This window comes from Manis javanica, chromosome 2 (genome assembly GCF_040802235.1).
Source record: "Manis javanica isolate MJ-LG chromosome 2, MJ_LKY, whole genome shotgun sequence".
In the NCBI taxonomy this organism is placed as follows: Eukaryota; Metazoa; Chordata; class Mammalia; order Pholidota; family Manidae; genus Manis; species Manis javanica.
In genome coordinates, this window is record NC_133157.1 from 133,651,434 (window position 1) to 134,573,849 (window position 922,416).

At 43.1% G+C, this 922,416-nt stretch overlaps 6 protein-coding genes and 4 long non-coding RNA genes across 36 annotated transcripts; 6 read left to right on the plus strand and 4 right to left on the minus strand.

Annotated features, from left to right (window-relative positions):
• Nucleotides 1–788: 788 nt before the first annotated feature.
• Nucleotides 789–88,298, minus strand: WDR37 (WD repeat domain 37). Of its 4 annotated transcripts, XM_036993716.2 has the most exons (15): nucleotides 88,161–88,296; nucleotides 87,849–88,043; nucleotides 68,975–69,152; nucleotides 64,907–65,003; nucleotides 60,912–61,007; nucleotides 60,539–60,603; nucleotides 57,072–57,207; nucleotides 49,375–49,446; nucleotides 45,031–45,075; nucleotides 43,461–43,537; nucleotides 31,433–31,673; nucleotides 30,005–30,146; nucleotides 8,029–8,163; nucleotides 7,482–7,596; nucleotides 789–3,705 (listed from the first exon to the last, which is right to left on the minus strand). In XM_036993716.2, the coding sequence occupies exons 3-15, from the start codon at nucleotides 69,110–69,112 to the stop codon at nucleotides 3,574–3,576; spliced, it is 1,491 nt and encodes a 496-aa protein (XP_036849611.1). In that variant the 5' UTR covers nucleotides 69,113–69,152; nucleotides 87,849–88,043; nucleotides 88,161–88,296; the 3' UTR covers nucleotides 789–3,573. The 4 variants fall into 4 exon arrangements, with proteins under 4 accessions (XP_036849611.1, XP_036849612.1, XP_036849610.1 ...); XM_036993717.2 differs by lacking the exon at nucleotides 87,849–88,043 and having other exon boundaries at nucleotides 31,433–31,670; nucleotides 88,161–88,298; XM_036993715.2 differs by lacking the exon at nucleotides 87,849–88,043 and having other exon boundaries at nucleotides 88,161–88,298.
• Nucleotides 88,299–93,889: 5,591 nt separating this feature from the next.
• On the plus strand, nucleotides 93,890–97,158 carry IDI1 (isopentenyl-diphosphate delta isomerase 1). Of its 2 annotated transcripts, none has more exons than XM_017644542.3 (5): nucleotides 93,890–94,280; nucleotides 94,494–94,666; nucleotides 94,759–94,851; nucleotides 95,056–95,186; nucleotides 95,815–97,158. In XM_017644542.3, exons 1-5 carry the CDS (start codon nucleotides 94,165–94,167, stop codon nucleotides 96,130–96,132), a joined length of 831 nt encoding a protein of 276 aa, XP_017500031.3. In that variant the 5' UTR covers nucleotides 93,890–94,164; the 3' UTR covers nucleotides 96,133–97,158. The 2 variants fall into 2 exon arrangements, with proteins under 2 accessions (XP_017500031.3, XP_017500032.3); XM_017644543.3 differs by having other exon boundaries at nucleotides 93,891–94,373.
• A 1,381-nt stretch (nucleotides 97,159–98,539) lies between these two features.
• On the minus strand, nucleotides 98,540–131,291 carry GTPBP4 (GTP binding protein 4). 2 transcript variants are annotated; one of them, XM_036993701.2, is made up of 18 exons: nucleotides 131,158–131,291; nucleotides 130,208–130,378; nucleotides 127,525–127,628; nucleotides 127,309–127,445; nucleotides 126,147–126,247; nucleotides 125,674–125,766; nucleotides 125,110–125,175; nucleotides 124,833–125,024; nucleotides 124,689–124,754; nucleotides 122,778–122,867; nucleotides 122,049–122,159; nucleotides 104,555–104,632; nucleotides 104,293–104,344; nucleotides 103,701–103,801; nucleotides 103,115–103,312; nucleotides 102,025–102,090; nucleotides 99,999–100,142; nucleotides 98,540–99,206 (listed from the first exon to the last, which is right to left on the minus strand). In XM_036993701.2, the coding sequence occupies exons 1-18, from the start codon at nucleotides 131,203–131,205 to the stop codon at nucleotides 99,054–99,056; spliced, it is 1,971 nt and encodes a 656-aa protein (XP_036849596.2). In that variant the 5' UTR covers nucleotides 131,206–131,291; the 3' UTR covers nucleotides 98,540–99,053. The 2 variants fall into 2 exon arrangements, with proteins under 2 accessions (XP_036849596.2, XP_036849597.2); XM_036993702.2 differs by lacking the exon at nucleotides 125,110–125,175.
• Nucleotides 131,277–137,689, plus strand: LOC118967500 (uncharacterized). 3 transcript variants are annotated; one of them, XR_005054587.2, is made up of 3 exons: nucleotides 131,277–131,399; nucleotides 135,754–135,917; nucleotides 136,881–137,684. It is a non-coding gene; the product is annotated as an uncharacterized lncRNA (long non-coding RNA). The 3 variants fall into 3 exon arrangements; XR_012128149.1 differs by lacking the exon at nucleotides 131,277–131,399 and adding an exon at nucleotides 131,410–131,570 and having other exon boundaries at nucleotides 132,520–135,917; nucleotides 136,881–137,689; XR_005054588.2 differs by lacking the exon at nucleotides 131,277–131,399 and adding an exon at nucleotides 131,410–131,570 and having other exon boundaries at nucleotides 136,881–137,685.
• Nucleotides 137,690–160,746: 23,057 nt separating this feature from the next.
• On the minus strand, nucleotides 160,747–169,959 carry LOC108405712 (uncharacterized). 3 transcript variants are annotated; one of them, XR_012128150.1, is made up of 4 exons: nucleotides 169,916–169,959; nucleotides 168,924–169,140; nucleotides 163,318–163,591; nucleotides 160,747–162,587 (listed from the first exon to the last, which is right to left on the minus strand). It is a non-coding gene; the product is annotated as an uncharacterized lncRNA (long non-coding RNA). The 3 variants fall into 3 exon arrangements; XR_012128151.1 differs by lacking the exon at nucleotides 169,916–169,959 and having other exon boundaries at nucleotides 160,747–162,395; nucleotides 162,471–162,587; nucleotides 168,924–169,376; XR_001855263.3 differs by lacking the exon at nucleotides 169,916–169,959 and having other exon boundaries at nucleotides 168,924–169,376.
• Nucleotides 169,960–170,195: 236 nt separating this feature from the next.
• On the plus strand, nucleotides 170,196–284,971 carry LARP4B (La ribonucleoprotein 4B). 5 transcript variants are annotated; one of them, XM_073229482.1, is made up of 18 exons: nucleotides 170,196–170,460; nucleotides 201,991–202,124; nucleotides 202,735–202,794; nucleotides 229,864–230,014; nucleotides 230,265–230,405; nucleotides 242,420–242,498; nucleotides 244,068–244,204; nucleotides 250,170–250,291; nucleotides 261,002–261,112; nucleotides 262,090–262,143; nucleotides 262,229–262,438; nucleotides 265,412–265,518; nucleotides 265,950–266,198; nucleotides 276,467–276,512; nucleotides 277,700–277,864; nucleotides 280,037–280,161; nucleotides 280,247–280,355; nucleotides 281,372–284,971. In XM_073229482.1, exons 2-18 carry the CDS (start codon nucleotides 202,044–202,046, stop codon nucleotides 281,642–281,644), a joined length of 2,220 nt encoding a protein of 739 aa, XP_073085583.1. In that variant the 5' UTR covers nucleotides 170,196–170,460; nucleotides 201,991–202,043; the 3' UTR covers nucleotides 281,645–284,971. The 5 variants fall into 5 exon arrangements, with proteins under 5 accessions (XP_073085583.1, XP_036849595.1, XP_073085582.1 ...); XM_036993700.2 differs by having other exon boundaries at nucleotides 170,197–170,460; nucleotides 250,188–250,291; XM_073229480.1 differs by lacking the exons at nucleotides 170,196–170,460; nucleotides 201,991–202,124; nucleotides 202,735–202,794 and adding an exon at nucleotides 213,174–213,631.
• A 20,870-nt stretch (nucleotides 284,972–305,841) lies between these two features.
• LOC140845228 (uncharacterized) lies at nucleotides 305,842–334,321 on the plus strand. The gene is made up of 3 exons (XR_012124002.1): nucleotides 305,842–306,239; nucleotides 327,342–327,440; nucleotides 333,228–334,321. It is a non-coding gene; the product is annotated as an uncharacterized lncRNA (long non-coding RNA).
• Nucleotides 334,322–342,361: 8,040 nt separating this feature from the next.
• Nucleotides 342,362–674,247, plus strand: DIP2C (disco interacting protein 2 homolog C). 4 transcript variants are annotated; one of them, XM_036993703.2, is made up of 38 exons: nucleotides 342,363–342,643; nucleotides 518,376–518,447; nucleotides 519,993–520,160; nucleotides 527,598–527,708; nucleotides 537,016–537,141; nucleotides 541,689–541,898; nucleotides 551,061–551,195; nucleotides 553,530–553,649; nucleotides 554,713–554,910; nucleotides 565,480–565,571; nucleotides 578,454–578,564; nucleotides 580,905–581,028; nucleotides 581,271–581,380; nucleotides 581,511–581,613; nucleotides 583,302–583,366; nucleotides 586,246–586,339; nucleotides 586,447–586,566; nucleotides 587,639–587,753; nucleotides 592,936–593,075; nucleotides 593,662–593,798; nucleotides 595,112–595,320; nucleotides 596,228–596,342; nucleotides 597,029–597,230; nucleotides 601,311–601,420; nucleotides 602,545–602,625; nucleotides 608,183–608,306; nucleotides 608,824–608,945; nucleotides 609,560–609,671; nucleotides 609,756–609,865; nucleotides 611,085–611,215; nucleotides 628,612–628,780; nucleotides 630,746–630,916; nucleotides 647,068–647,129; nucleotides 658,247–658,304; nucleotides 665,473–665,547; nucleotides 667,276–667,450; nucleotides 668,725–668,848; nucleotides 671,249–674,247. In XM_036993703.2, the coding sequence occupies exons 1-38, from the start codon at nucleotides 342,559–342,561 to the stop codon at nucleotides 671,499–671,501; spliced, it is 4,839 nt and encodes a 1,612-aa protein (XP_036849598.1). In that variant the 5' UTR covers nucleotides 342,363–342,558; the 3' UTR covers nucleotides 671,502–674,247. The 4 variants fall into 4 exon arrangements, 3 of the variants coding, with proteins under 3 accessions (XP_073085584.1, XP_036849598.1, XP_036849599.1); XM_036993704.2 differs by lacking the exon at nucleotides 519,993–520,160 and having other exon boundaries at nucleotides 342,364–342,643; XR_012128152.1 differs by lacking the exons at nucleotides 647,068–647,129; nucleotides 658,247–658,304; nucleotides 665,473–665,547; ... (1 more) ...; nucleotides 668,725–668,848; nucleotides 671,249–674,247 and adding exons at nucleotides 640,412–640,539; nucleotides 643,653–644,038 and having other exon boundaries at nucleotides 342,362–342,643.
• A 10,912-nt stretch (nucleotides 674,248–685,159) lies between these two features.
• Nucleotides 685,160–780,579, minus strand: ZMYND11 (zinc finger MYND-type containing 11). 11 transcript variants are annotated; one of them, XM_073229485.1, is made up of 17 exons: nucleotides 773,355–773,486; nucleotides 751,192–751,340; nucleotides 746,678–746,837; nucleotides 739,886–739,930; nucleotides 737,705–737,799; nucleotides 737,091–737,252; nucleotides 724,175–724,252; nucleotides 723,623–723,715; nucleotides 721,424–721,511; nucleotides 720,855–720,910; nucleotides 719,545–719,622; nucleotides 718,564–718,682; nucleotides 713,808–714,015; nucleotides 713,350–713,418; nucleotides 704,834–705,106; nucleotides 704,378–704,563; nucleotides 685,160–687,539 (listed from the first exon to the last, which is right to left on the minus strand). In XM_073229485.1, exons 5-17 carry the CDS (start codon nucleotides 737,768–737,770, stop codon nucleotides 687,417–687,419), a joined length of 1,599 nt encoding a protein of 532 aa, XP_073085586.1. In that variant the 5' UTR covers nucleotides 737,771–737,799; nucleotides 739,886–739,930; nucleotides 746,678–746,837; nucleotides 751,192–751,340; nucleotides 773,355–773,486; the 3' UTR covers nucleotides 685,160–687,416. The 11 variants fall into 11 exon arrangements, with proteins under 11 accessions (XP_073085586.1, XP_036849600.1, XP_036849603.1 ...); XM_036993705.2 differs by lacking the exons at nucleotides 737,705–737,799; nucleotides 751,192–751,340 and adding an exon at nucleotides 780,427–780,579 and having other exon boundaries at nucleotides 773,355–773,489; XM_036993708.2 differs by lacking the exons at nucleotides 737,705–737,799; nucleotides 751,192–751,340 and adding an exon at nucleotides 780,135–780,276 and having other exon boundaries at nucleotides 720,855–720,907; nucleotides 773,355–773,489.
• A 71,372-nt stretch (nucleotides 780,580–851,951) lies between these two features.
• On the plus strand, nucleotides 851,952–908,121 carry LOC140847887 (uncharacterized). Its single transcript, XR_012128153.1, has 3 exons — nucleotides 851,952–852,059; nucleotides 855,457–855,558; nucleotides 907,115–908,121. It is a non-coding gene; the product is annotated as an uncharacterized lncRNA (long non-coding RNA).
• Nucleotides 908,122–922,416: the final 14,295 nt, after the last annotated feature.

Sequence of the window (922,416 nt, forward strand, 5' to 3'; positions counted from 1 at the left end):
GTCTGCTCATGACTCCCACCCCAGGCGCCTGCCCTCGCTCTGGGCACACTCCTCCCTGGCTCCTCCTGTCTGCACTCACTGACAACTTAGACAACCTTCCAGCCTTATCTCCTCAGATGCCACAGGACCATAAATGGGCATAATATCTCTGTCAAGCACACAGCTCTTAGAGCCCCAAAATCTGCTTCAATTTGCATTTTAACCAAAAGCTGCCTAAAGATGTTTTAATACAATTAATTTTAAATCACATCACCCTTATATCTAATTTCATTTTCAGCTTCTTCCCACCATAATATGGGCTATGTATATGTTACACTAAGAATATTCCCAATTATTGGAATAATTTAACTTCTAATTCATTAAGGAAATCCAGAAAATCTGCAGATAGTAAGGGTGACGTCTTAGCGGCATCTTGATTAAATCATAGTACATGTCTTGCTTTGGTTCTTCATACTAATGTGAACTTTTAAATGTAACTGAAGATGTGGTGATTAAATTTACATAATAATCACACATTTCTAAAGGGAAGAGGTTTAAGTAGTCAGTGGAGAAATTCTGCCCTTTGGGACTGAATGCATCTCCAGTGCTTATACAATGTAGGCAATGAGCCTTTCTAGTCTCACACAGCAACCACTAGCAGGCAGGGAACCCAAGGTTCCTGTAGCCGTTACAGGGCTTCCCTGAGCAGGAGCAGCCACACCAAGCATGCTTTCACCAAAACAAAACATTAAAAAGAAGAAAAATAATACAAAGAAACTCCTAGTAACGTAAAGCTTTTACAACAGTCATTATGGAACATGGATTTTTAATGAATTTCATATTGCAATGAAGACACAACACTTAAAAACACATCAGTACAATAAAAACACGTGCTTCGGCACAACACTTACAAATGCATACTCCCCCCCAAAGAAACTCGTTTTTCACAGATTTAAGCAACAAATGATTTACATAGGATTCTTCAGATTACAAAATATATACAGAATTGCTGACTCTACAGAAACCGATGTGCAGTGGTTGAGAAAAAGAGTGTTGCTTTGTTCAACAGTATCTCTTATGAAATTCTCTATCAATACATATTTTTCAGTAACCACATATTTTCCTTCCATTATTAAATGAAATTCTGGACACTTCAGCATATAGGACAAAACCTCTCCCATCTCCAAACACTATTTCAGATGAGTTTACATGTGGCTGATCACATGACTTAATTACAGCCACAAAAGGCACGTTCACACACGCATGCACATGCACACGCCCACACTCACTATCCCCAATCTCCTTCATGACTCCTAAAACCACCACCAGGACCCCAGCTGCACCAGATGGAATCCTGTCCAGGGATGGCATGGTGATGCACAGCGTGCCCTGCTCCTGAGAACTCACTCAAGCTCTGTGAGCTTTTCACCTGTGGAGATGCTGAGGAGGCCGGCCCTTCCAGTTAGATGTGAGCAGCTGCAGCCATGAAGGGCACAAATGTGCACAGAGCTAAATGGCCATCAGAAATGTATATATTTAAAAGTTTCAAATATTTTTAATCTGGCAGAGATCTGGTTTGCACGTTTGACTTAGCTATTTGTACACATTTTTCAATGTTGCAAAGAATGACTCTCACACACCCCAATATTAAAATTAAAACACAAATGGAACTGGGAGCATGGTTGTACAGTGTAGCTTGTCACTGAAGAGCTACTCCTGTGCCTACCTAGGGGTGTGGAGCAACAGAGGAGACACGGCAAGCTCATATCTCACCATGAGACCATTACTGATGGCAAGGTCTGGAACCTGAATACCCAGCCCACCAGGGGTAAGCCTGACTTCATTCTCAGCGTCAGGGGAAATGCCAGACTTTTAAAATACAACAAATTCTTAAGCTTTAAAACTAAAGCTGCTTCTGAAGCATGTGTTGCCCATCCCTCAGTCAACAACCTCAACTACCTGTCACAACTGCTTTCTCTCGGTGCTTCCTTTAGGCTTCCTAGGCTGTGTGGACCCTTTCAGAACCATACCGCATGACCCAGGGCTGGTGTTCCCAGGATAGCTACCATGGGACCTGAGTGGAAGGAGCCTCCAGAGAGCCAAGCCCACTTCTGGGATGCTCCAACCGAAGGCAGCCTGCATGCTCTGCTTCCACTACTCACCACATAGCGTTCCACCAGCAGCCAGCTCCAGCCTCTTGTCCCCACAAAACAGGAAACACAGGGATTGCGGGGCATCACCCATGATCATTTTCAACATAACCCTCTTGTGCCTCTCCAAGTGGACACATTCAAAGGATTATAAACATGAGGGGCAACACACTGAGATGCTTCTTTATCAAAACTATAACTCAACAAGAAACATAAACCCACAAACATCAGATAACAATAATTCCAAGAAGACAAGAGCAGCTGGCTCACTTGGGCAGAGGGAGGGCTGGCAGGGAGGAGTGTCCCAGCTGCCTAGACAAGCACATCTTGTTACCTGCCGACTACCCTGCTGGCTTCCACCTCACTGGCTAATAGATGAGCCTTTCATCTTCAGGATACATTTGCTATGATTGTCTTCCTTGCCTTCTGAGTTGAGTTCAGTATTCCAGCTATCAGTCAAAAGTGCTTTAGCTAGGTAACAGTGAGACTCCCAAGTTTTCCAAACACATTTGTTTTTGAGGTAGTACTCATTTATTTGCATTATTGGCTCTCCAATACCACCAAGGAAGTGAACCCATTTAGAAATATTCAAACTAAAAGTGTAGAAAATAAATAAGGTTTTGTTTTCAGGTAGCAGGGCCTTCTTAAGAAGGTCAACTCACATTCAGTTGGATAAGTCACTTGAAACTTCTAAACCTGTTTATAACCATAGCTATAAACTAAAGTGCTTTAAATTTTGCTTAATATGTGAAACCAGTGATTAGAATCATTACATTTTAGAATTTGCTACTATGAGTCCTTAGGAGATTGAAATGATTTTCTATAAAAAGAGCAGAAACTTTTTCTTTTCAAAAGAAACTCTCTGAATGTTGCCAACTCAACATTCTAATGCTGTTTTTTTTTTTTAACTTCTAAGATCCAGGTTAGTCACTGAACTGTAACAGAACACAGAGCTGAAGCGGAATCACGGGACAGCATATGCCAACACTTCAGACAGAGCACACATGACATATCAGGCTCACTCCTGCAGTTCATTAGCCAACGCAGATGCAGCTCTGCACTGTGCCCAGGACAAGGTCGAGATGTACAGTTATTCCAGAAATGCAGCAGGCTGCCAGGCTCACAGGGTCACATTCACCTCATATAAACATAATGCCCTCTTATCATCTGTCAAACAAATGCCAATACCCAACCAAACGTGGCGTGTTAGAGGGAGGGGCTCTATTTCTCCTGACCAGAGGATGCCAGCACACACACACAAGACAAAAATATATGAGCACACACTTTTCTGTACATTTCATGCAAGCCAGGTAAAATGTAGAAAGAAATACACAAACCACCCTTTTCGAGGTCTGACTCTCACAAAACCAGCGGATCAACATGAGAAAAGCCTGCACCAGTCACAGGTCCATGGCAAGCTACAAAACAAGGAGTGCTGGTGACTTTATTTGTCCTGTAACAACGCAGGAATGTTGATGTTCCAGCCAATGGCTTGCCTGTCAAACCCGCAGGTGAACAGATTGCACATGGGGTGGTCCTCACTCCACGCCGAGCAGCACACCATTCTTCTGTGGCCCTATTACCAATCACACAAACGAGAATTAGTGCATTATTCCTGAAGCATAAGAGCTGCAAAACCCCAGCCAATTTAACTACTATACCACTCAAAGGGACTGAATTGAAAGAAAAAAATCAACAGGCAAGATTAGTCAAAATGAGCCAAAAGTACAGAGCATGGCAAGGGCTTTGATGACGCACTGGTGGTAACACCGTAATGAGATGAGCGGCCAGGACACGTTATGAACTGAGACTCACATCAAAGGCACTTATGACTCTTCCTTTAATAAAGGGAGTGAGATGAGTCACTCAGAAAGAATAAATGACCAGTCTGAGACTTCTTAATGAATAAATTGAGGCTAGATGATATATGGGAATAAATTCCATGGAATTCATTCAAAGACCTCATATACCATTTTAACTGACTCAGGTAACAAAGGAACTAGAAAAATACATCTGGTGCCAAACAAAACAGGATAAAATAGCCTTTTAAGTAGATTCCTGCCACTTTCAGGAATTCCAGTTAAATATCAGAATATTGGGAAAAACTACTGGAAAATATTTGAAAGTTTATAGTGTGATATATCTGGTATACACACACACAGATACAAGCAAAGCCTCAGGACATATTCATATGTTTTAAAGTAATGTAATAGCTCTAATATGTTGTCATTACTGTAACGTACAGGTAAGTACAAGAAGCGGGATTAAGCCAGAAGATGACTGGTTAGCCAGAGACGGGTAAGATTCCTCAAGGGAGGAACAACCTAAGACAGGCACAGTCACAGGGGGGCCATCAGGTGAGAAATTGGGGATCAACAGAGGTGAGGCTCAGAACCTCATCCCCCCTGCTTTGAGAGAAATCTTCTGCATCCATGGATGTTTTGCTGCCCTTGTCTAGCTTGGATTAATACTTAGTCCACAGGCACACACCTGATCATCTACATTTGCCCTCTTACAGCACTAAACTATGTTTTCTACCTTTATCTTGCATCTACTTACCACTTCAGCATTTTATTAAAAATAAAAATGATAATAATAATAAAGGGAGAAATGTGGGATCCACATATAAATCAAGTATAAAAATCAAACGAATATTCATATTTGACCTGATTGTTTATAGTTCATAATGCGTGATCAAAACCGAAAGTTTCTGTGATGAATGAATGCCCTTGTACTGTTCACCACGTAAGAATTTATTCACTATGTAAGAATTCGTTCACCATGTAAGAACTTGTTCGTTATGCTTCAGAAGACTGGAGACTGACGAGAATTAGGCTTGAGATGGATTAATGATTGTACATTGAGCATTGACCCCCTATACTGAATTTTATTGTTGTTAACAACCATTTGATCAATAAATATGAGAGATGCCCTCTCAAAAAAAAAAAAGAAGCGGGATTAAGAAAAGCTAACAGAAATTTAATAAGTAAAATAAATATTCAAAGGAATGCACAGAAGTTCCCTTTGCAAAACATTCACATGTGAAGCATGCAGCATGCTATCTATACATCCGCAGAGAACTCATAAGGCCCAAATGTCATAGTATTACAAATGGAAGGTTATGTGACACAGGGTCAAAAGCTACCTATGTCACTCCTACATTAAAAACCTAAGAAAAAACCATGAACAACACATCCATTAACGGGCAGTATGATCAAGCCTCTGTATAAGAATTAGTTAAAGATGATCAACTCAAGGCAGTCACTGCAGAAACCCTGAAATCAGGTACGTGATAACTGGGTAAGAGGATATACCACAGAGCACCCACAGAAAGTGGATCAGAATGAGCTAACTCGTGACAGGGCTGGAGCCACCTCGAGTTCTGAGTCCACCTTTCACCTCAGTGAATACACACGTCCTGGAACACCCACCAGTGGATGGCTCTGGGCGCAGACTAACAGGAAGCAGTCACACTCCTATGCGAAGAGCCTTTGTGCCTTCTGAAAACCCTCCCAAACACCCTGCCCACAGAAACTTTTTCTCTTTAATTCCTTTCAACAGTTGACAGAGCTTGCCTTGCTTTAAAACATGCTTTTAGGAAAAGTCACTTTTATGTTCCCCGAAGTAAAGAGATTCACATTATTAGCCCCTTTCATTCTAGCTACTGAGTTTAAATAAGTGATGCTTCTCTATTTAAAATCTGTCAGTTGAAAGAAGCTGAGACAATACAAACCAGGGATTTCAGGCATGGTTCTATGATACTGAAAACCATATTTACTTATCTGAAAAAGTACTGCAAGTTCAGAATGAAGTAAAATGTTATTTATTAATCTTAAATAATCAATCTATTTCACATACGCCCTTAGAAGGGAATAAATCCAAACACAACAGAATTCTGCAATTCCAACAAGGTTGTTGGAATTTTATAGGTAATGAAAAATGAAACTGTCCCCACAGAATTAGTCCTACCATGAACTACCCAGAACTCCCTATTTTCTTGAAGGAAAATGTTCTCAAAGTAATGAAATCATACACTCTCATATATCTATTTTTCAAAATGCAAGCTTTCCATGTTGCACAGCAATTTTAGGTAAGGCACACAAGACATTCTGAAATGAGAAAGCCCCAGCACAATAAGGATGCAGTGCAGATGATGCATTAATGATACTGAGTTACCAAAACATGAAAAGATCACCCAGGACAGAGAGTTTATGGCTCTGTTAGGGATGGTGAAAACTTTTGTAGCTACTCTAATTTCATCACTCTTTTTCCTTCAGTGTGCACCACAGAATGCAAAGCCCAATAAAACTGGGAGCATGTGAGCTCTGACACAGAAGAACGGCTGAACAGCCCTAAGGACACAGAGCTTTCAGCAAGCTATTGCCACCTGAAAAAAGGGGACTGCCATGTTGGCAGCAAGTACCCACTTCACCACCTAGTCTGTGCTCTCTGGAGCCACACCTCCCACAGAGCCAGCCTGAAGCTCACAAGCTGCCAGGAACAGGACAGGGCATCAACCTGAAGGCAAGAGCGGGGAGCACGGAGGCACACAGATACACTGGATGCAGGGCCGGGATGGACTCCTTTAGAAAGAGGCAAGGCACTGCTGTCCATTCCTGCCCTACTTTCAGGTAACTGACAGACAGTCTGACCACCACAGTTGCAATGGCCAACTCCACTGCACTACATCCTCTGGGCTGAATGAGGAAGCCATTTCAAATGGAGCTTTGTCCAGTGACTGACCATGGGAAGGTGTTTTCTGGTTGTGGGTGGAGGTGGGGGGCCCTCCTTCAAGAGCTTCCACAACCCACAACCACCAGCCCCACCTGACTACTTGAGATACTTGTCCTTAAATGTATTTGCAGTTTGTATAAGTTAGCTGCAAATATCTGAGACTGTGTTCCTAATGTGGAAGCCACTCACACATGTGCATATGAGCTCCTGAATGCTGCCATGACAGCTGACTGATTTCATGTTTGTTTAAACTTAAAACCTAATACTCAGTTCAAGTACTGGGAAACAGTTTCTACTTAAAGTTTATAAATTCTTAAATACAGATCAAGTATATCCAGTGAAAATCTAGCATCCAATGGCGGGGGAAGAAAATAAGAATAAAAAATCTCTAATATTTTTATACTGACTATATATTGAAACTATATTATTTCAGACATATTTGGCTAAATATGATATATTGTTAATATTAACTTCTCTTTTTTTAAAGCAGCTATTAGAAATTCTTAAAAGACATGTGGGGCTCACAGTGCATTTCTCTTAGTTGGTGATGACCTAGGTTGTGAATTCCAAGTTTTTCCTAAGGCTCTTTGTGAACACACAAATCAACAGCATACATACCTGCCGACTGCTGCGAGGAAGCCTTGCCAGCCTTACACCTGACATATCAAACAATCTTACTTGTCGGTTGTCATGTGGAAGGGCAATGATTTTTTGGCCAACGCATACATTGATCCTACAAAAAGAGACAGAAGCATGTTATATATAAAACAGTGACAGCACGTGTTACAATGCAGAAGGATATTTCATAGTATTCACATTTCAAGGCACATTAGCAAGCTGCAGGTATTGTGTGTCTGTCTATGGCATTAGAATACACGTAACTTATGTGGACTAACTAAACAAAAGCCCTATAAACCTTTGGCCATAAATGGCTCACTCTTATTCTTACAAAGTTTACTACCCAACCCTGATTTTACATTTAAGTTAGAGTATTCACAAAATACTGAATCTGCATTAGAAGATCAATAAAAAATACTTCCCCAGCAGTCCACACTTTTCCCAACGCTCTATTAATGAAACACTAAATTTACATGAAGAAGACATTACACTACTATCGACCCTTTCAAATCATCTACAAGTTTATGTAACAAGTAGCTTTCCTCACCTATTGATCGCAGAGTCCGTACGAATAGTGGCAATGGGAGATCTCATGTTCTTTAAATCCCAGACCTTCACAGTGCGATCGTCACTACCTGAAACAACGTTATCTCCCACGGTGAACACAGCAGAGGTCACGGTGCTACAATTAAAGGGCACAAGGTCAGAACCTCATCAAAAAGTTCCAGGACACACACACATGTGTAATAAACACATGGTCTCACTGCCAGAGTCTCTAGCATGTGGAGGGGATGTTGGGGATGTGCAAGCTGACCACTGTCTTACATTCTGCTAAAACTTTTCTGTAAGTGTGAAAATAAGCACTCCTAATTTCTCCTCAGGAAATTAGAAAATTACAGTCCAGTCCACTCTATTCTCTTTTTTCCAGGCAATGGAACAAAAAGAAGCTACCAGAAGATATGGATTAGACAGAACCTGCCAAAATTTCTACGCATCTGTGCCTGATTGTAGAGAATTAAAAAAAAAAAATTCCAACTGCAACTTTCAATCAGTATAATCAGAACACTGGAGAAAAACTTATTCCTTTACTTAACAAAAAAACAATTAAAAAATGGGCAAAGGACTTGAACAGACCTTTCTCCAAGGAAGATTTACAAATGGCCAATAAGCCCATGAAAAGATGTCCAACATTACTAATTATTAGGGAAAGGCAAATCAAGATCCACAACAGGATACCACCTCACACCCATTAGGATGGCTACTAAAAAAAACAAGAACAAAAGCTAAAAACAGAAAATAACAAGAGTTGGTGAGGATGTGGAGATACTAGAACCCTTATGCTCTGTGGGTACACACCTGAGAAACAGCACAGTCACTATGGAAAACAGAATGGAGGCTCCTCAGAAAACTAAACACTGAGTTACCACATGACCCAGCAATCCTACTTCTGGGATATGCCCAGAAGAACTGAAAGCAGGGGCTTGTACAGATTTGTACATGCATATTCCAAGAAGCAATATGACAACAGTTAAAAGATAGAAGCAACCCAAGTGTTAATTGACAGATGAGTGGATAAACAAAATGTGGTATATATCCATATAATGGAATATTATCCAGCCTTAAAAACATTTACTTCTGACCATGCTACCACATAAACTTTTAAAATAAAGGACTGCACTTTTATGAGGTACCTATAATAGGTGGGAATGTGGAATTAGTTTTAACAGAATTTCAGTTTGAAAAGATGAGAAGGTTCTGAAAATGGTGGTGATGGTTGCACAATTACGTTAATGTACTTAACACCACTGAACTGTACACTGAAAAGTGGTTAAAATGGTAAATTTCATGTTTAAAAAAATGGGATTACAGAACCTATCTCCACTTCAGTTCTACCAGAATTGTAAATTGAGAAAATAATGGTCAGAAAGGGGTCAAGAACCTATGGAACAGAATCAAGAGCCCAGAAATAAATCCATGCATTTCTGGTTAACTGATCTTCAACAAGGGAGCCAAGAACACATGATGGGGAAAAGAACAGTCTCTTCAATACACAGTCTTGGGAAAACTGGTATCCACCTGAAGAAGAATGAAATTGGACTCTATCTCACACCATATACAAAAATTGACTCAAAATGGATTAAAGATTTCAAAGTAAGACCTGAAACTGAAACTACTAAAAGAAAACATAGGGGAAAAGCTTCATGACATTCATCTTTTCAATGTTTTAGATGTGACCACAAAAGCAGAAATAAGCAAGTGGGACCAAATCAAACTGTTGGTGGGGATATAAAATGATGGGCACAGTTAGTATGGAAAACAGTACAGAGGTTTCTCACAAAATTAAAAACAGAAATACCATATGATCCAGCAATTCCACTTCTGGTACTTATCCAAAGAAAACAAAAACACTAACTCATTAAGAAATCCACATTGTCCTACTCACTGCTGCTTTATGCAGAAGAGCCAAGATAGGGAAACAACCTAAGTGACCACCAATGGAGGAATGGACAAAGATGTGGTCCATACACAGCGGGACATTCCTCAGCCATAAAAAAGGAGAAAGTTCTGCCGTTTGGAGCAACCCCGATGGACCTGGAGGCATTACGCTAAATCGGTGTCCCAGTAAGACACAGAGAGGAACCCGGGAAGAAACAAGCCTGCTGAGGCCATGGTAACACAGGACCAAAGGGGGAGACCAGGGTAAAGCTGGGGCATCAACCCACTGGCCCATCTGAGTTCCCTGTTTAGAACAAAGACCACATAAGGGCTACACTAGAAATGAGGTCACCATCCTCCTCAGGGCGAAGGTCACCACACTCCTCAGTACAGAGGTCACCGTACTCCTCAGGGCAGAGGTCACCACACCCCTCAGTACAGAGGTCACCACACTCCTCAGGGCATAGGTCACAAGAAGCTTGAAGGCTTTAGCCACTGGCAGAGTTCTGCAGAGCAGAAACTATGATGCCAGGGACCTCTCTGTGGACTCTAGGCCTCAGGAGATTTTGGCCAAGTTAAACTTCAGTTAACATTCTGCGAAATTAATGAAAGAAAGTCCCCATAAAAGACTGTCTACTCCATGTTAATGAAATGCTGAAAGACATTAGGGTTTTAATAAATCACAATCCTGACAAGTATTGTAGGGCATCAGAGAGGAAAGCTGGCACAGAGGAAGTCGCTCTAAAGGTTCCCTCAGACTCAGGTCCCATGGGAAGCAAGCACGCCACAACCGCTCACTGGAAAAATTCAGGCTCTGCCAAACTCCAGCCAACTCATTTATCTTGTCGCCGAGAGCAGCGGAGCATGTGCTTCCAGCTGACGGCGCAGTACCTTCTCGCCGCACACCACTGCCTGGTCTGGAACATTCCGCTCCCTCCGTGGGTCTCAATCAATGGAAAGACTGTAATGCTAGCACTCCTCATTAGGACTAACAGCTGTCTTCTCAGTCACACAGAGACACAAAACTGTTTTGCATAACAATCTGCCAGAATTTCACCACTAAGAAAAAAAATACATGATGTGGAAAATGCTGCCCTGAAATGCTGAAGCAGTGAGCTCTTCTGGCTCCATGTCAGCAACTAACTACAGAGCTCCCATTTCTTATGTTTCAGATGTAGCTTCCTACAAGACAAAGTGATACTTCAACATTTGAAGAACAGACTGGAAGAGAAAGCACTCTGGGACATCTCTCCCCTTAGAACACTGGCTCATCTTTTCAGCTGCACAAGAGCCCATCTTTGAAAAGTGCCCTCTACTATCTAGGAAGGCATCAGTGCAGCTCCCCAGCCAGACGGCTGCACAGGCATGCTGCAGTGTTCACGTGAAAGCACAAACTCAATACCTCTGCACTCCAACAGATCAGACACGACAAAAGGACGGAAGTACTTTCCGACCCACCAAACCGGAACTCACTCACAAGCCTGCACAGGAGACACTGCACACTCAACATAAAGCCTGTCATGACTGTGTGCTTTGTGTGCAAAGTGATCAGATTGCCATAGTCCTTCCTCACCACCATTTTCCAAACTGTTTTTTAGAAACTAAATTAAGAGGTGAAGCAAGTCTTCAGGCAGTCTAAATAAACAGACACCCAAGGATCTGGTAAAGCATATTGTCCTTTGCCTTTCCTCTCACGTGAGCTTTTCAGAATTTAAAGAACTTACATCAGCCTGTATTTTAAGAGCTCAGATATCTGAATGAGAAACAGAAAACTCATCTCCAAATGAAACGTATTTCTGAATATGTCTAGGTGGCTAACTTCCAAAAAAGTAGAACCTATGATGAAAAACATTCAAAGGAAAAGTCAAACTTGTATCACATGTGATTCTTTTTCAGGATTTAAAATTCAACTTCTCTAGAAAAAAGAAATTCACACATCTGACATTCAGTGCTCACATAGTTACATCTCCCTCTTCAACAGTAATGGAGACTTCCAATCTAAGTTAGGATGGGACTGAACCACAGAACTGTTCATTTGACAAAGATCTCTGATCACCTACTTTGTATGAGAGATCACATGCTTTGTATGAGAGAACACATTACAGAGAAGACAGTAAAAATGTTCCTTATGACACTTCCACTCCACTGGGGAAGACAGCAAAGGTCCTCACTATTATGAGACACGGTGCGGTCTTAGGGAGCACAGTGTAACTAATGGCTGAAAGTGCTGCTGACTGTAATCGCCCCAAAGCTAGAAAAGCTTCTGCAACAACCAGGCTTATAGGCCAATGGCTCTGAGAGCATGTCAAAAGTGTTGCTTTTAGTTGACCTGCCTAAATTCTCCTCCTCAGCATTTTGTTGATTTAATAAGAACTTTTTCCACGTATTATTCAAAGATGATAGGCAGTTCCAAACTGATTTAAAATTACAGAGAAGTTAAAATTAGCAACACTTATACAGTGACTCATGCTTGCAATATCAAGGACCAAGACCTATTTCCTTTCTGTGAAATCTGGTCATTGCTTCATTCTTATTAAACAATGTAACCATCAAATGTAAATAAGATTTGAATATTTGTCATTATATCAAAAATGTTACAGAAATCTAAGAGAACTGTATTCCATTTAAATATGGTGAGGAATATCTCCCTCAGGTTTTAAAGCCTTTCCACTCCCTTATTTTCTGAATCCAAGACTTCGTCTGTTACATACTCATCAATTAACAACAGCCAAGGTCCCAATATCACTGGTATGTGATCCTGTGTATAAGAATTGAGAAGTAAGCAATTTCAAACGTTTCATTTATTTTTAAATCTTCTTAAAGGAAAAAGTTTTTACATCTGCTTTGAAAGTAGTATGATATAGACAAACCCTATTCACCAAAATAACTAGGAAAATTCAAGTCAGAAATAGACTAAAACTACAAGATTTCTACTCTTAAATATATTAGATTTGCCAAGAACCGTGAAGTCAAAGGAAGGTCACTATTGCTTTAATGGTTAAGAAAAGATGAACAACCACCATGCCCATCAAAAGATGAACAAGATGTCACATGGAGCCAGCAAGCCCATCCCTGGGTCTGTACTGACCTGTCACAGGGCTGGGAAGGTTATCTTATCTTCAAAGGACCTGACTCCACCTGAACTGCACTACAGGTGCCTGTGGCCCTTCCAGCCCAAGGACTGTGTGCAAATGTGCTTCATATCAGTGTGAGTGTGAGCATACCCATCAGAAGTGGCACAGGCCACATGGAACATGACACCTGTGCAGATACACATACATACATGTGAGCATGCCCACCCAAATTGATAGGGCTCCACAGGATGTGGTATATATGCAGATGGTGTGGGTGTGGGTGTGGGTGTGTGTGGGTGGGTGGGTATGTATAAAAAAGAGCCATAACTGACCTCCCACTGATATAGAAGTGGACGCTACTTCAGTAACAATCTCAGGATTTGATTTACCCACTCAAGGACTGAAGAGCACCAGAAAATATCCATGAAGTCCACACTTAAGCAGGTTGGCAACTTAAAGTCAAACTTTACTTTTAAAAGGTCAGAATCAGTTATTACAGCAACCCTCAGATACCCTGCATCACCTTATTCATTTAGGAGAGCAACCCAAGTCACAGCTTCCTGGTTTTCTCTAGCACACGGAATTTACACATTCATGTTATCTGGACTAAGTGCCAACAACCAGCCTGCATTCTCTGGACTAAGTACTAACACTAAGCTTTGTGTTTCTGCACAAAGTGCCAGCACCCAGTCTCTGTTCTTTTGCTTTGTTCTGTTTCGTGCATTGTCTTGTCCTCCCAAGAAGATTACAGGTCCATAAGTACACAGACCATTCTTACGACTATTTGCTGTCACAGAACCCTATATATACATATCCCTCAAATGTATGTTCTTGACTACTTTTGCAACATGGTCTCTAAGAATATAGGATAAAATTCCTGAAGTCCACACATTCATACACTTTCTTTACAGGAATGACCCTTAGGTTTTCATTCAGGGCTCATTTTCAATCAGTTAAAAAATATTAGGAGCAATAAATCAGAAGAGGATCTGGTAAATGAAAGATAAAGTGAGGCATCAGCACAAAAAAAGCACTTGCAGAGAAGCCAAAACCAAACCGAACAACACCCAGAGCAGAGACACAGAAGTCAAAATGCACAGCATGAGGCACCATGGGTGTGGGCAAAAAACAGCACATATAAGGTTGCTGAACTCATCTGAAGGCCCGCTCTGTATACATACACACTCAAAATAGCCGATTTTTTTTTAAGTTTTGGTCCTTGAAGGATTTTGAAGAAATCACTATGTGGAAAGGAACATCTCACTCCTGAGGATGGCAGGGAAATGAAGTGTTTCTCCGCTCCGTCAGCAGCATCAGAACCCTGTGGCTTAAACACCATGGCTGAGTGCAAGCAAGTACAGATGCCACACAGGGGTTTCAAGCCCCACGTGGGCCCAGCATGTGTGGGAACGAGGCTCACAGACCATGAGTTCCACCATTTTTCCAAAAACAAACTCTGCCTTCTGGAAGCTGCTCCCTCCTCACTCAGCTCATCACACACCATCACTCAGTGGTTTCTGCTACACATGGAATTTGGTCCAGACACATCTCATGTCTGAATGAATGAGTCTATAACAATGCAGGTAGAAAGTTTTTAGTCATGTTAATACCCTGACAATCCTTTTTTAGGTCATCTCAATAAAAAGTGAAGCAATCTCATGGGTCACAACAAAGCTGTCAAATACAGTGACTTAAGGGCATTAATTTCCTTGAAATCTTTATTTGTATTAGTTACTGAGCTGCCCTTCTTAAATGAGAAATTTTAAAAGGATAAATGGAAAAATATTAAATCCCCTCTTGGTTTTAAAAACTCTACCCTGAACAGGAAATAACTTTGAGATGTATTGGCAAGACAGTGGTTAACTAAATCACTGTACATCCACACCACAGACAAGGAGCAGGTAGGTGAGGGGGCCGGGCAGCTCTACAGGGACTGACACGGACTGTTAGATGCCTCTCAGTGGCATGCAAGTATACTACCAAATGATCTCATAGAAAAACCACAAGCAGGCCTCAGTATATGAGTGGCAAGTGCACACTTCAGCAGCATAAGCTGCACTTTATTTACTAAGGTTTCCTTGCTCGATTCTGTGATGCCAAGAGAAAACATCTATTAATTAATAAAAAGAAACTTCCAAAAACACACCTAACGCAACCAGTGCAGTCAGATCACATTTCTGCCAACCACTGCTCCCAATCCACCTCTCCATGGATCTACAGTGTACTTGGCCTAACAAAGCTGATAAATACATGAAATGGTGCAATATATTGGGAGGTTATTCTGTTGGCCCATAGTCCTTGGTGTCTCTCAAGCCTTGGTTTTATGATAACCAACCAACTACTGCCAGGAATTATATAAGCCTCCAAACATTCTCAAAACGATTTTCAATCCATCTAATTAGAAAGAAGACAGAACCAGACTTCCAAGCATATGTGTAAGGGAATGTGAAATTGAAAAGTAGTTTTAGATTCAAAGGCACAGCATGTAGTTCTGAAGCCACTGATGCTACAGGTCCTCTTCCAACTCAAGCAGTAATTTCCACACCAGAGGCCCTTCTGGAGCCATCCTCCAGTCCCTAGGAGAAACCACTCAGCAAAATGAATACCCATCTCTTCTCTTCCTCCTCTTCCCCACAGAAAAGGGTAAAAGTGGTCACCAATAATGGATTTACAAACCAAGTGCAGTCTACCAGCCTCTCAGCGCCCAAGGCAGTTTGCTGACAGACTGCTGCCCACCCTGACCCTGGGCCTGTGCACAAGCTGTCACTGATCAAGCACAGAATTCAATACAGGTAAGACCACAACCCAATTAAAAATGCCATGCTTTCAAAACACCTTTTCTCTTCAAAAGCACAAAGAAAACTGTTACTAGGATGACATAAAATTCAAGGTTATTTTGACCTTCGTAAGTATATGATCTAGAATTCAGTATTAGGTACTAAATATCTCCCCTGAGTATTTGGCAATAAAAGCATATGAAAATGTCATAACTTTAAAGCAATCATGATTTTTAAACCAATTTAAAAATTTTTGTTTTGTTAGATGTGGTGTTTGTTTCCTTTAAAAGCAAGCACCGAAGTTCACATTTGGGAGATAAAGTTATAATTATATGGACAAAATTACAGCAAAAAAGAAAAAATTTGGATTCACAGGTATTTTATCTGTTGAACTATTTCCGAGTTTATTTAATGCCAGAGTTCACAATGGTAAATACTGTCACCAGGTACAGAATGGAATCATCAGCCACCCCAGGAGAACACCATGATCAGTGACTGCATCAACTGCCAGTCCCTTTTATAGCAACTGAAATATAACACAGTGAAACTAAAAGAAGTATAGGGGGGCACCCCACCAAGCTCCAAAGGAAGGTGGTGGTGTGAGAGGAAGGAATCTAGGATCCTTCTGTTAGATAACAATCTAAATGGACATCTCTCATGGTCCCTTCTCATGTTCCTTTCAAAGGACAGTTAGTCCTTCACCGACAAATAAATTTTACTACAATAAGAGCCCCTTGCAGAAATGTTCCTGAATCCACCATCCATGAGGAAGCTGGAATGACCTGTGAGCTGAGTCCACCCCACAGGAGTGTGCAGCAATACCCAGCACAAAGGGAAGAGCCAGGGGTCACCCAACAACACTTCTTGAAATGGCTTGCTTACTGAACTATACTACCAGGTGAAAAACACATGAATATGTAAGGACTTAGCTTATTTCAGATGAAATGCACTGGAGTTCAGCTCCAGCTCTTAACAAGGACAGAAATATTTAAGAAATAAACTGCCAACAGCTGAAGTTCCTGTGACATTCCAAAATTTTCCTATTAAACATTTCTTATTTTAAGAAATAAGAACAGCATATACTATATTTAATTCCAAGAACAGCATATACTATAGTTTTGCAATGCTGCCATTAGGAAAACAATTTGTAAAAAAAAAATTAAAATTACTTTTCATACAAATTGACACAGCTTGGGCTACTCACTAACAGCCAGTCAAATAGTAAGAGCCACATAGTTAATACTAAGTATCCTAATAAGGGTAAAATTCCTAGTATAATGAAGAGATTTCATAATACAGAGTGAAAAATAGAACATACCAAGAAAAAAGGAATATTTGTGCCTTCACAAAATTTACAATGAAAGTCTTAAACAGAGCTTACAAAAAAGAGCTCTATTTTGATACAGCAAAAATAATAGCAGCATAGATTTCAAGGGGGCCCATCTGGCTATGATTTTTATCTTACACTGAAGCGTTACACCTCTAACTCCACTTTTTAAAGAAGGCACAAAATCCATGTAAAAGTACAAGGATAACAGTTAAGAGAAAATGAAAAAGGAAAAACAATCTCTCCCAGCTCCAAGAGAAAATGGATTATAAAACTGGGCCAACAGGGGGCGGAGCCAAGATGGCGGCGTGAGTAGAGCAGTGGAAATCTCCTCCCAAAAACACATAGAGCTATGAAAATATAACAAAGAAAAATCTTCCTAAAATAGAGACCACAGGACACAGGACAACATCCAGACCACATCCACACCTGCAAGAACCCAGCGCCTTGTGAAGGGGGTAAGATACAAGCCCCAGCCCGGCGGGACCCGAGCGCCCCTCCCCCCGGCTCCCGGCGGGTGGAGAGAAACCGGAGCAGTTTTTTTTTTTTTTTTTGGCGAGCGCTTTTTGGAAGCCTTAGAGGGACGGGCCCCCGTTGCTGGGGAGGCAGGGTGGCGGGACCGGTGAGGAGGTGCCTGGGAACGGCGCCGGAGGACAAAGAATATCCCGCGTTTCTCCCTGCGAGACCTGGGGGCGGGTGCCTGAGACCGGTGCCTGAGGACGGAGGAGGTCGCACGTTTTTCCCCTTTTTTTTTTTCTCTTTTTGGCAAGCGCTTTTTGGAAGCCTTGAAGGGACGGGGACCCCAGTGCTAGGGAGGCACGGTGGCGGGACTGGTGAGCGGGTGGCTGGGACCGGCGCCTGAGGACAAAGAATATCCCCCGTTTTTCCCTGCGGGACCGGTGGGCGGGTGCCTGAGACCGGCACTTGAGGACAGAGGAAATCGCGCGTTTTTCCCCTTTTTTTTTTCTCTTTTCTGCGAGTGCTTTTTGGAAGCCTAAAAGGGACAGAGACCCCGGTGCTAGGGAGGCAGGGCGGCGGGACTGGTGAGCGGGTGCCTGGGACTGGCACCTGAGGACAAAGAATATCCCGCATTTTTCCCTGTGGGACCGGTGGGTGGGTGCCTGAGACCAGCACCTGAGGACGGAAGAAATCGCGCATTTTTCCCCTTTTTTTTTTTCTCTCTTTTTGCCGAGTGCTTTTTGGAAGCCTTGAAGGGACAGGGACCCCGGTGCTAGGGAGGCAGGGCGGCGGGACTGGTGAGCGGGTGCGTGGGACCAGTGCCTGAGGACAAAGAATATTCAGCGTTCCTTCCCTGCAGGACCGGTGGTGGGTGCTTTTTGGAAGCCTTGAAAGGACAGGGACCCTGGTGCTAGGGAGACAGGGCAGCAGGACCAGTGAGCGGGTGCCTGGAACCGGCACCTGAGGACAAAAAAAAAAAAAAAAATCGCTTGTTTTTTCCTTTTTTTTTTCTCTTTCTTTCTGTTCCCTCTCTCATTGTTGCTGTTGTTGTTTTGGTTTGGAGAGTGCTTTTTGGAAATCTTAAAGGGGCAGGACAGGTCACTTAGACCAGAAGCAGGGAATCTGGGGATCTCTGGGCACTCTAACCCCCTGGGCAGCAGGGAGCACAGAGGCCCCTTACGGAGATAAATAGTCTCCTGGCTGCTCCCCCTCCAACGGGGCTCCACCATTTTGGAGGAACAGCCCCAGCCAGGCCAAGCCCACAGCAACAGCGGAGATAAACCCCAAAGCAACTGGGCAGGAAGCAGAAGCCCTGTCTGCGCACAGCTGCCCAGCACAAGCCACTAGAGGTCGCTATTCTCCCAGGAAAAGGCTACAAACCAACAAGAAGGGAAGCTCTTCCAGCGGTCACTTGTACCAGCTCTGCAAACTATCTCTATCACCATGAAAAGGCAAAACTACAGGCAGACAAAGATCACAGAGACAACACCTGAGAAGGAGACAGACCTAACTAGTCCTCCTGAAAAAGAATTCAAAATAAAAATCATGAACATGCTGACAGAGATGCAGAAAAAAATGCAAGAGCAATGGGATGAGATGCAGAGAAAAATGCAAGAGCAGTGGGATGAGATGCAGAGAAAAATGCAAGAGCAGTGGGATGAAGTCCGGAAGGAGATCACAGATGTCAGGAAAGAGATCACAGAAGTGAAACAATCCCTGGAAGGATTTATAAGCAGAATGGATAAGATGCAAGAGGCCATTGAAGGAATAGAAGCCAGAGAACAGGAACGTATAGAAGCTGACATAGAGAGAGATAAAAGGATCTCCAGGAATGAAACAACACTAAGAGAAATATGTGACCAATACAAAAGGAAAAACATTCGTATTATAGGGATACCAGAAGAGGAAGAAAGAGGAAAAGGGATAGAAAGTGTCTTTGAAGAAATAATTGCTGAAAACTTCCCCAAATTGGGGGAGGAAATAATCGAACAGACCATGGAATTATACAGAACCCCCAACAGAAAGGATCCAAGGAGGACAACACCAAGACACATAATAATTAAAATGGCAAGGATCAAGGACAAGGAAAGAGTTTTAAAGGCAGCTAGAGAGAAAAAGGTCACCTATAAAGGAAAACCAATCAGGCTAACATCAGACTTCTCAACAGAAACCCTACAGGCCAGAAGAGAATGGCATGATATACTTAATGCAATGAAACAGAAGGGCCTTGAACCAAGGATACTGTATCCAGCACGACTATCATTTAAATATGATGGTGGGATCAAACAATTCCCAGACAAGCAAAAGCTGAGGGAATTTGCTTCCCACAAACCACCTCTACAGGGCATCCTACAGGGACTGCTCTAGATGGGAACACCCCTAAAAAGAGCACAGAACAAAACACACAACATATGAAGAATGGAGGAGGAGGAATAAGAAGGGAGAGAAGAAAAGACTCTCCAGACAGTGTATATAACAGCTCAATAAGCGAGCTAAGTTAGGCAGTAAGATACTAAAGAAGCTAACCTTGAACCTTTGGTAACCACGAATCTAAAGCCTGCAATGGCAATAAGTACATATCTTTCAATAGTCACCCTAAATGTAAATGGACTTAATGCACCAATCAAAAGACATAGAGTAATAGAATGGATAAAAAAGCAAGACCCATCTATATGCTGCTTACAAGAAACTCACCTTAAACCCAAAGATAAGCATAGACTAAAAGTCAAGGGATGGAAAAACATATTTCAGGCAAACAACAGTGAGAAGAAAGCAGGGGTTGCAGTACTAATATCAGACAAAATAGACTTCAAAACAAAGAAAGTAACAAGAGATAAAGAAGGCCACTACATAATGATAAAGGGCTTAGTCCAACAAGAGGATATAACCATTCTAAATATATATGCACCCAATACAGGAGCACCAGCATATGTGAAGCAAATACTAACAGAACTAAAGAGGGAAATAGACTGCAATGCATTCATTGTAGGAGACTTCAACACACCACTCACCCCAAAGGATAGATCCACCGGGCAGAAAATAAGTAAAGACACACAGGCACTGAACAACACACTAGAACAGATGGACCTAATAGACATCTATAGAACTTTACATCCAAAAGCAACAGGATATACATTCTTCTCAAGTGCACATGGAACATTCTCCAGAATAGACCACATACTAGCTCACAAAAAGAGCCTCAGTAAATTCCACAATATTGAAATTCTACCAACCAATTTTTCAGACCACAAAGGTATGAAAGTAGAAATAAATTCTACAAAGAAAACCAAAAGGCTCACAAACACATGGAGGCTTAACAACATGCTACTAAATAATCAATGGATCAATGAACAAATCAAAATAGAGATCAAGGAATATATAGAAACAAATGACAACAACAACACTAAGCCCCAACTTCTGTGGGATGCAGCGAAAGCAGTCTTAAGAGGAAAGTATATAGCAATCCAGGCACACTTGAAGAAGGAAGAACAATCCCAAATGAATAGTCTAACATCACAATTATTAAAACTGGAAAAAGAAGAACAAATGAGGCCTAAAGTCAGCAGAAGGAGGGACATAATAAAGATCAGAGAAGAAATAAACAAAATTGAGAAGAATAAAACAATAGCAAAAATCAACGAAACCAAGAGCTGGTTCTTTGAGAAAATAAACAAAATAGATAAGCCTCTAGCCCAACTTATTAAGAGAAAAAGAGAGTCAACACAAATCAACATAATCAGAAATGAGAATGGAAAAATCACGACAGACTCCACAGAAATACAAAGAATTATTAAAGACTACTATGAAAACCTATATGCCAACAAGCTGGAAAACCTAGAAGAAATGGACAACTTCCTAGAAAAATACAACCTCCCAAGACTGACCAAGGAAGAAACACAAAAGTTAAACAAACCAATTACAAGCAAAGAAATTGAAACAGTAATCAAAAAACTACCCAAGAACAAAACCCCGGGGCTGGACGGATTTACCTCGGAATTTTATCAGACACACAGAGAAGACATAATACCCATTCTCCTTAAAGTGTTCCAAAAAATAGAAGAAGAGGGAATACTCCCAAACTCATTCTATGAAGCCAACATCACCCTAATACCAAAACCAGGAAAAGACCCCACCAAAAAAGAAAATTACAGACCAATATCCCTGATGAATGTAGATGCAAAAATACTCAATAAAATATTAGCAAACAGAATTCAACAGTATATCAAAAGGATCATACACCATGACCAAGTGGGGTTCATCCCAGGGATGCAAGGATGGTACAACATTCGAAAATCCATCAACATCATCCACCACATCAACAAAAAGAAAGACAAAAACCACATGATCATCTCCATAGATGCTGAAAAAGCATTTGACAAAATTCAACATCCATTCATGATAAAAACTCTCAGCAAAATGGGAATAGAGGGCAAGTACCTCAACATAATAAAGGCCATATATGATAAACCCACAGCCAGCATTATACTGAACAGCGAGAAGCTGAAAGCATTTCCACTGAGATCGGGAACCAGACAGGGATGCCCACTCTCCCCACTGTTATTTAACATAGTACTGGAGGTCCTAGCCACGGCAATCAGACAAAACAAAGAAATACAAGGAATCCAGATTGGTAAAGAAGAAGTTAAACTGTCACTATTTGCAGATGATATGATACTGTACATAAAAAACCCTAAAGACTCCACTCCAAAACTACTAGAACTGATATCGGAATACAGCAAAGTTGCAGGATACAAAATTAACACACAGAAATCTGTAGCTTTCCTATACACTAACAACGAATCAATAGAAAGAGAAATCAGGAAAACAATTCCATTCACCGTTGCATCAAAAAGAATAAAATACCTAGGAATAAACCTAACCAAAGAAGTGAAAGACTTATACTCTGAAAACTACAAGTCACTCTTAAGAGAAATTAAAGGGGACACTAATAAATGGAAACTCATCCCATGCTCATGGCTAGGAAGAATTAATATCGTCAAAATGGCCATCCTGCCGAAAGCAATATACAAATTTGATGCAATCCCTCTCAAATTACCAGCAACATTCTTCAATGAATTGGAACAAATAATTCAAAAATTCATATGGAAACACCAAAGACCCCGAATAGCCAAAGCAATCCTGAAAAAGAAGAATAAAGTAGGGGGGATCTCACTCCCCAACTTCAAGCTCTACTACAAAGCCATAGTAATCAAGACAATTTGGTACTGGCACAAGAACAGAGCCACAGACCAGTGGAACAGATTAGAGACCCCAGAAATTAACCCAAACATATATGGTCAATTAATATTTGATAAAGGAGCCATGGACATACAATGGCAAAATGACAGTCTCTTCAACAGATGGTGCTGGCAAAACTGGACAGCTACATGTAGGAGAATGAAACTGGACCATTGTCTAACCCCATATACAAAGGTAAACTCAAAATGGATCAAAGACCTGAATGTAAGTCACGAAACCATTAAACTCTTGGAAAAAAACATAGGCAAAAACCTCTTAGACATAAACATGAGTGATCTCTTCTTGAACATATCTCCCCGGGCAAGGAAAACAACAGCAAAAATGAGCAAGTGGGACTACATTAAGCTGAAAAGCTTCTGTACAGCGAAAGACACCATCAATAGAACAAAAAGGAACCCTACAGTATGGGAGAATATATTTGAAAATGACACATCTGATAAAGGCTTGACGTCCAGAATATATAAAGAGCTCACACGCCTCAACAAACAAAAAACAAATAACCCAATTAAAAAATGGGCAGAGGAACTGAACAGACAGTTCTCCAAAAAAGAAATACAGATGGCCAAGAGACACATGAAAAGATGCTCCACATCGCTAATTATCAGAGAAATGCAAATTAAAACTACAATGAGGTATCACCTCACACCAGTAAGGATAGCTGCCATCCAAAAGACAAACAACAACAAATGTTGGCGAGGCTGTGGAGAAAAGGGAACCCTCCTACACTGCTGGTGGGAATGTAAATTAGTTCAACCATTGTGGAAAGCAGTATGGAGGTGCATCAAAATGCTCAAAACAGACCTACCATTTGACCCAGGAATTCCACTCCTAGGAATTTACCCTAAGAACGCAGCAATCAAGTTTGAGAAAGACAGATGCACTCCTATGTTTATCGCAGCACTATTTACAATAGCCAAGAATTGGAAGCAACCTAAATGTCCATCTGTAGATGAATGGATAAAGAAGATGTGGTACATATACACAATGGAATACTACTCAGCCATAAGAAGTGGAAAAATCCAACCATTTGCAGCAACATGGATGGAGCTGGAGAGTATTATGCTCAGTGAAATAAGCCAGGCGGAGAAAGAGAAATACCAAATGATTTCACTCATCTGAGGAGTATAGGAACAAAGGAAAAACTGAAGGAACAAAACAGCAGCAGAATTACAGAACCCAAAAATGGACTAACAGGTACCAAAGGGAAAGGAACTGGGGAGGATGGGTGGGCAGGGAGGGATAAGGGGGGGGAAGAAGAAGGGGGGTATTAAGATTAGCATGCATGGGGGGGAGGGAGAAAGGGGAGGGTGGGCTGCACAACACAGAGAGGACAAGTAGTGACTCTACCACATTTTGCTAAGCTGATGGACAGTAACCGTAATGTGGTTGTTAGGGGGGACCTGATATAGGGGAGAGCATAGTAAACATAGTATTCTTCAGGTAAGTGTAGATTAAAAATTTTAAAAAAAAAAGAAAGAAAGAAAGAAAAGGGGGATTACTCCTTAACAGGATAAAACTATTGGTAAATCAAAGATCAACGCATGCTTTAAATATCCTTAATGTTGATCACTTAAAGGGTGTCAGATGATCAGCTATGGAGGTACTCTTTTCTGATAATATTCCTTTCTCTTAATTAAAAAAAAAAAAAAAAAAAAAAAAAGCAGTTACTGTGTGCTGACCTCCAATGAGTTCTGCACAGTGGTATAGAGGGCATGTCAAAGTGTGGGCAAAGGGTCTGTTTGTTTCTACGCAGAAGATCAAGGCCTAGCTTGGATACCCAGAAAATGAACTAAGATACGATATGAGGAGGAGCTTCCGGCATCAGCACTCTCTGGAGGACTCGTGCCGGGGGATGATCATCAAAAAGCCTCCACAGGGATCCGGACGATGCTGCGGTTGTGGCTGCATCCAGCCCACCGTCTCCTGGACTTGCCATGAGAAGGAGGAGGGAGATGTCTAGGCTGGCATGTGCATACAGTGAGACAACGAATTTGACCGAATCTGTACTGTTGGAACTCAACCAGGAGTTGGGAGGAGTGCAAGTTGTAGCACCCCAAAATCTCATGACTATAGACTATCTATGGTTAAAAGAACATATGGGATGTGAACAGATCCCAGAAATGGGCTGCTTTAATTTGTCTGATGGTTCAAGTACAGTTGGAAAATATCCATCATATCATAGATAAATTTTCACAAATGCCTAGGGTGCCTAAATGGTTTTCTTGGCTTCACTGGAGATGGCTGGTAATTATAGATTTGCTTTGTTTATGTCACCGTATTCCTATTATGTTAATATGTGTGTGCAAATTAGTTAGTAGTTTAAAACCTATACATATTTAAGGTACTATACAAGAAGATATGTCAAAGAAATAATCAATCCTCCCAAGTTTCCTTCATATGCTACATCTATAGCTTTTCTTCTTCCTTCCTAATTACAAACCTTAAATAGAATTCGTGCCTCATATCGAATTTACCGAGTATCATAATTCCTCCAGGTGGTAAAGATACCTCGAGACAAGTGCTGGGCATAGAAGCCACAGGGCATAAATCTGCAAAGAAGTAAAAAGCTAACCTTTGCAAACAATATGGCTTCTCTCTCACTTACCAACTTTACATTTCCCTGTATGGCCCCGGAAGATGACTGGTTAGCCAGAGACGGGTAAGATTCCTCAAGGGAGGAACAACCTAAGACAGGCACAGTCGCAGGGGGGCCATCAGGTGAGAATTTGGGGATCAACAGTGGTGAGGCTCAGAACCTCACCCCCCCTGCTTTGAGAGAAATCTTCTGCATCCGTGGATGTCTTGCTGCCCTTGTCTAGCCTGGATTAATACTTAGTCCATAGGCACACAACTGATCATCTGATCATCTACATTTGCCTTCTTACAGCACTAAACTATGTTTTCTACCTTTATCTTGCATCTACCTACCACTTCAGCATTTTATTAAAAATAAAAATAATAATAATAATAGGAGAAATGTGGGATCAACATATAAATCAAGTACAAAAATCAAATGAATATTCATATTTGACCTGATGGTTTATAGGTCATATTGCATGATCAAAACCGAAAGTTTCTGTGATGAATGCCCTTGTACTGTTCACCATGTAAGAATTTATTCACTCTGTAAGAATTCGTTCACCATGTAAGAACTTGTTCGTTATGCTTCAGAAGATTGGAGACTGACGAGAATTAGGCTTGAGATGGATTAATGATTGTACATTGAGCATTGACCCCCCTATACTGAATTTTATTGTTGTTAACAACCATTTGATCAATAAATATGAGAGATGCCCTCTCAAAAAAAAAAAAAAAAAAAAAAAAAAAAAAAAAACCGTGACCCTTAAAACATATGTTTGGAAATACTCATATTATGCTGTTGCAGTTCAAAGAATCAGTCTGTATTTTTATTTAGAATTTTGATGTTCAAATTTAGTCCATCTATTTTATGCACAATTAACCCATAATTCATTATGTAGACTAATGCAGATATTGAAAACAGCCTGTTGTAACATAAAAATACATTAAAATGTTTTTAAGATTATTATGAAAAAAAAAAAAAAAAAAAAAACTGGGCCAACAATATTGAAGCCTATACAACTACATTACGCCTTAAGAAAACTCCACATGCAGGAATTTAAATTAACTGGGCAGTTATAAACCCACATTACAAACGATATTAGATTCCAACATACTTTACTAAAGAATCCATGCTAAATTCCTGTAAATGAAAATACACCCTAAGATAAACTTTTCTAATGTGTGTTCACATGTTAGTATGAAATATGTGGTCACATATTTTAAAGAAATATTGCCTCTGTTTAAGCAATAATCCACTAAAAAAACACCACATTTGACTTTTCAGGACAACACTAACAAACAAGGAAGGGCAATGCTCTTAAGATCTGCATGTCTGAGTTTTATTTGTACAGTTCAGAAAAGAATCCTGTTAACAGGACTCAAGAAAATCACTCTGAGAAACTAAGAGTCACCTCCCAGACTAGGAGACAGCACTACAGGAATAGAAACGTACTCCAGAGAAAACATTTTGACTGATTTCCTGCATGTAGACACTATGGTAGATGCTGGAAATGCAGATGGGACATCTAACCCCTTGGGTCTCTATGGCAGCCACAGACCTAGGGGCAAACAGCCAGGAACATGGCAGCCAAGTTCCCAGATGTCCCGTCCCCTAGGGCATGGGTCCATCAGAGCAAACGGCAGGTCTGAGGGGCAGCAGGAGAACCCAGATCTGTTTTGAGAAGCCATACGCAGAATATCATAGATGACTGATTACACTGAACACATAGTTAAGATGAATCACTCCTCTGCTCTTAATTGGGAATGAGGCCCTCATGTTTGGTTTGAATAAAAGTATGCCTTTGTTTGGGTACATCCACTTTCATCCACTTGCAAAGGTTTTACTTGTCATATGGGCTCGACCTAGAGAACCTATGCCAGAGACAGAAAAGCAGTAGTTACCAGCTAAGAGTCCACAGCTGAAACTCTATAAAATGCCACTTCCTGCTCTTCCAAACTGCAGTTCTTTCTAGAGGTTTACTGCTGATCTAACACAGGAAGATTGTTCAGATAAGATGGAGCAGCCTGCAGCCCCACCTGCTGGCCATGCCACATGGGCCTCTCCAGGCAAATCCGGCACACGCGTGCCTGTAGGGGCAGAGCAGACTCCCTTCCAGATGCAGCAAACAAGTCCTTAGACAATCCCCACATATTCCCAAAGGCTTAAAGAAAGGCAAAACTTCCCCTTCTCTGCCACCACAGGGAGACTGTGCCAAAGAGAGAATTTTTTGAAACTTATTTTTGTACCTACACATCAACAAAATATGTGAGTTCATCCTAATGTGAGTAAGAAGCGAGAAAACATAAATAATCAAAGTGCAGTGCTCATACATACATGCTTTTCTTGTTAACACCTCACATGCCCTCAATTACAGTGAATGCAAGCATCAACTCAGGTCTCAGGAGATCTGGATGGGGAGACCCCCAGGGGTGGACACACCTGCATGTCTAAGTCCTTCTCGATCCCCTCAGAAAAAAATCCTAAGAAACTGTCACGGGTCTGTATCAGAAATGACTCCTCTTAACCAGTGATATTCCTCACAAGTACATCTCTCCAAAAACATTATTTCATATATCCATCAGCTGCAAAAATAATCAGAGTGCGACAGATGTGAACCACCTACTGTTAAGTGCTCTCAAAGCTAAAACATGTACTTCCATTAGCTCCTGTAATACAAACATATTCTTGGCTCATTTTATACAAAACAAAAATAAAATCTTTCAGACAATCAAACACAGCAATTGGAAATAGAATGTAACTAATAGGTTCTTTAAATAACACCTAGAGAGACTACTCTGGGATCAGACTTCAAGTCAAGACCTATCCAGGACCCGGGCAACCTTCAGGGAATTACCCAATCTCCCTCTGCCTCAGTTTATCTCCACAGAACAGGCCATCTGGACTCACTGTGAGGACTCTTTTTTTCAACATGACCGACAGACACAGGACTCACTTCTGCTTCCCTTTCCAACACGACCCCAGTCCTGCCTGGTTCTCTGCCTACTGTCCTCTATCCGTGTCATGAGAAGTTCACAATGGCACAACAGGGGCACATCAAGATCCCAGCACCCTTCTCTCTACACACAGAACTCCCTCTTTAGCCCAGCTCTCTGGTCTGAGCAGAAGTCTCTTGGTCCAGTGTGGGAGAACAGCCAGTTAGAGAGAAGGCCCCTGGCATTTTACAATGGGGAAGGTATAGGTGAGTCAGGACACAGGTAAGCATTAAACTTCTCAAAATAAAAAGCTTGGGAGAAAAGATGTGTACGCTCGGGAATGAGGAAATATAGTGGGACTCTGACTCGCCTTGAGTACCTGTGACCTTTAGTACCAGTGACAGATGGTTCTCTGGGCCCAGAGTGACCTTGCCCTAGAAGTAGATAAAAAGCAGCTGCTCATGGCCCACCCTCAGCCCTTCTGCTTTCCAGTGTGCATCACTCAGCACAGACTGGCTAGAAGTTGTCCACCCCACAGTCTTGAGCAGAACCAACAGGACTGAGACCCACAAGAGGGTGGAGACATGGGGAGAACACATGAGGCTCTCAGTCCCCACTACCACCCTGTATAAACAACTGAGAATCAGCTATAGCTACCCCAGCTGGTAGAAGAAAGGCCTCTCTGATGTCATGATTAAATAATTCCTGCACAGAAGCTCTAAGAATGCACTAAGATAGCCATGCATGATCTAACATCTCTGTACCCTAGATCTAAGACACCCCTATTTCAATCTCAAGCTTCTTAAAAAAAACTTTGTCCTACTTTCCCTCTGAACACTGTATTATTTTTGAACATTAAGTCTAAAACTTAGTATGTAATGCTCAACACAGAAACAGACTGAGATTAGAGAACCCGGCACTGCAGAGCAAAACATGAGCCAGTACTCATCACTAGAAGGTGCTCCCTGGGCACAGCAGCAGGCAGGGCTCCTCTGGAAAAGCAGAGGCTCACATGGCAGGTACAGTGCCATGTGATAGGCTGGCACAGTCCAGAGGGGGTGGGGAGGGCAGCTCAGGGACAGGAGACAGGATACATACATGGTGCACTGGACAGAGGTCCTGCTCATGGGCTGGATGGGACACAGTGGGCAAGTCACTGGAAGGACGGCCACATAATTCATTGTGAAGGGTCAGACCAGGAGAAGAGCAAGTTGCCTGAGCTGCCAAACAGATGGCCAGGCAGAGGTACTCAGTCCAGAACAAGGTCAGTTTGTGTGTCTTCTCCCAGAACAGACCCTGCAAATATCTAATATCAAAACTGGATGAAAATTATCTCAATGAGAGGAATTAGGAATGGCTGTGAGGACACCAGGCAGACACTCTCAACAAATGGCATCCATGCCACCAACCCTGTATTATTTCCTGGTGCTCCCCCACCTTGCCCCATTCTGTTCCCATCCAATTTCTTGTGAGAACAGCAATGCCTTCTCTTTATCTTCTAAATTCTTTGAAATCTCAAAAAGGGAGCTAAATGTCTGGTGAAAGAGTATCCATTTTGAAAGACAGTGGAGTTGGAAATTACTACTGAAAATTAAGATAACAATTAAGTTTTAATATCCACCCTCAAAACTTTTTCCTAAATAGTTAAAAAGAAATCTCTAAACAACTATGACTCACTCCGTATGGCCCTGGAAAACATTCACGGAGTGGATGGAAGGGTCCCTGAAATCCCAAAGACGGAAAGTCGTGTCACGGGAGGAGGTCACCACGAGCCGCTGGGTGGGGTGTGTGCAACAGTGCGTTAGCTCCTGGTCATGCCCTACAACCAAAGATGACAAAAATGCAAGATCATCCACCTGCAGACACAGTTACAAAGAGGCTTTCTAGAAAAACACAAGAATCAATAAACAGTCTTCATGGCCTCCAATGCTAGTACACTCTACAAAAGTAAACGTAAAGAGTCACTTAACAACAGCACAGTGGCATCACAGTGCCACTGCTCCTCCCTCAGGAGTTGGAAGTCCTTCACTCGCATTTAAAGGGAGCAGGGAAATGGGTATGAGTGTAATCCACTTCCTGATCCTAACAGAAGGTCTGGTAAGTCTCTTTAACTGGCCATGTGTTTGAAAATGCAATTCTTAATTCTTTACTTCCAGAATAACCTCTGATAATATAATATATGGAGCCCTCCGTAAAATGAGGGCTTCAACACTCAATGTGGTAATGCACTGACAAATATGTAAAACTATCAGTGGTGGAAAAAATTCTAAGATGACCTAGAGACCCACATGGGGCTATGCACACCCTTTGTGATACCTTCCCTTGGTTGGACAGAACCTGCAAATGTAATGAGATGTTGTCACTCGGGTACTCTTGGTACATTATAAGGCAAATGGATTTTGCAAATGTAAGCAAAGCCTCCAAATCAGGTGGCTTTGAGTTAATCAAAATAAAGATGTCCTAGGTGAGCCTGACCTAACCAGGTGGGCCCTTTAAAAGGGTCTAGATGGAGATGCTCTCCTGATGGCCTGGAAGAAAGCAGACAGCCATGTGGTGAAACACCTCTAGTGGCAGTCCCAAGGGACCTCAGGATGCTAAGAGCAGTCCCCCAGCAGACAACTAACAAGAAAATGGAGACCTCAATCATACACACCCAAGGAACTGACTCCTTCCAACAACAGTAAGAGGACCCCAAGCCTCAAAAGAGATCACAGCCCCAGGCAACACCTTCATTTCACCTGTGAGACCCTGAGCAGAGAGCCAGTGAACATGTGCCTAGAATTCCTGACCCAGGGAAACCACGAGGTTATAAATCCATGTTTTTTGAAGGTACTAGGTTCATGGACATTTTGTTACAAAGCAACAGAAAACAAATATACCACCCATATTTCAAATATCTAGATATTACATGCTATAATTAAATCCCCTAAAGGTCAGATAAAATTTAGCTACCAACAGTTCTTTTAGTTAGAAAGATCTCTGAAATCACTACCTGATTGCTAGGAGAACTAAAACCATTCGGGACAAGTAATTTACAAGGTAAGATGTAAACACATGCACATAAAGCCAAAGTAGACAAGTGGAAAATACAAAAATTTAGAGTACCTGTCAGAGAGTGAACAAGTTCTGACGTCTCCACATCATACAGATTCGCTGTTCTGTCCCAGGAGGCTGTCACTGCCTGCTTCCCCCCAACCAGCCAGTCAGCAGCTATGACTACGCCCTGGTGACTCTTAAGAGATGTTAGTGGCACCCGGATAGTAGGACAGTCACTGGACACGTCTCCATCTCCATCAGGCTCATCTTTATCAGAGCACTCTACTTCATCTTCACCACAGACCTGCTGCTGAAGGTGAGAGCAGAGAAAAAATTCACTGGGAATTTTGAGTCTTTTGTGTCATGACTACACAATCAGACTGTTATCATTTGTCTTTCTAGAACTTAATCATCATTAGGATCAATACCAGCACAGTATCTAGTATATAATTGGTGCTCAATAAATGTTTACTAACTTACTGATTATCTACTTGGCTAAAACCCAGGGTCAAATAGAAGAAAATTATGGCCACTATGACATCAAACAAGCTACAGTCCATTTCCACAAACCAATAAAATGGCATATAAAATCATTTTCAACATTAAAGTTTTACCACATATTAGAATAAATGAATAAAACTAAACAGATACAATTGAAAGTCAGTAGTTTACCACATTAAAAAAAAGACATTTCAAATCTCAGGAATCTAAGATATACTTAGAATTATATTGCTATAATGATAGACATGAGAGTTCACTTTATTTTCCTACAATATCAAGTCTTTTGTCAAAAGCAAAAGATAAAATAAAAACATAATAGTCAGCCTAGGCTTCAGGTCTTCAGTTTATCTATTCATTCAACAAATATTTATTAGGTGCTTACACAGTGCCAGACTGGATGCCGATCACACAGCAGACAAGGGGAGAGACGACCTGTCGGACATGTACATAGGGAACAATGCACAGGCCAGGTGACGAGGGTTCTAGAGTCAGAGAAACTGACAAAGTCCCCACCTCTCAGAACTTACACACTAGCAAGGAGGACTGACCATACACCTGGGCACATGCACTTGTGCACACACATACTAGCATGGGAATATGCTATGTTTACACAAATACTAGTGTGATTAATATTTGTCACATGTACACACATACTATAGGGATTTGTGTCCCATGTACACACACAGGTTCAGGCAAGAATAAGCACTAAGGAGAAAAATAGAGCAGGCTGATGGGATGGACAGTCATGAGGGCTGCTCTCTTATACAGAACCATCACACAAACAAAACACTCTCTGCTAAAGTAACATTTGAGTTGAGACATGAAGCACAGGAGTAAGGCTGCAAATATTCAAGGGAACAGCATTTCCGACAGGGCAACAACAGGTGCAAAAACCCTGAGAAGGGAGTAGACTAGTAGACTGAATGCTACACAAACAGCAAGATCGTGGGGCTGATGAAATCAAGAGATGTCTCCCGGGGATAGCTCATCTTAAACCCGGCAGACCATGAAAAGGACTTTGACTTTTACTCTGTGTGATGGAAAATCACCAGACAATTTTGAACAAGGAAGTAAGAAGTCTGTGTCATGCCTTAAAGGACCACTTTGCTCTGTGAATACACCACAGAGGAAAAACATGAAAGGGGTATCATGGGCTGAAATGTGTCCTTTCAAAATCCATATGCTGATTCCTCAACCCCCAGTACTATGGAATATGACTTACACGGAGATGGGGCCATTAAAGGGGTAATTAAGGTAAAATGAGGTCATTAGGGTGGGCTCTAATCCTGTAAGACTGGTGTTGTTCTAAGAGATCAGGACACTGACACACACAGAGGGATGACCATGTGAGGGCACATGGAGGAAGCAGCATGTACACACCCAGGAAAAGGCCTCAGGAGAAACCAGTAGTGCAGACACCCCAATCTCAAACTTCCAGCCACCCAGGCTGAATGGTGTTAAAGCCACCTCTCTGCAGCACTTTGTCACAGCAGGTGGAGCACACTGACAAAGGGGGAACTGGCAGGAGATGATCACAAAGTGAAGGTAAGAAAAGGCAGCCTAGACTCAGGTAGTAAAAGAACATCTGAGTTAGAATACCCTTAGAGTAAATCTTCAGGACATACTGTTTTCCAAATGGAGGATGATAAAAAATCATGGATAATTTAGAGGTGTTTGGTCTAAACAACAGGGTGAAGTATGGGTGATGGAGGCATTTCCTGAGATGGGGAACAAAACAGAAGGAGGAAGCAGCTTGGGGACCATCCAGAGTCCAGTTTAGACACATCAGTTTTGCACCATCTGTAAGACTCCCAAGTGGAGAGTGAGTGAGCAGTTAAAGAGGTCTACAGAGTCTGTAGATAGAGTCGGGGATGGAATACAGTTTGGGAGTGAGCAGCAAGGGATGGTCTGAGATCAGCTAGAGACTCATGTGAGAGGGAAATAGGTGGAAGGACAGGCAGGAGGTGGCCCACACAAGGTGGGAACTGCGTGCTGGAGAGAGGACCATAGTCCTAAATACGAGTAAGGAACCCAGGAATGCTGAAGTGTCTGTTGGATGGGCAACACAGAGGAGAATCTGCTGAGTGAGGCCACCAGCTAAAGCAGAACAGAGGTGACCCAAGAAGAGTATGTGGAGGGAGCAGATCCAGGGTCTGAGTAAGGAAACCAGAAACATGAGGTCCCAGACAGGCTGTGTGGTAGAATGCTTGTATAGTTTCAGGATGGATGCCACTGCACCAGACAGCAGGGAGGGAGATGGGAATCTGCAGAGAGGAGAGTGTGAGGAAGTCACCCGGGAGTGTCCCAGCCCAGAGCACTCAGTCAGATACAGGAGAGGACAAAGGAAGAACAGATGGAACCAGAGGTGGGATTTCTCCAGAGAGGACTCACAGTCTAGTGAGAAAGTTAACATAACACAATGATACAGTTATCTATTCCAAATTGCACTCAACTCTATAAAACGAAAGTACTGGATGCTCTGAGAGTCACACTGGAGGTGTGCAACAGAGTGGTGTCTGCAGGACGAGGAGGGCTCTGGGAGCATGAGGCAGACAGTCTAAAGGAAGAAAGGGCCAAGCAGGGGCCCCAATGGGAGGAGAAGGCAGCGAGTTCAAGGCAGTAAGAGTATCCTGTTTGGGCTGCGGTCGGAACAGTGACAAACAGGCTGGAGGGTCAGCAAAGGGCTCATTTAGGTGACAGGTGCAACTCTTGACAGGCCACTCCTGACATCATACAGAGAAGACACTCCTGAGACAGGAAGACTAGTCAGGAAACTAGTTAGTGACCTGGACTAGAGATGATACCACCGACGGGTTAACAGCACCCTCCCCTCCACATGACGATCTCTGCCCCCAGGAGGATAACCTGCTCAAGTGAAAGGACCTCTGATTGTACACCACATCTGGTAGAGGAGCAATCCATTTGCTATCAATTCCTGGGCTGTCGCAGCTCAGAACTTTCCTTCAGGTGACACTGGTTCCCAAGGCCCAGGCTTTTCAGTGCCCCTAGACACTCCTGAAGTCCCCCTTTACTTCTGCTGCCCCTGGGTGGCCAGGGGGTTTTGGATGGCTCTGTGGGCAGGTGCAGAAGAGGGCCACTGGGTGGGGCCATGGCTCCCATCCTCCCTCTGCCTACAAGATGCCCAGCAGAGACCTCTTGGTGGGTGTTACAGAAGGGGTGTCTCAGAGAGAGAGAGAAAGAGAATTATTCAGGAACTGGATTCAGCAAAATGTCATGGATTAGATGGAAATGGAGGAAGGGAGCCTGAAAGAAGGGACATATCAGACATAATCCCAAACATCCTGACAGCTTTGTTTGCTGTCACACACCAAACCTATAGCAGTGAACCTAATAGGCTATTCACTATGCATTTTAAAGGAAGGAAGAGACAAGCGGACAAGGAATGAGTAGTTTCCTCAGAGGTGGAAGCTGGCCAAGGCTGGGGGAGTCCATGTGTGTGGTCTTGAAACAGTCCAGTGAGGAGACCTCAGGTGCCAGAACAGAGGCCAGAGTGCAGAAGAGCAGCCTAAAGATCCCATTTCAAAAGCCCTAGTTATCAGGATCCATGTTGAACAAAATCAGAACATTCACAGAAGTCATTTTTCCAAACTACACAAGGAATTGAGATATTTTAAAATGTTAATCATATTAAAGAATAATTATCAGATATTCTAACCCTAATGTGGCAAAGGGAAGAGGTGAAAGTGTGGGAACTGTTTACGCCCTTCTGCAAACTTCTTGGGCATGATCTATTTAAAACTTCAGTCATTTTTGATGCCAGCAACATTTGAACAGAATGCCCAAGAATTGCCAAATTTAACACTGACTACATATGCCCTGAGCACCAGCACTCCACAGAATCAACAAATCACTGACTCAGGGGTTCCAATGTAGGAAAGGTCAAAGGAAATCACAAGGTAACCTGTTTTGATTTTCACATTTTAACCCCTCTAAAATTAATTGCTCAGTAGCATACAACTAGTGTGACACAGTGATTAACAGGTTATCTAAAAGGTTTTACAGTACAACGCACAAATATTTCTTTATAATATAGTGGATGTCAAGTAAAACTCCCTGTTACAAATTAAAAATAGAAAACCTCTGCCATAAGCTACACCGTTTCAAAATGAACAAGATCTTCACAGATTAGTATATTTTAAAATACAGAAGGAACCTCTAAGTAAACCTGAGCCAAAACTGGCTGGGAAAAACTTCAGAAAACAAAGGGCTTTTGCTTGAAGAGCACCATGTGCTCTGGGCAGTAACTGCAGAGGCACCCACACTCTGCACCAGGAAGGAGTGAGCTCTCCCCTCCCAGCAGAGCTGTAGAAACAGTCCACGCATGACGATGCAGGCCTATTTCTCATTAAGACGGGGCTTCCCCTGGCTACCCCAAATCCTCAGGCAGCAACTATTAAAGCATGGAAAGTCCCTTTGTCTAACAAAGCAAAATCGTCAACAAGAAAGTAAATTTACTATAATAAATAGACTGTTAAGTTCTTTTTAATGTATACTGTATATGAGTTTTCTCTCTCATACAACTGGTGTTTTAAATTTTATTTCTGGGGGGAAAAGCCCATACATCAACTCATTTTCTGAGCTTTCTGACCTTTAATCTTCACCTTATTTCCCTGCCTTCTGCTCCATCAGCATTCACCGCCTGCTTCTTGAAATGCACACCTTAAGTACAGCATGGAAGAAATGGTTTCATAATTCCACAAAGGAAAAAACTTTGTTAAAATAAAATGGATAAGCCCAAGGGAGGAGCCAAGATGGTGGCGTGAGTAGAGCAATGGAAATTTCCTCCCAAAACCATATATATTTTTGAAAATACAACAAACACAACTATCCCAAAAAGAGAGACCAGAAGATAAAGGACAATAGCCAGGCTACATCTTCACCTGCAAGAACCCAGCGCGTCACGAAGAGGGTAAGATACAAGCTGCGGCCCAGCAGGACCCGAGCGCCCCTCACCCCACCTCCCGGCGGGAGGAGAGGAGTCGGAGCAGGGAGGGAGGGAGTGGGAGCCCAGGACTGCTAAATACCTAGTCCTAGCCATCCGCACGGGGAGCACAGACATACAGTGCATGGGGTGCTGGATACTAGGGAAACGTAACAGTAAAACCTGCGAGGGGGTCCCCACAGCCAGCACCCCTGGGACAAAGAAAAGTGAGTGCTTTTTGAAAGTCTTAAAGGGACAGGGACTCCACAACTGGACAGAAGCATCTCAGGACACTCAGCTCAGCAGCTGGGAATCCCGGGGAACTCCGGGCACCCTAACCCGTGGGCAGCAGCCTGACGCCCCTCACGGCGATAAACAGCCTCCCGCCCATTCCCCCTCTGATGTTGCTCTGCTGAGCAACAGACTGAGAGCAGCCACGCCCAAAGCAACCAAGGAGCTTAGTCCACAGAAGGCTGTCAAGAATCAGAGACCACGTCTGCGTGCAGCTGCCCAGCACAAACAGCTAGGGGTCTCTGTTCTCCCAGGAGAGTAAGGCCACAAACTAGCAAGAAGGGACGTTCTCCCAGCTGACACATGCGCCAGCTCCCCACAACTACCTCCATCACTATAAAAAGTCGGAAGAATTTCATCCAGACCAAAATCACAGAGACAACCCCTGAGAAGGAGCTTGGAGAGATAGACATAACCAATCTCCCTGAAAAAGAATTCAAATTAAAGTTCATAACCATGCTGATGGAGCTGCAGAGAAAAATGCAAGAGCTAACACACAAAGTAGGGAGGGAGAATACAGAAATAAAACAATCTCTGGAAGGATTTAAAAGCACAATGGATGAGATACAGGAGGCCATTGATGGAACAGAAACCAGAGAACAAGAACACATAGAAGCTGACACAGAGAGAGATAAAAGGATCTCCAGGAATGAAACAATATTAAGACAACTGTGTGACCAATCCAAAAGGAACAATATCTGCATTATAGGGGTACCAGAAGAAGAAGAGAGAGAAAAAGGGATAGAAAGTATCTTTGAAGAAATAATTGCTGAAAACTTCCCCAAACTGGGAGAGGAAATAGTTGCTCATACCACAGAAGTACACAGAACTTCCAACAGAAGGGACCCAAGAAGGACAATACCAAGACATAAAATAATTAAAATGGCAAAGATCAAGGACAAGGACAGAGTTTTAAAGGCAGCTAGAGAGAGAAGAAAGGTCACCTACAAAGGAAAACCCATCAGACTCCTCAACAGAAACTTTACAGGCCAGAAGAGAATGGCATGATATATTTAATGCAATGAAACAGAAGGGCCTTGAACCAAGAATACTGTATCCAGCACAATTATCATTTCAATATGAAGGAGGGATTAAACAATTCCCAGACAAGCAAAAGTTGAAGGAATTTGCCTCCCACAAACCACCTCCACAGGGTATTTTAGAGGGACTGCTATAGATGGAAGCACTCCTAAGACTAAACAGATGTCACCAGAGAAAATAAAATCACAACAAAGAAAGCAGATCAACCAAATACTAACTAAAGGCAAAAAATAAAATCAATAGCCACAAAAGTAGTCAAAGGAAACACAAAAGAGCACAGAATAAAACACCTAATATATAAAGAATGGAGGAGGAGGAATAAGAAGGGAGAGAAATAAAGAATCATCAGACAGTGTTTATAATAGCTCAATAAGCGAGTTAAGTTAGACACTAAGACACTAAAGAAGCTACCCTTGAACCTTTGGTAACCACGAATCCAAAGCCTGCTATGGCAATAAGTACATATCTTTCAATAATCACCCTAAATGTAAATGGACTGAATGCACCAATCAAAAGACACAGAGTAACAGAATGGATAAAAAAGCAAGACCCATCTATATGCTGCTTACAAGAGACTCACCTCAAACCCAAAGACATGCACAGACTAAAAGTCAAGGGATGGAAAAAGATATTTCATGCAAACAACAAGGAGAAAAAAGCAGGTGTGGCAGTACAAGTATCAGACAAAATAGACTTCAGAACAAAGAAAGTCACAAGAGATAAAGAAGGACATTACATTAATGATAAAGGGGTCAGTCCAACAAGAGGATATAACCATTATAAATACATATGCACCCAACAAAGGAGCAACAGCATGTGAAACAAATACCGACAGAATTAAAGGAGGAAATAGAATACAATACATTCACTTTAGGAAACCCCAACACACCACTCAGTCCAAAGGATAGATCCACCAGACAGAAAATAAGTAAGGACACAGAAGCACTGAACAACACACTAGAACAATTGGACCTAATAGACATTTACAGAATACATCCAAAAGCAACAGGATACACATTATTCTCAAGTGCACATGGAACATTCTCCAGAATAGACCACATACTAGCTCACAAAAAGAGCCTCAGTAAATTCCACAATATTGAAATTCTACCAACCAATTTTTCAGACCACAAAGGTATGAAAGTAGAAATAAATTCTACAAAGAAAGTAAAAGGCTCCCAAACACATGAGGGCTTAACAACATGCTCCTAAATAATTAATGGGTCAATGACCAAATTAAAATAGAGATCAAGCAATATATGGAAACAAATGACAACAACAACACAAAGCCCCAACTTCTGTGGGATGCAGTGAAAGCAGTTTTAAGAGGAAAGTATATAGCAATCCAGGCATATTTAAAGAAGGAAGAACAATCCCAAATGAATAGTCTAATGTCACAATTATCGAAATTGGAAAAAGAAGAACAAATGAGGCCTAAAGTCAGCAGAAGGAGAGACATAATAAGGATCAGGTAAGAAATAAATAAAATTGAGAAGAATAAAACAATAGAAATAAATCAATGAAACCAAGAGCTGGTTCTTTGAGAAAATAAACAAAATAGATAAGCCTCTAGCCAGACTTATTAAGAGAAAAAGAGAGTCAACACACATCAACAGAATCAGAAACGAGGAAGGAAAAATCACGACGGACCCCACAGAAATACAAAGAATTATTAGAGAATACTATGAAAACCTATATGCTAACAAGCTGGAAAACCTAGAAGAAATGGACAATTTCCTAGAAAAATACAACCTTCCAAAACTGACCAAGGAAGAAACAGAAAATCTAAACAGACCAATTACCAGGAAAGAAATGGAATAGGTAATCAAAAAACTACCCAAGAGCAAAACTCCCAGGCCAGATGGATTTACCGCAAAGTTTTATCAGACATACAGAGAAGATATAATGCCCATTCTCCTTAAAGTTTACCAAAAAATAGAAGAGGAGGGAATACTCCCAAACTCACTGTATGAAGCCAACATCACCCTAATACCAAAACCAGGCAAAGACCACACCAGGAAGGAAAATTACAGACCAATATCCCTGATGAACATAGATGCAAAAATACTCAACAAAATATTAGCAAACCTCAAAAATACATCAAAAGGATCATACACCCTGACCAAGTGGAATTCATTCCAGGGATGCAAAGATGGCACAACATTCAAAAATCCATCAACATCATCCACCACAGCAACAAAAAGAAGGACAGAAACCACATGATCATCTCCATAAATGCTGAAAAAGCACTCGACAAAATTCAACACCCATTCATTATAAAAACTCTCAACAAAATGGGCAAAGAGAGCAAGTACCTCAACATAATAAAGGCCATATATGATAAACCCACAGCCAACATCATACTGAACCGCGAGAAGCTGAAAGCTTTTCCTCTAAGATCAGGTACAAGATCAGGATGTCCACTCTTCTTCCCAGTGTTATTCAACATAGTACTGGAGGTCCTAGCCATGGCAATCAGACAAAACAAAGAAATACAAGGAATCCAGACTGGTAAAGAAGACGTTAAACTGTCACTATTTGCAGATGACATGATATTGTACATAAAAATCCCTAAAGACTCCACTCCAGAACTACTAGAACTGATACCGGAATTCAGCAAAGTTGCAGGATACAAAATTAACACACAGAAATCTGTGGCTTTCTTATACACTAACAATGAACTAATAGAAAGAGAAATCAGGAAAACAATTCCATTCACAACTGCATCAAAAAGAATAAAATACCTAGGAATAAACCTAACCAAGGAAGTGAAAGATCTATACCTTGAAAACTATAAGACACTCTTAAGAGAAATTAAAGAGGACACTAACAAATGGAAACTCATCCCATGCTCTTGGCTAGGAAGAATCAATATTGTAAAAATGGCCATCCTGCCCATAACAATATACAGATTTGATGCAATCCCTATCAAATTACCAACAGCATTCTTCAACGAACTGGAACAAATAATTCAAAAATTCATATGGAACCACCGAAGACCCCAAATAGCCAAAGCAATCCTGAGAAGGAAGAATAAAGTGGGGGGGATTTCACTCCCCAACTTCAAGCTCTACTACAAAGCCACAGTAATCAAGACAATTTGGTACTGGCACAAGAACAGAGCCACAGACCAGTGGAACAGAATAGAGTGTCCAGACATTAACCAAAACACATATGGTGAATTAATATTCGATAAAGGAGCCATGAACATACAATGGGGAAATGACAGTCTCTTCAACAGATGGTGCTGGCAGAACTAGACAGCTACACATAAGAGAATGAAACTGGATCACTGTCTAACCCCATACACAAAAGTAAATTCCAAATGGATCAAAGACCTGAATGTAAGTCATGAAAACATAAAACTCTTAGAAAAAAACATAGGCAAAAATCTCATGGACATAAACATGAGTGACCTCTTCATGAACATATCTCCCTGGGCAAGGAAAACAAAAGCAAAAATGAACAAGTGGGACTATATCAGGCTGAAAAGCTTCTGTACAGCAAAGGACACCACTAATAGAGCAAAAAGGCATCCTACAGTATGGGAGAATATATTCATAAATGACAGATCCAATAAAGGGTTGACATCCAAAGTATATAAAGAGCTCATGCACCTCATCAAATGAAAAGCAGATAATCCAATTAAAAAATGGTCAGAGGAGCTGAACAGACAGTTCTCCAAAGAAGAAATTAAGATGGCCAACAGACACATGAAAAGATGCTCCACATCACTAGTCATCAGAGAAATGCAAACTAAAACCACAATGAGATATCACCTCACACCAGTTAGGATGGCTGTCATCCAAAAGACAAACAACAACAAATGTTGGTGAGGTTGTGGAGAAAGGAGAACCCTCCTACACTGCTGGTGGGAATGTAAGTTAGTTCAGCCATTGTGGAAAGCAGTATGGAGGTTCCTCAAAAAACTAAAAAATAGAAATACCATTTGTCCCAGGAATTTCACTCCTAGGAATTTATCCTAAGAATGCAGCAGCTCAGTTTGAAAAAGACATATGCACCCCTATGTTTATCGCAGCACTATTCACAATAGCCAAGAAATGGAAGCAACCTAAGTGTCCATCGGTAGATGAATGGATAAAGAAGATGTGGTACATATACACAATGGAATATTATTCAGCCACAAGAAGTAAACAAAACCTACCATTTGCAACAACATGGATGGAGCTAGAGGGTATTAGGCTCAGTGAAATAAGCCAAGTGGAGAAAGACAAGTACCAAATGATTTCACTCATCTGTGGAGTATAAGAACAAAGAAAAACTGAAGAAGCAAAACAGCAGAAGACTCACAGAATCCAATAATGGACTAACAGTTACCAAAGGGAAAGGGACTGGGGAGGAGGGATGGGAAGGGAGGGATAAGGGGGCAGGGGGAAAAGAAAGGGGACATTATGATTAACATGTATAATGTGGTGGGTGGCATTGGGAGGGCTGTACAACACAGAGATGACAAGTAGTGATTCTACAACATCTTACTATGCTGATGGACAGTGACTGTAATGGCGTATGTGGGAGGACTTGGTGATGGGGGGAGTCTAGTAAACATAATGTTCCTCATGTAATTATAGATTAATGATACCAAAATGAAAAATAAAAATAAAATGTTTAAAAAAGAGAAAAAGTGAAGGCATACTCAAAGGCAGAAATATCAAAACCAGAAGATTACCATCATCCTCTCAAAAAATTATAGCCAAAACATAAACTGATTGATATGCTTTGTCATATGATAAAGAGTCTAAAATCAAATACATAAAATATTAATAAAACCTAATCATAAAATTTAAAAGAATCACAAATGTTTCATATTTGTACAAATGAATTAAACACATGTGTACATGAAAGTTCATTTCAGTGGGCCCTGGTCTGCTCAGGCTGCCAAAACAAACCCCTCATGCCTGGGTGGCCATGCCCACGGTGGGACAGGTTTGCTTTCTGTAAAGACTCTCTTTCTTGCTGGCTTGCAGATGGCCACATTCTTATGTGTACTCACATGGCCTCTCCTAAGTAGGCACAAGGAGAGAAAGTATGCAAGGGCTCTCAGATGTCCCTTCTTATAAGGATATTAATCCTACAGCATCAGAGCCCCACCCTCAGGACCTCATTTAACCTTAATTTCTTCCTCAGAGGCCCTGCCACTATGGCCACGTGGGGCATAGGACTTCAACCTATGAATTTGTGGGGGATACAAATATTCAGTCCATAAGATATTATAAATTAACCCTAAAATCTGCCAAAGTCCAGAACCCCACCAACAATACATACCCCTAGCACGTGATCAAGCTAAGTGAATGTGTTACTTACACTAGTGTCAGCAACAGGCTGCGGTGTCGGCAGCTGAACTGCATATCTCCAAATGTGAGCGGTCTGATCTCCAGAAGCTGAAGAGAGAAATTGAGGGGAAATTACCCAACATGCACACCATGTGTAAAATGTGCTTTCTGCTATACTCTGGCTAAGCAAGATTTTTTTTTAACCTAGTGGTCATTAGTGAATACACTTTACTTAAAAAGCTAAATATGGGAGACTGCATAATGCTACTGACAATAAAATTAACTGTGCAAAACTAAGACAATGGTCAGTTATAAAAACAAAAACATCCCCCTTTCACTTTAGGGTAGAAAGCTGAAGGGTCAGAGAATATTTACAAAGAGTGGACTGTATTCCCTATCTCAGTAATTGGAAGCCCACTTAGCGTACAACCAATAACTTCTCGTAGTGTCATCTTGATCTCTCTTCACATCAGCATGGCATCCACACCCTTCTGTTGCCACTGTAGCCAGTACTCTCCCTGCCTGTCACCATCAGAGTCACGTCTTGATTTCCTTCCCTCCTTTCTTGCCTCTGTCTCCCTCCGTCTTCCCTCTTCCCAATTCCCAATTTAGTAAGGTTGAAATGAGTCACCTACTTTATTTACTCCCCAGATGTCTACTCAGGTATTAACTAGCTACTGTATGCAAGGGGCCTGTGAAAACAGGACTCTCAAATGACCTTCCCACCAGGTTGTGTTAAGAGCAGCCTTTGAAGTCTTCCTTTTGTCCTCTTCCCTGGGGTTGGCCAGATCCGGCCCCCAGGGCGAATACAGGCAGCACCATTCTGCACACAGCCCTGCCCACTCTGCACCAGGCTGGCCGCTGCTGCTACAGAACTACCCAGGGCTGTGTAGTCCTGGCCCTCAGAGACACAAGCACTTACTTCTGGTCTTCCACAGGAAAGCTTGCTCACCTCTGCATTATCCAAGCATTTATCCCCCAGCATTACTATCAGTGTCCCCAAAACACCTCAGAGGTCTCCAGGTATTAGGCCATCTTACAGGGAAATTCCTCAGTGCAACAATGCAGGTGTTCTTAAAATTACTAGATAAAATTACTAGGCGAAAATCTCTTGGACATAAACATGAGCAACTTCTTCATGAAGTTAAACCCAAGCTTCCACAGGTCAGGACAACAACCTCAAAAGGAATAAAATCACTGGCTCTGAAGATTGTCGTGCTTTGGAACTACCAATTTTCTCATTTATTTCAAATGACCAGATTAGGAATTTGGCAGGAATGAAGGGCTTTAGAGAACTGAGTTACAGCCTGTGGACAATTGCTGCAGTGTGGGCAGGCAACACAGGTGAGGGAGTGGCTCATTAAAAAGGCCCCAAGAAAATCAAGAGTAGGTTTTAATCTCATGATTAAGTCAAGCTCATCTATCTGTAATCCACTTTTGGTTAAAAGAGTGCCACTCAATATCCTCTTCTTTACTCCTCATCTAACTCATAAAATGTCTGGTAAGAACTGTCTGACTTTTGTAAAAGGCACTGATGAGAAAGGAATGGTTACAGATCCTTATCAATAACTCAGTTCAACAAAGAAAGAAAATCAACATACCAGTGAGAGCCAACTGCTCTGATGGGTGAAATTTTATAGAATTTACTGCAAAACAAAAATATTTAAAAAACAGGTTTAAAATAAAGATACATCGATATTTATTAAAGCTAGATAGAGCATGTATTGCAAAGTTAAACTTAAAAGAACTATGATAGCTCAATATTAGATCCCCCCATTCAATTAAACTATGCATAAATGTGTAAGTTAAAAAGAATAGACATACAGTAAAAAAAGACTGAATATAAACTATTAAAATGCCAGAGCACAGGACATATGGAAAGAAAATACTAATCATCTATTTCTTTTTAAGAAAGGCAAGTCATCTAGAGTTAAAAATGAATCAGGATGAAAAAAGAAAACCTAATTATGACAACAGGCAGAGGCAGATCATACCTGGGACATGTTTAGTCCAGCCAGCCAACGACAACCCTCCCTCCTTCCCAGCTTTCTGAAACCCAATCTGTTCTGTTTCAGGAAAGCCTGGGAACTCACACAGGGCAGGCCCCTGCCAGCCTCAGGAGAATCAGGATGGGGTTAAGACAGTTCTCCTCCAGTCTCTTTCTCAGACATGGGAATCTGCCCAAGAACCTCTGAAGAGGCTCTTTTCCTAGATAAAATAGCCAGAGCAAGAAGGGGAGTATAGGGAGCCTCTCTGGTCTTCCACAGGAAGACCACCTTCTTAGCTGTGCAGTGACAACACAGTAGTATAAGCACACAGATGCTGGAGCCTGGCTTCATGACAGCGCTATCCAGGGAGTGACTGGTCCTGAGCCCTTCCTGCCCACCAAGGAGCTCTCCCTCAAACAGGGGGTCAGAATGGGTACAAGACCATGATTCAGTCAGTGACTCCAAGGCACCCCAACACAGAGCTGACCCAAGTCACCTAGGAAGCCCACCTTCACTCTCACACCTTGACAAGAGAAAGGTGGCCCAAGTACAGAATGTACAGGAAGTTTTATCAAACTTCAACGAGTCTTTATGTCAGCAAGATTCCATTAGCTGGGCCATTAGAATTACACTGTTCTAAGGGACTGAAAAATGCTAGGAGCTAGTCTTTTACATTAACATAGCTGTGGGAAGGGCTGTGAAAACTGACCACCTTAAAAACTGACCAGTAAACAATGCTTTTTAACTATTACTGCACTAACAACAGACCATAGTATTAGTGCTCCCAACTCAATGAGTAACTCTGGTATAAGGAACCAGAGATCCATTTTCACTTTGGTATCTACGTACACTTGAGCAAATACTAGTGAAAGTGGGAGCAATCGTACACTTGCCTCCCAGGCCACTATGAAGTGTTAATGGAAGAATGTGCACTGAGGGCTTTGCCAGGGTGTGCATAGAATGGGCTCTGGGAGGCCTTGGCAGCTGCAGTGCCGGTCTGTCTTCAGCATTATTCACACAGAAAATACAGGGAAACCAATGCTTCTCTTACAAAAATGACCTAGAATTCAATCAGGCAGCACTAGGGCAGGCCAGATGCAATAAAGTATGGGAGGGTTTGGAGCTAAACCACCCCTCTTAGCAGAAAGTCAGGCAAGCGAGGCAAACAGAGAAGAGGTGGTGCAGCACCAAGCACCATGTTTAAAGATGCAGTGGCAGCACCAAAGACACAGTCACTCCACCTCAAGTCACAGTGGCTGTGGCACAACTAGGGAGAGGATGGCAGGCACAGCGGCTCCACACAGACTCCGAGGCATCCCACCGGTGAGCCGTGCCTGACCAACTCTAACAGGGATGATGCTGCAGGTGACAGCCAAGACCAGACACTGGGAGACTTCACCTGGGCTGCCAGAGGGGGGCCCAGAGCCATAGGCATCCCCACAGCTAGAGGCAGAGGGCCATCCAAATGTACAATTTTGTTCAGATGGTGGCAAAGAACAAGGCAAATCATCTCTAAGCGTTACCTGATGCAGTCCCGGCTGGTTTATCCACTCCCTTTAAAGTAACCTTAGTCGTGTCACCAGAACACCACTGCATGGAAAAAGCAGAAACAGGGACAAAATGCCAGCCTAGTGTCCTCGAGGACAGCACCCTCCAAGGAAGGAAGGGCTGGACACACCATGTTCCTGATGCCTGACATCCAGCACTCCGTCGCCCAGCCTTGGCAAACCAAGGGCAGCACCCACAGCCCATCTGAGACCAGACAGAAATCCTCTCCAGACATAAGGCATGACACAAGGCACCACACAGGGCGTTCACATGGGGTTTTCATATATAATACCAGATCATAAAATTAAAATCACTAGGCGAAAAAAGGATACATGAATAAAGGGAGTGAGAGAATCCCCACATCTGAGCCATCTGATAGAAGATGGGACCACAAGGTGAGTGGGCCAGAACACCAGATTGAAAGACTGAAGAAACTCACCATGGAAAATGGAAACAGAAATAAAGTTACACAACAGAAAAAAGGAGAAACAATACCAGGCACTTTAGGAGACAAGATCAAAAGCCTAGAAACCAAGAAGAAATGGGACAGACAAGCAATCCCACACTGAGTATAAAAGAATGGCAATACCACTCCACACACACTGGAATGGCTAAAATTAGGCGGCATCCTAATACCAGTTGCAGGAGAGAATCCAGAGCAGCAGGGAACTCCCCTACACTGCCGGTGACTGGACAGCAAAGTAGTGGAAGCAAGCACTTTAGAAATGGGATCTCTGCCACTAATGAACATACTACATCATCCTGTCTCAATATGTGCACCAAAGAGAATGATGGCACATGTGCACAAGTGAACACCAAAGGCACAATCAGGAACCACACATTTACATCTGTGATAACCCAAAACACAAAGTACCCAAATACACTGCAGACCCCTATGCGCTGCAGAGACACACAACTATCACCAACGACCTTCCCGAATGACCCAACCCTACAGTCTAGACCCCAGTCCTGGAGGTGGCCACACAGGTCTCATCACCTTATAAACATGCAAGCTGACTGGTGCCCTTCTCAGCGTTTATGTCATACTGCCACAAATAGCCACAGCATGAGAGCAGGAACAGCAGTCCTAGGCCCAATGAGGGTTCAGTGCAGCCTGGGACTGAACAGGAGTTCACGGCAAGTGGTCAGGAGCCTCCCACCCCCTCACCCTAGCACAGGCAGGCTAATGACAGAAGAATTAGCAAAGTCAGAAAAGATTCTGCACAATGTTGTGATAAAAAGGAACTTTCATAGAACAAGAAAGCACTCTAGGAAATTAAAACAATGACAGCATGAAATTCTTTTCCAGTGAAAGGCTGAAGGATAACATTCAGGAAATCTCCTAGAAATAAAGAATAATTATGGTAGAAAATGAAAGAGAAGATAATAAAATAAGAGGAACACTGCAGGAATTCAAACAGCTTGACAGGAATTCCAAAACACACGACTACGTCCCAGAACTCAATGACACAGATTTCTAGTCTGAAAGGTCCCACTCAATGTCCAACACATTTTTTAAAAAGGCCTACAGAAAAAAAATCCTAAAAGCTTCAAGAAAAAAAATCCTATTGCCTATGAAAGAACAAGATTCAAAACGATATCCAACTTTTAATATCAATCCTGGAAGCTATTTTTAAAAATAGGACAATAGAGCACTGCCTTCAAATTTTTGAAAGTATTTTTATACAGAAAGCCATTCTCAGACAAAGTATCAATCAACTGTATAGGTAAAACATATTTTCAAGCACTTAAGGTCTCAAAATTTTCTTCTAAAACACCTTTTGTAAAGAAGCTGTTTTCCCTAAAGCACAGGTTTTGGGAGAGAGAGGTGCTAACAGGAGAGAGGGGGAAAGAAACCCCAGGAGGAGACAGAAGGCAGGCCCGTGAGAACTGGAACCACACCCATTCATGGGAGTCAACTCAGGAAGGGGCAAGGGGCAGCAAAGGGACACAGGCCTGTGGAGTGTGGCTGGCACCTGTCAGGCAGAGCAAATGGATGGGTCAGGGAGGCACAAACAGAGCCACAGGAAAACACTGCTCATTCTCTTCTCTTCAGAGAAATCACCCCTGGGCATCACCTGCAACAAGGCGCTCAGGGGGACAGCACTCTGCCCCGGGCCAGAACAAACACAGAACATCACCACATGGGGAGAGTGAACCTCAGAAATGAATACATACTCTTTGACAAATGTATACATTTCAGTTCCAAAATGCTCTATGTGTGGCTTTCAAGGCAACATTAAATAAAACACAGGTTAACTCTCATTTACTGGTATGTTATTTAGGAGAGCCAAACTTTCCCTTTATGAAGCTCACATAGCTAGAGGCACAACAACTATCTGCCCAACTGTCCTGTCAGCCAACTCAGCACACCTCCTGTCAAGATACAGATGACATGGTAAAGCTCACCTGATCCCACATGGCCTGTGTACTTGACAAGGCACTTCCCTGCCTCGATGCTCCACAGCAAAGCCGTGTGATCTGCAAGATCAAAAAACAGGAGTAACTGAGCCATCACCACTGTTTTTAATAAAGAGTTAACATAAACACTCTAAAACTGAGAAGTTACATTAAAAATAATCTTACAACTATACACAACTCTGCAATTCAAATGATCCAACAAAATGTTTCCAGGAAGTGGGTGACTTGCCCAAGATCACAGAACTGGCAAAGGAACCATGGACTTGATTCCCTAGCTTGCTGTCAACACTGGCTGCACCCCACCTGAGACTTAAACACAGAGGTCATTTACATATCAGTTCATCATTTTGTTGAAATATTAACACTTCAAAACACCATGCAGCATTCAAATGTAAATAGAATTCAAATCCAGTTGTAAATTATTTGAGGTAACAACTGTTCCTTTGGACCTTTCCTCTTATGGGCATAATAATAAAAAGTTGACCTAATAGGAAAATCTGAAAAATGAATGCCAGTTATCCAAATGAGATTTTCAGAAATATCAAAATAGGACCATAATTGATATTTTTATTATTTATTTTTTTAATTTAAATTTAATATTTAATAATTTAATGTTCACGGTAAACAAAAAGTAAATGTCTTGAAAACACATAAATCACTGAACAAAATATTTAAACCATTATATTAAAATTAAATTTAAAATTAAATATTTAAAACATTAAAAGAAACAGAACATAATTTATTATTGTTATTCTTTCTTTTTCACTGTAATTTTCAAAACAATCTGCAGTGCTCATGTACGAACACAGTTTTGTTTTTTAGTATCATTAATCTACAATTACATGAGGAACATTATGTTTACTAAACTCCCCCCATCACCAAGTCACCCCCACATATCCCATCTGAGATGCTGTAGATTTACTACTTGTCTTCTGTGTTGTACAGCCCTCCCCATGACCCCCTCATTATACATGCTAATAACCATGCCCCCTTTCTTTCCCCCCATCCCTCCCTTCCCGCCCATCCCCCACAATCCCTTTCCTTTTCGTAACTGTTAGTCCATTCTTGGGTTCTGTGATTCTGCTGCTGTTTTTGCTGCTTCAGCTTTTTTCTTTGTTCTTATATTCCACAGATGAGTGAAATCATTTGGTACTTGTCTTTCTCTGCCTGGCTTATTTCACTGAGCATAATACACTCTAGCTCCATCCATGCTGTTGCAAATGGCAGGATTTGTTTACTTCTTATCACTGAATAATATTCCATTGTATATATGTGCCACATCTTCTTTATCCATTCATCTACTGATGGACACTTAGGTTGCTTCCATTTCTTGGCTATTATAAATAGTGCTGCAATAAACACAGGAGTGCATATGTCTTTTTCAAATTGGGCTGCTGCATTCTTAGAGTAAATTCCTAGAAGTGGAATTCCTGGGTCAAATGGTATTTCTATTTTTAGTTTTTTGAGGAACCTCCATATTGCTTTCCACAATGGTTGAACTAATTTACATTCCCACCAGCAGTGTAGGAGGGTTCCCCTTCCTCCGCATCCACGCCAACATTTGCTGTTGTTTGTCTTCTGGATGGCGGCCGTCCTTACTGGTGTGAGGTGATACCTCATTGTGGTTTTAGTTTGCATTTCTCTGATGACTGGCGATGTGTAGCATCTTTTCATGTGTCTGTTGGCCATCTGAATTTCTTTGGAGAACTGTCTGTTCAGCTCCTCTGGCCATTTTTTAATTGGATTATCTGCTTTTCATTTGATGAGGTGCATGAGCTCTTCATATACTTTGGATGTCAACCCTTTATCGGATCTGTCATTTATGAATATGTTCTCCCATACTGTAGGATGCCTTTTTGCTCTATTAGTGGTGTCCTTTGCTGTACAGAAGCTTTTCAGCTTGATATAGTCCCACTTGTTCATTTTTGCTTTTGTTTCCCTTGCCCAGGGAGATATGTTCATGAAGAAGTCACTCATGTTTATGTCCATGAGATTTTTGCCTATGTTTTTTCCTAAGAGTTTTATGGTTTCATGACTCACATTCAGGTCTTTGATCCATTTTGAATTTACTTCTGTGTATGGGGTTAGACAGTGATCCAGTTTCATTCTCTTACATGTAGCTGTCCAGTTTTGCCAACACTAGCTGTTGAAGAAGCTGTCATTTCCCCATTGTATGTGCATGGCTCCTTTATTGTATATTAATTGACCATCTAGGTTTGGGGTAATGTCTGGACTCTCTATTCTGTTCCACTGGTCTGTCGCTCTGTTCTTGTGCCAGTACAATTGTCTCAATTACTATGGTTTTGTAGTAGAGCTTGAAGTCGGTAAATGAGACCCCCCCCCCCACTGCTTCATTCTTCCTTCTCAGGATTGCTTTGGCTATTCGGCATCTTTTGTGATTACAAATGAATTTTAAAACTATTTGTTCCAGTTCGTTGGAGAATGCTGTTGGTATTTTGATAGGGATTACATCAAATCTGTAGATTGCTTTAGGCAGGATGGCCATTTTTACAATATTAATTCTTCCTAGCCAAGACATGGGATGAGTTTCCATTTGTTAGTGTCCTCTTTAATTTCTCTTAAGAGTGTCTTGTAGTTTCCAGGGTATGGGTCTTTCACTTCCTTGGGTAGGTTTATTCCTAGGTATTTTATTCTTTTTGATGCTATTGTGAATGGAATTGTTTTCCTGATTTCTCTTTCTGCTAGTTCATCGCTAGTATATAGGAAAGCCACAGATTTCTGTGTGTTAATTTTGTATCCTGCAACTTTGCTGAATTCCGGTATTAGCTCTAGTAGTTTTGGAGTGAATTCTTTAGGGTTTTTTATGTACAATATCATGTCATCAGCAAATAGTGACAGTTTAACTTCTTCTTTACCAATCTGGATTCCTTGTATTTCTTTGTTTTGCCTGGTTGCTGTGGCTAGGACCTCCAGGACTATGCTGAATAACAGCAGGAAGAGTGGGCATCCTGGTCTTGTTCCCAATCTTAGAGGAAATGCTTTCAGCTTCTTCCTGTTCAGTATGATGTTGGCTGTGTGGGTTTATCATACATGGCCTTTATTATGTTGAGGTTCTTGCCCTCTATACCCATTTTGTTGAGAGTTTTTAACATGAATGGATGTTGAATTTTGTAGAATGCTTTTTCAGCATCTATGGAGATGATCATGTGGTTTTTGTCTTTCTTTTTGTTGATGTGGTGGATGATGTTGATGGATTTTTTAATGTTGTACCATCCTTGCATCCCTGCGATGAATCCCACTTGGTCGTGGTGTATGATCCTCTTGATGTATTTTTGAATTTGGTTTGCTAATATTTTGTTGAGTATTTTTGCATCTATGTTCATCAGGGATATTGGTCTGTAACATTCTTTTTTCGTGGGGTCTTTGGCTGGTTTTGGTATTACAGTGATGTTGGCTTCATAGAATGAGTTTGGAAGTATTCCCTCCTCTTCTATTTTTTGGAAAACTTTAAGGAGAATGGGTATTATGTCCTCTCTATATTTCTGATAAAATACAGTGGTGAATACATCTGGCCGGGGCATTTTATTCTTGGGTAGTTTTTTGATTACCAATTCCATTTCGGTGCTGGGAATTGGTCTATTTAGATTTTCTATTTCTTCCTTGGTCAGTGTTGGAAGGTTGTATTTTTCTAGGAAGTTGTCCATTTCTTCTAGGTTTTCCAGCTTGTTAGAGTATAGATTATCATAGTATTCTCTAATAATTCTTTGTATTTCTGTGGGGTCTGTCGTGATTTTTCCTTTCTCATTTCTAATTCTGTTGATGTGTATAGATTCCTTTTTTCTCTTAATAAGTCTGGCTTGGGGCTTACCTATTTTGTTCATTTTCTCAAAGAACCAGCTCCCTGTTTCATTGATTTTTTTCTACTGTTTTATTCTTCCCAATTTATGTATTTCTTCTCTGACCTTTATTATGTCTCTCCTTCTGCTGACTTTGAGTCTCATTTGGTCTTCTTTTTCCAATGTCAATAATTGTGACTTTAGACTATTCATTTGGGATTGTTCTTCCTTCTTTAAATAGGCCTGGATTGCTATACTTTCCTCTTAGAACTGCCTTTGCTGTGTCGCACATAAGTTGGGGCATTGTGCTGTTGTTGTCATTTTTCTCCATATATTGCTTGATCTCTATTTTAATTTGGTCATTGATCCATTGATTATTTAGCAGCATGTTGTTATGCCTCCATGTGTTTGTGAGTCTTTTTGTTTTCTTTGCACAATTTATTTCTAGTTTTATACCTTTGTGGTTCCAGAAGTTGGTTGGTAGAATTTGAATCTTTTTGAATTTACTGAGGCTCTTTTTGTGCCCTAGTATGTCATCTATTCTGAAAAATGTTCCATGTGCACTTGAGAAGAATGTGTACCCTGCTGCTTTTGGGTAGAGAGTTCTGTAGATGTCAGTTAGGTCCACTTGTTCTAGTGTGTTGTTCAGTGCCTCTGTGTCCTTACTTATTTTCTGTCTGGTGGATCTGTCCTTTGGAGTGAGTGGTGTGTTGAAGTCTCCTAGAATGAATGCACTGCATTCTATTTCCTCCTTTAATTCTGTTAATATTTCTTTCACATATGTTGGTGCTCTTGTATTAGGTGCATATATATTTATAATGGTCATATCCTCTTGTTGGACTGAGCCCTTATCATTACGTAATGTCCTTCTTTATCTCTTGTGACTTTCTTGTTTTGAAGTCTATTTTGTCTGATACTAGTACTGTAACACCTGTTTTCTCCCTATTGTTTGCATGAAACATCTTTTTCCATCCCTTGACTTTTAGTCTGTGCATGTCTTTGGGTTTGAGGTGAGTCTCTTGTAAGCAGCACCTAGATGGGTCTTGCTTTTTTATACATTCTATTAATCTGTGTCTTTTGATTGGTGCATTCAGTTCATTTACATTTAGGGTGATTATTGAAAGATATGTACTTATTTCCATTGCAGTCTTTAGGTTCATGGTTACCAAAGGTTCAAGGGCAGCTTCTTTACTATCTTACTGTCTTACTTAACTCGCTTATTGAGCTATTATAAACACAGTCTGATGATTCTTTATTTCTCTCTCTTCTTATTCCTACTCCTCCATTCTTTACATATTAGGTGTTTTATTCTGTGCTCTTTTGTGTTTCCTTTGACTGCTTTTGTGGCTAGTTGATTTTATTTTTTGCCTTTAGTTAGTATTTGGTTGGTCTGCTTTCTTTGTTGTGATTTTATGTTCTCTGGTGACATCTATTTAGTCTTAGGAGTGCTTCCATCTAGAGCAGTCCCTCTAAAATACCCTGTAGAGGTGGTTTGTGGGAGGCAAATTCCTTCAACTTTTGCTTGTCTGGGAATTGTTTAATCCCTCCTTCATATTGAAATGATAATCGTGCTGGATACAGTATTGTTGGCTCAAGGCCCTTCTGTTTCATTGCATTAAATATATCATGCCATTTTCTTGTGGTCTGTAAGGTTTTTATTGAGAAGTCTGATGATAGCCTCCTGGGTATTGCTTTGTAGGTGACCTTTTTAATCTGGCTGCCTTTAATACTCTGTCCTTGTCCTTGATCTTTGCCATTTTAATTACTACATGTCTTGGTGTTGTCCTCCTTGGGTCCCTTGTGTTGGGAGATCTGTGGGCTTCCATGGTCTAAGAGACCATTTCCTCCCCCAATTTGGGGAAGTTTTCAGCAATTATTTCTTCAAAGACACATTCTATCCCTTTTTTCTCTCCTCTTCTTCTTCTGGTACCCCTATAATGCAAGTATTGTTGCATCTGGTTTGGTCACACAGTTCTCTTAATACCTTCCATTCCTGGAGATCCTTTTATCTCTCTCTGCATCAGCTTCTCTGTATTCCTGTTCTCTGATTTCTATTCCATTAACGGCCTCTTGCACCTCATCCAGTCTGCTCATAAGTCCTTCCAGAGATTGTTTTATTTCTGTATTCTGCCTCCCAAGTTTATCCCTTAGCTCTTAGGAAATCAGATGTATTTCTCTGCAGGTCCATCAGCATGGTTATGACCTTTATTTTGAATTCTTTTTCAGGAAGCTTGGTTATATCTGTCTCCCCAGGCTCTCTCTCGGGGGTTGTCTGAGTAATTCTGGACTGGACCAAATTCTTCTGCCTTTTCATAGCGATAGAGGTAGTCGTAGGCAGGTGGTGAGTGTGTCAGTTGGGAGAACAAAGTCCCTTCCTGCTTGCCGGTCGCCCTGCCCCTCTCCACACCTGTGTCAGTTTCCCGCACACCGGGAGCAGCCCTCCGGGTAACCCATAGCCCTGCAGGGTGTGTCAGGTACACCAGGTGTGCTCTCCTGTGAGAATGGCGGCCCTTCGCACCCTGTCCTGGCTTCCTCTGCCTGGCCCAGGCAACCGTGCACTGGTCACAGCTCCTGGGTCTGGCCCAGGTGGCTGCACGCTGGGAGGAGACTCTGATCAGCTGCTGTGGGCGTGGCCTCTCTCAGGCTGCTCTGGGACTGTGGCAGGGCCACACCAGTGGGGGAATGAACATCAGGCTGTTTATCACTTTGAAGGGCTTCAGAGCTGAGTTGCCTCCCAGAGCTGGGGCGCCCAAAGCTCCTCAGATTTCCCAGCCTGCTGGGCTGAGTGTGCCGGAATGATTCCATCCAGCTGTGAGGCCCCTTTCAAGACTTTCAAAAAGCACTCACTTTTCTTCTGTCTCAGGGGAGCCGACTGTGGGGACCCGCTCACAGATTTTACTTTTCCATTTCCCTAATATCCAGCACACCATGCAATGTGTCTGCACTCCTGGTGCCAATTACTAATGCTGGTTATTTAGCAGTCCTGTGCTTCCACTCCCTCCCGGCTCCAACTCCTTTCCTTCCACCAGTGGGCTGGTGTTGGGGGAGCACTCAGGTCCCGCTGGGTCGCGGCTTGTATCTTACCCCCTCATGAGATGCTGAGTTCTCACAGATATAGATGTAGCTTGGCTGTTGTACTGTATCCTCTTGTCTCTCTTTTTGGTGTAGTTGTACTTCTTGTATTTTCAAAAATATATATGGTTTTAGGAGGAGATTTCCGCTGCCGTACTCATGCCGCCATCGTGACTCCTTCCATCCAAATATAGTTTTAAACAATAGAAAGACCTTTCTTCGTCATTCTAACATTTAAGATTTTCTATTTCCATTTTAAAAGACAGACTGTAGTGGGCAATTTCTCATAAGCTCGGAAAGTCATTTTCAACAGGTGAGCACCATTTTTAATTTTATCAATTTTCACCTGAAGGGTTGTTAGGATATGCACCTTAGGTAGCTTTCAAAAGTTATCTTTTCTTTAATGAGAAAAAAAAAAGCGTCTCCAAAGGCTATCCCATGAGCCCCACTTCTGCCTAATCCTGGGACAGGAAGCCCCCTTCAGAGCCCACACTACCCTTCCCTTCGCCCTCCTCATGAGCAGGAAAAACATGAAATTTATTTTCATGGCAGATGCACACCTGACTACAATGAACAAGAAAGCCAATCAAGAACATACCTACCCTGTTTAAGATACTCTTAAACATGCCATGCAGTGATTTGTTGACCCAGAAGCCCCCACTGAGGCCCAGATGAGATGCCACATCCACGGTCGCAAGCACCCCACAAGGCCATCAGAATGAGCACTGCAAGGCAAGGTGCTGGGCTGGTACGCCTGCTTCCCACACCAGCAGGCCAGTCATGCCTGACAAATGGAGAGACTGGCCTTGGACTCACCAGCAGACGCAGTCCCCAGCACCACGGGCTGTGTCCTTGCCACACTGACATCCCAAATACCATCCCTGTGGCCAATGTACTCCTTCACAAGCTGGCATACAGCCCTCGATGTGGTGGTCTTAAAGCTGGAGACAATCTAGTAAAATCATGACGGGAAGGAGTTAAAAAAGGCAAAACAGTGAAAAATGAGTTTAAACACATAAATCACTGAACAGAATATTTAAAACATTAACAGAAACAGAACATAAGTACAAACAGTGAAACTCATCCAGTTGGGTTCACAAAGCAGGAATGAAACCTTTGTGAAGGCGTCAGAAAAGCCCCTCACCATCCCCACATTGATGTAAGTGTGCCCTGCAATGGAGGAAGGACATATTTATACACTAGAAGTCACTCTTCCACAAATCCAAATCGAAAGAAAAAATTTCCAAATTCTTTAAAAAAAAAAAAAAAAAATGGGGCTAGCATGACATAAAAAAAATCAAGAAGGTATGCCAAACCCTTAACACTAATTATCTGTATTATTTGGGGACTTGCTTTTTCTACGTTTTGGTAATTTACACCAGCCACATATAATCAGGAGAAAACAGCCCACAGTGAGGAGGAACAAAAAGCCAACACTGTATCAGATGACATCTGTCCCACCCTGTGTGAATGCAGAAGTGGCACCAGCGCTGTGCCAGAAAAGACACAGAGCAGAATGGCAGGGTCCCCTCCGGCAGCACAGTCTCCCGGGAAAGACCAGAGAAGCACACAAGAAGTGCACATTCTGGGAGGCGCCATCGTCTTGTATAATACGCACAACAAATACTTCTTTCTCTTACAAGGAAAAGTAGGAAGTACGGGAGGAAGACTTACTAATTTGACACAAAGAACTCTTCAGAGTTTGGTTTTTAAATTGTTCTCAGAAGAATTACTATTCAGCTTTTAAATAAGTTGAAATACTGGAGATTAATCAGACTATCAAAATCACAAAATCAAGTGGAGAAAAAAAATGGGTGGCATTACACAGCTGTTTTAAACACTGATTTACTTAGCAAAGCCCTGGAAATTTATGTTTTTATTTTTAGTATAAACATGTTAAAACACAATCTACTGTTACATCAATCCCAGCATGAGCATTCAAACTGATCATAACACAATGAAAGACTAAAGCAAGATGCTTTGGCACTGACACAAGCAGGCTCCACCGACCTGCTGAAAGCCCTACAAAAGGACTCTCTCCAACTCAGACCCAAGCTTTTCCTCTTCCTGAAAGCTCATATCCTACCCAAACCTAGCAAAACTGTCCCCAACAACATGGAGAAGTGCTTTTGCCAGCATAAGGCACAATGCAGATAGAAAGTAAGTTAACATTTAGGTTAAAAAACATGGAAAGCCTTCCCCATAAATGGTAGTAAATTTCATTTAACAAGTCTCTTGCCAAGTCTAACACAGACATTATCGTCATGAGAAATGAACTGCTGGAGTCACATTCTCCACCAGCCCCTCCCACAGCAAGAGAAGAGTCAGTGCCACCAGACTCAATGTCAACCATGTTGTTTCAGGTGGGACTGTAGAAGGGCGGTGTAAATACTGTAGCAAATCATCTCATGTGTTGCTTCCAAATGCCCATTACCTACTAACTCTCTTTGTTCTTAAAAATGCTAAGCTTAGTCACAACCATAAAGAGGCCCAACAATGAATGAATTGCTCAGAGGGCATGTTCATGACAGAAAAGCAGAAAAGCGAAGCCCCAAGTGGGTCTCACACCTGTCATCCTAATTTCCCCACCTTAACTGAGACACAACCCAAACGGCTTCAGTAAAATCAGAAAAGGCTTTTTCACAATGAAAGACACTTATCTTTACAAAAAATATGTGTGAACGTTCTCACAGGTTCCTCTAAAGTCTACTGGCTGGACTATGGCTCTCTGCTCACAGGCACCGGAGCTGCTCCACCAGCCCCCAAGAACGGAAGGCTTCTTCTGGGATGCTTCCTGCACTATGGTGCCCCATTGTCTCACCCAGCACACTGCCTGCCTGTCCTGCTGGATCAGGAGGGAGCAATGTTGCGTTCACGATTAGCCTTCTACCAAGAATGTAGCTGCAGCACAGACCAGGATGCATTCTGCTATTAGGTTATGTCTTTTTCAGTTTTCAGATAATGTCTTACATTCTCATTTTTACTCTCTAAGATGGGTACACACAGTATACAGAATGCTATGAGGATTAGTAATATGTTTCTTATAAATTCAGATGAATTTCTAGTACCAAAAAAATGACTGAGGGCTTTAAATACCTCCAACACACATTTTTGTAAGCAAAGTATTACTGTATTTATCTTCAACCTTTGCCCAAATCTCACCTTTCACTACTCATGATAAGAGACAACTTTACATAACCCTTTCATCCTGTATTTCAGAAATGCTCAGAAAGCTTTGGAATTCAAAGACCACGGACTGTATACATAACGTAAACTGTACCCACTGGAATAAACAATATAATTCAAGATAATATAACAAGAAGTTAAATGAGGAAGAACATAATCTTTTTTATGAAATGTTGAAGTTTAATGTTAATTTATTAAAAACTTCAAAACTAGTAGTGTAGTTAGATAATACCTAACCAAAAAATTAGCAATTAACCACATAACATTCAAGAGTTACCAAAAGAAACAAAAAAATGTTTCAAATAAGAACAAAGCAGTGAGACTGAATCTGCTCTACTAATTGTGGTTAACCTCACTGGACGTCATGCTAAGTAACTTTATGCTCAAGGGAACAGACTGGGAAGAGAAACCTAACAATAGTTATACCACTGCAGCCAACTCACCACAAATTTCAACTTTTTCCTCAGGTTTAGCAAAAGGAATGTATAATCATTAAGGTTACCAAATTTATCTATCTTTTGTATGTTCAAAATATTCCAAAGCAGAGATGCATGCAAAAAATTACCTCAAAAAATTAATTCATAGTAGTACTCCCTCACAGATAAATTAATTCCCAAATAACTATATCCTTGCCCCTTCAAGGTGGTCAGAATACCACAAAGGTCCCTAACTGGCTTGGACACAGATCATCATTTCTTGTTCATGCTTACAAAATTAGAAGAGGGTAAAACTAATTGTTAACTACAGTTAAGAACATAATTCTCATTGCTTTATACCATTAGCTTTCTCCAAATTTAGTGTCTCTGTATCAAGCCAAATAACAATACAAAATGTATTTTCCCTTGAAAATGACAATGTCCATACTAATGAAGAATGTATTAATCTCAATTAGGGATCGGGGCAGGTTAGTATGTAGGTATCTATATATTGTGGCCATTTCACACTATCTAGGATACTGCTTTTAAGAATTAAATTCTCCTGAACACTGGAAGTTTATCTATTGCTACCACCATTTCTAACTGAAAACCTTAGAACTTAAGCAGACATCTGCACTCCTTAAACCACAAGAGCAGCCCAAGAACCAGCACCTGGCATACCTTGCTGGTGGAGGCCTTGTACGTGGTCTTCAGTTTCTGAGAAAGCTGGCTGGTACTGTGACTGGCTGCAGAGACAGAGAATCGGTGATCAATACAATCACAACCAAAAGGCCACAGAATTCCAGAGCTGGGACAGGGTGCAGGCAGAAACTTCAATCTTCCATTTCACACAGACAGTGAAACTCCAGGGCTCCTAAGTCCACAATGACATGGAGATAACAGCAGAGCTGGAACAAGAACCCAAGCTTCCTGGCTTTGGGAATCATGCACTTCAAGTACTGCTGGTGCAGGAAGCAGATGAACCTGTGCCTTCCTTAAACTGAAAACCTCCCCCCACATGACCTGCGGAACCCTTTTGAACACTCTCCCGTACCTTTTGTCTTGAGCTGGCCCTTACTCAGTTCTGCCCCATCAATGGCTTGTCCTTCAGCAGCCAAACGTTCATTGAGGGTCTCAATTTCCCTACGCACTGGGAATAAAAACATTTTTTTCAAAAAGGTAAAATACGTACTTCTTATGATTAAATAAACTCACCACTTCCAAAACTTGAGCACATAAAAATGTTACATATTATCAGATATAAACCCACACACATATGGCCAATTAATATATGATAAAGGAGCCATGGATATACAATGGGGAAATGGCAGCCTCTTCAACAACTGGTGTTGGAAAAACTGAACAGCTACATGTCAGAGAATAAAACTGTATTACTGTCTAACTCCGTATACAAAAGTGAACTAGAAATGGATCAAAGACCTGAATGTAAGTGATGAAACCACAGAACTCTTTGAAGAAAACATAGGCAAAAATCTCTTGAATATAAACATTAGCAACTTTTTCGTGGACACATCTTCTCAGGAAAGGGAAACAAAAGCAAAAATGAACGAGTGGGACTACATCAAAATAAAAAGCTTCTGTATAGCAAAGGATGCCATCAGTAGAACAAGAAGGCATCCTACAGTATACAAGAATATATTTATAGATGACATATTTGATAAGGGGTTAAAATCCAAAATTAATATAAAGAGCTCACACACCTCAACACCCAAAAAGCAAATAACCCTATTAAAAAATGGGTAGAGGATCTGAATACACACTTCTCCAAAGAAAATTCAGATGGCCAACAGGCACAGGAAAAGATGCTCCACATTGTTAATTATCAGGGAAATGCAAATTAAAAACACAATGAGATATCACCTCACACCAGTTACGATGGCCAACATCCAAAAGACTAGGAACAACAAATGCTGGTGAGGATGCAGAGAAAGGAGAACCCTCCTACACTGCTGGTGGGAACGTAAATCAGTTCAACCATTCTGGAAAGCAATATGGAGGTTCCTCAAAAAACTAAAAATAGAAATACCATTTGGCCCAGAAATTCCACTCCTAGAAATTTACCCAAAGAAAACAAAATCACAGATTCAAAAAGACATATGCACCCCAATGTTTATTGCAGCACTATTTACAATAGCCAAGGTATGGAAGCAACCTAAGTGTCCATCAGTAGATGAATGGATACAGATGTGGTACAATATACACAATGGAATATTATTCAACCATAAGAAAAAAACAAATCCTACCATTTGCAGTAACATAGAAGGAGCCAGAAGATATGCTCATTGAAATAAGCCAGGCGGAGAAAGACAAGTACCAAATGATTTCCCTAATTTCTGAAGTATAACAATGAAGCAAAACTGAAGGAACAAAACAGCAGCAAATTCAAAAACTCCAAGAAGGGACTAAGGGTTACCAAAGGTAAAGGGGGTAGAGAGGACGGGTGAGGAGGGAGGAAGAAGGGGATTAAGGAGTATTATGATTAGCACACATAATGTAGGGGGGACACAGGGAAGGCAATATAGCACAGAGAAGACAAACAGTGACTCCATAGCATCTTGGTACACTAATGGACAGTGACTGAAATGGGTTATGTGGCGGGGGGACTTGATAATATGGGTGAATGTAGTAACCACAATGTTGCTCATGTGAAACCTTCGAAGAATGTATGTCAATTGACACCTTAATAGAAAAAAAATGTTATATATTAGTATTGTCTAAACAAGGACATGAATAATATCCTAATAAAGAAGATCAAGTTTAAAGAGTTCTCAAAAAATTCAAGACACTCTTCCAAAAAATAAAACCTCTAAGGCTCTTACTACACTGGGAAGATATTATGCTATCAAGGTTCTCAAGCAGGGCTTGTGGATTTCAAAATAGTTCATTTTCTTTTTACTTTATTCTGTATTTTTGAAAACACACTTATACTACCTGGAATTCAATGAAATATTTACAGTCTATTGAGAATAATGAAATTGGGGAGAAACATACAATTACAAAACTTAACTACTGCTGCATGGCACCAGAGTGCCAAGTGAGGACTGTATATAACAAAGATTAAAAATTTAAGGGAAGTCATGAACAATGAATAGGAAATAGAGAATAACCAGGAAAGAAGAAAAGAAAAAAGAGGAAGGATATCAGTTAGTTATAAAGAAAAGAATCAGCAAAGACACCATGGAGAAAGGAGGCCGACATGGTTGGCACTTTTCTCTCCCTTGGGTCATAAGCAGGGCTGAGAGACCAAAGCTGTCCAACAAGGAGAGAGACCCAGCCAGGGGAAGAAACTCATGCAAAGATATGAGCTGTGGCAGCTGGACCCTCGCCTAGCCAAACATACCCAGCTCCAAGGTTGTGCCCAGCACCACCACACTGCCTCCCAAGACTGCACAAGATCTGTACAGGCTGCAACGGGTTAAGAGGCAGGGTGAGCACAGAGTGGAGACCAGGTCGGAATGCTGAGGGCTCTGGAAACACCCAATCTGAGCAATTCTGTCTCTGACAAAAGCAGACAGCCATGAAAACCATTCGGCACTCAACAGCAGAAACTCAATACCTCTAGCATTAGTCACTTGCAGTCCTATCCATAAATCATAAGGCCTAAGATCAATAGTACTTGGATCATTACAATTCTGAGACCTTAAAAAAACTTAAAATCACATGTACTACATGGCACCTAGTTTTTATTTTGTAAAAAGTTTGAATAACTTCTTCCTCTGTCAATTTACAGGATGGACTTAAAAGGAGATTCCAATATTAAAGCATTAAATTTTCTAATAGCAAAGTTTAAGAGACACAGGATTGTACTCTTCACTACTGATCTAACCACACTACCTAGTTCGAGTGAAAATATTGTAATCATGCAAATGTTGTTTATTAGTATTCTATTTTTGAATATCACCTTATGAAGCAACTTTGGAATCAACTTATAAAGCACTGAAAGACCTGATTAAGGCTACATCTGCATGATATAAATTTTATAAACACAAATCCTATAAAAATAACAAATTGGAAAATAATGGAGCAATGGGAGGAGTTCATTTACTAAGGTTACTAAGTGAAGCGTGAGCGCACGTGGCCTAAAGCTGACAAGTTACAAGTAAAAGCAGATTAAGTTTACAAAAATAATTGCGAGAACTAAAAGCAAAGAATGCAGAAAATGCTTTCTATTCAGAATGGGAAAGGCCAACACAGAGATATGGCAGATAGCTTTCCTGTTAATACTGCCTGATTCCTTAAGCAAATTAAGGTACTGCTTCTAAAGCAAAATTTAAAAAGAAAAATGAAAGCCAAACTAATAAAAACTATTTTGATTTACCTTTAACTAATAAGTGAAACAGATAATACATACATTTTAGGTAGTTCTCAAAATTTGGTATAGCTTAAAGAAAAAAATGAATCAACATATTCTCAATTCAGAGTATACAATGTAGTAAAAGCTATAAGATGCATTTACTTTTCATAAAATCATAGTTTGGATCAGCAGGTGTGGTTGGCAGACTACTGATGTCCCAAAGATAACCTATGCCTCTATGACTTGGCACAGGGACTCCAGGTGTGGATGTGGAGATCACCCTGCATGACCACAACAGCCCATCCTTCCCAGATATTCTTAGGAGAGGGTCAGAAACACACCAGGACTACAGTTGCTACTGATGGCTTTGAAGATGGAGGAGGGAAGAAGGGTTTTGAGCCAAGAAACACAGTAAGCTCGAGACATCAAGAAGGCCAGCAAGAAGGTGAGGACCTCTGTCCTCACCCTGCAAGAACTGGTATCTGCCACAATCCAAACAGACAGGAGACAGATCTGACAACATCTTGATATTAGTCTGGTGAGAGCCATAAGGGACTTCTGACGGCAGAGCTATCAGGTAATAAATGTGTGTTATTCTAAACCACTATGTTTGTGGCTAAAGCAGAATAGAATATGGCTATAGTGGTGAATATCCACCTGCAAATCTGACTCTCAAAAGATTTCCATGGATAAGTGAAAAGCTATAAGAGTTTATAAAGACAGAAAATACTCACATTCTAAATTTTCAATATAAAGGTTTTCAAATTCTCTTTCTATTTGACCGAACAGTTCCAGAAGTGTACTGCGAACGGAGGAAGGCAGTTTAGAATCCTGCAGAAAAGGAAGATTTAAAATTAATGAGTGAATAAGAAACTCTGATATGAAGTAACAATACACTTTTTATAAAGTGATTTATCATTTATCTTAAACGGTTATATATTTAAATACTTTATTTCTTATATATAAAGTGCTTTAATAACTTAATATCATATTTACTAAAATCAGATTGCATAAATGGCTACCCAGGATAATACGGGATTCAAAAACAAGCATTTCTTCAAAACGACCTAAGTTTTCCTTTTATAAGGGAGGAAACAGGCCTACCTTACTGAAAAATTCTAATTTGTAGAGAAGACAGGCAATTACCATAGATGAAATTATATTATAAACAGCCTTTAAGTTCTATCATATGGTGTAAGTTAATTTTAATAAGCTATATATTAATAGAAGATGTGCCTTTATAATAGTGTTCTCATGTCCACTGTGTTTCAAGTAAAATAAACTGGGTATTTCCTATAACTCTACTTAATACCTAAAAAGATCATTGTAGAGAGGGAAAAATGAGAAATTTCACCCGCAAAAGCATACATGCTAAAGTAAAATATTAACATATGAGTTCCCAGGTGTACCATGCTCTTGAAGCCTACATGCCTCTGCACATGCTCTGCACACCTGCAGTCCCCTTTTCTAAAGCTCACAGAGTCAATGCAGAGAAGCAACATCTCAGCTAAATTTTTAGATATAGTCAACCTAGTGAGTGGTGTCCTAGGCACCAGCTCTGTTCACAGTACTTACTTCCAGACACAGTCTGCGCTCTAATCTCCTGAGGGCTGTGCCTATATAACATTTTGTGTATGCCCTGCTCCCAGCATTTAAAAAGTATTTTCAAACAAAATTCTCATTTTATAAAATAAGTCTTCAATATTTAACTGTCATCAGTGTAATTTTCTAAGTGACTTTTCAAATTTATATGCAGCATAAACTTTTTGATGTTTAATGAGTCACAAATTTTAAAAAAAGATATACAATGTTTATTAAATTCTCAGATTCTCTTAGGAAGACAGAAACTTTAGGTAAAATGATCTCTAATGATATAAGCACTTCAACAATATGTTCTGAAATAATCACAGAATGCTCAAGTATATTTCAAACTACTTAAAAATATGTGAAGCCACTGGTTTAAAAACAATCTGGTAGAATGGGTAACACAGCGTCCCTCAACATCCTTCTAAAATACCAATGAAAAAGAATGAAAACTTAAAATAACAATGAAAAGTGTGAGCCATCACAATCAACATGTAACACACTGTCCACCCGCCTGTAGCCTTTGCCACACTCTTCCCACTCCTCCTCCGGCAAGGCCTCCTTTCACAAGACGTGGTGAGAAGACGGTCGGACTCCTACAAGGCCAAATGTCCTCTTAAATGAATCAATTTCTACTCCCCTACATACATGATGTTTTAAGACCCTATCATTCAATGTCTAAGTGTTCTGTTTCCTTGAGCAGCAAATGCATCCTAATGTACTGCATGGTCAGGGTAACTTCACCTGATAAATTAAAGACAGTCAGGAGCTGAGAACCTCCCATTGAGGGTAGATGGGCCAGGCCAGATAACCACAGCTGCAGACCCTGAGCTTTTGATATCACTTCAGAAACTCACTGCAGAAAACCTACTATGATTCAGGAAAGCTTTCAAATGAATTTGCATTTTACCACAGCCATGCGTACATGGATGAAGGAAGCATCCTCCCAGGCTACAATCAGTGCTTCGTGCCTGCAGATTTGTCAGTCCTCTGCAACCACAGACGTCTCATCCTGCACTAAGCACTGCTTGCTAAAATACTCAGATTTATGAATCTAATACATAAAATTACCATAAGAGCTTGATCACACAGATGTTCACGGTCTTTGACACCGCTCCCCAACAACTGGAAGAGGATTTACTGTAACCTTGTCTAGGAAGTGATGACCTCCTGTTCAACTCAAATTCCTCAGAATTGGCCATCTGTTTGCATTCATCTCTGGTCCACCCATACCTACCATGCCAACTGCTTACAACAAACACCATCACAGCTTAACCAAGGAAAGCATCCTATACCAGTCACTCCAGGAAAATGTGCTCATCAAAGAAGCACCATAGAGAATGCTGGAGACACCAACAGGATGGCCCAGGAGCTTCAGCAGCTAGGCAGCTCAGCTTACAGAACTTCACAAAGGGCGACCCTGAATGCAAGGACCTGTTTGTTCTACATCGCAATAGAAAACAGGCACTCAGAAGGCCAAGAGAAAAACACACTTACCTCATAGGGAAGTTATCACTAAAAGATGCTAGCAAACCAGATTGTGTTAGAAATATAAGCAAATCTAATTTTAAAAATGTATCTTAAAATGTTACTCGCACTGTCCAAAGCAGTAGCCATAGCAACATTTGACTACTTAAATTTAAATGTAAGTTAATTATTGGTGATGGGGGGAGTCTAGTAAACATAATGTTACTCATGTAATTGTAGATTAATGATACCAAAAAAAAAATGTAAGTTAATTAAAATTTTTAAAATTCCTCAGTCACACTAGCCATATGTATCTTATGGCACTCATATCTGATGGTAAAGATCTAGAACTTTCCACCATCACCAAAGTTCCCCTGCACAGCTCTAGTTGAAATGTTCATTTTCCTAAGTGTTGTGGGCTGGCTTGTGTCCCCCAAACTGAAGCACTGAAGTCCTACCCCCAGAACCTCAGATTGTATTTGTAGATGGAGTCTTTAAAAAGGATGTATCATGAGGTCATGGGGTGGTCCCTGATACCATTTGACTGGGATTCTTCAAGAGGAGGAGATCAGGACACAGACACATACAGACATACACAGGGACAACCAAGTGAGGACTCAAGAGGAGATAGCATCACAGGAGGGAGGCTCAGGAGAAACCAGCCCTGCCCACACCTGGATCTCCCAATCTTCTACCTCCATGACTATGGGAGAATTAATTTTTGATGTTTAAAAGCTTCCCATCAGTAGTATTTTGTTTCAGCTATCAAAATTCACTAATGCACTAAGAATACCAAAGCCATTTTGAAGGCTCCTTAATGGTTTTGTTTCAAATATTAAGTTAAAATGTAATCATTTCTTTTAGAAAGCAGAATCAGGTACTTCTTTGCTTATTTATCCACTTAGGAGAAAATAATAGGATTCTGAGTTTTCACTACATGGCAGCAACCAGCTAAGTTCTGACTGCATGCTGCTGCCCTCCTAAAACTTACAGCCTAGAGACCAAAGAGATCAAGTCTCGAGCATAGTTCTAACAAGATCCAACATTCAAATGAGCCAATTTCTCAGATTTAAACCTTACTTTCCTACAACATATGGCCAATGAATTAGTTCTAATTGTGAAGGAATGGTTATAAATTTATATGAAAGATATACATATACTTATGTATAACTCTTATTTTACTGTAACATATACTTTATTTATGCTTTGTAATATTTTTTAAATCTAAGTTTCATCATCATAAAGGAATTAGAAAAAGTATAAGCAAAATTTGCCTTTATCAATAAAATATTAGTTCATTTAATCAAAGGAAATAGCAAATGATCAGAAAGACTTGTAATATACTAAACAGCAGATGACACTCTCACTACAGCAGATACAGGGTAAAGCCAAAAAAGTTAATGAAAGATCTGGTTCCAAAAACTCACCAAAGAACAGAAAAAGATCATTATAACTATACCAATTCTTTTCTTGGGACTATCAGAAACAGAAAACCGAAAGCTACACTGCCAAATCACCTGTACAGAAAATAAAAACACCCACTTTTTTATTATTAAGTACTGCAAAAACATTAATCTAGTCTGTGTAAGCTTGTATTTGACAGTAGTTGTAAATGGTTACAATGGGTGAGGGTGGGGGTTGTTTTGTGTTTTTGGTAACCCATACTTTTTCTCTGTATATATATATATTTGGAGAACTGTATATATTTGGCTCTTTCTGGAACATTACAAACAGCATCAGCACTAACTTACTTGTCCTTCTAACATCTCTCTTGGCAGGCCTGTCCTCTCCTGCTCTGAGCTGTTGGTTCTTCTTATAGAAAGGCTATGAGATTTGCGTTTCTGTTTTGCTTGGCGAGCAGTTGAACAACTCCCGCTTTCTGTGGGCATTACTTCTAGAAGGTGATGTCCTGGTCACTCCAACAATAACCTGAACAAAAGCAAGAGAAACAAGTACTTTACTTCTGATACGCCAAACTGAAATGAAGGTAAAATAGTGGACAATTATTACTTTTAATTCCAAACTTTCTATTTGTAAGGAAACAGTTAACATTTACTATGTAATTTAGAACGTTACAAATTAATATGCTTTAAGGTAGAGACCTCAGCCTTTGCTAAAGAGGTAATTTTTTTCTTCAAATCTCATTATTTTGAAAATAAAATAGCAAAGGGCTTAAAATAAAGAACAGCTCTGCCTTAAACAACTTTCCCTAGGCTCAGTCTACTCCTCAGAGGGCCCCGACTCAAACTGCATGTTCTAGACTATAGATTCTAGAGCAATGCTGTCAAGAGAAATACAATTCAAGCTACACATGTAACTGTAATTTTTCCGCTAGCCACATGAAATGAAGTAAAAACAGCTGAAATTACTTTTAATGATTTATTTAACCCAAATATGTCATAAATTATATCATTTTAGTCAACATAATAAACACTAATTTCACAGCTGTGTGCTTCCTCTGCAACCTTCAATGTGTATTTCATATTCACAGCATGTCTCAATGGGAACTAGTCACATTTCAAGTGCTCATAAGACCTCGAAATCATCCAAATATCTACATAACATAAACATTTCGTATATCCATTCTGAACATCACCTAATCATTTCCTGCTATTATCATTTCCTCCTCCCAATATAATCGTACCACTGCTAGCTACTCAAATAATTTTTTTCATTAAGATATCATTGATATACATTCTTATGAAGGTTTCACATGAGCAACATCGTGGTCACTACATTCACCCATATTATCAAGCCTCCAACCCCACCACACCACAGTCCCTGTCCATCAGAGTAGCAAGATGCCACGGAGTCACAGCTTGTCTCCTTTGTGCTACACTGTTTTCCCCGGGACCCTTCACAATGCCCTTCACCCACCCTCCCTCACCCCTTCCCTTTGGTAACCCCTAGTCCTCTCCTGGAGTAAGTCTTCTGCTGTTTTGTTCCTTCAGTTTTGCTTCGTTCTTATACTCCAAGAATGAGGGAAATCATTTAGTACTTGTCTTTCTCCGAATGGATTATTTCACTGAGTGTAATACCCTCTACCTCCATCTATGCTGTTGCAAATAGTAGGATTTGTTTTTTTTCTTATGGCTTAATAATATTCCATTATGTATATGTACCACATCTTCTTTATCCATTCATCTACGGATGGACACTTACGTTGCTTCCATATGTTGGCTGTTATAAATACTGCTGCGATAAACATAGGGGTGCATCTGTCTTTTTCAAACTGGAGTGCTGCATTCCTAGGGTAAATTCCTAGAAGTGGAATTCCTGGGTCAAATGGTATTTCTATTTTGAGCATTTGGAGGAAACTCCATATTGCTTTCCACAATGGTTGAACTAATTTACATTCCCACCAGCAGTGTAGGAGGGTTCCCCTTTCTCCACAACCTCGCCAACATTTGTTGTTGTTTGTCTTTTCGATGGTAGCCATCCTTACTGGTGTGAGGTGATATCTCATTGTAGTTTTAATTTGCATTTCTCTGATGACAAGCGATGTGGAGCATCTTTTCATGTGTCTGTTGGCCATCTGAATTTCTTCTTTGGAGAACTGTTTATTCAGCTCCTCTGACCATTTTTTAATTGGATTATTTGCTTTTTGTTTGTTGAGGTGTGTGAGCTCTTTATATATTCTGGACGTCAAGCCTTTATCGGATCTGTCATTTATGAATATATTATCCCATACTGTAGGGTTCCTTTTTGTTCTATTGATGGTCTTTTAGTGTACGGAAGCTTTTCAGCTTAATATAGTCCCATTTGTTCGTTTTTGCTGTTGTTTTCCTCGCCCGGGGAGATATGTTCAAGAAGAGGTCACTCATGTTTATGTCTAAGAGGTTTTTGCCTATGTTTTTTTCCAAGAGTTTAATGGTTTCATGACTTACATTTAGGTCTTTGATCCATTTTGAGTTTACCTTTGTATATGGGGTTAGACAATGGTCGAGTTTCATTCTCCTACATGTAGCTGTCCAGTTTTGCCAGCACCATCTGTTGAAGAGACTGTCATTTTGCCATTGTATGTCCATGGCTCCTTTATCAAATATTAATTGACCATATATGTTGGGGTTAATTTCTGGAGTCTCTAATCTGTTCCACTGGTCTGTGGCTCTGTTCTTGTGCCAGTACCAAATTGTCTTGATTACTATGGCTTTGTAGTAGAGCTTGAAGTTGAGGAGTGAGATCCCCCCTACTTTATTCTTCTTTTTCAGGATTGCTTTGGCTATTCGGGGTCTTTGGTGTTTCCATATGAATTTTTGAATTATTTGCTCCAGTTCATTGAAGAATGTTGCTGGTAATTTGAAAGGGATTGCATCAAATCTGTATATTGCTTTTGGCAGGATGGCCATTTTGACGATATTAATACTTCCTAGCCATGAGCATAGGATGAGTTTCCATTTGTTAGTGTCCCCTTTAATTTCTATTAAGAGTGACTTGTAGTTTTCAGGGTATAGGTCCTTCACTTCTTTGGTTAGGTTTATTCTTAGGTATTTTATTCTTTTTGATGCAATTGTGAATGGAATTGTTTTCCTGATTTCTCTATTGGTTCATTGTTAGTGTATAGGAAAGCCACAGATTTCTGTGTGTTAATTTTGTATCCTGCAACTTTCCTGAATTCCCGATGTTATTTCTAGTAGTTTTGGAGTGGAGTCTTTAGGGTTTTTTATGTACAATATCATATCATCTGCAAATAGTGACAGTTTAACTTCTTCTTTACCAATCTGGATTCCTTGTATTTCTTTGTTTTGTCTGATTGCCGTGGCTAGGACCTCCAGTACTATGTTAAATAACAGTGGGGAGAGTGGGCATCCCTGTCTAGTTCCTGATCTTAGAGAAAATGCTTTCATCTTCTCGCTGTTCAGTATAATGTTGGCTATGGGTTTATCATATATGGCCTTTATTATGTTGAGGAATGTGCCCTCTATTCCCATTTTGCTGAGAGTTTTTATCATGAATGGATGCTGAATTTTGTCAAATGCTTTTTCAGCATCTATGGAGATGATCGTGTGGTTTTTGTCTTTCTTTTCGTTGATGTGGTGGATGATGTTGATGGATTTTCGAATGTTGTACCATCCTTGCATCCCTGAGATGAATCCCACTTGGTCATGGTGTATGATTCTTTTGATATACTGTTGAATTCTGTTTGCTAATATTTTATTGAGTATTTTTGCATCTACATTCATCAGGGATATTGGTCTGTAATTTTCTTTTTTGGTGGGGTCTTTGCCTGGTTTTGATATTAGGGTGATGTTGGCTTCATAGAATGAGTTTGGGAGTATTCCCTCCTCTTCTATTTTTTGGAACACTTTAAGGAGAATGGGTATCATGTCTTCTCTGTGTATCTGATAAAATTCCGAGGGAAATCCATCCGGCCCCAGGGTTTTGTTGTTCGGAAGTTTTTTGATTATTGTTTCAATTTCTTTGCTTGTAATTGGTTTGTTTAACTTTTGTGTTTCTTCCATGGTCAGTCTTGGGAGGTTGTATTTTTCTAGGAAGTTGTCCATTTCTTCTAGGTTTTCCAGCTTGTTGGCATATAGGTTTTCATAGTAGTCTTTAATAATTCTTTGTATTTCTGTGGAGTCTGTCATGATTATTCCGTTCTCATTTCTGATTCTGTTGATTTGTGTTGATTCTCTTTTTCTCTTAATAAGTGTGGCTAGAGGCTTCTCTATTTTGTTTATTTTCTCGAAGAACCAGCTCTTGGTTTCATTGATTTTTGCTATTGTTTTAGTCTTCTCAATTTTATTTATTTCTTCTCTGATCTTTATTATGTCCCTCCTTCTGCTGACCTTAGGCCTCATTTGTTCTTCTTTCTCCAATTTCGATAATTGTGACATTAGACCATTCATTTGGGATTGTTCTTCCTTCTTTAAATATGCCTGGATTGCTATATACTTTCCTCTTAAGACTGCTTTCACTGTGTCCCACAGAAGTTAGGGCTTTGTGTCGTTGTTGTCATTTGTTTCCAAACAATGCTAGATCACCATTTTAATTTGGTCATTGATCCATGGATTATTTAGGAGCATGTTGCTAAGCCTCCATGTGTTTGTGAGCCTTTTTGCTTCCTTTGTACAATTTATTTCTAGTTTTATACCTTTTTGGTCTGAAAAATTGGTTGGTAGGTTTTCAATCTTTTTGAATTTACTGAGGCTCTTTTTGCAGCCTAGTATGTGGTCTATTCTGGAGAATGTTCCATGTGCACTTGAGAAGAATGTGTATCCTGTTGCTTTTGGATGTAGAGTTCTGTAGATGTCTATTAGGTCCATCTGTTCTAGTGTGTTGCTCAGTGCCTCTGTGTCCTTACTTATTTTCTGTCTGGTGGATCTGTCTTTTGGAGTGAGTGGTGTGTTGAAGTCTCCCAAAATGAATGCATTGAATTCTATTTCCTCCTTTAATTCTGTTAATATTTCTTTCACATATGTTGGTGCTCCTGTATTGGGTGCATTTGTATTTATAATGGTTATATCCTCTTGTTGGACTGAGCCCTTTATCATTATATCATGTCCTTCTTTATCTCTTATGACTTTTTGTTTTGAAGTCTATTTTATCTGATACTAGTATTGCCACACCTGCTTTTTTCTCCCTGTTGTTTGCATGAAATATCTTTTTCCTTCCCTTGACTTTTAATCTGTGCATGTCTTTGGGTTTGAGGTGAGTCTCTTATAAGCAGCATATAGATGGGTCTTGCTTTTTTATCCATTCTATTACTCTGTGTCTTTTGATTGGTGCATTCAGTCCATTTACATTTAAGGTGATTATTGAAAGATATGTACTTATTGCCATTGCAGGCTTTAAGTTTGTGGTTACCAAAGGTTCAAGGTTAGCTTCTTTACTATCTTACTGTCTAACTTAACTCGCTTATTGAGCTATTATAAACACTGTCTGATGATTCTTTCTCTCCCTTCCTACTCCTCCTCCTCCGTTCTTCATATGTTGGGTGTTTTGTTCTGTGCTCTTTTTAGGAGTGCCCCCATCTAGAGCAGTCCCTATAAGATGCCCTGTATAGGTGGTTTGTAGGAGGCAAATTCCCTCAACTTTTGCTTGTCTGGGAATTGTTTAATCCCTCCTTCATATTTAATTGATAATCGTGCTGGATACAGTATTCTTGGTTCAAGGCCCTTCTGTTTCATTGCATTAAATATATCATGCCATTCTCTTATGGCCTGTAAGGTTTCTGTTGAGAAGTCTGATGGTAGCCTGATGGGTTTTCCTTTGTAGGTGAACTTTTTTTTCTCTCTGGCTGCCTTTAATACTCTGTCCTTGTCTTTGATCTTTGCTATTTTAATTATTATGTGTCTTGGTGTTGCCCTCCCTGAGTCCCTTGTCATGGGAGTTCTGTGTACCTCTGTGGTCTGAGAGACCATTTCCTCCCCTAGATTGGGGAAGTTTTCAGCAATCTTTTCTTCAAAGACACTTTCTATCCCTTTTTCTCTCTCTTCTTCTTCTGGTACTCCTATGATGCGAATATTGTTCCGTTTCAATTGGTCACACAGTTCTCTTAATATTTTTTCATTCCTGGAGATCCTTTTATCTCTCTCTGCATCAGTTTCTCTGTGTTCCTGTTCTCTGATTTCTAGACCATTAATGGTCTCTTGCATCTCGTCCATTCTGCTTTGAAGTCCTTCCAGAGATTGTTTTATTTCTGTATTCTCCCTCCTTAGTTCTTGCATATTTCTCTGCAAGTCCATCAGCATGGTTATGACTTTTGTTTTGAATTCTTTTTCAGGAAGACTGGTTAACTCTATCTCCCCAGTTTCCTTCTCAGGGGATGATGAAGATGTCTGGGTTAGTCTTGTCTGGATCAAATTTTTTTGCCTTTTCATGTTGATAGATGCAGTGGTATGTTGTTGACTCGTCTGTCAACTGGGAGAGCCAAGACTCTTTCCACTTGCTCCTGGCCTTTCTTTACTGGGACAACGGCGACCCCTAGCAGCTTGTTTTGGGCAATTGCGTGTAGACTGGTTCTCTGCATCTTGCTCAGCTGCTATGGAGGAAGCTCCCTTGCTGTGGAGGAAGCTCCCTTGCTGTGGGTGTGGCCAGCCTCAGGCTGCTGCTCTGCTATGGTGGGGCTCTGGAGGGGGAATGGACTGGGTGCTGTTTGGCTGTTTACTGCCGTGGGGGGTCTCAGAGCTGTTGCCCAGGGGATTAGTGCACCTGGAGTTCCCTGGGATTCCCAGCTGCTCGGCTAAGTGTTCCGGGATGCTTCCGTCCAGCTGTGGGGTCCCTGTCCCTTTAAGACTTTCAAAAAGCACTCGCTTTTCTTTGTCCGAGGGGTGCCTCCCTGCTCCGACTCCTCTCCTCCCACCGGGAGCTGGGGTGAGGGGCGCTCAGGTCCCACTGGGCCAGGACTTTTATCTTACCCCCTTCACACGCTGGGTTCTCGTGGGTGTGAATGTAGTCTGGCTGTTGTCCTGTGTCTTCTGGTCTCTCTTTTAGGGATAGTTGTATTTGTTGTATTTTCAAAAATATATTTTTTTGGGAGGAGATTCCCACTGTCCTACTCACGCCGCCATCTTGGCTCCCTAGTCTCGGTAATTGTGACTTTAGACTATTCATTTGGGATTGTTCTTCCTTCTTTAAATAGGCCTAGATTGCTATATACTTTCCTCTTAGAACTGTTATTGCTGCATCCCACAGAAGTTCAGGCTTTGTGCTGTTATCATTTGTCTCCATATATTGCTTCATCTCTCTTTTAATTTGGTCATTGATCCATTGATTATTTAGCAGCATGTTGTTAAGCCTCCATGTGTTTGTGAGCCTTTTTGTTTTCTTTGTACAATTCATTTCTAGTTTTATATCTTTGTGATCTGTGAAGTTGGTTGGTACAATCTGAATCTTTTTTAATTTACTGAGGCTCTTTTTGTGGCCTTGTATGTAGTCTATTCTGGAAAATGTTCCATGTGCACTTGAGAAAAATGTATATCCTGCTTCTTTTGGGTGTAGAGTTCTGTAGATGTCTGTTAGGTCCAACTGTTCTAATGTGTTGTTTAGTTTCTCTGTGTACATACTTATTTTCTGTCTGGTTGATCTGTCCTTTGGAGTGAGTGGTGTGTTGAAGTCTCCTGAAAAGAATGCATTGCATTCAATTTCCTCTTTTAATTCTGTTAGTATTTGTTTCACGTATGTGTTGGGTGCATAGATATTTATAATGATTATATCCTTTTGTTGGGTTTTTTTTGTAATGTCCTTCTTTATCTCTTGTTACTTTCTGTTTTGAAGTCTATTTTGTCTGATTTAAGTACTGCAACACCTGCTTTTATCTCCCTATTGTTTGCATGAAATATCTTTTTCCATCCCTTCACTTTTAGTCTGTGTATGTCTTTGGGTTTGAAGTGAGTCTCTTGTAGACAACATGTTGATGGGTCTTGTTTTTTTATCAGTTCTGTCTCTGTGTCTTTTGATTGGTGCATTCAGTCCATTTACATTTAGGGTGACTGTTGACTGATATCTACTCATTGCCATTGCAGGCTTTAGATTTGTGGTTACCCAAGATTCAAGAGCATCTTCTTTCCTATCTAACAGTCTACCTTAACTCACTAGGTATGCTATGTCAAATACAATCTAAAGGTTCTGGGCTTTTTTCCCCATCCTTTTTCTTCCTCCTCCACTCTATATATTAGGTGTCATACTCTGTATTCTTTGTATATCCTTTGACTGACTTTATGGGTAGTTGATTTAATGTTTACTTAGTAATTAATTTGTCTACTTCCTTTAGTGTGTTTTTAATTTTCTCTGGTGTCCACTATGTACCCTTAGGAGCACTTCCATTGATAGCAGCCCCTCCAAAATACACTGTAGAAACAGTTTGTGCATGGTAAATTCCCTCAACCTTTGCTTATTTGGAAATTGTTTAATCCCTCTTTAAATTTAAATGATCATCTTGGCAAAGAGAGTGTTCTTTGCTCAAAGCTCTTCTGTTTCATTGCATTAAATATATCATGGCACTCCCTTCTGGCCTGTAAGGTTTCCACTGAGATGTCTGAAGATACCCTGGTGGATTTTCCTTTGCATGTGATCTTATTTTTCTCTCTGACTGCATTTAATAGTTTGTCCTTATCCTTGATCTTTGCCATTTTAATTATTATATGTCTTGGTGTTGTCTTCCTTGGGTCACTTATGTTGGGAGATCTGTGCACCTCCATGGCCTGAGAGACTATCTCCTTTACAGATTTGAGAAGTTTTCAGCTATTACCTCCTCAAAGACACTTTTCACCCCTTTTTCTCTCTTCTCCTTCTTCTGGTACCCCTACAATGCAAGTATTGTTCCATTTGGGTTGGTCACATAGTTCTCTGAATATTCTTTCAATCCTATAGATCCTTTTTTCTCTCTGTGCCTCGGCTTCTTTGTATTCCTGTTCTCTAATTTCTATTTCATTTACTGTCTGCTCTACCTCATCTAATCTGCTTTTAAATCCCTCCATTGTATGTTTCATTTCAGGTATAGCATTTTCCAAAGTTTCTTTTTCTTGAATTTCTCTCTGAGGTCTTGAATATTTTTCTGTAACTTTGTGAGTATATTTACGATTTTTATTTTGAAATCTTTATCAGGAAGATTAGTGATTTCAGTTTCACTTAGCTCTCTTTCTGGTGTTTGTGGGATTTTGGGTTGTACCAGGTTCTTTTGTCATTTCATATTTGTATTGATTACTCCGGAAGAGTAACTTTGTGTAGGCCGCGCCCTCTATTGCCCAAAAGCTCTACTCTCTGGAGCGATGGCAGGGGCTGCAGGCAAGCAGCGCCGGTGCCTGTCAGGAGGAAAGAGCTCCTTTCTGCTTCCCTGCTGCAGTGCATCCCTCCATTGCCAGGGCCAGTGGCTGGAGCAAGCAGGGAGGAACCTCCACGTTAAGCCCCTATAGCTGCCATAGGCAGAGCCATCCTTTGTCTGGCCTGGCGCAATGGCGGGGTCAGCAGGTTTGCAAACCAGTGCTGGCCAGGAGGAAGGAGCAGCAGGCTGCACATCACATGGGGGGCCCTCGGCATGTGTCGCCAAATGGGGATGGAGCACCTGAAGCTCCTGAAAGCTCCCAACCTGCTGGGCAGAGTGCACCAGGATGATTTTATCCACCTGTCCTTTCTCCTGAGCAGCAAGCTCTGTGTAATCCTTGCCCCTTTAACAGCCCTCTCACTGTTGGGAAGTCTTTCAAAGTGCCTGCCTTTCTTTTGTCCTGGAGCAGCTGGTTGCAGGTATCTTTTCTTCACAAGCAGCTGGAATCTCAATCTCTCTGAGTATTCCACCTGTCTTTGCTTTCCAACACCACTAACCTCCAGAGCACCATGTAACATTAGTTTGTGCTCCTGAAGCAGATCTCCAGGGCTGGGTGTTCAGCAGTCCTAGGCGTCTACTCCCTCCCCACTATGTTCTCTTCCTCCCACCAGTGAACTGGGGTTGGGGGAAGTCTTGGGTCTCACTGGACCGCAGCTTTGCTACTTTACCCTTTTCACAAGGTCTTCGCTTTTCCCAGATGTAGGTAGTCTGTCACAGTCTTCTTTCCAGTCTCTCTTTCAGGATTAGTTGTATCTGCTTTATTTTTGTATTATATGTGGTTTTGGGAGGAGGTTTCTGTCTCACTTCTCATGCTGCCATCTTCAAGCCTCTCTCTTTAGTTAATATAACTTTAAGTCATATTTGTACATGACATTTTCCTTCTTCAACTCCATTTACCTTTGGACCTTACCTCTTCATGTTGTTTATTGATCCCTCCTCCCAATATGTTAGTTCATGTAATTTTAAGTAATATATTTATGTATCTTCCTTCTCCTACAACCTTAGATCCCCTTCATCCTCACTTTACTTTGTATGAGAGGCTGCAAGTGTTCCCTTTTTATTGAGCTCTTTCCCACAGCCATCCATCTCCCAGTTATCCCCTGTCATTTTAGATTGTTACATAAATGCAAGCAGTGCCCTTTTGATATTCTGAGCTTAATACTCTTGAGATCCAACCACTCTGATTCCTGTATCAACAGCTACTTCCTTTTGATTGCTGGTATTCCACAAAACGGCTGTACTGTAATTTGTTTAACCATTCACCTACTGCAAAAAATCTCTGTTCTTTCTAGTTTCTTTACTAATACAAATAAAGCCATGAACAATATATCGGTTTTTGTGTGAATACGGCTCCACATCTTTTGGATAAATGCCCCAAGAGTGAGAATGCTGGGGCATAAGGAAAATACATGCTTAGTTCCTTACACATTTGTGTAGTTCCTTATATATTCTTCATGGGAGTTACCTGTTGGACACATGGGTTGCAAATAGTTTCTCCCAGTCTGTCACTTGTCTTTCATCCTAACAGTTTTTCACACAGGAAAACTTTTAAATTTTGATGAAAGTCACTTGATCAATTATTTTTCTTCTATGGAGCACACTTTTAGAATCATATCTAGGAACTTTTCATCAACCTTAATTCCCCAAAATTTTCAACTATAAACATTTTAGTCCTACAGACTACATTTAAGTTCATGAGATAGTTTGGATTAATATTAGCTATACTTACGTGGATTTCTTGGTTCTCTGTGTTCCACTACATATCTATCCCTCTCTGCCAATAACAGTCTTGATTACTGACTGTTCTGTCCTAAAATCAGTTAGTGATTCCTATCACTTAAATCTTTTCAAAAATGTCTTAAGATATTATAGTTCCTTTGCGCCATACCCACAAAAATACTGATGGAATTTTTATAGGAATTTTGTTTAAATCTGTTCATCAATTTGCAGAGAACTGGCATGTTCATTATGTTGATAAACACCATATATACCCCAGTTTGTTTAGACCATTTTTTATTTCTTTCCTTAGTTTTATAGTTTTTTGTATAAAAGTTTCACATGTCTTCTCAACACAAAATCTACATTTTTAATTTTTGAACAATTTTAAATGATACTGTTTTGTTTCCATTTCCACATGTTAATTGCTAATATAGAAAAATACAATTCTTTAAATACTGAGAATAGTATCCTAAATTATTGAACTCATTTATTAGTTTTAAGATTTTTTGTAGCTTCTTTGGCATTTCTTGTGTAGACTATTAAGTCATCTAAAAAAGAGGACAGTTTTATTTCTTCCTTTCTCATCTGTAAATGTCTTTACTTCCTTTTATCTTATTGATGTAACTAGAAATTCCAGTACTTGGATGAATTAGAATAGTGCCAGCAAACACACTTGCTAGGTCTTTTGTAAATACTACTTATCAAGTTGAGAAAGTTCCCCTCTATTGCTCATTTTCTGAGTTTCATGAATGAGTGCTGGTTTGTCATGTTCTGTATCACTTAATATGATCATTATCACTTTTCTTTTTTAGCCTATCAACAGGTTAATTACATTAATTATTTTAAAATAGTTAAGAACCTTTCAACCTTGGAAGAAACCTCACTTGGTCATGGCACATGATTCATTGTTCTCCCATTTTTCTTTTTTCTGCATTGTTGTGGGTTTATTTTAACCTTTTTTAGGATTTCATTTTGATTTATCTGTATTACAGTTTTGAGTTTACCTCTCTTACATAGTTTTTAAATGGTTGCTCTAGATACTACATATTATTTTCACAACTTACCCCAGTCTACTGATTATCAATACTGTACTAGTTCAAAATAAAGTATAGAAACCTTACCATCCTCTATGACTCTTTGCCCTACCCCATTTATAATGTCATAAATATTATAAACCTTTAAATATTTCCTCTGCATACACTGAACACTACATCAGAGTTATGCTTCAACCTCCAAACACAACTGAGAGAAGGTATATCTATCGAATTTACCAACATGTGTGCTCTTTTCATTGCTTGTTGTTCCTTCCTGATGTTCACATTCTTTTATGTAATTTCCTTTTGGTTTAGAGAACTTCCTCTACCTATTATTTTAGGGTAGGTCTGCTGGTGACAAGTCATGTGAAGGATATTTTCACTGAATATACAACTCTGAGTTGATAGTGCATTTCCTTCAGAACTTGAAAAATGTGCCACTTCCTTCTGGCCTCTGTGGCTTCTGATGAGAAATCCACTGCCATTAATATTGTCTTCCCACAATACAAAAAGTGACATTTCTCTCTCTCTGCTTTTCCATCCTTAGTTTTCAGAAGTTTGACAATGATACCATGATGTACCTTAGCATGGATTTCATTTGAGCATAACCTGTCTGGGTTTCACTGAGCTTGAATTTCCAGGTTTATGACTTGCCAAATTTGGGAAATATTCGGCCAATATTTCTTCAAATACATATTCAGCCCATCTTCCTAGGATTCTGATAATAATAATAGTGCTCTTGTTAAAGTTGCACAGGTCCCTGAGACTCCATGTATTGTTTTCAGTCTATTTTGTTGTTCAGACTGTATAATTTCTATTGTCCTATCTTTCTTCTGTCCTCTCCATTCTGCTCTGAGCTACCCACTCAGGTTTTTATTTCATTTATTGTATTTTTCAATTCTAAAATTTCCCTTTGTTTCTTCTTTATATTCTGTTATTTTTTTCCTAGATTTTCTTTCATTTGTTTCAAGTGTTAATGATTGCTCACTAAAGCATTTTTAAGATAGCTGTTTTAGAATCCTTGTCAAATAATTCCAAAGTTTGCATCATCTCTGTGTTGCTGTCAGTTGTCTTTTCTCATTCAAGTTTACATTTTTCCAGTTCTTCATGTAACATGTGATTTTTCAGTTGACGTTTCAGCATTTTGGGTATTCTGTTATCAGACAAAGGATCTGATTTAAGTCTTGTACTACAACAGACAAAGAAAGGTGCTATCTTGTTTCTACTAGGTGGATGCAAAAGGTAGAGATCTGGAAGTTAGGTTTCCCATCAGGATCCATTGACCACATAGAGGTACCCCTTACTGTACCCACATGGCCTCACACCTCATTACCAGGAAGTGGTGATGAAATTCCTGAATCTCTGAATCCTCCCCAGCAGGAAGAGAGACACTATTCTTTGTTATCACCCAGCAGGAATGAATATTCCAGGTCCTCAGTTGGCCCTCTCTGACACCATCCCAGCAACAGTGTTGTCTCAATACAGCTTCTCAAGGATGAGAGTCTAGCTGCCCCCTTTGACAGTAAGAGTGGGGATAGGCTGCAGTGCTTTTTAAGAGTGTTCTATCTGGTGCTATACCTGTCATGGCCTTGGGGCCTTTTGTCTAAGCCCTTTGCTGTTGCTAGGCTGCTGGCTTCTCCAGGCTTAAGTCTGGCACATGAGGCAAAAACAAAACCCAGGGAACTCAGCTCTGCATCATTTCTCAGGTCCCAATATATCTCACATCCCAACAGTCTACTTACTCTCTTCACCCCACCTTTCAGTCTTTGTTTCATATACACTGTCCAGTGTTCTTAGCTGTACTCAGTGAAGGAAAAGGAAAAGTGCATCTCTCTATCTTCTGTAAATACAAAGCCAGAGATCATCCTTTGTGCTTCAAATTACGTATGTGTAGGCCTTTTTTAGAAAAGACAAGAAAGTAAATCTTGCTGTACAACAGGTTAAAAATATCCAAATTAGTCAATCTGTTCTGTGTGTTGAGGTTTCAAATTCTGAGATCCATTAATTTCAGTCATTAAAGTTATTTTCTGTAACATTGGGTACATAAAGTTTAGATCAAAAAAACATTCTAAAAATTGAATGAGATATATTCTTTTTCTCTAAAATTCTTATTTGGTTTTTACTTAATCACCCATTTCCATGGCTTTATTGGCTATTCTACTTGTTAAAGCAAGTCACAGGCAAGCCCAGATTCACCCAGAGAGCAAAAAGACCCAGCCTCTTGATGGGTAGAGAATGAGAGAACCTGCTGCCACCATTAAACCACATATACATACGCGTATACCTCACACACAAATTTTGGCTATACACTGAATAACATTCTGCTTCCCTAAAAAATGTCAGTGACATCTTTATCACTTCAAACACTTAGTGGAATAAAATGGACACAAATAATTCAATTAAGTTAAATAAAATCACTCAGAATAAAACCCAAAGAGCATAACTGTAAAGAATGTGTTTTAGAATCATACAAAGCTAAGCTCAGGTACCCCACACAACTCTTCAAAGGGCTGCTCTTTCTCATCATGAAGTCTCAGGTTAAACATTACCTCCTCAAAACAGCGTCCCCTGACCAGAACTAATCCGAGCACTTCACGAGCCTTCCCTCATGGGTTAAGTAGATCTTATGTGTGGTTTACTCAATGTTCCCCCCGACGCCATCAACACCATGAGGACTGGGACAGTTATTTGGGCTCACTACTGTATTTGTAGGGCCTACCATGTTGCCTGACACAAGTATATCCTTAAACATTTGAGGAATGTTTAAGTGAATGAATGAAGGCTACATGTATAATTGACCAGCTCTGTAACCATGGTCAAGTTACCTAAGCACCTTCCTAAGGCTTACTTTTGTCACTTTTAAAGCATAGATAATAGCACTTATTTCATTAATTTCATTCCTCAAATATTGTTTCAAGTTTGTAGATGGGCTATGTACTAGGAATATAGTAGTAAACAGAACAAACTTGGTCCCTCCCTTCAGGTTGCTCAGCGTTGAGCAAGACAGACACTAAACACATAACATCATAACTTAGTACAGAAACTCTAATGGTTGTTAAGTACTATGAAAAAGACGTATATGAGTATTGTGAAAAGACAATGTTGGCCAGAGAGTCAGAAGGTCATTTTGAGAAAATGGCACTTTAACTGAGACTGATGAATTAGTTAAGAGTTAGCCATATGGAAAATGGAGAGGAAAGGAGCTATTCTAAGAACAGGAATGGCATGTGCGAATGGCGTGACCTGGGAGTGATACTGGTTTATCAGAGACATTAAAGATAGGTAAGGCCGCCTTGCAACACAGTAAACAATGGAGAGCATGGTGCAAGATAAGGGAGAGGAACAGGAAAAGGCTTAGATTCTGTTCTTTTACCTTTTAGGTTTTATCCTGAAAGGAAAAAGTCACTTACACGTGTTTAAGCAAACAAGTGACACTAGATTTGCATTAAAAATCCCTGTGTCTGCTGTGTGAAAAATACAAGGAAAGATCAGATGACTCAGGAATGGGGAAATCAGTCAGAAGTCACTGAAGTGCTCTAGGGGATAATGACAAAAGGTAAGATGAGAGAGCGGCTGAATGGATTTGGGGTGTAGGGGTGGGAGGGGCAGGTATGGAAGAAGGGAAGTACCAAGGATAGCCCTCATTTTGGAGGTAAGAGGTAGATGAAATGGAGGTCAGCTTGTACAGATGAGGCAGCAGATCTGGAGAAGAAATCAAAACTAAGTATTAGACATTATGTTTGCAATGCCTTGAACATCTAAAATACAGGGAGGCTAGAGGTATACAGGCCTAGCAATGAAGAGAACTGGGCTGTATTTATAAATCTAGGAGAGGTCTACATGTGAAGTAAAGACGGACATTCTCGCCCCATCATGCTCCAAATCTACTGCCTTACCATAATCCTCTTCTTTGTAAGAAAATTTATAATTTATTATAAATTTAAAATTTATTAAATTTATAATTTATTATAAATTTAAATTTATTAAAATTTAAAATTTATAAATTAAAAATTTATAATGAATGTTACTGGTAGAAACAGGCAACACAAAATAAAACTGACAGTCCCTTAAATAACATATAGAAAATTTATTTTTGACTGAAAAATGACAGAACAAATCTTTCTAATGAATTTAGGTTTGAAAATGTAAGCTACAGGAATCAGATGGCTGAAATAAAGGCAAAAAGAAAAACTCCCAATGGCAGAATCCATAATAGGTAGAATTTTATACAGACCAAAAAAGATAGTATTACTATCAAATTTGACAAGTTTGAATATAACAAATCAATACTGTTAATCAATTCTTATGATCACACAAAGAGTACTTCAGTAATTTTTTTAATGGAAACACTTAGAAACCATTTAACTGTGCCATATACAAAAACTGGCCAAGAAATCAAACTGACTTAATGAAATCCTATCCAGAAATTATACTTTTCATAAAAATATAAGAAAGTGGATAGTTCTTTTTCAATTAAACATACTGAATAACTTCATAAAGCATCTCAGTTGCTTTAACTCAATTAAATCACTAACTCAAGTGACTTGCCATAGCAACCCTGCAGTTTAAAAGATATGTTTTGTAAAAAACAAAAATATCAAAACCCTGTAAAGCTGTCTTAATCAGCCACAGACAGAGAGAGAGAGACTCTACCTTTAGACATTTACATCAGGCAGATAAAAAAAGAAAGGGCTTCTCTTTCCTCTCCTAAAGATTTCATCAGTAGAAACATTCTGGCAAGTACATACTGGAAAGTGAACACATACTACAGGTTCCACATCTAGGTTATATAAAGCCCCAAACTGCAGAAGCCACCTTTTCACTTTACAACTGCAGCTTCTGAATCAGTGGTTCTCTCTGAGGTATCACACCACTAGCTTTTCCAGCAACTGTGCCTTTGGGAAGAAAGAGGCACCTCACAGGTGACTTCAAAAATCCTCAACCTCTGCCTTTCTGTTGAGCCTTCACCCCTCCCATTCCCATGAACCACAAGGTGTTCGGTACTTTGCATGCGTTTATATGTCAATGCACAAAACAGCAGTTACACTGGTGATCTTTCCCCAGTAAGCAATTTCCAACCAAATATATACATTTCAAACAACTACAAATTATTTATCTGGAAGAGGTTTCCCAAAACCTGGCATCAAATGGAACTTTCTCATGCTGAGTTATTTTATCTTTTAATAACTTTCTAAACTGTAAAGTCACACCTCAAAGATGGGTTCTAAGCCATATACTTGTTATTAACACTAAAAGATTACCTGGGTAATTGAAGTCCTGCTTCATCTAATTTCTTCAGCAAGGGTTCACCATTCTGCAAAATTAGATCTGTAGGTGCCTCTACTTCCACTAATCTCCTTAAAATTTCTTTTTTTCTGTTAATTTTTCTCTGTCACAATTTTTCCTTAAAACTTTGTAAAATTTCACTCATCTCTTCTTTCCCATCCTCCACCTTTTCCCCATCAGTCTTCACAGGCACACCACTTGCTTCCTTTCACACCAGACTGTGTGGAGAACAGACCCTTGGCCCAGGAACTAGAGTATCTTTTGTGTTCACCTCAGGTCATGGGCTAGTGTTAGTATAAATTTTACTTAAATATTTGATAAATTATGTTGAAATCATGAAATGACAGGCCAGGAAGTTGTAGCTGTTTGTAAAAGAAATACTGAAATGATGTGGCATGGGATCGAAAGTAGACAGGGAGGGAAGCGCAGACACCAAGATCGGATGGAGACACAACAGAGGCACAGGACTCTGTAGGTGGAAGTACTACTACTACAGGAGGGTGCTGGGAGGCTTACCTGACCAGTAAGCATAGCAACTAATGCTCATGACATCCGTGGGAAATGCAGTTCCCAAATATTCAACAGGCTAAACTCTAGTAAACTGATCACAGAATTGTAAACGCAAAACTTCTTCAGTTGAAAAGTAAACTACTTCCATTGGCATTTTTCACCTAAACACAAATTACAACAGAAGCCCGAAATGCCAAAAGATAATTATTTTCCTTCAAACCATTCCTACTAACCCAATATTACAGAGCAGATCATGTCAAACAGGTTTATGAAAATAAAATGCCCGACTGGTTTTTTTTTTTAAAGCATTATTTTTAGAAGTATAAAACAGTGCTCTCCAAAAATCTGATCTGCCACGCCCCATTCAAATGAATGGATTTAATGTAAACAGTTCTCCTGCCCAACTCACGTACTCTTGTGCTGAGTGTCCGTGCAAATTACCCACGTCTGACATAACGGATCCTACAATTTCATATCCAGTGGAACTTCATTCTTCTTTTAACAAGAGAAACACATTTGCTTAAGCAGTTAACTTCATGAATGTAATCATACAGAGAATTAAATTTGCATGTAGGATTTAAAAGTATAAAACGTGACTTAATTCCACAAGAAGTTCAATAAAGTCTCTCGTAACATTCACTGTGTAAGCGTTGCTCCGTGCACCCTGGAGGCTCAAACACCAAAACCCATTGCTGAACAGTATCAGCAGGGAGGCCGCCTCAGAAACCTGCCACCATGCAGCCTGCCTAAGCGTTTTCTCAGGGATCTGGACTAAAGCACAGAACGCACTCAACTAGGAGCCATCAGGAACCAAAAAGTAACTCACAGGCTCAAGGAACGAGTCCATATCAGAGACGAAGTTCAATAAACGTAAAATTCTGTCCTTAAAAAAGCCAAGGCGAGAATTCAGAGTTCGTAGTATTTCCCTGCGGAAAGGGCTCAAGGTGGCAGCTCGCGGCGAGTACAAAGTGAACCGTGTACCACCGCCACCCGAGGCACCGGACCCAAGGGCCGACAGGGGTTCCGCCATCACCGGGCTGAGGGGGTTCCGCCGCCACCCCAGGTACCGGGCGAGGGGCTGAGTTTTCACTGCCGGCACCGGGCTGATGTGCTGAGAGGGTCCCGCCGCCAAACCCGGCACGGAGTTGACGGGGAGCGCTTCCCGGGCTCTCCAGTTCATGCGGCGCCATCGCAACAGCCCCCGGGAACCAAACCGCGCCGGGGCTCTGGGCCCGGGCCGCCACCGCCATCAGTGTGGCCTCAGGAACGCCAACGGAAAGCGGTTCCCGCGAAGGGGTGGGGTCCCCGCACCTGGAGTCACAACGACGTCGGGCCGGGGGCGCCAGGACCACCATCTGGAACGCGCCCGCGCGCGTACGTGAAGGTGAAGGTGCCGGACGCCGCGAAGGTCAAAGCCAAGCGACCCGCAAACACATCGAGGGCGTCCGCACCCCACCATCCGGGCACAGGTGCGACGAGCACGAGCACCATCCCTCCGTGATCCACCTGGCCGGGGAAGGCGCAGGCTCGGCAAGGGGGGAGGGCTGCCGGTCCCTCAGCTCGCCCCTGACCCATCCGCCGCCGCCGCCCACACCGGGCGAAAGATGGCGGCCCGGAGCTCACCTGTCCCGTTGCCGCCCAGGGCCAGCTGGGCCGTGCGCTGCCGCTGTCAGTTCCCAGCCACGCGGCGCCCGGCCGGACGCGGAGGCGCAGGACACCGACTCTCCGGCCTGAAGCGGCCCCGCAACCCCGTAGCCAGACACCCCGCGCTTCCGGCAACGCCGGAAGCCGCGGCCTCGCCCGCTCCGTAAACCCCGTCCCGGCCTCTCCCGTGCCGGAAGTCCCGCCCCTGTCCCTCCCGTGCTGAGTCAGTGACACCTGCCACCCAGTGGCTGGGCGCTTCTCGCGGGACTCCTACGGTCGCTCTGCTGTAGTGTCCGCTGGCCGTCGCCGGCGGGGGCCTAGGGGAATGTGCACCCGGGTGTTTCGGGCCTGAACAGCGGGACCTTCACGGGCGGCCGGCGGCACAGGGAGGCCCGGCTGCGGCAAGTCCAGGGCGCCAGAGCTCACCTGGCCCTCGGCGTGCGAAAACCGCGAGTCCGCTCCCTCCTCCAAAGTTATATAGTTCAGTGTTCACAGGAGAAAAGCACAAGAAACAAACTTAACGTACTTTCGGGCCCAAATAACCAAGAAGTACGTGAAATAAAACATGAAGTTGTCTCTTAATTAACTGTAATAAGAAAAGCTTATCCCTGAAAACGATTCTGTAAGATGGAGTAGTGATTTCCAACTTTCGGAGGTTGTGGCGAACGTTTGTTCGGAAGAAAAATATTCCTCTACCTTCCAAGGCCTTTCTGGCCGACCTAAGAATTAAACTGACAAGAGGCAGATTAAAAGGAGAAATTAAATTGAACTTTAAGCATACGGGGAATCTGCATAAACATGAGATTCCAAAGACAGCACAGCAAAATGAGGTATGTATGTCACCCTGAACTAAGGAGAGTGGGTAGGAATTCAGGACTTCAAAGGGAAGAAGAGCAATCCACAGGAATATGAGAAAGAACAGGCGTTTGGCAAACAGATGTTTGATGGGCCATCGAGAACAAGGGAACAGAGAGGACTTTGAGCAGAGAAGCCTGTCTACCACCTCTACTCGTATTACACTATAGGTTTCTCTGGCGACAGCTTCCTGCCTGAAGCCGATTCTCTATCAAATCCTTTCAGACAACTGGGGGGAAAGAGAAAGGCCAAAGTTTCTTCCTGAGTCTTTTGGGCCTCGGTTGTTTTTAGCTCCAAATAATCCACATACAAAAGTGGCACATCTTGAGGTGGCAAATTTTGCTCCCCTACACAAGTAACAATCTTATTTAGCACCTAGTATGTGAAAGGCTTTCTCCTGGGCATGGTAACAGATGGAAAGCTTTATGAACCACAGTATCATCTCCAGCTAACTCAGATGCTAATATGTGGCTTATTTTGCAGTTAGGCATCAACAATGTGGGTGAAAGTACATTGTTTATTGAGATAATTTTTCTTTCATATATTTAGGAACCCACAAAAGTCACTGTAAATAAATGAGTGCATAACGAGGTGTGACAAAACTAAGAAGGGAAGGAATCAACACTTGGAGGGCCTACTGTGTGCCAGGCACCACATGTTTGCTAATTTATTTAACCCTCAATCCAATAAAGTAGAAGTTATCCTAAATTTAATTCCAATTAAGCATAAGAATGTCAAAACTACTTGTCGAAACTCAAAAACCTAGTACACAGTGGAGCAAACATTAGATGAAAATCCAGGTCCACATCAGAGCCCACATTCTTTCCACTGGGCATTCCTTTGACAAGGCAGTTGTAACAAAATACCACAAACTAAGTGGCTTAAATAATAGAAATTTATTGTCTCACAGGCCTGGAGGCAACAAGTCCAAGGGTGTCATCAGGGTTGGTTCCTTCAGAGAGCTATGAGGGAGCATCTGTTCCTGGCCTCTTTTAGCTTCTGGTGATGTGCCAGCAGTCTGGCATAACTTGGCTTGTGGTAACTTAACTCCCATCTTCACATGGCATTCTCCATGCATGTGGGCCTGGGCCTGTGCCTTCACTTGGTTTTCTTATTATAAGGTTATTGGATCAGGAGCCCATCCCACTCTACTAGGACTACATGTGTAACAACCCTGTTTCCAAATAAGGTCACATTCTGAGACTCTGGAAAAGAGAACTTCAATGTAAATTTTGGGGGGACACAATTCAACCCATAACACACTATGTATCCTGAAATAACTTTCCATGTAGTTTAAAAAAAAAAGCCTAAATTGTAAAAGGTTGTCTTTGGAATTGCACTCCTAGTATCCAGTTTTGCAGAAGTTATCAGGAGTCCCCTTCCCACAAAATAAGTTCCTATCTTGTGACTTACCCATCCATGCAAAATGCATGTGATAATCTCCCCATCAGGTTTCCCTCCATCAGAGGGGAAATAAAGCTGAACTTAGTAAGATTCAATTATAAGCATGATTTATAGGTAGATAAGGTTTACTGCATCTTCAACCATTGGTTATTTTATCTGTGCCCCAAACACCTACGTATTTATACTATAGGGTCTGAGCTGGTTAACATGCTTCACAGTCATTTGCAAGTTCTATATATGCTTGTTATGTATGCTATATAAGCACTTTTCCTTGAACTGCACAGTTGCACTTCATTCAGATATCTCCTCAGTTATCACCACCTTAGAGATGTTTTCCTCACCACTCATTTGTAAATGGCTTGGTCCCTCACTATCCTGTAGGCACACTTCTTTTTTCTTCACAGTACTTGTCACTTCTTGACATGATTTGTTTTTGTTTACTATTTCCCCTACTAGAATGTAAGCTCCATAAAAGCAACTTTTCCTTGTTTTGTTCACTGCTATATTTCCATGATCTAGAAGAGTGCTTGGCACATGGTATGCAGCCAGAAAGTGTTTGCTAAAAGGTAAATAAATATCTGAACCTCTCCTGATGAACATACAAACTCCTGAATGGCAGGGGTCAAGTTTGCTAATTCCTTTTATCTACCAACTTTATCTGGCTCTACCAGGAGAACTAAGAAAAACACAACCAGCTAGAATGCGAATTACCTGAACAGTTACCCAGTCTCTTCCTCGGACTCCTACCTGTCCTCACCAGGAGAGGAGGAAAGTTATTTCATAGTTTTGTGGACCAAAGGGCCCAGTCTACACAATTAAACTTCACCAGCACAGACTTGGTGACCGAGGTCCCTGTACTTCATCCATGACACTCAAACAGGCACAGATTTCTCACCTCAGAACATTTTATCACAGTCTCTGTATATGGCTACATCCAGTGTGTACTTGCCATCTTTTCTCTAAAGTGGCCTTTGTGTAGTGCCCTTGTGCTAAACAAAAAGGGACAACTAATCTCACTGTGACGGTATATTTGATTTTCAATCTGTCTTCAGAAATATGTTTAGTTCAAGTCTAGAAACGGTTTTAAATATAGAGACAAATCTGGATTATTCTCATCATGCACCTCGATTCTTATACATGAGGTAATTGTTTTAGGGGGAAAATGTTGTGAAACTCTATGTCATGAGCAACCAAACATATACTATAAACGTGTTCCAGATGATGTTAGAAAACTATCTTGATTGATCAAAAGTATACATAAATGAGAAATAAAATTTGGTGAGTAGCTTTCTACTGGTCTTTAAGCCATATAGTTGATATTCTTTTATTTCTTTATAAATACCACATAACTTGTAACCCAACAAGCATTTACTGACATTATTAAAAATAACAGTGCCCAGCTATTGAGGTATTCTTATGCATATTTTAGGGAAGAAGAACTCCAATATATTTAATAACTAGCCCAAGGTCACAGAGTAAGAGGCTGAACTGAAACTACCTACCCTGTCTTCTCTTTTCACTTATATTAACCATATGGAAACCAAATACTCAGACGGCTCTGGAGTGAACTTTTCTAAAAAAACAGAACAACTTAAAACCAAACTACTATATGAATATCAAATAAATAGGCCTAAGCATAACAGATGGACTGACTGTTGGCTATTCTGAATTCTACATTTCTCTGTATCTGTCAAGACTCTATACAAAAATTTTGTGATAGCAACATCATTATCCCCAATGTGATGTCAATATTTGGCATAACTTGGAATCTTCAAAGTAGAGTTGGAGTTTGAACAAAGTTGGAGTTCAAATACTGTGGCATGTTAGTAAATCTAGAATGTTTGACTACATATTTATGTTATAAACGAAGAATTTTTTTTAATGTAGTATGTCATCTCTGAACTTCAATTTCTTCATATAAATGGGGATAATATTTACCATGTAGAATTATTGTAAGGATGAAATGAGGTAATATATGTAAAAAGCTCCTAGCACAGTATCTATTGCCAGCAAAGTTAAAACTGGAAGGATGGAGGGAGTCTAGTAACCATAATGTTGCTCATGTAATTATAGATTAATGATACCAAAATTTTTTTAAAAAGCAAAAAAAACCCCAAAAATCTGGAAGGAAAAGGAAACAGACCATCTGGCCTCTCTACTATTACATACGGAGGCAATGAGGCTAAGAATCCTGGTCTGACATTACTCAACAATATGTAGCAAAACCCAGATAGGTGTGTTCTAAATTCAGTGGGCTTTCCACTACACCAGCAGTTCTCAAAGACTGGTCCAGAGAACTCCCACCCCTAGAGCCCCCAAGACCCTTCCAGGGGCTCCATGAGGTCAAAATTCCATTACAATACTAAACTATTAGTTTCCTTTTTCACTTTTATTCTCATGAGCATAGGTGGAATTTTCCCAGAAATTACATGATGTGTGATGTCATTCTCTGAACGCTAATGAAATGTGTGCTTGTATATTATGCCTTCTGGAATTTTCTGAGGCAAGAGATCCAAGACTGTTTCTCAAAGTGTGGGACACGGATCCCTTGGGGTTTCTGAGAATCTTGTAAGTCTGACATCAAAATCATTTTCATAAGAATTCTCAATGTTATTTGCTTTTTTCACTGTGTTGACATTTGTGCTGATGGTGCAAAAGCAAGGTTGGGGGTAGGAAGGATGGGTGGATAGAACTGCTACCATGGCACTAATCAAGGCAGTGCCACCAGACTGTTGTACTGGTACCATGTTCCCCCCCACGCCCATGCACTTGCAATAAAAAATAAAACGTCAGTTTCCCTTACAATGCCCTTAACGAAGAAAATATTAATTTTAATAGTCCTTAAGTATTCATCATTTTAATAGTACATATATCAAAATGAAAAGTACATATAAAACACTTATACATACTAAAGTACCATGGTTGCCTTGAGTAAAAGCATTTGTAAGAATGTTTGAGGTGCACACTGAACCTTTTTTCATTGAACATTTTACTGAAAAGAATGCCGAACATTTATTGAAACTTGGATATTTGGAAGACATACTTTTAAAAAACAAACTTAGGCAAAACCACAATGAAGGCATCACATCACACCAGTCAGAATGGCCGCCATCCAAAAGACAAGAAACATGTGCTGAAGAGGATGCGGGGAAAAGGGAGCCCTCCTTACAGTGCAGGAGGGGATGTAAACTGAGGCAGCCTCTATGGGCAGCAGTATGGAGAGTTCTGAAGAAACGAAGAAATACCATACTTTGCCGCCCAGCCTGGGAGAGTTCCTGCGACGCTGCGCATGCGCGGGAGGTGCACGCGCTGACGAAATGTAATTGCTAGCTTTGACCTCACTCCCGTTATATCTGGACTTGCCGGAAGAGTGCCCCACGTCACACTTCCGGAGAGGATTCCCAGCGCTCCGCCTCAGACCTTAATGCTCCGGAAGACCAGCGTGCAGACGGGTCTCAAAGCCTCAGAGCGCGATTGTGCAGGAACGTTGGCGTCCTTGAGCGCTTCGGTCGCAGTCGATTGGCGGGAGCGACAGGAGGGCGGCAGCTCGCCCCGCCTTCGGTGCCGTCTGTCAGGCCACCACCGCTCCACTGTCCACCACCTCTTCTCACCGGAAAGGGAGGGCGCCGGGGGTCCCTGCGCGTCAGTCCTGAGGACGCCGGGCGTGGCACCACCGCGCGATCTTGACCTCAGGCGCGGTCCGGCGCGCGATTGGCAGGCAGGCATGTGGCGCGCTCTGGCACGAGCTCGGGCTATTGGGCGCGCGGCGCCGGTAGGCGGAGCCTGGAAGCGAGGTCTTAAGGCCGCGGAGCAGGAGTGCGCTGACAGCCAGCGCCTGAGGTACGGAGGGAGTCAGGATTTGTTTACGGCTGTTGTTGGAAGTGGGGCCGTCGGGGCGGGACCTGCGGAAGCGCGCGGACGGACGGCGCCGAGGTTAACGGGAGGATGGGATCGGGAGACGGGGCTGTTGGGGCCGGAGTGTGGCGGGGACCCGGAGGATGGGTGGGGGGCGCCCCGGGCCGCACGCTGAGCTCTCCGCCCGCTCGGCCTCAGACCCCCGGGATCCCCGAGACGCGCCAGGACAATGCCGGAGATCGACACCAGCCACTTGGACGAGCAGCAGGTGCAGCTGCTGGCGGAGATGTGCATCGTCATCGACGAGCACGACCACAATATTGGGACCGACAGCAAAAAGAACTGCCATCTGAACGAGAATATCGAGAGAGGTGCGGCCGGGCGCCCGAGCGTCTCGAGTGGGGCAGGGGCGCCGCTGGAGAGGCGGGGACCCTGCCCTGGTGACCGTGCTTCCCGTTTGCAGGGCTGCTGCACCGCGCCTTCAGCGTGTTTCTGTTCAACACCGAGGACAAGCTGCTACTGCAGCAGAGGTCGGACACCAAGATTACCTTCCCAGGTCAGGGCCCGCGGTGGCGTTGGGCGGGGGGGGGGCTGGTTTGCGGCCTGGCGGGGAGGGAAACCTGACTTCCCCGTTCCGCAGAAGAGCAGCCGACGCCGTTACCAGGCCGAGTGACACTATTGTAGCTACTTTGCACGTGTCAGGAGTCCCGCTGCTTTTTCGTTTGAAACGTTAACCTGCGGCCGTGTTACCTTGTTCCAGGTTGCTTTACCAACACCTGTTGCAGTCATCCTTTAAGTAATCCCAGAGAGCTTGAAGAAAAGGATGCTATTGGAGTAAAACGAGCGGCCCAGAGGCGGTTAAAGGATGAATTAGGAATTCCCATGGAGGAGGTAACTGGCTTGACTGCGCAACCTAGTAAGCCGAAATCTTCCCTGGAAGTCTAAACGTACAATTTTAAATTCAAGTGGAAGTGTTCGCGGTGCAACCTCGAGTTACTGGCCTCAAAAACCACCTTGAGTAAAGATGATTTAAATTTTGATTTTTCGGTAATATCAGAGTTTTACCTCAGTGCAGAAATAGATTGATCTGTTAACCAGTACGTAAATTATTTTTATAATTGATCACATCAAAGATGCTTATTTTCTTGTGGAAATCTGTAGGAATGTGAACTACAAATCTGTTGAGTGAACCATCTTTTCCTGAATTGCCCCCTATAAAACCTCTTCTCATCTAGCTGAAGTGGTATTTCTCTCTACCAAAAAGTAATATTAAGATCTTCTTGTTTTAGTGGGTTTTAAATTATTTTGATAAAATCAAGTTATATTTTTGGTCCTATGTAAATAGTCTCTCAAACGGGTAGAGAAACGGGTCATACTTAACCACTGTATTCAAGGTAACAGTCTCTCAAAACAGTAGTATTTCCATACATCAATAGTATAGTTGTTTTCAAGGTGTTACTGAAATGTGGTGGGTCAGTTTAGGTTACTTTTTTTATTGTTGATGTTATTTTCATTCTAGGTTCCTCCAGAAGACATTAATTACCTAACCCGAATTCACTACAAAGCTCAATCTGATAGCACCTGGGGAGAACATGAAATTGATTATATCTTGTTTGTGAGGAAGAATGTAACTCTGGATCCAAACCCCAATGAGATTAAAAGCTACTGCTACATGTCAAAAGAAGAATTGGAAGAGCTCCTGAAAAAGGCAGCCAGTGGTGAAGTTAAGATAACTCCATGGTTTCAAATTATCGCAGAAACTTTTCTCTTTACGTGGTGGGGTGACCTGAATCATTTGAATCAGTTTGTTGACCATGAAAAAATACATAGAATGTAGTAAATGTGGAGATGAATGATGAATACTAAAAAACTTCCAAGTGAACTTAAATTTTTTTTTTAATCTGGCTCTCCATTAGAATTCTCATTTGAAACAATACTTTACAACCAGTGTTTGTGTGGGAAATAGTCACTTCTTAACTGTGTATCACACACCCTATATATGTGCACTGCTATAGACATTTATGAGATTGTAAATAAGAGCAAATAATTTAACCTGTCTAAACATAGTCCTGACATGTTTTACAAGTCAATGAAGCTCTTCATTTTTGATATGTGATAAGCATTTTCAGAAAATAGAGCATTTTGCTGTTTGCCAGGTGCTCTCTATATATATCATCATGGTCCAGAAAAACCTGCAATGGAAACTGCTTAGCTACTTAAAAACAGTCCAAATTAACTTCACATAGTAACAGAAAACTAGTAGAGCAGGTTCAAGGGAAGTTAAATGGTATATATTCTAATTTCTGTCATTCTAAGTTGATTTTGTGGTTTGGTAATTAGACAGGTTAGGTTAAATCTTTTAAATGGTCTTAAGCAATTAGTAAAGTCTGTGTTTTCAGAATTACGGGCTCTTTGGAAAACAGGTCATACTTAACCACCGTGTTTCCTAATCTTGGCTCTGTTGACATTTGGGCTGGATAATTCTCTGTTTCGGGGTTTCTCCTGCGCAGTGGAGGCTGTTTGACACAATCCCTAGATTCCACCCACCAAATGCCAATCCCCCATGACAGCCACAACACACCAGGCCAAAGGTCTCCTGCAGGGCAGTCACCCCCAGTTTAGAACCACTGTTTACAACTCAGGCCATACTGTAGGGGGGAAAATTCACAGAAAAGCTAATATTCATGTTAAACATGGAATATGTATGTGTATGTTAATAAGCTGTACCTTGACTAATGCACTTTTTAAAACTCTTGCCACAGATTTCTCAAGATTTGCCACCTTACAGTAGCTATGTTACCCTTGAATGCTACACTATAATAACCAAGAAAAAGATTAAAAATTGTTTCTTACAAAGTTAAAAGGCTTTATGCTTATAAATTCAGTAGAGAAATCTGTTTCTTAAGAACAGTTAATTTCAGGCAGGACTGTAGAGCAAGTATTTTATTGTATTGCAAAACCAATTTTAATACTGTTTAGTTTGTTGAAATGTTAATAGTAGATTAACCTGCCAACGTAGCTTAAACATAAATGCCTTATAGCTTCAAAATACATTTATAATATTTCTAGTCCTTTATAGTTGTCTTCCACACATAGCAAGCTAATTCAGTAGCTACACTTGCTGCCTCTTGGACCTTATAGCCTTAGACTCAGCAAGTGGAGAAATGACCACTGTTGTACTAGAATGCTCCTCCAAAATGTGAACTCCTTAGGACTATTTTATCTTTTTAAAGCCAAATCAGAGTTTAAAATTTTTTTCAAGTGTTTAAAATTCAGTATCCAAATAAAATCCTGTTTGATGCTGGAAAAACCACTGATCACTCATTTAAGGGCCAGAGGTGGCCTTCTGTAAAATCGTTTATTCAGTCCCCACGTGTGTTACCCAGAGAACGAGCAAAAAGATACTGTGGGATGAAGGAGGGCACTCACTTGGCAGAGGGGACAGGTACAGATGGAAGGACAAGCTCTCCGACCTTGGGGCATGTTCACAGTCAGTGGAGCATGTCTGCTCCCTGGGAATGCAGCCACAATCACTGCAAGGGGCTGGGGGCAGAGGCTAAGCCATAGGGGCTGAAGCTGACCAAAAGTCACTGGTTTAGTGGCCACACCTTCCCCTGGAAGAGGCAAGCCTCCAGAGTTCCAAACTAGATGAGAGCAGATTCTGCTGGTGCAGCTGTTCAGATGGAGACAGATTCCTGCTGCCTCATGCTCCACCTTCTCAGACACCACTCGAGTTTGTTTCTCTCCATATAATCTTTTCCAGCTGTGTGTGTGTGAAATTTTACTTGCCCAAATGCAGTATTATTTAAACACACCTATGTATAAGAAAAACACTACTAGACTGTCCCACACAGGTGAGCTGAGGAAGTGCTCCATGGTCAGCAAGGACTTGCTGAGCAGAGTGCATCCCTCTGAAAGTCACGAAGTAGGGTAATGGGACTCTCATGGTTAAGTGGCATTTAATTTCCCACATTTTACCATGCTTGGGTGTCTTGAGTTGACATGTACCTCACGATTCCCATTGACAGTATCAAAAACACCCCCAGGAGGTGCTTCTGTGGTGCTAGTGTATTGTGGTGTTTTATTGGACATGTAATCTTGGACGGCTGAAGCAGGGAGTGCCCACATTTGATTACTGTAGTGCCTCAGAACACTTTATTCTATAAAATACAATAATTCTTTGCCTTGAAAACAAAAAACTTATTTTCCCTTTTCATTTAACCAAACTGACAGCAAGCAATTCGTAACCTAAAAAAAAAGTGAATATACTTTATTTTGGAAATTTATTTTGGATAAAATAATTGCAGACAGACTACAGTGGTTCATACATTGTAGACAAAGACTAGAAAATAATTTAGGCTGGAGCTTCAATACCCCATAACTCATGTGTACTTATGTCTGCAGGGCAGAGCTGGTAGCCTTCAGGCCATGGTAAGTGGATATGTTTTCTCTGCAAAAAAAGACTGTTCAGGTACACTGAACCACAGATCAGAAGAGAGTAAGATCTTCCCCATCAAAAACAGTCAAATCAATAAATCTCCACTTCTGCAAATCTAAAGCAATCAAAACTCCATTAATGCAGAAACCACTGTCTAACCAAAACATGTAGTATGTACAGTGGTAAGAATTTGCCACACTTGTATAGTTATATAGTTACAAACTTTAGCTATTTCATTATTTGCAGTTCATAGATCAAGCCTCACTTTTGTGAAACCATACCAGACCCAAACAAGAAACAGTTTAGGTTGCAATGGACACTTATCTCCTGTCCTTTTTTCCAGCTTTCCTCTTTCCAGAGAGCAGGTGCTTTGGCTTCATATCAAACACATGCCTGTCTGCCTCCCCCCTCTTCCCCAAGCGATTCATCTTCTTCTGTGCACTCTTCATCATCGTCTTGGCTTTCTTCACCATCTGTAAGGGGGAAGGAAACAATGCATCTGCTAATGAGAACCCGATCTCCATGTGTATTTTCCTTACCCATCTTGGAAGCCAGGTCTGTTCTACAAAAAGACCCAGATTAAGTCTCATTCACAGCAGTCTTCCCTGGACCACCACAGTTATCTGGACAGACTACCCAGTATCTGAGATGCCAGGATGAAAATTCATCTGGACAAGGTTCGTTTGGACCTGGAGGACTGGAGTGCATCTGTTCTAACTCCCTCTTAGACAAACGAAGAAACAGTGGCTTGTGAAACTGTACTACTCACATCTGAATGACAAGTGGCAGTGAAGCATTAAAACCCAGATCTATAAATGGAGACAGCATAGTACACTGCAAAACTCAGGCATGCATAACCTGGACTGCCTGCCAGTTTATATACAGACTCTCCTTTTTCAAAATGCTCAATTTTCATGTTTACTTAATAAAAAGTTTGAGCAAAAAAGTACTATGTACACCAAAGTCTTTCCCAAAAGACTAACCAAAACAGCTCCCTCTGAGCTGGTTCCCTGCCTGGGTTTGTTGTTGGAGAGGGCCCAGGCTTCCAGGTTCTGAGCATGACCTTTAACAGCCACAGGACACCATGCTCCTGTCCACCCCCAGAAGGGATGCCAGTAGGGATTGGTGCCCTAGGGCCAAGGTCCAGGGATACCCAACTGCAGCCCCCAGGGTACAGCACAGCAAACCCACCTGCAGGCCTCGCCCCCCCTTGTGTAACCAACACAGAGGCTACGCTTCTTTAACCACACATCATAGAGACCTACCTTGCCATCCCGGAGCCCTGAGATGTCACGTGGCACTCGAGAGCAGCTGTGGCTCCGGGCTGCTGAACTGGGTGGGACTGAGTCTTGCCGCTTCCTTTTCCTGGTCACACTCCGAGACCTTCTGGCCTGGACTGCATAATGCGCCTGAAAAACAGACAGCAAACCGTCTCTTCAGGATCCTGGCTTCGCTTCCAGGCCTGGTAACAAGCATGAAATTATATGGCAAGGGGAAAGGACACTTAGGGACTTTTAGCACCATCATCAAATGAGCTAGAGATCTTTAAACGTCACAAAGTTAATTTCAACTTATTGGTCAAATAGTGTTTCTCATGTTAACAGCTGCTTTTTGTTACAGCTGATTTTAACTCCGTTTAAAACACTCTACTGAGAGCTTCCCATTCTAGTGTTTTCCCTCACCCTAGATCACTAGACTAGCTTCACAACTTACATTCCAGATGCAGCGGCCCCTCCTTCACACCTCCATCTCGGAGCATCTGTCTACACAGGATGGAATATCGGAAGCCACCCTCAAGAGTAAGCAGTGACACAGGGTCACGTCTGGAACAGTGCTGCAGTCTGCCCTGGGACACGTTAGCTCTGTTCACAGTGGTGGGCACCTCTCACCCTCATCACTAGCCTGGACACAAGGATAACAACTGCCTCAGACAGCACACAGATGTAAGCCCAGCACTTAACAACCAGAAGTCAAGCTGTATCTGTACATTAAAATAATACTCCCTGTAAGGAAGTACTCTCAGACATCGCTGACTAAAATCAAATTAGTCCAATCCTTTTGGAAAAGAACTTTAATGCAATGTTAGTCTTTGATTTTGGATATTCCACTTCTGGGATTGTCTTAAAAAAATCATTCCAGAATATAGAAAAGTTCTTTATTTATATAAAGATTTATGTGCTCCAGCATAACTCATCAAGCAGAAAGAGTTGTAATTCTAACAGGTACAAGAAATGCCTTCTAATCTTTGGGCTCCCAGGAAAACTTCTAAGTCCAAGCCTAAATTCCTCTCACATTGAGAGAGAACACAACCTCCTATTTATCTGATAACTCAACTGAAGTTACTTAAAGCACTATAAGAAAGCACTTGTCACCAAAATCAGAGTTCAAGTAAAAAGATTATGTAGGACATAACTTTATCTGCTTTGTTCTTCAATACTCCATTCCAATTTGTATTTTTCCCTAACACAAATTCTTCTATTTTATTATATGAATTTCTTATATGTCACCTTACATTCTTAGAGGTGATAGCAAACAAATTTTTAAATTGCAAGCAATCCAAAAAGCCTAAAATAAACAAACTAAATTTTTTTACTCAATCAAAAATGTGAGAAAATTACCCTAAAATGAAAAATGTTTACGTCACAATGAAAAGTAGATGTGACATGTGTAATGGGATTACAAATATATGTTAAGGAAATAAAGATGAAAGCCCTCTGGTGAGGAAATGAATAAAGAGGCATCTACATGTAAACCTAGTCTGTTTTGTGTACTGGAACCACAAGTGACTTTTTTCCAGTTTTGAGTATTTTCCAAATTTTCCATTAACCTGGAATGGAAGATAATGTATATACACATATAATAATACACTGACAAAAAGCAAAAAAAACAAAGAAGATGCACTAGGCCACCTCACATAACTGCCATTAACTAGAACTGACTATTCCAGGGAACCCGCCCTCCCTCAGGAATGAGGTGTATTTGAGGATGATGGAGTAAGCAAGGTCTTCCCAAATTCTCCTCGAGTCAGGAGAAGAGCTGCACTCAACATGGTCCTGTAAGCCACAAGCCCAGAGTCACCTGAGAGGGAAAAGGACACCATGTGCTCAATGCATTCAATGCTTGACCAGCCACTTCCCTAAAGACCTTGTGCCAATGAAGCTCCTCACCAGAAATACAGCAAGTTCTTGTTTCCTTTTTAATCGACTACTATCCTATAGCTTCTTGAGGCCCTGGTTTTCTAAGACAATGCTGTGCCCAGCTCCATAAGCTCTGAGAGCCCTATACACTCACACTGTCCTTATCATCCATGTCAACTCCAAGAGTGCGCATCTCATTCTCCAACACTTTCCGCTGAACCTGAAAAGGAGGAGAAAACAGTGTTTGTTTTAAGCAAAACTAGCTTGATGAAATGTTAAAAATTCAAGGGAAAAATGTTCCTTTCACAGTGATCTATGATACACTTCCCTTAGAAATAACACGTTTTCCTTGGGTTCATGTTCATGTTTCATTAAATCCCATGAAAATGAACATTTCCTTGGCAATTGCCATGTTTAAGATGTGTGACTTTATGTTCTCAATTCTGCACAACTCTGCAGGGACTGCTCCATGTACATAGGTCACGAAGGCTGAGGTCAGAGGTGAGCCCAAGATACAGACTCCAGAGGCCAACCTCTCCTCCCAAAGTCACTAAGCACCTGGGGTGCCATGACATGTATGCCTGTCAGAAGCCAGTGCTTCGCCATCATATGGAAATTATTCACACAGACAGATGCCCACATCACATGGGAACAATTCACACAGACAGAGGCGTCTGGAATCTCATTATTGCCCTTCTCTCCCATTACACCATAGCTGCTCTGCACATTGCCTCTCCTTGGAGAGCTGACCTGCCCCATCCTCTGCCATGATTTGGAGACAACCACAGCCTCACTGTCACCCTCACAGGAACATGGAGCCGGAGAGAAGGACATTCACAATGATAGAGCTGAGGGCTGCAAGGAATCACAACACCATGTGACTCATCTGTGCCTAACACCACCACGAGTCCCAGGAGCCAGTATGCCACCTCTGGAGCTAGGTTAGGTCGTGCTGTGTCTGTAACCTGCAATAGATGAGTTCTGCCTGACGAGAAACTGAAGAACACACTGACTGATGGCTGTACTCTCTACAGTCAAATTATGACCCTATGTGTACAAATGCAAATGCTCAAGCTGAAAGTCACCTTTCAAAAAAGGCCACAACCATCAGAATGTAAACAAGAGACTCAGAGTCATATATCACCAACAAAACCAAGTATGTGCAAACTCACAGCCACATTGGAGTTGAAATGCTGTATTGAGCAATGGCTTTATAGGAACCCAACACACAAAGAGCAACTTGCCTTCTTAGCCGTCCGAGGCATTCTGGGTCCCTGTGTATTCTTCTCTTTGGATTGCAGAATCTTCAGCTTCTTCTTTTCTCTAATTTGTTTTGCCAGCTGTCGGATTTCCACCATTTCTTCATCCTCACTTTCAGACTCACTGTCATACTCCCCAGCAGCTGTTCTTAGCTCCTCTTCTTTTTCTAACTCTTCTAGTTTCTTCAAAAAGTCATAAATTGAACCATAGTGAAAACTCAAAAATAAGTGTAGCAACACTTACATGGGAACTACGTATCCCCTAGCCTTTGGAGATGCACTGAATGGAGGGTCTCCACACAGGGACCTGCTCTGCATGAGCACTGAGCTGACAACACCTCTTCACAGTTCTGTGCCATTTTTTTCATCTTTAAAAGCAACTACTCCAAATACCAGGGTTAAGGATGTGCAGACATCACCTCCCCTGGGATCTCACAGGCCCTCAGCAGGAGCAGGCTATGCGTGATCAGGGAGAAGGATGAGGGCAACCGGTACAAATGAGCCAAAAGCTGTGCTCGCAGCTGGTAGCCACACAAAGAACGGTAAAAATCATTTAACATACGAAACAAACCTGCATGATGTCAGGATCAATGTAATCAGCTATATTATGGCCCTGCCAGATCTCAGGTATCTTATCACATTTTTCAGATGAATTCATTATATCCCAGTATTCTAAAGTTAAAAAAAAATTACATTCATAAATACTTTGTACTGTGTCCAAATACCATGTCCCCACAATGAGTTATATAATTTAGGCATGTCAGTCTGAAAAGATTACAGAGCATTTGTGTTCCACACAACATAAACTGACAAAGATGCTTATGCGAGAATCACTCCAAACCCTTGCCAGGTCTTCCAGTGTCTTGAGACTAAGTGACTAGAGAAGGAAAGCAAACCTAAGGTGGAACGCAAAGGCACAGACAGGCGGTTGTTAACACTATCAACACAGTTTAGCATTTATATGCTACGGAAACTACAAGGGTAGTCCCATGACCTAAAGTCATAGAAAACACCACTGAAGGAAGAACTTGCAGAGCCCATTAGCATGCAACCTTACGTATTTAAAATTAAACTGACGACCTCACTGAAGGCCTTCAGCATGGCTCTAAAGCCCTTGTACACATGTGGGCATCCTGGAACCCCCAGGACACTACAGCCCTTACTCTGAAGATCCAAAATGTAGTCATCTCCCAGCTCCAGTTCAAGGTCTCGTTCCTGCAACAGCAAAGCAGAACTGTTAATCAGCTGCTTGACCTTCACTCCACAAGTGTTGAGGTCCCAGAAATGCTCCTCTCCCTATGCAGAGGCATGAATTTCAGCTCTTACTTCTGGCAGGGAAGCTAGCACAGCATCTGTTGGACATCTCACATCTGAACAGTACTCCCTGCCAAACCCCACCTACCAGGGCGAGTGACAGTAACCTACCCTCTTCCTCTCATGCTCCCCAGTTTCCATTCTCTTCCTGCGTGCCACAACTCCTTCTGGGATGAAAGGGGGCCTCTCCTGAGAAGACAATGTTGGAAATATTTAGGGGAAACACTTTGCTGAACGTGAAACAAACATGAAAACTGGAGACAAGTTCTCCATCTGCAAAGGAAACACAAAGCACTACCCAGATCAATCAAGCCACAGGTGACTTGGCGGAAGAGGGGAGGTGCAGGGAAGCCGGGAAGACCCAATAAGCTGATCCAAAACTTATTTAGAAAAAATAAACATTAAGATCATCAAGAAAAATTATGGACAAAGAAAGCAATACAGGAGAAATAAAGACTGATGAATGAGTGAATTTACAAATTCACTCAAGAATGTATGAGAATTCAATAGAAAGACAAACTATTCAATGACCAGTTCTGAGATGATAGCCAGTTGAAAACATAGATGGCAACTGACTCCATCTGATTCCTAAAAACAAAACAAATCCAACACTAAATGAGGCATTCCATTCAAAACAGGTAAAATATTAACCACCCTACAGAAGAAAAGGTACATCTTAAAGAATGTTTTTGGCTCTCTTATGCATGACACAAAACCCAGCAGCTGTAAAAGGAATATTAATATACACTAGTAGCTTAAAAATGTGTAATTTTTTTTTTGAGAGGGCATCTCTCATATTTATTGATAAATTGGTTGTTAACAATAAAATTCTGTATAGGGGAGTCAATGCTCAATGCACAATCATTAATCCATCTCAAGCCTAATTCTCGTCAGTCTCCAATCTTCTGAAGCATAACAAACAAGTTCTTATATGGTGAACGAATTCTTACACAGTGAATAAGTTCTTACATGGTGAACAGTACAAGGGTAGTCATCACAGAAACTTTCAGTTTTGATCACGCATTATGAACTATAAACAATCAGGACAAATATGAATATTCGTTTGATTTTTATACTTGATTTATATGTGGATCCCACATTTCTCCCTTTATTATTATTATTTTTATATTTAATAAAATGCTGAAGTGGTAGGTAGATGCAAGATAAAGGTAGAAAACATAGTTTAGTGTTGTAAAAGAGCAATTGTAGATGATCAGGTGTGTGTCTGTAGACTATGTGTTAATCCGAGCTACACAAGGGCAATAAAACATCCACGGATGCAGATTTCTCTCAAAACAGGGGGTGTGAGGTTCTAAGCTTCACCACTGTTGATTCCCAATTTATCACCTGATGGCCCCCCTGCAACTCTGCCTGTCTTAGGTTGTTCCTCCCTTGAGGAATCTTACCCGTCTCTGGCTAACCAGTCATCTTCTGGGGCCATACAGGGAGATGTAAAGTTGGTAAGTGAGACTGAAGCCATATTGTTTGAAAAGGTTAGCTTTTTACTACTTTCCAGATTTATGCCCTGTGGCTTCTATGTCCAGCATTTGTCTTGAGGTATCTTTACCACTTGGAGGAATAATGATACTTGGTAAATTCGTTATGAGGCACGAATTCTATTTAAGGGTTGTAATTAGGAGGAAGAAGAAAAGCTATAGAAGTAGCAGATGGAAGAAAACATGGGAGGATTGATTATTTCTTTGACATACCTTCTTGTGGAGTAACTTAAGCCTGTATAGGTTTTAAACTACTAACTAAATTGCACACACATATTAACATAATAGGAATACAGTTACATAAACAAAGCAGATCTAAAATTACCAGCCAACTCCAGTGAAGCCAAGAAAACCATTTAGGCACCCTAGGCATTTGTGAAAATTTGTCTATGATATGATGGATATTGTCCAACTGTACTTGAACAGTCTGAGAGAAATCAGACAAATTAAAGCACCCCATTTCTGGGAACTGTTCACATCCCATACGTTCTTTTAACAATAGATAGTCTGTAGTCGTAAGATTTTGGAGCACTACAACTTGCACTTCTCCTAATTCTTGGTTGAGTTGCAACAGTACAGATCCAGTCAAATTTGTTGTTTTACTGTATGCACAGGCCAGCTTAGATATCTCCTTCTTCATTCCAATGGCAAGTCCAGGAAACGGTGGGATGGATGCAGCTACAACTGCAGCATCGCCTGGATCTTTGTGGGGGTTTTTTGATGATCATCTTCTGGTATGAGTCTTCTAGAGAGTGCTGATGTTGGAAGTTCTTCATATCGTATCTTAGTTCATTTTCTGGGTAGCCAAATTAGGCTTTGATCTTCTGTATAAAAACAAAGTTTTTATACACTTTGATATGCCCTTTATACCACTGTGTAGAACTCATTGGAGGTCACCACACAGGAACTGCTTTTTTTTTTTTATTAAGAGAAAGGAATATTATCAGAAAAGTGTACCTCCATAGCCGATCATCTGACACCCTTTAAGTGATCAAAATTACGGATATTTAAAGCATGCGTTAATCTTTGATTTACCATTAGTTTTATCCTATCAAGGAGTAATCCCCCTTTTCTTTTTCTTTCTTTTTTTTTTAATCTTTAATCTACACTTACATGAAGAATACTATGTTTACTAGGCTCTCCCCTATACCAGGTCCCCCCTATAAATCACATTACAGTCGCTGTCCATCAGATAGCAAAATGTTGTAGAATCACTACTTGTCCTCTCTGTGTTGTACAGCCCCCCCTTTCTCCCTCCCCCATATGCATGCTAATCTTAATACCCCGTTTCATCTCCCCCCACTTAACCCTCCGTGCCCACCCATCCTCCCCAGTCCCTTTCCCTTTGGTACCTGTTAGTCCATTTTTGGGTTCTGTAATTCCACTGCTGTTTTGTTCCTTCAGTTTTACCTGTTCTTATACTCCTCAGATGAGTGAAATCATTTGGTATTTCTCTTCCTCCGCTTGGCTTATTTCACTGAGCATAATACCCTCCAGCTCCATCCATGTTGCTGCAAATGGTAGGATTTTCCCTCTTCTTATGGTATTCCATTGTGTATATGTACCACATCTTCTTTATCCATTCATCTACTGATGGACATTTAGGTTGCTTACAATTCTTGCTATTGTAAATAGTGCTGCAATAAACATAGGGGTGCATCTGTCTTTCTCAAACTTGATTGCTGTGTTCTTACGGTAAATTTCTAGGAGTGGAATTACTGGGTCAAATAGTAGGTCTGTTTTGAGCATTTTGATGAACCTCCATACTGCTTTCCACAATGGTTGAACTAATTTACATTTCCACCAGCAGTGTAGGAGGGTTCCCGTTTCTCCACAGCCTCGCCAACATTTGCTGTTGTTTGTCTTTTGGATGGCAGCCACCCTTACTGGTGTGAGGTGATACCTCATTGTAGTTTTAATTTGCATTTCTCTGATAATTAGCAATGTGGAGCATCTTTTCATGTGTCTGTTGGCCATCTGTATTTCTTTTTTAGAGAACTGTCTGTTCAGTTCCTCTGCCCATTTTTTAATTGCGTTATTTGTTTTTTGTTTGTTGAGGTGTGTGAGCTCTTTATATATTCTGGACGTCAAGCCTTTATCGGATGTGTCATTTTCAAATATATTCTCCCATACTGTAGGGTTCCTTTTTGTTCTATTGATGGTCTTTTAGTGTACGGAAGCTTATCAGCTTAATATAGTCCCATTTGTTCGTTTTTGCTGTTGTTTTCCTCGCCCGGGGAGATATGTTCAAGAAGAGGTCACTCATGTTTATGTCTAAGAGGTTTTTGCCTATGTTTTTTTCCAAGAGTTTAATGGTTTCATGACTTACATTTAGGTCTTTGATCCATTTTGAGTTTACCTTTGTATATGGGGTTAGACAATGGTCGAGTTTCATTCTCCTACATGTAGCTGTCCAGTTTTGCCAGCACCATCTGTTGAAGAGACTGTCATTTTGCCATTGTATGTCCATGGCTTCTTTATCAAATATTAATTGACCATATATGTTTGGGTTAATTTCTGGAGTCTCTAATCTGTTCCACTGGTCTGTGGCTCTGTTCTTGTGCCAGTACCAAATTGTCTTGATTACTATGGCTTTGTAGTAGAGCTTGAAGTTGAGGAGTGAGATCCCCCCTACTTTATTCTTCTTTTTCAGGATTGCTTTGGCTATTCGGGGTCTTTGGTGTTTCCATATGAATTTTTGAATTATTTGCTCCAGTTCATTGAAGAATGTTGCTGGTAATTTGAAAGGGATTGCATCAAATCTGTATATTGCTTTTGGCAGGATGGCCATTTTGACGATATTAATACTTCCTAGCCATGAGCATGGGATGAGTTTCCATTTGTTAGTGTCCCCTTTAATTTCTATTAAGAGTGACTTGTAGTTTTCAGGGTATAGGTCCTTCACTTCTTTGGTTAGGTTTATTCCTAGGTATTTTATTCTTTTTGATGCAATTGTGAATGGAATTGTTTTCCTGATTTCTCTTTCTATTGGTTCATTGTTAGTGTATAGGAAAGCCACAGATTTCTGTGTGTTAATTTTGTATCCTGCAACTTTCCTGAATTCCCGATGTTATTTCTAGTAGTTTTGGAGTGGAGTCTTTAGGGTTTTTTATGTACAATATCATATCATCTGCAAATAGTGACAGTTTAACTTCTTCTTTACCAATCTGGATTCCTTGTATTTCTTTGTTTTGTCTGATTGCCGTGGCTAGGACCTCCAGTACTATGTTGAATAACAGTGGGGAGAGTGGGCATCCCTGTCTAGTTCCTGATCTTAGAGAAAATGCTTTCATCTTCTCGCTGTTCAGTATAATGTTGGCTATGGGTTTATCATATATGGCCTTTATTATGTTGAGGAATGTGCCCTCTATTCCCATTTTGCTGAGAGTTTTTATCATGAATGGATGCTGAATTTTGTCAAATGCTTTTTCAGCATCTATGGAGATGATCGTGTGGTTTTTGTCTTTCTTTTCGTTGATGTGGTGGATGATGTTGATGGATTTTCGAATGTTGTACCATCCTTGCATCCCTGAGATGAATCCCACTTGGTCATGGTGTATGATTCTTTTGATATACTGTTGAATTCTGTTTGCTAATATTTTATTGAGTATTTTTGCATCTACATTCATCAGGGATATTGGTCTGTAATTTTCTTTTTTGGTGGGGTCTTTGCCTGGTTTTGATATTAGGGTGATGTTGGCTTCATAGAATGAGTTTGGGAGTATTCCCTCCTCTTCTATTTTTTGGAACACTTTAAGGAGAATGGGTATCATGTCTTCTCTGTGTATCTGATAAAATTCCGAGGGAAATCCATCGGCCCCAGGGTTTTGTTGTTCGGAAGTTTTTTGATTACTGTTTCAATTTCTTTGCTTGTAATTGGTTTATTTAACTTTTGTGTTTCTTCCATGGTCAGTCTTGGGAGGTTGTATTTTTCTAGGAAGTTGTCCATTTCTTCTAGGTTTTCCAGCTTGTTGGCATATAGGTTTTCATAGTAGTCTTTAATAATTCTTTGTATTTCTGTGGAGTCTGTCGTGATTATTCCGTTCTCATTTCTGATTCTGTTGATTTGTGTTGATTCTCTTTTTCTCTTAATAAGTGTGGCTAGAGGCTTATCTATTTTGTTTATTTTCTCAGAGAACCAGCTCTTGGCTTCATTGATTTTTGCTATTGTTTTATTCTTCTCAATTTTGTTTATTTCTTCTCTGATCTTTATTATGTCCCTCCTTCTGCTGACTTTAGGCCTCATTTGTTCTTCTTTTTCCACTTTTGATAATTGTGATGTTAGACTATTCATTTGGGATTGTTCTTCCTTCTTCAAGTGTGCCTGGATCGCTGTATACTTTCTTCTTAAGACTTCTTTCACTGCATCCCACAGAAGTTGGGGCTTGGTGTTGTTGTTGCCATTTGTTTCCATATATTGCTTGATCTCTATTTTAATTTGTTTGTTGATCCATTGATTATTTAGGAGCATGTTGTTAAGTCTCCATGTGTTTGTGAGCCTTTTTGTTTTCTTTGTAGAATTTATTTCTAGTTTTATACCTTTGTGTTCTGAAAAGTTGGTTGGTAGAATTTCAATATATTGGAATTCACTGAGGCTCTTTTTGTGAGCTAGTATGTGGTCTATTCTGGAGAATGTTCCATGTGCACTTGAGAAGAATGTATATCCTGTTGCTTTTGGATGTAGAGTTCTATAGAAGTCTATTAGGTCCATCTGTTCTAGTGTGTTCTTCAGTGCCTGTGTGTCGTTACTTATTTTCTGCCCGGTGGATCTATCCTTTGGGGTGAGTGGTGTGTTGAAGTCTTCTAAAATGAATGCATTGCAGTCTATTTCCCTCTTTAGTTCTGTATTTGTTTCACATATGCTGGTGCTCCTGTGTTGGGTGCATATATATTTAGAATGGTTATATCGTCTTGTTGGACTGAGCCCTTTATCATTATGTAGTGTCCTTCTTTATCTCTTGTTACTTTCTTTGTTTGGAAGTCTATTTTGTCTGATAGTAGTACTGCAACCCCTGCTTTCTTCTCACTGTTGTTTGCCTGAAATATGTTTTTTCCATCCCTTGACTTTTAGTCTGTGCATGTCTTTGGGTTTGAGGTGAGTTTCTTGTAAGCAGCATATAATGGGTCTTGCTTTTTTATCCATTCTATTACTCTCTGTCTTTTGATCGGTGCATTAAGTCCATTTACATTTCGGGTGACTATTGAGAGATATGTACTTACTACCATTGAAGGCTTTAGATTCGTGGTTACCAAAGGTTCAAGGTTAGCCTCTTTAGTATCTTACTGTCTAACTTAGCTCGCTTATTGAGCTGTTATATACACAGTCTGGAGATTCTTTTCTTCTCTCCCTTCTTATTCCTCCTCCTCCATTCTTCATATGTTGTGTGTTTTGTTCTGTGCTCTTTTTAGGAGTGCTCCCATCTAGAGCAGTCCCTGTAAGATGCCCTGTAGAGATGGTTTGTGGGAAGCAAATTCTCTCAGCTTTTGCTTGTCTGGGAATTGTTTAATCCTGCCAGCACATTTAAATGATAGTCGTGCTGGATACAGTATCCTTGGTTCAAGGCCCTTCTGTTTCATTGCATTAAATATATCATGCCATTCTCTTCTGGCCTGTAGGGTTTCTGTCGAGAAGTCTGATGTTAGCCTGATGGGTTTTCCTTTATAGGTAACCTTTTTCTCTCTAGCTGCCTTTAAAACTCTTTCCTTGTCCTTGATCCTTGCCATTTTAATTATTATGTGTCTTGGTGGTGTCCTCCTTGGATCCTTTCTGTTGGGGGCTCTGTGTATTTCCGTGGTCTGTTCGATTATTTCCTCCACCAGTTTGGGGAAGTTTTCAGCAATTATTTCTTCAAAGAGACTTTCTATCCCTTTTCCTCTTCTTCTTCTGGTATCCCTATAATACGAATATTATTCCTTTTGGATTGGTCACATAGTTCTCTTAGTATTGTTTCATTCCTGGAGATCCTTTTATCTCTCTCTATGTCAGCTTCTATACGTTCCTGTTCTCTGGTTTCTATTCCTTCAATGGCCTCTTGCATCTTATCCATTCTGCTTATAAATCCTTCCAGGGATTGTTTCACTTCTGTGATCTCCTTCCTGACATCTGTGATCTCCCTCTGGACTTCCTCCCATTGCTCTTGCATTTTTCTCTGCATCTCATCCCATTGCTCTTGCATTTTTCTCTGCATCTCCGTCAGCATGTTCATGATTTTTATTTTGAATTCTTTTTCAGAAGGACTGGTTAGATCTGTCTCCTTCTCAGATGTTGTCTCTGTGATCTTTGTCTGCCTGTAGTTTTGCCTTTTCATGGTGATAGAGATAGTTTGCAGAGCTGGTATGAGTGACAGCTGGAAGAGCTTTCCTTCTTGTTGGTTTGTGGCCTTCCTCTTATGGGAGAATAGCGACCTCTAGTGGCTTGTGCTTGGCAGCTGTGCACAGACAGGGCTTCTGCTACCTGCCTGGTTGCTGTGGAGTTTATCTCTGCTGTTGCTGTGGGTGTGGACTGGCTCGGGCTGCTCCTCCAAAATGGTGGAGTCCTGTTGGAGGGGGAGCGGCCGGGAGGCTATTTATCTCCGTAAGGGGCCTCTGTGCTCCCTGCTGCCCAGGGAGTTAGAGTGCCCAGAGATCCCCAGATTCCCTGCCTCTGGGCTAAGTGTCCTGTCCTGCCTCTTTAAGACTTCTAAAAAGCACTCTCCAAACCAGAACAACAACAGCAACAACAATAGGAAAAAAAAAAAAAGGAAAAACACGCAATTTTCTTTGTCCTCAGGCACCAGTCTCAGGCACCCGCTCACCGGTCTTGCTGTCCTGTTTCCCTAATATTGGGTTCCCTGTCCCTTTAAGGCTTCCAAAAAGCAGTTGGCAAAAAAAAAAATAAATAAATAAATAAAAAGCCGCTCCGTTTCTTTGTTCTCTGGCGTCAGCCTCAGGCACCTGCTCACCGGTCCTGCCGCCCTGTTTCCCTAGTATCCAGCACCCCACGCATGCACTGTGTCTGTGCTCTGGTCCAGAATCCTGGGGCTGGGTGTTCAGCAGTCCTGGGCTCTCTCTCCCTCCCTGCTGACTCCTCTCCTCCCACTGGGAGCTGCAGGGAGGGGCACTCGGGTCCCGCCGGGCCGGGGCTTGTATCTTACCCCCTTCACAAGGCGCTGGGTTCTCACAGGTGTGGATGTGGTCTGGATGTTGTCCTGTGTCCTCTGGTCTTTATTTTAGGAAGAGTTGTCTTTGTTATATTTTCATAGATAAATGTGGTTTTGGGAGGAGATTTGTGCTGTTCTACTCACGCCACCACCCTGGCTCCCAAAAATGTGTAATTTTTTTGATGTTAATAAAAACAAAAAGCAAATAACAAAAAGAAAAATATATTTACAGAACATACAAGAGTTCAACTTTAACATACAAGTTACAGATCAATAAGTAAAAGACAAACAGCATAGGAAAAAAGATGGCAGAGTAGGAAAGCAAAGAGAAGACCTCCTCCCACATACACACCAAGGAAGCAACTGCAGCAAATACAGCTAACCATGAAAATGACCTGAAGACTGCAGAACAGACCACCTGCACCTGGGGAAGAAATGCCCACAAAGAAGGATAAAATGGCAGAGCCATGATCAAGAAGGACTCCAGCCCTTCCCCCAATCCAACCCACAGGGAGTGGAAGACGAACAGAGCGGGGAAGGATAGGTGCTCAGAACACACCTGGACACGGAGATCTGCTCTGAGAACACGGGTCCACAATGCATTGGGTTCTGGTGGCTGGTGGGGCTGGACACCAGAGACAGTTGCACTTCGGGGAGCTGGGACTAGCCACTTGTGGAGGACAGGCATGCTCTGCCAGTCCCACCAAGACCCAAAGCAGAGGAGGCCATCTGAAAGATTTGTCAGCAACAGGAGGGATGCCAGAGGGTCAAGGATTGGACAGAGCTCTCTCGTCAGGACAAAGGGCAGTGGACAATACCTTCCTAGTCCTCCCTTGGACCAACAGGTCCGGCACTCTCAGGAGCTCCAGACACTCCATTCCCCTCAATGGCAGCTCTGTACCAAGGCAATTCCCTGTGCACCTCCAGCATGCCAGCCCACTTAGCCTGGCAACATCAGACCTTGTCACCTGGCACACGGAGGGAGGCTCTCCCAGCTTTCTCAGCCCTGTTCCAAGCACTCCTTCCTCCCCATGGATGGCCAAGCCTGGTGCTGCATGCCTCACCACTCCCAGAGGGCACCTGAACAACTCACTACCACAGCACAGCCTGCCACCACACCACACCCAACCACCCCACACACTCCTACACCCTGCACACCCCATTAATCCTACAGTCTTGCCACTGCTGCAGGATAGGCAGAGGGTGGCCCCCCGACAACAATCCCAGCAGAAGCCACTGCTCTGATTACAGAGGTCTGGCTGAGGCACACCGCCCACAGCAGCAGACTGAGAAAACCACTGGTAGCAGACAGACAGAAAGGCTGCCCCGCCCACTACCCACCAATAGCAATTGGGACTCCACAGCAAAGGAGAACCAGGCATGGAAAGGAAAGAGTCTTGACCTCTGGACACCAAAGGACACCTTCTTCAAAAAAAACATTACTCTCTAGACCTGGAAGCATACAGATACAAGGAAGAAACACAGAAACACAGAAAAAATGAGGCATAGGAATATGTTCCAAACAAAACTACAGGATAAGACACCAAAAGGAGGACTAAATGAAACAGAGATCACCAACTTTCTTGATAAAGATTTCAAAGTCATAAAAATGCTCATTGTCTGAAGAAATAAATTAAAAATCTCAGGGAAGACTTCAACAAAGAGATGCAAGAGCTGAAGACTACAGTAACTGAAATGAAACATACAATGGAGGGAATAAATAATAGACTGCTGCAAGTGCACGGGACAATCAATGAGATGGAAATCAGAGAACAGAAACACAATAAAGATGAGGAATGGAGAGAAAAAACGATCTCTAGGAATGAAAGAATAATAAGAGCTGTGAGACCAATCCAAACAAAACAATATTCACATAGTAAGAGTACAAAAAGGAGAAGAGAGACAAAAGGATAGAAAGTCTCTGTGGAAATAACTGTTGAAAACTTCCCCAATGTGTGAAAGGAAATAGATACTCAGGTCCTGCATGGAAGCACAGAGAGCCCATAACAAAAGAAACTCCAGGGGACACCACCAAAACATGTAATAATTAAAATGACAAAGATTAGGAATAAGGAGATAGTACTGAAAGCAGCCAGAGAGAGAAAAAAGATTACTTATAAGGGAAACCCAATCAGGCTATCAGCACTGACTTCTCAGCACAAACTTTACAGGTCAAAAGGGAGTGGCATGACATATTTAATGTATTAAAACAAAAGGACTTTCAACCAATAATCCTCTACCCAGCAAGATTATCATTCAAATCTGAAGCAGAGATTAAACAGTTCCCAGATAAATGAAGGCTCAAGGAATATTTAACCACTAAACCAGCATTACATAATATGTTAAGGAGACTGTTGTACATGGAAATATTCCTAAAGCTAAATAACTTTCACCAGTGAAAATAAACCCACAATAATGGTAGTAGGCCAATTAATTACCTAGCAAGTACAAAATTAAAACAAAAGTAGCAAAACCAACTATACACAAAATCAATCCAAGAATACACAAAAAGTGCAGATTATGCCATCTAACAAATAAAGCATGGAGGACGAAGAAGAAGAAAAAAGTACTTTTACATTGTGTTTGAAATAGAACAATCAGCAACTTAATATAGACTATTGTATAGTCAGGAAGCTATCCTTGAACCTTTGGTAACCACAAAACTAAAGCCTGTAATAGGTAACACGAAAAAACTAAAATAGAGAAGTCCAATCACAACAAGAAAAACCATCAAATAACAAGAGTATGAGAGAGGAACAAAGGAACAGAGAGGAGCTATAATAACAACCACAAAAAAATTAATAAAATGGTAATAAGTACATACCTATCAATGATTACCTTAACTGTAAATGGACCCAGTGCACCAATCACAGGACTTAGGGTGACAGAATGGATAAAGAAACATGGACCATCCATATACTGCTACGGGAGACTCATTTCAGACCCAAAGGCATACACAGACTAGAAGTGAAGGGATGGAAAAAGATATTTCATGTAAACAAAAGGGAACAAAAGGGAGAAAAAAGCAGGAGTAGCAGTACTTGTATCAGATAAAATAGATTTCAAAACAAAGACACTAACAAGAGACAAAGAAGAACGTTACATAATGGTACAGGGATCAGTGCAACAAGAGAATGTAACCATTATAAATATCTATGTACCCAACACAGGAGCACCTAAATACAGCAAACAAATACTAAAAGAATTAAAGTGGGGAATAGATTGCAACACATTCATTTTAGGAGATATTAATTAACCACTCACATCAATAGACAGATCAACCAGACAGAATATAAATAAATAAACAGAGGAATGGAACAATACATTAGATCAGATGGATGTAACAGAGATCTACAGAACATTCCACCCAAAAGCAGGCAGGATACACAGTTTCCTCAAGTGTACATAGAATGTTCTCCAGAACAGATCACACACTAGGCCAAAAAAGAGCCTCAATGAATTCATAAAGATTGAAATTGTATCAAGCAGTTTTTCAGACCACAAAGGTATGAAACCAGAAATAAATTACACAAGGAAAACAAGAAGCCTACAAACACATGGAGGCTAAACAACATGCTTCTAAATGATCAATGGATCAATGAACAGACTAAAACAGAATCGAACAAAACATGCAGACAAACGAAAACAAAAATTCAGCAGTCCAGTATATGTGGAATACTGCAAAGACTGTTCTAGCAATACAGGCTTACCTCAAAAAACAAGAACAATACCAAATAAAGAGTCTAAACTCACAACTAAAGAAACTAGAAAAAGAACAAATGAAACCCAAAATTAGAACATAAAAAAGAGAGAATACCCATCCTCTTAAAGTTTTCCAAAAAGCAGAAGAGGAGGGAATACTTCTACTCATTCTATGAGGCCGGCATCACCCTAATACCAAAACCAGGCAAAGACCCCATGAAAAAAGAAAATATCCCTGATGAACATAAAATTCAACAAAATGTTAGCAAACAATTGAAAAATACATCAAAAAGATAATCCATCATAATCAAGTAGGATTTATTCCAGGGATGCAACGATGGTACAGTATTAGAAAATCCATCAACATCATCTACCACATCAACAAAAAGGACAAAAACCACATGATCATCTCCATACATGCTGAAAAATCATTTGACAAAATTCAACATCCATTCATGATAAAAAGTATCAACAAAATGGGTACAGAGAGCAAGTACCTCAACATAATAAAGGCCATATATGAGAAACCCACAGCCAACATCATACTTAACAGCGAGAAGCTGAAAGCTTTTCCCTAAGATCAGGAACAAGACAAGGATCCGTACTTTCTCCACTTTTATTCAACATAGTTCTGGAGGTCCTCACCACGGCCATCAGACAACACAAAGAAATAAAAGGCATCCAGATTGGTAAAGAAGTTAAAACCGTCACTGTTTGCAGATGACATGATATTGTACATAAAAAACCCTAAAGACTCCACTCCAAAACTACTAGATCTAATATCTGAACTCAGTAAAGTTGCAGGATACAAAATTAATACACAGAAATCTGTTGCATTCCTATACACTAACAATGAACTAGCAGAAAGAAAAATCAGGAAAACAATTATATTCACAATTGCATAAAAAATTAAAATACCTAGGAATAAACCTAACCAAGGAAATGAAAACCTATATCCTGAAAACTACAAGACACTCTTGAGAGAAATTAAAGAGGATACTAATAAATGGAAACTCATCCCATGCTTTTGAGTAGCAAGAATTAATATTGTTAAAATGGACATCCTGCCTAAAGCAATCTACAGATTCAATGCAATCCCTATCAAAATACCGAAAGCATTCTTCAACGAACTGGAACAAATAGTTCTAAAATTCATATAGAACCACAAAAGACCCCGAATAGCCAAAGCAATCTTGAGAAGGAAGAAGAAAGCAGGGGGGATGTCACATCCCAACTTTAAGCTCTACTACAAAGCCACAGACAATTTGGTACTGGCACAAGAACAGACCCACACACCAGTGGAACAGAATAGAGAGTCCAGATATTAACCCAAGCATATATGGTCAATTAAAGTACGATAAAGGAGTCATGGATATACAATGGTGAAATGACAGCCTCTTCCACACCTGGTGTTGGCAAAACTGGACACTACATGTAAGAGAATGAAATTGATTACTGTCTAACCCCATACACAAAAGTAAACTCAAAATGGATCAAAGATCTGAATGTAAGTCATGAAACCATAAAACTCAAAGAAGAAAATATAGGCAAAACTCTCTTGAACATAAACATGAGCAACTTCTTCATGAACGTTATCTCCACGGTCAAGGGAAACAAAAGCAAAAATGAACATGTGGAACTATAACAAACTAAAAAGCTTCTGTACAACAAAGGACACAAACAATAGAACAAAAAGGCATCCTACAGTATGGGAGAATATATTCATAAATGACATTTCCGATAAGGGGTTGACATCCAAAATATACAAAAAGCTCACACACCTCAACAAACAAAAAGCAAATAATCCAATTAAAAAATGGGCAGAGGAGCTGAACAGACACTTCTCCAAAGAAGAAATTCAGATGGCCAACAGGCACATGAAAAGATGCTCCATATCGCTAATCATCAGAGAAATGCAAATTAAAACCACAATGAGATATCACCTCACACCAGTTAGGATGGCCACCAGTCAAAGGACAAACAACAACAAATATTGGGGAGGATGTGGAGAAAGGGGAACCCTCCTACACTGCTGGTGAGAATGTAAATTAGTTCAACCATTGTGGAAAGCAGTATGGAGGTTCCTCAAAAAACTCAAAATAGAAATACCATTTGACTCAGGGATTCCCTCCTAGGAATTCACCCTAAGAATGCAGGAGCCCAGTTTGAAAAAGACATATGCACCCCTATGTTTATCGTAGGACTATTTACATTAGCCAAGAAATGGAAATGATTTCACTCATCTGTGGAGTATAAGAACAAAGAAAAAACTGAAGGGACACAACAGCAGCAGGCTCACAGAACCCAAGAATGAACTAACAGTTACCAAAAGGAAAGGGACTGGGGAGGCTGGGTGGGAAGGAAGGGATAAGGGGAAAAAGGGGCATTATGATTAGTACACACAATGTAAGGGGTGGGGCAAGGGGAAGGCTCTATAGCACAGAGAAGACAAGTAGTGATTCTATAGCATCTTACTACGCTGATGGACAATGACTGTAATGGGTTATGTGGTGGGGACTTGATAATGGGGGGAATCTAGTAACCACAATGTTGTTCATGTAAGTGTATATTAATGATACCAGAAATAAATAAATAAAGAGACTTTCATTTTTAAAAGTCAATTATATTTTAAGGTGAAAAACAAAAAGGAAGAAACAAATCCTATCATTTGCAACAACATGGATGGAGCTGGAGGAGATTATGCTCAGTGAAATAAGCCAGGTGGAGAAAGACAAGTACCAAATGATTTCCCTCATTTGTGGAGTATAACAACGGAGCAAAACTGAAGGAACAAAACAGCAACAGACTCACAGACTCCAAGAGGGGACTAATGGTTACCCAAGGGGAGGGGTGAGGGAAGGCCGGTGGGGGAGGGTGGGAGAAGGGGATTATGGTCTATTATGATTGGCACACATGGTGTGTTGGGGGGGATCATGGGGAAGACACTGTAGCACAGAGAAGGCAAATAGTGACTCTGTGGTATATATGAGTCACTACACTGAAGGGCCACAACTGCAATGGGGTATAGTGGGGACACAATAACATGGGTTAATGTAGTAACCACATTGTTTTTCATGTGAAACCTTCATAAAGAGTGTATATCAGTAATACCTTAATTAAAAAAAGGGCAGAGTACCTTAACAGACATCTAAAGAAGAAACACAGATGGCCAATAGGCACATGAAAAGATGCTCCACATGACTAATCTTCAAGGAAAGGCAAATCAAAATGACAATGAGGTATCATATCACACCAGTTAGAATGGCCACTATCCAAAAGACAAGAAACAACAAGTGTTGACGAGGATGTGGAGAAACAGAACTGTCCTACACTGTTGGTGGGAATATAAATTGCTGCAGCCACCATGGAAATGTGGAGTATAAAGGTTCTTCAAAAAACTAAAAATACAAATACCATTTGACCCAGTAATTCCACTTCTAGGAATTTATCCAAAGAAAACAATCCCTGATTCAAAAAGATATATGTGCCCCTATGTTCATCGCCACACTATTTACCATAGCCAAAATATGGAAGCAAGCTAAATGTCCATCAATAGATGAATGGATAAAAAATATGTGGTATATATACACAATGGAGTATTATTCATCCATTAAAAAAAAAAAAGAAATCCTGCCATTTGCAACAACATGTATGATCTAGAGGGTATTATGTTAAGTGAAATAAGCCAAGAGGAGAAAGACAAATACCATATGATTTCACTTATTTTTGGAATATAAAAACAAAGCAAACAGAATAAACAAAATAGCAGTAGACTCATAGACAAGCAACTAGTGGTTACCAAAAATAAAAGGAAAGGTTGAGGTGGGTGGGTGAGGAAACCAGTAAAAATGTACAATAACCTGCAATAACTATATAAATTCATCTTGGAAAATGGGGATCAACAGAGGTGAGGCTTAGAACCTCACCCTCCCTGCTTTGAGAAATCTTCTGCATCCGTGGATGTTTTATTGCCCGTGTCTAGCTTGGATTAATATTTAGTCTATAGGCACACACCTGATCATCTACATTTGCCCTCTTACAGCACTAAACTATGTTTTCTACCTTTACCTTGCATCTACCTACCACTTCAGCATTTTATTTAAAAATAATAATTATAATAATAATAATAATAAGGGAGAAATGTGGGATTCACATATAAATCAAGTATAAAAATCAAATGAATCATAATTGACCTGATTGTTTATAGTTCATGATGCGTGATCAAAACCGAAAGTTTCTGTGATGACTGCCCTTGCACTGTTCACCATGTAAGAACTTATTCACTATGTAAGAATTTGTTCACCATGTAAGAACTTGTTTGTTATGCTTCAGAAGATTGGAGACTGTTGAGAATTAGGCTTGGGGTTGATTAATGATTGTGCATTGAGTCCCCTATACAGAATTTTATTGTTGTTAAGAACCATTTGATCAATAAATATGAGAGATGCCCTCTCAAAAAAAAAAAATTCATCTTGGAGATGGTAGTAAAGCATAGAGAATGTAGTCAATGATTCTGTAACATCTTTCTATGTTGACAGATAGTAACCACATAAGACGGGGTGAGGATTAAATACTATGGGTAACTCTGAACCACTGTGTTGTATATTTGAAATCAAGATAACGATTGTGTATCAATGATACTTCAATTTTTTAAAAATGGCTTACTTAAAGAACTAAAAAAGTCAACAAACACAATGAAAATGCTTGCCCACACTAACCATTAAAGAAATGTACCACAACGGAACCGTCCTCACCTGAGACAGATGCTAACCCCATCCTCAGCATCACAGGGAAACAAGCATTCCCGAATGGTCTGTACTCTATAGACGAGTAAGGCCCCCTTGGAAGGCAATGACATGATCCCATGTTACACCCTAAGTCACTCTACGAATACATTTGCAATTAAAATCAAAGACCTGTGTATACAGAAGTGCACTGGACATGTTTATAATGGCAACAAAATGAAAAAATTTTTAAAACACATCTGTGTTTATACGTTTACATGTCTGTGTTTAAAATTGTTTTAAAAATATGCTTACATGCCAAAAGTATTTCTGGGAAGTTAAGATAGTTCCCAGTAACGGCCTCTGGTGGAGGCACAGGCTGTACCCTAGCAGCTTAATATCTTTTACCTTTCCATTCCTTCTGATACACAGGGCACAATTTTCACTCTATGTAAGAAACCCCAGGGCTCTCTGGTGCACACGAGGTTGGGTCTGTGCCCCTAATGAGCGTGTGGGGAGCTGGGCTGATCATGGAGGCCCTTACCTTGTCATCCCTCTTGTTTGGGACAGCTAAGTGCAACCTGTTCAGCACCTCATTCACTTTGTTTCCTTTCATTTTGGTTTCAACCCGATGAGCCAAAAGCCTGTCACAGGCCTAGGAAGGAGAGGAAACAGACACCACTCACAAGGCACTCCTGTCAGGAAGGACCCGACCCTGCGTACCCCACCGGCAGTCCAGAGGCCCACACCTGCTCCACACTCCCCTCCGGAGCAACTCCTGTGGCAAGTCCCACTGCGCCCCACAATGGTGGATGGGCCACACACCCCCTCTCCAGGCCAGGCCCAGCCCAAACTGAGGCAGGACCCCAAGAAGTGCCCCCAGGCCTGGCTCCCAGAAGGCACCTCGCACCCTGCTCCCAACTGAGGGCTCTAAAAGGAGAGCTGCCCTTTGTTTGTAGCTTAAAAAAAAAAAGCAACAGAGTAATCATTCATTACACTGCCCCAGCTTGTCATAGTTCTGCCACACTTTTCCATGTGCTTCTGAACACACTCTAAGGGGGACTTCCCACAGCCCCTGGAGTTGGTGGCAGGGAGGGCACAGCAGGCCTGGAGAACGTCACCACTGAGGTGGGGCACCCCCTCAAATCCCAGGCTCACCGCCCACCTCTCAGTGCTCAGTGCTGGAAACACTAGAGGAGAGTTCCCACAACTGACTCTTCCTAAACCAGAGAGCTGGTCACATGGCCACCGCTACCTGCCCAGAGGTGCCCACCTCTGTTTTCACTTGGGTGACTCCCTCTTCCGTCAGGGTGCTGGTCTCCACCACAGGAAATCCTTCTGCCTGCAAATTTGCAAATATTTTCTGGCAATACAAAAGAGAAGTAAAGGTGCATTATTTATTTTTAGCTCCCCATGAACAAATCTTGCTGTTCTGCAAATGGGTGATAGTAATGTAATTGTAATTAGCACCTCTGTGGTTTTTTAACTCTTTGAAGGATGGCTCCCAACAAGTTATTCATTCTCCTTATATTCTTCTATGATTATGAAAATACAGATTATTGAGAGGATCAAACCAGAGGCTCTTGGAAATACTGTGAGACCACACCCTTCAAAAAGAAATTTGTCAGGATCAAGGCAGGGACTTTTTAAAGAATGTCTACAATTCCATTTTTATAAAATATTTGGCCTCTGCAGCCTAAGAGACTTACTTAGAAAACAACACAAAAATGTTTAGGACTCAAGCTGCATGTCAATCACTAAGACCTTCCAGGCAAGGATATCCATCTGCTTACCCTCCCCTAAGGCCATGCTAGTGCCTCACCACCCACGCAGGTAAACAAGCCCATGAGGGGTAAGCTTCTCAGGAACATGACCGACTTGCCTTACGACAGACAGGTCTGACTTACCCATCAAACCCCACCCCGGAAGGAGCAGTGGTCTTGGGGAACACCAGGTCTGAAAGCCAAGCCCACCAAAACTAGCATGTGTCCCAAGACACCGTGTCTACCCAAGCTTGTGACGCAGCGTTCAGCAATTGTGCTCTGAGGTCAGAATCACCAATGAACAGGGCAGGAGACCAGTTGTGCTAGCCTATAGTAATCCAATAGCAGCCACTATAGTCTCACTGTCCGACTTTACCCCCCTTTCCCGCCAATGTCACTGGTAAACAACCCCATGATACAGCTGCTACCACCACTGATTCTAAGGGAAGCAGTGGAAAGGCAGGCTGGGACCTGAGCTCAGCTTCCCCCTTCCCTGCCTGTTCTAGACTTTCCCTCGCCTCTGCCTTCCAATGCCTTCCAGCATGAAAAACAGATGACTCGACAGTTATTTGGGCCTTTCAAACACAAGTAAACTGTCTGAAGTAACTGTTCATCTAATTTGTAATTTAAAGAATACAGTGTAATGCCCTAAGGAAACCAGGTTGGCTGCTTAAAAAACCTAATTTCTACCAAGTTTTAAACATCCAAATAGCACAAGATGGATGCTGGGAAAAGGCTGTGGGCACCTCCCAGAATTTTTGATCACATAGCCAGGGGTGTGCCCGAGAATCTGAGAACGAGCATACTAGTGCAAAGCTTCTCAAAGCATTTATCCTGCAAGACGCTCAGTAAAGAGAGCTGTGGACTTGAATGAGTCTAGAGATCAGTTTGGAAAAGGGCTGACAATGCTGACTGCCCCTGTAAACTCAGCAGAGGCTGCATACAACTCTGCAGAGCCTGGTGCTGCTCCTTCCCTCCTCACTCAGTCAGTTCCCAAACCTACATTCCCATAGAGTCCATGCAGCAGGTCCAGGACACCCAGGTAGCCAGGCAGCCTTCCTACCCACAAACTCCCTGCAGTCCTTCCTGCAGAGGCTAAGCCCATCTTACAGCACTCTGCCCCCTTTAAGGCACCAATGAGAGAACAGTCCCTTTCCAAGTAACATGCCTTCCACAGGTGAAATGGACCACCTGGCAAACCCATGGATGTTTCCAGAGCTATAAAAGTAGGAATCAGGAAATTCCAAGTTGAGTTTGTCACTAATAGATCTTTATAATGTCATGTGGCTGAACCACTGACACTATTATCTCAACTGTAAAATAAGACACTGGACTTACATTGCTAAGATACCTGCCCAGCTTTGGTTGTCTGAGAGGATATCCAAGATCAGTAAGAATACTCAGAACATTAAGGGACTTACCTGGTCATCTTCAGAAAGCTCAGCTATTCTCCTCACGTCACATTTGTTTGCTACGACTATAAGAGGCTGGAGCAAGGAAGAAAAATAATGGAATTTACTACCTTTGCACTGCAGGTGAGGGCCTAGAGTGTAGTCAGCACTTACCTTGTTGATGAAGAGGGGTTGGATGTTCTGAAAGAGCTCCAGCTGCTCCCTCAAGCCATGCCCGCACTGCTCAGACACGTCCATCACGTAGAGGACCGCAGCACGCAGGTGGGCCAGGGCCGTGATGGCCTGCATTTCGATGGTGTTCCGATCCTCCAGAGGATGGTCCAAAATCCCTGGAGTGTCTACGACCTACAAATCACACACATTCCCCAGCTTTGCACCCAGCACACCCCAGAAGTCACGCATACACAGAAACCCACCTGACAGGACTAACCAATGAAATACTGGTCTCCCACATGATCGACAAAACCAGCAAGGCACTGGGGGAAGTGTACAATTCCTAGATATTAAGGAAAAAGGAGGTGTGTGTGAAGGGGCCCTGTGAGCTCATCAGAGGGCCAGCCCACGCCAAGATCAGTAAACACCCATGCATTAGGAATCACGTCATCATTTATAAAGTCAAATCTAACTGTCAAACATTGCCTCATGCTTTTCAATAGCAAATGCCATTTCTACCAACAGGTTCCAGAAGGGTGACACGGAGACCCTCACGTCACCACTGGCATCCCGGTCACACAATGTAGAAATCCATACTGGAGGTAGCTGCTTTCCCTGACCTCTATCAGAGAGACAAGAACTGCCTCAGGCAGCCCCAAAGCTCAGAGATTTCTTGTGGGGATGCTTCCGGGACCCCACAGAGCCTTTTCCCACCTGCTCAGTCTTCCTTATGATCTCAGCACCCCCGCACAGGGACACTCTTGTTCTTCAGAGCCCCTCCAAATCAAACTCCCCTAGGTAAGCTGCCAGACACCTGCAGTTTCACAAGCAGAGCACTCACCTGCCAACGCAGATACTTGTAATCCATGTGCCCCACGAACAGAGACTTGGTGGTGAACGCGTAGGGCTGCACATCCACATCTGCCCTTGTCACCTGAAACAGCAGCACAACATCTAGTCACATGAGCTCTATGCCCCACCCCTCTCAGACAACTTCCATGCAGCACCATGTGGACAGAACCCAACTGCTTTGGTAGGACAACAAAAGAGAAGACCTCACACAGAGGGCCAGCAAGAACGGCAGCTCCATCTCCTCACACCCCAGCCCCATAGCCTCATCAGGTACCCAGTGTTTCCTATAATGCACTTAAACATCTCAGATTGCTCAGAAACTGGGGGACACACACAAGAATACACCAAACTGGCTCCTGTAGCAAAAGCGCAGGCTCTGACAGTCCATCCTCCTTTGAACCAGTGTTCCAAGTCAAGAGCAGCAGCCCAAGGGCAGCACTTCCACCTCAGAGACAGACTGACCTTATTGATGAAGCTGGACTTGCCAACATTTGGGTACCCACACAACAGCAGGGTCCTCGTGTTTGGATCAATGGTTGGCAGACGGGACAAATGCTGACGCACTGCAAAACGTTTAGACATGCTTACTTTTGTAAGAAAAATTAAGAAACTCAAAGTATAAGATCTGCTTGATTTAGTTAAACCCAGGCCCTGGTTCCATCAACCTCATTCCAGTATTTATAACAGGCGAGAGAGAAAACAAAATGACGGAGAATGAACAAAAGAAGGGTTTGCTGCAGAGGCACCACAACATACAGAAAAGTGCCTCCCAAGAGTGGCCGCACCAAAAATACTGCTCCCAAGCCTGACCAAAGGGCTTGTCCTATTCACTGGGTCAAAGCGGGGGCCAAAACATATCTGACAAGTGCCCAGACCATGTCTAGTGAAGTACTTGGAAAAGTGTTCTTAAGAGAGCGAGCAAGCAAGTATGTGTACCGTCACTCCCTGGATAGACAGTGGGTTAACTCCATGCAATGCCTGGACTTCAGGCACTGAGTCCATGATGCACAGCCCAGTGACACCACTGGGCTACCACCACAAGCATGTCAAAGCAGCCGAGATGACAGTCTTGTCACAAATTATTTGCAAAATGCCAGGGGAGGGGCAACAAAACCAAACAAGTTAAAAACATCTGTAGTTTAAAAATGTATGCATGCAAACAGCAAATAATCGTTTCAATAAAAATCCTACTACATTCACTCAGAAATTGTCCTATTAAATAAAACTATCATTTAACAAAACAAGAAGAGCAGTTTTATACTAACACATGGTATAAAAAAAATTTTTTTTATAACAGTTAAAATGTCAATAGGTTAAACTATAAGTCATTTCATTTGTATTTATTTTTTGGTATTTTCCTACAATTTATAATCTATGTGCCTTACACATTAAATATGGAAAATACAAATTTTCTTTGCAGTGTTATTCATTTGTAATCATTATAAATGCTAGGCTTTTCAATAATAACTAGCCTACTTAGGACTTCTTACAGGCTAAGCTAGAAAAATAATTTGACCCTGTCATCTCTACAGTAAAAAACAAAAACAAACATAAATGAGTTCTCAACAAGGATCAAGAGCCTCAACAGAACACTGTAAAAACAACTTTTTTGCAAAAAAAGTACCTTGTTCCAAATACTCCAAACTCTGCCTCTGCCTTTTGATAACAGTACACATTCGCCCAAGGGCAGCACGCTTCAGCTGCTTGCAGCGATAGAGAGAATCACCGTATTTCATAAGCCGCACATAATCTTTAGCAACACTTAAATAAAAAGAAGTATGTAAGACATTTTTCACTTCTTAAAGTGATTTAAGAATACTCTACCAGGAAAATACCTTACTTGTCCACCAGGTTTTTGGCAATATTTATTTGTCCTAGGGCCAGCTTGTAATGATCCTTGTCATAAAGAATGTTCATCAAATCAGCATAAAACGGATGGATATCCTGGAACAAAAACAAAGCAGTCATTTGGTACAAAAGTTCCTCACCCCAACTTGAAGTATGCATTCCAAGGCAAACACAGCCGCCATCCCCACTCTCTTTAAAGCCCGGCACTTCTCCCAGCCCTCTCTCCTGGCCCAGGCCTGTTTAGTTCTGAGAAAGCCAAAGGAAGCCCAAGGGTCGCTTTGGCCTGCACCTGCCCTGTGCGGAGAATACTCCCTTCATCCCCACTCCCGTGGAGCCACCATCCATGGACCCAGTCAAGGCCACGTCTCCATTTGTGCACCAGGCCATCCCCATATTGAAGGCTGAGCTCCAGAAATTCTTTCCTCTTAACTGGCCATTCTCATCAGCCTGCAAACATGCTGTTACTTCCCAAAAAATTTTTTAAGTTTTAAGACTCCCCTGAAAAGTACAATTCTTGCGTTTCGTCACTCTCCTTCTTGGCAAGTACCTTGCCTTCCCTCTGGTGCTCGTCAACCCAGTCTCACCAAGATGGTCTCTACTGTCAGACCAGCCTTCCCCTCCTCCCTTCACCTCCAGGCCCCCAGGCACTGGGCTGCCTGCCTTGCATCCTCTCACTGTCCAGTCACCAGCCTCCAGGGCACCTGTCTGGCTCTTCCCTCTCACTGGCCACTTATCAAACTTCCAGCAGGCTCATGGCCCCATCCCACTGCACAGAATTCAACTACCGGCCCAGAGCGCTTTCCTTTCCATGCTCATGACTCAGGTGGCTCATGAGGTTTGGAGTGCACCCATGTTCTCATAGCCCACCTGCTCATTGCAAGGCCAGACCTCTCACAAGCCCAGCTCTTCCAGAGGACCCTCAGGCCCATCTCATGCTTAGCGTACACCTACTCCCCTTCCTAATCGAGCCACACCTGTGCCATAAGCACATCCATTAGCTCTTCCTCCTCTTGCGTCTCAGTTCCTTAGCACCAGCTAACTCACTGCATTAACCTCCAAGGGACCCCTGAACCCCACAGCCCAGGCATCCTTTACAGGTAGGTAAAAGCATGGCAGGTCCCAGCTCACCTCCCAAGGCATCAACACAGAACTCAAGCCCACCCAGCCTCTCTGGCCCTCCTCCACCTACTCCGCCCCCCACACACTTGCTCCACCTGCTGGATCCTCCTGTTCCTCCAAGATACAATTCGGACCTCAGGGCCTTTGCACTCAGTTTTTGTGCCTACACAGCTCTTCCCCCAGCAGCCATGCTCACCACCTCACTGCCTTCAGGTCACTGATAAACACCCTGCACGGGGACTCCCTGCTCTCCTTACTCATCCGAAATACTACTAATTTCCACGTGTGCTATCCTCCCCCACCCAACCCCCACCAGGAATACTGCTGTACTCCTAGTACCTAAACAGTATGAGACACAGCAATCACTCAACGAAGGTGACTTACTCTAACCCTCTACTCTTAAATTCATCCTCAGATAACCTTAAAAAAGACAAGCAAGAGCATGTTCATAAATTTGAAATTATAATGTACTAAAAATGATACCAAAGACAAAAAAAATAAAACTTCTTACAAAGAACCACAAAAACTGAGCACTAATTAGATCAAACTATTTTCTCTTTACTCAAACCACACATTTCTAACATCAAATCAGTTTAGGACAATCTCATACTTACATTTTCCCACCCCTATGTCCTTCCTATAGCACCTGTCCTTTCCCAATAAATTATTCACACACCTAACAGCATCTAAGTCCCAGAGAAGAAGAACAAGTGCCTGTCCACAGCAAAATTTTACTCTTTACCTTAAACACCTTTATTTCTTAAACCAGCTATTACTACTTTTCTAAATGTAAAAGAAATTCTTGTCACATAAACCAACCTTTTCTCTCTCACCTTAACCTACCTTCAGGGACACTTCCAGGCATCAGTGAATTTAATCTCACCCTATAATATTTCTGGCCCCATATTCTTCAACACCTCAAGTAACCTTGCAACTGGGTGACCCCACACAGGGATGTCATATGCAGTGTATACTTGGCTTCATGTCGCTAAACAAACAGGCAAACTGCTCTAAGCAGCAAAGTGAAGAGTCCAACTTCTTGCTTAATGTAGAAGTCACAGATCCCCATTTCTTCTCACCAGTGAGGCACGACTTGGTCAATGCTTAACTGACCATCACTGGCTAATGAAGCAACAGGACAAAGAGTGGTGACCTCAAGACAATGACCCAACCTGAGGCCACAGAAAAAGAGCCCTGGAAGAGGTAGGAGAGAAGGCCCAGACACACTGGGAAGCCACGGGCACCCTGAGCTTCTGGGTTCAGTCCTCGCCCTCAGAGAGCCTGGTTTGGCCCTGCAAGCCAGAGGTCACAAAGAAGGCCTGAGGAGACAGCTCTGGGCCCTCAAAGACGGAGTTTAGTTTGGGAAGGAGGAATTCTCAGGAATCAGAACACCTGAGTTCTGCTTCTAGCTTTGCCACTAACTCAGAGCAAACAATGACAAGTCAATTATTTTCTGTCCCTGATTAGGTGTCAGATGAGTACACCAAGCTGATTAAACACCAATTATCTGAAGGCTCATATTTAAATAACCACTTGCGTTCCTCAGAGTCACTCACATCCAATTTGGGGAAATCCGTTAGAATCTGAGAGAGTCTGTCATGGTAATTCTGCTGAGTAAATTTGACTTTCCTCATGTAAAAATGTCTAATGCGATGAATTTGATAATGTTTATGAATAACCGTTGGAGTCTTGCGTTGAGTCTTCGATAATGTCAGGTCAATAAAGTCCTGTGATTAAATAAAATAGGACAAGTTTACATCAAAAATGGCTACTTCTCATCTGCTTATCTGAAACCTTCTTAAAAGGCTAGTATCTAGTAACACTATAAACTTGAGGCTACAAACACATTTTCTAACTAAATCTTTAACCTTGTACCTACAACTGTGTTCATCTTAATTTCTGACCTTTAAGAAACACTTAGCAAATGACTGCTAAATAAATGTTATCCAAAACTTTCTTGATGTTATCTTAATTTCCAAATACCTAAGAACCTTTGAAACTTGGACGACTCAAGCATAAGTCAGAAAAAATACTACAGAAAGAGAAGAAAGCCCACAATTTGCCCATCTTTGACTTTGAAAGTACACAGAATAATGGCCCAAAGTAAAATCCACTGTTATGTCTTAAGATATGGCAGGTGACGGAGGAGGACACAAAAGACTTCTACGCGAACTCCCCAGCGCAGGCAAACAACAGCGGAGAGATGCCCACAGTGGTATTGGCAAGAGGAAGGGCATAAATGTCTCACCAAGACCTTCTTCATCTAAAGGATTCCTGGAATCCTTACGAGGCCAGTTCAAAAGTCACCTGCTCCATCGAGTTTTCCCTGACTCCCCACAGCTCTCGGGAGGGACCCCACTCCAGGGATCCCCTAACCCCAGGGAGCTAATACCGAAGCATAGTGCAGGACGCGGGGCCTGAGAGGCGGCCCCTCCCCAGCCGGGTCTGCAGGCCCGCGCCCTCCCGGCCCAGGAGAAAAGAGGGAGCGGACGCCTCGGAGCCCTACCTTGGCAGACGGGACCACAGTGATTTTCTTGAAGTTGTAGTGCGCCATGCTGACTGCCGGACACGCGGGACGGGACCGATGGGCGGGCAGGACTTCCGACAGGCGGGACTTCCGGCAGTCGGGACTTCCGCCTGCTCGCATTCGTCACTTCCTGGCGTCCCTGCACTCCCAAGCACGCTCTTGCTTCATACAGTGCCCCTGCCGGACGGAGGTCCTTAACTGAGTAGGACGCAGGGTCGGGGGTAAGTTGGAGTGCACTGGGGGCGGGGAGGACTGTGGGCACGGAAGGGGCCCTGGAGTCCATGCTGCTCCCGCCCAGGCCAGCCTGGCTCGGGGGTCCGCGATGTCGGGGTCCTGGTGATACCGGGGTTCTTGTTTGCGGAGTCGAAGAATGAACTTAGCAAACAGTCAAGGTAGGAGAGCCAGGGAGACTTTTATTGAGAGATACAGTGAGAGGACAGACAGAGCTCCTGGTGTGAGCCAGGAGGGGACAAGAGAGCCCTTATTGTTGCGTTGTCTAGGGGTTTTATAGGCAGTTGAGGATATTTGGGAACAGGAAAAAAAGCTTAGGTGTGTGGACTTGTTAAGTGGTCCCTGAATATTAAAAATTAATTTAAGGAATTTCCTGCCTTGATTTCTCTCTGGGATAACTGCGTTTGGTTTGGGAGCATATCAAAAGGCCGCCTGCCCAGCCCCCAAGGTGGGCTGAGGTATTGTCTGCTGAAGAGTAAGTTAAGAATCTTACTTGTTAAACTTCCTGGGTGTTAAAATGTAATCTTATCTTTAAGGTGGAATCCTTCCTGCCTTTTACTATGTTATTTACAGCTGGGTCTGCATGCTAAATTAGTTGCCCAGTTTGCAAAATCACCTCATCAGATCTGAAGGAGGAAAGACAGCAAATAGGCCTGGTCCTTTAGCATGCTAAGATGAACCGTACACATGATTACAAATGATTAGCATAATAAAAACATGTGCTACTCTTCTTTATCTGGGGAATATTAACTGATCTCAATGAAGAATGACTCTAGAGCTTAATGTTCAACACAGAGTTTTGGTAGGGGGTTTCCTTGCGTGTAGTTACATTGCTCTGACTGTAAATATCCTGCCTTGCTTTTTCCAGAGACCCTCACCGTATTCTGTCTAAGCCCATGGTCCCTGTCTCACTGGGGGTTCAGGGGACTGCGGGGTATCGGGGATCCGGGGGCTCTGGGAGCTCTGGGGCTTTGGATGTGTCAAGGGTCCAGGGACTCGGGGGGCATGGAGATCTCCGGGGGTGTCGGCGGTCCAGGGGACCAGAGGGACATGGAGGGCTCGGGGGCTTCGGGAGATATCGGTGACTCTGGAGGGTTTATCTTCACCTAGACATTTCCGTCCCCGATGTGCCCACCCGCCGGATTCCCAGCGTGTCAAAGCGCCTAGGGCCCCGCCCCCGCACCCTGAATCCCGCCTAAACCCTCGGAACAGCCAGATCCAAGAGCAGGACTGGCCTACCGCTGTCCGGTGTGGAACTGCATAAGGGATGAGGCGAGGGGCAGGCCAGGACATGTGCCAAGAGTGCCGGATCTGGACATGGGACAGAGGAGAAGCCCTGTCCGGGAAGAGGGCTGCAAGCAGCTCCCCACAATATGTTAGGAGCCCTCTGGAATCTGCCTCAGGAAACAATCTCTACTGTGGTTTCTGTTAACAAGAGGACACCACCTTGGGCAACGCCGAACCACATCCCCGTGGTAAACCTTCTGTAGGTGTGACCATGTGCCTAGCACTGTTCAAAACATTTGACCACATACTACCTTCCTGAAGTCCTACAACCCTGTGAGGTGGGTGGTGAAACCGAGGCCCCACAAGGCCAGTAACTAGCAGCTGGCCTATGGCTCCTAGTGTTGGGGGGAGAGGCGTTGTGTATTTCCTCGGTTCTTGTCCTGCCGCGACAAGGAATTGAAGGGCAGAGACACAGTAGTGAATCAGAGTAAAAGTCTTTTTTAATGTTACTTAGAAAGTGCAGGCGACCTCAGAGAGAGAGGAGCACCCTGAAAGGTTGGGGGTTCCCCCTTTTAAGGATTTTTCAGGAATGTGACAAAGGGCTAGGGGTGTGGACTTGTTAAATGGTCTCAAGTATCTTGGATGAGACATTAAGTTTCTTATAAGTCCTCTAGGTAAAATTAGCTTAACACAAGAAATTTACTGCTCTGGTCCCCTCCCAGGGTAGCAGCTTCCAGGTTTGGGAGCATATCAAGACTGTCTGCCCTGCCTCCAAGGTGGGCAGAGTTATTTGTTTGCTAAAGAGTATGTTAAGAATCTTCCTCTTAAACTTCCTGGGTTTTTTTTCAAAATGCAATTTTGGCTTTAAGGTGGGATCTCCCTTTCAATAGGGACTTTACATTGTTACATTGCTTTGACTGTAAATATCTTGCCTTGCTTTTTCCGGAGGCCCTCACCCTACTCTAAGCCCATGGTCCCTGTCTCAGTAATATTCCCAACAGCTTTCTGATGTGTGCTGAAGTAAGATCAGAGGCTTGCTTTTCCCCAGGGTCACGCAACTCAAGGTGGCAAACAAGACCAGACCCCGCTGAGGACCAGCATCTCTTGAGCCAACCCATAAACACAATCATTTATACAGATAGTATCTGGAGGGAACAGAATTTTTTTAAGTGATAATAACAATATAAAATATCAACATATGTAATTTTTTAGGTTTTATGTGAAAGTCCTCTTGTTCATTATAACAGAAGGGAGACATTCATCAAGAAACCAGATATAAGACAAAAGTGTATTAACATTCATGTGAGAATAAATGAAAAACTGACAGGTCTTTGGTATTTTACTATTCTCCCATGAATTTGAAATCATTTTAGCTTAAAACACTTGATAAGCACTCTCCATGGTGAGTTGTTAAGGGCCTGAACTCACATGCAGCTCTGCACCTCACAAACTGCATATTAGACCCTCAGCCCTGGTTTCTCTTTCACAAAATAGGGAAATAATGCCCACCTCCAAAGGCTTGTCTGCAATAGTTGATTAAGATCCATCTGCAAAAAAACATAAGGCAAGAGTAAGTAATGTAATGACTATCATTAATAAAATTTCCTATAAAAACTTCATTGGATCAGCACAAGATAATGATCTGAGTATTGCCATAACCCATATTAAATGTCAAATTTCTTATCAGGAATCTCAAGTCCTGGGAGTGACAATAGCATCAACCCTTGAGCATGGTCATGTAGAACCCAAGTTATTTGCTAGCTTTTCAAGAACAAGAACTAGCTCATGAAAAGAGATGTATGAAACACCCTCCCCTCATTATACATCTGTGGGTGTGAAATTGGAAAGGGGGTATAGGACAAGCAGACCACTTGCCAGGAGCCACCTGCTTTTCAGTTGCTCAGCCACCAGGCCTGTCTGTGAAGGTACCAGCAACCTGATGCAGCATGGTCCCACAGCCATATGCCCTTGATGGGCACCAGGTATCCCACACAACCTGCACATCTATGGGAATCAATACTCTTCCTTTTCCAGGTGCACTTTGCCAGGCTGAGTGCAGCTGCCTGGGGGCAGGTGTATTCCAGACCAAGACCAAGCTGCTAGTCTCAGGGAACTGGCTGTTGTGGGCCCTTCCAGGAGAGTCGGAAAAGGCACATCAGCAGAAGGCAGATCACCAGTTCCTGAGCTGATACTGACCGTATCGTGGGGTTGTCTGGTTACTGGGACTCCTCAGAGTGTGAGGCCCGTGACGGGAATGTTAGCCTTACACGGGCAAAGGACACTCTGAAGGGTGCCCTGCAGTGCCTTCTGGTGACTTCTGACAGTCACAGCAGGGCACAGTAAAAAGGCTGTTTTTCTGGGTCTCTACTTTCTGGAGCTGGTCTCCTCTGTCCTACTCTCTTGTTGCTATAATTATGGTTGGTGAAAAATATTTCTTGCAGCAGAATCTGTGCCAGAGAAATGTGACAAACTTCTTGCCTAAAGGAGCCTTTGGAGAGAACTACACATTTGGCCCCAGGGAGCAGTCTGGTGTTGGGAGGTGTTTCATCAGTGCCTGTGTCAGTCGGTTTCCCTGGGTCCCTGGAAGCTGTGTTCTGGCCCGCTCACCTACAGGTGTCACAGCTGCTGTGAGCTATTGTCTAGACATGGCTGGGTCTGTTCTGTCCTCTGTGAGGTGGAGATGGGGTTCCTTATTGCCCTGAGTGCTAAGGATGATCCCAATAGGTCAGAATTGCTTAGGCGAATTCCTGGCACTGACAGACCTGTAGCATTTGGAATCTGGCTTGTACTATACCCACTCATGTCACCACTCCAGCCCTACCCCAGGAAGAAAGCTGCTGCAGACCTCCAACCCAGTGATAGCCTAGACAGATGCACCCCTCGATTCTGACTGACAGACTTTCCCCCAAGGAGCCTGTAACCAGCACCCCGACTACTGGCCCAGCTCATTTCTCACTGAAAAGAGCCCACAGAGCAGGCACAGGATGCGGAGCCAGGCTGCCAGCTGTGCACAGCCCACAGCCACATTCTGCCCATCGGCCTGCTCCCTGCTTCTGGCCCCCAGCCTCCCAATCCATGACCTCCTAACCCATGTCCTTTCGACCTATCCCACCCCAGTCCACAGCTTCCTGACCTTGGCCTCTTGGCGTGAACCACAGTGCCTCAGCTCCTGACCCAGGGGAGAAGAGCCAGGCCCGCACAATGGCATCTGCATGCACGTTTCCTGGAGAAGTGATTGGTTGGTTATGAGGAGAATTCATGGGAGGAGAAAGAGTTGAAAGGTGGGCTCCTCCTCGTGTTACTATAACACTGAAAACTCAAGAGAAGGGGAGTTTTACTTTAATGTTGTTCCTGGTGCCCATCAGCTTGTGCTGCAGTGACAAAACACCACAGATGTAGCAGATGGAGTGGCTTATAAATGACAGAGATTTGTTTCTCACATTCTGGGGGGCAGAATGCCCAGACTCAGGTGCCAGGTGGCTGCACTCTGGTTAGAGCCCTTCATGTATGTCCTCACCTGTGGAGAGAGCACATGGGTGTCTCTCCTTCTGGGCACTAATCCCATAATGGGACCCCCATCATCACCTTACTAGTCCTTGTCACCCCCAAAAGCCCTGTTTCCTTATGCCATCACACTGGCGCTGGGCATCAACATAGGAATTTGGAGGGACAAAACCTTTAGTCCATAACACTTAGCAAGTGTTAATGTAACCATGAAATTTACATAGTCCCTGTGAGTCATGTCCAATCTTAAATGTGCTGTAGGACAGACGGCATCTGCTTGGAGGGATGAGTCCACTGGGGTTGCCCTCATTCCACAGAGTGGGAGCATAGCAGCCACACTCCACGTTAGCCACCTAAGCCCTCCCTCCAGAGCTGCATACAACATCAAGAAGGTGACTCCATTTTTAAGACCTATGGAATCTAGGCAAATCTTTTGATTTCTTTATTGCAAATTGAGTGCAATAATAATGTTTACAGAATGGGATGATTGTGAAGCTTAGATAGTAAGCATGACATAATTGTCACAGTGCCAGGATGGGGTAAGAATGCAGAAGATTCCCCATTAGCTGTGTACTTATTATATACTCAGTCACAGTAACATTCGCTAAATTCATGTTCTAGTCATTCAGTTTTTGTTGAGTCTTATATAATAATTGCCTTGCAGGGAACCTCAAGCACATGCCAGGTAACTTATTTCACAGCTGCTCAATGAGGTGGGCGTGGCCCTGTCTGTTTCACAGGAAACACTGGTTTTGGAGAGGTAAAGTGGTTCATTCAGTCACAGCTGCTGAATGGCCCAGGTGGAGATGGAATCCAAGGCTGCGGAACTCCAGAGCCACTCTTCCTATTACTCTGCCTGTCAAGAGTCACTTTGTTCTTCAGAGATTACTTTCTTTCAGTGTTCAGACGGAGATGGGATGCACTCAGGGTTGTATGCTGTAAATAATCCATGGCACAGGTGTTTCACTAAAGCAGTACCTGTGCATGTACATTTCTTCTGAGGGAGGGTAGAAAAACCGTTCCTGTCAATAAAACACTACAGGCAGGTGGGACTGTCCTGGCCTGTGCTGATTAACTAGTGCCTTGTTCATGTTGGCAGCTGTTGATAAGGGATGTTTCATGCATCAGTTACAACACCAGTATATGAATCATCCCATTACATGAACACACACACTGTTCTTTCCATTTTACAATTCCCTAAAGGACCCTTAGGTCTGATGAAAATTTCTAAAAGAAAATAAAAGGTGATAATAAAAGGTTTGCAGTCAGATTGTGTACTTATTTTTTATTAATTTCCAAGTGAATCTAAATATCTACTGGAAGAATTTCTTAAGATTAGCATTCTGTAAAACACCCAAAAAAGACTCAAGAAAGGCAATGACAAGTTTCATGTTGCAACCGACATCTGAATTCTTGGTGTTTATGAAAGCCGGTTAGACAACTGGTTGCACTGTCCACCCCTCAGGGTGGAGAAGATCTGAAGTTCCCACCCAAGCCCTACCACCAACTATTGTAGCAATAGCAAGCCAAGTGCTTTCTCCACTATTTATTGTGAATTAAAAGCATAATATTCACTTACCGGGATGTATCAATCTGTATAACCTTGGTTATGCTGTGGTGATGACAGTCCCCGCATCTCAGCATGGTGTTATTTTTCTCTAGGCCCACATCGGGTGCTCTGCTCTGGACATCCCCAAGGGAACCAGACACCGGAGCCAATGCAGCCAGTTGCAGCTGGGAAGGAGAAAGCTTGACAATTCAGGGCTTCCCCCTCTGTCATTGGCTGGAAATATCCCACGAGGCTGGAAGCCCAAGGCAAACAGTATGAACACCCACCACACTGGCCTCCAACACAGTTGCTCCAGAAGCATGTGTTCAGTCAGTAATTCAGATATGACACAACAAATACTATTTTGAACTAGAAAATTTAAACGTACAATCAAACACATTAAGGGTCAGGCAGCAACCCTTTCTGTTCATTCATCCCAGGCTCACAACCAAAATGGCTGATACAGATACAAATATTTTTCATAATGATTCCCTAAAAACATCACACATATAGCAATGTCTCTGGAAACCAATAAGCCAACACTCCTAACTATGCACTAAATGTGCAAAGACTCCAGAGAGCAACCCTGCCTGGGTCAGCCACCCTGCTTCCTTGCTCCTGGTAGAGCCTGTTCCTATTGATACCAGTCTTCATAGCTCACTTTCCACTGGGATTAATCCAAACAACTTTTATTTGATTGAGTTACTCTCGTCAAAAAAAAATTTCTACAGCACAGTACCATATATTCAGTAAACATAAGTTAAAACCCACTCAAAATGGCAAAGTACTTGGAAAGCTTTAAAGTGGGTGGAGAAAATTGAGTCTTACAGAAGTTCACAAACTTTCAATAATAAATCCAGAAAGTACAGAGCATAGAAAACCTCATGATGTGATAGTTTAGGCAGTTTACTGTTGCCTGGTGTGTATGACTTCACATAGATAGTGTTTTCCATTCTTCAGCCTAACACTATTTGCACCCTTTTTATTTCGCTGGCCCACTGCCATAGCTAGTATGAGCAGATGTGATCTTACTTTTAAATTAAGCTATATGTTGAAAAAGTAGCAGATCTAGGATAGCTTTGGATGGCATAGAGATGCCAAATCCAGGCTCACCCTACTGTTGAGAGACCCAGGCAGTCTCAGGCTTCCCTGCAGCACACACAGTGACAAACCTTCAAATGAAGGCATTCCACTTCTCCCACATGTGAGCTGGACACCCGGATCTGTCTCATACTGAAAACAATGAAAGGTACCTAAAATATATTTGAAGCGCACTTTTAAATGATCCGAAGATTACAGGAAGACGTGTCAGTGGACACAGGTACCCAGACCAACTCAGCACTGGCTTCATGCTCAGAGCCTCTGCTAGCCTGGGCTCTGGTAAACTTATGCTTACTGAATACATATACTGAGAGACGCAGGCTTTGGAGTTCAAAGGCTGGCAAAAGGGCAAGAAGCCCAGTATCCACCCAAAGAGAATAAACAAAGCAGCCCCTCCATAAATCTGGGCCCCAAAGGGTACACACTTGGCACTCAGAAAATGGGGAAGGGGGCCCTGGGAAGTCGTAACCAAACTGGGTGTCATGGTGATTTCAGAGGACTTGGCAAAGCCAACACAGTCCTCTCTGAAGGAATTCATTTGCACGCCAGGCCCCAAAGCGCCCCTACAAATAATTTTCCATGGAAAATGAACAGCACACAATAAAGTATCATTAAACCCAAAAGAAAAGGCTTTAGAACAAGAACCAGAAGAAATAACAAAGAACAAAAATTGAGCCACAAAGATGTCAGAATTGGGATTAAGGAGCATAGCACAAAATAGCATTATGTCATGTTTACAGAAGTAAATGCACGAACTTCAAATGTGTGCAGCAAAAAAGAGAGAATAAAGCTCAACTGAGAAGACTTGGAAAAATTATAATCAAAACTTCCTGATTTTAAAAAAGTAATCATTGAGAATGAAATCTCAACTGATTTAACGACAGAATAGACATAGATGAAGAAAGTTAGAGAAACATTAGATGAGAAGAAATTATCCAGAATTATCCAGAATGCATCCCCAAAGTGGTGGGAAATACAGAGATAGATTTGTCCCAGTACCTGTTTGCAACAGGAAATAGTGGCATGTTTGATGGGCCTAGACGGACAGAGATTTAGAACAGAGTGTGGACAGGAGTTTGGGCTGCAGGCAGGAAAAGAACCTACAAAGGACACTGACTGAGCCCTCGGCTGGACACTAGGAAGCTGCCTCATCCCAGGAGCTGAATGGAGGTGTCAGGAGGTGGAAAGGCCTCCACAGGGTCAGAAGAAGGTGGGGCACCGCAACCCCAGGAGGGGGGAGGTGGCAGGGGAGGGTGCCCAGGTGGCCTCTCCTCAGTTCTGCTGGGCCCCAACACCAGAATGCAGGAGCGAGGTGGGCCAGGGTGTGGGGCAGCTTCCTGGTTCAGGACACCTCAGAAGACAGAGAAGTCAGAGGCGGAGGAGAGCACAACACAGAGAAGAGGGGATGTGAAGGCGATGGAGGCTTGAGAAGCAGTGTGTGTCTAGTGAGAATTCCAGAGGGCCTGAGGAGGAGCAGGGAAGGAGACATCTGCAGACCTGACAGCTAACATTTCCAGGGCCGTCCTGACACCATCATTCCTCGATCAACCCAAGTTTGCAAGACCGAGTCCCAGCTACCAAATACTGACACTGAATATCAGTTGTAGGCCAAGGTCATGTATTGAAGATTATTTTTCAAGAATGTAATTTTGCAGATGAGAAAGTGAGTTCTGCAAAGATTCGGTGACAGCCCTAAATTCAGCCATCTGCAGACCATATCTCCCCAATTCCTGTATCATATGTCACCAGACTGCCTGGATTTCCTTACTTCCACCCCAAGAGTTGTGATCTGTGTGAATTCAAAGTATTCGTCATTCAATGGAATCCCCCCAGGTTATTCTATTATTATGTACAATTTCTTCCATTTCCTCAAATCCAAGCTTTTATATGAAAATCTAGGTAAAGCTGTGCCCCATGGCAGGGGGAAGAACCTTTCCTAAGATATACACTCAGAAAATTTAGTATATTATCATGTCAGCAAATATTACTAAATTCAAACTGTCTGACAGATGTGGCACTAGCATGTGGAAACATGGACATCAGTAAAGTGAGTGTCCCTGCCCCCAGCACCTGCTCCCAGAGCATGCATGCCAGCAGCAGCCACTGGTGATGCTAATGAGTTGATTAAGTCAAGAGATGTAATTTGAATAAGTACATAAACCTATTTGCAACTCTATTGTAAACCATTTTCAGTTCATGAATTTGCTATTTTTTTCCTGACTACTGGGAACCTATAAAATCATACAGATAATTTGCCTGTTTGCCACTTAAATGTCAGTATTCTACATAAATGATTTCATTGGGTACACAAACAGTGCCATGTGCTGGGTAGGTCAGTGTGGTTAAGACCATCAGCAAAGGAGGGCACTGGCAGGCTCAATCCTAAATCCCCCTTCCCCCCTTTGCTATTTTCCCATTTGTTGCCACATATGCACACCTTCCCCAAACTCACAGTGACAGGTGGGACAGCCAGCAGCTAACCTTCATCAACTCTGTGCCAGGGTGTGCTCTGAACATTTTACATACATTCATCTTTCCAACAACCTTAGAGGTATCTATTAATGTGAAATTTTAAAATTGAGGTAAACTCTATCTTTTTGTTCTTTTGTAAACAGAAAACAGATTATAAGTATGACCTGGTGACTGCGGAAACACCAACAGTGGCCTGGCCTCATTCCCACTTTCTGACAGGAGGCATAAGGTGAACACATAGGTAGAGAGACTTTGCTTTATGGGGATTATTTGTAGCCTTTAAGAGAAGTTTTATCACTTTCATTACAGACACAGGGGTCAAGTGGGGTTTCCCCATTCTGCACTACTTCGCAAGGGCAGCTTTAGAACCAGGTGGGTCTGGAGAAAGTTAACAGACCAACCCTACAGAGAAGGCTTCACATGTACATTGGCTGTCCATGGGAGGGTTGGTGGGTGGATGTGACCCCAGGGGTTCACAAGTCATCTTCATGGGAACTCAACTGGCTGCCCCCCTCATGGACCTTGTCACATTGTTTGATGACAGAGCTGGTGTTTGCTTTTCCAAACCAGTTTGGCCAGACCTCCTCACAGAGGCTGTCATGTGTGATTACCCCAGTGAAACTACCTTCACCCCATGTACTCCAGCTTGCCACCCCTCCTGTCTGCTCTGTTCACTACTGATGAGACACTGGGCATGCAGGTAGGCCTGTGTTTTGGAGCTGGGATGCTCTTATGGCCAGTGGCCCCTGGGAGCCTGGCTCGTCCCTACAACTGAGGACTATTTGCAGAAAACATTCACTTTTCCTGCAGTCATTCTGAGAACCTCTGGTTCCAAACTACAGTTTCCCAGCTAAAAGTTGCTAATTTACAAGTTCAGATATGTAACTTTAAAACTCAGGCACACATGTTAGACTGGGCTGCAGCCACATTGGCAGCCCACTGTGTCAAGGTCTGGTACATGGTCACAGATGAATTCCAGGGACATGCAGGGTCCCCATCTGGGACGGGAGTGGCCTTCATGGACTTAGGAAATCAGCCTGTGAGGGAACTGGTCAGTTCAGTGGGGCCTGACAGCCTTGAGACCACCATGTCACAGGCATCCCCAGTGGCCACTGTCACACTGACTTCAGTGTCTCAGGAGTGCCTGGGGCCCACTGTCACACTGACCGCTATGTCATGGGTATGCCCAGGACCCGCCATGACACAAACCACTGTGTCATAGTTGTGCCCAGGACCCAACATCACATTGATCTGCCCCTACAAACAGTCTTTTTGGCAACAACACCAGTCAAGTCATCAAGCAACCCTTTGTCACCAACCATTGGTAGACCATCACCTGGCTTTGTCCACAATCACAACCCCCTGTAATTTTTAGAATTAGAAGAATGGTATGCAATGAGGAGAATCTGAAACAAATCATTGAAATTACCTGTAGTTCCAGGGCAAAGGGGGTTTCAGCTCTGGGTAAGTTCACTCTGGACTTGGGGAGATTGAAAAATGACAACAGAATGTTGGGGGTAAAAAGGGGTTTATCTGCTTTATTTTCACAGCAGTAGGTCAAGCACTAGAATCCCATCTGCCTCCATCTCAACCTCTGCCCCAGGCTCTGTGTCCGCTCCAGGCTCTGTCTCCTTCCAGGCTCTGCCCTCACCTCCAGCCTCTGCTCTCCCCTTAGCACCTGGTGGAGCTCTTTTTATAGCAACACAGCAATAATGGCTTATCGCCAACAGGTATCCAAGCATGTGCCTGCTCAGTAGGCTAAGTATTATATCATCGCATGTTACACAGTGGGCAAGTAGATTAGGATCAGGTGAGGATCCTGGCCATGGTAACTTCCACTTTCCCTACACTACCTAACACCTAGCAATGGCGGAGTGGGGCAAAGGGTTCAGAGGGCCTGGGAAAACTTTCTTATACAGCAGGATGAACAGTGGGACATACTCATGGAAGGTCACTGCTGGCTTGACATAACAAGGTAATGTGTCACTTAGGGTCACTTTTAAATAAATCTAGTCCATGTGACTTTGGGAGTGCTCAACTCTTGTGCGCAAACAATACCTGCAAGTAACATTTTAGCTAATGAAAACCAGTGTGGCTTCTGCCAGAGCTGGAAAAATATGATAAAAGCCAAGCAAAGGCAGGTTAGTTTCCCATTTTTACATGAGAACTAAAGTCTCAAGCAGGCTCTGGGTGCTCACAGGGTGATCCAGGCACCCCTGGCCAGGGGCAGAGCTGGCCTCTGCTGCCCAACATCTATGTCTGCCCTGGCCAGAGTGTGTGGTCCAGCAACCCTGGCATGGCACTGGCAGCAGCTGTGAGCTTCCTGCCATGGGAACCTTCTTCCAACAGCTGGGCCTGGGCCTTTCCACTGCCACCTGGGGCAGCTGCCAACCTCCCTTGAGAGAGCTGCCTCAGAGGGTTCCCAGCTCAGAGGCGAAGCCCTGGCCTAATGGAACAGGACATGGCACAGCCCATGGCAGGTTGGTCAAGTCCCAAGGCATGAACACCCAGCCATGAGCCATCCTTGTGCCTGCACCTCCCAACAGGTGACCTGTCCTCGCACCTGCACCTCAATTCAGTTCAGAAGAGATCATTGGTTTGTAAGGCAGGTTTGAGCTTCAGGAGAGTGTGGAGGCAGCTTAGTGTATGTGGATGAGAGGAGTGGGCTGAGCAAAGATCCTAGGCATCAGAAGGGTTGGGTTGGGTGGGTTAGAACCCCCTCAAAGAAGCTAAGCAGGAGGAGGGTGCAGAGCCAAGACAGGGAAGTGTGGAGGCCAGGGGAAGGGCAGACCATGCTGTGACTGCTGGAGAAAGGGCAGTGGTGTCTGCTTCTTGTCTCAGCTAGCTAGAAATGTGCTGTGCCATGAGGTCCCCTGGGGATATGTGACCATCTGTGTGGCGCCATGACACAGAACCATCCCCAGCTAGTCTGGAGACACCCAGAGAAGAGTGGAGAGCACTCTAGGGGGTCAAGCCTGAAGGCAGGTCAGTACCACTCTGCTTCAGGGCAGAGCGTGACGAGTGTTCCATCAGTGCAGAGACAGTGACCACCCCTCCTGCTATTAAGGAAAAGCCCTCCTCAGTGTGACTGCATTCCATGTGTCACCAAACCTACAGCAAATACCAAACAGATGTGTGTATGCCCCTGCAGCCCCAGCAGCAGTGACCTGACCAATGCAGCTTTCTGTGCAGAGCTGCTGACTGGTCTACTTGCAGATTCCCCAATCTTCAGTGGGGTCTTCTTAGACCAGACATAATCCGTAATCATAACCATGCAGTTCCTTAAAGTGAGGCTTATTAGAGAGAGATCAGTAGATGATTGCTGGGACCACTCTAAAGAGACAAGAGCAGGGACAGCCTCTGAGGGAACTAATCCTAAGATGAGCACATCCAGCCACCAACGGTGCTATGGTGACAGGTCTAATACTGATTTACAACTTCTCATCCCTAAGTGGCTGCTGAGGTGCTGCACTCAGACTGCGTGCTCTGGAATCCAGTGTCATCAGCTGTGTGGCCTGGGGACAGTTTCCTCATCTCATTCCAGTAGTGAAATAAACCGCTGGAAGCACTTGCATGTTCTGGTCACTTAGAAAACGCTCTGTAAGACTGAAGTGTCTGCACACCATCATGGCCCAGCTCTGACTACTCTTTCCTCAGGTTATGACATTCAGGCAGCCCCTCTCCAGGCAGTAGAGGCCCTTAATGTTCTAGGGCTCTGCATGCTGGAGGGAGACCCTCCCTGTGTTCATTCATGCACCTGCTCAGAGTGCACTTTAAATGCAGGCTTGTTAACCAAAGACCTAAAGCAGCTCTTCTTCTTTCCAGTGGGCATGGCAAAATACCTGCCGTAATTCCGTACTACCAGAGAATGCTTTCTTCTTTTTAAACTTGTGTAGCTTCCAGATACTTCTCTCTAACCAAGCATTTAGTTGTTCTAAATGAGCAACTCCCAGATGGGATGCACAGAGAAAGCCAGGACACCCAGCAGTGCCATGCTAGTGTGCCTCGCCATAAGCACCATTCGGATAAGCTGACATGGGCCAGCTTCATCTACCAGGATGGGGGTGTGCTCAGTGAGTCAGCCTTGGGGAAGCAGGCACAGCCTCAGCTCCTCGTTTTCCCTGGGTCATGGCCTGCCCTCTGCTTGTCACTAGGATATCTGTGCTGTCATGGTTCTGCCAGGCTGCGGCCAAGGATACACAGTAATGCCTATTGTACAGGAAGCAGTGAATTTGGAAACTTCAGTAACTATTCTAATGATTTAATTGAAGGGTGAGGAAAAAGCAATGGCTTAAACACAGAAAATGACACAATTGTTAATAAGACAATATGGGATGAGTTAGATCAATTCAGTAGTTTGAATATAAAGGTGTATTTATGTATTTTCTTTCATTTGAGAAATCCACATTGCATACTACACTGTGCCAAGCATTTGAGTGGATATGATGGCAGAGTTGTAGCCTCCAATGAAATCCATGTCCTAATCCTGGACCTGTGGATGTGTCACCTTCCATGGCAAGGAGAATGAAATCGAAGATGAATGAAGGTTGCTGACCTGCGAACCAGAAGGTTGGGAGGTGGCCCTATGTCTACTGGGTGGCCATTGATCTCAAGGTCCCTCTAAGTGGGAGACAGAGACAGCAGGGCCAGTGTCAGATCCATACCATGAGAGGACTTAACTGGCCACTGCTGGCTTTCAAGATGAGCCAAGGGACATGGGTAGCCTGTAGAAGCTGGAAAAGCCAAGGAAATAGCTTCTCTTCTTACCCCTGAGGAGGAATGCAGCTCTATCAACATCCGGGTGGCAGCCCAGTGAGGCCCTTTCCTGATTCCCAACCTGAAGAACTGTATGTAAGGTGATAAACCAAGTGTGTGGTAATTTGTCACAGCAGTAGCCAAAAGTCAGCGCAACCACAGATTCCTCAGTTTAGCCCAGCTGTTAGCTAAGGACAAGAAAAAGAAGATAGGACTCTTGACCTGGATAGACAAACGTGTTCTCAACCAATTGCAATTAAGCAAGTGGCAGTCTGCCCATATTTGCATGCCTGTGTGACTTATACGTATTGTCTGAGCCGTAGGGAAGCAAGTGGACGGTGGTGCCAATGCACACTCTCCATCCTTTCACCATGAATGTGCTGGACCCAGAGTGGCTGGTGCCAAGCCCTTGGAGATGCGGGCCTCTCAGGCCTGTGCTGGGGCCTGGCATGTTCCTCGCCTTCCTCTGACTTACCCTGCATCAGGGGCTGCACCGCAGTCCTCCTCCTAGAAGAACAGTATTTGCCTTCTCGCTGACAATAAGAAAAAGGGGGCAGAGTTTTTGTTGCAAAGGCCACGTATTCTCTGAGTGGCAACTGTACCCACTTTTCCAGGCAGGTGAACACAAGTGGCCACAGACACTTCCTGGGGAGCCAGTGGCTAGGGTGGAATGGAACTGTCAGCAGGACTCTCCCCACTTGGTTGCTGCCATCCTCACAGTCCAATCCTACCCCTTCTTCATGTTCTTAATTGCTTGAACTCTTTGCTAGCTTAGGCAATGCCAGGGTGGGGTGTCGTTGAAGCATCTGAGTTGTCACCATGGAAATGTGCCCCACTAGGTTTTAATTTTAAGCAACTTCTTTCAAATCTAGTTTAAAATATGCACACGTAGGGAGGCTTTTCCAGGACTCAGCCAACAGGCATGCCTCTGCCAGCAGCTTCCAACCTGGTTACAACACTTCAGAGGACACATGTGTTTGCTCTGCACATCTGTCTTGACCCCCTGCCACCTAGGCCTCAGCTGACAAGGTGTCTGGATGTCATGGGTCTGATCCAGAACATGCCATCTGGGAAAGGCTGGCAGGTTTCCTGCACCGAGAAAGAGGACTGCTCCTCAGCATGTCAGACCCTATGAGGCACCTGCAGAGCCTCCTCACAGCAGGATCTGTTTCCTAGAGCACCTTCTGGACACCTGGTCCTAAGGTGACCTCAAATTTCTGATTCCACTTGGCGCTCCCTGCTGAGAAATCAGCCTCTGACCCACCAGCTCTCCAGAGGTGCCCAGAGCCAGGCTGAGGGTAAGCAGAGGGCAGGACAGCTGGTTTCCCTTTCTACAAGTCCTTCCGACCCACAACTCCAGCTGGCACAGTCGGCAAGCAGGGCCCAGCTCCAGGGACCCGTGCTTTGGGCTCTGGTGGTCTCTGGCAGCTGGAGTCCAAGTCGGCCAAGGCTGGGGGGCTCCTTGGCAGGGGCAAAGGACTTCTGGGCTCCTCCCGCTCTCCTTTTCACAGGGGAACTCCGGGGAAGGGGGTTCCTTTCGGCACTGAGATGGGCCAGTCTGGGGGATGAGTGATGTAGGTAAAATGTCTCTGTGCCTTCTCCATGTGGCAGCCTTGGTTTCTACACCCCACAGGGCTGCTCTCCCAGAGCTGTTATCACCAGCGGATAGTTGTTGAATTGTTGTTTTCTGAGGGGACAAGGGCTGAGGCCTCCTGGTCTGCCTTCCTGCTGCATCACCAGCATCCCTCCCCCCTCATCAGTGCACGAGGTGTGTTCCGAGATGGAAGACTAGGCAGGAACCTAATACGCTGCCAGATTTTTCTTCCTTGGCCCCAATCCCTCATGAGATCAGAAGCTTGTTGCTAGAACTTCTGTGACTCCTGAGATGACTCTCCTTTTTGTGGTTTTGATGCTCACTGAACAATACCAATAATTTATAAACGTCTAAAGTTCTGCCTATCTGATGGTATAACCACTCTTAGGATTCAGTAAGGGCTTTGCCACAGGTCACTGCCTTTTCAATAAAATTTTTTACTGCCTGGGAAACATGTGCTCTTAGCTGTTGCCTAGGATGTGTAGCATATGTTTTTTATGGATTTAAAAGAGCTTTTCCAGCCTGCATTACTGCAAAATCGGAAGAGCTTAATAATGCTCTTTCTGTTTTAAGTTATATCAGGAAATAAACAAAGTAAACACTATCTGTTAACTGGATAACTTGAAGCTGCACTGTTAATATTTTTTAAAATACAACCCATTTGAAAACCTGGCAAGAAGGGAAATGTGTGAGGGTGTTTGGAACTGAACTTCTTGTATCCGCCCGATGCAAACTGTCCTGGCCACACAGAACTCTCTCCCTCCCCATGCAGGCCCTAGTGACATGCCTGTGCCTCCTGTGCCCAGCAGCCCTACAGAGATTTACCACACCCGCCACTCTGCAGATGAGGCTCCAGCCCAGCTTCCTGGTTCCCACCAGGCTGAACCCATCTGTATAGCACAGCACAGCCCAGAGATGAGCCCCTGGCTAGCTTTCTGCTCCCCAACTGCTGACCCAGTGAACCCTGACAGAGTCAAATTATACATGCACCAACCCCTACAGCGAATTTTAATGGCAGCTTGGATCCTGATTTGCACCACAAACTACAAAGTGTGTACTTACAGGGCTCCTGTCTGCATATCAGAGGCACTAAGGAGCAGAGTCTCATGCAGAAAATCTTTAACCTGTAACTTTGTTCAGCCTAAAATGACCAGAAGTGAGCAGGTTCCTGCTGGACTGCATCCCTGTTGATGGTGAGCTGTGGGCTGCAGTTAGGACCACAGCCCCATGAGGCATCAGGATCTGCCTCCAGTGCAGCTGGAAGCGGGGCACTGAGTGTGAGCAGAGAAACTTCCCTGCTCCTGCATGGGAAGAGGTGGGATGCAGCGGCTGCCATGCAGACAAAACTGGAAGAAGAGCTTGATGTTTTCAAGATCCTGGAACTTCAGGGCTCACCTGCAACCTGAGCAGTCCACACTCTGCTCCTTTGGAGTCTGTCATTTTGCAAAGAGAATACATCCAAATCAAAATACACCCAAGCCTAACAACCCTTCACACTGTGTGTAAACATATATGACAATAGGAGAGGGAAAGCTGGTCCTTTTGGTGACTCTGGAAATATCCCTTTCCTACCATCATCTACTCCCATCCCATCCCCTCCCTCGCAGCCACCAATCACCCCTCTGTGTCCTGGGAGGGTTGCTACATTAGCCCCTGGACTCTGACATTTCCTCTAGTTTTTGAAATGTTTTTTTTTTATTACAAAAGCAGAACGTACTTATTGCCATTTATATGAAAAATACAGAAAAGCCCAAAGCAGGAAATGAAAACTTCCTATTTGCCACTGCCAAGAAAAAAAGCTCCTCAGCTGTTGACGTAAGCCCTCCACTGATGTGAGCTGGTACCGTGCATTGTACTGTGTGCATAATGCTGCCACGGTGGCTTTTCTACTGCCTCTGATGACCAGTGCCAGCTTAGCACGGTAAGTGCGTGGCAGTGTCTGGACACTAGCCTTAAAGTCTGCTGTGGGCCAGGAGGACAAGACCACCCCATGAGGATGGAGGAACACAGAGAGACCTGCACCCAGAGGGGTTCCTGGAGCAGCTGCACCATCAGTCCTGATGGCCTCTTCTGCTGCTCCACTGGGTTCTGCCTTCTCCCCCACTCAAACCTACCCCAGCTACTAGTTCACTCAGCTTGCCCGGTGGGCGCACAGGAGAGCCATCAGGGCCAGTGCATCTGCTAGCTTCCTCCTGTTTTCTTACCCGAGGATCTCATGTAGCACCCATGTTTGTTCTGTGCTGTTCAAGGCCTGGGGGACACCAGTGAGCTAGACAGTCAAGGTCCCCATCCCGACAGGTTTACATCCTGGAGCAGGGAGATAGTACATATGTGAACAAATAAGATCATTGTGCTGCAGAGTAACCAAAATGGGCTGCACACTGTTTCCCTCCTGCTGCTTCATTACTGCATGCTTAGTGGCTTAAACAACACGAATTCACCTACAGTTCTGGAGCCCAGAAGTCTAAACGGACCTCACTGGTCCAGAATCAAGGTGTCCTATCCAGACGCTCCACCAGAGAACCTGCCCTTTGCCTTCCAGCTAACATGTTGGCTTACGGCTCTTTCCTCCATCTTCAAAGCCAGCAACAGTGGGTGGAGTCTTTCTTTTGTCCCATCCCCCTGACACTGACCCTCTTGTGGCCCTCTACTGCTTTTAAGAACCTCTGTGATTACTTGGGCCCACCCAGGTAATCCAGAATAATCTCTCTACTTAAGGTCAGCTGATTAGAAATCTTAACCCACCTGCTATCAAAGTAACCCCTGTGACACAGTAACAGACTCATGTTACCAGGGTTAGGAGGTGCACACCTCTGGGGCAGTTATTCTGCCTGCCATAGGATGTGTGATAAAGGGCCCTGAGACACGGCGGGTCCTTTAGGCAGCATGCTGAAAGGAGCCCCCTCAGAGGAGCTACATCCTATTGATAAGGAGAGCGGGCTTTGCCAAGTTCTGGAGAAAAAGCACTCCGGGTGCAGAGAAGAGAGGATGGAGGCCTGGAGGCAGGACCAGGACCTGCTGTGCCAAGGGCAGAATGGAGCCTATGGGTCCAGGGGCTCAAGACAAGGTGGGGGATGGGCAGAGGGTGCAGGGTGCCCAGATGAGGTGAGGGACAGACAGAAGGCCTGGGGGCATCCAGGTGGATTTTGCAAAATGAGGTTGGATCCAGAATGAATCTGAAGAAAGGCCTTGAATTTGATAATGGATTAGCTGTGGGGAATGAAAAAAGAAGAATCAGGATGAATCTTAGAGTTTTGGCTTGAGAAACCAATTGGCTGATTACAGTATTTATTGGAAAGCAGACAGGTCTGAAATTGGTGTCAGCTGCCCTGCTGTGGCAACAGTGAGGTACCAGCAGCACATGTTAGCTTGGAGCCCTAGCGAGAGCTGCGAATGTTGCTGCGTAACTGGCAGATGGGTGTTCCCCCAGATCTGGGGTGGGAAGGGCATGGTAGGGCCAAGCGTGGATCTCCAGCTCATAGGCAGATGCGAATGTCTTCCCTCACTGATGAGTGACACTCATAGCTGTGGCAAATGTGTGTGTTGGGTGAGCTCAGTGGTGACCAGGTGGGCATAAATGGAGGTGTCTCCCCACATCCTGCCCAGCAGTTTTCAGGGGCCTGAGTTGTCTTTAGAAGCAGGATCAGTTCCCAGTGCCTCTCACAGAGTCTGGTTACAAAGAAAAGAGCAGAGGTTTGGGCACAGGGCAGGGCAGTTTAAGGCTCTCCAACAAGTTAGTATGTAGCCAAGATTAAGGGCCATGAGCAGCAGTTGCGGTGGGCTTGTGGTGCCTGTGAGGAGGTTAAGCTGGCCACCCAGCAGGGCTTCAACATGCTTCTAGCTTACACTCTTTCACGGAGAACCGGGATATCAGGACCTTAGGTCCAGGCACCCCACTGCCCTATGTGTTGATTGGGAAGGGAAGGGGCAGAGATAATCAATAGTCACTAGACACCTTTATGTGCCAAGCATTATGATGGGAGACATACCCACAAGGGAAGTAAAGCATGTGGCCCAAGAGACTGGTTCAAGTCCAGTGATCAAGGCTCTGCCCTGCCCAGCTTGGGAGAGGTCCCTCTGGCCATACAGGAATGTCTAAGGGATGTGCTTTCCTTTCCTTTCCTTTCCTTTCCTTTTTTAAACAGAACTGTAATCATCAAGAGTGAAGAAGTTTGAAGTAAAAGCTAGAAGTACAACTGGAAGAGTTAGGGTGAAGGAACAGAAGAGAGGATAAGATGGGTGGAAACATTGCAAATACCATTTTCAAGCCAAGCAGAAAGTTTTGTCACAGGATGTTAGCACTCCAAGTGCTGGGCTGGGCTTGACTGTTCTCTGGCTACCACTCCACTGTGTGTCAGATGAAGCTGTCAGTGTGTGCAAAACCCAACTAAAGTGGTATTAGTGAGTCCCCACGCACTCACACACACAGACGCATACACACACACGTCGAGCTGCCCACATGGTGTTCGTGGCTAGTTCCATGGCAGTTATTCCAAGCCCAGCTATCGTACAGAAGAGTTATTTGGGTAAACTTTTGGAACAGGAATTTGTTCTCTGATTTTATTTTGCTGAAGTAATTTTATTTCATTTCATTGAAAGCTTCATTTATTGAAAACGTCAAAAACTCCACAGTTCAAATATTGGTTCAAATGTCAAAGTGTGGAAAGGTAACTTTTCCTTCTTATTTTTGACAGACCTATAGGAATTATTTTTGTCACTTTTAAGTGAACTATTAGCAAGTTCTATGTAATTAACATATATTAAACACAGGGACGGGAGAGATAAAAAGGAGGAAGAAATTACTCTGATTTATTGCTCTTTAAATAAAGACTGCACCAACTACATTTTGGTTGTTTGTATTATATAATTTAGGGATAAGAGGAAGTACACGTGACCAAAATTATTTTGTAACAACAGCAGGAAAGTAATTTTTTCTCAGTTTGTAAGGATATCTGATCTCAATTGATCATCATTTGGTGATCTGAACACACTTGCAGATCAGGAAAATATTTTGGAAAATCTGTTTTAACTCCTGCTAGTAACAGTTATAAACTAGGCATCAGAGATCAAACAAACACAGCCAGAAACTGGAAGGACACGATCCTTTAAATAAGGGAAGCAACCAGTGAACCTCGTTCAGCCCCATTCATCAGACCTTCCCCTGCAGGCATTTCCCATCTCTCTCAGAACACCTGAGAATAGAGTTCAAGCAAAAAGTGGCAACTTTACTAAGAAGAAGACACAGAATTTTGAGGTTGAGGCTGCCAGAGTGGCTGGAAAGTGAGGAGAATATCCTATAAGTGAGGATGCACAGAATGGGCATTTCCTGGATTTGTACAAACCTGTTTCACAGTGTTGACTGGCTCCTAACTACACATGTGTGGGTGAGACTCCAAGGACACCCAGAAATCAGCAGCTGGAAAGCTGAAGAGCAGAGAAGGCTCTGGGCTGCCTGGTGCTGGAGCATAGTGTGGGGTTCAGTTTCTGTCTGTCAAAAGAGCTGGTGGATACTGTGGCTTTCCCAGAAGGGACACCCCTTGGGAAATTGGTCCCACTAAGGGCTAAGGGTGTTCTGTGATCTTTTATGTGATGGTCAGTCATGTACGGCCACAAAAGGAGACACATGAGAGGCTCAGGAAAGAAAGAACTCATTATGCTCATTGGTCCCAGGAATGGGATGCAAGGCTACTGTGCAGGGTCACATGGGAAAGACACAAGGTGGCAGGAGTGAGGAGAGGCCAAGGCCGGGACCTCTGGTGGTATTTCTGTGGGAAAGAAAGCAGGACAAAGCAGGGTGAACAGCTTAGCACTGGCTAGTTAGAGCAGCCTATAGTCTCTAAGCTGTAAGGGTGGTCCTGGCTCTGGGATGATGATGGCAGAGGAGTGCTGCATCCTCCTGGGATGCATGGGCAGACAGAGGAGGTCTGGCTCTGGACTGGTGAGTTCGCAGATCCGAGATGAGCCTTTTGGCATCTCTAAGAATTGGCTAGCCCTGGGGAGGGCAGTCTTTTCCCAGCTAGAAAGGTTTTAAGATGTCAAAAAATCAAACAAAAAATTAAAATGTAAACAATACAAAATGCTATACCCTAGAGCAAAGAAGAAAAACAAAGCAGACCTGTCCTGACAAAGATTAAAGCCAGCCTCCTACAGTATCAAGGTAATCTGCCATAATTTAACTGCCTGCCAGAAAAACAAGTAAATGTCAGCTCTTTGTAGGGGAAGATGACATGATCCAGAGTCTACAATGTGTCATCCACAAAGTCAGCTATACAGTGAAAAACCACTGGCTGGGCTAAGAAAGATGACCCATAATCCAAGAAGGAGTCAGTTAACAGAAGCAGATCAACAGATGGCCTGGATGTTGGAATTAGCAGATGAAGAATTTAAAACAACTATTATAAACATGAAAAACAATTTATGAAAACAAATATGAAAGATGGACAGAATGGGTGAGAAGATGGAAATTCTCACCAGAGAAACTGGAACTGTTGAAAAAGAATGGAATGAAAGTTATGGAAGTAAAACAATGCAATATCTGAAATGAAAAATTTGATAGACTTAACAGCATAATGGATACAGAAGAGAAAGGATCTGTTAATATGAAGATATTACAGTAGAAAATGTTCACATTAAGTACAGAGAAGAAAATATGAAAAAAATGAACATCCAAGATGTGCAGAATAATAAAAGGGTTAAAAATAACATGTTAATGGAGCTCCAGAAGGAGAGGAAAGACAGTAAAACACAGAGATGCCTCTTCTATATTCAAAGAAAGAATGGCCAAGATTTTCTATAACTGATGGAAGACACAAACTCACAGATCCAAGAAACTCAATATATCCCAGTCAGAATAAACACAAAGAAACCACTCCTACGCATATGGTAGTTTACTGAAAACCAGATTAAGAGTAAATCTTAAATAAAGCTAGAGAAAAACTGCTCTTTGCACTCAGTGGAATAACTATAAGAATGTAGGACTTCTCACCAGAAATAATGAAAGCCAGAAGACAGTGTAATGCTGATAAAAACAAAAAACAAAATGAAAAATAACCCTAGGAACCTAAATTCTATATGCTGAAAATATTCTTCAAAATGAAAGAAAAATAAAGACATTTCAGAAGCAAAAAAAAAAAAAAAAAAGGCTCAGTGAATTTGGCACCAATAAACCTGCACTACAAGAAATGCTAAAGGAAGTTCTTAAAGTTTAAGGGAGATTATCTAAGATGGAAATCTGGACCTGCAAGAAGCAACAAAGAGCACACATTCAACAGATAGGTAAATGTAAAAGATGATGTTTCATGACTTCTTTACAGTGTACTGACAGTTTAAAGCAATAATATAATGATGGTGCTGATGAGGAGCAGAAGGATTACTTTGGGCTTTATGACACATGTAGAAGACAACAATAGCACAACATACTAAGGGGCAATGACTATTATACTGTTGTGAGTTGCTTATATTGAATGTGAAGTTTTAAAACATTAAGCTAGACCATGACAAACTAATGATGCCTGGTAATCACTAGAATTGCCATGAAAAGATTTTTAAAAAGAGGTATAGCTAAAAAGCCAATAGAAGCAATAAAATGAAAGGCCAACAATTACATGGGGCAAATGAAGAGAATAGCAACCCAACTAACAAGAATTATATCAAATATAAATGTTCTGGATAATTAATAATTAATAATTATATTAAATATAAATGGTCTGAATAATTAAAGAGGCAGGATTATCAGACTGGAAAGAGAACCAGATCTAACTATCTGCTGTTTACATCAGCATGTTTCAAATATAAAAACACAGACCGAAAGTGAAAGAACAGAAAAGGTATACCCATACACACCACTAGAATGTAGTCCCTGAGGGTAGGATTCTGTTTTGTTCACTGCTGTGTCCCCAGAGCCAACAACCGTGCCTGGCATGCCCAGCATGTTAGTGTTGAATAAACATGTTGAATGAATGCATTTGGTTGGGAGCTTTAGCCATAAGCCACCTGCCCACCCATCCTTGGGGCTCTCTTACACAAGTCAGGAATGGAAATCCTATTCCACAACCCCAAAGAAGTCAGCCTTGCCACCCAGAGCCCAGGAGAGAAATAGGGCCACAGCGAGCTGCTCTGATGGCTGTACTATAAATGAAACAGGATGCTTGAATCACTCAGATTATTTTAATGAAGCAGAGACTTCTCAGACAGCTGGGACAGCAAGCCACGTGGTTCGATGAGACACCATTGTGCCCTGGCACGTTCCTCAGGCTCCCCACCACCAGCAGAGGACAAGCACCTGTTTTGGGGTATCTTATGGCAGAAAGAGGATTAGTCTGGCCACAAAAAGACATGGTCCCAGTTGCAGCTCGCCATCAGCTAGCAGTGCGTCAGCTCTCATGGGCTTCCTGTTTCTCCAACATGAAAAGGAAATGATCAAATAACATACCTGCTTTTTATGATGTTTAAGCAAAAGCTTAAAAGTGCCTTGATTAATCAGCTCCATTTACTTTTCTGACAAATATCTACTGTACAGCCTTGCTTGTGATACAGGTGGTCAACAGAAGTGCTTGGGGATTCCCAACACTGGAGCCTCATTTTCCCTCACCTGCCCGTCTAGGGCCACAGGTGAGCTCCTACTCCCTCAGTGTAAGTACTGATAAGTTAGGTAATTCTCTTGACAAATGTTTGTGGGGAGTGGCTGCCTCAGGGCCCCGCCAGCTGTGGCAGGGGTATAGGAGGTCTGCGCACAGGCTTGTTGCTACTTCTGGGAGGTCCACAGGCTGGACACAGAACTCCTTAAAGCGTTCTCCACTTTCTGAAGAGATGCTCCAGGGGTTCATAGCAATGACTTCTCAATCACAGTATTGCTGTAGATCAATTTCCAATTTAGGAGTGGGTGGGGGCAGAGAAGAGGGAACAAGAGCACAGAAGTGATAGCAGTCAGGGGAATTGGCACCGGCTCTGGCTTGCTTCAGTTAGTGACTCATGTCCACTGATGGAGACTCCTCACCATTTCATATTTCAGGGACAGTATTTCTGGTCATTTCTTCTGTCAAATCTGTGATTTCTGAACGACCCTCTGTGCTGTTGTCACTGTCACCAGGTTTGACAGGTGAGTTTCAGGTGACTCTTTGTCTACTAGTCTGTGCCAACACCTGGGTGTGTCATGACATCACAGAGGCTTAGGGATAGTGGACCACATAGGGTCCCATGCAACATGGAGTTCTCAAGCATCAATATTTAACTCAGGTGGGACCTCTGTTATTTTTAGATTTATGGCCAACTTTTTTTTTTATCAACTATAGTTTGTACAAAGAAGGGGAAAGAGAGTTTGAACTCTAATGGGAGGACTGAAATTACAGATTACAACAACACATACAATTCTAACCTTCATGTGAGTGACTCACAAAATGTTCACATTTGCCCTGGCATTCCCAGCCACCTTTCTGCCCTGGCTGCTACGCCTACCTATGCCATGCATTTGGCTCCTGCATCCCGAGACCCACATTTACTCTTTGGCAGAACATGTCTTGGCATGTGTGCTGGTTGCACAGGGAGAATAGGCATATGGGCAGAGAGTGGGGGAGGCAGCCTGCTGGGAGAAGTGGCCCTCCAGCCAGGCTTAAAGCAGGAGGCTCCCCCATTCCTGTTTTTACCGTGAATTCAAACCACAGGCACCCCCATAAATCATCCTGCCCCCTTGAGAAATCAAATGCATGGCAAGGAGCAAGTCATGTCTGTTTGTCTGTCTGCTCTGTGAGATGTGGAATGTCACAACACTGATGAATCCATCAGAGCTACCAGAGCTGGGGCATTGTTCACCATACCACACAGGGGCCTCTGCGTTCTCCAGGCAGAGAGACAACCATTCAGGGACCACTTCCTACCAGCTGGGTTGTAATGTAGACCAGAAGAGATGGGGCCTCCTCCCCCAGTGCGGTGACCCAGGAATTCCTGTTTCCTCCTTGGTGGTGTCTCTCTGTGCTCCTTGCTGCCCAGTCAGCAGTTCCTGAGTGGCAGTGTGTCTCTCACACTAGGCCCTCACACCAGAGTGCAGGTTACTGCTGATAACAATCCACTGACAAACCCAGCGTGAGAGCAGGTACACACGCTGGCACAGGAACCCGCCATCCGGGCAGGCCTGCTCTGTGGGACGTACATAATGCTGGAGGACCCACTTCTCACAGACTGGGACTCAGGCCGGGCTGTCTGCCAGGCCTCAACACCCCTCCTGCTGCCCCACACAGGATGTGGGTGTTCCCAGGGACAGAGCCCTGGGAGGAGCATGTGGTAGCCACCTGGCCTTTATCAGCTAACTGAACGTCCCAGAGTAGGAGGGAGGGATGCAGACTTACTCTGTTGCAAGGACAGCATGTGAAATGGGAGATGATGTTGCAGAAAATTCTGCAAGAACAATTAGCTTCGAAGTGTGTCTGGTGGACACTGGTGGGTGGCTCTGACCAACACCAAGCCTCTCCACCCCTCAGCCTCGTCTCATGCAATGCTTTCGTCTCCACTGACCTTCTGACCAAGACCCAGCTCCATCAGTTCCTGAACCTGTGTAGGCCCAACCTGCTCAGCAATCCATGGCCATGTAGAGCTGGCCAGCATGGTCCCGGACCCCACCAGCTGCATCCCCATCCCACTCCTCCACAGAAAGCAGGCCTGCCCCATGTTCCCGCGGTGTCCTGCAGTGCCCACCACACTCGTCACACCTGTCATGGTCATCTTCACATCTTTGTCCACTAGCCATTGTTGACAGCCCTCCCTCCTTGTCCCCACAGAAGCCGCATGACACAGGACCTCTACCTGGTGGCCAGGGGCTGCACACCTCTGTGAGAACCAGGTATTTTGGCTTTGCTTTGTGTACAGAATGACCCCTGAGCAGCCTGTGTTCTCCAGAACGCCAGTGCCTGACACCACAGAAATCCAGTTCTGGGGCCAGAGGTTTCCTGGGCCACCTAAGGCCACACAGCCAGGCCTCAATCCCCACAGGGCCGGCCTGCTCCTGGCTTGCCATGATGCACACCTGGGGCCCTGCTACTGGGTCCAAGCCAGCTCTGTCTCCTCAGCCCCACTTTCTAATAGGCAGGCACCTTCTAGCTGAGGCGAATTCCCATCTCCCCCATTCTGTCTGGTCCCTGGATGTTTTCCAGAACTTTTAATATGCTGCCTCTTCCTGTGTTTCGGGGAGGCCTGGGCAGAACCCCCAGTCTGCCGTTACTGGAAGTGTCCCATCTCTGTTCCGGGGCATTTCCTTGGATGTGTCCTGTAGAGCACACATGAAATTCTGTTATGTGGTTGCTCCTTTGAATTCTGTGATCTAGTTCTCTTAGAAACTGTATTTCAAATTCCTCACAACTCCTTCTGGTGCTGGGGTTCCTGCCAGCAGTCTGGTCTTGTTCATGGATACATTATCACACTGGGCGGCTCCAAACGGTCTACTAGCTTAATAGTTTTTAAAGTTCTCACTCATTTCTAAATTAGCACCATCACATCTGAGGCTGAAAATCATAGTGCTGTCTGTGGTGCTCATGTCCTCACATCTGCAAAGCGCAGATGCCCCAGTGCCATCCACTTTTACAAGTGAAGAGCAAGTTTCAGGGCATTTGCAGTGAACTCGGGCTGCATCGCATCTGCCAGCCCTATTTTTCCTCATTCCTGAAGGGTAGACCTTCAGTTTGCAAGGTCACTTTCCAGGGGTCCTGCAGGTCACCTATAGGCAAAGAGGAAACTACACATGGATGAAAACGATCTAAAGATAAATCAGAGTTCCATACATTCATGAGGTAAGTGTTTCTGGGTCATGAGACAGTGCTTGTTTCGATTCTGCTTGGTTTCTCTCTGGGCTAACTCCTTCGTCTCCTTGGGTGGAGTTCTAGGAAAGGCAGCCCTAGCTAGCAGGTGTAAATGCAGAGTGAAGAGCCTCTTGCTTTACATCACAACATGCACAGCTGTTGCAGGGGCACAGTCTTCTCTGGACACACCCTGGGTTGGGGGGCATGTGTGACCAGCACGTGGCAGAGGAAGGTGAGAAGACCATGCCAGTGGGCCCACTCCAGAGGTGCAGTCTGTCTCTGCCTGCAAGAACCCTATCAGCAAATACCACATACTTCACTGACAGCAAAATACAAATGCATCTGCTCAGCATGAGCACATAGCAGTGCGGCAGTTTACCAGCGTGCTATAATTAAGTGAAGGGGCACTGCGGGAAGGGAAATCTATAGTAGCTGTTAGGAAAACCCCAAGCAGCAATACTTTGAGCAGCTATGAGTCACTGTTCTCCAGGAATAAACACGGCCCAGGCAGAGGACTGGGCACTGTGGTTTTGCACAGACCTGTTATCAGTGGTTCAGCACAGTCTCATAAATGGGGGGACCTGATTATTCCTTGGGGCTTTCTGCCTCTGATGGTGGTGCTCCTGACACACTATTCAGGGGTCCTAAAGCTACAAATATGTCATAGTCCCAAAGCTTATCCACGTGTGATATTTAGAATGTCACCAGTGCTACTTCAATTCCCAGCTGACTCACCAATGAGGCCAAATCTTGTGTCTTTCCAAAGAATCCTTGTATGCATACATCACACCATGTATCTAACATAGCGATGATGAACTTGGTAATGACAGGGGCTTTTGGGGTGAATAAAGAAGAGCTACTATTTCCTGCATGGCTGCATAGGTCAGCAGCCCTCGTCTGAACAGTGCTGAGAGGCAGGTGATGCAACTGCAGGTTTGGAAAGAGTAGGCATCAGTGGGCAGTGTGACTCCTTGAGTTCACAGAGTGGGTGAGGGAGGGCAGTTAGATTCACATCAGGCCTTATACCCTGCAGCCAGGCCCTGCCCAGCTCAGGAGTGCCACTGCCTCTCGGGCACCACCCTGGGCCAGGCACTGGCCCAAACCCTCCTTTGGGCGCATCCTTCATGAGTCACACGATGGCTGCCGCATCAGGCCCCCTCCACACTGCTGTGCTTGTCCTCATCCCACCAGGCTATATCTTCTTCCCAATACCCATCTGTGTCCCTGACAGCTCCCATCTGGATGGGGTGGACTGAACACTCTGGCAAATGTGGTGTGTGTGAGCCTGTAACACCGGGCAGTGAGGGGAGTTAGGGTGGGGAGAAAACGCACTTGGAGGCATCTCCTGTGTTTGAAACTGCAGGTTCCACCTGCTTTTATTACCATGAGAACCTGTACTCTTCTCAGATATAAGCAACCAGCTTCCTCTCCAGTCTTCCCACCTTTGCTCCACACTACTCGCCCTATTCAGGGAGGATGGGAACATTCTTGCTCATGCAGGACACTGGGTGATGAAAAACATGTAGGAACTTGTTCCTGCATCTTAGAGATTGAAGTCTGATATTTTTAGATAAGGGACAGAGCAGGGGTCATCTCAGTGATGTCACAGCAACCTGGAGGCACAAGATGACTGCCTCCTTATCAGAGCCCATGTCAGCTCAATTTCTACACATGCTGGACCACAGAGCCATGGGCCTTGGGGAGGAGGAAGAGGAGATCAGGGTTGAGGCACAGGGTGCTGACCTGGAGGATACAGGTGCCCCACCGCCCAGTACACAGTATTTAGACTTGCTCCAGACAGAAACTCACTTCCTAGAAGAACAGCATGATAGGTCTGGGCAACAGAAACAAAAGTAAGCAGATTGTAGGGAAGCAGCAGCATGGCTCCAGGGAACACAGGAAAGAAAGGGCCAGGGTGGGGCAGGGAGACGGCAGAGGTGTCAGTGCTGCAGCCAGTAGGCCAGGGCTCACACAGGACCCATTTCAGCAGAGAGCTGACAGAAGCCAGCCTACAGGTGATCCATGTGCAATAGGTGGATGGTCACAGATGTAAAGTTCCTTCCCCCATCTACCCAAAGCTGGGCCTGAGCCAGGACCCAGACTCTATGCAGTACTTTTGTTTGTGCTGCCTTATTAATTGAAAAATTGTACACATAAGGTAAGTATAAACCATTCAAACCAGTGTACAATAAAAGAGTTGAATGTTGGTGGTGACTACTTGGATGTCACTGATACCTAGACCTTCAAGATCTCAGCATATCTGAGGAAGTTCCTATCAGGTAGGAAGGGAGCTCTCCCTAAAGTCCCACCACCCCACTTACCTTCCACTTTCCTCCTGCCAGGGCCAATCAAGCTCCCTGGAAGGACGAAATTACAGAAACAGGTAGGATTTCAAAGGAGGTGGGCATGTCCCACAGGAGGGGGCCCTGGGGCAAGCAGAGCCCTTTTGGCTGTGCCCAGGCCAGTGTCAAGGCGGTGCCATGCAGGAGGCTCCTGTGGAGTCTCTCTATGCTCCTCCCCCAAAGTTTGACATAGAAGCAGCAAGGCAGCATGGCTTCCACACTGGCTGCAAGGTCCACAGTATGGGCTCACGGTATGTCCAGAGGGGAGACCAGCCAGTGTCTTCCTGCCCTTCTCAAGTCCAGCAGCTTGGTTTGTCAAGTGTAAGCCACTTTTGTTTGATTTATTAATTCTAAAACATCATGTAATTAACTTCATGTTTGAGGGCTTTTTACATTTAAAGAAGCCACTCTTAGGCAGGAAAAGCTGAGGTTTCACAACCTCCCCTTCCAGGGTTGCAGGCTGTCTCCTCCTGGGTCTAGCAAGTTAAACACCTTCTGCCCGAGGCCTTTGCATCGCTCTGGGCACCACCACTGGTGGTGGCAGAGTTCCGATGTCCTCAGGGCTGGAACATGTGCCCACCGCTGGCCACCTGTGGCGAGAACCAATGCCCCGAGGCATTTGTACTTCTGGACAGAAGTGAGCCATGTTTCCTCTGTGCCTGAAAGAAGCAGAACTTGGGCTTGTTTGTTGGCAAGATACACTGGTTCTGATGAAGGATGCGGTCTCTTGCTACCTTTTCACTCTGAAGAAGGTCTGCTTCTGGACCGCAGCAGGTGAAAGCAGTTCAGAGTCAAAGCTATGGCCACTCTCATTTCCAGTTAGCTTTGACCCAAGTCTGCCTCCCTCCATGCTTCCAAAACAAGAAAAAGAATATTATTTGAGGCTTTTTTTGTGTGTAATACATCTTCTCTGTTTAGTGATGGCATAGTTTCTATTTCAATCTTTTGAATCAACAAATGGGGAAACAAGGCCCAAAGAGCAAAAATAACTTACTGAAAGTTAAGAGTTGGCAATGGGTCCCCAGGTTCTCATCCCTCTGACTTATCCCGCCTTCCAGCCTGCTACACACTGAGTCAGAGGACACACTTGAACAGAAATGTTTATTTTCCTAACTTTTCAAGGTTCTTTTAATAACTGGAGAAAATACCATATTAATTGCCCTAAAAGTTATCACAAGAGTAATTTGCTTGCCTTCCTACATTCTTTTGGACAAATGTGTATTTATTTATAAAAATATTCTTCCCCATTTGGTAACTTAAAAATCTTTATAAAAAAAATCTTTATATTTGCATTTAAAAACCAGCATACGTAATTAAGAGCTGATGTAAGACACACAGTCCATAAGAAAGGTAAGGGATGTGAATTTCCAGAAATTTTCAGACGGAATATGGAAATTAAAAAGTTTGATGCCATTTTTAGTAGTTGATTTTTGGTATACTATGATGTGGTGTTAACTAGGACAGCTAAATTTGGAAAAGTACCAGGAAGCAAATAATATCTACAGGGAGGCCTTTCCCCAGGGACCAACTCTTCCCTAACGGAGACTGGGTGGCTTAAACAATAGAAATTTATTTTCTCACAGTTCTGGAGGGTGGAAGTCTATGATCAAGGTTCTGATCAATTCAGTTTCTGGCGAGGTCCGTGTCCTGGCTCATAGACAGGGCTCTGCACGTGTCCTCACAGGCCTTCTTCAGTGAGTTCCCAAGGACAGAGTGCGGGAGCTGCCTGGTGTTTCTTCTGTAAGGACATCACTCCTCCTGGATCAGGGCCCTACCCTCCAGACCACTTTGAATCCTACTTACTTCCTCAGATGCCCCGTCTCCAAAACAGCCACATGGGGTTTAGGGCTTCAACCTGTGAATTTGGGTTGGTCACAAACATTCAGTCTATAATAGATAGTAATGTTAAAATGTCTTAAATTACATTAAAAAATATAAATTGTATAAAATATGAATCAGAACCATAGTTTATAATATATGCTTATATTTTTATAATATACAGAAAATTGGAAACATTTGAAATTCCATAAACACAAGAAGCAAAATATTTATTAAATTCCAAATTATGTTGAATATCATTAACAATTTAGTGATCACTAATCATGCATACAACTTGAACTGCTACATACATATCCTGAAGTTCAAAGCATCAGGGAATAAAACTTCAGACACTAACTTTTAACAAACTGTTTGTGGATGATTTTAATTAGAATTCAAAGAGCACCAAGCACAATAACTGGAACAGAAAGAGTTTAGACACAGGTCCTTGAATCAGAGCACACAGCCAACTGCAGCCAGAGGGCAAAGTGACAGTCCAAGGGGAGGGCAGGGTCAGCACCACACAGGAGGAGCCAAGAATAAAAATCTGGATTGTGAGTAAACAGGAAGGGAGACTTGTTTTCTGCCCAGTGCTGCCTGAATGGCAGCACTTGCCCCTTGAACTGTTATGGTCTAGGGGTTCCGAGGCAGGACCTGCCAGGAAGTTGAGCTTCAAATCCAAATTTGCTCATTCTAAGACCCAGCCCACATCCCTGCCCAAGGGTCTCAAGCTCCAGCCAGTGATGTACAGCAGGATTCCCAAGTTTTCCTTGTAGTGGAAACTGCCGTGCTGAGAGGTGAGTCTGGTAGCCCAAGTGCACTGAGACTACTTAGACTACTCTTCACAAATGGTAGCAGGTGACCTGTAAAGGCTTAGTCTTTAGTGACATAGTAGTAAGTGGGTAAATAATTAGTGCTTCCAAGTCAGAACTTTACCAAACATTCCAAAGAAACACAGCCATGTTGGCAGACAAGATGGACTTCAGAATTCAATGTCTTTTTGCTCATCTCTTCCTAATTCACATCTTTTATGCCAGTAAGACTTCGTGGATCATGCTGTTAATATGCTCCCTTCTTTTCTGAGCCTCCAAGCCAGTCACACAGATGGCCTTCACCTGTGGGCCTCCATACCCCACGTCAGATCAGGGTGCCTGCCTCCACTATGGGTGCCAAGCAAACAACTTCTACTAGTACCCAGCCCTGCTTCCTGTGAATGCTAAATGGCCTCTGGGTGCCAGGCACTTGCCGGGTGCTGGGGTTATTTAAACAGTGGCCTGAGGTCCTGGGGCTTAGAGAAATACTCTAAACCTAAATATGAGGAGGTAATTCTAAAGAAAAAGATATACAGATATGTGACATGGTGAAAAATTTGAAATGCAGATTTGTCTTTACATGTGTTACATATTTATTCACATAACAGATGCACGGAGATCAAACATTGTAATAGGATAACACCCCCAGAGTTGGGCATAAGGTCAGAAAATTGAAGGTAAAAAGATGGATATAAACTGTTGCTGAGTTTGCTTTCTACAGCAGTAACTGCATCAGTGATGACTGTCCAAGTGTCACTGATGGGAGTCCAGTGTCTCACAGACCCAATCTAGGAAACAATGTTTCCTAAATCTGACCAAAGTGACTAAAATACATCCAGAGGAAAACATGATTATAATAATGCTGATGTTGGGAAATGATAATTCACTCAACTCTGTGTATGGTGTCTAAGGTTATAATGTTGTCAAAACAAAGAGACAAAATGGGCTGTCACCATGGAATCCAGAAAAAAACGAGCGCAAATGATAAAAATTTCAAGTCTACTGGATTCACTTTAGGTGAGTGGTGCTAAATATAAGAGAAGCTAAATGCAGAAAGGCTCTGTGTAGGCCACCAGCAGAATTTAAGCTGTAGTTCTGGGCAGCATCCTCTTACATCTGATCAAAGACATTCTTCTTACATAGCCATAAAACAATTTATAAGACTAATCCAGAAAACTTAACCTTGATTACAAGATTAGAGTCCATACTGAATGGACTTTTCCTTTCAAAGGAAATGCAAATTCAACCACAGAAGCCTTGAAGGACCAGCCTAGGTCTTCTCTGATTTCCATAAGGGAGCTAGAACCCTGAGGTATCACAAAGCACCCTACATAAAATGTTTCTCAGAATTTCTCTTTCTAGTTATGGTCCCTCTTTCCAAAATTCCATACTCGTGCAGACCCAGCATCACCTTTGTAGGCCCTTGGCCATGGGGTGTCCCCAGGCCTCCTTCCCCTGGGCTGGTACCTGCCAGTATGACTGCCCCCAACCCTGGCTTGAAAAGTTAGAGGTTTCCCCAGGCCCTCTGCTCCTTTAGCCAGATGAAAACACAGGCCTTCTCTTTCACTGCTTTTTGAACGGTACTTGCCCATGATGATCTGTGATGAATTAAAACCCTCCATCCCATCACCATACTTAAAACATATACAAAACATATACAAAGATGGGAGAAGAGCTTCATAAACTCCCATGTACCTATCACCCATTCAACAATGCTCAACCCACCAGCTTGTCCCATTATTTCTTATACATTCTTACCAACCACTTTCCCTTTAGATTTTGAAGCAAATACTAGACATAAAATCATGTCATTCATCAATAAATTCAGTATATACCTCTAAAGGATAATTCTCCATCTGAAGAGCCTCAAATCTAAAGACAAGTCACAGCCACTTATATATCCCACACCTAGATTTACCAGTTAAGATTTTGTCATATTTGCGTGTGTTTTACTAAACTATCTGGGAGAAACTTGCAGATATCTTGACCCCTCACCTGTAAACACTTACCTGTTAAGATCAAAGACATTCTTCTTACATAGCCATTAAACAATGTATAAGACTAATCCAGAACACAACCTTGATTACAAGACTAGAGTCCATACTGAAACTGCAATCATGTTTGTTCTAGCTCACACTACTTGGATGGACGATCAAAGCAAGGACTGCACGCTGCTTTCAGCTGTTATGTTTCCCTAATTGGGAAGAGTTTCAACATTTCAGTCCTTTGTGTCCTTGACATTGTTGAAGATTATGGGTCAATGGTTTTACAGAGCGTCCTCAGTTATGTTTGTGATGGTTCCTCTGGTTAGTGGGTACACTTTTGGCAAGAACATCATCATTGAGATGTCACATGTCAGTAGACCACCTCACTGGGGTTGCCAACTTTCATTCCTTGAAGAAGATGGGGTCCAAGTGTATCTACTGTACAAATGCCCTTCCTGCTTAATAAGTGATAAGCAATTAATAGGCTGTGAAGTGGCATACATGACCTGCTCCTCAATGAAGCTTCACACAAGGATTTTAGCATCCACTGGTGATTCCTGAAGGGTAAGCTCTGTGCCAGCTGCACTGTGGGGCTGTTATAAATGATTCTTTCTCCACTTGCTGCTCCTTCTTCTCTGGATTCTTGTTTTACTTACCTGTTTATTTATATTTCTTAGTATGAACTCATGCATCCTTTCCCAGTGTATCCCAGCTTATTGCCGTCACTATTCATTTTGATACTCCCACCTAACCAAGCTGTTTCCTTACTATATTTCCGTTGGGCCAGCTTTTTGGAGCCAGCCATCCTCCAGGGCTTAGAAACTTATGAGCCAAGCCCCTCTTGCCTCATAAAATCTCCTCCACTGTCAAACCCAAAGTCCAACATAGCTCACAGGACCCTTGGGATTCTTGCCTTGCTTGTCCCTTGAGGCTCCTGAGCCTCCACCACCTCTCCAACTTGGCCTTTTGTTCTGTCATCTTCAATTCTTGTGCTCTCTGGCCTGGTCTCTCCCTCCATGCTGGAAAGCTATGGCAGCTCACAGCCTTGTTTCTTTGGTCCTGGCTTACTCACTCTCTCTGGTTCCTTCCCCCATGGCTCTGGCCCCTCCCTGGTGCTTGCCCCTGGGTCTGTGTCACTCCACATATCCTCACCCTTCTTAGTCCCTTCCTGCCTGCTCACTGCCCTTACTACACAGCCCCTGAGGGGGAGTAGGGACCTGCTGAGTGTTTGTTTAATTAATGGGTAAATGAATAGTTTTAAATCATTAGGAATAAAGTTTGAGCTGTGCAGTTAAGCCACAAATGAGTTTGCTAACACACAGGTAAGGTAATTTTCAAAGATGAAATACTCAATAGAGCAAAAGTGTTTTTCACAGAAGATGCTGGCAGAATGAAAGAAAACATTCTCAGATACTAGCTGAAATATAGGCCTTTACTATGAGAATGTCTTGCTCTTTTCAATTCAGCAGATGTTTATTAAGAAGATACTACTCCCACCCCCACAGCAAACATGCACATGCATATGGTGCCAGGCATCGCTCTGACCCTCTCTGCCCTTGTGGAACTGACCCTTAGTGGTGCTGACAATCACATACATGGAAAATCACCATGGCTTTAATAGAGCTATGAAGAGTATTGGGAGGATCCACAGGCAAACCAGCTACTGAAAAGGGACATTCAAGTGGTTGACAGTTGAGCTGTAACTTGAACAATAAGCCAGATTTCACCAGAAGTGGAGCAGAGGGGGATCCCTCCAGGCAGAGGGAAGAGCTCAGAGGAAGGACACTGAAGACTGAGGCGTTTGGAGATGGAATGAGCTCCAGTGCTCCACCAAGAGCAGCAAACCCCAGGGAACCTACGTCTAGTCTGGGCCATTCCTGAGCAGGACTCAGGACACCATGGGGACTGCTGGCTGATCTGCCTTTTGGGGACAGTGCCATCCTGGAGGATGAAGTTTGTGCCTTACTAATGCCTACACCCAGTGAACACCCTGGTGCCTTCATCTTCACAAATGCTTGGTGAGTGACTGGCTGGCAGGCTGGGGCATCAGAGGCTTGGGCTGAGGCAGATGGCCCTGCATGTGAAGGACTGCCTTATCTATGCCAACACGCAGGGGCAGTAGCTGAATCACAGGGCCATGGTGAGGGGACATGGACGCATCAGCCATCCACCATGCTATCCAAACACAGTGGAAGAGAAGAACCAGCAGGCAAAGCCTCCTATGAGGAAAAAGGAAAGAGCCTTTGGGTGGGGCTCGACATGGGAAGTGTGTGTGACCATGTTGAGAAACTTACACTAGAAATGGCTTTTAAAGATATATCTTTCAAAGTAGAGATGCCATAAACCACGGTAAAAATGGGTTTCTTTTGAAACAGGAAGAAAAATCATCAGGAACAAAAAGCCAGTTTGGGCTGTTAGGAAGGTTCATGCAATGTGAACAGAAATGAGAGGTGCCCAGACAATACAAGGAACCTTTCCCTCCCGCAACATTTAGTCTCTCTGGAAATTGGAAATTTGCATATCGCAATGTCTGCCAGAATGCAGAGACAGCAGGGAAGATGGTGTTACTTACCAACTTTGGAGGGTCCTGATCTTTGCAGGTGAACCAAGCGCAGGGCTGGGGAGTGTGGGTAATTATTTCAACGCGACCGCCAGGTTGTCTGGGAAGTGACCTGCAGACCCTTCTTCTGAAATAGTTCAGGCTTTCAGTACTGGAGACCTCAGTCCTCAGGACTTTTATCCTCCAAGTCCTTGCTATCCGTCCAGCCTTCACCCGTAGTTTCCTAGCTCTGGGTGGGGCACAACACCTGGGTGTGGGCCAAACCCTAATTCATGCAAGTGTTTACGCTGGCATCAGTCACTTGGAGCAGCGTCTAGGGGTGGACATACTGTACTTTGTTCTCCCTCCACATACCACCGTCAGGGTGGGTGAGCTATGCTTCAACACCCCTAAACGGCGAGCCGGCGGCTCTGCCAGGCCCCACCCCACGGGCACCGCCTCCCGCTCCCCGCAACCCCGGCCTCCACCGCACCGCCGTTCAACGCGGGCTGGGGTCGCTGCTCCTGACTGGGGGCGGGCAGGCGTCCCGGGAGGTTCTGGGGTTTGCTGACCCGGTGTGAAGGACGCAGGTGTCTGGGGGAGTGCTGGGGGTCGTAGAGAGGCAGGGGTCGCTAACCCGGGATGGGGGGGCTCAGGGGCCCCAGGGGGTGCTGGGGGTCGCTCTCTTGGGCTGAGTGGGGTAGGTGTCCTGAGAGGTGCTGGGGTTTGCTGACCCGGAGTTAAGGGGGCAGATGTTCGGGGGCTGCTGGTGTTGTGGGGGGGCGGAGGTCGCTGGCCCAGGGTAAGGGGGTGCAGGCGTTCCGGGGGGCTACTAGGAGTAGCTATCCAGGGGAGGGGCAAGGGTCGTGGTCCAGGGGTGGGGGGCAGGAGTCCCAGGAGGGTTCTGAAGGTTATCTGATGGGGTGACGGTTGCTATCTGGAGGGTGAGGGGGTTTGGCATCGCGGACCCGCGTGACCGGGATGCTGGGAGGTTGGAAACCCAGCCCGCAGAGCGGTCAGCATACCCAGCCCCACTGCGCCGCCTCCTTAAAGCGCTGCAAGGCTTGTGGAGACAGCGGGGTGGGGCCGGAATGCGTGCGCAGGGCGGGGCGAGGCTGCGTGAACACCCTCGCCAATCACAAGTGCCGGAGGGAGGGGCGCGCGCGAAGAGGCCGGGAAGCGGAGGCGAACCGGGCGCTGCGAGCGGCCAATTGGGACATCCTAACGCCATGACGTAAAGCTCTCCTGGACGGGTGTCTAGGCGGTGAGTGCGCAGTGCGCGGGCGCGCGGGGCGGGACTTCCGCCGGGCCCCGGAAGTGGAGCTGTGTGTTCTCATGCGAACGGGAAGGAGCGTTGGGGCGACAGAGTCGCGAGGTTGAGACATTTTCGGCCCGAAACGGGAAGGAAACGGCGCCGCCGCCGCCGCCGTAGCCTGCCCGCCCCGCCCCCGCCGCTCGTCCTGCCGGCCGCGCCCTCCCGCGCCCCTCCTTCACGGCCCGTCCGCGTGCGGCGCGGTCGCCGGCTCCGGGGCTGCGGCGGTCGGCGGCCGGGCGGCGGTGGTGCTGACAGGTGAGCGTGGAAGCCGCGGCAGCTTCAGCCTGCGCTGCCCGCCTCCAGCCCGGGCTGGCGCCGCCGCCGCCAGGCCGCCATCTTCCCGGAGGACGCGGCGGGGCCGACCGGGTGGGGGCCGGCGGGCCGGGGCCGCGGCCGGGCCGGGTGGGGCCGGGCCGGGCCAGTGCAGACGCAGGGCTGGGTCTGGGTACTGCCGGGCGGCAGGCGGGGCCGGGCAGGGCAGGGCCGGAGAGAGGCCAGGATGTCGGCAGGACCCAGACCGGCAGGCAGGCCGGGGTCGGGCGGGGCAGCGCCGAGGTCTCGGGCGGCGCTGGGACATGGGGCGGGCGGGGTCGGGGTCCGGGCAGGGCTCGGTCCGGTTGGGCAGGGCCGGGGTCCGAGCAGCGTCGCTCTCGCCCGCACTGCGACGGCCTCACCCTGCCCGCCGGCCGAGCCGGGAGGGGACGGGGTCATTCGGACCAGGAAGTGGGATCCTGTTACTCGGGGTGCATTTGGGAGGCTTCCGTACTCTTCTCGGTAGGCTTGAGCAGAGGCAGATGCTGTGGGAATTAGAAAAATCAAACCTAGGGATTCCCCGCGTTGAAAATAGGGCCACAGGGACAGGTCAGGATTCTCTTCCCACCTGCTTCTGCGTCTAACCAATCAGAACGTGAACCCAAGAGCTGTTCAGACTTCAGTGTTATTTTGTATTGCAACTCTTCGTGCATGTAATCTTGTTTTCCCCCTATTTTTGTGGAACACAGTCTTTTATTTTGGCTGAGATGAAAACTGGGAAAATTATCTGTAGAGTAGCTCTTCTGCGTTGGAGATCTCCCTGACTATCCGTAACGTCTCCTGATTTTAAGTGGAAGTTGGAGGGTTTGTGTAACTGAGGGAACGGAAGGAGTTCCCTGGATTGTAAGGAAATGGTAAGCGTGAGAGTCTCGAGAAAAGATAAATAACCAATTTGAAGACGAATATTGTAAGTAAGCATACAAGTTATTTTCCCTTTTGAAAAATATTTTTCTGTTACGGTATTGAACTGGCCTCTTATTTTAAGTTATATTACTTAAAAATGAACTTGAAATAGGTGCTGAGGTGTAGTTTGAACAGGACTCACCATCGGAAAGAGTCCTGTTCACTTCTCTGGTGGTCACATACTATGTGCAGCGTGGAAGTTCAGACTTCACCACCTGTCTGGCTCCCTCAGTTTACAGTCCGGGTAGTTTACAGAACTTGAAATGTGGCTGTTCAACTTTTCTATGTATTTAATATACGGAAGGGCATTTTTATAATCAGGCTATAAGGAATCCCTTGACCGAAGTTGGCTTGAGTTGCTAAAGTGAACTACTTTCTGAAAGGCATAAGACTAGCAAGTTTATTATCCAACCATAAATTTGATTTGTGTATTTCTCTTTGAAACTTTCCTTTGGTTATAAATTAATTTCATCCTGTATTTTGAAAAAATATCATGAGTTGGCTTATTTTCTTGAAAGAATGGATGGCTTCATACTGTTTAGCAATGACTTAACTCTCTTGATTCTTCATCTCTAAAAGGGGCATAGTAATATTGACCTTATAGGGCTATTGTAACACCTTGATGTTGGTTGGCTGTTTTCACTTCTTTTTTTATTACTGAGATGCTTATTCAGAATTTTTAAATTTTGCATTGGAGCCAGAGAGAAAATAGATGATAATATGAGTACAAAAGTTTCCTAGCATTTATTAGTTTATTTTGGAGAAGAGTAGCTGAAGTGAAAGCACATTCAGGGAGAAATTTAATTTTATTTCATGTGGGATTTTGCTTTTCAAAAATTGTGCTTTAGGGATTGTGCTTTAAAGAAATTTGAAATTTGGAAAATTTATTGAACTTAATATGATTTCCACAAATAAGCACACATTTTGAGAAATACATATTTAAACTGTGGAAACAAGTATTTGACTTAGTCACTAGTTTTTATGAGACAGTCCTCACATATCAAAAACATAAACAAAATACTTCAGTGTGAGTTGGGAACCTCAGGTTGCTAATAGTAGTAAACAGTGCCTTCATGTAGCCCCACAGCCAGTAGATCTGCAATGGTTTGGAGTTCCTGTGGTGTTAGACTTATGGCATATTAGGACCAACAAGTGGCCCATTCGCTGCCATCAAAGTGTCATGCCAGAGTTCATACCTATGATTAGAATCTAGGTCTTCTGAGTCTAGTAACGTGTTATCTTTAATAGGTCCCTTGAGATTATAAAGAGCTGTGAAGTTATGCATTATTTTAAATTCCATTTGTTATTGTCTTAATCTTAAAGGTAGAGGTCTTAAATATGCTTTTGTACCACATACTTATACAAAGTTCTCATATTTTAGGATTTTTCTCTTGAGATTGGCAAATGTAAGAAAATCTCAGTATATTCTGGTAATTCCTCTTAGACTCAGTCTTTTTCTAATGGAGGGAAGAAAACATACTGAAAGTCTGTTTATGGAAAATACATCATTGAAAAACAGACACTGATCCTGGGTTTTGTTGCTTATGATCTTTTGTAAAACGTTATTCCTGTAAAGAGTTCTCCGTTTCTGTAAGAGCTGATTTACATGTGCACAGGGAAGAGACACTGCCTTCTGAAAGGGCTAAACTCACCAGACTTGATCTTAGTTAACTTCAGTTCAGTTCAAACTTTTTGTTCCTGAGGTTGTACTTGTTAGTGGTATCTTTGGAGCTACACTACTTCTCCTGGTGTTGTCTTAACTAGAAAATGAATTTCTGTATTATAATTTGAAATTGTAAGTAGAAAGACATTAGGTTCTCTTATTAAAAGAAGGAAGATAATTCCAACGTGGAAATGTTTTTTTCCTAATGTTCTAGCACTTGAGGGAAAATTGTTAACAGGTTTATGTTTCCTTCCATTCTCATCTTCCCCCACACTGAACCCCCCCATACCTTTAATCTCTTCAGTATCTTTACAAACTGTCTTTTCATCATTTTTTTTGGTGAGACTATCGTGGCTCCTGTTGAGTCTTGAATGTTGCAGGTAAGTGACGCCACCACTTCTGTACCTCTGTCTCCACTTGAGACCTGGGCTGCAGAGTGCATTGTGTAACAATGAAGATGTTTCATATTGACACTGAATTCGTTGAAAGCATTCTGCTTAACTTTTAGGGGAGTTTGATAATCATTAAGTCAAGAGTTAGTCTTCATTGAAATGTTCTTCATTAAATCTTACATTCAAAAGTTTTGGCTTAAAAGCTGATAAATTAGAATTAGGGTGGTATTTATGTGTGGCAAAATAAGATCCTTTCTTTTATTTACACAGACCATTCTAGTCACTCCAGCCAGAGTTGCAGTAAAGTCATGCTCTGATTGTTAGGCCCTTTTAAAAAACTACTCGGTGACCACTGTCCCCTGCCTACATAAGAAACACTTTCCCATCTCTGCCTCCTTGCTGGCTCGGCTGCCTTTGGTTGGCCTGCACTGACAGCTGCCTTCCCTGGAAACCTTGTGCAGCCTTGTTCCCTGGGTTTCTTTGCCTGAAATTAATGCCTGCCTTTTTTTTTGAACTTAGCTCCTTAACCCATCCTTGTAAAGGAGCCCTCCAGGAATCCTTGCCTTAATTTCTTTTTTTTTAAATTTTATTTTGGTATCATTAATCTACAATTACATGAAGAACATTATGTTTACTAGGCTCCCCCTTCACCAAGTACCCCCCACATACCCCTTCACAGTCACTGTCCATCTGCGTAGCAAGATACTGTAAAATGACTACTTGTCTTCTGTGTGTTGCACAGCCCTACCGGTGCCCCACACACATTATACTTACATTTGCCATGCTGATTGTAATGCCCTCTTTCTTTTTCCCCACCCTTATCCCTCCCTTCCCACCCATCCTCCCACCCATCCTCCCCAGTTCCTTTCCCTTTGGTAACTGTTAGTCCATTCTTGGGTTCTGTGATTCTGCTGCTATTTTGTTCCTTCAGTTTTCCTTTGTTCTTATACTCCACATATGAGTGAATCCTTGCCTTAATTTCTAAGGTCATGCAGAACACATCTCTTTTCCCATCGCATCTAATTAATTAAGCAAACTGCTTGTGGGCAAGATCCTTTTATGTCTGTAACGTTTTTGCCCAACCCAGGGCCAGGCACACTGTACAGATCTTCCTGGATATACAATGGTATTCTGTCTGGATAAACCCATTATAGGCTGAGAATATCATAAGTCAAAACTGCACTTAGTATACATAACTTCCTGCACCTCACAACTTAGCTTAGCCACCGTAAACATGCTGAGAACATTCATATGAGCCTACATTTGGGCAAAGTCACCTAACACAAAGCCTGTTTGAAAATCAAGTGCTGACTGTCATGTAAAGCATTGAACACTGTGCTGAAGTGAAAAACAAAACGGTTGTCTGGGTGCAGAATGGTGGTCGGTGTATTGCTTGTTGAGTTACAATGATGAACAAAAGGGATAAGTTGACCTCCTTTTTGGAGCTTGCTGTCCACTGAGGAGGTAGACAATCAAATAATTAGATATCAGAGTATGCTATGCTGGGCCGTTGTCATGTAGGCCATGCAGGACCAGAGGCCACTCTAAGGAAGGGTGGGATGCAGGAGAGAGCCTTCCAGGCTGAGAAGGTGAGTGCAGAAGCTCTGAGCTGGGGAAGGGCAGCTTGATCTGGGACTAATTAGAATGAGGCTGATAAGGGGGAGGGCTTGGACAGGAAGTCTCTGGATCTTACAGGGTCTGGGTAGGAATTTTGCTCTGTATCCTAAGAACAATGGAAGCAGTTGGAGGGTTTAAAGAGGAGAATCACATGGTCAGAACTGCCTTTCTAAGTGATGGTGCTGCTGCAGGGAGAGTGGTATGGTGTGGGAGGAATGGGTGCACACCTGCAGCTACTACTTGGCTGCCAGGTGGAGGGCCCTCTTGTTTACACTTGTGTTTATCAATGTGGAAAAGACCAAGCCCTGGTTTAAATGAAGAATAGCTTGCTTAGTACCTCTTTTATGTGTAGTGGATATAATCAGGTATGTTTAAAAACTTAAAAAATATGCCAGCATTTGTCAGTTGTTTAAGGTGTAGTTGTTATTTCAGCTTTTATTAAGGCAGACTAATTAAGAGATACCTTTTTTAGAAACATCTCTGAAAAATGAGAACATTTTTTCACATTTCAAAAAATTTGTTTTATTGTCAAAACTCAAAACACACATAAATAGTAACCAACTTGATACAGATTTACCAGTTGCCCTATGATTCTCTTTCTGAATATGTTAAGTATTCCATTCTCAAGTATTTTTTTTTTTACATGTGCTGCTGGGTTTTTTTATTATTATTATCGTACAAATTTCACCAACCGTTTTTTTTTTTTGACGTGCATTCTCAAGTATTTTTTCCTGAAAATATCAAGTCCTTTAAAATCTGTTCTTTAAAGACTTCATATTTTCTGAACACTTTTCTTTGTTGGTTACATTATATCTTTGTATTTCATTGTAGAGATTTTACCACCTGTTTGATTTCCACTTTACCATATATTTGTACATCCCCACACAAACTATGTAATCCATTGCTGTCTGACATCTATAACTCTGCATTGGGGCCAATACCAGGAATCTCTAAAAGTAGTTGGAGGCCTTGTGGAAAGTTAACTTTAAAAATTTAGACATTTAGAAAGCAAAAACGTGTTCTCTTGTGGTTTTAGGAGGTAAAAACATGCAAACAATTGCTAGTAGGCTGGTTGTCATTTAGTGTGGAAGTTTAATATGAAACCTTTTTGGATAACATTTTCCCTGGCGTTATTTTAAGTTCCATGTTCCTTTTTGATTAATATCTGTATCTCCAATGATAATTGTTATCAGACTAGAATGCTGTTTCCAGTTTGCCTTCAACAGGTCACTTACAGACCATTGTACCAATGAGTAACTAACTGATGGATCAGCAGTATTTGCTTCTTCACACCTTAAATACCTAGGAAGGGAAGGGCAGTCAGTGCAGATCAAGGGTCACAATGAAGAAAGCATTTCCCACTGTCTCTCAGGTCTCTGTGCAGGGGGGTTAATCCCAAGTGTGGAAGGACCAGAAATAGGAAATAGAATCCTCACAGAGCTCATGGTCAACTCTCTGACCTGGTGAAACTCCAGTTAAGAAGAAGGCTTTCCCTGCAGCAGAGTGCGTTGAGAACCTAAGTGACTATGTGCTCGATATTTTCTGTCAAACCATGGACACTCCTGGCACACTGTTCCTTCCAAATTCAAAATATTGATAGTGTGTTTGATTGTTACTGTGGAGATTTTTAATCTGTTAACTCAGTATAGATTTTCATGAAATCATGAGATTACAGCTCAAGATTTAAACCCTTAGATATCTTCCCAAAGTCATTATATGACCACAAATTGCATTACTTTTATAATTTTAGGAGCTGGGCAAATAAAAGCTGGATCATTACCATTGCAATTTGGTGTGGGGGTGTGGTCAAGATAGTTTATTGATAATTTGTAAAGAATATATTTACCAAACACTTAATAATGATAGCACATTTAGTCAGTTTTCATCCAGTTGCAAGGTGTATTTTCTTTGTACAATGCCACAGTCATGTCTGGAGTAAGACTGAGGAAATCTTTCATTCTTTCTGACTCTTCATGTGTTTGGTGCAGAGACAGCACCTGTCCAGGGCTGTCATTTCCTGAGATTTTGAGTTTTGGTCTACATTATTTCATTAACAGATTTGATAACTAGTTTCTGAAATAACTGCCAGAAACACAGTGTAAGATTGCAGCTCTAGTCTTAGGATTTTAGAGCTCTGAACATTCAGAAACTGAAGCTGACAGGAACTGAAGCTAATTAGAAACACAGCCAGCTAGTTGGTGGCAGAGCAAAGACTGTAACTTTGATCTCCTTCCAAAGCTCAGTTTTCCCTTGCACTGTACTTACAGAACTCATGTAAGTTACTTTTCAAGGTATACCCTTAACAGTGGAATTTCACAAGAGAAACTGAAATTGGTGAAAGCATTAGCTTCGTGTATGCTATAGAAGTTAAGTCAGCATTTTGTAATTTTTTTAAAGCAGATTCTTAAAGCAGCTATTAAACTGGTTTTTAAAACATTAACATGTTTATTGCAGGAAAATTAAGGGTTCTATTTGTCATTCTAGATAATTTAATCTGTTAGCTTGAGTTCATTTAGGAAGGTGCTGACTGGTCTTCCAGCTTGTATCATATATTCAGACTGCAGTTTGCGTATCTTTGAGAAAGAGTCTAAGAGATTTTATATAGCTTTAGTGGTTTCCTTCCTAAAGCATTCAAACAGTTGTAAACTTTGATGTCCATGCTACTGGTGCAGGGCTCTGTGCTGAGGCCCTGCTCACACTGATCCCCTCTTTGTAGTGGCCTCAGACTTGAGGGAAGGCCTGCTGTGGGTGCTGTGCCACCTCTTGTGTTCTTTTTTGTGCCATCCCCACAACTGCTTTTGTTTGCTTCCTGCTGTGCACAGATTTCAGATTTTAACAGTTCTACAAATGTGAGAAATGGATGTAGACCCTTAACAATGTATTTGGCTTGTAATCCAGTGGACCCAGTGCTCTTGCCTTTTTTTTTCTTCCCATTTGTTCTTTAGAACACCTGTTTCACTATTTGGGTAACAGGCCTGAAGACTGTTTGCCTTACATCACACAGGGAAGGAAGAGCAGAGAATGGGGTCCATCTAGTTTTTTGTTAAGTCCCCTGCAAATAGTATCCAACTCTTGGAAGATGTAGGTATCCTGTATAATGCCTTAGGCCTTAATTCCAAGTACCTGCTACATTTGAAGGCTGCACCAGCCACAGCATAGCAAAGCATCAGAAATGCTGACTTTACTGAGGAAGTTTTAACAGTAGCTTTCATAGTGAGGATTCTTGCCAGAGACTGAGAGAAATTCACTTACCTTGCTGAGCAGTAATTCAGAATCATTGGAGCTTATTCTAATTCCAGTAGTTTGCTTGGAATTTCTATGGTGATTTACTAGGTTTGTTGTCTGTTGAACTCTAACCCTAATGGCCTAGGAATTGTGATCCAGTTATTTATAAAGTGGATATAGTATTAAGCCTTGTATACGTGTCCTTCGAAATAACAAACAGACATTATCTGAAGTAGTGTATATTTTTGAATTCATAACTGTGGAACCCAAGTTCTTTTTTAAAATCTATCATTTCTGTAAGGTCACTTTGTGTGAAACCCTGAACCCATGTTCAGTTGTCACACCTACCATTTGAGGGCAGTGCTTGGACTCGGTGGCTGTTATTTGTCAGCAGTATGGCATTTCGTGGTTGCCTATGGTAGTAATGACGGCATTTGCTTAAGTCAGGTAGAGTGGGAGTGCCCAGCATCACCATCTGGGGAGTGGGGAGGTGGGGTTCACACGAGTGGGCCTTGAGCCCCTGCTCGTGACTTCCTCCTCAGATGCCCAGCCTGTTATTCACAGGTGGACTTTTGGGGGGATCCTTGTTCGTCAAAGCCTGTGTTTAATGTTTCTAGTGTATGTCTTTTTCTAGGGAAAGGACTCCACTTTGAGCAGATTTTCAAGAGGACTTCTGACCCCTACTTTCAATATTAAGTCATAGTTTTAGTATGTGTTTGCCACTTAAGAGCTTATTCATTGATTTGTTATTTTGATAGTTAAATGTAATTTTTTACTGTCACTTTGTATGTTTAGATCCCAAATGCCACTTACATATGTGCATACGTGTGTTATATGCACATATATATAAAACCCAGAGAATATCTAAAACAAAAAGTGAACTCAGACTAATTTTACCCTAACCTAAAAATACTGCCTTTTCCCCACATTAACCCATCATTTGGAATATGTAACAGCAGAGGCTTTCACTTGGGAATTGTTATCATTTTCTGAGCTTTGTATTTTAAATACTAGGAATTTCTTCCATGTTTATTGCATGAAGGATGAAGTGACTGAGCACGCACTTCCTGAGATACTCCACTCTCTGGGGTCCAGAAAGCAGCCACATTCCTGCTGTCCTAGTTGTGGAGAGACAGGCTGTGTCACTGAGTATAAAGGGTTTGCAGCCCAGGCTTTGTGGGGAAGACAGGAGTGACGTCTCAGCTAACTTGCTTGTCATGGTGTCTTGAGTGCGGGCCGTGGCCAGAGTGAGCTGAGGGTGGCGGACAGTCTCCTGTTACAGGAAGGTCATTTGTGAAAGAATTGTTATGGTTGGGGACTTAAGCTGGGGTAGTGAATCAGCCCAGGGAAGGTGGTTCTTGGGTAATTGAGCAGCAGTGCAGGAGGGGAGATGCAAGCTTGTTTGAGAAGAGGGTAACTGTGCTTGTACATTTCTGGTTTGGGCAACTGGATGGATGATTTGCTGTCCTTCCTTGAGATTGATGGATAGATTGTCAGTTTTTGTTTGTTTTAAATGAGAAGTGGGGTGGGAATGGATTTTTTTTTAAACATTTGGTTTTGAGGAGTCTGCAGGTCAAGAAATGTCACCAGATATTTGCTTAGTTGCACTGAAATTTGGCATATGGTGTTACCTGAAACCATGACAAGCTGAGAGGGAGAGCTGAGCTGGGCTCTGGGCGTTGGGAGCTCCAGGTGAACCCACGGTCGGCCTTGGACAGCCACTTGCTGGGCTTGTGGCCCCTCTGGCTCTGTCTCCTTCCTGCCCACTGAGTCTGAGTTGGGGCTCCTAGATGCCAGTCTAGTCTGTTCCAAGGAGTTCTGGGGCACTTGTGATCTAACTCATGGGCACTGGTAAGAATAGTGCATGCACAGGTCCTCATGGAAACTAACTGGAAAACATTGGAGTGTCTCAATAAAAAACAAATCACTAAGGAGCTGCTCTTACGTTAGGTATATGGATAAGACAACTATAAAAAGTTTGAGCATAATCATTCTAGATTCATTGTGCCATTCATTTTTTTTTTTTTTTGGTACTTTAAAGAAATAGTGAAAGTCTTAGGTAATGCAGTATTGATGTGGTTTATGCAAAATGCAGAAAAGAATGTTTAATAGACTGATCTGCCTAAGGAAAGGTTCAGGGGAAGGAGACTGTACAAGTCAAAGTGGTTAAGGATTCATGTGTCTTTGTATGCAGTTGCTTACTCCTGTTTACTTTCCCAGTTACTTCCGATTGTGTAGGGTAAGAGTGCGTTTACTGTAGTTGGTGGGGAGGAGAGTGTCCATGCAGGTGAGAGTCAGCAAGGTCCAAAGCTCAGGATGAGGGCACAGCAACATGCAGGCAACTGGCTGTCCTGACAGGAACAAGTCCTTGGAAAAGCTGCAGGCTCCAGTGAGGGCCACCAGCTGGGATTCTGTCCTTCATCCCTGCTTCTCTCACCTCTCCACGTTCTCACCCTGTGTGTTGTCCAGTAACAGGGAAGAGGTTGAAGATACAGGAAAAGAGAAGGAAATGTACCCAGACCACAGATGGAGGACCAGTACTTCTTTAATTAATAGCAGTTTTTCTTCAAATCTTTCCTTGATGTAGACGCTACTAGCAAAAACCCATTCATTTTCATGAAGCATCAAGTTGTTTTATGTCCAGGCTGTATTTGAGTCCTTTGCCTGACTTGTAAGGTTTCATTGTCAAGAGCTATATAGGATTATAATTGTTATGGAATATTTCCCTTCTGTCACCAAACTGCTAAGATAGATACGTATTTCTTAGCACTTTGGTGGAAGAAAGAGAAATACTATCTGTTAGAAATACTGAATCCAAGGAAAAAGGGGGTGCACATTAGTGTCAGTCTTGAATTAAGGCCATTTATATATCACCATTTATAAAGTTGTTAAATGGCTTTTAATTTTTAAAGATGATTTGCATGTTCAGATAACAGGATTTTAGGGAATACCTGTAGGGCTGTCATATGGACTTAAGGAAGATAGGTTGCCATGTTTATCACTACCATCTCTTGCACCAAACAAGTATTTATTGCTCTAGGGTTCTGCAGATCCTTTTGAATTTCATGACTCACTGAATTTCATTGTACTTTATTTGGAAAAACATTGCACATTCAAGATATTCTTGCTTTGTTATGATATATTGTTTAGTTGATCATTATAGATCAGAAGTACCTTGTCCCACAGCAAAAATTTTCTTTTGTTTGGTAGTATTTCTAAGGAATTGGTCTATTATAGGAAGAAGTGAAAATACTCTTATCAGTGTACAGTTTTGTTTTTTTTTTAACCAAATCAATTTATAAATAATTCCAGGACTTAACACAATCTTACCCCCTCTAGTTGTGGTTCTTTGGTGCCTTCCTAGGAATAATAGGCACATCCCATGTGAGCTTCCTAGGGTTAGAGCTGCTCTAAGCTGCATTCCAGATTGGACATTCTGTCAATACTGTCAAATACTGGCTGCTGCGGGCCCACCACCACCCCAGGTGTATTAGGTGCTTTCAATTGAAAAACTGTCCTTATGTGATCGTATATTGGGAAGGGAATTGAATTTGGTGGGCAGTCCTTGGAGAAATGCAGACTCATTAGCAGCGTGAGATGAATAGAGACTTGCTCCATGAGCAGAGTTGGAACAGCTGTTAGGCATCCATGTTTCATGGGATTCCTACATATCTGGAAAAACTTGTGGTACTGATTCTGACTTTTCTTTGGTGGTTTATACTGATGCTACATTTGGCCACCAGCATTTTTTGTTTTCAGATCTGAATGAAAGGAAGTGAAGATTTTTATGGAGAGTGTCAATAATCTCAAGAAAACAATCACATATTCAAAGTGAAGTTAACAAAGCTATGTAGTAAAAAAAAGTGATGACCTCATATATGCAGTTCCCTGGAGTAAAAATAAGTCATAAAGGACACAAGTGAGGTAGTTCTGCTCCTGTCCAAAAGCTGGTATTGTGTGTGGAGTGTCAGCAGTGAGTTGTTGGGTTGCTTGGAACTCCAGGCACATTTTGCTTGCCATCAGCAAGATGAGTGAGTGGCTAAGAGGAGGATGGCTCAAGTGAGAGGTGGGCTATCAGTTCGTCTAGAAGTGCCTTTGCAGCAAGTGAACAGGCTGACCCAAAGGTCGTGTGGTGGCATGGAGGGCACTGGAATAAAACAGGAAGGGTCTGCCACAGGGTCAGGCACTGTGGATCTGGTGGGCCAGGGGTTGTCATCCTCAACATGGGAAATGGTTTTTAATTAAAAAAGGGTCCACAGACACTCAGAGGTCAGAATACATTCCCAGCAGGCTGGACATGGGACAGCTAGCTCTTCAACTGTAGACTGAATGTCTTCATTAACATTTCTTGTTATACTTCAGTCCTCCTTTTGTAGGGTAGATGGGGTGGACGCCCTGCAGTGTCCTGTGGAAGCTGCACGCCAGCATAGCTCCCAGTTTGGTCACAAAGACGTGTCATTTAGCTGGGCTTGCACTCCATAAAGATGCATCTAATGTAGCTGCCCATTTGCTTCCCCTGTGAAAAAGTGTGTGCTGCTTCAGGAGGTGTTCTTCTCATGGAAGAGGAATGACCCATGCATGGTAAGAGCAGAAATGACACCTTGAGGGCAGAGAGGCCACATTGCTAAGGATGTGATTCCCTCTGTTAACTTTGCACTCACTTCTACAAAGTAGACATTCCAGTCACATGCAAAGTAAGAGATAGGATTTTTTAATCTTCTTCATATTGTTTCACTTCTTTCAAATAATATTTAGGCTAGGTACCAGAGTTTGTTAGAGATATAATGGATAAAATACTGCCCTCCTAGTCAGAGGGTTAATGAGATGATGTAAAATCTGTTTTGTGTTTTAGTAAGAATCCTAGCCAAATTGATCTTTCCAAATAGTTTTTTCTCCAAGGCAAGATAGTATGTCCTAAACCAATTATGAGTCTTAAAGGTGGAATGGATCTTTTTCATTTTCTTGTGTGGAATTACTAGATAAGTTCTAAATTAAAAGCCATTAGTGAAAACATTTTAAAATATAATTTTTTGGGTATACCTCCCATGTAGATACTTTTCCATTCCTATTTAGCTAAGAAAAAAGTTTTTGCATCTTGTGTCTGATTTTATGCCCTCCTTAGGAGCAGAGCCAGATCAGTAGGTCGTTTTTTTCCACTGCTATCTTTTCAGCAAAGCACAGGTACATGTATAAAAGGGAATTTAAAAAATTTATCTTGAAGTTTATTGGCAGCATGTGCTTAGGAACTTTTCTCTACTGGGTGCCAGTTTAAATGTGCAATTAAACAACTGTTCTACCACAGTCAGGTTCCTTTCTGTCTTTGGCACATTACCGTGAGGAGACTCAGCAGGAAGAATGGACGATCACAGAAGTACTGAATCGAAAGAAGCAACTGAAGTTGTGGCTGTTCTGTTCTCTTGTAACTATTCCCATGACTCAGGCCGACACATCCAGTTGAGAGCGTACTCTGGAAGGAGCGGGGGAAGGTAGCTAGACTGGCCTGCCATGGGGGACTCAGGTCATTCTGCTGTAGGGCAGGTGTGTGCATTTCAGATTGGACAGCTTGGGGTGAACCGGCCAGCCAGCAGCACAGGGCTCAGAAGGAAGAGCTGTGGTTTTGTCTTAGAATTTCATCTCATCTCACCTCTCCAGTTAGATGTGGCCATTTTGATTCATAACAGAAAGCTACTATTGACAAATGTTCTTCCAGTCCCAAAGTGCTGTAATCATGCTTTGAGATTTGACTTAGATTCTTGACCACATTTGTTTTTTCATGTTTTATTTTGTTTGAAAGATCTGATAGGTAAACTTTCTACAAAGCGTGTTTAGAAATTGAAAGAAAAAATTTTGACTTTTCCTAATTGATTCTCAAAGGGGATCATACAGTACTTAATTAGGGTCATCTCTAAGTTCTTAACAGCCCATTTTCCATATTTAGGTAAAACTGTTTACTCATCTGGTTGAATATTCATTTACCATTTTTTTGGTAAAATGATCCTAATAGTTATGCTGGGGTTCTTAGAACAAGTCTGTGTTGTAGCATCTTGTCCTGCCCATCTCTGTGTGTGCTCTCTCCCTGAAGTTAACCGCTCCTAGTCACAGAGGAGCCTTCAGATACCTACAGATACACCTAGAGATAGCTACAGAAACAGTGTTTAGAAAACACTGCAGTTAAACCCTATGTATTTGAGTGTTTACTGACAAAAGGAAGCCCTTGGGGAAAATTGTTAACATATCTTGGTGGGTTATATATTTCTCTTGAGTCCTATACATGAGAAGATGGACTTCATAGATGCCATTGAGAAACTCAGGATAGCAGGGAAGAGCACACAAGTGGTCTTTGCTGTAAGGGGCAAAGAAGCCCATGGGTGCATGAAGGAATGAGGGGGAACTAGCAGGACACATTCAATAGGGCAGCGTGGTGAATATAGAGAGCCTGGAGTTTCTGTACTAGTGGGGACTTCCAACTTCAGAATAATTGTCTAGATTCAGAACAGAGGGTCTGTATCTGCCCCCCTATAGTGGAATCTCACGTGAAATGCATACATTTGAAGGTCAACTCATAAAGCAAAAATTATCTGGACACTTGAAAATTCCCCAGTAAGGTGAAATATATCATCTTTTAAGACAGTTTTTATTTCGGCACTGAATCAGATCGCTGTTTTTATTGTATAAAGGATGAATTATTTGACTTTTGTTTTAGTCACTATGTTGTTTTCTTAAAAAATGTTTATTTTAAAAACCAAAACCATAATCTGCACATTGGTGCAATAAAAATATTACCCACCTAGGGAAACGGCAGGTGCTTCTGAGGTCGTTAGGTCATGAGGTCGTGTTACCGTGGAACACATACCCATTGGCTGGGTCGTAGGGTGAGCTGCCTGCACTTCAGAGCTCATAAGCACTAGAGTGGAATAACAGGAATTGTAGGTGTGTGTATGACTCAGCTCCCTGTACTCACTAGCTCTGTGACCTGAGTTACCTCTGAACTCCAGTTCCCAGTCTGCTAAATGGGCATGAGCCCTAACTAATTAAGAGTAAGCTGGAAACAGTCAACGTGGAGAACGTAGAATAGTTACATAATGAAGATCCAAGTGCTGGTTCTTTCCAAATTGCTGAATCCTTGTTTCCACACCACCCTTTGTGACCATGATAAAGAATTTCATGTTGTTTACAAGGATGAAATCTTTATTTTGATTGTTTTAGAAATTACTGAATTCTCAAACTGATTCTGCGATTGTTACTTGGAAATTGACTGAGGTATACTAGACACATGTATGAAAATAAGGCTTTTAACCTCTAATAGTTTACTATTTGGGTTGTTTACACTTTTTGGCTCTTATGAATATTGTTGCTGTGAATGTTCATGTACAAGTTTTGACGGGGGAATGTTTTCAGTTCTCTGGAGCATATACCTATGTGTGGCATTGCCGGGGTTGTAGGGTAACTATGTTGAACATTCTGAAACAGTTTACCAAAGTGGTTGTTACATTTTACATTCCCCCCAGCAACTTATAAAGATTCCAATTCACAACTTTGCCAATGCTTGTTATTGGTCCTTTTGATTAGAGCTGTCCCAGTGAGTGTGAAGTGGTGTCTCATGTTTTAGTTTGCATTTCCCTAATGATCATTTTTCTGTGTGCTTGTTGGCCATTTGATTATCTTCTTTGGGGAAATGTCAATTCAGACTGCTCATTTTTTACTTATTTGTTGTTTATTATTGAATTTTAGGTATTCTTTATTCCGGATATATGTCCCTTATCAGATTAGATTTTCAAGTATATTCTCCCATTCTGTAGGTTACCTTTCATTTTCTTGATGGCATGCTTGAAGGCTCAGAAGTTTTTAATTTTGATGAAGGCCAGTTTCTTTTTTCTTTTGTTTTGTTTGCCTTTTTTTGGTGTCTTAAGAAGTCATTGCTTATCCGAGCTCCTGTGTTTCCTTCTGAGTTAATAGTTTTTGCTCTTACATTTAGGTGTTTGATCCATTTTGAGTTAATTTGTACAATAGAGAAATAAGGGTCCAGCTTCATTCTTTTGCATATGGCTATCCAGTTGTTAAAGACCATCTTTGGTCCATTGAATGGGCTTCTCTCCATTTTGAAAACTGACCATAAATGTAAAGGTTTATTTCTGGACTCTTAGTTCTCTTCCCATTGATTTGTATGTCTTTCCTTACGCAAAACACCACACTGTCTTGATTGCCATAGTTGTAAAATCAGGAAGTGTTAATATTTCAGTTTTGTTCTTTTCAAATTGTTGTGGCTGTTCTGGGTCCCATGTGGGTCTGTAGGAATTTTAGGGTGAGTCCATCGATTTTTGCAAAAAAAGTGGGAGTGATTTGGCCAGGGATTGCATTGTTGCATCATGAGCCCAGCACATCTCCCGTCTGCGAGCATGCTGTGTCTCCCATCCGTGTGTGAGCACTGGGTGGGCGTCTGTCCTGTCAGAAGAAGCACTTTTATCTGCTCTCTCAGTGGTTCTCAAACATTATGGTCTTGGATCTCTTCACGATTTTAAACATTATTGAGTATCCCTAAGAACTTTTGTTTATATATATGGCTTATCTCTATTAAAAAGTAAGACTCAGAAATTTAAAAATATGTTTTTCTTTAGTAATAACCACAAGCCAATTACATTTAATATAAATAACATTGCTTATGAAAAGATAGCACTTTTTTCCAAAACAAAATAATTTAATGAGAGTGCCATTGTTTTATAATTTTGTAAGTCTCTCAATGTCTGATGTAATAGAATCTCTTCTGCTTTTGCATTAGAGATGTGTTATTTTGGTTGAACTGTAAGAAGGAAACCTGGTCTTATACAAATCCATAGTTGGAAAAGTGAGGAATATTTTAGTAGTCATTTCGTATAACCTTAAATGTTCTTCTTTGATACTACACCAAAACACCACTGCACTTCTGTGAGGAGAGTGGAAAAGGTAAATAACATCTTGGCATTATTATGAAAATTATTTTGACCTCTTGGTCTGGAATGGGTCTCTGGGACTCTTAATGGAGCCCAGAGCCTATTTTGAGAACCCATGTCATAGGAACAAGACCAGGGGAGGTAGATTCACAAGAAAATGTTGGGCCTTCCATAAGACAGCTTCCTTAATGTTTGTCAGTCAAGCTGGAATGGGACCTGGACCCTTCTCTAGGAGAGGCACCGTGGGACCCCGAAGGGCTAGGCTGCCTGGTACACGAGGCCTCAGCAAGCTGGACAGGTTTTATTACTAGGCATATGTGATTATAAACAAATTATTTAAAAAGCTTGAGACCACAGAAACGAAACCAACTTAAACACTGTCCTCCAGTTTTAATCAAACACTATTAGTCATCTGATACATTTCCTGCTTTCCTTTGTTTTGTTTCTAAATTTAGTTATGTGGATTTTTAAACATAGTTGTAATTATACTGTCTATAGTTTTATATCCTTTTTTTACTTTATGTAAATTTTGTGAATATTTTAACTAATTGTAATGCATCAATTTCTGTTTTTCTACACTTAAATGTTTTTATTTCCTTTTTTTGCTGAAGTTGCTATGAACATTTTTCATAAAATGGTTCACACATTTTTGTAGTATTTCATTAGTACAGATTTTAGCAATAGGTGTGTGAGGTTTTAGATGTATGTTGATACCATGTCCTAGATTTTTCTTTTTCTTTTTTATTATGGAGAATTTTAACCATGGAAGTTGAGAGGGCAGGACTAGCCTCACTGTGTTCAGCAGGTGGCCACCACATGACTGCATTCTTGTGTTTTCCTTTTCGTTTGTATTCTCTGTATTTTCATTCTTCTCTTTCCTTAAACTTATAAAAAAATTATTAGCACATTTTAAAGAAAACCCCAGATGTATAATTTTACTTGTAGCCTTTTAATTTATGTCTCTTACAGATAAGACCTTTAAAAATTAACAGCTATGGGACCTTGATTGCACTGGGCAAAATTAAGTTATTCTGAAAATCCTTTATTACCTAAGCTACATTAAATTTTCCTGTCAAAAATGTCACTTTAAACTTAATTTGAATATGCATCCAGATAAAGTTATCATATTACATGAGATTATTTGGTTAAAACTTTTCTGTTTGTTCTTTTTAGCTGTTTTTTTTACATTTTTTTAATTTTGGTATCATTAATCTACAATTACATGAGGAACATTTTGTTTACTAGGCTTCCCCCTTCACCAAGTCCCCCACACAAACCCCATTACAGTCACTGTCCATCAGTGTAGTAAGATGCTGTAGAGTCACTACTTGTCTTCTCTGTGTTGCACAGCCCTCCCTGTGCCCCACCTCATTATACATGCTAATCGTAATATCCCCTTTCTTCCCATCCCCCCTTATCCCTCCCTTCCCACCCACACTCCCCAGTCCCTCTCCCTTTGGTAACTGTTAGTCCATTCTTGGTTCCTGTGATTCTGCTGCTGTTCTGTTCCTTCAGTTTTTTCTTTGTTCTTATACTCCACATATGAGTGAAATCATTTGATACTTGTCTTTCTCTGCCTGGCTTATTTCACTGAGGATAATACCCTCTAGCTCCATCCATGTTGTTGCAAATGGTAGGATTTGTTTTCTTCTTATGGCTGAGTAGTAATCCATTGTGTATATGTACCACATCTTCTTTATCCATTCATCTACTGATGGACACTTAGGTTGCTTCCATTTCTTGGCTATTGTAAATAGTGCTGTGATAAACATAGGGGTGCATCTGTCTTTTTCAAACTGGGCTGTTGCGTTCTTAGGGTAAATTCCCAGAAGTGGAATTCCTGGGTCAAATGGTATTTCTATTTTGAATTTTTTGAGGAACCTCCATACTGCTTTCCACAGTGGTTGAACTAATTTACATTCCCACCAGTAGTGTAGGAGGGTTCCCCTTTCTGCACAACCTCGCCAACATTTGTTGTTGTTTGTCTTTTGTATGGTGGCGATCCTTACTGGTGTGAGGTGATATCTCATTGTGGTTTTAATTTGCATTTCTCTGATGACTAGTGATATGGAGCTTCTTTTCATGTGTCTGTTGGCCATCTGAATTTCTTCTTTGGAGAACTGTCTATTCAGCTCCTCTGCCCATTTTTTAATTGGATTATTTGCTTTTTGTTTGTTGAGGTGTGTGAGCCCTTTATATATTTGGGATGTCAACCCTTTATTGGATCTGTCATTTATGAATATGTTCTCCTGTACTGTAGGATGCCTTTTTGTTCTGTTGATGGTGTCCTTTGCTGTACAGAAGCTTTTTAGCTTGATATAATCCCACTTGTTCATTTTTGCTCTTGTTTCCCTTGCCTGGGGAGATACGTTTATGAAGAAGTCTCTCATGTTTATGTCCAAGAGATTTTTTTTTTTTGAGAGGGCATCTCTCATATATATTGATCAAATGGTTGTTAACAAAAATAAAATTCTGTATAGGGGACTCAATGCACAGTCATTAATCAACCCCAAGCCTAATTCTCAACAGTCTCCAATCTTCTGAAGTATAACGAACAAGTTCTTACATGGTGAGCAAGTTCTTACATAGTGAATAAGTTCTTACCATCAATCTCTCCCTGAAGTTCCCATTGCTGTGACGTGCCCACAGCAGTCTCTTGATAGCTCCCTTGCTTTCATAGTGGGCTATCCCAGGTTCCTCTCAGATTGAGCAGCATTCTATGCAGTGATGGGCCAGCACTCTAGGAAAGTGTGGGTGAAAAATGGGGAGAGGCTGAGGAGCAGCCCTAGTGGTGGACAGAAAAGCGGGGATACAGCATGTGCCTGGGTTGGGTCCTGGCACACACAGAAAGAGGACAGAGTAGAAAACTGGGGAGGTCACAGAAAATCTAGGTTGTAGTTTAAAGTTACATTCCCCACTGAAAAGATTATCTGGATTTTACTTAGCTTATTTGATATTATGTTTGTATCTCCTTTTATGCTCAACATCTGAGTACCTAACAATGTAATCCTTATTTACTTTATCATATTATAATATGTATATGTGTGTATAATATTTAAAATAAAAATTTCAAAAGTAATACCAACATTTACCTCCAAAAGCAAGCCTACTGACTACATTTTAAGATTTCTTGGTGAATTTTTAAGATTTAAGAATTTTTAAGAATTTTTAAGAATTTAAGATTTAAGATTTTAAGATTTAAAATGCTTTTAAAATCACTTAGAATAATTATCTTGATAGTTATGCCACTGACTTTATATGTAGGTAAGTGGATTTGAGATTGTTTTATATTCTTTTTTATTTTTTATTTATTTTTATTTTTTGAGAGGGCATCTCTCATATTTATTGATCATATGGTTGTTAACAACAATAAAATTCTGTATAGGGGACTCAATGCACAGTCATTAATCAACCCCAAGCCTAATTGTCAACAGTCTCCAATCTTCTGAAGCATAACAAACAAGTTCTTACACGGTGAGCAAGTTCTTACATAGTGAATAAGTTCTTACATGGTGAACAGTGCAAGGGCAGTCATCACAGAAACTTTCGGTTTTGATCATGCATCATGAACTATAAACAATCCGGTCAATTATGATTATTCGTTTGATTTTTTTCTTTTTTTTTTTGCACACAGAAATGATTCTTTTATTAATGTCATAAGCAAAATTCTAAACAATGCATTTGTCAGGTGAATTTTGGACACCACAATAATCTGTTCCTTTTTTGACAAAGGAAGATTTTCCATGCTGAATAAAACATAAGTGTTAAAAATTAAACCTGGATAAAATAAAAAAGGCGAATTGCCCAAACCCTTATATTTAATCAAAAGCGCCCCATGGTGGTGAGCATAAAACTGTTTTGCCGGATTCTTTCTTAGTGTTTTAGGGTGTAAAAACGCAGTTAGTACAACTGCTGTTCCTACTGACTGCATTTGACGTCTCAGCAAAAATTCTCACCTCAGAATTCATATTTAAGATGGGAATTACAGAAAATATTTAGTACAGATAATATTTTGACATGTAGACACTGGGTATGTACATTGTCTTTTTTCGAAACCCTGCCATAACGTCATCTTGCCTATGCTTTCATGCGTGAATATTGTGATCTGTATCAAGTATAAAAATGTCTTTTTAATCTGAGTGAACTACACGTAGTGGCTAAGAGAACACTTTCCAGAAAGAGTGAGTGCTGGGTTCACATCACACACTTCTATTCCTTAATGCCAGTTACCTAAGGAAACAATTTAACCTCACTGGGCGTGTGACTCCCTCAATGGTTAGATAGGAACCGGAAATCTGACCTTCCTTGGGAAAAGGATTATGAAGTTTAAAGTAAACAATACATTCAAAATGTCCGGGCAAAGCACGGCGCTTTTCATGTTCAGTGTGACTGTCATCTGTGATTGTTTTACGAGCAGTGCTTGTATCCATGGCAACCATTGTGTGAGGTGGTCATGTGCCATCATACAGAGCCCGGCGTCACAGCCTAAAGCGCAGTCAGGACTGCTTCCTCTCGCAGCAGAAGTGCCCAGAGAGGTTCAGGCTGCATACTACTTTATGAATCTTTTTTTTTTTTTAGAGGGCATCTCTCATATTTATTGATCAAATGGTTGTTAACAACAATAAAATTAAGTATACGGGGGTCAATGCTCAATGTACAATCATTAATCCATTTCAAGTCTAATTCTCGTCAGTCTCCAATCTTCTAAAGCATAACGAACAAGTTCTTACATGGTGTACGAATTCTTACATAGTGAATAAATTCTTACATGGTGAACAGTACAAGGGCATTCATCACAGAAACTTTTGGTTTTGATCACGCATTATGACCTATAAACAATCAGGTCAAATATGAGTATTCGTTTGATTTTTATACTTGATTTATATGTGAATCCCACATTTCTCCCTTATTATTATTATCATCATTTTTTTTTCAATAAAGTGCTGAAGTGGTATGTAGATGCAAGATAAAGGTAGAAAACATAGTTTAGTGCTGTAAGAGGGCAAATATAGATGATCAGGTGTGTGCCTATACACTAAGTATTAATCCAGGCTAGACAAGGGCAACAAAACATCCACGGATGCAGAAGATTTCTCTCAAAATGGGGGGTGAGGTTCTAAGCCTCACCTGTGTTGGTCCCCAATTTCTCACCTGATGGCCCCCCTGCGACTGTGCTTGTCTTAGATTGTTCCTCCCTTGAGGAATCTTACCCGTCTCTGGCTAACTAGTCATCTTCTGGGGCCATACAGGGAAATGTAAAGTTGGTGAGTGAGAGAGAAGCAATATTGTTTGAAAAGGTTAGCTTTTTACTTCTTTGCAGATTTATGCCCTGTGGCTTCTATGCCCAGCATTTGTCTTGAGGTATCTTTACCACTTGGAAGAATTATGATACTCGGTAATTTTGATATAAGGCATGAATTCTACTTAGGGGTTGTAATTATGAAGGAAGAAGAGAAGCTATAGAAGTAGCAGGTGGAAGAAAACATGGGAAGATTGATTATGTCTTTGACATATCTTCTTGTAGTGTAACAGGTTTTAAATTACTAATTAAATTGCGTGCACACATTAACATAATAGGAATACAGCTACATAACCAAAGCAGACCCACAATTACCAGCCATATCCAGTGAAACCAAGAGAACCAGATAGGCACCCTAGGCATTTGTAAAAACTTAACAATGGAATGATGAATATTGTCTAACTGAATTTGAATATTTTGAGAAAAATCAGACAAATTAAAACAACACATTCCTGGGAACTGTTCACATCCCATATGTTCTTTTAACAGTAGATAGTCTATAGTTGCAAGATTTTGGAGGGCTGTAACTTGCACTTCTCCTAATTATTGGTTGAGTTCCTACAGTATAGATTCAGTCAAATTTGTTGTTTTACTATATACATAGGCCAGCTTAGATATCTCCTTCTTCATTCCAATGGCAAGTCCAGGAACCGGTGGGATGAATGCAGCTACAACTGCAACAGCACTGGGATCTTTGTTGAAGTTTTTTGATGATCATCTTCTGGAATGACTCTTCCAGAGAATGTTGATGTTGGAAGTTCTTCTTCATATCGTATCTTAATTCGTTTTCTGGGTAACCAAATTAGGCTTTGATCCTCTGTATAAACACAAACAAACCCTTTGCCCACACTTTGATATGCCCTTTATACCATTCTGAAGAACTTATTGGAGTTCACACAGTAAATGCTTTTTTTTTTTTTTTAAGAGAAAGGAATATTATCAGAAAAATGTACTTCCATAGCTCATCATCTGACACCCTTTAAATGAACAAAATTAAAGATATTTAAAGCATGCATTAACTGGCGATTTGCAGTTAGTTTTATCCTATCAGGGAGTAATCCCCCTTTTCTTCTTCTTTTTTTTGTTATCATTAATCTACAATTACATGAAGAACATTATGTTTACTAGGCTCTCCCCTATACCAGGTCCCCACCTCAAATCCCCTTACAGTCACTGTCCATCAGCACAGCAAAATGTTGTATAATCACTACTTGACTTCTCTGTGTTGTACAGCCCTCTCCTTTCTCCCCTTACATTATGCATGCTAATCATAATACCCCCTTTCTTCTTTCCCCCTTATCCCTCCCTACCCACCCATCCTCCCCAGTCCCTTTCCCTTTGGAACCTGTTACTCCATTTTTGGGTTCTGTGATTCTGCTGCTGTTTTGTTCCTTCAGTTTTTCCTTTGTTCTTATACTCCACAGATGAGTGAAATCATTTGGTATTTATTTCTCTTTCTCCATTTGGCTTATTTCACTGAGCATAATACCGTCTAGCTCCATCCATGTTGTTGCAAATGGTAGGATTTGTTTACTTCTTGTGGCTGAATAATATTCCATTGTGTATATGTACCACATCTTCTTTATCCATTCATCTACTTATGGACACTTAGGTTGCTTCCATTTCTTGGCTATTGTAAATAGTGCTGCGATAAACATAGGGGTGCATCTGTCTTTCTCAAACTTGAGTGCTGCATTTTTGGGTAAATTCCTAGGAGTGGAATTCTGGGGTAAAATGGTAAGTCTATTTTGAGCATTTTGAGGAACCTCCATACTGCTTTCCACCATGTTTGAACTAATTTACATTCCCACCAGCAGTGTAGGAGGGTTCCCCTTTCTCCACAACCTCGCCAACATTTGTTGTTGTTTGTCTTTTGGATAGTAGCCATCCTTACTGGTGTGAGATGATACCTCATTGTGGTTTTAATTTGCATTTCTCTGATAATTAGTGATGTGGACCATCTTTTCATGTGTCTCTTGGCCATCTGTATTTCTTTTTTGGAGAACTGTCTGTTCAGTTCCTCTGCCCATTTTTTAATTGGATTATTATTTTTTTGTTTGTTGAGGTGGTTGAGCTCTTTATATATTTTGGACGTCAAGCCATTATCGGATCTGTCATTTACAAATACATTCTCCCATACTGTAGGGTATCTTTTTGTTCTATTGATGGTGTCTTTTGCTGTACAGAAGCTTTTCAGCTTAAGATAGTCCCACTTGTTCATTTTTGCTGTTGTTTTCCTTGCCTGGGGAGATAATGTTCAAGAAAAGTCACTCATGTTTATGTCTAAGAGGTTTTTGCCTATGTTTCTTTCTAAAAGTTTTATGGTTTCATGACTTACATTCAGGTCTTTGATCCATTTTGAATTACTTTTGTGTATGGGGTTAGACAATGGTGCAGTTTCATTCTCCTACATCTAGCTGTCCAGTTTTGCCAGCACCATCTGTTGAAGAGACTATCATTTCACCATTGTATGTCCATGGCTTCTTTATCAAATATTAATTGACCATATATGTTTGGGTTAATGTCTGGAGTCTCTACTCTGTTCCACTGGTCTGTGGCTCTGTTCTTGTGCCAGTACCAAATTGTCTTGATTACTGTGGCTTTGTAGTAGAGCTTGAAGTTGGGGAGTGAGATCCCCCCTACTTTATTCTTCTTTCTCAGGATTGCTTTGGCTATTTAGGGTCTTTGGTGTTTCCATATGAATTTTTGAACTATTTGTTCCAGTTCTTTGAAGAAGTTGCTGGTAATTTGATAGGGATTGCATCAAATCTGTCTATTGCTTTTGGCAGGATGGCCATTTTGATTATATTAATTCTTCCTAGCCACGAGCATGGGATGAGTTCCCATTTGTTAGTGTCCCCTTTAATTTCTCTTAAGAGTGACTTGTAGTTTTCAGGATATAGGTCTTTCTCTTCTTTGGTTAGGTTTATTCCTAGGTATTTTATTCTTTTTGATGCAGTTGTGAATGGAGTTGTTTTCCTGATTTCTCTTTCTATTGGTTCATTGTTAGTGTATAGGAAAGCCACAGATTTCTGTGTGTTAATTTTGTATCCTGCAACTTTGCTGTATTCCCGATGTTATTTCTAGTAGTTTTGGAGTGGAGTCTTTAGGGTTTTTTATGTACAATATCATGTCATCTGCAAATAGTGACAGTTTAACTTCCTCTTTACCAGTCTGGATACCTTGTAGTTCTCTGTTTTGTCTGATTGCCGTAGATGGGCCCTCCAGTACTATGTTAAATAACAGCGGGGAGAGTGGGCATCCCTGTCTTGTTCCTGATCTCAGAGGAAAAGCTTTCAGCTTCTCGCTGTTCAGTATAATGTTGGCTGTGGGTTTATCATATATGGCCTTTATTATGTTGAGGTACTTGCCCTCTATACCCATTTTGCTGAGAGTTTTTAAAATGAAAGGATGTTGAATTTTGTCAAATGCTTTTTCAGCTTCTATGGAGATGATCATGTGGTTTTAGTCTTTCTTTTTGTTGATGTGGTGGATGATGTTGATGGATTTTCGAATGTTGTACCATCCTTGCATCCCTGGGATGAATCCCACTTGGTCATGGTGTATGATCCTTTTTATATGTTTTTGAATTCGGTTTGCTAATATTTTATTGAGTATTTTTGCATCTAACTTCATCAGGGATATTGGTCTGTAATTTTCTTTTTTGGTGGGGTCTTTGCCTGGTTTTGGTATTAGGGTGATGTCGGCTTCATAGAATGGGTTTGGGAGTATTCCCTCTTCTTCTATTTTTTGGGAAACTTTAAGGAGAATGGGTATTATGTCTTCTATGTGTGTCTGATAAAATTCCGAGGTAAATCCATCCGGCCCAGGGGTTTTGTTGTTGGATAGTTTTTTGATTACTGTTTCAATTTCTTTGCTCGTAATTGGTTTGTTTAACTTTTGTGTTTCTTCCTTGGTCAGTCTTGGAAGGTTGTATTTTTCTAGGAAGTTGTCCATTTCTTCTAGGTTTTCCAGCTTGTTGGCATATAGGTTTTCATAGTAGTCTTTAATAATTCTTTGTATTTCTGTGGAGTCTGTCGTGATTATTCCGTTCTCATTTCTGATTCTGTTGATTTGTGTTGATTCTCTTTTTCTCTTAATAAGTTGGGCTAGAGGCTTATCTATTTTGTTTATTTTCTCAGAGAACCAGCTCTTGGCTTCATTGATTTTTGCTATTGTTTTATTCTTCTCAATTTTGTTTATTTCTTCTCTGATCTTTATTATGTCCTTCCTACTGCTGACTTTAGACCTCATTTGTTCTTCTTTTTCCAGTTTTGATAATTGTGATGTTAGACTATTCATTTGGGGTTGTTCTTCCTTCTTCAAGTGTGCCTGGATCGCTGTATACTTTCTTCTTAAGACTGCTTTCACTGCGTCCCACAGAAGGTGGGGCTTGTGTTGTTGTTGTCATTTGTTTCCATATATTTCTTGATCTCTATTTTAATTTGTTTGTTGATCCATTGATTATTTAGGAGCATGTTGTTAAGTCTCCATGTGTTTATGAGCCATTTTGTTTTCTTTGTAGAATTAATTCTAGTTTTATACCTTTGTGGTCTGAAAAGTTGGTTGGTAGAATTTCAGTCTTTTGAAATTTACTGAGGCTCTTTTTGTGACCTAGTATGTGGTCTATTCTGGAGAATGTTCCATGTGCACTTCAGAAGAATGTGTATCCTGTTGCTTTTGGGTATAGAGTTCTATAGATGTCTATTAGTTCCATCTGTTCTACTGTGTTGTTCAGTGCCTCTATGTCCTTACTTATTTTCTGCCTGGTGGATCTATCCTTTGGGGTGAGTGGTGTGTTGAAGTCTCCTAAAATGAATGCATTGCAGTCTATTTCCCCCTTTAGTTCTGTTAGTATTTGTTTCACATATGCTGGTGCTCTTGTGTTGGGTGCATATATATTTAGAATGGTTATATCCTCTTGTTGGACAGAGCCCTTTATCATTATGTAGTGTCCTTCTTTATCTCTTGTTACTTTCTTTGTTTTGAAGTCTATTTTGTCTGATATTATTACTGCAACCCCTGCTTTCTTCTCGCTGTTGTTTGCCTGAAATATGTTTGTCCATCCCTTGACTTTTAGTGTGTCCATGTCTTTGGGTTTGAGGTGAGTTTCTTGTAAGCAGCATATAGAGATGGGTCTTGCTTTTTTATCCATTCTATTACTCTTTGTCTTTTGATTGGTGCATTCACTCCATTTACATTTAGGGTGGCTATTGGAAGATATGTTCTTATTGCCATTGCAGGCTTTAGGTTCGTGGTTACCAAAGGTTCAAGGTTAGCCTCTTTAGTATCTTAATGCCTAACTTAGCTCACTTATTGAGCTGTTATATACACTGTCTTCAGATTCTTTTCTTCTCTCTTTTCTTATTCCTCCTCCTCCATTCTTCATATGTTGGGTATTTTGTTCTGTGCTCTTTTTAGGAGTGCTCCCATCTAGAGCAGTCCCTGTAAGAATCCTTGTAGAGGTGGTTTGTGAGAGGCAAATGCCCTCAACTTTTGCTTGTCTGGGAATTGTTTAATCCCTCCATCATATTTAAATAATCGTGCTGGATACAGTATCCTTGGTTCAAGGCCCTTCTGTTTCATTGCATTAAATATATCATGCCATTCTTTTCTGGCTTGTAAGGTTTCTGTCGAGAAATCTGATGATAGCCTGATGGGTTTTCCTTTATAGGTGACCTTTTTCTCTCTAATTGCTTTTAAAACTCTTTCTTTGTCCTTGATCTTTGCCATTTTAATTATTATGTGTCTTGGTGTTTTCCTCCTTGGGTCCTTTCTGTTGGGAGTTCTGTGTATTTCCGTGGTCTGTTCAATTATTTCCTCCCCCAGTTTGGGGAAGTTTTCAACAATTATTTCTTCAAAGACACTTTCTATCCCTTTCTCTCTCTCTTCTTCTGCTGGTACCCCTACAATACAAATATTGTTCCTTTTGGATTGGTCACACAGTTCTCTTAAGATTGTTTCATTCCTGGAGATCCTTTTATCTGTCTCTATGTCAGCTTTTATGCATTTCTGTTCTCTGGTTTCTATTCGATCAATTGCCTCTTGCATCTTATCCATTCTGCTCATAAATCCTTCCAGAGTTTGTGTCACTTCTGCAATCTCTTTCCGGGCATTTGTAATTTCCCTCCAGACTTCATCCCTTAGCTCTTGCATATTTCTCTGCAAGTCCATCAGTATGGTTATGACCTTTATTTTGAATTCGTTTTCAGGAAGACTTTTTAGGTCTGTCTCCTTTTCTGGTGTTGACTCTATTATCTTTGTCTGCCTGAAATTTTGCCTTTTCATGGTGATAGAGATAGTTTGCAGAGCTGGCACGAGTGACGGCTGGAAGAACTTTCCTTCTTGTTGGTTTGTGACCTTCCTCTCCTGGGAGACCAGCGACGTCTAGTGGCTTGCCTTGGGCTGCTGCTCTGATATGGTGGAGCTGCGTTTGAGGGGGAGTGGCGAGGAGGCTATTTATCTCCGTGAGGGCCCTCCGTGCTCCCTGCTGCCCAGGGGGTTAGAGTGCCCAGAGATCCCCAGATTCCTTGCTACCGGACTAAGTGTCCCGGGACACTTTCATCTGGTTTTGGGGTCCCTGTCCCTTCAAGACTTCCACAAAGCAGCCCTTCGCGAGGCACTGAGTTCTCGCAGTTGTGAATGTGTTCTGGATGTTGTCCTGTGTCCTCTGGTCTCTATTCGAGGAAGAGTTGTCTTTGTTATATTTTCATAAGTATATGTGGTTTTGGGAGGAGATTTCCGCTGTTCTACTCACACCGCCATCTTGGCTCCACCTCTGTTATATATTCTTAAGGATTGCTTCGAGTATCTGGAAAGACCTTAACAAATTTTTAATTATGAAACACATTTCTGATATATGTGAAAAGAATTCTTTAGAAACAAATCTAAGAGACCCATAGTCCACCAGAAGAGTGGAATCTCAGGTGAGATTAAAAATGAGTTGCCAGCAGAGACCACTAGGTAGGAGGCAGGGTCCTTGGGTGTCATCTCTCTGGACTTTTTTGCATACAGATGGATGAAATCCAATCAGGAAAGTAACTTTTTGTGAGGCTCCAAACTCTATCAGTTTGCACATAACTAGGTCGTATGCCAGGAGATACTTTGCTTTGTCATTTTTCTCTTTACAATCCTGAGATCAGCTTTTTGGCCATACCAGGACACGGTAGTTTATATAGTTAGAGCTTACATATCTCAGAAGAGTTTTGGTCCCTTAACAAGTAGTGAGGAGTATCTTTGTTACTTACTAGAACTGCTATCAGTGCTTGTACATTGTGATTTGTCTTATTTTAGACTTGGACATTTGATTATAAAGTCTAATTTTAATGCCTGAATCTTTGTATTGCTTAAATGGAGTATCAGTAACCCCTTCTGTTGAAAATTTTCCAGTTGACGGTTTTTTTTTAACTAGGTATATGTCAGGTCAGTAATTAAGAGAGATGATGGTGTAATGTAAAGATTACTTGATGTGGATAGGATGTGTAGATCAAGTTAGGACCACTGTATATGTTGTACTGAGATATGCCATGGCTACCTTTTAAACCTTTTGTTACAGAAAATATCAAACATATAAAAGTAGACTGGATCATATCATGATAACCCCCCTTCCTGGGAGGAACAATTGTGAATCCCTACATCTCTGCCCCTGTAATTAATTTGAGGAAAATACAGGATTGTGTTGTTTCCCTGTAAAGATTTCAATATGCAGCTTTAAAAGGTAGGTCTCTTTTTTTATTACACTTAGCCACAACATCATAAGCTACCATTTAAGACTATCAAATCTCCTGTCAGTACTGCTTTCCTGACAGTCTTTTTGCTTTACTTTGTTTTACCCAGGTAAAGCCATACAAACCAAATTAAGCCATAGTTTGGTCAGTGTGTGTATGTTGTCCCCTTGTATGTTGAAGCCAGTCTGCCCACTTAGCAGGACCCCATGGATCCTTCTGCTTGTTTTGCTATACATTTGCATCAGATCTCACTCCAGGCTCATTGTTGTATGTTTTCCAAGACCACTTCCTGTCTGGAGGTGGTACTATTTTAATTGGGAGGTGTGTAATTTTAGACTGTTTTGAAAAAAATATAGGTAGTGTATATAATAAAGAACTCTGATAGTTGATTTTTTTCTCTTTTGGCTATCATGGTTTCAACCAAATATTATTCTCTTTGAGAATCTTAAAATTCTGGAAGTTAATAGTGGTGATAGCATCCCTACCACCTTATGTGACTTGTCAGTCTGGGTACCGGTCTGTATCTTTATTCTTGGCATTTGATGGTTTTGTGAGAATGGTGTTAGTTTCTGTTATGATTTAACATTGGTCGTTCATCCTACATTTTGAAAACATTGAGTTCCTTAAACAGATGTAATTCATCTCAAATGTCTTTTCTCTATTCATAGTTTACATCTTGCAAACACATCCCACAGCATCTGAGTGATTCTGCACTTCTGTGGTTGATGGCATACCTGGCAGTTGGATACAACAGCCTCTTATCCTCAGATTATTTCATTAGCAAGTGTTCTGAGACATTCTCATAAGCAGGTTTTTGAGATGAGGGAACGCCATCATAAAAACAAACCTGTATAGTTACCTTGTGAGACAATAGTCGTTAATTTTTCAGCAACTCCGTTCTGCACTCAGATAACCTGTGTTTTCAGAGGATCCTGAAAAGCTGTCTGGGTAAATCAGTTCTTTACCCTGTGGAACAATGTAGCTTATAGCCAAGAGGCAGAATGCCTGAATTCAGGCCTGGATGTCCAAGAATCCCGGTTCTGATACTGGTAGCATGAAATCACGAAAGCTTATCATCCCTTTTGAGCCAGTTACTTCTCAAGCCATTCTGGAAAATCAAATAAGATATTTATTACATGTGCCGTTCAGTGTCTAGCTGTTGAGTGAGTGAATGCTTCACAAAGGCTGTTTTGCAGTACTTGTATGTCACTGTATTCAGTTTTTTCAGTTTCTGTGGCTCAGGGCTATGAAGGGATTGCTTTTTAATTAGTTACTTCTGGACAGTAGTAACAGATGTCCAGGTAGCAGTAGCTGTACCCTGAAACAGAATGAAATTAATAGGGGCTGGTCAAAAAACACATACATATATATGTAGATACAAATATAGGATTCATCAAATCCCAAATTGGAGTTCAATTAACTTCATAATTTTCTGTTTTTAAAAAATGGGCATGAATGGGTTTATGTGTCCGAATCTTAGAATATCATCATGGTCACCAACCAGATTCGTTTGAAGAAGAAACTTATTTTTAAAAAGTATTATTTCTTGGGTGAGTAAAGTGTAAATTATGGGAAGATTTCTTTAAACTACTTAGACTGCAGAGGGATAAACAGTATCCTGGAAAACTTACAGATTTTAAGACTTCTTAATAATTTCATTGTAAGAGTCAGTTATACTCTGCACATCAAGTTACCATTTTAACTGTCTGTTGTTTTACAGCCTCCTCCAGTTAACAGGAAACTTCTCCAGTGGAGCCACAAAGTGAACAGCTCATGACTTCTGATCAGGACGCTAAGGTCGTGGCTGAACCACAGGGCCAGCGTGTCCAGGAGGGGAAAGACAGCACTCATCTGGTGAGTGGGCCTTGAGGCCAGCATTGGCCTGCATTTCTCTCTTCTCTTCTTCTGCTAACAGAGTCCACACTGGATGTAGTATGTAAATTGAAATAGTAACATGGGCAGATATGGTGTTATATTCTGAATAAATTTGTGGGTGGTTTAGTAGAGGAAACTAAGAAAAAAACAAGTAGCAGTTACAACTCTAGGTACATAAAGCTTTTGGATGATGAATCACCAGGAGAAATGCAGTGATTTATAAATACTTTAATAGCATCACAGCTGTTGTGGTATGTATTTCAAGAGAGAATTAAGGCTACGGTATGAATTTTTTTATTTTGACTGTCTTTGTTTATTATAAGATTTTATCATGTCAGACAGTAGTAAATTTTTAAGTGGCTTTGGGAAAAGTATATTTTCTTAATTTTCCCTATTGAAACTACAAGTAATTTTACTTGTGGTGTACAGTCAGAATTTCAAAGTATTTTAAATGTGAAGACCCCTCCATCTTTCTTTGTCATGTAAAAAAATGTGCTTTTGTGGTGAGTTTTGGTTTGCTAAATTACTGTGGTTTGAAAATGTTTCTTTACTGTTGGTGACAGTGTGTTTGATGTTTTCACTTTTGCAGATGAATGGTCCCATATCTCAAACCACTTCTCAGACAAGTTCTGTCCCAGCTTTGAATCAGGTAATTCGAGATTAATCACAGCCAAGGCTCACAGATATTTCCTTACAACAAATGTTTGTGGTAAAAAAACTAAAAAATGTCCAAGTTTGCCCAAAAAAGTGGGTGAACCCACCTGTGTGCAGCAAATGTCTGTACTGTACATCCTGTTCTGGCTTTTGAGTGTGTGTTGAGTGTATAGTTCTGCAGAAGACTGTGTGCCATGTGTGTTCATTTCATGTCGAACATGCATCAGATTATTTTTAGTGTTTCAGTGATGACCTATAGAATGTGTATGATTAGGTCTGCATTCTGAAACTTGTGCTCTTCAAAGCACACTAGTCTTAGTACACTTTTACTGAGAAGATGGATGTCATGTTTCAGCTATTACTAATGAAAGAGTAAGAACACGGAGACCATTGGGTTAACTCTGCTTTGTGCTTCGCGTATGTGTGTGTCAGGTGCATTTGGATCCACTCCAAATTTGGCTTGGCAGTCTTCTAAATTATCTTTTAAGTCTTACAAAAAGTTTAAAAAGTAAATCCCCATCTATTTTTAAGTAAAAGTAAAATTTTTAAGTAATCCTTCAAAATTTATAGTAAACCTGGTGACTTAGGCTAGGAATGAAGGGATTTCAAGTTTGTTTTGGAGGTGGACCAACCACATCAGCCTGAGGATTAGATGTATAATTCGCCCAAATTATCAGGAGTTCATGTATAAATTAAAGGAGGGGATTGGATTATTGATCTACTTTTAATAAGATAGAATTTTAAAAAATGATACCCCCTTTCAAATATTATACTTCATTATTGTTATTCTGTTAGATAGATAGAATTTTTTGCATACTATATTTTATATTGATTAAAAAATAGTTTTATGATATTGTAAGTAATTTAAAATCCAAATATAAGGAAGACCTCTAGTAGTCCTTAAGGTGGAAATTATGCACAAATAGTTTTTAAAAATTATTTTAAAACAGATCTCCCTCCCCATGGTTGATTTACAGCCCCAAATTATATTCAAATGTCTTTAAAACCTATTGCAGGGCATAAAACTAAATTGTGCATTTTATGGGGTTTTTTGCTTGATTTTTTAAAGTATTTTATGGGGAAGAATTGCAATAAGACCTATATGGAAAAGAATTGAAAGTCTTCAGCCAGAATTCAATATTTCATTTCTGTGGAGAAACAATTTCCAGCTGGTACTGCCTATACATGCTTTCTTTGTCATTTCTAAGAGCTAACATCCTGTAACAGAATATCATATGGCTAGTTTTAGGTCCAGCCTTGCTGCCCAGTACCCCTGGCATCCCTTGTCCAGGTCACATCTCTGACAACAGGCTTCTTAAAATGTGCATTATATGTTTACCAGTTTTACATGGTATTGCATACTTTAGATTTTCGTAGGATCATTAAATACTAGAGCTGGAAGGTGCCATAAGACACCATCTGGATTCACACCATGTGTGTCCTTTTTTAAATAGTTTTGAAGGACATATCATGTATGGCCTCATACTTACCCTTGTAGTGTTTTCTTTATGTTGATATGCCATCACTTCTTAAAGCCATTTGAAGGGTTTTGGTGGAGCACTTAAATTGTTTATTTTCCTATTATAAGTGGCATTGCTGTGAACATTTTTCTAACTAGCATTATTCACAGTGCATCTAAGTATGAGGATATTTTAGTTGGTTTAGTGGCTCTGAGTACTGATACTAAGTAGTTGTCAGTTGCTGTGATTAGTAAGTATGCTTAGCAGTCTGATTTAGGGACCAGTCTCTTTGAGGTTTAATCTTTCACCCAAAGTTGGATGCAGTCTCAGTAGGAGGAGAATCACCATAGTGATGCACAAGTAAATGTCTGAATAATTCAGGAGCAGGTTTGCATTTATCCAGTGATAAAATTATTTATTATACAGTTCTCTACCCATCCCACCACCTGCCACCAAAAAAAAAAATCTTAAGTAGTAACTATTTGCAAGTTTTGCCAAACAGTGAGCCCCAAAAAATGATTTTTACTAGAGGAAGCTGAGATCTGAAGAAGCTTAATTAATTTCCCCAAGTTTACTCAACTATCAACTAGAAAGAGGCAGAACCAGGATTTCAATCCAGGCAAACTGGCTTCAAAGTACAAACTTAAGATAAAGTACTTCCTCTTTGGCATCTGTCAATTCCATTTAAAAAGTGAAACAGTGGGTAGAAAATAGTACCAAAAACAACCCAGCTCTTGTGAGCCACGTGGCAGCAATTTGCATTGTCTCTGAGTAGAAGAAATTAATTTGGAATAAAGCTGGAAGATTTTAGATAGGGAATAGCATGACATATTTTAGGAAGATTATTTTGACCTCATTATGTTAAGAGAATGAATTGTAGCATGTCAGTAATAGAAACAAACCAAATAAAAACTATTAACTAATGAAGTTGAGAAACGATGGTGACTTAGGCTAGGAATGAAGGGATTTCACCTTTATTTTGGAGGTGAATCTGCTGCACCAACCTGAGGAGAGGATGTAAAGGTCGAGGTAAGAGCAAGATAACACAAGAGTAGTTGAGCAGTTTGATGGATGGTGGTTTCCTGCATTTTGAGATGGAAAAAGCTGGAGAAGTAAATGTTTGTGGAGGGAAAATCCACCTGGTAGAAATTCAAGAAAGCAGTGAAGTGGGCAGGTGGGCCAGTTGGACTTCAGTAGTAAGTCTAGAGCTGAGATGTAACAGGTAGATGTTTAACCGGACTTATGTAGAAAAGACTATTAAAGCTATTGTGTATGTGAATTAGGAGTATACAGTTGAAAAGTAATGGAGTTACCATACAGAATAAAACCTATTCATACTTTTTTATCCTTCTGACTTTCTGCCCAGTGTGAAGGTTTTTACATCTGTTAAGGGCATTTTTGGTTATAACTGTGTTCTTTAATGATTTATCTTCTGCTTAGTCAACTAAGTATTCCTATGTGTATATTAGATTAAAGTTCATTTAAGAAATTACGTTCTGTATATTTTTCTAAATGTTTCAAATGTGTAAGTTTTATCTTGGGAGTTTTAAGACTCAAAAGGGCTATGTAATCTTATTGGGACTTCTCTGCAAGGTATATTTAAATTGAAACTTTGTTAACATCAACATGACATAATTGATAGTTTAGTCATTCATCCTAAAAACTTAACCATTCCATGTATCTTATCTAATCTTAGGGTTACCATGGGAATTATGTGTAACACCCAGGTGTTAAAGCTATCTAAATCAAAGCCTCCTTAATCTCAGAAGCACACAAAAACTACTTATTGAAATTCTCCCCCGCCTTATGTTACTAGTGTCACAAATCCCATCTTTTATTATTTTGTGCCCAATAATATAGATTTATAATTATGCGTTTGCCTTTTAAATCCTGTAGAAAATAAAAATTGAGCTCTAAATCAGAATCAAATTATAATAGCTTTATAATTTTCTGTGTATTTACTTTTACCAGAGAGCTTTATTTCCTCATGCAGCCTTTGAGTTACTGTCTCAGGTCCCTTCTTCTCAGCTTGAGGGATGCCAGTTAGCATGTCTTGCAGGACAGTTCTAGTGGCAGCAAACTCCTTCAGTTTTTGTCTGCCTGGTAATTGCTTAGCTTCTCTTTGGTTGTTGAAGGATAGTTTTGCTGGATAGAGTCCTCAGTGACAGCTTTTCTTTTAGCACTTTACATATATCATCTTTCTATTTTGGCACCTGCAAGTTTTTCTATTGATAAGTCAGCCAATAATCTTATGAGGCTCTTGTACTTGATGAGCTGCTTTTTTGCAGCTTTTAAGCTCCCTGGTCTTGATGGTTTAATGGTAATGTGCCTTGGTGGGTCTCTGGGTTCATCCCATGGAAGTTCATTGAACTCTTGGATTTGTAAGTTCATGTATTTCAGAAAATTTGTGGAGTTTTTGGCCATTATTTCTTTAAATATTCTCTTTTCCTTCTGATACTCCTGCAGTGCACATGTGGGACCATTTAATGATGCACCATAAGTCTTTTAGGCTCTAGTAGCTTTATTTTTTTTTTTCTGTCTGTTCCTCAGACTTGACCATTTCACTTATCCTGCCTTCAGATTTGCCAATTCTTTCTTGTCTCCATCCCAGTCTACTAAGCGCCCCTAGTGAATTTTTCAATTCAGCTGTTGTACTTTTTAGTTCCAAAATACTTCTTTGGTTCTCTTTTTATAATTCCTCTTTGTTAATACTCTAATTTTGTTCATATGTTGTTTTCTTGATTAACTTTAGTTCCTTGTCTATGTTTTCCCTTAGCTTTATGAGCATATTTAAGACAATCGTTTTAGTCTTTTATGAAGTCAGTCCTGTATCTGAGCTTTATCAGAGACAATTTTGTTCCGTTTCTTTGTATGCCTAGTGATGTTTTGGGGATTGAAACTTGGATATTTGGTTATATTTATAATGTAGTAACATTCTCTTTTTTTTTTAAATATTTTTTACCCCATCCATTTACCTCTTAACAGTTTCACGCCCTCTTGAACTCTCCAAAGTTCTTTTCAACTTTCCCTTACGGTGTGTATTGACTATTGGTCTTATGCCGGTATTTAGCCTTAGATGGAGTTTACCACCCGCTTTGGGCTGCATTCCCAAACAACCCAACTCCGTGAAGACACAGGCCTGGTGCGCTGGGGGCGGCCACCAGCCTCACACCGTCCATGGGCAGTAACATTCTCTTCTTATCCATGGTTTGCTCTTTGCCGTCATCATTGTTGAATGCTGTAGTCTCGTTTTGAGACTTTCACAAATTATTTTTTGTGAAGCTGTTCCTTGTCACGTATGTTCACTGAAGTTTCTGTTCCTTTAGCTTGTGTCCATGTAATATTTTGAGAGAGATGTCCTTGAATGCTACTTGTTTTTTTTTTAAGGTATCATTGATAAATAATCGTATACTCAGGTTTCACATGAGCAACATTGTGATTACTACACGCCCCCTATTATGAAGTCCCCACCACATACCCCATTATAGTCACTGTCCATCAGCATTGTAAGATGCAAGAGAGTCACTACTTGTCTTTTCTGTACTATGCTTCCTTCTCTGTGTCCCCCCTATATTATGTGTGCTAATCATAATGCCCCTTAATCCCCTTATCCTGCCCTTCCCAGCCACCTTCCCGAGTCCCTTTCCCTTTGGTAACTGTTAGTCCATTCTTGGGTTCTGTGAGTCTGCTGCTATTTTGTTCCTTCAGTTTTTGCTTTGTTGTTATACTCCACAAATTAGTAAAATCATTGACACTTGTCTTTCTCCACCTGTCTTGTTTCACTGAGCATAATACCCTCTAGCTCCATCCATGTTGTTGCAAATGGTAGAATTTGTTTTCTTCTTATGGCTGAATAATATTCCATTGTGTGTATGTACCACATCTTCTTTATCCATTCATCTACTGATGGACATTTAGAGTGCTTCCATTTCTTGGCTATTGTAAATAGTGCTGTGATAAACATAGGGGTGCATATGTCTTTTTGAATCTGGGATTCTGTTTTCTTAGGATAAATTTCTAGGAGTGGAATTCCAAATGGTATTTCTATTTTTTTTTTTTTTTTGAGGAACCTCCTTACTGCTTTCCACAATGGTTGAACTAGTTTACATTCCCAGCAGCAGGGTAGAAGGGTTCCCCTTTCTCCACATCCTCACCAACATTTGTTGTTGTTTGTCTTTTGGATGGTGGCCATCCTAGCTTGTGTAAGGTGATATCTCATTGTGGTTTTAATTTGCATTTTTCTGCTGTTGAGTGATGTAGAGAATCTTTTCATGTGCCTGTTGGCCATCTGAATTTCTTCTTTGGAGAAGTGTCTGTTCAGATTCTCAGCCCATATTTTAATCAGGTTATTTGCTTTTTGGTTGTTGAAGCACATGAGCTCTTTAAATATTTTGGATGTCAAGCCCTTATTGGATATGTCATTTATGAATATATTCTCCCATACTGTAAGATGCCTCTGGTTCTACTGATAGTGTCCTTTGCTGTACAGAAGGTTTTTAGTTTGATATAGTCCCACTTGTTCATTTTTGCTTTTGTTTCCCTTGCCCAAGGAGATATGTTCATGAAAAAGTTGCTCATGTTTACATTTAAGATAGTTTTACCTGTGTTTTCTTCTAAGAGTTTTATGGTTTCATGACTTACATTCAGGTCTTTGATCCAGTTCGAGTTTACATTTGTATATGGAGTTAGACAGTAACCCAGTTTCATTCTCTTACATGTAGCTGACCAGTTTTGCCAACACCAGTTGTTGAAGAGGCTGTTGTTTCCCCATGGTATGTCCATGGCTCCTTTATCCTATATTAATTGGCCATATATGTGTGGGTTTATATCTGGGCTCTCTATTCTGTTCCATTGATCTATGGGTCTGTTTTTGTGCCAGTACCAAAGTGTCTTGATTACTGTGGCTTTTTAGTAAAGCTTGAAGTTGGGGAGTATAATCCCCCAGCTTTATTCTTCCTTCTCAGGATTGCTTTGGCTATTTGGGGTCTTTTGTGGTTCCATATGAATTTTAGAACTCTTTGTTCCAGTTCATTGAAGAATGCTGTCAGTATTTTGAAAGGGATTGCATTGAATCTGTAGATTGCTTTAGGCAGGATGGCTATTTTGCCGACATTAATTCTTCCTATCCAGGAGCATGGGATGAATTTCCATTTATTAGTATCCTCTTTAATTTCTCTCAAGAGTGTCTTGTAGTTTTCAGGGTATAGGTCTTTCACTTCCTTGGTTAGGTTTATTCCTAGGTATGTTATTCTTTCTGATGCAATTGTGAATGGAATTGTTTTCCTGATTTCTCTTTCTGCTAGTTCATCATTAATGTATAGGAATGCAACAGATTTCTGTGTATTAATTTTATATCTTTCAACTTTGCTGAATTCATATATTAGTTCTAGTAGTTTTGGAATGGATTCTTTAAGTTCTTTTATGTACAATATCATGTTGTCTGCAAATAGTGACAGTTTAACTTCTTCCTTAACAAACTGGATGCCATTCATTTCTTTGTGTTGGCTGATTGCAATGGCTAGGACTTCTAGAACTATGTTGAATAAAAGTGGGGAGCGTGGGAATCCTTGTCTTGTTCCTGATCTTAGAAGAAAGGCTTTCAGCTTTTCACTGTTAAGTATGATGTTGGCTGTGGGTTTGTCATATATGGTATTTATTATGTTGAGGCACTTGCCCTCTATACCCATTTTGTGGAGAGTGTTTATCATGAATGGGTGTTGAATTTTGTCAAATACTTTTTCAGCATCTATGGAGATGATCATGTTATTTTTTTCCTTTTTATTGATGTGTAGTGGATGATGTTGATGGATTTTCGAATGTTGTACTATCTTTCCTTGAGTGCCACTTTTTGAGACAGTGAGACCAGTCCCCATCCCCCTACCAATAAAAACAAAAACAAAACCCACCAGAGAGAGAATGTAACTCCCTCTCCCAATCTTTGTAGACTTGCTATGTTCTGGGATGGTCCCTCCCTCATGAGCTCATCTAGGGCTCAGCCCAAGGTGGTGGCTTAAGGTCGTCCCAGGACTTCTTTGAGCATGCCTCTTGCCTAGATGTGTCTTTCTGAATTCTCCATGTGCATGTCTGCTTTTCAGTGTCCTAATTCCCAGATAATTTCCCCCAACTTCTCTGGTTTATATGGCTCTTTCTTTCTCAGTGTATGATGTTCTGCCCAGGTGTGTCTGTGGGTTTGTAGCCACCTTGTGGCTTCCTTGAGCAGTTCCTGCCACTTGTCTCATTTGTGCTCAGTTATTTGATGATGAGCAAGCCAGTCCTCAGTAGCCTCCTTCTGAAACAGAGCAGACTCACACTTGGATTTGCAAGTAAGGTTGACTCTGCTCCCTTTGGTTGCAGGAAGGGATCTGGACCCAGGCTACTGCCAACCCAGACCAAGACCACACTGCGCCACAAAACCTTCCTATCAAAGAGAGGGTAGCTTTTTCTTGGTTGTGTGCTTACTTAGTTGCTAGCTATAATTGTTTTCAGAGTTCCTGCAGAGTTGGTTCAGAAGCTTCTGGTGTTTTCTTGGTATTTCTGTGGAGATGGGAGCTTGAAGCTTCTTAGTTTACCTTTTTGCTTTACCTCTCATAACCTTTTACATGAGAACTTTTTCCAGGTGTTGTCCGTGACATAATTGTTTTTCTAGTAATATAGATATATTCTTAGTGCTTGTAATTCTTATACAGAGATGAGACTTGATTGCACAGAACTGTGGAATGCAAAAGCTAGTGACATTCATTTAGTTTTGCAGATGATGTTCTGCTGAAACTATTGCTACTCCAGCAAGTGTTTGTGGTACCGGTTACCCAGAATGTCTTTGGAGTTTCCCACAGCCCAGGCTGCTGAATGCTAAGTGTCTGACCTACCCACTGATTTTGGTGGTTTGTTTCTGTGTCATACCTTGGTGTCTCCTGGTCCTCAATTTATGACATTTTAAACCCAACTCTTTTTCTTAGTAGGTTAAGTCTGTTTACAGATTGTTACATGCTGCCACTGCACTCCTACATCTATGTGCAAAAATGGGCTTGCCTTTGTGTTTGCTATTTCTCTTCATGAGCTTGCAGATTCTGAGGGGACCATAGCCCCAGTTTGAGATAGCCAGTGGTGCAAACACTAAGCTTGGCTTCTGGAATGCTTTCCTGGAGGTGTAAGAGCAGCCAGCATGTGCAGACAGGAGATAGTCATTTTGCAAAATTGGGAGGGAACAAGTTCACAAAGGATGGTGAGATTTGGGAATGAGTGGTTTGAGCAAAGGCAGGATATGCTGGTGTTTAGCTGGGATTTTTGGATGAAATGGAGGTGATGAGTATGGCAGCTTAACAGGAGAGGTGATTCTGGAGTTGGGCTGGAGTCAGATCATGAGGACTTAGAGTGATGTTGTGGTTCCCATCTGAGTGTTCTCCTTAATGTCCTCACAGCAGCCCTTTAAAGTAGGGACCCTTTAAAGCAAGGAACTGAGACAAAGAAGTTAAGTATTTTCCCAGGCTCACATACCCAGGACAACAAACAACCAAGACTTACACCTAGGCAGCTGGCTCATGAGCCTGAACTGTGACTGAGGCTCCACTGAATGTGGGCAGGTGTGGCGTGTGTCTTCAGAATGAAGGGTGCTTTCTGTGTGGGTATTGACTCTAGTGGAAGAGAGAGCAGTGTAAAATAGCGAGTCCTGCTCTGCCCCTGGAGTTTTGTTCTCAAAATCATGGAGTGCTGTTGAGAGAGCTACCTTAGCTTGTTGGGATGCAGTGTAGGGAAAGTACAGGCGTACTTAAAATTTTGTGGTACCTAGTGCCATAGAAAGCATTTGCCTATGTTACCTCCTCATCATGTACTGTAGATTCAGTACCTCCGTTTAAGTGGTCAGAAGTGTTCCTATTAGCTTCCTGAATTCCTAATTTTCTCATCATAAAGTATTAATGTTTTATGAAAAACTAGGACACCAGCAGTAACTGGTAGATTATAGTAGACAGAAGAATCTCTCAGAGAGGAGTTAACAAAATCGTTTTGTTTTTTAAACACATCAGAACTGTAATAACAAAAGAATTGCCTATACCAAGAACAGAGCTTATAGATGTTGAAATGAGAACAGAGCCATGTGTCCTGGCTATGGTACAGGGTGACTGACCTTGAGGCTGGACCCAGAGGAGCTTTGGGAGTTCTTGTGGTTCTTCCTGACATTGGACAGGTGGGCGTAGATTTTCTTTCTCTTTTTCTATTGCACTTTATCTTCATTAGAATTTTCAGATATCTGAAAGAATAACAGGTTGAACCTTGTGTGCTCGTATGAACTTAAGCAGTTACTACTCACATTTAGCTCCTCCCCACTGCACACACACGTTAGATGTATGCTACATATGAGTGCACTTATTTCCTTCTTATTTGCTAGGTATTTAAAGCAAATTCCAAACAAGGTGCTGTCCACCATCCACATTTACATGTGTGTTCCAATCTTGTGCCTAGCACAGTTACTCCCAAACATTCACAGAACTTAATTCTCAAAGGCAGAAAATTAGGTAAAACTAAGTACCCCTGAATTTTCAAGAACAGGTTTTTATTACTATTTCCCTTTGGGGGAATATACATGCTAACTTCTTTGGTTGCCACCATCCCATGAAACTTAATTCAAAGAATACTGAAACACTGTTGAAAGCACAGATGTCTGAAATTCCTTCTGGCTGGGATAATAATTTTAGTCATTTTTTTACGAGTTTATGAGACTAAGAAAAATAATCTGAACTTTTTTTGTTGCTGTTCAGGGTCTTTGAATTCTGCGTGCTCTGTAGGTGGTGGTGTGTGTAGTAGGATGGCTGCTAGGCAGGGTCTGTGGTAATTTAGAATTTGGATTTGAGTGGCAAGGGCATGTGACTGCTGTGCAAGGGGCTATTTTTGGTGTCTGGGTGTCGGCTTCTCATCAGAAACCGTAGAAAGTTAGTGTGAGATGCCTTGTGCAGGCCCAGGAAACAGTGCATTGTTATGTGAGCTTTTGAACTCCCGACCATGGGTTGTTGCTTCAGCAAAGAATTAAGTAGTGACGACAGTGAGAAAACTGGCCTGTTACAGAAATCTGCGGAGGAGGAGAAGGAGCTGGAGAAGGAGATAAGTACAGCTTTATCTTCATTATTTGATCCCTCTGGGGGCAGAGAGCTTCACAGGACTGGACTCAGAGCTAGCAGGGCAGCTGCTGGAGCTAATGTGTGCACTGGGGCTTTTGCAAGGCCTGGGCAGAAGCAGGGTTGTAGACTGGGGCTGCCAGTTAACTCTGTCTCCTCTTCCGTGTGTGTGCTCTTAGCCAGGTCTGAGAACCCGGATGACACCCGCACGTGCTCAGAACACCTTGCTCTTGAGTGGCACAGTGACGTCTGTGGTGCTCCATGCGTGAGTACTGGAAGTGGCCGGGCTTTCTCTGAAGGTGCTTGTTCTCAAGAGGATGAGTCTGTTTCGTGTGTCCAGGGTGTGCAGGAAGGGACCTGTGTAAATAACCGTCTCTGCCACTGCCCTGTCACTTACGAAAACTCCATGATACAGAATGAAGTTGCAGTAAACACTCAGATCATGAGTGATAATGAGAACCACTCTGTAGGTACATCTGGTAGGGAGATGAAGGATGAAAACTCTTATTTGTGTTGGTCACCAACGATGTAGGAGTTCACAGGTGAGCGCACCATGCAGTCTCTGTGTTATGGATCCTGATGGCCTGGGCATTGCAGACGATATGTGTGCTCCCAGGTGTGGAGCAGCTGCCCCCTCCAAGGGGATTTGCAAAGGGGCCTGGCTGCCAGATAACATCGCGGAAGGGCCCAGGGGGCTCGAGGCACAGCAGGAAGAGCTATCCCCACATGGCAGGCCATGTCCAAATGCAATGAAGGACTTGTTTGATGGGGAAACTAAACCTGGTTCTGAACTTCTGGCTGACAGTGACCCACCTTTCCAAATAAATACCAGTGACATGCAGACTGAGTCCTTAAGGGCAAATGTTCACACCAGGCTCCTGCGCAACTGCAGGGAAGGCAGTGCCAGTGAGTTCCATGGTGTGGGCACACCCCCTGAACTAAATACTAACATAGATGCCGGCTCACTAGAGTGTGCGTGTGCCATGCCCAAAGAGAGAGTGAGCCACAGACCAGGACTGGGAAGTCTGATGGGCGGGTCACTCATTAATTTAATGAATGACACTTCAAATGTTGAAGGAAATGGTGAAGCTGGGGTTGTAACAGCTAGTATAGGTCAGAGTTTACACTCTGAAAGGGAAAGAGAAAATAACTCTGTAAAACCACCAGAGGGCTTGTCCAACTTAGAAGTGAGTGAACCAAACAGTCTTCTTTCCATAAGCTCAAGTAGGTGCATGGCCCCACTGAGCTGTGGAAATGAGGGTCTTCCTGTTTGTGCTAATTTCCAAGGGGTAGCCCCTGAAAGACCTGGTGATGCTCCCGGACCTGACCACCCCCTGCGGTCAGCAGTGGTGGAGGAGCAGCACTGTGGTGACCATGGCCTGGAGACTAGAAGCATCCAGCTTGCAAACAAAGGAGAGCTGTCTTTGCTATTTGAAAATTGCTCCTCCTATCAAGGTGAGGGTGAGGTTAGCACTTTTGAACATGAGAATCTTGCTAAGAGGACTTTTGAATGGATATCTCATCAGGTCCATTTTGCAGATACTGGGGCCAGCGAGGCCCAGGCTCAGGCCCAGATCTGTGATGTAACTCTTGTGATTCAGGGAATAGCCTCAGGGTGTGAGTTCCAAAGAATAGACACTCCGGAGCTCAGATGTCCCCAGGAAGTGCCTCCAAATAGCAAGTCTCTTGATGGTTCCAGGTGTCTGAAGAGTAACTTTATTTCTTTTGCATTTGTTTTTACCTGCAATGAAGAAGAAGAAAGTAGAACAGGCTTATATTATAGAACAGAAGCTGAAATGTGTGTGAAGAGCTCAGAGAGTGACCCTCACAGATTAGAAAACACTGGATAAGAGTCACTGAGTGCTCATCACAGGGAGACAAGTGAGAACGACACAGGGAATGTCGTGTCAGGTGCTAGAACAGCTTGCAACTGGGAAATAGATACACTAAAGTGCATGGCAATGCCCAGTGTAACAAAAACTTCTGAGTTTGCAGCAAACCAAATAGATAAAAGTGGTGAAAACTGTAGAGTAAATAACTATAGACGTAAAAGTCTTAATCTTTTACCACCTTTAAACCTAAGTTTGAATTCAGGTTCACAGGAGTTAGGAGTAGAGGAGAATCACTCTGTCAACAGTGTTGAACATATGGGACAGACACAGGTTTTCTGCAAATCAGCTGAAGAAGCTTCTGGTGCCTTTGGTGGTGGTGCGTCTGGTATGAGTGAACCAAAACCAGCAGGGGAAGGACAGAAGGGCAATGCTGATCCCAGCATCACTGACTGTGTGGGGCCATGTGGGCCAAGCAGGCCAGGCGGACATGCATGCCATCTCTGCTGCAGGAACACTAGGCCTACAGTCACAGATCCTGCCTTAAATGGTGATGTGGGTTTTGTGGGAGATGTAAAGGTGATTTTGGGAAAGATGGAGGTATGTGAACCTCTTGAGGGGTATTCCTGCTTGGCTGGGGTTGGTCCTACCCAGGTGGACAGATACCCAGCTGCTCCTCAAGAAGTGCTGCAGGTAATTCCCACTACCCCAGGTGACAGCAGAGAAATGGTAGAACCAGGTAGTGAGGACCATGTTTTATTCACAGAAGAAAATCCCCCAAAAGGGGATTTGTAGAGCTACTCAGAGGAATTGTACTCCCAGTTTCTGAATGAACTTTCCTATTGCCAAATGGGCACGTGTGCAAGTCAGATACCTTCTCAAAGACTGGCCTGCGGTTGCAGTGGATATCTGGAGGGCTGCCTGTGGGCTGATTGGGTTGTGACAGATGTTTTAGTAGGTAAACAGGTATTGAGTGAGGACCTGTGCGGGAAGCCACAGGACACAAGAGAATGGCTTTGTTTTGGGTGGAAAAGCCCCCTTATCTGTTACCAGTGGCAGAAGATGGGGTTATTTGGGAATGGCAAAATAGAGATACAGAGTTGGTAAGTATGTTTGAACAATTTTTATTGTTGTGATGTGATACACTAGTGTTTTGTTTTGATTGCTTTTGATTTTAAAATTAATGAAGATTTCTTCCAAACAATGCATGGTCAGTTTGAATGTTTATGTAAGGCTGTGAGTTACTGTAGTCAACTTTACCCACACTCTCCCGCATGGAAAAGGTTAAGTTCTGCTTGCTGGGTTTAAGCCAGAGCTTGTGTGTCATCTGTTATTAGCACTAACCCCCACACTGCTGGGCCTTGAGACACAACACAGTGCAGACTGCCTCTGTGTGGATGTTGTGCATGTACTCATGGTGGCCGCCTGCCCAGCCCTGTTCTCTCTCCATCTCCTTGTTGGAGCAGAATAAGCATTTGCCCATTGAATATTTAAAACCATTACCAAAAGGTCCCATTTGCAGGATAAATGAATCTAACTCTGCTTTCAGCTACTTTCTTTTTTTTTTTTGAGAGGGCATCTCTCATATTTATTGATCAAATGGTTGTTAACAACAATAAAATTCAGTATAGGGGGGTCAATGCTCAATGTACAATCATTAATCCATCTCAAGCCTAATTCTCGTCAGTCTCCAATCTTCTGAAGCATAACGAACAAGTTCTTACATGGTGAATGAATTCTTACAGAGTGAATAAATTCTTACATGGTGAACAGTACAAGGGCATTCATCACAGAAACTTTCGGTTTTGATCATGCAATATGACCTATAAACCATCAGGTCAAATATGAATATTCATTTGATTTTTGTACTTGATTTATATGTTGATCCCACATTTCTCCTATCATTATTATTATTATTTTTATTTTTAATAAAATGCTGAAGTGGTAGGTAGATGCAAGATAAAGGTAGAAAACATAGTTTAGTGCTGTAAGAAGGCAAATATAGATGATCAGATGATCAGGTGTGTGCCTATGGACTAAGTATTAATCCAGGCTAGACAAGGGCAGCAAGACATCCACGGATGCAGAAGATTTCTCTCAAAGCAGGGGGGGTGAGGTTCTGAGCCTCACCTCTGTTGATCCCCAAATTCTCACCTGATGGCCCCCCTGCGACTGTGCCTGTCTTAGGTTGTTCCTCCCTTGAGGAATCTTACCCGTCTCTGGCTAACCAGTCATCTTCCGGGGCCATACAGGGAAATGTAAAGTTGGTAAGTGAGAGAGAAGCCATATTGTTTGCAAAGGTTAGCTTTTTACTTCTTTGCAGATTTATGCCCTGTGGCTTCTATGCCCAGCACTTGTCTCGAGGTATCTTTACCACCTGGAGGAATTATGATACTCGGTAAATTCGATATGAGGCACGAATTCTATTTAAGGTTTGTAATTAGGAAGGAAGAAGAAAAGCTATAGATGTAGCATATGAAGGAAACTTGGGAGGATTGATTATTTCTTTGACATGTCTTCTTGTATAGTACCTTAAGTATGTATAGGTTTTAAACTACTAACTAATTTGCACACACATATTAACATAATAGGAATACGGTGACATAAACAAAGCAAATCTATAATTACCATCCATCTCCAGTGAAGCCAAGAAAACCATTTAGGCACCCTAGGCATTTGTGAAAATTTATCTATGATATGATGGATATTGTCCAACTGTACTTGAACCATCAGACAAATTAAAGCAGCCCATTTCTGGGATCTGTTCACATCCCATATGTTCTTTTAACCATAGATAGTCTATAGTCATGAGATTTTGTGGTGCTACAACTTGCACCCCTCCCAACTCCTGGTTGAGTTCCAACAGTACAGATCCAGTCAAATTCGTTGTCTCACTGTATGCACATGCCAGCCTAGACATCTCCCTCCTCCTTCTTATGGCAAGTCCAGGAGACGGTGGGCTGGATGCAGCCACAACCGCAGCATCGTCCGGATCCCTGTGGAGGCTTTTTGATGATCATCCCCCGGCACGAGTCCTCCAGAGAGTGCTGATGCCGGAAGCTCCTCCTCATATCGTATCTTAGTTCATTTTCTGGGTATCCAAGCTAGGCCTTGATCTTCTGCGTAAAAACAAACAGACCCTTTGCCCACACTTTGACATGCCCTCTATACCACTGTGCAGAACTCATTGGAGGTCAGCACACAGTAACTGCTTTTTTTTTTTTTTTTTAATTAAGAGAAAGGAATATTATCAGAAAAGAGTACCTCCATAGCTGATCATCTGACACCCTTTAAGTGATCAACAATAAGGATATTTAAAGCATGCGTTGATCTTTGATTTACCAATAGTTTTATCCTGTTAAGGAGTAATCCCCCTTTTCTTTCTTTCTTTCTTTTTTTTTTTAAATTTTTAATCTACACTTACCTGAAGAATACTATGTTTACTATGCTCTCCCCTATATCAGGTCCCCCCTAACAACCACATTACGGTTACTGTCCATCAGCTTAGCAAAATGTGGTAGAGTCACTACTTGTCCTCTCTGTGTTGTGCAGCCCACCCTCCCCTTTCTCCCTCCCCCCCATGCATGCTAATCTTAATACCCCCCTTCTTCTTCCCCCCCCTTATCCCTCCCTGCCCACCCATCCTCCCCAGTTCCTTTCCCTTTGGTACCTGTTAGTCCATTTTTGGGTTCTGTAATTCTGCTGCTGTTTTGTTCCTTCAGTTTTTCCTTTGTTCCTATACTCCTCAGATGAGTGAAATCATTTGGTATTTCTCTTTCTCCGCTTGGCTTATTTCACTGAGCATAATACTCTCCAGCTCCATCCATGTTGCTGCAAATGGTTGGATTTTTCCACTTCTTATGGCTGAGTAGTATTCCATTGTGTATATGTACCACATCTTCTTTATCCATTCATCTACAGATGGACATTTAGGTTGCTTCCAATTCTTGGCTATTGTAAATAGTGCTGCGATAAACATAGGAGTGCATCTGTCTTTCTCAAACTTGATTGCTGCGTTCTTAGGGTAAATTCCTAGGAGTGGAATTCCTGGGTCAAATGGTAGGTCTGTTTTGAGCATTTTGATGCACCTCCATACTGCTTTCCACAATGGTTGAACTAATTTACATTCCCACCAGCAGTGTAGGAGGGTTCCCCTTTCTCCACAGCCTCGCCAACATTTGTTGTTGTTTGTCTTTTGGATGGCAGCTATCCTTACTGGTGTGAGGTGATACCTCATTGTAGTTTTAATTTGCATTTCTCTGATAATTAGCGATGTGGAGCATCTTTTCATGTGTCTCTTGGCCATCTGTATTTCTTTTTTGGAGAACTGTCTGTTCAGTTCCTCTGCCCATTTTTTAATTGGGTTATTTGTTTTTTGTTTGTTGAGGCGTGTGAGCTCTTTATATATTCTGGACGTCAAGCCTTTATCAGATCTGTCATTTTCAAATATATTCTCCCATACTGTAGGGTTCCTTTTTGTTCTATTGATGGTGTCTTTCGCTGTACAGAAGCTTTTCAGCTTAATGTAGTCCCACTTGCTCATTTTTGCTGTTGTTTTCCTTGCCCGGGGAGATATGTTCAAGAAGAGATCACTCATGTTTATGTCTAAGAGGTTTTTGCCTATGTTTTTTTCCAAGAGTTTAATGGTTTCGTGACTTACATTCAGGTCTTTGATCCATTTTGAGTTTACCTTTGTATATGGGGTTAGACAATGGTCCAGTTTCATTCTCCTACATGTAGCTGTCCAGTTTTGCCAGCACCATCTGTTGAAGAGACTGTCATTTTGCCATTGTATGTCCATGGCTCCTTTATCAAATATTAATTGACCATACATGTTTGGGTTAATTTCTGGGGTCTCTAATCTGTTCCACTGGTCTGTGGCTCTGTTCTTGTGCCAGTACCAAATTGTCTTGATTACTATGGCTTTGTAGTAGAGCTTGAAGTTGGGGAGTGAGATCCCCCCTACTTTATTCTTCTTTTTCAGGATTGCTTTGGCTATTCGGGGTCTTTGGTGTTTCCATATGAATTTTTGAATTATTTGTTCCAATTCATTGAAGAATGTTGCTGGTAATTTGAGAGGGATTGCATCAAATTTGTATATTGCTTTCGGCAGGATGGCCATTTTGACGATATTAATTCTTCCTAGCCATGAGCATGGGATGAGTTTCCATTTATTAGTGTCCCCTTTAATTTCTCTTAAGAGTGACTTGTAGTTTTCAGAGTATAAGTCTTTCACTTCCTTGGTTAGGTTTATTCCTAGGTATTTTATTCTTTTTGATGCAATGGTGAATGGAATTGTTTTTCTGATTTCTCTTTCTATTGATTCGTTGTTAGTGTATAGGAAAGCTACAGATTTCTGTGTGTTGATTTTGTATCCTGCAACTTTGCTGTATTCCGATATCAGTTCTAGTAGTTTTGGAGTGGAGTCTTTAGGGTTTTTTATGTACAGTATCATATCATCTGCAAATAGTGACAGTTTAACTTCTTCTTTACCAATCTGGATTCCTTGTATTTCTTTGTTTTGTCTGATTGCCGTGGCTAGGACCTCCAGTACTATGTTAAATAACAGTGGGGAGAGTGGGCATCCCTGTCTGGTTCCCGATCTCAGTGGAAATGCTTTCAGCTTCTCGCTGTTCAGTATAATGCTGGCTGTGGGTTTATCATATATGGCCTTTATTATGTTGAGGTACTTGCCCTCTATTCCAATTTTGCTGAGAGTTTTTATCATGAATGGATGTTGAATTTTGTCAAATGCTTTTTCAGCATCTATGGAGATGATCATGTGGTTTTTGTCTTTCTTTTTGTTGATGTGGTGGATGATGTTGATGGATTTTCGAATGTTGTACCATCCTTGCATCCCTGGGATGAACCCCACTTGGTCATGGTGTATGATCCTTTTGATATACTGTTGAATTCTGTTTGCTAATATTTTATTGAGTATTTTTGCATCTACATTCATCAGGGATATTGGTCTGTAATTTTCTTTTTTGGTGGGGTCTTTTCCTGGTTTTGGTATTAGGGTGATGTTGGCTTCATAGAATGAGTTTGGGAGTATTCCCTCTTCTTCTATTTTGTGGAACACTTTAAGGAGAATGGGTATTATGTCTTCTCTGTGTGTCTGATAAAATTCCGAGGTAAATCCGTCCAGCCCCGGGTTTTGTTCTTGGGTAGTTTTTTGATTACTGTTTCAATTTCTTTGCTTGTAATTGGTTTGTTTAACTTTTGTGTTTCTTCCTTGGTCAGTCTTGGGAGGTTGTATTTTTCTAGGAAGTTGTCCATTTCTTCTAGGTTTTCCAGCTTGTTGGCATATAGGTTTTCATAGTAGTCTTTAATAATTCTTTGTATTTCTGTGGAGTCTGTCGTGATTTTTCCATTCTCATTTCTGATTATGTTGATTTGTGTTGACTCTCTTTTTCTCTTAATAAGTTGGGCTAGAGGCTTATCTATTTTGTTTATTTTCTCAAAGAACCAGCTCTTGGTTTCGTTGATTTTTGCTATTGTTTTATTCTTCTCAATTTTGTTTATTTCTTCTCTGATCTTTATTATGTCCCTCCTTCTGCTGACTTTAGGCCTCATTTGTTCTTCTTTTTCCAGTTTTAATAGTTGTGATGTTAGACTATTCATTTGGGATTGTTCTTCCTTCTTCAAGTGTGCCTGGATTGCTATATACTTTCCTCTTAAGACTGCTTTCGCTGCATCCCACAGAAGTTGGGGCTTAGTGTTGTTGTTGTCATTTGTTTCTATATATTCCTTGATCTCTATTTTGATTTGTTCATTGATCCATTGATTATTTAGTAGCATGGTGTTAAGCCTCCATGTGTTTGTGAGCCTTTTTGTTTTCTTTGTAGAATTTATTTCTACTTTCATACCTTTGTGGTCTGAAAAATTGGTTGGTAGAATTTCAATATTGTGGAATTTACTGAGGCTCTTTTTGTGAGCTAGTATGTGGTCTATTCTGGAGAATGTTCCATGTGCACTTGAGAAGAATGTATATCCTGTTGCTTTTGGATGTAACGTTCTATAGATGTCTATTAGGTCCATCTGTTCTAGTGTGTTGTTCAGTGCCTGTGTGTCTTTACTTATTTTCTGCCCGGTGGATCTATCCTTTGGGGTGAGTGGTGTGTTGAAGTCTCCTACAATGAATGCATTGCAGTCTATTTCCCTCTTTAGTTCTGTTAGTATTTGCTTCACATATGCTGGTGCTCCTGTATTGGGTGCATATATATTTAGAATGGTTATATCCTCTTGTTGGACTAAGCCCTTTATCATTATGTAGTGGCCTTCTTTATCTCTTGTTACTTTCTTTGTTTTGAAGTCTATTCTGTCTGATATTAGTACTGCAACCCCTGCTTTCTTCTCACTGTTGTTTGCCTGAAATATGTTTTTCCATCCCTTGACTTTTAGTCTATGCTTATCTTTGGGTTTAAGGTGAGTTTCTTGTAAGCAGCATATAGATGGGTCTTGCTTTTTTATCCATTCTATTACTCTATGTCTTTTGATTGGTGCATTAAGTCCATTTACATTTAGGGTGACTATTGAAAGATATGTACTTATTGCCATTGCAGGCTTTAGATTCGTGGTTACCAAAGGTTCAAGGTTAGCTTCTTTAGTATCTTACTGCCTAACTTAGCTCGCTTATTGAGCTGTTATATACACTGTCTGGAGAGTCTTTTCTTCTCTCCCTTCTTATTCCTCCTCCTCCATTCTTCATATGTTGTGTGTTTTGTTCTGTGCTCTTTTTAGGGGTGCTCCCATCTAGAGCAGTCCCTGTAGGATGCCCTGTAGAGGTGGTTTGTGGGAAGCAAATTCCCTCAGCTTTTGCTTGTCTGGGAATTGTTTGATCCCACCATCATATTTAAATGATAGTCGTGCTGGATACAGTATCCTTGGTTCAAGGCCCTTCTGTTTCATTGCATTAAGTATATCATGCCATTCTCTTCTGGCCTGTAGGGTTTCTGTTGAGAAGTCTGATGTTAGCCTGATTGGTTTTCCTTTATAGGTGACCTTTTTCTCTCTAGCTGCCTTTAAAACTCTTTCCTTGTCCTTGATCCTTGCCATTTTAATTATTATGTGTCTTGGTGTTGTCCTCCTTGGATCCTTTCTGTTGGGGGTTCTGTATAATTCCATGGTCTGTTCGATTATTTCCTCCCCCAGTTTGGGGAAGTTTTCAGCAATTATTTCTTCAAAGACACTTTCTATCCCTTTTCCTCTTTCTTCCTCTTCTGGTATCCCTATAATACGAATGTTTTTCCTTTTGTATTGGTCACATATTTCTCTTAGTGTTGTTTCATTCCTGGAGATCCTTTTATCTCTCTCTATGTCAGCTTCTATACGTTCCTGTTCTCTGGCTTCTATTCCTTCAATGGCCTCTTGCATCTTATCCATTCTGCTTATAAATCCTTCCAGGGATTGTTTCACTTCTGTGATCTCTTTTCTTACATCTGTGATCTCCTTCCGGACTTCATCCCACTGCTCTTGCATTTTTCTCTGCATCTCATCCCATTGCTCTTGCATTTTTTTCTGCATCTCTGTCAGCATGTTCATGATTTTTATTTTGAATTCTTTTTCAGGAAGACTAGTTAGGTCTGTCTCCTTCTCAGGTGTTGTCTCTGTGATCTTTGTCTGCCTGTAGTTTTGCCTTTTCATGGTGATAGAGATAGTTTGCAGAGCTGGTACAAGTGACTGCTGGAAGAGCTTCCCTTCTTGTTGGTTTGTAGCCTTTTCCTGGGAGAATAGCGACCTCTAGTGGCTTGTGCTGGGCAGCTGTGCGCAGACAGGGCTTCTGCTTCCTGCCCAGTTGCTTTGGGGTTTATCTCCGCTGTTGCTGTGGGCTTGGCCTGGCTGGGGCTGTTCCTCCAAAATGGTGGAGCCCCGTTGGAGGGGGAGCAGCCAGGAGACTATTTATCTCCGTAAGGGGCCTCTGTGCTCCCTGCTGCCCAGGGGGTTAGAGTGCCCAGAGATCCCCAGATTCCCTGCTTCTGGTCTAAGTGACCTGTCCTGCCCCTTTAAGATTTCCAAAAAGCACTCTCCAAACCAAAACAACAGCAGCAACAATGAGAGAGGGAACAGAAACAAAGAGAAAAAAAAAAGGAAAAAAAAGGAAAAAACAAGCGATTTTTTTTTTTTTTTTTTTTTTGTCCTCAGGTGCCGGTCCCAGGCACCCGCTCACTGGTCCTGCTGCCCTGTCTCCCTAGCACCAGGGTCCCTGTCCTTTCAAGGCTTCCAAAAAGCACCCACCCACTGGTCCCGCAGGGAAGGAACGCTCAATATTCTTTGTCCTCAGGCACTGGTCCCACGCACCCGCTCACCAGTCCCGCCGCCCTGCCTCCCTAGCACCGGGGTCCCTGTCCCTTCAAGGCTTCCAAAAAGCACTCGGCAAAAAGAGAGAAAAAAAAGGGGAAAAACGCGCGATTTCTTCCGTCCTCAGGTGCTGGTCTCAGGCACCCACCCACCGGTCCCACAGGGAAAAATGCGGGATATTCTTTGTCCTCAGGTGCCGGTCCCAGGCACCCGCTCACCAGTCCCGCCGCCCTGCCTCCCTAGCACCGGGGTCCCTGTCCCTTTTAGGCTTCCAAAAAGCACTCGCAGAAAAGAGAAAAAAAAAAAAGGGGAAAAACGCGCGATTTCCTCTGTCCTCAAGTGCCGGTCTCAGGCACCCGCCCACCGGTACCGCAGGGAAAAACGGGGGATATTCTTTGTCCTCAGGCGCCGGTCCCAGCCACCCGCTCACCAGTCCCGCCACCGTGCCTCCCTAGCACTGGGGTCCCCGTCCCTTCAAGGCTTCCAAAAAGCGCTCGCCAAAAAGAGAAAAAAAAAAAAAAAAAGGGGAAAAACGCGCGACCTCCTCCGTCCTCAGGCACCGGTCTCAGGCACCCGCCCCCAGGTCTCGCAGGGAGAAACGCGGGATATTCTTTGTCCTCCGGCGCCGTTCCCAGGCACCTCCTCACCAGTCCCGCCACCCTGCCTCCCCAGCAACGGGGGCCCGTCCCTCTAAGGCTTCCAAAAAGCGCTCGCCAAAAAAAAAAAAAAAAAAAAAAACCGCTCCGGTTTCTCTCCACCCGCCGGGAGCCGGGGGGAGGGGCGCTCGGGTCCCGCCGGGCTGGGGCTTGTATCTTACCCCCTTCACAAGGCGCTGGGTTCTTGCAGGTGTGGATGTGGTCTGGATGTTGTCCTGTGTCCTGTGGTCTCTATTTTAGGAAGATTTTTCTTTGTTATATTTTCATAGCTCTATGTGTTTTTGGGAGGAGATTTCCACTGCTCTACTCACGCCGCCATCTTGGCTCCGCCCCCTCAGCTACTTTCTTATGGTAACTAAGGCGGGTAGAATATGCTTTTACCTGGCTCTAAAATCTTGATTCTGTCTCCCTTTGGTCAGAAGCCCCTGGAGCTTTTCAGACCACCTTGGTCAGTCCCCACTTGCTTGGAATAGTCTTTGCAGATGATTTCTGCAGTGGGCAGCTAGTTAGAGCATCTTTTTATAAATTCTGTAATAAATGCAAACATTCAACAAATAGGAAGTTAGTCTTGCTCCTAAAGCAAGACATAATGGAGAAGTCATATTTGTTATAGCAGAAATTCATCGATCCAACCAATAGTTTATTTATTCAGTTTATCTAAACTAAACAAAACAGTTCAGCCATTTCTTTCACCCCCTCCCCCACCTGCCTCTGGCAGCCACAAGTCTATTCTTTTTACCTGTGGGCTTGGTTGGTTTTGTTTGTTTATAGATTCCACACGTAAGTCATACCGTATTCATCTTTCTCTGTCTGACTTATTTCACTAGCTAATGCCCTCTAGGTCCATCCATGTTGTCACAGATAACAAGACTTCCTTCTTTTATGGCTGAAAAATGTTCATTGTATGTTCCATACACACGTTTGTTCCTTACCATATCTTTTATCCATTCATCTGACAGATGCTTAGGTTGTTTCCATGTCTTTGTTGTTGTAAATGTAATGAACATAGGGGTGCATTTATCATTTCAAGTTAGTGTTTTCATTTTCTTTAGATAAATATCCAGAAGTGGAATTGCTAGGTCATGTGGTTGTTATATTTTAAATTTTTTGAGGAGCCTCCATACTACCATCCATCAAGGCTGCCCCAGTTACATTCCCACCAGCAGTGCACGAGGGCTGCCTTTTCTCCACAGCCTCACCTGTGCTTATAATTTCTTGTATGTTAGATAATAGTTAAGTATTAGTTTACTATTATTTCTTGCATCAGGCAAGAAAAACAATTGATAATAATAAGGAAATAGATGTGGTTCAAATGTTAATACCTATTATATGGAAATAAACAAAGAAATTAAATTCTATAATTTAGGGAATCATCATGAACCTCCTTTGTTTGCTTTCCATTCCCACATTTAAGAGTTATACCAGAAAGAGTTACATTCAAGTTAGTCAGTTTTGATCCTTCAGCAGTTGTGGGTGCAGAACACTATAAAACTGGGCCTTCAAGCAAATGGTTTAGTAACAGTGTGGGGCACGTTGGTTGCCTGCCACCTGCTCTTGGGACTTTACGTGAGGTTCCTGTTCACTGTGCTGTATCAGCTTTCCCATTACAAGAGGCGCTCGAGCACTTTTCTAATTGCAGACCACATTCAATGGTGGTACGTTCTTTTCACATCTCCAGTTGTCAAAGTGATATACATTTTTTATACTAATGTCATATAGCAGTTGTTATTTAAAAGTAGAGAGCCGGAGATAGATGTCATGGCCATAAAGCCAGTGAATTGCTCTGAATTGTTAACGTAGTTCGGAACAAATCCAGGCATAGTCTGGGCCAGCTTGAAGTACAGAACTGAGCGATTCCCCTGTTGTCTCCCCTGCTTCACATTTTTCTGGCACCCTCTCTTCCCAGATGTTGGTTACCGTAGTTCCTACTTAGTAAATGGCCAGGAAACACACATTTATGAATCGGTAGGTTATTTTGTAGTTTTTGTGGGAGGTAGAGTTCCTTTAGAATTTGGGGATGCTGTACTCTTCAAAGAGTAGCAATGGTCATTTATATAAAAGTTGCTTTAGAATTCATCTGTTAAAGTCAGCTTACTTCTGGGTTTAATAACCGTTGCTTAGCCATGAATTTTCAGTGCAAAATAACGCTTAGGTAGTCAAGCAGATAAAATGTGAGTTAGTGATTGGTTGGAGTTTCTTGTGAACATAAGAGAATAAACAAATTTTTAAAGAAATATGTTTAATGTAAGTTATTTCTCATATGAATTATAGGAGTTAATGAACTCTTGATCAGTGTTTTGTTTGTGATATTAGAACACAGTACCATCATTTTTATGGGAGAATGAGGAAGATTCTGCCCAGGCCTCCCTAAAACATGTGACGAGGCAGCATGTTAAAAGTTATCTGAAAAAAACATCCAGGGACCAAACAGGATGAGGAAGATGGGAATATGCTTCAGCAGGTGTCTGCCCATCCAGAAGGGTTGAGGAGACAGAGCTGGCTTGGACCCAAGAGCAGGGGGCCAGGTGTGCATCATGGTGAGCCAGGAGCAGGCTGGTCCTGTGGGAATGGCAGCCTGGCTGTGCAGCCTTGGGTGGCCCAGGAAACCTCCAGCCCTGGAATGGAGGTAGTAAATTATGTGAGAATAGAGATTTATTCAACTGTGGCATAAAGCCTGCACAAATGTTACTCCCTCAGTAAACCTTGATCTCTTGAGTAGATTTCTCAAGCGTCTCTGTACTGACTTCAGGACTGCGAGGTTGGAGTGACCCAATGGTGCACAGAAGCGATACCAGAGAGCCTGTGGGCGAGGGGAACACGGTCCAGCAGTGCGAGCACTGCAGGGGTCTCAGAGTGTTATAACTCGTTTTTAGGAGGCTGTGGGGCCAGTACTAGGAACTGCACTGTAACTGAGTGTGTATTGTATATGGCATGGTGCTGCAAAGGTACTGAAAATGGATAAGTCCAGCAATAGCTGGTGTTAGGAATGCACATGAGATGAGGGCACCATTCTCTGGGTGCAATAGCACTAATGCAGGGAAGGCACCACGTGTACTGTCTGTTGGAAAGAAACCAGCTCCAATCAGGAAAGACTGGAAGATCTGAGCCAGAGATGGTTTATACATGTATTGGAGGAGGAAAGAGAAGAGACAATGCGTTAAAGAGACAGAGGACCAGATGGAAAGCTGTGTGTGGGGGGAAGGCAGGGAAGGCAGGGAGGTCTCCATTAGGAGCATCTCCATTGAGCTCTTTGCTCACGAGGCAGGACTTGTGCCAGCTTTGTTCACCAGTAGGCCTTGTTTTCTTAGCGCTGTGCCTGGCACTTAATGAGCATTTAGGCAGTAATTGTTGGAGAGATGGAGAGAAGAGAAAGACAGAAGACAAACACTGCAGAAGCAGAGGCCAAGGATGACCCACAGGTTTAGGCGTCATGTAAGGGGAGTTGAATCAGTGCTTGGTGAGTATATAGCCTTGAATGAAGGGGGATCCTGCTCTTTGCCCTAGCACCAATACCTAAAAAAATAAACAGTTCCATATGGGTGTGCATTAGGTGCCTGGTTTTGTGGGCATGGTGTTTATTGCTCTTGCCTGCCACGTGTGAGCAAAGTACATGCAGTAGTTCTAACCACATCGGCTTTTACTCTCAATTTCAGAAATAGTTTTGTTTTTCACTGCAAGCTGTAATCACCCCAGCCACAGTGAATTCAATCTATCTTTGTAAGATTGTTAATCCTTTGTTTCTTGATAGCTCATCATAGGGCTTCCTGACCCTTTCCACACTTGGAGGTAGCATTGATGACACCCACTCCTCTTTGGGGTTGGGACAGAGGCTGCTTCCAGCTTGGAGCTCCTGCCTGGCACTGCCTGAGGGCTCCTGGGGCCCTAGACCTTTGTTCCTCCCTTAGGAAGCTCTGCTCCATGCACAGTGATGTCCAGACTTGTAAACTTGGAAAAGGCAAATAATTTGGCTGGGTTTGCTGAGATTGTGGCAGCAGAACTGGAACTAGTCTGGGAAGTAGCTGTTCCTGGGACACGAGCTTCCTTTAGCTTTGTGGAGTTACTGAAGGCTCTTAAGAGAGGAAAAATTAAGGGTGACTGCGGGTTTGATAAGGTGTACTGGGAAATCTACACCAGAGGTGGAGGCACGAGCTGTGTGGACATCTAGAGCATGTCCTGGACACTCAGAGCACTAAGGGCAGAAATGCTCGGCACTCTCAGAGCAGCAGGGAGGCCAGCCTACCTGCTTGGGGATGAGCACTGCCTGGTGATAGGCCTGGAAGAAAACCTTGGTTATCCTGTGGAACTTTGATTCATATGAGTACTTTGTTCATATGAGTGTTTGAGGTTTATTTTAGAATTTTATCTACATTCTATTCAGGTTTGTAAATCTGAAAGTTGTATGGGGTTGTCTAGAACAAATAGGATGATTGCATCACCAGGTGTTCATCAAGTTACAGGTTGATAGGGTGCTGATTCCTCCATGAAGGTTGGGAGCCTTGCCTTTTATTCCCAGTTACCAGAGAGCCTTGTACTTGGTAGGAGCTGAAGAACTGAGTGGTGAATGTATCAACTTTGTATACCTGATTCACCCCCAGATACATGTAAATAATAGGCTCAGCCTTGCTTGATGATGTGTTGACTCTGAATTAGTAAGTAAAACTGCCCTTGGTTAGAATTCAGATACAAATATACATAATCAAATTTTTTCCTAGGTACCAACAGCCAGGGTTTCTGAGCTAAACCCTAATGCAAAAGTATGGGGAACTCACATGTTACATTTGAAGGCAAGTAGTGCAGCAGACGGCGGTGTGAGCACAGCCTGGGAAGAGAGGTCTGGCCATCACACAGACTGCAGCCACAGTGGTGAGTTGTGCTTGAGAACATGGTGAGCAGTGGCTTTGCTCTCAAGGCTTGATTTTTGTTTCCTTTTAATTCTTCTTGGAGAAATTGCTACTTAAATTTTGTGTTATGATTTGTGACATATTTAAGAGCCAGCAGATCTTTTCACAATCATATTAAAATAATTCAGGTAACTGCAAGTATAACCTTTTTTTGTTGTTGTAAGAGAAAGTTCTTCTAATCCTGCCTTTTGGGGTAAAATTCCTAATTACAGGACTGGATGCCAGTGGTGATGGTGATGAAAGTCATGAACATGTGGCACTGTCAGATTTACAGGAGTCAGACCAGACAGCCACAAGCCCTCTGGCTCTGGACCCCTCAGAGTATGAGTCTCTGCCTGAGAATGGCGAAACAGGTAAAGCTATGAGTTCATTTTCATAGACTTCATTTATTTTATGAGTTCATTTTCAAACAGACTATGGGCTCTTAATGTTGCTTTTTGAAATTGAGCTTGTTAAATCTTTCCCTAAACAATGTGCCTTCCATTGCTTCCTTCGATTCTACCTTGACGTCGCTCTTGTGAGGATACAGAGGTGAGTTCTGGTCAGGGAAGGCATCCTGCAGAGTGTAGGACCTGCACAGTTCCTGAAAGGCAAGTTGGATGAATTGGGAGAAGCAGAAGGTTGACTGTAGGGGAGAGAGTCGGTAAAACTGCAGAGAGGGAATGTTAATGTTGAAATGAAGAGTCAAACCCAAGTTTGGTTCTTTGAAAGGGGTATTTAAAGCTATTTTCAGGAGAAGAGAAAGAACAGGGAGCTACACTGATGGTCAGTGACTGCAATGGGGTATGGGTGGGGACTTGATAATATGGATCAATGTAGTAACCACATTGTTTTTCATGTGAGACATTCATAAGAGTGTATATCAATAATACCTTAATTAAAAAAAAAGAACAGGGAGAAGAGAGCAGTTCCCTTTGGTGGCCAGGGTGTGGGCTGATGTAGAAATGCCTGTAGGTAATGGGACACTGATTGCTCACCTCCAGCTTTGTTTCTGCCTTAATCTAAAAGACCAGTATGTTTTTAAAACCCCACCAGACTGAAAGAGTGGGTGGGCTTCACTTCCATTGTTACCAGTTGGATGGGGCAACTTGACTGGAAGAAGTATCTCCCTGCAAGTGGCTCATGGGGATGGTGGTGAGTGGGTGCACAGTGGGTGATCAGTCTCCCAGCTGATCACATCTGGAGACCTTGAGTTAGAGGAAGCATGCCATCCTTTGTGGTGCTGTTGCCTGCTCATTACCAAACATCTGTCACATACGAGACGTATACAGCACCTTATAAGTGGCATTAAGTACTTGTTTCATTTTTCCGCATAAAGGGTGACCTCCAGGAAGACCTTGTCTTCACTGTTGGCAATGGGGCTAGCCCTTGTTAAGTGCCTCCCCCATTGGCCCACTGAACATCAGTGTGGCCCAGGGAACACGCCTTCCTGAACCTCTCTGACACCTTTGTTCTCCCCTTAGACCCTGCTCTCACCTTTTGTTCACAGGGGTGGCAGGGGGGCCAAGGATAGACCGTTAATGAGGCAAAACTGATGTATAGTAAACATTGCATATTTTAAGTGTCATCTTAGTTTTTCTTTAAGTTTTACTTCTCTTGCTCAAAGCACAATATTGAGTGTACTGTAGGACTTGTTTGCTGACTCTGTCTCTCGTTGATTTATCTGAGTTTTATAATGCGTGTACACCTGTAAAACCACCATCACAGTCAATGATAATGAACACAGCCATCACCCTGAAATATCCTGCACCCTGTGCCCTCCCTGTCCGCCTCCCACCAAGGCAACCACCTGTCTGCCTTCTATCGCTGGGTTAGTTTGAGTTTCCTAGAACTGTATGTAAATGGAGTTTGAGAGTACGAGCTCTCTCTGTCAGGCTTCTGGTACTGGCTTACCAGTTCATTCATTGAGACTCATTCACATAATGTTTATCCATGGTTCCTCCTCACTGCCGATGAGTATTCTGTTCCATTTTCTACCATAGTGTGTTTTTCCCTTCGCCTGTTCATGAATGTTCGGGTCATTTTCAGTTTGGGGCTATTAGCAATAAAGCTACTGTAACATTTATAAGCAAGACTTTATATAGATACATTTTCATTTCTTGTGGGTAAATACGTAGGAATGGGACAAATGGATCATCTGGTGGGCATATATTCAGCTGTCTAAAAAATGACTTGCCCTGGTCCATAGAGGCCCCAGTACTTGGTGCCTTCAGCTTTACTGTTTTAGCCATTCTAAAAGGTAGGCAGTGGGATCTTACTGTGGTTTTCATGTGCATTCCCCTAATGACTAATGGTGTCAGGCATCTTTTTATTTGCTTGTATCTTCCTTGCTGAAGGATCTGTTCAAGTCTATTACCCATTTTCTTACTGGTTTGTTCTATTTTGAGTTTTTAGAGTTCTTTATATGTTTTGAACACAAGTCCTGATCGGATACATAATTTGCAAATACGTTCTCCTAGTCTGTGGCTTGAATTTTTGTTCTCCTAACAGTATCTTTTGAAAAGTAGAACTTAAAAATTTTTGATACAGTCCAATTTTTCAGTTTTTTTCTTTTCTGGATTTTGCTTTTGGTGTTGTGCCAAAGAAGTTTTTGCTTAATTGACTGTCACAGTGGTTTTCTCCCAGAAGTTGTATAGTTTTAAGTTTTAATTGTTTTGGGTCCCTGCTCCATTGTTAGCTACTTGTTGTGTTTGGTGTGACGCACAGAGCACAGTTCCATTTTCCACAAGTGGACATGCAGCGGTTCCAGCATCTACCTTCCTCTCGTCCATCGCCTCTGTGCTGCTGTCAGAACCACCTGTCCAAGCACATGGGCTTATTTCTGGACCATGTCTTTCCTTACATGTATCTGTTAGTCTGTTTTGACAACAGTACTGTACCATTTTGATTACTGTAAATAATTCAAACAGGCAGTGTTAGCCTTCCAGTTTTGTTCTTTTTCAGAGTTTTTTTTGGCTATTCTAATTTCATTTCCATACCAGTTACAATGAGCTGGTTAGTGTCTATAAAATGCTGAGATTTTTATTGGATTGCATTGCATCTACAGATAAGTTGGAGAAAATTGGCGCCTCCGTGCAGTGCTCCAGAGCAAGGCAGGTGTCTCCCCTTGCTTAGGTCTTCCTCAATGTGCCTTGGCTGTATTTTTTAGTTTTAAATGTACTGGTCTTTCACATATTTTATCAAATTTATCCTTAAGTATTTTGTAATTTTTCATGCTATTGTGTTTTTTAAAACTTTAATTTGCATTTGGTTGTTACTGGTAAATAGAAATACAATTAATTTTTGGACTTTGATGTCATACCCTGAAAACTTGTTAAGATCATTTAAAAGTTTTAGGGAGTTTTTGTAGATTCCACTGGGTTTTTTACATCATGACAATCCTGCTGTCTGGGAATAAATTCAGTTTTATTTCCTATCCAGTCTTTTCCCTTTTACTTCTTTATCTTGCCTGATTGCACTGGATAGCACCTCATTACAAAGGTGAACAATGTGGGGAAAGCCAGCATCTGACTGATCCTGGAGAAACATTCAGTCTTTTACTATTGATTATAATGTTAGTTGTAGTTTTACATACATGACCTTTACCAAGTTGATGAGTTACCCTTCTTTTATGATTTGCTGAGGGTTTTTAAGGATATTGGAATTTTTCATGTTTTTTCTCCATCTATGGCGATAGTCATTTTTTTCTGTTTTAGTGTGTTAAGATGAATTACATTGATTTTTTAAAAAAATATTTAACCAGCCTTACATTCTTGGAACAAGTTTCACCCCCACATCATGATATAATAACATTTTTGACAAACTTTGCTTAGAATTTTTACACCTGTGTTCATGGGATGGATACTGATCTGTAGTTTTCTTTTTGATATATTCCTTCCTGTCCATTTTTTTTTTTTGGAAGAATTAATTTTTTCCTTAAATAAAGAAGTGGAGCCATTTGGGCCTTAAATCTTGTTTCAGAGAAAGTTTTTCCTACAGTGTTTTTTAAAATAGAGGGCTACTCAGTTTCCCTGTTCCTTCTTGAGAGCGCTTTGGTTACCTGTGTCTTACAAAGATTTGGTCCATTTCATCTAACTTGTCATGGTTACTGCATAGACTTGCCCCTAACCTGCTACTTATGCTTTAATATCTGTAGAATATGTGGTCATGTTACAGCACTTATTCCTGTTCCTGGCTTCTCTTTTGTTTTGTTTTTTTGTTTGTTTCCCTAATCAGTCTGGATAGAGGTTTGTCATTTTTGTTGATCTTCAAGAAGAACCAGTATTTGGTTCCAATGAGTGTTCTTACCTGTTCCAGCAGTTTTCATCTGATCTTTATAATATACTTTCTTCTAATTACTTTAGGTTTAATTTGTCATTTTTCTAGTTCATTGGTGTGAGGCATTTTTTCTTTTCTGATGTAGCAATTTAGTTCCATAAATTTTTCCCAAGTACTGGTTTATCACAGTCTTGCAGATTCTGATAGGTTGTTGCATGTGTTTTGCTTTTAAAGTTCAGTTCAAAATTCTTTCTAATTTCCTTTTTTTCTTCTTTGGTTCATGGGCAATTTAGAAGTCTGTTATTTAGTATCCATATATTTGGGGCCCATATAGTCCAGGTAACATTCTTTGATCTAATTCTATTTAACCTCATTGTGGTCAAGGGAAATGCTTTGTGAGACTTGAATGCCTTTAAATTTGCCAAGACTTGGATTGTGGCCATTTGAGTAAATGTTTCCTAGCACTTGAGAAAAGTGCATTTTTCTATTGCTATGCAGGTGTTCTATAAATATCAGCTGGGTCTTGTTGAATGATAGTTTTAAGTCTGTCATAGTCTTTCTGGTTTCTGCCTACTTGTTCTGTCAGTTATTAAGAGGTGTTCTATCAACTTTTTTTATTTATCTTGTTTTCCTTTTAGTTCTGTCAGTTTTCACTTAATGTATTGTGGGGTTCTGTTTTAAGATTGTTAGGGCCTCTTTCTTGATTAGTTGACTCCTCTCATTGTGAAATGACCTTCTTTATCTCTGGCAATTTTTTTTGCTCTGAATTTACTCTGACATAGTCACTTCAGTTTTCTTTTGACTACTGTTAGCATGACCTATCTTCTTCCATCCTTTCACTTCTGAACTATTTGTGTCTTTATATTTAATAATGTACCTTTCTTATAGATACCATAACTGTTGAGTCTTGCCTTTTAAAAAAATAAAATCCTGTGATCTCTGCCTTTAATTCAGATATTTGGAGCATTAATATTTACTATAGTAATTGTTACAGTGAGGTTTGAGCCTCTTAACCTTGCTATTTGTTTGAGAATCATTGTAGATTTATGGAAGAATTGAGAACTTGAGTAGAGTTCCCATAGACCAGATGTCCAGTTTCTTCCTGTTCTTAACATCTCACATAGTGATACATTTGCTACAATTACTAAGCAATATTGGTACAACTTACCTCATGTCCTTTTCTGTCCCAGGGCACTATGTTACTTTTATAATCATATCTCCTGAGGGTCCCCTTGGCTAACACCATTTCTGAGACTTCACTGATTTTTGAGGACCTTGGTGGTTTTGAAGAGGACTGACCAGTTATCTTGTAGGGTGTTCTTTTGTTGGAGTTTGATGTTTTTCTCCTTGTGATACTAGTATACAGATGTGGGGGCAGGAAGGCCACAGAAATCAAGAGTCATTGTCATGGTATCACATGAAGGGTACATGGTGTCATTGTTGATGTTGGCCTTGGTCACATGGCTAAAGCAGGTTTATTAGTTTCTCAACTGTAAAGTTACTCTTTCTCTGTTTACTCTTTGGAAGGTAGTCACTGTGCCCAACCTGCGCTTAAAGAGTGCCTCCGTCATGAGGGCAGAGGATCCATAAATTACTTGCATCTGTCTTTTCTCCCTCGTTTATTTTTTTTATTCGACCATTGGTCCATACAGTATGTACTTGTGACTGTTCATTTTATACCTTGGGCTGTGACCCAGTGCTGCTTAACTCAGACGTCGTATCTCTGGCCTTCGGGAGCTCTTCCAGCTGGCCCCACTAGACATGCCCTGTCAGTGTTTGGTGTGTGTGTGCTTTTTTTCTCTCTGCCTCAGTCCTGGAATCAGCTATTTCTCCAAGGAAAGTGGTATTTGAAGCAAAGCTTCATACATATCTATGTACTTTGCAGTTTGGTGCCCTTTATTCCTGTGTGTCGATCCCGACTTCCTTCTGGCATCTTTTGCTTCCACCTAAAGAGCATCTCTGAATGTTTCTTGTACAGATATACTGTGATGAACTGTTTCAGTTTTTATATATTTTTCATTTTTGCTTGGTATAGAATTCTAGGTTGTCAGGGTTTGAGGGGTTTTTTGGTCAGCCTTATGTATTCTTCACTGCAGTATTTCTGATAATTAATCTGATGTCATCTTTAATTTTGTTCTATTCCTATGTAGTATGTCATTTTTTTTTTATCTTGCTTACTTTTAAGATTTTCTTTTTATCAGTGGTTTTGAGCGTTTTGACAGTGATGTATCTTAAGGTAATCCTCATGTTTCTTGCACTTGGTGTTCAGTGAACTTCTTGGATCTGTGATTTATAAATGTTTTAATCAGACTTGGGAAAACTTTGGCTATAGTTCTTCAAATGCCCCCTTCCCCTGGCCATTTCTTCTCCTTCAAGATCTCCAGTTATGCCTATATTAAGCCCATTGAGGTTGCCCCACAGCTCACTGACCCCCTGCCCTTTTAAGGAATTCTTATTTCTGTGTTTCAGTTTGGAAAATTTCTGTTATATCTCCAAGTTCATTAGCCTTCAACGTTGTCTAATATGTTGATAATTCTATGAAGTGTATTTTTAATATCAAACATGGTTGTTTTCATCTGTAGAAGTTCCCTTTGGGTCTTTTAAAAATATTTTTCATGTATAACCTTTTAAGCCTGTGGAATGCAATCAGGATAACCATTATACTGTCTCTGTCACTGAATGTTAACATCTGTGTCTGTTCTAGATAGGTTTCTGTGGACTAATGGGTCATATTTTCCTGCTTTTTTACATTAATGGTAATTTTTGGTTGGATTGAATTTGTCTTTATTGAGAACTCAATATTTTTGTAGCTGCTTAAGTACTTTGATTATTGTTCCAGGATATAGCAAAGTCCCTTGGAAATGATTTGGTCATTTCATATCCTATTTTATGAGTGGAACAGTGTTTGATCTGGGAATTTTCTCAGCTGGGCAGCCAGTGCTCCGTGAGCTCAAGGGCTCCAGTCCAGCTGATGGGATGGGCACTGCCTCCAGCTCTCCAGCTCTGTGAGAGACACACATGCTACTCACATCCTTCCAGGGCCTCTGCCCAGCCTCAGGGAGTACCCCCCTTCTGTCACATGGCTGCATGCTTGATGGGGGCCCTGCCTGTGCCCTTCTTTGTGCCCTGTCTTGGCACCTCTTTGTTTCCTGCTGAGATTCCCTCTAGGTCCCACCTGGCTTCCTATTTCTTGACCTCAGGCCTAGCTAGGACAGTCACCTGTGTCCTATCTCAGGAACCAGTATCCTACATCTGGAAAACTTGTTTCTTTTATTCTATTTGGTTAGGTCTTTTTTTTTTCCCATTCAAAAAATATTTTTTCAAAGCCCACGGTGAGCCACATTTACTTGGGATACACAAGTAAGTATAAATTGCATCCTGTGGACAGACACTGACAGTTAATAGTGAAGCTGGTGATGTATATACTCTTAAAAGTATGAACACAATGGAAAGGAAGACGATGGGGGAGGAGACAGCATTTTCTAGCTTTATAGAGGTGCACAGGGTGAATATACTTAAGGTATACAACATAGTGGTTTGATATTACACATGTGCTGTGAAGTGGTCTCCACAGTAAAGCTGATTAACTTGCCCACCACCTCATATAGGTGGTACCTTTTGTTGTTATGCTATGAACACTTAAGATCTGCTGTTTTAGCAAATTTCAGTCAAATAACCCAGTGTTGTTTTCTGTAATCACCACACTGGACATGAGACCGCCAGATGCATTCATCTTGAAACTGGAAGCTAATGCCCTGAGACCAACGTCTCCCTGTCCCCGCCACCCCATAACCATGGTTGTACCATCTGGTTTAAGAATTCTGACTTATTTGGATTCACATGTAAGGGAAATCATGTAGATTTTTTCTTCCTCTAACTTACTTCACTTAGAATAATCTCCAGGCCCCTCCATATTGTCACACATGGCAGGATTTCCTTCTTTCTTAGAGCTGAATAATATTCCACTGTGCATACATGTGTGACTGTGTATGTACCACATCTTTGTCCACTCATCCATTGACAGACAGGTTGTTTCCATGTCTTGGCTACTGTGAGGAATACTTCAGGGAACATGGGGGTGCAGGTATCTCTTTGAGGTGCTGATTTCATTTCCTTTGGTTATATGCCTAGTAGTGGGATTGCTGGATCATAATGGTATTTCTATTTTTAGTTTTTTGAGGAAGCTCCAAACTGCTGTCCATGGAGGCTGCACCAGTTTGCATCCCCCACCTGTAGTGTAGAAGGGCTCCCTTTTCCCCACATCCTCTCCAGTACTTGTTTCTTGTCTTTTGGATGGTGGCCATCATGACTAGGGTGAGGTGTCATTATGGTTTTGATCTGCATTTCCCTGATGACTGGTCACGTTGAGCACCTTTTCATTTACCTGTTGGACATCTGTATCTTTGGAAATATGTCTGTTCAGGTCCTTTGCTCATTTTTTAATTGGGTTTTTTTGTTGATTGGTTTTTCTGCTGTTTAGTTTGAATGAGTCCCTTACACATTTTGGATACTAAGCCCTTAACAGATACATAGTCTGCGAATATTTTCCCCCGTTCTGTGGGTTGCTTTGATCTTGCCCAGTGGTCCATTGCTGTACAAAAGCTCACTAGTTGGCTGTAGCCTCATTAGCTTGTTTTTGCTTCTCTTGCCTGTGCTTTCAGTGTCAGATCCAAAAAACTGTTACCAAGATCAATGTCAAGGAACTTTTTTCCTACATTTTTTTCTATGAGTTTTACAGTTTCAGGTCTTATGTTTAAGTCTTTAGTCCATTTTGAGTTGATTTTTGTGTATAGTGTATTACAAATTGCCAGTTGCATTCTCTTGCATGTGGCTGTCTAGTTTTCCCAACACCATTTATTGAAGAGACTGTCATTTCCCCATTGTGTGTTCTTGGCAGCCTTCTTGAAGGCTGTGTGTAGGGGGGTTTATTTCTGGGCTCTCTGTTATATTCCATTGGTCTATGTGTTTGCTTTTATGCTAATACCATACTGCTTTTATTACCACAGCTTTGTATTGTGGTTTGAAAGCAGGGACCTTGATACCCCCAGCTTTGTGCTGCTTTCTCAAGATTGCTTTGCTTTTCAGGGTGTTTGTGGTTCCATACGAATTTAGTATTGTTCTGTTTCTATGAAAAATGCCATTGGAGTTTGATAGGGGTTACATGACTCTGTAGCTCACTTTAGGTAGTATGGTGATTTTCAGTACATTAATTCTTCCAAGAATAGAGGGTATCTTTCCATTTATTTTTGTCATCTTCAGTTTCTTTCACTGTTTTGTAGTCTTCAGTTCTTTGGTGGAAGTTATCTGCAGGTATTTTATGCTTTGTGGTGCAGGTTCACTGGAATTGTTTTCCTAATCTCTTCCAGCCAAGTTGTCACTGTGTATGGAAATGCAGCTGGTACTATCATGTAATTCATGTTGGCATTTTTCACTCTCTCCTCCTTCCCTTTCTGCTTCTCTTAACTGCTAGTTTCCTGTGACTGTCTCTTAAGTTGGCGGACTCTTCCCCACCTTGATAGTGGTGCTGAGGTCTCAGTTTTGTGTTAGTTCAGCCCCAGGGTTCTTTTTGGTTCTTTTTTAAGGTTTTTCTTTATTAACCTCCTCATTTCATTTGTATGCTGTTTCCTGATTTTGTATAGCTGTCTGTCTGTCTTAAATTTCATAGAGTTTAAGGTGATTGGGATTCTCTTGTCAGGTCACTGCAGGGCTCTGTTTCTTTTGGGTCAGTTTATTTCCTTTGGTAGTGTCGTATTTGCCTGATTATTGTATCCTTGCTTTGGTGCCTACATTTGAAGGAACAAATACTTCTTCCTATTTTTACAGACTTGTTTTGACAGGTGAAGGTTTTTTCCTGTTGGATTACCTCTGGAGTCACAGTCCTGGGTTGGACCTGGTCATGAAGCTACATATGACCTGGGTTGTAAAACTGTTAGCCAGACATGGATCTTGTCTGTCCCTTGGCACTCTGGGGACATGGTTGGGCATGTCTCCTAGAGGCTTTCTGGATGGGCAGAATTGTTAGTGGATTGGCAGCACAGATGGGTGGGCCTGCAGCCCACAGATCTGTCATAAGTCTGTTTCTGGACCTACTGTCACAGCAAGGTTGGCTGGCCTGTCTCCAGAAGGAGATAACGGGGCATCTTCCAGCAGGGGTCTGGCCAACAGGACTTCTCATGGACTGTGTTTCAAGGGGCCACTTCAAGGGTCATGCCAGGCCCCTTGCCAGATGATGCTATAGCGGGGTCTTCTGTGGTGAGTGCACTGCCTGCTGACAGTGGGCCTGCCTTCTCAAAACTGCTCTCGGTCTTGGAACACAGCAGGGTTTCCCAGCTCTCATCTGGACCCCATAGCTCCCACTTCTGTCTGAGGATGGGTGCCCAGTTGTTGCTGAGGGGACACGAGTGGGGACCTCCTGTCCTGCCCCCTTGCTGACGTTCCTGCCCCTCTACTTAGTTTTGCTGGCCATTTTCAAGGGAAGGTCAGTCTGGCTCTGTGGTCCATCCTGCCTGGAAGCAGATGAGCTCCTGTCTTCTTCACCATGGAGATGATCCGTCGGAGGCACCTCTGCACCCTGGCACTGACCTTGCAGTCTTCTGCTGGGACTGTACTTTTGTATTCTCAAGGCCCTTGCTCCCCGTGCCCTTTATGGGCTGGAAGGACTTTCTCCATGTTGCTATATCCTCTTGTATTAAATGAAACACCCTCGAGCCCCATCCTGTGTGTTTGTCCAGGCCTGCAGTGATGTGGTGCTGCCCAACTGAGGCACATTGTAATTCCCAACAGTTCCATATCCTGCCTCCATGGCTGCGTCCTCAGGGAGGTTGGAGTGTCCAGGGCCCAGTTGTCCAACAATTTGGGTGTGCCTCACCCTAACCCTGAAGAGTCCAAAATATTAGTTTATCCTTGAAGATTGCATGGGCCTCCCTGGACTTCCTGCTCCTCACTGTACCTTCACCAGCAGTCTCCCACACAAGCAGAGCACTCTCTTCAGATGCACAGTGGTTTCCTATCATATTAGGTCAGAAATCTCATGTCTTCACTATAGCGCCTGCATGGCCCACAGGATGTGGCTCCTATGCTTCCCACCTGTGGCCTCATTTCTTACTGAGTTGCCCATCAGCTCTCCCAGGCTTGCTGAACTCCTCCCCCAACCCAGGCCCATGTGCTTGCAGCCCCCTGCTTGGAATGCACTTTTCACAGACTCAGGGCAGCCATTCCATCAGAGCTCTGCTCCTTGCCTCCTGACGGTCTCGAGCAGCATGGGACGTGGGTGGTACTCTCCTTTGTGTCTTGAGCCTACCTGACAGCATCTATCCATCTACCTATATAAGTATGGATTTCCCCTCCCAGTTTGCCTTATTTAGGCTGAATGAATGGCAGTACAGCAGTGCTTGGCACACAGGAGAAACCTGCGGCGTGGGTGTGCATTTAAATGTGTGATCAGGAGATGCCTGTCTGAATAAAGGCATGAAATCAGACTGGCTTCAAGGACTATTTCAAATATTTGAATGTCCACTGTGACGTCAGTATCTTGGGAGTCTAGTGCCAGCTTGTTTCTTCCTGAGGATCTGCTTGCTTAGTAGTCTCTGGCAGAATCTCTAACTCAGCAGTTTCTCACTTGTAATTCTGGCCACCTGGAGACTTAAAGGTTGTAGTGTGGATTCTGCACAACCCTGATGGCCTATGTGTCCATGACTTTCAACCTCAATTTTTGGCCTATATTTATCTTCCTCTTACTTTGATCCTCTCCTTTATATTCTGTTATTATTGTGGTGTCTGTTTTCTTGTCTGCATATCCTTTTTGAACTGAGACAAGGCATTAACTAAGCTCATACTTTGCATGAGAAATACCTGCTATAAACTTAGCTAATAAATCTTATCCCTGAGTATTTTTTAAACTGTTGTTTGTGTTTAATGGGGATAGAGATTATTTTTTGTCTTTTGCCTGTTGTTTCCTTGTTACAGTAGTAAACTAGCATTTTTATGTTCTCTGTACAGTATGTAAATGAATTAATACATATGTTGATAAATTGTTAGAATTGCTTTACTGAATCATCTGATTGATAAATTTTAAGCCATTCTTCCTGAGTTGATAATTATTTTTTTGTAGGTGGAAATGAGTCTCAACCAGAAAGCCAGGAAGACCCCCGAGAAGTACTTAAAAAAACTCTGGAGTTCTGCTTGTCCAGGTAAAGACTGTAGGGCTTTTTCTGGAACCTAATATCGAAGGTTGTCCTCACTGGCTATTACATACAAATGTGACACCTTACATAGGAAGGGTGTGCATCTATTCATATCTGTGTCTGTGTACATCTGTTAATTGGAAATCTAGAATATTGAGGAGGGAGAGCCTTTGCCATGTCAGAGAACTGAACATAATCCCCCAGCTGTCCACAAGTCCATCCTGATGGTTATTTTCTGGGTTGCTTTCTGAAGTTCAGATTCCTGGGCCCTGCCCCATGCTTATGAGATCAGAGAGACACTCCTTAGCACACTAAGAAGTTTGAGTACAGATTTCCTGTATTAGTTGTCAAAATAGGCCAAATGCTGCAGTAGCGAATTGTTTTATTTATGTAGCACTCATATGTTTAGGTTTTTTTCCCGTGAAAAATACCTTTCAAAAAGAGAGTAGAACCTTTAAAGTTGAAATGGCAGAGCTGGGCCTACAAGATGGGATTGGATTAAATGTAATTTTCTTTGAGTATGAAGACAGCTGATTGGTCATGTATAAAGTTTTCTGTCATTAGTAGTCACTTCCCAGGTGTTTCTCTGGGCCTGCCTTCATGCCTCCCAAGGGCCTGATGCAGGCCCCTTTGGGAACAGTCAGGCTGCCTGAGGGAGAGGCGAGGGGCTGTGCGCTGGGTCTTGGTGTTCACAGGTCAGGGAGCCGCATATGCTGCATGACGACATAAATTCAGGGGACAGAGCTGCTGCAGAAGTTGAAAAGCCTTGTCTGCACCCACACCAGCAGCCCCTCTTTGCCCTCAACATGGCCAGGATCCCTGTGTCTGCCAGATGATAGGACAGAGCTGTGTTTCCCTCTGCAAATCAAGTCTCCCTGAGCTTGAGATTGCCACCCACCTTTGTTGTGGGACAGTGAGACCCAGAGTTTATTGTGTTGGTACTGAGATGTTCCCAAGCATGTTGTTCTCTTTATGAAAACTCAGTGGAGACACTCCTCAGGAGCCTAAACTTAGGCACCAGGAATTCACCCACCTTTACCCAAACCACTGGTTCATTATCTGTAGCTTGCCTGGAGTGGCCCTCTGGGTCATGTTATTGATGACTGCCTTCTTTTTAATTCTGGCTCTCAGAAAGTGTAAGGAAGACAGAGTTGGATTTGCAGCTTGTCTTGCAAGTGTTCCAGACTGAACAGCAATCACTTTGGGCAACAACCTTTCCTGGCTTTTGCTTAGTTTTCTTACCTTCAGCTGAATTCCCTTACTTTAAAAAATCATGTTTGTATTTTCAATAAGCCACTCAAACACTTTTTTAGAACAAAGATAAACTGTAAATACGTTTCTGAAGATTCACTTGCTTATTAATAGTGATTGTGTACTGTGCCCTATGCAGGTACTTTTGCTCTCTCTCCCCCTTATGTCTTTGAAAAACAATTCACCTATGGTCATAGAGATGACAGAGAACACATGGGATCTGAACTCACATCTAATTCTGAAGTGACACGTCCACACTCAAACCTCATTTGAAGCTTCCTTTCAAAGCAGTATCAATTGAAAGCAGCTGTCTTCATTCTGTAGGGAGAACCTTGCTAGTGACATGTACCTGATATCACAGATGGACAGCGATCAGTATGTGCCAATCACCACAGTGGCTAACCTGGACCACATCAAGAAGCTCAGCACTGATGTGGACTTGATTGTCGACGTGCTGCGGTGTAAGTAGAAGGCAGTTGGGCAATCACACCGTCTGGATGCCCAAGTGAGCCTTCAAATCCACAGCCAGTCGTGCTCAGGTGTTTGACAGCAAATGGGGTCTTCCTTCACCTTCCAGGACTTTCTGACCAGCACCACGTTTGGTGCTGGCTTTGACGAGCTCCTTAGCTGACAACCACTGATGTGCCCAGGTTGTAGGGGTGGAAGTAGAGAAGGCTAACAGATTAAAGGCCTCTGTTACATGCCGAAAAATAAATAAATAACAATAGTTGGGGTAAAGTAGAATACATTTTAATTAGCATTCTAGCCACGAAAGACCTTTCTTTGAGACGTCAACTTCCTGATGAAGTTTTGGTGAAATACTGAGGTTTTCCCTTAAAAGGGTATTGTGAATGAGGTTGTTTCTTAGACATTTGGCAACATCAAAGGAAGGTTTAGGTGTTATACCAGAGACCCTTAGGGATTCGGGAAATGTAAATTCTAAAAGTATTTTTACGGTAGTTTGCTTTTGTCCTGCCTTGCTTTGCAGATTGAATCTTCTACAAACTAACCAGGTTTTTTTTCCTGAACTACTTCAGTGAAGTATAATTGTCATGTAGTGAGTGAGCTGTGTGTATTTACAGTGTACAGGTGGATCAGTTTGAATGTATCTACATCAGTGAAGCCATCACCATGGTCAGGGCTCCTTGTGTTCTTGTAACACCCTTGTTCTTTGCTTTTACACAGATGGTCTCAGTGAGGATTAGTTTTATATTAAATGTATGATATATTAGATTTTTTAAAAAATGGGATTGCTTTGAATTATAAGTTCACTTTTTATAATAGGACTGCAATACCTGGTGAATTATTTCTATAGTCTACCTCCTCAGAACTGCTCTGTGGCCTTCACAAAGAACAGTGTGCATTATGTCCCACTCCCAAATACTTCTAAATGATGCTCTGTTTTTCATGCCTGAATTAAAGCCCCATTCCTCTGTGTCCCTGCTGGGGCTTCCTGTCATGGACACTGATGCAGAAGTGTTTGCATATCCTCTGCTGCTTAGCTGTAGTGCTGAGAGTCGGTGGAGGTGTTTTCTTCTGTGCATGTGACAACAGTAGTAGAAAAAGATGAACATCTTAACCTTAGAACTTGGTTGGATTTTCTGTTCACAGATAAATGTTTTCTATTTTCAGTTCCTTGGCAAATATCCTAAGTTCATTGAACTATTAAAACAAATAATGAAGAAACCAGCAGACATAATCCAAGTTTGAATTCTGAAAATTATACCATTTCCTGAAACAGTGTTATGTTTTCCAATGCTACTTTGTTTTTTTGCAGTCCATTTATAACAGAAACCTGTTTTTATGTAGCTGTTTAGTTTCATCTGACCCAGTTAAAAAGGTTAGATGCCTTCTTAACCTTAAACACTTTACTCTGTTAAGTCTGCGGCTATTGTTAGGAATCCCAGATTTAATCATTCCTTTTTGGCATCCCTTGGAAATGTAGCTGCCCCACTGAGGATAATCTCCCAGTTTGCTTGCTTGTGTAGGGGTCATTGATGCAGACTATATCTGATTCACAGACATGTTTACTTGCCCTGCATAGTTAATTAAAGTTGCCATTTCTATCCATGGCCTTCCCTCTCCACCACAGCTGACCTTCCCTTTTCCAGGACTGTATTTGTGGGGGCTCTTGAGTTGTAATGTTGCCTTCTCTCCATTTGTATTTAGCTCATTAGTGCTTAATTGTTTCTTTTCACTTAGTTTTGGACAAATGAATGTGTATTTGTAATACTCTATGTCAACAGAGTATAGTGTATTATTGTAGTAGCTGTAGTTTTGAAGAGCTACATAAATAAATAAGCCTCTGAACAAAGATCTTATCCCCATTCCCAAAATGCCTAAAGGGACTCAGACACACAGTGGACATTTGATGAAGTTTTAGTTTAATTGGAATATTTCTTAGTACATCACTGAAACTCTAGTGTTGAATTGTATTAATTACATTTTTGACCTATTTTTTGTCATAACATACATACAGTGCATGCACTATATCTGATTCACATATTTGTTTTTATACTCAATACAACTGAAATTGCTAATTAAAAAAACCCACTAAAGTACTTGTCACCAAAATGTGAATAAATTCATTGTGATATAGCCATACAGTGACTCCTTGAGCAACTTAAATGAAATAGGCCTGCATTTTTCAATAAGACTCAATTTATAGTCATAATATTGAATATTAAAGCATACTTCAAATACACACAATATGATGCCATGTATATAAAGTCCAGGTACATGTAGAACCGAGAACTGTTTTTACAGATTCAAGGGGTAAGGACTGAGATTCCTGACTTGGTGGAGTTTACAGGGAGGGTGGGCACAGGAAGGACCAGGGGAGCGGGAGGAGAGGCACAGAGGGTTTCTGCCAGTGCCTGTCTTTGCTTTGATTGTTTTTACAGCTTTATTGAGGTAGCATTTGTATACCTTAACTCGAACATGGTATTAGTGTAAGTTCCGACATGTTTGTACACGCAGAGAACTACCATGACCAAGATAATGAACATTTCCATCACCCCCCAGAGTGTCCTCCTGCCCAGGCAAGCACTCATCAGCTTTTTGTCTCTGTAGACGAGTTTGCATTTTCTAAAACCTGAGTGTAAATGGGACCAGTCATGCAGTACCACTTCTCTTGGTCTGGTGTCTCTGACATAGCACTGTTGTTCTGCTGCTGACCCCATCCACTGAGTCAGTGCTCTACACTGGTGAACTCCATCCTGTTGGAAGATGTCTAGGCTCTTGTCAGTTCTTGACTACTTCGAATAAGTTGCTGTGAACAGTTGTGGAAAAGTCTCTGGATGAATGCTTCCATTTCTTGGGTTTGTAGCTGGGAGTGGGGTGTCTGGGTGGTATGGTAGGGGTGCCTTGACTTGTGAAACTGGCCACAAGTTTCCAGGTGGTGCTGCCCCAGGGATGGGAGCCCCAGCACTTCATGTTCTTGGTAGACCGTGGCTCACATGGTCATTTCCATTCAGGTTTTAATTCCTACTTCAGTTTCCTTAATTCCACGTCTGATGACGTCACAAAATCTTTCCTTGTGCTTTTTGCCCTCCTTTTATCTTCTTTGCTGAAATGTCCGTTCACATACCCTCCCTACCACTTTGTTATTGGTTTGCTTAAAATTGAGATTTGATTTGGGAGGGGTGGTGCTTCATGTGTGTGTGTGTGTTTGTAGATTTTCTACATTCTGCATGTAATTCTTATCAGATGGGTGATTTTGATTTGAGATAATGTAGTTCTCTGTATTCTGGATATAATTCTCATCAAGTATGTGAGTTGCACATGCATTCTCCCAGTCTGTGGTTTCTCTTTTTTGCTGTTGTAGTAGTGTCAGTTGAAAAGCAGAGTTGTGAATTTTTTATATAGCTGAGATTATTCATTATTTTCTTTTATGGATCTTGCTTTTGGTATTGTACCTAAGAAATCTTTGCTTAATCCAAGGTCTCAAAGGCTTTCTCCCAGAATTTCCAGTTTTAGGATTTACTTTTTAGGTTTACACTCCATTCTAAGCTAATTCTTCTATGTGGTGTGGGATGCAGGGCCAAGCTCCTCATGCATGTGTGGGTAAGCAGCTGGTCCAGTCCTGTGTTGAAGATACTTCTTTCTCCATGATATTGCCTTTGTGCCATCTTCAGAAGCATTTGCCCATGTGTATGTATGGGTTTGTCTGTGGGCATGTGTCTGCCCTTGACCTCCTTGTTCTCTTTGACACCAATACTGCAGTCTGGTTTCTCTGGCCTTATAGTAAATCTCAAAGTAGGTACAAAATGTGCAACTTCGTTTTGTTTCTACTAAAATGTTTTGTATTTCCATATGGATTTTAGAGTCAACATTTCAATTTTCAGAAAGGCCTGTTATTTTTTAAATTGAAATATGGTTGATACACGATATTGTTGGATTCAGGTGTACAACATAGTCATTCGACAATTTTATACATTAATAAATGCTCACCATGGTAAGTGTAGTTACCATCTGTCACCATACAAAGATGTTACGAAGTACTTGACAATGTTCCCTATGCTGTACTTTTTATTCCCATAACAAATTTATTTCATAACCAGAAGTGTGTACCTCTATCCCCTTCACCTATTTCACCCACTCCTCCAAGCTCCCCACCCCGTGGCAACCATCATTCTATTTTCTGCATTTATGAGACTCTTTCCTTTTTGTTTGTTTATTTATTAGACTCCACATCTAAGTGAACTCATAGGCCTATTGGTGTTCTGTTGGGATTGCATTTAACCTATGAATCAGTTGGTAGAGAATCAACATCATAACAGTATTGAGTTCCCATCCCATGAACAAAGACTATCCCTCCAATTACTTACTAGATCTTTTCTAGAATTTTCTCTTGGCAGTGTTTAACAGTTTTCACTGTATAGGTCTTTCATATCTTATAAGATTTATAGTTACTCATGTTTTTTACACAGTTTAAAATGATAATTTAAAAATTCAGTCAGTTTGGTGCTAGTGTATAGAGGTACCATTCATTTTTGTGTATCTATCTTGTGTATGAAAACCTTGCTAACCTCAATTCTAGTTTATTTGTGGAAACTTGTATCAGATTTTCTACCTAGAGATGTCTGTGTATGAAGTTTGCCTTAGATGCTATCTGCCTGCACTGTCTTTGCTTGTTGTCTTGCTACGCTGGCTCGAGCCACCTGGACAGCCTTGATGACGGGGCTGGCATTGCTACCTGGTCCACCTCTACGTATGTGCTGTGCTGGCTAGTGGCTTCTCATAGGCAAAGAGGCTTCCCTTGCATTCCTAGTTTGCTGAGAATTTTTTTCAGGAATGAGTGTTGGATCTTGTAGGTACGTTTTCTGCATCTATGAGATAATTGTATGGAATTTTTTTTGTCCATTAATGTGCAAATTACATTATGTAGTTTTCAGTTAGTAAACCAACCTTGCAAATCTGAGATAAACCCCAGTTATCATGATTACCATTTTGTTGGGTTCAATTTGGGAAAATTTGGTAAGAATTTTTTATCTATGTTATTAAGGGATACTGGTCTGTAGTTTTCTTGTTTTGTAATATCTTTGTTTAAAATGGATATCAAAGAGATGCTCGCTTCATACTTTGAATTGGAAAGTATTCTTTTACATGTTTTGGAAGAGTGCTTATTGTAGAATTGGTGTTTTTTTCTTAAATGTTTGATAGGATTCTCTGGAGAAATTGTGTGGGCCCCTGGGCTTTCTTTTCTCCTAGATCCAGGTCTATTCTGATGGCCACTTCTGAGGGTGAGCATGTCTTTTGAGGAATATTTCTATTTCATGTAAGTTGTCTAATTTATTAACATGAACTTTTTCATAATATTCCCTTATGATTCTTTTAATATGAGTAGAGCCTGTAGCGAAGTCTTTCTTCCCTGATGGTGGTTAACATATGTCTTTGTTGTGGTGGAGAGCTCTGAGCCCTGTTATCATGGTATCCTGTGACTCAAATCTGCAGGTGATATATTTGACAGATATGACACCAGAAACAAAAGAAGTGCAAAACTAAAAGAGGTCTGAATCAGGCCTGTCCCTGCATTAGCAGACCAGCCTCCTTGTTTGGACAGGGGACTACAGTTGTGGAAGATGTCATCACTGGGTGAGGGGCATGCAGCACCTTCTTGTGAGCTCAGATACAGTCATAATGGAGACAGAAAATGATTTTATTTTGGGGATTTGTAGAAAGGAGAAAGCCATTTGTCCTGAGTTGGAATCTACTTTAAGTTGTTTAAACTATTTGTATTGTTACTTTTATTAGAGGACTTAAAATTCCCTTGTTCTTTAGTTTTGAGACATGTACCTTGCCTTTCGATAGTCTGTGTTAAGTTATCAAGACTTGTGATAGTTTCCTCCCCATTGTATACAGGTTTCTTAAGTGTGTTGGAGTACATATGATTGATTTGTGGTAATGTTTGTGTTTTATTGCCAGTGTTTCCTCTCTTTGCAGCTTTACCTTTAGTCCAAGTGGATGAGAAGGGAGAAAAAGTAAGGCCAAATCAAAATCGCTGTATTGTGATACTTCGGGAAATACCAGAGTCTACCCCTTTGGAGGTGAGTCATTGCTCCTCTGAAGGGCACTTGGACCTTTTCTGTGAGTTTTTTGTTTTGATTTTTTGTTTACTTCTGTGTGTGTGTGTGTGTGTGTGTGTGTGTGTGTTTTGGGGGGATTTATTTTAAAGAATAAATATATATGGTAACACTTTTCCACTTACATTAAAGAAATTACAAGAATATGTCATAATTTCAATATTTAAAAGTTAAAAGTAAGAAAAGGTTTAAGTGTTTTATTCATTTAAAAATAAGAATAATAAACCCATAAGATTAAAAACAAAGTTTGTGTTAAATAACTTCAAAAGAAGTATTTCATGACCAGAGGAGCACTGTGAAGACTTGCATGAGCACCAGTTACACTGTGGTTGCCTCTTGCTTATGTGCACCAGTGTAGATTCACCCTGGCAAAAAGCAAAGACATCTTTTTTTATGTAAGTGGGGTCTGGAGATCATGATATGAGAGCTCTTAACTTAGGCAGTATTTTAGGAAACCCACAGTATTTGATAGTTGAAGAGTTACGACAAATAGGCTACCTTTGCCACATTACTTTAAAGTCTGTTACTTATTCAGATGCTTAAACCCAGTTGCACTGTGTAGTGCGACACAGATGGTCGTGCCTAGGGGTGTGAGGAATCTGCACAGAGCACTGATGAGATAGATTCTCAGCCAAGCCAGGGTGCCCCGTGTCTGCCCTGGTCACTCCTGAAGAGCCTGGGAAGCTCAGCCAGTCTGTCTCGGGTCTCCAGGAACAAGCCTGAGGGACACGTGCTTCGCACATCCTGAATGCCTTCTCTGTGAGTGGGTAGGCGAATGTGTGGTTTGCTGAAGAATGCCATTGATGGAGTGCTACTCAAGGGAGGACTCCAATAAACCTGAGGATGGGAAATCACACATTCTTAAGGATGGCATTGTTCTAGCAAGTTTTACTTTTTGTTCAACTTAGGCTGTTTTTACCAGTTCTATATTGTAATATGTGAGGAAAAAAATTTTTTTCCTCATTTTTTAAATTAAGGTTCTAAATATGAAGGATCAGCACATTTCTTAGTACTAACCTAGATGTCTTTATTAACTCACAGTAATACTGAAAACATAGGTCCTTAGTTTCAAGACTTAAGACATTTATAAAAACTACAACCAAGAAGAATTTTCCTTTAGTTGCAGACATTTATCTTGGTATATTTCTGTTCTAAATAGCACACCCCATATCTGCTGTAAAACTTGAATGAGGAAAGTCTTCAGAGAGAAGGTTTAGAGTAAAGGCTATCATAGAAGTTGAAAAAGAAAGGAAAGGGAAAATGGTCCAAACAATGTGAATAAAAAAAGGAGAGTAGAGGTCACCCTTCTTCTGGAGCTTAGGACCACCAGCAGCTAGGAGGCCAGAAAATTATTTCTCTTTAAATAGAATCAAGACCTGTCAGTGATTAGAAAATGTTTTAAATTGTAGTTCATTTGGTTAATTGTTTAGTTCTTCTTGAAATGTGTCTAGCTAATAGTCTTTTATGAAATAAACCTATTTTCCATGGTAATGTTTCTTGCTCTGAACTCTCCATTGTCTGGTATTGATACAGCCATTCAGGTTTCTTTTATTAATGTTAGCTTGGTATGCCATTTCCTGCCCTTTAATGTTTAACCCACTTGTGTCTTTATTAATATTTTTATTTATCTATTTTTATTAAGGCATTATTGATATACACTCTTATGAAGTTTTCACATAAAAAAACAATGTGGTTACTACCTTCACCCCTGTTATCTTATTCCCCCCATACCCCAATGCAGTCACTACCCATCAGTGTAGCAAGATGCCATAGAGTCACCACTTGCCTTTTCTGTGCTACACTGTCTTCCCCCTGGCCCTCCCACACCATGTGCGCCAATCATAATAACCCTGAATCCCCTTCTTCCTCCCTCCCTACCCATCCTCCCCACCCCTCCTGTTTGGCAACTGCTAGTCCCTTTCTGGAGTCTGTGAGTCTGTTCTTGTTTTGTTCCTTCAGTTTTGCTTCGTTGTTATACTCCACAAATGAGGGAAATCATTTGGTACTTGTCTTTCTCCACCTGGCTTATTTCACTGAGCATAATACCCTCCAGCTCCATCCATGTTGTTGCAAATTGTAGAATTTGCTTCTTTCTTATGAATGAGTAGTATTCCATTGTGTATATGTACCACATCTTCTTTATCCATTCATCTACTGATGGGCACTTAGGTTGCATCCATATCTTAGCTATTGTAAATAGTGCTGCAATAAACATAGGCGTGCATATGTCTTTTTGAATCTGAGTAATTATATTCTTTGGGTAAATTCCTAGGAGTGGAATTCCTAGGTCAAATGGTATTTCTGTGTTTAGTTTTTTGAGGAACCTATTGCTTTCTACAGTGGTTGAATTAACTTACATTCCCACCAGCAGTGTAGGAGGGTTTCCCTTTCTCCACATTCTCACCAGCATTTGTTGTTCTTAGTCTTTTCAATACTGGCCATCCTAACTGGTGTGAGGTGATATCTCATTGTGGTTTTTATTTGCATTTCCCTGATAATTAGCAATGTGGAGCATCTTTTCATGTGCCTGTTGGCCATCTGACATTCTTCTTTGGAGAATTGTTCATATCCTCCACCCATTTTTTAATCAGGTTATTTGCCTTTTGGGTGTTGAGACATCTGAGTTCTTTTTATAATATGGATGTTAACCCCTTGTCAGATATGTCGTTTACAAATATATTCTCCCATACTGTGGGCTGCCTTTTTGTTCTGTTGATGGTGTGTCCTTTGCTGTACAGAAGCTTTTACGTTTGATGTAGTCCCATGTGTTCATTTTTGCTTTTGTTTCCCTTGCTCAAGGAGATGCATTCAGAAAAAAGTTGCTCATGTTTATATTCAGGAGATGTATGCCTATGTTATCTTCTAAGAATTTTATGGTTTCATGACTTACATTCAGGTCTTCGATCCATTTTGAGTTTACTTTTGTGTATGGGGTTAGACAATAATCCAGTTTCATTCCCTTGCATGTAGCTGTCCAGTTTTGCCAACACCAGCTGTTGAAGAGGCTGTCATTTCCCCATTGTATGTCCATGGCTCCTTTGTTTTATATTAATTGACCATATATACTTGGGTTTATATCTGGGCTCTCTAGTCTGTTCCATTGGTCTATAGGTCTGTTCTTGTGTCAGTACCAAATTGCCTTGATTACTGTGGCTTTGTAGCAGAGCTTGAAGTCAGGGAGCATAATCTCCCCTGCTTTATTCTTCTTTCTCAGGATTGCTTTGGCTATTCGGGGTCTTTTGTGAATCTCTATGAATTTTAGAATTATTTTCTCTAGTTCATTGAAGAATGCTCTTGGTATTTTGATAGGGATTGCATTGAATCTATAGATTGCACTAGGCAGGATGGCCATTTTGACAATGTTAATTCTTCCTATCCATGTGCACAGGATGTGTTTCCTTTTAATGGTATCTTTAATTTCTCTCATGAGTGTCTTGTAGTTTTCTTGTAGTGTCTTGTAGAGTGTATAGGTCTTTCACTTCCTTGGTTTGGTTTATTCCTAGGTATTTTATTCTTTTTGATGCAATTGTAAATGGAATTGTTTTCCCGATTTCCCTTTCTGTTAGTTCATCATTAGTGTATTGGGAGTGCAACAGATTTCTGTGTATTAATTTTGTATCCTGCAACATTGCTGAATTCAGATGTTAGATCTAGTAATTTTGGAGTGGATTCTTTAGAGTTTTTTATGTACAATATCATGTCATCTGTAAACAGTGACAGTTTAACTTCTTTACCAATCTGGATGCCTTTATTTCTTTGTGTTGTCTGATTGCGGTGGTGAGGACCTCCAGAACTATGTGGAATAAAAGTGGAGAGATCCTTATCTTGTTCCCGATCTTAAAGGAAAGGCTTTCAGCTTCTTGCTGTTAAATATGATGTTGGCTGTGGGTTTGTCATATATGGCCTTTATTATGTTGAGGTACTTGCCCTCTATACCCATTTTGTTGAGAGTTTTTATCATGAATGGATGTTGAATTTTGTCAGATGATTTTTAGATATCTATGGAGATGATCATGTGGCTTTTGTCCTTTTTGTTGATGTGGATGATGTCCATGGATTTTCTAATATTGTACCATCCTTGCATTACTGAAATAAATCCTACATGATCATGGTGGATGATCTTTTTGATGTATTTTTGAATTTGGTTTGTTAATATTGTATTGAGTATTTCTGCATCTATGTTCATCAGGGATATTGGTCTGTAATTTTCTTATTTTGTGATGTCTTTGCCTTGTTTTGGTATTAGGTGATGCTGGTCTCGTAGAATGAGTTTGGAAGTATTTCCTCCTCTTATACTTTTTGGAAAACTTTAAGGAGAATGGGTATTAGATCTTCACTAAATGTTTGATAAAATTCAGTAGTGAAGCCATCTGATCCAGGGATTGTGTTCTTAGTTAGTTTTTTGATTACCAGTTTAATTTCATTGCTAGTAATTGGTCTGTTCAGATTTTTTGTTTCTTCCTGGGTCAGCCTTGGAAGGTTGTATTTTTCTAGAAAGTTGTCCATTTCTTCTGGGTTATCCAGTTTGTTAGCATATAATTTTTCATAGTATTCTCTCATAATTCTTTATATTTCTGTGGTGTCCATTGTGAATTTTCATTTCTCATTTCTGATTCTGTTTATGTATGTAGACTTTTTTTCTTGATAAGTCTGGCTAGGGGTTTACCTATTTTATTTATTTTCTCAGAGAACTAGCTTCTGCTTTCATTGATTCTTTCTATTGTTTTATTCTTCTTGATTTTATTTATTTATGCTCTAATCTTTATTATGTCCCTCCTCCTATTGACTTTGTGCCTCATTTGTTCATCTTTTTCTCATTTCATTAATTATGAGTTTAGAGTGTTCATATGGGATTGTTCTTTTCTGAGGTAGGCCTGTATTGCAGTATACTTCCCTCTTAGCATGGCCTGCACTGCATCCCACAGATTTTTTGCGTTGTTGAATTATTGTTGTCTTTTGTCTCCATATATTGATTGATCTGTTTTTATTTGGTCATTGATCCATTGATTACTTAGGAGCATGTTGTTAAGCCTCCATGTGTTTGTAGGCTTTTTCATTTTCTTTGCATAATTTATTTCTAGTTTCATACCTGTGTGTTCTGAGAAGCTGGTTGGTACAATTTCAGTCTTTTTGAATTTATTGAGGCTCTTTTTGTGGCCTATTATGTGGTCTATTCTGGAAAATGTTCCATGTGCACTTGAGAAAAATGTGTACCTGCTGCGTTTGGGTGTAGACCTCTGTAAATGTCTGCTAGGTCCATCTGTTATAATGTGTTGTTCAGTGCCTCTGTCTCCTTACTTATTTTCTGTCTGGTTGATCTGTCCTTTGGAGTGAGTGGAGTGTTGAAGTCTCCAAGAATGAATGCATTGCATTCTATTTCCCCTTTTAATTCTGTTAGTATTCATTTTACGTATGTAGGTGCTCCTCTGTTGGGTGCATAGATATTTTTTTTTCCAGTTCACAGTATATTTTATTGTATTAATGGAAAAATAAGCATGCAGTATTTTAAACATTACATGAAACACTTCAGTGACTATTATGAATCTGTTGCATTATTCTGATATGTAATTTGTAAGTTTGAGACAAAAAATTCATTTTTGCTATTTTATGTTAAAATTCAGATAGTCAACATTGTTTTCAAGAAAAGAGAAGCACTCTCCCCCTTTAGGTCATGCCTGTGTAGCAGTCAATCACAAGTCCTGTCTTACCATAGGAACACAGTTCTGTCTGAGCCTGTTATGATCCTCTCTTCATGGACATTGCACTGTATTCACTACAGATATATGAGTCAAGCGTAGCAGTCAATACCTGAAAAGACCCTTAGGTTGAGTTGTCCATATCAAAGGATATGGGTCTGTTGCTGCCGGCAGCCATCTGGTCCACTCGGGAAGAGGGCCTGAGCATAAGTGAGCAAAGCAAAGTGAGGAGAGAAGCTGTGCTTAGGATATTTCAGGTCCATAATCCAGATCTCCCAATTATATTAACCAATAAAGGCCTTTTTGCTTATGCTTATTTGTGTTGAATTTTTGTCACAATAGGACATAATTTTTTTTCTTCCAAAAGCTTTATTAGATTTCTTTTGATATACATTTATGGTCAACTTGGAATTAATGTTCATATATGTGTGAAGTAGGGTGTGTGTGTGTGTGTGAGTTCATTTATTTTTTTAAAAATTATACAACCATTCAAAAACATTATTTAAAAGACCCAATGATCTGACATTTGTTAAACTTCCTGTGTTCATATGAGCATGAGTTTGCTTCTCTGCTCCCTTCTCCGATCTGTAGGTCTAATCTGCCCATTTTGTGTCAATGCTGCACTGTCTTGATCACAGTAGGTTTATAATAATTCTTGATATCGGGTGCATAGATATTTATAATGGTTATATCCTCTTGTTGGATTGACCCCTTTACCATTATGTAATGTCCATCTTTGTCTCTGTGACTTTCTTTGTTTTCAAGTCTATTTTGTCTGAGACAAGTACTGCAACACCTGCTTTTTTCTCCCTATTAGTCACATGAAATATCTTTTTCCATCACTTCACTTTTAGTCTGTGTATGTCTTTGGGTTTGAAGTGAGTCTCTTGTAGGCAGCATCAGCATATAGTTGGGTCTTGTTTTTTTATCCATTCAGTGACTGTGTCTTTTGATTGGTGCATTCAGACCATTTACGTTTAGGGTGATTATCAATAGGTATGTACGTATTGCCTTTGCAGGCTTTAGATTCATAGTTACCAAAGGTTTAAGGGTAACTTCCTTACTATCTAAGAGTCTAACTTTAACTAACTTACTATGCTATTACAAACACAATCTAAAGGGTTCCCCCCCTTTTTTTTCCTTCTCCATTCTTCATATATTTGGTATTATGTTCTATATTCTTTGTCTCCTATTATTGCCTCTGGTGACAGCTCTGTAACCTTAGGAACACTTCCATCTATAGCAGTCCCTCCAAAATACACTGTAGAGATGGTTTGTGGGAACTAAATTCCCTCAGCTTTTGCTTATCTGGAAATTGTTTAATCCCTCTTTCAAATTTAAATGATAATGTTGCTGGGTAAAGTAGTCTTGGTTCGAGGCCCTTCTGCTTCATTGCATTAAATATATCATGCCAGTCCCTTCTGGCTTGTAAGGTTTTTGCTGAGAAGTCTGAGATAGCCTGCATGCTTTTCCATTGTATGTGATCTTATTTCTCTCTGGCTGCTTTTAACAGTCTGTCCTTATCCTTGATCTTTGCCATTTTAATTATTATATGTCTTGGTGGTCTTGTCCTTGGGTCCCTTGTGTTGGAGATCTGTGCACCTCCATGGCTTGAGAGACTGTCTCCTTCCCCATATTGGGAAAGTTTTCAACAATTACTTCCTCAGAGACACTTTCTGTCCCTTTTTCTCTCTTTTTCTGGTACCCCTATAATGTGAATAATGTTCTGTTTGGATTGGTCACACAGTTCTCTCAGTCTTCTTTCATTCCTAGAGATCCCTTTTTCTCTCTGTGCCTCAGCTTCTTTGTATTTTTCCCTAGTTTCTATTTCATTTATTGTCTCCTCCACTGTATCTAATCTGCTTTTAATATACCTTCCATTGTGCTCTTCTATGAATGGATCACCATCCTAAATTCGTTCCTGAGTTCTTGAATATTTTTCTGTACCTCCATGAGCATCTTTATGATATTTATTTTGAAATATCTTTCAGGAAGATTTATTAATTCAGTCTCACTCAGTCCTTTCTCTGGTGTTGAGATTTTGCTTTGAACCAGGTTCCTTTGACGTTTCATATTTGTATGTGGCACCCTCTAGTGCCCAGAAGCTCTTCTCTCTGGAGCTGCTCAGCCCCTGGAGTGATGTTGGAGGTTGCTGGGGAGTGGTGCTGGTGCCTGGAGGGAGGAAAGAGTTGTTTTCCTGTTTCCCTGCTGCTATGCCTGTCTACACTGCCAGAACCAGTGGGCCGAACACACAGGTATAAGCCTCTGTGCTTTGTGTTTGTAGCTGTCATAGGCAGGGATTCCCTCTGGCTGGCCTGATGCCAGGGCAGGGGCTGCCGGTTTGGAAGCCAGGTGGAGGCTAGCTGGGAGGAAGACACAGCAAGCAGGGTATCATGGTGGGGGGCCTTGGAGCTGCATAGCCAGCCAGGGGGATGAAGCACCTGAAGATAGTTTAAGTTCCCAACCTGCTGGGCAGAGTGCACCCGGACAATTTTGTCTACCTGTCCTTTCTCCTGAGCAGTAAGCTTTGCAATCCTTGCCCCTTTAGCAGCCCTCTTGCTGTTGGGAAGTCTCTCAGACTGCCCACCCAGATCAGCCAGATATGAATTCCTTTTTTCCACAAGCAGCTGGAATCTCTGTTTCTCCAGGTATTCTGCCTGTCTTAGCTTTCCAACACCACTCATCAACAGAGCACCATGAAATGTAGGTTTGTGCTCCTAGAGCGGATCTCCAGGGCTTGGTGTTCAGCAGTCCCAGACCTCCATTCCTTCCCCATTCTGTTTCTCTTCCTCCTTCCAGGGAGCTGGGGTTGGGGAAGGGTTTGGGTCTTGATGGATCACAGTTTTGGTACGTTACCCTGTTCCATGAGGTCTGCTCTTTTCTCCAGATGTATGCAGTCTGGTGCAGCCTTCTTTCCTCTTGCTCTTTCAAGATTAGTTGTAATAATTATGTTTTCATATTATATGTGGTTTTAGGAGGAGGTCTCTGTCTCACCTCTCACACTGCCATGTTTAATCCAATCCCCCACTTGTGTCTTTATATTTAAAGTGGACTTGTAGTAAGCAGCTTAGAGTTGAGTCCTGGTTTTCTTAACAAGTCCAGAACTCTCCACATTTTAATTGGGGAGTTTAGACCATTTACATTTAATGCACTTGGGTTTTAACTTCCCAATCTTGCAGCTTGTTTTCTTTGTGTCTCTACTGTTGTTTGCTTTCTTTTTTTTTTAATCCCTTCCTTTTGGATTAAATGAGTATTTTTGTTTACTTTTTTGGCTTGTTAGATACAAGTCTTTTGTTTTAGTGGTTGCCATAGAGTTTGTAGTAATTTAATGTCACCTTTAATTAATATGGTACCCCTTCTTTTCATCTTTCAGAAATATTCCTCCGTGTGCCCACTGTGTCCTATTGTCATACATTTTAATTCTGTGAAGTCATAAACCGCACAATATCTTATATTTGCTTTCAACACATAAATTTTCTTTCAAGGAGACAAAACGTAAGAAAATGTACTTTATATGTGTCTAGTTCTTGCCAATTACAGTGCTTTCTATAGTTTGCTGACCGTAGACCTCCACCTGGCATCACCTCTTTCAGAGGATCCCTGTCATACCTCTTGTGGTACAGGTCTACTATAACGAATTGTTTGAGCTTTTGTATGTTTGAGAAAATCTTTATTTCACCTTTATTTATGGAAGATATTTTCTCTGGGTATAAAATGTTGTATTGGCAGGGTTGTTTTTCTTCCTGTATTTTAAAGATGTTCTCTGTGCTGGTATGCAGTGTTCTGAGGATAAATTTGCTATTTCTGTCATCATTGCTCTGCATGTAATGAGTATGCCCTTTATCTTTCAGCTTTGAAGATTTTGTCACTGGTTTTAAGCAATTTAATTGTGATGTGCCTTGATACAGCTTTCAGGTTTCTTGTACTTAAAGTTTACAGAGCCATTATTTCTTCAAATATTTTTCCTCTTCTCTTCTTTTCTTCTGAGTGTCTCTGACTAGCTATTAGTACTATTTAGTGTATTTTTCATTTCAGACATTATAGATCTCCATTTCTTCTGTTTTCTAACTTTTCCATGTCTCTATTTGGCATGCTCAGTCTTTTTGAATGTAACTATTTTCATGTCTTTGCCTACTGATTCTGTCATCTGTATTATTTCTCAGTCTAATTTGATTTTTATCCTTTTAGGTCGTATTTGTCTGTTTTTTTGTGTGCCTGATAAAGTTGGAATGGGTGCCAGGCATTGTGGGTTTCCTTTTATTGGTTACTGAGTCTTCGTGTTCCTCCTGTGGTGTTGTCGAACTTTGTTCTGAAGTTCATCTGGCCCATCAGGAGCCTTGCCAGGCGGACATGGAGCTGCATATCCTGGGGCTGCATCTTACCCACACTGAGGCAGTGCCCTTCTGCATGCTCAGCCAGGTGTTCTGTGAGAAAGGAATGTTTTCCACTCTGCCTGCTGGGCTCTGGATGTTCCCTTTAATTGTTTCAGATGGTGTGTCCTGCATACTGAGCCCTCGCCTCACTGTCCTTCTCAGTGATGGCCTGAGGTCTGCTCTCACAAAACTGTTATTTCATGTATTTTGTCTTTTTTTAATTGTTTTGTGTGGGAGGGTAAATCTGGTCCATCTCATCCAGAGCAAGAGTCCACCTAATGTTAAATTTCTTAAGTTATCTCCCCTCCCACTAAATTGTGTGGTTCTCAGCCTTCTGGTAAAATGGAATGAAATTTTCACGTTAATTTATCTCAGGGTATCTTGGGAGTAAGGAAAGCTGTTAGTAAGTTGCAGGCTGATCATCCTATGGCAAGGGGATCCTAATTGTGGAAGCCATACTTAACTCCTCAACCATTTTGACAGAAAGGTTCACTGAACATCGCTATGTTGGACTCTTCTTCTCAGCGTAAGCATCATTTTTATTTGGTGAGGACAGTAAGTGGCATTGTTAAGAATTAATTTTGTAACCTCTCTATTGTCTATAGGAAGTAGAAGCATTATTCAAAGGAGATAATTTACCGAAATTTATAAACTGTGAATTTGCCTATAATGATAATTGGTTTATTACATTTGAAACAGAAGCTGATGCACAACAGGTAAGCTTTTTCCACCACCTCCATAAAGTACAGTTTACCATTACTTAAGACTTAGCACATAGTGGGACTAAATTTGGACATTGAGATTACTTTGCATTGTCGTGTTAAGTTTGAATAGGAAGTGCAGAGGAAATATAATGTAGAAACTTAAGTAGGTGTGTTGTGTAGAGACCGTTTGGGTAACAATATGAAAAGCATATGACACTGGTTTCTATGGACGTATAGTCCAGGCAGCCTAGGAAAATGGGTTCTGTTCTTATGTTGGGGCAGAAAAAGGTCTTAATATTTGGAAAGTGCTCTGGGAAATTTGAACCTAATCTGACCTTTGACTAAACATTATTGTGTGTTATAAGCTACTTGAAGAGGCACCCAAAAATTCAGGAGACATGGAGTTAGGATGGTTTCCCTGCCCTGTAAGGAAGGGTCTGGTTTGAGGGAGATAATAGCATGCACAAGGGAATGTGGGTGTAGTTCAAAGTGTTAAATGGTGTGGGCCCACCAGACAGTCTGCAAGGGCATTGTGACTAGGGGGATGGGGGGTGCGGCTGTGGCTGGAGGTGCAGTTGCGTGTGTGCAATGGAGTGCTGAGGTCTCCAGGTTCAGAGCCTTCAGAGCTGCTCAGGGAACTTGGAGAAGAATACTGTGATCCTGATCTTTCAATTTCAAATAGGGGTTCTTACTAGGAGCCCAGTATGGTTTTCCCCTAGGTTAAGATTCTTAGCCTCTTGGTCTAGGAGGCTTTTACAGTATCTTTTAGTACTTAAAATTGTACACCAGTGTTGATGAGAGTTTTGGGTGGAGTTTACATAACTCCAACCAGGTTCCTTTGAGGAATCTGTGACCCAGAGGTTAAGGATCACTACTTTAGGACCTGCCCGCCACATTGTAACGACAGTTCCTCATTTGAGGTATTGACGGTCAGCTCATGTTACTTAAACAAGATTGACGCATGGATTTTGGGTGATTTTTGCCCTCAGGCTTACAAATACCTGCGAGAAGAAGTCAAAACTTTTCAAGGAAAACCAATTAAGGTAAGCAAGATCATTGGTTATACCTTCTTGATTTGCACACCAGTATTTGTAAGTGTTCTGACAGACACTTCTCTGTCTCCAACAGGCACGGATAAAAGCAAAGGCAATAGCTATAAATACATTCTTGCCAAAGAACGGATTCCGGCCCGTGGATGTGAGCCTCTACACACAGCAGCGCTTCACAGCGTCATTTTACTTACCGCCCATCTACAGCCCCCAGCAGCAGTTTCCCCTGTACAGCCTCATTGCCCCACAGACATGGTCAGCAACACATAGCTATCTCGACCCCCCATTGGTGAGTGTGCCTTCACTTGGAGTTGGGTGACAGGAAGGTATGGTGTGGACGCTGCACCAGGTACTGTGATGGGTAAAGACCTTCATCTGATCAGGGAACCAGGTAGGGTTGCAATTAGCACAGTGAAGCAGACCTTCAAGGTAGATTACACAGTAGATACGTGTGGAGCCATGTGCATTAACAAACCATCAGACGCTGTCATCTCTGTCCCTTGCCCAGTTTGCTGCCCTCCTGTCTAGCATTTCCTTTCCTTGTAAATCACAGCACATGATGTGAATGGAGGATTGCAGGTTTCCTCGTGAGCACAGGGGATGCTTTTCAGGGAAAGAAGTGGTTTAATAGGCTTCTTTCTTATAGTCAAGGACAAGTAGGGGACATGCTGTCCTATAAGGTTTATTTCTCCCACCAGCCCCACAGGCAGGATTATTTTTTGCAGCCTTTGGCCTGCGTTAAGGCCTGTGGTGGGATGGATAGATGTATAACAGATCCAGTTACTTCCTCACGCTGTGCTGCTGTAGATGTTAGCCCACATGGGCTCTGGCTTGGCACTGGCATGAGTTTGATAGAGTGTGTGGGACGTGATAATCTGGGCTTCTCTGCAGTAGGAAAGGAAGTGGTCATTCCACTCCCACCCTGGATGGGAGGTTTGCCTGGGGTTGCAAAGCAACTTTAATTGGCACTAGAGGAATAGGTTTCAGAAAGCAAGAACTGCAGTAGTCACTTTGAGGACACTTTGAGGCTGTAGCTGTGGACCTCATCAAGGGAAGGCAGGACATCCCATCAGCCGTGCATTGCTCAGTGGTGGCAGGCTCCAGTGGTGGGGTATCACCTGCGGCTCTCATTCCCACTGATGGGTGGCAAGAGGGTGAACTTGAGAGAAGGTGGGTTGACTCAGGCCAGAAGGTCAGTGCCTTGTATGCCCTAGAATGTCCACAAAAGAGCACATAGATCTGGAGAAGACAAATATGTCAACATGACGTGGATGGAGTCCCATGAAATCTACAGCCAGGTTTATCAGACCTATGTGGTCATCAAGATGAGCTCATCAGAAGGCGAGGAGGGGAAGGACATGGAGTGAGAGGGTGTGCGCAGAGGCACTAGGTAGGTGTGGGTGGTGAGTGTGGTGAGCGAGCATGGGGGCAGGCCCTGGGAAACATGAGGTGAGTTCTACCAGGGCCTGTAGGGAGGCCATGGGATGTGCGCAGGCAGCTGGGAGAGGGCTGAGTCAGGAGAGATCACCACAGGTGGGCTCCCTCAGGGACGAGAACTGCTTAGGGAGGAACTGGTGGAAGAGGGGCTGACTTTCACAGTGGCTTCTGTCTCTTCAGAGTGAATCCTGAAAACAAGAAACTGTGCTCTTTCAAAATGACATTTTGTAGAGGTACACACTAGCCATGAGTTAGTAGACCGGAGGGAGCCTTGCAGGATGGCCATGCACTCCTGCAGGGGGCAGTGTCTTTAGCAGACGCAGCAGCCCCTGTGTGTGTGCCTGTCCCTTCTGCTTGAATAAAGTTGCCTTCCTGATTTGTCCTTTGACATCTGTCCCTGACCAGAGCTATCTGGCCATTTGGGATGGTCTCTCTCATCCTGGTTTGTGGGGTGAGGCCCTTTTGCTTGCTCTCAAACACACTGTCATTTTGAACAGAAGTTGGGAGAAAGTGCCTATTAATTCTCAGCAAGTTGTATTGAATTACTGTTAGCAATCAGCATATATTTACACTAGAACAAAGTTTCCCTAATACCAGAATTCTTAATGTAGAAGAACATGTATGAAACAATTTATCTCAGTTGGTCTTCAGAATCCCTTGTGGTGTGATGGGTATATTTTTGAGTAGTTTGGCTCTGACCAGCTGTAGAGTTTGTCAGTGCTGTGGACTTTCCCACAAGTTCTGTGTTTCTCTCTCCAGAGTTTGCTTTTTGCTGGTTACAAATACTTTCTTAAATTAGACAACAGTTTTATTTAAAGCTGTCTTCTATCAGAGCTTCCAAGTAGCTCTGGTTAACAGATCATTGCTTGCTTTTTCTCATTTCCTTTTTTTTTTTCTTTCCCTTTCTTCCAAACAAGGCTTCCTGTACATAGCCTCAGTTTAGGGTGGAGATGGGAAGGGATGGATCAGGATTAAATGCCTTGAAACCTGCTGAGGAATGTCGTCAACGTAGAAAGTGTTTAGAACCCTGTGTTCCAAACCCTCTTCATTATTTTTTTTTTAAACTGCTTCAACACTAAGTTTTATCTTGTTTTTGTCTGTGCCTTGCCTACATTTTAAAAAATAGTTGGTTGATATTTAAAATTCTGTACTTAATCTTTTTACCTTTTTAAGATTATAATTAGGGTTATGTCTTTTAAGGGCACTGTAGCCCTTTTAAATTTTCTTCTGAATCATATGTCAGTGTATTTATATGAAGTGTAATGTCTTAAATTGTGATTGGGGAATACTTATTAATGATCTGAATATATCCTGGTACTCAGAGCAAGACTTGCATGGAGGTGGAGGTGAAAAAGGCTGTCACAGGCTATGAGCATGTAATAGGTAAAGAAATGTCCCTGCAATGGAGGAGGGATAGTGAGCCACTGAGTTCTCACCAGTCATGGACATGGTGTTACCAGTACAGCTGGGACAAGCGGTACTCAGAGCAGCTCGGGTTCTGGGCCTGTGCCCAGGTCTAGGGGTCTTAAGTACCACTTCCCTCCAGGCTGGTTGCCACATGTGTAAGTTGGCTTCCCATATGCTGTTCTGAGGATCAGCTGATGCAGCCCAGAAAAGGGTCTTAGCCCCAACTGGGCTCAAGTAACACTGACCACTAGTAATTATCACACACAGTGCTCTTTGCAACCTTGGAATATTTTAAGTATAAAGTAGAACATCACCATTCAACAAGTTAAGAAACAACCCAGGTCACCACAGGATGCAGGGTTGACCAACTCAGAGTCTGTGTATGGCTTGTTGACCTGTTTGTTTTTAATGAATCTAGGTAACTCCATTTCCAAATACTGGATTTATAAACGGGTTTACGTCTCCAGCCTTCAAACCTGCAGCATCTCCTCTGACTTCACTCAGACAGTGCCCTCCAAGAAGCAGGCAAGTTCCACACTGTACATAAGGCACATTTGTATGTGGGAAGGGTCTCTTCTGACAGTCTCCAATATATTTAACTACTAGTAGTGTTCATCAGAGGCAAAACTACTCAGTGTAGAATCACTTACTGTGAGGCTTAAACCCAGAATGTATGCGTTAGTACATAAAGGACAGAGTCTCTCCAGACAAAAGCTTCTGGGGCCTGCATGTGTGCATTCCTGCTTTTAATCTGGACCTGGACTGTAGCTGAACAGAACACTGACACTTTATTTGTAGATTTGCATTATCAGACATATGTGGTAGTTGTTCTAAATAGCATTTTTTATAGTTTTCTAATTAGCAAATTTTAGCTTAGACATTCCTGTATTAATATGCTTGTTTTGTAATGCTGTGATCGTTTTATTACTTAGTGTATACAAACACTCTATTTACAGGAATCCTAGTAAATCCCACCTACGCCATGCCATTCCCAGTGCAGAAAGACCTGGACTGTTGGAGAGCCCTTCCATATTTAACTTCACTGCAGATCGGTTAATTAATGGTGTGCGGAGTCCACAGACAAGGCAGACAAGTCAGCCTAGAACCCGGATACAGAACCCACCAACCTTTGCCAAGAGAGAGGCTGGAAGTGGACGGGTGGAACAGAGCAGTCTTGAGTCCTCTCCTGGTTTAGGTAGAGGAAGGTGAGTTACAATTTTTGTTGAGCATGTACCATGTGCCTACATGATAAACTCAATATTTTCAGATACTATTAATTAAGATGTGTCTTATGATCATTATTTTCAAATACATCACAAAAGATCTAATGGAAGGCTACAACATTCAAAGGTTTTTATATAACTACTCAGAGGGGTTACTTTTAAAGCAGAGACCAAATTGGTTTCCTCTTTTAATACTGCAAAGTAGTTCCATGTGAAGGGTAGGTGGAACCTACTTCTCTGTGTCAGGGCACAGTCGCTGCTTGTGGAGAACCTGGAGCTCAGCAAGTGCCAGACTCTGCTTCCCGTGGACCTGTAGCCCCCACCCACCTGCACCAGGTCACATACTCCAGCTGTGCTCCTTCCTGGCAGCAGTGTCCTGTGATGGGAAGGCAAGTTGCGTAACCCAGCATATCAGAGTTTAAATTCCATTTGTACTGAGCTTTGTGAACACAAGCTGTCATGGTTGCCTGGTGCCTGCTGACCCATGTGTGGGGGAGATTTCGCTGGTTCTCCTGGGGCATGGCCCTTGGTGTCGTGGTCCTTAACTGGGTCGTTCCCTGTTGTGTAGCATTCATATTCCTGTGATGCAGCTTGCTGCTTGCTTGCTGTCTTGCCTTCTGCCCCGTGCCTCTGTCAGAGATGGGATAGAGCAGATGGAGGTGAGTTTCGGGGTATGCTGTCAGTGGTATCCTGCCACTGTTGACTCATTGAAGCTGACTTTGTCCCATCTGTGCTCTAGATGGTTAATTCATTGTGGGCTGTCTAGAAGGAAGTCCCCTCTGAATGAGAACTAGCAAGTGCTCGACCTGCCTAAGCTTTTAGGTGTGCCCTGAGAACTTTAAATGGGAACATTTCCAAGTTGCACACTGTGTACCTGCATGATGTCTGGCCCACAGAGACTCCAGGCTCAGCAGTTCCTCTCTCTTCCTGGCCTGGCATGGGTTTCTTGTGCAGCTCAGTGTGAGGGACCCAGAGGCAGGCTGTTGTGTTGTCATGGTCATGTTGGTGTGGTTGGACCTTGTGGGGCCATAAGGCAGGGCAGGTGCTGCAGCAGCTCACCATGGGGCATTGGCTGGACTGCACACCCTCAGATCCTCAGATGTTTGATGGAGAGCTGGTTCACAGGTACTGGACACCGAGCAGATAGAGACAGGGAATTTAGGAAGCAGCTGCCACCTGGGGGCTGTAGGGGCATGGAAGGTGTGGTGGTTAGAGCAGTGGACTGGAACAGGGCCTTCAGGGTTGATGGTCATGCTGGTTGAGGGACAGTGCAAAAAACACACCCTCAGGAACATAAGCTCCAGGCCCTCCCACTGGGAAAAGCTGGACACGAAATGTCCTAGCAGTGGAATGCCTGGCTGTCCAGTGTCATGGAAGAGGTACGGGAAGTGAGAAGCTGAGGACCCCTTGCTGGCATGCAGTGGCCTCTGGCCACACAGTTCCCCTTGCCTCCTGCCCCCACCTCCACCCCACACCACGGTTCCAGCTCTCTGACAACAACAGTGGCCACTTTGTGCTTTACCCAAGAAATGGTGGCTCCCACTATGCCCTATGGGAGTCATGCTCCCACCCAAATAGCTCATCCTGAAGGATGGCGCCCACCCCTTAGTAGTGAAACATCAGGAAAGAAGAGCCTTGCTAACACAGTGCATGGGAAGCTGGTCTGGAGCCCCAACTGATGTGATGATGGGGCATTGGGTGCCCAGGGCTCTGCAGCTGGAGGGTGTGCCAGTGGCTGCACCCTCCTTTTGGGTTTTGTTTCAGTTTCCTTTAGCTTTTTTTATTTTTTGGTATGATAAATCTACAATTACATGAAGAGCATTATGTTTACTAGGCTCCCCCCTTCACCAAGTACCCCCACAAACCCCATTACAGTCACTGTCCGTCAGCTTAGTAAGATGCTGTAGAATCATTACTTCTCTTCTCTGTGTTGCACAGCCCTCGCCGTGCGCCCCCCCCACATTATACATGCTAATCTTAATGCCCCCTTTCAATTTCACCGCCCTTATCCCTCCTTTCCCACACATCCTCCCCAGTCCCTTTTCCTTTGGTAACTGTTAGTCCATACTTGGGTTCTGTGATTCTGCTGCTGTTTTGTTTCTTCAGTTTTTCTTTGTTTTTATACTCCACATATGAGTGAAATCATTTGGTACTTGTCTTTCTCCGCCTGGCTTATTTCACTGAGCATAATACCCTCTAGCTCCAGCCATGTTGTTGCAAATGGTAGGATTTCTGTTCTTCTTATGGCTGAATAATATTCCATTGTGTATATGTACAACATCTTCTTTATCCATTCATCTACTGATGGACACACTTAGGTTACCTCCATTTCTTGGCGATTGTAAATAGTGCTGTGATAAATATAGGGGTGAATCTGTCTTTTTCAAACTGGGCTACTGCATCCTTAGGGTAAATTCCTAGAAGTGGAATTCCTGGGTCAAATGGTATTTCTGTTTTGAGCATTTTGATGAACCTCCATACTGCTTTCCACAATGGTTGAACTAATTTACATTCCCACCAGCAGTGTAGGAGTTCCGCTTTCTCCACAACCTCGTCAACATTTGTTGTTGTTCATCTTTTGGATGGTGGCAATCCTTACTGGTGTGAGATATCTCATTGGTGATACCTCATTGTGGTTTTAATTTGCATTTCTCTGATGATTAGCCATGTGTAGCATCTTTTCATGTATCTGTTGGCCATCTGAATTTCTTCTTTAGAGAACTGTTCAGCTCCTTTGCCCATTTTTTAATTGGATTATTTGCTTTTTGTTTGTTGAGGTGTGTGAGCTCTTTATATATTTTGGATGTCAACCCTTTATAGGATCTGTCATTTATGAATATATTCACCCATACTGTAGGATACCTTTTTGTTCTGTTGATGGTGTCCTTTGCTGTACAGAAACTTTTCAGCTTGATATAGTCCCACTTGTTCATTTTTGCTTTTGTTTCCCTTGCCTGGGGAGATGTGTTCATGAAGAAGTCGCTCATGTTTATGTCTAAGAGATTTTTGCCTATGTTTTTTTCTAAGAGTTTTATGGTTTCATGACTTACATTCAGGTCTTTGATCCATTTCTAATTTACTTTTGTGTATGGGGTTAGACAGTGATCCAGTTTCATTCTCTTACACGTACCTGTCCAGTTTTGCCAGCACCATCTGTTGAAGAGACTGTCATTTCCCCATTGTTATGTCCATGGCTCCTTTATCGTATATTAATTGACCATATATGTTTGGGTTAATGTTTGGAGTCTCTATTCTGTTCCACTGGTCTGTGGCTCTGTTCTTGTGCCAGTACCAAATTGTCTTGATTACTGTGTCTTTGTAGTAGAGCTTGAAGTTGGGGAGCGAGATCCCCCCAACTTTATTCTTCCTTCTCAGGTTTGCTTTGGCTATTCGGGGTCTTTGGTGTTTCCATATGAATTTTTGAACTATTTGTTCCAGTTCTTTGAAGAATGCTATTGGTAATTTGATAGGGATTGCATTGAATCTGTGTATTGTTTTGGGCAGGATGGCCATTTTGACGATATTAATTCTTCCTAGCCAAGAACATGGGATGAGTTTCCATTTGTTAGTGTCCTCTTTAATTTCTCTTAAGAGTGTCTTATAGCTTTCAGGGTATAGGTCTTTCACTTCCTTGGTTAGGTTTATTCCTAGGTATTCTTTTTGATTCAGTTGTGAATGAAATTGTTTTCCTGATTTCTCTTTCTATTAGTTCATTGTTAATGTATAGGAAAGCCACAGATTTCTATGTGTTACTTTTGTATCCTGCAACTTTGCTGAATTCCGATATTAGTTCTAGTAGTTCTGGAGTGGAGTCTTTAGGGTTTTTTGTGTACAATATCATGTCATCTGCATATAGTGACAGTTTGACTTCTTCTTTACCAATCTGGATTCCTTGTATTTCTTTGTTCTGTCTAATTGCCATGGCTAGGACCTCCAGTACTATGTTGAATAACAGTGGTGAGAGTGGGCATCCCTGTCCTGTTCCCGATCTCAGAGGAAAAGCTTTCAGCCTCTTGCTGTTGAGTGTGATTTTGGCTGTGGGTTTATCATATATGGCCTTTATTATGTTGAGGTACTTGCCCTCTATACCCATTTTGTTGAGAGTTTTTATCATGAATGGATGCTGAAATTTTGTTGAATGCTTTTTCAGCATCTATGATCATGTGGTTTTTGTCCTTTTGTTGATGCGGTGGATGATGTTAATGGATTTTCGAATGTTGTACCATCCTTGCATCCCTGGGATGAATCCAACTTGGTCATGGTGTGTGATCCTTCTGATGTATTTTGGAATTTGGTTTGCTAATATTTTATTGAGTATTTTTGCATCTATGTTCATCAGAGATATTGGTCTGTAGTTTTCTTTTTTGGTGGGGTTTTTACTTGGTTTTGGTATTAGGGTGATGTTGGCTTCATAGAATGAGTTTGGAAGTATTCCCTCCTCTTCTATTTTTTGGAAAACTTTAAGGAGAATGGGTATTATATCTTCTCTGTACGTCTGATAAAACTCCGAGGTAAATCCATCTGGCCTGGGGGTTTTGTTCTTGGGTAGTTTTTTGATTACTGCTTCAATTTCGTTGCTGGTAATTGGTCTGTTTAGATTTTGGGTTTCTTCCTTGGTCTGTCTTGAAAGGTTGTATTTTTCTAGGAAGTTGTCCATTTGCTCTAGGTTTTCCAGCTTGTTAGAATATAGGTTTTCATAGTATTCTCTAATAATTCTTTGTATTTCTGTGGTGTCCGTTGTGATTTTTCCTTTCTCGTTTCTGATTCTGTTTATATGTGTAGATTCTCTTTTTCTCTTAGTAAGTCTGACTAGAGGCTTATCTATTTTGTTTATTTTCTCAAAGAACCAGTTCTTGGTTTCATTGATTTTTTTCTATTGTTTTATTCTTCTCAATTTTATGTATTTCTTCTCTGATCTTTATTATGTCCCTCCTTCTGCTGACTTTAGACCTCATTTGTTCTTCTTTTTCCAATTTTGATAATTGTGATGTTAGACTATTCATTTGGGATGGTTCTTCCTTCTTTAAGTAGGCCTGGATTGCTATATACTCTCCTCTTAAGACTGTTTTCGGTGCATCCCACAGAAGTTGGGGCTGTGTGTTGTTGCTGTCATTTGTTTCCATATATTCCTTGATCTCTATTTTAATTTGGTTGTTGATCCATTGATTATTTAGCAGCATGTTAAGCCTCCATGTGTTTGTGAGCCTTTTTGCTTTCTTTGTACAATTTATTTCTAGTTTTAAACCTTTGTGGTTTGAAAAGTTGATTGTTAGTATTTCAGTCTTTTTGAATTTACTGAGGCTCTTTTTGTGGCCTAGTATGTGGTCTATTCTGGAGAACGTTCCATGTGCACTTGAGTAGAATGTGTATCCTGTTGCTTTTGGGTATAGAGTTCTATAGATGTCTTTTAGGTCCATCTGTTCTAGTGTGTTGTTAAGTGCCTCTGTGTCCTTACTTATTTTCTGTCTGGTGGATCTATCCTTTGGAATGAGTGGTGTGTTGACATCTCCCAAAATGAATGCATTGCATTCTATTTCCTCCTTTAATTCTGTTAGTTTTAGTTTCACATATGCTGGTGTTCCTAGATTGAGTGCATATATATTTATAATGGTTATATCTCTTTTTGGACTGACCCCTTTATCATTATGTAATGTCCTTCTTTATCTCTTATTACTTGCTTTATTTTGAAGTCTATTTTGTCTGATACAAGTACTGCAACACCTGCTTTTTTCTCCCTGTTGTTTGCATGAAAAATCTTTTTCCATCCCTAGAGTTTTAGTCTGTGCATGTCTTTGAGGTGAGTCTCCTATAAGCAGCATATAGATGGGTCTTGCTTTTTTTTCCATTCTATTACTCTGTGTCTTTTGATTGGTGCATTCAGTCCATTTACATTTAGGGTGATTATTGAAAGATATGTACTTATTGCCATTGTGGGCTTTAAGTTTGTGGTTACCAAAGGTTCAAGGTTACCTTCTTTACTATCTTACTGTGTAACTTAACTCGCTTATTGAGCTATTATAAACACTGTCTAATGATTCTTTATTTCTCTCCCTTCTTATACCTCCTCCTCCATTCTTCACATGTTGGGTGTTTTGTTCTGTGCTCTTTTGTGTTTCCTTTGACTTCTTTTGTGGGTAGTTGATTTTGTTTTTTGCCTTTAGTTAATACTTGGTTGGGCTGCTTTCTTTGCTGTGATTTTATTTTCTCTGGGTGACATCTATTTAGCCTTAGGAGTGCTCCCATCTAGAGCAGTCCCTCTAAAATATCCTGTAGAAGTGGTTTGTGGGAGGCAAATTCTCTTAAGTTTTGGTTGTCTGGGAACAACAGCTTTTGCTTGTTTAATCCCTCCTTCCTATATAAATGATAATTGTTCTGGATACAGTATTCTTGGTGCAAGACTCTTCTGTTACATTGCATTAATTATATCATGCCATTCTCTTCTGGCCTGTAAAGTTTCTGTTGAGGAGTCTGATGGATTTTCCTTTGTAGGTGACCTTTTTTCTCTCTCTGGCTGCCTTTAATACTCTGTCCTTGTCCTTGATGTTTGCTATTTTAATTATTATGTGCATTGGTGTTGTCCTCCTTGGGTCCCTCTGTTGGGAGTTCTGTGTGCTTCCATGGTCTGAGCAACTATTTCCTCCCCCCGTTTGGGGAAGTTCTCAGCAATTATTTCTTCAAAGACACTTTCTATCCATTTTTCACTCTCTTCTTCTACTGGTACCCCTATAATGCAGATATTGTTCCGTTTGGATTGGTCACACAATTCTCTTAATATTCTTTCATTCCTGGAGATCCTTTTATCTCTCTCTGCATCAGCTTCTCTGCGTTCCTGTTCTCTGATTTCTGTTCCATTAATGGCCTCTTGCACCACATCCAGTGTGCTCTTAAGTCCTTCCAGAGATTGTTTTATTCCTGTATTCTCCCTCTGTACTTGCTTGTTTAGCTCTTGCATATTTCTCTGCAGATCTGTCAGCCTGATTATGACCTGTATTTTGAATTCCTTTTTGGGGAGATTGGTTAGATCTATCTATCCAGGCCCTCTCTCAGGGGTTGTCTGGACTATTTTGGACTCTACTAAATTCTTCTGCCTTTTTATGGTGATAGAGGTAGGTATAGGCAGGTAGCTTGTGTGTCAGCTGGGAGAACAAAGTCCTTTTGTGCTTGCTGGTTGCCTTGCCCGTCTCCGCTGCCTGTGTCAGTTACCCGCACTCCTGGAGCAGCCTCCAGGTTAATCCTCTAAGCTGCTGTGGGCGGAGTCTCCGTCAGAGTAGCACAGAGCCCTGCGGGGTGTGGCAGGCCCGCCACGTGTGCTCTCTTGTGAAAGCAGCCCTCTGCCAGGCAGCTGTGTGCTGCCAGTGGCCTTTCAGTCTGGCCCAAGCGGCTGTGTGCCGGGCTGAGATTTTGGGCGGCTGCTCCTGGGCTGTTCCTTTGCTGCTGCCACAGGCTCCCACAGGCCACTCCCAGACCCCTCTGCCACTGCTGGTGTGCACAGGCTGCACTCAGGCCTCTCTTTCACTGCCGCAGGTGTGCGCCGGCCACTCCCTTGCCCCTTTGGTGCTGCCACCGCTGGCGCGCACGGGCCACTCCCAGACCACTCGGTCGCCACTGCCTTGGACTCACGTGGGCCTCTCCTGGGCCCACTGGCGCCGCCGCCACTGGCGTGCACAGGCCACTCCCCGGCCCCTCTGGCGCCGCTGCCGCTGGCGTGCACAGGCTGCTTGGTTGCCACTGTCATGGGCTCATGCGGGCCGCTCCCAGTCCCCTCTGGTGCCGCCACCATAGGTTTGTGCCTTCTGCTCTGTTGCCACCGCTGCTGGCTCACGCAGGCCAGCCCTGGGCTGCTCAGCCACTGCCTCCTCACGCCGGCCGGCCCCAGACTGCTTGTCCGCCACCACTGTGGGCTCACGCGGGCCGCTCTTGGGCCCCTCTGGCACTGCTGCCCCTGTCATGTGCTGCCACTCTCCCACTACTGGGCCAGTGTGTCAGAGTCTGCGCCAGATGGGGGAACGACTGGCAGGCTCCTTATCACCATGACGGACTTAAGAGCTGCGCTGCTGCCCAGGGGGTTGGGTCGCCTAGAGTTCCCCAGGATTCCCAGGTGCTGGACTTATTGTGCCGGGGCGACTTCGTCCAGCTGTGCGGTCCCTGTCCCTTTAAAACTTGCAAAAAGCACTTGCTTTTGTTTTGTCTCAGGGGCGCCGATTGCAGGGATCTGCTCGCAGGTTTTGCTTTTCTCTTTCGGGTTCTGCCTGGCCATGGCTTGTATCTTACCCCTTTCGTGTGGTGCTGAGTTCTCGCAGATGTAGATGTAGCCTGGCTGTTGTATTGTATCCACTGGTGTCTCTTGTAGAAATAGTTGTTTTTTTGTGTTTTCAAAAATATATATGTTTTTGGGAGGAGATTTCAGCTGAACTATGCACTCTGCCATTTTGGCTCCCTCACCTCAGTTTCCTTTAGCTTTGTTAGGTGGTAGAGAGTGGTATGCAGCACCCTCGTGCCCCTAGACCACATGTCACTCTGCCACCCTCGGTACCTCAGCTCTCAGGGCAGTCCTCAGCCAGCCTCAGTGGCTGTGGACTTCAGGGAGCAGATGGCTGTCCCAGTCATGTCACCTGGTGGGAACATTCTGCTTTGGGGAACTAAGACAGCTAAGCCACCAGGATTTAGACTTACAAGTACAGGCAGCACAGATGGTGCTCATGGGACATGGGACGCAGCCATGTGCCCGGGCCACATGAGCTGCTGTGGCCCTGTCACAGCATCTGCTGCAGCTCCTGAGCTGGGACCACCCTTTGTAGGCACTGCTGGCCCCTTCACCTGGCAGTGTGGGCATCTCCATGGGCCCCTGCGTGGCACCGACAGGCCAGCAGTCAGCAGATGCTCTGCCTCCTCCAGAGTGGGCGAGGGCCAATATCATCAGTGTACTGCCAAGTGGCTGGTGTCCTAGGCCAGGCTGGATGCTGTTGGTAGTAGTAGGCAGGCAAACTTTGTCACAGGTTGCCTCCAAACACAGTGATGGGAAGATCCCCCTACACACTGGTTCTCGGGGTACTTTTGATGGGGTGTGATGCAGAGGGGATTGGTATGTGGCATTGCTGCCGTAATCCGGGTTGGGACCCCTCTGCAGGTCCTGGTGCTGAGGGGATCCCTGTGAGGTTGTCAGTGAGGGTTGAGAGCTGCTGCTGCTCCACCATGAGTGCAGTCCCCATGGCCTGGTGCCCCATGTGCATTGGCTGTGGCCACTTAGGCAGGTGTTTGGTCTTCACTAGGAACTGGTTGAAGGCACAAGCTGCTTCTGGAGTCGTTTCTGGAGGAGAGGGTGTGCTCTGCCCTGTCCCCCTCCTGGAGTGGCTAGCGAGGGCTCCACGGAGCACCCCCACTCAGCAGAGGTCTAAGGCTCTGACAACTTAAGCTATGGGTAAGCCTGCTTGTAGGTTTTCTGTAAAATAAAGGAACTAGTCAAGGTTATTTCTAGGCTCCTTTCCAGCTTATATAATACAGGGCCCTCAGGGAGTCTTTGCACCCAGCTGAAATGACACAGGGTAAATAAGTTAAATTAGAATGAAATGTGAGTTATTAGGTCATGTGAGCCTGTCCAGGGCAGTGAAAGTGTGCTGGAATCTTCAGAGCCTGTCCTGAAGACTTTGGCCAGTGTTTGTTGCTGTGACGTGTAGTACGGTGCTGCTGCCAGTGGTCTCTGATTCTGAGCCATGGAAATTTAGCATGGAGCGTGTGGCTGGTAGTCAGGTGTAGACCCTGCTGTCTGCAGGGTCCAGGTGTGGTTCAGGGGTGAAGGGTGGGCGTTGACGGCAGTGTCTGGGTGTAGGGGAGTGGGCGGGATGACCAGCTACTTGGGCTCTTCCCATTTGGTGGTGACCTTGATGCATCCTCATTGCCTCCTGTTCACAATGCTCCTGTGCAGTTCAGTATCAGGTTTTGCACATCTTGTCACTCCAACGGGACAGATGGCCACATACTCATATTGAAACGAGTTCTAAGTAACCACTAGGAAATCTTTCCAATAAATTTGTTTTACTTCCTTTAGAGAACTATCTGGACATCAGTTTTAGTGCTTTACTATAAAAGTTTTGTTCATTTTGCTTATACTTCTTGTGACTGGTATTGTAGAGTCAGGAGGCACCTATAAAAGATTACAAAGGAATAAAGGCTGAATATATGTGTACACATGTGCTCTATGAAAAATGTTGCAGGTGCAAAAGAACTAACAGTCACACTTTCCTCTCTACTAGGAAGAATTCCTTTGGCTACCGTAAGAAAAGGGAGGACAAGTTCACAGTGAGTACTTGAAGCCTGCATTGTTTTTGCAAGTCATTTAAGTTCAATTCCTACTAAGCAGACATGGTTATTAAATGCAAGCTTAGTTCTGAGGACACCGACCTCATCAAAACCAGCTGGCCTCCAGCACCTACACCCTAGTAAGGAGAGATTGGCAGGGGTTCCGAGAGGGGTGGTGGGTTTTTTTCAGCATTTTGGCTCTGCCCTGTACTCCCTTGAGTTCAGCCAACTGCTCTGGTCTCTGCTGTGGGGAGGGAGCTTCCTGTCAGTACAAGTTGCTGGGAAGTGTTGGCCCTTTGAAGCAAGCAGCCTGGTGGGCAGGCCCACCATCTACTAAGCCTGTGTCCACCGTGTACAAGCCCCTCCCCTTCTGCTTCTGTAACCTTCAGCCAAGGCCTGGACACTTAGCATCTAATGACTGCCAGTTCGTTAGAGCAAGCCAAGTGGTTGCTTTTCCCCAAGCTCCATCACTGCCTCTCTCCTGAGATAGTATTGCATTTGGATATTACTATGCTGAGTTTATTCTTCAAGTCAAGGAATCCAATAAGAATCTGTTGTCAAATGCCATATTTTTACATAGTGATGTTAAAATATAAAGTGTTTCCATAAGTTAATTTTCAGATAAGCCTCCCCTTTTTTTGTTAAACCATTAATGGATATCTCTGTAAAATTTCTTATCTAAGTTGTAGAGTTGAGAGAATAACATTGTTTTGTCTTCTATCTCCTCTATGATCCAGTTTACAGACATTCTGTGATGACATGAAACTTGTCTGGAGATGAGTATTGTTAATGTGTAGACTCAGGCTCCTTGAGTTTTGACTAGGGGTGGGGTTTTTTGCAGCATCTCCCTATCTGCTCTCAGCTCCACACCTGCATCCTTTCAGGAGGCCAGACAACAGAGGGTATGGTGGGCATAGAGAAGGAAGGGTGTGCGGGCCGTGGCCGGCAGCAGCCTTGAGGGCTCAGCCTTACAGCTCTGCTCTCAGTGCTCAAAGCTGCCTAACAAGTGGCCTTCGATTACATGACCAAACATTGGTGTGGCTGGATTATCTGTCTGTTGCTTTTTCAGACAGATGGGGAGATCACAAGATTGGAGACCTGGCTATCTGCTTCTATCTCTTTTGGTGTTTCTCAGTACCATTCTGACTGGCTACACTGTGTACTTTGCTGGTCTTATTTTCTTTCAGAGGAGCCAAACTCAGTCTCCAACACCCCCAAAGCCTCCGTCCCCAAGCTTCGAATTAGGGTTGTCCAGCTTTCCTCCACTGCCTGGGGCAGCAGGCCATCTGAAGACAGAGGACTTGTTTGAAAACAGGCTGTCTAGTTTGCTAATAGGAACATCGAAAGAAAGGGTAAGATGCTTACTACCAGCCTGGTGCTTGCTGACATTTATGGAGTGCAGACCTTGTGCCAGGCACCTTGCTGGACTCTTTACCATGCAGTGCTTAGGGTTGCCAGAAAGCAAGGGACTTGCCGAGGCCACACAGATTTTGAGTAGTAGGGCCAGAGTTGATCCCTGGACTGGACCCTCGTAATTCCCTTGCTGCCAGGGTCAGAGGTAGAAGCCTGTGTGGGGGTATGCTGTGTAGACACTTCTCACACTCAGAAATGCAGATTATTGCATTATTGTTGTTATTGAGGACCTGCCCCTACTTTACAAATCACAGAATATAACAGAGAAATCTAAATTATAATTTTCAGTAATCTGCATCAGTAACAAGAAGCCAGGAAGAACTTTGCTATAACCTTTAGCTTTGATGAACTTGTAGACTGACAACGGAATTGCTCTCATTCCAGCCATGATGACAGTCCCAAGAACCAGCTGGGCTGCAGAGTCAGAGTGCAGCGTCCAGTGTGCCTTCTGGCTTCTGCTGTAGGGAACGAGTTGAGGGGGTTTGTCCTGCTGCTGGCACTGGTGTTTTCGGCTTGTGAGCTCTTCACCTGTGCAGAGGAACCCCTGGCACAGGTCCCTATGCGAGTACTCAGCCTTGTGGAACTTCCTAATGGAAGCCCATCCCTGCCAGCTTACTACCCTCCAATGTAAGGAGTCAGAAAGCCCTGGCCTCTGGATGGGGGTTGGCACCACCTTGCAGCCACGTCCCAACCGTGTACACCTGTAGACTGCCTTGAAGTTCCTCAGTCACCAGGCCAGGTTGACAGTGTGATTGCTGAAGCCCAGTGTGTTCAGTCCTCTTATATGGGTACTGGTTACTGCTCTGGTTTTAACCTTCGAAGTTAAGTGAATTCCAAGAGTGTATTTTATATTAACATTAATATAAATTTGGCATGTCTTGTTGTGCATTAATATTTAGTATTTAAACTTCCAAACAATAATTTCTAGACTACAAATGCCCTGTAGAATGATGTTGGGGATCAAGACAGATCAAAGATCATGACTTACGTTCAAACCAACCTACCTCTCAGCCGTGAGCAGAGGAGCAGACAAGGCTGGCCTCTACCCTGCTTTGAGAACAGCAGCTGCTGTTTCTCCCATTTGAATTTGTTTTTGAAGAAAGAATTGAAGTTTTTGAAAAGTCTGAATGAACCTGGTTCCTCGAGGAGCTGTTGGGTCACCTTGACACTCGCATTTGGGATCCAGCAGGAGGGGGCTTAGCAGCCACAGGGGCCTCAAGTGTGAGCTCTCTTGGGGCTGCTTGAACTGAGTTCCATGTAGCCTGGATTGAATGAGCTTTCACAAAAGGAGGCATTTTCCGCTCAGCTTGAGGACAGAATTACAGGCTCTGTTTCTTGGGGAGGGCTACATGCCTCTGGTCCCTCTCAGGCCAGCCAGGCTGGTGCCATTCCCCATCTTGCTCCATTAAGAAGTTCTTGGTTTAGTTCACTTTAGGAATCTTTTATCTGATTTGAAAAGTAAAATCTTTAAGAAAATGTCTCTTTACACTTAACCTCATTACTTACTAATCACTCAAGGTGAGGATGACCATGTGTGAGCTGTCCCCATGGAGGTGGGGTCCTGGCGGGAGTGGGTGTGCTACCCAGTCCCTGCCCTGACAACGGGCAAGCTAACTCCAGTGCTCCCGTCTGTGAAACTGGGAGAGTTGACTCTGCTTCCAGGGCCCATTTGTGGATTCAGGGGACCACAGCCAGCACTGGCCACAACCACCAGGCACTCACATATGTATCAGCAGGAGGTGCTGGTCTTTGGTTCTGGGTATGAGAATGAGCTGCCCTGAAGTGCACTGGAACCCCCACTTATAGATATGGGAGCACTGGCTGTGAGCCAGCCTGCTAAGTGCTGGGGTGTTCCACATTAATAAGATGCTTCTGATATCTGTTCACCTGAGGAAACAAGCTCACAGATGACTCTAGTGGAAGCCCAGGAGAAGGCCCGGGACAGGGGTGGCCAAACAGGGATGGAAAGGGGACCCTCAGGGACAGACTGCTCTGTGTCCCTGTGAAGCAGGCAGGACACACCATATCCGTGGGGGTGGGAGGCTGGTGCCTTTGTTGGCATCTTTAAGATGATAGGACCCACTTACAAGCTGCCGCTCCCATGGTTTCAGAGCCTGACCGTGGACACAAGCCCTAACACCGGTCCTATAGCAACCTCCAGAGAGCCCGTGGCGCCGGCTCCCTGTGCCTTGGCAGCAGCCCGTGCACGGCCCCCATCCCCAGCCTGCCTGCCCGAGTAAGTACTGCGTGCTACCATGTGTCCCCATCAACCTGCACAGCTACTGTCGTGTGGCAGACTCAAATGGGAGTGCTTTTTACAGGGATCACAAGGTGGTGGAGAAGCAGAGGGAGACCCTCGGTGTGGACAGGCTTCCTTCCGCCCTGGCTGCCACAGCGAGTAAATCGGTGCAGGTGAACGGCGCTGCCACGGTACGTGCCCGCCACCCCCTGCGGCCTGCAGAGGCAGCGCTGGTACCTCAGGGCAGGACAGCCCCTCCCCTCTGTCATCTCATTTTCAGTAAAATCTGCCCATTGGATTTGTTCCATGTGCCTGTGCTTTCTGTGGGATACCTTGGTGTCAGCTGCTCCCTTCCACTGACCTCTCAGGTTATTTCTTGCCACATAGCCACAGGGCCAAATTTCAGTGTTGGGTGAATGAGGCTGCCTCACCAGGGGTGTTAAGATCCCAGTGTTCTCAGGGATTTGTGGCCGTCAGAGCTGCACTGTGCCCCGACCACCAGGGCCCACCACCTGCTCCCAGGGACCTCCATTCCACAGACCTGCCAGGGCAAGCCAGCCTGTTTTATTTTGATTTGTGTTGTCCTCAATTTGATTGTGGCTGAGCTTTTGTCAACTAGATTTGGACGAGAAGCCCTTATTATCATCCCCTGTTGAGTCTTTAAAATAATTTTTAGGTCTAAGTTATTTTTAAGTTAAATGGTTCGTGGAGGTGAAATGGTTTTAAATGTTCTCTTTTCTTCTGTCATTTAGCCTTTATGCTACTACTTACCTGAAACCCTGTTAGCTTTTTTTTTTTTTATAGTTTTTGACTCTCTTCACCTTTCCTGAACCCACTCCTTCAGCCCTCTAGTTTGCAATGTGCACAGAGACCCTGGAGAACGGTTTCTGAAGGTCGTTTGTCCACGACAAGTTGGGCAGGCACTGTGTGTAGTGTGGGGGTGCAGCCCAGGGCCGAGGGTCCTGTCAGCACTTGTTCCTCAGTAGTTCATCCGTTCACAGTATGTTCTAGAGCATTTTGGAGGGAAAGCTCTGCTGCAGAGGGAGCACCAGTGTTGAAATTCATGAACTTCGTAAAAGTAATACTTTTGAACTTGGTGGTTTGGTTGCACTTGAAAACTTTACTTTTGTCTGAAGTAAACTTTGTTTTTACATGTTGCTGGAGACCCATTTGACGCATATAATCCCGGAGTTTGTCTATTTCCCAGGAATTGCGAAAGCCCAGCTATGCGGAGATTTGTCAGAGGACAAGTAGAGAGCCCCCATCTGCCCTTTTGCAACCCCAGAAAGAGCAAAAGCCAAACCCTGTCGGTTGTGGAAAGGAAGAAAAGAAGCTCACCGAGAGAGAGCCCCCCACCACCAAGTCCAACCCAGGACCACCCAGAGACCAGAGAAGGCTGCCGGGCCGCCGGCCCTCCCCCCCTGCCACAGGGAGGCGCCCCCACAGAGAACAGAGCACCCCTCCACAGTCCCCTCAGTGAGCGCCGAGGTCGGGGAGGCCTGAGGAGCTGAGGTCACCACAACTAAGCACTGTCCCACTCGGTACCGGGAATGAGCCGCTGGTTAGGAGCTTGCAGTGTAGCCCAGGCCCATGAGATGTCTGCAAGTTATTTTTCTTCTGTGAGTTGGATTTTCCCCCTCTTGAAAAAAAATCTATTTTTCAGGATTTAATTAATATAAACCTTATTTTAGGTTGGTGCTTAACTGGAGGTGATGCATAAGTCTGATTTTTTTCAGGATAGAAAATGCATTTATCCTAACAAATTGATATTTTTATTAAGCCTCCACATGGCTATGAATGCAAGCTATATATAGTGAGTTTTTCTGAATTATGCAGAACTATGCTACTTCATTTTTTTGAATGACTGGTTAGCAAGTGTGTATGTGAGTTGTCCAGATGGCGGCGTAGCTAAGGACAGCCAGACAAGGGCACAAAGCACACGCCAGCATGGCCTGGAGAAAGGTAGGGTCTGCTTGCACCACACGCTGGCACGGGACTTGACTTTTTCAGAATCTTAACAAGTGATGCTGGCATTTTTTTCTCTAAAAAACTATAGCCCATTTTTGATCTACTGGGCAAAGTTGACCTGAGAAAACTTGAAACCTTGAGTTTTGATGGGCTGTAAGCAAGCAACCAGCTTCTCACTCCAGTCTCAAGTGGTTGTTATATAAGGTAGACTCAAGAGCACATTGTGAATAGAACCTACATGAAAAAACAAAACTGTATTGCTCACTGACCTGTCAACTCGACACTGTACCCTGATGTGGTCTTAACCTGCAAGCTGTGGGGAGGGTGTGGGAGCCTGCCGTGGCTCCGGGGGTTCCCCCATGTTGGCAGCTCCTGCCTACGCCTGTGCATCGGCACTCAGTGGAGACATTGCTGAATCGTGAGCGAAGGGCGTCTGGTGCCGTTGGTGGTAGATGGAAGTCCCCGCTGTCCCTAACGCCAGGACCAGGGTCTTGCTGATGCCCCATGCAGGTGCCGTGCTTGAAGGGCACGCACACACAGAAGCTAGCCGTTTATGATAAAGCTGCACATAAATTATTTTGTTTTAAAGGGCCTAAATTTCTTTAAGTATTGTAAGCAGCATACATTAAAATATTTCCCACTAAATGTAACCATACAGTTTATTCCACACAATGTTATTTAACAAGACTGAAGGTTTTTTAAAAAAATTATTTCCATCCAATATTTAAAGACTTGAATTTTATTTAAACTTGAAAATGACTTTGCCTTAACTTTTGTATGAGACAGCTTAGAGTTCATGGAGACCGGCCCTGGGTTGGCGTGGCTGGATTACAGAGCTACTCAGTCAGGTGGGGGCTGCTGTTGCTGGTCTTACTGAGTTGGCTTATGTACTGTGAGAGCTAACAGTCATGTTGTAATATACCAAGGAGATCCTCAACAGTTGATCTTTTTTCAGATTGTTGAAAAACCCTGTAAATGCAAATAGTTGATACTGTATCACATGTGCACTTGGGAGTGTGTGCTTTGCTTGTACAGTTGTAAATAATCAGAACATATTAAACAGGTACCCTAAAGAGAAAATCTGATAAAAATTGTTACTATATTATAAATGTTGCTATGGAGCTGGATGTAGATAAACTAAATGTTGTGGTTTGAATATTATTTTAGTTTGTTGGGGTCTTTCTTTTTCCTTTATACTGGGGTTGAACTGATTCTGCCTCTTTGCTGCTGCTGCAGAAGGGAAGTGGGGTCTTACTAAAGCCTTTTCATGCTCTTCTTAAAAGTACGTAAATATGTACTGATCACAGCTAATGTGAAAGTGCAGTATAGAGAGAGAAACTGGAGAGCTTTAAGATAGATGAAAGTGAAGAATAATGACTTAGAATCACATAGCTAGGTGTGGCTTACCTGCCAGAGGGACATAAGCCCTGGTGTATTTGACTATCGCTTATCCTGCAGAAAAGTTGTCATGATTTAAATACCTGTAAATACACACAGCCCTAATATTTGCAAATTCCTGTAGAAGAAACATGGGAATTTCTTAGCAGTTGTCAGATTGCTGATTAAAGATAACAGAAATAATTGACCTCTTACACCCAAACTAATGAGTACTGTACAAGAATTGGGAAGGCCAGCTCTGAGCCCCAGGGTTCGTTAAGATTGCAGTCCTTGCTGGTGGAGGGAGCCAGGGTTGTTAGCCATCATTACCCTGTGCAGTAGACACTGGTTTTTAAGGACAGAACCTCTTTCCCTGGAGGTGGGTATGTGTTAGGGCCAGCTGAGGCTGACTGGCTGCTGTTCATTGGGGGAGAGTGCAGGGTTCGGCAGCTGCAGGCAGGTTGGAGTGGTTACTCAGGATAGCAGACTGCAGCCAGGCGGTGTGGTGGGTAGTGACACAAGGTGGCATGTTGGCTGTGAGCACGCTGCATGTTCTTGCAGATTCTGCTGCCTCTGTATGAGCTTCCTGTGCCACATTTACTGTGCCCGCAACCAGAGTCTGAATCTTCATCAAGGGCTGAATTTTCACTCTGATGTGATTTTCATAGCATTTTTAATTAAGCAAAGGCAATATGCCAGTTAGCTATATAATGTCCAAGAAAACCCAGTCTTTCTGATACTACTGTGAGGTTTTACACTCAAAGAAAAGAATGGGAGCTGGCGCACAGGCAGCTGGGATGAGGCACATGCAGCCAGCGGTAGGAGGCTTTCATCCATTTTTAGAAACTTAATGCTTTTCCTTTCCCCAGCAGTATCTAAAGGTCTAGAATCAGGTATAGCAATCACCAAACTTACAGGCTTGGGTGACTATTCTTCCCATTTGGAAATGTAAGAATGAAAATCTGGCCCCACTTCATCAGAATTTCAAGTAGAGTAGTTGCTTTTTAGGAGTTTGTGTCATGATGTTTCTGATCAGGCCCTCCTGTAATCACATCGCCGGTTGTCACAAGTGGGTGGCAGAAAATGCTTCATGTTGCTATAAAGTCAGGATCACTGCAGATCACGTGTAAGAGCTGGCTCAGTTTCTCACGAGGGCAGCAGGTGAGGAGGTGGCATCTGCCGTCAGCGGGCTGGGCCCGGGCTGGGGGCTTTGCAGCCTGTTCACAGAGAGCAACAATCAGACACCCAGAGAGCCAGCAGCTGCCAATTCGCAGAATGGAGTGTAACTCGGAAGCTTTCTTGAGGGCTTTATTTCTGTTCTGCTCCTTTTCATTAAGACTGGAATCAAGCTTATGTGTAAACTATTGGTAATTTAAGTTTCCTTTTGTGTCATTCAGTGTAAAACTGTCTAATTTGAAAAAAAATGTAGGTTATGAAAAATAAAAACTTAGGCACTGTTCAATTTTTCTTTTGCTTTTTTTAAATTAAAATTTTCTTCAAGAATGTATCTTTTTAAAGAATTATTTTTGTCTGTTTCCATCAGTGTCATGAGAGTGAAATACAGGTTGCTTTCAACCTGTGTGGATGACAGAGGCTTACCCCATACACGTGCAAGTTGTCCCTGGAGGCTCTGTGGTTTAGGACATCCCAGGTGAGGTTCAAGTCAAATATTCATGAGGAAATAGCTTCATTAAGTCCGGTGTTTGCCAAAAATACATGCCCTGTGTTGGGTCTTTTGTTCCTGTGTGAAATGGCCACTTAGGAGATGTCACCAAAAGCCCTTGGCAGTGACGTTGGGGCCTCGTGGTCTTTGGATCACAAGTGAACCTCAAAGCAAAGTGGCAACTCATCCTTAAAGGCCAGTGATGCCAGCGTAACACAGGCTGAGGTGGGTGATAGGGACCTGACATGTGGACAGGGTCTCCTCCCCAGAAACTGAGGGGTTGTCCCCTTCTCCCGTGTGTCTACAGGGTGCTCTTTCCCTGTTGACCTAGTATTTGCCTTTGGCTGCTTACCTTTGCTGTGTATTAGATACTTTCTGCCCACCTCCATACCAGCTATATTTATTCAGAGTATCTTCTGACTCACAGTTTTTAATTCTTGCATCATAAATTTTGTAAGTTCTTCCCCCTCATGGTGCGAGTGTATCAGTCTAGCGTGCCAGTCTGTCCCTATGCTGGGGTCATAAGTAGATCTTGTGTGCTTTTTGCCAGGTGGGAAAATGGTTTTCCCAAATCACTACTAATTATGAGTAGGTCACTATCTGTCCACCGAAATGGCATGCTGCTCCTGTGACCTGCAGAGTCTCTCCTGTGCACATGTCTCGTCCCGGCTCTGTTCCACACTGCAGGTGTTTTCCTGCTGCTCTGGTCCAGTTTTATCAGCCCATCGTCCTGCTTCGCTGAGAGTTGTCTTCACAGAACTCACCAGGATGGTAATGAAACATGTTCCACAGGAGTGAGGCATGAATTCGGCATGCCTGGTGGCCATTGCACCCCATTCTCAGTGCACCGTCTGTGACACTGAGGTTGCCCATTAGGCCTTGTCAAGCTGATGAAGTCCTGCTGAGGGTATTCTTTATGCACAGCACTGGCCCAGGAAATCTAAGAAATGGGTCTGTGTGTTGCTTTGTTATTTCCACCTTAAAGCCTTGAGAATACTCGGCAGCTTAAAATGACGGTCACACATGGGAACTGGCTGACGTGGACTCAGCTCACAGATCCTGACTGCCATGCATCTCCTTTGGGCAGGCGGCCAGCCACAGTGGTTTTTCCATGGCTGTGGGAGGGGTGCAAGAGCTGAATCCCAAGTGTTTAAATCTCCCCCCACCCTGGGAACTGAAATGGCTGTGTTCCAGTCCTTGGTATGCCTGCCTCTTTTACTAATGTTAAGATCCCATTTGTCTAGATCATTGGGTGACCCTGGCAGTTGAGCACCCACCACCAGCGGATGGTCCCAGGAAGACAGTGACCACGCACTGATCCCCTCCCACTCTGACCTTTTCCAGTGATTCCTGAAACTAGATAAGCTGCTACCTGGCTCTCTGCCCCATGCTTTGGCAGAAAGGATGCATTCCAGCTCTTCTTGGGACACATTCGAGGTCAGCACTTTACTGTGGGCCCCAAGATTCAAGGTTGGAGTGTGCAGGCACACTGGTGCAGATGTGGCAGGCTGAGGAGGCCTCTGGCAACCCCAGCAGCTTCTGTGTCCTGTGTCTTGGGACAGGAGCTCACAACTGCTACCCAGGCCTGGAAACAATGGCCAGGCAGAGTGGTGCAGCCACAGTGGCATCCAGGAAGGCTCATCCTAGGGCCTCAGTGCCAGCCTCTGCAGGGCTGCTGGCATCCCCATGCTGCTGGGTAGACCTCCTGGGTGGGTGCGTGAGGAGACGGGGAGACCCAGCCCTCTGCCCTGCCACTCCCACAGCCTAGCCAAGCACACCAAGACCCATGCCCTTTCACGAGCCAACCACCACTCCTAGCCAAGTTGAGAGGGGCCGTCCCTGAGGTGCCCAGTGGAAGTGCACTGTGAGCCTACACTCAATTTTGAACATTCTAGTAGCCAGGTAGGAGCAAAAGAAGGAACAGTGGAATTGTGAAATATTTTAACTCAGTATATCCAAAACAGCCATGTCTATGTATGATCAACACAAGCCATTGTGAATGAGAGTCCCATCTACATGATGTCTCTGAACGCTTGTTCTGCTCCCAGGACTCTGCTGGGTCTGTGCTCATGGGAGCGCCCGCAGGCCTCAGGTGCCTGGGTCCTGCTGGGAGGAGCAGCAGGAGGCTGCGGCAAGACTGCTGGGCTCTTCTAAGAGCCTTGGGGAGCCCCCGGCCCTCCCTTAGGCCTCAAATCTACTGCCCAGAGTGCTCAGGCTGTTGGGGAGAGCCACCTTTTTCTGGCATCCTGTTTCCCTCCACGTCACACCTGGGGACATGTAACCTGACTTCCAGCTCTGTGAAACCCAGCCAGAAAGAGTTGAGAGGCCACTGCCATCTAACGTTTGTTTTGAGTGGCTGATGCCACCCTGACGGGCAGGGTCATTGGAATTGAGTGTTCTCGGGCAGAGGACTGAGCCTCCGGCCATGCACCTGGCTAGGTTGGGTAGGGGTCCCTACAGACCTTCATTTCTATGGGGTCATACTTGATTTTGCAACTGAGAGTTGCCTGGCTCATGTGGGGTGCCTGCCTCCCCACCCCTCAAGCCTATGGCTTCTACTTTGTCCCTAGGAGGAGGAGGAGGTGGCCCATCTGCTCCTATTAAGGAGCAACAGGCTACATTTTCTGCGGAACCCTGAGCTCCTTTCTTGCAGGCCCTCAGTGCTTCCCAGCCTCCACCATCCAATTGGAGCCATTTCTGGCTTCACCCCAAGTGATCACAGGCTCATCCAGTGGTAAGTGCTGCCTTGTCAGGCCCCGGGGACCTGGTGCTTGTAGGTGGAAGTGGGTCATTTAAAAACATAGCCAAATGGTAACACTCCCTGCCTGCCGACCCTGCGAGCTCTGACACAGTTGTAGCCAGTCCTGTTGGCCAGTTCACGAGCTCCAGCCATTCTGCCATCCACTGGCCTCGCATGCCTGTGTGTTTCTAAGCAGAAGCTCTTGATTCTGATGCAGAAGCAAGATGATGAAGATGCCCATGTTTCTCTGGACGCTATGGTTTTAGCAGGTATGTTGAGGCCTATGGCACATCATGAGTTAACTTGCACATGGTGCAAGGTGAATACCAGGTGCTCAGTGGGCCAGCACTGTAGACTAGGAGCCCTCCCCACCAGGTCACCTGCGCCTTTGTGGGAGTCTGCCAACTCTGGTGGGGTTGTTTCTTGATCTTGCTGTGTCGTGTGTCTGTATTTCCTTCTTTCCTCCAATCCCACACCCTCTTGTTTAGGGTAGCTTTATAATTGTCTGAAGTCCGGCAGTGTTTGCCCTCAACTCATTCATTCCCAAGGCCTCTGGGTCCTTTTGTGTTTCCTCATAAAGTTTAGAGCCATTTTATCCATTTCTACAAAAAAGCTCTCAGAGGTTTGGCTGGGGTTTTACTGGATCTGTAGGTCCATTGGGGGACGATTGACATCTGACTCTTTGCCACGCTCTTCTGTTTCCCTCTGTGATTTTTGGTGGTAGCCTTAATGCATGCATCCTGCACATCTTTCACTAAATTTAGCTCTAATATTTATTGTTTCAGTGCTACTGTAAATGGTATTTTTTCCAACTTACTGTTCTTTGCAGCGTGTGGAAAGGCAACTGATCAGTGTTTGTGTATTGAGCTTTTTTCCCTTCAGTCCCCACTGTGGACTCTGCAGCTGAGCACACTCCCCTCTGCGGCCTTCCTCTCAGCTTTGAATATTGAACTTCCAATTCCACAGTTTGCCCTCGGACTCTGTGTGCAGGAGTGGACTGTGCTCTGGCAGGCCACATGGAAGTACCAGCCCTCCTCACCCTCCAGCAGCTGAGGCAGCCGACATCCATGACAACAGGCCGTCCCGCAGTGACCCTTCCCTGGTGAGAGAGCCACCTGGAATTTGGGCCTCTCGCTCCAACAGTAAACAGGAAGAAGAACACCAGAGAAGTTGTCTAACTTTTCAATTAGTTTTTAAATACTTGGAATGTACTTTTATTTTTTCGTACATTAATTATGCCAGTAGGCGGCCACCGCTGCCCCCACAGGCCACATGACCCAGCCCAAGGACCACGGGTGTTTCCACCTCCTGCACTGGGCTGCATGGGGGACGTTGGGCCTGTACCCAGTATTCTCCAGCCCTGGCCTGGAGCCTCCACCCAAAGGTCTGACAGCCACAGCTCCAGTGGTGGCAGTGTTGATATTCTGGTAAGCACCGTGTGGCTGATGGCAGTGTGGCCCAATCTGCCTGCACACCGGGCCAGCACCTGCCTCAGCCCCATGTCCTCAGAATCACCAGGGTTGCTTTGATGCTCAGACCCCTGACCCAGTCAGCCCGGGCGGGGTCAGGTTGATGCACAGGCAGAGCTGCCTGCCCTACTGCTTCACCTCCTGCCCTCCTCGTACCCTTCCTGCTGCAAATGCTAACACATCAGTGCTCAGTCTCCTTAAAGCAGGCCCAGGCCAGCTCCCCTGACAGCAAGAACATGGGACGGTCAAGGAGGCAGACCCTGCCTCGATGGGCTGGCCCCTCAGGGACAGCTCCCAAGCCAAGGCAGGAGGCTCAGGACTTGCCAGACCCCAGGAGCACTGGCCCCTGATGCCCACAGAAGCCACGTCTGACAGCCCAAGCCGGCACTGCTGCTGGCAGCTCAGGAGCCACCTCTGGGCAGGTGGGACCAACTGGGGCCCCATGGTGGGCCACCTCAGGGCACGGAGCTGGAGGACGTCCCTTCCCAGCCCCAGATCATGCCTCCCCAGAAGTGGAGGGCTGGGAGAGTCACCAGAAAGGAAAAGGAGGAAAACAGGCAACTGGCATCACACTGGATCCTGCCGCATGGCAGAAGGGACAGGTGTGGGCAGGGCCTGTGTACTGGCCACGTTGTGTGTCCTCAGGTAGAGCAGAATGGCTCTGTAGACATTTGAGAAACAACTAACATCCAGTATCATATTAGTTTAAGGTGGATAATGCAGTGATTTGAAATGTGTATGTTGTGAAAGGACTACCCATTAAGTCTGGTACCATCACATACAGTCATAACATTGTTTTGTGCTGACAGTGTTTTAAGATCTACTGTCTAAACAACTTTGCAGTAAACACCGTGTCTCTAGGATTGACTTACCAAGTACTGCCAGTCCTTACCTTCCGACCCCAAGTCACCCACCCCACAGCCCTGCCCTCATAGCCTGCTTTGCACCTTTGCATTAAGGATTTTAGACTCCAGGTGTCTGTGAGCTCATACAGTCTTTGTCTTTCTCTGATTTAGTTCACTCAAGGGCACAGTGCCCTTGGGGTCTATTGTCACAAATGGCAGGTTTTCACTCCCTTTTTCAGCTATGTGGTATTACATCACACATGTAAATGAGATCAGTGCTCAGGCTTGCCCTTGTGGGGCCTGGCCAGTGGGTGGGAGCCGCTATGCAGAGGCTCCTTGTGCAGTGGGGCAGGGCCCATGGCTGGTTGGGCAGCTCTATGCCATTTCCCAGCTTCTGGGGTGTATGTGGTTTCTAACCAGGACTGCTTCAGGCCACCCAGGTCCTGAGGTGCCCCAGACTCATGGGGAGACCTCACTCCTGCCCTCTTAAAGGTAGCCAGACCACAAGTCTTTGACCAACAAAAGTAACCAGAAGGTACATATGTCAGCAGAGGGCACATTCTTAAGCGCTGATCTTGGCTGTCTGTGTGATCTGTCAAGCAGCATGGACCTGCAGCGTCTGCAAGCCCAGGTGTGAAGGCCAGCTGCCTGCAAGGTGACCGCATGTGTTCACTAAGCCCTGGGTTTGAATACTGGCATGCAGCATGACCGGGTCAGCCCTGTGGCACATGGTGGCCTTCTCCTCCAGCAGAGCTGACTGGCCTCCCCAACGAACTCACAGAGTGGCAGGATGGGCAGGTGGAAATGGCAGTGTCCTTCCTCAGTGAGTGGGTGGCAGAGCTCCTGTGTGGTGGGGCAGTTTACCCTTGAGAGCCTAGAATCTTCAGGCCCCGGATGGGCTCCAACAGGCCATGTTGGGGTGGAATGATGGCCTGGACAGGCACTGCAGAGCCAGAGCCAGAGCCCTCTGGAGCAGGGCTGGCGCTGCGTGGAGCTGGGAGGTGGGCTCTGTGCTTCGACAGCTGAAAGAAAGCAGAAGCTGATGGGAAGCTTGCTGCCCCGGGGGCAGGGCTGTCAGGGTCTGTGCTCCTAGCAGCTCCTTCCCTGGCTGTGCAGCCATTCTCTGCTCTCCAGACCACAAGCTCAGGAGGAAACATGGTGGCCAAAGGCAAGTGGTTCATTGCAAACTTGAGGTCATTCAGGATTGAGTTCCAAAGATTGGAGGAACACACTATGACTAGAGTGGGGCCTGTTGGGTGGGCAGAGAGGCTCCTGCAGCAACCTTCCCACAGTGGGAAGGATGCAGGCTCTGGTGCCCCACCACCGTGCCTGGGGTGTGGCCGCTGGGGGCTGCTTGGGGCTCCTGTGCACACAGCATGAGCCCCTTTCTGGACAGTGTGGACTGCAGGACTATGACTAACTGTGCCAGCTGTGGGTAGGCAGGCATAGCAGTGGACCAGAGTCAGCCCCTCACACTCTGCTTCTGGCTCCAGAGGCATCTCCTGCGTGCTGCACACCTGTGCCCACCTGGTGCTGGAGAAGGCTGGCCGGCTTTCCAAGAGGCCCACTCCTGGGCCCTGAGGGCCTGTTGGCACCTCTGCCTCATGGACCACTGGCCCAGACAAGGGCTGACCTAGAGTGAGGCTGCAGGGGCCAGGCAGTGCGGCACACCTAATGCACAAATGCTCCCCAAACAGCACCCTCCCATCAGGACTCCAGTCCCTGTGCAGGGGAGCACTTCCATGTCCCCAAAGTCTAGGCCAGCACTATCCAGTGGACACGGGTGTCATTTTAAACTTCCCAGGAACCACATTACTATACAGCAACAGGCAAGGTTATTTTAATGTATTTAATGTACTCACAGCATCCAAAATACTGTGGCTTCTGCACAGGAACATGAGACTATCCATGCGATCTCTGCAACCTTCCTACACTTACCTTAGGGAGCAGGCGTGCAGTTCACGTCCAGGTGTGTCTCAATTTCTCAAGCATTCAGCAGCCAGGGCTGGGCCGCCCCAGACAGCACAGGCCACAGCTGGGCCTGGCATCCAGTTGCTCTCACCAGCCCTGAGACTATCAGCGACCATGGGCCCAGAACCCCTCAGGAAGCAAAGCTCTGTGAAAAGTGGGCCCAGCTGGAGGCAGCCCCATGTACAGGCCAGGCACCACATGGGGGCAGAAATTGTTCCTTTGCAGGGAAAGCTGTGTGTGTGCACGTGCATATGTGTACATTGCACATGTGTGCATATATGTGTGTATGCCCATATGTGTGCTAGTATGTGGGGGGAGGTGGACAGTGAAGGTTTCCATGTTCATGATACTTTATATTTATTTCTCCAGTAAAACATTTCTGGGAAGGGCCTGCACAGAGTGAGGCTGCCTGGAAGCCAACAACCAGTATCAGCCTGGGGTCCATGAATCCCATGCTTAGGCTCTGGTGCCCATCTGGGCAGAGAGCCTGCTTGCTGTTGGTGCTCAGGTGAAGGGGGACAGCTCCCTGCCAAGATCCCCCGAGGCTTGGAGTGACTCCCAGTCATAGCCATGAGCCAGGCCCTGAGCCTCTTCTTGGCAACAGTTTGCTCCCTCAGTGTTGCTCCTGGCTGGTCTCTAGGCACAGCATCTTCGCACCCTTCTGCCCCACATGACTCTCCCGTGCCGCTCACTGCATCCAGTGTGAGCTCATACCCAGCAGGCTGGCCTGTCCTCCTGTCCAGGCTGTGCACATCAGCCTGCAGCCAGCTGTGCTGTCCCTCCATCTGCTCCCCATGCCTTCAGAGGACACTAATGGGGTGGCCCCCCTCATCAGCTGAATGGGGAAGGGAGGCCCTGTGCGTGTTGTGAGGAGCATGCACTGCAGCCAGATGGGCCAGGTTCTGTTGGTATACTTCATGCCACGGTGGCCACTGGGATGACCCATGGCCTTGATGGTGGGGTTGGCTTCATCCTGAGTCAAAAATAAATGCAGTAAGTGTGCTGGAATATCATTCCCAAGATCAGGTCACAAAGGAATTGGCGAGGCCTCTCCAGGGGGTCCTTTCCAGCCCTTGCTGCCCCAGCCTCAGGGGAGCCAGACACTGAGCAAGCTACGTCTGTGCATCTGTTCCTCATCCAGGCGCCACCTCTAAGGGCAGCTGCAGACCTTTCGCCCACACTCTGATGCCGGGTTTGCCCTTGGTAAATTCCCAGGATGCATGGTAAATGCTCTCCTGCCCAGCTGGGCCATGCCCCACAGAGTGGGCAGCACATGGGCCACAGCAGGGTGTCCAGCACGGGCACCCACACCAGCCTGCTCCGCAGCCCCTACCCTCTGGCAGGCCTGGCTTGGGCCAGAGCACCTGCCCAAAAGCATATGATGCTTTGTCCTGCTGAGGTGTAGGCTCCAAGGGCTAGGGCAGTCTCCCCACCATGCTCCTCCAGGTGGTAGAGGTCTTACCCCATTCCCCCTGCCCCTGCTCTCCTGGGAGGCTGAGGTAGCCAACCTGGCTCCCACTCTCCCCCTGCCCCCAGCTTTCCTGGCTGCAGACGGATCTGTCCAGGCTGCAGGCCTGGTGCAGGGCATGTGTCTGGAGTCCACAGAGCCCAGCCAATTGAATGGACACTGGGGCAGATGGACAAGGAGAAGTGGTGGGTGGGTGTGTGGATTTCCCTGGGGAGTCCTGTGCCTCCAGGACTACCTCAGGGAGCCCCGGCTTTCCTCCAAAATTGTCCCCGAGCCAGCAGGCAGCCACACTTCTCACCTCCCTGTCTTGATCTGTCCTGAGAGAGTTCTCACTGAGGCTGTCTGCTGCTCAGGATGTTCATCTGGGGAATGGGGCCTCACTTTGTGGCCAACTGTGATGGGCCTCATGTGAGCTACAGATACACCACATACCCCTGGCTGGCCACCCAGGTGCAGGGCCTGGCTCCAAGCTATGATGTGGCCTCAGGCCCCACGAGCTTTGGTGGTTGGGAGTCAACATGCGCCCCGACTATGTGCAGCCAGGCACAGCTCAAACCAGGCTCAGGCTCGGTGTAGACCCAGTCTATCCCCGTGCATGCCCTTTATTGTCAATTGGTCTCCAGCCCCGGCTGCAGGGCCTGCCCTCAGAGGGGCCTCAGGCTCCAGGGCCTGTGTGGGAGGCTCACCCTGCTGCGTGGACCCCCTTCCTGCCTGCTGGCTGGGAGCTAGCAAATTCTAGTTTGGCAATGGGATTTCTGACTCACTGGTCCTGTACCGGCAGCAAGTCTCTAAAAATAGCTCTTGTGAGCCCTGACTCAGGAGGCCTTGGTGGCTCGTCCTGCTGTGGAGAAAGGAGGGACTTGCCCCTGCACCAGGGTCAGAAGGGTCCTTTTTTATGAATAATCCGGGAAAGCAGGCCGTGCTCAGTGTGTGGGCTCTGATTTCTCAGCGCATGAGCCTCCCTGCGTCAGGGTTACCTGGGTGGACCCAGGTCCCACGCCTGGGACTGACAGCTACTGCCTTGGAATTATGCTGAAGGTGGGAAGCTGGTAACGGGTCACGGGTTCTTATGGATAACATTCAAATCTTCTTGCAGCTCCTTGCTTCTGGAAGCCTATCTCTGCAGGTCGAGCAGCAGCCCAGGGCACCTGGAGCTGGACTAGTGACCATCCTCTGAGAGGCAAAATCAGATGAGCTGCATTAGGAGGGATCTGAAAATTAAAAATAGGGTTCACATGACATACTAGAGCTCCTGACCAGAGCTTGACCCATATGCCCTGTGCCCGGGCCCTGCCCTCAGGGTGGCCACCAGCACCAAGGACTGTGAGTAGGTCCACCTCTGGGGCTAGAGTCCCTGAGCCCCAGGCTAACCAGAGGGCTTCTGGTGTGCTTGGCCACCACTTCACGTGCCAGATGGAGAGGCAGGGCCTGGAGAGGTCCCACCCAGGCACATGGGCAGAGCTGGTTAGCTCACAGCCACTGTTCCCTGCCCTCCGTGTACGTGGCCCTGCACTACCCCTCCAAGGTCCTTGACTGGTGCCCCTGTGCCAGCTTGGGGTCAAACACTGCCTCCAGGACCCTCAGGAACTGCAGAGCGTCCCTTCAGGAGCTTCCCTCCACAGGTGGGAGAGAAGTTCCCTCATGGCCCCTAAACCAGGCCAGCTCCTGCCTCAGTAACTGCTCACCCTACACAGATGGTGACTGCTGGCATGGGGGGCACCATGAGAAGCTGATCAGGAGAAGGTTCTGGGGCCTGCGGCCTCCTCACACTCTGCGGGGACAGTGGTAGCACCTGCAGAGATAGATGGAAGTTGGGCCTGGATGAACCCCCTCCTGCTCTGCGGACCAGGTAGGGGTGATGGGAGGGGAACACATGGGCAGATGTGCACAGGTCACAGCAGCCCGTGCCTCCTGGGGACATTGGAACCAGGCATCCCTGAAGCGGCACAGCTGCAGGGTGGATGAGGTGGTGTCTGCTGGGAGCTGTTTGTTCCTGGCCTCTGCTGTGGCCAGGTCTGAGGCAGTCGGGGGCTCTGCCCTAGGAGGCCTGTGTCAGTCGTTTTGTATTGAGAGGCACCTGTTCTTCCAGGCAGCCAGCCTGCCTCAGCCTGGTGCTCACTGGTGTCTCCAACTGCAGGGCCTTTGCACTGCTGGTCCCTCTATCTGCAGCCCTCTATGCTGGTGTCAGATTTCATCTCAAACCACTTCTTTCAGGAAGCCTTCCCTGATTTCTCCGGGGAAATCTTTTTAGAGCCAGAAAACTGTCTTCTTCTCTTTCACATAACTGCATAACTGGGCCAATCCCCTTGTACATTTATTTGTGAAACTAGTTCATGTTTGTTCTTCACATTAGATGTGGTATGAGTATCTATATGTGCCTAACACTGACCTCCAAAACCAAGTGACATTAAACACAGTTTGTTTTGCTCGTGGTTTTGTGGGTCAAGAATTCGGGCAGAGCAGAGCAGTCTTGGCTGGGGCAGCTCTGAATCCGGGGCTGACTGGGATGGCTCTGCTGGGCTGGTTCCTTCATCTCTACAGCTCCTTGTTGGGACAGGATGCGCTGCCGGGACTGAGCCCTGGGCTGGCCGGGCACTTCTCATTCTCCACACGGTCTCCCCACATAGTGTGCTTGGGCTTCTTCACAGTGTGGCAGTCTGGGTACAGCCAGACTCAATGTCTGTGGGCTGCTTTCTCAGACCAGGACCCTGAGAAGGCAGAATGGTAGCTGTGGGGCTTCCAACCCATTCAGAAGTTTCCATTGCATTCTGCTCATGTCACAGGGCCAGCTGAGGGGTAGACCCCCAAGGACCATGCACACCAAGCAGATTGACTGGGGACATCAGGAGAGTGGTCCCCTCAGACAGAGCCAGGCCTGAGGATAGGGCACCTGAGGACATGTATTTGCCTCAGCACACTAATGCCTGCTATGGAGAAGATGCCTAGTGTTGGCAGGGTGAACAAGAGACGCATGTGAGCATGGGTCTGATGTTTGGGAGACTGCCAAGACCACCAGTTCCAGAGTAGAAAGCCATCAGCAGCCCAATGTGGATTCAGCAAAGCAGAATCCTAACTCACTTTATGCTTGGACTTTAACAGCAAGGCATTCTGCGAGGAGCCTGATACTGCACCCAGGTTCTGCTGACCATTGTGGTTATGGAGGAGTGGAGTCCAAGGGAAACAGCTTAGTGCTTACGGTTCGCCACCAGAGCCTGGCTGGTGGAACAGGCCTGCAGTTCTTAATTCATGGCAGAAGGCCTTTCAGCCTGACCTATGATAACCTCTTTTTTTATTTGTTTGGTTTTTTTTGTTTTTTTTTTTGAGAGGGCATCTCTCATATTTATTGGTCAAATAGTTGTTAACAACAATAAAATTCAGTATAGGGGGGTCAATGCTCAATGTACAATCATTAATCCATCTCAAGCCTAATTCTCGTCAGTCTCCAATCTTCTGAAGCATAACGAACAAGTTCTTACATAGTGAACGAATTCTTACATAGTGAATAAATTCTTACATGGTGAACCAGTACAAGGGCATTCATCACAGAAACTTTCGGTTTTGATCACGCATTATGACCTATAAACAATCAGGTCAAATATGAATATTCATTTGATTTTTGTACTTGATTTATATGTTGATCCCACATTTCTCCCTCTATTATAATTATTATTTTTATTTTTAATAAAATGCTGAAGTGGTAGGTAGATGCAAGATAAAGGTAGAAAACATAGTTTAGTGCTGTAAGAGGGCAAATGTAGATGATCAGATGATCAGGTGTGTGCCTATGGACTAAGTATTAATCCAGGCTAGACAAGGGCAGCAAGACATCCACGGATGCAGAAGATTTCTCTCAAAGCAGGGGGGGTGGGTTCTGAGCCTCACCTCTGTTGATCCCCAAATTCTCACCTGATGGCCCCCCTGCGACTGTGCCTGTCTTAGGTTGTTCCTCCCTTGAGGAATCTTACCCGTCTCTGGCTAACCAGTCATCTTCTGGGGCCATACAGGGAAATGTAAAGTTGGTAAGTGAGAGAGAAGCCATATTGTTTGCAAAGGTTAGCTTTTTACTTCTTTGCAGATTTATGCCCTGTGGCTTCTATGCCCAGCACTTGTCTCGAGGTATCTTTACCACCTGGAGGAATTATGATACTCAGTAAATTCGATATGAGGCACGAATTCTATTTAAGGGTTGTAATTAGGAAGAAAGAAGAAAAGCTACAGATGTAGCATATGGAAGGAAACATGGGAGGATTGAATATTTCTTTGACATATCTTCTTGTAGAGTACCTTAAGTATGTATAGGTTTTAAACTACTAGCTAATTTGCACACACATATTAACATAATAGGAATACGGTGACATAAACAAAGCAAATCTATAATTACCATCCATCTCCAGTGAAGCCAAGAAAACCATTTAGGCACCCTAGGCATTTGTGAAAATTTGTCTATGATATGATGGATATTGTCCAACTGTACTTGAACAGTCTGAGAGAAATCAGAGAAATTAAAGCAGCCCATTTCTGGAATCTGTTCACATCCCATATGTTCTTTTAACCGTAGATAGTCTATAGTCATAAGATTTTGGAGTGCTACACCTTGCACCCCTCCCAACTCCTAGTTGAGTTCCAACAGTACAGATCCGGTCAAATTCGTTGTCTCACTGTATGCACATGCCAGCCTAGACATCTCCCTCCTCATTCCTATGGCAAGTCCAGGAGACGGTGGGCTGGATGCAGCCACAACCGCAGCATCGTCCGGATCCATGTGGAGGCTTTTTGATGATCATCCCCCGACACAAGTCCTCCAGAGAGTGCTGATGCCGGAAGCTCCTCCTCATATCGTATCTTAGTTCATTTTCTGGGTATCCAAGCTAGGCCTTGATCTTCTGCATAGAAACAAACAGACCCTTTGCCCACACTTTGACATGCCCTCTATACCACTGTGCAGAACTCATTGGAGGTCAGCACACAGTAACTGCTTTTTTTTTTTTTTATTAAGAGAAAGGAATATTATCAGAAAAGAGTACCTCCATAGCTGATCATCTGACACCCTTAAAGTGATCAACATTAAGGATATTTAAAGCATGCGTTGATCTTTGATTTACCAATAGTTTTATCCTATCAAGGACTAATCCCCCTTTTCTTTCTCTTTCTTTCTTTCTTTCTTTCTTTCTTTCTTTCTTTCTTTCTTTCTTTCTTTCTTTCTTTCTTTCTTTCTTTCTTTCTTTCTTTCTTTCTTTCTTTCTTTCTTTCTTTCTTTCTTTCTTTCTTTCTTTCTTTCTTTCTTTCTTTCTTCTTTCTTTCTTTCTTTCTTTCTTTTTTTCTTTCTTTCTTTCTTTCTTTCTTTCTTTTTTTCTTTCTTTCTTTCTTTCTTTCTTTCTTTCTTTCTTTCTTTCTTTCTTTCTTTCTTTCCTTTCTTTCTTTTTTTCTTTTCTTTCTTTCTTTTTTTTTAAATTTTTAATCTATACTTACATGAAGAATACTATGTTTACTATGCTCTCCCTATATCAGGTCCCCCCTAACAACCACATTAAGGTTACTGTCCATCAGCTTAGCAAAATGTTGTAGAGTCACTACTTGTCCTCTCTCTGTTGTGCAGCCTACCCTCCCCTTTCTCCCTCCCCCCCATGCATGCTAATCTTAATACCCCCCTTCTTCTTCCCCCCCCCTTATCCCTCCCTGCCCACCCATCCTCCCCAGTTCCTTTCCCTTTGGTACCTGTTAGTCCATTTTTGGGTTCTGTAATTCCGCTGCTGTTTTGTTCCTTCAGTTTTTCCTTTGTTCCTATACTCCTCAGATGAGTGAAATCATTTGGTATTTCTCTTTCTCCGCTTGGCTTATTTCACTGAGCATAATACTCTCCAGCTCCATCCATGTTGCTGCAAATGGTTGGATTTTTCCACTTCTTATGGCTGAGTAGTATTCCATTGTGTATATGTACCACATTTTCTTTATCCATTCATCTACCGATGGACATTTAGGTTGCTTCCAATTCTTGGCTATTGTAAATAGTGCTGCGATAAACATAGGGGTGCATCTGTCTTTCTCAAACTTGATTGCTGCGTTCTTAGGGTAAATTCCTAGGAGTGGAATTCCTGGGTCAAATGGTAGGTCTGTTTTGAGCATTTTGATGAACCTCCATACTGCTTTCCACAATGGTTGAACTAATTTACATTCCCACCAGCAGTGTAGGAGGGTTCCCCTTTCTCCACAGCCTCGCCAACATTTGTTGTTGTTTGTCTTTTGGATGGCAGCCATCCTTACTGGTGTGAGGTGATACCTCATTGTAGTTTTAATTTGCATTTCTCTGATAATTAGCGATGTGGAGCATCTTTTCATGTGTCTCTTGGCCATCTGTATTTCTTTTTTAGAGAACTGTCTGTTCAGTTCCTCTGCCCATTTTTTAATTGGGTTATTTGTTTTTTGTTTGTTGAGGCGTGTGAGCTCTTTATATATTCTGGACGTCAAGCCTTTATCGGATGTGTCATTTTCACATATATTCTCCCATACTGTAGGGTTCCTTTTTGTTCTATTGATGGTGTCTTTCACTGTACAGAAGCTTTTCAGCTTAATGTAGTCCCACTTGCTCATTTTTGCTGTTGTTTTCCTTGCCCGGGGAGATATGTTCAAGAAGAGGTCACTCATGTTTATGTCTAAGAGGTTTTTGCCTATGTTTTTTTCCAAGAGTTTAATGGTTTCATGACTTACATTTAGGTCTTTGATCCATTTTGAGTTTACCTTTGTATATGGGGTTAGACAATGGTCGACTTTCATTCTCCTACATGTAGCTGTCCAGTTTTGCCAGCACCATCTGTTAAAGAGACTGTCATTTTGCCATTATATGTCCATGGCTCCTTTATCAAATATTAACTGACCATATATGTTGGGGTTAATTTCTGGAGTCTCTACTCTGTTCCACTGGTCTGTGGCTCTGTTCTTGTGCCAGTACCAAACTGTCTTGATTACTGTGGCTTTGTAGTAGAGCTTGAAGTTGGGGAGTGAGATCCCCCCTACTTTATTCTTCTTTTTCAGGATTGCTTTGGCTATTCGGGGTCTTTGGTGTTTCCATATGAATTTTTGAATTATTTGTTCCAATTCATTGTAGAATGTTGCTGGTAATTTGAGAGGGATTGCATCAAATCTGTATATTTCTTTGGGCAGGATGGCCATTTTGACGATATTAATTCTTCCTAGCCATGAGCATGGGATGAGTTTCCATTTATTAGTGTCCCCTTTAATTTCTCTTAAGAGTGACTTGTAGTTTTCAGAGTATAAGTCTTTCACTTCTTTGGTTAGGTTTATTCCTAGGTATTTTCTTCTTTTTGATGCAATGGTGAATGGAATTGTTTTCCTGATTTCTCTTTCCATTGATTCGTTGTTAGTGTATAGGAAAGCTACAGATTTCTGTGTGTTAATTTTGTATCCTGCAACTTTGCTGTATTCCGATATCAGTTCTAGTAGTTTTGGAGTGGAGTCTTTAGGGTTTTTTATGTACAGTATCATATCATCTGCAAATAGTGACAGTTTAACTTCTTCTTTACCAATCTGGATTCCTTGTATTTCTTTGTTTTGTCTGATTGCCGTGCCTAGGACCTCCAGTACTATGTTAAATAACAGTGGGGAGAGTGGGCATCCCTGTCTGGTTCCCGATCTCAGAGGAAATGCTTTCAGCTTCTCGCTGTTCAGTATAATGCTGGCTGTGGGTTTATCATATATGGCCTTTATTATGTTGAGGTACTTGCCCTCTATTCCCATTTTGCTGAGTGTTTTTATCATGAATGGATGTTGAATTTTGTCAAATGCTTTTTCAGCATCTATGGAGATGATCATGTGGTTTTTGTCTTTCTTTTTGTTGATGTGGTGGATGATGTTGATGGATTTTCGAATGTTGTACCATCCTTGCATCCCTGGATTGAATCCCACTTGGTCATGGTGTATGATCCTTTTGATATACTGTTGAATTCTGTTTGCTAATATTTTATTGAGTATTTTTGCATCTACATTCATCAGGGATATTGGTCTGTAATTTTCTTTTTTGGTGGGGTTTTTGCCTGGTTTTGGTATTAGGGTGATGTTGGCTTCATAGAATGAGTTTGGGAGTATTCCCTCTTCTTCTATTTTTTGGAACACTTTAAGGAGAATGGGTATTATGTCTTCTCTGTGTGTCTGATAAAATTCCGAGGTAAATCCGTCCGGCCCCGGGGTTTTGTTCTTGGGTAGTTTTTTGATTACCGTTTCAATTTCTTTGCTCGTAATTGGTTTGTTTAACTTTTGTGTTTCTTCCTTGGTCAGTCTTGGGAGGTTGTATTTTTCTAAGAAGTTGTCCATTTCTTCTAGGTTTTCCAGCTTGTTGGCATATAGGTTTTCATAGTAGTCTTTAATAATTATTTGTATTTCTGTGGAGTCTGTCGTGATTTTTCCGTTCTCATTTCTGATTATGTTGATTTGTGTTGATTCTCTTTTTCTCTTAATAAGTTGGGCTAGAGGCTTATCTATTTTGTTTATTTTCTCAAAGAACCAGCTCTTGGTTTCGTTGATTTTTGCTACTGTTTTATTCTTCTCAATTTTGTTTATTTCTTCTCTGATCTTTATTATGTCCCTCCTTCTGCTGACTTTAGGCCTCATTTGTTCTTCTTTTTCCAGTTTCGATAATTGTGATGTTAGACTATTCATTTGGGATTGTTCTTCCTTCTTCAAGTGTGCCTGGATTGCTATATACTTTCCTCGTAAGACTGCTTTCGCTGCGTCCCACAGAAGTTGGGGCTTAGTGTTGTTGTTGTCATTTGTTTCTATATATTCCTTGATCTCTATTTTGATTTGTTCATTGATCCATTGATGATTTAGTAGCATGTTGTTAAGCCTCCATGTGTTTGCGAGCCTTTTTGTTTTCTTTGTAGAATTTATTTCTACTTTTATACCTTTGTGGTCTGAAAAATTGGTTGGTAGAATTTCAGTAGTTTGGAGTTTACTGAGGCTCCTTTTGTGAGCTAGTATGTGGTCTGTTCTGGAGAATGTTCCATGTGCACTTGAGAAGAATGTATATCCTGTTGCTTTTGGAGGTAGAGTTCTATAGATGTCTATTAGGTCCATCTGTTCTAGGGTGTTGTTCAGTGCCTCTGTGTCCTTACTTATTTTCTGCCCGGTGGATCTATCCTTCGGGGTGAGTGGTGTGTTGAAGTCTCCTACAATGAATGCATTGCAGTCTATTTCCCTCTTTAGTCCTGTTAGTATTTGCTTCACATATGCTGGTGCTCCTGTATTGGGTGCATATATATTTAGAATGGTTATATCCTCTTGTTGGACTGAGCCCTTTATCATTATGTAGTGTCCTTCTTTATCTCTTGTTACTTTCTTTGTTTTGAAGTCTATTTTGTCTGATATTAGTACTGCAACCCCTGCTTTCTTCTCACTGTTGTTTGCCTGAAGTATGTTTTTCCGTCCCTTGACTTTTAGTCTGTGCTTATCTTTGGGTTTAAGGTCAGTTTCGTGTAAGCAGCATATAGAGGGGTCTTGCTTTTTTATCCATTCTATTACTCTGAGTCTTTTGATTGGTGCATTAAGTCCATTTACATTTAGGGTGACTATTGAGAGATATGTACTTATTGCCATTGCAGGCTTTAGATTCGTGGTTACCAAAGGTTCAAGGTCAGCTTCTTTAGTATCTTACTGCCTAACTTAGCTCGCTTATTGAGCTGTTATATACACCGTCTGGAGATTCTTTTCTTCTCTCCCTTCTTATTCCTCCTCCTCTGTTCTTCATATGTTGTGTGTTTTGTTCTGTGCTCTTTTTAGGGGTGCTCCCATTTAGAGCAGTCCCTGTAGGATGCCCTGTAGAGGTGGTTTGTGGGAAGCAAATTCCCTCAGCTTTTGTTTGTCTGGGAATTGTTTAATCCCGCCATCATATTTAAATGGTAGTCGTGCTGAATACAGTATCCTTGGTTCAAGGCCCTACTGTTTCATTGCATTAAGTATATCATGCCATTCTCTTCTGGCCTGTAGGGTTTCTGTCGAGAAATCTGATGTTAGCCTGATGGGTTTTCCTTTATAGGTGACCTTTTTCTCTCTAGCTGCCTTTAAAACTTTTTCCTTGTCCTTGATCCTTGCCATTTTAATTACTATGTGTCTTGATGTTGTTCTCCTTGGATCCTTTCTGTTGGGGGTTCTGTGTAATTCCATGGTCTGTTCGATTATTTCCTCCCCCAGTTTGGGGAAGTTTTCAGCAATTATTTCTTCAAAGAGACTTTCTATCCCTTTTCCTCTTTCTTCTTCTTCTGATATCCCTATAATACGAATATTATTCCTTTTGGCTTGGTCACATAGTTCTCTTAGTGTTGTTTCATTCCTGGAGATCCCTTTATCTCTCTCTATGTCAGCTTCTATACGTTCCTGTTCTCTGGCTTCTATTCCTTCAATGGCCTCTTGCATCTTTCCATTCTGCTTATAAATCCTTCCAGGGATTGTTTCACTTCTGTGATCTCCTTCCTGACATCTGTGATCTCCCTCCAGACTTCATCCCACTGCTCTTGCATTTTTCTCTGCATCTCATCCCATTGCTCTTGCATTTTTCTCTGCATCTCTGTCAGCATGTTCATGATTTTTCTTTTGAATTCTTTTTCAGGAGGACTGGTTAGGTCTGTCTCCTTCTCAGGTGTTGTCTCTGTGATCTTTGTCTGCCTGTAGTTTTGTCTTTTCATTGTGATAGAGATAGTGTGCAGAGCTGGTACAAGTGACCGCTGGAAGAGCTTCCCTTCTTGTTGGTTTGTGGCCTTCCTCACCTGGGAGAATAGCGACCTCTAGTGGCTTGTGCTGGGCAGCTGTGTGCAGACAGGGCTTCTGCTTCCTGCCCAGTTGCTATGGGGTTTATCTCCGCTGTTCCTGTGGGCGTGGCCTGGCTGGGGCTGCTCCTCCAAAATGGTGGAGCCCCGTTGGAGGGGGAGCGGCTGGGAGCCTATTTATCTCCGTATGGGGCCTCTGTGCTCCATGCTGCCCAGGGGGTTAGAGTGCCCAGAGATCCCCAGATTCCTTGCCTCTGGTCTAAGTGACCTGTCCTGCCCCTTTAAGACTTCCAAAAAGCACTCTCCAAACCAAAACAACAACAGCAACAGTGAGAGAGGGAACAGAAAAAAAATAAAATAAAATATAAGGAAAAAACACTTGATTTTTTTTTGTCCTCAGGCCCCGGTCCCAGGCACCTGCTCACCAGTCCCACCTCCCTGCCTACCTAGCACCAGGGTCCCTGTCCCTTTAAGGCTTCCAAAAAGCACTCGCCAAAAAGAGAAAAAAAAAAGGGGAAAACGCGCGATTTCCTCCGTCCTCAGGTGCCGGTCTCAGGCACCCGCCCACCGGTCCCGCAGGGAAAAACGTGGGATATTCTTTGTCCTCAGGCGCCGGTCCCAGGCACCTGCTCACCAGTTCCGCCGCCCTTCCTCCCTAGCACCGGGGTCTCTGTCCCTTTAAGGCTTCCGAAAAGCACTCACCAAAAAGAGAAAAAAAAAGGGGAAAAATGCGCGATTTCCTGCATCCTCAAGTGCCGGTCCCAGGCACCCACTCACCAGTCCCGCCACCCTGCCTCCCTAGGAACGGGGTCCCTGTCCCTTTAAGGCTTCCAAAAAGCACTCGCCAAAAAAAAAAAACCGCTCCGGTTTCTTTCCACCCGCTGGGAGCCGGGGGGAGGGTGCTCGGGTCCCGCCAGGCCGGGGCTTGTATCTTACCCCCTTCGCAAGGCGCTGGGTTCTTGCAGGTGTGGATGTGTTCTGGATGTTGTCCTGTGTCCTGTGGTCTCTATTTTAGGAAGATTTTTCTTTGTTATATTTTCATAGCTCTATGTGTTTTTGGGAAGAGATTTCCACTGCTCTACTCACGCCGCCATCTTGGCTCCGCCTTCTCGATAACCTCTTTCTTGATCAAACTTCCAAGTGAGCCTATTTGGAGAGTATTTTACTGATTTTTAAGTGAAAGCTGAGTGGAGAATGAGACTTGCACAGGTATTTTAAAGCCATGCCACTTATTTGAGACAAATGCTGTCCTAGACTCTGGGATTGCATGGACATGGCTTCAACGGTGGGGCCAGGTATACATGGCGGGGCATGCAGCTCTGCCTGCTCAGGGTCCTCAGGTTGCACCACGGTGGCTGTCCCCGTGTAGGCCTCTCCTGTTGGGTAAAGCTAATCACTTGGTTTCTATTGATTTCTTTTGCAGATGATAATGGAAATGCTCAAAGACTAAGTGGCCTCCAGGGGTAAGTCCTGTTTTATCGTGGACCTGACACAGGGAGTCATCCCACCCGTGGGTCAGTGAAGTGAGGTGGCTCTACTGACAATGAGGGGCCACGTCTGTCCTGAACCCTGACATGTGCCAAGCATGGGGCCTCACCCCTGCCACCCTCCTACGATGATGTACCCTTGAGTTTGGGCTCCCCAGGCAGACCTTGCAGACCACCCTCTTGTGCCAGAAGCACAAATGCACCCTGAAGGAACAGTGATCTTAAAGAGCTACATGGCCTCCAGGAGCTCCGCTTAGGGATATTCTTCAGCCTTAAAAAAGGCAGCAGTGGACAGACCTGAGGACAGCGTGCCAGGTGAGAAAGCCATCCCAAAAGGGCTAATACTGCACGGTTCCACATCTGTAAGATGTAAGATAGAACATTTAGAAATTACAAGTAGACACACAAGAATAAAATAAAATCTCATAGACCACAAAAAATAACCACGAATCTTATGACAAATGCCTGATAGAGACCCTATGAGTGTGTGAGCATGCATGACTGTGCACATGCACGTACACTGCATTTTAACAGGAGGCTAGTTATGTTCACTATCGTAGATGCTTCGCCTAAAGGCATGAGTTGCACCACATGTCCATCAGCCACCCCAATCCCCACATCTCTCCGCAGATTGGCTCTGCCGCCCCTCCTGCTTCCCACTCCCCAACCGCCGCAGCGTTGGGTGCAGCTGGGTGGCCAGTGGGCTCTGTGCTCCAGGAAGGAGTGTAGGCATAGTATGCCAGCGTGGAGCGCAAAACAGGAAGATCATTAAAGCAATAGTCACAGACCAAAAATACTAACCCTGAGATCTCATAAAGTTCACCTCCTTAGATGTACACAATAAAATCCATCAGTTCTGTGTGATTTTAAACCTTTGCTGCATAGTTTTTCTCTTTTCATAAAAAACTGGCTTTTACCTGGCTTCAGCTTTAAATCTGCCGTGATCCTGTGGCTAAGGCTGGTCCAAAAAAGATAAACCTACTAAAAACCCATTCACTTAAAGCACAGCATATGCTGTTCATTACAGTATTTTGACTCCTGCAAGTATGATATATGAATTTACTTGTGGGGTGGTTATCACATTGGCAAATTAACTGTAATAAAAGGCAACCTCCCAGTTAGTGGGACATAAGGTAAGGCAAAGGGCTTGTATTTAGGGGCTTCTGTTTCCTTGGGGTGTATTCTTTACTAATTAAATTAAATTCCTGCATTTCTTATGGCTCAGATAATTTCTTTTTTTATTCTACTCATCAATAGGAATTAATATTTGCAGATTACAAAATTTCAAGTTGACATGTACATACAGGTCTATTTCTGAGCTCATTTTCTGTTCCATCAGTCTGTCTGTGAACCAACATGGCCACACTGGGGTAACTGTGGCTTCACAAGTCTCCATATTGAGCAAATCTTCAGAAGTGTCTTAGCTGTTCTTGGCTCTTTGCCCCTTCCATAGAAATTTTCTTATTAGCTCATCAAATTTCACAGAAATCCCTATTGGGATTTTGATTAATACCACACTGGATCTATATAACACTTTGGGGGAAAATAACATCTTTATGATCTTGAGTCTTCTAGTCATGCATATATATCTCTATTTTAAGGCATTCTTTAGTGGTTTTCAAATAAGTTTCAAAATATTCTCCATAACAGTGTGGAAAATAATATTTTAGGTACATTTTTACTTAATTGCTAGAAGTACACCAAATATATTTTCATGAAATACCAAATAGCCAAGTGTCAAAATAGATATTTGGCTAAAGCCATTGTCAAAGCTGAATATCAGAAAGCTAAAAAATATCTGAAACATGCGGATAAACATAGCACCTTATCAGAAAATTTATTTTATGTAAAATACTTTTAAGTTTTACACTAAAAATTGTGATATCAAAATGTTGCTTGAAAATATAATGCAGAAACAGTCAGTGCTGAGAACTGGCAACGATGATGTTGCTCCCGCAGCCACTAACGCACCAGCTTGTAATGTTCTCATTTTCAAGCATGTGAGGGGAAAGGAGGGTATTTTGGAGGTATGTCATTTTCTTCTCTAAGACTTTCATCTGCATATTTTTAAATGTACCTATTGACTACATTTCTTCTCCTAGAGAAATTCTGAAGTGGAAAACTTGACAATAAACCTTTAATTCATCTTCTTGAGATGTGAAGAATTCCCAGTCATTTTTCTCAAAGATCTCATGGTTTAAAGGAAATTGAAGTAACTGGAAATTAAGTGCAGGTTTTAAAAATTATTTTGTTTAATGTAATGAGCGCTCCTGTTCCAAACAGTTCTATGATGATGTCCAGAGTGATTACATAAGCTCACACCCAGTGTTGTTGGTATAATTACGTTAAGTCTTAGGAACATTTTTTGGTTCAAAAATGACAATGTTCTCCTAAATTAATGCATTCCATTAATACTTACACTAACTTGCAGTTTTTTCCCTTCTTTATTTGGCTATTTGGAAGGTCTTAATCATTGCGTTTCTACGGAAAATTAGCTGTCTTTGTAGCCATCGTTAATTATGGCAGAATTTTACTCCAGCAATAATAAAGACACAGTCATGCTACAACCAACATTTCAATATGGAGAGAAGCTAAGATATTTACTCCAATTATGTATAGGATGTTTTCCTGTATTTGTGAACTAAATAGTTCAGTATGAGCAATAAAACCTAAGAACATGCTGTCTTTATATTGCTAGTGCTAACCTACATGTGTTATGCCAAATGCAGGTTCAAAGGTACAAGAAATAGCATTAAAGGGGGCATTTGGCCTTCCCACATGCAAAGACAGAGAGCAGGTCTGAGCCAGAAACAGAGGCTGAGGTTCAAGGTCCATGACAGTTGCTAGGTGACTCTTAATTGCTACTATAAATGGCATTTTTAAAATTAAGGTGTTATTGATATACACTCTCATGAAGGTTTCACATGAAAAAACAATGTGGTCACTACATTTACCCATATTATCAAGTCCCCCCTCTGGACCCCATTGCAGCCACTGTCCATCAGTGTAGTAAGATGCTACAGATTCCCGATTTGTCTTCTCTGAGCTACACTGTCTTCCCTGTGACCCCACACACACCATGTGCACCAATCATGATATCCCACAATCCCCTTCTCCCTCCCTCCCTCCCCCCCTCTCCTTCCCCCACCTCTCCCCTTTGGTAACCGCTAGTCCCTTCTTGGAGTCTGTGCGTTTGCTGCAGTTTTGTTTCTTTATTTTTGCTTTGTTGTTATACTCCACAAATGAGGGAAATCATTTGGCATTTGTCTTTCTCCACCTGGCTTATTTCACTGAGCATATCTTTCAGCTCCATCCATGTTGTTGCAAATTGCAGAATTTCTTTCTTTCTTATGGCTGAGTGGTATTCCATTGTGTATATGTACCACATCTTCTTTATCCATTCATCTACTGATGGACACTTAGGTTGCTTCCATATCTTACCTATTGTAAATAGTGCTGCAATAAACAAAGAGGTGCATATGTCTTTTTGAATCAGAAATTATATTCTCTGGATAAATTCCTAGGAGTGGAATTCCTGGGTCAAATAGTATTTCTATTTTGAGTTTTTTGAGGAACCTTCATACTGCTTTCCACAATGGTTGAACTAGCTTACATTCCCACTAGCACTGTAGGAGGGTTTCCCTTTCTCCGCATCCTCGCCAGCATTTGTTGTTTTTAGTCTTTTTGATGTTGGCCATCCTAACTGGTGTGAGGTGATATCTAATTGTGGGTTTAATTTGCATTTTCCAGATGATTAGCGACGTGGAGCATCTTTTCATGTGCCTGTTGGTCATTTGAATTTTTTCTTTGGAGAATTGTCTGTTCATATCCTCCACCAATTTTTTAATTGGGTTCTTTGCTTTTTGGGTGTTGAGGCATGTGAGTTCTTTATATATTTTATATGTTAACCCCTTATCGGATATGTCATTTACAAATATATTCTCCCATACTGTAAGATGCCTTTTGTTCTGATGATGGTGTCCTTTGTTGTACAGAAGCTTTTTAGTTTGACATAGTCCCATTTAAAAAATTTTTGCTTTTGTTTCCCTTGCCCAAGGAGATGTGTTCAGGAAAAAGTTGCTCATGTTTATATCTAAGAGAGTTTTGCCTATGTTGTCTTCTAAGAGTTTTATGGTTTCATTACTTCCATTCAGATCTCTGATCCATTTCAAGTTTGCTTTTGTGTATGCAGTTTGACAATAATCCAGTTTCATTCTCTTACATGTAGCTGTCCAGTTTTGCCAACACCAGGTGTTGAAGAGGCTGTCATTTCCCCATTGTATGTCCATGGCTCCTTTATCATATATTAATTGGCCATGTATGTGTGGGTTTATATCTGGGCTTTCTATTCTGTTCCATTGATCTATGGGTCGGTTCTTGTGCCAGTACAAAATTGTTTTGATTACTGTGGCTTTGTAGTAGAGCTTGAAGTTGGGGAGCATAATCCCCCCAGCTTTATCCTTCTTTCTCAGGATTGCTTTGGCTATTCAGGGTCTTTTGTGGTTCCATATGAATTTTGAACCATTTTCTCTAGTTCGTTGAAGAATGCTGTTGTTATTTTGATAGGGATTGCATTGAATCTGTAGATTGCTTTAGGCAGGATGGCCATTTTGACAATATTAATTCTTCCTATCCATGAGCACAGGATGTGTTTCCATTTATTGGTATCTTCTTTAATTACTTTCATGACTGTCTTGTAGTTTTCAGGGTATAGGTCTTTCACTTCCTTGGTTAGGTTTAGTCCTAGGTATATTATTCTTTTTGATTCAATTGTGAATGGAATTATTTTCCTTATTTCTCTTTCTGATAGTTCATCATTAGTGTATAGGAATGCAAAAGATTTCTGTGTATTAATTTTCTATCCAGTAACTTTGCTGAATTATCTAGTAGTTTTGGAGTGGATTCTTTAGGGTCTTTTATGTACAGTATCATGTCATCTGCAAACAGCGACAGTTTAACTTCTTCCTTACCAATCTGGATGCCTTTCATTTCTTTGTGTTGCCTGATTGCTGTGGCTAGGACCTCCAGTACTATGTTGACTAAAAGTTGGGGAGAGTGGGCATCCTTGTCTTGTTCCCACTCTTAGAGGAAAAGATTTCAGCTTCTTGCTGTTAAGTATGATGTTGGCTGTGGGTTTGTCATATATGACCTTTATAATGTTGAGGTACTTGCCCTCTATACCCATTTTGTTGAGAGTTTTTATCATGAATGGATGTTCAATGTTGTCGAATGCTTTTTCAGTATCAGTGGAGATGATTATGTGGTTTTTATCCTTCTTTTTGTTGATCTGGTGGATGATCATGGATTTTCAAATATTATACCATCCTTGCATCCCTAGAATAAATCCTACTTGATCATGATGGATGATCTTTTTGATGTATTTTTGAATTTGATTTGCTAATATTTTGTTGAGTATTTTTGCATGTATGTTCATCAGGGTTATTGGTCTGTAATTTTCTTTTTTTTTTTTGAGAGGGCATCTCTCATATTTATTGATCAATGGTTGTTAACAGTTAACAACAATAAAATTCTGTACAGGGGACTCAATGCACAATCATTAATCCACACCAAGTCTAATTCTCATCAGTCTTGGATCTTCTGAAGCACAATGAACAAGTTCTTAAATGGTGTACAAATTCTTACATAGTGAATAAGTTCTTACATGGTGAACAGTACAAGGACAGTCGTCACAGAAACTTTCAGTTTTGATCACGCTTTATGAACTATAAATAATCAGGTCAAATATGAATATTCATTTGATTTTTATACTTGATTTATATGTGAATCCCACATTTCTCCCTTATTATTATTATTATTATTATTATTAATAAAATGCTGAAGTGGTAGGTAGATGCAAGATAAAGGTAGAAAACATAGTTTAGTGCTGTAAGAAAGCAAATTTAGATGATCTGGTGTGTGCCTATAAGCTATGTATTAATCCAAGCTAGACAAGGGCAACAAAACATCCACGGATGCAGAAGATTTCTCTCAAAACAGGGGGGGTGAGGTTCTAAGCCTAACCTCTGTTGATCCCCAATTTATCACCTGATGGCCCCCCTGTGACTGTGCCTGTCTTAGGTTGTTCCTCCCTTGAGGAATCTTACCCGTCTCTGGCTAACCAGTCATCTTCTGGGGCCAGACAGGGAAATGTAAAGTTGGTGAGAGAGAAGCAATATTGTTTGAAGAGGTTAGCTTTTTACTTCTTTGCAGATTTATGCCCTGTGGGTTTTATGCCTGTAATTTTCTTATTTTGTGGTGTCATTGTCTGGTTTTGATATTAGAGTGCTGCTGGCCTCATTGAATGAGTTTGGAAGTATTCCCTCCTCTTCTACTTTTGGAAAACTTTAAGGAGGATGGATATTTGGTCTTCACTAAATGTTTGATAAAATTCAGCAGTGAAGCTGTTTGGTCCAGGAGTTTTGTTCTTAGGTAGTTTTTTGACAACCAATTCAGTTTCATTGCTGGTAATTGGTCTGTTCAGATTTTCTGTTTCTTCCTGGGTCAGCCTTGGAAGGTTGTATTTTTCTAGAAAGTTGCGCATTTCTTCTAGGTTATCCAGTATGTTAGCATATAATTTTTCATAGTATTCTCTAATAATTCTTTGTATTCCTGTGGTGTCCATAGTGATTTTTCCTTTTTCATTTCTGGTTCTGTTTATTTGTATAGACTGTCTTTTTTTCTTGACAAGTCTGGCTAGGAGTTTATCTATTTTATTTATTTTCTCAAAGAACCAGCTCCTGCTTTCATTGATTCTTTCTATTGTTGTATTTTCTTGATTTTATTTATTTCTGCTCTAATCTTTATTATGTTCCTCCTTCTACTGACTTTGGGCCTCATTTGTTCTTCTAATTCTAGTTTTGTTAATTGGGAGTTTAGACTGTTCATATGGCATTGTTCTTCTTTCCTGAGGTAGGCCTGTATTGCAATATACTTCCCTCCTAGCACAGTCTTTGCTACTTCCCACAGATTTTGCAGTGTTCAATTATTGTTGTCATTTGTCTCCATATATTGCTTGATCTCTGTTTTTATTTGGTCATTGATCCATTGATTATTTAGGAGCATGTTGTTAAGCCTCCGTGTGTTTGTGGGCTTTTTTGTTTTGTGTAATTTATTTCTAGTTTCATACCTTTGTGGTTTGAGAATCTGGTTGGTACAATTTCAGTCTTTTTGAATTTGCTGAGGCTCTTTTTGTGGCCTAGAATATGATCTATTCTTGAAAATGTTCCATTTGCACTTGAGAAGAATGTGTATCCTGTTGCTTTTGGATGGAGTGTTTTATAGATGTCTGTTAAGGAACATAATAAAGATTAGAGCAGAAATAAATAAAATCAAGAAAATACAACAATAGAAAGAATCAATGAAAGCAGGAGCTGGTTCTTTGAGAAAATAAATAATATGTTGTTCAGTGCCTCTGTCTCCTTACTTATTTTCTGTCTGGTTGATTTGTTTTTGGAGTGAGTGGTGTGTTGCAGTCTCCTAAAATGAATACATTGCATTCTGTTTCCCCCTTTATTTCTGTTAGTATTTGTTTCACATATGTAGGTACTACTACTATGTTGGATGCCTAGATATTTATAATGGTTATATCCTCTTGTTGGACTGACCCCTTTATCATTATGTAATGTCCTTCTTTGTCTCGTTACTTACTTTGTTTTGAAGTCTATTTTGTCTGATACACGTTCTGCCACTCCTGCTTTTTTCTCCCTATTAGTTGCATAAAATATAATTTTCTATCCCTTTACTTTCAGTCTGTATATGTCCCTGGGTTTGAAGTGAGCCTCTTGTAGGCAGCATATAGACAGGTCTTGTTTTTTTATCCATTCAATGACTCTGTGTCTCTTGTTTGGTGCATTCAGACCATTTACATTTAGGGTGATTATCCATAGGTATGTACTTATTGCCATTGCAGGCTTTAGATTCATGGTTCAACTTAACTCGCTTAGTTTGCTATTACAAACACAATCTAAAGGTTCTTTTTTTCCCTCCTTTTTCTTCCTCCTCCAGTCTTTATATAGTAGGTATCATATAGTATACTCTTTATCTATCCCTTGACTGACTTTGTGGGTAGTTGATTTGATTTTGCATCTGCTTAGTAATTAATTGGTCTATATTCTTTACTATGGTTTTATTTCCTCTGGTGACAGCTCTTTAGCTTTAGGAACACTTCCATCTAGAGCATTCCCTCCAACATGCACTGTAGAGACAGTTTGTGGAAAGTAAATTCTCTCAGCTTTTGCTTATCTGAAAATTGTTTCATCACTCCTTCAAATTTAAATGATTATTTAAATTTATCAGATAGAGTATTCTTGGTTCAAGGCCCTTCTGCTTCACTGCATTAAATATAACATGCCTTTCTCTTCTGGCCTATAAGGTTTCTGTTGAGAAGTCTGATGATAGCCTGATTGGTTTTCCTTTGTATGTGATCTTTTTTCTCTCTCTGGTTGCTTTTAAAAGTCTGTCCTTTTCCTTGATCTTTGACACTTTATTATATGCCTTGGTGTTATCTTCCTAAGGTCCCTTATGTTGAGGGATCTGTGCACCTCCATGCCCTGAAAGACTATCTCCTTCCCCAGATTGGGGGAATTTTCAGCAATTATCTCCTCAAAAACACTTTCTATCCTTTTTTCTCTTCCTTCTTCTTCTGGTGCCCCTATAATGTGATCATTGTTCCATTTGGGTTGGTTGCACAGTTCTCTTATTATTCTTTCATTCCTAAAGATTCTTTTTTCTCTCTGTACCTCAGCTTCTTTGTATTCCTGTTCTCTAATTTCTACTTCATTTACTGTCTCCTCTACCTCATCTAGTCTGCTTTTAAACTCCTCCACTGTATGTTTCATTTCAGATGCTATATTTTTTCAACATTTCTGTCTCTTCTTGAAGTCCTCCCTCAGATCTTGAATATTTTTCTGTAACTCTATGGGTATGTTTATGATATTTATTTTGAAATCTTTATCAAGAAGATTGGTGATTTCAGTTTCACTCAGCCCTCTTTCTGATGTTTGTTGTATTATGGTTTGTAGAAGATTCTTCTGTTGTTTCATATTTCTAATGCTTACTATGGAATTATAACTTTGTGTATGTGATGTCTTGTAGTGCCCAGAAGCTCTGCCTTCTCTGGATCTGCTGAGCACCTGGAGCAATGGTGGGGGTTGCAGGTGAGCGGCACCAGTGCCTGTTGGGAGGAAAGAGGTCTTTCCTGCTTCCCAACTGCAGTGCTTTCCTCCATTGTCAGATCCAGTGGGGGACTGAGTGCAGGGAGGAGCCTCTGCATTATGCCTCTGTAGCTGCTGTAGGCAGGACCGCTCTCCAACTGACCTGGAGCAATGGCAGGGGCAGCAGCTGTGCAGACTGATACCTGGTGGGAGGAAAGATAGGCAGGCTGCATATCTCAATGCAGTACATCAGGGCTGCATTGCCAGCCAGGGGAATGAAGCCCTGAAGCTCCTGAATGTTCCCAACCTGATGGGCTGAGTGTGCAGGGACAAATTTTGTCCATCTTTTCTTTCTCCTGAGCAGCAAGCCCTGTATAATCCTTGCCCCTTTAGTACACCTTTCACTGTTGGGAAGTCTTTCAAAATTCCTAACTTTCTTTTGTCCCAGAGTGTCTAGTTGTGGGTACCTGTTTTCCGTAAGTGGCTGGAATCTCATTCTCTCGAAGTATTCCACCTGTCTTTGCTTTCCAAACCCTCTAATCTCTAGATCACCATGTAATGTGGGTTCGTGCTTCTGGAGGAGATCTCCAGGGGTGGGTGTTTAACAGTCCTGGGCTTTTCCTCCCTAACCCTGCTCCATTTCTCTTCCTCCCACCTATGAGCTGGGGTGGAGGGAAGTCTTGGTTCCTGCTGGATCATGGCTTTGCTACTTTACCCTTTTCTGTGAGGTCTTCTCTTTTTCCCAGGTGTGGGCAGTCTGTACCATTCTTCAGGTCACTCTTTCAGGATTAGTTGTATTTGCTATACTTTTGTGTTATATGTGCTTTTGGGAGAAGGTTTCTTCCTCACTTCTCATACTGCCATCTTTTTTTCCATAATCCTATTTTTAGTTTTTTGAGGAGCCTCCACACTGTTCTCCACAGTGGCTGCACTGGTTACACTCCCACCTGCAGTGTAGAAGGGCTCCCTTTCCCTGGATCCTCACTAACACTTATTATTTCTTGTCTTCACGATGAGCATTAGGACTGGTGTGAGGTGGTGTCTCACTGTGGCTTGATTAACATTTCCCTGAGATCTTTCTTCTTTTTCAATGTAGAAGTTATAGCTATAAATTTCCTCTGAGCACTGCCATTTTTTTATCTCATAAGTTTTGGTATATTGTTCATTTTTCCATTCATCTCCAGTACTTTCTCATTTCCCTTGTGATTTCTTCTTTGACCCATTGGTTGTTTAAGTCTATGCTGTTTACCACATATTTGTGAATTTTACAGTTTTCCTTTCATTATTGATTCTATCTTCATTTCATTGTGATCAGATCTTTGTATGATTCCAGTTCTCCTAATTTATTGAGACTTGTTTTGTGCTCTATCCTTGAGAATGCTTTGTGTGCAGTTGAGAAGTCTGTGTCTTGTCGTTGAGTGGAGTGTTCATGTGTTTGCACATAGTGGCTCAGATCCATCAAGTCCTCTCTTCCTACTGGTCTTCTGTCTACACCATCTGTCCATCCTTGTATTTGGTGTATGGAAGTGAAGCTCTGGCTGTTTATGTGTAACAGCTTCTCACCCTTCCTCGCTATGAGTGCTTGCTTCATATATTCTGGGCTCTGTTGTTTAATGTATGTGTTAATATATAGTGATTGTTTTTTTGTCACTTTTAGCAGTCTTTTAGTTAAAGTCTATTTTGCCCAATGTTAGTATATCCCCTGGCTCCCTCCTGGTTTCCATTTGTGTGGAATATTGTTCCACTTCATTCCACTTGTGTTTTAGATCTCAAGGGAATCTCATATAGACTACATACAGTTGGATCATGATTTTTGATCCATTCCACTCATCTCTGCCTTTTGATTAGAGAGTTTAAAGTAATTGCTGATGAGAAACAGCTCACTCCTGCCTTTCTGGTGTTTGCTCTCTATGTGTCTCATGCCTTTTTTCCCCTTATGACCTCTTTACTGCCTTCTTTTGTGATTAGTTAATCCTTTTTATAGTAACTATTTGAGTCCCTTTTCATTTCCTTTTGTGTGTATATTTTTAAAGATATTTTCTTTGTGGTTACCATGGGGATGATGTTTAACATCCTAAATTTAAAACAATCTATTTTGAGTTGTCACCAATTCATATTCAAAAGCACACAGAACTGCTCCTATAAATTCTGTCCTCCTGTTTATGTTGCTGTTACAAAATATATCCTTATGCCTTTGTGCCCAATAATACGGGCCATAAACTTAACAAAAACCCTCCTGTACTCACACCTGATTGTGTACCTGCCCACATGTACCCTCACTGGGAGGCTTCACATCTGTCTCAGCCGGAGGATGCGCTTTGGCATTGCTGTAGGGCAGCCTAGTGGAACTAACTCCCACAGAGTTTGTTTCTCTGGGAGTATCTTATTTCCCCTCATTTTTAATAGAAAGTTTTGCCAGATACAGAATTTTCTGCTGATAGCTTTTTTCTTTCAGCACTTAAATATGTCAACCCCCATCTTTTGGCCTCAAGGTTTCTGATGAGAAGTTGGCTGTTGATCTTTTGAGGGTGCCTTGGATGGCCATCTCTTGTGGCTGTAACGTCCTCTATCTTCATCTGCACAGTTCATTATAATGTGTCTCACAGATCTCTCTGAGTCCATTGACCAGCTGGATCTGTGGGTTCATGTCTTTCATCAAATTAAGGACATCTGTGGCCATCAATTCTTCAAGTGTCCTTTTAGCCCCTTCCCCTCTCTCTGCCCCTCCTTACAGGAACCACCCCGCCATACACATTGGTTCCTCAGTGATGCTTCTCCAGGGCTCTGGGTTCTGTTCACCTTCCTTCATTCTCTTTTCTTTCTGCACCTTTGGACTCTCAGATGCTCACTGTCTTAGACTTCATTTGCTGATTGAGTCTTCTGTTTGCTCAAACCTGTTGTTGAACCTCTTAGTGAAGTTCCCACTTTGGTTACTGTATTTTGCCCCAGTATTCTTTCCCAAACAGTTATTTCAAAGACTGCACTCCCTGTTGATTTGTTCACTGAAGTCTTTGATCCTCAACTTGTGGTCTGCCAGAGTTTTGACAGAGATTTCTTGGAATCTCAGGAATTTAGAAAACAAACAAGAACAGAGAGAAGGAGACAAAGACCGAGAGACAGGGACAGAGAGTGGGAGACACAGACAGATATATTGAAAACCCATCGAAGGCATTCTCATTTCTGTTAGCTTGGATCTCTAGCATTGTTTTTGGTTCTCTTAGAACTATTATCTTCTGCTTACATTGCCCATCTCTGCTTGGCTGTGTCTGTTTATCCATCAGAATCCATAGCATGCTGATCACTGTTGTTTTAGATTCTCTTTCTGATAATTCCAAAGTCCCTGCTATGTCTGGTTCTGATGCTTGTTTTGTCTCTGTGTGTTTTTGCCTTGCAGTGTGCTTTGTGATCATTTCTAGAAACCTGGACATGGTTACTGGATCACTGGAACTGGCCTTTAGTGACACAACAAGGCTTGGGGAGGGATGTGCTTACATTACGGGGATGAGGTCTCAGTCATTTAGTGCCTCTGGGCTGTGATCTTCATGGTGCTTCTCAGCTTTTGTCCTTCCCTTAGGGCGACAGGGGAACTAGTTATACAGGGTCCACCTGACCTCCCCTGCCATCCCACAGGATTCAAACTGGTTCCTTCTCCTGCTTCTGCTGGGAGCACAGAGGGATTTTTCCTGTATATTCACTGTGGGAAACTGCTAGTTCCTGGAGGTAAAGCTCACAATATTGCAGGAGCTGTAGTCTGGTATCCCAGAGTTTTTGACTCATAGACTTATCTGCAGTCAGCTGCACTTGGTCAATCATGGTTCAGGCTTCCTCCCTGGTGCTGGTGGTTTCTGCCTGTAAGTCTGCTCAGGTAAGTGGATACCTCCATGTTCAGTGCTTGTCTGGGTCTCCAGTCTTGGGAGCAGTGATTTGTCCTGTGTCTCCACCCTTTCCATGGATCCAAGAAGAGTTGCTGATTTTTTAGTCTGCCCAGCTTTTTATTTGTTGTTAGGATAAAGTGGTGAATTTAGAGCAGAACTGGAAACAAGTTTCCAGTTGCCTTTCTGTAAAAATAGACTCAATTTTGCCTTGGAAGACATTTTCACTAGAGAGCACGCTGGGTTGACAGCTTTTTTTCTTTCATTACTTGCTTTCCATTTAATGAAACATCAGCCAATAATTGAATGATTCCCCATATTTAATGTGCTTTGTTTCTCTTGTTACTTTTGAGATTAGTCTACATGTTTGGCTTCCCCAGTTTGTCCATGACACTCAGAGTCTATAAAACATCCTGACTGTAGAGCTGTGTCTTTGATGAGATGGAAAACCTCAGCCATCATTTCTTCAGATGCCTTTTCTGTCCCATTCTTCAGTCATGTGCCTAAGATTGTTGTCACCCACCAGGTCCCTCAGGCTGTGCTTTCTGTCCTCATCTCTTTGTCATCCCCATTTCTCCACGAACATGTTTCATTTCCTGAGGATAGTAATAACCACTACTTTAGACTCTCTGCCTGTGAGTGCCACCACCTAGGTCATCTCAGGCTCTGTATTAGTTACTCTCTCTTCTGTGGAGGATGTGTTCCATCTCCCTGGGCTTTTTGTTTGTGTGTCTTCAGATAAGGTTATTTTGGAGATCCTGGGTATTCCAGACTGTAAGCTGTGAAGATGCAGGATTCTGCTCATTTTCTCTGTGCTGATGCTGGTTTCAGCTGGGAGGATCATGGAGCCACAGAACGAGTCTTGGCTGAGATGTTCTCTCTTTAGCAAATGTTCTTGGAGTCTGCCCCACATATGTGGCTCAGATACACACAGGAGTGGTGGCCCGCTCTGATTGCCCTCCTGGAGTTCCCTCTGTCACCAGAGGTCACAGTTTCCCCGGGTTCTGCTGTCTAGTTGGCAAAGAGCAGGGTCTTCCCACCAGCCTCTGGGGGCCCGTGCACCCCACTCAGTGTGTGGAACCCCACCCCAATGGCTAGGAATGAGGGCCTGAGGTGCAGTATCATTCCCTGGTGTGGCTCCCCAGACAGTAGGCCTCTCACCCTGGGCCTCAAGCAGCTTCTTTTGTATGTTGTCTGCATGTGACAGTTGCTTCCTGCAGGCATGTTGCTCCAATAAGATTTTATTAGCCATTATTGATGACATTGGGTGGCTGTGGCCAGGAAATCTATGTTACTTTGTTTGGCTCATAGTATATTGCCCTCCAGCCTGAGCACATTCTGCTTTTTCTGCAGAATATCCCATAAAAGAGCTTTGTAGTTTCTGCACATTCACCTTTTCTTTAAAATTTTCTGAGGTGCTATTCACCTTTTTCTTTAAAATATTCTGAGGCCTTTTATGTTTTCAGATCTTATCAAGAGCAGTAGCACCCTTCTACCCACTCTGCTCTTCCCATGTTTCCTAATTAGTCATTGTTGCTAGTTTGTAGGCATACTAGTGACTCTTAAAAATTTATTTTACATGTGGCCACTTTCTCCAAAATTTACCTTAATTATTTTAACTGGATTTCTTTTTCATTTTTTTAGCCTCTGAAAATAATGACTGTGTTTCATCATTTTCAGTTCCCTTTTTATTGGAATACCCTGTCTTCCTTCCTACCCTTCCTGACATCACCGGCCCTTCCACTACTGGCCACATGTTCTTTTGCCAGGGTCGTGCCTGACCTCCTGGAAGAGGAGATGATGTTTGGAGGAGGCCATTGGGACCAGAGCTGAATTGAGACCCATTTTTTTCTTCTCCAACTTGACTCATATTAGGTCAGCCAAAATGGCTATAAAGCAACACCCAAATGAAAAGCCTGGGAAGGTTTTACATGAAAAAAGTAAGAAAGGCTTTGTTAGAAACATCTTCTTAGAACAGAAAAGGTGGAATTAATTTCTAGAGTCAGGTTTTGGTTTTGTTAAGGACAAACTGGAGTAATATTTTATTTGCAAATTCTTCAGTTGAAGTACAATGGAAACAATCTAACTTTTCTTGCTTAAACTACAAAGTGAAGCAGAGAAGTGAAGAAGTCAGAGAGAACCTGTATTAAAATTTGCCCTGCATTATGCTGGTAAATAAAGGGCAAAGTGGCGGGGTTTTTTTGCTTGAATTACCTAAAAACTTACTTTTACCTTCTACTCCTCTTTTCTGAGGTAAACAGTGGCTAGAAAAGGAAAATTGAGTCCTTGTTTTTTTGAAAGAAATACTTAACATCTTTTAAAAAAGAAAGCAGTAGAGAATAGGAAAAGATTCTAAAGAGGCATTTCACAGAACTACATACAGTCAATATACATATGGAAATAATATGACTCACTAGCAGTGTGGAAAATAAAAATTAAAGGAGTGACTATATGATTTTCTTGATCTACTGGATTAGCAAAAAAAAATGTTTAGTTGATTCCAACATTAATAAGCCTGTAGTGAAATAAATGTTCTTATCTGATATTGGAAGGGTGTCGCAGATAACACAGCCATCCTCAGGCCTACATCCCTCTGTAACTCAACACCTGTTACTCATGGCCCTGGTCTGTGCCTAGTAAAAGCTCAGGTGTGCAGCTGGAGGCAGCCCCAGGTCCCAGCACAGTGCCAGCAGGGACCTGGAAGGTGTGTGGTTGGAGTCGCCCTGACCCTGCACCTCTCCCGGTACCTGTAGAATGTGCTCAGGCTGGAGGGCAATATTCTGTGCGCCAAGCAAAGTGACATAGACCTCCTGGCCACGGCCACCCAATGTCATCAACCCAGCCTGTCTGCTGATACACAGGCCAGCCAGCCAGGCCCGCCCAGACACAAGTGCTTATCTCACATTATTTGATGTCAGGCATGTGGTTATTTGTTACACAGCATTATTGGGGAGGAGATAGCTGAACGAGAAGGCAATGGGCTTGACCCATCAGGATGTTTAAAATGCGCAACCTCTGACCTGGCAATTATATTTCTAGGAAAAGAGAGAAGTAAAGATGAGCTGACAGGCTTGCAAGAAGATATGCACAGAAGCATTATTTGTTTCAGAAAAATTGTTTATATATTCCAAATTTCTATCAGTAAAGAATGGTTACATAAATTAAGATATGTCTGAATAAGAGAACATTATGTAGCTGTTCAAAAGAATAAAGCATATTATATAATTGATACAGAAAAATGTTTATAATATCTTGAATAAAACAAACTGTTGCCACTCAGTAGGCATAATATAAAAGCATTTTGTTTTTAAAAATTTAGAGATGTAAAAATATAGAAAAAGGTCTGGATGGAAAAAATACATTTTAAATTCTGAGAAGTTGCATTTAGGGGAGTGACTGTGTGTACAATTAGTGTTTTTATTATGATCGTGAATTACTATTGCACTTCAAAGCAAATGAGAAAAATAACTACTAGCTTTTTTGCCGTTGATTTTTATTTTATATTCTTTTTTCAGTCTCATTGAGCTGTAAATTGACATACAGCACTGTATAAGTTTAAGGTATACAGTGTAATGAATTTATATACATAAATTGTGAAATGCTAACACAATAAATTTAGTTAACATCCAGCATCTCAAAAAAATTTTTTTTCCATGTGATGAGCACTTCTAGGATCTTCTTCTTTCTGAACAACACTCAAATATACCACACAGCAGTTTTAGCTGTGGTCATCATGCTGTGTGGTGCACCCCTACACCTGGGGGGGGGTGTTTTCTGACCCCCTCCCTCCAGTTCCCCAGCTGACTCCCACCCTTTACCATAGGTAACCACAAATATGATCTCATTTTCTATGAGTTTGATTTTTTTTAATCCCACATATAAGTGAGATCATACAGTATGTATCTTTCTCTGGCTTATTTCACTTGGCATAATGCCCTTAAGGTTCATCCATGTTGTTCCAAACAGCAGGACTTCCTCCTTTTTTATGGATGAATAGTATTCCATTGTATGTATGTACCACCTCATCTTTATCAGTTCATCTGTGGATAGACACTCCAGGTCTTGGCTATTCTGAGTAATGCTGAGTGAACACAGAGGTGCAGAGATCTCTTTGACATAATGGTTTATGGGTTTCCTTTGTGTAAATACTCAGAAATAGAATTGCTGGGTTATATGGTATTTCTACTTTTAATTTTAGCAGGAAACTCCATATGCTGTCCACAGAGGCTGCACCAGTTTATATTCCCACCTGTAGCATAGAAGGGCTCCCCTTGCCCCACATCCTTGCCAGCACTTGTTTCTTGTCTTTTGGATAGTGGCCATTCTGACAAGTGTGAAGTGATACCTCATTATGGTTTTGATTTGTGTTTCCCTGAGGATTAGTGATGTTGAGCATGTTTTCATGTATCTGTTGGGCATCTGTGTGTCTTCTTTGGAAAAATCTTTCCAGGCCCTTTGTCCATTTTAATTGGGTTATTTGGTTTTTTGCTATTGAGGTATATGAGCTCCTGTGCATTCTGCATATTACCCCCTTATCAGATATGTGATTTGCAGTATTTCTTCTCATTCAGCAGGTCATCTTTTCATTCTGCTGATGGTTCCCTTTGTTGGGCAGAACCTTTTTAATTTGATGTGATCTGCTTGTTTATTTTTGATTTTGTTGCTTGTGCTTTAGGTATCAGATCCAAAAAATAATTACTAAGAACCATGTAAAGGAGCTTTTCCCCAGTGTTTTCTTCTAGGAATTTTATGGTTTCAGGTCTTACTTTTAAGTCTTTATCCATTTTGAGTTGACTTTTGTGAGTGGTATAAATAGGGGTCTAGTTTCATTCCTTTGCATGTGAATACCCAATTTTCCAATCACCAGTTATTGAAGACACTGTCTTTTCTGCATTGAGTATTCTTGACTCACTGTCAAATATTAGTTTGACCACATATAATGGGTTTGTTTCTGGGCTCTCGATTTTGTTGCATTGACCTGTGTGTCTGTTTTAGGTCAGTACCATACTGTTCTTATTACTGTAGCTTTGTAATATAGTTTGAAAACAGGATGTGTGATGCCTCCTGCTTTGTTTTTTCTCAGGATTGCTTTGCCTATTTGGGGTCTCTTGTGGCTCCATATGAATTTTAGGATTGTTTTTTCTAATTATAAAAAAAATGCCATAGGTATTTTGATGGGGATTGCATTGAATCTGTAGATTGCTTTGGGTAGTAATATTTTAGCAACATTAACTCTTCCAATCCATGAACATGGAATATCTTTCCATTTATTTGTGTCTTCTTCAATTTCTTTCATCAGTGTCTCAAAGTTTTCAACCTAGAAGAATTCCACCTTCCTGGTTAAGTTTATTTCTAAGCATTTTATGGTTTTTAATGCTATTATAGATGGGATATATGCTTTATCTTCTTTCAGATAATTTATTTGTGTATAGAAATGCTGCTGATTTTTGTATTGATTTTGTATCCTGCAATTTTGCTGAATTTGTCAATTAGCTCTAGCAGGATTTTTTTTGATGGAGTCTTTAGGATTTTTCTTATGTGTAAAATCATGTCATCTGCAAATTAAGACAATTGTATTCTTTCATTCCTTTTCCTTGCCTGGTTGTTCTGTCAAGGACTTCTAGTACTTTGTTGAATAGAAGTACTGAGAGTGGGCACCCTTGTCTCTAATCTTAGAGGAAAAGCCCTACTTCCACCATTGAGTATGATGTCAGCTGTGGGCTTGTCAATATGACCTTTCTTATGGTGTTATGCTCCTTCTGTATCTAATTTATTAAGAGTTTTTATCAGGAATGGATATTGAATTTTGTCTGATGTTTTATCTGCATCTGTTGAGATGATGATAGGATTTTTCTCTTTCATTCTACTAATGTGAGAAATAGCTGATTTATTTGCATATGTTGAGCTGTCTTTGCATCCCAGGATAAATCCTTCTTGATTATGGTGTATGATCCTTTTAATGTGCTCTTGAATTTGGTTTGTTAGTAATTTGTTGAAGATTTTTACATCTGTTTTCATCAGGGACACTGGCCTCTATTTTTCTTTATTGTGGTGTCTATCTGATTTTGGTATCAAAATAATGCTGGTTTCATAAAATGAGTTTGGGGGTGTCCCCTCTTCTTTAATTTTTTGATACAGTTTGAGGATTGGTGTTCTCCTTTAAATGTTTGGTAAAATTCATCATTGAAGCCATGTGGTCCTGGACTTTTCTTTGTTGGGAGATTTTTAATTACTGATTCAATCATATTAGTTATTATTGGTTTGTTTAGATTTTCTCTTTCTTATTTCAGTCTTGGAAGGTTATATGTTTCTAAGAATGTATCCATTTCTTCTGGGTTGTGCAGTTTTTTGGTGTGTAATTATTTTTGGTAACTTCTTATGAGCCTTTGTATTTCTGTAGTGTCCATTATAATGTCTTCTTTTTCATTTATAATTTTATTGATTTGGGTCCTCTTTTTTCCTTGGTTAGTCTAGCTAAACATTTATCAATTTTGTTTATCTTTTTAAAGAATCAGCTCTTACTTTTGTTAATCTTTTCAATCGTTTCTTTTTCTCTAGTTCAGTTGTTTCTGCTCTAATCTTTACTACTTTCTTCCTTCTGCTAACTTTGGGCTTAGTTTGTTTTATTTTTCTAATTCCTTGAGATGTAGACTTTTTAAATTATAAGAAATTTAATTATTATGAAAGTATCAATAACACACACCCCAATGGACTATTATTTAAAGCACACATACCTTTTTATTTTATAAAAGTAAAGTTCCATTATCTATTATTCTGCCAATTTGTTTTTACATAACACACCATAGATATTTTATCTCCAGCTTGCTGTCATTAAGTTATTTCCTCACAAGTCTCTAGTAGGGTGCAATTATGAAACTCCACCTCCTCCCAGATACCTTCTCAGAGCCTAGAAGGGTGCCTGGCATACAGCAGGTAATGTGGAAAGGTGGACAAATGAAAAAAATGGAGATTTTCATCTGTGCCTCCTAGTGACTCTGTGTTATTATTTATAAATCACACAATCCAAACTACCATGCCAAATGTGTCCTTAGTGGCAAAATTAAAACCCTGGTATATTTCAGGTACTTAAAAAAAAAGCTTTTCTAAAGAGCTTGATTGAAACCACCCACTGAAAGCCCGTGGTTCACATACAGCACATTTAGACTCTGTAGATAACAGTCATATCTTATCTGAAGGGTTCCCTGCTAAATCCTTCCCTCAGGTGCCCTGAGGGCTTCCTTTTGTGGATCTGTGACTTTACTGACCTAAAATTTGGGCCTCCTCATTCATTCTGGATCTGGTTTCCACCTTAGGGAGGTCTTTTGGTTTTTCTCTCCTCCTTGGATAGTGTGGATTGTATTGGCTTTTTCTAGTAAGGTGGATGTTCGTGGGGGTGCCCAGGTCACTCTGAGACCCAGAAGCTCTGGTCCTGCATCTCCATGCTCTGCCTCCTGCCCCCACCTCCTGCCCCTAGTTCCCCCCAACACTTCCACTGACTCCCTGGGTGTCCTCCCCAGGCCACCAGCAGCAAACCTGCCCAGGTCTCCTTGGGTGGAGACTGGGAGGCCATCCATTTCAAGTGATAGCCACACTCACCAGTTCAGAACCAGAGCATGTCCCTGCACCTGCCCCATGAGTGCTCCTCACCTGCCAGCAGTGCTCAGGGCTGACTGACTTCCTCACCCCGCAGCTCAGCCCATGAGAGAAATGGCATGAGATTGGAGGGGTTAGGAATGCAGGGAGGCCCTGACTCTCTCTCTGTTGTCTCTGTCTCCCCTCCACTTGTGTCTACAAGGTCCAAGACAGCCCCAGTTCCCTGATACTGAGCCCGGCCCCTACCCTTCCTCACTTCTTGCTGCTCACACCTTTGTGTAGCCCTGTCCTCTGGCAGCTGCCTGCTGGGTGGGAGTTGTAGGTGCTGAAGTTTGCTAGGCTGCTTTGCTGGGGGTTGCTCCCAGGAGGGAGGGAAGCAGGACTAGGGAGGCAGAGCTGGCAGAGCCTCTGGGAACCTAGCAGTGCTGCAGGTCTGATTCAGTGGAGTGTGCAGGGCACCTTGGCCTCAGGTGCCATGGGGATGGGTCTTCAGGGGCTCTGCCCAACCTCCCATTTATGATGTGGTTCCTACCCCAATTTCTTGGGAACCCTGGGGCATACCCATTCCAAGCTGGTGGCGGAGTCAAAGTTTGGATTCTCATTGGCACCCACCCCACCTGCCCCCAGTCTGCAGCTCAGGTTCATGGGCCAGTTCTGAAGCCACTGCTAATAAAACCTCAAAACTGTTTACAGTTTCCTACTGAGAAGCTCATCATGTCCTTGGATGCAGTCTCTGAGCACAGCATCCAGCTTCTGGCACCTGTGGCTTTCTCTGTGTCTAACTTCAGTTTCTGTTACAGTAGCTCTGAGCTGTGTATGGGCCCAGCATGGACATTGCTTGGCCAACCCAGAATCCAGTATGAACATACGCCCAGTCCTCATTCTCTACTGAAAAGTGGGTGAGTCTTCCCCATGTGGGTTTGAATTCTGGTGTTTCATAATGACATGGTGGAAGCTCTGTCACCAAGCTCAGTTGGGATGTTTGAGGACAGGAGCAGACAGGTGGACATCTATGGTGGTGGGTCCCTCAACCAGAGGTCCGGATGACTGGACCAGTCATCAGCCTTCAGCCCCTTGGCCTGAATCCATGCTTGTGGAAACGACATGTGTGTCCTTCACAAGAAAATACTGTGCCTCCCTCCACTGTGGACTGCCCTGCACTGTGCTCTGTATGTGGGACCAAACATTTGGAACACAAGTGCAGTTGAATGGATTTCCTAGATCACCTTGGTAACCTGCCATTTCTGCCATTTCGTTTCAGCTTGGCACACTGGGTGTGTTTGTGGGTGGTGGTTTGCTCAGACAGTTGGGAGTGTAGTAACCTCACCTCTGACTTAACCCAGCTGGCGATGGTGATGGTTTGATGGTTTTTGGGGGTCCATGCCTTCCCATCCAACCAGGGTTCTGAGCTTGCCCTTCACTTGGGGTCTCTGGGGAGCATTATCACAGAAAATTGCGAATATTATAGACAGAAAACCCTAGAAATGGCAACGATAAAATATACTGGCATGCTGGTGAAAGCCAGGCACAGCTGGAAATCCTCTTCCTCTTTGCACATAGGCATCTGTGCAGTTGCAGATTTGCTGGCGCTTCTGCTTTACTTGAGTGCTCCTGACCCTGTTGTTACTCTTAACATGTGCATCTTGAAGACCTTTATTGTAAGACTTTTCCTCAGCTCAGGCAGATGAAAATGTAGCTTTCCATTTTTGTTCATTTAAACAAGGACACTAAGACATCTGCTCACTCAAAAAATGATTAAAGATGAGCTTAAGTTTGTGTAACAGCTGTGGCCCACCTGATTGGAGTTTGCAGTTGATCGTGGGGACCCCTCCCTCTAAGGTGTTGCGGATGTTGTTCTGCCGAGGAGAGAGCTGCCACCCACCTTGTCATGTGACGTGGATGAAAGGCGTGGGCTTGGCTTTGGCAGTGTGGCATCTGACAGGACAAACAAGGGTAGTTGACGCTTCTGGTGTCTGGCGGTCTGATTAGGCTGAGCTTTCCTGCTGACGTGTAATGAAATGAGAAAGACTGCGGTTTTGGGATGGGAAAGCAGATGCCACGGAAGCACTAACAGATCCAAAGCAGTGGAATGCCGAGGCCAGGCCCGGATGAGAACAGAAAGGCATGGGAAATGTAGAGCTGTCCATGACGTCTGGCCTGGGGAACAGCAAGGGCACGTCCACCTTAAGTCTGCCCCTTTTTTGCCGAGCTCCTGGGGACTCCCAGGAGAGATGCCTTAGCGAGGCGCAGAGCCCAAGGACAGCCAGATTTACTCCACGTGGCAGGCTGTGTGTGACCTTGGTGAGCTTCTCCGCAGCCTTTCAGGAATAGCTAACACTGATCTTACGTAAATGATTTCTGGAGATAGAGAAGCAACACATCCTACCTTGTTGTGTGAGCGCAGCACAATCTGGGTGTGAAAACCAGACAGCTGGCACTGTGAACATGGACATAGAGGCCCTAGACTAAACGCCAGCCAACTGGAGTCCTGGAAGTGGGGCAAAGCCACACCCTGTAGCACATTAGCTCTGTCCAGGATAGACTGGCATTAGGAGTTCAGTCAGTATGATTTGCCATATTGACACATTAAATGAGAAGGCCAATCTCATGACCTCAGTACAGTTACAAAGCACTTGATAGAGTTCAGCAGGCATTCATAATTTAAAAGAAACACATGCCTCATAGCAAACCACTAAACGGGAACTCCCTTAATCTGATAGACGGCTTGCTGCAAACACCTTTCATCCTCAAAGGTGAAATACAAAAAATCCTCCAGAGATGAATACAAGACAGGGACACCAGCTGACAGCACTCTACAACTTGGTCTGCAAGGCCTCCCAGCACAAGTACTAAAAAGAAGTAAAAGCTGTAAAGATTGTAAATCAATCAATAAAAATGTCATTATTCACAGGTGACTGTGCACATAGAAAAGCCACAGCAACCTATAAACAATTACTAGATTTAGTAGATGAGCTTTGCATTGTTGAATATACCAGAAATTGCATTCTGTACTGCATTGCATTTCTGTATTCAAGAAAGAAACAAAAAATTAACATTTGTGAAATATACCATTAAGGTAGTATAAGAAAATGCCAAACACTCAGAAAAAAACTTGACAAAAGACCACTACAACTACACTTAAATGAAAAAAAGGTATTCTCAACCAAAAAAAATTATTTTAATTAAAAAATAAAAATCAGTTGTTTCCCATAGTTGTTAGTTAATACAGAAAAATTATATGGTCATCCCTGTAGATGTAAGAAAATCATTTGACAGTATCACCTTTATTTTTTCCTTTTTTAAAATTAAGGTATCATTGATATACACTCTTACAGAGGTTTCACAAGAAAAACAATGTGGTTATTAAATTCACACTTATTATCAAGTCCCTCTGACACCACATTGCAGTCACTGTCCATCAGTGTAGTCAGATGTCACAGAGTCACTACTTGTCTTCTCTGTGTTCCCCATTATCCACCACAAACCATGTACACCAATCATGATACCCCACAATCCCCTTCTCCCTCCCTCTCCACCCTCTTAGCACAGCCTTCACTGCATACCACAGATTTTTGTGGTGTTGAATTAGTGTTGTCATTTGTCTCCATATATTGCTTGATCTCTGTTTTTATTTGGTCATTGATCCATTGATTATTTAGGAGCATGTTATTAAGCCTCCATGTGTTTGTGGGCTTTTTCGTTTTATGTAATTTATTTCTAGTTTCATACCTTTGTGGTCTGAGAAGCTGTGTGACACAATTTCGTTTTTGAATTTACTGATGCTCTTTTTGTGGCCTAGTATATGATCTATTCTTGAAAATGTTCCATGTGCACTTGAGAAGAAGTTATATCCTGTTGCTTTTGGATGGAGTGTTCTGTAGCTGTCCATTAGGTCCATGTGTTCTAATATGTTGTTCAGTACCTCTGTCTTCTTACTTATTTTCTGTCTGGTTGATCTGTCCTTTGGAGTGAGTGATGTGTTGCAGTCTCCTAAAATGAATGCATTGCATTCTATTTCCCCCTTTGTTTCTGTTAGTATTTGTTTCACGTATGTAGGTACTACTACTATGTTGGATGCATAGATATTTATAATAGTTATATCCTCTTGTTGGACTGACCTCTTTATCATTATGTAATGTCCTTCTTTGTCTCTTGTTACTTTCTTTGTTTTGAAGTCTATTTTGTCTGATACAAGTACTGCAATTCCTGCTTTTTTCTCCCTATTAGTTGTGTGAAATACCTTTTTCCATCCCTTTCTTTTAGTCTCTGTATGTCTTTGGGTTTGAAGTGAGTTTCTTGTAGGCAGCATATAGATGGGTCTTGTTTTTTATCAATTCAGTGACTCTGTGTTTTGACTGGTGCATTCAAACTATTTACATTTAGGATGATTATCAATAGGTAGGTACTTATTGCCATTTTAGGCTTTAGATTCATGGTTACCAAACTTCAAGGGTAACTTCCTTACCATCTAACAGTCAACTTAACTTACTTAGTTTGCTATTACAAGCACAACCTAAAGGATTTTAATTTTCCTCCTTTTTCTTCCACCTCAATTCTTTATATATTAGGTGTCATATTCTGTACTCTTTGTCTCTCCATTGATTAACTTTGGGGCTAGTTGACTTGATTTTGCATCTGGTTAGTAATTAATTGTTCTATATTCTTTACTGTGGTTTTTTTTCCTCTGGTAACAGCTATTTATCCTTAGGAATACTACCATCTATAGCAGTCCATCCAAAATATACTGTAGAGGTGATTTTTGGGAGGTAAATTCTATCAGCTTTTGCTTATCTGAAAATTGTTTAATCCTTCCTTCAAATTTAAATGATAATCTTGCTGGGTAGAGTATTCTTGGTTCGAGGCCCTTCTGCCTCATTGCATTAAATATATCGTGCCATTCTCTTCTGGCCTGTAAGGTTTCTGTTGAGAAGTCTGATGATAGCCTGATGGATTTTCCTTTGTATGTGATCTTTTTTCTCTCTCTGGCTGCTTTTAATAGTCTGTCCTTATCCATTTTAATTATTATTTGTCTTGATGTTGTCTTCCTTGGGTCACTTGTGTTGGATGATCTGTGCACCTCCATGGCCTGAGAGACTATCTCCTTCCCTAGATTGGGGAAGTTTTCAGTAATTACCTCCTCAAAGACACTTTCTATCTCTTTTTCTCTCTCTTCTTCTTCTAGTACCCCTATAATGTGAATATTGTTCTGCTTGGATTGGTCACATAGTTCTCTCAATATTCTTTCATTCCTAGAGATCCTTTTTTTCTGTCTGTGCCTCAGCTTCTTTGTATTCCTTTTCTCTAATTTCTATTCCGTTTATCATCTCTTCTACTACATCTAATCTGCTTTTAAATCCCTCCATTGTATGTTTCATTTCATATATGTAATTTCTTAATGATTGAATCTCCATCCTAAATTTGTCCCTGAGGTTTTGAATATTTTTCTGTTTCTCCATGAGCATGTTTCTGATTTTTAGGACTCTCTTTCAGGAAGTTTGGTTAGTTCAGTTTCACGTGTCCTTTTTTCTCTTGTTTGTGAGATTTTTGTTTGAACTAGTTTCCTTTGACATTTCATATTTGTATGTGGCACCCTCTAGTGCCCAGTATCTCCTGTCTCTGGTGCTGCTCAGCCCCTGGAGTGATGTTGGGGTTTTCAGGGGAGTGGTGCTGGTTCCTGGGGGTTTGCAGGGGAGTGGTGCTGGTTCCTGGGGGAAAAGAGCTGTTTCCTGCTTCCTGGCTGCTGTGCCTGTCTCCACTGCCAGAACCAGTGGGCCAAGCACACAGTGGTAAGCTTCTGTGACTTTGCATCTGTAGCTGCTATAGGCAGGGGCCTCCCTCTGGCTGGCCTGACGCGAGGACAGGGAGTACCAATTTGTGAGCCTGTGCTGACAGGCTAGAGTAAAGGTGCAGCAGACTGTGTATCACAGTGAGGGGCCTTGGGGCTGCATAGTCAGCCAGGAGGATGGAGCGCCTGCAGCTCCTGAAAGTTCCCAATGTGTTGGGCAGAGTGTGCCCAGACAACTTTGTCCACCTATCCCTTCTCCCAAGCAACAAGCTCTGTGCAATCCCCACCACTTCAGCAGCCCTCCTACTGCTAGGAAGCCACTCAGACCACCTGCCTGTCCTTTGTCCCAGAGCAGCTGGATGTGGAACCCTGTCCTCCATAAATGGCTGGAATCTCAGTCTCTCCAAGTATTCCACCTGTCTCAGCTTTCCAATCCCATGAATCTCCAGAGCACCATGCAGTGTAGGTTTGTGCTCCCAAAGCAGATATCTAGGGCTAGGTGTTCAGCAATCCTAGGCTTCCAGCCCCTCCCTGCTCCGTTTCTCTTCCTCCCACTGGTAAGCTGGGGTGGGGGAATGGCTTGGGTCCCGCCGGATCAAGGCTTTGGTATGTTACTCTGTTTCATGAGGACTGCACTGTTTTCCAGGTGTATGCAGTTTGGCGCAGCCTTCTTTCTGTTGCTCTTTTAGGATTAGTTGTATTGACTATATTTTCGTATTATATATGGTTTTGGGAAGAGTTCTCTGTCTCACCTCTCATGCCACCATCTTTAATCTTGTTATCCGACAGTATCAGCTTTAAAAGTGAATGAGCTGGGCCTTTCTTAATCAGATAAAGAGAAGCTGAAAAAATCTACAGTAAGCATCATACTTATTAAGTATTTGAAAATGTTCCTTTTCAGATGATGAGCGAGAAGAGGATGTTTTTTGTCATTGCTGTCACCACCTGCCCCTTGGCTTTACAGGAAGAAGACAAGAAAAAGATGGCTAACTTTGGAAATGAAGAAGCCAAACTATCATTGTTTTCACATGAAATGATTGTATATGTATTAAATTTTAAAAATTAACAGATACAACAATAATATTAATAAGAAAGTTTATAGCAAAGCTACCAAAAAAATCAGTATAAAAAGTCAGTTGTATTTACATATAAGAGCAACAAATGGAAAATCCAATTTTAAAATACCCTATTTACAAGTAGCATCCAAAAATAGCAATGAGAATAAATATAAAATAATGATATGAAAGACCAGTATAAAGAAAAATTATACAACTTTACTGAAAGATACTGAAAACCTAAACAAATGGAGAGAGATGTTTATGGAATGGAAGTTTCAAAATGCAAAGAAGTCACTTATCTCTAAATTGATTTCTCGATTCAACGCAATCCCACCTGAAATTCCAAGAGGTATTTTTAGGAAGTGACACACAACAAGATAATTCAAAATGTTTTTAAAAAATCCAGGAAGGAGACTAGACAAGGTATTGAAGAAGCAGGAGAAGGAGGAGGGAAAAAGGAGGACAAAGAAGGATGAGACCATGGACTGTCAAATGTGGAGATATTTGTTAAGGCTGGCTTATCAGCGCGTGCTGTGGGATGCAGGAGCAGACCCATTGCTGAGTGGAACAGAAGAGAGCCTGTGTGTGCACAGTGACAACACCAGTCCAGAGCCATGGGAATGTTGCACTGATGTCACCAGGATGTCATCAATGACATACTATGTTTCCAATACAACCATATATTAAATTATACTATTATATTGTATTTTCCCCATGAATAGCCCAAATCTGGAAGCAACCCAGTGTTCCTCAACAGTGGCATGATAGAATGGATTCATAAACTCTGATGTATTCATTCAAAAAATATTTAGAGAAAAAAAGCTGGCTACATAAAACCATATGCATAAATCTATAAACCTTAATATATAAATCTTAATGTATAAACTTGAATAAAAAAGAAAACATAAACTATAGTACAATTGTATTCATATAAAGGTCAAAGGTGGGCAAAGTTAAACTATGGTTTATGGGGATGCATGTGATGGTGGGTAAGAAAGCCAAGGAAATAATTACCACACCAGAGAGGACAATGGGCTGTCTTAGTGGGAGTGAGGGCACTGTGGTTGGAAGGACTCCTGGGACAGGATGTGCAGTTTCTGGGCTTCATTCATAGATACTTGGCTTTCCAACCATGTGTTAAATGTTACCTATAACACACGTACATTTCTGTGTATTCTATTTTGCAATAGAAAACTTAAAAAAATAGTATAATTAGACTTGTAATGAAAATCAATTTTCTGACATGGCTGAAAATTAGTTGGTTTTCTATTTATTTGTTTAATGCCAAAACATTTATGTACATTTTTGTACATGTTATCTTTCACAATGAAAGCATACAATTGTACATTTAGACGTCCAATGGAAAACACCAGCCCCAACCTCTCCCACCTCCCTGGGCGAGCACAGTCAGACTGCTGGCATTTCCTTCTTCATTTCTAAATAAGCTCATGGTGCTGTCTCTATTTCTCATGTTTAAGTGCTGTTTACCAACTGTCTACATTGTAAACACTCCTCTAGGCTCACACACCTTCCTCTCAACTGTATGGTTTTGTTGATGTCAGTGTTCAGATTTTACATTATTATGACTATAACTATTATTTCATCACCAAAATAATCCAATCCCAAGCTCCTATCAGCGTGTTTGTTCTGTTGGTTTCTTTCTTTTTCTTGGAGACATCCCCTTAGAATTCCTTGCTCTTTTTCTCTAGTTTGGATGACTGTTTACATTTCTATGCTCATGCAAAATTTTCCAGAGTCTCTCTTACCAGTCATGACACAGTAAGTGATATTGGCTTGCTCTCCACTGAAAACAGCTGCAAAGCAATATATAAGCAGTTCTTGCAGGCATTGAGAGATGAGCATCAGAGGTGGAGAGAAGCTGGGGCCATGCCTGGGGTCACTGTGATTGCCTTTGCACAGGAGAGGAGGGTGGCGCAGGTGGTGCAGGTGGCCTTGGTGGCATGGGTGGCCCAGGGGGCGTAGGTCGTGCAGGTGGTCTCTCTGAGCTGAGGAGGCGGGGCTCAGGTCTGACTGTGGTTGGGGTTTGTCCCTGGGAAGGGAGCTGAGCAGAGGGGTCACATGGCTCTGGCTTGGCCTGTGCAGGGTGCACAGGTGCAGAACCTGAGCCTGAGCCGAGGGCACTAGCTAGAAGCTCGGGGGCAGCAGAAGGCACGTGATCCCAGGGGACACTAGCCTTTCGGCTGATGTAGGGGACCTCACTGGAAATTTTGGAATGGAGTTGAGATTCCAGAAAGGTGGAACCTGACTAGTGAGGCCATATTCTACATTAAGGACATGTCCTAAACCTAAGTTCTAAGCCAGAATAGAACCTCCCAACAAAGAATTAAACCCATGCTGATGCCAAACCACAGAAGGGTCACAGCATAGACAGATGTCATTCAGCATTTAGCCCCATAAGCACTATGATCCTGGGTGCTCTCCTTTTGCTTTTCCTAAAATTGCCTCATTTTCTCTACTAGTTAGTTTTTTTTTTTTTTTTTTTTTTTTTGCCACTGTTCATGTTTCTCATACCTTACAATAGCCTCTCACTAAAACTTTATGCAAGGCCAGGCCAGACACATCAATGAATCTATTGCTCCATCTTCTCAATTTTTAAACTTTTTTGTAGGAAGCCATCTCCCCATACCTCCCCATGTCCTGCAGTAACCTTCCTAGCCTTTTCATATTTACAAACACATGCTCTTGGCTGCCTTGTTTCTCCTTGGAAGGGGAGGCCTGCCAAGCCTCATGTTGCTCATAGTAGTAAATTTTCATGGCATGGTGTTATGGAGCCCCCTTGCCTGCAGACAGAGACACATTGACCCACACCAGTGTTACTGTGAAAGTGGACATTTTGTTCTAAAAAACTATAGAATCAGAGGCCCTGTCAGAGCAGCTGTCTCTGTACTAATGAAATTTGAAACATGGTGATATTGAAATAAAACTATCTTAGGTGACAAGGAATAGCTGACCAGAGTCAACTGAGGACAGTTGTTGAGCACCATGCATTTCTCATGCGCTAGAAATAAAGCTACAGGTCTTCAACTTGCGATGGCATCACATCTCAGTAAATCCATTGTATTTGAAAATACTGTGAGTAGAAAATTCACTTATCCACCTTAATGTAGTGCACATCACAGCTTAGCCTAGCTCACTTTAAACATGCTCAGAAGCCTGCACAAAGCCTGTTCTATAAGGAGTATTGACCATCTCCATAATGCACTGAACATTTTACCAAAAGAGAAAAGTACGACCTTCTGGGTGCGGGATGGCGGTCAGTCCGTGGGGAGCCTAGGGATCACCGGGCTGCCCTGCCTGGCTTCACAAGAGAGGAGTCACTGCCCACGGCCAGCCGGGAAAAGACCCAGGTTCAAGGCTCAAGTGCGACTTCTATGGAACACGTATCGCTTTTGCATCAGCATAAAGTTGAAAAATAAAAATATTGTAAGTGAAACCATTGTAAGTTGGAGGCATTGTAATCTCTTTCATTATTGTCTTTCATAACTTTTGTCTTTAGTATTTTTGTTCAAAAAATTTTAGTTTTATGTAATGTGTCACTTTTTACTGCCTCAATTCCACTCCCCAATTTTGGTTTGTTTTATAATTTGCTCTTAAGTCATTAGTCCTCTGTAATTTCTTGGTGTTCAGGTTATAAAGTTCTTATCTAGATTAGTTTTTCCCATATTAACATTTGTTGCAGTTGGACTGTGTCCCCACAAAGGAAATATTCTGAAGTCCAAACCCCCAGGACCTCAGGATGTGACTTTCTTTGGAAATAGGGTCTTGGCAGTGTTAACCAAGTTTAGATAAGGTCACTAGGGTGGGCCCATATCCAGTAGAATGGGGGCCTTTGTGCAAAGGGGAAATGTGGAGGCAGACACAGAGGGCAGGTGATGGGACTGTGGAGGCAGAGACTGAGGAGTGCAGGACAAGCCAAGAGCTGCAGTGTCACCAGGAGCGCCGGGGGCTGTTTGTGGCAGGGTTACCTTGGGCCTGGCCCCTGCCAACACCTGTATTCCGGCCTGCAGCCTGGGGTGTGAACAGAAGTTCTCTCATTTAAATCCATCCTATCGGTGGCATTTAGTCACAAGCAGCCCTAGGAATCTAATACAATATCAAATTTTCACACCATTTCAGAGCAGTATTTTGCTTCCCCTATTTTTGAGCTTTGCTCTGATTTGTTGTGTCTTGGCAATTCTCAGATGGGGCTCTGTGCGGACACTGGTTTCTCCTCCAGCGTGTGTTCTCGACAGGCGTCGTGGTCCCTGAGCTGCTCCTGCCTCCCCAGGCTGCCCCTCCACCTCTGACTCCCATCCCCCCTGGCTTCGGCCCCTTTCTACTTTTCTTCTGCCACTGGGTCTTTTTTGTGTGTGCTCAGGAGGATTTACTAATGTTTTGTGGAAGACTTGTGGTCAGAGGGCAGAGACAGGGCTGCATCTAAGGAAAGGGGGCAGGCTGAGCGCAGCTTCCACAGTTAGAATGCTGGTTGGAGATCAAAGCAGTAACACAGAGATTTAGTGGATTTCCTAAATTGGCTTCCTCATTCTTTACCTTCCTCAGAAATGGTGCCCATGTGGTGCTCATTAACTTTGCTTTGTTCTACTGGGACTTGTAAACGTATCCTTTTCTTCCCAGGGTCTGAAGCATTGAGGAGAGTTCAGGAGGCCTGTGGTGAGGCTGCCTACTTAGAGAAAGAGGGTGCTCTGGAGGTTGTGACCCCAGAGAGGGTCACATCTCTGGGAAAATGACACAGCCTCCGCTGTGCTGTCCCCATCACTGGAGGAGCTGGGACAAGCACTTGTCTGGATTCTATGACTCTTAGGTCAGATTCTCAAGGTAGTACTGGTCCTGATGGAGGTGTTGAGCCAAAACTGAGGTGAGGCTGTCACTGTTCAGTCATCTAGAAAGGGAGCCCTGGAGTCCTCAGGACTCAGACCAGTGCATGGTGGCTGTGGACAGAGTAAACTTCTGGACCTTATTTTTATTTACTTTTGCTGAGTGTGTGTGAGCTAGTACAGACTGTCTGGGAAACACCGCATAAATTAACTTCACAATGGCGAGATTCTGTATGTTGCATGATTTGCCCTCTTAGACTCTCCACTTACGGAGCTTCGGTGGAGTTTTACTTGGCATAGTGGAAGCCACTCAGGGAGGCGCTGATCTCAGTGTGCATGTGTGTGTTTCCAGTTTGAATGGTTGAGGCCGATTTAAGAACAGTCTTGGATGATGCTGTTCCATTCTGTGGATTTTTGATGGCAAAATTTCAGTCCTAACCACTCCATTCTCTTCTTCAAAAGCTTATGTTTTAAACTCTCAGTGAAGTTTTACATCCTAGGACACTGTAAAATTTTGAAAAAAAATGTGTCACTTGCCTCAGCAATTAATTAATATGAGCTCCGGGAATGACAATTAATTTTAACATTAGCATAATTAAGCCAGGCAGTCGATTCTAATTGGCAAAGGAAACATGCTATAAAAATATGATGTGATCTGAGACCAAATAGGACAAATTTTTGGACCATTTGCTGTTTTGTGCTATGCATTCACCATCAGCACAAATGACTAAGAATTCACTAAAATGATCAGAAATAATTCCATTATTGATAATTGCATATTGCTTTGTAATAACATATAGGAAAAGACACTTAGGCTATTGTCCAAAATAACACAGTGTTTCCATCAGGACATCTTTGACTCACAGCTGGATTTCCAGTGCTTCCAGGAATGGTGCGGAAACCAGCTTAGTTTTGCTGTGGGCTCTTGAGTTTATTTTTTACTGCTTCTCCTGGCCAGTACATTGTTCCTAGTTAGGTAAATAGGCAGGTTGTTCTTTACAGTAACCACAGCAGAAATGCATACACACATATGGTTCACTGAACTTAGCACATTCATGTTATTTACTTAATTCTATAAAGCTATAAAAAGTCACAAAAATGTTCATGACTTCTTACCTGCATATAGTGGTTTCGTTCGAGGGTTCAGGCTGCTTTCTAGGTACTAATTCATTAAACCTACACTTTCTGTGTCCACTCATTCATACTTGTCCTTGCTCTAGATCCAATACCCAAGCTAAATTTCTGACAAAATGGTAAGACCAAAATTAAACAAAATGGAAACATAGGTTTGCAGGCACAGTTCTGTGGGAAATCTCAGCTTGGGCAGGTTGTCTTGGTGGGGTTGTGAGCACCCCTAGCCTCAACCAGAATTGTCAGTGTCAAGACTCAGAGAACCCACAGTTCTTTACAACCAACTCATCCAATGACTTTAGGAAAGGTAGAAAATTCACAAAATTGGGATACACAGGAGAGGGCACAGCATGAACAAATTCTACATGAACCTGATAAGGAGTGAAATAATCAACTTTTATCAGCAGTAAGGCTTAGGAAATGAAGGGACAAGTCTGAGATTTGCTTTTGTGAGGGGGCCTCACCCAAGGGGCTCAAGTTAGTCCCTTCATTAATTAATAAGCCCCTGCCACACTGATCTCCCGGGCACACCCTGATTTAATATATTCCTCTGCTACTCACGCCCATCCCAACCAGATTTTCTGAAATGTAGAGCCCAGTTACATGGGAGTAATTAAGTTTTCACTCAGAATTGGCTTGGAATACAGTGAAACAGAAAAAAACAGAGGTGAGGTGCTGCAGTGATAAATTACCCACAGCAGACAGGAAAGTAGATAGGACAGGCTTCCAAATCCCAGGCAAGAGGATAGTTAATTAATTAATTAGCTTTACGTAGCTGCCCCTCTATGGACCAACACATTGTCCTCAGAATTCCTGTAGTGGAGCAGAGACAGTACCAGCTGCGTTTCAGCATCTCTTCAATCCACTAGCCCCTGACTGGCTATTCCTGGCTGGCTGGGATTCTGGATGGGGAGCCTTCCCTCCCTCTGGCTCCTTCATGTTTTGTACTGTGCCTCAGATCCTCTGGGCTTTATGTAAAGGTGGAGTATTTGCTAAATTAAACTGCACTGGTATGTTAAGTGCTGGTGATATGTGACGCCATCTGGGGTAGCAGTCATGAGATTCTGCAGTTGCTTTCTGAAGTTCAAAGATGTAACTGATGATGGAATCTTCGGGGATTTTAGCAGAGCTTTTGAAGCAAACAGCCCTTGGAGTCTATTTAATTCGTTCTAAAAAACCTCCATTTGGGTATTGTGACATTCACCTCAATGTACGTTTGAACCAGGCTTATACACATAAACACATGAGTCTAACAAGGCTTTCATGAAGCCCCTCATTCCGCCAGGCTGGCCATGCCTGGAGCAGTTCAACATGAGGAAACAGTCTTTGCCTTGTTCCAGTGCTCAACAGCACTTTGAGAAACAGTATGTTGTTTATATGTCATTGAACCCAGTGGGTGGGAGAGTTGTAGATAGACCAGTTGCCAGATAAGGCCCTGGATGGTCTTGACTTCACTCACGATTATAATGCAGTCTCACTTCACTGTAACAAAATGAACCTGGGCCCTGCTCTGGAGACTGAGATTTGAATCCTCGTTCTGTGGCACTTTGTTTCTCTAAGGCCCCTCATCACGAGGGCGCCAGCCTCTAGGGCTCCCTGTGACACTTGGTCAGTTTATCAAGAAGGGGAGCAAGGGTGGGGGGCCCATGGCTGTGGCTACCAGCACCCACTGGGTTCCAGTCTGGGCTCACCTCCAAGCTCGTCGTGGTGGGCTGTTCACTTCTCTCACACAATTTACACTGAAAAGATAGCTCTCTCTGAGAAATGCTGACACCTCTCTGAGCTGTCTGCTGTCAAATCCCTGGGAAGTACAAAGACAGGGAAGGCTGGAGGAGCTTACACTCAGGCTAATGAGGAAGATGAGCAAAGGTCAAACATGGAAAGGGCAGTAGGAGTGGAGAGGGTTAGAGGTTTTCCTGGAGTTGATTCAGGGCTTGGTGTGGGAGGGTGTGGGCACAGCAGGATAGAGGTCCCCAGGATGAAGCCCACCATGGAGATGGGCTGAGGTGGGCACAGATTCTTCCAGGAGGGTGTCCAGTCCCCCACTAGCAAGCAGGGGTACCCTGCCTATTTGTGAAATGGGCATATAGGCCACTGTGGTTCTGGGCACCAGCTCTGGCCAGAGGGCCCAGTACAGGGCTGTGGGCACGCAGGAGGGGGCAGGGGCTGACCATCAGGCTGGGTGCCAGGGCCTGAAGGGTAGGGGTTGCAGGGAGCAGGCACATCCCTCCCAGCCCCACAGTTTAGGAGGAGGTGGACACGGGGAATCAGGAAAAGGAGCCCACTTCTTTCAGTGGGGTTGTAGAGCTGGGGGTCTGGGGACGTACAGGGGAGGTGATTCACTCCAACCGTGGGAGGTGTGAGACAGCTTCCCTCAAAGGATCAGGACTAGAGGCACGGATTTGGTGATCAGCCCCACAGAGGGCATGAGGACAGGAGGTCTGCTGAGGACGCCAGCCATCTGGCGAGGACACTGGGACCTCACTATGGGGCCACAGGCTTGCAGGGATGACGTGCACTCAGGGGGTTAGGCAACCGCATCTCCTGCTTTTCACCGCTTAGGAAAACGGGCCCAGGACAAGCACTGAGTGGCCTAAGGGCACAGGCTAGCCAGTTCTAGATCCAGAATTAGGAATTTCCCACCTATTCTTCTCCACAGCCCAGTTGTCTCCCCCAATCCCCAAGTATTCATAAAAAAAATTATTCAGCTCTGCAAGACCCAGAATGTTGAGTATGAACGCGCGCGCTGAGCCGGGCTTAGACCCCAGGGGTGGCGAAGGGTGGGCGGGGAGGCCCCGGTGGGCCGGTGCCCGAGCCCCGCGCCCCTCCCCGCCCCCATGAGCGCGCGCCGCGCCGTCCCCACCGTCTCCATCCTCCGGTGCACATCCCCGTCCCACCGCCCCGCCCTGAGCGCGCCCCCGCCTCGTCCCCGTGCGCGCCCCTGGCTCCCCCCTCCGCCAAGGCTCAAGTGCGCGTCCCCGTTCCTCGCCGCGTCCCCGTGCCCGCCCCTTGCCGTCACGCGCAGCGCCGGGCCGGGCCGGGCCGGGGGCGCGGGCGCGAGGCCGCCGTGCGGGGCCGCGCTGAGGAGGCGCCGGGGGAGGAGCGCTCGCTGCGCCGCCGCCCGGCCTCCGCCGCTGGTGCGGGTCCGCTGGGCGCGAGGACGGCCGAGCCGCGGCCTGCGAACAAAGGAGGGGCGGGGGCGCGGAGCATGGCGGACCGCAGCCTAGAGGGCATGGCGCTGCCGCTGGAGGTGCGGGCCCGGCTGGCCGAGCTGGAGCTGGAGCTGTCGGAAGGTAAGGCCGCGCCGGCGCGGGGCTTGCGGGCCGGGTCCACACTGCGGGTCGGGCGCAGGGTCAGCGCTGCGGAGGCCGGGCGCGGGGGCGGCCTGGCGCGGGGGCCCGGTGTCCTTGGCGCGCGTCCGTGCGCCCCGCCGCCGGCCGGGGACGTTTCCGCGTCGGCGCGGCCTGTGCGCCCGTGGCCTGATTCGAATGCGAAACTTGTCGTTGGACCTGAGGGCTGGGTGGTTGGTGCCCGGGCTGCCGAGGCCCAGAGCGTCCCCGCCGGGAAGGTGGCACCACTATTGTTCGCGTGTCGGTGCGGAGGTTGGGCGGTATCTCCACCTCCTCCCTCAGGCCGGGTTTCCTGCTTGCACTGTGGCTGCCTTTGGGATCGGTGACAGATTTGCCAGTGATTTCATAGAGCCTTGTGTACGGTTCTGATTTGTCTTTAATGGGGGATCATGTGCTCAACTGTCATAAGTTGTAGATCGGTTTTCCTACGTCTTAAAAAAAAAAAACCCACTAAAGTTCCAAAATGTTAGATGTTTAATACATATTTAGTGAAGGCTGCGCACATGATGTGGTGGGGTGGGGATAGGCCGGCGGGCGTCCAGTTTGCATTTGGAGCAGTTTAGGTGGTGAACTTGTGTGTGTGTGTGTGTGTGTGTGTGTAACGGTTTTGTGAGGGCCGGCAGCCAGAAAGTAAATCCGTGCGTGCCAGTTTCATCAGCAGGGAGGGGCTGGTGTGGACTTTATGTTTTCCTTCTTAACACTTTACAGGCGAAGAAGGCCCTAAGCAAGGACTGTGGTTGGCAGTTAGTAGCCTTTTTAGATGTCCGTGGGCTGGACATTTTCCTATTTTTCTATTTCAAATTTGGGGTCTGTAGGGTATTGCCATGTCTGTGACATTAAGTCGTCCTGTAGGTGTTGGAGACGTTTTCCTGGCTGCTGTTGGGACTGGTTGGAGATGTCCAGGGCATTGCCGGTACCTCAGAGGGCTCAAGGCAGGAGGTGCAGTGCAGGATCCAACCAGGAACAATATTTAGATCTAAACTGGTGGATAGTGTGTGTGATGTGGACCGATTCCTTGGAGGGATGGCATCTCCATCAGAAAACACTCGCCGACCTCTTCAATTTTGTCAGTGCCCAGATGGTTCTTTTGCACTTTTCCAGGCCCTCTTGGCCCTAGTTTACGTCTGCCCACTGTTGTATTATTTACGGCACCCCATTTCACATGCATTATCTCCCAACGAGCCTTCTGCTACGTCGGCATTATCCTAATGTTAAGTGTCAAAACCCCATCTGTGTTAGCAAAGCGGGAAGCCATCCGCACTCAGCTGGATGCTCCACCTCCCCCTGTCAACCTGGAAATCGGTTCACATCTGCTTCCCTGAGTCTGGGACCCTGCTCAGGGTGTGTGTCTGGGCCCTCCTGCCCTGGAGAGGTTGCTTATGAACTTGTCATGGGGCCTCTAAGCCTGCCACCAGCAGTCACTCCCAGAGGGTAAGTCATATATTCCTGTTGACTACAGGATGGTCAGTCCACTTTAGACCAAGGTGTGCTCAGCCTGATTCTCCGTGAACACCTTGTGCATGCACAGATTTTTAAAAATGGCTCAATGAGCTTCTTATTGAGTGTCTGGGTAGAGAGGGATGTGTATATTTTCATGCGGATACACATTATTTTTCTTTGCATATGAGCCTTGTTAGATCTGGACTTGAAAAATAAGATTAAGGGGTTGTGGTGTTGACTGGTCTGGCCCCAGTCCCCTGCCCCTGGCCCCCCATGCTGCTCCCACCCGTCAGCTGCGTCATGTCAGACTTGCTTATCTATGCTGGGTGGTAGAGCATTCCTTAAGGTCATTTGGAATTTCATGTCTTGTAACCACACAGATTTTACTGGCTTAAATTAGATGAATCAACTTGTTTTCCAGTATTTCTTAATAGAAACCAAAGATTGGAAGAAACAGAAATCTGTCTCTTTACAGTGTGAACCTCTCCCCACCATGTACCCACTTTAAAAGTGAAATGTTAAAACTACTTTCAGTGCTGAATTATTTAAGTGCATTGCTTTCACATTTTATCTTCAGCCAGTGTTCATGTGGAGAGAATTCTTTAAAATAGTCTTCGTTTTGTGGAAGCATATGTGGAATTTCCAGTGTTCAGTTTCTATAGAGGACAGAAAACAATTCCATTTTAAGCACATAATGTAGGTTGAAAAAACAGAGTAGACTATCCTTTCAAAGTTTCTATGTGGCCTGCCAGCTGTTAATGGTTGTAGATTATCTAGATTTCTGTACATTGGTCCAGTTTGGGTTTGCACCCTCTGCTGGGTGTTGTTATAGATACTATTCTTGCTTTATTTTATTGGGTCATTGGTAAAGGGTTGCAGATTGATTCCTTGGCTGCAGAGCTAAGATTTTACTTCCTGCTCTGCTGGTCCCCTCCTTTCTAAGTCTTCTCTGTCTGTTCCTGCCCTGTGTTTCCTTGCTGGAGAAAGCTGGGCTCCTCTAGATCAGTGTAGTCAGTAAAGTGCAGGAGTTTGCTGTGGGGAGATGGCAGGCAGCCCCTCCACTGCACGAACAGCCTGCAATCTATGTCTGGATAAAGTGGTTGGTGTGGGGCCAGGGATTGCCGGGTCTGCTCAGTATGTGGGACGGAATGTGAGCTGGGCAGGAAGCCTCGAGCTGGCTGGCTGTGGGTGCCAGGTGGAGAGCTGCGGCTCCTCCCAACACTCTCCAATAAATCATGTCTTCCCTTCTCTTTTCTATGTTCTTGACTTTCGGAATTATGCATTTCTCTCTTTGGCTTGAGGAGGGCCCCAAGTACTTTCATTAATATGTGAGTAGACACCATTTATCTTAAGGAACTTTAAATGGAAACACCAAGCAGAGAGGAAACTCCTCAATAAACAGACTTACAACTTACTAAATAAACAAACAAAACACTTAGTTGATTGAAATTTAGCAATATGTTTCTCTGTTAGCCGATGGCTTGTCTCCTGAGCTTGAAACTGCAGAAGGAGCTCTGCCCCACTTCAGGAGTGGTCGAATTCTTATTTTGATAGAACTTAGAGACATTGCCTTGTGGTATAGCCTGTGAAAATTGTTTGGTGTGTGGAAAAGTGTTTTAAAAAATATATTTCATGCTTTATGCTTTGTGGCTTTTTAATAGTTAGTGTGCTACTGATGTCCTAACTTCTGCCTATGGAGTTGTTTAGTTCATGCTCTTCCTTGCTAATTAACATACCAGATTATGTCAGCTGTTAGTTACATTCCCTAATAGGTCCAGTTTAACTTGATAACTGCTTGAGGTAAGTAATAACTTGAATGTCCGTTCTTTGTGTTGGTCAAGGAGTCAAACTGTCTATTTATTGGGGGTCTTTCTGTTGTTCATATATATTTTTAATTGAAGTATAGTTGATATGCAATATCATACTGGTTTCAGGTATACAAAATAATGGTTTGACACAGTTATCTTCTACATTATTAAATGCTCACCCCACCTAGTGTAGTTATACCTGTCAATATAAAAGGATGTTACAGACTATTGGCTATGTTTTCTAGGCTACACTTTCATCCCCGTGACTAATTTATATTATGACTGAGATTTTGTGTCTCTTTATTTCCTTCATCTGCTTCATCCACCCACCCTAATCCCTCCCCCATCATACCCACCAGTCACTTCTCAGTGTCTGTGAGTCTACTGCTGTTTTGTTTGTTTTGTTCTGTTCTTAGATTCTATATAGAAGTGAAATCATATGGTATTTATCTTTCTCTACCTGGCTTATTCACTTAGCATAATCTCCTCTAGATCCATCCATGTCCATCCAAATTGCAAGGTTTCTTTCTTTTTTATGGCTGAATAATATTTCATTGTGTATATGTACCACCTCTTCATTATCCATTTATCTATTGACAGACACTTCAGTTGCTTCCATGTCTTGGCTATTGTAAATAATGTGGCAATAAACAAAGGGGTGCATATATCTTTCGAGTCAGGGATTTTGTTTTCTTTGGAAAAATTCCTAGAAGTGGAATTACTGGGTCAGGGAGCCAAATTTTTTTTTAAATGGCAGATGAATGGTTCACAGGTTGCTTGTCCATTCCTGTCACCAGAGAGTAAATCTGAGAGCTGGCCAGTTGGAAGATTTGTACATTTTGGTGGAGTGTTCAGTGCTCTTGGGCACACTTGGCTCTAGGTCTTGCCCCTCCAGCCCTGGGCAGTCCTGGAGATTCCAGGGGCACAAACCTCTGCCCCCAAGGCCACCATCCAGCCCATGGAGAAGACCCACTGTCTCCCTTGGGTTCCTCTTCCTGGAAGGAAATGGACAGCTCTGGAAAACAAATGTGTGAAAAAGTTTCTCTGCCAGAGTCTCATTGACAATTTGTTGTGACTGGGAGAGTTGGAAGGGGGACAGCAGATTCAGGGAGAGAATAATGTCAGGGTTGTTAACAAACTTGCTTACTTTGTCACAGCCATCTCAAAGTTGTCACAAATAGCTGTAAGTATCCTAGTGAATGAAATGGATTATTGGGCATGATAAATCTAAAAACTACCTGTATTAAAATTTTTTTTTTACAGAATGGCAGCAGTGATATGTGTGTGATTTGAAATGTGTGGACTTGAATTTTAGGAGCTCCTCAGAGTCATGAAAATAGTTAAATTTAAGTGTCCTTTTCTTGATGAATATATATAGATGTCAAATTTAGCCATAAAACTAGGAAGTAAGCACACACACACAAAGGCACAGACCTGTGGGACTGTCCCCAAGGCTCATAAGATGTTTGCAATGCTGTGGTCGTGCTTAGATCCGAACTTTATGAGGTCAACGCTGTAACGGTAGCTCTATTCTCTTTTACTTTGGAACCACTGGTTTTATGTTCTTGTTGTGGGTTGGAGGCTACAAGTTGCTGGATGGTGTGAGTCACTTTCTGCCTTCTTCCTCCCAGCCCTTTTCAAAACGGTTGTCTCTTTTTTTAGAGCTGATTTTTTTTTTTAAGCAAGGATTTATGGTGTGAGTTGTAGCATTCTTCTGAATTGCAAAGAGCATATATTGAATAATCTTAGTTTTGATGTCATGTATGTGGACTGACGCAGTAGTTCAAATCCTAGTCATATTATTAAGGTCATTCCTAGTTCTCATAATTACTCAGGCACCTTAGGAAAAGCAAATGCTTGGCTGCAATTAATTGACTTAGTCTTGCACATTGGTACTTGTCCTGGGCGCAGGGGACACTTTCATGGATTGTGCTGTGGGGGCTCCTTGTGCCACATGATTGGTTCCTGGCCACTTGTGGGGGGTGTTCTCACATTCCCCTCCTGCTTCTGTACACCTCTAGTTTCAAGGGGACCAGCTTCAGTTTTTCTTCTCTTGTTAGTTTTTTTCATATGCTCTGCAAATGTTACCTACGATTGTTACTTGTTACCTCATGTGACGTTTTCTGGTAAGAGGGTCAAAAACTTGTCATGTCTCAAAAGAAGTAATCATACCCATTTGTTTGTGATGATGATAAATAGTGACCTCAAGAAGACTGTCACCGGGAGTCCCAGCTGGTGGGTAAGAACACACTGAAGAGAGGGGCACTCGCACCTCTGAGCTTCTTAGGATTCAAGTGGGGTATTAATTTTAATAAGCTGTTGAGACAAATAAAGTGGGAATATGCCAAGATATTGAGTCATAAAAGATAAAATTACAATAAACAGCATTTTGGGATGGGAGTTGCTCTTGATTTTGTTGCTGTTGATTATCTTGGGGAGTAGATGGGCTCTCTGTGAGCTATGAATTGAGATAGTTCCTTACTAAAGTGCTGTGTACAATAGGTATGGAAAATCAGGGAAAAAAAACCCCATCCAAGATAGTGAGGACTGGAGAGATTCTATGATTGATGGTAGATAGAAGAGATCTTCTGGGCTGCTGGTTTTCAGACATCTTTTTGCTTACTAGGGTGGAAAACTGTTTGTGTCCTAATGAAAAGACTGGAGACCATGGGCACAATCTAGACTAGTTCTATTGGTACCAGAGGGAGGCATTTTTTACATCTTTACCCACAATTATGCACAGTTTCTTTTTTTTTAACTGAACTACCTGTTTAGCCAAATTGTATTTTTTTATTACAGAACTATTATATCATTTATAAGTTATAAGATAGAAAAATTATGTGTAAACACCTCTCTTCCGAGTGTGGGTGACTTCGGATCCACATCCAGGGCCCCTGGATCAGGAAGAAGGCGTTCACGGTCTGACTTCTCCTCAGGACAATTACACCTGTGCAGAGACTTTATTCCAAAATCAGAAGAGTGGGTCTATCCGTGTTTGGGCCAAACGTCTTGCCATGTGGGAGGGGAGAGCGCACGGTCAGCTGCCTGATGTGGTAGGTTGTGAATCCTGTGCGTTTGTGCATTTATTATGGCCGCACCCTTGCTTTACCATAGAGATACCTTGGCTTTGTCACTCAGGAAAACGTGAGCATCCATTTTGAATCTGCATTATATTCCTGTTCCAGCCAGGCTGAAACTCGCTGCCCTGTAGAGGTGCAGGTAGTATAGGTTGACCTGACAGCCTAAGGAAGTATCAAGAAATGCTTGCTGGACAAAACTGGTCACTTTACTTGAAAGAGAACAATGTGTTATTAATTAACCTACTGGGAGTCTGGTTTCTCTTTCAGACTAATGCGAATAGAGGTTATTTGTTGCATTGCAAGTAGAGCAGGTCAGTTGTGTCAGTGTTACGATTACCCATATGCTGAAAAAAGCATAGCTTATAAATCCTTCTATGAGGACGTCAGATGTTTTTAAGAGCAGGTGCACTGCCAGATGAAACCTTAGTTGGGCAAATGTGTTAGAAAGGACAGGTTTGCTTAGGAGACATCAGGTGAGGGGCTGGAGTTAAGTACAGTGGGAACTTAGAGCACAAAAGCCCATTTTTAACTGTGGGTGACCTTCTCTGTGCTTCTTGCATATCTCTGGGGCTTTTCCTAAATCCTATTTGTAGGGATTTCTGTGAGGTTCTTGAGATTCCTCTGGGCTGGACATAAGTCTGTCACTGAGAAGCTCTTCCTGATTTTCATACATCTGGAGGGCACGTCCAGGACTCTGCTGGTGCCAGCATTCGGAGCATCATCTTGGGCGAGCTAGCTAGTTTCTCCCAGCCTCAGTTTCCCCAGCTGTCACACAGGGTTGATGGCCCTGCTGCCAGAATTGTAGGAGGACTGGTGAGGCTGTGTCACAGTGTCTGTGTGGTGAACATGGGGCTTCCTGCAGGGACAGAGCCCCTGGGCTTCCTCCGTGGGCATCCCCTCTCCTAGTTTTATACAGGTGACTTACAGTTGCAGTGACAATCAGCCACCTTAGGCGAAAGAGGTGGGTGGAGTTGCTGTCTCCAGGCAGGCAGGGGTGCGGGAAAGCCCTCTACCTTTCCCTGCTGGAAGGCGCAATTAATCTGCGAGCACTTGCCCTGTGCCAAGACAGTTCAGTGCCCCGTAAGCCTGTTTTCCAGAAGGGAAAGGTGGGGAAGCCTACCCTGTGTGGGTTCCCGTCCAGGTGTGTCTGGGAGGGCCGCCCTGTGCAGGTCCCAGTCCCGGGGGGGACAGGACCACAGGCCTTCAGTCAATGCTTTCCCAGGTCTTCTGCAGGAGCTCCTGTGTACCTGCTGTGCCTTCCCCTCTCCCTCTGCCAGCCCAGTGATGTCTGAGAGCATCCAGGTGGGTCGCAGGAGCTCTGCATTCCCAAGGGCCTGTCCCCACTTGTTGGATGCTGTGATGTTTTGGGGCCTTGTCGCTCATGGTCACCCTGGCAGTCACGTGGGTTGAGCACCATTTGGATTTGTGAGTGTGAGTGGGGTCTCCTCATCGACTCTCATAAGCTTCTTTAAAAAAAAACCATCTGTAAAGCTTGGCCCCCTCCCCTTGAGAACTTAATAGTAGGGCAGAAGTCATGGCCACTTCTGCATAATAACTATTTAAACATCACATGAGATAACAGGTGGAGGTGGACTTCGTGGGTGATGTAGTGAGCGTCATCAGCCTTCAAAAACATCTTCTGTTTTTTATTTTGCTGAATGTAATGGATGCTTGAAAGCTGGGGAGATTCAATGATACAGACTAATTTCAGGAGCTGTTGAAGCCAGGGCATGGTTAGGCTAGACTTAGTCACTAAAATGCACTATTTAAAACCAAGGAGGCAGTCTGTCAACTCCCCAGGGTTGAAACCCTGTCACTAACGCACATGTGATGGGCCTCTCGTGCCCACGAGCTGCTGTTTCAGTGCCTTGTCATGGAGGGAAATTTGTAAGAACTTCATTTTGCTTTTAGCTCAAGTCAGTGTAGTTTTGTTGTGGCCAGGCCTCTGCAGGACTGCATGCTGACATGTCCAGGGGAGGAATAGCCCTTGGGTACCAGAGTCCAGTCTGGAGAGTTTCTCACTTGATTGCTTGTACGCAGAGTAACATGAGAAAGAAGTAGACCTCCCCTCCACCAGCACTGCATGATCATTTAGATCTCATACGAGTCAGGGGATTGTAATGTGAGTTTTTATTTTAGAGTGTCTTTCCTGTTAGTAGGAAGCCATGGCCCTGGACCCAGGCCAGGAAGTAGCCCTGATTTTGCTTGCTTCCTGGGTGGCTTGTTGAGTTTAGCGTTTGACACAAATAGCATCCTGGATGAAAGAGGCCCTTGGTGGAGAGTTTGTAAGAAGCAGTAGCCACATTCTGTCTCCTTGGGGAAAGATATGGGCAGGGACGCCCTACCGCTGGGGTTGGGAAGCCAGGGGTCCTAAGCTCCCAGGGCCCATGGTTCCACTGGGCTCCCGGGTGGTTTGTTTTGCTGTGACATGCTCCCCCAAGGCAATGTGGGTGGCAAGCAGTGTTTGGAGCACTGCATTTGTTGAAACAAAGATAGAAAATAAACTTTATGATTGCCTGCTGCCATGTAGCTCTCACCTACTTTCATGTTGATTTCTTAGTCTTTTAAAAATATTTTCTAATGAAACAATGATGCTCTCCTCTTTGTTCAGATGAGACTGGGTTTGAAATGTTTAGATGCTCTTCCTGAGCATTAGAATTTGGCCTCCTGACTTGTCTGGGCTTTGGTGAGGCTGGTGCTGCTCTGCACCTCGCTTGGGGATGCACCCCTCCTTAGAGGGCAGCACCAGCTCTGTGGCTTGTGGGTGCTCCTGGGAGGGCATGCGACTGCCCCCTCCCCAGCAGTCTCTCCCTAGCATGGGCAGCACGTCAGTGAGGGAAGTGCTCATGTTTCCATTCCGCGTGGTTGAAACGGGGTGCAGTTGCCTCTGGACCTCACATGTAAATGTAACCTGCCATCTCAGTGAGTGCATGGGGGTCTGCTGCTCAGCTCTCCCATTTTCTGTATGTCTGAAAGTTCCCTGTGTTTCTCACAGAGGTAAACATAACCATAACCCTTTGGGATAACTCTTCTGTACAGGATCATTTAGAATCCGGAGACTGGCTAGGTATGGTTTATCAATATCTTAATCATTTTGGTCCAGAGACAGTGCTGTTGGGTCTTGGTTGTGTTTCTAGGAAACATATCCTAAACCAGGTTCCAGAAACAACCTTCTAAGCGTTTCTGCAAGGGAGCGAGACCTCTCTCAAAGCTCCCTGCCAGGATGGCGGTGATCAGGTGTGAACAGTGACAGTCCCTTGGGAGGCGTCCTGCGTGGTGTGCTTTTATCCAAGGGAAGCCCCTGTGTGGTCTCCGCTTCTTGCAGCGGTGGGGCCGTAGCTAATGAATGGGAGTCATTTCAGCTCTGGTCCCAGAGAACTAGAGTCGTGTCGGTGGGAGCAGACAGTGCATAACTTGGACTTTAAAGTCAGCGGTTGCAAATACACATCCTCTTTGGTGTGGATGAGGTTTGTTATCTCTCTGTGGCAGAGGAGGCTTGTATGTATTTCTAGCCACCACTTCCTGATTGTCACTGAGCTGAGTGCTGCCTTTGGGGACTTTGTACATTACCTTTTGGCACCTATAAACCAAGTTAAATTACATTTGTCTTGCTAAAAAGGAAACGTGTTCAGAGAGCTTGCCCAGGGCCCTGTGGCATCAGGTCCAAGTTGGTGTGCTTTGCCCTACGTGTGGTTCCTGATGTGGGGCTGACCCTCATGAAGTATGTTCAGAGAATCCAAGGTAGGACAGAATTTTAAAAAGATACCAAGTTTTGTGGTAGGTGATTTTTTTTTTTGCATGCCTTCTTCTGTATACCTTAAGTGAAAACATTTTTTCCATCTGATGTAACAATTAACTTAATTACCAGCCATTGCTGGTTCAAAGTTCTGTGAAAGGTTATTTTAGGAACCTGTAGTCTCAAAAGAGATCCTTAATTTCCATAACTATAATCTGCTTAATAAAGTTCTTGGGATTGTGGTTTTCTTGTTATCCTATTTTTATATTCTTGAGAGGAAGCTATTTAGTGATTACTCATAATTGTGATAATCTAGTGATTAGAGAATCTTGTTAGGGCAAATCTCACAGCTTCCTCTCCTTGTCATAAAAAAAAAACAACCTTAATCCAGGTAAATGTTGGCAGAGATGACCTGTTTAAAGGGAGTACAATTTTTGTGTGACATGTGCTTGTCCTAGGACACCTTTATTCTCACTAGTTTGTACCCTCCTTGGTTTCTGGTTATCCACACATGTCCTGAGATGGTGATTACACGTGTGTGCGCATGTGTGTATGATGGCTTTTCTTTTCCTATAATATGGGCCATTTGAATATTGTTTTTGGACAGTACAACTTTGCTCAGTCAGAAAATATGTAGCTTCTCATTGGTAAAGATGCTCTAGTATCAGGAATCTCTGAAGACTTTTGTTATATTAAATCCCCAAACAAAGATGGTTTTGTGAACCATTTATTTACCATGGACTTTCTCATAAAAACCTGCATGTTCCCCCCACATACTGGAAATCACAAGACTAGCCTAAACAGAAAACATGGAGTATTAATTTTGTCTCCAGATCATTTTTGTGTATCTGTGATTGCAGCTGTTCCACGAGCTGCTGAATCTCGGCCTAGCTAGGGCCATGGTTATCAGAATGATGGGAAACAAGATCATTTCCAGTTTATTTTAAATCTAAAGCTGCCCCTTATCTGTGTGATAACCCCATCTTAAAGAAAGGTACGATTTGACTTTTTAGTGAATTATATTAAGTTGAATTTCCGTACTGCATTGTGAATTAATTTTATCTCTCAATTTATCCTCATAATATGGAGATGGCAGTGTTGATGTGGTTACTCCTAACGTGAATCATCTATTGGTTTCTGTGGGGTCATTGTCACCTTGTGTTTCGTCCACTGGTCACTTTGTTCTGAGTTCTGAGGTCCCTTTTTCTATGCACTTGCAGGCCCTCTCCTGCCATCCGTTTGTCTTTCTGAGCCACTGGCCCTCAATATGGGGTGTGTGTGGGGTCCTGTGAATCTTTGACCTTTGGAAAGGACTTCTTTGGTCAGGACACCTTTTAACAGACAGTTACCTTTTAACACCTAGTGTCTGGGGAGCTTCAGTCCTTTCTCTGTGGGCTTTGGCTTGCCTTTTTCTGTGTGGCCATCACTCCACCCAGCTGGCATGCACTTGTGCTCTGCAGCCTGTTTCCATGCTGGCTGTATGCAGAGTAAGTAGGCAGAGCTCTGTGACTAGTAACTTACATGCTGCCACCTGAATGCCCACCCTAGCATCTGGGCAGATGTGTTTTGTTTCTGTGAGTGACCCTGAGGCTCCTGGCCTCTGTCTGTGAGCACCTTGCATTGAAGTGGATAGGAAATGTAAAACTGATTATGGCATTATTCTAACTCACATTGCCGATGTCAAAGATGCTTTAATCTGAACAGTAGCTGAGAGTTAGAGTTCGTTAGGTTTGGAGCTGGGTAATCTTTTTGAAGAAAACAACTGCCTTTCATCACACATCGAAAGATCTGCTTACATGGTCTTCTGTATTATACTTAGAATTTCTGCAATTCCCATAGGAGACACTTGCTTATGTTAAGGGGGTAAATTACTTCAGCAATAAAAATGCTCTGTGGAGGTTAACTAGGTTGGCCTTGTTATTTGTCACTTACTGTTTATTCAGTACCAATGAGTGGACTTCAGTGGCCCGACATGCCCACCCGCAGTGTGGCGTGCATGTAGTGAAAGAGCTCCTGTCCACATAGGCACTGTGCACCCAGTTGGGATGGTTACATCTGATTCCAAAGTTAGGTAGAGTTGCTTTTGCCATATAAGAGCTTTTACTTGTCTTTCCATGCATATATGTCATTAGCAATTTGAGCATCTGTATTAGACACTTTGAGAGTGATGACAGCCGTTTTTATAATCCAGGATACAGGACATAAACCTCTGGGAAGACCAGAGTTGGTGAAAGACAAACAGTCGGATCTGACCTGCCACAGGTCAGTGTGAACTTTGGTGTCATGTGGGCAACAAGCTGTGCTCAGCTTAGGGAGGAGAGCTGTGGACCCGAGGTGGAGCTGGCCACCTGGGGTGGCACTCACTCAGGGCGGTGGTGCCCTGTGGGGGCCCTGTGTTCATGCAAGGCATCCATCCCACCCACTTGGCCTTGTGGGCTTCATGGGCCAGGCGCTGGGCTGAGCAGCCTGCCCGAACACCGGGCCCTCCCTGGTCCTCCTGGAGCCTGTAGTGGTGGGGCCTTTGTTTTTCCCTCTGTGGATGTCCTGGCCAGTGGGGGCCCTTGAAGATGGACACATACTTCTCAACACTGACTTCTGAGTGGAAAGTCACCCCTGAGTGGAAGGCTCATCCTTGGAGAGGACCTCATTTGACCTTCCCTCTCTGAGTGAGTTCACAGAAGTGGTAGGTGTGGGGTCTTGGAGAACGAAGGCCTTCCCTATCTTTCCTTGGGTCACTGGTGTGACTTCCTTACAAGTGCTTGGTGGGGCAGGGTGCCAGTTGTGAACAATAGCTGCCCTTCAGGGTGTGTGTGTGTATCTTCATGTGTGTGCGCCTCCAGGCTGCCCCCACTCTGAGACTTCGATGTCATCAGGGTGCCCAGCCCTCTCGCCTTCAGGAGGCAGTGGGCTGGGAGTGTTGGGGCCCACGCTTGGGTCTGCTGGGTGCTGACTGGCCCCTCCCTGGGGAGCATGGGAGGGCCTTCTCTTCTCAGCCCTGAGGACCGGCCTCCCTCCTGCCCTCAGGGCCAAGCCATGCATCGGGTCCAGAGGAGTTTAGATGTTCTTCCTGCCAACCGCTGTGACCGGTGAGCAGCCTGGGTGGGTTTTGGCCCGTGAGTCCGTGAGTGCAGGCAGGGTTCCCTAGCTGTGGGCTGCATTCCCCTGTGGCCTGGGGGTGGTGGGGCTAGACCGGCCATCCTCCGGACTGCAGAAGGAAGACTACGAGATTTAGGGATCGGAGGAATCCCTTTTCTGTCTGCGTTTAGTTGGGATGGGCCTGCCCCACATTTTAGGTGTCACTTTTTTCCAGGGCAGGAGGGAGATTTTCTGGTGCCATGGCTGGTCACTTGCTGTGTTATAAGCAGGTTGACTGTGATGGCCCCCTCCTGCCTGACCTGGGGCCACCTTTGGGGAAGGTGGCCATGGCGTCACTCGTGAGTGAGGACCCAGCCATGGTGCTGATTTGCACGGGTAATGCTGGTCCTAGCAGGTGAGGCATTTAGCCTAAACACTGGAAATGAATAGGAAGCCCATGAATTAGAGGCAGGCAGCAAGTGGCCAAGACCCCTCCCCATTCCTTTCTCTGAGGGGATGACGCCCATCACAGCAAACTTCCCATGCTCCCCTGCTGTGTGTTAGCCTGCTCTGCCACCCCCTGCCCCGCCGTACCTCCCCACTGCCACCATCGTGCCTTGCCACCCTCTATCCTGCCATTCCCCCTGGCCCTACCATCCCTCACCCCCCCACATCCCCCTCGCCTTTCCTGGTGCTTGGCTGGGAGCCTATCTCCTCTCCTGGGGGCTTGGCTCACCTCACTGGGGCCTCTTTCTGACACGCTTGTGTTTATCAGCTGAGACTAGTAAAAATGGATTCAGTTACCTGCTTTACTCAACAAAGGACCTCATTTTGTCAAATACGTACCTCTTAACCAGACATCATTCTCTGTGAGTAACTTGCTTATGACAGAAATATAGTACTTTGTGATCCTGCCTCTGTAAGCAGGCAGCCCATCTGTGCATGGAAGACAACCGGTAAGCTGCCACAAGTCCTTTTGGAGACGATGCTCAGGGTGAGCACATTTTCCTCCCCCTGACATTTCCGTATGTAGTTTTAAACAAAGAGCCTCTGCATTCCAGTGGAATGGAGGTGATGATTTATGGCAAAATCTTGTGAAATAGTAGTGGAAATGTTGGCAACAGAAACCAAAACACTAGTTGGTCATTACAAACAAATTACAGTTTTTATTCAAACTGAAAGATTTCCTCATCTTCCTCCCGTGACCAAGGCAGTGTGCTCTTTGCCTCCCATTTTCCCAGGATCCTTTCCTGAGATCCTGGGGCTCAGCCCTCTGCCTACTGCCAATGTGGAGAGCACAGAGCTGCTTCTCAGCGCAGTGTGCCCACAGGGGTATGCGTGGCAGTCCTGAGGGGCTTCTGCCTTGTTGGCCTGGGGGACTGACCCAGCACCTTGAGAAGGCCCCTCACCTGCCTTGGCCCCCAGTGCAGAACTCATCGGGCCCCCCTTGCAGCCACATGCAGAAAGCTGTTCCTTCTTCCTGCTGTGTAGAAACCTGGCTACTCATTGTCGTCACCTGGGAGACTGACCCCCTGACCGCAGCCCTGGACTTTGGAGCCCAGCCTTGGGGTGGTGCTGGGGTGCAGGTCCCCAAGTGGTTCTGGTGCAGCTGGCAGCCCCCAGCACAATGGCTTCTCTGCTCATTGGAAGTTAACCATATGCTTCTGCCTATAACGGCTCGGTGGGCTTGGGTACTGCCAGCATTTGGGTTGGGCAGGTGTGTCCTCTGTTCTGTTTTCCACTTTCCTGGTAATTGCTAAGGGATCTTGTGGAAGGCTGGTTTGAGATCCAAAACTGAGAGGCAGGAGAATCTTATCTTTCAAATACCCCCATTAATGCAGAGGAGAAAGGCCACTGGGATGGCACCTGCTCCTGCCGCCATACGTGAGTCCACTGAAGGTAGTGTGCTGCTTATCCAGCACCCAGTGACCTTGCGGTCACCTTGAGGCTCAGCTCTGTGTGAGTGTGCCTGAGGGAGGAGGGCTCTAAGTGATATCCATGACCACTTACCATATCAACCGGTCATGTTCAGGGATGCTTGAATCCAGGGTAAGGTTTATGGGGTGGCACATACAGATAAGCCCAGCTCTTATTTTCACTTCAGGCTCATACGTTTGCCTGGTTCCTCTGATTGAGGCTTCTGTGGAAAGCTGGTACAGGGGCCCTGGCGTGTGCTCCTGGATGGGAGAGCCCGGTGCTGTGGCTCCCAGGGCACAACGTCCTATGAGGGGGCAGGCAGTCAACCTCCCCCTGTCACGCAGAGGTAAGAGCATAGATTCCGCAGGCCCTTTGTTAAAGAAAATTCAATCTTCTGAACAACTGTGCATGGTCTTTTGAGAAGTGGATTTATATACTGTATCTAGGTTTACTTAGTGTTTCTTATATGAATGAAGTCTTCTGAAACTATTAAAAATGTCATTTTCCCAACTAGATATCATTATTGGACTTGTACAATTAAAAATCTTGCTTTAGAGTACATAATTATTTATCCCTTTTTTCTTTTGGTTGAACAAAGTGTTAATTATGAAGTTAATGAAATAAAGGTCACAAATATAACTAAAAACCAGTTAAAATATACACGTATACTCTGTCATCTAAGGGAAAAAGGAAAAATTGAGAGGCCTCACTGGTATAGAAATGTTACAGTTATTTTCTGTTGTATCCAGGAAACTTAAATCTTCAAAGCTCTGTCTGTGCTTTTTTCCCCCCCGAAAGTCAGCTTCCACCAAGGCCAGAGTAGAGTGTGTAGGTGCTCAATAGATGATTTGGGGATTTGCTAGTTATAATTCAACAGGCATTTTCTTTTTAGTTGATAATAATTAAAATATTTCAGTTATAAACATTTTTAATTCACTTTTTGAGTTTTATGACTATATATTCCTTCAGGAGTCTGAGAACTGTCTTAATTTTCTATTTTGAATTATAACATTTTGAATTGGGAGTTGTAATCACTTCTGCACTAGTATTTATAAAAATTTCCCTATGTATTTTAAATGTATCCAGCATTTTAAACTGGACCAAATACATATTGCATCACAAATATTTTCAGCATGACAGATATTTTAGTACATAAATTTGTGTTTTTCATTTAAAAAGTAGCAGTGTAAAAATTGGGATGTAGATTAAAGGTTGTTGGAGTCATACAAGTCTAACATAGTACCAATATGTTTTGTTTCTCAATAGCATGTTAATCCAGAGCATAACAATGATAAAACAGTGCCAATGCCATCTAGCTTACAACATAGTTTCACATGTATTGTTTTATTGGGTGATCCACGAACCATGAAATGGGTAGAAAAACGAGGTCTGAGGTCAGATGTCCTATCCGGGTCTCATGGGTGGTGCAGGTGGCCCAGGACACCCACCCAGAACTGCCATCTGGGAAACTTCCATTCAAGAACTCAAAGAATTTCAGTGGTTCTCCCCAAACCATTGCTTCTTTTCTCCTTTCTGGAGCAAAATAACATTCCTTACATTGTCTCATAAAGGTTTGTCTATTGCAAGGCAGCACACTTTGCCAAAAAAGGCAGGAGAAAGTTTACTTATTAAGAGGCCTCTGAGTTGAAGTATTTTGAAAATACAGCTGAGTCCTTTCTATTTTGGATATTAACCCTTATCAGATATAAGGATTGTGAATGTTTTCTCCCACTTGGTAGGCTGCCTTTTCAGTTCAGTTTACTGATGGTTTTCTTCGCCGTGCAGAGGCCCTTTAGTATGATGTGAACCCATGCGTTTTATTTTTGCTTTTGTTGCCTTCACCGTTGCTGTCTTGTCTGAGTAATGATTGTCAAGACCAATATTGAGGAGCTTTTCTCCCTATGTTTCTTCCAGGAGTTTTAAAGTTTCAGGTCTTACATTAAATCTTTAATCTATTTTAAGTTAATTTTGGGGAATCGTCTAAGAGTGGTCTAGTTTCATTCTTGTGCATGTGGTTACCCAGTTTTCCCAGGATGACTTATTGGGTACCCTTTCCCCATGGTGCTCATACAGCTCAACATCATGACAGCAAAGAAGCTAATTAAAACAGATTGTCAGTAGACATTTGTCCAAAGAAGGCATGCAAATGGCCAACACACACATTAAAAGGGGCTCAGCATCACTAATCACAAGGGAAATGCAGATCAAAACTGTAGTGAAGTGTCACCTCGTACATGTTAGGCTTCCATCAAAAAGACCACAACTGTGGATGAGGCTGTCGAGGAAAGGGAACCTTTGTGCACTGTTGGTGGGAATGTAAACTGGTGCAGTTGCTTTGGAAAACAGGATGGGGGATCCTCAGGAAATATGACCACCATATGATCCAGCAATCCCACTTCTGGGGATTTACCAAAGGAAATGAAGTCACTGTCTTGAAGAGATAGCTGCACCTCCGTTCATGCAGCATTACTCACAGTAGCCAAGAGGTAGAGGATCCTTTCATGGATGAACGGACAAAGAAGACGTGGCACATACATACAACAGAATATAATTCAGCCATGGCAAAGAAGGAAATCCTGCCATTTGTGGCAATGTGAGGACATCATACTAAGTGAAATTAGCCAAATATCCTATGTGTCACATGGGGAGTCTTAAAAGCCAGTTTCCAGGTAATAGAGTAGAATGGTGGTTGCCAGAGGATGGGGTAAATGGGGAGATGTTAGTCAAAGGGTACAAATTTCTGCTTATGAGATAGGGATCTAATGTACAGCCTGGTGACTATAATCCTAATTCAGGATTATGTGCTAGAAAGTTGCTGAGAGTAGACTGTAAGTATTCTCAACACAAAAAACCCAGGCTGAACTCTGAGCTGATGGATGTGTTCATTGTCCTGATCTTGGCAATTATCCCACCATGTGTAGATATATAACAGGTCATCATGGTGTACAGTTTAAATGTATACAGTCCTATTTATCAGTTACACCCCAGAGCCAGGAGGAAGAAGGAAACTCAGTTCTTTAGGTAGGTTCTCTCAGCCTTGGCTCTCTTGACATCCTGGACCTGAGAGCCCTTGGCGGTGGGGCCATCCTGTGTGTCACCACTGTCCCCTACCCTTAGGTGCCTTCAGTCCTTACTCCCTGCACAGGAGTGAGATGATGAGAATGGTGGTGGTATGGTGAGATGCGCAGGTACAGTGAACTGAAGGACCAGGATCATGGTGCATGGAGAACTCAGCTCACAGCAGACGCGGGCTCTCCACCTTCTGATGTTGGGCCAGGACACCCGATGTGAGGCTGCAGGGTATCCATCACAGCCCTCTGATTCTCTAAGGAGGACAAGCCAATACCTGAGAGACTACCTCAGTTTAGTCTTAGCTTCTAAAAAGTACTTCCCCTAATGCTTTACCATTGTTTTGCCCACAACGAATTTGAGGGAAAATTTTTTTATTAAAATTTTTTTTTCTATATCAAGTTTTTGCAAAGCCTTTTTTAAAAAAAAATCTTTATCAAGTGGAGGAACTTTCCATGTATGCCTATATTTCTGAGAGTTTTTAAAAATCATCATGGCTGTTGAATTTTTTTAATTGCTTTTCCTGCACCAGTTAATATGATAATGTAGTTTTTCTTCTTTAGTCTGTTCATGTGATGGACTGTAGTGATTGATTTGCAAATACTGAACCAATCTTTCATCCCTGGAATAAATTCCACTTTGTGGTGGTACATAATTCATTTTATATAGTGCTGAATTCTATTTGCTAATATTTTGTTAGGGATTTGTGCATCTATTCATGATGCATATTTCCGTCTTTGATTTTGGTACAGGGAAGTACCAGCTATATAAATTAAATTGGGAAGTGTGCCCTTCTCTCTCCATTTTTCTGAGAGATATTGTATAGAAGTCATGTTAATTCTCCTTTAAAAGGTTGGTAGAATTCTGCATGTGGGTCAAGGGTGTTTTGTTTTGTTTTGCTGTACTTCTGTATGGCCTCCATAGTTTTTTTTTTTTTTTTGAGAGGGCATCTCTCATATTTACTGATCAAATGGATGGTTGTTAACAACAATAAAATTCTTTATAGGGGACTCAATGCACAATCATTAATCAACCCCAAGCCTAATTCTCAACAGTCTCCAATCAAGTTTTTGCAAAGCATTCCACTTTGTTTTCATCAGTTTCTGTCTTGACTTAAACTGATAAAATACAACTGTAATCTGTAACAGGTACAGTTGGCACAGATGGATTTAGGAGCAAACACCCCTGTTTGGTGACCCGCATGCATCTTGGCTGGTGAGGCAGCGGGTGGCCGTGAGCTGGAACACCTTGGGTGGCAGCTCAGGTGACTTGGGTGGCTGCTGCTGGGTGGGAGGAACTTCACGCTCATGGTCCTGGACTCGTTTTTCAGCGGCTTCCTGTTTGTGGCAGTGTCACAGAGTTATCAGGGAAGTTTGAGAATGTATGTTCACTGAAGTTTGGAAGTATACAGACAGCAGCTCAGCAGCACATGCAGGCCTAGGAATGAATGTAGGAGATGCATAGCCTCTGGGGCGACAAAGCACTGACAGACACTGGACGTCCCTGAGGCCCACACACAGGAGTCCTGTTAGGTTCTGGGTTTTTGGAGGGAGGTGAGCTGCTCAAGCTGTGCTTCTGATGGGTAGCATGTGGTGGGTGGGGAGAGGCGAGGACAGGCTTCTGGGGGACCGAGGTGGGTTGGGTGATGGCTTTGTGGGAAATGAGCGGGCCTGGGAGGAAGATGCCTGTGACTTTGAGCTGCTTCCTGACCCCCGTGAGCTGAAGGCCTGGAAACTGGGTGGCATGGGGAAGGGCGCTCTGTCAGACTGAGTAGGTTCAGCGGTTGTCTTCACTTGAGTGTGGGTGCATAGCCTGAGCGGATGAGGGCCGATGGGTGGAAAGCTTTGAGAAGTGTGCATTTAGATGTTTGGGAAGAAGGAGAGGGGGCCATGATGATCTGGGCGGGGGAGCTTGTCAAAGGCCCTGGAGAGATTTTCCAGGGGCGAGTTCCAAACGTTTCCAGAAACCAGAATGGCAGGAACTCAGGAACATTTGTCCTGGTGCCTGGGGGGGCTGATAGGTGCCGGTGCGGGCAATGGCATCTCTGGTGTCCCTTCCCCTCAGGGTAGTGTGGGGACACAGCTAGGGGTGCTGAGCATACTATAGATGGTGCCCCATGCGTGGACTTCTGTCCCTTTCTGTCCCTGTCTGTCCCTGGGGACTGGCTGCTCCTCCAATTTCAGAGTAACTCAATTTCCAGGACAGAGGACCTTCCAAAGCCCCTTTTGAGGTGAGTGCCTTTTGCTCTTCAGGATGTGTGTGTTCTCTGATCCTGGTTTGTTATTGATGACTGGCTCCTGGCATTGACATGTGGGAGCAGCCACACCAGTGGTAACCCCGCAGTGGTTGCTGGGGTTGGGGCAGCCTGCTGCCTCTGAACCGTTTCTTCTGTGAATGGAAATTGAGTGACCTTTGTGGCTGGGAGTGCCCATGGGGGTGAAATGCACCTTGCTTTGATGTGGGTCCGTGTGTGGCTGCTATGTGTTGCTCCTGCCTGCCTTGGGTCCCATTTGCCTTTTCTTCCCTGATAACAACAAATGTGAGTGAGCTCCAGGCCTGCAAAGCCAGCCTCAAGCTTGGTGCTCCAGGTGAAGGGTGGAGGCATGCAGGGAGGAGCCAGACAGACGTCCTCATGGAGATGGAAATCCTGGGACCTTTGCCCAGTTACTGAGTTGCTGTGGTTGTAACAGTCATGTGGGTTTGGGGGTGAGTGTGGCTCAAGAGAAAAGAAGGGTTTTGAAGAAGTTCAAATGTATATAACATGTTTTTCTGATTCTGGGGTTTTGCCTGAAATGCCACTTTTATTTTTGGGTAGGTGTTTTTTTAGCACTTGTGTTGCAGCATTTGGAACACTGTATTTTTGTGATACGTTGGCTGTGAAGATGTTTAAAATTAGATTCCTGGAAATCAAGTCATGGGAGCTCCTGGCCACATGTGTAGGTCACGTTTTGGGCACCTGGTTGTGCGCTCCTACCCTGCTGGCTGCTCCCTGTGTTTGCGGTGAGGATGTTTCCTAGTCAGTCTGAGGTCTCTCTAGTGTCTCCAGCTGGATGTCCGTGTGTCCCTCCTAATGTAGACGCATGTCTAAAAGCCACTCTGCCTCCTTCCCCGTGGCTGCTGGTGCCTTGCTGTTGTGTCACAGAGCAACAGTTAGGAAGTGGGGCTCCAGCATCTGCATATGACCCGAGGGGCATGTCCAGAGAGCGCCTTCCCCAACCTGGTTCCTCTGTGCTGCTTCTGATGGCTTTTCTTTGCCTCCCCACTTGACAACTGTGACTTAGTCCATGAAGCGAGGAAGACCCAGGGCAGAAGGGGTAGGACTGGCAGGAATCACCTCGCAGTTTGGGTCAGAAGGAAATGCTCAGACGTGAGGGTGTCAGGGGGTCAGATCTGGGGAGACCTGGGAATGGTGGTGCCTCTGTGTGCCTGTTTCTCTGGTGGTTGTCACTGGGTAACAGGATGCCCACATGCAGTCTAAGACCAGCGCATGCCTCTGCTGACCGACTGGGAGATGAGCTGGGGGTGCGGGTGGGGGCTGGTGCAGTGGGAACCCAGGGCGGGTCTGGGAGGGTCTAATGTGGTGTGGGCCAAGCTTAAGAAGGTGCATTTGGGGCCCTGCCCTTTTGTATGGGATTGAGTGGGTCCACCTACATGTGTTTGCGTGTGAAAGTGTGTGAAAACTCAGTGCTTCTGTGTACATGCGAGCATATGCGAGACATGTGAGAACATACATATAATGTGTGTGTGCAACCACACATGTGCGCAGTACGTGTGCTTCCCAGCCCCTCTTGCCTGCCCTGCTCACTCTCAATTAGGAGACCAGAAACCAGCGGGCACAGAGGCCAACAGAAGCTGGGCCACAGGAAGAAGTTAGGGTTAGAGGACGCATATGCTTACGTGCGGCTGGACATTTACATAAATAAGTGCACACCTGGTGCCGTAAGTGGGAGGGGCTGAGGGAGCAGGGATTAAGACTGTGCAAGCAGCCACACTCAGCACCTGCTGGAGCAGAGCGTGCATGGCCCTTGAGTCATGGAGTGACCCTGGCGTGAGCAGAAGATCCCTGCTACTTGCACATGGTGTGAGTCTGAGCTGGCCTGGCTGGTTCTTCTCCATGTCTCTGTGAAGACTTGGCTTCTGGGGCTCGGAGTCACAGCTGGGCCCAACCAGCCGACCTTCCTGGCCAGGCTGTGGCCGGCCATCCATCCATCCATCCATCCATCCATCCATCCATCCATCCATCCATCCATCCATCCATCCATCCATCCATCCATCCAGTCCTGATCCTTAATCCTGGCTTCTGGTATGCACTCTCTTATTCAGGGCTCTTTGTAAGGGCAGAAACATGCAGAAGGGTGCAGGGGTCTGCTTGTGCTGCAGAGGGTGTGGCGGTTGAAATAGGGAAAGGGTGTGTATGTGTTACTTGCACAGGATTTTATTTTTCATAGCAAATGATTAACTGTGTTAGATTTGAGTGACGGGTCAGCTTTGCTCAGGTGACAGGGACAAGCATGTAACTGTTTCGAACAATAAGTTTGTCTGTTGACCCCAGAAGAAGTCAGGGGGTCTCAGTTGTGGGTCAGGGTGTCCAGCCCACAGTCCTCAGCGGTGGCTTTCCCGGGGAAGGAGGTGGGGCATTGTGAGGGTCCCCGAGGGGGCGCTGTGCTCATGTGGGCAGGAGGCTGCCAGTGTCTGGGTGGAGGGGAAGGTGCATTTTGGCCAGCCAGCAGCTGTATTTGCTACTGGTGGTGTGTGGTGAGGACTCTTCCTGAGCACACAGTGTTCCAGCTTGAGTCCTCCTTTCCTGTCCTATGCATGCTCTTTGAAGACGAGGCAGCCCCGTGAAGAATTAGGGTTAGCTGTGTGTCCTCCGGAAAGTGCTGTCCTTTGCTTGTGTTCCTGCCTCATGTTGCTGAAACTCCTGCCCGCAGAGCCCTCCTGCACATGCACTTCACTGTGCTGACCACTCACCCTGCTGGCCTGCTTGTCCAGTCAGGCTGACACTGCTTCGTAGGGGCCTTTTTCTGTGCCAAGGATGGAAAACCCTCAGATTTCAGACTAGGAAAATTCTGAGGATGTGAATTCATTTGCATAAGTGTTCTAAGTTGCTTTCAGAGGCTTATGTTCATATACTATAAAAAGGTATATGCTTCCTGGGGAAACGCTTTCTTAATAATGTTTTATTGGAAAGGCACTGAAACAAAGGAAGACCCTTTTTTTGCACAATCGCTGCTTCACGGATACTCGAGTCATAATTGTCCTGCATGTTCTTCTGATCTGCTGCTCACTGATTCAGACCACCTTCCATGGGGTTGCTTCACCAAGTCCTGCAGCTCATTCTCATGCTGAGTGCTGGGATCTGACAGGACTGACAGGTGTCACAATGTAGGTGGAAGGGGCTGGCAGAGATGGGAAGCTGGGGTACAGGCCTGGGCATCTGGGGGTGCCCAGGGGTGAGAGGAGGATCTGGAAGGGGGTGCTGAGGAGAGGGTGGCGAAGGCCTTTGGAGGTGTGCTGACACAGAGGGGGGTTGGGAGAGAGCAGCTCAGGTCCATCCTCTGCAGGTGGATGTGTAGAGCCCAGGACTTCAGGTTTGGTCCTGAGCACACCTGTGATGTCCCCAGAGGTGCCAGGGGGTTGCCTTGTCCTTCCTGAGCAGGTGGGACACACGTAGACAACCTGAGCTGTGTCTGTAGGCTATCACCATGAGGGTTCAAGAAAACAACCCAGGCTAGCTTGGGTGATGGGCAGGCCCCAGGGTCCTGGGCGGGCAGGACCTCGACCCCATCAGGCTGTGTCACTGGGGCCTCTGCAGGCACATGGCCAAGGGCTCCCCCCCACCCCCCAAGATACCTGACAGTCACAGCCCTGAGCTGCCCTTTCCAGGAGCCCACTGTGCACAGACGTGGGAAGTCCCATGCTCTGTCCTTGCATCTGCAAGTGGAGACCCAGCTTGACCCCCAGCCACTGCTGCCTCAGGGTCCCACCCTCAGGGAGGAAGGGCCCTGGCCTTAGGCTCCCAGGCTCCTGAGCGTGGTCTGGGGTGGGTCCCTGCAGCTCACAGCCCTACCCTCCCTGCTGCACCCTCCCCACACAGCAGTCCAGCCCTTAAAGCCCTTGTCCTAATAAGCAGATTGTGCTTCCTGGCAGCCAGCATCCAGGGAACTCTGGACAAACCGCCTACATTTCCTTTCCATGCTGATGTGTTCACCGTATGTAACAAAGAGACAAAACACTTGTATATTGGTGATAAATGGCCACCTGCATGGGACTGTGAGCATGTCTGACATGAAAAGGGTGTCCACTTCTTACCTTAGATGAGAAACGTGGTGAGCTTCTGCCAGAGGACCGTCCGTTTAAAACAGAGGAATTATTTGGCAAGTGTTCTGGGATTTTGGTTTAACTAAAAATAAATTCACTTCATCCTACATCACTCTGAGCACAGTATTTGAATTAATTATTCACTGAGAATGCTCATGATGCTTACATGCTGTGTTCTGACTCCTGAATTCCCTCTAATTCATGGCATTTTCTGTAACATGACAAAACTCTAAATCTGAGAATTATCAGGTAATGTGAGAAAAAGAAAAGGTGGTTCTTGGGTGTTTTGCTTTAAAGGAGTTATGTTACTCTACACTTATTTAATTTCCTCCTTTTCCAATAAGGAAAACTTTTTTCTTATCAGGTATGAACTTAGTGAAAATTAATAAAACAAAGGTAACACTCAGAAGTGCATATATTTTAATTAAAAAGTATTCAATTGCCAGAGAAGGTGTTTGGTACCTACTCAGCTTTATCAGTGTCCCTCTGCCTCCCCACATGATTGCTCCTGTTCAAGTTTGCTTTTGGAAAAACAAATACCGTTTATAGGCATTAATGCAGTGGCTTCCAACCAAGAATGGGCTAGTTCCAGCAATGGAAACCCTCAGCTGACTGCGTCTGTGTGAAGTTTGGGAGAAAAAAGTTTTTAAAACATTTCCCTCTGCGTGTGCCCTGCCTCAAGAATCAGATTTAATTAACTCAGTTTCCAGTTTAATTTGACAGTCTCACAGAAACCCCTGTAATTCTGTAAAACTACTTGTGTGTTTTTTAAGGTGCTTGGCTTACAAGCACATCATGAGTTATTTTAGTAATTGCTATAAAAATCAATGTGTTGTAACCGAGTATTATAAAATTAACAGCAAAGTGAAGATAACATTGTACACATTCCTTTATTACGAGGGCTGCCTTCTCTGGGAAAGTCTGCATGCTTAGAGGTGGCTCCATGGAGTCTCCAGGTGGTGTGTGTTCTGGGTTGGAGTGACTCAGGGTTGCATCCCTACCTGGGCATCAAGAGGTGTGAGTGGAGAGCTGAGGTTGTCACTGTGGTTACAGAAGGCGCAGTGAGTGTTGACTCACTGTCAGCAGAACCAGCTGCCTGGGTGCTGGCCTAGGTCCACCAGGGACACAACCAAGGTCACTGAAGCTCTCCATGTTCCCTTTTCAAGATGTATTGAGTCGGCACGGATGTTAGTCCACTTTACTTTCTAGGAAGAAACCCAGTTGATTTAAAAAGTAAACTCTCAGTGATGCGTGGGAGTGAGGGCTCACGTGCGAGCGACTGGCAGTGTTTCCTCAACTGTGGACTTTGCTTTGTTAAACATAGGAAAATAGAGGGAAAACCATCTCCAACCCCACTCCACTGGAAGAGAAACATTTTCGTACGGTGATGTACCTCCTCCTGGAGTTTACTATTCATCTGTATTACATGGGAATCAGATGACAGACACGTAGTTTATTGTGACTTAAACAGTCCTTTTACTGTTGAGTATGATGTGTTCACTATGGAAAATTGAGGCTTTTTAGTTTAAAAATACTCATAATCCCACCCTCAAATCACTAATGTTTTGTGAATTTTCTTGGCCTTTTTATATACTTAAAATATAATTTAAAAAATGGTAAATATATAATTACATAAATATGTGTTTCTTGATAACAGGAAGGAGGCAGCATTTCTGTGTGGGGACCGCCATGTGCTCTCCTGCCCCAGAGCCGAGCTGGATACTGAGTTGGTCTGCACTGGGGACAGAAATATACAGGCTGCCATGCAGCTTGTCGATATCCCGCTCTTAGCTGTGACTATTTTGGAGAGAGTATGCACTTGGGCAGATTTCTCAGGACGGGTTCTGAGCCCTCACGTATCCGAGCCTGTCTTTCTGCAGCTTTCAAACGCGACAGCTTTGCGACACAGGCCACTAGACACCACGCGGCAGCTACACCTCTTGAGTTCAGCTTCATGGAGGAGAAACCTGGGTCTGGTGTGGTTTTGGTGTCTTGGTAGAAATCATATATCCTCCTGAATGTGTTTAGGCTTCCTGCCCCAATCCTCATAGCAAGAACAGTGCTGTGTCTTGTGCTATGTGTTGTAAGGACCACCCAAGCCCTTGGGGCATGAGTTCAGGATGTCACCTCTCCCCTTCTCTGCCTGCTTTCGCTAGCCCTTCCCTAGTCTCATTTGTAGGCACTGTGGTTGCTGAGTTTTTGCAATCCAACTCTGAGTGTCACCTTCTGTTTCCAGTTTGGGGATGTGGAGGCATGTGTGTCAGGATTGCCATCTGGGTGCTGCATTGGCTGTCTGGCTCTCTGAAGTGGGGTGGGATTTGGTGGTGGAGGGGTGCCCTTCTGAGCTGTGTTTGGGCACCGGCCAAGGGTTGAGGGTTCCCTGGGGGGCTCAGTCCTCTTAGAGACGGTCGCAATCACCTTGTTGACACTGAACTGCCAGATGTGACTCAAAGGTGGGCTTCCGGAAAGGTGGCATCCCCACTGCTGCCAGGCTCTCCAGACCTGGATGGTGCCAGTCCCTGTGAGTGAAGTGGGGATGGCAGGATGCATATGCTGGGGGGAGGCGGCCAGCTCCGTGTTCCCGAGTCCCCTCTCCCCAGGTGCTGTGCCTCCAGTTCTGGGGCCTCACCCCACCCTCAAGTGGAACAGTCTACCACTTAGAATCCCCCAGCTTGGCAGCATCATAAGATTTAATGAAGCAAATTAATGAGTCCCCTTAAAACCTGGAGGAGAGAGAGCAATAAAACACCGAAAGGTGGACATCACGGGCCAGCCAGACGCAGTGGCACTTGAGGAACTGATCGGACAGCCCTGGACGGTGAGCAGGGATTTCCAACCCCCATGGCCTAATGCATATTTACTGTGTGGAGCAGCCTTAGTGGAGGGTGAGTACTGGCAAGCCCTTCCCACCCAGGCCCAGCATCCCTCAAGCACTTCTGGTAAGTGAGGCTCAGGCGTGTGCTCTGTGCGTGGCGTGGCACAGTCTGACCAAAGCAGGGCACACCATGGTTTGCTGCAGGGCTCCTGCTTTGGGTGGTTAACCTTTTAGCCTTCCTGGAGAGCCCTGCTGCTGGTGTAGAGAAAGTAGGGCTCACATAGATTCCTACGACATCCTTTCTGGCTTCTCTGGAACACCAGCCACAGTTCACAAAGAAGGACTGAGGCACTGGTCAGTCCTGGTGTGAGAGCCCAGGTATGAGCCCAGGTGTAGGCATGCAGGCCCCCCACCGCTGTGTGATAGCCCAGGTGTCAGTATACAAGCCCCCATGTAATAGCATAGGCTTGAGCCCAGGTGTACATGTGCAAGCCCCATGTGATAGTGATGGCCATGGGGTCCAGGTGCAGGGGTGTTGGGCCTTGTCCTTCAAGCCATTGTCCTGAGTGAGATTGGAGTCAGCAGTAGCCTTAAAAGTCAGATGGTATTGCAGATGACTGTGTTGGCTAACTTACCCCTAGGAACATTAATCTTTGCAGTGAAACCTGCTTGGTTATTTTATATTTAAGCTGGCATCCAGTGGTCATGGTGCTTGGATACTGGCCCTAGGGATGTGCCCTGCCCAGTTTACCAAGGTGGTTCCTGGCCTCTCACTAGAAATGCAAGTGTTCCGGCTCCACCCATCCTGGGGAACCAGCGACTTGGGGAGGGGAGCACTCTGGGAGATTCCAGTGAGCTGGGTTTCAGAATTGCCGGTTTATGGGCTGCCAGTGAGCCATTCTTGCCATTCCAACATAAGGAGTCCGGGTTCTAAAATAGCTGTTACGTATCATGTGGCAGAGAAACAAACATTTTCTTGTAAAGGGCTTGGTCAGAAAAATGATTTCCTTCATGTCTTAAGAGATTTCAAGTTAGTAGGCACTTTTGGAAATATTATGGGCTCCTGTGTGTCGTGTCATTGCTTTGAAGCAGGGACATAAAACCATTCATCACCTGGTCAAGTTAAATATGCGTCGCTTTCTGTTGCATGAGTGACCTAATGGGACTCAACACCAGTGGTGTCCACAGTGACTATCGCTTTGATGGCAGAGTGGAAAAATCAAGTTAAAACGGGATGGTGAGCCTCTGCTGTATGGTCTGAGGTTCTTGGGGAGTGGAAAGCCCCCACACTGGGCAGCGCGGCATCCTCATGGCCAGGCCAGGCCGGGGAAGGGCTTCTGCGTACATTCAGAGGCTGCTGGAGAGCTGCCTGCAGGCGGGATATTGCTGCAGTGCTCCTCATGTGTGTGCGACCTTGGACTGGAGTCTGGACTTATCAGGCCTCACTGGAGGCTGTAAAACTGTCCACAGTGGCCTGTTCCAAAGAGGCAGAGGCTGGAGAGCAAGCTGTCAACCTTACGGGAGAACCCACACTTGTCATTAACCATGCGCCCTCAGGCTGGCTTCCTGAGTTTAAGGATGGCGTGAACCTTATAAACCTGCCAGAAAGTGCCTCTAAGGCCTTGGGCGTGGGTCCTGCTGTGTGAGCCCTAGGAAAACCATGGGCTCCAGCAAATTATTGCTTCTGAAGACAGTGACAGGGCAGGCCACATCTTCCCTACTTGTGTCATAAATTGGTGACCACGTAGCAGCCTGGTTGCCTGTGGGTCTGTCTGAGGCTCCCCAGTGAGCGGCCAAGTGAGGCCTTAGGAAGCAGATATTACCTCCCTGTCACTTCTGCTGCAGAAGAGCCTGTCTAACGACAGAAATGAGATGGCTTGAGGAGCTGCCTTTGCTCGTGGCTTGGGGTGGGCCCTTTCCAGAGGCAGGAGAGTTCAGGTAAGATGTGGGGGCTTCTTGTTTTTTTTCCAATCCTAGTTTATCGAGGTGCTCCAGAGCCAGGAGAGCTCCAAGGGTCTCCTAAGCATTCCCTCTGGTGTTCAAGGGTCAGTATTAGGACATTCTGCAAAATAACCCCAAGGCAGAGTCAGAATCAACGGGGTACAAGGCGAGGCCTTGGCTGGCAGCACTTCCACCAGGCGAGTGCTCACATGACTTTAAGTGGTGGCCCCTGGAGATCTCCAGCTTCTGGTTTCCTGGGTGAGTAAGTGCAAACATCCCAAAGCCCATAAAGCTAGAGTAGTATAAGTTTTATTATCAAAGCTGATATACTGCAGAGAGGATGGAAGTTCTGTACCCGGAGTGGCCCTTCCTTGTGACTCTGCCCCACCCTGCCACCACCAGGGGAGGCTCTTCCCTGGTGTTGCTTATGGAGACATATTTATTCACATTAACATCTTGTTTTGCAAGACTGTGCTTAGGGAATTTAAATATTTAGGTTAAATTGTCATGCATGATTGAATTGGCACTATAATTTTATTCTTTGTAAAGCCTTTTGGTTTCTGATTAGAATTGTTTACCTTTTCTTGAGTTAACTGAACCAAAATCTCTGTCAGTATGAAGAAGCAGCTATATAGTTAGAATATCAAATTATATAGCATTTTTTCCTAAATGGTGCATGCCCGGCTAATACATTTTTAAATTCGTTTATTCATCAAGCATGAATTGATGCTTTTGTCTTGGCTGTTCATACACATTTTTAAGGAATTACTTCTACCTCCATCTGAAATAATGCATTTACAACTTGGCTTAGAGATAATTAAGCAAGATGCTTTTGCACAGCAGTTTTCATTTTCACTAGAAAATATTTTCTGAGGCTTGGCACACAGGTGGTGTCAGGTCCTTCCTGTGCAATGTGCCACCTGTTCCGCGTGACTCAGGCTGTCTCCACACTCCACAGGAAGGCAGCAGCCAGGCCTCTGGGTGTGGCACACTGCCTTGCCCAGATCAATCCCTGGGCAAGGGTTTTGGTTATTTCCTACTAGGGTCATTATCTTTGAGTTAAATCTCTGTTGTTAAGCTTTGAAAGAGAGAGAAAATTGGACCCGTGATTTTGGCCTTCTGGGTAGTGAAAACGTGGGAACCCAGGAACTTACAATCCACTCCACAGACAAGGAACATTCCCAAGTGTTGGGAAGAAGTGAGATGCTTCTGGGCACTGTGGGTTTGCTGTTCTGAGGCTTCTTCCCATGTGACCTGAGATGTACCAGAGGCACAAGCACCATCTCTCTGACAGCCTGATGGCTCTTAGAGCAGGGCATGGTTTTTCCTTGCCTCTCGATGCCTTGGATATCCCTAGGAATGTGCCACTACCTTCCCCTTAGGGAGCCTGTCCAGAATCCGGTGCTACTGCGTGGTTTGACCCGGTTCTTACCCCTGTCTTAAAACTTGACACTTTACTGTCAAGCATCAGGTAATTTGTTATGAAGCAAAGAGAATATTTTTGTGGAGAAGTTTTTGAGACTACCACGGGAATGGCTCTCAGTAACCCTGGAGGATACTGAAACCCTTTTGTAGGAGGCCAGAAGGAACTTGCGTGGACACCTGTGGAGAAGCACGCTGCTGCTCTCTTTCCTTCCGTCAGTGCTCGCTGTCAGGTGCTCCCTGACTCCCTGGGCTGTGGGTGTGGGTCTGCAGTCTGAAGCCACCGACTGTGATGTGTTCTGGCCAAAAAGTGTTCAGGGGGCTGCAGGCGTGCCTTAGACCCACTGTTCACAGGATGTGAGAGGGGACCCGGGTGACCCAATGAGGGAACGTGTATTGTCCCCCAGCCAGCTGACCTGGAGTCTTGAAAAGGTGAAGATCACGAAACATGGGGGCTTGGGGGCTGTCAGAGCCAGAGAAAGGGAAGTGGGTGAGCAGAGAGGCATGGTGGCCTCGGCCAGCGGTTTGGAGGAGCAAACAGCCTTGAAGGACATTTTCAGGGAGTTGAGCTGACTCGAATGTGAACTGGACAGTGAGGCCAGGAAGCTGGGGTGAGGGTAGGAACTGGGGGGGTGGATGATAAAGTGACCGAACAGTACCAGCCATTGGATCTGTGGGAGGGATTTTGGGTACTTTCATGCAACATTCTTCCAACGTTGTAGTATTTTTGAACATGTTCATTTAAAAAATGGGAGAAAATTAAAAATCGGGACATTGAGAAGTTAATATCACACTGACCTGTTTTGGACTGAGATATGTAGAAGCTAGGTATTCAGATACTGTTCTCCTAACTCCTCAGAATTCATCCCCTTGGGCTTTCTACCTTGTTTTTCTTTCCATTAAAGCTACTTTATACACAGTTAAAAGCGTAGATGAGACTAAAATGTATTTAGTGTAGATTGTGTTACACTGAGATTTGCTTAGAGGAACAATTTATAAAAATTCTGGACGGGCACTACCTGTTTTTGTTTCTGTAAGGTCAGCGTACCTTAGCTGCAGGCATTTTGTTTGAGCCCGTGTGTTGACAGTCATCTGTCCCAGCCCTGGTTTCACACCCCTGCCCTGGCCAGAAAGCGTTCTCCCTGCACCCAGGGGGCCTCTGCTTCCTACTTCCTCACACACACACATCCGTGCTGTGATGGCTCCATTGGGGCGAGGGTCTCCCTTACCCTGCAGGGGCACTGGGCCCAGTGGGCGCCTGTACTGTGCCCTGGAAAGGTGACTAGAAGAACCGTCCATCTGTGTCCCACCCCTAGGCATGGCTGTCAGGACTTCCAGTTTGTGCAGCACCTGCTGGCCTTGACCCTGGCTCCCAGAGCCGCTGCTGCTATGTCAGCCGACTCCTGACAGCCGGTGCTGTGTGGGCCCTACCGTGGCTGGAAGGACAGAGAGCCACAGGCAGGCGGCTGTGTCCTGGCCAAGCTCTCTTGGGGCTGATAGCCCTGTACCTCTGGTCCTTTGCTCCCTGGTCCTGGGTGTTCTTGTCCAGGACCACCTCTGGCTCCTCTGCTCCCACTTTGGGTCCTTGTTCATTGTCTGTGTGGACATCCGTCAGACTGTCCTGGCTGGTGTTTTCTGTCAGGGAGGAACCTGTGCGGGATTTGGGACAGGCTTTTGTCCCTAGGAAATGAAGTCAGCAACTATGGTTCCCTTATATTAACGGCCTGTGTGTAAACAGCGGGGACCTTGAGTCATACCCATTCATAGTGTATGTATATACTTTTTCTGGGCTAATCTCTCTTTATTTACATGAAATCAGCATTGGTGGTAATAAAAATAATACATCATAAATACTAATAAAATAATAATAAATCTGTGCAAGTCTCCTTTAGACTAGGAGGTTGCCGTCTACCACCATAGTTTGTAAAATCCTGCTTGCATCTTGCGTGTCACAGTTAACTCCTGAGTGTGATTCAGGGAAACTGACAAGTCTGCTTCAGTCTCGCAGGTTCATGACTGTCCTGGAAGATGTCTTCTCAGCTGTTTAAAGCCTGAAGAATGAGGGGCCCATTTGAGATAAAGATTTAAGTAGGTGCATCATTAAAGATAGAGTTTTTGATTGGATTTGCCGTCTCTCGTTTGTAGTCCTCATACGCTGCCTATTGGGAGCATTCTGGTAGAAGGGGCCGTGAGAATCTTTTCTCAAAGAACTAAGTTTTTGGGGGGCTCGTCACTTCATCGTGGGTGCTGATAGGGGCCTGCTCTAGAGCTAACACGAGCTTGGTGCACTTGGCGGCTCAGGACGAAAGGGAGGGGGACACATTTCTAACTGAAACCCTGTTGTTCTCCAGTGTCCCTTTGAGCCTCCTTGAGCTCCTAAGTGGAGCCTGCCTGAAGAAGCACAGCTGTTCCATCCGGGCAGGCTAAAAATAACAGCATCGTAAGACTCAGGCCAGTGAAACGTCAGGAGAGGCTGGGAGAACAAGGGGGGACAGGGCTTTTTCCCTGTGTTTGCTGTTAGTACTAAGGCTGAATATCTAGAAGCATCTGTGTAGGTCCTGGTATTTTTATTAGCATTTCCCTTATAAACTGAGTTCTGTGGCTGCTGAACAGGACTGACCAGCTTGGGAGGCTTTGTAAATATGTATGTCTGTCAGCAGCAGAACGTGGACCAGGCCCCCAGGGGCTTGAGGTCACAAAGACCAACTCTTGAGGCTTTCTGGAAGGAGGTCGGTCTGCTGGGACTGCAGGGCTGTCCTTTTAGTTGGCAAAGCCAGGAAGAGCCTTTCACAAAAAGAGCACAAGAGTCCAGATGTTTCCTGGTGCTGACGGTTTGGATGGCAGCTCCTTAAAATTGACTCTGGGGAGAGGAGCATGTTTCTGTGCTCAGTGTGTCCTGCAGCAGGCGACCAGCCAGGTCCTACCGGAAAGGGGAAGGGCGATAGTCGGTGAGCCTAAACTTTGAAGCAATACTAGGGGTACAGAGGCTACAGAACCCAAGTTTAGACTAAAGTGTTAAAAGTGGCCTCTAGGTGAAAGCATTTATAAGAGCTCTGCTGGGGTAGAAGGATCCATGTGTGTTCCCTCGCAGGTGCTTCTGCAGAGACTGTTCTGAGGTGGGCTGAAGTGGTGGGATTCCAGGGCTGCCGTAAGCCCCTCACAGTGCCGAGATGAAGGGCGAACAGTTAGAGGCATGAATCCCACCCACCCCACGGGGTTTCAGAGCTCGGGTGCTGCTGCCTTCCTGAGGTTAGAATTATATCCCCTGACTCGCCGAGCATCTTCATTTCAGTAGTTTGTCTCAGGCCTGCAGAGAAAAGGGAACCCTCCCTCTTTTTATGACCCAACTCTGCCTTTTCTGAAAACTTTCTGTGTTGCCTTACATACGTGGCTCATTTATCAATTCCAATCTTGAATCAAGCTGAGTGCTTTCATATGCTTTTCTTTCTCTGACACAGGTTCTTCCAAGCTTAAATTAATCTTCGGTCATACTTAATAGTTTCTAAAGGTTTCAAAAGTCCATTGGAATACTGGCTGTTGAATATTGGCGGTTTACTTATTGAAAAGTTACATTGTAAATAGAGTGTTAAAGTGGAAATGATGCTGTGATTTTGTTACGGGTTTATGTAAAACTCTGAACAGGCCTTCCTTGAACTTCATCCTATGCAGCAGGGAGTGTGGAAGCCCCAGGCCATGCTGAGGACTCATTTGAAAATGTGACTCATCTCCTGAGCTTTAGATCTCCTAGGGGTGCTGGAGAGGGGCTGTTTAGCACTGAGTGGACATTTGGTATAGATTTGTTCCAATGTAAAATAAGTTTTAAAAAATCTTAGCAGAGTTTTCTTGAAAGGCCCACACATCTCAGAATGTTCTTATAAAAATGTTTTAAGAGCTTTAACACCTATTGCGGTGAGGTACTAACTGTCCTACTCGCTCTGCATGGATTAGTGTCACAAAGTGACACATTTTGGGTGGTAGTAATAACATTGATATTTAACTGTGCATCAAATGTGATCACAAGTGTCCCTCTTCTTGAAGCATAATTGAGTTACTGCACATGATACGTTTTTATGCAGATTTAATTAAAATGGAGACTGCTACAAAACTGAATGCCCCACGGGACAGATAAAACCCGGGAGTCAGCCTCTGGAGTCTCATGTTGCTTCTCCAGAAGATGGGCAATGCAGTGAACAGAAAGAACCAGGCTAAGGGTACTTCAAAAATTGTTATTTTAGCACATTAATTAATTGGAACAATCTATTGCATTAATTTTAATTTCATAATTTCATAATCTTAGTGATTTTAACTAAGTTAACAATTATTTGAATTGATTGGCCTCTAAGAAGACTTCATACCCTTTGAGTACTAGAGTGCCTTCTGGACTGCCTCTGTGTTTGTTCACCACGCATCTATTTCCTGGATGTTTTCCTGTAATTTGTGACTCTATGACACAGTCTAATGGGATGCAGGGGAGATTCCCAGAATATTTTGCCACAACTGTATTGTCTCTGTTTTGTATTGCAAGGTGTATATATGTCAGTCACTACACCTTACTTTTTGGATATCTGTTTAAATATGAAACTAATAAAAAAAAAACTTTCACTTTTATTTTTAAGGCAGTGTTAAATGCTCATTATAAACTTCTGTTTTTGGTCCCAGAAATTTGATTTATTCAGTAAGATTGTCTCCATACCAAAGAGAGAGATCCTGCTAGCACTGCATCCCTGGTCTGAACCAGATCAAAGAGGTCTTATTAATTATTCATAATGACATTTTATACGTCATCTTACTTTTCATAATCAGCAGTCTGTTAATTAACCTCTGGCTTAGTTGAAGTGCTTAACGTTAAGTAGGGCTATAATTACATCTATTAAAAAAAGTATATAAGAATTAAAAGATCTTTAATAAGAAAGAACTGTTTTTGTTCAGTTCCATAGCACATATTTTCCTTATCTACAAGTATCTTTAATTATTTGAGCAAAGAGAAAAACCAGAAAAGCCAGGCAATGGTTAACATTCTGAGTGGTGGTTGGTAGCTTCCCTGACCCTCTGTTTTGTTCTCAGTGGAGGTGTCGTCCCCTTCTGTGAACATCTTGACGTTGTAGCACTTTCTTCCACTGCAGAGATGGTTTGTCCAGCTTGGTTTCACGGCTGAGAAAGCAGATGCTCATCAACAGATGGGCATCTATGTGGCCCCTGGGAAGAGCGTGTGCCCTCCTGGGAGGGAATGTTGGGGATCAGCCCTGCCAGTCACAACTGGTCTTCTCCACTCTGTGTCCATTCTGGTTAGGTGGGCTGTGCTGGACACGATGGAACTGGTGCCGGTGACTGGCTTCCTGAGGTGAGTTGTGGGTCTCAGGTCAGTGGCCCTAGATGTGGAGTGTCTTCCCTCGGGGAGAACCATCTGTCTGACTGGAACACTACATGGGATACACCTGTGCTGACCTTCCAGCTTCACCTGGTGACAGGATTATGGTGCTCACTGAGTGGGGCTGATTTCTCAGAGGTGTTAGAGCTATTTTCCACATTGCTGGCTTTGAGTCATCCTTCACAAGCGGGTCCATCTGTGACATGTCCAGTTCTGGAGGTTTCCTTGCAGGAAAGCCACCCATGCCCTAACTTTGTGGAGTAGAGAGGGGATTCTGGCCAGTGCCTGGACCTTGGGCTCCATCCACTGTTCTCCGGGTGCTGGGTGGGCCTGTGTCCAGGGGTCCTGGTCCACTCCACCTCTCATTCTTGGGTGCTGGGGTGGGCTGGGCTTGTGTCTAGGGGGCCTGATCCCCTCTACCCCCCATTCTTGGGATGGGCCTGTGTCCTGGGGGCCCTCATCCCCAGAAGGACCCTTGCTTTGGAACTTACTTGATTCCTGCTTCTGTACATTTGGACCTTTTCCTTCCTTAGGAGAAGGGGACAGTCATATCCAGCTTGGGGGTCACCGTAGATTTCTGGCAGGGAAACCTGTCTGCCTCTGTGGTGCTGTCTCCCATGCCCGCATCTTCCCATGGCTACCACATACCTAGTCTCTGACCCCTTTTCCTTGGAGCCAGGCAACGGGAACCCAGCCTGTCCAGAATCCGTCCTGCATGCAGCATCAGAAGATCAAAACCCATAGGACTGAAGAGCCACCTCCTCATTAAGCTGTTCTAAGCCCTCCAAGCCCATGGATTCCCCTCACCCGCCTGTTTGGCTTGGTGGTTCCCAGGGTGGGTGACACTTGACGATGTCTAGAGACGTCTTTGGTCATTGCGACTGGGGTGGGGTGACACTGGCATCTTTGGGGAGAGGCAGGCTGCTGCACCCCTACAGTGAAAAGGGCAGCCCCCTGAAAATGCCAAGTGTTGGCCACTGATCTTAGAAACCCTGTGGTTTGGCTAGAGAAAACTGGTAGTGGTTTTTTGGGAAGGGCAGTGTGTTACTCTGACAAGTCTGCTTCTCACATTTGGGCTGTCAGCGTTTCCCACCCTTCAGAGTGCCTGCACGCTGGCGGGGCTCTGTGTTCTGTCTGCCCCTCAGTTACCCACCTGGGCCTGTGTGGAGCCATCTCCCAACAGAGGCCCGAGGTAGATTGTTGCAAAGCAGGTAGAATCTCAGTGCAAGATGTGCATGTTTGAGCTGTTTAAATGATTTGGATGTGTGAAATTTGAGTTTGGCACAGGCAGGCATTGGGTTAAATGGGTTCTTGTCTGCAGTGAGGTGCGAGCCTGGGGCCTTACGGAGGCCACGGTTTGCCTGTGTACATAGCCATGTTTTATCCAGGCAACTGTGGGTGTTACTTCAGCTAGAGCGAGAGTGGTCAGCCTCCTCTAGACCCGCGGTTGGCTGTGTAGTAGCTGCACGATTTCCTGAGCACCAAGACTTCCCTTCTCTGGCTGCCTCATCCACCCGCCCATAGGTGATGATGACATCATCTTGTGGGGAGGCTCTGAGGACCCACTGTGCCCAGGGGTGCTAAACAAATGCTCATGTTGGTGTGGTGGCAAACAGGATTGAATCTAGAAAGAACATCCCACAAAATAGTGGTCACCTATTTGTTTATCTTCCTTTATTGATAGCTTGTCAGCCTACTTCACTGTTTGAGTGTAGTTTTTAAGTACTTTCTTACTTTGGAATGAGTCACGTGCTTTGTCATATATTCATTAGGTGCAGTTCTAGTTTTCTAGTTCATGAAAATCTCTTTGGATATGCCATTTAAGAAATAAAATCTGATGGCCACAGGACTGCAGTGACTGATTCCATCGCCACTAATGCAACATCCTTCAGGTTTAATTCTTTTCGATCAAAGGTTTGTTTTTAAAAATTTTATTGTATGCAATTTTGGGTTAATTTTCTTAACGTTCATATGTGGTTTCTTAGAGAACTGCTCTCCACTTGTAAGTAATCAAAAAGATCCAGTACAATTTTAAAAGGTGGTCTGTGTATTTATTTGGACAGATGAAGAGCTGGCTGCTGTCACCTAATGAATGGCAGTGTGATGAGGCCTTTAGTGGCCTAAAATCTTTTGTGAATTTAGGAGTCATTTTTGCCCTCATCCTTTCCCAAATCTCTTCCTGTCCATGATCCCTCTGTCCTTCCCAGCATTTGGAAGCTGAGGCCAGTGATGTTTTATAATATCAGAATATCTTGTCTGGGGCTGGCAGCTGAGCCCACAGAACAGGCCCTCGTGGCAGAGCCCACAGCCCAGGCAGAGGCCCGCGTTCTAATTGCCTTCCCAGCAGAGCAGAGAGAGGTCCTGTTGTCAGAGCTGTGCTAGCTGAGAAGGCCCTCTCAGCAAAGCTGCATCCAGGAATCAGCTCTTACCAACTGCCCCCGTGAGGGGTGCGTTTAATTTTTGCATCGCTTTTCCTCTGTGCTGAAGCCAGTGTGTGACTGCCTGAGTCATCGTCATGGGACTCAGTGTCAGTCTGACTGGAGTGGCGGATGTTGGAATGCGCCTACTCCTCACTCCGCAGGCCGCCTGGCCAGAGCATAGTGTAAGGTCTGTCGTCTGCCAAGTGCAGTTGGAGTAGGTTTGTAATTGCTGCTGTAGATAGTGACCAGCTGGGCAAATGGCTGTGATTTGGGTTGATGTATCTTAATGCAAAGTTGACGTCAGGATCTAAGAAGCAGGAGCCTGTCTGGTGGAGTGTGGTTCCAGGGGGCCTCCTTCCCCAGGTGCCTGCTCCAGCAGGGTAGCCAGTTTCTTTCACCTGCTGGTTCTACTCTCAGAAACCTGGGGGGAAGGCGGCTGCTGGACAGGCCTGCAGGGATGTGGGTGCAGCCTGTTTTTGGGACCCTGGGGGTTCTCAGCATTTTGTTTGCGCATCGAGACCCAGCTCTCCTGCCCAGATGTGATGTTTCTGGCTCTGTTGTCATGGTGACGTGCATGCAACCCTCTCTGAGCACATTAGCATTGTCACTTTCTGCCAGGCCACTAGAATGAACATTTTTGCTTAGGGCTTGCATTTCTGTCTTTTCTCCACCTGTACCGTGCATTTGTTCAGGAAATCCTCTTCAGAGGAGTTACTCAGCTATGTATCTTGTCCAGTTAGTTTATAAATGGGCTTTGTCACGGCTTTGCAACCAGCTTCAGAGGATGGTTCTGTGTCAGGCTGTGGGTGGAGCCGGGATGCTGGCCAGCAGGGGTTGTCCACCTGCTTTCAGTTGGCATGGATTTTGGATCACTCAAGGATGCGCTGCCCTGCACTTGCCCTCTGTAAAAATGCAGGTAGGTGAACATTTCCCACTGCAGGCATTTGTGCTGGGTGGCATGGTGCACTAAGCGGATGAGAGGCCACATGCCCAAGCGGGCCACCTAAGCATCCCGGTCTCTGGTCAAGCTCCCATTTGAAGCTCCAGGAGCTGCTCCACAATGGCTATTTCATTGGCTCTCTGCAACCCATGGGGTGGATGGCGAGGTGCTGCCCCACCTCACAGATTAGAAGGAATCATTAGTGTTTTGTACTCAGGAGTTGCGCTTTCCTGTCACCTCACACTGACTCAGGTAAATGAGAGTAAGTCTGTCTTACCAAGAAAGCATACTTTCCCCAAATCATTTTCAAACAAATTAAAAGCTACTCATTTTTTATCTTTTACCAAGTAGTATTAACTGAAAATTATTTGGCAAAACACAGAAGTATTCCCACCACCGGAAAAGACCTGTTAATGTTGTAATGTGCGTCCTTCCAGGGTCTTTCTCGACATCCATTCAGCCCTCTACCCACCCACCCATCCCCACTTTATACCAATACTACGGTATTTGGGAGAACAGCTGTATTACTTGGTGCTTTTTTCTAACCACTAGCGTATCATGCAGAATTTCCATGTGTGTAAATGTTCTTATGTCATTTTTAATGGATGCATGTCTTATATGTAGCAAATCCAAGTCATGGGAGCATCGATTTTAGACAAGGTAGCACATTATTCAGTTGGTGTAGAGCCAGAGGAGGGGAGGAGCTGAGGGGGCCTCTGCTTGCCTTCTTCAGGGCAATACTGAGGGAGCATCCTCCAGAGCTGTGGGGTCCATGATCACCAGGAACTTGTCAGAAGTGGAGCAGCATGAGCCCTGCCCCCCCAACACAGACACTGGGGGGAACCCCAGCCCCTGCTATGTCAAATCTTGCTGATTCTGATTCAGGCTGCAGTTTGCAAGCCACCATGGCAGGATTAGGTTTACATCCACCTGAGAATACAGTCCTCAGGGAGAAAGTTACAGGCATCTCACTGTATCTGCAAAGTATGGTGTGGATGCTCTGTGGCCCGGCTGTTTCAGAGAGCCTGCTGTGTTCACAGTGGGGAGACAGCCCAGCCCAGGAAGGGAGATCCCCTGGAAATGTGTCAGTGCAGGAGCTCTGACAGGCCAGGAAGAGGGCCTGTGGGCTCTGGGTCCACATCCATCCAGCCAAATGAACCAGGATTTAATTCCTGCCTAGTCTGAGCGGCATGCTTGAGATTTGGGATGAAGTAATTTAACGAGTGGCTCTTAAGGGTTTAATAATTAAAGAGGAATGTGTCAGCTCTGGACTAGTTTCTTATCAGAAGGTACTTCACCCACTGTTTTTGGGATAAATCCTGTGATGTCAACAAGTAATATGAGAGATTTACCCTTTCATGGAGTGGATGCATAACTCAGTCAAGCAGGTGGCCAAATATGAACCCCAGGGTTTCAAACTTGGAGTCAGTCCTGGATTTTGTTTGGTTAGCAAAGGATTTGAAAACTTTTGATACATATGGAACTCACACAACTCCACAGCAAAACCCAAACAATACAACTGAAAATGGGCAGAGGAACTGATGGCCACAATCTGAAAGACAAGAAACAACAAGTGCTGGTGAGGACCTGGGGAAAAGGGAGCCCTTCTACAGTGCAGGGGGATTGTAAACTGGTGCAGCCTCTGCACAGCAGTATGGAACTTCCTCAGAAAACTAAAAATATAACTACCATACAACCCAGCAATCCCACTTTTGAGTATTTACCCAAAGGAAAAGAAGTCAGGATTTTGAGGAGGAATCTTTTTGCACCCCGTGTTCATGGCAGCTTTACTGACAGTAGCCAAGACCAGGAAACAACCTGAGTGTTCATCAATGGGTGAATGAAGAAACCCTGTCATCTGCAACAGCATGGATGGACTTGGAGGGCATCATGGTCAGTGAAGTAGGTCAGACAGACATAAGTGTGCTACCTCCCCTGCACATGGAATCTGAGCACACGGACTGGTGGTTGCTGGGGCTGGAGGCTGGGGACTCTGGGGGAAGCGCACAAACTTTCAGTGATGCAGAGAACAAGCTCAGGGGTCAGAGGTCTGCACGGTGCCTGCAGTTAACTGTACTGTACCTGGTGCTGAGAAGTTGCCAGGAGATGAGAACTCTGATGGTCTCATCACCCACAGAATGACTGTCGGGGGAGGTGTGTGCTAGCCTGTGGTTTGCAATGCACACATGTTAGGTCATCATATACCGTGACCTGACACGACCTTGTGGGTCAGAAATACTGCAGTCCATCTGGAAGGGAGCCTTTTGAATCTGTGTTAGGGAGGACCCTTCCCCCAATTCCAGTTTCCCAGGGCACTCTGCCCAGTTGTTCACCTGCTGCTTCTAGCAGGCACCTCAAGGACACTTTGGCTTAAACCATGTGGTGCTGATTCCCAAGACAGTGCACTGCACATGGCTGGGCACCTGGGTAAGCAGTGGCTGGACAGACCTGTGCCTGCACTGGGCCAGTCTCCCACACGGTTCACAGCATTTGCTTTGTGATTTGGTGACAGGATGAGATGAGGGCTTCAGATTTGAAGCTCTGTGGTCTCTTTCATTCTGAGGGGTCCATGGTTCCTGATGGAACAGATTTCATCTATCTGTGCCTCCCACAGACTCAGGCTCTGAGGCCTGGCTCCTGGCCTCACCTGGGTGCTGGTCAGAGCGGATGTGCAGGTGAGGGGGAAGCCTGAGGGGACAGGTATGAGGACTTCCTTATGGGAGGGCACTGCAGGCAGTGGTGCATCCAGCAGCAGAGTACAGTTTGGGCACCCCACCTTGGCTTGTTCTTCTAGATCTTTCTTTGGATATAGTCTTGCACAGGTAAGCAAACTGAAGACCGAAGTACTTTTAATCACTATATAGTCCATTAATTTGAAAAACATTTTCCAAGGAAGCAAAGTCTGGGGACACAGGTTCATGTACTTGAACTTTATTCCTGTTGAAGTGGATTTTGGCAGCATCGACAAGGGCGTGACCCGTGGCTCCTGCCATTACTCTGGTGTTCCCTTGTGTGGCCTGTGTGGCCGTGGTGGTTACCTCTTCACTAGCCTTAGGGCTTCCCTCCCTGGCTCAGCCTGTAGACTGTGGCAGTTCAACACTGATCCATGTCTCTCTGGGCATCTAGTTGGATGGGCCTGATGTGCAGAACTGCTGCCAGACTGGAGACTGCAGCATTGCCCCACAGGGAGGCTCTGGACATCCAGCCCTCTGTGCATTGAAGCTTTAAGTGCATTGTATTTTGGTGAAGAGAAGAGAGCAGGCTTCTTTAATGCCTTTTTTATGTGAATCTGTGTCCCCCTTATGTCGTATTTAATAAGTAAGCCCCTTACAAACTAATTTTATAAATTTATAGCTGTAGTTGAAGTATTGCTATAGTTGGAAGAACAAAAGATAAAGTGGATAGGAGGAAAAAGGCATAAAAACATAATAAAACACAAAATGTTTGGTGTTATAAAAACATGCAATAGAAAACACATCCAGTCCAGCTAGACAGGCTTTAGAATCCTTGTGTAAACATGGTTTAGCCATGTGTGGCCTAATAATAAAGAGCTGATATAATTTTGATTCAAAATATTTTTAGTGGACCTACACCCGGGCTGTACAAGCACATATATCTAATTGGGCATAAAATAGGTTAAGGCAGTGGGTCCTGGGGTGGCATGGTGGAATCCCCTTGGCAAACCCGAGGGTGGCTCCTTATTGTTAGTAGTGGCCCTGGCTCATCCACGCAGTCTGTTTGCAGCACACAGAGCCTTCAGGAGTGGGTCTCTGCTGAAAGGCTGTTCTTGTCAAGCGTCACCTGCTGCTGTGAGTTGGGCTGGCCCTCTGCCCTGTTCCCATGAGCTCAGCGGCTGCCTGGTGCCCAGCTGTTCTCTGTGGATGGCCACCAGGCTCCACATGGTGGTGGGTGAGGTCTCTTGCTGCCCCTGAAGGGGATGGTGTGGCACAGCTGTGTCCACTGAGGCTGGGTAGGGGAATCCCATGCACTGAGGTACATGTATCAAAGTAAAATGTGGGTGACAGCTCATGGGGCCAGGCTGGTGTCATGAACAGATGGTTTGACTATGTTCTCTGATCCAGCAAAAGGAGTTCATGTTATTTTCTTACCAACTGAAGGTATGGGTCGTTACTGGAGGCATGTAGCGGGAGGCTGTCAGGAGAGTTCTGATTTTGCTTTTAGTGGGAGAAGGGCTGTAGTGAGGACCCGATTTAGGTGGTCACAGTCTTACTGAGCCCTGAACTGGGAAAACACTGGAAGTACTTGTGATGTTGTGTGTTGTACACACACCCATCCTTTCAGATTTCAAGTTCTGAAAACAGGAAAAAACCAGCCCAAACTTTCATGAAGGGAAGTGCTTCTGGCCAGAGATGTGGCCCCCGCACTGGTGGCGGCAGTGAGCACTTGCAGGCTCTGGCTCGCAAAGCCATCTGGGGCAGTTCTCCTGATGGGCACAGCGGAGTTTGTTGTGTGCCCAGGGCAGCCACCGCGTGCCAGTGATGGTCCAAAGGGCCTTTGTTCCCAAAGTCATGAGTCACTTCATGATTTGGGAGTCTGTGACTTAGTTGCAAAAAAGCAAACAGAACCTGTAATGACTTAAAGATTATTATTCAGTAGTCATGGCAATAAATACATATAATTTACGGTTGTGGCTCTGAATCAGCTGCAGTGTGGCCTAAAGCCACATGACCTGTGACAGACCGCACGCTGGGACGGTGCCTTTAGTGTTGGGGCTCTGCACATCCCAGGGCTGCGCTTGGCAATGGGAGCTGCAGCTGCACGCAGGGCACTTGAGAAATGTGGGTGGGCTGCCACCCCAGCTGGGTGTGGGGGTGGGATGGAGACATGCGCCTCGGCAGGGAGTCTTTTTGCCTCTCTGCAGCTGTACCATTTGCATTCTGAGCCCACAAGGCTGCGGAGGTTTCCTTTCCACATCTCTTGCCAGAACAAACATTTCTCAAAGGGATATTTGTAATTTAGATAAAAGAAGCATTTGAATACTCAGAATACACATAAGAATGTTACCAATTGAAGTGCATGGAACCTTCCTGTTCAGCAAATTTGTGACTACCATTATTGAAAGGAAAGGAGCGACACATAGCAGCAATTCACCGGAGAGTTCCGCTTTATTAGGGAAAGGTGCTGGGTTATATAGGAGGGGGCATGAATTGATTGAGGTGTCACTTCTACGGGGCTGTTGGCTGTTGGCTAGGTGCTGGGATTGGGAGGGGGGCGAGAGGTGATTGGGCTTCAGGTGGCGCCGGCGGGAACTGAGGACCCCGAAGAGAAGCCGGAAGTTTGCCATCTTACTGGTGGGGACCCTTCATTCCCCCCTTTCTCCTCTATGGGTTTGTGGACGTTGCTTTCTCTCTGGCTGCTTCCTGCTGAACAGGGGCGGAGAAGGGAGTGAGGGCTTGAGGATTGGGAGGAAAGGGTTGATAGGACTCCCCGCAGTAAGGACGAGTAGATGTGGACTTCTTCAGGTTTGGAAATCAATGAAGGTTCCCTGTAACCATAGGTTGGCCAAGAGGATATGGGTGTCAGGAGCCAGGCGTCTGTGGCTATTGTTTCCAGGAACAGTTTCCAGTGGAGAGAGGGGTCCATCTCAGCGTGTGGTGAGGAGGTCACGTGAGGGTGAGGGATCTTCTGTGGCCAGAAGCTGGTAGTTCCTGAGTAAAAGCTGGTTGAAAGCTTGATTAGAGATTTTTCCGACTTGGGATTTGATGAACTTTATTATACAGGGTAAGAAGAGACAGGCGAGAAGAATGATTATTATGGGGCCTGCAATGGGCCAGAGCCAGGTGAGGAGGGGGTTTGTTAGTATTGACGAGAATGGGTTGGAATTGGAAGCAGAGTGGAGACTGGAGGCAAGGTCGGTGAGTTTGGTAATGTCAGTTTCTACAATGCCAGATTCGTTGATGTAATAGCAGCACTCTTCCCAGAGGAAGACGCAGGTGCCGCCCTTCTCGGCTGTAAGCAGATCTAGGGCCCGCCGGTTTTGAAGGGTGACTTTAGCTAGCGAAGTGACCTGTCTTTGGAGAGAGGCTAGAGAATCGGCAGTGGATGTCAGTGCTCCCTCAAGTTTGGCGTTGAGATCTCTAACTGCCTATAGAGAGTGACCCAAGGCTTCTCCCGAAAACCCTGCCCCAATGGCTGAGGTGATCAAAGAGCTACTGACCATGATGGGAAGGAAAGCAGCTCTTTTTGTGCGCGAGGGCAAGGGAGGTTGGAGCTCAAGGAATTCTGCCATGCTGTAAAGTGTTAACTGTGGGATTAGGGTGACGAGAATGCAGGGTGTATCGGAGTTGAGAGGCAGTGAGTTGAAAAGACTGCCATTACACAAAAAGAAGTGTCCCGGTTGCATAAAAGTCTTAGAGCCGGAGGTAGGGGTGTAGATAGAGAGGCAGTGAAGTGCGCTGGAAGGGGGTGGAGTTGGCCCTACACAATGGTGGATGGTGAGATTATCTGCGTATTCTGGTTCACATAGGGGTATGTCTGCCACGGGGCAGAGGGGTTGTCTTTCTGCATGGAAGGAGTAGTTGGAAATATTAAGGGGCACGGCGGCCAGCAGTGGGCGCTATAGTGATGCGCACAAGAAACAATTGGCTGTGTTAAGGGTGTGGTTGAGAAAGATGGTGGTGTCCTGAATGAGCTGTAATGAAGAGTAGGAGAAATGGGAAGAGGGGTGGGGATAAGAAGATGAAGAGGCGCTATCAAGAGTTTGGATAATGACTTTTTCGGAATGTCTGCTATCTGATGCAACTTGAGAGATCTGGGAATGAGAGGGAACATACTTTTGAGAGATATGAAGGGTACTGTGGAGGGTTGAGGACCCCCCGTAGTAAACTGAGGCTGTGACTCTGGCAGCCCATCGAGAGTCCCAGGGATCTGGGATTGATAAGGAGAATGAGCCGTTGGAATATTTCATGAAACGGTTGGAGGAGTAATATTGTGGGTACTGGAAGTTACTCATGTAGTGAATGGTGCAAGACTAGTAGGGACATCTCCTGTAGGTATCTGGCCATCGCCTGCAATAGGCTTGTTTTTGGTCATAGAGGAAGCAGAGGTAGGGAGAATAAGGGTAGCTGCTAGTGAACACTTCAGTGGAGGGAGGAAAGTGGAGGTATAAAGGCTCAGAGCAGCTTTTCAGAGGGCAGTCTGGTGTGGCAATGAGGGCAGTAACTTTTGTTTGATGCTGTGTGTAAGTCTGTCTGACTTTGAATCGCCATACAAAGGAGGCTGGGGTGCTGGGGAAGACAATAGGAATGAGGAAAAAAAGCGAGAGAGCAGTAAAGGAGGAAAAAGTCATGATTCGGGTATGGATGGCAAAGGGGGTGAACGGGATTTTGGAGGAAAGAGGACAGTAAGGTCAGGAGTCTGGAGGGAGGGAGAGTCTGTAAATTTTTGTAGGTTAAGAGATCTTTTAGGTGATGTGGGGACAGAATGGTAAGGGGTGCTCTGAATGTCAGTTTATGAGCTTCTTTCTGCAAGAGCTGTCTAGCGGCTAATGCTCGTAGGCAGGGGGCCTATCCCTGAACTGTGGGGTCTTATTGCTTGGAGATATAAGCTACTGGGGCAAAGCATATTGGCCTAGGACTCCTAGAGCTTGACTGGACCTCTCATGAATGTATAATGAGAAGGGCTTCGACAAATCAGGAAGATGGAGAGCTGGGGCTTCTACAAGGGCTTGACGGAGCTTAATGAAGGAGTGTCGGGGTGAGGAGGATAATGGTTTTTTAGGGGGGCTCTTGCTGAGGTTGTATAGGGGTCTTGCCAACAGGGTGCAGGGAGAAGTTAGGGATCTACGTTCTAAAATATCTAGCTAGGCTTAGAAAGGGCCTAGAAAGGAAAGGATTTTTGTCTTGGTTTTGGGAATGGGCAGGTCAGAGAGGAGCCATTTTCTGTCTAAGGTAATGGACTTTCTTTGTTGAGATAGAAGGAATCTGAGGTAAGTGATAGGAGGGGAAGAGATTTGAGCTTTGACGGGGGATACTCGGTAACTTCTGGAAGCTAGAAGGTTAAGTAGGGAGGCAGTGTCAAGTTGAGACTGTTTCCACGAGAGACTGCCGAGTAGAAGATTGTCTATGTATTATAAGGTGGACTTGGAGTGATCATGATGAAACTGTTTGAGGTCCTGAGCTAGGACCTGTCTAAAAATATGGGGACTATCTCGGAAGCTTTGTGGCAAAACTGACCAAGTGAGTTGTTTAGAATGTCTTGTGTATGGGTCCGTCCAGGTGAAGATGAAAAAATTTTGGGAGCAGGGGTTTAGAGGGATAGAAAAATGGGTCTTTGAGATCTAGGACTGAGAAGTGGGATGCTGAGGCTGTATGGATTTGGAACTAAGGGATGGATAGGGACAATGGCTATGTTGATGAGGCGAAGGTCTTGGACAAGGCGGCAAGATCCGTTGGTTTTTTTAACAGCTAATATGGGGGTATGTCTTTGAGATCTAGGACTGAGAAGTGGGATGCTGAGGCTGTATGGATTTGGAACTAAGGGATGGATAGGGACAATGGCTATGTTGATGAGGCAAAGGTCTTGGACAAGGCGGAAAGATCCGTTGGTTTTTTTAACAGCTAATATGGGGGTATTAAATGGGGAGTGAGTGGGTCTGCTTGAATGATGGGTTGGAGGCCTATGAGGGCTGAAGTGGTTAGGGGGTATTGTGCCTGACAGATATACTGAGAGGGGTCACGTAATTTGATAGAGGCAGGGGGACATAGGGCCACGGAGGGGCTTGTAATGTCCCAAACTTTGGGATTTACAGGGTGTATGAGGGCAGAACCGGAGCTTTCATTGGGTAGAGGGGGGTCGTCGGCTATGAGGGCCATCAGAAAGGGAGTACTGGGGGCTGTGGGAGTGGATATAGTTATGGAAACGTGGAGGAGGGAAAGGATGTCTCGTCCTAGTAAAGGGATGGGACACTGGGGCATAACCAGGAAGGAGTGGGAGAAAGGTATGGGATTGTCTTGGATTGTGCATAAAAGGGTGGGTGGGGGGTTTAATGGGAAAATCTGTTTACCTCCTACTCTGACTATAGGAGTAATGGCTGGCGTGGTAGGGCCCCGGTATTCTCACAAGACTGAGAAGGTAGCTCCTGTATCTAGGAGGAAGGAGATGGGGTGACCGTCTACTGTTAGAGTAACCCTGGGCTCCTGTTTGGTGATGGAAATGGTCGGGCGAGAAGCCCCCGGGCCCCATCAATCTTCTTCTGCCAGCCCCACTACGGCGGGCTTAGGATGGGGGTTGTTCGTCCAGCCTCCCCTTCGGGTGGTTGGGCAATCAGACCCGCAGTGGCCCTTTTTGTGGCATCTGGGGCATGGGGTGGTAGGAGATCTGGGGAAGGGGCACGCCCTTGACCAATGTCCCTCTTTTCTGCACTTGAAACAAGCTCTTGGGGGGGCTTGTTTGTAGAGGGGCACCCAGGTTGTGGTTTTATCAGCTGGGCCAACATCTGGAAATTGGCCTGATCAGCCTTTTGTTTACGGCATTCTTTCTCCTCCTCCCTCTTATGGAAGACTTTAAAGGCCACTGTTAGGATCTCAGTCTGTGGGGTAGCGGGGCCCTGTTCTAACTTTTTGAGTTTAGCTTTAATGTCGGGGTAGCCTTGAGCTAGGAAGTATGTCATAAGGACATGTCTTCCTTCAGGTGTTTCTGGGTCCAGGCTGGTATACTGTAATAGGGCTTGAGTGAGTCTGTCTAAGAACTCAGAGGGGATTTCATCTCTCTTTTGAATTATGTCTTGGAGCTTTTGAAAATTGACTACTTTACAAGCTGCCCTTTTTCAGACCTGCTATTAAGCAGGAGGCAAAAATATCTCGAGAGCAGAGACTCATGGCGGTGTTATAATTTCAGTGTGGGTCTTGTTCGGGGACAGCAGTGGGGCCAGGGGGATAGGTGGGGTCAGTCCTGTGGGTTTCAGTAGCCTGCATTTGGGCGAAGTCCTAAACTCATCTACGCTCTTCAGGGAGGAGAGTATTGGCCAGGAGCAGGAAAATGTCATGATGTGTGAGGCTGTAAGACTGGAGGGTCTATAGAAACTCCCTGTATGTCATGGGATCAGTGGAAAAGGAACTTAGGCGTTTCTCTAGTTAGGCTAAATCTCTTAAGGAGAAAAGGACGTGAACGCGCATGATGCTTTCGGATCCTGCTACCTCCCGGAGGGGGGGCGATAATTTTGGGAGGCTCTCGGGACTGAGTCTGAGGGGGACTGAAGGGTTCTGGCTCAGTCTGTGGGGGAGTGACGCGGTCTAGCCGTGCCTAGTCGAGCAGGTCCTGAAGTGCAGAAGGGGGGCAAAGAAAATAAAGAAAGATAGAATCAGACCCACATGTCGCCAGCTAGCAGCCCAGCTGCTTGCCTCTGCTGCTTTAGTTGGGCTTGAACTCAGGACTCTGAGGTTAAGAGTCCCATGCTCTACTGAGCTACAGCAGGGCTCCAGTTAATTGCTTATGGAGTGCGTTGTTTTCTATTCCTGCCACATCGGCAAGTGGGGGAAGGGCATAGCTAGAAGCAGGGGCGGTGTTTCTACACATCTTCAAGGTCTCCCTATTTTCAGAGTGAGGAGTCTTGGCAAGATATGTTTTTGTGGACAGATAACTTCTAAGGACTGCACCGGTTGTTCTCTAGCTTGTGCTTTCCCATGCTGCGTTCAGACATGGGGGGAGGTGCTTTCCCATTCTCTCTACAAACATGTGAGAAGACAAAGGCGGTCCCTAACAGGGGAGAAACAGGTGATGAGGGCAAAGACGGAGGAGGCCCCTGGGACCTAGTTAAAGGGGGGCTGAAAGGCTCAGGCTTAATCTGCAGGGAATGAAGGTGGAGGAGGTGAGATGGGGGAGGAGATGGTTGGGGAGGAAGGGAGAAGGGCTGTTGTAGGAGAAGAAGGGGAAGGGAGTGAACAGGAGGCTTCTGCGGGGGCGGGGGCGGCGGGTTGCAGGCTAGGAGAACTTGGGAGGGGGCGGGGAGAGGAGGAGGCGGAAAGCTTCGATATAGGGAATCTCCTTCCATTTTTTCAGGCGCTGGCAGTAGTTAAAAAGATCGCGAGTGATGTTAGGATCAAGAGTTCCCCCTGCGGGTCATTGGTTGTTATTGTCTAGGGGGTATGTCGGCCAATCTTGGGAGCAATATTTACGGAGAAGTTTTGGTTTTATATCAGGCATCAGGGAGAGGGTAGCGAGATGCTTAAGCAGGCATTCAAGAGGTGAACTTTCAGGGAGGGATGAGGAGGCTCCCATGGCTAAAGGACAGAGAAGGAGACAAACAGGGGAAGACGAACGGAGATCCTCGGACTGGAAGCAGACCACAAGGAGACAAAGGGCGTCCCCGATGATCCTTGGTGGTCTGCGGAAACTCGTATACGAGTCGGAATTTCTTGGGAAGTGTGGGTCGTCACCCAGACTTCCCTAAGAAGGCAGAGTGCCGGAGTCTCGAGGTACCTAGCGCTAGGCGTTTTCGGCGGACGGAACAGAAGGAGGAGGGGGGGAAAAGGGAGCGTTCCCATCCACAAAGGAGTCACCTCGTTTATGGCTGTTGGAGGGGGGTGCCTGAGAGTCAGCCGCAGCCGTGAAGGCCTGAGGCGGGGATTTATGACTGTCAGAGGAGGGGCCTGAGCGTCCGCCGCAGCCGTAAAGGCTTGAGGCGGGGATTTATGGCTGTTTGGGGAGGGGCCTGAGGGTCTGCCGCAGCCGTGAAGGCCTGAGGCGGGGTGAGTTCCCTCCTCATCCCCGAGCGTCAGGGCCTTGCCGGACGATCACGGTCAATGGCACTGCGATAGCTCAGGGAAGAGCTACCCACTCTGGGGAGAAAACTTACCTAAAGGCCAGAGAGGAGTGGTGAGTGTGATGAGCCAGCGCCGGAAAAAGAGGACGAGGGCAAGCTGCTGCTGGTGTCGGGGGAAGACGGGGCCCAGTTGGGGTGTCCCGTCTCCCGGGTTTCGGCACCAATGAAAGGAAAGGAGCGACACATAGCAGCAATTCACCGGAGAGTTCCGCTTTATTAGGGAAAGGTGCTGGGTTATATAGGAGGGGGCATGAATTGATTGAGGTGTCACTTCTACGGGGCTGTTGGCTGTTGGCTAGGTGCTGGGATTGGGAGGGGGGCGAGAGGTGATTGGGCTTCAGGTGGCGCCGGCGGGAACTGAGGCCCCCCCCCCCCCCCCCGAAGAGAAGCCGGAAGTTTGCCATCTTACTGGTGGGGACCCTTCAATTATTATGACTGGATTAGACAATTGAATGCTTTAGTTTTACTTGCCATTTTTAGCATCTTATGCACAAAGTAAATATCAACAGCATTTTAAAACAAAGTATTTAGAATTAAAAAGAAAAACTTAACATCTCAGATGTGACACATGATGCTAGGTCTGAGTGCGCCTGCTGAGTGAGGTGAGATCCTCATCTTCCTGGAGCTTGTTAGCTGGGACCCACCATTTCTACAGCATCATAGGCGCTGTGCTTGAAAGCAGAGTGCATTTCTTCAAAAGTGGGATTTGTACCACTGATGCCGGGGTTCTTGTTTGCGGAGCCGAAGAATGAGCTTCACAAACAGTCAAGGTAGGAGAGCAAGGTGCAGGCTTTTATTTAGAGATAAAGTGAAAGGACAGAGCTCCCGGCTCACGCCAGGAGGGGGGACAAGAGAGTCCATAGTGGTGTGTTGTCTAGGGGGTTTTATAGGCAGCTGAGGATTTTTCGAGAACATGAAAAAACTTAGGGGTGTGAACTTGTTAAATGGTTTCTGAATATTTAGAATTAACTTAACACAAGCAACTTCCTCTGATGATTTCTCTCTGAGATACCAGCATCTTTGTCTGGGAGCATATGAAACAAGGCCACCTCCTCAGCCCCCAAGGTGGGCCGAGGTATTGTTTGCTAAAAAGTAAGTTAAGAATTTCTAACTTCTTAACTTCTTGGGTATTAAAATGAAATCTTATCTTTAAGGTGGAATTCTTCCTGCCTTTTACTGTGTTGTTAATGCCTGAGCTTACTTGCTAAATTAGTTGCCCAGTTTGCAAAAATCACTTCTTCAGATCTGAAGGAGAAAGACAGCACATAGGCCTGGGCCTTTTAGTATGCTAAAGAGAACTTTACACATGATTATAAATGGTTAGCATAATAAAACAAGTGTTACTCTTCTTTATTTGGGGAACATTAACTGATTTTACTGAAGAATGATTCGAGAGCTCAATGTTTAACATAGAGTTTTAGCAGGGGGGATTTCCTTGCATGTAGTTACATTGCTCTGACTGCAAATATCCCGCCCTGCCCCCTCCAGAGGCCCTCACCCTACTCTGACTACATCCATGGTCCCTGTCTCACCTCCACACACCTGTGAAGGTAGTCCAAAGCTCGAACACTGATGCCACGTTCTGGCGAGGACGTGGAGCAGCGGGAGCTTGTGTCACCGCTAGTGGGGGTGCAACTGGGGCAGCCACTGTGGGGTTTCTCCCAGAACTAAACACATTCCTACCATGTGATCAGCAAACCCGCTCCTTGGTATTTACCCAGAGGAGCTGAAAACTTACCTCCACCCAAAAACCTGCACACAGCAGTTTACAGCAGCCTTACCCGTAATTGACGCAAAACTTGGAAACAACCAAGATGCCCTTCAGCAGGCAATGGATAAACAAACTCTGGTGCAGCCCGACCATGGGGTGTCATTCAGCACGAAGAGGAAATGAGCCATCAGCCATGGAGGGACAGGGAGGGACATGGAGGGACCTTGAACGCACATCACTGAGTGAAAGAAGCCAGTCTGGACAGCTACACATTGTGCGATTCCAATTCTGTGGCACTGTGGAAAAGGCCCAGCTGTGGGGATAGTGAGCAGATCAGTGGTTGCCAGGGGGCTGGGGGAGGGATGACCAGGGAGCCCAGAGGAGTCTAGGGTCATGAAGCTGCTGTGGGACCCCATGGCTGTGGACACAGGTCTTTGTCCATTTATCCAAGCCCACAGAACGTGTACCATCAAGAGCGACCCTGATGTGGACTGGACTCTGACAATGGTAACATGTCCCTGTGGTTCATCAACTGTAACAAACATACCACGTGGTGGGGGTGCTGATGGGAAGGCTGGGGTTCTGGGGAATCTCTGTCCGTTCCTCTCCACTTTGTTATAACCCTAAAATTGCTTCAGAACTCTACAGAAATGGGGTCAGTGCATGAGTGGCAACCCCATGAGGCAGCCTGGGAAGGGCGTCTCCTTTAGGGAAACTGAGTGGCAGAGGGTATTCCCGCCAGGATGAGCTCATGGCTGGCTGCTAAGCAGCAGCAGGAGACAGTGGTGGTGTTTGGTCTGGGGGTAGTGCTGTGTGTACAGGTGGAGGGCAGGACATAATAGACAAGGTCACCATGCAGACTCAGCGGTTGGGTCACGTTTGACAGTGGTGGGGTGTTGTGCAAGGGCCTCTGTGAGGTGGCAGGTTTGTGCCTCCCTTGGCTGTTCCTGTTTCACCCTCCTGCGCAGGCCTGGTTATTGTCCTCATTGACATTTGAGGCATTCAGTTTACATGGCTGGTGAGTGGTAGGACCAGTCATTGGAGAGGTCCTGACCCAGAGCCATAGCCTGTCTGCTCTGTGGGAGTCCCCTTCACATGTGGGGTCACTCTGGGCAGGGGCCAGAGGGAGGGTCCAGGAGGTGAGAGGAGGCAGCTCCAGGATGGCTGGGTGGCTGCTTGGACCAGGGTGAAGGGACAGAGGTAGGTGGTTTCCTGGAGTTGGTCGAGCAGCCAGGCTCCAAGCCCAGAGGTGCTCAAGGAGCAGCAAGCTAGGGTCCTCAGGAGAGAGGCTGGTACCTGGGCGAGGCAAGTGCACACTTGTGGCAGCTGTTTAGCAGCCTCAGTCTCATAGGAGCGCCAGGGACCCTCCAACCCTAACCCTTGGTGAAGTGGGGAAGACAAGGTAGGAATGCCCCCCATGATTCACCCACCAAGGTGCCACCAGGCCTCATGTGCTTGTATGTCCACGTGTATTTGGGAGAATGCACTGGGTCGTCAGAGGTCAGTGCGGTCCTGCCCAAGCCCAGAGACTATCAGCTGTCACCCAAAACGGCAGAGTAATTGCCCCCCAGTTGAGGTAGCAAATTAAACCTACGCCCTGGTGAAACTGGGTCTTACCCTCTTCCTGTGGTTGGCTTAACTGAAGAGATTTCTTAGAACCTGAGTTTTGCACAGATAACTTTTGTTTTTAAGTGGGGAGATTGTCATCTTACGTGTTTAAAAAAAAGTTCCTTATGATGACATAAGCACTAAATATGTTATTTGCCTGTCATGAATATAAATTCTCTTAACTGTTGTTGTAAAATCCTGCATTTGAGTGGGTCAAAATAAGTGATTTTCATCCATTTTTCCTGCTTCAACATATCTGAAGGTTATTTGCCAAAGCGGGCTTTGCAAAGATGTGCATATTCTGGGAAGCTGTCTGCATGGTGTTTCCCTGGAGGGAATCTCTTCTCTTGATAGTTCCTGCACTGCAATGGCTGGATATATCCTGTCCAGGGTCCTCCCGCTTCTGGAATCTGCTCTGAAGGAGCTACGGGTATGATTCCTGTCCTCATGGTGCAGAATTCCCGTGGGCATTCCTGGGGCATTCCCCTTATCCCAAGAGGGAATTCCCACCCACCCCTTCAATCGTGGGATCCCAGCAGTGACCCAAGTGGCCTGTGATGGTGGGGACAGGCTCGCATTTCTTTGCCTGCGGCCTGGTTCCAGGCCCATCCTTTTGCCAAGCGGCTGGTCACCGTCTGCTAAGTCTGTTGAACAGGCTCACCAGTGGACGTTAGGAGGGCTCTGTCTGAGAAGGCACACAGGTGTGCCGGGCTAAACTTAAGATGTGTGAGGGGGTGTTCCCCCAGGACCATAGATCTGAAAATTTGTACTGGAAAATAAATCTTTTGTAAGGGAAGCAAATTAATTTGCATTTGACTGAACACATTCATCGCTTGCAGTTGGTTTGTTTGTGAAACTGGTCCCACAAACAATGTATACAGATTAGTAGAGGTTTTCATCTCTGTTGTCTGTAATGTAAATAAGAGCTATTACAGCCCAAATTACGTGTGAGTTTTGCTTCAGATTGTGGTCTGGATTACAAATGGCTGCTTGATAATTTAATTGATAAAATTGTTAGAAATTCTGTGCTTGTTTTGGAGCCCAAACCAAAATGAATGGCATTTTTCCACAAAAGCTTGTAATTGAGGGGTAGGCTAGTAGTGGGCTGATGCCTGCCTGAGTTACTGCTCTGACTTTGGCAACCCCCAGCTGTTTCCTGGCAGCCTTCAGGAGAGCACAGAGGCCAGGACTGGGTGTGCAGGGGCGCCTGGACGTCTTTTGCTCAGACCCCAAGCCTCTCACAGGCCTAAGACATGTCTGAGCTGAGTCAGTGTGACCTACTTGCAGACTGACTGCCTCAGAAATAACAGAGCTTGTGGTATCAGGTCCCAGGTGGCATTTCATTCCAAGGGCCCTTCTGGGTGACGTGGTCTGAGTCATTCCTTTTTGCATAAGAGGCAGATTTCAGCACCACAGCCTAGAGCTCTTCCGGGTGGTAGCACACTGTGAGGCTGTTCCCTCCACTGGTAAAATCTGTTGATGACGCACTTCCAGATGGGTGCAAGCTCTGATGAAGGAAGGGTGCGCAGACATTGCTCTCGGCTGTCTCTCCCAGCTTCCTGAGTAAGCTGACATTTTCTGATTGCTTACTGGACAGGGGTGTGTTGGAGAACTGAAGTTGATGATGCAGTGGCCTTTCCTCTTTGTGATTGTGGAGGCGTGATGACAAATTGCCTTGAGTCTCTGGGGAACGCTCGATCCATTAAACATGTCTTAGGAGACAGGACCCCCAGCACCATGAGGTGTTCCTCTGCCTGCCGCCCCGCCCTGTTCTGCGGGAAGGCTGTGGGATTTGGGACCTCATGGAAGTAGCCTGAGTGTTCTGTGGTGGTTAGATTGAAGACGCAAACCATTTGGTACCTTCTTCTTAACAGCTGTGCAAATGATCTCTCCTGAACAAAGCAGATGAAGCACACAAGATTTCTATTTGTGTCACTTGGATATTGGCAGAAGCTGTGGCACAAGGGAGCCCACCTCGGGTGCTCAAATCCTATCCTATTTCACATAAAATCCCCTTTTATGCCTCACCAAGGAGCATAGCTGCACTTAGCAGCCCTCTCCTCAGCCATCCGCGAGAGCCTGGGTGCTAGCTGCCTGCCTGCTTTGCCAAGGTGACAGGTGGCTCTCTGTGGCCAGGTTTGGCTGGACACCATGGTTCTCTCTTCCAGTCCTGCTCCCCCTCAGGCATCATTGTCTTCCCTCTAGGGGAAGACATTCCCAAGGTCATACATCCCCTGGGGTTCAGAGCCACTCTGTCTCCAGGGACTGAGCTCCTGTGACCATGGGGAGTCGTGCAGACTCACCCCATGGCTCTGGGCGTCTCCTTCTTCCCAGGTTTACTCTGCAGCCTCAAAGGCCACCCGGTGGCTAGCAGCCATGGGCCATTGAAAATTTACATATAATTAAAATTCAGTTCCATGATTAAATACATTTAAGAAAACTTATTAAAGAAATGCTCACAGCTGAGCCACACTGGCCACCTTCCCAGTACTCAGCAGCCCATGTGACCACTGGCCGCTGTGTGGATGGAGCTAATAAAGGACTTTCATCACCAGGGCAGTTCTGCCGCCTGGGCCACCCCAGACGAGGAGCTCCAGGCAGGAAGCTGTGTGGGTGCCCCAAGGTGTCTGCCGACTGTGCGGGCACTTCTAGGTATGGAGGCCAGCGTGGCTTCCTGCTGCCACTGAGCCACTTGCTTGTGATTTTATGGTACAGGGCAGGGGGCTATGTGGGCAACACCAGTGGCTCCCTGTGCCTCCATGGCCAGGCCCCCACCTCTGAGCATCTTTGGTATTATTTTGGCAGGGAAGCCTGGCTCCCAGGCTATGCTGTGTGTGTCTCATTGAGCTAGACTTGGGAATACAGGTGGGCTCAGCTTTGACTCCTCTCCTATGGCACAGAGACTATGTGGTTGCATATTCGAATTCAACCATAGATACGCACTTTGAAATGAGAGAGCCTGGGAATGCCCCCTGAGGTGGCTTTCCTGGTCCTCAGTGCTTCTGGACGCAGAGACAGCCTTGAGGGAACCTGGCTTTTCGACCATCTGTGTGGGAAGGAAACATCTCGGATGTCTGAGCTGGGGGAAGACAGGGCCAGGCTCAGAGAAACGTATCCAGAGCCCACATGGGGGTCTTCCTTTGGGAGGCCCTGGAGGAGCCTTTTGGACCTGTGTCCAGCCAACAGTTCTGGTTTAAAGTCTGCTTTTATTAGGACTGTGTGTCATTGTAATTCAGCAGCAAATGGTGCAGTGGCTTCTCTAACCTGCCAAGCTCCCCTCCCAATTATCATGACATAGGAACAGTGGTAATTATTCAGAGAGGCAAGGAATCCAAACTCTCCCATTGTTTGCCTGGCCCAGCCTTGATTGGAATATAAAACCAGTAATTTGATTTTAGGTGCCTGACTTTCCTCCAGGTCGGATTCCTGCACTGGCTGGTGTTGCCTCAGCTGTACCAGTGCCTCCTGGGTCTGGCGGGCACATTCCAGGCATTCACATCTCAACCCATATGCCAGGGCATTCTTATTATTTATGGAAGTGACACCACATTATTCTGTCTGATGATGGCCTGACATTTTTTTTTCTAGGTGGGGCCCTGAGGCCAGGACTGTTTTCCTCTCTCCTTCATGTGTGGGTATAAACGCCTTCCGTGGGTGGGTGGCACAGATCCTCAGTGCAGAGCTGGGGTGTCCTCTCTCCATCTCAGGGAGGACAGAAAGCCTGGCTGATCTTGGGGCGTTGGGGCGGGGCAGCTGGAGAAGGTCCGTTTCCCTCTGGTACAGGTAGGCCTGCTGTGGCTGCTTTCACTCAAGGTGGAAGCGCAGCCGTGGGCCTGGGAGCAGTGGGCAGTCTGCACACCAGCGACTGGGTACTACTCTTCAGTAAGCTGAGTCCCTCACTGGGCCCCCAGCAGCTGCCACATTGGAAGCCCATCCAGGGAGAGGTATCCTTGGACTGAGTGGCCATTCCTGGCTCAGCTTGAGCAGAACTATGTTAAAAGGTAAGTCTGCTCTTCCTTAGCTCCTGGGAGTCCTGAACTGTAATGGGCTGGTAGGTTCTGAGCCCTGGTTTAGGAGGGGTCCTGTGTGTGTGTCCATGTGATGTAGACCATCCTCACTGACTCGCAGGGAGCAGGTGTGCCTCGTGTTCCACATACGTATTCCATGAAGCTCTTGTGAGCTAATAAAATCCATTTGTTATGAACTTTCTTTATGGCCATTTTTTGTGTAAAACAAAAAGTAATGTTGATTTATAAGTGAGACAGCACACAACTCCGCTTTGGGCCATTCTAAGCCACAGACACACCTTAAAACATCTCATTTGGAGCAAGATGGGGGAATAATGTGGTTGAAACATCACCCTTGCCACTGAGTCAGGGTGCACACCTGCTGAGCGGAGTCAGTGGTCACATAACACTCTTGAGTTTAAAGACAAAACAGGCAGTGAGCGAGTGCACGCTATACCTGATTGGGCCTCATGTGAACCGCAGTCCATCCTGGCTTTGAGGAGGCGTAAGCTTGGCTCTGTGCAACACCAGCATTTCTTGGCTTTCTGGAAGTTTTGCTAATGTTCAAAGCAATGAGCAAATGTAGGGAAACCATGATTCTTCCTGCTGAGGATCTGTGCAGATCCCTCTGAGGATCTGCAGTTGTAGAACACAACACGGCTCTGGGATGCAGCCTGATGTGAGACAGCCTGTCATGTACTGCCTCAGGTCTTCCCAGAGCACAAAGAGATGTAAGGTAGAGAGCACATGCTGGACACGTTGCTGCTCTGCCCAGAGATGCAGCCCAATTCTTGGCTTCCTCCTTGAGGTATTAGATGATCTAATAACCAGAGTTTTCCCCCATCCTTGGAAGACTTCTTCCCATCCTAATGTCCTCATTTAAAGATAGAGCTAGACTCCACATACTGCATTAAAAAATATTTTACATATTATTTTCATCTTTCAACTGATACATTTGGCATTTGTGATCAATTAATTAGGTGAGTTGGTTTAATTTGGTTGTAACTAATGTAGTGGGTCCCTTGAAAATATAAGAAAAGCAGTTGTATTGTCAAAGTCCTGAATTAAGAACAATCATCTGGTTGGGGATTTGCACAAGTTTTAAATGACACAAGCTATAATCTAGTGGGCTGGGTCCCCCAGGGTCCATGGCGTTAGATGTTGTAGAGACACTTCCAACCTCTGGATATAATACTGATAATATTCAGCTAAAACTTGTTGAATACCAGTGTCCAGGATATGTTCTATGAAAAGGGGTTCAGTTGTCAATAAGAAACAGTCCTTGCCCTTGTGGGCCTTCCTTTGTTTTCCCTGCTGTTTTTTTTTCTTTCAGTTAAATAGCATAAAATATTTTGTTCAGAATAGGTGAAGTGAGAGGAAATGCTGTTTTTCTACTGTGGAATCCAGGTGTCTTGGCATCCTGGCCACTTGGGGCCGAGTTTGATGGACAGGTGGGTGTGCCTGGAACCAGCAGCCTGGGGACAGCCTCAGGGACTCTGGAAAAAGCTTCTAAGCTTGGGTGCGACCCAGCGACCTCGCCCTGCCCCTGCCACTCAAGAGGAGAACTTGCCATAGTGGGCCTTTGCCACACCCTCACTCTTGCTGGAAGCAAACTCTTCCAGCTTCTCCAAAGTGGAAGCAAACGCATGTCAACCAGTTCTGTGCTCAGTTTTGTTTATTTTTATTATTATTTCGCGTTCTGTTGACTTATCCTACTTTCATATTTGGGAAATGTTAGCCACTTTAATATCAGCTGCAGTGAGAGGGCAGCAAAGCCCAGGGATGCCCAGTCCCTCGCCCACCAGTGAAGAGGGGCAGCCACAGATGAGCAGTTTGGTTTCTGCCTTTGATTCGAGCACCAGCTGGATTTGACCAAAGAGGGTCTGCACAGCGTGTCTGGTGAGGCCAGACCTACAGGTTTATGCCTCTTACTATGATTTTAAACCCAGCCATACTGTGGGTTTATAGTTAGTGTGTTTGCAGTGGAGAAGTGATGTATTCTGCTTTCTAAGAAGTCAAATATCCTGTTAGGTGCCCACAACCTTAGATTAAAACAAATCATCTGAAAGAAAAGGAAATTATTTTAGGGGAAAAAATGGTGCTCTTATTTCAAAGATGAAAAGGCAACTTACATTGTTTCTGAATCAAGTTGACTATCAGCTTGTATGAGGTGGTTTTGAGAAGATGCTGTGGGCACTGTAACTCACTAAGGAATCACCATTGATATTAACTTAGAAATTGGCTTTGATCCAAGACATTGCCAGTATTTACAGTCACCTTTATTTTGCCTTCACTTATGCATGCTAAGTGAATATAAAGAGCAACCCTCTGTGATATTTTGCAGATGTTCCCAACAGCTGAGGAAACAGCCTTCCATCAATTTCTTTGATTCCATCACCAGAGAGAGTTGTCTTCTGAATTCCAGAGTTTTCTTTTGGAAAGTTGGTGTCATAGACAAGAGGCTGCAGTGCTTGAATTTAGATGGGGATTGTTAAAAACATTCTAGTTGTGTTGGTCTCTTAATATCTGTGGCTACTTGACATGGTGTTTAGAGCAGCGAGTCATAGCAGCTTCTTTGCGACGCAATATGCCTTTGCTTATGATAACAGCGAGAAACCCCGTGATGGAGGGAGCTTCATGCTCCTGATACTGGGGGCTTTCTGTTTGAACATTAGGACTTCAGGGAAAAAGTTAATCCTACTTTAGTAAATGCCACTCCATGCCTTGGGAGCTAACATGTCAATTGTGTCTTTGTAATGATAATCCTGTGAAATGCTTATGTTTTTGTTTGGGCTCTGCTTCCTCAGTTCACTATATTGTATCATGAGGATGTGTACCACTTTTGGAGAGAGATTTATTGCCAGGATTGAACTTGCATGTGGCTGTATTTCTGGGATGACCTCTGCGTGCGTGTGGTGGCATCTTCTTCAGGCCTCAGGAGGGAGGTGGATGTGGATTATGTCTGATTGGCGGGTGAAAGGTGTGCATGTGGCAGTGAGCGTGAGGATGTGGCTGGCTGTCACTGGGAGCCCAGTGTCCTCCGCTCACTGGGGCTGGAGTGTGGGCCCCTCTGTAGAGCCTGTGTGTTGGGGGAATGCACACCCTGCCCACTAACCCTCCTCGGCTCTCTCTGAATCTATGTGATGCTGATAACCCAAATGGAGGTTCCTTACCTTATCTGCATTGAGGATTATGAGCAGACTCTCATTTTAGAGGAAGGTCCCTGAGTCCCCCCGGTGAAGACAGCAGCTGTGATGTTGTTCCTGAGCCTGGAGAGGCTTTGTGACAATAGATGTGCAGTTGTGAGTCGACACTTCAAGTCTTGTGGTCATGTTGTCTGTGTCTTCTTGTCTTAGCTCGGTGAGCTACTAACTGTTTCTAGGGAAACTGGTCAACAGGCTAGAGGTGAAATCTTTCTGTGTTCAAGGGCTGGTGCTGTCATACAAGAGGCCAGTTGAGTCTGCGTATGTCTCCTAGGTTTGTGGGAACAGCCAGAAGGAATGAAGATGCTCCAGGGCCTGGCCCTGACCTAGGCTTAGGCACTGCTTCCATCTGCAGAAGATCCCACCAGAGTGAATACGATGTTTCCTGGCCTGCTGTGTGCATGGCACTGTGCTGGGCGAGATCAGGGTTCCTAAAACAAACCTGTCATAAATTGTCACCTCTCTGCAGAACTCTCATGCATCAGGAGTGCAGTAGTAGTTCTGGTGTGCCCACAAATGCAGGAATGTGGTGACTTGGGGGTTTTTGTGGCATTCGTGTTGCCTGTTAGGTAATTGCCGGAAACTCCCAGACCCCAGTGACACTGTGACAAACTCTTCCAGCTTCTCCAAAGTGGAAGCAAACCACAGCCATTTGACCTGACTGACAAATGAATGATGTCATAAATGTGTGCATCTGTGCCTTTCCAATTTTAGGGGGAGTCTTTTTCTGTAATTACATAAACCTTGCTCTTTAAGAGGGATTGGGGTTGGGGATTGCAAAGTGCCCTTGAGCAGTGGGACAGGAGAGCTACAAACCCCAGAAGAGAAGCACAGTGGTGGCAGAGTGGACCTTGTCCCATGGTGTGGCTGCAGCCGTGCCTCCTGCTGCCCTCCTCTAAGCTTGGATGCAGCCTCTGGGGTCTGAACAGTGCCCTGTGGGGTGTGTGTGGGGCCTGTCATCTGGCCCAGTGTTGTTGTGGGCTGATGCCCTCCACGCTGCGTGGCATTTCCTTGGTCACACAGGATTCATTCTGCAGAGACAGCTTAGGAATCGGGAAGAAAGATGAGCAGCCAAACTCCTTTCACATGTGCCTGCTCGGCACTCCTGGTGCTTCCTCTGCCGAACCCACAGAAGGCTGGGGGCCAGTCGCGCCCAGCACAATGCCACGGTGGGCATGGGAGGTGGGCTATGCCTCTGAGAGAGTGCAGTGAACCATGCTTGTGGGTGCTGGAGAAGTGGGAGCCTGTTGAGGCAGGTGCATTTGCAGGGGCAACCAGCTCGAGGGGCTGGGGGCACTGGTGTGGTTTCAGCCCTCAAGAGAGTTGTGTGGATTTGATGGAGGACTGCGTGTCCCACTCCCCCACTCCCCCCATCCGGCTGACTGTAAATAGCCTTTCAAGCCTCCTTGTTTGGTAAAAATTGCTGAGAAGGCCTTTTACAGCATAATCATTATGTGATTTTTGGGGCTGGATAAACAACTGCAAGAATTGGGGAGCAAGTGTGAGTTGTTTTGAGGGCGTCTAATATCTAGAGTGAGGGAACAGGGAAGTAAAACACATGCTGCTTTAGAAACGCACATTCCATGTATGACGTTGGAGACTGGTCCACATCCAGCTTCACATCCAGATTCAGAACCGGGATAGGGACCTACTTCCACTTCCCAAGGAATCTGCCTCAAGAACAATCAGAATCAGACAGTTTACATATTTAGGCCAACGCCAAGGGCAAGGGCAAGAGTAGCTGGATTGTCTTCTTCCAGCCTTAGCTTGATGGGTAGTGACAGCATCCAGAGCAGGACACACACTGTCCCCGGGAGCAGCTGGAGCAGCACTGGTACCTCTGTCTGTGCTGGGGCTGTGGGGGTGGGACTGAGGGAGGTGTCCCCTTGGATGGCCAGGTAGGCGCAGGGAGGCAGTGACAACCCCAAGGCGCATACACGTGGGTCCCTGGCCATTGGGGCAGGTCCACAGTCAGTGCTAACCCATAGTTTATTCCATGGTGTTCCACACAGAAAGCAGAGAATTCAGGCCGGTCAGCACCTCTGCCCTGGTGTTGTCCCAGCAGTTGTCAGTAATATTATTTATACTCCTCCAACCTTAGGCTTTTTTGGTAAAAATATGAAGGGACAGAATAGTTCCAGGGCATTTAAAGACTTACATAATCATTAATAGGCCTGGTTTTATGATGTCCGCTTGTTAGTAGCAAATCATGAAACAAACCCATTTAAATGGTTAAAAAATGTCTGTACTCTTCTCACTTAGGCGGCATTCGTTGTCGATTGATGCCTGGTAAAATGTTTAATATTCTTGTAATGCTGCCGTTGGCCCCAGCGTCCTATCTTGAGTCGGCGCCCTCTTCAGCACCAATTACATGGGGCCCAGGGTGGGCAGAGGCACTGGCCTTGGGCTGAGAGGAGACCCGCAGATGACCTTTGTGGGCAGCTTCTGTCCGAGGACACCGTCTGTGTGGGGGGCAGCTTTAGCTGGTGGGCCACGTCTGTTTGCCTGCTTTACTCCCTTTTCTTCTGTTAGTCTGTGGGGTCAGGCAGGCCATTTGTATCTCTGTCAAGTCCTGGTAAAATTGCTCCCAAGGTAGGGTCTGCGTGATTGCTGCCACAGATGTGCATGAGGCTCTCATGAGCTCCATGAATTCACCCTACCTCCAGCAGATCCACTGGTTCAGTTCAGAGCCTGGGGTGATTTCTCTCCCTCTAGAGTTTAATTTTCTTTCAAGAAGCTGTCTTACCTTTGTATGTCCTAAAGAATAATGTTTTTAATAGTTGAATAAATACCTAAGACTAAATTGGTGAATAAATGGTATGTCTCATAAAGAGGAATGTTTAATACCAAGTATTACATGACTATAATGGACATGTTAAATAATCACATTAACATGATGAATTTCGGTTTTTAGAAACAAGGATATTTGTTGATGGGATCTGCTTGCTATTGCTTATTGTTTATACCTCTCCAGTGCTCTGTGGCAGCATGTGAAGGTGTCATCCTTCTGACAGGCATGGAAACGGAGGAACGAACTTGAATGTGAGTCCAAGCACAGGTAGCTATCCTGGGGTTAGGTGACGGCTGCAGCCGCCAGGCTTGGGAGTTCATCTTTATGCCCTATTTCACCATCAGCTGAAAAACTAAGCTTTTTCCCTTTTCTAATCAATGCAGACTTTAGTTGGTTAACTTAAGATGTAAAAAATGACTGCTTTCAGGCTTCTGATCACAACACAAGTAGCAAATGGTTACTTTAGAGTTTCTGTTGTGCCCTAAGAGAAGCCAAGGTGGATGATGAAGCATTTCATTCTTTTAGTTTTCTTGGTAGAATATTTGATGTTCTTCTTCTCAGTGTCTAAAATCCTGGGTGAGTAAATGGCTAAAGCTTCAATTAAGAATTCATGTGGAAATGAATGTCTACTTCGTTGTTTACTTTTTTAAGTTTGTGATCATATTTTATTCAGTTGAATAGTATAAAATTGCCAATATTTAACTGTTTTTGACCTCAAAATGACTTCATATAATTTGACCTAATGTGCAATGTTGATATAAGAAGAGAAAGGCAGTGGGACAGGAACTAACAGAGCCAGGAGGACTCTGTAGGACCAAATGGACACCAGGTCCCCAAGACAGGTGGCCAAGTGGCATTTGCTTTTGTTTCAAAATATAGGCAAGGGAAGATCCAGCTTTACTTAGCGCAACTATGTTTTGTTTGTTCTCCTCATCTGTCAGTTGACGTATCTAAAAGCAACTAAACTGTTCAGAAGCCATTGGGGCTGCTCACCGGGCTATTCACCTGGGCCACTCACCTGGGTTATTTCTCCTGAGCTGCTCACCAGGGCCACTGACCTGGATTGTATCACCTGGGCCACTTACCTGGGTTATATCACTCAAGCTGCTCACCTGACCCACTCACCTGGGCCCACCCGGGCTGCTTACCTGAGCTACTTACCTTGTGGCCAGCCCTGGTACCGTGGCATCAGGTCTGTACCTCCTATGTTCCAGGGAGTTGTGAGACCAGGTCATGGATGGGCTCATGGTGGTCACAGAAGGAGGAGAGTGTGTAGGGCCATGTGGGGGCTGGGGTGTCCGAAAGGACCCTGCTGTGCTTCATACCTTGGCAGCTGGCTTGCTGGGACAGCCCCGAGGCCCGAGGTTGTGGTTTCCTCACAGTAGTGTTGGTCCCCCCACCCCTACCACCAGCAAGCGTGAGTGGACATGATACTCTTGCTTATCCCCTTATCCTGTGCACGGTGGCCACTGAGGCTGCCAGGCCCTGCTATTGTCACTGTTGCTATTCTCTGGGAGGGACAGTGTGCAGGGTGCTCTGAGAGGAGGTGGGCTTGCACCGTGCTTTCCCGTGTGGTTGGTGTGCCACATTAGGGACAGGCTCAGTCCTGCCTCCTATGTACCTGCTGGCACATGGCATGATGGTCACAAACACTGGTGTCTGGAAATCACATGGGGTCGGTGACTCTCCTGTATACTTGCCCAGAGGCCCTGGAGCTCCGTTCAGGCTTCCTCCAGCCTCCTGATTCCTATTCTGCAGGGGCTGAGTGCCTTGCTCCTCATTTAACCCGCTGTGGAGACAGGGCCATTGTAGACAGGTTCTCATCCGTCAGCCAGCTAAGCCTGTCCCCTCAGAAGCCCTTCCACGGAACTGCAGCCCACCAGTCTGGGTCCAGGAGGGGTCGTGGGTACTTGCCCCAGCTCAGGGTCAGTGGCCTCTGCAGAGGTTTTTCATGTTGACATAGAAGAAATTTGTAAGTAGTTTTTCCTCTGAATGTTGATAGACCCTTCACTGTTTTGTTGCAGTGCAGTCTTGAGCTGAAGATATTTAATAAAACAACCTTTAAACAAACTGCATTTTAAATACTACCCCCAAATATATGCCCATGAATGTTGTCTTCTTCTTGTGTGACTGCTCTGTCCTTTACTTGAAATGTGAAATTATACTTGAACATTGTTCTCTAGCTCTGCTCTTAGACTGGCCCATAGTTCATCGATGAAATGTAAGAATTTGCGCAGTGGTGTTCACCGTCTGTGGAACGCAATTTCCCAGCAGTCAGCTTGCCATGGATGCTCCGCCAGCCTGGAATGGCCTCCTGCGTGGCAGAATGTTTCCCCCCAAGTGAGCATTGGGCACAGGTCCCCATTTCATTGTTGTAAATGTGGGGGTGGCAGGCAGCAGGCCAGATATTGAAGCTCCTTTCCCTTCATCCCTAGGGGTTTCATTTGAAAGGTTTATGTTTTTTGCCTCAATTTTCCCCACATTTGTTTCATGGACTTTGTGCATTTAGCTAACTCATGAGGTAAATAAGTGAAAAGGGCTCTTTAGTCACCAGCGTGATGTAGCCAGGCTCAAATCAACTGGGTATTGGAAGCTGCTGTGCAAACTGATGGTATTTTTTTGTTTTTAAAAATAGTTTAAGTGTGGTTATTTGTCCTCCAAATGTGTAACTATCTGGGGGTTCTGTCGAGAGAAGTAAAGCCATGAAACTGGTTTTAAAGATGCAGGGGTGGGGTTATAGATTATACCAATAATGGAAAAGCACCTGGTCATCTGTTAACTGGAGCTAATTACTGTATTCCGGAGCAAGTGCATGGAGTTCATGCTGGAGGGTTGGTCTTGATGGTGGAAGGGAAGGGAGCCGGCTCTGCTACCATCCCTGATGGCTGCTGTGGGTCCCTAAGCACAGGATGGGAACTCTGGGGCACCAGGTGGAGGAGCTACTGCAGGTCCCGTGGATCCTTTGTGCTCTCAGGTTCTGCTTCTGCGTTGTGACTCCCATCACCTGACCCTCCCTCGCTTCTGCAGATGACAGAGGTGTGGGGGGCCTAGGGGGAAGAGAGCCCCAGGATAGGACTGTCAGGGCACCACATGGCCAGCCTGTGTACCTGGGAACAGGGCAGTTTCTGGACAATTGGACCGTCCAGCTGAGGGCGAGCAGGGCACGAGGGAAGGAGGGCCCTGGGTTCCTGCCACTCCTCCTCCTCCAGGAGCCTCTGCCCTCCTGCGGCTGACATACTCCCACCCCATCCCCAACACTGAGTTTGCTCCATTCTTATGTCCGCTTTCCTGAGGGGTCAGATTCGTGAGCTGTACAAGTTAATTTCTTCCCTTCTGTTGCCCCTTTTCCTCAGTTTATTGACTGTGTGTGAATAGCCAGGCACATTAATTTGTATTCATATCTGGTGTTTAATTCACCAGAAACAGTTTCTCTAACTCTTGACTACTTATAAAAATGTAATCCTTCATAGAGTGAGGATGTGTCATTTCTGGACACAAGATACAGCCTGCCAGAAGACCATTGGTTTGGGAAACACGTTGTGTTGCCTCAGACCCAGGCAGTGAATAAAATGGAGAGTCCATAAATAAACCCACACAAATATGGCTACTGATTTTTGACAAGGTGCAAAAGCAATCCAGTGGATAGTCTCTTTAACAAATGGGGCTGGAAGCATTGGGCACCCATATACAGCAAATGGAAACACCTCATAAAAAGTTAACTCTCCAGTAGCCATAGCACTAAGTGTAAAACTCTAGAACTTCTAGAAGAAAACATCTGAGAGACCCTAACCTGAGGTTAGGCACAGAGTTCTTGGTCATGATGCTCTGATTCATAAAAGGAAAACATAAGATGAATTCATCAAAATGAAGAACTTCTGTACTAAGCAAAATGCGGAGACAAATTACACACTGGGAGGAAATATTTACAACTTACATCTCTTACAAAGGACTTGTCTCCAGAATATATAAAAGACTCCCAAGATTAAATACTAAGAAAACAGCCTAATTTAAGTGAACAGACTTGAACAAACACTTCATTGAACAGGATTATAAGGATGGTAAATAAGTGCATGAAATACCCCATGTGACCAGAGCTACTGAAATGTAAATTACAATTCTGATGAGATGATTTTACTCACGTATTAGAATGGCTAACCCAGAAAACCTTGATTAACAAGCGCTGGCCAGGATGGGAGCAGCTGCAGCTCTCCTGTGTTGCTGCTGGGAATTCAGAACGGTCGCTGCTCTGGTAAACAGTGTGGCAGTTTCCTACAAAAGTCAACCCATACTTAATAAGTGACCCAGCAGTCCCACTCCTGGATATTTGCCCTAGAAAAGCGAAAACTGATGCTTAACAAAACCCTGTGCTGAAATGTTTACAGCAGCTCCATTTATAGGTACCAAAAACTAGGTGAACAGTGGTGCATCCATGCCGTGGAACACTACTCAGCTTAAAAATAAATCACTGATACACATGGCTGTGTGACAATCCTCAAAGGCATTTTGCTGAATAAAAGGAGCTGGTCTCAAAACATTACAGTCTGTAAGTTCCATTTATATAACATTCTGGAAAAGACAAAGCAATAGGAGTGGAGAAGAGAACAGCGAGTGCCTCAGGTAACCACCATTCTACTCTCTCTGAGTTGTGCTTTTTTTAGATCCCATGTGTAAGTGAGGTCACACAGTATTTGCCTTCCTCTGACTTATCTCACTTAGCACCACTCTCAGGGTCCATCCATGTTGCCACAAATGGCAGGATTTCCTTTTTTTGCTGTGGCTGGATAATATTCTGTTGTATATATATATATATATATATATATATATATATATATATATATATGTGTGTGTGTGTGTGTGTGTGCGCCACGATTTCTTTATCCATTCATCTATTGATGGATACATAGGTTGCTTCCACCCCTTGGCTATTGCAAACAATGCTGCAGTGAACATGGCGTGCAGATACCTTCAAGACAGTGATTTCATTTCCTTCAGATAAATACCCAGAAGTGGGATTGCTGGATCATATGGTATTTCTATTTTTAGTTTTTTGAGGCACCTCGATACTGCTTTCCACAGTGGCTGTACAAATTTACATTCCCACCAACAGTGTAGGAGGGTTCCCTTCTCCCCACATCCTGCCAACACTTGTTATTTCTTGTCTTTTGCATAGCACCCTTTATGACTGGTGTGAGGTGATAGCTCTTTGTGGCTTTGATCTGTGTTTCCCTGATGATGAGTGATGTTGAGCATCTTTTCATGTGCCTGTTGGCATCTGTACGTCTTCTTTGGAAAAATGTCTATTCAAGGACTTTGCCCAATTTTTAATTGGATTGCTTGTTTTTTTGGATATTGTATGAGTTCTTCATATATTTTGGGTTAACCCTTTCTCTAGTAGATGGTTTGCAAATATTTTCTACCTTTCCATAGGTTGCTTTTCTATTTTGCTGATTGTTTCCTTTGCTGGGCAGATGATTTTAGTTTGATGTGGTCCTACTTGTTTGTTTTTGCTTTTGTTGTTTGTGCTTTTGATGTCAGATCCAAAAAATTACTGCCAAGACCAATGTTAAGGAGATTTTTCCATTTTTTTTTCTTCTAGGAGTTTTACAATTTCAGGCCTTACATTTAAGTATTCATTCCAGTTTGTAATAATTTTTGTGAGTGATGTAAGATAGGCATCCAATTTCACTTTTCTGCATGTGATTACCAAGTTTTCCTAACACCATTTGTTGAAGAGATAATCCTTTCACCCTTGCGTGTTGTTGGCAGCCTTGTCAAATATGAGTTGACTGTGTGAGGCGGGGGGTTAGGTTATTTCTGGGCTCTGTGTTCTACTGCTTTGGTCTATGCATCTGCTTTTATGCCAGTACCATACTGCTTTTATTACTACAGCTTTGTAGTGTAGTTTGAAAACAGGGAGCATGATACCTCCAGCTTTGTGTTTCTTTCTCAGGATTGCTTTGCCTGTTCAGGGTCTCTGTGGTTCTGTATGAATTTTAGGATTTTTCTGTAACTATGAAAAATGCCATTGGAATTTTGATAGGAATTGCATTGAATTTGTGTACTATGGACATTTTAACAATATTAATTCTTGTGATCCATGAACATGAGATATCTTCCCATTTATTTGTCTTTAGTGTCTTTCATTAGTGTTTATAGTTTTCAGGAAACACTTGTATTTCTACCTTGACTTCAGACAGAACTGAAATTCTTAAAGATTTTATTTTTATTTTTTCTTCTGGAGTCTTAGTAGAAAGGTAGAAAACATTTGCAAACCATTTACTAGATAAAGGGTTAATATCCAAAATATGTAAAGAACTCATACAGTGAAATAGTCAAAAAACAAGCAATTCAGTTAAAAATTGGGCAAAGGACTTAAAATAGACTTAGTAGATAGGGAAGACAGCAAAATAAAGGTTAACTTTTAAAACACGAACTAAAAAAATAATTTTAAAAACATCACAATAGTCCTAGGAAAAGTTATCCTAAATTACTTTATGAAAATGTAAGTTTCCAAAATATAATTTTGCATTTTTTTTCCAATTTTTAAAAATTAAGGTATCATTGATATACAATCTTATTAAGGTTTCACATGAGCAACATTGTGGTTACTACATCCACCATATTATCACCCTCCCCCACACACCTCCCCCATTGCTGTCACTGTCCATCAGCATAGTAAGATGCTAGAGAGTCACTACTTGTCTTCTCTGTGCTATACTGCCTTCTCTGTGTTCCCCCTGCATTATGTGTGCTAATCATAATACCCCTTAATCCTCTTATCCCTCCCTTCTCACCCATCCTCCTCAGTCCCTTTCCCTTTGGTAACTGTTAGTCCATTCGTGGGTTCTGTGAGTCTACTGCTATTTTGTTCCTTCAGTTTTGCTTTGTTCTTATACTCCACAGATGAGTGAAATCATGTGGTACTTGTCTTTCTCTGCCTGGCTTATTTCACTGAGCATAATACCCTCTAGCTCCATCCATGTTGTTGCAAATGGTAGGATTTGTTTTCTTCTTATGGCTGAATAATATTCCAATGTGTATATGTACCACATGTTCTTTATCCATTCATCTACTGATGGACACTTAGGTTGCTTCCATTTCCTGGCTATTGTAAATAATGCTGCGAAAAACATAGGAGTGCATATGTATTTTTGAATCTGGGATCCTGTATTTTAAGGGTAAATTCCCAGGAGTTCAATTCCCAGGTCAAATGGTATTTCTATTTTTAGTTTTTTGAGGAACCTCCATATTGCTTTCCACAATGGTTGAACTAATTTATATTCCCACTGACAGTATAGGAGGGTTCCCCTGTGTTGAGTTTTAATCTATGTTTTTATTTGGTGAATTGAAAGAAAAGCTGTAAATATTGGTGGGGGCTATAGAAATGGGCAGTTTAAAGGGATGCTGGTAACCCTGTGACCTGGAGAATTAGGAAAACCTCACTGTAGCTGGAAGGGCTCTCACTGGTGGATGCAGACTGGTTTGGTCCACAAACCTGTGTGCCTGGACCCACTTCCTGGGAGGACCCCTTCCTCTGTGACGTGGTCCTTTTGTGAAAGACATATTGGCATGTATTTCTCCAGGGTTGGGGTCTGGGAGACATGAGCTGCAGACAGCCCTTTTCTCCAGCAGTGGACGGGGTCTCAGTTCTTGAAGCCCATGTCCTCACCCAGAGTTGAGCCTCAGCTGGAGCTTGTTAGAAGTGCAGCGTCCCCACCTCTGAAGATAGGGTCTTTGCTCTGTGTAGGTGGCCGCCAAGAGGCTTGTCGAGTGCTGTGTCTGAGCAGCACTGATCTCATGGGCTCAGCCTCTGCTTTTATGTCCTGGTCCCAGTCCATCTTGCATAGCTGGGGGTAAAAGGGGGCATCACATGAAGAAGGCTTGGCTAGAGGGGTCCTCTGAGAACATGGAGTCACAGTTCCTTTGCGTGTGACCACTCAACTAGAACCTACCTTTTGACCCCTCAAAGGTGGCTATGGTCAGTAATTTTATAGAAGCACAAATCGTTTTGTTTGTTTCTTGCTAAATCCTTGATTTATGTATCTGGTTGTGGTGGCCAACACTTGTTACTGCCCACACCCATTGAGCCTGTGTTTGCGGCTGTCACTGCATTTTGTCCCTGTCAAGCAGGAGGTAGTTACTGTCATCTGCATTTTACTGTGGAGGAAATGAGAGTTTAGAGGGTTTAGGTGACTTGTCAAAGTCAGCAGGGACCCAGGCAGCCTGGCTTTAGAATTCATCCTGTTGACCACTGCCTGGCCCCGGAGGGTGTGGATTCTTCCCTTTCAGGCCTTCATTTTATGGTTTGGAAGCAGAACCAAGACATCCTATTAATGGACCAGACCTTATCAGTTTTGAGTTGCATATGTTCTCTGAAACTGGCATGGCTGGAGTGTGGAACAAAGGTAAATACAAATGTTCTGCTGGGTATGTGTGTGTTTTGTATTTTATTTCATCAGGGCCTGAAAATGTGTTTGTCACAGCAGAAATTTTACTTGTGAAAATCTGTTTACTGAATATTGCGTAGACAGAACAGGTTTTTCTGTATTCTAGTTAGTAAAGTGTTTTAGAGCCACACATGTAAACGGGCTGCCCATGTTAGAGCATAGCTGGTGGATTCGCTATGGAAGTTTGCCTGGACACGGCGCCATGGAGCGAGCATCCGTTGTGTGGAGGGGTCTGTCTTGAACCTTCTTCATGTGAACTAGTTCCTCAAGCAGCTGAGGGATGGTCCTGGGGCCCTGGCCTGCAGTCCCCAGATGTACAGGCTCTGGACTTTGCTCAGGTTCTGATAGACTCCACATCGTGGGCACGACTCACTGCTGAACCTTGGTTTCACAGTCTGATGCGCTCTGCTCTCAGCATAGCACTGGGCCTCAGCCTTGGTGGGAACTTACCATCCCTGCATTTTTTTTCTTTAACTGTTAAATAAGGCCCAACAATTGCATTGTTTTTCTCTCCCAGAGACATTTTAAGAGTTATTTAGGTAGAAACTTAGAATTGATGAAATGACTGGAGAAAGTACCTGGGGGCACCTAGCCTGCACAGTAGCTGGGCCATTTCTGCCGTTTCATGGGGGTCTGGGGCTAATTGTTCTGGGGCTTTTGTATATCATGAAGAGGTTTTGCTTCCTGGCTGAGCAAACTACTCTCCCCTTTAGGTGGCAACTGGGAAATTTGGTGCAAATGAACAAATGGGACACCCTCTGTCCTGACTGTTTTATGTGGTGGTTGAGAGCATGGACATGCAGGTAATCCTTCAGGGCTGGTTTATCATCACTGGTCAACAAACAGTTAGGGTTCCTGCAGTTAGGATCCCCTGACAAATTTCTGCCATGTTCTGCCATGTTCTTCCATGTTCCCATTGCCTCTGAGAGGCCCTGAGGGAGTTGGGCATTGTCCTGTGGAAGGGGACAGGCTGGTGGGCTTCATGCCCTGTGGACTGCTCCAGGCCCGAGGTCCCTGGCTCTGCTGTAGGGACACACTCTGTCTATAACCTCTGTGCTCTGAGCTCTTTCCCTATCTAAGCTCGGTGTCTGTAGGATTTCCTAACAGCCTTGTTACTGTGTTTACTCACCCAGGATCTGGCTGCATCTTGTTGGGTTACCCAGAAGGGTTGCTTCATCTGTGTTCGCAGTGTGATGCTTTGGGAGAAAGTAGATTCTTAAGAAACATTGAAACAGCGTATGGCCGGCCACCACCTTTGTGGAGGTGAAAGGCCGAGGATTCTGGATCCTGCAGAGGGATGGCTGTGCATCCCATCAGCTGTCCTCAGGGTGGCCTAACCCATCACTTGTACCAGCATCTGGATCTCTGTGCTGGGCAGAAACAGCTCCCTCATTGGCCACGTGGCTGGTAGGTCCTCGTCAGCAGGTGTCATGGGCCTGGCAGTTAAGGTCCTCTAGCATCTGCTTGGTGGGAGCTGATGAAGCGGGCAACAGACCAGCTGTGAACCCTCCTGTTGGTGCCCTCCCCAGCTCTTGTGGCCTAGACCTCCCACCCAGGGGGACTGCAGGTGCAGCTCTGGGCGCAGAATTCGGATCCTCCTTCCGAAGGAGATGCATCTGAGCAACAGCTAAAACCCCTCTGGGGGTCTGCTTAGCACCAGGTGCAGATTCTGATTTAGGGCCAATAATCACCACTCAGAGCTGTTTGGCAAGAGTGAAGCGACAGTGGACATGAAGGCATGGGGCAGCCTTCCTTCCCGGTACCCCAAGCCCTGCTACAGGGAGCCTGCCACCTCCTTCCTTTCCTTTGAGAACTGAGCTGTTTTCATGTCCTCTGCTGGGCCCAGGCGCTGGGAGCTTCTGGCCCTCCCTGCCTCACAGACTGATAAGCCACCCAGCAGCTTTGGGAAGGAAGTGGTGGGCCCAGACCTGCCCCATTGCCCCTTGGCCTTTGTGTGCACACCAGCCTCTCACCAGCACTATGCTGCCTTTAAAGGTCTAGGAATGTAACTTAAAGTGTGTTATTGAATTTTAATGTTTAAATAAATGGGCTGGATTTTATGGCCTTTACTTGATATCTCCCACCATTGATTTTTCTTTTCCCCATAAGAAAGGAAGCATTTTAAGGGAAAAGCAAGATGTGACCCCATTCGGGGACCTAGAGTGAATTCTGAAAGCTCTCATAAGGCAACAGCCTAACCAGGGAGCCACTGCAGCCGTCATGCTGAGGTACAGCGAGGCGACCCTGCCGTGGAGCAGGAGGTGGGGGAGGGAGGGCGATGATCAACCTGGTCTCCTGCTCCTCTGCCCCAAGGAGCTGTGCCAGGGGCCCAGCGGCCTCTCCTAGACCCCCTCCTCTGCCATACAGCCTCTGCACCAGACCCTGAAATCCTGAGCCGTCCCCAGGGCCCACAGTTCCACCCAGGCCAGCCTTTCCTGTTTTCACTGCCTCATGACCCACACATGTTCAGCAAATTTGACAGAATTTAGACTTTACTTTGTGGACCCACTTTTTGGTTGAAACAGGACAGAGGCTTGCCCTGGTGAGTAGAAGCAGGAGGTGGGGACCCCCACTGTCTGGGGTCCAAGCAGGCAGACTTGGTGGAGGGGCTGGACCCCAGGACTGACACTGAACATTGCTGAGCACCTGCAGGTGACCCTGGACTCCGTGACCTTCCTGTTTCCCCCGTCAGCCCAGCAGCAAGTCCACCCCAAACCTTGAGGCCTGAAGCCACCCTTTTCTGCTTACAGGTTCTGTGGGCCAATGTTTGTGCGGGTCAGTGGGATGAAGGTTTCTGCTCCACGGGGTCTGGGCTGCAACTGGAAAGGTGAAAGGCTGAGGTGCTTGTGCTCTGGGCCTGAGTGATCTGGAGGCCCCACCCAGCCCTGGCTGCCCCATGGGCTGGGCCACGCCTGCCTCAGGGGCCTCAGTGGAGGGCTGGTGATGCTTGGGTGTCCTTGGGGTGGACTGGGTGCTTCCCCAAGCAGATCTGGGAAGTGCTAGAGTCTGACCCAAGCTTGAGAACCTCGGGCCTCCCAGGGCAAGAGCTCCAGCCAAAAGGGTGGAAGCCACCTTCACGGTCTGACATCCCAGCCATCCTTCCTGGCCCACCGTGAGCCAAGAGGTGGCAGGTGGAGTGTCAAAGAATTTTTGAAACAGTCCTGCCCCTGTGGTTTCTGTTTAATAAAGTATGTTTTTCTCACTTCAAAGTCAAACCAGAAGGCCACCAGCCTAGCTTGCCTAGGCACCTGTGGAGTGTGTTCTGGTTGCTGGATGCTAAGAACTGTCGGGAGCTTGGGATGGGGGTGGAGGGGTGGGGGGAAAGCATGGACTTGGAGGTGGCCTGACACCTCATGAGGCTTGATTGTCTAGAGGGAAGTACTAGTTTGGGTCAGTATTGCTGTGAACTGAAGGCCCACTGTGGAGCTTCTGAAGTTGCATGCTCATTGGCAGGTCTTTGTGGGTCGGGGTGCAGTCCTCTTGTTTGTAGAGCTGTCTGTGGATTAAAGGCCATTTGGGCATGAACCTGTTTCACATGTAACTGAGCAGACTTATGCTGCCACTCTTTCCCAAACACCTATAAATAACACCTCAAATGCTCTTTGGCCCAGTGTCTCTGCCTGGTAGCTCCTCAGTAATGATGGAAAAGTTCTTGATGTGCCTTCCTCCTTAATTCTAAATGGGAGTCATGTTTTTCGCATTTTGAAAATCATGATATGTAGGGCTCTTAAGAATTTGGAAACTGACTTTTCTACCCATTTCTCTTGGATTGGCCTCCCTATACCCTGAGGTTGGATAGATGGGAGGTGAATTCAAGGTCCAATCAAGCCTGGAGGAAGCAGGTGAACGACTTCTCCATCTACGTCTGACAGGCTTTCGGAAGAGCTGCTTCTCCTTTATGTGCTGTGGGTTTTCACCTGATCACTAGGTGAGCAGCCGTGGGCATTGGGTACAAAGCCGACGAAACAGTGGAGTGGCTTGGGAACCAGGCATGATGTGCGTCAGACAGAGATTTGGAAGCAATGAGATTTTCCTAAAAGAGTAGATTTGTGTCAAAAGTAAGCCACACACCAGTTGCTACATGTGCTAAGTGAGTACTGTGTGCCTGGTCACAGGATGTGGGATCAGCAGTCTTATTAATTCAGAGACTCTGAGTGTTTTATTTGTTTAAAACAGTCACAGACTGATACAGAACCACTGCTTGTCAAGAGTGTTTTAGGTGCTTATCTCATTAGGAAATGAGATAAGGGGAGTCCTCAGCAAGCAGGGCTGGCCTGGAGGGTGAGCGCACATGCAGGACTTCTGTGTAGGCGTACTCGGAGTGGCATGTGGGGTGTGAGGCAGGGCCTGCCTGGGCCTGGCTTGGTTGCGCTGAAGGGCTTTGGGAGTCTGTGAACAGTGTTTGGAAGGAGCACCTATATGGCGCTCAGTGGAACCCTGGGGAAGCCGTGGGCCCCACGTGTCTGTGAACTTTGACATTGTAAAAAGCAAATAACCTGCTCTGCCGAGAGACACTTAGAGAAGTTGTACTTCTGAACCTTATCTAGAAGAGAAACCTGGTCCCAACAAATGTATATGCATGCTCACACATGTGCACACACAACACAAACACACATGTACACTCTGCTTCTATGGTACTTAAGAAATCATGTTAATATAGAAACATAAAGAAATCGTGTTAATTTAGAAGTACTGGAAGTTAATACAGAATGTTCTCATTCTAGAGAGCAAGTGTGTGGATTGCCTCTCCCAGTCAGTCATCTTACGGCATCTGGGCTGCTGCTGTGAGGGATGGGGGTCTCCTTGCAGGAAGGTGAGTTTGTAGGCACTGAGATGGTACCATCACTGCCATGTGGGCACCTCCCTTCCCCAAATGGGCTGACCACAGGATATGGGGGCCAGGGCGCCAGGGTCACCAACACCTGGTGTGGGCCCAAGTCAGCCTGGGCTCCAGCCTCAGCTGCATCACATTTAGATCCTTGGCCTTGAGATTCAGGTAGTTCGTCCAGGAAACACACTTCTGGTCCAAGCTGCAGTGTCTCCAAGACACTCGAGAGACTCAGAGCCTCTCAGGAAGTTGCCCGCATGGAGACCCTGGTTTATGCCAGACGAAGGAAGCACCCCACGTGGAATACAGCCTTATTCCCCTTAGACGTGGGGCCCGGCAGGGGGCAGGAAGCCTTTTCAGTTGAAAGGTCCCTTATTTAAAGTCACAGCAGAGGAATCCTAGTTCATGTTCTATGACTTCTACTTGGACTTGGCTAGAATCTCTTAGAAGGTGGGAGAAAACAGTGTCACATGCCACATCCCAAATCAGCCAGCGTTCAAAGTCATAGCAGATATAATTTTAATGCTAGTAAGACTTTTAACCATTTGCCTCTGAAATAAAACAGCAAGAAGCAGAACAGAGCATCCTTTACTCTCTAAGGTCTGTTGATTAGAACTGATGTGGAGAGTGTGGGAGTTGGGGCTCAGAGACCCACCTTCTCTGATGGGGACACAGGCACCATGTCCGCTGTGAATGAGGACTATGACAACAGTAATTTACCAGGTGGGGACTGAGACCTCGTGTGTGGAGCTGCCTGTGTGGTGAGACAGTAAGTGCTGGCCCCTCAGCCACTGTCACCTGCCACCCTGGGCGATGCAGTATTTCCACGAGTTGGATCAGAGGAAGTTAGTTTGCTTTGGAGACACTGTCTTCAGGGCTCTGATGTCTGAGTCTACAGAAACCAAAAATAAAGATGTGAAAACATGACATTTTTCTAAGTTCTTATAAACTCTGTTATTTGAAATAGCCCTTATGGGTATTAATTTCCAGAAAAAAACTCAAGCCCTTCTTAGAGCCTATCTTGTGTGTGTTAACAGTAAATATTTGTATTTTTTCCTTCATCAAGAGATAAAGGATGAGTCCAGCAAGTTTCTTTTATTCATGGGGAAAAAGAGAGAACACAGGGACAAAACTTAATTTTGTTTTCCTCAGTGTGTGTGTGTGTTTTCAGCCTGACATGTAAGTCATTGAAACAGGCGTGTCTCTGAGAAATGACTTCATTGTTTAAATTACCAGGTAAAAACTTGCAGGTTAAATTTTATCCAGTCTGTGGGTATCCAGAAGTCCTTTCTTTGTTGGGAGCCTACGGGACTTGTGGGTTTTCAGCTGGGGGACCTCAGTGTGTGCTGCGAGGCGCATCAGCTCCTGCTCTTCAGTTATAGTCTCGTGTCTGAGACTATAATTCATCATAAGCACATGGGACTCACTTTAAGATGATAGCTCTTCTAGGTGATAGCCTTTCGAAGATAATATTTTTTCACTTTTACATCCTTCACATTAAAACTTCTTTTGTGATAAGTAGGTATTTTGTGATTCATTTCAACAAGAACTTGACTTAATTTCATAGTTAAGGTTTTCATTAATCACTTTATAACTTAACATAGAATTAATCCTGAAGGTAGATTTGACAAAATCTTTCTGATTTTTAATTATTCAGATTACCTAGTAGAGAGCCCAAAGGAACAATGATCAAGGTTGCTGGTAGTTGCACTGTTTAAAGCCTGTTGGATATAAGGGCTCTGTGGGGGTGGCTGTGCTCAAGTGGACTCCCCACCTGCTCCTCCCGGGAACCTCTCGGGTTTCAGCTATGAGATGCGGCTTCCAGCCCAGTCACACAGTTCCTGATGTTTGACCACAGGGGCCACCCTGGGTGTCAGGAGAGACCAGTTAAATCTCTTAACGTCGATGTCACCAATGGGAGAATCAGCTGATAGCTGAGTCTTCTGGGCTGGCTCTGTGTGTGTGTGTGTGTGTACACGGTGTGTGCACACGTGTGGTATGCATGCATGTGGGGGAACCCTGCTGCCTACAGCGGCTCTGTGACTGTATGCCTTGGCACCTGCAGGGCTGCTTGGCTCACATAATACCTGCCCCATGGCTGCCAGCCTGCCTTCCCAGCGGTTTGGTGTGGTCTTGATTCTGAAAGGCTGGAATCAGGGCTCCAGAGCTGTGTTTCAGGCCTGCAGAGCTGAAGTGAGCCTTGTCTGCATTCTCAGGGACCCTATGAGTGCTGGCTTGGTGCAGGTGGTGGGTGTGGGACAGGGTCCCTGGAGTGGTCACACACAGTCCTCCTGAGGCAGTGGCTCACTGCCCAGTGCCGCACATGCCTAGTGGCCTGCGCAGGCATGCTGAGCCTCAGCTCGCAGCCCGCCTCCCTGGCGGCTTTCTGTCCCTTTGTCCTGCTTTGGGACGGCTTCGAGAAACAGAGCACAGGACAGGACCTTCACTGGCTTCCTGTTGGTGCAGTGCCAAGTGCTGTGGGTGGGCTGGCTGGCAAGGCCTGCTTGTCACTGGGTCACCGGGGGCACCACATCTGGCCAGCCTGGTGGGGCTTCCCCCAGAGCACAGGGAGGAAAGCAGATTCGGTAAGTGCAGTGGTTTTTCCCAAGACCTGCTGTATTCCTAAATGTTCTTTCTATTATGGTCCTAACATTTCTTTTCTAAAGGAAAACAGAAATTGAGTTTTTCTTTAAGAAAATGTGTCTTTGTCCACCTTGTTTGCCATTTAACTATTCTCCAAACGTTCTTGTCACACAGTTGGTGTCTCTGAAGAGCCGCCCTCCTCCGAAAAGAATTTGGAGAGACTCCGAGTTAGCCGACAGTTCGGGCAGACAGCTGGGCGCATCACATAGCCTTGATAAAGTGCACAGTAGCATGGCGGTGTAGTGTTTGTGTTACGGAGTCAGTGGGAAAGTTTTAACATATGAGCTTAGTTTTTTTTGGGCTGGAAGGGTCACCCTTCACCCTTGAGCAGAGTCCAAGGCTTGTCCCTCTGGAAAAGGTGATCTGTATGAGCCAGGGTCAGGGTGCAGGCTTTGAGATGATATGGGATCTGTCAACCAGTTTCCTAAAACACATGCTGGGTGGAGGGGTTCCCAATCAGCTAAAACATTGCAAAAGCACACGTTGAATGGTAGTTACTGTTGTTTTAAAGGTTACCATAACTTTCCTATTGTTTTCAGAGTAAAATGCCTGAGGAATAAGGCAGGGTTCAGACATGTTTCTAAAGCTTTTCCTATCTAAATATTTGACTTTTCTGTTGTTGCTACATGTGTGGTTAAAAGGGGATTGAAAATCAGGGTTTGGCTCCATGGACTCCAGTGTGTAGAAAAGGCCATGGAGTCAGGCTGGGACCTGGGCCATCCCTGCAGAACCCAGCTCTTCAGGGCGGACACAGATCCAGAGCTAGTGGTCACAGCGAGGTCACAGGTAAGGCAGGGCAAACCTGGCCCCAGTCCTCTCATACACAGCTTGCATCCGTGTCTCCATGGGTGAAATCGATAAGCTGTCCGTGGTTTTTGGGAAGGAGCATCTGGCTGTGGTTATCCTGTGGGCCCCTCAGGGTTTCTCTTCGCTCTGCATTTTTCAGTGGTTTTTAAAATCTGGATGGTAATTGGATAGAATCTGCTCTTCTAACCTTCATATTGTGCATTTAATATTTGTTTACCAGATGATTTTTTCTTAGTTATAATCCTGATAGTAATAGAAATTACTTCCATTTAATGAAACTTACCATGAGCTAATCTTTTGCATATATTATAGCCATCTTGAGCGGAAGTGATGAATTAGGCAGTGTTACCTGCATTTTACTCACATGGAAGATGAGGTTTGGAGACAGGAATAAATGTGTCCAAGAGCAAGTGCCAAGCAGCTAATGTGCTGGGTGTCCACCTGTGTGTCTGCCCCGTGCATGCACAGCTGAGCTTTCCTGACTTCTTAGGACATTGTGTTTGTGTGGATATCGGAGACTTAAAAAATCACTTAGGGAAATTGGCTATTTTTAAGGGATCTCACTGTAAAGCTTTGGTAAAGAGTCCTTCTGTGGAATAATTAATTGTCTTTTATCTTCTATGGAGGTCCTAAACAATGATTCACTCCGTGTAAACTTTTCCTTTCTTATTCCCAAATAGATGCCCTTTAAGTGAGCCTTCCATGCCCTGTGTACTCTGAGCACTATGCCTCGGCAGTGACTGTGCTGGTTCAGATGTTGAGATCAAAGGGTAACCCTCGGTACCTGACTTTAACACACTTGATTGCATTTCAGAGACTTGATGACCTGTTAAAAAAGTTATTAAGTCATCCATTTTACTTAATATAAATATTAAGTAATTTCCTCTGAGGTTCCTGCCTTCCTCTGATGCTTATTTTTGAAGAGTACATAGTTCTTTGTCCTGAAGGTCTTAGATGTGGTTTCTGGGCAGCCAGTTGTCCCAGCTCTGCTGTTACAAAGCAACGTAGTTCTCAACACTGCCATTAACAGCATGTAATAAAGTATGCTTTTTTCCTATACTGTAGATGATTCCTTCATGATGAAAATGAGAGTATAATTACTGGCCTGGAAGGTACGCAGATTTTCAGGGCTCTGGCACAGTGCACACCCCTTCTCCACCTCTCATTCCCCAGGTTCCTAGCAAGCCCCGTGGTGTTACTTGCATCACTGGGGGAAGCCAGGTATGTAAAGCATCCTCTAGGAAAGTGAGGTAGCTTTCCAGAGAAAATGTTCCTTTTGCACGTATCTGTCTTCTCAGACACAGTATGTAGGTGTCTGCAGACACACCCGTAGTGCAGTGGTACTCCTGTTGTCTCACACTGCTCAGTGGCCCTTTTGAGACAATGTGATCATCCCTTTCTGTGTATGCTACATTTTGTGGGGGAGTAAAGTGGTCACACAGTTTTGTAAATCTACCAGATTTTATAAATCTACAAACTGCCCACATGGTGGTGTCTATGAAAATACTGTGGCGACTGACAAAACGTTGTAAGTGCCTTTTATTATATGTAGCAAAATGGCCTTATCTGACATTGTTTTGTTTACAAGGAAAAATCACACCTTCTAAAGATGATAGTTGTGATTTTACATCAGAAGTTTTCTCATTTTTCTCATTTGAAAGTGGAAACTTCCATTGCTTTGCAACTAAATTATAGAAACTTACACATATAATTATTTCTTCTTGATCACTGGAAATTCTGAGAACCTAAAAAGGCTTTTTCATAGCTCATCCTGATGTCTGGTTCCATCTTATTAAAAGCAAGAACGGGTAGGAAACAGTGGCCTAGTTGGTGATCCCGGGGACCAGGTGTATGTCACATGGATGGGAGTCCCCAATCCAAATTGTTGTTCTTCCTATACAAATTATATAACATTGGTTTTCTCCCCACCCCATAGCCCCCAGGTTTCCTACTTTTTTTTGTGGTGAAGCACTATAGGTTTTTAAAAGGGGACTTTCTATATTTATTTGAACTGGATCAGGTCCAAAAAGAATTACCAAGGTAGAGAATGTGGCCTCAGATTTCCTTCCAAGCAGGCAGGTAACAGTTAATGTCTCATGTGGGTCATGGTATGTTGGGCTTGTGTGTATCTCCTCAGATAATTGAGTCTGGGCTGCTTCCCAGGAGCTTCTCCTGTAACCCAGGATGTGCTGAGACGTTAGGTTTCAGGCCCAGGCTGCACTTGGGAGCTATATGGGTGAGGATTAGATGGTGTAGGTGGGCAACTGGGGGCTTCTGTGCAGGGGGTCTCCTCTCCTGCAGTGTCAAGGGGCCTGGGGGGGAACAACGACCCAGAGTGTAAGAAGCATGGTGTCCCTGCCAGCTTGCTTGCATCCTGCACACAACCTCACTGTTCATCCCCTACTGCCTCTTGGTTATTAATTCCATTTCACAAAACCGCCTGCTGCTTAAAGGATACAGTTTTATTTAAGTTCATCAGGAAGACATTGAAATCATTTTGTATAAATCTTCTGGATCCTGGTATTTTCATTCTTGATTTTCTCCCTAGGCATCTAAGCATTGCGGAGAAAAAAATCTTAAAAAAAAATTTCCAAGTCCATTTTTGACTGGCAGCTTTGATGTACAGTTGGTTTGATGTAACAGTTTGGTTTTCTGTAGGTAAATTTCCTTGAGTTCTGCATTCCCAGAAACTTGTTTTTGTTTGGAGAAGACTTTGTGCATTCAAGTTGTTTGTGCATTGATTTGTAGTGAAATTTGTATTGATGTGCATACTGTTGACATGCAGCAGTCTTTCATTTAGAACTTAAAAAAATTTTTTAAGAATGTAAACACATAGGCTATTTTTTCCAGCTTAATTCAAGAAAAAAGAAACTGTAAATAGAATAGCCCAGATCTTGTCAGAAAGGTTATATTGGTTGGTGACTGGACTGTGGTCTGTACATGTGGCTGCTGGTGGCCGATTCAAAGGGTCTTCCTGGGACATCATCTATTTCAGCAGAAGATTAAGAATAATTTCAGATGAGAATCTGAACCAGAAAGTTCACTAGGAACTTTAAGAGGCTTTTTGTTCCACAGGCCAAAATACTGAGGATATGTTTCTAATTTTTTAAAAGAAAACTATTGTTAATTGGCCTGTTATATACACACACTGGGAAACAACCAATCTTTATTGTCAGGCCAGACCTCTAAGAGAAGGTGGCCTTATATTTTTCATGGTATTTGTCACTAGCTGTATTCATTAAAATTATAATTGTTTAATGATGAGTTCTAGTTTGCAAAAACAAATCACTTATGTATAACTGGCAGTACTTTGGCAGAGTGGTATGGGGAAGTGTTCTGCATGGCCCTTTCAGGGTCTCTGTGCATGTACAGGTGTGTATGTGCACAAGTGTGCATATATGCCAGATGTACATTATATGCGTGTGTATGCTCATTATATGTGTACATTATATGCATGAATATATACAGTAAGCACACTGTACATGTGTATGTACACTATATGTGTGTATACTATCTGCATATATGCTGTGTGTACATTGTAAATGTGCATATGTACACATGTATATTTGCATATTGTGGATGCATGTATACCATATGTACATTATATATATATGTGTGTATGTATGCCAAATATGTGTACATTGTCTGCATATATACTGTATGTACATTGTAAATGTGTGTACACTGTCTCCTTTGTATGTGCATATATACCACATGTAAACTATGTGTATACATTGTATGTATGCTTATTTACCATATGTATAGTACAGATGTAGTTGTCTACATTACATTGTATGCATATATACCATATATGGCACATGTGTGTATATGCATGTGTATATATTATATGAACCTATACACTGTGTATATGTGTATATGCACCACATGTATTTATATGTATAGGTGCCATATGGGTGTATACCATATGCATGTTGTAAGTATATGTATGCATTCTATGTGTGTGTATATATGTCTATGTGTACATTGTGTGCATACGCACTATACCTGTACATTACACATTTACTGTATGTATGTACATTGTGTGTATATATATCATGCATATATTTTGTGTGTGATATGTATATGTATGCACATTCCCTGTACATACACTATATATGTTATAATATGTATACTGTATTATATATGCTGTATGTACAAATAGTACAAGTGTATATATTACATATATACATACCATATGGACTTATATACATACATACTACATGAATTCATATCTACATACCTTATATACACAAACACTGTGTGTAAATATGTATGAACATTATGTATATATCCTATAAATGTGAATACACTGTATAAACATTGCACATGTATATATGGGTGCTAAATATACACTGTATGGACATATGTGTGTATACTATACAGACCCATATACATCATATGTGTATGTGCTATATATATGTATTTGTGGGTACTGTATACACCAAGTATGTCTATATACTGTACAAATATGTGCCATGTGGATATATGTGTCTGTGCCCAGGAATTCAGTTCCAGCATGGGGAGAATCTAGGTGGGAGAAGTGGTTCTTTCCTACATGGTACATGAAGCTTAGACCTTTGCTGTTATGCAGGAAACATTCATCTCTGTGATGTGTGTGTTCACTTAATCATCCTAACAGCCCTTTGAAATCAGTTTTGTCCCAGGATGAGAAAACTGAGATTTAATAGTGACAAGGTGACTCGTGGAAAGAAAGGAGATTTAAAGTAAAACTAGCATTATGTCTGCTGTCTTGTTTTCCTTTACTTCCTTATCAGAACCTTTGTTTGTTACCACTTAACTCCATAAATTAGGAGTTGCTACCATTGGTAAATGTGTGTTCATAGTCCTGCAGCTTATCTTTGTCTAGGACTGTGGTGTATTATCACTATGTAGCAGAATCCCTCTGATTTTGATAATATGGACAGTTAAAAATAAACGCAGTATCACTCCTTAAAATTGGAAATGACACACAAGCTCATTTAGGTATTATTTGGAAGGATAAGAAGAAGGACATTTAAGATGAGAGAAGCGTAGAGTGCGTTTCAGTAAGAAATAAAAATAAAGCGTTTTAAGTTTTAAGTAAAAATTTGATCTTTGTGCAAAACTTGTCCAAATTTTGGATTTGAGAGTAAAATGCCTCAAATCTTAGATTACTTGTAATTCTGGAATTTTAAATCAGTAATTTCAGTTTGCCGTTTCTTTGGGACTTTCGCTTTTGGTGAACAATTGCTAGAACATTCTGGGTTTTTTGGAACAAAAGGAAAGGTTGTCTCAGGTGAACTTCAGGTTCAAGTTTTGGAGAAACAAGTTGTTTGCAACTTTTAAAAAGATGCTCTTTGAGTGCTTTCTTCAAAAGTTAAAAAAATACTTTGGATTTAATATCAACCAAGTTCACCTTACTACACCACTGTAAATTTCTCATGTGTGTTCACACACTCCTTAATTTGTAATTCTGGTTATTTAACTTGCCACACAAAGGAGGTCTTATCCTATGGTCAGACTAAAGTAAACTCCTGGCTGATGACAGGGCAACACACCCTTCTTTTGGCCATTTATTTCTTTACAACGTTCACTGAGTTCTTACCATGTGCCAAGCATGGTGTCAGCTATCCAGGATACGAAGATGAATCCACAGTTCTTTAATTCTGGAAGCTCCCAGCACACCCAGAAAACACATAGTCACGGCCAGTGGGACCATGTATGTGCAGCACAGGTGCACAGATGGCTGTGGGCAGAGAACGCAGCTGGCGTGGATGTGATGACCTCTTCCGATTTGCGATGGCCTTTATTCATTCCTACTTTAAATCCTGATGCTTTTCTTTTTCTACCTTAAAAAAGAAATCATTGCTAATCACTGGTGAATTAGGGATAAACAACATTTATGTGTTCTAAACCTAGTGATTTATTCGTTTAACTGGGGGCTCTTCTTGATAGGCATGTAATACTGTCAAAAGATGGTTCAATTTTACATTGTCAGAGAATTATTAAATACCTCAGGGTGTATGCTTACTGAAATTTGCTTATTTATGAAATGTAAGCATTTTATCTTTTGCTGATAGGTACATTTCAGATGCAGGGTGATTGGTTCAAATCTAAACATTTTGAGCACTATCAGATACATATATAAGTTCCTAATGAACAAAAAATATATAGGTCAAATACCAGTTAATGTTTTAACTAATTAAATGGAAAGTGGACATTAACTGGAGGTCAATCTTGACTCTAATGTATTTGTTATTTAGCCTCAATAATAACATCTGGTTTGATTAACTGGGGATAAGAAAAGTGACAGAAGTAAGGATTAATCTAGTTCTTTACTGTAGGCTGAGTCTGGTGCTGAGTGACTTACGTTCGGGCTGAAATAATCCACAGAGCAGCCTTATGAGCCGTATGAGAATCTGCGGACGAGAAATAGGCTTCGAGGGGGTGAAGGGGGTGGACAGTCACAGCCATGCTTCATATTTATACACATGGATAAACAACTGTCAGAGGTCAATTGTGGTTAAATACAGTTAATACTAAAATGTGACTTAGTCTGTGGAGGATCAGTGTTTACAATATTGTCATGGCTGATGCTCATAATTAGGAATGAAAGCTACTTTCACTGTGGGGCATATGCCAGGGCTAGAGTGGAGCTGTTCCACACGTGTTTGTTGGTTATGACACGTGTGGAGTGCTGCCAGCTGGTGCTTTGGGAAAGAGCTATGTGGTTTGGGAAATCCTGGCCAATACAAGTGTACACAGCAGTTTAACAGTCTGAATGACTTTTGTATCAGACACATGTGATTCTTAAGTCGTCACAGCCCTATGTCAGCCAGTGAGTACATCCTGCTTCCTGAAAAGGCGTCTGAGTGGGAAGGGGCATGCTTGACGCCATGGAGACCAGAGTCACTGGATCTAATGCCGGCTTGTGAAGTGCTGGCTCAGTGCTCACTGGGCGGGGAGGGATGGCTCAGAGAAGGTGGTACTTCACTGTCACATGTTTCTGAAAATGGCCCTGGGAGTTGGTACATTTCTATCCCTGAACTGATGTAGGGTGGAGAGCCTGCTGGTGGCAGCGCGGCATCTGCGGTCAGGCTGGATGGCACCCACCAGGTGCCTCCCCAAGCCTGGAGAAGGCATTGCCTCTTGTGGCAGGGCTTCTGGGTACAGAGGACAAGTACACCCTTGCCCAGTGAGACAACCACTCTTTGTACCCTGCTGCGGATTGGCTTTCCTGCAGGTGGTGTGCTGTGCACGTGCAGACCCCACCCTGCCTGGGTTTCAGGGCCGTTGTCTTGCCTCTGATGAGCGGGGTGTGCTGGCACAGGGACCGCACAGGGACAAGCATTGGCCTTCTGAGGCCCTTGGTGCTCTAGGATCTGGACCCCTTAAAGCACCCAGTGTTTAGATGCTGGAGAGATGGGCCTGGAGGGTCTGAGCACAGTCTCTGCTGGGCCCCTCTGTCCTTTCCATTCCTTGTGGTAAAGGACACATACCATAAAACTTACATTCCCTTCTTTTAAACAAGGCTGCGTGGCCACCAAAAGAAGTTTTTGCTAGTTATTGCTGGTACTTGAAAACATCCACTAATAATGTGTGACCCTCAAACGAGAAGTTTTTTACAAAGCAATCACAAAGGTTCCTGTTAATTGATGTTTTATGTGTAACTAATGAACTGTATGCATGATAAACTTCATCCTCTGAGTTTCAGGTCAGTGCCCTGCTCTGGAGTTCTTTACAAGAGAAGTTGAGAGCATGACACATTGGGTGGAGTGAGCCCCCTTATTTGTCTCTGGGTATCCTCACTGGGTCCTCGCATTGTTCAGCCAGGGCTTGCGAGCGGATGGGTACCATCAGTTCTGAGCGGCTGCGTCAAACCAGGTCTGTCCTGGCCCTCCCTCCTTTTCCGTCTGTGGAAGCCATTCCCACCATGCTGTGAAAAGAGAGTTGGCATGTTGAGTTAAATAAGTCTCTCCTGTGGCAAATGAAATCATATTTTTTTGTACAGTTTATTTCTAGTTTTATACCTTTGTGATCTGAGAAGTTGGTTGGTAGCATTTCAATCTTTTTTAATTTACTGGGGCTCTTTTTGTGGCCTAGTATGTGATCTATTCTGGAGAATGTTCCATGTGCACTTGAGAAGAATGTGTATCCTGTTGCTTTTGGATGTAGAGTTCTATAGATATCTATTAGGTCCATCTGTTCTAGTGTGTTGTTCAGTGCCTCTGTGTCCTTACTTATTTTCTGTCTGGTGGATCTGTCCTTTGAAGTGAGTGGTGTGTTGAAGTCTCCTAGGATGAATGCACTGCATTCTATTTCCTCCTTTAATTCTGTTAGTATTTGTTTCACATATGCTGGTGCTCCTGTATTGGGTGCATATGTATTTATAATGGTTATATCCTCTTGTTGGACTGACCCCTTTATCATTATGTAATGTCCTTCTTTATCTCTTGTGACTTTCTTTGTTGTGAAGTCTATTTTGTCTGATACTCGTACTGCAACACCTGCTTTTTTCTCCCTGTTGTTTGCATGAAATATCTTTTTCCATCCCTTGCCTTTTAGTCTGTGCATGTCTTTGGGTTTGAGGTGAGTTTCTTGTAAGCAGCATATAGATGGGTCTTGCTTTTTTATCCATTCTATTACTCTGTGTCTTTTGATTGGTGGATTCAGTCCATTTACATTTAAGGTGATTATTGAAAGATATGTACTTATTGCCATTGCACGCTTTAGATTCGTGGTTACCAAAGGTTCAAGGTTAGCTTCTTTACTTTCTTACTGTCTAACTTAACTTGCTTATTGAGCTATTATAAACACAGTCTGATGATGATTCGTTATTTCTTTCCCTTCGTATTCCTCCTCTCCCATTCTTTATGTTAGGTGTTTTATTCTGTGCTCTTTTGTGTTTCCTTTTACTGCTTTTGTGGGTAGTTGATTTTATTTTTTGCCTTTAGTTAGTATTTGATTGTTCTGCTTTGTTTGCTGTGATTTTATTTTCTCTGGTGACATCTGTTTGGCCTTATGAGTGCTTCCATCTAGAGCAGACCCTCTAAAATACCCTGTAGAGGTGGTTTGTGGGAGACAAATTCCCTCAACTTTTGCTTGTCTGGGAATTGTTTAATCCCTCCTTCATATTTCAATGATAATTGTGCTGGATACAGTATTCTTGGTTCAAGGCCCTTCTGTTTGAGTACATTAAAGATATCATGCCATTCTCTTCTGGCCTGTAAGGTTTCTGTTGAGAAGTCTGATGAAAGCCTGATGGATTTTTCTTTGTAGGTGACCTTTTTTCTCTCTCTGGCTGCCTTTAATACTCTGTCCTTGTCCTTGATCTTTGCCATTTTTAATTATGTGTCTTGGTGTTGTCTTCCTTGGGTCCCTTCTGTTGGAAGGTCTGTGTACTTCTGTGGTTTGAGCGATTATTTCCTCCCCCAGTTTGGGGAAGTTTTCAGCAATTATTTCTTCGAAGACACTTTCTATCCTTTTTTCTCTCTTCTTCTTCTTCTGGTACCCCGATAATGCAGATATTGTTCCTTTTGGATTGGTCACACAGTTCTCTTAATATTCTTTCATTCCTGGAGATCCTTTTATCTCTCTCTGCATCAGCTTCTCTGCATTCCTCTTCTCTGTTGTCTAGTCCATTAATGGTCTCTTGCATCTTGTCCATTCTGCTTTGAAGTCCTTCCAGAGATTGTTTTATTTCTGTATTCTCCCTCCTTAGCTCTTGCATATTTCTCTGCAGCTCCATCAGCATGGTTATGACCTTTATTTTGAATTCTTTTTCAGGAAGATTCGTTAAGTCTATCTCCCCAGGTTCCCTGTCAGGGGAGGATGTCTGTGTGATTCTGGCCTGGATCAAATTCTTCTGCCTTTTCATGGTGATAGAGGTAGTTGTGGGCAGTTGGTACGTGCGTCAGCTGGGAGAACAAAGTCCCTTCCCGCTTGCTCCTCTCCTTCCTCACCTGGGAGAACAGCAACCCCTGGTAGCTTGTGCTGGGCAGGTGTGCGCAGATTCTTGCCCGGGCCGCTGTGTAGGAAGCTCTGCGCCACTGCTGTGGGCGTGGCTAGTCTCAATCTGCTACTCTGCTGTGGTGGGGCTGCGCCGCAGGGGGAATTGGTGGGAGGCTGTTTATCGCCGTAAGGGGCCTCAGAGTGGTGCTGCTGCCCAGAGGATTAGGGTGCCCGGAGTTCCCCGGAATTCCCAGCTGCTGGGCTGAGTGCTGGGACACTTCCATCCAGCTGTGAGGCTCCTGTCCCTTTAAGACTTTCAAAAAGCACTCGCTTTTCTTTTGTCTCAGGGACGCCGGCTGCGGGGACCCACTCGCAGGTTTTACTGTTCTGTTTCCCTAGTATCCAGCACACCACGCACTGTGTGTCTATGCTTCTGGTGCGGATGAGTAGGACTGGGTATTTAGCAGTCCTGGGCTCCCTCTCCCTCCCCGCCCCGACTCCTCTCCTCCCGCTGGGGAGCTGGGGTAGGGGTGGTGCTCGGGTCCTGCCGGGCCGCAGCTTGTATCTTAACCCCTTCGTGAGGTGCTTGGTTCTCGCAGGTGTAGATGTAGCTTGGCTGTTGTCCTGAATCTTCTGGTCTCTCATTTAGGAATAGTTGCATTTGTTGTATTTTCAAAAATACATATGGTTTTGGGAGGAGATTTCCGCTGCCCTACTCACGCCGCCATCTTGGCTCCCTAAATGAAATCATATTAAGCCAAATAAGTTTCAGTAGCAGACTTTGCATGTACAAAGCACTGAACTGAGAGAGGCTGGACCCCTGGTGTCGCAGCAGCTTCAAGGTAGCTGGCTTCACACAGACCATGCGTGTGATTTCAAGAGCCTGCGTGAAAGCTGCTGTGGTCTCTCCAGGTTTTGTACGTGTGATAGTAAGAGCTTGGTAATGTTTGTGTCGGGGCAGATTTTTTAAAATTAACGTGTCTTGAATATGTGTTGCATTTCCACCAAGAAGGTGAAACAAACGTCAGCTGTCCTCCCCCAGATTATAGATGGCCTTTTTTTCTCAGGGAACCAGCTTGAGTTTGGTTCGTCATGTGCCGTATGGGGCTGTCACCTGAGGAGTTGTTTTCCATTTCACTGTTAACATGATTTGAAACATTGTTTTCCAAAGTATGCCCTACTGAGTCTTCTCCTTTGAATTTACATGTACATAAACAACCGAGTAGTTATTTTTAACAAACCATATTTATTCAGATCCCTATTTATTCTTGGTTATTTAGTTGTGGGAAGGTAACAATAGAGTTTATCTTGCTAAATATGTGCTAGGATTTTGCAGAAACTTTATGTAAAATGAACATTCCATTAGCTTAAGTTTTAGACATTTATATGTAAATATAGAGGAATAGTCTTGATGAAAGGAATGATTTTCTTTATTGCTGTGAGTACTCATTTGAACTTTGCACTGACTCTCTAGCCAGTGAAATGCGTTATAACATGACTTGGTATAAGAAAAGTGTCAAGTTTTTCTGCCTGCTGAAAAATGTCCCTAGACTCCTTGAGGCGGAAAGGCAAAAAACCGAAAGGAGGGGTGGGAAGGGAGAGTGAGTGACTTCATGGGGCGTGATTGGCCACTGGAGAGCCTGCCCTGCCAGATGAGGTGGTGTGGGGTGCAGGCTGGCATGCGGGGGTCCCTTTGCTTAGTGGCTGTTGGGTGTACCATGTGGGCCGAGCTCCATGAAACAGACTCTCGTGTGAGTGCTTGGCATTTGTGGTGTCCGATTGGAAAAAAGAGCCCTGCCCCTTGTGGATTCTTCTCATCTGCTGACTTTCCACAGCTCGGCTGAGTCTCCTCTGTGGGAACACAGGATTGGCGATGTGTCCGTGTTGCTTTACAGAGTGACCAGCTGGCTTCTGGTTCTTGAGTTGCTGGTGGAGTAAATCCTGCTGTTTTGTGGAGCTGTTGCACCCACATGGCAGCTCTAGGCTGGGGTGTGAGGCCTCTGTGAGCTGGAGTTTTGACAGATGCTTTGTAGTGAAAAAGTTAACAGTCTCTTACCAAATGAAGCTAAATCAGGGATAGTATGTTTTTATTACAATGCAATAAATCTAATTTTAAATGACTAATGAAGCCATTTTTTGTTACTACCAAATCCCTTGTGATCATTTTCTGTGAATGGGAATATTTTGCTGATTTTACTTCAACAATTAATAGGTTGCTGAGCTTGTGCGTGGCAGTGTCTTGGGCAGGTGTGGAGCAGTGGAGCCAGTCCCGGCAGCTGGATGGCGCTGCACCGGAGTATCTGAGCATCCATGTGCTGAGTTTTAGAGGGGCCTTGTGGGGATGCAGCTGGCTGATTCAGGGGACGCTCGGTGTGTGGCTGTGGGATGCAGAGAAGGGAGGGAAACGGGAAGTCAGCTTGTTTGGGATGGTTGGAGCGTTGGCTCAGAACGCACAGACATGGGGCAGTAGCCCGGGCAGGCCTTGGTGTCAGAAGGGCCTTCTCTGGGCTTTCCCAAGGGTCACTATGGATGGGGCACTTCCCTCCAAAGCTCAGTCTCCTCAACTGCCATGGGGCCTAGTGAACACACAGTAGGGATTTGTCAAGATGGAATGAGGGGAGAACAGTTCTTTCCCCCTCGTGGCACCTCGCTAGTCCATTAGCAGCAGCTATTTGTGGCACAGCTGGCTGGACCAGGGCAGGGCTGTGCAGCGGGGAAGCAGCCTGCACTCACCGGGTAGCCAGGGCTGGACTCACAGTGGTGCCAGGTCTTCCCAGGTCTGTGGTGTGCCCAGTCAGTTGAGCCCAGAGGCTATTGAAATCATTCAGGGATGAGCTGATCAGGTTCAAAAATATAAGTTAAGGTAGAGGCAATGCAGAGAGGGTCTGGATGCCAGAAAAAGCAGGATTTCTGGCTGCCAACTTGACTAAGATGCAGGAACTGAAGATGTGGAGGGAAGCCTATTGCTCCAAAATGTCCACCGTCGAGACGGTGCTGTCGTAAGCATGCTAGTCAGCCAGGGGTACCTTTCTGTCTCTGTCATCTCTCTTCCTAAGCCCTGTGTCTGGAACAAGACCTCCAGACACCTCTTGACACGGCTTCCCACTGGCCTGTCCCAGGTGGAGGGTGGCCTCCATGTCAACCACCAGTTTCCGGGATGATGGCTTAGTCTCTTAAAACCTCAGCTGACAAGTCTGTTCCCTTTACAACGATGCCCAGATAAATGTGCCAGGCATTCAGATGGGTCTGTTTTGTTAGCTCATTGCTGGGAGAGGCCACAGTGTGCTTCGGGTTGATGTTTTGCATTAGACTCATGAGTTGGTTTATTGTCACAGAACAGTGCCAGTGAGCCTGTTGCTCACACTCATTGTCATGTGGCCCCAATCATATGACTTCTTGCTGAATTGCCTCCCTTGTTTGGGCTTTCACAAAAACCAAATCTGCTTCAAGTTCTTGGCGGTATGTCTCCAGTGAGGGACTCAGCAGCATCTTCTCCAGCCAGATAGTTGGGCGCATTAGCATGAAAGCATTGGTGACTTTGTTTTGTAGAAACACGGGCTGTAGCTGGGCTGGCAAGCTTCCTGTGAAGGGCTAGAGAGCATGTGTTTGCATTTTGCCAGCCACATAGGTCACTGTTGCATGTTCTTCTGTTTTTTTCTGTTTTTAAACCCTTAAAAAAATGTGAAAATCACTTCTGGCTCATGGGACTGCCCTCAGGGGCCTTTTGCAGACCATGACTGCATATTACAAGTTTGGTCTTTAGCTACAGCAGGAGCTGGAGGTCCTGCTTTATTGCTTCAGCCAGGAAGCATTCACCTGGGGCTGAAGCTTTACAGTCTCCTCCAGGACCCCTCTTCCCTCTCACACAGCTATGAATGCCCAGCTGCCAGGCCCAGGCAAGTGTGGAATGCACCTTGTTGTCACTGCGTTGCCACTTCTCCAGAGCACAGCCGTGAGACATTGCAGGAACCTTCCACAGACCCTCTGTCTGGATCAGAGAGGAGCCTCATCTTTTCCCTAAATGCACAGTGCTGGGCATGATTTCTTTGTTCTGTCCATGGATCCTGTATGATTGGCTTATCTCCCTGCTCCCACTGGATCTGTGAGATGTGTTAAGGAAATGTGCTTTCCTCATCAGTTAGGACTTGAACTCTGATATCAGAGTGGACTGCTATTCTGATGCTTAGGATTCTGAAAACAGCTAGAAGGCCCTGCCCTTTGCTGTCTGCCATGTGAATTTCGATGTTGTTTGGGTGGTTCCCACGGCCAGGACTGCCACCCTTCAGGCGGCAGGCAGGCTGTTAGCTTGTGCCCATGCGTCCCCTCCCTCTCCTGGAAGGCTCTGGGTGGCCTGAGGTTGTGATGACCCACAGTTGCCCTCCCACCACACTGGCTTACCACAGGGCTATCACTCTGGGCTCCTCATCCTCGGTCCTCCATGGCCCCAGGACACCCCATGGGGTAAAGCTGGCCCCAGACCGAGCTCTGAGCCTGGACCACAACCTCTTTTCTCGGTATCACACCCATGCTGGAGGCCTGTAAGCCAAGCTAAAGATAATCTTGCCAGCAACATTCCGCTGGTTTAGGAAGCACTTTGAATAAGAGGCAGAGAGGGGTTAATTTCCTGCTGTTCCTCCCTTTGCAGGGGCTCTATCAGCAGGGCAGCCTGCAGGGCTGGCGGAAACTCAGGTTACTGCCCTCTGGCCAGCTTTGAAATGTTCTCCTCAGCGGTGGGTCCGCCCAGACTACTCAGAGGCTGAGTCTTCACTCCAAGCTCAGCACTGACCCCCTGATGAATAAAGAAACCATGTGCTGCGGTCAGCTGTCAGGAGCCAGGGAACCCACGTAATTTGCTTTGCTTCCTAATTGACTATGGATGTTGGTGTCCTGGCTCCAAGTTCTCACCCAGAGGCTTATTTCCTCTGGACACTGTCACCTGCTGTCAGATACAAGCCACTCATGGCAAAGTTCACCCTGGCTGACACATATGTGCTTTAGAGGCCCTGCAGGGCTGGTTCCGTTGTTCTGAAATGCTGCTGTGGTGGAATGTTAGGTTTTAAGTTTCCTAATTTTTGTGTCTTTCCTATGAGTTGGAGGTGCTCTGGAGAACACTAGCCTTGCACATGGCACACGCCACACCCCTCAGCACAGCCAGTCTCTGCACCACGGATGCAGTGCTTTGCCCTCCACACGCTGCTGCTTAAAAGTGGGGCGTTTGAGTCCACTTTTCTCTTGTTTTGCTTTGACAGATGATAAAGCACCTCACTCCTAGGATGCCAGGCCTCCCTGGGAAACAGCGAGGCCCTTGGGATTTGTCACCATTACTTAGCTCTGCCACAGCAGAGGGAACATGGGCCCTGAGTGAAGGGGCGGCCTGTTCCTGTGAACTCCATTTATACAGCGAGGTTTGAATTTCATATGACTTTAGTATCACAAAATATTATTCTTTTGATTCTTCCCACCATTTAAAAATGTAGGAAGTGTTTCTGGCTAGTGGTCTGTACAGGCATGGAAAGGCTGACCCTTGACTTAATTCTGAGAAGGTCAGTTTTAATTTCCTTGTACTGTCACTTTATCTTGGAGACTGACCTGAACCAGTTTTGTAAATTCTGTTACTTTTATTTCATGGTGGGTGCAATATGCTACTATTGGCAGGAGGGTTTTTTAGAGTTGAGTACAGATTGAAAGTGTTTATTATTCTCACTAAGGAACAGATAGGAAAGTAGGTGCAGCTTCTAGTCTTGAGTATGTCATACTCACCTGGATGGGGAGAAGGAAAGCCCAGAGCAGACTTGGTGACTGTAGGCGTGAGCAGGGCCACCTGCGGAGTAGCCCTGGAGGAACAGTGGTAGGAGGTGCCCAGGCAGCCTTGGGGGCTCCAGCCACATCTATTCTTTCCAAGCACCTGTGCTTTTTAAGTTTGGTAAAGGGAGTTTTCCTTCTCCTCCACTGCTAATTCTGCCCTGAGAAGTAGAAAGCTTCTGGTCTGTCATAACTATAGTCAACCTTCCAGTGTATTTCTCAGTTTCTAGAATATTCCAGAGTGGACTGTTTATTGGTGAAAATAGGAAAAACTGGTGGAAGCAAGAGAAAACGGTTTGGGATACATTCGTTCTGAGGAAGAAATCTGCAAACTGTTCATACAAACCCTCTTACCTTGTTTTTCACTTAACATTCAGGGGGTGTGGAGACTGGAGACCTGGGAAGGAGAGTTTGTTACAGCCCTAAGTATGCACACACATGGGCACACTGCCGGGTTAAATAGCCGGCTCTGTGCAGTGGCATAGCCACCTCCTTGTCATGCATTTCCAGGATGAAGGAGTTGCCCAGCCAGAGTGGTTTGTCATGGATGGTACTGTGTGGTCATTGATATTTCCATAAATAAGCTGGTCATTTGGGAAGTTGTGGGTTTTCAAGTGTTAATTGAGTTTTACAGCAGAGGGAAAAGTTTGCTTTGCAACCAGCCTGAGTCAGAGGTGAAGAAACAGAGTGCTTAGCGAGGAGACTGGGGCTCAGGGCTGGTGGAGTACAGGCCTGACAGCAGTGTACCAGAACTCACAGTGGCTGCTCTCCCTTGGGGATCAGCATTCATGGGCTGGTTTAGTTCTTCTGTTTCTAGTTCCAGCCACTGAGTGGTTTGAACAAATGCATTGCATGTCATCTCACATGCACACAGGGGAGGCCTGGGCAATGAGCCTGGTGGCCTGGATTCAGGCTTACCCCCCATCCTAAAGGGGAGGGGGGCCTCTCAGGGGAGAGTAGGTGGTTTTACAGAAGAGGATGGGTCCTCAGGACAGATGGGTGTGACAGCTTGTGACCATCTGTCTGGTGTGGGGTCCACTTCTAGGCCCCACCTGGGACAGCAGTCAGGCTTCCTGCTTGGTGAGACCCCAGGGAGGGGCCCTGACACCTGCTCCCTGGAGGCTCTGTGTCAAGGCAGATGAGGGGAGTCTGGACAAAGCCTCTCCGTTCATCTGCTGTTTCTTACAGGCCTTCAGCTCTGAGTGATCAAGGTGCCAAAGTGGCACATTTTAGGGTGATTGTCCTGGGCCTCATAGGCATACTTTGGGGTGCACATCCTGCACCGTGGTCGTGCTTTGGGATGCATGCCCTGAACTGTGGCCGTGCTTGGGGGGTTCATGTCCTGCACTGTGGTTGTGCTTTGGGGTGCACATCCTGTACTCCTGTGGCCATGCTTTGGGGTGCACTCCCTGCACTGTGGCCATGTATGGCCGCTGGTCCTTCATTGTCACCAGGGAGTGTGCCTCTTCACCCACGCACCTCAGGACACCCCTCCCCCTCCCTCTTCCCTGTCTGTCCCTGTCTCTGTGTCTCTCCCTCTGTCCTTCTATTTCTATCCCTCTGTCTCTGTGTCTGTCTCTCTGTCTCTCTGTCTCCTTCCTCTCCCTGTCCTCTACTGTGACAGAGAGCCTGGCCTGGATGCTCTCCAGCTATCCTTTTAGGCTCTTGGCTGGGAAAAGGGAGGCAAGGGCCTCGTACTACAGAAATACAAGGAGTTGAAATAGAACGTGAGCTGCCTTTGTGTCTTTTTATGTTAACCTGCATACAAAGGGGGATCACATCACAGTCAGTGTCACTTGCTGCACAGCTCGAGCTACATCTTGTCAGCTCTAGAGTTAGTTGTTCAAGTCTCTTGGCCTGAGTCCGCTAATGTTTTTGGTGACTCTTCTACCAAACGCGTAGAAACACTAAAGGATAAACAAGGGAAATGTCTAATTATAAGCTCCCTGTAAAAGTTACAGAATCATGTTTAATAACAAATATCAGACTTATCTGTAGAAAACTTTTGGTTTAACATATATCTGTTGTCAGTCACTGGTGCATGCAGGAATGTGGTAGGAAGGGTACAGCTGGCATGCAGGACCATGGGGGTGGGTAGGGACCCCCCATCTAGGTAGCGTGGCACCGAATGTAATTGCCATTTAGTGAGTTCATGCACACACTTGCTTGTGTCAGGTAATACGCACTTTGCACACTGCACTTTCACTTCATTGCATTGTATTTTCTCTTTATTAAATATCCTGTGTGAACAGGGAATTGGGTGCCAGGGAGGGCTGAGAGGACTCAGTGGCGTGGAGCACTCTGTGAGCAGCTCTGGGTGAGCATGTGGCTGTGTGACCTACCATCTATGCTTTGTAACAAGTCACCCAAAGCTTAGTGGCCTAAAACCAACCTTTATGCTTGCAGTTCTACAGTCATGGGTCCGGGTAGCTGTGCCTGTGGCTCTGGCTCAAGGTGCCGGCCAGGCTGCATGTTCCTGCTGCCTGGCTTCCAGGACAGCACCTCACGCGACTGCTGGGAGGAGCTCGGCTAGGACTGCTGGCGTGTCCTTCATGTCAGGCAGCTGGCTTCCACCAGAGCCCGGACATGGGAGAACCCGGTCTTGGGGCCACATGCCATCACTTCTGTCCTGTGTCGTTGGCCATGCAGCCACCCTGCCTTGGCATACAGAGTGCCAGGCTGGATCATGACAACCAGGCAGTGGGGCCCAGGGGCTGTTGTGAGGTTGGCTCCTGGCCACGTAGGATTTCAGACTCTGTCTTACAGTCAGGTTAAGCCTGAAAGGGCTTAAAGGGGGTCTGACATGATCTGGCTGCTACATGGACCCTGAAGAAGAGGTGAACGTGGCCGGTCGGGGAGAAAACTGACCCTCGGGCAGCTGGGAGGTGCGGCTGGCACCTGGTGGGTCTGGGAGGTTGCGGAGCTGATCCTGACCTGGTGTTGTGACAAGGTTGTTGGGCTGAAATGACTCGCAAGGCCTTGCTCTGGGGAGCTTTTGTGTTCTGCTGACTACAGTAACTGTTCCTGGTGAAGGCAGCATGGGCTCAGCTGGGGGCACTGGGTCTGAGCACCGGCCAAGGGTAGGGGGACTGGAGGCACCAGGTTTTCCCTGAGGTAGTTTGTACCAGACAAGTTGAGGTTACCTGGGCCTGCTGGTGGTAGGACCTTCTTGGGGGAGGTTGTGGGGGGAGGACGTTGGGGCTTGACAGGTGCAGGGCCCAGGACTTGAGATAGCAGAGGGCATGCAGGGCAGCCGGTGGGAAACTGAGCTGTGAGCCCTTTCAGAGTCTGCTGCATCTCTGTCCCCGGGTGCTCCCTGTCCCGGGTGTTCCATGTCCTGGGTGCTCCCCATCCTGGGTGCTCTGTGTCCCGGGTGCTCCCTGTCCTGGGTGCTCCCTATCCTGGGTGCTCCTCATCCTGGTGCTCTGTGTTCTGTGTACTCTGTGTGTCCCAGGTGCTCTGTGTCCTGGGTGCTCCTCATCCTAGGTGCTCCCTGTTCTGTGTACTCTGTGTTGTGGGTGCTCCGAGTCCCAGGTGCTCTGTGTCCTGGGTGTTCCGAGTCCTGCCTGTGACATGAGACTTTCTGGGAAGAGGGCGGGGATCACAGGAGTGATGGGAGTGGCCCTGTGTTGGCAGGTGTGCTCTCTCATGTTTGCATCCGTCATTGGAGATGCACACCCACTGATGAATGGGCAGAAGCAGTGGGCTTTGGTGTGCATTGTAAGTGAATCAGGCAGACTTACTGAACTTTGCAGCCTTCTGGAAAAACCAGGCTTTTGCATGAGGGGGTCCAGATGTGCACTGCAGCGGTGAGTGGTTGTGTCTGGGGTTCTGGGTGAAAGTTGGTGGCACTTGCATTGTGAGAAGGGTACACAAATCTATGCATGTTAGGTTCCTGTCATGAGCACACAGGCACGGCTTCTGCACGGAGCCTCCTGCACATGGCCTCTGTGTCCTGCTGGCTTTGCTTGGCTTCCACGCGGAGCCAGGAGCAGGGTGGCGGGGAGAGGGAGGGTAGCCATTCACAGCTCCTGATGCCCATCCCAGATCCCCCCGAGGAGCTTCAGTGGCCTGGGCCTGGCTGCTCTGTGGAGGGAGACCCTGGTCAGGCTCTTCACAGGCCCTCAGCTTAGGGGATGGGAACTGGGCAGAGGGCTTTCGAGCACCAACCCTTTGAAAACAGTCCAAGCTCTGTGTTGGAGGCCCTGCAGACCAACGGTAAAATAGGAAATGTGGCTTCCTGTGTGATGGCTGTGTGCATGGTGGCTGTGGCAACAGCTGCGTGTCACCTCAAAGGCTCCTGTATGGCACCACCGAGACCGTCCTCCACTCCTCAGAGGCCAGGGACTCAGGCCAGCTGATCCAGGAACTTTGTCACCTCTTTCAAAATCACATTAAGTAATGAAGGAGGCCAAGTGTGAGGAGTTGTTTTTGAATGCTTAATATACATAGAACATCAGAATACTTAAGTACTTAACATATCAGCATTAGGAGGGACTCTCCCTTCCGTTTGCACAGTGAAAGCATAAACAACGCTTGTACTTGGGAAGGATTTTACAATGTCCCTGAAATGCCAGAAAGGGGACCATCTGTTCCTTTGCATGGATCTTGTCAACATCCTGGTTACGTTTCTACTATCTCCATGTGACAGATTGTAGGAAAATTTCCTGTTAGAACCTCTTGATGCTTTTCTTCTCAATATTGAATAGAAAGTGTGGCAAGTCAGTCCCAGAAAGTAGCCATGGTGCTTTGTCTTCCCAGGGCTGCCAGTGCTGCAGAACGTGCGTCGCCGTAGCCAGCCTGTTAGGGAGAGATCGGTTCGGAGATGCAGGGAAGTCAGAGGACAGAGGAAGGAATTCATTAAAGTAAGAGTGTTAGGGAGTGACAGAATAGAATAATAAAGGAAGTTCATTGAACAGCTACTCAGCATGGGGCATGATCCCTGCTAACTCCTTAAGCCAGGGTCACCTAACGTCCAGCATCTGCTTGGATCTGCAGAGTGTGGGAACTGAGTCCCTACCACCCTAGGCTTTGGGGGGGCTGCAGAGCATTGGATGGAGTGAGATTATGTTCTGCAAAGTTCTATAGGTAAAGAAGGGAGACTTTCAGGCAGGTTACTAAAGAGCATGACTGTAAGCTGCAGTTCCCGGTCCCCCAGGCGAGGGTAATTTGCAAGCCCAGGTCTGAGCTCTCAGCAGCCCCTCCTTATTGTCTGAGATAGGACAGAGTGAAGGGTAAAGCCAGAATTCGGAGGATTAGAATGACAAAGCAAAGTAATAAAACACTACTGGAAAGGCACAGAGACAATGCGTTTAAGTGAGAAGTTTATTTAAGGCAAAAGGAGCACACTTGGAGAAGGGGAGTGTGGGTTGCCCTAGAGAAGAGGTGCCCATGAAAGGTTGGGAAAAGATTAAAAGGATAGGCACCTAGAAAGTACAGGTGACCCTAGAGCGAGGAACACCCCTTGAAAGGTTGAAAATAGAGAGTTTAAAGTTAAAAGGTGTCTTGCCGGGGGCCATCAGGAGAGAAATTGGGGACCAACAGAGGGGAGGCTTAGAACCTCACCCTCCCTGTTTTGAGAGAAATCTACATCTGTGGATGTTTTGTTGCCCTTGTCTAGCTTAGATTAATGCTTAGTCTATATGCACAGACCTGATCATCTACATTTGCCCTCTTACAGCACTAAATTATGTTTTCTACCTTTATTTGCGTCTACCTACCACTTCAGCATTTTATTAAAAAAAATAATAATAATAAGGGAGAAATGTGGGATTCACATATAAATCAAGTATAAAAATCAAACAAATAATCATATCTGACTTGATTGTTTATAGTTCATGATGCATGATCAAAACTCAAAGTTTCTGTGATATGACTGCCCTTGCACTGTTCACCATGTAAGAATTATTCACTATGTAAGACCTTGTTCACTATGTAAGAACTTGTTTGTTATGCTTCAGAAGATTGGAGACTGTTGAGATATAGGCTTGGAGTTGATTAATGACTGTGCATTGAGTCCCCTATATAGAATTTTATTGTTGTTAACAACCATTTGATCAATAAATATGAGAGATGCCCTCTCAAAAAAAAAAAAAAGGTGTCTTGCCAATGGGTTTCAGCCCTGGGCAAGTTTGTTATGGGTTCAATGTGACCAAAGAAATTGACAGCAAAACGTTCTTGGGATGAAAGGGTTATACCCAACTTTATTTCCAGGTGGCAGGTCAGTCACTAGAATCCCATTCACTCAGAGCAAATCTGCAGGCAGCAAGCCACTCTCTGCCTCTGGGCCCCTCTGTCCACACAGCCATCCTCTGGGACTCTCTGCCCACACAGCCATCCTCTGGGCCTCTCTGCCTGCACAGCCATCCTGCACAGCCGTCCTCTGGGCCTCTGGTCTGCTCTCCTGCAGCCTTGCAACCCTGCCACCGTGTCGCGCCCAGATAAAACCTCTCATTTTATCCACAAAAGGTTACACACTTAGAAAGTGTGGGCAGCGAGGGAGGAGCACCATGAAAGGTTGGGGAAAAGATTAAAAGGATATGCACCTAGAAAGTGCGGGCCGCCCCAGAGAGAGGAAGGCACCAAAGGCCAGGGGTTCCTGAAGGGTCCCCACCAGTAAGATGGCAAACTTCCGGCTTCTTTTCGGGGTCCTCGGTTCCCGCCGGCACCACCTGAAGCCCAATCACCTCTCGCCCCCCTCCCAATCCCAGCACCTAGCCAACAGCCACCAGCCCCGTAGAAGTAACACCACAATCACCCTATGCCCCTTCCTATATAACCCAGCACCTTTCCCTAATAAAGCGGAATTCTCCGGTGAATTGCTGCTGTGTGTCGCTCCTTTCCTTTCATTGGTGCCGAAACCCGGGAGACGGGACACCCCAACTGGGCCCCGTCTTCCCCCAACACCAGCAGCAGCTTGCCCTCGTCCTCTTTTTCCGGCGCTGGCTCATCACACTCACCACTCTTCTCTGGCCTTTAGGTAAGTTTTCCCCCCGGGGTGGGCCACTCTTCCCCGAGCTATCGCAGTGCCATTGACCGTGATCGTCTGGCAAGGCCCTGACGCTCGGGGACGAGGAGGGAACGCTCCCCGCCTCAGGCCTTCACGGCTGCGGTGGACCCTCAGGCCCCTCCCCCGACAGCCATAAATCCCCGCCTCAGGCCTTCACGGCTGCAGCAGACCCTCAGGCCCCTCCTCCAAAAGCCATAAACCCCTGCCTCAGGCCTTCACAGCTGCAGCAGACTCTCAGGCCCCCTCCGCCCCCCAACAGCCATAAACGAGGTGACTCCTTTGCGGATGAGAACGCTCCCTTTCCCGCCTCCTCCTCCTTCTGTTCCGTCCGCCGAAACCTGTTCGGTCTGCCGAAAACGCCTAGCGCTAGGTACCTCGTGACTCCGGCACTCTGCCTTCTTAGGGAAGTCTGGGTGACGACCCACACTTCCCAAGAAATTCTGACTCGTATACGAGTTTCCGCAGACCACCAAGGATCATCGGGGACGCCCTTTGTCTCCTTGTGGTCTGCCTCCAGTCCGAGGATCTCCGTTTGTCTTCCCCTGTTTGTCTCCTTCTCTGTCCTTTAGCCATGGGAGCCTCCTCATCCCTACCTGAAAGTTCACCTCTTGAATGCCTGCTTAAGCATCTGGCTACCCTCTCCCTGACGCCTGATATAAAACCAAAACTTCTCCATAAATATTGCTCCCAAGATTGGCCGACATACCCCCTAGACAATAACAACCAATGGCCTGCAGGGGGAACTCTTGATCCTAACATCACGCGCAATCTCTTTAACTACTGCCAGCGCCTGAAAAAATGGAAGGAGATTCCCTATATCGAAGCTTTTCGCCTCCTAGCTCAAAATCCCAGCCTCTGCACCACCTGCTCCCCGCCCCAAGTTCTCCTAGCCTGCAAGCCGTCTACCTCCCCTCCACACACTCCCAGTCCCTCTTCAATTACCTTTGACCCGGCCGACGAGCCTCCGCCATACAGACTTCCCCCTTCGGCCCCTCCCCCTCCTACAACCCCTCCACCCTCCGCCGCCACCGCTGCCTCTTTCCCCGCGGCAGAAGCCTCCCGTCCTCTCCCTTCCCCTTCTTCTCCTACAACAGCCCCTCCCCCTTCCTCTACCACCGCCACCGCTGCCTCTTTCCCCGTGGCAGAAGCCTCCCGTCCTCTCCCTTCCCCTTCTTCTCCTACAACAGCCCCTCCCCCTTCCTCTATCGCCACCGCCGCCGCCTCCACCCCCGCAGAAGCCTCCCATCCTCTCCCTTCCCCCTCCTCCACCATCTCTTCCGGCACCTCACCCCCTCCTCCTCCGTCCCCCTCACCTTCCCCCCTCCCGCAAATCGAGCCTGAGCCTTTCAGCCCCCCTCTAACTAAGTTCCAAGAGCCTCGTCCATCTTTGCCCCCTCAGATTCGGTCCCGAGGGCCTCCCAAAATTATCGCGGCTTTGCCCCCATCACCTGTTTCCCCCGCACAGACTGAGCCAGAACCCTTCAGTCCCCCTCAGACTCGGTCCCGAGGGCCTCCCAAAATTATCGCCCCGCTCCGAGAAGTAGCAGGATCCGAAGGCATCGTGCGCATTCACGTCCCTTTCTCCTTAGGAGATTTAGCCCAACTAGAGAAACGCCTAGGTTCCTTTTCCACTGATCCCACGACATACATCAGGGAGTTTCAATGGACCCTCCAGTCTTACAGCCTCACGCATCATGACATTTTCATGCTCCTGGCCAATACTCTCCTCCCTGAGGAGCGTAGACGAGCTTGGGACTTCGCCCAAACGCATGCTACCGAAACCCACAGGACTGACCCCACCTGTCCCCCTGGTCCCACTGCTGTCCCCGAACAAGACCCACACTGGGATTATAACACCGCCGTGGGTCTCCACTCTCAAGATATTTTTGCCTCCTGCTTAATAGCAGGTCTAAAAAAGGCAGCTCGTAAAGTAGTCAGTTTTCAAAAGCTCCAAGACATGATTCGAAAGAGAGACAAAACCCCCTCCGAGTTCTTAGACAGACTCACTCAAGCCCTATTACAGTATACCAGCCTGGACCCAGAAACACCTGAAGGAAGACAGGTCAGGTCCTTATGACATACTTCCTAGCTCAAAGCTACCCCGACATTAAAGCTAAACTCAAAAAGTTAGAACAGGGCCCCATTACCCCACAGACTGAGATCCTAACAGTGGCCTTTAAAGTCTTCCATAACTGGGAGGAGGAGAAAGAACGCCGTAAACAAAAAGCTGATCAGGCCAATTTCCAGATGTTGGCCCAGCTGATAAAACCACACCCTGGGCGCCCCTCTACAGACAAGCCCCCCCCAGGAGCTTGTTTCAAGTGCGGAAAAGAGGGACATTTGTCAAGGGCGTGCCCCTCCCCCAGATCTCCTACCACCCCATGCCCCAGATGCCACAAAAAGGGCCACTGGGGGTCTGATTGCCCAACCACCCGAAGGGGAGGCTGGACGAACAACCCCCATCCTAAGCCCACCGTAGTGGGGCTGGCAGAAGAAGATTGATGGGGCCCGGGGGCTTCTCGCCCAACCATTTCCATCACCAAACAGGAGCCCAGGGTTACTTTAACAGTAGACGGTCGCCCCATCTCCTTCCTCCTAGATACAGGAGCCACCTTCTCAGTCTTGCGAGAATACCGGGGCCCTACCACGCCAGCCATTACTCCTATAGTCGGGGTAGGAGGTAAACAGATTTTCCCATTTAAACCCCCCCCCCCCCTTTTATGCACAATCCTAGACAGTCCCATAACTTTCTCCCACTCCTTTCTAGTTATGCCCCAGTGTCCCATCCCTTTACTAGGACGGGACATCCTTTCCCTCCTCCACGTTTCCATAACTATATCCAATCCCACAGCCCCCAGTACTCCCTTTCTGATGGCCCTCATAGCCAACAACCCCCCTCTACCCAATGAAAGCTCCGGTTCCGCCCTTATACACCCTGTAAATCCCAAAGTTTGGGACATTACAAGCCCCTCCATGGCCCTATGTCCTCCTGCCTCTATCAAATTATGTGACCCCTCTCAGTGTATCTGTCAGGCCCAATACCCCCTAACCACTTCAGCCCTCATAGGCCTCCAACCCATCATTCAAGATCTCTTAAACAAAAACTACCTCAGACCCACTCCCCATTTAATACCCCCATATTAGCTGTTAAAAAAAACAACGGATCTTTCCGCCTTGTCCAAGACCTTCGCCTCATCAACATAGCCATTGTCCCTATCCATCCCTTGTTCCAAATCCATACACCCTTTTATCGCAGATCCCTGCTTCCGCATCCCACTTCTCAGTCCTAGATCTCAAGGACACATTTTTTTCTATCCCTCTAGACCCCTCCTCCCAAGATTTTTTTGCCTTCACCTGGACGGACCCATACACCAGACATTCTGTACAACTTACTTGGACAGTTTTACCACAAGGCTTCCGAGATAGTCCCCATATTTTTGGACAAGTCCTAGCTCAAGACCTCAAACAGTTTCACCATGATCACCCCGAGTCCACTTTATTACAATATGTAGATGATCTTCTGCTCTGCAGTCCCTCGTGGGAACAGTCTCAACTTGACACTGTGTCTCTACTTAACCTTCTAGCTTCCAGAGATTACCGAGTATCCCCCGTCAAAGCTCAAATCTCTTCCCCTTCTGTCACTTACCTTGGATTCCTTCTGTCTCAACAAAGAAAGTCCATTACCTTAGACAGAAAACGACTCCTCTCTGACCTGCCCGTTCCCAAAACCAAGACAGAAATCCTTTCCTTTCTAGGCCTGGCTGGGTATTTTAGAGCGTGGATCCCTAACTTCTCCCTGTTGGCAAGACCCCTATACGACCTCAGCAAGGGCCCCCCTGAAGAACCATTTTCATCCTCACCCCGACACTCCTTCATTAAGCTCCGCCAAGCCCTTGTAGATGCTCCAGCTCTCCATCTCCCTGATTTGTCAAAACCCTTCTCATTATACATTCATGAGAGGTCCAGTCAAGCTCTAGGAGTCCTAGGCCAATATTATGGCCCATCCTTTGCCCCAGTAGCTTATCTCTCCAAGCAATTAGACCCCACAGTTCGGGGATGGGCCCCCTGCCTACGGGCATTAGCCACTGGACAGCTCTTGCAGAAAGAAGCTCATAAACTAACATTCGGAGCGCCCCTTACCATTCTGTCCCCACATCACCTAAAAGATCTCTTAACCTACAAAAGTTTACAGACTCTCCCTCCCTCCAGACTCCTGACCTTACTGTCCTCTTTCCTCCAAAATCCAAACATTTCTTTCCTCCCCTGCCCGCCCCTGAATCCGGCCACTCTTCTTCCTCTGCCCTACTCTCCTCATACTCCCTCACATGATTGCCTGGAAGCCTTTCACAACTTCCTTCCTTGCCACTCCACGGTCTCCGAAGGAGCCCTCTCACACTCCGACCTCATCTGGTTTACTGATGGGTCCTCCTTTAAACATGAGGGCACCCACTACTCAGGATATGCAGTAGTCTCCCTCGAAGATGTCATTGAGGCACAAGCCCTACCCCCTGGTACAACCAATCAGCAGGCTGAACTCATTGCAGCCACCAGAGCTTGCACTCTGGCTCGGGACACGTCTCTCACATTGTACACTGACTCCAAGTACGTATTCCACATTCTCTTGTCCCACGCGGCAGTATGGAAAGAATGAGGCCTCCTCACCACAAAAGGGAATTCCATAACTAATTCAGCCTTAATTACTAAACTTCTAGAGGCTTCACAACTCCCACACTGACTAGGCATAGTCCACTGCAAATCACATCAAAAAGATGACTCCCCCATTGCAAGAGGTAACAACAAAGCCTACAGAGTAGCCCGGTCAGTTCCCCTATCAGAAAACGCACCAGACAACAATCCGTCTGCCCTTGCGGTTTTAGCCTTATCACAGGATGCCCTTTGCTCTCAGGACAAAGAGTCTCTCTTCCGCCTTTTACATGACCTGTTCCATCCCAGCCCCCAATCCTTGATCCATTTTTTACAATCTTTTTTTCCTCTCTCTCCTGAAGACAAAACCCTACTTAACCAAATCACCTGCAAGTGCACCATCTGCCAACGCACTAACCCTAATACCCCCCTCAAAGCCCGACCCTTCACGGCTCATCAAGCAAGGGGTAATGTCCCCACTGCAGATTGGCAAATAGACTTCACTAACATGCCCCCTGTACGACGTACCAGATACCTACTCGTGCTAGTAGATACATTTTCAGGATGGGTCGAAGCTTTCCCCACCACTAACAAACGAGCGTCCGTAGTTGCCTCTATCCTCCTCACCAGGATCTTTCCTAGGTTCGGGATGCCCACTTCCCTCCAATCAGATAACGGCCCTGAGTTCACTGGCCAAATTATCCAGAACCTCTCCAAGTCGCTCTCGCTCCCCTGGCATTTACATTGTCCTTATCGACCACAAGCTTCAGGAAAAGTAGAAAGAGCCAATAGGACTCTAAAAGACATCCTGACCAAACTATCTCTAGAACTACACCTTGACTGGATTCGCTTACTTCCCTTAGCTCTACTCCGCATTCGAGCCCTCCCAAAGAAACCTTCCTTCTTGTCGCCCTTCGAGATCATGTACGGCCGCCCGATTCTACCCACGGGGCTCCCTTCCCACAAAGGACCAATTCCTCCCAATATAGCCCTTCCACTACTCTCTCTCCTCCGCACTGAATTGTGGAAATATCAGGATTGGCTCCTTCCTGATCCATCCGCCTCCCAAAATCCTCCTGTCTTACAGCCCGGCCAACTAGTGTTTTATAAGCCACCAGAGGATCAGCCCTCTCTCACCCCGAAATGGAAGGTCCACACCCAGTTATTCTCTGCACCCCCTCGGCCGCCAAGCTCTCACTGCCTGATAACTCTGTCACCCCTTGGATTCATATCTCCAGGTTGAAACCAAATACCCAAGACCCACCTTCTCTGGACACCCAAGACCCATCAGTCACAATCCAGAGTCCTTCGGATACAGCCCAACACGCTGTCTACTCTACCACGCCTCATCCCTCTGATCCCTTGAAGCTCCGCATCTCCTGTGCACCCCCTTTGCCATCCATACCCGAATCATGACCTTTTCCTCCTTTACTGCTCTCTCGCTTTTTTCCCTCATTCCTATTGTCTTCCCTGCCGCCCCACCCTCCTTTGTATGGCGATTCAAAGTCAAGCAGACTTACACACAGCATCAAACAAAAGTTACTGCCCTCATTGCCACATCAGACTGCCCTCTGAAAGGCTGCTCTGAGCCTTTGTACCTCCACTTTCCTCCCTCCACCGAAGTATTCATTTACAGCTACCTTTATTCTCCCTACCTCTGCTTCCTCTATGACCAAAGACAAACCTATTGCAGGCAATGGCAAGACACCTACGGGGGATGCCCCTACTGGTCTTGCACCATTCACTACATGGGTGACTTCCAGTACCCACAGTATTACTCCTCCAACCGTTTCATGAAATATCCCAACGGCTCATTCTCCTTATCAATCCCAGATCCCTGGGACTCTCGATGGGCTGCTGGAGTAACAGCCTCAGTTTACTACAAGGGGTCCTCGACCCCCCACGGTACCCTTCATATCTCTCGAGAGTATGTTCCCTCTCGCTCCCAGATCTCTCAAGTTGCATCAGATATCAGATATTCCGAGAAAGTCATTATCCAAACTCTTGACGGCGCCTCTTCATCTTCTTATTCCTCCTACTCTTGGTTACAGCTCATTCAAGACACCACCATCTTTCTCAAACACACCCTCAACACCGCCAATTGTTTCTTGTGTGCATCACTACAGCGCCCACTGCTGGCCGCCATGCCCCTCAATATTTCCAACTACTCTTTCCATGCAGAAGGACAACCCCTCCATCCCCTGGCAGACATACCCCTATTGGAACCAGAATACGCAGATAATCTCACCATCCACCACTGTGTAGGCCCAACTCCACCCACCTCCAGCGCACTTCACTGCCTCTCTATCTACACCCCTACCTCCGGCTCTAAGACTTTTACACAACCGGGACACTTCTTTTGGTGTAATGGCAGTCTTTTCAACTCACTGCCTCCCAACTCCGATACACCCTGCATTCTCGTCACCCTAATCCCACAGCTTACACTTTACAGCATGGCAGAATTCCTTGAGCTCCAACCTCCCTTGCACTCGCGCACAAAAAGGGCTGCTTTCCTTCCCATCATGGTCGGTATCTCTTTAATCACCTCAGCCATTGGGGTGGGGTTTTCGGGAGGAGCCTTGGGTCACTCTCTATGGGCAGTTAGAGATCTTGACGCCAAACTTGAGGGAGCCCTGACATCCACTGCCGATTCCCTAGCCTCTCTCCAAAGACAGGTCACTTCGCTAGCTAAAGTCACCCTTCAAAACCGGCGGGCCCTAGATCTGCTTACAGCCGAGAAGGGCAGCACCTGCGTCTTCCTGCAGGAAGAGTGCTGCTATTACATCAACGAATCCGGCATTGTAGAAACTGACATCACCAAACTCACCGACCTTGCCTCCAGCCTCCCCTCTGCTTCCAATTCCAACCCATTCTCTTCAATACTAACAAACCCCCTCCTCACCTGGCTCTGGCCCATTGCAGGCCCCATAATAGTCATTCTTCTCATCTGTCTCTTCTTACCCTGTATAATAAAGTTCATCAAATCCCAAGTCGGAAAAATCTCTAATCAAGCTTTCAACCAGCTTTTACTCAGGAACTACCAGCTCTGGCCACAGAAGATCCCTCACCCTCACGTGACCTCCTCACCACATGCTGAGATGGACCCCTCTCTCCGCTGGAAACTGCTCCTGGAAACAATGGCCGCAGACGCCTGGCTCCTGACACCCATATCCTCTTGGCACCATTGGAATCAACAGGTCCTCAACCTATGGTTACAGGGAACCTTCATTGATTTCCAACTTGAGGAAGCCCACATCTACTTATCCTTACTGTGGGGAGTCCTGTCAACCCTTTCCTCCCAATCCTCAAACCCTCACTCCCTTCTCCGCCCCTGTTCAGCAAGAAGCAACCAGAGAGAAAGCAACGTCCACAAACCCATAGAGGAGAAAGGGGGGAATGAAGGGTCCCCACCAGTAAGATGGCAAACTTCTGGCTTCTTTTCGGGGTCCTTCGTTCCCGCCGGCGCCACCTGAAGCCCAATCACCTCTCGCCCCCCTCCCAATCCCAGCACCTAGCCAACAGCCACCAGCCCCATAGAAGTAACACCACAATCACCCTGTGCCCCTTCCTATATAACCCAGCACCTTTCCCTAATAAAGCGGAACTCTCCGGTGAATTGCTGCTGTGTGTCGCTCCTTTCCTTTCAGTTCCCCCTTTCAAAGATTTTTTAGGAATGTGACTAAGGGCTGGGGGTGCAGACTTGTTAAGTGGTTTTTGAATACTTAGAATAACTTAACAGAAGGAACTTCTGCTCTGATTTCTCCCTGGGATACCGGTGTCTTGGTCTGGGAGCTGATCAAACAGCTTGCCTGACCTACCCCCAAGGTGGGCTGAGTTATTGTCTGTTTGCTAAAGAGTCAGGTAAGAATTTTACATTTTTAACTTCCTGGGTATTAAAATACAGTCTTTAAGATGGAATCCTTCCTGCCTTTCACTATGTTGTTTAAGGCTGGGCCTGCATGCTGAATTAGTTGCCTAGGTTACAAACTACTTAATTAGGGCCAGAAGGAGAAAAAAACAGCATATAGGTACAGGTAAAAAAGTAAACCTGTGTGAATAAAATGAGAGTTCCTGTGGCCAGGATTCTCACCTGGCTGTGGTTGACTAGCTCACTGCACATCTGTGGGCAATACATGGCTGTTGACCCTATATAAAGAGCTCCGCACTGGCAGGGCTGCAAGGCTGCAGGAGAGCAGTGCAGAGGCTGGAGTGGTGGCAGCACCGAGGACAGAGGCCCAGAGGACGACTGTGCGGGACGACTGTGTAGAGAGGCCCGGAGGACGGCTGTGAGGACAGAGGGGCCCAGAGGCAGAGACTGGCTTGCTGCATGCAGACTCGCTCTGAGTGAACGGGATTGTAGTGACTGACCTGCCACTTGGAAATAAAGTTGGGTATAACCCTTTCACCCCAAGAACATTTTGCTGTCATTTTCTTTGGTCACACTGAATCCATAGTGAACTTGCCCGGGGGCTGAAACCCATTGGCAAGACAACTGGACCTGCATGATTAACACAATAAAGACATGGGCTTTGCTGAGGTACCTTCCTTTATCTGGGAAATATTCAAACATTCCAGGCCAAGTTGTTTTTGGCTTTTTGAGCTTTAATTGATTAATTTTGGGTCTTTTTAGTGGACTTTCTTGTCTTTTTCTCTCAGGGCCAGAAGCACCCCCCTCATATCAATTTTCCTGCCTAACAAGCCCAGTGGTGGGATCATGGCAGAGGCTGCTCCCCAGGAGCCCCGGGCCCACCGTTCCCAGATGTGGCTGCTCTCCGGTTCCCGGGACCTGGAGGCTCAGAGGGTGGGCGAGCTCATCAGCCGTCATGTGTGGAGGGATAGCCCGGCTAGCACTGTGTGCTGGCAGGTGCCTATGGAGGCAGACGCGGCGTGGGTGTCAGGGAGCTACAGTTGCTCTGGCCATTATCCTGAATTTTCAGGGATTTTTAAAAGTTGTGGAGGGAGGGGCTGGGGGTTTGATGTTCGTGGTTTTCTGGAACTTCAGCCCTGGGGTGGGTGCTCCACAGGTGAGGGAGGGTTTTCCGGGCACATCCTTACCAGCCCAGTGGTACCAGCGTTGATGGTTCTGGTGGGAAGTTAATATGCAGGAAACAAAAATTGGTGGCTTTGTCACATGAGTATGAATGGCTGGTTGTTGCTGTCCACTGGCTTCTGAGCTCCTGACTACAGTTAGTGCAGGTGAAGAACCCAGCTTTCCATTGTATTTAATCTAATTAACTTAAATAGCTGCAGGCCTTTTTTGCTACTCAGTGGGACACACTGCCCTGAAGGCAGTTTCTGTGGGTGACACCTTGGTAGTAAGTCTTGGATGGGGCCTCCTCCTCTGAGGCCTGTGTGCCTACTTGGTTTTAGTGTCTGTAGTGCTGTCCCATGTTGGCTTCATGACAAACACCTGCACCTGCCATGACCCTTGGGTAGGCTGGTGGGTGAGGGGGCAGCGAGGCTGAGTGGGCTGGGAGTGGCTGGTGCAGGATGGCAGACTGCACAGGCCACCCCTTCTTTGGTGTTGGGGGTCATCTAAGCTTTAGGCTCTTCTTCATGGGCCCCCTTGGGCCTGTCACAGGTAGTTTGATAAATAGGGTCTTTATCTGTATGAGGGCATGTCATGCATCTCCTATGTTTATAAACAGCTTTATAAACACAGGTTTGTTTTGGGGATTGCTGAAGCCTTTGCTTATAGGTGTTTCTAGATGAGTTTGTTTTCTTTCAAGTGGAAAGTAAAATTGAACAGCATTTAACTCTGCTGGGTTAGAAGGACGTACACTCTTCTCTGCAGACATTGGGGTGAACACTAGACAAATGAGTCTTGAGGACCCCTCTTCCCTAAACTATGTCTTCATGTCTCTTTGGGGCGAGTTCAATGGCTCTGTATTTTCTCCTGCCAATGTGCTGTTTTTCTGTCTCAGAAGAGCACTATGTCTGTACTGAGCTCGGAGTGAACGCAGTGGTCTAAATTGCCACTTTTCCTTAGAGTTGGGTAAAATGTATTAATTAAAGCATCACCCATAACTCAGGCAGCAGGGCCCTTCTGCAGGGTTGGAGTGAGGCCACTCCCCTTCCACCTGGAAGCTGGCCCCAAATGCCCGCCTGACTGCCTTTTCTAAGTGAGCTCTGGGGCTTGGTCTCCCCCAGGTTCATGCTCCTGAAAGGGCCTTGGAGCCTGCATCTTAGGATGTGGCCCAGTTGGACAAGCATGGTTTCCTGCCTCTGCTCTCTTGCTGTGCTGAGGCCCCACAAGCCCTGCCATCTTGTCCCATCCTAACCCTTCCCTCCTGTCCCTTCCAGTCCCATCCTGGCCTTCCCATCCCATCCCAGCCCTCCTGCCCTATCCCCTCTTGTCCCCACCTGTCCTGACCCTCCCCTCCTGTGTGATCCTGGCCCCCTTATCGGGAGCACACTCACCCAAACAGACTGAAACAAAGCGGCCTGTGGTGATGCTGTGAGCGCCAGGGCGGGGGACTGCCCACCACCTCGCTCTCCTGAATGTGCTGGTCATGGCCACAGGAGGTTTACTCTCCTCCTAACAGCAAAGTCCTCCACAGACTGTGACGAGGAGCAGCCCTGAGGGCCAAGTATTTTCACACCGGAGGGCTTTGAGGGAGGACACCTTTGTACACACACACACACACACACACACACACACACACACGAGGGCCAAGTATTTTCACACCGGAGGGCTTTGAGGGAGGACACCTTTGTACACACACACACACACACACACACACACACACACACACACACACACACACACACACACACACACACACGGTGGAGAGGTGCCTGTAGGAAGAGCATATGCTCTTCAATTCTTGGGGCTCAGTTTCCACTTCATGACGTGATGAGAACAGTGATGCCACTTACCTCTGTGCAAGTGCCTGCTGAACACCACTCCCCAATGTCTGCTGTGAGCTGAGAGGACCCCTGCCCACCCCTCTTAGGGACCAGAGCCAGTGTGGGTGGGGTGCTGGATGTCTGCTGTGCTGAGGGTCGCCTCCGGGGCTGGGAGGAACAGATGAACTCTCAGAACACAACAATACAGAGAAAATTACCCCAATTTAAAAATAGGCAAAGTATTTGAGTACCATTATCCAAAGAAGCTGTGCAAATTCCTTAAAAGGTGGTCACCACAGTCTGTCATCATAGGGATGCAAATGGAACCAGGAACGCCAGCTACACCCACCACTACATCTGTGTGTGAAGCACAGGTGCGGGCGAGGGCCCTCAGACTTCTGGTGGGGATTCAGAATGGTGCCATCGCCTGAGAAAGTGGAGAGGCTCCTCAAAGTCAAGCACAGAATTTGACCCACAAATTCCCCTCGAGGCATATGTCCAAGAAAATGGAAGACCCGTGTCCACACAAAAGCTCACAGGAACAATCACAGTGGTGAAACTCCGACAGCCCAGGAGAAAGAACCCAAGGCCCACCGGCTCAGGAGCAGATCCCAGCGAGGCGGGCCTTCGAAGTGCAGAGGTGGGCACACTGATAACCTGCAAGTCATGCTTCACATGGAAGCAGCCAGAAGGGTCCCTTGATGGAGATGCCCAGGTCTGTGAGGACAGAACAGACCATGGCTCGAGGCTGGGGGAGGGGGAGCAGTGGAAACTTTCTGGAATTAGATAGTGGTAATGGTCCCATGGGCTTGAGACTGTCCTAAAACCTGAGTTAAAAGGGAAGATTTTACGGTTTGTAAATTGTGTGCAATTAAAAGAAGAAATTGAGAACCTCTTTGCTGGTGGTGGTGTTTTAGGATACAGAAGCTTGTTACCACAGAACTCATCCTGAAGGTGATTACATCTCCCGGTCTGCTAGACCTTGGGTGTGCTGGCCAGTGAGCTGCACAATGTGACGGCGCTGTTAGCCTGCACCCTACCCAGCTGTGATGGTTCCTCCTTGTAGGGGATGATGGGTGCATGCGAGCGCAGTGCTCTCAAAGGAACATCTCTGATCTGGATGGTGCGGCCCGGTGCTCGTGATGCTAACCCATCTCCGTGGCATTGAGAGTTTGGGGCATTCACTCACGCAAATCTTTGCTGCAGAGCTGCTGACGGTGTTGCCCCTTTCCACTGGACTATGTGGCAGCACCTGCAGGTTCCCACTCAGGAAGGCGTGCTGGCAGGTGGGGCATGTGGCAACTGGACTAGGAACCGAGGAGATTAGTGACAGCTTGAGCCGTGCATGGAGCGCGCAGGAAGCACCGCAGAGGACCAGTGCCGAGGACCTCGCCAGGTGTCACTTGTCTGCCCTCGTCTGCTAATGCTGCCGCAGTTGGCATGGCATTCCTGGGACACAACACAGGCTGTGCCCATGCGGCCCCATGCTTGGCTGGCACCTGTGGGCGGGCAGGCAGGGCACTGCCGATTTTCCGTGGTGAGGACAGCTCCCCTGCCTGATTGGTCTGGCCTTCCACACACAGGCCGTAGACATGAAGAGGGTGGCCCCGTATGTCTTTTGAGCTGCACTAGAACTCGGCTTCTGCGGGCATGTGAGTCCTTAAAGAGGCACACACCCAAACATCCTCAACAGCCGCCACAGCGGGGAGACTTAGCAGAGTGTTGTGGGACGGGAGTTACGGGCCGGACTTTCCCCACCTGGCAGTGATCAGACACACCTGGGGCCTGTGGGTGGTGCCAACTCTATTGTTGGCCCTCCCCCATGGTTCAGTCTCAGGCAGCTGTAGTCGTGGAGAAACCTGTCCACGTCCTTCTTGTGGGATGGGGTCTTATTGTAACTAGGGGGGCCAAAGAACTTGAGATTGTCTGAAGTAGATGCCACGTTGGGCAGACACATTGGGTGAGGAGACCCCATTGTCCACTCATACAGAACAGGGTGTGCCCCACGGTCACTGTCACTTGCTTCCCGCTGAAGCCTTGCAGTGGAAACTTTCTGGAATTAGATAGTAGTAATGGTCCCGTGGGCTTGAGACCTCTCTCTGTAAGCTGTTTTAATGTTGGCAAGGTTTTCTTAGTATAGTGTGGATCTGAGAAGTGTTTTTTTCCTTTGCGGACATAAGGACACATCCTAGTGAGTGTCTGTGATATACTTAACCATGAAACTCAGAACAGTTTTTATATGGCTGTGGAAAAATGCTCTTTTTAAAAATGACCAGTGGTTGGTTATCTGTGCTGCGGACACAGACAGCATTAGAACACCCCTCACCCTCAGGCAGGTGGTTTAAGTGTTACTTATTTGGCTTTGGAGTATTTTCCTTTAATAACTAAATGCTGAAATTACTTTGCATTTCCTGAGTCTGGCGCTCAGCCAGGTGGTCTGGGAATGGTTGTGGGTGTGATGCCCAAACCCCGGCGTTGGTCCTGGCTGGCCTGTTGATGAACAGCAGCCTGGTCGTGCAGGAGAGCAGGGAGGGGGTTCTAGAGAGTGAGGCCTTCCAAGCACTGCCCTCATCTGAGTCATTCCCCTATCAGTGCAGCCTGATGACAGGGTATCTTGCCAATGGGTTTCAACCCCAGACAAGTTCACTATGGATTCAGTGAGACCAAGGAATGATAATGGAACGTTCTTGTGGTGGAAGGGTTTATTACCCAACTCTATTCCCACAGTGGCAGGTCAATCACTAGAATCCCGTCCACTCAGAGCGAGTCTGCATGCAGCGAGCTGGTCTCTGCCTCTGGGCCTCTCTGTCCGCACAGCCATCTCAGCCTCTGTCCTTGGTGCTGCCACCACTCCAGCCTCTGCTCTCCTGCAGCTGTGCCACCATGTCGTCTAGAGCCCTGGGTGGAGCTCTTTATATAGATTCAGTAGCAACGTATTGCCCACACATGTGTAGTGAGCTAGCCGGCCAGGGCCAAGTGAGAATCCTGGCCATAGGAACCTTCAGTTTATCTATGCAGGAGTTAAGTGATTTGCCTGACGTTGCATGCATGTATACGTGGCAGGAGTGTGGCTCTGGCTTGTAAACAAGGTCAGGACAGAAAACGTGGGACCCAGAGTGGTTGCTCTGAGGGAGCTGGTGTGGAGTGAGCAGAGCGGTCAGCGGGACCTGTGCAGTGCGCTTAGGAGATGCCGGGGCAAGCGCAGCAGGTTAGCTGCAGGTGTGCCGAGCAGGTGCCCACCTGCTTTGCCCAGAGGTGCTGCTCTTCTCTAAACAGCACTGTCACGGTCCCCTAGGCCAGCCAGCTGAGTCAGTGTAGAACACAGCAAGAAAACAAAGGAATAGAGTGGCCAGCAGGGCGGCTTTGTACCTGTCTGAGCAGTTGGGGTTCCACAGGCCTATACACCTGGAATGGCGGCTGTGGTCTGCGGTCGGCCCGCGTGCAGCCTTCGGTGTTCCAGGTGTTCCAGGTGCTTCTGGGGTGGGGAGCCCCTGGGTCCAGAGGGCTCGTCAGCAATGGCGTCCAGTCCAGGCCTCACGCATAGTGTGCTCAGGTGACCTCGGCGTTCATTTCCAGCAGGCTTGTGAGTGCTGCAGCACCTGGCATACCACACACTTTGCTTTCCAGCTGTACCTAAAACAATCGAAGATTTTACTGGGGTACAGACCACAAGTGTAATCATCCTTTGTAATGGAACCTAAAGTGACACACCTTCTGGAATGGAAGACATTGGAGACAGTAAAGATTTTTGTTTAAAACTTTATTGTGGTAGAATTTAACTACCTTAAAATGTACTGTTTTCAACATGTTTACAAATGTAAAGCTCAGTGGCATAAGGCACCTTTGTGTGGTTGTGTAGCCACCACCACATCCAGAACTTTACATCTTCACAAACTGAAGCTCTGTCTCCTCTAACCACCCCTCCCCCACCAGACCACCATTGGTTACTTACAAACAAGCTTTTTAGGAATTCAGGATGGGGGACGGGGGATGGGGACCCAGGCAGGACTGTCACTGGGCTTGACAGAGCATTTTAGGTTTTCTCTCCCGTTTGCAGACACGGTGCAGGAAAGCAGTGGTCACGTGGGCAAATCCTGGGGGGCGTGAACCAGGCATGTCCAAGATATCTTGTGGCGAGGCCGCTGGGTAGATTCTGGACTTGCTGCAAGTGTCCTTTACAAGGACACGAGGTTTGGGGATTCACTTTCTAATGTTGAAGGGTCACTGAGTGTCTGAACATTCGTTTATTGGTTTGAACACACCAATCATGTAGTAGTCCCCCACCTGTCCTCATGAATATAAAATGCACTGTGTCTGCCTTCCTGTGCTTTGTTCTTGTTGTGTTGCAAGGGATGCTTGTTCTGTTTGATTCTTGTTGTTGCTGAAAAGCCAGCTCCTAGAAACACAGAGACCGGTGGGGGAGCTGGGGGGTAGGGGGTGTGACCTCAGAGCTCTTACAAGTGTCTTGTTTCTGCTGTGGCATCAAGCATTTTCGTGTCCCAGTTTCTGTGGCGTTTTACACTGTGGTTAGCATTGAAGTCACATATTTGTGCATATTACAAATGTGCTGTATCCTCCAGCCTGTAATATTGGTGGTTTTCAAAACTATTGCTTCTTTTTTAGAAACCAAAATCACTTTCCTATAGTTTGAATGCAAGTTTTGTAAAATTTAGTTTTAAGCATAGATGTACATTCAGTAAATTTATTGGGATGAATTAGTTCTGTTTTTGGACAAATTAAGTTCTTTATATTTTACATCAAAATAAACACAAAACATATATAGGAAAGACAAGTGCATATAAAATCTGTGGACCAGGAAGAATTCCAAATAATTGCTGGAAAGAAATTTGATAAAAGATGAGCTAGATATATTACACAAAAACTTTTAAAAACCTCTGTATTTCCAAATTAAAACAAAGTAATTAAAAAAAAAATCAACCATGCATGCTTTTGCCTCTGTAAACTTTGTGTGGCTGTCACTGTAGTCATTTAAAGCTGATTTCATGTTTTCCTTTTATAAGTTCTTTGTCTTTGTATGATTGAATTAGAGGAATAAAAATGTATGACATCTGAAAAAAATCAAATACAATGGGGGATTAAAGGTTACTATGATTACTATAGGAAGGGTTTATTCCGATTGTAAGAAATGCCTTAAAGCTGATTGAGTGCACAGATGTCAGGAACAGACACTTCACCACTACACTATGGCCGATTAGCAAGCCCCTAGGAGAGGCTGTCTCGTTAGCCATTGCAGGGATTGACCCCCAACAGTGATAGGCTACCTTTCTGCAAGTCTAATTAGCAAATTTTCCAAACCACATTACTCAGTGCTCTAATTGGTACAGTTGATGGAATCCTTAATAGACACAATTTTTTTCTGTAAAAAAACCTTTTAGATTGTAAGTCAGAATTTGATAACATTTATGTCCCCTTCTGGGTACCCCTGAGGTTTTTAGACTTTGGATTTTAGGCCTGGAGACAGAACCAGAATGAGAACTAGACCTGTGAGCAGGGACTGGCTGCCCTGATCTCCCAGCTCTGGGACTCATTAGCTCTGGTCTTCTGAAAAATCACACCCTCTGGTCACCATGGGGTCTGAGTGATGAGCACCTGGGTTCTAGCACTTGTCCACACCCCAGGGACCTGCATGAATGTGAGGATACACCCTGTGGCCATGGATGCCATGTTCCGAGGGTGTGACGTCCAGGCTGTTAGCACAACTGGCCTCTAGGCAGCAGCTGCAAGCACCCTGATGCCCTGGGGTAGCGGTGGGACATGCTCTGCTGGGAGGACCAGCAAAACGGGTGGGATGCTTGGTTGTTAACCTGGGATTTTAAGTGGAGAGTGTGCCAGGAAGGGACTTGGGCATCAGTGCTCTGAGGCTGTGAGACTGCTTAGAGCTCTGGGTGCCCCTGCCCACGTCTTGCCCCATGTGACTCTTCTGGGGCCTGTGTGGAGACAGCTGTAGGGCCCATGCTGGGAAAGCCAGGCTGAACGACACAGCCGTGGTGCCTAGGTTCCCAGAGCTTTTGGTTCATCTGTTGACATAACAGGGGTGGACCACAGCTTCATGTGGAACATTCTGGGAAGACAGACAGTTAACTAATGTTTCCAACGGGGCCTTTGAAGAACTTCAGTTGAACTGCAGGACTGTCATGCTCAAGGGTGACTATGGCCTCCTATCCTCCCATCCCATGCTGTCTGCCCCAGCGCCCGCTCACAGCACCTTCCTTGTGCCAGGATCAGACTTTGAATCCTGTTCATGCAGCATCTGTGGGCTGAATAGTGTCCTCCCCAAAGATATCTGTGACAGTCACCTCAGTGGGAAGGACATAAGGATCTCGGATAAAGTGCCTCCTGGATTTGGGGCCCTAAATGCAATAATGTGTCCCTAGAAGATAGGGAGGAGGCTTGATTAGAAACACAGATAGGCCACATGATGATGGAGGCAGTGATGGGAAGGATGTGGCCACGAGCCAGGGGCTCCCAGAAGCTGCATGAGGCAGAAAGGAGCCTGTGGGTGGGTGGGAGGGGGATGGCCCTTCCTGCCCGGACCTCAGATGTCTGGTGTCCAGAACTGGGAGGATGAAGCCTGTGACTTAAGCCCCTCAGCTTGTAGCCATTTATCATGGCTGCCCCGGGACACTTGTGGCACTCACCGAAAACATTCTTTCTTTGCACATGGTTCAAAGAATGAAGGTTTACATGAGGAATGGGCATAAATGTTGAAAAGATGGCACAGACATGCCTTTAGGTATGCACACACGTGCACACATGCACATACATGTGCAAAATGTGCTCACATATACTTTGTATCTGGATGAAAGTCTTCAATTCAAAGAATGTGCCACTATGCCAAGTGTGATGCAAGCTGTCACCCTGAGATTCTGAAGCAAACCCTCCGTGTTCCCATTGGGTCTGGAGTGGAGGCTGTGGGGAGGGCCAGAGTCCACACAGTCTGTCTGCTGTCAGACCCAACCTGTCCATCCTGAGTAATTAAAATGGTAGTGATTGTACAGGAATAAATGGTTACTGAAGAAGGGGTGAGCCATGACCCCCAGCAGGGTGACCTGGTGCTCTCCACTTTGCTTGATGTCCCCTGTCACTGCAGCACGTTGGCACAGGGACTGTGTGTGGCTCCAGGGGAAGTATGTGGGGACCACCCAGCAGACTCACACGGAGGAGCCTGGCGTGTCATGTTGTGCTGTGTGACCCATGTGGGCTCCTGGACCCTGCAGAGCCCTCAAGCTGAGGCCAGTGCCCAGGTGGAAGGTGGGTTTGGCAGTGTTGGCAATGCACTCAACCAAAAGGAGGAAAACTCCTGTGCTGTGGTTGGGGGATGTTTATGGAGGCAGAAGTTTTATTTCTGGGCCAGGCGGCTGTGACAAGTCCTGCCCTCAGGCAGAAGTTGGGGGGCCCACTGCAGTCAGAGCAGCCTTCCTGGAGGCCAAGCCGTGCGCTGAGTCAGGATTCTATGTTTGTCCTGGGAATCGGGTGTGGAATGGCCGGCATGTGCCTCCTGACCAGAAACAGATATCTTACATGTTTCATGAGGACAGTGGTAATTTAAAGCCACTGATGGTCCAGTGTGGGAATAGTAGGAGATGGCACAGCTGCTGGTGCCATGTGCCACATTAATGGCTAAGGTAAAGGCTCTTAAACAGGGCTACCTTGCCTTCTATTAGGGCATTGTTTGGTCCAAATCTCCAGATAACTGAGACACTGCTAATCAGCCAAGCACCCTGTCCTCTTCTCTGAGGTTTCCTAAAGGAATGGAAGCAAACTTCTTTTATAATTGAGACCAAGCGGAGAATGTGCTTGGTGAGGGTCCATGGGTAGGGCTCCTTGTGGTCACTGAGGTTCCCCTCTCACTGCTCTGCCACCTGCTCAAGGCCCAGCCAGCAGGAAGAGAGGAAGGGCTGGGCTGTGCCTGTCTCACCTTCATGGGGACAGTGTCAGAGCAGGTCTGCTGGATCTCATGTCCCGTGCTGATTCCTGATCCCAGTTCAGGAAGCCTTAGAGCACCATTGGGAGCCTCATGTCCAGATGAAGTTTCTGTTACTCCAGGAAGTAGGCTGGGTGCCGGGAGGTGGAGGATGGGTCCACACCCCGATGTCACTACTAAATTGCAAAGAAGGGAGTTTGGGCACTGTAGTGGCTCAGCAGTCAGAGAGGATTTGTGACTTTAGCATATTGAAGTCAACTTCTGTGGGCTTCAGTGCCATGGTGTTTGTGGGCCTGCCTGGCTCCCACGCAGAAGGGAATGTTTGCAGCCAGACCACTGCTGTCGGCGGTGTCTCAGGAGGCTGGCTGGCCTGCCACAAGGGGAGAACTGTCTGGAAGGTCTGAACGCTTGGTTTACTTGGCCCGAGGCCATGTGCTGTGTGTGTGGCTTTGGCAGGGGACATGTCCTGATGCCTTTGGAGACCAGTGCCCCTTAGGAATCTGTCCACAGGAAGGTCTGGTGGGATGTGTGCAGTTAACTTGGTAGCTCGCACCTAGGAAAGGGATGGCTGGATTGCTTCTTAACATTCTGTTGGTTCTGATTTGAATATCAGAATTCAGTACATTTTTGTTTATCCACCTTTTAAACTGCATGTGCCACTGAAATTTATTTTTCATAGGGTTTGGCATTGTCTTGAAATATCCAAGAATCAGACAAATCTCTAAGCTCTCAGAGCAGGCTGATCTCCACAGTGAAGGTCACACAAACTCAGTAATTTTGAACTTAAGAAATATTAGTTCTAGATGGACAGACAGTGAGATCTCTTAAGTGGGGAAGAACGTGTGCTCGTTGCCCTGCATCAGACAGCTACTTTGACCTGTTTGCCACAAGAGGCAGTGCCGGCTGGCCCAGTGGAGGTGAGGTCTGCATATGAAGCCAGTTCTCTGCTAGCCTCCTGTATGGGTGGAGCATTCTGGGCTTCCTATTGAGGGGTCTCATCTAGCAGGGAGTGCTGGTGGAGGGCGCAGCCCCAGGGGCAGGGTGGCTGGGTGAGTGGAGGCTCCGGCTGGCAGCCCTCAGGACAGCAAAATCAGATTCATATTCATATCCGAGAGTTGCCCACCAGCAGGGGACTGAGCCTTGAACAAGAATGATTCAGAGGAGTCTCATGTTTCTGGAGGAAGGTGCACTAGATCTCCTCGAGTGCCTCCCAGTTTAAAAGGTGCATTTATTCTTTTAGATCAAGAATTACCCCTTGGACTGATGACACTCAGGGCAGCAGCTGCCCACCTCCAGGCCCAGACCCTGCCTGAAGCTTTTGGATTCTAGGGTAGACTGTATTCACCCATCTGTCTGCAAGTAAAACTGTGGACCATAACTAGAGGCAGCATGGCCAGGGATGCACACCTGGGGGCCCCTCACGATCACCAGGTGGCTCACAATTGCCACTTCTTCCCAAACTGTTCCTTGACATGGGAGCACAGCTCAGGGCTCCACACTGGGACCTTACAGACCTTGGCCCTTGCAGACAGTGCGGTACCTGGTTATATCCCAAATTCCCCCAAACTGCAGGCATATCAGGATCCTTACACACTCCTGTCAGGTCCTTTGGTCTGGACCTGCCTGGTGGAAACAGCCCCTCTGCTGTTGTCTGTGCCCCCGAGCCTGCTCCACGTGGACAGGGCCTTGGGAGCCGGTGTCCATCATGAACAAGGCCCTGTTTCTGTGCAGGGCAAGTCATAGCCATTGGCATTGTTAATTATGCATCATCATGTAGTAACCACAGTGAACTCACAGTGATGCCCTCCAGCACACAGTCAGCCTTATACACACATCTGCCCCATCCTTCTGCTTTGAGTTCTAGAGCAGCGGTTGAGAAATGGGCATTTGGAGATTCTTCTGCAAATAAAGCCAGAGCCTCACCAGGTAGAGGTATCTGTCCTTGCCTCCAGAAGGCTGTTTGAACGAAGCCCAGGGTGAATGCCCGGGATCTCAGAGCTGCCTCACGCTCTGCCCCATCTGGAAACGTGTGAGGTGCTGGCCCCTTTGCTTCACGGTGGCACGTCACCTAGTCCCAGGAAGCAGTCCCATCTGTACTGTGCGATTCTGCCTGTCAGAGTGCACTGTGTTTGTTCTGGTTTGGGTTCATCTGCCTTTGTAGTCCCTGGGGGATTTCATCTTCATTTGTGGGGAATTTCCATGAAAATGGCATTCTGAAGAGCTTTTGGCGCACAAGCTGTTTGTGACTTCAAGACTGCCTAAGTAAAATTCTATCTCAACTTGAGGATTTATAAATTTACAAATAATATAGAATGAAAATGGGCCAGAATCCAATTAAATGGATGTTTTAAATCTGACCTAAAATGATTTATCACAGAGATGCTGTGGTTTTGAGGACACAGCTCACACAGAACACTTTTCAGGATGTTAGACTCAGTCGCCTTGATGAAGATGCCCTGTTTATTTTATCCAAATCACTGATACGTGAATATTTAAGAATGTTAGTGTAAGTGACCTTAACCAGAATGGTCTGGATTCCTTCTTAATCCTCTGACCGTGGAAGTGTGGCTCTGTCTTAAATTCTGTGTGGACCGTCTGGATTGCCTTGAACCCGTCTGTAAGCATGCCTCCTTGTTCCCGAGAAGGAAATTGACACTTGCTTGCAGGCTTTCTTCCTAACCAGTGTTTCTGTTTTAAACAATGAACAACTTGAGCTAATCAACTATTTAATGTTGGTTCTCAAGTTAGCAAGTTCCAGCATTTCTAAGTAAGACGATTATTTAAAATAAACACGTACAGAGGTAAGAATATAGTGCATCTTTAGTTTTTAAAATGCTGACGCTTCGAGAACTTCGTTTGATAGAATTCAAGATTTAACCTCCATATCGAATTGGAGAATGTTGATCTGCCTCAGAGGCCGCTCTTACCATCAAGAATAGCATGGCCATGGGAGTTAAGAATGTTTCTGTTTGTGGTTTATTTTCTGTTTCAAGTTTTGTAACCCTCTGCTTTGCCTCAAATCAGTCTGAGTTACTGATTGCCCTTCTGGCCACGGGGGAATGGATCCTGGCGTCCTGCTCTTCCCAGCCCTGCTTTCCACCTGAGAGTGACTCTTGCATGGCCTCCCCCGTATTCTTGGTTTTACACAGTACACTTTCGTTCCTGGAAACGGAAAACTGTCTGCAGCCACTTCTGGAAGCATTTGCTCAGGATAGCACCAGCATGGTCCTGGGGTGCCTGCTGCCCTGCAGGGGCTTCAGCATAAAATGAGGCCTGGCACCAAGTCAGTGCTGGGTCTGAGAGCCTGGAGAGGAGATACTCCAGCCCTAGCCTGCCCCTCAGCTGACTGACCCTATCCCATAGTCAGGACTCCTTGGTCCTGTCTCTCACTATCCTAAAATTGTTAGGCTTCCCAGGCCAGAACTTTTAGGTCTGGGCTAAGATGTCCTGGTGTATGATCAAAGGGTTCCTTTACTGGGTGAGCAGTGACCATAAACAGTGTGGCTGTTTCTCATCAGGGCATTGCCCTCTTGGGTCTAGATGAGAAGCCTTTGATGACAAAAGGAGTTTCTGGGTGCTGAGGCTTCCCTGGAAATGATTCCTGGTACACCTGGGGACTCCCAGCTGGGACACAGGCTGTGGAGGCACTTGGGTGTGACCTGAGGGGCATCTGAAAGCCTGCCTGTCCCAAGATGCCTGCCTACCAGCCTTCACAGCCTGCCTTCATCAGCCCCTTCCAGATGCAGCCCTTTTTGCCTTTAAGTTGCCTTCATTAGAAAGCTGTTAGGGACTTAAGATGAAATGGAAAACTCAAATGCCTGTGCACCTCAGCAGATCATGAAAGGGTCAGTTAGGAGGAGCCTGGGGGGTCAACAGCAGCAGGGGGTATTAAAGAACATGGCAATCTGCAAAGCCACATACTATATACAGATTATTTTTTAAGTTAAAAGCAGAGTCCCTTTAGGGAACTGCTGAAGGGCATCAAGAGAAGGGCTTGAGAAGACAAGCCACAGACAAGGAGAAAATATCTGCGAAAGACACATCTGATAAAGGACTGGTATCCACAATATACAAAGAGTTCTTAAAACTCAACAACAAGAAAATGGACAACCCCGCTAAAAAGGGGCAAAAGACTTAAACAGACACCTCACTAAAGAAAATACACAGGTAAAAGTAAGCATGTGAAAAGATGGTCCACATTTTCTGTGATCAGGGGATTGCAAATTAAAACAATGTACAACCACACACCTATGAGAATGGCCAAAATGGAAAATGCTGACAACACCAGATGCTGGGGAGGATGTGGAGGAGCAGGAGCTTGTGTCACTGCTGATGGGAGTGCAAAGGGGGCAGCCACTGTGGGAGATAGCTTGGGGGTTTCTCCCAAGACTAAACATGCTCCTACCATGTGATCCAGCAGCCCCGCTCCTTGGTATTTATCCAGAGGAGCTGAAAACTTAACCTCCACCCAAAAACCTGCAAACACAGGTTTATAGCAGCTTTACCCATAATTGACAAAACTTGGAAGCAACCAAGATGCCCTTCGGCAGGTGATGGATAAACAAACTCTGGTTCTGACAGTGGAGTGTCATTCAGCACTAAGAGGAAATGAGCCACCAGCCATGAAAAGGCATGAAGGGACCTTGAAGGCACATCCCTTGAAAGAAGCCAGTCTGTGAAGGCACACACTGTGTGATTCCATCTATGACACTGGAAAATGCACAACTGGGGGACAGTGAGCAGATCAGGGGTTTCCAGGGTAGGGAGAGGGGTGAGCAGGGGCTCCCAGGGGAGTTTAGGGCCCTGAGGCTGCTGTATGACCCCATAGGATGTGGACTGCCAAGAGTGGCCCCTTGGTGGGTGGGCTCTGGGGGATGGTGACATGTCAGTGTAGGTTCATCAGTTGTAACAAACGTCCTGTCTGGTGGGATGTGGTTAATGGCAGTGGCTGTGTGGGACATGGGGGTACATGGAAATCTTTTCCTTCCCCTCAATTTTGCTGTGAACCTAAAACTGCTCTAAATATAAAGTCTATTTCAAAGAAAAACCCTTCCCATAATACTAGTTGATAAAATTTGTAGGAAGGGCTCATCCTTGGCTGGTTTGCTGGGGGCCCTGTAATGTAAACATATCTGAATTATCCAAGCCTAAACCTCACCTGCACAGTTCACTGAGACATCAGTCACCCACTGTCAGTGAACTCTGCAGATGGCAGGCAGAGGTCATCCTGCCCTGCCCTGCAATCTCATCTTACAGGTCAAGACACTGCCAGGGTCACCCCACTGGAGTGGAACCAGAATGAGACTGGGTGGCAGAGATGGAGCTAGCCAGGGACAGTTTGGCTCAGGGTGGCAGGACTAAGTATTTAACCCGCTTTTCTTTAGGTTAATGAGCTGATGCATCTCCGGCACTAGGGCGCCTGCTGCCAGGAGCAGCACAATGCTTTACGGGTGTCTGTGATGTAGCGAGTCAGACACTAGAGGCTGTTACGTGTAGTCTTCCCTGAATCCAGCATCACAACCAAGACCCTCATGTTCCTGGCTCTGCTTATGTTTGAGGTCATGGGCAGTGCGATCTGGGCATGGACCTGATGGTCTGGGGGTGACCTGGATCATTCTCCTGGCTGGAAATCAGACTTGCTGGTTTCAAAGAGCCTAGGCTGTAACTTTACAGTCACACTTAGGTGGTTATTTACTCTTGTTGTGAAGATTAGGGCATTTGGTCTCAGATTCATGAAAAGCCAAGTTATATACCTGCCTGTTAGCACACAGCATGCTGCAGAAATGTGTCGAGTGCCACAGTTTGTACCGAACACTTTTCTTTATTTTGTAATACTTGTGTGGCATTCTCAATGACTAAATTTAAAGCCTCTCACTTAAAGCATCATTGCCACTAATTGGAGCCTGCAGGGAATGTCCAATAAAGTGGGTTAGTCAAATGACATGTGTCTCACTATTTTCTGTAATAAATAGATACAGGCACATAGTAACAAGCCACGGGAAGAGAATGGTGCTTAAAATCTGGTACCTTTTCAGATCATCTGTGTTCTCTGAAAAGGCAAACTTTTAAAAAGCTCAAGGTTTTGTAATTTTCCCAGCTTTTCACATATTTGTGCAGGTGTTTTCTTATCTGCTCAGTGACTAGCTGTCATGGCAGCAGAAGGAAGATCATAAAGTCTTGGGGTGTCAACCACCCGGGTTTCTGGCAGAGAGGGGTCCTGGGGAATGCCCAGGGCAGACAGATGGGGTGAGGGGCACCAGGAAGGCTGGGTGGGCCACACACCCTGTTGGGCTGATGTGGTTCACGTATTTCCCAGGGAGTAGTTGGTTCTTCCCACAGAAGACCCAGACTGTCTACACTGGGGTGCATCTTTGTGTAATGTCTTCACTCAGAAAGCCACTGTGGATTGGGAAATATTTTTATAATATAGAAATCATTTTAAGTTCATTTTGAATTATCCCTTTTCCTTCACCTAAAATTAATCTGATAGTTTTCTGTATACGTGTACAGATCTGAACTACAACGCACATCACTGTTGTGTTAAGGTCTGTATTACTGCTTAAAATGGTATATGATATTTTAGGTTTACTTCTGATGATCTTGCCAATGTCTCTGTGCTTCAGGCTTCCACAGTAGGATCTCCAGTGACAAACTCCAACAGTGCTGCCACCTGCCAGTAAGCACTGCTAGTTGGAGGTCCCGCATAAAAACTGTTCACTATCTTAGCACATTAACCTTAGTGAGCTTGACTCGAAACTCTTTGGGTTTGTGGAAACATCACAGAGCCTTTAAACTCTACTCATGGCCTCTTTGTGTAGCACTTCATCATGCCAGATGACTCCAGGCATGAGTAAACTTCTGAGTCAAGGGTGGTGAGCTGCTTTCTGGGGAAAAGCATTTTCTATGACTTGAGCTTCACATTTTCTCCATGAGTCCAGGATGGGAGTGATAGTTTTGGGAGGAAGCCACAGTGAAGCACCTGGTCAGCCTCTGTGTTCTAGCAGAGCTCCGTTTGCCTGCTAGAAGCAGGCCCACTAGAACCCCGTCTGAATCATGATCATGCTTATGTAACCACACCACATATTGGTAAAAGGATGCATGCAGAGGCAGAATGTCATAGGCAGGCCACTGCCGAGCTGTGCCCAGAGATGCTTAGGTTTCTGCTAGGTGATGAGTCCTTACTCAGGCCGGCTCTGGCAGCGGCCCCAAGGATGGTAGCCTGGCCTGTGCAGTGTGTCTGTCAAGGGAATTTTGCATGTCCTCAGTGTGGAGGGGCTACCCTGTAGCTGGGCTTGTGGCCAGCCACACTTGGGAGGCACCGCTGGCCAAATTGGTGACTGAACGCATTGCCCCACCAGCCTGGAAAAGTTAGAAGTTCTTCAGGTTTCAGATTTGACTATTTAGTGGCCTAATGATACTGCTGCCTCATCTCCAGTGCTGCCCCAGCGCCACAGACAGTTGCCACAGTTCTGCAGTGTTCCTGCATGCCCCCAGGTCCTGGGGTGGTGAAGGAGTCGGGGTGCCAGCAAACTGACTGGCCCAAACCCTGCAGCCATGGGAATATGAGGCCAGTCAGTGGGACTGGTCCCAGGTAGGCTTGGGGGAGGAAGCATGTGGGGAAGCCTGCAGGGAGTTACAGAGCTGATGGGATGAATTCAGGAGGGATAGACACCTTAAAAATACAGTAACTGAAATGAAACTAACAATGGAGGGATTTAAAAGCAGATTAAATGAGGTAGACAAGATGGTAAATGGAATAGAAATTAGAGAACAGGAATACAGAGAAGGCGAGGCAGAGAGTGAAGAAAGGATCTCTAGGAATGAAAGAATATTACAAGAACTGTGTGACCAATCCAAATGGAACAATATTTGCATTATAGGGGTACAAGAAGAAGAAGGAGAAAAAGGGATAGAAAATGTCTTTGAAGAAAGAATTATGGAAAACTTCCCAAATCTGTGGAAGGAAATAGTCACTCAGGCCATGGAAGCCCACAGATCTCCCATCACAAGGGACCCAAGGAGGACAACACCAAGACATATAATAAAATGGCAAAGACTAAGAACAAGGACAGAGTATTAAAAGCAGCCAGAGAGAGGAAAAGATCACCTACAAAGGAAAACCCATCCGGCTATCATCAGACTTCTCAGCAGAAACCTTACAGGCCAGAAGGGAATGGCATGATATATTAAAAGCAATAAAACAGAAGGACCTTGAACAAAGAATACTCTACCCAGCAAGATTATCATTTAAATTTGAAGGAGGGATTAAACAATTCCCAGAAAAGGAAAAGTTGAGAGAATTTACCTACCACAAATCATCTCTACAGTGTATTTTAAAGGGACTGCTCTAGATGGAAGTGCGCCTAATGCTAAATAGCTGTCACCTGAGAAAATAAAACCACACCAAAAAAAGTAGGCCACTTAAATACTAACCAAATGCTAAATTAAATTAGCTACTCACAAAGTCAAGGGATACACAAAGAGTACAGAATATGACACCTAACATATTAAGAGAGGAGGGGGAAGAAAAAGAAAGGAAGGGGAAAAAAAGAATCTTCAGACTGTGTTTATAATAGCATAATAAGTGAGTTAAGGTAGATTCCTAGATAGTAAAGAAGCTGCCCTTGAACCTTTGGTAACCATGAATCCAAAGCCTGCAATGGCAATAAGTACATACCTATTGAAAATCACCCTAAATATAAATGGACTGAGTGCACCAATCAAAAGACATAGAATTACAGAATGGATAAAAAAGGAAGACCCATCTATATGCTGCCTACAAGAGACTCACTTCAAACCCAAAGACATACAAAGACTAAAAGTAAAGGGATGGAAAAGATATTTCATGCAAACAATAGGAAGAAAAAAGCAGGAGTTGCAGTACTTGTATCAGACAAAATAGACTTCAAAGCAAAGAAAGTAACAGAAGACAAAGAAGGACATTACAGTGATAAAGGGGTCAGTTCAACACGAAGATATAACCATTATAAATATCTATGCACCCAACATAGCACCCAAATATGTACAGCAAATACCAACAGAAATAAAGGGGGAAATAGGATGCAATTCATTCATTTTAGGAGACTTCAACACACCACTCACTCCAAAGGACAGACCAACCAGACAGAAAATAAGTAAGGAGACAGAGGCACTGAACAACACATTAGAACAGATGGACCTAACAGACATCTATAGAACACTCCATCCAAAAGCAGCAGGATACACATTCTTCTCAAGTGCACATGAACATTTTCCAGAATAGATCACATACTAAGCCACAAAAAAAGCCTCAGCAAATTAAAAAAGATTGAAATTATACCAAACGACTTCTCAGATCACAAAGGTATGAAACTATAAATAAATTGTACAAAAAAAACAAAAAGTCTCACAAACACATGGAGGCTTAACAACATACTCCTAAATCAATGGATCAATGGCCAGATTAAAACAGAGATCAAGCAATGTATGGAGACAAATGAAAACAACAGCACAAAGCCCCAACTTCTGTGGGATGCAGTGAAGGCAGTTCTAAGAGGAAAGTATATAGCAATTCAGGCCTATTTAAAGAAGGAAGATCAATCTCAAACATAATAAAGATCAGAGCAGAAATAAATAAAATTGAAAGGAATAAAACAATAGAAAGAATTAATGAAACCAAGAGCTGGTTCTATGAGAAAATAAACAAAATAGGTAAACCCCTCGCCAGACTTACCAAGAAAAAAAGAGAGTGTACACACATAAATAGAATCAGAAACAAGAAAGGACAAATCACTATAGATACCGCAGAAATACAAAGAATCATTATAGAATACTATGCAAAATTATATGCTAACAAACTGGATAACCTAGAAGAAATGGGCAACTTTCTAGAAAAGTACAACCTTCCAAGGCTGACCCAGGGAGAAACAGAAAATCTGAACAGAGCAATTACCAGCAATAAAATTGAATTGGTAATCAAAAAACTACCCAAGAACAAAACCCCCGGGCCAGATGGATTCACTGCTGAATTTTATCAGACATTTAGAGAAGACATAATACCCATTCTCCTTATAGTTTTCAAAAAAATAGAAGAGGAGGGGATACTTCCAAACTCATTCTATGAAGCTAGCATCACTCTAATACCCAAACCAGGCAAAGACACCACAAAAAAAGAAAATGACACACCAACCCCTGATGAATATAGATGCAAAAATACTCAACAAAATAATAGCAAACCAAATTTAAAAATACATCAAGAGGATCATACACCAGAAGCAAGTAGGATTCATCTCAGGGATGCAAAGATGGTACAACATTCAAAAATCAACATCATCCGCTATATCAATAAAAAGAAGGACAAAAACCACATGATCATCTCCATAGATATTGAAAAAGCATTTGACAAAATTCAACACTCATTCATGATAAAAACTCTCAACAAAATGGGTATAGAAGGCAAGTACCTCAACATAATAAAGGCCATATATGACAAACCCACAGCCAACATCATACTTAACAGTGAAAAGCTGAGAGCTTTTCTTCTAAGATCAGGAACAAGACAAGGATGCCTACTCTCCCCACTGTTACTCAACGTAGTACTGGAGGTCCTAGCCATGGCAATTGACAACACAAAGAAAGAAAAGGCATCCAGATTGGTAAGGAAGAAGATAAACGGTCACTGTTTGCAGATGACATGATATTGTACATAAGAAACCCTAAAGAATCCACTCCGAAACTACTAGAACTAATAACTGAATTCAGCAAAGTTGCAAGATACAAAATTAATACACAGAAATCTGTTGCATTCCCTTATACTAACCATGAACTAACAGAAGGAGAAATCATGAAAACAATTTCATTTACAATTGCATCAAAAAGAATAAAATACCTAGGAATAAACCTAACCAAGGAAGTGAAAGACCTATACTCTGAAAACTACAAGACACTCTTGAGAGAAATTAAAGAGGACACTAATGAATGGAAATTCATCCCATGCTCTTGGGTAGGAAGAACTAATGTTGTCAAAATGACCATCTTGCCTAAAGCAATCTACAGATTCAATGCAATCCATATCAAAATTCCAACAGCATTCTTCAATGAACTGGAACAAATAGTTATAAAATTCCTGTGGAACCACAAAAGATCCTGAATAGCCAAAGGAATCCTGAGAAGGAAGAGGAAAGTGGGGGGATTATGCTCCCCAACTTCAAGCTCCACTACAAAGCCACAGTAATCAAGACAATTTGGTACTGGCACAAGAACAGACCCATAGATCAATGGAACAAAATAGAGAGCCCAGATATACACCGATACATATATGGCCAATTAATATATGATAAAGGAGCCATGGACATACATTGGGGAAATGACAGCCTCTTCAATAGCTGGTGTTGGAAAAACTGGACAGCTACATGTAACAGAATGAAACTGGATTACTCTCTAACTGCATACACAAAAGTAAACTCGAAATGGATCAAAGACTTGAGTGTAAGTTATGAAATCATAAAACTCAGAAGAAAACATAGGCAAAACTCTTGAGTATAAACATGAGCAACTTTTTCATGAACATATCTCTTTGGTCAAGGGAAACAAAAGCAAAATGAACAAGTGGAACTATATCAAAATAAAAAGCTTCTGTACAGTAAAGGGTACCATCAGTAGAACCAGAAGGCATCCTACAGTATGAGAGAATATATTCATAAATGACATATCTGATAAGGGGTTGACATCCAAAATTTATAAAGAACTCACGCACCTCAACCCAAAAAGCAAATAACCCTATTAAAAGATGGGTGGAGGGCTGCCGCGCGCCCACCGGCGCAGCAGCACCTCGCGGAGGCTGGCCCAGGAGCGGCGGGCGCACGCCGGCCTGCCGGGCGGACGGCGAGGCGGGCGGCGGGCCCGGGGCTGCAGCAGGAGCGGGAGGGGCGCACGCCACGCAGCCGGCACTGGGCCCGAACCTGAGGCGCGCGGCTCCGCGCCCGACCGACCCCGCGGCGGCGCCGGCGAGGAGCGCGGCCGGGATGTCGGCGGGCGGCCGCGACGAGGAGCGGCGGAAGCTGGCGGACATCAGCCACCACTGGGACACCAACCGGCTGGACCTGCGCGAGACCAGCCAGCCTGCCGAGTGCAAACCTAAGCTTGTTCTAGCCCTTGCTTCTCCTGATACAACCTATGAACCTGCACAGGAAGCCAAAGGAAAACAACTCTCTGAGGAGAGAATCCCCAAGGAGAAAATTATCCCCAGAGGAGCTGGTCTCCCTAACTCCGGATGCTGCTGAGACAAACAGAAAACAACACGACTCCCACCGCACACTGAACTCCTCATGCCCGCTACCTGAGAAGGTTTGTCTTACTTAATTATGTGCAACAAACGTTAAATGGTTATATAGTATAATTATATAAAATGCTTAATATTATGTAATTTCTGAAAAGAAGTTTAATAACAGACTATAGAAAATATGTTTGAGAAATGAACACAAACTTTAAGGGAAAATAAGGAGTTATTGTAAGTACAGTTTTTGTCATTACATCTTCAGCTACCCTGAAAATGCTTCCAGCAACAGGCCAAGAGAGAATTCACCTTCAAGTATTTGTTGACAAAAACTTTCTAGACTGCACAAACACACATGCACACGGCAGATGGTTGTGACAAACAGCAGTTTTGCTTACCCCAGTCACAAGAGAAAAGTTAACCGAATTTGATTATAAGAAACATGAAACAAAGTATGTAAATAAGTAATAAAAGCAGAAGTTAGGGATTATCACAAAAAAGCACATCTCATTGGCCCCCGGGGCCAGCTTCTCAGGCTGGCCCCAAGGCCCAGCCCAAGGATCCTAGCCTTCCCCTCGCCCCAAACGGAAAGAAAAATCTTGAAATCAAAGCCTAATGTGTTAGTGATTTCTATGCAATACACTGGCCAAGAGCTAAGCCAATCAAGAAACATGAAGAACTCAAAGTGTACTTCCTACAAATTTAGCAAAACTGATGGAGTGAATCTTTGAAAGAGGCAGGAATCCTATTCCTCTGCTCTTTGATACATCACATTTCTTTTGGGGGCTATAATTTCAAGTAATTTTAAAAAGTATAAAAATAGTAAATCAAGTGAAGTCGAAGAGTTAAAAAATTTTTTTTGTAAGTATTGTTAGTACAAAAGCAATTAGGCAATGGAGGAAAGGTCTGGCCAAAAGCAATCTTAAAACACTATAAAATTACCTGAAGATCAGTAATAGGGACACAATAAATAAATGCTCAGTTTTCCAGAGTTTGGCTTGAAATTTTAGTTTTAATTTACTAAATAACTAAAGTGTATTATAGGATTATCCTCAATATTTTTAACTCTGTAGGTAGTATTTTGTGTTACTTTTCATGACTTATCAGTGGCCCACTGATTGATATGCATTTGTTGTATTTCTCCCAAAAATCCTAAATAAAACATGGAAGCCAATGAGAAAGTTAAGTTTCACTTAAAAGCAAACCCACTCACAGGCACCTACTCTGTGAGAGCCAGTGTTGGTGGTGAGATAGAATACAGTTTGATATTAATAAATTCTATGGAGAAACGAGGATTTACATTGTTAGAAAAGGTACTTACTATAACATATTAAAGACTCTTCTCTTCTTAATATAAAATTGGCAGTTACCAAAGGGAAAGAATATAGAAAAATGTTAGGTTATTTCCATTTTAATGTAGAAACAAATCTAAAGAATTTGCTGTGTAAGTAATATGGTAGGACAGTATGCAATTAATCTAAATTTATCCTTTGAAATTATAATGAATAATAATGGTAAAAAACTTTTAGAGTAATGATGGAATATACTGACTTATAATGGATTAGACTTTTAGATATTTTAGACAGTAAAAGCTTAGGAAAGGGGTACATGTTTACATCTAAATAGAATGAGATGTCATTGCCTAAATTAATAATGCAAACTTGAAAAACAGCCCTAGGTTCAAAAGACCAATTATAAAGTTCTTTTGTAAACAAACTATATTCACATTTTTCATGAATAATTAAAACTACTGGTATTTCTCCTTCAATGTTCAATTTATAAAATGGGCAAACATATTTTCAAATGAAATTTAAATAATACTTAAGTTTCTAATAATGGTAACTAACCCACAAATAATAACTGTTAATAATGACAAAGATAAGAATATAGGAATAATTTGTATCTATGTTAAGCAAATAAAAATCTAAGTGGAAGAGAAGTTATTTATATCTTTTAATCAATAAAATTATGGACATAGGCCAATAAGACAAATATAATCGTATCTTCTTTGGAAATATGTAATCATCTTAGATTTTTGTTCTATGAAAATCATACATACTCAAATGTATTTATCCTGTGAAAGAAGATATTTTCCTTGTTGTTATGAGATATCTAGATTGATAGATGGTTAAGCACTGTGTTCTTCCCAGGCTAGCAACAAAAACAATTAATTTTGAAACTAATTATCTTCTCGTTTTTAAATCTTCTGCTTACCTAGACAGTAAAAGTATGTGTTGTAAAAAAAAAAAAAAAATGGGTGGAGGATCTGAACAGACACTTCTCCAAAGAAGAAATTCAGATGGCCAACAGGCACATGAAATGCTCCACATCACTAGAGAAATGCAAATGAAAACCACAATGAGTAGTTCAACCATTGTTGAAAGCACTATGGAGGTTCCTCAAAAAACTAAAAATAGAAATACCATTTGACCCAGGAATTCCACTCCTAGGAATTTACCCTAAGAATGCAGCAGCCCAGTTTGAAAAAGACATATGCATCCCTATGTTTATCATAGCACTATTTACAATAGCCAAGAAATGGAAGCAACCTAAGTGTCCATCAGTAGATGAATGGATAAAGAAGATGTGGTACATATATACAATGGAATATTATTCAGCCATAAGAAGAAAACAAATCCTACCATTTGCAACAACATGGATGGAGCTAGAGGGTATTATGCTCAGTGAAATAAGCCAGGTGGAGAAAGACAAGTACCAAATGATTTCACTCATCTGTGGAGTATAAGAACAAAGAAAAAAACTGAAGTAACAAAATTGCGGCAGACTTACAGAACCCAAGAATGGACTAACAGTTACCAAAGGGAAAGGGACTGGGGAGGATGGGTGGGAAGGGAGGGATAAGGGGGGGGTAAAAGAAAGGGGGCATTATGATTAGCATGTATAATGAAGGGGTGGCATGGGGACGGCTGTAGAACACAGAGAAGGCAAGTAGTGATTCTATAGCATCTTACTACGCTAATGGACAGTGACTGTGATGGGGTATGTGGGGGGGGACTTGGTGATGGGGGTGATGGGGGGAGTCTAGTAAACATAATATTCTTCATATAATTATAGATTGATGATACCCCCCCAAAAAAACCACAGTGAGATATCACCTCACACCAATTAGGATGGCCACCATCCAAAAGACAAACAACAAATGCTGGTGAGGCTGTGGAGAAAAGGGAACCTTGCTACACTGCTTGTGGGAATGTAAATTAGTTCAACCATTGTTGGAAAGCAGTATGGAGGTTCCTCAAAGAACTAAAAATAGAGATACTGTTTGATCCAGGAATTGCACTCCTAGGAATTTACCCTACAAATACAGGATCCCAGATTCAAAAAGACATATGCACCCCTATGTTTATCACAGCACTATTTACAATGGCCAAGAAATGGAAGCAACTTAAGTGTCCATCATTAGATGAATGGATGAAGAAGTGATACATATACACAATGAAATATTATTCAGCCATAAGAAGAATAGAAATCCTACCATGTGCAACAACATGCCTGGAGCTAGAGGGTATTATTTTCAGTGAAATAAGCCAGGCAGAGAAAGACAAGTACCAAATGATTTCACTCATCTGTGGGGTATAATAACAAAGCTAAAACTGAAGGAACAAAACAGCAGGAGACTCACAGAACCCAAGAATGGACTAACAGTTACCAAAGGGAAAGGGACTGGGGAGGGTGGGTGAGAAGGGAGGAATAAGAGGATTAAGGGGTATTATGATTACCACACATAATATGGGGGGGCACAGGGAAGGCAGTATAGCACAGATAAAAGTAGTGATTCTATAGCATCTTACTGTGCTGATGGACAGTGACTGTAATGGGGTATGTGGTGGGGACTTGATAATAGCGGGAATTCAGTAACCAGTGTTGCTCATGTGAAATTTGAGCATAAGATTCTATATCATCGATACCTTAATCAAAAAAATGGTAGCAATTTGTGCAAAATAGTGAGTACCTTGGTCTTTAGACAAACTCAGAGTGGCTCGCCTAAAATTATCCTCTCCTTTATCAGTACTACCTGCTTGCTTAAAGGGTCAGGGGACTAAGGAGCTGGCTGTGGGAATCAGAAATGTGTGCTTTGTGGGATGAGGGGCATGGTTGTTCGTGGAGGGATGAGCCTTCACTGTAGGAAGCCCTCTCTTTGTAGGTTCCTGACATCCTTACCCAGCATCCTGCTTCCCACCAAACTTGGCCCTCGAGGATGTAGAAAGCATTGGAGGCATGGTGCTGGCCTCAGTATAGTGACCTTTTCCGTGTTACTTGGGTGTGCAGGGGGCTGTGAGAAAAACTATTGTTTAGGTGTGTTTGTAAGCTGTCAGTCAAAAGAAAGGGCCACTTTACTACTGGAGACACATTTGTTTGGGACATTGATTTTGTTCCACTTTAATGGAAAACAATGAATGGCTTTCAGCACAGCCTTCCACAATGTCACCAAGTCATCCCGCTCTTGCTGTCTGGTTCTCTTCTCCTCATGTCTGGATATAACAAGGAGTTTCATTTGTCATTGTTACTAGCAGGGCATCTGCCATGGGGGCTATGGCATGAGTAGGTGGAAGTGGTCCTCAGGCCTGGCAGCAGGGCCAGCTGATGTAGTAGAGGGTGTAGCCACCCCCCTCTGTCCTTCCTATTGCCATCTCTGAGACGTGGATCGGCATGTTTTCAACCTTGGATGCAAGTAGATTAAAGTCCACTGGCCTCAGGTGGTGAGGGTAGACAGAGGGTAGGGGTTGGGGAGAATGGGCTTGGCGAGGTGGGGCTTGCACATGGAGTACTGGGGGACTGGGCCAAGCTGTGGCTTACAGGCCACATGGGCCGTTTGTACAAGGCCAACACCAGAGCCTCTGTGGAAGTTTTCATCCACAGGTGTTTGTGCCACCCGGCCTGTGTTTAGTAGGGCCGTGTTATTTCTGGACAGCTCTTGGGTGGTGCCTGCCTAGGCCAGGAGCCTGGGCCCCATGAGCCCTCCCGGGATTTATGGATTTCCATGTCTCCTCTCAGTTGGCATGTGGACGGGACAAGGTGCCAGCTTGGTCCCTGCTGCCTGGGCCATTTCCAGGAAGAGCTTTGTCTCTGTGGCCAGTGCCAACACTTCTGTTGACAGAAAACTGCCGATAGCCTGTACCTCTTTTCCATTGTGACCAAGAAAACCAGAAGCCAGAGTCAAGGCCTGTTGGAAGAAGGGGGCCCCAGGCGCATCCACTTGAATGGCTCGTTTCTCATGGGCTGGGATCCCGAATTAACAGGATTCGTATTCACTTCACATCTGGATTTGCTTCCTTTTTTTTTGAGTAAGCACAGCAACAAGCCTATGTTGCTGTTTAGCCAGAGAGCCGGGGGTGTGCTGATGCGCGTGTGGAGTACAGTCTCTGTGTGCACAGGATGCTTGGCTGCTTCCTGCTCTCCAGCTGGGGTGTGCCGCGGTCCTGAGCAGGGAGGGACAGTGACAGGGTGAGTTCTCACCACACTTGATTGCACAGGAAGTGGAGTCTGATGATTAAAATTTCCCCCATGTGCTGGTTGTCACCAAGCCGGGCAGGATAAATGATGTGTCTTCCCTGAGTTCCCAGCAGAATAGGTTTGACCTGTAAGACTTTTTCTCTTTTCTCTGACCCTTCCCCACCCCTCCAAGCTGTGGCTGCATCCTGACAGAACCAGGACTGGGAATCCCCGTCACACCTTTCTTCCTGGCCACTGCCGTCCTGGAACACACAGGCCCCAGGGCGAGGGACCCGGCCCGCACCACCAGCAGTTTAGGCTGGCCTCCTGGTTCCTGTCAGCCTTAGAACCAGAGACTGTCCTGTGCAGCACGACCCCCTGGGATGCCCCGCCCCAGGTCAGAGGAGTCCAGTTTTGAGCACAGACATGTTGATGTGACAGCCTTTTCTAGCTGACTGCAAACAGCCCACTGGTTTCTTTGGTCCAGCATCAGTGTTCACGCATTTGTTCTTGAATTGCTGCATATGCCACCACCCTGTGTAGAGAGGACAGTGAACTTTTGTTGTACTGAAATCAGTGTATTGCTACATGGACCCCAGGAAGGTGCTTACAGCTTTTTTTGAGTGAAATCCTCAGTTTTAGAAATCCTGATGACTTTTAAGGCTGCCTTGCCTTACCAAAAAGTCAGCCTCCGTATGAAAATCATCTTGGAGCAGGGGGCTGTACTTTAACTGAGTAAGTAGTAGCTATGCCTGTGCTCAAATATCAGCCAGAAATTACCCCAGTGTTAGCTTTTCTGGTTTGCATGTTACATCCATTTGATTATTTGTTAAGTATCAAAAATGTAATGAGTATTTGTGATATTTTTAATTATGAACAAATTGCTGTTATAACTGGCTGCATCTGTAACACTGTAGAGATCTAATTGGGTTACATTATTTGTAATGTTTCCTGAGGCATTTTGCATAGACACATAATTAATGTTTATCTCTGCCAGAAATCAATTCAGTTTTTGTTTCAGATCAGAAACCTGAAGTGAAACAACTGCTTTCCATTAAATAATGTCTAACTATGTGATACTCAGTTTGTGAATGTGAGAACAAGATTATCCTTTGGGATAATTCTTGCTTAATAATGATAATGCTGAATGTTAAAATTATGGAACTTGTTTATTTGGAAATTAGTGTTTGCATGCCCACCAGGTGGGAACTGTTGAATGTGAAGACCTGAAAGCTATAGTCAGTCTATACAGAAAGATGTTAGCTGCCTTTTGCTTTCTGCCACTATGATGGTTGCTAAGCTACGGGAACGAGGCCACGCTTGTCTGTTCTCCCCTCTCTCACTTCCAGTGGGAAGAAATACTCCTAAAATGCCAGTGTAGACTCCCAGACACCACCAGGGCTAGTGGGATGGGGTCACGTAAGAGAGCTGGCGTTTGTTAGGCAGGGTCCTGGCTGCTAGGAATGGTGGCTACTGGGCTGAGGCACCTGGCACATGGGGGCCCGCGAGGCAGAAGACAAGAGAAAGTGTGTGGCAGAGGCGCTGGGGGCAGGGTCCTTGTGGACAAAGGGAACAACCAGGGGCCCCAGGCTGATCTCTGGAGGGAGCTCTGTACTGGTGGACAGGGCCGCAGGCAGTGTCCACAGCCTTGGAGTTGGGCACTGAGCTGACTTGCTCACAGCCACTGGGCCCTGGCTGTAGGGCACTTGACCACTCTGTTCCTGACTGGCCAGGTGTTTTCCCTTCAACTCACCGAACATGTGGCGGAAACAGTCTCAGGAGCATGAGTGGGGCAGCGTTCTGGTCGGAACATCAGAGTAGTGGGCAGGTGCTGAGGCCCCTCACCTGAGCAGAGGGCTCGTGGCGGCTCAGGTGGGTGTCACCCAGTGAGCCAGCAGGCAGACCTGCGTTCAGTGGCATGGCTGGTGCCTCTGGTGTTGGTGAACGAAGAAGCACCTGGGGACAAGCTCAGTGTTTTGAGATGTGTCTGGATTGCTGCCGTGCGTGTATGCTCTGTGTCAGAGTTTATACGTTGAGTTTGTTAACTTTTCAAACCTCATGTTTTCCATGTGGGATCTGTAGAGCGTGGCTTCTCTGTAGTGGTGATTTCCAGGGCCAGCTGCTCTGAAACACAAAACCACCATCAGTGCTTGCAAATGCCTCTTTTTGTAGAATAGTTCATTTTTCTTGAAAGTTCCTGTTAGATACTGTTACTTAACTAGATACTTAAAACTATCATGCAGATGAATCCACCAGCCATCACCATGAGTGAACATGGGTTTTGTGTTTCTTTTCCTGTGATGATTATTTTATTAGTGTAAATATTTGCATGAATACTAACCTTGTAGCTGTGTCATTTTTCTGCTCATTTCCGTCTGATTCTATTTAATGACTTCTGCTTTCCATCAGGGTGTCAGGCATACTGCAAAGAGACTCACAGGCCCCAGAGTGGCCCAGATGTAAACCCCTGCACGGGGTTCCGCAGCATTTGAGTGAAGTTAAGGGGAGACTTCCATTCCCAAGGGACAGACGGACACACACACACACACACACACACACACACACACACACACACCCCTTAAAAGATGAATCTTTTAGCTAATACAAAGTCAGCAAATTTGTTTGCAAAGTTTAACCTATTTTTTCGTAGGTCATTAGTGCACTAGCTTAAGTTGAAATATATTTCTTTTACCTAAAACTAATCACAGATTCATGTTAATTTGGGTGTATTGCCCCTGCAGGAATAATACCCAATATGCATAAAATATTGCATCTGTGTACTGAACGTGTGACATGGGCTGTCTTAAAGTACACGTGCTTTTAACATATTAGTAGTTATGCAGAAAATGTGTATATATTCCATTTTATTATCGAATTACTCAACATTCAACTAAAATACTACTCGGTAACTAGAAAGAATAGGCAACCCTGCCATTGGTGGAGCATGGATGGACCTCGAGGACACCATGCTAAGTGAGACATCAGAGAAAGGCAAATACCATATGCTCTCACTTACATGTGGAATCTATAAACAAAAGACCCAGCTGGAAGGTACAGAGAACAGACTGGTAGATGCCTGAGGGGAGGGAATGGGAGAAATAGGTGAAGGGTCAAAAGGTACAAACTCCCTTTACAAGTAACTGCTGGGGACACGATGGACAGCATCGTGACTGTGTACTTGAAAGTTGCCAAGAGAATAGATCTTAAAAGTTCTTATCACAAAAAATACAAAATAAAAATGTCAATAGCATGTGCCTTAGGAGGGTGTAACCATTACAGGTGGTGGGGAGCAGAGCCATCACCTTTGTGGAGGTTGCAGGCGGTGAATGCTGACTGCAGGGCCTGTGGGAGCCCAAGGTAGTGGGCTGCTTCTTTCTGGGTAGGCAGGAGGCAGAGGTCCCAACGTTCGCAGGCACAAAAGACACTAACCCTGTTCATAGGGCACAGAGGTTGAATCCAGGCTAAAACGATCCCTATAGTGAATAATATGTAGGCCTTTGACTGTGCATTAAATTTGATTACTTTAGAGCTCTTGTACCTGGATGCACATGCCCTGCAACAACACGCCTGTAAGGAAGTTGTTGACTGGTCAGCAGCTGGCCTAGGGAGATCTGGTCCCTCGTGGGTGAGAACTTGCCTGCCAGGAGTCGAGGAGCATCAGAGTCCACCTATCTGCCATGCATGCTGCCCTGAAGATGACACAGCTCCAGGTCTGCATGCAGTGGGGAAATCGGGAGCTTGGAGGTTTTGTATGTTCACTTCCCTCTGTAGGGTGAGTGTGGTACCACATTGGTTTGGAAACAGTATTGTTGGTTATTTCACATTGGGTCTAAGATAAAGGCTATTTGGTAACAGAATCTTAACTTTTTTTAAAAAAAGGGTAAAGAATTTTCCTCCTGTGTGACTTTGTTTAGTTTATCAACCCCCCGCTAGCTAAGCTGCCGAAAATTAGTTCTGCAGCTGCTGAAGAGGTGGTGACTTAGAGGTTATGTTTAGGGCCATAATTGTGAGTGTCCAAGTGCTTCGGCAGTAGAGCCTCTGGTGGGTCCTGCACTGCCTGACACGCGGGCACTTCTTGGAAATGCACCTGATAGTTCCCTGTTGATTGGGCTCCTGGTGGTTTCCTATTGATTAGGCTCCCAGTGTCTTTCCTGCCCGTGGTGTCTCCTGCAGGCAGTGCCCTCCCCCAGGGCTGGCAGATGCTGTTGGTCAGAAGACACTGGGTTCTGGGAACAGCTGTGCGCATATGTGGGTGTGGAGCAGCAATGAAGATGTAGGTGCATCTTGGACAGAGCACAGTGGTGTTGAGTACGTGTTTGGAAGGGTAATATGTTTCAGTATTGTATGTGTAATTTCTGGGAGAAGTGCCAGGTTCCGATGAACTAGATCTAAAGGGAACAGGGATGGACAGAGTGGTGTGTTTTGTGTCCTAGCACGACTGAGACACATCCTGGTCACCCTGCCACCCCCTTGGAATCAGCAGAGTGTCGGCATTGGGTCAGTTTAGATAGTCCTTATCTTTACAAAAGGCTGGATCAGGCAGCCTCAGAGCAAATAATAATGCTGAGTCTGCGTTGGAAGGTGTGTGGGGGCATCTGAAATGCTCAGCTGTTATTTGTGGCACATTAAGGTGTAATTTCTTGCTTTCCCATTGGTGTTTTCCTCTGTGCCCTTCAAGACTTTTGTCTGCATTTCAATAGCAGAGGTTTGTTCAGTTTCTCTATTGTTCAGCTGCTCTGCTGTTTAAAATACCAGCTGCTGCTTAGCTGGATGCAGTGGCTTTGCTGGTGTTGCATCTCTGCACTTGGCCGCGCCATCCCAGGCAGACCAGAACATTCTGGAACCCAGAACTCACAGGGCCGTCATCACTGGCACAGGGCTATGCTCCCCTACTTATGGAGTATGTGTATATTCAGGGTAAATTAGAAGTTTGGGAAAGAAGAAAATTGAGTAAAATCATGATTTTTAAAAGTGAAACTGACAAAGGCAGCCCTTGTGTGGCTCTAGAACATGTGGGGGCTGGGGGACAACCATGCAGACCCGTCTGGCTTCCCCAGCCCTATTTTCCTCATGTCCAAACTGAGGAAGTCCCAGGAGGTGTCCCTTGTGGACTTGCTGCTGTTGAGGAGGGAGACTCCTGGAGAATGGAGTGAGTAGTGGTAACGTTTAAGCCCCGCAAGAAGGGCCGCTGCAGGTGAATGTGTCAGACAATTGGGCCCCGAGCACCACAGCAGTAATTTGGCGCTGGCTTTGCTGCACTGCAAACCCACGTCTGTCCACTGCCTCTACCTGGGTGCCACGTGGCAGTCCCTTCTGTTGCTGTGAAGTCGAGAACTTGTGACCCAACCCATCCTGCCTGTAGACTTGCAGTGTGAGGAGAGCGAATGGCCCTGTGGGACCTTGCAGGGCCTGGCTGGAGCTAGCGCCCTGTGTGGAGCTGTCCTCCAAGCCTGGGATGTGACCATGGAGCCTGAGCAGTCTAATGGTGGCGGCCAACCCCATTGATCTTTGCATGGTGTCCTGCTGCTTCCCTAGCGTCTGCTCTGAGATCCTGTTACCTGATGCCTGACCACCATCACTGGGGGCCTGCTGTGATCTGCTGAGTTCAGGAGGAGGCCTACCTGAATCCTTGTAGTGGACTGCTGCCCATGCTTTATTCCTTCTCGGGGTCCCACCCTCAGTCAGGGAGTCTGTAGTGAGCCTGCATCAGGAAGTCCACACCCATGGGCTTCAGGCTTTTGTAGCCCCATCCAGTGACTGCATCCAGTTGGTACTTCATCACTGACACTGCATTGACTAGCAGTCTGCTCTGTAGACCTGCCCTAATGGCACGTGGACCACAAGATGTCCTTTCCCCCACCTGTGAGGAATGCAAGCAGCTTGCCCTGTGGTACTAGAGTGTGCAGAGCACCAGGTGTGGCTTGGCAGCCTCCCCAGGCCCAGCAGAGGATCTGGACAGGGTGCCTGACTATTGTGTCCTCCCACAGGTGGGGCAGTGGAGCCGTGTTCCTGCCTCTGAGCACCATGGGCCATGTGTGCAGACACAGCACAGGTGGTCTCTGAGCTACTCAGCAAGTGGGGGTTGGGCAGCATATGGGTGAGTTTCTCCTCTGGGAGCTTACTCCTCAGTCATGTGGTGGATGCCATCCTGTGGTTCTGGGTGTGTGGACTGGAGACGTGGGTGGGGTTCCTTCTGCACCACTGACATGCTGGTCTGGGAGCAGCTCCTTAACTCCCAGCTTCTGTCCTCCGGGCGGCAGGACGAGGTAGTGCTCTGTATCCTGAGACGAGTGTGCGCAGCCTGGGTCACTCAGGTGCTCCCTGGTTATGCATCTTCCTCCTCCTTCCACCCCACCCATGTGGTTGGTCAGCCACAGGGTCCCTAGTAAGTCTACAGAGTCATCAGAAACTGACAGGAGAATAGGTCACGGAAATGGGTGTCCAGTGGGCAGCCAGCCCTGCACTGAAGGCCATCTGTTGTCTGGAAATGGCTCCTGGCCTTATGATCAAGCCCTGTAAACGGCCGGGCCAATGAGGACAATGACTCACCTGTTCATGGGGATCCCTGGCTGGCTGGATCCAAGCAGATGGCAGGGTGTCGGGCATGGTGCCAGAGACCCCAGATTAGAAGCATGTGGGTCCTGGGCTGTCATGGGACCAAGGGCAGCTGCTGGGAGAGTGTGTCTGGGTTGCATGTGCTATTTGCTGGATGCATGTGCTGTTTGCACACACTGTCACATGTGGGGCCAGTGGGAGGAATGCATGGAGGTACTGCCTGGGAGTCATAGTCTTCCTGACAAAGTCGGGGCAGCAGAATATGAGAGAGTCTGTCGGCAGCTGCATGATACCCATGAGGAGCTTGGGTGGGCCTGGCATGCTGCAGAATTGAGCAGTGGAGCCATTTTGGTGTGAGGACGTCAGCATGCTTCGAGGTGGGATCTGGCTCCACGGCAGCCTGATCTCTCAGCTTGCAGTGAGGAGAGGGCAGAGCTGGGCTGGGAGCTCTGCAGCCATGGTCCCCAGGGCCAGTGGGACACAGGCCAGCCTGACCCCAGGCCCTTCCCTTCAGTCACCCCACGGCTGCGACCTTACAGCAAGTTGAGAAGGTGCACTTTGAGCATAATTTAAAGGAAAGGATGGGTGTAGACTTAGTGGGAGAATATGTAGGACCTTCCTGCAGTATTCGGGCCACTGTGGGCCGGGGCAGAGGCTCCTGTGGTCTGGGGGAGGAGAACCTCACGTGGAGCTGGATCAGGCTTGCTGATTTTTGTTTATGAGCAGGTCAGGGCCCTGACCTCAGTTTCCTTGGGGCATCCACACTGGCCTCACGGGGTGTCAATTGGCAGGTCAAGGGTGACACTGGTGGGCTGCCTGCCCCTCACTGAGTAGATGTGTGGTGTCCTGGGTAAGTAAGTCACGTGGCACTCACATCCCACTTACTCAGCGTTTATTGTCTTTGTGGCAACACGGTAACTAACTTGCCTGCCTTGGTTTCTCTGGGCCCTAGTTTTCTTATCTGCTGAATGGGGGCAGGGGGGAGTAAATACGTTAATATGTTGGAATTGCTCACAAAAGCTCAGCAACACATGGTGACAACTTTGTCAGGCATGTGGCCTTCAGTGGATCAAAGCTTGGTAGCACAGAGCACTATTCTTTCATGTTTTTCCTTCCCTTTGCAAATGATCCGAACACAGAAAACTGCACTTCAAGGGAAAGTTAATGCTTCATATGGGCTGGAGCATTGAGTTTGGGGTTAAACTGGCTGGACTGGACCCCCTCAACAATGTGACCTTCCTCTTTCAAGCATTGACACTCTCTAAAGAAAGATCCTGGTAGGTACCACTGGGATTATTGTAAGTGTCAAAGAAACCAGCACAGAGCAGGTGCTCACAGATTGCAGTCCTCATTTTGTGTCTAGGATCTGTCCTGGAAGGGGACCTGGAGTCCAGGGTCTCAGCATGCAACTCTTAAGATGCTGTCAGATGTGATATGATGTAAAGTCACAGGGCCCCTTAAGTAATCTCAGGTGAGTAAAGTCTAGTTAAAGGTAATTACTTTGGATTAATTTTCATAACTCTAGCTGCTATAACAAATACCAGGATTCTAACGGCCTTAGACTCATGTGGAACCCCTGGCCAGCAGGTGGCCTTAGGCAATGCATGTGGGACCAGGTGCTGGTGGCTGTGGCTCCATCCTCCTGACAATCTCTGCATTTGGGCAGCCAGCATGGGAAGGGACAGGGTGGGGCTGGCACATCAACCATCGTGACATTACCACCTGTGTGATGATGCTAAGTGGTCCATGCTAACAGACCATGGAGGAAACTGGGACCGTAGTCCAGCCACGTGGGAGAAGAGACCAGGTTTGTGGCTGGCTGGTCTCCGAGTGGAGGGAAGATTTGAAAGTTCTGTAAATGGTTTCACAAAAACTGAACACGGTGAAGACACTTGCTATCTCTCTGTTGCCTTAACTGGCAGTCGTGAGGGTTCAGTGAGGAGGCCAGACTTGCTTACTTTCTGAGGATCTACATTTGGGTGCTTTAGATGGCTCTCACCATCCGTGTCTGTTTTGCTAACATGGGATTCCTTTGTGAAGTAGGCAGCTACGTTTACCTCTTCTTGGTTCTTTAATGCTGCTGTCCTTTTCTCAGAAGAACCCAGAACTCAGTGACAAGGTTTTCATAAAACCAACGGTAAATAGAAACATGAGATTTTCCGCTGCCGCCCTCAACCATACTGGCTTTCTCTTCTCTGCATCTCCCTGTCTGGTCTCATCTCTAGTTCTTGTCTTTTGCCTTCTCTATTGCTTATCTCATTTCTTGGATATTTAAATGTTTTCACAGACAGTTCTTTTTCATAGGCACATTCCTTTCCTCCACTTGCTTTCTTTTCGTGGTTCTCAGCACTTAGAATTTTATAACAGTCCTTGTGCGTTCATGTTGCTTCCCTCTCAAAAACACAGATTATGTAACTGGAGTTTGACCGCAGGGATATGAGAGAAAAATCCTGATGCAGAAGTGATGCCGGACCCTTGAATTCATCTCATGGCAAGTCTAGGATTTGGGGTCATCTGCTCTTCTTCAGCTTCATATTGAATTTGCTTCTTCATATGATGCCTTCAGGAGTATGTTTTTAAATACTTGCATGTGCTCGAGCTCCGAAAAGGGCTGGTGAGCTGCACCTGTCATGGAGACATGATCATTGCCCAGCTGCGCTGTGTTGGCTGAGCTCAGGTGTGAGCACAGGGACTTACCAGGCAGGTCTCAAGGCTTTTCTTTCCTGTCCTGCAGCTCCATGTGTCCTAGTATTTGGTGGTTTACACTGTGATGATTATAGGGCAGGGTTCATGAGGTATTTTAATACTTTCAAAGTGTGATTTAAATTTTCACTGTTTTTTTCCGCATTTTCTCATGTAGTTGCTGGCTCCTGGTCACTGCAACCGAAGTGCCAAAATGTCAGTCATCCGGGTTTCTATGAGAATATTCATAATGGGTGTAGAGGTTTCATAAAAGGGTTACTGCGTTTCCTTAGCTGTGTCTTCCTATAAGAAGTTGATAAATATACAGTATCTGAAGAGAATCACTTTTTTTTAAGTTCTAAAATTTAACTGCACACATGCACAGGCATGTACACGTGTGCACACGGGCATGTACAGATATATACATGCACACAGACGTGCACACAAGCACACATATGCATGCACACACAGGTATGAACAGGCACATGCATACTAGTCATGTAAAGTCACATGCATGCACAGACATGCACGTATGTGTGCACACATAGACACGCATGTAGCATATGTGTACATGCACAGACACACTTTTTTCCTCCCCAGTATTTTAAACTTCTTGTACTTTTAGTAGCAAACTTGATAAGGCCCTGCTGTCCAGGTAGTTCTGCTATTTGGAAAACAGTTCTGCTATGGTTTTGGGGTCTTACTGGGCTTGTCTGCTTTTGGTAAATCTTGTACACCTCCAGTTATGTTAGCTTAAGGCTGAAGTCGTGCATTCAGGGAACGATGAAGGTTCGAGTACTGGCTGGTATTTGTCCATGACTCTCTCCAGCTTGTGTCCAGTGAGTCAGGACATTGAACAGTTTCATGGGTTTATTTAAATGCACCATTAATTGAAGAGACTGTCTTTCCCCATTGTATTCTGGCATTCATGAGTCTTCTGTCATAGATTAGTTGACCATACATGTGTGGGTTTATTTCTGGGTCCTCTATTCTGTTCCATTAATCTATAGGTCTGTTTTTGTGACAGTACCATACTGTTTTGATTATTATAGCTTTGTAGTATAGTTTGAAATCAGGGAGCGTGATACCTCCAGCTTTGTTTTTCTTTTTCAAGATTGCTTTGGCTATTCAGGGTCTTTTGCAGTTCCATACAAATTTTAGGATTCTTCTAGTTCTGTGAAAAATTACATTGGTATTTTGGTGGGGATTACTTTGAATCTGTAGATGGTAGTATGGCTGTTTTAACAATCTTAATTCTTTCAACCCATGAGCATGGGATAGATTTCCACTTATTTGTGTCATCTTTAGTTTTTTCCATCAATGTCTTAAGGTTTTCAGAGTACAGGTTTCACCTCCTTGGTTTAATTTTATTCCTGGGCATTGTATTCTTTATAATGGAATTGTAAATGGGATTTTCTTAATTTCTCTTTCTGATAATTTATTATTAGTGTGTAGAAATGCTGCAAATTTCTGTATGTTAATTTTGTATCCTGTGACTTCCCTGAACTCATTTATTTTGTTCAAATAGTTTTTTGGTGGATTCTTTGGGATTTTCTGTATACAGTATTATGTCATCTGTAAATGGTGACAGTTTAATTTTTTCCTTACCAATGTGGATGCCTTTTAAAGTGGTTCTTACAGCTGGATGTGGGGCAGGCTGATGGGAGGACAAGGCCCAGGTTCTGTGGGGCAGGTGTCGTTTGAGAAAGCATAGGTGGTACACCTACACAACCCAAGAGGAAAGCATGACACACGTATTCTTCATTTGGGATGTGTGCAGATGCATAAGGGAATGTGGGGCCAGGGGTTAATGGGGGAAAAGGTTGAAAAGCATCTCCTGATTGTCACCCACACAGCTGTGGCCCCTCCTAGACATCCACCATCTGGCCCCTCAGCAGCGGTTGCAGGATGGCCTGGTATCTCTGGCTGCATGTTCTTCAGAGGATTGAAGTTGTTGCTGTAGTGTGTGACCTTCTTATTGGCAAGTTTCCAGCTCTTGATCATTTCCTTTAAAGTTTGGGATTGGAATTGCTCCCTGTAGTGCTCCCTGGTCACCAGTCCTCTGTGTGGAGCATGACTTCCTCTTTGCCAGGACAAGCATGGGGCTGTTCAGCATGGGCATGTCCGATGTCCCCTAGAACCTGGTCTCCAAGGGCTGTGACCACATTTGTCCTCAGGGTCTCACAAGTGTTTGATGAAGGAATGATTTAAACCTAGCCCCAATCATCCACATGTGCTCATGAAGAAATGGATAAACATGGCTCTGAGCATTAAGAAACAGAAATTTAAGGTACTTAAATTTAAGGTGTCTCTCTCAGTTTAACATGGAGTAGGGGTCTATTTGGGACAGTGAGGATTTGCCATGTGAAAAGGGGACAATGCAAATATAAGGTGTAATGTCCTTGCAGTTTTGGTTTCTTCCCTATTTTTTTTTTTACAATTTTTTTTAATAAAAATATTTTAATACCTAGACAATGACTGATCATATTTTTTTTTGAGTGGGCATCTCTCATATTTATTGATCAAATGGTTGTTAACAACAATAAAATTCAGTATAGGGGGGTCAATGCTCAATGTACAATCATTAATCCATCTCAAGTCTAATTCTCATCAGTCTCCAATCTTCTGAAGCATAACGAACAAGGTCTTACATGGTGAACGAATTCTTACATAGTAAATAAATTCTTACATGGTGAACAGTACAAGGGCATTCATCACAGAAACTTTCGGTTTTGATCACGCATTATGACCTATTAACAATCAGGTCAAATATGAATATTTGTTTGATTTTTGTACTTGATTTATATGTTGATCCCACATTTCTCCCTTTATTATTATTATCATTTTTATTTTTAATAAAATGCTGAAGTGGTAGGTAGATGCAAGATAAAGGTAGAAAACATAGTTTAGTGCTGTAAGAGGGCAAATGTAGATGATCAGATGATCAGGTGTGTGCCTATGGACTAAGTTTTAATCCAGGCTAGACAAGGGCAGCAAGACATCCACGGATGCAGAAGATTTCTCTCAAAGCAGGGGGGGTGAGGTTCTGAGCCTCACCTCTGTTGATCCCCAAATTCTCACCTGATGGCCCCCCTGCGACTGTGCCTGTCTTAGGTTGTTCCTCCCTTGAGGAATCTTACCTGTCTCTGGCTAACCAGTCATCTTCCGGGGCCATACAGGGAAATGTAAAGTTGGTAAGTGAGAGAGAAGCCATATTGTTTGAAAAGGTTAGCTTTTTACTTCTTTGCAGATTTATGCCCTGTGGCTTCTATGCCCAGCACTTGTCTCGAGGTATCTTTACCACCTGGAGAAATTATGATACTCGGTAAATTTGATATGAGGCACGAATTCTATTTAAGGGTTGTAATTAGGAAGAAAGAAGAAAAGCTACAGATGTAGCAAATGGAAGGAAACATGGGAGGATTCATTATTTCTTTGACATATCTTCTTGTAGAGTACCTTCAGTATGTATAGGTTTTAAACTACTAACTAATTTGCACACACATATTAACATAATAGGAATACGGTGACATAAACAAAGCAAATCTATAATTACCATCCATCTCCAGTGAAGCCAAGAAAACCATTTAGGCACCCTAGGCATTTATGAAAATTTGTCTATGATATGATGGATATTGTCCAACTGTACTTGAACCGTCTGAGAGAAATCAGACAAATTAAAGCAGCCCATTTCTGGAATCTGTTCACATCCCATATGTTCTTTTAACCGTAGATAGTCTATAGTCATAAGATTTTGGAGTGCTACACCTTGCACCCCTCCCAACTCCTGGTTGAGTTCCAACAGTACAGATCTGGTCAAATTCGTTGTCTCACTGTATGCACATGCCAGCCTAGACATCTCCCTCCTCATTCCTATGGCAAGTCCAGGAGACGGTGGGCTGGATGCAGCCACAACCAAAGCATCGTCTGGATCCCTGTGGAGGCTTTTTGATGATCATCCCCCGGCACAAGTCCTCCAGAGAGTGCTGATGCCGGAAGCTCCTCCTCATATCGTATCTTAGTTCATTTTCTGGGTATCCAAGCTAGGCCTTGATCTTCCGCATAGAAACAAAAAGACCCTTTGCCCACACTTTGACATGCCCTCTATACGACTGTGCAGATCTCATTGGAGGTCAGCACACAGTAACTGCTTTTTTTTTTTTTTTAAGAGAAAGGAATATTATCAGAAAAGAGTACCTCCATAGCTGATCATCTGAGACCCTTTAAGTGATCAACATTAAGGATATTTAAAGCATGCGTTGATCTTTGATTTACCAATAGTTTTATCCTATCAAAGAGTAATCCCCCTTTTCTTTCTTTCTTTCTTTCTTTCTTTTTTTTAAATTTTTAATCTATACCTACATGAAGAATACTATGTTTACTATGCTCTCCCCTATATCAGGTCCCCCCTAACAACCACATTAAGGTTACTGTCCATCAGCTTAGCAAAATGTTGTAGAGTCACTACTTGTCCTCTCTGTGTTGTGCAGCCCACCCTCCCCTTTCTCCCTCCCCCGCCATGCATGCTAATCTTAATACCCCCTTCTTCTTCTCCCCTCCTATCCCTCCCTGCCCGCCCATCCTCCCCAGTTCCTTTCCCTTTGGTACCTGTTAGTCCATTTTTGGGTTCTGTAATTCCACTGCTGTTTTGTTCCTTCAGTTTTTCCTTTGTTCCTATACTCCTCAGATGAGTGAAATCATTTGGTATTTCTCTTTCTCCGCTTGGCTTATTTCACTGAGCATAATACTCTCCAGCTCCATCCATGTTGCTGCAAATGGTTGGATTTTTCCACTTCTTATGGCTGAGTAGTATTCCATTGTGTATATGTACCACATTTTCTTTATCCATTCATCTACTGATGGACATTTAGGTTGCTTCCAATTCTTGGCTATTGTAAATAGTGCTGCGATAAACATAGGGGTGCATCTGTCTTTCTCAAACTTGATTGCTGCGTTCTCAGGGTAAATTCCTAGGAGTGGAATTCCTGGGTCAAATGGTAGGTCTGTTTTGAGCATTTTGATGAACCTCCATACTGCTTTCCACAATGGTTGAACTAATTTACATTCCCACCAGCAGTGTAGGAGGGTTCCCCTTTCTCCACAGCCTCGCCAACATTTGTTGTTGTTTGTCTTTTGGATGGCAGCTATCCTTACTGGTGTGAGGTGATACCTCATTGTAGTTTTAATTTGCATTTCTCTGATAATTAGCGATGTGGAGCATCTTTTCATGTGTCTCTTGGCCATCTGTATTTCATTTTTAGAGAACTGTCTGTTCAGTTCCTCTGCCCATTTTTTAATTGGGTTATTTGTTTTTTGTTTGTTGAGGCGTGTGAGCTCTTTATATATTCTGGACGTCAAGCCTTTATCAGATGTGTCATTTTCAAATATATTCTCCCATACTGTAGGGTTCCTTTTTGTTCTATTGATGGTGTCTTTCGCTGTACAGAAGCTTTTCAGCTTAATGTAGTCCCACTTGCTCATTTTTGCTGTTGTTTTCCTTGCCCGGGGAGATATGTTCAAGAAGAGGTCACTCATGTTTATGTCTAAGAGGTTTTTGCCTATGTTTTTTTCCAAGAGTTTAATGGTTTCATGACTTACATTTAGGTCTTTGATCCATTTTGAGTTTACCTTTGTATATGGGGTTACACAATGGTCCAGTTTCATTCTCCTACATGTAGCTGTCCAGTTTTGCCAGCACCATCTGTTGAAGAGACTATCATTTTGCCATTGTATGTCCATGGCTCCTTTATCAAATATTAATTGACCATATATGTTTGGGTTAATGTCTGGAGTCTCTAATCTGTTCCACTGGTCTGTGGCTCTGTTCTTGTGCCAGTACCAAATTGTCTTGATTACTATGGCTTTGTAGTAGAGCTTGAAGTTGGGGAGTGAGATCCCCCCTACTTTATTCTTCTTTTTCAGGATTGCTTTGGCTATTCGGGGTCTTTGTTGTTTCCATATGAATTTTTGAATTATTTGTTCCAATTCATTGAAGAATTTGCTGGTAATTGAGAGGGATTGCATCAAATCTGTATATTTCTTTGGGCAGGATGGCCATTTTGACGATATTAATTCTTCCTAGCCATGAGCATGGGATGAGTTTCCATTTATTAGTGTCCCCTTTAATTTCTCTTAAGAGTGACTTGTAGTTTTCAGAGTATAAGTCTTTCACTTCTTTGGTTAGGTTTATTCGTAGGTATTTTATTCTTTTTGATACAATGGTGAATGGAATTGTTTTCCTGATTTCTCTTTCTATTGATTCATTGTTAGTGTATAGGAAAGCTACAGATTTCTGTGTGTTAATTTTGTATCCTGCAACTTTGCTGTATTCCGATATCAGTTCTAGTAGTTTTGGAGTGGAGTCTTTAGGGTTTTTTATGTACAGTATCATATCATCTGCAAATAGTGACAGTTTAACTTCTTCTTTACCAATCTGGATTCCTTGTATTTCTTTGTTTTGTCTGATTGCCGTGGCTAGGACCTCCAGTACTATGTTAAATAACAGTGGGGAGAGTGGGCATCCCTGTCTGGTTCCCGATCTCAGAGGAAATGCTTTCAGCTTCTCGCTGTTCAGTATAATGCTGGCTGTGGGTTTATCATATATGGCCTTTATTATGTTGAGGTACTTGCCCTCTATTCCCATTTTGTTGAGAGTTTTTATCATGAATGGATGTTGAATTTTGTCAAATGCTTTTTCAGCATCTATGGAGATGATCATGTGGTTTCTGTCCTTCTTTTTGTTGATGTGGTGGATGATGTTGATGGTTTTTCGAATGTTGTACCATCCTTGCATCCCTGGAATGAATCCCACTTGGTCATGGTGTATGATCCTTTTGATATACTGTTGAATTCTGTTTGCTAATATTTTATTGAGTATTTTTGCATCTACATTCATCAGGGATATTGGTCTGTAATTTTCTTTTTTGGTGGGGTCTTTGCCTGGTTTTGGTATTAGGGTGATGTTGGCTTCATAGAATGAGTTTGGGAGTATTCCCTCTTCTTCTATTTTTTGGAACACTTTAAGGAGAATGGGTATTATGTCTTCTCTGTGTGTCTAATAAAATTCCGAGGTAAATCCGTCCGGCCCTGGGGTTTTGTTCTTGGGTAGTTTTTTGATTACCGTTTCAATTTCTTTGCTCGTAATTGGTTTGTTTAACTTTTGTGTTTCTTCCTTGGTCAGTCTTGGAAGGTTGTATTTTTCTAGGAAGTTATCCATTTCTTCTAGGTTTTCCGGCTTGTTGGCATATAGGTTTCCATAGTAGTCTTTAATAATTCTTTGTATTTCTGTGGAGTCTGTCCATTCTGTGGATTTTTCCATTCTCATTTCTGATTATGTTGATTTGTGTTGATTCTCTTTTTCTCTTAATAAGTTGGGCTAGAGGCTAATCTATTTTGTTTATTTTCTCAAAGAACCAGCTCTTGGTTTCGTTGATTTTTGCTATTGTTTTATTCTTCTCAATTTTGTTTATTTCTTCTCTGATCTTTATTATGTCCCTCCTTCTGCTGACTTTAGGCCTAATTTGTTCTTCTTTTTCCAGTTTCGATAATTGTGATGTTAGACTATTCATTTGGGATTGTTCTTCCTACTTCAAGTGTGCCTGGATTGCTATATACTTTCCTCTTAAGACTGCTTTCGCTGCGTCCCACAGAAGTTGGGGCTTAGTGTTGTTGTTGTTCTCATTTGTTTCTATATATTCCTTGATCTCTATTTTGATTTGTTCATTGATCCATTGATTATTTAGTAGCATGTTGTTAAGCCTCCATGTGTTTGTGAGCCTTTTTGTTTTCTTTGTAGAATTTATTTCTACTTTTATACCTTTGTGGTCTGAAAATTGGTTGGTAGAATTTCAATATTTTGAAATTTACTGAGGCTGTTTTTGTGAGCTAGTATGTGGTCTATTCTGGAGAATGTTCCATGTGCACTTGAGAAGAATGTATATCCTGTTGCTTTTGGATGTAGAGTTCTATAGATGTCTATTAGGTCCATCTGTTCTAGGGTGTTGTTCAGTGCCTCTGTGTCCTTACTTATTATCTGCGGCCTGTGGACCTATCCTTCGGGGTGAGTGGTGTGTTGAAGTCTCTTAAAATGAATGCATTGCAGTCTATTTCCCTCTTTAGTCCTGTTAGTATTTGCTTCACATATGCTGGTGCTCCTGTATTGGGTGCATATATATTTAGAATGGTTATATCCTCTTGTTGGACTGAGCCCTTTATCATTATGTAGTGTCCTTCTTTATCTCTTGTTACTTTCTTTGTTTTGAAGTCTATTTTGTCTGATATTACTACTGCAACCCCTGGTTTCTTCTCACTGTTGTTTGCCTGAAATATGTTTTTCCATCCCTTGTCTTTTGGTCTATGCTTATCTTTGGGTTTAAGGTGAGTTTCTTGTAAGCAGCATATAGATGGGTCTTGCTTTTTTATCCATTCTATTACTCTGTGTCTTTTGATTGGTGCATTAAGTCCATTTACATTTAGGGTGACTATTGAGAGATATGTACTTATTGCCATTGCAGGCTTTAGATTCGTGGTTACCAAAGGTTCAAGGTTAGCTTCTTTAGTATCTTACTGCCTAACTTAGCTCGCTTATTGAGCTGTTATATACACTGTCTGGAGATTCTTTTCTTCTCTCCCTTCTTATTCCTCGTCCTCCATTCTTCATATGTTGTGTGTTTTGTTCTGTGCTCTTTTTAGGGGTGCTCCCATTTAGAGCAGTCCCTGTAGGATGCCCTGTAGAGGTGGTTTGTGGAAGCAAATTCCCTCAGCTTTTGCTTGTCTGGGAATTGTTTAATCCCGCCATCATATTTAAATGATAGTCGTGCTGGATACAGTATCCTTGGTTCAAGGCCCTTCTGTTTCATTGCATTAAGTATATCATGCCATTCTCTTCTGGCCTGTAGGGTTTCTGTCGAGAAGTCTGATGTTAGCCTGATGGGTTTTCCTTTATAGGTAACCTTTTTCTGTCTAGCTGCCTTTAAAACTCTTTCCTTGTCCTTGATCCTTGCCATTTTATTTACTCTGTGTCTTGGTGTTGTCCTCCTTGGATCCTTTCTGTTGGGGGTTCTGTGTAATTTCCTGGTTTGTTCGATTATTTCCTCCCCCAGTTTGGGGAAGTTTTCAGCAATTATTTCTTCAAAGAGACTTTCTATCCCTTTTCCTCTTTCTTCTTCTTTTGGTATCCCTATAATACGAATATTATACCTTTTGGCTTTTGTATTGGTCACATAGTTCTCTTAGTGTTGTTTCATTCCTGGAGATCCTTTTATCTCTCTCTATGTCAGCTTCTATACGTTCCTGTTGTCTGGCTTCTATTCCTTCAATGGCCTCTTGCATCTTCTCCATTCTGCTTATAAATCCTTCCAGGGATTGTTTTACTTCTGTGGTCTTCCTGACATCTGTGATCTCCCTCCAGACTTCATCCCATTGCTCTTGCATTTTTCTCTGCATCTCATCCCATTGCTCTTGCATTTTTCTCTGCATCTCTGTCAGCATGTTCATGATTTTTATTTTGAATTCTTTTTCAGGAGGACTGGTTAGGTCTGTCTCCTTCTCAGGTGTTGTCTCTGTGATCTTTGTCTGCCTGTAGTTTTGTCTTTTCATGGTGATAGAGATAGTGTGCAGAGCTGGTACAAGTGGCCGCTGGAAGAGCTTCCCTTCTTGTTGGTCTGTGGCCTTCCTCACCTGAGAGAATAGCGACCTCTAGTGGCTTGTGCTGGGCAGCTGTGTGCAGACAGGGCTTCTGCTTCCTGCCCAGTTACTATGGGATTTATCTCCGCTGTTGCTGTGGGTTTGGCCTGGCTGGGGCTGCTCCTCCAAAATGGTGGAGCCTGGTTGGAGGGGGAGTGGCCGGGAGGCTATTTATCTCCGTATGGGGCCTCTGTGCTCCCTGCTGCCCAGGGGGTTAGAGTGCCCAGAGATCCCCAGATTCCCTGCCTCTGGTCTAAGTGACCTGTCCTGCCCCTTTAAGACTTCCAAAAAGCACTCTCCAAACCAAAACAACAACAGCAACAATTAGAGAGGGAACAGCAAAAAAAAACAACAAAGTACAAAACACTTGATTTTTTTTTTGTCCTCAGGCGCCGGTCCCAGGCACCCGCTCACTGGTCCTGCTGCCCTGCCTCCCTAGCACCAGGGTCCCTGTCCCTTCAAAGCTTCCAAAAACCACCCGCCCAGTGGTCCCGCAGGGAAAAACGCGCGATATTCTTTGTCCTCAGGCGCTGGTCCCAGGGTCCCGCTCACCAGTCCCGCCGCCCTGCCTCCCTAGCACCAGGGTCCCTGTCCCTTTAAGGCTTCCAAAAAGCACTCGCCAAAAAGAGAAAAAAGAAAGGGGAAAAACGCGCGATTTCCTCCGTCCTCAGGTGTCGGTCTTAGGCACCCGCCCACCGTTCCCGCAGGGAAAAACGTCAGATATTCTTTGTCCTCAGGCGCCGGTCCCAGGCACCCGCTCACCAGTCCCGCCGCCCTGCCTCCCTAGCACCGGGGTCCCTGTCCCTTTAAGGCTTCCAAAACGCACTCGCCAAAAAGAGAAAAAAAGGGAAAAACGCGCGATTTCCTCCGTCCTCAAGTGCTGGTCCCAGGCACCCGCTCACCGGTCCCGCCACCCTGCCTCCCTAGCAACGGGGTCCCTGTCCCTTTAAGGCTTCCAAAAAGCACTCACAAAAAAAAAAAAAAAACCGCTCTGGTTTCTTTCCACCCCCCGGGAGTCGGGGGGAGGGGCGCTCGGGTCCCGCCGGGCTGGGGCTTGTATCTTACCCCCTTCGCAAGGCGCTGGGTTCTTCCAGGTGTGGATGTGGTCTGGATGTTGTCCTGTGTCCTGTGGTCTCTATTTTAGGAAGATTTTTCTTTGTTATATTTTCATAGCTCTATGTGTTTTTGGGAGGAGATTTCCACTGCTCTACTCACTCCGCCATCTTGACTCCGCCTCTTCTTCCCTATTTTTAATATGAAGCTGAAAAGAACTGGGTTAACTGTCCCTTGTAACTCAGTCCATGTGCTGCCTTTTAAAAAAAGAAATATACAATACACCAAGTTATTTAGTTGCAAAGTGAGATAACACAAAATACAAGGAAAAACTCTCACTTCATTATGCACAATTAGAACATAGAATTTTCGGGGTGTTTTCCTCTAAGTTGGCATCCTGTAGATTTAGGATCCTCTTTTTGTTCATCTTTCACTAACGTGGTCCTATTGTGGATACTGGTGATAAAATCATTGCTGTTTGACGTGAGATCACTCACAGTATTTTCACCCAGGACTTCAGGGTTCCTGCCTGGAACTGCTTAGCAGTAGTAAGGGGCTGTGTAGTCTGGGGACTTGCCTCCTACACTGTGGCATTTGGACACCTCTCTGACCTCAAGGGCATGTCATCTTGATGTGGGAGCAGAGATGCTCCTCTGGTGACCACTTTCCTTGTGTTTCAGGGTTCTCCACGGGGCTTGTGAACAAATTTTTGCCCAGAGGTGATCTGACATGATTTGCAGGTCACAGGCCTTGGCGATGAATATACTCTTCTGCTGCTCCTTTGCAGGGCTATCAGGCATTGGGTTGAGGCTGAGGGGGGGGTTGGGGGCTGCCTGCATACTTCTAGAAGTGGAGGGGCCAGGCATCAGTTCACAGAGTTGGACCAATTTGATGTGTATCTGCAAGCTGAGCGAGCCGACTCTTCCAGGTAGGTGTACTCAGGAAGCTGGATTATTTCATCCAAGGTTGATTCTTGGGTGAAGTTAATTCTTGGGTGAGGCAACCCCAGTGGGAATGTGCCTTTGGTTGCAGGGGTCAAGACAGAAGCTGCTGTGGCTGCAGAACTGTCAGGTGTGCAGAGCGTTTTTGTGGAACCGTGGGGGATGGACAGATTCCTCTGGCAGGGAATTAAAAAGTGCGTTAAAAACGCAACCGATTTTCTGTTTGCAGTTTAGCAGCAGGTTAAGAGCTGGAGGAATTCTTCTGAGTGTTGCTGAAATCAGTTCTTCCCCTCTGTCTTGTGCACCTCTTCCTTCACCAGTGCTCCCCGTGCACACCACCCCCTCCAGGGTTGTATGTGGCACTCTGAGCAAAGGGCACATGTGAGCCTCCAGGTTTTCTGCAAGTTATTGCAGTACGTGCCAGCAGCCGTGATACCATTTCTGTTTCTCCTTGAGAGTAATTCTATTCTGTTTTTAAAGTGAACATGTAGTAAAACTTCCTCTTTTTTGGTGTCCAGTCCTGTGAATTTGTTGTGCTTATTTGCAAGCTGTTCATCCACTTTGTTTTTAATTGGGATGTTGTTTGTCCTTTGTTGGATGGATATGTGGTTTGAAATATTTTCTCCAAGTCATTTGCTTAGTTTTCATTCTCTTTTGAGTGCCTTTTTCAGAATGGATATTTTAATTTTGATGAAGTCCACCTCACTATTTTTCTATGGCTCAATACTTTTAGTGTTGAGTCTACGAATTCTTTGTCTAACCCAAAGTTGTGAGATTTTCCTGTATTTTCTTCTAAAAGTTACATTGTTTTTCGTGTTACATTTACAACTGTATCATTTTGAGTTAATCTTTAGAGATGTGAGGGTTGGGTGAGGTTCTTTTTCATGTAAATGTCCAGCTATTCCAACACCAATGAGAAAAGACTCTCCTTTCTCTATTTACTTTATTTTGCCACTTTTTCAAAAAGCAATTAGCCATGTTTGTATGGGTCTGTTTCTGGCCTCTGTTCACCAATCTATCCCTTTATCGAAATCACATTGTTACAATTCCTAAAGCTTTTTGGAAAACTGGACAATGTGACCCTTTCCACCCCATTCTCCTTTATTAAAAATGTTCCCTTCCAGTCCTGTTGACTTTCTGTGTAACTCTAGAATTGACATGTCTATGTCTGCAGAATATCCTGTTAGGATTTTAATTTGAATTGTGCTAAATCTATCCATTATTTTGGTGAGAATTGACATCTTTACTATGTTGAGTTTTCCATTCTGTGTATACAGTGTATCTCTTAATTTATATGGATCCTCTTTGATTCCTTTCTCAGACTACTTTTTTTATAGTTTGCAACATATAGATCCTATATGATCCTCCAGATCCTGTGTTTTGTTAAATGTAGACAAATTTTTTTATGTAGCTACTGTAAAAGATGTTTTACAGGTTTTTGTCTTGAATATTCACTGCTAGTATACATTATGATTGGACTTTAAATATTGTGACCTTGCTACGGTCAGTTCTTAGATCTAGGAGTTCATTTTGTGGATTCCTTGGAATTTTCTATGTAGGCTTTTAGTTTGACTGATTTTTCTTTTTTCTGTTTTCAATTTCTTTTATTTCTGCTCTTAATTATTTCTTTTTCACTTGCTTTGCTCTCTTTTTCTATTTTCTTAAGGAAGAAGCTTAGATTATTGATTTGAGACTTTTCTTCTTTTCAGATAAATGCCTTTAATGCCGTAAGTGTGCTTCTAACCACTATTTTGGTTGCATTCCACAAACTTCGGTTTTCATTTTTGTTCAGTGGGAAATTTCTTTTACTTTTCTTGGAGAGCTTATGGCACTTTATGTATTTCATCCAAATCTTAGTTTTGCTAGTGATCCAGATTAAACTTCACACAGGTTTGTTTCCACATTTATTTCATTCTGTGCCTTGGCCAGAACATGATAGCTGAGCTGAGTTTCAGGGACATGGCTGATGCATGGTTGTCGGTGGTGTAGGTTGTTAATGGTAGTTGGTGGTGTAAGTTGTTAAAGTGGGAACTTGAATTTACATGCCACGAGGACATGAGCTTTGTGATTGATGTTCTGATATGGCCCAGTGGTACCTAGAACAGAGCCAGGCTTGCAGGCGGCAGGTATGGGATGTTGTGGAATGAATGGGTGCTGTGTGTGTTCCAAGGCCCTGTGCTTATGTGTTAAGTATAATGTTACCTTCTCTTGTGCTTTTCTGCCCGGGTCCCCAGCTATATCTAATTAGCTTTGCTGTGATAGCAAGCTAGTTTGTGACAGGACTTCAGTTACTGACTATTTTTCTTCTTTTTTTTATTTCCGTGTTTCAAATGTGTTTTATTAAAAAAAATTTTTTTTTAATTTTGTAACATTAATCTACAATTACATGAGGAACATTATGTTTACTAGACATACCCCATTACCAAGTCCCCCCCACCACATACCCCTAGTAAGATGCTATAGTCACTACTTGCCTTCTCTGTGTTGCACAGCCCTCCCCGTGCCTCCCTCTTCATTATACATTGCTAATCCTAATGCCCCCTTTCTTTTTACCCCCCCTTATCCCTCCCTTCCCACCCACCCTCCCCAACCCCTTTCCCTTTGGTAACTGTTAGTCCATTCTTGGGTTCCATGAGTCTGCTGCTGTTTTGCTCCTTCAGTTTTTTCTTTGTTCTTATACTCTACATATGCGTGAAATAATTTGATACTTGTCTTTCTCTGCCTGGCTTATTTCACTGAGAATAATACCCTCTAGCTCCAGCCATGTTGTTGCAAATGGTAGGATTTCTATTCTTCTTATGGCTGAATAATATTCCATTGTGTATATGTACCACATCTTCTTTATCCATTCATCTTCTGGTGGACACACTTGGCTATTGTAAATAGTGCTGCGATAAACAGGGGTGCATCTGTCTTTTTCAAACTGGTCTGCTGCATTCTCAGGGTAAATTCCTAGGAGTGGAATTCCTGGGTCAAATGGTATATCTATTTTGAGCTTTTTGAGGAACCTCCATACTGCTTTCCACAGTGGTTGAACTAATTTACATTCCCACCAGCAGTGTAGGAGGGTTCCCCTTTCTCCACAACCTTGCCAACATTTGTTGTTGTTTGTCTTTTGGATGGTGGCAGTCCTTACATGTGTGAGGTGATATCTCATTATGGTTTTAATTTGCATTTCTCTGATGACTAGCAATGTAGAGCATCTTTTCATGTGTCTGTTGGCCATCTGAATTTCTTCTATGGAGAACTGTTCAGTTCTGCTGACCATTTTTTTATTAGATTATTTGCTTTTTGTTTGTTGAGGTGCGTAAACTCTTTATATATTTTGGATGTCAACCCTTTATTGGATCTCTCATTTGTGAATATATTCGCCTATATTGTAGGATGCCTTTTTGTTCTATTGGTAGTGTCCTTTGCTGTACAGAAGCTTTTCAGCTTGATATAGTCCCACTTGTTCATTTTTGCTTTTGTTTCCCTTGCCCGGGGTATCTTCATGAAGAAGTTGTTCATGTTTATGTCCAATAGATTTTTGCCTATGTTTTTTTCTAAGAATTTTATGGTTTCATGACTTACATTCAGGTCTTTGATCCATTTTGAATTTACTTTTGTGTATGGGGTTAGACAATAATCCAGTTTCATTCTCTTACATGTAGCTGTCCAGTTTTACCAACACCAGCTGTTGAAGAGGTGGTCATTTCCCCATTGTATGTTCATGGCTCTTCTATCGTATATTAATTGACCATATATGTTTGGGTTAATATATGGACTCTCTATCCTGTACCACTGGTCTGTGGGTCTGTTCTTGTGCCAGTACCAAATTGTCTTGATTACTGTGGCTTTGTAGTAGAGCTTGAAGTTGGGAAGTGAGATCCCCCCTGCTTTATTCTAACTTCTTAGGATGCTTTGCTATTTGGAGTCTTTTGTGGTTCCATACGAATTTTAGAACTATTTGTTCCAGTTCATTGAAGAATGCTGTTGGTGTTTTGATAGGGATTGCATTGAATCTGTAGGTTGCTTTAGGCAGGATGGCCATTTTGACAATATTAATTCTTCCTAGCCAAGAGCATGGGATGAATTTCCATTTGTTACTGTCCTCTTTAATTTCTCTTAAGAGTATCTTGTAGTATTCAGGGTATAGGTCTTTCACTTTCTTGGTTAGGTTTATTCCTAGGTATATTATTCTTTTTGATGCAATTGTGAATGGAATTGGTTTCCTGATTTCTCTTTCTGCTAGTAGTTCATCATCAGTGTATAGGAATGCAACAGATTTCTGTGTATTAATTTTGTATCCTGCCACTTTGCTGAATTCAGGTATTTGTACTAGTAGTTTTGGAGTGGAGTCTTTAGGGTTTTTTATGTACAATATCATGTCATCTGCAAATAGTGACAATTTGACTGCTTATTTACCGATCTGGATGCCTTGTCTTTCTTTGTGTGGTCTGATTGCTGTGGCTAGGACCTCCAGTACTATGCTGAATAACAGTGGGGCGAGTGGGCATCCCTGTCTTGTTCCTGATCTCAGAGGAAAAGCTTTCAGCTTCTCGCTGTTCAGTGTGATCTTGGCTGTGGTTTTTTTATATATGGCCTGTATTATGTTGAGGTACTTGCCCTCTATACCCATTTTGTTGAGAGTTTTTATCATGAATGGATGTTGAATTTTGTCAAATGCTTTTTCAGCATCTGTGGAGATGATCATGTGTTTTTTGTTCTTTTTGTTGATGTGGTGGATGATGTTGATGGATTTTTGAATGTTGTACCATCCTTGCATCCCTGAGATGGATCCCACTTGATCATGGTGTATGATCTTCTTGATGTGTTTTTTAATTCAGTGTGCTAATATTTTGTTGAGTATTTTTGCATCTATGTTCATCAAGGATATTGGTCTGTAATTTTCTTTTTTGGTGTGGTCTTTGCCTAGTTTTGGTGTTAGAGTGATGATGGCTTCACACAATGAGTTTGGAAGTATTCCCTCCTCTTCTGTTTTTTGGAACACTTTAAGAAGAATGGGTATTATGTCTTCTCTATATTTCTGATAAAATTCTGTGGGAAATCCATCTGGCCCAGTGGTTTTGTTCTTGGGTAGTTTTTGATTATCACTTCAATTTTGTTGCTAGTAATTGGTCTGTTGAGATTTTGTGTTTCTTCCTTGGTCAGTCTTGGAAGGTTGTATTTTTCTAGGAAGTTGTCCATTTCTTATATGTTTTCCAGTTTGTTAGCATATAGATGCTCATAGTATTGTCTAATAATTTTTTGTATTTCTGTGGCGTCCGTCGTGATTTTTCCTTTCTCATTTCTGATTCTGTTGATGTGTGTTGATTCTCATTTTCTCTTAATAAGTCTGGCTAGAGGCTTATCTATTTGTTTATTTTCTCAAAGAACTAGCTCTTGGTTTCACTGATTTTTTCTATTGTTTTATTCTTCTCAATTTTATTTATTTATTCTCTGATTGTCCTTCCTTCCTTTGGGCCTTATTTGTTCTTCTTTTTCCAATCTCAATAATTGTGACTTTAGACTATTCATTGGGATTGTTCTTCCTTCTTTAAATATGCGTGGATTGCTATATACTTTCCTCTTAGAACTGCTTTCACTGCATACCACAGAAGTTGGGGCTTTGTGCTGTTGTTGTCATTTGTCTCCTTATATTGCTTGATCTCTATTTTAATTTGGTCATTGATCCATTGATTATTTAGGAGCATGTTGTTAAGCCTCCATGTGTTTGTGAACCTTTCTGCTTCCTTTGTACAATTTATTTCTAGGTTTATACCTTTGTGGTCTGAGAAGTTGGTTGGTAGAATTTGAATCTTTTTTAATTTGCTGAGGCTCTTTTTGTGGCCTAGTATGTGGTCTATTCTGGAAAATGTTCCATGTGCACTTGAGAAGAATGTGTATCCTGCTGCTTTTGGGTGTAGAGTTTGGTAGATGTGTATTAGGTCCATCTGTTCTAGTGTGTTGTTCAGTGCCTCTGTGTCCTTACTTATTTTCTGTCTGGTGGATCTGTCCTTTGAAGTGAGTGGTGTGTTGAAGTCTCCTAGGATGAATGCATACATTCTATTTCCTCCTTTAATTCTGTTAGTATTTGTTTCACATATGTTGGTGTTCTTTATTGGGTGCATATGTATTTATAATAGTTATATCCTCTTGTTGGACTGACCCCTTTATCATTATGTAATGTCGTTCTTTATCTCTTGTTACTTTCTTTGTTTTGAAGTCTATTTTGTCTGATACTAGTATTGCAACACCTGATTTTTTCTCGCTGTTGTTTGCATGAAATATCTTTATCCATTCCTTGACTTTTAGTCTGTGTGTGTCTTTGGGTTTGAGGTGAGTCTCTTGTAAGCAGCATCTAGATGGGTCTTGCTTTTTTATCCATTCTATTACTCTGTGTCTTTTGATTGGTGCATTCAGTCCATTTACTTTTAGGATGATTATTGAAAGATATGTACATTTTGCCATTGAAGGCTTTAGTTTTGTGGTTACCAAAGGTTCAAGGTTAGCTTCTTTACTATCTAATCAACTAACTTAACTTGCTTATTAAGCTATTATAAACACAGTCTGATGATTCTTTATTTCTCTCCCTTCTTATTCCCTCTCCTCCACTCTTTGTATGTTAGGTGTTTTATTCTGTGCTCTTTTGTGTTTCCTTTGACTGCTTTTGTGCATAGTTGATTTTATTTTTTGCCTTTAGTTAGTATTTGGTTGGTCTGCTTTGTTTGCTGTGATTTTATTTTCTCTGGGACATCTATTTGGGCTTATGAGTGCTTCCATCTAGAGCAGTCCCTCTAAAATATCCTGTAGAGGTGGTTTGTGGGAGGCAAATTCCCTCAAATTTTGCTCGTCTGGGAATTGTTTAATCCCTCATTCATATTTAAATGATTATCGTGCTGGATACAGTATTCTTGGTTCAAGGCCCTTCTGTTTCATTACATTAAATATATCATGCCATTCTCTTCTGACCTGTAAGGTTTCTGTTGAGAAATCTGATGATAGCCTGATGGGTTTTCCTTTGTAGGTGACCTTTTTTCTCTCTCTGGCTGCCTTTAATACTCTGCCCTTGTCTTTGATCTTTGCCATTTTAAGTATTATATGTCTTGGTGTTGTTCTCCTTGGGTCCCTTGTGTTGGGAGTTCTGTGGGCTTTCATGGTCTGAGAAACTGTTTCCTCCCCCAGTTTAGGGAAGTTTTCAGCAATTATTTCTTCAAAGACACTTTCTGTCCCTTTTTCTCTTCTTCTTCTGGTACCCCTATAATGCAAATATTGTTGTGTTTGGATTGGTTACACAGTTTTCTTGATATTCTTTCATTCCTGGAGATCCTTTTATCTCTCTCTGCCTCAGCTTCTCTGCGTTCTTGTTCTCTGATGTCTGTTCCATTAACGGCCCCTTGCACCTCATCTACTCTGCTCTTAAGTCCTTCCAGAAATTGTTTTATTTCTGTATTCTCCCTCCCAATTTGATCCTTTAGCTCTTACATATTTCTCTGCAGGTCCATCAGCATGGTTATGACCTTTATTTTGAATTCTTTTTTGGGAAGGTTGGTTAAATCTATCTCCCCCAGTCCTCTCTCAGGAGTTGTCTGGGTAATTCTGAACTGGACCAAATTCTTCTGCCTTTTCATGGTGATAGGGGTAGTCATAGGCAGGTAGCGCATGTGTCAGCTGGGAGAACAGAGTCCCTTCCTGCTTGCTGTTCTCCTTGCCCTTCTCCACTGTCTGTGCTGGTTACCCGCACACCAGGAGCAGTCTCCAGGTTAATTTCCTGAGCCACGGCATGCGGGGCAGCCCAGAGCATTGTGGGGAGAGGCAGGCACGCTGGGTGTGCTCTCCTGCGGGGATGGCACCCCTTTGCCCCCTGCCCCAGCTAACTATGTGCCAGCGGCAGCCCCAAGTCTCGCTCAGGTCGCTGCATGCTGGGAGGAGGCTCTGGGAAGCCTCTGTGGGCATGGTCTCTTCCAGGCTGCTCTGCCAGGGCCATACAGGAGGGGGAATGAACGGTAAGCTGCTTATCGCTGTGAGCAGCTTTAGAGCTGCATTGCCTCCCTGGGGGCTGGGGCGTCTGGAGTTCCCCGGGATTCCCAGCCTGGTGGGCTTGAGTGTGCTGGGATGTTTCCATCTAGCTGTGAAGCCCCTGTCCCTTTAAGACTTTCCAAAAGCACTCACTTTTCTTTTGTCCTGGGGGAGCTGGCTGCGGGGACCCACTTGCAGATTTTACTTCTCCGTTTCCCTATTATCCAGCATACCATGCAATGTGTGTCTGCGCTCCCAGTGCGGATTACCAGGGCTGGTTATTTAGCAGTCCTGTGCTTCCACTCCCTCCCTGCTTGACTTCTCTCCTTCCACTGGTGAGCTGGGTTGGTGGGCAGTGCTTGGGTCCCACCAGGCCACCACTTGTATCTTACTCCCTTTATGAGGTGCTGAGTTCTCGCAGGTGTAGATGTCGCCTGGCTGTTGTGCTGTAACTTCTGGTCTCTCTTTTAGGAATAGTTGTATTTGCTGTATTTTAAAAAATATGTATGGGTTTGTGAGGAGATTTCCGCTGCCCTATTCATGCCGCCATCTTCCCCTCTCTCCTTCTATTTTTCTTCTTTTAAATGAAGTTTTCACCTGCTTTGATGGTATGTGCTCATCTTCCCTTTTATTGAGATATGCAGTACTTTGTAAAGACTAAAAACTTATCTTAAAACACACCACATGCACTTGACTATCCAGCAGACTTGTTGATTCCAACAATAAAGCAGAGATTTTCATTTACAGGCTCTCCCACCTCCGATAAGCATCAGCAGGTGCACTGTGTACTTTAGGCATCATTTACATCTTAAATTAAATGTATTATTAATAATTGCCACTTGGTCGAAGTTGGGAGAAATATTTAGAAAGCATAATGTTTCTGTAAGTTAAAAGTTGGTAGTGTCATGGTCATTATGATTTAATTAGGCAGTGGGTGCATCAGAATTTTATCTTGCATACATATGTGCAGGATCTTCCAGGCATTTTGCTTCTAACAGTCCAGGTATTTGACCTGCAGGTGGATTTGTGTGCAGGGCTACAGTGCTTGCTGGAGGGATTCCTGCAGCCCATTGGTCCCACAAAAGGAAGTGACAGTGGTAGAAACGTAACCAAGACACCTGGCCTATCACCTGTCACATTCTGGTGCCATCTGCCCCCGGTATCCACTCCCCACCAGTCCAAAAACCCTTTAGCTGCAAGACTTCTCAGGGCTAAGCCATTGTTTTAGAAAACAGGATTTTCAAAATGTGTATATAATTTGAAGATAAAATGGTGTAAAAATCTTAGTGTGTCCTCAGTACTGTCCAGTCCTCCTTGTCCCTCCAATAAGGGACATTTGTCATCTCTGTCTTTATTTTCCGCTACTCACCCTTATGTGGCAATTTTCTTAGGATGGTCACCAGAAGCTTAAGTTAGGCACTGGTTTACTTCTACCATTAGGAAGGTTTTAAAAGTGAAAATATCACTGTTGTTTGGTCTTTCATTCAGTAAATGCTTAGTGATGGGGTTTGTCTGCTTCATTCACTACCCTGTACTGATTGGCTGGCACATAATAGGTATTAATATATATTCCTTGGATGGATGAGAAAATAAGTATCTTTCCACTGCCTTTTAGGTTTGGAGGTAACATTAGGATGTGCATGGTTTACTCAGGCTGTGCTATTGTTTGCAGCTGTTTCAGATTTGATGCATTTTGAAAAGCAGTGCTGTACTCCTTGTATCCTGGATCTGAAGGGAGTCAGGGTGGACCTCTGATAGGATCAAGGGTTTCGGCCTCTTTCAAGGGAAGAAACAGCACTTGGTCTCCTGGCTGGCCAGCACTTACCATCAGCCCTTGGCTCCGTAAGGCTGCAGGGAGTGCAGTGTGAGCTCTCCTTTGACCCTGACCACGGACCTGCGGGAAGGTGGTCTGTGAGGGGAATTAGCACATGATGCCCAAAGAGGCCCCAACCCAGACCAGTCTCCCATGGGGATTTGTAGGTGGTCTGTACATGCAGAGGGCCCCATTTCTTCCAGGGCCTGGACTCACTGCTGGGTCCTGTCTCCCTCAGCACCCACCTGAGTGAGGGCTGGCCAGTGTGGAGTTAGGGCCCATGCAGCCCTCTCTGCCCAGGCAGGCAGGCCCCCTGCCAGCTCCTGGTTCATCATGAAGCTGTAGGGGCCACTGCACCAGTGATTCCTCGGGGTGACATTAGCTGTGTGGTCAGTGGCCCCGGATGTTGCCGGTGTGTCTTACTCTTGTCCTACCACAGTGAGGCCACAGGAATCATAGCCGCAGGAATCCGAGTAAGACCACTGTCACTGTGGAAAAGATCACTAGGACACGCATCGGAGGGCAGGATGGTGGGAAACAGGAATTTTAAATCTTCTAGTTTAAAGATTCATCTTCCCTCTCCCACCTTGTTCCAGAAGAGCTCTGTGGCCCTTGTGTGTTGAAATTTCACCTCCCCATGCAGAACAGCCACCTCTAGAAATCCTGCCTCCACCCCAGAGTTCCTGTCGGCTGCCCAGGTGGGCCCTGCACGGTGCTGCCAGATGGTCACAAAGGAGTTTATCTAGGCCAGGGAACTTCACTGGGCCAGCCATTAGCTGGGAAGGGCAGGCGCTTGGGAGGAGACCATGAGAGATCAGGGCAGCCGACTGATGGATGGCACCTGCTTTGCCTTCTCCCCCCACGCCCTCCCCTGGAGGCAGTCAGTTGGTGAAGAGCAGGCAGCAGGGTGGGGGGTGGTGGAGAGTGCAGGCGGCAGAAATGCCCAGTGTGTCTTTCCCTCCCTGCCGAATGTCAGAAGTCTGCCAGGTACAGTGGCGTCCCTAGTTGTTTTCTTCAATGAGAGATTCATTTACTTGAGAAAACACAGAATCCTTTCCACACAGACCGATATCCAAAATCTAAGAAGGGTTTCTGGGGTGGGGGTTGGGAATGTGCTTCTTGTCATTCAGCTTAAACACATGATGGCAGTGTCTTGTGAACTTGATGGTGGACGAAATCTGCATGTGTGTGTGAACATTTCCTCACAGAGGTGACTGTCCGGGTCCATCCAGCTGATGTGATGGGGTGATGTCCCTCTGAATCTAGTCTGTGCAAACACATGCACCGTGTCATTAAGCACTCTTTAATCTTGTGGTAAAAGGGCTTGCTGCCTCCCAAGAGAAAGTTTTTTGCCCTTTTTCTGCCTCAAAATGAGTTGGAAGAGGGAGCTGCTTTCTAAGAGTTCAAGCCTGTTGTGCAGGCAGTGTCCTCCTCCCTAACGCGGGCTTCTTAGCCAGGCTCTGAGGGGTGGTTCACTTGGCGCTTGATCTGTAGTTATAGGATGGAGGACGTTCCTGTTTACAAGGGAGTTTAAGTGTGAGGGGCCAGCTGGTGGTCAGAACCTGGATCTGGGTTTGCCTGGGGTGGGCTTGCCCTCACCTGTAGGGCTGTGGGACAACAGGGGCAGCAAAACCCACCGCCAGGATTGGTGCCCATGGGGACTTCTCGGAAAGCCAGCTTCAGGTGAAGAGGAGCTGGGTTGTGGATGCTGTATCCCCAGGACAGCACCTTGCCTAGATCAGGCCTGGTGCCCCTTCTGTATGCAGAGGCGTTTTCCTGCGTGTCCCTGTGGTAACTGTTCTTACTGCCGTGTTACCTGGAGTCAGGTGTGACCCACCCTCTCTCCCTTCCTTCAGGTGGCTCCAAAGGTGTCACCTGAAACTGCCTGTAAGCTGAACATGAGCCAAGGGGACAAGTCTTGTGCAGGACTCATGAACTGACTCTCAGCTGCAGTGGGAGGAAATAGGTGTTGTCACCAACATTTCAGAACAAGACCTGGCCAGGCACTGGTCTCAGGTCTGCAGGGTGGGAGTGGCCGGCCTGCTGCGGCGCCCCTGGACCAGTGGGTGCTGGCCACTGACGACACACCTCTTTCTGCAGTAAAGCAAAGTGTAGCACAGAGCTGGCCTGGTGGTGTCGGGGGGCCTTGCTGGGGCTGCCGAAGCCTTATAAAGCCATCGGCTCCAAGGGAACATCAGGAGAGTTGGCAGAACCTCAAACTCCAAACATGGAAGTGGCTGCTTTGCTGCATAAGGAATTCGTGGCAGCTTTAAGATGGAGCAGACTGACTCCAGAGGGCTATCCACCACCACCAGGCTGCTCCCACTTGGCCTCTCCGGTAGGCTGGCCTCGGACTCAGTGCCTGGAGGCCCATAGCTTCATAGGTTTCCCCTCTGACTAGATGTCTTTGGGGCTGGCAGCCTTGCACAAATTCCCATCAGACCTGCATTTGTTTGGGGTGTCCAAGCATCCAGGAGGACTGGCCACTGGCTCTTTGCTATCTTAGCAGAAGCTGCTTTTCTGCAGGCTGGCAGGTGGGCATGCGGCTCTGCCAGGAGGCTGGACTCCTTCCCCTCAGGCTGCTTGACAGTCTGGGCTCAGCCGATCCACTGCCCTCACCCTCTGGGGTATGAGGGCCCAGCCTTCAGGATTGTTTCTTTTGCAAATTGTTTTTATTGCATCTTCTCCAAGCCAGATATTCCTCCTTGTAGCTGATAAATCAGATGTCCCAGAGTGTGTGTGCATGTGGGATGTTTGGTTGTTGAGATTTTGGACACCCCTGTAAAAAAGAACACCGGATGGGGCGTTTTCCAAAAGTGACCAAACAGCATCATGCCTAGTGGCACGTAGGCACAGCAGCACGCGGAGGACGGGGCAGGGCAGGGGCCACTGACCTACCTTGAGCATCAAAAAATGATTGTCAGTCAATAGCGTGAGGCATTTTCTGTTTATTTCTGTTATGTATAGCTCATGTTTGAAAAGTAGTGCATTTCAAGGGCAGACAGGAGTGCACAGCGAGCCAGGAGGTGGTTAGTTGTGTCCTTTGGATTGGCCAGCTTTAGTGAGCAAACGTCACTAGGAGAAGCAAATTTACCAATTTGTGTGTGGCTTATCATAACTTTTCATTTGTTTTCCAATTTTTATTAAAACTTAAGCTTTTAGCTCTTATGGGATTAATCTTAGGGAAGAAATTTAACAGATTCCAGAAAATTCGAGGGCAAAATCAACACTGTGTGCATTAGATCTTGTAGTTGGAAAGGCTGTTGCTGCCCGAAAGGTTAGTTTGTCCTGGGAACTGAACGTTTAGGACAATGCCAGCATAGTGACGACACTTGCTCCTCTGTCTCTGAAGCTCTGCCTCTGATTCTTGGAAGCACTTTCCTCACACGTTTTAGATTTCCTCAGGTGTCACATTCACTTCCTTTTTTTTACTGTTTCACTTGATCTTAGTTACTTGTTTGCAAAAACACCCTCCCTAGCAGGTAAAGCCCTTGTAGAACCAGTTGCGTTAGTGGAAGAAGATGCTGATCAGTAATGGTTTTGGCATCCTCCACGTGGCCACATGGACAACCCGTGGTCCATTAGTCATACGAGCCACACAGCCGAGCAGAAGCAAATGTGATGCGTAGAACTTAATTCAGGCCCCACCAGAGTGGACCCACCAGAGGGACCAGGGAAAGCATGTGGTGTAGGGTTCTTATGTGACTCATGCAACCATCTGAGGGCAGGGAAGTTCGGCTGACCACGTGAGGCGCTTCCTTGTGCTTTCTGTGACTCCAGGCGGACAGACACGTGGTGTGATTGCACATGGTTTTAGCTGCCACTCAGTGACCCCTGCTGTTGCGGAAGCTGCTCTGAATTTTTCTTACCTTCTCTTGCAGGTGATATCACACAGAAAGGATACGAGAAGAAGAGATCAAAATTAATTGGTGCCTACCTGCCACAGCCTCCAAGTACGTACGCCTCTAGTTTTGAGTTAACTGCAGTGTGCAAATAGACTGCGTGCAAATCCCTCCTGAGCCCCATTCTGCACGAAGGTTGCGCTGTTGAGGTTGCCCTAGCCATGTCTAACTCCCCTGCATGATGGCACATGTGTTCGGTGAATGTACAAGGCACATGATAAATGTGCCTAGTCAGTTGAATAGGTGTTTCATCTATAGAGGCCAAGAATATGTTTGATTACCTTAAAATGCTCTGATCATAAAGAATATGAGGGCATTCATGATGTGAACAAAAATGTTTAGTGAGTTAAAAATTATTGCTATTGATGATGGTTTAAATTATCTGCTATTGATGGTTTAAATTAATCCAGGGTTTTTGCTGATGTCATTAGGTCTGGGGAGCAAATTTAGAAATCTAGAAAATGTAGAAAATTCCAGAAATCCTGCCTAGGATTATGACATCCTAAAGGTTGGCAGTGTCTTGACACATGATCGTAAAGCGATGTGGATTCTCCCAAAGCATGAAATCTCCATCCTAAGTTTTCACATGCACAGGTCTGTAGGGCCTTTTCCATGTGAGCTATGTTCTGCAACATTTCAGGAAAGGGGAGCAATACTAGGCGGGACTGATAACACCTTGGGTCTGTGAGAAGCCTAGTTCAGTTTGAGGGTGACCTTGAAGATTTGCCAGACTTTGGGAACTGCTTGAGGCTAACACAGGTCCTCAAGGAGAAAGGATAGCAACACGTTTAAAGGTGCTGTGTGAGCTGTAGAGCCTGGCTCAGATGCTTCTCCCAGGAGCGGGTGGGTCTGCATGTGCACACAGAGGCCCACCTGCCCCTCTGCCCGCTGAGACTGGCCCAGCAACACTGTTGGTAAGGGGCGTTTCCAGGACTCACTTTCCAGGACATGTGGGTGTTGTGTTTCTGCTGTATGTGTAGTTTGGTTTTGCTTTTGTGTGTTTTTCTTTATTTCCTCCATTTTCTAGAAGTCATTGTGAAGATGGCCTGTTGCCAGGCCTGACTCAGCGGACTGGCTGGTCTTTCCTGTTGTGTGGCTTCTAAGAGGAAGAAACACAGTCCTATCTGAGTGAATTAAAAATAAATCCATTTTTGGTTGGTTGACAACCATGTATGAAAGGCTTTCAGAGTAGGCATGGGGCCGAGGACTAGACAGTGCCCCCTTGTCTCCCAGCAGAGCCGCCATGTGACTGCTGTCCCCATGGGCATGTCCCGAGTCCTTTTGTGCAGGTGGGGCTCCGCGTCCTGGAGAAGGGCAGCATAGCGACCCTGGGCTGGCTGGATCTCCATTTCTGTGCCTTACCAAACAAAAGTGAAACAAGCCGACCCACACCTCTCCAGAAGCTGGTTCTTGAGCCGCTGGTGCCAAGGCCATGGTTGGCTGTGTTGGCTGGGCACAGAGGGTGGCCCCGTGGTGCGTGGTCTCTTGGCTGTTCTTTGTGCCATTCTGCATGGGGTCAGCAGCTCTGCTCGGTGCTGTAACAAATTAAAAAAAACTAAAGTTTGAATTAATTAGTTTTTTTTCAACTTGTTACAGCAGCGAATGGAGCTGCCGTGGTCCGGTGCAGGCTGCAGCCTGGCGAAGGAGCCCCCAGGAGGATGCTGCGCTCGGGCCACATCGGGGCGTGTGACGTCCGAGAAGCCGCCGGCAGAGCGCGGGCGGCCAGCACCGCGGGGAACCGGCCGCTGTTTTACTTTCGTTTCGGTGAGCGCACGTTACCGAGAGGGAGCAGCCCATGGCAGGGACCCGTTCCACACAGAATTGTAGGGCAGCCTCTCTACGGCCACCGCATCCCCTGACCCCGAGCTTGTCACAGACCTGCAACCACGGTCCTCCCGCCGACTCAGGCCCAGTTCTGAGGGTTTTCCATTAAAATACCACATTCTCTTTCGTTCACCATGTAAGAACTTGTTCGTTATGCTTCAGAAGATTGGAGACTGACGAGAATTAGGCTTGAGATGGATTAATGGTTGTACATTGAGCATTGACTCCCCTATACTGAATTTTATTGTTGTTAACAACCATTTGATCAATAAATAGAGAGATGCCCTCTCAAAAAAAAAATACCACATTCTCTTTTATAACCTGTTTTTTCCCAGTTGGACTGTTTACAAAGCTCTTGAGAGGGCTGAACGCATGACAAGTCATGACATTCTTAGAATTGCTGGTCTCCCCCTAACCTTGGTGTCAGAGCCCTGGACAAGGTGAAGCGTGGCGCATTCTGCCTCTGATGCCTGCCTGTGGGGGTGACATCTGCAGCGCCATATTCCTGCCCCAAAGGGTGCTGTTAGGGAGTTTTGAAATAGAAAAACCAATTAATCATATAGCGATTAGAGGCAATGATCCTCTTTGGGGGTCAGAAGTACTTAGTGGACAATATGTTGAATATAAGAAGCTCAAAAAGATGAGATCAATGAACCTTTTGTGGAATAAGAAAATAAACATTTGTATGCTGTATGCTTATCTTCAGGGTTAACCTCAAATAAGGAGCATTGTTTGAAAACCATGTAATAAATAATACAGAGATAAACTTGGCCCCCAGGCTCCCGGAAGTGGCCCCGGCTGTGGCTTCTGTCCCTTCCAGGCCGGCTTGCTGGCGATGTCCTTGCAGGGAGACTGGGGAGTTGGTGAGCTGGTGGTGCACTTGGGCGTTAGCAGTGGGTCCATCCCAGTTGTTGTGAGCCTCGCACCCCTGACACCGAGGAAGAACCCGCTTAGGGATATGGCTTTGTGGAATCCTGAGGCCACTCCATCCCACTGGGAAGGAGAGGGCAGGTAACCCATGAATTCTAGGACTGGAAGATTGGATTCTGGCTGGTTTTGTAGTTTTTATCTACAACCTTTATTTCTGAGAAGTTTCCCTGGGTTAACTATTGCTTGTTAGGTGAAGCTTTGTCTCTGGGAAGCAGAGGAGCACAGAGGGTTCTAGGTCAGAGGCTTCCTGCCTGACAAGCTCAGTCTGAGAAATCATTCTTTTGGTACTGGATCTTCCTGAAAGTATCTTGTTTTCGGTCACCTTTCTCCTACTGTATTCTTCTAAATGGAGCTTGTGTTTTCATAAATGTCACTTTTTGATAACATTATTTTCATTTGTCAGAGAAAATGTTAAAACCTCTCTAGAAAGTATTCTAAAAATACTTAGAAGGTATTGTTTGGGACCCACAGTCATGAGTTAGGACAGCCTGTACTGTGTTCAGCAGATCTTAGTGCTGCCATGCTTCAGCCCAGCCAGGAGAGCCCTCGGGAGACGGGCCATGTCCTGTGTCCTCTGCCCAGGAGAAGTGAATGACCCTCGAAGGGTATCTGTGTGACTTGGTGTCCCTAAAAGATATGTAGTCATTGGTGAGCACAGTGTTGAGTGCTTGCCTAAATCTTAATGAGAAGTGTCAGCCAGAAAGGAAAATGAAAATTGGGCATTTGTAATGGAAGAGGTGGAAAGGATATATTGAAAATCATTTTCCAAGAGGAAATGTCAGTGAGGGGACTTACTCATGGGTGGGCTTTAGCCACATAGTATCTTTTTCATAATCTCTAAACCAAATAAAGCTGGTAAAAACAGAAAATAAGGCCCACACTCTTCTGGGATACCTGAATAACAGTGTCAGCTGCTAGAACTGAGTTTCCACTGCTCTCAGGACGAGGCTGTTGGATGTAAGGTGGTAGAATCCCAGCGTTAACAATAGATAAGGATACTTTCCTTGACCAAAGAGAGTCCCTCTTTCATATAACATGTCTATTAGCTAGATTTCATTTTCCACATGATTATCCTTCAAATTCTTCTCAGTGGTGAGCAATTTATGCAGGTCCAGGCTTCTCCAAGCCCAGCTTGTATCTCCAACAGCCAGGTAGCTTCATGCTTGGTTACAAGGATTTACCCCGACTGTGTAGTTAACAACCTCAGTGCATCCCACCAGCGGGACCCAAGGGCAGGCCATGTGTTTCTTTGTCACCCCTCGGGAATTGGCCGTGGGGTCCACATGAATGCCTTTCCGAGAGGAGGCAACCTGGGTTAGGCTGAACTTAAGCATCTGCATTTGCTCCCGCTGGGGATGGCCAGTGGCCCCCTTGGGGGAGCACGGACATCTGCACTGAAAGGGCTTTGCGTGCGGCACCCCGGTTTTCTTCACTAACTTGAGCCTTTGTGCTCCTGAACTTTGTCTGATGGCTCACTGTTTCCACATGAGGCTTCTGTGCCTGGTTGGCCCTCTGCTATACTTGGTAAGCTGTTTAAGCTCAGCTCACCTGTCACTTCTACAAGGATCCCTTCCCTGGTCCAAGAGGTTAGGAAGACCCTCTTGTCTCTGTCGTCAGACATCCAACTTCTGAAATATTTAAAAATTGTGGATAGATGGTAGCTGTGGAATACTGAGTTCTGCCCCAGCCACCCCATAGAGGTGGACATTCCACAGCATCTATGGAAGGGTGAGCCTGGGTCTGTGCAGTTCCAGGCTGGCTGCTCAGCAGCTGCACATGGGGGCAGAGCTGGGAAACTCACAGTTACTGCCCCTTCACACCCCCTATCCCCACAGTCCCCACATGAGCAGCCAGGCAAGTGTGTCCCAAGGGCACGTGCTGAATGTCCCGGGCTCAGGCTGAATGACGCCTCAGACATGCTACACGCTGCCCATTGCATCTCCTGTCCACACCAGTGATTCCTGCCTGGGGCATACTAAATGGCAAATGGTAGTTCTTAAGTTCTCATTGCTGTTTCTGGACATTATGATATTGGACCTCCAATCACTCCAGGGGTGACTTTGTTATTTAGTTGTGGAGATCAGCTAGAGGGTCTTGGTGTTGAGTTTTTAGCCTGGTGTGGTTCTGTTCAGAGTGGTCATGCGGTGGCCATGTCTGAAACCTTGGTTGGGGCCACAGACCCCTGTGGTTTCAGAGTTTAGCACTCTAGGGGTTGTACTTTTGTCTCATGTGAGGTGAAGAGCTTTCTTGTCTTGGACTTGAGGATGCACACCCAAGTGGATGCTGTTGTGGTCTGTGTTACTCAGAACACAGCTGGCGGGTGCTGCCTGCCTTCCTGTGGCCGGCGGGTTGTGGTTCTTCGTGGCCTGCCATGCTCCTCCGGTGCCACATGTGGTTTGTCCCATACTTCCGTCCCACTGCAAATTCTGGTTTCCCAAGTGCGGCCCTCCCTCCGGGGCTCGGGGGCCTGTGTGCCCGTCCTGACCGGGACTGTGGCACATGGCCTGTCCCTGGGGGAATCGTCAATTAAGTGGTCATGTGGCGGGTGGGGTGCAACATGCAAGGCCAGTCCCAGAAGAGAGGATGTGAGGATTTGCATCAGGGATGCCTATGACTTGATATGGATTCTTTCCTGATTGAATTGCCCTAGGGATTGAACTTTGACAGCTACTGGTGAGCTACCCGCTCTCCAGATGCATCCTAGGTAAGCCCCATCATCATCTTCATACACAGTTTTCTGCTCTACATTGTCTGAGAAATGCTCCTATTTATCACACAGCTGTTGGTTTGATCTGTTGAATGTCCTGCCATTTTTGGTGGCATGTAACCACTCAGGCTCCTCCAGATTGGGGGGCTTCAGGGGAGCACAGCTGAGCCGCTCCCATATAAGGCTTTCAGTGTTTGAGCAGAGTGGGGCCTAACATCCCAGCAGGCTGTTGAGAATGGCATCTACTTTGGAACTGGCTCATAGGGGGTTTTGTAAAAAATCTATGAGGTGAAGGAAAATGCAGAAATCTGAAGTGTCCATCCTGACCACATGCACTCATTGCCTCCCCAACTTGTCTCACCCAACAGGCAAAGGCTGGGCGCTGGGTGTGGGATCAGACACCAGCATTGAGGGGCTCCCACTAGGCCTCAGCCTTCTAGCTCTTACATATTTCCGAGGCTTGAGTCCCTGGTCGAGTGAGATTTTAGTAGGAAAATGGTTGGCAGTGGCTGGGGTGAGAGTATCCTGTGCTCCCCATACACCTACTGTTTTCCTGTCTTGTGCTCTTCTCACTTGAGTCATTACAAAGCAAAGAGCAAATTTCTTACCTGTACCTACAATGGCACTGCTCCTTTTCCAGTAAGTCCTTGGTTGCACTTATTTTAGAAGTAAGCCTGCCAGGTGAGGAGAGCACATCACTGCCTTTATCGCTCTCATGTGCTGTGGAGGGGGGCTGATCTTTGTCCGCTGGCTTCATGTGTTCTGAGCACGTGCCCTCCTCCCTCGGGCTGCCTGCCTTCCCAGTGGCCAGGCTGTAGACGCCTGGTCGTCTGTGGCTCCCAAGAGCTCATTCCCAGGCATGACCTGAACATGAGCTGAGTGGTAATTACATGCTCATTGAGTTACCATGAGGCCTGTCCCAGCCCAGCACCACTCAGATCCTCACACGGAGGGCGAGCAGGCCCTCACTTGGCCCGCTGGGTCTGGTGGCACCAGATGGAGTCCTAATTTTGACTTCCATGTTTGGAGGTTTTTTCTTATCAGAACATACCTTTAAGTTACGACAAATTTTGTTCACAGTGAGGCCAGACACAGATCAGTGATTGAGCTGTGCTCGGATCTGGTTGAAGCTATCCTCCTGTAAGTTTATTCATTTCTTTTGAAAACTTGGGCAGAAATGCTATTCCATCCATAAGAGTGAATGTTCGCATTTGTGTGCGAGGTCAGTGTCCTGAACAGCCATGGGGCCACTGAGGACTGAGTGGCTGGTGGAGTCAGTGTCGCCGTGATGCTTCCCCAAGGAGGCCCATGCAGGCCAGCCCCGAGGGTGAAGGTCGGAGCAGGTCCAGGAAGCACAGTTACAGGTGGAGGCTGAGCATTAGATGCATGAGTAAATCAGGCCCGTTTGACCTCAGTGGCTTAGAAGGTGCGTTGAACTCTGCTTCCTTCCAGAATTGTGCTGACATGCCTGTGAACAGAAAGTGCAAACCCACAGGACCAGGGCCGAGTCACAGTGGCACATGTTGTGTTCTGTGAGGTGGTCAGTCGGTGCCGCCTGTGTGGCCAAGGGGAGAGGGGTGCTGACCAAGCCCTGGACAGGAGCATGTCTTCCCCGGTCCCTGGGGTGTTATTCTTTGGGAAACAGAAGTGAGAGCCTCCGGTCTGGGAACCACACAGTGCTGAGGCCAGAGACACTCGAGGGAGAAGCTCCTCCCCTGCTTAGTGTCTTTGGCAAATGGAGGGACTGAGACTGGAAATAGACCCAGAAAGGCTCCACTTAGGAAGGGAGCTCAGCTCCAGTCCTTCAGGCATAAAGAAAAATAGTGAAAATTGACAGTAAGAAAAGAGAGTAAACAGATATACATAAAGGTTATAGCTTCACAATGACATCAAACTTAGCAGCCACTGACATGAAAGGCAACAGATACAAATAATTTTCAAATAAACATACAAATAGACAAATAATTTTGCAAATTATACAATTTTCAAATTTACAGATAATTTTGCTTAGAGCTCTTGGCAAAAGCAGCCCTGGGATGAACAGCTGCTCCATGGCAGGTATGCCCCAGGTTTGGACCAGCCAGATGAGAGTAGCAAGGGATTCTGTAAGGGCGGTTTTCAAGGAAAAAGAAAATTGAACTAAGTACTGTCACAAGGTTGTCAGCATTTGGCAATGGGGAGGGAAGTATGGGAGACAGTGTTTCAGTTCTGTTGGCGTTTTTTGAAAAGATTACCAACAGGTACATTGAAAAGCAAGATAATGAGCAAAAAGATGCAAATATTAACTCCAAAATGATGGGGAAAAAAATGTAAGAATGGTGTTCCTAGCCTGGTGTTGACTCATAATCCTGATGATGGTGTAGCAGTGGCTGTCATGGCATAAGGAAAAGGCCCATATATTTTCTAAAATGGACAGTTAAGTAAGATTGCAAGTCCATATTTATAAATGGAAATGGAAATGCCAGGTAACTACTATTCTTCCTTACAAGACTTCATAGCACTCTTTGATTTCATAAATCCTGTGCATCTGTTTGATAAACACAAGTAATCTTTTTAAAAGATCATTTTTAAAAGGTCATTTGTAGACCATAACTGGAAGAGGTCTGGTGGCTGTGAAGGTCCAGTCGAGACTGCTGGCTGATGGTGACATGCTCACTGGGTGGAAGAGCTGAGGAGCTGAGGAGCCACACCGTGTGGCTGCCATGTGGGTCTCTTCCTCACAATTCTGAATAGTTAACCCAGCACCTGGGACCCACACACGTGCCATCAGAAACTCAGGTGCAGAAACCACCAGCGTAAGAGGAATGTTAAACCCCAGGGACAGATAAATAAGTCAGAGCCACCATGAACACCAGCCACTGAAACAGATATTTGTTAAGATTTGTGTTGCTGGCTTACTTTCCATTAAGCATCTGGTTCAGTCAATGTATAATGCTCAGGGCCCAGAACTTCTTTATTTCTGGACTGGGTGATGAAGTCTTTTCTGTGGTATTTTAGTGAGATTGTGCTTCTTATGACTCTGGCTCTGAAGTCTAATAGGTATTGTGATTGCCAGATTTAGGGCAGGTTTTGACCAGAACCCATTGAATCATTTTTATCTGACCATGTTAACATTTTTGGCTAATTCATCAAAGTCGTACCGAAACACAATTTGTTCAGTTATTTTGCATGAAATAGGGTAAGATTCCAGAAAGTTACAATTTTAACTAAACAGTGATGGATGTTTATGCTTAATCCTGAATTACATTGTTAAACTATCCTATAAGATTTATTTTAAAGTTAACTTTAAACCTTATAGTCCCAATATAGAACTTATATAGCCTTTGTATTAGCCTTACATATGTGTATCACTTGCTTGTAACTTGATTAAAAAGATCATAACTTGATTCTGTGCTCTGGGCCCCATTTTTCTTATCCAGACTCTGAAGTTTTCCATTGTTGCTTGTGGCTCACTTTGAGCCCTTTCACATGATGTGGTAGATGTGCTTAGTGTGGCGGGGCCTATGCTGTGTCTCTAAGGGCTGTTGTGTTGGACACAAGTCCCCACTGCCCCCCAGAATGCATACCCCTCCTGTTCATCATCCAGAACATCTCCAGGACCCCACACCCACGTGCCTCTAGCTTGGCTATGGAATTCAGTGAGTCAGGGCTTTATTCCAGCACATGATGTGACCACAAGGTAAATTAACTCCGGCTGCCAAGTAAAGCCTCACCTTACTTTGCTATTTCCCTTAACCCAGGGGTGGATCAAGCGTTGCCTCCAGAGCGCCGGGCTCCAGTTACTCCTGCCTCCTCCTCCCGCTATCACCGCCGAAGGTCCTCAGGGTCACGAGATGAGCGCTATAGGTCAGGTAAGGCACCACCTGTGGGCATGAGGTCCCAAACAACTGAGTCTGTGATGGTATTGTGTTTGCAGCCTCTATGTTAGCACGAGGCAGATGTGTGAGTCTGAATGTTCCTATGGTTGGTTGTGTGACCCAAAAATGCTGACACCCTGCCTCACACACACTAAAATTCCATAAATAGTAATGCTTCACATTTCTAAAGATGATGTCCACTATTTTAGAATTTTATAAGTTAAAAATTAGTAATCTCTCATGAGTCCAACTTTGTCCATGTTTGAGGTATCACTCTGACAATTTGGTTTTACTTCTCATATTCTTGGTTCTAGTATAACTTTTTCATTCTCTCAACCTCAGTGATTTCTGTTTTTCAAGTATAGCTTTCAAAAAAGAAACAAAATCCCTTAAAGTTCATAGGTTCTATGTTTATTCCTTTGTGTTTATGATTATGCATACAAGAATGCTACCTTGGTAATTCCAATTTATTGCAGCCATCACCTGGGCTTGGCCAGTCTAATTTTGTTCATTCATTTAGCATCTGAAAACTTGTACTGTGATTAATATTTTAATTATTTTTGAGAGGTTTTTTTCCAACATCTGAATTATAGTTGCTTTTCCCTGCTTCTCTAGTGGCAACTTTTAAAGGAAGATTATTGGTAAGTGTTGCTGCTGGACATAGGTTCAGGGCATGTGTGGATGCTGCTGGCGGTCAGAATCATAGCACTGGTGGCTGCCCCATGCAGCACTTTTCTAGGCACCATCTCACTTAGTTTTTAAAACAAACAGGTGAAGTAGCTCAGCCAGGCACTGTGTGGTGTTTGGCTGAGCCTCAGTTTCATAAATCTTCCCATTATCGGGGTCTTACGAGATAAGCCACCCTGTTTCCTTTGGGCAGTGTCTGTCCCCCTGCTGGCCCTGCTCTCTTCCTAGGAGGTACAAAGGGGTAAGGCAGAAGTTGGCCATCAGGAGTCCTACCTGTGCAGGCAGGGGTGGACTTGAGAAACAAGGAGGCTGCCTCCTCCACCCTCTTGGGGGACTCAGTACCTGGACAGCATGTGGAGAGGGACACAGACAGGCCTCGTCCCCAAACCCACCTTCTATCTTTTCAGAGTCATTTCCCACTCAGCACATATCAAGAGCCCATCTTACTCATTCAGGCATATCAACAGCCCTTTCAGATAATTAGAAGAGCAGGGGCACACACACGTGTGTCAGCTTACGGGGACCTGTTTCCATTGGCTCCCTTATCTTGACACTGCTGTGCTGGTGTAGACACATGCACAGTCACACAGGTAGACATGCAATGGATACATGTAAACACACGGTCCCATGTATAGTCGACATGTATGTAGACGCATATGCAGGCACAGTCGCAGGTAGACACACATGGATACACATGTGTAATGGATTGTACATATGTAGACATACATGTAGACACACAGTAGTCACACACAGGTAGAGAAACACAGATAGGCAAACATGTAATAGGTTATACGCATATAGTCATACATGTAGACACATGTAGAAATTCATATAGACACAGTAGTCACACACAGAGAAACAGACACACAAAGAACTATTTACATGTAGTCATACCTGTAGAGACAGAGTAGTCACATACAGGTAGATACATGCATGTAGACACACATATACTAGGTACACGTGTAGGTATATGAGGATGTGTTTAGTAGCATCAGTATCTTCATATCTCATAGGAATTGGTTAAATGTCTTATTTCCATTTTATAGATGAGAAAACTGAAGTTCAGGTGCTTTGTGATTGTTAATGACACAGGGAGTAGTAGCTCATTGTCAAAATGGGATGCACACCTAGCTTGTTTGCCTACATAATCTGACTTCTTATACCCATAGCTTATGTCATGTGTCTTTCTCTAACCTCTAACTTTGTGCTAATTTTTTAAAATTTAGATGGAAATTAAATCATAGTACAGTATTTCCTACATTGTATGCCTTCCCAATGATGGGGGTGGGGATGGTAACCCTCATGTCCATGTGGCCTGTGATGCGGTGTGCCGTCTTTCTCAGTCCTCCCAGGTTATCTTGGGGGATATGTAGGGGCAGGTATGGTTGCCCCACTATTTTTCTTTTCTAGTAAAATCCTGAGGGAGGCTAACGCAGTAGGAATCCTGGAGGTGCTCTCCACTCAACTCTGCAGTTACTTCTGCTGTGCGGAGCAGGGAGAAGCACAGGGTCAGGGGCGAGACTGAGGAGCAGGGTGCAGCCCCAGGGGTTAGTTTTACTGGTCAGTAGAAATGTAGCCAGCACAGCCTTCTGAAAAGGAGACCGGCCTGCACTGGGAGAGCCCACCTCAGCCCCTGCCTTGGAGTCACTACTAGGTTCTCATTAGTGTCACTGTGAGGCAGGGAAACTGTGACAAACAGTTAGTGTTAGTTCTTTCCCATCAGCACTCCAGCCATGAGACGAGTCAGTGCCCTTGGGTGTGGAGGTATGGAGAAGGTGGTTCCTTGTCAGGCTGAGTGACGTAGGTGAAAGGGTGGGTGCCACACATACAGGTTGTATGTCTGCGTGGACAGTCTCCAGGCTGCCTCTGGAGACTCAAGGTTTCTGTGCGTAGGTTAAAGATGGTGGAATTTGCCTCAGCTGTTCACTTACACTGGAGAGAAATCAGAAAATCCTATAGACTCCTTGGAGTGTCATATGGGATGTGGAAAATGTTAGTCCATGAATAGTCTTCTGATTTTTAAAAATGTGCACCCCTCTCAATTTTAAATGAATTATGACTGCTTAATTTACATATGGAACAAACATCCAGAGGCCCTTCCCAGATGCCAAGGTTCTCCTTTTCTGTAGCCAACCCTGAGTGCCCCTCCTCATATACAGGGCAGCCGCCCTAAAGGAAAGCGAGAGGGGCCTGGGGCCATTACTAGGGCCCATTTGGTCATCCCACTTAGCACCTTATTCTCTGGTATTTCCTGTTAAAGTAATCTAGTCATTTGTTTCCTTAGTTGTGAGACCTTCCACTGGTGCACAGTAAGTTTCTTTTCTTAGAGTATATCCTCGTATGTCATCTTTAAAAATGTGGTATGAAATCTTAACACTTATTTTAGGGTACTGCCACTGTACATGTTTTATGAATTTCTGGTTCAGTTTCTCCTGAGCTGGCATGGAAGGTGTAAGGCATTCAAAAGAGAAAGGTCCGTGGCCCTCAGGAGACTGCTTTCTGAAACTCTTTGGCCACTTAAGTCGCAGTAGAGTTATTTTGGTTTCTTCAATAACCAAATTATATCAGCCAAGAAGTAATTCTGTTATCTCTTGGATAATTGACCCAATTAGCTATCAATCTAGTCAGCCTTATAGCCTCAGATTTAATCTCTCCTGGCTATGTTTTTCCATTGACATTATGTTGTAATGAATTCCTACTAGAATTGTCTGTATTAGTATGCACCTCTCTTCTTTTTAAATAACTTTATTTGGAAACTTAAATTTGATCTGGCAAGTGTGTAAGTGAATGGATGAGCATTTACAAAGTACTTAGAAAATGCCAAACTCTGTATTAGCCACTTTGTTACTTTTACTTGATAAAGTCTGAATTAGAGCTTTGAATTTTTATTTATTAACACTCTTGTTCCCTCAACCAAAAATCCTAGAAAATAAAATTTTGTTTTGTTTCCATTCCAGCCAAGTCCAACTATGACTAAGAGGAACATTAAAACTGACTCGCAGTGCACAATTTCCTGGTGTGTTCAAGATGGTTGTTTTGTCTTTATATGAGCTTAGGAGCAGCCTCACTTGTGTGCATGCGTGGACAAGGCAGCCACCTACCTGACCCACCCTTGACTCACCTCAGGTGGATGTCACTGTCAGGGGCTGTCTTTCCCCTGGACGTGACCTCATATGGAGTCAGGGGACCCGAGGGCCTCAAGGCCCTTTCAGGGGTGTCTGTGAGGTCAGACTAGTCCCAGATTGCACTAACCCATTACTTGCCTTTTCTGAGTCTTTCATGAACATACGGTGGATTTTTCCAGAGCCATCGTTCTGACAGCAGGTAGCATCTGTGATTGTGAGGTCTTGTGACAAGAGCATTTCAGTTTACTTTCCAATGCTATAAATATCAAAGTATCGTCCCAACAACAAAAGCTTTTGAAGGTTTTCAGCAATTTTTAGGAGTTAAAGTCTTCCTTGGGTCAGAGTTTGAGAACCATTGCTATGAGACTTATAGAAATGTAATCCTTTTTTTAACAAGTTGAGAAAACAGTATGAACTAGAAACTTCTGTGTCTGAACCTATTGCTGAGGCTGATTTTATGCCGATGACAATTTAAGGTCTGAAGCATAGCAGTGGTCCATGTCTGGGAATAAGGGTGTGTGTCCTGGTATTCATCCAGAAAGTGGGCAGATAATGTGCGCTGAGTACTCTACACTCACTGTAGGTGAGACAAAAATGTAGAAAATGATGTTCACTTTCATAGTTTATCTTCAGTAAGTTCCTCCTTGATGCTAAAGTTTAATTTTATAGGTGAAAGGTTTATTTTTCTCTAGTCAATTTCAAATTCACTCGTTTTGATGGTGGTTCCCAACTCTGTGACCTGTCTTCTCTCTGAACACTTCAATTTTTTCATTAGTTTACTTATTCTGGCATAAATCAAGAAATAACACATTTTCTTCCACTGGAGTAAGAGAGAGGGACACACTAAATCAGACTGCATGCTCACCTGCATACCCCAGGAAGGACAGATTCCATCTGTGCAGAGGTGAACAGCTGGACACAGGAGCCAGTACCTATGTGGGACTTCTTAAATTTAACATTCAGCATTCACTTCCTCTGCTTTACTAGCCATATTTTAAGGTACATGGCTACTCTACTAGGCCATGCAGAGATGGAAATTACCATCACAGCAGAATGGTCTCATTCACAGCTGTTCTAGGGCCAGTTGTTGGAAGGTAGGGAAGAAAAATGGAAGGTGCAGCTGGAGGCAGATCATGAAGGCCTGTTTGTCCAAAACTGATGAAAATGAACTCAATCTTGATACCTGCACCTTGCCATTTAAACAGAAAATGTCACAATCAGATTTGCATTTAGAAATATCAAAGGAAAGGGTAGAAGGGTTGAGGTAGGTGGGTTCCTGGCTAGAAGCAGAGACATGTTATGAGGCTGTTGTATTTCATGTGGAAAAAGTTATTAGTCAAATTGTGTGGGATGCAAATGATTTCACTTATTTGTGGAGTATAAAAACAAAGCAAAACAGAAGGAACAACATAGCAGTAGACTCACAGACCCTGAGAAGGGACTAGTGGTTACCAAGGGGGAGGGGTTGGGAGGAAGGGAATGAAGGACAGGATAATTCACAATCACAATATATGTTGGTTACGGGGATAGTAGTAGTACAGCACAGAGAATACAGTTAATGATTCTATAACATTTTACCATGTAGATGGGCAGTGACCACACTGGAGGGGGTGAGGACTTGATAATATGGGTAAATGTTGAACCATGGTGTTGTGTATTTGAAACCAACGTAAGATTGTATATCAATGATACTTTAAAAAAATGTGTGGGATGTACCAAAATGGTACATAGAAATTGATAATCTAAAATATATTAGGTAAGAAAAAATGCTGGAAATGGAAGAAATAGGGTTAAAACTTAAGAAGTTGGAAAAGGAAAGTTGAGTCCACATAAAGGAGAAATGAGGGAGTAATAAAGAGGGCAAAGTGGAGCAGAGGACAGACTCATTTCCACTCCAGCGTAATGGAAGCATGGAAGTTGCCACACCTGTCCTAATGGCAAGAAAATTAATAGGAAACCAACAACCCTTCTTTGATCCATCAAGGAACCAAGGTCACTGGCAAACCACCTCCCCAAACTGGGAGTGGATAATCTTACCAGAGAGATAGGAAACACTAAGAAATGTCCCATGACAATGCTTAAAATAGAAGTCAACTTTTGTGCTTTATCTTGATTGGGATAGTGGTTCTCCAGCTCCATTTACCAAACATTTATCAAGCATGCTTAAGATCTGAGTGTTTCACTATGTTTTATACCCTCTTCCCCAACCTATAAACTAATATTGATCTCTACTTAATAAATTTCCTTTTCATGGTGGTATTACTTAGAAATTACAAAACTGTTTCTGTATCTCTCAGGCTTACACAAATTAGTATGTTGAGGATAATAAGAGCTAGGTTTCTTTTTATTTATTTATTTATTTATTTATTTATTTATTTATTTATTTATTTATTTATTTTGGTATCAGTAATCTACAATTGATGAAGAACATTATGTTTACTAGGCTCCCCCCTTCAACAAGTCCCCCCCACATACCCCTTCACAGTCCCTGTCCATCAGCATAGTAAGATGCTGTAAAATCACTACTTGTCTTCTCTGTGTTGTACAGCTCTCCCTGTGCCCCCCACACACTATACATGCTAATCGTAATGCCCCCTTTCTTTTTCCCCACCCTTGTCCCTCCCTTCCCACCCATCGTCCCCTGTCCCTTTCCCTTTGGTAACTATTAGTCCATTCTTGGGTTCTGTGATTCTGCTGCTGTTTTGTTCCTTCACTTTTCCTTTGTTCTTATACTCCACATATGAGTGAAATCATTTGGTACTTGTCTTTCTCCGCCTGGCTTATTTCACTGTTTTCTTGAATAAAAGGGTTAGAATAATGGAAAAGTTAGACTAGAATGAACCATACAGTGTTGGATTGAAATAAGAGGTGTCAATATGACCTTGTGGCTTTAGGTAGATATAGATATGGATTGCACTGTAGATAGATGTGGTTGTGTGTGCATTCTGTCTGCTCAAATGCACTAGCTCCTATAGCAGTGAGCACACCAGGTGCCTAGATCTTGGTTTCTAAATACTGGTCTTCTCTAAAGGAGCCAGGTCTCTTGATTTCAGAGCTCAGGTAGGAAAGGACAACATGGTTCTGGGACAAACACTGCAACAGAAAGTAAGAAAGTGCTTAAAAAATGATGGGACCTGACAAAAGAACACAGTGGCCAGCTTGGAGGGGATCTTGTGAAATCTGGGGCTGTTAGAGCCTCAAAATAAAAAATAACTATTAATTCTAAGCCATTAGGTAGACGCCAAGAGTACATATCAACACACATAAGAGAATGAGTAGGAGGCAAAATTAATAACAATTGTTTTTAAAAAGCAGATGTAGGAGGATGTCATGATTTAGAAGGAATGCTGGAGTTAGGAAATCGCCAGTGGTTGCCAACACTCGTAGGAGGGCACTAGATGAAGAGAATGTGCATGGAGTGGGGAGGTCACATCTTCACTCTGGAGGAGCCTGGCAGTCACCCCTTAGCAAGAATCAAGTTCAGCACCACCAGGAGACAGACCACCTGGGGTCCTGTTAAAACCTGTGATCTGAGTCTAATCACAAGGAAGTATCAGAAAATCCAAGTGAAAGGCACTCCGCAAAAATCACTGCCTACATGACTTAAAATTGACCATTTCAGGAAATTCAAATCTAAGACTTCCAAATCCAAAGAGTGAGAAAGTGACAAACAGATGCATCTGGACCTGGGTTTGGTCATAGACTAGGAAGGTTAAATAACCACAGAGGAAATTAATGGGACAGTTGAACTATTAGAAATGGACAGTAGATTAGGTAGCATTATTATATCATGTTAAATTCCCTGATTTTGAAAATTTCTTACATAAGAAATGTGTTTATTCTTGGGAAACACGTTGAAATTTTATACAGGAGCATGGTATCTGTAGTTTATTTTCAAATGATTAGCAAAAAAAAACAAAGCAGTGGGGTCAAATGTAAACAATTGGTGAATTTGGGTCAAAGTTATATAGCAGTTCTCTGTCGTATTCTTGCACATTTTCTGTAAATTTGAAATTATATCCAAAAAATTTAAAAGGAAGAATATATAAAAATCAAAGTGGTTAATATGGAAGAATTAGTGTACTCTGTCTCATCGAAGAACCCTTTTGTTTCACACCATGATTCATTGTTCAATCATTAGTTTTTATTCTGGGAGTTTAGGAAAAAGTGACCATAAACTAGGTTTTTGTGTTATAGCACTTGGAGTCTAGTTGAAAGAAAGAGGGGTATGCACAAAAGCTGAACAGAACAGAGCAGTGGGGTCCGATGCTGTGTTGTGCTCCTGGCCGAGGGCCAGGGAACAAGCTCTCTGGTTCCAAGACCTTGGCTCTGCTTTTCGTGTGGAGCAGCCAGTCTGCTCTACACGTAGGTGTGGCTCTCCCCAATGAAACGCCACCAACAAGAAGAGCTGGAAGGCACACCTGGCCCATGGGCTGCACTGAGGACCCTGCTCTCAAGTGCTAACGGGGTGTAGGAACAGCCAGGTGGCAGTGGTGGAGGGTGTGGGCCCTGCAGGTGTGAGAACTGGGGAGCTTCGCACCTCTGCTTCCTCCTTTGTGAAATGGGAACCCTAAGATGGCCTCCATAGAACTGTGTGAAGGTGAGGTGCAGCCGTATGCTGCTGACTGCTACCTCCTAACTGGTTTCCTGAGTCCTCACAAAAGCCAGAACAATCTTCCAATGTGGAATCAGATCATGTCACCCCAAAGCCCCCCATGCTTCCCCATCACAGAACAGGAGCCAGGCTGATAACTGGGGCCCCGACTGTTCCTCCCTGTGCTGTCTCATCCACAGGAAGGGTCCTGCAGGTCTCCTGGGGCAGACTCCACTCCAGGAGCCCCTCTCTGGCCTCGCCACTCAGCAGCCACCCAGTCAGTGCATGGGTGCTGCTTCAGTCCCTACCCCCTCTGATTGTCTTCTGTGAGTGTCTTGCCCGTTAGAGAGTGACTTGCATGAGACACGGTTCCTTACCTGCTGATTCTCCACAGTAAGCGCAGCCTGTGGGCTACTTTACAATGTAGGCATTTGGGAAATGTTTGTGCGGTTAATTGAATGGGTTAATATACTCACTAGGCCTGATACATAACTGAGTGCTTGGTAAGTGTAGCTAAAATCTTACAAATGACCTGTGATATGTACATACCTCCCTTGCGGAACATTGAAATGAATTAGGAGGCTTGGAAATGTGACCTATGAAGAAATATTTGAAGATCAAGGTCCACTCACCCTCAGAAAAGAAAAATGACATAGCAATTTGCAGCCACTCTTTGCTTATTTATACAGATTCTTGGGTAATAAAATGAATAACAAAAAGTCTGTCAGTGAATTTCACTGTTTTCTTACTGGAGTTTTCAAGCTGGCCAACTTCCTCCCTGACCTATCCATTTGTGACAGGTTCTGTAGGATAAACTATATCATGGGACCAGAGAAAGGAGAAGAAACAGGGGCCTCAGGCGAATGATGGTCTAACCACACCTTCTCTGTTTCAGATGTCCACACGGAAGCTGTGCAAGCTGCACTTGCCAAACACAAAGAACGGAAGATGGCGGTGCCCATGCCCTCCAAGCGCAGGTCCTTGGTTGTACAGACCTCGATGGATGCCTACACACCTCCAGGTGAACAGCAGGCCTGCTCTCGGCTTTGGAAGTGATGAGCATATCTTAGAATTAATTGCTTACTAGCCCAGCAACCACTGTCTTATAGCTTTCAAAATAATGGCGCTATATATAGTTCAGACTTGGTGAGCCAGAAGTCCAGAAACAGTATATATGCTCTAAACTAAACTTGGAAGGAAAATTAACATTATTAGGTATGTGTCTGTATCAATGTGTATTTTAACTTTTCATTGAGACTCATAAATAGACACAGACTTTTAAAATCTTATAAAATTTTACTTAATTGTTCATATAGCAAAAGAGAAGAAATTGTGCATCTGTCTAATTGAAGATGGTATTTTCTTCCACTTAGACTCAGACATACATATTCTCAAGTCTTTAAAAAATGTTGTGATGTTGTATTAAGGAACCAAATAAATTGAAAAATTGAGGTAGCTACTAAAATTGGGGTCACTGAACTTTTCCTGTAAAATGCAGCTGGTACTTAGGTCTCTGCTGGCTGCATCGTGTCTGTCACAGCTACTTACTCTGCCCTTGTATGAAAGCAGCTGCAGGCAGCATGTCAATGAATGGACATAGCATGTGCCAATAAAACTTTATTTATAAAAGGAGGCAGAGGGCTGGTTTGGTCCACAGGCCTGCTGAACCCTGATCTAAATGATTGAAGGTAATAGTATCTCATTTATATTTCTGCTTTTATTCAATCTTGAAATTATGTAACTGCCTAAGTTTTCCACTTCGTTCTGCCCAGGGTGAAGCACAAAATACATTATCCAGGTATCCATTGTTAACATGAAGGATTGAGCCTAATTTACTTGATATTTTTTCTGTGATTGTGGTTCCAAGTTTCTTCATGTCATTGTCATCACTCTGTCTTTTCTACAGACTTGATTACCTTACACACCACTTGAAACAGTTTTAAATGCCACCATTTTTGTTCACGAGACAAGCTTAAGGCACAATAAGAATATGAACTTATGCATAAGTTTCTGGAGTGTTTTGGGCTCTAGTCCTGAGTGTTTTCAAGCAAAGAGGTTAATAGAAGCACACGTGTGAGTGCAGAGATGCAGTCATATATATCCAGCATTACTTCAGATAACTGGGACATATCCAACTTTACATGCCATTAAAGGTAGAAATCTTGGCCTTATGAGACGAAACTTAGTGTATACCTTAGTCATTTTGGTTTTTATTTATAGGCAATCCAACAAATGTTTTTCATCTCAAGAATGTGATACTCTAATAAGGAAGGGAATCCTTTTTGCCAATTTCCTTACTTATTCTACTTCTTCCCTCATGATGAGCCACAAAACATAATTTGAGGCTATTTTAAAATCAGCATAATTAATGTGCTTAATCCTGTTCATTCGCAGTTCATGGTCATAGTTTCCCAGAATGTGTAATGTGCTGAAAATTTTTATTTGGATGTGTTCGTATAACAAACACATGGACTTACAAGGATAACAAGCCCATTTAACATATTTTAACCAAATCTTTAGAACTAGACAGTATTCAGGGAGTTGGACATTTTTAAGAGCCACTTGTTATGAGAAATGTGAGTTTAAAATGCAAGAAGCAATGTAATTGTTTATATGCTTTTTCACATGTTGAGCCCATCCTCAGAAATGTTATGGTGTCATACATGATGAAAGACAAAACTTCCAGAAAAACAAAACTTACATAGGTGTCTTTGAAAAATATAAAAGAATATTATTGGGACTGTGAATTTTGGTGAAACATTTGCATCTAATTATTCATGTAACCATGTAAACAATCACATTGGAGTCCTGGTGATAACATCACATGGGATAGTTTTGTATAGTCATAAATGCCCATACCATCATCGTAAAAAATTTCACTCACCTGTTCTGTGCATAGCAGTTGTCTATGTGTTTATAACCATACTTGCTTGTACAAAATCTCAGGTCAGCTTCATTTTCTTTCATTCTGGATTCCTTGCTGCTGATAACATTTGTGAGAACTCACCTCATGCCCACTACTCCTCAGAGAATGTTTTGCACTTATGTTCTCTGGGTGAAAGTACTGGTTGCTGTCCAGTGTCATAGTTTTTGGAAAAGATCCAATTAGGGTTGTAAGGCCAGTCTTCTAGAGGAAAAACTTGCCTTTAGTTTTTACATATAAAAATACAAGGAGAGTTTGCCATCACTCTGCTTCTAGCCATAATGAAATAACTGGTACCAGACTAACCACTCACAGTAAGCAACCGAACTATAAAACTGCTTGAAACGTTTTTGGGCTGCAGGCCTCCAACGGCACAAGACTGAAAGAGGAGCAGCGAGCCACTGAGGCTGTGAGTGTGGAATACACACCAGATTTTGAAGAGTTTATATGAATAAATGACTGGAAAATATTTCATCAATTTTCATATTATAAGTTTAAACTTATATTTTGAGTTGTATAATTTAAAATACATTTTTAAAATTAACTGTACCTATTCATATATTTTTTAATGTGGCTACTCTAGGGTTTTAAATTATATATAAGTTTATCATTATATTTCCATTAGAAAGTACTGGTGATCACTACAGCAGAAGATGGAGTTTGTTAATCTGTGATTATAAATACTTAGTCAGGAGTCACATCAAAATATGTCAAAGAACTAAAGGGAAATACTGTCCTAATACTTGAGCTGAGCAGAGAAAAGGAAAATATTTTAAAAATTAATGGATACTCAAACTAAAAAGTGTAGTAAGGGAATTTTACTGGATCCATTCAGTATCCGATCGTAGAGGGAAGATGGAGTCCGGACTTGAGAGATCAGGGAGGCAGAAGGCCAAAGGGACTTCAACAGAGCCTCACCCATCTGTGACACGACGTTCACAGAACCAGAGTCCAAGGAGAAGAGCGAGAAAAAGGCAGAAAACTATATGAGGAAATAAGGGTCCAAACCTGTCAGATTGTTGTGAAACACCATCTCAGACTCCAGAAGCACAGTAAACCCCAAGAAGGATAAGAATCACCCCCACATTCACGACAGTTGAAAGGTTGAACCCCAGAGATTGAAAGGTAATCATGAAAGCACCAGAGTAAAGCTGACACACACACAGGAGAGCATCACGAAGCAGCTGTTCATATGGAGATGCAGTCAAGGCCAGAAGGCAGTGGAGAGACAGCTTTAAAGTCCAAAGAGGAGAAAAACAAAATGGTCCACTCATCTCCTGAGGCAAATATCCTTCATGAACAAGGGTGAAATAAAGACAGAGACACAGGAAAGCTGAGCCAACCTGGTGTCAGCAGACATGCTAACAGACGGATGAAGCCAGAGGAGCATCTGTAAAAACGGCAGTTTTACTGCTGCTGTTCCAACCTGATGCCTTAATTTACTCTTCCTGCTGTATTTCACCAGTTGGAACTCTCCAGATAAAAGAAAAAGTGGTGAAGGTGGTAAATTTCATGTTGTGTGCAATTTACCACAATAAAAAAATTGAAGAAGTCTTGCCTTTGAATACAAAAAAATGTGTAAATTTTATTTTTACATAAATTATAATTATAAATTACAATTCTAAGTTATTTTAGAAAGCAGGACAGGGGAAGACGATCTGTCAGATTTCTAAAGTTTCTGCTTTTCTAACAGATGTCTGACAAACTTTAAAATATTCCCAGACAGCATAGGTCATGTCACAATGATAATAAAACATTAATGTAATTATTCTCTATAAATACTGTCACTTCTTTTTTTTTAAGTCCTATCAAAGCCTTGATTTAAGGGAAATTGCCACTTCTCTTCTTCTCCTTAAATGTTCCAGATCTATTCACATCCTTTTTTCCCTCCTGGCATCTCACATAAGTCACTTATAGGTAGGACCCTAAATGTCTTCTTCCATTGAAGTTTAAATAACAAGCACACCAGTGATTCACTCTTGAGAGCTTTGCTACTAGGTAGAAAGTTATCACATGAAAAATACCTAAATTAATTTCAGTGAAAATTTTTCTAAATCCAAAATACACAGTTTTCACAGGCAGAAAAATGAATCCAGTAAATAATGAAAAAAATTTTATAAGATGTGAATGTAAAAATAAGTACACTTGGTCATAAGCATAGCGTGGTATGTGATTGTCACCAGAGGAGGAGGTAAGGTCTTGGGTGTGCGGGCAGCTGGGAGCTGTTGTACACCATTGTCTTCTCACTCTTTGAGAGGCTTACACTGAATTTAAAAGTAAAGCAACACTCAGAGAAAGACCTGGAGATTAAGCAAGGGCCACAGTTGCTTTGAGATTCATGAGTGCTCAGCGGCCTGGGAAGACACCAGCCGGGGCCCTCTCGTGTGTGTGCATGAGAAGGAACATTCGGTCTCTGCCCAGACTGAAAGAAGTGGTTTGAGTGTGTCTTTCAGATTGTAATGTCAAAAGAAAATCCTTTTCGTAGCCTATGTAAGGAGGAAAAACTGATTACAATAGAAGACCTCACTGGGAAGTGCTATGACTTGGAGAGGTGGCAGGTCTCTGGTGTGTGAGGGAGGCCTTGTCCACAGGGTCTGATCGGTGAGCTGCTTCGCTGCAACCTGGCAAACCACTCTTCCCCACAGATACCTCTTCTGGCTCTGAAGATGAAGGCTCCGTGCAGGGGGACTCCCAGGGGACCCCCACCTCCAGCCAGGGCAGCATCAACATGGAGCATTGGATCAGCCAGGCCATCCACGGCTCCACCACATCCACCACCTCCTCGTCCTCCACGCAGAGTGGCGGCAGTGGCGCAGCGCACAGACTGGCTGATGTCCTGGCCCAGACGCACATAGGTGAGTGCCTGCCTTGGGCTGGAAAGGCAGAGAGCCAGGGAGTGGTGCCCTGGCAAACGGTGCAAGAAGGGCTAGGAGTGGGGGGGCAGTGTGGGGTGGCACCTGCCCTGTGGGTGTTTTGCCTGCTGGTGGCCTGGTGGCTGCAAGGGAAGGGCAGTGTGACACTGGACAAAAGTCTGGCCACTCTCAGCTATGGGTTAAGATTTTTAAAAATTTGAATAACAAAGTTCATAGAGTAAATCACCTGCTTTGAATGCAGTACCTCAGTGGTCAGTATGTCTGAGCAGGCAGCAGCTGCATGGGTCACCTCTGAGAGGCTGCAAGCTCCTCCCTTGCTGTGCTTGCAAAGTGAGACAAGACATGGCAGGGTCTCCTGGCCACATGGAGCCTCATGCCTGAGGAAATCACCAACTGGGGAACAGGTAGAGACAGGTGAGCTGAGTGCCCGGAGCTAACTCAGAGTGTTATCTCTGGGCGGTTGGCCACTAAACAGTCAAATAAATTTCAAACCAGCTTCTTAGGACTTAGCCCAACAGTACTTGCTCCACATGAAATTGAAGTTAAAGGCATCAGCTCTTTTAGTTTCTGTTAAAAGTGTCAGAAATGGGACCATTTTTGTACTTTTGTACTGCAGAGTCTCAGGCAGCTGATCAGGAGGGCTGGTTGTGTCTCAGTTTTCACCTGCGTGGCTACTGGTGTCTTCAGAAAATCACCTCTCCCTGTTTTAGTCTTTTAGCAGGAGAAAAAAGGAACAGTGATTTCTTTCCTTTGTACCTCTCAGAACTTTGTAAGTAGAAAGGAGAGAATTCTTAAAAATTGTTTAAGGTCACACTCAAATGCAAAGCAGTCCTGCTTCAGGCCGACGCACTTTCAGGAGCATGTGCGCTGGTCAGTGTACACATACAACCTCTGTTTGAAACCACAGTGAGTAAAAAGTAAGCGGAAATGTGCAACCACTGAATATTTTTATATAATCAATTTCTTGTGTGTTTTGGAATGTGAGGTCCTGTGGGTATACATCTGGCACCCGCATAGACAAGTCAACTTGGGGTTCCCGCCCCTCTGCCCCTCACTCCAACTGTGGAAGGGTGTATATTCGATTCAGTCCACTTTTAAGGAAGTATCAGAATCTTACCAAGAGAAACACAGATTAATCACCATATTCGGTTCTCCATTTGTGAATGTGCACGTGGAATACTGGAGATTATAGCATGGAGAATTAAATTTATCCAGATGGTGAAAGGTCATATTACTCATGTACAGCAATCACAGTGTAACCTAAGTACAACTTCTGAGTGTGTGACATTCAGTGTCTTCTAATTTGGCACATAAGAAAGTTCCTGGAATATCTGGAAATTTTCTGTAATTATGAAAAAAAAATTGAAAGAAAGAGAAATAATGAAGCTCCAAGGAAAGAAGAATTAAGTCCTTTACTCTCGTGGCAAAGCTGGCACAGTAACAAACCCAGGGAGGCAGCACTTGACCTTTGTTGAGATCATCAGAAGCCTATAAATAAGAATGTGTGTGAGCGTATGTAGTATTTTAAGGAATTTAGGATAAAATAAACTGCTTCTAGTCACTTGTGGCGAGGTACATGGGAGAGCAAAGTCCAGTGGTTACCAATCGTATTACAAAGCAGGCTGTTCTGTTTGCTGAGGTTGAAGCATACCCTGAGGCCTTGTGGGTTCTCATCATGTCATGTAAATGGGGACGCTCTGTGCGCCCCTCCATGGTCAGGCCAGTGTAGCACACAATGCCAGACCCCTTGCAGGCACTGCTTCTCCTGCGGCTCTGGTGTCTTGCATAATGTGCTGTTACATCACACGGGAGATGCTGGCAGGCCTCCATCACAAGAGAAGAAGCCTGCAACTTGAGGACACCTGCCTCAGGTAGGAGGGTCCCGTCCCGCCCATGTACCCTGGCTCCCTGGTAGAGCCAGCACATTCCTAGGAAATGTCAGGAAGTACTTAGCCAGAACCTCTGTGCATGTAACGTTCTTAAGACAATTGGAAAAGAGAATTAGTACTCTAATTAAAATACTTTATCAGTACCCAAAGTTGAGGAGCATAATTTAGCAAGCCAGGAGAAATAATACAACACTTTAAACATTAAGAGGCATATTCATAAAAAGCATGGGAGTAAAATATTACAGGAAGCAGTTAGCTACATAGAGAAGGAAAAAATACAAACCACATAATGCATTGCTAGGCTGAGAAACAAGAACAAAGCAGATGGATAAGGTTGTACATCCAAAATCAAACTTGTATATTCAGGAAGTAGACTTCTGAATGAGCTGTTCTCTTATTTAGTAGCTTCAGGTATGCTGGTCGGGTCTCTATCACCCTCTCTTAACCAGTGTCTGAGATGTTACATATGGGTTCCATCGTGGGTACACTGCCATTACCAGATAGTCTTCGAAATAATCGCCGTTTCCAGAGTGTTCTAAAATTTGTTGAAGTAAATGTCCTATTTGTATCTGCAAGCAAATTCTTATCAGATTTCCTGCATTTGAACCTAAAAAGGCAGAGGTCAAAGGCAAGTGTGGGGCACACGTACCTGCATAATTATCCTGGAGCCTGGCTGTCGCATAATTGAGTCTGTATTCGCTTTTCTAGGGAGTTTATTCAGTGGGCTCGAATAAGACACCATCTGGATAAATTACCCTGATTTATTTATGTTTAACCCTCCAACGTATTGGGGAATTCTTTCATAATTTCTCTATTTTAAGATGGTAAACATTTGAAAGAAATCACAAACATATCAAGGATGGTGATGTTGGCAAAGCCTGTACACATGGGGCTGGGGTCTCCCTGCTTCACTCCCCCTGCCTCCAGATGGGGCGTCCTCACAGCTGGACCTTCGTGATTCCACAGCAGGGTTGGTGAGCTTTTCCCCATCAAGGGGCAGAGAGTAAATAATTCAGGATTTGTGGGCCAAATGGTCCCCATGGCAACCATTCAGCTATGCTCTCTAGACAGTGTGTAAACAATTGGGCATGGCTATGTGCCAATAAAACTTTATTTGTAAATAAAACTTCTGGCAGACCATCCATTGTTTACCAAATCCTGTTTCAGAGTTTTAAACCGTGCTATTGAAAAAACAGGCAGAAAGAAAAATAGACTTTGTGTTAGGTAACACCAGGCAGCATGGAGTTACATATTTCTTGTGTCTCATTTGGATAATTTGGTATCAAAAGAAGTCTGTCTTGAGAGTCAGCTGGCATGACTGGAGTTTTCAGTTGGGCCTTAATGCTGGCACCTAACTCTGCATCATCATGTTGGTGTGGAATAAAATTGAACTCAGATGCACACTCATGGAATTGAGCAAATATCACTATGTATCTTTTTTCATTTCCTTGTTGACCCCTTTAACCACTGACCCCTTTCCCGTCCAAACATCTCCATACCTTTCTCCATTCTTCTAGAGAAGAATTTGCCCTCTTTCCAAGGTCATCCTGTCACCTTTGTTCCTGATCCTACTCCTTCTGGACCCCAGCCTTGCCTGGATCTTCTACTTCTGTTCTCTTTGCATCCTGGCTCCCCTCAGTTTGGGTGTTGCTGGCCACTTACTTCCTCCTCTGCCAGACACTCTGCATGCTGGTTCTCTTCCCTCTGATTGTCCTTTCCTCTCCTTCCTGTGGCTCCTCTCCCTGGCCTGTCCCTACTTGCCGATTTCATCCATTCCCAGTTTTCAAGACCACTTGCTCTTCCGTGGCTCACAGATCTGCATTTCCTGCTGTGGAATCCTTCACCACTCCGCAATTCCAAGAGCCTTCTGATGCCACACATCAGCTCCCCTCCCCCGCCCTGGGCTGTACCCTGAGGCAGCTTGTCTGATGAGGTCTCAGGCCCTCAGGAGGAGGCTCCGAGCCTCTGCGTCCCAGGCTTCTTCCTCACCCTGCACACCAGCGATGTCAACACCAGGCATCCTCATCTGGGCATGTGGCTCCCGTGTGTGTTTTGCAGGCCTCCTTCTTCCATATCACTGCTCCAGGACCTGATTCCAGGCTCCTTGCCTGTGCCCCAACTGCTGGACTGTTGCAGCCCCTCTTGCCCCCATTTCCCTCCTTTTCACATACCCAGTGCCCTGTCAGTGTAACTAAGGCACAGATCTACTCTTGTCTCTTCCCCAAAAATGCTTTCGATATTTATGCTTCTCCAAGTCACTTCTGTTTGGATTTTTTACTTAGAATCAAAGTAATGATTTTGAAAGAAGAAGCATCCTAAGCCTTCACCCATGCCCACCTTATTCTGCCAGAAATCCTTATTAACCTGCTTACGCCCACTTGGAATACATGAGGCATGCATCTATTTAGCACTTCCGGGTTTTTTTCAGTGTTTAAATGCATTTACCTCAGAGTAGTAACACGGTCATTTACACCTTTAGGCACAGGAGCTTCACAGGTTCTCTCTTGGGAGGAAAGGATCCCGCCCAAGGGGAGAGGAGGCTGTGAGCGGTGGTGGTGATAATGCTGCTACTGCAGCTGTCAGGTGGTGCCACTAGGCTCCCTTGGACCGTGGGCAGTAGGCTGCATCCCTGTTTTCCAGAAGGAAGGTTCAGGGTCTGGAGAGCCACCTGCTAACCGAGGTGCCTGGCTAGGAAGAGGCCAGCAGGTGTTGGATGGGGATCTGTTGGAGGTAGTCCCTGGTCTGTCAGCAGCTTTGTCCTAGGTTGGCCCTGCTCATTACCAGCAGGAATAGCTTTGAGAGAGACAGCGCAGTTGGGCTGGGTAAGGATTTCAGTGCCCCATCACAACCCCACTGGTCTGCTCTGTGCATGCTCCATGGCAATTGGAGCCTTTCATGGTGAATTTGGATGCGTGGATATGAAAATCCAGAAGCCATTGTGTGAAGTTAGATTCCTGCTGTTCTGAGATTGGTCTAATGGTGGCTATCATGTCCTGGGGTGTCTTCATGCCATAAGTGTGGGAAGGAGGCAGTCCCAGCTGAGACCCTGTGTGAACCTCCTGAAGTCAACCCTGCCTCTCAGTACTTTGGCCCCAGGGAAGGTTCCAGCACAGAACTACCCAGCGCTTTCCTAACCATCTTTAGGTCAGTCTGGGTGATTTCCCCGCAAATTTGAGAAGAAACTATGTATTGCCATGACCAGTATCACACTTAGGGAAAGCTGGTCAGCAGACAAGGCAAACAGATCCCTAGGGAAGGGGAGACAGACCCTCACTACATCATCCTACATTGTGTCCAGCTGAGCCACCGATGGCGCTGTCTGCCATTGTGTCCCAGCAGAGCTGGTGAGCTGCACGTGGAGGCGCTAGTGCTAGAGCAGCTATGCTGAGTCCCCAGCAGCAAAGCTGGGTGCTCCAACCCTGAGGAGTGGGCACACTCTTCACCATGCGTGTTCTTTGTCAAGAGGACGTCTGGTGCACCTGCACGTTTTCCTCGAGGAACCTGCTTCTCCACCGTGTGGTGGGCTGGCAGGCTGCCCTGGGCAGCTGGGGTGTGACCAGGCCAGCCGGTGGTCTGAGGCCTGCCTCACAGACACCCATTTTCCCTCCTGCTCAGTGATCATGGTGGTCAGCTGGCCATCAGAATGTCAGGCATGCATTCCTGATGTGGCAGGCAGGGCCTCTTGAGCGTGTTACATGTTATCCGTCAGCATCCAAGAGCATGTTGCTTTCTACATACAGGAAGTCAGATTCTCTGTTTTTCTTCTCTTGATTTGGAAGTTATTTGGGGACTGAAGAATAATTAACATGGTTAAAAGTAGAATGTGTCACCACCAACCCCTGAGGGTTCCCAGCCGTACAGGTGGAATTACGGGATGCTTCTTGTTAGCGGTGAGAAACCAGAGGCATTTTTCTGGACGTGAAGTGTGTGTATGCCTTTGCTCTGTGCTTTACCACCCTGCCTGCCTTCAGCATCTGAGCCGGGCGTGGTGTGGCTGCAGCATCTGAGCCGGACGCCAGCTGTGGCAGGTGGTGAGGAAGGAGTCAGACTGGGAGGCACCCTGAAATGATCATGGCCAAACAGGGTGGATTGTTGGCAAGAGTAGGAGCAGTTGAAGGCCTGAGATGGACCCTGTGGTACTGATGGAGCCAGAGCAGCCTGCAGATTCTATCAGGAAGGTCTGCCAAGCCCCCTGCCTCCCATGTCCCTCCCGGTTCCAGACTCTTAAGGAGCCCATGTCATCAGCCCAGCAAAAGTAATGCCGTGGTAGGTGAGATGGGAGCTGCCCCATCAGGGAGCAGGTGTAAGGTGTCACCATGGCCCTGGGGCATGGCTTATGGCAGAAGTGACACCTGACAGCCAGCTGCAAGGATGGCTACTATTTTCTCTTGATTTTGGGAGTACTGGACGTTACAGTAACGCACAGGACAACTTGCTCAGAAGACACCCTCTCTGATGAGCTTTCTAAATCTTCAGATGCTCCTTACCCACCTGGGCATCCATTCTTGTGCTGGGAGTGGGGAGCCTGCCCCTCAGCCTGCCTCCTCTTACATCAAGTGTGGGCACCTTTTCTGTATGAGGTTCTTCTAGATTTCTTCTCAAAAGAATGGTGAGCTGCCCCGGTACTTGGAGACCTAATCTTGCCAACATGAAATAAGGCGCTTTGTGTCACAGTGGCGGAAGACTCCCTGGCCTCCACAGAAGCTGGTGCGGGGTTTACGCTCCCACCAGATATCATGGGAGGAGTCTGGCGAGACACAGGGGAGGTGACATGTAAGTAAATTTAGAAAGCTCTTTGCAGTCCCCAGCTGTCACTGTTCCTATTTTTAATCACCAGACGTCCTGGAATCATTATTTTTCTCAACTTCAAAGTGGAAACACCGCAGTATTCCTGCCACTAACACAGACACATTGGCTACAGTGTAACTTAACAAAGGAAATCTGAATAAAATCCAAATGTACTGAGCTCACGTTAGCCGTTTTGAGTGCCAGATTGGACACTTTGCTCCTCAGACGTTAGTGTCCACTGTATTTCCATTTGAAATGGGAGGCCCCTGGGAGACTACTGCTTAGCTGTGAAGAATTAGATCATTCTGAAGTAGAAATGAACTCCATGTGGTAGCACAGATGGGGTGAGGAAAAGGGTGAGCCCGGAGTCCACATGTTCTCCGCTCAGTGAACTGACTGAGCGTGTGACCTTGCCCGCTCCCTCCCGAGGCACCAAGACCTGGCCTCCGACCTGAGGCATGACCTGGGGGTGCCGGCAGGCGGGCTCTGACGGCAGATGCACTCTCTCTTAGCCCTGGGGGTAGATGTCTGAGACCCAGGTGTGGTTGGGGCTGGTGTCCTGAGCCTCCCTCCTGGGACGCCCTCTCCTCCTGCATCCTCACGTGGTCATCCCTGTGTGTGCAGGTCTGTGTCCTCATCTCCTGAGGACCCCAGTCAGTTGGGCTCAGGGCCCACCTCATGACCTCACAGTACCTTGATCACCTCTTTAGAGACCCCACCTCCCATCACAGCCCATACTGAAGCTCGGGGGCTGAAGCCTTCACATGTGGGCTTTGGGGACACAGTCCAGCCATGGCAGGGTGGATTCTTGTGAAGAAGAGGTGAGTGCAGGACATGGCTGTCTGCTGGGAGCCATGTTTAGGGCTCAGTACCCTTGTTATCCTTTACAAAGACTTCCTGGTTCAGACCCTAATTGACAGGGCATGTTGCGGGTGTGGCTTGCCTTGTCACGCTCCTTGCCCCTTGTAGCACCTGACCCTTCATCTCTCCATCAGCAGACATCTGTGGACCCACAGCAGTGGTGTGGAGGCTGTTCTTCAGAGCCTCGGGCAGTACCTCATACTGAAAAGTAGGCAGATGCGTGGGAAGGTCATAGCTGGTGCCTGGGGGTGAGCCACGAGCAGGGACCAAACTGGGCAAAGGTGGGTGGTCCTTCTCTCACCTGCCAGGTTGGGTACCTGGGGCCACACTCTGTGGGTGGCTCGGGCAGGGAGCTGAGTTGGCACCCTGGGCGTGACATCTGAAACTCACCTGGGAACTCAGAGCAGCCCCCCCCACAGCAGAGCTCACTCGTGCAGTGCCCTGCCACCACAAGCCCGTGTCTACAGGCAGCTGATCTGAGCTCGCACATTGCCTGCAGGTGAAAGTTACTGGCAAGCCCAGGTCAGTGCCCATGGCCATCTCCCATCCTGTGCGGACATTTGCAGGATGGCTAAACTCCAAGTTCATGCTGGGCATGACCTCCCAAGGTCGGCCAGGGCAATGCTCTGTTCTTTTCCCAGCTCAGAGCCTGGCAGTGTCTCCACATGAGCTGCCTGGTGCTGCTTTTGGCATTCTTGTGCTTAAAATGGCCCCTGTGGTGCTGACATGGGCAGTGCCCGAAGAGGAGGGCCATGCAGCGTGGGGATGGGCTTCCCACAAAGGGAGTTAGGGGTCCTGAGAGGTCCTGGCAAGGATAATGAATCAAAGCTAATGAATGTTGCCATGCCCGTGACTAGAACCCAGTGAACAGAAGGTGTCATTGATACCCACGTTTGACAGGTTCCCCGTGATACCTCATTTAGCAAATACATGTGCTTTCCCCATTTCCCCACTTAGCCATTTGAGAGCTTAACTTTGTCATCAAGGAGCATGGTGGAAAGGATGTTGCTAGTCGTGGGCATAACAGTCCCCAGTGCCTGTAGATGGTGAACGTGTGGCCTTGGTTGACTATAAAGTATTATTCATATGAAGCACAAAACAGCTAAGGTGTCTTGAGTGCTTGCCTCTGTGAGGAAGTGTCCTAGGACTCCGTGTAGGTACTCAGTCCTGCGAGGAACTAGCCACTATTCCCATTTGACAGAAGAGAACCTAGGCATATGGGGCCTTTCCCAGGTCTGGAGTTGTTAGCAGAACTGGGATTCAGACCCCAACTGTGCCTCCAAAGCTTGAGCTCCTAACTGCCAAGGAAACTACTTTCATGAACAAACACATAACTTACAATGTCTCTTTTTCCATGACTACTTGAAAACGTTTTGTGCAAGTGCTACAGTGAATCACTGATGTGGCTCCTGCTGTGAGGTTTCATGTAGCTCTGTTCCTGCTCAAGAGCAGTATAAATTATCTTAAAGACACTTGTCATGCTGAGATTCTGCAGACTCTGATTTGGAATCGGCCTCTTCTAGGATGCTGTTTTTTGAACCCTGCTTGCTTAGCCTTCAGAATAACTGTCTTGGTGGTATAGAACTTGTCGTTTGCTTCCCCACAGAAAATCACTCTGCACCTCCTGACGTGACCACTTACACCTCAGAACACTCAATACAAGTAGAAAGGCCGCAAGGCTCCACGACATCGCGGATAGCGCCGAAGTACGGCAATGCCGAGCTCATGGAGACCGGAGACGGTACGTCCTCAAGAGCCCCCTCCTCCACGCGCTCTGCCTACCCGCTTGCCTTTCTGTGCCCGCGGTTGGATGTTTCTTCTAGATACAGTCGACTTGTGATTTAATTTTCAAGTTCTTTATGAACCTTCCATAGAAGGTGGTGTAGTTGCAAGAATTGCAGCTGCTCGCCAAGTTGGCCACTAGTTACTTCTTGTGTCAGTGTTGTATGACTTCAGTGATGAGAGGAGAAATAAATTTTATAACATGACTGATGTTTTTACTAATGAATAACTAATGTTGGTTATTCATTTAAGTTAGAATTCAGTTAAGAAATAGGTATGAGTGTGTTAAGACCATGAACAGTTCATTAGGAGGGCAAAGAAGGTGAAGCTAAATGTGGAACAAAATAGCTGGCAGACACAGGCCAGTATGGCACTTCGGACTGTGAAAGCGAGAGGGTCTTTTCTTCTCCAGACTGGAAGACTATACTAATGATTTGGTAAAATGCAGTCAGGAGGGTTCTCCTTATTCCTCATATTGTTACTTTTGGTACACTCTGATCTGGTGGCCATTTCTGGTACTGCCCCGGGTGTGGCAGTGTGCCTGGACTGTGTTCTGTCCTGCTGTCCTTACAATCAGTCCCTCCAGAGTCTAGGAAGTAGGGACAGAGCTGGTGATGACATATATTTTTTGTGGAAGATACTCAAATAGGCCTGGTGTGCCATCCACCCCTGTGATTCAGAAATGACCCAGGCTCTGACAGGTGCAGGCCGCCTCCCTGGGCCCTGTTGTTGGGCTCAGGAGCTCTGCTGTGCAATGCTGTCAGTAGCATATCGCCTCTGTGCTCTGCTGAACCCATGTTTACTAAGTCATGATGTTGTTCTTGTCACCGTTTGAGTGGCTCTGCTGCCTTCTAGGCCCATTCCCTGCTCCCCCAGTGAATCCACACGAGTCTCGTCTCAGCATGTGGTGATGCATCAGAATCGCCTGAGCTCTTGCCAGGACGTGTTCTGGGCTGGGCCCAGCCTCACACATCAGATGCCCTGGGCTGGGCCCCAGAATGATTCCAGCATGTTCTGAACAAGCTGGACAACCAGCAGCCTCATGAGGTGACCTCCAGTTCATCCAAACCAAATTAGTGGGACTATTTATGGGACAGACTGTGTTTAGATATTGAGAATTCTAGATTGTGTATTTTCACATATTTTCAAAACTATAAAATATTTAATGTCTCAAGTCTGAAAATACCGCAAGAGTATTTTTGAGACTGCCTACTAAACGTATTTTATTTGACAGAAAAATTACCTTCCGTCGTGTTTATTCCTACAGCTGAGGCCTGCTTTGGTGCATGGTGCTGGGGAGGAGGGGCAACTGCTCAGTCACTGTGGGAAATGCCCTCCGGGCCGTAGTTCTCCGGTCTGGGAGCTGCCCGGGTCCTGGCGCAGGTTTCCGAGCACCTTTTTGGCAGGAATGAAATTTGCTTGACAGGATGCATTTTGTCCAGCTGACGATGCCAGTGTCTGAGAATTCCTTTTGTTCATTGATTTGGGTTATTTAAATCTTTAAAACTTCATGCCTTTTTTTATGATTACTCATGTAGTTTTCAAAATGATGTCAGATTCATTGTTGTAAGTAAGAGATACCCTATTATAAAATGGGGCTGTTTTGTCAGTGCACACAGGGAAGTGTGTATTGGTGCTCTGTGCTCCCAAGCTTAGATTTGGAGCCTTTCCATTGCTGAAATTCAGGGACACACTGTCTACGTGTCCACTCAGGTGAGGGAAACTGACGGCTGATAGGAGGTCCTGGGGTTACCACAAGGGGCGGGGCCACACAGACCCTGTACAACCTGAGCCCCCAGCTTCCATCAGGAGGTGCAGGGCTGCCGCGTCTGATGGTGACCTGCTGAGGGCACCGGGGTTCACCCTCTCTGGCAGTGTCCTCCAGGCCCTGTACACCTCACAAGGTCCTGTTGCTTTTTGAGCTCTCTGATCCCACCGAAACAATGTCAGTGAGGAGGTGACAAATCCTGTCTTAGGAACCGGAGCTGGGATGGAGTCCCATCTGTAGCCAGAGCAGGCTGGCCCATAAAGTTGTAAGAGCGTGTCTGCTATGTCTGCAGCTCTCGCGGCTCACCTGAGGGGCTGCTGCTGTGACTGCCTGCCTGGTGCATTGGCCTCTCCATGCAAGTCATCGTGGGTGGCACTTGGAGGGACACTGGGTTGCAAGGGCACAGGCTTGCTTCCAGCGTGCCAGAGAGACAGTGAGCACTGGTGGCATGGCATTGTTGCCATGGTGGCCTGTCCAACCACAATGCACTCAGAGTCCCTGCATTGCCCCGGTTCTGTGTTTCAGGAGTGCCAGTAAGTAGCCGAGTGTCAGCCAAAATCCAGCAGCTTGTCAATACCCTCAAACGACCGAAGCGGCCACCTTTACGGGAATTCTTTGTTGATGACTTTGAAGAATTGTTAGAAGGTAAACCCCCTATGCCCCCATCCTGCAGGACCTCTGTGTCCCCAGGCCCCTGAGCTGCAGGGGTCCTTTTGTAGGGACTATTCCCAAAGGGCCCTTTAAGATGTGCTAGGCACCCACAGTTGGGCAGATGTCCAAGCTGACTATGGGTTAGTCACCTCAGCAGATTGCAACCTCATCCCATGAGCCAGGCCTCTTTCTAAGGACTCTATCTGGTTACAGAAATAAAAGTAAATTATAGAGAACCTTAGCTTGCAGCAATAGGCTTTCTCTGAATAAGCTTGAGAGGAACATGGAGGGAGCGTGTGGCCTGCCTGTCTTTGCCAGCTCAGGGCTGGCCTCTTAATCATAATGCTCATGAGCCTTTTAACACAAACAACTTAAATCTGATACAAAATACTGCTTCATATATCAAACCCAGACCCTCAGTTTCTTGTTCTTTATACCACAAGGGAGGTATAGCTGAGTTTCTGGCTAGCAGATGGAAATTGTCAATCAAACCCTGAGAGAGAAACCTTTTCCAGAATTGAGAAAAATAAATCTCTTTTTCTCACGTACCTAAAGAGGGGGCAAATTGTATTTTACTATGAGGCATTTATTTTTGTTTTACTCAAGAAAATATGGTCTATACTAGTTTTTCACAGTAGTTGTAGAAAATGTAAATTTACATGTCAGTATTTAAGACAAAATATAATTTAGAAAGATTTGGGCCCTTTGGAGTCTAGAATTACTAGTATAAATCAGTAGTTCATATTTTAAACATAGGTGCTGGAACCCTAACTCTCGCCGTGTTAAGACACGTAGTTTTACTTGTCAGTTTATAAATGCACTCAGGTGCCCCTAAGTTGCCCATCCTCGTAAATTGTTAAGTCAAGTGCTTTGGTCACATTCCTGAGGCCATTAGGTAGGTCAGCCCTCTTCTAGAAAGGCACATGTATGTTTTCTATCAACTAATAAATTTATATCTTATGTATAAGTCTCCCAGCTTCCTTAAAAAGAACAAAGAGGTAATTGTACTAACATGGATGTATTTTTCTTGACAACCTTTTTGTTCAAATGGCTTTAGTTCAACAACCGGATCCAAACCAGCCAAAGCCAGAGGGAGCACAGATGCTGGCGATGCGCGGGGAGCAGCTGGGTGTGGTGACGAATTGGCCGCCGTCTTTGGAAGCTGCGCTGCAGCGGTGGGGAACCATCTCGCCCAAGGCACCGTGCCTTACCACAATGGACACTAACGGGAAGCCCCTGTACATCCTCACCTACGGTAATTCGCGAAGTCCATTCGCCTGTGGCTCATGCCGACACACCGCTGCCACTTCCTGTGGTTGGCTGATCTTTGTGCTGCCTTCTGTTTCCCGTGCGGAAGTTAGTGGATTCTGAAAGGAAGTATTAGGAAAATTACTTGGTTTGAGTATGAAAAGTAATTATTTGTTGAATGTTTTTTGAGTTAAATTCAGAAATGGATACAGAAAGCTAGTCATCATAACTCTAGTAAGATGTTGAATTTCACCTCTTGGAATGTGTGTGTGATATTCCTGAAATTAATGCTTCCTGGAAGGTTTGGAGTTAAAGATGTCTGATACATGTCACTCAAAAGAAACAAAGTCTGAAGTGCTTCTGCAGAAAGTGAGAGAAACAAGCTTGCCTTTAATACTTCCCCTACTACACTTAATTCAATCCATACATGTTTGGAGACAGTTACCTCTTCCAGAAGCACTCCCTTCTCTTGGTTCCGTGGACAGGAGCTGTGGAAAAAGCGGATTGTCAGGTTCCTCCCACCTGCTGCTCTGTGCAGAGTATTAACTAGAGGACCAGTTGTTCTAATGGCATAGTTCTAGCTGCATGTGTGAGCTGAGGTTACCTTTTTCTAAATTTTCAGTCTGTTTTTATGATGCTAACACTCCTCTAATTGCAAGGAGGAAAGAAATTGATTTCTACATTAGCAATCAAGGCCAAGATACTATGTTACCTAACATAGGGTGCAGCCTTTGGGGGGTGCGTAGCCCTGAGAGGCCCAGCTGTAGGCTCCCAGATGGAAATGGGAAGGGGGGTGTAGAGGCATCTTTGGTTGCCTGGTGGTTTTATGGCTTCATTACTAACCCTAAGTGGCTAAGAGCACTTCACCCATGAGGCATGAGTTGTTTTTTTTTAAATGATGCTCTTGGGAATAGGTTATATTCAGTCAGAAACAGGTACTCAGAGCTGCTGCTCTGTAGCTGAGTCTTCCAGGGCCCTCCCGAAGCCTGCCTATCTCACAGTGCTTGATAAGGTGTCTGAGGCACTGACTTCATGGCTTGGTGCTGCCTGGGAAATCAAAGATAAATGAGGTGTGGCTCTTGTGCCGAAGCTGTAGATGGGGAGGATGCCCCTCTTCTATGATGGAATGCAGACCAGGGTGGGCTGCCTCTCCATCTTGCAAGGCTAAGGTGATTTGGAGGTTGTAAGATGCAGACCCAATGTTACCTATGAAAATCTGTAACCGATGTGTGTCCACCAACACATCTCAGCTCTGCTCTTAAATCGTCTTATTTGTTGTATTTTAACTGTCTGTATTAGGCACATGCTATGGGACAACCTTGGATTTTACTTGTTAAAGGATATAAGGAAGCAGTGCATTTCTGAATGTAAGATTTTCAGGACATAAAATAGAGGTGTTGGATAATACGATGGACACTGAGGAAGTGCTTCCTGTGTAGATGAACTTTGGTGATGGATGTTGTTGAGCAGATGCAGACAAACGTTCACTGAGCGAGAACTGCTATGATAAAAAGTAACTTGGAGGGACCAGGCGGTTGACAGAAGTGCTGTTTACCTTCAGCTAAAATGTACTTTGCTGAAAGCCCTACATAGTGGAGTTACCACCAGAGAAATAGGATGTCATGGAAAATACAACAGATGACAAATGGTGGTTGTGAGCAAACGTATGGACAATCTTACATTTTCCATTTACCAGTGTAAGTTCAAAAGCATACTAAAGAGAACCCATGGCATTTCATAATCCTACATTAATTAAATAAAGCATGCTAGGCAACCGGATTTCTTCTGTCATGCCATTCCTACAGAGACTTGTCAGTTTTCCTTCTCCACCGCCTCTGGGGGCTCAGTGAGACATCCCCAGGTTCATGTCGGTCCCAAGTACTTTTCTACCAAGAAAATGTTTTTGTTTTCTTTTTTTAAATTTGTGACTTGGATTTTCTCAAGATATTTTGAGGGATTTAGGTGCTTGAGCTACAACAACACTGGGCAGCTTTTCCATCTTTTTTATTTTTGTCATATTGGTGACAAGTTTCTCAGGCTCCCATCACGTTCCATAAAAGCTGTGTCAGCCCCTCCACACCCACCTGTCTTGCCCTCAGTCACTGTCTGTACAGTTGCTGACTCCTCATTCAAAGCCAAGTGAAATTAAATGTGTAATAAGAGTGCTTCCATCATTTCCACACCAATTCTTCTCTCCTACATGCATGGGGCTGTCTCAGAGTCTCCATATATGTTTTTCCAGTTTAAATATCTGTTTAACTTGCCTTAAATCTGAAGAAATTTGCTTGTCTGAGTCCCAAATTTCAAATGTGCATTAACTATTATTAACTATAGTCCCCATGTTGTACATTATGTCTCCATGACTTATTTTACAGCTGGAAGTTTATACCTTTTGACCCCCTTTGAAGGGCCCCCACCCATAAGATGGCGAACTCATCCCTCGCCCCCCCTAATCCCAGCACCTAGCCAATAGCCACCAGCCCCGTAGAAGTGACACCTCAGTTAGCTCATGCCCCTTCCTATATAACCCAGCACCTTTCCCTAATAAAGCGGAATTCTCTGGTGAATTGCTGCTGTGTGTCGCTCCTTTCCTTTGACCCTTCACCCAACCCTCATTCCCTACCTCTGGTGACCACCAACCTGTTCTTTCTTTCTATGAAATTGGTTTTTATTTTTCCTTTTTTATTTTAGATTCTATGTGTAAATGAGATCATACTGTATTTGTCTTTCTCTGTCTGACTTACTTCGCTTAGCATGGTCCCCTTGAGGTACATCCTTGTTATTCCAAATGCCAAGATATAATTCTTTTTATGGCTGAATGCCATTGCATTGTATATTCACCACGTTTTCTTTACTCAGCTGTCAGTGGACACTTAGGTTGTTTCCATATTTTGGTTACTATAAATAACACTGCAGTGAACATGAAGTGAATCATCTTTTTGAGTTAGTATTTTTGTTTTCTTCAGATAAATACCCAGAAGTGGAATTGCTGGATCATATGATATTTCTATTTTTCATTTTTTGAGAATCCTGCACACTGATCTCCATAGTGGCTGCATCAGTTTACATTCCCACCAACAGTGCACAAAGGTTCTATTTTCTCCACCAACATTTGTTATTCTTCTCTTGTTTTATCTGTTAATATTTGCTTTATATATTTAGGTGCTTTTATATTGGGTACATAAATACAAATGTTTTGATCTCTATGTAATGCCCTGTCTCTTATTACAATCTTTGTTTTAAAGTTGATTCTGTCTTATAAAAGTAGATCTACTCTAGTTTTCTTTTGGTTTTCATTTGCATTTGGCATTTTTTTCCATCTATTCAATTTCAGTCTGTGTGTGTCCTTAAAGCTGAAGAGAGAATCTGGTAGGCGGCTTATGGATGGGTCTTTAAAACAAAATCCATTCAGTCACCCATATTCTTTTAAGTGGAGAAATTAGTCCATTTACATTTAAAGTAATTATTGATAGGTATGTACTATTACCATTTTGTTAATTGTTTTCTGGTTGTTTTCTAGTTCCTCCCTGCTCCTTTCTTTTTCTCTTGTTTGCTCCTTATGAGTTGATGACTTTCTTCAGTGGCATGCTTAGATTCCACTTTATTTTTTGTGCATCTACTATACGTTTTTGCTTTGTGGCTACAGTGAGGCTTACACATGACTTACATTTATACTAGCCTATTTTAAGTTGTTACAATGTAAGTTTGAGTACATTCTAGAGCTCTACATTTTTTTAATTTAAGTATTGTTGATATACAATCTTATATTGATTTCAAATGTACAACACAGTGGTTCAGAGTTACCCATATTATTAAATCCTTACCCCCTCTACTGCAGACACTATCAACATAGAAAGATGTTATAGTCATTGACTATATTCTGCATGCTGTAATACCATCCCTATGACCAACATATATTGTGATTGTGAATTATTGTGCCCCTCTATCCCCCTCACCCTCCCCACTCATCCACCCCAATCCCTCCCACTTAGTAACCATTAGTCATTTCTCAGTGTCTTTGTGTCCACTGCTGTTTTGTTCATTCAGTTTTGATTTGTTTTTATATTCCACAAATTAGTGAAATCATATATGGTATTTCTCTTTCTCCAACTGGCTTATTTCACTTAGTGTAATACCCTCTGGATCCATCCATGTTGTTGCAAATGGCAGGATTTCTTTTTTATGCCTAAATAATATTCCATTGTGTATACATACCACATCTCTTTTATCCATTCATCTATTGATGAACACTTCACTTACTTCCATATCTTGGCTATTGTAAATAATGCAGCAGTAAACATGTTGGTGCATATATCTTTTCAGATCAGGGATTTTGTTTTCTTTGGGTAAATTCCTAGAAGTGAAATTACTGGATTGAATGATATTTCTATTTTTAGTTTTCTGAAGAACCTCCACACTGCTTTCCACAGTGGTTGCACCAATTTACATTCCCACCAACATTGTAGGAGGGTTCCTATTTGTCCACATCCTCACCAATGTTTGTTATCTCTTGTCTTAGATATTCACCATTCTAACTGGTGTGAGGTGATATCTCATTGTGATTTTGATTTGCATTTCCCTGATGATTAGCAATGTGGAGCATCCTTTCATGTGCCTGTTGGCCATTTGTATTAAATTCTTTGGAGAACTGTCTATTCAGGTCCTCTGCCTGTTTAATTGGATTATTTGTTTTTTGGGTGTTGAGGCTTAAGGTTTCTTTATATATTTTGGATGTTAACCCCTTATCAGACGAGTCATTCTTGAATATATTTTCCTATACTGTAGGATGCCTTTTTGTTCTGCAGATGGTATCTTTTGCTCTACAGAAAGCTTTTTAGTTTGATGTAGACCCACTTGTTCTTTTTTTTTTTTTTTTTAGTTTCCATTGCCCAAGGAGATGTATCCAGGAAAAAGTTGCTCATGCTTATATTCAAGAGATTTTGGTCTATGTATTCTCCTAAGAATTTTGTGGTTTCATGACTTATACTCAGGTCTTTGATCCATTTTTAGTTTACTTTTGTGTATGAAGTTAGACAATAATCCAGTTTCATTCTTTTACATGTAGCTGTCCAGTTTCCCAACACCAGTTATCGAAGAGGCTGTCTTTTCCCCATTGTATATTCATGGCTCCTGTATCATATATTAATTGACCATATATGCTTGGGTTTATATCTGGGCTCTCTATTCTATTCCTGTGATTCATAGGTCTGTTCTTATGCCAGTACCCTATTGCTTTTATTACTGAAGCTTGCAGTAGAGCTTGAAGCCAGGGAGCATAATTCCCCCAGCTTTGTTGTTCTTTCTCAGGATTGCTTTGGCTCTTTGAGGTCTTTTGTGGTTCCATATGAATTTTAGAACTATTTGTTGTAGTTCATTGAAGAATGTTGTTGATATTTTGATATGGATTGCATTGAATCTGTAAATTGTTTTGGGCAGGATGGCCATTTTGACAATATTAATTCTTCCTATCCATGAGCATGGGATAAATATCCATTTATTGGTGCCTTCTTTAATTTCTTTCATGAGTGTTTCACAGTTTTCAGAGTACAGGTCTTTCACCTCCTTTGGTTAGGTTTATTCCTAGGTATTTTGTTCTTTTTGGTGCAATTGTAAATGGAATTGTTTTCCTGATTTCTCTTTCTCCTAGTTTGTTATTAGTATATAGGACAGCACCAGATTTCTGTGTATTAATTTTGTATCCTAAAACTTTGCTGAATTCAGTTATTCTAATAGTTTTTTGGTGGAGTCTTTAGGGTTTTCTGTGTATAATATCATGTCACCTGCAAATAGTGACAGTTTAACTTCTTCCTTTTTGGTTTAGATGCCTTCTATATCTTTGTTTTATTTGATTGCCATGACTAGGACCTCCAGAAGTATGTTGAATAAAAGTGGTAAGAGTGGACATCCTTGTCTTGTTCCTGATCTTAGGGGAAAAGCTTTTAGCTTTTCAGCATTAAGTATGATGTTGGCTGGGGGTTTGTCATGCATGGCATTTATTAAGTTGAGGTATGTACCCTCTATACCCATATTGTTGAGAGTTTTTATCATGAGTGGATGTTGAATTTTTTAAATGCTTTTTCAGCATCTATTGAGATGACCATGTGGTTTTTATCCTTCTTTTTGTTAATATGGTGTATGATATTGATTGATTTATGAAAATTGTACTGTCCTTGTATCCCTGGAATAAATCCAACTTGGTTCATAATGGATGATCTTTTTGGCATATTTTTGAATTCAGTCTGCTAATATTTTGTTGAAGATTTTTGCATCTGTGTTCATCAGGTATATTGGTATGGAATTTTCTTTTTTTTGTGGTGTCTTTGTCTGGATTTGGCATTAGAGTGGCCTGTGTATTCTCCTAAGTCCTAAGGCATGGAATGAGTTTGGAAGTATTCCCTCATCTTCTACTCTTTGGAATACTTTAGCTCTTCTTTAAATGTCTGGTAGAATTCAGCTGTGATGCCATCTACACCTGGACTTTCATTAGTTGGGAGTTTTTTTATTACCAATTTGATTGTGTTGCTGCTAATTGGTCTGTTCAGATTCTCTGTTTCTTCTTTGGTCAGTCTTAAAAGGTTGTATTTTTCCAGGAAGTTGCCCATTTCTTCTAGGTTGTTCAATTTACTGGCATGTAATTTTTCATAGTATTCTCTAATAATTCTTTGTATTTCTCTGGTATCCAATGTGACTATTCCTTCTTCATTTCTGATTTTGTTTATGTGTGTACTCCCTTTTTTTCTCAAAGGACAAGATCCTGGTTTCATTGATTTTTTTTCTATTGTTTCATTCTTCTCCATTTTCATTTATTTCTGTTCTGATATTTATTATGTCCCTCCTACTAATTTTGGGTTTCATTTGTTCTTCTTTTTCTAGTTTCTTTAATTGTGAGGTTAGGCTGTTTATTCGGAATTGTTCTTGTTTCTTGAGGTAAGCCTATATTGCTATGTACTTCCCTCTTAGAACTGCCTTTGCAGTGTCCCACACATTTTGGGCTGTTGAATTTTTATTTCCATTTGTCTCTGTATTGCTTGATTCTGTTCTAATTTTTTGATTGATTCATCTGTTATTTAGAAGCATGTTTAGTCTCCATGTGTTTGTAGGCTTTGTTTTCTTTGTGTAATTGATTTCTAGTTTCATACCATTGTGGTCTGAGAAGCTGCTTAATAAAACTTCAATCTTTAAAAATTTATTTAGGCTCTTTTTGTGGCCTATTATGTGATCTGTTTTGAAGAACATTCCATGTACACTGGAGAAAAATGTATCATGCTGCTTTAGGGTGGAGTGATCTGTAGATATGTTAAGTCCATCTGATCTAATGTAATTGTTCAGTGCCTCTCTTTCCTAATTTATTTTCTGTCTGGTTGATCTATTGATGTGAGTAGTGGGTTAAAGTCTCCTACAATGAGTGTGTTATAACCTATCTCCCTCTTTAATTCTTTTGGTATTTGTTTTACATATTTAGGTGCTCCTATATTGGGTGCATAGATGTTTATAATGGTTATATCCTCTTGTTAGAATGACTCCTATATCATTATGTAATGTCCTCTTTGTCTCTTGTTTTCTTTGTTTTGAAATCTATTTTGTCTGATCTAAGCACTACTACTCCTGCTTTTTCTCTCTATTGTTTGCATGAAATATCTTCTTCCATACCTTCACTTTTAGTCTGTGTATGCCTTTAGGTCTGAGTCTCCTATAGGCAGCATATAAATGGGTCTTGTTTCTTTATCCATTCTACCACCATATGTCTTTTGAGTGGTGCATTCAATCCATTTACACTTAAGGTAATTATTGATAGGTATGTACTTACTTCCATTTTATTGTTTTCTGGGTGTTTTTATAGCTCCTCTCAGTTTCTTTCTTCCTTTCTTATACACTTCTCTTGTTATTTGATGATTTTCTTTGGTGTTGTGATTGAATTTGTCTTCTTAAAGTCTTTTGTTTATCTATCATAGGCTTTAGTTTTGTGGTTACCAAAGGTTCAAAAATAGCTTCTTGACTATACAACAGTCTATATTAAGTTACTGATTGCTTTTCAAACACAATCTAATAGTACTTTTTTTCTTCCTCCTCCTTCTCCACACTTTGTGTTAGATGTCATAATCTGCACTTTTTGTGTATCCTTTCACTAATTTTGTGTATAGATAAGTTTATTTTCACTGGTGAAAGCTGTTCAGTCATAGAATATTTCCATCTTACAGCAGTTGCTTTAACTTAGCCTGTAATGCTGGTTGCTATAAATTCTTTGAGCGTTCACTTATCTGGAAATTGTTTAATCCCTGTTTCAAATTTAAATGATAATCTTGCTGGGTAGAAAATTCTTGGTTGAAGGTCCTTCTCTTTCAATACATTAAATATTTCATGCCACTTCCTTCTGGCCTGTAAACTGCTGAGAAGTCTGCTGATAGCCTGATATGGTTTCCCTTATTAGTAATCTTTTTTCTTAGAGCTCTACATTTTTACTCCCCCACCAAGTTTTATGCTTTTGTTGTCACGTTTTCCATCTTTTTTTATCATGTGTATTCCTTAATTGTTGTAGTTACAGTTATTTTTACTACTTTTGCCTTTAATCCTTCATACTGGCTTTATAAGTGATTAGTTCACTACTTTTATTATGTATTTACTTTTCCAGAGAGAATTTTACTTTCATATGTTTTCTTATTCCTTATTAGTGCCCTTTCTTTTCATATTAAAGAACCCTCTTTAACATGCCTTATGAGGGCAATTTGTTGGTGATGAACTCACTGGCTTTTGCTTGTCTAGAAAACTCTATCTACCTCACATTCTGAATGACAGCTGCACTAAGTAGTGTATTCTTCATTCGAATTTTTTTCTTTCTCCTTTATAAATCACTCAAGAACTGTTGCTTCTTCTTTAATTGAAATCAGCTCACCCTTTCTTACTTTTTCTCTTTGAAATATATTCCTCATATTTCAAAGTATCTTGCCCTTTCCAAATTTCCTATTGTAAACTGGCTTTTGTATGAATTTGTGATGATACCAATTCCAAGCCAAGAATGAAACTGAAACTTTAAAAGAATATAATGGTGCTAATTCTTTGGTTGTAATTGACTTGTTCCTTTGTAAAACATTGATTTTGTGAATTACTACAAATTGATTGTAATTTTTTATTCAACTATAGTCACTCCCCAGCATTGTTCACATGAAAGAGATTTGAAGTTACAAAATATTTGTGTTTTTCTTAGGAAAAATAAAATCATAATGGCTAGTAACTATATTTTGGGAAAGATATAATCACCACATAATATACCAAATAATTGTAAAGTAGCTGTTCTTCAGGACTGTGGTGTTGGGGAAGAAGTAGAGAAGATGGAGGGACCCTTAAGAAATCTTCAACGGAGTAATCACCCTAAGTGCCCAAGAAGTATGTGAGAAGGCATGTCCTAATGTCATGCTTTTTATAGATTGTCTGTGACCTTAATGAAATAAAGAAACCTTTGTTGAGCACAGATGTGAACCAGGACTGTCTTTGGAATTAACAGAATCAAAGATAACAGTAACTGTCCATCAATCACTATGTGGAGGCAAGTTGACAAATCCTTTGGTAGGTGAACATTAATAACCCTAACTGGGCTGCTACAAAATCCAGTATACAATCAGACAAGTTCAGGGTTTTTTCATTCAAAGTACATGGTGTGAGCAAAACACTTTTTAATTTAGCTTTTACATTTAAAATAAAACAATTAAACCAGTGGTTACATTTATTGGAAACAGTTAAAGTTGCTCTCAATTTTATTATACCATTACTGTGTTAATATAGTTTCTAACACCTTAACTACTTTAGAGAGCTTATAGAAGCTGAAATTTTAAAAGACCTCTGTGTCATTTTGATTCAATCTCAGACTGTTTCCTCTCACCTGGGTAATGCTGAGGAAATGTCTGACATTGGGGTGAAGGTGGGATTTGAAATCTGCAAGTTCTTCAAAGCTGGCCATTTTTTCTCAAGTATTTTTTTATTTCTGTTTTTAATCCTTTGTGGTCATTTTTTCTAGAGTTTGAAATTCTAAAATAATTAAAAAATACTTAACATAATCTTTATCTAAGTTGAAGAATTCCAAAAACCCTAAAGCCCTGAGATTAGGGAAATTTGTGTTTGAGAATCATAGGACATGGGAAGGCAGAAGGTCAGGCCCTGGAAAGGCCTCTGTCGTGCCCTAGATTCATCACAGTCACATGAGACAGGTCCCATCAATAGAGGAAATGTATTACTTTGCACAAGGTAAACAAGCAGCGACACACCATGGCCAGGAGCCCCATCCTTCTCTCCTGGTAGGAACCTCCCCATGCATCTGAGATAATTAAGATTGTCTGTGGCTTGTCATAGGTACTTTGCACACTAAGGGCATTTGCATTAATACCTTATTCAGTTGTTTGGGCTTCTTGGGTTTTATAAGTCAGACTTGCTGGTTCTTATTTCCCAGCTTGATTCCAGGGACTCTGAGTACTTGAAGGCTTGAAATGAAAAAGTAATACTCTGTATATGGTTTGATGTGCACATACGTACATACCTGAAAATGCATGTGTCCAATTATTTGTGTCTTTGTCATTCACATTGACAGGCAAACTGTGGACGAGAAGTATGAAGGTTGCTTACAACATTTTGCACAAATTAGGTACAAAGCAAGAACCTATGGTGCGACCTGGTGATAGGGTAAGTGAGTTAAATTACTGCGTCTGGAAGCACCTCAGGGTGGGAAGGTACCTCCTGCTTTAAAGATCCAGGGTCTCCAAGTACTAATACTACCGAACTAGGGTTTCTTAGCATTTACTGTAAACCAGGGAATCATGCAGTGTCATCCACAACTACACAAGCAACACTGTCATGTTTACCATGTTTTATCCAGAAGGATACCCAGACTTAAGAGGTCACGTGTCAGATAAGGGCACATGGCCAAGGGGTGGCAGAAACAACACCCATGTCCCCTTGGATCAAACCCCAAAGCCAGGGTCCCTAACTGCCCTCAATTCTTGTCCCTAGTTTGAAACATACTTGTGTCATCTGCCTGTGCAGGCAGAACAATTACACTTAAAACTTATATGTCACTTATGTAGACCAACAGTTTTGGCAGTTACTGTGGCCATTCCCTTCTCAGTGTTAAATTTCTTGATATAGGCTACTCTCTTTCTGGAAAACAAATTTTTATTCTTACTATAGTCTGATAAGCTACAGAAGACAGATGTCAGTAATTACATTTTAATGTTACATCCAGAACAGTTAATAACCTTGTTTAAGCTTTACATCCCCGTGTAGAGGAGGCTGGACACAGGGTGCAGCCTTCTTCAAATGTGGTGACTTTTTTCCACATGTATCTTACATGACCTTACATGAGACTGGGCCACCCAGCCTACACCCAAAGGACCCCAAGTGAATTCTATGAAAATGTCATTGAAGAGAACCACAGACCAGCAAGAACTAAAGCTATGTTTTACTTAAGAGATGTTGTAAAGAGATGGGCCCTTTTGAGGGAATTTTTTAAAAGACTGCTGCAACCTCAGGATCCTGTGGTAGAGTGTGATTCTTTCTAATTTTTACTTGAACAAGCTTGAACTCTAGTTTTGAAAAGTCAATTTTAGGTCTTACACTTCCTGATTTTAAACTTTACTATAAAGCTACAGTGACCGAAACAGTGTGGTACTGATAGAAAGAGACATAGACCAGTGGGGCACAATAGAGAGCCCAGAAATAATCCTCATGCAGATGGTGAAATGGCTCCCATTACGGGTGATAGGATGGTGGATGGGGAAAGAGCAGCTTTCCACAAATGATGCCAGGAAAACTGGGTCCCAAGCAAAATGCAAATTTGAATCCTTATACCATACATAAAAAAAATTAGTTCAAAATACATCAAAAATTTTAATGTAAGAGCTAAATCTATAAAATTCTTAGAAAAAAAGATGAGGAAAAAGCTTCCATTGGAATTGACGATGACTTCTTGTACATTGCATTAAAAGTACAGACAATAAAAAAGATGGGTAAATTGGACTTCATCAAAATTAAAAACTTTTGTGCACCAAAGGACATTATCAAGAGTGAAAAGGGGCAACATACAGAATGGCAGAAAATCTTTGTGAATCATATATCTGATAGATTAGTATCCAACATATATGAAGAACTCCTACAACTCAACAGTAACCCCAAAAATGTTTTTAAAATGGTCAAAGAAATAGACATTTCTCCAGAAAAGATTTACAGATGGCCATTAAGCACATGAAATGTGGTTGGTATCACTAATTATTAAGGAAATGTACATGAAAATCATGAGATACCATTTCATATCCATTAGGATGGATATTATAAAAAAAATAGTAAGCATTGGCAAGATGAAGAAACTGGAACCTTCCTGCATTGCTGGCAGGAGGAGCTGCTATGAGAACAGTGTGGTGGCTACTTAAGAAATTAAACATAGAACAGCCATTTGATCCATTAATTCCACTTGAGTTTCAGAAGTTTAATGTGGGGACTTGAAAAGATATTTCCACACCAATGCTCCCAGCAGCATTATTCATAAAAACCAAAAGGTGGAAGCAGCCAAAGTGTCTGTGGATGAACAAATGGATAAACTGGATGTGGTCTTCCACACAGTAGAATATGATTCAGTCTTAAAAAGGAGGAGCCTTCTGACACCTGCAACAGCCTGGACAAACCTTAAGGACGTGGTGCTCAGCGAAATAAGCCACCACAGAAGGGACAATACTGCGTGGGTCCACCTATAGGAACTGCTTAAGTGGTCAAATTCCTAGAAGAATGCTGGTTACCAAAGGCTGGGGAAGGAGAAAGGGAGTTTTGTTTAATGTGTTAGCTTCAGTTTAGGAAGATTAGAAGGTTTCAGAGATGATGGTGAGGATGGTTGTATAACATGTGAATGTGCTTAATGCTGCTGATCTGTGCACTTAAAATAGTTGTGATACATATTTTACCATAATAAAAAGTCAGTTGTAATATCTCTCTTATCTATAATTTGGTTTATGGTCTTAATAGAGTAGGTTCTTACAAAATTCTTTTGTAGTATGGTCTCTAGATTGTTGAAGTTCCCTTACAATAAAATTCACAAAATAAATCACTTCTGTTCAGCTAAGATGTAAATAAACCACCTTTGTTCAGCTAAGATGTCTGTAGGAATGTGGGGCAGTTAGGGGATGGGTCACTGTTTTCGTAGAATAAAATATGTAAGGAAATTTTTTTATTGATAGGGGCTGGTTTGAATTGTGTGAGGAGGATTACTGTTCTAAAATATTCCTTAAAAAATTATTCATGTGCCTAGCATCTGGCACATGTGTATAAATACTTATTAAATAACATTCATGACTGTAGTATTCGATTGGTAATAGCCTTCTGCTGCAATAAATAGGATTCTTTACCCTCTTTGAAAATAATTTTTAGATAAGATAACTTCCCTCAGAATAAAGAACATTCAGTCCTTAGCATAAAAATTATAGACTCTTGGAGGTGGAGCCAAAATGTCTGCGTGAGTAGAGCAGTGGAAATCTCTTCCCAAAACCATATATATTTTTGAAAATTCAACAAATATGACCATCCCTAAAAGAGAGACCAGAAGACACAGGACAAAAGCCAGGCTACATCTACACCTGCGAGAAACCAGCGCCTCGCGAAGGGGCTAAGATACAAGCCGCGGCCCGGCAGGACCCGAGCGCCCGTCACCCCAGCTCCCAGTGGGAGGAGAGGAGTCGGAGCAGGAAGGGAGAGGGAGCCCAGGACGGCTAAACACCCAGCCCTAGCTGTGCACACTGGGAGCACAGAAATACAGTGCGTGGGGTGCTGGATACTAGGGAAATGGGACAGTAAAACATGCGAAATGGTCCCCGCAGCCAGCGCCCCTGGGGCAAAGTGCTTTTTGAAAGACTTAAAGGGACAGGGACCCCACAGCTGGACGGAAATGTCCTGGGACACTTAGCCCAGAAGCTGAGAATCCCGGGGAACTCCGGGCACCCTAACCCCCTGGGCGGTAGCACAGCTCGGAAGCCCATCACGGAGATAAACAGACTCCCTCCCGCTACCCCTCCGACGCCGCTCTGCCACAGTGGAGCAGCAGCCTGAGGCTGGCCACACCCACAGCAGCAGGGCAGAGATTCTTCCACAGTGGCTGGGCAAGAATTAGAAACCCCGTCTGTGCAGCTGCCCAGCACAAGCCACTAGCGGTCGCCATTCGCCCTGGAAAGGAAGGCCACAAACCAGCAAGAATGGACATTCTCCCAGCTGACACATGCACCAGCCCCTCACAACTACCTCTATCACCATGAAAAGGCAGAAAACTTTGATACAAACCAGACAAACCCAGACATCCTCCCCTGAGATGGGATCTGAGGAGATAGACCTAACCATGTCCCTGTAAAAGAATTCAAAATAAAGGTTATAACCATGCTGATGGAGCTGCAGAGAAATATGCAAGAGCTAACAGATGACATCCGTAAGGAGATTACAGAAATGAAACAATCTCTGGAAGGGTTTATAAGCAGAATGGATAAGATGCAAGAGGCCATTGATGGAATAGAAACCAGAGAACAGGAACACATAGAAGCTGACGCAGAGAGAGATAAAAGGATCTCCAGGAATGAATCAGTATTAAGAGAACTGGTGACCAATCCAAACGGAACAATATTTGCATTATACGGGTACCAGAAGAAGAGAGAGAAAAAGGGATAGAACGTGTATTTGAAGAAATAATTGCTGAAAACTTCCCCAAACTGGGGGAGGAAATAATCGTTCAGACCACGGAAGTACACAGAACTCCCAACAGAAGGGACCCAAGGAGGACAACACCAAGACACATAATAATTAAAATGGCAAAGATCAAGGACAAGGACAGAGTTTTAAAGGCAGCTAGAGGGAGGAAAAAGGTCACCTACAAAGGAAAACCCATCAGGTTCTCATCAGATTTTTCAACAGAAACCTTACAGGCCAGAAGATAATGGCATGATATCTTTAATGCAATGAAACATTAATACTGTATCCAAGAATGCTGTATCCAGCACAATTATCATTTAAATATGAAGGAGGGATTGAACAATTCCCAGACAAGCAAAAGTTGGGGGAATTTGTCTCCCACAAACCACCTCTACAGGGTATTTTAGAGGGACTGCTCTAGATGGCAGCACTCCTAAGGCCAAATAGATGTCACCAGAAAAAATAAAATCACAGCAAACAAAGCAGAAAATCAAATACTAACTAAAGGCAAAAAGTAAAATCAACTACCCACAAGAGCAGTGAAAGGAAACACAAAAGAGCACAGATAATAAAACACCTAACATATAAAGAATAGAGAAGGAGGAATAAGAAGGGAGAGAAATAAAGAATCATGAGACAGTGTTTACAATAGCTCAATAAGTAAGTTAAATTAGACAGTAAGATAGTGAAGAAACTAACCTTGAACCTTTGGTAACCACAAACCTAAAGCCTACAACGGTAGTAAGTACATATCTTTTAATAATCACCCTAAATGTAAATGGACTGAATGCATCAATCAAAGACACAGTAATAGAATGGATAAAAAAGCATGACCCATCTAGATGCTGCTTACAAGAGACTCACCTCAAACCCAAAGACACACACAGACTAAAAGTCAAGGGATGGAAAAAGATATTCCATGCAAGCAACAGGGAGAAAAAATCAGGTGTTGCAATACTAGTATCAGACAAAATAGACTTCAAAACAAAGAAAGTAACAAGAGATAAAGAACGACATTACATAATGATAAAGGGGTCAGTCCAACAAGAGGATATAACCATTATAAATACATATGCACCCAATAAAGAACACCAACATATGTGAAACAAATACTAACAGAATTAAAGGAGGAAATAGAATGTATGCATTCATCCTAGGAGACTTCAACACACCACTCACTTCAAAGGACAGATCCACCAGACAGAAAATAAGTAAGGACACAGAGGCACTGAACAACACACTAGAACAGATGGACCTAATACACATCTACCAAACTCTACACCCAAAAGCAGCAGGATACACATTCTTCTCAAGTGCACATGGAACATTTTCCAGAATAGACCACATACTAGGCCACAAAAAGAGCCTCAGCAAATTAAAAAAGATTCAAATTCTACCAACCAACTTCTCAGACCACAAAGGTATAAACCTAGAAATAAATTGTACAAAGGAAGCAGAAAGGTTCACAAACACATGGAGGCTTAACAACATGCTCCTAAATAATCAACAGATCACCATCCAAATTTAAATGGAGATCCAGCAATATACGGAAACAAACGATGACAACAACACAAAGCCCCAACTACTGTGGGACGCAGTGAAAGCAGTCTTAAGAGGAAAGTATATAGCAATCCAGGCATATTTAAAGATGGAAGAACAATCCCAAATAAATAGTCTAACATCACAATTATTGAAATTGGAAAAAGAACAAATGAGGTCTAAATTCAGCAGAAGGAGGGACATAATAAAGATCAGAGAAGAAATAAATAAAATTGCGAAGAATAAAACAATAGAAAAAATCAGTGAAACCAAGTGCAGGTTCTTTGAGAAAATAAACAAAGCAGATAAGCCTCCAGCCAGACTTATTAAGAGAAAGAGAGAATCAACACACATCAATAGAATGAGAATCGAGAAAGGAAAAATCATGACGGACCCCATAGAAATACAAAGAATTATTAGAGAATACAATGAAAAGCTATATGCTAACAAGCTGGAAAACCTAGAAGAAATGGACAACATCTTAGAAAAATACAACCTTCCCAGACTGACCAAGGAAGAAACATAAAATCTAAACAAACCAATTACCAGCAAAGAAATTGAAGTGGTAATCAAAAAACTACCCAGGAACAAAACCCCTGGGCCAGATGAATTTACCTCAGAATTTCATCAGACATACAGAGAAAACATAATACCCATTCTCCTTAAAGTTTTCCAAAAAATAGAAGAGGAGGGAATACTCCCAAACTCTTTCTATGAAGCCAACATCACCCTAATACCAAAACCAGGCAAAGACCCCACCAAAAAAGAAAACTAGAGACCAATATCCCTGATGAACATAGATGCAAAAATACTGAACAAAATATTAGCAAACTGAATTCAAAGCAAACTGAATTCAAAAATACATCAAAAGGATCATAAACCATGACCAAGTGGGATTCATCCCAGGGATGCAAGGATGGTACATTCGAAAATCCATCAACATCATCCACCACATAAACAAAAAGAAAGACAAAAACCACATGATCATCTCCATAGATGCTGAAAAAGCATTCGACAAAATTCAACATCCATTCATGATAAAAACTCTCAACAAAATGGGCATAGAGGGCAAATACCTCAACATAATAAAGGCCATATATGGTAAGCCCATAGCCAACATCATACTGAATACTGAGAAGCTGAAAGCTTTCCCTCTGAGATCGGGAACAAGACAGGAATGCCCACTCACTCTCCCCACTGTTATTCAACATAGTACTGGAGGTCCTAGCCATGGCAATTAGACAAAACAATGAAATACAACCAATCCAAATTGGTAAAGAAGTCAAACTGTCACTATTTGCAGATGACATGATACTCTACATAAAAAATCCTAAAGACTCCACTCCAAAACTACTAGAACTGATATTGGAATACAACAAAGTTGCAGGATAATACAAAATTAAAACACAGAAATCTGTGGCTTTCCTATACACTAACAATGAACTAATAGAAAGAGAAATCAGGAAATCAATCCCATTCACAATTGCATCAAAAAGAATAAAAAAACCTAGGAGTAAACCTAGCCAAGGAAGTGAAAGACCTATACCCTGAAAGCTATAAGACACTCCTAAGAGAAATTAAAGAGGACACTAGCAAATGGAAACTCATCCCATGCTCTTGGCTAGAAATAATTAATGTCGTAAAAATGGCCATCCTGCCCAAAGCAATGTACAGATTTGATGCAATCACCATCAAATTACCAACAACATTCTTCAATGAACTGGAACAAATAGTTCAAAAATTCATATGGAAACACCAAAGACCCCAAATAGCCAAAGCAATCCTGAGAAGGAAGAGTAAAGTGGGGGCTATCTCGCACCCCAACTTCAAGCTCTACTATAAAGCCACAGTAATCAAGACAATTTTGTACTGGCACAAGAACAGAGCCACAGACCAGTGGAACAGATTAGAGACTCCAGACATTAACCCAAACATATGTGGTCAATTAATATATATGATAAAGGAGCCATGGACATACAATGGGGAAATGACAGTCTCTTCAACAGATGGTGCTGGCAAAACTGGACATCTACAGGTAAGAGAATGAAACTGGATCACTGTCTAACCCCATACACAAAAGAAAATTTGAAATGGATCAAAGACCTGAATGTAAGTCATGAATCCATAAAACTCCTAGAAAAAAAACATAGGTAAAAATCTCATGGACATAAACATGAGTGACTTCTTCATGAACATATCTCCCCAGGCAAGGGAAACAAAAGCAAAAATGAACAAGTGGGACTGTATCAAGCTGAAAAGCTTCTGTACAGCAAAGGGCACCATGAATAAAACAAAAAGGTACCCTACAGTATGGAAGAATATATTCATAAATGATAGATCTGATAAAGGGTTGACATACAAAATATACAAAGAGCTCACACACCTCAACAAACAAAAAGCAAATAATCCAATTAAAAAATGGGCAGAGGAGCTGAACAGACAGTTCTCCAAAGAGGAAATTCAGATGGCCAACAGACACATGAAAAGATGCTCTACATCAGTAGTCATCAGAGAAATGCAAATTCAAACCACAATGAGATATCACCTCACACCAGTAAGGATCGCCCCCATCCAAAAGATTAACAACAACACATGTTGGCGAGGTTGTGGAGAAAGGGGAACCCTACTACACTGATGTTGGGAATGTAAATTAGTTCAGCCATTGTGGAAAGCAGTATGGAGGTTCCTCAAAAAGCTCAAAATAGAAATACCATTTGACCCAGGAGTTCCACTTTTAGGAATGTACCCTAAGAATGCATCAGCCCAGTTTGAAAAAGACAGATGCACCCCTGTGTTTATCACAGCACTATTTACAATAGCTAAAAAATGGAAGCAACCTAAGTGTCCATCAGTAGATGAATGGATAAAGAAGATGTGGTACATATACACAAAGGAATATTATTCAACTATAGGAAGAAAACAAATCCTACCATTTGCAACAACATGGATGGAGCTAGAGGGTATTATGCTCAGTGAAATAAGCCAGGTGGAGAAAGACAAGTACCATATGATTTCACTCATATGTGGAGTGTAAGAACAAAGGAAAACTGAAGGAACAAAACAGCAGCAGAATCACAGAACCCATGAATGGACTAATAGTTACCAAAGGGAAAGGGACTGGGGAGGATGGGTGGGAAGGGAGGGACAAGGGTGGGGAAAAAGAAGGGGGCATTATGATTAACATGTATAGTGTTGGGGGGGGCACGGGGAGGGATGTACAACACAGAGAAGACAAGTAGTGATTTTACAGCATCTTACTATGCTGATGGACAGTGACTGTGAAGGGGTATGTGGGGAGTACTTGGTAAAGGGGGAACCTAGTAAACATAATGTCCTTCATGTAATTGTAGATTAATGATACCAAAAAAAAATTATTTAAAAAAAAAGAATAAAGAGAAACTGAAGGAACACAACAGCAGCAGAATCACAGAACCCAAGAATGGACTAATAGTTACCAAAGGGAAAGGGACTGGGGAGGATGGGTGGGAAGGGAGGGACAAGGGCTGGGAAAAAGAAAGGGGTATTGCGATTAGCTTGTTTAATTAGCATGTGGGGGGCGGTCATAGGGAGGGCTGTGCAACACAGTGAAGACAAGTCGTGATTCTACAGCATCTTTCTACGCTGATGGACCGTGACTGTAATGCTATTTGTGGGGGAGACTTGGTGAAGGGGGGAACCTAGTAAATGTAATATTCTTCATGTAATTGTAGATTAATGATAACAACAACAAAAAATTATAGCCTCTTTCTATGTGGGTGACCATAGTAATGCAGCCCAGAACTACTTTCCTGGCTTTGAAAATGGCATTTGTGTGCCAGAGCCAAGTGTCGCTTCAGGATGATGTGGCAGGAGCCGTGGTCTGAGAGGTCATGATGGGCCACGGGCGGGGCCTGACTTAGGGAGCTTGCCATATTACAGACATAGACATATTTATAATCAGCTTTTCTATAAATTGGAAAGTAATGAAAGTGTCCAAAAGAGATGGTGAGAGGTATAGTTGAGCCTCTGGGAGAGAGGTTTTTTGTTTTTTTTTTTTTTTGGGGGGGCATCTGAGATCTGAGATAGCTGCTTTGGTAGAAAAGCCAATTGGTGAGATTTTGGTCCATTTCTTGGGAGGAGCACAGAGAGGAGCCAAGCAGGAAGGTCTGTGTGTGAAGGAAAACTTAACGAGAACAGTGTCAGGATGCACTTTCCATCCTTAAGTGGCAAAAAAAAGCCTCCAGTTTTGATGCTGAAAAAGCCTTTAGGTATTTGACTCTTTCTATCCATTGCTTTTATATTGTTGGAGCAAACAGTGCACATCTCATATTCTACTTTCATTCAGTTTACATTGTAATGAAACCTTCCAGCCTATTTTAACACAACTCTGCGTGGTTCTCTAGTGTGGCATCATCAACCTGGACATTAGGGATAAAGCAGTGGGAACTTCAGGTCCTGATTCACACTGGGGTGGGAGCCGGAGCCAACTTGCAGAAGCAGGGCTGGCCCACAGTCTGACTCTAGGAATGTCTCTCAGTTCCCTGTTCTGGGAGAAGACTCCTGCCTCCCAAATAGGTATTCCGGGAAGAATATAAAGTTGGTATTGGGCCGGTGCTCTTGAATGGCTGCAGCCATCAGTTTTGGATGAAGCTGCATTGTCTTCTGCATTCTCACAGTGGTCTGATCAGCTTTCTTGAGTGTCTGGTCCACTTTGAGGACAGAAGTCATGGGGCAGTGCCTAGGAAGCCTTGCAAACACTCAGCCAAATACTGCTGCTTTGCCAGACCCGGATCTAAAAACAGATGTGTCACCTCTCAGGCCACCAGGTGAAGGCAGGCCCTGAGGCTAATACAAATCTCAGGTAGTTTTTAAAAATAACTATGGTTCACATGCATAGACATACAAATACATCATTTTATTCTTTGTGAAAGTCCTACTCATTGTAGCCTGGACCCTGATTGGCTGCTGTTGAGACAAAATAAGGATTAATGTAGTCAACAATTATTTCATAGGGTTTTTAAAATAAAATCCATCAGTACAGACTGGCTTTTGTTGGCCTTACAGTTCCATTTCTCTTTCCTGTAGCTGATTCAGTGAACTGCAGAAGTGCCGTGTAATAGAAAAGGAATTCCACATCACCCCACATTTAGCTAATTGCCAGCATGGCCAAATTTAAGATATGGCTTGCTCAGGTCCCGGCTGCCGAGTCCCTTTATGCCAACCGGCTTACTTAGGTATTGAGACAGAGTATCTTATCCATCTCTTCACATATAATAATAGCTTCTAGTTAGAATATTTTTAAATAAAAAAATTGGTTAGTCTTCTGAGTGAGATCATGCAAAACTGACCTGTGTGTGTTAACTCCTGGGATTTATGTGCTTGAACACACACTGAGTTGTCCATAAGGAAGCGTCAGGCCAGTGTGACTGCAGCATGTGAGAGGAGCTTGCATTAAAACAGAAGCAGAGATCTGCAGAGCAGAGTGGAGATGCCGAAACAGGACCACCTGTGACAACCTCGTCCTGAAGGAGGCTTTCTCATGAGAGAATAGGAGGGGTGTTGGGGTACTGCGAGAGCGGCTGGATGTCTATGAAACTGGCTGTGCTACAGACGCTAAGAGCTCCAGGTGAATTTACATTGCATGAAGTGTATAATAGGTGTAACGTAAAGGAAGTCTTACAAAATTACATAAAGCATTAAATGCACCAATGAAAATAAAACAAAATGTTATATCAAGGAGTTTACATCAAGTGTTAGAGTTTGTACTATCAAATGTATTTGAAATTCATCCATATCTCTGGGGAAATGACAAAACACTAACAGATAAGTAGCCAAGGGAAATGAAAAATAGTTCATATGAAGAAAAGTAACTGCCAGCCATCCCATGGAAGATCATTCATCATTAGGATTCCCTAAGAACTATCAGCAAGCATATTTTAAAAATCATAATACCCATGGGAATTTTAATTAATCTGGTTTGTAGAACTCCATGATTATTCCTAAAAGAGACTGAGCAAGAAGGTAGTGGCTGGGTGGGACATCATAGCAGAGCCTTGTCTGTGAGAGCAAGAAGCCAAGGCAACTGCAGGTGTAGGGTGGGCCGGCAGACTGCCACCACTGCCAGCACTAGCCGTCCTGGTGGTACTAATACTGATGGTATAATGGCGTGGATACTAAAGGCACCAATGGTAATGGCACTAATGGTACGGGTGGTACTAATAGTATTAGTGATATTAATGCTAATGGTATGGGCAGTGCTAATGCTGATGGTGTAATGGCACAAATACTAATGGCACTAATGTCAGTGGTACTGGTGGTACCAGTAATACTAGTGGTATAAATGCTAATGTTACTAATAGTGCTAATGGTACTAGTAGTCCTAATAGTACCAATGCTAATATTGGTACTACTAGCAGTAATACTACTGATGTCACTAGAAGTACTAATGCTAATGATACTAGTAGTGCAGATGGCACTAATAGTATTAATGCTACTAATGTTAACTGTGCTAATGCCCATGGTGCTAGTAGTGCTGATGCCAATGGTACAACAGTATTGATAATTGATACTAATGGTGCTAGTAATGCTAATGCTAGCAGTGCTAATAGTATTAATACTAATGATGCTAATAGTGCTGGTGATGTAGTAACTGTGCCACCTGTGCTAATAGTGCCAATGGTGCTAGCAGTACTGATACTAATGGGGCTGAGAATGCCTTGCTGGTTGTTAACACTTGTGGCTGTGCCTGTGTGCCAGGTGTTGCACTGAGCTTATACACACATTGTCGCATTTCACCGTCACCACAATGCCGAGTTGTAGGTTCTGCTTATATGCTCATCTTTCACATAACAAAACTAAAACTTCGAGAGATGTGCAAATAGAGCCCTGTGTGGGTCCAGTCCCAGGCTGTCTGCCCAGCACCCTACTAAGGATGTGTGCAGTGCTATGAAGAGTGCATATTAACAAAAGGAACCAATTGTAGTCAGTGACAATAGTGGAAACAAAATTGTGTATGCCCTGTGGTCTCATTTGTGTAAAAACACACATCACTGTGGAAGGTAACACATAGAACAGAAGGATAGTTGTATGCTGTGTGATATTAGATGATTCTTGGTAATGTGTTTACCTTCCACATAAATTAAAGGAAAAGCACATGGTCCTTATTAAAGCTCATCTTACCAAAATGCATTTTTAAGCAGGCACCTAATTTCTGTCCCAGCATCAGCTCTTGTGTGGACTGTAAACCTAGCCATCGTGGCAGGTTGCTCCTTCTGTGGTGTTGCAGCCGCCGTGGCAGCATGCTACAGGCTGATGCCCTCTGTGTCCATGCAGGTGGCACTGGTGTTCCCCAACAATGACCCTGCTGCCTCCATGGTGGCCTTCTATGGCTGCCTGCTGGCCGAAGTGGTGCCAGTGCCCATTGAAGTCCCACTCACGAGGAAGGTAAGGTGTGCACTGTGGGGATAAGAGGCGGGCTGTTGGGATAAGGGGCATGGTATCAGGGAAAAAGGGTGCACTGTCAGGATAAGGAGCATGCCATGGGGGTAAGGGGTGTCTGGATCCACTGACAGTGCTTGGTGTGCGGGCCTTGCACACACATCTCTGTAAGGCATGGAGCCAGGTGGTGGGTATGAGTGCCTCTCACCTCTGCACCCATGTGTGGAGACCAGGACATCTGTACTGTGAGGTTATAGTAAACTGACAGAACATGTGTTGGTGGCAAGTTGTCTTGAATTGACAAAACCATGCTCATCCCGCCTCCACCATCAGGCCAGCCACGTCTCAGGCATGACGGGCATGACGGATGAACACAGCTGGTGGCTGTGGAGCTACAAATCCAAAACACACCCCTGAACCATCTGTGAGCACCCTTCTTGCTTCAGCCAGAGGCTGGGCCACATGGGCATGGGGTTAAGGGCCACTGGAGCCGTGGGTGAGCCTGGCTGAGCCGGGCCTGGGAGGTGGCAGGATTCTGCCGGCCCTCAGAAAAGGTTGTGTGAGTGGGCGGGGCCCTGGCGCAGCCATGCCCTTCACCGGCAAAGGAGAATCATCATGAGAGTTTGTGACGGTCAGTCTTGGGGCTCCTCAGAGGGGCACAGACAAGTTGCCAACCTTCATGCAAGAGAACTTGCTGGAATGTGGCCTTCCCCAGGAAAAGGCCCGCAGAAGATGCAGTCCAGCTGCAGCACTGGGTCTCTTGTCCTGAGGAGGAGCGGCCGCCACCTCGGCCCAGATGAAGGCAGGTCTTTGCAAAGAGCAGAGTTAGATTCTGTGTGGATCATGGCGGCAGGCTACATCCACACATCTTGGTCTGTAGTCCATATAGAGACAGGCCCTGAGCTTTGCACACACATCCTGGCCCTGGGTCCATCTAGAGATGCACATGTCCTGGCCCTGCAGTCCATGTAAAGACAGGCCCTGCGCCCCTGCGCACACATTCTGGTCCTGGGGTCCGTGCAGAAAGAACCCCAGAGCACCACAGCTTCCACGTTACGTGCTGCAAGGGCTCCACGTGCAGGGCTGGGCTCCTGCCATGGCTCAAGCACATTTAACATTGGGATCTCTGTGCACAGAGGGTCATACCTGTCCCCAAGAGCAGTGGCCGCACCTCACCGTAGCCAGATGGACATTTGACTGGAGCTCTGAGAAGGCATTTCCAGATGTTAGGGACAGGATGTCCTGCCACTGGGGAGGGGCAAGCATGCCTCTGGGTTCCAGGCAAACTGACGTCCTCCCCACAGGGGCCCACTTCTCTGCCTCTGCCCATGTGGTACTGTGTGGTTTCACCATTCAGACACCAAACCATGAGCAGATGCTAGCAGGAGAGCTTGGGGATGGCAGGGCACCACTGGTAGACCGAGGTCGGAGTGCAGGCCTCTCCCGGGTAGGGCCCTTGGCCACTGGCTCAGGGAACCTACCTCATGAGCGTCCCGAGCCTTGTGGGTGGCTGCCCGTGGGCTTGCTCAGAGGAAACCCCTTCCCACTGCAGAACTGCACTTAGGACCTGTGTCTCCCTGTGTGGTCACATGTCCAGTGATGCGCTACCAAGTTTACACAGAAGTGAGGGATCATAACTACTGAGAAAGCATTGTCTGAGGGGGAAGTACATGAGAGTCCCAACACAAGGACCCCGTGTCCACCCAATGCCAGCCTGCCTCTGCCCCAGGGCGTGGGCTTGGGATGCTGGCCATGCCGGGCATCCAGATGTGGCTTCCACTGAGGTTTGAGGCTGCCGTGGGAGAGGTGGGAAGGAGGCTCTGAGCATGGCTTTAATTGCATTGCTGTGGCACTTTCGGGGTGACTTACACCCTTAGTAGATGCCAATGAGCAGAGCAAAAGGAGCCAGTGTCTGGCCCACTGACAGTCTTGCAGGGGTGCAGGCGGGTCTAGACAAAGCTGTGTGGGCTCCTGCAAGGGCACCACATGGGTTCTGGGTGTGCAGGCCCTTCATGGCTGTCATGTTGTTCTCTGAGTCATGACCGGTGTGGCTGGTGGGAGTGGACAAAGTGAGCTGAGCTGACTCCTGGTGGCCAGTCCTCCTGTGCAGCTACCAGACACAAGCAAACAAGCCCAGTCAGTGGGTTCCTGAGGCTGCCCTCCCCTAAATCATCCCTCAGCCACTGGAAGGCCTCAGACTCTATGCCCCCCGACAGTGTTGTACAGCAGTGGCCCATCTACATAGATGCCTCCCCCTCCATGGATGCTTGTCGAGGGAGGACCGGGTGTGGTGTGTGGCCAGACGTGCAGCCACTGCTCACCCCCACCTCCCTGTTGCCCTCCCAGGACGCAGGAAGCCAGCAGATTGGGTTTTTGCTTGGAAGCTGTGGCGTCACTGTGGCTTTGACCAGTGACGCTTGCCACAAAGGACTGCCGAAAAGCCCGACGGGGGAGATCCCGCAGTTCAAAGGTACAGTGGGCTCTCCCTGCACTGCCTCAGACCCAGAATACACTTTACACCATGAATGTCTCAGGGGACACGTCATATGTACTGCCTGTCATTCAGTGTTTTCACTGGTGTTTCATGGCGCTGCTTGATCACCTAGACAGAGTGGGGCCACTCGCTGATGTGGCACAGAGCTGTGCCTGGTGAGGTGGCTGCACCCCACTGTCTGGGGAGCTCCAACTTGAGGGTTCTGTCGGTTTTCCTAGGTTGGCCAAAGCTGCTATGGTTTGTCACTGAGTCGAAACACCTCTCTAAGCCTCCTCGGGACTGGTTCCCACACATTAAAGACGCAAACAATGACACTGCATACATAGAGGTAAGTCCCCGGGCCAGTCTTGCACATGCTGTGAGTTGATGGCTCCAGATCTGGGGCTTGCAGCCTCCATAGTGGGCAGCATGGTGGGTGTCCTGTCTTCTGCCTGGCCACATACTGCCTCTCGTTTCAGTATAAGACTTGCAAAGACGGAAGCGTGCTCGGGGTGACTGTGACCAGAATTGCGCTCTTGACCCACTGCCAGGCCCTCACGCAGGCATGTGGCTACACGGAAGGTATGGGGCCCTGGCGCAGACTGTGGCCCATGGGACTGTGGGGCAGTGGGAATTGTACCAGCTCAGGAGCTCAATTGCTCAGTGTCTCTGGTGGCTCCGGCCACCACAGCACATACCACAGATGGGCCTTGAGCCACAGACACATTTCATATGGCTCCAGAGGCTGGGAGTCCATGGCCACAGGGTCAGTCCTGGGTGGAGGTTCCCTGCAGGCTTGCACATGGGGCCCCTCCTCTGCACCTGTGGAGGGACCTGTGGTTCTCAACCTCTTCCCACGAGGATGCCGTCCTGTTGGGTCAGGCTGGCCCCCAGGACCTTGTTTAACTGACTTCTCTCCAAGAGACCCTTCTCCAAGGGCAGCTGGAGGTCAGGACTCCCACCCGGGAATCAGGCACATCCCAGCTGAGGCCCAGGACAGGGATGTTCACCCTGGAGCAGGCTAGAGTCCCTCGGGGGCCTTGGGAAGCAATGTGGGCTGCAGACCCTGCCTTGAGTCTGGGCCTGTGATGGGCTCTGCGAGCTGCCAGGTGGGCTCCCTGTTGAGAGCAGCTGGTTTTCAGGATGCACCATCCTTAACAATGGGCATTTTTAGGGCGAAGAGGTGGGGTGGCCAGAGGCAGTGGGATAACAGCCTTGGCTTGGGCAGCTCACTGGTGTCCTCTGGCTGAGTCGCTGCACCTCACATGGGCATCACATCCCCACTGCAGGAGGAGTTGCATCTCCCCTCTTCTTCTCCCGCTCCCTGTCCTAGTGGTCTCTCTCTCATTTGCCCACAATGTCCTGCTGGTTGTTTGGTGCCCAGACCAGCATCCGTCACATCGCCACACATCAGGCCCATTGTTGCCAATCTTCACCCACTTGCCAGGGCTTTCAGTTTTAATCCTAACATTTCTAATATGCTCATGGCCTGTATTCTTTCCCTAATTTCTTGAAGGTCCAGGGCTTTCACTTCTGTAGGGATCAGACTGTGTAGATATTTGACCTTTATTTGTAGACTTGTAAAAGGACTAGTATAAAGTGGAGCATAGGCAGTACCCCTTGGGCACATTTGTTCTGCAAGCCCCCTGCCCATCTGCTCTGTGGTGTGGGAGGTGCTCAAGCTGAGCCTTTTGGTGAGCACTGTGAGGACCAACACACAAGAACAAACGTGGGGAGGTGTAACTGGGCCCGCCCGCCAGGGCACAAGGCCGGCCCTTGAGCTCCGTGGCTGTGCCCTGAAGTTCGGCGTCTGCCTCCCATTGGGTGGTCTTCAGTCCCACGCATGGCTCCTGCTCCCCATCCTGGCAGCCCCAGATTCCCTCCGCCTCCCTTCTGCCGATGCTTTTGCCTCCTCCACTGGCCTCCATGGGGCAGCACCCCTTCTTCCAAACACCCCGTTTCCCGTTTCTGGGAGAACCTCAAAAAGGAGAGAAAGGCAGAGGTGGAGATCAGTACACGGGCAGAGCAGCTGGGTGTCCAAGGGGAAGAGCCATTGCCGTACCCCTGCCTGTCAGACCTGCCTCTGGACACACTTCCATGCAGGCCAGCTCTTCAAAATGGGTTGGGAGCTGCAGAATCTACGTGTGCAGTGAAAGGATGTTTCTCCGCCATCCATTCCTGCGTCTGACGTGGTATTGGATTTCCCTTGCCCTTTGGTCTGTACCAATTTTTCATAAGTGAAAAGCTTTTAACTCTTTTTATATGTGCAGCTGAAACAATTGTGAATGTGCTGGATTTCAAGAAAGACGTCGGGCTCTGGCATGGAATCCTGACGGTAAGCATGGGCTGTGTGTTGTCCCCTTGCATTTGGTGTCTCGGTGTCTTGGTGTGAGAACTAGAACTGCATCTGGCTGCCTAGCAGCAGGGAAAGTCTTTCCTCCTGTGTGTAGATTAATGCCACCAGTGTCAGAGCCTTCAGTCCGCCAACCTACATTCCAAGGCCCCGTGGCCCGGCAGGTTGGGACTTACCTCCCAGGGCCTCGCGGCTTGGCAGGTTGGTTCCTATGTCCAGAGTGCAGCGGTGCGGCGGGCGGGGGTGGCACCTCACATCCCTCCACAGGCAGCCTCCCTGGGCTCCAGGGATGCCGTACCTTCCTTCTGTGCTTCAAGCATTTGAAGCTTCCCAGTAACACTGTGATGTCTGTGTTGGGGTCACATTTTCCACACATCTGATCTGGCTACGTCATCCTTCTTTTTTCCTTCCTGTGAGTCAGTTTACATTATTTCGGGGATCTGCCTCTCTGTTATGCTGCAGTGGAAAGTGCTTCCCTGCTCTTCCCTTGGTGGAAGTTCACACACTGAGGGGAAGCGCAGGTCCTGTTCCACTTGATGAATGAGAACAACTGGAAGCTGTGGGCACTTCTGTTGGGGAAATGCCTCACTATTTAAGGTAGGCTTAGCACTTAGAAAACATGTGTAGCATTGTCTGGAAACCCCCCGCATGGGCGCCTGGATTCCTGATGCATTGGCCCTGTATATGGTCATAGTCCCTCCCCATTAAGTTTCTTATGCTGAAACTTGATCTTTTTTCTGAGGTAGAAAATTCTAGTATATGAGCAATAGGAACATAAGTACAGAAACTGTGATTTGTTCTTTCTTGATAAGCCAGAATTTATTAGACCAAGAGCATGTGAGCATCACATTGGCTGAAGGCTAGAGGTCCGTACCAGCCTGCTTCTGCCTCTGGTTTGTTTCTGCCGCCTGGATCCCTGGAGATGACAGGACACAAGCATGGCTCCAAACCTGCTCGTGTGGTCTGTTGGGGACGGGGAAGGCATGGGGAGAGCCTGTCCTTCTCTGGGCTGCCTCTGCAGCTCTGTGCCTCCTGCAGGCCACCTGTACCCAGTAACTATTTGGTGCCCGAGTCACTCTGACCTCAGGTTCCCTCGCCCCTGTGAGGGGTGCACCTGGTATTTGGTGAGCACGCCCACCTGGGAAGTCAGGCAGAGCCACTCTGTCACTGCTGTCCATCCCTCCTGTGACAGCCCTGCTTGTGGGGTCTCTGCTAGGATGTTGAGGTCGTCACCTGCCCATTTACCATTGCTCTGACTCTGCCCTACGAGCTGGCAATCTCTGAGTCTCTCTTACTGCTGCCCTTGAGAGCAAGCCAAGTTTCTTTCTAGATGGCCACCCACGACATAACATATGTGGTGCAAGGTACTCACCCAGAGCGGAATGGCGAGCAGGCCTGGGCCCAGGAGAATGAGCTGGCAGCCAGCAGGCTCACCCCTAGTGGGGAAGGTGTGTGCTGTCACCTTCCAATGGGACCGGTGTTCCCTGTAGTACCCCAGCTCTCACCCCACCCACTCCTGCGACAGCAGAGAGGGCCCCACGTGGGCAGAGCTGCCAGGGAGGCCATGCCTGGTGCTCCCCACTGTGTAGTCCTCTGCTGCCAGGTCTGTGAGCACAACTGCCCCAGACGGGACCCAAGTGCAGTGCCCAAGTGCAGTGCATGGGGACTAGCTCCTTATGTAAAGTTAGTTTGGATCATCCACTTTTCAGTCTTGATCTACGTTACAAGGGAGAGTGGAAGAGGGAGCTAAGGCAGGCTTGCCACCACTGCCTGACATCTCAGTATAAGATTTAATAAAGGAAGTTAATTTGTGGAATAAAAATTAGAATGCACTGAAAAGAATTAAGCTTCAAGACTACAACAGGCCATTAAAAAATGAGCATCATTCAGTTAAAGGTCTTATGAGAAAAGGATTTGACTGATTGTGTGGGGAAAAGCAGGAGCCAAGCAGACTGATTACTTTTGAAAGTCACTTCAAGGGTCATTTCATTACAAGGTGTGATGAGGTCAGCTTCTGCTCCCTCTGTGAAGCTCTGGCAGTGGGATGAGCCACACCTGCCTGCCCCACTCGGAGCCTGGTGGGGGCCTCTCCCCTGTGCACATTGGCCCACGTGGGGCCTGGTGGGGGCCTCTCCCCTGTGCACATTGGCCCACGTGGGGCCTGGTGGGGGCCTCTCCCCTGTGCACATTGGCCCACGTGGAGCCTGGTGGGGGCCTCTCCCCTGTGCACATTGGCCCATGTGGGGCCTGGTGGGGGCCTCTCCCCTGTGCACATTGGCCCACGTGGGGCCTGGTGGGGGCCTCTCCCCTGTGCACATTGGCCCACGTGGGGCCTGGTGGGGGCCTCTCCCCTGTGCACTTCGGCCCATGTGGGGCCTGGTGGGGGCCTCTCCCCTGTGCACTTCGGCCCACGTGGGGCCTGGTGGGGGCCTTTCCCCTGTGCACTTCGGCCCACGTGGGGCCTGGTGGGGGCCTCTCCCCTGTGCACTTCGGCCCACGTGGGGCCTGGTGGGGGCCTCTCCCCTGTGCACTTCGGCCCACGTGGGGCCTGGTGGGGGCCTCTCCCCTGTGCACTTCGGCCCATGTGGGGCCTGGTGGGGGCCTCTCCCCTGTGCACTTCGGCCCATGTGGGGCCTGGTGGGGGCCTCTCCCCTGTGCACTTCGGCCTATGTGGGGCCTGGTGAGGGCCTCTCCCCTGTGCACATTGGCCCATGTGGAGCCTGGTGGGGGCCTCTCCCCTGTGCACATTGGCCCACGTGGGGCCTGGTGGGGGCCTCTTCCCTGTGCGCATTGGCCCACGTGGGGCCTGGTGGGGGCCTCTCCCCTGTGCATACAGTCACCTTGCATGTTGTTGCTTCCAGAGCGTCATGAACATGATGCACGTGATCAGCATCCCATATGCGCTGATGAAGGTGAACCCACTCTCCTGGATTCAGAAAGTGTGCCAGTACAAAGGTACATCTGCATGGTGGCCCGCTGTGTCCTCAGGATCACAGTGCCTGTGTCTCACCATCCTGTGGGGGTACAGCCCACTAGCTCTCTCCTTTCTACTTCTCCCTTAGCAAAAGTGGCCTGTGTGAAATCCAGGGACATGCACTGGGCGCTGGTGGCACACAGGGATCAGAGGGACATCAACCTGTCCTCCCTGCGGATGCTGATAGTGGCTGATGGAGCCAACCCCTGTAAGCAACTCCTGCCCTGGGGGCGGGAGGGCCTCCCCAGGTTCTGTCTTGGCATCCTGATTTTTCCTGTTCCCAGTCTTTCCTTTCATTAGGAAGTTGTCTTAAGGTAAGAACCAAATGCTGTTACTCACTGTAGCCTCACAGCGCCACAGTGTGACACGAGAGCCTGTGGTTTGCAGGTGCGTCGCCCTGGGATTGAGTCCAGGCTTTCTGCTTTCTGGTTTGGCAGAAATCCTTCTCTTTCTTTAGCTGCAAAATGATATCTAAATGACAAGGTTTTGTGAGCACTAGTTGAGGTAATCCTTATGTATGTTGCTTGCAATGGAGTGAGTGCCCAAGAAATGTTAATTGTGATTTTATGGTTTGTGGTAGTTTCATTGAACAGAAATCATTTTGTCAATTTTAATGGAATTTTACTATCAAGTCCTATAGCAAATATTACCCAGGTAAATGAGCAGTTCCACAGAATACTGTTAATATACCTGGAGAAACTCTCCAGTCCACTGAAGTAAATCCGGCCAGCTTGTTTTCCAAGGATCATATATAAACCTGTGAATTGTATGGACGTCTGACCCCTGCTGTCCCTGTGCAGGGCATGTGCTTGTGAATTAAAGCACATACTTCTGTAACACCTGATGGACAAAAGTGGACTTACTTCCTAAATGGCTCTTCCATTTACAAAATGACTCCATGGCTTTGAGCCATTTGAACACACGGTTGGTGCACCCATGACTACAGTGTGCTTTCCAGAGAGCAGGGTAGACTTGGCCACAAGATTGTTTAGCTCCCGGGCCTCTGGTAACTGCGCCCAGGACTCATTTCTCATGTTAAGTGGCTGAAAGTTTCCTTCATTCGGTTATGTGTAGAGTTACCCACCCCTTAGATGCATGTGGATTCTGCTCATTTCAGAAGGACAGTGCCTGTTGCTGTAACATACATGATACGTGTGTCAACACAGTGTTGTTTCCACACTGCCCGACCATGCACACCTGTCATGGCCTGAGAAGCACATTGTGCCGTGGGAGGTTTGCAGTCCCAATGCTACTGTCTGACTGTTGTGCTTTCCCTCCAGGGTCTATCTCTTCCTGCGACGCATTTCTCAATGTTTTCCAAAGCAAAGGCCTGCGCCAGGAGGTCATCTGTCCCTGTGCCAGCTCACCAGAGGCCCTCACTGTGGCCATCCGGAGGTACTGGCCCGCAAGTCAGGGTGGGCAGCCTAGGAGCGTCAGATCGGGAGCTGACAGGCCTGATGCCCACAGGCACCTTCATGGGGTCCCCGGGGTTCTTCGTCCTGTCTGCCAGCGCTGCCATGCGCCAAGATCTTGTGACTCACAGTCAGAACCTGTCAGCAGGCTCACTTCTCCCTGGAGGTCCCTCCAGCTCTGTTTGCCTGGGTTGGGCTCAGGATTGACCTGGCATGGAGAGGGTAAATGTTGGATGGCGTGGAGTGTTTATAGCCATGACTTTGCCTTTTCTGAGTCTTCTTTCTTCCCCCTGCAATACCACACCTACGACACTTTGAAAACAAGTTTTCTGAGCCCTTGAGCCACCTTCTGGTACATCCCAGGGTGCTCAGGCCTGGGTGAGCAGGTCTCCCTCAGCATGGGCCTTGACCTCTGGGGACTATTGCCGGTGTGTGTAGCCATGGGTCACGCCAGCATCAGCTTGCTGCAGGGCAGAGCTGAGCATGCTAGGGCCTTGGCTCTGGGCTCATGAAAGCTTGCCCTGGCCAGGCCTGAAGCACGGTGGTCACCAGCTCTCAGCTGTGCATACTCATGTGAGAAACGGGTTCTGCATCATCCGGGTATCCAGAGCCATAAAGTCCCATTTCTCATCTTTCCGCTCTGTCTCTAATTGGGTTTTATTTCCATTCCCACGAATGTGCTGCATCATATGGAAAGGTGACAGAGCCTTCAGAGCACAAAGTGTGGGGGCTCTGCTCTTTATTATCAGAGGGGATTGGCTCTCAGAAGTATCCACTGGAGGACCGTCCTTGAATAAGACATCTTCTCATGTTTTAAGGTGATGTAACAGACTGCCTGACAGGTTGAGAAATGGAAAATCTTTAAAGTATCAGTTACAACTTTTCATTTTCATTAAACTACAGATTGAAAGGCCACAGTGTAACTTAATCTGATAAGGAATTAAGACACCTTAGCCAGAATCCATTCCCATTTTTTAAAGGATGGGGCCCTTGTAACAGGTTTGCATAATCTTCTGATGTTTGTGTCTATCCTTGGAGTGCAAAGTCCATGGGTCACAGTAGCAGATTTACCATCAGGGTCCTCAGAGATCAGTTGAAACATGGGTCCAATCTGAACCTGAGAGGAGACTCCCAGGAGACCCACTCTCTGGAAGCTGGTGAGGCCAAGTCCCGGTTTGTGCCCAGCTGGTGGCTGGAACCCGATCCTGGGCACATCCCTTCTCTCCAGGGCTGTTTACCAGCTGAGGGACTTGGGCCCAGTAATTGCCCCCTTTCCTCCCACCTGTAGGCTGCTGAGCTTCTACACCTCCATGAAATGGGGGCCGTTGCCACAGAAAATTTACAAGATGCTGTAGAAGCTCCAGCATTACTACAATCAAATGATTTGTTTACTTGCTTTTTCTAAAAATGCCATTAAGAAAAGGAGTGTGGGTTATGCCAGACTTGATTGGCAGAGGAAGGGGGGTACAAAGAATTTTTAATCATTTCTCTCAAAATCCTTAAAATCTTAATAAAAAACCTGCATCATAGGGCTGAGTGACATCAAAAGACCTGAGATACATGGAGGCTGGGGCACAGACCTTAACTGTTATTGATGTTGGTGTTGCTATGATAATATTCATGGACACACATTCACACAAGTGTGTGCCGTTCTGGCGGCCTCTTATGCACGCATGCTGTGTGATAGTTGCTGGCCCCTTTACTCATTTGCTCCTTAGATGTCCCCCAGGTGAGAATTGCTGGGTCTGAGACACAGGAGGGAGGCCCTGGCATCAGCATGCTGGAGCCTGCAAGCACAGCAGCCAGGAAGCTGCAGGACCTCCGTTAAACCTAGGGGGAAATGGCCATAGCCACTCGCCATGTCTCCACTGCTGTTATCCCACATTAGTGCGAATGTGAGCTAGGCGCGTTTGCTGTGGACTGACATTTACAACCTGCTTTTCAGGGGTTACACAAGCACGACTAGTGAAAGGCTCATTGAGTGTGTGTGCAGAGGCTGGCATGCATGCACACTTTCTCAGTCCTCCATTCCTGTTACAGATGCAAATCTTAACAGTGACATTTCTAACCATATAAAAATTAAATAGATAATAATGTTTGTATAAGCTGAACACCATCAAGCAAGGGAGTCAGCTTGTTAGTGTGTTTACCACACATGTTCATGTGCACACAAATGCATGTGAGGGAACGGCAGAACCTATATGGTGAACAGCCAGTCGCAGAAGAACACGTTTGTCGTGTCCTGTGTTTCCTTGCATGCGCACACATCTCCCATGTGAGTACATGTTGAGACTGGCTTTCAGGTGGAAGCGCTGGCTGGCCTCTGGGCAGGGAACATGTGGGACGACAATCAGGACCTTCGTTTTGCCGTGTGTCCTCCTGAAGCTTGGCTTGTCACACAAGAAATGTGCTCATGTTTTACCCTTGTTGTTTGTCTTAAAATTTCATAAAGAAAAATACTGCAGTTAACACACATGTTCAGTTTAATAGGCCAGAGGCTGTAAGGTCCAGGTTTGGAGATGGTGGTGTTGGTTCTGGGCACATGCTGTGCACAGAGCCTGCCGCACTGAGCCCACATTGATGCAGGTCACCCGGTGGGACCTCCGAGCTTAGCTTCCTAGTCCAAAGCAGGCATATGCAGCATGTGTAGGGTGGAACGAGCAAGTCGGCATGTGTACAGGCCAGGTGGTGTGAGAACGTCTGGCTCCCAAAGTCACTGGCCTTGAGGAGCCGTGTCATCATCAGGAGGCAGCGGGCCCTGCGGGTGTCTGGGCTGAGTCCCATGCCTGAGAATGCACGGGCTTCTAATGGTCTTTTTGCATGTGTGCTCTAAATCTGCAAAGAAAATAACTCAGATCTGACTGTTCTATGGCTGAGAGACCCTTCTAAAAGCTTTGTGGCAGGTCAAAGAGAAACTCAATAGGGGTCGCTGGCTGGGCCATGAGTGAGTGAGGCCAGTCCTCTGGAGCCTCTGTTTCCTGCATGATTGGTGCTTCCTGTAACAAACGTATCCCGACTTTAAGGCGTTTAATGCTATACGTCTGTGTCTGGCTTTTCATTCATCATGGCAAGCGCAGGAAAGCAGATCCCATAACTGGGTCCACAGTGTGCGTGCCAGGTGCCAATCCCTCCCCACTGCCCACCTGCAGCCCCTCTGGCTGCCATGCGTTTGCCTTCTGGGTCTTCCTGTTCTTGGGCATTTTGCTCCCAGGTGGCTTTTCTATGTAAGGGCCCTCAAATACTGTCACTCAGAGAAGATGCTGGTTTTCTGGGGCTGTCACAGCAGAGCTCCTCAGACCAGGCACCTCCAAACGGGTTCACTCTTGCTGTTCTCGTGCCCAGATGCCTGGAATCAAGGTGTTGGCCTGGGGAACTCCTCAGAGATGCCCAGGGGAGGGTGGGCCCCTGGCAGCACACTGGGAAAGGGTAAGCTCCTCAGGTGCTCCTCGGGTGGGGGGGCCCATCCCCTCCCCCTCCTGGCAGAGCTGGCAGCCCTGGTGCTCCTCGGCTTGCAGGCCCATCCCCTGACCCCTGTCTCGCCTGCCTTCTCCTTCTGTCCATTTTCTCCTTTGTGGACACTGGTCGCTGGCTGTAGGGCACTGTTTTTGTGACCTCATCTTAACGAATTGCATCATCTGCAAAGACCCTACACTCACCATAAGGTCACATGTGGAGCCCTGGACATTAGCCCCGGGACAGAGCTTGGGGGTCCACAGTCCAACCACAGGAGGTACTAAGGCTTGTGGTTTCTGACTCACATTGATTGGGCTTTTGCTAAAGACGGTGGCTGTGGGGAGGGAGGCTGGTGGCAGAGGGTGACCGCAGACGCCTCTCTTCATTTCAAAGTGATGGTTTGTTGGGATCTTAGGAAAAGCAAAGGCCCTACAGCCCAGGGCTTTGGGCTCATTTCCAAGTGGTTTCACGTGGGTCTTATTATTTGGGCAAACTTAACTTTTATATCTGTTAGCTCTGTTCTTTTTAATTTTTACAGATAGAACAATTTTGCTTCCAGACTTCTATGCTTTTTATTTTTAATTTTGTTTTTTATTGAGATAGCTGACATATGACATATGGTTCTTCTTTAAATACACCAGTTACTAGAGTCAAACGAGATCTACTTTTGCAAGTTTTATCTCTTCCATTTCCCCATTTATTGCTTTTAGGTTCATTGTAAACCTTCATGATATTTTAAAGCAAAACAGCAAGCTTCCACTTATAGTCTGACTTTTAGATCCTAAAGGTTAAGCGTAGACAGTGACACCTACCTAATTGCACTGTTTATCTCATGCTGAAGAGCCTTTAGTTGTGGAAACGTTTTGGCTTATTTGGTCACTAATTCAGTCAGCAGATGCCTCCCCAGGGCTGGATGCAGCCGTGAACAAAGGAAACTGCCTGGCCCCCGGGAAGCTTAGACCTTGGTGGAGGAGGTGTGATGTGGCTAGTCAGTAACGCCTGCAGGGAACACGACTTCGGTGCTATTTTACAGAGTGATTAGCAGCTGGGTTGGAGCCGCCCCAGAGGATGAGGGAAGCTGAGGGGACATCTGCTCAACACTTGGGTGGAGGCAGGAGTGGTGCAGGAGCCCCAGGTGGGAGTGGGCTGGGTGTCGGAGGAGCAGGGCTGGTGTGGAATGAGCGAGGGTGCAGGTGAGGCTGGAGGTCAGGGCTGGGCTACGGGGGCCAGGGCCACAGATGAAAGCCTGGACATCCAGAGACTCATTTCCCCTGAACACAGGCAGCCTGTTGTCCAAATGCTCCCCCAAGAGCATCACCAGGGCACAGCCTACACCCCATTCCGCCCTGTGCATGTGTGGTTGAGCATGAACTGGCATGGGGCTCTCTGCCATCATTATGCTCCTGGACGTGTTACTCTTTAGCCATTTTCAAAACTGGAAGACCCTACCTTGCAAGGGGGTCGTTCTGAGGTGTGTGTGCCAGGGCAGGGTGACTGTGAGGTGCCCTTATACACCCTGGGACCCAGACAGAATCAGAGGGTGCTTCATAAACAGAGAACATGGGCTCCCTGCTGTGCTCAGTGCACAGGCCCGCATGGCAGCCAGGCCGGCTTTCCTGAGTCCTGTGGGATCACAGCGGCTGGCTGCCTGGGTATGCATGCACATTCACACGTGTGATCACTGTGCTTGTGTATGTGTGCTTTTGTCACAGGCCCACAGATGACAGCAACCAGCCTCCGGGCCGGGGCGTGCTCTCCATGCAGGGCCTGACCTACGGGGTCATCCGGGTGGACTCAGAGGAGAAGCTGTCCGTGCTCACCGTGCAGGACGTCGGCCTCGTCATGCCGGGATGTGAGTGTGGACTGGGCTGCATGCTGGGGCTGCAGGGGGATAGCGTGGCCCCCAGCCTAGCCATTCTCAGATGCCTTCCCAGGGGCCTCGTGTACCTGCGCATGAGCTCTGACCAGAGGTTTAAGGTGTGCTCTCCTTGAGCATTTGTTAGGCTTCAGTGCCTTCTCCTGATAAAGGAAAGCCCAGAATGCTCTAGAGGCTGCAGAAGGGCACCCGTGCTGCCCTATGCACTGGGACCCTGGGCTCCTCTTCTCCGTCTAAGGGTCAGGCTCCTGCTGGTGGCTGAGCAGTGACAGACCCAAGTGGAAACCAGGAATGGGGGTTGTATCTGACCAGTAGAAGGGGTTATTTCCCTTGAATACAATTTACATGTTAAAATTAGAGAAATTGCAATTATTTATGGATGTTGCAACTATGAAATTTGACATTTTGGTACAACATGAAAACTCGGCTCACATCAGGGGAAGCTGAGCACCTGGCTCACCCTGGTGTCTGTGGCTTTGTTCCAGGTGTCCCTTTGTGCACCTGTGTCCTCATTCATGTGCACTGTGCCCCACCTTTACCTGCATGTCCTCTCTGCTTACAGCCATCATGTGCTCAGTGAAGCCAGACGGGGCTCCTCAGCTGTGCAGGACAGACGAAATTGGGGAGCTCTGTGTGTGCGGGGCTGCCACTGGCACATCCTATTACGGTCTCTCGGGTATGACCAAGAACACCTTTGAGGTAGGTTGGGGAGGAAGCTCCTCCAGGCCTCCCGTCAGGGGGCTGCTGCCAGGGGCATATACTTGGAAGAGTAGATGGTGGTTTCTCAATCAGACACCTTCATAGCACTGTATTGACATTTCCTATCATTTTCTTACAGTTTTTAGTGAGTTTAGCTTATTGGCATTGTCTTCACCTCGTGCAGTGCTGTGTAAAAGGGCCCTTCTGTATTGCTGTTCTCACTTTGCCCGCTAGTGGGGAGACCAGCTGGTGGGAGGACAGGTGCAGGACCCTGCGTACCTGTGTACAGGGAGTGGGCCCCCTCCCGTACAGCCTGTCAGCCAAGGTCAAGCTTGGCCAGGTGTAACCAAGGGCACGCGTTCACTGACTGTCCCCAGCATGAGCAGGTGTGGCACGTGATATGTGTTGTGTGTTCACACGCACACATGCTGTGTGTACCTGGATGTGTGGCATGTGGTCTGCACAAGCGTGCACACACACACTGACCTCATGAAGGGCACTTAGCAGGCTCAGGACTCAGCCTCCATGTTGTCAGAATGTTTCTCACTTTGCCAGGTGAGGCCTGACTCCAGGAAGAGGTATTTTTGATTAAATTATGAACAGGGCCCCCACCATGAGTTCTGTGGGGATAAGTCTCCTAAGCTTAGAGCTTCAGGTGGGATGTGCATCTCATACAGGCAGCTTTGTTGAATATGGAATCAAGTTTATAAAATATTCCTGAAACTGAGCTAGAAAAAGTCGAAGTAAAAACCTGTCTCCTTATGTGATTTATCTGCAAGGTTTAAGAAAGGTGGGTATAGGGTCTGGACACATCACTGTGCTTCCTTTACATTTTTTCTTTTTGCGTATTCCAATATGCAAAAAAATAATTCTTTTTGCAATTCCAATAAGGAAACATTTTAATGAACACAAGTCATTACAACTAATATATGTTATTTAAAGTGCATCTGATCCATTACCACTTTCATGCTGTGATTTTATAAGCAGAAGAGCCAAATAGTGTCACTTAGACTATTGTTAGGATCTCTGGGTATGGCAATGCCTCTTAGGAGGTTAGGAAGCCTGGGACACTCCGTAGGGTCCCGCATGTGGACCAGTGGGGATGGGGTTGGGGAGGAGTGAGGGACCCTGCACGTGGACCACTGGGGATGGGGTTGGCAGGCTCTGCATATGGAACAGCTGGGACAGAGGTTGGGGACGGGGGTTGGGGGTCTGCCAGCTGCAGTCACCTGGTCCCGGGCCTCAGCAGGGTCGGGTGCATTCAGCTAGAGGAAGATGGGCATCACTAGCACTCAGCGCTCTCATGTCCTCAGGTATTCCCTGTGACAAGCTCAGGGGCCCCCATCAGCGAGTACCCCTTCGTAAGGACAGGCTTGCTGGGCTTCGTAGGCCCTGGGGGGCTCGTCTTCGTGGTGGGCAAGATGGATGGGCTCATGGTGGTCAGCGGGCGCAGACACAACGCCGACGACATCGTGGCCACAGCTCTGGCCGTGGAGCCCATGAAGTTTGTCTACCGGGGACGGTAAGTGTCCCCTGCATGAACACGTGGGTTTCTGATGCCACATGCTCACGTGACGTTGCAGAAATGCTCTAAATCAATAGGACCTAGTGTCTCTTCCATTGGTAATGTCACTGGACTCAGCGACCCTGTGAGTCCATCAGTTTTGAATGTCTGATTTCATAGCAGTTTCCTGAGCCCCTGATACATTTTCATTAATTTCCCCTCTCAGCTAGATGACAACACCCATTTGAAAAACTTACTTTTAGTAAGTATCTGCACAGAGAAAAGAGCCAAGACCAGCCTGGTGGAGGTCCTTCCAAAAGGCCCCAGGGGGACACGTCTGCACGGAAGGCTGAGTCCCGGGCTGTCCCCGTACTGACGTGCCCCTGCCTCATTGGCATGTAGCACACGTTAATGTAGGGACGGGCTCCCCAGCTTTTTGCTCATTTGGAGGAAGTCACAACCTGCCTAGGCAGCTTACTTGGATTTTCCAGCTGACAGGACTGGGGAGATGCTGGAACACGTGGCATTGCCCCCTTTGTCATTTTTAAGTGACAGACCCTTTGTGAGGGACAGGCTGAGGTGCTGCACAGCTGTTCTCTCCACAAGAGGCAGCTGAGCCAGAGAAAACCGTTAGTGCCCATCCTGGAAGTCCCCACTGACTGGGAGAGCATCCACAGGCACAGGCACAGGGCACAAGTCCAGTGGCTTTCTAGATCTCAGCAGCCCTGATAATTACGCCCAAACTGCTCTCTGCTAGGAGGGGCAGCCCCATCCCCAGAGGTGCCGGCACCTCCCCCCAAGGCGGGGCTTAGGTATCCGGGCCAGGGATCACGGCTGCATCCGCCTTCCTGGGCTATTGCCAGCAGAACTGGGCCTTGTGCACATCTCCAGCAGGTGCTCTGTGCTTCCCTTTCTGTCCCCACAGAATAGCAGTGTTTTCAGTGACCGTCCTGCATGACGAAAGGATCGTGATTGTGGCCGAGCAGAGGCCCGACTCCACAGAGGAGGATAGTTTCCAGTGGATGAGCCGAGTGCTGCAGGTAGCTTTGCCCTGGGCTCCTCCCCGAGGGACCCCCTCCGGCTGGGACCCCCTCCCACCAGACACCCTCCCACTGGATCCCGTCCCGTCAGGACCCCCTCCTTCCGGGACCCCCTCCCGCTGGACACTCTCCCACTGGGCCGCCTCCTGCTGGGACCCCCTCCTGCTGGGATCCCCTCCCACTGGACCCTCTCCTGCTGGGACCCCCTTACCCCAAACACCCTCCCATTGGATTCCCTCCCACCAGGAGCCCCTCCTGCTGGGACTTCCTCCCGCCAGACACTCTCCCACTGGACCTCCCTCCCTGGATGTCACTCCACTTGTTCAGAAATCACAGAGGCTGAGAAGTGTGTATGTGTTCTAGCAAGTAGCTGTTGGGATACGTTAGGGGTCAGGGGTTTGCAAACCTGGGTCCCACCACCACCTGGGGAGGTCGCAAGTCAGGTTTGTCAGGTTCTTGAGAATATGTTTTCTTTTCTCCAAGTTTCGTTTCTTTGTGTGGTTTCCCACAAGTCCTACATAAACCTGTTTGGGTGGCCTGGTTTGGCCCTCTCATGCCAGGAATGCCTGCGGCTCATGGTGTGCCCACTTCTGCAGACTGTGGATGATACTTTGCACAGTCTGGATGTTTGCCCCATGTCTGTTCTGATACCTGTTCTGACATGGTTCCCTCTTGTGACTTCCCAGGCAATTGACAGCATCCATCAGGTTGGGGTTTATTGCCTGGCCTTGGTTCCAGCAAACACGCTCCCCAAAACCCCACTGGGTGGGATCCATCTGTCGGAAACGAAGCAGCTTTTCCTCGAAGGCTCGCTTCATCCCTGCAATGTTCTGATGTGCCCCCACACATGCGTCACAAACCTGCCTAAGCCACGACAGAAGCAACCAGGTATGTGTGATGGGCCTGGAGGGTGGGGGATCTGGACTCTCGGAACCATGTGCTGTTGGTGCCATGCTAACCGGGTCTTTTTGAGTACAGACAGCTCTCAGACCCTCTGCCCTCCTGGCCCTCTGCCAGGCATTCTCCAGGAAGTGGGTTTACTTTGTGTAAGTGGTGATTTCTACCCATAGTGGGACAGGACACTGTAGCTCTGCTAGGAAAGCAAGAGGCACTTGGGCATGGGGACATGCCCCATCTTCTCGGGGACATCAGAGCCCCGTGTAGTGGGCAGGCAGCTCAGACCCCATGTGCCATCCCTGAGGGCAGTGTCCTTGCACACAAATGAGACTTGCTTTCTTAGGTGTTGGCAGTGTCTGATTTGGGAGCTGTAACCCCTAACTCACTTTGAAGCACAGGAGGAATCCTGTGAATTTACTTGTGATGCTCAGCAGTAAGTTTGCCTGGCGCTTTGTGGTTTGAGAAGCAGGCTGTCCTTCCTGGCTGACCTTTGGCGGCTGCGTGCATTCCCTCTTTGGGGTGATGAATTCCTGGTGAGAGGGACCCACTGACAGAATATGGACTGAGGTAGCTCTGCAGCATTGAGGTGGCGGCCAGGGGAGGGTCACAGGCCCTGCGTGCAGAAGCCCACGTCCTTGGGAGGCGACCTCTCCGGCCTCTGTTCTCTCCTGGTGTAAAGCACAGAGAAGGTTGTCTGCTCTCTGGCCTCCTGTGGCTTGTGTTTCCTATGGCTCCTTTGTCTCTGCCGTTTCTGTCCTGGTTTCCTGTATTCTCCATCCTTAACTGATATCCCTCCTTCCTTGGTTTTTCCTCTAAATCCTTGGATTAGACAGTCTCTGTAGTGAAGTGTAGTTCCTGTGGATGGTGCATCCGTGTCTTTAAATTCTAGGGGTACTCTGGCTCCTGATGGCACACCCCTGAAAATTCATGAAGCCTGCCCCTCATGAGCACATGAGAGGATAAGAAATGGCATCTTATCACATATCTCGGGGCATGAGCATGGCAGTGACCCAGCAGTGGCTCTGTGCAGGTGTGTTTCTCCCCATGTTGATCTGCTCATGCGTCAGGAGCCCCCAGGGCATCCTTGTGCAGCCAGGTGCCTGGAATTGCCCTCCCCCTGTCCATGTGATTCATCTCAGACACTTCGGCCTGTTGTAGAAGCTCACATGAGCCCGCAGGTCAGCAGTCTGATGGCAGAACTCAGGCAGGGGCAGAGGGTGATGGTCTTTTGGAAATCCGTGGTATGAGTGCAGGGCTGCGGGACTCAGTGCGACTGCCTGACATCAGGGAGCCCATGATGAGGAGGAAGGAGGACCACATGCAAAGGCTGTGGCTCTGGGCTGAGGGCGTCAGGACAGGTGGTGCAGCAGACTTGGGACCACCATGATACTGCAACACGGTAAATGATGCTTCACGTACTGGCGATTCTACTTAAAGACATCTTTAAGTGACATTTGGTGTCCCATCTCTTCTTGTTAAATATTGAGAGATTCTGAAACTGAGTCTTCAAAAAGCTGTTTTGTAACAAATGCTAAATGGCTGTGGGGTGCCCATCCAGCTGATGGCTTGCCATGTACCCCACAGGTGACATTCCCTGAGGCCTCGGTGCCCCAAAATGCAACAACTTGCTGATTTCTAAGCCCCCCTCAGAACAAACGTTTGTAACCCTGGGCAAGCACTTGTAGGCAGCCAGGCAAATATTTATCCATAAGGGTATTGCTGGATGCTTGAAACTGAGCCTGTAAGATTTAGATGATATGTAGATGACCTAATTGCCTTTTTTTATGAGAGGATTCATATTTACTCAGCTAACAACCCCCGTGTCCCATGAGCATCTCTTCACTGAGCACAAAAGTGTGAGAGGGCCTTTGACACATCAGTGGGGTTATTAGCAACTGTTACAAAAATTACCAGAGCAACTCCCTGCTTCGGCATTTCCTGGGGTCTGGTCCATGGGCAGCGTGTGGGGGCCAAGGAGCAGCCGCGGAGGGCAGCGCATCCGTGGGGAGGAGGCTGCACCGTGCTGCTCTCGGATCAGGCGTGGCCCACGGCCCCCAGAAACTGGGTGGTGGGAATTTGTGGGCCTGTGGTCTGTGCGTGGGGACTTAAGGAGGAGAGGCCCCTGAGAGACTCAGACATATGTGGGTCCATTTCAACCTTCCATTTCAAACCAGTGAATTCTGTACACAGCCACCTCATCCAGCTGTGGAGAGAGCTGCAGTTCCTGGAAAGGACCAATTTTCTAAGTAAACACGGCAGGAGCACTGCCGGTTTCCTGACAACATTCAGAAAAAATTAATTCATTCCATGTGGGCAGAGAGACCCGTAAGGTGCAAACTTGGCACTGAACACACTTTAGTAGAGACCGTGCAGCACAGAGGAGTGCAGAGTAAGGCCGCCTAAGCCCCTGAGGTGGTGCTTTCCTACCCCAGTTTGAATTAGCAGAATATAGAGATGCCTTCGAAGCAGCTTGGCCAGTTTCCAAGTTGGCGTCTTAGAGGCCTGCGCTGCCCCATGGAGATCACCGAGCATAAGGGTGCTTCCTGAGTGGCTGCAGTCTCCGCACCTGCCCCTTTTGAAAGGCCCCAGGCTGCTTGGCTCTCTGCTGGTGTTTCAGACACGGAAAGACCTTCCTTCTTTCCTGGTTTCTTTATTATGAGCTGAAAAAGGAATTTAGCCCCAGATTGTCCCACATGGAGTTTAGGTGCGATGCAGCAGGTGCATATGGCACACTCTGATGGCGTTGAGACCAACGTGAAGGACCCGGGATTGCCTGAACCCAAGAACACCAGCTGGCAGCAGCCCAGACATCTGTGGTGTGTGCCATTCACCAAATTGTAGGCCTGCCAGAGCACCCTACCTCCCTGCACATGGGCATGCAGGTCGAGCATCTTGTCTTGTGCAAACCAAGTTCCAGACAGCCACAGGTCTGCAGAGAGCGCCAGCCTGACCCCAGGGGGGCAGTTGATAGGCTACCCACACTTGGGTCACCTGAGGGTGTTAAGCACTGCCCCCCACCCCTCCAGTCATTCCTCTGTGTTTATGTTCTGAGGCCAGTGACTGGGTGGTCGTCATGACAGCTGCTCCTGTGCCAGTTTTGTTCATGCCACCACATCCTCAGCCTAAACCTTAAAACTGTACCACTGCAGAAACAAGCTCAGGTGCAGCACACCTGGTTTACCAGCCGACAACTCGGCCTTCGTCACATTTGCTGAAGATTTGATGCAGTTGTGGCCTTCAGCCTGAGTTTAGTAGGGCTGGGTTGCCTTTGATACCTTGCCGCGGCCCCTCTGGGGACAGCCCTCCCGCCCTGACGTGCTCACGTGCGGCATGCTCTCCTTCCTGTGTTTGTTGTGGTTTGTATGTGTGTGTTTGATGAAACAGTGTCAGGGTGGCATTTGGAAAATCTGGCAGTCAGAAACTTTGAAAGTGTCTGCAGCCCTGTAAGAAATTTCTCGTTCTTTAAAAAGAGAAAATGATTATTAGAACAGACTGTATGTGCTTTTCTCTTTGAAATGTTTCATAAACTAAGGACAGCTTTGGTAATCGAGTCAGGAACATTCTTGCACATTTCTGTGGGCCCAACCGAGACCAAATGAAATGTGGAGCTAAGTCTCTGTGTCCTCACCTTTCAACAGTACCCCTAAACCTAACACTTACAAGAAACATACACTATTCTGTTGATGTCCATGGCCACTGCACCAGGCAGTGAGGCTTCATGATCCCCAGACATGGCCACCTGGCAGTGGAGTTTGTCTGGTTTGAAATTCCATGCTGCCTTCTGTGTTGGTTTTATACTCCTGACGTGAACAGATGTCAGTATCCCCCCGACTGGAAAATCAAGGCAGCGGGCTTGGGAGGGTGGGGAGGGCTTGGGAGAGCAAGGGGCAATCTTCGGATGCCCTTAGGCCAGGCCTGTGTGCATTGTCATTGTAATGGCTTCTTTGAAACCCCATTCTAAATGAGATGTTTTCAAAGCCAGGTCCTTAAAAAGATTTCTCCCAAGGTGGGAAGTTGTGTTTTAAGGAACTTCATTGTGTCTACCTCACGTGAGCCACTGTTTCTTTCCAGAAATCGGCCCTGCCTCTGTGATGGTGGGGAACCTGGTTTCTGGGAAGCGGATTGCGCAGGCCAGCGGCAGAGACTTGGGCCAGATAGAAGACAATGACCAGGCCCGCAAGGTGAGAGCTGGGGTCAGCCTTGGCCCCGACCTCCAATCCCAGCCACCCGAATGCCACATCGCAGAAGTCATCAGGACTGTGTCCCTTCTCTGCAGGCTAGTCCTGTCACTGAGCTTTTGCATCTGGTGACCGCTTCTTTCTTGATCCTGCAAGAGATGTCCAAGTACTTGTAGGGAGAATGTGTTTAGTAGTGGATGCAGTGGGACATTTCACAGTGGCACAAATTAGGTGACAGCCCCACGACTGGCAGGGCTGAGGCCAGTGTCTTGGAGTCCCTGCCCAGCCTGGCATTCCATAAATACTTGTTCTTATTATTCCACTAGTCCCGAACCTTGTTGCAAGGACTCAGTCCTTGGCTGTTGGAATTCAGGAAAATGTCCATTCAGAACCTGGGTTTGGAGGCAGACTTCCTTGAAGCATCTTCAGCAGCCAAAGAGAAAGCCTGGGGCCACAGTCACACACACCACTCAAGCTTGTCACACGTGGCTACGAGTCCCCATTATAACTTTTCAGCCTTGAATCACTTATGATTCCCCAAAAGGTGGTCCCGCTCTGTATGGGCTACCAAGAAGTGGGTGAGTCAGTCACCCTCGCAGAGTGCTGCTAATTTGGTGATGTAGGGTGTGTTCTCGAGGCACCACTGACACCTCATAGTACATTTGTTGGTAGGGTGGACCACACGTGGTCGTGGGTGTCCTTTCCCGACCTGAGGCTGACCTTTATCCCATGGGCTGAGTCAGTGATTCATTTAGTCTGTGTCACTTGCAGTGCCATTGAGCATCATCAGGGGATGACCTTTCTAAAAACATCAGTGTGAGAGTGCCCGCTTCTAAGACAGAGTGGGCCTGATTCTCCCCCTGCAGCCCCAGAAATCACCGCTGCAGCTCCTGGAAGCCCCAGGGGGAGCGCTCTTCCGAGTCGCTGCTGTCTGAAGGGGAGGCAGTCCTCAGGCCGGGCCCACCCTCTGCTGCGAGTCCACATAGGCTTTATGAATCCTACATGCAGAGAGGCCCCCAAGGTCGTGCTTACTCTGCAGCTCCTGCATCAGGGACACAGGTCCGGGGGGACCACAACCCGTGCCTGTAGGTACCACCACCCTGACTGAAGGCTGTGCTTTGTTACAGTTCCTATTTCTGTCGGAGGTCCTTCAGTGGCGGGCGCAGACCACCCCCGACCACGTCCTGTACACGCTGCTCAACTGCCGGGTGAGCTGGCCCTGCTTGTCTCAGCCCCCACCCTCTCCCTGCTCATTGGATATTGGGAGGCCCCTTTGTGTGTGTATATCACAGCCCTTACCCCCCACCAGGTCTCACGGATCCCCTTTGCATTTGTCACAGTCCCCCTCTACCCACACCGGGTCTCAGGGATCCCTTTTCTATTTGTCACAACCCCTCTACCCCCACCCGATCTCAGGGATCCTCTTTGTGTTTGTCACAGCACCCCTCTACCCCCACTGGGTCTCAGGGATCCCTTTTGCATTTGTCACAGTCCCCCTTCCCCCACCGGGTCTCACAGATCTCCTTTGAGTTTGTCACCCACCGGGTCTCACGGATCCCCCTTCTGTGTGTGTGTGTGTGTGTGTGTGTGTGTGTTACTATTTTGAATGAGACCTTTCCATTTGATGATTGCTTGCAACTGTAGGGGTTTACATATGTATTTATGTATATATTTTAGCAACATTTTTTGCAATATTTCTCCCCAAAAGTGAATGCTGAATGGTCTCTACAACAGAGATCGATTGCAGAGCCATGAAGTATTACTTGTCTTTGTTACTAAAATACTTTTTTATGGGTAAGAAGTTTGGTTTTAATTATAGACTTTCATCCTTAGGAATGAAGTCATTCCTGTTTTATAATTAAAGTTCATGTTTGCACTTTACACTGGGAAGCAAGCTCAGCAGGTACTGTTCCCTAATAGTACTTAAGATTTAGGCCTCAAATATGCAATAAAAACCAAATGCTTAAGTCTTAATGTGTGTATTAAGTTTTCTTTTGCTATGGAAATGAAGCCTGAAGAATAGATTGTGAGTGGAGGTGTTCTGAGAAGGGTAGGTACTTGTGACTCTCCCAGGTTTTGTGATCAGATTGCATAACACCAAAGGCGGTACATGAAGGTACCTCTTGCCATGTTAAGCAATAAGGAGGCAGGAATGCCAGTGGTGTGTACAAGTCTAACCTGGGAGCTCAACAGTCAGACTCGGCTTCATCGTGAGGCTTAGCTCAGAGAACACCCAAGGTGCGTCGCCATGCCGAGGGGCCACGCCAGTCACTTGCTCAGTACATGTTCAGTGTCTCCCTGGGGATGCTCAGCGCCCCACCACCTGGCTCTGCAGAGAGAGCCCTGTCACCCCACCCCCTCAGTGCCTACGTTGGAGCAGATGGCACCTCACCCTGGACTAGCTCTTCTGCATTCACTCGTACATGAGGGCAGGACTCAGCACAGTACGTGTGCATCTGAGCCATGAGGCCGGCGCCTTCCCACCTCCCTTCCCCAACTTCCCCAGCCTCTAAGCACAGAGGACCTCGCTCTGCTAGCCCCTCAGCTCCCTAATGCTGTCCTGGCTTCTACTGGGCAGCTCTGACATCCTTGTCTTCCCCAAAGATGTTGCTCCTGGAGGTGGCATAGCTGCCTGTCTTCAGGGACTCATGGTGTTACCCCCGGGTGAGGGCCATAACTGAGCCACAGGGAGAGTCCAGTGGGTTCCCCACATCTGAGGTGGACACCCCTCAGGCCCCTGTAGCCAGCGACTCCTGCCCTTCACTTAGCTTCTGAACATGGCCATGGTGCTGACACGATGGTGTCAGAGACATGACGATAGTGTGACATGTGACAAGACAGGAACTGATGGAACGGGACAGGATGGAAAATGATGGGGGGGTACAGGATGGTACATGATGAGACAGGATGGGACAAGACAGGACACAGTGGGACAGAATGGGACGTGATGGGAGGGGACAGGATGGAACACGATGGGACAGGACAGGGTGGCACGTGATGAGACAGGATGGGACAGGACATGAGGGGACCGAACAGAACACAGTGGGGCAGGACATGACATGATGTGACCATGACAGGCACAATGATTAGGTGATGATGTCCTCTGTAAACTGTAAGCAGCAAGAGAGCAGGAGTTGGGTAGGTATTGCAGTAGACCCTGCCTGAGCGTTGCCTCAGCCATGGACCTCCCCACAAAACGTGATCTCATCTGTGGCTCTTGTATTTGAGGAGAGTGTATGCAAGGACCAGTACCTGCTGACTCCACAGGTGTGACAGGCGGCTTCAGAAGCAGCCAGCCCCCGCAAGTTCCCATCATGGGAGGGAATGGGCTTGTGTAGCTGTGTCTGCCCCAGGAGGCAGTGTGCTGGGCAGGGCCCGCCAGCTACTGCCAGAACATGGCCCTGTAGTCAGCGAACAGGGGACATGCCCATCCCCAACCTGCACTCAGTCACTCGCCATCACTGGACCCTGGGCCATTTGGGAAAACGTGCTCACTGTACGTACGTGGCTTGTACTTGAAAGGTTTTTAGTAGAAACATCAGACATCAGTTACACTGTTGAGATCAAAGCTGTGCATCCTTCCTGGGTCAGTGTGGACAAGCATGGTCTCTGGGTAGCCTTCCTCTCAGGCATGAGCTGCTCTGTCTGTCCACGTGGAGGCAGAGCGTTTGTGGGTCAAGCATCTGGATGTCCTGCCCTCTCTGACCCTTGTCATGCCTGCAGTCAGTGGCCCTGGACCCCCAGATCAAAGCATCACTATCATGGTTGCATGTAATTTCTACACAAATCAGTCTGCAGGTCAGCACTGTACCATGGAAACGTGACACAGCCTCACATGAAATATTACAGCTTTTAAAAGCAATAGTATTAAGAGAGATAAAAGACACTGGTGAAATTCATCCTAGTACTGTTGTACTGACCTTGATACATTCCAGATACTGGTGGTCTTACTGGCAGCCCGCATTTTCAGGCGTGGCCCCCTCCCTGGATGCCCATTCTGCTCGGGGATTTGACTCCCTGGTAGTGGTGCATGTGAATGCGGAGCCGTTTGACTCCGAGTGTGAACAGGCTTGCTGTTTCTTGAGAATGATTTCCATCAATGTTTTCTCACTGTGTGTAGGGTTTACAGCAGGAAGGGGGTGAGTGAAGTTTACATACAAAAGTGTCTTTTATTCCACCTCCTTAACAAACAGCAGCCACTCCTTAGCCTTTTCTTTACTTACAGCAACTCAAGAATTTTTAAATATAAATCCTATTTGGCTTTTTCTTCATTTCTCAATATTCTTCAGTTGTTACTTAACTTAATGTAAAACTTTGCAATGGTGCCAAATTCACAGTTATTGATGCTGAAGGCTGTTGCCTATGGAATGGGGCTGGGCTGGCAGGCCCACTGCACCACGTTGCCATGCTAGCACGCAAGACATTGTCCAGGCAAAATCAGTCCCAGCTTCTCTGCAAGGCACTTTTCTCCAGAACCCTCTTCTTAGTATGTTTCTGAATGGAAGCCCAGCTTTTCCCAGAATGTTGAGGAGGATGCTGGAGAGCAAGCACTTGGAAGGAGAAATGAGACACTGAAAATCAGTGGTGCTTCTTCTGAGGGGTGGTCACTCAGTGACTCCCAGACACGTGGTGATGGGCATGACCATGTGCACATGCTAGATGGAGTCGCCTTGCGTTTGTCCTCACAGGCTGGACTGGAGTGGAGTGGAGTGTTGGCCTTACCGTGTAGGGCACTGTCCTGTCCTGCAGGAGCCCGCCAGGATTTGCGAGAAAAACATGGATTTCCGCTCACTCTGCTCATTGCCCACCTGCTGTTGCAGCTAGGATGTGTCTTCTCTGCTCGCTGTTCAACCTGTAGAGTGGGAGGTGGTGCTGTGAAACAGTCACAGCTGGAGATGATGAAGACAGCATCCAGTTAGGTTTCACTGCCGAGTAGCTATGAATGGGGTTTTCGCAAACCAGAGTCAGCATCAGACACTCATGGCCACTGTGCAGCATCACTGTGCCTGTCAAGTCTCAGAGGCTTTGCCACGTGACAGCTGGCTCATTGGGGACTGGTGCCAGCTCACCAGGAACTGGGAGATCAGTCCAGAAGCTGAACCACCGAGATCCGAATGCTTGCTGCTTCAGACAAGGCCCACAGGGCAGCAGCAGGCAGCAGTGGACAGAGCCACACGATGGGGCAAAGGACCATGCCCCGTGGCACCCCACCATGATGGGCAGAGCCAGCTCCTTCAGGACAGTGGGTGAGCACCCAGGAGCAGTGGACCCAGCATTGTGGTGCCGAGCTGGCTCTCAGGCTGAGCACAAGGGCATCGGTTCAAGGAGTGTTGTTCAGCTGGTATAGAAGCAAGCTCTCTGGGCATGAGCCCATGTGTGAAGGCACAGGTCCCAATGTGTTGGCCACGTTTCCTAGATGCGTCTCATAATGGGTTTACCCGGCTTTGCTCACACTACTCTCTGGCTCTTCCACCTGTATCTGTTTCTAGTTTCTTATTTGTTAACTTTCCTTGAAAGGAAAATAATTAAAGAAAATGTTTACAATGAGAAATGTAAACTGAAGTGGTCCCAGCATGGCAGGAAAGATGGGAGTCTGGGGCAGTTCCCCGGACACTGACCCTCAATCCTCAGACAGACCACATTGCTCCTGCAGCTGGATACGACAGTCAGTACCTTGTGCACGTTTGGGCCAATATCAGGAGCTGTCCCTGTGTCCTGGCACACTGTAGAGATCCCACGCTCCCTGCAGTCCCCCACCCTGCCCTGTGCACATGGGACATGGTGTGGACGTTCTGCCTTTTCCAGACACCCCAGTCCCAGACTACCATGTGCTCCAGCGGCTCCAGGGTCCTGGTCCTGTTGACTGGCAGCTCATGCCACCCCCTTCGAAATGTCTCCATGGTCACTAGGTCTGCAGCCCTCCAGAACCTACCAACCCAAATATGAAGTGTTCGGCCTGGGCATCCACAAGCACAGACCAGCCCTGGAGTCTCCAACCCCACCTACTGCTGGCCAGTTTACCTTTTGCTTAAAGAGAGTTCCTCCCCCCAGTTAAGCATTTTAAGATAGGATTTGGTCATAAAGAAGCAGTTTTCACATAGCTGTGGACCGTGATGTCTCCGTACCTGGGAACACTTTGGGTTCCTTGTGTGTTCATAGTTCCCAATTATGCCTATGTGTCTTTCTGGGTGGAACAGTAAATCCTGTAGGGGGTATTTTTCAATCCAAAAGTGTTTTCATTTGTTTCTATGTGTTTAAACTGCACAGAATGAATGAATTAGTCCATCTGCTGTTAGTAGTTCTTACTATGGCTTTTTTCCTCTTTCTGGTATGGCCTGTCCTAAACTCCTTCAGGTAGGCTGATGGCTCACAGCACCAGCTGCAAGCTAACCTCTGCCTCTTGACTGCCCTCAGCATTGCACAAAGCCTTGAAATTACTAGGCTGGGTTTTTCTTTATAGGTTTAGCTGTTTTTCAGGTCAGATAATTATGTCTTAAGAGATTTCTTTTTAACAAAAACATATCTCAGTGCCTCTTTGGTGCTGTACTTCTTAGCTCATGGGAAGGAGGAGGGAAGTGACCTCTAGCTGCACAGGGTCTCTGGTTGGGGGGAGAAAACGGTCTAAAATCGGCAGTGTGCACGACTCATAAACACACTAGTGCCCATTTAACTGACGTTCAAATAAGTGAATTGTGTGATACATAAATGGAAGCTCAATAAAGCTGCTATGTTAGAAAATCTTTCCCCATGTTTTGTGGTCCTCAGGGTACAATCGCGAACTCACTGACATGTGTCCAGCTGCACAAACGAGCTGAGAAGATTGCAGTGATGCTAATGGAGAGGGGACATCTACAGGACGGGGACCACGTGGCCCTAGTCTACCCACCTGGTGAGGATCAGGACCACAGCTCCCGAGAGGCACTGATTCCCCTCCGGTGCTGGAGGGTGGGGCTGTGGTTACCACCGAATGCTGACACCCTCTGCCCGCTCCCGCAAGTCTAGCCACTACACCTGTGGGGGCCATGCCACACGCCACACGGTTTCTCGGGCATAAATAAGTGATGTTTCACAAAGACTTTTGTATCTAAATTTCTCTTGTTAGATATCTGAGGTGGTTCATTTAGCCAGTAGTAGTTAAATCCTTTACACTAAATGGGTAATCATAGAATTGGGTAACTCCTTAGAGAAGATGGAGTCAAGCTCCCTGGCTGCTTTGGCATCTCGCTCCTGAAAAGACAGGCCAGGTCGAAGTTGCTGACACAACAAAACCCACCAGCACGGGAAGAATCTGTCAGTGGCCCCACCTCCCATCCACTGTTTCCAGGCTGCACTCCTGCTGGCCGGCAACAGTGGCCACTGCATGCTTTGGTTTGCCGAGTGAGGCCTCTTGCTTGTCTCCTGCTTAGGTATCGACCTCATTGCAGCGTTTTATGGCTGCCTGTATGTGGGCTGTGTGCCCATCACTGTCCGTCCTCCACACCCGCAGAACATCGCCACGACGCTGCCCACCGTGAAGATGATCGTGGAGGTAACCCTGTCTGGATGCCCCTCTGGGAGCTGGGCTGCCTGGGGAGGGCCGGTTGTGGGACTGCAGGGGTCTTGGTCCCAGCAGTGGCGGGGGATGGCCTCTGCCCAAAGGACTTGTTCTGGAAGCAGGAGGCCAAGTCCTGCATGGCTGGGCTGGGCAGGAGTTTTCCTGTGAGGCCTGACCTGCAGAACCTGGAGGAGGTACTGCCCCAGACAGGATGACCCTGGCACAGTGGCATTTCCCCTGGAGACCCAGGGGAATGCATGTGTTTGTTCGAGCTCTTTCCTCAAGATTTCCTTTTTGAAAGTACAGGTTCCTTTTAACCTTTTTATGCCTGGGGGCATTTAAGGATTAGGATGCATTTAAGAGCACCCTTCCAGGTCACCGCTCCCATCAGGAATGCCTGCAGCATGTGTTGTGGTCTCCAGTGGGGCAGCACCAACCGTGAACAGTCAGTTCAAATGCTCCTCTCTGAGTGACTGTGGTGTTGCGATTCCCGGGGACCTCTGGCTCCAGTGGCAGCACGTTGCTGTCCCACCACCCCAGGCTCACATGCTGGCACAGAAGCACACATGCAGCCCACGGTGGTTCATGTCCTCCTCTCTGGCCCTCAGGTGAGCCGCTCTGCCTGCTTGATGACAACACAGCTCATCTGTAAACTGCTGCGGTCCAGGGAGGCGGCTGCAGCCGTGGATGTGCGGACGTGGCCCCCCATCCTGGACACAGGTCAGCCCCTACCTGGCCGGGCCCCTTGCGGCTTGTCGCTTTCCCCCCAGGTCAAAAACGCTAACGGCTTTGCTTGTTCCCCAGATGATTTGCCAAAGAAACGGCCTGCCCAGATCTACAAGCCGTCCGACCCAGACACGCTGGCTTACCTCGACTTCAGCGTGTCCACAACGGGGATGCTCGCAGGAGTGAAGGTGAGAGGCACCTGCTGCCCACAGGGGAAGCCCACGGCCCGCAGCCAGATATGCACAGGGGCACACGTTCAGTTCAGCGCAATGCATGACCATTTTGGCAGTTAGCTCAGCTGACTCTCTCTGAATGCCCAGCGATTGCTGTAGTGTAAACTCATTATTACGAGGTTTTTAATATAATTATGTGTTACTAATGTAACAGCCTCACTAGGTCCTCATAAAAACCACATGGGCTCTTGCTGGGTCTCAAGTCCTGGCATCTGCCTGTGTAAATTCCATGCACTGCCGTTCCCTGCTCCTCTGGTACAAGCTCTGCCGTGAGTCCCCAGAGCACTGCTTCATGCAGCCACAGTGACAGGAAGGTCTCACTGGAACCGGGCCGGGCCCTTGCACTTGGGTGGTCCTTGTTGGGACCCCACTCTGTGTTCTGGAACCTCAGATCATGACCTTCCCCTGTTACCCGTCTTTGGGGTCTGGCAGCTGAGCTGGCATAACTTCTCTCTTTTTAGTTCTCTACTTTCTCCCAACATTTTTCATTGTGGGAATGTACATAGAATGTGCACATGCCATCTTAACCACCTGAAGGGCACCATTCAGTGTGTTAACCAGGCTCACTGTCATTTGCCCAAGCCACCCCTGTCCCCACAACGGCTCTCGTCCTGTAGACCTGAAGCTCTGTCCCCACTGGACACTGACTCCCCGCCCTCCAGCCCCTGGCACCATTACCCTTTTTCTGTTCACGATTTTGATGACTCTGAGCACCTCCCTTAGGTGGGATCCTGCGGTCTGATTCCAGCTCAGCAGGCCCTCCCTTCTCTGAGCCCATCCCTAATCACTGGGGTGGGATTGCTTGTGCACGGTCTGCTGGTCACCAGTTGCACAATGGAAGGGGCATCTTCCTGCAGATGACGCATGAACAGGGTATGTGTCCCTGCCTGGAGAGGAGACATCTATGGTATGGTCTTCCTATCTCCTCTACAAGGCTGTGTGGACCCCTAGGGGCCAACCTGCTATTCAAACATGAGATGTCCTCCCTTCAGTACCGGAGTTAGGAGGTCCTGGGACGAGTAGTAGGGGTTCACTCATCAAGATGGAAAGACCATTAGGACATCAGCTGCACACTCTCCTCTCTAACAGAACCAGGCTTGCTGCAGCGGTTCCATCCTAGCACCCCTTCTGGATGGTACCAGGCTCTAATGGGCCATGTCCTGCTGTCTTGCAGATGTCCCATGCAGCCACCAGTGCCTTCTGCCGTTCCATTAAGCTGCAGTGTGAGCTGTACCCCTCCAGAGAAGTGGCCATCTGCCTGGACCCCTACTGTGGACTGGGGTTTGTCCTGTGGTGCCTCTGTAGGTCAGTTTCCTCTTTAAGCAGATTAAGTCCTGCCTTCTTTCTAGGCTGCCTCCAGCTGCACCCCAGCCTGGCTGTCGGTGGAGTGGGGACCTGAACGTGATCCCACCTTCTGTGGTGTCTTAAAAATGAACGTCCATGAAGTTTGCTGAAACTTAACAGCACTGCCGAGCTGTCTATTGGGAACATGATTCCCAAGTGGGCCTGGTTCCCAGCCTCAGGCATGGTTCTTGTGCCTCTGAATCCTTGCAGGTTCCCTGCCTGGAATTTATATTGAGCCAGTGAGTGATGCAGGCTCCCCCTCAGCTTCTACCCAACTTGGGGGTAGGAGCTTCACCAAGGGTGGGAGCAAGCACTGGGGGGTCTGCCCTGCCCTCCTCCCTCGTCTTCCCTCCCAGGACCACCAGCCCCCTGGCACCTGGCTCATAGCAGGTGTAGCAATTATTTATGGAGAGGATGAACACATGGATGTTTATTGACATTTCTGATTATACATATATGTTCACTGTAGAAACTTAGCAAATACCAAATAATGTAAAGAAGAAAATAATCATATCACCTAGTAGCATTTTGGCATATGACTTTCAGAGTTTATTTCCCAACGTGGCATATTATTTTTTTATTATCGACATTTTCAAACATATTAAAGGATGTAAAGAATGCTGAATAAACACCAGTGCCCACTACCAGCTTTCATATGGATAAACATTTTGCCAATTTTGTTTCATCTCTCCTTCTGATTTTTCTGTCCCTTTTTTACATGGGGCATCATAAAGCAGGCACCAAAGCACTTGTGATTTCACCCGTAAACCTGTAAGTCTACATGTAACTTTGTAAATGTATATGAATATATTCATAAAACCGAGATGCTGCAGAATGAAATTGGTCCTATTTTTTCCATTAATGGTCTATAGTGGGAATTTTCTCATGTTTATAACACTCTTCTAAAGCAATTACTTTCATGAGTTCCTAATATAGTATTAATTGGATTAAAATCCAATCCTATATTAGTGAAATACACTGACATTCTAATTAGGACAATTGAACTTTTTGAGAGAGCAAATAGAATTGAATAATTGAAATATTTTAATGATTTTTGCCTTAATCTAACATGCAGTAGCATTGTGGGTAATTTTTTTCTTGGGAAATCATTCAGAATATGCCGTTCCAGCAGTAGGGCTATACTGACCATGGAGAAGGAAGCCTGTTCTGAGGCACCGACTCCAGCAGGACTGTCTGTAAGTCATCTGGTGGAGCTGCTGGTAAAGTAGAAACCATGGATGGAGGGCCTCTCCTGCAAAATCAACAGGGCATGTGCTGTTGCAGGGAAAAGTAAGCTGTCCACACCCTCATCACAGCAGTGGGGACTCTGCAAAATGGGTCACAGTGACCTTTACATAATGACCATCTTTCCTTCAGCTTCCCTCAGATGTCACGAAATCACATGTTCTGTCAACTGCCCCCACAATGCTAAAATAAAGACACAACAGCTGTAAACTGTAAACCTCTTTGTTCTGAAATCCTCTGCAGAAACAGATCCCAATGAATATGCTTTAAAAACTTGGTCTCAGAGCATCCCCCCACAGTGATGAGGGTGCCCGGAATTCATAAGTACTATAAATGCAGCTCTCCTTCCTAATGAGCTAGGCTCATCTGGGGAGGGGGATATATACGATGACCCTGAGTGTCTTTTTGTGCAAGAAGGCCAGGAAGTCCTCACAGAGGGATGTCAAACAGACTGCAGAACCAGCTCAGAGGGGCTCCCAAAGGACAAATTGCAGCAATTTGAGCATCAAAATAAATAGACTGTAATGGATCATAACTCTTTGAATAACATAAGAAATTGTCAACTACTCAGATGTAAACAGATGAACAAGTTGGGAGCTGAGTGAGCAGGATCTGTGTGGTTGCCATCCACAGACCAGTTGTAGTGAGTCTGATGTCAGGTCCCCTGGGGGGTCGCCAGAAGGAAAACAGCATCACGTCTGGGTCATTCCTGACCAAGACGCTTCCCCAGAATCTCACTGTGAGGGACCAGATGCCCCAAACAGAGGGGTGTGCACCAGGATAACTGCCTTCATCCTCCCAACAGCCAGTTTCACGGAGGCAAGGGAGTGCAGGGAGCCTGGACAGAGCAGGCAGCCCCAATGCAGTGGGGATCCTTCCACCGCGGAGATGGCATCAGGGCCACTGGTGACTTGAATAGGTCCTGAGGCTTAGATGGAAGAAATGTATCTATTAGTTTCTTGATTTTGATATCTTAATTGGCTTGTGGAAGAATATACATGTATTTGTGGGAAATACCACCTACAGGATTCGGGGCTGAAGGAGGATCAGGCCAGTGACTCCCTTTAAATGATTCAAAGGAGAAGAGTCGCTTTTACATTACATGGAACTTTTCTGTAACTTTGGGATTGTTTCAAACTTTTTTTTTTAAATGTAATACAAATAGTTTTTTATATAAAGGGAACCCAGAGTTCCCTTCAGTCATAAACAGAAGATATTTACCTGAGGACCATCGATAATAATAGAAGTGTTTCAATTAAAGATGGTGGCGTGAGAGGTGAGACAGAGGCTTCCTCCTAAAACCACATATAATACGAAAATATAATTAATACAACTAATCCTGAGAGAGCAACAGGAAAGAGGACAGTGCCAGACTGCATACACCTGGAGAAAGAGCAGACCTCATGTAACAAGGTAATGTACCAAAGCTGTGGCCTGATTGTACCCAAGCCCTTCCCCCACCCCAGCTCACTGGCAGGAGGAAGAGAAACTGAGCAGGGAGGGAATGGAGGCCTGAGACTGCTGAATACCTAGCTCCGGAGATCTGCTCTGGGAGCACAAACTTACATTTCATGGTGCTTTCATGATACTCTTGTGATTACGGGGTTGGAAAGCTAAGACAGGCATAATTCCTGGAGAGACTGAGATTCCATCCACTTGTGGAAAGGTGGGATCCATATCTGGCTGCTCTGGGACAAAAGCTTATACCTGTGTGCTCAGCCCACTGGTTCAGGCAGTGGAGACAGGCATAGCAGCTGGGAAGCAGAAAGCAGCTCTTTCCTCCCCCCAGGCACCAGTACCGCTCCCCTGCGACCTCCGATATTGCTTCAGGGGCTGAGCACCTCCAGAGAGTAGAGCTTCTGGACATTAGAGGGCACCATATACAAAAATGAAACGCCAAAGGAACCTTCTCCAGAGTAAAATTATTATTAGGTCCATCTGTTCTAGTGTGTTGTTCAGTGCCTGTGTGTCTTTACTTATTTTCTGCCCTGTGGATCTATCCTTTGGGGTGAGTGGTGTGTTGAAGTCTCCTAAAATGAATGCATTGCAGTCTATTTCCCTCTTTAGTTCTGTTAGTATTTGCTTCACATATGCTGGTGCTCCTGTATTGGGTGCATATATATTTAGAATGGTTATATCCTCTTGTTGGACTGAGCCCTTTATCATTATGTAGTGTCCTTCTTTATCTCTTGTTACTTTCTTTGTTTTGAAGTCTATTTTGTCTGATATTAGTACTGCAACCCCTGCTTTCTTCTCACTGTTGTTTGCCTGAAATATGTTTTTCCATCCCTTGACTTTTAGTCTATGCTTATCTTTGGGTTTAAGGTAAGTTTCTTGTAAGCAGCATATAGATGGGTCTTGCTTTTTTATCCATTCTATTACTCTATGTCTTTTGATTGGTGCATTAAGTCCATTTAGGGTGACTATTGAGAGATATGTACTTATTGCCATTGCAGGCTTTAGATTCGTGGTTACCAAAGGTTCAAGGTTAGCTTCTTTAGTATCTTACTGCCTAACTTAGCTCACTTATTGAGCTGTTATATACACTGTCTGGAGATTCTTTTCTTCTCTCCCTTTTTATTCCTTCTCCTCCATTCTTCATATGTTGTGTGTTTTGTTCTGTGCTCTTTTTAGGGGTGCTCCCATTTAGAGCAGTCCCTGTAGGATGCCCTGTAGAGGTGGTTTGTGGGAAGCAAATTCCCTCAGCTTTTGCTTGTCTGGGAATTATTTAATCCCGCCATCATATTTAAATGATAGTCGTGCTGGATACAGTATCCTTGGTTCAAGGCCCTTCTGTTTCATTGCATTAAGTATATCATGCCATTCTCTTCTGGCCTGTAGGGTTTCTGTCGAAAAGTCTGATGTTAGCCTGATGGGTTTTCCTTTGTAGGTGACCTTTTTCTCTCTAGCTGCCTTTAAAACTCTTTCCTTGTCCTTGATCCTTGCCATTTTAATTACTATGTGTCTTGGTGTTGTCCTCCTTGGATCCTTTCTGTTGGGAGTTCTGTGTAATTCCATGGTCTGTTCGATTATTTCCTCCCCCAGTTTGGGCAAGTTTTCAGCAATTATTTCTTCAAAGAGACTTTCTATCCCTTTTCCTCTTTCTTCTTCTTCTGATATCCCTATAATACGAATATTATTCCTTTTGTATTGGTCACATATTTCTCTTAGTGTTGTTTCATTCCTGGAGATCCTTTTATCTCTCTCTATGTCAGCTTCTATACGTTCCTGTTCTCTGGCTTCTATTCCTTCAATGGCCTCTTGCATCTTATCCATTCTGCTTATAAATCCTTCCAGGGATTGTTTCACTTCTGTGATCTCCTTCCTGACATCTGTGATCTCCTTCCGGTCTTCATCCCACTGCTCTTGCATTTTTCTCTGCATCTCATCCCATTGCTCTTGCATTTTTCTCTGCATCTCTATCAGCATGTTCATGATTTTTATTTTGAATTCTTTTTCAGGAGGACTAGTTAGGTCTGTCTCCCTCTCAGGTGTTGTCTCTGTGATCTTTGTCTGCCTGTAGTTTTGCCTTTTCATGGTGATAGAGATAGTGTGCAGAGCTGGTACAAGTGACCGCTGGAAGAGCTTCCCTTCTTGTTGGTTTGTGGCCTTTTCCTGGGAGAATAGCGACCTCTAGTGGCTTGTGCTGGGCAGCTGTGCGCAGACAGGGCTTCTGCTTCCTGCCCAGTTGCTTTGGGGTTTATCTTCGCTGTTGCTGTGGGCTTGGCCTGGCTGGGGCTGTTCCTCCAAAATGGTGGAGCCCCGTTGGAGGGGGAGCGGCCAGGGTGCTATTTATCTCCGTAAGGGGCCTCTGTGCTCCCTGCTGCCCAGGGGGTTAGAGTGCCCAGAGATCCCCAGATTCCCTGCCTCTGGTCTAAGTGACCTGTCCTGCCCCTTTAAGACTTCCAAAAAGCACTCTCCAAACCAAAACAACAACAGCAACAATGAGAGAGGGAACAGAAAGAAAAAAAAAGGAAAAAACAAGCGATTTTTTTTTTTTTTTGGTCCTCAGGTGCCGGTCCCAGGCACCCGCTCACTGGTCCTGCTGCCCTGTCTCCCTAGCACCAGGGTCCCTGTCCTTTCAAGGCTTCCAAAAAGCACCCACCCACCGGTCCCGCAGGGAAGGAACGCTCGATATTCTTTGTCCTCAGGCGCTGGTCCCAGGCACCCGCTCACCAGTCCCGCCGCCCTGCCTCCCTAGCACCGGGGTCCCTGTCCCTTTAAGGCTTCCAAAAAGCACTCACCAAAAAGAGAGAAAAAAAGGGGAAAAACGCGCGATTTCCTCCGTCCTCAGGTGCCGGTCTCAGGCACCCAGCCACCGGTCCCACAGGGAAAAACGCTCGATATTCTTTGTCCTCAGGCGCTGGTCCCAGGCACCCGCTCACCAGTCCCGCCGCCCTGCCTCCCTAGCACCGGGGTCCCTGTCCCTTTTAGGCTGCCAAAAAGCACTCGCAAAAAAGAGAAAAAAAAAAGGGGGGAAAACGCGCGATTTCCTCTGTCCTCAAGTGCCGGTCTCAGGCAACCGCCCCCCGGTCCCGCAGGGAAAAATGTGGGATATTCTTTGTCCTCAGGCGCCGGTCCCAGGCACCCACTCACCAGTCCTGCCACTCTGCCTCCCTAGCACCGGGGTCCCTGTCCCTTTAAGGCTTTCAAAAAGCGCTCACCAAAAAGAGAAAAAAAAAAGGGGAAAAACACGCGATTTCCTCCGTCCTCAGGCGCCGGTCTCAGGCACCCGCCAGCCAGTCCCGCAGGGAGAAACGCGGGATATTCTTTGTCCTCAGGCGCCGGTCCCAGGCACCTGCTCACTGGTCCTGCCACCCTGCCTCCCTAGCAACGGGGGCCCGTCCCTTTAAGGCTTCCAAAAAGCACTCGCCAAAAAAAAACCGCTCTGGTTTCTTTCCACCCACCGGGAGCCGGGGGAAGGGGCGCTCGGGTCCGGCCGGGCCGGGGCTTGTATCTTACCCCCTTCGCAAGGCGCTGTGTTCTTGCAGGTGTGGATGTGGTCTGGATGTTGTCCTGTGTCCTGTGGTCTCTATTTTAGGAAGATTTTTCTTTGTTATATTTTCATATTTCATAGCTCTATGTGTTTTTGGGAGGAGATTTCCACTGCTCTACTCACGCCGCCATCCTGGCTCCCCAGAGTAAAATTATTAATACAGCTCCCGAGAAAAATTTAAATGACATGGATCTCATGACTCTTCCTGAAAGGGGGTTCAAAATAAAAATCATTAACATGCTAATGGAGGTATGGAAAGATATTCAAGAACTCAGAAATGAATTCCAGTCAGAGATCCAATCGTTGAAGAGCACAATGGAGGGTATTAAAAGCAGGTTGGATATGATGGAGGAGACGATAAATGAAATAGAAACTAGAGAAGAGGAGTAAAAAGAAGCTGAGGCACAGAGAGAAAAAAAGGATCTCTAAGAATGAAAGAATATTGAGAGAACTGTGTGACCAATACAAATGGAACAATATTCGCATTATAGGGGTACCAGAAGAAGAAGAGAGAAAAAGGGATACAAGGTGTCTTTGATGAGGTAGTTACTGAAAACTTCCCCAGTCTGGAGAAGAAGATAGTCTCTCAGGCCATGGAGATCCACAGATCTCCCAACACAAGGGACCCAAGGAAGACAACACCAAGACATATAGCAATTGAAATGGAAAAGATCAAGGATAAGGACAGATTTAAAAAGCAGCCAGAGAAAGAAATAACATCACATACAAAGGAAAGCCCATCGGGCTAACATCATACTTCTCAGCAGAAAACTTACAGGCCAGAAGAGAGTGGCATAATGTATTTAATGCAATGAACTAGAAAGGCCTCAAACCAAGATTACTTTATCTGACAAGATTATCATTTAAATTTGAAGGAGGGATTAAACAGTTTCCAGATAAGCAAAAGCTGAGAGAATTTACCTCCCACAAACCATCTCTACAGCCTATTTTGGAGAGACTGCTTATATGGAAGTGTTCCTAAGGTTTAATAGCTGTCACCAGAGGTAATAAAACCACCGTAAAAAAGTAGAACAGCTAATTACTAAGCAAATGCAAAATTAAATGAACTATCCCCAAACTCAATCAAGGGATAGACAAAGAGTACAGAATGTGATACCTAATATATAAAGAATGGAGGAGGAAGAAAAAGGAGGAGAAAAAGAAAAGAACCTTTATATTGTGTTTGTCACAGCATATTAAGTGAGTTAAGTTAGACTCTTAGATAGTAAGGAAGGTAACCTTGAAACTTTGGTAACCACGAATCTAAGTCTTTGATGGAAATAAGTACATACGTATTGATAATCACCCTAAATGTAAATGGACTGAATGCACCAATCAAAAGACATAGAGTGACTGAATGGATAAAAAAACAAGACCTGTCTAAATGCTGCCTACAAGAGACTCATTTTAAACCCAAAGACATACACAGACTAAAAGTGAAGGGATGGAAAAAGATATTTCATGCAACTAATAGAGAGAAAAAGGCAGGAGTTGCAGTACTTCTATCAGACAAAATAGACTTCAAAACAAAGTAACAAGAGATAAAGAAGGACATTACATAATGATAAAGGGCTCAGTCCAAGAAGAGGATATAACCAGTCTAAATATATATGCACCCAACACAGGAGCACCATCATATGTGAAACAAATACTAACAGAACTAAAGGAGGAAATAGAATGCAATGCATTCATTTTAGGAGACTTCAACACTCCACTCACTCTGAAGCACATATCAACCAGACAGAAAATAAATAAGGACACAGAGGCACTGAACAACACATTAGAACAGATGGACCTAACAGACATATACAGAACTCTACACCCAAAAGTAGCAGAATACACATTCTTCTCAAGTGTACATGGAACATTTTCAAGAATAGATCTTATACTAGGCCACAAAAAGAGCCTCAGTAAATTCAAAAAGATTGAAATAGTTTCTCAACCAGTTTCTCAGACCACAAAGGTATGAAACTAGAAATAAATTTTGCAAAGAAATTGAAATATCCCACAAACATATGGAGGCTTAACAACATGCTCCTATATAACCAATGGATCAATGACCAAATAAAAACAGAGATCAAGCAATATATGGAGAAAATGACAACAATAATTTAACACCGCAAAATCTGTGGGACGCAGCCAAGGCCATGCTAAGAGGAAATGATACTGCAATACAGGCCTACCTCAGGAAAGTAAAACAATCCCATATAAGAAGTCTAAACTCACAATTAATGAAACTACAAAAAGAAGAACAAATGAGGCCCAAAGTCAGTAGAAGGAGGGACATAATAAAGATTAGAACAAAATACATAAAATCGAGAAGAATAAAACAATAGAAAGAACCAATGAAAGCAAGAGCTGGTTCTTTGAGAAAATAAACAAAATAGATAAACCCCTAGCCAGACTTATCAAGAAAAAAAGAGAGTCTACACACATAAACAGAATCAGAAATGAGAAAGGAAAAATCACTATGGACATCCCAGAAATACAAAGAATTATTAGAAAATACTGTGAAAATCTATATGCTAACAAACTGGATAACCTAGAAGAAATGGACAACTTTCTATAAAAATACAACCTTCCAAGACTGACCAAGGAAGAAACAGAAAATCTAAACAGACCAATTACCAGCAAAGAAATTGAATTGGTAATCAAAAATCTACCCAAGAACAAAACCCCTGGGCTAGATGGATTCACCACTGAATTTTATCAGACATATACAGAAGACATAATACCCATTCTCCTTAAAGTTTTCCAAAAAATAGAAGAGGAGGAAATACTTCCAAACTCATTCTATGAAGCCAGCATCATTCTAATATCAAAACCAGGCAAAGACCCCACGAAAAAAGAAAATGACAGACCAATATCCCTGATGAACATAGATGCAAAAATACTCAACAAAATATTAGCAAACCAAATTCAAAAATACATCAAGAGGATTATACACCGTGATCAAGTGGTATTTTTCTCAGGGATGCAAGGATGGTACAACATTCAAAAATCCATCAACATCATCCACCACATCAACAAAAAGAAAGACAAAAACCACATGATCATCTCCATAGATGCGGAAAGAGCATTCAACAAAATTCAACATCCATTCATGATAAAAACTCTCAGCAAAATGGGTATAGAGGGCAAATACCTCAACATAGTAAGGGCCATATATGACAAACCCACAGCCAACATCATACTGAACAGTGAGAAGCTGAAAGCTTTTCCTCTAAGATTGGGAACAAGACAAGGATGCCCACTCTCCCCACTGTTATTCAACATAGTACTGGAGGTCCTAGCCACGGCAATCAGACAAAACAAAGAAATACAAGGCATCCATATTGGTAAAGAAGAAGTCAAACTGTCACTATTTGCAGATGACATGATATTGTACATAAAAAAACCCTAAAGAATCCACTCCAAACTACTAGATCTAATATCTGAATTCAGCAAAGTTGCAGGATACAAAATTAACACAACGAAATCTGTAGCTTTCCTACACACTAACAATGAACCAATAGAAAGAGAAATCAGGAAAACAATTCCATTCACAATTGCATCAAAAAGAATAAAATACCTAGGAATAAACCTAACCAAGGAAGTGAAAGACCTATATACCCTGAAAACTACAAGACACTCTTAAGAGAAATTAAAGAAGATACCAATAAATGGAAACAATCCCGTGCTCATGGATAGAAAGAATATTGTCAAAATCCATCCTGTCTAAAGCAATCTATAGATTCAATGCAACTCCTATCAAAATACCAACAGCATTCTTCAATGAACTAGAGAAAATCATTCTAAAATTCATATGGAACCACAAAAGTCCTCGAATAGCCAAAACAATTCTGAGAAGGAAAAATAAAACTGGGGGCATTACGCTCCCCAACTTCAAGCTCTACTACAAAGCCCCAGTAATCAAGACAATTTGGTACTGGCACAAGAACAGACCCATAGACCAATGGAACAGACTAGAGAGCCCTGATATAAACCCAACCATATATGGTCAATTAATATACGATAAAGGAGCCATGGATATACAATGGGGAAATGACAGCCTCTTCAACAGCTGGTGTTGGCATAACTGGACAGCTACATGCAAGAGAATGAACCTGGATTATTGTTTAACCCCATACACAAAAGTAAACTCAAAATGGGTCAAAGACCTGAATGTAAGTCATGAAACCATAAAACTCTTAGAAGACAACATAGGCAAACATCTCCTGAATATAAGCATGAGCAACTTCTTCCTGAACACATCTCCTTGAGAAAGGGAAACAAAAGCAAAAATGAACTCATGGGATGGGACTACATCAAACTAAAAAGTTTTTGTACAGCAAAGAACACCATCAACAGAACAAAAAGGCATCCTACAGTATGGGAGAATATATTTGTAAATGACATATCTGACAAGGGGTTAACATTCCAAAATATATAAAGAACTTACATGCCTCAACACCCAAAAAGCAAATAACCTGATTAACAAATGGGCAGAGAATATGAAGAGACAGTTCTCCAAAGAAGAAATTCACATGGCCAACAGACATATGAAAAGATGCTCCACATCACTAATCATAAGGGAAATGCAAATTAAAACCACAATGAGATATCACCTCACACCAGTAAGAATGGCCAGCATGGAAAAGACCAAGAACAACAAATGCTGGCAAGGATGCAGAGAAAGGGGAACCCTCCTACACTGCCGGTGGGAATGTAAGCTGGTTGAACCATTGTGATAAGCGATATGGAGGTTCCTCAAAAAACTAAAAATAGAAATACCATTTGACCCGGGAATCCCACTCCTTGGAATTTACCCAAAGAATACAACTTCTCAGATTCAAAAAGACATATACACCCCTATGTTTATCGCAGCACTTTTTACAATAGCCAAGATATGGAAGCCTAAGTGTCCATCAGTAGACAAATAAATAAAGAAGAGTGGTACATATACACAATGGAATACTATTTGGCCATAAGAAAGAAACAAATACTACAATTTGCAGCAAAATGGATGAAACTGGAGGACTTTATGCTCAGTGAAATAAGCCAGGCGGAGAAAGACAAATGCCAAATGATTTCCCTCATTTGTGGAGTATAACAATGAAGCAAAACTGAAGGAACAAAATAGCAGCAGACTCAGAGACTCCAAGAATGAACTAGTGGTTACCAAAGGGGAGGGGTGTGGGAGGTGGGTGGGAAGGGAGGGAGAAGGGGATTAGGGGTATTATGTTTAGTACACATGGTGTGGTGGATCACGGTGAGAACAGTGTAGCTCAAACAAGGCATATATTGGATCTGTGGCATCTTGCTGCACTGATGGACAGTGACTGTATTGGGGTATGGGTGGGGACTTAATATGGGTAAATGTAGTAACCACATTGTTTTTTCATGTGAAACCTTCATAAGAGTGTATATCAATCATAACTTAATAAGAAATATATATATCAAAAAATAATAATAGAAATGTTTTGAAATATTTTTCAAGATCATTTATTAAGCATATCAAATAGTTAATATTCATGGATTAGAAGATTCAGTATTGTTGAGATGGAAATTCTCTGCAAACAGCCTAGAGATTCTATGTAATTCCTGTCAAAATCTCAGCAGTTTTCTTTTTTTCTTTTGTAGAAATTGACTGCATGATTCTGAAATATAAATAAAGGACCTACAATATCCAAAATAATTTTGGAATAGAATAAGAAAATTGGAAAACTCAGACTTCCCAATATCAGCACTTACTATAGAACCAAAACAATGTGGTACTGGCATAAAGATTGACAGACAGACAGATAGATAGATAGATAGATAGATAGATGGATAGATAAGGATATAAAAAATAATCAGTGGAATAGACTTGAGAGTCCAGAAATTAACCCTTACATAAATAGTCACTCGTTTCTCCTACAAAGAAACCAAGGCAATTCAGTGTCAAAGGATAGTCTTTTCAACAAAAGATGCTTGGGACAATTGGACATCTACCTGCAAAAAGATGGATTTAAACTTTTACCTCATATCATATACATTAAATGGGCCTTATTGTAAGAGCTAAAACTATACAACTTTTAGAAGAAAACATAGGAGTAAGTCTTTGTAATCTGGGGTCAGGCAGAGGGGTATTAGGCACAATGTGCCTTTGGTCATGACACCAAAGACACAATGACTAAGGAAAGGTTGATAAATTAGATTTCAATAAAATCAAAAACTTTTGCACCTCAAAAGACACCATTAATAAAGTGAACAGACAATCTACATACAGAAAAAATATTTCCAAATCATGTATCTGATAAGGTTCTTCCAACCAGGTATAAAATGAACCCTTCAAACTCATGAAGACAATGAACATGATTTTAAAATGGACAACAGGTCCAAATTGACATTTTACCAAAAATATACAAATGGTCAAAAGGCACATGAAAAGACGCTTAACATTCATTAGGGAAATGCAAATTTAAACCAGTGAGCTACCAGTTCACACCCACTAGCACAGCTGTGGCCAAAATGCACAGAAAACAAAATCCAAGAGCTAGTATTTACTGATTTAAAAGCCACACTACAAAGGATGTTCGGAAACTGAAATTCTCATACATTGTTGATGGGGATGTAAAATGGTGAAACAACAGTTTAGCATGTTCCTAAGGAGTAAACAAATTTACCATGTGGTCCGGCAGTTCCATTCCTAGGCGTCTACTGAAGAGAAGGAAAAATGTGTGTCTACACATAGACTTGATGCTCGAAATGTTCACAGCAGCCTTTGCAAAACATCCCAATGTTCACCAGGTGGTAAATGGATAAGCAATATTTGTCATATCCATACATACAGTGGGACACATGGATAAACATCAGAAATGTTATGCTAAGGGGAGGAAGCCAGACTCAAAAGACCATGTTATGTGATTGCCATTTACATGAAGTGTTCAGAAAGGGCAAATCTACAGACAGCAGAGGGATGATGGCTGACAGGCTGGGGTTGAAAACAGGACTGATACAGGTGGACAAGACTCGCCATCAGCTGATGGTGGTGCCCTGGAACTGCACTGTGATGTAACCGGCTCCACAGCTGGCTGATTCTCAATACTTACTCTGTGCAGAGACTGGCTGGATTGCATGGCCTACAGATTATGCCTGAATAAAACTGTTGTAAGAAGAAAGCAGCTGTCCTTGCAGTAGCTGGAGTGCCAGTATAGACACTGCCGGCCTGGCGAGAGGCTCACCCTCGTGACACCCAGGAGTGTGTTCTGGGGTGAGGTGTGCAGCTGCCTTGCTCAGAGTGCCCAGCTTGGCATAGTTTTCAGCTGTTTGTGTGTTTTGTCAGGTTAATAATCTGAAATCATGGAATTACAAGTGTGCATTTATATTAGTTGACAAAATGTTTTTTTCCTTCTCCTGGTCATCCATGTTTTAATTTTTATTTATTTAAGTAGACTTTATTTTTAGAGCAGTTTTAGATTCACAGCAACATTTAGGGGAGGGAGCAGAGATTCCACATGCCCCTTCCCCCACAAATAGCTCCCACCATCACCAACACCCCACCAGGTGGAACTGTTTTTATAGTCTAGGAACCTATGCTGACTTGTCATTGTCACCCAGAGTCCATAATTAGCATCAGGGCTCACTCTGTTGTAGAGAACCCAAAAATAGACCCACGTAATAATAAAGCCAGTTGATCTTTGACAGGAGCAAAGACAGTCTCGTCAACAAATGGTGCATCCTCATGCAAAGATTTGGGCATAAATCTCATGCCTTCCCCAAAATGAACTCAAATGGATCATAGACATAAATGTGAACCGAAACTATAAAACTCCTAGATGGTAACATAGGAGAAAATCTAGATGACCTTAGGTTTGGCGATGACTTTTTAGATTTGACACCAAAGGCACTACCCATGAAAGAAAGCACTGATGGGCTGAACTTCATTATAATTAATAGTTTGGGCAAAGACACTGTTAAGCAGGCCACAGATAGGAAGAAAATATTCCCAAGATGTCTTTTCAATAATAATTGGTTTTTTTTAAGCTGAAGTCTAAACTAAGATATTTAAAATAAGCAACCTGCTACTAAGTAGGGTTTTATTTTATCCATGGAAGTATAGTATAACCAATAAATCAATATTGGTTAGTTAATGAAGCAATCAACATTTGTTGGATTGAGCAAGGAAAGGGTAAATAGAAAATTCGTGAGGTGGGTTTTCTGCTCTCTATTATCAGGGTTTATTAAATTTTTTTCCTCTTTACGGGAGCGAGGAGAGAGAACTATACTTAATTTTCACAAGTTTAATTAAAGTTCTCCAGCCTTGAATTCCACACAATTGGATCCCCTTCTTTTCATGTGCAAATGCCTCTGATTAAGCAAATTATTTACCTTGATATACATAGCTAGTAGTGGGTGATCTGTATTTAATTTTCTTCACTTTTAGTCTCCTTGTGGCTGCATTCAGGAGGTAAAGCACTGGGAGCTTATGGATAGATTGTCATCATTAGGAGGCATATGGTATTAACAGAGGAGTTGACAGAGGTGCTCACAGATGCCCTTGCTGTGAAGAGACGCTGTGTAACCTGAGCTGCAGGAGAAGCCTTGTGGGCAGGTTGGATGTGGCATTGCTCCCTTGACTCAGAGTGGTCTGTAGAACATGTGGATCACAGAAACCTGGGCTCCTCGCTTCTCAGAGGCAAGGTGCAAGGTGCATGTGTCCTGATGGATAATTAACGATTTATAAGGTGCGTAACATGTGGGCATGTTGGGTCTTGGGCTGTTGCCTGGTGTTTCGATTCTTGTCCCTGAGATTGTACTTTTAATATCATATCCATTCAACACAGGATAAATTCTGTTATTTTATTTCTTCCTGCTTAATGCTGCATTGAGGCTTCCGCCTGGAGTTGACAGGTTAGCAGCTAATGCAGATCCAGCATGTAGGCCGATGCTGGCCGCGGTGAGATGGGGTGGCTGTGCCCACAGGAGCAAAACGAATCAGCCTCCATGGCTCAGGCCAAGCCGGGTGCGCTTCTGCTGTGTCAGCGTCTCAGCAGATCTTAGCATGAGAGCTCTTAGCTCCTGTAGCCTCTGGGGAAAGGTCTCCGGAAATTGTCCACAGGATCACTGAGCATGTGAGCAATGGCCTCTGATGGCCCCTAGACATACTGCTGGAGCTAAGAAGATGTTTGGCTTGCTTTCAGACCCCAAATGTGTAATTCTTGGAAGATCATTTTTAGAATAATGCATATGCCTCAAAAGTGGGGAAACAGATGAGGGACGTGCTTCCCAAACTAGCTAGAAACTCTGATTTCAAAGAACCTCAGTTCTGGGTAGAACTGGGCAAAAGTTTGTTTTCATAACTGCAAGTGCCAGGCTGAAGCTGTTGTTTGAGGGCCCATTACTTGAAGTAACTACTCACTTGAACAGGATGTCAGTATTTTGTGGTGCATATATATTTGTTGCAATGTTATTTGATGTTTTGAGTAACCTTACTAGAAAATGATTGATTACTTGAAGTAATTTTCCAGGGTTAAATCTAAGAGAAAGGTTGATAAGTTTGGAGTGTTATGATTATTCAAGTGGGAGCTTACTGATTTTGATATATTTACTATAAAAATAACTGTGCCTTCCCATAGGGCTCCATTGGAATGCACAGTTTTGTGTAATTACGTGCCTGACAAAACTTTCCTATCAGCAGCATTTTGGAAGAAATAGAGTTTTAGGCATGGTAATCCTTTCTCCTAGTCCACACAGAGCCATCAGTGAGTGAATCCTCAGAGCTATTCAAAGTTCTTACTCATCTTGGAACCAGTTTCAATTCTGAGTTTTATTTAAACATTTAAATACAGGAAACCCTACTCATTATCAGACTTCTACTCAGAAGGATTATTTATAAATGAGAATTTGTGAATTTTATACAAACTCACCACTTATAAAATTAGTTCCCACTTGATTATCAAATATCCTTCCTAGAATAGCACTTAAATTTTTCCTCATACATTGTTTGTTGATTGTCTGATGTTCTGATGTTATGCTCTGTTAGGAAACCTGAAATAATGTGCTGTCCTCTAGCATTTTGTTATCATGATAAGAAATGTGTGATTGTATGTTTCAAGGTTAGAAATTTTGTGTGTGTGTTACATTATATAGAAAGAGTCATAAAAAGTGAAAAATGGTGTGTTTTTTTCCTCCTGCACTTGCCATAGTCATAGTTTAATGTGGTTCCATATCCTGCTTTCTTCCTTCAGTTCTGAAAACAGGAAGTTTTTAAATACGTATCTTGGATATAAGTTTTGTAGACTCCAACTGAGAACACATCTGTCAATAAACATCTTTCACTGGCCTAAAAAGAGTGTTATCTTCATAAAGTGTATGGGAGTGTATGATTCCCTAGGGAGCAAATGCTTTTCATTTTTAAAACAAGAAAGGGTCCCCTGAAAACCGTCAGTGAGCAGGGTTGGACTAGGAGATGTTCCTGTGAAGGTAAAGCCCTCTGGGGACCAGAAAGCCCCTCCAGAAGCCTTCGGGCGGGAGTGAGGCTGCAGGTACCAAGTCCAGCACCTGCCACCGAGATGCTGAGGCTGGCCGGTGGCCCCTGAACCTCAAGCCCCGGGTTCCCCCTGGGGACATCTGAGGGTCACACCTGGCCCACAAGCCATAGCATTTGTCTGAATCAAAAATACATTTCTTTAAATGGTATTTATTGTAATGCACCAGAGAGCACGCCAGTCATTTTTACACAGCAGATTTAGTTTAAGAACCTTCTTTTTCAAGTTCTGGCTTGTAGGTTTTCACTTGCTGGGCCAGGTCGCCGGTGGGGCAGGTGGACAAGGGTGTCAGCGCCTCCAGCTCAGGGCAAGGTGGGTCTCTTGACTCCAATTCATACTCGTCCTCCCTGTGGAGAGGCAGTCTCACAAAACAGGAAAACTGGGTTAAAATGGGACTTTGGTTTCACTCTAGCAGTGACTTCGAGATGCCTGACAAGGTTCAGTAACCCTACCACAAGTGCTGACCACGGCAGCATCTGAATTCCTAGTGCTTGCGCTTTCAGGATGGTTTAGTGACACACTTTGCTTTACGTTCTCACGTGCCCAGAAGAGTGGTGCCCTGCGTCTTGCAGGGGCCCACACTGAGCACCTGTGTCTCTCTGCAGTGTGTACTCCGGGCACCAGTCCATCCTCATCCCGCCCTCTGAGCTGGAAACCAATCCCGCCCTGTGGCTGCTCGCCGTGAGTCAGTACAGAGTCCGGGACACGTTTTGCTCCTATTCGGTGATGGAACTCTGCACCAAGGGGCTGGGCTCACAGACAGAATCCCTCAAGGTAAGTGCCCTTGCAGGCAGCCTCCAATAGCTGTGGGGACACCCTCCCGGTCTGGAGCAGGAAGGGGTTTGGTGAAGTTAAGTAATCTTTCACCCAAGCCAAAATGTGACCCTGAGGCTTACAGAACTTTTCTCAAGTGAAAACCTCATAACATGAGTATTCCTCATGCATGGAGAGTCATCAGTCTGAGTGTGTGTTATTGATGTCTACTTGAAGGGTTTGAAATTGCTTTACTTGTTGGTGAATTCAGTACTTCAGTAAAGGTAATTTTATTGTGACACTGGTATGCAAGTTATAGGTTTGAATTTAGCCACTCAGTTTCATTTTTCTGAAAGACACCAATATGTAGACCTGGATCCCAGCCAAAATTCATTTTTACAATTAAGTGAATGGTGTTTTTATAGTAAATGTTTTTTAATATACATAATTACCATTATGTGACAATAATAGCATTTCTCTCCATTAAACCAAGGACATTTTGATAGACATATTTTCACATTCTGGCTTGTAGATTTTGTAGGTAAATTTGTCCTCATCCAAGTAACCATGAGGGAATAATCATATGACCTGCTCTGATTTATATTTCAACTATTCACTGCACAGATGCCTAGATATGTGTATGCCTTTATGTCTATGCATGCACACACACACACACATATATACAGATTACATCTGTGAGTGTGTGTGTGTATATGTATATGCACACACACAAATTATCTACACACATACAAATAGTAAAACAATACATTTATCTCTCTTATGCAGACTTAATATGTTATGTTTGAACAGGAAAACAAAATGCAAGATAACTTTGATATTATCTACATAATAAATGTATAATTACTGAAGTTATATATTTATACAGGGAAAGAAATTGTAAAACATAATTATTCATGACCACCTATATTATGTCATAAAATGCATACATTTCATGAACTTTCCCTGAAGGTACATCCTCTGAAATAGAAACCATTATTACAGATGGCTAAAGATTTCATTTTAAAGATGAGGAAACAAATAAGAGAGATTAAGCAGCCTTTCCAAGTTCTTACATGTAATAGGCTTTGGGGCCAAATTCTGAGTCTCGGGCTCTAGCTCCATCATCTCAAAGCCCAGGCCACATGGCACACATGTAAGTAGGTCACTCGTATCACCTGGAGTTTAATTTTTCCTGGGTAATATTTGTGTGTAAAACATCTGTGTCTGAATCGCAGTGTCAAAACTATAGCAAAATGTTTCCTCCTCAAACCAGGAGGCTTGTTGGTTGTCCATGTGTCAAGACCATCATGCAGACCACGAGAGTCCACGTGGTCCTGCTGAGGTCGCTGTCCGCCTGCTGTCCGCAGCTGTCCTCGGACTGAATGCAGCTCCCTACTCATGCTGCTTTCCCTCAGCTCTGCCCAGATGTCCTGGCCCCTCCAGAGTTGTGTTTAACTCACCTGGATTCCTCCTCCTCTGAGTTTTGCTTGGTGGCTGAATTTGGTGCAAAACCGTGTGCTTGGTGGCAAGAATTTGATGTGACCTTTCAAGTCTTACGGGACATGAAAGGAGCTCTGTCTTTAATAAGCTGTCCAAACATTTCAGTTTTCCATTCCTGTATTAAAAATAGGTTTTGTCATCTCCCCCCAGCATGTGTTCTCGAGTATTCGTGTTTGTAGGAGTGGATACAAATGCTTCCTTTGTCCCCCTAACCTGACTTAATTATTTTCTCCAGGACTTGGCTTCTCCCTTCCCATCTCTCATCATGCTTCTTGCTGTTATTTAAGACATGTTCGTAACAACATCCTTGATAATGTGATATCTGATTTTTTTTTATACAGACATCCTAGAACAGCTTCATTAGTGGCGGGGACACAGAGAGCCCTGGAAGTGGCTCTCCGTGTGGAGTGTCAGTTGTGTCTGCGGGTCTGGTTAAGGAGCTCACACACTTGGAAGCACACCTCGTATCGCCATTGTTATTTCCAGGCACGAGGACTGGACCTGTCCCGCGTGCGGACGTGTGTGGTTGTGGCTGAAGAACGGCCTCGAATAGCGCTCACCCAGTCATTCTCAAAGCTGTTCAAAGACCTGGGCCTCCATCCACGGGCTGTCAGCACCTCCTTTGGCTGCAGAGTGAACCTGGCAATTTGCTTGCAGGTGAGCAGGTATCAGTGAGCGCTGGAGACAGAGAGTAACTTTTCAATGACAGGTGGTCTCCTTGGCTAATGCTTACCTTCATGTCGAAGATACCTTTTATTCACATACATGTGAATGGCACACACTTGTTTCTTTTTAGTCTGCATTTGTCCGTAACCATCATTCATAACTAGCTTTCATACCGCTGCTTCTATCCTGGAACAATGTAATTTCAGTAACATGAGTAGCAGTTTGCCCAGACCCCTGAAGTCAGATTTTTTAAAAATTAGATTCTACACAGTGTTTCATTATGGCAGGAACTCCTGTCTCTGGAAGTACCCAGTCTCATTATAGACAGTCGTTTCTGTGGGAAGAATTCCAGTACATTATAGGAGATATTCTACTATGATGCCAATATTAAAATAACAATTAAGATTGTCATTCTCTGTATTTCTACGGCAGAGGTGTGTGTGAGGCAGCCTCGTGAGATGATCTTGCATTAACCATGGCTAAAAAATACTTTTCTCATCATCTGTCCACCTCTGCCCATCTTCACTATTCCTTTCTTGAACTCTTAGCCTGAGCTACACAGGTCCGTGGAGTTGGCTGTTCCAGGTCGGGATGGCCTGAAGGAAGGGGAGGCAAGCCATGTGGTCCAGTCCCCATCTGTGCCCCCAAATATGGTTGCTTATGATCGCCCTCTGGGCACCTGGGGAGCATCCCTCAACCCAGCCTTGGGCTTGGCAGCTGAAGGGCTCATCCCATGTGACCGATTCGGTCACCTAAGAAGTCAACTCCAGAAAGTTTTTTTATTTTCATGTGGGTGTTCCTGGCCTCTGTCTTCCTTCTCTTTGAATTAGCTTCATTTTTTAAAAAAGTTATAAGCTACCAAATTCTTCTCAAGAGCCTGTTTAAGCTTTTTCCATAATTGAAGTTAATTCCCTTTTCTAAGAGGCAGTCTGCAGAACTGGAATTATCTTGCCAAACTAGCTCTTTTGACTATTGATATCATCTTTCCCTGTGACCTTTATTTGCTCTGCTGAAATGTTTGCTGCCCTCTGTTCCATGGGGAGAGGTTGGAAATACAAAATCCCCTTCTTCAGTAAATTCAGCCACAGGAGGATGTCACAGTTCCTTTCTCCTAAAGTAGTGGAAACAGTTCAGGAATTCATGGGAGACAGGCCTTTGTCTACAAGGGCACTTCAATTTTTTTTTCTCAAATTATTGGTGGATAAAGGGAGAAAAGCACAAAATAGATTCCATATTAACATTTAGCACTTGTTTAATCCCAACAGGTGACAAAGTTCTGCAACACCTTACACAAAATCGGTAGGTAGAGAACTGGGGTACATATAGCTATTCATCTCCTTTTTTATTTACTTTTTCATTTACTTCCAACCACCTTGATCTGAAATGTTTTTAAGATGCTTTTTAAGGAAGGAGTAGATTAAGTAGGGAAAGTAAAATACGCTAAAAATAATTGAAAAGACAGAGATGACAGAAAAATCAGGGTAGGAGGCGGCACAGCACCAGGATGAAGTTGGCTGTAGATGGTGGGGTTTGCCATGAGGAGCCCAAAGCATGGGGCCCCTTCGGACTGTGTCCTCAGCACTCAGGACAGTAGCTGGTGTTGGATTTGACTCTGAGCACCCAGGAGATGGGAGGAGTGTTCATCTCTGCATGGAAGGCAGCTCACCCAGGGAACGAGCAGAGCCTTGTCTGAGCCACTCAAGGCTTATGCCGTGTTTTGTACGCTGGTGTTTATAGAGTCCCTCATACTGCTTCAGAAGGGTTCCTGGTTTCTGGTGAAATCTGAGCACACAGTTGACAGGTTTTTATGACTTCAGGATAAGTATCTAATATGTGAGATTTTAAACTTCTGTGGGACTAGATTAGGGGTTTGTTTTTACTTTGCAAGAATAGGGGTTTGTTTTTACTTTGCAAGAATAGTCCTCAGCAACAGTCTCTGAACCTCCTTATCCAGCCTCAAGCACCTCCCTGCTTCCTACAGTCATGCTCAGCAGCACTCTCTACCCTAGAGTCTTTCAGGTTTTACTTCCAAACACCTGGACTCACGCTGTCCTCTGCTACCATCTTCACATGGCAGGAACCCACCTCTTCCCAGGTCCTGCTTCCTCCAGCTAGAAGTGGGTTCCCCTCTCTGAATTCCCATGACACCAAATCCCTCTTGCTACACAGTACTTCCTACCACACTTTACAGTTACTTACAACAGCCCTAACCCCTGCTCCTGACCCTTGGAGATCCCAGCACTGTGCCCCACATGGTCACAGTCACTCCTTGATGTTACATCAATTTCATGGAAGTCCAAAAATTTCATTCCTTTAACTGCAGACTTGATTCACATTGCAGAAGTGAGCTGTGCTCCTCCTGTTAGCTCCAGCTTCCAGTGTAGAGTATTTGGCATCACCGAATTTTCTCCCAAATGAACCCATGGTGTGAATTCCCATCAAGGAAAGCCCAGCATCATTTCTGATTATTCCTTCCAAATGAAATTGAGGATTTGCTGTACTCAAGCTTCTAGCAACATTTTCATCTCAAGCAGTAGGTCCAGGTCCCCCACCATAGGAAAAAAGACATTCGTGCTCAAAAAGCACATTCTCTGACAAGTGTCCCGGGCTCCTTAATTCCAGGCAGCATCTGGCTGGGTCTTCCCACTGCTCGGTGCTGGTGGTGCAGGCCTGTGGTTTGGGGTAGAGAGACTGAGACTCACATGGTGTCCCTAAGGGGCAAAGCAGGGCCCTTACTGCTTGTGGACTGTCTGATCCAAATGGGGCAGCGCTGTAAAGAAATCTAATGCTTTTCTGACTTTGGGAGGTGCCAGTTCCCTGTTGTGACTTATTATCCAAGTGAAGTGACAGCTTTGTAAGTGAAGTATTTGCAGAATTGAGCTGTGTGTGGACAGAGGCCTGCCTTCTGCTTTAACTGCTTCTTTCCCTCTAACATTTTAATTTGGACCTGTTTCAGTCTAACCTATATTGGGAGCTGAAAAGACCCATGTGGCCTCAGCATGCAGGATGTGTGAGGGAGGCGAGTCTCAGTCTGCTATTACCCTGTGCAGAGAACGCATCAGAAAGGAGGCATGGAGACTAGACCCAAGACAACCAGCGATCCCTGCTTTCCTTTCCTGTGCTGTTACATGAGCCCTGGTTTTTTCTTTAGAAGAAAAATCATGAAAATTGACCAATTTATCATTGTCAAATATACAAATGGGAAAATTTTTCAATGTAAATAGGAGACGATCATAAAAATAGAAAATTGAGACAATTATAATTTCTGTGATGCTATTGTTTCAGTTCTTACATCTTAGAAACTGAATGATTTGTTTACCTATTTATAACTGTGAGGCAGGAATTACCACATTAATTATTTTTACACTGACTTTTTGAATTCCATGTGAAAGTTCTATGGCAATGGAATGGACTCAAAGCGGTGGATAACTTTGATTTTACAGGATCTATTGGTATACATAGGCTCTGCAGAAGAAGAAAATTCAGAAATACTAGCCATTTCTTATACTTAAGAATAACATTTCTCAGAATCTGTAGCTATAAAAACAGCTTTAAAACAATTTTAATTTGTTGAATTTATAACAAAAGGATACATTAGATGAAATTATTACTTCTGAGTCTAACTATCTTTGACATAAATTTCCCTTTGGACTGTTAAGAAGCATCACTTGTTTATTAACCTCTGTCAAAAAAGATACTGCCTTCAGCCATAATTATTGTCTTCAAAAGTGTAAGCTAAAAGGGTTTTGGTTGTATTAGATTAAGAAGTTTAGTTCATTGTAATGGAAAATTCAGATCCTCCTTGCCAGCAGAAGAAAGGAGGGGAAAATGAGGCCTTCTATTTTCCTAAACTTGTAAGCCATCTTAAACAGAAACTTTAGTCTTTATTATATAGAAAAATAATGATTAATCTATCTGAGAGGAAAGCTTTATTACCAATAGCTGTGTGGAATCAATAGTCATAGTTATAGTCAACCTTAAATCTGGAAACTCATACAATGAAGGAAATACAGCCTCACTGATAATAAGTGGATTCACTGATTGATGAAAAAAATTGAAGGTGCAGAATCTGATAGAAATCTTAACTAATTCTCAATAGGTACAATAGAACTTTCATTAATCTGGGCTCTCAATTCACTTTTCCCCTGCATTGCTTTTAGATATGAGGAAAGTAAGAAGGGGGTTTGTATGCTCCTGGGAATTGGTCACATTTAGCTGAAAATTTGCTTCCTCCTGGTGATATGTGTGTTGTTCCAGATAAGGAAAATTAGCATTTGAGATTGTGAGACCTGTGTTCTCAATTACCCAGTTTTAGTAGTCAGCATTCTAATTTGTAAGCAGCAGAGACCTTCTCTGGCAATTTAAATGGCAAGGGACCTATTAAGATGTCATTGGGTGGCACAGAAGCAGCGGGAACCCAAGGACCCGGCTGACGGCTATGCCACTGGGAGCAGGCCAGGAGGCCAGAGTGGTCTCAGAGGGTGCCAGTGTGTGTGAGACGCACCACAACCTGCTGGCTCATCTCCAGGGCCTGGGCACCTTACAGACCCTTCTCCCACCAAAGGCAAGAGCACACTCTCGCCAAGTGTGGAGGCAGCTAACTGGCAGGCTTGATTACCTACCTGCACATGGGCTCTCAGGGAAGCCAGAAACAGAGCAGGAGAGCTGAAAAACTCCATCAGAAATGCTCCTGTGAAAGCAAAGCCAATAGACCACCGGAGTCTGAGGAGGGTCCCTGAATCTAGAGAAGACATTTCCTGCAAGGGACTTCCTGTGAGTGGAAGGCAGAGGTACCAAGGACTGAAGGAAGGGCAGGAGAGCTGAGAGCCCCTTCCAGACAGGCCCAGATCCCTGGTGCATTGTTCTTGCACACCAAGGATGGAGCAACGCAGGGAGGCTGAGCCTCCATCCCCTGGGCCCCAGCCATCGCCAAGAGCAGCACATTTGGGTTGGGCCACAGAATGGACAAAGAGGGGTGATGGAGAGGAGGGAGGACCCAGCACACACTACGCTGGCAGCCAAGCTGGGGGTAGAAAGATCTCCCTCAGTCCAGACAGTGAGTCTTTGGGCTCTGGAGCATAAAGAGATATCCAGGTCTCAGGTCCAAAGTCCTGGGCCAGCCACAGCTGTGTGAAGCCATTATTGAATGGACTCTAACTCAAGCTGCAGCAGAGCCCTGGTGAAGCTCAGGCCCAGCAGATGTCCACCAGCACCCAGACAGGAGGGAAGGTGGACCTGGGTAGGCCTTTTTCTAGGGCGAATATGTTTTATTTCAATCTCCACTGTTCTTTTTAACACAATGTTTGATTTATAGTAAAAAGCTAAAAGACATGTAGTGATGAAAGAATATACAATACATGGCCACAAGAGGAAATGGCCACTAGAAACTCAGCAGAGTAGCCACATTAGACTTTCAAGTCTCAGAGACTTTAACTGTGACAGGTTGTTGAAAATATGCACATTCATTAAGAGATGGGGGATATCACAAAAAGACTATAAAAAAGGTCCAAGTGGAATTGGTGGATATTCAAGCTGCAGAAACAGAACCTTCCTCATGGCTTAATGGCAGGGATGCAGCAGGGGAGAACGTCAGTTAATGAACTTGGAGTCCATTTAGCAGGTGTTTTCCAAATTGAAACACAAGGAGAGAATGAGTGAATGTAAAATGGGACAGTCTCTGAGATCTAAGGGACCATATCAAGATGTCTAACATACATAGAGTAGGGGTCCCAGGAGTGGGGGCGAGAGAAAATGGGACAGAAGACCATTTGAAGACACAGTGGCCAAGACTGAGAGACCAATCTACAGATTCAGAAACCTCAATGAACACAGCAGAGTGAAAAAGAAGAGCACCCCTAGACATATCATCAGAATGCGGAAAACCAGCAACAGGGACAGTCTTCAGCAACAAAACTAAAGACAAACTGTGTAGAGGGGAATAATAACAAAAATGACACTGAACTGTCATCAGAAATGACAGAAGTCAGAATACACAGGAATGATGTGTTCAGGATGCTAAAAGAATTGTTTATCCAGCAAAGTATACTTCAAAAGTGAAGACAATACAGGTATTTGTAGTTAGGGCTGAGAAAATTCATCAGCAAATACGCACTATAAGAAATGCTAACTTCCTCAGGATTAACATAAATGGTAATTGAATGCAGCTCAAATTTGTAGGGAGAAATGAGGAATACTAGAAAAGGTAGGTGTAATGAGACTTTTAAGAATCTTTAAAACAATATATAGATCTGTAAATACCCTACTATCTTTAAAAACTGCTATTCAAAGCAAAAATAGTGACAGTTGAGGCCTTTGTATTATAAATAGAAGCAACACATAAGGTGATAAATATTCAAAGGGGCTGGCGGGGTAAATTGAAAGAAGCTGTTCACTGTTCATAAAGTATAATGCTTTGTGCACTGTGATATATGATGCAAATTTTTATCTCTACATCAACCATGGAAAACACAAGGTCAGTAGAAGAGATAAAATGCTATAAATATTCTGTTCATGAAAAAAAGAATACAGAAGGGAGGAACAAAATAAGAGGGAAATATCAGTCAAATCAGATCAATAATTACATTAAAAGTAAATGAACTAGACACCAATTAAAAAGCAGAGATTGTCAGGTTAAAGAGAGTCAATTATACATGGCTACAAAAAACACCGTAAATGTAAAGACATTTGACAGTTTGAAAATAAATACAATCCCAGCAGAAAACAACTGGTGTGGCTGTATTGATAACAGACATATAATTTGTTGATAACAAAAGATCTACAAAGATGAAGATGTATATTTGATAATGATTAAAGGGTCAGTTCATCAATAAAACATAAAAATCCTAAATGCATATGTACCTAAAAACTGAGCTTCAAAATATATAAGGCAATACTGGCAACTCAAAGAGAAAAGAGACAAATCCATTAACTGTAGTTGGAAATCTTAACACCTCTTAGTAATGGGTAAAATAGGAAACAAACCAGCATATAGAAGATATGAATAAACTGTGGCCTCATTTGGCATAATTGATACTGTTCATGGCCATGGACTGAACTGTGCCCATCCCCTCCCCAAGCCAAATTCTTTGTTGAAGCCTTCACCCCACTGACTTCATTTGAACAGAGGTCCTATAAGGATGTAATAAAGGTCAAACAAGGTCATACAGGTGGAGCCCTATTCTGACAGGATTGGTGTTCTTATAAGAAGAGGAAGAGAGGCCAGGGCCTGCCCGCTGTCCATGCGCACACACTGAAGGGCCGTGTGAAAACAGAGCCAGAAGGCACCATCAGCAAGCCAGAAAAAGAGCTCTCACCTAAGCCTGACAATGCTGGCACCTTGATTCCAGACATGCAGCCTCCAGAACTGAGAAAATGTCTGTTGTTTAAGCCATCCAGTCTATAGTGTTTTTTCATGGTAGCTGAGCAAGCTAAGACACCAACATCTATAGAATTGCCACTTTTCTTAAATATATGTGAATTCTCCAAGAAAGACTATAAAACAAAACTCAAATATTAGGGTTATGATCACACAGACTGTATTATCTGCTCATAATGGAATTAAATTAGAAATCAATAGCAATAAGATGGTCAGAAAATGCCCAAAAAATTATTTGGAAATGAAACAACACACTTCTGAATCAAGGTATGAGTAAAAGAAGAAATCACAAATATAATTACAGAATGTTATAAATGGATTATTAATGAAGAGAGACAACACATCAAATTTGGTTGGTTTCAACTGAAGCAGTACTCAGCAATAAATATTCATATTAGAAAATAGGCAAGTATAAAATCTGTTATTTAAGCTGCCACCTCAAAAATCCAGGAAAAAAGAAAAAAATAAACCCAAAATTGAAGAAAGAAAACTAAAAATGTGGAAATGAATGAAACAGAGAGTAGACAAATGGGAAAAGTCAACAAAGTTAAAAATTGGTTCTTTACAAAAATTAATAAATTTGATAAACCTCTAGCAACATCACTAAAAAGAGAAAAAACTGACTCATAGTACCAGGCAAGAAGTGGGGCAGTGTCTGAAGCCTCCTGTGTTGCTGTTGGGAGCATGGACTGGTGCAGCAATCATGGAGCACGTTGGAGAAGAGTCTGTTGGTTTCTTTTATAGTGGAACATGGACTCACCATATGACCTGGCAGTTCCTCTCCAGGTGTTTAACCAAGAGAAATGACAATGCAGGTCCTCCCAGGACCTGCACACAAATGTTTATAGTGGCTTTGCTCTTAATCACCAAGAATTAGAGACAACTAATCATCTGTTAACTGAGAAAGAAGAGCAGGCCATAGTCTGCCATGCAATGGAATGCTTTGCGGTCATGGAAGGAGTAGACTGCACCTGTGTGGCCCAGCATGGATAGATCTCAGGAAAATTTGCTGGGTGAAGGAAGCCAGACACAGAGTCTGCACATTGTATGAGTTTGTTTATCTGGATAAGTCAGAAGTGTACACATGAATCAGATCAGGGTTGCCAGGTGCCAAGGGTTGGAAGGGAATTGACTGCAGAGGGGCAGGAAGGGGCTTTAGGGCTGATGAAAATTTGCTGTATCTTGACTATGATATGGCTACATGACTATACATTTGTCAACCTCAACCTGCACACTTAAGGGTGAGTTTTACTGCATGTAAATTGTAACTAAATACATCTGACAGAGGAGGAGGGAACACATGACAAGTTTTAGGACTAGGAACTTCCTCTCTTGGCCAATGAGTAGTGGCAGGGACCAGATTTACCCTCCTTCCTGAAACAAGCAAAGAATGGATGGACAAATATAGGAGGCAAGACAGTGGACGTAGGCAACCAAGAACAACAGTCCCTGGGAGAAATAAGGCTAACTGATTTCTCCCATTTCCAGGCTGTTGTTGGGAATGGGTGGAGAAACTGAGGTAGAACCCAGTGAGTTCCTTGAGTGGAGAAGCTGAGAGTCTGAGGAGACAAAAATGGCTAGAGTTCACAGAAATGGTGCTGCAGAGGAAAGTCAGACATGGAGAGCTCTGGGGATCCATGTAGGATCCTCTCCTGGTGTTCACAGAGGACCTGCTCAGGTAGTCAGCTGAACACCAATCCGTATGCCCCAATTAAAGCATCAGCTCACATTAGGAACTTACTCAGAGCCAGAAGCACCACCAGCTGGAAGACTAGAGGGAAGAGGGCTTGTTCCTGCCAGCCAGACTGAAAATCTCAATTCTTGAGAGCACTGCTCTGGTCCCATCAAACAAATCTTTAAAAAGCAAGAACCAAGAGGATCAAGCTCTGTCCAAGTAATTTGACTTGGAACAAAGCTCAAGAATATTTGTAGAAATACAAAACTATCTGGCATCCAAATTTAGGATGTCTGACATCCTACCGAAAATTAACAGGCATACCAAGAAACAGGTAGATCTGAACCACAGTCAGAAGTATCAATCAAAACTGAACACATCTAATGGAGATGTTGAATTCACAGACACTAAAAGAGTTATTTTAACCATATTCCAGGTATTCAAAAAGTTGAGACATGGAATGTTAAAGGAAAAAAAAAAAACAAATTGAAGTACTAGAAATGAAAACTACAATATGTGAGAAGAAAAATACACTGGATGGAGTTGATGGCAGAAGACATGATGGTGAGCTTGAAGACATGGTAACAGAAACTTCCCAAAATAAAACATAGACTTTTTTAAATGGAAAGAATATTATTGAAGTGTAGGCAGACTTCAAGTAACTTACTTTATGTGTGATTGAAGTCCCCAAAGCAGAGGAAAGAGATGTAGGTCCAGAAAGAAATAAATGAAGAGATATTTTAAGTTTGATGAAACTATAAACTCACAAATCCCAAAGTTCAGCTACCTTGAACATAACACTAAGAAAACTGCTTAATTAAATTTCTCAATACAAGGAAAATCTTAAAAGCAGCCGTATGAAAACATCAAGTTGCACACAAAGAAACAAGATAGGTATGATTTAAAATTCCTTATCAGAAATGATATAACCAAGAAGACAGTAGAGAACATCTTTTAAGTACTCAAAGAGAAATATACTGTCAACTTAGAATTTTACATTCAGTGGAGATACCTTTTAAGGGCAAAGACTAAATACAAACTATTTTAGCCATAAACAATCTTAGAATTTACTATCAGCATGCTCACACAGCAAGAAATATTAGGGGAAATCCTTTAGGCAGAAGGAAAATGATAGCAGAGTATATTCTGGATCTACGCAAAGGAACAAATAGCAGTTGCATTGATAAACATACAAGACTTTTTTTCTTGTTTAAATCTGTTTAGAAGATAATTGCATCCATAAACCTGTTTAGAGGTTATGGCAGGTGTACAAGTCAGCTGTGGGATGACAGCTGCCCTGAGGTGGGGCAGGCAGACATGAAGCAGACTACATAAGGAACCTACACCAAACATGATGTGGAATAAAACCACTTGAAGGTAAACTATGATTAAGATATATGCTAAAACCCTTAATTGACCACTAAATTTAAAAAAGAAGTTATAGCTAATAAGCCAACAAGAGATATAAATGGATTATAAAACAACATCACTACCAAAGGCAGGAAAAGGGAAATAAATATATGGGATGAATAGAAAATATAATCACATCAGCAATCTAATAAATACAAGTGGTCTAAACACCCCAATTAAGAGACAAGATCATGAGGTTGGAAAATCAAGAACCCGATCCTCTATATCCTGCAACAAAATACATTTTAAAAATAAAAGCTCAAATAGTTAAAAGTGTAAGGATGGAAAAGTCTACCATACTAATGCTAATTAAAAGGAAGCTGAAGTGACTATATTAATTTCAGACAATATTAATTTCAGATTAAATACTATCAGGGATAAAAAAAAAATACTACCAGGGATGAAGAAGTTCATTTTACAATTGTAAATTAGGGATCAATTCTTCAAGAGAACACAATTCTAAAATTTTATGCACCTCATAACAGAGCTTCAAAATACGAGCAGCAAGTATTAGAAATGAAAGAGGTGATGTTACTACAGATTCAACATACATTTCAAGAAAAATAAGGGTATATTATGAACAACTTTATGCCCCCCAAATTGACAACTTTAGTGAAACAAACTCCTTAAAAGACACAAATTATCAAACCTAACACAAGAAGTAGAAAACGTAATCATTTTTTATATATGTGTGTATGTATATTCATATATATGTGTGTGTATGTATGCATATGTATATATAAAGAAATTAAATCCATAATGCAAAACCTGAGGAGATAGAAAAAAACCTCTGGGCTCTGATAGTTACACTTGGGAAACACCAATCTTACAAAAACTTTTAAAAATTAAGTAAGAGAGAACACTTCCCAACATGTTTTATGAAGTGGACATAATCTAGACACCAAAATTTCACCAAAAAAAGATTCCCAGAAAAGAAAAACTCCAGCCCGTATCCCACATGAAAAAGATTCTCAACAAACTATTAGCATACTGAATCCAGCAATATATAAAAAGGATGACACACCATAATCAACCAGGTTTTATCCAGGAATGCAGGGCTGCTGTCATTTAAAACCCAACCACTCTAATTCACCACATTAGCAGAATGAAACACCATGCGGATTGCATCAGTAGATGAAGGAAATGCATTTGCTAGAACTCATCACCCATTCCTGGGATAATGAGGAAGACAGGGACCAGCTTCAATCTGAGGAAAAGCATATACAAGAAATATGGAGTTAATCTTGTTCTTAGTGGTCCACTCTGAGAGCTTTTTCCCTAAATCAGGAGCATCAGTATAATATTAGAGTTCCTAGCCAATGCAATAAAACCAGAAAATAAAAAGTGCAATACTGGAAATGAAGAAACATTTGTTATTTGCAGGCAGTCCAATCATGCATGTGAAACACCTGTGGAATTACAAAAAACACCACTGCCAACATGCAAAGTTAGGGCACAAAGTTGGTACATAAAAATCAGATTCCTATAGAGTAGCAAGGAACAACAAGAAACTAATTCAAGACAATGCCATTTCCAGTAATATTCCCAAAACCTCATGTACTTAGTAGTGAAAGTTGCACACCAAAAACCACATCACATTGCTGAGAGAAGTTAGATCCTGATAAATGAAGGGATCTGCTGCATTCACGGAAAGGCAGAGTCAGTATTTTTAGGCTGTTTCCCTCAAGTTGGTTGGTGGTATGGTGCCTTCCCAGCCCAGGCTCATCAGGCTTTGCTGAAGTCACTGGCAGGGGGACTCTGACGTTGCTGGGGAATTGGAGATGCAGGGGAAACAGAATAGTCACACGGTCTTGATAAAGAGCATAGTCCAAGGACCCAGAGCACCTGCTCAAGACTCACTGATGCTGCGGGAATCGAGACAGTATGGCGTTTGTGTCATAGAGAAAAGCAGAACTGTTAGAAAAAGAATCCAGAAATAGACCTACCATGTCACCAAATCTGTTCAGTGGGGAAAGAAAAAATTTTTGACAAAGGATTTTGAAACAAACATTTATATGGAAATTAACCTCAATCCCTTCCTCATAAAATACACAAAAATCAACCCTAACTGGATCATAGACCTAAATGTTGGGAAAGAAACGGTTAGAATAAAGCTACTGGAAGATACTGTGAGACTGCCTTTATCACTTCTGATGGGCAGATCTCTGAGGACACAAAAAAGCACTAACCGTAAAAGAAAAACATAGGAGTCTGGACTTCATCAAAGTCAAATTAATTTTAATCAATATATTTCTTAAAATTAATAGGAACAACCAGACTGGAAAATGTATTTGTAATATATCCAACACAGGACTTCTGTCAAGAATACATGTGAAACTACAAATCAAAGATATAAAGAAAACCTATTACAAATATTGGCAAAAGACTTGAATGGACACTTGACAGGAAATTCACAAGGCCGAGTGCATGAAATAGTGCTCAGCATCATCTCAAGGACGTGCTAACACCCCATGGTGTGAGCTTCAGCACCACAGACGCTAAAATTGGAATAACGGAGAATGAGCATGGCTTGGGAGGATCGTTTATGCCAGTACAAAAAAATGACTCTTTAGTATGTCCCTATGTAAAGTGTTTATAACTATACTGAACTTTGGCCAACTCTCTTTTCCTACTAATATAACTACAACTCCAGGCACACTTTGTCTTCATTTCTGGGTAAGCTTTGTTTGGAACGGGTAAGTTTTCTTTCCTTCTGCTCCTTTCTGCAAGTATTTGATGATCTTTATATACTTGAGGACACTTTCATGCTTGAGGGAGCTCCTTACTTAAGGGCCTCCGGCTTGCATTCTTTGGCATAGTGAAAATTTTGTTAAATATGCACTCCCTCACCTGTATCTTGAAATCTCCTTTTGGTACCTTAGGTTTTGACATGTGGGAACCCCTGTATATTGACCCTGTGTCTCCTCTTTGCTTACCCCTTACTAATGCCAAAAGCTGATCTTGCTCCAGATGCCGTGTCCCCATTGTCAGTTAGGAAAGTCTCAGCCATACATATTTTTTCCTAAGATCCTGCTTTGAGCCACTATAGTAAAATTTGTGAATTAGAATAATGTAGGGAGAAAATTGACTTATTTTTGTCCCCATTAGTATGTGGGATTGCAGGAGTCTTGAGGGAGTCACACAGATCATTGTGTTCAGCTTGAACATATGCAGTCAGTCGCGTATGTCACCACACAGCCGTGCAATCCACTCTTCTCTTTGTGTCCCTGCCTCAGCTTCCCCTTGAGAGCAGCAGCTGTCATCAGCTGTCATGAGAGGAGTGACGGGGTGGGGCTGTGCGCATGGATCTGGAGCCACTGCCCTTTCAGTCAGCCTCCATGCGGAGTGGTGATGGCTGTCCTGTCTTGCTTAATTACCAAACTGTAGCACAGGAAGCCCAGTTAAGACCCCTTTTTACAGGGACTCCTGCCCCCTCTAAGTCCACCTGGGAAGATGATGGTGGGGCGTGGGGCTGGCACCAGGCCATTCGCACGTGGGGTGCCACATGCCAGGTGACAGTGCGTCCATCCAGGGCCTATGGGATAACTCCTCTGCATTTCTGGGAGCATTTGGAAAAGACTTGAGCCCGGGGGAGAGGACCTCACACCCAAGGAGCTCACCTCGGTGCTTTCTGGAGTCTTCCACCACACCAATATAGACAGTTCAAGAGGGGTGGAGGTGGGTCCCCAACCATGGGAGGTGAGGAGAAAGGGGTGTAAGCATCCACTGGGCTCAGCTGTGAGGGCTGTCATGGTGCTTGTGGCGTGGAGGCCCTGTGGGGTGGCTGAGTGGGATGTACACGGGCCCACATGTGGTCCCTTCTGCCTCAGTGCATGTCCACTTGTGATGAGCTGACACCCTGACTTGGATGTGAAAGCCTCCAGGTGCTCTGTCGTCCTCGTCATAGGAAACTTGGGACTACGTCAGGGAGGGAACATGCACCAGATTTAGCCAGTAAAATGCATGCTGCCCACTTCCCTCAGGAAACGGAGCTACATCAGGGCGCTAGAACCACTCCGCTCCTGTGTGCAGCTGCCCCTCTGCTGCCTGGCGGTCCATCGTGCCCTGTCCTGCTCCGTCAGCATCTCTGTAAGATGTCCAACCTTTAGCAGTGCGGGGTTGACACTCACGATCTCCATATCTGACACTGTTTCTTTTCTTTTTTGTTCCCTGCTTTTGCTTCTCCCCCCATTCAACCCTTTTTAATTGCCGGGTTGTATGTATGTCTGTCTGTGTGTCATTTGTGCTCGGCCTCCATTGGTCTGGGGCTCCCCTTCTATCTCCTGCTACTGCAGCCCCACAGGCTGTGCAAGCTGGCTGAGCAGGAGGGAAGCCTCCTCTTCGCCACTGGGGCCCGTGCTGTGCGAGCCCCGGCAGCAGGCATCCTGGTGGCTGAGGCGACGGGTTAGGCCCTGTGGTTGGAAGCAAGGTCACCTGGCACGACCTCATTCCTCACAGTTCTTCAGATGACTCCCGCTATCATCGGGTGCCCCCTTTGCACACAGGCTGGAGTTTCTTCACTGCTTAGGGGTCATCTCTGTTGTACTTCATTTCTGACTTTCAGTGACCTGAGTTCTAATTTGCTTATTTTAATTGACCTTCTGTGGCAGTTTTTTCTGCATTACTTGGGACATCAAAGCATGTCTGTGCCCAGCACCAGCCTGGGGCAGCTCCTCTGAGCCTTGTGCTCCTCAAGTGGCCTGTGAGGTGTGCTGCACCCGAGGCTGACCACACATGCTCCCAACAACAGGGTTATTGAGTAAAGAGTATGTTTAATAAAGGTGTCCTTATTTTTATCTTGTACTTAACATTAATTAATATTAATGTCAAACATGCCTTTGGTACAAGATTAAGATTTGCTCTTGAATTTTAGTATATTTATTCAAACAAATTCTGAGGAGCTCCCTTACTCTTAAACAAATTTATTTTGGATTCCATCTTTCTCAACCCACGTTATTGCACTGCCTTCCCAGGAAATGGGTGTAGGATTTGGTTGGTAATGTGGCTTTAATGACACAGCTCTTTTGTGACAGCATTCGTCAGAAGTCTGCCTGATGTTTTGAAGGGACTTGTGGCTCCACAACCATATGTCTGTGTAAATAAGTGGGCAACTGAGACCAGTGCTGCCCAGCAGACTGTCAATGAACACACAACCCCAACCGCACGACACAAACAAAAGTCACCTCCTGAGGCCGGAGGAAAACAGCCAGGGCATGGGTGGAGCTTCAAGGGGCCTTGTAATTAGTGATCTTGATCTGTGAGCTCAGGCCATGCATTCTGCTTCAGTACCTCACACTCTAAAAATACAGCTATTTGGATGTGTGTAGTAAAAATTCCTCAGCAAATGATGCTTCATAGCCTTGCTAACCTGCCTTTCTGGCCAAACATCTCAGCAGTTTCAGCCATCTTTCATTTGGCAAGACACGTGGCAAGCCTTCTTATTTTTATGTGATTGACAGCCAAGCTGTGTGACAGCCCAGTGTCATTCTCATAAGATGGTCCTTTCAGAATGTAGGTTGTCAAACTGGCAGCTTGCAGGTGTCTTGGGCAGGTGTAGCTTTTAGCAGTTTTAGTCATTGTTCAGTTTGAGATTCTACTAAAGAAACGCTCACTCACTGTAGGAAGTGCAGACCGAGATTCCTCCCATGCAAATGAGTTAACGCACTGTGTCCTTGCTTGCAGGGGACCTCGGGACCTGACCCGACCACCGTCTATGTTGACATGAGGGCTCTCAGACACGACAGGTATGATGAGCTTGTCACTGGCTGTCCCTGTGGCCCTGCATGCAGGTACCATCTAGGAAGGGGGCGGCGTGCAGTTGCCTGTGCTGTGGGCAAGCTAGCCTGAGCCTTACTGTCTCTCCACATCAGCTTTGTCAACACCCAGTAGGGCAACCAGCCTTTGTTTCGAGGCACAAATTAAAACTGCTGCATGTCAGGCAGAGGTAACCAGAGCAGCATCTCTAACAGTCTAAGCAGAAGCACACAGTTCTTTCCTCTGACGTTTTAGGCAAGCTCTATTTTGCATAAAATATCAACACTCCACCCACATTTCTCTATGTAAGTTGAATTTTGTAAAGGCGGTTCCATAAGAAGTTAAAGTACAAGTGAAGTTGCCTTTTCTGTGCCACTTCCTAAACAGACTTGAGCAGAATGGAAGGCTTATTACCCTGAGTGTAGGTTCCCCTCAAGGGAAGTGGGTGGAGGTGGATGCAAGATCCGAAACCATTCAAGGAAAGGCTGCCCTGACAGGGAGGCCCTGCTGAGGGGACAACAGACCATCACCTTCTTTCTCTGGGCTTTCCCATCCGTCAGGAGGTGCCCCTCCACGGCTTTCATACAAGGTGACTCAGAGCAGGCCCCTGGGGCATCTCCTTTGGGAATTACTAGCAGGTGCTCAGCGAACACACTGTGGTGGCTTCCTTTGCATTTCCTCATTTGCTCACCTGCTAGCATGTGTCCTTGTACCACATAGCCCGTGGGGGAGTGGGGTGAGGGTAGCCATGGTGTCAGGGAACTCAAGCCCCAAGCCCAGCGGGCAGAGCAGATGACCTGGGCTGAACCGGAATCCTGTGTATGTGCTGGGGCAGGGTTGTGGAGGCTGAGGAGGGGTCCAGGCAGGCCATGCACACGCCAGCTGCCTCCCGCTCACACCAGGTTCCCACCAGGGCACTGTGCCCCCAGTGGATATCAGGCCATGTCCGATCAGCATGGCTGGGGGCACTGCTGGCACCTGGGGTACCATGCCTGTCTCCATTTTAGACCCTGCTGTTGAGAGGGGTCCTGGGTCAAAGCCCATGAATCCAGAACCCACAAAACTGGCTTCCAAGAGGCTAAGTGCTTTTGCAGGGGCATGCATAATATATCTGGGCAGGAACTTCTGGGCTTCAAAACAAATCCGTGTTACTCTGTATACAAGCTATTTGGAAGTAACTTTGTAACTTGAAGAGAAGGCTCACCAAAAATCCTTACTTGTATAATATTTATGCACTTCAGCCTATGGCCTGGCTCTCAAAATACATGAAGAACAAATACTGTGAGACCACTTTGACAAACATAGCAGATGTTTGGGACATAGCGGGTAGATTGCAGTTTCAACAAACCAAGTGATCTAAAAGAAAGGTAACCACAAAATGACAGTCACCTTGTGTTGCAAGTGCCCTGGACTATCAGTTGAGAGCAGAAACATAGGGATTTCTCCTTCCTGGAGGACTGACATGACAGGAACTCCTTCCTAACAATTTCTGACCTTCCCTTTTGTCTTCACTGTGGCAAATCTCCCTGTTGAGAAAATGTATGATTTGGGAAAAGTGGGATGAAATTGGAACCAGTACAGTGTAGACAGTAAAGTAATAAAGGTTCCAGAAGAGCCCAGAGACCAGAGTCCTGGTAGAAGTTTCTTGCTGACTTAGTAATTCTCAGCCCTTGGCAAGTTCTTAACCCTTGAAAGTGACACTTTTGGCCTAATAAGTAAAATAATGTGTAGGACACGCTTTTCCCTGACTAGGTCATCCACTACAGAAGCAAGAATGCCCTGTGAATGGGAAGTCACCTGCAGCCGCATGTAATTAAAGACAACTATTGATGATGGCCTTGGTCAGCACCATTAATGGTAGTGTTGATCAGTGTCAGTGATCCGCAGGCTGGCCTGGCGCAGGGCCCCTCAGACGCCCTGCATCTGCCCTATCCAGGCCCTGCACTAAAGAATCTTCCAAGGTGTGCCTGCTCACTTTATGCTTTGTTCTGGCCACACGCCTCATCCCCACCTTGCCCTTCCAGGCCTGGAGTTCAAATCCTCAGCTCACTGTCCTGCGGCCCTAGAACAAATGCAGCTGGGGGCTGAGCTCCTTAGACACCAAAAGTTTTGCACTTGTTCATCTTCTCAGTGTTTGACTTAAGGACACAAAAGCTAAACTCTGCTCTGAACATGATATAACAGTCATTCAACAGGTGGCCCGGGAGGCGCTTTCTCGTAGCCTCCATCTGGGGCCCTGGGGCCTCCACTGCCTTCTCCCCTGGTGGCAGCATGCAGCCAGGGCCTGCCCTTCGCTCTCCTCTGACTGGCTTGCTTTCTCTCATGTTTTTTCTCAACCACCTGTGATTAGAGCTGGGTCCTTGACCTCTCTGGCCAAGTCTGTGTGGCCAGGGTGCTGGCCGGGGCTCTGCTCACACCCTGCTCCTCCAGCCTGAAGTGCCTGCAGGGCTGGGTTCCCCACCCCTCAGCCTCTTCTGAGCGGGGCGGAAAGCCTCAGAGGTGCCTCTCTTTCTGCTCTCTCCCTCTCTCTCTGCTCCCTCCCCAGGAGCTCCGGCCCCACTGGCCCAGCACCTCCTGGGCCTGAGCCTTGCCTATGCCTGGCTTTGCGCCTTCCTTCCTGGCTGTTGAAATACCATCTCCCCCAGGCACTCCCTTGGGGTGAAACACCCTCTAGTAAAATCTCCAGCACCACTTCCGACCTTTGTCAACACGCTCACATGTGCCTTATGCTGCAGCCCATGGACATAGAGGCTGCCGGCCAGAGTTCACGGCTTTCTCCTCTGGTCCTGGGAGCTCTGGGACCTCAGTCTCTCTCTGCTTAGAAGGGACACAGTGAAACAAGTCATCCAGGGACCATGAGGTGCCACCAGGGATGGATGCTGTTCTCGGAGCGAGGTGGGCGGGAGGGCTGTCATCTGCCTGCTGAGCTGGCATCCTCCCGTGGAGATGCGCCTCTTCCATCAGCCCTGGGGTGCTGTCCCCAGAGAGAGTGACCCAGGGACAGAGAGACTCAGCTGGGAGGCAGGTGAAACAGGAGGACCTTTAAAAGTATTGGCCTCATCTTTCCTGACACTATTACCAAAAAACATTGGGTCTGGCATCTTTCTCACTTCAGCTGCATCAAGATTCAGTCACAGGATTACTTCTGCTGCTTTAGGACACTCCCTGGAGCCCCGGGCACCTGTCCAAGTGTCACTGACCCAGAGAGCTGGCAGCGTGTGTGCAGTTTCCCCAGAGAGCCGTGTGCACACACGCACTCACAGCACGAAGGAGACGGATGACACGGCCAATGCCTGGGAAGCCTGTGCCCAGCATAGGTCTCCCACATTCATCTGGTTTTCTGGAACCACATGTTGGGCTATGGAGGTCACCGAGGAGAACACGTCTCCTCACATGAAGAGGATACTTAATCTGCTTCTAGAATAAACTTGGTTCCACATGTGCAAAGGAAAATGATGCCATTGTTTTGAGACTGAGAGTGACTATTAGCTTTAAATACTCTTTATAACATATTCATTTAAGATGAATTCAGTCTCTCAGTCACTTCCAATTTTATCTTAAGCACTCAAATTTTGCAGATTGAGATAGGACAGAAACCATTTTTTTTCCAGCATTTAAAGAAATTGTTTCAGGAGGTAAAATGTTATGGATACAATGTTGCACGAAGGCCTAGAATTAAAGCTTTTGGTCCCAATCCTAAACTGGAGTTGTAACTAAAGTCTCAGAAAAGCATGGATAGTAAATGAATTCCTGGTCAGTGATTAGCCGAGTGCAAGACCCCAAGAGAGTGCAGGTGCTTCAGTGGGCTGTGGTTGGTCAGAAGCAGAGTGCAGGGCCACCCTTGGTCAGTCTGCAGTGCATGTAGGGTGCAAACGGATCGTGTTTGAGTGGACCCCACGGGACCACTGGGAGCTCACACTGAGCTTTTACCCCTGGCCACCTCTTCCCTGTCACACAGCCTTAGATGACTGTCCCAGGGAGTGCTGGGGTTACCCGGTATAAATGTCCCACCTTTTTGGTCCTGTGTGCCCCGAGCAGAGGCCCAGATGTCCTGAGAGCAGTGGCCTGGCAGTCCCCAGGATATTCAGTAGGTGCAGGACGGTCATGCCTGGTTCTCTCTTATCACTTTCTGGCTGTATTGGCTTCTGTGCCTACTCCACACCTGTAATGTGGTGGGTGGTCGGTGGGTGGGTGGGTAAAGTTACCCAGCTTGTAAAATGGTCGTCAGATTCACTAACTCAATAGAACCCAACAGTGCACAGATGACAATGCCTGGCAAGTTGTAAGGCTCCATATGCACAGGCTACTTGGCTATATGTTTGCACAGGTACCTGGATCATCTGTACACTATAGTCCGCATTGTCACCCATTATTAGTGTGTGTCGTCCTCCTTTACGTCTGCTTCTGGCTCCCTTCAGGCATGAACTGTCTTCTAGTTCATTGTTTAGCCAGCTTAATAATATCTGTGCCTAACCAAAGGTTAGCAGATCTGGAACTCCCCGTTCCCTCCCCTGGATGCCGGCAGCCACCACTCTACATTCTCTATGAATTTGGGTATCCCACAGGTGGAGTCCCACAGTTCTTCCTGTTGTGGTGGCTAATTTCACTCAGCATAATGTCCTCAAGGTCCATCCACATTGTAAGAGGTGTCAGGATTTCCTTCCTTTTTAAGGTTGAATATTCCACTGATGGTTGTACCTCATTTTGCTCATCTGTTTTCCTATCAGTGGGCACTTGGGTTGTTTTACCTTTTGGCTGCTGTGAGTGACACTGCTATGAACATGGGTGTGCAAATACCTCTTCAAAACCTTCCAGTTCTTTAGAGCATGTACCCAAAAGTGGGGTTGCGGGATGAAGTAGTATTTCTATTTTTAATTTTTTGAGGAAGCTCCATGCTATTTTCTTTCCCACCAACAGCACCCAAGTTGTCCAAATTCTCCACACTGTTATCAAGATTTTGTTATTTTCTGGGTATTTTGATAGCAGCCATCCCAATGGGTGAGAGGTAGTATCTCACTGTGGTTTTTACTTTTATTGCATCCTGAGGATTGGTGATGTGGTGCATCTTTTCCTGTGCTTATAGGTCATTTATATATATTCTTTGAAGAAATGTTTGAGTCCTTTACCCATTTTTAATCCAGTTGTTTGTTGTAGGAGTTCTTTATATATTCTAGCTATTAATCCTTTGTAAGATACAAGACTTGCCAGTATTTTCTCCCACTCCATGGGTTCCCTTGAATTCTGCTGATTTTGTCCTTTGGTGCACTGGAGTTTTAACTTTGGTGTCTCTCTTCTTCTGCTGCCTGTGCTTGTGGTGTCCTGAGAAAGTTTTATCAAATCCAGTTCATGAAGCTTTTGCCCTATAATTTCTCCTAACATTTCTGTAGTTTCACTCTGACATTTAAGTCTTTAATCCATTTTGCGTTAAGTTATTTTAAATGCTATTTGTGAAATGCAAGGGCTGTTCAGAAACATCAGTGTTATAAAACACAGGCTTTGGAAATGGTCCTCATTAATGGAAGCTAATGAGATATGGCAACTAAATGCAAACACCTGATGTTCAGCTGGGTGCTGTCCTCGAGGGCAATGCTGCCGAAGCCATTAATGGGTGACGGGCAAAACTGGAATGTGGGCTGTGAAGTATTGGATCCATGTTAAATTATTTACTGCAGTTGATAACTGTTCTGTGATTACATAAGAGATAGCCCCTCTTCAGAAATACTTAGAATAAAGGTCACGTATTCAGTTTACCCTCAGATGCTTCAGAAAAAATCGTGCGTGTGTAGGAGCACATGCATGTGCTCCAGTGGCCAAGCAAATGGAGTGAAATGCCAACAAAAGGTGCGCCTGGGTAAGGGGTGGTACAAGTGTTCTTAGTTCTGGTTTCATTTTTTTATAAATTCTCTATGCTTTTGAAATTATTTTCAGAAGGAAATTTATTTTAGAACAATGCTCATAAATGCATCAAATCTAGAAATTGTTTTTCAGGTCTTTGTATTCTCAAAAAGGGAAGGTCAGCAATAGGTAAGACCTATGATGGGAAAAATAATTTAGCAGACCCACTAGAACTATTTCGGCCAATGCAGACTGATGTCAAGGAGAAGAGGTGGGTGACGGACTTCAGGGCAGAAGCAGCTCCACACAGCCCTTGGGACCATCACGCAGCCCTGCTCCTCTCCACACGAGCACTGCCCAGATTCCCCATCGACTGGCTGGCTGTTGGCATTCAGTCCACCCGGGAGGATGTGCTGCCCATGGTTTCTGCACCACCTCTGTTAGAAGGCCGCCTGCGCCAGACTAGGGTCTCCCTCTGCCTGGGATGTGCACTGAGCCACCCAGCAGCAGAGGCCCACGTAGACAACACAGTGATGTCATTCCCAAGAAGACCACCTGGGAGGCGTGTGGGGAGTGGCACCGAGTGAGACACCCCGAGAGTCAGTGGCCCCGCCAGGGATCAGGGTCAGCCTGGGTGTGACAAGCCGTGTTGAGCATGTGTTTTGTACTCTGCAACACAAGCCGCAAAGGGCTTCACCTCTGTGGTCTTCCTCTTGAAACCTGTGACTGTTGCCTGGGAGAACATCAGATGCTCCCGACTCAGGGGCACCACACAAAACACCACATGAGAACATAGTCACCACAACAGGCAAGTTGGTGAAGCTGCCTCAGCCTAGAGAAGTAAGACACATGATGGCCAGATGTCACAGGGGGCCCAGGAGAAGGTCATTAGGCAAAAGCTGAGGGAGTGTGACAAGGCATGGTTGCTGTCAACAGCAGCAACTCGATTTTGGCTCATTAACTGTGGTGAACATGCCACCCTAACGTCAGGCACTGTGTGTCCTCTGATGGTGGATGTGGCTGGTCTGCACTGTCCCCTCAAGTTTTTTGTGACTCTAAAACTATTCCAAAGATAAAACCTGTTAATTCAGAGAAAAAGCCAAGAAGGTGGAAAACCAGAGTTTTTCCTAAAAGTAATGCAAATAAATTTGCCAGAAAACCTTATGAATGGACATGCAGCTTAAACAGTTTATGCCACTGCTGCAGAAGTACTCATGACCTCACGTGCCACGTCTTTGCCTGATCTTAGCACTCAGAAGTCTGAGGAGCTGTGAAATCTGGAACCCGTCTGGCCGTGAGGGGCTCTGTGGAGCCGGTGGCGCTCACGGAAGTCAGAAGCCAGGGGAGGGCGTCCACACACACCGGGTGGGGAGGGAAGGCCACAGAGCTCTCTGCCAGGAAGAATGGGAGAGAGAGAGTAGCCGGAGCCGCGTTATGTGACCGGGTCGCTGTGCTGGGCTCCTCTGTACAGCGCTGTCCCGGTAGTGAACACGCTTCCATCTGCCCATCAGCACCCGTGTTTGGGGGACGCTGCGGGGCTGGGCTTTTGTGACACCTGCCCTGCTGGCTCTGTGGCAGCACCCCGCAGGCCCACGCGGCCCGCAGCTCTGCAAGTGCCAAACCCTGGCTCCCGGAGGAACAGCGGTGCCTCCTGGTGAGTTCGGCAGGCTGCTGTTTCAGGTGTGGACACCGTGTACTGTGCCCAAGTACTGATTTCTTCCTGTAGTCCTAGGGACTCTGTTGTACTCCTCACTAGCAGCAGTGGAAAGAGCAGGATGTTTAAAATCCAAGCCTTTATGGTACAACTTGTCCAGTTCGTGTCTTTGGCTCATTAAAGTTCATTGCCTTAGCTGCCAGGAGCGCAGAGAACTGCGTCCTAGAACCTGGCCTGCCTTTTAGAGTATCAAATACATCCCATCTTTTGGCATTCCCCTCCATCTTGTGGTATTTAAAAAAACTTACTGTTCAAATGGTCTTATTATATTGTACTGGGTCTTTTATATATGCTTCAGATTGTTTTTGTAAGAAGATACATTTAAGTGTTTGGTTGAAGTCCCGGCTGGATTTCGGCAGTGCATCTGTGGCATGCTGTGCTCCACGGATGCTCGCTTACAGGAGGGCTGGTCTGGGTCCTAGCCGCTCCCCTCCTCGGCAGTGCCAGCTCTGCACTGGGTGTGGCCAAGTAGGTGTGGTGGTGGGACATGCAGGTGCCACTCACCCTCCAGCCTCAAGAGACCCAGGGTGGCCGGCTGGGTGTCAGGGGTGCCCTCACCGGGCTTGCTGCCCATGGTGCTAAAGGGACGCTTCTGGCAGCAGCTGCAGCGAATGGCATCACTGCTTTGGGCCCGTGGCGCGTGCTCTCAAAGAGCTGTGCTCTGGGCCTCCAGAGCCAGTGGTGTGACAGACTCTGCGAGTGGGAGACCAGCAGCCAGTGGCACCATAAGCAAGCAGGTGCAGCCCTGGCCAGCAGGCTGTGGGCCGCCACTCGGTGTGGACCAACCTGTGTGGACAAGAACCTGTAATCTTCCTTCCTGCGAGGCCAAGGGGGCAGCAGTGGGAAAGGAGCCCTAAGGGACAGACCTCCTGCTGTGAGGATGAGGTCTCCTCACTGCTCAGTGTTGCCCTGACAGCTCAGCCTTTCAAAGCAAATTCAGGTCAGAGTGAGGGCAGGTCCAAGGCAGAGCACAGTTAGTGATTTTTATAACTATGGCAAATTGCCCCCATGCTGACTTCGTAGGGTTGGCTCCTGCCTGTAGGCAGAGGCGGCCCGTCAGCCCAGGTCCTTAAGGTGGCCGGGGTAGCTTGCCATCGCTGTGGCCACTAAGGTAGGATTCTTTTCACCACCCCGCTGATGCCTCCCAGGGTTCAAGTGGCCTCACAGGACCGAGCGAAGCCCACAATGTGTGCACCCCTTGCCCAGCCTGCCCTCTCCGCCTCTGCAGCCTCCCACCAGGGCAGGTTGCCCATGTGAACTTGACGAGTGTCACAGAACAGTGTGGGGACAGCGTGCCAGCAGCTGTGAGGCACGCACTTGCAGCCTGAGAGGGTCAAAGACCAAGCCAGGACCTCAGGCCTACACCATCCCCGTGTGCTGCCTCCAGCACGATCTCAGCTCTTTGGAGAGATACATTTCTGTTTCTGCCTCTTCTGCTCTGTGGATATCTCTCTCTTCTTGGGACAAAGGGTGTTTGCTAACAGGGTCAGTAGCTTTTCACATGGGGTTAGCCCTGAGTGACTCCAGCACCTTTCCTGTGAGGCAATAACGAGGCCCCACCGTGTTCACACTGACTGCAGGAGAAGTCCTTGACAGTAATGCTCCTGTTCCTTACACTCCAATGAGATCCACAGTGGAGTTCCCTGTGGTCCTGTCTCAGAGGCTAAGGGTCATACCAGGAACGACAGGACACAAGATGAACTCAGGAGGCAGATCCCCATCCCCATCAGCCACACCAAGGTAGAAACCTGCCGGGCAGGAGGGAAGAGAGCCGTGCACGTCCTGGGCCCTGATCCAGGGGCATTCCCTGTGTTCTTGTCCTGGGCAGCCCTCTCTGAAGCACCCAGTCAGAATGCAACAGCCAGGCTGCCTGGCGCATCCACATGCCCGGCAGGGGCTTCTAGCATCCTAGAACAGTGCTGGCTCTCCATGCTCACCCGTTGCAGCTGGAGCATGTTCAAACAGCCTTGCTTTTGGCTGAGGGTCTGCCCCGTGGCCAGTGCCTACCCCCTGACTCAGCGCAGCCCGCTGGCCACTCTTGTGGCCTTTGTGTTCCTCCCTCTTCCCACCCTGGTTCTGCTCCTTGGAGTCTTCCTGCCAATTTGGCCTTCCCTCCTCTTGCTCCCCCATGCCCATCCCCACCCCCAGTCTGCAACAAAGCGCCCACCCAGGGTCATGTTGGCCATGGGCTCACCTGGCTGCTCCCACTCAGGTGCAGGCAGCTGCCCATCACAGTGAGCAGCTTTGTGCTCTGGAGTGTGGCATCTGAGGCACGCTGCTGCAGGGTCAAGGGCCCAAAGCAGTGTTCTTGTGGAACCCACCTGCATCAGCATACGCCACCTGGGTCTCTACAACTTCTGTGATCAGAGGGTAATTTATGCTTGAAGGTGAGGCTCAGTTAGCCTTTGGCTATTCTTAGAGCAGGTCAGCACACAATCTCTCCCCAGCCCCTGCTGCCCCCTCTAGGCGTCCCTTAAGAAAAGCGGTTCTCCGTGGGCCCAGACCTGCAGCAGTGAGGCCTTCTGTCACATCCAGCCTCAGCTGCACTCGGCATCCTCCCTTCCCTCCAGGGAGGTGCCAGTGCGCTCCACAGGCTAGGGGCCGGGGCAGGTGAAAGCAAGAGCTTTTCGGTTGCTCAGATCCCTTGATCAGATGCCCACACCCCCAAGGACCCTGCACGCCCAAGACCCCCACCTATGCCCCCTCCTTACAGCACCTCTCTTCTTCCTGGAGCATTGTACCCACCTCTGGAGCCTCTCTGCCGGGATCACTGGAGCACAGGCTGTGGGCTGGCTGCCCGAGAGCCCAGGAGCCCGTGTGCCCGGAGGGGTCCCTCCTGAGGCGCTGCCAAGCTGACTCGGGCTCTCCCTCCATGGCTCCCCACAAGGCATTTATTAGTTCAGGCAAAGAGTGCCATGCTGACGCAGAGGCTGCAGGTCTGTGAACTGCACCTCGTGGTGTGGATGGGAAGGTCTCTGGTCCCATATTTCCATACCCCAAACTCCTGCTTACTCCTCTGCAGTCCTTAGGGTTAAATCACCTTCACATATTTTTTAAAAAGAAAATTTGTCTTCTGGAAGGCTTTCCGCCTGAACCACCCACCTCCCCTCAGCTTGTCTGGGAGGCAGACCTGGGCCAGTGTGGCCTGTGGTGGGCAGGGCTGTGTGTGTAGGGCCACACCACAGTCCCCGAGGGCTAACACCTCTTACGGGGATGCAGGTTAATCCTTCTTCTAGTCCTTTGCTGCAAGTGCTAGGCTGCATCCTGGTTACTCTAAATGCAGTCTGGCTTCCCACTTCCTTTGCAGGCATGATAAATGACACTTTGTCTCTGTTCTCTGTGGCCTCTATGGTGGCTCTTGCCATTTCCCTGCAGAGCAGATACACTCACTACTGTATTACTTTTTCTTTGACTCCTAAGCTCTTTTTGCTTTGCATAATGTCACCAACAGAGTTAACGTTCCCCCCGGAAGCTGCAGGCATTGACCAGGTGCTGAATGGGAGAAAGGGAACCATGGCACAAAGCACCCCAAGTAATGCCTCCTGTTTGTGTTCGTAGAGTCCGTTTGGTAGAAAGAGGATCTCCTCACAGCTTGCCCCTGATGGAATCAGGAAAAGTAAGTATTGAAGGAAGAGATACTCATTGCTGTGTAAGGCTGACTCCCAGTACATGGGTTTTAGAACTTCAAGAAATATATTTTATAGCATATTTTTTCCAAAAAAGATTTTCTTAATATACTATGTTAGGACTAGGTTTAGCCATGACTACAAAAACTCAAAATGACAGTGTTTCAAACAAGTTGGATTATTTTTTCTCTCACATAAAAGAAACCTTGAAACTACCAAGGGCCTTGGCACATTTTATCTTGTTCTACTTTGCATGGACTCCATTCCCAAGGGGACCTCAGGTATAAAGTGGTTACTCCAGCCCCAGCCATCATTTCCACATCCAGCCAGCAGGAGAAGAAACAGAAAAATGAGAAAGACACAAGGTGCAGACCTTCAAGAAGCCTCCTAGGCTGCCTTACACTTATATATCATTCCCAGGATTTAGTCACACAGACACACCAAGCTGAAAGGTCAGGAATATTATATTGTGAATATGTATGGGCCTACATAAAAACCAAGGTATTGATTATTATGGAGGTAGACCAAGAATGGGGCCAACTAGTAGTTGCTGTCACAATAGTTTTTTAATAGAAATAAAAGGGAATAAACATACTTAAATGAAGACTTACTTTTCCTGTTTTTGGCACCAGTTGTCAGAACTCTGTTCCACTTGACATGATTCTGAAAGCCTCTTAGATTGCTTCTGGGTCTACTTGACTGCCTGTTAGAATTTTTCATGCTCTGGTGTTTCTAATGGTGGGACACAGTGCTCACTCCCGCCCATGGTCAGTCCATTGGGCCATCAGGCAGACGCAGAGACCAGAGCCGCCACGTCCGCCCAGACCTGAGGCCCCAGTGCTGCTCCAAGAGTCTCTGCCACAGATGTTGGTCTCGTCCAACCCTGCAAGGTTCTTATTAGCTGAACTGAGATGGGCTGCATCCTAGATATGCAGAATCAGCTTTTGCTTCCTTACTTCTGTGACTTCAGTAAAATTTGAAGCATTTCTAAGCTAAAACTTCCCTTGAGAAGGACATGCTTCATTTCAATGTTATAATAAAAGATGTTTTCTGGGATTAAAGATGGCGGTGTGAGGGGAGAGACAGAGGCTTCCTCCTAAAACTGGATACAATTAGAAAATTTAATTGACGCAGCTAATCCTGAGAGAGCAACAGGAAAGAGGACGGTGTCAGACTGCACACACCTCGAGAAAAGAGCAGACCTCAGCGAACCGGACACCAGTACCGCCCCCCTGCAACCCCCAACATTGCTTCAGGGGCTGAGCAGCTTCAGAATAGGGCTTCTGGACACTAGAGGGCGCCATATACAAACATGAAATGCCAAAGGAACCTTGTCCAGAGTAAAATTGTTAATACAACTCCTGAGAAAGATTTAAATGATATGGACCTTGTGACTCTTCCTGAAGGGGAGTTCAAAATAAAAATAATCAACATCCTAATGGAGGTACGGAAAGACATCCAAGAACACAGGAATGAATTCAGGTCAGAGATCCAGTCGTTGAAGAGCACGATGGAGGGTATTAAAAGCAGGTTGCATACGGTGGAGGAGACAATAAATGAAATAGAAACTAGAGAAGAGGAATACAAAGAAGCTGAGGCACAGAGAGAAAAAAGGATCTCTAAAAATGAAAGAATATTGAGAGAACTGTGTGACCAATCCAAGCGGAACAATATTCGCAATATAGGGATACCAGAAGAAGAAGAGAAAAGAGAAAGGGATAGAAAGTGTCTTTGAGGAGGTAGTTGCTGAAAACTTCCCCAATCTAGGGAAGAAAATAGTCTCTCAGGCCATGGAGATCCACAGATCTCCCAACACAAGGGACCCAAGGAAGACAACATCAAGACACATAGTAATTAAAATTGGAAAGATCAAGGATAAGGACAGACTGTTAGAAGCAGCCAGAAACAGAAATAAGATCACATACAAAGGAAAGCCCATCAGGCTAACATCAGACTTCTCAGCAGAAACCTTACAGGCCAGAAGGGAGTGGCATGATGTATTTAATGCCATGAAGCAGAAGGGCCTGGAACCAAGATTACTTTGTCTGGCAAGATTATCATTATATTTGAAGGAGGGATTAAACAATTTCCAGATAAGCAAAAGCTGAGAGAGTTTACCTCCCACAAACCATCTCTGCAGTCTATTTTGGAGGAACTGGTATAGATGGAAGGGTTCCTAGAGTTGGATAGCTATCATCAGAGGTAGTAAAATCACAGAAGAGGGAGTGGAACAGCTGATTGCAAGGCAAATGCAAAATTAAATTGACTATCCCCAAAGCCAATCAAGGGGTAGAGAAAAAGTAAGAATTTGATACCTAGTATATAAAGAATGAAGGAGGAAAAAAAGGAGGAGAAATAGAAAAGAACCTTAAGATTGTGTTTGTAACAGCATACTAAGTGAGTTAAGTTAGACTCTTAGATAGTAAGGAAAGTAACCTGGAACCTTTGGTAACCATGAATCTAAAGCCTGAAATGGCAATAAGTACATACCTATCGATAATCACCCTAAATGTAAGTGGACTGAATGCACCAATCAAAAGACATAGAGTCACTGAATGGATAAAAAAAACAAGACCCATCTATATACTGCTTACAAGAGACTAACCTCAAACTCAAAGACATGCACAGACTAAAAGTCAAGGGATGGAAACAGATATTTCATGCAAACAATAGGGAGAAAAATAGCAGGTGTTTCAGTACTAGTATCAGACAAAATAGACTTCAAAACAAAGAAAGTAACGAGATAAAGAAGGACATTACATAATGATAAAGGGCTCAGTCCAACAAGAGGATATAACCATTATAAATATATATGCACCCAACACAGGAGCACCAGCATATGTGAAACGAATACTAACAGAACTAAAGGAGTAAATAGACTGGAATGCATTCATTTTAGGAGACTTCAACACACCATTCACTCCAAAGGACAGATCCACCAGACAGAAAATAAGTAAGGACACAGAGGCACTGAACAAAACACTAGAACAGATGGAACTAATAGACATCTATAGAACTCTACATCCAAAAGCAGCAGGATACACATTCTTCTCAAGTGCACATGGAACATTCTCCAGAATAGACCACATACTAGGCCACAAAAAGAGCCTCAGCAAATTCCAAAAGATTGAAATCCTACCAACCAACTTTTCAGACCACAAAGGTATAAAACTAGAAATAAATTGTACAAAGAAAGCAAAAAGGCTCACAAACACATGGAGGCTTAACAACATGCTCCTAAATAATCAATAGATAAACGACCAAATTAAAATGGAGATCCAGTAATATATGGAAACAAATGACAACAACAACAAAAAGCCCCAACTTCTGCGGGATACAGCAAAAGCAGTCTTAAGAGGAAAGTATATAGCAATCCAGGCATATTTAAAGAAGGAAGAACAATCCCAAATGAATAGTCTAATGTCACAATTATCGAAATTGGAAAAAGAAGAACAAATGAGGCCTAAAGTCAGCAGAAGGAAAGACATAATAAAGATCAGAGAAGAAATAAATAAAATTGAGAAGAATAAAACAATAGAAAAAAATCAATGAAACCAAGAGCTGGTTCCTCGAGAAAATAAAATAGATAAGCCTTTAGCAAGACTTATTAAGAGGAAAAGAGAATCAACACACATCAACAGAATCAGAAACGAGAAAGGAAAAATCATGACAGACCCCTCAGAAATACAAAGAATTATTAGAGAATACTATGAAAACCTATATGCTAACAAGCTGGAAAACCTAGGAGAAATGGACAACTTCCTAGAAAAATACAACCTTCCAAGGCTGACCCACAAAGAAACAGAAAATCCAAACAGAAAAATTACCAGCAACGAAAATGAAGCGGTAATAAAACAACTAGCCAAGAACAAAACCCCCGGGCCAGATGGATTTACCTCGGAATTTTATCAGACATACAGAGAAGACATAATACCCATTTCTCCTTAAAGTTTTCCAAAAAATAGAAGAGGAGGAAATACTCCCAAACTCATTCTACGAAGCCAACATCACCCTAATACCAAAACCAGGCAAAGACCCCACCAAAAAAGAAAACTACAGACCAATATATCCCTGATGAATCTAGATGCAAAAATACTCAACAAAGTATAAGCAAACCAAATTCAAAAATACATCAAAAGGATCATACACCATGACCAAGTGAGATTCATCCCAGGGATGCAAGGATGGTACAACATTCAAAAATCCATCAACATCATCCACCACATCAACAAAAAGAAAGACAAAAACCACATGATCATCTCCATAGATGCTGAAAAAGCATTCAACAAAATTCAACATCCATTCATGATAAAAACTCTCAACAAAATGGGTATAGAGGGCAAGTACCTCAACATAATAAAGGCCATATATGATAAACCCACAGCCAACATCATACTGAACAGCGAGAAGCTGAAAGCTTTTCCTCTGATATCGGGAACCAGACAGGGATGCCCACTCTCCCCACTGTTATTCAATATAGTACTGGAGGTCCTAGCCATGCCAATTAGACAAAACAAAGAAATACAAGGAATCCAGATTGGTAAAGAAGAAGTCAAACTGTCACCATTTTCAGATGACATGATATTGTACATAAAAACCCCTAAAGACTCCACTCCAAAACTACTAGAACTAATATCGGGATTCAGCAAAGTTTCAAGATTCAAAATTAACACAACGAAATCTGTAGCTTTCCTACACACTAACAATGAACCAATAGAAAGAGAAATCAGGAAAACAATTCCATTCAGAATAGCATCAAAAAGAATAAAATACCTAGGAATAAACCTAGCCAAGAAAGTGAAAGACCTATACCCTGAAGACTACAAGAAACTCTTAAGAGAAATTAAAGAGGTCACTAACAAATGGAAACTCATCCCATGCTCCTGGCTAGGAAGAATTAATATCGTCAAAATGGCCATCCTGCCCAAAGCAATATACAGATTTGATGCATCCCTTTCAAATTACCAAAAACATTCTTCAACGAACTAGAACAAATAGTTCAAAAATTCATATGGAACAACCAAAGACCCCAAATAGCCAAAGCAATCCTGAGAAGGAAGAATAAAGTGGGGGGGATCTCGCTCCCCAACTTCAAGATCTACTACAAAGCCACAGTAATCAAGTCAATTTGGTACTGGCACAAGAACAGAACCACAGACCAGTGGAACAGAATAGAGACCCCAGACATTAACCCAAACATATATGGCCAATTAATATACAATAAAGGAGCCATGGACATACAATGGGGAAATGAAAGTCTCTTCAACAGATGGTGCTGGCAAAACTGGACAGGTACATGTAAGAGAATGAAACTGTCTAACCCCATACACAAAAGTAAATTCGAAATGGATCAAAAACCTGAATGTAAGTCATGAAACTATAAAACTCTTAGGAAAAAACATAGGCAAAAATTTCATGGACATAAACATGAGTGACTTCTTCATGAACATATCTCCCCAGGCAAGGGAAACAAAAGCAAAAATGAACAAGTGGGACTATATCAAGCTAAAAAGGTTCTGTACAGCAAAGGACACCATCAATAAAACAAAAAGGTATCCTACAGTATGGGAGAATATATTCATAAATGACAGATCCGATAAAAGGTTGACATCCAAAATATACAAAGAGCTCACACACCTCAACAAACAAAAAGCAAATAATCCAATTAAAAAATGGGCAGAGTTGCTGAATAGACAGTTCTCCAAAGAAGAAATTCAGATGACCAACAGACACATGAAAAGATGGTCCACATTGCTTGTTATCAGAGAAATGCAAATTAAAACCACAATGAGATATCACCTCACACCAGTAAGGATTGCTATCAATGAAAAGACAACAACAAATGTTGGCAAGGTTGTGGAGAAAGGGGAACCCTCCTACACTGCTGGTGGGAATGTAAATTAGTTCAACCATTGTGGAAAGCAGTATGGAGTTTCCTCAAAATGCTCAAAATAGAAATACCATTTGACCCAGGAATTCCACTTATAGGAATTTACCGTAAGAATGCAGCACTCCAGTTAGGAAAAGACATATGCACCCCTATGTTTATTGCTGCACTATTTACAATAGCCAAGATATGGAAGCAACCTAAATGTCCATCAGTAGATGAATGGATAAAGAAGATGTGGTACATATACACAATGGAATATTACTCAGCCATAAGAAAAAAACAGATCCTACCATTTGCAACAACATGGATGGACCTAGAGGGTATTATGCTCAGTGAAATAAGCCAGGTGGAGAAAGACAAGTACCAAATGATTTCACTCATCTGTAGAGTATAAGAACAAAGGAAAACTGAAGGAACAAAACAGCCGCAGAATCACAGAACCCAAGAATGGACTAACTGTTACCAAAGGGAAAGGGACTGGGGAGGGTGGGTGGGAAGGGAGGGGTAAGCATTGGGAAAAAGAAAGGGGGCATTATGATTAACATGTATAGTATGGCAGGGGGCACAGGGAGGGCTGTGCATTACAGAGAAGACAAGTAGTGACTTTACAGCATCTTACTACACAGATGGACAGTGACTGTGAAGGGGTATGTAGGGGCAGCTTGGTGATGGGGGGAGCCTAGTAAACATAATATTCTTCATGTAATTGTAGATTAATGATACCAAAAAAAAAAAGATGTTTTCTGAGGGAAATGTTGCAGGTAGAGTGGTTACTTCTGGCTGCCACAAAGCAGCTTTCTGCTAACTTAGGTTGCCACACTGGCCTGATTTTTGAGTCTGTGCCCATCTCTGGAAGAGTCAATCCTAACTTCCTTTATTCACACCTACTGCACGCTCACCTTCATTCACACGAGCCATGGTGTGAGGCTTGATGCCAAATAGAACTGAAATAACTACAAGCCGCAGGGCCGTATTAAATTACATGACTCATCATGTTTGTTCAGATGCTGAAATTCAAGGCCACCATAACAGGCTCTGCGCCTGTATAATAATTACAGTGGTCTGCAATGTTATGCTCTGACCACACAGCACTGCAGTTTGTAGCTTTAAGTTGTACCACCTCCTAACGAGCTTAGAAGGGAAAATGGGTACAGCTTGAAGGCAAGGTCAAGGGTGATCTGTGTGTCCACCTGCCTGTCCGAGGTGATGATCTGCATGTCCATCTGCCTGCCTGTCTACTGACAGGAATGTTCTCTTTTCTCAATTAGATACTTCCAGGGGTTCGGATCATAATTGCCAATCCAGAAACAAAAGGACCGTTGGGAGACTCGCACCTGGGGGAGGTGAGCTCAGAGTGCGCCCCTAGGGGGAAGGGGGCGAGGGGCACCCTCTGGGACCAAGTCTTCTTCCCAGCCACCGAGCAGTGCAGGTGCAGTCTGCTCGGTAAGCCATGAACGACTGGCTGGGAAATAAGATAAGCTTTATTGCTTAAATGAGTGCATGAAAGTTCCAGATCACAAAGTGGGATTTCCCTGAGGAAGTACAGTATGTTCTCTTCAAAGAATTCAGGGAGAAGATGATGTGTGTGGACTCCTTATTTCTTAGCACTTAGCTTAGCATCTGTTTCCCACCTGCCTGTCTTGCTGAGAAGTCCCTCATCAGGAAACCAGTAGAAAACATGCAGAGGGCACTCACAGGCCATCGCAGCACCCGTAAGTGGGAGCAAACAGGCCGGAGGGTGACAGTTCTCTCCTCTGGTCAGAAAGTCAGCAGGTTGCTGCACGCTCTGGCTCTCCTGCTGAGCCGCCTGGCTGGCACCCTCTCTCCAAGCAGCCTCCCCACGCGGCCCCATGGCTGTCATGCCTCTGTCTCCCTCACAAACTTGTCTGTGGAGGATGTTTGGGCATCAGAAGAGGGCCCGAATCCCTGCCTCCTGGTACCTTCCAACCCATGGCCTCCCCGCCCTCTGCAGGGCCCAGCCTGCCCCCTCCTGCCCAGCAAGGACCTCCTTGCTACAGGCTGGCTGCCACAGGTCAGCTTTCCAACCTTACCGAAGTGTGCAAGCCACACGCATCTGCAGCTGAGACCTTACTAGAAACACCACTGCACTGCTCCCAGTAGAGGCATGCGCCTATTGCAAACCAGGTGCAAGTGATGAAGGGTGAGTCCCGACTGTGCTCACTGCCCATGTCCACTCCTTCCTGGGCTGTTTCTTGGACCCTCACTCAAAACTCTCCATCATACATAAAGGTCAGCACTGAGGTGGTAAGTCTTCATTACCCTTGTTACAAGGTCTTCCTCGAGATATCCTCCCTCACGTGCCCGGACATACTGAGTGCAGGGTAGGGCACAAGCAGGGAGTGTTCCTGACCTCAAGGAACGCGACCATTTTCCAGTGTGAATAAAGCAGCCATGCCCAGAACGTCTTTGCTGGGAACACCCTGTAGTCTAGGGGACCCCTACTCTGCCAAGTCTTGTCCACGTACAGACAAGATTGCGTGGTTTTGGGAGCATCTAGTCTTTCCACTCCTATGGGGTCATTCCTGTGAGGTGACATCTCGCTTTCCCATTATGCCAGACGGTACACTCAGGCATCTTTGATCCCCATTTTTTGACATCATAATCCTTTCCCTCTTAGAGTGCATTTGTGTTGTTTTATTGCAATATGTTTCCAGAAGTATGCAACCCAAGTGAAGGGAAAAACTCATAAAGCTTTTTAATATTTTTACAGATTGCCTTTTAGAAACAATCATAACATTTGAGTAAATACAAGGAGACCAGTACAACTTTGTTCATTTGATGTGTTTATTTGTAAACCACAGCTTGTCTACTTCAGTAGAATTCTCCACAGTTGGATGGCTTCATTATTGGCTGGACACAAGCTGCCTGTAGTGTCATTGTTTCAGTAAATATGGCATCAGTGTGTCCCTGGAAACCTCAGGGAGATTCAGCATCATTTTGATTTTTCAGTCCAAGGCCGCTTGTCATCTTTTAATACAGATGTCCTGACTCACATGAGCACTTCTCCCTGCAGAGGCCCAGTGACCTTACCCAGCCCCTTTGCTCTGCAGATCTGGGTTCACAGCGCCCACAATGCCAGCGGCTACTTCACCATCTATGGAGATGAGTCCCTCCAGTCAGATCACTTCAACTCAAGGCTGAGTTTTGGAGACACCCAGACAGTCTGGGCACGGACAGGCTATTTGGGGTTCCTGCGGAGAACGGAGCTCACAGATGCAAACGGAGGTGAGAGCAGTGTGGGTGCTGAAACCGGCCTGAGGCCGCCTGGGAAGCCGCATCTGGCCCACTGCTGGGGGCACAGCCGGGGAGGGGCCAGGCTGCAGCACTGCACAGCCCCCTGGCCGTGGGGAGGGAGGCAGTGAGACACGCCCAAACCCACGAGCATCTCGAGGGGCACGGCAAAGGCGCTCACCGCTCAGAGCCGGCTGGCGCCTGGTGGGGGCGGTTCAGGAAACCAAAATGTGACATCTGCTACAAGCAGAGGCAGACTCAAGGACTTCAGAGGATAAGAGCTGAGACTTCTTGGTGGGACTCTGTCAGACCCACCTTCAGGAGACAAGTTGTAGATGCTAGCTTCCTGACACACCTGCCTGGCAGGAGCTGTGCAGACCTGGCCAAACAGCATACATTTAGGGAAAAGTACAAAAATAATTTGGCACCACATTTGTGATTTGGGAAAATCCTATTTTACTTGAAAGTGCCATCCAGGGTTCCGGCAAAGCTTTGGGATGAGGTCAGGGTGGTGCCCCAGAAGGTGGGGAATGTCTGCGGAATCCAGGGCAAGATTGCTGTTTCCACACCTCCCTGCCCCCTGAAAGATGAGGGTCCCCACCATAGGAATGGTCAGAGGTCAACCTGTGAGTGTCTCCATCTCACCTGACTTAAATCAGAGACAGTTTGCTTTCCAGTATTTTATGTGTTGATCACTTTTCACACACTCCCCTGATACACTTACTACCCTAAAGATCAAGGGCATGTATCCTTAACCTTTAAGGAAAAATGGGCTGACTGCATGCATTATTGTCCCAAGGTCTGCACGACTGATAATAAAATGTAATGGCTGCATGAGCTAAGGAAATCTTTGTCCATGAGCATTACAGAAACTACACCTTCTTTACCTGGTCAGATACGGAATTACTATTTCATAACAGAGTTAGGGCCTTGGGGATGGAATCAGAGGAAAGTGGGTTTAACTTTGGCTGCGCCTCATCTCACTGTGAGGATGACCCACAGATGAAGGCGGGACTGCTCAGGAAAGTAGGGGGCGTTCGATGGGTCTGGAAGCTGGTGCCGGAAACTCTCCTGGGAGAAGCATGTTGCAGAGGGTGGCCACCTCACCTGCCCCTCTGGCCTATGCCTTCCAGGGGCCAGGCTGCCCGCGCAGGGTCCCACTGCCCTTGCTGCTCTCTCCCACTCCGGGTAGTTTTGATTGATATTTTTTTAAGTGGCTTGAGCACCGTGGTGGTGAAGGTCACACATTTCTCCCATTGCCTGAGCAGAGCGCCACGATGCCCTCTACGTGGTAGGGGCACTGGATGAAGCCATGGAGCTGCGGGGGATGCGCTACCACCCCATCGACATAGAGACCTCAGTGATCAGAGCCCACAAGAGCGTGACAGAGTGGTGAGTCTGCCATGCCCACGCGGCAGGAGCAGTCTGCATGGGACTGACATCCCTGGGCATCCCCACCTGGCGGGAAGCCTCTGACCAGGGCACACAGCTTAGCAGTCAGGAGCCCTTAGGGGAGACAAGTTGTTTATTTGGTTTTGGTTTGCAAAAGCATGATGTAGGGAGAGAACACACCTGATCAGGCAGGCACAGAGAATGGCTGCTGTCTTGGGGCCTGGGCAGGCCAGCGTGACATCGGGAGACCCTGAATGAGCCAGGAAGCCAGAGCCTCCCACTGACCCGCCCCAGGCTCCCCCAGGGGCTCTGCCCTCCTGGCCACTGCCACTGGGCTTCCTCCCCTCCCCGGCTGTTTCTGGGCTGTATTGCCCCAACCATGTTGAACTGCATAGGGATCCCTGGGGCCAGCCGGGGCTGCGGCACCCACACCCTTCTCAGGCTGGCTGGCCCCTTTGCACAGCGTTTATGAAGGAAAGGTGGCTCTGCACTGAAGCTGTGCATTTGCTCACCCATCAGCCCTTGGCTGGCATAGCCCTGATGAGACCGTCTCAAAGCTCCGATCAGGAACAGCTTCTCCTATTGGGTGGGTCACCTGAGTGGTCGCTGCCTCTCCTGAGCTGATTGCAGGTTTGTTGCCATTTCCTGAACTGAGCGGAGGAGAACCGATAAATGGTTCTGCTGTCAGCTGGCCTGAGGCAAAAGGCCTCCTTCTCCACCAGTGTGCAGAGAGGGGCAGAAACCCTCGAAGGAGATCAGCCCAGCAACTAGGCAGTAGCAATTACAGCCTTCCATTCTTATATTTTTAAGAAAGTAATTTAGACTGGCTTGTATTACCTCCCTCAAATATTTTCTGTCTAGTTGCAAAGAGGCTGTTTCCCCCTTAAAAGTCTGCATCCAGTCATGACTGTCACTATTGTCTTAAGTGTTGCTGCATCACTGCCTGCTCGGCAAGGTCTCGTACTTGCCCATGCAAACACATGGCCCCAGGAAGAGAAAAGTGTGCATTTCCTTTTTCATCTGGTAGCCATGGCTGCTGGGACCCTCCCGTGCATGCCGCCCACTGCAGGTCTGTCGCCTGGCCGTGTCCTGCCTGCTGCACACAGTTCCCCCTCCAGGTCCTTTGCACTCAGACAAGGCTGAGAGCCCATGTCCCACAGTGTGACCACATCTTTCCTTGCCCCTCAGTCAGCATTAAATGTGCTTAGCCCCTAGGAAGCTCTGATGGAGGAACAGTGGAAGGTCCAGCCCACAGCTGGTTCCTAATTCTGTGCCAGCAACTTAAGTGCCACACTAAAGTGACACCCAGGTAGCTGAGATGCACGTAGTCTGTGACATCATGGGTGCATGCCCTGCTGTGGGAGGCCCCCATCTGTGCTCGGGTGGCCATTCTGTCAGGAAGGTGCCCTGGTGCACACAGGTGCCACCAAGCAAATCCCAGAGGGCGCTCTGCCAACACTTCTTCCATGACTTCCCTTTCATTTCTATGTGTCTGTTGGCCATACTGAACAAAACAGGCATTTCTTTCCTGTGGACACACTTCTCACACTTTAGGGAAACAGTAGTGAACATTCCTGCCTGGCTGCTGAGATGGCATCATCTGTCAGCCAGGAGGCTGCAGGCCCAGGGCTGTCTGTCATCCTCAGCCCCTCCTTCCAGGGACTTGCTGTCCTCAGCCAGGCAGACCGTGGGCACCAGGGCCCATGGGGAGCAAGCTCTTTAAACCACCACTTCTGAAAGTCCCCCCCCTCCCCCGGGAAGCTGATGTGGCATTAGTGCAGAGCAGTGGGCTTCCACAAATGGAGCAGGCTTCCTCCCCCAAAGGACCCCAAGTAAAACACTAAGGGATGGACCTCTGACACCTGAGACATCCACACACAGGCGGCTCCAGCCACATAACTGTCACCCAGACGCAGTGCTTGAACTGCCATCCGTTGCCATGCCCCATGTCTGCCCTTGACCACCGGTAGCTCTTCTCCACATGTTGCTCCCCCCAACTGTCCCCATCCTGCTGTGGCAGGGCCAGGTCAGGACCAGCCAACAGCCCCTGCTTCTTCTCCCTACCTCTGCTCATATCCACTGTCCATGGTGCCTGCTGGCCCAAGCCCAGGGACAGGACATGGACTCCGCCCTTGGAGGCACAGACCTGCCATGCACCCTTGAGCATGGGCGCCATAGGCAGGTCTGTGCAGGCATAGAGTACTCAGGTGTGCAGGGCACCCACCCTGAGAGCTGGTAGGAAAAGCTGACAGGGTGTGTGAGCTGAAGGACACGTGCTCAGAGGCCCAGGTGCCACAAGGGCTGAGGCAGAGCTGCAAGAGCCACATGGAGCTTCTGGAAAGAAAACAGAATCATTTGCCAAAACCCATTGCCGTAGTGATGGTTTTTTCTCTCTTCCAGCGCTGTTTTCACCTGGACAAACTTGTTGGTGGTGGTGGTTGAGCTTGACGGGTCAGAGCAAGAAGCCTTGGACCTGGTCCCACTGGTGACCAACGTGGTCCTAGAGGAGCACTACCTGGTGGTGGGGGTGGTGGTCGTGGTGGACATTGGCGTCATCCCCATCAACTCCCGTGGGGAGAAGCAGCGCATGCACCTGAGGGACGGGTTCCTGGCCGACCAGCTGGACCCCATCTACGTGGCCTACAACATGTAGTCTGCTCTCTGGCCCCACGGACTTGCCTGGAGATGTAAACGTTTTTCTCAGTGTCACTAAAGTGTGCAGACGCGAGGGTGATGTTTGCCGGAATGGAGCCTTCGTCACGTGGCAGTGAGGAGACTTTCCACAGTGCCCTGATGGGCAGGGCTGAAACGTGGAGTGGCCACTGAAGTTCACACAGAAGGACTAGGATTGCTGCCTGCAGTTCGTTGGGAAAGCCCATTTCAAAAACTTTCTTTTCTTTTTTTTTAATTATTGGATATTAAGTGCTTTCTTCGTAAATGTGGTATTTTGTTAAGCCAAAATAGCAATTAAAAGATATTCTGCCCTCCAGATGGGTTCTGTTAAACAGTTTATGTAGTGTGACAGAGAATCGTTTTCTCTGTTTAATGTGTCATGAGATCTTAATGATATGGACCTATTACTAATTTAAGCCATTGCTAGATCTCATCCTTTTAGGAAAGTTTGTTGAGGTACGAGAAAACCTTCCAATAGCACCTTCCAATTAGATTTTAGCAGCTTTCTTTGTCAGAAATGTGCTGAAGAAACAAAGGCTGCTATATGGCCTTTGAAGTTAGCAGAACGAGAAGAAATGATAAATAAGGTGTATTTCGGCAATTATCTTGCAAATATCTTTGTACTAAACTAAAAAGATAAAATAAGTTAACTTCTTCATATGTAATTATGTACAAAACGTTTAATTTATTTTGATCTCTTTAGAAGTATAAAAAAAACATTCAAGAATATTAAAGTCTTGTAATATTTGCTAATATAAAAGTGTTGCATTATCTTGCGTGGATGGTATCACAACAAATATATATATGAGATATAAATTCACTAGTGAGCACAGGGGATTTTAAAGTTTTAATGCAGAACCTGTCACTTGCATGGTGTCCCCTCCACTGTACTGTAGATAAAGAGGTCCTCTCACCCACTTGCTGATGTGAGCAGTCTCAGATTGCAGTAGCCTGGTCTGCGCAGCTCTTAAAGAACCAGAGACCAGCTCGAGAAATCACTGCCGTCTCTAAGATGGAGCAGAGCTCGAGGCTCAGCGTGCATGTTTTCCCTCTGCTGTGGGGCAGCAGCAAGCGGCCGGTGCCAGCCTGTACTCACTGTGCTGGGCAGCCGGCAAGCAGCTCGGGTCTCCTAGCTGCAGGAATTCACCACACAGTGTTTCCCTTCATTTTGTTTGTGTCACCTTTTTTGGTCCTCGGCATGGAAAGGAAGGCTATCTGTGGTCATTCGCACCCATGGTGTTAGTTCCCCTCAGATGGCCACTGTGCCGAGTGGACACTGTCCAGAATAGTTTGAAGGGAAAAAGACATGGAGACGGTCCCCTCGACCAGCTCCCTGGGCTCCCAGCCCGGCGTGAACAAGGGCTGCCGGGACCCCTCACAGTGCTGCTGCTCCCTTTGCCTCCTGTGGATAACACGGTTCTGATCTCCGTCTCCCGCGGCTGCTGCCTCACGCGCCTTCCTATTTTCAGAGCTCATCCGTATACCCCCTAACTGAATTGGCCCATCTGTGTCCGGTCGAGAAGAGGCCTCAGCTACCCCAGTGTGCTTTATTTTTAAATTGCCCCGATATGACCCTGCGGTGGCTCTCGTTGCTAGATATGCATGACGAAGATTGTTGCTGGGCAAAGTTTAGATTCTCTTTTCATTATAGTGTAGCAATGTCTTTATTTGCCTTTGCTACCCATGCCAGCAGTGAGCCCTTTGCTAAAAGAGAGTATTTTTTTTTACTTTTGAGATCCAAGGCTAATTGTTTTTTTTAATTTTAAGTGGAATATTTTTTAAATTTGTGTGCATGTGGAGTGTATCCTTCCATCTCCACAAATCATTTGATTTTTAAAATAGTTTGACTTCATTGCCATATATGAATATTTCTCTACATGCTTCAGATACACATTCCTGCAGTCTCCTGCTTCCTAAGGGGGACAAACCCTACCACACAGAGAAAAAAGATATTTTCTTACACCCTTGTTTAAGGGGAAGAGGGCTTAAGGTTTCAGATAAGACACTAGGAAACACAACTGCAGAATAATGCGTGCAGTCTGCTGATGTCAGAAGCACACAAAGCAGATGTCCCTTCACACATGACCTTCACCATATCAGCTTCACGTGCAAGGCAGTGTGTCTGTGCAAGTGGTTATGACGTCTTGCCATCTCTGGTGTTAAAGTAGAGGGGCTCAGACAAACAGTTGGGGGCTAGGATCAAAGTTCTGTTGTGCAAGAGAAAGGAAAGGGGATGCTTAGGTACCACCCGTTTCAGCAATAAGGAAGGGTCGTTCCATATTAGAAATTGTACTGTGGATAAATCACTCATGAGAATGTAACCAGTGTTTGTCTCGTGACCTTGTGCTTTTGAAGTCAGACAAAACCGTGTAAATCACCTTGCACAAAGGAGGGTCCACAATGAACATTGAAACACAGACCTAACCCAACAGGGCGGCTTCCTCATGGTGCTTGTTTATTATATATATTAATCCTGCTTGACACTTTACCCAAGGGAGACTGTCCCTTTTATCAGTTGAATGTTAGCAGCGTTATTTCATAGAGTGTGGCCACTGGTAGAGAAATTCATGTACTCAACCAGTCACTATTTCAAACAGAATTTTTATGTGCAAAGGACGGCAACCTTCTCGTATGTTGAACCACCAGTAAGCTTTGTACATCTGTGATAACGCCTGTTTTATATTCAAATGAACAAATAAAAGCTTTTATTTTTGTTGCTCTGAAAATAGCAGTTTCTTAATTGGTCCCCTGGAAAACTGGGATAGCTTCAATCCCAGAAAGAAGTGACTCCTACAGGGAAATGGGAAATGTATCTGACTCTGTTTACATAATTTGTTGCATTACTTATTAGTAAAGATAATCATACTTTGAACAATGTTTAAATTTTGATGTGGGCGTTTATTGCTAAAAAAATTCCTATGGCAACAAATGTTTTGTGATATGTTTTTTAAATTCTTTTAAATATATCTAAATATATTTGTTCACATTTTGCTGCAAGTGTACATATTATTGGTCACTTTTTGGGACCACGAGTACCATGAGTCCTGTGTGCAAATATTTCCACCTGCTGCCTAGCAGGGGACCTTCGCACGTGAGGAAGGTGGTCCGGCTGACCGTTTTAACCCAAATTATCTTGGTTCACTTGACAACCAACAGCCCCACCTTTTGCCCAAAATCTGAGAATTCTTATGACTTGGGAAGCAGTAGGAGGTAATGGACTTCAGCCTAATGGTTGTAAAAAGATAGGTTTTACGCACAAGAAGACGAGCAGAACTCAGATCTGCGCACGTTGCCAGATTTAACCAAAAAGGGCCTTTGTATCAGAACTCCACTGGCCCCTGCTCCAGCGTCTGTTCAGGACAATCCTACATTAACTGGGGGACTTACTCTGAGTGTATGAAAGAGGGTGGCTGGTATAAGGCCCCAATGGCTGCACTGAATTATGCAGAATATTGTAAGGAAGGCCCCATTTTCTCAAAGGGTAGCCTCACAGCAGTGGGTCAAATACAAACAAGTTGACCACAGGAACTGGCCGTGCCCAACCTGCTCTGGACAGCGTGTGGTGTGTGTGAGCAGGCACGCATGCCCAGGCTTCAGTGGGATTTTCTTCTGTTATGCCGTGTTCCACGCCCTTGAGTAAATCGCTGATTTGTGGGGCGCAGCCAGGAGTGGTTTGGAGGCTGGCTGGCGATCATGCTGTGTCTGTCCTCCATGGTGTCTCACTGCCTGGGACGGGTGGTCCATCCACCCCAAGAGGTGCTGTGGCCGCTCTGTGGACGGAGGTGCCATGTCCCATGGCTATCCGGCTGTACCACGTGCTCCCATCACTTCCGATACACGGAGCCTTCACTGTTTCCCACTTCCTGGAGAGGTGTGCTGGGACCCCGGGGGTGTTCTCTAGCAGGAGCCCCAGCTATGCTGTCACCACCTCGTCAACAGTCTGGGGGGCTCTGAGCTGCTACCTCATGTTTTCCAGCCTTTAGTAGGAACAAAAAAATTGAGCCAGACCCCAGTCAACCTGAGATCTTAGAAGGGGGCTGGCCTGGCCCAGTGCTCCTGTGGCTGCTGGCTAGTGGTGCTGCCCACGTGAGAGGGTGTACAGTACCAGCTCCCCAGAGTGTGTCCCAGCTCCGAGGTCCCTGGCACACACCTCCATCCCATCCTTCTCCACATCTTCACCAAACTGGACTCAGACTCTCATGGGTGAGGGGGTTTGTCAAGCCCTGTCACACTGTGGCCAATCAGCCCCTTTCAAAACTGGCACCCATGTGAGAGGAGGGGGAGCCAGGGGACAGCAGTCTCCAGCCCCTGCCCAGCTCCAAGGCCTCTGTGAACTGCGCTTGCAGGCAGGCTGCAGGCCTTACTCCACTGAGGCTCCAGTCTTGTGTCTTATTAGGCTCAGCCCCACCGGGAGGGAAGGGAGCACAGGAGGCAGAAGCAGGGAGGGAGCCGGGAAGTCAGGACGCGTAGCCTTGTGGGATGAAAAACTTTTTTTTCCCTTGGCTTTCCATTCCATGTAACCAAGGGCACATGTGACTCCAGGTATGGGGGCCCAGGTGGAGTTCTGTGCCTGAGGCAGAAACTGAGCAAGGAGTGGAGTGGTGGAAAAAGAAAGTGAGGAGGAAGAAAAGCCTGGGGTGTGTGCCCTTTGTGCCTGGTGGTGCAGTGTGTCAGGGAAGCCTGGTGGCCCGTGCACACAGCTCTGCTCTCTGCAGTGCATTCAGGACCCTTCCCGGCCAGGCTTCCCTAGGGAGCGTCAGGAAGCATTCTCTTGTGCCCAGTGTGAAGCCAGCACTCAGCCCTTGTTAAATGAAGGCCCTCCTCATGGGTATGTGGCAACCAGGACACCCCCAGGAGGTGGGTGGGCAGGACTACCAGACACAGGATGCACTTTGCTTTTATCCTAACAGAAGGTGCCGAATGCTGCTGGCCGCTAGGGCCAGTTGCCAGGTGATGCTTGTAATAACCCATTGTTGTGCCCGATACCTCTGCCATTTGACAAGTTGACTTGAAATAGTGGGAAGGACAAAGGGTGGCAAAGGGGCAAGGGGAAGGAATTTAGCAATAAAAGATGTGGTTAACAAACAGACCGTTTACTTGAGAGATTGGTGCACATTGGAAAGCTCTGCAAAATGGTAACTTGTCCAAAGTGGAAGTGGGTAGAAGAGCAAGAGCTTAGGGGTCTAGGAAGGAGCTGGGCTCGAGGGGAATCAGTCTCATGCATGGTGTGCAGCTTTCTGGGCAGGACAGAACAGAGCCATGACAGTTTCCACCACGTGAGAAGGGAGCATGAGAGCCACATGTGACAGCTGAGGCGGATACGTCCTGGCTCCTCTACTCCAGCCCAACCTCAGGATCGTGCCCCCAGAATGTGCCCTACAGCAGCCCCCTGGGTGGCCCTCAAGTCCACACTGGGCTTGGGGGTGTGGAGGGCATGCCATTGAGGCCTGACGTGGAGCAGCGTGGGCGCCTGCAGAGACGCCCCATTTGGCTTGTGGAGCGGCCCTCGAGGCACCTCTGGCCCCGGCTCCCCGGACCCAGTGTGAGGGAAGATCTTTCCCCAGACTCAATTCTGGGCCCTGTGCAGGGGCTTGAATCCCACCTGCCTGCAGTCAGACAAGTCCCTGGAGGACTTGGGTTCCCTGTGGAGTGGGTAGTGACCCGAGGGACTGGCAGTCTAACTTTGTGGAATCAGTAGTGGGTCCCAAAGGCAGATTTCTCATGGTCACAAGTCTCAAGGGCCCATCACAGGTTTTCAGGGGCTACATGGGTCATGTAACCCAGACGACCTCTTTGAGGTTTCATACAAGTGTGCTACTAGCCCTGGGGTTCCTGGAGACAGAAGTGGCACTGAGCTGGCATTGATGGGTTAGGGGCTCTTTCTGGTAGGAATAACTGTTGGTGGTTCATGGGCAGTTGTGCCTGGGAAGATGGCAAGCACACCGCTTGCTGCCTCTTGGCGCCAGGGCCAGCTGGGGTTGAGCCAGGTCATTGCTGGCCTCCCAAGTGGGGCAGCTCCTCTCCTGGTCCACACAGGCCTGGACAGTAAACTCCTTAGGCTTCGTGGCCCGTGCGGTTTTTGTCTTAACCACTCGGTTCTGATGTCATGACTCAAATAAGTGGGCAAGGCTCTCGTACTATAGAACTTCATGGACATGGAAATTTGAGCTTCATATAGTTTTCCCATATTTATATTTTTCAAGTATTTGGAAGTATAAATGCTATTTTAGCTTGCATTCCCTACAAAAATAGATTCAGCCCTGCAGTCGTAGTTTGCTGACTCCTAAGACACGCAAGTGGTAAGGTAAACTTCTGAGAATTAACTTTCTATTCCAATTTTTCTTTCAAAAGGAATTCGTTTCTGAGACTGATATTTTGGCTTTTACAGAATTCAGGTTTCCAACTTGTGTCTCATTTACTTATTCAGTCAACGAGTACTTGCATGCCAGCCATGGGGAGTCGCTGTGCAAAGTGAAGGAGCCTCTCACTCCTCTGAGCTGTAGGTCCAGTGGAGACTGTGGACAAGCTGTCCTCTGACTCCATGCCAGCCAGAGACCCGGGAATCTGGGTTCTGCCACATAGAGGAGGTCACATAAGCATTTCTGTCTCTGAAAAGAAGGGATCAAAGTGAATGACCTATTTCAGAGGCCCCATTTCCCCCAAGTAGGCTGCTCTCTATACTGGCCTCCATCTGAAATATGATTATGAGGTCTGTGACTCATTTAAACACATTTCCCTGCCATCCACTAGCAGTACTCCTTGAACTAATCTCCATCCAAACAAGAACACCCTGGGAGCTGGGGCCACATGGAGATGAAGCAACTTTTGGATTTTTTTGTTTCTCAAAGTAAACTCAGAGAATAACAGAAGACAAGCTTTGGGGCATCCTGTCGGTTGGTGGGTTTGGCAGATTAGAGGATGAGGCCAGGAGGACATGGCCCTCTGTGTCAGCCGACTCTCCTTTCCTAAGCGAGGATGTGGTGTACTGAATAATCCAGCGCTCTGATGTTCTGAAAACAACAATGAAGTACCCAAGATATCAGGATTCTTTCAAACAGCACAGCTCAGAATTGCTTAGTGCCTGGTTGATAATCTATCAGCAGAGGCAAACACACTTGCTGCTACTTTCTATCAAATGTTTATGGGTGTGCAAAGAAGCCCTTGGGAAGAAGTGATTTAAAGACCCTATGATCCTTTGTAATGTGCATAATTAACCCCTCCATTTGGTCATTTAAAATTCAAGGCAGATGTTCAAGTAACAGCCTGACAGATGTGCTGTGCAGTCATGTGAAGGATGGGCTGTGGGGAGATTTTACATGTAGTCCCTTCTCCCTATCACCCTCTGCTTCCGGCCTGTCCTTCTGATGTCTCTGTTGAAACCCTCCATTCAGCACCACTGTGGGCATCGGTAGCTCCTTGCAGTTCAGGGAAGGACAATGAGTAAAACAGATGGTGTAGAAGGAGTCCCTACCATGTTTGAAGCACTGAAGTGGGCATTCCAGGAGAAACAGGATTGCCGAGGATGACACCCTAGTTATGACAACAATGCTGGGAAGCAAGAAAGAGGGCAGGCACAGTGCGTGAGGACAGGAGACCCCTCCGCACAGATGGGCACAACACAATTAGGGCAGGAAGAGAGAGAAACACCACACCTACTTGTGCCAGCATCTTACCATTACCATCTGGACATTATGAAAATCCAGATAGTTTTTCTTGGGGAATAGTGACATTGTGAAGGGGCACCCCAGGCACGTGGCCCAGGATAGAACCTGGATGAAGAGGAATTGTGAAATCCTCCACACCCCACCACCCAGGACAGGTAACGTTTGTACTGGTTTTGTGTTTCTTTCCGTGACAACAAGCCAGCACTGCTCCCTCCAGCCCAGAGGCAGCATCTTGGCTGCACTTGGCTTCTTTCCGGCTTAGGGATCCTTGTCTAAGCAGCAGTGTTCAGCTCTGGCAAACTGCTCCTCCGTTTCTGTCAACAGACACACCACCTTTTTCTAGTCTTTTGCTATTGTAAACAGTCATCTTCTGTTATGCAAAGTGGCTCATTTTTTATGGGAGCATGTAAATCTGGTGGACAGGATTGGTGAACAAGTGTATAACCCACCAGTGATTCTGCTAGGGATCCCAGACAGCTGGGCATGGCTCCACTTCACCAGCCTCATCAGCAGAAAGGAGTGGTTCTACTTTGCTTTTCTCTTATTATGAGTAAGGCTGATTATTGTTTAAATATTTCAAAAGGCCATTTGTATTTCTCTTTTTGTGACTGTTCATAAGCTCAAGGGTTGAGCTTATGAGGAAATATTGTTCAGGATTTAAACATCAGCAAAAAACGATGATCCATTGTCCAGCATAGCTCACCATCCAGGTTCTCTGCCTTTTATTGTCTTTGAGCTACTTTACAACTTCTAAATTGTAGAAAACTGATAATACCACCAATTAGTCTTCTCCACAGAAATGCAGATTGTGTCCCATGAATAGTTGATTATTGGCCTGTGAACATACCTGTTTTACATCTATTTGTAAATTCATTTCAGAATTCCTTGTGTTTTATAAAAGTGGGATTCTTAGAATCCTCCTTGGAGCCAGATGTGATGTGTTACTTGTTCCCTCAATGAGTTAAGTAAAATCTTTGATACATTTATTTAAATCTGTATGGGATGATTACAAGCAACCTCACTTTATTGTATTTTGCAGATACTGCAGTTTTTGCAAATTGCAGGTTTTGGCAGTTGCGCTATGAGCGAGTCTGTCATCGCCATTTTTCCGGCAGGATTTGTTCATTTCATGTCTGTGTGTCACATTTTGGCAATTCTCGCAAATATTTATTTCAGACTTTTCTCTTATTATTATATCTGTTTTGTGACTGCTGATCTGTGACCAGTGATTATGGCTCACTGAAAGCATGGATGATGGTTAGCGCTTTTTAGCAATAAAGTATTCTTTAATTAAGGTATGTACCTTGTTTTTATAGACATAATGTTATTATGCATACCTAATATACTATAGAATAGTGTAAACACTTTTATGCACTGTGAAACCAAAACATTAATTTGACTCACTTTTTTGTGATATTTGCTTTATTGCTGCAGTCTGGAACCGAATACACAGCACCCCAAGGCATGCCTGTCTCTAACATTGTCCTTTTAAAGACTCTTCTTGACTGCTGTGGGCTCTGTTAGAGATCAGCCCTTTATGATGAGAATGTTTTTTTTCTGTCAGTTTTTATTTTAATTGGCTTTTTTTGCTATGCTAAAATGTTTTATTTTTATGTAGTTGAATTTATCTACCTTGCTTTTGGAGTTTATGTTTGATCACATGATACTTTTATCCCATGTTATTCCTCCCACTCAGCTGGTTTTTTCCATGTGAGCCTTCCTGAAGTCTTGATGAGGGAGGACCTGGGAAAGTGCTGTTAAGTGGTGTGGCCACTTACCGGCCATGGTTCCTGGGGCAGGCCAGAGGGAAAGGACTGATGTGCAGAAACAAGCTCAATTATGGGACCTGAGCTGAGTGCATACAGACAGCAGCAGGTGTAGACAGGTGGGGCTGGGAGGTATCTGCCATTCTTTAGATCACCTGGCTTCCGTTACGCTGTTTCAAGAGACAGGCATAAACAGTGCCAAGACTAGACTTAGGAAAGGATAACTTCCGAACTGACAAGGGACTCAAGAAAGCTGCCGAAGGCAGGGATAGCACACCTCACTTCCAGCTGCTCTTACCATGGGCTCAGCACAGATGGTGGGGAGGCTCACCCCGCTAGAAATGCAGGGCTGCTGAAATTTCAAACAGGAATGCTTCTGGCAGCTACATTTCAAGCCTTGCACCTTTTCTGATTCCTTCCCTCATCCTTTCTTCTGAGTTCTTAATGGTCTATTTTCCCTGACCAGGGCCCAGATTCAGGGCAGCCAAGGATGAGGACCAGCAGTTGAAGGGTGCAACTTACAGGCCAGGGCACATAAAGCTGCTGTAAATACTGATGTGCAAAAATCCCTTCAAGATCATTGCCAAAGTCAACATCATGACACTTTTGTGTATTCTTCTAATAGTTTTATAAAGTTAGGGCTTACATTTAGATATTTGGCCCATTTTGAGTTAATTTTTGTATTGGTATCAGGTAAGGGTCCACCTGCATTCTCTTGCATATGGACACCCAGTTTTCTAGCTCCTTTTGTTGAGAAGAGTGTCCATTCCCCATTAGATGGTCTTGGCACACCTGTCAAGAATAATTTGATATATGTGCTAGAGTTTATTACTGGGCTCTTATTCCTGTGGTCTACATGTCTCTCTTTGTCAGTACCACACTAATGATTATGGTACTTTAAGTTTTGAAATCTGCAAGTGTGAATTCTTCAGCTTTAATTTTTTTTCAAGATTGTTATGGCTATTTGGGATCCCTTGAGATTCCAAATGAATTTTTGGATGGATTTATCTTTTTTTGTTATCATTAATCTACAATTACTTAACTAACATTATGTAACATTATGTCACCAAGTCCGCCCCCCCACAAACCCCATTACAGTCACTGTCAGGATGGGTTTATCTTTTTAAGCAAAAGATAGGGATTATATTGGGTAATACTGATATCTAAATAATACTAAGCCTCCTAACCCATGAACATGGATGCATTCCCATTTACCTATATCATCTTTCTTTCAGCCATGTTTTATACCTTTCATTGCATCTCTTTAACTTCCTCAGTTAAGCTAATTCCTAAGTATCTTTTTCCTTTTTGATGCTATTGTAAATGGAACTGTCTTCAGAAATGTCCTCTTTTTATTCATTGTTCACATATAGAGATAAAGCTGATTTTAGTGTATTGACTTTGTATCCTGCTACTTTGTTGAATTCATTTATGAATCCTATTAGATTTTTGGTGGAATTTTGGGGTTTTCTAAATATAAGATGGTGTCATCTGTGAGCAGAGATTGTTTTATGTCTTCCATTCCAATTCAGTTGTCCTTTATTTCTTTTTCTTACCTAATGTGATGGCTAGAACTATGTTGCACACAAGTGGTAAAGTGGGCATCACCAGGTCCCTGATCTTAAAAGAAGGCTTTCAATTTTCATCGTTGAGTGTGATCTTCACTGCGGATTTTTTATATATAGCTTTTATTATATGGAGGTAAGTTCCTTCTATTTTTAATTACAAAAGGGGGTTGGATTTTGTCAAATGCCTTTTCTGTGTCAACTGAGATGATGATGTTTTTTTGTGGTCTATTACCCTAATATTGCCTAATGTTGAACCTTGCATAAAGTCATTTATTGCAGGAATAAATCCCACTTGATCATAGTGTATAACCCTTTTTACAACCTGATGGATTCAGTTTGCTAGCATGTGTTGGTAGTTTTTGCATCAGTGCTTATAAAGAATATTGCTTGTGGTTTTCTTTTCTTCTGTCTTTGTCATCAAAGACTTTAATGATCAGACAAAAGACTTTAAAAGAAAACTGCAGACCAGTATCTCTCATGAACATAGATGCAAGATCCTCAAAAACATCAAGACATCCTCAAAAAAGCAAATCAAATCTGAAAGTGTTAGAAGTGCTGGACTCATAGAATAAGTTAAGAAGTTTTCCCTCCTCTTCCATTTTGGAAAAGTGGGAAGAGTTGGTACTAGTTTTTTTCTTTGGCATTAGTTTTTTTTTTTTAATGTTTGGTAAAGTCTACTGGTGAAGTCATCAGGTCCAGAGTGGAGGGGAGGTGTGGGTTTAGCTCCCAGGGCATTACAGATGCCTATGAACCCAGCAGGGAAACTCCCAGGTGTGGTACCCCAGAGGCTCATAGTAGTTCAGTCAATGGGATCTGCATCTCTTTAATGCCCCTTGCTAAGTCTTCTACCTCTTTCCTCATCTCCTCCCTCCTGCCATTTATGGGGTCCCACTTCAGTACCTGTGTGCTACTGGAGAGAAATGGGTTCTCCAGCTGCAGAGCCAGCTGGGGTAGCTGAGTAGCCAGACACTCATGACTCTCCTGTCCCCTAGGAGAGGCTACTACCAGATGCATCAGTCCCACAGTCTGTCCTTGGTAGGGAGGCACTAGTAAAGTCCTTACCATCTCTGCTGCATCCAGACTTATGTCTCTCCAATGGCATGTTTGGAACTCCCCTAGTGCAGCTGGATTTTTGTTTTCCCTATCTTCTGTAGTTATCTGCCCAGGTCAACACTCCATGCTTTTTTCCCAACTGCAGCAAAATGCAGGGTTGAGGCAGGCTCTTTGCTCCACTGGCTCCACAGCCCACATTGAGGTCTGCTTGCCTGTTTTTAGATGTACAGGCAGAATGCACTCCTCTTAGGTGCCTGGCACATGGTGCTGGTGCTCATGGATGGACATCTCATTCTTTTTTGAAAAAGGACAAGGAGGGGCATCTTGCACTGCCCTGCTGGGGTCACTCGGGTGCTGCTCCTCATCCTTGGCATGATGTCCCTTGGTCTGGCTCTCCCTGGTCACTGACACACTTCTCAAGTGTCTATCTCCACGTCTTTGTTGTCTATTTTGTGCTGCCTGCCCTTGTCTCCTGGATCACTGTGCCAGGCGTCCTCTTCAGGGCATCTTCCTGGTGGCTCCCTTAACCATGTCAAGTCTCTCATTACCTGAGAAGAAATTATTTTCCTTAACCCTGTAGACTTCTCTAGGTAAGACATTTTTCTAACCTTTTCCTTATTTTACATGTTTATAATAAACATATGAAAGAGAAAAATGTATCACCCAAACCAATACTGGGTGCTCTGGAATACTTTTCTTCCTCAGCTCTCGTATTCACCTTTCAAGATTCAGCTTACATATACATTTTTTAAGCCTTCCATAATTCTTTCCCCTCCAATTTATGCTTTGTATCCTACAGTCCTGTGTTTTTTCCATCACTGCACCTAACTCTGGTTTTTAAGCAGAACATTGTATTTGGTTGACACTCTCACTAGAACATGAGCACGTGGGGACAGGAGTTATGTCTGTTTTGTTCATTATTATATACTCAGTATCTAATACTGATGCTGTAGGAGCTCAAGTATAGTTTAAACCAATGCACTAATTAATGTTTACACTTTGCCTTCTGAATTTTCTTAGCATTCTACAATGAATAGTATACATTCAGTTATACAGTTTCATTCGTGGAGAGTAGGGACTATTTCTTATCATTGCAAGACTTTACTAAAGCTACCTCAAGTCTTCAAGGGGCTGTGGAAGAGGAGATACAATGTTCTTTTATAATGGACTTTTATTTTCATGAGGAAAGCAGTGGTTGTGAAGGCTGGTCCCATCAGCAACACTTGGGAACCTGTTAGCAGTGCAAACACTGGGGGTGGGGCCCAGCAATATTTTATGTCAGAAGTTTGAGTACTGAATTAGCTACTGAAGGCAAATAAGGGGGCAGGGCCACTTGCTGCGTTATGGTCTGGTCAGGAGACATCTTGTGAACCATCTGGAGAAGTTGAGAGATGATGCATTTGATTCTAGATGTATGAAATTGATGATAACTGACCAATTTCAAATGTTCACTGAATGATCTTCTCTATGTTCAACCTAGTGTAAGGGTTAAGAAAACAGGCTATGTAGTCAAATTTGCATTTTCTGAGACCTGGTGAAAGTATTTTGAGTTCTTCTGAGAGCTGAGAAAAGTAAATTCAACATGAATTAATTTTTAGCACACTGATTTTATATGAAGTTTAAATAGTTGCCAATGGATGTCCTACAGTATAGGATCAACATGAGCTATATTTGTGTTTGTTCTAGTACAGGGAAATGGACTAAACCAGTTTATTAAAGGAAGTTTTTTTTAAATACATTTATTAACCAATGTTAACACATTAAATGAATCTATATATTGCTAGTCAGAGCAGCTTACAAAATGCCAGAATGCATCATAGAACTGGACAGCCACAATGAATAATTACAATGTGCATAGTGGCTAAGCTCAACACTTTGATATAGCTTTATGATTTGCAGAAAATTTTTAATAATGATTCCTAAAACAATCAATTGTAATTTTACCTAAAACTTTTACAAAACCAGGCCACGATCTTTTTTTTTTTAATTTTTTTTTTTTAACACACAGTTTTCACGCTGTAGTACTTGGAAATGTGCAACCGTGTCAACAGAGACACAAGAGCCAAAGTAACACGCATCGTACTTTCATGCAGCTATCAGTTAAGTAGTACATACTCTGGAATGATTTTACACTGAAAATATATCCACAATAACTTGCTCTCACAGGGGTGGATCGAAGTTTTAAAACTTGAAAAACAATCAGAGAAGGTAAGTGTTGTTGGTTACGATGTCTCAGTCAGACCACCGGCACCGTGGCAACACTGACTAATCACATGGCCATGAGGAGGGAGGCAGAATGCCCAGTCATGACATCATTCAGGTATGTGGAAATGGGGCCACTGGGCACCACCAGGCAGTAGCTTGTCGATTAACTTGTGTCACCACCATCTGCAACTGCATTGGGACTGGAGGGATGATTAGCTCACAGAAGACTTAGTTACATTTTTATCTTTAGAGTGACCTTGACAAACCTGGAGAAAACTTTTTAAAAGGCTTTTCTCCTGATTCTTTCACTTCCAATTGTGTGTAACTGCTTTAATAAATATCAATGGTCTAAATAAATATTTACAAATTATTTTGCTAATCCTAAAAAAAGAAAACTAAATGATAAATGGCCATTTGACTTGGTCTAAGATCAGTCTTTGAAAAAAACATAAATTGTGAGTTAAAAAAAAAATTAAAGTTTTCCTGGCTGTATTTTATATATCTATTATAAAAAATCATTGTTCAACTATCGATCCATTCCTATTGGTAATGCTTCTTAATCCAGACATTCCGCAAAATACAGACTTTTTACAAATCACGGCATCTTTGATACAAGAAAATTAACATGCATTATTCTTCATTCTGTGTACAGTGATGGAGTTCATTAGTAAGCAATGACCCATTACTACAAACATAACGGCTTCTGTGAAACTTAAGTGCTTTCTTTCCTTTTAGTATTAACTTACACTATACGAGGTGACACCAGAGAAGAGGCCATCGGATGATATTCGGGGAGAAGAGCATTAAAGAAATTTGTATGCCTCATCTATAATCTCATGTAAGGATAAAGGTAGTTTTTGGCTTTTTTGTTTATTTTGTTACAAGCACTCATGTTAGGACAAAGATGAAATGTGCAAACTTTAAAATTTAAATATTCATTTTCTCTAAGATCCAGCTCAGTAAAAGATTACCCCAGTTCCCTGCAATTTTAAACTACAAGATCAAAGCTAATAATTTGTTATAAAAGTTATATATTGAAAAGAAATAATGAAAAAACACAATTGGGAAATATTTAAGAAAAAATATGCAGGCCTAGCACCTGCTGTGTCAACCCTGTTCCCTAAATTCAATCATATACCCACTGGCATAACCAACAGATAATGCCTTTAAACAGTAAATGAAGCTGAACAAAACCAGCTTAACAAGGTTAAGAAATAAATTCCACATCAAGGTAGTATGTTTTATTTCTGAAACAGTTCTGTAGTTCTTCCATTCAGATCTACTTTAAATGTTTCTTGTTAAACTCACTTTTATTCACCTGTTTTTTTAAAGATCTGTTGTTTAAAGGTTAAAATCTCTGTAAAACCTAAAAATGTTTTAAAATTTGCTGAAAATGCAACAAACTCTCAATTAAAATTTATTTAAAATAATACCCTCCACTGATGTTACTTTTACCCCCTGAAAAACTCCGGAGGAGCATTAACAAAAGATTTAAACTACTGTGCAAAATTTCTCCACGAAAAGTGTTTAAAGGCTGGTGCAAAATGGGAAGCAAATTCTAAACAATTTTGGCTTCTTGGAAACAAAAACCGCTGTGTCTGAGAAGAGTAGCCATCGGCGACTTCTGGAGGAGCAGCCTTCATCTTTTCCGGCGGCAGGTCCGCTTGTGCTCGGCGTGCCAGTGCTCCTGCTGGCACTTGATGGAGCAGTAGGATGTGTTCCAGCAGCAGTGGTACATGGCCTCCTCCTCACAGTTGTAGCACTGTGGACGGAGTGAAGGCACGGGCACCGTTACTATGTGGACTCGCAAAGTTGTGCTTTTAAAGATCTTTCTGGCTCAGCCCACCCACCAGGAACATCAGATGTTTCCTGTACTAAGCAGAAGGGCAAAACACATGGGACCACTGAGGCACTGCATGGAGTCAGTTATCAGCAACTTTGCTTACCTGGCATATCAAGTTTTTCCACCTCTACTGGGTCATTTCCATGAGCACACAAACATAAGTAGTTTCTATTTTCTCAGAATGGTCTCAAGAGGATTCTGGGAAGATGACAGCAGGAAACACCAGGAGCACTGGTAGAATCTGTCTGAATAACTGGTTTTGGAACTCTCGAGCCTACTGAAGGCTTACAACCTCCAGGGGAGGCTTGGACAGTAAACTGTGGTTAATTTTGGTCAGTTTCAGCTCTGTATGCACTATCAGCTGCCCACCTAACCCCCAGCCACATGGCAGGTGGCTGTGCACATGTTCCTGGGTCAGCCTGTGGGCACCCCAGAGTGGAGAAAAAGAACTCTGTCCTCCAAACATTGGGGCCTGTGCTCTGATGGTTGCTTCTGCTCACAGGTGCTCAGGGGTGGGCAGCCCATCCAGCTGAAGTGAATTCTAGGAGAGTTCCAGGGTCAGCACCCTTTATTCCTCTTGGGGAGGATAAGGATGTTCAAACCCAACTGCACCTTGGAGGAGAGCAGCATGGGTGCATGCCTGAGGAAGCTCAAGGACGGCCTGGGAAGGCACAGAGACAGCTGAAAACAGTACACCCAATAAACAAAGGACAGTAAACCCTAAGGGGGAGAAAGTGAGTTCCAGCATTACCACTATATTAGATGCAAATGTCCAGTGTTCAACAAACATCAACAGAAACTGTTCCTGAGAAGACATGAATGGCATATACATTAGACAAAGACTTACAGATGCCCAAAGAACTAAGGGAGGCTGTGGAAAAAGTCAAGAAAACAACGTGGAAACAGAATGGAAATATTAATTAAAAATAAACCCTAAAGAAAGTCTGGAAGTAGAATTTCATAAAGGGATTCAAAGGCAGATCTGAACCAGAAGACAGGACAATGGAAATGAACAAGTCTGGGGAAAAAAGAAGCAAAGAGAGCCTCAGGTGCCAGGAGGACACCACGCAGTGGACCACGGCGCTCACTCTGAGAGTCCCAGGCGCGGAGACAGAGAGATGGGCCGAACAAAAATAATGGCTGTAAACAGCCCAATCTGATGTTGATGACTATATACTTGTATGACTATAAATAGCCAAGAAGCTCAACAAGGACCCAAACTTCTGAAAGCCAAAGTCAAAAGCAGCGAGAGAGAAATTGTTACGTATAAAGGGTCATCAATATATTATCACCAGAGTTCTCATCAGAAACTTTGAATATGTATCAGCCCCCTTTCTTCTAGCCTCCAAAATGATGAAAGAAAAATAACTGTCCACAGAGAATCCTTATTCAGCAAAACTGTCCTTCAAAAAGTAGAGGCAGAAAACTTCCAGGTAAACAAAATCTGAGGGAGGTGGTGGCTACTAGAGCTGCCCAGCAGACCTGCAGGTGAGGTGAAAGGACAGCAGACAATAGGACCTCGAAGGCACAGGCAGAAATGAAGACTCCAGAGTAAAGGTAAACATATGGGCAGGTAGAAAAGCTAGTATTGTTGTAATGTTGGCTTATAACAGGATTTTTTGTTTTTCTATATGATGTAACAGACCAGTATATTTAAAGACAAGAAGTTATTAGTATGAAAGCTAGTATCACTATAAATTTGTTTTGGTCCAAATCTTGCTTTCTGTGTAACTCTGGGGATAAAAATTACCTTAAATGCATTATTTTTTGGGCACACAATGTATAAAGATATAATTTTGTGACATTTACAGTCAAAAGTGGTGGGGATGGAGCTGTAAAGGAGTAACTGTATGTTATTAAAGTGAAACTGTTACAAATTCAAACTAGAGTCTTAAGTTAAACTTCAGGGTGTCAAATGCAAATCCCATGGTAACCACAAAGAAAAGAGCAACAGAAGATACACAAAAGGAAAAGAATTTAAACATTTCACTACAAAAAAATCCAAGCACAAAAAATGATAGGAATGCAGGAAATGAGGGACAAAGAAGCTGTAGGGCATACAGAAAACAGCACAATGAGGAAGCTGGTCTCTGCTATCAGTAATTCAATTAATCAACAAAGACTGCAGAAATTCAATCAATCAACAAAGACTGACACAATGGATAAAAACACATGATCCAAGTGTTGCTGTCTCCAACATACTTACTTGAGATTGGAAAATCATATTCCATGGAAATAGTAACCAAATTAGTGGCTACACTAGTATGAGGCAAAACAGACTTTAAATCAAAGGACATTACAAAAGACAAGGATATTTTATGTTACTAAAAAGTTCAATACAGCAAGAGATGAAACAATTAACATTTATACACCTAATGACCATCAAAATACATGAAGCAAACTAACAGACCTAACAGGTGAGAGAATAATAGCTGGGCTTCAACACTGCTCACAATAATGGAGGGCAACCAGGCAGAGATAAGGAAGGTGGAGGGTGTAAACAACACAGCACACAACCAGAACACCCCACTCAACAACAAGGGTGTGCATTCTTCTCAAGGTGTACATGGGATACTCTCCAGGATAGACCATCCATGAGCTTACAAATTAAGTCTCAATATATTTTAAAAGGTAGTTATCATACAAGGTATCTTCTCTGACCACACCAGGACAAAATAAGAAATAAAAAAGTAAACCTGGAAATTTAAAGAATACACTTTAAACAACGAAGAGGTCAAAGAAGAAACCACAAGAGAAATTAGAAAATACTTTGAGACAAATGAAAACACAACAAAAACTTACAGAATGCAGTGAGGCAGTGCTCAGAGGGAAACTTACAGGTCTAAATATCTACCTTAAGACAAAAAAGATCTTAAATCAGTAACCTAAAAGTAACCTAAAGAACTAACAAACTAAACCCAAAGCTAAAAAAAGGAAGAAATTAGTAAAAATCAAAGCACAGATAAATGAAATAGGAAACAGAAAAAAAGAAAAATCAATGAAGTCAAAAATTGGTTCTTTGAAAAGGATCATTAGCTAGATGGACAAAGAAAAAAAAAGGACTCAAATTACTAAAAACAGAAATTAAAGTGAGGACCTTAGTACTGATTCTATAGAAATAAGAACAATTTTAAAGAGTACCATTAACAATTCTATGCCACACCACAAAACTGGATTAACTAACCTGGTTGAATGGGCAAATTCCTAGAAACACAAAACCTACTAACAGCAAGTCATGAAGAAAAAGAAAATCTGAGTACACTCATAACTGGTAAGGATACTCAATGAGTAATCAAAAATCTTCCAATAAAAAAAGAACTCTGGATTAAAGATGGTATGAAAAGTGAGACAGAACCTCCTTACAAAACCGCATATAATATGAAAATATATGATTAATACAACTAATCCTGAAAGAGCAACAGGAAAGAAGGCTGTGCCAGACTCCATATATCTGGAGAAAAGAACAGACCTCACAGAACAGGCACCAACAGCGCTCCCCTGCAACCCCCAACATTGCTCCAGGGACTGAGCAGCTCCCAAGTAGAGCTTCTAGGCACTAGAGGGTGCCACATACAAATATGAAATATTAAAGGAACCTGGTTCAAAGCAAAATCATACATACACCAGAAAAAGAGTCAAATGAAAGCAATCCCATGAATCTTCCCGAAAGAGATTTCAAAATAAACATCATAAACATGGTCATGGAGGTACAGAAAAATATTCAAGAACTCACTAATCAATTCCGGTCAGAGGTCCAATCATTATGGAACACGGTATCAGAAATGAAACATACAATGGAAGCTTTTAAAAGCAGATTAGATATGGTGGAGACGATAAATGAAATAGAAATTAGAGAAGAGGAAAACAAAGAAGCTGAGGCACAGACAGAAAGATGATCTCTAAGAATGAAAGAATATTCAGAGAACTGTGTGACCAGTAAAAACGGAACAATATTCATATTATAGGGGTACTGGAAGACCAAGAGAGAAAAAAGGGATAGAAAGTGTCTTTGAGAAGGTAATTGCTGAAAACATCCCCAGTCTGGGGAAGGAGATAGTCTCTCAGGCCACAGAGGTACACAGATCTCCAACACAAGGGACCCAAGGAAGACAACACCAAGACACATAATAATTAAAATGTGAAAGATCATGGAAAAGGAAAGACTATTAAAAGCAGTCAGAGAGAGAAATAAGCTCACATACAAAGGAAAGCCCATCAGGCTATCACCACACTTCTCAGCAGAAACCTTACAGGACAGAAGGGAGTGGCATAATGTATTTAATGCAATGAAGTAGAAGGGCCTGGAACCAAGATTACTTTATCTGGCAAGATTATCATTCAAATTTGAAGGAAGGATTAAACAATTTCCAGATAAGCAAAAGCTGAGAGAATTTACCTCCCACAAACCGTCTCTATAGTCAATTTTGGAGGGACTGCTATAGATGGAAGTGTTCCTAAGGTTTAATAGCTGTCACCAGAGGTAATAAAACCACAGTAGAGAAAGCAGAACAATTAATTACTAAGCAAATGCTATATTAAATCAACTACCCCCCAAAGTCGGTCAAGGGATAGACAAAGAGTACAGAATATGACACCTAATATATAAAGAATGGAGGAGGAAGAAAAAGGAGGAGAAAGAAAAAAGAACATTTAGATGATGTTTGTAATAGCATACTAAGTGAGTTAGGTTATACTCTTAGATAGTAAGGAAATTAACATTGAACCTTTGGTAACCATGAATCTAAAGTGGGCAATGGCAGTAAGTACACAGCTATTGATAAACACCCTGAATGTAAATGGTCTGAATGCACCAATCAAAAGACACAGAGTCACTGAATGGATAAAAAACAAGATCCATCTATATGCTGCCTACAAAAGACTCGCTTTAAACCCAAAGACATAAATAGACTAAAAGTGAAGGGATGGAAAAAGATATTTCATGCAACTAATATGGAGAAAAAAGCAGGAGTTGTAGTACTTGTACCAGACAAAACAGACTTCAAAACAAAGAAAGTCACAAGAGATAAAGGACATTACATAATGATAAGGGGGTCATCCAACAAGAAGATATAACCATTATAAATATCTATGCACCCAACACAGGAGCACCTACATATGTGAAACAAATACTAACAGAATTAAAAGAGGAAACAGAATGCAATGCATTCATTCTAGGAGACTTCAACACTCCACTCACTGTAAAGGACAGATCAGCCAGACCAACAATAAGGAGATAGAGGCACTGAACAACACATTAGAAAAGATGGACCTAACAGACATCTACAGACCTCTACACCCAAAAGCAGAATACACATACTTCTCAAATTCACATGGAACATTTTCAAGAAGAGACCATATACTAGGCCACAAAAAGCCTCAGTAAATTAAAAAAGATTGAAAGTGTACCAACCACCTTCTCAGACCACAAGGGTATGAAACTAGAAATAAATTACACAAAGAAGATGAAAATCCCAAAAACACATGGAGGCTTCACAACATGCTCCTAAATAACCAATGGATCAATGACCAAAACAGAGATCCAGCAATATATGGAGACAAATGAAAACAATAATTCAACACCACAAAAATCTGTGGGAAGCAGCGAAGGCCATGCTAAGAGACAAGTATACTGAAATACAGGCCTACCTCAGGAAAGAAGAACAATTCCAAATAAACAGTCAAAACTCACAATTAACAAAACTAGAAAAAGAAGAACAAATGAGACCCAAAGTCAGTAGAAGGAGGGACATAATAAAGATTAGAGCAGAAATAAATAAAATCGAGAATAAAACAATAGAAAGAATCAATGAAACCAAGAGCTAGTTCTTTGAGAAAATAAACAAAATAGATAAACCCCTAGTCAGACATATCAAGTGAAAGAGAGAGTCTATATACATAAACAGAATAAAAAATGAGAAAGGAAAAATCACTACAGACACCACAGAAATACAAAGAATTATTAGAGAATACTATGAAAAGTTATATGCTAACAAACGGGATAACCTGGAAGAAATGGACAACTTACTAGAAAAATACAACCTTCCAAGGCTGACCCAGAAAGAAACAGAAAATCTGAACAGACCAATTACCAGCAACAAAATTGAACTGGTAATCAAAAAACTACCTAAGAACAAATCTCCGGGACAAGATACATGGCTGAATTTTATCAAACATTTACTGAAGACCTAATACCCATTCTCCTTAAAGTTTTCCAAAAAGAAGAGGGAATACTTCTAAACTCATTCTATAAAGCCAGCATCACTCTAATACCAAAACCAGGCAAAGACACCAGAAAAAAAGAAACTTACAGATCAATATCCCTGATAAATGTAGATGCAAAAATATTCATCAAAATATTAGCAAACCAAAGCTGATGGACAGTAACCGTAATGTGGTTGTTAGGGGGGACCTGATATAGGGGAGAGCATAGTAAACATAGTATTCTTCAGGTAAGTGTAGATTAAAAATTTAAAAAAAAAAAAAGAAAGAAAGAAAGAAAAGGGGGATTACTCCTTAACAGGATAAAACTATTGGTAAATCAAAGATCAACGCATGCTTTAAATATCCTTAATGTTGATCACTTAAAGGGTGTCAGATGATCAGCTATGGAGGTACTCTTTTCTGATAATATTCCTTTCTCTTAATTAAAAAAAAAAAAAAAAAAGCAGTTACTGTGTGCTGACCTCCAATGAGTTCTGCACAGTGGTATAGAGGGCATGTCAAAGTGTGGGCAAAGGGTCTGTTTGTTTCTACGCAGAAGATCAAGGCCTAGCTTGGATACCCAGAAAATGAACTAAGATACGATATGAGGAGGAGCTTCCGGCATCAGCACTCTCTGGAGGACTCGTGCCGGGGGATGATCATCAAAAAGCCTCCACAGGGATCCGGACGATGCTGCGGTTGTGGCTGCATCCAGCCCACCGTCTCCTGGACTTGCCATAAGAAGGAGGAGGGAGATGTCTAGGCTGGCATGTGCATACAGTGAGACAACGAATTTGACTGGATCTGTACTGTTGGAACTCAACCAGGAGTTGGGAGGGGTGCAAGTTGTAGCACCCCAAAATCTCATGACTATAGACTATCTATGGTTAAAAGAACATATGGGATGTGAACAGATCCCAGAAATGGGCTGCTTTAATTTGTCTGATGGTTCAAGTACAGTTCCAAAATATCCATCATATCATAGATAAATTTTCACAAATGCCTAGGGTGCCTAAATGGTTTTCTTGGCTTCACTGGAGATGGCTGGTAATTATAGATTTGCTTTGTTTATGTCACCGTATTCCTATTATGTTAATATGTGTGTGCAAATTAGTTAGTAGTTTAAAACCTATACATACTTAAGGTACTATACAAGAAGATATGTCAAAGAAATAATCAATCCTCCCAAGTTTCCTTCATATGCTACATCTATAGCTTTTCTTCTTCCTTCCTAATTACAAACCTTAAATAGAATTCGTGCCTCATATCGAATTTACCGAGTATCATAATTCCTCCAGGTGGTAAAGATACCTCGAGACAAGTACTGGGCATAGAAGCCACAGGGCATAAATCTGCAAAGAAGTTAAAAGCTAACCTTTGCAAACAATATGGCTTCTCTCTCACTTACCAACTTTACATTTCCCTGTATGGCCCCGGAAGATGACTGGTTAGCCAGAGACGGGTAAGATTCCTCAAGGGAGGAACAACCTAAGACAGGCACAGTCGCAGGGGGGCCATCAGGTGAGAATTTGGGGATCAACAGAGGTGAGGCTCAGAACCTCACCCCCCCTGCTTTGAGAGAAATCTTCTGCATCCGTGGATGTCTTGCTGCCCTTGTCTAGCCTGGATTAATACTTAGTCCATAGGCACACACCTGATCATCTGATCATCTACATTTGCCTTCTTACAGCACTAAACTATGTTTTCTACCTTTATCTTGCATCTACCTACCACTTCAGCATTTTATTAAAAATAAAAATAATAATAATAATAGGAGAAATGTGGGATCAACATATAAATCAAGTACAAAAATCAAATGAATATTCATATTTGACCTGATGGTTTATAGGTCATATTGCATGATCAAAACCGAAAGTTTCTGTGATGAATGCCCTTGTACTGTTCACCATGTAAGAATTTATTCACTCTGTAAGAATTCGTTCACCATGTAAGAACTTGTTCGTTATGCTTCAGAAGATTGGAGACTGACGAGAATTAGGCTTGAGATGGATTAATGATTGTACATTGAGCATTGACCCCCCTATACTGAATTTTATTGTTGTTAACAACCATTTGATCAATAAATATGAGAGATGCCCTCTCAAAAAAAAAAAAAAAAAAAAAAAATATTAGCAAACCAAATTCAAAAATATATCAAAAAGATCATCCACCATGATCAAACAGGATTTATTCCAGGGATGTAAGGATGGTACAATATTAGAAAATCCATCAACATCATCCACCACATCAACAAAAAGGATAAAAACCACATGATCATCTCCATAGATGCCAAAAAAGCATTTGACAAAATTCAACATCCATTCATGATAACAACTCTCAACAAAATGGGTGTAGAAGGCAAGTACCTCAAAATAATAAAGGCCATATATGACAAACCCACAGCCAACATCATACTTAACAGCGAGAGGCTGAAAGCCTTTCCTTTGAGATAGGGAATAAGACAAGGATCCCCACTCTCTCCACTTTTATTCAACATAGTTCTGGAGGTCCTAGCCACAGCAATTAGACAACACAAAGAAATAAAGGGCATCCAGATTGGTAAGGAAGAAGTTAAACTGTCACTGTTTGCAGATGACATGATATTGCACATAAAAAACCCTAAATAATACACTCCAAAACTACCAGATCTAATATCTGAATTCAGCAAAGTTGCAGGATACAAAATTAATACACAGAAATCTGTTGCATTCCTATACACTAATGATGAACTAGCAGAAAGAGAAATCAGGAAAACAATTCCATTTACAATGCATCAAAAAGAATAAAATACCTAGGAATAAACCTACCCAAGGAAGTGAAAGACCTGTACTCTGAAAACTACAAGACACTCAGGAGAGAAATTAAAGAAGACACCAATAAATGTAAACACATCCTGTGCTCATGGATAGGAAGAATTAATATTGTTAAAATGACCATCCTGCCTAAAGCAATCTACAGATTCAATGCAATTCCTATAAAAATGCCAACAACATTCTTCAATGAGCTAGAGAAAATCGTTCTAAAATTCATATGGAACCACAAAAAACCTCGAATAGCCAAAGCAATCCTGAGAAGGAAGAATAAAGCTGGGGGGATTATGCTCCCAAACTTCAAGCACTACTACAAAGCCACAGTAATTAAGACAATTTGGTACTGGCACAAGAACAAAACAATAGACCAATGAAACACACTAGACAGCCCAGATATAAACCCAACCATATATGGTAAATTTATATATGATAAAGGAGCTATGGACATACAATAGGGAAATGACAGCCTCTTCAACAACTGGTGATGGCAAAACTGGACAACTACATGCAAGAGAATGAAACTAGATTATTGTTTAACCCCATACACAAAAGTAAACTCAAAATGGATCAAAGACCTGAATGTAAGTCACAAAACCATAAAACTCATAGAAGACAATATAGGCAAAAATCTCCTGGACATAAACACGAGCAACTTCTTCCTGAATGCATCTCCTTGAGCAAAGGAAACAAAAGCAAAAATGAACACATGGTACTACATCAAACTAAAAAGCTTCTGTATGGCAAAGGACACCATCAACAGAACAAAAAGGCATCCTACAGTATGGGAGAATATATTTGTAAATGACATATCTGATAAGGGGTTAACATCCAAAATATATAAAGAACTCACACTTCTCACACCCAAAAAGCAGATAACCTGATTAACAAATGGGCAGAGGATATGAAGAGACAATTCTCCAAAGAAGAAATTCACATGGCCAACAGGCACATGAAAAGATGCTCCACATCACTAATCATTAGGGAAATGTAAATTAAAACCACAATGAGGTATCACCTCACACCAGTAAGGATGGCCAGCATTGAAAAGACTAAGGACAGCAAACGCTGGGGAGGATGCGGAGAAAGGGGAACCCTCCTAAACTGCTGGTGGGAATGTAAGCTAGTTCAACCATTGTGGAAAGCAATATGGAGGTTCTTCAAAAAACTAAAAATAGAAGTACCATTTGACCCAGGAATCCCACTCCTAGGAATTTACCCAAAGAAATACTAGTTCTCAGATTCAAAAAGACATATGCACCGCTATGTTTATCACAGCACTATTTACAATGGCCAAGATATGGAAGCAACCTAAGTGTCCATCAGTAGATGAATGGATAAAGAAGATATGCATATACACAATTCAGCCATAAGAAAGAAACAAACCCTACCATTTGCAACAACATGAATGGAACTGGAGGATATTATGTTCAGTGAAATAAGCTAGGAGGAGAAAAATAAGTGCCAAATGATTTCCCTTATTTGTGGAGTATAAGAACGAAGCAAAACTGAAGAAAACAGCAGCAGACTGAACAGACTCCAAGAAGGGACTAGTGGTTACCAAAGGGGAGGGGCTTGGGAGGGCGGGTTGGGAGGGAGGGAGAAGGGGATTGAGGGGTATTATGTTTAGTACACATGGTGTGGGGAGGTCACAGGGAAGACTGTAGCACAGAGAAGGCAAATAGTCAATCTGTGGCATCTTATTATACTGATGGACAGTGACTGCAATGGGGTATTGGGGGGGACTTGATAATATGGGTGAATGTAGTAACATTGTTTTTCATGTGAAAATTTCATAGGAATGTATATCAATAATACCTTATAAGGAAAAAAAGCTCTGTACCTGATGGCTTCACTAATGTAAATTTTACCACCCAGTTAAAGAAGAACTAATACCAATCCATCTCAAACTTTTCAAAAACCCTGAAAAGAAAGAAAGAAACCCTTCCCAACTCATTCTGAGTCCAGTATAGCCCTGAAACCAAAAACACCACACAAAAAACTATTTGGTAGTCAGTATGGCTTATGGATATTTGGATAAAAACCCTCAACAAAATACCTGCAAACAGAATTCATATTAAAGGGATTATATACCGTGACCATGAGTGGTACATTCTTGTAATGCAAGGATGGTTCAACATATGGGAGGAGAAAAAACATCTGACAAAATTCAACACTCAACAAAAAGGAATAGAAGGAAACTATCTCCACATAATAAAAGCCACATTTAAAAAACCCACAGCAAACATTACCCGCAATAGTGAAAGGCTGAAAGCTTTTCCTTGAAACTCAGGGAAAAGGCAAGGATGCACATGTTCACCATCTCTACTTAACACAGTATTACAGAGCAATTAGGCAAACAAGGAACAAGGCATCCAGATCGAAGGGGAAGAAGCAGTAATCACTGCATATAATATGACCTTATATGTAGAATACGCCACAAAAAGCTGATACATAAATTCAGCAAAACAGGAGAATACAAAGTCAATACCCAAAAATCAGCTGCATTTCTACATACAATGAAAAATATGAAAAGGGAATTATGACAATAATTTCATTGCAATAGCATCAAGAAGCATAAAATGCTTAGGAATTAAGTAAACCAATGAAGTGAAAGACTGGTACAACAGAAACACCAAAACACTAATGAAAGAAAGTAAACAAATGGAAATACATCCCATAGTCACAGACTAGAAGACTGAAAATGTCAATACTACCCAAAGTGATCTAGGGATTCAATGCAATCCCTATCAAAACCCCCAATGACATTTCTAGTAGTAACAGAACAACACAACCTAATTTTCATATGGAATCTCTAGGTACCCTGAACAGCCAAAACAAAAACAAAAATGAGAAAGAACAAAACTGGAGAATTCACATGCAGTGATTTCAAAACCTACAGTAAAGCTATAGTCATCAAAACTGTATGGTGTTGGGATAAAGACAGACAAATGAACCAATGAAGAATAGTGAGCAGAAATAAACCCTCACACCAACAAATTTTGGCAAGGGTGCCAAGACCGTTCAATGGGAACACTCTTTTCAACAAATGGTACTGAAAAATTGGATCCCCACATGTAAAAGAACAAAGTTGGATCCTTACTTGATATCATAAACAAAAATGAACTCAAAATGTGTCACGATGTAAAACAATAAAACTTTTAGAAGAAAATGTAGGACAAAAGCTTCAGAACACTGGATTTAGCACTGATTTCTTGGATGTAACACCAAAGGTACAGGCCAAAAAGAAGAAAAGACAAATTGAATTTCATGACAATTATCCACAGAGTAAAAAGGCAAATCACAGAACAGAAGAAAATACTTAAATCATATAACTGATATGGGATTAACACCCAGAGAACTCCTAAAACTCAACAAAAACAACTTGATTAAAAAAGAAAGAACATGACTAGACATTTACCGAAGGACACATATGAATGGCCAATAAACACCCAAAAAACTTGGTATCACTTATCATTAGGGCAGTGCAAATCAAAAGTACGAGATACCATTTCATACCCACTAGGGTGGCTACTGTCAAATAAAAGAAAAGGAGGGTTGGTAAGGATGCAGAGAACTTGGAACCCTTGTTGTACTATTGGTGGGAATGTAAAATGGTGTGTCTGCCATGGATAACAGTATGGTGGTTCATCAAAAAATTAAAAATGTGATTATTATATGACCCAGTAACTCCCATTTCTGGGTACATACCCAAAGAACATGGGTCAAAGAGACCCATGTTCATAGCACTCTTATTCACAACAGCTAAAATGTGGAAGCAACCCAAGTATCCATCAATGGGTTAATAAGCAAAGTGTGATCTACACATCACAATAGAAAATTATTCAGCCTTAAAAAGGAAGGACATTCTGGCAATAATTCACACATGGATAAACTTTGAGGACATCATGCTGAGTGAAGTAAGCTGGCTGTAGGAGGAAAAATACTGTATGACTACACATAAAAGAGGTACCTATTAAGAGGGGGTCAAAATCTTAGTGACAGAATGTAAAACAGTGGTTACCAGGAGCTGCAGAGTGGCGAGAATGGGGAGTGATTGTTTAGTAAGTAAAGGATGTCCTTTTACAAGGTGAAAGAGGTCTGGAGATGGATGGTGGTGATGGCTGCACAGCAATGTGTGTTTAATACTACTGAACTGCCCACTTAAAAATAGTGAAGATGGTAAAATGTATGCATATTTTACCACCAAGAAATAAAAACCTCTTGACCTCATGTCTTCCATCCACTATCCATTTTTCTGCTCCCTTTCACAATGAAAGAATTGTCTAGACTTGCTATTTTCAATTATTCTCTTCCCTTCCTTTCTCTTAAACCTACTGCATTCCTTCACCTGTCCCCTACCACTGAATACTATTAAGGTCATTTATGACCTAGAACTAACGGTCAATTCTCAGCCCTCATCTCACTGGGCATGGTCTGGGGATGCTTTGATTGCCATGACCATAGACAGTGAGGGGAAGAGCTGCTACAGCATCCAGTGGGTAGAGGCCTCAGATGCTGCTAAACATTCTGCAGCTCCTCCCCCAAGAATCTTTTGGTCCAAATGTTAATAGCACTACAGTTGAAACCAAACTGGTCTAAACAAAGGGGAAGAAGCCAGGTAATCTGAACTGTTTAGACATGGGAGAAGAAAATTGTGAAAAAGTATAAAACTAAGGTTTCAAGCCATTGGTAAGAGAATGAGTTTCAGACACCCACAGTGAGACTAAACAGGGGAATGGTAAGGAAGGTGAGACTGGGTTTCAGTTAGAAACACTTGTAAATGGGTCCATATAGAAATATGTAAGTTATAGCCAGCCAGCCAGATAATAGATTATAGACAGTGAGATATAGAGATATAAATTTAGATTTGATGGCTGACAGTAAGAGTCCTGGGGATAAAGAACCCAGGGAGAATAGTCTATATCTGGTACTTGAAACTCAATTCTCTAATTTTCTTCATCATGTATTCTGTATTTTCTTATCTATTAAAATTAATCTTTTGAATTTCTTATAATCTTACTAGGTCATCAAGTTCAGTCAAGTTACTGTTAGAAAAGTGTGTACAGCATATTTTAATTTTGGAAACAGCTGAAATGAGTCAGATCTGCGTTTAAATCTTGGGCCTATGCTAGTCATGTGAATTTGGACAAGTTTATTCAACTTCTTAGTTTCCTCTTCTTTAAGTAATATTTTAAGCACCAGCATACTTCCTCCGAAATACCCTAATTACTTATTTATTTACGTAGTCACTGATTCATTGTGTATTTCTCACTTTCTTTGTGGATACATTTTAAGGCTGTATGATGTTTCTCTTGTTTATATTTCAACATCCATTTTCTGGCATCTGAAATACTTCTGTCCTACAATATTACACTATTTCTTATAATGATGTAAGATGTAACTATAATATAGGAATAATTCTAAATCTTTTACCAGTCTACTAGAAATGATATGATGTGCAGAAGGAAGGTGAGTTCCAGCTCTACTGACTAGTTTTTTAATTGCTCTGTTTAATCTCATAATCCTCAAATTCCTCATTTAAAAAATGTGCATAAATCAAAGCAGTATGATACTGGCATAAAAATACACAAATTAATGGAATGGAATAGAGAGCCCAAAAATAAATCCATATGTATGCAGGCAATTAATATATGACAAAGGAGCTAAGAATATACATGGGGAAAGGATATTCTCTTCAATAAATTGTGCTGGGAAAACTGGACCAATATGTTACACCATACACAAAGATCAATTCAAAATGGATTAAAGACCTGAATATAAGACATGAAACCATAAAAATAGAATAAAACATAGGTGTTAAGCTCCTAGATATTGGTCTTGGTGATGAATTTTTTTATTTGACAGCAAAAGCAAAAAAAAAAAAAAAACAACAGGACTCTATCAAACTAAAAACCTTCTACACAGTCAAGGAACCATCAATAAAATGAAAAGGCAACCTATAGAGTGGTAGAAAAATATATGCAAATCATGCATCTGATAGGGATTAATATCCTAAATAAGTAAGAACTCATACCATCAATGGGGAAGAAAACACAACCCAATTTTGAAACTGGCAAAGGGTCTGAAAGGACATTTCTCCAAAGACAACATTCAAATGGCCAAGAGGTACATGAAAAGATGTTCTATCACCACCAATCATTAGGGAAATGCATTTCAAAATCATGAGGCAACACCTCACCCTAGTCAGAATGGCCACCATCCAAAAGACAAGAAACAAGTACTGGCAAGGACATGGGGAAAAGGGAGCCCTTCTACACATGGGGGTATAAACTGGTGCAGTCTCTGTGGACAGCAGTGTGGAGCTTTGTCAAAAAACTAAGAATAGAAATACCACCTGACCCAGCAATCCTACAACTGGATATTTATCCAAAGGAAATGAAGTCAGGATAGAGAGAAGATACCTGTCCCTACATATTCACTGCAGCATAATCACCACAGCCAAGGGATGGACACAACCTAAGGGGACATTCAACACATGGAGTATATGAATACAGAAGATGTTATTCAGCCATGAGAAAAAGGAAATCCTGACAATTGTGGCAACATGGGTGGACTGTGGGGCATTATGCTAAGTGAAGTTAAGTCAGAGAAAGACAAATACTGTATGGTAACACTTACACATGGAAGCATACTAACAAAAACAGGTATAATAGTGCCAACCTCAGCTGTTTCACAAATAAAGTGCTATAAAAAGCAGTATAATTTTTTATTACAGCATCCTCTTCCCAGTTCTTTAGTAAACTTACTGGGATTTCTTCTAGCTTAATGTCCACTCTAGGTTTTTCTGGGCTTTGAGTGAGGGTAGAATTACTGACATGGTGTTGGGGTGCTGTGCTTGTTATGTTAAGCACACCTTGATTCCCATCTACGAATATTTACTCCATTATTCATGTTTTCCTACTAGTTACACCTCCTTTGATTCTCCTAAATTATATGCTACATTTCTCTTTTCCTCCTTGCCAAATCTTTGTCACAATTTTCATGTTTACTTCCTCATGAAATGTTTACTTTACATATATTTAAAGACTCTCTTCAGAATGTAGTCTGGAACAAATGAAGAATCACATAATAACAATTCCTTAAAATTAAAACCAAGTTATGAGCTTGTGGGAATAAAACTTTCTTCCCTGCCCATTAGAAGTTTGGTGGAGGATGTGTGTGCTTAGAAGCTGCTAATCCTGGTGGGAGATGAGAGTCACCAACAGGACACAATGAAAAGTGACCTGCCTGTCAGACTGTGAATGCAGTGAGACACCAGTGAGAGCTACTCAACAGTAACCAACTCGATACACTCTGACAGGTAAACGGTTAAGTGCAGTAAAACCTGAAAACACTTCATTTGCTATTGTGATACATTTCCCATTTCACAATTTAGATGTTACCTATCAGGAGATACCAGTCACATGGCAGGCCAGCCGATCTGTCCACCACCACATGAAACACTTGCACAGGGAGCAGTTATAGAAATGTACCCATATGTTATATACCATATGTTAAAGTATCAATCTCATCGTAACAAAATAATCTTGAACAATACTCAGTAATGCCGGTTCTGGGGTTGAGAGATATAGGGCTTTTCATCACAATGTTAAAGCTGATAACTTTAAGTCTGGTCTTAATTCAGGGTAACTTTTGCATATGACACATACATCTTTCCAAACTGAATTTCATCATACCTGTGGTACATTTCCGGAAATTAGATTATAAAAACATATTGATATTTACCCACTGCTTCTTCTTGGTCTGAGAGATCAGTTGTTTGTGCTGTGTGGCTAGCTTCTTTATTTCTTCTACAAACTCTTCTTTACACTTTTCCTTTACCTGCTTACATTTTCTGTCCATCTCACCCTGCATGTTGGCTACAGCTTTATTTACAGCTTGTCTTTTTTCTTCTTCCATTTCAGAACGCAGCTGAAATGAGAAAAAAGCTCACCCATAGTATGTCAGCTCATACCTTACACCAAACAGCCTCAACCCATAGTTTCTATTTAAATGATCTACCTCTTCCCTTTATGTCACTAAGAGCTGTAAGATATTAGGTGAGAAAGTACTATGATTAATGGAAATGCTATACAGGGTATCTTCTTACATTCCTAATTTTGAAAGCAGCTACTTGGGTGATGCATGAGTGATAGAGGGAACCCAGGACGTTACGCCAGCATCACTGTGGAGCCACCTTACCTTTTCTAGAGCTTCTCGTACAACCCTCTCCGTTTCTCGCTTGTGATCTGACTTCATTCGGTCTTTAAAGTCATTGAAAATTTTGGTGTATTTGTCATGGCACATGCTCTGACACACTCCATCACTGGTTGTCTGGGTGCTCCGATGCAGCATTCTTGGTGAAGAGGCACTTAACTTCTTGGTCTGAGTTGACACTGAGACTCTCTCGATTGGCTGAGGCATGGTGGGGATTTCCTGGCTGGAACTTACTGCTTCAGTCTCAGGCTCTGGTTCCTAAAGGGAAGGGAAATTGCTCAGATATAAAACTAAGCCATATCATTCACAAGTTCAAGAACAAGTTCTGTTAAAATTAACACAGCATATAAAACAGCCATTTAAGAAACTACTGTTAAAAAACCGTGTAAATAAGATGGTAAATTGTTGTACTTTACATTTTTTAAAAAAATGAAAAAACAACATGCAATTAATAGCTTCAATAATTGTAAACAGGAACTTGATTTATAATTTCACTACATATTGATACTGTTGTTTCTGCTCTTAAAAAAAGACTAAATAGGCAAAGTCAAGATGGCAGCATGAATAGAACAGCAGAAATCTCCTCCCAAAACCATATATATCTTTGAAAATACAACAAATACAACTATCCCTAAAAGAGAGACCAGAAGATACAGGACAACAACCAGGCTACATCTACACCTGCGACAACCCAGCACCTTGCAAAGGGGCTAAGATACAAGCCGCGGCCCGGTGGGACCACAGCACCTCTCACCCCAGCTCCTGGCGGGAGGAGAGGAGTCGGAGCAGGGAGGGAGAGGGAGCCCAGGATTGCTAAATACCCAGTCTGAGCCATCAGCACCGGAGAGCAGACACACTGCATGGGGTGCTGGATACTAGGGATACGGGACAGTAAAACCTGCGAGTGAGTCCCCGCAGCAGGCACCCCTGGGACAAAGAAAAGCGAGTGCTTTTTGAAAGACATAAAGGGACAGGAACCCCACATCTGGACGGAAGTGCCCCGGGACACTTAGCCCACCAGCTGGGAATCCTGGGGAACTCTGGGCACACTAACCCACTGGGCGGCAGCGCAGCTCAGAGGTCCCTCACGGAGATAAACAGCCTCCCGCCAGATTCCCCTCCAAAGCCACTCCACCATAGTGGAGTAGCAGCCTGAGGCTGGTCACGCCCACAGCAGAAGGGCAGAGATTCTTTCACAGCAGCCAGGCAAGAATTAGAAACCCTGTCTGCGCACAGCAGCTGAGCACAAGATGCTAGGGGTCGCTGTTCTCCCAGGAAAGGAAGGCCACAAACCAGCAAGAAGGGACATTCTCCCAGCCAACACACGCACCAGCTCCACACAACTACCTTTAACGCCATGAAAAGGCAGAAGATTTGATACAGACCACACGAACCCAGACATTCTCCCCTGAGAAGGAATCTGGGGAGATAGACCTAACCAATCTCTGTGAAACAGAATTCAAAATAAAGGTCATAACCACGCTGATGGAGCTGCAGAGAAATATGCAAGAGCTAAGGGATGAAGTCCGGAGGGAGATTACAGAAATGAAACAATCTCTGGAAGGATTTATAAGCAGAATGGATAAGATGCAAGAGGCCATTGATGGAATAGAAAGCAGAGAATAGGAACGCATAGAAGCTAACACAGAGAGAGGTAAAAGGATCTCCAAGAATGAAACAATATTAAGAGAACTGTGTGACCAATTCAAAAGGAACAATATCCGCATTATAGGGGTACCAGAAGAAGAAGAGAGAGAAAAAGGGATAGAAGTGTATTTGAGGAAATAATTGCTGAAAACTTCCCCAAACTGGAGGAGGAAATAGTCGCTCAAACCACAGAAGTACACAGAACTCCCAACAGAAGGGACCCAAGGAGGACAACACCATGACACATAATAATTAAAATGGCAAAGATCAAGGACAAGGACAGAGTTTTAAAGGCAGCTAGAGAGAGGAAAAAGTCACCTACAAAGGAAAACCCATCAGGCTATCATCAGATTTCTCAACAGAAACCTTACAGGCCAGAGGAGAAGGGCATGATATATTCAATGCAATGAAACAGAAGGGCCTTAAACCGAGAATACTGTATCCAGCATGATAATCATTTAAATAGGAATGAGGGATTAAACAATTCCCAGACAAGCAAAAGTTGAGGGAATTTGCCTCCTACAAACCACCTCTACAGGGTATCTTAGAGGGACTGCTCTAGATGGGAGTACTCCTAAAAAGAGCAGAGAACAAAACGTCCAACATATGAAAAATGGAGAAGGAGGAATAAGAAGGGAGAGAAATAATCATCAGACTGTGTTTATAATAGCTCAATAAGCGAGTTAAGTTAAACAGTAAGGTAGTAAAGAAGCTAACCTTGAACCATTGGTAACCACGAATCTAAAGCCTGCAATGGCAATAAGTACATATCTTTCAATAATCACCCTAAATGTAAATGGACTGAATGAACCAATCAAAAGACACAGAGTAATAGAACGGATAAAAAAGCAAGATCCATCTATATGCTGCTCACAAGAGACTCACCGCAAACCCAAAAACATGCACAGATTAAAAGTCAAGGGATGGAAAAAGATATTTCATGCAAACAATAGGGAGAGAAAAGCAGGTGTTGCAATACAAGTATCAGACAAAATAGACTTCAAATAAAGAAAGTAACAAGAGATAAAGGACACTACATAATGATAAAGGGCTCAGTCCAACAAGAACATATAGCCATTATAAACATATATGCACACAATACAGGAGCACTAATATATGCGAAACAAATACTAACAGAATTAAAGGAGGAAATAGAACGCAATGCATTCATTATGGGAGACTAACTCACCACTCACTCCAAAGGACAGATCCACCAGACAGAAAATAAGTAAGGACACAGAGGCACTGAACAAAACACTAGAACAGATGGAACTAACAGACATCTATAGAACTCTACATCCAAAAGCAACAAGATACATATTCTTCTCAAGTGCACATGGAACATTTTCCAGAATAGACCACATACTAGGGCACAAAAAGAGCCTCAGTAAATTCCAAAAGATTGAAATGCTACCAACCAACTTTTCAGACCACAAAGGTATAAAACTAGAAATAAATTGTGCAAAGAAAGCAAAAAAGGCTCACAAACACATGGAGGCTTAACAACATGCTCCTAAATAATCAATAGATAAACAACCAAATTAAAATGGAGATCCAGTAATATATGGAAACAAATGACAACAACAACACAAAACCTCAACTTCTGCGGGACACAGCAAAAGCAGTCTTAAGAGGAAAGTATACAGCAATCCAGGCATATTTAAAGAAGGAAGAACAATCCCAAATGAATAATCTAATGTCACAATTATCGAAATTGGAAAAAATAGAACAAATGAGGCCTAAGGTCAGCAGACAGAGGGACAAAATAAAGATCGGAGAAGAAATAAATAAAATTGAGAAGAATAAAACAAGAGAAAAAATCAATGAAACCAAGAGCTGGTTCCTCATGAAAATAAACAAAATAGATAAGCGTTTAGCAACACTTATTAAGAGGAAAAGAGAATCAACACACATCAACAGAATCAGAAACGAGAAAGGAAAAGTCATGACAGACCCCTCAGAAATACAAAGAATTATTAGAGAATACTATGAAAACCTATATGCTAACAAGCTGGAAAACCTAGGAGAAATGGACAACTTCCTAGAAAAATACACCTTCCAAGACTGACCCACAAAGAAACAGAAAATCTAAACAGAAAAATTACCAGCAACGAAAATGAAGCCGTAATAAAAAAAATAGCCAAGAACAAAACCCCCGGCCCAGATGGATTTACCTCACAATTTTATCAGACATACAGAGAAGACATAATACCCATTTCTCCTTAAAGTTTTCCAAAAAATAGAAGAGGAGGGAAAACTCCCAAACTCATTCTACGAAGCCAACATCACCCTAATACCAAAACCAGGCAAAGTCCCACCAAAAAAGAAAACTACAGACCAATATCCCTGATGAACATAGATGCAAAAATACTCAATAAAATATTAGCAAACCGAATTCAAAAATACATCATAAGGATCATACACCATGACCAAGTGGGATTCATCCCAGGGATGCAAGGATGGTACAACATTCAAAAATCCATCAACATCATCCACCACATCAACAAAAAGAAAGACAAAAACCACATGATCATCTCCATAGATGCTGAAAAAGCATTCAACAAAATTCAACATCCATTCATGATAAAAACTCTCAACAAAATGGGTATAGAGGGCAAGTATCTCAACATAATAAAGGCCATATATGATAAACCCACAGCTAACATCATACTGAACAGCGAGAGGCTGAAAGCTTTTCCTCTGAGATCAGGAACAAGACAGGGATGCCCAGTCTCCCCACTGTTATTCAACATAGTACTGGAGGTCCTAGCCATGGCAATTAGACAAAACAAAGAAATACAAGGAATCCAGATTGGTAAAGAAGAAGTCAAACTGTCACCATTTGCAGATGACATGATATTGTACATAAAAAACCCTAAAGACTCCACTCCAAAACTACCAGAACTAATATCGGAATTCAGCAAAGTTGCAGGATATACAATTAACACACAGAAATCTGTGGCTTTCCTATACACTAACAATGAACTAATTGAAAGAGAAATCAGGAACAAAACACCAGGCCAGATGGAGTTACCTCAGAATTTTATTAGACATACAGAGAAGACATAATACCCATTCTCCTTAAAGTTTTCCAAAAAATAGAAGAGGAGGGAATACTCCCAAACTCATTCACAATAGCATCAAAAAGGATAAAATACCTAGGAATAAACCTATCCAAGGAAGTGAAAGACCTATAACCTGAAAACCAGAAGACACTCAAGAGAAATTAAAGAGGACACTAACAAATCTAACCCCATACACAAAAGTAAATTCAAAATGGATCAAAGACCTGAATGTAAGTCACAAAACCATAAAACTCCTAGAAAAAAACATAGGCAAAAATCTCTTGGACATAAACATGAGCGACTTCTTCATGAAGATACCTCCCCGGGCAAGGAAAACAAAAGCAAAAATGAACAAGTGGGACTATATCAAGCTAAAAAGCTTCTGTACAGCAAAGGACACCATCAACAGAACAAAAAGTTACCCTACAGTATGGGAGAATATATTTGTAAATGACAGATCCGAAAAAGGCTTGACATCCAAAATATATAAAGAGCTCACGCACCTCAACAAACAAAAAGCAAATAATCCAATTAAAAAATGGGCAGAGGAGCTGAACAGACAGTTCTCCAAAGAAGAAATTCAGATGGCCAACAGACACATGAAAAGATACTCCACATCACTAGTCATCAGGGAAATGCAAATTAAAACCACAATGAGATATCACCTCATACCAGTAAGGATCGCCACCATCCAAAAGACAAACAACAACAAATGTTGGCAAGATTGTGGAGAAAGGGGAACCCTCCTACACTGCTGGTGGGAATGTAAATTAGTTCAACCATTGTAGAAAGAAGTATGGAGGTTCCTCAAAATACTCAAAATAGAAATACCATTTGACCCAGGAATTCCACTTCTAGGAATTTACCCTAAGAATGAAGCACTCCAGTTTGAAAAAGACAGATGCACCCCTATGTTTATCGCAGCACTATTTACAATAGCCGAGAAATGGAAGCAACCTAAGTGTCCATCAGTAGATGAATGAATAAAAAAGATGTGGTACATATACACAATGGAATATTATTCAGCCATAAGAAGAAAACAGATCCTACCATTTGCAACAACATGGATGGACCTAGAGGGTATTATGCTCAGTGAAATAAGCCAGGTGGAGAAAGACAAGTACCAAATGATTTCACTCATCTGTGGAGTATAAGAAGAAAGGAAAACTGAAGGAACAAAACAGAAGCAGAATCACAGAACTCAAGAATGGACTAATAGTTACCAAAGGGAAAGGGACTGGGGAGGATGGGTGGGGAGGGAGGGACAAGGGCGGGGAAAAAGGGGGCATTACGATTAGCATGTATAGTGTGTGGGGGGGCACAGGGAGGGCTGTGCAACACAGAGAAGATACATAGTGATTTTACAGCATCTTACTAACAGCATCTTACTACGCTGATGGACAGTGACTGTGAAGGGGTTTGTGAGGGGACTTGGTGAAGGGGGGAGCCTAGTAATCATAATGTTCTTCATGTAATTGTAGATTAATGATACCAAAAAAAAACCCCCCAAAAAAAACTACCTTCCAAGACTGACCAAGGAAGAAGCAGGAAATGTAAACAAACCAATTACCAGCAAAGAAATTGAAGCGGTAATCAAAAAACTACCCAGGAACAAAACCCCCAGGCCAGATGGATTTACCTTGGAATTTTATCAGACATACAGAGAAGATATAATACCCATTCTCCTTAAAGTTTTCCAAAAAATACTAGAGGAGGGAATACTCCCAAACTCATTCTATGAAGCCAATATAACCCTAATACCAAAACCAGGCAAAGACCCCACCAAAAAAGAAAATTACAGACCAATATCCCTGATGAACATAGATGCAAAAATACTCAATAAAATATTAGCAAACCAAATTCAAAAATACATCAAAAGGATATACACCATAACCAAGTGGGATTCATCCCAGGGATGCAAGGATGGTACAACATTTGAAAATCCATCAATATCATCCACCACATCAACAAAAAGAAAGACAAAAACCACATGATCATCTCCATAGATGGTGAAAAAGCATTCGACAAAGTTCAACATCCATCCATGATAAAAATTCTCAGCAAAATGGGTATACAGGCCAAGGACCTCAATATAATAAAGGCCATATATGATAAGCCCACAGCCAACATAATACTGAACAGCGAGAAGCTGAAAGCTTTTCCTCTCAGATTGGGAACAAGACAGGGATGCCCAGTCTCCCCACTGTTATTCAATGTAGTACTGGAGGTCCTAGCCATGGCAATTAGACAAAACAAAGAAATATAACCAATCCAAATTGGTAAAGAAGAAGTTAAACTGTCACTATTTGCAGATGACATGATACTGTACATTAAAAACCCTAAAGACTCCACTCCAAAACTATTAGAACTGATATCGGAATACAGCAAAGTTGCAAAATTCAAAATTAACACACAGAAATCAGGGAAACAATTCCATTCACAATTGCATCAAAAATAATAAAATACTTAGGAATAAACCTAACCAAGGAAGTGAAAGACCTATACCCTGAAATCTATAAGATACTCTTAAGAGAAATTAAAGAGGACACTAGCAATTGGAAACTCATCCCATGCTCTTGGCTAGGAAGAATTAATATTGTCAAAATGGCCTTCCTGCCCAAAGTTACATACAGATTAGCATGTATAATGTAGGGGGTGCATGGGGAGGGCTGTGCAACACAGTGAAAACAAGTAGTGATTCTACAGCATCTTACGACACTGACGGACAGTGACTGCAATGGGATGTGGGGGGGCACTTGGTGAAGGGGGGAGCCTAGTAAACATAATGTTCTTCATGTAATTGTAGATTAATAACAACAACAAAAAAAAATTAAAGGAGTGGCTATGCACAAGAGATTCAATCAGCCTAACGTTTTGTGACCTCATGGTTCCTTGTTGGAATGTTTGTTTTAAGGAGAATGAGAACTGAATATGATCTGAATCTATTTTTCTAGTTTCTTCACCTTTAGACACTATCGGCCATTTTATTCTTCCTTTATTCCTTAAAATGTTTTTGTTGAAATACAGATGATTAAAAAACATGATGATGCTGGTTTCAGATGAACAACAAAATGACCCATCAATTGTTTATGGTACCAAAGCCTCACCATGATAAGTGTAGTTATTATGTCACCATAAATATACTGCAATATTATTAGCTCTATTCCTGTGATGTACTTCATTCCTGTGACTAAATTATTTAATAAATTGAAGTTTGTAACTCTAAAAAAAAAAAAAAGAAAAAAAAGACTGAATAAACAATTCATCATATGAAATATAAAAGCATTATCAGTTTATAGTAACCTCTTTGGATTAGATTTATTAAGAAAGTTCCTAAAATCCTAAACCATTTCTCATTGATCATGCGCTTGGACTGTGCCCAAATTTATACCTGGTTTGAAGAGATTATGTAACATTAAAAGGCTAAACTTAACCATAGTTTCCTCCAGTTTTTAAATGTTGGTCTATTTGATTTATTGAATAAATGCTTTGCTTTTAATGTGAAGAGAAAACATCAGTGTTTCAGGAAATGCAGCACAGTGACCCCTGCCACTTAGCCAGGCTTGGCCAAGTCGCTCAACTCAGATAGACACTCTCAGCATGCATGCATATTTCCAGTAATAGCACATCATGACAGGAAGGCCAGAAGATGGGTCCACACTAGGTTGGCAGTATCTGACTGAGGTCAGTGCAATTCCCAGGGACCCATCAGGAGCAGCTGTCTTGACCATGACTCAGACAGTATTTCCTGTCTCCATGCCACCAGGACACAGCAAGGCAGGCACTTACTTCCTTCTTGGGCTCCACACTTTGATTACGTCGTCCCTTCTTTGCTCTTGGTTCTTGAGTGACCTTTAGCTGTGGACATCATAAAAGCAACAGCACATTATTCCAGACACCGTGAAGCACTTTTCCACTGAAAAGACTAACCGTGAACCCACACATAAGAATGGAGTAACTTGCTCCCTTTTGTATTATCTCAACCATCACCATGTTGTTATCACTTACAGAATCACTCCTCTGGTGGGGATGGCTAGAAAGAACAATGTGCCTTCACAGTGGCAGAGTCAGGACCAGGGGTGTTGGTAGCTTATGTGTTTATCTGAATTGGTTTCAGTTTCTTTTACAGAGACATTCATTACGTGTTTGTATGAGAGGACAGAGAAATGCCAGAATCTACATGTTACAGTGAGGATTGTTCACTAACAGTGTTCACATGTTAAGATAATCACTGGGTCACAACTCACCTGCTCATTGCTGGTAGAGGAGATACTGGACTCTGCCTCCTCCTCCCCTCGGTCCTCGTTCTTAGACTTCCAAAATCTCCCTTCACGAAGGAAACGCTGATGCAGTTCCAACTCATCACAAGCCTTTTTCCAACCCATACTACGCTTCACATGCAGCCGATGAACATTGACTGTGATGTCCTGTATGTTCTCAGAAGGAATCCAGGCCCTGTGGACATGTAGAGGTAGAGTTAGAAACATGCAAAGTGGTAGTGGGCTCTACCCACTTTGAAGTATGATTTGTGGCAATTCTAATTTACTAAGGCTGTTAGTTATGGCTTGAATAAAAACTCTTACCAAGTAGAAAATAGGTGAGGTAACTTGTTTTTCAGTCATCAAAGCAAAATTCTCAGAATTGGAGTAATTCACAAATACCCCAGAATTATTCACTATTTTCTTTAACCAGCTTAGCTTGTCATACATAGTTCATATGTATGTCCCACATTGTCCTTTTTAAATGTTAATGCTTGTTATTTCGAATACTGTTGTTATTCAAAATCCAGCTATTTGCAGATTAAAACTACAGAATCATTTGAAAGTGCCTAGAAACTTATATTTATATCACATCCTAATTCATTAGACAAACCATGATTAACAAATAGAGAAGTGTTTATGCCATTCAGCGACCAAGGACTCTGTCATGAACACAAGTTTGTGTCTCTCTGAATTATGTGTAATACTGACTTAAAACATAGAATGAAAAACCATATTCAGTTCTATTGGAAAGAATGCTAAAAATTCAACACAATGTTCCAGGGCACTACACCTCACTTTACTGGATGTAGATTAGTATTGATTCAGAATGCTGTCTCTTGTATGCCAGTGCAAAGCATAGCACAGCCCACAGGATGAACTGGATCATGAGCGTTACTGCCTCATCTGACAGTGGGAGAGCCAGAGTAAGCTCTTAATCAGTGCCTGGAGCGCAGTGAGGGTGCTCACTGGCTAGTCATTAGGGCAGCACTTCCACATACGTTCCCTCTGCCTTTCAGAATCTTTTATTTGTCAAAAATTACTGAGAAGCAACGGTAATGCAATGCAGCATGTAGTCAAGGAGATTCTATGGTGCTCTGGAGAGGAAGAGGGTTCAAGTGGACTTGATCTTGATCTTGAAAGACAAGTAGTATTTAGACAGGGAACCACTTGAGGGGAAAAACTCCAGGCAAAGGGAATGTCACAAATGAGACAGGAAACTATAAGGATGAGTGAGCAACAGTTTGTAAGACATTCTCTAGGGCACAGGATTTAAGTTGAGGTACAGCATTATGAATACATAAACATTTCATTCTTTTCAGTCTTTTGTTTAAATCTATAAGACAGCATAGCTTTTATTCCTGGCCTATAATTATGGAGTTTTGGAAATACTGGGACCTTGACTTTTCTAGAGAAATCTTGAAGGATCATGGCACATGTGCCTAAACCACAAATGCACTTCTAACTTGCTTACATAAGGTAAGATATTTGCTTTAAAATTTAAAAGCACACTTTACATATATAATATTTGTTATATGCTAACAATAGCTGAAATTGTTAAATCTGAACTGTCAAGTAATTATTTATAATATTATATCAGCAGTCTCTCATTCGCCATAGTGCTTAATTAGAAAACTCTAACCTCTAATGCAAAGAGTGCTAATGACATTCTAGCCTGTTGAAGAGTCCCTTGCCAGTAGATCTTGAATTGATATTACATTTACTCTTTCAGTCAACCAGTATTTACTGAGGACCTATTATGTACTAAGTAATCAATAAGTTATTTCAGCTCATTTTTTAAAATCAGTGTGCTTTTGAGAGAGATTTCTAGAACCTGTGCCCTATGCAAGTATAAATTACCTGTTTATCCCTTGAACATAATAAAGTTGTTCCTGTCTATTTTTATATGAGACTTAACTGCCATGTAGTTCACACATACCTTCCTATTCTTACAATCAACTCAATAACTACATAATCAGATTTTAGTTTTTTAAGAGTATCACTAGGTATGCAATCTGATCTTAAAAAAAAAAGGCAAACACAACACCTCACAATATAGGGTAAGTCTAATATTTGGCTAGCGCTATACATACATCTGTTAATCCTAAATGCTTGGAATACATGCAGAATAAAATGGCTCAGGGATCTGGCAGAAGATTCTCCAAATACATGCAGCATAAAGAGTTAGCTTTGCTGACATACACCTTTATCAGCTACTTTTTTCCTCTTGTAAGGTAAACCCTCGCAAATCCCACAAAAACTCCCCTTATTGTTTAAACAGCAGGATCACAGCTGCTTTTCTTCCAGGAGCATTACAACTTGCTCAGGGTCTGAGGAGGGAGCAGCACATTCTGTCTTGAGAAGGGACTAATCCAAAACCATTCATTTGTTTATCCCACCAATGCACAAAGGTATTTGATAATGCTGAACTGTACACATAAAAATGGCTAAGACAGTAAAAAGAACAAAATATTTATTAATGAAAACGTGCAGTTGGTGGCCCTTACTAGCTGTCTCCTCTTCATGTATGATGTAGTAAGAACTCATGAGTGTAACTGCTGAGTGATGTCACTGGCTATCACCTCAAATAGCTTACTGGGCACAATTTGATCAGAAAAAGCAAAGTAGATTCTGGGTTTACAGTAAAATGAACTTATATTTTCTAAAGTCAAGTCCTTAGAGTACCATATGTGCAGAATTTTTTATATAGAAATCCTCCAGAAAATAAGTTTTTTGAGGAAAAACTCTGAAAATTTACTGTTATTTTTTAGTTCTCTTTTCAGATGACAAACTTACTTTAAGGACCCAAGCAGATTAGCTCAAATATTCTTTTTAAATATTTTCTGCATTCTAAACTGAACGCCATAAAACATATTGTTAACAAAATATCACTCATAGTTGAAGATACTATAGAGCTGATGAAGAAAAAATAAAGTAAAAAATTGATTACCACTTCTTCTCACCTATTACCATGATTTTTTAAAAAATAACGGAATTTCTGGCTTTTCTAACTTAACTGTGTTTTATTTTATTAACTTTACCTGCTGTTTGTATATTTGTATCATAGTGCTAACATTTATTAAGTAATCTGCTACATACCAGCACTATGCTTAAGTCTTTATATATACAAATTTCTTTAAACATTGTAGAAACTCTTAGGAGATAAGTACTCGTGAAGCCCTTATTTTACAAGTGAGGGGACAAGGCTCTCAGAACTAATCCCACAACCTGTCCAAGACTAGAAGCAGCGAACACCAAGACACAAACCCAGTCATCCGTCATCCAACCTTCTCTGGACCTGGTCATCCACCCATAACATGTGTGCTGCCTTCCTGCCTGTTTCAATGCGAAACACAGCACTTAGTGTGTGCTAAGCACACAGCATTGAAATTACCACTTAATAATCACATAGTGGTGGAATTCATTGTGTACTGAATTTTGGTATCATTGTTTAATGTTTTGGTCACAACAGCAGTGTCAGCTAAATGCACATCTGCTATGAAGAACACACTACTTTTTTGGAAATTTAAATTATCCACAGGTTTCTTGTAACTAAACTTCTATTTTAGATTAACTGAAGACTGTGTAAAAATTCACCATGGAGGGGGATAAAGCCCTTTGTCCAGCAGTAATGGTAAGTGCAGAAGACCATTACCCTCCTGGCATGGATCACAAATTTACATTTATTATATTTACTTATATTATATTTATTTAAATTATACTACATTTTTATAAATTTAAATCCTTGCGAAGTATGACTTTTAGACCATGTAGCTGACTTTTGGTACTTTTCCCCTTTATTTCAGTATCTGTGCCAAATAAAACCCCTCCAGAACGGCATATGAATTCTTATTCCTATTGTGGCTTGATCAAGTAGACTCACCCATCTCCCAAGTCCTATGACAGTTTATAGAACTTGAATTCACATTATTAGAGTCAATGGTATTATGGATGTTGTGTAAAATGATACCTTAGACTTTTTTTTTACCTTGGACTTCTTAGTTATGAATATTTGATAAATGTTAAGACCTTAACATTACAATGAAGGAAAAAGCCGCAATTTTATAGTAGCAGAGTTCAACATTCTTTGTATGAAATAGTTAGCTATGCAAAAATAATTTTATGGTACCAAAAATAGTTTTCACTCTTGGGATACAAATATTCTTGTATTAAGAAAATGTAAATTTTTAAGCTTTGCTATATATATATCTCCCTAGCAAAAGAAACTTTAAAATCTAGATCAGAAACAATGTCTGGTAGTTTATATGCATATAATTTATATGTACACATAAGGTATTTATATACATTCTTAGATCACAAGATTGACATTATCTTATCCTGAGTTGATTATTTTTGTCTATGCCTTTCACAGAGCTTTGAAGAGATGGCTGAAACTACTCTAATGTCATCACAATATGTGAAATGGACACATTCTAAAACCTATTCCATTGCCATTGTAAATTCAATCCCAGCATTAACATGCTTATGAGTTCAACAGTGTCTGCTACTGAAATTGTCCTAGTAAATAGTACCTGAAATATACGTAGAAATACAATTTATGGAAAACACTGTTCGCTGCCCAGTTGAGCTATGTGCTGATTTGTTCCTTCAATGTAAAATAAAAGTCATACTGTTTCTGATGAAGAAGCTACCAGGACACTGATAACAGCATGACAGGGCACTCCTAATGACCCTCAGAACAGAGCTACGAAGCTATGACTGTTGCACACAGGGTCATGATTACCTTTGGTGGTGGTGACCAAAGAAGCGTACGTCAACCTGATTGTCCTCTTTCTGCATGACTTTGGCTGGCCAGAATCCAAAACCTTTCATTTTAGCCCAAACCAGTTCATGATTAGGTATCTGGAAACAAAATGTTTTAGCTTATCATATTACTTTCAAAGTATTAAATACAAGCATATATCATTAATATTGAACTACCTAGTCAAGTATAATCCATGTTTTGAAAATATTTCTTTCCTAACTCCTAAACACATAGAACTTTTTTTCTCCCTGGGATTGATTATGCCTTCTGGAAAAACACTAAAATCCTAAAATTTGCATAAGAATAGCAACATGGACTTTCATTTCTCAGAGAAACAGGAAAAATATTCCCTTGATAGGCTGCAGCACTTTGAAATGAGGCCACAACACCCCAATTTTGCTCCATGAAGTTTAGTCAACACCTGGGAGGCTGTGAGAAATGGGAGAATTTCAGGCCCTCCTCTAGACCTACCAAAGCAGAGACCCAAGTTTCATTAAGACCCTCAAGTGGCTGGCAAGCACATTAGCAGTTCAAGAACCGGCTGCTCTCAGGCGGCCTCTGACGTCTGTGTCACTGGGGCCACTGAGAATACTTACAGGCTTCTGTCAACACCTTTCCTGGAATCATATCATTTAGGGGAAAGCACACAGCTATAAATGTACATAATGCCTTTGATTTCTTATGAGAGTGAGCAAAAGCAAAAATTTTCTGTACTATCTATGGAGGGACACAATGTTCATTCTTATTCTTAAACGTCTCATTCTAAAGTCAGAAATGGATAGCAATCCAAGCTGTTTTTATCATCTTTGTTTTATACTCATTAAAATCGTATTTACTATGATAAACAGAAAAATATTTAGGAAGCATTACAATCTTTAAAAAGTGCACATTGCAAATGAACTTTAGAGCAGTACATCGCGCACTGAAGAGGTAACACAAAAATCACAAAATTTCACATACACAAGGATAGCAGAACCAATTGTCAGGACGAGCATTTGACAAATAGAAGCAATTCTTGCAAAGCTGTAGTTCATCCAGCTGAAAAAGAAAAGCAACTATTTAGTGCTACTACATAAAATATACATGTGCATTAAACTATATGAAACATGTCCATGTATGACCCCCCTATACTGAATTTTATTGTTGTTAACAACCATTTGATCAATAAATATGAGAGATGCCCTCTCAAAAAAAAAAAAAACATGTCCATGTAAATTAACATTCTCTTTCATGTACATAGTCTTGAATTTTGTCTTGTAAGCTTAAATCATTAATTTTTAGATAAAAAATAATGTAAGAGGCTGCCCCTTTCCTGTTCTAACCCTACCCACCCTTCCCATGGTCCCAGGTTGCATTTGGAACAGAAGACAAATTTCTTAGGAGGCCTGGCAGGTATGAGCTCATGGGCTCTTTCCAACTGTTTCCATCAGATTAAACAATATTTCCTCAGAAAGGTCTTCCTGGTCTATCCACATTAAATAGCTACTACCCATATTAGTCTTTATTTTGCCTCCTTTTTGTCCTTGTTTGCCTTTATAACATTCTTTTGCAAATCGTAAAGAGCACATTTTGACTGTTTCTTAAGTCTCCCCGTGAGAATGCAGCTCCATGAGCAGGAGCCAGCAGCATGACCACCCTTTCATTCTTTCTAACACCCTACACAGCACAGCGTAGACACTCAATAACATTTGTTGAATGAATGAAAAAATAAAAGTGAAATCTGAAGTGAATTTAAAAATAGAAGATTTTACATAAATTGAGACACTATGGCAAAGGTAGTATGGTTACAGTTTCAAATAAGAAACCCTTCTCTATATATGTGTTTTATTTATTGTATAAATATGAACTTTGTTGGTGTTTTTTCTTTTTTTTTTTTTTGCCGGTGTAGCCCAGTAGTAACTTGAAATTGAATCTGACATTCCAAGAGGGTAACATTATTGAGGGTCTGTCCATTGCCACACAGTCAGAGACCTATGCTACTTATACCCTCAAAGGCAGTTACCTAAGAGGGAGCAGTAAGTTTCTTACAGAAGTTACTTAGTAACTAAATCTAACTCCCAGGCTTCCTCTAAGAATAGTGCTGCCAGAATTCTTCCCCATCCCCAACTATTTGCATTATTTCCCATGCAGGTCAACATGGAAATAAGATACATTTAACAAAATTTTATTTAAAGGAAATGTCAAAGCTAAGATGTATATAAGGGTGGAATCCTGAAATAATTTAATTTGGAACACAGCAAGAGCTTAATTATTAGCAATGGATTACGTACCTCATGACATGTGTCTTTATACAGCATCCTTGCTATGTCAGCTTGCTCACTGTCTGCTGTAATTAAACATACATATTATCTATTACCAGAATTTAGACACACAAGACTATGAAAATTAATACAATCATTTACATTTTCTTACAGTTTAACAAAAGTACATTATTTTAAAGTTCAGTCAGCAAAATAAAATTCAATAAGCAGCTTTAATTTTTATATCTAAGCTCATACTAACTCTCTAGGTGTACAGTGCCTCTTATTTTACATTTGAATGTTAGGATATTGATGGGGAAATGATCAGAATTAAAGTACTTATGAAAAACCTCTCAACTAAGCTTATAAATTTATATATGAAATTAAAAAGAATAATATTTCATCATTCATTAGAGTTTTCCTTTTGGCCAATCATTATTTTTAAGTTTATAACAAATATTTTTAAGTTTAAACCCTAACATTAATACTTACTTACAGAATTAGTGTTGATTTTTAATGTAATGTTTTATAAAAAATATTTTTCAACTTTAAATGTAAATGGTATGAAAAAAAAAACATGAAAGAAAAAGAAATTCCACCTCCATAGAAAATCACGGTGTTGTGCAGAAGTAGCTGAGCATCGGCTTTGAACTCTTCATAACTTCGGTATTTCCCTTCATTCACTTTCTGCAGAAGGCAAGAAACAAAATGGCGGAAGAGCACCTGGTGAGAATATTTGCATTATGTTTATAGGGGTCGAATATGGAACAGAGTAGAATTTTCCAGAATTCCTAAGTCCCATAGCATTGACAACACGAATAAAGGAAACCCACGGCTGGAATATACAGTACAGCAGAGGGCAGCAAATCAGATACCCCAACACCACTGTCCTCTGTATTAATTTACTGGACTAAACCTTGGATCCTGAACATCTCATTCTGTAACAATGATAAAAGCTGCTGCTAAGCTTTGTAAATAATCAACAGTGTGGTTGATGAGACCCTTAAGTACATACCTACATAACACAGGGGAATTTAAAAAAAGAACTGTTCACCTCTGAGACAGTTTACCACAACTGTGAAGAAGATGCATTGATAATTCTGAATTGGTACTAGGTTCTGACTTACAAACAAGTTAGAAATAAAGTCCTAGGTATTCCTCTATGCACCAGGGAAATGTCAGGGCTCCTCCCTATTGTAGTGCTATATGTAAAGGGCTTCCGTCATTGGAATCTCTCTGCCTTCAGCTGCCAAAAAATCCCAAAGGAGGATTTTTGGGGTGGGAGGCAGAATTTTTAGAAGAGGGAGATGACAAAGTTACCTAGAAGTAGCAAGGAGGAATTTTCTTATCCTGGTGAGGATCATTTTAGGAAACTGGCTTGAAAATAGCCTGGAATGCTAAGACCTCTAAAGAATGACTCAGATCTCACCTTTCTGCTGAAATCCTCCAAGACCCAATTTAGTTGCCCTTTCTTCATGAAGGCTTCCCATATCCCCAGCTGGAGATGCATGGCTCCTGTCTGGCATCTGGGGTCATGGAGCTTATTAACCAATGTTGGTATCCAAGCTTCACCCTGAATTTGACTGTAGTGGGCTCTGGTATGCTCTGTCCCCAAGTGGCCCCATATGCCCCCAGGTGGCCCCATATGCACCCAGGTGGAAGACAGCTGCTCTCAGCATTCCCAAAGCACCTTTGTGATTTTGTATGTATTTGCACCTTCACAGCTTACATTTTGGTCTGTACTGTAAATTCCTAAAAGCATAAAAATCACATCTTCCCCTTTCTTTTCCTTATAGCACTTTTGCCCCTGGTCAATACTTTCTAAGCACATGTCCAAGACTCTGTCCACCCAGCTAGTGTTCTCCATGGATCCAACAGGGTCAGACTGGGGAAACCTGGGAAAGTGCTGGGTGCACACAGGGCAGAAGGGCAGCCAACATCTTAATCCCTCATTAGAAGCCTTAGAATTTGGAAAAAGAGGCTGCCTGACGCTAGGAAATCGGGGGGCAGGAGGCAAAATTAAAATTACTTGTTTTTATTCTGGAATTATCCAGACACTTTAAGAGAAACCTCATGTCACCCTTTTCTTCCATTGAAATAATTACATCTTCATTTCAGTCTTTCTCAGTTGTTAATGAGGGACAAGCAAACATGTAAGGTGTTTTAAAATTATTCCTACAGTGTCTGTAAAAGCCACTATGACAACCACAGATCTAAAAGTTTCAAAATGACACATAAGGTACAGAATTAGTTACTTAGCAACCCAAGCTAGAAACATGTGTAAGTGTTCTACTGGATTTTATTTTAATTTTTAATTAAATGTTAACAAACTCATTAACAATCCTCAGCTAAAATGGGTAAAATAAGAATTTCAACTGAGAATAGTTAAGTTTTCTGGTTATAATCTGTTTTGTTCATCTCCCTGTTTTCCGACTCTGGGCCAGTTCCACACTCTAATTCTTCCTTGAAAGAAACTCGAGTACTGCCACCAAACCAGCAAGCTGCACCAATGAGTTCTCTGCCTCTGAAACCACTGGCCTCCTCCAATACATTCGCTTTAATCAGCAAGCATCAAGAATCTAGAGGTTGCTAAAAACGAGACCTTCTAAAAGGGGACACTGAATTTGCACCAGAATGAGCACACAAGCCTTAGGTAGCAGCAATGCACAAGTGGCAGAGGAGCCTTGTGTTTCAGCAACAGCGAGCAGACACTCCAGGGCACAGACAGGCAGAATGTCACTCAGCCACTCGGGAGCTCAGGGTGTGTACCTACAGCAAGAACGCAGGTGCCACCTTACCTCCTGGATGGCAGGCACATCGACTGCAGAGTGGACCAACCTCCGATACATGGGGTGCTTGCTGTCCTTGCCCTTTTTATTAAGGTCTATAGCCTGAAATATCATTGGAATCATCAGTTTTAAATGTGGCAGGAGAGACAGGTGAAACATCAATGCTTAACAAGTACTTTACAGCTTAATGGAGAAACGCACATGCACTAGTAGCTTTGTGAGCAGCTCCCTAAGGTTCTGACAGAAAGATTATTTTGGAAAATTCCATTCCACTTTAAACACTAATTATCAATAAAAATGTTAATTCTGATAAATGGAATTAAAAAATGTAAATGTTTCCAAACTAATGCAACTAAAGAAATATCTGTGACCAAAGCAAAGACAGAGCCATCTACAGGTCCTCTATGGAGGGCCTCTCATACTGCTGCCCAGAGGAGATGGGCAAAGGTCCTCTCATACTGCTCCACACCTATCTGTTACTTGTCAGAGAGTAAGTTTTAAAGAATGACCCAGAGTGAAATATATTTCTGGAGATTCTGAAAGACCCCTTCTCAAACTCACTCTCTCTTTCATGCGGGAGACGATGAATCGCAGGTATGTGCTCATCTCCTGCTTGTTTGTGTTTTTCTTCTTGATGCTCTGTTAAAAATAGAAAAGGCCAGATATAAGACCTCATCATTTGTATGTCTATATTCATGTAAAAGACTCTACATATAAGAGATTACATTATGTAAAGATTTTATTAAAAGAAGCACTATTTCCAATAGACTTGAGAAATCTTTGAAATTTGCATAGCAAAAACAGCCTTTAATGAGAAACAGAAAACATTACATTGTATTTGTCATAATATCTCTGAGATTATGCTTTTTTTATATTTTAAAACCTCAACCAATTTTCAGATAAAAAAAAAAAACGATAATAATGATAAGTAAAATCACACATTTTACCAAAGAAAAAGATACTGATGGCTGAAGTCCTTTTGGGATTATTTTAAATTAGCAATACTGGATACTGAATTTCAACAGAACATTATTCTTCATTACAAAGGGCATTAAAATCAGTGTCACTTGTGAATCACATACACCACTGATGTACACACCTCCATCTTCAGCTAAAGTAACTTACTGAGAAACACTCAGAGCTCCAATTTCTACTAGTCTGGCCTAAAAGCTAGTTAGGTTCTTCAATTGCTCTCAGAAAAATCTAACTGCACATGAAGAGAAAAAGATATGATTCTACCTTTTATGTCATTTCTGGACAGCTAGCGAACAAGGACAAATGGTCCTGTTTCTTTGTCAAGGCTAAGACCCTGGCAGACACTTGACTGCATGTAGAGGATGGAGAAGGTTTGAGCCACTATTCAACGGACACTAACTTTCTCAGCCCACTAGATTATGATTCTCTGCCCAGTGGTAATATTGCTCCCAAGACACTATATGCAGTAAGTCATCTTAATATGCTACACCCAGTGGAGGAAGAAGCAAACATTTCTCACGTAACTGAGGATTCTTGGCTTGAGTTTAAAATTAAAATTGTTAAAATTTTGGAAAAACAGTTCCTTACTTGGAGACTCAAGTTTCCTGTACTTTATGTCTGAAGGGACCCCTCCCTCCCTCCACTTCTCACCTGGAGTCTCTGGTGATGCACAGATTGTCAATGCTTCCTTCCCTATACAGGTTTATTTTATGACCCATGCACACAGTTTCTAAATTTATGGTAATTACAGAGAACTTTTTCTCAACCATAGCCATACCCAGACACATGGTAGAACTTCTGTAAAACACATCTGTAAAACTCCACTTTCAGCATGCGGGCTGGCATTTTGGGGAGAAGGTCCCATGCTCTGCATCTGTCCAGTAATTTATTAGTTAATTCCTCAGATGCTTGTGAAACATAGCCAACACAGAGTACAAATGGCAGATGGAGAGTTTAAAATGCAAGACATTTCCTGGACCCCAGGTTTATAATCTTTTGGGGAAGGAGCTGTGATGTAGCTTGTAATTCTCACTTTTAACAAGATCCCCAGTGAATCTCAGGCACAAAACAGGTATTAGCTGCTGCCTCATGTAAGCCAGAATGTAACAGTGCGACACTCCCTGTGTCTGCCAGTCACAAAGGGGTGTAGAGGAAGCTCCCAGTGGATTCAAAACACAATCAGCTACTAGTGGTTTTGGACAAATGTTCTTGCAACATGGACATCTTTTCATGTACTACTTCCTATACTGAGCAAGCAATTTGATGAACTGTCAGATACAGGGAAGTGAAATGGATAAGCGGCCAAGAAACCTGCTTTTTTCTCACCTCTTGGGAAACCTATTTTTCTTGAAGAGAAAGGAGAGTAAAAACAAATGCTTCCAGCTACATGTTACACCATGCCAACTCCAAAATATTTTAGGTGCATTACTAAAACTACTGATAAGTTAGTTTTACTGATAGTCAGATATGTAGTACTGACACAGAATTCTATTACAGCCAGACCATGGCCATCCCAACTAGGCAGGGTGGAATACTCTGCTCTCTGGGTCTTTCTTTGAGGACTTAAAGCTCAACGGGGCAATGAGAACACTTGAAGCCGATGCTCACCACCACCGGGACACCTGTAGTCACCTGAGCAGTGACAGCAGGCATAGGTGCCCCCAACTGATTGCAGGATAACCATCCTGTCTCTAGCACGTGTGAGGAATATGCTTTTATCCATTCCATGCTCCAAACATAGGGCTATTAAGTGCTTCACTGAGCATTGGGATGTAACCTCTTGGGTCCTTAGAACCTTAAAAAATAAAGCATTTCAGGGTTTCTTAGTGGTAAAATTTATGCAGTGCTACAACCAGAGTATCAGTATAGCTGACACATCCCAACTAGATCATTCTCTTTGAAATTAAAACATTGAAACACTCTGAAACAGTAGGGAACCCCCTATTTCATTTTGTTTAAATTTAGGTAACTTGTGCACTGAACTATTCATGTTTAAATAAAAGTCTATTTCTAGTTCCTGCTTTCTTTCAACAGAGAATTGTGAATTCTACACAAAACACTGATACTACGTGCTCTCACAGTGCTTTCACTTTGGTTTCCTCTGGTTAAACATTTTTACATGAATTGCTAACTTGGTATAACCATGTACAACACTATTTTTGGGAGGACTCCAAATGCACAGAGCTTGGGCAAGCTGAGGGCCTTGCTTCACACAATTAAATAAGAGGATGAAAATCTGGCTTAATATCATGGTTAATTTTGATTAGCGTCAAGTTTCTAGGGTGTCCCTTTTCTTCTATGAGCAGTTAAAGTGGTGACACGAGCTTGGAAAAATGACTATTTCAGCAAATGTGAAAGGAAACAAGGGGAGAGATCACTTACAAGGCTAAATGGGTGTGACCCGCATGCTCCCTCACAGCTCTAGTCCCTTCAGAGTATTGCTTTCAGATACATGACTCCATTTAATCAAGTACTACTTGGATTTAGATATCCTACTTCAGCGTCAATCAACTCTAGCTATACATTAGAATCCAGCTGGGTAAGCCTTTAAAAAGCACCAATAGCCATCTGCTACAGTTCTAGGGGCACAATTTATCCATGATGGAAAATAAAAAACAATGGCTCTGCAGGGGAAGGGAGGTGGCAGTGGGTTCAATGGTCAAGTTCTGTGCCTCAGTGGACCTTAGGTACATGGGAATTGTGTTTTGACTATTCATCAAATGGTATATGTATGACCTTGCAAACCACTGCAAAGTAAGCTTTGCCTCAAAGGAAAAACCCCCAGTGTGCAGATGCCACCCTGAGATTCTGCTAGCACTGGTGTAGGGCTTAGGGAGGGGCTAGGTATTCACAGTCCTAATGCCCCAGGTGTTTCTAGCATGCAGTTCTGACTGGGAACTACTGCCCAGCATTTGTATGAGGTAGGCCAATTCCTCACACAAACAAGTGCAGTGGCTCTGACCTTTGCTGCTGTTTTAAGAAGTGTCAAGTGGTGTATCCTCATATGTGGTCTTGTGCAGTATTTGATACCAAATACAGTAAGTCTCTTGGTCTGCTTGTTCTACAGGAGTGTGTCTCACATGTTCTAAGTGTTGGTTCTTTCCCATTACTATATTACAGACATCATTGATTCAGGTTGAAGAGGACTCACCCAAAGGATCTGCACTGCCAAACAGAATGATTTTGCTAAAAGCCTCTTGTTATTTTTATTTTCACTTACTCCCCAATATATCTTTTTGTCAACAAATCTGAGATTCTATTGAAGATGGAAGGCAAGAACCACGTAGGTTGGTAAGTAAACAGCTGCCCTGGTTGACAAGGTTGCCCTGCAGTTCTGCGCATGGACCTCACGCTGCTCAAGACATGCCCAGGAGGCGGGGAAGCCTGTCTCCCAGACCACAGGTTGAGGGGATTGCTAGTGAACTGAGGCAAACAGAAGAGAGGACCCTGAACAGATGCAAAAATTTCTCCAACAACTGGGGGGGATGAACATTTACCATAAGATGCTTTCACATATGCTAAACTTGTGTACTTTCTGACACTTACCAGTTACATTTAGAGATTTAGTTTTCATAAAAGAAATCAACAGCATTGTAGCTTCTGTCCCAGGGCTGCCCTGCAGGCCCTCTGGGACTTCCTAGGTAATGTGGGGAGCTGCCTAATATAACATTCATAGCAGTGCTTCAGTTGGTGCCTGTCAGTCAAATAAAGACATTGAAAGTGGCTTGAAAAAAAGCCACCAGAACTCATAGAAATTAAAGAAGTAGTTTCTAAGCTAAATGTTATTCTGTTGGTAACATCACAAAGCAGAAAGCTCTTGACAAGGTCAGAAAAACAAAAATAATGCTGTATAATATCTGCAGATTATTTCAAATACAATTCTTCCTCAGGCTTTGAAGAAAGATACCCATTCTCTCCTTGAAGACCTCTGAACTCCTCAGGAAAGGCCTCTCTGCAACAGTACACAGCTCAAGATCCATCAGAGGAAAGCAAGTACATTCTGGTAACTGTTCACATCACCAGGCAGCATATAGGAGTGATTTGGGTCAATATCTACAAATAATTGAGAGAGAAACTTTCTCTTCCATGGTCAAAGTTGTTGTAACCATTGTAAATGACAACAGTCACATGGCTGAAGCTCTGTCACAAATGTGAGGAAGACATCCACTGAAGCAAGATGTTCTCAAGAACATTACAGAAAACCCAGAGCCTACTTTCCTGGACTTTATGGGGAAAATAATAGAAAGTCATGGGTATCTTCTTGAGTAAGGGAGTTTTAAGCCAGTTACACATAATTGCTGGATTACAGCAAATCAGATGAGTCTCAGTATATCACAGACAAAATATGAATAAACTAATTCAGCCATGCTCAGTGTGCCTAATTGTTTGTTTTTGTTTTTGGATGGAAGACAGTATAAGCAACTTTGGTCCTATTAAAGTTCATCCACAGCTGATTATTGTTAACAATGCCCAAAAATCTTTCTTTGAAGAAATTGTCAGGATTGAATGTCCTGGAATCTTCCATGTTCCCTAGAGACCCAGCTTTTCAGTTGTAGAAACATATTCAGCAGAGAATGACTTGTAGAAATATCATTTCAGTACACCAAACATCCAAAAAAATATTTACAAAATCAGAAATCCATCTAAGTCAATCTATAGATGACATAGCTGTGCTGCTGGAGTTTACCAAATCCAAGTCCCCAACTCTGTGATTACACAGGATAAGGGTTTCACACTTTCTTGGGGATCCCCAATATCCAGAATGTGCTTCCCACAGTAGGCTAGAACAGAGGTCAGCAAATTTTTTCTGTAAAGGGCTAGATAATAAGTATTTTAGACATTGAAGATATCCAGCATCTGTGTCAACTCTGCTCGTGGTGAGAAAGCAGTCATAAGTAATGTATATGTTCCACGAGCGTGGCTGTGTTCTAAGGAAATTTTGGATACTGAAATTTGAATTTCTTATAATTTTCATTAATATATGTCACAAAATATTTTTCTTCTTTTGGTTTTCCTTCAGCCATTTAAAAATGTAAAACCCATCCTTAGCCCATGAGCAATACAAAAATAGGTGGTGGGTTTGATTTGGCCCACAGGCCACGGAAGTTTGTTGACCCTGGACTAGACTGTTCTGTGAAAGCACAGTCCACAGTAGTGTAGTTCAGTGTTCTTTTGCTAGGGCCTAGTACAGTATCTGGCACATAGTAAATGTTCAACAAATACTACTTGAATGGAACTGTCAGGCATTATTAACCAACCTCACTGCCTACTAAAAAAAAAAGAAAAATTTCCACATAGTTGAATTTAACCATGCAAAATACTTCCAAAATGTCAAACTGATGTTCATAACCAAGCTGTATTAGCATATTCTGGCCACTCTAAACCACTGATTACTTCCAGCATATGAACCATTTCACTTCCAGGTGATAAAACCTGAATACTGCTGTTAGCCTATGCCGAGGCTCACTTCCATTAGTGAGCTCATAATCATCTAGAGACCTTCTGAAGGAAAATTCCTGAGTCTCATCCCCAAGAGTGTGTCCTATATAAGCACACCACACAATTCTGGTACACATGGCCTCTAGATTTTACTAGAAAAACGCTAATCTGCATATAAACTACCTACACTGTTTGAGGAATCAAGAAGCTCCAAGCTCTCCTCTATAACTACCTGTAATCACAGGACAGAAAAGAATCAATATGTTTTATTTGCTCATAAATTGCCTATGTTGTTATGGACATCTGAGGCTCTACAGTATTTTCTACAACCACTTCTCATGATGGAACACAAAAGAATCAAAGAATTTATAAAAAACCCCAATATCTGAGACTTTACCAGTACAGCTGTGGAAGTGCCCCGAAGTCCTGCCACTGCAACTTCCACACCATGGGGACCCCACTAGTCCATCAGTGACAATATCTTTCTAGGAAAAATTTTCTAAAAATAAACCTATGTTCAGTTTTGTTTTTGCTCCTAGTACCAGTACATTGAAATTAGCTCTCTTCTGCAAGACTAGAAAAGCAGACCACCACAGCTACTTCCAACATTAAAGGTGGAAAGCTTCGTTTGTGCACTTCTGCATGTGGTATGCATCATATTTAACTAACACGGATCCCTTAGTTCTCCATCCCAAATACGCTGTAGCCAATGCTGAAACAGTCACTTGCACTTGAGTTTCTGGTAAAAGTTTTATTTTTTTTAATTTTAAAGAACTGTAAAACATTCCCTTAAGTTGTCATAGACATGTCTTCTTACTCACAGGTGAAGGCAGCACTCAAGAGGATCCCTGAACTTAGTACTAAGAGCATCTTGAGATGGACTTGCAGCATGTTAGCCAACTTGACTTTGCTCACATGCCACGCTCTACTTGGAAAGTTGGTCCTGCAGAATCACTCATGTACAGTGTTTCCAGACTTGTTCATCAGGATTTATAACACAGCACCAAATGCTACTCCAGCTGTATTTATATTTATTCATTTTTATAAGGTCAGCTCTTTCCTCTGATTGAGATAAGCAAGTTCTGACTCAGTTTAGATGATATAACCAGCTTTGTGATGGCCAGTGAAAGGTGACTTAGAAATTATTAAAGCATTCTCAAATTAATTCTATAGCCCATAAAACTGACTGGTTTTATAAAAAATGTAGTATTTCTATATCTACTACACCCACAAATACAATAAAATTGCTAAAATATTAGCTATAGAAAGAGGGCTATTATTCACATCAGGAATTTTATCTTTCAATATTAAACACACCTTTGCTGTAACTTTAAGCTCTTCTGTGGCATGTTCTAGGGCTCTGAGAATAGGAAAAGGACATTCAGAAAAACTTTTTAGAAGACAGGTTTGATATGTATTTGTCTCTTCACCCTTCTATGCACTAGTCTTTAAAGGAAGAACAATTAGATTTAAAAGGCAGAAGCAGAATGTATTCCTCAATGGAGTAAGCCTTTCTATTCTCCTTCTCTTCTGAAAATAGGGTGCATGTCTCTGTTTTGGGATAAGTACCATCTGTTCCCTGCATAATGAGGTTGTCAGCCAACAGGACTGCTACCTGCCCACCTGCCCATTCCTCTCCCACCTGGTGCATTTGCAGAGACAGTAAAAGGAGATTGTGCACACTTTGTATATATTTTCAGTTCATCGATACTGGGAACACTAAATGAGCTTTCAATTTATCTAGATTAAGTTGTAACCACCCTGATGTAGGGATCACCCCAACTATTATCTCCTTATAATCCCTTAGAGTTAAAAATAAAAGACAAATTTCAATTAAGAGTTTAAACAAGTCACCAAAAGATACATCATGTAAGCCAAATACGCCACCACCAAAACATTTCGCACTCACGTCCAAGTCTTTCTGACCATACATAACATTGTTAAACTCATAATGGAAAGGATGTGTAGAAAATATGTGCACTTTTTCTTTCTTGCTTGGTTCCAGGTAGTTTTATAGAGATAACAGTGCATGAGATTTTATATCCTATATCTAAGTTTTAAAATCGTCTGTATTTATCAATGTCCCACTATTTCTTCCTCTAGTCAGGCCTGTTATGAATATCAAAACTGCCTTATTAAGTAGTTGGTTCAGACAAATATTTTAAAATTAAATTTCTACTTTTGTTACTTAAAAATGATAAGATCCAGTTATCTTTAAAATTTGTAAAAAATATTTGATTAATGTTCATTTTTATTTTCCATAAAACTTCTAATTCTATTTTATTTAAAAATCAAATCTTCATTCCAGATTTGTATTGTGGTAGAAAACTTGGCTTACCCACTTTCAGGGGGAAAATATTAATAAATGTACCCCATTTAACAAAGGAAGACTGACCAGAAAGTCAAAGTTACAGTTTCATAATATGTACATAATGTTTTAATTTAGCATTTTGTCCCATTTCATTATGAACATTAAATAAGCATTCTCCCTATTTTGGGAATTTAAACGAAACTGTGTTACCTACATACCCAAAAGAATAAAAAATGGATTAATAAGTACATTCTATCTCCAGTTTCAAGAAATAGCTTTCATTGTTTTTTCTTTAGCTACCTGACCAACCAAAAGTCACAGTGCAAATGAGCCATATATAACTCACCCAGAACTAAATTAACACTCACAAGTCAGTACCCAAGTGGTAAAACTCTGGATGGCCTCCTAACAGAGATTCGGTCTTGGCTTTTATTTTTAAACGACATTCCTCCTTTCAGTTAAATTGCTCCATTTTTAGTATCTGCCTAAAGAGTATACCATAACCCATGTAAAAATATAGTACCTAGGGCCTGACATCCAACTTTAAATTTTAAATGCTTTCTGTAAACCTGTATGTTTAAAATATTAAGTTTCCTGTAACACACACATCTTCACTGTAAATATTTTAAAGAGAATTATAGTAGTGAGAAATTTTAGGGACAGTTCCTGTTAGTGGCTCCCTTCCTCTGATGCTAGCAGATGCCTAATGTGTCAAGAGCAGGGGGGATTAAGAGTCAGGTGCTGCAAATCTGGGAGAGCTGTTGGGTTAGATGTAGAACCAAAGTATTTTTAAATTAACAAAACTCTCCCACACAGATTCCTCGTCATTATCTTCTGTTTCTGTGTTTTATTAGTGGACTCAGTTGATTCGACATAAAATTTGTACTATTAGCACAGATTTTAAAATTTGTGATCCTTAAACAGACAAAAAATACTATCTGAAACATTTGTTGGGGAATAAATATTTTCTAGTTTTTAAAGACATACTATAATAATATATCCCTTTATCCAGTTACACTAGTTACTTTTTCTTTTATGACTTAAACTGATCCTTGTATCTAAAAGTAACAGTATGTCATAAATGGGATATAAAGTGAGCTGAAGTTTGTTAGAGGAAATAAAGAATAGTAGTATTAAATTTTTATGCTATAAAATAACTGTAAAAAACAAAAATAAAAACCTTTGAATGGATTTCACTGGAGCCATATTCCATTTCAGAGGCCCAAATATGGGAAAGGAGAATATCAGGTCTCTGTGTTCTTCCCATTCCAAGACTTTCTACATGCTCAAAGTAAAGGCAAATAATGTGAAATTTAGAGCACTAAATTCTGCTCCCTTATGATATTTCTTAGTTCAAATATAGATTTCATTAATCTGAATATAAAAGAAGCAGTAATATGCATCTACAACTCCTCCAAGTTATGAAAAGAAAATCATTTACATAAGGAACATGAACATATATTTGAAGAGGAGAAAACAGGGGCCCACTTTCAAAATATGTCTCATAATTGTTAAACTGAAAAGTGCCAATTGTGTTTTGCTATACATTTCCCCCCCCCTAAAATAATCTGACTTTTTATGACATACCAGATTCAGAGCCAGTGCAACTCTAACAGCTATCAAGCATGGCAGGACATTATACTACACCAGATGATGCCTTAGAGCCAGGAAGCAGGGCTTGCTATGTAGTCTGTTGCGCACAAGCTCCTTTATAACCTTCCTTTAGAATTCTTCCAAGTCAGAGTTATGGCTTGATGAGGAAAATGCACACCAGGCCACTCTTAAGGCCAACCTTTTTAAAGTTTGTTTGTTTTTAACCAAAGATGTGTGTGTGCGCGCACACACACACACACACGGAGAGGTCTGTGAGAACATTCACCTACTACCCGATAACATTTCCAGGAATCTTTTTTTTTTTTCTTTATCTTTCTCTAAATTACTTGAATTTTTAACAGCAAACTTCTTAAAAAATTTAATCCCTTTTTTTTTATTCATGAAAGTTCCCAGTAACAAGAGTGTGAAACAGGACATTACTCAAAATTTTTTTCAAAGCAAATATTCTCAGGATTGTAAGATTCTTGAGATCATTATAAAAATTAATAAAATTATTTCAAATTGAGAAAAATTCCTTTCATAGCTATCTTAAAATAATTTGGAAATAGTTGCATGTATGACATAAAGATGCTTGAGCTGAAGAAAATCTGGTTACACAGCTGATAGGTAGGTGAGATATAACCTATTCTCAGTGTCTTTTCATTGCTGTAAAGGAAAGAGATTATGTAAAAACAAGTCATCTTCTGATCACTATAAAATATAGAAGTTTTTAATCTTCAATTTTAGGTGGTAATGGTTAGCTTCCATCTACTATTTTTACCTGCATTGAAATCTGCCTCTGGGCATCTCATCCTCAAAACTGCTCAGTAATACATACAATTAATCAATATTTCTCCCAAACATTAACTGAAAAGAAAAACAGAGAAGATCCTTCTGATTCAGAACCACAGTTTTCAGTATACAGACTCTCAGCTCTCTTACTCCAAGCATACTGAAATCTCGTCAGTCACTCTCATGTTACATGATAAAAAGCAGCATTACTTGAAGTTCTGATGCTTTGTCTAAACAAACCAAATTAACTAAAAACTTTACCTTAAAGATATTTATAATTCCATTTGAATTTCAAGTTTATTAATTACCCTTTCCTCCAGGGAAGGAATTATCAGCACTTATCTTGTTCTTGAATGTAACAATTAAAACAATAGTTAGATCTAACACAGAAACAACTATTTCTTTGGAAGTTTTAAATCTCAAGATAAAACTCACCATTCCCAACCTCAACATACTCCTTTTGAGTCTAAGCAATGAGTAGCTCAGTCTATGAAATGAATGTAATTCACGATTTCTTACTGACTCACAGCATCATTTCAGTAAGCATAATTATATCACAATTTGAGATTATTTAGATGGACTAGAAAAAAACAAAGGGAAGGAAAGAAAAAATGGCTAGGCTAAGCTGAGTCCCATCTTGGCTATTTATCATGTTTGTTTGCGAGCCAGTAACTAACTGAACTGTTTAAAAAAAAAAAATCATCTTATCAGTAAAAGTACATATACAGAAAATGGAATCTGACAAGCTGATAGTGAATTCTGGTGGAGGAAATATTACACATTTTCTTCAAAGGTGTGACTGTTTAATTTCCATTCTTAATGTCAAGGAATATAAAACATCCATAATAAACTTTGACCCATCCTCAAAAATCCCAGTGTTTTTGTTTAAATTCTTTACTATGAAAGTAAGAACTAAATATTAAATATTAAAAAGCTATGGCAGTAAAGATACAGGTATGTCCAGAATTTTATTTCCTAAGTTCCTGAGTCCATATTACTCCAGTGACTCCATCTCTTTCGTATTGTTCTTACCTCAATGCTTTTGTTTCTAAGCATTAATTCCTTATTTCCTATAGTGTAAATTATTACCAGAAAACAGAAGATACATATATTTGCTTTTAAAATGCACAATCCAAACCCATGAAAATAAACTCTGAATATTAATGCAGTTCCCACACCACTGATTACACTAACTTCTTGGAGACATCTAAATTCTTGTAGACCTCAATCAGGGGGGTTGATACTGACACATCCAGACTTGGGGATTAATCACTACTTATCTAGCAATTAGTCATTTGTTTATAAGTCATCATCACACTTTTTTTTTCATGCTACCCCAACTGTACTTCCTCTGGCCTACCGAATATATACAGTAGTGCTGGTAATATCCAAGCTTTAGTTACTAAGGGCAGACTAAATATACACTGTATTTGCTCATCATGCTGGCAGGAAATTTTTGGCTGGTATGAAAGAGGGTAAACATCATGGAGACAAAACTTCTTTTGGAAGGATAAATGAACATTTTAAGTTACCCAGTTATTACAAAGCATATTCACAAACTGAACTTGTAAGTAATCTGGGCAATTTGCATGATTCCAAATAAGCACCTTAATACTTCTAAGTACTTAATAACTTTAAGTACAAACAATAGAGCTTTCAGTGAAATAATTCCTGCTCATCACCATCACTGCCACATGTAATGCAGCACTTAGGCATCACACGTCACTCTATACACACACACCACGTTCTGCAGCCAACAAGCACAGCCACGTACACTAGGCCAAGGGGGAAATAATATGAATGAAAATAATTGTGGGAAGTACCTATATTGTACCTACCAGACTATTTTGTTTTGCTTTAAATTATTAGGATTCTTTATATACAACTGTTCCCTCCCTCCACCCCCAATAAAATATAAGAAATAAACTAACCCATGATATGACAAAAAATAAAGGCAACATTACATGGATAGAAAATGGGAAGTAGATACAGAATGTTCCCAACAATGTGCCTTTTGCTAGCTGTGTTTTCTAAGTAGCAGAGACCTCGGTTATGGGAGAATGGTTCTTGATTTCCCATGGCTAACCATTAAAGGAGTCACACAATCCAGAGGCAAGGGCAAAGAAAGGAAAAAGAGTATATTTTTATGTGATTAAAACTTTCTAAAACCCACACCCTGAATCGGTGACATGTTCTGTATTATCCATTTGTAAGCACTGTTCATATACCACCATTTCAGTAGTGAACCCCCACGCCCCCCAGTACTTCATCCGTTAACCTGGCAAGACCACCTGGGGTATCTTTGTGCAGCTATTATTAATGAATTCCAACCCCCTGACCAGCACATGAAAGCTCATAGGTACTCACCCTGCATACTGGGCAGTGCCAGTGACTACTGCTGTCTCTAAGCCTGTACTCATCAGACAAACACTTGGAATGATACACACGAAAACACAGGTCACATATCAACACCTCTCCAGGCAAATGGCATTCAAAACAATACCAGTCATGATTTTCTGTTTCCCAGTCCTACAAAAAATACAAAATAATTTCGTATGACATTTTGTCAATATCTGCAATGACTAAGAACAAAATTGAAACTAATGTCCATTCAGAAGTTAGGCATTATAAACAATTTCAGACATTTACTGTGTTAAAACAAGAGGGAAAAAATACCTAGAAATTTGCTTCTTTAAATTTTAAATTCTTTCCTAGACAGCATCAATATTCAAAATATCTGAAGGTGACCTGATAGCAAAACCAGTCCAAAATGAAGTATGTCCAAAGCCAATTCCAGTTCTAACATTATCTTTCACTTTTAAATATAATCTATGGAATAATTTCTTCAGCAAACCAACATCTACAGCTTATTAGTATTTCAAATTAACAAACCTCTGTTTTGTTCTGCTTTTTAAAAAAATATAGTAAGTACTTAACACACCGTGGGAACATAGAGGATAGGAATGAATGGTGATGCTCACTATTCTTATCTTCTCATCCATGGTATTGGATGCTTTATTGAAAATAACATTAATCAGAATGTCCATGTTCTGATAGGCTGTCAAATTTTCAGGGTCTGTTGAATTTGGAAAAATAAATTGAAAATGTGAAACTAAAGGCTTAATCACATTCTCCAAAGGACATTACCACAAAAAAAAAAACAAAAAAGGAAGTGGCCTTATTTTCTTTTGGTACTAATCCTGAAAATAAAAAGATGTAACTGCTGTTGTATAGGTATTCTTCCAATATTTTTTTTGTATAGCCAATACCATCTAGACAGAAACAGGAAGATGTGACAAGTTCTCTTAATTCAGAATTCATTCACTTTTGGCTTTTATCAGAAAATTCCCATGTTAAGAATGATGGATTAATTTGCAACCTTCTTTTGTAGATGTGGTAACTAAGTGATACATGTAACTATGTGGGTAAACCTAAATTAAATTTAGTCTAATCAAGGCCACTTCCAATGAGGATCCTGAAATTCCAAACTTGGGCTGTCATAATTTCTCGTTTTATAAATCATTGTCTACACTGTTTCTGAAGCTGAGCAGCTTTCTCATTTTCTCTTATGTCAGTAACTTCCCCAATAAATGGGCTTTGATACAGCATTGTCTGGTAAGTAGTGACTCCTCTGGCACCTATGGTTCCAATGTATCATTGCTTGACCACATGAGAGGGTAGTACCCACTCCTTCAAAAGAGAAGAGTCACAATATTCTAAAATTCATTTCTTCCAACCCACTACCAGAGAGTCATGGCTAGAGTAAATTCGTAAATTCTGCAAAAATGAAACTTATTGGTTTGTTCTTTATTAAGAAATTAGTGGTCTTTGTCGACCAAAGTAATAAAGAAAAAAGTATGAACATTTTTAGTTACTTGCTGCAAATGTATATACACTGCAAACTTATGCTGTTAGAGTAATTTCAGTCAAACTGCCTTAAAAGAGTCATAAGATCCTAATTTGACATAAAACCCTAATCTGTGCATTCTACCAAAATCTACCTCACAAAGTTCAGCATGTTGGCACCAGAGACACAATTTGTGCGTGCGGTGCTTGGCTGTCCTAAAACAAGCCATCAGTATGCCTATTACAATAGCTCTACATAAGCTACATTTTAGCTATGTTTTTTTAAATAAAAAATCACTGATAAATTAGGTTTCAGTGAAGATAATCTGCTCTATTTTTAATAAACAGAACTCTTTCCAAATTTAAAATAAACAATTTCAGAATACTTTCCTCAGAAATATCTCACAGGATTTTGGTGGCTTACATTTGACTCAATATTATAAGAGAAACTGTCATTCTTTATCACTTGGGTCTTTTTTTTTTTTTTTTAGTTAATTCATCTTCCTGTGATTCTGCCAACAGTAGTTACAAGGCAAGTAAGAAAAGAAAGCACACATCTCACTGTGCATCATGGCTGAAGCCCGCTATGTCACCTCCTATTTTTCTCCACCCCATCATGACCCATCACCCATGAACAAAAGTGAAAATGGACCTTTTTTTGGTGGGGTGTTTAATACTAGACCTAGTTTTTCAAAACAATTATAGAAAGTTTAATTCAAATGAAGTAAAAGTAGAGAAACATTTGGATACATGTTTCTGGTATCTGATCCATTATCTGATATAAAACCAAGGGCTGAGGATGCCATGTGCCGGTCTTTTCATCACAGCAAGAGCTGTTTAGAATACATAAAACATGCAAAAGTCCCATTCAAAGGTTATTAGATTCTGGGCCCAGGAACCTTTTTTTTCTGATATATAAATGAGATAAATATGTTTATTATAGGCAAAGTAACCTATGACTTGTCTTTTAGTGAATAGAATACATTTAATATAGCGCTTTTAACTAATATTCAATAAGGTATGCCAAAAAGTTAAGCTTGCATTTATGCTGGATTTCACCAGATGTCAGCAAATACTCTATATACAGACTGATCAACAGCATAATGTGTGAAATGCCACTTCATTACTTCAAGAAAGTGTTTTAAAAGGAAACCTACTAGCACAAATCCAAACTAAAGCAATGTAAAGATACTATGGTTTTAATGAACAATTCTGGTTAAGAGTTAACTAATATAGCCTAAAGAAAAATAAAATGTAATACAATTTTTTTAAAAGGCAGAATTAAAGTAAAATAACATAGTGCAAAATTAGTTCACCTTGTTTGGGGTTGCTGTCCTGGAGAAAGGCTGCATACTGTAGGCCTTTCAAAATAAAAACAAAATAATCTTGGTCTCTCTACTGTAAGTTTGCTCAGTATCAGGCAATATACAGAGCTAAAGGGATTTCATACATGGTCAAACTATTTATTCTCTGCTATACAACTTATTTTGCAGATGATAACCAATTGATAATCCATGAACATGCTTAATCATTAATGAAAAGACAGCAGCATGCAAACTGAAGAGTTATTACAGTTTAGAGGAAACTTTTGACACTAACACAAAAATACATACGGACATAGAGAAAATCTAGGAATTCATGTGCAATGAAACCTATAATGATGTTCGAATTTTACTAACAAATACATTCAGTGTCATAAATTTGCATAAGACCATGAATGTATGTCTTCTTGATCTGAAACAGGTTTAAACTGTATTTATTTAAAAAATAGGGAGTGACGAATGTAAACATGGTGAACTCAATGCTCTACACCATAGTGTGAAATTTATAATTTATACAGGCTGTATTCAGGACCTAGCAGAAAACATTTCCCCATCTAGAAGCAACCTGCTGAGCTACATCCCTGTCACCATTGGTTAAAACTCTGGAGCCATAATGGCTCAAATCCTGGCTGTGGTTCTCATGGGCTGTGTGACCTGGGGCAGAATACTAAGCTCCTCTGTGTATCATCTCCTATCTGCAAAATGAACAAAATAATAGTGCCTACTTTATAAAGGTTTCTAAGGATCAAATGAGTTACTATGCTCAGTGTTAGCTGGTGCTATTAATATGATCTGTTTGCTGCAGTGCACAAAAGAGGAATTAACATGTCACAAAATGATGTGACACTTGTAATTATATGTGAATGAATTTCTTTTTCAGGACTTGAAGTTCATTATGACAGCTGACTCTCACAACATTTCTGTAAGCTAGACAGCGCAAGACATATTGTTAGCTTGATTTAGAGATCACACTGAAGCAAGAGGCTCAGTGGGGTGGCTGTGTAGGGAACTCTGGCCTCCTAAAATATCTCATCCCCAACATATTCAGAGATCTAATTATTAAAGTCAGTCTTTATTTATATGTAATGAGCAGATAAGTCTTATGTTATCAAATATGTGTTTGATATTTGGTTTATTTTGGTATTTTAACAGATTCAATGTAAGATTAATTCTCTACAATTCTAGATTTAGTTTAGTCTATTAATAAATTCAGTTAGTAACTGAGAGGTAGTAATTTGATGATTAAATATTTCCAGTAATTTTAAATATTATTTTTTAAAAATAAAAACATTACAACATTGGTTAGTGAAACAGAATTTAGACAAAAGGAAACAAAAAAATGAACTCTCTCTCACACCCACACCCACACACATACACACACAATCAAAATAAGCTGAAAAGAGTGTAGTAAGATAGCATGACCTAAAATAGCCTAATGAATAAAATGGAATTTCTCTACCAAAGCAAGAATAATTTCTAAGTACACTATAGATTTAATACACAGAGACCAATAATATAACTGGCTTCTAATTACTTAATAGTTACCAATACTTAATACTTTATTTAGCAAATATACAATTATATTTTTGTATCTGACACAGTCATTGACCTTTGGAAGAGATGTAACTAACATAAATATATAATAAAATATATTTCACTTAAAGACTATCCAAGGGGCATAAACTTTTGCACTTAGAGTATTTAAAACATTACTGATTAATTTATGACAGCTATAGTTATAACAATAAATATCCAAAGATCTAAACTTCAAAAAAAACTCCTACTTCATTCTGCTATATTCATGAGGTAGACTGGGAGTGGCAAACTATTGGAACTCAGGTCTCTTAATATTTTTTCAAGAACAAAGCAAACCTATGGCTGGTTCAGTAGTGTGATTTCTGAAGGATTAAAATCCAATCCTTCCCCTCATCTAGAAGATGTGAGCTATGCTTCAAGAGGCGTATAAAATACAACTTCTTTTAGACTAGCTATTTGAATTGGGAGCAGCAGCAGAGGATGAAAGCAGCCCCATAAACTAAGGCCAAGTGTGTGTGTCCCCACACAATACATTCATCTCTCCCAAAACTACAAAACGCATGTTTTCATTAATTATACTTTTTAAAAGATGTCAAACTTTTAATCAAATGTGAAAAAACAAAAAACTTTATTCTACCTTTCCACTTAGGCCTACTTTAAAAGCAGTGTGAGTTCCTCCTGCTTACGGGCAGGAGAACTATATTTTGCAAAGTGCTCAGACTGAGGCAGAGCACAAGAGCCAGACGTGAGCTTGTTTGAAATCATAAGCAGCAGAACTGGTAAAGGACTCTTGATGAAAACACAAATGCCCTGCACTGACTGATACATTACTCTTTAACTGGCATGAACTACTAAAGAAGAAATGAGACCTGAGTCCAGTTTGGCAAGTAAGTAAAGAGAGAAGTAGTTTCACAGCAAACATGGTTTTACACTTTCAGTCACCCTCTACGCTGGTGACCAAAGTGTCATGTCAGATCAAATGTACCTGCCAAATAACGGGGCAGTCACAGCTTTGTTCCAAGGTTGTGAATTAAGGTGGAAGTCACCAAATACATATTAACTGCCTCACTATCAAGACACATATTTGTTATATTTTATCTGCAAATGATCCATAACTCAAGATTACCTGCTCCTCTATAGTACATTAAATACTTTTATAAGACTTTCCTATCTTTAGTGGGCACCTGATGAGTTTACTCATAAGAAATAAATCTGTATTTATTACAAAGAGAGCTACCAAATACCAATCTTAACTCAGCCTAGTAAATAATAAAATTCCACCCAGGAAATATATTTCTCAAGTTGTTAGAATAAAGGACATTAAATATTGTGATCAAATATGGACTGAATGTAGCCATTCATGCTTACTTCCTTAATGGAAGTAGATGATGAAGCAAACTATGAGAACAAGTAGTATTTCTTTTTTTAAAAAACACCACAAAAATGCTTTGATACAACAAAACACTGAATGGTCAGGCATCACAAAGTTTCACTCTGTGCCCTGGTCTATTGGCCTTTTAGCCATTGATTTTGAAAGCTATGAACACCATCTCTAAAATAATTATTTGGCTCCTGTGAATGAATACTAATGGCATGGAAACCTGAAAATTTAAGATGGCCACAGGACATCTACAAGGATCTTTCCAGGTTGAACAAGGCTGTCATTATGACAACTGGTTGGTACATGTATTTTGCCTGTTTACTGACAAATATGTAAGCACACCCTTTAAAATTGAGAGGTGCTCATTTTTCATTTTATTATCTCCAGTGGACATATTTAAAATTCCACCATAAATATGCTTATCAATTTCCTAATTTTATCATAGTTTCTTTAGTGATTATCACTTCAATAGGGCTACTACTAGTGGTAAAGATCAGCATCTCTAAATGTCTAAAACCATTCCAGTCTAGTAGAAGGAGCCTCAGAATGGAGGCCACAGTCTTTGACATGTATAGACTTCTTAAACAAATTACATGTAGTTATTTAGATATATTGGTTAGACTTTTATTACATGATTGTTGGACTTAATAAAAATAATGTTCAAGACATGCCTACTTCCTAACTGCATCAAGTTTTAAAAATAAGGATTGGAATAAGGTGGCAGAGGTGGAATAAAAAGATCACACCAACAAACTGCTTAACTCTAGTGTATTTCCTGAGAAACATGCTTGCCTACCTTGTCTTTCTCACCATAATCGTGAAAGCAAAGACAGGACAGGTCAGACTCTGCTAATACAAAGTATCTCGGGATATATGTGTGGGACTTATCAAGAGAAATCAACTTTTTCCTCACCTCTGAGCTATAGCTACTATTTTTAGAGGCTATAGAAACAAAAGAAGAGCTTTATTACCCATTTTTCAAATGACAGAACTTCCTGAGTAAAGAATATTTGTGACTTTGAATTAAAGGTTTAAAAATGAATAACCAAAAAATCCTATAACTTTCCTTCCCAAGGCCATATGTACCTACTTGACTTTTTCTTCTATTGATACTGAGAAAGTCAACAAGATGAATAATAATATTCATCTTTCAATTTAAAAACTCAAGTTTTTAGAGGCATCATATCACATATGAGGTGGATAAGCCATAAAGGAGGGTTCCAGACTCAGATGCCAACATGAAGTGCTGTCACTAGCCCATACAGTACCTTTGTGCAAATTAGAAAGGTGACCCTTCCCTATGACTGATTTGGTTAGACCAAGACATGTGGTGTCTGTGCCAGAACACTGCTGAATAAACATGCAAGAACATGATATCTGAGAACTGCCTGGGACCCACTGAGCTGTGCAGTTCACAGTGGCCCATGTACACAGGCCACATAGTCCCTACAAACACACAGGGCTGGCCAGTGTGACATGCTCATGCTTTGCCAAGCATGACCCTCATTTTCAGTTATGTGTTCTTCCAGAGTATTTTTAGGGCATGAAAATTGTAGCACATGACAGCCCCAGGGTAGCCAGGTGGTACACCAGCCATGTTTATGAGATACACATACAATTAGTCTCATCATTTTATAGTTTACACCTTAAATATAGATCCAGCATCTTAATAGAAAACCTCTTTACAAATCTCCTTGTGTGTGAGGACACAAGATGAAAGTAAAAGGATGAGATTTTTTTGTGTGTGGTTGGTAAAAAATGTGTGTGCTTTGGCTACACTATATGTAGGCTCTTTTTGTTTCAAGCTTATTTATTCACTGGTCAAAAACTTGCTTTGAGTACACAGTTATATGCTTTATATGATCTCACTTAATCCTTAAAACAATCAAATGAAAGAGATATTAATATACCCATATTTACAGCTGAGGAATGAGGATCAGAGGTTATGAAATTTCTTTAAGGTCACATAATTCAGTAAACGCTTGGGATGGGACCAAAACCCTGCTGCCTGTAACATATTAGACTTTACTCTTTCTACTACATTGTCTCTGAATTTTTAATATTTGCAGATTTTATAAGCTAGGCATGCTTTATAACTTGGTATAAAAATGTTTATGAACAAGAAACAATCAGAATTAATGAAATCTGTGCACTAGCTGTTTGATTTACATATATGATTTCATTTTAAGAAAAGGAAAAGGATGATGCTATAAATACAGCCAGTAAGAACATACAAAAATAAAAAGAACATAGACCTAATGTAGTGGTGAACATATACCTCATTAACTGCTTGTTGAATTAAACTGAACAAAGAAACCACCTAGAGGAGGAGAGCTTATGAAAAAGCACACATCTCACAGGTAAGGAGAAAACAAGTCACTTTCATAGATAATGTACACAATCCAAAAACCAAAACCCTGTGGATTTAGTTGCACTTACTATTGGTTAATTACTATAAAAATTTCAGGCCCTACATACTAAATCTGTAAATTTCCAAGTTTTCTGATATTTAAAATTTTATATTACCTGGTTTAAGTATATCTATCAATTACCAAATGGCCCTCCTTTAAATGTCTGATGCAGATTTACCTCCCTTGACATTATCACTATTACGGCTTCACAACCAAAGTTCTCTATTGGCAACAAAGCTTTACTTCTCTGTAAGGGAATTAACAGAAAAATTATTGTGACATAAACATTTTCACTTCAATTTTCAAGAGCACTTCTAGTGCACAAATCAAATGACACCAGTGAAATTAACCATTTTTCATCCATTTTTTTGTTTATGGAAAATCGGAATTTTCTTTCCCGAAATGTTGAAGGCACAGATGAAACTCACAAAACAGCATTAAAACTGAATGAACAAGTGCTCTGAGTTTAATCCTCATCATAGCTGCCTCTGTAGGCCAGCTCCCCACAGTAGACAAGTTACCAGTGCACTGCTGCTCTCAGAACTGACAGATGAATGTGTGTTTGCCGGCTCATCTGCTGTACAACCAGAAAGGGAAACACAATTCAAAGTGTTTGGGAAATGTTTCCACAAAGAACCAATTTTAAGATTTTGGATTTTATAATTAAACACTCTCAAAATAGCTAATTACTAAATCCATGCCTTTCAGAAACTAAATAACTAATGCCTACTACGCTCGAAACCTATCATCAGAAATGACATTTCTTTGCAAAAATTAAGACCTTTCTAATTACATTATTAGAAATATCAAAAGCAAATAAGGTAGGTAGATAAAAATATTACACATGTAATATATTATTACACATGATAAAATATTACACCAATCTTTACTTAAGAAAAAAAATGTACTTCTACAAGTGCCCCTGAATATAAATGTATATACTAAAAGGAAATAGAAGATTAAAATATTGTAATTTAAAAGAAGTCAAAGTAGCTGAAAATATAAATTAAATTACCTTTCTGTCTTTCCTATCATTTCTGTTTGAGTGCCACAAACTAGCTATCATCACTAGTCACTGAAACAGCGCCCCTACTGGACTGAGGCTCTGGAAGCTGATGCCATCCAGTTTGTAGTGACGGGTCTCCCTGAGGAGACAACTCATGGCTCTAATCTGTCTGGACAGCAACATTATCCTGTACTGACACTTTCTTACTGGTATTTACTAAAGGAAACACTAGGACCACCATTATTCAAGGTAACCTTGACAGGTAAAGCAGGCTCTTTGTAATAGTGAGTTTTCTCTAAAGAATCAGGGAGGAAAGTACCCATCTTACCAATGTAGGTTCCTTAATGTTAAAAAATGCTAGCCTCTGAAAACCATTTTCTATAGGTTGTATTTAAGTAATGTTCAAAACTAGAAGTCAGCATCTCCAAATTTATCCAATAAAATTTACTTACAATCTCATCTCCTGGCAACCAATATCCTTCTTGTTCAATACCAGCTTTTGAACCTTTGCAGCCCACTGTTAGAGTTTCGACAATAAGACCGTCTTTCACAGCTAAGCTCAGCTGACGGGTGGTCTCTTTGGGGTGCATACCGTGGACTCGAGACATATACCTAAATATAGAGGAAAAACAAAGTTTAAAATTCCTCAGCACTAAAAAATAGAGCAAAAATAAGAAAATAGAGGTGATTTATCTTTTATTATGACTTGTATTTATGAGAGCTCTGAAGAAAGAAAATAAAGAAAAGAGAGAGGAAGGGGTCTTGACTATGTAACAATGAATTATTATCATGGTGTTTTAAACCTTAATCCTATTTTGTATATTTAGAGGGATATTTGTTCAAAACAGTCCCAAACCAGCAAATATAAATCACTTAACAGATTTTACTCATACATCCCATTTAGTTCTAGTCTCTGGAGCAATTACCATTAACTTCTACTCTGTAGATCCTAAATTTAGAATTTTATAATCTCCAGCCATAGGATTTTAGAATATACTTTTACTCAAACCTTAGGAAATGACATCAAAGAGAATTAAGGAATTACATGAGTGGCTATCAATATATGAAGAAAACAAGAATGCATGTTGTGCTCAATAAGGCAAAAATGTGATTTTCAATGAAATACACTTTGACCTGGGTCACTAAAGCATACAAGCACTCCCTATTTCACAATTAGTATTTTTAAATGTCATAATTCAAATATACCCTAGACCACAGAGAATAGAACTGCAAATGCCTTTGCATTCACCAATTATACTGAATTCACGTTAACATTTTGGCCTATTTGCTTCATATCTTTTTTTTATTTCCTTAAAAATTATAGATACAGTTTGAACTTGTGCCATTCTCCATTCCCCTCCAATCAAACCCAACACCTTCTACCATGAACTACTGGACATCAAAGAGTCCTCAGGGATATCCAGACACACATAAATGAGACAAATCAGGCCAGCCTCAGATACTCCAGATAAACACTCCAGGCTGGACTATAGGGGAGCAATGCCCAACACAATTTGAAGAAATTAAGCAGTACTCAATCTTATATCTAATTAATCTGTCATTTAAGTATCAAACCATTTTGAAAATGTAAGAACTCATCACTGAAAACCTTTTTAAACTCAGAGGATGAATTTCAACAAAAAGTAGTAAAGCCCACCAAAAGTACTGATGGTGAGCATTCTGTGTTTACAGTTTGTGGAATATGATAGTTTTTTGCTTATAGAATAAATAAATTTTGAAAAGTGCCTGCTTTGTTTCTCAATGCAGTAATTGAAGGGCTAAGCTGGTCAACACAACACTGGCCCTGACACAGCGGACGTGTCAGAATAACGAAGGGGCAGGAGAGAACAAAGGTGTGCTGAATTTGTCACCTTCACTCATGGTCAAAGGTGATAAATCATGAAAGGTCAGGGCTAACAAAAATAATCAATTGAGGCTGGAATATGGGGAAGGGAGAAGAGCAAAGTGACAAGTGAGGAACCCTCACTATTCACAGTAGGAGCTGACAGAAATCCTCCGCAGGATTACTTATACCATTTACATTTATAAAGGTAACCCTTAGAACAAAAATATAATCCTTCTAAATGACCTCAAGAAACTCATTAAAAGTAATTATGTAGTGAAACATAAAAACAAAAGAAACAGTAAAAACAGAAAGCATATAAAATATGATCAGACAACCAAACCAAACAAGTTTATCTTTTTAATAAATTCAAACTGGCTAAACTCAATAATTATAAGAAAAGACACTGAATCACAACACAAAAAAACTTGCTTCTACTGGAGACATTCTTAAAATGACTTAAAAAGATTGAAAAGAATGGGCAAAGGCATATTGCAAAATACATCCAAGTAAAGCAGGGACCAACACCTCGATGGGTAGGATTTGGAATCCAGAGAAAAACTTATTTTTAAAAAAAGACAAACAGGGCACAGTTAGTTACAAGGCAAAAACTATAAGAAACCAAGGAAACACTGGCAGGAATGCAGAGTTGTGAGACTTTAATTAACGTTCCTCAGACCATAAAAACATCTCGTGGACTCAACTGTATATACAGAAGACCTAACTTACAACACAGATCTAGTTTAATTTATTCTGAAACAAACAAAAAAATACCTTCAGTAGATCCAAAAAATACCTTCACTGGGTCCAAGAAACATTCATTAATGTTGAGCATAAAATGAACCATAAAAATGACCTTAATAGAATCTAAAAAGTGATACAGACATTTGCTAGTCACTAGAAGTAAGAACGTCCCAGGAAAATTCTTAGTAGTAGTTATCAGAAACTAAAACATTACATCGTCAAAGTAAACTAAAATACTGTGGAACCAGTACATAAAGAGCAAACGCAACAATGTCTGAAAGAGACCCCAAAACATATTTTGATAATAATAAAGATGGCACTTCAGATTAGTGGCAGAAAGATTAATCAACGCAAAGCACTGGGACAATGGACTATCTAATTTGGAAAAAAAAAGATGGAGCCCTACCTTAGTCTGCACCCACAAATAAATTCTGGGACCATGGGACCATGGGACCATGGGACAAAACCACAAATTATAAAGATGATAGTGGGAGAGTAATCATACTGTGAGAAAAGCCTTTCTAATTATGAAACAAAAGCCAGAGTGACATAAGAAAACACTGAAAAATTTACACAAAATTGGCAATTTCTACACAGCCAAAAAACATAAGCCAAGTTAAAACACAAATGATAACCTGAGAAATATATTTCTAACACACACACATACATAGAGACAGATGCTAGTAATTAATAAGAATAACATTTTGTATTTCTCATAAGGACAGTCTGACACACTGTACTGGTGGAATGGCCTCAACAAGGGGTATGTCACTGGTGAGATGTTAAGTTAGTAGCAATCCTGTGGAAGCAAATGTGGCTATAGCCATCAAAAGTCGAAATGTACACACCCTTTGAGCCAGGAATTCCACTCCTAAATATTTATCCTACAGATATGGTTAGACATGTGTGAAATAATATATATACAAGGAAGGAAATTCATTTCAGCATTACTGACAGATTATTAGAAATAATCTGAACACACACCTTTGGAGACTGGTTAATTCATAATATAACCATACCAAGGATTATTATGTAAACATTAAAAGAAATGAGGCAGTGTTACAATGTTAAGATAAGAAATTCTAAGATGTTTTAAATAATCATAGCATTGGGGTTCATATCCAAAATGTATATAAAAACTCAACACTCAATAGGAAAAACAAACAATCTGATTAAATGGGCAGAAGATCTGAATAGATATTTTTCCAAAGAAGACAATCAGATGTCCAACAGGTACTCAACATCACTAATCATCAAGGAAATGTAACTCAAAACCACAATGAGATAACACCTCACACCCATCAGAGTGACTGATATCAACACGACAAGAAATAACAGGACTGGCGAGGATGTGGAGAAAATGGAATCCTTCTACACTGTTGATGGGAATGTAGACTGGTGCAGCCACTCTGGAGAACAGTATGGAGGTTCCTCAAAAACTAAACACAGAAGTACCATATGTTTCAGCAATTCCACTTCTGGGCATTTATCTGAAGAAAATGAAAACACTGATTTGGAAAGATACCTGCACCTCGTATTCACTGCAGCATTATTTACAATATCCAAGATATGGAAACAACTTAAAAGACCATGGGTGGATGAATGGATAAAAAATGTGGTGCATATATATGATGGAATAATATTCAACCATAAAAAATATGGATGGACCTCAAGGACACCATGCTAAGTGAAGTAAGTAAGACACACAGAAAAAGACAAATACTGTATGATCTTACTTATACAAGGAATCTTTTTTAAAAAAACAAGGAAAGAAACCAAGCTCACAAATTGATGGTTGCCAGAGACAGGGAATTAGGGGTGAGGAAGAGAGGGTTGGAGAAATGGATGAAGAGGTCAGAAGGTACAACCTTCCAGTTATAAAATACATCATGGGGACATGATATACAGCATGGTGACTACAGTTAGTAATGCTGTATTGCTTTTCTGAAAGTTGCTGAGAGATCTTAGAAGTCCCCATAAGAAAAAAACTTTTTTTGTAATTATGCGTGGTAATGGATATTAACTAGGCTTAGTGTGGTGATCTTTCACAATATATACAAATATCAAGTCATTATGTTGTATGACTGAAACTACTATATTTGTATGTTAATCATACCTCAATAAAAATAAGAAAGAAAATCAGTGCAAAAAAATCATGGAATAAAATACCATTACTCAAAAACATGACACACATAAATATCTCTGTACGTACATAACCATTCTGGCTCTGTATTCCAGGAATTGTCAAAGCAGGAAACATCCAAGGAGAAATGAGTGCTCAACAGAGAGGGGTAGGCAAAGATATTTTTCAGTGTGTTCTTAAGAGTTTTGTTTGCACATCTATTAGCAAAAGACTCTTAAAGAGTAGCTATCATTTACCATCCCTCCAGCAATGTGTGAAAGTTCCTCCCTCATGCACAATCTTGGGCAGCTCCCCTCTTTCCTTTTCAAACACATCTTGGCTCTTCTTGGTCCTTTATTCATCCATAACAACTTTTAAATCACTTTACCAAGATCTATGAAAAACACTGTTGAAATTGTGGTTAATTTGAGGAAAACAAATATTACAATATTACAAGTCTCTCCACTGATGAATTCAGTACATATCCATCTGTTTATTTACTTATATCTTCTTTTCTGTCCTTAGTAAAGTTAAACAATTTTTCTTCATAAAATTATTGCATATCTTTTTGGGTTTTCCTAGATATTGCATAGTTTTTCTTTCTTCTGAAAAAGGGATGTTTCTTTATATAGTATTTTATTGGTGGTTGCTGGCATATTTTATAAACTTTGCTAAACTCGCATTAGTTTTAAGTTAAAGCTACTGAACTGTTTTGAGTCTACTGTTTAAGTCTGCTGAACTTGTCTGTTCTTATTGTGTTTATTAAGACTACTAGTACAAGTACACCATAAATAATAATAATGGGTATTTTTGTTTCAGATTTTGCAAGGGACTCTTGTAATAGTTCACCATTAAACATGACACTTGCTAAAGGTTATTGGTAGATATATTTCATCAATGTAAACTGATAAATAAAAGACAAGTATGATGACTGATGCAGTATATTGGCTGCTACCTTTTATTAAGGAAATTCATTTCCAGTTCTAGTTTGCTGTTTTGTTTTCAACAAGGGCATTACATTTTATGATTCCTTGATATATTTTAATCCACTGAATTTCACTACACACATGGGCCTTCTTAGCCACTATGCATACAAACAGCTGTAGAGCATGGATTAAGACATGACAAAGAATTTTCTTTTCTTTAGTGATGGCAAGTTGGGCTCAATTTCCTTAGTTCAAAGATAACTGAAGCCAAAGCCATTTGATCCCAGTTCTTTGGTCTTGAGGGACTAAAGAGGTGTGCATAGAGAAGAACTCAGGGTACAAACAGGGAGCCCTTTTCATAGGTATTGGTCTACCAGAGTGCATGGGCGAAGGACTGGTTCTAACTAGAACATGATATCCACAGCAATGCAAAATAGTGCTTCCTCCTAGTACTGGTACAGCCTGGGAATGTAACAGCTCTGAGTTGTGGGTTTTTGTTTTCTGAATGAAAAGTTTGGGTTTAGGCAAATTAGAATAGAGAATAAGTGACCTAGTATGCATTAAAAAGTGTCATGTATAGACTAAGAACATGTATTCATTATTTAAAATATACTTATATTTGCATTTGAATTTTTTTCATTTACTTCCCCTTAAGGCCTCAGAATCAAGGGACCCATTGGCTGACCTATCTGCAGCTGCAGCCAAGAGGTTAGGTGCCACTAGCAGGAGCAGTTGACAAGTATTTTCAGATACTGCCTCCCTATAAAATTGGTACTCAATGCTTGTAGACTTTATACATGATATCAGAGAATTTCAGTGCTATCTCTTAAAATCTTTTGAGTCTTGAAAAGTTGTAAAAATAATAGAGTTTCCACATACCTTTTACCAAGCTTTTCCTAATGTTAACACATTACATAAAATACCACGGTTATCAATATTTCTCTTATTTTTTCATTTATATAACATTAGTTTCAGGAGTACATACTCATTATCATTAGATATTCATATATACTGCAAAATGATCACCATGAGCAATGCAGCACATTGATACTTTAAACTAAAGACTATTCAGGTTTTACCAGTTTTCCTATTGTTTTTCTGCTCCAGGGACCATTTCAGGGTATCACAATATATTACTTTATGAGTTTAAAAAACATACAAAAATTAAACAGATGATACAAAAATTGTTATAGTGAGGAAAAAAATGAGTCACGACTAACCCTGCCCAACAGAACTTACCATGAAGTATTCTATTTGGAAGGTGGCCAACTGTCCAACATAACAGAGTGGCCAAAATAATGAAGTTGGTATGAAATCTGATTATAGCTGACAGTACCAATGATTTAAAAATGATACAGTATGACACAAAGATTCAAACAAAAGAATTAACAAAAGATCAGAATACGTAAAAATAAGTCCCAATACACAAAAATCTAAATGTGAAAGGTAGTACTACAAAAGAAGAGAAAATCTAATAATAATTAGCAAATGACAGTGAAATAACTAAATGGAAATCTGGATAAAAATAATTTAAACCTACATATTTAAGTTTTGAATGACATAACTATTTAAATATAATTTAAAAATAATAAATTAGAACAAAGTATCAGCTATTTGGTGGAGCGATTATAAATTATAACAATGGAAGAAACAAAGGAAAACAAAGACTTAAGCACATAAAATTAAGATTACAAAGTCTAAGAGTAACAAAACTAAAACAGGAAACAATGAATTAGCAAAAAGACATGTCAGATATGACAAAAGTACCTATCAACACAACTGCTGTGCTAGAGGTTTCTCTGTGTGCAGTCAATGCAATAAATCCAACACCTACATGAGCTCTCTAAGACATTCAGGTTAATACATATTGTGACAGAAATCATGGATAAAGTGTCACGTATCAACAAACACAAGCTCATAAAGTAATGTCTAAACTTGAAAAACTCCTTACTTTTTTCCTATAGTTCTTTTCTTTTTTTCTCTTTAAAAATATTGATTCTCACCTATTTTTCATGAGTAGAAGAATAATAGAGTGAGCGTGGTGCAGATGTCACAGAGATGGACGCAGTGCCTCTCACCAGGCATTATGTTATGCATATCTGATTAGACATAACACTGTCCTGAGTTATTTATAAATAAATTCTGAAGAAATGAGTGATTTACATGATTCCTTAAATATAACAAAGGGTCACAATCCATTATTCCTCATTCACGTGAAAACACACTGACAATTCCAGGTAGGGTACTCTAGGTCTCCATTCTCTTACAGTGTGCTTATCCATCACAGGGACTTGCCATCTTCAAATAAAGAGGCCAGTTTCAGTTTGAGTTGCATTTACAATGGCCATCTAGTCTCCTATTTTAGTTTCACTTAGCATAACTCATGAAATAGTATGTCAATGTTGAATATTTAAATATAATGTTTAATTTCTCAGAACTTTTGTCATAACTTAAATTTTCTGCCATCCTAACCATTTCCTTTCCTGTAATTTTCCTCCCAATGTCTCTCCTAGGACACTATTTTCCAACAGTTGCTGAACGCTGACATGTATCCAAGGGACAGACTGCAACCCTAGGTTGTTTCACCTCCCCTGAGATAATCTTGAAGGTTCCAAGACAAAATATATATAATTAATGGTGAACAGCCACTGCTGATTTAACCATATTTTTTCAAAAGTAAGAAATCCCAAGTGATAATTTCCTAAAAGTAATTAGTTATCTGTAATCCTTTTACTAATGATTCAATCTCAGAGACTTGTGTCATGTCATTGGCAAATGAATATGTAGGAGATGGGCACACTGTGAGTCTGCCCATGCCCTGAAAGGGGAGCCACCATAAAGCGTGCGGACATGTTTTTCTTTAATTAAAAAGCAGAAAAAAACATGTACTCTCCTCTAGTCCCTTACAAACAGCTTCACACTACCAAGAGTGTGGAGGCCTTCATTTTGATGGGAATATATGACAATGGGAATATATGACAATTTATTTTAATTATATTCTGGGTGGTCTAGATAAAGTTAGTACAGCCCTGTTGTTTCAGTACCTAGCAGCTCCCAAATGCCCTAGTAAACTGGCTCGGGGGCTGAAAAAAGACTCAACTATAATCCTTAGAATAATAAAATTTGAGATAAACATTTCAGTAACTATTGATCTAATCTTCTGATGTTGAAGGACATTCTGAGTATAAAAGCTGTATAAATAACAGAGGAGAGAACCCAAAATATATGACTAGATAAGAAATGTGGAATTTCTCCATGACATACCACAAATCCACTTTTTTTAAGCCTCTGGAGTAATTGGCACTAACTTCCATTCTGCAAATCAAAAGCAAACAATAAAATGGAACAGCAGTCATCACAAATGTGACAAAGAGCTTACTTATATCCTTAAAGTGCAAAATTAAACAGTAAGAAAACTGTTTCACTGTCAAGGAAGCAAGACATTATTAACTACTCTCAGTGCTGGTAAAGTGGCATTAAGACGACCACTCTCAACACAGTGTTGCTGAAAAGGCCTTTTGGAAAGCACTTCTGCATTATTATGACATCTTGTAGATGGTCCTACCATCTGACTCGGTAATTCCACTTCTAATTTTTTTTTTGCATTTCTCATTTTTATTTGACAGAAAAAGTTGCTCTTGCTGTACAGATTTTTTTAAAAACCAAAATGCCTTTAAGAAACGTGAAGAAAAGTTGGGGAGAAGGGGCAACACCTCACTGAGGGGATAGTAGGGGCTACCTAGTAACTCCTGCCCCTTCCTTCCATTAACACCTCACAAAGGTTCCCAAGTCCCAAACCATCATTCCCTCCAGGGGAATAACTTAAGACAGGACACAAAGATTTATGTAGAAAATGTTCCTCAAGTCATAAAATTGTATAGGGACAAAAAGGATCTAAAAGACCATAACAGTAAAATAAACTTTGGATATAAAGTAAGTTATATATCCACTTCTCCCCTTTACCTCTATCTATCTCACATGAGACCAAACAATAAAACCAGGCATCCAGGAATTGCAATAACATGCGATACGTAAGAATCTATGTTTGGCAGGTTCTAGGCTACAGTATCATAACCCTTCTCCCATAGTTGTCCTCACTAAATACTAGCTAGACATAGAACTATTTATTCACCACAGACCTCCCAAGTGACTATCCAGGCAAAACGCCACAAAGAGGGTTGAAGTTTTGTTTGTTAGTAGTTTTTCTGTAGATACCTTTTTCATAATTTGTGTTTAACCATAACTGCTAAGTCTCAGTTCCCCTCATTTCTGAACAAGTTAAAAAACAATTTATAGTGTTCACTGAATACAGGTATACTCTGAAGATTTGGGATTAATTAAAAACAAAACAGAAGAAACCTTTTCCATTATTTTTTAATTAATTACAAAGTCATTAAAGATATTTTCTTTCAAAACTTTCTCAATTTTGAATATCCCAATGGCATACTATAAAGCATTACCTTACATTTGACCTCTATTATTTAAAAAGTTTATTTTAATTAAAGTTGGTAAATTAAAACCCTTAGTTATGTGAAAGGTAGAAACTTAGTTATTCCCGTAACAGGCAAAGAAAGTCTTTTTTGGAGAGAAAACACATTTTTCCTATGACACACTTATGCTTATTTTACTACTAATATTGGTCCATTTAATAAAAAGGGAAATATTTTAAATTAAAAAAAAAATCTATTTCAATAATGAATTACACATTTTATAGCTTTATCTTTCTTTTTACATTAAATTAAATCAGGCCTATCCCAAAATATTACCAATTTTTAAAAACATTACTCACCAATTTATAACAGTGATATAACCGATGAAAATACCTATCTGGGTAATGATGCAAAAGTCACTATAGGTTTGAGAATGACAGTTGTTTCATACCTGAAATTGAAATATGTTGCAAGCTTCTATGTTTCAGTTTCCTTTGTACTTGGGAAAAAAGAGCACAAGCAATGGCAGAGACCATTCTGGCAATCTCTTTTATATATAATGACATTTTAATTAAAACTGCTGAGATCTCAGCCTAACTGCTCAGACACAGACTCTGCAATCTGACATGAGCTTTGTAACAAATGTAAAATGCTTAGCTTTAATGAAAACCCTAGGAAACAATTTCTTTCTGGTTTCAGTATTATTAGAAAGAGCTACGTTCACTTCAGCAACTAAGTCCCTTATGAACATTATTAAAATGCCAAGGCTCCCCCTTTGCATTAGCAACTAGAAAGCTGAAAGCCACATTTGTAACACATCCTTAACAGTTGAGGCACTTCATGGAAAACTTCCTTCTATAGCTTTACTCCTAGAACCATTTTATGTCCTAAACTTCATTTCCTATCTCTCATCTTTCTCATTCCCTCTAGTATATATTACCTTAATCTATTTACTCTACTTACATCTTTAATTGTCCCCAAAGTATTTTTAGAACAAATGAAATAATCTAAAAGATACTACATATGTTTGTTTGATACACATATATGAATAAAATGTATACAAATTAAAAACCACCCACCTTCTCTCTGCTTTTCCTGGATTGTATGGTTCACCTGTTGTATCAGTATAACCACTACTCACAGGTAGTCTATCCTTAGATAGTTATCCAAATATACACCATCTACACCTGTACATGAGAGCACATTGTAGCTTTTATCATAACAACTCCAAAATGGAAACACCCCAAATGTCCCTCGGCAGGTGAAAGGATTTTGAAAACTATGGTATTGCCATGTAATGAAAAACTACTTAGGAACAAAAAGAAATGAGTTACCAATACATTCAAGCAAACAAATCTCAAAAAATGCTGATCAAGAAATGTTAACCATGAAAAAGAATATACTGTATGATTCCATTTATATAAAATTCTAGAACAAGCAAAGCTAATCACCATGACAGAAAGCAAATCAGTGATTGCCTAGCGCTGGGGAGCAGGCAGACTGACCACAAGGGAGTGCAAGGGAACTTTCAAGGGAGACAACTTTCTGTGGATTGACTATGATGGTGTTTACACAGGGCCTTTAATCTGCGTATGAGGGAAAGATAGTGACTTTTTGGAGAAAACAGCCAGTTAACAAAGGACCTGGTATTAGAACCAGGCAACTTTTATTAAAGATGTCAAACTTTCTGTTGACAGGATGACTCACTGCAGGAAAAGAATCTACATTCACACATTTACAAATATTGTTGAAGACTGTTGAGTCAATGTCATATGCCTGTCACTATTTTTTGGTGCTTGGTATACACCAATACACAGAACAAAAAAAGATCGTAACCTATGAAGTTTACAGAGTGGTGGGAAGAGGTTTCAGGGACTGAGGACAAATAAAGAATGGTCCTACTAGTACATAATGAAACTACATGGCATGCTAGAAGGGACCCTAAAATACTTCCCACAAGAGTTCTTGACTCTGAAGTTTAAATGCAAAAGAAGAAGGCAGACTCGGAGATAAAAATAAAACTGGCTCTTGTTCTACAACCACATAAAAAGAGAACTATAGATGGATTAAAGACCTAACTGTGAAAGGTACAAGTATAAAATTAATAGAAGAAAATGCAGAAGAACATCATTGCAGACTAATTAAGGATTCCTTAAATAAAATTTAAAAAGCACAACACATAAGCAAAAATAATTGAATTTGGCCACTTCAAAGTTAAACATTTCTCATCAACAAAGAGCACTATAGGAGAAGTTAATAGATGATAAAATAAGAAAAGATGTTTATAAAGCATGACGTGTACAAGGGAATTAATGCCCAGAAAAACAAGAGCTTCTGAAAATCAAAAGAAAAAGAAAATGACTCCAAAGGGAAATAGCAAAGGGTAAGAACAGGCATCCACAGAAAAGAAAGCCCAAGACCTTGTTAGAACACCAAGAGCCACCTAAACTTACCAATATAGAAATGCTGATTCAAGTTATCTCAGTGAAGACATCTGTGCAACACTGTACAACGTCAAGTATGTGCAGACACGTGGAGAAACCTAACCCTGTGTACTGCCAATGACCAACATAGTGAGGCAGCCTCTTGAGAGCTTAATCTAATCAAGAGTATGCACGTCCTATAACTGAGGCATTCTGTTTCTAGATATACACACCAACAAACTCCTCATATAGGTCAAAATGGAAACACAATTATTTGTGGTAGTGAAGAGCTGCAGCAATGCACGGCTATCTGTAGAGAGGGAAAGTGGAGACAACCTGAGGGTCTGCCACAAAGAAGTAATTCAAAGATGATCTTATGCGTAGAAAATCCGAAAGTGAAGAAACTTCAAACACCCAAGTTATCCAAGAACACAACAATGCCAATGTGGTGATAAAATACACACCTACAGGATTGTAATAAAAGCTAAAGGAGGTAAAGAACGCAAAATGCTCAGCTCAGTGCCCAGCACTTAAGATGCTCTAGATAAATGATTCCTAACCATTTTTTGTTTATCCATCTAAGTTTTCACTTCATTACTTGTATTACTGGGTATTTGTATATATAACAGGAACAATTGGAGTTGTTCTAAGAATTCAATAGATGACACATGGAAGTAATATGACATCACTGTGGAAAAAGCACAGCTGTGAAAGTCACACAGATCTCAGTTCAAACATAAGCTCTACAACCTACTAGCTACATGACCTTGGACACATTACTTAACCTCTGCACACTTTCTATAAAATGTGCCTTCTATAAAATAAAATTAATAGTGTCAATCCCATGTGGTTGTTCTGAAGGCAAAAAAGATAATATAGTATGGACCTTACAATAAATGTTTATCTTGCTTGTCATCCCTTCTCTCTCCTAAAGTAAGCCACAGAAAAGTCTCACCAAATGAAGTACTGTCCAACCAACAACAATAATAATTTATGATGACCAAACAGCAACATGGAAAAAAGGCTAACTAATGCTGAGGAAAAAAACAAGCTTATGAAAAATAACAAGAAACTAATCAAAATGGGTCCTTTTCTTGAATTTGGGTAGAGAAATTATAGTTATTTTTGCTATTTTCCGAGTATCCTGAAATAGTTAATGTTACTTTTAAGAATTAAAAATAATTTTTTAACAATAATGCTCTGTCACTAGGTGCTGTTTTATAGATGCAATGATGGCTCCCCATTGCAAATCAATAAATGTGATACACCACATTAACAGAATTAAAGATAAATATCATATGAATATCTCAACAGATATGGAAAAAGCATCTGACAAAATTTAACACCCTTTCATGATAAAAACTCAACAAATTGGGCACAGAGGCAAACTACCTTACCATAGTAAAAGCCATATATGAAAAGCCCACAACAAACAACATTCTCAATGGTGAAAGACTGAAAGCTTTCTCTTCAAGATCAGAAACAAGGCAAGGATACCCTCCTTTCACCACTTCTACTCAACATAGTACAAGACGTCCTCGCCAGAGCAATAGGTAAGAAAAAGAAGATATAAAAGCCATGAAAACCGGGAAGATGTGAAATGATGTCTGCAGATGAGATGATCTTACGTGTAGAAAATCCTAGTCTCCATACACACACACACACCAAAAAAAACCTGTTAGATCTAATAATTTAGCAAAGTAGCAGGATACAAAGGCAATATACAAAAATCATCTGCATTTCTATATACAATGAACAATCTGAAAAGGAAATTATGACAGTAATTTCATTTATAATAGCATCAAAAAGTATAAAATTAAATATTAAGTAAACCAAAGAGTTGAAAGACTGGTACAATGAAAACACTGAAACACTGCTGAAAGAAAGTAAAGAAAAAAATAAATGGAAACACATCCCACATTCACATACTGTAAAACTTATTATTAAAATGTCAGTATTATCCAAAGCAATCTACAAATTTAATGCAACCCCTATCAAAATCCCAATGACAATTTTTTCAAATTGAGAAAAACCCATTCTAAAATTCATACAGAACTGCAATGGACCCCAAATAGCCAACACAACCTTGAAAAGAAGAATAAAGTACTGGAGGACTTACACTTCCTGATTTCAAAACCTACTATAAAGCTATAGTCATCAAAACAGTGTTGTGTTGGCACAGAAACAGAAATACAGACCAATGGAACAGAAGAAAGAGCCCAGAAACAAATTCTTACATAAATGGTCAAATGATTTTTTACACAGGTGCTAAGACCTCCCAAAGGAGAAAGGACTATTTTTTTCAGCAAACAGTGCTGGGAAACCTGGATGCAAGGGATCCACATGCAAGGGAATAGAGTTGGACCCTTACCTGATACCACATACAAAAATTAACTCAAAATGGATCAAAGACCTAAAACAACAAAACTCTCAGAAGATGACACAGAACAAAAGCTTCGCAACACTGAATTTGTCAATGATTTCCTGGATATGACATCAAAGGGACAGTCAACAAAAGGAGAAACAGACAAACTGAACTTCATGACAAATTATAAATTCTGTACATTAAGAGACACTATTCACAGAGTAAAAAAGCAACTCACAGAATGGGAGAAAATATTTGTAAATAATGTATCTGATATGGGATTAATATCCAGAATATATAAAGAACCCCTGAAACCAAATAAACAAACCTATTTCAAAAATGGGCAAAGGACTTGAAAAGACATTTCTCTAGAGAAGATATGCGAGTGGCCAATAATCATAAGAAAAGATACTTGTCATCACTAATCACCAGGGAGGTGCAAACCAAAACTACAATGGGGTACACCTCACACCCATCAGGATGGCTACCAAAATAACAGAACAGCAAGGATGCAGAGAATTTGCATCACTTGCGCGCTGCTGATGGGAATGCAAAATGGCACAGCTGCTGTGGAAAACAGTATGGGGGTGCCTGCAAAAATAAAAAAATATAATCACCATATGATCCAGCAATTCCACTTTTAGGTATATACCCAAACAGGTCTCAAAGAAATACTGTACACCCATGTTCACTGCAGTATTATTCACAATGACTAAACCATGGAAGGAACCCAAGTATACGTTGAAGGGTGAATAGATAAGCAAAATGTCATTTATGCATACAAAGGATTATTATTCAGCCTTAAAAAGGAAGGAAATTCTGCAATTATCCACAACATGGATAAACCTAGAGGACATTATGCAAGAAGGACAATGAGGACAGTCACAAGAAGACTATGATTCCACTTATATGAGTTACTGAGAGCAGTCAAAATCATAAAAACAGAAAGTAGAATAGTGATTGTCTGGACTGGAAGGAGGGAATGGGGACTTATTGCTTAATAGGCAATGAATTTCAGTTTTATAAGATGAAAATTGAGTTATGGAAATAAACGGTAGTAATGGAGATGGAGATGGATGGCTACACAACACTATGAATGTATTTAATACCACTGAACTGCCCACTTAAAAATGGTTGGGATGGTAAATTTTTTATGTTATGTGTATTTTGCCACAATAAAAAAATCATAAATAATAATCATGATCTGCCACCAGGTGCTTTATAGATGGGTAAACACAAATATTTTTCAATTGTGAACAGAAAGTAATGAACTTTAAAAACTAAACAGCATCCTTACGGATCTTTCATCAATGAATTTATTTTAAAATTTAGAATATACTCTGAAGAACTAGGTTCTTCCTAATTCTCATACTTAATCTGGGACAATTTACTCATGCAGCCTCATATTCTTCATCCACAAAGTAAGGCTAAATTGAATGTCAGACAGTTGCTGTTTTAATACAATACGTAATCACAGGTAGAAGGAAGTGCTTTAAGAGTTCAAAGTTTGCAAGGACACAAATATAAATTCATTAAACATCAAAAGAAACATTGAAAGGTCTAACTAAATTAAGCACTTGGACTTTGACATCAGATAGATCTATATTTCAGATCTGCCACTGACAACTTCGTGTATTAGATGATGTATTCGACCTGCTGATTCTTCATCATCCTCATCAGCAGAATGTGGGTACCGATAACAGACCTGGCAGATTTGTTATGAAAATTAAATGAGATAAATCATATAAAGCAAAGTGCCTGTCACAAAAAAACAACTCAGTGTTCTCAATTATTATAATCTTTCTTCTAACTACTTCTTCAGTTACTGCAACTGAGAATATATTAAGAAACCTTTTCTTGGTGCCTTGTCCCAGCTATGCTGCTTCACCCTATGATCCAAGGAGAGCAAAGATGTATGCCCAACCCTCAACATGCTCATAATCAGCAAAGAAATTAGAAATGTCTTTTAAAGATCATAAAAGGCTGTAATAAATAAGAAAATTGTATTTTATACATATTACTGTGTGAGCCAAGACTAAGGGTTATGGGGTCAGTTATAGTGAGGAATGGACAAATATCTCAAAGGAGATGGTATTTGCATGGATCTTAAGAGAAAGGGTATGTTTTGTCCATTAATGAAGGGAAAATAGAAAATAAAGTAATAGAGTGCTCAGGCAGTTGAGAATAGTCTCATCAGTTGGAACTCTGAGTTGGGAAAGATGAGGCATGAGCAGGAAGAGATGTGAAGGGCTCTGCAAGGAAGCCCTGATCTGGTGTGTGCATTGCATGCACAGCAGGGCAATCAAAAGAGGATCTCAAAAGAACATAATCAGACCCAAAATCTAGAGAAACAACTGATAAAACTTGAGTCTTATGTAGACTCAAAGGTGTCGGGAACAGCTTACTTAATAGGGGGCTGTGACTGGGAAGAGAAGTGTACCTGGCAGACAAGTCCAGGAGGACTGGTGCCCCAGTTAAACTGTGGGAACCGTGGATTTGAGATCCAGTGTGTCTGGAGACCATGCTGAGAGGGCAGCAGGAGACAACGTGGAAGAGAAGGCCAAAGTAGTAATACCTTATACAGGCATTTGGACTTCATGGACAATATAAAAAAGTCTTCCAATCCTGGAATATTTGATTGATTCCAAGACAGTGTTTTGGAAAAACATCTCTGACACCAGTGATGGGAAGACATAGAGAATAAGCAGACAAGGGGCTACCACTGCACAGGCAAGAAACTACAAGGGCTAAAGCCCAGACTCTGATGGGAAAGAGCAGATGGGTTCAAGAGACCTTTAAGAAGAAGAGCATTCCATCTACCCAGGGAGGAAGAAAATGAGTGTATTTTTACAATTTGTGTATTCCAGACCTATTCACTACTCTCCTCTAGCTGCAGGATAAAAACCTCAATGCTGCCAGTGAAGGCCCTCATCCAGCCCCTCTGCGTTGCATCCCCTCTCCTTTAAAGACCTACAACCCCTGCTGTGAGCTCCTCTGCCCCACCAAACTCCACCTGACTTTCAGCACCTTCCATGAGCCCATCCAGACTCTTACCTCAGTGACCCTTTTCACATCTCACTCACATGGGGTTGAGCTATGTTCTGGCCATGATTTCTCTCCTATTATTTGTACTGATGTTTTACTCTCAAATGGTTATTTACACTTCTACGTGCCTTGTCTGTATATTTCCCCCACAGAACTGCCAAACAGAAACCAAATGTGTAAGAATAACTAAACAACAATCCAAACTGAGATAAATGCCATAAAAATTTGGCATACTGGAAAAACTTGCTGGGATACTGTGGATCACAGTTATTCAGAATCAGTTACTTTTCCCATAAGGCTGTTATGATGTAACATAAAATAATAACAGCAACACTGATGAAGTACATCTGCCAATCTGCTACCATTAGAAGATATGTAAGAAAGAATAAATCAATGTAGACTGAAATGCGAATGTAGTTAGTAATTCTGTGGAGAATTCTTGGGATTACATATACAGCATAATATTAACTGGTAGATTTTTTTAAACTAACCTATTTCCGAAGAAGTAACTTAGGCAATGGCCCCTTTCCTCCTCTATACTATATCTAATGAAAGAGTAGAAATTGACACAGACAAAGCAAATCCTTAAGTAAACAGTTCCTGTGGTGTCACAGAATTAAACTGAAATAATAAATATAAATGAAGTGTACCTTGTTGCAACTTCAAAAGCAACCTACACACGAAGAAGACTTACAGTTTGGGCTTATGTCTGTCTGTAGTGACAGGAAGAACTCCAGGAGAACTCAGAAATTTCAATGCCAAACATGTCACAAGAGGTCAGAGGTCACAATTTCTAACTGGGGTTTGACCCTACAGTAAGCAATACATGTAGTTAATTGATGCCCTAATCTTGAAACATTAACTTGAATGGGATTAGTCTACCAATCCAATGTTAGTCTAATCATGCTAGTCACAAATATGATGACCTCTAGAAACACAAAATCAAAGTTACTCAAGGAAGAAAACAAATGTTAATTGCTTTTTCCAGCAGGCAACAAAAGATAATTTCAACTCTACTGCTGATACTAACTAGCCAATAATGCCGGTAGACACCAATATAAAACTAAATTTATTTCAAAAGTATTTCCTCAAATTATCATATAACTGTTCATTGAATACTTAGGAAACTCTAATGCCATGTTATAAACATCCACATTGGATGTGAATAATTTGCTTGGATTACAGAGGAAAAGGAAGTGATATATGTAACATTTTATGGGATATTAAAATATAGGTGACATTTAGAAAAATAACAACAAGTTATGAATCATATTGGAAATCTTCAGGGGTAACAGTTTAAGTCTCACTTCCATTAGCAAATTTGTCATCATGATCCTTGATCTCTTTGTTCCTTGACTTAAAAGTTTTAAAACAAGGACTAACATCATGATCTTAAGTTTAAAAATATGTCATGAATATTTGTTGTATATACTGTTAAGTAATCAGATTATTTCAAAGGTTTAACTTCATACCTATCAAAATTCCATTCCATGAAATTGATGAATTCACATGTGCTACTTAAAATCTGGCATTTAGACTTTAAAATGAAAAGCTGCTCTTGACTACACTTATTTTTCATGTAAACTGACTTATGTATTTTCTTTTTTAGATAAAATGACTTACTTGTTTCAATTTTGTGATAATCAAATATCACAAAAGAGCCTTCAGTTTCTAAAAATGTAAAATGATTTTACTGAAATGCCAAAATGTACTTGTGCTTACTTAGCTCCCAAATGAGGACATCTATGTAATTTTATATTTTCACTAAATCAAATTTAAAAACATGACCTTTTAAATCAAGGGGGCAGCTTAACAATCAAATATCAAACTTAATCCCATACACATATTTTGATTTCAGATCAACTTTTTGTAAAAATACTTTAAACCCCCAAAATAAGAGAACTTGTTAAAGAAGTCTCTCTTAATTATATTTTTAATGACTTTTTAAATGAATCTCAACAGTGGTTTTCTAATTTATACCTTCTTTATTATTTGTTTTTTTAACAGAACACTAGCAGTTAAGAAAAAAAAGGAAGATGGAAAGAAAGTGGCAAAAAAGAGGTAGGACTCGTTTCCTAGGGTAAAGTTTGACACCTAAGAGGGGACTATGCTATGAAACATGAAAGTCAGGCATCATCAAATTAGTTGGAAGAAACGTTTGCAACAGAGAAAAATCTTCCTATTTTGTTAGAGATAAAGAAATTATTTGTTCCTAAATGTTCAATTAACTTTGAGGATCTAAGGCTTCTCCTCATGGAATTTAAAAAATTTGAGCAAAATCTTAATATGCTAATGATCCTGAATTTGAAGTTGGTACTACTACAGATTCTGATTTCTAATGTTATATACAAACATGAAGAACATTCCTTGAATTTGCATCTGCTAAAGGAATTTATGTTGCTTTTACCTCTGCTTTTGGACTTCAAAAAATAAATAGTGCCCTTTAGGAACTTTTTTTTTTTAAGAAAGAATAAATCAATGTAGACTGAAATGAGAATGTAGTTAGTAATTCTGTGGAGAATTCTTGGGATTACATATACAGCATAATATTAACTGGTAGATTTTTTTAAACTAACCTATTTCCGAAGAAGTAACTTAGGCAATGGCCCCTTTCCTCCTCTATACTGGGAAGATGGGTGAGGGAAACAACTGTTAATCTCTCCCAAACTTAGACAGAGCCAAAAGAGTCAACAAACCAATCAAAAAGCCTACCCCTGGAATACAAACAACAAAACTAAATGCTGAGGATCCTCATGAATCCCAAAATTTGGGCAGGTGAGGACAAATCTCCAAGAGCTACAATTCCAATTGGTATTGACATCTGTGTAGCAGAAAGCAGAGGAGCATTAACAGACTATCTAATGAAGCAAAGCATAAGAAGATAAAATAACCAGCAGTCATCAGAAAGCACAGTGGGCCAATGTGAGAAGAGCACTTGAAACTAGATAGGGTTTCACATTCTCCCATTTGCAAGTAATTCATGGTATTTCATGAATTCATGGTCAAGTCTCAAGGGGCTGGAGAATTAATGGGTCCTATGAACACTCAAAACTAATCAGCCAATACTCCCTTCCAGGACAAACCCCTATATTGTAGAGAAATTCCTAGTCATAAAAGTCTCAAACACTACTAGAGTCAGCTCAAAAATATCTTCAGTGTAAGGACAATGGGTACAAAGAAAGAGCAGTGAGGAAAAAGTAAAGAAAAAGCAGGAAATCATTGGAAATATGAGGCCATGTTTTTAGCACCACATGAATATGACATAAAAAGAAATTTACGTCAGTCTAGAAAATCAATCTAGAATAACCATTCTTAACTACCTTGCCCTGATACAAGTTCAGGAACATTGGTTTCACATCATAATGTCTAACATGAAAGGACTGGAGTTGAAGAAGCACAGTAACATCCTCACAATGAATTACCAAGAGATATACCTACAAGACAGATCAACACTAGAACTACTATTCCAAAACACAAGAAAAGACATTATGAAAATTATAGAAGATATTGGAAAGGTACAAATCAGAATTAGAGACTCAGAAATGAAAAAAATCACTTCAGAAGTCTAAACTAGAAGGTACACAAGAGTAAACAAATAGCAGAAAATGTAAATAGAAGTTGCAAAGGAGGTAAATATTAGAAATAAAAAATACACAGCAGCTTTATTCTTAACTGATATAAGATGAAAGCAACGAAGATGTCCTTCAAAGTGAATGGATAAATAAACAAACTGTGATCCATCAAGACAATGGGACATCATTCAGCACTAAAAAGAAATGAGCCATCAAGCCATGAAAAGACACTGAGGAACTTTAAAGCCACATCACTAAGTAAAAGCAGCCAATCACACATACTGTGTGATTCTGACTCTAGGTCATTCTGGAAAAGGCAAAACTATGGAGACAGTAAACAAATCAGTGGTTGCCAGGGGTCAGAGGAGGAAGATATGAGTAGGCAGAACACAGGATTTCAGGGCAGTGAAAATATTCTGCGTGATACTATTATGGTAGGTATGTGTCCTCATACATGTGTCCAAACCTACACATTGGACAACCAAGAGTGACACCTAATGGAAACTATGGATTCTGGGTGATTATGATGTCTCATTGTAGGCCATCCCTGGTAAAAATAAAAATGTACCATCTGATGAACGACACTGATAATAAGGGAGGCCATGAATGTGTCAGGGAAGATGGCACATGGGAAATCTCAGTAACTTTTCCTTAATTTTGTTGTAAACCTAAAACTATTTTTTAAACAAATAGTTAAAAAAAAAAAAGATGACTTCAATAGAAAATTATAAAAAAAGATTGGAAAAAAAGATCAACACAGTATAAAAGAAGAACCCAATTAATAAAAGTAAAGTATGCACATGTATTACACGATATGTAATTTTTAAGTAAAATTTTCTATATTTCAAAGTACATATTAAAGAGACCCAGCATATCCCCGTCCAAAAAAACCTAGAAGGACCAACACTGAGACATATAATCAAATTACTAGACTTCAAAGCAAAAAGACAAAATCACAACTGAAAGACAAACAAGTTATCATCATATTGTTAGCAATGCTTTGGGCCAAAATACATAACATATATAAGAACTCCAAAGAAAGAAAATATAAACTAAGGATTTTATACCCAGCCAAACAGACTTTCAAGTAAGTAAAAGAACTGCAGGGCAACTGCTATTAACACTCTAGAACTACAATTGTTCCCATGAAGTCCTGGGTAAGAATCCACTACCTAGTACAGCCACAATGGAGGATCCTCAAAAAATTAAAGTAGAACTATGATAAGATCCAGCACTCACATGCCTGGAAATATACCCACGGGAAATGAAATCAATACCTAAAAAAAAATCTGCACCCCAATGTTCATGGTACTATTTACAATAGCCAAGACCTAGCAGCAACATAAGTGTCCATGGACAGATGAATGTGTAAAAAAAGAAAAGTGTGTGTATGTATGTATGTATATATAAAAAATGTAATTATTATTTAGCCATAAAAAAGGAAGGAAAGTGTATCACTTTGTGACAATGTGGATGGACCTTGAGGGCATTATGCTAACTGAAGGCAGAAATACTGTAATATATAAACACTATAGGTGAAGTCAGAAAGAGAAATCCAAACACTATATAATTGCACTTATATGCAGAAACTTAAAAAAAAAAAAAAACTCATAGAGATTGGTGGATGCCAGAGGCAGGTTTGTTGGGGAGTGAGCAAAGGGGGTCAAAAGGCACAAACTATCAATTATAAAAAGTTCTGGGGATATAATATACAGCATGTAACCACATGTTAATAATTTTTTAGTTGTACATTGAAAGTTGCTAAGCATAAATCTTAAATGTTTTCATCACAAGATAAAAAATTTGTAACTATGTGAGGCAATGGACGATGGTTCAGTAACCTATTCATCATTTTGCAATACATACATGTATCAGGTCACTATGTTGTACACCTTAAACTAACACAATGTTATACGTCAATTATATCTCAATAAAACTGGGGACAAAGAATGTTAAAAAGTACTGGAGAATGAACTTTAGATACCAACATAAAGCCTAGTGGCAAACATGAACTACATAATTACTTGTAGAAAACTAAATGCCAATTGTAAGGAAGAAAGTATAAGATGTAACTGCTATATTCTCTGACAGTTTAGAATTAGTACAATTGTTTAAAAACAACAGATAAAATAATTTATATGGTTTTCATGAAACACCATTGGTCATAGTATTGGTGCTATTACTGTCAGAGAACTTGATATGTAATGTTGGATGATGGTATTCTCTAAAATGTTATCATTCGTGATGTTCTTAACCATTACTCTTACTATGTAAGAAAGGAGGTAAAGATTTTAGATAGAGGAGTTAAGGAAAACCCAGCAGCCATAAATTCAAGTGGAAAATGCTAATACATATTCATGAGATGTTTATTTCTTTTACAATTATGTTTCTCAGCTCTGTCCTTTAAAAAGCCTAGTAAGAGAGACCAATCTAGTAGCAGTAAGCAGGCTGAGGGCCAGAAAGTCCTCTTAAAATATAATTTCTAAATGAAAGAAACCACAGCCACTTGGAGAAATCATGGTTCCAGATCTGGGAAAGATTGTATGCAAGATGACCCTGAAAAATCCCAGCATATCAGAGAGCAGAAAGGAACTTGAAGAGCCGCATGAAGAGGCTCCAACTGGTCAAAGATGGCAAAATCTGAGCATCAATAAAGATTATGTCAGAAATGGACTGAATTTCAGATGTCACTTAAAAAAACTAACTGGTTACCATTACAGGATGCTATTTTGATTACTCATAAATAAAAGAATAGAATCACATAGTTACTCTACCTTTCTTGATATGAACCTACCAAAGGGTAACCAAACAATGTTTGATATGAAGTCTACGTCCTTACAGAAGTATTCCAGCTCAAAAAGGGAAGGTAAAATCACATTACCACCATGTTGCAATCCTTAATGAATTACTGGATCTCACCACTGTGCATCAAAGTTACTAGGCTCGCCAGATGAGAAACAACAGACACTGTGGCCTCCTGAGAATAGAACACATCGCCCCCCGTATGTATGAGGCTCATCCCAGCCCAGGCCTCTTGGGTCAATGTACAAGAGATGCAATGTCCAGACTGGCTATCAACAAAAGTCAGACTATGGGAAACTACTGAACAAATGAACCACTTCCTTCAATAATAATAAATAGCAAAGAAAAATAACAAAAAAGGATGAGTAAGAAACTATAGATTTTTAAAAAGTGACTCTGAAGAGAAACAAAAACATACAGGAATGAAAAAGAATTACACAGTAATGAAGTAAATGGAAGTAAGCCACAGTGCTTAGGATGTGCCAGGCTTCTAAATAGTATAAAGGAGCCATGACCCCCAAAACCAGAACTTTTAATAAGTAAGTGGCTGAAGCTGTGTAGCTTTTGTTTTTATAATGGAGTCACTCATCAGAATGAAACTTAATGACTACATATGCATTCTTTACAATAACTCTACTACAGCTCCAGTGACTTATGCGATTTGTAAAAATTGAAGATACCTACCTCTGTGTTGAAACTTGGCTGTATCTAAGCAGAGCGACTTGATTTAAAATTAATCTAAGGCTTGAAATATATTTACGTATTTAGAACACAGAATAGGAATATTAGGCTTTAAAGCAAAATTTGTAATTTCCTGTCAAGGTCCAATGGTTCTCCCTAACATACCCCAGCAAGGGTAATGAGAAAGGGAATTAACACTACCAACAAGGCAAGGCACTGGGCTAGGCAATTATATAGATGGCTCCTTCTTGGTGCTAAAGATCTGGCTGGGAAACTTGACATACAGGACTAATGTCATGAAAACACAGGATGCTATGAAGTGTGCCCGTATTAAAAAGGAGGATGGCATGCTCTCAGATGGCATATGGCAGAAGAACATTGGGAACCACTCAACACTTACCCTCTGATTTTCTTATTTTTTCTCTTCACCTTTAGATGAGACTGATAAAGCAATGACTCTTTGGTAGGTAAATAACCAATATTCATCTATAGACCTATGGACCCCTGGCCATGAAGAAAAATAAGCCATGGCACCCATAAGAATGTACTGATGAAGAAAGGAAAGAAGACGATGCTTATCAGCAATCCATAATGCAAAATGAGAAAAGGTATGCAATACTGTTAACTATTTTTTATTGTGTTTTACGAGTACACACACAGATGTATAATCATCAAAAGACATATGCACACACTACCATTGGGATTAGTTCTCTGATTCCCGTATCAGATGGCTGCTACAACCTGACAGCAACCTTGACAGTCAAACAATGTCCATGTCATGCTGGGAGGTTTCCACAGCTCCCTACAGTATGTCCCTAAAGCTTTTAGAGAAAGATGCTATGGGCTACAAAGAATAGCCTGAGACACTGAAATAGCTCAGTCAAGCTGCACTTTAAAAAATTAAATCCAAAGAAATTCCTATCTCCACATTCTTCTATATGTAAACACAACATACATAAAGTATGGCTTTAAAAAAAAATCCAAACCATAGAGAATATGGCTTTTTATTCTTTGAGGGTTTTTAAAAAAAGTTTTTATACCAATATCATCTCACTGTAACTTGTATTTTATAACTTGCCCCAAATTATTTGCTCCATTTAAAAACATAATAAAGTAATTTAAATTTAATTATTATGAACTATTTATTTTATTTTTACTTTCTACATAGGTGTCACATTTTTTTTCTCCTATTAGGTTGCAGGAGCTAGAAGTTGTGCATGAGCAACTTTCAAATAATCAAAGGTACATACATAATTAGATGAACAATCACATCATTCTTTCTATTTCTCTTGTCCCTTTCCTCTTAAGTAACCTTTATAATAATCTTCTCCAAATAGGTAAGGGACAAAAACATATAGAACTCGACTTTGTTACCTATTAATAAGGGCAAATACAAGCATTCAGTTAAAATCATCTGTTTTCCACTTTTACAGATAGCATCTAAAGAATGGATGGGAGAAGTATAAAAAAAAATCTATCTAAATTACTAAAAAATATAATTTAAACATTTTAAAAAGATGAATTCAGCTTTATTCATTTAAAAATACCCAGGGAAACAAAACAAAATTAAGTTCTATTTGAAGATTCCCTATAATTAATATGTAACATGTAAACAGAGTATTCATAAGGTAGTCTAATTTTTTTCTATCCTGCATTATGGTCTAGCAAGATAAACAGCATTGGGAATCAAAATTTTTTTCTTTTTTTAACTAAAGATTCCTTTAACAGAACTTCCAAAATACAGATTTTTAAAAAATCCTTGGTTAGTGGGCTATGAACAAAGATGCCATTTACTGTACATGCTTGCCTTACAATGAAATGCATAACAAATGATACTGTTTTTAGATAGCTTACATGAAAGCAACTGATTAACTAAAAGCCTTCTAATAAAAGCTTTAAAGATTTGTTTCCAAGAATTAAAAATCTAGTTAACTAAAATACTGTAAGTAGTACACACTGATATTTTACTTATATACTATTTTATCATAAAATTTCTAAACGGAAGTTGCTCATGTAGACTTCTCTATCTGTGCTTCTAATAACCATATATAAGAAAAAATGAATGGTATTTTGTAATGTACTGATTAATATAATAAGTAAGTCATTTCGGGACACACCCCCACCCCAAGTTCTATATGAAAATTTTACAGAAATATCGTTGCTTAAATTTACTTACTTTGTGATACGGTCAATGTTAGCAATTTGCTTCTGGTTCCGTATAATCTCAATGGCAGCCCAAAGATGCTGGATAGCTTTTGTATCCGCCTGGCGTCTTTTTGTTAACCGTGCCATGACCTGTTTACTTCTTTAGCTGTAGGAATATACAAAAATATAAGGAAAAAAAGCATGGATTACAAAATGACTTATCAATATAAATGAATAACACTATCAGCACTTGATTACTGGTAATATAGTAAGGCCAACTTTTATTTATTATCATACACATTACCAATCACCTCATGAAAGCTATCATTCACTCCATTACTTCATACAGACTGACATCCAAAGACGAAAAAGTTGAAAAGATCTTCCCAGAAAGGATAAACAGCCACTTTATACCAATATATCAAAAAAATATACATTTACTTAAATTTTATTCTAAAGCAAAGAGCACCTACATATGTGAAACAAATACTAACAGAATTGAAGGGGGAAATAGAATGCAATGCATCCATTTTAGGAGACTTCAACATGCCACTTATTCCAAAGGACAGATCAACCAGACAGAAAATAAGTAAGGAGACAGAGGCACTGAACAACACATTAGAACAGATGGACCTAACAGACATCGACAGAACACTCCATCCAAAAGCGACAGGATACACATTCTTCTCGAATGCACATGAAACATTTTCAAGAATAGATCATACACTAGGTCACAAAAAGAGCCTCAGTAAAGTCAAAAAGATTAAAATTGTACCAACCAGCCTCACAGACCACGAAGGTATGAAACTAGAAATAAATTACACACAAAAAAACAAAAAAGCCACAAATACATAGAGGCTTAAGAACAATAACCAATGGATCAATGACCAAATAAAAACAGAGATCAAGGGGAGCCATCAGGTGAGAAACTGGGGATCAACAGAGGTGAGGCTTAGAACCTCACTCCCCATTTTGAGAGAAATCTTCTGCATCCGTGGATGTTTTGTTGCCCTTGTCTAGCTTGGATTAATACTTAGTCTATAGGCACAGACCTTATCATCTACATTTGCCCTCTTAGAACACTAAATTATGTTTTCTACCTTTATCTTGCATCTACCTACCACTTCAGCATTTTAGTAAAAAAAAAAAAAAATACAGGAGAAATGTGGGATTCACATATAAATCAAATATAAAAATCAAATGGATAATCATATGACTTGACTGTTCATAGTTCATGATGTGTGATCAAAACCGAAAATTTCTGTGATATGACTGCCCTTGCACTGTTCACCACGTAAGAACTTATTCAGTATGTAAGAACATGTTCACCATGTAAGAACTTGTTCGTTATGCTTCAGAAGATTGGAGACTGTTGAGAATTAGGCTTGGGGTGGATTAATGATTGTGCACTGAGTCCCCTATACAGAATTTTATTGTTGTTAACAACCATATGATCAATAAATATGAGACATGCCCTTTCAAAAAAAAAAAAAAAACAAAAAACAGAGATCAAGCAATATATGGAAACAAATGACAACAAAATTCAAGACCTCAAAATCTGTGGGAATAGCAAAGACCATGCTAAGAGGGAAGTATATTGAAATACAGGCCTACCTCAGGAAAGAATCCCAAATGAACAGTCTAAATTCACAATTATTGAAACTGGAAAAAGAACAAGTGAGGACCAAAGTCAGCAGAAGGAGGGGCATAATAAAGATCAGAGAAGAAATAAATAAAATTGAGAAAAATAAAACAATAGAAAAAAAATCAATGAAACCAAGAGCTGGTTCCTTGAGAAAATAAACAAAACAGATAAACCCCTAGCCTGACTTACTAAGAGAAAAACAGAATTTACATACATAAACAGAATCAGAAATGAGAAAGGAAAAATCACTATACAGACACCACAGAAATAAGAAGAATTATTAGAGAATACTATGAAAAATTACATGCTAACAAACTGGATAACTCAGAAGAAATGGACAACTTTCTAGAAAAAGACAACCTTGCAAGCCTGACCCAGGAAGAAACAGAAAATCTGAACAGAGCAATTACCAGCAACAAAATAGAAGTGGTAATCAAAAGCTACCTAAGAACAAAACCCATGGGCCAGATGGCTTCACTGTTGAATTTTATCAAACATTTAGTGAAGACCTAATACCCATCCACCTTTAAGTTTTCCAAAAAAGTAGAAGAGAAGCAAATACTTCCAAACTCATTCAATGAGGCCAGCATCCTTCTAATACTAAAACCAAGCAAAGACACCACAAAAAAAGAAAACTACACATACATATCCCTGATAAACACAGATGCAGAAAGCCTCAACAAAATATTAGCAAACAAAATACAAAAACACATCAAAAAGATCATCCATCATGATCAAGTAGGATTTATTCCAGGGATGCAAAGATGGTGCAATATTAGAAAATCAATCAACATCATATACCACATCAATAAAAAGAAGGACAAAAACCATATGACCATCTCCACAGATGCTGAAAAAGCATTCAACAAAATTCAACATCCATTCATGATGAAAACTCTCAACAAAATGGGTACAGAGGACAAGTACCTCATCATAAAGGCCATATACGACAAACTCACAGTCAACATCATACTTAACAGTGAGAAGCTGAAAGCTTGTCCTTTAAGATCAGGAACAAGACAAGGATGCCCACTCTCCCCACTTGTATTCAACATAGTACTGGAGGTCCTAGCCACAGCAATCAGACAATACAAAGAAATAAAAGGCATCCAGATTGGTAAGGAAGAAGTTAAAACTGTCACTGTTGCAGATGACATGGTATTGTACATAAAAAGAAAAGAATCCACTCCAAAACTATTAGATCTAATATCTGAATTCAGCAAAGTTGCAGGATACAAAATTAATATACAGAAATCTGTAGCATTCCTATACACTAATGATGAACTAGCAGAAAGAGAAATCAGGAAAACAATTCCATTCATAATAGCATCAAAAAGAATAAAATACCTAGGAATAAACCTAACCAAGGAAGTGAAAGACCTATACCCTGAAAACTACAAGACACTCTTAAGAGAAATTAAAGAGGACACTAACAAATGGAAACTCATCCCATGCTCATGGATAGTTAGAATTAATATTGTCAAAATGGCCATCCTGCCTAAAGCAATCTACAGATTCAATGCAATCCCTATCAAAATAGCAATGGCATTCTTCAACAAACAAACAGTTCTAAAATACATATGGAATCATAAAAGATCCCAAGTAGCCAAAGCAACCCTGAGAAGGAAGACTAAAGCTGGGGGGATTATGCTCCCCGACTTCAAACTCTACTACAAAGTGACAGTAATCAAGACAATTTGGTACTGGCACAAGAACAGAACCAAAAACCAATGGAACAGACTAGAGAGTCCAGATATAAACCCAAGTATATATGGTCAATTAATATATGATAAAGGAGCCATGGACATACAATGAGGAAATGACAGCCTCTTCAACAGCTGGTGTTGGCAACCCTGGACAGCTACATGGAAGAGAATGAAACTGGATTATTGTCTAACCCCATACACAAAAGTAAACTCAAAATGGATCAAATATCTGAATGTAAGTCATGAAACCATAAAAGTCTTAGAAGACAAATAGGTAAAAATCTCCTGAATATAAACAAGAGCAACTTCTTCCTGAATGCATCTGTTGTGGCAAGGGGAACAAAAGCAAAAATGAATAAATGAGACTACATCAAGCGAAAAAGCTTCTGTAGAGCAAAGGACACCATCAGCAGATCAAAAAGGCATCCTACAGTATGGGAAAATATACTTATAAATGACATATTGGACAAGGGGTTAACATTCAAAATATATAAAGAACTCAGACACCTCAACAACGAAAAAGCAAATAACCCAATTTTAAAAATGGGCAGAGGATATGAGCAGACAATTCACCAAAGAAGAAATTCAGATGGCCAACAGGCACATGAAAAGATGCTCCACATCGCTAATTATCAGGGAAATGCAAATTAAAACCACAATGAGATATCACCTCACACTAGTTAGGATGGCCAGAATCAAAAAGACTAAGAACAACAAATGCTGGCGTGGATGCAGAGAAAGGGGAACCCTCCTACACTGCTGGTGGTAATGTAAACTAGTTCAACCACTGTGGGAAGCAATATGGAGGTTCCTCAAAAAACTAAAAATAGAAGTACCATTTGACCTGGGAATTCCACTCCTAGGAATTTACCCAAAGAATACAAGTTTTCAGATTGAAAATGACATATGCACCCCTATGTTTATCGCAGCACTATTTACAATAGCCAAGAAATGGAGGCAACCTAAGTGTCTATCAGTAGATGAATGGATAAAGAAGATGTGGTATATATATATATACAATGGAATATTATTCAGCCATAAGAAAACAAATCCTACCATTTGCAGCAACATGGACAGAGCTATAGGGTATTATGCTCAGTGAAATAAGGTAGGCAGAGAAAGACAAGTACCTAATGATCTCACTCATTTGAGGAGTAAAACTGAAGGAACAAAACAAAGGAACAGCAACAGACTCCAGACTCCAAGAAGGGACTAAGGGTTACCAAATGGGAGGGCGGTGGGGAGGGAAAAGGGGATTAAGAGGTAATATGATTAGTGTACTGGTACGGGGGGCATCATGGGGAAGAGAGTGTAGCACAGAGTAGACAAGTAGTGACTCTGTAGCATCTCACTACACTGATGGACAGTGACTGCAATGGGGTATGGGGTGGACATGATAATATGGGTCAATGTAATAACCACATTGTTTTTCATGTGAAACCTTCATAAGACTATATAAATAATACCTTAATTTAAAAAGTGTATATAAAAAAATATAAATAAATAAAACCCAGGAAGCTAGGAAGATTCTTAACATACTCTTTGGCAAACAGACAATAACTCAGCCCACCTTGGAGGCAGGGCTGGCAGTCTTGATTGTTATGCTCCCAGACCAGGAAGATGCTATCCTGGGAAGGAATCAGAGCAGTAAATCTCTTGTGTTAAGGTAATTTTGCAGAATTACCAGGAGGACTGATAATTAAAGAGACTTAATGTCTCATCAAAGATGAACATTTTGACAGCACTTGAGTCTACATCCCTAGCCCTTTTTCACATTCCTGAAAATCTTTAACCGCCTATACAATGACAGACCCTAAACCCTTAGGCTTTCCTCCCTCTGAGGTCGCCTGCACTTTACAACTGCGTAGCCTTAAACTTTTTCTCAACCTCTAGGAACGCCTCTTCTATGAGGTAGCCCACACTACCCTTTCTCCGAGTGTGCACTTTCTCTCTTTAAATAAAACTTAAACCTTTCAGGGCGTCTCTCTTCCCTGAAGTCACCCACACTTTTTCTCTCTTTAAGTAACTTTAAATAAAACTTACTCTGCTTCAAAAAATAACATAAAGGAGATGAAGTGGATGCTGTACTTTCCGCCTCCCAATAGACAAGAGGATTAAGTTATTTTTCAGAAGGCGCTCCCTCACAGGACACGCTTACTGTGGGACTCAGAACACAGGGAGAGGCGGCCCGGTGGACCCAGGGCCCAAACCTCAGGGAGCCCGATGATCCCCTGAGACTCCGACCGAAGCAGAGCCCTTCAACCTCCAGGCACCGTCGCGAACTCTAGCTACCTGGGCACCTGCTTGGGCACCCCACCTCTGCGCTGCCCAGACGGGGGCGGCTGTGACCGACCCTCAGGCAGTCCCAGGAGCCCGGGAGGACCTGTGGAGTAGGCGGAGGCCACGCTGCCGCCGGGCCCCAGCCCCGAGGGGCGCGGGCCGAGCCGAGCTCAGGTCCTGGGACCGCCCTGCCCAGCGGCGGCCGTCGTCCCAGACAACGAGCCGCGCGGGCAAACGCCGCCACCCTCCCCACACTCTCTGGGCCGCGACCCCACAGCCCCCCGACCCGCCGCCGCTGGCCCCGAGTCCGGGCCGCGCGCGACGGGCCGGCCCGGCGGGCAGCGCTCACTCGACTCCCCGGCTTCCCTGCCCGAGCAGGCCCGGCGCAGTCCTCCCGCTCCGGGCCCGCCCAAGGCGAGGAGGTGCGGCGGGGCCCCCGCCGGCCCACCGGCCCGCCGCACACAAAGCTCCGCAGACAACTCGGGCCGTTCGCGAGAGGCTGGCGACGAGCACACCCCGCCGGCGATCCGAGAAGCTGCAGCTGGGCCGGGAGTCCACAAAGCGGCGGCGTCCCGCCACGGACACCCCCCGCCCGCGCTGCGGCCGAGCATCCCCACCATCGGCTCCGGTTCTCGCCGCCGCCGCTGCGCCGCGCCCGGCCCCCTCCTCGTTCGGCCCCGCCGCCCGCGACACCGCCTACTCCCCGCTGCCGCCGCTTCCCGAGGCTGTCCGGGGGTGCGGTGGGGGCCTCTCCGCCTCCGCGGCCGGGCCTCTCGGCTCCCTGGCCGATTCCCCGGCCTCCCCGCCTCCTCAGTCCCGCCGCCCTCCCCGGCGGCTCTGCAGCTCCTTAGCCTCCCCGCCTCTGGGTCCCCGCCTCCGGCTCTGCGGCCTTCCCCGCTCCCCACCGACTCCCCAGCTCCGCGGGCCCGTACTCCTCGGCCTCCCCGCCTCCTCGGTCCCGCCGCCCCGTCGGCTCCCCAGCACCAGGGGCCGGGCCTCCCCGCTTCCCGCTACCCGGTCCCCGCCCGGCTCCCCGCCCGGCTCCCCGCCCGGCTCCCCGCCGCCCTCCCGGCTGGCGTTCGGGGCGCCATGTTTACAGTCCTCCACCTCAGAAACGCGAGCACGGGGCGCAGTGGGCCCGCAGGCAGGGGCGCAGAGGCCCGCCGCCGCCCGCACTTACAAGGTCTCCTCGCCGAGCGGCGGCCCGGACCGGGGGCGGGAAGTTTGGGCGCCGCCGCCGCCGCCGCCGGGAAAGTTTGCGTCCTGCGAGGCCGCGGCGCCGCTCACATGGCGGTGTCTGCGCGGGGCGGCCGCTCGCCGGGCCCGGCCTCCCGCCCCCGCCCGCCCCGGCCTTTATTGTGCGGCGCGGCCGGCCGCCCGTGGGCTCGGCGCGGGCGCGGGCGCGGCGCAGGCTCGGCGCGGGCCGCGGGCTCGCCGGCTCGGGCCGGCCGGCCGCGCGCGCCCACACCCACCTTCCTGCGTCCTGTGCTCGGCGCCGCTCCCCACATCGGGCTCAGCATATTGTCGCACATCACACAGGCTCAGGGCTCGGGACACACGTGAAGGCTACGTACGTGCAGCGCGCGGAGCCGGCCGCGCGCACAAGGTCCCGGCGCCGCTCCTCGCGGGCCTGCGGGCGGCCGCCTCCGCCCGCGCGGCGCCCTCGAGGACCCGGGGGCACCGGCCAGAGAGCGGTGGCTTGCAGGCCTGCGGGCAGGGAGGCCTCCGGTGCTGCGCTAATCCCGCTGTCCGCATGTATACCGACAGGACCCGAGCAAGAGCAGGGTCCGCGACCCCTGGGGCAACAACGCTAGTGATGTGTGTAAGAGTGGGTAGTAATTCTAGGTCTGGAGAAGACCCCAGTGGGTGGCTTAACAGGGAAGCACAATTCTGTGGAGTTCACGTATTCCCCCAGCAACCTCCACTTCGAGTTTGGAAGGAAGATCATCAGCCAAGATTTCTTGCTCTGATTGTCGATGGACACATGTACCTGAAAATCTCTGGGAAGAGACTGTCCTGGAAATTGCGGGATTCCGATCCTCCCATCAATCTCCTTTCTAGCTGGTCTCTTAAGACTCAGTGAGGATTGAAGAAGGGGTGGTGCCTGACTAGGTGCTCCTCGCTGTACACCAGTCAAAGGAGGACCTTTCAGCCATTCTGATACATGCCGGGGAGTTCTGGTTATCTCAAGAGACGTCAAAAAATAATTCGAACTCATTTTGATTGTATGGATAAATACGTCCTTAAAATCCAGCAGAGGGGTTTAAAGGGTGTCAGAAAAAAATCAAATGCCTGGACTAGGCATTCTTACAGTGCGTAACTTTTAAGTATAATCACCTTTTGTAAAGAATCACGTACGAGAGGAAAGCATGGTTCTTTATTTTTCACGGAAACCACTCAACTAAGACATCATACATACATAAAAGGACACTTACCTTGTAGGAAAGAAGTAACTGCATAACTCCACCTTTTCCTCCAATTAAATTTTTTAGGCATCATTTCAATTTTTGTACCCAGACACTCCCTCTCATTCTATCCAATGTAAACTAGATTATTTTATTTCCACATTGCCCAAAAGAAGAGGTTTCTATCTAGACTTTGGTTTTTGCCATTGGTTTTGCCTAGAATTTAACCCTTGGCTCTAGTTTTCCTTCAGAAGAATTTTATTTACCTCTTGTTTCCCTTGGCTGAGTGAATAGGGGCATGGGAAAGTGGTCTGACGGCCAATGGTTTGGGTTAAGAGTTGCGGAGAGGCCCAGAAGACAAAAATAGTTATTTCTATACAACTTACGTTATTCCACGAAATTATCTGCCTAACTGCAAAGGGTGGCCAAGGTGCTGAAGTGTCCAGGGAAGAGGGAAGAAGAAAGGGTAGTAGGCTATGGTGGCTGTGTCAACTTGGCCCCCACGTAATACTACTGATTCTTCCCTAAGCCGTCCATCACTGTTTACATTGAACTAATATGACTTGATGTGCATATCACCTTTTCCAGATTCTGCTTTGAGCAGTAGTATGTAGAGAAGGCATGGGTTATTCAACAAATTGGTGTAGGAAATTTTTCTTGGTAAAAAATTAACAAAATTATATCCTTACCTTGCAAATGACTTAATGAAATTGTTAAAAACTGGAAATAATTTTTCAAAAGGTAGAAGAAAATACAGGTGAATATTTTTAAGATTGAGATAGAGAATATCCTCACTCCTAAAGCAATGATTTTTATCACAAGAGTGATAAATTTAACAACATAAAAATGTATGAGTCCTACATGGCAAAAACAAATATAGACCTATCTGAACAGACACTTGTCCAAAGAAAAAATTCAGATGGCCAAGAGGCACATGAAAAGATGCTCCACATCGCTAATCATCAGAGAAATGCAAATTAAAACCACAATGAGATATCACCTCACACCAGTAAGGATGTCCACCATCCAAAAGACAAACAACAACAAATGTTGGTGAGGATTTGGAGAAAGGGGAACCCTCCTACACTGCTGGTGGGAATGTAAATTAGTTCACCCATTGTGGAAAGCAGTATGGAGGTTCCTCAAAAAACTACCATTTGACCCAGGAATTCCACTCCTAGGAATTTACCCTAAGAATGCAGCAGCCCAGTTTGAAAAAGACAGATGCACCCCTATGTTGATTGCAGCACTATTTACAATAGCCAAGAAATGGAAGCAACCTAAGTGTCCTTCGGTAGATGAATGGATAAAGAAGATGTGGTACATATACACAATGGAATATTATTCAACCATAAGAAGAAAACAAATCCTACCATTTGCAACAACATGGATGGAGCTAGAAGGTATTATGCTCAGTGAAATAAGCCAGGTGGAAAAAGACAAGTATCAAATGATTTCACTCATCTGTGGAGTATAAGAACAAAGAAAAAAACTGAAGGACCCAAACAGCAGACTCACAGAACCCAAGAATGGACTAATAGTTACCAAAGGGAAAGGGACTGGTGAGGATGGGTGGGAAGAGAGGGATAAAGGGGGAAAAAGGGGCATTTCGATTAGCAGACATAATGTAGGGGGGTCATGGGGAGGGCTGTACAACATAGAGAAGACAAGTAGTGATTCTATAGCATCTTACTACACTGATGGACAGTGACTGTAATGGGGTATGTGGTGGGGTCTTGATGATGGGGGGAGTGTAGTAACCACAATGTTGCTCATGTAATTGCAGATTAATGCTACCAAAAAAAAATTCCAAAAAAAGCAAAAAACAAATATAGACCTTTAAAATATGGCAATTAGGATTGCAACTTTTACACTTTATAAGGGGTTTCTTTTGATGCACTTTCTCACACTTTCTTTGCATAATGGTATTGTTACCATTTTGGAGGGCCCCTTCACAGCTAGCTGTACAGAGTTCGGGGTCTCCTGTTAAGTTCTTATGTCAGAATTTCTGGTTTACTAATATGGAGCACTGATAAGCTCATGTACTTGTGCTCCTGAAATGCATTGCTTTTATATATTTATTTGGCCTTTACTGTGATGTTTGGTTTTATGTTTTTGTTTTGCATTAAAGGTTGAGTACATAAACACTGAACACTGTATGTCTTCAGTGTATGGTGCAGAATTACCATGAAAAATCTTCAGGAATGAAGATGAACAGCACATTACATTATAGAGAAATTTGTGAATAGGAAGTGTCATGCTGTGTTACCATAAGTAATGGAAACTAGTGAGGTAAACATTTCAGGGAGACTTGGTGTTTTTCATGTATGATACTCAGAAACACATAGCATTTTTTTCTAACTTCAAGTAATAACTGCATTTTTCACCTGACAAGATCCTAAAGATGCTGTAGGAAAGACAGGCAAAAAAAGCATCAACAAGTCTTTCACGTTCTTTCAAGGTGAAAAGCATGTCTGTATATGTGTGTGTCATTTTACCTCCAAAATTGAGACCCTACCCTCTTTCCTGTCTCTTCTCTAGCATGGCATAGCAGAAAGTGCTTTGGTGTGAGAGCACCTGAGTTCAAGTTCCAACTCACTGTGAGACTTTGAGGATGTGATTTCACCCTTTGAGCCTCAATTTCTCTCCTTGTCAGGAGCATAGATTTTTGCCATCAGAGTACTAAAATTGAAATCCTAATTCCAATATTCTTTAGCTGTTGACCTTAGACAAGTTACATATTTGTGTCTCATTTTCCTCACCCATACAGTAGGAACAATACCATTATCCTATTTCACAGTCATTGTGAGAATTAATGACAAAGCACATATATAATTCTCATAATAGTGCCTGACCAGAATACCTGCTCAATAATTAGTAGCCACAGTTGTTATTATCACCTAAGAAATGGGGATGATAATAACCACTTTAGATATTAAATGAGCTAAAGGTTGTAAAATGTGATCCCCTTTCACTCCTCAAGCTGGAACACAGGACAATAAAAGCAGCAGCCTAAGGACAGAAAGTTGTGCTGTTGAGTCACAGACATATCTCTCAGTCCTCACCCACAAACCCTCACCACCCCTCCAGGTCCCACAACCAAGCCCCAGGAGAGATCCTGGGGTTTCTGATCTAGATCCAGCCTACCTGTCATAAGCTGTGTCCACTGAGAGAAGAGGCAGAAATGAAATAAAACAAAAGCATTTATTTGGGGTCTCAGAATTGCAATTCAGAGAGCATAGATTCAGGTAGCAACCCAAATTTTGTTCCTTTAGGGAACAAAAGGTAGGGCTTTTTAAAGACAAAAGGGAATGCGTGTATACATTGTTTACAAAGATTTTGATTGGCTTTGGAGGCAGAAAGCTAATCTTGGCTACACATAATTGGTTGCCAAGGCAGTCACCAAGCAAAGTGTCTTACTGTAGCAAGGTACTGGAGTCGGGGCTGAGTTCTTGGACTGGCTGCGGTTTGGCCAAGCTCAAAGTTCATGGTTCCACCAGTGAGGATGCACACAAGGCCCACCTCCTTAATGGTCTCCCAGCTCCATTTAAAAACCCCTGGACACAGCATATGCATTTTATTTCACCTCCCACTCCTGAAAGAGAAGAATGTTAAATTTTTGCAGCCACTCTCATAAACATGGCCTCAGACTAGTGGGGTAATGTCTGACAGGGGGCAGTGACTCCTGTTCTCTCCTTTGTACTACTTGGCTGTCAGGTTCCCCTCAGCACCGAAATTCCCAAAAGATCTCTGGTGGTGGCCTTACACCTGTTCCTGGGAGTGCTGGGATCTCGTCTGTCCTGAGGTCCTCTTTGAAAGCTGTTTCATCAGATAACCCTTCTGGTTCACACCCTCTTATTTCTCTTTACCTCTGGTTCCCTTCTTTTCCCCCTCTGGGGGCTTGTTTGTTTGAGTTTAAATGATTCCTGGCCTCTCTACAGGCACCATCAGATGGCTCGCTCTGTGTAGAGGTCTCTCTTCCTCTTCATTTAAACAATTTAAACACCAGGAAATGCACATTTACATTTTTGTATACATTCTCCAACCTCTCATCAGGGTTATCTTTTCAGCATCTTGTCACCTTATAGGGAGGACAGAACTCAGTCGCATTCTACAGCATCATCTTATGAAGGATCTCTCGAGGTGAGTTCCCACCTGCACCCAACTGCAATCACTAAGGGATCCACTCCCAGTGACAGAGAATGGACTTATCTGGTCACAGAACTGAACAGAAGGCCCTTCTGAATGCTACGTTTTACAGAAACTCTTTTCTCTCATCACCACTTCTTTGTGGTGACCAATGAGAAACTGTGGGAAATATTCTAAAATTTTTAAAAACACAGTACTGTAGTAGGTAGTATCTAAGACTTTCTTTTTCATTCTCTTCCTTCAGCTTCATGCTCGTTGTGATTGGATAGTTATGTTCCTTCCCACACAAATTCATATTTAAGAAAATATCACAGTACCTTCTATCAGTGACTCTGAAACTGCATCTTGTTCTGAAGGATCCTCCATCTTTTAGCATTAAGAGAAAATTTCTTGCAGATTTCAATAACTGACATTAAATTAGAAGTGATGTTATCTTTATGCTTGTACCAGATTGGTCATACCAATAGAGTAAGAGAATCTTAAAAAGCCTTAGGGGACAAGAACATTAGATGCAACAATTCTAAATGAATAGTGCATGAGACAATTGTCTTCTAGAAGTGGTGAAATATAAAATGTCCTTCTGTGTTCTTACCTTCTCTCCAGCATTTGAAGGAAACTGTGTCTCACTGAATTGACCCATGATAAATCCTTTGAAGAGCTGAAGAAGAATATATAAAGCATTTTAGATCTCCCAGGGGAATGTGTAGGAAATAAAAATCTAGAGTAAGAGTGAAATGAAAAGTAAATAACCATTGCACTAAGTTACTTTCTTAAAAATTATTACAGCCCCAAAGTATTTCCCGAGTGATTTGGTCACTGCCTCTGCTGCACCTGCAGTTTGCTGGTCTCTCTCACTCATGTGCAGTATTGAGATAGTCTGAGAAAGTGGCAGAGAGCACCACTTCCTTTTTTTCTTTTTATTCAACTAAACTAAAAATGTCAAACACAGGAAGTTCTGCTTCCTCGACAGCTGTATGTAAAAACTACTGCATTTCTGTTCCTGACCAGAGTCTGTCCCTAGGGCCACGTCCTGCAATCAAGGATTTCTGCCTGCCTTGCTGGTGAAGTTGTGTCCACTTTCACAGTGTGTCATCTGGGGGTGGGCTGTCCTTTCTTATTTGTATCCCTTTCTCTTTTTTCTTATTCCTGTTTAAGAAACTCCAGAATATGGGCAAAGGGCAAAAGTACAAGCAAAACAGTACATTTTGGGTTTTTGTTTTTTTGGTTTTTATTAACTGTATTTTTAAAGCACAGTTACTGAAAGAGTAAGTAGTGAAATCTGTAGATCACAATGAGATTTAGGGATAATATAGAATTTCTTATGTATTTACTAACATACTGAATGCTAATTATAAAACTGTTTAGTGTGCGCCTCCACTCCAGGTAAGTCTATAACCAAAATAAAGTCTGACTGTTTTAAACGCATATGTGTTTATTTCTATTTAATGTTTAACCAAAAGCTTCTATTTGAGGTGCTTAGCTGTTATGTATTAAACACAGTTTGGGATCCTTTATGTAAATGGTTTATTATGTCAGCAAGGTCACACACACACACACACACACACACACACACACACTCACACACACTCACATGCATACTAGCAACGTGGCAAAATAAATTGTGACTTATTAATAGACAGGGTTCATATAACCATTAAAGAAGTTGTTGGTAAAGATTATTTTCCTATGTTAAGTGAAAAACTAGGATGTATATATATTAGAGAAAAAGATCACACCATATAAAAATAAACATACATATTAATATAAAAAAGACTAGAAGGAAATATAAAATACTAAATATGCTAATCTCTGACAAATAAAATTCTGTGTGATTTATTTTTCCTTTTTTGTTTCCTTTTTTGTTTTCTTGTCAAAAAAAGAAATTTTGACAAGAAATTTCTTGACAAATTGTTAATTCATTTAACAATTATTTAACAGTTTGTTCTGAGACTATAATTTTTCATGTCAGATTTGCTATAGGTTTGCATTTTCTCTTTCCTCCCTTCATCTTTCCATCCCTCCCTCTTTCTCTCTCTTTCTTTTACCTCATATGAATATATTCCTTTTTCCTCTCTGTGGCATTCATATTCCCTTCAAACTTCACTAGCTAGACCACTGTGATCTTTTTTGTAATGTGTATTCCCAAAACACAAGAGAAAAACATACAACCTGGCAATTAACATCAAGCACAATTGAAGTAAAAGAGGCCTCCAAACATCTTTTGGTCTAAAACTGTCCTTTGGAAGGATGGGAGAAAATTGGGTCCTTGGTAATATCACTGACCCTGAAATTATCATCCCTGGAGTTGGACAGAAGCTGCACAGAAGGCACAGAAGTCAGTAGTTTTGAAATGCATGCAGGAGGCCTTCTGATTGGCTTGGATTGGGGGAATGAAAGGAGGAAGAAATTAAGAATATCTCCTAGATGTTTGGACTGAATCACTACAAGGATATTATTGCTATTTTTGAAGATGGAGAATACATGAGAGGAACAAGTTTTGGAACAGAATCATGAATTCTATTCCTGATTTAAACAATATATACAAGAAGTATCAGGTGAGCACATGGGTGTAGATAGAGGAGTCAGGAGCTTAAGAGAAGGTAAGGACTGGGGAGATGCATTTGGTCATCTTCAGCATGCAGATTTTTCCTAACATCAGGGGCCTGGAAGAAGTGTCAGTCAGTGACTATATACAAGGAAAAGAAACATGCCCAAAGAAAAGCCCTGTTAGATCTCTAGGTAGGAGTTAGCAAAGGAGACCAAGAAGTTGGCTTGTGAGGAAGGAGGAAAGCCGGTTCTGTGTAGTATCACAAAAGCAAAAGAAGGAAATGTTTTGAACATAAGGCATAATCTCTTGTGCTAAAAGTTGCCTAGAAGCCAATTAAAATGAAGGCATTTACCATTTAGGCCATTGTAGCTTATTAGCTACCTTCACACAAGCATTTTCACTGTAGGAGTGAAGTGAAACCAGATTGGTGTGGGTCAGAGTCATTATTGAACATGAGAGAAAAAGTTAAAAATATTTGAGGGAATAACCTATTGTCAACAGTGTTACTAGATTATAGACAAATGTTTTGATAGAGGGAACTCAGGACTCTGTTCCTGAACCATTCCAAGTCAAGATTTTCTTATTTTTCAGGTAAAACCATGGTCAAAAGAAAGTAAAATCCCATTTATCTTGCCATAATTTCTAATATCCAGTTTTATTCATATGTCTGTCCTCCTCCATTATTTGAACAATGGTAAAATAATATTTTTCTGTCCAATGAAGTAAAATTCAGATAGCAATTATGTAAATAATATATATTTAGTATATATATAACCGATTATATATAAACATATAAATATATATGTGATTAATAAATTTATAGAGTAATGTATATTGTTTCTTCACAGGATCTGTGTATATAATATGGTATTTAGATATCAAAACTGACATGAAACTTTTATTTTCATATTCATTAGTTTGGTTTCCTGAGGTGGAAACTTAAATGCTTGAATTTAGGTATTTCTTCTTTTCTAATAGATGGGTTCAATGCTACACATTTCCTCAAGTACTGCTTTTGCTGCATCCCACACATTTTGGTAAGTTGCATTTTCATTCTCATTTAGTTGAAAACATTGTTTAAATATTTCCAGATATTTTTTCTTTGACCTGTATATTATTTAGAAGTGTGTTATTTAATCTCTACTTGTTTGGAGATTTTCCAGTTATATTTCTCTTACTGGTTTCTAGTTTAACTGTGTCATGGTCTGTGAGCTGACATTACATAATTTCTGTTCTTTTAAATTTGTTAAGATATGGTTTATTCTGCTGTTCTTGGATGAAGTAGCATGTAGATATTTGTTTTACCTGTTAATTGATATTGTAATTGAGTTCAACTATGTTCTTACTGATCTTTTGCCTACTGGATCTGCCCATTTCTGTGAGGGGTGTTGACATTGCCAGTTATCCTAGTGCATTCACCTACTTCTGACAGTTCTATCAGTTTCTGCCTCACATAGCTAGGTGCGCTGTTCTTAGGTGCATACATGTTAAGGGTTGTTATCTCTTGTTGGAGAATTTGTTATATCTTCTTGACCCCTTTATCAGTAGGTAATGCCCTTCTTTATCTGTGATAACTCTACTTGTTTTAAAGTCTGCTGCATCTGAAATTAATATAGCTACTCCTGCTTTCTTTTGATTAGTGTAAGCATGGCATCTTTTCCCCCATCCATTTAATTTCAATCTATTTATGTCTTAATATTTAAAGGGGGTTTCTTGTAGAAACATATAGTTGAGTCTTTTTTTAATCCACTCTGATAATCTCTGTCTTTTATACCACCGACTTTTAAAGTGATTATTAATATAGTTGAATTAATATCTACCACATCTTTACTGTTTTCAATTTGTTGCCCTTGTCCTTTGTTTCTGTTTTTATCTTCCACTCTTTTGAATCAGATGTTTGATTAATCATATAAAATGTTTAATCAAACATTTTGTATGATTGCATTTTCTCTCCTTTATAAACATATCTATTGTACTTTTTTTTTTTACTTATTTTAGTGGCTGCCCTAGAATTTACAATGTACATTTATAGTGAATCCAGCTCTACTTTCAAGTAACACTAAACACTTCACAGGTAGTATGTCTTATAATAACAAAATCTACCTTTTCCTCTCTCCCATCCTTTTATCATTGCTGCCATTCATTTCATTTGTATAGACATACATTAGCTGATATATATACATACATGCATACATACATACATATATATTCTAAACCTAAGCATAGTCAAATACATTATTATTGTTTTGAATAAACTGTAATCTGTCAGATTAAAAGTAAGAAAAATAAAAGTTTTTGTTTTACCTCCTCCAATATGCCTTCTCCACTGATCTTCCCTTCTTTATGCTGATCCAAGTTAATGACCTTTATCATTTTCCTTCTCAACAAAGAACTTCTGTTAACATTTCCTGTAAGTCAGGACTACTGTCAACAAAGTCCCTCAGGTTTTGTTTGTTTGAAAATGTCATTTTTTCCCTTCACCTTTGAAGGATAATTTCACAGGGAACACAATTCCAGGTTGGAGGTTTCTTTCTCTCAGCAGTTTAAATATTCCACTCCACTATCTTCTTGCTTGCATGGTGTCTGAGAAGGCTGATGTAATTCTTATCTTTGTTCTTCTATAGGTAAAGCTTTTTCCCCCTCCTTCTGGCTTCTTTCAGAGTTTCTGTTTGTGTTTGATTTCCCTTAGTTTGAAAATGATATGCCTAAGTGTAATGTTTTTGGCACTTATCCTGCTTTCTGTTCTCTGAGAGCTTCCTGGATCTGTGATTGGGGGTCTGACATTAATTTGGGAAATCCTAGTCATAGTTCTTTCAAATATTTCTTCTGTTCCTTTTTCTCTGTCTTCTCCTCGTGTTCCCATTATGTGTATATTATACATTTTGTATACCTTTTGTGTTGCCAGTGGGTTTCAGCCCCAGGCAAGTTCATTCTTGATTCAGTGAGACTGAAAATTAACAATGGAACTTTCTTGGGCTGAAAAGGTTTATATCCAACTTTATTCCCGCAGTGGCAGGACAAGCACTAGAATCCCATCTGCCTCAGAGTAGCTCTACATGCAGCAAGCAGGTCTCTGCTTCTGGGCCTCTCCACCCCTTCCCACCCCTATCTCAATCTCTGTCCTACACACTGCCACTCTAGCCTCTGCTTTCCTGCAACCATATAGTCCAGAGCACTGGGTGGAGCTCTTTACACACAGTCAATAATAACATATTGCTCACACGTGTGCAGAGAGCAAGCCAACCAAGATCAGGTGAAAATCCTGGTCATAGGAACTTTCATTTTCTCTACATTGTCCCACTGTTCTTCAATATTCAATTCTGTTTTTTTATAATTCTTTGGTCTCTTTTCTTTTGAGTTTTAGAGGTTTCTATTGATGTGTCCTCAAGCTCAGAGATTCTTTCCTCAGCTGTGTGCAATCTGCTAATAACCCAATCAGAGGCATTCTTAACCTCTGTTACAGTGCTTTTGCTCTCCAGCATTTCTTTTTGATTCTTTCTTGGGACTTACATCTCTTGGCTTACATTTCCCTTCTCTTGTTGCATGCTGTTAACTTTCTCCACCAGAGACTTTGGCATATTAATCCTGGTTGTTTTAAATTCCCAGACTGATAATTCCAAATTCCTGTCATGTCTGGTTCTGATGCTTGTTCTATGTGGAGAAAATGGAAGTTCCTATGGCCAAGATCCTTACCTGATCCTAAACTACTCAATGATGTAATTGGCCTACTGCTAGGCTAGTGCTTCCACACTCATAGGCAATAAGCTATTGTTGACTGAATCACCATATAAAGGGCTCTGCCCAGTCCTCTGAGCAGAGGCAGAGATGGAGGTGGATTATGGATCTGAAGACTGCTGGATACAGATGTGATTCTAGTGCTCAACCTACTGCCGTAAGAATAAAGCCAAGAATAAACCCGTTTAGTCCAAGAACATTCCATTGCCATTTGTTGGTCTCACTGAATCCACAGAGAACTTGCCCAGGGCTGAAATCCTCAGGCAAGACATTGCCTGTGTCTCTTCAAATGTTTTTGTTTCTGTTTACCTTTTAATATGGCCTTTGGTTCTTTTCTTGATAGCCAGACATGATGTTCTGGGTCAAATCAACTGCTCTAAGTAGGCTTATAGTGATGTGAGGTGTTGGGGGCAGGAAGCATTGTGTCTGTGAGTAGGTCTCAGTCTTTTAGTGGTCTTTGCCTCTGCACTGTGAAAATAAGCACATGTTTTTTAGTTTTTCCTTTTCTCTTTTAGTTGGAACAGGGTGACTAGAGAGGGCTGGAGTTGGGTACTCACCCTGTGTCCTCCCCTCTTACAGATCCAAGAAGAGTTGTTGATTTTTCAATCTGTTCAGCATATGTTTGGTGTTGGGGTGACATAGTGACTTCCAAGCACCTTACATGGGGAATCTGAAAGCTTATAAATTCATGAAAAATCTTTGGTTGCAAAAACTGAACTTTAGTCTTTGAAATTCTAAATATTATGAAGCACAGATAAGATGAGAGCCTATCACACAGGCAGTGAGAATGACACTTTGAGCTCAGACAGACTGAGAAAACAATATCTGAGTTTGACTATACTCACTAACCTGGAGAGTTGTAATTGAGATGGTAATTCATTGCTTATCATGGCATGTCATTGTGTTTACTGCGCTTAGGTATGTACCTCTTGTGTGACATAGCTGTATGGATAACTTGTCCATACAATTGGTATGTCTATGTGCCTGACACGTACTTTACCCAATAAAGAGCAGCCCTTAGCATTATTGAGTAAATAATAAGTGCTTAATAAAGATTTCTTCATTTAAAAGATGATAAATATACACAATGACATTTAATTATTAATATTTGTGAATTTTATGTCTTATTGAAGCAACTAAGGTCTTTAGATGAAACCACCTTTATGGATCATAGGAAAACCTGGGAGAAAAGGAATGTCTTTGTTTAAATGCCATGTCAGTATATAACTAATGTAATGGCAAAGCTCTTAAAGCTATGTCAAAGGTTAACAATTAACATACCAGATCCGGCAAAATGTAATTTTTACCCTGCTTAAATTAATTAAAAACACAATATAAATGCTTTTTCCCATCCTTGTTTTTCTTCTGTGCAAAATGAGCTCTCATCTGGGAATACCAGTTCTTTGGCTGTAGAGACTGAGAGAGCAGAGGAAGAGATCTTCAGTGTTCAATGTTCTTGCCCGAGAAGCTTCATCCCCGAGGTAGCTTTGCCCTCATGTAAGAGAAGCCACCAAAGTGCTTCCTAGACACAGAGGTCACATTTCTGGTAAACAGAATGCCTGGGGGGGTGTGGTTTTCCAGCTGCTCTAACCTTGGCATTCACTTTCCAGACTTCTGATTAAAATTCTTAATATAACTGGTAAATTATTCCTATGTCTCAATAAAACTAAAATATATGTAAAATGAATGTGCCTAGCAACACAAGTACAGAGAAATACCTAATATTTCAGTGACTCTAAACTTACAATTAACTCATTCAAATTATGTGTCACAATTTCATAAACCTTAGAGTCTCATTTCAGTGTGTTAAATTTACCTGAAAAGGATAACAGTGGTTTTTGGGGAACTCATCAGTGTAGGGGGTAGAATGCTATTTGTCCCATCTTCATATAAGCATCAAGAGAATTCATAGGAATGTGCTCACACGTGTTCCTCTTAGTTTCGACCATAGGTAGTAACGTTTGATAAAGGATTTTTTTTCTAATTTCCCATGATTTCTGATATTCTGGCTTAATACATTATTCTGAATCTAATGTTACATTTAAGTTAAGTATAACAAAAAACATTTGAAAATGTTGCATTTCATTATTGGAATCAATTAAGTTAATAAGGGAATTCTTCTTCAACTGTTGGGTTTACTTTCATCTGGAATTACTCTTTCACTTCTTTGCAGTGACATTCCATGATGAGTAAGATGAGGAACATGTCGTCTTGCAATGGCTGACATCATGGAATTTATTTGTCTCCAGATAGATAGATAGAAAAAAATACACAATATATTTTCAATTGATTCATTTTAATTTATTCTTTTACCAGTGGTTGAAGTAGATTCTTAAATTAGCAAACCCATTGTATTTCTATTTTTATGTTTGTTGGAGTTTCCTTTTTGGAATGGTATGCATTCATGGTCTTTATGATAGAAATGGCAATTGCTCAGTCATTGAAAAAACAGGGCAACAACTTGTAATTGTTGATTTTTTTCTAATGGAGGGAGTTGGAAAAGTGATTTTTGGTAGAACCCAAATATGACTTTAGTTAATATCATTTAAAATTAAGCAGATATATTTCATGAATAAATTAAATATGGAATATTATACATGGGAAAGAGATTCTGTACAGTCTCTTCTGCCTTTTAAATTCTTAGCTGCTTACTATTTATTACTTCAATAGTTTCCATCAATCCATGTGTCAACCTACAAAGTAGACTGGTTTTGGTGAGAGACTAATGGGAAAGCAGAAAGCCTTCCTAGAATTTATGTTTGGAATTTACAAAGGTATTAAAATTTCTGAAAGATAAATTTAGAATATTTGCGTTACTAATTTAGAATTTTGTTAAAAGCAGACAGAAATTTAACAGACTGTTTTTTAAATCTCATTCTTTTTGCTAGTTGTTCTTTTCTTTTTTTCAGGAACAAGGATTTTTTTGCTCCACACAAGTTTTGAAAAACATCTGAGTTAGTTGTCAACAAGAATCATATTGATGAAGTCTCCTAAACAGGATCATCAAACAGCCTAAAAAGTCAGCAATCTCGTCCTCATTTACCTCACAAATGAGACCTATGTTCAAAAATAAGTTTAGTGCATAATTTTTACCAGGGCAATTTATATGTAATTTAAAAAATAAGTAAAGTATAGACTGTATTATAATTAATAATTTCATAGGAAGTGTTACTACTTTGAAAAGAGAACAGTCCTGTTTTAAATGATCAGAAAAGTCACTGCAGTATTATAGTGCCTGTTTCCTTCCCTGGAGAATGCAGAATTTCAATCATTTTCATTAGCACAAGAATAGTAATTGGTGTTAGCACTCTAAAAAATGATATTGGCAGACATCATTACAAATATTGTAAATTTCAATGTATGAAGATACATACTTCTATATAGGTTTAAAGATAAAATAACACTTTTTCTATAAAATAATTCAAATAATTGAGCTTAGATTACTTAGGAACAGGTTATAACAGCATGCCTGATGAAGTATCAAAGCTGGCATGAGGTTTATGTGTATATTTTACTAATTTCAGGAAGGTAAAGCAGTTTCCGCATCCAACAAACAGAATCCTATTTCAGTCAAGAAACATTTCACTCGTGCCATGTACATACAGGAAAGCCATAGTGCTGAACTCAATGCTTATGGAACACATAATAGTCATTGATTTATTCCACGGGATATTTTCTAAAAGTTTGACAATGTAACTACATGAAATAGAAATAAATTCCCATATTTGAACTGAGTCTCTTGATAAAGCAGTTATCACATTCCTTTATCAGAGGCAATAACGTAAGTTGCTGCCCTTTAGAAGTCATTTGTGATTGGCAATCCCCTGCTTACTTAACCCTTCTAATAGGAATCTGTCCTTGCCTTCTGTATGGTTGTCAAAGATTTTAGTCATCTCATCAAATTGTATGACTTAAATGCTGTGTAGAGTGAGCCCTTTTCCCCACACTTCCTGAATAGGGAGACAGAAATGACCTCCAACTCCTGTACTTGGCAGTCATTTCCCATAAGGATGCAATGTATACCAAAGAAAATTGAAAGGCTCTTCTATTATGTGTGCTAATATGCTTGGGTAAAGTTAAATTTAAAGTCCTTCATTTGAAAGTATTACTGTTAAAGGCATGCTTAGCAGATCTGTCTAACCCTGGAAATAAACTCAATAATGGATTCACCAAAGACTAAGGAAAAAACGCTCTGCATATAATGACAGTACATTAAGAGTTTTCTGTCTCAGAAGGCACTATCTCCACCTACTGTAAAGAATTTTCTCTTTTGATTCCCTGTGGGCCTTGGTTACATGGGCTCTGATCTTAACCATTAAACAAACCTCCCTGTATACTCAGCCAGTACTTTTATGCCTGGCTGGAGGGAATAATGGCCTTGTAGTCACTGCAACCTGCTGAGTGGTTGCTGGGAGAGTGGATTAGCTATGCCTGCTTTGGTTTTGAAAGAATATATGCCCTGGCAAGCCATGTGGCCAAAGTGGTTTCTTAGGTGACAAGTTTATAGGACTGGTGGTTCACTGTACAAGCATCCTATATTCCTCTGGGGCTAAACTTTCCTTATCAAAAATTCAGTGGACCAGCACTCCTGGCAGTTTTGCCTGCCTGCCTTTCTTTTCTTTTCTTTTTTCCCTTAATTGAAGTATCACTGATATACACTCTTATGAAGGCTTCACATGAAACACAATGTGGCTACTACATTCACCCATATTATCAAGTCCCCCCAATACCCCATTGCAGTCACTGTCCATATGTGTAGTAAGATGCCACACAGTCACTACTTTTCTTCTCTGTGCTACACTGTCTTCTCTATGACCTACCCCCACACCATGTGTACTAATCATAGTACCCCTCAATCCCCTTCTCCCTCCCTCCCCACCTGCCCTCCTCCACCTCTCCCCTTTGGTAATCACTAGTCCCTTCTTGGAGTCTGTGAGTCTGCTTCTGTTTTGTTCCTTCAGTTTTGCTTTGTTATTATACTCCGCAAATGAGGAAAATCATTTGGTACTTGTCTTTCTCTGCCTGGCTTATTTCACTGAGCATAATACCCTCTAGCTCCATCCATATTATTGCAAATGGTAGGATTTGTTTCTTTCTTATGGCTGAATAGTATTCCATGTGTATATGTACCACATCTTCTTTATCCATTCATCTACTGTGGACACTTAGATTGCTTCCATTTCTTGGCTATTGTGAACAGTGCTGCGATAAACATAGGGGTGCATATGTCATTTTGAATCTGAGAACTTGTTTCCTTTGGGTAAATTCCTAGGAGTGGAATTCCTGAGTCAAATGGTATTTCTATTTTTAGTTTTTTGAGGAACCTCCATGCTGCTTCCCACAATGGTTGAACTAGCTTACATTCCCACCAGCAGTGTAGGAGGGTTCCCCTTTCTCTACATCCTCACCAGCATTTGTTGTTCTTAGTCTTTTCAATATTGGCCATCCTAACTGGTGTGAGGTGATATCTCATTGTAGTTTTAATTTGCATTTCCCTGATAATTAGCGATGTGGAGCATCTTTTCATGTGCCTGTTGGCTATCTGAATTTTTTCTTTGGAGAATTGTCTGTTCATATTCTCCACCCATTTTTTAATTGGATTATTTGCTTTTTGGGTGTTGAGGCATGTGAGCTCTTTATATATTTTGCATGTTAACCCCTTGTCAGATAATGTCTTTTACAAATATATTCTCCCATACTGTGCCTGCCTGCCTTTCTTACTTCCTTTCCTCCTTCCATCTTTTGATAGAAGAGAAGAATGTAAGGACACATCCTCAAGACTTCACATCATTCTGTTCCAGTGACATCCCCAGGAAAATCAGACCAACTAGTTTATGCGAATGATCCATATCAGGAGGTTAAGAATCAGTGAGACCAGCTGGCCCTGAATTTTGTGTTCAGTATTACTCACAAGAAAAGTATTTGCCTACAGCCTCTTTGCCCAGATGGTTGTCTTCCCTGATCTCTCCAGTAGAAATCAGTATATTGTATGATAAAATCTGGGAGCCTGTGTATGTTCAGGGATCTGAGCAGGGGAAGGTGTGTGGCTTCTGCCCAGTCCCTGGAGTGGGAGATTAAGTGTCAAAGGTCTTGAGAACATGAGAGAGGATCCAGTGCCATCCAGGCTGTGGGTGGGGGGTCTCCTAGGCTGTGGAGAATGGAGTTCTATGTGGCCTGTCATACATATAGCAGTTATGAGGATGGCTTTCTCTTTAAGTTGATATTTGGATCCATAAACATCTGTAAATGTGTCCTGCAAAAGATCAGTTTGACTCACATCTCTTTCAAGATAATGCATGTCTACCAAATTAGAGAGAGGGAGTAGTCAGAACTTGAGGAAAATTAATAGCTGGCACAGTTAAGATTCCTGTAGTACCAATTCTAGTAAAGAAGCACTCTGCTCAGTACACCCTCTGCCACATACTGGTTTTGCAGAAGTACTGAGGGGTAGGGGTAGGGGGTTTGACCTCTGTCCTTTAGCTAACGAGGACGTGTATTCAATTCAATATGTACTGTACTAATTATATCAATATAACAAAGGAAATTAATAGTAAATTTATATATAAGAAACTATGCAATTTCAAGAGGGGATTAAAAGGATCAGCTCCTTTTATTTCTCTTTATTAATGAGGAAAGGGGTGGGAACCTAATTCCATCATTATTTCCTTTTTTCTTTATCACCTGGAAAATATGATTTTTACTTCTTTCTGGCTATATGTACCAATTTTTCCCCTGACTTCCCTCCAGGTTCATGCAGGATTTTTAAAATATATATATTTTTAATTTGGCATTTTGTCCTCTCACTTCTTCCTAAAGTCAGACAGCAACTGCAGGTTGGTGAATTTTTACTTTGTTGCTGAATCTTTTCCAGAGATGAAGTGATGCAGGGTAGAGTATTTATCAATAAATCCACAGAATTCCCCTTAAATATGCCTTCTGTCAGCACTTTCATTCACATATAAAACAGACCCATGCGCCTACACTACTATAAGTGCTTAGGGGGTTATCCATTTAAGTAAAAGGATTAGTGCACTTTTTCATTCAAGGAGTACTTTCTTAATGAAAATACACCTAGTTTATCTTGCAGCAGTAGGAAAACAAATGGAGTCTTCTGGCTAAGTACAAATCCTTCTTCAAAAAATCATGAAAGATTCTGTATTAATTCTTCTGAAATAGGTGTTTTTTCTCTGTTCTGGAAGTCTTTTTTTTGTTGTTCTTGTTCCTTTTGTTGTTGTTGTTATCATTAATCTACAATTACATGAAGAACATTATGTTTACTAGGCTCACCCTTTTACCAAGTCCCCCCACACACTCCATTACAGTCACTGTCCATCAGTGTAGTAAGATGCTATAGAATCACTACTTGTCTTCACTGTGTTGCACAGCCCTCCCCATGCCCACCTACATGCTAATTATACATGCTAATCATAACACCCCTTTTTTCCCCAGCCTTTATTCCTCCCTTCCCACCCATCCTCCCTAGTCCCTTTCCCTTTGGTAACTGTTAGTCCATTCTTGGGTTCTGTGATTCTGCTGCTGTTTTGTTCCTTCAGTTTTTCTTTATTCTTATACTCCACATATGAGTGAAATCATTTGATACTTATCTTTCTCCACCTGGCTTATTTCACTAAACATAATACCCTCTAGCTCCATCCATGTTGTAGCAAATGGTAGGATTTGTTTTCTTCTTATGGCTGAATAATACTCCTTTGTGTATATATACCACATCCTCTTTATCCATTCATCTACTGATGGACATTTAGGTTCCTTCCATTTCTTGGCTATTGTAAGTAGTGCTATGATAAACATAAGGGTGCATCTGTCTTTTTCAAACTGGGCTGTTGCATTCTTAGGGTAAATTCCTAGAAGTGGAATTCCTGCATCAAATGGTATGTCTATTTTGAGCATTCTGAGGAACCTCCATACTGCTTTCCACATTGGTTGAACTAATTTACATTCCCACCAGCAGTGTAGGAGGGTTCCCCTTTCTCCACAACCTCGCCAACATGTGTTGTTGTTTGTCTTTTGGATGGTGGTGATCCTTACTGGTGTGAGGTGATATCTCATTGTGGTTTTAATTTGCATTTCTCTGATTACTGTGGAAAGATGCAATGTGGAGCATCTTTTCATGTGTCTGTTGGCCATCTGAATTTCTTCTTTGGAGAACTGTCTGTTCAGCTCCTCTGCCCATTTTTTAATTGGATTATTTGCTTTTTGTTTGTTGAGGTGTGTGCTAATATTTTGTTGAGTATTTTTGCATCTATGTTCATCAGGGATATTGGTCTGTAATTTTCTTTTTTGGTGGGGTCTTTGCCTCATTTTGGTATTAAGGTAATGTTGGTTTCATAGAATGAGTTTGGGAGTATTCCCTCCTCTGATATTTTTTGGAAATCTTTAAAGAGAATGGGTATTATGTTTTCTCTGTATGTCTGATAAAGTTCTGAAGTAATCCATCTGGCCCAGGGGTTTTGTTCCTGGGTAGTTTTTGATTACCACTTCAATTTCTTTGCTGGTAATTGGTTTGTTTAGATTTTGTGTTTCATCCTTGGTCAGTCTAGGAAGGTTGTATTTTTCTAAGAAGTTGTCCATTTCTTCTAGGTTTTCCAGCTTGTTAGCATATAGGTTTTCATAGTATTCTCAAATAATTCTTTGTATTTCTATGGGGTCCGTCGTGATTTTTCCTTTCTCGTTTCTGATTCTGTTGATGTGTTGATTCTCTTTTTCTCTTAATAAGTCTGGTTAGAGGCTTATCTATTTAGTTTATTTTCTCAAGGAAATAAATTTCATTGATTGGTTTCATTGATTTTTTCTATTGTTTTATTCTTCTCAATTTTATTTATTTCTTCTCTGATCTTTATTATGTCCCTCCTTCTGCTGACTTTGGGCCTCATTTGTTCTTCTTTTTCCAATTTCAATAATTGTGACATTAGACTATCATTTGGGATTGTTCTTCCTTCTTTAAAGATGCCTGGATTGCTATATATTTTCCTCTTAAGACTGCTTTTGCTGCATCTCACAGAAGTTGGGGCTTTGTATTGTTGTTGTCATTTGTTTCCATATACTGCTAGATCTCCATTTTAATTTGGTCGTTGATCCATTGATTATTTAGGAGCAAGTTGTTAAGCCTCCATGTGTTTGTGGGCCTTTTTGCTTTCTTTGTACTATTTATTTCTAGTTTTATACCTTTGTGGTCTGAAAAGTTGGTTGGTAGGATTTCAATCTTTTGGAATTTACTGAGGCTCTTTTTGTAGCCTAGTATGTGGTCTATCCTGGAGAATGTTCCATGTGCACTTGAGAAGAATGTGTATCCTGCTGCTTTTGGATGTAGAGTTCTGTAGATGTCTATTAGGTCCATCTGTTCTAGTGTGTTGTTCAGTGCCACTGTGTCCTTACTTATTTTCTGTCTGGTGGATCTATCCTTTGGAGTGAGTGGTGTGTTGAAGTCTCCTAAAATGAATGCCTTGCATACTATTTCCTCCTTTAATTCTGTTAGTATTTGTTCCACATATGTTGGTGCTCCTGTGTTGGGTGCATATATATTTATAATGGTTATATCCTCTTGTTGGACTGAGCCCTTTATCATTATGTAATGTCCTTCTTTATCTCTTGTTACTTTCTTTGTTTTGAAGTCTATTTTGTCTGATACCAGTACTGCCACACCTGTTTTTTCCTCCCTGTTGTTTGCATGGAATATCTTTTTCCATCCCTTGACTTTTAGTCTGTGCATGTCTTTGGGTTTAAGGTGGGTCTCTTGTAAGCAGCATATAGATGGATCTTGCTTTTTTATCCATTCTATTACTCTGTGTCTTTTGATTGGTGCATTCAATCCATTTACATTTAGGGTGATTATTGAAAGATATGTACTTGTTGCCATTGCAGGCTTTAGATTCATGTTACCAAAGGTTCAAGGTTAGCTTCTTTAGTATCTTACTGCCAAACTTAACTCACTTATTGAGCTATCATAGACACTGTCTCATGATTCTATATTTCTCTCCCTACTTATTCCTCCTCCTCCATTCTTTATATGTTGGACATTTTGTTCTGTGCTCTTTTGTGTTTCCTTTAACTGCTTTGTGGGTAGTTGATTTAATTTTTTGCCTTTAGTTAGTATTTGGTTGGTCTGCTTTCTTTGCTGTGATTTTATTTTCTCTGGTGACATCTGTTTAGCCTTAGGAGTGCTCCCATCTATAGCAGTCCCTCTAAAATACCCTGTAGAGGTGGGTTGTGTGAGGCAAATTCCCTCAGCTTTTGCTTGTCTGGGAATTGTTTAATCCATCATTCATATTTAAATGATAATCGTGCTGGATACAGTATTCTTGGTTCAAGGCCCTTCTGTTTCATTACATTAAATATATCATGTCAGTGTCTTCTGGTCTGTAAGGTTCTTGTTGAGAAATATGATGATAGCCTGATGAGTTTTCCTTTGTAGGTGACCTTTTCCCTCTCTCTAGCTGCCTTTAAAACTCTGTTCTTGTCCTTGATCTTTGACTTTTTAATTATTACGTGTCTTGATGTTGTCCTCCTTGGGTCCCTTCTGTTGGGAGTTCTGTGTACTTCAACGGTCTGAACAATTATTTCCTCCCCCAGTTTGGGGAAGTTCTCAGCAATTATTTCTTTAAATACACTTTCTATCCCTTTTTCTCTCTCTTCTTCTTCTGGTACCCCTATAATGCGGATATTGTTCCTTTTGGATTGGTCACGCAGTTCTCTTAATATTGTTTCATTCTTGGAGATCCTTTTATCTCTCTCTGCATCAGCTTTTATGTGTTCCTGTTCTCTGGTTTCTATTCTGTCAATGACCTCTTGCATCTTATCCATTCTGCTTATAAATCCTTCAAGAGATTGTTTCATTTCTGTAATCTCCTTCCGGACATCATCCCTTAGCTCTTGCATATTTCTCTGCAGCCCCATCAGCATGGTTATGACCTTTATTTTGAATTCTTTTTCAGGGAGATTGGTTAGGTCTATCTCCCCAGATTCCTTCTCAGGGGAGGATGTCTGGGTTAGTCTGGTCTGTATCAAATTCTTCTGCCTTTTCATGGTAATAGAGGTAGTTGTGGGGAGCCGGCATGTGTGTTGGCTGGGAGAACATCCCTTCTTGCTAGTTGTGGCCTTCCTCTCCTGGGAGAACAGTGACCCCTAGTGGCTTGCTCTGGGCAGCTGTGCGCAGACGGGGTTTCTTATTCTTGCCTAGCCACTGTGAAAGAATCTCTGCCCTGCTGCTGTGGGCATGGCCAGCCTCAGGCTGCTGCTCCACTATGGCAGAGCGGCATTGGAGGGGAAATGGGTGGGAGGCTGTTTATCTCCGTGAGGGGTCCCCGAGCTGTGCTGCTGCCCAGGGGGTTAGGGTGCCTGGAGTTCCCTGGGATTCCCAGCTGCTGGGCTAAGTCTCCCAGGATGTTTCTGTTCAGCTGTGGGGTTCCTGTCCCTTTAAGTCTTTCAAAATGCACTCGCTTTTCTTTGTCCCAGGGGCACCAGCTGTGGGGACCCACTTGCAGGTTTTACTGTCCTGTTTCCCTAGTGTCCAGCACCCCACACACTGTGTGTCTGCACTCCCAGTGCAGATGGCTAGGTCTGCGTGTTTAGCAGTCCTGGGATCCCTCTCCCTCCCTGCTCCAACTTCTCTCCTCCCACTGGGAGCTGGGGTGACAGGTACTCTGGTCCCACTGGGCCGTGGCTTGTATCTTACCTGCTTTGCAAAGCACTGGTTTCTCATTGGTGTAGATGTAGCCTGGCTGTTGTCCTGTATATTCTGGTCTCTCTTTTAGGGATAGTTGTATTTGTTGAATTTTCAAAAATATATATGGTTTTGGGAGAAAATTTCCACTGCTCTCCTCATGCTGCCATCTTGGCTCCACCCCTTGCTGTGTTTTAATGAAAGTACATGTGTCGCCTTTAAGCCCTAAACTTTTCAACTGAAATATGGTCTTATTCCTGGCTCTTCTCCAGAGTAGTGCCTGAGGGACCCTCTTAATGGCAGGTTAAAATGCTCTGCATCAGTCCTGTAGACACCTTGGAAGGCTTGTGAGGCTTATTGGTGCTGTCTGTTAGATGAGGCCGTGGGAATTTCAGAGACTGCACACCTATTCTATTAAACCTTGTCCAGTATGTCAAGGGCATATTTTTCCCTTATAACTTGATTCCTTAAGCTTCCATCAGGTGTTAGTCTAAAATTAGTCCTTTAAAATTACTGAAAACTGTATCTGTTTGAGTCTTGTTGCGCTACACCTGGAATGTAAGAGTAAAGCATCATAATTCAATTTTTCTGATTGAGCTAAGCAATGGGCAAACAACATTTATTTCAAAGTCTGAAAGAGAGAAAAACCATTCATCTCCTCTCAAATAACAAGGTGAAAAAGTTTTTTTTAAAAAGGGCATAGCTGCACCTAAATGTCCATCAGTAGATGAATGGATAAAGAATATGTGGTACATATACACAATGGAATATTATGCAGCCATAAGAAAAAAACAGGTCCTACCATTTGCAACAACATGGATGGAGCTAGAGGGTATTATGCTCAGTGAAATAAGCCAGGTGGAGAAGGACAAGTATCAAATGATTTCACTCATATGTGGAGTATAAGAACAAAGGAAAACTGAAGGAACAAAACAGCAGCAGAATCACAGAACCCAAGAATGGACTAATAGTTACCAAAAGGAAAGGGACTGGGGTCGATGTGTGGGAATGGAGGGATAAGGGCGGGGAAAAAGAAAAAGGGCATTACGATTAGCATGTATAGTGCGTGGGGGGCACGGGGAGGGCTGCACAACACAGAGAAGACAAGTAGTGATTTTACAGCATCTTACTACGCAGATGGACAGTGACTGTGAAGGGGTATGTGGGGGGGACTTGGTGAAGGGAGGAACCTAGTAAACATAATGTTCTTTCTGTAATTGTAGATTAATGATACCAAAAAAAAGGGGGGGATACCTGCACATTGAGAAAATACAGTCATTGAGCTCATTTACCCTTCACACACTCCTCATCTACCTATTGCTTTTTTTTTTTTGGAGGCTTCTCCTTAGAGCAGCAATGGCCCAGAGAACCCCCTTGGAGGATGAAGTGTTCTGTAGCTGCACTGTCCCATACGGTAGCCCCCAGCCACATGTGGCCATTGACCAGTGATATATTAAGCCACCCTATCTATGGTATTTTGTTATGGCAGCCCATGCTGACTAACACGCCTAGGCACGGAAAGATTTAGGCCAGTAAATACTCTAAAATGTCCTGTATTGTGTGACACAAAATGTGCAACTACTGGACCGAATTTTTACTTTCATTTAAGGTAACTTTTAGTGGCTAGTGGCTGCCACGTGGATAATAGGGCTTTAAACTTGTTTGCCTCTAATTAAGGAAATATTTGTTTTAAACACACTTTTTAGATTGTAATTATTGTCCCACACTGAAGAATAATCTGAGCACTCATTACAATGTAACAGATTTTACACTTACTCTTTCTATAGTTTAATAACTTGTTTGAGATTTAAGAACTTTAAAAGTGTTTCTTGTGCCTGACTAGGTATACTCATAAGAAATAGAAAACTTTTAAAGGAACATATATATATTGAGATAAAAGTGCTTTAATCATCATTATTAGGTACCATAATAGAATTGATGTATTTTGATGTTACTGATTTTTATTATAAATAAAAAGTAATCTTTATGACTAATCTCCTATTATTTATTTTACATATGACTTTTAGAAGTTGCCAGCTCAGCATTTTGGTAAAACATGCCCATATTTCATACTCCTTGAATTCTTCATGAGTTTACAAATATTTCCTTAGTGTTTATTTTCTCTCTTGCATGTCTTGTTTTTAAGATTTGCTGGGCGTGGTCAGTCTCACCAATTATATTCAGCCATTGTCCTGTGAAGAGAGTATTTATAATGCTTCAAAGACATAAAATCACTGAGTTCTTGTATTTTAATATTTTAAATGCTGTGATGATGGAACAATGTTGTACTGAAAGAAATAATTCAGCGTTGCTGTGCTTGAAGGAGGTGCTGCAGTTTAAAAACTTAGGTTCTGTTATCATTCCCTGAGTGGGCGTGTGGCTCAAGCAATGTCACCCAGTCACCCTCCCTCCCTTGAGGTATCAATTCTGGCTCCCAGTCTCATTGAACTTGGAGGAAGACATGCCCTAGGAGCACCTGTTGTCAGCCCCAGAGAACTTGGTGTCACTCCCCGGGAACACAGTGATGGGTTTCCCAGGGCTTTGCCATGGAATCAGGCAGCAGGCAGATCTCTGCACTGACGGGAGGGGTCTGGCACCCACAAGGGACTGGGCTTCAGTGGTCTGCCCACCCAAATGACAATCCCTGCTGCCTCCCAGGTTCCCAGGTTGGCCACCTCACTGCCTGGGGAAAATCTCAGCATCCTCCTTTCCTTCTGGACTGATTACTTTTTTCCCCTTTGGGGGACATGGATGGGTTCTATTGTCCCTTGCTCTGCTTTTCTAATTTTAATTGAGAAAAGTCAAAGGTTAAGGAACAGAATTTTATCTTCAGGCCTCCTCTGTCTTCATGTGAGGTTACAGAGTATTCTTTAGCTCCCCATTAAGTACATTAATTGGTAACCTGGGAGATTTTTTGGAGCTGGGCTTTATTTACTTTATACTCACAGGTGTAAATTTTGGTTACACAAAATAAAGAAGAATTAAGCCACATGAGGCTTAATATGAGAAGTGAAATAAACTAATTTATTTCATATTTGGTATATATATACATATTTGTAATATGTATAGTTATTTTTGAAACTCAGGTAATAGTAAAGGGAAAAAAATTAATGTATTTTATGTAAAAATTTATTTCTGCCCTGTCCTGGTGTAGATAGGGTTAATAATTGTCCTTTCTATTTTGATATGTATAAAAATCATTCTAAAACTTTGTAAGTAAATATCTTAAGTTTTCTAAGTTATTCTAAGCAAGGTTTGTCCAAACTGAGCATCTGAAAGAGACCTGTTTCCTTATTTATGGACAAAATATCTTATTTGAAGATTCTGGTTGCTTTCAGTAGATAAGGTACTCACTGGTGATTTAATCTGTATCCTTTATCACTTTGGGTGGTCTTGTGGCAGTGGTAATGTAAGTGGTGGAATGGTATAGGAGAGGATATATAAAACGCAGGCTTGCACACATACATAGGAAAGACTTTGTGTAATTTTGCATTTCTTAGGCCTAGCAACATTTGCTGATTGATAGGCTATAAAGATTGCTGATTGTTTTTTCATCGAAAGGTTTAGTTGGCCCCTTTTGGGTATCTGAATTTATATGCCACAGGAAGCAATACCTTCTAAGTATCTTCTTAATAAGAAAATCAGCTCTAAGTGAGGATTGGTTTGTGCTTCCTGTCACTGTTGATTTATATTTGCTCATAAGAACAAAATTCTATTATATTTATGAAAATGAGATTGAAGAAATGAAAGATGGATTTTGAAAAGTGAGAAGAATCCAAATTGTCACCTAAGTAAAGAAAGCCTGAAACCAGTAACTGATTTGGATTTTAGGGATCACAAGGATGCATTTATAAACTCTACCAGAGAGAGAGCCCCATGCTTCAGAACAAGGACTGGACTGACAGCTCTGTTCCAACAGAAAATTGCTAAGTCTAAGGCTGCAGGTAGCTCTAGAAATGAGGAGAGTAACAGTCCTTCTACACACAGAGTGGAAGCTTCTTGTGATTCTTCATCTGTTAACATAATACACAGATAGTTTTACTTTTGCATCTTCTACACTATGTGTAGTGCATAGTTTAGGTACATAGTTCTTAGAGACAATAAAGGTTTGCACTGTAGTCAGCCTTTACTATTACTCCTATTCAAGCACTGTATTTCCTCTGAATTAAACCCTTCTCTGATATAATATCAACCATTATTGAGTGCCATATGTCATCTCAATTCTGAGGATGCTCTGTGAAGGAGGTACTATTATCCCTGTTTTACACATGAAGAAACTAAAATTCAGAATGTCTAGGTGAGTTTTCCAATATATCACACATCCAAGTCCCTCTGAATGCATGTGCTCTTTGCCTTAATACTAGAAAAATTTATCTCTGCAACCCACCTTGAAGAGAAGAGGGGCTAAATCATGGGACCCTTCTTTTACCTGGATTCACCTTCATTTCCATAAAACATGTGTTGGTATTGTGAATGATAAAAAGGTAGCATTTTATAATGCACATGCCTGGCATGTGGATTATCCATACTCTGTACTTACCCTCTTTCCTTTTCTGTTGTTGATATGGCTTTATAAGACTGGAATTGAGGAAGGGGAAATGAAATTAATTGATAACAACTCTAGCCAAAGGCCAGCTTAAGGAAAAGCATGCAAAAAGAATAGAGTTGGGGGATATGGACTTTTAATTTACTCACTGTATTCATCTACTTAGACTACCATAACAAAAATGCTCTAAACTGAAATTTATTAACAGAACAACAGAAATGTATTTTCTCACATTTTTGGCAGACTAGGAAGTCCAAGATCAAAGTGTTAGCTAATTGGATTCTGATAAGGACTCTCCTTCTTCTTGGCTGTAAGATTGCTGCTTTCTTGCTTTGTCTTCACATGGCAGAGAGAGAAAGATAGATAGAGAGAGAGAGAGAGAGTGAGAGAGAGAGAGAGAGAGAGAGAAAGAGAGAAAGAAAGAGAGACAGAGGAGGTGAGAGGGGATGTCTCTGGTCTCTTCTTATAAGGACACTAAATCCCATTGGAACAGGGCTTCACCCTACGATCTCATTTAATATTAATTACTTTCTTACTCCTAATTCAGCTCAAACTGGTGGTCAGGGTGCCAACATATGAAATTTGGAGAACACAGTGTAGCCCACAGCGCTCATTTCCCCATGCACTGTTGTGTATTTGAGAGCAAAGTAGGTATGTCATTGGACATTACACGGACAGTCCATAGCACAAATAATAAACCACTGTGAAGGGATTTATAAATATTAAAAAGAAAGTTTGAATATCTGAGTATATAAAAATATAATAATCCCTAATAAAGTTTGTTATAATAAATGCATAAACAATACACAAATCATGGGATGCAGGAAAAGCAGTTCTAAGAAGGAAGTTTATAGGTATAAACACCTACATTAAGAAAAAAGAAAGATCTCAAATAAACAATGTAACTCGACATCTCAAGGAACTAGAAAAAGAAGAACAACCTAAGCCCAAAGTTAGCAGAAGGGAAATGACAAATACCATAGCAGAAATAAATGAAATAGAGACTAAAACAAACAAACAAATAGAAACAAAAACAATGAAACCAAGTAGTGGTTTTTGAAAAGATAAGCAAAACAGACAAACCTTCAGCTAGACTTACTAAGACAGGAAAAGAGGACTCATATAAAATCAGAAATGAAAGGAGATGCTACAATTGATACCTCATGAACACAAAGGATCATGAGAGACTACTAGGAATAATCATACACCAAGATCTTGGACAAGATCCTTAGAAGAAATGGAGAAATTCTTGGAAGCATAGAACCTATGCTTTAATTATGAAGAAATAGAAAATCTAAAGAGATCAATTATTAGTAAGGAGATTGAATCATTAAGCAAAAACCTCCCAACAAAGAAAAATCCAGTACCAGATAGTTTCACTGGTGAATTCTGCCAAACATTTATAGAATTAACACCAATCATTTACAAACTCTCCCCTAAAAGAGAAGACTTTCAAAAGTATTTCACCAGGTTAATATTACCCTGTTACAAAGCTGGACAAGTATACTACAAGAAAAGAAAACTACAGGCCGTTATTCCTGATGCACTGAAATACAAAATCCTTAGCAAAATATTAGCAAACATATTCAACCATACACTAAAACAATTGTTCGGCATGAGTAAGTGGGATTTATTCCAGGGTTGCAAGGATGGTTCAGTATCAGCAAATTAATCATGACACACCATATTAACAAAATGAAGAATAAAAATCGTGTGTTCATCTCAATAGGATAGTTTTTCAGTAAGTGGGGTTGGGAAAACTGGAAAACCATGTGCAAAAGAATGAACTGGTATCTTACACCATACACAAAAATCAACTTAAAATGGATTAAAGACTTGAACATAAGACCTGAAAATGTAAAATTCTTAGAAGAAAGATAGGGGGTAAGCTCCTTGATTTTGGTGATGGCAATAATTTTCTAGATATGACACCAAAAGTACTTGCAACAAAATAAAAAATAAACATGTAGGATTATAGCAAAGTAAGAGCTCCTGCTTTGCTCTGGACAGAGAAGGAGGCATTCCACAAAAATGAAATTTCTGGGAAAATAAAATTTGCCAGGTCAAACACTAAGGTCTTAAAAAAAGAAGGAAACCCTGCTTTGTTGGACAACATGGATGAACCTTGAGGGCATCATGCTAAATGCAGTACGTCAGACAGAGAAAGACAAATACCATATGATCTCCCTTATGTGTGGAATATAGAAAAGCTGAACTCATAGAAATAAAGAGTAGAAAAGTGATTGCCAGGGCTGGGTCATGGGGTGTGTGTGTGGAAGAAACAGACAGCGGTTGTTGAAAATGTACAAACTCAGTTTTAAGATTAATAAGGTCTGAGGATTTAACATAAAACATGGTGACTAGGTTGATAACAGTGTATTGTGTAAATGAAATTTGCTAAGAGAGAACTTAAATCTCACCAAAAAAAAGCAACTCTGTGAAGTGACATGTTAATTAACTTGATAGAAGGAATCCTTTCACAGTGTATATGTATATCAAATCCTCATGCATACTTTAAATATCTTACAAGTTTATTTTTCAATTATACCACAATAAGCTTGAAAAAATATAACTGAGGTGCACTCCTAAATTTCCCTTTAGGCCTTTATGGGTCCGTAAAGAAATTGGTCAGAAAAAGTGTTTTAATAAACATTTTGTTGTATGCAAAACTAGCTTTAAGGAATTGACAGGGTTGACATACAACATAGAAAATTCCAGTAAGAACGGATTTTAGGGTTCAAGGTGAGAAGTGGTCTGAAACAGGGAACAAAGTCACCAAGAGAGCCCTCAGACATCACTCAGATGGGAACCTCTCAGAACAAAATAAACAGGCTTGGGATTTTTATTGGTTTCTTAATGCCACAAGCTTTTTGTTTTATTTTTCTTAGCAAGGCACACTCATTATTCATCTGAGGGTCTTTCACTGAGGAGATAGTCCACAAAGGAGATTCAATTTTCAGATAACATTTCTTGAATCGTGTATATATTTTATTTTAGGCCAAATAGTGGATAACACATACTAAGATTTCTTCCACCCCAGTAGTGTTGTAATTGTACTAACAAAAATTGTCAAATAATAGGCCTGATTTGTTCTTTGAAGCTTTACTATTGTTTTTAGTTTGATTCTGTTTCTAATAGGTTTCTGTTAAACATCATTTTACTAAGGTAAATGTAAATATTGAACTCAATATAATATCATTTTAACCAAAGCTTCCCTTTTGCCTTTAAATTGGCACATTGTTTTTTAGAAACATTTATTGTTTCCAAGCACTCAGTGATTTAAAAAATACCTGGTTTAGTAAACAAACCAACTTTCTCAAATCATTTATCTAAAACTACTTTCTTTTATATATATATATATATAAAGTAAGTAGTTTTATATATATATATATATGCACAATTCCCTACGGATCTGTCCTGTTTTGGGGAATGGAGTGTGTATGTGTGTTTAAACTGACATGCTAACTTTCCCAAATGAAGTTGCTCATTCATTTGGTTAAAAGCCTAAAAAGAAGAAAAGAATTACTGAACTTACATATTTTTATAAAAGTCACAATGTTTCCTTGGTGAATTGGAGGTCTGTTCTGTACTTCTTTTCCCTAGGAAGCTACTATCACAATGCATCGTTTTTAATATGCATTTTAACCACTTTCCCATACCTTCATTTAGACGCTTAAAGAAGGTCTTCAAAAAACACAAATTGTATTTTTTTCCTGATTTATTTTTCTCTTTGTTTTTTTTCATTATGGAAAGTTTCAAACATAAACAAAAGTCAAGGGAATGGAATGATTCACTGTGTGAACTGTTATGCAAGTCTAACAATCACTAACACATGGTCAGCTTTGCTACATTCTTGTATGTTGTCGATTTACTAAGCTGTTTTCCTCTTGTATTTCATTAATATACTTCAACTTTATCTACTATTCTGTTTAGTACTGTACCTTATATTCTCATACAGTGTTGACCGTGTTTCTTAGGTAGTGAATTCTCTGTTAGTAGTGCCTGATTTGCCTGTTCTGTCTCCTCATCGTTCACACTTGATAAACATTGGGGAGCATTCACATATGTACCAGCCAGAAAACATTTTTGATTGGGGCCTACCTGAATAGTGAGTAACTGGTTAAACCAGTTTGGCTGACACAGGAAATGTGACTAAAAATAGTACATTTTTCAGATGCAGTGAAGGTTGAAACTGACAATTGTCATTATCTAAAAATGGCTAATCACAATTCTATTCTTTCGTGTTCTTCTTTCTTTGTATATGAGAAAGCACAGAGTCTAAATATTGTGGATTGTGGGCAGGAGCTGGCTTTTGTCATTTTCTCATTTTTTAACTTTCTTATTCTTCAAGTGTCCAATGCAGTCTAGGACTTAGAAATTTATTAAGGATGTGCCATGTCATCAGGTTATATGTCACTTATAAATTCATTTTCTACAATGAATCAATTAATAATACCAATGGTACAATATTGATTATCTTGAACCATGTAATAGACAACTTAGAACAAATTTAAGAAGAGTGTCACATCTAGATATATGTTAAAAGCTCTTCTTACAAATTTTAATATTGTTAAACTGTGCTTATTGCTTCCTTTCCTACCAGCCTGCTTCAAGTACCAATCTTTTTACTGTCCCCATAGTTTTGCCTTCACCAATGTCAAATAGTTTCAATCATATAGAATATAACCTTGTTTAAAATTTTATCAAATGTATATCATGGTGGTACAAAATTCTCCCTCCACCCCTGCCCATTTCCCTCCCCCTTGGTAACCACTACTCACTTCTCAGTGTCTATAAGTCTAATGCTGCTTTGTTCCTTCTGTTTTGCTTTGTTGTTATACTCAACAAGTAAGTGAAATCACATGGTATTTGTCTTTCTCCTCCTGGCTTATTTCACTGAGTATAATACCCTTTAGATCCATCCATTTTGTTGCAAATGGCAGGATTACTTTTCTTTTTATGGCTGAATAATATTCCAATGTGTATATGTACCTTTTCATCTTTATCCATTCATCTACTGATGGACACTTAGGTTGTTTCCGTATCTTGGTTATTGTAAACAGTGCTGTGATAAGCATAGGGGTGCATATATCTTTTCAAATCAGGGATTTTGTTTTCTTTGGGTAAATTCCTAGGAATGGAATTAGTGGGTCAAATGGTATTCCTATTTTTAGTTTTCTGAGGTACCTCCACACTGCTTTCCACAGCAGTTGTACCAATTTACATTCCCACTGACAGCGTAGGAGGGATCCTATTTCTCCACACTCTTGCCAGCATTTGTTACTTCTTGTCTTTTGGGTAGTGGCCATTCAAACTAGTATGAAGTGATATCTCATCACATTTTTAATTTGCATTTCCCTTATGATTAGTGATGTGGAGCATCTTTTCATGTGCCTGTTAGCCATTTGTATTTCTTCTTTGGAGAAGTGTCTGTTCAGATCCTCTGCTCATTTTTTGATTGGGTTATTTGTTTTTTAGGTGTTGAGCCATATGAGTTCTTTATATATTTTGGATGTTAACTCCTTATCAGAAGAGTCATTTACGAATATATTCTCTCATACTGTAGGATGCCTCTTTGTTCTGTTGATGGTGTCCTTTGCTGTATAGAAGCTTTTTAGTTTGATGTAGTCCCACTTGTTAATTTTTTATTTTGTTTCCCTTGCCCAAGGAGATGTGCCCAGGAAAATGTTTATATTCAAAAGATTTTTCCCTGTGTTTTCTTCTAAGAGTTTCATGGTTTCATGACTTACATTCAGGTCTTTGATTCATTTCAAGTTTACTTTTGTGTATAGAGTTAGACAATAATTCAGTTTCATTCTCTTACATGTAGCTATCCAGTTCTACCAACATCGGTTGTTAAGGAGGCTGTCTTTTCCCCATTGTATATTCATGGCTCCTCTATCAGATATTAACTGACCATATATGCTTGGATTTCTAACTGGGCTCTCTATTATGTTCCATTGATCTATGGGTCTGTTCTTGTGCCAGTACAAATTTGTCTTGATTACCATGCTATAGAGTACTGTATACTCTACTGTAGTAGAGTGTGAAGTCAGGGAGTGTAATCACCCCAGCTTTGTTGTTCTTTCTCAGGATTGCTTTGGCTATTTGGGGTCTTTTGTGGTTCCATATGAATTTTAGAACTATTTGCTGTAGTTCATTGAAGAATGCTGTTGGTATTTTGATAGGAATTGCATTGAATATGTACATTGCTTTAGGCAGGATGGCCATTTTAACAATATTAATTCTTTCTATCCATGAGCATGGGATAGATTTCCATTTATTGCTGCATTCTGCAATTTCCCTCATGAGTGTCTTGCAGTTTTCAGAGTATAGGTCTTTCACTTCCTTGGTTAGATTTATTCCTAATTATTTTATTCTTTTTGATGATATTGTAAGTAGAGTTGTTTTCCTGATTTCTCTTTCTGCTCACTCATTGTTAGTATATAGGAATGCAAGAGATTTCTGTGTATTAACTTTGTATTCTGCAGCTTTGCTGAATTCACTTATTAGTTCTAGTAGTTTTTATAGTGGAGTTTTTAGGGTTTTCTGTGTATAATATCATGTCACTGACAAACAGTGAGAGTTTTAACTTATTTCTTACAAATTTGGATGTCTTTTTTCTCTTTGTGTTGTCTGGTTGCCATGGCTAGGACCTCCAGTACTGTGTTGAATAAAAGTGATAAGAGTGGGCATCCTTGCCTTGTTCCTGATCTTAGAGGAAAAGCTTTCAGCTTTTCACTATTAAGTATGATGTTGGCTGTGGGTGTGTCATATATGACTTTTATTATGTTGAGGTACATAACCTCTATACCCATTTTGTTGAGGGTTTTTATAATGAATGACTGTTGAATTTTGTCAATACCTTTTCAACATCTATTGAGATGATCCAGTGGTTTCATCCTTCTTTTTGTTAATGTGATATATGACATTAATGGATTTTTAAATATTATACCATCCTTGCATTCCTGGAATTAATCCAACTTGGTCATGATGGATGATCTTTTTTATGTATTTTTTGGATTTTATTTACTAATATTTTCTTGAGTATTTTTGTATCTATGTTCATCAGGGACATTGGTCTGTAATTTTCTTTTTTTGTGGTGTCTTTTGTTTTGGTATTGGAGTGATGCTGGCCTCATAGAATGAGGTTGAATTTTTCTAGCAAGTTGTCCATTTCTTCTATGTTATCCAATGTATTAGCATATAATTTTTCATAGTATTCTCTAATAATTCATTTTCTGTGGTATCTGTTGTGATTATTCCTTCTTCATTCCTGATTCTGTTTATGTATATACACTCTCTTTTTCTTGTTAAGTCTGGCTAGAAGTTTATCTGTTTTGTTTATTTTCTCAAAATGCAGCTACTGGTTTCATTTATTTTTTTTCTATTGTTTTATTTTTCTCAATTTTATTTATTTCTTCTCTGATCTTTATTATGTTCCTCCTTCTACTGACTTTGTGTTTCATTTGTTGTTCTTTTTCTAGTTTCTTTAACTGTGATTTTAGACTGTTTGTTTGGGATTGTTCTTGTTTCTTGAGGTAAGCCTGTGTTGCTATGTGTTTTCCTCTTAGAACTGCCTTTGCCACATCTCACAGATTTTGGGCTATTGTGTTTTTGTTTTCATTTGTCTCCATTTATTGCTTGATTTCTCTTTTAATTTGTTCATTGATCCATTGATTATTTAAAAGCATGTTGTTTAGCCTCCATGTGTTTGCAAGTCTTTTTGTTTTCTTTGTATAATTTATTTTGTTTCATATCTTTGTGATCTGAGAAGATGCTTGATACAGTTTCAATCTTTTTGAATTTATTGAGGCTTTTTTTGTGGCCTAGTATGTGATCTGTTATGGAGAATGTTCCATATACAGTTGAGTAAAATGTGAATCCTTCTGTGTTTGGATGGAGTATTCTGTAGATATCTGTTAAGTCCATTTGATCTAATGTATTATTCAGTGCCTCTTTTTCCTTATTTATTCTCCGTCTGGTTGATCTGTCTCTTGATGTGAGTGGTATGTTAAAAGTCTCCTAAAATGAATGTGTTGCCATCTATTTCATCCTTTAATTCTGTTAGTACTTGTTTTACATATTTATATTGGGTGTATAGATATTCATAATAGTTATATCCTCTTGTTGGACTGACCCCTTTTTCATTATGCAATGTCCTTGTCTGTTGTTACTTTTTTTGTTTTGAAATCAATTTTTTCTGATACAAGTACTGCTACTCCTGCTTTTTTCTCCCTATTAGGTGAATGGGATATCTTTTTCCATCCCTTCATTTTTAGTCTGTGTATGTGTTTTGGTCTTAAATGAGTCTCTTGTAGGCAGCATATAAATGGGTGATGTTTTTTTATCCATTCTGCTACTCTATATCTTTTGATTGGTGCATTCAGTCCATTTACATTTAAGGTGTCTATTGATAGATATATACTTGTTGCCATTTTATTAGTTGTTTTCTGTTTTTTTAATATCTCCTTTCTTTTCCTTTCTTCCTCTCTTATAGTCTTCTCTTGATTGATGGTTTTCTTTAGTGTTGTAATTGGTTTTCTCTTTTTAAAATTGATTTATTTTTGTTTGTATTTATTGTAGGCTTTAGTTTCGTGGTTACCAAGGGTTTAAGGATAGCTTCCTTACAATATAATAGTCTACCTTAAATTGACTACTCTATTTCAAACACAATCTAAAGGTACTTTTTCTCCCTTCTTCTTCCTCCTCCACATTTTTGTATGTCATAATCTGAACTTTTTGTGTATTCCTTGACTGACTTTGTGCATAGTTGATTTTGCTTCTTTTGTTTTGTTTTAATTTCATACTTTCTTGGTAATTAGTCAGTCTACTACCTGTACTGTGGATTTATTTTCACTGGTGAAAGCTATTTAGCCTTAGGGTGATCTCCATGTACAGCAATTCCTTTAACATATCATGCAAGACTGGCTTAGTGGTGATGAATTCCTTCAACTTTTGTTTATCTGGAAATTGTTTAATCCCTGCTTCAAATTTAAATGACAATCTCACTGGGTGGAGATTGTCATTTTTGGTTGGAGGTCCTTCTGTTTCAGTCCATTAAATATGTCATACCATTTTCTTCTGGCCTGTAGATTTCTGTTGAGATGTCTGCTGATAGCCTGATGGGATTTCCTTTATAAGTAATCCTTTTTCTCTTTCAGGCTGCTTTCAGTGCTCTCTCCATATCCTTGGTCTTTGCCTTTTTCATTATTATTCATCTTCATGTTGTCTTCCTGGTGTTCCTTTTGTTAGGAGATCTCTGTGTTTCCATGACCTGCATATCTATTTCCTTCCTCAGATCGGGAATATTTCTAATAATTATTTCTTAAAGGAGACTTTCTATCCCTTAGGCCTTCTTTTCTCCTCCTGGTACCCCTATTATGCTAATATTGTTTTGTTTGGCTTGGTTACATAGCCCTTATATCATTCTTTTATTCCTAGATATCCTGTTTTCTCGCTGTTCCTCAGCTTCTTTGCTTTTCTGTTCTCTAATTTGTATTTCATTTACCATCTCTTCTACATGATCTAATCTACTTTTAAATCCCTCCATTGTATGTTTCATTTCAGATACTGTATTCTTTAGCTGTGAGTGGCTCTTTTTCAGGTTTTCTCTTTGTGGAAGTCCTCCCTAAGATCTTGAATACTTTTCTATAAATATGTGAGCATATTTATGACTTTTATTTTGAAATATTTATCAAGAAGATTGGTGATCTCTGTTGCATTTAGACCTCTTTCTGGGGTTCTGTCTTGTAGTTTTGATTGGATCAAATTCATCTGCCTGCTTATTTTGTCAGGGATTCTGTGTTTCTTCCTTTTTATTCAATGTCTGTGCTATGCTTTCTGTTCTATGGAGTAATAGGTTTATCGAGAAGGTATGCTATGGTACCCAGAAGCTCAGTATTATTTACTCTCTAGTTCCTGGTTCTACTTTGCAGGGGCCCCAGTTGTTGGCATGCCATGGGTGGGGCACCTTTCTGTCTGACTTCTGTAGTGGTCAAAGTGTGGCTGAGAAGTTTGTTTGAGTTGCTGCCCTTGTGATCAGCTCATGAATCTCTGTTGTGCTTGTTGTGGGCATGGCCTAGGCTGCAGCAATGGCAGGACTGCAGGGTTAATGGGGTGGGTAGACCAATGTGCCCAGCCAGGTGCACAGCACTGGGTTTGGAGACCCACAGGGAGGAGGAAGCTCTTGGGGTTGGCTCCTGCCGGCTCCTCTCTGGTTGAGCTGAGATGGCAGCAAGAAAGCTGTGAGTCTCCCTCTACCTTCCAGGCAGCAAAGTCTGATGCTGTTGCTGGCCTGAGTGGGTTGGTGCGGGGGAGGTGCCTTGGGGCTGTATTGTCAGAAAGAGGGATGGAGTGTCTGGGACTCCCAAGAGTTCTCTTCTGAGCCAAGGAAGGCCTGGGGAGGTATCCTCCACCTGCCCTTTCTCCTGAGGAAAGAGTTCTATCCAACCCTCATCCCCTCTGGTACCCCTCCCACTGCTGTCAGGTATTTCAAACTGCTGCCTCTGTTTTAAGTCTCAGGACTGGTGAAGCGTACCTGCTCTCCAAACTGGCTGGAGTCTCAGCCTCCCAGTTTCCACCTGCCCCTGGTGTCCAGTACTGATAACACCAGAACCCAGTTTAATGTGGGCTCGTGCTCCCAAAGCAGATCTCCAGGGCCAGATGTGCAGTGCTCCTGGGCTTCTACCCCTTCCTGCTCCATTCCACTTTCTCCCACCTGTAGGCTGATCTGGGGGAAGGCTTGAGTCCCACTCAATCTCAGTTTGGCGGTCTCACCCTTTGTTGTGTGGTCCTCTCTTCTTCCTCAGGTGTAGGGCGTCTGTTCTGCAGTTTTCAGGTTGTTTTAGGTTTAGTTGCATTTGCTTTATTTTCCTCTTTTATGTGTTTTTGGAAGGAGATTTCCATCTTGCCTTCCTATTCTGCCATCTATAATCTGATAATCCCCAGTATATATCCATTTTAATATTATTCTTTTACTTAGTGTATGTAGTTCAGGCTTTTCCATTTTCCATGTCTTTCATGACTTAATAGCTCATTTTTTTTAGTCTTGAATAATATTACATTGACTGGATGTCACACAGTGTATTTATCATGTTGAAGAACATCTCTTCATGCATTTCTGTCTTCTTTTGTGTTTAGTTGATTTTTTTTGGTAGTGAAATGTTTAAAATCTCTTCTCATTTCTTTTTGTCTAGATTTTATAGCTATTTTACCCATGGTTACCATAGAGATTACAGTCAACATATGACGTTATAATACTATTTTTAATTTTTATAGCAGCTCTATTGTGATTCATATACCATATACCATACAGTCCACCAACTTAAAAGTGCACAATTGAATGGTTTTTAGTATATTTACAGAATTGTACAGTTATCACCACCATCAATTTTGGAACATTTTCAACATCCCAAAAGAAGCCCCATACCCATTAGTAGTCACTCCCCATTTCTCCCAACCCTCCCAGCACTAGACAACCACTGCTTTCTGTCTCCATGGATTTGCTTATTCTGGACATTTTATGTAAGTGGAATCATGTAATACAGGGTCTTTTATGACTGGCCTCTTATGCTAAGCCTAATGTTTTCAAGGTTTACCTTGTGTTATAGCATTTCTTTTTATTGCAAAGTAGTATGCCATTGTATGATACACCACACTTTGTTTATCCCTCCATCAGCTGATGGACATTCGGGTTCTTAAGGTTATTATGAATAATTGCCATCAACATCCAGATACAAGTTATTGTGTGCATATTTGTTTTCAGTTCCTTTATAAACCTAGAGGTAAAACTGCTGGTTAACATGGTTAATAGTGTAACTCTACATTCAACCTTTTGCCACTCTCACTTCCTAAGTGGCTGCACCATTTTACATTCCCACCAGCAGTGTAAGAAGGTCCCATGCTCCACCAAATTTTTTAGCTACCTTTTTTATTATAGTTATCCTCCACTCTATTTTGCTTTTAATTTAGAATTTTTGATTTGAAGAACTATAAAGATTGTACAAAGAATTCCAGTCTATCCTTCACTCAGCTTCCCTTAATGTGAATAAACCAGTATTTTGAAAAAGAGGGAAGTCAAAGCAAGAGACCAGCTCTTGTCCTCATCCTGGGTGAGTCCTGGGAGCTTCCGCCAGTCAGACCAAAGGCTGTTTACATGTAGAGCAAAAGGCAGTAAGAAAAGAGTCACATAAAGGTGCCCAAGGTCTCTCGGTCAACTCTCCACAGAGCTCAAGGAGGAGCAGATGCTGTTAGCGAGGTCGAGCTCAAGGAGGAAGGGGCCCTGCAAACCCGCACGCCTGGTGGCCTCAACAGCCTGATGCACTGCCAGGTTGTATTCTAATCACACTGGGTTGCTTTCCCTCCAACCAACTTTTCTACCACCTGGAAGAAGTTCAGGCAGCGCTTTGTAAGTCTCTCATGGACTCCACCCTGACAGGAACAACACTCCTGACACCACCTCTGCCTTCAGCTTCCCACACAGGACCGGGCTGCCACCATCAGCACCACACCCAGACCCACACAGGCACTGCCCCGCACCCACCACTCAGGGGCTGCTGCTACCCCAATGCTGGGGACGCAGCTCCCTATTGGACAGGCACATGCAGGGCCCGCATTCCAGAGGTAGCAGAGCAGGGCCGGCATTCAACTCCCAGTCAATGCTTCTGCAAGGGGCGGCAGGGCTGAGCACAGGAAGTGGGCTCCGGGGGGTTCTCAGCAGGTGAGGTCCAGAGTTGGGGAGCCCTCTGGCAGTGCGGCCAGGCCCGGAGGCTGGTTAGGAGTGTGCAAGTCCCTCAGTCAACTCTCCGCAGAGGGGCGGGGCCGCTTCCACCCCGGAAACAGAAGTGCGGGTGCCCGGGGTCCTGCCTAGTGTGAGTGCAGTGGGTGAGTCAGCCGTTGCAACGTCTTGTCACAAAGTGTACTACTCCCTGTTGCTCGTGTGGTCTTCACCAGCCCCGCCATGCTATCTCTGGATTTTTTTAGATGATGTGTGGCAGATGAACAAGTGGCTGGTGAGGTTGGCCATCCCCGGTATCCCCGGGCTACCCTGGCCCCTTCGGCATGGCCACTGCTCGCCCCAGAGGATCTCTTGTCTGCTGTGTGAGGGAGAACCTGAGCAGATCAGTCCAGCTCTTTGTGGGGATTGTGGCCGGAGGTCGCTTTGTCAGTTTCCTATTTTTAGCCCCTAGTGATTCGGGGCTGCTAGGGCCAGAGCAGAAGGGAAGGCTTCACATTCCATTCCTCCCAGTGAGGCCGGGGAGCAAATAAACCGTAGGGTGCTTTGTAAGTGGGAGTTGGGGTGCTTATTGTCTGAGACTTGGTAAGGCTTCAAACTTAATGGTTTCTCCAGTCGCAGCGACTGCTGATGGATTGCAAAGACCAGGTTTAGCAGTTCACTGCTATTCTGGCTTTGAGAATGCACACGAAGGTGGTAGTAGGCTCCACAGAAGCAGTTTTGCTGCTTTCTGCCCGCCTTGTTGGTGCAGCTGGGCCCCATCAGGCTGATCTGACTTTTCCTTGGGCCACCTCTGAGTTCAGAGTTGGAACAGTTGCTATACTTGCCCTTGAGTCTACTTAGCATTAAGGTGGCAGCCATCAGAAACTTCAGGTATACTGCCCAGTATTGGTACAAGGTTCTTGAAATTTAGATCTCATTTTTGTCCTTAAACCTTACTCCATCTTGGACTTCTAGATAATGTGTCAAATGGCACTGGAAATACTGCTGTAATAATTAATCTTTAGAAAAGGCTGTTCCTTTTTTGCTGCACCAAGTATGTTTGCAGAGCTGTACCATCAGATCTTTTTACAGTGTTTTGCTGTTAAGTGTTATCTTGATGTCACTATTAAAGGTTTTTCTCTTATACTTTTATTTTACACTGTTTAGTGAAGTAGATATGTAACCTCCCATTAAACCCCTCCACACTTGGGTTAGTTCAGTATAACCTTCTCTGAGACATGTTCTGAATTTCTGTGGTCATATTGATTATTATTTTTTTATTCAGGTATCACTGATATATACTGTTATGAAGGTTTCACATGAAAAACATTGTAGTTTTCACATTCACCCATATTATCAAGTTCCCCCCATACCCAATTGAAGTCACTGTCAATCAGTGTAGTAAGATGCCACAGAGTCACTTCTTGTCTTCTCTGTGCTACACCGTCTTCCCTGTCACCCACTGACACACCACCTGCACCAATCATAATACCCCTCAATCCCCTTCTCCCTCCCTGCCAAACTGCCCTACAACACCCCTCCCCTTTGGTACGTGCTAGTCCCTTCTTGGAGTCTGTGAGTCTGCTGCTGTTTTGTTCCTTCAGTTTTGCTTTGTTGTAATACTCCACAAATGAGGGAAATCATTTGGTACTTGTCTTTCTCCACCTGGCTTATTTCACTGAGCATAATAATAACCTCTAGCTCCATCAAAGTTGTTGCAAATGGTAGGATTTGTTTTCTTCTTATGGTTGAATAGTATTCTGCTGTGTATATGTACCACATCTTCTTTATCCATTCATCTATTGATGGACACTTAGCTATTGTAAATAGTGCTGTAATAAACATAGGGTTCATATTTCTTCTTGAATCTGAGATCTTCTTTCCTTTGGGTAAATTCTTAGAAGTGGAATTCCTGGATCAAATGCTATTTCTATTTTTAGTTTTTTGAGGAAACTTCATATTGCTTTCCACAATGGTTGAACTAGTTTACATACCCACCATCGTTGTAGAAGGGTTCCCCTTTCTCTGCATCCATGCCAGCATTTGTTTTCTTAGTCTATGCTGGCCGTCCTAACTGGTGTGAGGTGATATTTTATTGTGGTTTTAATTTGCATTTCCCTGATGATTAGTGATGTGGATCATCTTTTCATGAGCCTGGTGGCCATCTGAATTTCTTTTTTGGAGAATTTTCTGTTCATATCCTCTGCCCATTTTTTAATCAGGTTATATGCTTTCTGGGTGAGGCATGTGAGCTCTTTCTATATCTTGGATGTTAACCCCATGTCAGATATGTCATTTACAAATACATTCTCCCATACTGTAGGATGCCTTTTTGTTCTGCTGATGGGGTCCTTTGCTATACAGAAGCTTTTAAGCTTGATGTAGTCTCATTTGTTCATTTTTGCTTTCCTTTCCCTTGCCTGAGCAGATGTGTTTAGGAAAAAGTTGCTCATGTTTATATTCAAGAGATTTTTGCCTGTGTTTTCTTCTAAGAGTTTTATGGTTTTATGACTTACGTTCAGGTCTTTGATCCATTTTTAGTTTACTTTTGTGTATGGGGTTAGACAATAATCCAGTTTCATTCACTTGCATGTAGCTGTCCAGGGTTGCCAACACCACCTGTTGAAGAGTCTCTCATTTCCCCATTGTATATCCATGGCTCCTTTATCATATATTAATTGACCATGTATGCTTGGGTTTATATGTGGGCTCTCTATTCTATTCTATGGTTCTGTTCTTGTGCCAGTACCAAATTGTCTTCATTACTATGGCTTTGTAGTAGAGCTTGAAGTTGGGGAGTGAGATCCCCCCCACTTTATTCTTCCTTCTCAGGATTGCTTTGGCTATTCGGGATCTTTTGTGGTTCCATATGAATTTTAGAACTATTTGTTCATTGGAGAATGCCATTGCTATTTTGATAAGGATTGCATTGAATTTGTAGATTGCTTTAGGCAGGATGGCCATTTTGACAATATTAATTCTAACTATCCATGAGCATGGGATATGTTTCCATTATTTTTTTTTTGAAGTAGAGTAAGTTTTATTTAAAGTCATTTAAAGAGAGAAGTGCAGCCACTTCAGCAAAGAGAGGTGCCCTGAAAGGTGTGGAGAGAAAGTTTAAGATTAAAAGGTTACACACTTAGAAAGTGTGGGTGACCTCAGAGAGAGGAGCGCCCTGTGAGAGGTTGAAAAGAGAGAGTTTAATGTTAAAAGATTACGCACTTAGAAAGTGCGAGTGACCTCAGAGAGAGGAGCGCCTGTGTTTCCATTTATTGGTGGCATCTTTAATTTCTCTCATGAGTGTCTTGTAGTTTTTAGGGTATAGGCCTTTTTACCTCCTTGGTTAGGTTTATTCCTAGGTATTTTATTCTTTTTGATTCAATTGTAAATAGAATTGTTTTCCTGATTTTTCTTTCTGCTAATTCATCATTAGTATATAGGAATGCAACAGATTCCTGTGTATTAATTTTGTGTCCTTCATCTTTACTGAATTTAGCTATTAGTTCTAGAGGTTTTGGGGTAGATTCTTCAGGGTTTTTTAATGTACAATATCATGTCATCTGCAAACAGTGACAGTTAAACTTATTCATTACCAATCTAAATGCCTTTTATTTCTTTGTGTTGTCTGATTGCCGTGGCTAGGACCTCCAGTACTATGTTGAATAGAAGTGGGGAGAGTGGGCATCCTTTTCTTGTTCCTGATCTTACAGGAAAAGTTTTCAGCTTTTGGACATTAAGTATGATGTTGGCTGTGGGTTTGTCATATACGGCCTTTATGATGTTAAGGTACTTGACCTCTATACCCATTTTGTTGAGAATTTTTATCATGAATGGTTGTTAATTTTGTCGAATGCTTTTTCAGCATTTATGGAGATGATCATGTAACTTCTTTTTATTGATTTGGTGTATGTTAGTGGATTTTTGAATATTGTACCAGTCTTGCCTCCCTGGAATAAAACCCACTTGATTGTGATGGGTGATCATTTGGATGTATTTTTGAATTTGGTTTGCTAATATATTTGGTTGAGTATTTTTTCATCTGTGGTCATCAGGGATATTGGTCTGTAATTTTCTTTTTTTGTGGTGTCTTTGCCTAGTTTTGGTATTAGAGTGATGCTGGCCTTATAGAATGAATTTGGAAGTATTCCCTCCTCTTCTTTTTGGAAAACTTTAAGGAGGGTGGGTTTAGGTCTTCACTAAATGTTTGATAAATTCAGCAGTGAAGACATTGGTCCAGGGTTTTGTTCTTAGGTAGTTTTTTGATTACCAATTCAATTTTGTTGCTGGTAATTGGTCTGTTCAGATTTTCTGTTTCTTCCTTGGTCAGTCTTGGAAGGTTGTATTTTTCTATAAAGTTGAGAATTCCTCTAGGTTTTCCAGTGTGTTAGCATATAATTTTTCATAGTATTCTCTCATAATTCTTTTTATTTCTGTGGTGTCGTGATTTTTCCTTCCCCATTTCTGATTCTGTTTATGTGTGTAGACTCTCTCTTTTTCTTGTTAACTCTGGCTAGGGGTTTATCTGTTTTATTAATTTTCTTGAAGAACCAGCTCCTGCTTTCATTGATTCTTTCTATTTTATTCTTCTCGATTTTATTTATTTATGCTCTAATCTTTATTATGCCCCTCTTTCTACTGACTTGGGCCTCATTTGTTTTTCTTTTTCTGGTTTCATTAATTGTCAGTTTAGAGTATTCATATGGGATTGTTCTTTTCTGAGGTAAACCTGTATTTCAATATAATTCCCTCTTAGCAGGGCCTTTGCTGCATCCTACAGATTTTGCAGTGTTGAGTTATTGTTGTCATTTGTCTCCATACATTGCTTGATCTCTCTTTTTATTTGGTCTTTGATCCATTGGTTATTTAGGAGCATGCTGTTAAGACTCCACGTGTTTGTGGGCTTTTTCTTTTTTTTTGCATAATTCTAGTTTCATTCCTTTGTGGTCTGAGAAGCTGGTTGGTACAATTTCAGTCCTTCTGAATTTACTGAGGGTCTTTTTTTTTCATTAAGGGATCATTGATATACACTTATGAAGGTTTCTCATGAAAAACAGTTGGTTACTACATTCACACATATTATCGAGTTTCCCCCCTCCATTGCAGTCACTGTCCATCAGTGTAGTAAGATGCCAAAGAATCACTATTTGTACTGAGGCTCTTTCTGTCCCCTACTATATGATCTATTCTTGAAAATGTTCCATGTGCACTTGAGAGAAATGTGTATCCTGCTGCTTTTGGGTGGAGTGTTCTGTAGATGTCTGTTATGTCCATGTCTTTGAACGTGCTGTTCAGTGCCTCTGTGTCCTTAATTATTTTCTGTCTGGTTGATCTGTCCATTGGAGTGAGTGGTGTGTTGAAGTCTCCTAAAATGTGAATGCACTACATTCTGTTTCCCCCATTAATTCTGTTAGTATTTGTTTCACATATGTAGGTTCTCCTATGTTGGGTGCATAGATATTTATAATGGTTATGTCTTCATGGTGGACTGACCCCTTTATCATTAGGTAATGTCTTTCTTTGTTTCTTGTTACTTTCTTTGTTTTGAAGCCTATTTTGTCTGATACAAGTACTGCAACTCCTGCTTTTTTCTCTCTATTAGTTCCATGAAATATCTTTTCCATCCCTTCACTTTTAGTCTTTGTATGTCTTTGAGTTTGAAGTAAGTCTCTTGTAGGCAGCATATAAACAAGTCTTTTTTTATCCATTCAGTGACTCTATGTCTTTTTATTGGTGCATTCAGACCATTTACATTTAGAGTGATTAACAACACATATTTACTTACTGCCATTGCAGGCTTTAGATTCATGATTACCAAAGGTTCTAGGGTAACTTATTTAGTATTAACAGTCTAACTTAAATCACTTAGTGTGCTATACAATCACAATCTAAAGGTTCTTTTCTTTCCCTCTTTTATCTCGCTCCTCTATTATTTATATATAGGTATCATATTCTGTACTCTTTTCTACCCTTTGAGTGACTTTGGGTTAAATTGATTTAATTTTGCATTTGCTTAGTAATTAATTGGTCTACTCTCTTTAGTGTGGTTTTATTTCCTCCTGTGACAGCTATTTAGCCTTAGGAACACTTCCATCTATAGAAGTCCCTCCAAAATACACTGTAGAGACAGTTTGTGGGAGGTAAATTCTTTCAACCTTTGCTTATATGGAAATTGTTTAATCCCTCCTTCAAATTTAAATGATAAACTTGCTGGGTAGAGTATTCTTGGTTCAAGGACCTTCTGTTTCATTTCATTAAATATATCATGCCACTCCTTTCTGGCCTGTAAGGTTTCTGTTGAGAAGTTTGATGATAGCCTGATGGGTTTTCCTTTGTATGTGATCTTTCTCTCTCTCTCTGGCTTCTTTTAATAGTCTGTCCTTATCCTTGATCTTTGCCATTTTAATTATTATATGTCTTGGTGTTGTCTTCCTTGGGTCTCTTGTGTTGTAGGATCTGATAGTCTTTCATTCCTAGAGATCTTTTTTTCTCTCTGTGCATCAGCTTCCTTGTATTACTGTTCTCTAAATTCTATTTCATTTACTGTCTCCTCTACTTTACCCAATCCGCTTTTAAATTCCTCCATTGCATGTTTCATTTCAGATACTGTATTTTTCAAAGTTTGTATCTTATTCTTGAATTCCTCCCTGAGGTCTTGAATATTTTTCTGTAGCTCCATGAGGATGTTTATGATTTTTATTTTGAAATTTCTTTCAGGAAGATTGGTGTGTTTAGTTTTACTTGGCCCTCTTTTTGGTGTTTGTGGGATTTTGGTTTGAACCAGGTTCCTTCAATGTTTCATATTTGTATGTGGCGCTCTCTAGTTCCCAGAAGCTCTACTTTCTGGAGCTGCTCAGCCCCTGGAGCGATGGCAAGGGTCACAGGTGAGTGGCACTGGTGCCTGCTGAGATGAAAGAGCTCTTTCCTGCTTCCCAGCTGCAGTGCCTGCCTCCACTGTCAGGGCCAGTGGGCCAAGTAAACAGGGAGGGGCCTCTATGCTATGCACTTGTAGCTGCCTAGTTGGAGCTGTCCTCTGGCTGCTCTGGCGCAGTGGTGTGGGCAGTCATTTTGTGATCCAGTGCTGGCTGGGAGGAAGGAGCGGCAGGCTGCATATTATGGTGGGGAGCCTTGGGTCTGCATTGCCAACCACAGGACTGGAACACCTGAAGCTCCTCAAAGTTCCCAATCTGCTGGGCTGAGTGTGCCAGAACAATTTTGTCCACCTTTCCTTTCTCCTGAGCAGCAACCTTTGTGTAATCCTTGCTCCTTTAGCAGCTCTCTTATTGTTAGCAAGTCTCTCAGAGTGCCCACCTTTCTTTTGTCCCAAAGTGGCTGGTTTTGGGTACCTGTTCTCCACAAGCAGCTGGAATCTTAGTCTCTCCAAGTATTCTGCCTGTCTTAGCTTTACAACCCCGTTAATCTCTGGAGCCTCATATAATGTAGGTTCATGCTCCCAGAGCAGATCTCCAGGGCTGGGTGTTCAGCAATCCTAGGCCTCCACTCCCTCCCTGCTCTATTTCTCTTCCTCCTGCCAGTGAGCTTGGGTTGGGAAAGGGCTTGGGTCCCACAAGATCATGGCTTTGGTACTTTACCCTTTTCCCTGAAGTCTTCTCTGTCCCCCAAGTGTAGGCAGTCTGCCTCAGCATTCTTTCCTGTTGCTCTTTCAGGATTAGTTGTATTTGATATATTTTCATATTATATGTGCTTTTTGGAGGAGGTTTCTCTCTCATCTCTCATGCCACCATCTTTAAGCCAATCTCTCCCTAATGTCATAATATTCTAATTTGAATTTGTAACAGCTTTACCTCAATAATATAGAAAATTTCTACTCCTTTATAGCTCCATCTCCACCCCTTTCAGTTGTTGATGTTACAAAAGTAAGTCTTTATATAGTGTGTGCCCAAAACATAGACTAGTAATTTTTAAAATTGCATTACTTTCCTAAATTATGTTGAAAACAAGATTTGAGTTATGAGCTAAGGCTGCAGTAATACTTTCACACTGATCATTGCTGAAGTGTTGCAGTGTCTTAAATCATATGGAAGGAAAAAATGCAGTTACAAACCATTGTTCCTGCAATACTAGCTTTCATAGCTGCTCAAGTGTTTCCCTTGAGTGGGGTCTTACTTGTACCATATGACTGAGATACCATCTAGTTTCATTTCCTCTCTCCTGCAAGGCTCTCCTGAGTAGGTCTGCAGTGAAGGTGTAGAGGTCAATGGTCAGGAATTCTCTCATTTTTGTTTATCTGGAACTGTCATTTTTTTTTAAATCTCATCTGAATGACTGCTTTGCTTATATGCCCGTCTTTATGTTGAGTGTATAATCTCAAGGGCACAGACAGTATCTTACTCATCTTTGTATGTTATTTACAAACAGTAAGTTCAAAATTTGTGTCTCAGTAAAGTAGGGAATGGATTGATGGTGAGCTTATAATGTCTACTCACAGAATCACCTATTTAGAGCACTTAGACAAAGAAAACTTATTTTGAGTAAGACAGGCCATAAAACAGTGATTTTTTTTGTAAGTGATGTTGTAAACAAAAATTCGAGGAAAGTAACTGTTGATATACTCTCTGTAAAGCCCTACTTGTCATGCATCAATACTTCAGTACTACATACATATGATACCAACAGCAGTGATATAATGGACCACCTATTTGTGTGGTGCTCATAGAATAACCATTTTGAGGCATCTACCAATTAATATAGAGCTGCTGTAACTATTTACATCTTCATATAAGCCTTAGTTTAAAACTGCCATTGTCTCCTAAATATGTGGTCCAAGATAAAGTGCTTTTCAGAGTCACTCTTCGAGTCAGAAAAAGGAAAATATTTCCACTGATGAAATAAGAAATTTTATTACCCACTTGTTGAAGTTTTATGGAAACAATGTTTACAGTAGACATATTATTGCCTAGTTTAGGAAGGAAGGTAGAGACCAGAGGTAAGATTTCATCTGGCACCGTGTGTCTAGAAGGGCAGTTTTTGAAAACTTGGGAGTGTGGGGAATGTGAGAGGTACAGGGTTGTGTTGCCATGAATGCCTTGAAATACTGTGTGGATAGAAAGCATGTCTGTGCTTTGAGGAAATAATCTTAAAAGAAGCCTCAAATTATTTTTTTCTGGAAGTTTTGAAATGTAGGTAGTTTGGATAACTGAAGATACCTTTAAAATTTAAGTTGCCTTGAAAATATCATTCCACAACTATCTCAAAAAAGTTAGAACAATTCTCCTTTTTAGTTCTTTTAATTCCTTAGACCTGTATGCAAATAATTCCTTTTGTATAGTTACAGACATTATGTATTTTAAAGTTACTAACCTTGTAGAAATATATTTCTACTTTGTTTTTTGATGTGTAATGACATACCATCTTTATTTTCTAATAATTGATCATTGATACTCTGCTGTCATTTTAAGAGTAAAAGGTTGCTCATTATGAAAGTAGCAATCAAAATGAGATTTTCAGTGGAACTTTTCATAAAAAAATTATTTTTATGTCATGTTGAACATATGAATCCAATGTCTTGAAGGGCAATGGGGCAATAAAGAGAGCCTAAATTTTAAGACTCTTTATTTTTTATTCTTTATAAATCAGACCATGCAATTTTTTCTTGCCAAACAAGAAAAAAACTCTCTTCTAGTAGCTTAATTTTTTCAATATTATTGTCAAAAGGCTCTTAAAAACAGTTTCTATCCAAGTAATATTTTTAGCTGGCTCTAATTATGTAGATTTCTAAAGAGCATTAGTACATAACTCTAATATACCCTTACTTAGCCATGCATTATTCTCTTTGTAGCTCATAGATTGGATGTTTTACCCACTACATATTTTCAAAATATGAGTAATTTCCAGTTTCCAGTTTTCCATTACTGTTGAGCTATGTAAGAAAAACCCTGTCTCACACATCCCCAAAAGAGATGTGTGTTTTCCAAAGTCACAACTATACCGTGTTTCAAGGGGGTGAAGAATAACAAAAGATTGAGATAGTTATGGGATCATTTGTTCTAAAGATTCATAACTTTTCTTGTTCTGTTTATCTTATTTTGGGAGGCAAATCCAGAAACACCAGTGATCAATTCTCACAAGGTGGCTGGGAACACCAGCCCACTTATCTTCCAAAGAGCCTGACCACCTGGGAGCTGCCCCTTGGTTGCAGGAGGTTTTCCCTCAATGGACCGTTTGCTCAGGGCATGCTGTGGATACACTTCCTGCTTTGGATAGAGCCGCCTTCTCCAGGTTATTCTTCTTGCATCAAAATGGTGCTCATCCCCTGCTCATTCCAGATTTGCTGAGGGAGGTCAATGTGACACTTAGAGGGTTTAGACTGAACTCCTGGAGATGCCCTGACAACTCTCCTGGTGCGGAGAGCTGAGCTGCAGCTCTTGAAATGTTCTCTTCAATGAGCTAAATGGACTAGAAGGCATCCCACAAAAGCCTCATCCCTGGGCGTTGATTAGGCTAGTTAGATTCTGAGAACAGGCTGCGTTGTTGGTAGTAGTGTTTATGTGAAATGATGGGAGCCCACAGTAGCTGCAAAGGTGTAGAAGTGTGAAATCCCTGTGCATAGTGATACATGGGCTGCAGTAAACACTGCAACCAGAAATGTATATCTCAGCTAGGAATATAGGAGAATTGAAGTACTAGTTTAGATACTCTTTTTATAGAGTTTTATCAAATTTTGATAGAATTTTTTTAAGTAACTATTTTTTCTGTGCTGAGAAGATTAGACAGAGTTAAAGTAACTCATAATTACATCAATATGCAGTGGGAGTCACAAGTGCTTGCTCTGTTTTTTAGTCTCTCTGCTTAAAAGGAGTATTTCATTTTCTTCAGACTTAGGAAATAATGTTGAATGAGATCCATGTGATAAAATCTGAGGAATGTTGTCACTAGAAAATCCCAGAATTCCTAACCAAAAGCAATAAAAATAACAGTTTAGGTGAGTGGCTACAATGAAGGCCTCCGATGCCTTAGTCATGAGTCCCCATCATCTGAATCACTGACAGTAAGAGGGCAGATCCTCAGACAGAGACTGAGCATATCCCAATTACCCTAGCACTGTAACTCTTTTGAGTTGCCTATAAAGGGCATCTTGTCCAATTTTCTTAGTTTACTGACAAAGAATCTGAAGGCCCATCCTGGCTACTGGCTCTTCATCTTACACCTTTTTCCTTTTTTATTTGGAAATTTATACCAAAGTGAACTAATCTTGTTTAAAAGTGATTTCAGCTATGACTGAATAAATAACAAGCCAATTAAAAAGGCATGATAATAATTTTTCAAGAAATGTAGTTTTTTATTTAGAATAGGAATCAGTTCACTGGTTTGGCGTCAGTGTGTGTCTTACTGTATGTTGCAGTATCATCATCTTTCTAAAAATCATTTTTTTCCTAAAAACTACTTAAATATCAATATCCCTTTCTTAAGAATCCAGACCTTAATCTTAATAATCTGTATTCTGATGCCTTAAGGTTTACTTTCAAGGCTTTAGTGTGTATGTGTACATTGAAAAAAAAAACCCTGAGCATCATATCATAGGGTGTGGTGAAAAGGGACTTTTGTAAAGTTTTAGTGCAGAAGCTTGTTTGAGAGAGAGCTGGTGTGCAAGACTTCATTGCCATTGGAACCCACCTCCTCCATTCTGAGAAATTCACCAGATGGATGTTAAAGGTAGCTGTCCCCCTCTCTTAGGGAAAACTGGAGGTTGGCTAAAATCTGTGATATTTCATATGCCAAGATCATACCCTCTTTTTTATTTGCTCAGACTTCACCTCTGTGAAACTTACCAGCAAAATCCACATTGCAGCCTTCCTCCTCTTCCTTTTTTTTTTTGTTTGTGAAAAAAGAAGCCATACTGGGATGGGAGGAGTGGTATCACAGCGGGCATAGTTCGTAAAAGCAGGTGGTCCCTGAACTGCCCCATAAGGGACCACCTGCCCTAGAAGCTAACTGCCAAGCTTCTGTTAGGCTGAGAGTTTACAGAAACTGAGGATTCTCTTCCCAATCCAGTGCTTACTAGAATATATGTTGATTGTCCACCTGAAGCTATAGATAGTATATTAACTTTTCTCTTCTGAGTTAGCTTACTGAGCCAATTGCACAGGGAGATTCCAGACAGTGGACATGCTAGGATTTTCTAGTTAATCCATCCTTAATAATTTTAAGTGTTAATGGCATAAATTCACCAATTAAAAAGCAAGAGCAGCTAATATGTTGTCTATAAGAAACCCATAAAGACACAGACTAAAAGTAAAGAAATGAGGAAAGATACACCATGCTAATGCTGATCAAAGAAAGCTACATTAGCTGTATAATTTCAGAGAAAACATACTCCAGAGCAAGGAAAGTTATTTTGGGTAAAAACTGGATTATGTAACTTATAAGGAGTTCAATTCTCCAGGAATACATCATGATCCTTAATATAACTCACAGCAGAACATCAAAATATAGGAAATAAAACTGATGCAATTGGAAGAAGAAATCAATGAAACTACTGATTGGGAAACTTCCACACCCTCTATCAGAAATGGAAATATGCAACAGCATGAAGTCAGTATGGACATACATAGTTGAACTAAAAAATATCATTGATCAACTGGATATAATTGACAGTATAGACTATTTCATACAAAAATAATAGAATTCACATTCTTTTCAAGCTCACACAGAATTTTCACTAAGACAGACCATAATCTAGTCCATAAAACACAGTTTAACAAAATTAAAGTAATGGAAATCATAAATGGTGTGTTCTCAGAATGCAGAGGATGTTAAACTGGACATCAATAACAGAAAGATAGCTGAAAAATCTCCAGCTACTTTGAAATTAAACTCAAAGTAAGTAGAAGTAAAGAAAATAATAGTAATTAAAGCAGAAATCAACAAATTTGAAAGTAAGAAACCAAGAGAGAAAATCAAAGAAATCAAAAGATGCTTTCTTGGAAAGATCACAAAATTCATAAACTTCCATCCCAACAAAGAAAAGAAGAAGTGATATAAATTATAAATATCAGAAATGAAAGAAGAGCTACCACTACAGATCCTGAGGACATTAAAAGGATAATGTAGAAACAGTATGAACAACTTTATGACTAGAAATTTGATTACTGAGATGAAGTGGACCAATCCTTGAAAGACATAATATATCTGAGCCTTCACAACAGGAAATAGAAAACCTGAATAGACTTATATGTATTTGGGAAATTGAATGAATAATTATCATAATGATCTGCCAGAACACAAAGCATCAGGCCTACATGGCTTTACTGGTGAATTGTACCAAATGCTTTAAATATGTATTACAGACTATGTTATTTGTACTACACAATTTCAAAGATCCCTCATTATATTCAATCATTTACATACCAAACTCTATAATATAATGTTTAAACATGTATCCCAGAAGTAGTAGTAATGTAACAAATACTGCTAAATAGTGTTTCAGAAAGAAAACATATCTATTACTCAGGCACGTAATTCTGTTAACACAGAATTTAAACAATACATTATTATAGGCACTACAAGATACAAATCATAGCATTTGAGAGTCCACAGGATACTTAATCATTTATGCAACTAGTCAATTATATGGTGACTTTGCATAGACATAATAGACAAATGTGCTGCATGCACCACATATAGGTAAAGTGTTTCAACATTAGGCCGTCATTCATACACCTCTATCTATGTTAAACAGAGTCTAGAAGTGTATCACAGTAGAGTGTATTAAATCTCACACTGCTCAACACAGAGTTTCCATGAACGAACATTATGTTCCCTGGCTCTCAGAGTATAAGCACAGCTTACAGGAAAATGTGCAGTTTTCCAGAGGCAACATTGTATTTAATCTCTTCCCCACCTCCTTCTCTTAAACACAGAGTTTAAAGGTTTATCACAGAATGTGTTATAAGCAGAACAGCTTGCTAAATAGTGTTTCAAAGACCTGATATTAAACTTTCTCCCACCAAGTTCTGTTAAACACAGAGCTTTAACTGTATTACAAAGTTGTAGTTGTAGGACATAGTGCTAAGCACAGTGCTCTAAAGAATCAAGGTTCAGTACACCCAGCCAAGCACCTTACTCCTTAAACAGAGACTTTAAATTCCATCATCACACACTGCAAAGCACATTATTAAAAATGGTCAACTTTGCAAGGAGTGTCAACATGCACAATAAATAAGGTGGCAATATTTGGCATAAATATGTAGTGAAGAAACACTGAATTGGATCCAGTTACCCATAGTTGTGTACAATGCCTTACCTCCTTACAAAATACACACACAGAAAGGCAGGATACAGCTAGTGCTACACTTGCTCACCAAAACAGCTGAGTCACTGAGGAGGCGAAGTATCCCAGAGTCTCACAGAACCATCCTTCCCCTTCTACCTGTGGGCATAGGAAAGAGCATCTGGATGTCATGCAACAGGAAACTGATGAAGCCTATGGTCAGGGCTAGGGCTAGGGTTGGGTCAAGGGTTATGTTAGGGGTAAGAGGTCAGGGTGATGGTGAGATCATAACTGGCCCCTTCCTCCCTGCCCACCTCCATCTTGCTGAGGCCTCCAGAATGAACAGGACTCACCCAGGTCACACATGATTCAGTGGTTGAGCTGGACCATGTTTTTCCTGTCCCGCTTCCTCCCCCAATCCTGTGCTTTAATAGAAGATTAAATGTCTGCTATGGTCACTTACTTACTCAATTTTTACTCAGCCTCAGTCAAGGGTTGTGGAGGGCCTCAGAGGTTGCATGTGGTTTCCTCCCACCCTCCCACCTGGGAATGCTGGCCCCACTTTTCCTGGGCAGCCCCAAGTTCTAGGCCAGCCCTGACACACCAGGCCACTCAATAGACATGTGTGCATTTCTAGGACTTGGCACAGCCATCTGCCAGTCCCTAGGTCTTGCCTTCCTGAGGGCTGGTGAGGCTCTTCTGGGACTGGTTGGATCCTTCATCCCATTTCAGTGTGCACAGTAGACAGTCAGGTCTCAGCAGGACAGCTCTTGGCCTCCAACCATCCAGGCAGGCATCCACGGTCCTCCAGCTCAGGCCAGCCTGGGCACTGTTAAGCCCCGTGGCCAATTACTAAACTGACAGTGCTTCTGGTAACCAAGCAGTTACCTGGGCAGGGCAGACAGTCCATTGGGTTGTTTCCATTCCCAACATCTGTGTGGATGAGACAGGTGGCTCCTTGCTCAGTCTCTTGGGCTGCCCTGAGAGTAATAACCCTCCAAACGGTGACTATGGTCCTGGCCAATAAACCATAGAGTGGACTGCAATTCTTTTTCTTTCCAATTATAACAAACCTTTGACATCTGTACTCAAAGACACCACAGCAGTTTTCTAGAGGGAGAGGGAGATGCTAGAGGCAGGAGCTTTGCATTTACCACCAGCTGCAATGCTGCTTTGTCTGGAAGTGGGGCAGTTTCTTGCCTCCCTGGAAGGACATTAAGAGCACCTGGTGGGCAGCCACAGTCCTGGTCCAAGTGAGTCCCTTCCTGCCTTGGGCTTCAGATCCACAGCTGTGCAATGGGCCATCAGTGATGTGGAATCTGCTGCTTTCCCCGCCCGGCATCTGTTCTCATGCCAAATCCAGCACCTCAGCTTTCCTGGGAATACACCTCACCTGCTCCTACCCAAACAGTTCTAGACGGAAGACCCCATGTTCCAATCCCCTCAAAGATGGACCTATGATCCAAGTCTAGCCAACACCACATTTCATCCTCTGGATGCTCTGATGGGGTCAAGGATACAAAAGTGACCCAAGCCAGGCCAAAAATATTAAAAGCTGTAACGTTTCATAGAATTCAGGGAAGGAGAAACCCTCTTGGAACAATGGGCAGTGAATGGGTGTTGGCCTGGTGCTGCTGGAGGTCCTGGATACAGCGAGAGAGACTGTGCCTGTGAATGTGGCCCACCCAAAGGCACTTAGCAGGTTAGAGGGTCAGAGAGGGACCAGGTCACACTGTGAGACTCTCAGCCTCTGGACCTGCCATGCCTTAAACTTAAACAAGACCTGCCACCCAGCCTTGAACTTGCCTCTTGCAGGAATTAATGTATTTCTACCAATTAAAAAATCATTAATTTTACTTCTCTGTGTCCATTCCCTTGTAATAAAAAATGTCCCAGCTGACATGTCAGAACAAGCAATTCCTGAGCCTCCTTCCTTACAGGGTCCCTACTGTGGGGCATGACTGGGGGAGCTGAAGGTCTTGGGTGGGGGAGCAGATCTCTGGGGGGTGACTGCACAGCTCTGTCCCTGTTCCTTTCCTGTCCCAGAGTGGGAAGCTCAGAATGGTGAGAGGAGAACCAGCAGGGGGGAATATTCCCAGTCCCTGGATGCCTAATTGATCTGTTTGTATTTTTCTTGTTTTAGGCTCCATTTTGTTAATGTGTATTTTTACTAGGAAATCACTCATTTTCTCTATGTTTCTTTTTTGATGAAATAGGTTTCTCTTGTTGGACTTTTAATTTCTCTTGTCTTTCCAGTTATCTACAGAGCTGTCACAATTAATGAGCAGATATTGATACCTTATTATTAACTGAAGTCCGTATTTTATTTGGGTTCCGTTCTCCTCTCCCTTTTCTGTCCCAGGATCCCAAGGAGGGCACCGCATGACATTTGGTCATCCTCTCACTAGGCTCTTTTGGTTTTAACTGTTTCTCAGACTTTCCTTGTGATGACATTGACAGCACTGAAGATGATGAGCCAGGTATTTTGCAGGCTGTCGCACGTCGGGATTTACTTGGCGTTTTTCTCAGGAGTGGACATGGGTTATGGGTTTTGAGGAAGTAGATGACAGGAAAAGTGCTGTGTTGCCACTTTATCTCAAGGGAACGTTTTCTCAAGGTGAGGTATTGCTGTGTGTGTTAACTTCGGTCACTGGCTGAGGTATAGTGTTTTTCCGGTTTCCCACTGGGAAGTTACTTTTCCCCAAGTCCATTCCGTGTGTCTTCTTTAGGAGGAAGACACCAGGTGGAGCCCACATTTCAGGAGAGGAGAGTCAGCTTCACCTTTGTGATGAATGCTGAGGGTCCACGTGAATTATTTGGAATTCTTCTGCTAGGACACTTCTGTTCAACCCCATTTATGAAAGACTTAAGTAATTATTTATTTCAGCAGTGTGGACACCTGGAGTGTTATTTTGGCTGTTGGTCATATTCCATGCTACAGTGTTTGGTTGCTCAGTTCATTACTGCTTTGGTATTGAGAGCTCTTTCCATTTTCCTTTGACATAATTCTACCTTTGTACTTTTTTTCTTTTAAATCTTGGTACTTTCTTACTTCCTGATTCATCAAGATTATCCTGGCTCATATATTTGCTGATATCAAAGGTCTCTGGTTATTTTATTAGAAGAAGTTATTTAAAAACGTATGTGGGAGCCACATGTGCCCAGTGGACAGACAATGCAGGTGAGTGTGTGCACATGTTCCAAACTGTGCTCACATACCTAATTGTACAGACTTCCCTGTGGAGCTGTGTGCATCCTTATGAAGCTAAAAACAAATTTATACCAATGCCTCCATTCTGATCCAGTATCGTATGGATATTGCCTCCCTCTCTCCTTGCTTATCTGTAACTTCCTACTCCCACAGGGAGAACTCTGGCTCCCACCATCTGTCATTTATGCAGCTCATTGATTGCTCCATGGCAGGTTACAGGTATGGCGGTTTCAGGATTGTTAGTTACTACCTGCACAGTAAAGAACCCTATTAAATAGAGTCCACTCTTTGTGTGTGTAAGGCTGGAAGCACTGGAGGGAGAAGGGCGAGGACATTGCAGGTGGAGCAGAGACAGCACCAAGTAGCTCTGTGCTGTATGGGGAAGGAATGAACAGCTCTTCCTGGATTCCAGTCCCATGACGTGCTGTCAAACCCGGATGCAGACCCCCTCTATCTGGAAAGAGGAGACCTCTGACTGTCCATCACCCAACCCTGAGCCAATAAAAAATTCCCCACATACCCCTAGCATAGCCCACTTCCCCCTCCCTTCCCTGTTCTCTTAAAAACTCCCCGCCTCCCCTCCTGGGCACGACTTCCCCAGCCTGTGATAGCCAGACCGGGGAACCTCGCCTGGGAATTGAGCTCAAATAAACTGCCTGGCCCTTTGTTGCCTCTCATCGCCTGCTTATTTTGGCTAGAATTTATCTTACATTTGGTGCCAAAATCGCAGGAAGGAGAGTGAGCGTGGGGCCCCAACTGGCCACCGGTGGCCCTGCCCCCTCCTTCCCTGACCCAGGACCTCAGCCTGTTCTCTGCTGCGTGGACTATTTTGCAGTGAGTCCCTCAGTTTCCCCCAGTCTGTTTCCCTTCCTAACTCCATGTCACCTGGTCCATCCAAAATCGTAGCTACGTCCAGGTTTGGGCATCTGGCCCATCTGCTGTGGGCATCCAGGATACCCACCCCTTGGCCCTGTGGTGGGGGAGACATCCCTCACCCAGGCTCCCAGGCCGTCTCCCCTGACTTGGCGTGCTTGGAACGCTGGGCACTCCTCTCAGCGGGATTAGTTAGGGAAGTGGTGCAGACATGGGGAACCAGCCCTTGAAAGCAGAGGCTCAGACCCCACTGCGGTGTCTCATTTCTAATTTGGCAACCCTATATTTGTCCCGGGAAGTTTGCAAATGGAAGCTGCTCTTTCTTTGCTCTGAGGCCGGGCCTCAGTATCCCTTGGACAATCAATCTCGCTGGCCCCCTGAGGGAACTTTCGATTTTGGCCTCCTCACCGACTTGACTAATTATTGCCACCAGAGTGGAGAGTAGGGTGAAATCCCATATGTGCAGGCTTTTTGGACTTTGCACTCCCGCCCAAACCTTTATGTTAAGTGTTCAACGACCCAAGTTCTCCTGGCCCAATCTCCAGTTAAGGATTGTCAGCCTCTTACTCTGCCCAGTCCTTCTTCCTTTTCAGATCTGCTGGAGGACCTTAGTTTCCCACCTCTCTCAGCTTGCTACCCCCACCCCTCTCCGCCATCATCTTTAAGTTCTTTGTTCTCCCCTACATCGTTGCCATCTTCAGGTCCTTTGTTCCCAGCCATGCCACCTTCCTACCCCTCTCCTCTTCTGGAGGCTGCAACCACACCCTCCCCATCTCCTTCCACCTTCACCGCCCTCTTCCCCCACCAGAACATGCTCCTCCTGCCCTCCGGTTCCGGAACCACAGACAAGAAGCTAAAAAGAAAGAAAGCAATTAAATATCAGTAACTCAAATCTTTAAATCAGTTTGTCTGTCTGTATATATGTTTTTATATGAAAAGTGTTGCTAACTGTAGTCATATCTCAATTTGTATGTTTGTATGTCTAACTGTGTAAATGAAAAATATTTTCCTACCTCTGGATGGTATTAATAAAAATTGATTTAAAAACAAGCGCTTGTGAAAATTGGGCATTTTAAAACTTCCATAAAATCTAATAAAAAATATTAAGCATTAATGCTAATTTAAGTTTAACTGAAACGGACATGTCCTTATAGTTATCAGCTGCCAAAGTTTACTTAAAGTCATTTAAGTTGATGTTATCTGTTAAACATTTCAAGAAGATGTGTAAAGAAAAGGGTGACTTTTCTAATGTTTGGTAAGAGTTTTGTAAGTAATCTAGCATGGTTGCTAAAAATAAGTAAACAAGTGTACCAAATAAATATCTTAATAATAATACTGTATTAATGTATAACAGTGCATATATATGCAAACAGCCTGAGAATTTTTGTGGTAACCAAAATTCTTAAAGTTTGCCTAATGAGAATTTTTGTTGTAAAGCACATTTCCAAAAATGATAATATACGTTCATGGATATATCAATCTGAAGAATGCTAGTGTAACAGTTTACAGTAGCCAATTTTTCAGTGTTCACTGAAAGTTAAAGTAATGGTTTTAAGTTCTAATGAAAACTTTAATATAATTAATATTACATTTAATATAATTAATATAAGTAACTTAATATAATAAGGAAAATATTTCTGTATCCTAAAGATGTGTGTTTTAATAAGAGAAAGTGTAATGAATGGAAATTTGTTTTGTTGAGGGTAAAAGAAGGCAATTGTTTTAAAGCACAGCTATTTATTTAAAGGGGGAGAACACTGAATGTAAAGAGAAAGTTGTAGATAGCTTGGAAAAAAATTGATATAGTCATGCTATGTGAAATTAAAGCAAGTGAGTCTTAATATCAAGTATACAGCAAAATTAGAATTTTGTTTTCAGTTAAAAAGACAAACTTTTCTTAAACTGTTAGTCTGCTCTTAATGTTGAAAGATTGCAAAAAGCTTTCTAATTGTTTTTTTTCCTTTAAAATTTTTATTTTGGTATCATTAATATACAATTACATGAAGGACATTATGTTTACTTGGCTCCGCCCTTCAACAAGTCCCCCCCACATCCTCGTTCACAGTCACTGTCCATCAACATAGTAAGATGCTGTAAAATCACTACTTGTCACCAAGTTCACAGTCACTGTCCTTCAACATAGTAAGATGCTGTAAAATCACTACTTGTCTTCTCTGTGTTGCACAGCCCTCCCCGTACCTGCCCAACACTATACATGCTAATCGTAATGCCCCCCTTTTTTTTCCCGCCCTTATCCCTCCCTTCCCACCCGTCCTCCCCAGTCCTTTTCCCTTTGGTAATTATTAGTCCATTCTTGGGTTCCGTGCTTCTGCTGATGTTTTGTTCCTTCAGTTTTCTTTTGTTCTTATACTCCACATATGAGTGAAATCATTTGGTACTTGTCTTTCTCCACCTGGCTTATTTCACTGAGCATAATACCCTCTAGCTCCATCCATCTTGCTGTGAATGGTAGGATCTGTTTTTTTCTTATGGCTGAGTAATATTCAACTGTGTATATGTACCACATCTTCTTTATCCATTCATCTACTGATGGACATTTAGGTTGCTTCCATATCTTGGCTATTATAAATAGTGCAGTGATAAACATAGGGATGCATCTGTCTTTTGCAAACTGGAGTGCTGCATTCTTGGGGTAAATTCCTAGAAGTGGAATTCCTGGGTCAAATGGTATTTCTATTTTGAGCATTTTGAGGAACCTCCATACTGCTTTCCACAATGGTTGAACTACTTTACATTCCCACCAGCAGTGTAGGAGGGTTCCCCTTTCTCCATGGCCTCGCCAACATTTGTTGTTGTTTGTCTTTTGGATGGTGGTGATCCTTACTGGTGTGAGGTGATATCTCATTGTGGTTTTAATTTGCATTTCTCTGATGACAAGTGATGTGGAGCATCTTTTCATGTGTCTGTTGGCCATCTGAATTTCTTCTTTAGAGAACTGTCTTTACAGCTCCTCTGCCCATTTTTTAACTGGATTATTTGCTTTTTGTTTGTTAAGGTGTGTGAGCTCTTTATATATTTTGGATGTCAATCCTTTATCGGATCTGTCATTTATGAATATATTCTCCCATACTGTAGGATACCTTTTTGTTCTATTGATGGTGTCCTTTGCTGTACAGAAGCTTTTCAGCTTGATATAGTCCCACTTGTTCATTTTTGCTTTTCTGTCCCTTGCCTGGGGAGATATGTTCATGAAGAAGTCGCTCATGTTTATGTCTAAGAGATTTTTGCCTATGTTTTTTTCTAAGAGTTTTATGGTTTCATGACTTACATTCAAGTCTTTGATCCATTTCGAATTTACTTTTGTGTATGGGGTTAGACAGTGATCCAGTTTCATTCTCTTACATGTAGCTGACCAGTTTTGCCAGCACTATCTGTTGAAGAGACTGTCATTTCCCCCATTGTATGTCCATGCCCCTTTATCAAATATTAGTTGACCATATATGTTTGGGTTAATGTTTGGAGTCTCTATTCTGTTCCATTGGTATGTGACTCTGTTCTTGTGCCAGTACCAAATTGTCTTGATGACTGTGGCTTTGTAGTAGAGCTTGAAGTTGGGGAGTGAGATTCCCCCCCCCACACTTTATTCTTCCTTCTCAGGATTGCTTTAGCTATTTGGGGTCTTTGGTGTTTCCATATGAATTTTTGAACTATTTGTTCCAGTTCATTGAAAAATGCTGTTGGTAGTTTGATAGGGATTGCATCGAATCTGTATATTGGTTTGGGCAGGATGGCCATTTTGATGATACTAATTCTTCCTACCCAGGAGCATGGTATGAGTTTCCATTTGTTAGTGACCTCTTTGATTTCTCTTAAGAGTGTCTTAAAGTTTTCAGGGTATAGGTCTTTCACCTCTTTGGTTAGGTTTATTCCTAGGTATTTTTTTTTTTGATGCATTTGTGAATGGAGTTGTTTTCCTGATTTCTCTTTCTGTTGGTTCATTGTTAGTGTATAGGAAAGCCACAGATTTCTGTGTGTTGATTTTGTATCCTGCAACTTTGCTGTATTCCGATATCAGTTCTAGTAGTTTTGGGGTGGAGTCTTTAGGGTTTTTTACGTATAGTATCATGTCATCTGCAAATAGTGACAGTTTAACTTCTTCTTTACCAATCTGGGTTCCTTGTATTTCTTTGTTTTGTCTAATTGCTGTGGCTAGGACCTCCAGTACTATGTTAAATAACAGTGGTGAGAGTGGGCATCCCTGTCTTGTTCCCGATCTCAGAGGAAAAGCTTTCAGCTTCTTGCTGTTCAGTATTATGTTGGCTGTGGGTTTATCATATGTGGCCTTTCTTATGTTGAGGTACTTGCCTTCTATACCCATTTTGCTGAGAGTTTTTATCATGAATGGATGTTGAATTTTGTCAAATGCTTTTTCAGCATCTATGGAGATGATCATGTGGTTTTTGTCTTTCTTTTTGTTGATGTGGTGGATGATGTTGATGGATTTTCGAATGTTGTACTGTCCTTGCATCCCTGGGATGAATCCCACTTGGTCATGGTGTATGATCTTTTTGATGTATTTTTGAATTCGCTTTGCTAATATTTTGTTGAGTATTTTTGCATCTACATTCATCAGGGATATTGGTCTGTAGTTTTCTTTTTTGGTGGGGTCTTTGCCTGGTTTTGGTATTAGGGTGATGTTGGCTTCATAGAATGAGTTTGGGAGTATTCCCTCCTCTTCTATTTTTTGGAAAATTTTAAGGAGAATGGGTATTATGTCTTCTCTGTATGTCTGATAAAATTCCGAGGTAAATCCATCTGGCCTGGGGGTTTTGTTCTTGGGTAGTTTTTTGATTACCACTTCAATTTCGTTGCTGGTAATTGGTCTGTTTAGATTTTCTGTTTCTTTCTGGGTCAGTCTTGAAAGGTTGTATTTTTCTAGGAAGTTGTCCATTTCTCCTAGGTTTCTCAGCTTGTTAGCATATAGGTTTTCATAGTATTGTCTAATAATTCTTTGTATTTCTGTGGGGTCCGTCGTAATTTTTCCTTTCTCATTTCTGATTCTGTTGATTTGTGTTGACTCTCTTTTCCTCTTAATAAGTCTGGCTAGAGGCTTATCTATTTTGTTTTTTTCCAAAGAACCAGCTCTTGGTTTCATTGATTTTTGCTATTGTTTTATTCTTCTCAATTTTATTTATTTCTTCTCTGATCTTTATTATGTCCCTCCTTCTGCTGACCTTAGGCCTCATTCTTTCTTCTTTTTCCAATTTTGATAATTGTGACATTAGACCATTCATTTGGGATTGTTCTTCCTTCTTTAAATGTGCCTGGATTGCTATATACTGTCCTCTTAAGACTGCTTTTGCTGTATCCCACAGTAGTTGGGACTTTGTGTTGTTGTTGTCATTTGTTTCCATATATTGCTGGATCTCCATTTTGATTTGGGCATTGATCCATTGATTATTTAGGAGAGTGTTGTTAAGCCTCCATGTGTTTGTGAGCCTTTTTGCTTTGTTTGTACAGTTTATTTCTAGTTTTATGCCTTTGTGGTCTGAAAAGTTGGTTGGTAGGATTTTAATGTTTTTGAATTTACTGAGGCTCTTTTTGTGGCCTAGTATGTGGTCTATTCTGGAGAATGTTCCATGTGCACTTGAGAAGAATGTGTATCCTGTTGCTTTTGGATATAGAGTTCTGTAGATGTCTATTAGGTCCATCTGTTCTAGTGTGTTGTTTAGTGCCTCTGTGTCCTTACTTATTTTCTGTCTGGTGAATCTGTCCTTTGGAGTGAATGGTGTGTTGAAGTCTCCCAGAATGAATGCATTGGATTCTATTTCCTCCTTTAATTCTGTTAGTATTTGTTCCACATATGTTGGTGCTCCTGTGTTGGGTGCATATATATTTATAATGGTTATATCCTCTTTTTGGACTGAGCCCTTTATCATTATGTAATGTTCTTTATCTTTTGTTACTTTCTTTATTTTGTAGTCTATTTTGTCTGATACTAGTATTGCAACACCTGCTTTTTTCTCCTTGTTGTTTGCATGAAATATCTTTTTTCATCCCTTGACTTTAAGTCGGTGCGTGTCTTTCAGTTTAAGGTGAGTCTCTTGTAAGCAGCATATGGATGGATCTTGCTTTTTTATCCATTCTGTTACTCTGTGTCTTTTGATTGGTGCATTCAATCCATTTACATTTAGGGTGATTATTGAAAGGTATGTACTTATTGCCATTGCAGGCTTTAAGTTTGTGGTTACCAAAGGTTCAAGGTTAGCTTCTTTAGTGTCTTAGTGTCTAACTTAACTCGCTTATTGAGCTATTATAAACATGGTCTAATGATTCTTTATTTCTCTCCCTTCTTATTCCTCCTCCTCCATTCTTCATATTTTGGGTGTTTTGTTCTGTGCTCTTTTTAGGAGTGCTCTCATCTAGAGCAGTCCCTCTAAAATACCCTGTAGAGGTGGTTTGTGGGAGGCAAATTCCCTCAACTTTTGCTTGTCTGGGAATTGTTTAATCCCTCCTTCATATTTAAGTGATAATCATGCTGGATACAGTATCCTTGGTTCAAGGCCCTTCTGTTTCATTGCATTGAATATATCATGTCATTCTCTTCTGGCCTATAAGGTTTCTGTTGAGAAGTCTGATGATAGCCTAATGGGTTTTTCTTTGTAGGTGACCTTTTTTTCTCTCTGGCTGCCTTTAATACTTTGTCCTTGTCTTTGATCTTTGCCATTTTAATTATTATGTGTCTTGGTGTTGCCCTCCTTGGATCCTTTGTCATGGGAGTTTTGTGTACCTCTGAGGTCTGAGAGGCCATTTCCTCCCCTAGTTTGGGGAAGTTTTCCACAATTATTTCTTCATAGACACTTTCTATCCCTTTTTCTCTCTTCTTCTTCTTCTGGTACCCCTATAATGCGGATATTGTTCCATTTCGATTGGTCACTCAGTTCTCTTAAAATTCTTTCATTCCTGGAGATCCTTTTATCTCTCTCTGCATCAGCTTCTCTGCTTTACTGTTCTCTGTTTTCTAGTCCATTAATGGTCTCTTGCATCTCGTCCATTCTGTTTTGAAGTCCTTCCAGAGCTTGTTTTATTTCTGTATTCTCCCTCCTTAGTTCTTGCATATTTCTCTGCAAGTCCATCAGCATGGTTATGACTTTTGTTTTGAGTTGTTTTTCAGGAAGATTGGTTAAATCTATCTCCCTGGGTTCCTTCTCAGGGGAAGATGTAGAAGATGTCAAAGCTGTCTGGGTTATTCTTGTCTGGATCAAATTTTTTTACCTTTTCATGTTAATAGGTGCAATGGTGAGCTATTGACTTTCTGTCAGCTGGGAGCGCCAAGGATTTCCGCTTGCTCCTGGCCTTTCTTTACTGGGACAACTACGACCCCTAGTGGCTCGTGTTGGGTAATGCGTGTAGACTGTGTCTCTGTATCTTGCCTGGCCGGTATGGAGGAAGCTCCCTTGCTGTGGGCGTGGCCAGCCTCAGGCTGCTACTCTGCTATGGTTGGGGCCCCAGAGGGGTAATGGACGGGGGGCTGTTTGGCTGTTTACCTCCGTGAGGGGTCTCAGAGCTGTTGCCCAGGGGGTTATTTCGCCTGGTGTTTCCTGGAATTTCCAGCTGCTGGACTGTGACCCAGGATGCGTCCATCCAGTTGTGGCATCCCTGTCCCTTTAAGACTTTCAAAAAGCACTCACTTTTCTTTGTCACAAGGGCACCTGTTTCCGGACCTGCTCAAAGATCTTGCTGCCCTGTTTCCCTAGTTTCCAGCACCCCACGCATGCACTGTGTCTGTGCTCTGGTGCGGATGACTAGGGCTGGGTGATTAGCAGTCCTGGGCTCCCTCTCCCTCCCTGCTCTGACTCCTCTTCTTCCGCTGGGGTCTGGAGTGAGGGGCGCTCGGGTCCCACCAGGCTGCGGCTTGTATCTTACCCCTTTCACCAGGTGCTGGGTTCTTGCAGGTGTGGATGTAGTCTGGCTGTTGTCCTGTGTCTTCTGGTCTCTCTTTTAGGATTATTTGTATTTGTTGTATTTTTAAACATATATATGTTTTTGGGAGGAGATTCCCACTGCCCTACTCATGCTGCCATCTTGGCTCTGCCCCCAGCTTTCTAATTGTTTTATCAAAATAGTTTCTCATGCTTAAAATCTCAATGAATTGTCTGAGTATTTAAGAAAATGAGATTCTAATATCAAAGGACTAAAAGCTAAACTTTGCTAACAACTGTGTAACCTTCTTTATTTGCCTTTGAGGTATTTTGTTGTCATTCTAGTTAAATGAATAAGTATTGCTTCATGGAAACCTATAATCTTATTTAAGCAAATGCCAAAGAAACTTTCTTCTGACAACTTTCCAAAATCAATTCAAAAAAGTGCTTTTACCTCTAGTTAACTCTGATGTTTTCCAGAGAGCCCCTAGAACATGTCAGAGGAGTTTTTTCTCATTGAGAAAAATATCTGGCTAATTTAGCTTATTTACCTGCTTAATTACCTGGAAGGCACTATCACAGGGAATTATGCTAAATTTTGTTACTGAATGTTTTGTATGACAGAAATATCTGAATTTCCTTATGTCAACTGTCTTACAGTAAGCTCTCATCAGATATTTAACCATTGTCATTTGTAAGTCTTTTGTCTTCTATAGTCACTGTTTTATTACTCCTAAATTAGTAAAAAACTAGATTTCAGCAGAACAGGTATTAGTTACATAGGATTAAGTAAACTAAAGATGATTTGGTGGCTTTTTATTTAAAATGTTGTTGATGAAGTGTTTTAAGCTTTCCTCTTAAGCTGACAACAGTTTAGTAAATGACTGTCTTTGTAAGCAGAATTGAAACTTTATCTTTCTCTCTACCTGATCTCTCCAGAATTTAAAAACTCTCAGTGACTATTTTTATATTTCATAGCAGTATGTTTATTTGCACAAGTTCAAGAAGAATCAGCTTTCCTTGTAAGAGGACCAATTAAAAACACTGATTATATTACCAAGGCTTTGACTGGAATGTCATACCTGAGAGACATGTGTGTAAACTCAGATATGAACAGACAGCTTTAAGAAACTTTATAGCTTTCTTATAATCTAAGATTAACTTTATAAAGCCAACAAAGCCCCTTAGAAGAACTGGCCTGGTAACTTGCTTACAGAGTTCCCAGTAGCCTTACCAGGTGAGTAAGGAAGGTCACTTTCTGGCAGGTACAGGAACCTCAGAAATGTCTTAAGAACCTCAAGAAGAGAAGAATTTACCCAAATGTACAGTTACTGCAGGCACAACCTGATGGCAAGTCTGGCTTAGCTGTCTGGCCTCGAGAAGCCTTTAAAAGTTCAATCTGAAATTCCTTACAAAAAGTTCCAGCAAAGCTCATTTGAAAGTTCCCATGTAATCAATTACTCTTCTTGCTGCACTTATGCAAATAATCAAGCTAACTGCTAATTATTTTCTTAATCTGGCTACTTCTATTAAAAATGAAGGTGATTTTAGAGAAAAGTATTATTTCAATAATGCAGTCTTATCTATACCAAATCCTAATACGAGTCATTGAGATGTAAACTCGATCCAGAATTTTAGTTTCCCCATGATACCTAGCTATGATTCTCAATTAGATTCTTCATATTTCTAGTTCTCATATTCAGCCATGCATTCCTAATCTCATCAAGTTTAACCTAATAACAATTTGTTCTATCTTGCCTAGAAGCCACAAAACTGCAAATAGTAATAGAAATGAAACCCACAATAAAAGTGCCAACCTTCCGAGACCCTCTCAACTGAACAGTGATAGAAACCTAGTTGCACCCTTTACTGCGCCCCCTCTCAGCATGAAGCAGCCAGAGCGGTCATCGCCCCTTTTCCCTAGCAGCATCTAAAGTCTCTATCTGTAGAGGGGAGAATAATACAGAGACCATAGGCTTAGACAGAATAAAGTGAGAGCCTCTGGAGGAAGCAAGCCAAGATATTTGCAGTCACAGCAATGCAACTACATGCTAAGAACCCCCCACCCCGCACCAACCAACAATGCCCCTTGTCAGCCAGAAGTAGCCAGATCGAGTCATCGCCCATTATGACCAAAAGGCTGGAATATAAGGCTGGAAGCACTGAAGGGAGAAGGGCGAAGACAATGCAGGCAGAGCAGAGACAGCACCAAGTAGCTCTGTGCTGTATAGGGAAGGAACGAACAGCTCTTCCTGGATTCCAGTCCCATGACATGCCGACAAACCCCGGATGGAGATCCCCTCCATCCAGAAAGAGGAGACCTCTGGCTGTCCATCACCCAACCCTGAGCCAATAAAAAATTCCCCATATACCCCTAGCATAGCCCACTTCCCCCTCCCTTCCCTGTTCTTTTAAAAACTCCCCGCCTCCCCTCCTGGGTGCGACTTCCCCAGCCTGTGATAGCCAGACCGGGGAACCTCGCCCGGGAATTGCTCTCAAATAAACTGCCTGGCCCTTTGTTGCCTCTCGTCGCCTGCTTATTTTGGCTAGAATTTTCTTATAGTGTGCAGTACATTTTGCATTTAGTTTAGATTCTGTTCAATTCCAAAGTTGCTCAGATCAGTAACTTATGTACCACTACCTTCAGTGAGGTTTTTTTTGGTATATTTCTGATATAGCTTCTTTGTCACATTCTGTTTTCCATCCTGTGACACTCCCACATTATACATAACTTAATTTGAATAGATTATGATTTACCCGTTGGGCTATAAAAATCTGTGGGTTTAGACAAATGCGTAGAGGCAGGTGTCCATCATTCAAGTATCCCACAGAATATTCCAAACCCCTACCTCATGATCTGTTTACCATCTCTGCAGTTTTTCCTTGTCCATAATGTCTTAGAAATGGGGTTATACAGTGTGTAGCCTTTTCAGACTGGATTCTCTCAGTTAGCATTATACAGGTTTTAGAAATAAAATCACAGGCTCAGAATGAAGTCACTTATGTTAAGGCCACATGTCAGGAAACCAAGACTTAATACCTAACCTGTATGAAGTTTCAATCCCTCCCCACTCCCCCACCTTCACTGGAACAAAACCTTTAACCAGCCAAAATGCAATATCCTTGTCAGCACTAGTAGGTGATCTGCTGAGACCCTTTCCATTCCCCTTGGGAGGTGACCTTGCCTAAAACAATGCATTCTTTGCTAATATTTTGTGCTTCCCCTCCCTCTCTGCCTTTAAAAACCTTTTCTTTTCTTCAGTTCAGTGGATCTTTCCTCTGCCTGATAGGTGGGTTGCTTCCCAATTCTTGAATCATTAAATAAAAGCTATTTTAGATCTTTAAATTTACTAGGTTTGCTTTTACTTTTTAACACATGTATGAGTCATCTGTGTCTGCATAGGTTGGTGATTCATTACTTTCTATGGCTTAATAGGATTGCATTGCATGTGTAGTGGAGGAAAAATAATCTCCCCTTTACTCTTTGAGGTTCTTGGAGGAGACCCTCCTGGAATAAAAGACAGAGTAATAGGAGAGAAAACTCCAGAATTTTAATAAAATGTATACCTGCTGTATACGTGGGAAATCCCAGGAAAACTGACAAACTACAGGAAATGGCCCAAGCCATCACCTTAATTACCATCTTCAGCTAAAAACAAAAGGAAGTTGTTGGGGTGGAGAGCCAGTTAAGGGAAGTAATCAGGCAAAGCCCACTAAACAAGGGCATGGTTGTCATGCATATTTAAGTCCAGTCCTTCTCCACTGGTAAGAATTTCTAAAAATTTAGTCATCCTTGTATTCCTGGTACAGAGAGGAAGACACCCTTGCAAATGGAGATCTCCCTTATAAGTGTCAGTTTCCCTCACAAACAGTTCACTTCCACTCAGTTTTTAGTGTTTCTTCTGTGTCTGTTTTTTAAAAGTAACCAGCTCATAATCATCTTATGGCCAAGAGGCATATTTTGGGGTGGCATACTCTGGTCCCTGTAACATGGATGTAACAGATTTTGTTTATGCATTCATTCACTGAAGCACATTCTAATTTCTTTAAGTTTTTAGCCATTATGAATAGAGCTACTGTGTATAATTTCATGGTGGTTTTTGTTGGGACATAATTTTTCAAAGCAGTTGTCTAAATACTGGAGGCATAATTCTTGGATCCTAAGGTGAGCCTTCTCTTGAAAGAAACTGATGAACTCTCTTCCAAAGGGGCTGTAGGTGCATTCCAGCAGCAAGGAAGGAGGATTCCTGGTGTTCCTCACCCCGCAGCAATTGGTGTGTCATCTTTCTGGAATTTAACCAGTTCTTACTGGTGTGCAGTGCTATGTTGTTTTAACTTGTGATTCCCTAGTGATATATGATATTGAGCATATTTTTTTATGCTTTTATTATCTGCATATCTCCTTAGGTGAGGTGTTTGCTCAGAACCTTACCCATTTTTTATGGTAAAAGATTTTTTAATGGTTCTTTTTTTTTTGTTCCATGGGTTTTTGTATATTCTGAGTACAAATCCTTTATTAAATATGTATTTTGCAAATATTTTTTCCCAGTTTGTGTCTTGTCTTTGGATTCTGTGTACAAGGTCTTTCAGAGTAGAAAATTTTAATTTCATAAAGCTCGCATGACTATTTTTCTTTTGTGCATAGGCTTTTGGTGTTGGATGTTAAAAATCATCAGCAAATTCAAGATTGTGTAGATTTTCTTGGTTTTATCTAGCATTTTTATAATTCCCATTTAAAATTTGTCTATGAACAGTTTTGAATTAAATTTGCTGGAAGTTGTAAAGCTTGAGTCGGCTTTCATTTCATTCCGTATGGTCTCCAACAAATAGTGAGGAAGACACGGGAAATTCATGTCCTTTGTGATTTGAAATTTCCAAAGGTTTGATGTTCAGCAGGTTCGCCGGGAGGTGGCGCTGCTTCATCAGAGCTGTGAGCGGTGGTTCTGCACCGTCCGCTAAGGCCCGCAGGGGGTGTCTGTGCGCACGCGTTGGCTCGTGCGGCGCATGCGCGTTCAGTCCCCCCCGGACTTGGCTCCGCGTACTGCTGGCAGAATGCAGGACTCCTCTGGAGCTGTTAGGATCCTCGGCACATTGTTGGGCGGGCGGCAGCTCGGTCTTCTCAGGACCCGCGGAGTGAGGGAGAATTGAGGAGAGTCTTCCAGTGCACCGACTGCTGAGCGCTTCTCTTCAGAGGCCGGGGGAGGAAGGGATTGTGGTGGGGAACTGGGTCTTCGCTCAGTTTGCTATCTGAGTTCGGGGGACGGGGCGCGGCGGGGTGAGTTCGGGGTGCAGGTTGCGTTCGGGGCGCAGGGCGCGGCGGGCGCCGGGGGAGGCGCGCGACTTCCAGCGCGTCCCCAGGAGCCCGTCTCTCCGCGCCGCACGCCCCGGGTCCCCGTGGGGCAGCTCGGTTGCACCCGCGTGGTGACCTCCGGGCTCCGGGCTCCAGGGATCCGCCTTGACGAGTTTTTGAAACAGGAATGAAATCGAGAGCGATTTGTTGCTGGAAAGTGGTCTGCAAACCCGGGAGCACAGCCCTTGCTGTGCGCCGAGCATCAGGCGCCGTTTTCCAGGGAAAAGTCCCGGGTCAGGGACCAACACTGCGCCGATTTCAGCCGCCTGCTCCCACCCCGCGGCGTGGGCTTCGGGTCCTAACGGCCCGGCTCCTGCGGCAGGAACCTGGTGCTGTCCTGTTTTCACGCACGGTCTGCTTTGGCACCTGTCTTGGTTGCTGCAGCTTCATAGCGTAGTTGGAAGTCAGGGTGCGATGTCCCCTGCTCTGTGCTTTCTCAGGACGGCTTTGGAGATCAGGGTCCTATGCGGTTCTCACAAACTCTGGGATGTTTGCTCTGGTTCTGTGAAAAGTGCGAATGAAATTTTGGTTGGTATCGCATGGAGTCTGCACATCGCTGTGGATGGAGGGGACGTTGTGACAACTGTAACTCTTCCCGTGCACGTCCGCAACGCCCGTCTTATGGTAGTTTTCAGAGCTCAGGTCTCCCACTTCCTTGGTTATATTTGTTTTTAGGTATTATTATTATTTATGATGAAATTGTAAAAGGGATTGTTAATTTCCCTTTCTGATGGTTTGTTATTAGTTTATAGAAACGCAACCAACTTTTGTATATTGATTTCATAACCTGCAAGTTTATTGCATTCAGGTTTTCGGTGGAGTGATGTGGCATTGGAATTAAAAAATCCCACTCTTTCTACCATAGGTCAGCAACTATCCCCAGCAACTAAGACCCGCTGGCTACAGGGTAATACCCCGAGACGTGCCTCCTAGTCACACCTGGACCCGTGCAAGGGGAGTAGCTCCCCAGTTAGGGGACCAGGGAGGGCTTGGCCTTTTTGACTGGGTGTGATGTCTGCTCTGCTTTTCTGGTAGGAACTGACATTGGTGTTTTTTTAACAAAGTAATTTGCTTTCCAGCAATTTCAAACATATAGAAAACTTGCAGCATCAGTACAAATACTCCTTTAAACTCCCCAGCCTTTCCATTTTACCACACTTGCCACTTCACACAAAATGCTCGAGTGTCTACCCCAAACAGAGACACCTTCCCAGGGTGCCACCGCCTGACCCCAAATGAGAGCAGCATTAGGGTCTCCACATGATAACCCAGTGCACAGACCCACTGCAGCTGTTACCACCTCCCCCAACTGTGTGCAAACATCTTTCTATTCTGATCCCATTTCCTTTTTCTGGAACTGTTCCTGAGACTTTACCTCAGTTGGAAGTCCCAGTGCCTCACATAAGTGGAATCACATAATACTTGTCTTTCTGAGAGTGATACAATTCACTGCACATAGTGGCTTTAGGGTCCATCCGTGTAGTAGGTGCCAGGACTTCCTTGTTTCCTCCACTGTGTATGGACCACATTTTGTTCATCTTCTTGTCTGTCTGGATACCCGGGTCATCTCCACCTTTTGGCTATTGTGAATTATGCTGCTGTGAACATGGGTGTGCAAATATGTGTTCAAGTCCCTGCTTTCATGTCTTTTGGGCACATGCCCTGTAGTGAAATTGCTGATTGTACTTTATGCTCAAGTGTCTGGGAGCTTCCCCCTGCACCCTGTTTTCAAGGTGGCTGTAGACCATTTTTCTTTATTTCTTAGTATGGCAGAATAATGCAGTTTATGTATCAACCCTGTTTTGTTCATCCATTTACCCCTTGATGGACATTTGAATTGTGTCTACCTTTTTGCTGTAATGAACAATGCTGCCAAGAATTCATGAGCCAGTTTCTGTTTCACAAAGCAAAAGAGAAATAATTCTGCCTACAGTCACAAAAGAAGAATGGAGATGCCCCAGCAGAGATTTGGTCCAATTTTATAATGGACTCCTAGTGCCTAGTTGGGTGCTAAGTAATCATTAACTCATTTGAACGTGACATAAGAGGGAGCCCATGGAACAAACTGACATGCTAATCCTATAGAAACTTCATTCCCCAAAGTAGCTGATAGCTAGCATTCTATTAGCTTAAGTGACGTGAATGATAGGGTTCCCTTTGTTTCTAAATTGGCAGCAGTTTCTAAAGTTTTCTTTTCCCTTTTGAACAATTGACTACACCTCTCTTAGTCATTGCAGTAGGAAAGGATGAATAAGAAACAAATTGTCTCAAAATTAGTGGAGCTAATGTCCTGGTATTTTACAACGGATCAGAATCCTCAGTCTAAATGATAGATCTGTCTTTATCTTGTTTCCTTATCTTTTGTCAATCTAAACTATCCAGTCTGTCAAGGGCTGAGGTTCCTTGTCTGGGATATGAGGTGGATAGATTTGCTAATATCCAGGAGCATTCCAACTTTAATATTCCCTGGATATGAGGGCTGAACCAAAAACAGTGGCTTCTTTAGTGATTAAACTGGTTCACCAAAGTCACCAGGAAGATCAGTACTCAGAGTAACACAACATACTCACACACAGAATTAAGGTCACTGTGGCTTTAGGATTTTCTTTTTTTTAGGGAAGGTAGAGCAAAAGATTTTTATCTCTGACGTTTTAGATATACAAGTCTTTCCTTATCTCTTGAGTCTTAAAAGATGGGTAGAGTGGCATGTGGAGCATAGGTGAGGCATTTCAGGTGGTAGGGACTATGTGAACAAATGCAGGAAAAAAAATGGATTTTGAGATTAGCATATGATTTTATGTGGTGAGAGCAGCATTTCGCAATTTCTGCCTTGCAGAAACTGGTTTTAGATAGTAATGCAGTTCTGAAGCATTTGGGAATAGCTATATACCATATCCCCTTATGAGATTCAATTTATACATTGTTGCACTATGGACTCTGAGACATTTTGGGGAAAGGATTGATTTAACTTTGTTTAGTCTTACTCAAATTTACTTGATAACTGAACCTTTTTCAAAGCAACCTTTAATCAGCTGATGAAACTATATTTTGTGGAAGGCCTTCCTGAGAAATGCTGGGTTAGGGCTAAGGATATTTCTGTGCTGGGGCAGGCATGTGATTTTTTGTTGTTACTGTTATAATGCTTCACTATTTCATGCCCTAACATTTGTCACTTTGCAGGACTCAGGGTTCAGCCTTCTGCTTCTATTTGATTCATGTGCTCCTTAAACAGCTCAGAAACCTCCATGGCTTCATCACTCCTGTGGTTGCAGGGACTCCCAGGTATGTTTCAGGACCTCGGGCACGTACCACTCATTTCCTCTTGATTCCTTTCCTATGACTTCAAACTCCTTGTAAATGGGAGCTAATTGTTTTCTTAACCTATAGTATAAAAATCAGTTACCACCCTCACCTTCACTGTGTTAGTTACAAGATGCAATATTAAATGAATTTCTATGTATAAAAACATAGTGTGGGGATTGACACATTGCATATGCTCAATAAAACCATATTTGCCCTCTTTCTTTGTTCTAAGCTGTGCAAAGTTCTTATATTGAGAGTAGAGTCATGTAATTTATCCAGCTCATCCAACCATCAAAATTAGTCTTTCTTACCCATATTGCCTCTTATTTCTAATGACATTTTAGTCTACTATAAGCCCATTATAATTTTTTACTGCATTAATACCATGACTATTCATTGACTAAAATTTCCTTCATATCACAAACAGCCTCATTATCCTAATTGGTTTTTTAAAGGTATAAATTAAAACAACAAATTGCATTGACCATAAATGAATTTATACTCCTTTATACAGCCATGTACTCAACACTGGATCAAGATATTATAAACCATTTCTAGCACTGATAATGTTCTCTCTTATATCTTCCCACTCTGTATTCCTCAGAGGTAACCTTTTCTAATTCTGGGGGGGGGAAATATGTTCCCAGCGCAGGGCAAATGACCTGTGAAGCCAAAATCAGTCAAAGGGAGAAATAAAGTGGGAGAAACCCATTTATTGCCTTAGAGCAGTTGTCCACTTCTGCTCACCCGTGTCTCTTGTGACCTGGCTGCAAAAACGGACTCCAACAAACCTCTCCAGTCCAGAAAGGCCCTCATGCCCCCACCCTTGTAATCACCTATTGCTGTGGAGATGGACTTCCTCTCTCCACCCCTTGGAAACACCTATTAATAGATGTACTAAGGCCAGGTGAGGCATTCTGGAAATACTGCAATTTTGACCGCAGCTCACCCTTCCAGAAATCTTACCTCACAATCTACTCATTACCCATCTTCTGCAATGGCCCTGTGTGAGAAAACTGGAACACTGTAACCAGACTAATAACATAAAGTAAAAGCAGCAATAAAATCATGATAATCCTCAAGCTGGAGGATTCAACTAGGTTCAAAGTCCTATGCAGATTAAGACCATGGCTCACTCATTCCACAGGCAGTCAGTAGCTTAACAGGCAGGGAGCTGAGAGCAATCACATGTGGCAGCTGCAGCCAGGGGGCAGGTCCAGGCCGCAGAGACTGTAGAATAAAGTAACTTTAAAGGCAATAAGATACATGTTTTAATGACACCATCATAGACAAATCTTGTCCGTCAGGTAGGATGCATGCAATAGAGTGGTCCTGTGATAGGACAGTGGCAGGAATGGGATCTCATCCTGCTCTAGTATACCAGACTTGAACCCCCCTGCCTGTAGGAGTTACAGATGAGTCAATATATAGGGCTATGGGAGGTATATTCACTGGCCATAAAGATAAAACAAAACTTTCCTGTAAGATGCTCTTACCTCCAGGACGTTTTGGGTACACTACTGTGATCTTTGGGGGGCACTCTGCTGTTACTCCAGTAACACAAACCCAGCTTCCAGGCCTTGTCCCCAAAGTGCCAGGAGGGCTAGCTATTGCTGGTCTGTGAGTTGAAATGTCCAGGGCCATGCCCACTCAACAGTCTCCAGAGTTTAATGCAGTTGGGGCTGGGAGCAGGATTTTGCTCTGCTGGCCATATCCTGGCTTTGATTATTCCTTTTTTGCCTGCACATAAGGTTGTATAGGAGAGGCAGCAAGATGTGTTAGCATATCCACAGGGCTCAAGGCTCCTTTTCGGAGCTTCTCATTAAATGCTGTAGTTCTGTCCAGCCGTGAACTGACCAGTCCCATAGACTATTAGTTTCCAACTTCAGACCAGATTTCAACAAACCATTGTACCTCTCTGTCATGCCTGCCCTGGTAGGGTCATATGGTACATGAAACTTCCACTTTATTCCTAACTGCTGCCTCCATTCTTATAATGCATTTCCAGTAAAGTGGGAGTTTTGATAGTTCTCAATCACTTGCAGTAAGCCATAGCAAAGAGATGCTCTAGGCCCTTTTTGGTCATTTGCTGATTTGCCTGATGTGCAAGAAAAGCAACCAACAGTCCAGTAGCTGTGTCCACACAAGTCATGGCATACCAATATCCTTCTGATGTGGACAGAAGCCCAATGTATTCTATCTGCCACCTGACAAGGGGTATTGACCCCTTTACTATTGTTCCATGTTGCTGCAGAACTTGGTATAAGTCCCTCCTAGAGCACACAAGGCACTCCTGGGCTCTGCTGACTTCTTCAAAGGTCAACAGAAAGCCCCACTGACAGGCTCCAGCCCACATTGTCTTTTTCCCTACATGCAGCAAATGCTGATGTAACAGTTGGGCTACCTCAGGGGCCGACTTTCCTTCTAGCCAATGCACTGAGCCAGTGTGTCTGCTTCATCATTCCCTGGGGATGCCAGAGGCAAATGGCCAGACCCACGATATACAATAACTATCTTTGACCAGAGGCCCATAGGTCTTGCCACAACTCTTGCCCCAAAGGGGCGGTTGGCCATCTGGTTGGCATGGTACCATGTCTGTAGCCAGAAGGTCAAGCTCTGATAGATGGCCCCTGATAGATGCAGATGACTAAGGGGAGGGTTCCTGGGTGATCATGAGCCATACTGCCCAAAACTCGGCCCATTGACTGCTCTTCCCCTCTCCATCCTCCATCTGTATTGTCTTAGTCTTAGGATAGAAAGCCATAGCCCTCCATTTCTGGGGCTGCCTGTGATTTGCACCATCTGTTATACCAAGCATCTTCAAGTATAAGGGCTTTTCCCTCTTGAAAAGTACTCTCAGCTACCAATGGCTCAAAAGCAAGTTCTTCCTGCTTTCCACTGCTATATGTCACTGGCCCCAGTAAGCACTGGAGTTCTCCACTTAAGGGGCTAATAGAAAGGGCAGTATGCTATGTAAATATGCACACCATTTCCCAGTGTAGGTTCTGTGCCACACTGCTCCATGGCATTTGGGTCCAGTCTTGCACCTACCACATGATGGGATAGGTGGTTACTACCTTGGTCATAGCTCTTCCAGTGATGGGCTCCATAGCTAGCAAGGCATGGTACACAGCAGCCAGTTGCTTCTCTGTCAAGGTGACCTGGACCTCTGCTCCTTTCCATAGTTGTGACCAGGATGCAATAGATTGGTGTATCTGCTCAAGCCACTGCCAAAGGCCCCCCATCCATAACTGTCTTCAGTTACGGGAACATCTAACTCACAAGGTGTTGATGAGTCCATCCTGTACAGCCTTGACTGCTCGCTTAGCCTCAGTAAAAGTAGCTGCACATGTTTCATCCCAGTCCAACCTGATGCCCTTTTGTACCAACAAGTATAAGAGCTTCAGAATTTGTGCCAAGTGCCAAAATAAACTCTCTAGTAGCCCAAAAGATGAAAAAACTCTTGTAATACTGCCCCAGTGGTAGGGGTAGGAAAACCCTGGACCTTGTCTATTACTGCTTTGGGGATAACTTTAGTTTTACCCAGTCAGACAACCCCCAAGAACTTTACTGACAAAGAGGTCCCTGAACCTTGGTGCTGTTCACAGTCCATCCTTTCTCCTGTAGATGTTGCAGCAGTCTAGGTTCTGCACCTGCTAGATCTGAAAGAGAATTGATATGTGCATGACATCATCAGTATAATGGTACAGCCACACCATTGGCGATTTCTCCCATGTAGCCAAGTCCTGGGCTACAAGTCCATGACAGATGGTGGGGCTGTGGAGGTATCCCTGTGGAAGGACAGTGAATGTCCACTGTCGGCCTTCCCACATGAGGACACTGTTTCTGATTTTCCTGTGCTATGTCATAGCAAGATCCACAACATAATGATACATCCCTAGTTCATGACAGGACAGGATGTCCATAAGGGCTGCTATAGAGGGGACAGCAGCATGCAAAGTGGGTGTGACTTTATTCAATATCCTGTAATCCATGGTCATAGGGCAGGAGCCGTCTGGCTTTTTTACTGGCTATACTAGGGAATTAAAAGAAATGAGTGGGTTTTATCATGCCCACCTTCTCCAAATCCTGTAGAGTTTCTCCAATTTCCTTGTGTCCCCAGGCTGTTTATATTGCTTAGTATTTGTCAAATAACCTTTGAAGCTGAAATCAGTCAAAGGGGAAGATAAAGTGGAAGAAGCCCATTTATCTTTTACAAGTAGTCCACTTCTGTTTGACCGTGTCTCTTGCGACCTGGATGCAAAAAGGGTCCCCACCCAACCTCTCTGGTCCAGATATGACCTTGCTCTCCTCTCCCCTCTTGTAATCACCTGTTAATATGGAGAGGGAGTACTCCTCTCCACCCCTTGGAAACACCTATTGATATGGAGATGCACTAAGGCCAGGCAAGAGTTTCTGGAAATACTGCAGTTTTACCCACCCCGTCTACCAACTTCTATTACCATATGTGTTACGCATGGAAACACACTGTGTATTCTCTTGGTTTGGCATCTTGGCATGAATCAAGTATATCAGTGGCTTGTTTCTTTTATTGTGTCCCCCTGATTATTAAAAACTAGGCATTCATATAGTATCAAATTCCCACTGACTTTTCCATATTATTATGCTGACCTACATCTTCAAGGGCTTCCCACAGTTTCTCTGTCTTTACACCCACTTCCTCTTCAATCTAATTCTATTTTACTTACCACCCTCAGCCAACCTCACTCCCACTATTTCCCAACATATACCAGTCCCCTGGTTAGCCAGTTTGCTCAATTTCATAAACCCTCTATGCTCATTCCTGACACCATGTTCCCTGCCTTGAATGCTTTGTTCTCCTTCCTACAAATCTGTTCAAGAGTCAGCTCCAACCCTCTCTCTTCCTTAAGTCTTCTCAGAAGAAACACGTGGTTTTTGGAATTCTTCTTTAATGAATTCCCATAGCCAGTTGAATCTATGTTCCCTTATCTGGTAATTAATTACTGACTGTTCCCACCATTTAATAGTGTTTGTTTTTCTTATGTATTATGTTTACACAAGCAGACTATAGTGACTTGAACCAGAAACTATGTAGTGTTCTTTTCATTTCAGTGCAAAGATCTGTGATACTAAATTAGATTAAATTGCTCTCCCCCACTTCCCATTCACACTAAGGACTTGTTAACCAGAAAGCACAAATAAAACTTACTGGTTAATAGGTTTTCTAGTCCTTTGTTCTGATCCCTGGGTCTAAGCTGGACTTCTGTAGTGCTAATTTGACCGCTTGCTTATTGTTACACAACTCAGGAAACAGTAATTGCCATAAATCTATAACATAAAAGATACAAGAAAACCAAGTGGATATCACAGGCTTAGGCCCAGGAGAGAGGTTTTCTGTGAGTCATAGGTCAGTGGGGCTCAAACTTAATGATTTGTTCTTCCAATATTCCATTGTAATTAAGAAATGGGTATGCAAATATGTTATTAATACTTAACGTTCATAAAAAGAGGGTGCTTTCAGGGCTTTTTGGAATTATCAACAAATATGATTGGGTGGAAAAAAGAAACACAAGGGCCACCAGACCACAAATGAGCTCAGTAGAGAGAGGAGATCTCATCTGGTATGCCAGTACAGATGTTTGTCCCACAGAATCTTAGAAAACCTCAACAATCTGAGCAGTGTGAGTAGGAGACAAAAGGTTTTAGGAAATGCTGCAAAACACTCACAGGAAAACATGGCATTGTGTTCATCAACCAGCTATTCCTGAAATGTAGACATTAGGCAAAGTCAGGTCTTTGCCATAGTGAGTTCTTTACTTGGGCAGTTGGGTCAAATCAAAGAAGGGCATCTTAGGCCACCAGAATCAACAAAGAGAGGAGAAAAAAGAAACATGTCACCCATCAGTGGTTTTCCCCCAATATATTCAGCCTCCCTGCTAATACCTTCCCTAATTCCTATGGTAGCACAGAAACTAGATTGAATAGTCAGGTAAACAGGTACCTGTAGAAACTGAATTAATATAGAAAATAAAAAATTACTTTAAACATAAAATTCTGAATTTTGTTCCCAAGGAAAATTGAGATGATAGTTCAATAATAAAATGAGATCAGGTGAGGGCTCAGAAATATTAGAAAAGCTGGATAAAGTAAGAAAACATCTGTTTGAAGGTATCAGAATGTTAGTAAAAAGTAAAGATGTGGCCCAGGTGGTGAGAAAGAAACAGAGATATATGCTTGACATTTGCATAGTTTTTCTCCCTGGGACATTTGCTGATTCAGATTTACAGCATAGGGACTGCAAAGCCAATGAACTCAAAAGACTGAAAGCACACAAGCCAAGTCAGTGGTAAGAGCTCAAGTTAAAAGTAACAACGGAGAGAAGGACAAGCTAAGGGAGTCCTTAGGTTGTCTCACAGGCTGGGGGAACAATTAAGTTTAAAGCACAGCAAGTAAAAGGATACTTTGGAACAGGGTGAACCCAGATTTCAAAACAGTAAGCCAAAGGGCACACCCTTAGAGGAAGGACAATCAGATATAGATCAGCCTTCACAAAGACCAGCTTTGAGAACCAGCTTTGAATGAGCTCAAACTGACAGTGGGCTAAGGTCATCAATCCCTGTAACACCTGTTTTCCATAAGCAAAAGTAAGTCTTCTCCAGAAAAAGATAAATCCAGAATGTACAAGTAGCTCTACAGTTTTCTGAAATAAAGTAAGCTCAGTATTCAATAAAAACAAATAACTAGATATAACAGGAAAACAGCTAAATTCTCAAAAACTAAGAGAAAGATAATAGAAATAAGAGGATGAAATATTGGAGTTATCAGGCATTAGTTAAAAAGAAAACTGTGACTTAGCAAAGAAAATATACAGGTGGCAAATAAGCAGATGGTACACATATATGTCATCAGGGAATTTTAAAACAGTGAGATGCCACTACACAACTATTTGAGTGGATGAAATCCAAAAACTGAAATACCAAAGCCGGTAAGGATGCAGAATAACAGGAACTCTCATTCATTCCTAGTGGGAATGCAAAATGGTACAGGCACTTTGAAAGGTGTTTGACAATTTCTTACAAAACTAAATGTAACATTTACCACATGATCTAGTAATCACATTCCTTGGTATTTACCCAAAGGATTAAATAGTTTTACATCCACATGAAAACCTGCACTTGGACATTTGTAACAGCTTTTCACATAATTGCCAAAATGTGGAATCAACCAAGATGTTTTTCAATAGGTGAATGGAAAATGGTAGTATACCATACAAAAGAATAGCATTCAGCAATAAAAAGAAGGCGCCATGGAAAGACATAGATAATAAGCTTAAATGCTCATTGCTAAGTGAATAAAGCCGATCAGCAAAGGCTACTTATTGTATGACTGCAACCAAATGAAATTCAGGAAAAGGCAAAAGTATGGAGTGAGTAAAAAGATCTGTGGTTGCCAGAGGTCTGGGGGAAGGAAGGAAGGGTTAACAGGTAGAGCATAGGGGATTTTCAGGGAAGTGAAACTACTGTGTATGATTTTTGTAATGATGGATGCATATCTTGTACAGACAGTGAAATCTAAACTATGGACTTCAGTTAATAATTTATATCATTAGCTCATTAATTATAACAAATATACTAATGTAGGATGTTAGTAATAGGGAATAGGGAAACTGGGTCAAGAGGTGAGGATGTATATGAAATTCTTACTTTCTGTTTTTATTTTTCTGTAAACCAAAAACTGCTCAAAAAACTGCAGAAAAATCTTGCACACAAATACAACCATGGCAGCATTATTCATAATAGCCAAAAGGTGAAAATAACACAAGTGTCCATTAACTGCTGAATGGATAATTAAAAGATGGTATACCCATACCATGGAATATTACTCAGCTATAAAAAGAAATGAAGTACTGACACATGATATTGATATAACATGGATGAACCTTGAAAACATTCTAAGTAAAAGAAGCCAGTCACAAAACCCCAGATATTGTATGATTCCATTTGCATGAAATGTCCAGTATAGGCAAATCTGTAGAGATAGAAAGTATATTGGTAGTTGCCTTGGGTGGGGGAAATGGGGCATCAAGTGACTGCTAACAAGTTTCTCTGTCTTTTGTGGGGGTGAATGATAATATTCTAAAATTGATTGTGGCAATAGATGTGCAACATATTAAATTGTATGTTTTAAATTATATTGAGCATAAGTTATATCTCAATGAAGCTATTTAAAAACATTAAATCACATGTTTAGATTATGTTTAATGTATTCAGGAAAACAAGGGACAACATACAATTTGAGCAAAGGAAATTTCTAGACTTAAAAAAGGAATAGCACTCATTAGATTGAGTTATCATTGCATTAGCCAAACCTAAGAAGATTACTAATGTCAACAAAAAAATAACCAGGTAATATTTTGGAGGAAAAAATTATGTAGCATAAGAGAAATAAATACATAACACATGGAATATGTATAAAATACTGTGATTAGACAGGCCCATGTCATGGGGACCAGGAAGGAACAGGCAATCAACTTCAATCTCAGCGATTTCTCCAAAGGAAAAAATGAGGTTCTGGTGCCAGAAGTGGAAGGAATGAATTCCAAAGAGGGAAAAACAATGGTAAACTGTAATATAGATAAACCAGTAAATTGTTCACGGATGGTTCAAGATAGGCCAGCTTACATGTTCATGGAGTTATGATCTACCAGAAACAATAAGAAAATGATGGGACTTACGGTAGAGGCTGCTAGATATTGCTGAGGGAGTATGAGGGACGAAAGGGTGTTTATTAAATTTTTTTAAGAGTCTGCATATAAATGGTACTACACAATGTCTTTCTCTGTAGGGCTTATTTCACTTAGCATAAGATCCTCAAGATTCATCCTTGGTGTTGCAAATAGGAAAATTTCCTTATTTTTTAAGGTTATAAAAATATTCCATGTACACATATATAGTATATATATATAAACACACACACTTAGCTCTTCATTTGTTAATGGACCCCTAGGTTGTTTCCATACATTGGCTATTTGAATAATGCTGCAGTGAACTTGGAAGTACAGATGTCCTTCACATAATTATTATGTTTACTTTGTATATATACCCAGAAGTGGGAGGGAGGAAGAGTTTATGACATAAGTTGACCAGGTGTAAAATGTGTAGGAATGGAAAACTTTGGACATGGAAAGAAAGAGGAACCATGAGGTTTTGAAAGAACTATTGTTCAAGGTTATACATAGTTGAACATTGTGACTTTTCAGGGAGTCTGAGTATGAAGACTTGCTTATTTTTCTGGATTTGAATACAGTGAAAAGGAGTCCTGCTATGTTTTTAATCATTGCCCAAAAAAGAGTGGAAATATTCTTTCATTTATTGTAAAACTGGAGGAGAGGCAAGCCTTATGAACAGCATGAAGCTCACTAGAATTTTCCCTGATGATAATGTTCATAAGAAGGGCCTTTAAGGCTATAGAACAATTTTGAAAGCAAAACAAGGCTGTTGGGTCCTCACCCAGCATAAGAGATTGAGTTCAAGGGCATGTGATGAAGTGGCCATGACAGAGCTGGCCGAGCTGGTGGAGTTGTTGAAAATGGCTCTCAAAGCTATAGAAATTGGACAGTGGACACAGAAAAAAAAGAAAGAAAATCTCAAAGAGTAGGAAGACAAAAGTAATAAAGAGAAAAGCTAAAATAGAGAAGAAAAACAGTAAGCTTGACAAATAAAACCAAAAGATTGCTCTTTAAAAAGTCCATTGAATATAAGCAATATTTGGCAAATCTGATTGTCAAGATGTGATTAGTTATAAAGCAGAGATTTTTTTAATTACAAAAGAATACTACATTAAACCAACACATTTGAAAATCTAGACAAAATGGATAATTATTAAATAAATCATATTGACAGCAATATTGACTCATTTTGAATAGAAAACACAAATAACTATGAAATTAGAAAATATAATCAAAGATCTACACCTTAGAAACACATCAGTTGCTTTACAATTTATTTTAAAAAGCTGGAAGACTCTTAATACAAAAATCAAATATGGAAAATATACCAAAAAACTACTAGAGGCACATTTCTTTTAAAATCTTGGATTCTAATTAATATTGACAAATGCATTCCAGCAACATATTAAAAAATATGTCATTATGATTAGGTATGATTTCTCATCACAAAAATAGAATAATGGTTAGAATAAGTAGAGAAATGTCCATATCTAATATTAAAATAGACTTCAACACTTCAGTAGTTTTACGAATCTAGTGGGTAGCCATGTATCAGTAAATCATTGAGCCAGATGAGGACCCCATGTATATGTGGGAAATGAAATACAGGATAAAGTACAGGCTTTCCTCACTTGTGCAACTGCAAAAATGATCATGTGAGATAGATGTGCAAAGTGATTTTCATGACTAATGGGAAAAATATGATTATTCCATGACTAAAAAATTTCTGACAATATTAGAAACTCATGTAGGTTATGAAGATATATTACAGTTTTAAATATAGTAAACCTTAGACTTAGTTACTACACTGCAATCTAAAACATTAGGGATAAATATGCAGACACTAGAATAGAAATATGGAGAATTAACATGTTTTATTGCATGGTAAGAAACACGAGACTCCTAGTTCCTAGTCCAGCACCAGGTATAAACCCAACCAAACTGAAAAGCCAACACACCTCTCTTAAGCCCATCAGAGAGATGAGGTTACAAGACAAATCACTGCCCCTAAAATTGGAGAGCAGTCATATAGAAAATAAAAATTTATCAGAACAGAAATTCAAGAGCAGAAATTGCTGCGGAAACAGTGCGGAAGTTAGGAACACCTGAATTGCAATTGGTGAATAGCTGGAGGCTCACTGTGAACAAATCTGTGAGTGGGAAGCTCTACGGTAGCACCCATAGTCTTGTGAGTTTTACCTCTTGGAGCTCTACCAGGTTGTTCTATAATGATCAGAGAAAAACTCCTTGGGGTTCTGGCAGTGTGGGGAGGAAATGAACAATTTGGAAAAACAGCAGAAAATTCAGTTGCTCTAACCAAGGCCTGCCTTCAAGAGAAACTGTTTTACCAGAGGCTTAACCCTTTGGAGTTTTGTCAGAACCTAGCTGACATGTGGAAAGGGAAATAGCCAACTCTAGCCCTTTCTATCCTGTTCCACCTAAGGTAAGGAAAAAACTAAAAGACACTTGGGAGGTCACAGCTGAGGGGCACAGGCTACTATGAGATTGAAACCTAACCATAAGAAGACCATAGCATGCTTTCCCTCCCTAACACAATACCACATCACTAAACTCTATTTACTGCAGTTAACTTCACCCAGTATATCATGTCTGGATAGAATCATAAAATGCTTGATTAAAACCACAAATGGCAGAAAACAAGTCAAGTACAAAAATAGGAACAAAGAACAATGACAACAAAACAGTAACGAACATACTCTTGCCACATAATGTAGCAATTGTGTTCTTTAGTAATTCCCTAAAAGAGTTGAAAAGTTATGCCCACATAACAACTTGCAAAAGGATGTTTACAGTAACTTTAATTGCCCACACTTGTTGCCAACCAAGGTATACTTCAGTAGATGAATGGATAAATATGGTATATCCAGACACTAGAATACAATTTCATGTTCAAATGAAATGAGTCATGAAAAGACATAAGACCTAAATTGCATATTTACTTACTTACTTATTTATTTATTTATTTGATTTTGGTATCAGTAATCTACAGTTACATGAAGAACATTATGTTTACTAGGCTCCACCCTTCACCAAGTCCCCCCCCCACATACCCCTTCACAGTTACTGTCCATCTGTGTAGTAGGATGCTGTAAAATCACTACTTCTCTCTGTTGCACAGCCCTCCCCGTGCCCCCCACGCACTATACATACTAATTGTAATGCCCTCCTTTTTCCCCACCCTTATCCCTCCCTTCCCACCCATCCTCCCCAGTCCCTTTCCCTTTGGTAACTGTTAGTCCATTCTTGGGTTCTGTGATTCTGCTGCTGTTTTGTTCCTTCAGTTTTCCTTTGTTCTTATACTCCACATATGAGTGAAACCATTTGGTACTTGTCTTTCTCCACCTGGCTTATTTCACTGAGCATAATACCCTCTAGCTCCATCCATCTTGTTGCAAGCGGTAGGATCTGTTTTTTTCTTATGGCTGAGTAATATTCCATCATGTATATGTACCACATCTTCTTTGTCCATTCATCTATTGATGGACATTTAGGTTGCTTCCATATCTTGGCTATTGTAAATAGTGCAGGGATAAACATAGGGGTTCATCTGTCTTTTTCAAACTGGAGTGCTGCATCCTTAGGGTAAATTCCTAGAAGTGGAATTCCTGGGTCAAATGGTATTTCTATTTTGAGCATTTTGAGGAACCTCCATACTGCTTTCCACAATGGTTGAACTACTTTACATTCCCACCAGCAGTGTAGGAGGGTTCCCCTTTCTCCATGGCCTCGCCAACATTTGTTGTTGTTTGTCTTTTGGATGGTGGTGATCCTTACTGGTGTGAGGTGATATCTCATTGTGGTTTTAATTTGCATTTCTCTGATGACAAGTGATGTGGAGCATCTTTTCATGTGTCTGTTGGCCATCTGAATTTCTTCTTTAGAGAACTGTCTTTACAGCTCCTCTGCCCATTTTTTAATTGGATTATTTGCTTTTTGTTTGTTGAGGTGTGTGAGCTCTTTATATATTTTGGATGTCAATCCTTTATCGGATCTGTCATTTATGAATATATTCTCCCATACTGTAGGGTTCCTTTTTGTTCTATTGATGGTGTCCTTTGCTGTACAGAAGTTTTTCAGCTTGATATAGTCCCACTTGTTCATTTTTGCGTTTGTTTCCCTTGCCTGGGGAGATATGTTCATGAAGAAGTCACTCATGTTTATGTCCATGAGATTTTTGACTATGTTTTTTTCTAAGAGTTTTATGGTTTCATGACTTACATTCAGGTCTTTGATCCATTTAGAATTTACTTCCGTGTATGGGGTTAGACACTGATCCAGTTTCATTCTCTTACATGTAGCTGTCCAGTTTTGCCAGCACCATCTGTTGAAGAGACTGTCATTTCCCCATTGTATGTCCATGGCTCCTTTATCATATATTAATTGGTCATATATGTTTGGGTTAATGTCTGGAGTCTCTATTCTGTTCCACTGGTATGTGGCTCTGTTCTTGTGCCAGTACCAAATTGTCTTGATGACTGTGGCTTTGTAGTAGAGCTTGAAGTTGGGGAGCGAGATCCCCCCCACTTTATTCTTCCTTCTCAGGATTGCTTTGGCTATTCAGGGTCTTTGGCAGTTCCATATGAATTTTTGAACTATTTGTTCCAGTTCATTGAAGAATGCTGTTGGTAATTTGATAGGGATTGCATTGAATCTGTATATTGTTTTGGGCAGGATAGCCATTTTGGTGATACTAATTCTTCCTAGCCAGGAGCATGGGATGAGTTTCCATTTGCTAGTGACCTCTTTAATTTCTCTTAAGAGTGTCTTGTAGTTTTCAGTGTCTTTTGCTTCCTTGGTTAGGTTTATTCCTAAGTATTTTATTCTTTTTGATGCTATTGTGAATGGAATTGTTTTCCTGATTTCTCTTTCTATTAGTTCATTGTTAGTGTATAGGAAAGCTACAGATTTCTGTGTGTTAATTTTGTTTCCTGCAACTTTGCTGAATTCCGATATTAGTTCTAGTAGTTTTGCAGTGGAGTCTTTAGGGTTTTTTATGTACAATATCATGTCATCTGCAAATAGTGACAGTTTAACTTCTTCTTTACCAATCTGGATTCCTTATATTTCTTTGTTTTGTCTGATTGCCATGGATAGTACCTCCAGTACTATGTTGAATAACAGTGGGGAGAGTGGGCATCCATGCCTTGTTCCTGATCTCAGAGGAAAAGCTTTCAGCCTCTCGCTGTTCAGTATGATGTTAGCTGTGGGTTTATCATATACTGCCTTTATTATGTTGAGGTACTTGCCCTCTATACCCATTTTGTTGAGAGTTTTTATCATGAATGGCTGCTGAATTTTGTCGAATGCTTTTTCAGCATCTATGGAGATGATCATGTGGGTTTTGTCCTTCTTTTTGTTGATGTGGTGGATGATGTTGATGGATTTTCAAATGTTGTACCATCCTTGCGTCCCTGGGATGAATCCCACTTGGTCATGGTGTATGATCCTCTTGATGTATTTTTGAATTCGGTTTGCTAATATTTTGTTGAGTATTTTTGCATCTACGTTCATCAGGGATATTGGTCTGTAGTTTTCTTTTTTGGTGGGGTCTTTGCCTGGTTTTGGTATTAGGGTGATGTTGGCTTCATAGAATGAGTTTGGGAGTATTCCCTCCTCTTCTTTTTTTTGGAAAACTTTAAGGAGAATGGGTATTATGTCTTCTCTGTATGTCTGATAAAATTCTGAGGTAAATCCATCTGGCCCGGGGGTTTTGTTCTTGGGTAGTTTTTTGATTACCGCTTCAATTTTGTTGCTGGAAATTGGTCTCTTTAGATTTTCTGTTTCTGTCTGGGTCAGCCTTGGAAGGTTGTATTTTTCTAGGAAGTTGTCCATTTCTTCTAGGTTTTCCAGCTTGTTAGCATATAGGTTTTCATAGTATTCTCTAATAATTCTTTGTATTTTTGTGGAGTCCGTCGTGATGTTTCCTTTCTCGTTTCTGATACTGTTGATGTGTGTTGACTCTCTTTTTCTCTTAATAAGTCTGGCTAGAGGCTTATCTATTTTGTTTATTTTCTCAAAGAACCACCTCTTGGTTTCATTGATTTTTGCTATTGTTTTACTCTTCTCAATTTTATTTATTTCTTCTCTGATCTTTATTATGTCCCTCCGTCTGCTGACCTTAGGCTTCATTTGTTCTTTTTCCAATTTCAATAATTGTGACATTAGACTATTCATTTGGGATTGTTCTTCCTTTTTTAAATATGCCTGGATTGCTATATACTTTCCTCTTAAGACTGCTTTTGCTGCGTCCCACAGAAGTTGCGGCTTTGTGTTATTGTAGTCATTTGTTTCCATATATTGCTTGATCTCCATTTTAATTTGTTTGTTGATCCATTGATTATTTAGGACCATGTTGTTAAGCCTCCATGTGTTTGTGAGCCTTTTTGCTTTCTTTGTACAATTTATTTCTAGTTTTATACCTTAGTGGTCTGAAAAGTTGGTTGGTAGGATTTCAGTCTTTTTGAATTTACTGAAGCTCTTTTTGTGACCTAGTATGTGGTCTATTCTGGAGAATGTTCCATGTGCACTTGAGAAGAATGTGTATCCTGTTGCTTTTGGATGTAGAGTTCTATAGATTTCTATTAGGTCCATGTGTTCTAGTGTGTTGTTTAGTGCCTCTGTGTCCTTACTTATTTTCTGTCTGGTGGATCTGTCCTTTGGAGTGAGTGGTCTGTTAAAGTCTCCCAAAATGAATGCGTTGCCTTCTATTTCCTCCTTTAATTCTGTTAGTATTGGTGTCACATATATTGGTGCTCCTGTATTGGATGCCTATATGTTTATAATGGTTATATCCTCTTGTTGGACTGAGCCTTTTATCATTATGGCATATAGATGGGTCTTTCTTTGTTATGCATTGTATTACTCTGTGTCTTGATTGGTGCATTCAGTCCATTTACATTTAGGGTGATTATTGAAAGATATGTACTTATTGCCATTGCAGGCTTTAGATTCGTGGTTACCAAAGGTTCAAGGTTAGCTTGTTTACTACCTTACTGTCTAACTTAACTCACTTATTGAGTTATTATAAACAGAGTCTGATAACTATTTCTCTCCCTTCTTATTCCTCCTCCTCCATTCTTCGTATGTTGGGTGTTTTGTTCTGTGCTGTTTTTAGGAGTGCTCCCATCTAGAGCAGTCCCTCTAAGATACCCTGTAGAGGTGGTTTGTGGGAGGCAAATTCCCTCAACTTTTGCTTGTCTGGGAATTGTTTAATCCCTCCTTCATATTTAAATGATAATCATGCTGGATACAGTATCCTTGGTTCAAGGCCCTTCTGTTTCATTGCATTGAATATATCGTGTCATTCTCTTCTGGCCTATAAGGTTTCTGTTGAGAAGTCTGATGATAGCCTGATGGGTTTTCCTTTGTAGGTGTCCTTTTTTCTATCTCTAGCTGCCATTAATACTCTGTCCTTGTCCTTGATCTTTGCCATTTTAATTATTATATGTCTTGGTGTTGTCCCCTTTGGGTCCCTTCTCTCTAGAGTTCTGTGTGCCTCCGTAGTCTGAGCAACTATTTCCTCCCCCAGTTTAGGGAAGTTCTCAGCAATTATTTCTTCAAAGACACTTTCTATCCCTTTTTCTCTCTGTTTTTCTTCTGGTACCCCTATAATGAGGATATTGTTCCTTTTGGATTGGTCACACAGTTCTCTTAAAATTGTTTCACTCCTGGAGATCCTTTTATCTCTCTCTGCATTAGCTTCTACGCATTCCTGTTCTCTGGTTTCTATTCCATCAATGGCCTCTTGCATCTTATCCATTCTGCTTATAAATCCTTCTAGAGTCTGTTCCACTTCTGTAATTTCCCTCCGGATGTCTGTAATCTTCCTCCAGACTTCATCCCTTAGCTCTTGCATATTTCTCTGCAGCTCTGTCAGCATGTTTATGATTTTTATTTTGAATTCTTTTTCAGGGAGACTCGTTAGGTCTGTCTCTGCAGATCCTCTCTCAGGTGTTGTCTGAACTATCTTGGACTGAACTAAATTTTTTTGCCTTTTCATGGTGATAGTGGTGGCTGTAGGCAGGTTGTAGGTGTGTCAGCTGGGAGAAGAAAGTCCTTTCCTGCTTGCTGGATGCCTTGCCCTTCTCTGCTACCTGTGTTGGTTACCTGCACTCCTGGAGCAGCCACTGGGTTAGTCCCCTAAGCTGCTGTGGGCAGGGTCTCCATCAGAGCAGTGTGGAGCCCTGTGGGATGTGGCAGGCATGCCAGGTGTGCTCCTCTGTGATAGCAGCACCCCTGCCGGGAAGCTGTGTACCAGCACTGGCCTTTGGGTCTGGCCTGGGCGGCTGTGCATTAGGCTGGGATTCTGGTCAGCTGCTGGAAGTGCACCTGCTCCTTCTGGCTCCACTGCAGGTGTGCGCTGGGCTCTCCCGTGCAGGCCCTACCAGGCTCCTCTGGCTCCACTGCTGCCGGTGCGTGCGAGCCGCATCCGTACTGTTCGGTTGCCGCCACTGCGGGCTCACACAAGCCTCTCCTGGTCCTTTGTGGTGCCGTTGGCGCACACGATCTGCTCCCAGTCCCTTCCGGTGCTGCTGCCCCCGGCACATGCTGCCACTCTCCCACTACTGGGCTGGTGTGTTGGGGTCCGTGTCAGTTGGAGGAACAACTGGCTGGCTGCTTAGTTGCTTAGTGCCATGAGGGGCTTCAGATCTGTGCTGCCTCCCCAGGTTTTAGGGTGCCTAAGGTTCCCCGGGATTCCCAGCTGCTGGCTAAGTGTGCTGGGACGACTTCGTCCAGTAATGGGGTTCCTGTCTCTTTAAGACTTGCAGAAAGCACTTGCTTTTCTTTTGTCTCAGCAGCACTGGTTGTGGGTACCTGCCCACAGGTTTTGCTTTTCTGTTTCTCTAATATCCAGCACCCCGTGCACCTTGTATCTGTGCTCCGGGTGTGGATTTCTAGAGCTGGCTGTTTAGCAGTCCTGGGCTTTCACTCCCTCCCCATTCCAACTACTATCTTCCCACCGGGTACTGGGGTGGGGGAGCGTTTGGGTCCCGCCTGGCCGCGGCTTGTATCTTACCCCCTTCGTGTGATGTTGAGTTCTCACAGATGTAGAAGTATCCTGGCTGTTGTACTGCATCCACTGGTGTCTCTTTTAGGAATAGTTTTATTTATTGTATTTTCATAAATATATATGTTTTGGGGAGGAGATTTCCTCTGAACTACTCACCCCACTATCTTCCCTCCTCCTTCCTAAATTGCATATTGCCAAGTGAAAGAAGCCAATATGAAAAGACTTCTTTTTATATTATTCCAACTACATGACATTCTGGAACAAGCAACAGCATGGAGGCAGTAAAATGATCCGAAGTTGCCAGAGATGAGGGACAAGGGAGAAATGAGCAGGCAGGGCACAGAGGCATTTTAGGGAAGTAAAACTACACTGCCTAACACTGTAGTGGTAAATGTGTGTCATTACCCATTTGTCCAAACCCATGGAATGTACAGCACCAAGAGTGATCCCTAAGTTGAACTGCCAGCTTTGAGTGATGATAATGTGTCACTACTTTCCTTGTTGTAACAAATAACACCATGCTGGTGTGGGAAGCTGGTAGTGGGGAGGCTGTGTCCACATGGGGACACGGGTGTCTGAGAACTCTGTACTCTGGGCTCAGTTTTGCTGTGAAACAAAGACTGCTCTAAAAAATAAAGTCTGTTTTAAAAGGAAAAGGAAAAAATGTGTCAGGAGTTTCCAGAGTGCTTGATCCCCTCTCATCTAAGGGCCAAGAATCTTTCCTGTGCCTTGGTAAATTCCCATACTCCATGCTTGTTTGTAGCAGCTCCCAGCATTTTATCCTTTGTGCTTTCAATGTCATGAAGTGTATATGAGAGTTCCTTTAAGGTGAAGATTTTTGTTGAAGTCATTTATTGACATCTAAATCCTTCTGTCCCAACCACTTTCCTCCATTAGGTTGATTATGTCTTTCCTACATTATTTTGGCTGCATATTTAGTCTCAGCATGTCAGCTGGTTCAACATTCCCAGGGGCTGCTGTTTCTTCTGCAACTCCTTTTCATTCACTTTTTTTTCACAGAATTTCACTATTCATTTCTTTGCTGCACTTTGATCATTGTGGCCTCTCCTGCTCACTGCTTTCAATTATCTGGTTCCATGAGTTGTGATGTGGATGTTCACTAAGAGATGAGGAGGTGGCTCAGTGACATATTTTGCTGTCTGTGTATGAATTGAAAACAGGCACAGTGAGTAAATGCTGATAGATTTTGGAAGAAGTGATCTGACTGGTCACTGATCATGATGCACCTCTGTTATTTCCATGGTGATTTGTGGGCTGGAAACCAATTGTGAAGTTTGTAGTGTATGACACTTTTCTTAAGAGTTAATATACAGCGATAACTCAAATGTGAATTGTGTTGTTGGGGGACCAGGATTATTCACTAAACCATGAACTGAAATTCCTACTCCAGGGTAATATACACATCAGGGACTGCCTATATAGTATATTTCTGGTAATATTTTGTGGTAAGAAAAAAATAGAAGAATGTAAAATAGGGTAAGAAACAATATTTCTGTTGTGAGAAAGTTTTTCCTAGGCAGAATATGAAACTGAGATATCATAAAGAAAAAGGCAGGTGATTTGATTAAAAATTAGATAATTCGACGTGGTGAAAGTAACCTAAATAGAGGTAAAAATCAACCTAAACAGAAGTAAAAGATAAATACAAAACTAGAAAATACAAACATCTGATTAAGAATTTGACCAACAACTCCTTCCTCCATGATAGTATGAGGAGGGGAAATCTCAGTGACTCAAACTCAAAAATCAGCTCCTGAAACTGTGCCTATATACCTCAAATATTCCTAAGGAGTCCCAAGGACATCTGTGTCAGAGAGGTGCTGACACATGGAGCGTCATACCACAGGGATCCCACCCTTGTCAGCCAGCATCCAGAGAGCATCACTGCTCCTCAGGAAAATATACTGTGATGGGTCTGCCCCAATGGGAATTGCCATAGATGTGTGACCCTGGGGATTGTTTTGCAGGTGCACTTGCCAATTGCAAAGCACAGAGAGTCACAGCCAGAGCAGCAAAGGCTGCTCTGCTCTTTCCTAAGCAGAAAAGGATTTTAAAACTGCCAAGCCCTCTCCCACAAAGGATGGGAATAGCAGACTGTGGATTAGTGGTTCATACAAGTATTTGTGATCCATTGGCTAATTTCAGTCTTGAAGCTGGGCTCTAAGGTCTTAGGTGTTGAGTGATCAGTCACAATCCCTCTGAACAGGAGTTTAAACAGGACTGGATAGGATGAATCCAGGCCTGGTCATCTGGCATCTGCCCTCCAGGATGGCTTTAGACAAGTCCCTGACACCTTTGCATCTAGAGATTTTCTTGTTTGGTTATTTAAATATATGAAGTGATGATTAAGCCCCTTGATGGGTTGTTCTATTAAAAAAAAAATCCTCCATTACTAAGTTCAAACCAAGCAGTAAGTGCTTTCTCTTAGTAAGACTGTGTCACAATTTGCTGAACTCTTCTCTGGACAAGGTTCATAAACAGACCAGGCAAATGAAGTGAAAGAGGAGAGAGTACATGGCCTTTTATTCAAGGAGGTCTTCATACCTAAGCGCGACTCTTAACCAGGCTCACACAGTGGTGAGGAACACAGGTTAACAGTGGTTCTGAGTGTGTCCAAAAGTCAGACTGGCAGAATTTCAGTCTCCACTCTGGAATACTGTTAAGACCTAGGACAGATTACTTCCCTAAATTTCATTTTCTGCATCTGGGATGAAAAACACTCTCTCCCTTATAATGGCTGAATAATAGGCCTTGTCCTGAAATGTCCATGTCCAAATCCCTAGAACAAGTTAATGTCACGCTAAATAACTAGCCGACTTTCACAGATGGGATTAAACTAAGGCCCTCAGATAGAGATCTCATCCAGGATTATCTGATTGGGCCCTAAATGTAATCACAAGTGTTCTTACCAAAGAAAGGCTGCGCGTGATTTTACTGCAGGCAAAGAGAGTGTGATGATGAAGCAGGGGTTGGACTGACGTGGTCGAAGCCAAGGAATGCTGGCAGCCACCAGAATCTAGAAAAGGCAAGGAAGTGGATTTTCCCTTAGAGCCTCTAGAAGGAGGATGGTCTTGTCAACTCCTGATTTTAGTCCAGGAATTTAGCTCCCTGATTTTAGCCCAAACTGCATTTAGATCTCTAACCTTCAAAACTGTGAGAGACTAAGTGTATTTTGTTTCAAGTCACTGAGTTTGTGAAGACTTGTTACAGCAGCTGTAGGCAACAACCACATACCTCATAGGAACTGTTGCTTCCATTAAAATGTGCTACTAGAAAGACACAGTAATGTGTCTAACACAGTAGGTATGCTGTCGTGTACACCATTCCAGGGAGCTGAAGCTTTGGTTTTAAGGAATGATAGAAACCAGTGCAATGGTCACCATTTTTCTCCATGCTACTCCTGGTAACAAATGTCTAACACATGAAGCTCTGGCCTTCTCCATGGGCCCTTTCTTCTCCTATGACTTAAAGAGAAAGGTAACTTCTCCTTAAGTTGTGTCCTTGTCCATATCAGGATCTGAAGTAGCTGGGGAGGGCAAGCCTGCAGGTGTCTGGGCTGCTGTGGTGGGAGGGCCTGCAGTGGAAGTGGCTGCCTGAACACTAAGAAAAGAGTTACTGAGGAAAGGCACCTGAACAGGGGTGGGTAAGAAACAAGGAGAGTGAGAATCTACACATATAGGTGATGGGAGGACCTTAGGGAGGAAAGCTGCTGCAAGGAGGTGGTGAAGGTGTGGGGAGGAGTGGGGAGGTCACAAGTAGGAGATGCTGTAGCTGTGACTGAATAAAAAGGGCCCTCCTTCTCCTTTGGTGGAATTTCCACTATGCGATTGCAACTAAGAGCAGGAGTAGCATCAGTGGGAACAGGAGGAGGAGAGTTAGGAGAGTTAGGGGCTGTTTTTTGTTTCCTGATCAGTATTGGGTTTGGGGGAAGGTGGGAGGACAGGCGGGATCAGGGGCCTGGCAGATGGGTCAGCCAAGTTGGCGGTAGTAGCAGGGACCTCTGAGGTGTGAGTGGTCAAGGACAGGGAGCCTGCCCTCTCCTAGGCAGGTGGGGAGAAGGAAGGGGCAGCCTGAGTGGCACTGCCATCAGCCTTGCCCTCTATTTTATCCTCTGAATTCTTGTTTCTTGTTTGTCTGACAGTCAGTGCTGTTCTCCAGGTTGCCCAGGTTTTGGGTAACAGCTAAGCAAGGACATTTAGTAGATGGGGGCAGCTCACCATGATCCCGTGGCACTGGTAGTGGCAGTGGCATGGATGATTTCCATTTGTAGGGTGTACTGTCGGCAGGTCCCTGCAAAGAGCTCCCTGAGGGGGTATCTCCAGGCATCGTGCACAGCATCTTCTTCCCAGAAGGTGGTGAGTCTGCACAGCTCAGCTGATCTTCACCCGGCACTTCCTATGTTGACCACTCTGGCAGCCGGGAGCAGCATGGCGTTCAGTCAGAGAGCACTGTAGTCTCTGGCTAAAGCTTCACATGAGGCAGGAGTTCTCTAGAAGGGCTGTAGGAAGCAGTGACCATGTGGTCTTCAGAGGAGAATACGGGAGACATCTGGGTGGTCTCACTCAAGCTGTCTTCTGGGTGCCTAGGATGGCTGCCCATAGGATCAGGATGACACTCCAGGGAGGTGAGAACTCTACTGGTGTCTAGGGGCCTGATGTCGATTACATGTCCCCACTGCCATAGGGGCCCCTGCTCTCATCATTCTGCCTTTTGGTCCATACATGATCCTCCTCCTCTGTCCTCCGTTATCTGAATTCTGTTTGGACCTCCACCTTTGGGCGAGGAACGGGGAGGTCACTGACTGGCACTGGCTACCTCGCCTTGGCTACCTGCTCCAGTAGTGAATGCAGGAGAGTACATTTCTGCCCCAGAGGAGCAGGGATCCTCGTGGTTTTTGAATGTCCGAACATCATGGACTTAGGAGCTGAGAGCGTTGGCTTCTCTGTTGGGTCCTTCTGGCTCATCAAGGTGAGGATGCCCACAGGGGAGCACCTGGGCTGCTGGGCAACATACAGCCTCTGGGGCTCAGTGGAATTGCCAGCTGGGAAAGGCACATGGTCCCAGTGAAACAGTCTGCGACCTGGGCAAGTCGGCAGGTGCAGGAGAAGTGGGGGATCTTCTTGGCAAAAGGGGCAGCAGCATCCCCGGTGGGAAGGACCAGAAGACAATGAAGGTGGGGCTGGGGACGGTGGCAGGGTGGGGTGTGAAACTTTCAAAGGAAATTGCTCATGACAAAAATCGTTTGTCTGCTAAATGATCCGTGGGTAGGGCTCGCAACTAGGAAAGCATCTCCTCTCCTTTCACCTCCTCTCAGGCTAAGCACACACTGGGCTGCCCCACCAGGGCAGTTGTCACACAAGGAGGTGTCACAAAGCCCCCACTGCTAGGGGAAGCCAACCCCTCCCAGAGTGGACCTTGCCAAAGGTCAAAGGGCATGACCCCAAGTGACCCCAGTGCAGTTTCCAGCACTGTGGATGGCTGCAGGTGCTTGGCTCCTGAGAGACCATCATGCAGCCCGTTTAGGGCTGTGGTGGCCGCATACATTAGAGCTCAGCCCACCCTTGTGCTGGCTCTGCACATCCCTCAGTGCCTGGTGTGCATCAGTCAGCCTTGTGTCCTGGGGTCCCAGAGGCCGGGGCCTGCTAAAAGCCTCATATGGAGCCACCAGATGCTGTCAGGGTGCGGCCTCCTCCCCTGGCCTTCCCAGCTTCTGCCTGAGGTCCAGAGCCTGGCAATGCCTTCTGTGCGGCCACCAGCCAGGTGGGTGTTTTCTGAAGAGGTGACAAGGACACCGCATCTGACTGGAGGCAGCACCCTACATCCCTTCCTAGCAGGCAGGTTCTTTCTTTGCTTCTCAGAAATTGTAGGTTAGTGTCCACCTGTTTTCAGCATAGCATCATCCCACATTTTTAATTGAGCCTTGTAGCCCAGATTTCCTCTTCGATTTAGTTTGGAGGATCCAAATGTCTAAAGACTATATTCTACATATGTTGTGGTCTGTCTGAAAGAAGTTTACCAGTGGATTAAAAGCCAGTTTCTCTGGCCTTCTTGGACTAAGTCTCATCTCATTTATGTCTAGAAAGCAAATGCCTCATTTACTGCAGATTAATAGTGTAACAATATATAGGATTAAGATCAGAACAATTTTGTCCTCGTGAGCACGTCAGCTCAGGCCCCTCTTCACTACATGTTCTTGATACCGCAGAATTGATAGAGAAGCCCAGGGAGAGGTGGAGGAGGGAGATCTGCAGGGGGAGCTTTCATTCCCAGCACTCCTGATCTATTGTAGACACCCTGCAGAAAGGAAGAGGACAGCTGGCAACTCCACTTTGGGTACTTTACTGCCCAGTAGAAGGGAAGAGGTTCTGCCTCCGCCAGCAGCCCACAAAACCACCCAGCTAAGACTGTTACAACTCAGCAGACAGCAGCCATGATAGTGGCCCATTCTTCTACAAAAGGGCCTCCTCTCCTGTGTTCTCAAGACATGCTTGTGGTTTTGCCATAGCTTGCTTGTCCCAGATCGCAATTCTCTGCTGTTCCTGAATGAACCCATCTTGCCAGTAAAATAGCTGACAGTTTTATTTTTAAGATCAACAGCACCTACATACAACTCCAGACTAGATTCTTATGCCCAAGAGAGGGGACTTTTAGCTGCTCATGAAAAGGGAAATGTATTATTGTTCGGGAGCTGGAACTTAAGAGAAAGATTTGAACAATGCTGGCCTACACATGGCTTTACCTAGTTTGAATCTTGTTTCTTTGGCTTACTTCACTGGAGTGTTGTCTCTCTCATGGGGCTGATGCTGTCTATCAAGGCATATGGCTTGCAGGAGTTTCACAACCAAGAATCATAGGTCAATAAAATATATATATATATATATATATATATACACACACACACACACATATATTAAAATTTTTAGTTTAAATAATATTGGTCAGAATTCATATATTACAAAATTAATTTTAGCTCTCCATTCATGAGATTCCTTTTGTAGAATGTCAGTGTAGATTTGGATTAAGTTACATCTCATTCATGTCCAGAAAGAAATGCCTCAGTGCTAGATGGGCTAGTGCCCAACTTATGAGTCATTCAATAAACCCACTTTTATCTTTTAAATTACTCAATTGAAATTTTGTTTGTGTAACACTAGGAAGGCAGAAAGGGAAGTTAAGCTCTTAGGGGTTTGAAGAAGCTTCCTGTCTGAGGGGGGAGATCTGAAAGGGTAGGGCTATGCAGGACTGGCTGATTCCAGTCTAGGAAAGGCACACACTTTGCCTTCATATTAATCAGAAACCTAAAGAAGTAGGAAGAACACTGGATGAGGATTTGAGAAAAATTAGATTCTACTCCCAACTTTACCACTACGAAGTTGTACGACTGAAAAAGTTACTTAATATCACTGGGCTTGGTTTTCCAATATATGAAACAAGGAGTTTGGACTAAATTAGCTTTTCTCAAAGTATGTTCTTCTGAATATTAGTAAGTTTTATATTAAAACAAATGTCTCAGAAACTTAATTTTTTGTTAGTTTGGAGTGTGTTTTAGCAAAAATGAAAAAAATATTCTTTCCTGTAAGAATTTTCAAGATGTTTAATATGCTAATGTACATTGTTAAAATTTAAAAGGCCGATATAGTATACAACATTTCTCAGTGTATTTGCTTATAAAATCACTTGTGCATGGAGCATTTTGAGAAATAACAGTCGGAGGACTTACTTTGAGAAACACTATCCCATACCATCTGCACGGTGTCTTTTAATTCTAATTTTTCTTGCTCTATCAAGCTGGTGTGGTACCAGGAAAATGGACATGTGTCAGGTATATGAATAGCACTCTAAACTGGGAAGCATTCTTTATTTTTACCTGCATCTCCTTTAGACTCTTCTTTTCAATGGTGTCACCATTCTTGCTGTCAGCCAAACTGGAGGCTTCAGGAGCAACCTTGCTTCTCAGTTGTCAACCTGTGTAGCCCTAAATCCTGACAATTTATCCTTTATGTTATCTCTGAAACTCATGTCCATGTCAGTAACCCTGATTCTAGGTTTTTAAGTCTTTCCTAGTGGACCTATTCACTGATTATTGCTTTACTCTGGAAACACTGAAAACCTGTCTAACTGGTGAGGCAAGGAAAGTCCTTCTCTCTGCTTTTCTATTATTCACCTTAATGCCAGTCGTTTTCTTCCAAGCCATGAGTCTAATAAGGTCACCCCCCTTCTCAAAAAATCTTCAAAGGTCTGACATTGTTAGAGAATAAAATTTGAAATTCTCCAGTGCCATTCATGGTCTGGCCCTAACTTACCCTCTATTTCCTATATGTATGAGCCAAGCTTCCGGCTCCTTATAAACATATAACATCATTCCTTTTCACCTCTATTAATAAATTTTTTTTCTCTTGGGATTCCCACCTCTTACCTCTTGCTTTAAGACATTTCAGTCCAATGAAACATTTGTATCATTTGAGACCCAGCTGTCTATCCACCTCTTCTTTGAAGCTTCCTATGCACTCTTATTTAGATGTGCATTCTCTCTTCTCTGTACTTGGTTAGAACCTCCCTTATCAAATATGCAAATATAAACTCATGGAAATCACTCATCAGATAATGAATCTATTGAACAGTGGTAACAGTGAATGACTGGACTAGGCTTAAAAGCTCAGCTACCAGCTCAATCATACCAGATCCTATTCACTTGTTCATTCATTCAATAACCATTTATCATGTTCCAAATACTGGGGAATATTAATATGGATAAAAATGCTATAGCCAATCCCTTGGTACCCCCCAGTATAGCTCCTGGTGCTTTAAGGAGTGGCCCCAGTGAGCACTGCCCACATCCTTCCTTGGCAACGATAAGCAAGTGTGTGGTGCAAGCCCCAAATGCTGCTTCTGTGATTAGTCCTTTGGCCCTACTGGTAAGATTCTATCATTTAAGATCCTTAGTGTTCCTTAAAATCCAGCATTAAGAAACACCTGTTCTTTGATCAGACATCCAAATACTCATGTTCAGATATACCCTATTAAGGCTCTGGAACAAGCCTGCACTAAACACTTCACAAATCCTAGTGCACTTACTTGAGTATTATTTACTCTAACCTCCATTAAGTGTGCAATAAATACACAGAAGTCCCCAAAACAAAAGACTGGAAAGATGCAGCAGGAAGATAAATAAGCTTTGATGAGTATATCAGTGGATGGTAATTTCTTGCTTCTTTGAACACTCCACAAACACAGCTGTCAGAAGCACATTGTGTAAATCAGATGCTAATTAAATTAAATTCCCACTAGAATTAAGGCTGCAGAGTATTTTGTCTTGTTTTCCTGCAAAGTAGGCCTCAATCAAGACAGCTGGAGCACTGGCATCTCAGGTACATGTACGCAACATCTGCAGTGTAACAAAGCAACTGCTTTCATAATTAAATTGCCATGAATAACAGGGAAACAGATGGCACTTTTGACAACATTCATCATGTTAAAATTACGAACAATCTAGTGGAAACCGCTGGGCTGGGAAAGTAAACAGGATTCTGATGTAAGTTTTGGGAAATTTACTTTATGACCTTAAGTTTCAGTTCCCTCCTTCCTCCTTTTATCCTACTGAGTATTTGTCAACTACTGCCAGGCAATGCACTGGGTCCTGAGACACAAAAATACAAATGAACTCCTGGTTATCTGGCTGCTCCTAGCCTTTTGGGAGAACCAGGAGGTTGGAATCTATGATTCTGGCACCCTTCAGGTCTTAGAATTCTATCATCCCAAACAGGAACTTCTACTCAACCAGCACTTAGATGATAAATCTCTTTTCTAGTGCTCCACCGTACCTCTCTATGGAAGGATACAGAATACACAGTCTCACCCATGACTTCAGTTTTCAGTCCTGTTAGGAATAAAGGCATATATTACCTATTTATACAACATTTGAAATGTTCCACAGTTATAGAGTTATAGACAAGCATATATAAGAAAATACTACCTAAGTCACTTATACAACTGAAGCTTGGTGAAGTTGTCCAATGATTGTCCTTTTTCATTTGCCCATCCATTAAACATTTACCAAATATGTACTAGGTGTCAGATTCCATGCTGTGTGCTGAGAATACCAAAGAGACAGGCTCCGTCATCAAGGAGCTTCCAGTTAATTGGAGAGGCAAATACATGCAAAGTCATTTATAATAAAATATGGCTACAGCAATGATAGAATCATTGGAAAAAGATGCTCAAGGGAGAGTTTTCTTTAAAAACAAACTCAAAGGAGTATTGAAAGTATTCTGTTTCCTCCATCCTTTTCTCTCTAGAGCATTGTTCCATGTACATTCTCCATCAATATTCTAAGACTGAAAATTCTAGCAGAAGGTAACTGTGTGGTGTATTTGCAGGGCAGATCCCAGCATAAGACAGCAATACCTCTCACATATGCAGTCTGATACCAATAATTATCTATTCAAGAATACATGGCATTACAACAATGGGGAAATGGAAAAATAAACTGGTGTATTCATAAAACAACATGACTCAGTAACAAGAAAGCATGAGCTACTGACACATGCCACAACAAAAGTAAATCTAAAAATATTATATGAGTAAAAGAAACCTGAAACAAAAAAGGGCATGCTATGTGATTCCATTACTATAAAGATGTAGAACACGCCACACTAATGGGTGGTGGGAAAAATCAGAAGGGTAGTTGCCTCTGAGAAGTAGGAGAGAGAATGGATTGGGAAGGGGTATTCAGGAATTTTTGCAGTCATGATCATATTCCATACCTCACAGAGGTTTAGACCGCACAGGTGTATATTCATTAGGTTACACCTAAGGTGTGCATCTAATGCATACCTAAGAGTTGTGCATTTCTCTTAATATAAACTGTATCCCAAATGGAATAAGAAACAAATACTGAACTCTACCTAATAATCTGCATGCTGAAGAATTTAGAGGGAAGTGCACTGATGTCTGCAGGTTACTTTCAAATGTATCAAAGATATGATGGATTAATGGATGAAGAGAGGGATGAGTAGATGGGCATATATAAAGAAAGCTTAGTAAAATACCAATGGTACAATCTAGATGGTGGGCTTAAAAGTACTCATGGTAATATTGTTTCAATTTGGCTGTATTTCATAATGAAATTTGGGAGGTTGAAGGAATATGTGATGTCCCCAAGGAGCTGGGAGTGACACCTGTTAGGCATTCTCCTGGAGATTCTGCATTTCTCTGAGGTCCTACTATAGAATCCAACACCCAGAATCCTGTGAGGCAGTGGCTCCTAATCATAGGAGTGTATCAAAATCCCCTGTGGGAGTTTTAGAAAGTCCACATATCAGAGACAGGATGTCTGTGTCTTTGAAATCTCCCAAGGCAAGTTTATGTAGCCCCTTAGTTATGATCTTCTACTACAAAAAATGAAATTCTCTGTTCACCAAGTGGGCCCACAAATATAGAGCGTCCATCACACAGTTTTCTCAAGCATCCTCTGGGGCCCTTCTTGCTTAGTAGTCGCCACACTCACCACCCTGAAAAGGCTGTAGGCAAAGTAATGGGCATGATGGTGGTGCCTGCTGACAGTGGCACATTCACACACAGCCTGCAAGTGCACAGAGATCGTGCGTGTTGATTTGTTGTGTCTCTTTCAGCTCACTGCAAGATGAAGGCAGTGCTTAAGGATGGGAATGAAAAGAGGAGAACTTGTGAGAAAGGTGGCTAACCCAGTCTAGTGCTGGAGCTTTTCTGCTCCCTAATTTCTGGTTGAAGTCTCTCCCTCACTCAGTTTCCTCTTCTTGCATTTCCTTTCTCCTGTATCCATTTTTCACTCTTCTCGACCCCCTCCTTTTTCCTCTATAACTTTAAAATACAAACACAAAGACATTACGAATATAGCTCTATCTCTGTCTCCTTCCTGTCCCGTCCCTCCCACGCAGGCTTTGCAAGGCTATCCTCTCTGTTCCTTCTTGTACCGTTCATGACCCTAGCTCAGGACCTGCAGAGATAATGGAGGCATAAATGAATTTAACTCAGTGAGCAGCCAGGTCAGGTTGAAGGTAAAAGGTGGAAAGGGACCTTTTTTTGTCTCATCTAAAGATCAAGTGAAAGTTTTGACAGTTTCCTGTGGCCCTAAATATCCTACTATTAAGTGATTCTTTTTATACAGAAGTTATTTTTTCAAACAGGTCACTTATTTTTAAACATATAATAACCACTTGGAAATTACGCAGTAGTATCATTTATGGAGCTGACTTCAACTACTATATAAAATTGGCAGTTTTTTGCATACACAGTCTGTCTTAGTTTCCAAAACAGCTGAAAAAAATAAATTGCTTAAGAAATTGAAACGGTAATCAAAAAACTACCCAAGAACAAAACCCCGGGGCCAGACGGATTTACCTCGAAATTTTATCAGACACACAGAGAAGACATAATACCCATTCTCCTTAAAGTGTTCCAAAAAATAGAAGAAGAGGGAATACTCCCAAACTCATTCCATGAAGCCAACGTCACCCTAATACCAAAACCAGGCAAAGACCCCACCAAAAAAGAAAATTACAGACCAATATCCCTGATGAATGTAGATGCAAAAATACTCAATAAAATATTAGCAAACAAAATTCAACAGTATATCAAAAGGATCATACACCATGACCAAGTGGGATTCATCGCAGGGATGCAAGGATGGTACAACATTCGAAAATCCATCAACATCATCCACCACATCAACAAAAAGAAAGACAAAAACCACATGATCATCTCCATAGATGCTGAAAAAGCATTTGACAAAATTCAACATCCATTCATGATAAAAACTCTCAGCAAAGTGGGAATAGAGGGCAAGTACCTCAACATAATAAAGGCCATATATGATAAACCCACAGCCAGCATTATACTGAACAGCGAGAAGCTGAAAGCATTTCCTCTGAGATCGGGAACCAGACAGGGATGCCCACTTTCCCCACTGTTATTCAACATAGTACTGGAGGTCCTAGCCATGGCAATCAGACAAAACAAAGAAATACAAGGAATCCAGATTGGTAAAGAAGAAGTTAAACTGTCACTATTTGCAGATGATATGATACTGTACATAAAAAACCCTAAAGACTCCACTCCAAAACTATTAGAACTGATATCAGAATACAGCAAAGTTGCAGGATACAAAATTAACACACAGAAATCTGTAGCTTTCCTATACACTAACAATGAATCAATAGAAAGAGAAATCAGGAAAACAACTCCATTCACCATTGCATCAAAAACAATAAAATACCTAGGAATAAACCTAACCAAAGAAATGAAAGACTTATACTCTGAAAACTACAAGTCACTCTTAAGAGAAATTAAATGAGACACTAATAAATGGAAACTCATCCCATGCTCATGGCTAGGAAGAATTAATATCGTCAAAATGGCCATCCTGCCAAAAGCAATATACAGATTTGATGCAATCCCTCTCAAATTACCAGCAACATTCTTCAATGAATTGGAACAAATAATTCAAAAATTCATATGGAAACACCAAAGACCCCGAATAGCCAAAGCAATCCTGAGAAAGAAGAATAAAGTAGGGGGGATCTCACTCCCCAACTTCAAGCTCTACTACAAAGCCATAGTAATCAAGACAATTTGGTACTGGCACAAGAACAGAGCCACAGACCAGTGGAACAGATTAGAGACTCCAGAAATTAACCCAAACAAATATTGTCAATTAATATTTGATAAAGGAGCCATGGACATACAATGGCAAAATGACAGTCTCTTCAACAGATGGTGCTGGCAAAACTGGACAGCTACATATAAGAGAATGAAACTGGACCATTGTCTAACCCCATATACAAAGGTAAACTCAAAATGGATCAAAGACCTGAATATAAGTCATGAAACCATTAAACTCTTGGAAAAAAACATAGGCAAAAACCTCTTAGACATAAACATGAGTGACCTCTTCTTGAACATATCTCCCCGGGCAAGGAAAACAACAGCAAAAATGAGCAAGTGGGACTACATTAAGCTGAAAAGCTTCTGTACAGCAAAAGACACCATCAATAGAACAAAAAGGAACCCTACAGTATGGGAGAATATATTTGAAAATGACACATCCGATAAAGGCTTGACATCCAGAATATATAAAGAGCTCACACGCCTCAACAAACAAAAAACAAATAACCCAATTAAAAAATGGGCAGAGGAACTGAACAGACAGTTCTCTAAAAAAGAAATACAGATGGCCAACAGACACAATGAAAAGATGCTCCACATCGCTAATTATCAGAGAAATGCAAATTAAAACTACAATGAGGTATCACCTCACACCAGTAAGGATAGCTGCCATCCAAAAGACAAACAACAACAAATGTTGGCGAGGCTGTGGAGAAAGGGGAACCCTCCTACACTGCTGGTGGGAATGTAAATTAGTTCAACCATTGTGGAAAGCAGTATGGAGGTTCATCAAAATGCTCAAAACAGACCTACCATTTGACCCAGGAATTCCACTCCTAGGAATTTACCCTAAGAACGCAGCAATCAAGTTTGAGAAAGACAGATGCACCCCTATGTTTATCACAGCACTATTTACAATAGCCAAGAATTGGAAGCAACCTAAATGTCCATCGGTAGATGAATGGATGAAGAAGATGTGGTACATATACACAATGGAATACTACTCAGCCATAAGAAGTGGAAAAATCCAACCATTTGCAGCAACATGGATGGAGCTGGAGAGTATTATGCTCAGTGAAATAAGCCAAGCGGAGAAAGAAATACCAAATGATTTCACTCATCTGAGGAGTATAAGAACAAAGGAAAAACTGAAGGAACAAAACAGCAGCGGAATTACAGAACCCAAAAATGGACTAACAGGTACCTAAGGGAAAGGAACTGGGGAGGATGGGTGGGCAGAGAGGGATAAGAGGGGGGGAAGAAAAAGGGAGGTATTAAGATTAGCATGCTTGTGGGGGAGGGAGAAAGGGGAGGGTGGGCTGCACAACACAGAGAGGACAAGTAGTGACTCTACAACATTTTGCTAAGCTGATGGACAGTAACCGTAATGTGGTTGTTAGGGGGGACCTAATATAGGGGAGAGCATAGTAAACATAGTATTCTTCATGTAAGTGTAGATTAAAAATTAAAAAAAAAAAAAGAAAGAAAGAAAGAAAGAAAAGGGGAATTACTCCTTGATAGGATAAAACTATTGGTAAATCAAAGATCAACGCATGCTTTAAATATCCTTAATGTTGATCACTTAAAGGGTCTCAGATGATCAGCTATGGAGGTACTCTTTTCTGATAATATTCCTTTCTCTTAATAAAAAAAAAAAATCAGTTACTGTGTGCTGACCTCCAATGAGTTCTGCACAGTGGTATAGAGGGCATGTCAAAGTGTGGGCAAAGGGTCTTTTTGTTTCTATGCAGAAGATCAAGGCCTAGCTCGGATACCCAGAAAAGGAACTAAGATACGATATGAGGAGGAGCTTCCAGCATCAGCACTCTCTGGAGGACTTGTGCCAGGGGATGATCATCAAAAAGCCTCCACAGGGATCTGGACGATGCTGCAGTTGTGGCTGCATCCAGCCCACTGTCTCCTGGACTTGCTGTAGGAATGAGGAGGGAGATGTCTAGGCTGGCATGTGCATACAGTGAGACAACGAATTTGACCGGATCTGTACTGTTGGAACTCAACCAGGAGTTGGGAGGGGTGCAAGTTGTAGCACTCCAAAATCTTATGACTATAGACTATCTATGGTTAAAAGAACATATGGGATGTGAACAGATCCCAGAAATGGGCTGCTTTAATTTGTCTGATTTCTCTCAGACTGTTCAATCACAGCTGGACAATATCCATCATATCATAGACAAATTTTCACAAATGCCTAGGGTGCCTAAATGGTTTTCTTGGCTTCACTGGAGATGGATGGTAATTATAGAATTGCTTTGTTTATGTCACCGTATTCCTATTATGTTAATATGTGTGTGCAAATTAGTTAGTAGTTTAAAACCTATACATACTTAAGGTACTCTACAAGAAGATATGTCAAAGGAATAATCAATCCTCCCATGTTTTCTTCCATATGCTACCTCTATAGCTTTTCTTCTTCCTTCCTAATTACAACGCTTAAATAGAATTCATGCCTCATATCGAATTTACCGAGCATCATAATTCCTCCAGGTGGTAAAGATACCTCGAGACAAGTGCTGGTCATAGAAGCCACAGGGCATAAATCTGCAAAGAAGTAAAAAGCTAACCTTTTCAAACAATATGGCTTCTCTCTCACTTACCAACTTTACATCCCCTGTATGGCCCCGGAAGATGACTGGTTAGCCAGAGACGGGTAAGATTCCTCAAGGGAGGAACAACCTAAGACAGGCACAGTCACAGGGGGACCATCAGGTGAGAATTTGGGGATCAACAGAGGTGAGGCTCAGAACCTCACCCCCCCCTGCTTTGAGAGAAATCTTCTGAACCCGTGGATGTTTTGCTGCCCTTGTCTAGCTTGGATTAATACTTAGTCCATAGGCACACACGTGATCATCTGATCATCTACATTTGCCCTCTTACAGCACTAAACTATGTTTTCTACCTTTATCTTGCATCTACCTACCACTTCAGCATTTTATTAAAAATAAAAATAATAATAAAGGGAGAAATGTGGGATCAACATATAAATCAAGTGTAAAAATCAAACGAATATTCATATTTGACCTGATTGTTTATAGGTCATAATGCGTGATCCAAACCGAAAGTTTCTGTGATGAATGCCCTTGTACTGTTCACCATGTAAGAATTTATTCACTATGTAAGAATTCGTTCACCATGTAAGAACTTGTTCGTTATGCTTCAGAAGATTGGAGACTGATGAGAATTAGGCTTGAGATGGATTAATGATTGTTCATAGAGCATTGACCCCCCTATACTGAATTTTATTGTTGTTAACAACCATTTGATCAATAAATATGAGAGATGCCCTCTCAAAAAAAAAAAAAGATTAATCAAGGAATGTTCACTGAAGCATTATTTATAATTGTGAAAAAACTGGAATCAATTTCAATGTGCCACAATAAAGGATAAGTTGAACTGTAAAAATAAAAATAAAAAAATAAAAAAATAAAAAAAATAAATTGCTTGACGTTGGTATTTCTGAAGGAAGAAAGCTAAAATGGTCTGTATTAATCCATGGGGCACCACATCAAACTACACATGAGACCCATAAAGTGGGCCACATCCAAGGGGTGGTCTGACTCCATTACCACTCTTCCCAGTCCTTGTAAGCAGTATGTTACAATGTTTATCTCTGCTTAGGACTAGATCTACAAAAATATTACACACCATTTCACTGGAAGCTGCCATATATTGATTCTTGTGGTAAACATCTGGAAATGTGTCCCAGAATTGGGGGGAAAAACGTTCCTTCGGCCACAGAAGAAGCAAAGATGAAAATCTTTGGCTGGGGAACCGTATTTTAGACAGTGAATAATGATGTAGTGTATAAAACAATGAAAAAGGAATTTAAAGAAAGGTGATCTGCTTCCAAAAAAACAGAATAAGTGATTTCAGAATTAGTAGATAGTTACTAACAGCATTTCCTATAGTGTGATCTTTAGAATACTAGTCCCATAAAATGCTGCATTCACACACACACACACACACACACACATGCTCACCCCACCACATCATCAATGGTCAAATGAGATTGGGAAAGGCTATGTATCACAGCTCCCTCTTGGAGATTTACTGTATCTTTTTAGCTGTGAGCTGTCCTACAATAAAGAAACATACTTCATTTTAACTCAGAGTGTTCCCAGTATATGGGGCTACACATAGTAACAGCTATTAACATTCTGTGGAACTAGTACTCTAAAGTGTTGGCTCTCAAACTTTGGTTTCAGGATCTCTGTGTTAGTCTGGGTCCAGTCAGCACAAATAAACCACACAGTTATTTGAACAGGATATGTTTACTATAAGGAATCATTAACTATAATGTGGGATTGGCTTGTGAGATGTAAAGAAAAATTTAAAGAACATAAAACCAAGGTTGCTCTATGTTCAATAGAGCCCCCCACTGTGCAGATCAGATACAGACACCGTGGGAGGGCAGGGCCCTGGCTGACTGATGGGTGCAGGGCAGTTGCTGTGTGGCTCGTGGGACTTGCTGGAGAGCTGCCCTATAGGGAGCTGGAGGAGGACATGTGTCAGCGAGGTCTTCTGCCTCAACATTACCTGGGAAGAAAAGTGTTGCCTGCTGGGGGTGCCCATCAGGAGCTGGTGTTGGAGAAGCTGCCTAAGCTGCAGGAGCAGGTGCTGCAAAGGCTGCTCACAGTGCAGGATCCTGTTGGAAAGTTCCCATCAGAGCCAGGAAGTCATCCTGCTCCTGCAATGACTCTCTCACTCCCACTTGGTAAAGGAAATAAACTTAAAGGGCCCAGATCCATTTTCACAGAGCAAGCCAGAAAGTATGAAAACAGACCTGAGAGGCAATAAACTGAGAAGTGGATTAGTTGCAATGATTTAAAATTATATATTCATTCATTACTCAGTGGCTAATCTTCATTGGTCATTAGTTGCATGCCAGGCACGGATTATTGCATCAGCATATTTAATCTTCATTCAGATCTGTATGAAAGTACAATTAATATCCAAAAACCATTTTACATATGGCAAAAAACAAGGCAGATAGAAGTTAAACCACTTGCCCAATGTCACAGAGAGAGTGAGTGTCAGATCTAGGATGCATACCTAGGCATGTGAATTCAGAGTCTCTCTCTTTCATCTGAGAACAGGGAACATTTTTGCTTTATGCAATGCTGTATCTGCAATGCTTGCACCAAGAGAAAATTCATAAATATTTACTGAATGCGTGGCTCAGTGTTTCTGACTTTGTACATTATTGCCCCTCATATAAGCTTTTTTTTTGGTATCATTAATGTACAACTACATGAGCAACATTATGGTTACTAGTCTCCCCCCATTATCAAGTCCCCACCACATACCCCATTACAGTCACTGTCCATCAGTATAGTAAGATGCTATAGAATCACTACTTGTCTTCTCTCTGTGTTGCACTGCCCTCCCCATGCCCCCGCCGCACACCAGGTGTGTTCATTGTAATGCCTCCATTCCCCCTTCTCCATCACTTCCCTCCTATCCTCCCCAGTCCCTCTCCCTTAGGTAACTGTTAGCCCTTTCCTGGGTTCTGTGTGTCTGCTGCTGTTTTGTTCCTTCAGTTTTTCCTTTGTTCTTATACTCCAAAGATGAATGAAATCATTTGGTATTTGTCTTTCTCCGCTTGGCTTGTTTCACTGAGCAACAAATTGTAGGATTTGTTTTCTTCTTATGGCTGAATAATATTCCATTGTGTATATGTACCACATCTTCTTTATCCATTCATCTACTGATGGACACTTAGGTTGCTTCCATTTCCTGGCTATTGTAAATAGTGCTGCAATAAACATACGGGTGCATATGTCTTTTCAAACTGGGCTCCTACATACTTAGGGTAAATTACTAACAGTGGAATTCCTGGGTCAAATGGTATTTCTTCTATTTTTAGATTTTTAAGGAACCTCCATACTGCTTTCCACAATGGTTGAACTAATTTACATTACCATCAGCAGTGTAGAAGGGTTCCCCTTTCTCCACATCCTCACCAACATTTCTTGTTTATATTTTGGATGGTGGCCATCCTAACTGGTGTGAGGTGATCATACTGTAGGATGGCTTTTTGTTCTATTGATGGTGTCCTTTGCTGTACAGAAGCTTTTCAATTTGATATTGTCCCACTTCTTCATTTTTGCTTTTGTTTCCATAACCCGAGGAGGGAAACAATACAATCCCTTGTTTGCAATGGGATGTTGATGAAGAAATTGCTCATGTTTGTGTCCAAGAGATTTTTACCTATGTTTTTTTCTAAGAGTTTTATGGTTTCATGCCTTACATTCAGGTCTTTGATCCATTTTGAGTTTACTTTTGTATGGGGTTAGACAATGATCCAGTTTCATTCTCTTACATGTAGCTGTAGTTTTTCCAATACCAGCTGTTGAAGAGGCTGTCATTTCCCGACTGTATATCCATGACTCCTTTATTGTATATTAATTGACGATATATCTTTGGGTTAATACCTGGACTCCGTATTCTGTTCCACTGGTCTGTGGGTCTGTTCTTGTGTGCCAGTACCAAATTGGCTTGATTACTATAGCTTTGTAGAAGAGCTTGCAGTTGGGAAGCAAGATCCCCTCTGCTTTTTTCTTCCTTCCCAGGATTGCTTTGGCTATTTGGGGCCTTTTGTGGTTCCATATGAATTTTCGAACTGTTTGTTCCAGTTCACTGAAGAATGCTGTGCATTGAATAGGGATTGCATTGAATCTGTAGATTGCTTTGGGCAGGATGGCCATTTTGACAATATTAATTCTTCCTAGCCAAGAGCATGGGATGAATTTCCATTATTAGAGTCCTCTTTAATTTCTCTTAAGAGTGTCTTGTAGTTTTCAGTGTATAGGTCTTTCACTTCTTGGTTAAGTTTGTTTCTAGGTATTTTATTCTTTTTAATGCAATTGTGAATGGGATTGTTTTCCTGATTTCTTTTTCTGCTACCTCATCATTAGTGTATAGGAATGCAACAGATTTCTGTGTATTAATTTTCTATCCTACAACTTTGCAGAATTCAGATATTAGATGTAGTAGTTTTGGAGTGAATTCTTTAGGGTTTTTTATGTACAATATCATGTCATCTGCAAATAGTGACAGTTTGAGTTCTTCCTTACCAATTTGGATGCCTTTTATTTCTTTGTTTTATCTGATTGCCGTGGCTAGGACCTCCAACACTATGTTGAACAAAAGTGGGAAGAGTGGGCATCCCTGCCTTGTTCCTGCTGTTGGGTGAAAAGCTTTCAGCTTCTCACTGTTAAGTCTGATGCTGGCTGTGGGTTTGTCATATATGGCCTTTACTATGTTAAGGTACTTGCCCTCTATACCCGGTTTGTTGAGAGTTTTTATCATATAAGCTTTTTTAACACCTTTTCCTAATCATCCCCACCATGAAATTTCAATATCACAGATACACTTAACATAGATATAAAATATATATTTCTGTACTGTATGCATATCTGTGCTTTACACATACAAAGAGCAAGATTCCTTCCCCTACCCCTGAACCAGTTTTTGTTCCCTTGGGGTCTATGTTCACTATTGAGAAAAGTTTAATGATAACTAATACAAGTGGCAAGAATTCATCCTATGTGGGTCAGATGGGTTACCAAAGGACTCAAGAATGTTAACTTGGATATGTCATTTTACTCACCTCTGGGTCTCAGTTTCTAGGACCATTAGATATATAAGTTCAAAAGTCTATAGGGAGAATTGGATTAAAGATGGCGGCGTGAGAGGAGAGACCGAGGCTTCCTCCTAAAACTGGATACAATTAGAAAATATAATTGGTGCAACTAATCCGAGAGAGCAACAGGAAAGAGGATAGCGTCAGACTGCACACACCTGGAGAAAAGAGCAGACCTCACCGAACGGGGTAATGTACCAGAGCTGTGGCCTCGCGGGACTCGAGCCCCTCCCCCACCCCAGCTCACAGGCAGGAGGAAGACAAACGGAGCAGGGAGGGAGTGGAAGGCTTAGGACTGCTGAATACGTAGCTCTGGAGATCTTCTCTGGGAGCACAAACCTACATTTCATGGTGCTTTCATGAGACTCGCATGACTATCGGGTTGGAAAGTTAATATAGGCAGAGTTCCTGGGGAGACTGGGATTCTGGCCACTTATGGAAAGTGGGGATCCATATCCGGCTGATCTGGGACAAAAACTAATACCTGTGTGACTGGCCCACTGGCTCAGACAGTGGAGACAGGCACAGCAGCTGGGAGGCAGGGAACAGCTCTTTCCTCCCCCCAGGCACCAGTACCGTTCCCTTGCGACCCTCGACATTGCTTCAGGGGCTGAGCAGCTCCAAAGTCTAAAGCTTCTGGACATGAGAGGGCGCCATATACAAACATGAAACGTGAAAGGAACCTTGTCCAGAGTAAAATTATTAATACAACTCCCGAGAAAGATTTAAATGATATGGACCTTGTGACACTTCCTGAAAGGGAGTTCAAAAAAAAAATCATCATGATTCTAATGGAGGTATGGAAAGACATCCAAAAACTCAGGAATGAATTCAGGTTGGGGATCCAATTGTTGAAGAGCATGATGGAGGGTATTAAAAGCAGGTTGGATATGGTGGAGACAATAAATGAAATAGAAACTAGAGAAGAGGAATACAAAGAAGCTGAGGCACAGAGAGAAAAAAGGATCTCTAAGAATGAAAGAATATTGAGAGAACTGTGTGACCCACCCAAGCAGAACAATATTCGCATTTTAGGGATACCAGAAGAAGAAGAGAGAGAAAGGGATAGAAAGTGTCTTTGAGGATGTAGTTGCTGAAAACGTCCCCAATCTGGGGAAGGACATAGTCTCTCAGGCCATGGAGATCCACAGATCTCCCAACACAAGGGACACAAGGAAGACAACACCAAGACACATAGTAATTAAAATGGGAAAGATCAAGGATAAGGACAGACTGCTAAAAGCAGCTAGAGGCAGAAATAAGATCACATACAAAGGAAAGCCCATCAGGCTAACATCAGACTTCTCAGCAGAAACCTGACAGGCCAGAAGGGAGTGGCATGATGTATTTAATGCCATGAAGCAGAAGGGCCTGGAACCAAAATTACTTTATCTGGCAAGATTATCACTTAAATTTGAAGGAGTGATTAAACAATTTCCAGATAAGGAAAAGCTGAGAGAATTTACCTCCCACAAACCATCTCTGCAGTCTATTTTGGAGGGACTACTATAGATGGAAGTGTTCCTAAGGTTGAATGGCTGTCACCAGAGGTAATAACCACAGTTAAGAAAGTAGAACAGCTAGTTACAAAGTGAATGCAAAATTAAATTAACTATCCTCAGAGTCAATCAAGGGATAGACAAAAAGTACAGAATTTGATACATAATATATAAAGAATTAAGGAGGAAGAAAAAGGAGGAGAAATAGTAAAGAACTTTTAGATTGTGTTTGCAACAGCATACTAAGTGAGTTAAGTTAGACTCTTAGATAGTAAGGAAAGTAACCTGGAACCTTTGGTAACAACGAATCTAAAGCCTGAAATGGCAATAAGTACATACCTATTGATAATCACCCTAAATGTAAATGGACTGAATGCACCAATCAAAAGACATACAGTCACTGAATGGATAAAAAAATAAGACTCATCTATATGCTGCTTACAAGAGACACACCTTAAACCCAAAGACATGCACAGATTAAAAATTGACGGATGGAAAAAGTTATTTCATGTCGACAATAGGGAGAAAACAGCAGCTGTTGCAGTACTAGTATCAGACAAAATAGACTTCAAAACAAAGAAAGTAACAAGAGATAAAGAAGGACATTACGTAATGATGAAGGGCTCAGTCCAATAAGAGGATATAACCATTATAAATATATATGCACCCAACACAGGAGCACCAGCATATGTGAAACAAATACTAATGGAAGTAAAGGAGGAAATAGAATGCAATGCATTCATTTTAGGAGACTTCGACACACCATTCACTCCAAAGGACAGATCCACCAGACAGAAAATAGGTAAGGACACAGAGGCACTGAACAACACACTAGAACAGATGGAACTAATAGACATCTATAGAACTCTACACCCAAAAGCAACAGGATACACATTATTCTCAAGTGCACATGGAACATTCTCCAGAATAGACCACAAACAAGGCCACAAAAAGAGCCTCAGTAAATTCAAAAACATTGAAATTCTATCAACCAACTTTTCAGACCACAAAGGTATAAAAATAGAAATAAATTGTACAAAGAAAGCAAAAAGGTTCACAAACAAATGGAGGCTTAACAACACGCTCCTAAAAAGTCAATGGATCAATGACCAAATTAAAATGGAGATTCAGCAATATGTGGAAATAAATGACAACAACATCACAAAGCGCCAACTTCTGTGGGAAGCAGCGAAAGCAGTCTTAAGAGGAAAGTATATAGCAATCCAGGCATATTTAAAGAAGGAAGAACAAACCCAAATGAATAGTCTAACATCACAATTATCAAAATTGGAAAAAAAAGAGCAAATGAGGCCTAAAGTCATCAGAAGGAGGGACATAAAAAAGATAAGAGTAAAATAAATAAAATTGAGAAGAATAAAACAATAGAAAAAATCAATGAAACCAAGAGCTGGTTCTTTGAGAAAATAAACAAAATAGATAAGCCTCTAGCCAGACTTATTAAGAGAAAAAGAGAGTCAACACACATCAACAGAATCAGAAATGAGAAAGGAAACATCACGACGGACTCCACAGAAATACAAAGAATTATTAGAGAATACTATGAAAACCTATATGCTAACAAGCTGGAAAACCTAGAAGAAATGGACAACTTCCTAGAAAAATACAACCTTCCAAGGCTGACCCAGACAGAAACAGAAAATATAAAGAGACCAATTTCCAGCAACAAAATTGAAGCGGTAATCAAAAAACTACCCAAGAACAAAACCCCCGGGTCAGATGGATTTACCTCAGAATTTTATCAGACATACAGAGAAGACATAATACCCATTCTCCTTAAAGTTTTCCAAAAAATAGAAGAGGAGGGAATACTCCCAAACTCATTCTATGAAGCCAACATCACCCTAATACCAAAACCAGGCAAAGACCCCACCAAAAAAGAAAACTACAGACCAATATCCCTGATGAACGTAGATGCAAAAATACTCAACAAAATATTAGCAAACCGAATTCAAAAATACATCAAGAGGATCATACGCCATGACCAAGTGGGATTCATCCCAGGGACGCAAGGATGGTACAACATTTGAAAATCCATCAACATCATCCACCACATCAACAAAAAGAAGGACAAAACCCACATGATCATCTCCATAGATGCTGAAAAAGCATTCGACAAAATTCAGCAGCCATTCATGATAAAAACTCTCAACAAAATGGGTATAGAGGGCAAGTACCTCAACATAATAAAGGCCGTATATGATAAACCCACAGCTAACATCATACTGAACAGCGAGAGGCTGAAAGCTTTTCCTCTGAGATCGGGAACAAGACAGGGATGCCCACTCTCCCCACTGTTATTCAACATAGTACTGGAGGTACTATCCATGGCAATCATACAAAACAAAGAAATATAAGGAATCCAGATTGGTAAAGAAGAAGTTAAACTGTCACTATTTGCAGATGACATGATATTGTACATAAAAAACCCTAAAGACTCCACTGCAAAACTACTAGAACTAATATCGGAATTCAGCTAAGTTGCAGGATACAAAATTAACACACAGAAATCTGTAGCTTTCCTATACACTAACAATGAACTAATAGAAAGAGAAATCAGGAAAACAATTCCATTCACAATAGCATCAAAAAGAATAAAATACTTAGGAATAAACCTAACCAAGGAAGCAAAAGACACTGAAAACTACAAGACACTCTTAAGAGAAATTAAGGATCACTAACAAATGGAAACTCATCCCATGCTCCTGGCTAGGAAGAATTAGTATCACCAAAATGGCTATCCTGCCCAAAACAATATACAGATTTGATGCAATCCCTATCAAATTACCAACAGCATTCTTCAATGAACTGGAACAAATAGTTCAAAAATTCATATGTAAACACCAAAGACCCTGAATAGCCAAAGCAATCCTGAGAAGAATAAAGTTTGGGGGATCTCACTCCCCAACTTCAAGCTCTACTACAAAGCCACAGTAATCAAGACAGTTTGGTACTGGCACAAGAACAGAGCCATATATCAGTGGAACAGAATAGAGAGCCCAGTTATTAACCCATACATATATGTACAATTAATATATGATAAAGGAGCCATGGACATACAATGGGAAAATGACAGTCTGTTCAATAGATGGTGCTGGCAAAACTGGACAGCTACATGTAAGAGAAGGAAACTGGATCACTGTGTAACCCCATACACAAAAGTAAATTCGAAATGGATCAAAGACCTGAATGTAAGTCATGAAACCATAAAACTCTTAGAAAAAAACATAGGCAAAAATCTCTTGGACATAAACATGAGTGACTTCTTCATGAACATATCTCCCTGGGCAAGGCAACTGAAAACAAAAATGAACAAGTGGGACTATATCAAGGTCAAAAGCTTCTGTACAGCAAAGCACACCATCAACAGAACAAAAAGGTACCCTACAGTATGGGAGAATATATTCATAAATGACAGATCCGATAAAGGGTTGACATCTAAAATATATAAAGAGCTCACACACCTTAACAAACAAAAACAAGTAATCAAATTAAAAAATGGGTAGAGCAGCTGAACAGACACTTCTCCAAAGAAGAAATTCAGATGGCCAACAGACACATGAAAAGATGCTCCACATCACTCATCATCAGAGAAATGCAAATTGAAGTCACAATGAGATATCACCTCACATCAGTAAGGATAGCCACCATCCAAAAGACAAACAACCACAAATGTTGGTGAGGTTGTGGAGAAAGGGGAACCCTCCTACACTGCTGGAGGGAATGTAAATTAGTTCAACCATTGTGTCAAGCAATATGGAGATTCCTAAAAAGTTCAAAATAGAAATACCATTTTACCCAGGAATTCCACTTCTAGGAATTTACCCTAAGAATACAGCAGCCCAGTTTGAAAAAAGACAGATGCACCCCTATGTTTATTGCAGCAGTATTTACAGTAGCCAAGAAATGGAAGCAACCTATGTGTCCATCAGTAGATGAATGGATAAAGAAGGTGTGGTACATATACACAATGGAATATTACTCAGCCATAAGAATAAAATAGATCCTACCATTTGCAACAAAGATTGATGGAGCTAGAGGGTATTATGCTCAGTGAAGTAAGCCAGGCAGAGAGAGACAAGTACCAAATGATTTCACTCATATGTGGAGTATAAGAACAAAGAAAAACTGAAGGAACAAAACAGCAGAAGAATCACAGAACCCAAGAATGGACTAACGGTTACCAAAGGGAAAGGGACTGGGGAGGATGGGTGGGAAGGGAGGGATAAGGGAAGGGAAAAAGAAAGGGGGCCTTACGATTAGTGTGTATAATGTGGGGGGGGGGGCATAGGGAGGGATGTGCAACACAGAGAAGACAAGTAGTGATTCTACAACATCTTTCTGCGCTGATGGACAGTGATTGTAATGGGGTTTGTTGGGGGCACTTGGTGAAGGGGGGAGTCTAGTAACCAGAATGTTCTTCATGTAATTGTAGATTAATGATAATAAAATGAATTAAAAAAATTACAAACCAAACCAAAGGGGGAAAGTCTAGCAATCACTTTCCTTCAAAAAGATAAGACTGCATTCTAAATACCCATTTACATGTATAGTAATAAACTATCATACATTTAAAAGAAAAGAAGAAAAGACTGGAAAGATGGTGGCAGTGGTAGAGACAGTGGTGGTTAGAGGTCCATCTCATAGAACCTTCTAGCAGGAAGGTAGGTTTTGTTAGGGAGGCCAGAGAAGACAGATAATCACGGGAAGGTGTAAAGAGGGGACAGGTGGAGCATGACTCTGGAAAGATAACTGGAGGTTCTGAAAAGGAAAACCCGTATCTGCTAAGGAACTGGATTTTATCTCATAAGCAACAGGAAGCCAATTACTGTTTTCAAGTGTAATAACAATAGCTGTCACTTACATTGGAGTATCAATATGCTAGGCATTGTCCTAAATTCTTTAGAGACATTAACCTATTTAGACTTTGTACCAAACTTGTGAGGTAGGTACTGTTATTATCCCCTATTTTAAGGTGGTGAAACTGAGGCACAGAAACGTTACTGAAGTTACCTAAGGCCATGTAGCTAATAAGTGCCAATGCTGGGATTTGAACTTAGTGAGGGGGCTTTGGAAAAACAACAGAGCAGTGTGGAGTGTGGTCCAGTGGCAAGAAGTCCAGTCTGGAGGCTATTATAATAATCCAAAAGGGAGAGTTTATACTGAAATGGTGGCTAGGATGAGAAAGTACATCAAAAGTCTACTGTGTCAGAATTCTTTCTCTCACATGCTTATTATGGGATCCAAAGCAGTCTGTGTGCTCTTGGATGATGTGGGTAAAATTGTAGTATTCCAAAATCTCTTGCATGGCTTTAGTGCATGTACACATGAACAGGCGCTCCTAACGGGTGGAGAGAAGTAGTTTATTTCCATATAAATGGGTAATTACCTGGGCTACCTAGGGCTTACCTGAGAGGTTCAGGGGAGGTCTCGCTTGCTTCTGCCAGAGCAGAAGAGAGAGACGGCTCCAGAAAGCTGTTTGTAAGTAATAAATGGGTTTTAAACTTTATTTCTCCCTTTGACTGATTTAGGTTATAGAGGTATTTTGCCCCAGAATTTCCTCTCCCCGGAGTTACATCTGGCAGTAGTTGGCAGGACCTCTGAACCTGAAATCTGTCTAAATGGGTGCGACATTTCAGAGCTCTGCCCCTGGAGATGGTGGGGAGATACCCGGAACCCCCCTATGGATGCTCCCCTCCACTGCTCCTCCCCTCCCCCCTTCCTTCTCCCCTCCCCGCTTCCTTATCCTCCCCCTCCTTTCTTTGTCTTCTTCCTCCTCATTGTTGCTCTTCAGCCAAGAAAAGATAAGATGGGCTTTGCTATCCAAGCTGGATTCCCTGTCAGTCAGGAGTTCCTGTGTAGACATGTTTGCTGAATGTTTTGGGGGCCTGTTCAGAAAAAGCAAATTCTTCTACTTTAGTCTTCTTTGAGGCAGGCTCCAAGACTTCCACCCTTTCCCATGACACAGGCATACCTCTTTTCATCTGGACTGGCCTGTGGTAAATCTTCTCAACGCGTGCCGTTCCCAGGTGTTGTGAAGGCAGAGAGGACTTACTCTGCCGACTCACACAGCATGGAAAGGAGTCCTAGGTAGAGAGGGAAGGAGCTTCCCATTGCTCCAGGACCTGGGGTTGAGTCATCTCAAGAGGTCCAGTACAAGGAATATCCTGATGCAACTGAGGGATTCCTCCTTCTCCACCTCCTCCTCCTCCTCCTCCTGGGAAAGGAAATTTCAGGCATGAAGAGGTGGGGAAGTAGTGTGTGTGCCAGGCTGGGGAGCATGAGCTGCCAGTGACTGCAAAGAAGAAAAGCCTTTCTCCTAACCTGCCCTCTTCCTGGACCTGTCTTAATTTCACCGGATCCAGAGGGGGACTCAGCCCTGGGTCTGGAACCCCCTTCCTCCGGGAGCTGCAGTAGATCTGACCGTGTGACTAAGTTTCCTTAGCAGCAGCGGAGAGGGGAGGCAGCAGGAAAAGCTGTGTTGCAGGAGGCCATGGGGGAGGGGGAGGAAAGTGTGGTGCCTTCAGCCCCAGGGACAGTGGAGGAGCTGGGGGGAGAAGAAGCGGAGGTGTGGCCATGGGCCAATCTGCTGAGGCCACAGCCTGAGGTATCAGACTCTCCTGTACTAAAAGACCTCCCGGCTGTAATTAAGAAAATGAAAATCAAACAATGGGGGCTCCTCAGGGGGAGGAGCCACCCCCTCCTCAGGTTGGGGAGCACTCCATGCTCTGCCCCTATACCCAGGATGAGCCAATGGACATGGGCATCTGGTATAGGCAGGAGCCATTGGAATCTCTGCCTATATGGCTTTTATGTCTCTGGGATAGTGGGGTGGAAAACATTGTTATGTCAGGTACTGAGATAAATAGAATGGCTTTCCTGACAACTCATCCTTCCCTCCAGCAGCGGTTGCAAAATGCCCGTCACTACTTAGGGAATTAGACGCTTCTGGATTGGCTGACAGCTGCCATCAGGGTTTTTTGGCCTAATCAGGGTGATTTACCGTATTTACCCAGTATTTGGAAAACGTATGTAGAGCTCCAACAGGTATTATAGGAATTGGGTATGAAAAATATTATCTAAAATATGGACCCCAAGGGCCCGATGAGAAGTTTTTCACTGTAGGAATGAGAAATCTGGTGCTGCATACAGTTCCCACATGTCTCTTTAGATCCCTAGTGACTACTCTTGCCCCCCACATAGGGCAACCTGTAAATGAGGCTACTGGTACTTTAGCAGATCTGGGGGATGTTGAAACAATAAAAGCATGGAAGGAAGTACAGGCTACGACTGAATGAAGAGCTGCAAAATGCCCCGTGAAGGTCTCAAGGACCCAGATGTGGGTGGATTTGATAAAGGCCAGGATAGTGAAAGAAAAATTTGATGGGCAGCCCAATAGGATCTTGTTAGAATGGTGGCACCAATTAAAGCCAAGGCAGCAGCTCCAGCCGCTGAGGTCTGGGTCACGGAAACTGGAGTCAAAGTCTCATGCCCACCTGTGTCCCTGCAAAACTTCCTGGGGGACAGTACTCAGGATTTGCCTGGGCCTTCACCCCTATACGAGGATGATTGGGCATAGCAATTTGACTGAGGGGGGAATCAAGGCTCCCACCATGGGGGACATGGTGGGGACCAGAGGCCTCATGTACAATTAGCAATTAATTGGCCCCCTGTGAATGTACAATGTGTCTTGGCACTGGTGGACCCAGGAGCTGAGTGTTCTCTAATTTATTGCAACCCTGAGCATTTTCTTGAGACCCCTGCTGTGATAAATGGCTACAGGGGTAAGGCAATTAGAGTGAAGAAAGCCCAAATCACATTAGGGATAGAGTGTTTAGCCCCAAAGTAGTGTACTGTGTACATTTACCCCATCCCTGAATATATTTTGGGCCCGTGGTTACAGAGTACTGCACGTGAGTTCAGACTGAGGGTACCTGTGGTAAAGGCAGTTCTGAGGGGACATGCTAAGCACCCACCTTTAGCTCTGCATGTACCTTGGTGGATGACAAATACTAAGCAGTATAAACTGCCTGGGGGGGGGGCACAAGGACATTAGAGAAACTCTACAGGACTCGGAGAAGGTGGGCATCATAAAGCCTATTCACAGTCCTTTTAATTCTCCAGTGTGGCCAGTGAGAAAGCCAGGTGGCTCCTGGCATATGACCATGGACTACAGGGAATTGAATGAAGTCACACCCCCTTTGAATGCTGCTGTCCCCTCTATAGCAGCCATTCTGGATGCCCTCAGCCATGAGCTGGGAAAGTATCGTTATGTAGTAGACCTTGCTATTGCTTTCTTCTCTATTGATGTAGCACAGGAAATTCAGGAACAGTTTACCTTCACATGGGAAGGCTGGCAGTGGACATTCACTGTCCTTCCACAGGGATATCTCCACAGTCCCTCCATCTGTCATGGACTTGTAGCCCAGGATTTGGCCACATGGAAGAAACTGCAAACGGTGAGGTTGTATCACTACACTATTGATATTATGCTCATGTCTGATTGTCTTGCAGATTTAGAAGGGGCAGTTCCTAAACTGCTGCAACATCTACAGGAGAAAGGATTGGTGGTGAACAGCACCAAGGTTCAGGGCACTTGTTTGTCTGTAAAATTCTTGGGGGTTTCTGGTCCGGTAAAACTAAAGTTATTCCTGAAGCAGTCAGACAAGGTCCAGGCTTTCCCTACCGCTACCACTGTGGCAGTCTTACAAGAGTTTTGGGGTCTTTGGGGCTACCTGAGAGTGTTTATCCCACAATTGGCACAAATTCTGAAACCCTTATACCCATTGGTATGAAAGGGCATCAGGTGGGACTGGGATGAGACATGTATAACTACTTTTACTGCTGCCAAGTGGGCAGTCATGGGCGTATAGGTCTTGAGTGTAATGGAGTCATCAATGCCCTGTGAGTTTGATGTTCATGTAACTGAAGATCATTATGGATGAGATCCTTGGCAGTGGCTTGAATGGTCATGCCAACCTATTGGATTCTGGTCACAACTATGGAAAGGAGCAGAGGTCCAGTACACCCTGATAGAGAAGCAACTGGCTGCTGTGTATCATGCCTTGCTGGTTATAAAGCCCATTGCCAGAACAGCTCAGACCAAGGTAACCACCTATCCCATTGTGGGGTGTGTGCGAGACTGGACCTAAAGGCTCCTGGAGTGGCATGGCACAGATGCCTATACTGGCCAAAAGGGGCGCATATTTACAGCAGCGCAGCACCCTCTCTAATAGCCTCTTAAGTGGAGAATTCCAATGCTTCCTGGGGCCAGTGACTTATACCAGTGGAAAGCAGGAAGAACTTGCTTTTGAGCCATTGGTAGCCAAGAGTCCTTATCAGGAAGGAAAAGCTCCTATATCTGAAAGTGCTTGGTATACAGACGGCTCCAGTGGTGGGCAGCCCCAGAAGTGCAGGGCTGTGGCTTTCTCTCCTAAGACTGAGACAATATGGATAGAGGATGGAGATGGGGAGAGCAGTCAATGGGCTGAGTTGCAGGCAGTATGGCTCGTGACCACCCAGGAGCCTTCCCTCATAGTTGCCTGCACTGACAGCTGAGCCATCTATTGGGGTTTGATCCTGTGGCCACTGACATGGTATCATGCCAACTGGATGGTTGGTCACTGGTCCCTTTGAGAGCAAGAGCTGTGTTACTACCTATGGGCCTCTGGTCAGACTAAGACTGTTATTGTATATTATGTGACTGGCCGTTTGCCTTTGGAATCCTCAGAGAATGATGAAGCAGACACATTGGCCCAGTTGCTCTAGAAGGAAAGCCTTCCTCAGATGTGGCCCAATGGCTACATTAGCATTTCTTGCAAGCTGGGCAAAAGACAATGTGGGCTGTAGCCCGTAGGTGGGGCTTGCCATTGACCTATGGAGAAGTCAGCTGATCCTGGAAGGAGTGTCTTGTGTGCTCTAAGAGGGACCTACACCAAGTCCCACAGCAACATGGGACAATAGTAAGGGGGTCGATAACCCTTGTCAGGTGGCAGATAGAATACATTGGGCCTCTGCCCATATCAGAAGGCTATTGGTATGCCATGACTTGTGGGGTCATGGCTACTGGACTACTGGCTGCTTTTCCTCACATTGTGCAGGTCAGGAAACCACCAAGTGGGACCTAGAGCATCTCTTTGCAGCCTATGGCTGGCCGCAGGTGATTGAGAGTGATCAAGGCACCCACTTTACTGGATATGCATTAGAAGGATGAGTGCACAATTAGCAATAAAGTGTAAGTTTCATGCACCATATAACCCTACCAGGGCAGGCATCATAGAGAGGTACAATGGTTTGTTGAAATCTGGCCTGAAGTTGGACACCAATAGTCTACAGGGCTGGTCTGTTAGCTGATGGACAGTGCTATGGCATTTGAATGAGAATCCCCACAAAGGAGCCTTGAGCCCTGTGGATATGCTAACACACCTTGCTGCCTCTCCTATACAACTGTATGTGCAAACCTAAGAAGAGTTATTGAAGCCACGATATGGCCAACAGAGCAACATCCTGCTGCCAGCCCCTACTGCATTAAACCCTGGAGACACTGTTGAATGGACGTGGCCCTGGACATTTTGACACATGGGCCAGTGATGGCTGTCTGGCACCTTGGGGAAAAGGCCTGGAAGCTGGCCTTGTGTGTAGTCCTGGAGTAACAGCAAAGTGGCCCCTAAAGATCATGGTAGTGTACCCAAAATGTCTGGGATGGAAGAGCATCTCATGGGGAAATTTTGTTTTATCTTTATGGCCTGCACATATACCTCCTATAGCCATATATATTGACCCATCTGTAACTCCCACAGGGAGTGGGGTGAAAGTCTAGTATACTAGACCAGGATGAAATACCATTCCTTCCACTGTCTTATCACAGGACCACTCTCTTGCATGTATCCTTACTGATGGAGAAGATTTGCCTCTGCTGGTGTCATTAAAACGTGTATCTTATCGCCCTTAAGGTTATTTTCTTCTACTGTCCTTGTGGCCTGGATGCGCCCCCTGGCTGTAGCTGCCGTGTTATGATTGCTCTGACCTCTTTATCTCTTCTGCTACTGCCTGCTGGAATGGACGAGCTATGGATTTAATCTGCATAGGACTTTGAACCTAGCTAAAGCCTCCGGATTGAGGATTGTCATCATTTTATTTCTGTTGCTACTGTGTGTCATTAGTCTGGTCACAATGCTCCAGTTTTCTCGCCCAGGGACCATTGCGGAAGAGGGGGAACGAGTAGATTTTAAGGTGAGATTTCTGGAGGGGTGGCCTGTGGGTAAAATTGTAATATTTCAGAAAATCTCACCTGGCTTTAGTGCATATCCATACGAACATGCATTCCTCAGGGGTGGAGAGAAGTAGTTCATCTCCATATCAATGGGCTACCGAGGGCTTATCTGAGCCTGGGAGGTTGGGGGAAGGTTTCGCTTGCTTCTGCTGAAGCAGGAGAGACCAATGACTCCAGATGGCAGTTTGTAAGCAATAAACGGGTTTTGAACTTTATTTCTCCCTTTAACTGATTTCTGTTGTAGAGGTATTTTGCCCTGGGATTTCCTCTCTCTGGAGTTATGGATGACTTTATCATAGATTAGAACTTTGATAAAAAGTGTCAATAGTAAGAATTGAAAAACTATTACATGCTCACTACATGCAAGGACCTGTGCACCTCGGCTCTACTTTCAGGTTACCATTTGCTTTATTTTTATAGTAAGTTAATTTTCTTGCAGGAATATAGTCTAGCATTCAAAATGTGATGTGGTGTTTCCTTATTGCATGAGAATTTCCAGAGAGATGTTCCGTATTTTCTAACCAAACCTAAAATAAGCTGCTCAATGTCTTGCTATGAATCCCTGGCAGAGTTTTATTGGGTAATGGGCCAAATGGTATTGATCTGAATAAATAATTTTAACCCAAACACCCTCTTCTTGTTTCAAAACCTCCATGGACTAATGATAGTGCCTAAGGACTGCATATTCTTGACTGCTCTCTCCATGCATGCCGTCTTCATTCTGTATGAACCCCCTTTGCGCAGGGGCTGGGAGCCAGAGTGGGAGCTGCTGCCCCCACTGAGACCCTGCATTTGGTCTACACTGACAAGGAAGCCAAGGCAGTTCTCTGAGTACCTACTGGGAGGTTACGGTTGGGTGTTACTTGCCTGGGCATTGGTCTCAATTTACTTTGCCAGTGAGTAGATGTGATATTTGTGCATTATTCATTCAACAAACTTTGATTGAGCACTACTATATGGTAGGTTTTGATCTAAGTGCTTGGAGTCAGAGATCAACAAAATATGGTTTGTGACTTTATGAAAGTTACATTCTAGCTTCCTTGCCAGTCAAGTTCCAGTCTGGGAAAAGAAACCACACTAGGTATCCTAGCAAAGAGAGTTCAGTATTGGGAATTGGTTAAATAGGTGATGGACAGCTGAAAAGGCAAAAGGAACTCTGAGGTCACCAGGAGACCTAGCTGCAGGAAGCAGCTCATGCCTTTTAGGGCTCTGGAAACACATGGAAGAGCAGCATCTGCAGAAGAGGGACCTGGAACTCAGGTAAGGCTGCATTTCAGAACAGGTACTCTGAGAGGCCTGATGAGGCTGATTTGGGGAGTTGGGTAAAAGCTGATAACTGGCCTTCATGGCCATTTTCAAGGTGAAGGACCATAGTGACACTGACAGCCAGTCGGAATTAGACTGGAATGATCAAGTCTCTCTTTGCCTCCAGGCACCCCCTATTGGCAAAGCCTAATGGGGAGCAACTGGCCAAGGAGAAATGTCTATAGGGCTGATGCCTGGGAACAGAATTGCAAGTAACCATTTTAGCAGGGACTTCAGTCTGAGCCTTGGGTGAAATTGAGACTTTTCAGCACACTGCAATCTTGAGGGCTGGATATTCAGAATTTGATTTGCATGCTTCTGCCCAGGGCCTTTGCCCTAGTTATTCTTTCTGTCTTGGCACACTTTTCCCCAGTCTTGCCTTTTTTCCACTTCTTTCAAGCCTCTGCCCCCATGATACTTTTGATGATTGTAATTGCAACCCCTCCCTGCCACCATGCTCTTCTCTAGAGCCCTACTTTCTCCTGAAGTATTTATTAATGTGTTAAATAAACACCGTTAAATTGTAATAAACATTTATCATTATGTTAAATACAGGAATGTGTTAAACTGTAACATGGTCAACATATTGACTGTTTTACTGTTTATTTTCTGTCCCCACCCCCATTAGAATGCAAGCCCCACAATGGTAGGAATTGTCTTTTTTTCCCCAATGGATGGAGAACACTAGGGGCTTTCTGGATATTTGTTCAGTGAACAGATGAATGAGAGCATGTATGCTTAGTTGAAGAAGTATTAGGCAAAAAAATAGATATGTGCAGGGTGGAAAGAGAATGAGGCCAGTAAGCCCACTAGAAGGGACTCAAAGAGTTAATCAGGTAAAAATAGAAAGCTCAGAGCCATGGACATACAATGGGGAAATGACAGTCTCAGTCTCTTCAACAGATGGTGCTGGTAAAACTGGACAGCTACATGTAAGGGAATGAAACTGGATCACTGTCTAACCCCATACACAAAAGTAAATTCGAAATGGATCAAAGACCTTAATGTAAGTCATGAAACCATAAAACTCTTAGAAAAAAACATAGGCAAAAATCTCATGGACATAAACATGAGTGACTTCTTCATAAACATATCTCCCCAGGCAATGAAACAAGGCCACCTGCTCAGCCTGGCCCCAAGGTGGGCTGAGGCACTGTTTGCTAAAGAGTAAGTTAAGTGCAATTTTATCTTTAAGGTGGAATCCTTCTTGCCTTTCACTGTTTCATGGCTGGGCTTGCATGGTAAATTAGTTTGCCCAGTTTGCAAAATCACTTCATCAGATCTGAAGGAGGAAAAGCAGCACATAGGCCTAGGTCTTTTAGCGTGTTAAGTGAATCTTACACATGATTATAACTGATTAGCATAAAATAAACATATGCTACTCTTCTTTATCTGGGGTACACCAACTGATCTCACTGAAGAATGACTCTAGCACTGAATGTTTAACACAGAGTTTTAGTAGGGGGGTTTCCTTGCATGTAGCCACATTGCTCTGACTGCAAATATCCTGCCTTGCTTTTTCCCGAGGCCCTCACCTTACTCACACTACACCCATGGTCCCTGTCTCAACACCACAATCCACACTCTCTTATTCCCATTTTTTCAAAGACACACCTCTCCACTACATGATTTGGTTATTTCTTGTACCACTGTTGCAGGGAGCATTGTGTATTTTCCTTGGTTCTTGTCCCCACCGCAACAAAGAATTGAAGGGCAGAGACACAGTAGTGAAGCAGAGTAAAAGTTTTATTTAAAGTTACTTAAAGAGAGAAGAAGTACAGCGGCGACCTCAGGGAGGAGAGGCACCTTGAAAAGCTCAAGTGTTTTTCAAAGAGAAAGTCTATGCACTTAGAAAGTGTGGGTAACCTCAGACAGAGGAGCACACTGAAAGGTTGGGGGTTCTCCCTTTTAAGGATTTTTTTCAGGAATGTGACCATGGGCTGGGGGTGCAGACTTGTTAAGTGGTCCTCGAATGTTTAAAATTAACTTAACACAAGAAATTTACTGTTATGATTTCTCCCTGAATCTTGGAACTTTCAAATAAGACTGCCTACCCAGCCCCCAAGGTGGGCTGAGTTACTGTCTTTTTGCTAACAGTATGTTAAGAAACTTACTTCTTAAACTTCCTGAGTTTTAAAATGCAATTTTATCTTAAAGATGGAATCCTTCTTGCTTTTACTGTTGTTTATGGCTGGGCTTGCTTGCCATATTAATTGCCCAGGTTGTAAATTACTTGATTAGGACTGGAGAAGGAAAAGCAGCATCTGGGTAAAGTTAAAAAAATAATCTAGGCCTTTTAGCAGGCTAAAGTAAATCTTACAGTGGCATGATTTAATTAACACAATGAAGATGAGCTATGCTGAGGTATTTTCTTATCTAGGGGATATTCAAACATTCCAGGCCAAATTATTCCTGGCTTTTTTTGAGCTTTAACTGATAAACTCATTAACTGTGGGTCTTTTCTGGCTCTCTAATTTTAACTGGTTAACTTTTTGAGTGTCTTTTAGTGGGCTTTCCTGGCCATATTCTCTTTCCACCCTGCTCATATCTATTTTCCTGTTTAACACCACCACAAAAGGATTATTAACCTTTCCCATGGAGAGAACCCAAAGCTGTGTCCTACCCAATCAGAGGTGATGGCATGCCCTCTAAACACAGACTTTCTACATGATGTCCATCTTTCCTTTTCTTCTACCATAATCTTATCCACATATATCACATTTCCTCTTGCTGGTAAAAGGAAAAGAAAATGAAGGAAAAATTGTTACACTATTTTTGTTTAAAAAGGAAAAAGGGGCCTTGATAAGCAAGAGAGGGTTTATTAAACACTCCTAGACATGCCAGAAAATTGCAGTAAGAAGCAACAGTCCTCTGTGCTATTGCTGGGATGAAAGTTTCCACAGCTCCCTTTGGCTTGAGCTGGCCTCTCAGTTGGATAATTGGCCAATGGGGCCACCTGGGGCTATGAGGCCTGGTGGTCCTGCCTGTATAGGGTTGTAGAGTGGCTGTTTAGTTCAGTAGAATAAGAGGAGGCAGAGCAGGAGGCCTCTTTCAAGTAAATTATTCCAAAAGGTTATTAAACCTGAACTTTAAACCTGATCATGGTAGTGTACCCAAAATGTCCCAGAGGTAAGAGCATCTTATGGGGAAGTTTTGTTTTATTATTATTGCCATTGTACATACCTTTTGTAGCACTATATATTGATTCATCTGTAACTCCCACAGGGAGGGGGCTTAAGGTCTGGTATACTAGACCAGGACAAGATCCCATTCCTGCCACTGTCCTATCACAGGACCACTCTCTTGCATGTATCCTACCTGATGGACAAGATTTGTCTATGCTGGTGTCATTAAAACAGGTATCTTGTTGCCCTTAAGGTTATTTTCTTTTACAGTCCCTGTGGCCTGGACCTACCCTCTGGCTGCAGCTGCTACCTGATGATTGGTCTAAAGCCCCTACCTGTTCAGCTACTGAATTCCTGTGGAATGGGAGAGCTTTGGACTTAATCTGCTTGTACTTTGAACCTAGCTGAGTCTTTTGGCTTGAGGATTATCATGATTTTATTGCTGTTGTTATTGTTTGGTATTAGTCTGGTTACAGTGCTTCAGTTTTCTTACACACAGACCATTGCAGAAGAGGAGGAGTGAGTAGATTGTGAGGCGAGATTTCTGGAGGGGTGGATTGTGGTTAAAATTGCAATATTTCCATAATCTCTCATCTGGCCTTAGTGCATCTCCATATCAATAGGTGTTTCCAAGGGGTGGAGAGAAGTAGTGTATTTCTGTATCAATAGGTGATTACAAGGGGGATCAAGGGCATATCCGGACCAGAGAGGTTGGGTGGGGTCCCTTCTTGCAGCGGGGTTGCGAGAGACACAGGTGAACAGAAGGGGATGACTGCTTGTAAACAATAAACGGGTTTCTCCCACATTATTCCTTCCTGTGACTGATTTTTGTTTTAGAAATATTTTGCCCTGGACTGGGAAAATATTTTTCCCCTGGAGTCATCAACCCTTTCTGGCACTTTACTTGCAGGTCCTATTCAGCACAGAGCTTTTCAAGAGGATGGCATGTATCTCTTTGGATCTGTTTAGAGGGCACAGTTGAAACTGGGTCCTTGCCGAGGCTTTCAAACAGGTGAATCAGAGACACAATAAGGATAGTCTTTATTTCTTGTGTTGAAGTGATTCCCAGTCTCTTTGGCTTTAAATGCAGTCTTTGAACAGTCACACATGCTTCTTTTTGCCGGTAATGAAGAGTGTTACTCAGTACATTGTTGGTTTAGTGAGTTAGAGCTTATGCACAGAGAAGAACTTTCTGGGGCAGGTTTGAAGTTCAGATTTAATGGCCTTTCAGAATAATTTATTTGAAGGAGGCCTCCTGCTCTGCCTCTTTTTATTCTAGTGAACTATATACCAAACTGTCCTGCTTCCATTCTTGTGCTGAAAGCAACTTGTTCTGCCTTTTCTCCTGAAGGCAGTTAGAAGTCCTATTCACAGCACACTTACCTCCTGGAGTTAAAGCACATACACATAGAACAGCATGTTTCACATGCTTCTCCGAATCTCCTAGAAGTATTTTACTTGATAGGGAAACCAGCTTATTGTTCTTCATTTGAGTGCTGCTCTGTGCCATAGTTCCCAGTCTCCAGCAGTGTTTTGAAGAATGCATAGAGCCATTTCTGACCCATTTCTTTAAAGCCCCATTCAGAGGTGAGTTTCTTGCCTTGTGGACAGCTGATTGCACATTACAATGGGCCTCTCCTGAAGCAGTCAGGCAAATGAATAAAAGATGCAATAAGAACAGTGTTTATTCATTATGTCAAGGGATTTTCAGTCACCCAGGCTTCCCTTGTAGGCTTTAGGGTAAAGAATGACACATGCTTCTTTCTGCAGCTTATGGGAAGAGCTACTCTCCTTGGTGTTAGTTTACTGTTTTAGAGCATATCTACAGAAAACTGATACTGGAGATTTTTGAAGTTCATTTCTAACATCTCTTAGGAACAAGTTATTTGAAAGAGGCATTCTTTTCTGCATCCTTTTAGTCAGTTCAATCGAGTATATAAATATCCTTCAAGAAATCAAAATGGCAACTTACTGTATGGGACTATATTTGCAAATGAAGTACATGATAAAGGATAACATCCAATATATATGAAAAATTCATTTAACTCATTAGCACAATTACAAATGATTAATATCCAGATTCCTTGAGTAAACAATTTTTCAAGAAAGACATACAGAATAGCCAACTGATATGAAAATATGTTCAACATTTTAATCATCAGGGTAATGTGAATCAAAACCACAATGTAGTATCTCCTCACACAAGTCAAATGGCTAAATTCAACAGGACATCAAATAACAAGTGTTGGTGAGGATGTGGAGTAAAGGGATCCCTTTTATATTGCTGGTATTATTGTTAATTTGTGCATTCCCTAGGGAAAGCATTATTAGTTTTCTCTAAAAACTAAAAATAGTACTACTATAGTACCCATCAGTACACTTCTGTCATTTACTTGTAAAATATTTTCACTAATCTGAATATGTATATATACTCATGTTTGGCACACATTATTTACACTCAGCAAAACATGGAAACAGCCCAAATTTTCAACAGTGGATGAATGGATGAAAAAAGAGTTACATGTATACAATGGAATATTATTCAACAATAAAAGAGAATGAAATCTTGCCGTTTGCTAGAACATGGAGGGACCTTGATTGTATCATGCTAGATGAAGTAAGTCAAACCAAAAAGACAAATACCATATGATTCCCCTAATGTATGGATTTGAAAAGAGTCAACAAAGTACAAACAAAACTGAAATAGACCCCCACACACAGACAACCAAACAGTAGTTGCCATAGTTGCGGGTTTCTGGTGATTGAAATATGTAGAGGAAAATATCTGTGAGAATGTTTGACATTTTGAGGTCAGCCAAGGTTACATGAGTATATACACATGTCAAAATTCATAATACTGTACCAAAAATGAATTTGATATTTAAGCAAATTCTAAGAGCCATTAATAAGCTTTCTTAAATACACTGATGTAAGCTGGAGACTACGGTGTTTACTTGCACTATGCTTCATGCCTCTATCAAGTAACTTTTTTTAGAAGTGATACTAAGAACTCTTCATAAACAGTGGCTGTTTAACCAGAAGTCTGTTGTATATGTCTGTACTTTAAAATTACTCCTCTGTGAATAGGTCTTGTGCTTAACTTCTGAGTAAAATGTATATGTTTCTTTAAACACATCAATATAAGCATGAGAACATCGTCTTCACTCCCAATCACTGAAGAAAGCCAATGCTGGATGCCACTTTAAAGAATTAACAAGTTTGTTAATAGGAGATAAGAAATGTTGTTAAACCTGCAGTATAAGGCAGTTCTGTATGCGTATACTTAACTCAGTGAAATAACATTTCTGTGAATAGGCTTTTGAATTAGCTTTTGAGAAAGATGTATAAGAAATTTTCTTAAACACATCAACATAAGCATGATAATATGGTATTAACATATGCTCAGTGAACACAGCTTTATGCCTCTTTCACATATGTTGTTAGTAAGAGATACTAAGAACACTTACAAATATTGTACTACTTGTCCTATATGTATGTCCATTAACTCCTTAAAATGCACTGCATTGGTATTAGCTTCTGAGAAATGTGTGCAAGTAGTTTCCTTACACATCAGTGGAAGCAATGGAGATCAGGAGTTACTTGCATTGACTGAAGAAACACTGTGTTAAGTATGGATTCCATTCACTTGGTCAGAATATCACTTATGGCCTTCTTTTTAACTGTCACTAGAATCAGGTGCTAATAAAAATATGTCACTGTCAAATTATACTGTTCAGAAGAGGACAGCCAGTATTCTAAGGAGATGCATTTGAGTAGCTTTATTAAACATATTAATGGGAGTCTGAGGGTATGATAATCACTTACACTCACTGAAAGAACACTGTGTTTTATGCCTCTTTCAAGTTGTTGCAGACACTTAGATGTGTTCATAAGCATTGCACTCTAGGGCTCTCCTATATGTATGTCCCTTAACTCAGTGAAATTTCTCTGCTGTGAATACACCTTGAGAGCAGGTGAGAAACATGTAAGAAATTTCCTTAAACACCTTAATGTCAGCATGGACACTTCATGGCAAAAGAGTTGCTTCTGACTGTGCATTTCCTAGGATCAGCACAGTGCCCACATTCCACTCACCTGGCCTGCCTGGCCTTGTTCTTCTAGATTGAGGACTGGTCCCACTGTTTGAATGGTGCCCCTACATACACCCCCACTCTGCATGCCTTTTTCCCATAGCCGTGTTTCCCCTTCCTACCCTATTATCTACAACCCCATTTCCTAGTCCTCTCTAGCTCAGTTCTGAACAAATCCACACCTTTCCCACCTCCTTCCTGGGAAAGAAGTCATAGTGAAGAGTGACTTAATGTGGGGCCCAAATCCACCTCCTCACCCTGACAAGAGCTTCACTCCCCTCTCCTTTTCCTTTGAGGCCCTGCCCCTTTTCTTCTAGGGCCAAGGCTTTGTGGTAAGCTTATCTAGTAAATTTTAAAATTGTAATAGAAATGAATGTTACTTTGTGTTTATTATATATAATCAAAATTGGACTAAAAAGTGAGGTGCTTCTCTATCACCAAGGGTGGTGTCTCCTAGAACAGGCCTCAGGCAAACATGTCCTTCCCTGCTCCAAGCCTTCTCTACTTACTGTTAAATGCTCCTGTCATGCTGAGTTTGTAGGTGGAAATGGTGTTTGGTTGAAGATTCAAACGTCCTGGATGTTGTAGCCCTCATACACCAGAGCTAGCTCAGGGGGGCTTGGAAGGAGGATCCTTCCTCTGAGTAGGAGGGCCAGAGTCTCATGAATTGTCCACTCTGACCTTTCTCTCGGAGACTGGTGCTGATTGCTTCCTTCTCCATTGTTAGCAGGTCTTAGCTACTAGCAGGTCTTCATGCTTATGACTGCAACTTTTCTTTCCCCAGAGAAGATGACTCTTGCTTTCCACACTCAGAGGGTCCCAGCCCACCCTGGGCCCACCAACCCCCAGACTGTGCACCACACCCACCACCCTTCACTGCAGAGTCATCCAGGACCCTCCCAGTGAGGACTTCCCCTCCCTGCCCCACACTCTGGCCAGTCAATGCAAGAAACAGAGACCTGTGAGTGAGATGGGTTTTTATTAAGTGAAACCAGGATATCTAGGTATTTATGTTGTAATGTGTGTCCATACAGAACAAATGGTCTTGTTTTGGATGCCAGAGAGAAGGGGCCCTATGTTCATCATTAATGACTTCCCAACCCCCAGCCCCCCTCACCCCCTGCCCTGAAAAAAAAAAAGCAGTCATGGAAGACAACATAGTATATGATTCTATGAATGGGGACAGGGAAATAGGGAGTGAATGCTAACAGCTGTGGCCTTTATTTTGGAATTAATGGAAATATTCTGAAATTATAGTGGTGAAGGTTGCAGAGCCTTGTGAAAAAATTTTAAATAAATATCAAATGAATTATGTTAAAGTGGCTGAAATGGTTAATTTTATTTTTGTGTGAATGATATCTCAGTAAGAAGAAAAAAATACATAAATAAGAAAAATATAAATGGAAAAAAACCTGCCCCTGGACTTACAGGTAAAATGGTCCTATCATTAGGGTTTTGGAATCAGGCAAGCCCCTATCACTTCAGTGGCCCTAAATAAAAACCTTAATCAATGGGAGCATATGTCCACATTTTTCAAACCTTAGTACATGGTCTATACAGTTTCATGTTCTGATTTGTTTTCCTTTAACATGTTGTGAATATTTTCCATGTCATTAAAATAACCTTGAAATCTAAAAAATTTAGAATACTGGTTAAATAAATGTTGGTAAATTCAGACAGCACAATAAAAATCAGCCTTTGGAAAGTTTGAGAAGTATCTGTGGGAACTCTTACAGAAATATTTCAATGATGTGAAATAAGCAAAACTGGCATCTTAGGTAAAAGCAAAGAGCACAATTTTCTCAAAAATGCACAATGTTTAATGTATTCCAGGCATTGTTGAAATCTTCTGCAAATATTGTTCAATTTTATGTGGTTTTCATCTCCATTTTACAAATGAAGAAACCAAGACACAGAGGATTCATCAGTCACCCAGGGTCACAAAGTTAGTGATGGGGTTACAGTCTGAGCTGGGCACTCCAGCTGTGGAGCCCCTGACCCCCCTGCACCCTCTCATCTAAATCCATCAGAGAGGACCACAGACATGGAGGAACTACAGCCTCAGTGTTGGCCAGACTTCCCCAAAGAGGACCCAGGCTCTGGGAGGATGCTTTCAGCATCCAGGAAACCCCATGGGTCACACAGGTCAACAGGCTTGGGGCTGCCTATCCTGGAGTGTTCATTACAGATGCACAGGGGAGGGCTTGGGGTCCAGGACTAAAGACGCAAGGCCTTCCTCTCTTATCAAGTTTGAATAACACCTGCCTCCACTGCTTTCCAGCCAAACCAGCACATGCATGAGAGCCCGTGAGGCCCCACCCCTAGGGATCAGACTCTCCCTGACTCTAGTGGGAGGGAACCAGCACAAGCACTACCCCCCAGACACTGGTGCAGGCCTGGGGGCCCTGGAAGCCCCACCCACCTGGGACCCACAGTCTGCAGCATGCCACAGCCCAGCCTCTATCTTGTGCTTCTGGATTGGGTGCTCAGATGCCCCCTTACACCAAACACACAACACTGGGCTCACATTCAGCCTCCTGGGGCTGCCAGGGATGGACTCCCCAAACTAATCTCTAGGTTCCTGCCCAGACACAGCAGCAAAGGCCACAGCCCCACATCTAGCACAGATTAGAGGGAAATCTCAGGACAGGAATCCCACCTTCACAGAACAGCTAGTTCTGCTTTTAAAGGTGTGAAATAAATTGGAAAAGGATGAAAGAACTCAGATATGTTTAATGGAATATCAGATTTTTGACTGGTTGTGGGTGGGGTAGCTGAGAGAACCAGTCTGGGTCTGAACAAACCTGCAGACAAGGTGGCCCTGCACCAGTATTGCCCTGGCCCCTCACAATGATCCTCTTAATTCTCACAGCAGATCTGAGTGATCAGTTAATCACCACATTTGATTGAGGAACTGAAGGCTGGGCCCTCATGGCTCCACCTGCTCATCCAGGACCCATGCTGAGCCTGGCCTGTGATGCCCATCCTGGGGAAAGTCCACATCACCTCTCCAGCTGTCTCTGAGCTCAAGAGACACCAAAGAGGGTGTGACACATTGGGAAGTCAAATATTACTTAGACTGGGAATGGGCTAGTGGGAGTCCAATGAGCAAAGTTAGGTGAGACCAAGCATTGTTTAAAATAACTCAAGTAGAACTAAGTATTGTAAGAGTGATGCCACGCCCATCTGGTGTAGAAAGGATGAGAATTATTTTGAGAATTCCTTGAAAGGAAACCAGGCTCAGGATCCAGGCCATAATCCAGTCCTCTGAAGCCCTACCTCTGCCAAACCTTAGGGCCTCAGACCTCTCTCTGACAAGAAGTCCTTGCTGCCCATTCTACCATCTGCTCTTTCAAGGTTCTCTTTAAGTCTGGGCTTCTGAGTTTGTGTTTTTCTGTCCAGTATTGGTTACTGGGAAGCCTTCTCAGTGCTGTGGGGCTGCTAGGAGGTGACATGGAGCAGCAAGAGTGGTTCCCCAGCCCTTTTGAAAGTGCTTACTTTCAAAAATGAAATCTCACCCTGTTTTTAGAACAGCTGAAAGGAGAGCTGTGCTGGTGGTGCAGTGGAGACCGTGTTGTGACTCTCACCCTTCCACAGACTCCACTGCCCCTTCATGGAATCCTTAGGAGGGAAAACCACAGATAGTTGCAAAACAAGAACTAGGCCAAAAAGTTTGAGGAAATTTTCTTACTGTCTTTGTGTTTTGGCACTGAGTATTTTATTGGTGAGATCAGACAAGACTGAAGAGGATTTGAAAGTCTATTTCAGCACAGGCTTATCTTTTTTTTTGGATAATTTTTGCTGAGTATTTGTTCAATTGAAAAGTCCTCATAAGTATGCTGGTATAAACCGTATAGTGGAGAAAATGGAGAAAACGTGGACTTTGGTGTCACAAAAGAGTTCTACTCCGAAACACTTACTAGCTTTGCAACCTCAGGCAAGGTGTTTCTATTCAATAATTACTAGTTCATTTATTAATTCATAGCAAATATTTGAGTGCACTGTATGTGGAAGACACTGTGCTAAGTGCTGGGAATATAAAGGTCAAGGAGACAGAAATGGTACTACTGTACAGTACAGAGGTGGAGCCAGATAATTTTAATAATTATTTACATTATGCTTATTTTAACACCTTCAAAAGAGCATAGGGTCTGTGAAGAAGAGCAGGAAAGTTTAGCCCTGGGAGCTCAGGGAAACTAAAGAAATCAGGTTCAGGGCTTTTTTGCTTCTTATTTTGTTTTTTCTTTTTTAATATTCCAACTTAAACTAAAAAAAATTATTTTTCAAAAATATCAAAAACCAAATGAATAATAAACCTTTATGTCCTCATCTCCAAGCTTCAACAATTTTCAATTTCTGCATATAAATTGGTGTGGCAGAAGGAGGCCAGAAGCTTTCAGGCAAATGGACTAGCAAATGCATAGACCCTAAGGCCCATTTTGTCAAATGTCAGGGTATATTTGATAACTGAAAAGAAGGCTAATATGGAGAGCATAAATATCACTAGAATATTTGTGTGAAGAATGGATTGTATGTGTGTGGTGGATGTGGGGCAAGAGTGGATTAGGGGGATATGGTTAAGAGGCTACCAAGTAGTTTGGGCAAAAGAAATTAGCAGCCTGCATTATGGTAGAGGAGGAGAAAGAGTGGATAGATGAGAGATTTACACATGGGAGGTGGAACAGACAGGACTTTGGTAAAAGTGACAAAAGTGTTTGTGACAATTCCCAGGTTTCAGTGTAAGCTAGTGGGTGAATGTCAGTGCCACTATGAGATGGAGAATTTTTATATTTTGGGAAGAGAAAAACCGGTTGAAGAGCCTCTCAGACATTCAAGTGGTGATGACAGACAGGTAGTGCAATGGCGCATTAGCTGTTGTGGCAGGATAGGTCTGGCTCCATGTAAAACTGAAGCCCAAGGCAGAGACAGTGAGGTGGCTGAGCTGTGGAGTAAGGCCTCCTGGAGGCAACTGGAAATCTCTTCTTTGTGGAGTTCCAATTAGAGACCCAGTGTCCCAAATCCTAAACTAGATTTAGGCTCTAGTTTACAAAATGGATTTAGAATATAGTTTATCTCTAAGTGTTGACAGTAATAGTATTGGTAAATGTCTACCTTAAGCTAATAACTTTTTCTTCATTTTTTTTCAGCTATTGCAGAGTGGAAATCTTACTATAATAATAAACCTTTGTGGCCATAAGCACCAGAACTCAAACACAAGATGATGAAGAATAGTGAGTAGGGAGGCAAGACAGAATGGATGTGAAGCTGTGTGTTTTACAGAGGCACAGACACACACAAAATTCTTTGAGCAGAAAACCAAACTCCATTTCTGCCGCGCTTTTGAGGGTACAACAAAAAATCTTCCTCCCTAAGCTGACACTTGTTCAACTTGCTTATATCATCATTTTAGTTTTTTCTGCAATGGTGTAAGTCTGGGGTGAGGAAATCCCAGGGAAAAATACCTGTAAAAACCGAAATCAGTCAAAGGGAGAAATTAAGTTTAAAACCCGTTTATTGCTTACAAAACTGCAGTCCCGCCCATCACTCTCTATTGCTCCAGCAGCAGCAAAACCTGACCTCCCCCTCACCTCTCGAGTACAGATAAGCCCTCTGTTGCCCAGGTAATTACCCATTGATATGGAGATGAACTTCTCTCCACCCCTGAGGAAAGATGCAAATGAACTAAAGCCATACTTCTTTCCACCTCTGAACGCCTGTTGATGTGCAGATGTACCAAAGCCAGGCGAGATATTCTGGAAATGTTACAATTTTACCCATAAATGGACACCTTTATTACAAAATATTCCCACCCAGTTAGATTTTGTAACCTAATTCCGTTTCTACTCAGTCCCGGCTTCCCTTCCCGTTGTATTTCATTTTAAATTTACTTCTCAAAGTGCTACAACACCAGTAATTCTCATTGTGGATCTGAGGAACAGCGATAGCCTCTGGTTCTACGTGAGTTACAGGGCCATCAGCAACATCACCCGGTAACTTGTCAGAAATAAGAGTTCTCTGGACTTACTTCCAAACCTACAGATTCCAAAATCTAGTCATGTTATAACAAATCCTCTAGGCGACCTCGACGTCTTCTAAAGTTGAGAATTTCCGCTCTGGATACCTAAACCTCTCCTCCCTGACCTCCTCCCCTTCAGCCCCATCCCCCAGATAGATATGGGAAATAACACTCCGGTTAAGAGCAACAACCATTCTTTAAGTATCGGTTACTGAATTCGTAGCCTACTTTGGGTTTTCATTTTATTTTTACTTATAGTTGTTGCCTGACAAAACAGACCACGTGTGAGCTGCATATGAAATACAATCGGAGGCTGACCCTAGCGAGAGACACCTGCCGGCAGCTCCGGCACCTGGAGCCAGGCGGCCAGCGACGTGGCCTGCCCAGGGGGCGCTCTGCATGACCCGGGCCCTAGCGAGAAAGAGGGACTAGCAGCGAAGCACCC

What these genes read in the sequence shown, in the direction of transcription:
- WDR37 (XM_036993715.2), bottom strand. Translation starts at nt 69,112, where the DNA reads ATGCCCACAGAAAGCGGGAGTTGTTCAACTGCTCGCCAAGCAAAACAG. An exon ending in GAGAGATGTTAGAAGGACAA is followed by an intron (nt 65,004 to 68,974) that starts GTAAGTTAGTGC and finishes CCTTTTCTGCAG; the next exon opens with GATTCTAAACTGCCTTCCTC. An exon ending in CACAGGCCATGTGGGATCAG is followed by an intron (nt 45,076 to 49,374) that starts GTGAGCTTTACC and finishes TTTGTTTTGCAG; the next exon opens with TAAATTCTATAAAATTTCAC.
- IDI1 (XM_017644543.3), top strand. Translation starts at nt 94,165, where the DNA reads ATGTGGCGCGCTCTGGCACGAGCTCGGGCTATTGGGCGCGCGGCGCCG. An exon ending in GAACGAGAATATCGAGAGAG is followed by an intron (nt 94,667 to 94,758) that starts GTGCGGCCGGGC and finishes TCCCGTTTGCAG; the next exon opens with GGCTGCTGCACCGCGCCTTC. An exon ending in TAGGAATTCCCATGGAGGAG is followed by an intron (nt 95,187 to 95,814) that starts GTAACTGGCTTG and finishes TTTTCATTCTAG; the next exon opens with GTTCCTCCAGAAGACATTAA.
- GTPBP4 (XM_036993701.2), bottom strand. Translation starts at nt 131,205, where the DNA reads ATGGCGCACTACAACTTCAAGAAAATCACTGTGGTCCCGTCTGCCAAG. An exon ending in GCCAAAAACCTGGTGGACAA is followed by an intron (nt 127,446 to 127,524) that starts GTAAGGTATTTT and finishes TTTTTATTTAAG; the next exon opens with TGTTGCTAAAGATTATGTGC. An exon ending in TGCCTCGGACGGCTAAGAAG is followed by an intron (nt 102,091 to 103,114) that starts GCAAGTTGCTCT and finishes CCTCCTTTTCAG; the next exon opens with GTTCAGCGGAAAGTGTTGGA.
- LARP4B (XM_073229480.1), top strand. Translation starts at nt 213,254, where the DNA reads ATGGGTTGTTGCTTCAGCAAAGAATTAAGTAGTGACGACAGTGAGAAA. An exon ending in CCTGGTTTAGGTAGAGGAAG is followed by an intron (nt 266,199 to 276,466) that starts GTGAGTTACAAT and finishes CCTCTCTACTAG; the next exon opens with GAAGAATTCCTTTGGCTACC. An exon ending in AAAGGGAGGACAAGTTCACA is followed by an intron (nt 276,513 to 277,699) that starts GTGAGTACTTGA and finishes ATTTTCTTTCAG; the next exon opens with AGGAGCCAAACTCAGTCTCC.
- DIP2C (XM_036993703.2), top strand. Translation starts at nt 342,559, where the DNA reads ATGGCGGACCGCAGCCTAGAGGGCATGGCGCTGCCGCTGGAGGTGCGG. An exon ending in CTTTGAAGAATTGTTAGAAG is followed by an intron (nt 553,650 to 554,712) that starts GTAAACCCCCTA and finishes AAATGGCTTTAG; the next exon opens with TTCAACAACCGGATCCAAAC. An exon ending in TCTGGCATGGAATCCTGACG is followed by an intron (nt 583,367 to 586,245) that starts GTAAGCATGGGC and finishes TGTTGCTTCCAG; the next exon opens with AGCGTCATGAACATGATGCA.
- ZMYND11 (XM_036993705.2), bottom strand. Translation starts at nt 773,470, where the DNA reads ATGGCACGGTTAACAAAAAGACGCCAGGCGGATACAAAAGCTATCCAG. An exon ending in GGTTGCCAGGAGATGAGATT is followed by an intron (nt 739,931 to 746,677) that starts GTAAGTAAATTT and finishes TTATTTTGAAAG; the next exon opens with GCCTACAGTATGCAGCCTTT. An exon ending in AGACCAAGAAGAAGCAGTGG is followed by an intron (nt 687,540 to 704,377) that starts GTAAATATCAAT and finishes CTCCGTCCACAG; the next exon opens with TGCTACAACTGTGAGGAGGA.